At 42.9% G+C, this 864,801-nt stretch overlaps 3 protein-coding genes and 1 non-coding gene across 10 annotated transcripts in view; 1 reads left to right on the forward strand and 3 right to left on the reverse strand.

Annotated features, from left to right (window-relative positions):
• DPF3 (double PHD fingers 3) overlaps positions 1 to 73,356 on the forward strand; it is a 285,832-nt gene extending 212,476 nt beyond the window's left edge. For 2 of the 5 annotated variants that reach the window (XM_061156751.1, XM_061156750.1), the window contains 4 exons: positions 11,582 to 11,710; positions 60,197 to 60,309; positions 66,939 to 67,020; positions 67,559 to 73,356. In XM_061156751.1, the coding sequence (XP_061012734.1) occupies positions 11,582 to 11,710; positions 60,197 to 60,309; positions 66,939 to 67,020; positions 67,559 to 67,629 (395 nt within the window). In that variant the 3' untranslated portion in view covers positions 67,630 to 73,356. Of the gene's footprint in view, positions 1 to 11,581; positions 11,711 to 14,579; positions 15,977 to 23,017; positions 24,943 to 60,196; positions 60,311 to 66,938; positions 67,021 to 67,558 lie in introns of those variants that run through there. The other 3 variants (XR_009695068.1, XR_009695069.1, XR_009695067.1) reach the window with 3 other exon arrangements.
• On the reverse strand, positions 5,527 to 6,090 carry LOC133066059 (tumor suppressor candidate 2-like). The gene has a single exon (XM_061156752.1). It carries the CDS (start codon positions 5,994 to 5,996, stop codon positions 5,664 to 5,666), a length of 333 nt encoding a protein of 110 aa, XP_061012735.1. The 5' UTR covers positions 5,997 to 6,090; the 3' UTR covers positions 5,527 to 5,663.
• A 51,736-nt stretch (positions 73,357 to 125,092) lies between the features above and the next one.
• Positions 125,093 to 709,560, reverse strand: RGS6 (regulator of G protein signaling 6). 3 transcript variants are annotated; one of them, XM_061156755.1, is made up of 19 exons: positions 709,424 to 709,560; positions 683,007 to 683,110; positions 307,367 to 307,466; positions 226,845 to 226,895; positions 223,054 to 223,160; positions 221,703 to 221,754; positions 212,817 to 212,881; positions 208,811 to 208,887; positions 206,152 to 206,233; positions 204,503 to 204,577; positions 202,545 to 202,643; positions 201,366 to 201,427; positions 189,397 to 189,507; positions 177,302 to 177,427; positions 168,795 to 168,981; positions 151,600 to 151,689; positions 147,427 to 147,480; positions 135,217 to 135,283; positions 125,093 to 126,030 (listed from the first exon to the last, which is right to left on the reverse strand). In XM_061156755.1, exons 2-19 carry the CDS (start codon positions 683,088 to 683,090, stop codon positions 125,864 to 125,866), a joined length of 1,656 nt encoding a protein of 551 aa, XP_061012738.1. In that variant the 5' UTR covers positions 683,091 to 683,110; positions 709,424 to 709,560; the 3' UTR covers positions 125,093 to 125,863. The 3 variants fall into 3 exon arrangements, with proteins under 3 accessions (XP_061012738.1, XP_061012737.1, XP_061012736.1); XM_061156754.1 differs by lacking the exon at positions 135,217 to 135,283 and having other exon boundaries at positions 147,427 to 147,476; XM_061156753.1 differs by lacking the exon at positions 135,217 to 135,283.
• Positions 593,635 to 593,706, reverse strand: TRNAC-GCA (transfer RNA cysteine (anticodon GCA)). Its single transcript has one exon. It is a non-coding gene; the product is annotated as a tRNA-Cys (tRNA).
• Positions 709,561 to 864,801: the final 155,241 nt, after the last annotated feature.

The raw sequence follows: 864,801 nt of genomic DNA on the forward strand, positions 1-864,801 counted from the left end.
GTGTCTAACGGTTTGAATCTTGTGTTCTATAAGGACAGAGGGAAGAAGACAGATAAAAAGAAGGTTGGGATGACTGGCATACACTTAACATTTTCAGGAAGATTCTGTAGCCACCAGAGCACATAGTAAGTCAGGGCCTAATGTTCTCAATGGCTACTTCAGCGCTCCTGGCGAGACAGCAAACATGGGGTTCAAGGGGCCCTGGGAGATTGAGACTGGGACTGAGACTGGGAGTTCTTAACTCCTTCCATCTTGGCTTTCCAAGAAATGCCTAAGGGAGAGGCTTCCCGCAGGAGGGCAGACCTGTTGACTTTCTCCACCACTGCTTTTTTCTCTCTGATGGCCCTCCACCCAGTCTTTATGTCCCCCGTGACAGCCAGGACTGATGCTGGCAGTGCCTTAGGACAGTCAGTCAGTGCTCAGGAGACGCTTTGCATCCCCTGAATTCCTGATCTTTGACTTCCCTTTTCCTGGCAGTTGTTTTTTTTTTCTCTTCCAAAAGCCTCTGTGAAGATTTGCCCATCCTTTCATTAAGTATTTATTGTCAGCTCTGTGTCAGTCACGGTGTCAGGTGCTGGGGATTCAGAGATTAAAGACGCTGCTCCTGCCCTCAGGGAGCTCATGGCTAACATGGAGAGAGATGCGTACACAAATATGAAGCAGGGATGAAAGGCTGAGTTCCTCGGGGTTTGGAAAACTTCGCTTTTCTGTCTCTTCTTTCACCCTATTATAATCCTCGGATAATAGGCCTAAAGGGGGCCTTAAGACGGCATCTCGTGTATTCCCTTGCCTCTGGATGGGCATGCATTCAAACAAACCTGGGCCAGGGGCATCTTCCCAGGTGCAGAGGCCTCTCCCGAGAAGCCTGCTCCTCCAGCCAGGCCTTCTTCACCTGTTGAGCTGCACTCGTGTCCAGCTTTCTGACAGCAGTGTGCTGCCATTTCACCTCCTGTCTCCCGTTGTCCTTGACAATATGGAGTCTGGCAACTTAGGCCTGTCCATAAACCCGAAGACTTATTAAATCAGCCCTCAGCCTTCTCGTCTCCAGAAGGACTAATCTGGGGGCCTGGAGTCATTCTGCCTTAGCAGCACCGCTCCCAAGTCCCTGTCACGCACTCACACTGTGTTCAATGCCAGGTGGCAAGATGGTACGTGAGGCCTGGCGGTCATGTGCTGAGTGGATCCGAATATCTGTTTTCCCCTGGGCTCCCTGGCTGCCCCGTCTTCCACATTCATGGAGGAGGGCATCATTCGTCTTCCCTCTGGAGCCCCGGGGTGGGACCGGAGTTCCAATAGGTGGCCAAGAGGAACCAGACTGAATGGAATCCCAACATTTTTATTCCTGGGATCTGTGGGATTTATTTTTTCATCAGTTCTAGTGAAGCAATGAAAAAAAGGTGTCAGGCCTTGGGGATAATTTATATGAGTAAACACGTAAGGAGTAGGGTGAGCAGGAGCATGAGAATTAAGGCCATTTATCCAGGCTTGGAGGCTCTGTGTGCCCTCTGGTCCAGCCTTCCTCGCAGTCTTTATCTCATCACTTTAACCCTCTCCTGGCTCTGCTCCACTTGGGCCCGGCATGGATCTCTTCCCAGCCCCAGCCTTCCGCCGCCTCCCCCTCCCCTTCCGGGTCCCTCATTAAAGGCTGGGTGGAAGGGAGCAGGCAGCGGCGGTGGCCTCCAGCTGAGGCCTGCTCGCTGATTCCGAAGGGAAGGCACGTTGGCTACCCCCTCACACCTCCCGCCCCGTCTCTGCGGCTTCCTCCGCCAGCCCGGCCTGTCCCGCGTGCCGTGTGTGGCCAGCCTGGGGCCGCCTTCCACCTTCTCCCTCTTTGCCTCTCGCTTCCCTTTAACTCCGTCCTCTGAAGATGCGCTCTGCACAGCCACATGGCACCAGGCTAGGATGCTTTACACTTGAGAGATGAAGTAATAACAGGTGGCAAGACCAGAGGCTGCCAGAGCCCAGGATTCCGGTTGCCATGGCAACATGTCAAACCTGTGGAGGGACGGGAACTGTCAGCCGTGGAGGGTGGCGGGGCGGGGAACGAGGGAGGGGTGGGGGGGGGGAGCAGAGAGGCACAGCGCCTCTTGGAGGGCTCTTCTCCCTGCCGGCCCTGGGTTCCTTGAGCAGCTGCACCGTCCTGCTAGCCGGCTCTGGCTGGACAGCTGCGGGCCTGGACTGGGGTGGGGCTGGGTGGTGGGCACAGAACATGGCCCCGAGGCTGTGCACCCTGGCAGGTGGCCGGGGCATCTGCTCGGGATGTGAAGTCTTGCTTTTGTGGATGTGCCATGGAGGAGCCTGAACTTCCTGCTGGCTTCCTTCTTCCCTAGGACCCTAGGGAGGAGGCTCTGGTCTCAGCAGAAGCAGGTGAAGGGCTGTTGCTGGTGGCCAGCCTGTGGCCTCCATGCATTCTTCTCCTGAGTGGCAGGCGTGTCACTGCAGAAATCAGACTGAAAGAGGGGCCAGGCAGCCCTATCTTGGTGGTAGTTCTGTGGAAGGTTTGGGGCCTTGCTTGCCCTTGCCACGTATCCTGGCTGAAGTCAGAGGTCTTGTGATGTGCTTCTGTACTCTTAACATCTTTCCTGAAAGATGGCTCACCCTTTCCCCAGTGTGCTGGTGGGATTATTTGGGACCTGGCTTCCTTTCTCTTGATTTGTTTTATCTGAATACTCCCTCCCACCTTCTGTTATTATTATTGTTTTACATTTTTTCATGAACTTTGTTCCTGATTTCCATTTTTTTCCTTTGAACTTTTTAAAGTTACCCCCCTCACCCCCCAGGTGAACCCCTAAACTCTCAAAGTGTTAGAAAGTGTTAGTTGCTGTCATGTCTGACTTTTTGCAACCCCATGGACTGTAGCCCACCAGGTTCCTCTGTCTATGGAATGCTCCAGGCAAGCATAATGGAGTGGGTAGCCATGCTCTCCTCTAGGGGATCTTCCCAACCCAGGGATCGAACCTGGGTCTCCTACATTGCAGGTGGATTCTTTACCATCTGAGCCATGAGGGAAGCTCTCTCAAGGCTCACTTTATTTTCTCAGCATCTTCTTTGTTTCGCTTATATGATCTCAGCCCATGAACATTAATCAACAGAAAACCAAATTCATCATCGCAGACGCTGCCATAGACATACCACTCAGGTCTTAGGCCTCCCCGTCATCCTGTTCTATGAAGCGGGACTCAATTTCCCATAAGCAGAAGCGGAATGTCTATTTAAATACTACTGGCAAGGTCTGGGCAAGCTTCCTATTTATAGTAAAACCCTTTTTACAATGACCTCATAGATGGTGCCAGGAAATTGCTCACGGATGGGTCAGGCCAAAGGCCAATAAAGCCACGATGTGAGCTTCACTTTAAAAAATTCCTTCATGAGCCTCTGGAATCCTCTGGAGAAGTGTTTTCATGGAGTCTATGACAATAAACAGGGCCACCGGGATGGATTACTGTGGTAGAGACATTAAATGTAAGTTCAAAGGGAATTTCTGCGTTTATCAAGCCAATCTCAATACTTTTTATCGCTTTGGGCTTCCCAAGTAAAGTAATGGGTGAATCACGTTGACTATAAAGAGATTTATGAAATATTTTATATGCAGAATTGGCTCTGGACTTCCTGGAGGCAGAGAAGTGTGATTAGAGACAGAGTCTCTGGGAACACTGACAACCCAGGGGGTGAATCCCACTTCCTCTGCTTCTTAACTAGGCCCTGAAGCCAGCCCCTTCATCTCTTTGGGCTTCAGTTACCTCATCTGTCAGATGCTCCCTACTTCACAAAAATGTTGTGAGAATCAATGAAATAGTATGTGAAAAGCATCAAGGTAAGATCTGTTACCATCTTGTAGTTGTCATATATGTCTGCTTCTTTATCTTCTCAAAAAGTGGTTGAACAGGGAGCTAAGTGGGTAGGTACAACCTGTTTTTCCTTTCTCAGGAGACAATCCTAGTCTTATACTTTCCCTGTGTGTTTGTGTATAGGACAATGTTGTACCTACTGTAATAGGGGTATCAGTTTAGTTCAGTTCAGTCGGTCAATCATGTCTGACTCTTTGCAACCCCATGAACTGCAGCACGCCAGGCCTCCCTGTCCATCACCAACTCCCGGAGTTTACTCAAACTCATGTCCATCGAGTTGGTGATGCCATCCAACTGTCTCATCCTCTGTCGTCCCCTTCTTCTCCTGCCCCCAACCCCTCCCAGCACCAGGGTCTTTTCCAATGAGTCAACTCTTCACGTGAGGTGGCCAAAGTATTGGAGTTTCAGCTTCAGCATCAGTCCTTCCAATGAACACCCAGGACTGATCTCCTTTGGGATGGACTGGTTGGATCTCCTTGCAGTCCAAGGAACTCTCAAGAGTCTTCTCCAACACCACCGTTCAAAAGCATCAATTCTTCGGTGCTCAGCTTTCTTCACAGTCCAACTCTCACCACTGGAAAAACCATAGCCTTGACTAGACGGACCTTTGTTGGCAAAGTAATGTCTCTGCTTTTTATTTTTTATTTTATTTTTTATTTTTTTGCAGGGTCTACAAATAATTTTATTGAACAAATAACACAACAGCCTTCCTAGATTGAGGACTACCCTCCCCAAGCCATTTCTCACACGCTTAAAGCACAGAGTTTGCACAGTAAGGAATTAAAAAAAAAATCATTTCTATGTAGAAATCAGACTCTGCCCCCAACAACATCATGGACTAAACTATTTACAAGCTTTCACATTTTAAGTATTCCTATTATGGTTGTTCTCTCCTTTCTGCCCCTATCCAGGGGCTCCAGTACTTTTCTTTTGATTGATCCTGAAGGGAGGGGTATACTGTAGGAAAAGGGGTGGTGGGCTCCTCAGAGCTACTGGCACCAGCCCTAGGGTGCTGGGCCTCACCACAGGGTGGCGGATGTGTAAGGGCAAGGGGGATTAGATACAGTAGGTGGGATGGGGCACAGGCATCCAGAGCCCTTCCTGATCCCCATCCTATGCCCTCTCAACTTGGGGTGGGGGGGGCAACTAGTTGCAGTGGGGAGGGATCGGGCCAGCCCTGGGTAGAGGGAGAAACCTCCCACACCAGTCCCTATTCCTATTAACAGCCAGCAAATTGTCCATCCATCTGGGGCTGGGAACAAATGGGCAGGTGGGCAGGAAAAATCAGGCTTGTTCCGCCCCCAGCCTCTGTCCAACACAGGAGGAATCGAGGTAGCAAACGGCTGAAATGCTCCAACGAGAGGGTAAAGGAAGTGAGGGAAAGGAAGTTCCTACTTTTGTAGAGCTCCCATTGCCCTGGGGCTGGAAAAAGGCAGACCTTGCTTGTAAAGTGCTGCAGCCTCTAGCAGGGCTGGGCCCTAGGCAAGCTTGGAAGAATGCAGGCCAGGCAGGGGCACAGGAACCAGGCATTCCTGACCAGCATGTGCCCTGCCATGCTCCTTGTAGGGACTGCTGGGAAAGGTGGACTGGTAACTCCGCCATCAGCCCTCACCAGCTTCCAGCCATCTCTGGTCCACATACAAACCAACACCCAACCAGCACTGTAGGACTGCCCTGCTCACAGCTGAAGGTTCCAGGCCAGTGGAGTTTATTCACTGTTGTGGCCCCAGCCTAGGTTCCTCAATGGAAGCCACACCTTGAGCCTGGGGGTGTCTTGCTGGGGCAGGGGGTGTTTATGCCTGCCACCCCCCAGGCTCACACCTCATAGAGGATCACAGGGAAATCCACGTGGATGCGGGGGGGATCCAGCTTCACGGTGCCCTGAGGAATCAGATTCTTATGCACCCGCCTCAGCTTGGCCCGCTTCTGCCCGTTCTTGGTGACGATTGTCTCCTCATAGAATTCGTGAGCCAGATCCCCATCCTCGTCATAGAACATGGAGCCGCGGCGCGTGAATACGAAGGGGGGCACGACTCGGCCTCGCGGTCGCACCAAAGCTTGCTCAGCGACCGCCGCCTCTGGGCCACCACCCCCCGCCGCCGAGGTGTAGGGCCACAGGCCCCGAGCTTTGGAGCCGCTGGCGCCCATGTCAGGGCCGCCGGCGCATGGCGGGCCCCGCGGTAACTTCGCTCTTACAAGGCCGTCGGCGCCACCATGCCCTGCCTGGGCCTTGGCTTGCAGATGCCGCAGCCGCCGCTGCTGCTGCCGCCTTCCGCAGGCTCCGCTGTCTCCATGTCTCTGCTTTTTAATATGCTATCTAGGTTGGTCATAACTTTCCTTCCAAGGAGTAAGTGTCTTTTAATTTCATGGCTGCAATCACCATCTGCAGTGATTTTGGAGCCCCCCAAAATAAAGTCTGACACTGTTTCCACTGTTTCCCCATCTATTTCCCATGAAGTAATGGAACCAGATGCCATGATCTTAGTTTTCTGAATGTTGAGTTTTAAGCCAAGTTTTTCACTCTCCTCTTTCACTTTCATCAAGAGGGTTTTTAGTTCCTCTTCACTTTTTGCCATAAAGGTGGTGTCATCTTCATATCTGAGGTTATTGATATTTCTCTCGGCAATCTTGATTCCAGCTTGTGCTTCTTCCAGCCCAGTGTTTCTCATGATCTACTCTGCATATAAGATAAATAAGCAGGGTGACAACATACAGCCTTGACACACTCCTTTTCCTACTAGGAACCAGTCTGTTGTTCCATGTCCAGTTCTAACTGCTGCTTCCTGACCTGCATATAGGTTTCTCAAAAGGCAGGGCAGGTGGTCTGGTATTCCCATCTCTTGAAGAATTTTCCACAGTTTATTGTAATCCACACAGTCAAAGGCTTTAGCATAGTCAATAAAGGAGAAATAGGTGTTTTTCTGGAACTCTCTTGCTTTTTCGATGATCCAGCAGATGTTAGCAATTTGATCTCTGGTTCCTCTGCCTTTTCTAAAACCAGCTTGAACATCTGGCAGTTCACGCTTCACATATTGCTGAAGCCTGGCTTGGAGAATTTTGAGCATTACTTTACTAGCATGTGAGAAGAGTGCAATTGTGCGGTAGTTTGAGCATTCTTTGGGATTGCCTTTCTTTGGGATTGGAATGAAAACTGACCTTTTACAGTCCTGTGGTCACTGCTGAGTTTTCCATATTTGCTGGCATATTGAGTGCAGCACTTTCACAGCATCATCTTTCAGGATTTGAAATAGCTCAACTGGAACTCCATCACCTCCACTAGCTTTGTTCATAGTGATGCTTTCTAAGGCCCACTTGACTTCACATTCTAGGATGTCTGCCTCTAGGTGAGTGATCACACCATCGTGATTATCTGGGTCATGAAGATCTTTTTTTGTACAGTTCTTCTGTGTATTCTTGCCACTTCTTAATATCTTCTGCTTCTGTTAGGTCCATACCATTTCTGTTGTTTATTGTGCCCATCTTTGCATGAAATGTTCCCTTGATATCTCTAATTTTCTTGAAGAGATCTCTAGTCTTTCCCATTCTGTTGTTTTCCTCTATTTTTTTTGCATTGATCCCTGAGGAAGGCTTTCTTATCTCTCCTTGCTATTCTTTGGAATTCTGCATTCAGATGGGTATATCTTTCCTTTTCTCCTTTGCTTTTTGCTTCTCTTCTTTTCACAGCTATTTGTAAGGCCTCCTCAGATAGCCATTTTGCTTTTTGGCATTTGTTTTCCATGGGGATGGTCTTGATCCCTGTCTCCTGTACAATGTCACGAACCTCCGTCCATAGTTCATCAGGCACTCTGTCTATCAGATCTAGTCCCTTAAATATATTTCTCACTTCCACTGTATAATCATAAGGGATTTGATTTAGGTCATACCTGAATGGTCTAGTGGTTTTCCCTACTTTCTTCAATTTAAGTCTGAATTTGGCAATAAGGAGTTCATGATCTGAGCCTCAGTCAGCTCCTGGCCTTATTTTTGCTAACTGTATAGAGCTTCTCCATCTTTGGCTGCAAAGAATAGAATCAGGGGTATAGTCTAGTGTTGTTCTTCCAGCAACCCAGGGCCCTTGGCTACCCACTCTTGTGTACTCTGGGAGCTAGCTAGACATGACCCAGACCAGATGACCAGTCAATCCATTTGGACATGGACCAGCTCTTCTCTCTGGGGATTAGGGAAATAACCCAGACAGAGAGGGCTATTCAGGGTGACTGGTAACTGTGCCTCTGTCCCCGTAGGAGGAGCTCCTGAGGCATCCCTGGGCTGTTTACCTACCTCTCTGCCATCCTTTCCTAAGCTGTTCATCTCACACATCATTGTTAACCATTGCCTATGTGCAGGACACATTGGTTTTCTAACAATGAGTTGGATGTGTATACTCCCCTATCTGAAGGAGTAAATCATTGACTACGGGGGGATGAGGCAAGTGTACACATGTATGGACAGGGGGAAGGTCCCAGAAGTGACGTCAACAGCATGCTCTTCCCAAGGCCTAACTGGTCATTTCTGGCTAGAGAATTGGGAGAGCTCCATGGGAGAACCCTCGTCCTAAAACTAATCCTAAAGACCCCCAAAGGGTAAGAAGAGAACCAGATGAGAAAGCTGTTGGTTAGTCCATCCCATGCCATTTTACCAAGATGACGGAAGCTTGAGCTCATGTCATGAGAGGAGAGTAGAAATTGAAGCAGAAAGGATTTCACTGTAAAATGAAGTCTAACTGCTCACTATCACTTTCTACACTGGGCCCTCGCTGGGCTAAAATCGTACCCACCCACCTGGCCTGTCACAGCTGTACACACCAGGGCCTGCAGTTAGAAGTTTATCACCTTCTTCATCCCTTTGGCTGAGAGCTTTGTATAACCAGCTACTAACACAAACAAATATACGTGGAGACCCTGCTCTGCTTCAGTTTCTTTGGAAGCTTTGCTTCGTCAGATGAATTCACTTCTCTTCTTTGGTCTTTCCCAAGTTGATTTCTCCACCACTGTCTGCTATGCTCTACTAGATTGTTTCTGAATTTTTTATTTCTTGCCAGGTTCAAGTCCCTAGTTTAATACGGTGTTCTACCATTGGTTGTTGGTGGTAAAAACTGTAAAGAATTATTTGGGCTTTCTTTTTTGTTTTTTGCTGCATAGGGTCTTAGTTGTTGTGCTCAGGGGCTTCTCTCTAATTGTGGTTCATGGGCTCTGGAGCATGTGGGTTCTGTAGTTGGTGGTACACGGGCTGTCTAGTTGAGATGTATGGGCTTAGTTGCCCTGTGACATGTGGGATCTTAGCTTCCCAAACAGGGATCGAACCCACATCTGCTGCATTGGAAGGCAGATTCTTTATCACTGGACCACCAGGGAAGTCCCTTTCTGGGCATTCTTATACTCTATATTCTATGTCTTCATTTTGATAAATCATAAGGGATACTGTATGTTGGAGAAAAACTAGATCCTTTGGTTGCTTACAGATTTTGTGAAAGGGGATAAGTCTGATATAAAAGGGAGTCCCTAAGAGAGCAGGAAAGAAAAAGGTGATGAGACTGGGCCTCCTGAGAGGTTCGGTGTGATGATATACATGGGGTTCTTTGATCTCTTGTCATGCAGGAAGTTACCTAAGTTGTGATTGGCATTTCCACATTTTATATCTAGTTCATACCAGTCATGAAACTTAGCTTTGGTTGACACTCAACCCCTCCATTTGAAATAACCCACTTCTTTCTGTTCATCTTTTGATTGATTTCCATGATAGTTGCCTAATGAAGAAACCCTGAGTTTATTTGTTTCATAAACATACTTGGATTTCCTTGAGAGAGTTCTAAAATTGGTTAAGATGGCAATTGAGTGAAGAAGAAAGGGACTTCCTTCTGGGTTTGGGCAATGAATTTTACAGGCAGAGTAAACTTTTTGCAGATGTCCTGCTTTTTGGAGATTATTTGCAAAACCATTCTGTATGATGCACATCTGTCTTTGAGATGCAGTGACTGATGAAGAAAAACCCACATTCCTGGAGGCCACAGGGTGGGGTCCCCTTCTCTGTTTACCCCAATCAGCCCCCACTTTTCTTGCAGAGAATTGTCTGCCTCCCTGAAGATGAAAATCAATGACTTAGAAACTGATTAAACAATCCAAATAGCAACTGATAAATGGATTAACCCTCTATAATGTAATTCTGTGAGCTTTTGTCTTCCGCCTTCCCCAGGTAAGTTTTTCTATTCCTGGAGGCAAAGAAGAGGCATGGAGGAAGCAGAGGCCAGGGGGAATCATATTAAAGTGGGTGAATCCGTTTATCACTTACTGTCTGGATGGTATTTCTGCTCACATATCTGCTTCCTTTTACAGATTTGTACCCTACGGGACCCTGATTAATGTTAGTCAGTGAATAATGAAAGATAGCGGCAGACGTTGGAATTGGGGAGGAGGAAGGTACCCTTGTGGTTTAGGCTGATCCCATAAACAGAGAGACTTTTCTTCTTTGTCACAGACAGGGAGTGTTAATATGACAAAGAAGTGTCCACAATAGGGATCGAAAAACAAGGAAAATGAAAGCATTTCTCCTCATACAAAGAACCTGTCCAAAGCTTTTTAACCAGCCCTTAGAAACTGAGATTTCAGTGCTTGAGGACATGTGCTGTTTTCACAAGGCTTTGTTTTGAAAAATCATGTCCCAAGGTATTCCTTTGCTTTTGTGTAAGGCCTTTCAGCAAGGGTGCCTTGTGAAAACCTTACGCCTCAAGATATGCTCATTAACTCACCATTCAATCCAGTTTTTCAGTTGCTAAGTCATGTCTGACTCTTAGCGACCCTGTGGATTGCAGCACACCAGGTTTCCCTGTCCTCCACTATCTCCCAGAGTTTGCTCCAATTCATGTCCATTGAGTTGGTGACACTGTCCACCCATCTCATCCTCTGCTGCCCTCTTTTTGCCTACGGTCTTTTCTGTGCCTTTTCCACTGTGTTGAGTCTTTGCATTAGGTGGCCGAAGTATTGGAGCTTCAACTTCAGCAGTAGTCCTTCCAATGACTATTCAGGGTTGATGTCCAGTATGAGACTGAGCTAAGTGCCCGGTTCTGATTCTAGGGATCTGCTGATTAACTAGTCCTGGGTGCTTTCCACAGCCAATGAGTCTGGACTTTAGGGAGATGGATGGGGCTGAACAAGATTGGACACCTATGTACCTGCCACCACGTGTATCAGAGTCCCCAAGAGCATCTTCAGGCTCTTTCCTGGAATGATTCCCTCATCCTTGCTTTTTTGTTTTCCTTTTCAGAGACAGAAGGAATATTTCCTAAACAGGAGCCTCTTTCCCTACATAGGGCAAGGCCTAGGTAGTGACCTTTCTCTTTCCCTATAGTCACAGCACCACTGATGGTTGTCTTCTGATGTTTGGACCCTGAGGGCTAGTTGTTCAGGATGAGAGAAGTTCACTTGACTCATAGGCTCTCTGGATGCTTCAGTGATCCAGGGATGCAATCAGAGAAGCAGGGTTGTTTCTCTACAAACAGAACTGACAAATATTGCAAAAACCAAACTCAGCTCTGAATGGCTTGCAAGACATTAGTACCATTGAACTGAGGAGAATCATAAAACTTTGCCCAAGAAAACAACCTGGTTGTGAGCAAACCTCAGATTCTAAACTTCATATTCTTTCTGGAGCGGATTCAGCCACACCAGTAAGAGAAGAGGGGCCAGTGGAGACTCACTTCAGCCTAACACTGGATTTTTAAAAAAATGTTTCCACAGCCCAGAAAGGACCAGATGGGACAGTCATTCCCAATAACTACTGTGACTTCTGCTTGGGGGGCTCCAACATGAACAAGAAGAGTGGGAGGCCGGAGGAGCTGGTATCCTGTGCAGACTGTGGACGCTCTGGTGAGTGTGGCCCCTTCTCTCATCATGTGCCTGTAGACCAGGAACTCTTCCGCTCTCATTCCTCTGCCATCTTGTCTGGGGCAGGGACTGAAGGGTGGGTCCAGAAGTGATGGTGGTGATTTTTCGAGTGCAAGGGGGATTTTCAGGTTATTTTGACTGTTTTTTCCTTCTTGAGTCTTAAGAACTAAAATCTATGTTCTGGGATCCAGGGAAAAGGAAAAGAAGAAGGTGTGGGCTTGTGTTTGTCCGGCCTTTCCATGAGGTGGATATTTCTTGGTGTGTGTTGTTATGGACGATGGTGAGACAGTGTGGAAACAGCTGGAGACTGAGGCAGTGTGCTTCCTCATATCGGGTGATGTGCACGTCACAAAAAGACGTGTTTGTTCTGTGGAAGTGCCTGGGGCAAACCGGAAGAATGTGGAGACATGAATGTTGAGAGAGCTGCCATACCTGGAGTTGTGGGGGAGTCAGAGATCCCTAGGCTTCTGGGTAGCAGCATAAATACCACCTCCATTGGCCACTCATCCCATTTTCTCATGTCGAAAACCAAAGACAGCCTGGTAGACCAAGGAGGCAAAAGGGCAGGTGTTCTTAGGACTCTTCTGGAGTAGGCTTGGGATGTTTTGAATTTTCATCTTTAATCTATTCAAAGACTAAACCTGGTTTTGTTCTTTTGTTCTTAAAATGAGTTCAGTCTTCAGGCTTTTGTTTTGCTTTTTTCATGCTGGATCATGGTTGGCTTTTCATATTGTTTTGGGTTGTAATGAGGCTCAAGTGAAAGGCAGGGAGGAAAGTTTCAGACTCACCTTTAGTCTCATCATCTGCTGACTAGTAGATGAAATTCAGTTCTGCTGGGTGGTTAGTTCCAGCAGCTGGGAGTCATGGCTCCTTCCCACCTTTCTACCCAACATCTGTTCAACTCCTAGTCCCAAGAGAGGGCCTGAGATGACCATATCTGGCTTTACTGGCTCTGTCCGCAGACTTTAGCTTTTAGTCCTTTAATATTTGGATTGTTTAAGGTTTAAGACGGCAAATCAGTAATTTGGAAAAGCATTGTGGTTTCCGCTGCAAGCAACCCCCCACATTTAATGCTTAAGGACCCTGACAGGGTGGCCCATCTGTGCAATTCTGTCAGTTCCTTTACTTGCCAAACGTGATACCTAATGTTGAAATTTTTATTCTACTGGTGCCAGCTGAGACGAGGGGGCCCATGTGGTAGTGGACTCTGGGACTTAGACTCTCAAAAAGAAAACGAAGCAAATTCAGAAAGAAAACGAAGCAAATGAAATTCAGTTCAGCATTTTTTAAGAGCAAGCGATCAGACAAAATCTCTACCACCAGAGGCAGAGTTTCTTGGTGGCATGATATTCTAGTCAGAATTGTATGGACTGCTGTGGGTTGAGGATGGGTTAGAGAGGGCAGCTTCAGAATTCTCAGTGAAAACTGCTGAGATATCCCCTCTTCCTTTCCTACAAAAGGTGGGGTACTTGAATGTGATCCATGGGGGACCAGAAGTGGGGAGCTGGTTTTTCCTATCCAAAGCCTGTTCTCTCCCACAGCCTTAACTCAGCTTATTCTTCCCAGGATCTGTCTGCTATGTGACCCAGGGGGCAGTTTTATATCAGCCTAGGTGTTCTCATTGCAGTCACCAAGGATTAGATTTGGTGGATAATTTAGTCTAGGTCTGACTCTGATGTTCCTGAAATAGTTGGGGAATAAACAGGTGGCCTTAGCCCATGGGATATGCTTTGTTGAGGCAGGTGGGTGAATACTTCTCTAGGGCCTCCCTGGAGTCCTTCCAAGGAAGAGTGTGGAGCTTGGGAAAGCTGTCTTTTCCTTCCCATCTACTCCACTATCTACTTTTCCTGGGAGAAAAAATTAGATTCCTGAAACTGACACTGTAAGTGGAGCCTTGTGACCTCAACAGGGGGCAGGCAGTCCTGGGGCCCATTTAGAATGTGAAAGAGTTTGTACCCGAGTTTTCTAGATTTCAGGATACTGTCTTTTATTCAGCTTTGCCACCCCTAGTTCCCACTTTCTGAGTGCTCTGAGTTAGACTGAACAACCCCAGACTTTCTGGAGTAACTTAGACCTGGGCGTGTTTAAGACCGGGAGCATGCGTTCACGTGCCTGCATGCCTGTGTGCACACATGCGTGTTTGTGAATGCGCATGTGTGTGGGTGCAGGACACAGACATGTCCTCCAGGGGTAAACAAGACGAGAGGCTCTTTGAAGACCTACCACTTATCAGACTTTCCAACTTCTTTTTCGCTTTCAGTGCAAATGAACTACATGTTGTAAGGGCAGAATTGAAAGTGTTTGGGAAGAATGGGATTAGAAACGGGTAAAAATAAAAATAAAACGGATGGAGGCTTAACCACCTTGACCGGGTTATCTGACAGTAATACCTTTGTAAAGCTGACTGTCAAAATGAAGGACAAGCATTGTGCAAAGAAACGCCAACTGAAAACACCAAAGAAATACCAACCAGGGCTTAAAAACCACCAAGAAAACTCCTTGTCTGGGGCGGGTGGAGCGAGCGTGCGTGTGAATGTATGCTTTCCGAAGAGAAGAAAGAAAGAAAGATCGTGGTTGAATCTGGCGCTGTCAGAGCTACGGACAAATATATTGTGGTAGAGGTATCCCCAGATGCCTTTCTGGGGAGGGGAGAACCCTTTTCCTTGGAAATGTTGGCTTTGTCCTCTTACCCCAAACCCCTGTCACCAGGTGACGCACCCAGTTAATCCCTTTGGTGTGGAATGATGTATGATCTTGCTATTAAGAATAACACTGTAATAATGTATTAAGAATATTAATAATGCTGTCTGTTGCTTAACCCATGTGCTGATATATTCATCATACATGTCAGCTCATTTGGGAGGAGAAGGCAGGAAGGAGAAGGAGGCAGCGGCCGCAGCACGCACCACGGAGGACTTATTCGGTTCCACGTCAGAAAGTGACACCTCAACTTTCCACGGCTTTGACGAGGACGATTTGGAAGAGCCTCGCTCCTGCCGAGGACGTCGCAGTGGCCGGGGTTCGCCCACAGCTGATAAAAAGGGCAGTTGCTAAACGCACGGGACAGACTCTCTGGGCAATTAGCCATCACCCTGTGACTTTGGTCATTGTTCTGGTTCTGATTTTTTTTTTTTTTAAGTGAAAGACAGTTTAGATTTTCCCTTCATCCTGGCTTTTTCCTCTCACCTTCCACACGTTCCTCTCCTCCTTTCCCTCTATTTAGGGTACGTACAGCAGAAGCACAAACTACTGAAAAGAAGCAGAACAAAAGAGCAGAATTAACAGTCCTTCAGAGAGACGGCATTGTGATGTACTATTTATTTTCCATAGATATGGGAAGTTAGGCGGATTAGCTCTTTTTTGGGGGGGAATCTTTTTGACATGAGCAGAGTTGATTTCCTCAGTTTCCCTATTTATTGGCAAAATGAAGAGAGGAGGAACCTTGGGTTTGGAAACAAAGAACCAATAGTGTTTAAAAAATGATTATTTATATATTCTAGCTATTATTAGTAGACCTCCGTTTTTTCTGAGACAGTGAGGGAGAGAGAAGGGAAATCAAATAAATGAAAGTAATATTCCACGTAGAAGAAAGCCTCCATGGGGGAGGATTGATCCAAGGCGACCCCGTCGGGAGGAGGTCCTCGATCGGAGAGGGTGGCATCATCTATACCCCATGGAGTCGGCGGCTCCCCACAGCAGACCCCTCCCCACTTCTCCTCGACCTTGCCATCTTCCTCCCCATTTGCAAGAACGTGTCAGCAGCTCCTGGGAAGCCGGGCCGCCCATGTGTGGCCTCCGTCCAGTGCCTGGGCCTCAACCAGCAGCGCCTGCGGGATCCTCTTCCTCCATCAGCAGAGCTGCTGTTTTGTTGTTGCTGGTTCTTTCCTCACCTTCCTCCTGGCGAAGAGCGATTTCCAAACTCAGGAATGGACTCCGAGCAGAAAGTCATGGACTCAGCAGTGACAAAACCACCCGAGGATGTGCTCGTGGAAGAAAGAACGTTACCTCTCCATAGAGTTCCCTCTCCCCTCTCCCCTGTCTAAAAACATATAAATACCCATTGGATGATCGAGTCTCCCATATTTCTTCTATTTTTTATAGTGCCCTCCAGGCACTTTGTTTTATGTTTCCAGTAGCACCTCCTGAAATAAACCAAAGCAACACTTGCTCAAGGCCCCTGGGGTGATGAAGACCATCCACCTCGTTGCCAGTCCCAAGGATGAACAGCTGTGCGGTCCTTGTCCAAAGGTATGTCCTGGCTGACTTGTCTTATAATGAGAGAACACCATCCTAGTTGTTTTGTTTTCTTTATGTTTTTTCCTTCTTTCTTTTTTCCTTTCCCCTCTTCTAACCTGTCTTTTGTTTTTCGGGGTTCAGACCCCCTTACTCATGTGGGAGTGGCCCCTGGAGCATCTTTCTACCCAATCATCTACTGTCTGTGTGTGCATGCTTACTTATGTGGGCCCGGGCCTAAGTGTGGGAGCTGAGTCTTCTTGGACTCTGGGGGGCTCCATGTGGAGAATGGCGGGGGGGGTTTCAACTGCAAGAGAAATGGTTGGGGGAGTGCTTGGCTAACTGCCTCCTTTGGCTACGCCTGGAAGCAGAACCGAGGGAACTGAGGTCGGAGTTGGCTGCTGTCCTGGGGTAGGAGTGAGGGGACTGCATGTCTAGGGTGGAATTCTTTACCCTAGGTACTAGTTAAAAGAAGATCTCTGATTAGGTACAACATCCCAGTTGATGTGGAGATTCTGAATCCCCCCCAAGCGTGGTCAGGGTCTCTGGCCTTCATGAGAGTGTAGGTGCAAAGACGTAAGCACGGCCTCTTGGCTTGGGTTGGGAGACCTAGGAGGCCACCCAGGCAATAGGCTGTAAGTGTCTGGAAGGATCTGCTTTGACTATCCAGTTTTTGCAGAGCCTCATGAGTTAGACCTCTCCTTAAACTAACACACCAACCCAGCAGAAGCAAGGACCAGGCAAAGAAACCCACAGATGGACTCTTTATGCTTCCTTTTCTGGTAGTCTGAGACAGAAAGGGCTTCCACTTTTCTCCTGCTTTAAATATGTAAGTGCTTTCCTGGGCATTTGTGCTCAGTTGTGAGAGAATGAGAGTAACTACCTCACCCACTTGGGAGATGGTCTGCCTGATCTGTATGTGGCCCTGTTCTTAGAAAATATGGCATAAACCTCCAGTGTAATATTCCTGCATGCTCATGTGTGGGAAAAAGCCAACGTAGCTGGTTCCAGTTGGTTTCTGCAGAGGGGCTGACAACCTGCTCTTGCTGTCATCCTTCACCCCTTTATTTCATCTGTTCTGTTACTTTGACTCGGGATTCGTAGCCTTATAATTTGCTCCCACTGGTAAAATATGAGCTTCTACATTAATAAAAATATATCCAACCAATCTATATGGTCATTTGAAATCTTGTAGTCCTGAAATTATCAGTGACAGCTTGACTTTGAACTTGAAATTAAAGAAAAAACTCACATAAGGCAAATTATGAAAGTTCATCTAATTTCAGAGTCTAGCTTGGGGTTCTGAAGGGGAACCATGAATGAACTATCTAAACAAACTCCCATGGAAAGATTTATCTGAGGATGGCTATTGCTCACCTATTTTAGTTTTGCTAGCATAACTTGATCTTCAGTGTCTCTTGTTTAGATGTCCTCATCTTTCTTAGCTGGTATGGCAAAGGTGAATGTAATCATGCATCTTAGCATTACTTGAGTACCTTATCTCATCTTGCTTATAGTATCAGAATTTACAATCTTAAAAAAAAAAAAAAAACAGGAAAAGAACTGGAAGGGACTTTGAAGATGATCAAGTTCAAGTCCTTCACTTTTCATTGGGAAAGATCAACCCAGAGAGACTGAGTTACATTTGAGAGAGGGAAGTGGACATTGCTTGGAGGCAGATGTCTTAAGGGGAATGAAGAAAACTCTAAAAGGAAGCTTAGGAGGAGGAAACTGGTTGTCCTGGGTTTCCAAGTGCCTTGATGGTCAATGTTATAGTTTATTGACTATAACAACAGTCAATATTCCTCCTTTCTTTATATAGCAATGGCAAACCGTTTATAAGCCAGGCCTTGTTCTGTTTTCCCTGAAACAGTTCATTTAATCCTCTTGACTATCTGTAAGGTAGGTGCTTGTATTACCAACAGTTTATGGATGAGGAAACTGAGGGTTAGTAATAAAGGAATGTACTTGATGTCCCAGAGCTAATAAGGAGCCAGATTTTGATCCTTGGCAACCTTGACTCCAGGACTTACACTATTTACTTTCATTATCGTTCTGCGTTGCCCCTTGCATGTTCCATATATGGAATATAGGTATATATAGATATCTCTCTCTTCGTTTTTCTCGGGTCCACCTGAGAACTTTAAAAGGTAATCAGTCTTATTAAAAGCAATCTCAAAACTGAAGAGTAAGCAGTAAGATCCCCAAAGATAATTCCAATTAAAATTCTGTGCACAATTTTATAGAGAGCTCATCTTCTAAACCACCGTTTCTAGACCTTCCCTCTTGATGCCTATTAGGGACAAAGATCTACTTTCTTGCAACCTCAGAAATTGCAAGAGTTGTGTGAGTAGTCAGCACATCTATTGCTTTGTTATTGCTTTTGTTAAGTATCGATACTCAAATATTAATATAAAATAGAGTCATCAGGATGAAAATGGTCTGATTAGTTTTCTCTGTCCTCAGCTTAGTAAAGCACCACCCCAAATCCTTCAGAAATGTCACCTAATTTTCTGAATCCTAGCCCAAAGATAGGAGAATCAAAGATAGTAGAACCTTCTAAATTTGTTGCAACATACAAAACCCCTGGGGGGAACTCCTTCTGTAAAGGTGATTATCATTGTCTACCTGTTGTTTTTTCCTACCTAGGACAGTCTAATCCTTTACATCTGTTACTGAGACTATGTAGAGAGCAGACCCTCTAATCACTATTAACACTGGGAGTGAGAAATTTGCATTTAATTTTTTTAAAGGTACTTTAAAGTCACTAATGTGATTTGCTACTGGTATTTTAGAGAGAAAGATTTAATAAAAACATGATGTTCACATCAATAGTATCCCTTTAAGTCTTCCTGCTTACCTTGCATCTCTCTTTGCACCTAATGGGCTGCAGCCTGGTATTGCCTTTATATAGCACTTGAGGGAACACAAGATCGTTACTCAGAGAGAGAACTAAAGGCTGTTTGGAGGTTCTCACTTCATGGTGGAATAAAATTAATTAATATTATCCCAATATGCCTCCTGTTACGTCTGATGAATATCATCTTGAACTTGTACCTAAAGTTTGAGCAGACTCATGTGTTAGGAATTTTTCTATGGGGGATTTTGTTGACTTCTGGAAGTGAAGTTACATGTATTTTCTGAGTGAGGCATTTTTTGAGTAGAAGCCTAGAGTAGAAAAGTCTGAACTCAATCCCTTTGTGAGCTTGTTTCCTTGAATCTCTGCCATGGTTTCTCTATCCCTAGGATATGGACGTTCCTTGTGTGTGTTAGTTGCTCAGTCATGTCTGACTCTTCGCAATCTCATGAACTGTAGCCTGCCAGGCTCCCCTATTCATGGAATTAGCCAGGAATGAATACTGGAGTATTATCCAGGCAGAAATACTGGAGTGGGTGGCCATTCCATTCTCCAGGGGGTCTTCCCAACCCAGGGATCAAATCTGAGTCTCCCGCGTTTTGGACAGATTCTTTACCATCTGAGCCACCAGGGAAGCCCTGGACATTCCTTACCCTGTCACAACACACAACCAACATTACCTAACCATGATTCTTCAGACAACCCTGTGAGGTAAAATCGATTTTCTTTATACCCATTTTGCCGCTGAGGAAGCTAAGGTTTGATCAGGTTAAATGACTGGTCTGAAGTTCCAGGGTCAGTAGGTGGTGTCTGGGTCTTTCTTGAGTACAATCAGTCAAGGGCTTTGAGGTCTTTCACTCAAGACCTTACTGGATTGAAAGGAGGCATCTGATGCTGTAAAAACCAAACCAAATCAACCCAATCCAACCCAAACTGAACCGAACTCCTAAATCCCAGCCTATTATCCCCTTAGAATCCTGTTGAGAGGTGGCAGTGTCTAAGTATTCATAAACTTCCCCGAAGAACTGAGGTTGCCTGATGGTCAGTGTGCTGGTGGTGACATCGGAGTGGGCTGGGTGGAGGGGTGAGCTGGCAGGGAGTGAAGACCTCAGACTCTATTTTGGTCACATACCCAAGTACTTCTAACACTGAAACACTGAATTATATGATTCTGTTTTGCTTAGTAAAAGTGATTTCTGACCATTTACTCAAAATAGGAAAAACCGTATAGGGGAAAATCGTTCAACTTGATTGATTTATAAAATAGCTGAGAATGACAGAAGATCCTTGTCAGAACTAAATTACTGGCTAAAAAGCATTTGCAATTAGGTTTTCAAAGTGTTTTAACACTGGCCCTTTGCCAATAACTAAGACTTAAATTTTAAGTTTTGAAGTAGTTTTCATACTTACAAATTTGCACAAATAATACAAAGATTTTCCATATACTCTTCACCCAGATTCTTCAATTAACTGAAGTACAATGATCACAACCAAGGAATTCACACTGATGCAGTACTACAATCTACAGACTCTATTCATGATTGATTTACTCCATTATGAGTGACTCAGACATTTTGCCTTTAAGCTGAGGTTTAGGCTAGAATGTTTGTAGAGTATAATATTTTCATTCATTTAGTGGCTAGGGACTGAGTAGTAGCAGCTCAGCCTTGTGAAGGATAGGATGAAATTAAACACAGGATCAGTGGATTTATTTGGAATCTAGCTGGGCAAACTAGATATTAGTAAGTAGTTAAAAACATTTGAGAGTGTCATGGGATGGTATGTGAGTATTTTTGCTGTGAATCACAGTAGTCAGGGAGATTTTCTTGGAGGAAGTCATCCAGATCAACAAAGAGCTGTAGCTTGACTATTGCTATTTAATCTGTAGGCAGGGGTGTCTATTGTGAGAGAGAGTGAAGATAGTGCTGAACAAAAAGCAGAACTGGGAATCACAGCCTGAAATGTAAAATGGCAAAAATCACAGTATTTTTAAAAAGTGCTTAAGTATTGTCCTGTAGCATTTTGTCCATGTCCCTAGCATTAGTGCTCATCAAAATATATTGTGATTTTTTTGGTAGTCTTTCTCATCAAACAGATGGTGTGTTCCTTGAGGGCAAAATGATGTCATGCATATCCTTCGGACAGTACCCAACACCACTGTGCCATAATTATTTGTTGAGATAAACAGAACTGAGCAACGTTTCTGAGCTAATTAGTGGAAGGATTTAGCATCTCCTTCTATGCACAGTGGATGCTCAAGAAATTTTCTTGGCAGAAAAGTTGAAGCCATAGCTGGACACAGTATCCAATGGCCAAGTGAAGGAGGTAAATCACAGAAGGCAGTGACATGGTGGGGCGGTGGGGGAGGGAGAGAGAATGAGGACATGAAGATTGGGGTGAGGGGCAAGTAGGAGATCTGTGGAGTGATGGAAAGTAAGCCTCCTGAAGGCGGCTGAGAGCAGAAGACTGAGATGTAGCAGACATTCCCAGTGGCCCGCACTTGGCCCAGAAAGAGAAAATGGATGTAGGAGCATAAGGTTGGGAATGGACCAACTGCTTTCTAGGTGGCTTAATTAGGGCAGAAGAAGAATGTGTGTGTGTGTGTGTGTGTGTGTGTGTGTGTGTGTGTGTGTGTGTGTTGGGGGGTCATAGGTAGAAATTTGAGGAAACGGAAAGGATGTGGGGTATGGTTATGTGACAGACTCACCAAGCAAGCAATGAAACAAGGCTGGGTGGGTGGGGATCTGGGCCACTGGGGGAGGGACTGGAAGACTCCTGGCAGAGGGTGAAAGTCTGATGGATGCCCAACTTGGCAAGCGCTCTCTGGGGGCTCTGGAGAAAGGCCAGCTGGTTCTGTTGCTGGAGTGAAGGGGCTGGAGGAGATGGAACAGTGACGAGATGAGCACAGGGGAGGGTGAGGAGGGGAGCCTGGGAAGGGACAGCAGAGAAGCAGAGCCAAGAAGGGGACAGTGGGATGGGATGGGTACAGAGGAAAGATTCAGGAACAGGGGTGTAGGGAAGGCTTGGCAGCAGGTGGAAATGAGGCCCTTCTCAGTCTCCCTTTGAAAGCATCAGTGGATGGATAGAGTCTTGGCTTTGGAAGTGCAGCGAATCCAGTCCTGTACACCTGACCAGTGATGCCTTGGGTACCAGAAGTGATGGGGGATGGGAAGGGGAGTGCAACTTTGAAGAGGCTGAGCAGCTCATTTGATTTTTTTTTTTTTTTTCAGCTCATTTGATTTTGAACTTTGTTCCCTACTGGCTTGGCCACTTTACAGTTGAACCCTCCCCACCCCTCCTCTCACCACTCAGAGTGAGCTGGACACCATGGGGACACCCATCTCTGCCCTCAGGAACTGCTTCTTGGGGTGAAATGTGATAGTCCTTGGTTTTATTGCTTACTCCTTTGTGCCGACTACTCCATTCCAAAGACCAAAATAACCTGGCAGACTTCATTTCAGCTAGAAGCAAAATCCTTGCCCGGCTGGTTCCCATCTAGGCTAAAGGGACCCACCTGGTTTGAACTGCCGCCACGTTCCAAGGCTGACTCTGGGGATCACTGGGCTAGTTGAGGACTGGAACACTTATCTTGGCTTGATTCTCTCTCTGAGTAATTCTGACACCCTGGGGCAGGATTGGGGATGAGAGCGTATGCATGAAGCAGTGTCCTTTTGGCCTTAGACCAAATGGGGCAACCGCTGGGCTTTGCTGTGACTACTATGGGTCCTGTACTATAGATACTACTCATTTCCATTTAAGTGACAGGTGACAGATTCTATCATAATGGTCCTTCTGGAGTATTTCAACAGGGAAAAGATTGTTTCATTTCTAAGTAGAGGAGAAAACAGTACAGATTTTGCTGATACCCAGTTTTGCCTGCTACACCACCTAGGAATTAAAAATCCAGCCACACCCTGTTTCTCGCCTCATTCTGTTGCCCAGAAGCAGCTGATCTCTCCTATTCCTGGCTGATGTTGAGCTCCTGGTGTTGAATGAAGGCACGAGAGACAACTAGTCTGGTGCTCGTTGTGCATAGCTGTGCCCTCATTCGCGTGGCAAATTGTCAGTTGTTTCCATTTTTTTTTTTTTTTTTCCCAATTCATTTCCACCACTTCCTTAAATTGAAATCTTTCTTTTTTTAGGCAATTGTCCTGTGCTGTTGTTTTTTGTTTTATCTTTCATTGCCTTTCCCTCTGCAGTCAACGCTCTGACCTGGAGACTCCGGCATCCTTCAAGCAAGCCGTATCTGAAGAAGGTGGAGAGAAGCCACGAGAAGCAGCACCTCCTCTTCCTCTTCCTCCTCCTCCTTCTCCTCTTCCCTTGCCTGGCCCCCTCCTGCGCATGTGTTTCCGCCAACACAGGAGCCTGGATTGTGGACAAGCCTCCAGTGCAACTCAGCTCGGCTCAGAGAAGTCTCGGGAATGGCCTCATTTTGTGCAATAAGAAGACTTTTTTTTTTTTTTTTTAAATTCTCCATTACATTTTTTTTTAAAGTGTCTGTGAGAAAATATCCAGGTCAGACTGGAATGGCTCTACCGTAGAAATAAATGAACACAAACAGACTTACAGGAAAAAAAAAAAAAGAGTTAACTATTTTATTTATTTCAATATTTAAAAGAAAAGGTGCTGGTGTGGCACAGTATTTTTGTTTAAAGTACCTTCAACTTCAAAAGTTAAAAGCAATTTTTGTGAAGACATGAAAATCAATAGAGGACTTACTGTAAAATAAAGACTGCATATTAACTCTAAGGAAAAATACCCCACATTTTTAATAAGAGAATAAAGATCAACTCTGCTCTCTCAGGCTTTTTAAAAAGCCATTCATGTATGTTCTTTAGGTATTTTTATTTCTGCAAGTTGGAAGTGGTAAGTGAGGAGTGATCAGTTTTTTTTTTTCTCCTTCTTCCAAAGTCTATTGAAAGTGTTTGATTGTGTGTTAAGACTTGACTGAAATAAATTAGCCACAAGGGCTATCAGCAGTCTTTCCACTCCCCCCTAAAACAGTCAAACTAACAAACTCTCCCCTCACCCCAGGCAAGCCCCATTTATCTGATGTCAAGAAGCAGCCTGCCTCCTGGTTATCGTGTCTGATGAGGCCTGGTTCTGAAAGGAATTCCATCTAGCGATTAAATATATCTCTGCAAGTTCAACAGATTTAAACACAGACAGCTTTGTTTAAAATAACCCAGTGAAGAAAGAGAAAGAGAGGAGAAAAAAAAAGAGAACGAAAAATAAGCATTTGCTGGGATGATATTAAGTCTGTTCCCTAACAACTCCTAGAGGAGACTTGCAAAGGGAGCCCTCTGCTGATCTGGCTTCTAGATGTCTCCAAGGGTGAGGAAGGCCAGCCTGACGGATGGAAAGCTCACATTCAGTTGCTGATGGGGAGAAAGGCAGGTGAACTGTCTTTTTATGGCCCTGTTAGTGGAAGTGAATGTGGCCTATGAAATACATTCAACATTGTGTCTGTGGCCTAGTGAAGGAGCTGGGGTGACTGGCTGGGCCACTGGGTTTTGCTCCCGGTCTTATACATTCAGGCTCTTCAGTTTCCCTCACTGCTAAGCAGAGTCATAATAATCAATGTACCATCTAACGCTGGATATTCCTCTCAGGAAAAGTCTTGGGTGACAGTGTTAGTGGGATGGTTCTGAGCCCGAGAATCTCTCTTTTACTTTAGCGAGGGGAGATTGGAGGGGCACAGAATTCTTGCCAGTCTGTTCAAGGCCAGTTCCTGGGGGAGATCACCAAGGGTGTCTTTTTTTTTTTTTTTTTTTATCATTTTGTTGTCCTTTCTGTGACATTTTCTGATAGAAAATGTCCTTTATCAAAATGATAATTATAATAATAATCCACTCTCCAACCAACTCCTACAAGTTATAACATGCGTAGAATTGTGATCAAGTTTTGCATAATGTAGGGTTTGTATCAAGTTTATGTAAGTTTCGGTTAAAATAAAAGCCTGTTTCCAATGCTCCTATAGCATCTCTGTAAATGTTGCTTTTCCATCCTCATCCTCCATGAGTTCAACTTTCACACTGTCCTATAGTAGGGGCTCCTGAAAGGATTCTGCCCATTCGCATGCCCAGATCTGTTGAGCCCTATTGTTTTGTTTAGAAGCACAGTCCAGAACAGAGGCTGCCACTGGCTTGGATGACAGGTGGTGACTTGGAAAGTGAACGATGTCCAGGGTTGGTCCCAGCATCCGAGCTTTGAGTCCAGAGTTGCTGTTACCCACCCACCATCACCACAGCCACCGCCACCCTCTCCATGGCCAAAATGGAGCTGTGGAGAGCTCAGTTATGTGTACTGGCTTAAGATACCCATCCAGTGTTGCTGTCACACCCTGTACTAAGATAGTTTTGCACAATAATGCACGATGTAGTGTGTGCTTGGGAAAAGCTGAGAGGTTAATGCTTCCACTTCCTGGAAGGTAGTGGTGTAGCCTCCCCAGGATGCCAGTTGGTACAGCTATAAACCTGCCTCCCCACCCAAGATAAGTATCTCCTTGAGTGTGGAGGTGGACACTTCTCTGATGGACCCTCTAGGTCAGAGTGAACCAGGCCAGCCTCTCAGGCCAGGTATGCCCCCTGAGTGTTGCCAGCCCACACTCAGGCCAGGTGGAGACGGAACAGGACACTACGATGCTGCTGCTCGCATGTTCCATCTTCCTTTAGACATTATGGATTTTATACATTTCTCTAGCAGTAAAAAGGATTCCCCCCACCCCTCACCCCCTGCCAATATACCCTCCTTAGGGTTTTCTTCTTTTTACTGTGGGTGAAATATACATGATATTAAATTTACCATTTTAACTTTTTGAAGTGTATGGTCAGTAGCATTAATTACATTCACATTGTTGTGCAACCATCCCCACCATCCATCTCCAGAACTTTTTCATCTTTTGCAACTGAAGCTCTATGTCCATTAAACACTGCCCATTTCCCCGTCTCCCCAGCTCCTGTCAATCACCATTCTACTTTCTGGCTCTATGAATTTGATTATTCGAGGCACCTCATCTAAGTACAATCATACAGTATTTGTCCTTTTGTGCCAGGCTTGTTTCTCTTAGCATATCTTCAAAGTTCATCCAAGTTGTAACATGTCAAAATTCATTCTTTTTTTAAGATTGAATACCATTCCATTGCATGTATATATATTACATTTTCTTTATCTGTTCATGTGTTTATAGATACTTGGAGTAGAAAGGAAGTTTTGAACATTTATTACACACTACCCACTTCCTGTGTGCATTCTAAGTCCCTTCAGTTGTGTTCGACTCTTTGAGACCCCATGGACTGTAGCCCGCCAGGCTCCTCTGTCCATGGGATTCTCCAAGCAAGAATCCTGGAGTGGGTTGCCATGCCCTCCTCCAGGGGATCTTCCCAACACAGCGATAGAACCTGCATCTTTTATGTCTCCTGCATTGGCAGGCGAGTTCTTTCCCATTAGTGCTCCTGGGAAGCCCACCCACTTCCTACACTGACTCAGATTTGAGATGCTTGAATTCAGAGGTTACCTAGGGATTTAAATATCTTCTTAGGAGGGAATTGATTGCACCTGAAATCCTTCTTCTACTTTGTACCCTGGAAGAGGGTACTTTGACTTCGAAGGGCAAATACTTTCTACCTAAAGTGTGTCTTGTGCTAGTGCTAAATCGCTTCAGTTGTGTCCGACTCTTTGTGACCCCTCAGACTGCAGCCCGCCAGGTTTCTCTGTCCATGGGATTCTCCAGGCAAGATTACTGGAGTGGGTTGCCATTTCCTTCTCCAGGGGATCTTCCTAACCCAGAGATCGAACCCACGTCTCCCTTGGCTCCTGCATGGGCAGGCAGGTTCTTTACCGCTAGCCCCAGCTGGGAAGCCCATATAAAGTGTGTTTTACTTCATGACCAAGGCTTTCTCTGTAGAGACTGTCTTTGGGATGCTTCTAGGGACAAGATGTCTAGCATGGAGCTGTAGCATCAGTGTAAATAAGGACAGAGTAGACCCCGAAGAATCTAATGTCTCTAATGGCAGGTTATGAGGCAGGGCTTGCCTTTTCTAAATGTCTGACGGTTTGTTATTGGCAAAGTACGCATATGCTTTCAGTCTGTTGGTGGTCACTGACCAGGAGGGTGGGGGAACGTGTACATTTGAGCCAGAGAATGAGAAAAAGAAGTCATTTTTCCTCATCCATTTTGAGGAAATATTGAGTTGACCTAAAAATTTGTTGGGGTTTTTCTGTAAGATGTTTTGGAAAAAGTTGAACAAGCATTTTTGCCAACCCAATATATTAATTTGTATGAAGAGTTAGCTCTGGGTTTGAATTCAGATGCCCACAGGGCAGGTATCTTTAATGAGTAAAACAGGCCAGGGATGAGAAAATGAACAGTGCCAGGGAGACGGAGCAGCCTTTATGCTCAGCTTTGGACACAGGGGGGTAACAGAGAGGGCTGGCGGGGGGTATGGAGAGCCAGAGAGCATCTGAGAGCATCTGTGCTCTGAATGAGGCAGCTCCCACAGCTCAACGGGTGCTGCCTGCAAGAACGTGATCCCAGGGTGCCCAGGTCCTCTGGTTTTTCAAGAGGGGCCAACATTTTAAAATATTTGGCAGATCTCCCCATTTTAAAATGTTGGTTGTAAATTAAAAACACTGAAGGTCCTGTTTATGTGGATGAAATCAAAGGCGAGCATGTAGCAGATACCCTTTGAAGGCTTTGGGGCAGCTTGCCAAGGGCTGCCAGGTGGTGAAAGTTGAAGAAGTCGGGGTTAGGTTGCCTGGACCAAACTCCATCACGACAGCAGATCCTTGACTTAGCCTGTGAGTGCATCTGGTGGTATCCTGACTTAGACCTGTTACATGCTGGGAATGGTCCTTTGGTGGCCCTCTGGATGGAGCTAGGTCATTATTCATCATGTGTTAGGGATTCAGGATGTGGTTCCAGGAAAAAATGTTTCCCCATCCAACCCTCTGAAAGATCTCCCATTTAAAACTCTGGGCACAGCTGTAAGTTTAAAGATACATTTTTATTTCACATTATTATTGCTGATGAGTTATCTGTTATATCACATTCCTTTTATCCTTTTTTTTTTTCTAAGAACTTCAAATTATTCCATGATTAGAACTGAATTCACTTTATTGTATCCCCAAACCAGCAAATTCACAACTTCTTTTGATTTAAATAAAACATATTTATACATATATGATATCTTACAAAGTATCTTCTGAAATAAGTTACATATGAGATTCCCTGGTGGCTCAGACAGTAAAGAGTTTGCCTGTATTGTGAGAGACCCAGGTTCGATCCCTGGGTCGGAAAGATCCCCTGGAGAAGGAAATGGCAGCCCACCCCAGTATTCTTGCCTGGAAAAATCCCATGGATGGAGGAGTCTGGCAGGCTACAGTCCATGGGGTTGCAAAGAGTTGGACATGACTGAAGTGACTTCATATCATATATCATGAGATGTAAATACTTTTAAATTTAAATAACAAAAATTCTGGAGGGATATATATATTATGTATAATTATATTTTATTAATGTATATTGATACTATATTATATTTATATTAAGGGGGCAGCGGAGGATGAGATGGTTAGATAGCATCACTGACTCAATGGACATGAATTTGAGCAAATTCCAGGAGATAGTAGAGAACAGAGGAGCCTGGCATGCTGCAGTTCACGGGGTCGCAAAGAGTTGCATCCAACTCAGAGGTTGAAAAACAACAACAACATATTATGTATATTTTATATATTATTATTGTAATTCTAGAATTTTTATTTAGATTTCTCTTGTAAGTATTTTATATCTTTTATGTATCTTATTTCAGAGGACACTTTGTAAGAGAGTCAAACCAGATTTTATGCAAAGTGAAAGTGAAGAAAATGTGTAGTTGCTCAGTTGTGTCCCACTCTTTGCGATCCTATGGACTGCCTAGCCTGTCAGGATCCCCGTCCATGGGATTCTCCAGGCAAAAATACTAGAGCGGGTTGCCAATCCCTTCTTCAGGGCATCTTCCTGACCCAGGGATCAAACCCAGGTCTCCCGCATCGCAGGCAGATTCTTTACCATCTGAGCCACAGGGAAGCCCATTTTATGCCAAGCTGTATGCAAAAACTAGTCACTTGGGTCACAGTTGTTTTTTGGTTTTGTTTTGTCAGGGTGGAAAGATTATTCCGAACAAGCAATTTGTTTTCCTTGTGGTTTATAATGGAGGGTTTGAAAACTTTTTCTATCAAGACCCAGTGAACATTTCAGATTTTGTAGTTCAGGCGTCTGTTGCAACTACTCAGCTCTGGAGTTGTAGCATGAAAGCTGCCTGAGTTAGTATGTAAATGAATGGACATGGTTGTGTTCCAATAAAACTTTATTTACAATAATAGGCAGCTGACCAGATTTGACTCAGGGGCTATTGTTTACTGGTCCTGATTTAGAAAGCAACTATTATACTGTTAAGTTGGGTGGTGATAATTTTAAGGTATTTTCCAGGTCTCAGGACTGAGGAAAAGAAGAATTTCAAATCATCAGGTGAAGGGCTAGGAGTGCATTCCAGGGTCAGCAATGTCTGCTGTGTTGAGATCTATGTGAAGAAATGTTTCAGAGCCAAAAATTCCATCACAAGATTTTAGAGAGCTGTCTACCAGAATTTCCAGTGTGAGTGCTGAATACCAACTACAACAGTGCAGAGCTTACCTAAAGAATCTGTCAATAATCCAGCCAGCCTATGTACTAGTCATATATAATAGTGACTCTGGGGACATGATGACTAATATTGTTCATCTCTGGTAACTTAAGTAGGAAAAAAAGGCCAACTTTAAAAGAGTTAGATTTGTGCAGATGGTGCCTACGGGCCTGGTGAATGTAGGCAGTGATGATACAGATGTCATTTGTATCAGATAAATGATAAAGGGCATTTAGTGGAACCTGATACGGAAGGCGTGGAGTTGCTGCAGTTAGAGAAATGATCTCTAACTGTAGTGAGTTAGATAGAGTGAGTTAGTCTCTGGTGACTACTGATTCTTCCATGATTGTGTGGCTCTCTGAAATTGTTAATCATGGGGTATTGAGGATGTTATTGCAATACCTTTCTTCCTGAGAACTCAGACTCTTGTGTGGTCATATTCAGAATCAGGAGACTTCCCCCACCTTCTTAACTTCACATCCCCAAAGAACTGATAAGAAATTGTTTCCCTCCTTGGATGGTAGATAAGATTCCTGATGCTAGATATCCTATTGAATTAAAACCTTACAAATTGAATAGGAGATTATCCTGAAGGGTAGCCTATGAGCTAGTCATGCTAAGTGGCAGCATCCATGCCAAGTTTATCCATGATGTCCTCTTTAGCCCAGACTAGAAGAAGCTCAGTTGTTTGGAAACATACACAACTTTCAGATCTCAGGATACCTTTTAGTGGTGCTTATTGCTAAATTCCCCTTCTTATTTGCAATTTTCCTTAAAAGAGACAGGGGTTGAGTTGGACAGGTTGTATATTTGCTCCATTTGCTCTAAGCTTTGCCCTGTGATCACGTCTCTGAGTTCACCCACTTGTCAGTTTTTAGGCATAGACTGGAAGGAGAAAGAGTCTTCAGACCAAAAGTTAGAAAATCCTATTATGACTCATGTTAATGTATGGCAGAAACCAACACAATATTGTAAAGCAATTATCCTCCAATTAAAAATAAATAAGTAAATAAATAAAAGAAAATCCTGTTTATATTTTACATAAACATGGTGTGAGCAGCACCCTCCCTTTTGTGCTTACCCCAGATATTTCCTTACACCAGAGTAGAAAATACTTGGTTGGGAGGTGATAACAGTGGTCATCAATGGTTTAGCACCAATCTGACTGATAACGATTATGTTGACTCTGCTATCAGTGATCACCTGGCAAGGCATAATCATAGCTGAGATGGATCTGGAAGTCCTAGTGGAACATTCGCTGAAGGAGTGTTGTGTTGTTTATTTTTAAGTAAGCATGATACCAAGATGTGTTATATTGGGAATAATGTGCAAGAGCTGGGAAGTACTTTTCCACTCCTGTTTAATATTTGATACCACCATGTTCAAATTAGCTGAAAATAACTGTGGAAAAACCAAAAGGTACAAAAAAGATTATTAACAACAAGTTTAAAGGGGTGGATAATAAACCCTTTAAGAAAAGGTTAAAGGATTTGGGCTTGTTTAACTTGAGGAAGAGATTAACGGGTCATTTAATAACCATCATTACTTGTATCATTGAGAAACAAAGAGACTGACCAGTTGCTTTTGGTCTCTAGAGAGGACAAGAGGAACACCTTGGGCCTTTGAACAAATTGACAAACCTCTTTTGCCATCAAGGGTTTTTGACAATTGAGGCTGGAATAGAACTCGCTGCTAGTCAAGCATTTCTCCTGCGTAGAATTAGGGGCATGGACCAGATTACCTCTTGGGGGCCCACCTGGCTCTGCAATGCTTTGAATTACAGCTGGGCAACCTGAAAGAGTGAGTGCCTGACTCACCACCAGGGAGTGGGAGACAAGGGAAAAATTAGTCTCATGAATGCGTATTATGACTGCTAACTAAAATACACTTCTAAGCTTGCTCCTATGCACCCTGGAGCAATGTCCCAAGCTTGTATGAGGACTCTTCTTGTTTTGATAGTGTGAGACACCAGCTGGAGAGTGAATGTGGTGGCAAGAGACATTTTCCTTCAGAGAAACACCTAGTATGGGAAAAAGGAAGTGAAAAGCAGCAGAAAAGGACAGTAAGGCCAAAAGGCCACTAAGTGAAAACTGAAATTCCATCTGAATTCCCATTTCTCACGTGGTTGGACCCCATCATGACCAGTGTCACCCGTGGTGCATGGACTTCAAAGTTGCTCATAGGGCCTGGAAATTATTCTCATCTGGATTTTGGTTGATGACCTCACTGACATTGCTGGTTTTGTACTCTCTTCTCCCCAGCCTGGTGGGGAAAGAAAGGTCTTATTAGAAGACAAGGTTAATTTTATATTTGTATGTATTATATAAAAATTCTGTTTGGGAGAGGGGATGATCAGAATGCTTTCTAAACTTTAGACAAGATCTATAGATTAGTTTTGTTTGGTGTTTGATTTAAAGAAGGAGCAAGGATTGTACTGCATGTAGTGTGTAAAGTCAACTTTCTGTGGTCCAGAAGTATAAAAGAGGTTGGGAATGGAGGTGACTTGTGTAAGAAGGGGTGGAGGAGGAGCATGATGAATTGCTAGCATGAACACTTATGCAGAACCTTCAACTTGGCTGGTGGTTTGAAATATTGAAAACTCCTTTAGTTAAAATAGATCGTTTACCCTCCATAGACATCAACCTTTCATCTATAATTGAAAAATAGATCAATGCATTTTGACCACATACTGTTACTTTGCATAATGACCCTCTAGTTATTGGCTTGTTTTATGCTACTGATCAATTAATCAAACATTTCTCGAATGGCTTCTGTGTGGCAATACTGTGCTAGGTTTTGCAGGAAATAGAAGAGGGGCAAAGGGGAATTGAGACAAACTTTGGGGGATACTTTTTATGTGCTGTAAGGGCTTCCCTGGTGGCTCAGATGGTAAAGAATCTGCCTGCAATGCGGGGGACCTGGGTTCAATCCCTGGGTTGGGAAGATCCCCTGGAGGAGGGAATGGCAACATATTCCTGTATTCTTGCCTAGAGAATTCCATGGACAGAAGGGCCTGGTGGGCTATATAGTCCATGGGGTCACAAAGAGTCAGACACACCTGAGTGACACTATGTGTTAGTCACCAGTGGGCTTCTTATAGATGTTAGCTTGTGAAGGCCATGTTTAGTCCTTTCAATTTAAGATTATTATTCCTATTTCACAGAAATGGAAATTGGAGCTCAGGGAGATGGAATTGATAAGTAGTCACAACTGGTAGTGTCTGCTATTTCTAATAGAGAATTTTCTGGCCCTGAGACTCTATTCACTGTATAAGACATCTTTTCTGCTCATGAGGAGGAGAGACAGGTGGTTAGTATATTATTTAAGACAAGACCACCTAATTTTTTTAAAATTTTTTTAATTATTTTTTTTCCATTTTATTAGTTGGAGGCTAAATACTTTACAATATTGTAGTGGTTTTTGTCATACATTGACATGAATCAGCCATGGATTTACATGTGTTCCCCATCCCGATCCCCCCTCCCACCTCCCTCTCCACCCGATCCCTCTGGGTCTTCCCAGTGCACCAGGCCTGAGCACTTGTCTCATGCATCCACTTAATTTTGGCCAAGTTGGTGCAAAATCTAAGTATCAGCAGAGTGCAGGCTGAAGTAGGTCTTCACGGAAAGATGAGTAGAGTCAGGTGGGCAAAGAGAAGGCAGGCAGCTGACGGCAACAGTGGGGAATGCCAGAACAAAAGTTCAGAGGTACCAGTGACGTTAGGTTTGAAGCCAGCATAAAGATGAGCCTGAAGGGCGTGGGGGAGGTCCTGGGCTGTAGTGAGAAGACTTAGGAATGTAAGTAGCATCTGCATTGTGTGGGGCCTGATCCACAGCAAGTGAAAATCAGGAATGGGAGGAAGTCAGGGGTGTTTAAGATGGTTATGTGAGCATAGCCCCCTGCGCACGTCAAGCAGTTTGGGTTTGTGCATGCTTCCCACCAGACTGCCTCTGACCCTGTCCTGACTGTAGGATCCTAATGCTTATGGGGAAAAGAGGCAACCAGAATTCCTTCGAAATGACTTGTAACACAACCCCAGTGTATCTTGTCTTCTGTGTGACGCTTGTCCAGCTGATGAAAGGTTCATCTTGCTTGGTATCAAATGGTTTTGTAGGCATTTTCCACTAAGTATATCCTGAAACCAGAGAACCTGCTGTTATACTACTGACTGCTTTGCAATGCATTTGGAGAGGAGTTTTGGAAGGAAAGTTACGACCAACCTAGACAGCATATTAAAAAGCAGAGACATTACTTTGCCAACAAAGGTCTGTCTGGTCAAGGCTATGGTTTTTCCAGTGATCATGTATGGATTTGAGAGTTGGACTGTGAGGAAAGCTGAGTGCTGAAAAATTGGTGCTTTTGAACTGTGGTGTTGGAGAAGACTCTTGAGAGTCCCTTGGACTGTAAGGAGATCCAACCAGTCCATCCTAAAGGAGATCAGTCCTGGGTATTCATTGGAAGGACTGATGCTGAAGCTGAAACTCCAATACTTTGGCCACCTCACGTGAAGAGTTGACTCATTGGAAAAGACCCTGGTGCTGGGAGGGATTGGGGGCAGGAGGAGAAGGGGACAACAGAGGATGAGATGGCTGGATGGCATCACCGACTTGATGGGCATGAGTTTGAGTAAACTCTGGGAGTTGGTGATGGACAGGGAGGCCTGGCATGCTGCGATTCATGGGGTCGCAAAGAGTCGGACACGACTGAGCGACTGAACTGACTGAACTGAACTGATGGGATATCCCGAGAAGCTGGTTGGCCCAAGAGAGCTTTGTATCTAGAAACCAATTGAAATTTGGGATCAAAATCTAAAATTGTCTTGCTAGTCAAGTTAGAGAAAGGGTTTATTTGCATAGGTACCCTTTAGACTGAAAGGTCAGTGAGGAAAATCAAGGAACCCAGGCTTGGATTCTGGCCATGGCCTTTGTTTGGGTGTAGAAGCTCCTTTTGGTACCACTGTCTGGACACCCTTAGCTGATTTACATGTTGGAGGATCAATCTCCTGTCCCCACTTCCATGCCTCTATCCCAGGCTCATACTCCACACTTCATTTTGTTGATGGGCTTCTCACTGACCCCCAAGACTGGGAGAGTTGTAGCCAGTTGTGAGGAATATGGATTACGAGTCCAAAGACCATGGGCCACAGTGGCCAAGGATGGCTGATCCTTCCTAAGCCACAGCCATCACATTCTCCATGGAATCTTCCTGGCACCCTGGACAGGGTTAGCCCTGGACCACTTAGCAGTTGAGAGACCCAAACTCAGAAGAGTTAAATGACTTGGCCAAAGCGACACAGAAGTGGGAGGGCCCAGACTGAGCTTCCAGGTCTTTCTTTCTGATATTTCCATGAGTGCATTTGCATGCTTGTCACTCGCCTGTAATGTTCAGTGACAATTGCCTCGCCTTTAGGCACAGCTAAAGGTGGAAGAGCCCTGGACTAATAAGGTGGTTTGGGGAATTCTCTGGCAGTCCAGTGGATAGGGCTCTGCTCTCTCACTGCCAAGGGTCCAGGTTTGATCTCTGGTCGGGGAACTAAAATCCCACAAGTTGTGCAGTGTGGCCAAAAGGAAAAAAAAAAAAAAAAAATTGTAATCTTGGGACTTCTCTGGTGGTCCAGCAGTTAAGACTCTGTGCTTCCACTGCAGGGCCCTCAGGTTTGATCCCTGATTGGGGAACTAAGAGCCCATATGCCACACAGTGGGGGAAGAAAAAAAGGAAAAAAAATTATCTGACAGCACAAAATTGAAACCCATAATAGAAGAATATACACCTTCCCTGGAAAAATGATTAGATGGCAGCCTCTGGATCTACCCCTTCCCCTCCCATCCCCCAGTGTTGATGTAGCACCTGGGCCTCTTACAGCACTGTCTCACCAAACTCTTTCAAAATTACTCTCCCCTTCATCTGCCTTCAGACTGTAACATTGCCAGGAATCTGTTGTATCCAGTGTTCCGGGGCTGAGTTTTAACTGCCTCTAGTGCGATGTTCTGGAAGTTTCATGCAACCACCTATAGCACCTACAAACTGGCTTGAAATTTTGCTGTGTGCCTTGCAGAGAACACCCCAGGCCTGCCTCTAATGGTGAGTGAGGTCTATCACAGGCAGGCCTGAGAGCGGGTTTGGCCCCGCAGAGGCTGAGAAGGTTGGCTTCTGGAGAAGTCTCTCTGCCTGGTGATTGACACAGGGAGACAGAGCATCAGAGGTGGCAACTTGCCCTCCCTGCTCCCTCTCCATTAATTCCAGGAAAGTCTGCAGCTGCTCCCCCCCTGCTTCCCCACCGTCCTGGTCTCTCCGCTGTGCTAATCACAGCTCCTTTCTGCAGCATGCCTCATTTGGGGGAAGAGTGCTCCAGGGCTCCCAGAATGTGAAGAGAGGGAAGCGAAGGACTGTTGGCCAAATGGGTCAGCCCATCGCCACTGGGACCGTCACCCTCCTCCCCGGAAGGCCCCTGTGCCTTGTCCAGGGCTCACTGCGCGAGAGTCTCGCCTTGGGCTTTTCCCGGGACCAGGTGGGGCTGGCTTTGGATGCTGAGGAGAGAAGGGAGACCAGGCTCATTGAGCACCAACTACACGTCATTGTGTGTGCGTGCGGTCGTGTCCGACACTTTGCGACTCCATGAGCTGTAGCCTGCCAGGCTCCTCTGTCCATGGGATTCTCTAGGCAAGCATACTGGAGTGGGTTGCCCATTTCCTTCTCCAGGGGATCTACCTGACCCTAGGATTGAATTTGTGTTTCCTGCATTGGCAGGACGAGTCTTTACCACTAGAGCCACCTGGTTCTCTAATTTCCTTACCTCCTTTAATGACCTGTGACATTGGGCCCATTTTACAAGCTGAGGGAACTGAAGTGGAGAAAAGTTAAATACTAATTTGCTCCAAACTTGGCAAAGGCATTTGTCTATTTGATTTCAAAGGCTGTGCTCTTTCTTGCCATTTTTTTTTTCTTTCTTTCCTTTTTAACCATTGTCCAGGGAGGGACACTCTCCACATTCTCCCCCTCCCTCCTTCGGCTTCTGTTCATTCTTTTTCCTCTCCTCCAGCCTCCTCCAGGAACTTGACTTTTTTCTGTAGAAACCAGAATCCCGTTGACTCCAGGGTGAATCCATCCTCACTGGGAGTCCTGTTACCCATTGGCTGGCCAGCACTGCGAGTTTAGGCATATGCTAATGAATGCAGGTTTCCCAGTAAAGGACAGACTGGGCAGTTGCAAAGAGCCAGCTGCCCTGGCAGGCTCCTCGTACCGGGCAGCTCCGTAGGACCATTTTAGGTGACTGCAAACCTGTCAGGAGGGGAGTAGAGAGTTCCCTCTCACTTCTAGGCAGGGAACTTCTCCTTTCCTTGGACTTCTTTACCTTTCATTACTTCTTTTTAAGACCCCTGGGCCTCATTTGGCTGACCAGCTTCCAAAGAAACTCAATCTCCATCTTTGTAACTAAGGAATCCAATCTGGTATTGGTCAGAGGATCTTGAAAATTTTAGTGAGAATGTGACCTTTAAAAAAAATTACATTTTTCCTCCATCCTCCTGTCTTCCTGCCTTATTCCCATTGTCCAACAAAGGAATGTTTCTGAAGAGAGTACCCTGTATGTGAAAGCCTTAGAGCTATCCCTTCTGGAAACTTCTACCTCCCAGGAGTCTGTTGAAAAGGGATCTGGATGCAGAGTGGGTGGTACCCAGGAATATTTTGGCCCCGGGGTTCTGATGTGCGTTCATCCTTCCGGAAGGCAGAGTCTGAGAGGAGTCAACTGGTGAGGCCCCAGGGGCTCTTGTTTGCAGTGCTGAATGAATGAGAGAGGGGCAGCAGGAAGCAGGACGCCGGCCCCCCTCAGGGGGATGCTCTCAGGGGCCCACCCATGCTGTGAAAAGACTTAGTAGGCCTGGGTGAGGGTCCCAGCCTTGCTGCCGCCATGCCCTGCGACCCAGGGCTCATCATTTCACCATTTGGGGCTCAGTTTCCTTATATTTTCTTTTTCTTTTTTTTCAGTTTTATTTATTTTTTTTTTTACTTTACAATATTGTATTGGTTTTGCCATACATTGACATGAATCCGCCGTGGGTGTACATGTGTTCCTCAACCTGAACCCCCCTCCCACCTCCCTCCCCATCCTATCCCTCTGAGTCATCCCAGTGCACCAGCCCTGAGCACCAGCCCCGAGTATCATGCATCTAACCTGTATTTTCTAAAGAAGGGGTTGGACCAGGTGATCCAAGGTTCACTCTGGTGCTGACAGTCAGAGGCTCAGGTGGAGCAAGTCAGAAATGTGACATCAGCCTCTCCTATCTGAGACTGGTTTGCATTTTAACTGCGGCCTTTTGGAGGTCGGGTTTTTAAGCCCCTGGGGTCGCCTCGGTGGTGAAAGTTTCAGGCACTGTTACGGGGGTTGGTGGAGGGGAGGTGGCAGCTTATATGCCTGCCCCCACAACTACTCCCCAGCATGACTGCTAATCGTAGAGGTGTAGATGCCACCTCCATCCTCTCTGTCCACTCACCCCTGTGACTCCCCTCCACTCCGTCCACCTCATCCCTGGCTGAAGAGGCAGATGGAGACTCGGCTGGGTCAGAGGTAGACAAGCATCTTCCCAGTGGGTCTGGGTGCCTGCAGAATGCACACCTGCTGAGATTTGAGACTTTTTCTGTTTTTCCAGCCCTGACTTCCAGAGTCAGGCCCCGTTGTCCCACCCTCTGGGCTCATTTCAGACGAGCTTGTGTTGGTCCCTGTTGTTGCCCTGTCCTAGGCTGTCGGGTGCAGAGGCCTCAGACCTGATCCAAAAGAGGAGGAAATGGAGACACGGGAGAGTCATTGCAGAGACCTCAGAGCTCCCGGAGGGGCCGGCGGGCATGAAGCTCTGGACTCCCAGTACTCCCAGTTGAGCACTCTCTCCCCCACTTCCAGCTGCCCCTTTCTTTCAGCTCTGTTTCTCCCCCTTTTGGTTTCAGGGAGCAAATGAACTCCTTTGCCTTTTAAGCCCTTCCAGTTCCTCACCTTTAACTCTGTGAAGGTGGGGTTTGGAGGGGGTCTGACCTGGTTTTGCCCTGGGATAATTCGGGACTGCTTTTAATCCCACATCCTAGATTAGCCGCTAGGCTGGGACAAGCCATCCCCCAACATCCTCACACCACCCTGCCGAGCCCTCAGGGGACAGCCCGTGGTGGAGAGGGAAGCAGGACCTCGGCTGGATGGTCAGTGCACCCTGGAGGCTGCTCATCGCACCCCCACCCCCGACTGTGTGTGTCAGGAGAAGGTCTCTCCCCACTCCTGTTTCCTGTGGCCCAGTGGTTACCCGAGGGGAGGTTGGGATAAGATGTGGTCGGCATCTCGCCTGTGGTGGTCCTGAATAAATGACCTCACTGCTCTGAGCTTTAGTTTCCATCAAATGGGGCAGTGACACCCGAGTTGCAGGTCGTTTTAAGAATTAAATGAGGACCTGTGTTCAGAGTGCCTAGCACCCAGGAAGCACATTGATAAATGGTAGCCATTAGTAGTAATCATACTGATATCCCTCTAGGGAAGACTCAGAGAATTGAGTTTCTGCATCTTGTTAAAAATTCAGCTAGAATTCTGGTTGTGTCTCCTGAATAAGCAAGGACCCAAATCTCTTTTCTAGGTTCTTATTTTCATTCTCTTACTCATTCCTTCTAGCTTCCTTCTTCGTTGTCTCCCACCTCTTTCTGTGTCTCCTTTCTTCCTTCCCCTGTCCTTCCCCCAGCATCGACTAATTCTTCCATTTCTCACTCTTTCTCTCTCCTCTCTGTTCTCATGATGCTGGAACCTGTGAAGACTTCTTTTCTTATTCATGAGCTGAAATGCATCCTGGCAGTTCTGAAAGCTGGTGCTATCAGCCTTTCTGCTCACTGTGGGTTCCACCTCCCACCCCCAGGAAGACACTGCAGCCCCCTGGCTGCGGGCTCACCTCCTACCTGTGGGATCTGTGCCACCCCTGGAGATGAGAATTTTCCCACAGTGGTCCTTTGCCATCTTAGTTCTTTCTTACTTTCTATTTTTCGGGTTCCCCACCACCAGGGCAGTGGGCATATGAGTCTGGAACTCAGCAGAGAGGTCTGTGCTGCAGATATCAATTTGGGAATGACAAGTGTGAGATGATATTTGAGGGAATTGACTCAAACTAGATAAAGAGAAGAGTCTGGAGTAAAGAGGAGGATCTGGCAAAGGAGACTGAGAAAGGGCAGTGGGGAGAAGGGAGGAGGGCAGGTTAGTGTGCTGAGGAGAGAGTGTCCAGGAAGGTGGAAGCACAGGCCCTGCCAAGAAGCTGTGCTAAAAAGAGGAGAAGGACCTGAGCCCTGGATGGAGGGCGATGTTCAGTCAGGGTTTCCTTGGGAGATGGGTGCTCTTCTAGCATATTTGGATTTTTTAGATTTTTTTTTTTGTTGTGATAAAAGTCACAGAATATAAAACATACAGTTTTAACCACATTTAACTGTACAGTTCAGTGCACTAAGTGTATCCACATTGTTGTGCAATTCTCACCACCATCTGTCTCCTGAATTTTTCCCCTTCCTAAACTGAAACTCTGTCCCCATTAAACACTAAATCCCCAATCCCCCTCCCCAGCGCCTCCACCCTCTGACCCCTGGCATCTACCAATGTACTTTCTGACTCTAGGAGTTTGACTATTCTAGGTATCTGGTATAAGTGGTGTCGAACAGTATTTGACTGCATCTCATGGATATTGGTGCTTCCCTGGTAGCCCAGATGGTAAAGGATCTGCCTGCAACGCGGGAGACCTGGGTTCAATCCCTGGGTTGGGAAGATCCCCTGGAGGAGGGCATGGTAACCCACCCCAGTATTCTTGCCTGGAGAATCCCACGGACAGTGGAGTCTGGCAGGCGACAGTCCACGGGGTCGCAAAGAGTTGGACATGACTGAAGTGACTGAGCAGGCATGTATGCAATGTATATTGGAATGCATTTGTAAGGTTAACTTATTATATGTCCTACAAACAGACTGTACTTTCTTCTTCTTCTTTTTTTTTTATTTCCCCCTCCCCGTTCTTCCTGCATATTTGTATGCTGGCAGAACGATTGACTAGAAAGAAAGAAATTGATGTTTCAAGAGGGAATTATAGAAGGAATAAAGTTCCCAGGAAGGTGTGAGAAGTTGGGCTCCAGGAACAAGTAGGAGCTGGGAGAGTTGTTCCTGGTATCAAGAGGAAGACAAGTATAGGGGCACAGGGGCGAAGCGGTGGGTGGAAGCACATGGAGAAGATGAGAAAGTTTTATTCTTATTACTTATGTATTTTTTTTCCATGTATAAGTCAACAAGAAGAGTGTGAGGAAAGGCCATGAGGTCTGGGAGATTTGAGAAGCTGGAACAATGTGGGAGAATGGTTTGCCAAGTTTAGTGGTCATCACTCGGTATAGACTGGTTAGCTCAGTGGTGTGATTTTCTATACCTGGGTTCAGCATGGAGACTGTGGAGGGTTGCGCTTATCTGGAGTTAGGGTGAATAGGGGAGAGGGAGAAAGGATGAGCAGGTAGATGCAAGGGTGTGATTTCAGGGATGGATTGGAGTCGATGGCTATGGGCTTATGAGAAGTGGTGACCTAGAGGATGATAAGTGGTACGAAGTGTGAAGTCAATGTGTTGGCACCCTTGACCCATGAACTGATGGCATCCTCAGTAAGTTAGAACCAAGCTGGTTATTACTAGCTGTGCTCTTTTGATTTTAGCTCAGGTATGTCCCTCTTAAAAATAATTGAATAAACACTAAAATAGTAAATGGTGAAAAGCAATGCTTGTTCTGGGGCTGTTGGAGTCACTCATCTTTTAATAAGTCCAGTTTAATTAGGCTGCAAAGATCCTCAATGATTCATGATGACACAGTGGAAACGATATCTTGTGTCTTTTCTACCCCAGTCAGATCAGTCCCACAAACACTGGGATGGGCACTTGTGTTTGTTCTCATTAACACACAAAGGAGATATTCTAAGTGTGTTGCTGTCTGAAAGGCCTTATCTTGGAGACGGAGTGTGTGTTGTCTTTCTCTGGCTGCTGGGAGGAGGCTAAGGCCTCCTGTTTATGCACAAGACCCCCAGGTCGGTGGCAAACAGAACTGCTCTCGGGAAGACAGCTTATGTCTGGACACTGGCCAGTATGAATTGATGTCCTTTGTATCCAACAATCACAGGACTGCCTGAAACACTTAAGAGTATGTTGACAGTAGGCTCTGAGGTTGAGAGAAATACAGAGTTTCTGGGAATGGGAATAGAGGTTTATTTGTTAGTGCCAAGACAAAGCTGAAGAGTGGGAAAACCTTGCCTTGGGAAAGAATGTTTTCTGTTTTAGCAAAGCAGGAGCACATACCCTATCACTGTGGTCCTCAAAAATAGAAAGATAAGGTGGGCAGGAAAGATTTTGGAGCCCTCATTTGACCTAGATGGACTCAAGGTCAGAGTAGCCAGTAAACTTGCCCGTGGCCCTGCACGCCTGCATCATGGCATAGCTTGCTGTGTGCAGGAGCCTCAGGGAGAATCTAGGAAGCAGAGGGTCATCTAGTGCAGCCCAAGGACCCAGCCTCAGGGTCTGCATGTTGAAGCCCTCTCCAGGGTACTCTGAAGCTGGAGAGCCCCTGGGTCAGCAGATTGGCCTTGCGGTGGCCTGAGGAATTGGGCAGGCCAGCAACTAATATGTCCTCTCTGAGGTCTTTGTTCTCCAAAGAAAAAGGAAAAGTTCTCCCTGAGGACAGGAGAGTGAGAGAGGTGGGTTCTCGGGATGTGTGTTGAAGAAGGGGAGCAGACTATGATCTTCAAGGAGATTGAGAGACTGGGTAGAGAGTGCCCCGATGGATAAGAACCTGAACAAGGTAACCTGGTTTAGATTAGCCCACGTGGGGCCTCATCCACAAAGCAACTTGTGACTTGCCATACCCATCTCAGCCACGGAGTTCTGCCCTTGACCGTGGCCACGGGGTGCTTCTGGGGCAGTCGTGAGCAGTCTTTCTGCTGTCATTCTTAAAGATGGCACAAAGCAGGTGCACTGGGTATGATTGGGCAGTTTGCCCAGCCTCCTCTCAGCTGTTTGATTTCCTTGTCTGCATTGGAGAGCAGAAATGTCTTCCCAGAAGTGGACTATTTGGGCTGGACTTGAAGGCTGAATAGAAGTTCCTAGAGTGGGCACAAGGGGAAGTCATATTTCATGGATCCTTTTATTTATATGTGAATGGATGGAGTCACTCATTCAGTGAGAGTCTTGTTGATGGAGAGGTAGGGAGGGGAGTCAGAGTAGAAAGAAGATTGGGTGGGGTTTCCCAGGAAAGGAGGGAGTGAGTTTAGGGCAGTGCATCTTGTGAAAATGCAGCTTTTAGGTTCATAGGCCTGGGGTGGGTGTTTCTAACAAGCCCACAGGTGATTCTCATACCCCTGGTCCATGCGACGACATTTCTTATAACCAGAGTATAGACTACTTGCTTGACAGGTTTGGTGTGAATGGGAGTTGAGGGATGGGTCAGAGAGACCGCTGTGTGCACAAGTGTGAAATGCAAAGAGAGAAGGGGGTTTGGAGGGTGGGGGTGGGGAGAAGGAGGGTGACAGCAAGTACTTTTCTGTGAGACTGTCGCAGAGGGTGTAGACATGGTCTGGGTCAGCGGTCAGGAAAGAAGACGAATCTAAAGAAGGCAGTTGTGACCAGGCAGCAAAGAGGCTTGTGACTCTAAGGAGCTTACTTCCCACTGTGAGCATGAGAGAGGCTGGAATTATTTAAGGAGGGGTGGGTTGGTACCTCATAACTGATGAAGTAGAAAAAACAAATATGAACTACTCTTAAAACTTTTTCTGTTTAGAAAAGGTCTTTCCGATGATTTTCTGTGCACACAGAAGCATGTGACAGTAGGAATACTGTCTGTTAGTCCAACCACAGAACAAGGCCACCACCTGGTTTGCGGTCTTAGTGGTTTTGATTAGGGTCTCTGACTCACAGAAAGGGAAATAGGAGTTAAATAGCTGGTGACTTCCTGAAGGTGCAACTCGTTAATTCTCACATGAGACTTTTAACCTATTAAGCTTAATAGCTTCCCGCTCAGAGGTAGCAGCTAGGTTTCTTCTTGCATGAGAACTCACGGGCTGGTCATGGTGGACTGGAGAAGGAGCCAAGGTCTCAGCGTGAAGAGTGAAGAGAATGTTGCATTGATTAATGATGTCTGCTGTCAGTGTGGTGAAGAGAATGTTGCACTGATTAATGATGTCTGCTGTCAGCATGAGATGGAATGGTGCCACCTATTTAGCTCTCTCAGAAGGGAGGTCAGATTTCTGGTGATGAATATCCCCTCATACCTATTCCTCAGGTGAACCAGAGCCATTTTAGAGATACTCAGTCCTTAATTCCACTGGTTGTGGAATGGTGTTGATCACCATCTAACCAGAAGAACTTTGTGAATCTTCAAATACTTGCGAGGCTGTTGTCTACATTTGCAACCAGGAAGGGCTCTCCTTTTGCATTACTCTAATATCAATGGGTATTTTTGAATACCCATAAACTGAATAAGCTATGTGTTTTAGGGCATCATTTCTATTAAATCTGAAGACAGATGCTGGTCACTGGAAATAGCCATTGATTTGCTTCCTCTTGTTCTAGCTTAACTCCTTAATTTATCCAGAGGAAAAAAATAAAGCCCATGTAAAACCAACCCCTCTAGCTTTCCAAATAAACGACGAGATCAATTCTCATTTGTGAATTTGTTGGATAAATAGTTGTTTGATTGTAAGGAAAAGTCAGATTAATCTTAAGATGAGAATTTGGCTGCTGGAAAATGATCTCTGAGTTGGACTGAGTGCCCCCCAAAGATGCAGGATGAGTACAGAGCTGGTGCTGCCTTTGTGTTGGGGGTTGGAAGCAAATGCTGAGTTAACGCAAGGCCAGACAGATGGTGCCGGGTTTTGCCATACTCCCATGGAAACTGAGGATGCTTCTCCATTAAGTAGGGTTGGTTCTGTGTGATTTTTGTTTCCTTCTTGTTGAGGATGTTGAAGGATATCAGGGACCTCAGGGGCTTTCAAGGAGCCTGGGCGAGAGGCTTCAGGGAACCTGGTTCTCATCACCATCACCCTCATTTTTCATTCTCCTGCCATCACAACTTGGAGAGCAGATTAGTGACATGGAGGAAATGGGGGGTGAAGAGAGAAAATGATGAATTGGTGAACACTTGTTGTGGCTTCAGAGTGGGGAATAGGGTTGTAGGTGTCTTGACTGTGATGCAGTCTGGTGAATGCAAAAGGGGGGCCTTTTCTGCTCTCCTGTTCTTCTAAATAAGGTGAGTAAGGAGCATTCCTATCCTTTCTGGACTGACAGCGTAATAGAGGTATCTGGGGCTGATGTGAAATTGGCTTTGGATGCCAGACGTCTTTGTGTGTTCCTCTCAGAGGCTCCACCCAGGGAGGTGGTGATGGGCTGTCCATCCAGGTAGCTCCCTGTGGGATAACTGGCCCAGCAAGGCTGCGTGGGATGGTGTGCTGGGGAGAAGGGAAGGACACCTCCTCACCCCAGCCTCGGGCAGAGGAGGTGTGGCCAATGAGGTCAGGGGACCTCTTTTGAGATTCTCAGGTGCTGAAGCCCAATAATGTCCACAGGTTTCCTGCAGCCTCCAGGCCCTCTTGGCGTGGGCTGGACTGGCTCACTCCACAGCAAGTCTTCCCCAGGGTTTTCCAGGATCAGCCACTGCCAGATGGTGAGGACTCAATGCCTGGCTTGTGTGAGCAAGCCTGCTTCCTGAGGGATTTTGCATGAGGCATGGAACACTGAGGCCCAGAAAGTTCTTTGGGAACAAATAGTCACCTTTCTGTGGCAACAACTGAGGAGACTGAGGCAAAGAGGAACTCAGTGACCGACCTGACAGTGCCTTAGGCAGCTTCTTGTGAGTAAAAGGGGGATGTGCTGTCAGATTTAACAGCTTCAAGTATGGAGCTGAACTCAAGCTGGGCCACCACACTTGTGTTGACTGTGTTGGGTGACCACCGCATGGGGCGGAGGAGGGAAGGAAAGAGTCCAAAGGACAAGTGTGTGAGGACATGGCTTCTAGCCCTGGCTCCACGACTTGCTGTCTACCTGAGCCATTCTGAGCTTCAGTTTCCTTGCCTGTAAATCAGGCATATTTGTATCTGTCCTGCCTGCCTCACACAATCCTTGTGGGGAATTCAAGGAGACCAGTGACTAGAAAGGTGTTTACTTGAAAACGTTATGAGAATTACCATTAAGATGTCTAAGCTTGCTTTCTTTAGCCCATGCACTATAGGTGGCTGGCTGTTCTGCTCGTATCAGTTTGTGGAACTTCCGGGGAGTCTCTGGCTTTCTAATATGGTGGGGAGTGAGGGCAGGGGAGTCCTTGCTCCAGGGAACCTACATGGAAAGCTTGTTGGAAGTGAGAGAGGGGCTCAGGAAGGTGGAAGGAGGGTGGAGCAGGGTGAGGGTGAGACAGGCCTAGAGGTCAAGCCCAGAGGCCAAGATGGCAGCCTCTCTGGTGGAGAGTCCCCCTCCGGCCCACACCGAGCAGACACGTTGGGCCCAGGAAGCTGCAGACGTGCTCTTGCTGCAGAGTGAGGTTTCACACCTATTCACTTCTTTTTTTAGTCACCCTCAAACTGTTGCATAAACTGTCTTCGTTTTTAATATCAGCTCTTTTGAAGACGATTCGTTTAAAAAGTAACAGCCCTACATGGAGGAGAAGTGAGATAAGACCCCAGACCCGACTTCTGCCCTTCCTTGTTCAGGCCAGCGCTGGCCCTTCTGTGGCAGGGACTTGCCTAAGTGGGAATCCTGTCAAATACCTGGTTTTCTAGAGCCTTCCCGCAGACCTCTTACTGTTTCTCCTTTGTCACTGCTTTAGTTATCTGTGACCTGTGTAATCCCCCAGTGCAGTAGCTTAGAGCAACAAGCATTTATTGTGTCATAGCTTGTGAGGACCAGGAATCTAGGGGTGGCTCAGCTGGGTGGTAAGGGTACGTTCTCTCAGGAGGTGGTGGTCATGATGTTGGATGGGGCTGTGGTCATCTCCGGGCTTGACTGGGGTAAAAGGAGTTGCTCCAGGCCTGCTCACATGATGTTGGTAGGGCTCAGCTCATTTCAGGCTATTGGACTGGGGGCCTCAGTTCCTTACTGGCTGATGGTCAGAGGCTGCTTGTAATTCCTTGTCATGTGGACCTTTCCATAGCGCTGCTCATAAGGTAGCAGCTGACTTTTTTACCAAGGAGGGAGAGGGAGAGAGGGACAGAGGGAAGGAGGAGGTGGGGTGGGAGGGATGGAGAGAGAGAAAGAATGAGAAAGAGATCAAAATGGGGAAAGCTGAGTGCCTTTTTATTATATAGCCTCCAAAGTTGCATATTGTCACTTCCTTTTTACTGTATCTGTTCAAACAAGTCAGCCCACGCTCAGAGATTGGGGAATAGCCTTCATCTCTTGAAAAGAGGAGGATCGAAGAACTCGAGGGTATTTTTAAAAAGCACCATAGTCACCAACTACTGCCTGGCAATCATTTCCATCCTCCCCACTGCTCAGTCTGACTTGCAGAGTCACTGTCCTGCCTGCGGCACCAAGAGCCCTCCTGGATCTGATCATTCTTAGAGAACACGCACGGCCACTTGACCAGATTCTGAAGCTTCCTCCAGGATCTGCCCCAGCCTTGCAGGTGGGGTTCTGACACCTGGGACTGAAGAGTTTCAATCCAAGGTCAGGAGGAATGAACTGGCTTCCAGAGACTGGATGCATCTCCTAGGGCACAGATGGAAAGTGATGCCTGATGGACAAAGCCTGTGGAAGGAGAAGCATGTTGTGAGATTATCTACTGATGAATTCTTCTCTCTGCAATGCTGAAACCACCCAGTCATCCAGAGAGGGATGAGGGTCCACTACTCCTGGTGATCACTTTACCCAGTTCTATTCAGCACCGACTCACAGTGTAATACTCAGTTATTTTCTTACTGAACCTCTCCCTTGATGTCGGTGGCCATCCCATCTTCTTCCTTGGATGCCATGAAGGTCTTTCTCCAGGTTCTCCTCATTTTGTGACTCCATTGTCTCAGTCTTTCTCACTGAGTTCTCTTCCTGATGCCCTTTCATGCCTTCAGTTCCAGTGGTTACCCTCTCCACTATTCCCAACTTTTAATTTTTCACTTTGTAGCCTCTCCCTGGGGCTTCCTTGGTAGCTTAGCTGGTAAAGAATCTGCCTACAATGCAGAAGACCCTGGTTTGATTCCTGGGTCTGGAAGATCCCCTGGAGAAGGGATAGGCTACTCACTCCAGTATTCTTGGGCTTTCCTGGTAGCTCAGATGGTAAAGAATCTGCCTGCAATGTGGGAGACCTGGATTAGATCCCTGGGTTGGGAAAATCCCCTGAAGAACAGCATGGCAACCCACTCCAGTATTCTTGCCTGGAGAATCCCCAGGGACATAGGAGCCTGGTGGACTACAGTCCGTGGGGTCGCAGAGTTGGACCTGACTAAATGACTGAGCACAGCACAATCTCTCCCTGAGTGTCTCACTAAGTGCCAAGGCTTCGTCTACCACCCACCTCTGATGATTCCTAAATCTATATCTCGAGCCTGGTCCTCTCTCCTGGGTATAGCCCTGTATTTTCTCACCCACCCATGGACAACTCCACTGACTATCTCATTACAACAAATACAATATGCCAACATTGAATCTGTTGTTACTCTCTGCAAGCCTGCTGCCTCCTTCTCAGCTAACAGGGTTATCATTTACTCTGTGTCCCAATCTAAGAATCTCAGTGTCACTTTTTACTTCTCCCTTTTGCTCACATCCATTTCTAGGCAGGGATCACATCCCATTGACTAATCCTGCCTCTCAAATGTTTCCTACATTTATCACCACTGTTTCTAGGCTGGTCCTGGGCTAGTGCCCCTACTAGAACATAAGCTGCATAGGAGTAGAAGCTTTTGCTTGTGTTACTCTCTGCTTGGCACCTCCCGTAGTGCCTGGCACATTGTGAGTGTTCAATAAAAACTTTTTGAATAAATGGATGTTGTGACTGGAGATGTCTCCCCTATATCTACCCTCTGTCCTCCCACCAGAATCATCTCTCTAAACCAGGTGTGCTAAGTTGCTTCAGTCCGTGGGATTCTCCAGGCAAGAATACTGGAGTAGGTTGCCATTTCCTTCTCAAGGGGATCTTCCCAACCCAGATATTGAACCTGTGTCTCTTATGTTTCCTGCACTGGCAGGCTTGTTCTTTACCACTAATGCCACCTGGGAAGCCCGTGGCTTCTCTAAAGCATGGGTACAGGCAAATCAGGTCCCTGCTTAAAGAACTCTGAGGATTTCTCACTGCTTACAGGGTCGCATTCAGATTTGTATATCTATATAAGGGGCCCTTCACAATCTTTCCTGTTACCTCTCTAGCATCATCTTTTGCCATTTCCCTTTTCCCCTGCTCCTCTTGAGCTACTCTGCTTTGCATGGATGAACCATGCACTTTAAATTTCTTGCAATTTCCTTTCCCTGTAATTCTCTTTATTCTTTTTCTTAGAAAACTCCTACTCATCCTTCAAGGCCCGGCTTAAATGCTACCTCCTCTCAGTGACATTCCCCAAGCTCCCCATTATTTACTGCTACTCCTCCTGTAAGCACTTTATTTCTTCCCCTATTATAGTACTTATTGAATTGTATTATAGTCCTTAATGGGCTTCCCAGGTGGCACTAGCAGTAAAGAACCTGCCTGCCAATGCAGGAGACTTAAGAGACACAAGTTTGATACCTGGGTTGGGAAGATCCCCTGGAGGAGGGCATGGCAACTCGCTCCAGTATACTTGCTTAGAGAATCCCATGGACAGAGGAGCCTGGCGGGCTATGGTCCATAGGGTCGCAAAGAGTTGGACACAGCTGAAGCGACTTAGCACAGCATGGCACATAGCCATTGATATATATATATATATAAACTTATAATAGTTATCTGGTGCTGTATAGCAAATTACTCTGAAATGTAATGGCTGAAAACATAAATATTTATTAACTCATGGTTAGTCTGGGTTAGCAATCTAGGTGTAGTTTAAGCTGAGTGCCTTTGGATAAAGGTATCTTGTGAAGCTGCAGTCAAATTGTCATCCAGGGCTATGGTCTCATCTGAAGGCTTAACTGGGAGAGGATCCAGTTCTAAGTTCACTCACATGGTTTTTGGCAGGATTCATTTCCTTCCAGGTTATTGGACTGAAACCTCTTCAAGGGCGTCTCACAACACAGAAGCTGACTTTCCTGAGAGCAAATGAGTGAGCAAGCACAAGACAGAGTGTCAAAGATGAAATTTAATATTAGAAGTGATATCCTATCACTTTGGTCATATTATACTTGCTAGAGGTGAATCAGTAAGTCCAAGCCACCCTCAAGGAGAGAGAATTACATATGCTTATGAAGAGCAGGAGAGCGAGATTGCTAATAGTCATCTCAGAGACTGCCAGGCATACCTCCCGAACCTGAGCTCCTCAAGGCAGGCTCCATGCCTCAGTCATGTTGGAAACTTCAGCACCCAGTACAGTTCCTGGAAGGTGTAAGTACTCAGTGAATTTGGTCAGATTCAGTAGAACTATTTTTCTGTACAAACCTCATCACAATGAAGGGAAGTGCTAGGTCAGAAGAACCCTCAAAATTAGACTGAAAAATGGTTCAAAAAGCAAAATGTAAGACAAAGTGTTTAAGTGTCATGGACACACTCTAAGTCTTCTATTTCTAGGCATGTCTATGATTGCTTGCCAGTCTCACATAGAAAAGGCCAGAAAAGCAAGGAAGCATCATTTTTCTTTTGACTTGGTACAGATCTGAAATATTTTTGAAAGAAAAAAATGGAATGCCATCTCAAATTTCCTTAGATAACTCAAAAACTTAGACCACCCATGAATCCATCTTCTGATTCATGGAAGATCTGCAGTTGGAGGATCACAGGCAAATCAAGTGTTGATTAATCACTGCTCTTTTCTGCTACTACCATCAGTGATGCCATAAAATCCTACAGGAAGATTTTAGGATCTCTGCTCTGTACAACAATTTCTTCTTCAGGTTTACTTTTCCAAAGAAAGTTCAGAATCTTTAGCCAGGACCCATGGCTGGATGCTCATGATGTCCAGAGAGGTCTGAACTGCACAGCCAGTGTCAGAGATTCACAGTGGAAACTGATGTTGTGCTCTGGAGGATGATTCAGGCTGGCCTCCGCGCGCTGCTGTGGGACAAGCATCACTTTGGCAGACAATTGCCTACAATCTACAGTTTCAGCTAAAGATTTAGAAGGAGGGTCAACCTGAGTTGCTCGTGTTGGTGACTCTCTTCTTCCATTCCCTACCTGGAAATATCTGCCCACCGCTACACAATCAGCTCAACCCAGATCTAGTATTGCTCATGGGTGAAACCTTTTCCAAGGCCTCTGCTACCTGCAGATTCACTGGCAGTCCATTTGTACAGGCCCAACTTATTGCATCGGTTGGGTGGTATAATTAATGAAAAGCTGATTGCTTTCAGTGTCTAGATTTCTTGTGCTTTTTGTCATGGTATTGGTCTAGGAGTGGGCTATATCAGTGGAAGAGTTGCCAGAAATTATAGCAGAACTAACTGATTATTTAAATTTCCCTCTTAGTTTCTTTCACTCTGAGTATCAGCTGGCAAACTTTAGAAGGCTTGTTTTGTCCAACCAGATGGACAAAATTTGGACCAAGAGTATCTCTAAAAATAGTGATGGGTGGCATAAGCAGTCACAGCTTCGTGGATAGCAGAGTCCTATCCTTTCATTAATATACTGGAAAACTAACGTGCTAGAGGCAAAGTGACTTGTCTCAGGGACTCAGATGCTGCATCATATCTCAAATTGTGGTACTTGCTTCATGACGGCAGGTTTTGATTTTCCCACTGCTGTATCCCCAGTGCCTAGAAGAGTGCCTGCCATATTTATTTAGTCAACAAAGACTGTTGAAGGAATGAGCAAATGAATAAATTGCTCTTGGTCCTCAGCTGCAGTGACTAATTAGAGTCACTGGGATCATTACTGTGGTTCTTGACATCTTTCTGGTGCCTTGGTCCCAACCTGGGCCAGTCAGGCAAGTTATATAAAACCAGGTCAAGGCTGACCCACCCCCTGATTTTGCTTTACAAAGACCAACTGCAGGTTTATAGATGAGACTACTCAGACCACACTTGACCATGAAGACTTAGGGGAATTTCTAGGGCCATTTGAGAACGACACCATGAAGCCCTTAGTGGTTTAGCCCATTAAAAGCACTGCTGATGTTCTTGCATGAATGTGTTTTCTATGATTATTGATGACAATGATTGAAGTTGCAATCCCTATGGCTTGCCTCTTGTGTGGCACCTGTGTGCCTTGAGTTTGACAACTTTGAGAGAGGATAAGCAGACCTCTAAGATGGATTGAACTTGCTGATGGTAGTGTTTTAGCCCAGCAAAAGGTAGCCACAGCTTATACCATCATTTATTTTGAGTGTGTTTTTGTTAATTTGGTCTTTATCCTTTCTACTCTCTTTCTCCTCTTCATCCTTGTTGAAGGACATCAAAATGATGACAAAAAGGGACCCATGCGGATGTCTCTGGAATGCCACTGTGGTCATCGATTTGTAGATGTCCTAGTGTTAGAAGTAATATCTGGGGCAGATGAGAGGTGAGCCTGAGACCATTGCAGAAGGTTTGCAAAGAAGGGCTGGAGAAGTATGGGGAAGCAGTGCATGGGTAAAAGTTTGTCACAATACATGTGCACAAAGTTTGAATTCTTGACTGCTCAGAGTCAGTCTCCATTCCCCTTTAGAGACTAAGCATAAAGACTCAGAGCCTCATTCCCTCCTCTTGACAAACTGGGTCTCAAAGTGGAGGGGGATTGAAAGAGACAGAGGGAAAGAGACAAAGGGAGAGACAGAGACAGCCAGGGAAGGAGAGAGAGAGAATAGGGGAAAATGAATGGGTCTGATGGAGCAATGGTTTCCCCAGGTGAGCTAGTAATATTTTTTTTTCCTCAAATTACTCTTTAGCATGGATGATTCAAATTTGATTGCACTGTGATGAATTCTTTATAGCTGGAACTTCTTATGTATTTTTGCAATATGTAAATATTAGAACTTGTATGTGTGTATGAATACAGAGAACTGCTAGAAATTTGAGCCAAAGTATTTTCTAATGAATGCTTATGGAGACTTGTTTTTGGTGCTATTTCAGGTTGGAATTGATCCTACATATTTTACATAATATGATTTCTATAAACCAGGCATGAGACAGAGGAGCACAAATTTGAATTTTGCAGTTACTTGCCTGAGAACCAGGGATATTTAGGTTTTCCTTTCCTAAGAAATTAGTTTTTAAGAATTCAACATTGATAAATAAGGTAATAAAATATAATTGGGTGTTTATAATTTCACAATGAATAAATAATAGACCATGCTACTTCCACAGTTATTTGTATCTGTTTTATTTATGTTTTCAGTAAATACCTAGCGAGATAATTTTTTTTCCTGGAGCTCTAATTTAATCAGTGATATGGCTTAGCCTAGTGCAAATTAAATATTGGCAATAATGAAATAAAAAACTCTTTTAATAAGGATCATAATGTAAGAGACACATGTCATAGTAGTTTGTAGATTTCTTTTTGCCCAGGGTTTGTTGAAAATGAACTGTGTTTCTCTCACTGTGCTGAGTACCTATAGAGAGACACTGACTGGTAACTTCTGTTAGTGTCTAAGTCACAATTGTAATGTGAACTCAATCAACAAGGTATATTTAGATATTTTTACCCCTAAAATGTTGCAAATATCCATATGTGTGGGTAGCTGTGTATGAGCATGTGTGGAAGTAGGCAGCTGTGAATATAAAACTAATACTGGTTTTGCCTGGATATTTATCTGTGTGCCTTATCACTCAAGTACCACAAGTCCTGTTCACTGTCCCTGGAACATTCTCCACATCTATGCACATGGGCTCTGGAAAGACATGAGACGTGTCCTTCAGGGGGCCAGGGGGCAGTTCCTGCTTTCAGATGCCTGCCTTCTCTCTCTTTTTAAAAATTACTTTTTATTGGAGTACAGTCGATTTACAATGTTGCATTAGTTTCTCCAGCAAAGTGAGTCACCTGTACACATACATACATCCCCTCTTTTTTGGATTTCCTTCCCACTTAGGTCACGGCAGAGCACTGAGAAGAGTTCCCTGAGCTACACTATTGGTTCTCATTAATTATCTGTTTTATACATAGTATCAATAGTGTATATAAGTCAATGCCAATCTCCCAATTCATCCCACCTCTTCTTTCTCCTCTTTGTATCCATAAATTCATTCTCTATGTCTGTCTATTTCTATTTTGCAAATAAGACAATCTATACCTTTTTTCTTAGATTCCACATATAGCATTAGTATACAATATTAGTTTTTCTCTTTCTGACTTACTTCACTCTGTGTGACAGTCTCTCCTGCTTTCTTTTTTCCACTTGAGTTAGGGAGATTGTAATTTCGTACATACAAACCTCATGAACAGTCTTCTTTCTGAGTAGCTTCTCACACCCCACCAGTTTCCGTTTTCTACCCAGCTGCTGAAATAGCATCCTGAAGCCAAATCTCTGTTGTCTAAAACTTCTGTCCAGAAGCTAAGTCTCTGGACATGGTGGTCAGGGGTTACATTCCCTGTTTCAGCTTGTAGGGAAGATTGAGGTCCATTTTGGAAGGTGGTAGGGTTTCCCAGGTGGCACTAGCAGTAAAGAAGCCACCTGCCAATGCAGAAGATATAAGAAATGCAGGTTTGATCCTTGGGTCAGGAAGATCCCCTAAAGCAGGGCATGGCAACCCACTCCAGTGTTCTTGCCTGGAGAATCCCATGGACAGAGGAGCCTGACTGGCTACAGTCCATGGGGTCGCAAAGAGTTGGATGTGACTGAAGTGACTTGTACAACACAGGGCTGGATTTAGAATGTCTCTTCATGCCAAGTTCACCACTGGACCAAGTAAACAGGTGGATAGATTTATTGAACCCTCCTGATAGAACCAGTTTGGAGGAACACTTAGGAAGGGCCTTGTTTTTAATGATCTGGCTAAGATGATTCATGCATACCACCCCACTTTCTAAATCCATTTTGGTAATTGGAATCTTATAAATGACCCGTTGAATCATGCTACCCGGGGCACCTGGGAAAGGATGTTTCCCCTTCGCTCCACTAGGACACACATGCATGTTCAGTCATGTCTGACTCTTTGCCACTTCACTCCACTAGGATATTTAAATAGCAATGCAGGTATTCCTTGCTTTAAGAAAACTGGAAATATGGAAAATTCAGATTTCCAAGCAAGCACATTAAAGAATTATTGTTAACTTTACAAAAGAAATAAGGACAGAAATCTTTAAGTAGTGAGTGACCATAAATTGCTTTATTGCCAGTGTGCCTCTATTTTGTGCCCCCTTTGAATTGGAAGGGTTTCCCTGGTGGCTCAGCTGGTAAAGAATCCACCTGTGATGCAGGAGACCCAGGTTCAATCCCTGGGTTGGGAAGATCCCCTGGAGAAGGGTATGGCTACCCACTCCAGTATTCTGGCCTGGAGAATTCCACGGACGGAGGAGCCTGGTGGGCTACAGTCTATTGGGTCGCAAGGAGTCGGACATGACTGAGGGCTTCCCTTGTGGCTCAGCTGGTAAAGAATCTTGCCTGCAGTGTGGGAGACCTGGGTTTGATCCCTGGATTGGGAAGATCCGCTGGAGAAGGGAAAGGCTACCTACTCCAGTATTCTGGCCTGGAGAATTCCATAGTCCATGGGGTCACAACGAGTTGGACACGACTGAGTGACTATCACTTTGAATTGGAAAGACTATTACCCACTTACTTCTAAAGATTTTAGAAATTTGTCCTGACCTAAATAAGGAATTCTAGTAGCCAAACTTAGGTATGGGCTTCTGGTAGTTTTCCTTGAAACTTTTTGTTTTGTCCAACAGTGTGCAATTATTCCAGTCATTTCCACGGTAGAGAAGAAGCCTTATCCTTGTAGTTGTATCAGGGAGATGCCTTCTCCAGTTTGTAGAGATGGGCACAGACAGGCAACTGTTCTGGTGGCGCAGAAAGCAGAATCTAGTTCTGGGTGTAGTGTTTGCTCTCGCTAATGGCCGCTTGGGTGACTTACCTCTTTGTGCCTCACCCTCCTGGGCTGAGAAGCTGCATCCCTGCCTTTCCTCCCCAACTCGAGTCTGAGCTCTGAGTGAAGGAGCTCTGCAGGCAGAGCTGAAGCGACTCTGAAAGAGAAAAAGTGTTAGTCGCTCAGTTGTATCCGACTCTTTGCAACCCCATGGACTGTAGACCAGCAGACTCAGAGCCTTGCATTTTACCCGGGGAGGAGGCTGTGTGAGATCCATTCCCATTCTTTGGGTTTAAAGTCTTAGCGAGGAGGCTAGTGACTGTCTCAAGACAGGAACACAGAGAAAGCCCATGGGATTTTTTGGGGGTGGGGGAAGGTGGACTTCCAACAGGACTTTCTCAAGCCCACTTGCTGCTGTTCACTGGTCCAAAGCTCTTCTAGAAAATGTCTTCAGAGCTCAGCGCAGTGGTCACAGAGGTCTTGAACAGAGCTGGCGTTCAGTAGATACTTGTGGAGTGTGGTCGGCTGCCTGAAGCTTGCACCCCCGACCCCACCGCCCACCCTCGGGGGCATCCAGCAGGCTGTGGGGCTCCAGGTCACTCTCTGGGATGTGCTGACCTTCCTTCCCAGGGAAGGCGGCATTGCTCAGGGTGTTAATATTAGTAGCATGGCTTCTGCTGTGCTCTGGCAACACACCCTCACTCAGGGTCCTTACTGAACAATGACAAACCCATGAACCTTGGCAGTCAACACAGCCAAGAGACCACTCTCTCCTCCTCTGGGCCACTGTGACCCGTACTTGCTGGTCTTACCTCTCTCTGGTCATTCTTCCAATTTCCTCTGTTGGTTCTTTATTTTGATCTTCAAACAGTTCTTTAAATCTCAGTCCTAGATCTTTTTCTCTCTTCTTTCCTCTTTTCTTAGATAATTTCATTAATTCTCATGGTTTTAATGACCACCTGTTTAGCAAAACTTCCCTGGTGGCTCAGATGATAAAGAATCTGCCTGCAATGCAGGGGACCTGTGTTTGATCCCTGAGGTAGGAAGATCCCCTGGATAAGGGAATGGCTACCCACTCCAGTATTCTTGCCTGCAGAATCCCATGGACAGAGGAGTCTGGTGGGTTACAGTCCATGGGGTTGCAAAGAGTTGGACACAACTGAGCGATTAACACACCCATTTCGCAAAAACTTCTAAATTTATATGTCTAGTCTGTACTTCTCTTTTGAGCTCTAAACCCCTGTATTTGACCTCATCCACTTGACATTTCCACCCCAAATCTCACAGACTTCCCAAAGTCAACCTGCTCAAAACAGAGTGCTTCTCTCTTCCATTTGGTCCCTCTATGTTTTCCATAGTCTTCCTCATCTGCGTAAGTTTCACTGCAGCCCACCTCCTTTCTCAGGTCGGAATCTTGAGACTATTTCTCATCATCTCTCTTTCCCACACCCTGAAACTTCAAATCACAGTCGGGTCCTGCCAATGATTTCTTTAATACTTCTCAAATCTTCACCTCCATCGTGCTTGCCTTTCTCCTGCCAGCAGCATCTGTCTTCAAACTAGTTTCCTGGCAACAATTCTTACATCTTTATATTTCCTTTGCCTCCACCCCCAATTCTTTCCTTTGACAGCTGCTCTTTCCTTTCTCCCACTCTGATGACAATTTTTTTGTGTGTTTTCCTTGTTTTGATGACAATTTTTTTGTGTGTTTTCCTTATTTAAAAAGACCTTTTCAACTTTTTACTTTGAAATAATTATAACTACATAGGAAGTTATAAAATACATTACTGAGAGGTCCCAAGCACCCTTCACTCAGTTTCCCCCAATGGTAACATCTTACATACCCATAGTACTTCTATAGGTATGTAAGTACACTATGACCCAGGTGTGCTATGAACCACAGTATACTATGAACCAGGCAATTGACAGCCATGAAATCACAGACCTCCTTATTCGTGTTACTGGTTTTATATTCACACACATGTGTTTATACATGTATGTATATTGTTCTATGCACTTATCACATACTTAACTACCACTGCAATCAAGGTTCAGAATTTCTTCACCATCCAAAGATTACCTCTTGCTGAAGGAATGCTCTTTTTTTTTTTTTAGGAATGCTCTTTTAAATCCAAAAAAGAGGGGATATATGTAAATGTACAGCTGATTCACTTTACAGCAGAAACTAACATAACACTGTAGAATAACAATACTCCAATAAAACTTTAAAAAAATGAAAAATCTAATAATCTTAGAAACACACACAGAGTAATCTAGTCACTGCCTTGCCCAAAAGGCTTTAATGATTTTAAAGCCCCAAATCCTTAACGAGGGGCATAACGTGCCCGGGTCATCTGACACTAGCTCCTCTCTGGGTACTTCTCACCCACCTCCCCTCCTGCTTTGCTTGTGAGCCTCTGCCCACTGGCTTTTCCCTTCCTTTGAATTTGCCCAGTGCCTCCACTGCTCAGTACCTTCCGCTCCATGCACCATCCTCCACACTGGAATCCTCTCCCTCACCCATGCAGCTAACCTCCTCATCTGCCAGGTGTCAACTCCAAGATCTTTCTCAGAGAAGGTTTCCTTGACATCTCAGACTAGATACGATCCTCCTGTGATTTTTCATTGCCAATTATGATTTTCCTTCATGGCACTTATCACACAGCTGTAGGTAAATAGGTATGTGTGTAGTTTATTAATTTGAGTTCTCTCTGACCAGACTAGAGGCATCTGGAGATGGGGGTGTGTGTGGTCTTGCTCACCAGTGTATCTTTTCTGTCTGGGACCATGATTGCTCTAGCAGATGTCCAATAAATCCTTGTTCATGAATAGTTACTATAAGCTGGGTGGGTGTGGCTGGGTGTACACTGAGGTTGTGGAACTGGGCAATGACAACCTGCTAATTTAGGTATCTGCTCCATGAATTAATCGTCAAACTTCCTGGGTGTCCTGTCTAAGAACATGGGCATCTATGGCGCAGATCAGTCAGAATCTCAAGCTGGTGTATTCTCTCCTGTTCCCATCCCAGTGTGAGAGAGCGGGATAGGGAACAACCCTGGCCAGTGTCCTTAGATATTTGAGATGCCATCAGGAATATCAGCTGGATGTTCATCCAAGCTTTTAAAGTAAGGTTTCTCTCTCCCCTGGGTCACTGGTATGGTGTTGCTTTGAGAAAGTTATCGGTTCAGAGCCATGGGGCTTTCTACCTTGGATGGCCTCTGAGAAGCCCTAGAGAAGCTTTTAGGCTCCTCCTCTCCTCAATGCTCCCACCTGCTGTTTGTGAAGTGTTCCCAGCTTCCCTCAATATGAGTCCCCACTCTCACTCTCAGAGATAGCTCAGTCTGGTGTGCGTTGCTGGAGCCCCAGATCTGAAGGGTTTGTCTGTTGATTGAATGGACAGAATGTCCGCCAAAGAACCATGATGGAACCAGCTTTGTGAGGATGTGGAAAAGAGCAAATGGGGGCCACCTGCTGAGTTGTGACTTTGCGGAGGAGTGGTGGTACCCCGTGGATCTTGACTCTCTGTGGAAGAGTTCTACCACTGCCTCTAACTGGAGGCCCATCTGTACTCTTCTCCTTTGGAAGCTCACAATCCCTCATGTGATAGAGGCCAAGCAATGCACGATATGGTGGATTTGGCAGAATTGGAAGCTCTGGAGACAGTGAACCCCCAACAACAGGCAAAACTGTCCATTCTTTTGTGACAGTGTCAGTAATGGGCTTCATCCTGGGTGCTCTGCCTTCTGATTCACAGTCCTGAGTGACCTGGGGACCTCGTCCAAGTTTCCCGTCCCTGTCAAACAGAAGTTCAAAGGCTTCACATTCTGTGGCTCACAGTTGTCCTCTTGCTGCTGGCCTTTGTCTTTTGGGTGAGCTATAACTGAGGGTAGAGACCAGCCCTGCAGGCCACGCCTCCGGTGTTGGACCGCTGGGGCTGGGTGCTCTAAGGTCACATTAATGTCTCTCCCTGCTCTTGCTATTGGCTTGGCTAACGTGATATTTGGGATGAAGAGAAGAGTTCAGGTCTGACCTGGACATCCTTGCAGTGATGCTCTGCTTCTCCAGCCTCCCTCCTGGTGCTGTGCAGGGTGTGGACCTCTGCTGGTCCCCTGGTCGTGGGCACGGAGGGACGCTTTAGGTGGCAGTGCAGAGCCTTCTGGTGCCCACAGCTCTGGCCCCGGGAGCCTCACACGCTCTCTCTGGTCTCTTCCCCTGTGCCCTGAGGCAGCATGAACAACTTTGTAGGTCAGAAGGATCAGCTCCAAATAGCTCTTATGTTGCTCCCACCTCAACTGATGCTGGGGAGATGATGCTGCTGACTCTATCATAGTGTTGCCTTGTGCCGTGTGATTTCCTTTCTCATTCTCTCTGGTCACCACTTTCTGTCCTCATCAACTGGTTACACTGCTGGGGGGATGTGGTTCTTAGGGCAAGAGGACTTGGATGATATCTCTCCCCAGCAAAGGGTTAATCCTCACTCCTCTCTTTGGGCATTGATCTGCTGTAACTGTGGCTGGTGGTGAAGAGGATGGGTAGGGTCCCATCCAGGCCCCCAGTTTGCTTCCCAACACATGCTACCCCACCCTCCCTCCAAGTAAGGTATAATGTGGTGTGGAGGGGGTGACAAGTCAGGCTCTCTGGCCTTAATGCTGCCATTTCTGCTTCCTCCAGGTCACCCCACCTGCCTGCAGTTCACCCTGAACATGACCGAGGCTGTCAAGACCTACAAGTGGCAGTGCATAGAATGCAAGTCCTGCATCCTCTGTGGGACCTCGGAGAATGATGTGAGTGCGGGTTTCCCGCATGGGAGGGGAAACCCAAGGAGCTGGGAGTCCTTTGAGGATGGAGAGGAAGATGGGATTCTCATCACTGGACTCCTGAGGAAAATATCCATCAGGACCCTTCCCCCCTTGACTTTTGCTTGAGGACACTTGGGACCCTTGTGCTACAATAACCTTGGCTCCTCTTTGTGCCTTTAGAAACAGGTGCAGGAGGTAATGGCCAGAGACTGCCTTGCTGGCCTTCAGCCCTCAAGGGGTCAGTGATAGATAATGGTGCCCATCACTTACTCTTGGGATGTGCTTGGCTTTTTACACCACATTCTGGAATGTGTCACCTCATTTTTGTCTAAATATTAAGCATAATAAATGCAGAATTTTTTTAAAAAACCACTTTTTTATGGAAAATTTCAAACATATACAAAGATAGAGAAAATAATGAGACTTGTGTACCCCATCACCAGCTTCAACAATGATCAGTACATGTCCACTCCTGTACTGTAAATGTTGCCACCTCTTTTGCATGAAATTATAATCCTAGTCATCATATCATTTCACCTGACAATATTCTATACATATGTCAAAAAAATAAAGACTACTTTTTAAAAGATTGTGAATAGATTTTTTACAAGTTGAAACATAAGGATTTACTTTTTAACAAAAATAACCAAAATATTAACATAGATTTAAGAAATCAACAATTACTTAATATAATCAAACATCCAGTTAATATTTCTATTGCCTTGATTGTCTTAAACATTGCTTTAATTATCTTAAGTTGTTTCTAAATGTTTTTATTATGGCTTATTTGAACTGGGATTCAAATAAGGCCCATGGATTGTTGGTATGTCTTTATAGTTTCTTTTAATATATGGGGTTTCCCTTCATTTTGCACTTTTTCCCCACCTTGATTTTTTGTTAAAGAAATCAGTTTACTTGTTCAATAGAGTTTCCCATGATTTTATTTTACTGACTGTATCCCTATGGTCGTGTTTGACATTTTCTTCTGTCTCTTGTATTTCTTATACAATGGTGCTTAGAGCTAGAGGCTTGATCAGATCCAGGTTCTCTATCTTTTTCTCTGCCTCTCTAACATATAAAAATAGTAAGACTACTTAATAAATAGTGGTGTATACTTTCATCAGGAGGTACGTAATACCTGGTATCTCTCTTTTTGTGAAGGTAGCAACTGTTGGTGATCTTCAAACATTGATTATTTTATCAGGGGTTGTAAATAGTGATATTCTTAATCTATGATTTTTTCTTCTTTGTTTAATAGCTGGAGTAGTTCTATAGAGAAACTTTCCAAGCCTTTGTATTTGGTTACCCTCAGCTATAGATTCTGTAGAAAAAGCAGGATAAATACTTGATTCTTTTCCTTTATCAGTTTTCAAAATAAGGAAGTGAATTCAACAACTATTCATGATCAAGAAAATAGAAATTGTGGAATACTTTCTTAACATGATAAGTTTTTTATACCTTAGAACTAAAACCATTATCTTGTTTAATGCAGAAATGCTAGAGGCATTTCTAAGATCAGGAACCAGGTAAGGATGCCCACTAATGCTATTACTACTCATTATTCTAGAAATACTAGCTAATGCAACTAGGTAAGAGATAACAATAAGAATGGTAACAAATTAGAAAGTTTTTCTCTATTTCACAAACTATTATAGTATATCTGGGAAGCTCTAGAGAATCAACAATAAAGCTAACTCAAACATTAAAGGTAGCAATATATAAAATTATCAGATAGAAATTAATAGACTTCATATGCACAACTAATAACCAGTTAGAAGACATTATGGTAGAGACGCTCCACTTACAATAGCAAAAAAAGGAGAAATACTTAGAAATAAACTTAGCTGCAAGTACGTAAAACCTAAGTAAAGAAAATTTTTAAATGCTTTTGAAAAGACATAGAAGCAGATTTGAACAAATGAAGACACGGTGTGATCTTGGATAGAATGACTCAAAGTGTAAAGATTTCAGTTCTTCCTAAGTTAATTTATAAATTTGATTTAAACCCAATAAAATCACCAACATCCTTTTTGATGGAACTAGACAAGTTGATACTAAAATTCATAGGGAAAAAGTGCAAGAATAGCCATTGAAACACTGAAAAACAACAAAGGAGCCCTTTGAAGGGCTCCTTATGAAGGGAGTCTAGCCCTACCGGACATTAAAACCTGCTATAATGCCTCTGAAATTAAAGCTATATGGACAAAAAGACCAGTGGAATGGAATAGAAGACCCACAGATCAACCCAATTATATATGGACATTTAGGGTCAGATAAAGTTTGGTCTTCCCAGTGGCTCGGATGGTAAAGAATCTGCCTGCAACGTGGGAGATCCAGGTTTGATCCCTTGGTTGGAAATACCTGCTGGAGAAGGGAATGGCAACCCACTCCAGTATTCTTGTCTGGAGAATCCCATGAACAGAGGAACTTGGCGAGCTGCAGTCCATGGGGTTGCAGAGCCCAAGTTGGACACAACTGAGCGGCTAACACACTAACACACACACACAAAGGTTTATCTGAAATTATTGGATCAAAGATAGACATTTTCATGAATGGTACTGGGACAATAGGGTAACCATTTGGGAAAAGATAAAATTAGGTCCATATCTTGTATAATACAGAAGAACAGTCATCATGAGAACTGGGGATATACATATAAAAAGTAAAACCATATTAGTATCAGAAGAAAACATGGATAAATTCTTCTCTAATCTAAATATAAGGTGAGATTTTCCGTGATTCAGAATTCGCTAGGAATAAAAGAAAATGTTGACAAGTTTGACCACATAAACATCTGCATACTAAAAAACACAATGAAGTAAAAAGATAACTGACAAACTGGCAGAAAATATTTGCAGCATATACTACAGATAAAGGTGGCAATGTATAATGTATAAAGAACCCTTAGAGTTTGAAGGACAAAGGATCATAAACTTGACAGAAGATGGGAAAAATGTGAAAGATAGTTCACAAAAGATATAAAAATGACCCTTATACATGTGGGAAAATGTGGCTTGAACACATTCATAATTAAAGAAATTTAACAGTAGACAAAATTGAGGTATCATTTCTTACCCATAAAATTAGGGGAAAAAATATGACAGTGTTTTTGTTGATGAAATTGAGGGAAAGCTGGCACCCTTATGCATTGTCAGCAGGAAAACAAAGTGGTGCAACCCTTTTTGTACCAATACCTAACAAAACCACTGTGCACTTACCTTTTGACTCAGCTGTCTCACCTACCCTATCCTAAAGATATACACATAACACTGTGAAAATACATATGCATAAGGTTCTTCATGATCACCTTGTTTTTAATTGCAAAATATTGGAAATGACCTAAATGCTCATACACAGTATGGGTGAATAAGGGATGGCACCATGAAGTACTGTGTAGCTATACAACAACAACAACAACAACAACACAAGATCATCTTTATGAATTGATATGGAGTGATTTCCAGAATATGTTGTTAAATAAAAAAGCAAAGTAAAAATAATATCTATCATACATGGCCATTTTTGTAAGAAAGGCATAAGAAAATATACATATATCTTTTTAATTGTGTAAGAGAAATAGAAGGACAAATAGGAAACTAGAGAGACTGGTTATTGTCAGAATGGGTGGGAATGTACATTCCAGAAAAGGATTCCCATTCTACTGGAACTGTAGCCATAGGTGAATTCTGGTTCTTAAATACTTAGGAGTAAGAAACCCTTAAAGTGTGTTTCTCATGGGGGATAGCATGGGCTGGGTTTTTTTTTTTTTTTTTCTTTTTTGGAAATATGGGCAGGCAGTTATCTGAGAAGCAAATGGAAAAGAAGAGATTATGGTGCTAGACAATTATCAACCTATGAATGATACATTTAAACCCACAGGTACCTTGGTTTTCCTTTGAGAAAGTCTAAACCTGGATATCCTGTCTTCTTATATAAGTAGGAGCTGTCAGTGTATTTCAGATATTAGTAATATTGTTTCTCATGTCTCTCCCTGTTTCTTGTCCCTCTTCTAACTTGTTTTCCCTCATATCATCCCTAAATCATATTGCAATTTCGCTTACTTGAGTTCTGACAATAATGGTGTAACCCTTGGAACAGACTATACCAATCTCATTTTCATCCTACATTTCCGACTGCTGCTTCTTAGCCTCTTTTTTGTCTGCCTGTCCTTAACTTTGGTGTTCCGCAAGCCTCTATTCTTGATCTTCTCCTCAGTAACTTTTTTGAGTTCTTGATTTTTCAGAAAATTCAATGAAAGCTATGGATTTACTTTTTCCTTAGAAAAATTTACATTTGGACCTGTATGCAAAATTGTACATTTAATTTCTTTTTTTTATTTTTTATTTTTATTTTTTTCCATTTATTTATATTAGTTGGAGGCTAATTAATTTACAATATTGTAGTGATTTTGCCATACATTGAAATGAATCAGCCATGGATTTACATGTGTTTCCCATCCTGAACCCCTCTCCCACCTCCCTCCCCATCCCATCCCTCTGGGTCATCCTAGTGCACCAGCCCTGAGCACTTGTCTCATGCATCAAACCTGGACTGGTGATCTGTTTCGCAATTGATAAGATACATGTTTCAATGCTATTCTCTCAGATCATACCCCCCCTCGCCTTCTCCCACAGAGTCCAATGTCTGTTCTATACATCAGTGTCTCTTTTTCTGTCTTGCATATAGGGTTATTGTTACCATCTTTCTAAATTCCATATATGTGCGTTAGTATACTGTATTGGTGTTTTTCTTTCAAGGTGTTCATGGACACCCCTCCATGAGCACAAGTTCAAAAACATCTGCTTTCCCATACTCTGGGCTTCCTCTCCTAGGACCTTCATCACCATCTCATCACCAAAGACTCCCTAACCCATATCTCATGCTCAGGCCTCTCTCCTGATCTCCAGCTGCCTTCAGCGCATCCTCACCAGGTGATCTGTATACCTACAGAACATGTTTATAGCTGAGGTTGCCTTCTGCCTCCCACAGGCATGCTCCTCTGCTCATGGCTTAATGGATGGCTACCTCATCTGGCTTGCTGACCAAGACCACAACCTAGGAGACACCCTTGATTTCTTCCTTTTCACTCTCTACAGCTAATCAATGACTCTCAAATGGAAGCAGGCCCCTCTTCTCTCCCCCAACCCACAACCCTAGTTCAGACCATCATCATATGTTATCTCTTACCTGGATGACTACAGTAGCCTCCTAAGTGGTCTTCCGGCCTCAAGAACCAATCTCTCTCCACCTGGGCATCTATTCTGATACAGCAGCTAGTAAGATCTTTCTAAATTGCAAGTCTAACCTCTGTTGCTAACCCTTTGAAAGCTTCCCATTGTGTCCTATTGAAAGGTCTTAGCATGATAAAAAAGAGATCTTTCATGGTCTCTCCTGCCTCACTGCTTGCTCACAGGGGTTTCCAACTTCTCTATCTACTTTTTCAGGATCTCTAAACTGTCGAAAGCCAAGGTGAGAGTTGCTACAAAACTTTGCAGATGTCTTATAAGCCATCAAAGCAGACCCAGAGATAACTGAATAGAACAGGGCTGAACCTGGAGGATGGGGACCAGGTCACAAAGACTTACTGAGTAGCTCCTATGCACAGAAGTTCTGAAGGAGATGTAGAGATGAGTAAGACAAGGTCTGCCCCAAGGGCTGTGCAACCTCTGCAGGCGTGGACCAAAGAGCCGTGTTCCAAATGGACTGTGTGCAGATGTCTACCACATGCCAGGCTTGGCAACATAAAGTAAAGTGCAATTAAATGTCATAAGAAAGAGAAAGTATATGAGGATGCAAGAGGGGTCAGAGAACTTCCATTTGAGTAGATTAATAAAGTTTTGTAACAGTGAAGTGTTTGAAGACTTGACGTGTGGTTAGGGAATGGTTCAGAAGAAAGGGGATCAGGGACTGGGAAAGCCTCCAAACAGAGAGAACTACAGGAGCAAAGGTGTCAACTGTGTCCTTGGAAGTTAACCACAGTGCCAGAAAGGCCTATTCTCATCTGGTCTCCAACCTCCAGCCTCCAAGGAGGTTTTTAGGAGCTGACAGGTGGCATAATACCACTTGCATTTCTCTAGTAACGAAACCCTGAAAAGGTTCTGAGGTGTCATGGATGTTACAAACAAGTATGCTGCCCATTTCACAAATGGAGAGTAAGATCCAGAGCAATTCAATGAAGATTTGCAAACATTTAAAGTACTGTCTATTCACTAGGTAAATATCCTGAGGAATACAGAAATGCATTAAATTAATTTTCTACCCTTATGGAGGCAGAATTGTTGGTGATGTGAGTTCAGAAGCATAAAGAATCCGTTTAGGCTTGGATATGAGATGGTGGGCTAGGGGGGCTTCTTGGAGGAGGAATAATTTGAGCAGAACACTTATGTGGGAGTAGGGTTTGCATAGTTCAGAAGACAGATGGGGGAATTCCAGGTGTGGGCAAAGCGCATGGCATGTTCAGAGGGAAGTGAGGACTCCAAATGGGGCTGGGAAACAGGTATCCAGGGAGGTTAATTAATGGAAATAAGCTGGTGGCATAGGTCAGTGGGGGCCAGAAAAATAATTAACCTAAATAATTCCATATTTCTTCCTCTCCTTCTACTCTGTTCCACCAGGACCAGCTACTCTTCTGTGATGACTGTGACCGTGGTTACCACATGTACTGTTTAAATCCCCCCGTGGCTGAGCCCCCAGAAGGTAATAATGATGAGGTCACCAATAACAATAACAGCTACTTTTACCACTTCCCGAGCCCTCACTAAAGTGCAGGCCTTGTGCTAAGGGCTTCACATATCTTGTCTCATTTAATGGTCATAACCTTTCGAGGTAGGTATGACCACTCCCATTTTACAGATCATGCAACTGAGGCCCAGTTCAACCAGCTAAAATTCCAGCTTGAAGGCCAAGGAGATGTTTCCCAGGCCTATGACTGAGATGGTGGCAGGGGTGTGAGTTTCTAAGGGAAACTGGTCCAGACCTGGTGATGTTGGTTAAGAGGCACAACCAAGGAATCAGGGTCTTCACTGCTGATCGGCCAATCATCTCTGTGCACTTACTATTTTCTGAACAGCGTTATTCTGCTGAGCGACAGACTTCAGCATGTTTTTGGAACTGAGACTCGGTCTCTGGATCATGAAAATAAAAATAAAATGGGGCTGATAAAAAGTTTAGGGCCAAGGGGTGGGGCTTGAGGCTTGGGGAGAGGCTGCTCATAATGCCGTCTTGTTTCTTGTAGGGAGCTGGAGCTGCCACTTATGCTGGGAACTGCTCAAAGAAAAAGCCTCAGCCTTTGGCTGCCAGGCCTAGGGTCCCCAGACACACATAGAAGGTGACTTGCCGCTGGAGAGGCTGAAGCAGAGCCCAGTTCAAACCTGATCGAGCCCCTACTCCCGTATATCCAGACAGACCAACTGTAAGGAGGAACGTCAATCAGTAACCACAGAGCACGTGGATACAGGGCATCAAGGGGCGAGGTGTCTGCTTACCTCCTACATGCAGGTTTCCGTTCTTCAGCCAGCCCCCCACCCCTTGTTTCTGCCAGAAAGATGGTAAACTTTTGAAAAATGACCCCAGCCACAGCCCTGTGGACCCTCCCTCACATTTATCCTAGCACCGTGGCCCTCTCACTGGTTCCCCATTTTAAGGTCCCGTTTTGTGACCACCCATCCCATCATTCCTGTGTGGTTTGGTGTTTCGTATTATCTATCGTGTTCCAAGAAACTTTCACACAGCCTCCCTGCCCTCAGCTTCGTCTTTCCATCCCGAACTCAGCAGAGGAACAAAGGGCTGCAGAGAAGTTTTTATTTATTACAAGCCTCCCTGGAAACTTCTAGACTCGGGACCAGGAGGCCATCTAGATGGTGAAGCTCTGAAATCTCTCCTGGTACCTCCGTCTCTTTGAAGAAGAACTTTTTGCTGCTTTCTGCACCCACCCCCAGCAGATATCCAGTGATATCACTGACAGCCGAGGGTGGGGGGTCTCTAGATGGTGCTGGGGAGGAAGGGGGTGGCCATGAGAGGTGGGCGCAAATGCTATGAAGGTAATTCCGAGGCCCCGTCAGAGCCAGTCAGTATTTGCTGTCCATCAGGAATGGCTTTGCAAGGGACCAGACTGTCAGAGCTGGGGCATCCTTTAGGAGAGACAGGCCACAGCGTGGGCGGAGCTCTGGAGAGGTCAAGACTCTGCTTTCCATTCGGTCTGTGTCTGGAGCTTTCCCTGGTGGACCAAGAACCGGGAAGGTGAGTGAAGGCTGCCAGGTCAAGAATCTGAATATTGGTCCCGAGGACTGCAGCTCCGAGTATTGCAACCCTTCAGTATTGACGGGACACCACGTATCGCTTTTCCCAAGTAACTCCTTCCTTTCGCATCATGTACGTTTGCCATTGTTTGCTGAGACCCGACTCTGGGAACTTCAGGATGAGGGAGAAATGATTCCCTAAACAAATAACTGGGATGATGTGATTATTTATGACCAGGGTGACCATCACTCAGAACCTTCAGCTTGAGGTCTGCTCTTGTCTCCGAAGTCCCCAGTCCACACTGGATTCTTCCTTTGAAAAAAAAAATGTGTTGAGGAGGAAGAGGTGGGGAGGCGCTCAGATTCCGAGCAGTCTGTGTTGGAAGTCAGCCCCGTGGGCTGGAGTGGGCCAGGCCACCTTTGAACCTCCGCAGCAGTGGCGACAGGAGCAACACACAATAAATGACACATTTCTGGAAAAATCATTTGCCCAAAGGGCAGGTCTCGGTGAACCGGACCCTCACACGTGCTCAGCTTCCTTGGAATCAGCTCCATCTCTGTGGTCCGGCTGCTTACAACAAAGGCCCAGGTTATTTTTAGACCTTCAGCTTCTGAAAAAAGCCCCCCGGAGGCCTGGAGGCTCCAACCACTTGGGCCACCTCTGCCAGGCTGCGGCCTTCTCGCCAGGACTTGGCAAGAGCCCTCCTTCCTGGCTAATTGCTCTTGGCCAGTGGACCTGGGGCAGCCTGGCCGGGAGCCAAGCTGTGTGGGTCTCTCTGCAGGGTGCCCTGTGGCCAGAGGTGGAGGTCAGCCTCCTGCAGGGGCCTGTGGCCTCAGAGGGAGTTACACAGGGACATAATGATCTCGTTTGAAGGGCCGACCAGATGGGATTTCCACCTTCCTCTGGAGGGATTTCCTTCCCCCTGTTGGTTGGTGCACCCGTTTTGGATTCTGGAGGCCCAGGGAGGGTTTGGGAAGCTGCCGTGTGGTCACACCATCATCCGTTTACCCGAGAGGGTCACATCGGAGGGCCAGATTTCCTCCCCCCGACGGCCCTGGCTCTCTGTTCTCCCACAAAACCCAAAGTGGGCATCCTCAAAGTCTGATTATTGGATTTGAAAAATCACTTTGATTTAATTTTAGGAAAAAAGTCGTCAAGCTGTTTGCAAAATCCACAAATGGCTTAAAAGCTTAAAAAAGCAAATCTGAAACCAAACAGTGACCCTGCATGTGACAGACTCTCTTCAGAGAGTGTTTCCCACCTCAACACAGTTGATGGGTTGGGGAGAGGGGACTGTGTTTTTTCTCCAGACATTCTGGCTGCCACATAAGCTGTGAGGGTGTGATTGAGTCTCGCAGACCAAGGAGGGTGCTGGAATCTTCCACGGGGTGAGGGTGGCCAGGACTCTAAACTGAACATCAGGAAGGTCCAGAATTTCCTTTTCCATTTCACTCCCTGCAGGATAGACCTCAGTTTCCCCATCTGGAAAATGGGGACAGCAAAGCCGGCTGGTGAGATGGCACTTGCAGGATACTGCAAGCAAAAATCACGGTCACACTGATCACTTTCCATACTGAAAAAAGGAAGGTGTTGGTCAACAACTGCTCTTTTTTTGAGCCCCCAGAAAATGAGCTGGAATCATGGGTGCACGTGGATGCTCAGGGGTTTTGTTTTATCCCTGCCACTGAGTAGCTGTTTGACCTTGGGCAAAGCACTTAATGTCTCTGAACCTCAGTTTGCCCATCTGTGAAATGGAGATAATACGTGTCCTGCCGGTCCCACAGTGATATCAGGAGTCTTAAAAGGCATAATGTTATATAAGTCATCACTGGAGAGCTGGGCTTGTCAGGTAGGGACCCCCAAAATGATTTTCACACCCACTTTCTCGTGTGAGTTAGCCAAGGTTAGATGCCTTCTTGGAATTGCCGTTTTGACCAAAGGGGGTTTATGTTTTAAGGAGCAGGCTGCCTGTAGTCAGGGTCACTAGGTCAAGCTGTGACAAGAATATCGTGACTGAGCATGGATCTGTGGTGGAAGGTGAGGCTGTACCCCGGGACTGGGGATTTCAGAAGGAAGATGCTCCTTCTACAAGGTCAGCGCAGCCTAGAACGGGGCTCTGCCTTCTGGGGAGGGCTGTTGTTCAGTTCAGTGTAACAGTTGCTTAAAAACTGATTTTTAAAGCTCAGTTCTGCTAGTTTCTAGCAGAAATGACTTGGGGAGATGACTTAACCTCTCTGAGCCTCATGTTCCACATCTGAGAAGGCGGGGATCTGGCCTATCCAGCAGGGTTCTTTCAGGGACTAGAGGCAGTGTTGCTGAAGATCCCGGCACGGGGCTTGGGTTCCTTGGTTGGGGGGCAGAGGGGGACCCCCACACTGTGGTAGCTCCTGTCAGTGTGCACAGAGGCCACCGTGTGGAGCTAAGAATGCTGCTGCCTCCCAGCTCAAAGCCTGGGCACAGCCAGGGTGCCCTGGTTCAGCTTCACCCCGATGCTGTGGCTCCCGCCCGCCAGAGGGGAGGTGCAGCTGCAGGGTCCAAGCTGGAAGTTGAAACCCTCTGTTTCCTGTAGGTATTTTCGAAATGCTTCCTTTGGGGCCTGCGGCAAATCCAGGGCAGGCACCAGAGTGAAGAAATAGAGAGACAAGGCCCCTGGTGGGATGTTCACCTTCTGACGTTCCTCCTCAACCCGGCACTGAGTCAGAGCCCCTGAGGCGGGAGCCAGCCAGTCCCAAGGCGCCCCTGCTCCCGTCACTGCCCCGGAGCCAGGTAGGAGGCCTGCGCAGGCCTCGGGGGCAGCTGCTTCCCTGGACTTGGCTCAGTCTGTCTGCAACCAGGATAGCAAGCCCATGGGAGGGAGGCCAGATTCCTTCGGAGCTGGGGAGGAGAGCAGGTTTAAGGTTGGGGGAGGGTTTGGCTTTCACAGTGATGGTTTCATGATACCCTGGAGAGTTTACGCTCATGGTGCATTTTAGTCTTTGTGCTTTGAACACAGCATGATTCCTTTATGCCCTTCCCTTTAAAAGTTCAGATATTTTAAGGAAGAAAAATGAGATGATTATTATTACTCTTCCTATAGGGGCAAATTTAAGAGACAGATCTATGCTCTTGAAGAAAAATTATGGGCACCCTTAGGCTTCCAGACTCAGAGAAGAGGGGCCTCTGGTATCTTCTTTGAGTCCTTGTGTAGGAGGTGAGGGGGGAGCTCCGAGGACCCCCTTCTCTGCCCCCTAGGAGGTTCTCAGTCTGAATGCGGGTGCTGGGACCACGCCCCCGTTCCTTTCAGTCCCTGAAGCCCCAGGCTCCCCCCTGCCACCCACTGTGGGCCCCTGCTCAGGGCGCGCCTGTGTCCCATCCCTAGGGAGACATGGCCTCCTGGGTCAGAGCTGAGCTCACACGCCAGGTGAAGGTGCCCTGCTTGCCTCCTTTTCCGAGCTGGACATCTGTGTCACCTAGAGTAGGCTCACGTCCCTGGAGAGGGAGGGAGGAAGGAGTGGAAAGGGTCAAATATTTTCACTTTAGGCAAAGTAAAATGAAGAGAATTGGGGCTGGGGGAGGGCCCTTGAGGAGGGGGCCAGAAACCTGGGTTTCCCTTAGGAAGAAATCGTGCACTTAAATAACTAGAAGGCATGGGCAGAAAGAGATGCTCTAACTCATTTTTTTTCTCCCTAAAGGCCTAAGATCCTGGTAACAGGTTTTTTAGCTTGTTTGTTTCCCCAAAGGCCGAACCTTTGTCAGTTCTGGACACCAAGCCAGCTCTACCTTTTTCGAGACACCCCTGGCCTCTGGCCCCCTGGGTTAGCAGAGGGGGTGCTTCAGAGACCAAAGCAGGCAGGAGTGATGCCCTTCATCCAGCTGGAGGTGGGAGGTACAGAGGGTCTCCTGGTTGATAGTTGCAAATTTCCCCAATCCCACAGAAAAAGCATCCTTTTGACGTTAGTGAGATGAGCTGCTGAGGTCCTCCTGGTCTGGAGGGAAGGTGGGGGCAGGGCAGAGAAAGCGGTGGTGGCTAAGGCCAGGCTGGGTCACCTCCTGCCGCCCTGGGAGTGGAGGACTGCCAGGTGCTGCCTCTAGAGGGGTCAGGCCTGGGAGGCCCTCCCTGACCCGGTCCCCAAGCCCAGCCTGCCAGCAGCTGGGACCCCAAGAAACGGGGGACCTGACCAGGTCCCCTACCGCCCAGCAAGCTGAATGGGGTTCCTCTTCCTCCTGTTGTCTGCTTCCCCTTTAGAGGATCTTACTCCCACCCCCAAAAGGATGCTTTTGGTTTTCCAGTTAGCCCAGTTCCCCCTAGACACCAGGTGAGTCCGGAAGAGGGTGGAAGCACAGATGCTTTTGTTTGCCTCAGGCCTTCGGGTCTCCCCACCCAGCTCCATGGCCCTGCAGATTTCCCTGAGTCTACCTGGTCAGTGATCAGAGGCGGGGCTCTGCAGTTATCAGGGGGGTTACGACATCCCCCTTCCCCCACTCCGCCAGTTCCTGATCATTCCCAGGGCGTGGGTATCTGGTCTCAATTCTCCATGGCCACCAGCCCCGGGTGGAGAAAGAGCAGAGCAGGTGGGTTAGTTCAGGGTCTTCCAGGGGGCCCGAGGGGGCTTTGACCATGGGGAGCTGGGCCCAGGAAACTGTCAGGGGGAGGGTCGTGGTTTCCCAGAAGGAACAGAGGCCCCCTGTGTGAGGGGAAAGCTTTGGAAGGGGGCAGGTTCCCAGAGGAGGCACTCTCCGGGCTCTCAGGGGGCCCTGCCCATGTCCCCTCAGATGGCTGAGACCTGAGGTAGCTCCCCAGGGTCCTGGGTGGGAAGCTTTGGGGGGGGGTGCATAGAACGGGGGTCAGAGGGCCCAGGAACACCCTTGGTCACAGTCTCTGTTCCCAACCCCCTCCCTCTCTTCGCTCCAGTGCTTTGAAAGAGAGTCATTGCAGGCCTTCCCCCTCTTCGGCCCCACCAAGAGAAGGAAGTATTTGTGCTGATGGTGACATTTCCCAGGCAGGCCAGAGGAAGGCAGGGACTGGGACTGGCGGGCAGCCAGAACCCTCTTCGACAGAGATATAATGACTAATCATGACCTCTAGCCCAGGCAGCGAGCAAAGCGGCCATTCAGGATGGCACCAACCCAGTATGGCGGAAAAAAAAAAAAAAAAATGCTGCTGTGGTGGGGAAGAGAGAGGGTAAGCAGTCACTGTAGGAAATGGGGGGCAGGGTGTGAGCCCCCAAGACCTCTGTTCTCCCTCAACAACAACACCCCTCAAGTCTCCAGGTTGTATTCATATAGACTGCATCCTGTTTGCTTGCCTCTGTGCATTTCTATAATTCCTATCAATGTTATTAGCATGGATGATGAGAACACAGATCTGTACGCACAGACACACACACACCTGTGGCTTAGGGAACCAAAGCAAACCGTTGTGTTGCTCCAGGATGAGAAGGAGAACCTGCTGGTAACCAGAAGCCACCAGACAAGATGCTTTCTTTCCCTGAGGTTCCTGCCGGGCCAGCTCCCCCAGCTTCCAGCCCCTGCACAACCATAGGGAGTTGGAAAGGAATCCTTGTGCTTGGAAAGTCATTGGCTGTGAGGACTCTCTCATCCCTCTCCTCTGCTTCCTTAGGGGAGATGTTTGGCAACAGTTGGGGGCCTGAAAAAAAGTCTTGGTTCTGCTTTCTGTTGAAGGGATGCAAAGATTTTCTGGGTAGCACTGGGATTGTGGTTTTGTTGACTTTGCCCTTTTATGATCATTCCCCACCGAGACCATGGGTTCTCCTCTTCCTTACCCAGCCTTCTCCCTTCCTGCACCTTCCCTCCCTTTCCTCCTGCCAGGCTGGATGCTGCAGGATGGGGTGGTGGTGGAAAGAAACAGTAGCACAAAAGAAAAGGAAAACACTTTCTCCCTGCACATTTTCACCACGTAGTTGAAGGCCTAAATTAGGTACTAGGAAAAAAAAAGGAAAACACAAATATGTGAGTGAGAGCATGAAAACATAGAACAGTTATCCCTGAGCAGAGGCGGTGGGGGCAGGTGGCTGGAGAGAGGCGGGGTAGGGAGGCAGGGTCATGGCTCATCGATGCATCTGGCCCATGTGGCATTTGGGAAGACAGAGAGTCATGCTTTGGCAAGAGATGCTCAGATGCCTAGGGGGCATTTGTGCCCTGAACCAGGAAAGGGAATGTGTCCATCCTTGTACCCACCACTCATCTGTTCCATTTGCCCACTCTGGGCATCTTTCCTCCAGAGGGGCATGAACACATTTCCTGCCTGCCATGAAGGACTGCTGGGCAGGCTGGTACTGGCCAAAACACTTGGTGGGGTATGGACTATAGACCGGGCAGTGTGCTAGATACCACAGGGTCTGGCGGAATAAAGTACATCCCGGAGCAACCTTTCAGTTTCTTTTCAGCCTTAAAATTCCACTCCCCCAAGAAACCCTGATCACATGTCAGATGGCGTGCCATCAGGGAAGGTATGCGTGTGTTTGGGTCTTTAGGACGCATGTTGGTCTGTAGAAGATGAGCAGGCCTAGGTGTCCCGTTATTCTCACCTTCTGGGGCTGGGGTAGAGGAGTGCAGCAGACCTCAGCTCGGTGGCTTTTAAGTCTCCCAAGCACTGGCTGCCCTGGGAAGATGAGCATCCTTAACAGGAACGGGAGTGAGATGATGAAGGCACCTGGGCTGGAGTGTGTCGCCAGCTGGAGGGACTCAGAGCCTGGGCCTCCAGAAGCTGCCTTTGGGCCGCTGGGTGATGGGCAGGCAGGTGCAACTGGCAGGGCCTGATCAGAGGTCGAAAGGGACCCTCATAACGGCCTTGTCCAGTCCCCACTGGAGGAAGCAGAGATGAAGAGTGGTGGGACGCAGGCCTCATGCATGGGTTGGGTGGACTCCCACGGAGACCCCAGCCAGGCTGTCCCAGCTGCACAGCGTTTCTGGCTTGGAGGTGGAGGGGAGGGCATGTCAAAGGTATTTTCAGTAAACCTTTTCTGTCCTCCTTTGGCCAGGTGCTCGTCAGATCTGAGCTTCATGCTCCACTAGACTCCCACTGTCTGACAGCATCAGAAATTGGCTATTTGCTCCAGCTCGCCCTTCCTCTACAAACGTCACAGCCAGATTCCAAGTTCTAGCTATTCCCTGAAGAAGCCACCCCAAACTGGCTTTCAGGCTGAGCACCTGGGCTAAGAGGAAGGCTCGTATCTGCCCCTGGGTTGGTGTCAGCTCAGAGTTGGCCTAAAGCAGCCTTCACTTCCTCTGCTGGGCAGGTTCTGGGAAACGTTCTTCCCTGGACAGCACTGGCTCCTAGAAGGCAGTTTTAGTGATCTCTGTGGAGAGTCAGGGACATGAGGCTTTCATGATGCTTGGCTGGGGGTCTGGTTTTAAAATGCTTGAGAACCCGAAGTGCATTCTGGGTTTGACCTACCCATCTGCTTGAAAGCCTTTGGGCAAGGCTCTTCCGACTGACCCAGTTTCAGCAGTCTCTTGTGCCGGCAGGAGGAGAGAGAGGAAGGCCATCTGACTTGGATCCCATCCAGGCCAGACTGGCAGCACCTCCCCCAGGCAGCCGGGCGGCCTCGGACCCTGAGCCCACAACCCACACTCTCCCCCACCCTTGGCTCCATGAAGGGTGGACGCTGCTAGCCCAGTGGACTGAGCCCCAAGATGGTCTTCCCTCCTCTTCTACTCAAGTCTACTCTCAGGCTGAGAATACAGTCTGCTCAGACCCCTTCCCAGCCTGAAGGTGACCCACTGGACCAATTAGGAAGTGGAGGTCTGGGGGAGGGACCGTCCCATCCACATCACACAGTCCACTGGATCAAGAGTCACAACAAGTCCTCAACTGGGTCTGTGTCTCCCTTTCCAAATGTGTTTAGACTGAGGGCAGTTTTAAAGCCCAGTTTTGGTGACATTCCCCTTTGAAAGCCCAGAAACGGAACATCTCTGCCAGGAAACCAAGATAAATCGATTTTCTTCTCCTAGCTGCCTGAAGTCCCACTGTGTTTCTCCTCAGAGAGAGGCTGACTGTGGCAGCTTTGATATCTTCCTGGGGTTCCTCTGGGTGAGCTGTGGCCCCAGGGGTAGGAAGGCTGACGGGGGTCCCACAGGAGGGGACGCTGGCCCCAGCGTCATGGGAGGAGGCTCAGACCTGCACAGGCTCCAGTTGAGGAGAGAGTGTGAGGAGCCTGGGAAGGGGTTCCTTGAGCTTTCACACTGCCTGACCCAGCTGGTGAAGAGACCCTGGTGCCTTGCAGCTTCGGGAATTTACCATCCTCAGATTGCTTTGGGCTGTGGTTGGAAAAGTGGCCCCTGGAGATGTTCCAATGATCTCCAGTTGTCAAGGGTCCATTTGTACCTCTAGACCCACAGATAAGAAGCAAACTGGGTGTCAGTTCTTCAGGTGTGGGCACAAGAGAGGAGGCCATTTTCACAGTGTATGCCCATCATGCCAAAATGCCTTCTAGTCTCTTCTACCTGCATCTCTTACATCTCCTGAGTTGGTAGGTGAGTTCTTTACCACTTGAGCCATCTGGGAAGCCCTTCTGTTCTACTCGCCCTGCCTCAACTCTTTGCAAAACTCTTAGTCATAAATGAATGGCCAAGAGTGTTGACCTCCAGCAACAGAAATGCCTGCTAATGAAGGTCTTCCTTTAATGCTCCCTTGAACTCCCTCCTCAGTGGACCTTGGGATCCAACACCCATTACCTCCTGCTGACGGGAGAGCTTAGAGTTGTCCAGCCCTGAGCCACTCGAGTACCTCAGACAATGTCCAGGATTGAGGTCGACACAGCTTTCATGAGGTCAGAGAGAAGGGCTCCAGACTTAGGAAGTTGCAATGGCCTGAGGACATCTCCGTTGGCTCCTCTAAAAAGCCACCATAGCAACAGACAGACAAAAGCCCCCATTCTCCCACCCCACAGCCTCTTTCAGGTGTGATGTGACTGTCGTCTCAGCCGTAGGTGTGTGCGCGCCACTCTGCTCCTGTCTGCCGGGGGTGCTCCTTTCTCCTGTGTGCTAAGTTCCCACTCTCGTGGCTCCTGCTTTGAAAAGTGCTGTGACGTTTCTGCCCTGTCTGAGGGATATTTCGAGGTCTCTCAGTGTTTCAGTATTGGAGATGAGGCCGTGCCACGTCTCCCAGTGTCCTAAGAGGACACGTGGGTTCTGTGACTTCCCAGAGAGCGGGTGTACTGTGAGCGTCCGGGAGGATCTCCAGGTGGGAAGCACCCCACACCTGGAATTGGATCCACTGGCAAGGACTTGTCTGTAAGCCGGGTCCGCTGCTTCCTTCAGAAGAGGGCTGATGGGAGGGCTGTCTGTGAGCCAGGATGCCGCACTCTCTCCTTGCCTTCCTCCTATCCTGACCTGGCTTCTGGGAGGGGTGCCAAGAAGAGGTCAAGTCCTGTAGCCAATGTGAAGTGGGCATCGAGCAGCCTTTATCTTGGGGACCCCTGGACATCCCAGCCCCTCCATGGAGCCCTTGCACCTCCACAAAGACTGAGTCACAGGCCTTGTCCCTTATTGCTGTGGTTGTATCTCGTTCTGTGGTTGATTAGCAGTGTTGACGATCTATGTAGTGAATCATTTTGTCTGCAATTTAGAGAATGTGTAAACAAATAAAAGGTTTTAAAACTCTTGGCAATTTTTGGTTCTTCTCTCCCCACCCACCTTCCCATCCCCTGGCCACCTCCCACCCCCAATCTTTAAAAATCATTTGCAAATGTATAGAGTCTGTGTGAGTAGACCCCTTTTGTTCTGGGGTGTCCAGTGGGACTACATGCGTATGCATGTGTGCTAGGCTCCAGGGAAATGCTGGAGCTTCCAGGTTTGAAGGAGACTCCAAAGGCGAGGAGTCTTCCAGGCCCTAATCGCTCTTGCAGATGGAATTCTGACCCCGTCACACACAAACTCCAGAGAAGCCACGGTCACGGTAGCTTTCGTGGACACAGCAGGCAGCTCCACCACGAGCGCCATCCCATGAGCCCTCTGAGAAGATGGCTGGGCATTCTGAAGAGAAGCCCCTGAAGTTTCCAGGGGAGGCGAGGCAGATGATTCAGAGATGACTCACAGCTGAGGTGGTGGCGGCAGTGGGGGAGAGAGACCTCAGGCTCAGGACCCATCTAGAAACCAGCTGAGTCACTGCTCCTCCTGTCAGGTCATGGCCTGTAAGGCAGTGAGATGGCTGCCCTGGGTGAGGGGCGGGAGGTTCGCAGGAAACAAGTCTGCCCCCAGCCCCCAGCCTGCTTAGCAACCTCCTTAAAGGCACAGCCTCTGGGTGCAGGATCTGAACCATGTGGAAGTGGTTTCCGGAGGCTACAGCTTGGGTGTTAGTTCAAACACATTCAAGGTAAATAAGTAAATAAAACTTCTGCTATGTGCTAGGCACTCAGGATACAGCAGAGAAACAGGACCCCACACCCATGGAGCTTACAAACCACATAGGTAATAATATGACACGAGGGACACAGTCCAGGGGACATCAGGGGAGCCAGACCACAAGCAGGGACTTCTGGTCTCAGCATGCTTCTAGCTGGAGTCTATTGGTTTTTTTTTGGAAGACACAGAAGGACATGCAGCGGGGAAAGACGGGGTCTCTTTCAGTTCCTCTGCTGATTAAATGTTCCACTGTCCTGCAATGTTATCACACACCTTCAGCCTTTCCTTTCAGAAGCGGACTGGGGGGCGGTTCTTTCTAGCAGAGGGACCGTTGATCACGGTTGCAGACACAGGCTAGGCCTTCACCCAGGATGGTCTCAGGTGGGTGCTGGGCGGGTAGTGCTGAGCTGCTGATTCCAGCGCTGGGGGACTCAGGTTCGTAACCAAGTTCAGGCAGGAAAAGATGGCATAAACACCTACCACAGGGCTTTCATCTGCACATAGGGGAATGTGATGTTTCTGCTCTGAGCCCGGGAAACCAGCTTTGCATCCCAGACTCAATCCACCATTTCCTGAGAGAGGGCTTCCGGGGAGGCAATGGGTCTCAGGGCGTGGGAAACTAACCTAGTATACAGATCGGACACTGATGTTGCTCTAGAGGGTGGCAGGGATGAAGGAGGGAGGGGAAAACTGGAGGGACCCACATTATGGTCAAGCAAACTCAGAGAGGAACAGGTTTCCTTTGTTCTGTCCTTGGGCAGAGGAGAAAGCATAGGGAGAAGGGACTAAGGAGAAGGGACCAGTGGGATAACCCTTTGTGTTGGAGAGTTGAAGGGGATGGGCTGGTGACAGAGAGGGTGTGACATCTCCTTCTTGGTGGAGCAGAAAGGAGTCAGAAGGGCTGAGTCTCATGTTATCTCACTGCGTGACCTTAGACTTTTGTAGATATAGGCAAGACTGTCTACAAAGCCAGCCCCAGATTCAGGCAGACTTGGGGAAGGAGCCAACAGATCAGGTGGATACCCATGCAAGAACTAGTGCCTGTCCTTCTCCTGTCTTGGGTCAGAGGCCCTGGGATGTCCAGCAATGCCTGATTCCAAGCAGCCCTGGGAAGGACATGGTTTCACGCCAGACACCAGGAAGCTGGAAGTCTGGGTCATTCTACAACACTGGTTTTCCCCAAGTGCAGGGGCCTAGGCTTCTAGAAGGCACCTTGGAGATGTCCAGAGGCCTCGTGGGGCAGGGGTGGAGAAAAGGTTCCTAAGCCCCGAACTTGAAGCAAATGATGACTAGCACACAGTTCAGTTCCGTTCAGTTGCTCAGTCATGCCCGACCCTTTGTGACCCCATGGACTGCAGTACACAGGCCTCCCTGTCCATCACCAACTACCGGAATTACTCAAACTCATGTCCATTGAGTCAGTGATACCATCCAACCATCTCATCCTCTGTCATCCCCTTCTCCTCCCATCTTCAATCTTTCCCAGCATCAGGATCTTTTCAAATGAGTCAGCTCTTCACATCAGTTAGCCAAAGTATTGGAGTTTCAGCTTCAGCATCAGTCCTTTCAATGAACACGCAGGACTGATTTCCCTTAGGATGGACTGGTTGGATCTCCTTGCAGTCCAAGGGACTCTCAAGAGTCTTCACCAACACCACAGTTCAAAAGCATCAATTCTTTGGTGCTCAGCTTTCTTTATGGTCCAACTCTCACATCCATACATGACCACTGGAAAAACCATAGCCTTGACTAGACGGACCTTTGTTGGCGAAGTAATGTCTCTGCTTTTTAATATTCTGTCACTAGCACATGGTTCTGATTTAATCCGTTTCATATATCGCTGTTTGCTGCTTTAAACACACACCCATGTAAAAACATCTTTGGGTTTTCATGATAGGAGGGGCCTTTGAGGCTTCAGGAGGCCATTGAGGGCCCACCACCCTCTGCCCAGACACCAGTGGACTCCACCTCTGGTCCCAGCTTTCTCCAAAGGAGGCCTGCCGCCGGGGCGCTCCTCCCCTGGGTTTCTCTTAAACAGCGCAGAGCAACATCCTTCCTCCTCTGCTGGGGGTCCCTGCAGCGCGCCCCTCCCCACCCTGGCTCAGACGGCCTCTCCCCTGTCACCTCCCATCACAAGCTGCAGCCCCTGCCTGCTCCAGTGGGGCCAGAACAACAGTGCGTTCCCAAGACGGGTGGGTTGAGAGCCAGTTCGGGCTAAACTTGAGGTAATTAGCATTGTTAATACTCGTTCTGTGATATTACAGCTGTGAGCCTCATTAAAGCGCTCTCCAGGGGGAGGCGAGCAGAGATTCAGGTGTCAGCGCTGCTCCTCACACCCGCGCCCGCCTGCCGGCTCCCAGCCTCTGCTCAGAAGCCGGGCCCAGCCCGCTCCCGTCTGCTGGCATCCGGGCCGTCCGCCCTTCTCAGCTGGGACTCGCCCCTCCCGCCCCCCTCTCCAGCCCAGCAAGCTCGGAGTCTCTTCCACCCAAAGAGAAACGTGCCCCCAGGAGGGAGCGGAACGGCTGCCACTGGCCCTTGTGGCCCCCAGACCAGCTCGGAAAGAAAGGGGTCTTCGTGGGAGCAGGAGGCCTGAGCCTGCCTTCTGCCTGCGTCTGGAGCTTTTTATCCGGAGCAGTTCCTGTCTTCCCTTCCCACCCCTTCAGAGAAAAGCCAAGGCCCTGTGTCTGCCACCCCCCCCCCCCCCCACCTGCACCCCCCCAACCTCCTGGCGGGAGTTCCCGGCTTGCCCGACTGGCATCTGCTGGGGCGGCCCCTCCTCAGGAAGAAACCCGAGTCCCTCTGGCTTCCGTGTCTGGGATTCCTGATTGCTGGAAGCGGAGGCAGGGGACTGACTATTTGCCAAATAGAGAAACATGAAACGTTCCTCAACCCCCTTGAAACCTTGAGGAAAATAATGCCAGCCCCCTCCAGGGACTAAACAGAGGCTCAGCCCCCAAACAGAGGGAAAACACAATTCCAGAGAGTCTCCCTGGGGGCGCTGGGGGAGCTGAGGAGGGCCTGGCAGGGGTCCCAGACCCTTCCTTTCGGTCATTTCCCCTTTCTGCTCCACTCACACCTCAGGGTGCTCTGTGTCCATGGAGATGCTCAGAGGGGGTCATCTCAGCCAATTTCATAAACATAATGACAACGTCTACTGTGGGCTGCAGCCTGTGAGGGGGGGCTCATCTAGAGCTTGGTGTCAACAGCGGAGGTTCCCCATGGGAACTGCCCGCCAGCTGTGGGGACAGTGTGTGCACAAATGGCTCTAATTCAGGATGGAACGAGGGATGATGGTCCTGAGTGTACACAGTGGAGGAGAACAGGTCCAGAAGGGCTGGGTGCATTGGAGCAGAACCGGAAGGGATGCTCAGGACCAGGATAGCAGTGATCTGGAATTCAGCAGTGGGCTTTCCAAGTGGAGAGGATGATGGGAACAAAGATCCCCCTCTCCCACCCCCGCTGCTTTATTCTAGGAACTTTAGGTTGGCCTGAGACCTGTATCGTAGGTCCTGGGACCCAGGCTGCCCCTCAGATCTAGGGCAAACTCTTCCCTGGAGTCCTAGTTGCCGTCAAGACCGCACAGAGGCTGAGAGCTGGTTTGGAGGCTCTGAGTCCTTAACCTGTGAGAGATGAGTCTGAGGTCTTCCAGCAACTCTCCCGTCATTTCGTCTGACATGCGGGTTGGGATCTTGTAACTCGTATGTCCTCTCCCCTCCCCCTAGGCATCTGCCCTAAGGACAGCTCCTTATACTGTGCCCAGCTCTTCAAACCTTAGTGTACATCCTTTCTAGGTGGTTTCTTCCAATGTTCGTTTCCCACAGCTACTCAGAGCTTCACCACCCTTCCGTTTTGTCTTTGGTCACCGTGTCTGAATTGGTTCTACGTAGAAGGCCACTCCCCGGGTTTTCCACACCCCGCCCGTTTGTAATCATACTCTGTCCACCTACAGACACTTTTAAGGATCCACTCAGCCTTCTGTCCTCATGGAACCTTAACAGTGCTTGGCACTCCCTGCCCCGTTTGTGAGGTTTCTTGCTGGACTCCGCCATCAGGCTGAGCTTTTTAAGGGCAAAGGCTGTGTCTTATTCATGGTTTAATCCCAACTACCCTGGTACATATTCAGTGAATGAATGAATGCATACATGGATGGTTAGATCGATGGATACCTGAGTGACTGAATGAGCAAACCAGAGGAAATAAAGTGTGTGTGTAGAGGGGTGTGGAGCATAGTTGGCTTCACAGATATAGGTATTTTTCCTTCTGGGGAAAGGCCTTGGCAAAATTAGCTGCAGGTCTGCCACGGGCATGCACCCTTCTCAGGAGAAGGTGGCTCTATTGGGTGGGAAGGACTGGGTGGCTGAGTGTTTACTCATCTCTCTCTGCTGGGTGCCTGCAGCCCACTTAAAACCTCAATCCTTCCAGTTCCACTGCATTATTAACAGGATCTATATTAAGTGGGCCACCCTGTGTTCCTCTTAAAGGAAATCACTTGCACTTAAAGAAATAATAAATTATGAAAATGATCTCCATGCTTCTCTGGGGGTAAAAAAGACCAGCTTTCTCTTTAAAGAGCTCATAAAGGACCCTGGAGAAAAAAAAATAGATGGTTAGATGGTTAGATTAGTCCCTCTAATCTAAGCACAAACTCAAGTCATTGATAAAGAACACCTAAATGTACAAGGTTTAAAACTGGTGGTTTATAACTACCCTTTGATTTTTTAAGGACTCGATCTTCCTCCAACTAGAACTTATATTGGAGAGGGGGTGGATGCAACTTCTGGGGTGATCTTTTCCTTGTGCTTTTGTTGTGTCATAAAATCATTAGCTTTCCTCTAGCTATGCCATTTAACATATACACTCTTCTCAGAACTGTATGCTTTTAATTATGTCTTGAGGCCAAAATTATTACCCTTGGGGATACAGTCCCAATTACTTAATGGAAGTCAGTAAGAAAATACATTTCAGTTACAAAAGTCACTGGACTCTAACACTTGGAGGCCCATTTATGGACTGGAAGGAGACACCAGGAAAGTTCATGGCTGCCTCAGTGGACACTATGAAACTCAAAACTGCTGGTGGAGGAGCTTTGGGGCCTGAGAATGCTTGAAAGGAAGGCTAGCATTGCCACTTGAAGTAACTATTGGCAGGAATGTTACATTACCTCCAAGAGCCTCAGTTGCACTACCTGTAAAATGGGTATAATGACACCCACTTTTTGAGTTGCTATGAAGGTTGAAGACAATGACATGTGTATAGTGCCTGGTGCATAGGGTCCATCTTCTCTCTTCTCTTGCCACCCACTCTCTCACACTTTAATGCTAGATGGGACAATCACTTCCATCCAGGAGAAAAGGTTAATAAGATCTTGTCTCTTGAGAAACTTAGGAGGCACAAGAGGGCCAAGGAAAGTATGTGGCTGGGGAGTCTGAGACAGGTGGCTTTGCCTTTGTCTCTCAATGGAGATAATTACCTCCACCTTGTATCTTGCATTTGTAGAAGATGAAATGAGACAACTCAGGTAGAGCTCTTGGGTCTGTACCTGGCACTGGAAGGTGCCCACGAAATAGTTGTGTGGTCCCATATGGTTAAGATTACTAGCCGAAATGAGGGGAATGTGGCAAATGTCACAGAGCTGTCAGATGATGTGCCACGAGAGTTCAGGGGGAAAGGACTTCCAACTGAAGAGAAAGCCATGAAGGCTTCAGAGAGGAGGTTATCTCAAATAACTCATTGAGATATTAGGTGATGAGAGGAGGAAGAAGAGGGAGATCATTCCAGGCACATATGAGGAGAAAAGAAAATGTGGCTGGCAGTCCAGGCTGATCAGTATGTAAGGAGTTTTAGGACCTGAGGCAGGGAAGCCTGGGGCTGGAGTCTGACCTGGAAAGCCTTCAGTGAGGGGACGGAGCAGGGAGCTTTGATGGAGAGCTGTTAAAGGTCCCTGAGTAGGAGGCATTAGTGTAAACTGCCCCTGTGATTTGTGAACTGCTCTGGATTTGAGGTGGGGATGAGGGAGACCCCTGGCTCTCCGACCAGGGCCCTGTCAGTTGGAGCCTGCTGGTGACCACAGGAGGACAGACTTTCTGGGCGAAGGCCAGATGCCAAGGGTGTGTGGGCAGGAGTGCCCAAGCCAGGGGGTTTGGGTTGAGAAGGGGGGGCCAGAGGCTGCGGCCCCTTTGCTCTCTGCCCTATCTACTCCTCTTCCTCCCTTACTTTCCTCTCTTTCTCCTTCTTGGAGCTGCTGCAGGCTGGGGGAGGGCTGGAAACTGTACCAGGAACACAGGAGTTGAGATCCTGCTGGGACTGGGAAGGGAATAGGAGAGGCTAGGGAGCTGGAATGGCCGGGGCAGGTGGCCTGTTGGCCTGGCCTCGCCCTGCAGTGAGTCCTTTGGGGTCTGCAGCCCAGGTCACGAGAGGCATAGTTCTCATGGTGTCAGGGAGCTGGGGCTGCGTCCAACCTTTGGATAACCCTTCTCTAGTCCATGGATGAGCTTCCAAAACTTGGCTGTAAAGTCTTGTGTGTGTCTGTGTGCCTGGTTTCCTCAGGTTCTCAACGGGATCTGCGGCACCCCCAGAACGGAGGCACCCCTTATCCAAGCAGATGAGGAAACTTTGGCCTGGAGACGGAGCCTGACTTGCTGGGTCCCACAGTTGGTTAACTGCCAGCCAGGGCCACTTGCCATTTCTTCTGCAAAGGGTGTGTGTCGGGAGAGCTGTGGTCCTGGGAGCTGACCCAGGAGTGGGAACAGCGAGGAGAGAGGGAGGGGAGAGGGAAGAAAGGAAAGCACAGAATTGCCCAGGGATTAACCATCTGTGTGTTTGTGGGGGGCAGTCCCCCCAGGACACCTGATCCCCTCCTCCAGGTATTGTTCAAGTTTTTTCCCAGGGATGGACTGGGCTGGGTTGGGCTGGGTGGGTGGGGGTGGAGCAGAGGAGGGAGGGAAGGGAGAGAGGGATCGAAGACAGCAACAAGGGGAGAGTGTGAGGGGTGGGGGAGGAAAAGGCGGGCACCTCAGGGGCACAGAAAGTGGGCGGCCCTCCTCTGCGGCCTCCCAGGGCCTTGGGGCCAGACGGATGTGAAGGGAGGCTGAGGACCTCCACCACCAGGATTCCCCACAAACATGAAACTCGAGGGCTTGCTGGCTGGAACCTGGGTCTTGCTGTTAGTCTTCTCTTCCCCCACCGGTCCCACCACCTCTTCTTTCCCACACTCGCCGGGCAGCCGGGCAGCGGTTGCTGGCTTTGAAATCGCAGACTCTGGCAGCAGGGAGGGACCTGAGGGACCAGCCCAGTGGTTTTCAAAATGTGGCTCTGACAGACCTCGGGGGGGGCTCCCTGAGATGAACAGGTGTGCGGCCGGAGCAAGCACACTTGTGCCTGATTGGCCTCCCGTCTGCATTTTTGTGGGGGAAGGAGCTCCTTGGCTCAAAAACCACGAATTCTAAGCTTCTTCTTCCCCCTACTCCACACATTATAGAAAGGGAAACCAAGGTTGAGACTTGATGCAGGTGACAGGGAATCTGGGCTGGTTTTCAGGTCAGGCCTCCCAACCTCAGACCACTTGTCTGATCTCTTCCTCCTCCCTGGCTTCTAATGGCAGGAAAGGCATTGCAAAGGAGAAGTGACGGACTTGGGTAGGTTTTGAAGCCAGGGAAAGGATGATGTCTGAGCGCCAGAAGGAGTGCACCTCGCCTGCCAGCAAAGCCTGGGGAAATTCTCTCCATTGCCCCGCTGCTAGAATCCTGGGTCCTTTTGCCCCTGCCCAGCAGGGAAACGGGGTCAGGGGACAAGGGGCAGGGGCAGAAGGGAGACCCTCAGTTTCATCTTCTGGAGGTTTAGACTCTTTGCTCCTCCAACCCTGGGGTGTTGGTATGACTCTGCGTCCTTGTCAGCCTGGTGGGACGCTCTGACAAGCCTGTCTCTCTGTCTTCCAAGGCTGAGTAGACAGATGAAAGCAGCCCCAGCCGCTGAGCTGGTGCCCCAAGCAGAGGTGGCTTCTGGGCAGCTGCTGAAGGCCTCATTTGCATATATGCAAATGATGCCTGGCTCCTCTCCTTTCCAGCATCATCCAGGCAGACCCAGGTGCTGTTGGAAGAGTCTCAGATTCCACATCAAAATAAGCCTCTTGAATAGGGATTTTTTGGTCTTCCAACATGAAATTTACTTTGAACTCCTAAAACCCTGGTACCTTTCTCAGTCCCCAGGCCCCGGTTCTATCCCATTCCAGTCATGTTAGCTTTTCAAAGCCTAGGAATCAGAGCTGAAGAAACAGATTTGGAGATAACCAAGATTAGAGGGTAGAGTTCAACCTGAGCAGCCAGGAGGTTCTAAGTGCTGATCCCCGTTCTGCTGCTGGTTCAGGGTTACCTGTCAGCCTCCTAACCTCTCTGTACCAAAGTGCACCAATGGGTAAACAAAGAGAGAGGCTGATGGCCCTTTTCGGCTCCAACAGTCTGCAAATGTTTGTGAACATCTGCATCCAGGCTCTCTGGTTGTAAATAACACACATAGCAACACAAGGCCACTGAGCTGAAATAGAGTGACATATTAGGAGGACACATGGGTGTCTCAGGAACACAGGACTGGCAACGATAGGTTCAGAAGGGGAGGGGAAGTAGGGTAGGGAGAACTGTCTGTTCCCTCCATCTCTTTTTTTAGCTCCCTTCTGGACAATGGCTTTAATCATGTTTCTTGAGACTGATTGTTCTCTGTTCCTCAATGAAAATGAATATCCCTCAACACCAAGTCCAGGGAGAGTAACTCACAGAGACTGAGTCGAATGTCTATCAGGCATCTGATTCCAGATTCCTAGAAGAGAGCAACTAATGGTCTGGCTGGAGCCAGGTAATCCCACTGGTCCAATCAGCAATGACCAGGAGGTCAGGGACATACAGGAAACACATGGCTGCATGAGGCCCATAGTCTGACTCTGAGGGAAGGTTTCCAGGAGCTGGGCAGACACAAAAGAAGCCCACCACATCCTGCTAAGTATACGGTGCTGAATTAAGGTGAGAGCTACTGAGTCTTTACAATGGGACAGGCACTGGGCTTCACATATTTCCTACAAGGTTCAACAAACCAGTGAATTAGATGTTATTATCACATTTAATCCTCATAGCTATCCTTGCAAGTGAGTTCCATTATTCTACCCATTTTACTTACTCCTTGGAAGGAAAGCTATGCCAAACCTAGGCAACGTATTAAAAAGCAGAGACATCACTTTGCCAACAAAAGTCCATATAGTTAAAGTTATGGTTTTTCCAGTAGTCATGTATGGATGTGAGAGTTGGACCGTAAAGAAGGCTGAGCACTGAAGAATTGATGCTGTCAAACTGTGATGCTAGAGGAGACTCTTGAGAGTCCTTTGGACTGTATAGAGGTCAAATCAGTCAGTTCTAAAGGAAATCAATCCTGAATGTTCACTGGAAGGACTGATGTTGAAGCTGAAGCTCCAATACTTTGGCCACCTGATGGGAAGACCTGACTCATTGGAAAAGACCCTGATGCTGGGAAAGATTGAGGCAAAAGGAGAAGGGAGGGAAGAGGATGAGATGGTTAGATAGCATCACCTACTCAACGGACATGAATTTGAGCAAACTCTGGGACATAGTGGAGGACAGAGAAGCCTGGTGTGCTGCAGCCCATGGGGTCTCAAAGAGTCAGACACAACTTAGTGGTTGAACAACAACAACCCATTTTACAGATGGGGAGCCTGGGGATTGGTGAGGTTAAATAATTTGCCTAAGGTCATGCAGCTAATACAGCTGAGATTCTCACCTGAGTCTCTCTGAGCATCAGATTTATCTTCTCTAAAACAGTAACTTCTATTCAGTAGGACTGTTGTGAAGATTAGTGATGTACGGTATGACCAGTGGTTGGTGGAGTGCTTGGCATGTAGTAACCACTTATTTAGGGTGAAGTGGCTCTTTGGCCAGTGCTTGAAGTCCTGTAGGGACTGGGGATTCAGTAACTTCAATAGCAGGTAATTCTACCTGTAGGCAGTCCTGGCTATTAATAAGTTCTTTATTTCCGGAACTTTTGGACTAGAATGAAATTGGACTCTCAGTAACTTCTAGCTACTGGCCCTAGCTCTATCAGTTAGGGGCTACAGTAGGCAGAATCATGACTCAAAGATGTCCACGTCCTAGTCGAAGAATCTGTTATGTTACAGGACAAAGGGGAATTGAAGAAGGAATCAGTTGACTTTAAAATAGAGATGGGTTTAATATAATCACACAGGTCCTTATGAGATGGAAGAAGGAGGCAGAAGAGTCAGCTTTAAAGTGACATGATATCAGAAAGACTCAATCGGCTATTCTTTGCTTTGAAGACAGAAGAAGGGGCTGTGAGTCAAGGGCTGTGGGCAACCTCTAGAAATTGGAAAAGGCACGGCAGTGGATTCTGTAAAACCTATGGGAAGGAATGCAGCCCTTGAGACCTTGATTTTAGGACCTCTGACCCTCAGAACTGAAAGATAAAACATCTGTGTGGTTTTTTTATTTTTTATTTATTTATTTTTATTGAAGGATAATTGCTTTACAGAATTTTGTTGTTCTCTGTCAAACCTCAACATGAATCAGCCATGGGTATACATATAGCCCCTCCCTTTTGAACCTCCCTCCCATCTCCCTCCCCATCCCACCCCTCTAGGTTGACACAGAGCCCCTGTTTGAGTTTCCTGAGCCATCAGCAAATTCCCACTGGCTGTCTATTTTGCATATGGTAATGTGAGTTTCCATGTCATTCTTAGCATATACCTCACCCTCTCCTCCCCTCTCCCCATGTCCGTAAGTCTGTTCTCTATGTCTGTTTCTCCATTGCTGCCCTGTACTGTTTTTCTAGATTCCATAACTAAGATTCTAGATTCAGTACTGTTTTTCTAGATTCCATATATAAGGCACTGTGTTTGTCATAGCTATAGAAAAACTAATAGAAATAGAACAAAAAGTAGAAATAGTGAATAGAAAAGCTAATACGGGGCATTCCAAGGAAATCAGATCTTTGAATCCAGCATTTTGTTCCCCTGTCTTCTCCTCTAGGCTGTACAACCCTGGTTCCTTTAAGTGCTCCTCATGTGAACATTTTAGAGTTCTAGCCATATCAGAACTAAGAAGAGACTGTTAATTTAGCAATTATTGGTTCAGTGGTGCCTTTCCACAGAGGTAAGCTACCTAAGGACTTCCCTCATGGCTCAGCTGGTAAAGAATCCTCCTGTAATGTGGGAGACCTGGGTTCCATCCCTGGGTTGGTAAGATCCCCTGAAGAAGGGAAGAAGTGCCCACTCCAGTATTCTGGCCTAGAGAATTCCATGGACTATATAGTCCATGGGGTGGCAAAGCATCGGACGCAACTGAGTGACTTTCACTTTCACTTTTCAAGCTACCTAAGCAGCACAGACAGATGGATGGAGTCTAGACTGCAAAGGTTGGTGATTGTATGATGGCAGCGATGATGGAGAAAAGTAAATGCACGTGTAATTTATCACTCTTCAGCCTCTCCTAGCACCCTGCTAAATATCAGAGTAACCTTTAAAGAAGGCAGGAGGCCATCAATTAAATAAACAGATGCTTTGATGGAGAATAGAAGTGTAAACATAGGCATCATCTCATAATTTACTGATGGTAAATCAGCCTATTCATTCAGTGGGCTGTTCTCCATCTGACTAAAGACAAAGGAAGAAATCCATCACAGTGGTGTAAGGACTTTCATGAGACCCAATAAGCAACAAAACAGATTACAGAAAAAGGCTGGACATCTTTTTCCTGGGGTTACATTTTTTATTTAAACAAGAGGCTGCATAGGATTTTGTCTGGAATGATTTATGCAATACGTTTGGAGATGCAAGGGATGGATTAGATGATCTTTGGATGGTATGTATGTGTGGGCAGTATGTGTGTGTGGATGCTAAGTCACTTTAGGCATGTCTGACTCTTTGTGACATTATGGACCATAGCCCACCAGGCTCCTCTGTCCTTGGGATTTTCCAGGCAAGAATACTAGAGTTGCCATGCCCTCCTCCTTGGATAGCATATGTCACCTTTTAATTCTAGGATCAAAGGTTGTGATTTCAGCCTGCACATTCACACTCATGATTAAACCTGTTACACAGGTTGCTTAGTACAGATGCTTAGTACACTGAACCATAGTTCCAGTGACCTGATGATGTGTATGACATATTCAGCAAAACTGGGCCAGGGATTAATATTGCTAAGGTCAGCCTGGTCATTTTGGGTACGCAGGGTGTAATCTTTCATAATCTTTCATAAGGGTTCACTACTCTTCCGTATCTTAGTTCATCTATAATGGACTGGCAGAGAGAGATGGTTATTAGAAAATAAAATGCACTTAGAGTTCCCCCATGAATCATTTATGGAAGACACCATGCTTAGCAAAGCCGATGAAAATATGGCTGGTAAGGGCAACTCAGTCACTATTTCTGGATGGCTTTCAAGCATGACTACTGACCACAGAAATGGGCCTGGATACACTGGAAGGATTTAGTGTGGAAGGGAAAATGTGTGGGCGGAGAATGAGCCTGAGGGGGCTGGCTTTCAGAAGTCACCCTGTTGTGGCACCCGCACTGTTAGGGTCCCTCACATACGAAGGGGTCCTTTGCCTTACTTTCTTCCATATTCCCACTCTAGGCCAGAGGAGGAGAGGCCAGCTGAAAAAGCAGTTAATTCAACATAACTGAGGTTTGGACAATTAATTTGTAAATATGCAAGCAGCTCTGGAGAGTGAGGAAGTGGTTTCCTCTTAGCACACCCGGTAAAAGATGGTGTGATCTTATCAAGGCTTTTGGGTAACCAGCAGAAAGTTTTTTAATCCTCACTCTGCCCACACTCAGACTATCAGAGCTGCGATAGCCTAACGATAGGGGCCTCAGGAGCCCAAAGAAGGAGAGAATCCGTGCTCTCTGGGTCAGCTATAAATAGAACTTGTTAAGATCTTTCTAGAAGGCTGGGGAAAGCAATCAGCTAACTGAAGAACTGTCAGGAGTTTGCCCAAGGGCACAGTTGGACCTGGGCTTTTTCTTTCCTTCACAGTCGATAACTAAGGGGAAATGTGTTTACTTTTTCCAGGTGTGTTTGAATCACAGCAGACCTCCTGTTGGGGAGGTAGTGTGGAGGAAGAGGATGAGGAAGAGGAGGGCGGTACTTAGGGCAGGACGACCCCGCTCTGAATCTTTGTCCCACAGTATATTTCCTACATATGAACCTTCACGTTGCGAATTTTCAAAGATGAGAACATGTGCTCCGTCAGTGTCAGGCGTGAGTGAAATGGCAACTTGCCCTTCCTCTGCTATTGCTGCTGATCCTTCAGCTCTACCATCTCTCACCTCCGCTCCCTCCTCCAGTCACTAACTCTTGTCCTCTGTTCACTCAATGTCAGCCCCTGTATGCAAGCTGTTGTACTGTGCCACCGTCCTTTTCAAGGTACTGCAGAGTAAGATTAAAAATATTTTCTCTACTTTTGTGTTTGTGTTCATGTATTATTTGTATGAGGACTATGTAAACCTATTACAGTACAGTACCTTAGAGTCGATTGTGTTAGCTGGGTACCTAGGCTAACTTTGTGGGACTTAGGAACAAACTGGACTTAATGAACATCCCCCAAAAAAAAGAAATGCAAGAAAGCAAAGTGGTTGTTTGAGGAGGCCTTACAAATAGCTGAGAAAAGGAGAGAAGTGAAAGGCAAAGGAGAAAGGGAAAGATATACCCAACTGAATGCAGAATTCCAGAGAATAGCAAGGAGAGATAAGAAAGCCTTCTTAAGTGAACAATGTAAATGTAAAGAAATAGAGGAAAACAACAGAATGGGAAAGACTAGCGATCTCTTCAAGAAAACTGGAGATATCAAGGGAACATTTCATGCAAAGATGGCCACCATAAAGGACAGAAATGGCAAGAACCTAACAAGCAGAAGGGATTAAGAAGAGGTGGCAAGAATACACAGAAGAACTATACAAAAAAGGTCTTAATGACCTGGATAACCACAGTGGTGTGGTCACTCATCTAGAGCTGACAACCTGGAGAGTGAAGTCAAGTGGGCCTTAGGAAGCATTACTACGAACAAAACTAGTGGAGGTGATGGAATTCCAGCTAAGCTATTTCAAATCCTAAAAGATGATGCTGTTAAAGGGCTGCACTCTATATGCCAGCAAATTTGGAAAACTCAGCAGTGGCCACAGGACTGGAAAAGGTCAGTTTTTATTCCAATCCCAAAGAAGGGCAATGCCAAAGAATGTTCAAATTACCATACAATTGCACTCATTTCACATGCTAGCAAGTTAATGCTCAAAATCCTTCAAGGTAGGCTTCAACTGTGTGAACCGAGAACTTACAGATGTATAAACTGGATTTAGAAGAGGCAGAGGAACCAGAGATCAAATAGCCAACATCTGTTGGATCATAGAAAAAGCAAGAGAATTTTTTAAAAAAGTCTACTTTTGCTTCATCGACTATGCTAAAGCCTTTGACTGTGGATCACAACAAACGGTGGAAAATTCTTAAAGAGATGAGAATACTAGACCACCTTACCTGTCTCCTGAGAAATCTGTATGCAGGACAAGAAGCACATCAAGGCTGAATATTGTCACCCTGCTTATTTAACTTATATGCAGAGTACATCTTGCAAAATACCAGGCTGGCTGAAGCACAATCTGGAATCAAGATTGCCAGAAGAAATATCAACACCTTCAGATATGCAGATGCTACCACTTTAATGGCAGAAAGTGAAGAGGAACTAAAGAAACTCTTGATGAAGGTGATAGAAGAGAGTAAAAAATTTGGCTTAAAACTCAACATTCAAAAAACTAAGATCATGGCATCTGGTTCCGTTACTTCAAGGCAAATAGATGGGGAAAAAGTGGAAACAGTGACATTTTATTTTCTTGGTCTCAAACATCACTGGGGACAGTGACTGCAACCATGAAATTAAAAGACTCTTGCTCCTTGGAAGAAAAGCTATGACAAACCGAGACAGCATATTAAAAAGCAGAGATGTTACTTTGCCAACACAGGTCCATCTAGTCAAAGCCATGGTTTTTCCAGTCGTCATGTACAGATGTGAGAGTTGGACCATGAAGAAGTCTGAGCACAGAAGAATGGGTACTTTTAAACTGTGGTTCTGGAGAAGACTCTTGAGAGTCCCTTGGACAGCAAGGAGATCAAACCTGTCAGTCCTAAAGGAAGTAAACCCTGGAGGAGAAGTGGATGACAGAGGATGAAATGGTTGGATTGGCATCACCGACTTGATGGACATGAGTTTGAGCAAGTTCCGGGAATCAGTGATGGATAGGGAAGCCTGGTGTGCTTCAGTCCATGGGGTCGCAAAGAGTTGGACATGACTTAGCAACTGAACAACAGCGACAACCTTTCAAAGTCTTTGTTTCCTTACCTGTAAAATTCTGGTAATGAATGGACTGGATTAATCTCACAGAGGGTATCCTGGGTCTCCAGCTTAATGACTGCAGATCTTGGGGGTTTCTTGGCCTCCATAATCACATGAGGCAATTTCTTATAATAAATCTCTCTCTCCATATGGGCTTCCCTGAGAGCTCAGTTGGTAAAGAATCTGCCTGCAATGCATATAGCTGTATCTAATCTATTTGTTCTATCTCTTTGGAGAACCCTGACTAATACAAGATTCCTCCCTAGGCCTCTGACCCTTAGGCTAATCCACACAGTAGCTGGGGATGAAGGTCAGGGAGTCCAGGATCTGCTTCTCTCAGCAAAATACTGTGGGAAGGAGTCCTTTAGCAGGGGCTATCTTCCTGTATTGGTTTTCTGGCATCACTCATAGAGTCATTAGCCAAGCATCCCATAGCCCCTTGCATTACGTTGCCCATTAGAGTCACTATCTAAATAAATAACAATATGAGAGGTACCCTGGAATGGTGAAGGGAGATGAGCTCTACAGACAGATAATGACCAAGAGTAAGTCACTTAACTTCTGGAGTCCCAGCATCTCCTCTGGGAAATGGGGATAAATGTATTACTTTTCGTGACGGTGCCAAAAATTAAATGAGATAACTGTAAAAGTTACTGGTATGTGTAAAGTGCTCACCAAAACCCTAGATTCATTCTTTCCTTCTCCTCACCCCCGCCCCCAACCCTGGTATTGTAATTCTCTCTATGGTTGTTTCCTTTTGGTGCTGCTGGTAGAGCTTGTAGAACTTTCTGGAACTCCTGTCTTGGTACTGCAGAATATCCAGATCCTGAGAACAGTAATGGCTGCTTGAACTGCATCATACCTTCCTTTGTAGGATTTCCGACATTCACAATCCTCCTCACATTCTCCTCTTCTGTCCCTTGGAACATTTTTAGTAGTTAACCTATATTTCTCTATAAAGGACTCTAACTGAATTCAGCTGTAAGGCAGGGCGCTCTTTGGTTTTGGAGAAGTCATAGATTCCATGGCAGAGCGGGTGATAAGAACTTTGAAAGAGCAAGAATCTTGAGATGTAAGTATAAAGCAACATTATTTTTATTTCTATTGTCCTTTTCAAGTGTACTCATGGAGGAAAATTCTTTCCTTACCCTAGACAAGAACTCATGCAGTTCCATGACTTTCCTGCGATAATAAAAAGTCCTGCAGTCATGCTGAGTCACTGGACAGTGTCTCAACCCAGAAATTAGAATGCCGAGACCCATGCAATTACCCAAACCCCACAACTCAATAGCCAGGCTACTACAGGTGGGAAGCCTGTGGGTGATAAAAGTGTGGGAACAGAGGGTTTCTTCTTCCTTTCTTGGTTCCTCCTCCTCTAGTCCCCCAGGTGGAATTAAGGTCCTGAAATGAAGCAGGCAGGGGAGAAGAGAGGAGAGGAGCCGGGAGGCTCTTGCTTGACTGGCCATAGGGAAGATTGAAGTTCTTTCATGATAAGTCCATAGGAGGCTCTCCATCACCAGGACTGTCTGCTGCAGCGCTCTTGTCCAGGGCAGGCAGTCTCCTCTTCCTATAGCTCACAGGACCTGGAGATCATTTCAGCTTCTCCCTGCTGAGGACTGTTCGCCCCTTGGGAAGGCTTCTCTTGGATTTGTCCAAGGTGACCACACCCACTCTCTCTTGCATCAGTGGCTCACACCTGGTCCAAGGGAGACACCCAGGTGTTCCTGCCCAGACACACTCTGGGAGTTTGTGGGCAAGTACCAAAGCTGCAGAAATATCTCCTTCCAGTCATGGTGGGAGTAGCCAGCCAGCCCATGTCTCCCTGCCTTTTAGCTTTTCAGGCAGGAATCCAACGCAGGTCCACTCTGTCCCCTGAATCACAAAGGACGCTTACCAAGCTTTTCCCCTTAAGTCCCCTTCACTATATTTGAGAAGAGACACGGGAATTTCTCATTGTCCCTCCCGGTAGGGGTGAAATTCACAGTACATCAATGCTTTTTTTTTTCCTAAATTAATCTTCTCTACAAATCCTCTCCTTCAATCTCTAAAAGCCAGAGTATTTTATGCCCTCAATGTGGGTGTAGGTGAGAAGTTTGAGTTCCATAACAAATTTTTAGATCTTCCCTTAAAAATGTGCTTCTTCTTTTGGCACCAAATTGGGATGTCATGTCTATTGTATCATGGTGCCTCGGGCAAAACTTTCAGTTTAACATCTTTTTATGTTTACTTTGCCTCTTTCATCTTTTTAACATCTTTTTATGTTTACTTTGCCTCTTTCATAGCTCAGGAGACCCCGGTTTGATTCCTGGGTCGGGAAGATCTGCTGGAGAAAGGGCTAGGCTACCCACTCCAGTATTCTTGGGCTTCCCTTGTGGCTAAGCTGGTAAAGAATTCCCAGAGTCTCTGTTGGAGGAAGAAAGAGGAACCCTTCCATGTAGGATTCCTCCAAGGATTCCAGGGTGGCACTGGTCTGGACAGGATGCCCATCACTCAGGCTAGATTGTTTGTTGTAGCTCTGGGCACATTTTCCATCTGTTTTCATCTGTGGGTGTTTATTCTCTTCTGCGAACTGGTCTGCCACATAAGACCAGAGTCTGCCAGCACCCGCCATTTGCAACAACCTGCAGCCCCTCCTGCAAGTCAAAGGACACAGTAGGCCCTGGATGAATGCTGAGTGGGTGACCGAAGCCAATGGGCTCAATTAGAAGCAATCACCAGAGAACCCCATCTACATTTAGTTCCATTAATGCCACAAGTGTGAGGGCTTTCAAAGTGTCAGCACCACCCCGGAGGTATTACATAGTTATGTTGGTCTGAAGCCAAGGGAGAGATCAAATTTAGTTCTCCAGTCAGACCTGGTTTAATATGTTTATTATGAAGAAAACATATTGGGTGGGGAAAAAAGGAAAGATAAGATGAAAAAAAAATCACCCATATTCCACCACTGAGATAATTACTGTAATATTTTTTCTTAAATATTTCTACTTTTATGTATATTGTTAAATAATCATACGCATTTTTATGTATAAATTTGTTTCCTTTACTTCATTTCCAATATCATTTAAAAGTAGTCCCTAAAAAAAAAGGTAAAAAAAAAAAAAGTTGTCCCTAAAGTCATTTTGATTCTTTATATAATGTTTCTTATGTTTACAAAAATAGTGGATGCTTATAGAAAACGTGGAAAAATGGAAAAGTTTAAAGAAGAGGCAAACTAACATCATAAAACTTCTACCCAGACTTAGCTACTACATTTCCTTCAGGTCTTTTTCCTGTGAATGTATTTATATGTACTGACAACATTGGCAATCGTATGCTGTGTGTTGCTGTTGGTTTTCAGTCGCTAAATCATGTCTGACTCTTTTGACTCCATGGGCTGTAGCCCGCCAGGCTCCTTTGCCCACGGGATTTTTCGGACAAGAATACTGGTGTGGGTTGCCATTTCCTTCTCCAGAAGATCTTCCCACCCAGAGACTGAAACTGCATCCCCTGCATTGCAGGCCCATTCTTTACCACTGAGCCACCAGGGAAGCCGATGCTATGTGTAGTTTATTTAAATACTTCTTTTTTAATCTTAGTCAACAAATATGTTCACATGGTTAAATAAAAATGGCAAGTATCGAATTGCTTAGGAGGAAAAGTCTGTCCCCAGTTCTGATCCTCAGAGGCAGCTGCCTTTAGTCCTTCTGGTATTTTCTTCTGGTGGTTATGTCAGCACATATCTCCAGTTGACAAGGGTCTACCACTATTTCCTGCTTATCAGTGTTAGACTTTATCTGCTAGACTTCCTGCTCTCACAGTGCGGCTTCTCTGGCCTCGTCTCCTCCATGGTGGGAATTCCTCTGTTGGTTACTTTTTACTGTAAGCATCAAACTTACATCTTTTAAATCTTGTTTTATTAACTGTATACAGTTATTTTGACCCTTCATTTTCTACAGGGAGGATATTAACACCCCTCCCCCCAAACACACACACACACACACACACACACACACACCCTTTTTCAGCTCTCTTCTCTATATTCCATAGATTAATTTCTGCCTACAGTACTTTGCCTTTTTCCATGTCAATATGTACATGGTGGTGCTCAGTTGGTAAAGAATCCACCTGCAATACAGGGGACCTCCTACAATGCTGGGGATGTGAGTTTGATCCCTAGGTTGGGAAGATCTGCTGGAGAAGGAAATGGCAACCCACTCCACTAGTCTTGACTGGGAAATCCCATGGACAGAGGAGCCTGGCGGGCTACAAGTCCATGGGGTGGCAAGAGTTGGACACGACTCAGCAACTAAACCACCCATACCACCCATGTGCATGGTGGTCCACAACACTGACATTTTCCATCTTTCCTATAAATTCATCTGGAAAAGTAGAACTCAGTAAGCAGTGTGTATGTTGTTGGCGCTGTGTCACTGGAGTTCCCTGCAGAGCCATGCAGTGCTCCTGGGGTACATTTGCTGCTTGAACAGCTCTCTGTTTGCTTAGGTTTTTGTTGTCTATTTTATCTGTCTTTACCGAATTCCCGATTTCATCCCAACTTTTCCATCCACCCGGTATCCACAGTTTGTTGTCTTGGAGGTTTGTTGTTTGTTGTTCTGTAGGCTCTTTCTCATCCAGGGTCTTCTGTCCTGCTCCTGTCTAGACTGATCACCCTTGAGCCTGCTGCACGGCCCCAGCTGAGAGCTTCAATTTCTTTTCCTGGCACACCTCCTCTTTTTCACGGATTGACTGCTTTCCTTTTTTTAAGTTTTTGTTTGGTGGCAATACATCAAGTAACTTCCAAAAACTTGGTGTGAGTTTTTGAGTCCTTGGCTCTTCTACCATAACACTAGATTGATTATTGTATCAGGTACAGAATTCTAGGTTCAGGGTAATTTACATATTGTACGTAAACTTTGCTGTCTGGCTTCGTTTTCTTGGTGTCATGTTTATGAGATTCTTGCAGGTTGTTGTACATATCAATACTGTGTTATTTTTATGGCCAAGTAATATTCCAGTATGGGGCTTCCCTCATAGCTCAGTCAGTGAAGAATCTGCCTGCAATGCAGGAGACCTGGGTCCCATTCCTGGGTCGGGAAGATTCCCCTCGAGAAGGAAATGGCAAAGGAATCTCCAGTATTCTTGCCTGGAGAATCCCATGGAGAGAGGAACCTGGCAGGCCACAGTCCATGGGGTCTCAAGAGTCGGACATGACTTAGCGACTAAATGATGATTCCATTATAAGTAAATGCCACAATTTGTTCATCCATTCATCTATTGGTGAACGTTTGGGTTGTTGTCAGCTTTGATGAAGTGATAATGAGTGTTCATTGTCAAGTATTTTTTTGTGGACATATACTTTTATTTCTCTTGGTTAAATACTGAGGAGTGGACTTGCTAGGTTTTGTGGTAAGAGTACACTTAACTTTATGAGAATCTAATAAACTGCTTTCCAAAGCTGGAATATGTTTAATTCCTATCATTCATAAATGAGGTTCCCAGTTGCTCCACGTCTTTGCAAGATACTTAGTATTATGCATCTTTTCAATGTTAGACATTCTGGTAGATGTGTAGTGGTATCTCACTGTTTTAATTTGCATTTCTCTGATTACTGATGTTGAGCATTTTTTGATGTGCTTATTGCTTATTGGCCATTTGCATAACTTCCTTTGTGAAGTGTCATCAAATCTTTTGCCCACTTTTTAACTGGGTTATCATCTTATTTAGTTCTAATTTTTTTTTTTTTTTTTGGAGTCAAGTCTTCTGTGAGATAGTCCCATGTGTTTTTGAACTTATGTTTTCCCAACTTAATATTGTACTGTAAGCAATTTTTCATGCAGCTACTTTGTTTGAAAACATATTTATTATTTGTTAATATTCTGCCATACAAATGTGTCATTATTTATTAAATCATTCTCTTTTTATTGGACATTTCTGTTTCAACTTTTGTTTTGTGATTATTCTAATATGTATCCTTTTACAGAAAGCTGGTTTCTCCTTAAGATAGATTCCTGGAAGCAGAGTAACAAGTTCAAAAGTTAGTGCATATTAAGGGCCTTTGTTATCTACTGCCAAATTTTTTTCCCTAAAGTTTGAACCAATTTAAAGTGCCACCAGTGGCGGGTGAATATCACACTTTATGCCACTGCTGCCAGCTCTGAATATCCTTACTTGAAAACAATTTTTTAATATTTTTTTACTAACTTAACAGGTGGTAATGGTGGCTGATTTTAAGCTGCATTTCTTAAATTTTTAGTGTGGTTGGATACCTTTCCAAGTGTTTGGTAGTCATTTGTTTTTCCTCTTCTGTGAATTGTTTATTCATCTCTTTTGTTCTCAAATGGGTTTCTGAGTCACGTTTCCCAACTCTGCAGAGATCTTGCAGTGGATGAGGGTTCAGTGTTGGAGTCGGGGGGAGAGGGGGGCAGATAAACGTGCCAGAAGCTGACCAGAGAGCAGGGTGCTGGCTCTGTGGGGCACCCGGGACCCTGGGGGACCCTGCACACTCCTTCCTTCACACAGGCCAACCGCTTTGTAAAAACTTGCCTTTGTTTCTGTAAATAGTAAGAGGGTAACATAGTCCCCAAAAGGAGGGACAAAAGCTTGCCTTCTGAGCTTTAAATCGTAACTTTTTGCCTAATGGAGCACAACTGTGATATGCAAGGTCACCAGACAGGATTAAAATGGCTCCCAGGCCAGCCAGTTTTGATAGTAAGTGCAACAAAAGAATTGCCAGACCTCAATAATAAGTTTCTCCTCTTAGGGTGGGGGGTGGGGTGCTGTTCTCAGTATCAAAATGGACATCAGAAGGCACCTAGGCCCGTGGGTAAAAAGGTCCCAAGGGTCTTAACCCTCAGATTTCACTGGATCCTGCCTGAAGTTGATCATGCAGGATGTCTTAAGCCTGGCGAAGGGCCCCCTGAATGTTGGGAGCCCAGGAGTGGCTCACATAATTCTCACAATAGTTTCTCATGTAGGTGTGGGGGTCCCCAGGGATGGGTTCCATGAGCTCATGACTGACAGGTCTTTCTGGGAACCCCTAGGGCACCCCGCGTGTGCTTACAGATGAGAGACCCCTTGACAGCATTTATGACAGCCCCTGGAGAACCCCGTATATCAGTTCACCAACAAATCTTCCCCAAGTATCTCTGGGAACTCCCAGGGGAAGTTCCCACAGCGCCTTTCAGAAAAGAGTGCCCCCAGTATTAAGGGGGCCCCCAGGTGGTGTCTCACCTCTGTACCCTAGCATGTTCCCCTGCCCAGGTATTCCTGGGAGTCCCCCGGGAGAGTTGCTTCTGAGTTCACAAACAAGACCCCCCCTCGCCAGCGTGGCCGCTGCTCCTGATCTGGGAGCTCTAGCGCCTCCCGCTGGACCTGGGACGGGTGCACTGCCCTCTCTTGGTGGGGGATGACGCCCCCCTCTAGTGGAAGCCTTTAGAGCCTTTGGGATGGCAGAGCTGCAGAATCATTTGAAGCCAAGCGGGGTAGCATCCATTTTTCTCCTCTGTTGAAGGGTAGCCAAGCTGGGCTGGCTATGCCTCAGTAGGTTATATGGTGTTTGTCGACAGTTCTTTCTATTTTTACTGATAGTTCTGTTCTTACTGGGATTCAGATAGGAGACTTGGTGGGCTGGGCCAGAGACATATCCAAAGGACAGAATTAGCCTTCTGATGACAGAGGTTTTCTCGCTGGGCTAAGTTTATCAATCACTGCTTCTCCCCCGCAGGATGAATCCCTTCCCAAGGAAAATCTGCAGGCTTGCTCATAACTGGCTGTATTGTTCAGTTAAGGGGTTTATTACAAGATGTGGTATCGGCTTTACTGAAGAGTAAGGAAACCACCCAGGAAAAACACCCAGTGACTGTTGGAACACAGACCCATGCTGGGTCCAGCTACACCCACAATCTCTCTCTCTCTGAGGTAGGGACAGGGCAGTAGAGCTTCCACTACAGTTTTTCCCAAATGCCCAACATCTCTGCCACCCGTTCTGACCTCCCAGCACATGGCTGCCACCTCACATTACTCACTTCCACTTTCTGATTATCTGGTGGAAAGTAGGTCATGTGGGGTCTAGAAATGGATGTGGTTTTCGGTCTCTGCCATGCAGGAAGAGCAAGAAGGGGTTTGGCATATGAGTGTCAGGTGATTCACAGTAGGCCTCTCACAGGCATAGACCCAGCTTCCCAGAAACATGTAGACACTGCGACACTCTGTTTAGGTTAAATCCATGCTCAGGGAAGATGGGTCTTCATGGCTGCACACAGTCCTAACACCCTCTGGGAGCTGTTGCCCTGGAATGACCATTCATTCTGTCCCTTCCTTGTGGCTACTGTGTCTCTATACTGTGTCCTTAAAGCATCTTGTTTTGATATTGAAGAGATGACATCACTAACTTATTCTCTTGCTCTCCTTGGCTGAGCACTTGATTCATTTACCAGATATGTACCATTATGTGCCACGCAGTGTGACAGGGTTAGGGGATGGAGAGAAGACTATGATACAGTCTTTGTCCTTAAGAATCGCAGTGCAATGGCTGATTCATATCAATGTATGACAAAACCCACTGAAATGTTGTGAAGTAATTAGCCTCCAACTAATAAAAAAAAAAAGAAAAGAATCGCAGTGCATCACAGGCAAGCAGCACAAGGCATCAGGTCATTAGGAGAGAGCTGTGAGTATTGGGGCAGAGGGAAGACCAAGGTGACCTGGAGGTCAGGGGGAGCTGTGGATGGATCATGATGGCTCTACTGTTTCAGGATAGAGTGAGCCCTGCAGTGAGTCCTACAAGTCAGAGAGGTGGACACTGGAAAGGCCTTTCTGGCCCAAGGAGCCACGTGTCCAAAGGAACATTTAGGGAACTCTGAGTCATGGAGGAAGACTGAAGGTAGAGTCCAGGGGTGGGGGTGTGGGGAGAGGAGGACACAGGTGTCATCGGGGCCAGGTCATGAAGGATCTGCAATTCTGTGATCTGAAATTCAGATTTAATCCTGTAGAGAAACTCGGATTGTATTCTGAGGAAAACTGCTGAAGAGTTTTACATTGTAGAGAAATGGGCTTAGATTTGTCTTGGAAACACACGATAGTGTGTGGCGGCCGTGTGGTGTGTAGACGAGAGAGGGCCAGGGAGGGCAGGATAAAGACCTAGCCCAGCTGAGAAACTGTGGGTCTTGAGCTAGTGGCAAGGTGGATGGAGAGAAGAGGATGGGTGGGAGACATGTATGGAAGGTGGACCCCCTAGGCACATCTTACCCCTCAGGGGTTGGTAGGAGTGAGGCAAAAAGAAGTAGATGCTTTGATGTACCACCTGGAACTCTAGGGCTGAAGGACTTAGTCCTCCGACTGCTGGGAGAATTGCCCTCAGCTGAAAATAGTTACCTTGTCCAAGTTCACATCTCTTTCCTAGATAGCTTGCATCCAACAACGTTAGGGTATAGAAGCAACATCTCAGACCCACCTTGAGACAACTCTGAGGGCCTTCCCAGCATCAGAGCCCCGAGAGAGGTGGGCTCTGAAACCATGGTTGCAGCTTCACTGAAGTTCAACATCTTCTTTTCTCAATCCTGTTTTTCAACCTTCCCTTCCACAGGTGGAGATCCCAAGAGCACTTTCTGGTACATCTCCTTATGCCAATCGTCATTAAAGAGGCTGCTTCATGGAAAATGCAAACCTGTAGTGGGTGATGTCTTGCTCCCTGGTTGTGAGCAGAGTGGAATTCAGAAAGAGGAGGTGATTTGTAGGGTGTAGGAGGGAGTTTAAACTTGGAAAAGTTGAGCTTGAACTTCCTGAGACTTTTGGAAAGTTGGGACTACATTTCAAAAGAAATGTGTACATTGCAAGTATAGATTTGGGAACCAGTAGTGTTCTGAGATTAGCTGAAGTCTTGAATTGATGCCTTTCCCAACAGGGGGCATATACCAAATTTCCTGGAAATGGAAGTGCCATGATCTTTGGGTTTCTTCCTATTTGGCTTCATGTCCGGCTCCTGACTGCATCCTGAATTCCTGATCCATCGAGTTATTCTGGTTGTCAGCCCTGCTCTCTTAGATTCTGACCCTGGACTTGGTTCAACCCCATCCTTCAGACCTCAGCTCCAGTCTCACCTATAGTTGTCTACTTCACTGTAGCCTTGAGCCAATGCCCCAAGACCTGGTTTTTCTCCCTGTCTCCATGATCCAATGCCCAGCCTACTCCTGGTGTGAATCCCTCTTAGAATTCTGAGTATCTCAATGGTAAACATTGTTGAGCTAGTCACTGTCAATCCCTGCCTTCTCCAGACTCTCTTGGCTGATTGTGGTGATGCTTTCACTCCATGTCTGTATCATTTTCTGGGCCTTCCCACTGTCAGTTTCACTCTGTAGCCCCACTCATTGTCAGGATACTGCTATTCCAACTATCTTTGGGCATCGACCTGTCTCACCTTGAGCCTTTGCACTGGCTAGTCCTTTGACACTTGTGTGCCTAGTTTGTTCCTCTTTGTCATTCTGATTAGAGTTTCAGGTGTCAGCTTTTCACAGAGGACCCCCTTAGTCACCCAGTCTAAAGTAGCCACCAGTTATCCTCTATCACATCATCCTTATTACTCATCTAACACTTTCTCATTATTTGTTTGTCTTTCTGTCTTCCCCTGACAGAATGTAAATCTCTAAAAAGGATGACCTTCATGGTAATCGTTTACCATTCTGTCCCCAGACGCAGAATAGTGCCTAGCACATGGTAGGTATTCTGTAAGTGCCTGGCACATATTGGAAGTTCAGTAAACATTGAACGATTGGCTGACTGAGTCTGTTTTTGGCAGTTGCGGATGCTGGCTAGATGGAATGTAATTGATTGAACATCCCTAGAAATTGCATCGACTGGAATTAAATCTGAAGACCCTCACAGTCTGCCTCCAAGTTTCTGGCAAAACCTGAAGTCTCTGAAGCAAAACCTGCCTAAAATATGACCATTTATATTATGGGACTTCAGACCCCTCCATGTTTTGGCCACCAGTCCATTTCATCTCTTGGATGATGATTCTGTCTCATTTTGTTCTCTCCTGCACCACTAGCTTGATTGGTGGTGATTAGCAGAGGGTGGTCCATTCATGTGAAACACCTGCTTCCCACCTGTGTCCCCGTGAGCAGTCAGCTTTGGATGCAGTGCAGGAAGCTGGTGGGTGTCCTTCATAGCTGAGTGGGCTTCCAGAATTTTCTCCAGGAGTCAGATCCAAACTGGCACCATATGGGTGACCATCTGTACGTCATTTTGCCAGCATTGTATTGAAAACATCTGCCAGCTTGTGAAAGAGACCTGGGGAGACCTGGGGGCACTAAAGTGGATTGACAGAAAAACTGGCCCAAGAAAAAGGCTGAGCTAGACAGAGTAGTTTCTACTTTTGTTGAGTCAGGGTACAATTCAATTGCCTCCACTTATTCATGAAACCAGAAAATACAGGCTCAGAAGACTTTCTTCTTACTTCACTTCCATCAGACTACTTGGAATACAGTGACTGTGTCAAAGGTCATTTTACCCAACCCAGGGTTGAAAAACACATCCCAGCACATCAAATATGATGTGTTAAGGGGACTATGTGCGGTGGAGGCTATGGTTATGCTCCTAGTCCTGGCAACATGGCTAAGTTATTCATCCAACACCAGTCAGGCTACACCAATGTGCTAATTACTGAAGGTTCATCCTTGGTCAGTGATAAGACTCAAAGAACCAAGAGTCAGCACATTAGACTGAATGGGACTGGGGGGCTTCCCCGATGTCTCAGCAGTAGAGAATCTGCCTGCAATACAGGAGATGCAAGTTCAGTTCCTGGGTCAGGAAGATCCCCTGGAGGAAGAAATGGCAACCCACTTCAGTATTCTTGCCTGAAAAATCCTGTGGACAAAGGAGCCTAGAGGGCCACAGTCCAAAGGGTTGTAAAAAGTTGGAGCGACTGGGCAACTGAGCACACACCCTGGAGGGAATACATCCATCAAAAGTGTAGCGGAAATTTTGAGTTTAAGCTGAAGGTACCCCATCTGAAAACATTTCTTAGTTCTGCATGTGTGGCTTGCATGTGTGATTGTCTCATCTTTTAAAAAATATTTATTTATTTGGCTGTGCCGGGTCTTAGCTGTGGGCTCTTGGATCTTCATTGCACCATGCAGGATATTTAGTTGCAGCATGTGAACTCTTAGTTGTGGCATGTGGGATCTAGTTCCCTGACCAGGGATCAAACCCGGGCCCCCTCTACCAGGAGTGTGGAGTCTTAGCCACTGGACCATCAGGGAAGTCCCCGATTCTCCCATCTTAATCTCCAACTACATCCATCCCAGGAGATTGGCCCTTTGGGTCCCTGAATAATTTTTCAGCCTCTTCCATTATTTTATTTTATGAATTTCACCATTTGATGCTTTTGAAATGCTTCTTAAGTGCTGTGTGCTATAATAGACATAAGGGAGTCAAAATTGACTACAAGAGCATCCTTGCCCTGAAGGACCCCAGAGACAGGCAGGGGAGAGAGGTGTACCTGTCATCCACTGCAACAAGGCCTTAAAAAGGGGCCGTTATCCCAAATGCGGGGGCAAGAGGGATCAGAGAAGGCTTTGGAGTCGGGGGAAGGGACACCTGAGCCAAGCTCTGAAGGAAGAGTAGGATTTAGTGGAGAAGGGAGGAGAAAGGAAAGCATTCCGGGCAGAGGTGGAGCTGTGTGTATAACCTGCTGGTGAGCAAAAACAGACCTTTTGGGGCCCCATGAACACTTTCAAGGCAGCCTCAGCACAGGCTCGTGGAGAGAGAAAGAGTCACATAAAGCATTTGGACAACGTCCTAAGGACAAGAGCTATGGAAGATTGATCAGCGGTATTGGAGGATCAGCCCTGAAATGTCTGGGAGATGATCATGGCTGCAGCATGAAAAATGGCTTGGAGAGAGACGGAACTGCATGCAGAGGGCCCAGGTAGGCTGCGTGGTGGTAGCCAGAAACAACTGGAGGGCAAGCGGGGAGGAGGAAAGTGGTTGGGCAGAACTGGTACACGGATAGGATCTGTATCCGATTGGCTGTGGAGGAGGAGGACGGAGAGAATGAGACTCCACCTTAAGACTTGGGGACATGGATGGCTGGGGGTGCCATGAGTGAAGACAAAGACCCTCAAGGAGGAGCAGGTGGGGACACCCTGTCCTCTTTCTGCAGGCTCAGAAGAAGAGGTCCTGGGCTCCAGGAGGCTTTGTCTACAGGGGATGCTAAGGACCCACTCTTATCAGAGTACTGTCCCCAGAAAGGAGGCTGCTGTTGAGTTCTTTTGGGAGGACTGTGGGGGCTGGGCTGGCCAGACTGGGCACAGCACACTGCCCACAGAATGAGACCACCTGCCTGTGAATGAGCCCCCAGGGTCTCTGGCCCCCAACTGGGCATATGAGAAGGGCTTCATGGCTCAGCCTGGCTCTCACGGGGCAGGTGGAAGAGACAGAGGGCGGGGCTTTGGCTGGCAAGCCCTGATCCCTTCTGAAGTTCAGAGGAGCACACAGTTCTTACCCTAGTTTAGCTGGGAACCCGACTCCTAGCTCCTTGGTTGTATAGGAAGCTGAAGAACTACTTGAAAGAGATCATATGCATAGATTATATTAATACCAACACAGGCTCCACTTTCTCTGGAAAGCAATTTCAGAGCCACTTCATTCTCCACCTGCATTTGGCTAACGGCCTGATTATAGCCGCACTAATAACCTTCCAACACTCTCAGGAGCTGTGCAGGCTCTGAAAGGTGCCGCCCCCTGCCTCCTTGCCCTCTTTCCTGCTTCTCTGGGATGGCAGTGACAACAGCTGTTTATTCCTCCCAGGGCCCGTGTTACTTGGAGGAGAGGCAGATGGCTGTGGGCTCATTCCTGAAGTGCGCTTCTGGGGACCATCAGCCCCGGCTCCCTGGCTGACAGCCCACACAGGGTTTTACAGGTCAGAGCCTGAGTGATTCCCATGAATATGGATGCCAAGGGTGGAGGCTGATTGCTTCCGTCCTGCGGGGCAAAGCTGTCACCCTGGTTGGGGGTGGGGATGGCATTTTTGCTAAGATAGAGGGTTGGGGGGAAGGGCTGTCCCTTGAGTCCCAAAGCAAGACGTTTTAAGATTTAGGATGCTGGCCCCTTGGAGGAAACTGTCTCTGTCAGGAGAGGCAGCACAGGGAGATATGGGTTGGCTGCCTGGTCTTTCCATTCAGTTTCTCTTTGTTGTGCCCTGACAGCAGCCTGGATGGTCGGGGTTCTGCAGCGGGGTTTTGTGATGGCCGAGAATTTGGATGGCTGAGTATCAGGATGACTTCCTGTTCTGAGGGGCTTCGGGTCCAGGTTCGTGCATTAGCCGATGGTGTTCCCTCAGGTTGCTCTTCACCTTTCTTCCTTACTGTCCCATTCCCACTCAGCCTCCCTGGTTCAGTCTGTACCCCCACTCAACTGCTCCTTGGGCCCACTGAGATGACTCCAGCCCACGCCGGTGGACTATTCAAAGAGTTGGTTACTGCAGTGACCCGCAGTTGTCACATACTCACTTCGTCCAGCTATGCTGCCTTCCCACTTGGTGTTCTGCATGGGCCTCATCTTTGCACTGAGATTGTGAGTATCCTATCCTATCGGGACAAGGCCCGATACTGTCTGTCGCGGGTCTCCTGTGGCACTTGCTTGATGCTGAGCAGAGCATTCTAAGGGAAGAGTCTCCAGGGCATCAGCAGTCATTGTCCCTGGATACCACTCTCTTAGGGCTGTGGGGATGTCTCATCTCAAAAGAGATGCCACTGGAGACTGGTCCACGGGTTTCTCTTCAGTGTCTCTGAGCATCAGGGCTGGACATTTCTTCCTCTTTCTTCTTTTCCATAGCCCCTTAGATGGTCTGCAAGAACCCCTTTAGCATTCTGCACTGGGTTTGTTGTTTGAATGACTGGCTTCCCACCTGGTGCAGCAGCTGGGAGAGTGTTGTACTCTGTCCTAATCTTGATGGTTTTCTGCTAAAGATGGTACATGTGACATGTGACAGTGATGGCCAGGGACGATGACTGCTCATTCAGAGGTCCTGAACCATTCAGGCTTCCATAATTCGATGCCTTTGCCCAAGTCATTTCTTTTTCCTGAAAGATCCTTCAGCATCCCTTTCACCAATGTCCACCTGACAAATGCCTATTTACTGCCTAAGCCTCAGCTCAAATGTCCCAGTCTTCTGTAGCTTCTCCTAATCCCTGACTCCCAGAATTCCAAAATGTTTTATGATTCCTTTCACTTGAGTGCTTTTCACATGAAGCCACATTCGCGTAAGTGCCCATCCCACTGGCAGACTGCTGCAAACCCTTTCAGGGCACAGACTTTGCTTAGTGTATCCTCAGCGCTAGGCTGACATGTTTTGAGGACAAGATACACATTTGTGGAATTGAACTGAGTGAATTCTGATGCCTGTTGGGAGCCATCGAGGTGTTTGAAGCAGGAAATGAATATATTTGGCTAGTGCTGGAAGTCTTCTGTCTGAGACAGAAATGTGACTGCAACTAGCCTCATTCTGGACCTCAGGGGAGAAAAGAATGAAGCAGAATTCCCAGGATTGGATATCAGATGGGGTGTGAAGGCTGAAGGAGAGGGGACACCAGAGACTGACTCCCAGGTGCTAGGAAATGGGGTCTGTGGGTGTCATCAAGGCATTTCCTATGAGAACAGGAGGACCTGGGTGTGTCCCAGAAGATAACCAAGGTCCTCCCAAACCAAAGAAAAATTCAAAGAGTTCTTTCCTTTCCAAAGTAGTAAAATGAGTGTCTTTTGAATGAGGGAAATTAAGTTCTAACGTCAGAGCAGTAGATTGGCTATGAGAAAGGAGTAGACCAGCTATAAGTCAGAATCCAGGTGTGAAGGGAGTTAGCTAATTTCAGTCATTGCAGTAAAGGACGAGCAGGTGAGGGTCAAGGGCTCTGGCCCCTGGAGGCAGGGGAGTGGTTTTAACCCTGTGCTGATTCCCAGACCACTCACTGAGCCTCTGTGCTTGGCTTGAAGGTGACCCACTCCAAATTCTAATTCAATCAAGATATGATTGGGGAGTTTGAAAGCAACATTTCTCTGTGACTGGGGCTCATGGCCTGGAGTTAGATCACTACTCATCTGAGCTGTTCTTGTGTCCTTCAGACCTGACGCTAGTAGCTCAGTGACATGAGGAAATGCTTTCTCCTGTTGGGGCTGCACTGGGCTTCTTTCAAGGACATGGGGACACATCAGTCACCTTTCAACCTTGGGTGGTAGGTGGGGTTTCGGATGTCATGTGTGCCTGGAGCTCCAAGGTCACGGTTTAGAGGGGTGCATGGTGTGAAAACACTTTTCCCTGGGCGAGTTTTTATTACAGACATGGGCAACCTAATGCAGTTTTCTTTAAATTGTGCTCGTCTAGATGTTTCCTGGTGACATTTCAGCTATTGCCCTGTCACATTGGAAAACGAAGCTGCACTAAATGTATCTGTTTTTCAGAGGTGGGGCCAAAACGGGCCACTTGTGGAGGAGGCAGGGTGGGGGAGACATAGGTAAGAGGTAGGTGCTAAGAGCTGGCAAACACTGCAAGGATGTAGAACTCTGGCTGCATTTTTCTCTTTGTTTTTGATGTGGACCATTTTAAAACTCTTTACTGAATTTGTTACAATATTGTTTCTGTTTTATGTTTTGTTTTTTTTTTTTTTTTGGTTGTTTATTTTTCGTCGTGAGGCATGTGGGATCCGAGCTCCTGGACTGGGGATTGAACCTGCATCCTCTGCATTGGAAGGCATATTCCTAACCACTGGACCACTGGGGAAGTCTCCTGGCTGTATTTAAATGTAGAGAATTAGGTTTCTTCTTTAACAGGTTTTGTTCAAATATCTGGGACTTAGTCACAGTAGACCACTCTTTCAAACTTTCAATGTATTTGCTCAGAAAATTTTCATAGTGATATGAATTTCATATGCATATGAATATAGAATTCTGGGCAAGAGAAATTGCTCTTGAGTTAGAGGTAGTTTAGGGCTCTGTTGTTAGTGTCAATAATATCTCTGCCTGTTACAGCCTCGTGTTGGGAAGTTCAGTACAGATATGCATGAAGGTGACCTTAATAGACAAAAGGGGGACAGCCTCATGACCCTGGGAGCCCTCTACCAGCAGCCTCACTCTTAAAATCATGCCAGTGGTTCCAGAAGCGAGGTGTTCTTTAAACCAAGTTCAATGCTGTCACAAAGCCCATGTGTTTATTTCACCTGAAAGACATAAGGCATATCAGAGCCTTAGGCTCTCAAACCAAGGCCCTGGTTTAGAATTCAGTGGAAATTATTATCATGAATGATACTTGCTTGATTTCAGATCTCCTCTGAAAATCACTCATTCTTTCCAAGGCAGAGTGGACAGCAGATTGAGGGACACTGAGGGCCTGGTACAGGGCCGTTGAGAAGCCCCTATTGATAGTGAGAAAGAGGGGAGGTAGGTTTCCACTCTCCCAGCCTGCTTGCACAGTTGAGATCACGGCATGGTCTAAGGACAGCCCTGTAGCACCAAGTAGTTACAGATATTCACTCTGATGACATGTCGGCAAATGAAGTGAAATTTCTGGTACAAATGGTTGAAACAGGCAAAAGAGTTTATGCTTCAAGGTTCAGTAAGCATTGTATGAGATTACCAATGTGCCCTGATCTGTCAGCTGCTTTCTGCAAGGAATGGCGTTATTGTGCTGGAGATCAGGGTCCTTTTGCTATGAACTATCATCACTTCTTTTCTTTCTGTTACAGATTACAGGGTGATGTTATCCTGTGAAGACTCTGTGTGCACTCTCTGAGGAGGGAACACCGCCATCTTGTTCGATTGCTGGGAACCCCACATGTGGTGGGCTGTGTGCATAGATGCCCGCTTTTACATGGCCAGAGACTGGAGGAAATGCCTCACACAGAAAAACTGGGAGAATAAAACATGTGCTGTCTGTGTGGAAGAGAAAGCAAAAGGTGACAGGAGAACCTCAACCTTGAGGAAAGAGCTGAGACTCTTTCCTCAGCTGTGTTCATGAGACTGAAACTGGATATGAGGCAGGTCACCTTGAACCCTATCAAGGGGTCTAATGACTGAGACGTCAACAGGATATCGTCATCAGACTGTTTTCCCCGAGAGGCAATCCCTGTCACAGATGGCCCTTGAAGACCTGGACGGGAAGCCTGGGTGACGACAGGACGACTTCCCAGAGAGAAGCCGGGCAGATGGGAACGAGGTCCAGAGCGGAAGTCACCCAGCCCGAGGGCTGCTCTAGGCAGAGCACCGCACACCGCAGGGGCTTCCCAAGGTGACTGGCTTACTGCCGGAAGTGACGGAGGTGTGGAGAAGGGCTCATCCTGGCTGCACTCCTTCAGGCAATTGGATGAAGCTGGAGGCAGGCATGCCCATCCCCCCTCAGCTGCCGTCCGGCTACCCACCTGTGATCTCTGTCCCAGAGCTCTCCTGCAGAAGGAACAGCATCCATGAACCTCCAGGTCACATCTCTGTATTCCCCTGGGACAAGGACTCCCCGACTCCTAGGTTTGTCCTCCACTGCACCTCCTGCTGTCCTTCCAAGTGACCTCAGCATCCCCTGGTATGACCCCTACCTCCTGCACATGTCCTTCCTGCTCCTGTCCACCTCAGCTATAGCCATACCCTGGCTGCCTCAAAATTGCTCCCACTCAGACACAATAAACTCCAAAATTTCTAAACACTACCTCTTATCATTTCACTTCCTTCATGACTTTTATGCCCAGGAAAACTGCTTTTAGCTTCCCCCTTTAGAATCAGTCTTTAAAAAAAAAAAATTTTTTTTTTAAATATATTTTTTTTGGCTGTGAGTCATGTGGGATCTTTGTTCCCTGCCTAGGGATCAAACTCTTGCCCCCTGCAGTAGAAGCATGGGATCCAACCACTGGGCCGCCAGGGAAGTCCCCTTTTGGATCAGCCTTAGGTCTACTGACCCCACACCATTCTTCTGTTCTGATTTAAATCCTCTGAAATAGCCAATACTCATATCTCAATTTCCAACCCCCATATTCACTGAGTCACCAGGGGGCTTTGTATTCTACCACAGCATCTTGTGAGTCTGTCCACTCCCTCCCTTCTCACTGCCAGGCCCTACCCTGGTTTGAGGCATCACAACATTGTTCTTTGGTGTCTAGCTCTGACCTTTCTTTTTCCTTCACACCAGCTCTAGTCCGCCACACTCTGCACGCTCCAGTCACGGGGGTCCACTCTCTGCTCCCTGAACAGGTCAGCTACCCCCGTCTTCATCTCTTCTCATGGAATTAGTAGCTCCTTGCAACGTGGGTGCTTTTTGCACCTGTGCCCTTTGCTTTGTGTGCCGCCTGGTTAGTTCCATGTCTGTACCTCCTACCAGAAGGTGTGGCCTTCGAGGACAGAACCACTTCTACTCAACTCTGTAAGGTTGGCAGCCAGCCCCACACCTGCCACACGGCCAATCGCAATAAATATTTATAGACATAAATTTCCCAGGACGTGCCTTCCATCAGAACTGGCTCCCTGGGTCGTTTATCAGGTCAGCCACCAAATCCTGCCTCATTCCCACCTACATTCTTTGGGGGCAGATGCATGCCTGCCTTCTGCCAGTTCCTCCTTCCTCTGTGGGGCCAACTGGCTGGCCATTCCTCTTCTGCCAAGCCTGAGGCTGGGCTGTGGAGGGGGCGGGAGGGGGCAGTAGGGACCGGGATGGCACAGAACGCTGTGTGAGTGAGCTGGCAGAAGTTCTGTGGGCTCGCCAGCTGGTACCGTGTGGGAGAGAGCCAGAAAGAAAGTTCGCTTTTTTCCTGCCCAAAGCTCGGAATCCTGAGTGCAGTCACGAGTCTCAGTGCCCAAGGCTTAGGAGTGAGAAGTGTCAAGGTCACCTCTGCCTTCGTGCCGGACCAGGGGAGGGGACCTGTGGATGCTGTGTGTGTCGGTGTGTGTGGGTGTTGCCAGTCACTTGGCATGTCCAGGCAGCTAATAACGTGCCTCCACAGCACAGTGAGAGGAACAGCCTCTGATCCAATTTGTAATTTATCTTTTGGTTTGATCCCAGCGTTTCCCCCTTTGTTTCTGATGTGATGCATTCATCTGCAGGCTCAGTGAGTTCGCTTTGGCAAAGTGTTGCATGAATAGAAGCATTTACTCAGTAGATCAGCTCATAGTCACGGGCATAGATATGTGTGCATGTGCGTGTACCTGTCTCTCCCCCTCTTTGTGTATATGTGGAGCATCTTTAACCCCCAAATGATGGACTTGCTTTCCAGGAGGGGAATCCAGGATGGGTTTATGAGGGCGGCAAGCAGAGAGCCAGCAGAAGGGGTTGAAGTTGGTTTAGGAAAATTCTCGGTGCAGCCAAACAGCAGTGCAGAGACCTTCATCCTGGGGAAGGTGGAGGGAGGTGTCTTTGGTTGGAGAAGAAGTGGAGAGGAGTTATATGTCTTTTCTGGACTTCAATCAAACCCTCTTCTTGTACAGCTCTCAGGTTGAAAGAAAACATAGAAATCATCTAGCCCAGTGGTTCTTATCTGCCTGTGTATCAGAATCACCTGGGATTTTTTCCAGTTTTATTGAGATTTAATTGACACATAACATTATGTTAGTTTAAGGTGTATAGCAGAATGATTTTATTCATGTATATATTGTGAAAAGGTCACCACAATAAGTTTAGTTAACATCCATCACCTCGAATACTTACAATATTTTTCTTATGATGAGAGCTTATAAGATTTACTCTCTTAGAACTTTCCAACATATAACAGAGTATTGTTAACCATAGTCTCCATGCTGTAGATAGATCCTCAGAACTTATTTATCTTATAATGCGATGTTCATACCTTTTGACCACCTTCACCAATGTCCCCCACTCCTTACCCCTGCATCTGGCAACCACCAATCTGTTCTCTGTTTCTATGAGTTTGGGTTTTTTTTTTCTTTCAGATTTTACATATAAGTGAGATTATGCAGTATTTTTCCATAACGTTCTCAAGGTCCACCCATGTTGTGTAAAATGGTAGGATTTCCTTCTTTTTAATGGCTGAATAATATTCCATCGTGTATATACACCATGTTTTCTTTATCTATTCACTCATTGATGGGAGCTTAGGTTGTTTCTACATCCTTACTACTGTAAATAAATCTGCAATGAACATGGGAGTGGGCTTCTGTGATGGTTCAGTGGTATAGAACCCGCCTGCCAATGTAGGAGATGGGGGTTTGATCCCTGGGTTGGGCAGATCCCCTGGATTAGGAAATGGCAACCCACTCCAGTATTCTTGCCTGGGAAATCCCATGGACAGAGGAGCCTGGTGGGCTCCAGTCCATTGGGTTGCAAGATTTGGACATGACTTAGCAAGTAAACAACAACTACAAACATGGGAGTCCAAGTACCTCTTCAACACAGTGATTTCATATCCTCTGGATATATACCCTGTAGTGGAATTGCTGGATCTTGTGGTAGTTCTATTAATTTTTTGAGGAATTCCATACTGTTTTGTATAGTGTCTGCACTAATTTATCTTCCCAACAGTGCACAAGGGTTCTCTTTTCTCCATATCCTTGGTAGCACTTGTTATCTCTTTTCTTTTTGACAATAGCCACTCTAACAGGTATGAGGTGGTTATCTCACTGTTAGAATGACTATTTTCATTTGAATTTCCCTGATGATTAGTGATGTTGAGAATCTTTCCATGTACCTTTTGGCCAATTGTATGTCTTCTTTGGAAGAATGTCTGTTCAGCTCCTCTGCCTATTTTTTAATTGGGTCGTTTGTCTTTTTGTTATTAAGTTGCATGAATTCTTTGTGTATTTTGGATACGAAATCCTTATCATATATACACTGTGCAAATGTGTCCTCTCATTCCATAGGTTGCCTTTTCATTTTGCTCATAGCTTCCTTTGCTGTGCAGATAGGATTACTTGTGAACAACAGACCTTCCTGGAGTTCTTCTCAGAACTTCTCATTTGGAACCTCCAGAGGTGGGGCCTGACTCTCTTTGAATTTTCCCCAGGTTGGGTTGAGGCTGGGCTGTCATGCCTAAGGCCACACAGCAAATGGTGGCAAATGCAAGGCTAACACCGGAGTCTTCTGACTGCATCCAGGACATTGCCCAGAGTGTGCCCAAATGTCCCTGCGGCTTAAAGCTTTGGAAACAAGGTTCATATTGGATGCAGGAGAGTGCTGAGTGGATGGCTTATCCTGCAGACTGCTAATCCACCTAATTTAATTAGTTCCCTACATGGGGGCTTGAATTCTCAGCACAGGCAGAGATGGCTGAAATGGACCACTTTCTCTGGGACGACACGGCAGCTGCTCACCTTGCCTTTGACACTAGGCAGGATCTCAAAGTTGTCTGTGGCTACCTTCCCCTGCTCTCTCTAGGGAGCAGCCCTATTCTCTTGCTGACTTAGAAAAACAGGCTTGGATCTCTTCTCTAGAGCTATTTCACCTCCCTTTGTTCCTCGTTCCCTTCCTCTCCTCCCCATCCCTCCTCCCCCAGTAGCTTTACTGGAATGTGATTCATATACCATACAATTCACTCAGCTAAGTGTGTAAGTCAATCGTCTTTAGTATATTCACAGAGTTGGAGTTGTGCAAACCTCACCACAATCAATTCTAGAACATTTCATTACCCCTAATAGAAACCCCATACCCATTAGCAGTGACCACCACCCAGCCCCCAAACCTAGGCAATCACAAATCTACTTCCTGTATCTATAGATTGGTCTATTCCGCACATTCCATCTAAATGAAATTGTCCTTGGTGACTGGCTTTTTCACTTAGCATGTTTTTCAAGGCTCATTCACACTGTATTATGTATCAGTACTGTGTTCCTTTATATAGCCAAATAATACTCCCTTGGATGGATATGTCACAGTTTGTTTATGCATTTATCAGTTGACATTTATCAATTTATATTGTTTCTACTTTTTTGGTCATTGTAAATAATGCTGCTATGAACATTAGTCTTCAAATTTTTGTATAGCTATAGTTTTTTCTCCTAGGTACATGCCTAGGAGTGGAACTGCTGGGTCACATGGCAACTCCATGTTTATCTTTTTGAGGAATTACCAGACTTATCTAAAGTGACTGCAGCATTTTACATTCCCAACAGCAGTCTATGAGAACTCAAATTTCTCCACACCCTCACCAACATTTGTTATTATCTGTCTCTTTAGTTATAGCCATCTTAGTGGGTGCCAAGTGGCATCTCATTGTGTTTTTAATTTCCATTTCTCTGATGGCTAATGAGGCTGAGTTTTTCTTTCATGATACTGGTTGACCATTTGTATATCTTCTTCAGAGGAATGTCTATAGAGATCTTTTGCCTGTTGGTAAGGGATCTATGAGGGGTTTCCCTGATGGCTCAGCAGGCAAAGAATGCTCCTGCAATGCAGCAGACACAGGAGATTCAAGGTCGATCCCTGGATCAGGAAGATTTTTGGAGGAGGGCATGGCAACTCACTCCAGCCTTCTTGCCTAGAGAATCCCATGGACAGAGGAGCCTGGCAGGCTACAGTCCAAAGGGTTGCAAAGAGTTGGACCCAACTGAGCTGAGTGACTAAGCATGCATGCAGACAGAAGGTCTATGAAGCACTTCTTGCTCAGTGAATCAATGATATCTGGCTCCAATACGTACTAATGCTTCCCTTTGTTTCCAAGTAAGCTGCTTCTTTTGGAGGAGGAAATGGCAACCCATTCCAGTATTGTTTCCTGGAGAATTGGAGAATTCCATGGACAGAGGAGCCTGGCAGGCTAAAAATCCATGGGGTTGCAAAGAGTCAGACATGACTAAAGCGACTTAGTACTAAGTTGCTTCTGTTAGGTGAGGAATCATGCATTGTCTTCCTGGTGCGATCATGTGCTTCCTCATATAGGGGCTCGTGGACTTTGAGGGATTAAAGAGATAACTTTTTACTGAAGAAATTGTGGCCAAGGGGCCTGAGGAGTAGATGGCAGTGAGGATTTGGACACCAGGCCTGGATTGTCCACCTTCTCTTGGCCTTGCCTCTCTGGGCTCCAGTTTCTTTCTTTTTTATTTTCAATATGTATTTATTTATTTATTTGGCCACACCAGGTCTTAGCTGTGGCACGTGGGGTCGCCCATCTTCGTGTGATCTTTAGTTGTGGCATTCATGCTCTTAGCAGCAACGTGTGGGATCTAGTTCCCTGATCAGGGAGTGAACCCGGGCCCCCTGCATTGGGAGAGCAGAGTCTGAGCCACTGGATCACCAGGGAAGTTCCCTGGGCCTCTGTTTCTTCATGTATAAAAACAGAACATTGAGGAATGTACTACGGATCTAGGCAATAACATGAATTGTGCAAAGTGACAGAAGCCAGACTCCAGAGGCCAATACTGTCTGATCCTCTTCATGAGTCTTTCTGAAAGAGGTAGAACTACAGGATCAGAAAACAGATCAATAGCTGCCAGGGATGGGGGTGGGGATAGGGGATTCACCAAGAAGGAATTTTGGGGGATGATAGAATTACTCTCTGGATTTTTGGCTGGTGGTAGGTTACATCATTGTAGACACTGGTCAAAATTTGTAACTATATCTAAAAAAGGGTGAATTTTATTGTATGTAATTATACCTCAATAAACAAGCAAAATGTTAAACACACATGCACACACTCATACACACATACACACACTCACAACTGGACTAGAAAATCTCTAAGGAACTCTCGGTGCTGATACTCACTGATTCTATACTATGGGTGTGGTCATGGGAACGGTGGCAGCAAGAGATACCCAGGGCCTCGTCTAGTTTTTAAACTTTTTCCTGATCCCGCCTCCTCCTCTCCAACTCAAAAGAGTCTTCATTGCTTTAATGGGAGAAAGAGAGAAAACAGGCTGCCTTGGTGTGGTGGGCTGTTTTAGGAATAAGGCCCTTCCTCTGGGAGGTGGGTGTGTCTATGCAGCTGATGGATGTTCTCTGAGGATGGAGGCATTGGCCAGTCACTCATCCTGGGACTGAGGTCTGAGTTGTCGTTGTTGCCGTTTAGTCACTAAATCATGTTCTACTCTTTGTGAACCTATGGACTGTAGCTGCCAGGCTCCTCTGACCATGGCATTTCCCAGATGAGAATATTGGAATAGGTTGTCCTTTCCTCCTCCAGGGGATCTTCCCAACCCAGGGATCGAACCTGCATCTCCTGCATTGGCAGGAGGACTCTTTACCACTGAGCTAGCTGGGAAGCCCCTGAAGTCTGAGTAAGTGCCACAAAATGGAATATTTCTGAACAAGAGCTCAGAATCCAAATCCCAGTGAAGCAGCCGTGGCGGCTTGTCAGACAAACAGCAGTGCAGATGGTGAGCTCACACTTCCGCTTCCGTTTTCCTCCAGGGCCTGCAGAAGGAAGCCTCCCCACCCCAACCCTCCCCAAACCCTCTCCCCTCCACACCCCACGTCTCTGCCCTGCTATTTACTGAGGCCTAATGTGGGATTATTGATTGAGGCCCTTCAGGTTACACACAGTGAGGGAACAAGGCCCTCTCCGGGAAGAAGAGATTGAGGGGCTTGTCATAGGCAAAGAGAGACCACTCCTGCAGAGGCAAACAAAACCCACACCCTCCTCTGGCAAGAAGGGCTGGGAAGCTGCCCAGCAGGGGTTTGCAAAGGCCCTACACCTTCACCGCCTCTGCCTCCCACGGCATCTCTCAGATGCACAAACAACTCATATTAGCACTCATTTCGTGAGTACTTACTATGTACTAGGCATAGGCGAAGTCCTCTGCATTAATTCATGACAACCATAAGATTCTGAAATGCTTATACCTGTTTTACAATTAAGGAAACTAGCGCTCAGACTGAGGTATGTGTCCCAGCTGTTGCCATCAGAAGATGTTACTTACTTTGCTGAAATAAGCCAGATGGGACTGGGCCAGCCCAAGGCTCCGAGAGCAACGAGACCCGCTTTAAGGGCCAGGAGCCTCACAAAGAGCTCCAGGCCAGAGGGTGCTCTCACTGGGGCACACACCCCACTCCAAGCCTCTCAAAATCAAGCCAGAGCCAGCAGCCTCTTGTCAGCCTGAGTGGCCTGCCCTGCACTGTGCAGGGTCGGGGAAAGATCTTATAACCCGCCCTGCAGATGCTGAAAGGAAGCCCAGGGAAGGGGACCAGGAGTCCAGACACGAGTCTGAGCAAACAGGGTGATAATGAAGGACTGGGAAGCCTGGTGTGCTGTAGTTCATGGGGTCACAAACAGTCGGACACAACTTAGTGACTGAGCAACAACCACCAAGGGAAGGGACAGCCCCATGCCCTTTCTGCCAGAAGTCCCCTAAGGGATGTGGGGAGAGAGGAAGCACTCAAGGGGGACGTCAGACAATCGTGGGTGGGCACAGCTCTTAATGCCCACCTCCACCTTGGACCTCAAGCAGATCTCTGTCCTTGGTGGCCAGTGGGATTGTGTGCACAGTGACAGGTTGCTGAACAAAGATCTGGAAATAAGCCAGATGGCTGGGCTGGGAAGGAGGAGTTCTGCGTTCTCTGGAGGAGGTGGCCATCATCAGGGAAGACAGGAAAGCATGGCTGTTTTGTGGTGGGGCCAGGATCTGACAGTGGGGTACGCTACAGACCTGACATTTTAGGGGCTATTGCAGGTGTGACCTTGGTATTGACCTTGTGGGGCAGGAAGTCTTGCTCGGGCAGATGACCCAGGGGTTGGGAGACAAGTTCGTCCCCCATGCCATTTGCATGGGAGACCCATTCCCACACTTCCATGGTCATTTCTACATTCACGAGCAGAGTTTCTGCCATGAAGCAAACTGGAAGGTGCCAGCCTCATCATTAAAGAATCGCAGTACCGTGGTTCCTTTTATACCTCCTTCTCTTCCTCCCCTTGTCAGCCTGACTTCAGGTTCTCAGAGTCCTGCTGCTTTGGTGTGAGTGGAAGATGAGATTGTCGGTCGCTCAGGAAACCAAGACTCCCTGTAAAGATCCCCATCCGTGTGTAACAGACTTCTGTCTTGGGACTTCATTCAAGAAAGTCAGATTGGTGTCTGGCCACTGCTGATGCTCACCAGGCCACTGGGATTTATGGTCGGGCACAGACAATGGGGCGTAGAGTCCACAAAGCCAAGGACTCTCCGGCAGAGTGAGGTATTCCCCACCCCAGAGCTTCTCAGCATCCTGCTTGGGAAAACAGACTGTGTGTGTGTGTGTGTGTGTGTGTGTGTGTGTGTGTGTGTGTGTGTGTGTGTACTGGGGCAGGGTGGGAGTAGGCATGGGGGAGTGAGGAGGGGTGGTAGATATCTTTCTAGCGGTAAATCCTGCCCAACAAACCCCCAAACCAAGGAGCCACACAGTTAGCTGGGTTATAACAGGTTCAAGTCATTTATTTGTAGACGGTACCAGCATGTTTGGTTCTGGGGTCCAATCCCCAAATTCCAGAAAAATAAACTAATGAGAACCGCATGCACTATGAGAAGGCCATGCCGACGTGTCCGTGATCATGCGGTGAGTGGGCAGAGAATATAGACCGGGCACGCTCGGCGGGGCGTGGGGCCTCCCTCCTCGGACAGCTGACAGCAGCTGGCTCTGAGCCCTCACGAGGGACTTGGGGGAGGGCCGAGGCCAGGTCCTGTGGACCCAGTCCCTTTATGGCCTGGGCCCCTTATTGCTACATTTGCTACTTTGCTACGTTGTGGCCCCTGGACTGTGCCCAGGGGGGCTGCCTTATCAGTGGGTGGTACTAAGGAGTAGACTGCTGGCATCTGCTGTTGCCATGGTTACATGAGCACAGCCCTCTCTTCAGAGGGCCCCGTGGTGAGTTCTCAGGGATTCATTTGGCCACAATTGGCGTGTGCCACACACGGTCCTTGCTACATACTCAGCTCAGCCAGCCCTTTTGGGGGATGGTGACATGTTACTTCCCCCCCGGGACTTTTCAGCTCCTGGACTTTACTGGAAGACCTCCCTTGCAGACTCAAAGACCAGCAGCGCTCAGTCTTTTCTGGGCTTTTGGGACAACTTCCTAGTGGTGGCTTTTGAAGCCCATGCACTTGAAGTATCATAAGAGGGTTGCGTTTTAGGAAAAGGATCAACTTCTACAACCAAACGAGGAGCCAGATGGGTGGCAGGCTCCTGGGTCACACCCTGTTGGTGAGGTAGTTTGAACACAACAGGAACCTCGCTACAGGGAAGGCCCCCAGAGCACGTCCCCATGTGATTCACTGCTCAGAGAAGCAATGTGGAGTGCGAAGAGGTCCCTCCCAGGTGCTGGCCTGTACCCTTGGAAGGGGTGGCCCTGGAGCACAGTGCCTCTGATGGCCCTGGTGGGCTCAGCTTTGCTAAATTCCTGGGGCATAGCAACCCCTTCCCAGAAGGACAGAGCATCCCTTCCTGGAAAAGCAGAAGCCCTCTCCTCTGACCAGACAGCTCCTGCTGCTCTGCTCAGGCCCTCTGGCTGCTGCTGGGCATTTACCCATGCCAGTCTACAAGCTTGACTCTTCCCATACAGGCAAAGTCTATGTTAGTCAGCTGCCCAGTGCCTGGCGCCTATGTGTCTGCCCCGACGGGTGGGTGGTCACTTCTAAGACAGCCCTGATGCTTTGGCTGTGGGGCTGCTGACATGGTATCTGCCCTGTGAGCCCAAATCAGGAAAAGTTCCAGACCCAGAGACCATGCCCAGTCAGGGCAACTAAGGCAAGACAGGGCAAAAAAAAAAAAGCAAAGTTTGTTTTGCTACAGAATCTCCGGGAGTTGGTGATAGACAGGGAAGCTTGGTGTGCTGCAGTCCATGGCGTCACAAAGAGTCAGACACGATTGAGTGACTGAACTGAACTCCTTCAAAAGTTTAATCTGGGTCTGAATTTTTGGTTCTGTCAACCAAGCCAATGGGGAACTGGCCAAGACCAGATTTTCCAAGTGTGTGTGCTAAGTTGCTTCAGTTGTGTCTGACTCTATGCAACCCTATGGACTACAGCCTTCCAGGCTGTCCATGGGATTTCTCCAGGCAAGAATACTGGAGTGGGTTGCCAGGCCCTCCTCCAGGGGATCTTCCCAACCCAGGGATTGAACTCATGTCTCTTATGTCTCCTGCACTGGCAGGCAGGTTCTTTACCTGCCTGGCTTCTTTACCTAACGCCACCTGGGAAACTTTTTCTAAGTGTACTTGCATTCTAAGGTCTGCATGGTAGACTGCCCTTGGACTAAGTGCCCAGCCTAGGTGAACTAGTTTGGGTAGGCTGCCCTTGGGCTAGCCAGCTTGGGTGGCACAATCCTGCTCTCTCTCCCATTTCTGGGTGTGACCTGCTTGGGGGGGTGGGTGGCACGCGATGGTGGTCACAAGACAGAGTGTGCCTTGGTTGGGAGGCAGGATAAGGGGGTTATTGCTCTGGGTTTGAATCCATCCAAAAGTGCCTTCACGTCTATCAGGCCTGAGGGATGTCCCCGGAGATGTCAGGATGCCTTCAGCCTGCTTCCTCTCAGGGCTGCAGTTCACCTGCCTCTGACCCTTCTGGGGAGCTCCAGGGTAGGCGAAGCCTCAGGAACCTCGGCTGGATGGCACCAACGTCCTGGCCAGGGAGACCACCTGGGCCCTGACTGCAGCCAGGAGGAAGGAGAGAAGGCAGCCAGGATCTTGCCCGGGATAACTAAGGGCACAGAGGGACCTGCTGTTCTAGACCTGCTGGTGTCCACAGACCCTGTGCATCAGTGTCAGCACGGATGGGGCACCTTGGCAGAAGCTGCTTCCTGGGGACAATGTTGGGTGCAGGGGAGCCTGAGCAGCAGTTCTGCTCTGAAAGAGGAGATCGGTGTGAAAAGCAAGGGGTTTCAGAAGCATGTGATGAAGAGAGGAGGGGGTCAGCAGACCCCGCAACATGGGAAAAGGCTTCAGGGAACTCATTTCCTCATCAAGCAGTTGCCCGGTGTCTGCCAGGTGCCAGGTTTTGTGTCCAGGTCTCCGGGAATGAGCAAGGGTTGAGGGGAGTGTCTGCCGGGAACTTGGGTGTTATAACACCCCCTTGGAGACACTCTGAGGATGAAACAGAATGTCTCTAATTTCCACTGTACCTCTAAAAGAGAGCAACTACTGCCATGGGGGAAACCAAGGCGTGGGGCTCAAGAACCCACTGGGGTGCCACCATGATCACGACCCCTCATGCCCTTGGTGGCCCTGCTGTGAGGGATGGAAGCTGGTGCCCTGGGGACACAGCACGAAGGTGGGCTTGGAAAGGTGGTCCTAGGGGAGCACTCAGGAGGCAGCGCCTGCAAACAAGCTTATGAGACCCACCGGCTGGTGAATCTGCCCACATAAGTAAAGAAATACCAGTGATCGCTGTTTTGCTTCTGTGTTTGCTGTTTATACACTTCCGAAGGATATTTTCTACCTCTGGCCAAAATAGATCAAAGGAAGATGGTCATAGCAGTGGGGGGTATGGGGGTGGGGTGGGTGAGTGCCTGAATTCAAAAGCACGTGGCTTATACCGCTCTGTCCGAGGGCTCATGGGAGTCACAGTAATGACAGTGAAAACAATGAGAGTAAGCGCTACCATTTGCCAAGCACCTACTGTGTGCCAGGCACCTGACTCCGTGCTCTGTATGACTCCCTCGCCGCCAAGTTGGCAGATGGTCATTCTGCCACACACAAGTGGACCTTAGGTAGGTGTTTGCAGGTTGAGCTCTGTGCTTGCGTTTCTCCATGATCACGGACATTGTGGAGGACAGTGCCTTTGCTAGGCCATCAGAGGACCCATGGGCCCTGGCCTCCCCCCTGGGCACAGGTTTCAGACACAACTGAGACCTGGCCTCAGGGGCCCGGCCACGCCCAGGACTGCCAGCCTGAATGCCCCAGCTCCCACGTGGGGCTGTCGGAGGGGAGGATCCCAACCCCAAGTTCACCGCCACATTTATTTTAAGTAAGACACGCGGGGACACACCAAGGAGCGAGGGGCCGCAACAAAATAAATTACGAAATAATCAAAATTTTAAAAGACGGTCAGGACCTTCAGGGGTGTTGAATCACAAGCTCTTTCATTGACATCAGTGCCTCCTCTGGTGTTGGACCCTCGAGACGGTTGACAGGAGCAGGGGGCAGCCTCCAGTGCCTTGTGGCCACCCCTTTGAAAGGTGGCCTCAAAGCGGGTTGGAAGAACGTGAGGTGCTGCGATCCACGAGGCGGCTCAGTGCTGATGGTGTGACCGGGGGACGGGGGCGTGGTGTGAGGGCAGCCCGGTCCGGCTCCTTACACGCGGTGGCCGCAGCGATCGGGCAGGCGGGAGGCAGTTGGAACACAGTGGCGTGACTGGGGCGGGCGCCACGGGTGCACCACAGGCGGTGGGTTGTATTTGTAATACTGAATGTGCTTGGGGGCGGTGGGTCCTCTCGAGTTTGCTGGAAGGCGTGATCCCCCAGACAGCGGGGAGGAGTGATGATAATCAGAATGGAACCTCAGGGGACAGTCACGGCAGGAGCCCCGCCGGGCGCTCTCCCCTGAACACGTGAGGGACGGGAATCTCCTACAGAGCGAGGCGTCGGCACACGACTGTACAAGGAGAGGGGGTTGTAAACAGGGGCCTCTGCCCGGCCGACCCCAGCCTCCGAGGGCTCTCTCTGGCCTCCCTCTGGTTCACGCACCGCGGTCTCCCCACCGTGGCCGGGCCCTCACTCCTTCTCCTTCACAGTGACCAAATCTCCCCGCAGGGATGCTCTGTCCGCAGACGTGGAGCGCCGCCGGCTGCCCGCGTGGTCCTCGGGCCCGGGCCCTGCGGCGGGGACCGTCAGGAGGACTGCATCAGGCCGGTGAGGCGCTTGCCCGCCAGTGACTTTCCCTGCAGAGACAATGACAGAGGGCACCACACGCACGCACGCACGCACACACGCACACACGCACACGCGCGCACAGGACAGACACAGAGAGCCGGATAGGTGGGTTAATTGTTGCATGAGCCGCGGAGGCCAGACCAGTCAGCTCACCGACCCCTCTGATCTCTGGGTTTGGGAGACTTAACCGCAGACAGTTGGACAACCAGCTAACCTGGTTAGCTGGTTAACCTGGGGGAACCAGGTTAGAGGGTGAGGGTGTGCTGTTGGTCCTCTTTTGAGTGTGTGGGGATTTTACTTACCCCAACCAGGGATTTCAACCCTTGGAGTATCTCTTAATGCCTGTGGGCTGCCTCTGAACTTGATTTTATCCAAGTGAGGAAGGAAAGGTTGGCTGGGGGACTAGTAAGACCAAGGGGTTGGGTTCGCCCAAGCAGATGATGGCTAAGGATCTGGGTGACTTGGAACTAATGAGTTAACTAGTCTGAAGAAGACAGAAGGAATTCTACTTGAAACACAGGATTGAGCTCTCCTTGGAGAGCTCAATTTTTATTTGGCTATGCTGGGTCTTGGTTGCAGTATGTGGAATCTATTAATAGTCCCCTGACCAGGGATTGAACCTGGGCCCCCTGCATTGGGAGCATGGACTCTTAGCTAACAGACCCCTAGGAAAGTCCCTGATCCTTTTTTTTTTTTTTTTAATCAAAACTTTACTTTTTACTTATTTTGGCTGCACTATGCAGTTTGTAGGATCTTAGTCCCTGACCAGGGATTGAATCCAGGCCCCCCTACAGTGGAAGCACAGAGTCCTAACCCCTGGATCCCCAAGGAATTCCTTCTCCTTGGGTCCTCTTGATGACCAGTTCTGGGACTGGGACAGTCTGGGGGTATCTGCCAAGGCTTGGGGCCTGGGCTACAGGACACAGTACAGTGCGCTCCTGTTTGTCTCCAGGCTGATCTTGATGATTCCACTTCAGGAAGTCTTACCAGCCCTTCACTTACAAACTACATAGCTGTTCTTGTTCTTTTGGGAAGAAAAAAAAAGACTCACTCTACCATGAGTCTTGGTACATGGGGCACAGAGGCCCCCCGAGAGAGGCCAGTTGTTCACATGCCCAGAAGGAGTCAGCTGAGGAGCCTCTGATGTGGGGCTGGACACCAGGAGGATGATGAGCAAGGCTCAGTCCCCTGCTTGTTTCCCAGCCATAGTCTGAACCCAGCCCCTGCTCACCCTCCCTTGAAATCCATAGCATTACACAGGGGTCTAGATGAGAGTATGGCTGGACCCAAGCAGATGGATTGCTGTGTCTGAGAAAACACTCAGAACCCATCTTATTATTGACAGTGGGTCAGTGACACCAGCAAGGGTAGCGAGGGTCTGCAAGTATAGCACGTGCTTGCTCATCAGCATGTGCTGCAGCGTTTGGCAGCGTGAGGTTGCAAGGGCCGGCAATTCCTCATGTTCATTTCCAAGTGGGATGTGAGGGCTCGTCTTGTTTACTGGGCTTGGCTACATGTCTGCTGGATGTAATTAAAAAAAATTGATCAGGTTTGTGAAGCCTGGTAGGGTACTCAATAAACCTGCTGATTGATGAATTGACTGATAATGGGCATTTCCAACAAACGAACAATACAGGCTGTGAGTTTGCCGGACACAAGACAATGTGTCATCTGGCTAAGCTCTCCACGGAGGGACGTGCCAGCTTGACTTTAAGAATTCCGATGGCGCGGATGGGAGCTTGTCCAGAAATGGAAACACCCTCAGGCACAGTTGGAGAGTCTGCATCTACCTCCCCTTTGCTCTGTTTTCCCCCCTTTCACTCCTCATTTTTGCTCGTTGGACAGCACTTTTCTTTTGTTTTTCCTCCTCTGTCTTCACACACACACACACACACACACACACACACACACACACACACACACACACAAAATCTCCCCATCAGCAACCTTATCTGAATCTTCAGATACACTAAACTTAGCCTGCAGCCGGATACCTTTATACTGGGCTAAAGGATTTTTTAAATCAGATTTTTTTTTTTTTTTAATTTTTAATCCTAGAGGGTTTCAAGTGCCAGTTCTTGCAAATCACTAAAAGCAGAATGGCTACTCCTCTGTGTGGAGTGGTTTAGGTACAACAATAGCTTATAGGTGGCAGAAGCTGACCTGCAAGGACTCCCTCTAGCCTGGTTCTAAGCACACATGTAGTGGGGACTTTTTTGACTGTCCTTTCTTACACGGAGTTGGAGGCATTTGTCATCCAGGTGGTCACCTGGGACTGTGCCTTTTCCGTGCAGGCCTGAAGGCAGGTGCGTGCGTGCCTGCTCAGTCGCTCAGTCATGTCTGACTCTGTGCAACCGCATGGACTGTAGCCCACCAGGCTCCTCTGGTCATGGGATTTTCCAGGCAAGCATACTGGAGCAGGTTGCTATTTTCTCCTCCAGGGGATCTTCCCGACCCAGGGATTGAAACTGTGTCTCCTGCATTGCAGGTGGATTCTTAACTGCTGAGCCATCGGGGAAGCTCCCTTGAAGACAGGAAGCACAGGGAAATAGAGACTGATGAATCCAGAGGTTTCCAGTCTGGGGGCCTCTACCAAACCTCCCCAGTCCCTTTCACCCTTGTCCATCCTTGCTCATAGGAAACAAAGGTCACTTTCCTCTTGGGTACTGCTTACTGCTGTGGAATCCACACACCAAATACCAGCTCCTCCCTTCTCTTTCCATCCCTCCTCCACCAGAGCCGCACATTACATATCGAGTACCCAAATATATATGTTGCAGGTCCATACAGTGGCCTTCGTGGCTCTGATTTAGCTGGCGGTTGTGAACAAAAGGAATCACTAAAGCTTCTGAATTATAACAGTCTGTTGCCAGTGGGTATAGTAAAAGCCCAGAGACAAAGAAGGTGAGGTTTACCAGGCATCCAGACCCTCATTACAGCTTCATTCTCATTAGTGAGGTCATTTTGACTGGAAAGGGGGCTGTGGCTGAGAGAGGTTAGAGATTCTATTTCTGGATGACTGTGTGTCTGTCTGTTTGAGGTGAATTTAGCCCTGAGGATCCCTACCCTCCACACCTCCCTGTTCTATAGAGCGGGCTGGGCTGGAAGGCGCTAATTAATTTCTTCTTGCCTAAGTCCTGGAGCTCAGCTCACAGCTCTGACTCCAAAGACCTGTGGCCAGCCCATCCATCCCTCCCCTCCCCTCCCCTTCCCTCCCCTCCCGCAGCTGCTTCCATGGCTCGGGGCTTCATGGGTGAGGAGTGGGGTACAGCTGACCAGCCTGGAGAATGTGCCCAACTTCTAGCCATCCAGGTGGTGCTCCTTGGCATTTTTTTGCCTCCCTTGCCTGCTCCTGCACTCACGCATTTACCAAATGCCAGTTCTGCTGCTAAAGGAGGTCGTGAGTGTTTAGGTCAGCCCAGGAGCAGCCCAGCCCAGCTGCAATCTGTTCACTAGGCAGTGACCTCGTGGGTGAGGCTGGAAGGTGGTTACTCATGCAGGACGCAGGCAAGGCTAGATGCCTGCCCTCTGGCTTGGGGGAAAGAAATCCTGCAATCACCCTGGCTCAGCAGCTGCCTCTCTTCTGAAGAGCTGAGGTTCTTGTAATTTTCAGGGATCAAAGTGAAATCTGACAGCAGAGGTGTTCAGAGATGAGCTGCTTCAAGGTCTGTGCTGCTAGGGGCTTGCTGGGAGCTCCTAGCTACCTGCTTTCCCCAGAAAGAGAGGAGAGTTCCTGCCCTGTACCATCTAGGGTTCTTTCCTCCCTCCTCTTCACCCCCATCCTCCAGTTTGGATGGGTTTGCAGGAGACACTTAGGGAGGGGAGTAGTAATTCTGCCTCTGCCTGGCATCTTGCATAGTTACAGGGGGAAGGTGTTTTTTCAGGGTGTGAATGTGTGCTGTTCCTCAATGCTGGTCAGTTGGGAATGGATCATGGTGCCAGGAAACTGCTACCAGCTCAGCCTGAGGCCTTGGCATAGTTGAGTGAAGCAGCTGAAGGTGGTTGAAAATGCTATTAGCCAGCAGCCTTTGTCCAAGTGAAAAAAATATATGGTGATTAAGAACTGAGCTGCAGAAGGTACATTCCAGAGACACCAAAGCTTTGCATTCAGACAAAGTGCTTTTCACCTTCGAGACATTTGGCTAAGTTTAATCCAATAGAATTTGGGATCCTTCAATTTCATGGACCACGGGCTCAGGGCTGGGATCACAAACACCCACACATTCAATTCCCAGCCTCCACGCTGACTAATCATTTCCGCTCTGCAGCCATCTTGATGGCTAGAAGCCTGGAAGAAGATGGTCATGGAATCCTTTGTTTCTAAAACGAAATGCACAAAAGGAAGAGCTCCCTTTTGTATGGTGCTTTGGGAAAAATCAACATGCTGCTTGACATGCCGTGGCTCTGTGCATTGCACGTCCCGGTATTAATCAACAAAGCATGCACCATCACCATTACCAAGAGCTTCGCCACTCACTTACCTGGGAGACAGGTGCTAACCTCTTTGACTGGGAGAAGGGCTGTGGTTCAGAGGGTAGCCCTGGGGGGTCAGATGGCACACTGGGGGAAGAGGAGCCAAGGACTGGCAGCTCAGGGGCAGGACCTTTTGCAGCACTAAGAAAGTGGAGACATCTGAGCTGCTGATGAGATTTTCTTGCTGATTTGTCCAGATGACCTAAGACCACAGTTACAGATCGCAAGTCCACTAAGTCCAAGCACAGGCTACAAGGGGGATGGAAATCAACCGTGGTTGTCTCTAGGGCAGAGGGATGTAATTGACTGAAAAGGGGCATGAGGGAACTTTCTAGGGTGATGGGATGTAGGTTACACTAGTACATACATTTGTCAAATTCATTGAACCATACATTTCAGATCTATTGATTTTGCCACATGTAATTATGCTTCAAAAGAAGAAAAAAGATTAAAAATAATCCATCTATCACATCTCTGCTTTGAAACTCCCCACCCCTTACTCTTTTTCAGTTGCTGTCCCAGCAACCTTGCCTTTTGGCTGAATTCAAAGCTTCCCTCTCTGGTATGGGGGAAACCCAGATTTGTCTGCTTGAGGAACTAGAACTTGCAATAGAGCTAATTTGGAACATGATTTCTAGTCTCCATCGATCCAAGCCGATCACCTTGTGGTGACACACAGACATTTTTCATCCCTGCTAATGAAAAATGGTGTTTTGCTGAATAGGGCTCACGAGGTGACCTCAGCAGGCAAGACGTGGGAGGCCCCCGAGATAAGCTGTCCTTTCAAGGAGACTGAAAGTTACCCATGAGTAGTTGATGCTCAAGTCCATAAACGATGAGTGTGTGTGGAGTCACAGGTCTGTAGGGGACTCACTGGGGAGAGCAGTCAGCCCCTGACTAAGAGCTGGGTAGGAAGGAGAGGTCCCGAGTTGCGTTTGTCAGGAGGCGGGGGCCAAGGACCTGCCCGACTTCCTAGGTGACTTCCCTGGAGGTTGGTCACCCTGGTGCCCTTTCTCCATTGAGCAAAGCAAAAGGGATGATTGCAAAAGGAAGTGTAAGGAATTCTGTGGCATCTCCTTTCTCGATGATGATTAAAATTGGGGCGAGAGTGCCATTTGCTCGGGATAGTTTAGGGCTGAGAAGCTCTGTCAGGGGATTGTAGGAAAACCCACAAGTGATAGAGACTCCTTTGAAAACACTTTGACTCTCCTCTTCCATCATCAGCAAGATGGGCAGATGAAGTGGGAACTAGCCAACGGTTACCCACGGCTGATCCACAGCAGAGCTAGGCTGGAGCAGCATCTGGGGAAGAGAGGTTGCTTCTGGCTTTCTCGCTCTTCGAGGGGGTGGGAGTGGGGTGGGGATGGGGAGGGGGTGGGGAGGGTCAGGCCCCCTGTGACAAGATCCTCTCCTGGGGTGTGTGTTAGTCCTGGGTCCTTGCTAAGCTTTCTGATCTCTCTCAGGAGCTGAAGGGCATTTTATTTGGTTTTAAAATATTTTCTTCATTCAACTGTTTAAAAATCAGATACCACAAACATAAAACAAGTTCCCAAATCAAAAGACAGGTTGAAACTGAATTAATTAAAAAAAAACTCACTAGATAAAGAATTAATACACAATGTGCATGCACGCTAAGTCGCTTCAGTCGTGTCCGAGTCTTTGTGACCCTATGGACTATAGCTCACCAGGCTCCTCTGTCCATGGGATTCTCCAGCAGGTATACTGGAGTGGGTCACCATGCCCTCCTCCAGGGGATCTTCCTGACTCAGGGATCGAACCTCATCTCTAATGTCTCCTGCTTTGGCAGACAAGTTCTTTACCACTAGCACTGCACATTAAACCTATTTAAAAAGTAAGGAATATGGTGAAAATAAAAACAATGGATTCTTCTGTAACAGCCCACTGTCTCATGTACGGTAATATAAATAAGTAGTCACATTTTCTTATGTCAACGGTGGGTCTGTGGACTCTGCCAGCCGTCACGTATGCTGAGGGCAATTCCCACAAAATGTTCCTGAACAATTAGCAGGTTCAGACACCTCACTCTACTCCGTATTGGCAACTAGCAGTGCTTTATTTTTTAACTTATTTTTTTAAATTTAGCAACCATGAGTTGCCAGCCCTCCTATCTGAACTAAATGTGGGAGGACTAACCTCTATGCTCTACCTCCCAGGGACTTTCTGTTTGAATTTTTTATTCTTACACGAGGTGGCAATGCTCCCTCCTTTTTCAAGTGCCCTCCTATTCTACTTGCCCAGACCTTGATGGTAGCAGCATGAGGACGGTCCCCTTACAAGAGACACAGGTTAGCTGTCAAGGACAGTTACCCACAGCCATCCATTGATCAAACATTGAGCAGCTGTGGTGTGTCAAGTATGCTCTGCCTTTGACCGACACCTGCGCCCACGTCCACAGCATCCTTGCCAGTTAGGTCTTCCTTTAACACCCGCTGGACATATGAGGTTGAGCTACTAGCCTGAGAACATAGAGCTGGTCAGTAGCCTTGACGGCCCATCCACCGTCTCCTTGGTACATGACCATTACTCTCAAGGAAGGGGGCAGGTGGGAACGCTCAGGACTAAGGACTCCTCTCTGCCCGTCCATACCAGGCAACCTGTCTGGGCAGGCTGAGGTGATTTTCTCAACCTCACTGAGAAAGAAGCTGCAGCTCTTGGGCATACGCTTGAGCGCATCCAGGGCATTTCTGCTCTGCCTGACGGGCTTCCCTTTGACTTTGGCTGCTGGACTAAGCTGAGGCTCAGCTCACTGCTGCTTGGTGCCCATGGATTTAAAGTGGTGGCTGCTGGACAGGCCAGTGAAGCTGCCTCTTCTGTTTGTGACCTTGTGTTATAGGTGCCGATGCCCCCGGGATCTCCATAGCAACAGTCCCTGGAGGAGAAAGGCAGGTGTGATGTTCGCCTTTCCTAAGGAGGGGCAGGCAGATGCTTCACTCCAGTTAGAACCAAATACCTGCAGCAAGCTGGCTGGGGAAGTCCTTCCTGGCTGCTGTTCCTGGCACTCCTGACTCCTGTCCCCTCATCACGCTCATCACCTAAGGGGCTCTTTTGCAAAGTTCGACCTCTGCCTGTTAGTTTTGGTGGGTGATGGGAGAACTTCCTCCACAGTCCCCATCTGTGCAGGGACAAATCAGCCACCGGACAGGCACGAGGGATGCCGAGAGTGACAAGGGCTCAGCAGCTGTGCCCGACACGGGTGGCACGATGCCCAGGCCCAGACTCCCCAGCCTCCTGTCCAAGTTGTGCATTTCCACTTTCCCTGCTGCGTTTTTCTCCGCAGGCAGGAGAAATCCCCTCTTTTATTACTGGATCTCTTATCTCCTTCCTCTAGCTCTGATTGAATAACCCTGGTGCTCTTTCCGTAATCAGCCTGCCCCAAGTTCTCGGTGGAGCAGAGGCGGGTATTCCGTTCACAAGGCCCCTCAGTAGTGCGCCTTCCTGTAGCTGGTTCTGGGCTTGCCTCTTCCTCTCCTCCTCCTTCTCCTTAAATGTACTTTGGCATCTCTGCATTGGTTCACGCCAAATTAGACAAGGGCCAAAAGACTCAAGGAAACAGAGATATGGCTCAGTTGCTATTGGCAACAACTTGATTCTACTTTTTTCCCAACTAGGAAGTTCAAGTGACCCTCGACTATGGCCACAGGGGAGAGGGCTGCTGAAGTTTAGTGGATGAGACAGTAGGTGGGGTCACTGGCTGGGCAGCATGTGATTCTTCTCAGGACCCATGAGGACACCAACTCCACCTTCCTAACGGCACCTCTCATCTCCTCTGATCATGTTCACCCAGAACACATCCATGGGTTGGGGCCCTTGGTTAAGCCAGCTGCCAAGGCAGGGTTTCGAAGGCAGAGGTGGTCAACATGCTGACTGTCTCCCACTGCCCCAAAGCATCATCTTTCCAGGGCTGTCCAGGGCTGTCCAGGTTCATTTAGAAGCATATGCGAAGAGAGTTGACTCATTTCTCTCTCCTCCCTACTATCAGGAATGCAATTAGGTAGGCATTTATCAGACAGGTATTCCTAATCTGAAAGAGTGTAGCAGGGGACAGGTCAAGCAGCATTTTTCAAGACATCTCTGGGTTGATGGAATTCCTAGCCACCAGGAACCTTCTTACTTCCCTCTGAACACTTTTCACATGTCCCTGCAATGCTGGACAGGGGATGGGTTGGTTCCTTAACCTTCTTCTCCCCTGGTGGTCTAGCAGGTACAAAGGTGAGGTTTTCCCGTTTCCCACAGGACTTGGCCCTGGGCCACAGGTGAAGAGTAATGGAAGCTGTAAGGGGGGGACTAAGCTCAAGGATGCTGCTGTAGGATTTAAAAGCATCTTCAAAGGTAGTGGGCATTTCTTCTAGGGGCCCAGGAATGAGTGACAGGATTAGTATCCAAAGACATTATTTGAACATTGCCTCTGGGATAACAGACTCATCTCCCTGCCACTTCTGGACCCCTTGGCTTTTTGCTTCTCAGGAAGAAAAAACAAAACAAAACAAAACAACAAAAAACTATGGGTGTTAAAAAAAGTGGGGGGGACATCAAAAAAAAGGATGCCTCTGACTGTCCATGGAACTAGGGCGCAAGAACAGGAGGGGCGGGTGGAGATGAGGCCATGGACACACAGATCATCTCTTCCAGTTTTGGGAGCACCTTCTGTTGCAGAAGGCCCCCAAGGAAGGTTAGAGCGTGCGGACGCCGGGATCACTCACCCACTGCTGGAAGGAAGCCGCCTCGGGGGTGAAATGCAGCGGCCATTCTGACTCTGCGCCAGCAGCACTAGGCAATTGTGTTTTTAGGAAGGGAAGTGAAGAACAACTTATCCAGCTGAAACCGTGAAGACCGGTGGCTTTAGGGGCGCCCCTGCCCAGACGTGCACCCCGCAGCAGCAGCAGCAGCGGGGAGGCGGTCCACGCGCGGAGGCACATGCAGATGCTGCGAGTGTGCCGCACGCACCATACACTGGACACGGAAGCGTGCAGCAGGCAGGCAGCACATGCACCAGCGCACGCAGCCGTGCACACGTCCATGTGCGTGTTTCACCACAGGCACTTACAAGAGCGTCTCGTGCAAGGCTCATAAGCAACCACGTGTTTGGCTGTAGAGCTTTACCTCAGACTCCTAAGAAGCCCATCTAAAGCATTTACCTTAAGAGACATCTATAAACCCGACTTTCCTCAGGACAAAGCCATTCGTGTCAGAGAAAATGGCTTCTGTTTCTGTCGATACTACAAGCAGGGGCAGCGTGCACCCCAGAGGGCTGGTTTATGAGGGATTTCGAAGCATCCCTGGATTTCAAAGCCACTTGGTCCTGACTCCTCTGACAACCCCTCTTTGTAGTACAGTGCTTAAAAAAGAGAAGCCTCTGTTTATCGGGCATTGGAAGCAACCGGCCTTGGGGAGGCTGCACTGCTCAGCGCGGCTCCAGGCAGGCAGACAGCGGGGAGGCGAGGGTTTCTGGGAATGAGGCTCTGCTATGTAGGGAGCGTTCTCTACCTCTGGAGAACTGGAGTTCATGCTCTGCTAGGGGAGAACTAGCTTTGATCTGGGACTGGAAGCAGGAGGCTTATTAGGGGCCTGCACCTCAGGGGACGGGAGCAAATGCCAGATCCTGGCAACACAGGCAGTGTTTCCTTGGTGGCCCTCCCCATGTCCTGGCACCATGCTGCTACAAGCCCCCAGGTCCCACAGCTTCCTGGGAAGAGCAAAGGGACCCTGGGAAATAGACCACAGGACAGAAGCCGGTCTGCTTGGTACCGTAGTCCCTCCGTTCTGAGGGAAAGCAGAGAAACCAGCTCTCTGAGTTGACTTTAAAAATAAGACAGTAATAATAGCTACCATTTACTGAGTAGGGTCATGAGCTGGTTGCTCTAATAAATGAATGTGCTTTGCACACACTGTCGTATTTGAGATATCTGTGTCCCATCCTCAACTGCTAAATAAATACAGTAATACCTACTTCACAGAACACTGTTGGAAATTAGATAAAGAATAAGAGCCAAGTGTGGGCTGCAGGTAACATCATCATAATAAATAATAATAATAATACAAAGAGTTATGCTTGAACTTATATACTGCAAACACTATGCTAAGCATCTTGTGTATTTTTTCCCTCCTAATCACTTACTCTTTTTTCTTTTTTAATTTGGCCAGGGCCTATATAGCATGTGGGACCTTAGTTCTCCAACTAGGGATCAAACCCACACCCCCTGCCTTGGAAGGCTGAGCCTTAACCACTGAACCACTGGGGAAGTCCTTAACCATTTCCTCTTATCTCCCTTTCACAAGATGCAGAAACCTAGGCTTGGAGGCGCTGCCTGAGTCAGAGTTAAGGGGTGGAGCTGGAGGAGAACCTAAGTCCCTCTTGGACCAAGATCCACACGACACGGATGCCAACAGTGTGATACCGTGAACACCCAAGACACTGCAGCTGTTTTTGCCATGCCCTCATTTAGGGACAACATCCTCCCCAGGCAGCAGGCGTCACTGTACCCCTCGGACAAGTGAGCAACTTGCCTGGGGTCTTATCCCAACTCCAGGTGGAGAAATAGAATTCAACTGGGGCTGCCCAGCCCCCACCTCGAGCCTACTCTCTACATTCTGGTGGGCACTAAAGGGACGTTGTTCTCAGGGGCAGAGCCTGCAGGTCATCTTCAGTAGGGGATGAGAATGCAGTTGGGGGAAATACCACTGCCAGGTTTTCAACAGCATTTAATCCCAGATGGTTGGTGCTACTCAGTCATATCCCAGATAGCCAACTACCAGCTGGCTAAAGAGCTGTGCGATGTTCAAGGCAGTCAGCTCCCAGGGGACAGTTGAAGCCTCTCAAAAGAGACTCCTGCCAGGGCAAGATGCACCTCGCTCTGTAGTTCTCCACGCAGTCCTGGGGAGGATGGAAATAAAGGGGACTCGGACATCACACCTGCACCAAGCTGTTGAAGGGCAAGCTGGGGACCCTGGTGGCCACCCTGTCTCTCCCCGACCCCCGCCACATGCTTTCCTGGTGATCCTTCTCCTAACATCCTGCACATCTAGAAACAGTTCAGCAAAGCTGTGGTTGAGGGCCAGCAAATGATGGGCTCTGAAGCTGTCATTACCAAGGAAACCATCCTTGAGGATATGACCACAGGATGGTGAGCACTCTCAAAGGTTAATGATTGGATCCTTTACATATTCAGAACCTTCCAGCATTGTCGAGGACAGAGAATCCACCAGAAGTTCCCCTTTACTTTTGCTGCAGCTCCTAAGGTTTGATTGAGTTTTGTGTCAACTGCTCCATGTCTATTTCCCAACTTAACCTGCTATGATATAAATGCCAGGCCCTCTATCCTTACTTGACAGTCTGTCTTTTTCCATTACCTGTGGGGATTCAGATGCACCATACTCTTGGTGTAAATGAGGAAGGCCAGGGCCAGAGAGTAAAACCATTCTCCAATCCTGTGAAAAAGTATAGACACCTCTCCCAGACCTCCATATCTCTCTCTCCCCTACCTCTGATATCCAGGCATTAATCACCCACAACAGAGTTTTAAAGGCCTGTTATGAGGGGACATGGGAGAAGGAAATGGTAACCCACTCCAGTATTCTTGCCTGGAGAATCCCAGGGACAGAGGAGCCTGGTGGGCTGCCGTCTATGGGGTCGCACAGAGTCAGACATGACTGAAGCGACTTAGCAGCAGCAGCAGCATGAGGGGACACAGTAACAATCAACTCTGACTGGGCTTTCTTTAGCTTCAAAATGCATCTTATTAAAACTTTGCTGACTTTATTGGGATTGCCATGTTTAATGAGAGACCTCAAAGAATCTGAAAGTAAAAGATGAGGAGAGGAAAAAAGCCATAAGCTGTAATCACCATAATTATACAATTCCATGATGAGGTGAAAGCAACCCTGGCAAAGCCTGGGAGAGGAGGGAGTGTCATTTGCAATCAGGTTGGTCCTCAGGACAGCCAGAAAGAATGTGACAGGAGAGCTCATCCCTTCCCCTGAGTTGGGCTGAAGATGAGTGCTTACGGCAGGGCCCAGGAGGAGGGGGCCCATGAGCGCAATTTCCCCTTGGTCTAAGGTCTCAGGGGGTGTGTTCTGCTCTCGGCCCAGCTGAGAAAGTTGGGTGCCAACTTGTCCACCTGGAACCAGCAAGTCCTATCGGGTAAAGGCAACTGGCTCGATCATCTTTTCTGCTCTCAACAAAATACGCTTTCTGGATGGGAATGATATCAGGCCAAGCTTTCTCCAGTGCAGAGCCACGGAACCCACCGACTGCGTTCAGCCTCCCTGAGCCCACGGGTACGAGTGTCCTCCACTCACTAACTCCTCCCAGGCATTCAGGGAGAGAGCCCTGTTGCCCAGGGCTTAGTTGCAGAAGCAGTGATTGGCTTAAAAAACCAAAAACAAAAGGCAAGGATGATGTTGCCTTGCTTGAATTGCAATTGCTTGAAGGGCAGCAATTCCACTTCTTGACAGTGGTCTTGCTCTGACTTCTTTTTTTCCCTTCAAGGTAGAGTCAAACCTGACTCGTCTGGATCCTTCTTCTCCAGTCTCAACAAACTCACTCCATTTGATCTGTTCTCCTTTCCCATAGTTTATTTATAAACCTGTGATAACATGCAATGTTTCATAAATATTTAATGCATCTGAGGATTCTCCTTGGAGGAGGTGGGTGGAATCCAGTATAGAAAACTGCTCTACAATATCCCTGGCCATTCAACATCTGAATGTTTCCAGGAAGCTACCTGTTCCTTGAGGTGACATATTCTACCCCTGGGAAGTTGATACTGTTAGAATATTAGTAGAGTGACCCTGCCCATGTCTTCTATCCATTTGTTTTAGCTTTGTCTGGAACAATCTAGAACTGTCCACTCACTCTGGGAGACAAACCCCCATATAGCTCCTGATGGTTTCTCAATCTCCTTGCATGCGCGCTGTCGCTTTAGTCATGTCCGACTCTTTGTGACCCCATGGACTGTAGCCCACCAGGCTCTTCTGTCCACAGGGTTTCCCAGGCAAGAGTACTGGAGTGAGTTGTCATGCCCTCCTCCAGGGGATCTTCCCAACCAGGGATCGAATCTGCATCTCTTATATCTCCTGCAGGTTCTTTACCACTAGCGCCAGGGCAGGACATGTTTATCTACTTCAGTTTCATCTGACTGGGCTTCCAGAGTCCCCAGCTATTCTTTTCTAAATTTTCTCTAGTTTGCTGAAGTTCCTGATAAAATGAGAGAGCTTGGAAACAAGAGTCAACACAGTCTAGAGCAACGAAGCACTTCTGACCATTCCACTTTGTTATTACAACCTAAAGACACTTAAAAAAAAAAAAAAAGTGACTGCCTCCCACTTTTACTTCTGTCAAGCTTGCAATCAACTAGAACCCCCAGAGTTTTTAAAACTTGAATTACAGTGAAGGCTAGAAATGTCATCCTGTAGTTGTGAGACTGAATTTTCTTTTTAACATAAATTTTATCTGGTTAAATTATACCTGGTTGTTTGGACCCATCATTCTACCTGAAGGAGATGGTCTTAACATGACAGACCATACTACCTGTCAAATGAGCAACACATTCTAGGTGTGTGTCTTTGAATGTGACTGGCATGTTTGTCTCTTCATCTGAGTCATCAAAAAGGATATTGGACTAGACAGGGCTGTGGCTGGACCCTTGTGGCCACAATCAGAAATTGCATGTCCCGTGGACATAGATCTACGAATTCACCAGCCATCTGGATGCTGGCACTGCCGGGGTAGCTATACACGCCCCACCCCATCCTACCATCCCATCCACTGGGGACTCCAAAAACAAACACTCCAGGGTCTTTCTCTCCTAGGCCTTCGGGTAATATCACTGAACTGAAGATCCACTGCTCCAAGCTCTTTTCAGCTCCCCTGTGGTGTCCCAGTTAGCATTCTGCTTCATAGCAATGTTCTAGGGATTGTTCCTTCCTAGGGATTTGTATCCTGCCTTTCTTCCAGAATACGGTGCTTCCCAAACTCAGTTAGAACCAAAGTACTCATTTGCTGCTTACAAACAGGGAAGACTCCCACGTTGTTTTTCACCAGGAGCTCATTTTGGAGGAATGCCATGGCCATCTTACTTCTCAGCCTTCCAAGTCCTTAGCCCTTGAGCACTCTGACTTCCAACCCTCCGGTTTGGACACAAGCAGAGTTGGGTCTCTTCTCCCTGACCTTGACATTGGCAGTCTGGTCTGCTTCCTAGGTTCCTGATATTCCAAAGCCTGGCTAGCGCCTGGAGGTTTCTCTCCTGCCCCTGTGTGGTGCCACGTCTCCCCTGGCAGGTCCGAGGCAGATTCTGTCCTGGGCAGAAGCAGGCATCCCGTCCCCCACTCAGGCCTGCCCTCCCTGCTGCTCATTCCGCCAAGCGCCCTGCCATCGGTCACCTTCACCCTCTGCCTTCTCACTGGACAGATGGGAGCCCTGGGCCGTCCTCGCGTGGCTGCCTGGGGACAGGTGCCAGAAATCTGACTGCATAATGACAAGGAACAGGCTGAAATCCCAGAACCCATCAGCCGCTTCTCAAGGGGGAGCTCCTTCTAGAAGGATGTCTTTCCTGAGTCGGGGGGTGAGGTGTGGAAGGAAGGCTCTGTTACGGCAAAGGGCTGCAGGTCAGCTCCCGAAATAGCTTCCTGCCTGGCGCATCCATCCCCGGCGTGCCCCCAGCCTGCCTTGCGGGAGACTGGCAGGGCTGCGATTTGGATCGGAATCAGTGGCTGTAAACACACAGCTGTGCCTTTCTGCCTCACAGGAGTCTTTCACTTGACTGCTCGGCACATTGGGGTCTGGGGAAGGCAGGAGCTGGCCGGGTTGGGGACAGGGAGGAGGAGGGAGCGGTTTTGCAGTGCCAAGCTCTCCCCTGTGTCCGGGGGCTGAGTCACTGGTGCATTTTTGCTCGAGTGGGCACTCCGCGGGGAGAGTGTTTTTGGCTGCTTTTTGGTTGACAGATGAACCATCGGCTACAATAGCTGGGAGCTCCTCCTTCCCAGAGGAGTGGCAGGATCTAGGGCTGGGTTTCTCAGAAATGACCACCTCTGACCTTTTTGATTAATAAAAATCTCCCCCTTCCCCAGGGTTTCAGAAAGACCTTCTCCAGGGCCCTCATGGAGAACCATTTTATCTCTTTGTCTTCTCTGTATCCTGCCAGCCAAGCTGATTCGGCCATCTTAACATTTTATCATTGGTTTGCAAAAAATCAGACTTTTACATTTTCCCTTTCTAGCTGCAAAACTAAAAGAGTAAACATGCTTTTTCAAACTTCACTTGGACCCAAGATGGAGAGAGAGGAATAGAGACTGGAGGAGACTTAACCTACTGCTGACTCTGACCAGGATAACATGCCCTCTCGTGACCTCTTTTTGGGCATCTCCGAGAGGACTGTGGCGAGCCAGCCCAGAGGTCTCCAGGGGCCTGGAAAAGGTGGTAGCAGGAGGGTGGCAGCGTGATGCTGAGGCCCCAGATGATCACACTTCATTTTTTCCCACGCCCCCGCCCCATGCCCAGGGTGACGTGGCAGTACCTGCACGGGGCCCACCTTTCTGCCCAACTGACCTCACCCCACCTCCCAACACACACCCAGCTGGGCATCCGTCCCAGAAAGGTGGGCACTGCAGCACCGGCATGGTTGACAGGGTGTACGGTGCTTAACCTGCTCTTTGTGACCTCTCTCTCCCTGCCCTCCAGGGGTCACAGTGCAGAATGAGCCCCGAACGATGGAGGGATGGAGCCTGTGGGGTCGGGGGGCTGCGGCACTCAGTTCCGCCAGTGTTTATCCTCAAATCCTTGTCAAAGGATTTTAAATGGACACCCAACTCAGTTCTCTCCTTGGTTTAATTCCCATCCTCCAGGGTGGGCAGCTACTTTTCGGGCAGGCTCCTCTCTCATTCTGAGGGATGATTAGCACAACTCGAAAATCTCAGGACAGAGAGAAGCACAGACCCATAGAATGTCCCAGCTGCAAAGGGCCCTAGAGATGATCCAGTTGGTGCCATTGTACACAGGACAAAACCAGGGCTCAGAGAGGGCTCAGTGGGCCTGACGTCACACTGCTAGCAGGCTGAGGCTGGAAGCAGGAGTCAACCTGGGCAGTGCTCTGAGGAGTTTCCCAGAGTCTTAAGGGAAGTCCTCACTTTCCAGGAGAGACCAGCTCATGCTTTCCCTCCCAAGCATGGCTATGAAATCTACCTCCATCTCTAGGCAGACCCGGGTCTCACTGCTGCTCTATCTCAGGGCTCCAAGATCCGATGGGAACAGGCTGTCACTATATAGCCTGTGACCCTGACATCCCAAAGGGGCCCAAGGACTGTGTGCAATCAAAATCAACTCTAGAGATTTTAAGCCAACCGTTCCTTGCTGAAAGGACCTGTTTGACTGAGGTCAAGGCCCTCTAGGGGCTCTGCTGTCTAGGTGTTTGAGAGCTCATTTCAGAGCCCAGGGCTCTGCCCTGACATGCTGAGAGGGAGGGGAAACAGCCTCCAGGCAGGGAGAAGGAACTGCTGTGTGTGTGGGTGGCTGGGGTAGGCTGATCACCCTGGCTGCCTGCCCCCTGCCTTGCCTGGAGGGCCTCAGCCTTCCACTTCCGGTTCAACGCCTGGGCCTCAGGCTGGGGGTTGCAGAGCTGCCCGGAAGGTGGGGGGGAGGTTACTCTCAAGAGCTTTTCCTTGGCTTCTGGGTGGGGCAGGGGGAAAGGGAGAAGGAAGGCGGGTGACAGCTGGCTCCTAGGGCTTCCTGGTCTCCATCTGACTTCCCCGCTGCATCCCTTGGCAGGCAGGACTGAAATGCTTGTCATGGAGGTGCCGCCTGGTGCATGCCAAGACTCCCTCAGCTCCCAGTCCTTGCTGCTTCAGTTCCCAGGAGCACCTCAGCAAAGCCCAACTGCGATGTTTTCTTCGGAGAGGGATGAACACCTGGTTCTCATCTCTGCTGTCCTCCGAGGCCTCCAGCACCAGCCATTCCTTTGTCCATCTCGGGAGCCTGAGGCTACAGCCGATGAGGCTCTCAAGAGGACAGCTGGGGCTTCGGCTGAGCGCCCAGGCAAAGGTGATCAGGGAGGCTGATGCCGCTGTCCCTTGGGGCTGCCACTTCTCCTAAGTTAAGTGCTGTCCCTTGTATAAAGATGCAGAGGACTTCTTCTATCTTCTCTTCCTCAGAGTTCCTCCTCTGTAGTTCTCACCAGATGGCTTCAGCCACCAACCGAAAAGGGACAGTCCAGTTGCTGCTGTTGAGTCTTGGCTGATGGCCCTTTGCTACTTCTTGTCTTCCTCCCACACATCCTTCTGTCCTCTGTGTCAGAGTTGGCCCTTGCTTTGCAGTAGACCCTGAAGGAATGAGCACGCCCAAGAGAGAGCAGGGGGATGGACCTGGCCCCCTTCACACCCTCGAGGTCATCTGTTGACTGCAAAACCGGGGAGATGGCAGAGAATGGCAGGCTGGTTGGTCCTGAGCAGTGGGAAGTAGTCTTCAGTTAAAGAAGACCCTCCTCTCACCAGGCAGCAATGCCTGGGACCTCCAACCAGAGAGTATGAAGAGGAGATAGAAGGCAATGCAAACACAATCTATAGAAGCTTCCTACTGTGGCTTTCATATTTTATAGCCACTGTGAAAGGACACTTCCCAATGCACAGAGCTGGGGGAAAGAGGCTCCATTTATCTGATCTGAGGCCATGTCTGAGCACCTCCCCGCCCCCAGCCCCTCACTTTAAGAACCTGCTATGTGTCACAGCTCTTCCTGGGCCCAGGGCTCTTGTGACCAGTGCCACCCTGTATGATGGTGTGAGTCATCCACTGTACAAGGGCAGCTGAGGGTTAAGGAGGGGCTGAAATCCAGCTGCACTTTGCTTGGCCAGCTGGGCATCTGTGGGGTTGGGCCCATCAGAAGGATCCTGTTTTCTGCTCTGGATAAAGATGCACTATGGGCTGGCTGCACCGTGCATTGGACTTTGAGTGATATTTGCTTCTGAACTTGGGCTGGCCCTATCAAAAAGCAGGCCTTTATGCAAGCTCTGTGGCTCCGGGTGCCCAAAGTACACGGTGCCTTGGCACAGCATAACCCCTATTTGCTACTTGCTACTCACTACTCAAGTTCTGCATGACTCAGAATGAAGCTTCCATTAAAAGGAGCCGTGTGAAAAACAATGCCTCTGCTGGGGATCATAAGGCTCCTTCTGCACTCAAACTAGCATGGCTCTAGCAGCTTCTGTGAACCATACTGAACTCCTTTCTAGGATCCCATGTCAAAGGGTGCCTCTGCGGCCTTCCACAGATAATCCCTCCATATCATGATACAGGAGTCTAAGAAAAAACAATTTGCTTTCTCCAAATGTTCCTCCTTTACCAAGAAAAGAAAGAGCACTGCATGGGAGAAATGTTGGACCCAGGTTCAGTCTTGATAAGAAGTTAGCTGACTGAGATAATGAATGATCTGGATCAACATTTCCTGTCACTGGTTAGTCCTGAATAGCAGCTGGCCTCACATCCCTGGTCCAAGGACTGCCCAGCTTTACTCCCTCATTTTCCCATGATGTGGATGGTCTTTCTTCATGTATTTCCCAGGACCATGAGAATGCTATTGTGCTAGCCTTCCATTGGGTTTTATAGTTTACAGTATATAGAAGATGAAATATTCATGTAGACCTTCTTTCAAATAAATCAAGCACTTTATGTATATTAGATCCAGAAAATGGCTATCAAATTGCAAGACATATTGGCTGACTGGTTAATTTTGTTTGATTAGAATACTGGGCTGTGAAAACCACATTCTTGAGTTCCAGCCTCAAGTATTCTGAGAGTTGCTACTGCTCTAGACCTGTGGGTCATTTCCTCAAACTCAGCCTCGTCTGGTTACTCCAAGTGGTGATATCCCAAGATCACAAGCAGCATGGATGGATCAAAACAAGTCCATCTCTATTTCTGCTACTGGAAACAAAAATTCAGAATGCGTGACCCTTTAGAGTCTTTACAGAAAAATAGCAGGCAATTTAGGAATGTTTTGGTTTGGAAGGTTGGGCTTTCTCTCATATAGATTCTAAAAATCTCAGGAGTTTGGGAGATTTTTCTCCTTCAGCTGGCCCTGAAAACATCTCCCTAAGTTCTCCCAGGTGCACACTTCAAATGCTTGGAAGGTGTCTGGTGCTTTCTCATTCCAAACACTTTGTTAACAGACCTTGGAGAACCACTGAACCAACACCACTTCTGGGAAGAAGGGACGTCAATAAATGCTCCTCGCAGAGCTTCATTGAGATCATGTTTGTTCTCCCAACACCCACTTCTTATGAAAAGCAGCCTGGAGAGATCTGGATGCCTCATCTGAGGACCAGGCTTCTTCTCACAGCCTCAGCCCACGTGGTCAAGCCGAAGGGCCTGCCCGGGGTTGTAAGAGTTTTGCTTTCTCCATAATATACTCTGGGCTTGTCAACAAGACCCCTGAACATTCTCCACTTGCAGCCTCCAGGCCTCAGATGAGAGGGAGGAATGAGTTCCCACCACTCTCTATCAGCCGTCAGGGGTGGAGGGACTCCCACGGCCTTGCCTCCAATAGCCCATGGCAGCTTCTTGGTGCATGAAGCTATGTGGCTGTGGCAAACCAACCATGAAGACTGACAGGGGATCACAGGCCTGACATTCTGCAAGTTCTGATTTCTCATGAGGAAAGACCACAGAGAGAGAAGACCAAAGAAGAGATGGGATGAGCACCCATATTTTAATTGCCATCTACTTGAGTTGCTGTGAAGCTGATATCTAGCAAATTCAGAACTCTGTTTAAATTCAGTGAAGATTCATCTAGCTATGACAGGTAAACAACCAGGTTGCTGCCCACCCAGAATTCTTAGAATTTATGTTAAAAGGATAAAATAAAGATGCTAATCACACAGGATTAGCAGGAACTCAGTAGCTGGTTTCAGGAAAGAAGGGGACTAGCTACTTCCCGTGTACCAAGCCCTATGCCTCAGTCTTACAGAGTATGTGTGCATGCTAAGTTGCTTTAGTCGTGTCTGACTCTTTGCGACCCTATGGAATGTAACCTGCCAGGCTCCTCTGTCCGTGGGATTCTCCAGGCAAGAATACTGGAGTGGGTTGCCATGCCCTCCTCCAGGGGATCTTTCCGACCCAGGGTTCGAACCTGCTAGCGCCACCTGGGAAAGCCCAATCTTACAGAGAACATTACGGAAAAAGGAGACGGGTCTGTGTTTGTCTACAGACCACAGTTCAGAATCTGCACCGGGCACCACGGGGAAGAACTAATCACCACAGCCACCCCACCCCGTGGCTACTGCCCTATCACGCTATGCAAAGGAGGCTAACATGGGGCTGTCAGGGACATGGGAACTCATGCAGAGGCCACCAACACACACACGCACGCACACACGCACGCACACGTACACGCACACACGCCAGCCGGACCTCACCGCCAGAACCCATGCAGCATGGCCGCCTCCTGCACACGCAAAAGCCACTGGCGCAGCAGCAGCTCACCTCCCGCACCCGCGTGGCTGCCAGAGTCCCAGGGGGAAATTTGGATTTTTTTTTTTTTTTTGATGAGCTACAGTTCTGAGCCAATTTATTTCATGGTCCAGCTACAGCCTTCTCCCTGGGCTGCTGCAGAAGGTGCACCCACCGAGCAGCCCCAAGGGTGGGGGCGGGAGTGGGCCTTCCTTCTGGAAGCCCCCTTGCACAGGAGAGCAAATGTCGGGCCAGGGGCTGGGTGGGGGGGCCGTGCACCCATCTGCAGGGGGAGCTGCTGGGCCTTTTGTCTTTTGCAAACTGGTCCCTAGGAGAGAAGCCACCGACACTCGCAGAAGACCACGGGTGGGTGTGCAGAGGGAAGAGCACTGGGCTCCCTCCCCTCCCGAAGGAAATGACAACCACCACCGAGAAAAACGGAAAGAAAGCCAAAAAACCAAAGAAAACCAGCTGAACTTACCACACTGCGAGTGAACTTTTCTAAGGAAGTTCTACGACCTTGCTCACTTTCTGGCTTTAGGGGAAAAAAAGATAGGGAGAAAAATACAGAAAAAAAAAAATTCTTCAGATAACACATGGTTCCTAAACAGCAGCAGCGGCAGCTAATGAACCAAAACAAAAGCAAAACAGGGCGGAGAAAAAAAACAAAAACAAAACAAAAAACAGGAAGAGAGAAGCAGCCAGCGCTGTATGCGGGAGTCAGTGGGAGAGACAGGAAACAGAAGCCCAGGAGAGATGGGGCTGCCTCCTCAGAGCAGCAAGGAGAGAGGGGTGTTTGCTTCTAGAAGAGTCATTCATCTTGCTTCCGGGCTAGAGTGGGAGCCACTGGGCTGGGAGCTGGTCCCTTGGGAACAGTGGGGCGCTGCCTGATCATTGCTTTCAACCAGCCGAGCCCCTGTGCAGGGAACAATTGGGGGCCTCAACTGGGGATACAGTCCAGACTAGCTCCCAGGGCCAACGGGGTGTCGGGGGGATGCACTGAGACGTCAGGAAATGGCTGTGGGCAAGGCGAGGTCATCAAGTCCTCCATGAGTCTGGGTTAGGACTTTCTCTGAGATCTTCCAGTCAGAAAGTTTGCTAACTTCCAGGACATCCTTGCAGCCCCCTAAGGACACTCCTTCTGTATCCTGAGATCAAGGAGGCTCTCTCTGCCCATGTCTTTTGCAACCACAGAGGTCTTGGGTCTCAGAAGGAGTATTCTGGACAGAAAATACTCTTCTGGTACCTGGGCAGGTGACCCCTTCCAAGGTTTACTCATAGCAGGCGGCAGGCGACAGGCAGCTCAGGAGCCTCCTGGGGAGTCTTAGCTGAGGGCACCCCCTCCCTGCCACCCCCACCCCCCATAATACACACAGAAGGAAGAGGGGGCAAAGCCCTTGTGTACTCCCCAGGCCAGGCAGCTCTCCTCTATGGAGGAGGAGGGGGTGTGGTGTGTACCTGACCCTCTCCCCAAGTTTCCTGCTTTTCCAAGGGGGAGAAGAATTACGTCCCAAATACCTGCTGGTTTATCCTAGAGCCCAGTTCCGGGGTCCTGAATCCATGCCTGGGAAATCTGGAGAGTACACACACTCACATGGACATACTCACAGACGCACACACACTCATAGACACATACTCTTACATGGACACACATACTCAGACACACAGAACACACACTCGCAGACACATACACTCACATGGACTCACATACTCACAGACACACACCCTCATATGCACACACCACACACTCACAGACACACACAGAGCAAATAATGGAAGTTAGAAAGCTGAAGAAGCAGCCAGGGGTCTGTGGGTCTGCAGGACGTGCTGGGAGCCGAGGGGGCAAAAGGCAGGCACTGTGTGTCACTGGGGACAAGATCAGACGGCTTCCTTGGCCGTCATGTCCTATCTCCTAGCTTGGTTGCTGAAGACGGAGAGGATACTGCAGGAGAAAAATGCAACACGGATGACACACAGCCGCAGAGCCAGGCTGGTCTTTGTCCTTCAGATGCAGCACTGAAGGACATGTGCTGGGCTTGGCACCGTAGCCAGTCTGCACTTGGGGATGGCAGCACTCAGCTTCAATCCAGTGGGCAACCTGGGGGCCATCCATGTGGCTCAAGTCAGGCCGGTCCTAGGCCCCACAGCTGGAATTCTGTGCCTATCCTTCTCATCCCCTGGCTATCGAGTGGCCACTCACACAGAGGGACCATCAGCCTGACTCATCTGGCTTCCTCTGCCTTGCACAGGCCCTTAGAGCTGCCCCATCCTGGCTATGCTTATTCCCTTAGTTGTGTCTGACTCTTTGAGACCGCATGGACTATAGCCCACCAGGCTCCTCTGTCCATGGGATTCTCCAGGCAAGAATACTAGAGTGGGATGCCATTTCCTCTCCAGGGGATCTTCCCATCCCAGGGATTGAACCCGGGTCTCCCACGCTGCAGGTGGATTCTTTGCCATCTGAGCCACCAGGGAAGCTGGAGGGGTCCTAGAGGGGTCCTCAAAGTGTCCTGGTAGGGTCCTCCAAGCCCAGCTCACCTGCCCCTGAGGACCTGGCTCATCAGAATGACTAAGATACTTGAATAGAGGATGGATTAGGGAGGAAGGATCGGCAGGCTGTGCCCCCACAGTGCATCACGGGACTTTGTGAACAGAAAAGTGAGGCTGCTTTATAGCCCACCTCTTAGCTGGGACTATGGCTCACATCCCATCATGACCTGGACGTGTAGATCTCATGGTGAGCCCACTCCTGGCAACTGAAGACACTTTGGGTCTACCTGAAAGTGCCGAGTTACAACTCCATCCATGCCTGGAGCTCAGGGGAAACAGAAGAAAAGGTAGGCTTGTCACTGATTTTAGGAACAACTACCCCCTGAATATTGAAAGGGCATTGGCTCCAGCAAGAGCTTTCAACCCCCAAGGACACGCCTTGAGAGGGCTGGGATGAAAATTCTAATAAATTTTATTGGTGACATGTCACAGGCAGGCCATCTGTTCCTGCCTCACTTGAGTGACCCCCTCTGTGAAGCTTTTCTTGTACAGGAGGACTTGAGGCCACAGGAACCTCAGTCCCACTCCTTGCGCAGGGGTGCATTTTCTCTTTGCACTCAGACTCACAAGGAGACTAAACGGCCTCTGACTTCTTCTGTGTGTGTGGACACATATGTGGATAGGCCCAGGTGACCCCAACTGCGGAAGCCCATGATTTCCCCATACTGGGATTGGTTCAGGGTCTTGAGCTGCAGGAAATAAGAAACGCTCACTTTGACCTTCTCCCCTGAGATCTGGGCTGCCGATACTAAAAGTCTTCACCTTTCTTGAAAAACGGTATCAGAACCATCATTTGGGGGGATGTCGGCCCACTCCACCAGGGCCCCTCCACCTCCATCCTCCTGCCAGGGAGCTGGCTGGAGGCTGGGCTTCACGTTGCCCATCATAGGAGTGACACATGATGAGAAAGGGTGCAAGCCAAGAAAGCTGGGTCTCGGACATTCTGGGTGCCCCCCAAATCTACTTCTCTTTCTGACTCTTAGGGATATCTTCAGGGCTACCCAAGGGCAGGTGAGCAGGAGAGAACTGCTCTCCTAGTCTAGGGAGTGATGTGGTTACCAGCCAGGCACACAGTCGGGCTCCCAGCCCATGAGGTCACAGCACACAGAAAGAGGGGCAGCCAGACAGAGAGTGTGCCGCTGGACAACCGCAGGCTAGGGGACTGCCACCGGGAGGCTGAGAGGCAGAAGAAAGGGATGCGTGTGGTCTTAAGCAGCGAGGCACGCGAGTCCTGGAGTTTGGCGCGAGGAGAGCCACACTGAACCCCTTGTGGACCTCAGATCAGACCCGCAAAGTGCAGAGTGTTCACTGGCCCACTGGGACCATGAGTCAACCCCCTACCTTCCCCTTCCCTCACCCCCTGGCCTCCAGCTCTGCCTTCCCTCCTCCCGGAAATCCAGCCACATTCATTCTTGTTCCAGTCACCCCTCACCGCCTGCATGCTGGGGGGGGTCCTTGCACCCCCAAATCTAGACCCTGAGGGCTGCAGGGAACCAAGACTTCATTCAGAGTGGAGGGCGGGGAGGGAGGAGCTAGGATGCCATTTCTTCTTGGTTAAAAGAAAAGGCAAATGCTCTGGGGCAGGTGGCGGATGGGAGAGAGGAAAGGGCAACAACCCCAAGCAGGATTTCCGGTGCCCCATCGCCCCGGAAGAACTCTAAGCCTTTCTATGCAGAGGGGGCTGCCACAATCCTTGCCTCACACTCATCTCTGCACGCTGATCGGGGCAGAAAATTCTGTGGGAGGGGGCTGGACCCGCCAGTGGTTCCCTCAGGGGTTCGCTGATGTCACAGCCAGCCCTCTGCTCCTGGGCTGAGCCCCAGGGGCCTCTTAGGTGGTCACTCCCTCCACCATGGGCAGACAGGAAGATGGAGATGCTGGGTACCAGGAGACAGGAGGCCACACCATGGACCTCAGCGGGGTGGGCTGGGGTGGTAACAATCCTAATTGTCTTCTACTGGAGTGGAAACAGGGACAGAAGGGAAAGAAGAAGAGAGAAAAGAAAGAAAACCCAAGGGATGGTATTCTCACGTCACACCAGCAGCAAGCAGCAGGCAAAGGTCAATAGTGCTAAGAAAGGCAAGGCCGCCCTTCCCAGGGATACCTTCTTCTTGGCCAGCAGCAAGTCCTGGTAAGCATTGGACCGGAGGAAGCGGGCATAGCTGTCACTCTTCATCAGCTTGTAGATGTGCTCCTGGGGAGGCGGGAGATGGGAAGACACAAGAAAGAACTGTCACCCAACACTAAAGGGAATGGCAACCCAACTGGCCGCTGTGTTAGGAAAGAAACAAACAAACCAAACTCTGCTGGTATGAACCTGGAAAAAGAGGTAACATGTTTGCTTTGTTGTTTTTTCCCCCACTCAGAAAACATTAACTAAAACCTATTTTCTTCCTCAGCGTAAAAAGATCCTTGAAGATCATGTCCCAGAAGCTTTGTAATTGGCCCTTGGTGCCATGTTGAGATGCACTATTGCTTAATGATTAAAACCACAGGCACAGCGATAAGAAGGAAGAAACTACTGATGGTTCCAACAACTTGGATGAATCCCAAAGGAATTATCATGAATGAAAAAAAAAAAAGCCCCAGAAGGTTTACATACTATATGATTCCATTGATGTGACATTCTCGAAATGACAAGTTGTAGAAACAGACAACAGATAAGTGGTTGCCAGATTTCAGGGATGGGAGAGGGGCAAGGAGGGGAGAGAGGTGTGGTTATAACAGACAATAGGAAGGGTTCTTTGGTGAAAGGCTAGTTCTGTATCTTGACACATCTTACACATGGGATAGAGCTGTATAGAACCTCACACACACACACACACACACAAACACACACACACACGTACATATGAGTACAAGCAAAATTGGGAAATCTGATAAACTCAGGGAATATAGCAATGTCAACATCATGGCCATGATACTGTACTATAGTTTTTGCAGATGTTACTGTTAGGAGAAGCTGGGTAAATGGTATGTCTCTATAGTATTTCTTATAAGTGCCTGTGAATCTAAAAGTATCTCAAAAAGATTAACTAAAAAAGTAGTCCACAGGCAATGATGCAATTGGGTTACTTAATGCACGTCAGGGCCACCACCCCATCCTGGAAGAGTACTCTTAGAGCCAGATCATGGGGTCTTGTGGGCATGGTGGGGCATGGTGCCCTCCTGGGCTCCTAGAGCCATTACATTCTGGCCATGGCAATGGATTTTACCCTTGACTTTCAGCTAATTCCTGTAGCCTTGTAATCCCTTTCTAATAGGTCTGTCCTCATTAAGGACAGGGAAAGCCAGGTTCATTACAAGAGGGAGCTTATCGATTGAAAAAGCGTTGTTTATCAGTTGAAATGTAAGGTAGCACAGCTACACGGAAAAGCCTGGTTGTCCCAAGAGAGGACCTGTTAAAAGGAGGGTGGGCTTTCCCTAGGGAGGGTGGGATCATTGAGTGGGGAAGCATCTTCTCTGATGTATGCTCCTTGTCCATCCTGTGAATCTGGATAAGGGCCCCAGGACTTGGAGGAATGGAGAGCTGGGCAGTGGAGAGGATGCTCAGTGGAGAGGCTGGACTGGTCATTAAGGACCTCTTCCTTGGGTATTCTCCCAGGGGATGGGTGAGGTAGAGACCTTTCCTCCGTTGGGGGCACCCTGTAGAGGTACCTGGCCATTTTAGAGATGCTGGTACATCTCAGAGGAAGCTGGGTTACATCAAGGGCTTGCTAAGACTCTCTCCCTACCCATCTCCAAAGAAAGTGAAGGCATGGACTTCCCTGACGGTCCAGTGGTTAAGAATCCACCTGCCAATACAGGGGACAGCAGTTTGATCCCTGTTCCGGGAAGACTCCACACGCTGCAGGGCAAGTAAGCCTGTGCACCACAACTACTGAAGCCCACACAACAGAGCGTACTGTGCCCTGCAGTGAGAGAAGCCACCCCAAGAGAATCCAGCCTATCTCAACTACAGAGAACTCCCCGCTCACAATTAGGGAAAGCCCACGTGCAGCAAATAAGACTCAGCACTACCAAAAAAAAAGAAAAAAAGAAAAAAAAGCGGAGGCAGAAAGCAACCATCAACTTGGTGCCATGTGGGTCCCTCTCTGGCCATCTTAAGAGGGACCACATGTGGACCTGTTTGGGCACCAGCTTCATTCTTGTGCAGATGATCCCATATTTACAAAAGCAGGGTGCAGCACTCTTCATGGGAATGGGACCACTGCAAGGAGCCAAGAGAAACGAAGCACTGGCTTCGATCTGAATCTACTTTGATGATCCAGATATGTTCTGAGTTAATAAGCTTCACGAGAACACGTGTTGCTGAGTGTTTTTCTGCAAATTTCAGACAAAAATCCAGCCCACTCTAGTTGAAGTTCCTTGTGGGAACAATGTGTTTTTAATCTCTTATATGTGCATAGCATCCAGTGTGGGGTTAAATGTTAGCGGAATTTATGCAGCTTTTTGGTTCACCAAAACGCTGGTCTGAGCTTGCCGATACCAAGCAAGTTTACAGGCTCCATACTTGTTTTGGTTTATGATCAGTTTCTGCTCTCTGTATGGAAGGAGACAGAGGAACTCATTCAACTCAGAGGAAGTCCCTCTGTGGGACTTCCTTGATTCAGCCCTAATTGTCTCAGAGACCAGACTGAGAGACATCAGGGTCTTTGCATTTGTTGTCTCTTCAAAGTGGCCTAACATTTACATCTAAGGTATGAATGGAGAAGACTCTGGAGAGTCCCTTGGGCTGCAGTGAGATCAAACCAGTCAATCCTAAAGGAAATCAACCCTGAATATTCATTGGAAGGACTGATGCTGAAGCTCCAATACTTTGGCCACCTGATGGGAAGAGCTGATTCATTACAAAAGACCCTGATGCTAGGAAAGATTGAGGGCAAGAGGAGAAGCGGGTGACTTAGGATGAGATGGTTGGATGGCATCACTGACTCAATAGACAGCAGTTGGAGCAAATTCCAGGAGATGGTGAAGGACAGGGAAGTCTGGGGTGCTGCAGTCCATGGGCTCCTGGAGTGGAACACAACTGGGCAACTGAACAACAAGGTACAAATGCTAACTCAGAGCAAAATGGCCCACTGGCTCCTTCTTCTTGTCTCAGGCATGGCTTCTTTCTGGCCAGCAGAACCAGGTGGCTCCTGAGTCATCTGGAAAGGCCTGTCCCTCAGGCCTGGACCTTCTCCAAAACCCTCTCCAAGGCCACAGCTCCCTGCGTGTTGCTCTGACTTGTCAGAAGAATCTAAATGCCCAGGCATATCTCACAAAATACCCACTTCTGCCCTAAGAGGAGTAAGGAAACCTCTCCTAGCCCAACCCTTCTGGCCTTGAGAACAAATTTCACCCCCAATCCAGCTAATTCTTCCAACTCATCATAGGCAAGAAAAGCCATTGAAAGAAAGAATTTGTCAGTTGAGAAAGAACAGGATAAAACAGATGACTCAGTATTTGTTCCCCAAAATATTTGTTGAGCATTTCCTAGGTGCCAGGCATTGTGTCAGGCACTGAGATCACAGCATGACCAAGACAAAAGAGGTCCTCTCTGCCATAAAACTTAGATTTCATTGTACAAGGGCGTGCATGACTAATTGAGCTAAGGGCTACAAGGAAGAAGTTCAGGTTCAAGGTGCTGTGAATGGGTAAAACTGAAGATGAACTCCCCTGCCAGAGGTGGGGAATGCTGGTCCAACAACCAGAAAGAGCCTCGTCATGGCAGGAAGAGCTGAGGAGACAGGAAGTGTCTCCCAGTTCCTGGTCTGGTCAATCAGAGAAAGGAGGATGATGATGCTGAGGAGGAAGGCGCAGCAGACAGTGGTCCCCTCTTCAGGGGTGAGGGTCAGTGTGGGTCAGAGGAACAGTTTGGGCTCTGCTCTTGTCCTAATGTCACATGGCATCTTGACAATTTGTTGCCAAGGCCAGGGCCAAGACAGGGACCGTGTGGGGAATCAGTAAAGAGAACACGGTCTGTTGGAGGTGGGCTGCATAAGGTGGCCTCACTCTGCCAACCCTGTTGCTAGCTCTTGGCCATCACGATGACCATCTCAGATTGCCTTGTGAGGGAACAACCACAAAACAACAACAGCAGGTGGAAGTCATGGTCCGAGCAAAATGGAATCAAAGTCGCAGATCCCTCATGCTCCCTACTGTGGCTTCAGGCCCCTCTGGCCTGGGCCTCCTTCCCCACAGTCTATGGACCCAGGACTCTCCTCTGCCCTCCTCTCCTCCCCCAAGCAAAGAAGCGGAGAAGCGCAGCCTTTGCTGTACCCACTTATGGAATTCTGTTCCTTCCTCCTCGCCAGCTTTTTCTAAGAAACACAAAGACAGTAAACAGGGGGGTGGGGGAACAGAGTGCTGAGGTTTTTTTTCTGGGAATGAGAACTAAGATAGGACTCAGGGTCTTTGGCCGGTTCCCAGATGCAATGAGTTTATCACTGCCAGGGACAGCAAGTGTACAAAGCTCTTGGCAGTGACCCCGACTGATTTATGAGGGGTTCTGGTTTGTTTCCCCTGCTTTGCAGACAACCAGCCTTAAGGAAAATGTATATCCAGGATCTGCTAAGAGCAGGGGAGCTGCTGGCAAAACCAGTGAGCCCCCACCCAGAGAATTCCCAAGGGGCCGGAGAGAGAGAAGTGTGCATTTCTCTTCTTTGCTTTTTCTTATCTTATTTTCCTCCCTTCCTCCTTCCCTCGTCCCCTTCCTCTCTGCCCCTTTATTTCTCCTTCCTTTCTTCCTTCTTCCCTCCCTAGACCCCTCCCTCCCTTATTCCCTCTCTCTCTAAAAAAAGAGATGATTGAGTTAACTATGAACAAGCAGAACTACCAGGGTCCACATCTGCCTTCCTGCCATGTGGGGAGGCTCCTGCTCCAGACAGGGAGAGGCTCAGTCTCACTGGTTGAGAAACTGATGCTCTAAGGCCCTAGGTCAGGCCGAACATCTCAGCCACAATTCTCAGTGGGGGAGGGGATCACACCCCTGTGGTGGGTGACAATGCTAGGACAGGGCTATCACCCTGATGAGATCCTCTACCCTCATTTCCCTACTTGGGCTCCGCCCTGGGACAGGAGCTTTTCATACCTGAGATGCTAAGGCAGAAGCAAAACCAACTGGAACTATGGGCAACATTTTATAAAACCTTTAAAGGGAGTATAATCTATAAAAACGTTGAATCGCTATGTTGTACACCTGAAACTAATATAATCTTATAAATCAAGGGTACTCAAAAAGAAAGATTCTTTCAGGAAAGAAAGCAATGGAGAGAAAGAAAACAGAAAACCCCCCAAAACTCAAGATGACTAGAATCGGTGGAGTCAAGACACATGCAGGAGGTGGAGGGAGTGAGCAGTGTCTCAATGTCTCAGAACCACACCTGCTACAAATCAATGTTTTGCAGGGAGAGTCTTCAGCTGGAAAGCTCCTTTGTTTTTAGACAAAACACAGTGGCCCTCACAAGCGCTGGGGAAGGTAAGCAGACACATGCCCAGACCTTGGGCCCCAAGCATGCTGGAGCAGTTGGACGACTTAAGAACACCCTTATGTCCTCTTTTTGGCTATGGGTTCCTGAGACAGTTACGATCTCATTCCCCAGCTTTAGAGCATCCTCCTGGAGTGGGAGGCCGCTCAGCTGGAGCACTGCACAGCTGCCAAGAGCCCTTCTTGGGATTTTCAAGTGTCCTATTTTTCTTTCTTCATCTCTGTCTTCCACATCCACACTTCCTGGAACAACATGCAGACTTTGGGCACTGTTGAGTCCCTTGTGGTCCCTTGAAGGAAGATAAGATTGTGGTGCAAGATGTGGTGCTGCTGTGTGAGATGCTGGAAAGGGGACCAGGCTGGTGGTCAAAGGCTTGGATTCAGGTCCCCACTCGGCTTTTCCCAGCCCCACCAAGCACACAGTCAAGCAAGGAAATAGAGGGGAACCCTTACAAAAACTGTGCACAAGCGAAGGAATGATGATAACTGGCTTTCGTGATGGGACTGTCCTTGCCAGGGAGGACGTAGGGGAGGAGACCAAAGACCATAAGATTTCTGGGGAAGGAGGAACGTGGTCTTACTTTCATTGCTGTTGTTATTTGCTCAGAATTGGTGTTTAGGTTTAAGCAGTTCCCTTTTACAGATGAGGACACTAAAGCCCTACACATTTGAGGGCCTTGCCTGAGCAGAGGCAGGATTTGAGCCCAGTGTTCTGTGATGCCCCCAAAGCTCACACTCTCCCCTTGGCACCTGCTGCTGCTCATGGTCCTTCAGTTGGGGTTTCGGGGGAGCCAGGTTGTGTGGCTGAGACAAAGTCCTCAACGTGTGGTCAGTGGAAACGTTGGGGGCCTCCTCTCAAGCTTTCATCTGAGTCACCCCAGGGGTGGATGCAGTCACTGCTCACCATTCTCTTTTGGGGACTGTTCACCAGCCCCACTTGTGGTGACAACAACGGCTGAGTCACCCAGGGTGACACAGGCTCTGGTTTCTCACCTCACAGATTGTATCCAACTTGCCTTCTGCACCCGCAGGAAGGGCCAGCCTGGCAAAGCTCTGAGTGCTGATCAGACCCCTGGGAAGTCAAAGGCAGCAAGTCTGTGTCACAGAAGGTCACCCAGGAGACCCCCGAGTCTCATCTTTCAAGAGGATATCTTAAGCCAAAGGCCTTCAGACCTTACACCTGGCTAGCTGAAGTCTAGGGAAAATGAACACTTTTCTCATCATGGGTCCTGCAGGACAGAGGGTGAGACTGCACCAGGGTAGGGAATTGACGGGGATCCTAAATTATTATCTGCTTAATAAACAGAAAAGACTCCATGGCCATGTGAACAACCACTTCAGTGAAAGATAGTAGCCTGTTGTCCTCAGGATGTGGCTTTGGACAATCATCCCAGGATACTGTGAATCTTTTTTTCCCCATGTTTTTTCCTTCTCTTTTTAAACTGAAATGGAGTTGATTTTCAGTGTTGTGTTAATTTTTGATGCATAGCAAAGTAATTCAGTTATACATATATACATGTGTGTGCTAAGTCGCTTCAGTCCTATTTGATGCTTTGCGCTTCTATGGACTGTAGCTCGCCAGGCTCCTCTGTCCATAGGATTCTCCAGGCAAGAATACTGGAGTGAATTGCCATGTCCTTCTCCAGGGGATTTTCCCAACCCAGGGATGGAACCTGTGACTCATTATGTCTCCTGCTTTGGTAGGTGGATTCTTTACCACTAGTGCCCCTGGGAAGCCCCATACATGTATACATACATATGTATCAATATATGTAAATTCTTTTTAAAAAAAATATTCTAGGGTCCTGTGGATCTTAAATGAGAAGCCCCCATTTGGATTTCTTTATCCTTCTAAGCAGGATGTGTGAGCCACTGTTTACACGGAATGCAACATTTAAGCCCTAAGAGAGTGTAAGAGTGAATTATCTTTTGCCTTTACCCTGCAAAGCATCCTTATAAACATGTTCAATTTAACTGGCCAAAGGGCACAGTATTTTGATGCTGTTCAATCCCTGTTCTTAGATAAGAGTAGCTTCAAAGGCAGCTTTGCATATTTTCTTTCACCTACCCGAATACCATGGGTATTAACTTAGACAAATGTTTCCTTCTCCTCTTCAAGGGCATGGGGTTTGGTGCAGGAGATCTCTGCTCTGAAGCATCAACAAAGAAATTTTGGAATTTGGTTCTCTGACGCCTTCTCTTCAGGAACTACTCTTCTGTGTGGTAATAAACAGAATCCTCTCACAAACAACTGATTTGTTCTTTTCAAAATGCATGCCTCCCTCTGCTGTTCATCTCCCTAAAATAAAACCACCCACAGAATAAAATGAGTAATTCCTGGAGTAAGCAGTTCCATAGCATGTTTTATTAAAATATGTCTGGCATGGACACTACCAGGAAGTGTCCTCCAAATGAGGATTAATATCAGGAAACTTGGGGGCAGTCTTGTGATACTGGCACACAATGCCACCACTTCCACCACTGGGGCAAAGATTAACAGCCTTCACCAAGCTAGGAAGACGTCTGCTTCTGAGTCATCTGGGGCAAATGTAAACGTGGGCTCCCTGGGCTCTGACATTTGAACAAAACAAACGTTAGAAGACTTTCATTCCTTAATCAAGTTGCTTCTAAACATCTACATTTAGGTAAGAATAGAGACTCTAGGCTCGAGGCTTCTTGTCTGCTCATGGTGGGTGTAACTTGATGGTGTATTTCTCAGCTCTTATATTACTCTGACCTCATTTTGACCTTGAGGTTGCTCTTTGATCTTTCTATGCATGGATGATGGCCAAGTAGAGTTTCGGTAACTTAGATTGGGGTCTGCTTAAGAGAAAAGCCTACTTATCTGTATATTCCCAGAGTCTAGAACATCTGACCCTTAGTAGATATTCCAAGTTTTGCTGAATTGGCTTATTGGAGAAATTGAATTCAACTGATATTCATTTATTACCTCCTATATGTTCTTTCTGAGGTTGTGTGGCAAGATTTTTCCAAATGGAAAGCCAAGGAACAAATTGACTTTTTTTTTTGATGATAGGTACAGCTGAGTTTGTTATCATTCCAGACCAAGTTGTCAAGAAAAAAGTTTTTCTAAACCACAACTTTGCAGAGCATTATTTTAGTGTCATAGGGATTTATAGAAGGCAAGGAGGCTGCTCCCAGTGAAGAACTTCAAATCCAGAGGTGCTGGAAGCCTAGACACTGTAGGTCTAGATGGGGCATCTCAGTAGCTACTGCAGGTCAGGGAAGCAGAGGGGCTTGAACACCTAGGAAACCTACATGGGAACCTGCAGGGACTAAAGTCAACAGGCTGGATTGGTTCATCAGATTCAACTGCCAATCTATCTGATGGACAGATTTCCAATCCAATCCAATCTCAATGCAGCATTTTCTTAGGTTTGTTTCAATTGGTTTGTAAGGAATGATGTGCTCTTGGACAAGCTGTGCCCAGTGGCGAAAAGTCATCCAGGCCCCTTATATCCTTTGCTGTTTCCCTAGGTGTAGAACTTCACAACCCACAGGTCAAGGTCTCCCAACTCAAATGGGAAAATGAATGTTCATGAAATGGATGGATGGGGAGATGGACAAGTGACTCAATGGATCCAGTGACACAGTTCTTGGAACATCCTCAGATCAGTTCAGTTCAGTTCAGTAGCTCAATCATCCGACTCTTTGCGACCCCTTGGACTGGAGCATGCCAAACCTCCCCGTCCATCACCAACTCCTGGAGTTTACTCAAACTCATGTCCATTGAGTTGGTGATGCCATCCAACCATCTCATCCTCTGTCATCTCCTTCTCCTCCTGCCTTCAATCTTTCCTAGCATCAGGGTGTTTTCAAATGAATCAGTTCTTTGCAACACGTGGCCAAAATATTGGAGTTTCAGCTTCAACATCAGTCCTTCCAGTTAATATTCAGGACTGATTTCCTTTAGGATGGACTGTTTGGATCTCCTCGCTGCCCAAGGGACTCTCAAGAGTCTTCTCCAACACCACAGTTCAAAAGCATAAATTCTTTGGCCCTTAGCTTTCTTTATACTCCGACTCTCACATCCATACATGACTACTGGAAAAATCATAGCTTTGACTAGATGGACCTTTGTTGGCAAAGTAATGTCTCTGCTTTTTAATATGCTGTCTAGGTTGGTCATAACTTTTCTTCCAAGAAGCAAGCGTCTTTTAATTTCATGGCTGCAGTGACCATCTTCAGTGATCTCAGAGCCCCCCAAAATAAAGTCTGTCACTGTTCCCACTGGTTCCCCATCTATTTGCCATGAAGTGATGGGACCAGATGCCATGATCTTAGTTTTCTGAATGTTGAGTTTTAAGCCAACTTTTTTACTCTCCTCTTTCACTTTCATCAAGAGGCTCTTTAGTTCGCTTTTTGCAATAAGGATGGTGTCATCTGCATATCTGAGGTTATTGATATTTCTCCCGGCAATCTTGATTCCAGCTAGTGTTTCATCCAGCCCAGCGTTTCTAATGATGTACTCCACATTAAGTTAAATAAACAGGGTGATAATATACAGCCTTGACATATTCCTTTCCTGATTTGGAACCAGTCTGTTGTTCCATGTCCTGTTCTAACCTTTGCTTCCTGATCTGCATACAGATTTCTCAAGAGGCAGGTCAGGTGGTCTGGTATTTCCATCTCTTGAAGAATTTTCCACAGTTTGTGATGATCCACATGGTCAAAGGCTTTGGTGTAGTCAATAAAGCAGAAGTAGATATTTTCTGGAACTCTCTTGCTTTTTCAATGATCCAACAAATGTTGGCAATTTGATCTCTGGTTCCTCTGCCTCTTCTAAATCCAGCTTGAACATCTGGAAGTTCACGAAGATCTGATAGACTGAGTGCCTGAAGAACTATGGATGGAAGTTTGTGACATTGTATAGGAGGCAGGGATCAAGACCATCCCCAAGAAAAAGAAATGCAAAAAGGCAAAATGGCTGTCTGAGGAGGCCTTACAAATAGCTGAGGAAAGAAGAGAAGCAAAAGGCAAAGGAGAAAAGGAAAGATATACCCATTTGAATGCAGAGTTCCAAAAAATAACAAGGAGAGATGAGAAAGCCTTCCTCAGTGATCAATGCAAAGAAATACAAGAAAGCAATAGAATGGGAAAGACTAGAGATCTCTTCAAGAAAATTAGAGATACCAAGGGAACATTTCATGCCAAGATGAGCACAATAAAGGGCAGAAATGGTATGGACCCAACAGAAGCAGAAGATATTAAGAAGAGGTGGCAAGAAAACACAGAAGAAGTATACAAAAAAGATCTTCACAACCCAGCTAATCACAATGGTGTGATCACTCACCTAGAGCCAGACATCCTAGAATGCAAAGTCAAGTAGGCCTTAGGAAGCATCACTATGAACAAAGCTAGTGGAGGTGATGGAATTCCAGTTGAGTTATTTCAAATCTTAAAAGATGATACTGTGAAAGTGCTGCACTCAATATGCCAGCAAATTTGGAAAACTCAGCAGTGGCCACAGGACTGGAAAAGGTCAGTTTTCATTCCAATTCCAAAGAAAGGCAATGTCAAAGAATGTTCACTACTGCACAATTGCACTCATCTTACATGCTAGTAAAGTAATGCTCAAAATTCTCCAAGCCAGGCTTCAACATCCTCAGATACTCTGAGACTTAAAACTGAAGCCAGGCAGCCCCTGTGCCAGCCAGCTGACTCCCGCCTGCCTTCTGCTGCCTGTGGAGGCTCTGGGACGAGGTGAATGCCCTAAGAGGAAGCCTTAGGCTCATGATACTTCTGTGGTTTCATTCTCTCCTTGAAACCCACCAGCAGTGCTTCAGACAACAAGCCCCGAGATTCAGGTCTCTCTCCACTCCTCTTGCTCTGCCTACCACCATTTAATTCCTCCTCTTTCAGCTCTAAGCCTTCAATGCTTTCCTATTGTCTTCAGGGCGAGAAAATTCAAATTCCTTAGGAATACACCCAAGGTTCCCCAGACCTGGCTCCTACATATCTTTTATTTTTGCATTTCCCAACAAGGAACTCCTTCCAAGAGCAGACATCTTCTTGGGAGTTTAGATCTACCTTGGAATTTTGAGACCTCAGGGAATACTAAAGCCATTAATTTCTGTGAGTTCACACTATATAGCACTTATTCAAAGAGTTTTCAGGGCTATTGGCTCATTTGATTTCTCAAAAACCCTTAGAGGGCTTAGAGAAGACATCATCCCCATTTTACATATGAGAAAACTAAGGCACAAAACATCAAGATCCTTGCCTGAGACCACAAGGCAAGTAGGTGGCAATGTAGCTCTCCAAATGCCCCAGTATTGAGAACAGAACTCAAACTAGCATAAAGAACTGAGTCTATAAAAAAAAAACATGGCTCATTTTTCTTCTTTTTCTCCCCTCACGAAGCTAAATCTGTGAAATTGGAACAACACAGCAAACAGCTGAGGGCTATGGTCACAGCCCACAGACCTTTATGGAAGATTTGATTTTGGCCCAAATTTTCAAAGAAGCCAAATGGATAGGCAAAACACAAGTGCAAATGCTGTGCCATGCTGACAGGGCGTCTTGTGGGATATTTCCACAGGAAGCAAACACAGGCAATTAACTTTGCTGTAACAATGCCTGTGGTCACATGAAAAAAACAAAACCCTCAGAGAGAGCTTACACCCCATCCCCTGGGGCCCATTTCAAATGAATTCATAAATGTGGCTCAGCCTTCACTCCAGCTACTGACCCCAGATACTCACATGTTTATCAGCTCTTTGACCACTATTGGGTGGCTCCTGATCCCCATGGGAGAAGGGAGGGAGGTGTTCCAAAGGGCTCAGGTGTCATCATTCCCACTTCTCAGATGGGCAAACTGAGTGACCGCGAGCAAGCGTAAAGGGCTTACAGGAACAGTCCTGCAGGCCTAGACAGAGCACGTGGCTAGGATCAGAGCCTGCTCCCCAGGTGGGGATTTTCTCTGGGGACCAGCGTTTCTCCAGGTCTCTGCATGACAACCAGCCCTCTTATAACCTAGGGGCAGTGCTATCTGAGGAGCAGACCTGACTGGCAAGTTGGGCGATCTGAGAGCAAGTTCTGGCTGCATTTTAGCCCTCTCCCCCTTACCTGGAAACCCTGAAGTCACACCTGTGCGGCCGGTGCAGGCAGCAGTGCTGGCCCCGCAGGGTGAGGATCACGGTCCTTACCGACTGACTTCCCCTCGGTCGCGGGCTCTATAATACTCAACCCTGATGCAGAAACATTCATGGAGATTGGTGGGTTACTGTTACTACACCAAGGTCTCCTCTATCCTTCTCTCCCATATAAATGAAAGACTAATGGCTCCCAACCAGTTATCTTCTATCTTTCTGGATTTCTTGAAATGTTTCAATGATTTTCATGATATATTATTCAGCACAGTGGTCTCAAACTCTGGCCCCCCCATCTACTTCTTTATGTCCTTCAGACTTTATGTCCTAAGAATAGTTTTTATATTTTTAAGTGGCTGAGAAAAATCAAAAGAAGCATAATGTTTCATGAGCTTTCAGAGTCCAAAAATAAAGGTTTTCAACACAGCCATGCCCACTTATTTATGTATTTTCCACTGTTACACTGTGACAGTGTAGCTGTTTTGGTATGGCAGAACTGGGTAGTAGTAATATAGACTATACAACCTACAAAGCTCAAAATTTAAACTGGCCATTCACAGAAGAAATTCAGCCTTTTAAACCAACTCCTAGTTTAGTGTAAATGGCAGGCTACAGAATCAACCTATTTGCATAGCCACTCTGTACACATAAACTGAGAGAGAAAAAAATACTAGAATAGGGGTTATCTCTGGGTACTAAGGTTACATACAATTATTTGAATTTTTTTAAACCAAATCTGTTAATATAAAAGTATAAGAAAAGAATATTAATGACATTAATAAAATAACATTGCAGTCTCTTACTGTGGACCAGACACTGTTAGTTGTTGACATGTTTTATTTCACCTAATCCCCCTTCCACAGTGTAGGTACAACTGTATCTCTGTACGGATGAGGGAAGAAGACTTAGGGAGTTTAAGGAGCTTGCCCAAGGTCACAGTGCTAGTGAGAAGCACTTGGTGTACTTACAATGAAAACACACTTGAGGAACAAAACGCAACGTGCTAAAAAGAGAAACTGGTTTAAGAAATAGCGCTTTACTAGAAGTCACAGAATCGCAGTCCTTACAGACAATGAGGAGGTTACAAATGCTTTCTTTGGGTGTCCACATGTCTAGTCTACTTTAGTAAGCAGATAAAATACATTGGGTTGGCCAAAAAGTTCATTGGAGATTTTCTGTACAATATTAACGAAAACCAAAGGAACTTTTTGGCCAACCCAATATTTGTGAGTACGTACCTGAAAAATGGCAGAGAACCATGCTAATGGAGGGTGTATATCCAGAAGCACATCAAGGTACGATATGCTGACTTCCCAAGCTTTCCCATCAAGTATTTCTTGACTTAGTAACAATATAAATGTCAAGAAATATTTGATAGGAGTATTGACTAAATTTCAATAGTCAGTTGACTTAACTATGGTGCTTCCACATTTGGAATGCGTGTGTTAAGTCACTTTAGTCACATGCGAAACTCTTTGCGACCCTATGGTCTGTAGCCCATCGGGCCCCTCTGTCCATGGGGATTCTCCAGGCAGAATACTGGAGTGGGTTGGCATGCCCTCCTCCAGGGGATCTTCCCGACCCAGGGATCGAACCTACATCTCTTATGTCTCCTGCACTGGCAGGCAGGTTCTTTACCACGAGCGCCACCAACCAGGCAGTGACTGAGTGGTACTGATACGATTATACTGCTGCTGCCAGTTGGCACTGTGAGTTTGAGGCTGCTCTGTGGTGATGTAGGATAATGCAAATGACATGAAGAAGTAATGCTGTCACTGACAGTGCCTTTGAGAACCAGGTTTCTAGAAAAAGGAGACATAGACCTAAGAAAGAAGAGGTTAAATAAAATCCCCTGTAGTTTTTAATTTGAATGCAAAGTATCAGTGTGGATTCATCATGTATTTTCATCAGAAACAACCACCACCTATTTTCTAGTTTTGGCCACTGGAAAAGTCTGAAAATGATGACCAACCCAGGAACAGTGAATGCCTCTAAATGCCCAGATTATCGTCTCTAAAAGTATTTCCCACTAAGAAGAACAAGGGATTCTTGGATTCTTGAAGAACTAGATGATTCCACATCTGGGGAAGGGCTTGGATCATCTTAGCTTCCCTGATATTTGGATCACACCAAAGACTACCAGGGTCATGTCAGAAGGAGCCAACTGGCCAGAGATGGCACAGGGCAAGCAGCAATAATAATAATAAACAAAATGGGTTAAAACATAGCAAATATGCTTAAACCCATGGGTTTACAAGGATACTACAAAACACACAAAAACACCCTAATTGGTCATCATTGGAAGATGACAGTAAACTATTCATTATATTTAAAATTGGCAAATAGAGGAAATGATTCAAACATATATTCCATCTTTCCTATGTGAATTGTATTACTAGATAATCAAATGGTAGATGTATTTGACTACTTGTATTTCACTTAATAAATGAAGAAAGAATGACAGGATTAGAACATCATTTTGTAACCCCAAATTAACTGATGGATCTAACTATGAATATCAATGGCTGCGGAAACCACAAAGGGAGACAACTAGACATCATATGCCTTCTGACAAGGGAGCATAGCAGAGTCTGGGAAGTAGTCTTGCCCACAAAAATCAAGCTAAAATCTGATTAAATATCTAAGTCAAACTAGCAATTTACAGGAAATGCAGATGGTAGGACACATTAAATAGCAACACAAGGTTGCAAACAGAAAAATCCAGACTGTGGAATCTCTCCAGCACAAAAGACCCAACTTCTTCCTTAAATAAACTGCAAGGGTGAGGAGAACATAAAAGGAGCCTGTAGATTACAATATAATTAAAAGTAAAGGCCATCTACATGTGTGGGCCTTATTTGGATTCTGATTTTGAATAAGAATTTCAAAATGGCATTTAGGAAATACTATGAACTTGAACACTCGCACGACATTTGATGATATTAAGAGATAATCACTAATTTCTTAAGGTATTGCAAGAATGTTAAGACCAAAGCGTCAGTTTCTGTTACAGATACATACCTAAGTATTTACAGATGGAAAGGTTAAGTCTTGGATTTGTTTTAAAACTAACAGTGAAAAAAGTAGGTGGGGACACTGATAAAATGAGATTGGCATTATACTGATGATTGTTCAGGCTGGATGAGGGTTCACAAAGTTTCTACTTTTCCATTAAAAAATGCCCAAGTTTCAATAATAAAACATTAAAATAAATCCTTTCTGACATCTTGTTCAGAGTGCTAATATTGGGCAGGGAGTATGATGGCTCTGACAAATACCCCTTCTCTCATGTTTCATGAATGATGGAGAGTTGAGTATTGTGCTTCAGATTGTTCGTCTGGGGACTTCTGCATCACCCATGGAGCTTCTCCATCACTCATGGAGCTTCTCCAGCACCCATGGAAATTCTCTATCACCCACAGGGCTTCTCCATCACTTATGAAACATCTCCATCATTCTCCTCATCAGGATAATGTCACTATGTGCTTGGTACACATACACACACACATATACAAAAATCTATCAGAAAAAAAAAAGATTTATCATGACTTAAATAGTTCACTTTGAAGCTGCAAAGGGTGTGAGGGACTCAGGATTTCATAAAGCTAAGTCACTGAACTCTACAAAACCAAATCTACCTAGCCCAGGCATTCAGTGGAACTCATGACCAGGGGGTCACATGAAAAGACAGTTGTGGTGTGGAGGCGGCTAAGTGTATCCATTCTGAACTTCTGAGCAAATAACAAGGCAAATTGGGATGGCGAGGACATCATTTCTCTTCTCATGCCGTTATCTGCACCAGTGACTGAGTTTCCCAAGTTAGATGATAATGTCTGTGGGAGGGCAGTTCTCACCTGGGGACCCCACAGGTGCGAGAAATGAAGAGGGTTTAGGAGACACAGCAGAACCTTAAGCCCTGTCACCGGGTGTGGGATGGTGGAAGGAAACAAAATTTAGGGGCCAGGAAGTGGGAAACGGATCTGATGTTTATCTCTAGAGATGGCGTCTCCCAGCCCTCAAGTTAAGCTTGCTGTTTGCGGCTTCTGTTTCTCCACCAGCTTCGCCAGCATCTCTGTGCTAACTGTACTGTGCAGAGTCGTGTGTCCCCCCGTCACCCCCCTGCCCGCCAACCCATGGGTTCCTTACACCCCAGAGCTCATTCACTTATCGGTGACATTGCCTTTTCCCTGCCTTTCTCTCCCACTAGCCTTTAACTTCCTCAAGGGCAGGGGCTTTGGTCTGTTCCCGATGGTATCTCATCACATGGCACAAGGCATGGAATACAGACGTGCTCCCCAAACATCACTGCGGGATTGGGGGGTCACAGTGCAGGGCAGTGGTTATGACCGTGGTCTTGACCCCTGGCCCTCCAGCCCACTCTCCCCACCTTGCATCTGATGCTGTGTTCTACTTTCCAGATTCTACCATGACTTACTATAGGACTTCGGGTTTTGTAAAACACTTTTGAGATTTTCCTGGAAAAGACACACACATAATGGTAAATGTCTATTTCTACATAATAATGTAACTCATTTAGGAAAGCAGTCCTCCTGGAACTGCACGGCGCATCCACCTGGAATGGTCCCCATTGATGGCCTCATAAATAAAGGCCAAGACTATAACTACATACAACCTTGGATGTGTGTTCAAGGAGTGGGGTGGTGGAGTTGACACATGAACATCTCGGGACAGAACTATTTGATGAGATGAGCAAACCTGGGCATCTTCGAATGTGTATCTCCCTCCATCCTTGACATTCTGACTGGTTATCTCATAGCTGTGAGAATCCAGGTTGATTGCGCTTGGGGCCCCGGGAGCCAGAAACTCTTGCCAGATTTCTTCCACCCTCCTGGCCACATCCTGGAGGGGCTGTTTCTTAAGATCTTGGACTGCCAACCAGAACCTGAAACAGAAGCACAAGGACAGTTCGTTCCAGGGGCTCCGTCAGTAGCTGCTCTGTTGGACGTGGTCCCAGAACTGACATCGCATGGCACTCATTCTGTGTGCCCCAGCTGTCTCAGTAGCCATGTCCCAGGTCATGAAGGCTGCAGGGACTGCTGAGAATACAAAGGTGCTCCATCATTGCACTAAATGCATGTTAGAAGATCGCCTTGCTTCTGGTTACCAAAAAGAGATTTTTCTCTACCTCACAGTTTTTCAGCCTCAGTACTGTTGCCATTTTGGGCTGGATAATTTTTGAAGAGTCACCCTGTACATAGAAAGGTATGTAGCAGCAACCTTGAGTTTGACCCATCAGTTGCCAGGGGCATCCTCTCTGCACTTGTGACAACCAGAAAGTTTCTGGCCATTACCGGATGTCTTCTGGGAGATAAATTCACCCTTGGGAGAGAACCACTGATTGACAGAGAAGCCACCACCCAGAAAATGTGAGTCCCTTTTGCATATCTGGTGGGGATCAGTTGGAGGTATTCAAAGGAAAGAAAGATCCCAGAAGCAATAGTATCTTGGAGCCATTAAGAATATTTGAGCTGGAAGGACCCAAGCATACACGCTGTTGATGGAGAAACAGCCTATTTGCAGCATCAATGTGGGCATGGTGTTCGGCATGTTCCCTGGAGGAGGGCATGGCAACCCACTCCAGCATTCTTGCCTGGAGAATCCAGGCAAGGACTGGCCTTGGACTGTAGCCCGCCAGGCTTCTCTGTCCACGGGCTTGCAGAGTTGGACACAACTGAGCGAGTCAGCACAGCACAGGTGCCCAATAAATGTCTGATGGGTTCATCTGGAAGAAAGCTGAAGGGACATATATCGGGGATCCCTCTACAAAAGATTCTCCAGAGACTGCTGGAGAGAGAAGCCTTCTGCTCACGACTATATTTGCCTTTCATGAATCCCTCAGCATCTGCATGGTGCTGGAGGGCTGGGCGGGTGCTGTGAGCTCTTTTCTGCTGAGAACAGCAGCAGCCAGGGCCAAAGCTTGGACAACAGCTCCCTGGGTCGTGACGATGGTTCCCAAGGCAACCCTGGAGAGGGATTTCAGCAGGACTCAGGTCTGGGTGGCACATTTTGTGTCCTGTGAACAAAACAGGCCAGTTTCCCCATCAACGAGACGAGAGGACAGGTCCCTGGCTGTGTGGTTCCTGCAGCCGCGGGAATCACACATACTCAAGGCAACGAAAGGGCAGGAACAAGAGAAGCTGAACCATGACATGGAGGAAGGTGCATTCAATCTGTCATCGAATTTCACCCAAAGTAAGAGGCACTCTTTTTTTTTTTTTTTTTTTAAAGGTTAAGCATGTTTTTCTGTTGCTGTTCAGAGAGGTGTGTGGAGCCACGTGCATGGCCTAAAGGTGCCACCCAGTGGCCAACTCGGGTAATGCAGCTTCATTTCCACCAGGAGAGACGGCTGGGGGGCGGGGTCTCTGCTTGTGGGTCTGTGTTTGTGAGAGACACGAGCTCCGTGAGCTGCAACTCTCCCCCTGATTTACCATTTGGGATTCTGATGATCTCGCTAAAGAAAACCCTCATGGTTCCCTCGCCAAGACCAAGAGGCAGGGAGGAGCCTTGCCGGCTTCACTCAACCGGAAGGTGAGGAAGTCTTGCTCCCAGCTGTGGCGCCGTCTTGGCATCGCTGTATCTTTCTGGGCCTCTCTCTCCTCCCGGCGCAGTGGGTACAGAGCAGGCGGAGGGGTATGTGGACGGGTCTGAGCACGTCCCATCCCGGTGTCACTCCGAAATGCTCTCAGGCCCCGTGGGTGGGTGCTGTAGGCGCAGCCGCATCGTGACCACAGGTCTGGGGGAGCCTGGGTGGTTAGGGCCTGGGGCTCCTGCCACTGCCATTGGCCTTACTTGCCCTTTAACACCAGCCCTCTATCTTTCTGCTCACGTCAGGTCTTTCATAATCATGTTCTCTGGCTACCCAGGGAGAGGGAAACAGTAGCCAGCAGCCAGTCTTTAACCAGAGTCCAGATTGGTGGGGGGTGGGGGGTGGCCAGAGTTCAAAGGGGGTTGTTAACTGTTCAGTTGTTCAGATGGGTCCTTGAAGCTCAGCCGGGAGGTCTCCTCCACCCCGCTGGCCATTCCCTAAGGCTCCCTCGGTCTCTCTGCCCACCACCCCCCTGCCACTCCCACCAAGGTCTGCCATGAAATGAAGGAGGTGGCCAAGTGCTTTCAAGTGAAAATGGTCAGCTGGTGGTGACAGAACCTACAAAGGTTTTCTTCTCCCAGAGGACCATGTTTGATGGGCAGGTAAAATTTAGGAAATTGGCTCTAAAGAGAGGAGCTAGTGTTGGTTTTTTCAAAGGCCTGGAAGGAGGGCTGATGTGAAGCTTGGTGAGTCCCTGGCAGCCCTAGGGAGTCACCTCTGGCTGAGTCCTGGGCTGGAAGCAACTCCTTTGGGCCAGGGTCCATCCCAAGCCTACCGGACTCTGCAATTTCTCACACAAATGATGACGCCCGGGCGATTTCCTGATGCCTCAGTCGGGGTCATGTGGGCGCCACCTTCTGTCCCTTGTCTCAGTCGGCTCTGAGACGGAGCTCCGGGGGGCCCCGAGGACCCTGCAGCTTCTGAAAGCCGCAGGCTGCCCATGGTTCCTGAGGCCTCAGCAGTCCTTCCGGCAGAATGAGTTGGGAGCCACATTAATGCACATCACTCAGCTGGGTATAGAAGAGTCTGGGGCAGGTGGGAAGGGGAATTTCTGAATCAAATTTAATCAACTTTTACACAAAAAATTAAAAGGTTCCCTTTATCAGATAAAACCAAGAATTAAAAATAAAGTGTAAAAGAAACAACAGGCATGCTGGAGGGGGAGGAAGGGGAGGGGGAGGACTGGGAGGAAGAGGGATGACACCCCCCAGACAGCAGTCTTCTCTCCCTGCACGCATGGGGACCCTCTCGGCCTTCCGTCTGCCTTGGAGATGACCTGCCTTATCTCTCTCAGGTGACAGTAAAAATGCTGTCACAACACCATCCTGACATTCCATATGTGTTTCTCATCACCGGCTTTGAAGAAGCTTTGTGCCAGTTTGAAATTGAGTACAGGCTTGGCTTCCCTTGTGGCTCAGCTGGTAAAGAATCCACCCGCAACGTGGGAGACCTGGGTTCGATCCCTGGGTTGGGAAGATCCCCTGGAGAAGGGAAAGGCTACCCACCCACTCCAGTATTCTGGCCTGGAGAATTCCATGGACTGTATAGTCCGTGGGGTCACAAAGAGTCGGACATGACTGAGTGACTTTCACTTTCACAGGCTTGGTTTGTATCAGCCATCTGTGAGCCCACGGGCCTGAGCTGGGGGCCTGAGCCCCGGCTGCCCGGCCCCCTCCCCTCCAATGAGCCCTAGAAGCACCCCTTGCCCATCTCTTGCAGATGGATGGGAGGCCCACTGAGGCCTGCGCGGTCCCACTCTTATCACAAGCCCGCAGGTACCGCTGCTCCTCCAGGATGCCAATGGGGAGGAGATTGTCAGCGGCCCCGGACCCGCCCACCCTGCATAAGCCGCCGTGGCTTCTGGCAGCCGAAGGGCTGTCACGACTGGCAGGCCAGGAGGGTGCGTGGGTGCCAGGGAGACCACCTGTCCTGCTTTGCCAGAGTCGGCAGAGGCGGGGGAGGCAGCCCAGGGCTGACATCGGATCCGTGTCACTGGCTTAGGAATGCCGGGGGCAACTGGCCTTCTTGGGGAGGCAGCCTGGGCTCAGAACCACCCCCTTACCCCAACCCCTGGACCGAGCAGCTGTGGGTGGGACTTGAGGGCTGTCCAGGGCTGCCCCAGGCCTCTGTCTCCCGCGGGGCCGGGGTGCTGACATGGAACGGGGTCTCCTCCTCAAGGCTGGCTGCAACAAGGGGAACCATGAAGCATCAGGGGGCACTCCGTCCTTCCAGGAGGTCTGGCCAGGCCCTGGTTTCTTGCTTACCTATCTTCTCATCAACTAGGACTGTCATGTGTTAGAAAAACCCAGCTTTTCGTTTGTTCCCAGGGAAAAGCCAATTCCACGTAGAACGAAGGGTTTCTATGCCCTCTGCTGGTCAACAGAGACTCAGGAACAACTGTTGTCACTTGACTTAGTCTCTGCTTGGGCTGGAGTCTCACCACCAGCAGCACCACCCGAGCTGAGTGATGTTTCACGGGGCAGTGGCCGAAATGCCACAGGTTGTCCGAGTGCCGTGTGAGCACCTCGCTTCCCATGAACCATGTGTTTCGTTCTCGGAGAAGCCCACGGGGCCTGGCCCACCTCCCGGGGTCTTCCTAGGACTCGGGGCAACTGGGAGGCTGGAGCACTCCAAGACAAACTGCTAACACTCCTGCGCTCTCTTTAATTGCTTCTCCCTTCAGCTGACACTGTGTGGAACCAGGATAATCAATCTGCAGGTTAGAAGAACAACCACGTTCTCTCAGGAGACATTACAGCTCATAAAAAATGTACGGGGGACGCTCTCGGCTGCGGGTTTTGATTTTTAACTCGTGCCCTGCTGAGCAGCAGTGGTGGTCAAGTCAGGGAGGATGAAGACTTGTGCAGGTGGTAGGACTTCCCTGGTGATCTGGTGGTTGAGACCCTGCGCTTCCACGGCAGGGGGCTTGGGTTCGACCCCTGGTCTGGGAACTAAGATCCTGCATGAACTAAGATCCTGCATGCCTCTCGGCACAACCGAAAAAAAAAAAAAAGATTTGTGTGCAAGAGAGGGGGCAAAGCTGGCAAGGGGTAGGGGTTCCTGTCACCCTTCTAGGAAAACACATAGAGAAAAGAGAGGGACCGAGCTAGACCACTCCCTGGGGCCCTCTGCTTCAGAACCAAGAGGCCCCACCTTGCATGCATTCTAGAGGCTCTGAGCAAACAGCTGTCTCCCAGTGCCCACCCTATCCAAATGGAGCCCTGGGCTCAGCCCAGGGTGCTGCAAACAGCCTACAACCACGAGCCTTGCTGTCTGCCACAAATGCCCTGGCCACGTGGCCTCCCGTGCCTGGAGGTGTTGCCTCTCCCTCATCTCACAGGCTCAACCCCCAAAAAATGATGAAAGAAGGCGTCAACTTGTATGATCACAGACATCTTTCCTTAAAGGATCCAGGGTGACCTTTTGCTGTGGTGAGAACAACACCTATGTCTCTTTGGGGCTCTTCTGCTCTGTATTCAATCTCAGGCAGAGACTGAACCACTTGGCTGGTGAGCTGGCAAGATTTCTCTAGATGTCATGCAAAAACGTCACGCTCCAAGTACCCCTTTCACTGGAGAGATGCAAAGGAGCTCGGGGCGACAGACGTGGAAAAACCTTTGCAGTGGATTCAGTTGAGTCCCGGTCAGTCTCTCTCTTTCCTTCCCCTGCTCCAAGACCAGCTGCCTGGGCTTGACCAGTCTAGGGGAGGAGGTACCATGCCAGCGTGGCCAGCACCACAGATGGGCAGTGTCCTCGAGCTGTGCCACAAGGCATGGCCCTGGCGTCCACCGTTCACAGGGACCACAGGGGAGGTGCAGCCACAGGGCCCCTTGAGGATGCCCTGGGTGAGGGGTGAGATGCATTCAACTCTGCACCCTCAGGCCTGGGTCACAGCAGACGCCAAGCTGGTATCTGTGGCCACAGGAATGACTGCAAATGAAGGGGGAGGAAAGGACCTGGTTCTGGGTGACCCAAGAGCCCTAAAGTTGTGTGATTTAAAACCAAAGCTTCCCCCATATATCCAATTATGCTGAATATCATACAAGTAGAATTTGGGCTTGCAGAGAGGATTTTAGAAGCTCTTGGGCTGTACTTTTTCATCTCAGGCTGTTCTATTTCCTTTATCTGCTCTCCTGTCATGGATCAGAAGGGACCCTCTTTAAGTCTGGATTTATGCATTCACGCTGGGGGTGGAGATTAGTTACTGCATGCTCACACCCGCTCACATGCACTCTCACCCAGGACTGACTGCAGCCCTCCTGGAGCGAGGCGCTGGCAGAGTACAGGCAGTAAGGCAGGAGGAAGCGCCGACACCTGCCAGGGATACCCTCCTCCATGTGCCCCTGGCCTGAAATGCATGCAGATTGCATGGCCCTGGCTACACTCAGACTGAGCAAGGCAGTGCTGAAACAGTCGATGTTCCCGCCCCGGGGCCCCTCACAAGGACCAGGATGCTGTGGTCATCCTTCCAAATCTCCACAATGGTGCAGGTGGCTGAGAAATAGCCAGGTTAAGGGAGCCTCTATACAGCTTCATGGGCTTTTGGAATAGCTCAGTTGGTAAAGAATCCACCTGCAATACAGGAGACCCAGATTCAATCCCTGAGTGGGGAAGAGCCCCTGGAGAAGGAAATGGCAACCCACTCCAGTATTCTTGCCTGGAAAATCCCATGGACAGAGGAGCCTGGCTACAGTCCATGGGGTTGCCCAGAGTCGGACATGACTTTGTGACTAAACCACAAATCACACACCACTCCATCTTGGGGACCCCGTGGACAGGGATGAGCAGGGAACATAGGGAGAACCCCCAGGGCTGGCTCATGGGGACCAAGCTGAGGGCGGGGTTTGAGACTGGACTAGTCATGCAGAGTCTGCCTGGGCACAGCATGCTGGCCACAGAGGGGTTGGTTCCCCGCCGCCCCCCACCCCCAGGACACCTGCAGGCCTAGGAGGCTGGTCTGAGCACCATCCTGATAAAGAGGTCTAGAGTCAAGCCTTCTATTACAGATACTCAATTAGGAATTGAAGCAAAGAGTAGAATAATGCCTCAGCACAAGAAAAGAGCTTCTGTGTCATAACCCGAAATCAGATATTCAACCTTATCTGGTTTACAGTAGGTACATGGCTGCCTGGAACGGCCTCGCTATTCCAGTTAATCAGCATCTCCCCATCCTCCCAGGACTGTGTGGTATGGGAGGGTCGCCCCCCGCCCCCACAGCTCCACTCTCAGGGTCTTTCAACTGAGAACAGCCTCCCTCCCTCTTTCTTTGCTACATGAGTATCTTGTATGCTCTTCAAAGCCCAGCTTATGATGTGTCTACTCTGGTAGGATGTTTTGAAAACATTACCAAAATGGTTCTCAGAGTTTACACTCATTTATATTCATTTAATGATGTAAGGATTTCTTGTGTGTTTTCCTCAAGGACTGACAAGGTTGCTGCAGGCAAAGATCATGCATTTTATCTTCCTTACATCCCCTCAGCAGATTCTTGGGGGCTGGAGACAGCATAGGTGTGTGATAAATATCATTTGATTGATGTACGGGACTGATATGGTCTCCAACTCCAAATATATAACATGGATTTTGCACATTAACACTAGAGCACACAGTCTTTTGTTCACAGCATATGATCTTTTTAAAGTAAAAAAAAAATTAATAAAGTCACTCTTTGGAAAAATGCCATTGGAAGATGGGAATTAACCTTGTATGTAAAAGAGAGCCTGGTGCCAAGGAAACACTGAGATTTCCATCTCACCCACTGGGAAGCCATCACTTGGCTAAGATGAGTCAGGGTCTTAGATAAGTCACATTTTCTGTATGTCTCTGTCTCTACATCTAATACAATGAAAGCCTGAATAAATCCCGGGTTACTCAGTTTTGCATGACCATGATCCCTACCCCTTTTTACAAGCTCCCTTTCCTTTCTCTTAAAATGAACGCCATGTTTTGAAAGTTTTTTTTTTTCTACTAAACAGTAACTATCAACACATTAGTACATTTCCCCCATCTTGATTACTCATAGACCAATAGAATAATCAATGTTTTCATTGGCGTCAAGTGACCAGAGTAACTACTACATGGAGTTGCTAGAATTCCCCCCAAAAGGAAAAGCATATTTTAATTAGCTTTTATACATATGTCTCCAGTTCTTGAACAGTACTTACTGTGACTTTTTGAAATTCTGAAGTGAACCCACTGACCCCTCTTTCTTCTGGTGAGCCTGTCAAGTATTCAGGACCCCAGAGACTGGAAAGTTTTAAAGGGGAAGGTCTCTGAGTTCCCTTTCTGCCATGGAATTCCATGGCTTTATGGTTTTAGTGAAATGATGGTGTCATTAAATCCATTCGACCATTGACTTATTATTGAAGACACACTTCCAATAGCTTGAACACATGTCATCTGGATTTAAAGAACCAAAAATTGTGGTGTTGGTGGGTGCTCATCCAGTGATAATAAAGCTTGAACATAAAGTTTGTTCTCTAACCTTGGCCACATTAATTGGAATTGGAATTTGAGCCATAACATTTGACTGAGAAAGGGAGATGGTGAGAGAAACTGATGATGCAAATTGCTTCATATACTCTCTGCACACAACTCAAACCTTGGAGAGATGTACCTGAGGTTTTCTGAACTGAATTCCGACTCCAGGAATCGTAGAAACTGGTCCCGCCCCACCTGGTCCTTCAAGATCTCATCGAAAGAGAAGCCCCATCTCTTCACTCGCTGCTGGCTGGGCTCTTTGCTTTGGGAGAGGGAACAAAGGTGGTCAATACCAGGCAGAAACCTGTGGCACAATTTCTTCAACAACTCAAATTTATTTAGCTATCACAGGCCAAAGGGAAATGTCTCATTTAAGTGACAGATTCCATCAAACCTGTATAAATCCCGAATGCAGACTTTTGTAGACCAACACTAGCCAAGCGTAAAAAGTCTCTTTAAAGAAGGTGTTTGAAAGGGGCCACATTGAGGGGATGCTTGCCAAGTGCTGCTTACAGGACATATAAAAACTCCACTGATTTGACTTCCCTGGGCCACTCCTGTCAGTCATAGGTCCAACTCTTGACTCCATCATTTTTTTTTTCCACTTAAAAACTGAGGATGCTTTGTGAATCTGATCTTTCATCAAAGATGCTGCCCCCACCTCCTGCCCCTTCCTCAATTCCCAGGGGAAAAACAGAGTCCAGTTTAGAACCAAGTGATGTTCAACTGATCAGAACTATGTCAACTCATCCTGGATAAACCCAATACAGGTGCTTAGAAGCAGAATGTTGCATCCATTCATTGATTTAACCACCACGTGCACAGTGTCTACAAAGGTCTAGGCATCGTTCCCAGCCTTCACACCTGTTAACTCACTGAGTCCTTGAAACTACTCTGAAAAATGTACTAACACTGTCCCCATTTTGCAGATAGGGAAACTCAGGCCTGGTGACAATTTACCCAAAGACGCACTAGGAGGGGATGGAGTGGAGGCTCAAGTCCAGACAGCGTGGTTCCAGAACACAGCTCTCAGCTCTGCTATGCTGCCTCATGTCCATGGGACTCCCTCCAAACCAAAGTGTAGGGAAGGGGGACAGAGAGTTGTTCTTATTCATTTGGTGTTAGAATATGAAAATATTTCCTTCCGATTCTGTCTTTCCATTTACAGTTACTTTGCTGTATTTACTCCTCTGACTTCTTCAAGCAGCAATAGGTTTCTAGTTCATGAGCTATATACTGCTATCTCTCACTCAAGTGATAGTCTATGGACCAGCAGTGTAATCTCAGGACCCATCTCAGGCCCGTGGAATTGAAATCCACAGCTTAGCAAGATCCCTGGGTGATTTAAGTGCACATTAAACTCTAAGACACCTTGGTCTAGCAATATTTATTCCCCCTGCCCTTTTTTGATATCCATTGATTTATTGATGTTTAATTTAGGTCCAAAAAGAATCAGAGGTTTATAAGAACACACAATTAAAAACCAAAACAACAATAACAAAATCCCCAAACCCTTAAACATAGGCAAGTATAATAATAAGAAGCAGTGATGGTAAATCTTGGGTGGTGTTGTTTAGTTGCTACATCATATCCAACCCATTTGTGACCCCATGGACTGTAGCTCACTAGGTTCCACTGTCCATGGGATTTCTCAGGCAAGGATACTGGAGTGGGTTGCCATTTCCTCCTTCAGGGGATCGTCCCAACCCAGAGATCGAACCCATATCCCCTGTATTGGCAGGTGGGTTCTTTACCACTGAGCCACCAGGGAAACCCAAATATAGGAAAGAATAGTAATAAAAACAAGTGATGATAAGTCTTAGTAGGGGATGGTTATTATACCAGAAAACCTAGGCTAGGGGAACTACTGCCAGTGAACAAAAAAAATTTTATTGCTTCCTTGGAGCTAAGACAAAGAGAGATTTGAATGGATTACACCACTCTCAACATTTGAAAGAGGTAATATGTAAGTTTGTCAGTAAAGACTACTTTTGCTCTAGTATTGAATTATAAGAGGAATTGTCTCACAAGTCTTTACATAAGGAGCACTGAAACACAATGAATGATATTTCTGATACCTTTATTTAAAAAAAAAAAAAGTGCAGGGAACTTTTACATACAGCTATTGGATTGCCAAAAAGCTCATTTGGGTTTTTTCATAACATGCAAACTTTTCAGAGTTTAATGTGCACTTAAATCACTCAGGGATCTTGTTAAGCTGGGAATTCCAATTCTATGTGTCTGAGGTGGGGCTAAGATTCCACTGCTGGTCCACCACTTGAGTGGGAGATAACAGCATGTGTCTGTGAACTAAATACTTTCAACAAAAGTCAAAAGCATAATGTTAAATTCTAGGGTGGTGGAGGTATATCTCTGGAGAGCCAAATAATGCCGTATGTGGCTTCATTGTCATGGAGGGCATGGCAACCCACTCCAGTATTCTTGCCTGGAGAATCCCCATGGACAGAGGAATCCGGCGGGCTGTCGTCCATGGGGTTGCAAAGAGTCAGGCACAACTGAGTGACTAAGCACAGCACAGAACAGGTTCATTGTCACTTGGCTTGAAACAAGAAAACTTCAAAAACTGGTGGAGAAAATATTGCATTCATTTTTAGGCTTTTTGCAGGAGCTCAACAGTGGCCATCTTTTCACTCCCCAAGTCCAAACATATTCTCCTCACGAAGCTCTGTTGCCAAGGACAGAAGGTGGAAACAGAAAGCATGTTGGTGTGGAATGAATGCTAGCCACATTCAAAGGCTCTTGCCCACAGGGTTCAGAACCACCACACTGTAGCCTCAGCAAATGATGTGAAGAAGGTACATTTTATCTGCAAGCGCTAAGCTGTGAGCCCTGCACTGTAGCAGAGTGTATCGCGATGACATCCACATATTTCCCTTCTTTTTAAAAAGAGACACAAACTTTATAATGATGTCTTCCATGGAATTTCTCAGGCAAGAAGACTGGAGTGGGTTACCATGCCCTCCTTTAGAGGATCTTCCCAACCCAGGGATCAAACCCAGGTCTCCCACATTGCAGGCAGATTCTTTACCATTTGAGCCACCAACAATGAGGAATTTCAAGAAAGATCTTTTCCCAAAGTTCCAGGCTGGGCTTTCTGTAGTGAGCCAAGAAGACAGAACCTAGATTCTCTCAAACTCAAGCCACAGAATCAAACTCAACAGCTTTCCAGAGGACAAAAAGCGCTGTTACTATCCCACACCCTGGGGTCTAGGCGAGCAGTAAATGGAAGCTCCATTGAGCTGCAGGAACGCATCTGCTTCTGCCAGGGTCATGCTGTGACCTGGGACGGCCACCAAGGTTGCAGGGCTCTTCGGGGATGGTCTGGATGACAGCTGTACCCCAATCAGTGGCTGTGTCCAGAGAGCCAGGTGTGGAAAGTTGCTCAGTCTTTGAAGTGACTGTGTTATGGACACACGTCCACCACCAGTGTCACCACTTTCTGGTTTGCAAGCAGTGAGTCCGCATTCATCCCACCAGGTTCCTTGGTGGTGGCAGGGGAAGGGTGGTGGAGGATAAGGGCCATTTTGGGAGTAAGCCAGAGAGCCAGGGGTGTCACTAGATGCAGAATCAGAAGCCTAGGACAGATGTTTGGACATACAGAATGCTGCAAACCCAGCCTTCAGCAGAAACAAGGGGTTTTGGAGAGATAGGCTACCCTGGTGTGGTGGTTTCCTAGTTGGCCAACATACCAACAAACTGGAAGGCTTAAAATAGAAATGTATTCTCTCACAGCTCTGGAGGCTAGAAATCTGAAGTCAAGGAGTTAACTGGGCCACACCATCTCTGAAGGCTCTAGAGGAAAACCTGTTCCATGCCTTCCTCTTAGCTTCTGATGCTGCCAGAAATCCTTGGCATCCATGGCCTGCTCATGCATTACTCCAATCTCTGCCTCTGTCATCACATGGTATTCTGTCTCTGTATCTGGTTTTTCACATGGCGTTTACTCTGTATGCGCCAGTGTTTGTTTTCTCTCCTTATCAGTCATATTGGATTGGACTTCCCTGGTGGCTCAGTGGTAAAGAACCCGCCTGCCAATGCAGTCAATGCAGGTTTAATCTCTAGGTTGGGAAGATCCCCTGTAGCAGAAAACAGCAACTCACTCCAATATTCTTGCCTGGGGAATCTCATGGACAGACGAGCCTGGTGATCTACAGTCCATGGGGTTGAAAAAGAGTTGGACACAACTCTTAGCCACTAAACAACAACAGCAACATATTGGATTAAGTGTTTACTCAATCCCAGGATGACCTCATCTTAACTAATCACATCTTTAATGGTTCTGTTTCCAAATAAAGTCACATTCTGAGATTCTGGGAAGGACTTGAATTTTTAGGTGACACTATTCAGCCTAGTACATTTGGGTTCCTTCAATTATTATTCACAATCCTATTTCTATGTCTGGACACCCTACATCTGCTCCTTTTCTTCTAATAATCTGCTCATTGGGGTCTACTCTATTAAATGCTTCTTGGATACAACATTTCTACTCATGTCTTTCTTGTACCTCTTGGTTATTTCCAAGCCTCATCCCTTTGAAGGCTCAAGATCAGATGTGAACATGTTGCTACCATGGAATGGTATCTGTGGTTATAAAATAATTCTGAAAAGTTATCTCTGGACATTCATCCCCAGGTGACTGGTATACTAACTTTCTCTTGGCTTCACTCAGATAATCCATGGAACTCACAGCCCCCCTATTTCCATCCATTGTATAGAAAGGCTTTCTCATGACACATCTCTAATTATGGTTTTGTACCATCACTTGACTTTTAAAGCGTTTATGCATTGTCTCTGCAGCTATCTTGTGAGCTCTCTGAGGGCAGAGACCACATCTTTGTATTTATCATACTGCTTTTCACACAGCGAGTGTTTAGCACTAAAGGGAAATCAGTAAGAAAATGTGTACAGTAATGTAGATGATGTGTCCTTATATTGACATTGATGTGTCCTTATATTTCTAATTGCTAGCTGGATGCCTTTTTCCTACTCTAATTTCTCTTCCGTGCCCATTGCTTCTCACCAAATTCCTGCCTCCCACTGAACAGCCCAAATTAACACAGCCAAGACAGGTGGCTCTCCCAGGGAGTCTGTCTTTCATTCCAGCTGTTTGCCCAAATTGAGAACAATAAAGACAGATTCAGAATAAGCATCTATCTATAAAAACATCCAGCTATCTTCAAAAGGTTTTGAGTTACTGGAAAAATTACGAAATGAGGGATTGTTCCTTAAAGAGTAAATAACCAATGAGTCCATCTCAAGACCAAGGTTATTGAAGGAACAATCACAATATTACTTAATGCTCCAAGAAAACCTGAGGGTCCTAATACTTCAACAAGGAGTGGTCCTATTGTTTGTTACTGTGTAACAAACCATCTTCAAACTCAGTGGCTTACAACAACAATTTATTCTTCTCTCTTAACATCCCATGGGTTGACTGGGCTCAGATGGAAGGTTCTCACTTGGGGTCTCTCAAGAGTTGTAGATGGATGGCAGCTGGGGGTGGTGTCATCTGAAGGGTGGACTGGATTGGACATCCAAGATGGCTCATCACATGGCAGATGATGCTGGTTTTGGCCAGAAGCTCAGCCAAGGCTGTCAACCTCCGTGATCTCCCTAATTGCTTGGGTTTCTCATAGCCAAAACATTTAAAAAAAAGAATGTCTTAGGAGTAAATATCTCAAATGATCAAGAGCTGTTTTATGACCCGTTCTCAGAACATTACTCCCACCATACTCTTTTGGTTAAATAAGGCATCAAGGCCAGCCTGGATGAAAAGGGAGGGCGGTGTCCCCTTTCCATGGAGGAAGCAATCCCTGCATACAATGAAGAAAGCGCTGATGGGGCCATATATGGAGACTGACTACCATAGGGAGGGAGATTGACTAATATCATGGATGTACATTTTTATTAAACTTGCTGAGCAGCTCAGGGACGGTCTCTGCCTAGCAGCAGATCAGGCTGGTTGGGAGTGGATGCTTTTGACCAAGTAGGATGAGCTGGGTTCCTTGTAACTTTTTACTCATGTGGCTGTTGCCCAGCAGAGAGAGAAAGTGAGACCTATATCATGTGGTGAGGGCAAATCATGAACCCTAATCCTGCAGGCAATGCCAGGTTCTTGTTAGAGTCACTATCTGGCTGATGGCATCTTCCTGGGGACACTTTCCTGGTGGTATTCAGATGACAGTGAAGTGAAGTGAAGTGAAAGTCACTCAGTCGTGTCCAACTCTTGCGACTCCATGGACTATACAGTCCATGGAATTCTCCAGGCCAGAATACTGGTGTAGCTTTTCCCTTCTCCAGGGGATCTTCCCAACTCAGGGATCGAACCCAGGTCTCACGCATTGCAGGCTGATTCTTTACCAGCCGATACCACAAGGGAAGCCCAAGAATACTGGAGTGGGTAGCCTATTTCTTCTCCAGTGGATCTTCCCGACCCAGGAATCAAACTGGGGTCTCCTGCAGTGCAGGCGGATTCTTTACCAACTGAGCTATCAGGGAAGCCCTCAGATGACAACACTCTCTCCAGCTGAGATCTGGCAATTTGGGGCTGACTCTTCCTCAGTGATGAGCCCTGGCAATCACTATTTTCTTTATCTAAATTTGACCTTTCAGAAATTTCACTGAGTAGACTTCATGTATATCCTTTAAAAAGGCAGTCTTGTATTGCCCTCTGAACATTCCCTTTCTCATTCTTGGATTTCTAGATCTAATAGTTTGTCTGAGAAGGAAAGAGGATTAAAGCACAATTTCTTACTGTCTATGCTACATCCTGCATCATCCTGCCAATTATTCTATTAATGCCCATGGTTGTCTTCAGCTGGTTTGTCTATAAACCCTACATGGCCGAGACAGTATGTTCATCTCTGTAGAATCCAGACATTATCTGTGATGCCCTCTGCCCTGGGCATTGTAAAGAGTCTGTACCCATTTACTCATGCCCAGGAGAAATCACAGCCCACCTCAGATGAACATGAAGTCCAAGCAACCCCTGTTGTCTCCCATGCTGCCTCAACTCTTCCACACCGCTTCACCCATCTTCACCAAAAACCAACTTCACATGAAGTGTTTGAGAGGGTAGGATCCTTTACTGAAGTTGGAGGGTCTTGAGAAGGGGGTACACATTGCACCATTCAGCAGCAGGCAATTTAGAAATCACATATTCAGTATTCCCACGTTGAAAAGTCCTTGGACACCTCAGCACTAGGGGTTTTCATGGCTCTGAATGGAGGCTTGCTCTCTCTTGTCTCTCTGCTCCTCTCTCCACCCTCACTTTTCACTGTCCTGAGGTCTCCCCTCTTGGGGACAAAAAGTACATTCATCTCGTTTTCTTATGGGGCACAACCTCTCCACTTGTTGGGTCTCTGCCAACACGCATGCCCTTAGGGCCTGACTCTGTGCCCCAAGTGACATTAATGTCCTTTGCCAACGAAGAGGAATCCTAGAGCTGGGAGGTAAGACTTCACATTATTCACCTCGCTACGTGGGTATCTTGAGAGACTTTCTTACTTAGAAGATAGTAGGTCTCAGTACTATTTATTAGTTAAACTAAATTAAACTGAAACTGAGAAAAAGATGACCTTTGATTATTTTGCTGGTCACCTTCAGCCTTTGTTTCATGCACAAAGGCTGTTTGATCTCTAGACTGAAAAAGCATGCTGGTGCTGATCCCTGACTCCCTATCACCAGAGGCAGGTTCCCAATCACTGCCAGTGTCTGACTGGGTGGGAATGTCCTGCTGGGAGGAGAAAGAGGGCCTCATAGCTTCTCTTCGTTCTCCCTTGTATCTGCGTAACTAGCTTGAAGATGAACAGAACACTGTAGGTGTTAGGTCAGATATTATGATTACAGTGGAAGCCTTAGCTGTAAAAACAGAGGCAGAACCTAGTCGTGGGGGCAGTGAGTCCCTTGGGGACAAAGTGCTTATATGTTTGAATAAACCAACAGGCCAGGTGGTCACCATCTTCCCAAACTATCATGCTTTTTGCCTTTTTTTGTTGTTGTTGTTGACTTTCAAGAAAGAAAGAGGAAATCCCAATGTCATCAAGGTGAATTAAATTCACACACTTAACCTCTCTTCCTTTCCCAGATGCCAACAGCATTGCCAACAAAATGGTCACTTCTCCATTCACCCTCCATCAAACCTGTACATTCTGAGTACCTACTCCATGCCAGACATAGGACTAGATGCTAAAATAACTGTAAGTCTTATTTAGAAAGAGATCCAGGGGGAGGATGTGATCTAGAAAGACTGGATGGATGTGGGGTGGCCACTACAGAATGAGTGGTCACCGAAGACCTTTCTGAGAAAAAGACACCAATGCTGAGTGAGGCTTGAATGAAAAGGGAAGCCAGCCATGTGAGGGTCTGTGAGAGTGGTCCAGGAAGAGGGAACAGATAAGAATCTGGAGTTCAGTGAAATATTAAAAACAAAATAAAACATAGAGTGTAAGAGGCAAATAAATTCCCTACCAGCAGAGGATAAATGTTGAGGAACTTTGGGAACTTGTGAAGCAGGTGGGTGGGTGACAAAACTGATCGTGGGCCACCTAGGCTTCCAGTGGGGCCATCTGGGAATAAGGTAAACTAGGTGTTGCCAGCAGAAGCCTGGGAAAATCCCAAGCCCTGAGCAGCTAGACTGGAAGTAGAGGCAGTTGGTAGGTACTGAATGGGGGGACGTAGGGGAGAAACTCAGAAATATGAGACATGGGTTCCCTGGGCCGAGAGGGACTCTAAATAAAAGGGGGACATTTTCTGGCCAGCTTCTCACATGGGAAGTAAAGCCAGAGGGTGGTGCCTGTGTAACCTAGGTGAGGTAGAGTTAATATGGATAGAAAACATCTCAGCAAGGCAGGGAGACTTCTAAAGATGCTGAGGTTTCCTCCTACTTCTCACTGGTTTCTGCAGATCTCTTCGTGTTCCCCTAAGATCCCTCAACAGATGGGAGAAGAGTGGCCTTCTTGGGGTGCACCGTGGAGAGCAAACTGAATAACTTAAACCCCATCCGGGCCTGAAGGAGAGTGGGTCACCTGGCTGCAGGAACGTCAGGCTAAGGAAGGTTGGGCTTTCAGATCAGGCCTGTACACTAGCATAAAATTAAAAAAACAACCAGTGCACCACTGGCGGAAATTATTACTTAAGTGACCTGGAGAGGGGAACTAGGCACTGGTATTTTTTAAAATAAGCTCTCCAGGTGGTTCTAATATATAGTGAGAGTTGAAAGCCAAGACCTTCATTTATGAAAACCAATAGTACCCCAAATTGTCTGAAAGGACTGATCTGCTCTGAACAGTGATTGGGGTAATGAAACAATGAACAGAAACAATGATTCTCTGATCAGTGATGCCCTATGAAATAAACTAAGTGGCAGAAATAGAGGGGAGATATGAAAAAAATCTGAATTCCATCCTCAGGGCAATTCAAGAGGATAAACATCACTAGAACGGAGCAGGCTGTGAAGAAAAAGCAGTCCAAGAATATTATAAATTCTTGGAAATTAAAAGCACAAGTGTCAACTACCCCTCCCAACACTGGTGAGACTGGTGACTCTGAAGAGTAACTCAAGAGATTCTATCCTTGAATATAGAATAAAAAGACTAAGAGATGGAATTTTTAATAGAGAAAAGATAAGAGATAGTGCTACTATACCCCAGATGACCAGAATTCCTACAAAAGGATTTCCTGAAAAGAGAGGGTAGAATGGAGAAAAGAGTAGCAATAAAGGAAAGGGAGAGAGAGAGAAGAGAAGCAAGTTAAAAAAAGTTAAAGAAATATTTAAGTTCTTGGATCAGATCAAAGGGACTATCAAGGGCATGACAGAAATAATTAAAAAGAAGTTTCCTTCCTTACATGGGCTTCCCAGGTGGTGCTAGTGGTAAAGAACCCGCCTACTAATGCAGCAGACATAAGAGACATGGGTTTAGTCCCTGGATCAGGAAGATCCACTGGAGGAGGAAATGGCAACCCACTCCAGTATTCTTGCCTGGGAAATTCCATGGACAGAGGAGTCTGGCAGACCACAGTTCACAGGGTTGCAAAGAGTCGGACACAACTGACATGACTTAACATATACACACATATGACTAGACCAGAACTAGGGTAACAAAGCTAACATAAAACGCAACTAATAAAGGAAAACTCAAGGAAGAGAAGAAGAAACAAGAAGAAAAATTAGGTTCAGAAAACATAAACAGCCGGGAAAAATGTTAACTATGTGATCTGAATAAATGTGACTGCTTTCTATCCCAACATCCAAGGCAAAACACATCACTAGAAAAATGGCAAAGAACACAGAAACATGCAAGTCATCAAAGAAAAATGAGTATGTAGTAATCATAAGAATAGATTCTCAAGTATTTTAACAAAAAAGTAAAATGAGAAGTTTATTTTAATCTATCAGATTTGCAAAGATGAAAAAAATTGATAATACCTGGGCTGTTTCAAAGTTGGAAATACATATAAATACATATAAATTGGAATATAGTATGTTTACTTTACTCCTAAATGAGCACACATGTGCTGTGGAGCGCTGCACATCTTCTCAACCCTTCATTTCCTATTCCGTGTTGATTTTTGCCCAGTAATTGCTTTTTATCACAGCAACTGCCCTGAACACTCGGATTTGCAAAGATGTGGCATCACTGAAAGGAATATAATGTGATGCAATGTTGAAAAGAGGGATCTACCTTAAGCTAGTCGTTTATACAGTATCTGACAGAGGTCGAATATCAGTGTTTCCCTTAACGATTTAGAATGTGTCCCGGGAATCCTGTGAGTTCCCTGCAGCAGCCCAGAGTGCTCGGGTGCAGTTTGGGAACCACGGCATTAAACTATCAACAAAGGTTCTTTCTGGAAAGTGAGATTGGGGTGGAGCAAAAGAGAGTTTTCTTTCTTATATATGTTTAAACAGTTTGAAGGGCTTCCCAGGGGGTGCTAGTGGTAAAGAACCCACCTGCTAATGCAGGAGACATGAGATGCAGGTTTGATCCCTGGGTTGGGAAGATCCCCTGGAGGAGGACATGGCAACCCACTCCAGTATTCCTGCCTGGAGAATCCCATGGACAGAGGAGCCTGGTGGGCTACACTCCATGGGGTTCCAAAGAGTCGGACATGACTGAAGCACACACACATGCACACAAATAGTCTGAACTTTTTATAATGAGCATCTATGACTTCTATTCCTTTTTACAAGGTTTTCATTATAAGAAAAGAAGTCAGAAAAAAAGACAAGGGTGGAAGTGAATGAGAGAGATACAAAGAAATGAAGAACAAAATAAAGAACTGTCTAGCCAAGGGGCAGCGGATGCAAAGGCACGACATACTGGGTTCCTGCTGTAATCTCCAACATGGCTGAAGACCCCCTGGGCTTTAGTTCCTCAGCTATTAAGTAAACACACCAGCTTCTCTCATCTGTATGGGCTTCCTTGGTGGCTCAGACAGTAAAGAATCCTCCTGCAGTGCAGGAGCCTCGGATCGATCCCTGCAGGTGGGAAGATCCCCTGGAGAAGGACATGGCAACCCACTCCAGTATTCTTGCCTGGAGAATTCCATGGACAGAGGAGCCTGGAGGGCTACAGTCCATGGGGTCGCAAAGAGTCAGACTGAGCAACTAATACTTTCACTTTTCTCTCATCCATAAGGAACTTCTGAATGGAACCATTGTGCCTGCTACCCCAGAAGAGCAGAGAGATGAAGACCACAGCTCTGGGGCCCTCTGCCTGGGTTCTAATCCTAATTTACCACCTTCTTGCTCTGTGACCTCAAGCAAGTCCATTAACTCCTGTTTTCCATCTGTTCAATTGTGAGAAAAATAATGTCTACCTGTTGTGGTGACTCATTGGAAGATACTTAGTAGAGGCCAAGTACAGAGTAAATGCTAGCTATTATTGTTGTTGTTGCTAATGTACGAAAAGCAAATGATCCACGGCTTCTTGCCCTCCAGCAGTCAGAACTAGCAACTGTGACGGACTGTCCCAGTTATCGTAAGATCCATGCAATCAGCGAGAGGTCAGAGGGAAGCCATGAAGGACCCACATACAAAGCTATAAAGAGGTAGAAACCATGGTAAGGAAATATTTGGGTGGTTACATGAGGAGTTTCTGTTCTATTGATAAAAAGAGTCAAATTAAGATACGGTATAATAATAATCTCATGATCTCATGCATTGTGCCCTCCCCCCACTTCCAAACATTAAAACATTTTTTTTTTTTTTACCTCATCTCTATGTCCCATAAAGCGATATCATCACTGATCCAGGGATTGGATGGCTCAGCTGGTGTGATCAAGGGGTCATATTCCATGTACTGTTCCGTGTAAGCAATTAAGCTGCAGGAGGAAAGCAGAGCAAAGAATACCACCGATTTCCTGTAACAACAGGTATTCTGTTTAACACAAGCATCATATCAGTCTTCATATAATTCCAAGTTAAAGGGAAAAAAATTACCTCTACTCCTACTTCTGACAACTCAAACTGTTTTCATTTGTCCTTGTTCTCTCCCCATGATGGACATAATGTTTCTGCATTATTGCAGTCATAGTATACACATACATTTTATATCTTTTTCACACCTAACTCTTTCCCTGAATCTTGGTGCATCCCTCCCTGGTTACCCTAGCTTTACTGATACACTGGTCCAAACCTGCCTGTGTATCACCCTCCTATGGGGACTGCAGATCTCAGGGCATCTGGGGCACACAGAGGATGCTATAGTTTTTCAAGGCTGCCAGCCCAGCATTACCAGCTGGAAGATTTCTTTACAATAAAGCCTTTAAAGTCCTGGCAGACCAAAAGGAGTTAACCTATCTAAAGCATTTTTTTTTCCAAAAAGTAACTCAGTTTTTATAGTTATAATTTAAAAAGTCATAATCTTTTAAAATAAAATTTCATTTTTTTAAATTTCACATAGTTAAAATGATAAAGTAGTGCTAAACAATTTCCTGTACAAAAAGCAATAGCAATGTTTTTTCTCCTATCCCTTCTCACAGAGGCACTTTCTGTCTTTATTTATTTATTTTTTTAGCATTTACCTGGATATTCCTAAATTATATGTTTTCATAGCTGCTTTTGATTATCAATTTTAAACAAAGATTAACTTTCTACTCACCAGACCCCCAACTCCCTCCACCATTTCCTCCCATGATCCTCCCAATATAACACTTTTGTTATTATCAGTAGTCAGTGTTCATGTTATTAAACTATATAATAATTGTTTGCTGCTGGGCTCAGTAGTGTATTACATTTTTTAAGTGTTCTAACAAATCTGTAAAAACACTTAGCAATACTTTCCCACATTTTAAGCACATCAGATAATCAATCAGTTCTATCGCTCTGTCTCCTGGAGGCCCTCTCCTCAAAGTCTTGAGTCCCCTTGCTCTAGTCTGAACCGTCTGTTCTATAGGCTTGATGCAAAACCATCATCTCAGGCCTTCCTTCACTTCTGCTGGAGCCCTGGGTTCCTGGATTCCATATCGGCCTGTTGGTTTTATTCCCTGATTGTGCTGAAGCACATCCTTTAGTAGTTTCCCTAGAAAGGATGCATAAGAGCTAAATATTTTGAGTCTTTGCAGGTGTAAAAATGCTTTATACTTCGCTCACAGTGCTGGACATAGAACCCTGGGTTAAAAGTCATTTTCTTTCAGAATTTTGAAGGCATTGCTCTATTTTTTTTTTTTTTCCTGGATATCCAGTTTGCTATGGTACTATTGAGAAGTCTGAATCCATTTTAACTTTTGTTCTTTTGTTCGGTTTCTTTTCTCTCTGGAAGCTTAGAGTCGTCTCTTTATTGCTATAGTGCTTTCAAATTTCCCCATGACCCTTGCTGGTAGTTTTTATTCACTGTGCACAATGGGCAATCAATAGGTAAAATACATATATACACATAGATATATTTCCCAGAAATCTCATGGTATGTTTTTGGTAATTTCATAAACTTCATCTCCTTGGTGTTCTCTTTTTATAACTCTTTTAAATTAAATGTTGGAATTGATAATCCAACATTCCTAAATTTTCTCTGTTTTTTGTTCTCTTGTCTTCTTGTCTAATGGTTCTGAAATTTTCTTTATTTTTTCCATTATGGACTGTCACTTTCTTACATTTCCAGAGTTCACTCTTGTTTACCATAGTATATAGTTCTTGTTTTATGAATGAAATATCTTCTTAGGTTTCTGGGGATATTGTGTGCTCAGTCATTCAGTCATGTCTAGGCCCTGGTGGCACAGAGGTTAAAGCATCTGCCTGCAATGCAGGAGACTTGGGTTCGATCCCTGGGTTGGGAAGATTCCCCTGGAGAAGGAAATGGCAACCCACTCCAGTATTCTTCCCTGGAGAATCCCATGGATGGAGGAGCCTGGTGAGCTACAGTCCACGGGGTCACAAAGAGTCGGACACGACTGAGTGACTTCACTTTCACTTTCAGACTGTAGCCCACTAGGCTCCTCTGTCCATGGAATTTTCCAGGCAAGAGTATTGGAGCAGGTTGCCATTTCCTATTCCAAGGCATCTTCGCAACCCAGGGATCAAACCTGAGTCTCTTGCACAGGCAGGCAGATTCTTTACCTCTGAGCCACCAGAGAAACCCAAAGTAGTGGTAGACAAACTTGTTCTGCAAGACTGAAATAGTAAATATTTTAGGCTTGGCAGACCAGATGGTGTCTGTTGCAACTACTTGGCTCTTCTATTATGACACAAAAGCAGCCACAGATAATTTGTGAATACATGTGTGTGACTGTGTTCCAATAAAACTTTATTTGCAAACATAGGGAGTGGAGTGGAATGGATTTGGCCTGTGTGTTAGTTAGTTAGCAGTCTCTTGCCTAGGGGCATCTACATCTGGCTCCTGAGAGGAGGGCATGGGAGGGGGTCAGGGGTCCCACAGCTCGTATGCAACTCACTCAGTAATCCTCTTGCTTTCAGCTTGCCCTTTATGATGTGATGTGTCCGAGTTCTGAGCTAATGGGACTCAATTTCTCCAGAGAATAAAGTGCCTACCTCCTGTGTTTGTCATTAGTGGGGAGAGAGGGTCTCTTTGTGGGCTTGGAATCACGGATCCAAAAGCTCCGGAGACTGACTACCTATTCCTCTAGGGTTACCCCCATGCCTCCTTGCCTCCCAGTCTTGGGTGCCTTCAAGAACCAAAGCCAGATTTTGTTGGGCAAACTGGTTTTGTTATAATTCTCCTACCCCTAACAAGGAGGTCATAATGTTCTTCATTCTGTCCCCATTCAATTTCTTTTTTATTAAATTTTGAAACATTTCTGGCATAAAATTATAAGAGCATCACCCTTGAACTCACCACCCAATAAAAAGAAACACAATATTGCAAACAGAGACAGAAGCCTGTGGTCATGCTCCTTAATTCCATACATTTGTGATCTTGGAAAAATGTGTGGAAATCGTTCATTCATTCATTTGTTGAGCTTGTGAGTTTATACTCTTTTTATTCCTTTACTGACATGTTACTTTTGGGGAGAGAGAGAAGACAAATATTTGTCCACAATATTATTAGTATCTTAAATGAATTTATTTTAATTTATGTAATCATTTCCTTTATATTAGACATAGACTTTTTCTTTATTTAGTATACATAGTTCTGTCTATAATAAAACACCACTGTTCACATAAGTTTTTCCATCTTTTAGGTTATTTATTTAGAATTAATATCCATAAGTGGAATTATTGGACCAGCAGGTATAAATCTTTTTATGGTTATCGATCCACATTAAAACTTTCCCATAAGCATTGCCATCTTGAGTGTCACCAGCGTCCCCTGTAATGGCAGATTCAGAGTCAAAATTTCTGCTACTGAATTGCAAAGAGCAGGCGTGGCCAAGTAGCTTACTTCTGAGAATGTGAAGAAATTCGTTGGCAGCTCCATCTCATTGCTACTCAAAATGTGGTCCATGAAGCACAGCACAGGCATCACCTGGGAGCTTGTAAGAAATGCAGAAGCTCAGGCCCCACCCAGACCTACTGAGTCAGAATCTGCATTGGTAATAAGATCACCAGGTGAACGAAATGCACGTAAAAGTTTGAGAAGCACCACATCCCGTTCTTCAATGTCCTGAGAGGCTCAGGATGTTTTATTCATCAAATGAAGATGAAGGAGCCTGTGATACTTTTAGTTTTAAACACACTGTCTCATGCACGGACTGTAACCCCACGGGGTGGGAGGAGCAGTGGACAGAATTGGTTTCTAGTTCTTCGGTGAGCCATTGAACTGATCTTTGTTGAGTTCGGGGATTCCCTGGTGGTTCAGATGGTAAAGAATCTGCCTGTGATGAGGGGGACCTGGATTTGATCCCTAGGTCAGGAAAATCCCCTGGAGAAGGGAATGGCAACCCACTCTAGTATTCTTGCCTAGTGAATTCCGTGGAGAGAGGAGCCTGGCAGGCTATAAGGCAAGTTCGCCATATATTGCCTAATAATGACCTGATGAGCCCTCAGGACCTTTTGATAAGAAAATAGGAAAGCATTTCACGAGTCCTCCAATTACCCCACAACTATAAGATAGATGCTTGCAACCACCACAGGCAGCGCACGTCCACCGTCCTGTAAATCTCTTGCTGGTGGTACATTTGGGGTGGGCGAGGCTTCATCCATACAAGCTGTCCAGCATCTCAGATGAGAATGGACAGGCATGGGAGCTCTAAGGGAGCACTCTGAAAGCAGGATCAAGAGATGAGTTGGTGCTGTGACAGCTCCACAGGCAGCCATCCCTTTGCCACCTGGGCCAATCTCATGCTTCCTGAGATGAACACATCCAGACAGAGAGGGTGATGCACTCCAATCCCACTGGAGCAGGAGCTCCTGGGCTCGGGACCCTGCCTGACCTTCCCCTACATATCTCTTTGTCCAGCTGTTCACCTGTATCCTTTAATAAGCTGGTAAGTGAAAGTGTTCCCCTGAGTTCTGTGAGACACTCTGTAAATTAACCAAACCCAACAGAGGGGTCATGGGAACCGGTTTATAGCCAAGTCAGACAGCAGTTGTGGGGAACCTATGCCCATTATGACTGGCATCTGAAGTGGGGTGAGTGAAAGTCTCTCAGTCATATCCGACTCTTTGCGACCCCTTGGACTCTACAGTCCATGGAATTCTCCAGGCCAGAATACTGGAGTGGGTAACCTTTCCCTTCTCCAGGGGTTCTTCCCAACCCAGGGATCGAACCCAGGTCTCCCGCATTGCAGGCAGATTCTTTACCAGCTAAGCCACCAGGGAAGCCCAAGAATACTGGAGTGAGTAGCCCATCCCTTCTTCAAGGGCTCTTTCCAACCCGGGAATCGAAACGGGTTCTCCTGCATTGCAGGCGATTCTTTACCAACTGAACTCTGGCACTATCTCCAGGTAGAGTGTCAGATAGAGTTAAATTGTAGGACACCTAGCTGGTGTCAGAGAATCGCCTGGTATGGGGGAAACATCCTCATGTATCTAGTGTCAACAGAGTGGTGAGTATGGTGAGTATGAGATGCTTGGCTCAACAGAGAAAGTGAAAGTGTTAGTCACTTAGTTCAGTTTAGTTCAGTTCAGTCACTCAGTCATGTCCGACTCTTTGCGACCCCATGAATTGCAGCACGCCAGGCCTCCCTGTCCATCACCAACTCCTGGAGTTCACTCAAACTCATGTCCATCGAGTCGGTGATGCCATCCAGCCATCTCATCCTCTGTCATCCCCTTCTCCTCCTGCTCCCAAACCCTCCCAGCATCAGGGTCTTTTCCAATAAGTCAACTCTTCGCATGAGGTGGCCAAAGTATTGGAGTTTCAGCTTCAGCATCAGTCCTTCCAATGAACACCCAGGACTTATCTCCTTCACTCAGTCATGTCCGAATCTTTGTGACCCCACGGACTGTAGCCCACCAGGCTCCTCCGTCCATGGAATTCTCCAGGCAAGAATACCGGAGTGGACTGCCATTCCCTTCTCCAGGGGATCTTCCCGACTCATGGAGTGAACTCAGGTCTCCTGCACTGTAGGCAGACTCTTTAACATCTGAGCCACCAGGGAAGCCCATGGTGGTGTGAGAGTAAAGGAAAAACACAGGGAAAGGAGGACTGTTTTTTTCCCCTGCACAGCATCCCAAGAATGAGGTATATACATGGCATCAGTACATAGTATATGAGGGGGAAGAAGGAGAGATGCTGTCAGGCTCCAGGGAAAATGGGCAGTGAGGGCTGGCTTGCAGCTGTGGGAAGTGATTACTCAAGGGGAGCAAGGGCATGGAATACAAAGCATTCTGGGAGAGTGACCATCATTCTGACTTTAGAAATACAACACAAATGTGCTGCCGCGTTCCTAAGGAAATCAGGGCCTCTGGTGGGAAGGAAAGCTGGAGACGGAATGTGAGAAGGGTGAACAGGAGAGTGAGTTTGCATCCCCTTTGGTACGTGTACTTTCTAAATGATGATGCACGAAGCGGGATCGGGCAGGAAGAGGATCTGAAAGGGAAGGGAATGAAAAGCAGAGCAGCACTGCAGACACAGAAGAGAAAAGGTTGCTTCTTATTAATTCATTCATCTCTCCTTCTTCACGTTGGAGAAAATGGGGAGGAAAGACAATATAAAGAAGGAATTCCTAAATTATGGGCCACCCAGAGAAAAGATATGCAACAGAGAAACTTGGGTTGAGGGAAGGGCTGTAGAGGTGAATGTGGCCCCTTAGACAGAAGAGCATACGCCAGGCTATCACGGCCTTTCCAGGTCTTGGTCCGGAAACAGGCACCCTGTCTACAGCGTAACCTCTGGTGTTTTCTTTTCTATCACCTAGCATGATCTGGGAGAGAGAAGCAAGGACTCTGCAGTATCTGGAATCACATAAAAGCAATGTTGTAATGACCTCTTCGGCCCCCTTTTTTTTCCTCCCTGAAAGTATCATTAGACATTAAGCTCACAGACTTCTATCACCCTAGCAGGTTTTTAATAGACCCTTAGGGTCTGCAGTCCCTTGCTCATTATCTCATTTCATGAATTACATTTCATGATCACAGAGGGGTCAGGAAGCAGAGGAGGAACCACCTATAATTTCAGGGGGCAGCAGTGATCTTGGACATGGGCAGGCAAGGTGATGGTAAAAAAATCAATTCAGCAGTTGGTTATGATGCACCCATGGCTCCCAAGGATCAGGTAAGGATAAGCTAAGTGCAGGAGCAGATAAAAAATCACGCAACACTATTTCTCCATGTGGGACAGCTTGGCGTGATCTGGGCAGTGACTGGCCAGAGCTCAGTACCACTAAAGGTGGAGAAACATAGCAAAATATAGAGACTTTCCAGACAATTTGGAACTAAAATGTATAGATTTTTGCGTTCTCAAAGTTGGTTTGCCTAGTGCTATAAAGCTGGGCTGAATAAAAAGTGGATCCCCTTGAGCACTCTTGCAAAGCAGAGCAAGACCTCATCTATTTGGCAATTTCACCTATTGAGGAAACACAGGTAAATGACCAAAAGGGCCTCGGAGCAGAGTTTACAATGAAATACATATGCCCCAAGGCTCACTGCCTGTTATTAAGAACAGCGCACTTCATGAAGACTCTTTTCCTCTTGCTTTTGGATGGAGACTAAAGAACTTGATTATTTGATTTTCTGGTGTGGTAGATCTGTTTTAAAAATGGAGTCTATTTCCCCAGTCCTTGAATCTGATCTGGGCCTGTGACTTGCTTTTGTTAATAAAAATGCAGCAGAGGTGTCAGAATGCCAGTTTCAAGCCACAGGGAGCTCTGCATGTTTCGGCTCTCTTGCTTGCAATCCTTCTGTCCCCAGGCAAACAAGGTCAAACTGGCCTTCTGGAAGATGGGAGACCATGCAAAGCTCTGCCCAATGGTCCCAGACGAGGTCATCCGAAACCAGCTGAACCAAACATATGAGTGATCCCAGGCAAGATCAGTAGAGCAGCCAACCCAACCCACAGAGGCACACAGACACAAGGGTGGTCCAGCAGACACAGACATGTGTACAGAGACATATATACACAGACATGTGGGCACACAGGCTGGCAGGTAGTCATGTGAACAACAGTAAATGTCACTTGTTTGAAGACACTATGTTTTTAGGTGGTTTGTTACTCAGCAATAGCTAACTGATATACCTGGCCTGCTACATATTGGAAACAGGAATAATTTAGAGAGGAAGAAGGGCTACTGGAGACAAGCCATGCTGACAGAAATAAGAAAACAAGGCAGCAACTAAAAAGAAAAAACAGACTCAAAGAACCTACTGGTCTGGGGCCCTGATGGCTCAGATAGTAATGAATCTGCCTGCAATACAGGAGACCCAGGTTTGATCCCTAGGCCAGGAAGATTCCCTGGAGAAGGGAGTGGCAAACCACTCCAGTATTCTTGCCTGGAGAATTCCATGCACAGAGGAGCCTGGCGGGCCATAGTCCATGGGGTCACAGAGTTGGACATGACTGAGCGACCAGCACTTTTGCTTTACTAGGGGAAAGGGAAACATTTTGATAAGACCTTGATCACTGACAGAATTTTAAAGCACAATATATGAACACTGACCCTGAGTTATCCAGAAAACTTAACAGAAAGGCAGTGTCCTTTCTTCAAGAAGGCAAAGGCATGTTTAAGCAATATTCTCATTCAAAATAGTTAAAATGAAAAGCTCAAGGTGTTAAGCATTATTTGCTGGAAATTTCATTTGTGTGTGCAGGGACCATACTTTCTGAAGCCAAAACTGGGTGACACTTCAGATGGGCTTTGGTGCTGCTTCCAGAAATATAGTTTGGTGGCTGTGATGTAGGCATTTTGGGATATTTGACCACTCATGGGGACAATGAGACAGAAGAGGTGAAATCAAGATGACCCAGGAAAATCTGCACAGAAAAGCCAACCTCCTTCCTCGGAGGTTCCAGGTCCATGGTACCAGAGCAGGCAGCCCAGCGGAGACCCACAGACTGGAGGCTGCGAGGCCAGCCTTCGGCAGCCTGCAGGGCTCTCTTTTCACTCTCTGAGAGTGAAAAGAAAGAGGTGGGAAGAACTGCCATCTGCAGGGCCTGCCTCTTTCCTTGGCCTGTCCTCTGTCCCCCTGGACACCACACAGCAGGTTCATGCCATTTTATGTACTTGAATTCTGCTCCTTTCCAAAGCATCACACTGGAAAATAATTGTTCACATTCACTGCAAGTGTTGTGCCAAGGATTAGATCTCTCGCCGTGGATTAACTCATGAACCCTGTTAGTTAAGCATCACTGCTGTCTCCCCTTTCAAGAGGTGAACCGAGGCACAGAGAGGTGAAGCAACCTGCCCAAGGTCACACAGTTAGAAAATGGCAGAGGCGGAATCCAAACCTAGATGGCTGGCTCCACATCCATCCCCTACATTGTGTGGTTCTGCTCCTTTAGTTTGCAAAGTTCCCTTTTTCTCTTCCCAGCTGCGTCTGGCTGCATCCTTTGACCCAATCTTGACTCCTGCCTTTTTTAGAACTGGACTTTTATGATCACCAGCCCTCCTGCCCTCTCCCCAGTTTCAATTCTCAGAGAACTAAGTGGAAAACCACATGCACCTGTTCTCAGCCGGCTGCAGTCCTTTGCCTGACGGCTTCTGGCTAATTACCACGATCACCTGGAGTGGGTCCAGCGAACCCAGGTCGGCCCACCTGAGATAGCTCAGCTGTCACCTCTGGCGAGCAGAGCAGTGACACCCAAGGCCAGCTGCCAGTGCCACCTCACTGTTCTCACCCCCGCCGAGCCGCTGACAGACCAAGGCTCCAGGCTGCTTTATCTCCTTCTAACACCCGTCTCCTCTCCCTCCTCCTCTCTATCTGGGGGTTTCCTGTGGCTCTAATGAAAAACCCTTGTGTCACATTGAAAAGTTGCCAGTAACTGCTGCTGGGAATAAAATGCAGTCTCTGCTGGGCGGAGACTCGTGAAAGCTTCAGGCTGGGGAGTGAGGAGGGCAGGGTTGGAATGAATAATCTCTGCGGGTGTGAGCAGGCTCTCAAGCATAATTAGATGGTACCAGGTGAGGCCTGTAAACAAACAATGGGTGTGCCCAGGCTCCCCTCCCCGACCAGGGTTGTCTCCTTTCCTGCCACACACACCCACGCAGCTGGCCACCCTCGTGCTGACGGGTTTGGGATCTTTCCCTCCCTCCACCCCAAAGATGAGACCAGGCTGGGCGTCCCTTTTGATGTGAGCGCTCAGGTCACTGTGCGTGGTGGGCAGTGGCTTCTCCAAATCCTCAGAGACCTGGTCAGTCCACCACAGGGTATTCAAAATGCAGTTTCCCCGATCTACTCTGAATCACTGAGTCCAATTCCTAGCACGATGGCTTAAGACTCTCCAGTCTTAACCCCCTCTCTGACCTGGATGATCAGACTCAAAACCACTGACCCTAGCAAGCAGACCAAGGGACAGACACATCCACATACATGATCTCCTAGGTCTGCAGACTTTATAGAGGGTCCTTCCACAGCTGGCTCTGATCCTAGGACAGCCAGGACAGCCATTACTGGCCCCCATTCACAGACAAAGAAGCTTGCAGTTTCTCACAGGCTATGACACCAGGGGAGTCGAGGTCCTCCCAGCTGTTTCACTCACAAGCACTCTGCTGGGATGAAGACAACCACAGTGAGGTTTGAAAAGCAAGCTCAGAGCCTGGGACTCCGAAAGCCCCACATTATGATAGTGGGCTGAGGAGGCTCCCCAGCCCCCCCAGGCTAAAACTGTGACCCCTAGAACACTTGTCTAATGTGAGGTGAGCTCCAGCCATGGCAACATTCTCAAGCACGTGCATTCGGGAAAATAGGAATATCAGGAATTCTCAGTGGGGTTGATTTTGCCCTCTCCTGGGACATTTGATGGTGTGTGAAAACATTTTTGCTGTCATAAACTGTGAGGTGGGGTTTTGGCATCTAGCGGGTAGAGGTCAAGGGCTTTCTAGGTGGTGCAGAGGTAAAGAACCTGCCTGCCAGTGCAGGAGACGTGGGCTCAATCCCTGGCTCTGGAAGATCCCCTGGAGAAGGAAATGGCAACCCACTCCAGTATTCTTGCCTGGGAAATCCCATGGATGGAGAAGCCTGGTGGGTTACAGGCCATGGGGTTGCAAAGAGTAGGAAATGACTGAGTCACTGAGCATGCATATGTGGGTAGAGGTCAAGGATGCTGCAAAACATCACGTACAGGACAGCTTCCTGCCACCAAGTATTTGGCCCAGAATGTCAATTGTGACACTCCTGAGAAGTCCTGGAATAGATATGAGATGCCAGCAAAGAGATGAGCCCGTATCCACAGATGTCCTTGGCCACCTAAGGGCAAAGTGTGCATCCCAGTTTGGCGTCTGTGTGTGGAGTTTCCTTTGGCTCGATTTGCTGTTATTTATCTAGAAAGAAGATGTGGATGAACCCAGGGGCCAGCAGGGAAAGGCTTACAGGTTGAACACACAGCCAGCCCTCCATGTCAGGCGGACTTAAAGGACCCACCTTACTGTGATGACCAATAAACACTAAGACCCAACTTAAGCCCTTGAGCTTTCAGATATTGGTTGCCACTTTAACAGTAGCATATGGATGAATAAACCTCTGGTTCGGGGTTACCTGCTCAGATTTATTCCATATAGACTCCCCAGGTGCTCTCCCCTCTTTAAAAAAGCTCAAAAAAAGACTGTTTCATTGACAAAACCAAGTCTCCCATGAGTTAACAGAGTGGAACCGACTCCTGGTGCAGACTGTAGCAGTAAGGCTCCTGTGGAAGCCAGGCTGCAGGTGCCAAATATTTTCTTTACAGCTGATTCGATGCAGTTGGGAGGTTGATGGTGTGTGGAGATGGAACGCCTCCTGATGGTCCAGTCCCCCCTGTTTGCGCAGCCAGCACCTCAAAGGGCACACATAATTCTTTCCCCCTATAAAGTGAATCTGGGCATTTTACAGCTGAAAAGGGAGCAATTCCATTTGAATTAATCAAGAGGCTGAAGGTAAATGTGCATTATGTAGCTTTTAAGGTCGTTCTTCCTTGATTGACAAGGTCTCTCAGCCACCCTCCTGAAAAGCTTTAGCAACAGAACATTTCTTGACATCACTCAAGGGAGGTCTGTTATCTTAGCTGTACTCCAACAAGCCTGTGGTTTTTTTCACCCATCAGTTTAAGAAATGACTGTGGTCTGCCTCCTGATACACACTCATCAGCCATAACCCTGGAACATTTCTTCTTTGTTGAATTAGAGAAAAATAACAACATTAAGGGGAAACGTACCTTTCAGCCACTTTGGACATTTTTAAACAATGTCTGTCAATCTGTGCACTCAAAAATGTTATCTGGGGAAAGACAGAACAGAAGCGTTAAGACTAAACTGGGATATTTTCACCCTTTCACCTCAGGAACCCAAATCCTGTATTTCTACCAACAGTCAAACACCTCCTCTGGACAGACTTCTCCAGCCCTCTATTTACCTCCAGCAACTATTTACCTCTTTTGGAAATTCTTACCACACTCAAGAAATACATTCTACAGTTTAGCCTACATCACATATTCTCCTGTACTGTGTTATGGCTTAAGGCTTGATTCCCAGAAGTGATTGCTAACTTAAAAATAGTATATATTCTACAAAGCTTAGCAGCAGCATGGAGGTAACCCACACACCCTAACTATTTGCTTTGACTATTCTCCAGTGATCTCCTACCCAACTTTCACACCTACATCACACCTATGTGCTTGGTGTACTTACCTGGAATCATTGAGTAGCTATTTTCTGTAAGCTATTTCCCTTCCCCCACACAATAATAAACTTGTCAAGTTCAGGCACCTCACAGTTTATGCCTTTGGGTGCCCCCTTGAAGCCAGTAAAGCATAATGTAAAAAGTAGTCCCTTAAGTCACTTTATTACCAGTGAACTCCCGGAAAGGAGTAATGTAATTAGCCAGCCACTGTCTGTTGACTTGGGTTGACCAGTTAACTCCTCATCAAGGAGGATGATAACATGGAACCAAATAATGGTGAAATGGGATTGGGAGGAGGGCTTGCTCTATTTGTCAGCTTTCCTTCTGAATCAGAGCAGTGAAACTGGTGGTCCTAAGCTGGTTTACTCTGGAAGTGCATTACAATTTTAAGGACCCCGTGACATGAGTGCCCCCTACCCACCCCACCCCGCCCTCCCAGCTCCTACAGCATCTTGTATAAAACCTTACTACAGCAGTTAGCCCATGGTGTTATGGTAACTCATTACATCCTTTTCTACTAACTGCTGGAGCAACTCGGTGGAGAAGTTCTCCTCTTGAGCCTCCATGAATTATTCACACACAGTGCTCGAAGGTTCAAGTCACCCACAGCTGCTTCCACTGTGCTTTCCAGGAACTTAATGCTCCCTGTGAACATTCAAAAGGTTTTCAAACTGGCCACGTCTCCTTTTGAGAGTGCAGCAACCAATTCACTCACTTGTTTCCGGATGTCTTCTTTTGTAGTTTTCCTGATTGGCTGACTGGGGATGTGCACCGGGCTTTGCGACTGGGATTCTTCAGTCACACCGTACACTGACTAGAGGAGAAACGAGAACATTGAATCAAGCGCCCTCAAGAGCTGAAGGAGGCCCAGAGGGTCAGCTACTCTGAGCACTCATCTGATGCCTCTGCCCTCCTCTATGACATCCTGACAATAAGTCATCGGCCTCTGCTTGGATTTCTCCAGTGATGGGAACTCTGGCTCTTGAGACATCTGGTCCCATCTTTGGGTTATCACTGCTAGAAAATCCTTCCTTTCATTGATGGTCTCCTTGCATAACAGTGCTTCTCCAAATACGGCCCATAGACTACCTGCAAAAAATGATCTTGGGTACTTGGTAAAGATGCACATTGCCGAACTCTACCCCAGACTCACTGAACCAAAATCTTTGTGGGTGGAGTTGGGGAGCCTGCACTTTTATCAAATGCTCCAGGTGATTCTGAGATACAAGTAGGTTCAAGAACAGCTAAAGATTATGCCCAAAGAGACCCCCTGTAGGTTTTCTATTGGTTATGCCTCTCTGGTACAAACTTGAGATGGGAGGGTTTCAGATTTTTTCCTTTTCATCTGACCAGTTTTCTGGACTCAGTTTTCCCACATAACCACATGTATGGCTACTTTTAATCTGTTCCTTTTGTTAGAAACACATTAAAGATACTCTTTGTTCTGGGAAAGAAATATAACTCCAAAGGATACAATTTATAGCTGAAATCTATAATATCATGGAAGGCTCAGATAGGGATGCACATGGGCTCCATGAAATTCTGGAATATTAGAATTAGGGGGTCTTTAAAGATGAAATGAGGACCTTTTAAGACTAATGTAAAAAATATGAAGATGTTGAATTTGTCATATATTTATTCTGGCCTTCCATTACCCTAGTATTGTGAAATGACAGCAACACACTTGCATACTTTCCTGATTGCAGTGATAATAACAAAGATTCTTTTATGTAAGATTTTAAAAAAGGATAATACAGTGGGTATCAATAACTCAATGAAGAACAAAATATATAAGTAAAATGAAGGAGTTGATACATATGTCATGTCACGTATATAGATGAGAGAGAATCACTGTCCCTTCTAGTACAGTGAAACACAAATGAGCATAGGATCATTCATGGCTGGATGAGATGGTGGTTTGACTTGGGGGAGATCTAACTCTGCTAAGACTTTCACCTGTGTCAAAGTATCAAGCCGGCCCCTGTGGGATCTCCTTCCTTACAGTTCCTTATGCGTCCTTTCCTCTCCACTGCCTCTCCAGAGTCAAGAACTATTTATGCTTTGGACCTCTGTACCCCTGAGCCTGCTATGGAAACCCTTGGGAAGCCCTTGGTCTGGTGCCCCCTTCTGGTGTTCCTGAATCATCCTGAACTTCCCACCATTGCCTGCTGGCTTACTTCATGCCAGTTGGTAAAGAATCCGCCTGCAATGCAAGAGACCCTGGTTCAATTTCTGGGTCAGGAAGATCTGCTGGAGAAGGGACAGGCTACCCACCCACCCCAGTATTCTTGGGCTTCCCTTGTGTCTCAGCTGGTAAAGATCCACCTGCCAGGTGGGAGACCTGGGTTTGATCCCTGGGTTGGGAAGATTCCCTGGAGAAGGGAAAGGTTACCCACTCCAGTATTCTGGCCTGGAGAATTCGATGGACTGTATAGTCCATGGGGTCCCAGAGTCAGACAACGACTGAGCGACTTTCACTTTCACTTGTAGGACTTGCCACTGTATTTCTGCAGCCAAGCCCACACCTGCCACTCCATAAACATTGTAGAATGAATGAAATGGTTTCCAAGGATGAAACCGGGAGAATTACAAATAGTAAATTGTTATTTGAACAGTATTCAAAATGGAAGGGCAATTCCCATCAAGAATTTTAACTCAGCTAAACTAGCGAACCTTTTTAACCTTTTGTGGGTTCTTCAAACGTCGACATTTTCTGATATCCATTTCTGTTGTGTTCACACAGCCTGGCTGAGGAAAAAAAATCATATAAATTACTAAGTGACAATCATACTGTCCAAGTTGGCTCAAGCGACACCCTCGGAACCAGTCTTTTGTCTTTCCTGTTACACATAATAAATACATGATTACCTCCATTTTGCAATTGACAATTTGTTTTTACAAAGGTGTTTCCATCTGTAATATGTGTTTCTCCACAGAGTTCTCATATGAAATAAAAGAGCGTAGCTCATATTATCTAAGGATGATATGTAGACAGTACAGTGTACAGTTTATAAGAGTAAACTAATTTTTCAAAGCAGGGGATGGCTTCAACTAGAGCCTTTGTTATTTCACACAGCTAGCTACCTAAGGACTTCCCAGGTGGCACGCGTGGTAAAGAATCCGCCTGCCAATTCAGGAAATGCAAGAGACGCGGGTTTGATCCCTGGATTGGGAAGATCCCCTGGAGTAGAAATGACAACCCATTCCAGTAATCTTGCCTGGAAAATTCCATGGGCAGAGGAGCCTGGCAGGCTATGGTTTTGCTTCTAATCAGACTTGAGGAAGGCTGACATAATTTATTCATTTTGGTTTCATTTCATGAGGAAAATGCAAAGTTTGTTTTGATAATGTGAAATTGGAAATGCATCAGATCTCATTATTCATGGATTTTATATTTGTGGATCTGCCTACTTGCTGAAATCTACTTATAATTCCCACGCTGATGCTCGTGGTGACTTCGTGGTCACCGGTGCATGTGTGCAGAGCAGCAAAAATGCGGAGCTGCCCGACCTGCACGTTTCCTGTGAGGTGCCTTCTTGTTTCCTCTCCTGCTGTGAACAAGCATCCTTTTCATGGTGTATGGAGCACCGTGTTTTACACCTTTTTGTGTTTTTTGTTGGTGATTTGGCTGTTTAACATGGCCCCGAAGCCCAGTGCTGACAGGCTGTCTCGTGTTCCTAAGTGCAAGAAGGCTGGGGTTTGCTTTATGGAGAAAAGAGGTGTATTAGATAAGTGCCATCCACGCACGCGCTGTAGTGCTCTTCGCTGTGGGCTCGAAGTCAGTGATCAACAATATACATTAAAGAAGGTGGCTTTAAACTGAGACACACTTTAAATAAGGTTTTCTATTGATTGGTTGATGACAATGTGATGGGAGGCTTGCAAGAAACTAACCCTGTATTTCCCCCAGGATAATGACTCAGAATCCATTAATTCAGTGCTTTCAATGACCAGTGACTGTGAGTAACATCAATCGGTTGCATTTGAAAGAGAATACTCCAGAAGTTGGAATTGAATAACATTAGAAATGGAAACTGCTTGTTTTAGGACTGTAAACTTTGGGGCCCAAAGTTCCCTGGGTGGAATTCCCACAGCTCCCCCATTTCCAATTCCATATTCGTGAATGAATCATTTTTAAAAGGTGGAACTGATATACATTCTGGAAGATCTACTGAGATGATCTGAGTGAATGGCAAAACCACTTTCACAAAGCTGAGCAACCTTCTTCAGAGTGAGACGCCTTGTGGCTGAAGATGGTCTTTTCTTCTAAGTGAAGGAAGAGAGAAAATTGGAAAAGAGAGACCCGAGCAGAGCTTTCTCACCACTGGCCTGTGGACATCCCAAAAGGCTCGTTCTTGACTGTCCAAAATTTTCCTTTCTGTCTTATCCTTTTTCCGATCAATTCTGAAAGAGTGAGAAAAGGGAAATCAGAGGCTTTTTATTCTGTTTTCCTTCCTGACCCACGTGCCAGCTCTAGGTTCCATTTTTAGGAGCTCAGTGTACACAGGGCTCTTGGCCCCTGTGTGGCTCCTGCTTTCTGCAGAACTGTACGATGTGGGTGCAGAGCTCCCGCAAGGAAACCTCAAGAAGCCCACACATGGTAAGACAGCTTGTTTTCAGCTAGACTGAAAATTACTGATTAGGTATAATGGATACGGTGAGCCTATTCAGCATTCAGGAATGCAGTTGTCCATTTGAATTATTAAGATTTGGATTATTAAGAATTGCATTAGTTGTTGTCACGCTCACCCCTCCCCCACCTTATCAAAGTACACTGCATATTCAAGTTATGAGAAGGAATATAACCATAGGCTTGTAATCTTTCATCCTCAAATCAGAAAGTTTCCTTTAGCTTCAGAATCAGTAGAAATGTCTTCAAAATGCTGCAGTTATGTGTTTTAAAATAGGACTTCTCTGGTGGCCAGACAGTAAAGAATCTACCTGCAATGCAGGAGACCTGGGTTTAATTCCTGGGTCGGGAAGATCCCCTGGAGAAGGAAATGGCAACCCACCCCAGTACTCTTGCCTGGAGAATTCTGTGGACAGAGGAGCCTGGCATGGGCTACCGTCCATGGGGTCACAAAGAGCTGGACATGACTGAGTGATGAACACACTTTTCACTTTTCATGTGTTTTAAAAGTCACTTAAACCATCTGATTCTCTAAAAGCAAAGTAATAGCCCTGGTGTATGACCAGATCCAGAAGGCAAATATCACTGGCCTCAGCTGGGGGAGGCACAAATTGCAAGACAGATTCTTCATAGATCTGTGATCAGGAGCATAGGTAAGAGCCTTAAAAAACAGACCGCATTACTCCATGTTATGTGAGTAGAAAGTAACTTCGATTAATTGCTGTGTAACTCCAGGTTCTTGGCTCTCTTGGGAGTACTTTAGTTTACTAGACTAAAATAAAGTCATAATAACCCTGTGATTTTTGTGATAATTGCTATGTACTTAAATAGCCCAGAATTATAATGTAATCACAGAGTTAATCAAAATAGGGAATCGAGAAATACCATATATATACAAAGGGGTATTTTCCCCTCCTTTTATAATGTGCGATGATGCTGTGTGGTCCTAAAAGTGTAAATCAGACCTTCTCTTCTCTTTCCAGTGGCTCCTGAGTGCACTGGCTCAATTCTTCCTCCTTCTCACCCCTCACCCACCCTCCTGCTTTCTCCTTTCTCAGGGGCTGTGGGGAGCACTGAGGTGGGGGGGCGGGCACATGGCCATGGGTAGGGGGCAGAGGCTGCAGGGGGAGGGGAAGAGGGGTACAGTTCACTGGACCCAAGGACCTCACGTCATTTCCAGCTGCAGCCATACTGGTCATCAGCCTGAGCACAGTCCTGGGGATGGGCGGCAACACTGCCCAGAGCATGGGGAAGGGCCCTTTGAAAACCCATGGGGGCTGCTCATGTGCAAGTGGTGACCAGAGAAAAGATAATCACCTCCTCCCAGTTCAGCATCCCTTCCCCACCCCCTCCTCTGTCCCATTTCTTCCATCTGCAGCTAAATTACAGCCTGCTGCCAAAAACGAGAGAATACCACCTGAGCAAACCCATTTCCCAGAATCAAAAGGATCTGGTTGATGACCATGTTTCTGGGCTGGGGGACATTCACTGCCCACTTCTGATTCCTTACAGAGAAAGGAATTTCCATTACATTCCCTGGGAGGGAAGAATATGGAAAAAACACTCCAACTTTCTCCTCCTTTCATCTCTTCTTGATTTAACTTATTGGCACATTTGAAAAAAGAAATCAAGCTGAGGTTGGTCCATCTGGGCCCTGTCTGGGTCAGTCTGTTCCCAGGACACCTGTTTTCTGCAGTAAACTTACAAGGCTTGACTCTGCCCTCAGATCAGAGGGTGGTGGTACTACAGATACCCAGTTCTGCCCTGGATGGGAAACTAATTCTAGGGCAATGATTTGTGGTCATAGATCCAAAATCATGTCCCATAACTAGTTTTATCAGTAGCAATCTGACATCTTGGACTCTAAATGTCTGACTTCTGTGCCTTGTTTTTTATTGGTTCTGAACCCTTCCCCTTAAGAGAGATGGAGGAGGGGCCATTTGTTGGCTTTCCTAAAACTCCAGTATGTTTTCCAAGAAAGATGAAATTTCCAGACCAACAAGTAAAGTGTGTCTAGTGTTTTTCAGCTTCCGAGCACAGAAGATTTGGAAATCTCCTTGGGAATTAGGTACAGCTTCTTAGAACCAGAGTTATACATTTGGGAGGGACCCCATTACCTGCTGGAACACACACTTTGGAGATTATTTCAGGGTGTCATGGGTGACAGAAATGCAACTTATCCATCCTGACCTTGATTTCTGCTCAGTTGTTTTGATTTCTGCTCAGTTGTTGTCATGAGAGAGACAATGACTAACCATGGCTGGCCATGGAAGGAAACCCCACTCTCATACCACCTCTAAATTCCAGACAGTCTTTTTCTCCTTGCAAGGGGCCCTGTGAAGTTCACCTACTTGACTTGTGCTTCTGCTTGCATAAAGATGAATTCCCACTTCCTTGCAAAGGCCCTCTGGAGTCTCGCTAAGTTTTCCTAGAGAGAAATGAAAATCAACAAGAAGGCATTAATCATCGTGAGTTTGCACATCGATACTTATTACAAGGCAGCCATCTATTTTGGTTACTTGCAAAAAACCACCAGGGCCCTACTTTAAATCCACCGGACATGAACCCAGTTTGACATTGCGCCAGACCCTGCTGTACAGAGCAGAACTATTAATATTCATTTACACATCCATTAAGTCTTCTTTTCTTGTGTGTTTTACAGGAACATGACTCACACCGCATTTACAGAGGCCACTGAAGACTGGGAGACTGGATTGTGATTGTTCACGCAGGATTTAAGGAAGGAATGAGAGGGGTCTTTGCAACTGACTCCAAGACCAAGACGGACTTCTCAAGATTTGTCTTCTAGCAATTGGGGGGTGGTGCTGGGAAGCTGGCCAAAAAGGAGAACCCAGAAGACCTGGCACTAATGACTTTGAAAGTCCAGATTCAAAAGTGGGAAAGAAGGGAGTGCCCAGGTTTGTGATGTTCATGAAAGGAAAACCCAAAAACCATAGGAGAGAAAAGGCATTCTGGGTCACCTTTAGAGGGAGAGGGAATAAGCCTTTTCTCAAAGTCTGTTGAGCAACCGAGTGGCACCATAGCACGGGGGGCGGGGTGTTTGACAGGTCCCCTAATGACTCGCCTAATTCTGATGGAATGCCAGGCAAGAGCCCACATTATGCTGTGTGTTTTCATAGAGCTCATGCCAAAACTAATTGATTACCCCCATTAGTGGATTATTAATATAAAAGGAGCTTTGGTTGAAGACCAACACCTGTAAACTCAGTTATTACCAAGACTTGCTGTGTAAACATTTCAAAAAACCAACCATTTGATTCTGCCACTGTTCACAGGGGGCCTTCCCAATAGCTCAGTTGGTAAAGAATCTGCCTGCAATGCTGGAGACCCTGGTTCATTCCCTGGGTTAGGAAGATCCACTGGAGAAGGGATAGGCTACCCACTCCAGTATTCTTGGGCTTCCCTTGTGACTCAGCTGGTAAAGAATCCGCCTGCAATGTGGGAGACCTGTGTTTGATCCCTGGGTTGGGAAGATTCCCTGGGAGAAGAGAAAGGCTACCCACTCTGGCTTTGTGGCCTGGAGAATTCCATGGACTGACTGTATAGCCATGGGGTCACAAAGAGTCAGATGCAACTGAGCAACTTTCACTTTTTTCCCCCACTTTTGTTTTTTTCACTGTTCACAGGAAGCAAAGCTGGTAAAGCCTGAATGTCAGTCAACTTGGAAGCAGTTACCTAAATCATGATACAGTCATACCATGGAATATTAGACAGCCATTAAAAATGAGACTGTAGATTATTATTACTACTATAGGAAGAGTCTCAACATCCTTACAGTATATGACTGGAGAAAGAAGCAGCTTACACAATAATATTTATGGTGTGATCCAAGTTTGTTAGGAAAAAAAAAAATGTACGTACAGAAAAAAAGACTGTAGGCTTCTCTCTCTGCTTTCTTTGTTGTTTGAATTTTTGTTTTTACAAAGATATTATGCCATCAGGAAAAAAAATAATGAAATTATATAATATACATAATAAAATAATAAAATTACTTAATTGTGAAAACAACAATTTTTTTTTTTAGTTTCTAACCACTTTTAGACAGAACTTCAAAGTGAAAGAACATCTTAATGCCACATTCTTTACCAATACCAAAGCAGAATGTTGTAGGGCAAGAGAACAGAAGACAGAATAAAGTATGTTAGGAGCTGGTGCCGTCACGCTCCTATTTAGGAGCTTTTTTAAAAACATGGGAACTACTGGGAGGGGAGACACAGGATGGAGTGGCCACGTCCTTCTGCACTCTGGGTTGTTTCTGTTGATCGTGTTCGGGAAGGGATGTAGTCATGTCCAAGTTAAAGCACTTGGTGCTGGGTGCCCAAAGAGCCAGCCAGCAGTCCTCTGGAAGAGGGGTGGTTGCTGGCACACGAGGGTAGACGGCGGGGGGTGGGACTAGGGGCCTAGGATGCTCAGAGCCATAGAACTGCCAGGCTGGGGATGCTTGGGGAGATCATAAAGTCCCAACACATTTATGTTTCATGGCTCCCACGGATAAGCCAGCTTTAGCCAGGGCCCAAGGCTCCCAGGGAACTTCTGCTCTGCATCCTGCACTACTGTCTCCCCGCCAGTCCACAGGTCCTGTGACGCCAGTGGGACCAAAGAGTGGAGGGCCATGCACCCATCCTGTTCTCTGAGGGCAGGCACGTTCCCCTTGGGCTGCAGAGAAGGGAGTGGTGGCTCGCTGGGTGGGTGGACTTGGGTGCAGGTACCCGAGAGTGATAGGGTCTGGTGAGCAGGGCCTCACTCTTGTTTCAGAAGACTGAGGCCATGAGAGTGGGAGGGACATGCGGAGGTGGGTGAGTCTGAAGGTGCTGTTCATGCTGGTATCCAGGGGTGAGGAGCCTTCACTGCCCCTGATGTTGCCCCCTCTCCTGCCTGTCAGCCCTTCAGTCATTCCATGGCTCCACGACACCTCCTCTGGAGGGCCTGTGAAAAGCTGGCCAATATCCTAGGTTTTCTGTGACCTGTATAAATTCTGGTTTTGGGGGAAAGAGTTTGCAATCCCAAATTTTAAATATTTAAAACATTATCTGTGACTCTTCAAGGTCGCTATGCCTTGTCTCTATTAAATGGGAGTGGATATGAGCGTGGTGGGGTATCCAGTTTCTGCAAGCAATCACATCTTGTGAAAGAAGGAGGAGGAGGAGGAAAGTTGGGAGTGTATATCTCCATCTGACATCCATCTTGTCTTCTGGATTGGATTTGCTCCTAAGATTTTGCATCTACTGCCAAGTACGGGTGAATTGGGTATGAAGATGCAATTTTTAAAAATTATCATATATTAAGCTAAAAAATGATCATATAGTAAATTTGTTCTTCTTCTTTCGGTGTATAGTAATTTAAATTTTAACACATGTATATGCTTGGGTAACCACCACCACAATCAGGATACAGACTGGTTCCATCACCACCCCCCACCCCCTAAACTCCCTCATGCCATTTCTTTATAGCTGCATCCTGGCAGCCACTGATCTGTTTTCCCTCATGACAGCTTTTTCACATAAATTGAATCTCACAGTTTGCAATCTTTTGAGACTGACTTCTTTCACTCAACATAATGTCTTTGATACTCATCCAAGTGGTTGGATTAATAATTCATTCCTTTTCACGGCAGAGTAGTATTCTGTTCCAAGATTATAGAGTAGTTTATTTAACCACTCATCTGTTAAAGTGCATTTGGGTCGTTTTCAACTTTGAGTTATCACACATAAAGCTACTATAGACATTAGTGTACGTGTTTTTGTGTGGCTATAAGTTTTTATTTCTCTGGGGGTATGTATGTAGTTATGTTAAAGTGGGATTACTTGGTTGTATATAGTACATGTGCATTGAACTTGAGGAGAAACTGCCAAACCATTTTCCAGAGTGGCCACACCCTTTTGCATTCCCACCGGCAATATAGGAGAATTCCAGTTGCTTACCACATCCTTACCAGCACCTGAACTATAAGTACTTTTAATTTTAGCCATTCTAATGTATAGTGGCATCTCATCATGGATTTAGTATGTACTTCTCGAATGGCTGTTGAACATCTTTCCATATGCTTCTTTGTCATACTTAAGTCCTCTTTGGTGAAGTGTCTGTTCTAGTCCTTTGCCAATTTTTAAGTTGAGTTTTTTTTTTTTATTGCTGAGATTTGAGAATCCTTTATTTAAAGATATGATTATATTGTGATGGTAAGAAGAGCTGAGAACAAGAAAAGGGAAATAGAAGAGACTTCCTTTCCACTGTCTGAAGGAATTGGGGGATGAAAAAGGGGAAAATGCAAGCTGAGTCAGAGCTGCAGGTAGTTTATACTCTCCTCCTACACTGTACCTGGAAAATAATCATACTTACGGCTTCATAATCTGCCAGTTCCAGCCTTGCTTTATTCTGCATTGTCCTCTTACAGAGGTAGATGGCTGAAGGAAGAGAAATTACAACACATGTAAGACTAGCAGTATGGTGGAATCATAATCCACCCACTCATTTGTTCATTCACTCATCCAGCCAGTCAGCCAGCCAGCCCTCACTATATGCCCGGCACTGTGCAGTGAAGAATATGTTCTTCTGTGGATACCATGCCATTGGACCTCTAGGAATCTTTCTATAGGTCAGGATCGGATGAGGACTCCCATCATCCAATCCTGACAACCTCCCTTCATCCTCCTCACTGCTTCATCCCAAACATCCTCCATCAGTGCGACCTTTCATAAATATGACCATGTTACCTTCCTGCCTAAATTTCCTTCACTGACACCTTAGAGACCTCAGAAGGTCAGGCCTCTAAAGGCAGCATGTTTGTTTCTTCAAGATCTAGTCTCTGCTTGTCTTGTCAACCTCTTCCCTCCCTCATTCAGGCATGTTGTTGTTGTTGCTCAATCATGTCTGACTCTTTGCAGCTCCATGGACTGCAGCACACTGGGCTTCCCTGTCCTTCACCATCTCCTGGAGTTTGCTCAAACTCATGTCCATTGCGTCAGTGATGTCATCCAACCATCGCATCCTCTGTTGCCCTCTTCTCCTCCTGCACTCAATCTTGCCCAGCATTAGGGTCGTTTCCAACGAGTTGGCTCTTTGCATTAGGTGACTAAAGTATTAGCACTTCAGCTGCAGCATCAGTCCTTCCAATGGATATTCAGGCATGTGAGGCTACCAAACCCTTTTGGTTCCACTTCTCTGTGTATGTGTCCACTGCCTGGAGGCCTTTTCCTCTTCCGTCTTATTTCCTTCCATCTGGAAACCATCTACCAATCTTTGAAGACCCAGCTTGGTGTTCCTGATAGCATCTATCCATCCTCAACCACTGGACCTAATTCAACTTTGCAGTATTTGTGAGTTTACCAACTGTCCCTGCTCCAGGCTGAAGACTCTTCTAGGGCAGAGGCTGTGTCCTACTCAGCATGAACCCCTGCACCAAGCTCTGGGGACTGCCAGGTCGAGTGAGTGGACAGTGGAAAGGGAGGACAATTTAGGTGTCTCTTCCCAAGCTCAGGAAGGGCTATCAGCCTACAATTCTCAGGATATTCTTCCTCCAACATGGCCTTCATCACTTCCTCTCCTGCCTCTGCTTCTTCAGTATCTCCTTCCTTCTCCAGTGCCAGGTAGAATGACCCAGGCGAGACAATAGACAAATGGTATGAATGAGTAATAGGATGACTAGGAGGGAAGGTCAGAGAAGACCAGGACAGATCTGCTGTTTGACAACCTGATTATACCAGGAACACTAGTCAACTCCTTGCTGGGTTAACTAACCTCCTCATGTGGTCTGAAAATTTTCCTGATGCAGACTACCATATGCTGGAGCCTTCTGGCAGCAGTCTCCTCTTTATGCCCACATTTCTCACATTATTCGAGTTTTCGAGTGAGAGTCAGTTGTGTTTGTCCTTGAATCTGCTTATGTTAGGCATACCAGTTATTTTAACTACATACATTCACTAAATATTACATGCACTGATGAAATTAATGTGAAAAGAGAGAGCACAGTTGTTTCTATGAAGACCTAGTTGAGTGGTTTGGGACAACTTGATAAAGGAGAGTCAGCTAAGACAATTGCTGATAAATTTGGTATGAGTGAGAGAACTGAAAAAAAAAACATGGAAAAAGTAAAAATATGAGATGGCTCAACATACAGTTGCTTTAAAAGTACTTTTAAAATTCTTGATGCACTTTAAGGAGGTCAAAACTGGGTGCTTTATTTCAAGTGTGGTTTATTTAAGAAAGAAACTCAAATTATGGGGACCTAAAATCAAAGAGAGAGTTAGACTGTGAAGAAAGCTGAGCACTGAAGAATTGATGCTTTTGAACTGTGGTGTTGGAGAAGACTCTTGAGAGTCCCTTGGACTGCAAGGAGATCCAACCAGTCCATCCTAAAGGAGATCAGTCCTGAGTGTTCATTGGAAGGACTGATGTTGAAGCTGAAACTCCAATACTTTGGCCACCTCATGCGAGGAGTTGACTCATTGGAAAAGACCCTGATGCTGGGAAAGATTGAGGGCAGGAGGAGAAGGGGATGACAGAGGATGAGATGGCTGGATGGCATCACCAACTTGATGGACAGGAGTTTGAGTAAACTCCAGGAGTTGGTGATGGACAGGGAGGCCTGGTGTGCTGCGATTCATGGGGTCATAAAGAGTCAGACACGACTGAGTGACTGAACGGAACTGAACTGAAAATCAAAGAGAATCTTTGGTTCTACCTCACAAGGCTCTTGAATGAATATTCCTTGGTCTAGTCTCCATTCATTTGAAGTGGTTAAGGTATGCATGTATCACTTTTTCATGATTCTCTCCTTACCAGCTTTTCCAGTGAAGCAAACAGCTACAGCTCTGCACTGTGTCAGATAAGGGGTGTCTGCTCCGTTACAAGGTACCTCCTTTGGTCTCCTGGGTCACCAGTTAGGCAGCCTATAGAATTGGAGGCAACTTGTAGCAGGAAACCTGGCATGTCCCCTGGCCCTGGTCTCAGTGATCCTTAAGCAGTATAGCTACTAGAGCTACTTGGAATACCCTGCCTTGGACGATGTTATTTTTTTAAGTTTATTTTTGTCTGCGTTGGGTCTTCGTTGCAGCAAGTGGGCTTTCTCTGGTTGAGGTGAGTGGGGGCTACTCTCTGGTTGTAGTGTGTGGGCCTCTCACTGCAGTAGCTTCTCTTGTTGTGGAGCACGGGCTCTACGGCACGTGGGCTCAGTAATTGTGGCACATGGGCTTTGGTGCCCCGAGGCATGTGGGATCTTCCCAGACCAGGGATCGAACCTGTGTCCCCTGTATTGGCAGGCAGATTCTTATCCATTGTACCACCAGGGACGTCCCTCACAGTATTTCGTATTGGTCAAATTAGAAACTCTGGAAGATCTAACCCAGATTTGGTCTTAATTTAAGCAGGATCATCCCAACATATTTCCAGCCCATCTGGGTCAAAATGGATCAGCTAAATTGAGAAGTAAAGTACCATGCGCAGAAGGCAAAGGTGCCTCTCCTGATGATCATGAGTTATATGGTGGCATGCTGGTGGGCCCCTTCCTGTGCAGCTAATGTTACACATTGGGCAGCCTGTCCACCACTACAGGGGAGGCAGCAAGTAGCAGTTGAGGGATATTCCCTGGGGCTTGTGTGTACTTTCCCAGTGTCTCAGCAGTGTTCCTTCTGACACCTAACCCATCAAGTGACCATTGGCAACAACAGCCAAGTCCTCTAACAGGGCATCTGGGGACTTGCTTTAAGCTCAGATGTTGGCTTTTTTTATGGATATGTAATTTCTCATTGGAAAAATACTTATTTTTTTTTCCATCATGCCAGTATCTCACTTGGATACCCACTGCCACCTCAAGCTCACCAGCATCCCACCAGGACAAAAACAGAATGCAATAAAAAATTTTTAAAGTCAATAGATTCATGTACTACATGTGCAATTAAACATTTAAAAAACATTGACCCTATCATATTTCAATGTCCTTAAAAATTGACTCCCCTTCCAAACTTTCTGTCTCTACTTAGTTCAGTTCAGTCACTCAGTCGTGTCTGACTCTTTGCAACCTCATGGACTGCAGCACGCCAGGCTTCCCTGTCCATCACCAACTCCTGGAGCTTGCTCAAACTCACGTCTATCGAGTCCATGATGCCATCCAACCATCTAATTCTCTGTCATCCCCTTCTCCTTCCACCTTCAATCTTCCCCAGCATCAGGGTCTTTTCCAATGAGTCAGTTTTTTGCATCAAGTGGCAAGACTAGTGGAGTTTCAGCTTCAGCATCAGTCCTGCCAACAAATAATTCAGGACTGATCTCCTTTAGGATGGACTGGTTTGATCTCCTTGCAGTCCAAGGGACTCTCAAGAGTCTTTTCCAACACCACGGTTCAAAAGCATCAGTTCTTTAGCGCTCAGTTTCTTTCTAGGTTTGACTAGACAGACCTTTGTTAGCAAAGCAATGTCTCTGCTTTTTAATATGCTGCCTAGTCTCTCTACTAGTGACATCATAATATACCTCAATCTCCTAAACTAGGGTACATACAAATCACTTATTTCTCTATTTTCCCCAGACCTTCTAATTACTTTTTAGAACAATGGAATTTTAGCATTGGAAGTAACCTTGGCAATCATTAAGTACAGACCCCTCACTAATAGATGGAAAAATAAAGGCTCAGAGAGCTGAAGTGCTTTACTCATGGACTAGTTAGTGGTAGAGGTGGAATTAGAATTGAGGTCTAGTTTTCCACTATGACATTCACTATTCCATGTACTCATTCACTGACTCATTCATTCTCCCATTTAAAAATCTGAGTGCCTCAATGTATATATGTGGAATCTAGAAAAACGGTATGGATTAACCTATTTTCAGGGTGGGTAAAGAGACACAAATGCATAGAATGGGCAAGAAGAAAAATAAGGAGGACAGGGAGGACGGGATGAATTGAGAGAACAGCACTGACATGTATACACTACCGTATGTAAAAGTGATAACTCCTGGGAGGCTGCTATATAGCACGGGGAGCTTAACCTGGTGCTCTGTGATGACCTAGAGGGGCAGGATGGTGGGGAGGTGGGAGGGAGGCCCAGGAGGGAACGGATGCATGGGATACACATAGCTGATTCACGTCACTGTACAGTAGAAACTAACACAATATCGTAAAGCAATTATACTCCAATTAAAATAAATTTGAGTGCCTCTTCTCTGGGAGCTCAGATAGTAAAGAATCCACTGATCCCTGGGTTGGAAAGATCCCCTGGAGAAGGAAATGGCAACCCACTCCAGTATTCTTGCCTGGAGAAGTCCATGGACCGAGCCTGGCAGGCTACAGTCCATAGGGTCGCAAAGAGTCTGACACGACTGAGCGGCTAACACTTTCACTTATGTGCCATGCAGTATTTCAGTCCTAGGGATATCACCACAGTAGCAGCTACTACCTATATGAAGCTTGTTGAATGTCAGGTGGTGGTCTAGGGACTTTTCAAATATCCACTTACTTAATCCTCATAATAACCTATGAGGTGAGTTCTGTTATTAGCCTCCTTTCATAGATGAGGGAATTTTTCAGATTATTCCCCATTTTTGGAAACCCACAGTGGTTCTGGGAAGCTGCTGAACCTATTCTAAATGTCTCTCCTCGACTACGAGGACCTTTTCATAAACTTGTCCATCCCAAATTATTCCACCTTTGTAATCATGTTTCAGCAACATAAAATCTTTGAGTAGTTGGATAAAATTCCTCAGCATCCTCTTCTTGCCCCCATCATGGTCTCTCTCTCAGCCTAGGATGCTTGGAGGGCAAGCCTGTCACTCACTCAAATCTGTGACAGAGCAATTGACACAGAGTACATGTGGAAAGAAGGGAAGTTTCTGGTTCTTCATCAATCCAAGCCACATCTATTGGGAATTCTTAGCTCCAGTGGCACAAACTTTCTGGCAAGAGGGCTACTACAGAGCAAATAATATCAAACATCATCCTGGGAGTACTAATACCAACCCCCACTATGGTTTGTATTGACTCCTTACCACGTGCCATACACTAAAACTTGCACACATTTCTGATTAACAAAAGAATTTAATCCTAACCAACAACACAAGAAGTACCATTACTATTCTGCTTTTAAAATGAGATTTCAGAGGCACAGAGAGGTTAAGTAAATTGCCAAGATCACACAGCTAGTGGAGCCAGTTGACAATGGGCCCTTTGTGCTGACTTCTCTCTCGGTAAATACTGATTTTCTGATTAACCAGGAAAAGGTAATGAGTATTTTGTATCCTGAACTTTAACTTCTCCATTTGATTTCCCAAAATGGAGGTAGAGGAATTCAAAATAATTTTGCTTCAGTGAGAGTCTGATATAAATTGTTATATTTATCCCTGTTCTTACTGCACAGCTAAAATTACAAAAATCTGTAGAGAAAGGGAAATGGTGCCCTGCTGTATGTAGGGTAAGACGGCTGATGGTTGCAGGTTTATATTCAGGCAAATATTTGAATTTTACTTGGGCCCAGGTTTTCTGGTCCCACCATCCTCCCAACCCTTTCCATTGCCTGGAAAAATATTGGTTTTCACATTCACAAGGGTACACGGCTGCTGCATGGAACTGAGCTCCAATTATTCAAATTCCGAGTTGGGCTTTTGTGAGCAGTATTTCAGCCCCAGAAGCACTTATTTTATGAGCAGCCAAATGCTGCTCCCGTTTCAAGCTGGAAAGCTGGCTGGACCCACTTATCACATCATTTAGGGCACAGCACAGTTCCAGAGGGACCGGTGGTGATGCCTGCAGATAGCTGATGAGACAGTCACGGGGCCCTGCCCCCTGTATCAGGGCCATGCTCCAGACTTGGAAACAGAACCCGTGCAGCCTTGTAGGGCAGAGGCTCGCCAGGATTCTATCCGCAGGACTATTTCCAGTTGCTGGTTTCCTCTCCCTCACAAGTGTGATCCAGAGCGTGCAGCTTATCACAAGGTCTCAGGACAGGCTTCCTGGAGTACCACCCAGCTGCAGCTGGCTCTACCTTCCCATGAAAACCACCCTGCAAAGAATCCATGAAGAAGTTACAGGTCTCGTTGTGTGCCCCAGTCCCAGGGAGAGCAGCTGTGGGCTGCCCCCGCAGCAGAGTCAGTGATGAGGGTGCTGTGTGGAGGGGCAGACCATGAAAGGAGCATTTGCGTTCAAATTCTGCTGCGTCTACTGAGTGTCTGTTAAACACCTTTGATAAAGAACCAGTTGTTGTTGTTGTTCAGCCGCTCAGTCATGTTCAACTCTTTGCAACCCCATGGACTGCAGCACGCCAGGCTTCCCTATCCTTCCCTATCTTTTGGAGTTTGCTCAGACTCGTGTCCATTGAGTTGATGATGTCATCCAACCATCTCATCCTCTGTCACCCCCTTCTCCTCTGGCCATCAACCTTTCCCAGCATCAGGGTCTTTTCCAACGAGTCCGCTCTTCACATCAGGGGGGCAAAGTATTGGAGCTTCAGCTTCAGCATCAGTTCTTCCTAATTAACATTCAGGGTTGATTTCCTTTAGGATTGACTGCTTTGATCTCTTTGCAGTCCAAGGGATGCTCCAGAGTCTTCTCCAACACCTCAATTTGAAAGCATCATTTCTTTGGTGCTCAGCCTTCTTTATGGTCCAACTCTCACATCCATACATGACTACTGGAAAAACCATAGCTTTGACTAGACAGACCTTTGTCAGCAAAGTGATGTCTCTGCTTTTTAATACCCTGTTTAGGTTTGTCATAGCTTTCCTTCCAAGGAGCAAGCACCTTCTAATTTTGTGGCTGCAGTCACCATCTGCAGTGATTTTGGAGCCCAAGAAAATAAAGTCTGTCACTGTTTCCATTGTTTCCCCATCTATCTGCCAGGAAGTAATGGGACCAAATGCCATAATCTTCTTTCTGTGAATGTTGAGTTTTAAGCCAGCTTTTTCACTTTCCTCTTTCACACTCCTCAAGAGGCTCTTTAGTTTCTCATAGCTTTCTGCCATTAGGGTGGTGTCATCTGCATATCTGAGGCTATTAATATTTTTCCCAGCAATCTTGATTCCAGCTTGTGCTTCATCCAGCCTGGCATTTCTCATGGTGGTGGTTTAGTCACTAAGTCATGTCCGACTTTTGTGACCCCATGGACTATATGTAACCCACCAGGCTCCTCTGTCCATGGGATTTTCCAGGCAAGAATACTGGAGTGGGTTACCATTTCCTTCTCCAGGGGATCTTCCTGATCCAGGGATTGAACCTAGGTCTCCTGCACTGAAGGCAGTTTCTTTACCAACTGAGCTTCCAGGGAAGCCCCGTACTCTGCATTAAATAACAAGGGTGACAACGCACAGCCTTGATGTACTCCTTTCCCAATTTTGAACCAGTCTGTTGTTTCATGTCTGGTTCTAACTGTTGCTTCTTGACTGGCATACAGGTTTCTCAGGAGACAGGTAAGGTGGTTCAGTATTCCCATCTCTTGAAGAATTTTCCACAGTTTGTTGTGATCCACACAGTCAAAGAACCAGAACCATCAGCAAATATTTACTGAGTGCCCACTATGGCTTAGGCATGCACTATGCACTGGATAATAAAAGTGAATGAGGTGGACCAGCCCTGCCCGCATGGAGCTGACAATTGACTGGGCATCCAATCAGAGTACAATGTGTTAGATGTGAGGAAGTGGGCTCTCTGGGCCTCAGCTGTATCTGAAGTACAGTGATAATATAACTTTAGAAGACTGACACATAGATATATTAAACAGTCTTCATGGAGAATACAGGGCAAGAATCTAATAAATCCCTGCTTGGACGGAGATAATTCCCTGCTTGCCCAGTGCCCAGCTTCACCCACTCTGTTTTCTTAGGTAGACCCCTCCATGGCCTGTTACTCTTCCCCTCTAACTTCCAATCATCAAAAACACCAATAAATTATTAAAAAGTCTTAACAAGTCTGTGAGAAAGGAAATGGCCAGGGGGATGTGCCCCCTTGATCCAGCCCTGCCTGAAAACCCTGTCCCAGGTCAACGGCCACTGGCCCAGTTCTCCATGGCCCCACAGAATGAGCACACTGGCCAGATCTGGTAAAACTTCTTCCCCTCCCACATCCCCTTCCAACGGCTGCATCTTTCAGTGGGCCCTGCCTTTTCCCAGTATGTGGAACAGCACCTGTCAACAATATGAGAAAGTGCTAAGCAGGGCAAAGCCCCTCCTCCCCATGCACCACAGTCACCCACACAGAAACGATTGTCTTCTGCATTCCCGGTAAGTGTGGGCCAGGGTTTCAGGGCTCACCATAGTCCGTGTTTTCAGGTTCCCAGCAATTTGAAGGCCAGAAGTATGGGGCCTGCAAAAGAGCACAGGCGTCAGGACTGAGGATGCCAGCTCGTGCCCTCCCCTGCCGGGGGCCCATGGGCAGCCCTCCTCTGACCCGGGGAGGATCCCTCCCTGACAGGCTCTGCCTGCACGTCCTTTGTGTTGACACCGCACCCTGACTCTTTCCTGTTCTTAGCAAAGCAGTCAACTTTTTAATCTGGGTGTTGAGAAATAAAATCTCAGGTCAGCCAAATAAATGCAAAAATGAGAAACTTAGTTTACAGGGCAAAAACTTCATATCCTGAAATGTTAGAAGTCTAATGCAGGAGTCAGACAAGTACCGTTTACTGGGACACAAGCTCCAAGTTCCTTTATCGCTTTGCTATGGACTGAATGGTGCCCTCTTGAATTTCTATGATGAAGCCCTAACCTACCTGCTCCCCACCCCAGTGTGACTGTAGGTGGAGTAAGGAAGTGATTAAGGTTAAATGAGATCACATGGGTGGGGCCCTGATCACACAGGATTAGTGTCCCTATAAGAGGAAACACCAGAGAGCTAAAAACCTCTGTCACTATGAACCTCTCTCTCTCTCTCTACCACATTAGGACACAGTGAGAACTGACCATCTGAAAGTCAGGATGAAGGCTTATCTCACAAACTGAACCCCACTTGAGACTTAATCTTAGACTTCCAGCCTCAAGAGCGATGAGAAATACATTTCTGCTGTTTAAGCCACCCTCTCTGTGGTATTGATATTTTCTTATGGCAGCTGAGCAAACTCAGACATTCTTTGACCCTGTCTGAAGAATTCTGTTCCCAAGCCTTTTGGTTTAGACCTTGACACAACCCCTTATGCTCTGCTCAAATTCACTGTAGGACAGGAGCTGAGAAAAGGAGAGGAAAATGTTCGGGAAGTGTTACTAGGTAGTGAACAGAAATTTCACAAGAAGGTAACATGATATAGCAGAAGGATTAAGGACTTTGCTATCTGGCTGATCTAGGTTCCAATCAAGGCTGTCCCCTGGATTGACTAAATGTCTCATTAATTCTCCAGGTACCTCAGTTTTGCAACTATAAAATGGGTGATATTTTCCCCACCAAAGTTTGTTCTTCAGAATAAATGAGATATGTGTAAAGCAACCAATGAATGCTAAGTTCTCCATGAGGGTGTTTTACTATTATGTGGGTGGGGCAAAAAATAGCACAGACAAGTTTGCTTTCCCAGAGCTGGTGGGAGGTAGGAGTGGCTTCCTTAAATACCATCAGTTTTTTAGGTAGCTCTAATCTGAGGTCAGATGATGAGAAGAAAAGGAGAGGCTGCTGGCCTACCTGGAAACGATAAAAGGTGCCATCATCCTTCATGGTAAGAACATGGTCCGAGATGGGGAAGACGTAGCCCTGGGCAGCTATAAGGCTTCCCAAGTGTATTGCTTCAACTGCAGGGACAGGGCAGAAGAAAGAGAAGTTATTGCAAAACTGTCAGAATGCAGGGCTACTTAGATGAAGTGTAAGTGGGATGGGGTAAGGGGGAGCAGAAAGGCAACTGGAAGTCAACTGTCATCACCCTCAGATCACAGCATGATTGGTTGATAATTTCTGAAATGACTGCACTGGGCTGGGTGGAGATATCAATGGTTGGGAAGGTCACACGTGTCTGAGATGCCTCTAGATCCCAGGTCTGAGCATCTTATATTGTTTAATCCCCCAAGACTTCCAGAAAAAAGTCTATGTTCCAGTTTGGATCATAGGTTCTGGTGTGGAAGTCTGTAAATAAGTGAGATGCTTCATGTAAAGTCCTTAACAGTGTCTGGTACATGGTAAGTGCTCAGTAAGTGCTGGCAACCCTGATTCATATTTTCAGTTTCATTTTTTTTTTAAATCATCACCAGCAATGAGTATGCAGCCCACAGAGTCTTCAGACTTACATTGTGTTTCCTGACCTGAGAATCCCACCAGCAGTGAGGAGGGTATTATTGTTCTCTTATGGATAAAGAGGAATTAGAGGAAGAGAAGGCAGCACATTGGGCAGTAGCATAGGGAGGCCAACCTAATACAAACATTGATGTTTTTGCCACAACTTTTTGTTTTGTTGCTTTAGAACCAGCCATAAGTAGATTCACATAAATAGTTAAGAATTTATATTTACTCTGAGCAGAGCTAAGAAAAAGGAAATTTAGGTGGTTCTATCAGACATGATATGTGCATGCTAAGTCACTTCAGGCATGTCCAACTCTTTGCGACCCTATGGACTGTAGCCTGTCAGGCTCCTCTGTCCATAGGATTCTCCAGGCAAGAATACTGGAGTGGGTTGCCATGCCCTCCTCCAGGGGATCTTCCCAACCCAGGGATTGAACCCGCATCTCTTATGTCTTCAGCATTGGCAGGTGGGTTCTTAACCACTAGCGCCACCTGGGAAGCCCACATGATAATCTTTCACAAGTATAAAAGTAATCTTACCAATAAAAATTAATTTTTGGCTGTAGAAATTATTGACATACTCAGGGAGTCTCTAGGAGTTATTAATTTCATAAGTCCTGAAGCTTTTAAAGTGACTTGTATTGGCTTTATTTGTAAACTTTTTGGGAGTTTTAGCAAGTAATTAAACCTCTTCACTGTGGTTCAGGCTATGTAATTTTAAGAGCTGGCTCTAGAAAGCTGTTCAGTGACAGTGCTACAACTTTCAAGAGGTTGTATATGATCCAGTCATTTTACATATTGAGAATCTGCTATTCTTCTTTGGAAGGAGTGTATACACTTGTCACTGGTAGAACTGGAACAAATGGAATTGTATTTTACTTGCTTAGTGATGGCCAGTTTGGTTCTGAAATCTATATGCTTCAAGAACCATGAGTCTAGCACAAAAGGGAAATGTCATCACCTGCTCTTTCTTCAGAGAAGGAAGAAGAAAACCCAGTAAGAAGGGGACTTTCATGTCACCAATCTGGAGCTAGAAGTCTCACTTCATTCTTCAAAAGGCTTGTGTTTAGAGATGCTCCAGAAGGGAAGGAAGAAGGGAAGGAGGGTGGACTTTGGCTACCTGATTTCCCAGGGTCTTAGTTGGCCTCGTTTCTGCTGGTGAATTGTCCTTAACTCCTGCTCAACTACTTCTCAGAAGCCCAGATGGATTCCAGACCTTGATGTCCTCCCAAGGGCATCAAAGTATAATAGACCATGAGAGATAAGACCCGTATCATTCAGGACCTTTCACAGAAGCTTCACATATCAGGGTCAGAGGATTCCTGCAGCGTATTCTACCACCAATTGGTTCAAGGCTCTCAGAATATACTATTGCTTCTGCTACTACTACCACTGCAGATAATGATAAAACACCTGTCAGGAATATGATGATTATTCCAGAAGGGCAAAGACAATAGTACTCTTGAAAGAGAAGAAAACCCACCATGAAGAAGGGTGACTCTACATCATGTAACTAAACTTGTAGAGACTTACGCAGTCCAGTTTTCAGAAGCAGATAATCAGAAGTCCAGGCTGCATAAGGCAAACACTTAGGGTAGTCAATATGGCTTTTTCCCTTAAAAGGATTAGCATTTACAGTTTTCTCCTGTGGTTTAAGAACTTGACTGGAATTAAGAATTTCCACTCGACATGACAGTGGTCACTAGTCATGATGGAGACAAAGGCTAATGTCACTTCTGTTCATGACCTACTTTTCTGGCACTCAGATTTCTGGTAACTATGTTTAATTGAATTTTGTGTAAATTATAAATTGGGCTTCCCTGGTGGCTCAAATGGTAAAGAATCTGCCTGAAGTGCAGGAGACCTGGGTTTGATCCCTGGGTCAGGAAGATTCCCTGGAGAAGGAAATGGCAACCCACTCCAGGATTAATGCCTGGAGAATTCCATGGACAGAGGAGCCTGACGGGCTACAGTTCATGGGGTCACAAAGAGTTGGACACAACTGAGTGACTAACACTTCCACTTCCATAGTCAATGGTCTATTAAGGGCTTCCCTTGTGGCTCACTGGCAAAGAGTCTGCCTGTCATTGCAGGACACATGAGTTTGACTCTTGGCCCAGGAAGATCCTGAGTGACAAGCAGCAACTAAGCCTATAAGCCACAACTATGGAGCCTGTGCTCTAGAGCCTGGGAGCTGCAACAAGAGAAGCTGCCACAGTGAGAAGCCTGCACACCACACCTAGAGAAAAAAAGCCCTCTTAGCAACAAAGACTGAGCACAACTCTCCACCGCCCGAAAACTAACTAAATAAAAATTACTAAAAAATAGTCTTTTAATATTAAGAGCACCAGATTAACATACAGAAAGGCTTGAGCTGTCATAGTGACCCCAGCAAGGAATCACAGCTGAGGGTCAGAATGTGCACTTGAAAAAAAATCTTTAAAAAGCAGAGCAATTGAAGGCCATTTAATTTGAGGCAAATAGATCTAATCCCCAAGAACATCAGAATACATTACTGGATGTTTGTAAATATGACTTTCAGGCATCAAGAATACTTAGTTAAGATGGGGAGTGTATAATAACTTCAGAAAAGTTTACTTACCTAGAATTTTTATTTTTTTTCCTGGAACCCCCACCACCTCCATTTTCTAATTATGCTGTAAAAATAAATTTTATTGCTTATTTGCTGGTGGGAGCACAGTTCTGAAAACTGCTTTATTGGCCAGGGTTTGCTGTTGTTTTTCTGGTGAGGTTTTCCTAATTGCATTGCACAATTAAAGTTGAAAAAAAATCACTCCTTCACTTCTTGCAGAAGCAGAGAACAGAAGGAGTCTTAGCAAATAATTAAACCTCTTAATTGTGGATCAGACAATCTAATTTTAAGAGCTGGCTATAGAAGGCTGTTCCATGACAGTGCTACAACTTATCTTTAATTGCTGTGGCTAACCAGAGTCCATGTTATTGTACCGGGCTCTTTGGCATTCTAAATGGTTGCTCATTTCCTCCAAGGGTAATTTAAATTTAAAGACAGAAACTCAGTGGAGGAAATAAATTAATTTTGTTTGTAAAGGGAGTGATTCCACATCTTGGAATTCACTTGTATAAGCCCAGTTCTCAGGAGGGTAGGAGAAACTGGTTTGGAACTTGGGTATGGCTTGTTCATTAATATCATGCGGGTCAAATCAGGGTTGAGGGTCAAGTACCTGGGTCCTCGATGGAAAGGTTCTTCATAAGCCACTGTACAATGTCCGTACCTGTAACAGTAAAGCAATTTCAATTGAAGACCTCATGGATGTTTAGCTCTGTGCCAGAGGAAACATGGTTACCCGAGAGATTCCTAGGTCCAATTAGCACACACCTGGAGAGCTACATAATATTGATACTTTTCCATCCTAGCCAACTCTTTCCATCCATTAGTATGCTTCCACAGTCACAATCTCATTCTTTTCCTCAAAAAATCCATGTCTGATGATTCAGGATGATCTTGTGTCCACATTTCTAGGGAGCTTTGGGAGGGGACTACCTGGGAATACATATTTTGATGACAGACTAGAAGACGTTTTATCACTCCTGGTCCCCAGAACATTTCCTGAGGGAGGAGACTTCTTTTAGCTCCTATCCCCAACTGACAAGGCTTGCCCAACACAGATGACCACACAGATTCCTGAAAAAAATAAACCTCTACTTTTTTCTGGCCTGGGCTTATCCTGAATGAATAAGCCCCTGTGTCTGTGGGAGTAACTTCTATGTGTTCATCCAAACCTCTGTCCTCCATCCCCTGGGCAATAACTAGATTACACTTCCAGACCTTCCTGCAGTTGGGTGTGGATTGAGTTATGACAAGAGAATGTGGGTGGAAATGCCGTATGCCATTTCCAGACTCGGACCATAAAAACTCCTGCCTGTCCCTCCACATCCCACACCCTTTCATCCCCATCTGCTGAATGAAGGGAGAGAGGGCAGAGCCACAATGTGGAAGGAGCCTGGGATCCGGAACAGACATGAAGATTGATGCCCATCTGGGGCTCTGACTTGATTGAAAAATAAACTTGTGATATTGAACCCCAGGCATTTGAGGGTTATCTGCTTTAGTATTTTTTAGTATTACCTTAACTAATGTAAATCTTAAGAATCAGAAGAGACTTTTAAAATTTATCTACTCCAACCCTAGCCAAGCGTCATCCACAATACCCTGGATAAGAGGTGTTCTAATTTCCATTAAAAAAACAAACAAACAAACAAAATAAACCCGAGTGCCTGGAAACTAACAAATTCCTTCCTGGCAAGCCTGTCTCAGTTAAATGATCTTCAATTTCTCTGAACTGAAATTGGCCGTTCTCTGAATTCCTGTCTTCGGTCTTAGTTTTGCCCTCTGATGATAGAGAGAAGAACTCAGACCTCTCACTCTGTGAGACAGTCCTTCAATTATATGGACAGTACACTCAGTGTATTAGCAATGCTATCCTAGAGTTTCCCCTGCTCTAGGTGAAACATGCCTGGATTCCTCAGCTGTTTCTTCTCATGATACGATCTGGGGTTTCTCACCATTGTGGTCAAAATTCTCTGAATATATTTGCTTTTGTTTGTCTCCCCTTAAATGTGGCACCTAGGACCAGTGTTCTCAGGCAAGCGCAGTTCACGTGGGGGTGAAAGTGAAAGTGCAGTCGCTCAGTCGTGTCTGACTCTTTGTGACCCCATGGACGGTAGTCCACCAGGCTCCTCTGTCCATGGAATTCTCCAGGCAAGAATATTGGGGTGGGTTGCCATTTCCTTCTCCAGGGGATCTTCCTGACCCCGGGATCAAACCTGGGTCTCAGGCATTGCAGGCAGATTCTTAACCTTCTGAGACACAAGGGAAGCCCTCATGTGGGGGCAGAGGAGTCCAATTTTCTGGGAGGTTCTGAACTTCCAGACAATCTACTATTGTCATTCCCATATCTCACTTTAAACCAGTGCAGATCTTCAAAGGTCTGTACATTATTACCTCAGGATGGAGTTTTAGATGGAAAACAGTCTGAAAGGGGCAGTGTTTCCAGAGACCTGAGTCTTGTCATGGGTCTGAATTGTGCGGTGGGGGAGAGGGCCTGCCATCAGCTCTCCTCGGATTGAGTCCCAGCTGAAACACCCAAGAACCAGCAGAGGGGGTTGAACAAATAGTTCCCTTTTTCCAAAAGGAAAGTTGCTCAGAAATTTGACTGGGGGTAAGAAGTGAGATCAATACAGGCCTCAGTGCTAGACATTTTGTTGCTCTCTGGAAGGAGAAGGAATCTTGCAGAGTAGACTGTCTGGTTCTTTGTGTACTACCCTACCTACCCAGGATCGGCCTCCACTGACACAGCACTGCAAGTCCACCATATTTTAACCTCAAAAGCAGGACTTCTAAGTGTTGCCCCACTCTTGCTCCTGGATGGCATCTATGAGCTAAACTTTGGATCGAAAACATTCCCATTCATTCACGTTCTTTGAGAGAAAGGGTGAGTATATATGTCTGTGTGTCCACTTCCTCCAAATTATACAAGTTCAACATTTGTCCTCGGAAATGAAGAACAAAGCAGAAATCAAATAAGAACTGTAATCCCAAGTTGAGGGTGGGGTGGGGGGAGACTCTAACCTGTTTTTCCCTCAAAAGAAAAATAGTCCTTTTTTTTTGTGGGTTGCCTAGAAACGGCGAGGTTTCCAGCATCAGCAACAGCTCTCCCCCGGGCGGGAGGATTATCTTTCTGCTGAGCTTGCTGAACCATTATTTATCACCTGCCAAGATTGATTACTCACCCTGGGACAATGACAGCCCTTCCTTTCCCCTGTTAATTACTGTCATCATTAATATCCATGTCACTAATTAGTATTCATTCACATTGAAACTCCTTCCTTGCTATCATATCCGCTCCCCCCACCCCCCACCCCACCCAGGCCTTCGGCACCATTGTCTGGTTTTCTGCCCCCCTTTGCCTTTCTGCACTCATGTCCGGCCTAATTGTCCACCAGGCTCCGGTTTGCATTCACAGAGCTCAAGAATCACATGTAAGCACAATTTTGGTAAAGAAAGCAAAGTCACAAAAGCCCCCGGCCTTCTCCCCTGGCACTGCGGGGACCACAGACCTGGGTTTCTTGTCGCTGGTGCAGCCACCATGACCATCACTGTTTCATTCGGGGAGCTGGGTGACCATCCTCAGGCCCCCTTGGGGCCGAGCTGCTGCCCCTGGCTGTCTAGGCCACCACCCTTGGTCTGCAGCAGCACACACCCCACTGCCATCCTCAACACGCGTGGGCCCTGCTTGGTAGATCTGAGCACACACAGAGATGCCCGGGGCTGTGGACAGTCTCATTCTCGTGGGCATGGGTTATTGCTTCACCAGGCTAATCCAGGAAGGGCCAGCCTCAGCCTTGTGGCAGATTCAGCTTTGGGAACAAGAAAGGGAAACCTGTCATAATATTATGTCCTTTAAGATGGCTACAATTATTACACTGTAGAATCAGGCGAAAATAGTCCAAATCATTATCAGTGGAAAGCATTTTTATTCTTCTTTTTTCTCTTCCCTTTCTTCCTTCTTTTCCCCTTCTCCCAGTCATTCTTCCCTTCTTATTCTAGTAAGAAAGCAAAGCAGATTATTTTTCTATTCTATCCAGAATTGATGGTTGCCTTTTGTTACTACCACTGGATTCTCTTTCTTATCTTTGTCACGCTGCAGTCCCAAGTAGAGTGGGTCTGGAGCACAGCCTCCTGCTGCCCCAGGCCCGGCACTTTTGCTGCTCTCCCAGACTTCCCAGGTGGCTCACTGGTAAAGATCCACCTGCCAATGCAGGAGATGCAGGAGACGCAGGTTCAATCCCTGGGTCACGAAGATCCCCCAGAGGAGGAAATGGCAACCCACTCCAGTGTTCCTGCCTGGAAGATCCCATGGGCAGAGGAGCCTGGCAGGCTATAGTCCATGGGGTCGCAAAGAGTGGGACACGACTGAGCAACCAAGCATACACAGGAGGAAAGGGCAGAGGAATGAAGACAAGACTTGCAAATCTGTCTACTTCCTGAGGAGTAGGGAGCAGGAGGCTTGTCATGGGCCTCTGATCAGTGGCTCCCTGGCCATCTGGCTGGGCCTGAGTCTCAGAGCAGCCTTCTGCAGACTCTAACGGGGCTGGACTAAGGGTGACCCCCTACTCCCTGTAAATAAGTAAGTAAGTAAGTTTACTTACTTACTTGGGTAGAGTGAGACTCAGTGACCTCCTCCCAAGTCATATTAAGTCTAGATCAGTATAAACTGGATTTGAGTAAGCTAGTAAGACCTTCCAAGACTTTAGAGAGCTCTCTTTCTGGCATGGGGGAGACTTTTGTTATAAAAGCATTCTATTCTGGGCTCGGCTTCAGGTGTTTTAAGCTCCCCGAAAGAATGAGGGATACCTGGAACTTCTTTTGAAATAAGTCAGAAACCAGGCAGATCCTACTATGATATACTTCTTTCATTTCCCCCAAAGTTTTGTATCAATCTGCACCCAAATTAGACTATGCAAACTTGACAAAAGACTGGTTCCAGTCATCTACAAATTTCAAGTTCCCTGCAACTTGGTAGCTTATATATCATGGTTCTGGTAACTGAAGCAATTAACAACGTACTCATCAGTCCTGCCCACTGGGGAAAGACACTTTCATTTGAGTAAACTATTTTTTTCTGGAGCCCAACCAAGGATAAGATGGTACACCTTAGGCAGGGATATGACTCCACACTCCGTTGGAGTTTCATGAAACTGCCAAGGTCTCAACTGCTCCTTTGAGTGAAGAATGCAGCTCTATGCCATCTCATCATGAATGCAGGTGCCAAGTGCAGGCCAGCGTCAACCCAGAAGGATGACAATCCCCAGTGCCCTCTGTGTACCAGGCCAGCACTAGACACTTAACCCTGTTGTCATATGTCATCTTGAAAATACGTAAAATATAGTAACTCACATCCATTTTAAAGAATAGACCCAGGGAGGCCCCAGGTCACATGCTAGTACCTAAAGCAGCCCAGTTTGGGATCCAGAATATCTCATGTCTAATATTATTTCCACTACACTGTTCTGCCCCTCTTAGCTCTGAATAACTTTCCAAGTAGTACATAGAACAACTGGAAAAGTTATCTTCTATACTCAACTGCCTTCCTGAAGCAGACATACTAGTTTAGTCATAATAATAATTACTGCTTTAGCTATTAAGCTAATAATTTATTGAGTAATTTCTCTATTTGAAATTTTGGAATGATTCTACTATAATACTGCATGCATGCTAAGTTGCTTTAGTTGTGTCCGACTCTCTGCGACTCTTTGGACTGTAAGCCCACCAGGCTCCTCTCTCCATGGGATTCTCCAGGCAAGAATACTGGAGTGGGTTGCCATGCCCTCCTCCAGGGGATCTTCTTGACCCAGGGATCAAATCTGTCTCTCTTATGTCTCCTGCATTGGCAGGCGGGTTCTTTTACCACCAGTGCCATAATAATTTCATGATGTAAACAGATTATTGTCTCCATTTTGCAGATGAATTGAAGGACACTCTATAAGTAGAGAAGTTTTTACAGTTTTAGACCATTCTTTTATGACTTAGTTAAAAAACAATAAAATATAACAGTTAGCTATCAGAGAAAGCTTAAGAGGAAACATTTAACTGGGCTTTGCTGGGTGGACACAGTGACTAGCAGGCAGTAAGAGAGAAGGAAATACAGGTAAAAGAACTAGCATGATAAAGTATAGTGGCATTTTTGAGAGGTACTGTTTGATCAATGGGTTTGATTTTTCCAAGGAAAATGGTGACACATTTAACAGTTACACACTTGCTTCTCAAGCATATGAAGCAATAAAGTGCATTGCTTATAAAGTCAGGCAGACTTGAGTTCCACTCATGGTACATCATTTCCAAACTGTATGACCCTGGGCAGGTGCCTTAACCACCACCCACTCCAATCTCCATACTCATGGGTTAACTGGGGAAAATTCTGCATGCTTCCAGGATAAAACAAGAGAAACCCTCACCAAAAGCCTGACCCATGGTTTTGCTGAAATTTCTTATTAGGTCACCTACCTGCTCTCTGCCCTCATTTTTTCTCATATGAAAATGAGGACAATAATAAAAAGGACCTGATGCTTAGGCTCTGGGGTTAAAGGAGATGCTGCATATGCAATGCCGGCACAGTGCCTGGAATGTAATAAGCATAACACACGCGAGCTACGGAGGCAGCCTGAGTTTTATATTCACATTGGAGCCAAGTGTCTCACCAAGTCATCGGCATGGCTCAGAGAAGCAGCAACAACTTGAACTGCTTGTTATCTGCCTGCTTTTTCATTTCAGGCCTCAGAGAATCTCAAAGGTCTTCTGGTGCTTTTTAGGAAGGGTTTTCTTGATGGACAGAAGGGGAGTTGCAGCAGGCAAGCTTTACGAGGCTGGCGGGGCCTCATGGAGCCAGGGGTTGGGGGACCCCCTTCTGGCAGCTTTTGTAGCCTTGCTCCTCAGAGACATTTTCTGGGTCAGGGAGGAGCTTCTCTAGGAGCACTCATCTCAGTTTGGAACTAGACATCCATGATGTGATGATTCGGTCAGTGTCTGCTTCCCCCCGTATCCGCTTCCTGGGACCACCTAACAAAGCACCACAAACGGAGCAGCTTCAAGCACAGAAATGTATCGCCTCCCAGTTCTGGAGATGGAAAGTCCAGGATGCAGATGTGGACAGAGCTGGTTCATCTGAGGGCTGTGGGGAGAAGTTGTTTCCATCTCTCCCCCCTTCCCGGAGGTTTGCTCGCAGTCTTTGGTGTGTTTGTCTTGTGCAAGCATCACCCCCACCTTTGCCTTCATCTTCATAAGGCGCCTTCCTGCGTGCATGTCCCTGTGTCCACTTTCTCCTTGTTCTAAGGACAGAGTGGATGAGGACCCACCTAAACTAGTTCACCTTAACTAATTACACATCAACAATCTTGTGTCCAAATCAGGTCACATTCTAAGGGCTTGGAGGTTAGGACCACGGCATATACATTTTGGGGGTGACACAATTCAACCCATAACAATCATTCTGAATGAGCAGGACTCATATTTTTTCATCTCTGGCACCAAGCAAAGACCGGTCATGAAGCTGGGGTTTAATTAATGCTTATTGATCAACAGTTACATTCAAATGGGCATCATATAATACATAGCCATTCATATTGCACATATTCATTACATTAAAAAAAATTTTTTTTTGTCAGTTTTGTGACACATGAAAACTTCATCACAGGCCAGCACCAGTTGTGGTACTGGGCATTTTGCAACTACTGCTTTAGAGGAAAGTTCAAGGTTTTTCATCCATTGACATTTGCTTTCAAAAACCACCTTTCTCCCTGTAAAAAGAAGTCTCAACAAACACTTTAAAAAACATTAGGTAAATTGATAAACAACCAGGATTGGCTGCCTAGCACAGGGAACTATATTCAGTATCTTGGAATAAACTATAATTGTTGTTCAGTCGTTAAATCCTGTCCCACTCTTTGTGACCCCATGGACTGCAGCACACCAGGCTTCCCTTTCCTTCACTATCTCCCAGGTTTGCTCAAACTCACGCCCATTGAGTCTGTGATGCCATCCAACCATTTCATCCTCTGTTACCCCCTTCTTCTGCCCTCAATCTTTCCCAGAATCAAGGTCTTTTCCAATGAGTCGGAAAAGGACCAAAGAAGAGCATAGATACCTATTCATATACATATATGTATAACCGAATCACTTTGCTATATACCTGAAATTAACACAACATTGTAAATCAACTATCCTTCAATTAAAAAAAACCCCAAAACATTAGGCAGTAATCTGAACTGCCCCCTTCTCCTCATTCAACCCTGGCTGACACTTAAAGAGGACAACCAGTAGAAGGAAAGGTGGTCTTCAACGCTCCTCTCAGGTCGAAAGACCCCCTCCTCCCTCCTCTCTCCTGTCTCCGCGCTGGCCCCCCTGGCTCTCTGGCTGCGGAGTTCAAACTGCCTGCGACCGGCTTCGAATCGGCGCTGATTCTCCCTTTTTAACAGGAGGCTTTTATGTCAGTCTGACTTGAACAGTTTGGAGCAATTAAATCCAAACACACAGACCGATGATTTTGAACCGGCGATACCCAAGCATCACTGCCTCATTCAGCCCTAAACCAGGGCGGGCCGGGCCTACCTCCCTGGGGTCGGTCTTCTTTCCAGGCCAGGCACATAGGCCTGCCCACCTCCATGGGCACGTGGCAACTGCGCCCCACAGCGACCCACAGTGGGAAAGACAGCCAGCCACGGGGAAGCCCCTGGTGGGCCTTCTCCTGCCTGCCCCCTCCCCCCGCGCTCAGACCGCGCTCCCCGCTTGCTTCCCATGCATTATGAAAAATAATAGGGGGCAGGAGACCGGGCGAGGTTATTACCAACTCATAAATCAACTGGGAAGCTCTGAGGGTTGTGGTGAGGTGTCTGAGCCGGGCTCCCCCCCGGTTTGTTATCTCACCCGGGGCCCCCACCATTGATTCATAACCTCATAACCCTCCGCGTCCGAATCCCAAGTCTTCTATCTAATTGTCACCCGCCGAGTACATGATTTGCAAGAGGATGCGGGCGGCGGCAGACGTGGGGGTGGAGGAGAGATTAGTTTTGTCAATCAAAAGCGTCCAGGGCGAGGAGGTGCACACCCGGGATTTAGCTCAACGATCAGCTTATTAAAGGGGAGGTTGGCTATGCTACACGGATGCACTTCGCACAGGGAGACGGAGGATCTCGGCCTCTGTTGGGGGGTAGCCCCTGCTCTCTGAGGGTGGCTGCCTCCCAGGCCAGCCTTTCGCCCCATCCGAAGGCAGAAATGAAAACCAGACAAGCAGATTTGCAGCTCTAGGGGAGAAGTGAGCTAATGCCGGGTGTCCACTAGCCGCATTGGAGAGAACTGTGACAAACGTTCTGAGGACTGCGGCTCCTCTCCAGGGGGGCTGGAGGGGTCGCAGGGCTGGACGGAGTCAGGGCCCGTGCTGTCTACTGGTCACCTCATCTGTGTGCCTTTGACCCTGACACGTGGTCGGAGATTATTTAAATTAATCTGAGAGGCTGAGGCTTTCTGGAAAGGAGCAGGAGAGGCAGTCTTTGTGACGCCCAGGTATGCAGGATGCAATCACTTTACCTGGAATCTGATCCATCTAACCGCACTGTTTGGGAATAATGCTGACACGCTTCCACAGCACTGATCTGAGGCTTACGTCTGCAAAGTGCTGCTGGACGCCTGCCAACACCTCGGGAAGGGCAAGGTGTGCTCAGCAGGGAGTGTGAGCAGGCCAGGTTTCAAGCGGAGTCTGAGCACACAGGTGCCTGGGCAAAGCTGAATCCGTGTTGCACTCATTTTAGCTCTGGGGCCCTGGGGCTCTGGCTTCCGGGAACACTGTTGGTTTTTGTCATCAGACAGACTTGGGTTCATATCCTGACTCTGCCCCTTCTAGCTGATCACCTTGGATGAGTTATTCAACCACCTTGACACCCAGTTTACCCACTTGCAAAATGGGTCCATCACAGACTCTACCCCAGACTGTGTTATGAGTATTTAAATGGAGGTGGGCACCCCCGTCCATGGGCAGTTCTGGTTCCTTTCTGCTTACAGCTGATGCACAGCTCCATCTGCCCGGAGTGGAGTCTGGCCTGGAGCTCATCTCCTGGGCAGCGAGCCGTGGGTGGAATCAAGCCTTGCTCCCGGCTCCTCCCCCAGCCTGTGTTGCAGGCCTAGCTAGACTAGACAGTTCAGAGCTGGCTCTTCCGTCTTTCGAGCTTCTCTGTTTCATTCAGATGAATGAGTCCATCCTTTTAAAAACTGGTCTGGGACCTTCTCCATCAGTAGAAGATCTACTCCCGGTTCAATTTGCAGTTCCTGAGGCAAAACAGAACCCCAAGGAACCCCAACATCTCTCCTCCATCCCAGCTACAGCCAAGCCCTTATCCTGGCGTCTACCACCAGGGGGGCCATGAATCCGAATCCTGTGTCTGAGTCTGGGTTCCCCTCCCAGCAACTCTGTGACCTTGGGGATGTGCTGTACCCTTTCTAAGCTTCAGTTTCTCTAGGATATGATAAAAGCACCATCCGAGAGGGAGGCATGGGATAATTCCTGTAAAAGCTTCAACTTTGTGTCCTGTAGCACAGAGGAAATGGTCAGCATGAGCTGACTTCATCATCATCATTATTATTATTGCTATTCCTACCGACTGGACCCCTCTCATTCCTTTACCTGCAGTGATTAATAAGATGGCTCTGTTCTTAAACAAAAAAGTGCACACGCGGGCTACAAGGGCCAGACTACAGTGTCGGTGGGGAGTGTTCATGGGCCACAGACACAGCATGTGATTCCAGCACACCCAGTTTCAGGACACAGTTCACAGAGAAGGAGGTGCTTCCTATCAGCGAGAAACAGGAAAGATGAAGGAGGAGAGTATTGTATGCAGAGCCAAGAACAAAGCCATCCAAAGCAATCACAGCAGTGCCATGTGACAGCCAGCATTTATATGCAGGCTTGAACAGCAAGTCTCTATAAAAGGGGACAGAGTTGAAGGGCAAAAGTCACAGCATCCTCAGGTGTCAGGTATATGCAAAGCACTGAGCCAGTCACCGCGGGCTGAGAGTCACACGTGAATCACACAAGAACCAGGCTTAAAGAGCTGCAGGGAGATGATGTCAGAACTGCCGGGGAATGAGCTCATGCTTTCCTGGCATCAGGATGCTGGCCTTGCCCCCCAAGCCCTCCCTCACCCTGGGTGGGCCTCATGGCCACTGCCAGCGTGGGCTCAGTGCCCCGACCCCTTCCTGCAGCTGACCTCAGGAAGTGATGTGCTGTTGGGCCAGCCTGCATCCCTCACACCTCTGCTGCTGGTCACCATCCCGGATCACTGCTCAGCGGCCTTCAGTGAGGCGCCCCAAACCCAGAGGGACTCGTGTGCGGGACACCATCATTGTTTCTGCTCCCCGTCATCTTTTAGGGAAAGGTGTAGCCTTGGGCTTCTCTGGGGTCTGCTGCCATTTTGCCTCCAAGGACTACTCCTCCTTGACTTTCCCCTGAGGGACAGCATTGAGTCCTCAGGCTGAGAGCAGGGCTGTCTGGGGCGGGGAGCGGGGGGTGTTGATGACCATGAAACAGAAGCAGTAGCAGGAGTGATAGGAGCTGGTCAGAGGCCTGTGTGTCCTGACCCTGCTGAGGGCTGGTGAGGGCCCTGGATAATAAGTCGTCAGCAAGAAACGGGAGCACAAGTCCATGGGGAAGCTGGTGGCAGTCAAGCCACACTGCCCACCTTCCCTGCCCCAGTCTTCCCTCCTGAAATCCCTAACTCCTTTTGTGCTTTGGGCATTTAGGTAAGAAAAAACTGTGATAATGAGGGGCCTGCGTACTGTGAAGACTGGGAGGCGGGTGAGACGACATTTATATGGAGGCCTGAGAGCAGGAAGATGATGCACCTGGATGAAGAGCAGTGAGGTGGGAACAAGCAGAAGAATGGTGCAGGCAACTGGAGGTGTGATGGGAGACGGAGGGGCTGCACCCCCAGAAGTCTCTGGAAGGCTGGAGTGGGGGGGGCGGTCTGTGCATTTTTAAAGGCTGCTTTGGCCTCTGCGTGGAGAAGGGATTGCAGAGGGGCGGGAGAAGCAGGAAACCAGCCAGCAGCCAGTTTTCATGGTTTCGAGAAGAAATCTAACACGGGCTGGGCTCCCTGGCAGCAAGGAGATAGAGAGGAGCAAAATGGGGCCTGGGTCTGTTTCAGAAGCAGGGACCCAGAGTATGAAAACAAGAGGAGTCAGGCTTGACTTCTGGTTTCTAGCTTGACTAACTGGATGCAGGTGGAGCTTAGCCTACCTGAGATGGGGAAGCAGGTTGGGGAGGACACCTGGGCTCATTATTGGCCATGTTTTGTCTGAAACAGATGTATATGGCAGCCATCCAGGTGGCGATGTTGAGTCTGCCAGTGGACACAGAAGGCTGAGTTTTCAGGGACAGAGCAGGCCAGGGATTGTATTTTGGTGTCATCGGTGGGTAGAATGTACCTCAAGAAGGGAGGCTGGGTGAGATCACCGGAGGAGAACATGTAGTCAGAGAAGAGAGGGCTTTGGAACCAAACCCTGGGCCTGGCAGGGGCAGAGCTGGCTGGGGACCCAAACCTGCCCTTCCTCGCTCTGGAATTGTCTTCTGTTACCCCGAGAGCCTGGGCTTCTGTCTTATGTGACTTATCCAGTGATGCACCCTCTTCCTCGGGGGACGGCAGGATAAATGAGCTCCAACTCTGGACCTCTGCCGGCTCCTCCCGGAACCCGCCCTTCCAGCCACCTCCCTTTCCTGCTCACGTCAGGATTCAAGGAAAAATCGACACTCCCCACTACGTCCAGCACCTGGTAGCTCTGCCCAGCGCCCAAGCCAAAGAGACAGCTAAGGGTTTCTGTGCTCTCTTCTGATTTATAACTAAGTTTAAAAACTTGCTTTCTGGCTTTTCTGCCGCTAAATTCCCTGAAAGCATCCTGTAGGGGCTCTGGAGCTGGCCCGTGGCTGAGTTCTGCTGGGTGAACGCAGTCTGGGAGTGACGTCAAGCTTCACATCCCACCCAGGGTTACAGATGCTAGGGAGGGATGCTGTCTTTCTAATGGACAAGCCTCATTTCCTTTCCATCAGATCCAGACCAAGAGAAGCTGGCTTTTGTTCAGAGAACATGTTAGGAATGTTTCAAACTGAGAAACATTGTACAGTAAGTTCTTGACTTACAAATGAGTTCCGTCCCAAGAGCCCATTCACAAGTCCGGTTTGTTTGTAAGTCCAACAAAGTTATCCCAGATACCCAACTGTACTGTGATAGGCTTATGATACTTTGTACACAAATAATACATAGAAAACAAACACAAAAAATAAAGGGAACATTTTAAAATTAATTTTTACAAGCGTATGGTTGCTTCACAATATTGTCTTAGTCTCTGCTGTATGCAAAGTGAATCAGTTATGTGTATACATGTATCCCCTCTTCTTCCATTTCCTTACCATTTAGATCACCATGGAGCACTGAGGAGAGTTTCCTGTGCCAGACAGTGGTTCTCATCAGTCATCTATTTTATACCTAGTCGTGTATCTATCAATTCCAATCTTTCAGTTCTGTACATCTGTGTCTCCTCTTCTGCTCTGCAAATAAGTTCATCTGTACCATTTTTCTAGATTCCACACATAAGCCAAATTCCACGATGTCTGGTTTTCTCTTTCTGACTTATTTCACTCTATATCAGTCTCTAGGTCTATCCATATCTCTGCAAATGGCGCGATTTCGTTCTTTATTTTTTGACTGAGCAATGGCCCATTGTGTATATGTACCACATCTTCTTTATCCATCCCTCTGTTGATGGATACTTAGGTTGCTTCCATGTCCTGGCTATTGTAAAGAGTGCTGCAGTGAACACTGGGATGAGTGCTATCTTTTTGAATTATGGTTTTCTTTGGGTATGTGCCCAGGAGTCGCTGGGTCATTTGGCAGTTCTATTTTTAGTTTTTGAGTATTCTGTTTTTGAGTATACTGTTCTCCACAGTGAACCATTTACATTTCCACCAACAGTGTAGGAAGTTTCCTTCTTCTCCACATCCTTTCCAGCATTTATTTTTGTAGATTTTTTTGATGATGGCCATTCTGACTGGTGTGAGGTGATGCCTCACTATAGTTTTGATTTGCATTTCTCTAACAGTTCGTGATGTTGAGCATCTTTTCATGTTTGTTGACCATCTGTATGTCTTCTTTGGAAGAATGTGTATTTAGGGGGATAATGTGTATCCCCCTATTTTTTTATTGTGTCATTTTTTTTTTTTTAATATTGAGCTGCTTGAGCTATTTGTTTATTTTGGAGATTAATCCCTTGTCAGTTACTTCATTGGCAACTATTGAGGTTGTATGGCTCAGCATACAGACTGAACTAAAGTCTGGTGTCTGATCAAATAACATGATAAAAAACACTGTCTGTTTTATTAAAATACTTTCTCAGCAATGGTCATATCCATGCTGTTGGGAGGGTAGTAGATTGAGAGACCCAGACTTGGAATTCATTAAGGAGAGAGTCGTGTATAATTTTGAGGAATTGGGACTACGCTCAGCTCTACATTCCAGAAAACAAACAAGCAAAATAATAGTGGCTTAAACAAGATAGAAGTATATTCGTTAAAAGAAGTCTGGAGGTGGTTCCATAGGATCCTCAGGAATCCGCACTTTAACGTTTCTCTTCCACCCTCCAAGTGCTTGGTTTTCACCGCCAAGGTCAACTTATGCTTCAGAATGTCTGCTGAAGTACCAGCCATCACATCTCAGCATCAAGCAGGGGGTAGAAGGAAAAGCAGAAAAGCTAAAAAGTGCCTTTCCCAGGTGAGACCCCTCCCATTAAGCACATTTCCTGGAAGCCCCTTTTTCTGTTCACACACTGTGATACACAAAATAATGGCTCCCCAAAGATGTCCATGTCCTAGTCTCCAGAACTGTGAATATCTACCTTACACGGCAAAAAGGACTTTGCAGTTGAAATTGAGGCCATCAAGATGGAGAAATTATCCTAGATTATCCGGGCAGGACCAATGTAGTCATAAGGCTCTTTATAAGAGAGAGAGAGGAATATCAGGGAGAGAAAGCGATGCGATGCCAGAAGCAGAGGTGTGGGTGGGATCGCACATGAGTGTGTATTCAAAGGAGTGCTTGGGGAAGGGTAGAGGAAGAGAGAGGGGGTGTGGTGGAGAGACTGCTTGTTAGCTGCTGGCTTTGAAAGTAGAGGAAGTGAGACAAGTGCTCAGGGCTGGTGCACTGGGAAGGCCCAGAGGGATGGGATGGGGAGGGAGGTGGGAGCGGGGATCGGGATGGGGAACACATGTAAATCCATGGCTGATTCATGTCAATGTATGGCAAAAACCACTACAATACTGTAAAGTAATTAGCCTCCAACTAATAAAAATAAATGAAAAAAAAAAAAGAAAGAAAATAGAGGAAGTTACCATGAGACAAGGAATGCAGGCAACCCCTCTAGAAGCTGGAAAGGGCACGGACACAGATTCTCCCCTAGAGTTTCAGAAGGAATATAGTTCTGCTAATACCTTTCCTCCTGTAAGACCCACTTCAGGTTCCTGACCTCCAGCACTGTAATACATTTCCACTGTGTTGTTTTAAGCCACCAAATTTCTATTTGTTGTAACTGTGATGGGAAATGAATACACACATGATTCAGACACCAGAATTCAGTGATCTGACAACCTGGGAAATAGTTTTATTCTGAGTTACAGGATGCTCAGCCGTAAAAGGGACCATACTACTGAGTCAGAAAGGAAAAATAGATGTTGGGGTCAAGAATAGCAGACTGCCAGGCAGGACTGTTATGCAAATACAAGGGTCTCTACATTTAGCAGAACAGAAAAGTATTCTTCTCAAAACAGAATTGAATCCACATTGAGGAAACATACCTTAGAAGGCAGCATAAATAGCTTTAAAAGATTTGTGGCAACTGATTCAAAAGAGGATTCAAGTAATTCTTTAGGCAGAACATTCTCTATAAAGCTGAAAGTTACTAACCAGGTATGTCTGAGCCTGGCTGTGAAGGCAGTAGTCTAAAGCAGGGCTTTGAATTTGAGAGAAGTAACTTTCACAGTTATCAGTAAGACCTTTGGTCTCTAAAATTTCTCTTGGTAGTCAGACAGTAAGCCACTATAGCTTGAAATCAACATTTATATATGGTTTACTATATGCCAGGCATGGTTCTAAGCACTTCACAGATATTAACTTATTTATATGCACAGCAACCTGATGAAGCAGTTACTGTCATTATCCCATTTTACAGATGAAGATAGTGAGGCAGAGAGCAGGTAGGTACTTGCTGAGGTCACATGGTCTGTGAAGTTAGGATTTGAACCACTTTGACTCCAATCATTGCTCAGAGTCAGTCATTTTGCGTGGCTCAGTAGGAGGGTTGGGGAGGAGGGGAGGGTATAATTAAGGAGACAGGTAGAGCCAGAACTTGAAAGTTACAGGTCATCTAAGGGTGAGTTTTCTCTAAATCCTATCAGATGGTAAGAATCTGCCTGCAATCCAGGAGACCTGGGTTCAATCCCTGGGTTGGGAAGATCCTCTAGAGAAGGGATGGCTACCCATTCCAGTATTCCTGCCTGGAGAATCCCATGGACAGAGTAGCCTGGTGGGTTACAGCCCATGGGGTTGCAAGGAGTTGGACACAACTGAGCGACTAATACTTTCCCTTTCTCTAAATCCTACTTAAGATGCTGTCTTGTCCCCAAAGACTTTTATAGTTTGGCTTTGCTTGGCTTCCTGGACTATCTTATACCAAACTATAAGAAAGAGAGTGGCTAGTTTCCAAGCTGCCTGGAATAAGGAATTAATTTCCAGTTTCAACCTATGATCTGTTCAGAGGCAATTAGGACAGGTAACACAGAAAACAGACAGTGTGGTAAAGTATTTGCATTACAGAAAACCACTTTATCATATCTGACTCAACCTTATAAACACCTTGCAAACACCCTCTACCTTGTAAACACCTCTTTTGCAGTCAAGCTATGTGAGGTGAATTGGCAGGTACAAAGCTAAAGAAAAGAATGAGATCTTTATTTATTTATTTAGATCCTGGACAGCTTGAGGGATCTCAGTTCCCCAACCAGGGTTTAAACCTGCACTCCAGCAGTCAAAGTGCTGAGTCCTAACCACTGAACCACCAGGGAATTCCTGAGACAATCACTTATTTTCTAAGACTTCTATTCCCCAGATGCAGATAAGCCAGGGTGGAATGATGATCAATCATCCTGATTGGATTGGTAAGTGACACTCCCTTTTTAGAGTAACCAACTGGCTCCCATTATATTTGGGTTGCAGTTGTAGAATGTGATTAACTATTTCCTCTGCTTCAAGTGGCTACTCCTAGAAGCCTGGTTCTGGGGTCACATAAATTTCATTTAAGTAAGCAACAACCCAAAATCCAGTAAAGGGAGCACACAGCTTATTTCCCAGGATTATGACTCTCACTCACTCACCTTCCCTGGAAGCAGAGATGCTTTAACCAAAGTGAGATGGAGACATTTGTCTTGTTTTGCCCACCTGGAGAAGGTGGGGATGGACAGAAACAGGACAGTGTGGGGTCCTCAGAGATGCATGATGAAGTTACTGTACAAAGGAAAGACTTTTTAGTCCATATTTCCTGACACAGACTAAAAAGGATCAATAGATCTAGTAATAGATCTAGTTAAGGCAATGATGTGAGACACCCCTACTCTTGGATGCCTTATCTTCTCCACTAGATTTTCTCTTATGTTCTGTAGCCATGACCCCAGCTCAGAGCTGCCCATTTCTTAAGACATGTCTTCCTCAGGAAGGTGAGAAGCCAGGGACAAAGCTGTCTCTTTCTCCTTAAACAACATGCCTCATGTCCTTGGACCATGTAGAGTTCTACAGAGCCTGCCATTGATGAAGACTAGAAAACTAGACTGAGGCAAGGCAACTGGGAAATGCCCATCAACACGGCCCAGAACAGGCTCTGGGGAGGAAATTACCCTGTCCCCTATATCTCTGGCTCCTAAGTAAAAGTCAAGGGGAGGGAGGCATATCTGACTGGCAGAGCCTGGAACACATCACATGTCCTGGCCGTACCCAGCGCAGGAAAAGAGAATGTCCAATACTTCCTTTGTCTATAGTTGGGAGTGGTCTTTGCTCCCCCCCGCCCCCCATGATATTCATTATTTGGGAGTTTCATAATCGAAGCAAGATATTCAGATGCTGGATAGCCAAAATAAATGACAAACATCCTCTATGCTTCCTGCTCTTTCCATGAATGGGAAAACCCAAGGCCAAGACCAGGGTGAGGTCTTAAGGGAAGAAAAGCAGAAAGATTTCCTGGACCACCACCAGCATAAAAGGAGGAAAGGTAGCCCAATTGGGATCAACACTGGAGAGCAAGGCAGACATCTGCCTGGAGAGCCCCCCTCCGCCTGCCCCGTGTGAATCACTGAAGGGCCTGGAAGTGGTGGCAGGAAACTGTGAAGGCAGTTAGATGGGATTCAGAGTGCTGACATCTGGTAGGGAGAAAGATAAATATGAAGCTCTCTACGGTACCCCATGAGAAACATCACTAGACTGCAGAGAGATTAATTTGGGTCAAAGAGAAGTAAACTTTTGGCCCCACGAAGAATTTGCAATCTATGGGGGAGAGAGTCTTAATAAGTAGGGTCAGATATCATAATCCAAGCAGCTTGACTCTCTTGACAGACAAATGAATTTCCAAGGCTACGGGTGCCAACAGCTAAGCAAGTCCCTCACAACATGACCTCAGCAACCTCGGCAGTTCGCTCCACTTCAGCCTGGACACACTGCTTAACACATCTGGGCTTCCTGCCCTCAGGCCTTTGTTTCCATGGTTCCCTCCACTTGAAATGCCCAGTGTCTACCTTTGAGAGAAGACATCAAGGGGGACTTCTCCAATGACCATTGGAGAAATGGCTTTCTTCCATGAAAGCCCCTAGGATATAAAATCAGAAGAGAGCCCCAGGGTTGGTAAGGCCAAGTTCAAGAACAGACCAGTCCCCAGGGAGAAAATATTCAGTGGGGACCTCCGCTTGACCATCCACCACTTCCACCATGCCATGAGGACCTGGGAGAAAACAAATCCTGCCAGAGCTTTCTTAGAAACATCATCATTTCAGGGTGAGATAGAGCCTTCCAGAGATAAATAAGTCCCCTCATCTGTCCACCCATCCATCCATCCAACTAACTTGCAAAAATGTGTTAGATCACCTGTAACTTGAGCTATTAGAAATGTTGACACTAGCTAATTTCCCCTCCTCCTTACTCAGTGGGTAAAACCCAAGTGCCATGGGGTCCCATTAATTTTTCAACTCCATGTTGATCTGAGCTTCCTCTTCCCTTAATTGGTCCCTGGCCCATTCCCCATGCCCGTATCTGGAACTTCTGTTCTTTGGCTCCACTGGTGAAAAAAGCTCCCGCATAACCTTCACAGAAGCACAGAAGGGTCCCTCTACCTCCTGGTCTACATGGATCCCTCCCCTGTCCCCAGTGCCCTTCCTCCTGGTGCCGCCTCCCTCCACCACCTAATTTGGGGTTCAGAGGGAAAGTAGGCATCATCTTGCCTGTCATGATATTTCTCCTTTTTCTATGTAAAAATTTCTGATTATCTGAGGCTTATATATACTACCAGTTTCCTCTCTACTCCTCTGGTCTATCGTTTCTATTTTTGTTAACTTCTCATTTGTGGAAGACTTTGGTGCCTGGGTCACCATCTTGTTCTCCACCCAAAATCCTGCAATTATCCTCGATGTCATCATTATCCATGTGGGAAACCTACTGAATATGTCAACTTCTCAATCCTGTCCTCTATTCCAGTGACCTTCACATTCAAATCATCTTACTCCTTCTGTTTGTAAATTGCACAGAGATTCCAGGTGGAGTCGAATGGGGTGGTTGGGTTCTGTTTCAGGGCTGCAGCATTTAGAAAATACATTATAATGACTGTTAAAGGTTGTGCAAATACTTAAACACCTTTTTTTTCTCTTAAGAAATAACATCTTCTCCAAACACATTCCAACCTCCAGTCAACTAGGAGGAGTCCTATTTTTAACAGGTAAGGTTCAGGACTCTTAACAGGACCTACAGAAGGCTAAGCCTACATCTCCAGCCTCCCCCTGCCCACCCCTGGGCCTTTGCACATGCTGGTCCATCAAGGCTGCCTTCAGGGCCCAGCCCAGATGTTACTCCTACCCCCACTGCATGTGGTCCCACAGCCCATACATCTGTTCCTCACACTATCCACAAGACACCTGTAGAAATGCCCTGTGTCTTATTCATCTCTAAATTCCTGTGCCAAGCTCAGTGCCCAACACTGGAGTCATTCAATAAACATTTGTGGAACAAATGGGCCTTTAAAACCCATCAAATCCAAAGCTAGACAACAAGTAGGGTGGACTCCTGACCTTCATCACCTCTCACTGCATCTCTCACTCCCAGTCTTCCGCGACTTAGCTGAGGGCTGCCCATCCTTAGAGTTGCTCAGGCCCCAAACCTCAGAGTGATCCCTGAATTCTTGCTTCCTGTCACATTTCACATCCAGACGATCAGACAGGAAATCCATTCAGCCCTACCTTCCAAACACAGAATACGGTCTGAAATCTAGCTTTTCTCACCACCTCCGTTGCTCCCACCTAAGACTGAGCCTCTGTCTCTCCTGCCTGATTCCTTGGTGGTCTCCCCACTTCCACCCTTGATTTCTGATGGTGGAGCCCCATGTAGTGAAAGAATGAAGTTTTAAAAATGTTGTTCAGGACAGATCTGCTCAAAACCCTGAAACGGCCAAAGTCCTCACAATAGCCAACAAGACTACATCATCTGACAGCCCTACTCAGAGTCTTGCCCGGGTATCAACAAGGCGAACTCACATCTTTGCTCAGACGGCACCTTATCCTGGTGGATTCTCTGACCATGCGTTTTTTTTTTCTTTTAATACTGTGATGAAAGACACATAATATAAAACACACAGTTTAAACCACATTTAACAGTACAGTTCAGTGCACTAAGTGTATCCACATTGTGCAACTCTCACCATCATCTGTCTCCTGAATAAATTTTCCCCTTCCTAAAACCCTGTCCCCATTAAACACTAAGTCCCCAATCCCCCTCCCCAGCGCCTCCACCTCCTGGCCCCTGGCATCTACTAATGTACTTTCTGACTCTATGATTTTGACTATCCTAGGTATCTCGTGTAAGTGAAATCAAACAGTATATGTCTCCATCTAATGTACGTGTACATGCTAAGTTGTTCAGGTGTGTCCAACTCTTTATGACCCCATGGACTCTAGAGTACCATGATCCTTTGTCCACGGGATTCTCCAGGCAAGAATACTGGAGTGGGTTGCATGCCCTCCTCCAGGGGATCTTCCTGACCCAAGGACTGACCTGTCTCTTATGTCTGTTGCATTGGCAGGCAGGTTCTTCACCACTAGTGCCACCTGGGAAGTCCCTAATGTATACTGGAATGCATTTTTAAGGTAACTTAATATATGTCCCACAAACAGATTATACCCTTTCTCCCCCCGCACTATACAGTAGGTTCTCACAGATAACTAACAACCATACTATAAATACAGCGAACTGCTCCAAATCTGCTCTCCTGATTCTTTTTCTCTGTTTTACCTTTTAAACTTTCAGAAGCATTTATCCCTTTTCACATACTAGATGCTACTTATTTATTATGACTATTATCTAGTTTGTCCCTCCCCCACCCCCACTGAAATATAAGCATCAGAGGGGCAAGGATCTTCATCACTTTTGTTTACTGATACTCCCAAGCACCTGGAAAAGAATATCTGGCACATCATAGGCACTTAATAAATGTGAATATGTTTTTCACACAGAATTAACTTTAAAAGAGTGATTCGGTTCTCGATGTATCTGTATTTTTATTGCTGTCTAACAAAATGCCCTCAAAGTGAATGGCTTAAAACAATGATCTATTTTGCTCAAAAATCTGCAATGTGGGCAGAGTTTGATGAGTTCAACTCACTTTGCACATTGCAGCCTCAGCTGAGGTGGCTTTACTAGGGGCACGTTTCAAGTGGAAACTGAACAATGGCTGCAAGCTAGCTCTTTCTGATGGCTGGGGGTTCAACCAAGGCTGTAAGCTGAGGGCTTCAGTTCCTTTCCATGTGGGCCTCTCCATGGGCTGCTTGGGCTTCCTTACAGCATGGTGACTGTGCTCTAAGAGCAAACATCCCACGACAACAAGGCAGAGGCGTATGCCATTTTTATGACTTAGCCTTGGCTAACATGAGCACCATGCTATACTTTCTTGGCTCTATCGTTTGGGATGGAGTGGAACCAAAGTTCTAGAAGATCATGTGGGATCAAAGATATTATTCCAGACATCTTTAGGAATACAACCTGGCACATAAAGATATGCCCAAAACCTTGTTAGCTCGTGACAACCATATTGAAAAGGCACTTAAGCACGACTTAAGCCAGTCACCAGCCTTTAGAAATACAACTGGACAGACTGAGAGATGTTAAGAAAGCCTATTACGCCAAACTCAAGTAGACAGAGCAGGGGATTTGGACTAAAAGCATGTTTAAATCCAAGCTTCATCATTACTGTGTACATCCTCGGGGAAGTCATGGAACATCCCTGAGCCTCAGCTGCCCCATCTGTAAAATGGGAATATTAAATTTTTCTTGTCTGCTTGACACTAATGATATAATAGGCATACACTTGAGTAAGTGTTCCCAAAACTACAGAATACTTCACTGTATACCTTTGGAGGCCAAAAACAGCCTAGTGGTCATTTGTATTTTTGTTCTGAAGCAATCGACAGAACACAGAGGAGGAAGCACTTACTGAGCTGTGGGTGCAGCACCCTGGACTTCACTCATCAACTGTGTGATATTAAATAGCCATTTAAGTTTTCAGAGTCTCAGTTCTTTCATGCGGAGGGATAAGGCTGGGCTTCCCTTGTGGCGCAGATGGTAAAGAATCTGCCTGCAATGCAGGAGACCCGGGTTCGACCCCTGGGTCGGGAAGATCCCCTGGAGAAAGGAATGGCTACCCACTCCAGTATTCTTGCCTGAAGAATCCCATGGACAGAGGAGCCTGGCAGGCTACAGTCCAAGGGGTCACAAAGAGTCAGACATGACTGAGCAACTTTCACTCACTCAGGGATAAGGCTACTTGCCTTGCTTAACCTTGAGAATTATGGTAAGGACTTGATAAAGGTTAACTCAAAGGCTTATGGTAAGGGCTCAGTAGTACAGGTTATACCACTTGGTAATAATTATATTATTATCTAAGCAGCCTTAATTTTTAATGTTAGGTAAAAATACATTTTTGTCAATACAAAAGTGAAATATTTTATTTCAATTAAAACCTTAGAAAAGCCAGCTAAGCATAAGAAAATAAAAATCACACATAAAATTTCTCTCTTAGATTCTCCATCTGTTATCTCTTACTAAAAATAAAATTTTCCAGTTTTACATTATATCTAGCTCCCTTCAAAGAAACAGTTGTCCATTTTTGGGGGGCGGGCAACTATAAGCAATAAAGCAGTAAACAGCAACTTTTCATACCTCCTATGATTTCCTTAAGACAAATCTCTATGAGTGAAATTTCTGGATCACTTTCAAGGCTTCAGACTCTATGATACAACTGGCCTTCAGGATACACTGAACCCAATTCTCCTTTCTCTAGAAGTGCACACTTGTGCCCGTTTCCCTAACCCTAGCCAGCATTCTTGTTTAACACTGTCAACCTGATTGGGAGAAATGATAGCCCATTTCAGACAATCAGTTTTTTTTTAAAGTGAAATTTCAATGTTTCTAATACAGTTATTGACCATATGTATTTCTTCTGTCGGGGTACCTATCTTTTTATATCTATCAATAGGAACTCATTAAGTATTAAGGATATAACATTTTATCTGAAATTTGTGCTACACAGTTTTTCCTCCTCCAATTTGTCATTTACATTTAAGGTGCCTCTAGAGGCAGAGGTTTTAAATATTTTATGTTCAAATATATCAACTCTTTCTTTTATGGTTTATGCATTTGTTGATGTGCTTGCAATATTGTCAAGACTTTTTGACAAAGAACTTTTATAAGTTTTTGTTGAATTCATTAACTCATGCACTCAAAAATTACTTACTGGATGCTTCCTGCATGCCAGGCATTGTTCTAAGCACTGAAGCATCACTTAAAGCATAGGGCTGAACTCAGAATGAAAACATCTGTCAGAGAAGGGTTTATGAGCTGAAATAAACAAAACCCCCAACACACCCCACTCTGTTCAAAGACCAACTGCACAGAATGCTTTGACGCTGAGCAGAGATGATAGTGATGCTGCCCAGAACTCCGGGTCCTGGCTCTCCGGGCATTTTGTGATGAGTAACATCTATATTGGCGTCCCTGGTGGCTCAGCGGTAAAGAATCCGCCTGCAATGCCGGAGACACAGGTTCGATTTCCGGGTCTGGAAGATCTCTTGGCGAAGGAAATGGCAATCCACTCTAGTACTCTTGCCTGGGAAATCCCATGGACAGAGGAGCCCAGCCGGCCACTGTCCATGGACTTGCAAGAGTTAGACATGACTTAGTGACTAAACAGCAACATCTATGTAAGCAGGATGATGCTAGGGAGATAGGTATGTGAATATTTGTGAATGAGAAGGCTTGAAATGACACCAAAGAAAGCATTTGGTCCACATCAAGGAATAGTTACCTATGATATAATTTTTCATTTCATTAGTAAGTTGTTAAGGCAGATGTTATCTATGCCCTAGGACTCTTCTTCAAATCCCTCTGAATCACAGAATCTCAACAACGAAAGAACTACCCTTCCTTTGAAGGTTTTTACTGCAAAAGTCCTATAAATAGCATCTCAGGATTACTGCCCATTGGCTGGACCTCATCAACTCAAGAAAAGTCACAGCAAAACTGAGTTTTGCCACCACAAAACTGAGTAAGACTCAGACTATTTATTTGTTATGCTTTACTTCTTTCGATCTCATAATTTTTTTTGGAGGTGAAACATCATAAATCCTCAGAAAAGTCACTCCCAAATTAGTGCCCTAGAGGAAATGTGAAAGACTCGAGCCCATAGTAATTGGGACACTCTAGCAAAGACGATACAGGACAGACCTCTCAGTCTGCCTTCATGGGGGATAAACAGGCTTGTCTAGGTACAGACAGAGAGCTAGGCTCTACCAGGAAAAGCCCCAAGCAGACAGCAACCCAAGAAGACCTCCCACCTTTATCTACCGGAACCAACTCATGCCTGAAATGCCATCTGTATGGCCTCATCGCCTGAATAAATGTCCCCAGGAGACTGGAAGCCACCTGAAGACAGGGACAGGCTCTACTTTTGCTCATCATAAATCCAGTCCAGCACTGAGTGAATGAGTGGATAGGAATGAAGCTTTCCACTGGTCTGTGAATTCCTGGGAGAGAGGAGCAGCGCCTTACTCCTGAATTGTGTGCAATCATGGATTTTGCCATGAATAAATTGCTGTTATTTCTTTCTTATATTATGTCTTAGAATTAGCGGCCAGCCATTCACTCTTGAGAGGAGACAGCCAGCCCGAGGCCATTCAGCATATGCATGAGACACAGGCAAATAGTACATGGATGGAACACGGGTGGAAAAGCAAAGGCCCTGTAAATGAGACTGATTCCTGCCTATGTTACAATCTGGTCTATACCAGCCCTGACACTAACGGTTGCTGAAAGAATCCTTCCAAAGTTGTCTTTCTCACTTAAAACATGGCTGAAGGATCACCTTCTGGAGGCCAGACGTTTGAAATCAGAGTTTTGGCAGAGTTGGTTCTTTCTAGAGGCTGGGAGGGAAAAATCTGTTCCATGCCTCCCTCCTGGCTTCTGGCGGTTTCTGGCAACCTTCGGTGTCCCTTGGCCTGTAGCTGCATCCCTCCAATTCTTACCTGCGTCTGTCCCCACACTGGCCCGTCTCCCAGTCCTCTTCACATTCTTCCTAAGTGACTCCACTGCGTTTGACCTCCTATACCTTACTGCTTTTGTTCAGTCCTGTCCGACTCTTTGTGACCCACGGACTGTAGCACGCCAGGCTCCTCTGTCCTCCACTATCTCCCAGAGTTTGCTCAAATTCACATCCATTGAGTTATTTCACTCCTTTATTATAATGTATAATAAAGATATGTATTTTTATATTATGCATTTATTTACTTGACAAATCAGATACAATGTTGCAGATTACAGTTACAGTGACATAAGAATTTCATTCTCACCACCCATTTAACCTTTGACATGACTGCGAGGTCCGCAGGGAGCATTATTCTCAAATTTTCAGATGAGGAAACTGGAGTCCCAGCTTTCAAGCAGTGCCGTGGCCTCTAAGGTAGGAGGCAGTGGGAGTTGTAGGCAGGGGACAGGCAATCAGGGTGTACTGTCCACAGAGAATTTAAAAACAGTGAAGAATATCAGTGATGCATACCCTCTCCCCTTGGGACCCCTCTGATGCAGGACTAGAACCCAGCCTTGGAGTTTCAGCTCCAGTGCTTTTCCTTTCCCACCGTGACCCCTCAGAGGTCAGGGCAAGGTGATTTTAGATGCATCTGGAGGGGCGCATCCCACACATTCAGCGCACAGTCAGGAGAAGCTATAAATCCTTTTTCAAGTGTGTGTGGAGGGTCAGCTTGGGGTCAGGAGGCATCATACTATCACTGGGAATTCTGAATTTTGGTGACAGTACTTCTCCATTCTGGGTGCAAGACATTTCTGTGTAGCCTTTGTTTTAGTTTAAAATACAAAGATTACGTGTTCCGTACTTCTTACCAGGTAAACCTCACCCCATCCCCACTCCACTCCTTGTCTCCCAGGCCATCCTGCCACGCCTCATCTCTGCACTGATCTTCCCTCCATCCAACCAACTCATCCCTCTCTCCAATCCCATCCCTTCCACTCACCCCACACTTTCAAATCATGGGAATTATTCCAATCAATCCATGTGGCTCTCTGTTTTTGTTCCTGGTTCCACAGGGGGAAAAAAAAAAAAAAGAAATCTCCAAATTTTAAGACAGAATATCAGCACAATAAAATCTACCTGCACTCACATTTTTTTTTAATACAAATGGCCAGTTGATTCAAAGCAGAAGTTATTTGGGGATAAACTGGGGTCCTTGCTTGAGGCCAGCATTTCTTCCCACCTTGTTGTTCAGTCACTCAGTTGTGTCTGACTCTTTCCAACCCTATGAGAATGCTAGGCTTCCCTGTCCTTCACCATCTCCTGGAGCTTGCTCAAACTCATATCCATTGAGTCAGAGATGTCATCCAACCATCTAGCCCTCTGTAGTCCCCTTCTCCTCCTGTCTTCAATTTTGCCCAGCATCAGGGTCTTTTCTAATGAGTCAACTCTTTGTATCAAGTTGCCAAAATATTGGAGCTTCAGCTTCAGCATCAGTCCTTCCAATGAATATTCAGGATTTATTTCCTTTAGGAATGACAGGTTTGGTCTTCTTTCAGTCCAAAGGATGCCCAAGAGTCTTCTCCAACACTGCAGTTCAAAAGAATCAATTTTTCGGCACTCAGTCTTCTTTATGGTCCAAATCTCACATGACTACTGGAAAAACCATAGCTTTGAATAGATGGACCTTTGTCAGTAAAGTAATGTCTCTGCTTTTTAATATGCTATCTAGCTTTTCTTCCAAGGAGCAAGCGTCTTTTAATTTCATGGCTACAGTCACCATCTGCAGTGATTTTGGAGCCCAAGAAAATAAAGTCTCTCACTGTTTCCCCATCTAATTGCCATGAAGTGATGGGACTGGATGCCATGATCTTAGTTTTTTGAGTGTTGAGTTTTAAACCAGATTTTTCACTCTCCTCTTTCACTTTCATCAAGAGGCTCTTTAGTTCTTCTTCACTTTCTGCCATAAGGGTGGTGTCATCTGTATATCTGAGATTATTGATATTTCTCTCAGCAATCTTGATTCCAACTTGTGATTCATCCAGCCCAACATTCCGTATGATGTATTCTGCATTTAAGTTATATAAGCAGAGTGACATATACAGCCTTGACGTACTCCTTTCCCAATTTTGAATCAGTCTGTTGTTCCATGTCTGGTTCTAACTGTTGCTTCTTGACCTGCCTACAGGTTTCTCAGGAGGCAGATAAGATGGTCTGATATTCCCATCTCTTTAAGAATTTTCCACAGTTTGTTGTGATCCACAGAGTCAAAGGTTTTAGCGTAATCAATGGAGCAGAAGTAGATGTTCTCTTGAATTCTCTGGAATTCTCTTGCTTTTTCTATGACCCAACGGATGTTGGCAATTTGATCTCTGGTTCCTCTGCCTTTTCTAAATCCAGCTTGAACTTCTGGAAGTTCGGGTGCTGTTGAAGCCTAGCTATAAGGATTTTGAGCAGAGTTCTCCTTTACTCCTGAGGCGCAATGTTTATTATGACCACACAGGGGCGCTGTTGCTCTTGAAAGCCGCAATGCTTCAGCAGGCTGTCTCCAGTTAGGGAAAAAATGCTAGGATCTGGGATTGTGAAATTGATTTTCTTTCTTTTAAATTAATAATCATTGCTGTTCTGAATAACTGCTTAATTTCTTACTTCCAGAGGTAAAGATCTGAAATCTTTTTGATGTCACTTATAGTATTTTCCAGAGGCAAATAATGAAGGCCAAGGGAAACCTTGGTTACAGTGAAAAGTCGCTTGTGAAGGTTTTTCATCAGTTTAAAAGTGTTCTTGGACTTGCTGGTTGTGTGGATTAAATTAACATGCTAATTGTGCCGGTTCAAAAGATAAAAGGGGGAGAAAATGAGTGGGCCGGAAAGAAAAGTTGTAGATTTATTAAGGGACAGTGGGAGGGGAAGCCAAGCGAGCTGAAGCACACAGGAACTAATGGTACACCGGGCCTCGTAAATTATGCAACCGTGATGACTGGTTATTAAAGAAGTGTAATTAAGCCAGTGGTTTTGGTGGCTCAGAGGCCCAGCTTATTCAGAGGGTCTGCAGCACACCTCGAGTCCTCAAATCCTCAGTTTCTCCCAGGATACGTGGTGCTGGTCCTCATCTGCAGTGCTGGGCAGTATTTGGCTAAGACTAACTCCAAACACAGGCTAGGTAACTGGAGACCCTCAGAGAAAACAGGTTATTAGAAAGTGAAGCTTCTCTGGCCTTGTGAGGTCCTGATTACCCACATGTTTGCACTGGGTGAAGAATACAAAGAAAATCTGGGGTAAGCTCAAGATCGGAGACTTGAGTTCTGCCACTAAGTAATGACTGCATTGTTTCAGGCGCTTGGCCAAGGCTTGGGACCATCATCTGTACACGGAGGCATTTGGCTGACTTCTGCATCTCTTCTGATTCTCACCAGAACCCCTCCTCCTCCCACCTGGCCTCACCCTTGTGTTGAAGATAATGACAGAAGTGACTTTCCATGGACGCTGTGAGGATAAAACCAGCAAGTACTTGTAATGCACTTGAAAAAGTGCCCCATGTAAAGCAAGCTGTCAATAAATGCTAGCTTTGAATAGTATCCCTATTATTACTAATTATAAATACAGACACCCTAGGACTTCTTGCCAATTAGCAGTATCTCTCTTTCACAGTAAGGAAAAGAATGCTTGTGTTTATCCCTATGCAGGCTCATCTCTCCGGCCAGCTCCAGTGGCATCCACTGCAGTGGGCTGGGAAATGCAACCCCAGCAACTCACTCCCTGGGTGGGCTCCAGCTTCTTGTCTTCAGAGACAACCTCTCTTTGGCAAAAGCATGGAAAACAGATTAACTCACCATCATTCCAGCCTGCCATCTCCCATTTGCTAAATTGCACAATTTGATAATAGCGAGGGTCCCTCACCCCCACTGCCTGCCCCCTCCCAGGCCAAGCTGAGGCGCCAATCTGGGTGCTTATCTATGTGGAGTTGTAGCTGTCATTCATCCGAACACTTGTGACAGGCATCCTCTCAGCAGGTTTGGGCTTTTATCTGCTGAGGTTCAAGGACAGAAGAAGACGGTGACAGGGGTGAAGAGAGGTGAGGAAGAACAGCAATCCGGCAGAATAAGTGTGCGTCCAGTTGTCTTCTGAGAAGCGAGGTCTGCAGGTTCTCTCAGCTGTGTGTGCCTTCCTGTCCCTGAGCCTGCTCAGTCTGCATCCTGGCTGCACTATTATTATAGAAAAAAATAAAAATAAAAACCATTTTCTTATCTTTCTGTTGTTGTTCTTCAGTTGCCAAGTCGTGTCCGACTCTTTGCAACCCCGTGAACTGCAGTGCACCAGCCTTCCCTGTCCTGCACTGTCTCCATTTGCTCAAACTCATGTCCACTGAGTCAGTGATGCCATCCAACCATCTTATCCTCTGTCACCCCCTTCTCCTCCTGCCCTCAATCTTTCTCAGCATCAGGGTCCTTTCTAATAAGTCAGCTCTTTGCATCAGGTGGCCAAAGTATTGGAGCTTCAGCTTCAGCATCAGTCCTTCCAATTCAGGGTTGATTTCCTTTAGGATGGACTGGTTTGATCTCCTTGCTGTCGAAGGAACTCTCAAGAATCTTCTCTAGCACCACAGTTCAAAAGCATAAATTCTTCAGCACTCAACCTTTTTAAGGTTCAACTCTCACATCTGTACATGACTACTGGCAAAACCATAGCTTTGACTAGACGGACCTTTGCTGGCAAAGTGATTTCTCTGCTTTTTAATACGCTATCTAGGTTTGTCATAGCTCTTCTTCCAAAAGATATCTTTCTGATCCTGCTCTAATTTCCTTCTCCCCTTCTTCCCAATTCAATTTTCTGACAAAGAAGTTTCTTTTCAGTTTAGACACTGGCACTAAACAGTTTTGAGTGCTGTTAGAGGAGGTGATGTCTGTCCCCTGGATGACTCCCACACTGCCTGGATCCAGTAAAAGGGCTTCTGCAGGGATGTTGGGGCTGGGTGTGGGGAGCATGGAGGGAAGGAGGGAGATCACTGAAGCAGGGGCAGCCTCCAAGCTCCTGTACCTCCTCCTGGCTACTCCAGAACCACCACCACATTCAATTGAAAGCACAGCCTTAGATCTGCTGATCAAAAACCCAAGTAAAACAGGATGTAAAGGTATGCAGTCCATTTGCTTCTCATTACTGGTGTGGAGATTGAGGTGAAAAGAGGTGAGGATTAGTAACAGCATCAGTGCAGCTCCACTGATGTGCCAGGCACCATTCCACCTGCTTTACACAGATAACCCACTTAAGCTTCATAACAACCCCTGTGAGGTTGTGTATGTGTATATACATACACATGTATTTCATGTATATTTCATGGGTGAGGAAACTGCAGTACAGATTTGCTAAGTCATTGGTCTAAGTTTGTCTGGCTAATGAGTGGCAGCACTAGGATTTGAACCCAGAACCAGTTCCACAGTTCATACTTTCCACTGAGTGATCCTGTCTCCCCAGGAGTGATTTATTTGTAGCAGCAGTGGAAAAAAAATTATTTAATAATGTCATAATCAATATCCCAATAGATCTTTGCAGTTTCTTCAGAGCCTGGTGCTTATCACACAGTTCAGTTGGCAGGGAGCATTCCTGAAACCAGGACACTGGCTGCTGCAATCCATTTCTTCCCTTTATGCGGATGGCACAATCAGCATGCAATGCTGATCCATGCCTGAAGGGTTAAGTTCTTTTACCTGCTCATAAGCAGCAGCAAAGATGCAAAGATGGGCACAATAAAGGACAGAAATGGTATGGACCTAACAGAAGCAGAATATACTAAGAAGACGTGGCAAGAATACACATAAGAACTATATAAAAAAGATCTTCATGACCCAGTTACCACGATGATGTGGTCACTCACCTAAAGCCAGACATCCTGGAATGTGAAGTCAAGTGGGCCTTAAGAAGCATCACTATGAACAAAGCTAGTGGAGGTGATGGAATTCCAGTTGAGCTATTTCAAATCCTAAAAGATGATGCTGTGAAAGTGCTGCACTCATTATGCCAGCAAATTTGGAAAACTCAGCAGTGGCCACAGGACTGGAAAAGGTCCGTTTTCATTCCAATCCCAATGAGAGTCAATGCCAAACAATGTTCAAACTATCACACAATTGCACTCATCTCACACGCTAGTAAAGTAATGCTCAAAATCGTCCAAGCCAGGCTTCAACAGTATGTGAACCATGAACTTCCAGATGTTCAAGCTGGATTTAGAAAAGGCAGAGGAACCAGAGCTCAAATTGTCAAATCCATTGGATCACTGAAAAAGCAAGAGAGTTCCAGAAAAACATTTACTTCTGCTTTATTAACTACACCAAATCCTTTGACTGTGTGGATCACAACAAACTGTGGAAAATTCTTAAAGAGATGGGAATACCAGACCACCTGACCTGCCTCCTGAGAAATCTGTATGCAGGTCAGGAAGCAACAGTTAGAACTGGACATGGAACAACAGACTGGCTCCAAATAGGGAAAGGAGTACATCTAGGCTGTATATTGTCACCCTGCTTATTTAACTTATATTCAGAGTACATATGAAATGTCGGGCTGGATGAAGCACAAGCTGGAATCAAGATTACCAGGAGAAATATCAAAAACCTTAGATATGCAGATGATACCACCCTTATGGCAGAAAGCGAAGAAGAACTAAAGAGCCTCTTGATGAAAGTGAAAGAGGAGAGTGAAAAAGTTGCCTTAAAACTTAACATTCAGAAAACTAAGATCATGGCATCTGGTCCCATCACTTCATGGCAAATAGATGGGGAAACAATGGAAATAGTGAGAGACTTTATTTTCTTGGGCTCCAAAATCACTGCGGATGGTGACGGTAGCCATGAAATTAAAAGATGCTTGCTTCTTGGAAGAAAAACTATGACCAGCCTTGACAGCATATTAAAAAGCAGAGACATTACTTTGCCAATGAAGGTCCACCTAGTTAAAGCTATGGTTTTTCCAGTAGTCATGTATGGATGTGAGAGTTGGACTATAAAGGAAGCTGAGCGCCAAAGAATTGATGCTTTTGAACTGTGGTGTTGGAGGAGACTCTTGAGAATCCCTTGGACTACAAGGATTTCCAACCAGTCCATCCTAAAGGAAATCAGTCCTGAATATTCATTAGAAGGACTGTTGCTGAAGCTGAAGCCCCACTACTTTGACCACCTGATGCAAAGAATTGACTCATTGGAAAAGACCCTGATGCTGGGAAAGATTGAAGGCAGGAGGAGAAGGGGACAACAGAGGATGAGATGGTTGGATGGCATCACCGACTCAATGGACATGAGTTTGAGTAAACTCTGGGAGCTGGTGTTGGACAGGGAGGCCTGGTGTGCTGCAGTCCATGGGGTCACAAAGAGTCAGACATGAGTGAGTCACTGAACTGACTGAACTAAGCGTGGCCCTGCCCATCAGAACAAGACCCAGTTTCCCCCTCAGACAGTCTCTCCCATCAGGAGGCTTCCACAAGCCTCTTGTCCTTATCAATCAGAGGGGCAGACAGAATGAAAACCACAATCACAGAAAACTAATCAAACTGATCACCATGGACCACAGCCTCAGCTAACTCAATGAAACTAAGCCATGCCATGTAGGGCCACCCAAGATGGATGGGTCACAGTGGAGAGTTCTGACAAAATGTGGTCCACTGGAGAAGGGAATGGCAAACCACTTCAGTATTCTTGCCTGGAGAACCCCATGAACAGTATGAAAAGGCAAAAAGATAGGACACTGAAAGATGAACTCCCCAGGTTGGTTGGTGTCCCATATGCTACAGAGAGCAGTGGAGAAAGAAGTAACTCCAAAAAGAATGAAGAGATGGAGCCAAAGCAAAAACAACACCCAGTTGTGGATGTGACTGGTGATGGAAGTAAAGTCCAATGCTGTAAAGAGCAATATTGCACAGGAACCTGGAATGTTAGGTCCATGAATCAAGGCAAATTGGAAGTGGTCAAACAGGAGATGGCAAGAGTGAACATTGACACTTTAGGAGTCAGTGAACTAAAATTGACAGGAATGGGCAAATTTAACTCAGATGACCATTACATCTACTACTGTGGGCAAGAATCCCTTAGAAGAAATGGAGTAGTCCTCATGGTCAACAAAAGAGTCTGAAATGCAGTACTTGGATGCAATCTCAAAAACAACAGAATGATCTCTGTTTGTTTCCAAGACAAACCATTCAATATCACAGTAATCCAAGTCTATGCACCAAAGAGTAATGCTGAAGAAGCTGAAGTTGAATGGTTCTGTGAAGACCTACAAGTCCTTCTAGAACTAACACCAAAAAAAAAAGATGCCCTTTTCATTATAGGGGACTGGAATGCAAAAGTAGGAAGTCAAGAGATACCTGGAGTAATAGGCAAATTTGGCCTTGGAGTACAGAATGAAGCTGGGCAAAGGCTAACAGAGTTTTGCTAAAAGAATGCACTGGTCATAGCAAACACCCTCTTCCAATGACACAAGCAAAGACTCTACACATGGACATCACCAAATAGTCAATACTGAAATCAGATTCTGTTCAAGGTTTCTCAAAACCAAGTCATGTATCTAGAGTTCTCCTGGTGCGTCAGCACTGATTTTTACATTTCTCCTGAATTTTTATTCAATAAAATAAAATATTGATAAATTGACACTTTTCATCTACATAAATATTTTAAAATTATTGGATAGTAAAAAGATTGAGCAAAGCAAAAAAAGGAACTGATGACCTGGGAGAACACATATATAACATAAATTGTGGAGAAAGCGAAAAAGTGAAAGTGAAAGTTGCTCAGTCATGTCTGACTCTGTGCTACCCCATGGACTTTACAGTCCATGGAATTCTCCAGGCCAGAATACTAATCAGCCTTTCTCCATGATTTGGGGCTTCCCTAATAGCTCCGTTGGTAAAGAATCCATCTGCAATTCAGGAGATTCCCGGTTCGATTTCTGGGTCAGGAAGATTCACTGGAGAAGGGATAGGCTACCCACTCCAGTATTCTTGGGTTTCCCTTGTGGCTTAGCTGGTAAAGAATCTGCCTGCAATACGGGAGACCTGGGTTCTATCCCTGGGTTGGGAAGATCCCTGGAGAAGGGAAAGGCTACCCACTCCAGTATTCTGGCTGGAAGAATTCCATGGACTGTAAAGTCTATGGGGTCACAAGAAAGGGCTGATTATTTTATTTTTATTGGAGCATAGTTAATTTACAATACTCTGGCACTGATTTACATGAGTTTTATTTCAATGTTACAAACATTATACTAGGATTAAACTTCTTATGTTTTTAGCTCTTATACAAATGTACAACAAATGAATGCAGAACTAAATACAGAGATGCAGACGGAAAGAAAGTGAAAGTGTTAGTTGCTCAGTTGTGTCCAGCTCTTTGCGATCCCATAGACAGTAGCCCGCCAGGCTCCTCTGTCCATGAGATTCTCCAGGCAACAGTACTGGAGTGTGGTTGCCATCCCCTTCTCCAGGGGATCCTTCTTACCCAGGGACCTGGGTCTTTGGCACTGCAGGCAGATTCTTTACCATCTGAGCTACCAGGAAAGCCCTAAATGGGTGAAATTCAAATTAAGAATTTATTCTCATGAGGGATCCTGTTTTTCTGACACTAAATTGCCACCGTTGTGCTTCAAAGGCCTAACTACATCCACCTGCCATCTTTGTATACCATAAATGACAGTGACAAAAAGAATTTGTGCATTTCATTTTTGTTAACTTCAATTCTTAGACTCTGAACAAGATGGACCCCCTCACTGGAGTCTGTATTATTATTACTGTTATTATTTTAAAATAATGTACTAGTTTTTTTTTTTTAATGGAACCCATCAAAGTGTGCCCTGAAACACATATTTAAAAACCTTGTTTCACAAATTTGTGGTTACCAAGGGGGATTAACAGATACACACTACTATATATAAAATTGGTAAACAACAAGGACCTACTGTATAGCACAGGAAACTACACTATATGCAATATCTTATAATAACCTATAATAGAAAGGAATCTGAAAAAGCATATTTATATATATATTATGTTGTTATTGTTCAGTTGCTGAGTCATATCCTACTCTTTGTGACCTCACGGACTGCAGCATGCCAGGCTCCTCTGCCTTCCACTATCTCCTGGAGTTTGCTCAAATTCATGTCCATTGAGTCAGTGATGGTATATAACCATCTCATCCTCTGTTGCCCCCTCTCCTCCTGCCCTCAATCTTTCCCAGCATCAGGGTCTTTTCCAACGAGTCGGCTCTTCACATCAGGTGACCAAAGTACTGGAGCTTCATCTTCAGCATCAGTCCTTCCAATGGATATCCTGGGTTGATCTCCCTTAGGATGGACTGATTTGACTCTTTGCTGTCGAAGGAACTCTCAAGAATCTTCTCCAGCACCACAGTTTGAAAGCATCAATTCTTTGGCAGGCACTCAGCCTTCTTTATGGCCCAACTCTCACATCTGTACATTACTACTGGAAAGATCATAGCTTTGATTATATGGATTTTTGTCGGCAAAGTGAAGTCTTTGCTTTTTAATATGCTGTCTAGGTTTGTCAAAGTTTTCCTTCCAAAGAGCAATTTCATGGTTGCAGTCACTGTCTGCAGTGATATATAGCTATGTATATAAATCCGAATCACTTTCTTGTGATACTTGAAACTGATACTACACTGTAACTTAACTATACTTCAACTGAAAAAAACAAACAAACTTTGTTTAACCAAAGTAAGAGTCATTTTGTATTTGTTGCTAAGATGGTACGTACCTAGATGGAACCCAGAAAAGATGCCTGCCAGCAAGGTTAACTAGGGATGATGCCACAGGACACACTCCCGGTCACGACTCAATTTCTGCATCATTTTTATCCTTCCAAATTACTGTGAAACTTCTGTTTGCTCAACTTGCTGTGACTTCATTTAGCAGAAATGTACCAGTTACCTAATCTTCCCTTTTCTGTCCTTTATCATTAGACTGTGACACTTGAAGTTGTATATGACTGTGATGTGCTATGTCATTTCCATGACGTCAAATCAACCTATCAACTGCTCTAAGAAACAAAACTCCCAGTCTATAAAAATGTCATTCAAATGTACACATCATGGCAAAACAGAAGTTTCACTTCTGCACCTGGTGATAGATTCCAATACAGTACAAAGTGAGTACAAGATGGATGCTGTCAACCAAATGACAGCCAGATATGCCTTGCAAATATTTAAAGTTAAATGATGTCATTTTAGATGATGTGTAAGTTACCTGCAGGACTGAGAATACAGATACTGAAATCCCTCAGCAGTATTGAGTTGTTTAGGTGGTATTAGCTAATATGTGTATATATATATATATATACACACACACACACACACACATATATAGGTAATATATATGTGTTATATATATGTTATATATAGATATGTATGTATACTATAGATAGATGGATAGTGTTAGTTGCTCAGTCATGTCTGACTCTGTGAGCCCATGGACTGTAGCCCGCCCGGCTCCTCTGTCCACAGGGATTCTCCAGGCAAGAATACTGGAGTGGGTTGCTATTTCCTTCTATATATGCATATACAACTTCCCTGGTAGCTCAGCTGGTAAAGAACCCATCTGCAATGCAAGAGACCCCAGTATGATTCCTGGATTGGTAAGATCCCCTGAAGAAAGGATAGGCTACCAATTCTAGTATTCTTGGGCTTTCCTGGTGGCTCAGCTGGTAAAGAATCCACCTGCAATTCAGGAGACCTGAGTTTGATCCCTGGGTTGGGAAGATACCCTGGAGGAGGGTATGGCAAGCCATTCCAGTATTCTTGCCTGGAGAATCCCATGGACAGAGGAGCCTGATGGGCTGCAGTCCACGGGGTCGTAAAGAGTTGGACACTACCAAGCAACTAAGCACATACATATGTATACACATATACTTATCATGGTGGCTCAGATGGTAAAGAATGCCTGTAGTGTAGGAGATCCGGGTTCAACCCCTTGGTCAGGAAGATCCTCTAGAGAAGGGCATGGCAACCACTCCAGTATTCTTCTCTGGATAATTCCATGGACAGAGGAGCCTGGTGGGCTACAGTCCATGGGGTCGCAAAGAGTCAGACACAACCAAGTGACTAACACACACCCACATATACTTATCATAAACATTGAAAAGATCATCAAAAGAATTGAAAGCAATTGTTATAAAAAATAAAACCACAATATTAAAAAAAAATCAGTAAAATTTGCAAATCCTGAAGTCATCTGAGAGCCAGCAAGGGTGGGGGTGGGGATGGTGGTGGTGGTGGTCTGTAGATCTTAGTATAAATAGCCTGGATTCAATCCAGAAATGCTTAGTGCAAGTCTGTCTTCATGATGGAATCACAAAAAAAGAACTCTCAACATCTCCTTTAAAAGATTATTAGTGGATTAATTATATGAATTGGTTTATTAAAACTTGATCTAAATACAACATTTTGGGGAGCATATCTTTTGCATTGAAAGCTCCTTCTCTCCAAAGACATAGAGAGGAGGACTGGCTGATTTCAGTAAGCAGAGCAAACCCTGCGGTTTAATTAGTTGCCTCTACTGTTTCAAGTCTGGGCCCCCCTTTCCTACACTGGTCACCTCCAGTGAACATAGACTGCAACAAATACTACATAAGCGTGGAGCAGAAGTTAAGAAAATGACAAGGGCAGCGGTGTTCTTCATCTCTTGAGAGGTTGTGAGATGGTCCTTTCTCTTGAGCTTCAACTGCTGAGGGAGTCTTAATGTCATTGCATTGGAACAACTGCTGAGGGAGTCTTAATGTCATTGCATTGGAAAGGTCATGGCGTCTCATCTGTGTTTCCACACAAAGTCAGCTTCTAAAAGGAAGCAGTGCTTCTTGACATAGGAGACTTTAAAAGGAGGCTGTTCCAGGTCACTGCCTGGAAGAACACTAGTGTGCAGGGGTGAAAGTGATAGCTGAGCAATTCAGCAGTCGGCACAGGGGCGGAAAACAGCACACCAGACATCCTGGAGGCTTTCCATAGACAGTACCCAGTACAGACTCATTGCTGAAAGATGGTTCCTTGCACATGTGCATAAGCAAAGACGAAGAGAGTCTCTCTCTCTCTCTCTCACACACACACACACAGGCAATCTAGCACAGGTGGCGTGGGGTGGTGCTGCATGGGACACACAGGAGAGGACCCAGATCATTCCAGAAATATCAATGCTGTGCCAGTGAGTTAAAGGTGGTCAGCAGTCTTGAAGAAAGGAAGACCTTGAGACTTGGTATTAGAATCTACAATACAATATGACATGATAACTTACAAATCAACTTTAGTTGATAATTAACAGTATATAACAATGTCAGGGTAACAGAAGAAACCTTCATACAATTTTCATCATCAAAAGTGACCTCAGTCATTCTCATGAGTTATTTTCATAAAGTCCGAGTTCATGATGCCTGTAGATATCTGAACAACATGGACAAACCCAACTATGAAATCAACACTGGAGGCCCATGTTGGGCAAATCCCAGGTGGTGGCTGCTCCCAGTTCACCTGTAACCAACAAGACACCTTCTTGTGTAGTTGGCTGTAGTCTTGGCCCCAAAATACTCAGGTAAAGATACTCATATAGTTGCACCTCAACGACAAGGAAAGAACAGACATGTCAGACACAAAGAAAACACAAACTAGAACCTGTCACTACAGATGGGGCTTCTTCTATCTTTGGGATAAATCTGATAGCCGGTGATAGAAAATAGCCCCAGCCTATAAAGTGAAAGTCGCTCAGTCATGTCCGATTCTTTGCAATTATACAGTCCATGGAATTCTCCAGGTCAGAATACTGGAATGGGTAGCCTTTCACTTCTCCAGGGGATCTTCCCAACCCAGGGATTGAACCCAGGTCTCCCGTATTGCAGGCAGATTCTTTACCGACTGAGCTATCAGGGAAGCCCCCAGTCTATATGTTGCTCATGAACCATCACCAGTGTCTGTGTTCTTCCAGTTCCTGGTCACCTACACCCTCACAGCACCTCCACTGTCTCCGTTTTCACAAGAAAAACTCAGATGGGCACAATAAAGTGCTTGGCTGATGCTCTGCTAAGTAGCATTTTCTTTTGCAGTCAAGAGCCTTTTCCCTACACCTTGGATACATTTAGTTATGGCTTCCCAGGTGGCTCAGCAGTAAAGAATCCGCCTGCCAATGCAGGGGATGCAGGAGACACAGGTTCGATCCCTGGGTTGGGAAGATCCCCTGGAGAAGGAAATGGCAACCCACTCCACTATTCTTGTCTGGGAAATCCCAAGGACAGAGGAGCCTGGTGGGCTACAATCCATAGGGTCGCAAAGACTCGGACAGGACTGAGCTTTCCAGCACCGGATACATTTAAACTCTACCCCTAACCCATTCCCTCTCCCATTTATTGACCCTGGACATATATATCCTCAGCAACCCAAGGACACATGAAAAAGAGAGGGCCATGCTATAGAAAAAGATAGCAGCCCTGAAAAACAGAATGACATTCTGATTTTGGAAAGGTTACAAGGAAGGGACCATAGCCGGAAGTGAAAGCTGATTACATTTAAGGAAGAATTAATAGAAAATTAAACCCCATCACTGAAGGATGTCCCTGGCAGTGATTCCTTCAGCTGAGGGTTGCAGGCAGGCAAGGAGACCCAATGTCAGTAGTAAGGTTGTGCTTCCCCCAAACCCTAGTCACTGGGAGCTTCAGTGAGTTCACCTGGGCTGACATGAGGTTGCAGGGATCAGAGGTGGCCAATTTGATGGTAGAAAGCGAAGAGGAACTAAAGAACCTCTTGATGAGGGTGAAAGAAGAGAGTGAAAAAGCTGGCTTGAAACTCAACATTCTAAAAACTAAGCTCATGGTATCCAGTCCCATTAACTTTATGGCAAATAGATGGGAAAAAAGTGGAAACAGCGACAGATTTTATTTTATTTTTGAGAAATCACTGCACATGATGATTGCAGCCATGAAATTAAAAGATGCTTGTTCCTTGGAAGAAAAGCTGTGACAAACCTAGACAGCATATTAAAAAGCAGACACATTACTTTGCCAACAAAGGTTCATATAGTCAGAGCTTTGGCTTTTCCAGTGGTCATGTATGGACCATAAAGAAGACTGCGCATGGAAGAATTGATGCTTTCGAATTGAGGTGCTGGAGAAGACTCTTGAGAGTCCCCTGAACAGCAAGGAGATCAAACCAGTCAATCGTAAAGAAAATCAACCGTGAATACTCATTGGAAGAACTGATGTTGAAGCTGAAACTCCAATACTTTGGCCACCTGATGCAAAGAGCTGACTCATTAGAAAAGACCCTGATGTTGGGAAGGATTGAGGACAGGAGGAGAAGGGGGCATCAGAGGATGAGACGGCTGGATGGCATCACCAACTCAATGTACATGAGCTTGAGCAAATTCCAGAAGATAGTAAAGGACAGGGAAGCTTGGGGTGCTGCAGTTCATGGAGTCACAAAGAGGCGGACAAGACTTAGCTATTGAACAACAACAACCATTTCTACATATTCACGTCTGTATAAATACATACATAAATATAGTCTATGTCACTGTGTGTGAGCTATCAACAGACAACCATCCAAGTTGGATGGCATTGGTTTTCCAAGAGGGAAGCTAAGACTTGGGTGTCTGGCCAAGGTGAAACAGTCTTTGGTGGAGCCAGATCCTGAACCCAGTTCTCCTAAAAGTGAATTCTTTTGTCTTTGCCTTGTTAAAGTTCTTTCAGGAGTTTAAATAGCTAAACACACATAAGGGATTATTATTATTATTATTTAGTAGTCATTTTGGGTCAGTTTGCCATCTATCCTTCTAAGAGTAGATTGACTAGTCATTTTTGGGGGGAAAGGAAGGGTGAAAATAACACAAGAAGGTTCTCTTCCCTCTCTTTTCCATGCTACCTTCCACTCCCCCTGAGGACTCAGAGGCTCGTGAACAAGTGGACTGGAAGGCAGCCAAGACCTTGCAGGGATAAATTATAGCCTTAGGACAGGTGTCACCCAGCCCTCTCTCCATGCTCACTGTAGCGACGCCATCTCAAAGAGCCGCTGATTCCATTTTGAAACATTTCTCATTGTCAAGGATTTTCCTTTCACTTTCATTTTAAATATCTTAAAATCTATTTCTCTGCAACTTCATCTCATGGAGGTTCAACTTCTTGTGAATCCCTTTCAGCTTTTCTCTACTCTGGGGTCCCCAGGTTCTTTCAATGGTCTTCACGTTGACAGATTTTCCAGCCTCATCACTCTGCTGGTCACTCTCCCAGTGAGACGTTGAGCTTTGTCACTGTTCTCTGAAAATGAATTCATTGCCATTTAGACAGCACCTCTGATGCACTCTTGCTTTGTCAGAATACAAGAGGACTGTCACTTTTCTTAATTTAGACACTATTTTCCCACCTGTGGTAGCAATCGCAGCGGCAGCCTTGTCACTCTTTCAGCCTTCAGTCTGGCTCATCTTCAGCATATGATAGATAAAGTAGCTCTATAAACCATTAAGTTCCATTACATAACATTTCATTTAATGTGATCTATCAGTTGAGATCTTTTAAAATTTTGTCATTTGGCCTATTTGTCATGCTTGTCCTATGGGGCCACAGAGAGAGAGAGAGAGAGAGCGTCCTGAGGCAGGTAAGGCTGCTAGAAGCATCTCGGCATTCGTGGTGACTGTTCACACAGCATCCTGGTTAGTATCAGAGGGAGGGGCCACAGGGGTTTCCCTGAGGGGTGTAGAGCTATTTGTAGGAGCTAGAATCTGGAGCTCAGAGGCAGTGCTAGTCCAACCAAGAAGGGTCATTCTGGCTCTGATTCCATCCAATGCATATCAGACTAACTTCATCAAACACCTCCTCTCAAGCTTCAGGCAGTAATTTTCCATCCACCCAGGACTTCCACCCCTCCTATATCCTGAGTCATCTTAAGGGAGTTGCTCAGAATTGCTTTTCATTTCTTGCTTTGAATCAGTTATAACTGTGATATGTGTATATACGTCCTTTACAAAAATGTGAACTGCATGTGAGTCAGAGAGTGGATCCTGTGCCCTCTCTTCTCTATGCTATGAACGCATCACTACTAATAAATATTCATTGTGTATTCCTTTTATCCAGGGGTACGCTCTGCTTTACTGTCCAGCAGCATGTCTCCAGCCATGTTCCTAAACAACTGTGAGAGGACCCATCAAATATCTTCCTGAAGCTAAGATATTTGAGAGACTCCTTTCCATTTCAATAACTTTGTTAAAACTCAATAATACACGACTCTAAAAATTGAACATAACTTTTTTTCAGCACTCAGATAAAAATTCACAGAGGCCCACCAACTGAGCAGGTTTGAAATAGGTTAAGTGTTGGTTTACTGTCTTGATCATTTTGGTTTTGCTTTGCCTTCAATCTTGTTCCTTTCTTTCCAGTCAGATCATGGTCTCTGACAGAAAAGATAAACACGAAGTAGACACTGAATTCGTCTGCTTTCTTATTATCAGGTACTGTAACAACTCCATCTCTTTAGGTAGTACGTAACCCTGTCCCTTGTTTGTCCTTTATGCTGAATATCTTCACCTTGTCTCAGAGTCACCTCCTTTCTCCACCCTGCTCTGAGCCTAGAGAGGTTATCCTGGATGGGGAGCATTAATGGGTCCCCTTGCCCTCTGGTTTCTGGGTAGTTTCAGCCAAAGGGAGGTAGCACAGAGGGAGGTGGGGAATGCAAAGATGGTGGGGTCAGCACACTCCCTGCCTGATTCCATGGTTTGGCTGGGGTCTACCACTGAGAGCTACTGCTTCTGTCTTGAGTCCCTTCTCAAACAATTACTTTCAACAGGGTCCAACTCTTTATCATGTTATTTTTTTCTAAACTCTTTCCATACTTTTAAAAAAGGTTTTCTTTAAAATATCCTTGAATATCATCAGTGAGCCTTTGCTTCCTCTGAGACCCTCATTCATCCTTCTTGTCACTCCAAGTAATGTCTCTTTCTGCTATCATTTTTTGACCTTGGGAGAGTTCACAAGACTCCAACCTTTCTTAGCATTTAGCCTATCTGAATATCATTCTTTCAGCACTGGACATGTTTATTTCTTTACCTTCCTTGCTTTGTTGAATGCATCCTTCTAACATTTGGGCTCTTCAGAGGGTTTCCTATATAGCTGTGTGATTTATTTGGGTATATTTCCTTTTCTTTCTCATTCAAATCATTTGGAAATCCCAAACTGTCACAGAATCTCCAGGTGGGAAAGGTCCTTGGAGGTCACCTAGTCAATCTCTTCTCATTCTACATCCTCTCATGTGGCAACATCTCACACACATAAACTCATTTGTGATTTTGTTCTTTATTTCTAGTAACAACATAGCTGTGATACCCTCCGCAAATGATGGAGTGGGTTGCATTAATGAGTCTTGTGAACCTTGCCAGTTATCAAAGATTTTCCCATCTGCTTTGGAGCTCTTCAGGAGAACAAGCCAGGGCTGGGAAAGCTTACAAGAGATGGAATATAAATTATTCTTTAGGAGTTGATCCAACAAGAAGCAGACGAGGAAAATTTAGTTAAGTATCTTACTATCCCTACTCCAGGAAGCATAGGATGGTTAGATTTTATATCAGGCATTTGCATTCATAATGGTATTTTAAAGAATTAGATTTTGGGTAAAAACAAGGCAGCCAAAACTGATCATAATTTTTCTCTAATTTAATGATACTTAATAAGCTGAACAATAACAACATCAAGAATAGTGAAAACCAGTCAAAATTTTTATCAGCAGCAACCAAAAACGGAAAGGGTCATAGTACAAGGCCACCTGCTTCCAAACTGGCAATCAGGGCAGTTCTGCAGAGAAGCGGTGGAGAAAGACCCAGCCCACAACTGCCACTGCCAGCCCAGTCTTGTGCCTTAAAAATAAATGAAAAAAAAACCAAACCTGGGAGTTAGCACGATGGGGAAACATTCCCTGTGAATCTGGAGAGGAGAGGACTCCCTTCCAAAAAAGCAGAAGAGAGGTATGTGTGAGGAATGAATGTAAGAAGGCACACAAAGGATGGGGCTGACTTTCCAGGATGAAAGTGAATTTATAGCATCATCCCACTTTCATAAATGTGTTTTTAGCTATCTGTCTAGTCTGCCAGACTTCCACCTATATACAAGCACCAAATGAACTTGAATATAGAAACAATACTGAGCAATCATGGGACTTATGGCTAGCGAACAGAATCTGTACAATGTCAAAATTGCAATTTATTTTTTTCTCTCAATGAAAATGCAAGGATCATGATGGGTGAGAATTTTGTCTGTTCTGTCTACAGCTTATAGCTATTGGCCCAGAACCTTGAGAGGGACTTGCACAAAGCAGTGAACACATGTTGAATGAAAAAAATGAGAACTACTACAAAAATTGGGAGGAGGGGGTTAGAGAAGTGGGAAGAAATTAATATCCTTCCATAGCATGGGGTTAATTGATACTATATAAAATTGAACCATGTAGTTAAGAAAAAGTTTATGACCACAATGACATTTATAATAATTTTTGTTAAGGCATCTTTAGGGAAACAACATGTTAGGTAGTAAAGAAACATTTAAATGAGTTTCAGAATCCTTCCAGTGTTACTTCATTTTCCTTTACTTCTGTACATAAGTAAAATCGATCTGAATATATATATATATATAAAGTATATATATAATATATATATATATATACACACACATATATATATACACACACTTAAATTTTTAAAAACCCCGAGCATATGATCCCAATTTTGTAGTTTGTCTAGGTAGCCAGCCAGCAAGTTGCTCTCTGTGTATATGTGTGTATACTCTCTCTCCCTCTCTTTGAAAGAGTCTAAACTGATGTTTATCTAATGTTCAATACTGCTGTTTTTGGGTGGTGAGATTTGGAAGATTACTTCTTACTTTGTACTTTTCTGAAACTGCTGAAAGATTTAGAAGGAGTATGTATGGTTTTTATACAAACAATACTGTAATTTTTATTTAGTTAAAAAAATAAGATGACAGGAAAAGTAGATACTGGTATATCATATTACTGCCACAGAATGAAAATGTCCAAAAATTTGGTTTTGTGTCTTTTAAAAGAAATAATTAATGATAATTATGAGGAAGGAATGTAAGTTAAATGTTGCTTTGCTAGTTCACAAAAGTGTTCTTAATCTGACTCACCATTCCTACTGTCCTTTTTGAAGCAGGCTGGCACACAGGCTCTGAGGTCTATCTTAGACTGAGCATGTGGCCATAAACTAGTTAAGATGGTTCCATTTTTAGGAGACCTGATTATTGGCTATTAAGGCTCTCCAGTAATTTATATAATCATTGCAGAATGCATTCCACTGAACAATATGTTCCTAGACTTGTCTCTTTTCCTTTCTCTTCTCATGCTATGGACAAAGTAAATGAATAACCTGGGTCTGCCTGGAAGTGTTAGGATCACTGGGTCACATGTGTTTGTCTACATGTTTTAGGAGTTTGAATGAATATACACTTAGTCGCTCAGTTGTGTCCAATTCTTTGCAACCCCATGGACTGTAGCCCACCAGGCTCCTCTGTCCATGGAATTCTACAGGCAAGAATATTGGAGTGGGTTGTCATTTCCTCCTCCAGGGGATCTTCTTGACCCAGGGATGGAACTCACGTCTCCTGCATTGGCGGGCAGATTCTTTACCACTGAGCCACCCGGGAAGTCCCAATTGAATTAATGAGTGAGTATTACTCTCACCACCTATCTTCATAAATAACATATTTTCAAAATCACCATATTCTTAGGTCACATTAGAGAATGCTGTTTTAATATCTTAGACAGGAGATATGGCAGGATACCCAGTGGAAAGTGAGGAGTTTTAGACTTAGGAGACTTGAGTTCTATTCCTTGTAGCCCTGTTGGTCAACACACCTAACTTCTCTATGACTCAGTTTCCTTATCTGGAAACAAGAGGACTGGAACTCTGGTTCTTGACCCTGGTTGTACGTTCAAATCACCTGGGAAGATTTACTAGTTAGTGATGTCTTGTCCGCATCCCAAGCTCTGGGGAGCTGAGACACTGTAAAGTCTATAAAGCTATACAGGTGATTCTAAGATATAGTCAGATTCAAGGACCACTGAGTCACTTGATAATCAAAAATACCATCTTACATCACAGAATATCCTGCTGCAGGCTCTGTCCTGGCTCCCCAACCCTCTGAGAAAAGAGGTGTCCAGACTGTATCAGATCCTCCTGTGGTGTGTGACCTGGAGAGCCTCAGGCAGAAGGTAAAAACACCCTAGCTATCTGAGCAGACAAACCAAAGGGGGAATGACATCAGACTCGTAGTTTCAAGGACATATCATGTAGGGTTTGGTATTATCTTCAGAAGTCACCACTTTTTTTTTTTTAATTGGAGTATAATTGATTTACACTGGTGTGTCCATTTCTACTGTACAGCAAAGTGAATCAGCCATAGGCATACATATATCCCCTCTTTTTTGGATTTCCTTCCCACTTAGGTCACCACAGAGCAATGAATAGGGTTCTCTGTGTTACAGTAGGTTCTTATTAGTTATCTATCTTATATATAGTACCACATGTACATCAATATATACACATACATAGTATATATACATAGTATGACTATATATATGTAGTATATATGTATGTCATATAGTATATACTATATGTCATATATAGTATGTCATATATAATATATAGTCATACATAGTATGATGATGTATACATAGTATATATACATAGTATGACTCCCAGTTCATGTCACCCCCCTTTCCCCTTTGGTGTCCATACCTTTTTTTCTCTAGTCTGTGTCTCTGTTTCTGAGAAGCTGCCACTCCTTATTTGATTTGGCCATTAAGAGAGTCTCTTTCCCTCCGCTTGCTCTCATTATGATGGAGGGGGTGTGCACTGCCGCCAAATGGACTTGTAATGTTATTAGCTGCTTCTTTCCAATCTCTGCCTGTTGGCAGCTCACCTGGGAATTCCGAATTTCCCCCCCTCCCCCATCCACTGGCATGCAGATGGAGAAGATATGTCCCCTCAAAGTGCACACTTGACCCAGGAGACAGGGTGGGAGCTGCCAGAGGGGAAGGTGGAAGGTTTACACACAGTCTCCACACTGCAGCCAGGCTGCCTGGGCAGCTCTGTCATCTTAGCGAGGCTGAACCACCTTCCAGGCTACCTTCCCCCAGTGTTTCCAGGTAGGATGGGGACTCAAGGGGCGTTCCTGCACTGAGAGTGGAAGGGAAGCGGCAGAACACACACGTTGGCCCTTATCTGGGGGTGCACATCATTGAGGAGGGGGGACAGCAGCCAGGCTTGCAACTCCCACATTCCCCTAGATTTTCCTTTGGCTCCTCTGACTCCTGGTCCAAGTGTGTGTTTCTGTCTCTGATGATGAGAGCACTGGCCAGCAGGACCACTGCTTCATTAATGAAGCAATGAGAACTAACATTTCCAGTCTTATGGGTTCCAGCGTGTGGGGGGCCCCAACGATACCTCTCTCTCCCTGTATCTTACATCCATCTTCCCTGCTGAATGCCCATCCTGCAGACTCCAAGATCCAACACCAGGTGACTAGATGGGAAGGTGATAGCCTTACAGAGACTGCTTAACTAGCAGCCACAATTTGGTCATGTCCAATCCCTGTAACAAATACATATATTCAGGGAATTCTCTGGTGGTCCAACGGTTAGGACTCTGAGTTTTCACTGCTGAGGGCACAGGTTCAGACCCTGGCCGGGGAACTAATATTCCATAAGCTGTGTGGTGTGGCCAAGGGAAAAAAAAACCCACATATATTCATATTTATACTTTAATGATATTCATACACAGAGTCCTATGTCCTAGAGCTTCTGCTTCTCTGATTGAACCCTGAGTGACCTTCTCAAAATTTGTATCTGATCATGTCATGCCTATTTAAAACCTCCAGTGTTTTTCCCCACTGCTGTCAAGACCAATGTGCCTAGGCATCCCTCCAGCCTCCCATCAGGCCAGGCTCCCCCACCTTATTCTGCTCCCACTTCCATGATATTTTAGTCCCACCTACTTGCTGTGGTATCTTGCACACGTGGTCCCCTCTGCCTGGCTCTCTCTAGCCATCTCTACCTGGCTTTAATCTTTCACATCTCAGCTCAAATGTCAGCCTACTGAAATTCTCCCATGGTGATCCTTTACATCACCGTGTCCCTCTCCTCTGAGCATTGCCACACGCACAATAGCTGACTTATCTGTGGGACTTCTTGCCCAATATCCCCTCCACTGGATTATAAGCCCAGGAAGGCAGTGTGGGCTATTTTCCTTTCCATTGTGTGTCCCTTACACCTAATACCTTGCTTGGCATGCAATTAACTTCTCTTCCTGGCACAAGAAATCTCAGTGAAATAAATGAATAAATAAAAGATGCTCGGCAGATGAAGAAGATGGCAGAGGAGCAGCAGGAAACAAGCAAGGGGATGAGATGTACAGGAAGGCAAGGCTTGGAGAGTGGCCAGCCCTGGGGGTTCTTCAGGGTCAGCCACTGTGGGGAAGCCAATGCTGATGGCCCACAGGTAGTTGCTGTGTTTTTTTCCATCGAGAGATAAGGAATTATTAACTCGTGTAAGATGGATGGTTGTTATGCACTAAAATAGATTTCCCTTTTTCATGGCCAATTTTTGCTAATGATTTTTCAAAGTCACGAACAGTGATATCTTTAACTATCGAAGCAATCACTATATAGCACTGAACCTTTTTTTTTTTTCCTCTTCAAGTCTGAATTTCTTGAAAGTAGAATTTGGAAATGAAACATATCATCCTTTTCAGAATAAATTAGCGTCTATGGAAGAAAAAAAAACAATGAACACATTCATGAATTACGGTTGAGTGTTCACCTTTCTTTCCAGTGATAATTTAAAGAAGAAAAGCTCTCTGCCTTGATTTCAGCTGATTTTTCCCACATGCTTCTATCTGCCAAAGCATGTTTGAATTTCGGTCTCTGCCTCCTGCCAGGACAGCACCCTCCTCAGCTTTGGACACAACCCTGGCACATGAAGTCTGATTGGAACATTCTAGAACACCAGTGCTTATCTGTGGCCTCACAAGGAAGCCTCCAGCAACCTGGAGGATCAGGTGTACATCTCAGAACTGGACTGAGAGCCAGACGTCTGGGTTTAGTCCTTGATTCCACTCCTAACTCATCACGGGACCCAGCAGAATCCACGTAGCCAACTACTCTGAGTCTCCATCGTCTTGCCTGTAAAATGAGTCAGCTGGGCGGAAGATCACACAGGACCCTTAAACTTCAGTATATTATGATTCTACACGTACCCTTTCTGGCAGCTATTATGGTAAATGACTTTTATTAGACAAATATAATGACTTTGGGGAAGATTGGTGGAAATTTATGAAATTAGTACTTATCTCTATCTTCCCCATGACAATGGGCTTATAATTAAAACTTTTCACCATTGTTTCAACATTCTCTCTCTTTTCCCCACTAAACCTTTTCTTCACATCCATACTTGGGACTTTTCTAGGCACTGCCATAGCTGATGTAAGAGGCTTCACTCTACACTAAGAATCACAGCGCTTTAAAATCTTCTGTTTTGTTTGGCAATAGAGGTTTAGCATTCATCTATTTTAAGGACCCATTTAATTTTTTAAAAAAACTTTTTGTAGTTTTCCTGCACTTTGCTGTTCCTACCATCTGCTATTGAGTCTTTAACTACACAAGTATGTTTATTCAGCATGTGCTCTCCCTGGACCCAAACTTTAAATTCTACTTTGACTTTTATTGTTAATTTGAGAATGTGCAATTGACTCAGAAGAATTTATGAAAATTAATTCAATAGACTCATTTAATTAATGTGACTCCAAGATTTTTATTCACATGAGATAGGCTTCAACTTCGATAATTTGCACAGAGCATTCAGACTTAATACAAGCCATCCAAAGAGTTCTGTTGTGGGATTTTTTTTTTCCCCCCGAGTCTCAAAAAACACTTTGTGTCTAAACGACAGAAAAAACCAAAGTAGTCATAATTATTGATGGATCTTGAGAGGCAAACAATTCTACCACCGAGGAGATTACAACTCATGACATTTAGTTTTCTAATATCCTCCGGACCATGCATCAGGCCCTGGGGATCCGGTGGTGGGATACAGGTGACAGTCTTACATTCGGATGTTGGAAGGACCTTTACAAAGTTTCCCTGGTGTTTTTGGGGGGGAGTATTTCCGTACATCAATTTAAGTGATTTTCCCTCACCACACTTCTATCACCCAGTGCCTGCCCTTAACCCCAGGGAATAGTCAGGGAAATCTCACTTATTGCCTTGGGAGGGAGTGACTCAGCAGAACCAGCAGACCAAGAGTAGCATCTCTGAATCTGAGTCTCAACAGCCCATTCATTCTTTGGGGGCCCCCCAGGAAAAGCAGTCTGTGTGTGGACTGGTGGCCCAGGAGAAAAGGAAAAGAGGCAGAGAGGCCAACCTCCCCTGAGCGGCAGGGGTGCCCAGCTGCACAGTTGATAGAACAAAGATGTGGGCATCTGGGACATAAATAATTCACATTCCTCAACCTCCCAAGGGAAATATAGTGAATCTGTGAGGTTCCACACCTCTTTGCACCCCCGCCCTCACAATCTGTATTCTCAGCACGATGTAGGAGCAGAATGAAGGTGTCCGGCAGATGGGCCCGAGACTCCCAGTAGAGATTTCATAGCTAACTGGTAAATCTGGTATTTTGGGTGCTTCCAAATAAAGGACCAATGAAGCGATGAAATAACAAGAAACAAATATCATTATTGTTGGTACAAACAACTGGAAACATTTTATGGAAAATAGCTCCTACTATGTAGCAGACACTATTTTAAATATTGCTACATATTAACTCATTTAATCATCCCCACAATCTTATGAAGTAGGTACCTTTACTATAAATAGCTCTAATTTATAAATGAGAAATGAAACACAGAGAGACTAAGTAAAGAGGTCAGGAGCACAGCCAGTAATAAGTAGAGCTAGGATGCAAATCTAAGGAGTCCAGCTCCAGAGGCAAAACTGAAGAGGCCTTAGAGTTAGGACAAAGAGGATGCAGTAATGACACATGTGGCCTTGGAGGACAGGAAGGCACGAGGCTAGCTAACGGATGCCATCCTGGAGAAATGACTACAGACTCTGGCCAAGGTCCGAAAGGGCTGGCCACCTTCCCTATTGGAGACCTCACCGCACCTCTGCCCCCACAAACTCAGATGCCACTCTGAGAAAAAGAGTCTCATGCAGAAATAAAGTTCAGTTACAGAAGAGCGAAAGCTATATTTCTTGCACAGCTGTGTGTAAGGATTGTATGAGCTATGGCATCAGTGTGGAAGGTAACAGTTTACGAGGTATAAATCATGGAGACCAATGAGGAGCACAGTGTACAAACTTTGTTTGAAAGAAAATACAAATGTATGTTTCTCTGCTTTGTTTGAAAAAAAATACATATGTAAAGTGTTTCTCCCACATATATTCTTTAAGTTATAAACACATGCTCCTGATAAAAAAAATTCAAAGATGACCAAGTTGAGTAAATAAAGGACCTCGGTCACCATTCCTTGTCTGTTGTGGGCTGAACTGTGTCCCCTTCCCGCCAAATTTGCATGTTGACATCCTACCCCCAGAATGTCAGAATGTGACTGCATTTGGAGATAGGATCTTTATATAAAGATAGTTAAATTAAAATGAGGTCATTAGGGTGGGCTGTAATCCAATATGATAATGTCCTTATGAGAAGAGATTTAGACGCAGACACACACAGAAGGAGACGATGTGAAGACACAGGGAGAAGATGGCCATCCGCAAGGTCAGAAGAGAGGCCTCCTGAGCTGGGACGTCCACCTCCAAACTGCAAGGAAGTGCATTTCTATTGTTTAAGCACCCAGTGTATGGTACTTGGTTATGGCAGCATGAGCAAACGAATATGCCATCGTTAACTGTTCTTACTCTCTGTGAACTTCCAGGAATCAGAATTCTTTTTTCATTCCCACATTTGGGGGAGGGAGGGTAGAAAGAGATGTATATATTAAAATATTTATAATTTTAAATAACTATTAAAATGTATACATTTTAAAAAATTTATAAAATGTTTATGTATAAAAATTACATGTATAATTGTATCATAAACTCACTATTTTAAACATATTGTTTGATGAACATCAGTAACTGTATACAATTGTATAACCACCATCGCAATCAAGCTAAAGAAGTTCTCAAAACTTAACAGAGTTCCCTGGTGCCCCTTCAACATGGATTCTCTTTCCAATTTCATTTGTAGCTCTAGGCAACCGATGATCTGCTTTCTTTCATGATAGTTTTGCCTTTTATTAATAGAATTTCAGATAATTGGAATATTAGCTTTATGTTTGAGATTATTAAGTAAAAAGGCAATGTTGCCCTTTATTCAATTATACTTTTTATTTACAGGGAGGTAAAACCAAAATGCAAAAGGAAACATGAGTTAGGGATGTGAAAAACCTCTGCTGGAATCCTGGTGCTGCCCTTGTGACCCACTGGGCACAGACTCCTGGTCTGTAAGATGTTGCTGCCACCACCTCCTTCTTGGGCAGGATTGTGAGACGTTGTCTCGATGTGTATCTACAACCTGCTCAGAAAGTGGTGGGTCTGTTCTCTTTACAGACATGATGTGCCCCGGATTAAACCTAGTTCCCTTCCTTTGAGTTTTTCAGTGGTCAGAAATAGGGCAAGTTCCCTGTATTTGCTGTTCACAAAGACATTGCCTCAAGAGGACCAGGACTTTTTGGAATTAAAAACCTGTGCCCAAAATGAAGACTCACCCTATATTTAGGCTATACAGTTTGGGAATATATATATATATATATATATATATATATATATATATATATATATATATATATATAATTATATATAAAATATATTATAGTATATAATAGTATATATTAATATATAATATAATACATATATATAATATATATTATATATTTATATATATATATTTCTAGTATTAGGCCACTTTTGAGCCAACTATTAAGTTCCTTTCTTTTTTCATCCTATATGAATACTGGAGTGGGCTGCCATTTCCTTCTCCAGGGGATCTTCCTGACCCTGGGATCAAACCCATGTCTCTCTGTCTCCTGAACTGCAGGCAGATTCCATACAGCTGAGCCACCAGTTAACTGGTTACATCCCAGTACAAAATAAAAAAATTTTTTTTTAAGTTGATGGCCATCAGATAGGCCTCCGTAAAGATTTTCAGATAGGAGGAAGTGAGACAGAAACACGAGGACTCCATCAGTGCCAGGACTGGAAACAGGAGGCAGGCAACCCTTGCTGCCTAAGATGCCGGTCAGTTTCCTTACATTGCTGCCTGCACATGTGTGGCCCGAGTAAGAAAACCCCGTGACTACTCTCATCAGAGGGGAAATGCTTATCTGACAGCACCAAGTTCTCCAGGTTTGCCAAGCCCCCTGGCACAAGCGAGTTCTCCTTCAGCACGTTCACGAGGAGGAGCTTCTCCACCGCAGAATGAAAGGTCAATATGTAACAGAGCCTTTCTCCACCATCACTCATGACTGAAAGAGGACAGGCTGAAAAGAGATTTGGGCCACGTTTACAAATTAAAGGGCAGCTCAGTGCTGTCTTCCCCACGTGTCCCACTGAAATCCTTTGTCCAGCATCATGCTGAAGGTCCAAGCCAGGTCTAAACACAGGACATCTTATAGACGAGGGGCCTCTGCCCAGTGGGTCACAAGGACAGCACCAGGATTCCAGCAGAGATTTGTCAGATCCTTAACTCTTGCTTCCTTTTACATTTTATTTTCACCTCCCTGTAAATAAAAAGTATAATGGAGGAGGATGCCAATGGGTGACTGGTGAAAATCTCAGCCCATCACCAACCCGTCTAGGGTCCCTCAGCAGAGTGAGTTAGGAGTCAACCTTGACCCCCACCCTCACTTTCATCAAAAGGGCCCCGCAGCGATGTGTTCCTTTGTTGTTTGGAGTATTAAATAAGAAGACATCTATAAAGGGTTGGTTCACCAAGAACAAAGTCCCAACAACAAGACTCTCTACTGCGTGATTTAAGCGATACACGTCAATTGCCTAAAATTCCTTTCTCAAGAATTCTTTCGTGAGAAACACTAGGAGACTCGGCTACTGGCTGCTGAAATCTTGTAAATGTGCCCTGACTGCTAGAACTGTTTTATAACAACAGTCTTCAGATTTTCCTCCCCAAGTCATCCCTGAAAGAATTTTGCAAAGTGAGGCACCCCCTTACATATTTTTAAGATAACATCTAAATATTTAGAAGGACATTGAAATGGCTGTGAGGATGTAATTACAGGTGTGAGGGATATGACATCCAAGCTTGATGTACATTTTTGACAAGAGCTTGGTGATCTCAATCATTCAGTTTATAGAAAAGGACAACCGTATAAGCGAAATGGCAAGCACGGTATGCTTTCAGGCGGGCCAAGTTCTGGAAAAAAATGTGCAAGTTGAATATTCCCCTAAAAACACCCAACCAAGTCCCCTCCAGCGAATGCACCCCTCTTCCTGGTGCCCTAAGCTCTAGATTTCCCACTGACCTCCTCAGAAGCTGAAAGGAAAAGAGGATTCCAGGCAACATCTATGTATCTAATACCCAAACAGATCATTTCTAACATTGCTTACTGACAACAACCAGTAAACGAACTTTAATAAAACAGAAACATCCACGAAAGGCACAATTTAGGCTAGATCATACCACTCTGTCATATAAAGCCTAATTTCTTGATTTGTGTGTGTTTTTACTTTTAAAACCAAAAAAAACAACAAAGAGAGAATACAGTTTATCATTAAAGCTCTTTCTAAAAGTCAGTGTCTATTTCATAGGTGAACTGAAACTTATATTTACCACAGAAAAATATAACACTTTGCAGTTTTCACAGTTCTCACTGTTTTCAATTTCAGATACAAAATTATTAAACACAAGTATAAATTCCTAGTAGTCACATAGGATGACAGAAATAACTTAAGTTCTGCTTCTTCATCTTTACCATCTCTGTTCTATCAATGTTTATTTTCACCAGTCATTTAAATAGTGCCAAATGAGGCTTAAGACATGGACTGTACCTAATACCAAACTGTCATACATTTACTCTCACAATGAATGCTTGCTGCTAAGTATACTAGGAGGCCCTTATAACTCCTGGTTCTCTAAATTAACATCTGTATAGAATATGAGGTTATTAAGAAGAGGTATTAAAATGTGCTAACTTGAAGCTTACATATATATATATATATATATATAATTTTATTCACTAGTAAGTGTTACAATTAAGAACTCTTAGATCAAAAAAATACTTTTGTGGAGAGGCACATAACAACGCCAATGCTATTTAGAATTATGGGGCTTCCCTGGTGGCTCAGATGGTAAAGAGTCTGCCTGCAACGCGGGAGACTTAAGTTCGATCCCTGGGTTGGGAAGATCCCCTGGAGAAGGAAGTGGCCACCCACTCCAGTATTCTTGCCTGGAAAATCCCATGGACAGAGGAGTCTGGCAGCCTACAGTCGCTGGGGTTGCAGAGAGTCTGGATACAGACTGAGCGACTTTCACTATTTAGAATTGCAGGTGATAAAATATAAAGTAGAACAATTGTCATTCAGTTTTACTATTATTTTAAAATAATGACAGACAGTGCCCCTCTTCCTCACACCCACATCCTCAGTAGCTGCCTTTGGAGTGGAGGGTTCCTATAGCCAGACCCGCCCATGGCTCTCCACTGGGGGAGTTCAAGACCTTCCTCGGGGAGCGTGAAAACAGAAGGAATAAGTGAGAGCTCGGTTTTGAAAATGAACTCTGCTTACTTCCTTCACAGTCTTGGTTAGAGCTGGACATGGGACTCATCAAAGGAGGGTGTCAGTTGCAGGCAGGAATATCTCCTGTTGAAAGCTATTAGTAAGTGGAATAGGTGATAACTGGATAATGACTAGGGAGCAATCAGTTAGATGGATCATGTTCCAGGTTTGTTTACAGAAGCTTGACACTGTGGATGAAACACACAGCACCCAAAGTAGAATGGCCAGTTTGGAAATATATAAGCTTGAATGGTTTTTCAATGGTCTCCTGCCTTCTAAAAGCCCAAAGTTAGATGGATGAGACAGGGTATAATCCCAAAGCACAGCAAAGTCCAATTCATCTTCTAAAAGTAAATGTGCTCATTTACCTCCATCTCATGACATACTTTTATGTTCCTTTAAAATATCCCTCTCTCTCTCCTCTCCTAGCCACATAAACCTACACATGCTCGTGTGCATATACACATAATTTTTATATTGCTGTAACTATAATATATGCATAGATAAGGTATTTTGCAAACACCTAAAAAAGTTCATTGTAAAACACATCATCAAAATATGCATAAAAGGAATGCCCATTGGTCAATAAATGAATAAAGAAAATGTTTTATATATATATATAGTATCTATGTTCATATGTATATTTGCATATATATACAATGCCATGATATTCAGCCATAAAAAAAGGTGAAAATCCTATCATTTAGGACAATATGGATGGACATTGAGGGCATTATACTAAGAGAAATAGAGAAAGACAAATATCATATGATCTCACATGGAATCTGAAAAAAAACAAAACAAAAAAGAAACAGAGAAATGAACACTTAGATACAGAGAAGAGATTGGCGGTTGCAAGATGGATGGGTGAAGAGGGTCAAAAGGTACAAAATTCCAATTATAAAATAAATAAATCCTGAAGATGTGATGTACCGCATGGCAACTATGTTTAATAATATTGGTATTGGATATTTGAAAACTTCTAAGAGAGTAGATCATAAAGGTTCTCATCACAAGAAAAAAAAAGTTTGCAACTATATGTGGTGATCGATGTGGCCTGTTTAACACTAAATCTTTTAAATTTGTTGAGACTTATTATTTTATGATCTATTATTAGCTTGCATGCAAGCTTAGTTGCTTAGTTGCTCTTTGCGACCCATTGGACTGTAGCCTGCCAGGCTCCTCTGTCTATGGGAATTTTCAGGCAAGAATACTGGAGTGGGTTACCATTTCCTTCTCCAGATTTTCCCAGCCCAGGGATCAAATCCATGCTTCTTATGTCTCTTGCATAGGCAGGCAGATTCTTTACCGTTGAGCCATGGGGTTAGTTTATAATAAATTTTCTGTGTGAATTCTGAGTTATTGGCTATGTTTTAAATAGATATTCATTTGATCAAGCCTGCTCATTTTGCTGTTCAAATCTTCTATATGGTACTTTCTCATTTACTCTTTGCTTATCTATCAGTTATACTTAGAAACAGGTGTATTAGAATTTTTCATCATAATTAGGGATATGTTCATTTCTCTTTGCAGGTCTATCATTTTTGATGTTTTATACATTGAGACTGTGGAAAATTCTTAAAGTGACGGGTGTAACAGACCACCTTATCTGCTTCCTGAGTAACCTGTATGCAGGTCAAGAAGCAAAAGTTAGAACCGGACATGGGACAATGGACTGATTCAAAATTGGTAAAGGAACATGTCAAGGCTGTATATTGTCACCCTGCTTATTTAACTTCTATGCAGAGTACATCATGCGAAATGCTGGGCTGGATGAAGCACAAGTTGGAATCAAGATTTCCAGGAGAAATATCAATAATCTCAGATATGCAGATGACACCACTCTTATGGCAGAAAGTGAAGAAGAACTAAAGAGCCTCTTGATGAAAGTGAAAGAGGAGAGTGAAAAAGTTGGTTTGAAGCTCAACATTCACTAAAGGAAGATTATGGCATTCAGTCCCATCACTTCATGGCAAATAGATGGGGAAACAATGGAAACAGTGAGAGACTTTATTTTCTTGGGCTCCAAAATCACTGCAGATGGTGACTGCAGCCACAAAATTAAAAGATGCTTGCTCCTTGGAAGAAAAGTTATGACAAACCTAGACAGCATATTCAAAAGCAGAGACATTACTTTGCCAACACAGGTTCATCTAGTCAAAGCTATGGTTTTTCCAGTAGTCATGTATGGATGTGAGAGTTGGACCATAAAGAAAGCTGAATGCTGAAGAATTGATGCTTTTGAGCTGTGGTGTTGGAGAAGACTCTTGGGAGTCCCTTGGACTGCAAGGAGATCAGTCATTCCTAAAGGAAATCAATCCTGAATATTCATTGGAAGGACTGATGCTGAAGCTAAAACTCCAATACTTTGGCCACCTGATGCGAAGAGCTGACTCATTAGAAAAGACCCTGATGCGAGGAAAGATTGAAGGCAGGAAGAAAAGTGGACAGCAGAGGGCCAGATGGTTGGATGGCATCACTGACTCAAGGGACATGAGTGTGAGCAAGCTCCAGGAGTTGGTGATGGACAGGGAAGCGTGGAGTTCTGCAGCCCATGGTGTCGCAAAGAGGTGTACACGACCAAGTGACTGAACAATAAATACATTGAAGGGATGTTATTAGATATACACAAATTTAGAATTTTTATATGTTTTTGGTAAACAAAACTTTTTATTTGTATTTATTCACCTTTGTCTTTTCTAGTTATGCTATTTTGTCTTAAATTCTACTTTTTTTCTGATATTACTATAGTCATGCCAGTTTTCTTTTAGTTAGTACTTGGTCCAGTTTTCTCATTTTCCTGTATTTTAGGAAAATCTCTTATACATAGCATATAGTTTGCTTTATAAAAAAAATACAGTCTCACAATCCTTCTCTTTTAAATGTAGAGCTTACTATTTATGTATATTGTAATTATTCATGTATTTAGACCAATTTCTCACTAGCATATATTATGTATTTTCTTGATTTGCCTTTTCTGTTTGTGTACATATATATATAAACACACACACACACACACACACACACACACACACACACTTTCCTTTTTCATGCCTGTTGGATTGAGGCTTTTCTTCTCCCTCTGAGGAGATGTTTATATCCTATTTCTGAACTCCTGGAAGTTCCCTAGAAAATTTAAGACACAATGCAGTAGCAAGTAGAGTAATGGTTCCCTCCCCACCAAAGACGTCCACATTCTTTTCCTGGAATCTATGAATATATTACCTTATATGACAAAAGAGACTTGGTGTATGTAATTGGGGATCTTGAGGTAGAAGAGATTATCCTGGATTATCTGGGGGGATGGGAGGGCCTAATGTATTACAAGGGCTCTTTAACATGGATGAGGGAGACAGAAAACTCAGTGGTTGAGTCGTACAACACAAGTAAGATTTGGCTAGGTGTTGCTGGATTTGAAAGAGGAGAAGGGGTACTATAAACAGTGCTGCAATGAACATTGGGGTGCATGTGTCTCTTTCAGATCTGGTTTCCTCGGTGTGTATGCCCAGAAGTGGGATTGCTGGGTCATATGGCAGCTCTATTTCCAGATTTTTAAGAAATCACCACACTGTTCTCCATAGCGGCTGTACTAGTTTGCATTCCCACCAACAGTGTAAGAGGGTTCCCTTTTCTCCACACCCTCTCCAGCATTTATTGCTTGTAGACTTTTGGATAGCAGCCATCCTGACTGGCGTGTAATGGTACCTCATTGTGGTTTTGATTTGCATTTCTCTGATAATGAGTGATGTTGAGCATCTTTTCATGTGTTTGTTAGCCATCTGTATGTCTTCTTTGGAGAAATTTTTGGCCCATTTTTTGATTGGGTCATTTATTTTTCTGGAATTGAGCTGTAGGAGTTGCTTGTATATTTTTGAGATTAATCCTTTGTCTGTTTCTTCATTTGCTATTATTTTCTCCCAATCTGAGGGCTGTCTTTTCACCTTACTTATAGTTTCCTTTGTAGTGCAAAAGCTTTTAAGTTTCATTAGGTCCCATTTGTTTATTTTTGCTTTTATTTCCAATATTCTGGGAGGTGGGTCATAGAGGATCCTGCTGTGATTTATGTCAGAGAGTGTTTTGCCTATCTTCTCCTCTAGGAGTTTTATAGTTTCTGGTCTTACATTTAGATCTTTAATCCATTTTGAGTTTGTTTTTGTGTATGGTGTTAGAAAGTGTTCTAGTTTCATTCTTTTACAAGTGGTTGACCAGTTTTCCCAGCACCACTTGTTAAAGAGGTTGTCTTTTTTCCATTGTATATTCTTGCCTCCTTTGTTGAAGATAAGGTGTCCATAGGTTCGTGGATTTATCTCTGGGCTTTCTATTCTGTTCTGTTGATCTATATTTCTGGAATTTAGAAAGATGGTAACGATACCCCTATATGCAAAACAGAAAAAGAGACACAGATGTACAGAACAGAATTTTGGACTCTGTGGGAGAAGGCAAGAATGGGATGTTTCGAGAGAACAGCATCAAAACATATATATTATCTAGGGTGAAACAGATCACCAGCCCAGGTGGGATGCATGAGACAAGTGCTCAGGGCTGGTGCACTGGGAAGACCCAGAGGGATCGGGTGGAGAGGGAGGTGGGAGGGGGGATCGGGATGGGGAATACATGTAAATCCATGGCTGATTCATGTCAATGTATGGCAAAAACCACTACAATATTGTAAAGTAATTAGCCTCCAACTAATAAAAATAAATGGAAAATAAAATAAATATATATATAAAAATTTTAAAAATGGAGAAGGGGGTCGTAAGTCAAGGACTGTGAGCATCCTCTAGGAGCTGGAAAAGGCAAAAAACACATTTTTTTCAGAGAGTATCTAGAAGGAACACAGCCCTACCAAATACCTCAATTTTGGCCTCATAAGCCTCATTTTGAACTTCTGACCCCAGCACTGTAAGAGAATAAGTACGTGTTGATTCAAAGATTTTGCTATTAAATTTAATTTGTTACAGTAGCAATGGCAAACTAATACAGATATAAATCCTAAAATCCATAGCAGTACTATCCAATAATACTTTTCTGCAATTATGGGAACGTTGTATTTCTGTCCTGACCACAGGTAGCTATCGAGTACTTAGAATGAAGATAATTGGTTTTGCTTTATGTAGTTCATGTTTTTTAGATTAATCACTCTGTTCCTTACTTCCTATTTCCTTTTGCATCTTAGACTTTCTCTGGGATAATTTTCCTTCTTTCTGAAGTATATTCTATAGAAATTCATTTGGCAAATGTATGCTAATAATAGATTCCCTTCATTTTTATATGATAACTGTGCTCTTGTTGAAAGATAGCTTCATTACATGTAGATCTTTAAGTGGTTGTTATTTTCCCTAAACACTTGGAAGATTTTCTTCCATTGCCCTATAGCTTCCATTTTCATATGAGAGGTCACCTGTCAGTCATTTTTTTTGAATAAACAGTCTGTCTTTTCTCTCTAGTTATTTTGAAGATTTTCCTTTTGTGTTTCTCCAATGTGAAGTGAATGTAGCTAGATATAAATTTATTTTCTTTTATCCTGCTTGGAATTTGCTTGAGTTTTAGAAGCTGAGGACTGAAGTTCTCAATCAAGTCTACAAAATTGTCAACAAATATCTTTAAATCAAGAAGGAATAGAACAAATGGGGATGAATGACCCTTCCCATTTTTCTATTATTTCCTTCTGAAAATTTGATTAGGTGTTGGGATTTCTCACTTTTTTCTACAACCTTTCTTTCATATTAATTCTGTGTTTTTCTTTCCCTACTATATCCTGTGAACTTTCATCTGCTTTATCTCCTAGTTCATTATTTCTCATTTTAACTAAGCCAAATCTGCTGTTGAACATTTCTATTAAGTTTCTAATAGAAACTTAACTAAGTTTCTAATTTCAATTTATTATATTTTTCATTTCTAGAATTTTCATTTGGCTCCTTATCAAAGCTCTTAGTCCTTTTTGAGAGTACACAAAGCTTATTCCTTCAAGATATTTCCAATATCCCCTTATTTCTTTAAAAATATTAGGTAAAATATATGAAATATCAGATATCGACCAGTTTTGACTTGCAAAATTGACAGTTTCATATGCTCTGACCTAACAACTAGTCTATATATGATAATTTCAACATTCGCAGTCTTTATGGGCTGGATTCTTCCGTTTGTGCTTTCTGCTGACTTTCACTCATGCTAGCTTGCTCTTTTACATTTCTAGAGATATTTGCTTTTTTTTTTTTCTGAAAATTTTTGAGGTCCATATTTAAAGTGTGTTCCTTCAGAGAGGAGATGTGTGTTTGCTTCTGCCAGGTACCTGGGAGCAGTACTGAAATGGAGAAACTATATTATTTTACTTGTCTTTTCTGGGGTGTGGGGTGGGGCACATGGGGTTTGGTGAGACACATCAGCAGGGTGAGATTTAGGGTTTGGAATTATTTAAGGAGATATTTTTCCTTCTTTCTTTCACTCTAATAATAACCAAGGCTGAAATGATTATTCCTGTCACCTCCCTTTCTGAAGCTCTTTAACCCTAGTTCACCCCAAAATGGAATTGCCTTCCAGGGGTCTCTGAAGTGACTGTTTCCCTACTCAATTTTATTTCTTAACACCCACATGCATAGGCTCTAAAAAGCCAGGCCCTGGACTACCTGGGATTGATAGATGTCCCCTAAAAGGCTAATCCTCTCATAACTGACTTTTCTGGATTCTCACTTTCTAGATTATAGCCTTGAAAGATTTATCTTACTTTCTTATCAGTTCAGTGTTCTGAACAAAGGGTGTTCTTCTGATATCTAGCTAGCTGTGTGACCAGAAACAGAAGTCCCCAATTCCTTTTATCACTAAACATTATATCCGGTTTACTGCACAATCTGAACTCACTAAGGTACAAACATGAAATGATTTTCAGTTCAGTTCAGTCACTCAGTCGTGTCCGACTCTTTGTGACCCCATGGACTGCAGCATGCAGATCCTTCCTTGAAATGATTTCACTTTTCTCTAATCACTGCACTCAAACATGTAAAGGCAGATCTCCTTTGCCACATTAATTCTGGGAAAAATTGAGGGCAGGAGGAGAAGGGGATGACAGAGGATGAGATGGTCGGATGGCATCATTGACTCAAGAAACATGAGTCCTCCAAGCAAACTTTGGGAGATGGTGAAGGACAGGGAAGCCTGCGTGCTGCAATTTGCAAAGAGTTGGACATGACTGAGCGACTGAACAACAACGACGACATCTTGGGTAGACCCTTTAGCTTTCTGGTCACTTGTGTTTGAAATTTAATCCCAGTTTAAATCTTATTTCTTTTCCTTCTACCAGTACTTTTGAGAGGGACTCGTAATTGGATGAGCACTGATATTTCCTCTTTCTCCCTCTTTTTCAGTCTTCACGGAGATCCTTCCTTGATACTCCAAAGGTCACAGGGATCCTGGGGACCATGATCCATATCTTTCTCCTTGGATATCATACCATACCACGGTCCCTATATTCCTGTTGGTTTGAGCTGCCCCATCCAGCCTCTTAGCTTCAAGAAGCAGACATCTTAGTTTACCTATATCCACAAAGTCAAAGAGATACTTGCCAAGCTTCCCATGAATTTTTCCATATTTTTCTTCCTGGTGGCAGAAATAAGAAAGAACTCGCTTCCCTGATGGCCCAGACGGTGAAGAATCTGCCTGTAATGTGGGAGACCTGGGTTCGAACCCTGGGTTGGGAAGATCCCCAGGAGGAGGGCATGGCAATTTACTCCAGTATTCTTGCCTGGAGAAGCCCATGGACAGTGGAGCCTGGTGGGCTACAGTCCATGGGGTCACAAAGAGTCAGAACGACTAAAGCGACTTACCATGCATGCATGGGTTAGAGTTCAGTAAGAATCTAGTTAGAGGATCCAATGTGCCGCTTCTTGTGGCAGTCCTAGTCATCACCAGTGATTCTCTTGGAGCCTGCTTCACTTGGTTTAGAGGAGGAAATACTTGGATATAGGAAGTGTTGTTTAGAAAAACCTACAACAGTGACTCTGAAGAGGGTGTTCTTTGGACTTCCCAGCTCCTTCTCCATCCCAGCAGTTCACTCATATACATCAGGATATAAAGGTGGGAGTGTTTCAGACACTAGAGATAGTCAACAAGTGTTAGCTATGATAAGCTCTACAAATATTGCTATCATGAATTCTCATGAAAATAATACCCTAAGGGCATATTATCTAAACAACATACAGGGTAGAACTGGATTCTGTAGAAGTTCCTGAGCCAATGATACAGTTCTTGAACCTAGAAAATGATGTCTTAGAACCCAAAACTAGGCTAAATGTCATAATCCAAGTTTTATATTAAAACAATTTCAATTTTCCTCTGGAAGCAACTGTAGGTAGAATTAGGCCTTATCTGTGTAGACCATACCTTATTAATGTCAATGTGTTTAAGGGGAAAAAAGCCTTTATGGATGGATGATATAATAGCAACTTCTAAATTCGGCTTAAAATTTTAAAATATATAACATGTACCATAATTACTTTAATATGCCAGTAAAATGTTTTATGCTTCCATAAATTAAAGTTCTATCCGGTACCATTGTCCTGGTACCATTGTAGAATAGAATGACAAAATAAACTGCAAAAAGGAGTTCAGTTCAGTTCAGTTCAGTTCAGTCACTCAGTCGTGTCCGACCCTTTGTGACCCTGTGAATCACAGCATGTCAGGCCTCCTTGTCCATCACCAACTCCTGGAGTTTACTCAAACTCATGCCCATTGAGTTGGTGATGCCATCCAGCCATCTCATCCTCTGTCGCCCCCTTCTTTTCCTGCCCCCAATCCCTCCCAGCATCAGGGTCTTTTCCAATGAGTCAACTCTTCGCATGAGGTGGCCAAAGTACTGGAGTTTCAGCTTTAGCATCAGTCCTTCCAATGAACACCCAGGACTGATCTCCTTTAGGATGGACTGGTTGGATCTACTTGCAGTCCAAGGGACTCTCAAGAGTCTTCTCCAACACCACAGTTCAAAAGCCTCAATTTTTCGGTGCTCAGCTTTCTTCACAGTCCAACTCTCACAACCATACATGACCACTGGAAAACCATAGCCTTGACCAGACGGACCTTTGTTGGCAAAGTAACGTTCTGCTTTTTAACATGCTATCTAGGTTGGTCATAACTTTCCTTCCAAGGAGTAAGCGTCTTTTAATTTCATGGCTGTAGTCACCATCCACAGTGATTTTGGAACCCAAAAAAATGAAGTCTGACACTGTTTCCACTGTCTCCCCATCTATTTCCCATGAGGTGATGGGACCAGATGCCACGATCTTAGTTTTCCGAAAGTTAAGCTTTAAGCCAACTTTTTCACTCTCTTCTTTCACTTTCATCAAGAGGCTTTTTAGTTCCTCTTCACTTTCTGCCATAAGGGTGGTGTCATCTGCATATCTGAGGTTATTGATATTTCTCCAGGCTGAAAGTTAATGGTCTACATGTTCACAATCTTTACATAGACTTCCTGCCAGCAATATGATTTTGCTAGAGTCTACCCACCAGCAACACATTCAGCCAACTTAGAGTAAAGAAATCTGTGCTGTAGTAGTTGATTCATGAAATCAATAGTCATTGCTGCTAACCTACCGCCCCTTGTTACAAGCACAGTACCCATGATAGTTTCTGATTCTTTCTTTTAGAAAGACTCAGTGACGCTGGGTTAATCCAAAATAAATCTGGACTTCATTCTCTCTTCAAATTTTATTCCACTTTGAAACAGACTCTTTAATAGACGTGTTTAAAAAGAAATGTTAGAGTCCAAATTAGAGGATCAGGTGGTGTATTTTCACTTTTAATAAATGAGCTGTCTTTTCCTTTTTCATTCCACTTACCATTACTTCTTGAAGGAAAAAAAAATCAAACAAGGAAAAATATGAAAAGATGAATTAATGTGACATTTAGAGTAAGATTTTAATGACACCAAGGCCAAGAATATCAGAGTTATGCCTTTTGCTTTCACAATTATAACTCGACAGGATTTCAGGATGTTGTCGCTGAAGTGAACTTCAGAAGAAAGTGAAAATGCACACACTGAAGGAAAATGTGTTACAGAGAGTTATATTTGTTAAGGGAAATACGGCATAGTCAATATTTAATTAAGCATTGTCTTTTTCAGAGTTGGCCCCTTGGAGGCTATATCCTTATTTCAAGCAGTACTGGCTGTGCTACAAATATTTCTGGAAATCCTCTTCAGAAATAAACTTATGCACCAGTTTCTAAGGACAACAAGGAAACCAGCTTCATTTATTCAATCATTCCTTGTTTAAACCAAAATTGGCATTCTTCCCTAGCAACTGGCCTTACCCAGACCTTCCTTGCTTCCCTAGTGGCTCAGACAGTAAAGAATTTGCCTGCAATGCCAGAGACCTGGGTTGGATCCCTGGGTTGGGAAGATCCCCTGGAGGAGAAGCCATCCAGTACTCTTGCCTGGAAAATCTCCGTGGACAGAGGAGCCTGGCAGGCTACAGTCCATGGGGTCGCAATGAGTCAGACACGACTAAGTGACTAAGCACAGCAGACCTTACTCACCAAACTGAACTCAAACTACCTTTTAATGAAGAAAAAGAAAAGAAAATTTGATTTTAATCATGAAATACTACATGCAATATGTACTATTTAACTTCTTTAAAGAAAATACTCATGTTACTGTAACAAAGGTTAAAGAAATTTCCCCGACACTCCAGGAGTTCCTTGCCTGTCTTATCTCAATCACAATACCTGCCGGGAGGTAAACAGTATCACTTTCATCCTTTTTCTGTCATTTTTATCACCTGTTATATACTCCTCAATACTATCATTCCATAGTTTGGTTTTGGAATGTTACATAAATGAAATCATACATTATATATCCTTCTTTACTCAATGTCTTGTTTATTAGATGCATCTAAAGCAAGGGTAGGCAAACTATGATCTTGTCATATATTTTTGAAAATACGGTTTCATAGGGATATAGCCATGCCCACTTGTTGACATGACTTCCCTGGTAGCTCATGTAGTAATGAATCTGCCTGCAATACAGGAGACCCGGGTTTGATTTCTGAGTCAGGAAGATTCCCTGGAAAAGGGAATGGCAATCTACTCAGGTATTTTTGCCTGGAGAATTCCATGGACAAGGGAGCCTGGTAGGCTACAGACCATGGGGTTGCAAAGAGTTGGACACAACTGAGCGATTAACACAGACACACTCGTTGACATGTTATTTGTGGCTGTTTTTGCAGAGCTCAATAACTGCAACAGAGACTTTGTGGCTCACAAAATCTATATTATTTGCCAACACAGCCTTTAGAGAAAAAGTTTGCCAATTCCTGACTTTCATATATGACTTGATGCAATTTGCTAATATTTTGTTTCAAAATTTTGCATCTATTTCCATGAAATACATTGTATTGTACTTTTCTTTTTTTGTAATGCCATAGTCTATTTTTGGTATCATGATAATCTTAGCTTCATCAAATGAGTTGGGATGTACTCTCACCTTCTCAATGTAGAGTAGATATTACTTCTTCCTTTAAATCTTTACATGGGAAACCAAATGGGACTCTAGTTTCATTTGTGGGGAAAATTTTAACTATAAATTCAATTCCTTTAAACAGGTAGTTCTATTTACTTTTAAAATTCTTCATAAGTCAGTTATGGTAATTCATGTTTCAAGGAACTTTTACATTTCATATATGCTGCTAAATTTGTTGGTATAAGGATATTTTTGCTTTGTATAGAATTTTAGATTGACAGTTATTTGCTATCAGCTTGTTATCTTTCAGCTTCCACTGTTTCTCAAGAAAATTAAATGTCAGTCTAATTATTGCCTTTTTGAAGTTAGATCTGTCCTTTCTTTTCTTGCTGTCTTTACAAATTTTATCTTTACCTTTGGCTTTCTATAATTTTTCTATGATGTACAAGTGTAAATTATTTTTTTCTGCTTGAAGATTGTCTGGCTTCCTGATTTTGTGGGCCAGTGTCTTCTATTAATTTTAAAAAGATTCTTAATTTCTCTTCAAATATTGGTTCTGAATCATTCTTTCTCTCTTCTACATATTTAAGACTCCATTAAACATTTAACTTTCTCATACTTCCATGTCTTTTACCCTCTATTCTCAATTGCTCATCCTATTCATTTTGTCTTAATTCTGATTTTTTTTCTGAATTATCTTCCAGTATAGCAATTCTCTTTTCAGCCACATTTAGTATGCCATTAAAAGCATGCACCAGAGTTCTTAATCTTGGTTATTAAAATTTTCTGATTCTAGAATTTCTATTAAAATGGTATATGAGTATTTTTCAGTGGTTTTGTAGCTCTCTGCTGAAAATTTCATCTTTTGCTTTCTATCTATGTCATAAACACAGTAATGACAGTTATTTTAAAGTTATTTTACAGTCGATAACTTCACTATCTGGAGCTCTTTTGAGTTTGTTTCAGTCATCTATTGTTTCTACTAGTTCTCATTCCTGTTAACTTATCTCCTTATGTGCCTGTTATCTCAGACTGTGTACTAACTTTATATCTGGAAAGTCATTGATGGAAATAATTTGAGGACTAGAATAAAGTTAACTTCTTCCAGAAAGTATTTGTATCCGCTTCATCCAAGTGCACATGGGTACTAATGATCTGGAATCACTTTTCACTAAAATCAAGAATTTAGATTTTTTTGGCCTATCCTGATTACTGGACGTTGGTTTTCAGTCTGTATCAAGATTGCATACTTTCATTTTATTTTTAAGTCTTTCAGAGCCCTGTCTGTGAGCATGGTGAATTTCTCAGGGTCTTCATGTTCAGTGGTCTTCAGACTCCAGTTTTAGTTACTTACTCTCATCCCATGATTTTATCAAAGGTACTCCTCAGCTTTGCAATTGCCTGTTTGGCTTGTCAAACGTCCCCAGGGTAAAAACCGCTTCTAAAGCCAGGATTACATCTATGGATTTTCATATTATTATAAACCTTGGCCCAATAATTCTTCACTCTCTTATTAGGTCTCCAGTAGCATCAACTTCATTCCTCCCCACCCCCAACTTTTCTTGTTGCTCTCAGCTAGATAGTTGGTTTGCATCCTAAGCAAACCTTTAGTCCCCAAAGCAGAGTATATGTAGGGGTGTGTGTGTGTGTGTGTGTGTGTGTGTGTGTGTACACAAACATATATGGATTTATGACTGTGCTTCTCCTGAAGATATTTTAACAAACTCTAGAAGCTTTAAAAGTTCCTGTCAGAGAGAAATTCCAGAAATAATCAAATCAATGACAGTATTCTTGAAATAAATATGCAACTTTTCAGGGAAATTATTTGAAGGGAATAACATCTATATATGTATAAATTTTGACATGCTAATTAAAAATAAGTTATATTTATATACTACTAATTGGTTGAATTTAAATCACAAATATAAGAATAATAGGGTTACTTACAATATCCAAAAGGTATCTTATATTATATTATATTATATTAGGACCTCAATAAATAAAATTTGTTATAGCATCATTAAATAATTTAAATGTTTATGTGACCATAAAGTCATTCAAAAGAAATTTGTGGACTATGAAGTGAGAAACATACAGATCAACAAAATAAAAATCATGTATATACCTAGTATTACAATCTGAAAATTACTGTATAGTAAAAATTCACAAGGAAAGCTATGTAGATAAACTTTTAATTGAATTCATTCCTCTGTTTCTTTATTGTGAGAGAGAAGTAGAATTGGGACTAATCGGTTGAAGCCGGCTGTGGATGAGTTTCAATTCACTACAAAAAAGAAGTTTCTAAAAGTCAAAGTTATCCAAAGTGGGAACGAGAGATGATAACATTCATCATTGGAGGTTATTAAAGCTGAGGCTGGAGAGCACTTGGCAGGAATATGGTGACTGTACTGATTCCCAAATTCAAACAGGCTGCATTAGATAATCTGGGTAGATGCTGAAAACAAAGGTTTCTGAGCTCAGCAACATAGGGATGTCCTTGGATGTATATCCTTGGTAAGCTACCTAAGAGATTCTTGTGTTCACAAGGAATGCATCAGACACCTGTAAGGAACTGTTCCAATTCAAGAGTCTATAATTTTCTCCATAAGGTAATGGAAACAGCACTGTAACAGTAACAAGGAATCCAGATTCTATCTGGGTTTGGACCCTGATAAGCTGTGTGATTTCTGAGCACATGACATCATGTCTCTGAAACTCAATTTTCCTGTCTGCAAAATTAAGTGCTACTTATCTTATGGCACTTACGAGGTAGGAATTTGTTTTTCTGATGATGCCCTGGAAGAAACTAATCTTCAAAGTCCCTGGAAAATTCCTTATGACATTCAGATGACGGAGAATTATCCTGGAATGACTGTCTAAGACAGCTGGGCAAGGCAGTGCAAGCTGGCTGGTTTCCTGGAGTTGGCAGGCATTTGGCCCAGGATATGTCTATCACACGCAGGGCAGGTGGGGAGTGGAGAGGGCTGGCAGGCTGGAAGCTGGAAACTCAGAAACCTCCCCATCTTGGCTCCAACCACAATCTCTGAAACCTAGTTAATGTTCAGAAAGGAGGGCCCAAGGAGGCCGAACTACTCTCCTGAAAAGGGAGTGATAAGGTGATCAGTAAGTGCCCTTTCTGTGGGCACCTTGCCTGGAAATACCAAGCCTCTGGAAGGTGAGATGGGTTGGCAATTTTGTTTCTTATGAATGAGCCTTCCCTCTCAAAAGCCAATGAGCCTTGGCTTTTAATCTAGTATTGAATTCTCTTTCTTCCCTATTTTTCTTTCTCTAATTTTCCAGCTATGTTCTCTGAAAATTTGCTAAGCCTCACCCCTTAGAGCTCTTAATTTTTCACTTTTGAGAAAGAAATTGTATTCTAATGGCTCTTATGTTTGATCTTCTATAAATATACTTATTCCTTCCCTTGGTATATTTACTCCCTGGGATGGCCTTCCTAACTCCAAGATATCTGGTCCCCAGGTGAGCCAATGGGCATCCCTTCACTCTCTCCATTTTACCAAGATCTGTGAATTCACCTATAAGTTCCTGAGAGGTGAAGGTGATTTCTTGATGTCAGCAATCAATATCATAGGAGATGGGGATGGATTAGCAATTATCTCAGGCTAAATAAGGACCAGACTGGCACATAGCTTACAGATGAAGATCAAATGTTAGTGCCCAGTCATGTCCCTGAAAGGGATTCCCAGGTGGCTCAGTGGTAAAGAATCCACCTGCCAATGCAGGAGACTCAGGAGACCAGACGATCTCTGGTCAGGAATATCCCCTGGAGAAGGAAAGAGTAACCCACTCCAGTATTCTTGCCTAGGAAATCCCATGGACGAGGAGCCTGGTGGGCTGTAGTCTATGAGGCTGCAAAGAATCAGACACGACTTGGCAACTAGACAACAACATGTCTCTGAAAACCTCTGCCACTTAGCCTCTGATGACTCCCAAACCCACATGTCACAGAAAATGTTCTACAGAACTTCAGTCCCTCACTTCCAGCTGTCTCCTGGACAATGCCACCTAAATACCCTGTATGGGTCCTGTAGGAATTCACCAGATAAACCTAATTTGTAGGGTAGAAGATCAAGAAATGCCTACCATCTCTTGTGTAACTGACTCCAATTGATAGGTACCAACACATTAGGAAAGTTGTAAATAAATGGACCACAAAGTCTGCTTCAAAAGGGACTCATCTGAAAAAAAAAAAAAAAAAAAAAAAAACCCACGGAGCTCTGATTTTTTTGTCATTGAGTTCCATGGATCCCTTTGATGACTATCTGTGAATTCTAGAAAACTGTCTTTATTTTGATGCTCCACTCTTCTTACAACTACATCTTTACCTTACCTCTACCCTCATTCTTCACTAATTCTATTTTTCAAAGTCCATATCCCCCTTTTATTTCAATGTTGATTTTTAAAAAAAATATATTCTTGTTCTGGGACCTTCTTCTTATATGCTAACGCCTTCAGTTTGGAGTTTCTCACCCAGACTCACTCCTTTGATCCATTACAGATGTATATATCTGCATATTTTTGTGTGTTATGTTTATTTATTTGGTATAGATAATTAATGGTTGCTTCTTTTTTTTTTAACCTTTTGGATTATCTGGACAAGCTGGTGAGGTTTTCAACTCAGTATAGCTGGACAGCACAGAGATGGGTCTTCCAACAGGGCTACTTCCTGCTGATGAGTATTATTCTCATCTTTGATTTTCACCAGGCTGCTGAGAAAGTGGTGATCAGTAGCTTTCTGGAGCTTGTATTAGTGATGGTATCCTGGATGCAATGGGACACACATGCTCCTCATTAACACAGTCTTTGGGAGGAAACTTGCCCTTCTCAGCTTTCACCAGAGGCCCTTTTTCATCATGTTATTTGTCTCTTCTCTCTCACTGGAATAACTCTCTATTTACTCAAGGGGTTGGTCACATGTAGGTATGGACAGTTTGTTGTCTAGCAATGGAAAAGAGAAACACTACGCAGGTTAAGTCAGCTTCATTATGCCAAGCATTCTTTTCTGTTGTTGTCATTTTATTTTTTTCTTATGTTTAAATTTTTACTGAGGTGTAGTCGATTTACAAAGTTGTTAATTTCTGTTGTATAGCAAAGTGATTTGGTTATATGGATACATATACATAGATTTATTCTTAATCTTTACCTTCCAATCTTTACTAAGGAAAGGGGTTCCCATTACAGAAAAGATAGGGCTACTCCCAGCTGTTGCCTCCTGGAGGTGATAAAACTCCTAAAATGTTCAAAAGGGTGTTTGCTGGTTTGTGATGGGAGACTGGTTACTTCACAAAGGGTTAAAAGGTTGGGGGAGGCTGCTGAGCAGGAGAAAAAGGTGATGACTGTTCTGTAGATATAGCCTCCGTTGGCATAGTAACAGAGTGGCCATATATTCGTGGATTTCTACTTGGGTTTGGTATCTGAAGGTCTCAGTGATATAGATTTTCTCTGTATGTGGCTCTCCACTCTACTACAAGCAATGTTAGGAGAGTGAAGAGGAATAATGATTTCCTGAAATACCATCCCAGGGTTTTCTCTAGAGGTGGTTGGTAGGGGTGAAGAGCTTGGAGCTGTTGTGCTGGTACTAGCTCGGGCTGTGGGTGTGAATGTAACACTCATGGGATGGACTGCAACTGTGGCTCCATCAAGAGAATTGCAACGGAATTCTTCATTGGTGTAGGGTGAAGTTCTTGGGTATTGGTTGGAGTTGTTGAATGAATTTACTGTATTCTAACTGGTAGTTGTTTCTTGTGCCATGACAGATACTGGCTGAATGATATGTTTGATACTTTGGACAGGTTGAGCATGAGATTTACCTTCTATTCTGGGGTTTGACTGGCCACCTCAACTCCAGTCTGGGCTGTTCTGGCTGTAAGGGACCTGATCTTACCTGAGAGTAGACACTAAGTTAGTGTCTGGTTAAGTGGTGATGATTAATCAGAAGGTGAGTATATTGGTAAAATGCATTCTAACTCGATAGAATGGTCTACTAATGTTACTAGTGTCTGAGTCTTCTGAGGACTCAATCATTTAAATAGAGCTGTTTCTTATCTTTCTCCATTGACTAATGATGGTTTAGGTTGTCTCAGCATTGTTTTCAGTTACTATTCATCTTGAAGCTTTTCAGATTCCTGAATTTTGTGGTCATTGTCTCCTGTTTGGAAGCAACTCTCCATGGATCTCTGCCATGTGGTACATGTAGAGAGTGAAGCATTATTTGCTCTTTTTTTTTTTAAATTGGACTATCTTTTCAAGGCTGTTTAATCCAAGGATGATGTTTACTTTCCATGTTCAATCATTATAATAATTGCCTCCAACTTTGGGACACATCTTTTAAAAAAATCCTTTATCATGACTTTTGTGGCATTTCAGAAGAGAAAAGGTGTATGTATTCAACCCATCAGGTTAACTTGGATCCAATTTTAAATGAGTTACCTTATGCCCCACATCTATTCACCAAGTCCTATTGATCTTATATTCAACCTCATCCTCAGATGTCTTGAATCTTACATTCTTTCACAGTGGGCCCTCAAAGCACAGGTCCTGCCACTAACTACTAACTAGCTGTGTGACCTTGGGAAAGTAATGTGTGCCTTTGCATTTGCAGCTCCTCAATTATAAGATGGAGATACCAGTTATTCTCTTATAGGATTTCTGTGAGGATTAAATCAGCTGTGGCTCTAAAGTTGTGGTTTCGGCTGATGCTGTGGTGGTCGTTCCTTATTTTTTGCTTAGACTCCCTCTTCTAAAGATTCCCTAAGTAGTCTCAGATTCCCTGTCTCTTCCTGCTCCATCTTTCACACACTGCTAACATATAACTGTGATTTGTCCTCCTATTTTAAAACCTCTGATGGCAGTCCATTACCTTTAGGATAAAATCCAAAAGTTAAAGTTTCTTTTTAACCTATTATTAAGGTTAAATCTAATATCCTTTTAATTCCTGTCCTGCCAGTGCATTCCTCTCCTCAAACATACATAATTGTATCTTAAACTCCGAATATATAAACAAGCTCATCCCTGCTGAAACCTGGCATACTTTTCCTGTATTTGAACCTATGAAAATTTTATTTCCTCCACTTGAAATGATCTTCCCTAGGTCATTTTTTTCCTCTTGAGTAAGGCTTAGTTCTAAAATTACTTCCTGTGGTAGATCATTAGGATAATGGCCTCCAATGAATCATGTCTCCTTATGTCAATGTGACATTGCTACTCCTACAACAGGAGATGGAGTTGATTTCTCCATCCTCTTCAATCTAGGCTGGTCTTGTGACTTGCTTCAATGAACTTGACATTGTATGAGTTCTGGAGCCTGGGTCTGAAGAAGCCTTTCTGTTTCCATCCTCTCTCTCTCGAAACTCTTGACACCATCAGGCTGCGAAGCAGCCCAGTGTAGCTTACCATGGGATACGAGGCAACGTGGAGATGAACAGAAGCCTCAGCAAAGAGAAGGCATCGCTGCCAAGCAAGTGAGTTGAGACCATCATAGACCCTCTAGCCTCAAGTGAACCAGCGGATGACTAGAACCTCATGGGTAAAGCCAGCAGAAGAACTGCCTGGATTGCTAATTCACAGGATCATAATTGTGAAAAATGAAAAATCTTTATGGTGTGTGGTAGTCGGTTATACAGCAATAGGTAACTGATATACATCCTCAGAGAAATGTCCTAGGTATACTCAAGGAAAATTCATGATTCTCTCCTCTGGGCTTTGTGGGTAATCTTCTATTACAGCATATAGCTCAAATAACTATTGGTCTACCTGTATCTGTTTCTCTCATTAGATTAAAAGATTTTCAAAAGCAGAGATAAGGTTTTTACTCACCATCATATCTCCCATGCCTACCCTAGTGCATGGTATAGAGGAACCATGTGCATTTATTACCCAAGTCGCAGACTCACCATTTCCTGAAATGCTTTCATCTGCTCTCTGGAACATACGGTCAAAGACAGGGTAAGATTTTTTTTTATATCCTCAGCCTTTTCTGTTAATATTTCCTATAGCTTGCTCTTACCCAATAGCCCTGCTTCCCTGTAGCCCTCTTAGGTGGTGGCTATCTTCCCTGCCCCATGCCTTTTATTCTATAAGGTTTGAAGATAGGTAAGCAATCTCTGTTTCTTATGGTTTCATTCAGACAGTCTTCAATTCCTCCCTCTTCTCAAAAGAACACTTAGCTTTTACTCTCTTGATATCAGATTAAACCACCTATAGCCCTTGCAGTGACAGTCATACTGATTCGTGGGTCCCTGTGTCTCATTCTATAAAGACTCACAAGTACCCTCTCTAACACTCCTCAGAAATGATTTCAACATCTGGAGAGCTCCCTCTTCCAAAATCATGACCTCCTAGTTCCTTGACCCCCACCCTATCTCAGTCACTTATTCCCATGGTCATACCTTCCATCTTGTCATCACCAATTGACTGCACCCTCTACAACCTCAGTTTCAGATACTCTACTATCCAATCACCATCTCTTATATTTTTGTTTCTCTTTCTCATACCTTCAGCTCCAAAACTCCTTTGCCACTGGAACCTACAAATTTACTGTAATCATTACTCTTCACTGTTCTTTACCATCTTATTCTTACTTTTCCCCTTACTCAGTTAAAATTAAATGGTCAATCATTTTAGTTATCCTCTTGCGTCTCTTTGATTTAATCACACTCTGATGCTTGCTGTAGTCTTTTAAGGACTTCTAATGAAGTCTAATTTTCTACTTGATACATGCCCAAACTCAAGGGAGTAGAATGTGGCTGGAGAAAGATTTGCCTCTCTTTAAATTCATAAATATTAATAATTATCAAGAGCATCCCTAATGCTACTTAGGAGTCAAAACTCTGTTCCCCTAGTCCAATCCCTTTACTCCCCTAAATGACTATTTCATAACTTCTAATCTCTCCCCAATCCTTTAACATCTCTACCTTTTTTGCTTCCATTATTACTAAGAAAATTTAAACAATTATTTGTACCGCTGTGTATTTGCTATGCCTCCCCTCCTCTTCCTGTGAATACACTGTATATGTTTCTAGCTAAAGCTATCCACGTATTGGTGCATCACACTCAATCCCTTACCTTCTTGTGGAAATCACTCCTTGAATTTTCCCTCTTTCTACTGCACTATTTTTCCTCTTTATTGAATCATTCCCATCATCATACAAACATACTGTGACTTTCATATTAATTTAAAAACCTACATATCCTAATCTCATTTACTCATTTAGATATCACTTGCATTTTTCCCTGTTAAGAAAAACTCCTACAAAAGTTAATAAACTCACCACCTTGATTCACTCTTCCCATTCTGACTTGAACTCACTCCAGTAAGAATTTTTGCTCTCAATGCTTCATAGAACATGAACCTACCAAGGTCAGCTGTGGAGCCAATGCTGCTAAATTCAGTGGTTGATTCTCAGTTTTTATTTGACTATCAGCTACATTTCATATAGCAGATCAAATCTGCTCTTGCTTGAAATACTTTCTAGAAAATTTGGCTTCTGAGAAACCATATTCTCCTAATATTCCTCACCTCCAGCTATGCTTTCTCAGTTTCTTTTGATTTCTTCTTTTCTGCATGACTAGACTCTGTATACTAGTGTGTCCCAAGTTTTAGGACTCAAACTATGTTTTCTATCTGTGCTCACTCCCTTGGTGAGTTCATTAATCCCATGGCTTTAAATACCATCCATATGCCAATGACTTATGTCTCAGCTCAGACTCTCCCTTAAAAAGCTACATTCACAAACCCAAGTGCCTACTTGCTATTTCTTGTTGAATGTATAATAGGTCCTCAAAATTTAGCATGTCTAAAAATGAAGTTTTTGCAAAATCAGACATGCAGATCAATGGAACAAGTTAGAAAGTCCAGAAATAAACATACAATTAATCTTAAAGGAGGCAAAAATATACAATGAAGAAAAGACAGTCTCTTCAATGTGTGATGCTGGGGAAACTAGACATCTACATATAAAAGAAGGAAATTAGAACATTCTCTAACATCATAAGCTCAAAATGTATTAAAGACCTAAAGGTAAGATCAAATACTATAGAAACTCCTAGAGGAAAACATAGGTAGGGCACTCTTTGACATAAATCACCACAATATCTTTTTGGATCTGTCTTCTAGAGTAATGGGAATAAAAATGAAAATAAACAAATGGGACCTAATTAAAAGTTTTTGCACAGCAAAGGGAACCATAATGAAACTAAAGGACAACTTACAGAATGGGAGAAAATATTTGCCAATGGTGTGACCAACAAGGGATTAATTTTCAAAATATGCAAACAACTCAATACAAAAAAAAAAAAAAAAATCCAATCAACAATCAAACTCCTTAGAGTGGGCAGAAAGAAACAGAGTGATCCTACTGAAATATAAGTCAGAGCATGTCACTCATGCTCAAAGTCCTCCAGGCGTCCTAGGACCTAGAGGCTACATGATTTAGCTCACTATTATCACTCTGACTTCATCTCTATTATCCTTTCTTTCCTTCACTCTACTGCATTTTTTCTTTTTGGCTGTGCTATAAGGCTTATGGAATCTTAGCTCCCTGACCAGGAATTGAACCCATACCCCCTGCAGTGGAAGCTTGGGGTCCTAATCAGTGGACCACCAGGGACATTTCATTCTTCACTATGCTGTAACTCTCTCTTCTCAGTTCCTCAAGACTCCAGGAACATACTTGCCTTGGAGTTTTAGTACTGGCTTTCAGGAATGCTTTTTTCCTCAACATCCACCTAATTCAACCCCTCAACTCCTTCCATCTTTATTCAAATGTCACCTACTCAGGAAGTTCTTGCTTGGCCACTGGTTCCAATTGTTTAACACTCCTATCCCCTCCTCATACTTAATTTTTCTCCTTGGTCTTTATCACTACTGAAATTCTATCAACTTTCCTTATTATTTTGCTGTCTCCTCCACTATAATATAAATTCCATGAGAGCAGAAATTTTCATCTATTTAATTTACTTCTAAAATCCCAATGCCAATAATGCTTAGAAAATAGTAAATACTCAGTAAATATTTGTTGAATGAATGAGAACACATATTGAAAGAAGAACCAGATGTAACGTTGTTTACAAATAAAATTAAATAACTGAAATTAAACATCTACAAACTAGATTAAGGGTAAAATTATTTTTCAAAGGACAACAGAATGTCAAAAAAAGAGATGTATACCATGGTTCATCTTATGAAGCTAGCATAAATTTGGTACCAAAACCAGCAAGCAGGGTAAGTAAGAAAAACAACAGATCAATCTCGCCCATGAAAATAGATACAGACATCCTAAACAAGATTTTATCAAGCAAAACCCAGAAAAGTATGAAAAACATATCACGGCCAATATTAGGGTATAATTCCATTTATATAAATTTCAAAATTAGAGAACACTAAGAATACAAGCATTGTTCATTATCCAAATCCTCTTGCTACTTGAGTTCAGATAGTGACAGTCTAAATAATCAGTTGGCATACTTATGGGTACTTCAGCTGAGTGTATTTATTTTTAAAAGTAACATATAATATTTAGACACTTTTGGTATGCTGTTTTATGAACCTTGACCTATGTATAGATTTATGTCATCGCCACTGACCCAATCAGAATGCAGAACTGTTCTATCACCTCGTGGAATTCCGTCATACTCCCAGTCCCTCTCAACTAGTGATCCATTCTCCATCACTATAGGTTTTGTGCTTTTTGGTTTGTTTATGTTTTAGAATGTCCTATAAGTGGAATACCATAGTATGTAATCTTTTGAGATTGATTTTTTCCATTCAGACAAATAACCTCAAGATTCATCCAAGTTGGTGCAGATCTCAGTAGCCCACTCCTTTTCATTGCTGGATTTGGATGTACCACAGTCTGTTTATTCATTCACTCAATGAAAGACATTTGGGTTGTTTCCAGTCTGGAGATCATCAACAAAGCTGTTATGAATACTGACAAGTTTTTATCTGAATGCAAGTTTTATTTCCCTTGGATAAGTGCCTAGGGATTGCTGGGTCATATGGTAAGCATATATTTAACTTTATAAGAAACTTTCAGAATAGCTGCATCATTTTATCTTCCCACCAACAGTACAGGAGAGTTCCAGTTGCTCCATAAACTCACCACCAGTTGCTACTGTCAGGATTTTTATTTTAGCCATTCTATAGGTATGCAGTAGACACTTAGTCCTTTTGGTTCCCCCAAATTGGAAAGCAAACAGCCAGATTTTAATAGTTAGGGAGTCATCTAAAATTTTATTTTAATTTATTTGGTTACTTGTTTGGATAGTAAAGGATACACCCATATGTGGAAAGATTGGGAAGAAGAGCAACAGTGTGTTTAGTATAGAAGTAGATAGTGGTTCCTCTAATGCAAATGGAGGTAGATGCCATCCCCTATGCTACCCAGAGGCTTGAAGATATCTATTATGCATTATTTATGAAGTGGCATGGTGGTATAGGTGGTACATGTTATAGTTCTATTTTTCTTGAAACTATACCCATGTGTTTGATAGATTTTACAATTAACAATTTTTAAAGAGATATTTGAGCACACAAAACACATAAACCCCAAAGTAATGCAGAAAAACTTCCTGCAACCACTTCTTTTGGAAGTTCAAGTGCAATCAATTAAAACACTTAAAGGCATTTCACAGAAGAATATAAGACTTTCTTGAAGCTTATTTAAATATAAAATAATTTCTTTAATACTATGTGTTTGTGCACACCCCATAGGGCAAATGGCTAGTTTATTAATGAGCTTATTTCTTTCCAGAAGCCTCAACCATAGGCTGTTCAGACCATTCTTTTTCAACATTATTACTTACTGATGATATTAATGACTGACAAAGAGTAGCTTCTTCCTAGAAACGAGGACGAGAACTTGACTTCATCTAAGAAGCACATTGAACATATTGTGTTTGTCATTCACAAGCTATCAGGCGCCTCCCAGGTCACAGTCAAGGCTACACTTGACTTCCTTCACTTCAGCAACCTTTCCTTGTTGCCATCAATACCTTGTAAGGAGAACATTTACCTGTGACAACACTGGGGATTTTGGAGAGAAAGCTCTTGACTGTTCTGACGGGCACACCCCCTGTCTTGTCATCTTGCATCTTTGTAATGATGTCTTCAATCTGAAAGAGATTAAAGAAAGGAAGTGTTATTGCATCTCACAAAGTAATTGCAAATGATACCTTTATAAACAGCCAAATGTGGGAACATGGATGCTAACAAGAGATACCAGGAAAGGCCTCTGCTGTGTCAACATAGTAGCAGGATCTGCTATGGGTCTTGTGCTGGGGATGCAGAGGCCAGGGGGTTATATAATGAGCAAGAAGAGCAAAAGCATGGTCTGTAAGAACAAGGCCGTGCCCCCAGTTCAGTAACGAAGGGAGAAAAAAATTCTTGATGGGATCCAACATGTAATTCAGTATGTATGTGATGAAGCTCCTCCCCTTGCCCAGACTGGATTTATGTATAATTTGAATCACATAAAATTGCCCTATTCGACCTAAAGGAAAGGAAATTTCCTCTAATATATTAACACATGGCTATTTGGAAGTATAGGCAGGGCTGCCTTTGGAACCAGAGAAGAATCCAGCCAGAGTGGCACAGAAGAAAAAGAATACAAATCAAGACATGGAAAGTGTTGATCTGGAGAAGCTAGAGGACAAGTCTCAAGGTTCTGAGTGGTGGTGTGAAGGGGGTTGCCCTGAGCCAAGAACAGGATCCTCTGCTTTTGGACTAGGGAAGACCACGCTATCAGGAGAAAGGCCATGGTGGGCTATGGCCTGGAGCCAGGTGAAATTGTATTGATGAAACCAGATACTGTGTACACATACACAGGTGTCTAACTTGGAAAACCAATTTGTAGCTGAGAATTTACAAGGCAGATGTAATTCCCTGGGCAGAAATATTCAGAATAGGATACAGAGCAACCTGTAACAAGGATATAGATCTTTTTGTTTGTCCAGCAGTAGGGGAGGGCAACTGGAAAAGAGCAGAAGATAGTGTTTAGCTTTATCACTTATTTTGTTCCCCTAAGCAACAGAATGTAGTTGAAACACCAGGATGGATTCTCTGAGTACTTCCATATAAGTCACATAATTTTAAGTCCAGAAATTTAAAGCTGTAGTTCAGCTAGTCTAATGTACTAGCATAGCAATTCAAGGGTGAGTTTCCCAAAATCACATGACTAACAACTTATTTGCAAGAAATAGATAACTTGTTAGAGACAAAGTTAGGATAAGACATAATGTAATAATAACATATAATAGCCAAAATATATTTAGACTTTATTATATAGTACTCTTCTAAGTACTAGACACATATTATCCTATTTCATTCCCCTGAGTATTCCACAACCTCAATTTCACTATTATCCTCATTCTCAGATAAAGAAATTGAGATTTGGTGAGGTGTATCAAGCCAGCTAGACTAGGCTAAATTGTGGTAACAAATAACTCTCAAAATCAAAAGGGTTTAACATAATCAATTTTTTCTCTCTCATGCTTCGTGCCAGGAAGGGAGGGAAGCTGACCACCTGTGACCATCAGTGACCACCTTAGAGGTTAAACCACCTTCCCAAGGTCACACAGTTACCCAGTGGTAGACCTGAACTTGAATCCAGCCACACACCCCAGAGATCAGGCTTCTGACCCCTGCAATGCTCTATCACCCAATAAGAGTCTCAGAGAACAAGCCAAACAAAGAGACCATTCTCCCCTGGGTATTTCTTGATTTCCCTGATAAGGACTGACAGTGAGAGAAAACTTAAGCTCCTGGCCCCTTAGGCAGTGGTTGAATATATAACACCAGGAAAAAGGGTCCTTCTCTGAAGACCTATATTCTGTTAGATAACAGTATCAGTAGGATTTTCATCCATATTCTTGTTAATAGTCTCAGCTATTAACAGGGCCCCACCTTCTGTCCTTTAAACTCAACCCAGTGATTCAAAGTAGTTTGAGTATTTACTACTTATTGATAGTCCAGGAGAGTTATTCCTAGAAAAGTGATCATATTTTCAAAATAACCTATGCTTTTGGTTTAGTGTGCTATGTGAAACCAGAAATATCAGTTACATGTTGCTTTTTATGGCTTGAAAATTACTGGGAATTAGAGGAAAGCCAATATTTCAATTCAATTAGACCCTTGACTTGACACTAGTTGGTAAAAATTCCACTTTAGTGATATGGACTGGATTTAAAGACTGGCAGAGGTCATCGCCATGATTCTTTATTCTTCAGCTCTGTTTAGTTGCTTTATCACAGCACTGAATCTTAAAAGGACTTATTTACTGAAGAAGAAGATCCATCTTCTTATGTTGGCCCACCATGTACCAAGGGTTAGATCACTCATCAGAGATGACAGGACAATCCCCTTAAGTGACCAGAAAGGGGATAATGTTCCAGTAATAGTTTATAACATCGGAGGTGTAGGATAATGTTTCATTGGTCCCTAGTTTCTAATTCATTCCCAGAATTAATATATACCCAGACCTTATCCTGGCTTCATGATGGGCTAAAAGTCTGCTTCTTTACTTTGAGGCTTAGCCATGTGACTTGCATGGCTAATATGATGTTACTGAATGTGATGTGAGCAGAGACTTTCAATATACCTGGAAGGTGATGCTCACCCTCCTCCTTTGCCCTCCTGCATCAGATAGCTGTTGTTACAAGGAAGGCGAGAGACATCCAGAGCAGAAGGGATGCAACACATAGCTAGATCAGTCAAAGATCGTGTTAAGACAGTGGTCCAACTTCACTGTGGTTAAACATCAGCTGACCTGTAGACTTGTGAGTGAAAAATACACGCTTATTGTGTGCCACTGAGTTTGGAGTGATTTACTATGCAAAAAAGTTGTGGCTATTGCTGACTGATACACAGGTCTCTGGAAAAAAAAAATGCATTTTCAAAATTGATGAAGCCACAACAAATATCTGGTAGTAAGAATCAATAAATTTTAGATGTGGAGTATCCTAGAATCCAAACCTTTTGAAGAATGTAGAAATTCCACCTACACTATTCATCATGTGCTTAAAAATTCTTAAGGTCTATTCTACCAACATTATGTCAGGCAAATTTGTGATCTCTGCGTTTGATTCCAAAGCATGGTCCAATGTGACATCAGTTAATAATACTGTCTCTGAAATTTTTTTTCATGGTATACAGAGAAATGCTAAGAGTACAGACCTACCAAAAGTTCAAAAGTGGGTTCCCAGGAGCTTATATAAATGACAATAACAAATAATTTCAGAACATCTATGTTATGATCAATCCTAGGTATTTAAAATAAATTATCAATATTCTGTCTTAAAATTTATTTAACAAAGATATTGAAATTAAAGCTCAGAAAGGTTAAGTGATTTATCTGAGGACACATAGCTAGTAAGTGGCAAAGCGAGGATTTCTTACCCAATTCTTCTTATCTCCAATGCCCAAGCTCTTTCTATCAAATCTAAGATTCATCTTTTATCCTCAACCAGTGCCTGCCAACATGCTTTGTAGATAGAAAACACTTAATACTGTTTGCATTGAAGGGAAAGTTTAGTTCAGGCCTAAGAGGGTATAGGAGAAAAAAGAGAAATTGATCCAGATAATCAGATTCTCAACCCTCTCAGGGTTTATTCTGGTCCAATGACTGCTGGTATCTTGTGGCTCAGCATATTCCCTCTTGGTCCCAGGGGCTTGACTGGATTTATCTTCTATTGGTAGATCACAGCTTCCAGGTTGGGGGTGGGGAGAGGGGAGGTATACTTTTGTTTTCTTGACTGTTCAGTTCCATCTAACTTCTGGTACCTTTTTTTCCTGAAGAAGAGCAGCATCAATTCCCTGTCATCCTTTAATATGAAGTTCTGTGTCACCAGGGAGCATGCTGGACCTAAGTGGCACTGAGACAATCAATAAGCAGGTGGCCCTTGTCTGACAGCCAAGCCATGCGGAGAAACCACATGGCCAGCTCGACCAGTTCTGCCTGGATGGCTCACGAAAACCAGACACCCTTCTTCAAGGAGCTCAAAGCTCAAAGCACTGACAAGCACGTAAAACATCCTTCCAAACAGCAGGAGAAATGGAAACCACTCACTGTACCATAGTGGGTTTTCTCTGAAATGAGGACTATTATGAGGACCGCAGATGTAACTCACTGAAATAGCCATGGGGTGTAAGAGAGGAGGGAGGAGAAGCAATCCTCTGTTTACAAGCTGAAGCCACAGCAGGATGGTAGGAAGAATACTGGTCTGAGGTCCAAGAGAAATGCCAACCTCAGTTTCACTGACTTGCTGTGTTGAACTTGGACAAGTTATTTAACCTCTCTGGACTTTACGTCCCTCATCTCTACAGTGATAGCCCTGGCTGCTAAACTAAAATTTCCAATTCTAAAACATGAGAGACTTCTCTGACTTGACAGACACAAACCTGTGTCTGTGAGGAAAGACTCATAGCAGCAACAGGTTGCTGGGATCCCCTTCTGCCCATCTGCGTTGTGGATCCACGTAGGACGTTCCCTGTGCGGACCAGTACAAGGTGAGTGAAAGGTGCTGGGCAGGACCAGGGAGTTTTGATGTTTTGAGAAATCATTTTGGACAGATGGCATCAGAAGCCAGACAGAGACATGATCCAAAGAGGCCCTGACACTGCCCTTCTTGGCCAGCTCCATCTCCACTCGGATAGATGGCATGCCTAACAGAAATGACTAACGGCCAATATTAGTTTTGTTTGTGTAAATTAATTACCTGAAAACTAATTTATTTAGCTCTTCCAATTTTTCCTCAGTGGAAGATTAGAAAACTTCAAGAATAGGCAAACTATGCTGCTATTATTAAAAAAAAAAAGTCTACCCCAACTTTAGCAAAGAAGGCAGAGTATGCCTCAGGCATGAGGGTCTTTTTTATTGAAGCATTTCATCTTGACTTTGCAATCAGTTGTCTATTTCTAGCTACTAATGACTGTCACTTCCGCTCCTGCATTCATTAAAAACCCCTTCTGTTTTGGTGTCTGCGAATGAGTGAAAATGACTCTTTGGACACATCTTATCAGCCCGGAGGCAGGAATCAGAGCTGGCAAATGATAATCATATTTCTTAATCCAAAATAGGCATGCTTCAGTGAGCATGCTCTGTCTCATATGTGTTCCATAAGATCAGGCCATTTCTCACTCTTTATTTTTAAAAACACAGAACACTGTTGTTCTAAACTTGTAAATGTTCTCAGCTTCACCTACTGGTTTAGTGAACATTTATTGAGCATCTACAGAGTTCCAGGCACTGATCTAGTTTCTACTGATATAAAAAGCAGGTAAAAGACAAAATCTGTTCCTCTTCATCATGGACTAATAAATTTCAGAAAGATTCAGGGATCTAGTCTGTGTTGGAGATAGCAGAGCCAAGTATGTGTTCCAAAAAAAGCTGGAAACACTAAGGAATATCACTTTCAGAGGCCCTCAGAAGGGGAACCATAAAGGCTTCCTCCCTTTTTCTCCATCCCATTCAATGGCAGGAGCAGAATTTGAGACTCCTTGTACTAGTTATGACAAAATTGCAGTGCCTCCTAATTTGTGTTCAGTTAAAGTTACTTTTGAATCTGTCACAGCCTAGAATGCTTTGGACAAAACGTTTTTAAAAATCCAAATTCAGAACAGCGTGGAGGTTCCCCAAAAAACTAAAAATAGAGTTACCATATGATCTTGCAATCCCATGCCTAGGCATATATTCAGAGAAAACTATAATTAAAAAAGATACATGCACTTCAACGTTCACAGCAGCACCATTTTCAAAAGCCAAGACATGGAAGCAAACTAACTGTCCACCTACAGAAGGATGGATAAAGAAGACGGGGTGTGTACATATAAATGTATGTGGAATATTTCTCAGCCGTAAAAAAGAATGAAACAAGAGATTGCAGAGATTATCATACTAAGTGATGTAAATCAGACAAAGACAAATATCATATGGTATCGCTTATATGTGGAATCTAAAATATGACACAAATGAACTTACATACAAAACAGAAACTGGCTCACAGACATAGAGAACAAGCTTATGGTGACCAAAGGGGAAAGACAGGGAGGATAAATCATGAGTTTGGGATTAACACATATATACTACTATACGTAAAACAGATAAACAAAGATGTCCTATTGTATAGCACAGGGGACCATATTCAATATCTTATAATAACCTTTAATGGAAAACAATCTGAAAAAGAATAAATATGTATACACACACACGTATATATACACTTCAATAAATTTTTTTTTAAAGTCCAAACACAGGGGATACAGTAGGTCCCCTACATACAAACCTTCAAGTTGTGAACTTTCAAAGATGCGAACATGTATTCGCCGGTCCAGCCATGTAAGTGAGTTCACACGTCTGGCATACATCGTCACGTGTGTGCATCTTCCACAAGAGGCTGTGCTTTTGTGTACCTTACTGTACAGTACTGTACAGAGAACAATAGACCAGCATCTTTATTTCAAGCCTAGGATGTCCAGAAGCAAGCATAAAAGCAGCAGAGATGTTGCTGTTACTGCTAACAAGTTATTGTACTGTATTTTTAAAGTTACTGTACTTCAAGATTAAAAATGTTTTCTCTATTTTTTGTGTTTTTTTTTAAAGTGTTATTTGTGTGAAAAGTATTATAAACCTGTTAGAGAACTGTACTATATAGCCACTTGTGTTGGACACCCAGGCTAAATGTGTTGGACTTATGAACAAATTGGACTTAGGAATGCACTCTCAGCTTGGTACTCATTCATATATAGGGGACTTACTGTATTTTCCCCATATAACAAGCAATCTGCATGTGGGAGGCTGTGGCATTACTGTAGTTATACAGTTCTACCTGAATCACCATTTTGGCCATTCCTTCATGGTTTCCAGACAATTACCCCAGCTCTAGACATCACTTCTACGTTAGAGAAGTAGAAGTGTGGGAAGAACCAGGGACTGTTGGTATAGCCATATTTGTTCCTTTCATCCGGAAAAGCATATTCCTTCCCAGAAGATCCAAACAGATCTCTGCTCTTGTCTCATTGACCAGAACAGGGTCATATGGCCACATGTGGTTGCAAAGAAAGCTGGGAAGAGTGTAGTTAGCTTTTCCAGCCTCTTCACCACACGGAAGTATGGGAAGAGGGTAATGGAAATGGGGTGGGGTTCACCAAGTAACACTGTCTACCACTAAGACCTTGTACATTCATGAAGGATGGTTGGGCAGATCTTGATTCATCTCTCATCTGTTCTCTCCATGCAGCCTGTATCACCGTAATTTGTACTCGCATTTCCTATTAGGTTGTTTTTTACTCACCATTTAATCCTAATTGTGAGTGCTCAGTAAATATATATTAATGAATAATTGAATGTGGCAGTGGTGGTTTAGTTGTTAAGTCGTGTCTGACTCTTTCAACCCCATGGACTAGAGCCTGTGAGATCTCCTCTGTCCATGGGATTTCCCAGGCAAGAATACTGGAGTGGGTTGCCATTTCCTTCTCCAGGGGATCCTCCCGACCCATGAATCAAACGTACATCTCCTGCATTGCAGGCAGATTCTTCACTGCTGAGCCACCAGGAAAGTTCTTTTTTTTTTTTTTTTTTTCAGGAAAGTTCTGTAATCAAATGTATTCATCAGCAAATGAATGAGTAAATGACATGAGTGCTGTATTCTTAAACAACTTTATCTTGGAATCCAGCATTGAATGGGATACTTAATATTTTAGGATCTCAGGGGTAGTGATATCTGGAATTTAAAATAAATTTGGCATTTACACTTTTAAGATAATTCTGCTTTGGAAATATGTTAAATAAGTAGAAATCTCAAGATTTCTTGAATCTTAGCAACAATGTTCAAGGAATTACTAAATAGGCATTTAGGCACTAGTTGAGTCAGGAGCCAATTCCCCAGTATACTGAGCCTAACATCACCCAGGGGCAGTGCTAGGCTGGAAGGATGAAACAGCATTGTTTTGTCTCCTGGAAGTTTATCTTTATGGTTTTAATATTACCATATGTAGTGCTTCATAAATTACTTTTATGGAAAACATTGTTCTTCATTTAACTGAAGAGGAAAAGTAGGCAAGAATGATGTTCTAGGTCAGTGAACAAATAGCTTATTGATGATACTTTAGAGGAAATGACTTTCCCTTGAGGTTGGCTAGAATAGTCAAGTCTTAGAAGGCATCGTCTCTCTTGTAGAAGAATGTATTGTTTGTTTGGAAATATGAGCAGGGCTGGTTCTTTGGGCAAGCCACAGAATAAAGAATCTCTGATTGAGGAAGGTCAGATACAATGTAAATGAGGAAAATGGACACTGACCAATGACACATTCTAGAGACATCAGAGGACCTAAAATCTTTTTTATTATAATCTCAAATTACTGTAATTTGAGTGCATCATCTGCTTCTTATTGGGAACCATCCCCCTTTCACAGATAAGCACACTGATACTTAGGGAGGGTAAACTGTCCAAGGCCAAATGAGATTTGAATAGTGAGATTATTGATAAGAAACCCTGGCAGCCTTCATCTAGAGCTCGCTCCCTGGGTCACCAGTGCCAGGGCAGCTCCCAGGGAGGTTTCACTTAACCTAAGGCTTTAGCTGAGTGCAAGGAGAAGCAAAAGATGGGGCCACATCTTGTGCTTAAGAGTTTAATACACAGCGGGGAAGGCAGAAAAATGTTCCCTTCAAAAGATGTCCTCATCCTAATCACTGGAACATGTGACTATTACCTTACATGGAAAAAGACACTTTGCAGATGTAATGGGTTTAGGGCTCTGAGATGGAGTGGTTATCCTGTGTTATCCAGGTGGGATCAGTCTAATTTAATCACATGAGTTCTTGAAAGATGAGGACTTTTCCCAGCTGCTGTCAGAGAGACAGAGACAGAGAGAGATGACTACAGAAAAGAGGTCAGAGAAATCAGACTTCGCAGGTTTTGAAGATGGAGGGAGGAGCCACAGTCCAAGAGATGTGAGAGGACTCTATAAGCTACAACAAGCAAGGATACAGATTGTCCCCTGAAGCCTTCAGAAAGGTGTGCAATCCTGCAAACACCTTGATTTTAGTGCAGAAAGACCCATTTCAGATTTCTGAGCCCCAGAACTATAGAACAGCAAATGTATGTTGGGTTAAGCCACTAAAATTGTGGTGTAATTTGTTACAGTGGCAACAGTGACCCCTACTCAAGAACAAATGTTTGGAATAACTGTTATTCTGTATTGAAAAACAGATTAATATTTTCTCCTCCCAGGGAGGAAGTGGGTAGATTTCCCACATTCCACTGCTCTCTGCTTTTTCTGCACAGTTTAACTGCCAAACCAATGGCCAACCAGGAACTGTGGCTGTCTGCTTGGGGAAGATGTCAGGGATGAGGACAGGGAAGATGTCTGTCTCTAACCCAAAGTAATTGCTTCCATGACATTTTAAATGCTTCAGTTTTTGGCCTACTGGGACCAATTAGATGAGTGGCTCAGAGGTTATTTCCAGGAGCTTCTTAAATGGGTTACAGCAGCCCACTAATTAACTTCATCACCACAACTACACATGGAAAAACAAATACCCTCTCTTATTTCTCATCTCCAATCTTCCCTTGCCACATTCTTCAGTCTAGTCTACTAAGGAGAATTGGATAAAAAACATCAAGTGGCGACACAATGTAGATAATTAGGTCAGCATAATAACATGCTCCAACTTTGAACATGAAGCCTTCTACAGAAAGATTCTAGGTTCAACATGTACATCACTTTTCCCTTACTCCCCTCAGTAAGGAAAAGTCAATATCTTTGTTTCCAAAGAAAACTGGTCCCTCCAGTATCTTGGAATATCACTATATATTTTTCCTCCTGCAGGGGGAACAAGAAACATAAGACTTGTCCCCCCTCTGCTCCCCACCCCACCCCCACAAGGACATCCTGGACTCTGGAATCATTCATCCTTTCTGAGTCTTTCACACCTTCCCCAACTCCAAGCTGAACAACTGAACCGACCACTGGAACGAATTAGAATCATTCATTTAAATCATCTCCTCAAACACCTGCTGTGGTTCCCTACTGCTACAAAATAAATGCCAAGTTTCCTATTATGGGATTCAAGGTCCTCTATGATTTGGCATCAAACTACCTTTCCAGCATCAGTTCTCCAAACTCTTTTGGTTCCTGGATACACCTACCTGCAAACAATTCTCTGCATTCTCACGCAGTAATAATTTGTCCACCACCGTAACCCACCAGTCCTCATCACACTCCTAGGACCTGTCCAAATCTCCTCTTCTAGGAAATGTCACTTGATTTTTCCAAAATACGCATACATATACATTAAGAATGCCTACATTTTTATTGAAGTATATTTTACTTGGCTTCCCTTGTGTCTCAGACAGTAAAGAATCTGCTTGCAATGTAGAAGACCTGGGTTCAATTCATGGGTTAGGAAGATCCCCTGGAGAAGTGAAAGGCTACCCACTCCAGTATTCTGGCCTGGAGAATTCCATGGATGGAGGAGCCTGGCAGGCTATAGTCCATGGGGTTGCAAAGAGTTGGACATGACTGAGTGACTTTCATACACACACACACACACACACACAACACATTTTATTTATAATGTTGTGTTGATTTCTTCTGTACAGAAAAGTGATCCAGTTATACATACATACATACATACATATATATATTTTCTTTTTTAAAATATCCTTTCCATTATGGTTTATCATAGGATATTGAATATATCTATATATTGTGCTATATAGTGGGACCTTGTTGTTTAATCCATTCTCTATATAATAGCTCATATGGAACCTATCTATGAAACAGAAACTGACTCCTGGACATACAGAACAGACTTTTGCTTGCCAAGGGGAAGAGGACTGGGGAGGGATGGTGCGGGAGGTTGGGATTAACAAATGTAAGCTATTATATACAGAATGGATAAACAAAATGAATGTCTATATTTTTTATTCCTTTTTTCCATTCAAAGGATGTGAGGTAAGATCCAGAACATAGTGTTTCTCCCTCGCTCCAATGGTAAGTGCCATATGCCTCCACTTAGGACTTCTTTTCTGTTGCTGAAGCTTTTCTTCTTTCCCTCTGGACCATAACTTTCTGAAGGAGACAGTTCTCATCTTTGAAGACGAGACCTGGTCTTCCATACCTGGGCCCCATCAAATGGAAAAAGAAAACAGAGGATAACAGTTAGCCCTTCAAACAGGGAGGACTCATCCCTTAATCTCAGGATAATGAGAGAACCAGCCCTTCAGTCTCCCAGAGCTTCAGAGAGAAGAGAATTTCCAGATGGATCAAGAAGGGCTAGAATGAAATTTCCTCAGCAACTGCAAACCCCAGAACACCTAGAGACGTTTTAGAGAATTAAAAAAGGAAAGGCAGGGCTGCACCTGAGACCCAGGCAGCCCCAAGCTTCCCTCTCACTTCTGTCCATACCTCTTTGGACAGGGCTGCCTGAAGACTGCTCAGCTGCCTGTCCCCCAAAGCCCCTGTCTGCTTTGCTCAGAACGACTACTGTCCGTGCTCAGAAGAACCCAGGGTGGGACCCCCACTTGGTGCTAAACATCTCACTGCAATTGTTGATGATGACAGCACCCTTCGCTCCAGGGGGGAGGGAGATGCTGCAGGACTCCCCTCAGCCCTTCTGACTCTGATTCTGGGCTTGTGGTTCACCTGGCCCAGCCCCACCTGTCCCGAGGGGACCCCGTCTTTTCACTGTTTCCTCGGATGGTGGCTCCACTGCTACTGATCCTGTCGCTTTTCTTTCCGGGGCATTTTCTTCTTTGGTGACATCATTCTCCAGGTTTGATGTCCCCAGATGCTCCAGTGAGCACAGGAAAGTTACCCCCAGGGAAGGGAGACTGAGACAAGCCAGTAGGCAAAGCCAGGTGACCCAGTCCTAAAGGAGAAACAGGAGGCGAATCATCACTGATCCCAAATATATTTGCACACTCACTAGGAGCTGGGTGCTGGAAAACCAGACAAGAGGGTTTTCCTTCCATACTTACCTTTCGGTGTGGAGGTCCCTCAAGGATTTTACATGAGCCTAAGGAAGAAGAGGAACAGTCCCCAAGGGGGCCATGCAGAAGGAGGGGTAGTTACACTGCTGACTTCAGGTAATTCCTGCCTCCACTCCTGAGGGCGCCCATGAACACTGCCCTCAGCAACCGGGGGTCCCCACACTATTGGGGGGAACCCAGGACAACCCTGGCTTGTGCTGCCAGAGGGACAGAAGCAATGATTCTGTTTTGGGTTTTGAGTCTCATGCATCTGAAAAGTGAAACTGTTAGCTGCTTAGTCGTGTCTTTACGACCCCATGGACTGTAGCCCGCCAGGCTCCTCTGTCTGTGGGATTTTCCAGGCAAGAATACTGGAGTGGGTTGCCATTCCCTTCTCCAGGGAATCTCCCTGACCCAGGGGTGGAACCCAGGTCTCCTGCATTGCAGGCAGATTCTTTACCATCTGAGCCACCTGGAAACCCTCTGATGCATCTCCCTGCTGATAATTAATACTGCTCGGAACACCCTAGTAGATGCTTTCTGGAACACTCTTCTGAGTCATGCCAGAGTACCCACCCCCCGCCCTGTAACTGATGCCCAGAGGCTGCTGTCTCTCCTATAGAGTCTGCATCCTTCCCCTCACTGCATTCCTGCACCATATGTGCCCATGTCCCTTCTTACCTTACCTAAGAAAGAAGCATGATGTCCCCCTGAATTTTCTGCAATGGCTGGTCTCTCCATTTCATTCAATCCAGCCACCAAAGGATTAAACAGAAGGGACTAAGGCACAATGGGTACTTTTACTCACCTTTTTAGGCTTTATAATATTTTATCAACTTTTAAAAATATTTATGAAACTACTTTTTATTAATTTTAAGGAATTACAGTTTATTTCTAAAATTTAAGTGATGATGCAGGCAAAAGCTATCAGCATGGTACCTGGCACATAGATAGTTGCTCCCAATAAATGTTAATTTCTCCTCCTTCAAAACAGACTTAATTTCTTCTTCTATCTGAAGGAAATGAGTAATGACAGAAGATTCTACCACTCCCTTCAGATGCACGTGATTGACCCTTTGCTTTCAGTCCCCCACAGAAGCCTCAGCAGATGGCAGCTGGGGATGAAGAGCCATGCTTTCCAAAGAGCTGTCACTGAAGTCATTTCCTACCTAATGAGCCCACTTCGTGTAGGTTTCCAACTCCATGAAAGAGGTCAGCCCATGAACCAACTCTGAATCACCCCTGGACTCCGTAAGCAGCCTTACTTTTACCACCTTCCATCCCAAGTCCCACCACGTGGCAGGTAAGCAGCAGGAATTTCCTGGCCACTGGTAGCACCTTGCCAAGGTAGTCTGTCTGGAGAAAGGACAAGATTTACAGGCCCAGGAATAGGTGTTTTTTTATTTCTATGTCCTTTGCCTCCTGCTCCTGAAATCATGACCTGAAAGATAAATTTGTTTTTCATTCCCAAGAAAGTGAGCTATAATACAGTATGTATCCACCTGGTGTAATTCCAATTTTAATCTAAGAAGGAGTGGAGAAACTCTGGGAAGCTTGCGATGCTCTGCTGACCACACACTGAAAATCTGTGGGATAAACACCCATGAAGGGAAGTGAAAGTGTTAGTTGCTCAGTCGTGTCTGACTTTGTGAGCCCATGATCTGTGGTCTACCAGGCTCCTCTGTCCATGGAATTCTCCAGGCAAAAGTGCTGGAGTGGGTAGCCATTCCCTTCTGCAGGGGATCTTTCCAACCCAGTGATCGAACCCAGGTCTCTCCCATTGCAGGCAGATTCTTTACCATCTGAGCCACCACCCATACTACCTGAAAATAAACCCTGCACATCCCTTGGGAGGGCAGTGGGCTCATTTGCCAATGACTTCTGTTAACCACACGGGTCTAAGTGACTTTTGTAGTCACTATTTTTTGCAATCTCCCTGCAGCTCTTCTACAACTGGAGGGCAAGTGAGGGTCAGACGGAACCTGCAGGCCTATCAGGCAGGACCTAGGAGCACCCACTGGGTGCCCAGCCCCCACCTCCAGGGGAGACAGGGTGGTTGGAGAGTTGTCCATCCTGCAACTGGACAGTCATTCAGCTGCCCACACCCCTTAGCTTTTCTTTTTTTTCATTTATTTTTATTAGTTGGAGGCTAATTACTTTACAATTGTAGTGGGTTTTTGTCATACATTGACATGAATCAGTCATGGATTTACATGTATTCCCCATCCCGATCCCCCCTCCCACCTCCTGCTCCACCCGATTCCTCTGGGTCTTCCCAGTGCACCAGGCCCAAGCACTTGTCTCATGCATCCAACCTGGGCTGGTGATCTGTTTCACCCTAGATAATATACATGTTTCAATGCTGTTCTCTCAAAACATCCCACCCTTGCCTTCTCCCACAGAGTCCAAAAGTCTGTTCTGTACATCTGTGTCTCTTTTTCTGTTTTGCATATAGGGTTATCGTTACCATCTTTCTAAATTCCATATATATGTGTGTTAGTATACTGTAATGGTCTTTATCTTTCTGGCTTACTTCACTCTGTATAATGGGCTCCAGTTTCATCCATCTCATTAGAACTGATTCAAATGAATTCTTTTTAATGGCTGAGTAATATTCCTGCAGCTTAATTCCAGAAAAATAAATGACCCAATCAAAAAATGGGCCAAAGCTTTTCAAGTTTAGATAGAGATGCTGTGGTCTATCCCACCCAGCCTTTAGGATGAACTTGAGAGAAGTTTTAAGTAGGGCATCCGGCCCCTCCCATCTAAATGAAGATTCCCTCCCCTGCTTGTGGTGGGAGGATTTGCAGGGAACTGGAGGTGCAGAGGAGGGACGTAAACGGGAGAAACTGCTGGATTTGAATCAGTGATCACAGTAGTCTGGAAGGGAGAGGGTTTCTCCCCCCAACCCCCACCGCCATCTAGGAAGAAAGGCCATTATAGGGCCTCAAATGATTCGCAGGAGTGTGGAACAGGTACATGGTTGGCGGAAACTGGACCAGTTCCAGAGCAGGATCACATCAGAAAGGTCATGTCTCCAGTGGGACTTCCACACAAGCAGCTCTACGGTCTTTGCAGGAGCTTCCCTCTGTGATATTCTTATTACAGCCTGTTGTGAACCCACTTGTTGTGGGCTGAGTTCTGTTCTCCCCCAAAGTCCTACCTTCACATCTTTACCTTCCAGTAATTCAGAGTGTGGGCTGATGTGGAGACAGGGTCTTTACAGAGGCCATCATGTTAGAATGAGGTCATTAGGGTAGGTCCTAATCTGAATGACTGTGTCCAGACAAAAAAGGAATACCAGACACTGAGACAGGGAACAGGAAGTCCATGTGGAGATTCAGGGAGATGACAGTCATCTGCAAGCTCCGGAGAGCGGCCTGGAGCACATCCTTCCCTCACGGCCCTCAGAAGGAACCAGCCCTGTGGACATCCGGATCCCAAACTTCTAGACATGGAGCTTTGAGACAGTAAGTTTATGTTGTTTAGGCCACTCCATCTGTAATACCTTCTTATGGCAGCCCTAGCAAACTTAGCACTCCTCAATGACTTTATAGGTCTGAGGAATTAATTTTTCCAACTCCTTCCATTCAGCATGCAATGAAAACAATTTCCTCTCATGGTCCCTTCCTCTCCGCTGCTCTCTCCCTACAGACATACACACACACATTCTCTTTCAAGAGAAGATGACTAATTATTTCCAGATTAGACAAAGTGCCTTTTGCCAGACTGACTTATTTGACATCTTACATATTGTCTAATTCCCAGGAAGCCACACAGCATACTACTTCAAAACTCTGCCTTTTTAAAAAGCCAAGACCTTGTCTAATGTTAGAGCTGAGAATAAATACCAGATTCTGAGACTAGATTCAGAACCAGAGGTGCAGGAAAACATTATTTCCTAGAATCAGGAGTGAGGAGTATTACCAGAGCTGGTTTTTGTTTGTTATAAAACTATCTGTGTGTGCGTGCTTGCTAAGTCACTTCAGATGTGGCTGGCTCTTTGTAATGCTATGGACTGTAGCCTGCCAAGGCTCCTCTGTCCATGGAATTCTCCAGGCAAGAATACTGAAGTGGGTAGCCATTCCCTTCTCCAGGGGATCTTTCCAAGTTAGGAATTGAACCTGGGTCTTCCGCATTCCTGGCAGATTCTTTACTGTCTGAGGCACCAGGGAAGCCCCCTACACTGAATATAAATTGGTGCAGTCACTGTATAAAGTAATATGGAGATTTCTCAAAAAAAATAAAAATAGAAATACCACATGACCCAGCAATTCCACTCCTGGGAACATGTTAGAAAAATACAAAAGCACTAATTCAAAGAGATACATGCACTCCAATGTTTGCAGTAACATTATTTCCAATTGTCAAGGTATGAAAGCAACCAAAGTGTTGATCAACAGATAAATTAATGAAGAAAATGAGGTCTATAATATATAACTGAATACGATTCAGCCATAAAAAGAAATTTTGCCATTTGCAGCAATACAGATGGACTGGGAGGGCATTATGCTAAGTGAAATAAGTTAGAGAAAGACAAATACTATTTGATATCACATATGTGGAATCTAAACAATACAACAAACTAGTGAATATAACAAAAAAGAAACAGATTCACAGATCTAGTAAACTAATGGTTACCAACGGGGGGAGGGAAGGAAGGAGGGATAAGATAGGGTAATGGTATAAGAGGTACAAACTATTAGGTATAAAATAGGCTATAAGGATATACAACATAGGGAATACAGCCAATATTTTATAATAACTATAAATGAAGTATAAACTTTAAAAATTATGAATCACTATATTGTAACCTGCAACATATAATATTGTACATCAACTATATTTTCAAAAAACAGTGTGTTTGCTCTGTAAACACAGCTTCCAAACAAGGCCTGAAGCCCCTGGCCCTTCCTATGCAGAGATTGTGATCTCTCACTGCCAAGCTCTAGAATCACTTCTTGAGCCAAGGCCCTGGTCCCTAGGAGTCACTTCCATTCCTTAAAATGCAACTAAGTCAGCCTGGAAGGGAAACCTGTTAACCTATTACTCGCATCCTCCCTGGGATGAGTTAGTCCATCAGATGGGCGAGTTACCACCAGAAATAGCCAGAGAGCAGGGCCACCCTAAAGGGCTAGGGACAGTGGGACATGAGGGGTGGGAGGAGGGGGTAGAGTCTGAGGCTTGAATTCTAAAGTGGGCTGTGTGGAACGGGATGGGTGAGGGCGGCATGGAAGGGCCTCTCCAGAGCCAGGGGAAGCCTGAGACTGCCAGGTCCCTGGGGGTGAAGAGTGTCCAGGAGGGAGGTGAGATGCTGACTTGAGTAGGGGGAGGGGTGAAGTTCTCATCTCAAAAAAGCCTTTCAGAGTAGCTGCATGTGGTTCTTACTTTTGCTTTGTCACAAGGAAATCACGCCCCTTCTGAGGGTATCATTCTTCTTATAAATGACTGGGCTTCCCTGGTAAAGAATCCACCTGCAATGTAGGAGACCCCGGTTCGATTTCTGGGCCAGGAAGATCCCCTGGAGAAGGGATAGGCTACCCACTCCAATATTCTTGGGCTTCCCTGGTGGCTCAGTTAGTAAAGAATCTGCCTGCAATGTGGGAGACCTGGGTTCGATCCCTGGGTTGGGAAGATCCCCTGGAGGAGGGCATGGCAACCCACCCCAGCATTCTTGCCTGGAAAATCCCCATGGACAGAGGAGCCTAGCGGGCTATAGTCTGTGGGGTCACAAAGAGTTGGACACGACTGAGTGACTTTCACTTTCATAAATGATTGGATGAGCTCCATCATGGAATCCATTTTTGCAGAAAATGTTCAAGACAGACATCCCTCGTGTCCCTGATATCCAAATGTCTCTGTGGGTCTGTTTGGATTTCTGGATGTTTCCAGGCCAGTCCAGACCAGCAGTCCTTCCTCCTGTCTTCAAGATGAATGATGGTTCCCAGGAGAGCAGAGGAGGAAGGAGAAGCACTCCCTGACTTGCCCACCATGTGGCCTTCACCTCTGTGCCCGCCTGCTTCCCTAGGTTAGTGGAGGGTTCAGATGAGACATACATGGATGCTCTTTCAAAAACTGGGAGAGGGTGTTGTTGGCCCAGCTCCTACGCCCCACTGCGCTGGAGAGCAGTGAGGTCCAGCCTGAGCCTCAGGGCGGATGAGCTCTGGCATGGGAGGGCTATCCCGCACTGGGCCTTATGGGGAAGGGCAGCACCATTGAAAGTATGGGTGAGCGGCCATAACAAAGAATGAAATAATGCCATTTGCAGCAATATGGAGGGACCTAGAGAGTGTCATAACTGTCAGTCAGACAGAGAAAGACAAATATTATATGATATCACTTATATCTGGAATCTAAAAAAATGGATACAAATGAACTTTTATTTACAAAACAAAAACTGACTCACAGACTCATAGAACACAAACTTATAGATACCAAAAGGAGGAAGGTGGCGGGGGATAAATCAGGAGTTTTGCATTAACATGTACACACTACTACATATAAAAGAGATAAACTACAAGGACCTACTATATAACACAGGGAACTGTATTCAGTACCTTATAATAACCTATAATGAAAAAGAATCTGAAAAAAGAATTTGAATCAGTTTGTTCTATACCTGATATTAACACAACATTGTAAGTCAACTGTACAGAACAGAATTTTGGACTCTGTGGGAGAAGGCGAGGGTGGGATGTTTTGAGAGAACAGCATCGAAACATGTATATTATCTAGGGTGAAACAGATCACCAGCCCAGGTTGGATGCATGAGACAAGTGCTCGGGCCTGGTGCACTGGGAAGACCCAGACGGATGGGGTGGGGAGGGAGGTGGGGGTGGGGATTGGGATGGGGAACACATGTAAATCCATGGCTGATTCATGTCAATGTATGGCAAAAACCACTACAATTGTAAAGTAATTAGCCTCCAACTAATAAAAATAAATGGAAAAAAAAAATAAGAAAAAGAAAGAAAGAAAGAAAGAAAAGATATTTTAAAAATATGGATGAGTGCCCTAAAATAGGTCCTTTTTTTGTTCCCCAGAGACCTCTTTTTGGACACCAATTACATGCTGTCCTCAGACATTCTCCTGTGACATTTAAGAGCCTGGGGGTGGGGTGGGGGTGCAGAAGGTTCAGGGGAGGGGAATGGCTGAGATGGAGAGAAAGTTATACCACCTGCACTTGTGAGAATGTGTGTGCAGCAGAGAGAGAAAACTTCCATCTGATATGAATTCTAACAGATAAAAAGCCTTTGTCCACACGTAGGTCAGAAATCTGGTGTGTGTGTGTGTGTGTGTGTGTGTGTAAACTTGTGACCTCACAGGGCTAGAAATAAAACTCAGCCGGCAGGTGTTTGGATTCCAGTGGCTCCTCTGGCAGGGAGAGCACAAGAGCTCTTGGGGAGTGTGATGGCAAAGGTGTCACCTCCCCACGGTCACAAAGCCCTTTCCCGTGTCTCCAGCACCCAGCGTGGCTGCTCCACGGAGGCCAAGCCAAAGCAGCTCGGGGTGCGAGCCCCAGACACCAGCAAACCACAAGGCACAAATCAAGCAACACAGTGAGCGGCCGGGAGAAATGTGATTTTTGACAGTGGGAACTATCGATGAGGTAAACACAGCAGCGGGGACTGTGTCCAGAAGACAGAAAGGAGCTGCAGAGCTGCCTGGAGGCTTGAGCATTTGCAGAAGCAGGCGTGACAACCATCCCTGTCTGACTGGGAGGCAACAGCATCTTCCCAGTGACATACCAATTAGGTCCCCTCCCCTCCTCTACCTCCCCCGAAGCTGCCCTATGGCTCAGGCAGGAGCTGATTACATCCCCAACTGTCTGTTCAGAGTTGAAAAAGCTCAAGGACAAAGTATCGGCAAAGACCTTTATTTGACTCAAGTTCATGATATTAAACTTTTTTTCCTACATTTTAATTTGCTACAAATAGCAGGGAGATTATACCGCGCATCCCCTAAGCATATCCCATTCTGGGCAGGCGGGGTAGATGTGGTAGGGGTAGGTCTGCAATGTGTGGAGCCCCCACGGAGCAAGAGGCGGTACTGGGCCTCCACGGTGCCCTCTTCTCCCTGTCTTTCTCATTCTAGGCTGAAGAGCCCTCTGCTGTGCCATCCAGCACACCCCTGGGAGGGGGCCACACAGAACTCAGCCTTGCTCTTAGCTAATAATCATGGCTGAGTCTATTCCTCAGTTTCCTTCTGCAAACAAAAGCATTCCCTGGCTTCCAAAATCCTCTCCACCCTCATAATCTTCTTGCTCCAAATCTTCAGCTTGACACATCCCCTTAGGACATACAAGGAATGCTGTGTTCCCAGGGAAAGGCTCCCCTCCAGATGTGTCTCTTGCCACAGCCTCTACCCTCCCTCTTCCCAACAGGAGAAGAGAGAAACTTACCTGAAAAATGAGTACAGTAATTCCTCGGTATCCAAAGGGATTGGCTCTGGGACCCCCATGGATAATAAAACCTGAGGATTCTCAAGTCCCTTTCTTGGACTTAAAAAGGTGTAGTACAGTCAATTCTCTGTACCCTTGAGTTCAACTAACCTAGGATAGAAATCTGCTGATATGGAGGGTCGGCTTATGGGCCACAGAAATGGTCCCTGGCTGCTGCTTCTTCGGAGTCTGGTGCTTACAGAAAATATGGCTCATTTTTGCTCCCTGCTCTGGGGCAAAAGGAATCAGGGACCACCCCCACCCCAACAGGGTAAAGCTTATGGTTCCTGCCCCAGGTGAGGAAGTGCATGTCCATTCTGGGGTTCACAGGATGTCCAGTGTCATTGTCCCCATGCTCTCTGATAGGTCAATCAGTAATACAGGTGATATCTTTTTAAATAACAACTTTATTGAGATTTGGTTCACCAGCTATACACTTCATCTGTTTAAAGTATAAAATTCAATGAAAGTAAAAGTGAAGTCACTCAGTTGGGTCCAATTCTTTGCGACCCCACCAGGGGTGGACTGTACCCCATCAGGCTCCTCTGTCTGTGGGATTTTCCAGGCAAAAATACTGGGTTGCCATTTCCTACTCCAGGGGAATCTTCTCAATGCAGGGATCAAACCCAAGTCTCCTGCATTGCAGGCAGACTCTTTACCATCTGAGCCATCTTGCCACAATCAATTTTGGCATTTTTATCATCCCAATCAGAAACACCATACCCATTAGCAGTCCCTCTAGTTCCTGCCTGTCATTCCCCCACCCGACCACTTCTGCCAGCCCTAATTAACTTTCTCTACAGATATATAAGGGCTTCCCTGATGGTTCAGATGATAAAGAATCCGCCTGCAATGCAGGAGACCTGGGTTTGATCCCTGTGTTGGGAAGATCCCTTGGAGGAGGGCATGGCAACCCACTCCAGTATTTTTGCCTGGAGAATTCCATGGAGAGAGGAGCCTGACAGGCTACAGTTCATGAGGTTGCAAAGAGTCGGACATGTCTGAGTGACAAAGCACAGCACACAGATACAAATATCCCTATTCTGGACATTTCACATCAGTAGAGTCATACATTAATTACAGATGATACTTGGACTTTTACTTGCCTCCACTCCTCTCTTTCCCTCTTTCATTGTTTCCAGATCCAGATGGGGATCAGAGGTGTTAGTAAACAGAGTCTCTGAAGCCCCAACAATAATCCCCGAGTCCACCATATGAGGGTGAACCTACTGCATGAAGTGAAATATTGCCAACTTTCTTTTTTGGTGAAGATTTGGGGGACTCTGCAAAGCTCCGCTGTAGTTTGCGAGCCATCTGGAGCCTGTAGGAGCTTAGTTCAAGTTGTTCTCAAGGAGACCCGGTGCTGGCAGCAGCCTGCAGTGTCTGTCAGACAGTTTCCTGAGCCAAGTGGAAGCTGGGGCCCCAAACAGCACCTCCAAAGTAAGTTGGGCTGAACCATGTCTAGTCGGTCCCATAGCCAAGAGCCCCTTTGCTTAAATAACTCAGGCCACCTCTGGATATGCAAACACAGCCCCATCCAATGGGGGCTGACAGGTGATTTCATGCATCATTTAACTCTTTGCATTGCCAAGGAATGCAACAGAGATTAGATAATCAGAATAATTTCACATCCGTAAATGGCTTTCTTTTCTCTAAGGAAGAAAATATGGCAAACTCAAACTTGAAGGAAACATTCATCCGGACAACCCATGGAAAAAAACAAAATTGGGCATTTGTTACAATGATAAATTGGACACACTTCCCTTTGCTCTCCATTGCTAGGGATGGACAGGAGGTGAGTAGCCTTACAGAGAGGTCCTCAAGGCCGGTGGGAGGTACCAGTTGTGATTTGCTTCAAAGGGAGGGTCAGAGGCGATAAAAGAAAGGGATGGGGAAAGAGTGAGTAGAAAGGAGACAGCAAGGGTGAAAACAAAAGGGCAGAACACCCTTGACCTTGGAACCTTGATCTGAAAGGAGACTTGGAGCCCCAGGTCAGGCTGACCCTGGTGGACACCAAGTGAAAATACAGCTCTGTAGGCTGTCTGCCAAGGATCATTTCATCCTGTTCAACCCTCTCCAGTCACAATTTAGCTAGGCAGACCCATCTCACCAAGCAGAGGACATTAAGAGACCCCTCGAGAATATACAGTCCATTGGCCTCATGCATACTCCTCAACTGTAAATGAAATATGGATGCCTGGTCACTTCTCTGACAAACTGCTACCCTCAACAAGGAAGGTCTTCAAAGTCCACGGGCAAACAGCTTAATCTTCTTGAACAACAGGGTGGCTGTCAATCTGTGTTGGTTTCCCACAGACAGCCGGTGCAGGTGCATATAATAGGTGGATCCTTAACCTCTCCTTGAGTCTTCCTGATCTTTACCTTTGGCTGAGCAGTCTCCTCTCTGTGTCTGGCAGAGTCCTTGGCCTGTTGGCTGCCTTCTCCAGATTCACCCTCCAGATGGCCTCAGCTGAAAGCCCTTGGTGGCCTGGGCCAGCAGCTGGTCTGCCTATCTATGAGAAATTGATTAATCAAGGGCAGGGAAAGCCCCACTCCATGACAGATCTGGGGCCCTGGAAAGCATGAAAACTGATGGAATCATGAATGCTGTCTGGGTAGACAGGCCACACCAAAAACTCTGACAGGTCATCTCACCTTGCAGGTGTTCAGTTGAAAGCTGAGATGGAACCCCTGTCACCCTCATCTAGTCAGGGGTCTCTAGGTCCCATAGACAGCTGCTGAGAGAGGGTTTGGAATTTGTTCTGACAAGCATGCAACATTAAGTTGAGATATGGTTACTGTGAATCTGACATTAAATATCCTGTCACTAACATGGGTTTTAAAAATCCCATTTAGCTGAGGCATATGAAAAGTTGATGCCCTTGCAGATGAATCAAACTTGAAAAAATATGGCAGAAGCCTTGATTTTTCAACCTGTCAACAACCTCCCTGGCAAGAGCTGGGAAAAATATGCTAAGAGGGTATTCACCCTCCTTGGATGCCCCATTTCCCCTGTTCATGACGTCAAGAGTGCTAGTGGCCTGAGGGACTCACACAGGCTCTCAAACATTTCTTATCTACGCTGACCCCTTACAGAGGAGAACGCAGCAAAGTATGCTGAAATTACAGGCACGCCAAGACAGAGTGTGGTTCCTTCTGCAGGGTCACCCTAACACCTGTGTTAGGTGTGTGTTACATGCACACAGTGGGCATTTAAAGCATTGTCAAGGACTGATAGTGCATTAATGCCAGTCCTGAACAAAGACTGGTAACTGGGGGAAGTGGACTGGAATGTTTAAAACCATCATCTGGGATCTGGAGCCTGATGGCAGACGCTGGCAAGGCTCCTGATGCTGGTGAAACATTTGCACGTACAATGTCAGTCCTAACTAATGTTAACTGCACAGTAGCTGTATCTGATGCTGTGGAGAACACAAGTGTATGTGATACCATCAAGGAGTTTATACTTAACCATGTAGGAAGGAGTCTCTCCTCTGCTTGCAAGTTTGATATATTGGCCTCAGAAGCTGGTTTTCCTCTTCCTTGGTATGCCGGCTATAGTTAGTTCACATGGCCACTGGTTCACTGGCGATGACTCTATTAGCTGTGCTTACCCTCTCATTTCATTTTCTACCACTAAATGGCTTGGTCCTATAAACGTCTGAGTAATGGTTTCCTCCCCCATATTCATGTGTAAGGATTCTGAAAATAGGAATCATTTCTTGGTCCTTGCACATAGTTGCTGTTTAATGCTCTTCCAAAAATATTTGTTAAGTGCCTGGTAAGTATCAGGTGATTTTCTAGACAGACTGACTTTAATCCCAACAGCACCTCTGTGAGGTAGCTGTTCTCATTTTAAAGTGATGTTACGGAAAGGCAGAAAAGTAATAAAATATCTCCAGTGATAAACAGCCACTAAGGGGCAGTCAGGAGTGATGGAGGCAGGATTTGAACCCAGATTTCTGAAATCCAAGGCCAGCACATAATTATCCTTTGGGAGCTTTAGTCTTTTAACCTTATTCAAGTTGTTTCAAGGACTGGTTAACACCTAGACTTGGCTCTTAAGTAAAATGTGTCACTTTTAGAACAAGGAAGCAACGCCTGATTGATGATATACACTGTTTTCCCTCTTACCTAATTGTGCCTAAGGAAAGCAGATGTTTAAGTTATTTCTGTATTACAGAAAAGAGTAAAACTACAGTAAAGCCAAACTGTACAGTTTATTAAGCTATAACAGATTACAGCAAATTACTTGAATTCTCAGGGAAAAAAGGTGGAGGGTATTTACTAAGTAATTACATGTAACTGGCAGGTTCTGTGCTGGCTACATTCTCATGATAATCTCATGTAACTCTGATCACAAGCTGGGAGGGGGGATTATGATCATTCCTGCTCCATGGAGAGGAAAAATGGGGTATGGTTTGCACAAGATCACAAAGCTGAAAATAGAAGACCATAGGATTTGAATTGGGATTTAAATTAAGTTGATTAAAGTTTTGAATAGGAATGGAGCTGGAGGAATCAACCTGCCTGACTTCAGGCTCTACTACAAAGCCACAGTCATCAAGACAGTGTGGTACTGGCACAAAGACAGAAATATAGATCAATGGAACAAAATAGAAAGCCCAGAGATAAATCCACGTACCTATGGACACCTTATCTTCGACAAAGGAGGCAAGAATATACAATGGAAAAAAGACAACCTCTTTAACAAGTGGTGCTGGGAAAACTGGTCAACCACTTGTAAAAGAATGAAACTAGAACACTTTCTAACACCATACACAAAAATATACTCAAAATGGATTAAAGATCTAAATGTAAGACCAGAAACTATAAAACTCCTAGAGGAGAACATAGGAAAAACACTCTCCGACATAAATCACAGCAAGATCCTCTATGACCCACCTCCCAGAATATTGGAAATAAAAGCAAAAATAAGCAAATGGGACCTAATTAAACTTAAAAGCTTTTGCACAACAAAGGAAACTATAAGCAAGGTGAAAAGACAGCCCTCAGAATGGGAGAAAATAATAGCAAACGAAGCAACAGACAAAGGATTAATCTCAAAAATATACAAGCAACTCCTACAGCTCAATTCCAGAAAAATAAATGACCCAATCAAAAAATAGGCCAAAGATCTAAACAGACATTTCTCCAAAGAAGACATACAGATGGCTAACAAACACATGAAAAGATGCTCAACATCACTCATTATCAGAGAAATGCAAATCAAAACCACAATGAGGTACCATTACACGCCAGTCAGGATGGCTGCTATCCAAAAGTCTACAAGCAATAAATGCTGGAGAAGGTGTGGAGATAAGGGAACCCTCTTACACTGTTGGTGGGAATGCAAACTAGTACAGCCACTATGGAGAACAGTGTGGAGATTTCTTAAAAAACTGGAAATAGAGCTGCTATATGACCCAGCAATCCCATTCCTGGGCATACACACCGAGGAAACCAGATCTGAAAGAGACACATGCACCCCAATGTTCATCGCAGCACTGTTTATAATAGCCAGGACATGGAAGCAACCTAGATGCCCATCAGCAGATGAATGGATAAGGAAGCTGTGGTACATATACACCATGGAATATTACTCAGCCATTAAAAAGAATTCATTTGGATCAGTTCTAATGAGATGGATGAAACTGGAGCCCATCATACAGAGTGAAGTAAGCCAGAAAGATAAAGACCAATACAGTATACTAACGCATATATATGGAATTTAGAAAGATGGTAATGATAACCCTATATGCAAAACAGAAAAAGAGACACAGATGTACAGAACAGAATTTTGGACTCTGTGGGAGAAGGCGAGGGTGGGATGATCTGAGAGAACAGCATCGAAACATGTATATTATCAAGTGTGAAACAGGTCACCAGCCCAGGTTGGATGCATGAGACAAGTGCTCAGGGCTGGTGCACTGGGAAGACCCAGAGGGATGGGATGGGGAGGGAGGTGGGAAGGGTGTTCAGGATGGGGAACACATATAAATCCATGGCTGATTCATGTCAATGTATGGCAGAAACGACTACAATATGGTAAAGTAATTAGCCTCCAACTAATAAAAATAATTGGGAAAAAAAATAAAATCCTCCTTACAAAGTAAAAAAAATAAAGTTTTGAATAGGTGACACATATACAGGATATGAAATTTAACAGATAGAGAAGGGGCACATTAAAAAGTAATTCTACTTCAGTGTGGTCTAAAGTACAGTCAGTTTGGGGTAATGTTCTATGGACATGCAAAAATGGATGAAGTATTCTGTTTTTAGAAATCATTTAACACACATATATATATGAGTGAGTGAGTGAGTGAAGTTGCCCAGTTCTGTCCAACTCTTTGTGACCCCATAGACTATGCAGTCCATGGAATTTTCCAGGCCAGAATACTGGAGTGGGTAGCAGTTCTCTTCTGCAGGTGATCTTCCCAACCCAGGAATCGAACCCAGGTCTCCTGCATTGCTGGCAGATTCTTTTTTTTTTTTTTTCTGGACGGTAGCCTTTTATTTTTTTTTTTTTATTTTTTTCCCCTTTATTTATTTATTTATTTTTTCAGTGGGTTTTGTCATACATTGATATGAATCAGCCATAGAGTTACATGTATTCCCCATCCCGATCCCCCCTCCCACCTCCCTCTCCACCCGATTCCTCTGGGTCTTCCCAGTGCATCAGGCCCGAGCACTTGTCTCATGCATCCCACCTGGGCTGGTGATCTGTTTCACCATAGATAATATACATGCTTTTCTTTCGAAACATCCCACCCTCACCTTCTCCCACAGAGTTCAAAAGTCTGTTCTGTACTTCTGTGTCTCTTTTTCTGTTTTGCATATAGGGTTGTCGTTACCATCTTTCTAAATTCCATATATATGTGTTAGTATGCTGTAATGTTCTTTATCTTTCTGGCTTACTTCACTCTGTATAAGGGGCTCCAGTTTCATCCATCTCATTAGAACTGATTCAAATGAATTCTTTTTAATGGCTGAGTAATATTCCATGGTGTATATGTACCACAGCTTCCTTATCTATTCATCTGCTGATGGGCATCTAGGTTGCTTCCATGTCCTGGCTATTATAAACAGTGCTGCGATGAACATTGGGGTGCAGGTGTCTCTTTCAGATCTGGTTTCCTCAGTGTGTATGCCCAGAAGTGGGATTGCTGGGTCATATAGCAGTTCTAGTTCCAGTTTTTTAAGAAATCTCCACACCGTTTTCCATAGTGGCTGTACTAGTTTGCATTCCCACCAACAGTGTAAGAGGGTTCCCTTATCTCCACACCCTCTCCAGCATTTATTGCTTGTAGACTTTTGGATAGCAGCCATCCTGACTGGCGTGTAATGGTACCTCATTGTGGATTTGATTTGCATTTCTCTGATAATGAGTGATGTTGAGCATCTTTTCATGTGTTTGTTAGCCATCTGTATGTCTTCTTTGGAGAAATGTCTGTTTAGTTCTTTGGCCCATTAAAAAAAAATAAACCTTGTTTTATACTGAGTTCATGGCCTTTCCCTTCCTTTTTGTTGGCATTTGATGATATTCCTTTGTTCATCCTTCTGTTTTCAAGTTTCTGAGCCACTTTGCTTTAGGTATGTGTCTGGTATATAACACATGGTTAAGTTTCATTTAATTACTCAATTGTGAGTTTAGCCTACACATTTATTGGTATGACAGATGTGTTTATTGTTAATTCACAACATTTTGTGTCATTTTTATGTTTCTATTGCTTATTTGTTAAAATCTTATACTCTTAAGTCTATATTTGTTTTGCTTTTGTGAGTGTTCCTTGTACTATCTGGGCAGGTTTGTGTTATGATTAATTTTTCCAGTTATCACCTTTATAACTAACCTTTATAATTATATAAATCCTCTATTTCTTGAAACACTGATGTTTAACTTGCCACTCTGAACAATAAAAATTGTTGTATACTTGTAACTTATATAATATTGTATACCAACTAAACCTCAATTTAAAAAAATTGTTCTCCATTTTCTCTTCCTTCCATCAAATAAATTTCATTTAAAATATATGCAGCTAGGTAAAGGTATATAATGCCTATATAACTATATATATGTTTATATATGTATGTATGTATGTGAAAGTGAGTGTGAGTTGCTCAGTTGTGTCTGACTCTTTGTGACCCCATGGACTGTCGTAGCCAGGTGACCTGCACTAGAGGCAGGCTCTTCAGTGTCTGAGCAATCAGGGAGGATACCATATGTAAGAGTGTGTGTGTGTGTGTGTGTGTGTGTGTGTGTGTGTGTGTGTGTACATAAAACTAAGCACACCTATGGGCTCCCCAGGAGGCTCAGTGGTAAAGAATCCACCTGCCAATGCAGGAGACACAAGAGACACGGGTTCGATCCCTGGGCCAGGAAGATTCCCTGGAGTAGGAAATGTCAACCCGCTCCAAATCCTTGCCTGGAAAACTCCATAGACAGAGGAGCCTGGTAGGCTATAGTCCACAGGGTCACAAAGAGTCAGACATGACTGAGCACAGCACACATAGCAAACACACACACACAACACACACACACACACACATATAATGTTATACCTTATACCTTTGTATATTTAATATCCTTATAGAGCCATTTCTTTTTTTTTCCCCTCCCCATTTATTTTTATTAGTTGGAGGCTAATTCCTTTACAATATTGTAGTGGTTTTTGTCATACATTGACATGAATCAGCCATGGATTTACATGTGTTCCCTGTCCCGATCCCCCCTCCCACCTCCCTCTCCACCCGATTCCTCTGGGTCTTCCCAGTGCACCAGGCCCGAGCACTTGTCTCATGCATCCAGCCTGGGCTGGTGACCTGTTTCACCCTAGATAATATATATGTTTTGATGCTGTTCTCTCGAAACATCCCACCCTCGCCTTCTCCCACAGAGTCCAAAAGTCTGTTCTGTACATCTGTGTCTCTTTTTCTGTCTTGCATATAGGGTCATCGTTACCATCTTTCTAAATTCCATATATATGCGTTAGTATACTGTATTGGTTTTTATCTTTCTGGCTTACTTCACTCTGTATAATGGGTTCCAGTTTCATCCATCTCATTAGAACTGATTCAAATGAATTCTTTTTAATGGCTGAGTAATATTCCATGGTGTATATGTACCACAGCTTCCTTATCCATTCGTCTGCTGATGGGCATCTAGGTTGCTTCCATGTCCTGGCTATTATAAACAGTGGAGCCATTTCTTGATTTATCATGCTTAAATGAGATCCCTTGATTTTCGTCTATAAATGATGAAAAAAATCAACACATACCACCTTCTCGCTTATGTATTCTTATTATTATATTAATCATAACATCTACATATAGTCAGGACTTACACTTGCTTTTCTGTAACCAAAATTTCCATATTTATTTTAGACTTAATCCAAAAGTTAAATGTATTCAGTGTTTACTTGAAAGTTCTTTTGCCAGATTTTCTCCATTCATCTCTTAGTCAGCAACAGTCTCTCCTTTAATAGTTTTTTAAAAGACTGACTCATGAGAACCAACTTCTCTGGGTTCTTAAATGTTGGACAAGTTTTATCTGCTATCTATTTTGATTGACAGTGGCTTGTGTAAAATGTTTAGGCCACCCACTTCTTTTTTCTTTCACTGAGGTATTCGTAGGCATTATCTCCACTATTTTTGAATGCTTCTGTAAGGAAGCCTTAGGTTAGTCTGACTTTTTTTGTTGTTCTGTTTTTAAATTCAAACTTTTAATTTTCTATTGGGGTATAGCCAATCAACAATATTATGATAGTTTCAAGTGAATAGCAAAGGGACATAGCCATACATATACATGGACCCATTTCCTGCCCACCGCCCCCCCCCCCCCAAACTCCTCTCCCATCCAGGCTGTTACATAACATTAAGCAGAGTTCCATGTACTATACAGTAGGTCCTCATTGGTTATGCATTTTAAATAAAAGCAGATGGCTACAATAACTAGGCAAAGTAGCTAAGACCTTTGACAATGAAAATAAAGAGAAGGGGCAAACAGACATTTTCCCCATTCCCCAGTGTGTACATGTCCATCCCAAATTCCCTATCACTTCCCCTCTCCTTCCACCCCCTGTATGACACAACCATAAGTTTGTTTTCAAATTCTGTGAATCTCTTTCTGTTTTCTAAGTAGGTTCCTTTGTATGGTTTCTTTTTAGATTCCACATGTAAGGGATGTCATATGATATTTCACCTTCTCTGTTTGACTTCACTCAGTATGACACTCTCTAGGTTCATCCATGTTGCTGCAAATGGCATTATTTCATTCTTTTTAATTAGTCTGACTTTTAAAAAACTTGTGGTTTTATATAGGTTACTTGGTATTCTTGGGCAAATGATTACATATCTCTAAAGTTTATTAATACCCCTAAAATACAGATTAGTGTTGATGGCTTTTAAGCAAATTTTCGTGGAACACAGTCAATCCTTTGAATCTATAAATTCTTATCATCTTTTTTCAAAGTTGTGTGGAATTATATCTTTGACTACTTCTTTGTGTTTCATTTTTTTAGTTCTCTTATTAGGTATCTGTGGGGTCTTCTTTGTCAGTCAAATCTACTGTTTCATCTCTACTCCTTTCAAACTCTTAGTTTCTTTTTACTTTATTTGCTTTGAGAATCCTGCCCTTAAGGTTTCCTTTTCTGTTTTTAGCAGTGTGTATTTTCCTCGGTGTTGCTTCAAAATCACCTTCATACCCGTGCTGATTTTCCTACTTCACCTCTTTGGTCAGCTACATCAATTATTCCTTTTCTCCTCTCATTTTACCACACCATCCAAGACCTCTTCATCTGTTTTGAACTCATCTGTGACTTCTTTAATTTGTTTGTGTTCATGGTCTAACATTATTTTTTTCAGTGTCTGTTAGACTCACTAGTTGTCAGTGTCCTCCATTTACCATTTGTTTTTCCAGTTCTTTTTCTCCCTTTCTATTGCAATAGTTTTGTGGTAGCAAATAGTATGTTATAGTGTTGTGGGCTGGTTCCTTTTTTTACTGTCACTGTTCTTTGAATGTTGAGAATTCTTCTTAATCCAGATACTTGAAAAAAATTCATATGGGGTAGGAGGCAGGATATTACTGTGTGTTGGTAAAAATTTTCCCTGATTCACCAGTGAATCTCATTACAAAGGTTTACGTATTTACGAGTTATTTTAGCTGTGCTGCTTCTCAGCCAACAGGCTACAGCAATGCCTTACCAATCTACATAGCATACCTGCGCACTTCCTTTTTGGCTTCATCTGCTACTATTAGGTAGAGTCTAAGGATGCTTTTGTTTCCAGCTTTGTAACACACGTGCCATTTTTCAAAGGGTTGTTGGTTTTATCCTTTAGGATATGCTTACTCTGTAGTGCCAATTTTGGAACTATATTTTCTGTCTGCTTCATCGAACTTGATAGCCTGGTCACAGTCATTTTGTCTCAGCTCTTCCTGAAATCTTGAGTTTGGCCAGTTCTATGTCACAGACTGTGGTTCACAGGTACAGAATCTCCTAGCTTTATTGAAAATGGAATTTATACTTTTTACTCTTTTTTGTTGTTGTTTACTTTATAACTTTCAAGAGGAAAATGGAAAGAGCTTTTTTTCTGATAAAATCTTAAAATTTAAAGGACACCATGCTGTGTTTACTACTCCAAAGTGTATAAGAAAACTCTTGGCTCTTCTTTCTGGTTTAGGATTTAGAATCTCAGTTTTACAAATCAACACAACACAGGGGACTAAGTGTCAAAAGAAACCAAATCAAGTATTAAACTTTGAGGCCACAAATGTGTCAGGAAGCAGCTGGCTACAACAATTAGGCAAAGTAGCTAAGACCTTTGACAATGAAAATAAAGAGAAGGGGCAAGCATAGACATTTTCCCCATTCCCTAGAGGCCTAAAGATGCTTCTCTAGGATGAGAAATCATTGACATTTAAGAAAGATTGATTTAACTCTGGAAGGATACTAATGTTAGATTGAATTTTAAAGAGGACCATAACAGATGAATCCACAGAGAAAATTAGAATACTTTTCCTTTGGTTGTTATATATTTCAAAACTTATCCCTTAGTCTGTATGTCTTGCATAAATCTATTATAATTATCAGTAATTATAATACCACCAACTGTGTGGATATTATGTGCCCAAGCCAGTGCTAAATGCTCCCCAAATCCCTACAACATTGGGCTACTATTATTGAATATTTCCAGTCATACATGAGAAACTGGGACTTAGAAAGTTTAACTATCTAGTTCAAGGTCACATAACCGATAAGTGCTACAACCAGCACTAGAACCCACCCAATTACTACCCAGTTTACTTTAACTACTATTAGTCATCAGTCATCTAATTTACACTGTCATTTTAATGGAACTGCATTCTAAGAGCAACATTAACTACATACATACACAATCACATTTCTCAATTACCTACCTCAGAAACAACTTATACACTAGAAGCTACACTTTGAGAAATTTTGATGCACTGATTTGGCTGTAGGTGGGTGGAGAATGGGCAGGGAAACAGAACACCAGTCAATGGCCTACTAAATACAATAAGATATTATTACTTTTCTTGTGTGACAAGCATTCTAACATCAGGTAGTCTAGGGCTAGTATAAGTGGTCAAGAATGACGTCAAGGAACTGGAGTTTCTGCAACGTCCCTTCTCATTGTCAACAGTAAGCACTGAATGCCTAGAGAGTGAATCTTCTTTTCCTGAACAAAGAGCAAAAGGCAAAGAGACTTTACTTACTGGGGGAGGAGGGGAGAAGAAAGTTTCCCTAGGGAATTCTGCCCACACATCATTGGACAGAGCTGTGTCTACCAGCTACCCCCAAGCCAAGCCACAAGGAAGCCTGAGAATTTGAGGTTTCTGGCCTCTGTGGATGGAGCAGACAAAGTAGAATGAGCTATAACAAGGGTTAAAACAGCCAATCATCCTGGGAAGGACTTACTTTTATGAAGAAGTGGCAGAAAATTTTGTCCTTCCTAGCTTTGGTCTTGGACTACTTCCACAACCTTTCAGGGTCTTGGTTATTCATTGAGAGATACAGAGTTGAGAACTATACAGTGCTGGAAGGGAACTTAATAATCCAACACTTACACAATTGCCTAACCTGATACCTAGCACATAAATGGCAGTTCTTAAACACTACCACTAGGTTCAATAACATTCCAATCTGTCAAAACTCTTAATTGACTTAGGAGTATCAAAAACCCTTGCTAAAAATAAAAGATTCCCTAGAAGAATGCAAGGAGATTTATTTTGTCAACACTGAATTACAATTCTCTCCAGGGCAGCTATTATTCAGTTCACCTACAGATTTCATGATTTATTCAATGTTTCAACTACTGACTAAACATTTAGCAGGTGATGTATTTCCAATTTACTGCCGGGAGCATTTAAAGAAAATACAACAAAAATTCCTCACACAATGCTCTCCGACTAAAAGAAAAAAGAAACTGGCAATAATATGAATTCAAGTATCTCCAACAGAAACACATTTACATTTCCAGATTCTGTTCTTTCTCTACCTTGGATGGAATTAACTTAGCTTCCCTGCTGTGGTAAATGCATGTGGTGATTATAGTGGAGAAATTCAATCTTGGTTTTTGTTTCTAATCTCTCCAACTGATATTTATGTATATTTTTGACTCTGGTCTTGCTTTAGAAAAGTGAGTTTAATAAATTCCTAAGGACATCCAAATCTGATCTTCATATGTAAATAGTTCCTACCAAGAAACAAGTCAGTTGTGATTTGAAGCAGGGTGGGAGGAGGAGCAGCTTAAGGATGAAAGGGCACAGAGCCTGAAGTGAAATCTTACACAGTTTCTGTTGCATGTTTGCAAATATACAACAACTAGTTCCTTGAGATTTCAAACGCACAGGATTTCTTAGGGGAGGAATAAATTGTCTGTATGCCACCTATCTCTCAGTTGTACATATTGGAAGAATTTCTCTCTGAGGAAACTTAAGGCAAGACATAGTAAATATATTCCTTGTTTTAAAATTTCCATAATGTGGAGTGACTTCTGTCTGCTCGTCTCAGCAGAAAGTGTCCAAGTGGGATGGTACTGAAAGATTTTTTTAAAGAAGTACAATATGGCACAGTGATAAAATCACAAAACTCAGGCTCAGAGGACTCAGGTTCAGCCTCTGGCCCTCCCACTTGCTATATGAGTCACAGAGCCTATGCTGTTGTATGCTTTACCCAAGAAGTGCCTCAACACCCTTCCCTCTCACCACCAGTATAAAGGCTGGAAAAGTAAACACTCTCTCAGCCTTTTATGCAGCCATGAAATTAAAAGACACTTGCTCCTTGGAAGAAAAGCTATGACAAACCTAGATAACATATTAAGAAGCAGAGAGATCACTTTGCTGACAAAGGTCTGTATAGTTAAAGATATGATTTTTCTAGTAGTCATGTATGGATGTGAGAGTTGGACCATAAAGAAGGCTGAGTGCTGAAGAATTGATACTATTGAACTGTTTTGCTAGAGAAGATTCTTGAGAGTTCCTTCGACAGCAAGGAGATCAAACCAGTCAATTCTAAAGGAAATCAATCCTAAGTAGTCATTGGAAGGACTGATGTTGAAGCTAAAGCTCCAAAACTGAGCACCTGATGCAAAGAGCTGAGTCATTGGAAAAGATTCTAATGCTGGGAAAGATTGAGGGCAAGAGGAGAAGTGGGCAACAGAGGATGAGATGCTTGGATGGCATCCCTGACTCAATGGACATGAGTCTGAACAAACTCCCAGAGATAGTGAAGGACAGGGAAGCCTGGCATGCTACCGTCCATGGGGTTACAAAGAGTTGGACACAACTTAGCAAGTGAACATCAGCAACAGCCTTTTATGTAGCTAAGAACTTCCATGAGACATAGTTCTAGCCAATGAGACATAAGCAGAAGTTTTACGTCTTATGTCAGAAGGCAAACCAGAGGATGCCTGAGGAAGTTTAACTTTCATGAGAAAAAAAAAAATAAGATGACTGATACTGCTCCTTCTCATATTTCTTCTTCTTTGGACAATGTTTCTGATGCCTGGAGTGAAAACAGCCATCGTGTGACTTTAAAGGAAAGACCGAGAGAACAGCAGGAAAGAACCATAATGTCTGTAATGCTGTCCAGCCTCTGAGGCAGTGGTCTGCTTCTAAGACTCTTATTACAAGGACATATCCCCACCAAACACAGATAGTTCAGTTCAGTTGCTTAGTCATGTCTGACTCTTTGTGACCTCATGAACCACAGCACGCCAGGCCTCCCTGTCCATCACCAACTCCCGGAGTCCACCCAAACCCATGTCCATTGAGTCGGTGATGCCATCCAACCATCTCATCCTCTGTCATCCCCTTCTCCTGCCCTCAATCTTTCCCAGCATCAGGGTCTTTTCAAATGAGTCAGCTCTCCGCATCAGGTGGCCAAAGTATTGGAATTTCAGCTTCAACATTAGTCCCTCCAATGAACATCCAGGACTGATATCCTTTAGGATAGACTGGTTGGATCTCCTTGCAGTCCAAGGGACTCTCAAAGAGTCTTCTCCAACAGCACAGTTCAAAAGCATCAGTTCTTCAGTGCTCAGCTTTCTTTATAGTCCAACTCTCACATCCATACATGACTACTGGAAAAACCATAGCTTTAACTAGGTGGACCTTCATTGGCAAATTAATGTCTCTGCTTTTTAATATGCTGTGTAGGTTGGTCATAACTTTCCTTCCAAGGAGTAAGTGTCTTTTAATTTCATGGCTGCAATCACCACCTGCAGTGATTTTGGAGCTCAGAAAAATAAAGTCAGCCACTGTTTCTAATGTTTCCCCATCTATTTGTCATGAAGTGATGGGACCGGATGCCATGATCTTAGTTTCCTCAATGTTGAGCTTTAAGCCAACTTTTTCACTCTCCTCTTTCACTTTCATCAAGAGGCTCTTCAGTTCTTCTTCACTTTCTGCCATAAGGGTGGTGTCATCTGCGTATCTGAGGTTATTGTTTTTCTCCTGGCAATCTTGATTCCAGCTTGTGCTTCTTCCAGCCCAGCGTTTCTCATGATGTACTCTGCATATAAATTAAATAAGCAGGTGACAATATACAGCCTTGACGTACTCCTTTTCCTATTTGGAACCAGTCTGTTGTTCCATGTCAGTTCTAACTGTTGCTTCCTGACCTGCATACAGACTTCTCAGGAGGCAGGTCAGGTGGTCTGGTATTCCCATCTCTTTCAGAATTTTCCACAGTTTATTGTGATCCACACAGTCAAAGGCTTTGGCATAGTCAATAAAGCAAATACATGTTTTTCTGGGACTTTCTTGCTTTTTCGATGATCCAGCGGATGTTGGCAATTTGATCTCTGGTTCCTCTGCCTTAAAACCAGCTTGAACATCTGGAAGTTCACAGTTCACATATTGCTGAAGGCTGGCTTGGAGAATTTTCAGCATTACTTTACTAGCGTGTGAGATGAGTGCAATTGTGCGGTAGTTTGAGCATTCTTTGGGATTGCCTTTCTTAAGGACTGGAATGAAAACTGACCTTTTCCAGTCCTGTGGCTACTGCTTGCTGAGTTTTCCAAATTTGCTGGCATATTGAGTGCAGCACTTTCATGGCATCTTCTTTCAGGATGTGAAATAGCTCAACTGGAATTCCATCACCTCCACTAGCTTTATTCGTAGTGATGCTTCTAAGGCCCACTTGACTTCAATTACAGGATGTCTGCCTCTAGGTGAGTGTGACAGAGTAATTCATATTTTCTACTACATGGAACCAAAATATTCCACTGACCCAGTAACCCTGGAAGGTTACTTTGTCTTCTCCTCTACAAAAATGAAGACATAACATATCCAAGCACACAGATATTGTGAATTCTGAATAAAACAATGCATAACAAAATCCTTTGTTAATTAGAAAGTTCATAGACAAGGGAATCAGACCTTCAGAAAATGTTTGGTTGCTTTGTTTCACAGATATGGCCCACAGTTGGGGAAAAAAGTACTAAAAGTGATTTGACAACTAATCTACATCAGTTGTGCTTAGACACATGGTAGCAAAATGATATCCTATATGAAGTATAGGTATTTTCTTCTAATATAATTATTTTCCTTTGTTCTTTTTTGATCACCTCAGTTTACCTTCCCCATCATTTCCTCCTTCTCCTCCTAAGAGTCCAAGTGGACTCTTTACTACTGAGAAGTCCAAACAACAACAACAACAACTATATATATATTAGCCTCTTATGTATCATGATGCTGCTAGTTCTTTATTTTCTTGGGCTACCTTTGAAACAGCTTGGGAAAATAGGCACAGAGATGAGATGATTTTATAGATAAGCTATCCTTTTTCAAGCCTACCACCTGACACCCTAATTTCAGAGGCAGAAAGGAAGAAGCAGTTTGATCATCAGAGGGAGTCATCCTAAGAAACTTGTGAGAAAAATTGCAGTAGGAGGTTTAAGAGTAAAAGCAACTCTCCCTGGGGATATGTAACTATAAGGGAAAGAAGAGAGAGAAGGAGAGAGGAAAAGAGAGAAAGCAGTAGTTTTCACTGAGTGCCTATCACTGTGCCAGGAACTGTGTGGCCAGAGCCAGCTTCATGGTGTGACTTGCAAGGTTGCATGGGACCCCAGGCTTGGAAGGACCCCATGCTTGGTTTAATGCTCTGCTGTTGCCATCTTGAAATTCTTAATAATGCAGGTACAAGCAACCTTGCATTTTCATTTTGTACTGCTGCTGCTAAGTCGCTTCAGTCGTGTCTGACTCTGTGCGACCCCACAGACGGCAGCCCACCAGGCTCCACCGTCCCTGGGATTCTCCAGGCAAGAACACCGGAGTGGGTTGCCATTTCCTCTTCCAGGAGATCTTCCAACCCAGGGATTGAACTTGCATCTCTTGCATTTCCTGCACTGCGGGCAAATTCTTTACCACTGAGCCACCTGGGAAGCCCAGAGGAAGTTATAGAAGGGCTTTGGGGGGCTAACACCCCTCTGCTTGGTTGCCTGTATAGTTGCCTCTACAGTGCAATTCATGTGTCAGGGTCTTCTCTAAGCCTTTTGACATTCAATCCTAATCGCCTTTTTGCTGTAGGACTCATTACCCCCGTGACACACCAGGAAACACTATCTAAGTATTTTAGAATTTTGCAAACACTTCACACTTGTGGTTTTACTTCACCCATACTACTGTGCTATAGGTCAACTGTGGCAGGTATTATTAGGCCATTTGACAAACAAAGAAATTAATTCCCAGAAAGATTCAAACCTTTGCATAAAGAAGCACATGAAGTTAGTGGGAAGAGCTGAAATCAGAACCTGGATTTTTCATCTGAGACAGATACTTCCCCTACTAACACACAAAAAGATGAAAAGGCAAAGAAAACTTCAAACACAAAAACTTAATTGACCACTTTATAGCTTTCTTCACCAGTGTTACTTGGCAAATGATGAGTGATAATGGATCTACATGAGGATTCATCCCAGAGCTTTCAGTGGGTGCATTTATCTCAAAGCTATAGGAAGATGCTATATAACACAGAGAGCTCAGCCTGGCACTCTGTGATGACCTAGAGAGGCGAGATGCAGGGATGATGGGAGGGAGGCTCATGAGGGAGTGGATATATGTCTAATTTTTGGCTGATTCTCATTGTTGTATGGCAGAAACCAATACAACGTTGTAAAGTAATTTTCCTAAAATTAAAAATAAATTTTTTTAAAAAGGTATGGGAACAACATTTGCCAGAGAAAATTAGATCTGAGTACCAAGAAAATATTTACCAGCCAAATAAAGCAACGCTATAAGCTTGTGTGGAAGCTTAATACAGAGCATCAGGGTGCCCTGCCCCTACAGAAACTCTGCAGGGGCCATCTGTTTGCATTCACAAGCTGAACCCAGTGACTCCAGGCTGCCCCCCGGAGCCGGTGCCCTTTTATGGGCATCACATGGTCCCCAAGAACACTTGCTTCTTTTTTCAATTGCTAGAAATCCTACAGCTGGAGTTTTCTGCTGGGGCCTCTTCAGAATGCTGCCTAAAGAAAATGAAGGAATCGATCTTGACCCTTGTAATCTTTTGATCCGGCAAGGGAACCAGGAGTGGAACCCTTTGCAATTTTCTACTGCATGGCTGAAGGTCATTCTTCCTTTTCTCATCAGCAGTGGTAACTTCCACCACCAGAGTTCTGAAACCAAACCACAATTTTGTATGCAAATGAACTGTGTCTATCAATGACTGTAATAAAACCCAACAGTGGTCCTTCTGAGTGACAATGAGAGAAGCACTTGGAAGGCATGGCATATTGCAGGGATGCTTTTCATCATCATCATTAGAAACAAAGAGGAAGAAGAAATAGATGAACCACATGAACAATACAAGCAAAATTGCCAGATTGCCAGGAAATGTCTCTCCTGGGCCTGGCTATAATACATTTATACTAGATTTATTTGAGTGAGAAAAATAGAATAGCTACAATTGTGTTTTCTCTCTCTCTTTTTTTTAAAGCTCTCTTGACCTTCGGCAGCAGGATTATCCCACTTTGATGTGAGTGCATTAAACATTAACAATCTTACCATGTTAGTCTCCCAGACCAAATCTTATTAGCATTTAGTTCTGACATTGGTACTTGCTGGTGAATTATTTTAAAAATGTAAAGAGTCTGAGGTTGTGTGATAAAAATCACATAACCACATAATGGAGATCATTAAAGGCCTTTGAAGGTGTGAAATAGGCAGGACCAGTATTACATGAGGCTCTTAGTCCCTGTTTTACTTTCATTAAAATACTTTGTGGGGCAAAGAACTGTTCTTTTTTTGGTACAATCCTGAGCAAGTCTGGAATTGCACAGTCCCTGGTAGGAGGTCAGCACTAAAACGATGGTCCTCCTTTCTCTCCACACACTCCTTAGCTAAGGTGAGCACACAAATCACTCCCTTACTTTCTGGAATAATTCTAAGTCAAGTTTGCTGGGTGTCCACATGCTAAATTGCATTCCACTCTTCGTGACCCCATGGACTGTAGCCTGCCAGTCTCTCTCATCCATGGGATTTTCCAGACAAGAATACTGGAGTAGGTTGCCATTTTCTCCTCCAGGGTATCTTCCTGACCCAGGGAAAGAACCTGCATCTTTTCTGTCTCCTGCATTGACAGGTGGGTTCTTACCACTAGCACCACCTGGGACACAAAAGGGTCCTGCTTTCCTTATTCTGTCAAGAATAACACCTGTTGTTTCACCTTCTAGGAAGGCTTCCCTGGTAGCTCAGATGGTAAAGAATCTGCCTGCAATGCAGGAGACCCGGGTTCTATCCCTGGGTTGGGAAGATCCCCTAGAGACGGGAATGGCAACCCACTCCAGCATTCTTGCCTGGAGAATCCCATGGACAGAGGAGCCTGGCAAGGCTACAGTCCATGGAGTTGCAAAGAGTCAGATATGATGGAGTAACTAACACTTCTGCTTACCTTCTGGGAACTGGGAAGCAGAGGTCTGGTTGCCTTTTCCTAAAATGACCGTGGTCCCTAGAATTCTGAATTCTCAAATATGAAATCTAATCATGATGGGAGAAATCAGTCAGATGAGTCCCTACTAGGGTCTGGGGTTCTAACATTCTCTGAAACAGCAGCCTGTGTCTCTCAAAGCCCCGGGGAGGCTGCCTGTGGATGTGTGGATGGAGCTTGGTGTGTGTAAATCATGCATACAAATGGGAAAAGGTGGACAGGGCCAGTGGGGCTCCAGCCTTTTCTGAGGAATCCATGAGCAGACAATCTGCTGTGGAAATTATTCCCCCAGTGCATCTTGTTAAAAGTTGCCTGAATAAGATGGGGGAAGGCAGAGAATCAGTTTCTTTGCTGCTAGTACTTGTCCCCAGTAACTAAGCTGACAGCATACCTTAGCCTCCTTTGTCCTGACCAAATAGAGAGGAGAGAAACCCACTTTCTAAGGGATGGGCTGCAGACGTGCTGGAGTTAAGGTCAAGAGCCTAGGAATCAGTGCACTCCAGGAAGACGATGCTCAGGATTTTATACCCCCAGGAGGTCTCTGAAAATGAACAGCTTAACCTTTTGCTTCCCAGAGAAGAAACGAGAGAAACGAACCCCACTGGGCACTGGCTGCTGCTGCCACCACTGTCACATCTCCGGTGCCAAGTGTCCTCTCCGGCAGCAGGAAGAGAAAGGTGTCCCAACAGCCTTGGAGCAGTGGTGCTGGCCCCCGCCCCCACCAGATCCTGCACTGGACTCTGCTCAGCGGTGCACAAGGGCTTCGGGCACCCTGTGGGGGGGACAAGGTACTGAAGCATCATCAATAATGGATGGCCCATAGGGCCTGAAGAGCTGGTGGAGGGGGAGGGAGGGGGAGGCAGGGAGGGGAGGAGCTGTCCTCTTACGGAACTGACATAGGCACCTAGCTGTGCACCCACAAAACTCAGTTTATACCAATGCTGGGGGAAGGAAGAGAGGAAGGAAAGATTTGCTGAAAAATAAAGGTTGGGACAACTAACAATTGCAATACCCAGAATATGTCTCCAATCTGAGTTGAATACTAAGCATATGATTTTGGCCAATCACAGAAATGACCATACAGGTAACCTGCCCCTGTGGGCTCTCTCCTCACAGACTATGAGCTGAGATTCAAGGGACCAGTCCGCTGCCATCACCAGCAGTGAGTTTTTTTCTCCTGAGTGTGAAAGAAAGAAGCTGTTCACCAGAGTACAGAACTTAAAAGGATTTGCTGTTGCTGTTGCTTCCAACGTGTGTGTTCTTTCAGATGCATGAATTAATAATGGAGCCATATTTGTCAAGTAAGCAACCTAAAGTTCATGACGTTGCATGAGGACCAGGTTAATGGAACTTTTCTAAACCAAGTGTAAATGTGCAAGCTGCCAATTTCAATCATGTTTAAAAAATGAGAAGAGTTTATAGAAAACGTCAGGTTGTGATCCATCTCTTGCTGAGACTCAAGTGTGTTCACTCATTCACTGTCCATTTAGTTGTTCATTCATTGAACCCCAGGTGGTAAAGAATCTGCCTGCAATGTGGGAGACCTGGGTTCAGTCCCTGGATTGGGAAGATTCCCCTGGAGAAGGGAAAAGCTACCCACTCCAGTATTCTGGACTAGAGAATTCCATGGACTATATAGTCCAAGGGGTCACAAAGAGTCGGACATGACTGAGTGATTTTCACTTAGTTTATTCATTGAACACACATGTATTAAGAGTCAACTGTGTGCCAGCCAGTGTGCTAGGTTCTAGGAGCTAAATCATTGTTCCTAGTTTTGAGACAAATTCTTCCTATTATGAATTATAACCCAAGGAGTCAGGAAATCCAAGCTCGCCCATCCACGTCCACATGCCCATCCTCACATAGGTCCTGAGGTTGTGGGGAGCCAGGTGTCAGCAGGCTGATGACAGGTCACCCCAGACAGCTCCAATTCTGCATGAAGTCTTTTTATAGAAACTTACAGAGGGTGTGTGGGTAAATCTCTGGTGTGAGGGGGTGGAGAGTGAGAGTGAACACATAACACAAAATATGGAGAAGCTAAAAATAGGAATTTAAAATCAACACCAGATAAAACCAGCTGCATACTACAAAGACAGCAAACACTGATACGGAGGTCATTTACTCTACTATCCCCAGTGAGAGAGGCTTTTTAGTGAAAAAGGTTCTGAGATTAAACCTAACAGGCATGAAATGATTTGACGATTTATAGTATTTGTCTAGATTTACAGAACTGATCAAGGTTCAAAACTTCCCAGCTCTCTGGGTGCAAATGGCTTCTTTCTTTCTATTTTATTCCCTCCATAACAACTGAAAGGTAAACTTTGAACCCCTTTTTGGCTAGTGATGAATATGAACATGTGTATGCGTGTATTTTGTCAGCTAGATTTATGTTTATTACTTCTGGTTAAGTGTTCTGTATGAAGACCCCGCATTTTATTTCAGCAGAGGTTTAGAGTTTATTTGAGCAGACCTTGACATTCATTAATCAATTAAGCAGCACAGGGTTGAGCATTTGCTATGTGCAAGGCCAAATTCTGAGCGCAACTATATGGTCAAAGACCCTGCCTTCTCTAGCTTATAGAAAAACTATATAAAAAAAGGAACTATATAAGAAACTACAGGGAACTATATAAGAAAAGGGCACAAATAACTCTGAAATAGGATAAGCAGTAGGAAGGGACACAGAGGAGGAATAAGTGAAGCTCAGAAGAGACAAAGACAGCTTCTGCTTTCATGATCAAAGGGGGCTTTGGAAGAAGGTGAGTTTGGGTTGAGTCTTGAATGACGGCTGGATTTGCTCTATCCTGGTCCCCAGAAAATAGTGGCTGCTCTGTTCATGTGTGGTATACTGAAACCACAGGAGCTGATGTCAAGAATAAGATAAAGGCATCCTTTATCCTTTACTCAATATTGTTGTGAAGGCCAGCCCAAAACAGACAAGGGAAAATAAATAAGGACTATAAAAACTAAAAGCAAGGAAGTAAAATCATCATTATTTAGAGATGATGTGATTGTATACCTGGAAACCTATTATATGTAACATGAAATTGAATTAGATGGCTATGGGAAATTCATATCTGGAAATCAGTAGCCTTAATATTTGCAAATTATAACTAGTTTAAAAAATCTCAAAGAAAGAAAATACTATAAATATCTGGGAATAAATGTAGTGAGAAGTGTACAAGACCTGTATAAACTAAACTTTAAAACATTGTTTGGGGCATAAAGACCTTTAAAGAAATAAAAAAATGTATCACATCTTTTGATGGGAAAACTCAGCATCTTAAAGATTTAATTGCTCTCAATTTAATATATGTTTATAATAATCTCAACAAAAATAGCAATAGAATTTTTCCATGGAGTTGTAGAGAAGATGATTTAAGAGTTCATTGTTGTTGTTCAGCCTCTAAGTCATGTCTGACTCTTTGTGACCCCATGGACTGTAGCCTGCCAGGTTCCTCTGTCCATGGAATTTCACAGGCAAGAATACTGGAGTGGGTTGCCATTTCCTTCACTTAGGTGATCTTCTCAACCTAGGGTTTGAACCCGGGTCTCCTGCATTGGCAGGTGGATTCTTTACTGCTCAGCTACCAAGGAAGTTCATTAAGAGTTCTTATAGAGGGACTTCCCTGATGGTCCAGGGGTTAGGACTTTGCCTTCCAATGCAGGGGGTGCAAGTTTGATCCCTGGTCAGGGAACTAAGAACCCATATGCCTTGTGGCCAGAGAAGCCTGGCATGCTTCAATTTATGGGGTCGCAAAGAGTTGGACATGACTTAGTGACTGAACAACAACAAGGTGTTCAACTGAAAAAAGAAAAGTTGCAGATCTTTATCTTATACTTCACAAAAGCATAGATGAATCAAAGATTTAAATGTAACCACTAAATCATTACAATCCACATAAAAACATCAGGAGAATTTCTTTATACAACTATAGAGTGGAGAAGCTCTTTCTGTGTGTGATCCAAAAAAACAGAATCCATGTAAGAAAGTAAATGTAACAACATAAAATAAGATTTAAAAAAAAGTCTGGACAGCAAAATCTACAAAGTCAAATAATATACTACAAGCTTTTAAACTCCATATTACAGAAAAAAAGGGCTAATTCAATTAATATAGAAAAAGCTTCGTAAAGTCAGTAAGAAAAAGACCAGAAGTATAAACTAATCTTAAGAACATGAAACGACACTTACACTCACTTCTAATAAGAAGAGTATAAACGAAAAGCACAGCAATCTGACATTTTTTACTTATCACCTTGGCCAAGATTAGGCAGTTTGATGACATCCTGGTTGACAAGGATGTGGGGACAGGTTCTCAGAAGTGGCCTCTGACAGTCTATGTTGGTATATATTTCATGGAGAGCAAGTTGGCAATGTTTATCCAAATTTTAAATATGCATAGTCTTTGACCCACACTTTAACTTCTAAATATTCACTCCTTCAAATATCAGATAACTTTTGTTCAAGAAAATTCACTAGAGTGGTGCTGTAAGACCAAAGAGTGAAACTAAATATCTACCAATCATGAACAAGACAAATAAATTAGTTTCTATTTGTACTGTTGAACTGTTATGCTACAACATGAATGAATCTTCAAAATAATATGCTAAGTTAAAGAAGCCAGACACAGAAGAGTGTATATGGTATGTTTCCATTTACATGATGTTCTAGAATAGAAAAACAAATCAAGAAGCCCATGTTGATTTTCCTTACATTTATCTTCAACTCTTTCGGAGAGTGTAAATAGGATGACATTGCAGTTTACTCTTTAGCCTCTGGGGCAGAGTTATCAACATTTTCATAGAGTCAACATTTAAGCAATTGCTCTTATACTGTCAGATTACGGCATTCTAACCTCTCTATTTAGTTTATGTATTATATAGGACATTTCCTAAATAAATGCATTCGAATTCAAAAGAAAGAAAGAAAAACAGATCATGATGATAGAAATCACATCTGTGGTTGTTTCTAGAGGGGTAATTCAATTTGGGGGAAGGGGAAAGAGAGAACTTTCTGGGATGAAAAAAATATATATATATATATAACACTTAATTCCATTAAAACTTTAATTGAAGTATAAGTTATAAGTGTAAGTTATATAAGTGTAAGTTATAAGTATTCCATTAAAACTTTAATTGAAGTATAAGTTATAAGTGTAAGTTATATAAGTGTAAGTTATAAGTTATAAGTGAAGTATAAGTTATAGGTGTACAATATACTGATCCACAATCTTTAAAGGTTATACCCCATTTATAGTCATTATAAAATTTTTGCTATATTCCCCACATTGTACAATACATCCTTGCACTTTAGCAGTTTATTTTATACATAATAGTTTGTACCTCTCAATCCCCTACCCTTTATTGCCCCTCCTCTCTTCCCTCTCCCCACTGGTAACCAAGAGTTTGTTCTCTATATCTGTAAGTCTGCTTCTTTGTTATATTCACTCGTTTGTTGTATTTACTTAGATTTCACATATAAGTAATATAATTTAGTACTTGTCTTTCTCTGTCTGGCTTATTTCAATTATCATAATGCCCTCCAAATCCATCCATGTTGCCATAAATGGAAAATTTTAATTCTTTTTTATGGTTGAGTAGTATTCCATTGCATATATTTACCACTCCTTCTTTATCCATTCATTTCTTAGGTTGTTCCATGTCTTGGCTATTGTAAATAATGCTACTAGGAACATTGGGATGTATGTATCTTTTTGAATTAGTATATTTGTTTTTTTGAACACACACCTAGAGGTAGAATTGTTGGATCATGTGGTAGTTCTATTTTCAGTTTATTTAGAAACTGTGATACTTTTCCACAGTGGCTGTACCAGTTTACATTCCCACCAACAGTGTACAAGGGTTCCCTTTTCTCCATATCCTAGCCAACAAAAATGTATATTTTATAATGTGGAGGATTACACAACTATATGTATTTGTTAACACAAGATCAAACTGCACTTAAAAGCTATGCATTTAATTTTATGTAAACATGTCTTAAACAAATAACTGAAAAAACTTCTATCAAGATGTTTATATGCCCAGCTGACGTGCTATTTCATGCACATGTAAACAGAAACTAATAGCTGTTTCCTTTGTGCAGTTATTTTTATTTACCTCTTCCCCCGGCTGCTTAGATCCAACAGAATGTCAAATACCAACATTATATTCAGCCTTACAATTCTATATTAATCTCTATAAAACATTCTAAATGTATATGCAACAAGAAAATTAAGAGTGTAAGAATTTGAAAGGAAAAGGTTTTTTCTGCCCACAAAAGTGGTATAAGATATTATTACCCCCAATTATTTCATGTCAGAGTGATAACTAAGGTTTTCAAATTGGTTCCTTAGAGCAGTTTTAGCAGCTACCTCTGGGCCAGGCAGGAGGCCAAGGAGGGAAATGAACAATGAGGACCACTCTTCCTCTTTCTTGACCAGTTGTGCCAGACAACTCCCCCTTTCTCAGTTATAAATACTCGAGTACCGTATAGTGCCGGGAGCCATCATGGGAGATCCCACCCGTGACAAGGTCATGAGGAGAAGACCTGAAACGCAAGGCTGCTCAGGCTACAAGGGACCCTCCAGGTTGACCCCGGCCTCTACCCAACCGTGCATCCTCCCCCTCTTGCTGTTGTCCTTGTTCACCCTGTTGCAGATCTTTGCGTTGCCTGCCGAGAGCTCTCCTGCTCCTCTTTCACTAAATAAAGACCAACCTACAACCCTAATTAATAAATCTCCTGGACACTGGTTCCCTATGAAGGGGCCAGGGATGAAGGAAATGTGTCAAGTAAAGACCCTTTTGCTGGCACTCTGGCTTGTTTGGCAGATGTGTACTAATGCACATGACTGCTCACAACACCTTAATCATAAAGAACCTGATCACAAAAGGCCCTGATAGGCACAGAGCCCTTCGGGGGGTGAGAAGGCCCTATTAGAGAACACAAAAAATATTATTCTAAAAGTGGTTATTGGATCAATGTTTGATTGCTGTTATTGTGCTAAGGTTGTGCAGTAAAAACTATTGTTAATATAGTTAAGGATTTAGAAAAATAAGAGTTTAGCCCTAGTGTGAAAACAATAAGATAATTGTTAATTTTAATTAAGAGTGCTAAAACAGAGGCTGCCTCACCAGAGCCACAGAGTCTTTGTGTGGTAAACTTTTTAGATAAATTTAGCTGAGAACTTTTGCAAAAAGGCTGACATTTGCATTAACAGGATTGTATTTCTACTATGTTGCAACCTGCTGTACCATGAGACCGCAACTTTTCTGTTTTCTGCTAAACTCAAGGCAAAATAGAACAATAAAGAATAGACTACGGAAAACAGTTTTGCCTTCATCTAGGTCATAAAATGTTAATAGGGCCCAAGGCCAGAAGATAATGTACAAAGATCCACTATGAAAGAAGACTCTCCTGAACAGAGAAGTATGCAGAAAACACCCTGGTTTCATGAAGGACAAACTGACGTAATGTTAAACTAAACTTTGTATGCTTATCTTTCACCTCCCCTTAGAAATGTACTACTTAGGGTATAAAAGCTATGGTAGAAAATAAAGCGACGCCAGACTCTGCTGCACACCCCGGTCTCATCTCTCTCTCTCTCTCTCTCTCTCTTTCTCTCTCTCTCTCTCTCTTGCACTCGCCGACGCCGTTCATCCTGAGGGTACCCCTGGATCCTGCTGGAGCTGGACCCCGGAAGTATAGGATCTTATTTGAGAAAAAGGATTCTGATATTAAAATTTGAAAAAGCATGCTTTGTTTCCACCTACTTTTAATATTCTAACATTCTACGATAGAACCTGGTGGCCTAAATCACAATTTTTGGACAAGGACATACTTTGTGAAGGGATTCTGGTTTTGTGAACTCACTACAAAATTGTCACCATTAACAAAATTCCTATTTTAGTTCATTCAGGCTGCTATAACAAAATACCATAAACTGGGTGCCTTATAAACAACAGAAATTTACTTCTCACAGTTCTGGAGGCTGGAAAAGTCCAAGAAAAAGGTGTTGGCAGATTTGGTGTCTGGTGAAAGCCATGGACTGTAGCCTACCAGGTTCCTCTGTCCTTGGGATTTTCCAGGCAAGAATACTGGAGTGGGTTGCCATTTCCTTCTCCAGGAGATCTTCCCAACCCAGGGATTGAACCCAGCTCTCCCAGATTGTAGGCAGATGCTTTACCATCTCAGCCACCAGGGAAGTCTTTAAGCTGGTTTTAGAAAAGGCAGAGGAACCAGAGATCAAATTGCCAACATCTGCTGGATCATCAAAAAAGCAAAGAGAGTTCCAAAAACACATCTATTTCTGCTTTATTGCTATACCAAAGCCTTTGAATGTGTGGATCACAATAAACTGTGGAAAAATCTGAAAGAGAATGGAATACCAGACCACCTGACCTGCCTCCTGAGAAGTCTGTATGCAGGTCAGGAAGCAACAGTTAGAACTGGACATGGAACAACAGACTGGTTCCAAATAGGAAAAGGAGTATGTCAAGGCTGTATATTATCACTCTGCTTATTTAAATTATATGCAGAGTACATCATGAGAAACGCTGGGCTGGGGGAAGCACAAGCTGGAATCAAGACTGCCAGGAGAAAAACAATAACCTCAGATACGCAGATGACACCACCCTTATGGCAGAAAGTGAAGAAGAACTAAAGAGCCTCTTGATGAAAGTGAAAGAGGAGAGTGAAAAAGTTGGCTTAAAGCTCAACATTCAGAAAACTAAGATTATGGCATCTGGTCATCACTTCATGGCAAATAGATGGGGAAACAGTGGAAACAGTGGCTGACTTTATTTTTCTGGGCTCCAAAATCACTGCAGATGGTGATTGTAGCCATGAAATTAAAAGACGCTTACTCCTTGGAAGGAAAGTTATGACCAACCTAGACAGCATATTGAAAAGCAGAGACATTACTTTGTCAACAAAGGTCCATTTAGTCAAAGCTATGGCTTTTCCAATAGTCATGTATGGATGTGAGAGTTGGACTATAAAGAAAGGTGAGTGCCGAAGAATTGATGCTTTTGAACTGTGGTGTTGGAGAAGATTCTTGTGAGTCCCTTGGACTGCAAGGAGATTCAACAAGTTCATCCTAAAAGAGACCAGTCCTGGGTGTTCATTGGAAGGACTGATGTTGAAGCTGAAACTCCAATACTTTGGCCACCTGATGCGGAGAGCTGACTCATTTGAAAAGACCCTGATGCTGGGAAAGATTGAGGGCAGGAGGAGACGGGGATGACAGAGGATGAGATGGTTGGATGGCATCACCGACTCAATGGACATGAGTTTGGGTAAACTCCAGGAGTTGGTGATGGACAGGGAGGCCTGGCATGTTGCAAACCATGAGGTCGCAAAGAGTCGGACACAACTGAGCGACCGAACTGAACTGAAAGCCTGCTTCCTTGTTCACTGATGACTGTCTTTTTGCTGTGGCCTCACATGGCAGAAGGGATAGGGAGCTTTCTTAAGGTTTTTAAGTCTCATTCATGAGGGTTCCACCCTCAGGACCTCATCATCTCCCAAAGGCCTCTCCTCATACCCACTCTCCTGATACCATGACCTTGCGGGGGAAGCTTTCAACATATGAAGCTTGGAAGGACACAAATATTCAGACCACAGCTACCCCTAACCATATGAACTCACGTTCTTCAGGGTTCCCCCTACCAGGGTACTTGTCCAATCTATTTCTCCTTTGAATTTGGTCTGGCTGCCCACTCCGAGTCCCTAGATGCATGTCAAGAAAGTCATGCTTGAATCGTTTGATCTTCATTCATTTCAGTAACAGTCGATTAGATCCAAGAGAGACTTAATCTTAACCCAGGAGAATTATGTCCCTCTCCTGTTGATCGAGGGTTGTGAAAACAAGTAGTAGATCAGTTGGATAGCTACAGGTAAGAAAGCCAAATGCCTGAAATGAAAGGACCCACGGAGCTAGGGCTGGGGCAGACCATGTGTAAGTAGAAGAGAGTGAGAAAATGAAGAAATAAAGAGAGGCAAGGATGTGAGGACCACGTGTGGTTCTATGAAAGGAAACAGTTTTCCCACCTCCTACACCACATAACTTGCTGTACTTTAGTGTCTGTCCTCATTCTTTTTAGACCCTCCATTGACTTGGGGGCTAGAATGAAATTCCAATCCTTGCAGTCCCATGGTCCTGATGACGGCATCCACTCATTTACTGTTTGGACAATAATTTTGTCTATAACGAGGGATGTGGATACTAAAATAGATGTAGTGAGGTCCTACTTTTGAAAACAAAGCCCAGCAAAGAAAGCAAAGTACTTAGCACTACTGTTAGAATATCTGGAATCATTTTGCAAATTAGGTGTGATGGTTAATTTGATGTGTCAACTTGACTGAGTCACAAGATGCCCAGACATTCAGTCAAACATTATTCTTGGAGTCCTTGAGGATATTTCTGGATAAGATTAACATGTAAATCAGTAGACTGAATAAGGCAGAATGCCCTCCCTAACGTGAGTGGGCCTCATCCAATAATTTGAAGGCCTGAATAGAACAAAAAGGCTGATTGTGGCGCTGGAGAAGACTCTTGAGAGTCCCTTCGACTGCAAGGAGATCAAACCAGTCAATCCTAAAGGAAATCAAACCTGAATATTCATTGGAAGGACTGTTGCTAAAACTCTAATACTTTGGCCACCTGATGCAAAGAGCCAACTCATTGAAAGCGACCCTGATGCTGGGAAAGATGGAAGGCAAAAGGAGAAAGGGGCGACAGAGGATGAGATGGTTAGATAGCATCACCAACTCAATGGACATGAATCTGAGAAAACTGGGGGTTCGTGGAGGACAGAGGAGCCTGGTGTGCTGCAGTCCCGGGAATTATAAAGAATTGACATGACTTAGCAACTGAACAATAACAACAACTCCTATGAGTAAGGGTGAATTTTTCCTGCCTTCAGACTCAAAACAAAATATTGCCTCTTCCTGGGTCTTGAGCCCACCCGCCTTCAGATAGGAAGTGAAACATAAGCTCTTCTAATTCTCAGGACTTCACACTTGGATGGGAACGATCCATCAGCTCTCCAGTGTCTCCTGCTTGCTGACTCACCCTGCAGCTCTTGGGACTAGCCAGCCTCTAACATTGTGTGAGTCAATTCCTTGTAATAAATCTTGTCTGTTTACTTACATCATATTGGCTGTGTTTCTCTGGAGAACATTGACTAATACATTAGGAAGGATGCTCCTTCTGAGTGGACACAGCCTGTGAGCAGATGGTATCTTTGTGTGAATTAGAACAAGTGCCCCTTGTGGTCAGAGGTTGGGAGAAGCAGATTATGGATGGGAAGTTGGGTCTCGCTTAGCTGGGCTCCATCAGACAAAGCCCAGCCTCCACACCTATCAATAGTGGCCTTCTAGTAGCGGAGCCCAGGAGTCAGCAAACAAGAGCTTGTGGGCCAAATCCAGCCTACCATCTAATTCTGTGAGTAAGTTTACTGGAACACAATCATATCCATTTGTGGGCTGCTTCTGCAAACTTGAGAAGTTGCAACAAAGAGATCATAAGGCCCATCAGCTGAATATTTATTACAGAAAAAGTTCACTGACCCTTGGCTTAGCCCATATCTGATATTCATTTTCTAAAGATCCACACTCTAAATAATGAAATGAATCTACTACTGAGTACGGGAAATGCACCTCAAGTGCTGGAACTGAATGGGTACTTGGGTCACTTGGTCAACATTTGCTTAAAAACACAGTGTAATGCTGGAATCCTATAGAAGTTCATTTCCCCCTACAAAAGGTTGAGCAGTGTATTCTCTGGCAGGATAAGTCAGGTTTATTGATTATAAGAATACATATGATTCTGTTTCTATTTAAGGGTTGGGGAGAGAGAGAAGAAAAGCAAAACTCGAACCCATCAGAAGAAACTGTCAATGTCTCACCCCAATTATAATTTGAGGAATGCTGTATACCAGTTTCACAGGTTTTTTGAAAGCAGGCCTCATCTGTTGCTTTACTATTTTTCTGTGCTGCTTCAATGATCTTCAATAGGCAGAGAGATCGTGAATAATAACTGGGGATGAAAACACAATTGTTTGAATTTGTTACATGATGGTGGTTTAGAATGAACTAAAATAGATATACGTGTGGTGTTCTGGTGGGAATATCTAGTAAGAAAACACCTGATTGCTCTAACTATAAGTAGGGTTTTATTTAGAGTTTCTTTAAGAGGGAGTAGAAGAAACTAACAAGCTCAGAGTAATTTTTTTTTTTTTTTTGGCAAGGGATGAGTTAAAAGAGGATGAAATGTTGACAGATGCAGAATAACCACAATAAAAACGTCACCAGAGAAAAACTAGTATGCTTCAAAGATGAGAAAGGGCATTTCACAGGAGACTAAGCTGTCAGCAAAGCGACGTGTTCAGAAAATGCGAACGCGTTCTCAATCCATCACCCCATGTCAAGGTTCCCGTGTCACATCTTCAGAACCCCTCCAGGCCTCTCTCCCCAGCTCAGGAGGAGGTGAGACTGAAATCCTGGTGGACTTTCACAAAGAACTCTCTTACGAGAGCCCCTCCTTCCTTCCAGCTAGATGGGATGGCTCACTTTTATGCTCTTAAGAACCTACAAGTTAGTAATATATTTCTTACATCAAGAACCCATAGCTGATTCATGTGAATGTATGGGAAAAACCACTACAGTAAGGCAAAGTAATTAGCCTCCAATTAAAATAGATAAATTAATTTACAAAAAAAAATGAAGAAGAAGAAAGCTCTGGGTTCAGCCCATCTGGCAGAAGGCATTCCTGAATGAGTGGAGGGAGACAAATAAAGCCTGCAGAGCACTGTAGTTTTGGAAAGAGCCTGCGGAGGGCACTGTTAAAGCAGTGTGATGAGGAAAATTGCAGTAAGCGGAACATACATGGGTAGGAGAACTAAAGGTTTGTTTTATTAGCAAGACCAACTCCTTTTCCCCCAGTCTGCAGACAGGGATAATTCTAAGTGTAGGGAACTCCGTTGGCGATTTGTAATTCCACTGTCCTCCTCGCCGTGGCTCAGCCTTCATCCTGTTGGCCTGGAGTCTCAACTTCTCTGCTTCCCTGGCAGTGGGAGATGTGGCTGCCCTCCTCCTTTGTGCCTGTGGTCAGGGAAAGTGAAGTGTGGTGACATTGAGACACCCGTCCCAGCCACTGTGCCCGAAGAGAGAAGAGCAGGGCAGATGGCAGGCGGAGCTGACCACACTGAAGTGTCAAATCCGTGCTGGTGACTGGAATACAAATTTGCTAAATACAAGGCTTGAAGCCCGGCAGGGATTAACTTGATGCCACGCTGTTAGAGAAGACCAGTAACCTGGGGAAGGCAGTCTCCACATCTCCTGGGGTGAGGATCTCCACTACAATTTGCTCAGGATGCTCTGAACTGCGCTGTTCCGTAGCAGTGGGTCCAGTAGAGTTCCCAGGCCTGAGTCTGCTAGCTTTGGGTTCATCTGGAATGTGCTACCTAACATCAGCTTTTTAAAAGCGAATTGACGTATATATACATACACACATTCATACAGACGCATATGTGCATCTCCACATAGACACACACTTATACATACACACATACATATGTATAATCATAGCACACATGATATACATACACAAAACACATGCATACAAATGTATAAACATAATACACAGATACACAATATACATACATATAACACATACATACATGTATATATACATGAAAGTGAAAGTTGCTCAGTCGTGTCCAACTCTTTGCAACCCCATGAACTGTATAGTCCATGGAATTCTCCAGGCAAGAATACTGAGTGGGTAGCCATTCCCTTCTCCAGGGGATCTTTCCAACCCAGGGATCGAGCTCAGGTCTCCCGCATTGGAGGCGGATTCTTTACCAGCTGAGCCACCAGGGAAGCCCAAGAATACTGAATGGGTAGCCTATCCCTTCTCTACCAGATCTTCCTGACCCAGGAATCAAACCAGGGTCCACTGCATTGCAGGTGAATTCTTTACCAGCTGAGCTTACCAGGGAAATCCATATATACACACATATATACAGAGATATGTAGATACACACATATATCACCTATACATGTATTGGGCTGACCAAAAAGTTCATTTGGGTTTTTCAGTCATACCAACATATTGTATGAAAAAACCCAAATGAACTTTCTGGCCAACCCAATATAAACACATATGTACACATACATACACCCACAATACATACACATGTAACACACACATATATACATACACATACACAAACATATTAATACATACACAATAGACACAAAAATACACATACATATACAAATACCCATATATACACATATTTATATATACACACATATATACATATATACACGTGTGAGAGTTGGACTGTAAAGAAAGCTGAGTGCCTAAGAACTGATGCTTTTGAACTGTGGTGTTGGAGAAGACTCTTGAGAGTCCCTTGGACTGCAAGGAGATCCAACCAGTCCATCCTAAAGGAGATCAGTCCTGAATATTCATTGGAAGGACTGATGTTGAAGCTGAAACTCCAATACTTTGCCCACCTGATGCGAAGTGATGACTCATTGGAAAAGATTCTGATGCTGGGAAAGATTGAGGGCAAGATGAGAAGGGGACAAGAGAGGATGAGATGGTTGGATGGCATCACCAGCTCAATGGACATGAGTTTAGGTGGACTCTGGGAGTTGGTGATGGACAGGGAGGCCTGGTGTGCTGCAGTCCATAGGGTTGCAAAGAATCAGACTTGACTGAATTACTGAACTGAACACATACTTATGGTAGACACACATATACATGCGTGTATACACACACACACACACACACACACTTGTGTGTGTGTTTGGCTGGGCATTCATGTACAGCTATTCCAGGGTTAACAACAAAATGTACTTTGGGGCCTGAGATGAAAATCATTGGAAAATGCTTAGCTCCTAAGATACAAAAAGCACGTGCTCTTTCTCTTTGTGCCTTTCTATTGTCATCCACCTTTGGCCCTGTACAGATGCGCACTCAATAGGCAGTGCTAATGTACTCAGCCCTGACTTTCTTTTCAAACCCGCTATGGGGAAGTGATGAGGGTCCTAAAGGAAAATCTTTCTTAGAACAAGTCTTTCATCAACCTTGCCCCTCACAACTTTAGAAAAGCTAATCTGCTCCATCTTTCTGGCTCATCAGAGAGGTTGTCCTGCTGTTCTCAATCCAACAAACACTTTTGCACACTGGGTTTGTACAAAGAATTCTCTTGGGTACTGTGAGGTTACAGAGATGAATAAGATGAGGACCAAACCCTTGAAAACTTTGCATTCAATGAGAAGGAAAGCCACACAAATGCCTGTAACCCAGATGGGGACAAATGCAGGCTACAATGCATTACAAATAAGAGGTGTACTTTAGGAGCATGACAAAAAGAACAATGAGCTCTTTGCAGGGGGAGGAGGAAGTGGATTTGAACACAGCCATGGTGAATTAATAGAGCTTCCCCTGAAGCAGGGAAGAGAGAAAGGGCAATTTGGCCGGAGCAGTGGCCTGGGAGAAGGGTACATAAGTATTGCCCACTGTGGCTGGCCTCCTAACCTCATGGAAGGACAAGGGGGCGGATATGGATACAGGATGTCTCAGAAGAATGCCATGCTCAGGGCTTGAACATAACAAAGTAAGGAAGAAGAAGTAGAAAACACTGGCTCTTTAGAAGATCACTGAGGAGCTGGCCAGAACAGCTGGGGATAGGAGCACAAACTACAGCACAGGAGGAGGAGGGGACGGGAGAGCAGATACAGGAGGAAAATTCACCTCAACTACTCCTCCCTGTCTTCTCCCCGGAGATGCCACCTCCCTGGAATCTGCACAATGAAAGAACCTTCCTTCTGGGAAGGAATCCAGCTTGAAACCTTTCTCCCCTTTGTACATGTTTGGCAGCTGCAGAGAATTCAGTGCGGCCATGAAGGTTTCACTGGTGGGAGCAATAGCTTTTAATTAACTCTAGGGAGGATCTGCTAAGAGAGGTGCAAATTGAACGTTTCCCTTACGACCCTCTATGAGGACCAATTTCTAATTAACAGATTCTCCCACTGCAAGTCTAGCCGCCCACCTGCTTCTGCAGCAGGGTAAGCAATAATGATGTATCAGCAAGTCAGCCCTCAAAGAGGGGGTCCTGTGAGTTCCAAGACCTTTTAAAAGCCCGAGACTCATAAAATGGCTTTTCTCAGCAAGGATCAGTTTAAAGAGCTTGCAAATACCTTCTGCTGAAGTTGTAGAAAGGGATGGAGCTGGGGGTCAGAGGGCCTGCTGACAGTCTGAAGGAAACTTCACCACTTACTAGGTTTGAAGTTAATGCAAGCATTAGGAAGTTGCTTGGGAGTGGCAAGGGCTTAATAAGAACGGCTGGCATCACTGGTGGACTAGGCAGGAGACAAAGGGATGATGTCGCTTTCTTGAGAATGAACCCAAAGGGTGTACAGATTGGGAATCACCCATGAACTTGGAGATCGGTCCAATCTTAGTCTTTATGCACCTGCAGAGTTCTTTGCAAGAAGACTTCTCCTATTTCCTCATTTTGTCAAAAGCAATATTAATCTTCCTCAAATTTTTCTATCTTCTTCTCACATGTGATTTTCCATAGCACAATGAACTCTTCATTCCTTTTCTTGAATGAAAAGTTCTATTTGGCTTGATGGCAAAGAATAAACACATTTTAAATGCCAATTTTCTTCATGCTTAATTTTTCTCTATGTATCCAATCTGAGGACTGACAGGAAAAACAACAGTTCTGACAAGGAGCAGCCAATAACTTTCAGCAAATCCATTAATTAGGGTCATGTTTACACTTCTTGTCATCAACGAAACATCTGCCTAAATAGGTTTTCTTGGTGTATAAAGTCATAACCATCTGTCCACATGAGATAATACACTGCTTAAGTTTTATAAGGATGTGAGAACTGCAGGCTTATATTTTCTGTCAGAAAAGGGCTGTGACTGCATTAACAGTGTTGGACATGAAGTCAGAAAACGTGGGCTGAGTCTCAATTTTGACACTTGGTAGCAAAGGGTCTCCAGCCAGGGACCTTTGTTTCAGCATTTGTAATAACTATTTCCTAGTATGCAAGTGGACTGTATAACTTCTGTGACATTGGGCACTGCGTGATTAAACAATAATGCCCTAAGGAACATTTGATAAGAGTAGGGGTGGGGATTGCAATTTAACTGTATTGCCAGGAAGCAGCATATGGCATTCATGAGGGCAATTCATCAATAGATTGTATTCTAAGTAACAGGGGCTCATTCTGACAACAAGCTTTCATAGCAGAAAAAGAGAAAATGCTAATCCCATAGGGAGAACATGGGAGCCAAAGGAAACAGAAAGGGAAAGCATGTAGGTTACACGACCTGGAATCAGCCATCACTTTCCAGATCAAGTGCGTAGAAAGCAATCATCAGACAGTAGAGGAGATAGAGAAATGAAGATCCACGCTGGGCTAGACATGCTTCCCAGAGCAGCTGATTAAGGATTAACACAAATTCCTTGGTAGGGAAAATTTAAAGACTGATATCAGAAAATACCATATAATCCTTTCTGGTTTATTGTATAGACTTTGGTTATACTCCTCATTTCAAAGTGTGGGTTTAGTGGCTCAACATGGCCCTTTGTCATCCTCATGATATTACTATTTTCAAGGATTCCTCTTGTTATTGGCATTTGTAAATATGTAGGACAAGGGAAAATAACCTAAGTCTTAGAATCAAGATTCAGGTAACCAGAGAGAGCAAAGCCAGGGAAACAAACTCCCTTTAAAAATTCCATCTTAGCAAGACATTTCCAGCAGGGTGAGCCATCCATGACAAAAGCACGCTGATGTACCACCTTCAAGGTGCCATCCTTCTGCCAAACACTCTTGTCCATGCTTCTAAAACTCTCAGCCTTCTAAAGTATTTGACCTTTCTTTTCCGCCCAAGCTTCCTTCCTGACTTCATTCTCTATGTCTCCTTGTCTAGAAAACCTCACTACGTACACCACTGTAGACATGGTGGCATCTGCTCAATATGCAGACACCTCTGCTCAACATGCATCCTCTCTCCCTAGATGGTGACTCTGATCTCCCTCCAGCCTGCAGCTCCATCTTTCCACTTTGACTTGGAGACTCTGGCAGACGACTGGGGTTAGTCCTTTTCCATCCCAACCAGACCAATATGACTTTCTTCTCCACTTATTACCCTTGAAAGCAGCCCCCTAGCTAATTTATCCAAGTATTTAACTTACCTGGTCAAATATCAAGTCTATTTCCAGCTACAGATCCCTTTCATTCAATAGCATCATGAAATGAATTCAGTATTACGGCATTACTTAAGAAGCCAAGACACCAGACTAATGGAAGAGTCTTGAAAGAAAGAACTCAGTTTTCTAGTATCTTTTGAAGAACAACTAGCTATGGTTTTTCCAGTAATCATGTATGGATGTGAGAGCTGGACCATAAAGAAGGCTGAGAACCGAAGAATTGATGCTTTCGAACTGTGGAGTTGGAGAAGACTCTTGAGAGTACCTTGGACTGCAAGGAAAGCAAACCAGTCAATCCTAAAGGAAATCAGTCCTGAATGTTCATTGGAAGGACTGATGCTGAAGCTGAAGCTCCAATACTTTGGCTACCTGATGTGAAGAACCGACTCATTGGAAAAGACCCTGATGCTGGGGAAGACAGAAGGCAGGAGGAGAAGGGGATGACAGAGGGCAAGATGGTTGAATGGCACCACTAACTCAATGGACATGAGTTTGAGCAAGCTCTGGGAGGTGAAGGACAGGGAAGCCTGGTGTGCTGCAGTCCATGGAGTCACAAAGAGTCAGACATGACTGAGTGACTGAACAACAAAAAATATAACATTTATGTTATCCTACCAGCTAAAGGGGCTTCCCTGGTGGTCAGATGTTAAACAATCTGCCTGCCAAGGCAGGAGACCTGTGTTCGATCCCTGGGTTGGGAAGATCCCCTGGAGAAGGGAATAGCAACCCACATCAGCTAAAGAGAAGGTTGGCTCATGTCTTACATGCTGGGAAGCAGAGACATGGGCAGAGCAGGTGGCCATGGCTGCCTCTGTGTTCTATCTTGTCTTTCAACACCCCTCCTAATGACACATTGCAGGTTTGGAAATCCCAGCCCTGGGACTTTTGGGCATTTCAAATGCTTTAAGGAACCCCATTACCTGAAAAGGGTAACACATTAACTATCTATTACAGATTCCTGAAAACCAATCAATGCTAATCTACTGGTACTCAGTCACCAATCAGTAAAAAGGGTCATAGGAAGGTCAGGCATGTTTGATGGAAACAAGGGACAAACGTGACCTTCCTGCTGCCACATCCATTTCTCATAGATGCCACCACTCAAAGGTCTGCATCACAGCCAGGATCCTAGCAGTCTTTACTGATGTTTGACAAGCTTTTCATTTTTACTCATCTTGTCTATTTCAAGTTTGGAATACATGAATGATCCAGAACACAATAATCTCCAAAAAGTGCAAAAATGTCTGGAAATACTATATAACTGATGAGACCTTTATGTCAGCTACAGTGATTTTTTTAAAACACAAAGGGGATCATTTTAATTCTGCTTAAAATCTTTCAATGGCTTCCAGTGTAACTGGAACTGAATTGTATAAAATTCACTGGAATTTGAATTGTATAAAATTCAAATCCCTTACTGTGGGCTATACTGCCCTGTAGGATCTGGCTCTTCTCTATCCTTCCAGATGCATGGGTTACCACGTCCCAGTTGCTCAGCAACCTCCAGCCACTCTTCACCCTATTCCTCAAGCACATCACACTTGCTCTGCCTCAGGGCCTTTGCACTTGCAATCCCTCTCCTACAATGAGCTTCCTCTAGGTTTTTGCAGATCTGCCTCTGTAGTCCTGTCTCAGAAGTCACCTGCTCACAGAAGCCTTGCCTGACCAACCTGTATCAAGAGGGCCTCTCCCCTAGCCACTTGATCCCATCACTTACTTTTATTTTCTTCATTGCATTTATCACTCTAGTAGTAGAAACTCAGTGTTATTTAAATTCATGAAATAAATGTGTCTAGTTCCCAATGGTCTCTCTTCCCCCAAGAATCTTGTTATATTCCTCACTTTTTAGCTTGCTACATATGTCTTACTCTCTCTGCATTAATACACCAATAACTATCTCTGTATTAGTAGCAACCAATAACTTTAAGCAAACCCATTAGATTAGAATTAGGGTCATGTTTCCACTTCTTGTTATAGCCTAAACATCTGCCTAAGTAGATTTTCTTAGTGTATAAAGTCATAGCCATCTGTCCACATGAGATAAGATTCTCCACTTAAGTTTAGTAACGAAGTCAGAACTTGAGGCTTATATTTTCTGCTGGAAGAGGGCTTTGCATAAAGAGTGCTGGAATGGAGTCAGAAGACTTCGACTGACCCTTGGTAGTAGAGATCTGAGGCAAGTAACCTCTGTTTCAGCATTTAGAAAAGGAAAATCATAACTACTTCCCAGGATGCAAGTGAACGTAGAGCTTCTACTATGTTGAGCATTGGGTGATTACATAATTATTGATTGATTTGCTTTGATCCATCTCTTCTCTCTACACCATAAGCTCCATGAGAATAAGGACGTGGTGTCTCTCTTCATAACTGTGTCTACAGTGTGGGGAACAGCATCTAGTATAGAGTTGGTGCTCACTACATTTGTTGAGTAATTATATTAGCAGTTGGTCCTCACAGTTGTCCTGAGAGATAAATACATCACCCCCACTTCACATGTGAAGAGCCTGAGGTTACAAAAGGCTGGTCAGGATGGCAAAACTGACACTTAACTGTAACACTCATATTCTTTGTACCGTTAATTTGATGAGTCAACTTGACCAGGCTACAGGGTATTCAGATGGTTTGTCAAACACTTCTGGGTGTTTCTAAGAGGGTGCTCGTAGATGAGTTTGGCATTTAGGTCAATAGACTGAATAAAGCAGGGTGTGGTGGACCTCATCCGATCAGGTGAAGGCTTGAATAGAACAAAAGGCCAACCATCCCTTGATTAAGTGGGAATTCCCCCTGCCAGATTGCCCTTGGAGATAGAACATTTTTTCCCCTGCTACTCAGTCTTGAGTGGCAACACCGGCTCTTCCTGGGCCTTAAGCCTGTGGGTCACTGGACTGGAACTACACATCAGGTCTCTTGGGCCTGCCGCTGGCTGACTCACCCTGCAGATCTTGGGACTTGTCAGCCACCACAACTGCAAAAGCCAATTCCTTCTAAGGAATATCTCTGGCCCTTTGTAGGTCTGTTTCTGGGCCATCCATCATTCATCTAAGTCTGCTAATGGCTCCCATCTCCCCCTGATCCACAACACAATTTCTCTTTTGAGACTCTGCTGTCATCTTGGGTAGGCTCAACTACCTTTTCCAGAATTTCCTGCTCTGTAGGTTTCCGACTAGAATGGGCCATAAGAGACCTTTGTGTGTGAAATTCAGAGGGCAGAAGTGAAAGAGCAGCTTTACCAATATACCCTACATATCCATTGACAGCTGGAAAAATCCTTCTCGTGCTTGAAGGCTGAGTTCTTTTTTTGCTACTAGCCAGAGAAAACTCTGCTCTTGAAGGCTTCATGGGAGGTGAAGCCCAGCCAAATGAGCCCCCTGTTATAAAAGTCTGTGCTGTATAACATATCTGATCCTAGAAATAAAGAGATAGACCCACATTCAAAGATCCAGATATTAGGCAAAGCAGCTACACTCTTGGAGGCTCTCAGAACTCTGCTTACTACAGTGCCCTTATTAAACTCATAATGGTCTAGAAATCTACAGGTAAGACTCACTCTTATGCACTGTTCCTGGTATATAAGTAACTGCTTTCACTCATAGGGACGCTCTTCTACTGTTTTTCTACCTTCTTATTGGGCAAACAACACTCATGTTCTCATGAATAACTAGGTAACAGATTATAGCACTATAGAAATGAGAAATTTCTCTTTTCTTTTAAAATTTTCACTTATTAAGTCATGTAATTGCACGATAACAGATGCTCATTAAACACATACAGAAAATCAGAACAGTGGAAGTAGTAATCTCACTATATCCAACTGCAATCACCACACAACGCAAACATTTTGTTGTTGACTTGTTCACAGTTGATACTATGTGCTTTTGGGATTTGATGGAATCCAGGTAGCAAACTTTCACTCTGGTGGGTGAGGATAAATTTTCTGTTAAAGGAAACAGATGTGTTCTTGTTAATTAACCCAGAAAACAGTTAATCCTGAGTCATGGAACCAGGTAAACTGCACTTGTTTCCTATTGGTACATTAACAGATCATCACAGACTCAGGGTCTTAAAGTAACACAAATTAATTCTCTTACAGTTCTGGATGTCCAAAGTCTAAAGTGGGTGGCAGGGCTGTGTTTGTTCTGAAGGTTCTAGAAGAAAAATTCATTTCCTTGTTTGTTTGTTTTTTTTAAGCTCTTGCGTGTGCCTGCCTTCTTTGGCGTGTGGCCTCTCCCTTCTCCAAAGCCAGTAGTAGCATCAACCTGACCTCTGCTTCTATCACAACACCACTTCTTTGACCCTGAGCCTCTTGCCATTATCCCTTTATTGATTACATTTGGCCCACGTAGATAATCTGGGGGTAATCTCCCTACCTAAAGATCCTGAACTTACATGTGCAAAGTCCCTTCTGCCATCCAAGGTAGTAAATACGAAGGCTCTGGGCATTCGGATGTGGACATCCATGATGACCATTATTCTGTGTGAGCCTTGGGCCCGATGAAAGCAAACTCCTGTGGCCTTTGGTTTCACTCTGGAAGGTCTGGGGTGGTACCGGTGGTGAAGGCTGAGTTGCGCTAATCGTGCAGTGATTGGATAGCAGGGAGTAGAACCCCAGGCCCTAGATGCAACACACTGATGGGGCTCTGGTTTGAGAGCTCATGAATATACACCCGAACTCCAGTCACACTGTGGGGGGAGATGAGATGAACTGGGACTGACCTGATAGATTCAAAGAGAGCATGACTATACTTCTTAAGTCAGAGGGGAAAGATACTTCTGCACCCAATGTGGACTGAGCTAGAACTCCCCCTAATCCATTGTCTTTGCCACTTCAGGTTTGCCTGGGGTAAATGACTCTTTGGGGACACTCTTAACTGGGTATGGCATGGGAAGGAATGGCCCGCTCTCTCAGACCTCCAGGAACAATCTGGACAGTGCTCCTAGGTGTATGGGCTGTCCTGGTCCAACATTAGCAGTTTCATGGGGAGGAAACATTGCTGCTCAGTAGTAATAAATGGGTCCAAATGATTACATACTTGAGTAGAAAATACCTTCCGTTTCGCAGCTAGGCACGTTTCCATATACACTTCTGATGAAATGCCACTTCCATCTGCACATACCAGGGTCAAGGACATCTTTTTCATACCTTCTTAAGCTGAATCAACAATTTTGTAAATGGATGCAACTTCATACACCTGCCATACTTAATGTATTCAGGTCTCCCCGCAGTTACCCAAGGTTATTCTTCGAGCAATTACAAAGGTGACATTTCCTAGGTGTCCTTTAGGCCTGCGCTGGGGGATAAAGGTCACCACGAGAGATTATACTTGAGGCATCAAGAACCAGTGAGTGAAATTAACACCTTCATAAGGCAGGAGTGTTTATCAACGGCTGGTAACCGTATTTCCTCTCGTCTCTTATTACTTTAAATCTTAATGGGGCCCCTGCACTATTCGGTAGCTTAGCCATGCTGGTACACAGTGCCCTTTATTTCCTGTGTATATACCTCTTGCTGTCCCTGTCACCTACACTCCTGCTGTGTTAGCTGTTGACCCAATTTAATGCCCAGCTGGAAACTTCCCTGTCAGTTGTGATTAAAGGGAAAAAAGAAGAGAGGAGGTGATCTAGTTACTTGCATATGTATAGTTCTTTGATGAAAGGAAAAAAGGTAATGAAGGAAGAAGTTGTCTAATGATCCACATATATATTATTTCTTCTTAGGCTCAGGTTTCTTGCCCATAATGCAAGCTCTGAAAGGCAGAACCAACCTTCTCAAGTCTCTCTAGAATGCTCAATTTCAATTATGTATGACCTCATATGAATACATGTATCTGTTTAGTCGCTAAGTCATGTCCAACGCTTTTTGCAAACCCATGGACTGTAGCCTGCCAGGTTCCTCTGTCCGTGGGATTTCCCAGGCAAGAATACTGAAGTGGGTTCCATTTACTTCTCCAGGGGATCTTCCCAACCTGCGCTCGCAGACAGATTCTTTACCACTGAGCCAGCAGGGAAGCCTAACCTCATACATCTCCAATTTAATTTCCTTAAAGCCATGTTTCAACTGTGAAGGTGAAAGTCGCTCAGTTGTGTCCAACTCTGTGACCCGTGGACCACATAGTCCATGGAATTCTCCAGGCCAGAATACTGGAGTGGGTAGCCTTTCACTTCTCCAGGGGATCTTCCCAACCCAGGGATCAAAAACTCAGGTCTCCCGCATTGCCGGCAGAACCAGTTTTATCTCTAATTCACCTAATTTGCTGGCATGACTCTTTTGGCAGAATTTCCAATTTAAGAAAAAAGAATGGGGATGGACACAGTGCATTACAGTCACTGGGGGCAAGATGATGGGACTGCACCCAGGATGGAGTAAAAGGGGTACAGAGTCTGAGCTGTGCATAGACAATATTTTGGACACTAGTCTAGAATTTTGATGCTGTAGAGATGGCAGGACATTTTCAACAGGCCCGTCTGTCTGTGTTTTCAGTACACTTGTTAGTAAAGAGTCATGGAGAGCTAGAGACTGAAAGGGCATTTGAGAACATTTAATCCACCACCTTCTGGAACAGGAAATGGCAACCCACTCCAGCATTCTTGCCTGGAGAATCCCATGGAAGAGGAGCCTGACGGGCTACAGCCCATAGGGTCACAAAGAGTTGGACATGACTACAGTGACTTAGCCCTGGCACAATCCACCACCTTCATTTTATAGAGGATGAAGTGGAAATCCAGACTTGTCCAGTGACTTGCCACAGTCAGCTAGCAGTTAGTTTACAGAAGAGAAACCAAAATCTAAGTCTTCTGATTACCAGGCAAGTGCTGTTCCCACATAACATGTTGCCCCTTCTTCTTCCTTTGGATCCGTAGCCCCAGTTGCACCGGCTATGGTGAAATGAGATTACTCTTAGCAAAGATCAGGTAACCCTCCTTTCTCCTGGGCCCAGAGTACATGTCCTGAGTCCTTATCCAACTGATTACAATCTGTGATTTTGGAGGCTGGAAGAGAACATGGTAGGCAGAATAATGCTTATCTTTCACCCACCAAATACGTCCATATCCTAAGCCCTAGAGCCTGTGACTATATTAGGTCATATGGCAAATGGAATTTTTAAGGTTGTTAATCAGCTGTCGTTAAAATAGGAAGATTATCCCACACTATCCAAGTGAGCCCAAGGTAATCACAAGAGTCCTTACACATAGGAGGTGAAAAAAAAGAATAATGCCATGGGAGAAGAACTCAACTCACTGTTGCTGGGTTTGAAGAGCAAAGGGGACCATGATCTAAGAAATGTGGGCAACCTCTCGAAGATGGAAGAGGCAAGATTCCCCACAGAGCCTCCAGAACGAACATACCCTGTCAACACCTTGATCTTAATTCACTTAGACCCTTGCCAGACTTCTCACCTCCAGAACTGTAAAGTAATCATCTGTGTTGTGATAATTTGTTATGGTAGCCGAAGAAAAGCAATGCAAAGTTGGAATGACAGCACACAAATCATCATATGTTAAAATGTTCCGTTCTCCAACCAGCTCCTTTTGACTCTTGACCAGGTGTGAACCTGGTCAGATCCACAATGGAAACAAAGGGGATGGTTTCAATGGATTCTCACTCTCTCAAAACACAACCTCTCCTTCCCCTAACTGTCCAATGCATTGCTGGTGCTACTTCTCTTGTGCTGTTAACAGCCTGACTAATAGACTGTGCTATCCAACCACAACTTTTTCATCCATCAATCCATCAGCATGCATAATGCATGGAAACAGTAGGTTTTCAACGAATGCTTGCAGAACTCAAATTCAATCCTAAAGAGAATGACTGATTGTTTTTTTTCTCTCACAGTTCTCAAAGAAATAGGCACACAGCATATTATAGTGAAAGTGAAGTCACTCAGTCATGTCCGACTCTTTGCAACCCCATGGACTGTAGCCCACCAGGCTCCTCCATCCATGGAGTTTTCTAGGCAAGAGTACTGGAGTGGGTTGCCATTTCCTTCTCCAGGGGATCTTCCCATAAATAGCACTAAATAAAGGAGTGAGACTCCACATAATTTTTGGTATACTAAAGAGTTTGTTTTGGCAGAATGAGGGCTGGGGTAAGGTGTGACTGTATGAAAGCTGGAATTCGTGGCCTTTGATGTATTATAGAATTCTTTAATGACTCGTCTTTCCCAACTGCCCATCAATGAATGAAGATGTATTTTGAGGCCTGGTTGACAGGCCACATTGCAAGTCCAAACTATTGTTGCCGCAATGGAACAGCTTGTCACAGCAGCCTAATTTATTCTCTCTCTGAAAGCCTGGCACCAGCTCTGCAACTGAACTGCTTTTGTCTGAGTCTCAACTATTGCCGCCAACCAAGCCAAAATGTGCATTCGTTGTGCACTGTCTGGGTGCATGCTAATTGTGGTCGTGTCCTCGGGTGACATTTGAAAGGGGGGACAGTTGACAATGAATAGTCTTTGCCCGCTCTCCTCTCTCCCACCCTTCCCCATGGCAGTTCCTAGGATCAGGTCATTTCATTTCCTTTCTCTATATTTCTCCCTGCCTTGGAGGATTCCATTTGTTCTGGCTGTCACCCAGTCTCATTCTTTTCCATGGACCAATGCTGTGAGCATGAACCTGGTTTTAGGTGCTGGCTGAGTCCCAGAAAATTTGCACAGGAGCTGACATCTTGCAAACTAGAACGTTTTGAATGCAAAGAGCAGCACGTGGCAGAGGGGAACCTGATCTAAATTATCCCGTCATCTCAGTCTCCTCTGAGTCCCTCCTCCAGGAAATCTCTTGGGATTTCTGCCAAAAGATTCTCCCTGCAAAGCATTTGACTTGCAATTTTTTTTTTTTTGTATGTGCAATGAATGCTAGCTTTTGATTTTCTCCCCTTTCCAAAATGTAAACTTCTGAGGGTAGGATATATGCACCATTTCACCACTTCTATCCTCTAATATTCCAAGAGGATAGTTTACACAGTAGGGACTAAGTCCACATTTGATGCATTAAATTAAAAGTACACGGCACTTCACTGAGATAAAATGTGTGTATATGGAGTCAGAGAGGGAAAGAAAGAGGAAGGGAGGGAAAGAAAGACTGCTTGAACATAAGCTCTTTTTAATATGCATTTTCTCTAAAAAACTAAGGGAGTACTCCTCTGGAGGGAGAAAACATCCTGTCCATCTATAAAATCATATATTGAAATAACACACATTATTTAAAATCTCATACTAAAAGGGAAGTCAACCAATTCTTACTAAAATGTAGTGATCGGTGACATTAAAACAGATCTGTCCTGAGTTTCTTAAAAATCTTAAGGACAGGATCACAGCCATTAGAGGTCCATCAAGCTTTAACAATCTTGTCAACATCTCCAATACCTTTACCTCTTTGAGGCTGTGGATTTAGGACACTGAAATGTATTTCCTCTCCCGTATATACTCTCTTCCAGTCTTACACAACAAGCAATCTCTTGTCAGTATTGATCAAGCCAAGTTGGTAACTCAACATTCATCCCTTCAATTCAAGGTAGATTTTGAACTTGGAAGTTTATACCAATCCACAGAATCCTAAGAGTTCCAGCATGAAGATCTTCAATGCATACAGTTCTAATATTTCTTGATAGCCTGCTTGTTGATCTCCATGTGAAGTTAACTTTGCCAAATAGAAGTATCCATTGATTAGGGTGACTGTGGATCCCATCATATGTATGCAGAAATGTAGTGGCCTCTGAATTTATCAAACAATGAACTTCAGATTATGGGAAAGCTCAGTGTGATTTTGTCCTTAGTTGTGTCAACAAAGCATACTGACATGCAGCTGAGTATAGAACATCATATCTGGGATTGTGATGAAATAAACCAAATAAAGGAAAAGTTAGTTCTGGTTCTCAGAGAGCTTAAGCCTTTGATACACACACAAAAGAGTCAGACATGGCTTAGCAACTTAACAACAACACATTCAGAAGGAGGCAACACAAACTAAGCAGTAGGGCCTTTTATTTAACTCAGTGGGCCAAATGATCATATTTAATGTGGGAAAAGGCTAATGATTATCTACCAATTTGCATATATTATAGGTAAGAAAGCTAAGGACCAGAGGGATGACATCCACAGCCCAAGGACACCCTGTCCTCTGGGACACAGAAACAATTTTGCATCACAAAATCAGCCTTTCTAATCACAGAATATCAAAGTCCAAATGGATGTCAGAAGTTAGGGGCCAGTTTCCTCTCTTGTACATGCATTCTTCAGCTATTTCCTGAAATGAGCTGTTTTCTATCAATGTAATCATATAAAAATTAACCAGCAGCATGGCGAGCATCTCCAAAGAGCAGAGATGGTGGGATTTAAAGTCCTAAGATTAAATAACCCATTCATTTATCACTCAAGTTTATTGAGCATCTACTATGTGCCAGGCATTATGAGAGCTACTAGGAATCCAGCACTGAATAAAAGAGACAGAAGTCATGTTCTCATGGAGCTTACATTCTAGTAGGAGGCAGACAGTAAACAAATTCATGAGTTAAATATTCAGTAAGCCAGATTATGATAGTACTATGGGAAAAAATACAGTGCTATGGAGAAAGGAGGAATTCTAGCTGTGGGGGGTGGGAATGGGAAAGATTTTTACACAGGATCATCATTAAAAAGGCATCATTCCAGCAAAGACATAAAAGTTAGAGAGTACATCATGTAGTTCCCTGGGACAAGAGGACTCCAGGCAGATGGAAGAGCAAATGCAAAGGTCATGATTATTGAAGAGACAGCAAGGATAGCAACATGACTAAAGTAAAGTGAACAAGCACTGACAATGATGGGCAAGGCAGGCCAGAGAAATAACGGGGGTAGAAGGCAGATTGTAGCCCTAGTACAGACTTCCCTGCCTGGGTGCGGGGAACTGACTTTAGGGAAACAAGGGCAGAAGCAGGGAGACCAGGGACAAGGTTATCACGGTGGTGAGGCAGAGAGACGATGCTGGCTGGGATCAGGGTAGGAGTGACAGAGGAGATAGATTCTGGGCGTATTTAAGCAGAATAGTGGTTACCTCAGGGGAAGGGGGTGGGAGAGGGCAAAGGGGGTCAACAGTTTGGCGATGGATGGAAACTAGGCTTTTGGTGATGGACATGATGGAGTGTATACAGCAGTCAAAATACAGTATTGTACATATCAAACTTATATGATGTCATAAACCAATAAGAAAGAAAACAAAAAGTGAAACTGGCAGGTATTCACTGCTAGACTAAAAGCAGGAAGTGAGACAAATAAGGGAGAAGGCACAGTTGCAGCTAGGCGTTTAGTATGAGCATTGCTGTACTGTCTAGAGAAATGGAGAAGCCTGAAGGAATATGTTTTGACAGGAAGCTTGGGTCTAATTACCAGCTATATATCACTGGGCAAGTTGTTTAACCTCTCTGAACCTCAATTTCCCTCTGTATTCAGTAACTCCTTTTTACTCTACAGAACTGTTGAGAGATTCAACCAGGATAACATGTAAGGTGGCGTCATGCCTGGTATAAAGCATAACGCTGAAGGTTGTTATCACCCTGTGGGAAGGGATTCTGCCACACCTGTTCTGCCTATCCACCTCCCCTCTCCCAGCCATCCTTCCTCACCTAAAATTCCTCTCTCTCTCTGAGCCAAGGCTAAATGAATCACTGCCACAAAGTCTATTAGAAGTCACAAGTAACTTACAGCAACTGGTGAATGAAATCCTATTTTGGGGAAGAGTGACTGAATGCTCACATGCCAAAGAACCAGTGCTCAGAGCCCCGAAGCAGCCTCTTTTTCGTTGATTTGTGAGGCAGAGTGGGAGGAAGTCAGAGAAATATCACGGGTGTGCTATGCCATTTCCCTCAGGTAGAAACCACCCAGAAGAGAAAGTTCATTGCCTATCAAACTGTGCGGGGAGGTTTTTTAAAAAATTGCTAAGGAATTTAAAAGAACAAAAAAAAAAAAAAATAGTATAGAAGAGGCAAAGAGGAGACAGAAAGATTCCAATTATGATACCTTAGGAAAAAACTCACCTTTGGGTATCAGCTTGTTATTCTTATGTTAACAAGAGAGGGCCACTCAAGGCTTGGTGGGGTGGGGGCAGAAATATTTCCAAAGGTGGGCTTGCCAGGAACTAGAGCAGCTACTCTTAATGATGAGTTCCTCCTATGATATCCTGGACTCTAGAATAACAATCTACAAGACAAGCCTAAATGTTAGCAAATTTCAATATTTGTTGTTGTTCAGTTGCTAAGTCATGTTTGATTCATATAAACTACAAATTCTCTAAACACCATGTATAGAATAATTAGGGGAAAATGATCACTCTTGAAAGCTAAGTCAGATTCTTCCAATAAATGTTCACATAGAGTGTGTGCTTATGAATGTCACTGAACCATCACTGACCCTGGAAACTAAGATCATTATAGAAATAACCACATTCTATGCTTCAGTGTAGAAATTAATAGGCTATGGTGACAAAAATGCTTTCGTTTTTTTTGCTTAAGAATCTCTAATCTACAGTGGGCTGAAAGAAGAGATTCAAGGGTTCAGTTCAGTTTAGTTCAGTTGCTCAGTCATGTCCGACTCTTTGCGACCCCATGAACCACAGCACGCCAGCCCTCCCTGTCCATCACCAACTCCCAGAGTCCACCCAAACCCACGTCCATCGAATTGGTGATGCCATCCATCCATCTCATCCTCTGTCATCCCCTTCTCCTCCTGCCCTCCATCTTTCCCGGCATCAGGGTCTTTTCAAATGAGTCAGCTCTTCGCATCAGGTGGCCAAAGTATTGGAGTTTCAGCTTCAACATCAGTCCTTCCAATGAACACCCAGGACAGATCTCCTTTAGGATGGACTGATTGGATCTCCTTGCAGTCCAAGGAACTCTCAAGAGTCTTCTTCAACACCACAGTTCAAAAGCTTCAATTATTCGGCGCTCACCTTTCTTTAGAGTCCAACTCTCACATCCATACATGACCATTGGAAAAACCATAGCCTTGACTAGATGGACTTTTGTTGGCAAAGTAATGTCTCTGCTTTTCAATATGCTGTCTAGGTTAGTCATCACTTTCCTTCCAAGGAGTAAGCATCTTTTAATTTCATGGCTGCAGGAATAGTCTAACAACAGAAATCTTTCATTCTTCTTGCAGTACAAGTAATGAGTGTGTTTAGTTAGTCACAGGTTCCATGGAGTTGGAATGACACAAAATAAACTTGTGTCATGTTTATGATGATGCTCATGATGATTTACAACTTTCTTCCTTATCATATCAGTACCCAACCAGGTCACAGGTTATATAAAGACAGAAGGTAGACTGTATTTGGCCTGCAGGTCACAGTTTGCTGGTCCCTGAACTAACGAACTATCAGGAAAAAGAGCCTTCACTGAGCCTAGCTCAGCCTTGATACCATTGAGCCCCAGGTAGAAAGAACATATTCCACAGGCTGGGAAGAAATCTAGAAATGCCTATGAGCTTCATTCTGAGCAATGAGATTAGAAGAGATATCCCTAAATTGTTTCCCAAAGCTTGGACATCTCTATGAGAAAGTGATTAGAGAGGGAAACTTTCAACTCTTTTCATTTCAACCAGTATTTCTTGAATCCTGCCCTAGGTACTGAAGATTTATGAGGCAATCTAATTTGGAGAAAGCAGCACGATAACTGAAGAAAATTGGATAACAAAAAAGGTAAGTGTGAAGATTAAAGATGGTGGCCAACTGCACTATACCACTCATTAGGAGGTGGGGACTAGGGTCTCTTCCTTTAAAGCTGGGAGTTGTAACTGCTTGGCTATTAGAATATAGCAGAAGTGACTCTGGGCCCAGGCTTAGAATACTTTAGCTTCCACTTCCTTTTTCTTGAAGTGATCCTGACGGGTGGAATCAGCTGCCATACAATCAGTCAGAGACCACCAAGTGTAGGTGTCGGTGGTCTGGGGACATTCCAGCTGAGCACAACTTCCAGCCACCCCACCAGGGCACTGGGCATGTAAGTGAAGCTGTTTAGCCTCCTCCAGATCAGCCATCTGCCAACAAACCACTGAGTGACTTCGATTGGGGTCCACAAAGAGCAAAGAAACTTCTACCTGAGATCTGCCAGAATTCCTGATCCATGAACCCAGGAGACATGAGAAAACATTTACTGTTTTAAGCTACTAAACTTTGGGGTAGTTACATAGGATAGATAAGCAGAACGGCAAATATGAACAGATGCATTCCTCTCTCCCGTCTTCTGCAAAAAGTGGCATGACTGAAATTCAGAGTGGGAAAAGATCAATATGGGTTGGAATATTTAGGGAAAGCTATAGAAAGGGAAGAAACTGGGTTCAATCTGAAAGGAAAGCTTTGTACAGGCAGGTGGCTCCCAAGAAATCTTCTCTGCCCTCTAGTACCTGGCAGGAAATTCTCCATTTGAACCCCCAGGCCTGTGGCTGAACCAGGCCTGATTCCCCATGAAGTGGAGGGAAACACAGTGCCAATGGGCGCAGACCCGAAATGTCATGTTGCTGCCAAAGCTCCTTGGCATGCCAGGTTTCTGATGCCTCATTTACAATGCAAAGACGCTGAATCCTGTGTCACCATTCTAATCAACCATATTTTGAAAAACCCACTAGTTTTATCATTCCTAGAGTGTTTTCCAGATCAGGATACTTCCTAACCACATAGCCAACCCCATACTCATCATACAGAGTATTTAAAAAGTCAGTTTTCACCATTCTAATGAGCCAGCTGCCCCTAACTCCATTCTCTCACCTCAATGGCAGTGTATATGTGATCATCTGGATTTACCAGAAGATGCTCTAAGTCCTTCCTCCAGCTCCCTCCCAGCAGGCATCAGAAAGAGGTGCAGCAAATTCACCCCCAACATTCGTGAGGCACCAGAATGTAGCATTGAGAAGTTCTTGAAAACATGACATGTTGAAATACAGCAAAGACTCTTGGTGCTGACAGATGGGATAACGGCGGCATCATGATGGTAAATGGTTGACACAAGCTGGCAGGAACATTAGCAAACATTAGAATCAATTTTGCCCTCTGCTTCTCCCTGGGAGAGTCCAGGAGTTGTAAACTTAAAAAATTCTCTTGAACTTCTTGGTTCCAAATGGTAAACTAATTTATTTTTGGTTGCTTGAATTGCTTTCACTCCTGGTAAGAGTGTTCTCTAATTTCTGTGCTTAAAGACAAAAGATGTGGAAAATCCTCTTGTGAAAACCCCACAAGGGGTTTGAAATAGAAAGTTATGAACGAGTTTCATGTTGACCTCAATTCACTTGGTAATAACCATTTTTGGTGAGAATGCTTTCCTCCCCCTGGATGGTAAGTAGTACTTTAAAAATAAATGAATAAAAAAAACCTTTTAATTTCAAGTATCCTGGCTTTCTAACTATTTACCCACCAGGAACCTCTCAAAGTAAAGACGTCAGCACAAAATCGTTTTTTTCTTTATAGCTATCTACCCCCGACAGATACATGAATATACTCAAGATACTAGAAAGACTACTTTAAGTTCTTTAAATTAAAGTGTTTCTTAAGTTTTAAATTTCATGGAGACCAGTCAGAGCTACTAAGATTCCAGCAGAGGTATTCACAAGCACTTACTGTTGCTGCTGCTGCTGCTGCTAAGTCTCTTCAGTCGTGTCTGACTCTGTGCAACCCCACAGACGGCAGCCCACCAGGCTCCCCCGTCCCTGGGATTCTCCAGGCAAGAACACTGGAGTGGGTTGCCATTTCCTTCTCCAATGCATGAAAGTGAAAAGTGAAAGTGAAGTCGCTCAGTCGTGTCCAACTCTTAGCGACCCCATGGACTGCAGCCTACCAGGCTCCTCCATCCATGGGATTTTCCAGGCAAGAGTACTGGAGTGGGGTGCCATTGCCTTCTCCGAAGCACTTACTACATACATGGAAACATAGGCCCAGAATCCTTGCTTACAAATCTGTAATACAAAGTGCCCTGAAAACAAATCTCTCATAACTTATTTAGTGGCCAAATCTGGCCTGAACTGATATCAGGCTGTTAGTGATCAGGTTTCTTGGCCTCCTTAACCAACAGAAATTGATAAGAGGCCAGACAAGAAATCTAAGCAAGGTTTTATTGGGACCCCTGCTGCAGCAGGGAGGAGGGAGAACAAGTAACAGGCCCCTGTCCACTCCAGTGAGTCAGTTCTTATATGGGGTGAGGGTAGGGGCAGGTCCAGGGGTTGGGCCAGAGGGTGGTTTAGGTGGTTTGCCCACCCCTTTGGTGATGTTGAGTGCAATGGACACGCACAGTATCCTACTTTCGATCCTGACATTCTGTTTTTCATTCCCAGCTCTTCAGAAGTGGCAGTTAGGTTTTTGGTCTTTTTTGTATCTTGTTGATAATTTGCCCCAACTGTGTATACATACAGTTATTTTTAGTCCCTCATAATTTCTTTGCATTTTCATTTGTCTGGGTGCAAGCACCGCAGCAAAGGGTCCCAGCCTGTCTCAAGGCTACTGTAGACTTTCTTTATTCCCACTTAGTGTCAACATTTACATGTTGCCCTGCAGAAATGTTAATGAGATAGAATCTGGGTACTATTCCAGATCCTGCTGAGAGTATCTACATATCTACAGTATATGTACTGTGTGACTTTTCTAAAATGAGAGCTCTATCTGACCCCAAGAAGTTCAGATGAGGGATCAGGCATCTGCACCCACATGAGAGGGGCTATATCAGGTATGCAGAAGGGAGCAGAGAGGTTGAGGGGAGAGAACAGGGATGCAGGCCAGCCCAGCAGACAGCCTGCAGGTAGCAAAGACACAGGAGCCAAATCTGCTGAGGGATCTGTAGAGAGACAATTGGCAACGTTCAGCATGATGCCAATTGGCTTTCCAAAAGATTCTAACGACCTTAAAACAGAATCTCTTCGAATATGATAAAGATGAACTAATTGGAAACTTCCTTGAACTGGCAATTACCAAATTATACAAGTTAGAAAAGGACGAGTAAATTGTCTTATCTCAGAAACTTAGAAAGGCAAGACTATGGCATGTCTTACAGTTTAATCTACCCTGAATCTTCTCTGTTTGAGAGCTGGGCCTCTCCCACCTGCAAGGGTCCAGGCCATCAGCAAGTATCACTACCCCATTCAGAGGTAATCAGAACTGATCCTTGGGAGAGAGCATCCCTCCTTTTAAAGTTACAAACATTAAGGACTGGGTCGGCCTGAAGCTGCCCCAGGTCACCAATGCCACTACAGAGAGAGTACCTGCCTGAGGAGGAAGCCAACCCAGTGGAAAATAGGACTGGGCCAGAGAACAGACACTTGTAAAAGAAAATTCCACAGAATTTTCTAGAAGTCTCCTAAATTTGAAATTAAAGAATTTGCTTTTTTAGAAACATTAATTTTAAGAAGAGAAAACTTTAAAAGAATCTCTCCCTCCTTCCCTGTTATGAACTGAATTATATTCTCAAATTCCTACGCTGAAACCCTGAGCCCCAGCATGACTATATTTGGAGTTATGGTCTTTAGGAAGGTCAAAGTCACTAGTTTCCCAGGTGGCTCAGATGGTAAAGAATATGCCTGTGGTGCAGGAGATCCAGGTTTGATCCCTGGGTCAGGATGATCCCCTGGAGAAGGGAATGACAACCCACTCCAGTATTCTTGCCTGGAGAATTCCATGGATAGATGAGCCTGGTGGGCTACAGTCCATGGGATCACAGAGTCAGACACGCCTGAGTGACTAACACTTTGACTTTGACTTTAGGGAGATAATTAAGGTGAAATGAGGTCACAGGGTGGAGCCCTAATCCAACAGGACTGGCATTTTTACAATAAGAGGATGAGAAACCTGAGCTTCTGGCTTGTTCTCCAAATCTCTCTCTGTCTCTCTCCCTCTCCCTCTCTGGCTGCACAGACAAGAGGCCATGTGAGGACACAGCAAGAAAGTGACGATGTACAAGCCAGGAACGGATGTCTCATCAAAAACCAACCTTGATGACACCTCCATCTTGGACCTGTGACCTCCAGAATTACATGAAAATTAATTTCTGTTATTTAAGCCACTTGGCCTGTGGTATTTTGTTATGACAACTTAAGCCAGCTAATAAACTCCCTATAAGTTTCAGAGGGGGGTCAACTCAACAGTTTCTCACACTGTAAGGATTATCCTTAGCCCTGAATTCTCTACTACCAAAAGGAAAAGCCATGAGGCGGATAAACAGGAAACCAGAGTCTACCTCCCTTTATTTTATTTTTTTTTCATTTATTTTTATTAGTTGGAGGCTAATTACTTTACAATATTGTAGTGGGTTTTGTCATACATTGACATGCATCAGCCATGGATTTACATGTATTCCCCATCCTGATCCCCCCTCCCACCTCCCTCTCTACCCGATCCTTCTGGGTCTTCCCAGTGCACCAGGCCCGAGCACTTGTCTCATGCATCCAGCCTGGGCTGGTGATCTGTTTCACCATAGATAATATACATGTTTCGATGCTGTTCTCTCGAAACATCCCACCCTCGCCTTCTCCCACAGAGTCCAAAATTCTGTTCTGTACATCTGTGTCTCTTTTTCTGTTTTGCATACAGGGTTATCATTACCATCTTTCTAAATTCCATATATATGCGTTAGTATATTGTAATGGTCTTTATCTTTCTGGCTTACTTCACTCTGTATAATGGGCTCCAGTTTCATCCATCTCATTAGAACTGATTCAAATGAATTCTTTTTAATGGCTGAGTAATATTCCATTGTGTATATGGACCACAGCTTTCTTATCCATTTGTCTGCTGATGTGCGGCATCTATGTTGCTTCCATGTCCTAGCTATTATAAACAGTGCTGCGATGAACACTGGGGTGCACGTGTCTCTTTCAGATCTGGTTTCCTCGGTGTGTATGCCCAGGGGTGGGATTGCTGGGTCATATGGCAGTTCTAGTTCCACTTTCTTAAGGAATCTCCACACTGTTCTCCATAGCGGCTGTACTAGTTTGCATTCCCACCAACAGTGTAAGAGGGTTCCCTTTTCTCCACACCCTCTCCAGCATTTATTGCTTGTAGACTTTTGGATAGCAGCCATCCTGACTGGTGTGTAATGGCACCTCATTGTGGTTTTGATTTGCATTTCTCTAATAATGAGTGATGTTGAGCATCTTTTCATGTGTTTGTTAGCCATCTGTATGTCTTCTTTGGAGAAATGTCTGTTTAGTTCTTTGGCCCATTTTTTGATTGGGTCATTTATTTTTTCTGGAATTGAGCTGTAGGAGTTGCTTGTATATTTTTGAGATTAATCCTTTGTCTGTTGCTTCGTTTGCTATTATTTTCTCCCAATCTGAGGGCTGTCTTTTAACCTTGCTTATAGTTTCCTTTGTTGTGCAAAAGCTTTTAAGTTTCATTAGGTCCCATTTGTTTACTTTTGCTTTTATTTCCAATATTCTGGGAGGTGGGTCATAGAGGATCCTGCTGTGATTTATGTCTGACAGTATTTTGCCTATGTTCTCCTCGAGGAGTTTTATAGTTTCTGGTCTTACATTTAGATCTTTAATTCATTTTGAGTTTATTTTTTGTGTATGTACCTCCCTTTAAACTGGAACTGCTGGAAGGTACTCATGAATAACAAAAAAAGGAAGCAATCCAAGATGGTTTATATTAATTTCTTCACAGTTTCTACAAAACATGAAATTACAATGATTTAATTATCCCATTTGAAATCACCGTGACTGAAGATCAAAATCAAAATAGCTGCTAACTATTATACATCCAAGGAACTCTCAAGAGTCCTCTCCAACACCACAATTCAAAAGCATCAATTTTTTGGCACTCAGCTTTCTTCACAGTCCAACTCTCACATCCATACATGACCACTGGAAAAACCATAGCCTTGACCAGACAGACCTTTGTTGGCAAAGTAATGTCTCTGCTTTTTAATATGCTATCTAGGTTGGTCATTACTTTCCTTCCAAGGAGTAAGCATCTTTCAATTTCATGGCTGCAGTCACCATCCGCAGTGATTTTGGAGTCCAAAAAAATAAAGTCTGACACTGTTTCCACTGTCTCCCCATGTATTTCCTATGAGGTGATGGGATCAGATGCCATGATCTTAGTTTTCTGAATGTTGAGCTTTAAGCTAACTTTTTCACTCTCCTCTTTTACTTTCATCAAGAGACTTCTTAGTTCCTCTTCACTCTCTGCCATAAGGGTGGTGTCATCTGCATATCTGAGGTTGTTGATATTTCTCCCGGCAATCTTGATTCCAGCTTGTGCTTCTTCCAGGCCAGCGTTTCTCATGATGTACTCTGCATATAAGTTAAATAAGCAGGGTGACAATATACAGCCTTGACATACTCCTTTTCCTATTTGGAACCAGTTTGTTGTTCCATGTCCAGTTCTAACTGTTGTGTCCTGACTTGCATACAGGTTTTCAACCAGTCCCTCCTAAAGGAGATCAGTCCTGCGTGTTCATTGGAAGGACTGATGCTGAAGCTGAAGCTCCAATACTTTGACCACCTCATGCTAAGAGTTGACTCATTGTAAAAGACCCTGATGCTGGGAGGGATTGAAGGCAGGAGGAGAAGGGGATGACAGAGGATGAGATGGCTGGATGGCATCACCGACTTGATGGGCATGAGTCTGAGTAAACTCCGGGAGTTGGTGATGGACAGGGAGGCTTGGCGTGCTGAGATTCATGGGGTCGCAGAGAGTCAGACACGACTGAGCGACAGAACTAAACTGAACTGATTATACATCATGACTCAGAAATGATCTCTAGAATAGATTCACCTTTGACACTAATAAAGCAAGTCAACCAATTCAACTGTAAGAGAAAATATTTTCAAGAAAAACCTAGAAGATTATGATTCTGACTTCTGGGTTAAAGAATTCAATTTTGAATAAAAAACACTGCCACAAAAGCTGATCATAAAATGCATAAGTTGGTAGGGGAAGAGACATGGGAAGGTTCGTATTAGAATCCCATCAAGTCATATGAGTTCCATAGAGCTGGTTTATGGCTTATGAAATGGTAGAAACTTGAGGATATGGTTTCACTTTTCTCTCATCACTGTCGTTGCATATTCTGTTGTATGCCGTGCTGGAGCTCCCTTCCCTGAGGCTGGAGAGCATTTCAGAAAGATCTTGTAGGCGTTCAATCATTTTCACCTATAAGAACAGACTTATCTGTGGAAACCAAGACTCACTCATTTTTCGAAGGTCTAGTGATCTCATATCCAAACTCAGCCAATCCAAAGCTTCTCTCCTCCTGCCCCATCTCCATGCCCTGGAGTAGGAAGGGACCCATGGCCCTCCCTTTTAATCTCCCCTATTTCGTTCACTGCTCCCTGCACCAACTTGCTGCTTGTAGCTCCTCTAGGGTCAACATAAGGGGAAGTGACATCAGTGCAGAGGGGCTGCACAACTTCGGACACCAGTCTGTGCTGTTTGCAAAATCCTCCTCTGTCTACAAAGTGGTCTGTGTGAGGTGACAGTCACATACTGATGCATTCAAGGGGTGCGTGTATAGGCTCTTCGGAGGCACCACATGGGACTCCCCCTGCCCAGTTCCCTAATGTGGTTGAAAAACCACTTGTCTGGCCTTTTATGAACCCTCCCACCACAGATACACACATACACCTCCAGCCTCCTCATAGACTTCACAGTCTGTGTCCACTGCCTAGGTCAACTCATTCCAAAGTCCACCTACTAGGCAAGATCCAGAAATAAATGCTCAAACTTTCAACCTTTCCTAGTGTTGTCTGACTCAAGAAGAATATACACATCTTTCCCAACCAAATGGTGGAATTTGAGCTTGTCACTGTTGACAACCCTCGGCTGGTCTCACTTTCATGGCTGCTTTAACCACTTCCCAGCTACCAAGTCCTCCGTGTGGGAAGCAGGCCCCGTCTCTTATTCACACATCCCCAAAGTCTTGACCATGCTCTACCCTGATGAACCAAAGGCAGCTCAGAGGTCATCTACCTGGGGAGAGAAATGAAAGGTCTCATTGCTGGCATGGCCCCAACCTCTAGACTGGAGGTCCTCTCCTTTGACTTGGGGTGCAGGGAGCGTCCTAGTCCTCCTCTCCTCTCTCCAAGGCACTAAGAGGTGGAACGTCCCAGCACTCGTTCTGAGGCCCGTGACTCTTTACTGAGATGACTGTCTTCAGCCTCCTTCTGGGTCACGACTTGTCTCTAACATCGGCTAGAACTTGGGGGCTGGTAGTCACTAGACCAATGTTGATATCTTTTATTAAACACTCCGTAGCCATGTCTGACACTATGTTTCAGAAACATTAGACAATTATCACTCATTTTCTACTTTGGTGTATTAATTCTTTCTGATAATTGGAAAAGTCCCATCAACATCATGACTTCAAATTATGTTTCTGGAAAATCAGCAACTCAGTGCTAAGAGCACTACCTAACTCAATGAGACTACAGGTCAGAAGTGAATCTTGACTTAAAATACCAAACTTTTACCAGGATTCAACTGTAAAAGTAATGACTATTATAATCATACAAGAGCCTAACAATCATACTTTATAAATGGAAAAGCATATTAAAACATGACTTTGCTATAATACTATTTTCTGATTAAAATATATAGCTCTGTTTATTTATTTATATGTATGTGTGCATGCTCATTCACTCATATTTGACTCTTCTTGACCCTATGGGTTGCAGCCTGCCAAACTCCTCTGTACATGGGATTCTCCAGGCAAGAATACTTGTCATTTCCTCCTCTAGGGAATCTTCCTGACCCAGGGATTGAAGCCACATCTCCTGTATCTCCTTGCATTGACAGGCAGATTCTTTACCACTGAACCACAGGGGAAGCCCATTTTTTTATATAGAAATTCTTAAAAAATATTTTTATTAAAAAGCAAATGGAACAGACACTCTGGGTAAACTATTTTCTAACAGCAGAATACTCTGGGAGATTCATGAATTTGTTGAAATTCCATTAGTTAGCTATTTCTCACTCATTCATTCAAGGACTTTAACCTTTAGTGGTGTGATTTTAATAATATTTTCCACTTCCATTGTAGTATACTGTTTTATCATGTGCCAGCATTTTCCCATTCATTTTCTCAGTCAGTCCTCTCAGGAGAAAGCACTACTGAACCTGCAAAAAGGATGCTATAGAATAAGAGTCAGTAAAGCAGATTCCTAAGTAACCAAGCAGGTTTTATAGGAGATGAGGCAGTAGGGAGTAGTAGGGATTGTGGTGCTCCTGAAATCACAAACCACATCAAAATAACAAGCACCTTCTACTCAGTGCCAACTCTCTTTGACATGCAGCTATGATATTATCTGATCATCTGATTTTTTAAAACAAGAAAATCTAAAAATTCATATATTGTGAAACTGACTGATTTTTTAAAATATGGGATCAAGTTTTTTAGACAGCAAGCCAAAACAAACCCAAACTAAACCATTACAAATGCTGATATCTTTGGGCTGTCCGTTTGTAAACTCTCTCTGTAGCAGATATTGTTGGCTGCTTTATGCAGTGTCCCTGCTATGCAGATACTTGAGAGCAGTCTCCTTTAGTTAAGGTATTTGCAAGAGGAATATTTCTCCTAAATTTCTAGTGTGTTGTTGATCTTGTGGACATGGTGATGAAAGAAAATGACCAAGCTTCCATTTTCTCCTTGGCTGCCAGGACTCCCAGAAGCAAATTTATGGCCCACTCCTAGCAAGCATGTAGATCTGGACAGAAGGTCCAACCTCTTGTTTTAAAAAAGTGTTAGTCACTCAATCATGTCCAACTCTTTCCAAACCCATGGACTGCAGCCCACCAGGCTCCTCTGTCCATGGAATTCTCCAGGCAAGAATATTGAAGTGGGTTGCCATGCCTTCCTCGGGGGGGGGGGGTCTTCCCAGCCCAGGGATTGAATCCTGGTCTCCTGCATTGCAGGCAGATTCTTTACCGTTTGAGCCACCAGGCAACCTCTTGGCCCTGTTTTATACTCTTTCTCCCCTTTTTCTTTCTCAGTTACTTCTAATTTATGTTATCTTGCTGTATTTTATGAAAGCATATGGGTCCACTCTAAATCCTCTTTGGAAAGCAGGGTATAAATGATGTTCACAACAACCCCTGTGAAATAGATATTACAGGTTTCATTGATAAGTCAATAACCCAAAGCTCCACAAGGTTAACTGACTTGATAATTAACACCTGAATCAGGAAATGCAAATACCTAACCTACGTCTCCTGGCTCTGTTGACTAGCAGTCACATAACAAGGATCTCAAACTTAGATGCAACCCAGGCTTGGATACAGTAAGTTCCCTACCTATGAACCTTCAAGTTGCAAACTTTCAAAAATGTGAATGTGCATTCCATCAAGTGTGAATGACATGGCAACTTGCCTTCCACCTCCCACTGCTGACGATCCTTCAGATCTACCACCTCCCACCTCCCCTCCCTCCTCCAGTCAGTAATTCTTCTTGCCTGTTCACTCAGTGCCCGCCCCTGTATGCCAGATGTTGTATGGACTACTGTACTTTTTAAGTTACTATACTGTAAAATTTAAAAAATCTTTATTTTTTGTGTTTTTTGTATTCTATTTCCATGAAAAGTATTACTAACTTACTACAGTACTGCACAGTTGATTGTATTAGTTGAGTAGCTAGGCTAACTTTTTGAACTTACGAACAAACTGAACTTATGAGTGTACTCTCAGAACAGAATTCATTCACATGTAGGGGACTTACTCTACTGCAGGAGCTGGGGAGGGCCTCGCCCAAAGCCCCTGTACCATAAAGGGGCACAGTTCCCTAGAACATAGTGCGATCACAAGATAAATGGTACCCCCTGGAGTTGTGTGCAGTGTATAAAGTACACTGTTTCTGAAGGCATTAAAACCCGCTGTGCTAACAACAAATTAATGGGCTGAAATGGAACCCCAGTTTGAGAAGTAGGCTACAGAATCTGGCCAAGTATAACAAGTGTACACACCAGACTATGGATACGATTCAAGTGTGTCTTGTGAAGATAAAAGAGGTGTTTCCCATGGCATGTCGTAGAGAGGCCCTCGCTGCAATGCTGCCTCTCAAATCCACGCCGTGGGGCAGATCTATGGGTGAGAGAACACAAAGAAGGCTTGCGGATTTTTCTATAACCAAATCCCCAAAGAGTCCTCCAAAATGAATCTGCCATGTGCAAAACTCTGTTCTCTGCCTAGAATTGAATCACAGCATGGTTCCAAAGCATTTGGATTAAATTATAACTATATGAGCACAGGACGTTCCTAGGTCTTAAGAAATTAGTTGTTCAGATTCAGTATTGTTCTTATTCTTGGTTTCTTTTCTCATAAGAAACATTATAACAGTGGTGCTTAAACCTTTTAAGCAGTAGAACTGTTTACTCTAAGCACTTCAGGCAACTCCAGTGCTCTGTGGCTGGGTGACTATTAGGAGGGGGCTTGTGCGCTTGGTGGGCTGCCCTTCTTGGGTCAGAGCTCTTTTAAAGACAGCCTAACTCTTCCCCTCTCTCCTCTAGGGTGGCCAGCCCTCAGGGCTCCTCAGCTGTTATCTTATTACTTAGCCTGCTTTAGTGTGGCGTAAACATCTAAAGTACTTTAGGAGAATCTTAGGGTTTCATTGAACACGGTTCATGCTGGGTGATAATCTATGAGGGACATTACAAGATCACTAAAATATAGTACAAACCAAATATATTTACAAACCAAAAATACAGTACCAGCTAATTCTGGTTTCCACAGCAACTTCTAACATCACTGGCAAAATTCCCACTGAAGCATTAAGTATCTTCTTTTGACTTTTTTTAAAAAAGCACTCCTCTTGCTGGAGTCAACTTATCTATATAGCATGTTTTGGGGGTACACATGTATATTACAGGGTAGTATTACTAGAGACCTTGCCCCAACCTCACCATCAGTAAGTTGACAGCTACTTGTAGTCATCAGTTATGTTCAAATGAAATTCTGAAACTGAAAAAAGCATAGGATAACACTGTAAGGGGGGAAATAAGCGGTTTATTTGCCCATTTAAATTTTAAAACATTTAGTAAATATCAAAAAATGTATATTTCTGAAATCACAAAAGAACTTGCAAAGGAAAGCTGTAAGAAAAGGGGAAATATTTTACTGACTTATAAGCTAGGTAAAACTATACATATTTGAATAAAATTTTCTTTGTAGGTTATTAGTTCTATCCCTACTGAATGTGAACAACTCATTCTAGTTTGTAAGGAGTGGTAGCAAATGTGAAATGGAAATAAAAGTCTCCCAAATAAGTAAATGTTCTTTTACAGATAGTGTATGTCTCTCCAATGACTCAATGGGTAAAGAATCCACCTGCAATGCAAGACACAAGAGACATGGGTTCGATTCCTGGGTCATTAAAATGCCCTGGAAGAAAAAATGACAACCCACTCCAATATTCTTGTGTAAAAAATCCCACAGCTAGAGAAGCCTGGCAGGCTACCTTCCATGGGGTTGCAAAGAGTCAGACATATCTGAGCAACTAAGCCCACACACAAAGACAGTGTATATATTAAAATCTTACTGTGAACATATAGAAAGAAGTATGAAATTTTTAGTAATAGAAAATCAGCTTTTTTGATGCCTTCCTTAAAAGTATCAAGTGAATAAAGAATGTTAGTTTCCCATTCATAGTTTTCCTGGCAGTTACATGTCTCTGTCCGTCTCTGGGAACCAATGAGGAAACAAAGTCAGAATCTCCATCTAAACAAACACAGACTTCAGTCTAATACCTCACTAGTCTCATTTTTATTAGACATAATACTTCAGTGGATAGAATATGAGGTAGGCACAAGGCCCCCCAGCATTTTAGTATCTGTCCAAGCTATATTATAGTTTCTCAGTGCTGTTTTAACTCAGTTTTGAGGCCTTGGCCAAAGGCTGGTCAATTTTCCTTCATTTGCACTTAATTAAGTCCACACTCCCAACCATCTCCCATAACATATTTCATAAGCCAGGCCACTGTGCACCCATCCTAACCACCCTGGGGGCCAGGACCCAGACAACCAGGGTCAGCGCCTTTGCTCTATAGTCTGCAAAATTATTCAAATTAGCCACTCCTAAACCTGCAGCTCTGCCTCACCCTTTCCTTCCTGTGGAAAACACACGATAAATGGACTTGACCACTGCCTGTCCCACCCCCCGCCTGGTGACCCATCCTGCTGCTTCCCCAGTGTGGCCCTACGTGATGTGTCTGCCCTCACAGGGGGCTGTAAGTGACAAGACTGTAAGGCTCTTTCTGGTTTCTCTTTCTTGAGCTGCATCAGGCCTCACCATAACTCATCCAGGGCAATATGATCATAACCCTAGCCTATTACCTTTCATTTTAAACAAAAACTCTCAAGACTAATTGTGGGAGATGCTATAGGGAACATCTGGTAAGCAGAAGCCATTATCATGGCCCAATTGTGCCCAACCCACCAGGACCGGATGCTCTCTGGGCAACAAAGGGATTCTGCCTTTTGTTTTGTGGCTCCATCCAGGAGGTGTAGTTTGAGACACAGAGGGATTGCTGCTTCTCTCTGATTTGTTTTCCCTTGGGCATAAAGAAGGGAGACAGAGATCCCCTGTGAACTGGGAATTTTCCAGAAATAACAGTTGAGATCACAGAGTTAAGTGCAGAGGGGTTTCCAGCAAGGTTAAGTTGGACAACATGTTACACAGAGAAGCAATTAGCCAGACCTCAGAAAGGAGCGGGAGCTGTGAAAAGGGGAGCTCTGTTACATGCCCAGCTGAGAAGCAGATAGGGCTCGACATGGAAAGAGGATAAGGCAAAGGAGGCCACAGGTCTAAGCAGACCCTCACATAGTGGACCTGGACAGACAGTGGGGAACAAGGGCTGCTCGCCGTCATGTAATGTGATGACTTCAATGAACTCACATTTTCGTCGCCAAGCATGAGTTTGATAATTAACCATTACACACCAGGGAAATATGGATATTGTGGCAGTCTGGTTTGAGTTTTTTCAAAGACCCCAGCCTAGGGAACCAAACTGCTAACAGATTTCATCTACCACAAATTTAAAAGTTATTTCAGATGATTTCACATTTTTTGAAAATATATAAGAGCTCATTCAGTTAATTTATCTATTTATAAAGATTTGAGGTTGTATTAATTCCTACACATTGCTATCATCATCAAAACATCATCTAAGTAAATTCTACCATTATGAAAAAAGTGAATGTGAAAGTAAAAGTCGCCCAGTCGTGTCCAACTTTTTGCGACCCCATTTAATTCCCTGGAATTCTCCAGGCCAGAACACTGGAGTGGGTAGCCATTCCTTTCTCCAAGAGATCTTCCCAACTCAGGGATTGAACCCAGGTCTCCCACATTGCAGGTGGATTCTTTACAAGCTAAGCCACAAGGGAAGCCCACCATTATGATCTACAACCCAAACATGGGAAAGAAGCAATAACTTAGAGCATCACATGGGGTCTACTGGGATAGTAGGAGAAGGGAATGGAAGGGAAGGGAATGGAAGTTCTCTAAAATGTCAGGCCAACCTACAGCAGGGAAGATAAGCAATTATGCTGTGGTAACAAACATTCCACAAATCATAGTGATTTAAAACAATGATTATTTTTAATTATACTACATATCCATCGGGGTTGGCCAATACTCAGCTTTCTGATATTCTCTACCAAGATGCAGGCTGACAGAGCACCCATCACATGCACCAGATCTTCAAATGACTTGCATTCCACCAGCCTCAGCTAGTGTACATCCAATTTCATTGGCTACATCCAACTTTGAAGAGATAAGAAAATACAAAGCTACGGTAGGGGTTTGTGAACAATAGCTCAATGGCCAGCCAACTATGCTGGTGTGTGTGTGTTAGTGATTCAGTCGTGTGCGACTCTTTGTGACCCCATAGACTGTAGCCCATCAGGCTCTTCTGTCCATGGAATTCTCCAGGCAAGAATACTGAAGTGGGTTGCTATTTCCTTCCTCAGGGGATTTTCCCGACCCAGGGATTGAACCCGGGTCTCCTGCACTGCAGGCAGATTCTTTACCGACTGTGCCACAATAAACTTTTATTAGAACATAGCTATATCTATTTGTTTACATACAGTCTGTAGCTATATCGGCCATAGTGCTGAGTAGCTGTAACACAGATACTATGAGATGTATGTGATCCACAAGCCTAAAGTATTTACTATCTGGTCCTTTAAGAAAAAGTTTGCAATCTCTGACTTACTGTGCTAGTTGGCTTTCACTAAGTTATGCTGCAATAACAAACTACCTTCCAATCACAGGGGCTTACAAAATCAAAGGTTTATTTCTCATTCTCATTACATGTCAGTTGTGGGAAGGCTGTGGCTCTGACTTAGGTCTTCTGCATGGACTGATGAAGTATTATTCCCTATTAGAATATACCATGTTTGTGGCAGAGAGAAAAGAGCATGGCTGAATCTCACAATGGCTCTTAAAGTTTAACTATGGATGTACATAGTTATACCACTTCTGTCCACGTTTTATTGGCCAGTGAAAGTCACATGGCCCAGCCTGACATCACTGGATAGAGAACTGAATTCTCCACCACAGGAGGCACTGTGAGTTACCTGATTATGTGCAAGGATGTGTGATACTCATACAGAGAAAGAACAGTAAGTGGGAGCAATAATACAACTGACTAGCTGAGCGGTTTGGTGGGGAACAGAGCCAATGGATCTCAAGATATCCTGGTGTGCAAGTGTCTGTGCAGCACTATGAAAAAATCCTTAAAAGACCATGGATCTAGTATAAGTCTCTCTCTGAACCTCAGAGTCCTTCTCTATAAAATGAGGTAATCAAATTTCATCACTACTTTCAACCTTTTCATATTGACACATTTTGAACATCAATTCCTTCCCCCACCATGACAACTGCTTTGAGTCACTATAGACTTGAGAAAATGTCTTTGGCTAAAACCATAGCATTCATCAATTCCAAGTCACTGTTTACTATATCTAAAGGCAATCTTGAGACAATTATGAATGACAGTACTTCTACTCTGGGATTGCTAATTAACACTTGAAAAGATTTGTACAGGCTAATAGGGAGATGGGAGCAGACATGCTGGCTTTAAAGGCAGTTTTTCTAGAATTACAAACACCTAAATTTATACCACAGATGGATATAAAGGGACTGGCACTAAATTCACTAGATAGCAATCATCCATTAATTTGTGTTTCTCTGTGGCTTGAGGCTGTCTTGTTCAATACTGTATTCTAGGAACTTAGTACATAGTTGATGCTCATTAAATATGTCTGGACTAATTAATAAAAGGAATCATGTATTCCATAATGTTTTAAAATAAATTTTATCTTTTCTGACAATTAAGTCCATGCATATGTTTGAAAAAAGAATGGCTAATATATGTGTAAATGAATCACACTACATGGTTGGTTTATTGATGTTTGGATAGATAGATTTTCATTACTTACAACTCACAGCCCTCAGGGATCTCTGGCCATGAGTCGGGATCACTGCACCAAAGAAACAGGGAAATCAGTCCTATAGTACAAAAACTAGTCTAATACATTCCTTCTAATTTAGTTCAGAGTCTTTATTCCAACAGTATTGCTCACACAGGGAGTATGCTAAAATTGAGGAATTTAAAAAAAATTATCCCCACTTCCACAAGTTTCTCACTAAGGTTAGCAATCAATCTATAAGGTTGTAAAATACTTAACGTGTAAATAAGACTTGAATTCAAATCTCCAGGTGGGTCCCTGCTCTGGATAAAGTCTAAATGAATAAATGATTGAATCTATACACTTAAAAACTATGTGCTTTGTTTGGTTGTCTGATCAGATATTTAACTGTGTCATAGTCTATTCCTAATCCTCACTATGCATCAAAATCACTTCACCAAAACTAAAAATATAGGAGAGGTGTCTGGTCCATACCAGATTCTAATACAATTGCTCAGATTGTGAAAAAGGCAAACAATGTCAGGACAATGTTATGAAAATCGTTTGACCTCATGGAACCCCTGGAAAGGTCTCTGGGACTCCTGGGGGTCTCTGGATCATACTTTGAGAACTGCTGGCCTAAGATAGGGGATACATATAAAGATGGCTTTCACTGACATAGAGTCTGCTAGTATCTCTTCACTGAGTACCTCTACAGTGTTATAAAAGAACCTATCTTGGAGGTAAAGCCAGAAATTAAGTATTGCTATTGATTTTCCTTCTGTCTCCTCATCTGCCTTTAGAAAGAATATCTGAAGCAAGCTATGTTTCCTTGAAGATAAGTGGTTGCGTTTGGTTACCCAGATCAAGGTTTCAGAAAAATATGATTAAAAAATGATCATATAAAGTCATGAGAGACAGTGAAGTCTTTAAGAGTGGAGGAGTTGTTTTGGAAGGATTTGAGTTAGTGCTACCGAGCAGATATCTTAATCAATCAGATATTTCCACGAGGTGTGTGTGTGTGTGTGTGTGTGTGTGTGTGTGTGTGTGTGTGTGTGCACGTGCATATGCATGCATGCTCTGTCATGACCGCCTCTTTCAGTGTGTTAAGTGGAACATAAGAGAGGAAATAGGAGGTCTAACCCAGCTTTCAGGGCATTGACAATTTAGTTCAGAAAAAAAATCTTAGAAACAAGTCTAAGTTGGCAAACAACTACATGTTACATATTGTGGGAAACTATGACATGTTAGAAGAATTCAGAGAAGAAAGGAGGAAGAATAATTGGGCAAGTCTTCACAGAAGAAATGAAGTTTTTCTGTGTATTTACAGAGGCATTAAGATGGGGAAGGGGAGGGTATGAGGTCAGGGAGACAGGGGCATGGCCATCTCCAGAGTGGGTCTGAAGACCTCCTTCCTCAACAGAACACAATTATCTTCAGAAATGATCTTACAATGAAACGGGTAATAAAAAAGACCAAAAAAGAAATGAAAATATAAAAAATTGTCTTTTATTAAGTTTTGTATATATAATGAGGCCCATAATTATTACAAGACAAAAAGAGGGAAAGGTCATGGATTAATATTTTAATTATATTAAAGTATTTCTTCGAAAGGCAGAGAAAAGAAGCACTTTGAAAGGAGTAAACTCCACAAGTTTAGAGAAAAATTTGCACAGAACGTTGCAGTAAGTCCAGCCTTATTTCTGTGCCCTTACAGTTCTTGTGTTAAGCTTCCTCATTTTGAAAAGACAGCACTCTGAAACACAGCAGAATGTCATGTTACAGGGCCTAGAGACACGGACTGTGCTGGAAGCAAACTCAATTGAGTCCAATCCTTATAAACTTACACTTTGTATTAGTCAGGATTTTCCAGAGAAACAGAACAAATAGGGATTACTGAAAGTGAAAGTCACTCAGTCGTGTCCAACTCTTTGCGACCCCATGGACTACACAGTCCATGGAATTCTTCAGGCCAGAATACTGGAGTGGGGAGCCGTTCCCTTCTCCAGGGGATCTTCCCAACCCAGGGGTCAAACCCAGGTCTCCCGCACTGCAGGCAGATTCTTTACCAGCTGAGCCACCAGGGAAGCCCAAGAATACCGGATTGGGAAGCCTTATCCCTTCTCCAGCGGCTCTTCCTGACCCAGGAATCAAACCAGGGTCTCCTGCATTGCAGGTGGATTCTTTACCAGCTGAGCTACTAGGGAAGACTGGTTGTAATTATGGAGGCTGGGAAGTCCCAAGATCGGCCATCTGCAAGCTGGAGACCCAGAAAGGACAGTGGCTAATTTAGACTGAGTCCAAAGGCCAGGAGAACCAGGAGAGCTGATGGCATAAATCCTAACCCAAGGGGAGTAGACAATGAGATGAGATGTTCCAGCTCAAGCTAAGGCAGAGAAAAGGGTTGAATTCCTCATTCTCTGCCTTTTGTTCTACTCAGGCCTTCATTGGATCAGATGATGCCTGCCTACACTGAAGAGGGTGATCTACTTTACTGAGTCCACTGATTTAAATACTAATATCATTCAGAAACACCCTCACACAGACATACCCAGAAATAATATTTAATTTGGGCACTTCATGGCCAGTCAAGCTGACACATAAAATTAACCAACATACACTTGATTACGTATAGCGGAATCTGAATGTGTAGGGAGTCATATGACAAGACTGGGAGTTCCACAAATTAAATTCCAAGTATAATACAATATTTATGAAACAATAAATCATAAATATACTATTTTATTAAGACTCAACAATCACTGCAGCCATTGTTTAGAACTTAGATAACAAAAGAATTTCTAGAGATTATATTCCATTTAAAGTTATTCTAAAGTATAATGAATCTAAATAACAAATCACTATGTTGTACTCCTGAAAACAATATAATATTGTAAATCAACCATACATCAATAAAAAAAATTTTAATTAAAAAAAGTTTTTTAGGGAGGAATATTATATTCATCATTTAGAATTGTTTAGAACATAGAGAAAACAAAATACAGATCAACTTTTAGTCAGTTTCATTAATGTTTTTAAAACTTCCACAGACAACGCACTCCTTATTTACTGCATCTGAGGCCAGGTGCACTTGTGGCCTCACCCAGGTTTACCACCAGAGGCATGAACATTGAAGGGAAGAGTAGGAATGTGGGGTACAGGATGGGAAAATCCTGCTCTAGGCCCCACAATAGCTCCCCCCACCTTTTTTACCTTCAGTTCCTTCATGACTGTAACCGGCTTTCTGGTGGGAGGAAAGGAACCAGTGGCTACAGTGTGGGGACTGATTGTTCTTGGGGCAACTTCCCAGTGGAGGCTCAACATATGACAACTATTCAGTCTGGGACAAAAGTCATTAATAAGCACTCCAGAAGAATTCCCAGCTGCTACCTCATGCTTTTGTTTATTCTTTGTCTAGATTTTAAAATTTTGGATATTTTCTGTATCAGCCTTTGATTACTTTCCTCAAGTGTCAATCCTACCTACCTCTCTCTAAGCAAACAACCCATGCTTACTTCCTGAGCAAACTGCTGCAAGAAGGATAAGAGCTCCCATGCTTTATGGTCGTGTCTATTCCTTATCCCGTGCTTCCAAGTTTTCCCTCAAGGATAAGGGGATTGGCTGTGAAACCAAGCAGGACCCTTCTGGTTACAAAAGCCTCTCCATGTCCCCCATTTATTGTTTGCAGAAAAAGGATTTTCTCCCAGGTCTTCCCTGAGTTCCAAAGAGCAGACTTTAACACATACTAGTTAGGGAAGTGAGGGAATTCAGAAATAAAGGAAAAGCAATCAAGCAAGAAAAGTAATGATAGCTTAAACTATAGTTCAATGATAAAACAGAGTCCTAGCTCTTACTCAAGGGATATATATAACAATCTGATGCATATCCTTGAGTTGTTCTGCAGAAACTAAGAGCCCCCCGCCCCAATCAGACAGATGATGGTGACTACCTGCTCACCACAAGCATATACACCCCAGACTAGTTGGAACGAGAAGGGTGATGACTAAGATTCCAGAAACATCACCATGTTACCTCACCACCAACCAATCAGAAGAAAGACCAAGAGCTGCAAACCTTACCCCAAGGTTGCCTTTAAAAACTGAGAAATGGAGTGTTTTATGCCATATTAGTAAACAAGGGGGTAACAGTCATCAGCAATTGGACCCTCAACAGGAGCTGGTGAGCTCTAAGGGCACACAGGAAGGAGAAGAACACCTGCCATCGGGCAGCCATCAGACTGCAGCCACTCCCTGTGGCGAGCCACAGTGGAGCTGTGATATGAACATCACAGGATACTGGCCCAGGTAGCTGAGATGCTTATGAAAGGAAAGATTTCAGTGAGCCGAGGCTCTTGCATTTTCTCATACACAGAAAAGTGCTAAATTCCTTAACCTGGGATATCTGACTTCCTTCATTTAACAATAATCTTTTGATGTTCAAGCTACAAAACTTCTATATAACCTGGCTCCTCCCCTTGCCCTCTCAGAACAGCTCTCTCAGCATGACTTGAGATAGCTGTCTCCCAGGCTTGAAGTCCTAAAAATTCCCACTCTCAACTTTTAGGTTGTGATTATTTATTAAATCAACAAAACACCTTACTTGAAAGGGATCAGGGAGTTTGGGTCTTTTGAGCATGAGTTGCCCATTTTCTTTGCTTGGTGTCTTACAAATAGATACCATATTTCCTCTTACCACAATATGGTGTCAGTAAATTAGATTGGCTTTGCTATGCTGCGGGTGAATGGACCCAAGTTCATTCAGTTTGGTTACAGTCAGATGTGATTTCTTAGTGTCCTCCCTTGATGACCTTTCTTGTCTGGTGTTCCAGCTCTGCTCTGTTCCCTGGGCTATTAAGTCATCAATATCTCTCAGGGAATTAATAGGGTCTTCAGAGTCTCAGGTTGGCTCCCCATGTTTAACTGCTCCTTGGATGGACTGTGGGGATTTTTCTATTAACTTGCTAAATATATCTGCTGTTTCTATCTTCTATATATAAGTAGAGTCACTGGTTCAGACCAACAAAAATATTGAATAAAATTCAAAGTAAAGCTCTAACAAACCTTTGGAGAGCAACATTTCTGGTCCCTGAGCTCCCAGGCTGTTATTTCTCTAGCAGAGTAAATGGCATTCCTTTTATAGCTTCCTCATCACTCTAGAAACTTAAAAGTCCCTTTGTCCTAGACTGAATAACTGAATTAGTGACACTAGATACCAGGGTTATGAAGGTAGAGACAAAAAAGTGTTTTTACTAGAGGAAATGCTTAAATACCACCCCTCCACTTCAATAAAATAAAAAGAAACAAGGTGGTTCATTGTAAACAATATATTTAGCTTTCATATTAAATCTAAAAGAAGAGAAAGGACTTTATCTGCCTCCAATGTAAGTGATTTATGCCTTTAGGACTTGCAAAAGGATCTGGGAAGAGTTGGAAGGCAATGAATCTATGTGGCAAGTATGCAGTGAAGAGCCCAAAATGATCCACATGTATAATGTATAACATCGAAGGGGAGCACAATTTGTCACCCCAAAATATGCCACTTTGGCATGAAGATTATTTTGAGCTAAAGGCAATGAAATTCTAGTGGATTCAGGGGAAGCTCTTCACCTCCCCTCAACTGCCTATATTTATATTGGATAAGGGCCTGTACCAGGAAAAGAGCTATAGCCAGAGATACCTTTCTAACCTAAGAAATTTCCGTAACAGGGCAGTCTTTGAATTCCAAACATTGCCTCTGCCATCCTGAGAACCACCTTCCCTCCCTTTGTACCCCAGAATCCTACCCCTTTCCTTAGCTCAGGATGTTATTTAAACCTCAATTACCTGTCTGCCCTTTGGGTCTTATATTTTCATGGGGCTCTTAGGCATACAAATATCCATTTTTCTCTGGTTAATCTATCTATGTCAGGATAATTATTAGACCAGCCAAAGAACTTTGAAGTGAAGAAGGGAACATTTTTACATCCCTTCTATGTTATGAATAACTGGCTTTGTTTTAAGGTATGAACCCCTTTTATTACTTGTTTAGCCTTCTGATTATGTCTCTCACACCACAGAGCTGCTGTGTGATGATGATGATGTGTGTGTGTGTGCTCAATCGTTCAGTTGTGTCCAACTCTGCCACCCATGGACTGTAGCCTGCCAGGCCCCTCTGTCCAAGGGATTCTCCAGGCAAGAATACCAGAGTGGGTTACCATTCCTCTCCAGGAGATCTTCCTAACCCAGGGATCGAATCCATGTCTCCTGCGTTTCCTGCATTGGCAGGTGTTTTCTTTACCACTGAGCCATCAGGGAAGCCCTGCTATGTGATGGATGTTCATCAGATCAAGGGCGACAAAAGTCAAGATTCAGGAATTCAGATTTGTTTGAATAATATCTATAGAACAAACTGCTTTCTAGGTGAGCATTAGAATTTAACTGTCCAACTCTGGTATTTATGACTATTTATTCTGAACAGTGTCACTCAGAAGTTTTAAACATATCCCATGACTGAAAACTGAAATAAATGAACTCCAGGTAATGCTGTGTCAAGGGGTATGCCAAATATTCTTTGAAACCTACAACTACTATCCCTCCCTATCTCCATATACTAGAGTCAGTTTTTGCCTAATTTTCTTCTGAAAGTAGTTGTCAGTTCCAAGCAAATATTCATATTTGTGATAAAAATTATCCTCGAAACTGTTAGAGAAAACACTACCTGGAACCACTTGCCCTGGCCAGGTAAGACAGTAGCCACTTGCACGAGTTATCTTAGAACAGGAGGTCCTGATAAGGAACATGGAACTAACAAGCTATCACCAACTGGAAGAATTTGGGAATGGTCAAAAGGAGGAGAGCCTACTCCAGTCCATATGTTCTCCTAGAATCCTTCTCACTGGAATCCATCTTGGCTGAGTGACGTGGAAGTAAGAGTGATTGGCAAGAGAAAACCCAGAAACTAAGCCCATCACCATAAAATCCAAGACTGTGAGCCACATGGCTGAGCAGCTGTCCTGGTGCTCTTAGCCTGCTGCTCTTTGACTGGGCACCCCTTCCCAATAAAGTCTCTTGCTTTGTCAGTACATGTGCCTCCTTGGACAATTCATTTCTGAGTGTTAGACAAGAGCCCACTCTCATACCCTGGAAAGGGTCCCTCTTCCTGCAACAAAACCTTCCCTTTTATCCTTCAAAATCATCCCTTGCAGGCAATTTTTACCTGTTTAAAATGGCATAAAATACTGTTAATACTAATTCTCAGTAAAATTCATGATAGAAAATGTATCATTGAACACTATTGTAATATTAGAAACATAAAAATTGTGGGGACCCTCTCAGACTCCCATTGTTAGTATAAAGACTATTTTTAAATGAAAACATTTAAGCTATAGAAGATATAGAAAGAATCTTATCTAAACTTCTTTTATCAGACTAAAGCAGAGCTTCCCCAAAATACAGCTGCTATTAACTTCCCTCTGAGGGACTTTTCTGCAAATTCAGCCACCTTGGAGACTGATCACCTCCTTCCATTTGCATCAAAAAAGTCCAAAAGAACCTTGCATATTTTCCTACTAAAGCCCTATCAACCCTCCACCCCCACTCCAATGCCTGTTGTTAAGTTGGTGTATGAACACTTATCTCTGGTTATTTAGTAAGTTACTGAGCAGCTTTCTAGTGCAGGTGTAAATAAATTTTGTCTTTTCTCCTGTTAATCTGTATATTTTCAGTTAATTTGCAGGACCCCAACCACTGGTCCCAAGTTTGAAAAGGAGAAATTTTCCTCCCAACAAGAGCAAAGGGAAACTTTGAAAAGAAAGTGAGAGTGAAACTCACACAGTTCAGTTCAATTCAGTTGCTCAGTTGTGTCCGACTCTTTGTGACCTCATGGACTGCAACACGCCAGACCTCCCTATCCATCACCAACTCCCTGAGTTTACTCAAACTCATGTCCATTGAGTTGGTGATGCCATCCAACCATCTCATCTTCAGTTGCCCCTTCTCCTCCCACCTTCAATCTTTCCCAGTATCAGGGTGTTTTCCAATGAGTCAGTTCTTCACATCAGGTGGCCAAAGTATTGGAGTTTCAGCTTCAGCACCAGTCCTTCCAATGAAGATTCAGGACTGATTTCCTTTAGGATAGACTGGTTGGATCTCCTTGCAGTACAAGGGACTCTCAAGAGTCTCCTCCAATACCACAGTTCAAAAGCATCAATTCTTTTTTTTTTTTTAATTGCTCTTTAATTTATTGTACAGACAAATTTTATATACTTTCTTCTGGTATTTATGCATCTAGAAAGTTTCTGTCTTTATTTATTTATTTTTTTTTTTATTTTTTATTAGTTGGAGGCTAATTACTTCACAACATTTCAGTGGGTTTTGTCATACATTGATATGAATCAGCCATGGATTTACACGTATTCCCCATCCCGATCCCCCCTCCCACCTCCCTCTCCACCCGATTCCTCTGGGTCTTCCCAGTGCACCAGGCAAGAGCACTTGTCTCATGCATCCCACCTGGGCTGGTGATCTGTTTCACCATAGATAATATACATGCTGTTCTTTTGAAATATCCCACCCTCACCTTCTCCCACAGGGTTCAAAAGTCTGTTCTGTATTTCTGTGTCTCTTTTTCTGTTTTGCATATAGGGTTATCGTTACCATCTTTCTAAATTCCATATACATGTGTTAGTATGCTGTAATGTTCTTTATCTTTCTGGCTTACTTCACTCTGTATAAGGGGCTCCAGCTTCATCCATCTCATTAGGACTGGTTCAAATGAATTCTTTTTTAATGGCTGAGTAATATTCCATGGTGTATATGTACCACAGCTTCTTTATCCATTCATCTGCTGATGGGCATCTAGGTTGCTTCCATGACCTGGCTATTATAAACAGTGCTGCAATGAACATTGGGGTGCACGTGTCTCTTTCAGGTCTGGTTTCCTCAGTGTGTATGCCCAGAAGTGGGACTGCTGGGTCATATGGCAGTTCTATTTCCAGTTTTTTAAGAAATCTCCACACTGTTTTCCATAGCGGCTGTACTAGTTTGCATTCCCACCAACAGTGTAAGAGGGTTCCCTTTTCTCCACATCCTCTCCAGCATTTATTGCTTGTAGACTTTTGGATAGCAGCCATCCTGACTGGCGTGTAATGGTACCTCATTGTGGTTTTGATTTGCATTTCTCTGATAATGAGTGATGTTGAGCATCTTTTCATGTATTTGTTAGCCATCTGTATGTCTTCTTTGGTGCTCAGCTTTCTTTATAGTCCAACTCTCACATCCATACATGACTACTAGAAAAACCATAGCCTTGACTAGATGGACCTTTGTTGGCAAAGTAATGTATTTTTAATATGCTGTCTAGGTTGGTCAAAACTTTCCAAGGAGTAAGCATCTTTTAATTTCATGGCTGCAATCACCATCTGCAGTGATTTTGGAGCCCAAAAATATAAAGTCTGCCACTGTTTCCACTATTTCTCCATTTATTTGCCATGAAGTGATGGGACCGGATGCCATGATCTTAGTTTTCTGAATGTTGAGCTTTAAGCCAACTTTTTCACTCTCCTCTTTCACTTTCATCAAGAGGCTCTTTAGCTCTTCTTCACTTTCTGCCATAAGGGTGGTGTCATCTGTATATCTGAGGTTATTGATATTTCTCCCAGCAACCTTGATTCCAGCTTGTGCTTCCTCCAGCCCAGCGTTTCTCATGATGTACTCTGCATATAAGTTAAATAAGCAGGGCGACAATATATAGCTTTGACACACTCCTTTTCCTATTTGGAACCAGTCTGTTGTTCCATGTCCAGTTCTAACTGTTGCTTCCTGACCTGCATACAGACTTCTCAAGAGGCAGGTCAGGTGGTCTGGTATTCCCATCTCTTTCAGTTGTGTCTAACTCTTTGCAACACCATGGACTGTAGTCCATGGAATTCTCCAGGCCAGAATATTGGAGTGGGTAGCCTTTCCCTTCTCCAGGGGATCTTCCCAACCCAGTGATCGAACCCGGGTCTCCCGCATTACAGGCAGATTATTTGCCAGCTTAGCCTGGTAAAGGGAAGTCCAAGAATACTGGAGGGGGTAGCCTATCCCTTCTCCAGCAGATCTTCCCAACCCAGGAATAGAACCAGGGTCTCCTTTATCGCAGGCAAATTCTTTACCAACTGAGCTATCAGGGAAGCCTTTTTGAAAAGAAATAGGATATTATTTGATATTCCAGTGCATTTCATTCATCAAATTTCTGAATTCAAAAGCTATTAAGTTAATAAGTGCATATTGAAACCATGAAGGACCCGTGAAGGGCCTTCCTGGTGACAGACCCATCTGTATTTCCCATTTCTTGTTTGTAGAAAAAGGCTTTGTCTCTTAGGCCTTCCCTAAATTCGAAAGAGCAAACTCAAGTAGTTACTAATTAAGGAACTGAGGAAGTGCAGGAAAAAAACAAACAAAAAAGCAGTCAACAAGAAAAGTAATGATAGCTTAAACAATAGTTCAATGATAAAATAGAGCCCTAGTCTCTCCTGTAGGGATAGACATAACAACCTGATGCACATCTTTGAGCTCTTCTGAAGAAACTAAGACCTTCATTCAGATGGAGGATGGTGACAGCATGCTCACCACAAACACAAGGACCACAGACTCCTTGGAAGCAGAAGGTTGATGACAAAGATTTCCAAAACACCACTCTACTACCACATCACTGACCAATCAGTAGAAAGTCCATGAGCTGATTACACATCCTGCCAACTCTCACCTCTAACATTATGTTTAAAATTCTTTCCTGAAAGTCACTAGGGAGTTCAAGCCTTTTGAGTATTAGCTGTCCACTCTCTTCACTTGTCACCCTGTAATAAATGCTGTACTGTCTTTCACCACAAGCCCATGACAGTAGATTGGGTTTGCTATGCACAGGCAAGCAGACTTAAGTTTGGTGGATAACTTTAATGGATAATACTATTATTACCTTACTAGATGTATTAAGTGGTGTGGTTCCAGTGAACCAGGTACCTCAAAATACTTCCAGTGGACAGGAAATTCATACAATTTCCTGGAAAGTGATTGTTCAATAAGTATCAAAAGCTTTAACAATGTATGTGTCTCTAGACATGAAAATTTCATTTCTGGACATCTAAGGAGATAATAAGATATGTTCTCAAATATTTACTTCAAGAGCTACTCAACACAATATATATTTATTTTTCAAGGACAAAACTTACAAACAACTTAAATGTCCAATAATAAAGAATACCTAAATAAAATGTTAAGCAGTAAAATAAAGACAAAAAATGTATATGATCTAAATTTAGTTTGATATATATGCTTGGGAAGGCATTTAGAAGGAAATACATTATAAAAATTCTAATAGTTGTTTTCTCTAACATGGAGAATTATGAGTGATTTGTTTGTTCTTAATAGAAGATAAAAAAATAAAAGGCCAAGCTTTGGTAAAAGAACCAACCAAAATATACCTGTCAAATAAAAAATGTGTCACAACCCGAAATCAGTGACAGTTGAGGCATTTCTTGCCCACTGATATGACAGGAAATATTTCATTTCACATACCATAGTTACTTATGGACCCAGTTAGCAAACACTGTCTGGAGAGTTGAATCAAGGAACTGGAGGGACTTAAAGCTTTTTCAAAAATAAAAAATAAGAATAAAGGACACAGTACAGTTCATTAAAGGGACTGTTGTATCTGAAGGGGGTTCAGAACAAGCCTCCCCCAAATGCACCACTTTGGCATGTGGGTTATTTTGAGCTAAAGACAATTGAGACCTGCAGTCTCAAGAGAGACTTCTGCCTCTCCCTTAACTACTGAGAATAATTTCAATTGTCAGTCTTTTTCAGATTGAGAATTATTACCACAGATATATTTTATCTGAGTGAACCGCCTATATAGCAGAGCAAACATCTAATTACCAAACATCTGTTCTTATTGTTCTGTGAATTGCCCTCTACCACCCTTTGAAGCCCCAAGCCCCTTTCCCATTCCTTAGCTCAGGATGGCAGTATACACTTCATTTTACCCTTCTGTCTTTGAACCTCTCATTATGTGGGTTCCCCCTACATACGAAATTAAATTTGTTTTTCTCTTGTTAATCTGTCTCATGTTGATCTGATTATTAGACCAGCTGAAAGAATCTTTGAAGAGTAGAGGAAAATTCTCCCCAATATTATCAATATTACAAACAAACTAGTTTACATTCATATTTGTCCAGAACAATTTGAGTTCCCATTGTATACAAAATCCCATCAATGCCTTTTACTTTTCCTTCTCTTGTAAATACATAATTTTCATCCTTGAAATAAACTACAAGTTATCACAGAATGGGTTAAACATTAAAATGCTAAACCACACAGGTACGTGTTACAGAAGTTTCTGTTGCAAAACATCAAGATAACATTTTAGTAAGGAGAGGCAATACAATTAAAAACCCAACTCTCCAATCATCACACTATCTTTCTAATGTAGAAAGTGCTGGAAATAAAATCCCCAGACTCTTAGTATACTGGTAAGGAAACTTAAATATTTATTATTTCTAATTTTAATATACAACTTTAAAAGATTCCCTGAGGAACTGCCTACCATCAAAATTTTTATCAACATAATTAATAACAGTAGCAGAGCCAGGAACTAGTAATGAGGCTGTAAACTTAATTAAAAGCAATAGTTACAAAGTGAGTGACACTTTAATAGACTGAAGAATCACTTGAAAGCATTATGCTGCTGCTCAGATTCTGTGCTGTCTGCCCTGAGTAAAAAAAAAAAGAAGCTCTCTGTCCAAATGAAGTCACTTTGGAGAGCCAAGAACCATATCAGAGCTGCATTTAAACATTAGACTTGCATAAAATCCCCAAGGAATGAATTTCGGTAAATCTTTCCACTGGTTAACTCATAGCTGATTTGCCTGCTCACTGGTTTGCTGTCAATGAGAATAAAAGGTGATAAGCAGCAGGGCTGGAGCTCTAACATCATTAAGTGGAGAGGCAGAAAATCAAACTAATAGAAAGAATTCCCTCAATCCAAAAACTCAAGATTCCTGCGGAAACGCCAGTTTTACAGGGACACTGGAGATGGGGGCTATAGACACTATTAGGCTACATATTCCAGGGGTTTCCAAAGTAAGCAAAAAGCATATGTCTACAAAAAAGATTTATATAAGAAAGTCCATAACAGCTTTATCATAATTACCTCAAACCAGAAACAAATCAGGTAACCATCATCAGATGAATGAATAAACAAATTGTGGTCTCGCCAAACAGTGGGATACTACTCAGGACCAAAAAGGACACCAATTACTGATATATGCAAAAAAATGATGAATCTCAAAAATACACAGAACAAAAGGCTTACACGAAATAGTGTGTAATCTACATAATTATCCCAAATAGTATATACTCAAGAAGAGGCAAAACTAATGCCTATTGAGAAAAATCAGAACACTGGTTACCTCTTTGTGAGGTATTACACAGGTGTATGCATTTGTCAAAACTCACTGAACAGAAAATTTAAATTTGTGTATCTCATTGACCATAAATTTTACCTAAATAAAAACCATAAATCAATACTAAATTCCAGTTGATGACAGACATGCTGACATGTTTAGGGCCAACTATACTGATTTTTACAACTTACTTTAAAATGTATCAAAAATAAGATGAAGAGAGAAATGGACAGATGGATAGACTGACAAATATAGCAAAATGTTACTTGTAAAATATAGGTGGCAGGTACATGAGTACTCACTGTACAGTTTCTTCAGATTTTCTATTTGTTTGAAAAGCATCCTAATGAAATGTTGGGAGGGTTCATCACCACCCTCACCTCCCTCTCATTTTTCCAAGCAATTTTAAGATATTAATAAAATGACAGTATGATACACAACTGCTATAAGAACACATTTTTTGATGTGTCATGAAAATTGCATTGTCTATAAATCTTGCTTGCTTTCTTTAATTATTGAAAAAGGTAAAAAACTCTGGCAGTAAGTAGGTCCATTTGATTTGGAATAAGATATTATTTTAATGGCTTTTAAGAATCTTTAGAGAAAATAATCTTACTCTCTAATATAATAAATGCAGGATAATTTAGCATCTCTATATCAAAGGTTCATCTGGTATGAAGTACTGGATATGAATTAAAGTTCTGTGGGTTAGCCACAGAATAAAATATACAGAGTATACACCTACATCCATTAATCAGCTATTAACAACTAGCAAATTAGCAGAGTAAATTAGAGTCATACAATCCGCCCTGGATTTGGGGTTACAAAAAGGCAACTCTTGGACAATTTATTTTGCTTAGATATTAATGTCTGAAATGCAGATTTCTACCAGGTAAACAATGTCACCTTCGGATGTGACACTACAGATGAAAATACTTAAAACAAAAATGAAAAAGGAAGTAGAAATTGTGAATGATACATGGTTCTAGCTATCATCTAAAAAAATATTAAAAGAAGGACAAATTGTTTCATTCTTTAGCATCAAAGTTTATTTCAATCATGCCCAAGAAAGGCCTTCAACATTCTTGTGTCACTGTGCATCACCAGCTCTAGTGCCCACCAGGCCAGCCTGGTGCTTTAATAAGAGATAGGAATACAGTGGGCTTCCCCAGTAGCTCAGCGGTAAAGAATCCGCCTGCAATACAGAAGACGCAGGAGAGGTGGGTTCAATCCATGGGTCGGGAAGATCTCTGGAGGCGGGTATGGCCAGTCACTCCAGTATTCTTGCTTGGAGAATCCCATGGACAGAGGAACCTGGCGGGCTTCAGTGCACAGGGTCCCAAAGAGCTGGATATGACTGAAGTGACTGAGTACACAGCGCAGGGACACCAATCCCCCTAGAAGATGCCCTGGTCTTCACTTGACTTTCATTTGACTCAGGTACTCTTAGATTTCCCTCCCTTCCACTGCCTCACCAAACTGAGGTTGGGGTGTAGTTTCACATCTTCAGGGCTTCCCAGGTGGCGCTAGTGGTTAAGAACCCAGCTGCCAATGCAGGAGACATGAAAGACAGAGGTTTGATCCCTGAGTCAGGAAGATTCCCTGTAGAAGGGAATACTATAGTATTCTTGCCTGGAGAACCCCACGGACAGAGGACCAGGTGGGCTGTGTTCCATGGGGTCACAAGGAATCGGACACAACTAACTGAAGTGACTTAGTGCACATGCACACGCATGCACCATTTCTTCAGAGCCAGATAGACCTGGAATTGAGTGTCTGATCATTCATCCGCCCAAAACATATTTATTTTGCCTGTACCTACATGGTGCCCTGCACTCTTACAGGTGCTGGGAACATGGTAGTGAATAAAACAGAGATCCCACTGTGGCGAAGCTTACATTCAAGTGGGAGAAACTGACAATAAACAAGCAACTAAATGACTGCTACATAGGATGGCATTGTAGCTCAGCATGACCTAGTTTACTCAGCTCTAAGATGGGGAATATAATACCTTCTTTCCAGTGGGAGGTGATGGTGACAGTATGATGCTTTCCCACTTTTCTTATCCTTCCCCACAAATCTGGAAATGGAACAATGACATCTTATGGCCATAAAACAAAAATAATGGACTAAAACAGTGATATGCAAAGACATCACAAAGAGAAAACATACTTTTAAAGTAAGATGACAACTTGATTTAAGAGACAGTATTAAAATATCTAAAGAAAGCCTGTATCAGCTCAGTTAGATGCCAACCAGTGTTGGAGGTACTGAAAGCAGAGACTGGAGAGGCTGGACGTCCCCTCACCACGGGAGTGGCTGTAACATTCAGCCTCAGACTCTCACAGGTCTGTGGCCCACCCTGTAAGATCTCCTACCTCATCCACCCTGGGCTGCTTCATGCTCAAAAGTTAACCTTCTGATCTTAAGTTGTGTTCTCATATAACCTTGCCTTTGGAGAAAATGCTCTGATCAGAGAACACATGTATCTTGTTCTCAGGGTTATTTTATCACTGTAAGATAAGTGGCTAACAGTCCTGTTTTTATTTTAAATTTATTTCTGGCTGTGCTGGGTCTTCATCACTGGGCATGGGTTTTCTCTACTCATGGTGAGCAGGGGCTACTCTCTCGTTGCAGCGCATGGGCTTCTCATTGCAGTGGCTTCTCTTGTTGTGCAGCACAGGCTCTTGGTACATGGGCTTCAGTAGTTGCAGCTTGTGGGCTCCAGACAGCGGGCTCAGTAGTATGGTGCATGGGTTTAGTGGCTCTGAGGCATGTGGAAGCTTCCCAGACCAGGGATCAAACCTGTGTCCCCTGAACTGGCAGGAGGATTCTTATCCACCATACCACCAGGGAAGTCCTGTTTTCATACATCAGTTCTTTATGAATCAAGATCGTGTGTCAGTCTCCTAAACACCCATTCATCTCTGGTTACAACCAGAATTTTGAACCTACCCAGTAGAGATCCAGATCTCAGAAAATGATTACCCTTTAGAGGTACAGTCATTGTGTGGGGTCCTGTCAGGAGGCCAGCCTGCCTTAACTGCTTGCCTAACTCAAAGTGCAAAATTGAGTGGGGAAATTAAGAGCGGTGTATGCTAAGTACTTATCAACACAGGAGCACAACAGGTGCTCAATAAAATGTATAAGCCACACAGCACTATCAGGATTCGGCTTGCACCCTTTCTAGACAGAGAACTTTGCTGTCAAGCAAACCACAATCATGCCTCTCCATCCACTTAACCAACCCTAAGCACAGCCGCCACCTGTGAATGCCGTGGTTGAAATCCTCCTGTCTACAGATACTCGGGAAAGATGTCTAGCTGCCACATGTCTCACACCATCACTGCAAAAAGCCATGGTCCTGGAGATGTCCTTGTCTCCCACAGAGCCCAGATTAACTGATGCTCTTAGCACAGGCAGAGAGGCTCATGGTACTCACCCCAACTTTAGCCTCTGGTCTGTCTCACACAAGCCTGTGACCCTCTCCCTTCCAGCTCACTGTGAAACTGGAGGTAGGCACCACGCTGTCCCTTCTCTCACTCGAAGGGCTCATGCAGAAACAGCCCTGCCTAGCATGCACTAAGAAACAGTGTTTAGTTGCTCAGTTGCGTCTGACTCTGTGCGACCCCATGGACTGTATCCCTCCAGGCTCCTCTGTCTATAGGATTTTCCAGGCAAGACACTGGAGTGGGTTACCCCTTCCTTCTTCAAGGGATCTTCCCAACCCAGGGATCAAACCTGTGTCTCCTGCATTGGTAGGTGGATTCTCTACTGCTGAGCTACTAACCAGTTACTGAAAACAATATTATAAGAACTGTGCTCATTTCAAGGACACAAAGGATCAACACAGATCCTTTGATGTGTATTTAAATTGAAGTGATGATTCATAGGCAGAGATGGTGTGAGCTGCTGATCTCAATTCATTTTTAATATGGTTTCCACATTTATATACAGTTTTTAAAGTTCCACAGTCCTTGCAGTCCATAAATAATTGACCCACCTGAGAACTGCCTGCGCTCTACCCTCACGGAGATAAATCCTGAGACAGCATTTGATAGCCAGAGAGTCTCTGATGCAAAAGGTCAAGTGGCAAATAAAATTTATCTGGCTTAGCCCTCAAGAAATGCTTGAGCTTCCATCTTCTATATTTCTTCCCAGAAGTTGTCTACTTTATAGTTTACATACTTTCAATGACAAGGAACTCACTTCTCTACAAACATAAGGGCATTGAACATAAGATGTTGGCATTGAAAATGGAAAGGTTGGGACCTGAAGTGTGATGGTATGAAGGGTTTGCCTACTGTGGATAAAGACCTCTTTGGGTCAAGTAAGTTCCTTTCTGCTAAATCCATCCAGGATGGCTTCAGGCCTTCATACCACCCCAGGCCACAGCTCATTCAAGAGTTATGCATCCTAGGAGCTATCTCGTCATTCCTCACACCCCCTCGGACCACCCACTTACCCCTCATGGGCACCCATGTTCTGTTCGGTGCCCCAGGAAACGTGGAGGCTGCACACACTGTCAGCCTCCGTCTTGCCAGGACCTCTAAGTGCAGTTGTTCCACTGTCTGCAGCCTCAGCTTCCATTCCATCACTGGCTCCTCCAGGCCCCTGATCACTTCCTCCCTGATTGAATCTTTCCCCCTCCACTGATCTCCCTCTGATACTCCTCCCCATCTTATCTGCTGAAACCCCTGACCTGCGGTCAGTAAAGTCTCTGGCCTTCTTCCATCTTTCACAGGACACTCCTTCCACTGTCTGGCCTCAACCTAGACCTACCAAACCTTCCCTGAGGACACTACTTCCATGTCAGACCTCTCAAGCGGAAGGTGCCCATTCTCTCACATTCTAGGTGATACAGGCCCAGAGGAGCAAGCATCCTCTTGGTTCTTATATGTAGCATTTCCTGATCAACAGCCTTGAGATTTCTTTAAATAGAAACCTGAAGGGAGAAAGGAAGGAATGAATCATGTGGATATTAAGAAGCGAATGTCCCAGGGAAAGAAAGCAATGTATGCAAAGGTCCTCAGTAAGAGCCTACCTGACACTCAGCTAAACCCAGTCTTTATGCCCCTCTGCGGCTGTCTGCTACCACCCTCTTAGTCCTACTCTCTGACTCAGGGAGGACTTCGGAACTTGGATCACAGTCCTTCTCCCCGCCCCTACCTGTTCTGCCCCTAAGGTCTGTATCAACGTTGAAGACCCCTCCCACCCACCCCCCCCCCCAATAAATGCCTTTCTAAGGTCCTGGGCCACCTTGATCTTTGCCAGCAAGCACTTCAGTAATACATCCCTTTGGTCACATCCCATCCTCGTTCACTGCTTTCAGATCATAAATTCATCTTGCCTGGGTTATGGTAACAGCTTCCTAACTGGGTTCCTTCTACCTTCGTCCCTTTATTGTCCACTCTCCACGATGTCTCCAAAATGACTCCCATAGGAGGTAAGTCAGATCACTTCACTTCTCCACTCAAAGCTCGCCACTGGCCGCTTACTTCACTTAGAGTGAGCACCAGAGAATTTATGATGACCTACCACATCCAACTTGACCTGTCCTGGTACCACCTATATATACATTTTTTTTTAAGAAGAAAATTGGTTTATAATTTCAAAAGGTTTTGGGATTTGATCTTTTTAGCTTATGCAAATAAGAGTTAAAATAGAAAATGATAAAAGTTGAAATAGGTCATTTTGAGTACAAATTGACCCGGGGTGGTCAGTCACTCTGACTATAGCAGGCCTCTGGGGACACACAGGGTTTTTGCCTTCAGACAACAGCTGAAGTTGCCCACTGCTTCTGGGTCAGCGTAGTGGAAGCACCTTCTCCTCCTGGATCATCTTCCACCATTCTCTCCTCCTTACAGGGAGGAACAGGCTCCTGCCTCAGGGCTTCTTTCTCTGAACACTCCCTCCTTTCAGTTCTTCAGGCTCCTATTTAAATGTCACTTTATTAGAAAGCTTTCCTTATGACTATATCATCCCAATTCTTGCCCTGCCTGGCCACATTGCTCTATCTTGTCTAATCACTTTATTTTACTTCATAGCACGTGTACCACTGGACCAGCAGCTATTTTATTTGTTAAAATTATTTATTAGCTGATGCCTCTTCCCACCAGTGGAACATAAGCCCCATGAGGGCAGAGAGATTTTTGCCTGTTCACTTCTGTATCTCCAGCACCTAAAACAGTGCTCATAAACCATGGTTATTAAATCACTGTTGGTAGAATAAATAAAGAAACTTCATTGTACCATACTCACTCTCTTACCTCCAATAAATCTGCTTTTTGACTTTATAGAAACTATCAATTCCTTGATAGTTAAATGAAACCACAACAATGCTAACAATTCAAAATTAATCTGGTACTTAGTTCAGTGACCAATGTAAGTGTTTTTCATGCATTATTTATTTTAACCTATGTGGTTGATATTCTTATTATTGACACTTTACAGCTGGGAACTAACTTCTCAGTGCAGCCTTGGCCCCGAGGGACATAGCTCCACCATTCTTCAACAGCATCTTCCCCATCGTCTGCCCTTTAGCCTCCAGTATTCTTATCCTGACAGTTCCCTCATCTTATACTTAACAGTTCACCTCTGCTCCTGTAGGCTGAACACTAAGCTCTGCTGAACTGAAGAGGAAAAGAAATAATTGAATACCATGCAAGTTGGTTCGCAGAGCTTATGGTTTCTGAGAGATGTGGTTTTATGTGCCATTATGACTAGGCTACAGTACCCAGTTATTCAATCAAGCAATAACCTAGCTGTTGCTGTGAGGTATTTTGTAGATGTGTCTGTCAGCAACAGCTAGCTGATTTTAAGTCAAGCAGATTGTTCTCAATAATGCTAGTGGACTGTACCATCTGCCTGTGTCTAAGAGTTTCCACCCGGAAGTCTGCTCTACAGATTTCTGACTTGCCAGTTTCCACAACTGAGTAAACCAACTCCTCGAAGTAATGCTCTTTCTATAGATGTGTATGTATATACATGTGTTTGCGATCACACAGACATATACTATACATCCATCCTGTTTGTTCTGTGTTTCCAGAGAAGCCTGACTCGTCTCCACCTCCAATCTCAGTTGGGTCTTCCACATCTCTCAGCAATTCTTTTCATTGTCCCTGATCCATTACATCTCTCAACATCCCTCAAACCTTCAACTAGCTCTTCATGCTCCCCACTCTGCCCTACTCTCTTCAGCAGGAGATGCTGTTTTCTATTCCACAAAGACAATTACAGCTATTACATTTGAACTCCTTACAACTCCAACTTCACACATATGAACATCTCTCTGCTTGCAGTCATCATTGTCTTTTTTTCCCAACATGGACCATAATTCCTAGAGGGGACAGCTATCAGTAGCAGGTGACATCCCCTCTCTCCTCACCTAGAGAGAAGCTGCCCAATGCAAGCAGAACATTGTTCTACCCAGTCCAGCATTATCCCTTCCTTTGGAAGAATCATTTCTCCTTTTCCATTTGGTTGTCAGCTGCCAACATGTTACCTCAGTCCCATGACCATCAGATAATGAGTAGCTCATTTTATCATAGGTAGAAAACAAGAAGTTCATCTTATCATGAGTAGATGATAAGGAGTTGAGTACTTCATAATATACTCCATGTCCCTGAACAAGTGATTGTTCCATGGGATTGGTGTAGGATGTAACTTAGGTCAAACAGAACTCTTCCCAAGGAGGGTTTTATACTGATGGTGGAGGTGCAAATCTTATCCCTCACACAAACTTCTGAGCTGCAAGGATATGAATCAGAAGCCACCAGTGGCCATCTGAAGAGCATGAGTTCAACAGAAAGGGAAGAGGGTAGAGGGAAACAGTCGTGATCATATTGCTTGAGTCCCAGAAGTCTCAGAAAGGAGCCTTATTCCCAAACTTCCCAGGTCATTATGCTAATACAACACACTTCATGTTTTAAGTTAATCTGACCCATGGATCTGTCACTGGCATACTAAAGTCCTAACTACCATAGGGACAGGTTTGTCGGAAATGTGGAACAAGGACCTACGAGATTCTGTCCGTCATCTGGGAGAGCCAGAGCCAGCATCAATGCCCTGACATACCACAAGTTTAACAACACGGGAAAGAGCTATGCTGTGAGTGCTGTCCTTACAAGCACGTACCTGAGGGTGACTCGGAGTCACCAGCACCAGTCCCAGTCTTTGGGGAGAGAGGGACATTAATGACCACAAAATGATGTGATTTTCCACACGAGGGTTAAGATCTACTCCACCAAGAGAGCATGGGGATAGGAAGCACTGGACAGGGAGGGTGTGGGGAGATTAGTGAAATGACTATTTTAATTTTTAGTTAAAAATGAAAGTACATGGGACTTCCCTAGTGGTCCAATGGTTAAGACTCTACACTTCCAATGCAGGGGGTGTATGTTCGATCCCTGGTCGAGAAACTAAGATCCCATATACTGCATGGTGTGGCCAAAAAAAAAAAAAAAATTTAAGACAATAAATAAACAAATATTAAAGTATATGGGTGCTTTGACTCAAAATTTCCCAAAGATAATAACATTTTTAGGAGGGTTTATTTTACTGTGGTTTTGCAAGGTGTTAATGTTTTTGAGCTGTGGTGTTGGAGAAGACTCTTGAGAGTCACTTGCACTACAAGGAGATCCAACCAGTCCATCCTAAAGGAGATCAGTCCTGGGTGTTCATTGGAAGGACTGATGCTTAAGCTGAAACTCCAACACTTTGGCCACCTCATGCAAAGAGTTGAATCATTGGAAAAGACCCTGATGCTTGGAGGGATTGGGGGCAGGAGGAGAAGGGGATGACAGAGGATGAGATGGCTGGATGGCATCACTGACTCGATGGACATGAGTTTGAGTAAACTCCAGGAGTTGATGATGGACAGCGAGGCCTGGCGTGCTGCGATTCATGGGGACGCAAAGAGTCGGACACGGCTGAGCGACTGAACTGAACACTATTCATTCACAGATAATGGGTTATGGATACAAAGGTCTCTCTGTATTATTTCCTACAAATGTATCTACAAATGCTTTCTTTATGTCTTTGGTCTCACAAGGAAGGACGATACAACAGCAATCAAGTTAGCCCAGCAGGAATCTTGAAGTCTTTGCCTTTTTCCTTTCCTATCCTATCTCTTTGTCTCTCTAATCCTGTCGTTTCTGCTTCTAGCATCTCTCTAAACTCAGTTCCACCACTGCTATTGCCACAACTTCCTTGTTGATGTCCCTCCGACCTCACCTTGCTCTATTGCTGCTGAATACAAGAATTATCTTTTTCAAATAAAAATTTTATGTCACTTCTCTGATTAAAATCTGCCAGTGACTCCCTACTAACAATAGGAGGAAGAACACATTATTATCATAGCAACCTATCTTTGTGTGTTTATTTTTTTTTAATTTTTTAGATTAATTAATTAATTTATTTTACTTTACAACATTGTATTGGTTTTGCCATACATTGACTTGAATCCGCCATGGGTGTACATGTGTTCCCCATCCTGAACCTCACCCTCACCCCATCCCATCCCTCTGGGTCATCCCAGGGCACCAGCCCCGAGCACCCTGTATCATGCATTGAACCTGGACTGGCAATTCGTTTCACATATGATAATTTACATGTTTCAATGCCATTCTCTCATATCATTCCCCCCTCATCCTCTCCCACAGAGTCCAAAAGACTGTTCAATACATCTGTGTCTCTCTTGCTGTCTCGCACCCAGGGTTATTGTTACCATCTTCCTAAATCCCATATATATGCATTTTCATCCTCACAGTTACTTGATGTGTTCTGTCCTCCTGGCTCCCCAAGGGACTCCTCCTTATCTAGAAAGATTCAGTTCAAACATCTTTTCCATCATTTGGCTTTCCTTGTCCCCTTATACAAAGTTAGGTGCCCTCTCTAATCCCAGGACACCTCTGTCTTTATAATTATTGGTGCAAGAACTGTTTTTCCTTCCTCTCCAGTAAAGAACCTGGAACACTCTAATGCTTATGAATAGTTTGAAGAATGGTTGGTATTGGGAAGGGACTCAAGGTTTTTAAGATCACTGACATTCAAAGTGCCAGGGGTTTGGTGAGCACCTTAATTCACTCTTTTTTTTTATTATAATATTATAAACCAGGGTATTTTTCAAACTGGAAGCATCTAATTTTACTATAAAAATAAACAGAAATAAGATTCACTCTACAAAAGTTTTCCTTTATGTCAATTCACTTGAACACATGCATTCCAACATTAATGTCAAACAACAACTTCATAGTTGAGGTTGCTTGACAAACACAATTGCAAGAATCAACCCCTTTGAAAGAAATGCTGCATACCTAGTGGAAAGCAGTAGATGGAGGTTGTGTATGTATTTGCTTGGTCTGATTTATTGGGTGTCCTCTTTAGTAGCGCTTCTCAGACTTTAAAGCATATGGGAGTCACCTGAGGCTCTTACTCAAATGAAGACTCTGATTCAGGAGGGGTGGGGTGGGCCCCTTCAAACAAGCTCTTAGGTGATGCTGGTGCCATGGTCCACAGACCACATTTTAAGAGACTCTACAGTGCTTGTGTGATAAAAGTGGTAGTTCCAGGCCCCCCAAACATGATGTCAAGCCAAAGGAACAGAAAAGTTTCCCTTTCCTCCCATAGACCATGTAGACACATCCACTTAGGTGCCATGGTTTAGCTCATTAGAAGACAGACGAAATCATATTCTTGCTCTGGTACACTTAGATACGACATCTAAAGTTTAAAACTTTACCATCTGACATGAAATGCTAAACAAGAACATACCAATTAAAATGCTCCTTTCTTTAAAAAATACCACATTTGAAGGCCAATTTATAACTTGCTTTAGAAACTGCTAAATGCCTAATTAAAAATGATTTCAGTGACATTTTCAGCTTTTTATTTTTCCTTTGAAATTTCAGAAACAGAGGCTGATTACTTTCATGAGAGGGGTGGGCATTGGTTATAGATTTGAACTTTTATTTATTCTTAGTTTTCCATAATAAAGTGAAAATTACATCTAAACAACCCTTGACTCTGAGGAATTCTTTTTTTAAGCAAGAAAATTGGATTCTATTCTACAAAGCACTTGTTTCTTCAGAGACTTCAAGATGAGCCATAACAGCAGCAAGAATCCTAAATTTTAATGGCTATAAGCTCTGAAAGATACTAGAAAATCCAATTTACAGAATGAGCCTAAGTGTTCATTAACGGGCACGTCATTAAATAAAGTATATGCATAAATATTACAGAATACCAGCAGTCAGTAAACATAATAAAATAGATATATCTATTTATATAGATAGATAAGATATATTAAAGGAAGAAATCAGACTTGATCACACTAAATATAGTATGATCCTACTTTTGAAAAAAAAAGGTATAGAATGTATGCTAGAGTGACACACTCCAAATAATATTTGGTGGTTTTGGCAGTGATATTATAGGAGACTTGATTTTTCTTTTTTTCTGAAGTGAATAGTCTTTTAAAAATTTAATTTATAGTGGGCCCAGACTAAGCTATGGGCCATTTTCACATATCCCTAGACTAAGCTCTGAGATTGAAAAACCCAGATGCTAGAAAACACCATCTTCATTTATGGTAATAAAATATAAATACCGAGGTTAAAACTGACAAAGAGCCCAAGGTCCTCAATGGGGAGGACATGACCCATCAAACCTGCCTTTAAAAGTGGTTTCCACCAGGCCTTGATTAGCTAATAGGGGAAAAATCTGGAACATGCCACCCAAGATGGGTTAAGTTCCTACTATTCCTGTGGCATAACAAATATTTTTCGTGGCAATTCCAAAGATCTGAAGGTCTGGGTCAGGCCTTGGTGTTGTTGTTTAGTTGCTAAACGGTGTTCGACTCTTTGTGTAGCCAGCCAGGCTCCTCTTGTCCATGGGATTTTCCCGGCAAGAATACTGGAGTGGGGAGAAGGTTCCTCAATATTTTCTTACTAAATGTTCTGATGTTTTTGTCGCATCTGATTTGCCTCTCTGTCTCTTCTTGCAGCCATCATCTCAATCTTTAGTCAGCCCAGAAATGATATGATGTGCTTATTAACCACACAGATTCCTGGATCCTATCCCCAGTGGCCCAAGGGCTGGCAGTGTTTTTTGTCTTTTTTTTTTGTACAAACTTCCAAAATGATCCTGATGCAAATGGTCTTCCTACTACATCTAGGGAAAACCTGGCCTAAAGTAAGCCTTTGTTCCATTACAAAACTCCCTTCTGGGTGGGATGAAGCAATTACCCTCTCCCTTGGTGTAAACCACCTTCCTTCCTGACTCTGGAAGATCTGGCCTTCCAAATTATTCCCTTCTATTACTACTAGATTGGGTAGTGTCAACTTTTCTCAGCTGTTCCACTTAAACCTCCCAGACTCTACCTGCAGGAATATGGCTTTTAAATGGATCACATCACCCTGAACCACAACTAATATGTGTTCTAAGCAGAGACACCACTTAACACACTCATTAGAAGTTGAACACAAACAGATTTCTTCTTATCACTGACAGGGACTAATGACTGTAGTGAATGAACACTTTAATCTATTAGGGGTGACAACCAGAATTGTGATCAAGACCCAACTAATGAATCTGCTAATTGAGCTTTGCAGCTACATTATAGTTTGGTTTTAAATCATTACAAGAATCTCTTTAAGAGAGTGAGTTATCTGCAAGATGTTAAAACCAGAAGGCTAAGTTTCTTTGCTGTTCTCTTACTGCCTTCCATAGTAAAAACTGGAAAGAAAATCCCAGAGTTTTCCTTTTTAGGGTTCACAGACTGATCATTTGTTTCCCAAGCTCGTCATGAAGACTAATGAGAAATTTTCATCAACAAATCTGAACTCTTGAAAGGAATGTCTTCATAGAATTCTAAGCAGCTTTAATTAGCATGCAGTAAGACCTCATTAATTTGGATTCCACAAACACAGAATTTATTATAATTGGTTTTAAAAAATTACAATAAATTTGAACTTTTGTGGAAAGCTGTTTTAAGAAAATTAATGAGATAAATAAAACTGCTCAGGAAATATTTAACCTTAATGAGTACTCAGTTTTGGGACTGAAAGGAAACTTGAAGATCATTTTATTGGGGTGATTCATTCACAGCTGCACAGTGCATATTAAATCAATTAGCACTTAAGGCTTTTCTCTTCCAGTTCAGAACTCCCTTCATCCTATTGATTACTATTGCTAAGATCTCTATTAGTCAGATGTGTATCTTTTATACTCAATAAATATTAGCCAGTTACCTATAGCCCAGATTTTTTTTTTTTTTTTTTGGCTGGGTTCTGGTTATAGAATCAATCTTTTTTTTTTTTTTTTCTTTTCAAATTCACTCTACATTTCTGTGATTTCTTTAAACCTGGTTATATCTTCCAAGAACCCTTAAACTGAATTGCAGCCGATCAAAGTGATTCCATTTTACAGTGGTGAAGATTCTGGACTCATCCTGACTCTATGAAGACAGAAATTGGATTTGTCCCACCCTGCATTGCATATTGGGTTCTCTTGGAGACAGAGCAAATGTTACTGCTGAAATCTTTCATAAAGAAAATGGAACACACATGGCACTCATGACAGTTTTAAGGGTTCAAGGAGAGGTCAAGGTGTATAGCAGAGTGAGGACCCCAGGAGGCAAGTGAGCTGGATGCCCGGATGACTCAGAACATGCAATTTAACTGGAGAATTCCCTGGTCTGGGGTCTGGCCCTGCCTCCCAGATTCAAGACCTGGTTTATTACAGGTAGACTAGATCCATACCTTAAGAGGTTGGGATGGAGGACTCACTTTAACTAAGCTCAGAGATGCTGATTGATGAAATCTTGTATTTGAATGTATTAACCCAGTCAGACCACATGGATCAGATCAGCAGCGCCAATCACTCTGTTATAAATTACACAGGAGTCAAATATAACCAGCAGATCAGTAGATTAAGAATAATTAGTAATAAATTTTAAAGGCTTATCTACAATAGAGATGGAGTAGACATGCTCCCTGCCCACGTCACACCCAAACTTCCCTTTCTTTCTCCTGTACTTATCCCCATAGAGCTGCAAACAAGTAGGTTTAAAGGGATTGACCCCACCTCCAAAGGTGAGTCCTTACTGAACTAAACCAATTAGCACACAGCATTTCTCTTGCCAAAGTAATTGGAGATAGGGTTGATAAGCGACTGAAGTTGACCCAATCAGTGAAGCTAAGGGGTTTTTACTTTTTTAAGGGGGAAACAGATGCTTTCTATCTGGTGCACTAGCTATTCAAGATTGTTTGGCTAGATGTAAAGTAAAATCAACTAAATGATTTAAACAAATTAGGTTTCTTTTTCCATTTTATTAAGTAATCAAGAAGAAAAGATGAAAGTAACCACTGTGAGTTTTTCAGGGGCTTAAAAAGGTCAGTTCTTAAGTCTTAGCCATTCTCCTGGCCTTTCCCTCATGAGGATAAGATGATTTCTATGGCTTCAGACATTATGACCATCTCCAGAGAATAAAGAGAAAGGTACAAGAAGAAAGGGCAGCACTTTAGGAAGCAAAACTTTTAAAGAAATAATCAGCAGACTTAAACTTGTATCTCTTTCACTATGTCACCTAATCATCTCTAGATGCTAAGAAGTTTGGGAAATGTAGTATTTCAGCTGAGTTGTTAAAAAACAGGTGTTCCAGTTAATTACAAAGGAAATTACACTGTGTGATGGATAGCATTATAAAGATTTTTGCAGATATGAAATGAAAAATCTTGTAATTTTTGGCATGTAAAAATTATAAGAGTAGCAATGATAGAAGAAATGTTTTTCTTCCAAGTTATGAGTTTACAAATAACTCTCTGTGACACTTTTATGTTGGATTTCAGTTAGAAAAATCGAAGCAAATGAAGGGGATTATAGGAGTGGGTAATGAGGAATCAATATTCTCTTATAGGAAATTCCCTAGTGGTCTAGTGGTTAAGTCTTGTTGCTTTCACTGCTATGGGCCTGAGTTTGATTCGTGCTTGGGGAACTAAGATCCCACAGGCTGTGTGACATAGCCCCCCCAAAAAAGAAAAGAAAATCTTCTTACATGGTCTTCAGGTGTGGGTGAGCTATAAGTTATCTAAATCCTCCCAAAAGTCACCATTTCACTTTACAAGGTCACATTCTCTTCATCCCAATGCTTTAACTTTCACTTGAGGAACCAGCAAGTCTGTGAATTCAGCACATGTTGTAATACAACAAACCACAAGAGGAACCAAAGAGCCAATGAGAATGAAAGAGGAGAGTGAAAATGCTGGCTTAAAACTCAGCATTCAAAAAACAAGGTCATGGGATCCAGTCCCATCACTTCATGGCAAATAGAAGTGGAAAAAGTGGAAGCAGAGACAGATTTTCTTTCCTTGGGCTTCAAAATCATTGCAGATGGTGACTGCAGCCATGAAATTCAAAGATGCTTGCTCCTTGGAAGGAAAGCTATGACAACCTAGACCGCATATTAAAAAGCAGAGACTTTGACAACAAAGGTCCATATAGTTAAAGCTATGCTTTTTCCAGTAGTCATTCCTTGGTGGCTTAGATGGTAAAGAATCTGCCTACAATGCAGGAGATCCGGGTTCGATCCCTGGGTCAGGAAGATCCACTGGCGAAGGGAATGGCTCCCCACTCCAGCATTCTTGCCTCAAGAATTCCATGGACAGAGGACAGTGGCAGGCTACAGGGGTCACAAAGAGTCAGTCTTGACTGAGTGACTAACACTTTCTCATTTTCACAGGTATGGATGTAAGAGTTAGACCTTAAAGAAGGCTGAGTGCCAAAGAATTGATGTTTTTGAATTGTGGTGGTGCTGGAGAAGACTCTTAAGAGCCCCTTTGACTGCAAGGAGTTCAAACCAGTCCATCCTAAAGGAAATCAACCCTGAATATTCATTGGAAGGACTGATGCTGAAGCTCTAATACTTTGGTCACCTGATATGAAGAGCTGATTCACTGGGAAAGATTGAGGGCAGGAGGAGAAGGGAGTGTCAGAGGATGAGATGGTTGGATGGCATCACCGACTCAATGGACATGAATTTGAGTAAACTCTGGGAGATGGTGAAGGACATCCCTCACTATCCTGGCGTGCTGCAGTCCATGGGGTCGCAAAGAGTCAGACATGACTTAACAATTGAACAACAATAGGGTCAGAGTATATATTTGACACTCAGCTTTATCAATTCAGTGACTGCAAGAGATGATATTCTTTTAAGTCAGACCTTAGAAACTGCCTTGTTTTCTGAGCTGACAATGAGGTAAGAATTGAAAACCTGTTTTCTTTTTCTAAGCTCTCTAGCCCAATTATATGTAACTAGCACAATCAGATTTCTTTAGAATAGCATATGAAAGCAGCCACTTGAGCCCACAGAAGCCTATCTTTCGAGGGCACTTCACTCCAATTAACCACAGCCAATGTTTAAGAAAATGCTTCACTCCACATGCCTTTAAACCAAACTAGATAAAATAACTAATATCAGATTCCCATTTCCTTAATAATATGTTATATGAAAACATTTTCAGCACCACTTACTATTCTTCACTGCAAAATTTAGTTGCAAAAACCAGAATCAACTTTAACCAGGCCAAGTAGAAAGATATGAATAAAAGTAGCACACAGGATCTCTGGGAGGGTCTGGGAACCAGACTTGGATGCTGCAGATACAACTCAGATAGGAAAAAACACTCCACCACATCCTACACTGACATTGATCCTCTTTATAAAACATCAACGCTACTTGATTTTAGATCCTAGGAACCTTGTAACAACCACCCCAGAAGAACTATGTCAACCCCAGCCACTCTGCCCGAACAAAAAAGAATGTCACCCACATTCTTGCTGTTGGTGAACATCTTGTGAACACAAGGAAAGCCAATCCTAGGTTAAAGCTGACCTTAGGGAAGACTGAGTACAAATGGAAAGAATTTGCTTCTTTGAAATATCATTGAGCTACTAGATGAAAGTCTCATCTAGTCAAAGCTATGGTTTTTCCAATAGTCATGTATGGATGTGAGAGTTGGACTATAAGGAAAGCTGAGCACTGAAGAATTGGTGCTTTTGAACTCTGGTGTTGGAGAAGACTTGAGAGTCCCTTGGACTGCAAGGAGATCCAACCAGTCCATCCTAAAGGAGATCAGTCCTGGATATTCATTGGAAGGACTAATGCTGAAGCTGCAGCTCCAGTACTTTGGCCACCTGATGACTCATTGGAACTGACTCACTGTAAAAGAGCCTGATGCTGGGAAAGATGGAAGGCAGGAGGAGAAGGGTATAACAGAGGATGAGATGGTTGGATGGCATCACCGACTCGATGGACATGAGTTTGAGCAAGCTCTGGGAGTTGGTGATGGACAAGGGAGCCTGGTGTGCTGCAGTCCATGGGGTTGCAAAGAGTCGGACACGACTGAGCAACTGAACTGAACTGAATTAGTTGAAAGCAACTGAAAAACCCATTCTACCTTGAATTATCCAGTGAGGTGAGTGATTGAATATGTTATTAGTTAAGCCATGTCTATTTGGCTGTTTAATGTTTGCAACATGGAGTCCTAGTTGACTTAAGAGACATACCTAGCAGGGAGACATTCAGATCATGTCTTTGAGTTAGGGTGTTCTTTTTCCTACACAGTGCTTGAATCAGACCTTCCAACTAGTGGCTTATCAGGTTTCTACTTCCCGTTCCATGGGCTGGTTGATCTTAATTATGTAATTCAAAATTTAAATATAAATTATACCATAAAAATATTAGAACAATAATTTGAAGACTAGGTAATCTTAGAGATACAATAAGATAGGAGACCTTAAATCACAAAAGGAAAACAGACATACTTGCTTATTAAATGTGGCAAAGATACTCAAGTCAAAATAAGAAAACTAATAGAGTGGAAAAATATCTGCATAACATATAACAAAGGGCTGACATCTCTAATAGCCTAAGTTTCCATAAGTTGATGAGAAAAATAAGCCACTTAGTAGGAAAAGGGGTAAAGAATATAAACAGGTAAGTGGTCACAGACTGCATGAAAATGTATAAGAAATGCAAAATATATAGTCAATCTCACCAGTAACAAAGAAATATTTTTCACAAAAACTTCACAAATATTTTAAAAACAATAACATTCAGTAAAGATGAAGGACAGTGAGCATGAAAAACACATTGCTGGTGAGGATACAGCCAATCCTTATCATTCTGTGGATTCCATATTTACAAGTTCACCTATTTGCTAAAATATATCTGGAACTCCAAAAATCAATATTTGAATTGCTTTTGCAATCATATGGAGTCATTCATGGACATGTCCAGAACACTACAATTAGAGAATCATTCAATAGGTACATTTCCAGCTGAGGTCAAACAAGGCCATCTTCTGTTTTCTTGTTTCAGCTCATATACAATAAAGAAGAGTCCTTTTCAGCATCTATTTAGTTTGAATGTTTCCTGCATTTTATTTTTGCTTTTTTATTTTAAGTTTTTGGAAACCAAGTTCATTTTCTTGTATGTGCTGCTGTGCTGTGCTTAGCCATGTCCAACTCTGCGACCTCACCGACTGTGCCCCGCCAGGTCCCTCTGTCCATGGGGATTCTCCAGGCAAGAACACTGGAGTGGGTTGCCATGCCCTCCTCCAGGGGATCTTCCCAACCCAGGGATTGAACCAGGTCTCCCACATTGCAGCTGGATTCTTTATCATCCGAGCCCCCAGGGAAGCCCAAGAATACTGGAGTGGGTGACCTATCCCTTGTCCAGGTCAACTTTCCAACCCAGAATTTATCGAACCAGGGTCTCCTGCATTGCAGGTGGATTCTTTACCAGCTGAGCTACCCGAGAATATACTTATTGTATAAAATATTATTTTATAGAGTATAAAATTCTATGTAAGTTTTTTTTTAACTTGGAGGATAATTGCTTTACAATGTTGTGTTGGTTTCTGCCATTCAACAAAACATGAGTCAGCCATAAGTATACATATATCCCCTCCCTCTTAGACCTCCTTCCCACCCATCCCATCCCTCTTAGGCAGGCTGAACTCCCTGTGTTATATAGCAGCTCCCCACTAGCTATCTATTTTACACATGGTAGTATATATATGTCAATGAGACTCTCCCAATTTGTTCCACCCTCTCCTTCCCCAGCTGTGTCCACAAGTCCGTTCTCTACATCTGCATCTCTATTCCTGCCCTGCAAAAAGTGACTTTGCTATATAACCTAACATTTCTAAACAAAAGAAAGCTATGATGTGCCTTCAGGGAAAATATATGTGTTAGATAAACTTGGGGCAGGCATGAGTTATAGTGCTGTTGGCTGTGAGTTCAATGTTAATGAATCAATGATGTATAATAAATAAGCCATATTTAAACAGAAGCACATAAAATAAGGTTACAAATTGGTTGACAAAAATGTTGACCACAAGCCTGATTTAGTATTTACTACTTTAGGGTTCACAATGATTTTCATTGGACATTGAGTGGAATGATAATCAACTGTGGTTTGCCTTGATCTTTTAGGAAAGTTAATATTCCAATACTAATCAAATTAAGAATGAATGTAGCTTTTGACCACTTCTGCAAATCTATCCTCCCAAAATGGAAGAATTAGCTGTAATGGCAACAAAATAAAACAACAACATTAGGGAACTACCTGAACATTCACTGATGGGCAAATGCTTAAATATCTTACTATATCCATACCACAAAAAATTACATACTGATTCTAAAGAATTTATATACACATTTCTCCAGAGGTTTTTTTTTCAACTTTTTCTTAGGGTAGTGGGTAACTATCATGCTATTATTTGGCTTTAGATGAAGTTTACCACTTTAGATGGAGTTGACCTGCATTTCCAATCAAACTCTGTGTGTTGTGTATGTATATATATATTTTTTTCTACCTGGAGGGTTTTCTATTAAGACTTGAGAAATACAAATTTCAAAATAATATGTATAATATGACCCAGTTTATAAAAATAAACAGCAAAAGCAAAACAACCACCACCACTGCCACCACTTCTAAAATTGTGTGTATGTTTGAATGAGTATCGTGGAGAGAGGGTAGAATTGTGCTTACCACACACTAATACTGTTACCTCAGGGTAGGAAAAAACTGAGGGGTCATGTAAGATATTTAAAAGCAGAGACATTACTTTACCAACAAAGGTCTGTGTAGTCAACGCTATGGTTTTTCCAATAATCATGTATGGATGTGAGAGTTGGATTGTAAAGAAAGCTGCATGCCAAAGAATTGATGCTTTTGAACTGTGGTGTTGGAGAAGACTCTTGAGATTCCCTTGGACTGCAAGGAGATCCAACCAGTCCATCCTAAAGGAAATCAGTCCTGAATAGTCATTGGAAGGACTGATGCTGAAGCTGAAACTCCAATACTCTGGCCACCTGATGCAAAGAACTGACTCATTGGAAAAGACCCTGCTGCTGGGAAAGATTGAAGGCAGAAGGAGAAGAGGATGACAGAGGATGAGATGACTGGATGGCATCATTGACTCAATGGACATGAGTTTGAGTAAGCTCTAGGAGTTGGTGATGGATAGGGAAGCCTGGTGTGCTGCAGTGCATGGGGTCACAAAGAGTTGGACACAACTGAGTGACCAAACTGAACTGAACATGTAAGATTTCTTTTATCATAGTTTCAACCTTTGTTACAATATACACATTTTTTAATTAAAGAGAAAATATCAAAAAGAATATTCAATTGAATATAGGTAAAGAAAATGCAGATAATTTTGTTCCAATCAAATGTTCATTATTTGTGCAATGAAGCTCCAGAATCTGCATTTTCACAGGCACCTCAGGAGATTCTTAGGCTGGTGGTCTTCCCGCCACACTGTGAGAACCCAGCTCTGGGCTGACTTCACCCTTTAATCCACACACTCTTCCTATGGGAATGCAACCAATGAGGTTGTCAGAGTTAAATGCAACCACCATTCAATTCTACTTTGATGAGATGGTTCCTGTATCACGTTGGCTGGAGTTCTGGGTATTTTTCCAACTTTTAACCAGGCATTGATTGAGAATCTGTTCCTTTCTCACCACAGATGGCTAATGACATCCACTGTGTGTGGGTTTACCTCATTTACCCTCAGGGGGCACTTTGATTTTCCTTCTCTTCAAGCTCTTGGGGGAGGTGACTGCTGCCGGCCCTGTGAAACAACAGCTTTGTCATTTTCCTTTTGAGATGTGTATCAGGAGATGGTTTAACCGCTAAGTTGTGTCCAACTCTTGCGACCCCATGGACTGTAGCCTGCCAGTCTCCTCTGTCCATGGGATTCTCCAGGCAAGAATCCTGGAGTGGGTTGCCATTTCCTTCTCCAGAGGATCTTCCCAACCCAGGAATCGAACCCGGGTCTCCTAAATTGCAGGCAGATTCTTTACTAATGAAGCTACAAGGGAAGCCTAAAGCTTAGGAGAAGCCTAAGAAGATTAGGAGAAGCTATCACTATAAAATGAGACATAACCCTCCTCATTCCCTGTACAAGGTACAGCCTTTTCCAATGCTGAAGAAAGGACTTAGCTATGTTTATCACAAAGTCTGAGTTCTTGCTTTCTTTTCTACACTTATAAAGCAAACATTTCTTCCCTCCAAAAGCAAATATATTCTCAGTCTATGTAATTATTAAAGAGAATGGTAAACTTGTTGCCCAATGTAAAAACCACATGTCGCATGAAAGATACAGAAAACAGGGAAGTGGAAGGTAAAAGTAAGAGATGAGCAGCAGCCAAAGAGAAAGGGGGGAGGTGGGGAGGGTAATTAAACCTGATTAGCTCTTCCATGTTATTTCTACCCTTATTTCAATTGATCTGTTCCCAGTTAGCAAGTATCATTTTGAATGTACTTTAATTACTGTTTCCTTAGTACCAAAATTGTGAGACCTGCAATTTAATGTGCACGTGTTTATATTTTCCTTTATGTGTTAGTGAATTGATCTTTAAATATCTTATTACATTTCACATTTAGAGAGCCCGGAAAGAGATTTACTCTATATGGAAGAATTCTGCTCTCCCCTCAGTAACAAGATTGATTAACTCCTTGTATCAGGACTGCATCTTGCTCTTATTTTGCTGTCTCCGCAGTAACCATTAGGAGAAGTTCAGATAAATGGCAAAGCCTGCATGCTCTAAATCCATCTGTGGTCCCTTCACACCATACATGACACCTTTGCCTTTACAGAGAGCTTGATCTGACAGCTAAAATACTGGGTAGCATCCAGTGAGGCTGGCTAGATTGTAGGCGGTACCTTGCTGTGGGTGGGACATTGCACCTTACAAGTGAGGCTTTGAGGATATCACTCAATCTCTTTGAAATGAAAATGCTATTTCCATGGAACAAACTAGGTGTGAAGGCCATGTAATTCTCAAAAGAGAATCTCGCTCCACTGCACAAGGTAGACTGTATGCTCGTGTGTACTGTTTGCCATGAGATCTTGCGATGATAGGATGGATATTGAGTGGAATACAGTACTGTTTCTGTACCTAGGATACTTTCTGTCTTCTACAACCTCATGAAGATTTTCAGAAGATCTGGGAAGTTGAGAAAGGAACACAGAATTTCCTCTCTTATCTATTCCCACCTCTGTCAGCGAAGCGGCAGCATCCCCAAGTACTCAGAAATAGACACAGCCCCAAAGAGATAATGGACAGAATAGATCTCATGCCTCTGATTGGCTGGAAGGCAATGAGCTCCTACCTGCTTGAATAAGAACACTGACTGGAAAAGGAGTGGATAGCAGCCAGCCCCCATGGTGGGCTGGTGAGAGCCCTAAGCTAGAAAATAGGATAACCTAGTTCAGTCCTGGCTCTGCCTCTTATAGGCCAGGTGATTTCATACAAATCACAATTTCTCCAGTCTCGTCTTTCTCATGTGTACAATGGGAATAATTTTGATATCACATTGCTCTTAAAGCCTCATGGCAAGATGGTTTTTTTCCTACTTTTACCTGTTTCTTTCCTTATCCCTTTTCTGATAAAGGGCTGTACCTACATGTTCTACCAGATATTATAGGTATAATAAGCAATTATACTATCAGTTGCTACTTAATTTTTTTTTTGCTAACATTTCATGGTTGAGGGGTAAAAATAAGATGGCAGCCAGATGCCCATGTTATATCTCAACAGCCTTTCAGAAAGTTAGCTCACATTATCTGATTATTATAGCAAATTTCTAAGCATCAGAGTTCATAATATATAAGTATCTACATATATACACACACACACCTATACGTACCTACATAAAATACAAACTTATATTTAGAAGTTAGCCACAAGGGTTCTATATATGTATGTGTGTATATATGTATATACATGTGTGTGTGTGTGTGTGTGTGTGTGTGTTAGTCACTCAGTCATGTCTGACCCTCTGTGACTCCATGGACTGCAGCCCGCCAGGCTCCTCTGTCCATGGAATTCTCCAGGCAAGAATACTGGAGTGGGTTGCCATTTTCTTCTCCAAGATATATATATATATGAATATATATGAATGTGCACATGTGCATGCTAAGCCGCTTCAGTCGTGTCTGACTCTTTGTGACCCTGTGGACTGTGGCCCGCCAGGCTCCTCTGTCCATGGGATTCTCCAGGCAAGAACACTGGAGTGTGTTGCCATTTCCTCCTCCAGGGGATCTTCCTGATGCAGGGATCGAACCCATGTCTCTTATGTCTCCTGCATTTGCAGGCAGATTCTTTACCACCTGTGCCGCCTGGGAAGCCTGTGTGCGCATATGCTTGTGTACATACACAGGGGTTAGTGCAAAGTGTAAACTCTGCAGACAATGTTTTAGTTTCTTTTTCTTCCTGACCAAGTAAAAGGTCCCCATGTTACTTGACCCAAATAAGCTCAACGTAACTCAGAGATACATGACAGAAAAGTAGCTGCTCATCCCTTAAATACATCAGCTCCAGTGTTACTTCCAGATGAGCCAACATCTCAGCATCAGCTTTATCACCAAGAACTACCTCTTGGGCACAATGCCATGACTCACACTCTCAAGGAGGAAGTCAGGTCATTAAGAAAAAGTCTGTTCAATAGACACAGTATTAAAAAATAAAACAGTGTCAAAGAAAAACCATTCCAGACTTAGATAAGAAAAGATTTTATTTAAAAAGACTGTTTCAAAGGGGGAGGGGAACTAATGTAGTGGGGACAAGGCTCAGGGCCTAAGACCTAGAAGCCTCTGTCTGATCATGGTACAGGCAGAAAGCGCCTTTCTGCAACATAGAGAAGTCAACAAGGCTGGGAGGAGCAGGCTGGGGGTGAGCAGGGGGCATGACCTGCAGCTGGCAGACGCTTAGGAAGGGCCCAACAAGGAGGGATGCTTTGTGTTTCGAGGTCTGCTCAACCTCTGGGCTTAACTAAAGTTTGGCCTCATGTTCAATGAGCAGGCGTTTTGTCCAGAGGTCAGTGGGAATGCACACAGGGGGGCATATTCACTTAATCAGGTAGGAGGCCAAGAATCCAATTTTGGAGGGCCTGTGTCTGGCCTGGTCACAAGTAAACGAGGGGGTATCCATGAGTCTTATGTGAGTCACGTGGGGGAGGTGACTGTGCAGGAAACTGTCCCAGAACACAAGAGGGTGGAAGAATGTTCTTAGTTGCCACTGTTTCCCAGAATCACAGGTGAAGTTCAACACCGTCAGTAGTTCAGACAAAAAAAATTTTTCATTTAAACCCTAAACCACTCTTGTTTGTGATTTTAATCATCGCCTACCTGGAATTGTTTGATATCTAGACTTCAGGGAACTGCAGCTGCCAATGTACTACAGTTTGGACACTAATCTAAAGGTCCGCCCTCACCCATTGTCTCTCGGGACATTGTCCATAAGGATGTGGTGATGATGCAAGTCTTTGGGGAGAAGGGCCCACTTTCCCACTAGATGGTGCTGGTACCCCAGGTGCTTCACGGGACCCTCTGGCCAGCATGGGTGGACAGCACTACAGAGTGCAACCTGAGACGGGCGGGGACAGGTGACTCTCCCTCCCTCAATCTGACTTTAGGGCCTCTCTCTTGCCCCGTTGCAGGACATCAAAGAAACCCTCATAGAAAGCCTGGAGCAGTCATCCTGTCCATTTCATAGCTTCTGAAGGGTAATATACTGAGTAGTGATAACAATTGGGAAAGCAGCCCAAAGATGCTGATAAGACTATTTTCCCCCAAGAAGAAACTACATAACCACAGGCCTAATTCCTAAGGGTTAAGCTCCCTAGGTTAGCATGGGCAACTATAAAATAACCCAGGGGAACGCTGGTCTTACCAGCTTTGGTTCCTCTCCACCCATTCCCTCTATACTCCTTTACCCAGACAATGGAATCCAATCAGTTTACAGACCTGAGAGGAGGGGCTTTCAAAAGGGATAAACAGTCAAAGATCTGAGTATGGTCCTGCCTTTGGATGGTCTCTCTCTGTTCAGAAAATGATGTAAATGGGCAGGGAAGATGCTCTTGTCTCTCTCCTGATCTACAGGGTACCAACAGACAGCCACTGGAATTTAACCTGTCCCCACCAATCAGGGAAGTTGAATTCTTTTACTCTTGTATTAGTCCACAAAAGGGATTATTTTGTGGGTTTGCATTCAACAGGAAAAAAAAAAAAAAAAAAACCTGGAGAATCACTTCTGGATGGCATGTACTAATTTGGGGTTTTTCTTTCATCTTCCCAAATTCAGAACAGTGACAAACACATACTGGGAAACAAACATGGATTAAGCATAAAGGAGAGAGAGATGTCACAGAAAGCACACTGTAAAAAAGAAAGAAAGAAAGAAAAAAAAACTATTAAATCTCTGTTTCACTGGAAATTTTCCAAAAGTAACATGCCTGCCAGTTTTTGAAAAATCTCTGCCATATCCAGCTACCCACAGCATCTATTCACAGCTCCTGCTGAACCAAACACTACCCTCATGGCCCCACATAAATCATAATACAATCTGCCTCCAGTTTTCCTATTACCCTCCTCTCTGATGAAATTGTTGGCGGCCAACACAGGCAATCAGCAAGGCCAGCTTGGCTGAAGTGAGTCTTTGATTAGGTTAAGCTGTCAATATAACTATAAGATTAGACAGCTAATCATGTGTATTTAGCATAATTAGCATTGCCACATCCCCAAAGCACTACCCGGTGATTCAGGCTTAGAACTCTGGATGGTGAGCCCTCAGGATGAACAGCAAAGGAGTGATGTACAGTGCAGGTGTCAGGAGGACACTGCTTTTTGGTCACAGCTACTTCAATGGTTTTATTTCTGGCCTTTCCCAGGCTTCCCTTGTGGCTAAGCTGGTAAAGAATCTGTCTGCAATATGGGAGACCCGGGTTTGATCCCTGGGTTGGAAAGATCCCTTGCAGAAGGGAAAGGCTACCCACTCCAGTTTTCTGGCCTGGAGAACTCTATGGACTGTATAGTCCATGGGGTCACAGGAAGTCGGACACGACTGAGCGACTTTCACTTTCCCAGGCAATAGAGCTATGGCTCTAGGCATTCTTCCCCAACTAGTGCCTTGATTCCACACTGGTTTCTTCAGTGACAGTTTTCAAGATTCGCAAGTCCAACGCAAGATAAAACTAAGCTGCTTAACCAAACTTTCTCAGGTTATGGCAAAGCTAGACTGACCTGTAATGAACTTATTGGCCATGTCTAGTTTTTTTATTTTAATCTTTATGCATCCTCACTACCCACTCCTTTCCTTAGTTTCCAAAGCTTGTGTAATATTGAACATGAACTGTGATCCTCAGAGTCAGAGGAGAAGCCAATTTCTTCTTCCTTCCACACTTCAGGACAGGCTGGTGAACCTCAGTCCTAAATTCAGAGGCCATCTGAAAGTAGTCTCTTTCCCAGGTGAACCTTGAACTTCAGGTCTATTCTAAGATGATTTTGGGTTTGGGGGTCATTGTAGATCTCAGGAACTTAACATTGTCTATTATATTGTCTCTTTAGGCCTTTCAGTTCAACCTCTGCCTTCTGACTGAATCCTTCCCAACAGCTTTTAAACCTGTTCAAGTATCTCCCATATAAAATAAAGCATTTCCTGGTCCTCAAGTCCCTACATTCCTCCAGCTACTATCCTATGTACCCTCTTTACAATTAGTTTGAAGGAAGCATGCATATCTATACATCAGTTTCCTTATCTTTCACTCACTCCTTGGGCTAACAATTTGACTTCAAGCCTCACAACTTGCTAAAAACAATTCTGTAGAGGTCACTAATAACTCCAAGTCTCTAAATCCAAACTGTACTTTTCAGTTCTTTATACACTTGATATTTTAGTAGCCCTTTGACACTTTGACCACTTCCTCCTCCTTCAAACACTATCCTTGGCGTCTGTGACACCTTAATACCCAGGTTTTTCTTATCTTTCTGGCCCTTGGAAATCCCCAAGGTTTGTTTCCTGATATACTGTCAAGTAGCTCCAGGCTGCAGCCAAGATTAGTGTCGGTGTCCTTCTCTGTTCACATATATTTGTCTCCATTTCTTTGATATGTTTAGCATTTTCTTAGGAATTCAGGCTCTCCCATATTTGGAAGCAAAGGGTAAAAGAAAGGGCTTGGATTTTCAACAAAATCTGACACTGTTCATTTTCTATTGATACTTTGTTAACAAGTATGTTGATTGAAAACATCAGTATGTACAAATAAAGGTTTGTTATCCTTTATTGCTCACTTAACAAGTGTTTGGGAGCTATCACTTTGTAAAATGGGGAAAAATTAAAAGATAAACCAGGAATGGACAGAAGAGAAGGACAATCAGTTAGAAGAGTTCTGAGATGGAGCACCTGGGAATTTATGATGAAAAGGATGGAGAAAGGAAAAGTCAGAAGATCAGTCCTAAAAGGGCATTCTACCACTAACGTGCATCTCATTTTCCAGATTATAGGATGCAAAGATGCAAAAGTGCTTCCAACGTCACCCAGGAATATTCTCACTGACAGAGTTTAAATAAGATCGAATCTGTTATCATGACAAAGACCAGAAATGACAAAATCACTTCAGAACTTAAGTGACTCAAAATGAAAACTCCTCTGTCTTTCAAATGATGTAAAAATTATTTCCCTTTAAGATTCTCCACTTAAAACTACTCATAATATGCTATCAAGTCCTTCCCTGTTGTTGTTCAGTCTCCCAGTCATGTCAGACTCTTTGCAACCCAATAGACTGTAGCCTGCCGGGCTCCTCAGTCCATGGGATTTCCCAGGCAAGAATACTGGAGTGGGTTGCCGTTTTCTTCTCCAGGGGATCTTCCCAACCCAGTGATTGAACCCCAGTCTCCTGCTTGGTAGGTGGATTCTCTACCACTGAACCACCTGGGAAGCCCTCAGGCTGCCTATGGCTCTCACTAAATATTATTAATCCTTAATCCACTGATACGTGCAGATGAACTACTCCAACATTCTTTTTGGATGAATTTGTCCATCCATCAAAATTCCCACTATAAAGGAAAAAAGCAATTCAAGAACAACTCAACTCGATTATCACTCCTTGCAGGCAAGCAATCTACCATATCCAGGTTTTATATTTAACAAAGTTTGGTCCATAGAGGGATGCTCTTTAAATATTTACTGAATAAACATAGCAATAATCGATTTCAATAATTCTTAAGTACCATTATGCAGATAACTCAATGATTAATAACTGTTTTTACTCAGTCAATATATTTCTATAGATTGCTTTATAAAGAGTAATTACACAAGAAAGAGATGGGCTGTACTGAAATCTTCATTTTTATTCTCTGAAAAACTAACCTGAAAAAATATAAACTGCACACAGATAGAGGACAAGCATTACAATTCTTACTGTAATGCTCTCTGAGCAAGTGAAATCAGGGACAAAATCAGCACAGAAAACCTTCTGGACTGAAGGCTCTTCAGTGTTTCTGTCCTGGTCAACTGTCCCCAAATTGAATGCCACCAATTAAGGGACAATCAACTGGCAACTTGGAGAGGTCAGAGGGTTCCTATGACCTTCTAATTGGTCTAAACATAGACAACCACATTACTTTCCTTAATTAATTAAGTACAAGCACTTCACTTTCTGTTTCTTAGGGGATTTTGAAATAAATGCTTTACAATCAAAATGGCATATGTTAATGAAATCATTCCTTTCAAAAACAATAGTAATAGTTTATAAAATCTAGCATCTTGAACTCCAAAGACTCAAGTGATTGCTTCTTTTTAAATAATAGAACTTGTGTGCTTTTAATTTGCTTTTCATTTTTATTAGATGGCTACAGATAGCTCATATTTTGTTATTTCATTAACAGATAAAATCACTGATTTGCAAATGATTACGTCATTTTTTCACTGATAGACAAAATCACTCCCCTTTCATGGGAGAGCAGATAAGGAGAAAGAGAAATTAGTCTCCTTGACTAAATGACACAATGGAATGTATTACATATGTTGTGTGTGTGTGTGTGTGTGTGTGTGTGTGTACCTAGTCAGTCAAGTCAGACTCTTTGCAACCCCATGGACTGAAACCCACCAGGCTTCTATGTCCTTGGGATTTCCCAAACAAGAATACTGGAGTGAGTTGCCATTTTCTATCCCAGGGGAATCTTCCTGACCCAGGGACTGAACCCACATCTCTTGCACCCCAGGGACTGAACCCACATCTCTTGCAGGAGGGCAGATAGATTCTTTAGCACTGCGCCATCTGGGAAGCCCATTGTACATGTTACCCGGCTCCTAATTAGGCATTCAATAGTGTTAATTCTCTCCTCCCACCCTATTAGGTCAATCAGCAGAATTTTAAGCCTGGATAAGCCAGCAGCACTGAAAAGTTTCTGTTGAAACACTCAGGGTAGACTCTGGGGTATCTTATTCACTTAACAAATGCTTAACCTCTAATACTCTCAAGCACTGCACTCGGGGCTGGAGATGGGAAGTTGAATATGACTCAGGCCCTTTCCTCACAGAGCTTAAAATCTAGCAAGAAGGAAAGACCAGTAGACAGAGTATTATAGTAAGATATGACATTGGTTAGACATGGGATACATGTCCTGGAACTCTGGGTCACAAGGGACAGAAAGTCCAGCTCTAAGTGGTTTAAGCAAACAAGGAATGTTCTGGCTCAGATGACAGAAGAGGTGCGGGAAGAGCTGGTCAGCGATGGTTTCATAGAAGGGCCCACACAGTGTACCAGTGCTTTCTCCTAGCTCTGCTCTGCTTGCTTCTGTGCTGGCTCCACGCAGCAGCAATAAGCCTGGCATACAATATGCACAAGGGCTTCCCTTGTGGCTCAGCTGGTAAAGAATCCGCCTGCAATGCAGGCGACCTGGGTTTAATCCCTGGGTTGGGAGGATCCCCTGGAGAAGGGAAAGGCTACCTACTCCAGTATTCTGGCCTCGAGAATTCCACGGACTGTATAGTCCATGGGGTCACAAAGGGTCAGACACGACTAGACAACTTTCACTTTCATTATAATATGCTCAAGCCTAGAAGAGAGAGAAAAAAAGAGGTTCTCTCCTTCAAAATTTAAAAGTTTTCATAATGACTCCTAATGGCTCAACTTGGGTTTTGTGTCCTCTTCTATATCAATTACACAATCGAGGAGGAAGAAATTAATTGATCTCTTTAGCTAATCAGGAATCTACCTCTAGGGCAGAAGGTGGAACCAATCCCAACCAAACCAGACTGACAGTACAAGAGGAGTGGTTCCAATAGCAGCACCTGCAGCCACACACATAGCGAGACTTCACCACGTGTCTGGCACATCCAAGCTGCTGACAGGGAGTCATCTGCTTCCTCTAATTAATGACCTGAGGAGGTTGAGACTGTTTTTATCGCATCAATAGATGATGAGCTTGAAGCACAGATTGGTTAATAACTTTAATAACTCCAGGTCTCCCACACATGATGAACTGTTTGGTCAGAAAAACGGAGAGGAAGTGTTGGGTGGCAAAAGCAAGAGATGTCCAGGACCAAGGGAAAGTCCAGGATGCTGGGGAAATCAGAGAAGTGACTGAATCTGCAATGGAGGCATGAGAGTTAAGTCAGGGTGAGGTGGGAGGCTGACAGGTCTTGGAGGTAAAGGTATTGACCAAAGATGGCCTGGAGGATAAACACGAGCCTTAAAATGAAAGACCCTGTAGTCCATACAGGGTCTATGTATGTAGTCCTTATATTGCATCTTGAGGGCAATGGGTGGCCATGGAAGATTTTATTCAAGACACTGACAGAGCTTAGGTATAGACTATAGGCAGTATGGACATAGGGGCAGACAAGCCTGAATGCAAGGAACCAGGTAAAAGGCTCTTGCATTGAAAGTTTATCTTGCCCCATTTTGAATTCCTAGTTGCCAACAATCTCACATACCTAAAAATCATAATATTATAACCATTAGACATATAATTTAATATCTACTGATACATGAATATGTTGATTATATAGTATTTTAGGGAATAGTCATGCTTAATGCATATTTTAAATTCAAATAAGTAGATTACAAAACAGTCTATGTAAAATAATTACATTTTTAAAAAACAGTAAGTACATGTGTAGAAAAAGATATGGAAGATTAATGGTAACCATAATTCTTCTTTGCTTAAAAATATGTTACTTCTATAATAAGTTTGAAAGGTAATTTTAAAATTGCTTTATGAAAGAAAAGTCCCTGATGCTGGGAAAGATTGAGGGAGGAGGAAAAGGGGGCAACAGAGGATGAGATGGTTGGATGGCATCATTGACTCAGGGGATATGAGTTTGAGAAAACTCCGGGAGATAGTGACGGAGAGGGAAGTCTGGCATACTGCAGTCCATGGGGTCACAAAAAGTCAGGCACAACTGAGCAACTAACAGTAAAATGAACATTATAAAAGCAATTTATGCTAATTGGAAAAAATTTAAACTATATGCAAGAACATACAGTAGAGTGGGAAGCAACCTTCCCATCCTCCAGAAAATTCTATTCCTTTCTCAAGAGAAGAAAAATTACTATTAACATTTTGCTGTGCATCCTTTCACACAAATTTATGTGGGTATTTGTGTGTGTGTGTATACATATATATACATATCATGTGTGATTTCATATATCACATTCATATATACATAAAATTTCCTACAGAAGGGATCATACTGAGATACTTCTCTATGACTTCATCCAGGTAACAGACTATTATGTCTATGTTTCATAGTGCAGGCACATAAATCTGCTTCATTATTTTGACTGCTCCATGGTACTCCAAAATAAGAGGCACACTGTAATGGATTTACCTGGTCTATTATTGATGAACATATGAGTTGATTCTGATTTTTTACTACTGCAAACAAGAGAGCAGTGAAACTCCTTGACTATGTGTCCTTTTGTATATATGCAAGGATGATTTAAGGGCTTTCCTCATAGCTCAGTTGATAAAGAATCTGCAATGCAGGAGACCCCGGTTTGGAGACCTATCGGCTTTCCTGGCGGCTCAGATGGTAAAGAATCTGCCTGCAATATGGGAGACCTGGGTTGATCCCTGGGTTGGGAAGATCCCCTGGAGGAGGACAAGGCAACTCACTCCAGTATTCTTGCCTGGAGAATCCCATGGACAGAGGAGCCTGGTGGGCTACAGTCCATGGGGTTGCAAAGAGTCGGACATGACTGAGTGACTAAGCCAAAGGACTAAGCCAAGGATGATTTAAGATTAATTTCCAAAAGTCGAATTTCTGGGTCAAAGGACACATACATTTTCAATTCCTATAGAAGCTGCCAACTTGTCTCCCTACGGACAAGTCCAATTTATACTCCCAGCAGCGAAGCATCTATGACTGCTTCACCATATTCTCATCCACTTTAGAGATTATCAATTTAATTTTGGTCAGTGGGCAAACAAATAACATTTCATTCCACAGCCCACACTTTGGAAAACACTGCTCAGTAATTATTTTTGAGCATTAGCCAGTCAACTATTTTAATTTCAAATGTTTTTAATAGTCTTCCCAAAATACTTATCATTGGAAAACTTGGTACAGAATATTAATTTACTTCTCTGGCTTAAAAGTACAATGGACTTGATACACAGCTGATTAGCTTTGGATCGAAATTGATAGTCCCTTAAAGAACTACAGAAGATGCAAAAAGACACAGCTGAATGCATGGTAAACCCAGAACTCACCTGTAAACTGGTGATTTGAAATGAACCCCTGACCTGTTTAGGATCAACCTTGAGAGGGGACAAAAATGGAAATATGTTTCCATTCTGGAAAAATTTAAAGGATAGTTTTAAAAGCAGCCTGCTTGCTCATTGCATAATCCCACATACAGAGTTGAAGAGGTACTGACTGCTTCTTACTCACTGTACAGGACAGCTCGTCAGGAAAGAGAGGCGATGCATTAAAGGGATGTTTGGGAATTTGCATGGAAGAAAGAGAGTAAACCATAATGGAACAAGGAGACCATTGTGGTGGCGAACATGAGCAACTGAGGGATGGGGTGAACCAATTCCCAGAGGTAATACAATGGGAACATATAAACTCAGTATTGTCCAGCATAGGCTTCTTCAGAGGAAGCTTGGCTTTGCCTAAAGACCATACTATGAATATTTAGTGAGGTTAAGTCTAGGATCACAAAACTTCTGTAGTAGTCAGCCTCCAGGATGGTCATCAAGGATACCCACTTTCTTGGCGTTCTCACCCTGTGTAATCTTCTTCCCATGAGTGTGGGCTGGATTTAGTGACTTGTTTCCCAGGAGCAGATTAGAAGTGATGGTGTGTCACTTTTGAGATTAGGTGGTAAAGACCTTAGAGCTTTGAGCTTTTGTTGGGCTGATGAAGTTTTGAATATGGATAGTGGTAGTGGCTGTGAATGTACTTAATGCCACTGAATCATACACTTACAGTTATACATATTCACAATTTCTAGAAGTTCAAAAAACAAAAGAAATATTGTAGCTTCATCTTGGGACTCTCTCTATGATTCCACTCTCTGGGGAAAGTCAGCTGCCATGCTGTAAGCAGACCTTTGGAAAGGCCACGTGGCAAGGGATTGATGTTGCTGGCTGCAGCCATCGAGGATCTGAGCCCTGCCAATAGCCATACGGGTAAGGTTGGGAATGGGTCCTCCTCCGGCTGAGCCTTGAGATGGCTGTGGCCTTGGGAAAGACCCTGTATGGAGGTACTCAGGGGACTCCTGCCCAGACTGCTTATGCACAGAAACACGAGCAACTGAGGGAAGGGATGGACCAATTCCCAGAGGTGATATGATGGAAACATATGAGCTAATAAGCATTGTCCATAGTAGGCTGTGAGATAAAAACTTATATTGCTAAATTTGGGGGTAATTTGTTATGCAGCAGTTGACAACTGATAGCTACTAACTGACAACACTGCGATTTAGATCCTATTTTGCCTGTCCTCAGAGTCTAAGGTCTTCATTCATTAATTGATTCATTCACTCAAATATATATTTGTGCTATACACCATGCTAGGGACAATACATACAGTGATGTATCAGTAGCCTGTTTCTTCCTAAACAAACAGGACCCCTTCTGCATAATCTCTGGCTTCCTATCAGGAGACCAACTTGCCATTACCGCAGAAGTGGGCAATCTCAACTGTACATGCTTCCACCTACTCCCCCGATTAACACCTTCCTTCTCCCCCTTTCCTTCCTCCCAGGGGACTGCATCTCCAGTCCCTGTGGAGACATGCATTTCCAACCTTCAGCAAAGCTAGAGGCAAAGTCACTGTGCAGGGACATCTGGGCATTCGCCTTGCTGCTTCTCCTGGGAGAAGAAGTGACCTTGCTGATACTGAGTTTGGCTATCAAACTAGGAGAACTGATTGTTTAAAACTGTTCTGTGAAACACAGGGCACAGACCATTGTGTAAGTTCTCCCCTAGGTCCCTGAAAGAAAGGCCTGTGGAATGGCTGAGCTTCTCAGATCCAGGGAGAGGCCTTCTTACAGGACAAACATTTTGCAGGCCCACTGGGGAGTCTGGAAGACAGGGGAAGCTTCACTGAAAGATGTTACATGTACTTTTACCCTGAACCCATCTCTTCCAATGAGATTTTGTGCCCTCGGCTGACTATTTCAGCCCTTCCTCTAACTGTGCAGTAGGAATAATGCTCTGTCTTTTTTCTTCTCACCTCAGCATCAATGATTTGGCTACTGTTACTCTCTGGTTGGTGAAGATGACTTGCTTCCTAAATGCATTTAGCAGTTCTTAATTTGTATAAATAGACACATCAAAACAAGAGAAACTTAGAGTACATGAGTGCTAAACACTTCCCATGTGAATACTTACCATAGAAGAAGTGGATATTTGATTTCAATTTAAACCCAAATCTGTCTAGACTTCGAATCAATGTTAATATGTAAAAATGAACTAGTTCTTAAGTTGTTTTACAGTCAGAAATGCAGAATATTTTTACACTTTACTTTATATGGTGTCTAGTATAGTCTAGACCAGGGATTGACAAACTTTTTCTGTAAAGGTCAAGATAGGAATTATTTTAGGTTTTACTGGCCACAGACTATATCTGTTTAACCTATTCACTCAGTCATTGTAGCTTGAAAGCAGTTATAGACAACAGATACTGCCAAAATGAATGGACATGTCTGTGTTTCAACAGAACTTTATTCATCAAAATAGGCAGCAGGAGGAACAAGGCCCTCAGACTGTAGTTTGCCAACTTCTGGTCTCGATTCTTTTATTCTACCTCATCAAATTTATTTGGCGTGTGAGAATGGTGAGGATACATAGCAGAAAAGTTGCTATTCTATGAGCCACACTTTGAACATATTAAAATTCACTTCTTTAATTAAAATTCTTATAGATTCACTTGGAATGTTCTCTAGAAAGCTAAACAGCTTAGGCTTCAGATGATGGCTGTTGAATTTAAAAAAGTCAAATTCAAAAAGATACATGCACCCCCAATGTTCACTGCAGCACTATTTGCCATAGTTGAGACATGGAAACAACTTAAATGTCCATCAACAGAAGAATGGGCAAAGAAGATGTGGTATATGTAAACACAATGGAATACTGCTCAGGCATAGAAAAGAAACATAATGCTGTTTGCAGCAACATGGATGGACCTAGAAATTATCATGCTAAAGTTTAATAAGCCAGACAGAAACAAGTATCATATTATGTTGCTTATATGTGAAATCTAAAATAAAAGGATGATGTAAGTGAACTTATATATGAAACAGAAATAGACCCACAGACATGAAGAACAAATTTGTGGTTACCAGGGGAAAAAGTGAGAAGGAGGGATAAATTAGGAGCTTGAAATGAACATATACACACTGCTATATATAAAATAGATAACTAGCAAGGACCTACTGTATGGCACTGGAAACTATTTTCACCATTCCATAATAACCTATAAGGGAAAAGAATCTGAAAAAGGACATATATATGTGTATGAATCGCTTTGCTGTATACTTGGAATTAACACAACATTGTAAATCAACTATATTTAATAAAAACAAAAAAGCTACCCCAAAACCCCAATGAAGAATGAAAGGCAAAAAAGAAAAAATCAAATTCCGTGTAAAAGAAACAAAAGGAATACACTATTAAGGGGAATTTTCCTAATGTTTCTAGTCTAGACTGCAATTTTTCACAGATCTGTCACTTTTATTGGATCATGAGCTCCTCAAAGACGGGAAAATTTTATTCACAACTGTGCCAGTTCTTTTGGTCAGGAAGCAACAGTTAGAACTGGACATGGAACAGCAGACTGGTTCCAAATAGGAAAAGAAGTACGTCAAGGCTGTATGTTGTCACCCTGCTTATTTAACTTATATGCAGAGTACATCATGAGAAACGCTGGGCTGGAAGAAGCACAAGCTGGAATCAAGATTGCCAGGAGAAATATCAATAACCTCAGATATGCAGATGACACCACCCTTATGGCAGAAAGTGAAGAAGAACTAAAAAGCCTCTTGATGAAAGTGAAAGAGGAGAGAGGAAAAGTTGGCTTAAAGCTTAACATTCAGAAAACTAAGATCATGGCATCTGGTCCCATCACTTTATGGGAAATAGGTGGGGAAACAGTGGAAACAGTGTCAGACTTTATTCTTTTTGGACTCCAAAATCACTGTGGATGGTGACTGCAGCCATGAAATTAAAAGACGCTTACTCCTTGGAAGGAAAGTTATGACCAACCTAGATAGCATATTAAAAAGCAGAGACATTACTTTGCCAACAAAGGTCCATCAAAGGTCTGGTCAAGGCTATTGTTTTTCCAGTGGTCATGTATGGATGTCAGAGTTGGACTGTGAGGAAAGCTGAGCGCCGAAAAATTGATGCTTTTGAACTGTGGTGTTGGAAAAGACTCTTGAGAGCCCCTTGGACTGCAAGGAGATCCAACCAGTCCATCCTGAAGGAGATCAGTCCTAGGTGTTCATTGGAAGGACTGATGCTGAAGCTGAAACTCCAGTACTTTGGCCACCTCATGCGAAGAGTAGACTCATTGGAAAAGACCCTGATGCTGGGAGGGATTGGGGGCAGGAGAAGAAGGGGACGACAGAGGATGAGATGGTTGGATGGCATCACTGACTCGATGGGCATGAGTTTGAGTAAACTCCGGGAGTTGGTGATGGACAGAGAGGTCTGGTGTGCTGCGATTCATGGGGTTGCAAAGAGTCAGACATGACTGAGTGACTGAACTGAACTGAACTGAACTGAGGTGCTCAGTAAATGTTAGTTGAAGAAACTTTCAGGGACATACGTGACAAATTACTAGTTTCCAAAATAAGCAATTAATTGGCAACAATTCTGACATGTTTGGGCTTCCCTGGTGACTCAGACAATAAAGAATCTGCCTGTAATGCAGGAGACCTGCGTTCAAACCCTGACATGTCTGGAGGTATTGCCGTGGTAAGAACACCAAGTGGACATAAAGACACAACAGGATTATGATCTCTACATATTGAAAAACCAGAATCAAATAAGCACCTCAGCAGCCACCAGCCTTTGCTTTTCAGTTGTTGGCTCCCTGAGGCACCATTGCTCTGCTAAAGCCCACCATGGTTGACCTGATCTTCAGAGGACAGGCCATGTTGGCATGATCAGGAATGGCCTTAGTTGGCTACGAAAGCTCCAGTGTCTTCCTTTGTTTTGGTTACTCACAACAACGATTTCTTTCGATTTCTCTAGCAAAGTATATTCAGCAATAGATAGATTCTTTTAGGAAATGTCCCTAAATCCTATAATACTCTACTAAGTCTTTGATGATGCCCCAGGCATGACGACTAAGGAAGTCATCTCCAGTCAAATGTCCCAAATAGCATTTGAATTTTCTACTTTTTGTGTTGGTCTTGGGTGGTTCCACAGATAAGCCAACCACATTGAGAGAATTTATTTTAAAGTCTGAGATCCCCCTGAAGATTTGGGGCTTTGGGGTGAAGGAGACATAGACTCTGATCCTCACAGCAAACTCAAGATTCAATGCATCGAACCATAGTCATCAAGCGGGGTTTGGCCATTTTCAGGAAAATCTCTGTCCCCACCCACTCTCCTTGGTGCTACCCTCATCCTCCCAAACTTCTTCAGCACCTCTAACTTGGTCAAATCTTCCAGAGGCAAAAGCTTCTTATTCCTTAGTTGGAATAAAAAGCTTTAAGTGTGATTACCCTTGGAGGAACTAAGAAGTGAACAAACTAAATGAATTTAAATGGAGATAAAAGTGAGGTATCCAAGCCTTCCTTGATATGGCTGAGAGGCAAGAAAGAATTGAGGGCACTGCTGATGGTGAGAGAAAGACAGGATGAAAGTGGGAGACTCAGCAAGGGAGTGAGGACAGATAGAAACACAAGCATTTAATTCACAGCTCAGCCTCAGTCCAGCTCCACCAGGTAGGTGTCCATGGTTAAAGCAGCATCTCACCAGCCTCCAATTTCCTAACAATTTAAAGAAAGCAGCAGTCAACGTTGAGGGGAGAGTAGATGCCTTCGTTAGAGAAATCAAGGAATCTGACACAAAGCAACAACCATCTAGAATTTCCTAATTGCTCAAACAGAACAGACTAATTAAGACACTTTAGAGAATCAAACAAATGAAATGGACCTGAGCTGAAAGCACAGTGTAGAAATGATGGTATGCAGAAGGCGTAACCTAGGGGCCTGTCAGCAAAGATTTTAGGCTTTGTAGACCTCAGGGTCTCTATTTCACAACTCTGCCATTACAGTGCAAAAGCAGTCACAGGCGATTTGTAAGCAAATGGGTGTGGCTAAGTTTCAATAAAACTTTATTTACAAAAACATTCTGCAGGTCAAATTAGGTCCTCAGGTTATACAGCTTGCTGACCTCTAGCGTACAGCGTATCAAAGAGAAGATACACCTTCTCACTTCTCAGACCATGTACATCATAATATCTTACAAAGGATTGACTTCCAAGGTTAGCAAACAGTAGTCAGAATTACCTCCTAGATTGCAGAATTGCCTGTAGGAACAGTAATTTACTGCAGATAGAGCATATCACACGTCCCACACCAAGTTCCTTATAAGTAATTCGCTCTGACAGCCAAAGAGCTCATGCCACAAAAATTCTTGCTCACGCCAATATATTCTCATAACTTAAATACAAATGTGAAAGGAAGTCAGTGTACAACACCTTTGAATAATGCATAGGCACCTTTTAAAAGAAAGATAACATCTCCTGGACCTTCAACATCATTTTAGATTACTTTTATCGCAATGTTGCTTAAATATGTATAAAACTAACACAATTCAATACCAAGTGCTTTTGCTTATAGCTCTTATGCAATTCAGAAACCAAAGTAAAATAATGCAATTGATCATGGTGTCCTGCTGCAGTGAAATCATGGCCTGTGATGTAAAAAAAGTCATTAACCGCCACAGTCCCTGACTGCTGCAAAACACCATCCTGCCACCCTTAGTGTGGCATTTACACTGGGCTTTTCCCTTAGTGTGTACATGTCATTTACAAATCAATGCCCCTTCTTTCCCCACCTCATCGGCCAGGATAGTCGCATACCTGCTAATGGAAATCAATGAAAACTCTGAAATTCAGCAGCAGATGATCAGAATGTATGCATAATCCCTGCTTTCAGAGAGGACACAGAGTCCCCTGAGAATGGATTTGAGCACCCCAGTTTGAGAACTATTGCTATGGAAACCGAATTCCTTAAACCTAGTGATGATTCTGAAACCTTTCTAGCATATGTTACTTTCACCATTCAGATGACACTGGGCATGTATTCCTTCCTTCTGCATTGATCAATGGCTCCTCCAGACTACAAAACAAGGTAGGTGGACTGTTCTGTAGCAGCTCTTTTCTGAGTTATAACTGTGACTTCAAGAAAGTCACTTCTCTTCTCTGAGCCTCCATTTCTCCACCTGCAAATTAGGTGGTTGAACTCCAAGGGCATTTCCATCTCTTACAGTCGCTATTACTATGAGCTATAAAAGAGGGAACTGATCCAAAGCACAGTATTGGTAACTAGGTGTTCACAGAGGCAAGCAAAATGTGTCCCATAGTAGGAACAACATGGATACTTGGTCATTTGAAGAGAAAGATGGGACCAACAGGACATTACAACTAAAATGGACGCTAGAGATCATTTAGGCTACAGTTCCTGTTTTATAAATTTATATATTAGAGTTCAACATTCAGAAAACTAAGACCATGGCATCCGGTCCCATCACTTCATGGCAAATAGATGGGGAAACAGTGGAAACAGTAACAGACTTTATTTTTCTGGGCTCCAAAATTACTGCAGATGGTGATTGCAGCCATGAAATTAAAAGATGCTTACTCCTTGGAAGGAGTTATGACCAACCTAGATAGCATATTAAAAAGCAGAGACATTACTTTGCCAACAAAAGTCCATCTAGTCAAGGATATGGTTTTTCCAGTGGTCATGTAAGGACGTGAGAGTTGGACTCTAAAGAAAACTGAGAGCTGAAGAATTGATGCTTTTGAACTGTGGTGTTGGAGAAGACTCTTGAGAGTCCCTTGGACTACAAGGAGATCCAACCAGTCAATCCTAAGGGAGATCAGTCCTGGGTGTTCATTGGAAGGACTGATGTTGAAGCTGAAACTCCAGTACTTTGGCCACCTCATGTGAAGAGTTGACTCATTGGAGAAGACCCTGATGCTGGGAGGGATTGGGGTCAGAAGGAGAAGGGGACGACAGAGGATGAGATGGTTGGATGGCATCACCGACTCGATGGACATGGGTTTGAGTAAACTCCAGGAGTTGGTGATGTATAGGGAGGCCTGGTGTGCTGCGATTCATGGGGTCACAAAGAGTCAGACACGACTGAGTGACTGAACTGAACTGAACTGATATATGATATTATATATACAAATAGAAATTGCTCTGGCTACGTTGGGAGTACTAGTAGGCAACTGACCCTTACCTAGAGGATCAAGAAAGTCTTCTGCAGCAAACAGACACAAATATAAAGAACAGACTTTTGGACTCTGTGGGAGAAGGCAAGAGTAGGATGATTTGAGAGAACAGCATTGAAACATGTATATTACTATGTGTGAAATAGATCACCAGTCCAAGTTCGATGCATGAAACAGGGCACTCAAAGCCGGTGTACTGGGGCAACCCTGAGGGATGGAATGGGGAGGGAAATGGAAGGGGGTTTCAGGATGGGGGACACATGTAAACCCATGGCTGGTTCCTGTCAGTCCAGTTCAGTCACTCAGTCGTTCCCACTCTTTGCAACCCCATGAACCAAAGCATGCCAGGCCTCCCTGTCCATCACCAACTCCTGGAGCTTACCCAAACTCATGTCCATTGAGTCGGTGATGCCATCCAACCATCTCATCCTCTGTCATCCCCTTCTCCTCCTGCCGTCAATCTTTCCCAGCATCAGGGTCTTTTCAAATGAGTCAGCTCTTCGGTTCCTGATTGTATGGCAAAAATCACTACAATGTTTTAAAGTAATTGGCCTCCAATTAAAATAAATTAATTAATTTTAAAAAAAAGTCTCCTGGAGGAACATCACTCATCCGTGAATCCTGTGACTCCTCAGCACTGGGGAGACAGCAAGGTGTGGTGGGAGGTGTGACATCTGGGGACCACACACAGCCTGAGTTCTGAAGCGCACCAACTCATCTCTAGTTGACATCTGACAAGTGGAAATTGGGGTCCCAATGTGCCATGACTTCTAATTATTTGAAATTTTAAAAAATGTTTCAGTTGGAGTATATTTGATTTACAATATTGTGTTAGTTTCAGGCATACAGCGAAGTGATTTGGCACTAGGGGTTCCCTGGTGGCTCAGAGGTTAAAGCCTCTGCCTGCAATGCGGGAGACCTGGGTTCATTCCCTGGGTCGGGAAGATCCCCTGGAGAAGGAAATGGCAACCCACTCTAGTACTCTCGCCTGGAAAAGTTCATGGACTGAGGAGCCTGGTAGGCTACAGTCCATGGGGTCGCAAAGAATCGGACACAACTGAGCGACTTCACTCTCACTTTCATACATATATATCTATATTCTTTTATTTATTTTCCATTACAGTTTATTACAAGGTATTGGATTTGGTTCCTTACGTTATACAGTAAAACACTGTTGTTTATTTATAGTGTGCATTTATCAGGCTCCCCTAGTGACTCAGTACTAAAGAAGCCCCCTGCCAATGCAGGAGATGCAGGTTCAACCCCTGGGTCAGGAAAATCCCCTGGAGAAGGAAATAGCAACCCACTCCAGTATTCTTGCCTGGGAAATCCCATGGACAGAAGAGCCCAGCAGTCTGCAGTCCATGCGGTTGCAGAGTCAGACACTTTAAGCAATGACTGAAAAACAACAAACAGTGTGCATTTGTTAATCCCACACCCCCAATTTCTTGGGATTTGGAAGATTTATTGGAGTTTTTAAATAAAAATGATGGATTTCTAAATTTTAGCACTTCATTTTAATGTTTGAAAATACTAAAATAAATAAAGCCTTCATCTAGCCCATCTGTTGCCCCTGGCACTCTCTGCTCTTTGCCCCCTGGTCCCCTGGACCTTTTCTTCTTGCATCTGCAAAGTGTTCTGGCTAAGTGTCCATCACAGGATGAGAAGCTTATAGATGCAGGACTCCTGCTTGAGACAGATATTTTTAACAAACTCTGAAATAGAACTCAGACATGAGTATTTGAACTAAATCATCAGAGAATGTTTGGAATTTAGGGGACTGGGGAAGGGGGATTCTAAACAATCCCCCCTTTAGTAATAATACTGCTCCAACAGGAGGACAGAATGTGCCTCATGAATTAAAGTCACTTGGGTCTCTAGGAAGTTTATAGATTTTTTAAAAAGCATTTACCAAATTCTGTTTTGGGTTACTTCCGGACGCTCAGCATTCACCTGCTACATCAGCCTTGGGAAACTTTCATTTCGTGTCATAACAGGCACTTTTCAGGAGGACAGAAGTGCAGGATGGGAGAAGCAGAACCCATGTCGTAGTTCCAAAGCAGAAAATTAAACTCTGATGTGCATTTGACAGATGCATGAAAATCAAATCCCGAGTAGTGGAAGAGGAAGGTTGCCATGGTGTTTTTGCAAAACACCACTTCTGAGAATGAGAACTTCGTGGTACACAGATTTCCCTCTTTCCCTGCTTTTTCCCCATTAGGCGGAGAACATCTGAAGAGTTACCGGAAGAGAAAATCTGGTGTCAAGCATGCCTCCTCACAGTTGGGTTTCTGGGCGGATGGTGGGGACATCCTATAATGACAGGGACTCTGGGTCCCCCTTCTTTCATGCAGCAGCACTCTGGTGGGGGCCCAACTCCTCTCCTCCCACCCCCCAGGGGGCTGGCAATAGCATTAATCAGCCGCTGCCTAATTACCAGCTAACTAATTAGTAAGGAAGGTTGCTCCCAGGGCCCTGCTGTGTCTTAATAATTAATCCATAAACTGGTTAATCCATCAACTCCTTCCCTTGATCTCCCAGCAAAAATCCACAGTGCAATCTACACCCCACCCCAGTCACACAAGAAAGAAACTCTGGAGTTGTCTTCCAGCTTTCCTGCCTCCATGCCCTCTCCTGACTGCTTATCAAATGCTACTAAATCTACCTTCTCAGTGTCTCTCTGATGTGTCCTCCCTTTTGCCTTCTCCCTGTTTCTCCGCTGATTCAGCCAGCCACCACCCCCACCCCATCTCATGCCTCAACAACTAAAACAGCTTTCCTTACCAGGTCTGCCTACCAGGTTTTCCAATCATTCTCCCCATGTTAACCCATCTTTCCTTCTGCTCCCCAAAATATCGATATGAAATGGGCTTTGATGTGTCACTCTTTGGCTTAACTATCTTACCTCAATTACCCCCCACCTATAAAATTAAGTTTATAATATTCTATATGATAATCAGAGCCTCCATGATCTGCACCAGCTGCTCTGCCTTGCAGAAGAAGTGTTCATTCTTAAGTCAATCACATCAACACCAGCCAGCACAGAGGGCTCTTAGTCCTGGTCTTCTGGTGGACACACAGTGAGATGATAGCTTTCTGTGACTCTAGGCACTGTAGTTCAATGGCAATAACCTGGCAACTGGTGACTTGATCACTTGCAGCTCAAGCGGTGTAGCCCATAAAAAAGATCTCCATGTTCCCTTCCCCTAACTCATTTTTCTCCTGCCTTCCCAACTGCTACTTCAGGCTTTCCTTTGCTAACTCCTCTTTTTATTCCTCCCCTTGGAGGACCCACTAGCCCTTGACTCTCTTCTCAGTCTCTACACGCATGCACTTAAGAGAGCTCCTCTGGTCCCATGGGTTTATTTATTTTTTAATTTATATGTTATTTATTTATTATTTGGACGCAGTAGGTCTTTGTTGTGGCACTCGGGCTTTCTCTAATTGCAGCGCACAGGCTTCTCTTGTTGCAAAGCATGGGCTCTGGGGCACAGGGATTCAATAGTTGCAGCAAATGGGCTTAGTTGCCCCTCAGTTCAGTCGCTCAGTCATGTCCCACTCTTAGTGACCCCATGTACTGCAGCACGCCAGGCTTCCCGGTCCGTCACCAACTCCCGGAGATTGCTCTAACTCATGTCCATCAAGTTGGTGATGCCATCCAACCATCTCATCCTCTGTTGTCCCCTTCTCCTCCTGCCTTCAATCTTTCCCAGCATCAGGGTCTTTTCCAATGAGTTGCCCCTCAGCATGTGGGATCTTAGTTCCCCAGTCAGGGAGCAAACCTGCATCCCCTGCAGTGGAAGGCAGATTTTTAACCACTGGACAACCAGGAAAGTCCTACTGGCCCCAAGGCTTTAAAAACCTTCTAGACTATGGTGACTCTGAAATTTACATCTGTAGCTCCTTCCTCTTCCTCAGGCTCAGATTTGAATATCCACCAGCTTAATGTCTTCACTAAGAGGCAACTCAAGCTCAATAGTCAGAAACAACAACTACAGTTGACCCTTGAACAACACAGGGATTAGGGTCTCCCACTCTCCACGCAGCCAAAAATCCCGTATGACTTACAGTTCACCCTCACTATCCATGGTTCCACATCTACAGACAGAACCAACCATGGATCATGTAGTACTGGAATGTGTATTTACTGGAAAAAAAAATCTGTGTATAAATGGACCCACACAATTCAAACCTATGTTGTTTGAAAGTCAACTGTACTTATTTACATCACACTAATCTCCAACCCCCCTTCTTCCTCTAGTTTTATTTATTTATTCTTTTTAGACATCTCATTAAATAGCATCATCCTCCATTTAACTACTCAGGCCAAAAACTTCAGTGACTTCTTAAATAGACCTGCTCTGACCACTGTAGTTAAAATTGCAACTGTTTCCCCTTCCCAGGTAGCCCTCCTCTATTTTTTTCTTCTTACCATAACATAACATGCATCATCTTCTAAACATGCAATATAATGTGCTGCCTTTTACATTTATTCTCTGTTTCTTCTTTTCCCTGCTAGAATGTAAGTTCTACAAAGGCAGGAATCTCTATTTTGCTCTCAGGTATATTCAAGCACATAGAACATTGGCTGGTCCCTGAGGGGGTATCAGTTAACATTTGTAAATGAACTAATAAGAGACGTTTGACTCATTTCTTTCCTTCATAGCCCACGTCTGGCCCAGCAACATCTATGAATGAGCCCACCCTCAACACACACATAAAGATGTGACCTCTTATCACCTCCACTGTAACACCCTGTTCCAAGTCATCTTCATCTTTTTACTTGGATTATTCTAACAGCCTCTAATCGGATCTCCCTGTCCCACTCCTGTCTTGCTCCACTCAAATCCATTCTTCACTGTACACAGTAGCCAGAATAGCCTCTTTAACGTACAAATAAATTATGACCATGACCCTCCCCAGCTCAAATCTCTGCAGTGCCCATCCATAATGGATCATGTTCTGTATAACATCTCCTGCTCTAAACCCTGCCCACATCTCTGGTCTCACTTCCTTTCATTCTTTCCATGCTTTCCAGTCACAGTGGCTTCTTCCTGATTGGTGGACAATCACCCTCCTCTGGACTCAGAGCTCTGCACAAGCTCTATACCTTGCCTGGCACACGTCCCCCCAGACCTTAGTATGGCTCTAATTCAGGCCTCTGGTCAAATGTCACCCCACTGAGAGGCCTTCCTTGACCACCCCATCTGCCACCTACCACCAGCATTAAACGTCATTTTTCTCCACAGCACTTCTTACTGAAAATAAAACTTACCTGATTACTTATTCACTGGCTGTTTGCCTCATGAGGATGCAAACTCCAAAAGGACAGGGTCTCTCAGCTGTTCGTGTCTCTGGGGTCCAGAAATGCAAAGCACAGAGTGGATGCCCAGTGTATATTTGTTCAGTGCCTGAACACCCATTGAGGTTGCACTTAATCCTCTCTGAGGCCTATACACTCTATAGAGAAAAGGATGTGGCCTCGTATTAGAGAGTGACAGCTACAAAAGGACTATTTCTAAGGCCTGACCTTGAACACAGCAAGGTTTAGGAAGTGAAGTGAAGTGAAAGTCACTCAGTCATGTCTGACTATTTGTGACCCCATGGACTGTAGTCCATGGAATTCTCTAGGCCAGAATACTGGAGCGGGTAGCCTGTCCCTTCTCCACGGGATCTTCCTGACCCAGGAATCGAACCAGGGTCTTCTGCATTGCAGGCAGATTCTTTACCAACTGAGCTATCAGGGAAGCCCAGGGTTCAGGCGGGAGTACAAATAGCAGCCGAGGTCTTCGGCCAGGGCCACAGGGAACAATTCAGACCCAGTGATGGGTCTCTACTCTGATGAATACTTCAGTCTCTGCTTAACTCCTGCAAAGGTCTGTCAAGCAAACAGGTCTAATAGGAGACAAGTCCCTCTGTGGCAGTGATTTAACTGGAAGGCTAATAAGAGAGCCAGTTCCAATTAAGCCCTTCATGGTGAAGAGGATAAAGTAAGCTTGAGAGAGTGAACAAGAGAAAGAATATTTTGTTCTGCCAGGAGATACCTTTTATTACTTTTTATTTATTTATTTCATTGCCTTTTATCCACTGTGGAACTTACACCAAACGCTCAGCCTCTAAGAGCAGAGATGTGCAAATTGAATGTTTTAAGGGATTAGTGAGTAAAGGAGGTCTAGAAATTGGCAAGGTGTTAATGCTAAGAAAAGGTTCCTAATCTTTGTCCTTTTGCTGCAAAGGGAAAGGGGAATCTTCTCCAGTATTTTCCCCTGACAAACTGAGCCTAGGGAAGCAGAATGAGGACAAAGCTCAGAGTCATAAATCCAGGGACGAGTTCTTGCTGTGCTACAGACTCCTGGGCAAGTCAATTCACTGTCATTTTCCTCATCTGTAGAGGGGTGCTTTCATTTTTTTTCTTTTAACCACTTTACTCCCTCCTCTAAATCAAGCAGTTGTTTGCAAATGCTGTCAACAAAGGTCACAACGCAAGAGTTGGTGTGAAAAGGAGCAGCACTCTGCAACCGTGAACAAGGTGATAGTGACACGTCCACCACCAGGAAAACAACTATTATACTCGAAGTCTCCAATCCAATATCATGGCGTTACACCAGAAGGACGTGAGATAAACATCCATTTAAATGTTCATGAATCATCAGTGTGTGAGTTGCTGTGCTAGGAGGGTTACAAGCGAACTCAATGCTACTCTTGTGGGACTTAACAACCAACTGGAGGAGTTAGATGTCAATAAACAAAATGAGCCCATGCATGTCTACTGGGCAAACGGTCTCAGAGAAGGGTACTCACTTGCTTGCATGAGGACACACAGCAGAAGAGCTGACCCTGAGAAGGGACTTGAGCAAGTTCTGAAGGATGAGCAGGAGGGCCAGCCCTGGGAGGTGTTGGAAAGGCAACAACGTGGGCAAGAATCTGGGGAACAGATGAGGTAGGGGAAGCATGCTGAGTTCCAGAAAAGTAAGTGGCTACAGAGGTCAGTGTGAATGGAGAGAGGCAGGGCATGTGATGAAGCCCACACTGGTGGCCTCTCAGAGACATCAAGAGGGTGGCTCAAGACCTCATTTACAAATGCAGATGTGAGCCACTGACACCTATGAGATCTTTAGAAAACAGTGCATTAAGTATTTTTTTATCTTGATTACTGACTCTTGAAACACTCCCTTACATGGCGCCCTGGCCCCAGCTCGGTTAACCCTGAGACCACTGGGGAATCAAAGGGTTTTAAGCAAGGGAATCATGTGATTAGTTGTCCTCTCTCTTCTCTGGTGGCTCAGACAGTAGTCTGCCTGCAAAGAAGGAGATCCGAGCTCGACCCCTGAGTTGGGAAGATACCCTGCAGAAAGAAATGGCAACCCACTCCAGTATTCTTGCCTGGAAAATCCCATGGCTGGAAGAGCCTGGCGGGCTACAGTCCATAGCGCCGCAAAGAGTTGGCCATGACTGAGCGACTTCACTTTCACTTTCTTTCCCCCCTTTAAAGGATACTGCAAAATTCACTTGGAATAATATTGATGAGACAACTTTTTAAATGTGGTAACAAGGGAGCCTTGACATGGAAAACTAGCAAAGGGTAAAAAACCCACCAAGAAAAGGAAACATATTGCTAGTGAGAAGGGAGGAATCTATTTCTACCAAAGCCCAGTAGGACTTTGGCAAATTCAATATATGGGACAACTTACATTTCTAATCTCAAGGATTCATGGAGATTTCAAAAGGATTAATATAAGGACTGAACAGCTAGAAAAGAGATACAATCAGGAAGTCCTGCATGTTAGTAGGGTAACCCATGCTTTGACGGTCTGCATGGCCTGTTGAAAAGTTGCACATGTGCTTGCATGCTCAGTTGCTAAGTCAAGTCTGACTCTTTGCGACCCCGTGGCCTGTAGCCAACCAGGCTCCTCTGTCCATAGGATTTCCCAGGCAAGAATACTGGAGTGGGTTGCCATTTCCTACTCCAGGGGGTCTCTTCAACCCAAGGATGGAACTCAAGTCTCCTACTTGGCACACAGATTCTTTACCATTGAGCCACCAGGGGATCTTGCTTAAAAGTTGAGATCATATTAACGGTAATAAGCTACACATCTCAAATTCTCAGCCCCTGCACTGTACCCCCTAGATTCTCCTCCACATACTTCTAGAAGTCTCTGGGCTTCTCCCACAAATCTTCACAAACACATCTCATCCCAGGAAGCCCATGGGGATGCCCAGGCTCTGCCCCAGTGCTGCCTGTGGAGAGTTAGGGTCTGCTGACTCCCCATTGCCCTTGAATTATCAGAGTTGGTGAGCAGCTGCTGTTGCCCTGATTCTTGTACATTTCTCAGCCTCGCACATTTCTCCCTAGAAAGACCAATAATACAAAAAAATAAAATATTAAGGAAGTGGCTGATATAAATAAATCCATTCCCAAATCAGCAAATAAGGAGCTGGCAAGTAAAACCATTATTTTTAAAAAGGGTGTTACATAAAAAGGACCCCCAAAATCTGAGTTTTGTAATAAGAATCCAGATGGCATGATTGTTATATCTACACATGAATTAAGGGGTCATTTGTGGGATTATTAGTTCAAGGTAGAAAATCCCCTGCATTTTTTTTTTTTTTGCCCTGGTTCAAGGACCAATTGACTGTTGAAAATATATTAAGAGCTACCATCTACTTCCTGCTAGTTATGCACATCATTAAATTTCCTGTTAACAATAATCATTTAGTTCACAATGAGCAAGGCTCTATGATTTCACTGATGGTAGCCTCGAGGTACAGCTCCTTCTCTAAATTTAGTGCCTGAATCTCTCATATTGTATAGTTTTACTGCCCACTGATCTCTTTCTTCATGGCATTTATCAACTTGAGTAAACTGCACATTAATTTATACAATTAAGACCTCTCTCTTTCCCTCCAGACTGTAAACTTTGTAAGACCCAGAAAATCTTGTTTTGCTACCCTTCCTGAAGTTGCTATCAACCAGTATAAAACCTGACGCATACTACAGATCTTGTGGAAGGAATAGAGTAAATGAGGGACTGCCTACTTTGGTGATCAGACACTGTGTTTGGATTTGAACCTCAACTGTAAATAAGGTTTTACTGGAACACGGTCATAGCCACGTGTTTTACGTATTATTTGTACGTATCTTTTAGCTTCAGTGCAGACTTGAGTAGCTGTGACAGAGACCATATGGCCTGCAACATCTAACACAGTTAATATCTGGCCGTTTATAAAAAAAGGTTACCATCCCTGTACTAGACCAGCACTTTCACTAAGATTGGAATTACTCTTCCTTTGTACACCCTCAGCACTTTATTCATGTTCCACTGAATAATGATCTAGACCCTCTGGCTTAAAACATGCAGTTTTCCACTGGAGATAAAAAAAAAAGATTGCATAATAAATTTTCCTGCTCAATAAGAGTCTTCTCTCTATTGCTAAGTTCTTTTCTTTTCTTTTCTTTTTTTTTAGCATTAATCACAGAATTTTAAAGCTTGTCAGGGTCGTGAGAGATTAATCAGCCTCATACTAGAAAAGGATTGCTCTTAAGTCATCCCAGGAAGAAAATGTTCAACACTTTCAGTCAACAAGACCAGGGAAATGAAGGCTGTGTCACAACACAGAACAGAGCACATGACAGAATGGTAGGTGAAAAACAATTACTTGAAATCGTATGCATCTTAATGCACTTTTGTCAGAATGTGAATATGGAGGAACAAAGGCTGAAAGGAAGGTGCAGAATGAAGCCAGGTGTTCAGATAAAACAGTGAAGCTACTTTTTTTCTCTTCTCAGGTTTTAACTTGTAATAATGGTGACAACAGTGATAGTTGTACACGTGGTTACCGAGCGCAATACCAGGCAACATAGCATTTCATAGGCATCCACTCAGGTGATCCTTGCAACAACACTAAGAGGTATGCATGGTCAATTCTCATATTCGTGGTAACTGTGAGCTATAAAGTTGCTGTGAACACCGAGTCAGTGAATACCGCACCCAATGCTCTTACAAGAAATACGAGGTTAGGTTCCTGCCAGCCTCTGGTCACATTTTCATCAGCCAGTCAACACATAAACCTTGTTTTATGTGTTTCTGTTTAGAGACAGTGTATGTAATGTATATTGTTGATTCACTAGCACGGAACTCACAGCCAGTAGCACTGTAACTCACGCCTAGACAAAGCTTATCTAACACACATGTTTTCTCCATAAGGCACACCCGACCTTCTTGCACTTAGGAACACGAGACAGCACTTTAGCACTCGCCTTGGAGGCCATTGTGAACAGTGAAATCAACCCAAAGCACACAAATGTGAAACATGTGGCACCAAATAGAGTGCAAAGAAGAACACACCCACAAGCTGACGGAGTGTTCCCTTGTGATTCAAATTTTTCTCTGCCTTTTGTGTGTCTGCAAATGATCACAAAAGTGCTGCAAGTATTGACTTAGGGATCACATGAAAGTTTGAGTAGTGAATTCATGAGTATGGAGTCTGTGAATAATGAAGATAAAATGTATTATTATGTCCCCCATCTTACAGATGCTGAGTCTCCAAAGAAAAAGGAAAAGATAACAGGAGGAGAGAGGAGGAAGGAGTGGGAGTTTATAAGATCCATTTTTTTTTTTAAAGGGAAGTTTAGAGGATATTAAAAATCAGAAAGACTTCCTAATGTTGAACTCATCTGACTGAAATTTCAAGCCTGTTCCTTACTTCTTTGCCTACTGCCAAGACCAAAAAAAGACTGGTAATCTCTGTGCACTCAAGTCCACTGCCAACTTTGAAAGAATGTGATCTTAGGAACCATGCCATATCTCTATGGCAGGGTTAGTGATTGACTAGCACTAATAGACCACCTGTGTGCCCTGAACATTTCAGGATGGTAGAATTAGCATAACACACTGAAAGTCACATGATAAAGGCCTCTTCAAAAAATGTCATCTTTGCATCAACAAAGTTCTGCCTTTGTAACTGTGCAGAGTGGTGTGGCTTCCCAAAGTATTCAAGACGTGTTCGACTGTGTTCTGTAAGGCAAGGTTCATTTCTTTAGATTCAAATTTCTTAATGTCAATTGTGCACTTAAAAAAAATATCAATCTACATGTTGGACTAAGCCAGGACATTTGCTTAGCCAAATAAAGACCATAAACCAATTATAAGAGCTACACATTTTCCAAGCCTATTAGAGCTTCTGAGGCATTTCCTTGCTCATTCTCTGATTCTTAAGGCATTGGCTATGATTACAAAGCAGAAAATCCAAACAGCCATTTCTTCACGTTTTCCATTTAGGGAGGGACTTGACCCTTTCTTCTACCTGAATGTGTAAGATCATTACCTCAGGCTTTCTGCGTCTACATACCATCCTCTCAAGGTCTCAAAAAGAGTTTCTGTTTCCCCAGAGACAAACACTATTCCCATGCATTTATGCAATCAGATTCCACGACTATTTTCACTGACTCACTGAAGCTGGGACACATGTATTCAGCATCTATTTAAATAGCACTTACTGCCATAGCAGCTAAGCACTTGGACAAGTTGGCTATTTTTGCAAGAAAATAGAAAAAACATTGTAGATGAGAAATAAAAAGAGGTCGGCGCTAAGACCTGTCAGTGATCATCTTCCTTGGCAAGCAGAGCAGGAGGGTTAGAATCAGGTCAAATTGTCCCCAGTAAAAGGCGTCAGTCATCTGGAATGTTTTTGTTATCCCAGACAGAAATAGGTCACTTCAGCACACTCCAAGTTGGCCAATTAGAGTAAAGTTTTTATGAAGGAAGAAATAAAGGGAGTCAGTGTTGAGCAGAAGACCTCTCCCCTCCCAAAGAACGCAGACCAAATTCCCGGAGGAGATAAAATATACCAGAGCCTTTTACAGGAATTCTACCTCTTTCAACCAAAGGCAGCTTGTAGGATCAGGCTGGGTGCTTGGTGACATGCTATGTGGTTCTTAAGCAAACTCTGGCTTCATTTTATCTCCACTAATGCCCAGCAAAATACACCTAGAAAGAACCCGGGGCAGGAGAGCAGACAGATTTGCATTTCAACTGGTTCAGAGAGAAAGAAATGGGGTCAGGTGATGACACCTGCTTTGGTACCTGAAGATGAGGGTAGCAGGCTTGATAGACATCTCTGGGCATAGATTTTGGAGTCAACAGCGCTGAATTCATGACTTATTTCTTCCATTACAGAACAGATAACAACCATACTCACAAGCGCTATTTTCAGGATCAATGACATAGTGCTTGGAAAATGGTTGACACATCAGAAAATCATCTACAAATGCTAATTTTTATGACTTATAATTACTGCAACTTCTTTCATGTAGGGTGTTTATGTCTACTTTACAATCCAGTCCAAGTAATTCATATTCCACATTATAACCACATCCTATCTTTCATTCGCAGTAGGGTTGCCATTTTGTGGTAGTAAATACTGACGGAAATAAATTTGCTATTGAGAGGACTTGGACATAATTATTACAGTTATCAAGAGTTTTCTATGGTGGTATTTTAATAGGATTGGATTTGTCTCAAAATGAAGCATGTTTTTTTACAGAAACACTCAGACAGGCATATATATATATATATAAACATACTTCACAGAATTCTATATTTGTTACAAACAAAAACTTTGTGTCAATAGGGGAAAAGTATATATCTTCTTGGGCTTAGGAAAATAATAAACTTTGCCAAAAGACAGGAAAAGCAAATTTGGAATTTTTGCATCTACTCAATAAGAAAGCCAAGGCTTAACTATATAAAGGAATATAACTAAGTCCTCTTCTCCAGCCTATTGGCTCAAACAGAGCATTTCTAAACTAGAATACCTGTGACAGGCATAGCAATGGTTACCCTTTATTTGTAGCTCTTACATAATGAATATAATACATACTCAGAGGAAAGCATAAATCAACTCTACACACAGTAACTAGCAACAATGATATCATTTTATTGGTTTCCCTTCAGTGGTTGCTAGATTGAGTGGTTTTGTGTATAACATACTTTTGTTATATGAACAAGTGACCACTAAATGCTAGTATTTTTACTGCTTTATTAACTACCCTGAAGAAGTGTTTTGGGTAATTCCCTGGTGGTCCAGTGGTTGACTCTCTACTCTCACTGTGGAGGGCCCAAGTTTGAACCCTGGTCTGGGAACAAGATCCCACAAGCATCACAGCAAAAAAAAAAAAAATTAAAAAAAAGTGTAAGCCTCAGAGACTCTTTGAAAATTGTATTGCTTATTTATTCAATAAGTATTTGCAGCAAGCCTTATATAAGACAAAAATATGAATGAGGCCCAGTTCCTGCCCATTAAGAAACTCCTTGAAAGAGGAAAGGCATCTGAAGTGTCTCAGAGGCTCAAATGTCTCTTTTGGGCTCCAACAGGGACAAGGTACAGGGACAACAAATTTGCTTTTAATTAGAAAATTCCTATCAAAGCAAATTTCTGACACTACTAATGGTACAGAAATTACAGAGGGTGCAAACTGGCAAGAAATACTTAAAAATGTGTCATCTTCGAATAAACAACCCCTTAAAAATGGCATGTGATCAGGCTTTGGTCCATTGATCATCTAGAATACTTACCCGTAGTTGAGCCAACACAAACAAATGCATCTTCCAAGACGAAAAATCTACTTTTTTATCACTTACAAACCTCTGGATCCCTGGGACCCACATAGTCACGGAGAGGCAGTTCAGATTCACAGAAGAAGGAAAACGAATTCTTCACATCTTCTTTGAAATGTGAACACCTTCACTCTGACATTTTGACTTTTTCCTTATTTTTAAACTTCTCTGCAATCTCTTGCTCCACTTGCTGCATGCCCTTCCCTACCCCAAGTTTTAGTATATTATTTATTCCCTTTAAACTACACTGTCCGTCCCCCCATCCTATTGTAAATTGATGTACTATTTATGGGCCAAATTGGAACTGGGTGTCCTGCCTTGGGGTTGAAGATTAATAATTGTTCTCAGTGAATGAATGATAAAACCATTGCAGAACCAGATGGATATAAAAATGTACCTGTAATTATGCCTATATTATTATGGTAATTTATAGACTTACAAGGCAAGGAATAGGCCAGACCCAGAGTTCATTAATCACACAAATTATACAAGAGGCTACACTGGGTCTTAGATCTACATGCAGAAGAGATGTAAGCCTGTAAGTGTAAAAGATAGAAGAGTGGTTTGCAGGGGCAGAAGCAATTCAGCCTGGCTCGAGCATTACAATGCAATTACCTAAGTCAGGCTTGCTTTGTCCCCTTCAGGAAAGGAGTACTGCCACTGAATACTTGATATCTTGCAGCACTTAGCTTGACCTCATTTTAAGGTGACAAAAAGTGAGGCTATCTTATCAGATCAAATAGAAGAGGATTGCTGAACCGTAATTAATAGTGTATCTGAAGGCCAGGAAAAATGCATTTACAACAACACAGCCAGAGAAGCTTCTACCTTTGATCTGCATGGTCTCCATCAAATGTTATGGGGAATTTACAAGGTTGAAAAAGGTACTAGCTGAGGGTAGGCATGGGACGTGAACTGATACAACATTATTCTTTCACTCACAGATATCCTGAACAAGACACAGTATGAAGAAAAAAAAAAAAAAAACATCAATGACCAGAACATCAGATGTTCTTCTAAACTGCTTCAAAATACATTTTGTAAAGTTCCTCTAAATCTTGCTCACTCCAACCTTTAACCAAAAACAGTCATTGGCAGAGTTCCCTAGAATGGATTCTTCTCTTTTACACACTAGAAAATTGTTGTGGATCTTATCTAAAATAGTGTGTGTTCTTCCCTGATTTATTCCTTGCTTCTTTGAAAACATCATCCATATTTTAATTTGCTCTCATCTGGACCATGTTTCCACTCAACTTTGGATGTGGATGAATGGTCCTGTCGACGGTTTCCCAGAATACCCCCATCCACCATCTCTCTCTCTCTCAGTGAATTAAAAAGCCACAGTCTGCCTGCTGGGTTGTACCACCAGCACTGACCTAATATTTTAAAATTCGTAGGGTTTTGGGAGTTAAGAGAAAATATAAGCTGTGTATTTTCTAAAGGAAAAAAAAAATAGGAAAAAAACTCAAACCTGATATCATTATGTAAAAACAATTTTCATTTCTGAATTGTTGTGAAAATCCCAACGGAACTGTAATGCAAAACAAGGAGCAGAAAGCAACACATCTCAGTAATTTTCCTTCCATTTTTTTATAGTAAATTGGTCACTTAGTAATCTGCGAGTATACACACATGCAGCACTGACAATCACTCTTATTGTCACCACTGTGTATTTGTATAATAAAGACAAGCTGTTGGTAACTCAAATTAATTGTAATGTGAGCTACGCTTGCATCCTATATTAGGCACATAAAACGCACTGAATGTTGGTTAGAAAGAACCTCGTATTGTCAGTAGGGCTACGAAAGGGAGAGCTAGTTAACTTTCAAGGTTAGAGAGAACCTGATTATTTTATCATATCATTGAGATATTTTCAAGAAAATTCCAAATCTGCTTGAAGAAAGGTCTTCACTCCACACAATGCGGATGGGTTTAATAATACAGTACATGATGCTCAAGGAATCGGCTTAGTCCTGCTAAGCCTCATCCTACGGCACACTCAGGTTCCCCAAATCCCTACACCTGGAGGCTCAGATCCCAGCAGTGTCAATTCAGCTTTTTATTCATCAAAGGCAAACACATTTCAGTAACAAGCAATTTGCTCTCTTGCAGAGCTCTGAATGATGGCGAAAATGAGTGTCCTGTCAGCACCTCATGGTCAGGAAGGATCTGGCTTTGAACACGGCAGAGCAATTACCAGGACCTGGATCAAAACAACAGGTAACTGAGCCTTAGTTATCCCAGTGGCATAATAACCACCAAGCACCTGCTACTCACCTAGTCACGAAGGTCAAGGATGGGAAATCCCATTGCCCACACTGAACTGACCAAAGTATCCCAACAAAGGCTGGCTTCCTAAGATGTGAATTATTATCAAACGGGGACAAATAAAGCAGTGTTTTTAATTAAATCAACACTGTAACAACACCAAAGGGATGCACTACAATGTCAAGTTCCCGTCCTCTGACCAGACTTTCCAGAATTAAGACAGCACTCGAATACAAATAGAGGTAGAGAGTCATGAGAAAGGAGGTTTCTTACCTCCTGGCTACCCTGGCTATTTAAGACATGTGCACGTGCTTAGTCACTTCAGTCGTGTCTGACTTTTTATAACTCTATGGACTATAGTCCACCAGGCTACTTTGTCCATGGGATTCTCCAGGCCAGAAAACTGGAGTGGGTAGCTGTTCCCTTCTCCAGGGGATCTTCCCAATGCAAGAATCAAACCCTCAACTCCTTCATCTCCTGCATTGCAGGCAGGTTCTTTACCTACTGAGCCACCTGGGACGCCCACAAATGGAAGTGTTAGTCACTCAGTCGTGTCCAATTCTTTGCGAGCCCATGGACTATAAATAGCCCACCAGCTTCCTCTGTCCATGGAATTCTCTAGGCAAGAATACTGGAGTGGGCAGCCATTCCCTTCAAGACATAGGAGGGCTAATTGTCCATTTTTAAAACTGATGACGAACCAAAATATGCCTCAGAAGAGACTTTGGAGCATTTCTGAGACTGAATCTCCTATGACAGCCTGAGTCTGTAATGACCTGAGACCAAGATTTTCTCAAGGAAAAGTAAGAAAGGCTAAGGATTATGAAGGCTGAGATCAAAGCTGCCATCATCTGTCTTTCATAGAGTTTAGAATGAGCCACTCAAGGACTACATCCATTCTACTCAATTAAAGGAACATCGATTGAGCCTCTCTTGCATTAGGTCCCAACAACGGCTGCTATATGAAGTGCTTTTCCCTAGTTCAACTCGAGATTTCTGGTGCTAAGATTTCATTTCCTGAGGGATGTGTTTGTGGCTTAAGTGCTAACACCCAACACGGCAACTAACAGGTAAGCAGAAGTGTAACACACCCAAGTGTCAAAAGATTTCTGCAGTCCTCAGCAGTTTTCATCACCACATAAGTAACAGAAAAGAAAAGAGCTTATGATTCTCTCCCCAGTAAAAGTCCAAACTTCCTTCTCAACCCATTTGCTTCTCATTTCTAATTCTGAAAACCCAAGTAATTCTCAGCAGAGATGACCTGCCCAAGAACCAGCCACAGAGAGCCCCTTGATCCATCAGAACAAATGGGTTCAAAGTCGTGTTCCTCTGACAGTGATGTGGGATTATTGGTAGTGATGCTTACATAGTCCTACTTCAGGAACTTGAATATGCGTTAGAATCATCTGGTGGGCATGTTAAACACTGATAGCTGGCCCCACCTCCAGAATGTTTGATTCAGTAGGTCTGAGGCGGGGTCTGAGTACCTATGTTTCTAACAAGTTCCCAGATGATCTTTACCCTACTGGTGCAGGGACCAAACTTTAGGAATCACTGTTATAAGAGGACTCACCTCACAAATAACCTAAAAGTATAGCACACTGGCAGGGATAGGGGCAGGGCTGTGTGGACTTAGGTCCTACAAAATGCTCCAGATATCAGTGCAAATAATTGGCTGAATATCCCTGGCTTCCTGGGTGCCCAGAGGTACGCTCTGTGTGCAGCAGGGGCTCAGAGAAGGCTTGCCTCTCCAGTCCCTGCTGTGGGGCTATGTTACTGCTAACTGCCAGGGCTGCTGTCTGCATCACTTGGAAGTATCTGCTAGTTCATTCAACACTGGACCTGCCATATGCCAGGCACTGTTAAATGAGCAGTGCCTGCTGGCCCAAGGTGGCGAGGCAAAGATGGCTAAAACAAAGAAAACATGAAACCTAGCCTGAGAGCCCTTGTGAATCACACCAGCTGGATCTGAGGGATTCCAGCAGGCCAACCAACCTGGGACTAGCAATCACATGCAGATTAAGCACATATTTTATCCCTAGAAAAGAAGCTAAGGAGACAAACTTGCAGAACAGGGAAAAAGATCTTTGCTTGCAGTTTTTTGAATAATCTGTTACAGTGCTAGGTCTCATTTTTCATTTCTGGAACAGCATCTTATTTTCCCAAGAAAAGTCTTGGGCCAGATTTCTATTTTATAATTTTCTAATTAATTTTATGACTGAGCTTCTCTTAGCTTTCACTGGATCAGACCTATGTGCTGGATTCCACATGAAAGAAATGTGGTATGTAAACATCTCCAGATTATATTTACTGATAGTATAACAAACTTAAGGAAGGGGCTTTCAATTTTTTTTCTTGACCTATGAGAGCATGGCCACAAGTGCTCTCACAAGCTCTAAATTATTTCTAGAAATTAAAAAAACTTTTTCTTTCTAAAAAAATTCTGTGTTATTACCTGAAATGTTCACTATGAATATCCTGTTTGTCGCATGTTCCTGCAATTCAGGTAATCTGTCACCAGGGGGTGATGATATATTAGCATTTCAGCCTTGAGTAGGGCTCTTGACAAAACTACTTTCCACTTTCTCTTTATTCGATATGAAGAGTTTGTATACACTAGATACCAAGCTAGGAACCAAGAATAGAAAGATGGACTAATATAGCCCTTTGTTGTTGTTCAGTCGCTAAGTTGTGTCCGACTCTTTGTGACCCCATAGATTGTAGCATGCCAGGCTCCTCTGTCCTCCACTGTCTCCCAGAGTTTGCTCAAATTAATGTCCATTGAGCTGGACAGCTGGTGTCTTTTCTTTTCACCTTTTCATACTGTCCATGGAATTCTCCAGGCAAGAATAGTGGAGTGGGTTGTCATTTCCTTCTCCAGCAGACCGCATTTGGTCAGATCCGTCCATCTTGGGTGGCGCTACACGGCATAACTTGTAGCTTCATTGAATTATACAAGCCCCTTCACCACAACAAGGCTGTGATCCATGCAGGGGGGATATGGCCCTTACATTATCACAAATATAATTATTTATTATAAATAGCTAAATTTTAACAAACAATAAACACAAGCTGCAAGTTGTAAAAATATTTCAATGCAGCTCTTGAAAGAAATAACAAACTAGAACTTAGTGAGATCTACAACTTCTCAGGTAGGAGGAGTCAGGAAAAAATGGCCTCTGGGGATACCCTATTCCCAGGACCAGGACAGACTGAGGAGAAAGAGGGCTTCCCTGTTGGAGGAGGTTGGGCTGTTGGGGTGGAGGAAGCATCTTCAGGCATCACAAGTGTGGGCTCCATCAAGGAGGCTGTGAATTAGCAATTCCTAAGAGCCTCATCTTATTTCTCCAGAGCCCCCTCCCATCTTAGCAGGGGAGTCATTTTACAGCCCCTGATAGGCATCAGCAAAGCTGGGGTTGATCTGTTTCCTTCAGTCCCTGAGTTGAAAGGCAGAGGGAGAAGTCTTAAAATAAAGTGTCCTCTGGGGGATACTGATTTTTTTTGGTGATTTGGCTAAGGCAGGAGAGAGAGGTCTGTGCCATATCTCAAAGCAGGCAGGGACTGGGTATCAGAGACAGTTCAGTGTGTAAGGTGCCGGCTGCAGGGGCCATATTCTGGAGTTACTCTGTGATTGGATGAATGAGTGAAAGAAAATGGTCCACGTCCCTACGTCCATCCTGAGATGCATTTTTCAGTGAGTATGACAGAATTACCAGTAGACCATCCGGAAGCAGTGGCTGAATCAGTGAGAGATTGGGGAGGAAATGGACTAGCACCTGTGGGGGATGGCTGTTGAGGTCCAGTGCTCCCTGATGGGATACAAAGACCGGGGGACTAGGAGAGAGGCTTAGCCACTTCCCATGAAGGACTAATAGCTGGCCTGGTCGAATGATGAAAGCCCTGAGAAAATATTTTCATATTTTTTTAATACCCAGGGATAGATGCTAAGGCAAAGGAAGGAAGGAACTGTGGGCTTCTTTTAGTAATCTCCATGGGATTTTCTCTTACACTGACAACTAAGCTACTATTCAAATAATTATGAGCTCATAAGAGTCACTCATTTAGGAATCACCTTTATATTTATAAATGAGAAAACAGGATCTGAGGGATCCTTATATGCCCAAGGTCAACTATTTTATGTTGTGCTAATAGGCCAAACTAGAATGCAGACTAAAAAATCTTGCAATTTTTTAAATCTATCCCTCTGTCTTTTGGTTCAGCTTTCCCTGAGCCTAGAAAAAGTTAAAACTGATTCCTAATGAGTTTTGCCCAGTCTCTGGTTGGATTGGCATCAGGCCCCCTCTGGGGGTCTTTCCAGCACCTGCTCCTCTGCCCCTGCACAAGCCATCCGCTTACCTTGCTCACACAAGCCCTTTCAACCTCCCTGCTTTCAGACACTCTGTTTATTACCTTTGACCTGGGCTGAAGAATAGAACAGACCAGGTAGAAAGCTATACCTACACCTACCTTACAATGCATAATCTCAGTCTTACATGTATTTCTAAGAGAAATGAGTGTTTTTGTCCACTGAAAGATATGCTCAGTGATATTCAAAGCAGTTCTATTCCAAAGCACCAAAAATTGGAAACAATTCAAATTTCCATCAACAGGTGAATAAATAAGCAAATTGTGCTTTATTCATATGATGGATTACAGACAGAATTTTAAAAGAGAAAATACTGATAAATACAGCAACATTGAAAAGTCTCATAAATATTCTGTTGAGGGGAAGAAGCCAGACACAAAAGAGTACATATTACATGAGTTCATTTAGTGACGTTCAAGAATAAGAATAGGCCAAATTAATCAGCAGTGATGGAAGTCAGAATAATGGTTACATTGGGGAGACAGTGACAGAAAAAGGAGCACAAGGCACTCCATCTAGGGTGGTGGGAAGCTCCAAACCTTGACACAAGTGAACGTTATATAGGGAGGTATGCGTGTCTGTGTATGTACCTGTGTAGAAGTTCACTGTGACAGATAAGATTAGTGCACTTTATATTTTCAGCCTCTTCTGTCTTAAAATGCTCTTGGTAAATCTTCAGGCAGATTCAAACAGTTTCATTAACTCATCACCGTTCACAGCCCTAAATTGGCTCTTTCCCAGCCTTCTCCCCCCTACTTCTTCGCGTCTGAATTCTCAGCAGACTTCAGGCTTACTCTTGGCACTTTCTTGGCTGTAAAGACAGAGAAAAGTCTGGTATGTGGGTAAAGGCATGCTAGTGGCAACAGAACACAGAACAGTTGGTTGATGGTCATGTCCTCAACCGGCTCCGTGTGCTGACTGGGATTCTGTACCCTTTTGGTGGCAAATGCTGCTGTGGTCTTTCCCTCTCGCTCTGAAAGTAACACAAGAACAGGTCTGCAGGTCCATCCTCAGCAACCTAAGTTAAGGAGCAGCACGCCATTCTCCCCTTCTTGCAGAGACTGCCAACGTGCGGGGAAGCTTGCCTGTCATCTCTCCCCATGGTGGGTGGGAAGGAGGGACATCACATTCCTGAGGTCCTCAAATGTGGGTCTCCAAAAGGGATGTTTCCCCACCACCCAAGCACACTGCTCGAAATAACTGATTTATCTGGCAGCTATAGATCATTAAAGTCTACTTCATTCTAAGGTGTAAATTAGAAGAATCTGCACAGTGACTTGGGGTCCACATGAGATATACCACTTGGAATTTATTGTCTTTGTTTTCAACAGAAAGTTCCCTCCACTGGATTCCATGTCCTTCCAAATAGTCCTAAGATGGGGACGGGGAGGAAGAGGACCCTTGGCAGTAACCTAGGGGAGCAAGGATGGACTTTTCTTAGTGATATTTCATGACCTCAAGATACAGAGACATTCAGCCAAATCCCATGGGTTGAAAGTTTGTTCATTATCAGATTTAAAAAGAGTGGGGACCAAGATTGCCCATCTTCCTTAGCCAGTCTTATTAACTCCTATCTTCCATGGATCGTGCCAGAAAACAACGTCCTCACTTCACCCCCTCTACACTACTACAGAGTTCATTTGTCACTTGCTAGCCACCAGGCAACCCAGCAACTCCTCAGCACAGTCTCCAGCCTCAAGGAACCCCTGACCCAGTCTTGCTGACTGAGCATGCATTTAACATTTGCACAGTTCTTTGTTTCATCCTAGACCACTGCCTTCTAGAAGAGTTTATATACTTTGCTAAACCAATATCAAATCATATCCATTCCACTCAAACTCGAGAGGAATATGCCTTATTTCATCTTTGTATTTCCCACAGAGTCAGCTTAGTCCCAAGCCTAGATCGTAATAGGCACTCAGTAAAATTTTGTTGAATGAATGCATGTATGCCTAAACGAATGAAGCCAGTCATGTAAATATGACAGGTTACAACCATCCTCACTTTGCCTTTAATTTTTTTTAAGTTGATTATTGACATAGAGGCCATGAAATACAATTATGACTGAAAATTTTTAAAAAGCATAGTCTGTTCAGAAACACCCTCTCTTGCCTTCTTTTGCTTCCTCTTTCCTGTGTTGGGACAATTTAGAAGCCAAGAGTTCTAGGGACATGGTATGAAAATGGCAAATAGAATAAAAGGATTATCCCGGGTTTTGAGAGGATGGTGTGGTGGTGGTGGTGGTGGAGGGGGGGGACTTTTGGTTAAAGTAGAGAAATTGCCAGGAAAACATTTAATAATTGCAATAGTTAAAAAGAAAAAAAAAAAAAAAGCTCTGCTTTATGGAAGGCTATTTCAAGACACACAGTACAGTCACAGAACCTTGAACAGCTCCAGGCAGGGTAGATCAACCCCTCACTCTGTTCCCCAGACAGAAGACCTGCCTGGGAGCCCTTCTGCCTCCTTTCCTTCCTGGGCAGCATGGGATGTCCTGTATTCCTTTCCATTTTCTATCCAGTGAGTTAATGTGATAGGGTCCAGTTAATGCACAAGAGTCTCTGTAAAGGCCTTCAACAAAACTGCCATCTCGGGATGTCACTGTGCCCCTCTGACTCACAGTCATGCCATCACCTGATGGATCAGCTCTAATGAGTGAGTGGTCATCTAAGTTGTGTCCAGGTGACAAGTTGCTCTCGATCTTCAGGTGGTAGGGAGGCTCTTGGGCTGCAGGAGGGGTGAGGACTAGGACAGAAGCCTTAGCAAACAGTCCCTACACCCGGACCAGGTCCACTTCAGGCTTAGCTAGATAATGAGATGGAGACAGGTATTTCCCCAAGAGTTAGATTCTATGGGATATTCTGAGGGTTGATTTTTTTTTTTCTCTCCTGAGACCCTCTTCTCAAGTTGATGCCTGAAACCATCCTTGAGCTTCTGTGCCCCTAATGGCTAGGAGGCATACAGCTTGTTCCCAAGAATGACGGGAGACCAGAGCATCTGGTTCTGTGCCAGGCTGCTTAACAGTCCTGCATGGTCTTCTGTCATCGGGAGCACTTGGGACTGAGGCACCACAGAAGGGAAGAGCCACTGTGCTGACCGTCCCCCCGCACACTCAGGGCAGGTAAGGGGCCTGCCAGTGCACTCTATACAGCCTAAGAGACTGGGGTCCTAGGATGGTAAAAGCATATTTTTTCTTCCAGGTAGCCTGAGCATCTTCTCAAATCACGTGTGCATGGGAAATTCCAGCAACTGAGGGTATAAAAGGGAGAGGTATAAAGTGCTGTATAAAGGTATAAAGCTAAGTGCTGAAAAATTGATGCTTTTGAACTGCGATGCTGGAGAAGACTCTCGAGATTCCCCTGGACTGCAAGGAAATCAAACCAGTCAATCCTAGAGGAAATCAATCCTGAATACACATTGGAAGGACTGATGCTGAAGCTGAAACTCCAATACTCTGGCCACCTGATGCAAAGAACTGACTCATTGGAAAAGACCCCGATGCTGGGAAAGATTGAAGGCAGGAGGAGAAGGAGATAACAGACATCACCAACTCAATGGACATGAGTTTGAGCAAGCTCTGGGAGTTGGTGATGAACAGGGAAGCCTGGCGTGCTGCAGTCCATGGGGTTACAAAGAGTGGGACAGGACTGAGCGACTGAACTGACTGAACTGATAAAGTGCTGTTGAAGAAGAGATGAGTTCTGCCTTTTCTTTTAGAGCCACATCCCCAACAAAGATGCTTCTATTTAACTAGCATATCGAGAGGAGTAGGTAAGAGGTTGTCCATAGGTTTTGATTCTAAGACTCTCAGGTTCTTTTTAAATTTGAGTATTTTTAAACAGAATTCATGCAAGACCCAAAGCCCAGATGACCAGCCCCTGTTGAAATGCCCATCACTGGTTCAAGGCATGAGGTGATGAAGAATGGAAAAACGTGCCATATCGCAATGTGTCTCTCCTTGAACATGCTTTTGACTCAAGAGGCTCCTTGGCAAGTCTAAATGTGAAGGCAGCATTATGATGCCAAAACACTGGGACTCAACAGAAAACAATTCTGTCACCGAGACAGGCTATGGCATAGGTTTGCCTGGGCCGGAAAACGGGATCCCAGAGGGAAAGGAGTTTTGCCCTTTCATGCTCATTTCAGGAAGTCTCCGGACCCCTGAGCATGTCTGCTGAGTACTTCCGCACTACTGACATTCTGAGTTCTAAAATTCTTTGTTGGGGGGGGGGACTGCCCTGTACATTGTAGACCATTAGCCACATGCCCGGAGCTACCCACTAGACACCAGTATACCCGCTTCCTTCAGTTGTGACAATAAAGATTGCTAAATGTCCCTTAGTGTAACCAGGAAGGTTGATTTTGAATTTATGCTGGATCTGCTTCTGTGACTTTAACCTTCCTTTTGCAGCTTTTGTTCCTGTAGGTGTACATAATGGCCGGCCTCAGGGAGTAACCTGAGCCGCCCACCTGTGAAGGACTGCAAAGAAGTGAAACTAACACATTCCCCTGCCTGAGGCTTGCCATTCTATGGGACATCTGCAAGGAGTGAATGCTCTTTGTACTTTATTTCCTGGGCCTCCCTAGTGGCTCAGATGGTAAAGAATCCACCTGCAATGACAGAGACTCGGTTGGATCCCTGGGTTGGGAAGATCCCCTGGAGAAGGGAACATCCCCTGGAGGAGAAGGGAATGGCTACCCACTCCAGGGGTTGCAAAGAGTCGGACATGACTGAGTGACTTTCACTTCACTTCACTCTTGTTTCCTTGCCTCTCCCTCATCTCTGATCCATAAAAGAACCTGGCAACCAGGCCCTGACAAGATGGTTCTTTTGAGGCACTAGCCTGCCATCTTCTCACTCAGCCGGCTCAGGAATAAAGTCCCTTTCTCAACCCAACACCTTGTCTCGGATTTATTGGCCTATCTAGCAGCAAGTAGAGAGAGCTTGGATTTGATAACACTAGGAGGCCAGGATCACCCCTGGTTGAAAACTGCTGCTTAAAAGCAAGAAAGGCCTCAGATAAGGTGAGAGTGGGGAAGCAGCCCTCTGCCGAAATGTCATTATAGCTCAGCCTACTTTATTGTTCTGGAGAAGCAGGCACCATCACCTAACTAATGATGAGTTTGCTTCCTCTTTGGCTCTGCCCACTAGGCAGTCGAGTTTTCCACTGCCGTGCCTCAGTGACTCAGTCACTGCTGTAATGCCGGTGCCTGGCACCCAGGTGGCACTCAATAAATATTCACCAAGCATCTGAAAGGGATTCTAGGACACAGCACGGGAGTAATGCCACACTGCTAACTTCAGTTACTTAAAAAGCTGATGTTTTCAGGTTACAATGGGTAATAGCAGCAAAATACCAGAAGGGAGTCAGCAGGGCACCTCCTGAGTTATGTCCATAAATGCTGAGGAGTCCCCTCAGTGCCATGGTGTTCAAACTGTAGGTTGCCTCCCATTTGTAGGTCATGAAATCAGCTTTGTAGGTCACAAGCAGCAATCTTCTCAGGGGAACAGAATGGAACAGAATGCAATGCGCCAAGGCATATCACATATACTGAGTGTTTCATGAAATATTTGCATATATGTACCTGTATGTATGTATATAACACATAATATAGAATTTTGTAAGTTTTTTTGATACGAGCCATTTTTAAAGTCTTTGTTGAGTTTGTAACAATATTGCTTCTGTTTTATGTTTTGATTTTTTTGGCCCTGAAGCATGTGTGACCTTAGCTCCCTAACCAGGGATCAAACCCACACCCCCTGCACTGGAAGTGAAAGTCTTAACCAGTGGACCATCAGAGAAGCCCCTAGAATATTATATAGACAACACATGCATATAAGTGTGTGAGTTCTCCATGATATAAAAATAAACTTTAAAAACCACAACCTAATCTTTATATTCCCCCAAACGGTAACTAAATACCATTCACTAAGCCTCAAGGGTGTTGTAAGGATAAGATAACATTTGTAAAATATGTTGGCTTCCTCCCCTGGAAGCATTACTAGCTTACAGAGAAGAACTATGACATCATCGCAAAAGGACTGCTGAGTGAGGTTCTATGGAAATCTAAAAGAGTTCAGACCCATTTTAAATCATCACAGTTCTTGATTTTTGCAAACTCGCATAGCCCATTAGGAAGGGAATGAAATTGACTTCATTGAAAGCTCCACCCTGAATGAGTCATTTTTATATCCCTGAGCAGTCTGAATCTTTGTAAAACTTCCATATTTAAGTGAGTTACCCAGACCCAGAATCAAAGTACAAAGAATGAGAGAATGGCCATGAGGCATGGGTAAGCTCGTCAACTCCACAGTAGAGGAACATGAGTAAGAGCCTGGCTCCTGGAGTCAGATGACCTGAATTAGAATCCCAAGAGATGCTGGGCAGTATTTAACTTCTCTGTGCCTGTTTCCTCCTCAGAAAAATGGTATAAAGATAGTCCACATCTAATAAGCTTGTTGTTTAAGGATTAAATGAGAAATGCACATATAGCACTGTTAATAATTCAATTTTTGATAAAAACTCAGGTTACATGAACTCACATTATGTGGATACTATTTACTGTTTCCCCTTCTCTGCCACTAACCATAAAAACCATGAAGCCAAGATGCACTATTAGGCTATGAAGCCTTATCATAAAAACCAGAGGACATGAGTTTCCTTCTCCTCTTGTTTCTGAAAGAGACATCTCACCCGTAAAAACAAAATCTCCATATATCCATATATCACCCCCAAGATATTTAAGGTAAGAAGTGAAGGAAAGTTCAAATGTGATAAAACCTCTATCACAATGGTACCTAATCTCCCTAACACCATGACGCACCCCCCCATCCCCCAGTGTTGGGAAACACGATCTATTGTTAGTGTAGATCAACTACAGAAAGCCTCAAAGAATCTTCTTTTCTCTACCACCAGGCTAGTGGTTCCTGTACATTACATTTTTCTGCTTGAATGTTTACAACAGATGTCATCCCTCTCCACAATAATTGGCTGAAAAGAAAGAAGAGAAGCTGAAGGAATTTGTGTGTTCATGCACATGTACAAATGCAAGGCTGTCCATGTGTGTGCACAGAATCTTTCAGCTTCCTTTCTCTTCAGCACATGTGTATGGGTAGGCATGAAAATGTGTGTGTGTATATATACATATATATGTATATGTGTGTGTATAAATGTGTGTATACATATATATACACATGCATGTCTATTCATGCACATGTATGTGCATACATATATGTGTCTAAGAAAAATAATGAGGCTTACACATGCTGGCATTTTAATAATTTAGTTCTGGGAATAATGTAAGCCAATAAGCAAAAATTGCCTGGATTTCTTAAAATGTATAAATATAAAAAATTCTGATGAAGCTTTAAAAGATTGACTGCATAATCCAATGACAGCTATTCATGTGTATGTCCAATAAACTCATCCATCTCGTGGCTATTTTGCATCTCCAGATCTATAGGAAAAAAAATAGTAAATCTCTAACGAATACTTCAGAGGCCAATCTTTGGGAGCTTTTGTCTACCTGTCATAGGCAGAAGAGATTATTCTTGATTGGACTATTCTCTGTACTAGGAATGAATGAATAAATAGATGAATATATAAATAATTGTACCTTTAAAGAAAGATACATTTTATAATTTTAAATTCTATAATTAAGTTAAATAAATCAATATTGGCCTAAAGAAATTAAAGATAATCAAGGGAAAATAAGACAATGGAATTAAGAGAAATGAAAATTTATATTCTTACACCTGCATCTTCTTATCTTTCAGCTTCCATGGGGATTTTGCAAAAGAGTGACTTCCTCACCCATTCATGGAAGCAAAGGCAATCTTACCCCTTAACTTTGGTGCTACTGGGAAGTGAAGGAGGCAGTTGAAAAAAAAAAAAAAGATGGAAAGAAGGGATAGAGAGGAAAATTTACAAACATATATATAGGGAAAATGCAAATTTCCAGTGTCTTGTAACTTGGGTAATTTCTAAAAATTCTCCACAAGGGTTTCCCTCATGTCACTTCTTAAGGTCTACCTTGATCTTTTACATTAAATAATTTGGATAATGAGGTATAATAAGATCATTTTGGTAGGCTATTTGTAAGAATGGGATATATTAGAGGTGTACTGCTGCTGCTGCTAAGTCACTTCAGTCGTGTCCGACTCTGTGCGACCGCATAGATGGCAGCCCACCAGGCTCCCCCGTCTCTGGGATTCTCCAGGCAAGAACACTGGAGTGGGTTGCCATTTCCTTCTCCAATGCATGAAAGTGAAAAGTGAAAGTGAAGTCGCTTAGTCATGTCTGACTCTTTGCGACCCCATGGACTGCAGCCCCCCAGGCTCCTCCGTCCATGGGATTTTCCAGGCAAGAGTACTGGAGTGGGTTGCCATTGCTTTCTCTTTAGAGGTGTTAAGAGTTCTGCAAATACAAACAACCCTCAAATCTCAGTGGTTTAACACTAATAAAAGGTGGTTTCTAGTACATATACCAATCTAAGATGGCTCTTCCCAGGGGCAACTCTCCTGGGTGGCTGTCCTCTAAGCCACAAGGCAGTAACCCATGCTCCTTCCAGCTAGTGGCTCTGTCATCTCCTAGGACAGTGTTTCTCAAATGCTACTGTGCACAGATATCACCTGGGGACCTTATTAAAATGCACATTCTCAATCTCTCACCTGTATACTCTGTGTCTGCAAACAGAGGAAGAAAAAGAGAAAGAGTAAATGATAGTGCCAGCAGGAATTTATCCCTTCTACCAACACCTCATTGGCCAGTCTCAGTCACATGGCCACACCTAACTGCAAGGGAGCTTGGGTAATGTGAGTCAGCTCTGTGTTCAGGAGGAAAAACAGTGTTATTAACAGCCACTATCTGCCACAGTAAGGAAAGAAGCAATAAACTAAAGAGATTTCAAACATCTAAATCATTCATCCTTTCTATTTGCAAGCTCAAAACAGATTTGTTCAGGAGCAAAAGGCACAAGCCCCCTAAGCAAGTCATTGTTTCTGTTGAAACACTGAAATCTCAAATCTAAAACATTCACTGTAAATTCTTAAAGCTGTCATAAAGCAATTTACCATACCCATGATTTTTTTAAGCAAGTCATAAGGGGCTGTCTAAGGTTTCCTTCTCTAGAGATTCAATAAGTAGATTTTCTTCTTAGAAAATATATGTATTGAAAGTGAAAGTGAAGTTGCTCAGTCGTGTCCAACTCTTTGCAACCCCATGGACTGTGACTAGCTACCAGGCTCCTCCGTCCATGGGATTTTCCAGGCAAGGGTACTGGAGTGGGTTGCCATTTCCTTCTCCAGGGGAGCTTCCTGACCCAGGGATCGAACCCAGGTCTTCCGCATTATAGTCAGACGCTTTACTATCTGAGCCACCAGGGAAGTCCTAATATATGTATTGTATGATGTTAAAACATACAGCAGAATGTTCACCCCTTGAATCCCAAAAAGGTATTCCTGACCCTTATGTCATCACCCTACTAGAAGAATCAATTCGGAAAGATTAATGTGTTCTGAAAACTAAAGGGAGAGGGAAGGAAGAGGCTCAGAACCAACAAAAAAATTGCTTAGTGATTGGATTCCATTTTATGCAAAGACTAACAGCTTCTCAAAAGATAATGGTTAATATATACCAATTTTACTTCCTGTGCTGGTGTTACTACTGATTCAAAAGTAACTGTGATGTAACAGTGGGGGATGGGAAGCCCATTTGTTGCCTGTGAAATCTCCTGTGAGAAATTTACTGTGAAATATCACAGTAAAATCTCCTGTGAGAAAAGGGGAGCAAGATTTGGAGACCACAGGTTGGAGCTGGCTCTCCCCAGCTCTGCCATCTGCTGAATGAAGAAACTGTCCTATCTACTATTGGCTCTTTGTATACAGAAAACTGTAGATCACATCATTGCTAGACCCTCTAACAGGTCTTAGACACTGGCATAGGCAATACTGGCTGCATTCCCTTTCTGTACATCACCAATATTATATATGGTTAAAGACCTCAATAAGGGGTGGCTATTAACAAAAGAAGTGATATTCAAGCTCTATGTGCTGGTTCTGCTATAATTAAGTTATTAAAATATGTCTTTAATAGTAATTGCCCTGAGCTCTCTCAGAGTCCTCTATTACTGCCACTCAGACCCCTTCCCTAGAATCCCCCCTAAAAATTTTCCCACTATCAGCAACTGATGGGTTAACACTAGGCACAGCCAGGAGCTGCTCCAGAGGCCAGAGCCACTGATCAACATCCCTGCTGTCTGTGTTGTGCTCAGTCACGTCTGACTCTTTGCGATCCCATGGACTGTAGCCTGCCAGACTCCTCTGTCTAAGGAATTTTCCAGGCAAGAATACTATAGGGCGTGCCACCTCCTATTTCAGGTGATTTTCCCGACTCAGGGATCAAAGCCATGTCTCTTGCATCTCCTGCACTGGCAAGGGGATTCTTTACCACTAGTGCCACCTGGGAATCCCTGCTATATAGGCTGCTCATTATTCTAACCATCACCCCTAAATATTTAACATTAGCTACTGTATTTTGCATATTTTAACCCACTCTCTTGTGATGATGTTTAGTTTACCCACAAAAAAACAAACGGTCCTTATTTCTATTGACTATTAATTATATATCTGCAATAAGGGTTCTGTTCTACTGCTGATATGCCCTAAAGTTTTGTTAGTTTGGAGGTAAGGGAAAGATAAACAGAGGAAATCACAGGTATCATCTGACAGTCAGTGAATTCTCCTCTGCAGAGCACTCTTACACAGAAGAACAGATATAATTAATACAAAATTACTGTGCAGTGTTCAGATGGCATAGAAGACAGAGTCTAGGATGGCCCTCAAAAATCCCCACCTCTTGGAATTCATACGCTCATGTAATGCCCTCCCCAAGTGTAGACAGGACCTATGACTGCTGCTAACCAACAGAATATAACAAAGGTGATGGGCTGTCACTTCTGTGACTATATTACATCAAATTGTAACTCCTGTCATGCTAGCAGACTCCTTTCCTTGCTGCCTTTGATGAGCCAAGTTGCCATGATGGGGAGAACCATTTGGTGAAGAACCAGGGTGGTCTCTGGCCCACAGCCAGCTAGGACTTGAGGGACTTCAGTCCAACAGCCCAAAGGGAGCTACATCCTGCTAACAACTATGTAAATGAGTTTAAATGTGGCTCATCCCCAGGCAAGCTTTTAGACATGACCCCAGTCCTGGACAATGCCTTGATGAGGGCCTCATGAGACCCTCCTGAAGCAGAGGACTCAGCTAAGCCATGCCCAGATTCCTGACCAACAGATACTGTCAGATCACAAGTGTGTGTGATCTGCATCTGTGTCTGTGGTACTTTGTTTTAAAGCAATACATAGCTAACAAAGTTAGCAAAGATGTTTTGGTTGAAATGTATAAGAATGCATGTATATATACATATTAATATATACACATACAAGTGTGTGTATGTATAGAATAAGAAAATCTTAAGAGGTATTACCTTGAGAGAAAGAGACTAAGATTCAGAGGGAGAAAGGGAAGAGTGTCTGTGCTTGTATAACTTTTTATATTATTTTAGCTTTGTTGCTGTGTTCATGTTTTATTTTCATAAATTTTAAAAAAATCTAGCTTAAATGTACAATAGACTTGAGACCATTTTGTTACAAGAAACACAGTGTGTCCAAGAAATTTTTTTTAGGTTTTTAGAATGTTAATCCTGTGTTTCTAACCAGGATCAGATTGTTAAGGCAATAAAACATGAGTCCACTAAGTCTGATGCACTAACTTTGCAATAAAGGGGCCCTCAAGGGTCTAGCCTTGCCGTCTCACAGGTAGGAACCCTGGTGGGGTGGGGACTGGGTGTGCGGTATTAAGAAACTCAAGCTGAGCTGGGGAGGAGGTGCTAGGATTCACCTCTTGCTTTATCAGACAGTGCTTTTACCCCTCCTTACACCTCCAAGCTTCCCCTCAAGGAACAAGTAGTAGAAACTACAAACATTCTTCCTTTAAAAAGAATTCTCCCTTCAGAAATGACTTCTTCATTTGAAATGTGCCAGGGGGGGCTGGTAAGGAATTGAAAGAAGTTAAATTACTATATCTAGAGCTGTGCCCAATAGTTGAAATACCACCTGGCAAAAACCCACACAAAATGACTTGATAAACAAATGAATGAAGAAGAATTAAATCAGTCCAACTACCAGTCCTCAAAAACTGCCAGCAAAAACTAGGTAGGAAAAAAACATTCACAATAAATTGAGAACACAGGACAAAGAAGGAAACAGAATGGTGGGGGTCTGGGGGATGACTTCTGCACCCACCATCTGTGTGATATTGGCTAAAATTCACAGGTCTAAGTCTCTTCAACAAATGGTGCTGGGAAAACTGGACAGCCACATGTAAAAAAAAAAAAAAAATGAAATTAGATCATTCTTTAACTCCATACACAAAAGCAAGCTCAAAACAGATTAAAGATCTAAATGTGAGAACAGATACTAAAACTCCTAGGGGAAAACATAGGCAGAACACTCTCTGACATAAACCACAGCAACATCTCTTTCTATCCATCTCCCAGAATAATGGAAATAAAAACAAAAATAAAATTAACAGGTCTATAGAATAGTGCATTTTTTCCCCCCGACAGCATTTTTAAATTGTGAGATGGACCCACAGTTACCAATCATTTCTGACCTCAAACCTTAAGAATGGCTTCTATGCTTCGTTAGATTTCTCAAACCTCCCTCCGTTTTTGGTCTATTTCTGAAGTCTGTCACAGACAGGCTTCCATGATGCCCTTGGCTGGTTAGTGTCACCGTATAGTGAAATCTTTCCCATTCAATCCCTAAATTGGTCAACTCCTGAGTGTGTGGAAAGCCTTAATTCCCTGCTTTCTCTCTTCCATATAATTTACTAATCTGCATTCAGGAGTAACATTGAGAAAATACATACACAGAGAAAAGAGCTTACAAGTATGACAAATGACTGGAAGCCCTTGAACTCCACTCACTTACATGTCTCTGCAAGTAAGAAATACTCTAAGAGAAAGAGCCAACTACAGTAGAAGTGGAGATTTTGACGGCAGGAAGACAATGGAAGGAAGTCATCCGACCATCAGTTAAAAACCAGTAAGGTATGGTGGGATCTGACTGCCTGCCTATCTTTCAAAAAAGAGGCTAGATGGAGGAGTGGTTTGAAGGCACTTGCAAAGAAAACACAAATCTTAAAACATTCAGATTAGTGACTGTTGATTAACCTAGGATCTCATCGAATATGCTCTCTCAGGAGTGTGGATACATTCACTAACATATAGGGAGTTTACACAAAGCGGTTTTGTAGAACGTTTAACAAATTTACATCAGGGCCTTATTTGACACTAAGCATAGCAGAAACTGCCAGAAAGGGTTTTATCTTCCAACATAACAGCACGTCAACAGTTGACAGGTCCATTTCGGGGTTGTAGAGTCCCAGAGACCGAGGCAAAATGAGGAGTGGTTCCGAGCAGACCGGCCACCGGGACAGCCCATGCCGGTGGTGGCTGGCAGCCTGGCCTCCAACACACGGCTCAGCCTGGTGCAGTTGTTCTTTTCAGCGGTATTTTCAGAAAACGAAGGGCTGGCATTTGTAAACATGCTGCCTGGGTGGGAAGATGCCCATGCACTCAGAGAGCTGTAAAAACCCATGCAGGACACTGTGCCAGAACAAACCATGAGACCACAACAAAGGAAAGCAGGGCCCCAAAGGAAACCCAGCAACACTCTTAAATCATGAGTGCCCGGAAGGCTATTGGTTGTAAAGCAAAACTACTTGCAGCTGAGGTGCTAGGAGACCACCCTGCTCACCACAGGTGAGGCCAGACTGAAAAAAACTACATGATTCCTCGTGGAGAGGCAGCCCCCGAACTGCTTTCCCCCTCACACTCTGCTCTCCATGAGCCAATCTACCCATTAGATTGATGTCCTTCCAACGCCGTCCTTGCATCTCCAGGTTGAAGCACATGCGTGTAACGTGATTCTTCCTCACCTGAGTCTGACTCATGTTTTTGGCTCAGTGGGCAATGCAAGTCGAGGGCCCTGGCTTCTCCATAGCATATTCCTAGCTCCTTGTCAGAACTCACAAAGTATGAATTGGGCTTCCCTGGGGGCTCAGATGGTAAAGAATCTGCCTGCAATGCAGGAGACCCGGATTCAGTCTCTGGGTCAGGAAGAACCCCTAGAGAAGGGAATGGCAACCCACTCCAGTATTCTTGCCTGGAGAATCCCATGGACACAGGAGCCTGGTGGGCTACAGTCCACAGGGTGGCAAAGAGTCAGACACAACGAGTGACTAACACTATCACTGAAGTAGGTGTCCCTTAACGGAACACGTGTACCTATGAGATCTTACCTTCCTGGTGCCACCCCAGCCCTAGTTGGCTGCTCACACCGTGTCCTCTTTGGTGTGCTAAGTTGCTTCATCATGTCTGACTCTTTATGACCCCATGGACTATAGCCTGCCAGGCTCCCCTGGGTTCTCCAGATAAGAATACGGGAGTGGGTTGCCATGCCCTCCTCCAGGCCTGTCCTCTTCAGACATATGCAACTATACCTTGTATTTACGTTGTCTTTTGGAGAAGGAAATGGCAACCCACTCCAGTGTCCTTGCCTGGAGAATCCCATGGACTGAAGTGCCTGGCGGGTTGCAGTCCATGGGGTCACAGAGAGTCGGGCACGACTGAGTGACTAACACACACACACACATGCACGTTGTCTTTACCAGTAGAAAATAAATAATAGTCACAGCCACACACCACCTCATCAGGGCTGTTGGAAAATAACTTCAAACATGCTGCCTTTGTTAAAAATCTGGAATACAATACATGTAAATCCATGGCTGATTCATATCAATGTATGACAAAACCCACTGGAAAAAAAAATAATAATAATAAAAAAAAAAAAATCTGGAATAAAAGATGGTTACAAATTGAAGTCATTACTTATTCAAAATGTACCTCTATTGCTTAAGACGTATCACAATTTGTCTCAAGACAACAAAAAGAGGAAAAAAGGAAGGTAGAAGGGAGGAAGGAAAGGAGAAAAAGGGATGAGGAAGGAGTGGAGGGAGGAAAGGTTAAGTCATGAAATGCCTCACTTCTGATCAAAGAGCCCTGGTTTCAGTCCCATAACTGCACCATGCCACTTGGTAACTGTGAGCTACTTGCTGAGTCAAACTGAACTGAGGTTCACTCTCCTCATCTATAAAATGGAACATCATTCCTCTGTCCAATGGTTGTATTGCAGATTTGAGGAGCTGATCACTCCAGGTGCCTGACACAGAGAAGGTTTCCAGCAATAAATTCCAGGTCCCGTTCTCTCCTTCTTCCCTCCTTTTCTGCACCCTCCCCCCAGGGATCTGCTCAGACTGGAGGCTGCAGGGAACATCCAGAGAGAAGGAGGATGAAATATTCCATCTCCAGAGGGATGGGGTGGGGAGGGAGGTGAGGGGGGGATTGGGATGGGGAATACGTGTAAATCCATGGCTGATTCATGTCAATGTATGGCAAAACCCACTACAATATTGTAAAGTAATTAGCCTCTAACTAATAAAAATAAATGGAAAAAACAAACAAACAAACATATGCATTTAAAATGTATACTCTACAGCAGAAACTAATACAACATTGTAAAGCAATTATACTCTAATAAAAAAATTTAAATATAAAAAAAATAAATATTCCATCTGTTTCACTTGATACAAGGAGCAAAACAAACCACCTGCAAATCAAAGACTTAGTTTTCTTTTTATGACCCCAGAGCAATACCGATCTAAAACTCTGTGCCCAGAGACAGATGACGCCTTCCCTCTCAAATCTCTTTGCATAAAAGAACACAAAATGCTGCAAATGGAAAGGCAGGCAAGGAAGCATAGAGGAGGGCAGGTGTGATCAATCAGCTTGCTGGTTAGCACAGGTCATTTTTTTTTTCTTTCCTAAAACCTTCTTAGTTGACCAATTACTAACACACGGAATATTTTCATCCTATTTACCTTCTGCTTTGCACCTCTTCCTTCTGCTAATAGTAGCAGTGTTAGTTGTTCAGTTGTGTCCGCCTCTTTGCGATCCCATGGACAGAGGAGCCTACCAGTGGGATTTCCCAGGCAAGGATACTGGAGTGGGTAGCCATTTCCTCATCTAGGGGATCTTCCCGACCCAGGGATCAAACTTGGGTCTCTCGAACTGCAGGCGGATCCTTTACTGTCTGAGCCACCAGGGAAGCCCCCTCCTCCTGTTTCTCCCCCGGAAAAGAGCAATCGCCCGTGTCTCAAATAGGACTTAAGCAGAAACAATCTCTTCCCCCAGCTTCCCGGGAGGGATTTCAAACCTACAGCTGCAGTTTTGTTTACACCCAAATCTCTCGCCTGGGTTTTCCCCAAGATCTCCAGCCTTCTGGTCATTACTATTCAAGCATTTATTTTTAATGGCTCAAACAAAACCCTCACCAATCTCACATACTTGCAGGGGTCCAGTGCCCTCTTGGAAATTCTGTGGATTCCTGATGGGTTTACAGTCTCTGCCATCTCTTGACTTTGATTTGTGGGTCCCATTAAATTTCACCTGCGTTTCATCTCTTGTCATCATTCTCTTCTGCCACCTCAAATGAACTCTAGCACAGAAACCACTGGAGTTTTTACTTACCAAGAAACAAGTCCCTGGTATGTACACTAGGCTTTTGTGGAGGTTTGGGGGGAGTATAGTGAACAGCAGTTACAGAATAGCAAAGCTTAGTACTATATTAATAATATTAGGCATTACTGTTCCTTGCTGTCCTGTCCCCTGCCTGACGGACCACCTCCTGGCTGAGCTCTCTGTCCGCTGCTCCAGACATCATGTCACCCAGACCCACATTCTCATCATAAGTCATCCCTCTTCTCTCCACTCCCCAGAACTCGTTAAATTCTTCGACTTCATTTTGCAGAGTAATTCAGCTTATGTCTGTTCTGCAGCATCCTTCCAGACAACACTGCAGGGAATGGAGGCAGGCCAGGGTCTACCCCTTTCACGCTCCAGAAAGTCCATCAATGATATTTACCTAAATAACAAGTTAAAATAAATCCAGTCCTTCCTTCCAATGAGTGACAGAATGTTTCAATGAGTAACAGAGAGCAATCACTTCTTCTTCCCCACATAACATTTTCCCCTTTCTACTGCACTCATTCGGCATTTTATGCCAGTTAATGTCTATTTACAACATCAAGTGCATACAAGGGCCAGTTATGGGCTAGATTATAGTCAAAGTTTTGATTCTTGAATTTTTCATAAAGATTTCATATCACTCAAATTTCATAGCAGAATTCTGCTCTGCTATTAATCTTGCCCTTGAGTATATTATAGAAACACAGTGGAATAGATGAGAGAAAGAACAAAAGAGATGAAGTGATTTGAAGTCAAATACCCTGGATGGAATCTGTTACTTCCCATGAGTTTCCCACAGAACTGAAGAACAAGAGGAAAACAAAACAGAAGCCCCATCGTACAGTGGAAAAAATAACTCACATTTCACTTTCCTCATTCATTATCCAGCAATCTAGTTGGTAGATATGGTCAAATAGTTTAATTCAAAGCTGACTACAAACACAATTCTAGGTGGAAGACATCACTGCACAGCACTCCTGTAGTTTTGCTAGGGTTGGAGGCAGAGGATCCAGAATGACAGGCAGAAACTTCACGGAAACAGAATATTTCAGTAATGACTTCATCACAGTGTCTTTCTTGAGCCTCCAGTCCATGGCATCTGGGTAGAAGATCCCATTTGGCCTCCTTCAAGATGCCTTGGGGTCAGAGTTGGAAAGAAACAAGCAAAATTCATATAGACTCTTTCATTGTCCACTGTGATACTTAGAAAACGTCTATTAACAAGCAAAGGTCTACATCTATTACCATCACCTCCCCTGTTATTTTCCACATTCTCTCGTTCTTGGATCCTGTAAAGGCTGCAAAGCAGGTGGTTCATATTAGTTCTCTAGGGCCGCCATTACAAAATATCACTGACAGAGTGGCTTAAACAATGAAAATGGATTTTTCAGTTTTGGAGACTGCAAATCTGAGATCAAGGTGTCAGCAGGTTTGGTTTCTTTGGAGGCATCTCCTCTCTCCTTGGGCTTCCCTGGTAGCTCAGCTGGTTAAAAAAAATCCACCTGCAACGCAATGAAGGAGACCCCAGTTCAATTCCTGGGTCAGGAAGAGCCACTTGAGAAGGGATAGGCTACCCACTCCAGTATTCTTGGGCTTCTCTTGTGACTCAGTTGGTAAAGAATCTGCCTGCAATGTGGGAGACCTGGTTCAATCCCTGGGTTGGGAAGATCCCCTGGAGAAAGGAAGGGCTACCCACTCCAGTATTCTGGCCTGGAGAATTCCATGGACTGTATAGTCCACGGAGTTGCAAAGAGTCGGACATGACTGAGTGACTTTCACTAACTCACTCGTCTCTCCTTGGCTGTGGCTGCCTTCTGAGTCCTCAAATGGCCTTTCCTCTTATAAGGACACCAGTTAGATCGGATTAGGGCTTGCCCTAACTTCATCACCTCTTTCACGACCCTCCAAATGCAGTCACATGCTGAGGTACTGGGGGTTAGGACTTCAACATATGAATTCGGGGGAACACAAATCAGCTATAACAGTAGGCAAGGTCAATAATTCATTGACAAGTCTTTCTCTACCCAACACCACCTCCGTCCATCCTTGCCACACACAATGAAACAACAGGAATCATTTGTAAAACAAACAGCAGTCCTCTCTTATGGCATGTGATGACTCTTTTATATATTTATGCACTTCCAACTTCATAGCTTGCTTTGATAATCAAAGGGAAAAGAAATAGCTGTAATTCTGCCTTTATTAAAGCACACCGAGTTTGTTAAAATCACTTCTATTCTTGTACCTGAATTCAGTGTGCCCTGAGGCATAATATAGGCGTTCCTGGTTCCCAGGGAGGTGGTACAGATTATGTCTAAGCTTTTGATTCAACTGAACATTTGTCATTTATTAACACCTACTATGTCCCAGACATCATTGAGCTCTGATACAAAGTAGGTCTTAGTGCTTACCCATGAGTTGGTTCATAATTTAATGGGTAAAAGACATATGCATAAAGAACTAAACCTACTTCATAAGATAAAAAATAACTTTACAAAGTGCTTTAAATTGAATTTTAAAAATTGAAATTAGCAAGACTGGCCATCTTCGCAGACATATGCAAAGTTCCAAGTTGGCGATACGTGGTCATTTTAATGATGTCATCCTTCAACTTTGCCTCACTACTAGGAGAATGCTGATTTCTCCCCATTTATTTTTGTTGTCCTCAAACAAGCACTGCATGCTTGAGGATGCAATGAGTACCCTGGTGAGAACCACACTTTGGAGAACAGGGAGGAACTTCTTTCTGTGCTAATGCACCGAGTTTATCATCGGGGGTCCTAGAAAATATATCACAGGCTGTATGCTGAGGACTGAAAACATCATAAAACCCAGACAGGTAGGTCACCTGGCAGAACCGACATAGGATGGGGAAATCTGAGGCAATTGGATTCCACATATCTGATATAGGAAACCATCTCATTCAAAGATTGCCTTTATCATCAAATAGTCAAGAAGGGTTGTGCTTTTTAATTCATATAAAATTATAACAACAACGGCAGATAGTATTTATTGAAAGTTGACTCTGAACATGGCACTTTATGTATATTAGCTTATTTATCTTCTAATCAACCAGGCAGGTGCTATTATTGTGCCCATTGTTCAGATGAAGTAAAAATCAGAGAGATTAATACACCTAAGGTCATAGAGACACAACAGGGCAGAGCTGGGATTCAAATCCCAGCAGCCTGGCTCCAGAGCCTTCAGTCTTCCACAACATTCCATGGGATATTCCAAATGTTCTGTACTGTGTAGCACATCATAGCTTCCTGAACTAGCTCTCAACTATTAGTACTTGTTTGTCATTTGGTAAATAAACTCATCTAGTAGTTCATCAGCTGCTATTTTCACTCTTACATAAAAGGAGTGCATGCTTACAGAAATTATCTTAAATCACTGCTTTATTTAACTGAGCAATTCTAGTGATAGAATAACAGGAACCAAGAGATGATGAACATAATTTGGGGCATATGGTGGGTGGAGGAGGGGGCACCTGGGTCTTGAAATACCTCTTAAGATAGCTTGTGATTACCTAAGTAATTACCTAAGTATAGGTCCTGAAAAAGAAAATCTCCAAAAAGACTGGGTGTTATGAGCTGAATGGTGTCCCCCCTTCCCTAGTTCATATGTTAAAGTCCTAAAACCCCAGTTCCCCACAATGTGACCATATTGAGAGGTAAGGTCTTTCTAGGGGTAAGTCAATATAAATGAGGTCATTAGGATGAACTCTACTGCAATAGGACTAGAGTTCTTACAAGAAGAGGAAATTTGGACAGAGACACACACACACACAGAGGGAAGACAAGGAGAAGATGGCCATCAATAAGCCAAGTGGAGCGATCTGGAACAAATCCTTCTCTCATGGCCCACAGAAGGAACCAACTGTGCCAAGACTTTGATCTCAGACAACCAGCCCCCAGAAGTATGAGAAAATCAATTTCTGTCATTTAAACCACCCAATCTGTGGGACTTTGCTGTGGCAGCCCTAGCAAGCTAATACACTGGTCAAGAGATTATTGTGTCCTTGGGGGGCACCAGATCTCAGAGGAAACAATAGAATGGATAAAAGAATGGTAGTCCTGCATCTTCACATTCAGTCATATCATTTCATTTTCTCTTCACAACAAGCCAACATTTAAGTATTATTATCCCCACCTACACATGACTGCCAAGTACATATTCCTAAAATATTTCTTTCAGCATGTTGCCCACCTGGCCAAACACCTCCAGTAGCTCCCCCACTGTCTTGAGGAAAAAGTCCAAATTCTTCCCAAGGGGTCCTGAAAAATCCCTTGTCATTTTAAAGCTATAGAACAGGTAACATCTTACTGCAGTAGCACATATTCACAGCATCGTGGTGAAGGAAACTTGGGCAGTCATCTCCCAGAACAAGGAGGAAGTTCTACACCTTCACAGACCACATGTGCTGTCAAGGGATAAGGAGCAAGATTTTCCACACAAGAGACCTTCCCTAGTTTCAAGTGAGTACCATACACACCTGAGAACCAAATGATTCTCAGATTTCTAATGCTTTCAAATCCTGAGATACATCCATGTTTCTATTTGGACAGATATCCAGCCTTCTTGTATCAAATCCTTGGCTTCAAGTTGCCAGGAGTCCATTTACAGGTGAAGATTGATATGGTGCAGTATTTGGGTAAATTGCATTTTCTGTCCTGTCTAGACATGTGCTCAAATGATCTTTCTTCTAAGGAATCCGGAAACCGCTTTAGAGATATTACCTAATTCAACACGTCCTACATGAGAGCTGAAGGGTGTCTTACCAGCCTGGTTTAGGAGAGGAAATTACTTTCACAAGAAGACAACCAAGAACATCACCTTTCCTGCGAGTTCTAATGACTACCCTGGTCATTACAACAGACTAAGAGCAAACTTTTTATACTGAACTCCCTTGGTTCCAAGTCCATTTTTCTCTGTCTCTGTCTTGGATGACATAAGAACTCCAGTTTCTGTTGTCCTACAGGCTCAACTTTGAGTCTGGAGATAATGAAGGGCCCCATCACCCAGCCAGAAGGCAGACTCTGGGAGGCAGCCTCGCTGTCTGTCAGAGCAGCAAGCCCAATGTGAGCGCGACAAGCAAGCTGCAGTCTTGTCCTCTGACCACAGTCTGGGACACAGCCCACACCACCTCCCAGTGTCCAAGCTCCTTATCTGACCTTTTCCTGCAGGAACTGCAGATCCCACCTTATTTACTAGTGAACTGTCAATCTGCCCTGTCCTTGCATCACTCTAATCTTTAGCAGCCACATCCTGTCCCTGTCTGCTGTGTACCCAATCTAATGAGTAAACATTCTCCCTGCCACCCCCACTACCACCTAATTAGCCCTCCAGGGTGAAAAGGCTCTTACCCATCACCAGTCCATTTTTAAGCCCCCCGCCAATCCACCACCATGGACTGCTCTCCTTGATGGCCAGTCCCTCCAGTCACAGGTTCACAAGACTGCCTGCACACTGGAATTATCTGTGGAGATGATACAAGTCCTGAAACCCAGGCTGCACCCCAGACAATCATATGAGAATTTCCAGGACTGAAACCCAAGCATCAGCATTTCTGTAACGGTCCCCACGTGAGGCTCCTCTGCAGTCAAGTCTGAGACCAACGGCTCTAGGCCATTTCCCCAGTGGAACCTCATTTCCTCACTGGTACAGAGCTGAGGTCTCAGCATGGCATACGGTTGCAACCAGGTAGGTAATGACAAGCATCAGAAAATAATACCAAAGCCAGGGAATGAAGAAAATTGGTCCCCAGCCATTGCAGAAGATGGGATGATCCAGACAGCTGATAGAAGGGGAAATTGCCAATTGCTGGGCGTTTGCTGCTGTGCTGTTGAAAGTGGGTCAGAGCTTCATGTTATATTCAAAAAATGGCATGTAGTGCATCATAATTGGTAATCAGAAAACCCATCATAAACTTAGAGGATCCAAACCACTCATAATTAAGGTTGGAGACTAGAGTCAACCTCCATCACAGCCCAGCTCATTACACTGGGTCTGATGACACCCTGGGGACAAGTCACTTCTCCTGAAATGACACAATTGCATTGAGGAATCACATACAGTATCACTAATGTGCCATGTGGGTGGTTAGGTCTGGAAGATCATATCCTGGGCAGGAGGCTGAATGAGCTGACCTTTAAGATCCTCTTTAGTGCTGGCAAGTCTTTGATTTCAGGTGACAAGCCCTGAGGGTTCTAGAGAATGCTAGGAAGGAAATGAATGAGCTGTCGTCTGCCTGGGCCACTGCTCTGCTCCGCAGAGCGAAGCCAGGAGGAACAGAACGCCCCGCTGTTCAGACAATGTCACAGGTTGGATCTGGCATCGCTGCAAGACGTGAGCTGACCAGAGACAATCATTCTGGTTCCAGAAAGCCGGGGGCGTGACTCCAGGTGACAGCCGGGAAGACTGTGTGGTTGAGAAGAGCCCTTGCGCTCCAAAGGGAATAATTTGTTTCTCTGCCTTGTTTCTTGGCTTCCCAGAAAGCCAACAATGAAGGCTGCAGAGTGAACTGTGCCATGTGGAGATGTTTACCTGCCTCTGATCACCATCCTGCTGCTGCTGCCGCTGCTAGGTCGCTTCAGTCGTGTCCGACTCTGTGCGACCCCATAGACGGCAGCCCACCAGGCTCCGCCGTCCCTGGGATTCTCCAGGCAAGAACACTGGAGTGGGTTGCCATTTCCTTCTCCAACGCATGAAAGTGAAAAAGTGAAAGTGAAGTTGCTCAGTCGTGTCCGACTCTTAGCGACCCTATGAACTGCAGCCTACCAGGCTCCTCCGTCCATGGGATTTTCCAGGCAAGAGTACTGGAGTGGGGTGCCATCGCCTTCTCCAGATCGCCAAATTCACTCAGGGCTTTTGTAGTTCCCACTGCCAAGGACTGTGTCACCTCTCCTAGGCTTGTGGAGCACCCCTGAGAAGTGTTTTTCTTCCTAGCATTCTCTAGAACCCTCAGGGCTTGTCACCTGAAATCAAAGACTTGTCAGCACTAAAGAGGATCTTAAAGGTCAGTTCATTCAACCTCCCACCCAGGATATGATCTTCCAGAACTAACCACCCACATGGCACATTAGTGATACTGTATGCTGCTTGGTAACTTGGTCATGCCATTGTAACTCCTCAAGGTTCCCCTGTGACAACCAGCTTCATCAGGGAACACCAACAGAGAAGGGATATGAGGTCCTCCCACTTACTGGGAAAATAGCCATCACAGCAAACAACGTAACAGTTGGTGACAGGCATTTGCAAAAATAAATAAGTAAATAAAATAAGGCAGGCAGAAGGAACAGCTATTTAGAAAGGAAAGATTCATAAACTTGAGTTAGCCAGGATGAAATTGATTACGAATGGCTCTCAAGTCAGTTGGCTGGAGTCTGATGCCAAGGCCAAAGTCAGATATCAGATTCCCCAAACAGTACCATGCAGGGAGACCAAACTCCATGAACACAAACTGCTCCCCTCAGCACCATCGCATGGTTTCCCCAATGTCTTGTTGATAACAAGAGGGATAGACTAGGAAAAACGTTAAGTCTGCTTCTCAAAAGTGGGTCAGCATCCATGTGAATAAGGCCCCAGTGAAAAGGAGAGAAGCCATCTTCACATCCCATTATTCTTTTTACACTCTGCTTTAGGCCAGGCCCAGGCCTCCTTCTTTATGTCACTAGGGTTTAAACTTGTGGCCCCAGGGAATGCCAGGAGGGAAGGCCCTGTAACCCAGCCCATCCTACACCAGAGGCTTCCAAAGTGCAAGTGTTAGTCACTCAGTCATGTCCGACTCTTTGCGACCCCATGGACTGTAACCCACCAGGCTCCTCTGTATATAGAAGCCTCCAGGCAAGAGTGGGTAGCCATTCCCTTCTCCAGGGGATCTTCCGAACCCAGGGATCAAATCTGGGTCTCCTGCATTGCAGGTGCATTCTTTACCATTTGAGCCACAAGGGAAGCCCTCTGCTCCAAAAACAACCCTCAGGGGCTGGTACAGGGGGACCAACTGGATTTCAATAAGGTGTCATTTTCCCATAGAGCATATTGATATTTGGGATGGGATAACTTCTTACTGTCTGGGACTGTCTTAATCTTTTCAGCTCATTTATAGCTCTAATCCTTACCCCTGAAATGCTAGCAGAGGGACTTCCCTGGTGGTCCAACAGTTAAGACTTCCAATGCAGGGGGTACGGGTTTGACCCCTGGTTGGGGAACTAAGATCCCACATGCCTCACAGCCAAAAAACCAAAACATGGAACAGAGGCAGTGTTGTAACAAATTCAATAGAGACTTTTAAAAATCAAAAGAAATCTTTAAAAAAAAAAAAAACTTTAAAAAACTTTTTAAAACACCACTAGAGTTCCTAGTCATTCAGTTCAGTTCAGTCACTCAGTCGTATCCAACTCTTTGCGACCCCATGAACCGCAGCACGCCAGGCCTCCCTGTCAATCACCAACTCCTGGCGTTTACTCAAACTCATGTCCATTGAGTCGGTGATGCCATCCAACCATCTTATCCTCTGTCATCCCCTTCTCCTCCTGCCTTCAATCTTTCCCAGCATCAGGGTCTTTTCAAATGAGTCAGCTCTTTGCATCAGGTGGCCAAAGTATTGGAGTTTCAGCTTCAAAATCAGTCCTTCCAATGAACACCCAGGACTGATCTCCCTTAGGATGGACTGGTTGGATCTCCTTGCAGTCCAAGGGACTCTCAAGAATGTTCTCCAACACCACAGTTCAAAAGCATCAATTCTTCAGTGCTCAGCTTTCTTTATAGTCCAACTCTCACATCCATACATGACTACTGGAAAAACCATAGCCTAGACGGACCTTTGTTGACAAAGTAATGTCTCTGCTTTTTAATATGCTGTCTAGGTTGGTCATAACTTTCCTTACAAGGAGTAAGCATCTTTTAATTTCATGGCTGCAATCCTAGTCATTGGAGAAACCTAAATATGCCCCCTTTCTGAAAGACCAGGGGTAAGGGTGACAATAATGTCCCAGGGAGAGAACACTTGAAAGAGCATCTTTACATGTATCTTATTTGTGCATGGTTTCTGCTAAAACTTCCTTCAAACAAGTGTTAATAGTTTATAAAACAATGGAATGCTGGCCATTGCTCCCCACGAAATCAGAGATCCCACCAAGAACTGATCCAGGTGGTTACCTAGCAACAGCTCCAATATGGCAGCTGCAATAACTGCTCTGGGGTTTCCCTGGTGGACTCAGTGGTAAACAAACTGCCTACCAAAGCCTGAGACCCAGGTTCAGGTCCTGGATTGGGAAGATCCCCTGGAGAAGGAAATGGCAGCCCATTCTAGTATTCTTGCCTGGGGAGTCTCATGGACAGAGGAGCCTGGGGGGCTACAGTCCATGGGGACCCAAAAGAGTTGGACACATCTTAGCAACTAAACAACAAACAGACATAATTGCTCCAGGGATTAGGAAGGTACTGCTCTCTGAAGTAAGCCCAGGTCATCCTTAAACCATTCGCTAGAAAGTTCCACTTTATATTGCATTGAAATTTATCTCCTTCTGACTTCCACCTGCTGCACCTGAGTCTGACCTCTAAAGGGTACAAGAAATGAGTTGGCTACCCCTTTCACACAGCTGTCCTCTAAATATTTGAAGAAAGCCACCTTATCTCCCCCAATTTAGCAAGGAGCCTGATTCAATTCTTCTTACAGTTTTATCGTCTTGAGATCACTTACTGTGTCTCAGTCACTTCACTGGTGTGATCTTTGATTATCACAAAATGCCATCAGGTAAGTTTATTAGTCCCATTTGATGGAGGAAGCTGAGCAATCAGCTTGAATCTCCACGAGAAGTAAAGGGCGCGATCCACATTTACTTGTTTCGAAGTTCACGCTCCTCTCATTACAAACCTGCGGTTCCCACATCTGACTCCCAGAATCCCTTGGGAAGGTCTATTTTTAAAATAGAAATACATAGGTCTCAAGCAGATTTAGTGAGCTGGAACCAGGTGATTCTGACAGAACTGATTCAGAGATCAACATTTAAAAACTGCTGCCTCATGTTGAGTGTTAACCTCCTCAACTTTCGGTTTCCCTTTTTGGGGAGAACAAACTTTATAATTTAAAAATCAACATTCTGGGACTTCTCTGGTGGTCCAGTGGTTAAGAATCTGCCTTCCAACACAGGGAACATGGGTTTGATCCCTGGTCCGGGAAGATCCCACACGCCTTGGGGCGACTAAGCTCGTGTGCCACAACTACTGAAGTCCACAGCGACATAACGAAGATCCCACGTGATGCAACTAAGACCTGATGCAGCCAGATAAATAAATTAAACATTTTTTTAAAAATCCACATTCTTCCTACAACGTGTAATCCAAATGGGGCCTTGCCAGTACACTCCCGAATAGACCCAAGACTTCCCCTGCTCTGGGCGGATGTGCCAACAATGGAACCTGAGCTTGCATCCGGTCACTCCGAAGAGGAGGGAAAGCTCCACCCCAGCGCAGGGCCACCACCACCTGCCGATGCTGGAGGTGTGACAGGGCCACTCACCTCTGTCCCTCTGGCTGCTTTCTCCTCACACTCACCTGCGTGAAGCACATCTCTTGAAGGCGATTAAAATTACACAGTGTCCTGATTTCAATCCTCCTGTAATCATGCTGAATATTTTCCACTTTTAAAAAAATTAAGTTTTAATTAAGTTTTCTCATCAAAACACCACTCCTGCTGATAATGTCAGGAAGGTCTGAGAAAGTAATTACGTGCACAATCTGTTTTTGACACACTTCCTTCTCCACTGGGACATTTCTTCTGTTTCCATTACTTCATTAACAAGCCCTTGTTGCCATAGGAAGGCCTGCTTTCTTCTCTATTTACTGTAATAGAGACAAAGAACCAGTCTGCCTCCTTAGACACAACCATGACTCCTGTACTGAATGGACTGCGGGGCATCAGGTTCCACCTGTGAGTCTTCCTGGGACTCTTTCCCTTTGTGCCGGCCACCTACCAGGGCAGTTACAGGGCCGGGCGGAAGTCTGCAAGGGTGCTTTGGTCGAGCCCATTGCTTACACTTCATATCCCCACTTCCAGGCTACCATACATTGGCAGCACATTTAGAAATATGCTCGACTCTCTGATTTCCTGAAGCTAAGTGTGATAAAATGATACCCAATTATGAGCAGATTCAAAATTGTTTGGCATTTGGCAAACTAACATCAATGTTTTATACACTTGGATCCAAATCCTGATATTAGGTTCTTAGAGTTGCCATAACAAATCATCACATACTGAGTGACTTAAAAAAGAGGAAAAAAAAACAAACAGAAATTTATTCTGTCAATTCCAGGGAACAGGAAGTCTGAAATTGGGTGTTGACGGGGTTATATTCCCTCTGAAGGCTCTAGAGAAGCATCCTTCCTGGCTTCTTCTGCCTTCTGGTGGCTCCTGGCAACCTTTGGTTTGTAGATGCATAACTCCCATCTCTGCCTCTGCATTTGTGCATGCCCTTCTTCCCTCCGTCCCTGGGTCCTTTCTCCTTTTCACAAAGGGATATCAGTCACTGGACTTAGGTCCACCTAAACTCGGGATGATTTCATCTCCAGATCTTGAACTAATTCCATCTACCAGCCAACAGCAAGTATCCACCACCACAGACTGAGCAAACTCTCTGGTGATTCCAGCCCCCCGGCCTTCAGGTTACCCCAGCTGACACCAAGTGGAGCAGAGATGAGCTATCTGTAACTCCAAAGTTCCTACCAGTGTTCCAGACTCATGAGCAAAATAAATGTTGTTGTAAACCATAACTGTTACACAATGTTAAATAACTGGAGTACTCTACCTCTAGCCATCTCAATCTTTCTAAAATCCACTTTTTTTAGATTACATAACAGAAGTCTACTTTACAACACAATATAACAGGTCAAATTCAACATGTCCAAAGTAAAATTCAGCTTTCCCCCAAACCTTATTTTATCCCAGTTTTCTGTGTCAGTGACTGGGACCACCATTCACCCTATGAGCAAGCTAGAAACAGAGGGTCATGCTTACAACCCTCCCTCCAACCACAGTCAACCAGTACCAAGTTCTGTTGCTTCTGACTCTTCCATGTGTCCAAAATCCATTCATGGCCCCCTTCTCTACGACGTCCACTTGAGATACTGTCATCCTTCACCTGGGTGCAATAGTGTTCTAACTGAGCTTGCTACCTCTCCATTTCAATGGCACTAGAGTGGTTTCTGCAAACCACAAATGGGTTCCCTTTACCTTCCCTGCTTAAAACCGTTCAGTGACTTCCCACTGCTCTTAGGATCAAACCCTCAATCCTTAAACTGTTTACAAGGTCCTACACGGTCTGGCTTCCACCTCTACTCCAAATTCATCTCACCCTGAGTTCTCCCTTGTTCTCTGGACTCCAGCACCATGGCCAGGACCGTCTTTAAATGACCTGCTGTTCTCACCACAGGACATCAGCACCAGCTCCTGCCTCTGCCTGCAGTACAGTTCTGCACCCCACTCCTCCCTGAGTTCATCTCTCTTCAGCTTTCAGTCTTCTTTTAAATATCCCTTCTTCAAGGAAGCCCTTTGCCCCAGACATGAGATTCCTCCACTTTACATCTCATGCTGCATGCTACATTAGTATTGATCTGTGTGGTTTTTTGATTCATGAGTGTCTCCTCTACTAGACTCAAATCCAAGAAGGCAGAAATGGTGGCTTCTTTGCTCTCTATTCCTAGTTCTTAACCACATAATGTGTTCACAACATATATATGCTGAGTGAATGAGCCATTTCTCCTCTATCTTTAAATCTACCTCAATACCTTGTTCCAAGTAGATTTTCAATAAATTATCAGTGAGAGGAGAGGTTATTTTGAATCACTCCCATAAGTTCCTGAAGCATAAAAAGCTTAGAAGAGAAAGAGTTGAACCTCAAAGTTCAAAAATACAACCATCTTCCAGCTGTCGATCCATGAGCTCTTGAAAGGAAACAAACCAAGGGAGTATGTCAAGGGGGGAAGGGGTTTAAAAACAGAAGATGTAACCTGTACACTTTTCCTTAAGGGCCTAATAGCTTTAGTATTTTGTCCCTCACAGACTCTTATTTTGTTAAGTGGGCAGTATTGTAAACAACACTATATGGAAAGAAATGGAAAGAAACCGGTGTAATGAATCCATGCAAATGAGACCAATTTATTGTGGTTGCAGTTTTACCCTAATTTTTAGGATAAAAGTTTTTTGATTAAATAAATATGCAAAGAAACATGATGGCTATCTAAACACATGAGAGCCAAATGGTCAGAAATAATTTTCCCAGTTTTGTCCATGTCTCACTGATGGTTTTGAAACTCTCCAAAGATGAATCCATTTGTTTCTTCCACTTCTTTGGTCTTTTTTACTTCACATCCCTAAAAGGTCTGTGATTGATAGGCAGCTTACTAATCTGATGTTACCTTGGTCCTAATCTGGAGACAATAAATATTATTGACTTAAAGGTTTTATTAAACACCATGTCTCCTTCATTACTGTTATATACATTGTTTAAAAAAGATTTAATCATCTAAACAAACTATCAAGAACTTTAAGTACATTAAAAATGTGGATTAAGAAGTCAAAAATGTTAGACATTGGACCTTAAAAAAGACATATTCTGGCAAGAGAAAGGTCTACAGAAGGCTAAGTGAATACTCTCTTGGCTCACTCCCCTTTGCTGAAGGCTTCACTGCTTTCACCTTGACTTTAATTGCTCCCCCAAAGCTGTTAATCATGTTGGCAAAATGGGCCATTTTAGAACCAATGACCTGCAACCCTCATCACTTTTCATTTCCAGTTTGAACAGCAGAAGGCCAATAATCTCTTACGTAAAATTCTGCAACAGAAATTAAAGTTATTTAATCAAAAACTGATCAAATAAAAGGGAAATGGACGGCAAGGAAGAACAACTAAGAGAGTTTCCCTCTTCATCCAGGCCTGCCCCTTCTTCTCGCCGGCACCTCCTCTGGTCTTCGAGGGCTGTTTCCCTGCTACCAATGTTTTACACAGTGACCACTGATGACAGTGAGAGCTTTGCTCTAAGTCTGAGAGAAGGGAAAGAAGAATTCCTAGAAATGACATGAATTGATACTGACTTGTGTCCATCTGATACTGTGTTCAGCTCTTACTTCAGAGTGACCGTCTTTCAAGACTTCTCCGTGTATGAGCCTCTCCTGCAGCTATCAGGATGCCTGAAACCATCTGCCCCAGCACCTGCCCTTCCCTGCCACTGCCACTATTAATGAAGCCTCACCTGTGGGGGAAAAATAAGGAATGGGATCACCCTTGAAAATTATATGTGGTAAATTGATTCTTGGGGGAAGAAAACAGGGATCAGGTTCTATTAGGGGACCACGACTACTAAGAGTGAGGAGCTGGACCTGGGGGCCCTCTCTGACCATCAGTAATTGGCTGCTGACTCTTCCTGGGAAGAGTGAGCCCCTCTCCTCAAAGCAGCTGAAATGCCACTGCCCTTGATTCCTATTGTTTCACATCATAAAAACTCATGAAACATATAGCAAATTTCCACTGGCTATCTATATTACATATACTAGAATATATGCTTCCATGCTACTCTCTGCATTCATCTCAGCCTCTCCTTCCTCTCCCCTGCTTTTATCCATAAGTCTGTTTTCTGTGTCTGCATCTCCATTGCTGCTGGTGAATAGGTTCATCAGAACCATCTTTCTAGATTCCATAACTGGAGCTCTGTAACAACCTAGATGGATGGGAAAGGGTGGGAGGGAAGTTCCAGGGAGAAGGGGCATATGTACACTTATGCCTAATTCATGCTGATGTATGATAGATATGAAACAAACACTGTTAAGCAATCATCAATCAATTAAATATATTTTTTTTAAAAAGCATGAAACAGATGGAAGTGATCTCAGAGACCCACGGGACTTCCCTGAGTAATCTGCATGTTAGGCCTTGAGAAACAATGACACACAGAATGGGGGCATCAGGATCTTTATTTTAATCACTGAAAAGTTTTCATGTATAATTCATAGGAACTTAGACTGTTTGGGATGCCTTATCAAAAAGGATGTCATTTATTTTTTTACCTCTTTGTGACCACAGGAAAGAGAAACTTCTTCGATGTGGTATAAGAATAAATTGTCACCAAAATAGAAGCTGGTGCCCACTAATTACAGCGCTATCCAACCAGCATTTATAAAATCATCACCGCTGTATGAAGACAGGAACATGTAATTTAGCCTTAAGTGAGTACAATTAACAGGTTTTGAAAAACTCAGCAAGTTCCCCCTGGAACTTCCCTCCCGCCCTTTCCCATCCGTCTAGGTTGTTACAGAGCCCCAGTCATGGAATCTAGAAAGATGGTACTGATGAACCTATTCACAGGCAGCAATGGAGATGCAGACACAGAGAACAGACTTATGGATAAGAGAAGGGGATCGGCTGAGATGAATGCAGAGAGTAGCATGGAAGTATAACAGTAACTATCTGATGACTACTAAATATACCCATTCTTCTCTCTTAGAAAGTGCTGTCTGAGTGACTCCCCAAAGTAGGGAAGTTAATAGTAAGGATCAAGAGAGGGCAATAGGGGGGAAGAAAAAAAATACTTGGATATATATTTAATGGATTCTCCATTGTTAACAAGCATTTATTAAGGATCCAATGTGCGCCTGGATCCTTTGGGAATTTTTTTAAATATAAAATCTGTAATCTAGGAATGTAATTTGAGTCCATAAGGAACCCTATGGAACATGGGTGCCTGACATTTACTTCTAGCACTAAAGTTTACTCTGAGTCCCAGGTCCTGTGCAGGAATATTCAGAGATGTGTTCAGGATTGACATGTGGAGGAACCCAAGAGGGGACACAGCCAATGAGAAGTGATGGGCTTTTCATCAGGGACAAGCTCTAGGAAAACCACCAGGATGACAACTATGAGACTTACCAGAGCTTTCTGTCTCTCTGCAGCTCTAGAGAGGTTAAGATAGTGCCTAGAAAATCAACTCCTGTCAAGAGTGGTGGAAACTCAGAGCTGTCCCTACTGGACCCACTGGGGCACTGTGACTGGCCACTGGCCAGAGAGGATTGAGAAACAGCAGCACTGGAAGAGGCGGATGGATGCAACAGTGCCAGAGCTGTGGCCGAGGAGAAAGGGAGCCCTGGAGGGGTAATAGTCCTCAAATCAGGCCTCAGGGTGATGGGACATGCGTGATGACTGGGCTTCCCGTGTCACAGACGAGTCAGCAAAGTGAGGAATACGGCACTACAGACCTGTGTTCAGGCCCCCGCACTGTGCCAATGTCCCCAACTACTGAGTGGGCGAATGGCCCCAGAAATTCCAGGTGAAGGCTTTGATCAACGGTACAGACTCAGAATATGCCCACATCTCTGGATGCTGGCTTATGATGTAAATAGAGAACAGTCTTTGCTCTCATAAAGCTTCCCATCTGCACACAACAGTAATCACGAAAGCATGTTCGGATAGTTTGCTCTGTCTTGATAAGGACCACTGTACATGTTACACGGGAGTTAAAATGGTCCAATAACCTCTCTCAAGTCAAAGTGAAGGCATCAGGGGTGAAGTCCGTGATTATGAATGAAGGATGGAGATAGGCCTGCCAGGAGCCCACTGCAAAGAGGGTCATATCTCTTCCCAGGGTCCAAGTCCAGTCTTCTCAAAAGCCCAGCTGCAAACTCTCAGGTCAAGACAAGAAGCCAGTACAAACAGCCATTCAGGAAAGGGGCAAATCCAAAGGTGATCTTGGTTGCTGGCTAGAGGTTGACTGCCATCAGGGGTGCTTTTCTGTCGGTGACTGTTTTGAGAAACCCTGCTTTCATTTTGTTGCTGTTATAATTATTATATATATTTTTTGTCAGCTGTGTGGCACTTGGGCTCTTAGTTCCTTGACCAGAGATCAAACCCTTGCCCCTTGCATTGGAAGCACAGAATCTTAACCATCAGGGAAGTCCTAACTCTGTTTTAATTCTGTAATGGACTTCTGTCAACATTTGTAATGATGTTTTTAGAAACCATTTCTGCCCATTTAAATTATAACACTAATACTCATCAGCTCCTTTCCTCCTCCCACCTAGGCCTCTAAAAATAGAGAAAACAACATGGTTCACCAGACTATGGAGTAAAACTTCTGCCCTCACTCCGATGCTCTCACCGGCTCATCACCAATTAGCACTGTGTCAATTCCAGCCCACTAACCACAGTTTTCTTAGACAAAGGTGCCTGTCATGTCACACCCAGGGCTTTAGAGAGAAACCACTAATGAAAATGATTATAAAGCCTTTTTCAACTCTGAAGACTTGATGTCTAATAGCTGAAACAGTATTAGGGTTCTAGTTCCTTTTTCACCTACCAAAGATCTTACCCAGCACTCAAGCTAAACGTGAATTTGATTTGCTTTTCAATAAGCTGGTTATGGCCACTGGTGCCCATGAAGCTTCTCTCTACCTTGTTATAAAGCCATTCCAGGGGGAACAGCTTAGTATTGAGTGAGATAGTTACTAATACATGATCACTCAAGGCCAATTCCATCAAGAAATGTCAGGACCTTTTAACCTGGAATTGGTGAGGGAATTTCCCATCTTTACTTTGGAATGAATTAGTAGCATTTACAACTCTAAATGGTTTCCATAACAAGTCTACTGAATTGAAATAACAGAGAGTCAAATGGGGAAGAAAAGCCTGACCAACTTTTCAGGTTTTTAAATTATTATTTAAATATGCAAGTGTAGGCAGTTAATACCAAGGGATGGAAAAAAATTTGCCTGAGAAATGTGAAGTACTCTCATAATGAGTGTGAAAGATTTAAGCATTTATCCTCTTGGTTGCTTTGCTTTCTCTCTTTCACGGATTTCCCTAGTTCTTACTGTTGAATGGATAGGAAAAAACTACAAACAAATAAACCTATGGAGCTTAGCTGAGACTTTACCTATCAGTCGCTTCATTGCTTTATATTTTAATGCTCAGTGCCAATAGTATTTCTCTGTTTTCTATTTATTAAACACAAACCAAAATAATCATGCCTCCCCCCAAGGGACTAGTTTTCAACATAAAAGTTAAATTAACAGAGATGCACATGGACCACAGACATTGCTAAACTGCCTGAGCAGAAGGTAGCTTATGCCAGGTGACTACGCAAACCACACAATATTGAGACTAGATTACACAGGGTCACTGGTTGTAAGCAACAGAAGTTCTATCCAGCTACCTTCAACAGCAAAGGGATGTGTGGGACAACCCGAAGGACAGAATTGACAGAAGGGTTAGAGACCCAGGCAGAAACTAAGGCTGGCTGCCCCAAGGTCTACCTGTCTACAGCATGGCCCACTGGCCCGCAGGCAGCTTCTCGCTGCCCAGCAACACTGCTGCCTTAAAACCTCTCTACAGCACCTTCCTCAGGGGCCCAGTCCAGAATAAGAACACTGATGGGCCAAGCCTAGGTAACAGACCCCTGCTCTAGCCACCAGGACACGGGGAGATGGAGCTTCTGAGACAGAAGGGTTCTCCCTCCAAGGAAGAAAACCCAGGGAAAGACCCACCGCAATGAAGTGTGTTTCCACCAGTGAGGATGGTGGAAATATAATTGGACCACAGGGAGAGTGATGAAGGCACCACCCTTAGTGTACTCATGATGTCCATTTTCATGAGGATGCTGGAAAGATATCAACCTTCTCCACCTCTGCAGAGGTCTTGGTCAGTCTCACACTTGTATTCTGGTTTTCAGTAACATGTGACATAAGCTACCTTCTCATTCAGAGTATTGAGCAGGCCCTTGGTATCTAAAGATTCTATATTGTGTCTCCTGTTCTCAGAGTGTAAACTTGACTTGTAGTGGTGTTACAATAGTGTTCATACCTACCATATAGGACTGTAGGAAGGATTTCAAAAGAACACATGTAAGGCCCCCAGTACAAATGTGAATGAAACCGGTGAGGAAATCTGGCTTGACAGCCAGTGTTTGCACCTCAGTTTGTAGTGTCTGAGAGTTGGGGGATCCTCTAGAGTTTCAGCAGGCCCCTCACCAAGGGCCATGAGCTAGTCGCATCCAAATGACTGCCCTTCACTGGAAGGAATGCAGGGTGGGGTTAGAAAGACAAAGGAGCTGGAATGTAAAAATGAGAGAAGTCATAGTCTAAGACATCCTCTATCCATTTCACATAGAAACTACACAGGATGACATCTATCAGGAGAGTAGGTCCTTAAGTTAGCATGTAAGGAAAACAGATACACAAAAGGAAGGAAGGAAAACAGGTCAACATAATGTTTGCACAATAATCCACCAAAGTGACAATTTGATGGGCAGCATATTCCAATGAGGGCTTCTCAGGTGGCACCAGTGGTAAAGAATCCGTCTGCCAATGCAGGAGTCATAAGAGATGCAGGTTCCATCCCTGGGTCGGGAAGATCCCCTGGAGGAGGGCATGGCAACCCACTCCAGTACTCTTGCCTGGAGAATCTCATGGACAGAGGAGCCTGGTGGGTTGCAGTCCATAGGGTTGCAAAGAGTCAGGCACGACTAAAGCGACTTAGCATGCATGCGTGCATATTCCAATGAATAGGGGGGGGAAAGTTCAAAGACAGCTTTCCTAAACAAGCTTGCCAAGTTTCACTTCCTCACACCTCAGTTCTCTTAGTTAAAAATATTTTATTGAACACCCAACGTAAGCCATATATTCACTCTGCATTGGAGGTACGAGGTCAGTTCCTATTCCGTAGCTATCAACACAGAGAGTATCTCCTTTGGGGGATACTGGGAGCATGAACTGGATCCGTCCCAAGTCTGATATAATACCTCAGGAGACAGGTTGCGCCAACCCACTGCATTTGTGACATGGCAGACAAAGTCTCTCAGGCAAGGGGCAAAAGGTGCTCCAGCAAAGGAGGATTTAGAGGAGGGAAATTTAATGACTGCCAGAAAAACGGTGCAACCAATTTCTTTGCAGTCAAAATTAAATTAAATACTGGAGGCCTTACATGTGTTCTTTTGGAAAAACCCTTCTACAGCCCTATATGGTAGGTGTGAACACTACTGCTCAGGAACAATTAGAAAATTGAGATAATGTAAAAATGTTCTAGTTATGTTTCCTTGACTCCTCCTCCTTTTTCTATTTGCACAATTGTTTTAAGCCAAAACACTTAAGACATTCTACAAGTCAGGAAAACAGATGCTATTTTAATAACCCTCCTTAAATGACACCATATACCCATCTGTTATGAACCCTTGCAATCCTGTATTCCCTACTCCTCTCTGAATTATCAGTATCACCACAGTCACCCACAGCCACCCACCCATCCAATCACCCCCCACACCCCCTGGCTCAAAGTGTTGGAGAAAGAGGAGGAAAGAGAAGTTTGGCAGGGAAAAAAAAAAGAATTGGGCTTCTCAGAATACATTTTGTTAACTATTCCTCAACTCTTTCTCATCCTATAAACGGCTTTTAAAGTGGGGACAAATTCATAATATTAGATATGAAAGGCCAGAATATGGAGGGCACAGAGCCGGAGAAAGGAGGACTCTGAGAAGTTTAGAGCCGAAAGGGAGCTTGGTGATGATTCAAGTCCATCCTCATGTTTTCCAGCTAAAACAATTGAGGCCCATGTCTTTGGGTGAAGCTCACAGTAGCAGCCAGTTAGCACTGTGCCAAGTGAATCTCTTGTCCCACAGGCCAGGAAGTTCAAGATCCCAAGACACTGTGAAGTTTATCATTTAAAAATGCTTAAGGCCAAGGTTTTTGTGAAACCATGTTAAATGCTATCCAGAGCAAGACATTGATCCTACCCTAGCGGTTGGCAAACTCAAAGGATAAGATTGCAACTCAACCGCTGCACATAAACAAGAAACAGATGAGAAATTAAGCTATTTTAAAAACACGTGGGAAGCATATTAAATGGCACATTCCCACTTAAATTTCTGTGTTGAGAGATCTAATTAATGATTATGTTTGTTCCCATAGAACCAGGGAAAATGGAAAAGCCTCCATAGGATTAACTCTGAAGCCTCAACATTTTTGAAGTATTAAAATATCATGCCAGGCAACCCTAGAACAACTAGGTGTGGCCTTCTGGGAAGGAGATGAACATTAGCGTATATGTGTCTTTTTGAATTATGGTTTCTCAGGGTATATGCCCGGTAGTGGGACTGCTGGGTCAAATGGTAGTTCTAATTTTAGTTTTTTTAAGGAATCTCGGCCACCTGATGCGAAGAGCTGACTCATTAGAAAAGACCCTGATGCTGGAAAAGGTTGAAGGCAGGGTGAGAAGGGGACAACAGAGGACAAGATGGTTGGATGGCATCGCCGACTCAATGGACATGAGTTTGAGCAAGCTCCGGGAGTTGGTGATGGACAGGGAAGCCTGGTGTGCTGCAGTCCATGGGGTCACAAAGAGTCAGACACGAGCGACTGAACAGTAACAAGGAATTTCCATGCTCTTCTCCATGCTGGATGTATCAACTTAACATTCTCACCAACAGTGCAAGAAGGTTCCCTTTTCTCCATACCCTCCCCAGCATTTATGGCTTGTAGGTTTTTTAATGATGGCCATTCTGGCTGGTGTGAGGTGATACCTCATTATAGTTTTAATTTGTATTTCTCTAATAATAAGCAATGTTGAGCATCTTTTTGTGTGTTCATTGGCCATCTGTATGTCTTCTTTGGAGAAATGTCTACTTAAGTCTCACTGAATGTGCTCAATGAGCAAAACATTGCTGAAGATCCTGAGATCAACAAAGTCATGTCTCTGGCCCCAAAATGTTCATCAGAAGCCTTTGGTGCAGGATATTTCTGACAGAGACAAGTCTACAAACATAGCAGGTCTAGCTTTGAAACCTTTGACTGGAGATGTGTTAACAAAGCTTAGAGAACATTTACCCACAATCATAGTCAAGTAATTCTTCAAAACGCTTAGATTTCTTAATTGTGGGTAAGACAAATAGCATGTCAGGTGGATACACAGCTGCCAAATGACTGACAAATGAAACAAACAGAGAGAAATAACCAAAATGAGGATTGCCTTCCTTCTTTTAAACACGGACCAAATTCAGTCCTGACACATTTCAGGTGCTTAATTAAGCTGATTGGATAAGTCAGTCTCCACCACTGAGTTAAGCAGGTCTGATGGGTAAGACAGGCTGGTAAACAAATAATTGCAAATAATTACAAGACGATGCCTGAAAAATTACAGTCTGGCTGTGTAAAAAGTTACAAGGAGTAAGGATAAGAGAATGACCAACTCTGGAGAATAACAGTCAGACTTTTAAGAGATGGTGGCTTCTAGGATGGGTCTTAAAGATTGCCCAGAATCTTATACATTAAAAAAAATTTTTTCTTTATAATCACAACTCAAACTTCCATGGAGCCTAGCCCAACAATGAGCCCACAGTAAGCACCCAAACTAATTACTAGTATCAAATGTATAAAACTGGGCTACCTTTCTTTAATGTTTATTAAGAAAATAGAGGTAAGAGCTGAAATGACAGAGGAGAGGATGCTTTAACCCTTGACATTGAAATTCTCATCTTTATTTGATTCACCAAAACTGCTTCTTAAATTATTCAGTCTATCCTAATTAACTCCCCAGAGAATTGTCTTCAAGGCACTGTTAGTTGGTTATTGCCCGAGGCCATACTCCAAGCTAGCTCTGGGATGTGGGAGAGATACAAATGTTTCTTGAGGATTTCAGTTACAAAGTGAGAGAGAAGGGGATAAAATTTTCTCACCAAGATTACTATTAAACTCAAAAGGTAGATGGACCATGTCACAGGTTACCACTGGTGGCTTATCAGAAAATGTCCCTTAAAAAAAAGTAAACTCTAGATGCAGAAAAATGCAGATATTTAAGGATTTTTAAATATCTGAATGTAGATAATAAGGTTCTTCTCAGGACAAAATAATGATTATATATTTATAGCTAACATAGACAAGGAAATCCTCAAAAGACAAGACTCCAGCAAGAAAACCCCAGGGGAGCCTCCAAGCTAGACCTGGTAAGGTAATGATGCTCCACAGCTGCAGCCAAACCCAAAAATAGCTTTTTAGCAAGATCGGATTAAAAAAGAAAGAAATATCTGAGAAGCCAGAATAAGATGACTGAGTTGGAAGGCCAGAAATCCAGTCCAAGAGAATAATAATCTGTGAGCAGAAGAAAACAAACAAGGTCAAAACTAGAACATCTGATTCAGGCTTGGGTGATTGGAAAACAAGGGTGAGGAGGGAAACGATGTAGACAGTCAAGTGCAGGGAAACCAGAATCATTTGCTATCTTGTCCAGGCAGAGCCTAGCAGACATGAGAACTGGGGTGCTCAAGGAGGACGCTGGCGAGGCGCCATGACTAGGATCCAGGGTCCAACCCCGGGACTTGTCACAAGGATTTCCATCACCATCCTCTCCTCCACGCCTATCAATTCAACACGCTGATTCTGATAAATCCCTGTGTGTATCTGACATGTGTGCACATGAGGAATATCACCAGCTTTCTGGGAGCCTGCTCCAGTGACAGTGAAAATCCACGGTAGGGCCATTTTCCAAGGCAATGAGAGGAACACAGCCACTTTTAAGATGCCGTCCATTTTGTGTCAGGTAACAGGCCAACTTGAGTTTGTGGAGGACCGTGTGGTGGATTAAAAGTGGCCAAAAACTCTTTGTCATCACCCCTGTGGTATAATAAAAGTACATAGTTTGTCTTTGTCCCAGTTCTTTCTTGGCACAGTGTCAAGAATTCCCTGAGGGATGGGGATGTCTTTGATCATGAACTCTTTTGGATTACACCTGAGTTTATGTTATCAAGGTGACTCAAAGTGGGCCCTTAGGTAGTTTCAAGGTAAGGGCTTGGCCACACCTGATTACAGGTGAGAACTTTCAGCTCTATCCCCTGCTTAGTAGGGAGTAGGGAGGAGCTGGAGATTGAGTTCAACCACCAACCGCTGATGACATCATCGATCATGACTAGGCAATGAAGCCTTGATAAATACTCCTCAACAATGAGGTTTGGTGAACACGATGTATGAGGACAGCAGCACACCCTACTCTGAAGGGACAGAGGGCCCTGCACTCAGCATCCTCTGGCACTCATCCCATGTCTCTCTCTGTCTGCTTGTTTATTTATATTCTTTACAATCAACTGTAAACCTAAATATAGTACTTCGCTGAGTTCTACAAATCGTTCCAGTGAGTTATGAAACCTGGAGTGGGTTGGGGGAACCCCAAATTCACAGTGGGGTGGGTGGATGAGTGGATAGCTTGGGACTCTCTCAGTTGTGGCTGGTGACTGGGGTGGGTGGCAGTCGGCAGGGATGTAGGGGGGCGTCTTATGGGACAGAGCCCTTACCTGTAGGGTCTGTGCTAGCTCCAGGCAGAATCGGAGTTGATATGGACTGTAGGACACCCAGTTGGTACTAGAGATTGTTGGGAACCACAATGGAGCCCTGTGAGGAGGTAGAGAGCCATGAAGAGGTGGAGTTTATTTCACTACTTTAAGGCTGAGCTGGACCCCATGATGGTTTGAAGAAATGAAGCTAAAGAAGGAGCACAGTGACAGTTCCAGGCTAAAGCCTTTGAAAGGCCTGGCAGCTTTCACCTTTGTACTCAGGAGACCTCAGCCCCCCCTTTAGAAGTAGAGTTTCTCTGTGGCAAAGGCCACAGGAAGAAGAGAATCCCTGAGACCCATATGGAGGGAGAGATAGGCTTGATATTCTGTAACCAAGTGGAGCCCCCAGAAACTCCATTCCCACTGCAAGAGAGAGACCCTGGATGACCCAGTGAACCTCCAGAACTGCTGTTAGCATAAGTCACTCTGTTTTGGAGTAGTTTGCTATGCAGCCATAGCTACTCAAGACAATCAGGGCAAGGTATACTGAATAGTCTGAGAAAGGCTTTTTTAGTAACAACATAAAAAATCATTTCAGTCTGTTTGTTCATCCCTTTGTTTATTTATGCATCACACAAACATTTACTGAACTCTTTCCAGGAGCTGGGCTCTAAGTAGGTAACAAATGCACAGATGAAAGACAATTCTTGCCTTCAGGGAGTTTTCAACCCAATCATCTCAATCACTTTTTTCCCTCTTCAACAAAGCTGTCAATTTTTATCCTCTGCAACTATTTCTTCTTTAGATTCCCCACTTTCTAGGGCAAGCAAGACTCAACTCTTTTGTCTGAAGTTTTCCCAGACCCACCTGGTTTCTATGGTTCAATTTCCCCAACTTTAAATAAGGTCCAAAGAGAATTAACAATATTTTCAAAAGATTGTTATGAGGTTAAAGCAGACATATTTTTTTAAAACTTATACCTTGTAGGAAAAATTTCCTGAACAGATTACATTTTACTGGCCATTCAAAGGTATGTCTGCCTAGAAATTCTGTGAATTACATTAAAAGCAACATCAGCAAATGACCATGAGAAGAATCATCTGCTGGGCAGACAAGACGCCAGTCATCTGATTTTCTGTCCCTGCCAAAGCTAACGTGGCACATGAGCAAATGCACACAGATCCTTTATGGGACCCGATGCGGAGCAGACAGGCTCCTTCTACTTCCTACCGCTGTAACCACGTTCCTGAGTGTCCCTTGACTGATTACCTAGCATCCATCAATAAACAGTACATTTCATGGATTTAGCCTGGGCTGGCACTTCTATTCATAATGGAATGCTTATTTAATTAAGCCCCTTCATCAGAGACTCCAAGTGCATAAGGGTATGCAATGCTTTTAAAACATCTAACTATTGGACTTGGCAGCAAAAAATCAACATAATCATGTGCTTTCACATTGCCAGGTTGAACAAAAACAATGCAATGTGTGAGCAGTGCTTAATAAAAGCAAATATTTCTAGTATATATTGAGTAATCATTTAGGTTGAGAGTAGAAATGAAAATATGGGCACAAATTGTATTGATGGACATTGGCCAATAATAAATTTGATTAAATACTGCAAACTACATTTATGGAATCAAGCTACTTTGAGTTAGACTGTCATAGTTTTTAATGTATGTCTTAGTCCTAAATGACTCTATGCTTTTAATCCTACTCTCCCCAGTCCAAAAAATACTCTGTAATAAAACACAGTCATAAGTATCTCTATACCTCTGTTTTTCAAAAGTCCTACTTATTTTTCTCTAATAGGCAAAAACTGCAAATAGCCCAGATATCCTTCAATGGTTGAAGAAACAAATTGTGGCACACCCACATCATGGAATAACACTCAGAAAGAAAAAGAAATGAAATACACATACAATAACTTGGATAAATCATGAGGCAATTGTGCTAAGAAAACTGCACTGAAAGGTTTCACGCTGTAGGATTCCCTTCTTGGAATGACAAATTACAGAAACAACAGATTTCCAGAGGTCAGATACTGGAGGGAGGGGGTATGACTATAAATAAAAACTTAAAGGAGCCTTGTGTCAATGGAACCATTCCACGTTCTTGCAGGACATCTGGTCCTGTCCAAAATGCCCAAGACATTTGGTCCACATAAAAAGGTACCTGATATTTGGTTATATTTGGTCCTGTCCAAAATGTCCATGGAGACATTTGTCCATGCCAAAAAGTTCTCGACATTTCGTCCTGTCCAAAACCATTTGGCATGGACATTTCAGGTAGGACCAGATTTCAAGGACCTTTTGAATGCTTTATTTTGGACATTTTAGACAGGATAAAATGTCTGCTAACCATTCTATATGTCACTGTATCCATGTGAATCGTCCGGTTATCACACCTGGTTGTGATATTGTACTATAGTTTTGTAAGACATTACCACAGCAAGTGGGGGAAGCAAGGCAAAGGGAAATATGAGATCTCTTTGTATGACTTCTTACAACTGTACATGAATCTACAATTACCTCAAAACTAAAAGTTTATTTTTTTTAAAGTCCTAGTTAATTGTATCCTCTGCTAGAATTCTGCTGCAACTTTAAGTGAAAACAATTTTTTCATTACCTCACATTTAAAAACCATTAATGTGTTCTATGAGAAAACATTGTTTCCAAAGTAATGAAACCCAGCTTAAGAATTATCACTTGTTTTTAAATCACAGTTTAAGGAAAAATTAAACAATTAAATATTAAAATGTATTCAGGCTGTACTCAGATGACATAAGTCTCACAATTTAAAAATTAAAGATGAAGAATGGTGTAGTAAATGAAATGCTCCTTTACATGCTCTGTTTTTACTTTACAGGAAGTTTTACTTTAAAGAAATCTCTTGCATTTCTACACCAACAACAAACTATCAGAAAGAGACATTAAGGAAATAATCCCATTTGCAATTCCATCAAAAAGAATAAATACCTAGGAATAAATTTAAGGAGACAAAATACCTGGAATTGGAAAACTGCAAGACACTGATGAAAGAAACTGAAGACAACACAAGTGAATGGAAAAATATACTGTGCTCATGGATTAATGAGCTCATGGAAGAATTAATATTATTAAACTGATCATACCACTCAAGGCAATATACAGATTCAGTGCAATCCCCATCAGAATACCAATGGCATTTTTCACAGAACTAGAAAAAAATAATCCTAAAATTTGTATGAAACCACAAAAAGACCTCAGATTGCCAAAACAATCTTGACAGAGTAGAACATAGCTAGAGGTATTGCATTCCCTGGTTTCAGACTATACTACAAAGCTACTGTAACCAAAACAGTATTGAACTGGCACCCAAAAAGACACAGATCAAATGTAACCAAAGAGAGAGCCAGAAATGAACCCATATTTACATAGTCAATTAATCTACAACAAAGGAGACAAGACTATACAATGGGGAAAGGACAGTGTCTTTAATAGATGGTGTTGGGAACACTGGACACCTGCAGGCAAAAGATGAAATTATATCACTTTCTTATCCCATATACAAAAATAAATTCAAAGTGGATTAAAGGCTTAAATGTAGGACCTGAAACCATAAAACTCCTAGGAGAAAACATAAGCAGTAAGCTTTTTGATATTATTCTTAGCAATATTTTTTAGGATTTGTCACCTTAGGCAAGGCAAGCAAAAGCAAAAATTAAAAAATGGGACTTTTTCAAACTAAAAACTTTAGCATAGCCAAGGAAACTATCAGCAAAATGAAAAGGCCACCTACTGAATGGGACAAGATATTTGCAAACAATATATCTGATAAGGGGTTAATACCCAAAATATATAAGAACTCATACAACTCAATATCAAGAAAACAAACAACTCAGTTTTAAAATGAGCAGATAACCTGAATAGACATTTTTCCAAGAAGACATAGAGATGGTCAATGGGCACATGAAAAGATGCTCAACATCACTAATTATCAGAAGGATGCAAATCAAAACCACAGTGAGATACCACCCCACATCTGTCAAAATGGCATCACAAAGATAACAGGTGATGGCAAGGATGTAGAGAAAAGGGAACCTTTGTGCCCTGTTGGTGGGAATGGAAATTGCTGCAGCCACTATAGAAAACAGTATGAAGACTCCTCAAAAATATTAAAAATAGAACTAACATGTGATCCAGCAATTCTACTTCTGGGTAGCACTTTCCAAATAAAACAAAAATGCTAATTTGAAAAGATAACATGCACCCTGATGTTCATAGCAGCATTACTATATTTATAATAGACAAGATATGGAAGCAACCTAAATGTCCATGGATATAAGGAAGATGTGAACTAAAGACACATACACAATGGGCTACTAGCTACAAAAAATGAATGAAATCTTGCCATTAGCAATAACATGGATGGACCCAGAAGGTATTACACTAAGTGAAAAAAGTCAGCAGAGAAAGACAAACAATTTAGGGTTTCACTTATATGTGGAGTCTAAGAAACAAAACAAAGGAACAAACATAACAAGACAGAAATAGAATTATAGACTCAGAACAAATAGGTGGTTACCAGAGGGGAGGGGTTTGGGGAGTGAGAGAAATCAGTGAGGGAGAATAAATTCCCTGTTACAAAATAAGTGAGTCATGGGGATGAAATATACAACATGAGAAATATAGCCAATAATCACGCGATATCTGTATGTTGACAGAGAATAACTAGACAGTTTTTTATTTTATATCTATACAAGATGATAGACATTCACTAAACTTACTCTGGTAGTCATTTCATGATGTACATTAAGTCAAACCACTCTTTAAACTTGTACAGTACTGTACGTCAATTATATCTCAATAAAACTAACAGGAAAGAAAATTAAAGATAAAGAATAATGGAGTAAACAAAATTTTCTTTTCCATACTAATTTCAAAGTAAAGGTAATGTAGGGTAAGGGAATTAGAGAAAGAGAGGTTCACAGAAAGAATGAGACCAGCACTTTACAAGAACAGACCACCTTTAATGAGGCGAGAAGGGGAGCAGCCAGATTAGTGGGCTGCTGCACTAACCCAGGAAAAGAGTAAATATATGTGGGCATATATGTGGACATCTACTGTCTTAGGGGGGCAGTTACTGTCCTTCTCCAAGGTTGTCTGGGTTAGTTATCTCTTAAACGGCTGGGGCAAGGAAGTCTGGAGATAGTCCAGAGGTCGGACCAGCTGGGAGCTGGGTGTAATCAACGTTAATGTCCATTTTTTTTTTTTTTTTTTTTTGAGTGAGAGAGTTCTTTGTTTTGTATAGAGTGGTGGGGAAGACCTGGAGGGGAGTTTTAACTCTGGGCTATTTTGAGCCATGTAACTTTCCTTCAGGTAATAAGTCTTACATTTTTTAGTAATATTGCTGTTTCTGTCCACCATTATCAAAGTGCCTTAACAGGTTGATGACTTTAAATCCAAAGCATTTTTTTCCTATTTTTATCACCTCCTTATCACTTTAATCTTAAATCATATTCTCAAGACTCTCTTCTGGGCAGGCCAAATGTCCTCCCAATCCAGACAGCCTCTACAAGAGCCAAGACATGGAAGCAACCCAAGTGTCCATAGATAGATGAGTAAATAAAGAAAATGAGGTGTGTATATGTGTGTGTATATAAATACAATGTATGTGTGTATATATATACACACACATACATACACACACATTACTTTGCGAACAAAGGTCCATATAGTCAAAGCTATGGTTTTTCCAGTAGTCATGTACGGATCTGAGAATTGGACCATAAAGAAGTTTGAACACCGAAGAATTGATGCTTTTGAACTGTGGTGTTGGAGAAGATTCTTGAGAGTCCCTTGGACAGCAAGGAGATCAAACTACTCAATCCTAAAGGAAATCAATCCTGAATATTCATTGGAAGGATTGATGGTGAAACTGAAGCTCCAGTACTTTGGCCACCTGATGCAAAGAGATGACTCATTGGAAAAGACCTTGATGCTGGGAAAGATTGAAGGCAGGAGGAAAAGGGTACAACAGAGGATGAGATGGTTGGATGGTATCACCAACTCAATGGACATGAGTTTGAGCAAGCTCCAGGAGATGGTGAGGGACAGGGAGGCCTGATGTGCTGCAGTCCATGGGGTTGCAAAGAGTCAGACATGACTGAGTGACTGAACAAAAAATACACACACACACACACACACACACACACACACACACACAATGGAATACTACTCAGCCATAAAAAGAATGAAATAATGCTATTTGTACCAACACGGATGGACCTAGAAATTATCATACTAAGCTAAGAAAGTCAAACAAAGACAAGTATCACATGATATCACTTACATCTGGAATCTAGAAAAAATGATACAAATAAATTTATTTACAAAACAGAAACAGATTTATTTACAAAACAGAAACAGACTCACAGACATAGGAAACAAGCTTATGGTTACCAAAGGAGAAAGAGGGTGGGGGTGGGATAAATGAGGAGCTTGGATTTAATGGACATAAACTACAGTATATGAAATAGATAAACAACAAGGATTTACTGTATAGCATATGGACCTATAATCAATGTCTTGAAATAACCTATAATGGAAAAGAGTCAGAAAAAGATCTGATTCAGTTTGCTATACACCAGTAACTAACACAACATTGGAGACCAATTATACTTCAATTGAAAAAAAAAAAAAAGCCTCATGGAATTGGCTACAGTCAATCAGTCAATTCCAATGCCCTGATTTAAAGATCACCACATAAAAGCAGGGAACTCCAGTGTTTTCTAAGTTCTTAGTAAGAATTGCCTAACTAGCACCTACCGCAAAAGGTTGAAGAAATTCAAAGGTATCAGCTGACCAAATACACAAGGAAACACAAAAGCTCATGATGTCTAAAGACTAATAAGCAGGACATAAAGCCATCATCATGTGGAAAATGAGCACCCCCTCTTTACCAAAGGCCCTGTGTAAGCAGGGGAAGCCTTCGAGAAGGCTTGAGACAACCATGACTGTACTCAGCTAATCTAACTGGACGTCTTCCTCTGCTCTGGAGCCGGTGGCCCCTGTGAACAGCAGCCCATGCCACCAGAAAGGGGCTCGGGCCCTCACCTGACAGCTGCCGGGGGCATGGCTACATTTCTGCACAGTGGTTCCCGCTACAAGGTCAGCCAACCCCAGCAGGCAGCCCTTCTCTGATACACCTGCTAAAACTCTCTACTAACTGCAGACTAATGAACAAGTAAGGAAAATGAGGATTTCCGTCTCTGAAGGGGAAATGAAGAGGAAGAAACGTTTTTCACCCTAAACTTCTCAGAAAAGGATTGCAGAAATAGTTGCATCCTACCTAGTCACTGTAGTTGTCAGCCAGATTACCTATGATACATGAAAGTAGGATGGAGGCATGGGCCAGGTCCTGAGGAGCGCTGGGAAAGGTGAGGAGGCCGCCCATCTGCACATGCTCAGTGCACACCTTGCAATTCCGGAAACCCAGACCTGACCCAAAAAACTGATGCTTTAGCATTTCTACAGCACAGCTGAGGAAGCAGACCAGGCACCATCGTTACCTGGCCAGGTTAGTGCAGTCTGGAAAAGCTCTGTCCAGCACCTGATGGGAGTAAATCCCCTTGGACACCTCCCTTGAAACCAGGCAATGTTCGCCCTCCAAAGAATTACCATGGCCCAACCTGAGGTGCCCACAAGGACCTCCCTGGCAGGAAACAAAGGTTGGAGCACTGTTAATTCTATTACAAACATTTGGTGTCTGGAGGGGGTTGACAAAAGTTTATATTTGTTGACTAGTGAAAGAGAACCTTTGAAGATGATTATCATTAAAAATCTTTGGAAAATGTCAACTGGTGTCTCTCCATTAGATCAGACAGCCTCCATCTTGTCCCTGGTGCAGTCACCTTCTCTTTCCACATCATTTCATCCGGCTTTTGGCCTTTACACTACTTAGTATTGGATAAAGGTCTGGGAGGTGGGGTGGGGAAGGGGGAGAAAGCTTCAGTCTGAAGGAAGTGAAGTGAGAGTACAAGTTGCTCAGTCGTGTTGGACTCTTTGCGACCCCATGGACTATACAGTCCATTGAATTCTCCAGGCCAGAATACTGGAGTGGGTAGCCTTGCCCTTCTCCAGGGCCTCTTCCCAACCCAGGGTTCAAACCCAGGTGTCCTGCATTGCAGGCGGATTTTTTTTACCAACTGAGCCACAAGGGAAGCCCAAGAATACTGGAGTGGGTAGCCTATCCCTTCTCCAGGGGATCTTCCCAACCCAGGAATTGAACCGGGGTCTCCTGCATTGCAGGCAGATTCTTTACCAACTGAGCTATCAGGGAAAGTCCTTAATTTCTAATATCTGTGTCACCGAACTGTTCCAGACACTTTTATGTAAACTGAGCGAGAAAAAGAGTTCTTTCTATAGTGAAAGTTATTACAGAAAGACAAGCATTGTATAATTCAAAAATTATACAAAAGAAAATTATCGTTGTATTTCTGTAGCTGCAATAATGGCCAGTTACTACAAATACTTTTATATTTCTACTTAAAGAATCCGTATTTTTTTTTTCACCAGCAATGAATTTCTTAAAGCCAAGGGTAAACTGTTTATAGATTAAGTTCTATTTCAAATGCTTAGGACACACTTGCTATTTGGAGGCATCCTATGGTGATTTTGCTCATACAGTTAGTTAAGAATCCTACTGCAAAGCCCTTAATTTAAATATAGATTTTTATACAGTAAGTCTTTACCTAGAAGTCCAGGCTCAATCGTTGCTATGCTTTCTGGAGTAATGTGTTCATTATAAAGAAAAAAGTTTGATTAAGCCTATCTTGCCTGCAGTGGTTTGCTCATACTGTACAAAGCAGGTTAAATTGATGAGTTCCCTGGGAGTTTACAGGATGAAAAATGCAGCTGCAGACACAGTGACATTTTTATAACTAATATCAAAAGCTCTCATGGAATAAACAACATTGGAAAGCAAAAGAGACTGGATCAGCAAAGGGATTAAGTGCCTGCTATTATTATTTGACAGTAAGTGAAAAAAAAACTTGTCCTGGGCTCTGGCTGCAGGAGACCACAAATCATGTGTCACCCAGCTTCCACTACAGATCTTCATTAGTGCTTTACCAGCAGTTTAAGAGGAAGCTTTAAATAGCTGCTATCTATGGAGATCCCCTATATTCTGTTATTGATATTGTGGGGAAATTGTGATCATTACCCAAAGTAATCAAGCCCTGACCAGTTTGGGATCAAGTCAGTCCTTGAGCAGATCAAGCCCAGAGGACATCTGTTATGCAGTCAAGAAGAGAGTAATTTCAATTCTTTATCTGAATGTTTTTCAAAGTTTTGAGGAATATTTCTTTCCCTGTAGAGACACAGAACCCCTGCTTTACATAAGGTGCTTATGAAAGGCTTGGTACAGGTCAAACTTTCGAAAATTGCATTGCTTAAAATTCAAACTTGAGTCTGTCATTTTAAAGAATGTTTTTTTATTAATTATTCACCACTGCAAACACTTTCTCATCACAAGAATAAAAGACGACTCCTAAATTACCTGATTCTAGGTGATTTTTTGCCACACTAGGTTTCCAAAGTGCCAGTCATATGTTCATTATGAGCATGTTACACTTGATTATACTTGATTATACTTCATACTTGCATTAAAGCATGCAGAAACTGAGGCAGATTATCTGAGAAGCGAAATATCCTTAGAGAAATAAATACTTTCCCAATCCACACTCAACATTTAAAACTGAATTTCATGATTTCTACCAATTGTATGAAACCTTACCTTTCCTGCTTTAGCACAGTTTTTCTTTCTTAATTCCTACAGCTTAGAACTAACACCCAAAAAAGATGTCCTTCTCATTATAGGGGACTGAAATGCAAAAGTAGGAAGTCAAGAAACACCTGGAGTAACAGGCAAATGTGGCCTTGGAGTATGGAATGAAGCAGGGCAAAGGCTAATAAGAGTTTTGCCAAGAGAACGCACTGGTCATAGCAAACATCCTCTTCCAACAACACAAGAGAAGACTCTACACATGGACATCACCAGATGGTTGACAATGAAATCAGATTGATTATATTCTTTGCAGCCAAAGATGGAGAAGCTCTATATAGTCAGCAAAAACAAGACTGGGAGCTGACTGTAGCTCAGATCATGAACTCCTTATTGCCAAATTCAGACTTAAACTGAAGAAAGTAGGGAAAACCACTAGACCATTCAGGTATGACCTAAATCAAATCCCTCATGACTATACAGTGGAAGTGAGAAATAGATTTAAGGGACTAGATCTGATAGAGAACCTGATGAACTATGGACGGAGGTTCGGGACATTGTACAGGAGACAGGGGTCAAGACCATCCTCATGGCAAAGAAATGCAAAAAGGCAAAATGATTGTCTGAGAAGGTCTTACAAACAGCTGTGGAAAGAAGAGAAGCGAAAAGCAAAGGAGAAAAGGAAAGATATTCCCATTTGAATGCAGAGTTCCAAAGAATAGCCAGGAGAGATAAGAAAGCATTCCTCAGCAATCAATGCAAAGAAATAGAGGAAAACAACAGAATGGGAAAGACTAGAGATCTCTACAAAAAAATTAGAGACACCAAGGGAACATTTCACACAAAGATGAGTTTGATAAAGGATAGAAATGGTATGGACCTAACAGAAGCAGAAGATATTAAGAAGAGGTAGCAAGAATACACAGAAGAACTGTACAAAAAAGATCTTCACGACCCAGATAATCATGATGGTGTGATCACTCACCTAGAGCCAGACATCTTGGAATGTGAAGTCAGGTGGGCCTTAGAAAGCATCACTATGAACAAAGCTACTGGATGTGATGGAATTCCAGTTGAGCTATTTCACATCCTGAAAGAAGATGCCATGAAAGTGCTGCACTCAATATGCCAGCAAATTTGGAAAGTTCAGCAGTGGCCACAGGACAGGAAAAGGTCAGTTTTCATTCCAATCCTTAAGAAAGGCAATCCCAAAGAATGCTCAAACTACCGCACAATTGCACTCATCTCACACACTAGTAAAGTAATGCTCAAAATTCTCCAAGCCAGGCTTCAGCAATATGTGAACCGTGAACTTCCAGATGTTGAAGCTGGTTTTAGGAAAGGCAGAGGAACCAGAGATCAAATTGCCAACATCCACTGGATCATCGAAAAAGCAAGAGAGTTCCAGAAAAACGTCTATTTCTGCTTTATTGACTATGCCAAAGCCTTCGACTGTGTAGATCACAATAAACTGTGGAAAATTCTGAAAGAGATGGGAATACCAGACCACTTGACCTGCCTCTTGAGAAACCTGTATGCAGGTCAGGAAGCAATAGTTAGAACTGGACATGGAACAACAGACTGGTTCCGACAGGAAAAGGAGTACATCAAGGCTGTATATTGTCACCTTGCTTATTTAACTTATATGCACAGTACATCATGAGAAACGCTGGGCTGGAAGAAGCTCAAGCTGGAATCAAGATTGCCGGGAGAAATATCAATAATCTCAGATATGCAGATGACACCACCCTTATGGCAGAAAGTGAAGAGGAACTAAAAAGCCTCTTGATGAAAGTGAAAGAGGAGAGTGAAAAAGTTGGCTTAAAGTTCAACATTCAGAAAACTAAGATCATGGCATCTGGTCCCATCACTTCATGGGAAATAAATGGGGAAACAGTGGCAGACTTTATTTTCTTGGGCTCCAAATTCACTGCAGATGGTGATTGCAGCCATGAAATTTAAAGACACTTACCTCTTGGAAGGAAACTTATGACCAACCTATACAGCATATTAAAAAGGAGAGACATTACTTTGCCAACAAAGGTCCATCTGGTCAAGGCTATGGTTTTTCCAGTGGTCATGTATGGATGTGAGAGTTGGACTGTGAAGAAAGCTGAGCGCCGAAAAATTGATGCTTTTGAACTATGGTGTCGGAGAAGACTCTTGAGAGTCCCTTCAACTGCAAGGAGATCCAACCAGTCCATCCTAAAGGAGATCAGTCCTGGGTGTTCATTGGAAGGATTGATGCTGAAGCTGAAACTCCAATACTTTGGCCACCTCACGCGAAGAGTTGACTCATTGGAAAAGACCCTGATGCTGGGAGGGATTGGGGGCAGGAGGAGAAGGGGATGACAGAGGATGAGATGGCTGGATGGTATCACCGACTCGATGGGCATGAGTTTCAGTAATCTCTGGGAGTTAGTGATGGACAGGGAGGTCTGGCATGCTGCGATTCATGGAGTCGCAAAGAGTTGGACACGACTGAGCAACTGAACTGAACTGAACTGAACAGCTTAGAAACCAGATACCAAATTGCCAATATCTGCTGGATCTTTAAAAAAAGCAAGAGAATTCCAGAAAAACATCTACTTCTGCTTCATTGACTACGCCAAAGCGTTTGACTGTATGGATCACAACAAACTGTGCAAAATTCTTAAGGAGATGGGAATACCTGACCACCTGACCTGCCTCCTGAGAAACCTGTATGCAGGTCAAGAAGCAACAGTTAGAACCGGACATGGAACAATGGACTGGTTCAAAACTGAATAAGGAGTATGTCAAGGCTGTATATTGTCACCCTGCTTATTTAGCTTATATGCAGAGTACATCATGAGAAACGCTGGGCTGGAGGAAGCACAAGCTGGAATCAAGACTGCCAAGAGAAATATCAATAACTCAGATATGCAGATGACACTACCCTGATGGCAGAAAGATAAGAGGAACTAAAGAGCCTCTTGATAAAAGTGAAAGAAGAAAGTGAAAAATTTGGTTTAAAACTCAACATTCAAAAAACTACGATCATGGCATCTGGCCCCATCACTTCATGACAAATAGATGGAGAAACAATGAAAACAGTGACAGACTTTATTTTCTTGGGCTCCAAATTCACTCTGATGATGACAGCAGCCATGAAATTAAAAGATGCTTGTCTCTTAGAAAAAAGCTACGACAAACCTAGATAGTGTATTAAAAAGGCAGAGACATTACTTTGCCAACAAAGGTCCCTCTAATCAAAGCTATGGTTTTTCCAGTAGTCATGTATGGATGTGAGAGTGTGACTGTAAAGAAGGCTGAGCACCGAAGAAGTGATGCTTTTGAAATGTAGTGTTGGAGAAGACTGTTGAAAGTCCCTTGGATGGCAAGGAAATCAAACCAGTCAATTCTAAAGGAAATCAGTCCTGAATATTCATTGGAAGGATTGATGCTGAAACTGAAGCTCCAATATTCTGGCCACCTGATACGAAGAGCCAGCTCATTAGAAAAGACCGTAATGCTGGGAAAGATTGAAGGCAGGAGGAGAAGGGGATGACAGAAGATGAGATGGTTGGACGGCATCACAGACTCAATGGACATGAGTTTGAGCAAACTCTTGAAGATGGTGGTCAGGGAAGCCTGGCATGCTGCAGTTCATGGGGTCACAAAGAGTCAGACATGGCTGAGTGACTGAACAACAAATCTGTTAAATGGGTTTCCCAAGTGGCTCAGTGGTAAAGAATCTGCCTGACACAAAAGGAACCACAGGAGAGTTGGGTTCGATCCCTGGGTCGGGAAGATCCCCTGGAGGAGGAAATGGCAACCCACTCCAGTTTTCTTGCCTGGGAAATCCCATGGAGAGAGGAACCTGGTGGGCTACAGTTCATAGGATCGCAAAGAGTCAGACACAACTGAGCACGTACGTGTGCATGCAATCTGTTAAAAAGTGGATTTTGTTTAAAATGTAAACAAAGGAAAATAGATATGTTATAATAAAAAAACTAGCTTTATCATCATAAATTTTAAGATCTAGAAACAAATCCTATTTGTCATTTAAAATATGAGAGATTTGTAAATGACTTGCCCTTAGTAATATGAAATTAGTAACCTAACTAAAATTGTTTGGTTTTTCCCTTTCATTCCATTTTCCCCCACATTTTAATTTTTACCTTAAATTTTAAAAGATTCTTATGAAATGTGCAGACTGAACAAGATAAACTAGAACCCTGAGTGCTGGCCTCACTGGGAACTGAATAGGTGAAACTACAACTTCTAACAAACAAGGTGCTATCTCTGTACTTATTTAAGAGACCAAGCCCCAGATCAAGATTCCTAGAGAGTCTGGGACGGGGGAAACCACTGTTACCAAGGAGAGGTAGGAACATTTAGTGAAATTCAAGAAAGTAAAAAGTAAACCTATATATTAGCAAATGATGACTTTGGAAGGCAAAACATACTAGCTGTGTGGCCTTGGGCAAGTAAATTTAACCTGAGTTCATGTTTTTAAGCCCACAGACCCCATCTAAGCAGAGAAGGCAGGTCTCCAAGATTTGTGCCAAGATCCCTGTTATCTGGCTACAGATAATGGATGAAATACCCAAACTGAATCAAGGTAATATTGATTTTTTTTTGGGGGGGGGGGGCATGTCACACAGCATAAGGGATCTTAGTTCCTTGACCAGGGATGTGGCCCCTGCAGTAGGAACTTGGAATCTGAACCACTGGACCACCAGGGAAGTACCCAGAGTCAAGATAATACTGAGAGATAGACTGAGATGGGCTGGTTATTCCAATTTGGAAAGTAGCTTCCTGACTTTGTCATACACTCCTTCATCTCCAAGAGTTTGACCATGATGCTAAGAGAATCAAGAATGGTAACAGAAGCTGAGACATTCATCAAAATTAAAATCTCTGATACAGCTCCAAGCGATGACTTCAACATGTTGTTGATTTGTTATCTTCTGTACAATAAAGTATATTCTTTTTTTTTTTAATAAAGTATATTCTTAATCATGGTTTCTCAACCTTGGCACTGTCGACATTTTGAGCTGAGTAATTGTATATACTTATTTATTTATTTAATACAGAAAACTAAGATCATAGCATCCGGTCCCATCACTTCATGGCAAACAGATGGGGAAACAGTGGAAACAGTATCAGACTTTATTTTTTTGGGGCTCCAAAATCACTGCAGATGGTGATTGCAGCCATGAAATTAAAAAATGATTACTCCTTGGAAGGAAAGTTATGACCAACCTACACAGCATATTAAAAAGGAGAGACATTACTTTGCCAACAAAGGTCCATCTAGTCAAGGCTATGGTTTTCCCAGTGGTCATGTATGGATGTGAGAGTTGGACTATAAAGAAAGCTGAGCACCGAAGAATTGATGCTTTTGAACTGTGGTGTTGGAGAAGACTCTTGAGAGTCCCTTGGACTGCAAGGAGATCCAACTAGTCCATCCTAAAGGAGATCAGTCCTAGGTGTTCATTGGAAGGACTGATGTTGAAGCTGAAACTCCAATACTTTGGCCACCTGATGCGAAGAGCTGACTCATTTGAAAAGACCCTGATGCTGGGAGGGATTGGGGGCAGGAGGAGAAGGGGACGACAGAGGATGACATGGTTGGACGGCATCACTGACTCAATGGACATGGGTTTGGGTGGACTCTGGGAGTTGGTGATGAACAGGGAGGCCTGATGTGCTGCAGTTCTTGGGGTCGCAAAAAGTCGGACATGACTGAGCGACTGAACTGAACTGAATTTTATTTTACTCCATATATAGAGAGCTATCATGTACACCATAGGATTATTTGCCCCATCTCTGGTCTCTACCCAGCAGATGCCAGTAACACCCTGCCCCCAGATTTTGACAACCAAAAACATCTCCTCTAGACATTGCAAACTATCCCCTGGGGCGATGGGCACAAAACAGCTTTAGTTAAGACCCATCTTTCCAGACTAGGGCACTGTTGTTGGTTCTGGGAACACAAAGATGATAAAGACACAGCCCCAGCCTGTGGAAAGTTCTCAGTAGAGTGAATGCGTGTGATATTGTGGATGGGAAATTCAGCCTGGCACCCTCCAGGCAGAGACTATGAACAACGGCTCAAGAGGGCAAAAAAAGGTAGATCCTCCTGAAAAGCAGTCAGAAACTCACTGGGGCTGTCCAATGTTTCCATGAGCAAGAAGGCTCTCGCCACCTCCCACTGTCTTCTCCTAGAACAATGCTCTTCACATATAGGCCAAGTAGCACAGTAGCGTGTAGTCCTTGGTTGGTGATCACTAATACAGCTGAACTGCACATCTGTGTAGGTGAGCCTCTGGATATGCAACAACAAGGTGTGCCTTGAGAGGTAACCCTCCCCCAGGGTAGGTAAGTCTTCAGTGGAAGCCACCAGCACCTTCTTCCCTTCCTCCTTTCCAATTAGCAAAAAATGGCTAAGTCACACAAGCCCCCCAAGGCTATGGGATAGAACACTGCTTGTCAGTGGGTTGGCAATACCCATGAAGCATGGTTTAAGAAAAATATGGCTGTGTTTGCCAGTTCTGGTCTCTCTGTAGAAAAATTTTAAAAGCTGAGATAGAAACTCTACAGTACTGTCAAGTTAATATGTCTCAACAACAGTCAAGTCTGTGAACTGGGGGGAGGGGAGTTGCAGGTGATGTTGAGTCGGTGTTGATGTATCAGTGAAGAGGATGCATGAATCTGAGGGAGGGGGATATGGTGAGAAGCACTGGACTAGGAATCTAGGAAATCTAAGCTCCAGCCACTAGTCTTTCTGGTAACATGGGAACTGGGCAACTTTCCCTAAAAAGGACCCTTTGGTAACTGAAGTTTTACTAATTAAGGTGCAATGAACATAAGAGTAAAATGTATACATCTTTGGCATCTTGCTTGATGAGTTTTGACAAGTGAATATACAAATGTAACCATTACACAAAGCAAGATACAGAACATTTCCCTTTGTGCCTATTTTGGGTCCATCCTCTTTCCTGCCATGCAGGCCACCATGGTCTAATTCCTCACCCCACTGGTTAGTTTTACAAGTTCTTAGATGTCACATATATGGAATCAGAGCGTGTGTACTCTTATACATGTAACTGCATCCTCACTTCCAAATCTCAAGAGCCAGAGACAGTCTCCCCCTCTCCCCTTCTCACCCTCCTTTGATTCATGTACAGCACCAAAAATAGTCCTTGCTCATACAAGGCTAAAATCAATACTGGCCAAATGTGATTTGTGAGTATGTATAGCTATTATTTTCCTCAGTCTTTAAACCAAGTAAAAATTCAGGCTGTTCACAGAAGGAGGAAATCATCAAGGACATCCATGGAACATTCACTCACAAGGCTGCCTCCCTCAATGACCTTTCAAATACGTGGTCAATTTTGTAAATCATGCCTCCCACGAAACTACCACTGGCACAAATGGCCCATGGAAAACTAATGCTGATTTTCTTTTAGGACAACCATGGTCTGATTTCCTGTCCAAGCCCAATAATATATTTTTAAAAATGCTTCCTAAGTGCCTGCAGTGCTAGCTTTTGCCATTGGTCTAAGTCAACTGCTATTTGGAACTGTGTTAAAAAGCTCAGTATGTTCCTATTTAGTCTTTAGCTCAAACGTTTCTTTCCTTAGCTTCAGATGCTATTCCTCCCCTTTCTTTTTACATCTACTCAGGAAAACTGAAAGAAAGGCATCTGTATCCTTTAAACTACCTCCCCAAATCAGTCTCATTACTCTACAGGATTATTTTGCATCGACCATATATCCTCCAACTTTTATGTGTCCTGGAAACCTTACAATATAACAGAAAATAGATAACATCCATCAAGAAAACATGCATTGAAGCAAGAGAATGGATTGCTGCCTTTTGGAAGAGTCTATTGAAAGCTACACCAAATAATAAAATTTTGAGGAGTAACCTTTACAGAGGCACTCTGGGTGATCAATTTTCTCCTCAAGTAAGTCTTTAAGCATCAGAACCACTCCTATTTTTTTTAATCAATTTAAATTAAAGCGTAACTGAAAAGGGTAACATTTCCCTGCATTGCTAGATAGACTACACTAAAAAGACATTAATTTCATCTTGATGTCTCATGATCTTTATTAGGAAATCCATTGCCATGCTGGACTATCATACAAAGGAGGCTTCAAGATGACTTAGTTATGGTGGTGTCAGGGCCAATGACCCTGCACTGACCTCAGGAAGACATCTTTGAATCCTGGGTCTACTGTTCTGCTCACGGGCTATCAGATTCCACATCTCACCACCGCCTGGAGCACGACTCTTCTTACCATTTACTCTACTGCTTCTGCTCAGACAATCACATATTCAAACAGGGTCCAAAATCAAAGTAAGTCATTTTTGCAGGACAGAGTGCCTCTCCCATGAATGAAGAGCATAAAATCTCATGCTATGTAATTCAAATATAAATGGGCATAAAACCAGTAAAATCAGGATTTTCCCAGTGGCTCCTGGATTTCACTGATGGGGCATCTTCACGACACCATGTTATATCAATGGCAGTAAGTATATTATTTGTAGCATATATGTGTATGTAATATTCATATCCATTTATGTTTATGTATCTCCACATTGGTAATGACTATCACTGCAGTGTGCACCCTGCACTATCAGTTTTTCTCAAATAACCAAGAATCTGCCTTGCAATGCAGGGGACATGGTTCGATCCCTGGTCCGGAAACTAAGACACCACAGATGGTGGGGCAGCTAAGCCCATGTGCTGCAACTACTGGGCCCATGCTCTAGAGCCAGAGTGTCGCAATAAGAGATGCCCCCAAAATGAGAAGCCTGTGCACTACAACTAGAGAGTAGCCCCCAGTCGTGGCAACTAAAGAAAGCCTGCATGCAGCAACATAGAACTCAGTGCAGCCAAAAATAATTCATTAATTTAAAAAACAGTAAAATCTTGTGACGGTATGGGGGTATTGGGGAAGAGAGGAAGAGAGACAGATGGAGAGAAATAACTCAGGGTGAAGGTTTTCTGATCAAAAGGAAAAGACTATTATATAGGAAATAATCAGATAGATTTTCATATTTTACCCAAATGCAAAATCTATGTGCATCATTACCATCACAGCCTTAGGGAAAAGTTGATGCTCACCAAAGTCTGCAGAAGGCCTGTTTTTAAAAGGGGGGTGAGGGTGGGGCCAAGCCCTTGAGCAAGAATGCTGATGGGTACACACACGGGCCAGAAACTGAAGCAGCCTGCATTTAAGAAATGTCAATGATGAAAGCGCCAGATTTTCAAGTCCAATTTTGATCACTGGCAGGCTCTGAGATTTAAAACTACCATTTGCTTATTAGATGGAACAGCCAGCTGCAGGGGGTTATAATGGATCCCTGAAGGTCACTCGACATAGGAAGAAGGAGGCATGACACTGCAGTACAATGAGGAGTGTGTTCAGCCCCCACACAGCAGTGATGTGGTCCTTTTAAAAAATAAATTACATTACCTCATTCCCCTGATCAAACCTCTCCCAGGACTTCTCGGAGTATCCAAGCTTAATGCAGACTCTGTACCATGACCCCTGCAACAAAGCCTCTATGTCAAGCCCCCCACCCCAGGCACTCCTCTCTCCCCCTCCCAGGTGTTCCACGTCCCCTGGCATTTCTGCCCTCCAACACCCCAAGCATGTTTCTCCCCAGGGTCCGGGCACTGGCTCTACCTTCTGTCTGAAGTATTTTGCTCCCAGATCTCTGAAGGGCTGCCTGCATCTCAAATCAAATGCCAACTTCCCCCTGCAAGGCTTTTTCAACCACACTGAACGTGGTCAGAAACCATGCTGTGCCACTTTATCCTCTCAATGGTACCTTGTAGGGCCTGAAAGTGTGTCAGTGGCATCTATTATCTGCCTTTCTCCCTGAAATGACAGTTCTCAACTGGGGGTGATTCCCCCTAGGGACATTTGACAGTGTCTAAAGACATTTTTGCTTGTCTCCACTAGCAGAGGAGTGAGCCGAGTACTGACATCTGGTAGGCAGAGGCCAGCGATGCTGTTCAATGTTCTGCAATGCACAGACCAATCTCCCACAACAAAGAATTACCTGCCAACAAAGTCAACAGCACCTTGGCTGTGATGCCCTGGGAGAGAACCTAAGCACCCTGGGACTTCCTGGTGGTCCAGTGGCTAAGACTGTGCTCTCAATGCAGGGGGCCCAGGTTCGATCCTTGGCCAGGGAACTGGATCCCACATGCTGCAACTAAGAGTTCACATGCTGCAAGTAAAGATCCTGCGTGACACAACTGAGAAACAGCACAGTCAAATTAATTAGCATATTTTTTAAAAAAGAACTGAAACACCTTGGAGCCAACACTGCTCTATTAATTGCTGTATCCCCTGTGCCTTTAACACTACCTGACACACAGTAGGTGCTCAATCAACATTTGTTAAGGACTAAGCTACTCTTGTTCCTGGATTTCGCTGATGAGGCATCTTCACGACATCATGTTAAACCAATGGCAGTATATTATTTGTATATATATTTTGCGTATATAATATTCAAATCCATTTATGCTCATGTGTCTCCACATCAGATATGACTATCAGTGGAGTGTGTGACGCTGCACTATCAGTTTTTCTCAAATAACCGTTTTGATGTCATCCCAAATTCAAGAGTTAAAAGAGTCCCATGCTGGGGGTGGGGGGGGTGGGCAGAATAAATTAGGAGTTTGAGATTAACAAATACACACTACTATATATGGGCTTCCCAGGGAGCACCAGTGGTAAAGAATCCACCTGCCAATGCAGGAGACACAGGTTCAATCCCCGGGTCAGGAAGATTCCTTGGAAAAGGAAATGGCAACCCACTGCAGTATTCTTGCCTGGCAAATCCCATGGACAAAGGAGCCTGCTGGGCTCCATGGGGTTGTAAAGAGTCAGATACAACTAAGCAACTGAGCACTACCATATATAATACAGATAAACAGCAAGGACCTATCGTATAGCACAGAGAACTATATTCAACATCTTATAATATCCTATAATGAAAAAGAATCTGAAAAAGAATACATATAATTCCCTATAATATTAATATAATGTGCATGTAATAATCTGTGTAATATAAATGTAGTATATATACATGTATATAATATATATATATAAATATATATATATAACTGAATCACTTTGTTGTATACTCGAAAATAACACATTGTAAATCAACTATACTTCAAATAAAAAATTAAAAAAAGATTCCCATCAGGAGAGCAGATCTTTTGGGGCTTCCCTGGTGGCTCAGCAGTAAAAAAAAAACCCACCTGCCAATGCAGGAGACAGGGGTTTGATCCCTGGGCCAGGAAGATCCCTTGGAGAAGGAACTGACAACTCACTCCAATAATATTCTTGGAGGAATATTACACAGATCCCATGCACAGAGGAGCCTGGCAGGCTATAGTCCACGGGGTCACAAGAGAGTCAGATATAACTTAGTGACTAAACAACAAACAAGTAGATCTTTCACAGGCAATACAGAACTGATGTTTGCATCCACTACTCTAGCGCCCTAACTAGGCAAACTGGGTGGAAAATGGCCCCTACAAAACAGTGAATCAACAGGGATCATTCCAGTCCAGGTCGGCCACACGTGACCCATGGGCTTGTGAGACTAATTGTGGTAGATCTGTATCATGTAGCCCAGCTAAATTGGAACTGTGTCTCCCAAACCTCCCTCTCCTGTGTAGTTCCAGGCTGACATGGACCACAAGGGACATCCTTTCTGTGAGAGCTGAAAGAAGGAAGTGGAGCATTTGAGAAGTCAGTGCAGGTGGCTAGGGGCCATTGCAGCTCTCATGGTCATCATTTGTCTTCAGACCACCCAGCTGCTGAGAGACAGCAAACGGGTCTGTCCGGCCCTTCAGGAACTTGCCCTTTGCCTTCTCAGACACCCTGGCCAGGGGCTTGCCTAGTCCCATGGTGAAGGTTAGTAAGCTCCTGGAAGTGGTCCCCATCGTGGAAGCTGCTCAAAGGCAACAAGAGACCAACGTGGGTTCCAGCCCATCCTCCGGGAATCTGGTTTATCCTTAAGGATCCCAGCGCTTTTATGCTTCCTGCACTTGACTCTATCTTTCCTTCCCAGTGCCTGCTCTGCTGACCTCAGGCACCAGGGTCAGATAGAGAGACAGCAACCTTCTATTGACTGTTTAACCAGATCCTCCAACTGTATCAGTGAAATCCAGATCAGAAAGCCTGGTGACTCTGCTTCTCTGATCACAACCTGACTGAGACACAGGGGTTGGCAATTTGGTGACCCTCCCACATCCTTCTGTAATCAGAGACAAGTTCCACACTGACAAGACTGTCACATTATTGAGACACAGGTGGATGAGATCTTATTAAGAAAGAAATGAATTTTAGCATGTAGATACACTCAGTGTGACTCCAGATAATTAGAAAATAACTTGCTAGCTCAGACAAAGTGGTCGTACTTACACAGTGCCTATGGTTATAATTCTTTCCATCTTTTTCAGTGTCATTGAAATTGATTTTGACTAAACAGACTGGATACGTGTCTTTTTGTATCGCCTGATGATTTACTTGTTTTCCTTTATCATAATCACTTGTCCCACAAGGTGATCACCCTCCCACTCAGATGTTTGGTGAAGCGCCTTTGAATCACTTGGCATGCATGATATGTGATTCAAGGACTGTCACCCAAGTAATTAAACATACTGGAAAAAAACAGCAGTAGGAAGATGGGAGAGAGTCTGTCTGTCCTAATCCTCCCGAATTAATTTTTATTTTGTGATTAAAATATTTTGCGTCTGTTCTTAGAAACTCCTTGAGTCCATCGTCATAAATATCCTACTTGGTTACTCCTGCATCATTTTTTTTCAATGATGAGTTAGAACACCACTGGCATGTCGTGTTCAGGGCAGATTTCTCATTGTTTGTGACCTCTTAGCCATTTTTCTTGAACCACATTACAAAGAAGACAGAATTAAATGAATTCACAGAATCTTGACAGTTTATGAAGGCAAACTAGCCAGTAGAGGGTCAGAAGGCACAAACCACCCAGGACTGGCTTTCAGCAGGTAAAGCTTAGAATGCAGACATGTGGCTGACACTAACCAAGGAGAGGGAGGCAGAGGAGACTACCTTCATGTGAATGTTGGGAGACGGCAGAGGTGGGAGGGACGGTGAATCCCAGAATAAAGCTTTCAGGTAAAATAAGGATGGAAGCGGATGAGGTTGGCAGGCAGGGCCCACATGCACCTTGCGTCTCTGTCTCTGGTCTCTCACACTCACAGGTATGTACTCAAACATCATGCTATCTAGGCAAGTGATGAAAAGATGAGGGCCAAAACTGGCAGTCACTCACAGGCAACATTCTGCAGGCCTGATCATCTCTGGGTCCAAATCTCCCGTCCTTTACTACATAGCCACCTCCTATGGATCCTATAGGTACATATACTTGAAGAACTTTCATCATTTTCAAATTTAGACAGTGCAATGATACTGCAGTTGGCATATGTGGTTGGGGTTGACTGCATTACTGGCCCCAGCTCCTCAACCACCTCTGCATCTGTGACCTGGTCACAGACACACTGTGAGCCATGGACTGTCCCACCCCATGACTTTAGGCTTGGCCACGTGATTTGCTTTGGAACGGATGGCAGGCCAGTTCCAAGCCTAAGTCTGCCTGGCCCACTGGTCCAGGAGGGATGAGAGCCACCCTGGCTGACCCACAGGCCTGGCAGAGTGGCCCCACTGCTGCAGCCTGCGGTACGGCAGGCCCTGCCAACCTGCCTGTAACCACATTTTGGTAGGGCTTTGTTACACAGATAGCAAACTGAGAATGCCAGAACCCTTCTATAAAATAAAATCTCATGGAGAGCCCTGCAAATCATGCAGGTAAAGGGGGATCTGTTCCATTTGAGGCAGGATGTAGGTCCTTGAGCCCCACCTTCCCATCCCCACCCATCACAATAGCTTCTGAAGCATCTCCACGCACCACAGCTTGAAAGCAATGACTCCAACAGAAACCGCAGTAGATCAGAAAACCAGAGTCCTGAGTTCCAATCCAACTCTAGATCAATTAACTACCCTTGAGACCCAGTTTCTTCCTAGGTGAGAAAAAAAAGAATAATGCATAATGTTTGGTCAGTCAACCTGTGAGGTGGACCAGATAAGAATACATGTAAAAATACAGGGCACACTGATGTAGGATATCATTGCTGCCACCTCCACCGCCACCCACTCCATAATCACCCACATGGTGGGGTGGAATTGCCAGAGTCACTCCCTTCACATCTAAGGGTGTGTCCGGGAGCTTAAGAGAGGCTGCAGCTAGGAATTTTCAATGGTCCCTCTAAAATCCCCATTGACTTCAAATGAACTGTGGGACGACAGATAAGAAAATTATTTTCTACAACCTTTTAAATTGGACTCAGGTGTATTTTATTTTTTATTTTATACTGGGTCATAATATAGGGAACTCTGTTCAATATTATGTAACAACCTAAATGGAAAAAGAATTTGAAAAAAATCAGATACATGAATATGTATAACTGAATCACTTTGCTATACACCTGAAAATTACACAATGTTATTTTCTACAATTTGATTCAGGTGCATGACAAGTTATATCTATCTATCTATAAACATTTGCCTATTACCACTTTGTGTGTTTTCTCATGCTCAAGGGAACAACAAATGATCCATAGAGTCTGAACTTCAGTGAAGCAAGAGAGACACATACAGATGAGGGGCTCCCAGGCTGGAGTTTTTTCTCAGCTGTCCAAGGCCCATGTTTGTGCCAAGAGACACTAAAGCATAGCAGACAACACAACTTTGGAATCCAACCAATTTGGATTAAAGTAGGACCTACTCACTAGTTGTGTGACCTGGTTGGCAAGTCCTTTAACTTCTTCCCCAACTGAAAATGGTGTTTATACTATCTAGGCATAGGACTGTTGGAGGGATTAACTGAAATGATTATCTGTAATATGATTAGTGCAGTTTCTAAGAACCCAATAAACAATTACTATTGTAATTATTATTGGATGATGGACTATTTCACACCCATTATTCTGCCCTCAGAGGACCATTATTGTTTCAATGACATGACAGGCCTAATTAAGAGCCTGGGCTTTGGAGATTGATGAATGAGGCTGAGACCCTGCTCGGCTGCCACTCAGCTGCTTGGTGACCTTGAGCACAGTGCAGAACTTCTTAACCCTTGGAGCAGAAGCCAGGTCCCTGACTTTGAAGACCTGACAGCCTCAGAGGAGTACCCATCAGGACAGGTTGGCATCACCACCACCAATAGGTAACATGAAAGAAACACAAGCACAAGTGCTAAAGAAACAAAAAGAGGCCTCAGCTAACTACCTGCCGTGGTGTGTCAGAGGGGGTGGATGTGATCTTGCCAGGAGGCGCTCCTGCCCATCTGGCTGGGAGTGCAGATGCTCCCTGCTGATCAACATGGTAAATGCCACCATCTGCCCAGTGTCACAAGTACCAGCAGAATAAACCTCATGCAACTGACAGCTAAGACCCAGAGCCCCGCCAGTGGATTCTGACCTCTCAGAGGGATTATACCAAAGACACAAGCTGCAGTGTAATCAGGAGAAGAGCAAAACAGAATTGGCAGTAGCAAATGGTCCACCCAGCTCCTTTAACATTTTTAGTTAAGAAACACTGTAGACATGGATTAACTACCAGGTCACTAGTTGAAGCTGTCGTCTGCCACTTTTTATGGGCGTACAAAGATTTAAGCAACTGGTGAATGGCTGTTTGAAGCTCTGTCCAGAGTCATGTACCCCTTCACCCCACCCCATGGATGCTACTGGCTACACACTTGCAAGTGTGGTCCTTCCTAAGGTCTCTTGATCTGTGTTGGCGGTGGCTTCTGCCAGGAAAAGGCATTTTATCAAAACCCTGTTGGGGGTGCCATGAATAATGTATAATGGTAACAGGAATTTTTGAAGTTCTTCTATGTTCTAGAAATTTTAACATGCCTTTAAACATATTTTTGTGGCTCTGTTATTCAAAAGGTATTTTAAAGAGAGAAATGTAGACAGAGTATATGACTCATCCTGTCTTTCCATTTGAGATTCTATTATATTTGTAATTTGTAAGTGGCAAATCATACAGAAATACTGTGTATTCTACTGAGAGGTATACTAATTTAGCATGAGTTACCACTTGTCCTCCATGTGAAATGGCCGTTCACCAGTTAAAATTTTGTTTCTGATCATCCTGGAAGGAAAACAGCAAAAACATCCATCCACTCCCGAGATTGTATCTGTCAGCACTTTAGTGCCTTTTTTTTTCCATGTAAGGGGAGTTGGATGTCATTTGCTTTAGCTGAAAAGAATCGATCTCTTTTTACAGTAACTATGGAAAAGAAAATGTTACTCAAGCAAAAGGGGGCAGAGAGAGGCAGTCTGGAAGGAAGAGAAGGATTACAGACCATCATAACTCTAGCCCTCCAGCCCTCCTAGTAAAGAGCTCAGTGAAGAATGATGGGAGAGGCTTGAAAGTCAAGCAGGAGTTTTCATTTGATTTGGGGAACAATGAGAAAGTTATCAGTGGGTGCTGGGTAGGAAAATGACCTAGTGAAAGAAGAGTTTGGGGGCCTTGGTTGGTTCAAGTATTTGATGGAGTTGAGAAAGATAAAGGCCAACACAGAAGGAATCAGCGTACTAGAGTCATATCAAAAGGAATCAGGAACCAGGTTGAAGAGACTTTAACTAGTCAATGAATGGAATAGTTTGAGATTTAATAAAGATAACATTTGCCATTATTTGATACCCTTCCAATATGTCTAAACATAGTATTTCATAATGATGTTTTCTAAAAAAATAAATGGTCATCTTATGGACATGTCAAGGAAAACAATTCACCATCTTGAAACTAGGTATACAAAAGGAAAGATGAACATTTGATCTCCTTTCATGTATGAAACCTGTCACTGAGCAGCCATCTAGTGATATAAATTTATTCCACAGAAATTAATCTAGCTAATAAACAATTAAATGGAAGAATATGCCAATATACATCTCCCAATAGATCTAGATATTGAGCATCTGTGGTTGTCAACATCAAACAACAGTAAAACTAGACATCATGTACCTCCTGTTGAAAGCAGTCAGTCCCACCTGTAGTCTTGGGTTTGTTAAAGCCTCTATACCCAGCTGCCAATATGCAGGAAATGCAGAGTGATCTTGTAGATTGAAAGACAAAAAGTTAATATCAATGGGAAAACATTAGACTTTAGTATCTGGGGATATGCAACTCAGTGATAGAACTATAAAGAGACAAGGAAAATATCACTATAAAACTCAAGACAGCAGTTTTGTCAGAAGGAGAAAGGAGCTATGGTTGGGAAGGCGCACATAGAGAGGCTTCTGAAGTGACTAGAAAAGTTCTATTTCTTGACCTAGATGGTAGTTACCAAAACAGTCTACTATATAATAGTTCACTAAGCCAGTGGTTCTCAAACTCATGGGAAACCTCTGTTTTAAGAGATCCCCCACCTCCATAGTTGATGATTTAATAAGCCTCCATAGAAACACAAACATGGACATTTCTGAAGCTGATGCTGCAGCTCTGTAGTCCATACCATAAGAATCTTTGCATTAAAACATATTTGTTTTATGTGTTTTTTTCAGTCTGTGTTTTATTTTTCAATGAAAAGGTTAAGTGAATGAATGGAAGGATGGGCTGGATGGATAGGCTTGGTGAGATGTATGGGAAGGATGGATGGATGGAATGGATGGGATGGATAATGGATAGATGGATGGATGTATAAGCTGGGTGGGATGTATGGGATATATAGATGGAAGGATAGGATGGATGGATAGATGGATGGATGGATGAGATGAATAGATCGAATAGGTTGGATGGGTTGGCTGTGTGGATGGATCTGATGGATGTAAAGACAGGCAGACAGACAGACAGACAGATAAAATCAACAGAACTAGGAAAAATCATATTAATATCTTGAGAAGACTGCCTTACTATTCATATATGCCTGATCTCTCCCTGTTCAGTAATGTGCTATATAGCTTATTTCTGCTAGGTATCACACTGTGACTTCTGGACTGTTTTCTCTCAATCATTATCTGAAAGTTTTACAAACCAAAAGAAGAATTGGACTGTTTTTGGTGCCCATGTAGAAGACATCTTATAATGGTTTACTGATAAATTCAGACACTATTTTCTTTTTCCTCATAGAAAAGATGTATATACAAAGCCTACATCTGGGTATCTCTCTATAATCTTACACTTCATTGTTAAAGAAAAATCATTCTACTGCAACTTCTGACAGGACTTTTCCCCAAAAGACTTCTACGGAACTATTTAGAAAAGATAAATCCTGGTCTCACAAATTATCAAGTACATATCTAAAAGCATTTCTTATCCTCTCAGCGTTCATCCTCAGACCAGAACAAAAGGCAAAGTGTACCTGACAGCCAAGAATAAAAATGTGATATAAGTTCAAATATCAGAAACTAAGTTTTAGTCATTTAAGTTTTAGGAATATTTCCTAGAAAGAAAAAAATTAACAGAGTAGTAATAAAATAACAAGTGTCTTAAAACACAAAAGTGAGAGTAAAATTCCTAGAATTTTAAGAAAATCAAGCCTTGGTTATGCAATATCAAAGGGCACTCACTAGATTTATCTAGCTCATAAATTCACTTCTACAATTGTTTATATACGTGCTATGTGAAAGTACAAAAATGAATAGAACATAATTCTTGCCCTCAGGACATTAAAATTGAAAAAGCTCCACCAACATTTTAAACTCTAAGACCAGGCAAAACGTGAGAGGTCATATAATAGAGGTACAAAAGAAAAAAAGAGAGAGAGATTTGATTTATTAGAGGCAAAAACACAGCTGACCTGTCCCACTGGCAGAGGAATCATTTATGAGTTATGCCTGGAATATCCAGAGAAGGCTTTATTCAAGCCTCATTTCCTCCTACATTACTGGCTGATGCCTAGTATTCAATACACGCAGTTTCATGCTCATGTTAGGATTTGATTCCTATGGGGCCAGTATAATAGTCTAATAATCTCACTGCATTTGCGTTTCAGCACAGTGATTCTTAGGTTGGGGACCCAGGACATATCCACAGACAAGTGAATTTTCTACTAACCTTTAAATATTTGCATGTTTTGTTTAAATAATAATCTAAAAGATATTGAGAGAGGCATAATCAGAGGCTTATACTCAAAGTACTGTCCCTGGACCACAGCACTAGCATTGCCTGAGAGCTTTTTGGAAATACAGAATCCTGGGCCCTACCCTAGTCCTACTGAACCAGTCTGCATTTTACCAAGATTCTCAGGTGATTCATCTGCCTATTAAAATTTGAAAGGCCCTAAATTAGGTAGTCATCCGATAACCAAGCACTGCCAGATGACTTCACCAATTACAGTGTTTACAGTCAAGTTGATACCAAGTGGTGCTGTTCTAATCATTATTGGCGAAAGAGAAGGAACACAGATGGACTTGATATCCAAATGATGCTCTCATGCCAAACAAGGGTCAAATGATGTCACAGTACATGGTGCAATGGAAGAGTTTGCAGTCATTTGAACAGAGAAAACTAAGGGAGACCCGAAGCATCAAAGGCCATGGCAGTTTTAAGTGAGGAATGGCTTTATAGAAACAACATTATCATATTAGATTAATGCCATTACTTTGAAATTCTGAAGTGTTTCTTGCCTTTAATTTTTCTTAATCTATTGAAATATAGTTGATTTACAATGTTGTGTTAGTTTTAGGTGTACAGAAAAGTGATTCAGTTATACAGATATCTATATCTATATCTATCTATATATATTCTTTTTTTACATTCTCTTCCACTATAGGTTATTACAAAATACTGAGTATAGTTCCCTTGCTATACTGTAGGTCCTTGTTGTTTATTTTATATATGGTAGCATGTATATTTTAATCCCAAACTCCTAATGTATCCCTCACCCGCTTTGCCTTTAATTTTTAAATCATTTTCAAAGTGTCTTTTATTTTATGGTTGCATAAAAGCTATACACGAACTTCCCAGATGGCGCTAGTGGTAAAGAATCTGCCTGTCAATGCAGGAGATAAAACAGATACAGGTTCGATCCCTGGGCCAGGAAGATCCCCTGGAGTAGGGAATGGCAACCCACTCCAATGTTCTTGCCTAGAAAATTCCATGGACAGAGGAACCAAACGGGCTACAGTCCATGGGGTTGCAAAGAGTCGGACACAACTAAGCGACTTAGCACATTGCACATTGTAAAAGCTACACTCAAACATAATTAGCTTATATATAGTTTTATGTTTGTACACAGTTAAGTAATATTATCATAAAAATATAAATTCACACCTGACTTCACAAGACTGTTTTCCTTTAAAAGGGAAATATCACTCAGATTTGATAAACACTACAGTGGTTAAAATAAAGGATCAGAATTAATTTTGACAGAGAAGAAAGGAAAAAGCTGGAAGAAACAGGATTCCTGGATGTCAGGGAACCACACCTTTAGAAACATCTCTCCCACCACACATCTTCGCTTCCAGTGATAAGGGATAGCAGTCCTTAACTAACATTTTCTAGGTGAAGAGTTACCGCTGTTCCTCCTCCCACACATTTTAAACAACAAAACAAAAGTAAAATTAAAGGATACTCAGTAAGCTCTCCAGAGAAGGCAGTGGCACCCCACTCCAGTACTCTCACCTGGAAAATCCCACGGCCGGAGGAGCCTGGTAGGCTGCAGTCCATGGGGTCGCTAAGAGTTGGACACAACTGAGTGACTTCACTTTCACTTTTCCTTTCAAGCATTGGAGAAGGAAATGGCAACCCACTCCAGTGTTTTTGCCTGGAGAATCCCAGGGACAGGGGAGCCTGGTGGGCTGCCATCTATGGGGTTGCACAGAGTCGGACACGACTGAAGTGGCTTAGCAGCAGCAGCAGCAGCAATAAACTCTCAGGGAAATGTCTAGAGATAATAGGAGTAAAATATGAATCAGCTCAGTTCAGTTCAGTCGTTCAGTTGTGTCCAACTCATTGCGACCCCATGAATCGCAGCACACCAGGCCTCCCTGTCCATCATCAACTCCCGGAGTTTACTCAAACTCATGCCCATCGAGTCGGTGATGCCATCCAGCCATCTCATCCTCTGTCGTACCCTTCTCCTGCCCCCAGCCCCTCTCAGCATCAGGGTCTTTTCCAATGAGTTAACTCTTTGCATGAGGTGGCCAAAGTATTGGACTTGCAACTTCAGCATCAGTCCTTCCAACGAACACCCAGGATTGATCTCCTTTAGGATGGACTGGTTGGATCTACTTGCAGTCCAAGGGACTCTCAACAGTCTTCTCCAACACCACAACTCAAAAGCATCAATTTTTCGGCACTCAGCCTTCTTCACAGTCCAACTCTCACATCCATACATGACCACTGGAAAAACCATAGCCTTGACCAGATGGACCTTTGCTGGCAAAGTAATGTCTCTGCTTTTTAATATGCTATCTAGGTTGGTCATAACTTTCCTTCCAAGGAGTAAGTGTCTTTTAATTTCATGGCTGCAGGAACCATCTGCAGTGATTTTGGAGCCCCCCAAAATAAAGTCTGACACTGTTTCCACTGTCTCCCCATTTATTTCCCATGAAGTGATGGGACCAGATGCCATGATCTTAGTTTTCTGAATGTTGAGCTTTAAGCCAACTTTTTAACTCTCCTATTTCCCTTTCATCAAGAGGCTTTTTAGTTCCTCTTCACTTTCTGCCATAAGGGTGGTATCATCTGCATATCTGAGGTTATTGATATTTCTCCCTGCAATCTTGATTCCAGTTTGTGCTTCTTCCAGCCCAGCGTTTCTCATGATGTCCTCTGCATATAAGTTATAACAAGTAGCAAAACAGGAATTATTATTGAGACAGTCCTGGGACCTTGGACCCTTTGCTGCAGTGCTTGCACCTGGACACACTTCTCCTTGAGCAACAAAATATTAATACAAATAAACTATATGGGACTAACCCAGTTCTCCCGCATTGCAGGCAGATTCGTTACTGTCTGAACCACCAGGGGAGCCCAAGAATACCGGAGTGGGTAGCCTGTCCCTTCTCCAGGGGATCTTCCCAACCCAGGAATCGAACTGGGGTCTCCTGCATTACAGGTGGATTCTTTACCAGTTGAGCTGCCAGGGAAGCCCTTGAGCAACAAAATATTAATACATAAACTGTATAGGACTAAAGATAACTGTGTGCATGCTCAGCTGGGAAAAATTCTGGACCCCAGAGATGCAAAGAGACCAAAAATCCAACTGCCAATTTGAAGATCCTGGAGCAAAAACTGGGTGTCAGAACAAAGGCAGGATACTGAGCATGCGCACTGCACTCCTATACCACCTATTTTAGCTGCTGTTTAATTGCTAAGTTGTGTCCGACTTTTATCGACCCCGCAGACTGCAGCACACCAGGCTTCTCTGTCCTTCACTATCTCCCAGAGTTTGCTCAAACTCATGTCCACTGAGTTGGTGATGCCATCCAACCATCTCATCCTCTGTCGTCCCCTTCTCCTCCTGCCCTCAATCTTTCCCAGCATCAGAGTCTTTTCCAATGAGTCAGCTCGTCGCATCAGGTGGCCAAAATACTGGAGCTTCAGCTTCAGCATCAGTCCTTCCAACGAATACTGAGGGCTGATTTTCTAGTCTGGCTTCTGATCAATTTCTATTGATTAAGGAGGTCAAGAACCCTGATAGGTAACACTATATGCCAGGCATTCTTTTAAGCGCTTTACTTATGTTAACTCACTTAACTCTATTAATAATCTCTGATAAAGCCACTCCTTTGATGGACTATAAACACAGCCACACTCCTTCACTCACAGATGGATTCTGATTCTCCACCCTCTGAGTCTGGTGGGTCTCAATGAATTGCTTTGACCAACAGAACTCAGAGGAAGTAGAATGTGTCATTGCTGAGTCTAGGCCTCCAGTGGCCTTGCCTGCTTATAGCACACTCCCAGAAGTCTCTACCATGGGAACAAGCCCAGGCATATTCATTTCAACCTGGAAAAAAAATTTTATTGAAATTTTCTTTCCTCCTCAATATAATTTAAATTTTCTGTAATCTTTTTTTAGGGAAAAAGTTCTCTTCTCGTTTTGTCCCTAAGTTGTATGTACAGAGATACGCAAATTCCCGGGAACAGAAGACAGCAGACATTAGCTTGATGATTGCTGCTATTGGGGAAGAGGAGACACAATGAAAAGTGGATTTCATGCCGTGTTTTCAAGGACTTGAATAAAATCACACAAAAGGTATTTAGTTGCATAGTTAAGACAGAAATTCCCCCCTAAATAATAATTTAAAAATCACTTAAAAGTGCTGAGGTTTTTGCATTTCTTCCTAAGTGGTACTTAAATACAGTGCATGCCACACTTGACACTCAGAGAGCCACATGTTTGCAATTTGGAGACTTTTAAAAGATGATTCCTGATGGGAAAGGATGGCACGGGGCTGGCTGTAATGCAGTGGTGAAGGGGCCTTGCTTATGGAGAGACAGGCAGGATCGCACAAGGCCTGAGAAATGTCTATTTCCTACGTCTTAAATAATGGAGCTCTCAAATTCCTCTTGAGATGTTTTGTACACAGTGTTAAACTCTGAACAGCAAGCTGAATCTTTGGTTCTTCTGAACCTAACGGCAATCTTGTAGTTGGGGTTTTCTGGCACTTTTCCTATTTAAAATATTCTCTTCCACTGTCAAATCACAGGCCTTGAGTTTGGGGTTCAAAAGATAATCCAGGGTTTCCCAGGCCCTGTGATTTTTAGGGGAGAAAAATAATAATCGAGGGACTGACATTAAGTTACCAACTTTTAGCCAATAATATTTCAAAGATAATGAACACAGCTTTAAAAATTAATTGTATTTCTACCACTAACTTGTATAACTGTAGTAAGTTACTGAAACAACCTAAGCCTCCAAGTGTCCCTCTAAAAATGGGGAGTTTGAGAGTGCTTTCTACATCTGACACTATATGTGCTTACAAAATTAGCCATGGCTGCTGTCATGATGAATGCTGGAAGGAATGAGTCCAAAGACAAATAATCCTAACCAAAGCCACATGGAAGAGAGGAGGCAAATTCCTCACAAGACCGGTGGCAGAGTCATCAATAAGTCTGACTCAACCTTTTTGTAGGGCATCAATAGCTCCTGAAGAGAGCAAATCCCAGAACTACTGAACTGATCAAGTGCGGCAAAGAGTCTCCAAAGAAGGCAGAGAAAAATCATTACTTCCCTGGGCAAAGCAGCTGTGGCAGGATGGGGTTCTGATGTCTGGGATACAAATAACATGTTAAAGTTGACACTCTCAAATCAGCATGACCGCCATCATCTGACCTCTGCCTCCCTCTACAGCCCTTCTGTGTCATCTCCTAGACCACTGGCTTAAGCCATACTTTTCACCTGACTCAGCTTCAGGATCAGTCCTTCCAATGAATATTCAGGGTTGATTTCCTTTAGGGTTGACTGGCAAAATACTTAAGCCTGACTCGACTACAGCTGTATGTCCCAGGGAACGCCTCCACTGACTGCTCACATATCACAGAAAGGCACCTACATCTACTTCTATTGTTCAGTGTTTAAATACAGGCCATTTCCACAGTTAAAGTAATCACAAATTCATCATACACTCAGGCAGTATAATAATTAATCATTTTACACCCATAATCCTGCATTAACATAATACTTACAAACATTTAGCTCTATTTCCTGCCTATCTTTTTTCTGTCCCCAAGAACATTTACATAGTTTTGGTCATGGTGCACAATCATTATCCTATTTTTAAATTATTTAAGCATTTTTAAAATTACTTCACAGTCTTTAAGATCATCATTTAATTGCTGCATAACATTCCATGAAGAAAATGTTTTTCACTTATATAAGCATGTCTCTACTGAGGGACACACAGAGCATTTTGGTTATTATAAATAGAACCAAAGTGAATAATTTCCATGCATATGGATTTTTCCATATTTTGAAATATTTCCTAAAATTAGATTCCCAGAAGTTGCATTACTGGATCAGAAAGAAGCAGCACTGATGGCTTTGGAGAGATTGTCAGATTATTTTGATGAGAATATCATGCGTGAGATTAGTCATTCAGTTGTGTCCAACTCTTTGTGACCCCATGGACTGCAGCCCGCCAGGCTCCTTTGCTCATGGAATTTTCAAGGCAAGAATACTGGAGTGTGTTGCCATTTCCTACTCCAGGGGATCTTGCTGACCCAGGGATCGAACCCAGGTCTCCTGTGGGTCCTGCACGGGCAGGTGCATTCTGATGTAGATGTTCTTTGTGCATGAGGATCCCTTTTCACCTGTCATTATCTAAGCAAGTCATTCTGTCTACTCTCAGCATTCACTCAACTCACTCACTGTGATTTCCTTGCTGTCTACATACTGCCTGTGGAAATCTACTCTATAGAAACACACAATTTTCTCAAGACATCCAGAATATCTTACCTTGGTCCAAGATGCCCCACGAAAGTTGTACCTTTAGGTGTACCTTGGGGTCCCCCTTCTCTTCAGGGAGCTTTCTCAAGAATGGGCTATATGGTCTATGTCTCAAGGAACTAACGTATTTTTAACTGTTTTTTAGAAAGTATATTTGAAGTCTCTGAAAGTTTGATTGATAATACTTTGGATGATATAAAAAATTACATACTTTTCAAATTCTCAAATATGTCTTAATACTGTTAATGTACAAGAAGACTCATTCAAGTTCAGTTTTTGCCAACATTAGTAATCACTTTCTTCTGTTTGTATTCTTGAGCACAGAACTGATGAAAAATGATGCACTATAATGTGAAGTTTCCAAAAAAAAGTGATTTTTTGTTTATATGTCTGCCTGCCTCCACAAAACTAAGCCTTCTGAGAGCAGAAACCATCATATTTCTCCCTGACGCATTAGCACTCAATAAAAATTTTGGCAGAGATAAAGAAGAAAGGCAAAAGAGCAGAATAAAAAAAGCAACAAAGGAAGTAGGAGATCCTGGAGGAGAGAGAAGGGAAAACAAGAACCAGAGTCTCAAGCATGTATGGAGTTTGCACTACAAGTAAGTGGCTTCAGAGAAAAGATTCAAAAAAGAGATAACCCCTCATTCTATAAGTATCTAACTACTAATTTCTCTTTTATAGTCTTGCCAAAAAAAAGATTATGGCTTCTGAGGGTCAATTTTACTGAAACTTTAACTTTAAACTTTAGAATTAAACATTAGGATACTTTAAACATTAGGATACCCTCTCCATGACCAATGATCCTTTTTCAGAGCAGACTGCTTAACAACAACAAAACAGATCTGACTTTGTTGCTGAAAGTGGGGTCTGGCTCACCACTCACCACTCTAAAGCTAATACTAGAGAGGTATGGTTGGTGGAAGACAGTGAGAGATTTTATATTTTGGGGCTCCAAAATCACAGCAGATGGTGACTGCAGCCATGAAATTAAAAGACACTTGCTCCCTGGAAGAAAAGTTATGACCAACATAGACAGCATATTAAAAAGCAGAGACATTACTTTGCCAACAAAGGTCCGTGTAGTCAAAGCTATGGTTTTTCCTGGAGTCAAGTATGGATGTGAGAGCTGGACTATAAAAAGAAAACTGAGCACCAAAGAATTGATGCTTTTGAACTGTGGTGCTGGAGAAGACTCTTGAGAGTCCCTCAGACAGCAAGGAGATCAAACCAGTCAGTCCTAAAAGAAGTCAGTCCTGAATATTCATTGGAAGGACTGATGAGGAAGCTGAAACTCCAATACTTTGGCCACCTGATGCAAAGAACTGACTCATTAGAAAAGACCCTGATGCTGGGAAAGATTGAAGGCAGGAGGAGAAGGGGACAACAGAGATGGTTGGATGGCGTCACTGACTTGATGGACATGAGTTTGAGCAAGCTCTGGGATTTGGTGATGGACAGGGAGGCCTGGCGTGCTGCAGTCCATGGGGTTGCAAAGAGTTGGACACGACTGAGCTACTGAACTGAACTGAAGGTCAGTGGAAAGAAAAGTTTGTTTTATTTTGGAGGCCAGCAATTAGTGGGTAGAGGATGGACTTGTGTCCAAAGACTGATAGCCACCACCCCCCTCCACCCAGTCCCCAATAATCAGTGGGCAAGAGCTTTGAAAGGAGAGTTTCAGTGGTGTATAGGTAGAAGGAAGGGGCTACATTCAGAAACAGCATAGTTAGCTCTGGAAGTCATCTTGAAATTGGTCATGTGGTGGTCTGATCAGTGTCACCTTGACTGTTTTGAGTACTATTAATCTTTAGTTCTAGAGTCAGTTTGCTCCCATTTCTTTGAGGCCAGTTCTCAGAATTGTAGCAGCTTATATCATGGCTACACTCTGATCATCCTAGTTTACTTCTTCCGCCTGGTGGGGGTTTCAGTATCTACAAGATAACTCAAAGGATATGGCTCAGAATATTATCTACAGCCTTTGAGGAGGAACTTAACGTCCTTGAGTTTATCCAATGACTAAACTACTATTATTTGGTCTCATTTGACAGTTTTCCTCTGTTTGTGCATTTCTCACTTCTCTGATTAAATGTATTCTTTGGCTAAAGTTTTTTCTACAGACAAAAGGCAGATGGAGGACACAGGGCAGGGAGGTGATGGGGAAGGACCAAAGGGTCCTGATCTGTTTCATGAGAACATTTAAATGCCCATGAAACAGCCACCCAAGAAATTTTTACTGTCCCAGAAATCAATCTTAAACATGTATAACTCTCTCCACTTGTGCCTGAGTCTTAAGCCTGGCTAGGTCAATTCCTGGCTGCTTAAGTTATTGGTTTCTCATCTAGAAAATGAGGGTAATCAAAGCTCCTATCTCACAGGGGCACTGGGAGATTAGTGAGTTAATATGTGCTTAGAAGAGTAACTAGTACACAGTAAGTCCTCAATAAAAAGGCTATTATTATGATCACTGTTAAATAAGCCAATTAATGCAAATACTATACAATTCTAAGGGATGCACAGAAACCTTGACACGTCTTAAAATATATACAATACAGAAGAAAGAAGTCTGTATGTAAGCTGTTTGCATATCTTTTGGCAGTCTTGTGTATATTAGGGCTTTTTGCACTTAGTCAAACCAGTTAACCCTAAAGAAGTCAACCCTGAATAGTCAGCAATGAAAGGTCTACTGCTGAAGCTGAAGCTCCAAAACTTTGGCCATCTAATTCGAAGAGTTGACTCACTGGAAAAGACCCTGATGCTGATACAGATTGAAGGCAAAAGGAGGAGACAGCAGAGGATGGGATGGTTAGATAGCATCACCTACTCAATGGATATGAATTTGGGCAAACTCTGGGAGATAGTGGATGACAGAGGAGCATGGTGTGCTACAGTCCATGAGGTCACAAAGAGTCAGACACGATTTAGTGACTGAACAACAACAATACATATAATAGGCACTTCCTAGAATAATATATCCAAGAACAAGGCAGGTAACACAAATAGGAAAAAAGAGTATGGGGTATAATTTTAGAGGAAAAGAGAGAAGGGAGGCTCATTTTCTGTCTGAAGGGAACAGTCACTGCTTGGTTAGAAACAATTATTCCTAACTGGGAATCAAGGTCCAATTTTCTGCCAAGTCTTCCAAAATTTCCAGAGAAATCAGAATTCTGGATTCTTATGTGAAATCCCCCAATGGTATGTTGGCAACTCTTCAATTATTTTTAAATACCCTGTGCAGGTCAATCAAATTATATCTATGAGACAAATTTGGCTGAACCCACTTACAGTTTATGTGCTTTAAGGTTGAAGGAAAAATATATCCCCCCTGCCTCATAAAAAACCATATCCCCAAACTAATGTCTCCCAGGCCACATCTCCCAAAGAATCAATTCCCACTGAAAGGAGGTATGAAGGTGTGAAGTGTCAGTTCTCAGGCATATCCATGCATAGCTTGGGCTCCAGGCAGTAAAGGGCAATTCCAGGGAGTGCCTGCTGCATATCCATCCTACCTAGCCTTCAGGGACCAGAAAAAAGTAAGGATGGGCATTTATATCTTAGCCAAGAAGCCAGACACATGCAAGTAAAATGACAGCAAATGTTAGGCTATCTATAACTGCTCAATTGTGTGGTGTCCACTCAAGACTCCACAGGATCTAGGGGAAGGGAGACTCCAAGGTTCTGGGGGCTCCAAGAGCACCACAAGGAAGGTGTCTCTTGAACTAGACAAGGAGGATGGGGAGCCTTTGGAGGAGATAGAGGAGTACGTTCTAGTTATTGTTCAGTCGCAAAGTTGTGTCTGACTCGTTGTGACCCCATGGACTGCAGCATGCCGGGCTTCCCTGTCCTTCACTATCTCCCAGAGTTTGCTCAAACTCATGTCCATTGAGTCGGTGATGTCATCCAACCATCTTATCCTCTGCCGTCCCCTTTTCCTCCTGCCATCTATCTTTCCCAGCATCAGGGTCTTTTCCAATAAGTCAGTTCTTCACATCAGGTGGCAGGAGTATTGGAGCTCAGCGTCAGCATCAGTCCTTCCAATGAATATTCAGGGTTGATTTGCTTTAGGATTGACTGGTTCGATCTCCTTGCAGTCCAAGGGACTCTCAAGAGTCATCTCCAGCACCACACTTAGAAAGCACCAATTTTGGGGGGCTCAGCCTTTTTTATGGTCGAACTCTCACATCCATACATGACTACTAGAAAAACCATAGCTTTAACTATACAGACCTTTAGTGTATGTGTGTGAAGTCACTCAGTCATGTCCAACTCTTTGCGACCCCATGGACTATAGCCCATCAGGCTCCTCTGTCCATGGGATTCTCCAGGCAAGAATACTGGAGAGGGTTGCCATTTCCTTCTCCAGGGGATCTTCCCAATCCAGGGATCAAACCCAGGTCTCCCGCATTGCAGGCAGATGCTTTATCCTCTGAGCCACCAGGGAAGCCCTAGTAACAGGGACCAAATGAGCATCCACACAACTGTCTCAGGTTATTCTAACATCACTCTCATCTTTGACCTTGGAAAAGTGTATATGGTCAGTTTGTTGTTTTAGTGCTTGTTTATTTAGTTTTGGTCAGGGCAGGATATAAGCCAACTAACGCAATGACTGCCAGTCACCATAAAAAATGACCTGTATATCAGTGTAGTTGACTGTGTAGTCTGCTTTCAAACTTTTCCCGAGCCCGTGAACACTCTGCTTTCTTGACTGATAGTGTTAAGCTAAGAGGTGGTCCCTGCCCAGAAGAAGCCACGATCCAAAGAGGGATAAGCCTAGAAATAAGGTGACAGACGTGGGGACTGGAGCTGTGGAGCACCCTGTCCAGGCAGCTGAGAAGGCTTCGTACGGAAAGCACCAGCTGGGCTGCATCTGGGAGTGAGTGGGAGCCTGCCAGGCAAAGGAGGGGGAGCAAGACTGTTCCAGGTGGCAGCAGCGACACAGCAAGGCGTAGAATGGTGACAACTAGTAGTTTATAGCAGCAAAGAGACCCGCCCTCTCTTCCATCTCTTCACTCTTCGTCTGTTTGTTAATTATGGCCTTCCTGTGTCTCAGCAACATAGGAATCTCTGAGGATCCCTATAGATTTTTTAAACTTGCTCTGCTTTTGCCATTCATTCACATGAAAAGGCAGCAAAGATGAAAAAAATCACCAAAGGCCAACATAAAGATAATGATTTCAAGAGGCTATTTTACATGCATATGTATTTAACTGTATCCCTATGGTCTTGACACAAAGAAAGATGATGCTCTTAATGAAATCAATTTTGAGCTCATTTATTTTGGACTAGAATGTTCTCTGCTAGGCCTCCAATACAAGAGGAAATATTCACATACCAAGATTAGAAATCATACATCAAAACAAAGTTCAGAGTTGGTTTTGACTTGACCTTAGGTATGTCATAAGTTTTATGTTTTATTTGCAACTGTTAGTATTAAAAGAAATATTTTTTCAAGGTTAACATTTGCTTCTTTTTCCTCTGAAAGGGATGGAAAATTTAAAAGATAAAAGCTGAAGGTTTTAACTCCACTCATAATTACCAATGTCATATTTCCAAATGGCATGGAAGGGATACCCTAGGGTACCAGGATGGCAAATCATAGCATCCTGGCTTCATTGCCTGCTACATGCAGCAGTACCCTCACCCTTTTCTTCTCTTTCTGACTAACTTCTGATGGCTCTTTCAGTGCCCAAGAGGAAGAAAAGGAGACTGCGGCATCGTGTCTCCAAAGATGGTCCCCAGTTGACCAAGCCTCATACTCTGCCTTTGTCTGGGCTGTCCTTCATATCTGACAAGGTGGATGCCACCTGACTTCCAAGGTCAGAAGGCTCACTGCATTTGTCTTGATCTCTTGGAACCTTAGCTTCAGAATCCAGCCACTAGACTGGGAGAAAAATCCACATGAAGAGGCCATGTGATGAACCATCCTGGACATCTGCTCAGCCCAAGTTTTCAGATGACGCCAGCCCCAGCTGCCACCAGAGAGCCTGAGCATGAGAGGTCTCAGCTGACCCCATCAACCCACAAAGCTGTGACTAACTACGCAGCAAGACATAACCAGAAGAGGATGCCAAGGGCAGCAAAGGGAAGCCTGACATTTCAAAAGTGGGGTTTTGTAACCTGTGGCAACATGGTGAATGAGATTGAAATTTGTGGCCCAATTTAGCTTTTTTAATTGAATGTAATTGATAATTATCTCTTGCTTTCTTTCCCTAGTGATCACCTGAAGACAATCAAGGCATAAAAGTATGCATTTCCAAGAATATAAACGGAATTAACAAGTTGCATTTCTTGTCTGTGCTTCTTTCTTAATTATCTTCAAGGTCAGAAACAAAAAAGAAAAATAAAAGCAAAATCTTGAAACAAAGCCAGATCCGCTTGTCTCTACCAGAAAACTTTATGCTTGTAAAGTCAACAAGCAAATACATTGATACAGGCAGTGCGACAGATGTGCTATCTTTCCATTTTAACTGTGGAACTGGCATGAGATAAAAATGTACTGGTTTTCCATTTTCATGATGATGGCATTCATTTTTACATTACACACTTAACAGCAAAACTCCCGTGTGCAATATGTGATAGGCTGATGATTGTCAGCTAGCTGCCCTATCAGTATCCGTTCCCTGTGTGTTCCTTGTCAATGCCTTCCACTTTGTTTGAAACCTTAATGTCTCAGCTAAATATCCAGCATTCTGAGCTTTCCAATATCCATGTGAATCCATTATTGCCATTTAGAATCAAGAGCAAGTCTGCTGGGGAGTTATGATGAAGTTTGGCTATCCTGATAAAATGGGGATGACTAGGGCCAGCATCACCACTTCACATCTTCCTTTACTATGGACGTGACACCTGCAGCAGCCATTTTGCAATCACAAGGCAATAAGCATGAGGATGAATGCTGCAGCTAAGGATGAATGCTAGTGCATTACAAAGAGAACAGAAAGCAAAAAAGAACCTTGGTCTCTGATGGAAAGGCCAAGCAACTAAACGAATCCTAGAAATTGCCTATCTCCTGAGATTTGTCATGTGAGAAAAATAAACCCTACTTGTTAAAACTGCCACTGATTCCATTTTCCATTACCTGCAGTCACATGCATTTCTTCGTGACAATGCTGTTATTCATTAAAACCTAGTAAGCCCTTGTAAGGTTGCATTCAATTACAGATCCTCAAATATAATGTTTCTTCAGACTATACTATGCTCCACATGGTTGATGATGAGGTACATTTTTGCCCACTTCCACCACTCACTTAGATAAGTGACACATTCACACTGAGAACTTGTTCTTTAAATAGCATTTTGTCGCCAAGAGCCAACTACTCAGACTGACAATCAAAAAAAAAAAAAAAAAAAAAAATCAGACAAAAGAGCATTAGACTTTCAAAAGCTCAGTGGTTGAGAAAAGTAGCAGAGTGATCTGTGGGAGGTTTTTTCCTTTGCTTGTTGTGTAATAGCCATAATATTCCTGTTTTTGGAATATGCTTGCAGAAACAACTGTTGTGGTTATCAAACACCTCAGCTTTGATTTAGCATTTAATCACCCACAAAACCCCATTTATTGTCTCTCTACTCCTCCATGGTTATCAGAATCCCATAATTAAGGCATAATGAAAGTAAACAATGTCACAGAAAACTAGATGTCTTTATAAGAAGAGTAGTTAAGACAAGACAAACGTTCCTAAAAATAGCAGTAGAGCCAAGAGGAATTGCTAAGGAGTTCTGTTTGTGTGTGTGTTGGTGGTGATTAAAAAGAAGAATCATCTAAGTGAAGTATTAGGGAACAAATTGTCTCTTGATGGATAATAAATTAATTTGGAGAATTCACGTTGGAATCAAGCAAGCATGCCAATACCGTTAGACCCCTACGACAATACCTTTAGCCCCCAGAAAAAGAAGGCTATTTCATCTACAAAAACTAAAAATGGGGATGATAACACCTTATCTTCCTTCTAAGATATATACCTTGGTTACTTTCAAAATGATGCGGTATGTAAAACAAGGCATATAAAAATAAAAGAAAATCCTTTATTAAAAACCCAAAATGTAAACACGCTGAAGGTACTGGGATGTGCCAGTCACTGCAGCTGAGTACTACATTTAGATGTGAGATTCCTAGTAGTTAAGGCAAAAAGAGGAAACTCTTTGCTTTACAGTGCTTCCACTGTTAGATAAAAGGAAGTACAGAAATTAACAAGAGAGTAGCGCTTTCCTTGTCAGGAATTCTTGTAGTAAATTACAACACCCAGATAAATGTTAAGGTTCACCATCTCTCAATAACCTTTATCTTTTTTTTCTGGCACACAACACTAATTAATGTTCTATATTTTTATAACACACTTATATAGTTCACGCTTATCTTTAATGAAATCTTTGTTTGTCTTGCCAAATAATACTGTAAACCCCATGAGGAAGGAGGGATTATTCTTGTTCTATTTACCTCCAGAGCCGAGTTCAGTTTCTTACCCATTTTAGGTGCTCACTCCATATTTATTAAATGAATGAATACACTGTTTTGTCAAAGATAAGACTTGACACCCAGAAATCCTCCTGCTCCAAATCCCAAGGTAGAATGTATACACATGCGCAGAAGGTGTTCTACCAAGGACATGGCCTGAAGGTCTCCAAAAAAGGAACCTTGTGGGAACTGCCCTCACTTCCCTTTAATCTTCTCTAAGAAGACCTTCTTTTTCACTGGTCTGTGCATGAGTTTGATCATTTAAAGGAGAGCTGCCTATAAAAACACAATGAACAAGGACCCAGAGCCAACAAGGGCCCACAGAGTATAAAGGAACTCTGAAGGCACTGCAAGAAGTCTAAAGGGATTCAGCTTTTATGTCTAGCCACTCTTGAAGCCTTTCCAAAAAATTGGGGTAGTGGAAACTGGAGTGAGAAAAAAGGAGGGCTCAAGACAGATAGATAGAACCTAGAAGCCTCTCCAGGAAGAAGAGCCTCTGAAGGAGACTAAGAAAACACGAGATCTTCAGGAGGAGTATCAGGCAACACCAGTATCAGCTTCACTGAGGAAGGGAATTCCCAACAACATCAAATATAAAGAGAACTTCAGTAAGATTAAGTTCATCTGTTGGAGTCAGGAGATCATTGATGACCTTGCCAAAGAGGTGCTCATTGGCTAAAGACAGTTGTACAAGCTGTTGACTGAAAAAGGACACCAGCCTGCATTGTGCTCATGAAAGCATCCCCTTTGAGGAAGAGTGGCATTTTTCCTAATTGGGACAAAGGTACCAAGTGTGCTGGTGAAGAAACTGGTGGTTTCAGTGGGTGCAGGAGGCAAAGACCTACTGCAGTGAGCTGAAGACTAACCAAGAGGTGAGAAAGAGGGGACATTTAGGGTCTACGCTCAGTCCTCCTATCAGACAATTTTAAATTGACAGAAAGAAGGAGGGAAGAGATGAATTGGGGAGAGGGGTGAGACAATGCAAAGAGGAAAAGGAGAAGAAACTGGGGGGGATGTGGATCTGACTTCTATTGCTAATAGAACCTAGTGATAATTCTGTTTATCCCTGTGTTTGCAGAGTTGGACCTGAGTTTCAAAGTGTCACATTACATGCAATTCTCAGAATACCTTGGAAAGTGGGTAATGCAGCACTGTTACCCCTTCCACACATGAGGAAACTAACATGCAAAAAGTTCAACTAAGTGATGGAGTCGGGAGAATGGACACTGGAATGGACTGAGGATAGACCCTGAATTTGAATCCTGCAAATTCAGGGGCCCATGCTAGCACTGTGACATGGGAGCAAGTTGCATCAAACCACTGGGCCTCTGTCTGCATGACTGTTAAATGGAACACGTAATATCTGCCTTATGGAGACATGAGGAGGAACTGGGATATATACAAACACCCACCATGCCGGCAAACACTGTCAATACCCATGAACTCTCTTTTCCTTGCTTCTCTGCTTAGAACTCATATTCCAGTTATCCGGCTCCAGGTTGATAACTATCAACCAGATGCCACTGTGGCCATTTACTCATTTATTCCTTTCCACATTTACCTAAATTTTGGTTTAAAGAAAATCTAAGATATTTACTCTCCAGAAACAACGTTCCTTAAAGAATTCGTATTATTGTTAATAAAATTTGATGTGTTGCATTTATCTATCCTCTGTGAAAGGAAAATCATTACCATACGTAAAATAGCTAGCTAGTGAGAAGTTTCTGTGTAACACAGGGAGCTCAACCCCGTGCTCTGTGACAACCAGAGGGTGGGATGAAGTTGAGGTGGGAGGGAGATTCAAGACGGAGGGGATATATGTATACTTATGGCTGATTAACACTGTCATATGGCAGAAACCAATACAACGTTGTCAAGCAATCATCTTCCAATTTAAAATAAATTTTTTAAAATGGAGTTGGCTTTGCTAAAAGAGAGCTCTCTAAAATGGAATGAGGAGGAATTCCCTGGTGGGCCAGGGGTTAGGATTCTGTGCTTCCACTGCAGGAGGCAGGGTTCAATCCCTGGTCAGGGAACTAATAAGGTACTACATGACGCAGCCAAAAACAAACCTGAACTGAAATAGATAAACAAAATGGAGCCAGCAGGCCATTGAGGAAGTGTGACTTGCACATCTCAGCTCGGCTGGAATCTGACCTTCTGACCAGTGATTGCCTTAATGCAGGCTTCCAGAACATCTGCCCAGTGTTCCAAAAACTGAAGATACTTATTGGACTCTTTCACTCCAAAACAACTCATGACAGCCTATCCCTGAAGGACAAATCTTTCCTTTCTTGCATCAAGGTCAATCAGAATTCTTGGGCAATCATGTGGCGTTTGCCTGTAGAAGCACCTGATCTCTTTTCTTCCCCAGAACACTTGTTTGGTTTGACCAGAATCTGTGTCTCCCAAACTGCAATTCTTAAGACCCCCAAATAAAGCTCTTTGTTCTTTGCAGCCTCGATACTGATTACTGTTCAACACATCTTGCAATCCCTGGTACCACCAGTGGTAAAGAACCCACCTGCCAATGCAGGAGACATAAGTGACACAAGTTCGATCCCTGGGTTGGGAAAGATTTCCTGGAGAAGGCCATTGCAACCCTCTCCAGTATTCCTGTCTGGAGAATTCCATGGACAGAGGAGCCTGGTGGGCTACAGTCCATGGGGTCACAAAGGGTCGGACACAAGTGAAGTGACTTAACATGCATGCAAGTATCTTGCAATGTGCCTCATAAAAAAAAAAAAAAAATCACATTAACTATACAGCTGTTTCCAATCTCCTTTCCCATCAACCCACTTGGGAATTGGAGCCCTAGAGTGTGAATGGCAGTTGGTGATGGGCGAGGGGGTGTCAGTGGTGAAGAACTGTCTGGTGGAAACCTGAGAGTCTGAACTGTAAGCTGAAGCGGAGAGGAAGTTCCAGACCTGGCCCAGGGAGGAGGCTGGGAGAAAGGATAAGAAAGACAGCGCTGTCCCTCAAAGGAATGTGGAAGTATTAGCATATGAAAAATACATAAAATGATTTAATTATCTGGTCCTAGTAAACATTCTTTCCCCACTAAACCATTTCCATCAAAAGATCAGGAAACAAGGCCAAGCAAGTCTCTTTTAAAATTCAACAGTGATTCCTCAGCTGAGAAAAAACAAATTGGATAGAGCAGATATCTTCATATCCCTAACAGAAAAGACACAGCATAGACTAATTAACCCAGTTTTGATCATCAGGAAACGAATACACAATGTGTAGGAATATAAACTCAGATCATCCGATGTTGGCCTAATTCTTTTGGCAATATTTATTCAAATGCACACTAGCGGGTCACAGCGTTATTAAGTGCTGCTCAGCTGTGTGTTCTTCTTTTCTATCCTTTGTGATATTATTCTGGAAAAATGGGAAGGCTTTCCCCCATGATCATTGGAAGTGATCTGTGAGACAGACACACATAACAGTGAGTTTCCATCTTCAGTTCTGCTTTCATGTCCTGAACATTTTCTATTTGCCAGGCAGTATCCTAGGTGCCAGGAATTCAGCAGGGAATCATTCAAGATTCCTATTCCCCTCGTGGAAATTAATCCTAACTGGGGCACCCATAAACATACATGTGACCAGAATAATCTCAGAGAGCAGTAAGGGTGATGAAGATAATATGAAGGTGCAGTGAGACAGTGTCCCTGAAGCGGGGGGTAGGGATGGGGGCTACTTTAGACACAGTGGTTCCCTTCTGTGAATGATGACAGTGTTGCAAAGATCTGGAGGAGGAACATCCTAGGGAGGGAACAGAATGTGCAAAAGCCTTGAGGAAGGAATGGACTCAGGGTGACTGAGGAAGAGAGAAAAGACCAGGATAACAAAAACCTGGGCTTCCCAGCTGGCTCAGTGGAAAAGAATTCATCTGCCAAGCAGAAGACTCAAGTTCAATTCCTGAGTCAGGAAGATCCCCTAGAGAAGGAAATGGCATTCCACTCCAGTATTCTTGCTGGAGAACCCCATGGATAGAGGAGCCTGGTGGGCTACAGTCCGTGGAGCTGGAATTGAGTTGGATACGATTTAGTGACTGAACAACAAGAACCTGGAGACCAAAGGGCAAAGTGGCACAAGATGAGGCAGGGCACACAGGCAGGGGCCAGAGCGTGGTGAGACCCACAAGCATGTAATAAAGTCACGGACGCTATTCTAAGGTCAATGGCAAACCATGAGAAAGGACTTTTTGTTTGCATCCATCAGATGAGTATTTATTCAGTGCTGACATACTCAGACCTGTGATCCTGGTCCCTGTCACCAATCTTCTTTCGTTTTTAATTCTTTTATTGGAGTATAGCCACTTCCCAATGCTGTGTTAGCTTCTGCTCCACAACGAAGCAAACCAGCCACATGCATACACACAGCCCTCCCTCTCCGACCTCCCTCCCCCCACACCCCACCCCCTCCACGGAGAACTGAGCTGAGCTCCCTGAGCTATGTGGGCTTCCCAGGCGGTGCAGGTGGTAAAGAGTCCATCTGCCAGTGCAAGAGATGTAAGGGACGCACGTTCAATTCCTGGGTTGGGAAGATCTCCTGGAGAAGGACCTGGCGATCCACTCCAGTGTTCTTGCCTGGAGAATTTCACGGACAGAGGAGCCTGGCGGGCTACTGTCCCTGGGGCTGCAAAGAGTCAGACACGACTGGATGAACCCACATGCCCTGTGCTATACATTAGGTTCTCACTAGTGTTTTACAACTAGCTGTTGCACACACGGCAGTGCACACACATCCATCTCCATCTCCCAATTCATCCCGTCCCTCCCACAATTCCATCACTGGAGAGTTTCTAAGTGAGAGAATGATCTGGTCTATTTCAATCCTTCTAAAGATCACAGTAGCTGGGGACAGAAACAGACTGGGAAGCTGTGCAGTGGGGACATAAAGGGAGCAGGGAAGCCTCACAACTGTTCAGACAAAAGCTGATGGTAACTTGATGTCAATTACTGTTACGTTAGATGGTCCCCTTCCCCTCTTTGTAGCATTTCAATGAATCATTTCAGATGAAGTCCCACTCCTGTTTCGCCAAAGGGAGCAGAAGCCTTACTAGAAAGGCAGTGATACGTGGTGAGCGTTGAGCTGAGATAACCTCTCTCTCAGCCGGCACCTGGAAGGGAAGAGCGCCTGCAGAATCCAGGAGCCATTCACTCAGAACCACTGATATGATCACGGAAACAGGAGTGCATCACGGCTGGCAGTTTCAACCTTGATTCAAACGAACGGCACCCGCATTTATTTCTTAGGAACAGAATGTGCCCCACCAGTCATCGATGAGAAAAAGCATGCTATTTAATCAAAACTCTGCCACCAAAGAAAGCTCAGCTGCTGGCAACTCAGAGGACTGGTGCCTTTAAAAATGAAGGTTCCTGTTAAATACAGAGAATTAGGCAGTTCAAAATGACACAGTCTTCTCTTTGCTCCTACACCTCCTCACAAGTTCCTATCTACTGACGTGCCCATTCCCACCTGGCCCCGTGGTTCCAAAATTTCTCTGATCTGTATATCTGCCATTAGTGTTCGTAGCTACAGGCTGGTTTGCTGTAACAAAGACTCTCTCCTTTTATTTTCATTCCTCTAGGAAGTACATCCAAAAAGATCTTGCTGCAATTTATGTCAAAGAGTGTTCTGCCCATGTTTCCCTCTAAGAGTTTTAGAGTATCCAGTCTCACATTTAGGTTTTTAATCCATTTTGAGTTTATTTTTGTGGCTGGTGTTAGAGAATGTTCTAGTTTCATTCTTTAACGTGTAGCTATCCAGTTTCCCCAATATTCTGTAATAACTTACATGGGAAAAGAATTTGAAAAAGAATGGATATCTGTACTTCGATAACTGAGTCACTTTGCTGTACATCTGAAACGATGCAACTCTGTAAGTCAACTGTTGTTGTCGTTTAGTCGCTAAGTCGAGTCCTTAAGTCATTCCCTCTTAATCAGAGGTCCCCAACCTCCAGGATCTAATGCCTGATGATCTGAGCTGGAGCTGATGTAGTAATAACAGAAATAAAGTACACAATAAATGTAAGGCACTTGAATCATTCTGAAACCATCCCCCTTCCCACCCCATCCATGAAAAAACTGTCTTCCATGAAAACAGTCTCTGGTGCCAAAGAGATTCGGGACCGCTGTCCTTAATAATTTCCCATCCACGACCTCCTCACTCTGCTCCTTGGCGGTAAATCCCCACTCAACCTCACTGTATTCAGAGTTGGACCTGATGACCTCTCTATGTGACCACTGCAGTAGCCCCACCCTCACCCCCTAAATAAGGTCCTGCTTTACTACCTTTAACAGGTATCTGAATAATTTTTTCTTTCACTGTTCTCTGAAGATAACAGCTATGAATACAAAAAACATAGAGAACAGCAGAAACTTGAAAAATCTCAAAATTGGAATGGATGAGCTCATCCATGGGACCTATTTCAAAAGATCTTGCATGATGAGAACTGAGTGCTCATAATCAGGAGAAACCATCATCATTAACCCACATGTGTGCCTTAAAAAATCAGTTATAATAATACAGTGGAGAGTCATAAACCCAGGACTTAATCCAAAAAATTAGAACATAACAGTGGCAGGCTGGATGAAAGGGGAGCTTGAGGGAGAATGGATACATGTAGGGGCTTTTCAGGTGGCACTGGTGGTAAAGAGCCTGCCTCCCAATGCAGGAGACATAGAGACATAGGTTCAATCCCTGGGGTGGGAAGATCCCCTGGAGCAGGGCATGGCAACCCAGTCCAGTATTCTCACCTGGAGAATCCCGTGGACGGAGGAAATTGGTGGGCTACAGTCCATATGGTCGCAAAGAGTCGAACACGACTAAAACAACTTAGCATAAATACATGTATATGTATGACTGAGTTCCTCTGCAGTCCATCTAAAACTATCACAACATTGTTAATAGGCTATGCTCCAATATAAAATAAAAAGTTTGGGAAAAAAAATTAGAACATTACTAATAGTTACCCTACCCCCCGATGTAACCACTATCTCAAATTTTGTGCTTCCTACTTAAAAAAATATATATATTGTTAAGTTGGATGTTTCTGAACCTAATGAAAAGAGTTTTATACTCATTACATTCTTCTGGAATTCCTTTTTAACTCCCAGTCATTATTAAGATTTATCCATGTTGACAGTATCTACACTTCACTCACGATTCACTCCTTCATAATCCTCCACTGAGTTACATATTTTTTAAAACGTTTTTCATCTTATCTGATGGAGGCAAACTACTCAGAGCAAAATAATCTAACCTATATTTTATAATTATGGTTCTAAGAACACACAATAATAATACTTCAGGGAAATTGGGGTTTAGATATTTAGCGGCTAGAGTAATTGCAGCCTTGTTCATTAGCTGCAGATATTCAGACACTATATAGCTGACTGATTAGAAACTAAAATCAAGAGGAAAATGTTTATTTTTAACTTCCAGTTAAAAATCTTCAGTCAGTTCAGTTGCTCAGTTGTGTCCGACTCTTTGCGACCTCATGGACTGCAGCACAACAGGCTTCTCTGTCCATCACCAACTCCCAGAGCTTGCCCAAACTCATGTCCATCGAGTCAGTGATGCCATCCAACCATCTCATCCTTTGTCGTTCCCTTCTCCTCCTGCCTTCAATATTTACCAGCATCTGGATCTTTTCCATTGAGTCAGTTCTTCACATCTGGGAACCAAAGTATTGGAGTTTCAGCTTCAGCGTCAGTCCTTCCAACGAATATTCAGGACTGATTTCCTTGAGGATTGACTGGTTGGCTCTCCTTGCAGTCCAAGGGACTCTCAAGAGTCTTCTCCAACACCACAGTTTAAACGCATCAATTCTTCAGTGCTCAGCTTTCTTTATAGTCCAACTCTCACATCCATACATGACTACTGGAAAAACCATAGCTTTGACTAGATGGACCTTTGTTGGCAAAGTAATGTCTCCTCTTTTTAATATGCTATCTAGGTTGGTCAGAACTTTTCTCCCAAGGAGCTGGAGTCTTTTAGTTTCATGGCTGCAGTCACCATCTGCAGTGATTTTGGAGCCCCCAAAAATAGTCTCTCACTGTTTCCATTGTTTCCCCATCTATTTGCCATGAAATGATAGGGCTGGATGCCATGATCTGTTTTCTGAATGTTGTGTTTTAAGCCAGCTTTTCCACTCTCCTCTTTCACTTTCATCAAGAGGCTCTTTAGTTCTTCTTCGATTTCTGCCATAAGGGTGGTAGAACTCTCTTGCTTTTTTGATGATCCAGTGGATGTTGGCAATTTGATCTCTGGTTCCTCTGCCTTTCTAAATGCAACTTGAACATCTGGAAGTTCACTGTTCACGTACTGTTGAAGCCTGACTTGGAGGATTTTGAGCATTATTTTGCTAGTGTGAGATGAGTGCAGTTGTGTGATAATTTGAACATTCTTTGGCATTGTCTTTCTTTGGGATTGGAATGAAAACTGATCTTTTCCAGTCCTTTGGCCACTGCTGAGTGTTCCAAATTTGCTGACATATTGAGTGCAGCACTTTCACAGCATCATCTTTTAGGATTTGAAAAAGCCCAACTGGAATTCTATCACCTCCACTAGCTACTCCATTTCTTCTAAGGGATTCTTGCCCACAGCAGTAGATATAATGGTCACCTGAGTTAAATTCACCCATTCCAGTCCATTTTAGTTCACTGATTCCTAAAATGTCAATGTTCACTCTTGCCATCTACTATTTGACCACTTCCAATCTACCTTGATTCATGAACCTAACATTCCAGTTTCCTAGGCAGTATTGCTCTTTACAGCATTGGACTTTATTCCCATCACCAGTCACATCCACAACTTGGTGTTGTTTTTACTTTGGATCCATCTGTTCATTCTTTCTTGAGCTATTTCTCCACTGATCTCCAGTAGCATACTGGACACCTACCGACCTGGGGAGTTCATCTTTCAGTGTCCTATTTTTTTGCATTTTCATACTGTTCATGGGGGTTCTCAAGGCAAGAATACTGAAGTGGTTTGCATTCCCTTCTCCAGATTTTTCTGAGGGGGAGAAAAAATATTTTTTTAATTGACATATAATTGACTTATAGTATTGTGCTAATTTTTGCTATGTCATAAAGTGATTCAGCTGTATTCTTATTTTTTTAATATTTTTTTTCCATTATGGTTTGTCATAGGATACTGAATACAGTTCCTTGTGCTATACCGTAGGAGCTTGTTGTTTATCCATTCTACATATACTGGTTTCCTTCTGCTAACCCTAACTCCCTCCCCGTTGGCAACCACCAGTCTGTTCTCTATGAGTCTACTTCTATTTCGTCTATCCATTTATTGTGTGTCATGTTTTAAATTCCACATATAAGTGGATATCATACAGTATTTGGTCTTTCTCTATCTGACTGACTTCACTTAGTATGGTAATTTCTAGCTGCACTCATGTTGCTAAAATGCCATTGTTCTTTTTATGGCTGAGTAGTATTCCAAATCCATTCATCTACTGAGGAACATTTAGGTTGTTTCCATGTCTTAGCCACTGTGAATAGTGCTGCTATAAACATAAGGGTGAATATTTTTTTTGGATTATATTTTGTTTGGATATATGTCCAGGAGTGGGATTGCCAGATCATATGGTAATCCTAAATTTAGTTTCCTGAGGAACCTCCATATAATTTTCCATAGTGGCTGCACCAACCTACATTCCCACCAACAGTGTAGGAGGGCTCCCTTTGAGGGGGAGAAAAGTTAAATATGCTCTAGTAAAGTATCATAAGGTAAAAGGAGAAGGTGTTGGAGCAAAGAAGAAAGAGAGACGACCTTGTGCTTCAGTTGCATCTGACTCTTTGTGACCCCATGGACTGTAGCCCACCAGGCTCCTCTGTCCATGGGATTCTCTAGGCAAGAATACTGGAGTGGGTTGCTATTCCCTTCTCCAGGGGATCTTCCCAGCCCAGAGATTGAACCCACATCTCCTGTGTCTCTGGCACTGCAAGCAGATTCTTTACCACTGAGCCACTGGGGAAGCCTACAGAAGCCCTTAAGAAAATGCAAAATTTTCAAGGTTACGAAGCAGTAATGCACAGCCTAGAGTGAAATGTCTATACTGCTCCTTCTGGATGTAAAGAGTGAGGCACAAACCAAAGAGAAGAACCCATCAAATTAAAATAACAAAGCCAAACACTGTGGGAGAAAAATTGATGCCGTTAGTCCAAACGAATGCACAGGAGTCCTCCAGCAAATAATATGATGTCGTGATCCAGAACACAGTGGGGAAACTGTTTTATCTCCCACAGCATCTTATCAGCAGGGAGCGGGAGGCAGAAACTGATTCCCCTGTTGCTTCTCTGGATGCACAGGCAGCTTCATTTGAGCCTTTTTTAAGACAGTGATCATTCAGTGTACTTTATTCCTGAGATTTAAAAAATTTTTAAAAATGACTTTGGTATGTCTCTAAGGGGAAAGACCAGAAATATACATCAAATTGGCTTAGCATTACAAGAAGAGGAGGGGAAAAAGACACATACAGCCCCAATTTCTGCACTCTTGGATTTAATCTTTTTAAGAAATGATGGGCCAGGAGAGCCTGGCGGGCTACAGTCCGTGGGGTCGCAAAGAGTCGGATATGACTGATCATGCAATAAATGATTAAGATATCTGCATGGCTGTCATGAAGAAAGCATTTGATAAATATTAATTCCTTTCCCTTTTATGTTCTTAGTTCCTTACCCTCATGTCTTATTTTGCAAAGAAAATGACTCTCAGTCATTCTACATGTATGCAGTCCAAATAAACCCCAGTAATTAACAACCTAATTAGCATAATCCATGTTAACATTTGAAGCTAATGATGCCCAAGGTACTGAGATTCTTATGCAGGAGATTTCTTTAGGAAACAAATCAGGGGTGTGGCCAGGGGATTCAGATTGAAGATCCTTCCAGAAATGCTTTCCACCTGGTTAGATATTTTAAAGATTTTACAGCTTAGTTTACCATTTGAGAACAACCCAGGCTTTGTGGAGACAAGTAGCCACAATTCCAGATGTAGAGTGGCTGAAAATTAACTTTGGTTTTTTCAGTATTTTATGTATGAGGAAGTTTCAGCAGAAAAAAATCAATAAATGGGCTTTGACCCAATATATGCAAGCCTGAGAGAGTTCACCTGATGAGTCTCCCTCTGATTGCTAAAAACAATAAAAGTGCGAAGCAAATGCTAGCAGTAGCCGCTATCACAATCATGCATTCTCTTGAACTGAGAAAGGGATCTATTTTTCATCTGAGGCGAGGGGAATTACAGGATCTGTTCGATCTTATAATTCAATTTCTTTATTTTATAGATGAGTACCAAAGCTGCAACCAGTCAAGTCTTGCAGACTTGCAGAGCTGCCTTAAGTGCTTAATCCAGAAAATTCTAGTCTATTACTCATTCCAAAACCACCGTGGTTTTAGCAGGAAAAAAAGGCAAAGGTCTATGCAACGTGGAATTTCAACACATGACCATTGCCATTGCTGGCAATTCTCAACCCTGATGCATTGAGGCACAGGTACTAATGAACTTCTCTGTGAAGCTAGAACAACCTCCCTCCCTGTCTTCCAGACTGCCCAGTCCCCAAATACAATATGGACAGGCAAGCCTGTCTAATTCAGGCCATTTCCCCACGTGTCACTTTCGGCTCCTGCTCAAGCAATACACAGTCTCTTGGATTTTTTTTTTTTTTTAATAAGAACCTGCTTACATTCATTAGAAATATCTTCAGCAGAAAGTCTGGCCAACAACAAGACTGGGAATGAATTACAGAATAGCATGAAATTCAATGCAATCAGTTGATTTTTAGTAATAGTCTAAAACCCTCAGCTTGGAGCTGTCCTTTCTGACAGCTCAGGAGTCCAGCCTCATAAAAGGGAGCATCAGGGGTGGCAGTGGGCTCTCTTGGTGGTCTCTACAACACCCAAGCCTCCCCTCTTCAGCCTTGTATTTCAGCAGAAAGTAGCCCTCTCCTCAGCTCTGAGCGGTGACATTCTGGTTTGTCTATCAGGGTTTCTCAGCACCCCTGACAGTTTGAGTTGGATGCCTCTTTGTTGTGGGCTTGCCCTGTGTACTGTAGGGTGTTTGGGAGCATCCCTGGCCTCCACCCACTAGATCCCAACAGCACTCCTTAGCTGTCTCCACACCTGGCCAAGTGTCACCTGGGGGTAAAACCGGCTGTGCTTGGGCATCACTGGTTCTATGTCAGTCATGGGAATTCCATTCTTTCTTAAGGTTGGTTTAGGCATGTGAGTGAATTCTGAGTACTGAGACCCTAGGCAATTTTTATATATATATATGGCTGGGAGACAGGATGGAATGGAGCCTTGATTTTTCTCTGGATGCTTTTTCGTACATTCTACTTTTTGTCTTTTGGCTGCACTGTTCAGTATGCAGGTTCTTAGTTGCCTGGCCAGGAATCAAACCCATGCCCCTTGTGGTGTCTTAACCACTGGACTGCCAGTGAAGCTCCTTTCTCCACCCCCCGCCCCCCAAAAAACAATGAATGTCATTCATTCACTCTCCCACCTTGAAATACAAATTTGAAGTTGGGTCACAGGTTATTTCATAAAAACACATTTTTGTAGATATAATTAAGCTTTCAACATCCTCCAGTACAAGTAAGCACTGGACCAGTTTTACAATGAGTTTTCTAGGGGGATTCTGGAAAAGGTATCTTCACTGTCCCTTGGACAGCAAGGAGATCAAACCAGTCAATCCTAAAAGAAATCAACCCTACATTTTCATTGGAGGGACTGATGCTAAAGCTGAAGCTCCAATATTTTAGCCACCTGATGTGAAAAGATGACTCATTGGAAAAGACTGTGATGCTGGGAAAGGTTGAAGGAAAAAGGAAGAGAGTACAGCAGAGGATGAGATGGTTGGATGTGGTTAGAGAGACTCCATGGACATGAACCTGAGAAAATTCTGGGAGATGGTGAAGGACAGGGAAGCCTGGTGTGCGGCAGTCTATGGGGTAGCAAAGAGTCAGACACAACTTAGAGAGTAAACAACAACAAAAAGAAATGCGAAAAGCAAATGGTGTTCCTCACCTCTTGAAGACACTGTTACATCTGGAGGTGTATACCCAAGTGTCAGTACACCTGTGATTCCTGTAGCTATAGGGTGACTGCATGAGGATCTGGCCTGAGGTGAAGCTGAGGAGCTCTTGTTATTGGAATGAAACCATTTCTTTAAGCCAATTTCAGTTGGGGATTTTTGCAACTTTCAGTTAAAGGTATCCCAATAAAATATCCTGTTGTACTATCCTTTATGAATATTTATAAAACCACATTGACATCCAGGATTCAAGTTCCAAGACACTATCATTACGCTTATTTTCCCTCCCAAAACTTCTTGCTGCTGCTTGCAGCATTCCTGTCATCATCCTCTAAATCACAAACAACTGTCTAAGTACCATTAGGAAATAACTGAATGGCTATAACTCCTGTCTTCTAGGCAATATTTTTAAATATGTTTGTTGTTGTTCAGTCGCCCTGTCATGTCCAACTCTTTGCGACTCCATGGACTGCAGCAGGACAGGCCTCCCTGTCGCTCACCATCTCCCAAAATTTGTCCAAGTTCATGTCCATTGCATTGGTGTTGCCATCCAGCCATCTCATCCTCTGATGCCCCCTTCTCCTTCTATCCTCAATCTTTCCCAGCATCAAGGATTTTTTCAATGAGTCGTCTGTTCACATCAGATGACCAAAATACTGGAGCTTCGGCTTCAGCATCAGTCCTTCCAATGAGTATTCAGGGTGGATTTCCCTTAAGATTGACTGGTCTGATCTCCTTGCTGTCCATGGGACTTTGAGAAGTCTTCTCCAGAACCATAGCTTATACTTTTAAAAAAAGATTTTAAAAAAAAAACCATAACAAGAGGTTAATACTTAACTCTTGCTTGGGCTAAATGAGAACTTACTGAATTGTTTTCTGTCTTTTTTTCGAGGTCAACAAATATAAGAAGAAAAAGTAGGTGTGGTAATAATTTTTAAAAAGAGAGAATGCTTCACCAACTTTATAACTTCAGTTTTCAGATTGAAAAGCTTTACTAAGTTGAAGACAGACTTGCATTTTGAGAATAAAAGGGCTCACAAATCCTACTCAGGCTTAATTAAAAAAAAAAAGTCACCCATACATATTCTGGAGAAATTTCAAGGAGAAAGGGGAAAATTCTGCACTCTTCCATAGAGACAGAGCAAGTAATTTAAAAAGGAAAAATAACTTCTTCAACATTGAACTTCTCATCTGCAACACTGATGACAGACACCAATGAAACAGGCTTTACACACCATGTGAAAGAAACCCAAAACCACACAGCTAAAATACATATTTGAGAGGGAAAAAGATATTTTTGGACAAAAGCTCAAGAAAGTGTAAAAGCACTGGGCTGTAAGGCAGCACCCCAATCAAATAAAAATTAAACAAAAGCAAAGATCTCAAGGGGAAGATGAAGAATATAAGAATTAGTGCTGAGAAGTACTTTTTTAGGAAAATAGGTTAAATATATGATAAGATAGCTAAGTCAAAGTAGATAATATACATGTGACTAGTGATATGTTTAAAAAGCTTTGATCCTTTAAACAATAGAAGGATGCTGCAAAAAAATTAAAAGTTAACAGTATCTTAAAACTATAATTCTAAATTAATTCAACTAGCCCCAGAATTTTCAAGTAAGGAGTAGAGGGAAAAAATAATGACACAGAAGCCTGTACATACCTTTCCTCAATTCAGAGAGAGTATGTGGGTTAAAGGGCTTCCCAGGTGGCTCAGAGGGTAAAGAATCTGCCAGCAATGCAGGAGATATGGGTTCAATTTCTGGGTTCGGAAGATTCCCTGGAGAAGGGCACGGCAACCCAATCCAGTATTCTTGCCTGAAGAATCTCATGGACAAGAGGAGCCTGGCAGGCTACAGTCCACAGGGTCGCAAAGAGTTGGACATGCCTGACGTGACTGAGCATGCATGCACATACATGTAGGTTTAGAACATAGTAACAAACACCTTAGCTGGGGGAGAACATCTAAGATGTTCTCTAATTTTGGTGTATCTGTGGAGAAATATGGTTTGATATAGGACTGTTAAAAACAGGAAGATGAGCATTGGCAAAATAGACATTTTTAATTGAGCTAAGAATCACTAGGGGTAAAGGAAATGTACAAATTCTAATACATTCAGTAAAAGTAGAAAAGAAAAAAATAGAAAAACTTAAACACAAAAGAAGATGGAGGAAATAATTAAAGACATGAGCTCTAACTCTAACAAGTGTATGAAGTTTGAAATATGGATGCGGAAGAGTAAGGGGGTAGTCTAAGTGTAGTGTCAGGCTGACATTGTGGGGCTGGGCTAGTTTCACCGGGCTAATTGTCACAGGGTTCTAGGGGAGAGGAATCCTGGTACAGAGGGATTTGAGAATTTTGACACTCTCACTGAGAACTTAAAAAAAAAAAAACCTGAGGGTATAAAGACAGGTAATGCCTGTAGGCTAGCTTACACTGAAAGACTTAATACTACAAAGATACTGATTCTCCCATGAACTAGCTAACCATTTAATGTATTCCAAATACAGCTACCAAAGTTCTTGGAACTTTACAAAATGTTTAACACTCATTTAAAAGAATAAACATTCAAGAGTAGACTGAAAAAAAAAATTTAAAGAGTAACAGGTGTATTTGCGGAATCCATATGGCTTTATATGTAGATATAAATAGATATTCTGCTGTAGTCACAATAGTAAGGAACAGCCATAGAAAAAGACAAGTTAAAGGAAGAATTAGACCAGACTTTGCAAGAGCATCTAATAAATATTAAAAGTGGCATTTCAACATCACTTTCCAGTAGTTTTATAACCTTGGAATGGGAAGGGGCTTTCTATGCATGCCGTCAAAGTCAGAAACAATTAAAAAAAAAAAAAAAAGACTGAAAAATAGGATTACATAAAGTTAGCATTCCAAAAGGAAGAATAAAACTAAACTTAAGTTAAATGACTGATGGAAAACTGAGGAGAATATTTGCACTATGTAAAACAGGCAAAGACTAATGTTTTTATTATACACAGAGCCATTATAAATCACAAAGGAAAAACAACTCAGTGAAAAAGTGAGGAAAATAGGAGGAAATTAATAAGTCTAAGAAAACTGTTGGAGGATTCTCAACTCAACCATTAAACAATTACATATCAATATACTTTTATTTATTTGAATTACAAAGCTTGAAAGGATTGTAAATAACCACTGCTCACAAGGCTCTTGGAAAAGGAAATTATAATGCCCTGTCTGCAGGAATATAAATTGGCACAATTCTTCTGTGGGAAAATTTGGAGATACACACACACACACACACACACACACATATGTTACATATGCACATGTTAAAATCCAGTAATTCTCTATCTAGAAACAAGTCCCAGGTAAAAGAATATTCATCGTAGAGTTAAATAGAATATTGAAAAACTAAAAATAATGAAAATGTTATACAAGTAGTTGATTATATAAGGGTATGTCCATAACTATTAAAAACTAATTTTTCCTTTTCATCACTTTAAATATATCATGCCACCCCCTTCTAGACTGAAGTTTTGGCTAAAAAAAATCAGCTGATAGTGTTTCGGAGATTCCCTTGTATGTTATTTGTTGCTTTTAATATTTTCTCTTTGCCTTTAATGTTTGTCAACTTGAATAAGCCAGAGAAAGACAAATATCATATGATATCATTTATATATGGAATCTAAAAAAATAATAATACAAATGAACTTATATACAAAACAGAAATAGACCCACAGACATAGAAAACAAACTTGTGGGTACCAAGGGGGGAAAGGGAGAGAACGATGAATTAGGAGTTTGGAATTAACATGTACACACTACTGATGACCACAGAGACCTATTAGAGAGCACAGGAAACTATACTTAACATTTTGTATTAACCTATAAGAGACAAGAATCTGAAAAAATAAAAAAAACAATATATATGTAAGTATGCTGCTGCTGCTGCTAAGTCACTTCAGTCGTGTCCAACTCTGTGTGACCCCATAGACAGCAGCCCACCAGGCTCCCCCGTCCCCGGGATTCTCCAGGCAAGAACACTGGAGTGGGTTGCCATTTCCTTCTCCAATGCATGAAAGTGAAAAGTGAAAGTGAAGTCGCTCAGTCATGTCCGACTCTTCGCGACCCCATGGACTGCAGCCCACCAGGCTCCTCTGCCCATGGGATTTTCCAGGCAAGAGTACTGGAGTGGGTATGTAAGTATAACTGAATCACTTTGCTGTATGCCTAAAACTAACACAACATTGCAAATCAGCTATATTTCAATAATAACGTTTTTAATAAAAAATAAAAATTAATTACTAAAAACCTAGTAAGATAAGCAATAAAGTTAGAGTGAGGAACACAAAACAAGAACAGAAAAGGGTATGGCTTCAGCATACTTTATTCTGTTTTTTCCCCAATGCAGTGAAGAAGAGGCTAGAATTTAACCACACAGGGTCAAGGTGTCTGTGGAGGTTGCACATTAAAGCATCACTTCCCAGCTTCTCTGACAGCACTCTGCTCTCCTTCTAGTAAGGGCTTTATAAAAAGAAGAAGCAAAATGCAAAAGCTAGAAAGACAGAGGTAAATTCCCACGTGCCCTCGCCAGGACCTCTTGCAGACAAGGTCTTGTGGGAGTTTGGAAGCATGTTGCCCTCCAAAGAAACCAAAGGTCTTCAAAGGAGGAATTTGAGGATTGCATCCAAGTGACTTTGAGCCCTGTCATGGACAGAACTCCTGGGGATCACCAACTGTGCATCTCATTGATTTCAGTCAGATGTATAAATATAATCAATTAGGTTTCACACATTCCCATCAGCTTACCAGTTCCAACACTTGTACTGATGTCTGGAGGATACACAAGGTACCCAGGACTGAGAAATGGTAGGAACTCATGCTAATGACCTGCATAGGATGGTATGACACTGGAACAACTGTAGCAGCCTATGAATACACTGAGAATATGTCTGTAAAAAAAAAAAGCGACAGCCTGTGCATACACAGAAAAATTTATAAGAATGAATAACAAAAACATTAACAACAGTTCTTATTTCTAGCTGGTGCGACCATAGGTAACTTTCTCTTTCTTTTACATACCTTTCTAAATTACCTCTCTTCTACAGTGAACGTGTATTATGTTCATAATAAAAAGTCATCTATTCTACTTAAGGGAGAAAGAACAAATAAACTAGTTTATGAGAAAGACAAAGTATAAAAGCCTGATTTGAATTTTATCTTCATGTCTGTTCATATATTCAGACATGGTGTGTGCTGTGTGTGTGTGTGTGTGTGTGTGTGTGTGTGTGTGTGTGTGTGTGTGTGTGTGTGTGTAAGTGTTTTCCCTAGACTATAAAATCCTTAAGTACAAGGCTGTTTCACATCATCTTGTTGGGTACAGGTGGGCGGCATGGAGAGTGGGAGATAAGGCTTCCCTTGTAGCTCAGCTGGTAAAGAATCTGTCTGCAATGCAGGAGACCTGGGTTCAATCCCCGGGTTGGAAAGATCCCCTGGGGAAGAGAAACGCTACCCACTTCAGTATCCTAGCCTGGAGAATTCCAAGGACTGTATAGTCCATGAGGTTGCAAAGAGTTGGCCATGACTGAGTGACTTTCACTTCACTTCATGGAGAGGGTAACATGGAAACTTACATTACCATACGTAAAATAGACAGCCAATGGGAATTTGCTGCATGACCCAGGGAACTCAAACGGAGGCTCTGTAACAACCTAGAGCGTGGGGTAGGGAGGGAGGTGAGAGGGAGGCTCAAGACGAAGGGACATATGTATACCTACAGCTGAGTCATGTTGATATTTGGCAGAAACCTACATAATTCTGTAAAGCAGAATTATCCTTCAATTAAGAAATAAATTAATTAAAAAGAAAGCTATTCTAAAATACAGATATTTCAATACATTTATGCTCGTTTTAATAAAAGCTAAGAAAAAATAATAATGAATAAATGATTTTACAACTTAATAAAACTGACTCTTTACAATGAGAACAAAGAAATTAAATACTATTTTATAAATGCTTTGATTAGTGTAATGTCACAAGTCCTGGATTACTTTTAAATACTACTGGAAAATAGATAATTTTCTTAATGATATCTAACTGGAGATATCAGACTGTCAGGTTCAGTTCAGTTCCGTTCAGTCACTCAGTCATGTCAGACTCTTTGCAACACCATGGACTGCAGCATGCCAGGCCTCCCTGTCCATCACCAACTCCCAGAGTTTACTCAAACTCATGTCCATTGAGTCAGTGATGCCATCCAACCTTCTCATCCTCTGACGCCCTTTTCTCCTCCAGCCTTCAATCTTTCCCAGCATCAGGGTCTTTTCAAATGAGTCAGTTCTTCACATCAGGTGACCAAAGTATTGGAGTTTCAGCTTCAGCATCAGTCCTTCCAATGGATATTCAGGACTGATTTCCTCTAGGATGGACTGGTTGGATCTCCTCACAGTCCAACAGACTCGCAAGAGTCTTCTCCAACACCACAGTTCAAAAGCATCAATTCTTGGGCACTCAGGTTGGTACTATGCAAAATTTTATTTGATTTAATTTCTTACCCCCTTCCAAATGCTTTTGAGACAGAAAATATCCAACAATAGTGGTAATTTTGAATCAGCAGTATATTTAAAAGAACAACAATCATTTACTTTGTGCCAGCCACTACTCTAAGCATTTTACATGCATTTACTCATTTTATCCTCATGACAACACTTTGAGAGAGAGACACTGTCATCGTCATCTTCACCTCTATTTTTCAGATGAAAAAATTGTGCCACCAATGACATTGGGAAACTTGCCAAGGTCACACATCTCATGAGTCACAGAGCCAAGATTTGAACTGAGTTAGTCTGAATGTGGCACCCGTATAATCAACTACTGCTAAGTAATCTTCAAGTTTAAACACATATTAGAAGCACTGGGAGAGTTTTATTTTATTTTTTTTTCTCCTTTATCTTTATATTTTGTCACTTTTTTTTTTTCATTTAATTTTTATTAGTTGGAGGCTAATTACTTCACAACATTGCAGTGGGTTTTGCCATACATTGACATGAATCAGCCATAGAGTTACATGTGTTCCCCATCCCAATTCCCCCTCCCACCTCCCTCTCCACCCGATTCCTCTGGGTCTTCCCAGTGCACCAGGCCCGAGCACTTGTCTCATGCATCCCACCTGGGCTGGTGATCTGTTTCCCTATAGATAATATACATGCTGGGAGAGTTTTAAAACTGCTGATGCCCCAGGCCGCATCCAGACCAGGTACATCACAGGTTCTGGGAGTGACTCTCAGGTTGCAGGTTTTTATAGTTCCCCAGATAGATCCAACATGCAGTCAAATATGAGAACCACAGCACGGTTCCATATTGCTCTGATTATTAGACTCACCTTCACTCTGATGGCAAGCTGCTTAATATATTTTGACATGAAAATTAACACCCATATGAAACTAACTTAATCTGCAAATCATATATTAAGTTGCTAATTGAGTGGAGGACAGGTGGTTACCTGAAAGGACTGTAAGTAAACCACTGCTTTCTCAGAACAGAGCTCACCCTAATTTAAAACACATCAAGCTTCCCAGACCTACATTTACTTTCTTCCCCCAAAATGGAGGGGATGGGTGATGAACATTAAAGGAACAAATGTGTGAATCCAAGCACTGTGTGCATGTCACTACAGTCATGTCCGACTCTTTACAAACCTGTAGACTGTAGCCCCCCAGGCTTCTCTGTCCACGGGATTGGATTCTCCAGGCAAGAATACTGGAGTCGGTTGCCATGGCGTTCTCCAGGGGATCTTCTCAATCCAGGGATCGAATCCACGTCCCTTACATCTCCTACAATGGCAGGTGGGTTCCTTACTGCTAGCACCATCTGAGAAGCCCATATATCTGCATATATATATGAATATATGGTTCCTGTGAAATAAGCTAAGCTCCAAAGCTGGCTTTTGCCATGAGGTCACTTGGCTAATTCCAGGCTCCCTGAGCTTTGACTTAACACCCAACAGGAAGGCCACAGCAAACAGGGCTGAGCTGAAATCTAGCCTGTGCACCCTTTTCCAGCTGTGTGCCCACAGGTAGAGGAGATCCTCCCAGCATCAGCACGGCTAGCTCCACCACCACAAACAACACAGACCTGACACCAGGAAACCTACCTGTTTCAAATCTTGGCCATGGATGGAAGAAGAAGAAAATAAATCAACCCTAAAATTTCATTCCAGCAAACCAAAGCCCATCCAAGTTTGCAGCACAAATTCATACAGTCATCAGGGACCAAGAGTTGGTAATGTGTCAGGCACATAGTGCTTAAAAACAGTTTTGGTTGGTTGATTTTTAAGTTTGACACCAAGGCTCTATAGCAGGCAAAGCCTCCCCTGAACGAACATGAGGTTACTGTCAGCTTTATCCCACTTAGTGTGAGTGTTCATGGTTCGCTGCAGAAATTCTAGTGTGTTTGATTTAAAAGTGCCACATCAGATCCTCCTAAAATCCAAAAAATCCCAAATTCCAGCATACATCTGTCCCAGAAGTGTTTCCAGGCTTTTCTTTTTTTTCTTAACATTTGTCTCTAAAAGTCTAGGAACACTGGGAGCAGAGAAGAAAATGTAATTATTCAGTAGCATAATAATTATTCAGTCTCACACTATCTTTTCTTCAGGAAATTAAGTACTTAAGGAAAATCCCAAGTCATTACTCACTTGGGGTTTCACTTTTGTTAACCTGAAGACAAAATAACACTGACCTATTTCAACTTTTAAGTAGATAGCCACTGAGCATCTTCCAAGCAGAGCTGTTTCCTTGGATATGCTACTCTTTGAAAAGAGCTTAAAACTAGTTAAAGAAATCAGCTTAAAACTGATTAGAAATCAGCTTAAAACTAGTTAAAGAAAAAAACCTCTTGATGAGATTAAATAAATGTATATAATGTAGTTTGTATGAAAGTGCTATTATCTTGTATATTTAAAGAAAACACAGTCTCAGTGAAACCAAAACTGCCAGGTGCTGAGCCTGAAGTAGTAACATACAGAACTAAATATAGACCTAAAAATCTGTAGAAAAAGCTTTGGCCCTATATAGGGTTTTGCCAAATTATCTACCTTGTATTCTCAAAGCACAGAACCTGGAGAGACAAGACAGCAAAGGTCAGGTCTCCAGCGACCTGCTCCTTCCCCAAAATCAAACCACACACCTTCAGAGATTAAAAGTACACACTTGGAAGGCATCAATAAAGCAGTCGCGTCAGGCTTGGCCACATTTGTTCCTTCTGTGAATCCTGTGCATTTTATGGAGGACTTTTAAACCTCGACCTGCACAAAAACGAAGACCACTCCCAAACATTTATAGCAGATACTCTCACCTCAGTCCGTACAGTAGACAGTTAACATCCAACCCACAAGCAGAGACATGAGTTAATAACGAGGGCCACTTTCAAAAGCCACATGATACACAAGTGCCTTCCACTCCCTACTCCTTTTCAGATAGTCAGTTTGAAAACCCTCAGTGTCAGGAGACTCTGTGCCAAAGGTCTGAAAAGAAAGAAACACCCTGATGATCCCAGCGACTTTTGAGGGTTTGTTACTGCTGTAGGTCATTTTTTTTTTCAGTATAGTTGCTTTACAGTGCTGTGTTCGTTTCCGCTATACAGCAAAGTGAATCAGGTACACACATATCCCCTCTCTGGATTTCCCTTCCATAACAGGCCACCACCCAGCACTGAGTTAGAGTTCCCTGTGCTGCACAGTCGGTTCTCATTGGTTACCTACTTTATACAGAGTACGTATGGCCATTCCAATCTCTTAATTCACCCATTCTTTTTTAAAGACAAGAAGAATATGGCAATATAAAGAAAATTCTAAACGGGAGAGATTCTATTGGGCAGTCAAAGATGGGTAAATTAAGCAATGAGTAGCCTCATCCTAACACTAACAAATTAAACCAATGTTCATATTAAGACTAAAGGTATTACGCACCACTCATTCACCTCAAAACATATATAATGTAGGAATCAATCTAAAACTACCTCAAGAAACAGCTGTTGTCAGTATTTCTGGGACAAAGTCCAGATAGACCTAGGAATCTTGATCAGTCATGCAGGGAAAACACAAAATCTGTAACCCTAACTCCCCTATCCTAACAGAATAAAATAAATAGGGAAGTTGGAATCCAAAATAAAACCAATGCTAGATGCTGAGATAACATTTTCTCTCTTTGGGGGATAACATTTTCAAAGTGTGCCAGCTGGATATTTAATAAAAGTGGCAATTATCTTATTTCAGTTTCAATTCAGAAAGCTCTACTTCTAGGCAACATATGTTAATCATCTAAAATTTCCCCTAAAAACACAATGCATGTGAGAATGCTTACAGTAGCTTTCAATAAATGGGAAATGAATCTGACTATTGTAATAGTTCTATGCCAAGATACTGTAAAAAATAATAGCAAGATTCATCTGTGACATTAAATATATTTACATATATATAACAAACTTTACAACTGCTATCTTCGATGAGAACATTTTTATATTTCCAAAGAAAGTTTTCTATTCACTGATGCTTCACAAGATACACACACATGACAAATCTTCGGGAAGGAGATTTCTTTATGTGCTTTTGTTTAACAATCAAATAGATGACATCTATCCAACGATCTCTCATTTGCGACATACTGAAGCTTCTTTTGTTGTGCCAACCACGACCTTGTATTCCAATTTTATCTTCTTATGTGAGGCTCGATGGCTTAACTGAAATGACATCTCTGCAATTCTAGCCTGTCAGTTAAACTGCAACAAAGCAGTGAAATTCAGTAGAATCCAACAATCACTAAGTATTCAATTCTGCTTTCTCACTCATCTTCTTTTATGAGTGAAGACACAGAAATAGTTGCCTAATTTTCATAACTTGCCCAAGAATATCAGGGTGAATATCCTGATACAAAATGAGTTGGAAGTCATATTTGAAAAATACAGTTTTCCCCAGCCATGCAGCAAATGTAAGTAATTTTTTTTTAATGTTTCTTTTGGAGATTCGGCCTGAGGAAAGTTGCCAATTTTTTATTTCAAATGCTTTTCCAGATCATTTCCTCTAAGGCCCCAATTTCAACAATTCGATGTCAGTGGCCCCACAATTCCATTGACCTGACCACCTCTTCACGGTCAATCACAGCCCTGCCGCTTCACCTTCCTTGCCATCCCACCTGACCCATCACACTACACAATAATCACTCCCCTGCATTTGTCCCCAGTCCACCTTGGCCTCTTTCTGCTTTCATATTATTCAGTTGGCAAAACTACAGCCTTGATTAAATACAATTATCCTTGGATTCTCTCCCTACCCCAGAGAAACTAACCCAAACCAGAGAAAATAAACAACTATACTGGCTGGCTTTGCTTTAAAGATTGGACACAAACCTCAAGAGGTTTTCAGTTCACCTTAATGGTCTTACCACACTTCCCTGACTAGCTTACCCTTGTTACTGTTAGAAAACTATTTTATAGCAATATTTTCTGCCTCTTCCTCACACTCAACTGATGATGCTGATTCTTATTTTTCTCAGAAAATAGGAGCACACAAAAGATAACACTGCATCTTCTCACAACTATGGGTAGTCCTCTATATGAATCTGTACAAATCTAGAACATGCAATACCTTAGCTTCATCCCCCCTTGTCTATTAAAGGAGACCCTTGGTCAATTCTTTCCTCTATACTAAAAAACCCCCATCAGTTTTCAAACATGTTATAGTATTTCCCATCTTTAAAAATAAAGAAGATAAATACATCTGACTTCACATCCTCTATAGCTCTTCTCCCTTACTCCCTCCGTAGAAAAAAATCTCTCAAGAACCACATATCCTCATCTTCAACTGAACCAATTGCAATTAGGCTTTTTCCTCCAACCAACTGCTGACACTGATATTGTCAACATCACTGTGATCTCACGCTGCTACCTTCAATGTTCAAGTCATAGTCAATGTCTTTGACCACTCTGTAGCATTCCTGTAGTTCTTCACTCCTCTCTCCTTTTTTGCACTCTCTTCCTGTAGCTTTGCGACATTTCACTGGCCTGACCATCCTCCTATCCTCAGTGACTGTTCCTTCTCAGTCCCCTTTACTAGATCCTCTTCATCTGCTCAACCTCTAAATGCTGGACCCCAGGACTCAGTCTTCAGGTATCTTCTCTTGACCCACTACACTCACTCCCTTAGGGATCTCATCCAATCTTGTGGACTTAAATCCCCCTACCAACTGAACACCCAACCTTATTCCTCGAGCAGTAACCAGTCCCCTGAACTCAAGGCTCATAGATGCAGTGGTCACCTTCTCTTGAACAGGTAACAGCATCTCAAACATTTTCCTCATCTAAGAAAATGGCATCATCATTCACGCAGATGCTCAAGCCAAAGTCCACATTCGGTCAGTAAATCCTAACAACAACACTTTCAAAATATATACTGAGTCCAACTACATCTTACAACCACCACTTACCAATGGCATCCAAGCCCCATCATCTCCCACCAGGACTCACACTTAAGCCTCCTAACCCATCTTCCTGTTTGTTTTCTTGTTCTCTACACACTACTACTCTGAGGTCATCTGTTTAAAACAAAGTACATCATGGCTCGCCCATGTTCAGAATCATTATGGCTTCCCTTTGGATGTAGAAAAGATCCAGAGGCCCTGGTTATCTAGATACTTATAGACTGATTTGACTTTAACTCCTCTCAGTCTCTCTCTTGCTCACCCCTCCATAAGCATCCTGTCCTCCTTGCTATTCTCCAAATATTCTACTACGTCCCCACCTTGGAGCCTTCACAAGGCTCCAAGGCTTGCTATTGCTGTCACCTGGAATACGCTTCCCTGGGGTATTCATAGGGTTTTTTCTCTCACTTCCTTTAATTTCTTGCTCCAATGTCCCCTTCTCAGAGAGGACTTTTCTTTCCACTGCCTCCAAAATCATGCACCTAGCCATTCCTGATCCCATCCTTCTGCTTTATTTGTATCCATAGCACTCACTCACTGATATCATGTTATTTGCTTGTTTACCTGTTTATTCCCCAACTTCCTCACTAAAATGTAAGATTCATGAAGCTAGAGGCTCTGTTTTGTTCCTTACTATATCCATAGCATCTACTGTTGGACTTGGTTCATACCAGATACCCAGAAATTGTTTGCTGAATGAATTACAAATTTAAGCAATAAATAAATTACCAATTTAACCAATATTAGCCATTAGTATGTGCAGTCAGGCAGGCTGCCCCCACATACCAAAAAGCTAAAGTACCATTTTGATTGATAGATGCCATCAAAGCAAATCTGTTGTTTAAAGATTTTAATTCTATTTCCTAGGTAGATAATATCAAGATAGAAAGAACAATAGAGATACAACTCATAATTGGTCTTCTTATCCCTCCCTAGTCTCAGATTAAAGACATCATGCATCCATTAGCTAATCAAAGTAGATGTTAATCCCCTGGATAAGTGTTTTGATCAATTATGATCTGAAAGTCTCATTTTAAAAAGTTATTTTTCCCAGTTGAAATTAGGGTCTCGGGAATATGCTAAAAAGCTCAATCCATGCTACAGTCAACTTCCCTCTTGTTCAGTAACAAATGTGGCTAAATAAAAGGTATAGTGAAGTGTCTAGTTCTTGCTTGATTGTGGAAACGCATCTTCTCTGCCCAATTAGATCACAGGCTCCCTACATGTAAGGTTCTTCTTTGACCTCTTGTAATAGTCAGAATAGGTTAGGCTATGATGGGTATGCTAAATCACAGTCCCTTATCCTAACAAAATGTCAACAAAATAATATTGCTTAAGACACATGTCTAATACAGATCAGCTACAATTCAATTTATCAGGTCAATTCAGGACCTAGAAAGATACAGTTTCCATCCCAACACTTGCTTTCATAATCACTGGGGCAAAGAATGTGGTGAACCATGTACCAGTTCTTTTATATTTCTTCTCTCTTTTTTAAAGTATAGTTGATTTACAATGCTGTATTAGTTTCTGGTGTATAGCATAGTGATTCTGTGTCTATGTCCGTGAGTCTGTGTTTCATAAATAAGTTCATTTTTGTCATATTTTTGATTCCACATGAAAGCAGCATCATATGGTATTTATCTTTCTCTTTCTGACTTCCCTTAGTATGATAATCTCTAGCACCATCCATGTTGCTGCAAATGACAAGACTTCATGCTTTTTATGGGTGAGTAATATCCCATTGCACATATACACCACATGTTTTTGATCCCCTCATCTGTCAATAGACATTTAGGTTCCTTCCATGTCTTGGCTATTGGAAATAGTGCTGCTGTGAGCACTAGGGTACATGTATCTTTACAAATTAAGAGTTTCCTCAAGGTATAACCCCAGGAGTGGGATTGTTGGGTCACATGGCAACTCTATTTTTAGATTTTTGAGGAACCTCCATATGGTTTTCCATAGTGGCTGCAACAATTTACATTTGCACCAACAATGTAGAAGGGTTTCCTTTTCTCTACACCCTCTCCAACATTTGTTGTTTGTACACTTTTTGTTGATGGCCATTCTGACCATTGTGAGCTGATACCTCATTGTAGTTTTGATTTTCATTTCTCTAATAATTAGTGATGTTGAGCAGCTTTTAATTTGTCCATTGGCCATCTTAAGTCTTTTTTGGAGAAATGCCTTTTCAAGTCTTCTGTCCATTTCATGACTGAGCTGTTTGGGTTTTTGTTGTTGTTGTTATTGAGTTATATGAGATGTTTATATATTTTGGAGATTAAACCCTCATCAGTTGCACTGTTTGCAAATATTCTTCCCAGTCCATAGGTTACATTTTCATTGTTTATGGTTTCCATTGCTGGGCAAAACCTTTTAAGTTTGATTAGGTCCCATTTGTTTATTCTTCCTTTCATTTCTATTGCCTTGAAAACTGACATAAGAAAACACTGCTATCACTTATGTCAGAGAAGGTTTTGCCTATGTTTCGTTCTAAGAGTTTTATGGTGTCATGACTTATATTTAAGTCTTTAAGCCATTTTGAGTTTATTCTTGTGTATGCTGTGAGGATGCGTTCTTATTCATTGAATAACATGCAGCTGTCCAGCTTTCCCAACAACACTAGCACAATTTTAAAAGGGGTATTTTTCACTTTCCTTTTCTTGTATCTCATTGTTAGTGTAGAGAAATGCAAGCAATTTCTGTAACTCAATCTTGTATCCTGCTACCTTGCTGAATTCCTATATCAGTTCTAGTAGATTTTCTGTGGAGTCTTTAGGGTTCTCTATCTATAGTATTAACATCATGTCATCTGCATACAATGGCAATTTCACCCCTTCTCTTCCAAGCTGGATACCTTTTATTTCTTTTCCTTGACAAATTGCTGTGGCTAGGACTTCCAATACTGTCTTGAATAGAGGTTGTAAGAGTGTGTGCTTGTCTTAGTCCAGACTTTAGCCAGAAGGCTTTCAGTTTTTCACTGTTGAGTATTGTTTCGGCTCTGAATTTGTCATAAATAGCTCTTATCACATTGAAACATGTTCTGTACTCACTTTGGTAAGAATTTTTATCATGAATAGATGTTGAATTTTACCGAATACCTTTTTCTACATATATTGAGATGATCGTGTGGTTTTTGTCTTTTTTTTTTGTTGATATAACGTATTACATAGATTGATCTGTGTATGTTGAATTATGTGTATGTTGAGTTTTGTGAATTTTGTGATCCTCAGATGAATTCAACTTGATCATGGTATATGATCTTGTATATGTGTTGCTGGATTCAATTTGCCAATATTTCACTGAGAAATCTTGCATCTATAGTCATCAAAGATATTGGCCTGTAATTTTCTTTTTTTGGCATTGTCTCTGGTTTTAGTATCAGGGTAATGATGGCTTCACACAATTATTTTGGGAGTGTTCTCTCCTCTTCAATCTTTTGGAAGAGTTTGAGATGGATCAATACAAATTCCTCTTATGTGAAAGAATTTTACAGTGAGGCAATCTAGTCTTGGACTTTTGTTTGCAGGGAGTTTTTCTATTAAAGATTCTCTTTCACTTCTAGTGTTAAGCCTATTTAAATTATTTATTACTTCTTGATTCAGTTTTGGTGGGCTGAATGTTTCTAGAAACTTGTCCATCTCTTCTAGGTTGTCCAATTTATTGGCATATAATTGCTCATAGTACTCTGTTACGGTTTTTTGTATTTCTGCAATATTGGTTGTTATATCTATTTCATTTCTTATTTTGCTTATTTGAGTCCTCTCTCTTTTCTTCTTGGTGAGGTTGGCCACAGGTTTGTTGATTTTGTTTATCCCAAGAACAAGCTCTTGGTTTTACTGATTTTTTCTGTTTTTTAATTTCCACCTCATTTATTTCCTCTCTGATCTTTATTATTTCCTTCCTTCTGCTAACTTCAGGTTTTGGTTGTTCTTCTTTTACTAATTCCTTTGGGCGATAGGTTGTTTATTTGATATTTTTCTTGTTTTTGGAGGAAGGCCTGTATTGCTATGAACTTCCCTTTAATAACTGCTTTGGGGGCATCCCATAGATATTGTATGGTTGTGTTTTCACTGTCATTTTCCTCAAGACATTTTTGAATTCCCTCTTTGATTTCATCACTGGTGTATTGGTTTTTTAGTAGCATGCTGTTTGGTCTCCATGTAATCAATTTTTTTTTTTTTTTCATTTCTCTTTCTGTGGTTGATTTCTAGTCTCCTGTCATTGTGGTCAGAAAAGATGCTTGAAATAATTTCTATCCTCTTAAAATTTTTGAGACTTATTTTGTATTATAGTATGTGGTCAACTACCGTACAATTGCACTCATCTCACACACTAGTAAAGTAATGCTCAAAATTCTCCAAGCCAGGCTACAGCAATATGTGAACTGTGAAATTCCAGATGTTCAAGCTGGTTTTAGAAAAGGCAGAGGAAGCAGAGATCAAACTGCCAACATCCGCTGGATCATCAAAAAAGCAAGAGAGTTCCAGAAAAACATCTATTTCTGTTTTATTGGCTATGCCTAAGTCTTTGACTGTGTGGATCACAATAAACTGTGCAAAATTCTGAAAGAGATGGGAATACCAGACCACCTGACCCACCTCTTTAGAAACCTATATGCAGGTCAGGAAGCAACAGTTAGAACTGGATATGGACCAACAGACTGGTTCCAAATAGGAAAAGGAGTATGTCAAGGCTGTATATTGTCACCCGGCTTATTTAACTTATATGCAGAGTACATCATGAGAAACGCTGAGCTGGAAGAAGCTCAAGCTGGAATCAAGATTGCTGGGAGAAATATCAATAACCTCAGATATGCAGATGATACCACCCTTATGGCATAAAGTGAAGAGGAACTAAAAAGCCGCTTGATGAAAGTGAAAGAGAAGAGTGAAAAACTTCGCCTAAAGCTCAACATTTGGAAAACTAAGATCATGGCATCTGGTCCCATCACTTCATGGGAAATAGATGGGGAAACAGTGTCAGACTTTATTTTTTGGGGCTCCAAAATCACTGAAGATGGTGATTGCAGCCATGAAATTAAAAGATGCTTACTCCTTGGAAGGAAAGTTATGACCAACCTGGATAGCATATTAAAAAGGAGAGACGTTACTTTGCCAACAAAGGTACGTCTAGTCAAGGCTATGGTTTTCCCAGTGGTCATGTATGGATGTGAGAGTTGGACTGTGAAGAAGGCTGAGCGCCGAAAAATTGATGCTTTTGAACTGTGGTGTTGGAGAAGACTCTTGAGAGTCCCTTGGACTGCAAGGAGATCCAACCAGTCCATCCTAAGGGAGATCAGTCCTGGGTGTTCATTGGAAGGACTGATGCTGAAGCTGAAACTCCAGTACTTTGGCCACCTGATGCGAAGAGCTGACTCATTGGAAAAGACCCTGATGCTGGGAGGGATTGGGGGCAGAAGGAGAAGGGTACGACAGAGGATGAGATGGCTGGATGGCATCATTGACTCAATGGACATGAGTTTGGGTAAACTCCAGGCGTTGGTGACGGACAGGGAGGCCTGGCGTGTTGCGACTCACGGGGTCGCAAAGAGTTGGACACGACTGAGCAACTGAACTGAACTGAACTGATGTGGTCAGTCCTATAGAATGCTCCATATGTACCTGGAAAAAAAAAAATGTGTCATTCTATTGTGGGGGAGCTCATATCCTGAAAATATCAATTAGGTCTGACTGTTTCATAGTATCATTTAGGAATTCTGTTGCCATATTGATTTTCTGTCTGAAAAAATCTATACACTGAGGTAAGTGGGGTGTTAATGCCTCCTACCATTGCTGTATTCTTTGTCAATTTTCCCTTCATGTCTGTTAGTATTTGTTTTATGTATATGGATGTCCCAGGTCTTCTGCATTGCAAGTGGATTCTTTACCATCTGAGCCACCAGGGAAGCCCTTGATATACCTATATTGGGTACATATATGTTAGCATATAATAAGTTCTTCTTGTATTGATCCTTTTATCATTATATACTTTCCTTCCTTATTTTTCTTTAAAGCCTTTGTTTTAAAATCTATTTTGTCTCATATGACTATTGCTAACCCCATTTCCTTGTCATTCTCATTTTCTTGAAATATCTTTTTATTGACATTTAAGGTAATCATTAATAGATATGTATTCATCACCATTTTAAATCTTAATTTTTCCAATTGACTTTGTATTTCTTTGTTCCTTTCTTTTTGTTTTTTCTTTTGTGGTTTGATTGTTTCCATTTGCATTATGCTCATATTTTTTTCTTTTAGGTTCTTGTGACTCTGTTGTATGTTTTCCATTAGTGGTTTTACAAGTATGATCTACTTGCCATGCACTAATTCTTAAGGCCTCCAATATTTTGCTCATTGACAAACATTTCGCCAGCCAAGAAAGTCACATGACTCCTTCTTATCTTCAAAGGAAGAGGGAAGGTGAAATTCTATAATCCTGTCAGAATATCTGCAGCCTTGATGATTGACACATTCCCCTCACAGGAATAATAACTTTTAAAAAGTAGCAGGTAGAAACACTGCTGTTTACTTCATACATTCTACCCAGGAGATGTGTAAACTCACAAATGGCCTGCAATGAATAGCCCCAGCTCCTTATGTCAAAATCGCTAGAACAAAGGAAGGAAACAATTCATGTTTCAAAAATTAAAGGCGAAATTAAACAATGCCACATGTCCTAGGAGGCTCACAATAGTAACCCAAAGCTTATATCACAAGTGCATAAAATTTACTTAAGAATAAGACACAAGTAAACAAAACTCTGCTGATGTTTCCCTGGTAATGCTCCTAATCTTATAGGTATTTTATGTAAGCTCTTTCTTGGCTGTGATCCAGGCTTAGCTGCACCTTATCTATTTAAATAAAAAAAAGCACTGACCTCAAATGATTACAAATTCAGCTAAAGATTAAACAGAAGCCAAAGGAACAAGATAAGATTAATGAATAGACAAAAAGTGTTGGTGTCTATGCAGAGATTTGTACATGACAGACTAAGTATTCCTCATAAGAAAATGACAGATGCAAAAGGTAAAATGAAAGTAGATGAATAACTTCAGTATTCCAGTCTTTATAGCTCAGGTCACATAAAAACATATGGATCATGGTTTTAAAGAAAAAAGTATGTATGTGTATGGTGGGGAGGGGTCTACAAGAATGTTAAATATAAAGAAAAGATTATAAACAATTATGGAAATGAAGAGTAAATACTTGCAGGAAACCATTTATATTTAAAATAATTTTATTACAAAGCTTTCATGTTCTATACATCAACTTTGAACATTAACACTTGTCCAACTACTTGGTTTATCTAACAGGAAATTTTAAATCATCAGAGACCTAATGGAACGGGATTTGATGACTGATGCTCCTTTGAGTGCCTGTCCCAGTATGCTCTCACAGAGTGGCGTATATCCACACTGGTGGATAAAGAAAATTCTCAATGCCTCTGAACAGTCATACTTCTTCCATCATGGAGACCAATTCAAAACATATAGGTAAACAAGGAAGTAGATGGCTGAATAACACACACTTCTGCAGAAATGTCTTAATCTGCTTTGGCTGCCCTAACAAAATCCTGCAGATTCAATACTTTAAACAACAGAAGTTTCTTTTCTCACAGCTCGGGAAACTGGAAAGTCCAGATCAAAGTCTGTCAGTGTTCAGTTTCTGGCGAGAGCCCTCTTCCTGGCTGGCAGATGGCTTTCTTCTCACTGAGTCTTCAGGAGGTCTACCCTCTGCTCAAACAGAGAGCTCAGTCTCCCTTCCCGTCTCTCCCCTCACCTCAGTCATCCTCTTATAAAGCCACGTGTCCCATCATGAAGGCCCCACCTTCATGACCTGACCTAACGCATGTTACCCCCCAACGTCCCCACCTCCAAAGACCATCACATTGAGGGTTACAGTTTCAACCTATCAATTGGTGACTGGAGTTAGGGGGAAGGGGAGTGTGGGGGTGAGGATGACTTATTTAGCCCATAACAAGTGATAACACAGGGCATGACTGGGTGATAATGAAACACAGACTCTTCTCTGAAGCATGAGTTCAAAACACATCACTGGGTTTCCAGGTTTAAAACAATATGGGACCCTATGTTAAGTGCCAAGGTACTTCACAGTTAAATGAAGATTCACAAGTGAAAAGAAAGAAACTCATTCAGCTTTTGAATGAACCAACACATAACAAGTTCTCATCAAACTCTCCCAAACAATGTCCCTGCTCTTCTTTCAGGGGAAAACCTCCCAAAATGCATGAGGAGAATTTTAAACAATGAATAAATACAAGGCTTCCAAAGATGGAAAAGCTGATAATTCACTATCCTGCTCTAGCTCCAGAGGACCCTGAGAGAAAAATATTGAAAATATAAATCCAGTTGTGAACTGTTAACATAAATTAACTACTTACTTGTTGCTAGGCACTGGGTTAACTACTTTTTCAGATGCAGCCTAATATAATATTCACAACAATCCGTTTTACAAATGAAAAAACAGAGACCCAGAAATGTTAGACAACTGGGGGAAAAAAATCATCCAGTCAAAAATATGAGAATCAGATCTCAACCAATGTACTTTTATCCATGAAACCATATTTGGGGTGGGAAATAATATGTTAGGTCACTAAATAGATATAGAGTCACAAGCAAGTGACTTCATCACTACGGGATTCAGTTTCTTCATTTGTAAAGTAAGAGAATTAGATTGAGTAATTGCTAATTAGGTTTTCCTTCCTTAAGTTTTATGATTATTTTTAAGTAACACTTGGCAACAAAAACAAAAACCATTTTTATATCTACCTCACAGAGTCTATTATAAAGGATAAATATGTTAATAGATTTTTTTAAATGCTTTTAATGATGAACAGCCATGTGATTTTAGAATGTGTCATCATCACGTCATGACCAAAGAAGGACCTCTCCACCAACTCTAACCAGTTCTGAAAATTTTCATGCCAGGAATACCGGAAAGAGAGTGAGGATGAGCACACACTCCCACAAAGGAAAACCACTCCAAAACACAGGCTCAGTTGGTATGTTTCACTGCATCAGCTTCAAAGAACATTTTCTGAAGATGGGTATTCTAACACAACTTTTTAAGACCCATGCTGAAGCTTCAGCACATCTCAGAAAACTAGATTGATTACAGCCATGTCTTCTGCATATCAATGACTGTGCTTTGGAAATACATGAAGATGAAAAGCAAAAAAAAAAAGTCATGAACTGACAATATGATAACCAGCATCATCTACCAGGATAAGCATGCATCATCACTGCAGCAGATCTAGGGGCAGTGTGATCCTGAGCAGAATCCAGTGAAAAGGTTAGCACCTTCTTCAAGAGACTTGGAGAGAGTTGTATGGAGCTAATACAGCATTAATTGCCAAGCCAGATGTAAACTCTACAAAGAATGAAATTCTAAGTTTTTGACCGTACTGAGAACTTTGAGAGATCATGGGTGACAGGAGTATTTCTTGACTAGTTGTCACCTTTGTACCACCTTTGAGCATTAAGAAGTACAAAATGACCCTCAAAGGTGCCTTGGAATGAATGAAGCCTTTAAAAGGCATTTGAAAAGATTTCACTGGCCGTGCAATTCAATGGCAAAAACAAAAAAATCAATGCAATTTAAAAATGGGTAAGAGATCTGAATAGACATTTTTCCTAAGATACACAGACGGCCAACAGGTAGATGAAAAGAGGCTCAATATCACTACTCACCAAGGAGTGCAAATCAAAACCACAACGAGGTACTACCTCACATGTGTTAGAACAGAGTTTATCAAAAAGACGACAAAAAACAAATACTGGTGGGGATGTGGAGAAGAGGAAACGCTTGTGCACTGTTGGGGGGAATGTAAACTGGTGCAGTCACTGTGGAAAACAGTATAGGGGTTCCTCACTAAGTTAAAAACTAAAATTGCCATTATGATCCAGCAATTCCACCTCTGAGAATTTACCTAACAAAAACAAAAACAATAACTCGAGAAGATATATACACCCTGTGTTCACTACAGAATTATTCACAATGGCCAAGATATGGAAACAATCTAAGTGTCCATCATGACAGATAAAGAAGACACAGTATATGTATACAAAAGAATATAATTCAGCCATAAAAAACTAAGGAAACCTTGTCATTTGCAACAACATGGATGGACCTAATGGGCATTATGCAAAGTGAAATAAGATGGAGAGAGAAAAGCAAATATTGTATATTACATGTGAAATCTTAGAAGGAGAAAAAAATAAGATCATAGAAACAAATAACAGATTGGTGGTTGCCAGTCAGGGGCTTATGCAAGAGCATAACCACAGACCCTTCAACATCCTTCTTGAAGTAGCTACAAGCAGAAAACCCCCTTGATACATCACACAGTCCAGACACAAATGTGTCTACAATAGCAAACACTCTTTGCATACAAAGAATCTATATCACAATGCCAACATGTATGATGGCACTGCATTTATTACAGGTAACACAAGGAGATGTAATTATTGAGAGTGATTATAAGGTTTTCACGGCAAAACATGGCCATAAACATCCTCGTGATGTTTCCTTAACAAGCTACCATCTGCTCACAAATGGAATGGAAACTTAAATGCACATTGTGTTTCATGTAGATATACACAGCTGTATTATAGACAGTTGCAGATGTAGTACAATATGAATATAATTTAAAATACACAGGCCAAAGGCCCAGATTTCATGGTAAAGTCCCAATTTGGGGAGGAGAGCATGCACAGAATATAAGGTTTTAAAACGTGCACAGAACTCTTTCCACCCACTTGTACATGAGTTTAGGAAGAATTCTTAAAGTTGCAGGGAAGTCACTGTCAACTAAAGTCACTGCTGAGGGCCTAATAAGAACAAAAATTTAACACATTGATTTTTGCTTTTTCGACCTCAGTTTTTAATAAAGTCTCTATGTACAGTTTCCTCAGAAAATATAATCTACCTCAAAATCAAAATCAAGCGTCCTGAGCCAATGGCAGGCAAGTAAACATTTTTAGCCTTATCATCAGTTACCTGTGGCAGGCACACCGGTACACACACGTCATGCTCGACACCATGGCTAATCAAAAAGCCACCGGCCATGACGCCATGAAGTGACCCTGCCCTCCAAAATTAGCCACAGGCACCTGAATTAGGCCTCAGACACTTTGACTGCCCACCAGCTCCCGGCCCCTTACCGGGACACCCCACCCCTACCCCATTCAGGAAAACTGTTCCTCTCTCTGTTCACCCCGTAAGGTTGATAATCATACCGCCCTACCTTCTGTGGAGTAAACCGATCCTGGGGCAGACACGGAGCCAAAACCAGGCCAGAGCCCTCCCAGGGTGAACACTCGGGAGCTGGGAAAGTGAGGGACTCCCTTTCCATGAAGCTGTGAGGACAAGACCACACTCTGCTCAAAAGCCACAGCAGTCACTAAGTGGGAAGAGCCAGTCACAGGAGGACACGTCATGCAGAGATGGAGAGAGGCGTGGGGTCCTCAGTGTCCACAGGTCCCTGCGCCCCAGCTGTGCCCTGGCTCTGTGTTATAACCCAGAAATTCCCCTCCGCCTATTCGCCTTGATATCCTCTTGCTTGCAATCCAACCTATCCTAAAGAATCAAACAAAGTGAAGTCGCTCAGTCGTGTCCGACTCTTTGCGACCCCATGGACTGTAGCCCACCAGGCTCCTCCATCCATGGAGTTTTCTAGGAAAGAGTCCTGGAGTGGGTTGCCATTTCCTTCTCCAGGGGCTCTTTCCAACCCAGGGATCGAACCCGGGTCTCCTGCATTGCAGGCAGACGCTTTACCGTCTGAGCCAGCAGGGAGCCCAACGCAAGGGTAAATGAAACTTACACGCGTAAGTCTCAAAGGAAACATCTGCTCTTGGTTACAAACCAGGCGACAAAACACACACACAAACACACCTATAGAATGAGGCCCCCAGGGCCCCCAGGGCCCCGTAGGAATGAGGTGGATTTTCCCAAGACATTAAAGGTTATTTGAGGGGTGGGGAGGGAGAATTGTGCCCAGATGAAAAAAAAGAACATTAAATGTAGAGAAGAAGACACATGCTCTACACTCTAGCCAACTGAGACTCCCCGGCAGTCCAGAAGTTAGGACTCAGTGCTTCCACTGCAGGGCACACGGGTTTGATCCTGGTTGAGGAAGCAAGATCCCACACGCCTTCTGGTAGAGCCAAAAAAATTTTTTTAATATTAAAATTAAAAAAAAAAAAAAAATCAACCATGAAAGCAACTAAAATTTAAAAATAAATAAACTCAGGCAGATTTCCCCATGTGCTGAGAGTTTTGTTGGAGGTGCGCTAGAAGCAAGGCCAACAACAAACAGGGCAGAGGCTGACCCCGTGGCAGCTGTGTGACCTGGTCCAGGTTCCTCAATTCCTCTGAGCTTCCCATTCATTCCCTCATCTATAACGAGAATCCAACGTACACTGCAGGGTGGGAAGAATTTAGCTTTCCTCTAAGGGTGCTCCCAGACCTGCCTGTATCATCATCACCTGACACACTAGTCAGAATGTAGCTTCCTGGGCTCAAACCCAGACCTTTGGAATCAAAGTCTGCACTCTAAAAAACAACCAAAATAATGTCTTAGGAGAGTCTTATGCACTGTGAACTTTGAGATCCATAGTTGGAAGCATAAAATAAGTGACAAGCACAACTGATAGCCCATAACTTTCACTGAATGTCAACTGCGATTTACTTCTACTAGCAACACACACACACACACACACACACACACACACACCCCTCTCAAATTAGAAGCAAGAGGACACTCCAAAGCAACATAAAATTTATACTTTAGAAAACTGAAACAGTAACAGCATCAGGCTGCTGCTGCTGCTGCTGCTAAGTCGCTTCAGTCGTGTCCAGCTCTTCGCGACCCCATGGACTGTAGCCTATCAGGCTCCTGCGTCCATGGGATTTTCCAGGCAAGAGTACTGGAGTGGGGTGACATTGCCTTCTCCGAGCATCAGGCTACCCTGAGCTTATACTTACTTTTCAAGATTTCTATTAATATCATCGAAAGCAGCGATTTTTAACCTTGATGGCACATTCAGGTCAGCTGGGAAGCTTTTAAAATTCTCCATGTTCAAGGCTGCAACTCAAGTAAATCAGAGTCTCTGGAGGTGGGGTCTAGGCTTTAGTACTTTTAATAATTTCCCAAATGATTCCATTGTGCAGGCAAGGTTTTTTTCATATTTTTTAGCAAGTATAGGGGGAAAAATGTCAACTACATACAGTGAAATAATTGGGAGAAAAATTGGGGTGCCACTAAACTAAGTGGGCATGATCATATATTGTTCTCTAGCCAATATACATGAAGGGAACCAAATTGTATGCCATACTTTATTCTGTGATAGACAAAATACTGAACACTACTTTAAAAGTATGTCAGTAGATTCACACCCACAAAATTAGCTAAATTAAATAAGTCTGAAAATGTAAAGGGTTGGTAAAGATCTGGATCAACAAAATCATTTCTGTACCACTAATGGGAGTGTAAATTGATTTAATGACTTTGGAAACCACTTTTATGTTATCATGTAAAGTTGAACTATCTCACGTCTTGCCACCTAGCAGTGGCTGTTGATCTACCTTTAGAAGAGAAATCTCATCCCAGAGAGCAGCCTGGTCATAGATGCAAAAACTGGAAATGCCCTAAACATCCAATGACAGGAGTATAGATAAGTCATGGTATAAATCACACTACAGTTTATGGATGAACTGTAATGTAATAACAAAATATTACACAGCAAGGACTGTGTGGATGAATCTCAGAAGCATGACGTAGAGTGAAAAAAGGCAAGTCTCGCTAGACTGGATAAGCCAGGGATGACTCCTCTTCATAAAGTCCAAAGCCAGACAAAATGAAACAATGTAACACTTAAGCAAACAGGTAGATAAAGAGGGGGTAAAGCAAGACTGCAACAGTGCTCAGAATAGGGGTTACCTCTGGTGGCAGAAGGAAGGAGAAGCAAAAAAATAAGAAAAGGAGAACTGCAGAGATGAATGTAACAAATTAACAATGTTCTGATTCTCAGATCAATGTGTTCATATTTAAAATATCTTCATTTTTAAAATGAGTAAAATGAAAGAAGGCAATGGATGGATAGTTGGTGGTAAGTCACGAACTAATTAAGGTCATACTAATTCTGTGCACTAGAGTACCAAAGAATCAGAGGAAAACAAAATTCTCTCAGTAAAGACAACAGAATCCAATCCAGGGAGAAGGAAATTCAAGGGACTTTCAATGATTCTAAAATCAAATACTCACAAGCTAGAATCACTCTGTCCTGCAGCTTCTATCTCCCTTTAGAAGCAAGAATCTCAAAGTTGTCAGGCCGTGGGACTGAACTGTCATCTTAGAGCACAGAGGCACCTTCTCCTTGCTAGCCAAACGTGCCTCTGGTGTAGCTAATTGAGAAAAACTAGGAAGGAGAAAAATCTCCCGAACAATAGCAAAAAAAAAAAAAAAAAAATCCAATTTCTAATGTAACAATTCCCACTTTTTAAGGGCTATATCCTTCATAATTCTATGAGAAATTAATGTAATTTAACTTCTGACACAGCAGGAATCATTAGGCAGGACGGCTCCATCTAATATTTACTGTGGCCTGGGGAGAGAGGAGTTACCTATCTCATGACACCCTCCATCAAGAGATAACTGATAGCAGTTATGGGAATTTTTATTCTTTTCTTCCATCTACTCCTGAGATGTAAAATTTATCCGAACCATTTTGTCTTATCTCAATTTCTCTCTTTTAAAACTGAGTGACAGGCTCAGTTCTTTTCCATTAGAAACTTTGGAAAATATGTTTTGACTTTCAGGAAGCATTTGAATACATAAGCCTAAGGTCAGCAATTCTAACAGGCAGCAGTTGGAGAGAGGACGGATTTGTCTAGCATTTGAGTCAGCAGGTCTTTTTAAGATCAATTTCATAGAGGAATTTTGAAGTGATGCTTTCTCCTACACAACAAGGCTCTTATTAATTTAAAGACAGTGTTCCAGTTTTACCAAAAATAAACTCTTTAAACTCCTACACGTGACATAAAGTGAAAACAGAAAAATAGGTTCACCTGTGGAAACATAATGGCCCTTAGCAGTGATTCTCAAATTTGGGATGCCTCCAAACTTCCCAGAGACCATGTGAAAATGCAGATTACTGAAAGAATCACCTGCCCTAGTGAATCAGAATCTGGGTCATGGGACCAGGAAGCTAGACCCGGGACCACACCTCATAAAAAACATCGTCTTACAACTTACAGTATAAATCTAAACAAACAGGTGGTTTGTCCTGGACATCAGACACATTGAAAGAACCCTTGAGGGTCTGATATGGTATCCATTCAATTACATTTAGAAAAATACTCTTGTGGCCTTTGAGAGTTAATGCCCTTGCAAAAATGTTTCAGCTTTCTTTCTTACCTATATAACCTGCTAGCAATGTTTAAGAGACTAAAAAAGAAGGGGAAAAAAAATACAGAGTTAGGCCAGTTTTAATCACTTGAAAAGGCTATTTTCTTAGCTCTCCTGATGTCCGAATTCAAATAAATCACAGCCAAACAAGGGCATTTAAAAATTCAGTAAGAAAAATTCCTCATGCTGGGGAATCTAGTTCCTTGACATCTTAAAAGACTAAGACATTGAAACAGGTAAGATTTTGATCACTGATCTGCCCTATTTTTAGTCCACGTGTTGAAATAAGCCACCTGATGCGAAGAGCTGTCTCACTGGAAAAAAACCCTGATGCTGGGAAAGACTGAAGGCAATAGGAGAAGGGGGTGGCAGAGGATAAGATGGTTAGATAGCGTCATGGACTCAATGGACACAAATCTGAGAAAACTCCAGGAGACAGTGGAGAACAGAGGAGCCTGGAGTGCTACAGTTCATGGGGTCACAAAGAGTCAGACATGACTTAGTGACTAAACAACAACAAATACCACCTGGTATCAAGTCCATCCACAGAGAGCCTTCTCATCATTGCAGCCAGACACCAGGGAGCAGGCACTCATTAAGTTAAGTTGTCCGTATTGATTTCACAAGTGTTTCAAATCAGTAAATTATGAAAAGTGTGTATAGGATAGGTGATGGTAAAGAACTTCTATCATGAATATCTATTAATAGTTGTCCATTAATAAATCCCTTTCAAGGTTTTTTATAAAATGGCACATTAACACATTCTATGTTTAGTACCAAAGGTACTAAAAACATCTATTGTCCACAGATTGTAATAAGGTCACAGTGCTATTTGATTAAAAGGTATAAGCCAGGAGGGTTTTTTTAAAAAGTGCTCTTCGGGCTTAGATGGAAATTTCTCTTCCAAGCCTCTGGTGCCAGAAGAGCTTTCCCCGGTACTCAAAGTACATCTTTCTTAGTCTCCTGCCTCCCTCTCCCGCTTCCGCTGACATTTGCACAGGTACCAGGCAGACCTTCTGCTTTCACTCTTCACTTCTATTAGAGGAAACCAGCCATGCCACTAAAATTTCTATATTGGCTAGAATCTATAGAAGCAGGAAGGGCACTGGGCTTGGATGGAGAAGAATGAAGGTCAATAGAATCGTTTCTTCGTTGGGTCTCTCTGTTTTACTGAGTTGGGAAAATCAGCAGTCTTGCTTCTCAGTGACCTGGTGATAAGAACAGAATTTAGAGCTCACACACTAAATAGCATGACAGTATCTCCTGATAATACGTTTATCTCAAAGTTTTCAACTTTATGGAATTTTACCATGAGAAAATGTCACAGAAATAAAACTTTTCATTCCTTCTTCTAGAAAGTGACTGCAACCCATGAGTAGGATAAACTGCCTGTACACTTCGACACCTCCCACTCCCCAGAGGCTTGCCTTCAAGATTCCTTTGTAGACGCAGACTTTTTTTTAAAGTGTATTCTGATTTTGTATATGAAATTAAGCCACTTGGTTGTTATTCTGATTTTCTGTGTGCTAACAGTCTCTCAATCTTACTAATTCTTTTATCTGCTAATAGTTTTTGCTTTCGTGCTGTTTTTACTTTCCATACGTAAAGATCCATGACTAAAGCAATTTCTTGGTGGCCAGTAACTTTTACCATCAAAAAAATAATCCCCTCTTGTCCATCAGTGCTTTTTGCCTTGATATCGTCCCTGCTTTCTTTTTGCTTGGCACTTGTCTAGAGTCTGTGCCTATCAACTTCTGGTCAAACTCGGTGCCCTTTGGTCGAGGTAAACAACACGGAGCCAGACTGTGCTATTTTATTCTATCTGAGACCCTGTGTCTTCTAATAGGGAAGTTTAGTGGAGTTTTGCTAGTGTTATTTCCTATCACAGTTTCTTAGAGAAAATGTGTTCACCTTGTTTTTTTAATTTTGTAAGATGTATATGGGTTATTTTTTTTTTTAATTTTAACAAGGACATAGAATGAAAAGTATGAGTTTTCCTTGCCCCTTAGCCTGTATAAACTTTAAGCAATTTATATTGATTCCCTACTATGAAAGAAAAAGGTTTTAGGAGATACCCTCTTTCCCTTTTATCTCATTCTTATGTAAATAATCTTTTATTGGTTACCTTAATCATATAGGGCTTCCCTGGTGGCTCAGAGGTTAAAGCTTCTGCCTGCAAATGTGGGAGACTGGGGTTTGATCCCTGGGTCGGGAAGATCCCCTGGAGAAGGAAATGGCAACCCACTCCAGTATTCTTGCCTGGAGAATCCCATGGATGGAGGAACCTGGTGGGCTACAGTCCACGGGGCCACAAAGAGTCAGAAACAACTGAGTGACTTCACTTTCTTTCTTTCTTTAATCATATAATCATAGAGCTACATCTTTATTTCTCTGCTGAACAAGAGAAAATACAAATCCATTATATATCATGAGGTAGGAGAAAATGTGTGCTTTTATGCTTCAGTCTACCTTGTAGCCCCTTCTATTTCTTACATTTTATCACCTATATCATTATTTCACAATGTCAAGCTTTACAGCATTTACATTTAAATCATAAAATATAATTTATCTTTCATGCTCTACAAATAGGTTAATCATGAAAATTGAAAAGAAAATATTTCTAATATTACAATTAGGTAAGTACTTTTATTCAGCACAGATCCAGATACTGAAACTAGATCAGTTAAATGAGACACAATCCTTTGTCTCTATACCAGTTCCAAGCATCAAGTTCAAACGTATTCTTTTCTCTTTATACCTCATCAATTACTCAAAATTCTATCACAGTTTAGTTTTCTTCATAGTTGAACTGGGATTTCCTTTGCAAATTTTTGTTTTTCCAAAAATTTCTAGTTGCCTTTCTTTTCTTTTATTGACAGGCTAAACATGCCTTTACTCCATCCCCGAGATCATCTAGCTGGTCAGTTTTAGACAAGACTACAGTTCAGCTGTGTGGTTTTTTTTTTTTAATTCGTGTCACTTTTTTGCTATATATTCCACTTTCTTAAAAATCTTTTTTGACACAGGAAGTCTTCAAATAAATTTTCAGAAACAATGCGTAGTATGTAAAATTTCAAGTCCTTTTCTGTCTGAAAACTAAGGATGGGTCAACAGAATTCCATTTTAGAATTTCAAGAAGAGAAATCCATCAGCAAATGAGGCAGATGAAGGCAAGAAGACAAAGCTCAGAGACGAAGCTCTGACTGTATTTAAATGCGATCACCAAGGGCATTCTAAGGGCAAGCGCAGTAGCAGGCCACTCTGTGTCAGCTGGTGGAGTGTCATGTTCAAACCCATTGGTTTGCTCCTGGCTGACTGTTCCTGACTCATCAACTTCTTCATTTTCTACTGGTGGGAACTTAAGAGGTTTGCAAAAGACTAGATCTGTTTTTACCAAAGTAAGGTTGTAGGTATCATACTTAGGTATCATAAGGGACTTAACACAATTTTGCTGAACTTTTCCAACATCCTAACCTGTGGTTTGAAGCTCCTCCTTGATTTTCAACCTTGGTAAAGACAGGTAAAACCTGAGTCCAATGCCATGGCCAGTTCTTTTGTGTTCCAAACGATGGCAGTTTCCAAATTAACATCCTTCAACTTGCTATTTTCCATTCCTCCTGCTATCACTGTGGCACTCTCCTTGGGGGGTTTTCCCAAACCCTTGGGGATTTGCTGGGAAACAGTTCATGGTTAAATGCTTTTCTTATCTAGTTTTCAATTGAGAAAACAAAATCCTAACTTTCTATTGTGGCCATAATTTCAAATCACTGCGAATTAACTCTGGGCAATTATTTACAAATCACCATTATAATAAAAATAATATTAGTCTCTCAATATTTAATGCGTAGGCTACACAGAATGCAATAGTTGCACAGAACTTATGAGATGAATAAGGTCAGCCATTATCTCTGGGTAGTGGAATTATATAGGGTTTTATTTCTTTTTTAGTTCTTCTCTATTTTATTTTAATGTCTATAATTGCCCTGTATTGTTGGTGAAATTAAATAAAAAGTTTAACAAATAGAATAGGAATGATGATGGTTTGGTCTGTTATTTTAATGACTGAGGAAACTATTTTGCATCTCTATTTCTTCTGTTTAAGAGAAGAAAAAGTGTCCCTGTAACAAGGGACAGTCTATACGGAGATCAGGCTAATGGAATATTACCTATGAGAACCAGTGATACAAGCACCGATTGCCTAAAAACTTGTAAATACTTTATGGGAAGTAGGATGATCATAAATCTCCATTTTGATTGAAAAGGACAATCAGCCCAGAAAAGTCCCCTGCGTCATACTGCCATATGATTACCTGTCTTTCTATGGCATTGCAGGGGAGACAGCAGGCAGCAGGGAACTCGGGAAAATGGGTGGCAGTCATTTAGTCACGAAGTCGTGTCCAACTCTGCAACCCCACGGACTGTAGCTCACCAGGCTCCTCTGTCCATGGGACTTCCCAGGCAAGAATACTGGAGTGGATTGCCATTTCCTTCTCCGGGGGGTCTTCTCAACCCAAGGATCAAACCCGGGTCTCCTACACTATAGGCAGATTGTTTAGCAACTGAGCCACCAGGGAAGGCACTAAAAAGGTGTGAGGAGAAGGTAGTATGGACTCATTTATGGCAAAGAAAAGGCTACAGGAGTTGGGATAACTGAAGAAATGTTTTGAGGGCCTCACTAACTTAGATAATTCTAAGACAGAGACTAAAGAAAAAAGTCTGTAATTCTGAAGCTTGATGGAAAATGAGGGCTAACGTGCCATCTGGTAGCCCCATTAAAGTGAAAACATTTAAAGCTGGGGGATAATTTAGCTATTATTTACCCTAGGACACACTATGATGACCTGTTCGGAAGTGTGACTACAGGAAAAAAATCTGAATCAACATTTTCTCAGTTCAAATCACTTTGCCAGGAGAACTCCTGGCTCAGTAGCATTTGAGATTCTTGTCCAGGTACTGTGTGTCAGCTCAATTCAATGGTGGGCTTTACACATATGAGGCGATACCTTTCCCATCTGAAACCTGCAGACTCAGACCATGATGGAAAGGCAAAGGTCATATATTACATTTGGAATAAGCCTTTTAACCACTGCCGCTGCCACATCTGTTAGGCATTATCTCAAGTAGCTCCAGATTCACCCTCCTATAGGGATGCATGTTTCTCTGGGAATTCCCTGACTGTACAGTGGTTAAGACTTTGCTTTCCAACACAGGGGATGCAGGCTTGATCCCCGGTCAGGGAGCTAAGATCCATCCCACAAGCCTCTTGGCCAAAAAACCAAAACATAAAACAGAAGCAATACTGTAACAAATTCAATAAAGATTTTAAAAATGGTCCCCATCAAAAAGAAGTTTTTTAATAAGTTAAAAAAAAAAAAGAATCTCTGTCTGCTCTGTGTCCTCAGTCATCACGTACCTCTCCTTTGCCTCACTCCAACAGTGACCAGTAGTCTTGTGACCTGGCTAAACAACTTAAAACAAAGTGTCTGTAGGATGGAGTTAATAATTATTAGTGGCTAGAACAGGACCTATTACCAGCTCCACTTATTAAGCTATTTGATCTTTGTGTCTTTGTGTGCAAAGGTGGGGTAATACCTCCCAAGTCTGTTATGAGGATTTAAAAAAAAAGACACATGAAGTCCTCGGTCAAGACCTGGCACATGGTAAGTATTCACTCAGTTTTCTGTTGATTCCATCACTGTTTCCAGAAACAACACACTTTAATCATGAATGTCTCTGGCTTAACAATCAAAAGCAGCTAGGAAGAAATTCCAGATACCAGAGTTTGCCAAAGTAGTATTATCTGGGGCAGCCACAGCACTAGTTTTACATTATAACATAAGGTCATAGGAACAACTGCCTACCCAAATGACTACTAGAGCTGGTATTTGGGATAGAAAGCATCTACTGTAAAGAAAAAAGAGATTTACTATTTGAATATTAATCCTGGTGCATTTTTCAGCAATTGGATCATCTAACAAAATCAGATGGCCATGAGACTAGGTGAATCAAGATGCTATTATGTATAGTCAATTTTTATTATTTGTTAATATCAGGAGTCATGAGTTGCTCAGCATGACTGAAAATTAGTATGATTTCAATAGAGGGAGATATATTTCTTCCACGTCCAAGCTCAGAGTCTGATTCCATATGACATTTGTCCTAGAATCTCTCTGTAATCAGGTAGCAACTTCTGAGGTAATATCTGAAAAGTATAGTCATTAAGGGGTATTTCTAATGCCAGTATAACTCCTTGGGTGTGTGTGGGCGGGGGGGGGGGGGTATAAGAAATAGAAGTAGCAAGAGGAGAAGGATGTAGGGGGATGGAGAAACTGTTCACAGACACACACACACGCAGTGCATAGTGAAGTCTGTCAAGCTCCTCTACCCACATCAGCCAAAATAAGTCACTTACTCTTAAAACACTATGAGTTGGATCCTAGACTCTTCCTAATTAATGTCTTTATCATAAGCCATGTAAATGTTATATAATTAAGAGAAGCAACTTTAGAAATAAAATGTTTCAGGTTACCAAATATAAGATGAAAAATAGGCAATGGACATGGGAATTTAAAAAGCAATTAAAGAAAATGAGAGATGTGCATATGTCCACACTTAAAAGTCAAAAGCTGAAATTTCATCATTACAGCCAAAATTGGGTAAAAAAAAAAAAAGAAAAAATTTTTAAGGCGTATATCTGTCTCTCACACTAGCCTAGCAATTTGGGAAAAAAAAGAATAGATACTCTTCAGAGAAAACGTCAACTAACATTTTGATCTGTGTTACCAAGAATGGATGATGCCATTGAGATTCTGAGGCATAAAAAGAGAGACCTAAGACGTCCAAGAATTTCACTGCCACCAGACTCTTTGGAGGACAGTTTGAATTTCCCAATACCCACCCACCAACACACAGACACACACTCACAAAGGCACGCACACCACACATTCTAGGATGTGCCCAGAACCACAGTCACCACAAATTAAGGCAGCAACGTCTGCTTCCACTCCCTAGAGCAGCAAGATCTCTGAGAACATGTCAAGATGCTATGTGGATAAGGAGAAGCCAAGATAGAAGCAAGCTGGCAGTTCACATTGGAGTTGAGTACTAATGTTACAGACTTTTAAGTAGAGTGGCTTGGTTTAAATTTAGAAATTATCCCTACAGGAGCTGCTGGGCAGTGCTGACTCTCCATGGACGCTCCTCCCAGCTTCCACTGCTACTTTCTGGTCTTCCATTTACTCTCTAGACCTGCTTCTGGGTTGCCTATGTCTCAGCCTGCCTGCCTGCGCCTCAGCCAAGGTCTGTCTGACTCTGGGCTCCTACAGCTGCATGTGCTGTTTGTGTTTTTCTGTGTGCCCACCAAGCAGCTCATGGGTCCAGAGACTTCGCTGAAGACTAGGGTTGGGGGCCACAGGGAGGGTCATTTGCCCCCTGCTAGGCCTCCCTCTTTCCCCTGTGTCTGCTCCTCCCATTGTGTTTCCGGGCCAAATCAGCTCCTCTTCATCTTTCTGAGTCAGCCCTTTGGAGGCCCCATCTGCTACTTCAAACTGGCTGACCAACACATTTTTCCCTAACAAATAGATTAAATCTCCCTAAGAAGAAATCCCATACTTAACATTTTTCTCTTCATTTATTTTTTTCTGAATTTTCCTTCCATGTTTCTCCAGCGAGTACCCAAACCACATGTCCTAAGAGAGGCTTTTGCTAACCACCCTACCCCAAAGCTTCCCTCCTCCCCACTAACCACCCCCTCTCTTGCCATCATCACCTTCAATCTCCTTATCTGAATTTATTTTTCTTCGAAGTGTTTATTACTCTCTGATGCTATTTTATGTGTGTGGGTATTGCCCCGTGAGGCAAGACCTTTGTCTGATTCATGGTGGCTCCCTAGAGGCTAAAAGAGTGCCAAAACACTTTTAGGTCTCAATAAATAAATTGTCAAATGATGATCATCTGCAAGTCCATTGTATTGGGCTCATGTAACATAGTAATGAGCTAGACCATCAGATAGTTCATGATTTAGTATGGAAAGAGAGACAGACACACATGTGCAGTTCAGTTCAGTTCAGTCACTCAGTCGTGTCCAACTCTTTGCAACCCCATGGACTGCAGCACACCAGGCTTCGCTGTCCATCACCAACTCCCACAGCTTGCTCAAACTCACATCCATTGAGTCAGTGATGCCATCCAACCAACTCATCCTCTGTCGTTCCCTTCTCCTCCTGACTTCAATATATCCCAGTATCCGGGTCTTTTCTAATGAGTCAGTTCTTTGCATCAGGTGGCCAAAGCATTAGAGTTTCAGCTTCAGCATCAGTCCTTCCAATGAATATTCAGGACTGATCTCCTGTAGGATGGACTGGTTGGGTCTCCTTGCTGTCCAAGGGTCTCTCAAGAGTCTTCTCCAACACCACATTTCAAAAGAATGAATTCTTTGGCACTCAGCTCTCTTTATAGTCCAACTCTCACATCCATACATGACTACTGGAAAAACCATAGCTTTCACTAGATGGAACTTTGTCAGCAAAGTAATGTCTCTGCTTTTTAATAATCTGTCAAGGTTGGTCATAACTTCTCTACCAAGGAGCAAGTGTCTTGTAATTTCATGGCTGTAGTCACCATCTGCAGTGATTTGGGAGCCCCCCAAAATAAAGTCTGCCACTGTTCCCACTGTTTCCCCATCTATTTGCCATGAAGTGATGGGACCAGATGCCATGATCTTAGTTTTTTTAATATTGAGTTTGAAGCCAGCTTTTTCACTCTCTTTCACTTTCATCAAGAGGCTCTTTAGTTTTTCTTCCTTTCTACCGTAAGGGTAGTGTCATCTGCATATCTGAGGTTATTGATATTTCTCCCGGCAATCTTGATTCCAGCTTGTGCTTCATCCAGCCCAGCATTTCATATGATGTACTCTGCATATAAGTTAAATAAGCAAGGTGACAATATACAGCCTTGACATAGTCCTTTCCCAATTTTGAACCAGTCTGTTGTTCCATGTCTAGTTCTAACTGTTGCTTCTTGACCTGCATACAGATTTCTCAGGAGGCAGGTAAGGTGGTCTGGTATTACCATCTCTTGAAGAATTTTCCACAGTTCTACACAGTCATACATGCATGTGCAGTAGATGGTGGGAATGTGTACCACAGGGATCCAAAAATGGCAAGTTAGTTTGGTATCGATGAAGGAAATAAATAAGAAAGGTTTTTCTACAGGAGAAGACTTATGGACTGAATTGAAAGAAGTCCAGGATCTCAATGAGGAAATGAATTTTAGGTAGAGAGTGCTGTCTGCACAAAGATATAGAGATATGTACTACCTGCACCACAGGAAGCTTGAAGTGGCAGGCACAGGGGAGTGTGCAAGAATGTCAAGTAGAAAACTTTTCAGGATGGAATTTGGTGCTCATGGCCAAGCCAGTGTATCCTAGGCTTTGACTCTAAAAAATCTGGATTCACCAGGTCATATCTGCCTGGACTTCTGTATCTTAGCCTTAGACTTTCTCTTAAAATATATTGAGATTCTTTTCTTCTTTCATTACTGGGGATTCCAATCAAGGCTGTCATGTTGCACACCTCTGTGGGGCACTGTTCATATAGTTGCTCTGATTCACTTCTCTTCCTCACTTCTTGGTTTGTTTGTTTGTTTTTAATTTATTTATTTTTAACTGGAAGTAAAGCATTGTAATTGGTTTACAATGTTGTGTTGATTTCTGCCATACACCAACATGAATCAGCCATAGGTATACATATGTCCGCCTGCCTTGAACCTCCCTCCCACCTCCCATCCCATCCCACCCCTCTAGATTGTCACAGAACACCAAGTTGAGCTCCCACTGGCTATCTGTTTTACATATGGTAATGTATATGTTCGTCTTCCTCACTTCTTATCTCAAACACAGGTACTCTTGGGTCCACTATGTTACATAAAAACATAGTGGAAGATGAAGGCAAAACACCATGAATAAACACAACTTAAAATATAAGATAAAATAATAAGATACCACATGCCATGGGGCATGGCTTAAAAAAAAATTTATATATATATATATATATATACACACACACACACACACAAATATATATGCCATACCTTATTTCACTGACCAGGGATTGAATTCACGCCTTCTGCAGTGGAAGTGCTGTGTCTTAATGGCTGGACCACTAAAGAGTTCCCCCAAATACTAAAATTATCAAAGGAATTTTTTTTCCTATTAAAACTCTTGAGAATAGGCAAAAATAAGCAATAAAATCCTTCAGATTTTACTTTCAACAAAATAGATATTCTATTCTAGCACCATTTAAAATTCTTATAAGATAGCCGTAATTCTACCATTAGTTATAGAAAGAAACATGGAAACTTTCAATACAAACAACCTTTCCACTGCCCTACATTGATAGGTATAAAGTTTTATCTTCTTGAGAGATGATGTCAGCAAGATGGCAGAAAAGGAAGCCCCAGATATTATTTCTCCATGAGACACTTACTTATCAATGATTCAGGAACCTTTATTAGATCTCCAGAAACCAGTTAAGAAGTCACAGCACTCCAAGAAAGCACAAAACCAGGAACAGTCTCATCAAAATGGGTAAGAAAATAACACTGCATTTCATCCCCAACAGGTTTTCCCTGGCACAGCTTAGTGTGGTCAAGAGAAAATACCCAACTTGTGGTTTAGGAGGGAAGGAGGAGAGTAAAATGTAGAGTCAACATTCTGACTTTTCAGGGGGCTTCCTGAGGGCCTAACTCAGAGCACTAATAAGGAACTGGCATAAATAGGATGCCTGCGGACTACCAAGAACAATGTCTCCATTGGTGGCTTGGTGGCTTCTTACTGCAACAAAAACCTGCAGTACTGCAAAGAAACACCAGAGACAGCAAGAAACAATGAGCTCTAGAAAAATAAATAAGCAAACCTCTCTAATTGGGGGGCTTCCCAGGTGGTTCAATGGTAAAGAATCTGTCTACCAAGCAGGAGAGGCAGGTTCAATCCCTAGGTCAGGAAGATGCCCTGGAGAAGGACATGGCAAACCACTCTAGTATCTGCTATTGCTAAATCACTTCAGTGGTGTCTAACACTTTGCAACCCTATGAACTGTTACCTCACCAGGCTCCTCTGTCCATGGGATTCTCCAGGCAAGAATGCTGGAGTGGGTTGCCATTTCCTTCTCAAGGGGGTCTTCCCGATCCAGAGACTGAACCCACATCGCTTATGTCTCCTGCATCAGCAGACTGGTTCTTTACCACCAGCACCACCTGGGAAGTCCCCAGTATTCTTGCCTGGGAAATCCCATGGACAGAGAAGCCTGGTGGGCTATAGTCCATAGGGTCTCAAAACAGTCAGACACAACTTAACAACTAGACAGCAGCTCTAATTGGGAAATTATATACAGCAATCCAGAGAAGATGCATCACAGAAAATGTTGGAGGGGTCTCCAGATTCTCTAGACAGGATGACTGGGGAAGATCTCCTATATGAAGCCAGTTTGTAGAGACTAGGACAGGTGGTTTTTGTTTTTATATTTGTTTTTTAATGACCAAATCCCAGCAAAAACAACAAGGCATAGGAAGAAGCAGGGAAACATAGCTCAATCAAAGGTGCAAAATAAATCTCCAGAACTGATCTTAAAGAAATAGAGATATATCGAATACCTAAAAAGGAATTCAAAAGTTAGCATGGTAAAAAAAAGTTCAATAAGCTAAAAGAGAACACAGATAGACAAGCAAATGAAATAGGAAAATAATGAATGAACAAAATGAGAATACTAGCAAAGAGGTAGAAACTATTTAGAAAGATGATAACGATGACCCTATATGCGAGACAGCAAGAGAGACACAGATGTGAAGAACAGACTTTTGGACTCTGTGGGAGAAGGTAAGGATGGGATGATTTGTGAGAATAGCATTGAAACATGTATATTATCATATGTGAAACAGATCACCAGTCCAGGTTCAATCCATGAGACAGGGTGCTCAGGGCTGGTGCACTGGGATGACCCTGAGGGATGGGATGGGGAGGGAGGTGGGAGGGGAGTTCAGGATGGAGAACACATGTACACCCATGGCTGATTCATGTGAACGTATGGCAAAAACCACCACAATACTGTAAAATAATTAGCCTCCAATTAAAATTTTTTAAAATGCAAACCATAAAAAAAAGAACCAAACAGAAATTCTGAAGATGAAAATACAGTAACTGAATTGAAAACTTCACTAGAATAGTTCAATAGCAGATTTAGTCAAGTACAAGAAAGAATCAGTGAACTTGAAAACAGGTCATTTGTAAGTGTCCAATCAGAGGAGCAAAATGATAAAAATTTTTAAAAAGAAGAAAAGTGAAGAGAATTTAAAACTGATGGAATAATGTCAGATGTACCAATAAACACATTATAAGAGTCCCAGAAGACGCTAATAGAAAGGGGCAGAGAGATTATTTGAAGAAATAATGGCCAAAAACTTCCCACATTAGGAAGAAAACAGACATCCAAATTCAATAAGCTCAATAGACTCCAACTACAATAAGCCTAAAGAGCCCACACTGAGACACATTACAATCAAACTATCAAAAATAAAAAACAAACAAACAGAGAAGACATGAAGACAGCAAGTGAGAAGTGACTCATTATGTACCAGGAAGCTCCTAAAAGGTTATAAGTGACTAAGAAGAAACATTATAGGCCAGAAGAGAATGGGGTGATATATTCAAAGTGCTAAAATAAACTGCCAACCAAGAATACTGTATCTGGCAGAACTGTTGTTCAAAAATAAAAAAGAAACAAAAACTTTCCCAGGTAAACAAAGCCGAGGAAATTTATTACTGCTAGACCTGCCATACAAAAAAACTGTTAATTCAAGCTGAAATGAAAGAACACTAAACAGCAACATGAAAGCATATAAAAATATGAAGTTGTCTATTGAAATATAAAATTCTCTAAATATGTTAACAAATACAGAATGCTAAAATACTGTAATGTATTAGAATAAACAAATTAAGCAAAGTTGCAGGATACCAAAATCAATATACAAAAAATCAGTTGTGTGTCTATACACTAACAATAAATAATTTAAAAAGGAAATTAAAAAAGAAATCCCAATTACAAGAGCATTAAGAGCAATAAAATATTTAGGAACATTTTTTTTAGGAATAAAATATTTTGCCAAGGAGGCAAAAAAAAAAAAATGTATACACTGAAAGCTATAAGAAGATTGCTGAAAGAAATTAAAGACAATGAAAATAATGGGAAGACATTCCATATTCATGAACTGGAAGACTTAATATTATTAAAGGGATCCCCTAGTGGTTCAGTGGTAAAGAATCTGCCTGCCAGTGCAGGAGATGTGGGTTCAATCTCTGGGTCAGAAAGATCCCCTGGAGAAGGAAATGGCAACCCACTCCAGTATTCTTGCCTGGGAAATACCATAGACAGAGGAGCCTGGCAGGCTACAGTCCATGGACTCATAAAAGAATCAGACACGACTTGGTGACTAAACCAAAAAATATCGTTATGTGTAAAAACCCAAAGAGATCTATAGAGATTCAAAGCAATTTCTATCAAAATTCCAATGGCTATTTTTGCAGATGTAGAAAAAACAATTTAAAATTCATATGGACTTTCAAAGGAACTGACGTAGCCAAAACATTCTTGAGAAAGAAAAACAAAGCTGGAGGCTTCATACGTCCTGAATTCAAAATCATTTTACATAGCTACAATAATCAAAACAATATGGTACTCACATAAACACAGACATATAGAGTGACGTAGGAGAACAGACAAGCCAGAAATAAACCCTATGGTACATATTCAAATGATTTTCAACACAGGTTACATGACTACACAAATGGTAAAGAGTAGTGTTTTCAACAAATTGTGCTAGGAAAACTGGCTATCCACATGCAAAAGAATAAAATTGAGCCATTACCTTATATCATATATAATAATTGAAAGTGAAAGTCACTCAGTTGTGTCCGACTGTTTGCAACCCCATGGATGATATAGTCCATGAAATTCTCCAGGCCAGAATACTAGAGTGGGTAGCCTTTCCCTTCTCCAGGGGATCTTCCCAACCCAGGGACTGAACCCAGGTCTCCCACACTGCAGGCAGATTTTTTACTAGTGGAACCACAAGAGAAGTCCAAGAATACTGGAGTGGGTAGCCTAACCCTTCTCCAGGGAATCTTCCCAACCCGGGAATCAAACCAGGGTCCCCTGCATTGCAGGCAGATTCTTTACCAACTGAGCTATCAGGGAAGCCCATATAATAATTAATTCAAAGTAAATTAAAGACCTAAATATAAGACCTGAAACTATAAAATTCCTAGAAGACATAAGGGAAAGCTATATGACACTGGATTTGACAATGATTTCTTGGATATGATGCCAAATTCACACATCACCAAAGCTAAAATAGACAAATAAGACTACATCAAACTATAAAAACTCTGTGCAGCAAAGGAAGTGATCAACAGAATCAAAGGCAACCTACCAAATGGGAGAAACTATTTGCAAACCATGTACCTGATAAGGGTTATCTAGAATACCCAGAATATATAAATAATTCCTAAAACTCAACAACAAACAAATAACTTTATCTTTAAAATGAGCAAAAGGGGTCTTTCCTGGTGGTCCAATGGCTAAGACTCTGCACTTGCAGTGCAGGGGGCCTGGGTTTGATTCTTCATCAGGGAACCATAATATAATAGACCTCACAGGCCACAACTAAAAGATCCAGCATGCCTGCAGCTAAGACCTGGCACAGCCAAATAAATATTTTTTAAAAAACAAAAATGGGCAAAGGACTTGAACAGACATTTTTCCAGAGACAATATTAAAATAGCCAACAAATATGAAAAGATGCTCACTATTACTAATCAACAGGGAATCAAAACCACAATGAGATATTACTACCCCTCAATCCATTAGGATAACCACTATAAGAACAACAACAAAATTACAAGTGATGGCAAGGATATAGAGAAATTGGAACTCTTGTTCATTGTTGGTGGGAATGTAAAATGGTACAGCTGCTATGGAGGTTCCTCAAAAAATTAAAAATAGAATTACCATATGAGTCAACAATCACACATCTATGTATTTTGCATATATATTCAAATGAATTGAAAACAAAATCTTGAAGAGATATCTGCACACTTGTATTCATTACAGATTACTCACAATAGCCTAGAGGCAAAAGCAAAGTAAATGTCTATCAATGGATGAATTGATAAAGAAAAAAAATATATATATGCAATGTAATATTATTCAGCTTCAAGAGAGAAGAAAATCCTATCATATGCTACCATATAGGTGAACCTTGAGGACATTATGCTAAGTGAAATAAGCCAGTCATATTAAGACAATTGCTGGGAGAAATAACAATAACCTCAGATATGCAGATGACACTACCCTTATGGCAGAAAGTGAAGAAGAACTAAAGAGCCTCTTGATAAAAGTGAAAGAGGAGAGTGAAAAAGTTGGCTTAAAGCTCAACATTCAGAAAACTAAGATCATGACATCCAGTCCCATCATTTCATGGCAAATAGATGGGGAAACAGTGGAAACAGTGGCTGACTTTATTTTTTGCGACTCCAAAATCACTGCAGATGGTGACTGCAGCCATGAAATTAAAAGATGCTTACTCCTTGGAAGGAAAGTTATGACCAACCTGGACAGCATATTAAAAAGCAGAGACATTACTTTGCCAACAAAGGTCCGTCTAGTCAAGGCTATGGTTTTTCCAGTAGTCATGTATGGATGTGAGAGTTGGACCATAAAAAACACAGAGCACCAAAGAATTGATACTTTTGAACTGTGGTGTTGGAGAAGACTCTTGAGAGACCCTTGGACTGAAAGGAGATCCAACCAGTCCATCCTAAAGGAGATCAGTCCTGAATATTCATTGGAAGGACTGATGTTGAAGCCGAAACTCCAATACTTTGGCCACCTGATGCAAAGAGCTAACTCATTTGAAAAGATCCTGATGCTGGGAAAGATTGAGGGGAGGAGGAGAAGGGGACGACAGAGGATGAGATGGTTGGATGGTATCACTGACTCAGTGGACATGGGTTTGGGTGAACTCCAGGAGTTGGTGATGGACAGGGAGGCCTGGCGTGCTGCGGTTCATGGGGTCACAAAGAGTCAGACACGACTGAGTGACTGAACTGAACTGAAAAAGACAATTACTGAATGATTCTCTTTATATGCAGTATCTAAAGTAGTCAAACTCTTAGAAACAGAAAGCGAAATGGTGGTTGTCTGGGGCTTGGAAGAGCGAGAGAAAGTGTTAAATGGATATAGAGTTTTAAATCTGCAAGAAGAAAAAGTTCTGGAAATCTGTTGCACAACCATGTACATACAGTTAACATTATTATACTGTATATCATTAAGATGGTAAATTTTATGTTATGTGATTTTTACCACACAGAAAAAAGTATGAAAAACACTGTCTTAATGGTAATCAAAGACATGCCCAATAAAATGTCAAAAAAAAAATGCTTAAATACTATTTTTTTGCCTTTCCATCCAGCAAAGAAAAATCACCAATGACAGCAACAGGCAGTGAGTTGACTAATCCTGGCTGACTGACACATTCATTGCTTTAATTTTTTGGAAAGCAATTTAACAATATCTAGAAAAAAAAAACTTTAAAATAACTTTACCATTTTATGCTTTGAGGATACAATTTCATCTTCTCTCCTAATTTATTCCTTCCTTCATTGATGAATATCTATATTTATTATGTTCCAATGAGAGGACATGGCACAGAAAAAAGAGTCATGATCCCTATATGAGACTTACAGTGTGGAGGCAGAATTTCAGCGCTACAATGTAGGTATACAACTGGCCATTAAATTCTATAAGAGGGAAATTAATCTAGTTTGTAATCCATAAGGATTAATTCAAGTACCCCAAAAGGGGGGCAGGATGGAGGTATGATGACATACCAAAATGTTCATTTCAGCAATATTAGTAAAGTATGAGAGTTGGAAAAGTAAATAGAAGGGTTAACTTTGTAAACTACAGCATAGGTGTTCACAGGAATATTATCCCAATCACTTTTTAAAAAGTGTTTTCAATGGCCATTTGGGGTGTTCATTAGAGCTGTTCCCAAATATTTCAGTTCTCTTTCTCCTGGACACACAGTAGGCTTGCATTAGTTCACCTTCTCTGAAGTTAGCATGACCATGTGACTTGCTTTGATCAATGAAATGTAAGTGGTATTTCCTTTCTAGGCAGATTTTAAATCTAGGCAGTGCAAGAGTGACCCCGTTCCCTTATTTTGCTTTGGTGATTGTGAATGCTTGTGTCCAAACGGAGCCTCCATCAGAGTCATCATGGATCCCTGAGTTCATCGCAGATTCCTGAATTTGAATGAGCAAAGTCTCCCTGCTGATCCACATTAGATACATAACAAGAGCAAAAATGAAATCTTTGTTAAGTCACAGAGATTTCAGGAGTTGCGTCACCATAGTGTCTAGACTGATATAGTATCTCTGCTGCTGCTAAGTCACTTCAGTTGTGTCCGACTCTGTGCAACCCCATAGACGGCAGCCCACCAGGCTCCGCCGTCCCTGGGATTCTCCAGGCAAGAACACTGGAGTGGGTTGCCATTGCCTTCTCCAATACATGAAAGTGAAAAGTGAAAGTGAAGTCGTTCAGTCAAGTCTGACTTTTAGCGACCCCATGGACCGCAGCCTACCAGGCTCCTCCATCCATGGGATTTTCCAGGCAAGAGTACTGGAGTGGGGTGCCATTGCCTTCCCCAATCAGAAAGATGCTAATTACATTAAATGGTTAGTATAAAAGAATACAATACAATTATATATGAGTATATCTCTAGTTACATTTTATTCCTAGAAAAAAGACTAAATGCACACACCCCCCAAATATTAATCATGATTATCTTTTGATGGATAGGATAGGTAGGAAATTTTCCTACCTCTTTGTTTTTTAAATAGCATGCATTCATAGATTATCTCTAATGGGTAAAATAACATTCCTTAAAAAGCATAGAAGTCACACAAAAAAAGTTCAGAATGAAACTCTATCATTTAAAATTTGTGAACTAAAAGTTTTCCAAAAGGAAGAGATTATCACTTCATATCAACATGCCCCTATGAAAAATGGGAGCTATTGGGCCAATGTTTTGATTTATGGAGTATATATTTATTTATGCTTATCCACAAATTTACAACCTAACTCTGTGTGTGTTGTATCCTATGTTAACTAATCTCAAACCCTAGATATTTTTTGTTGCTAAAGGTCTTTCTTCTTATCCTTTCAAGATTCCTAGCTCAATACCCAAGTCCTATTCAGGCACCCAAATCCACATCAGCTATAAAGAAACACAATTAAATCTTACTTTATTTAGAGAACACCATTGACTTGTTTTACTAAAAAATAAGTTAAGTCACTGGTCAGGAAAAAAATGACTCTACTTTGGCTGTAGAGCCTATTCCCCAAGGAATCTGATTTCTACTGCATTCTCCCTGCTCCTTCACCATTAGGATAATGATATTGTTAACACAAGATGTTTCCAATTAAATTACAATGGCTTAAACAAATATTATGGTCCACTTATCTTACATAATGGTACATAGTTTACATAATGGTTGAAAGACCTTCAGATGCAGAACAAAACCTACATCTTTATCAAAAACAAAAAGAAATCAGCTACAATTATGAAATGTTGTCTATTAATCATAAAATTCATCTTTTTTTCTACCTACAAGAAACTCATACAACATAAAGCACAAATCCATACCATCATCAACCGTGTCCATGGTATGATCAACACTGATACCTGCTCTCCTTGGGTGAGTATTTGCATGATATATTTTTCCATCTTTTTATTTTTGAAAACTTAAATTTAAACTCTGATGGTCATTGTCTTTTAATTGCAACATTCAGTCCACTACATGTAATATAATTACTGAAATATTAGCATTTTATCTACCATTGTGTGCAGTGCTTTCGTCCCAATGTTCAAATTCTCTTTCTCCTTCACTCCCATTGGCTTATTTTTGATTATTTTGTTTTCAACCTATTGGCATGGAAATCATACACTCTTACTACTCTTTAGGGGTTATTCTAACAATACAACATGTGTCATTAACTTATCAAAGACTAATATTGATTGATATTTATATTTCTTCCCAGATAATGCAAAGACCTTGAAACTCCTTATTTTTAACCCTCTAGAATGACTGAAGGAACAACAGACAAAATGAAGAAATTAAAGGACAAGAAAAGGCTAGATATTTTGTCTGTAGCTTTATCATTGTGATCACACTGCTGGCCTCTTCAAGGAAAAAAAAAATTCCATCACTACTTAGACTTCAACACAAGCATTAGCTTAAATTTGATATCCACCATTCACTTTCAATTTTGTAATGAGGTGGTTCTTATCACAGAAGAAATAAAACACTTGACTTTCTTCTTCCCATCTGCAGTCCCAGGAACATCGGTCTTTTCTTATCCAAAGAGCCTCTCTCTATCCAGAGAAAAAGAGAGAAATGTTTTTCATCACATGAGTTTGGGGGACCTTCCATGAGGCACTGCATTGGAGCTTATTTATCACATCATACCACTAGTTAACAGGAATTAGGACACCATTCCCCACCACATCTGCAGTTCGGTTCAGTTCCTGAGCCTGTAGCAAAAGACAGCACCTATGGATGCTGGACATAAACTGTGCAATAGGTAGGGATCTCTGTAAGGATGAAACTTTAGAAACCCAGCAGAATAAGCCTGGGAACTTTCACGGCAGTTCACATCAAGGAGCAGCAGGTGAGCTTGATCAGGTGACCTCTGCAACCAAGAAACCCAGGGGTTGAAACACATTCAGAAGACACAAGAGTCTGAGACATCAAAACACAATGATGGCTTCAGCTTTTTCACACGGCCATATGGCCAGATGAATGTGTATCAGTTATCAGCAAGGCTACTATTATACAACTTTTGGCAAGACCTGCCAGCTTTGGGTGGCAAGGATTATGCAGGTGCTGCTTTGTTTGAAACTATACTGCAGGCCTCCATGATAGAGACCCAGCTAGTAATCTCTGCAAGAGGGAGCATGAAAAATTGGTTCCTGCTACATATAACACTTAAAAATGTTTACAAGTGCATTGCGGCTTGTAAGCAACGTCCACATCCAACACATTATCCACCCAAGTGATATGAGATTCTTAAAATATAATTCTGCCCAACTTATCAATGGAATACCAACATCAACAGTCAGTATGGGACTTTCCTGGTGGTCCAGCGGTTCAGAGTCCTCCCTGCAGTGCAAGGGACGCAGGTTCGGCTCCTGGTCAGGGAACTAAGATCCCACAGGCCATGGAACAACTAAGCCTGTACCACAACCTGAGTCCATGCCCCCCAAAGGAGGATCCCCCATGATGCAAGGAAGATCCCAAGTGCCCCACTGGGACCTGATAAATAAACAAATAAATAATTTTTTTTTTTAAACAATCAGTATGATGCTAGAAACTGGCTCATGTGTCACAGGAATTCTACTTTTTATGACTCCAACTATTTAAGTGTTAGTGGAAAGCGGTGTTAGTCACTTAGTTGTGTCCCACTCTTTGCAACCCCACGGACTGTAGCCCGCCAGTCTCCTCTGTCCATGGGATTTTTCAGGGAAGAATACTGGAGTGGGTTGCCATTTCCTTCTCCAGGGGATCTTCCCAACCCAGGGATCAAACCTGGGGCTCCTGCATTGCAGGCAGATTCTTTTCAATTATAACATGATCTGTAAATAAGGAACTGGCAGAAAGACTTCAAGAAGAGTACATGCTTTTGGACTCATTACACAACCAGAAGCAACAATGAGAAGTCAACCCATGTCGATTTTTCAACTCATCTTCTGAGAAATTCACCAGAACCACAAAAACAAACAAGCATTAAGTTTTCTTTAGCTATTTCAGCTATCCATGTTGAATCACACAAGACTTTATACCCATTACATACAAATTGTAGTGGAGCACAGATTCAGCCTTAGAACAGGGTCTCTCCATACTAATTTTAAAAACAACAACTCTACTTTAGCAATGTGTTCCAGAAGGATGCATGTCCTCTGAAACCATATTATGAGGATATTTCTTCAAAGGTTTATTCACTGAACCTTGAAGTATAGCATTAGCAGTGTTATTACTATGACAAACATAAAAGTCACTCTCCGCAGTATTTAATATTTAAATAAATTCTCCTTTCCAAGATAACTATTAGATGTATTAGCTAAGAAGGAAGAATGATAAAGGGCTATGCTCTCAGCTCTACTAGTTCCTTGCTTGTCTTTTTATTTCCTGCCACTCAATGATGTAACTGGTATGTGGGAATTCTGCAAACAACTGCCAATCTAGGGAGACCGTGTCTACAAACCAGGCTGCAATTCAAGTAAGAATAAGCAAAACACCCCCCCTCCCTCAAAGTGTCCAAAGCAGTCTGGAGGTATGGCTGGAGGAATGGGTTCAGAAGTTGGGGCTGATGAAAAGGAGAATGATTTCCAGCTGAACTGGAGTTAATGCTTTTGGAAGAGCAAAGCAGCCAGGAATGAAAGAGTAGCCTACCCATCCCCGCAGAACTGCCAGGTTGGCCTTGTCATCACACGGGAGCATAAACCCAATGGCAACCTCAGCAGGAGTCGCAGCACCCGTAAGCAGTCCTCCAGCGCAGCGGCAGTCCCCAGACAAAACAATGAGCACGTGACATTCACATCCTGCAGCAACTGACATCAGGCTTCATGAATTAACAAAGACACGCCCCCCGCAAAGGATGGTCAGGTGGCAATCTCCTGAAGAACAACTATGTAAGAGGAATAAAACAAAGCCTATTTCAGTCTTCTGTGGGCCCCTATTCCCTCTATAATGATGGCCATCCGGAAAAATCCTGATTGAGAAACAGATATCAAGCTTTTCATGTAATGACTAAGAAAAACAACTGGCTAATGTATTTAGCAGCAGACCAACCTCAACTCGGACTTGAGCAGGCTTCAGTAGTCTGGGGCCTTACTGTGGCCTCAGGCTACTTACCTGACATAACACGGCAGCTTTACAATGAAGTCAACCATCTCTCAGACCCATACTTTTTACATCACTGATCACCTATCACTGAACCCCATCCGTGGTAGAGAAATCACCCCATTTCTGGGACCTGAAGGGGAGAGTGTGGGCAGAGGCAGCAGCACACTCACAGTAGAGGACCTCCTGACTCACATGTGCTAGGGCACTCTGATAGACTTAAAGGATCTTCCAATTCCAAAGGGGTGTGTGTGTGACACGTGTGCAAGTGTGTGCACATTCTTTTAAAAGCAGAGGACACTGTCTATTCTCGGGTAGTTTCCTGCCTTCCCGTTATATCTGGAGCAAAGTCCAAACTCCTGAAGCCCTGGAGAATCAGCCTCCACCCATTTCCACTCCAGCCTCTTCTCCTTCTTCCCAATGCCCAAGGCATCCTCTCTTCCTCTGGGGCCCTTGCCTCTTTCTAAAAGCTCTAGGTCTAGATCTGCACATGCTGGAACCCTTCTTGGGGCTTCCTTGGTAGCTTAGCTGGTGAAGAATCTACCTGCAATGTAGGAGACCTGGGTTCAATCTCTGGGTTGGAAAGATCCCCTGCAGGAGGGCATGGCAACCCACTCCAGGATTCTTGCCTGGAGAGTCCCCGCGGATAGAGGAGTTCAGTGAGCTGTAGTCCATGGGGTTGCAAGGAGTTGGACACAACTGAGTGACCAGACAGTACACACGGACCCTTCTTAATTCATTCTGGGCTCTCTGCAAATCTTCTACCACCAAATAGGCTCTCCGGAGCCTCCCGTCCTGTCATGCTCCAACCTCTTACAGTGCTGTTTTCTCTGCAGTCAGACCTGACATGTGTGTACCTGTCTCTTTTGTCACAGGACATGAGAAATCAAACCATAAAGCTGAATTTATTGCTCAGATAACAAGAAGAGCTGTGCTGGCCAAAAGAACAGGTGACTGATGTCACAGAGGGCTTTGGAAAGCATGGAACTGTGTGATTCACAGATGCTCAGAGGCTGGGTTGACATCAGGTGGGTATTCAGGTAAGGTTCATGTTGACTGGCAAGTTATCTGGACAGCATCTCTCTCTCTGATTAGCTGACTTTCAGAAGTGTAGGACTGACACCAGTTGGTTTTAAAACCAGCTTTCACAAAGACAAGTGTTGCTGTTGACCAAATGAACAAACTGAAAATTGGTTCTGCTGGCTACTTGTTACCATGGTCACAGAACAATCAGACTTTTCCTAAGTTTGTGGGAACTTTTACTTTATTATTCTCTGAGAGTAAACTCCATGCAATTAGGTTTGCCTGTTTCATTCATCTTATACCCCCCCATACCTACTACACCTGGCACATTCATGTTGAATGAATAAATCAGTTGGGTAGGGGGTGGGGGTTGCAAGATTACTCATAATGAGTGCTATTTTAAGATTTGCCATGTTTTTCTCACAGCACAATATAGCCTGTTAAGTGCATGGCTTTCTAGTCACACAGTCTTGGCTTTGAATTTTGGCTCTAACATTTACTAGCTTATGGACTTCCTGAATCTCCATTTCATTCACTGAAAGAAGGGTAGGAGGATAGAATAACATTACCTCCCCCAAGGCTTCTCTGAGGATTGTGGAAATAATGCCCAGTTTCTAGCACATTAAGTGTTCAAAGGCATAAATCACATATATTACTATGTGGAGAGTTCCTGAAAGGCTCAAAGTAGATACTGAAGCCCATAAAAGCCCAGAAAGATCATGCTTGGCCCAATAAAAGGCACAGAGTAAGGTCTGAAATAAAAGACGCCAAGAGGCACCCCTGACCCCAAGTTCTCCCATCCCCTTTCCTCCAGTCTGCCCTGTACCTCGGGCTCCATCATGACCCTAGGGTTTCTGTCTTCCTTCTTCCTCCTCCCCCCGCTCCCCCATCATCTCACAGACCCATCACTCCTGATATTCCCAACAGTGGCATCCCCTCTCCCTGGAGACAGTTTAAGCTAAATCATTTTCTCCCAAAAGAACCACTACTTAGCAAGCGCTTTATGTTGATCCAGGTTTCCCCTGTAGCTCAGCGGGGAAAGAAGCCACCTGCCAATGAAGGAGACCCAGGTTCGATCCCTGGGTCAGGAAGATCTCCTGGAGAAGGAAATGGCCACCCACTCCAGTATTCCTATCTGGGAAATCCATGACAGAGGAGCCTGGCGGGCTACAGTCCATGGGGGTCACAAAGAGTTGGACACGACTGAGAGAGTGCATGCACACATATGTTGATCTATTTATTTGATTAACCTTGTACAATTTATTGCAATTTATGTAGCAGAAACCAGAGACAGTGAGACACAGGATGGATTAAGTTTTGAAAGGGGCGCTCAGACACTGAATTGGCTCTTTGCAGGCAGAGGGCTCTGTGGGGCTGGAGGTTCAAGATAAAGTCCATGTACTCTGTGGCTCTGCCAAAATCAAGTCCAGGCAAAAATTATCATTTTCTAGGTCTTCATAAAATTTAACATTCTCTCTCTCTCATACACACAAGTACACATACAATCTCGCTCAGCATCTCCATGCCCAGCTCTTGCCAATCAAAACCTCCACGACCTTTATTTAGGTTATAGGCAAAAGGAGGCTGAGTATTTATGCCTTTGGCACTGCTTAAGAGGCACTGACCAGAGCTGAGGGTGTCTGCTGATACACTTATCCTCCTAGGAGACTTAGCTTCTCAGGATGTGGATGCTGTTATGTCATTATTGGCCCTGGATCTGCATGAACTGATACACGCAGATACCGACACATGCACTGCATTCACTGCATGTGAAATGCACTCAGACCCACGGCCAGCTGGCCCTGGGCTTGAATTTCCTCTCCCAAGGACTGGCCATGTCACTCGGCGAGCCTGCTGAGTTGCCACTCTGCTTTCGGCCTGTCTTGTGGAACTGTTCTGAGACTGTAAAGATATAAACCGCAGGCTCAGGGCAGAGATCCACCAGGCAGCAGCTTAAAGTAGGCAGGGGTGCCCAGCGCTTCAGCCCACAGGCTGTCAGAGCTGGGTGCAAGGCCATAAATGACTTTGGGGGAAGAGGTCAGAGACAGTACAGCATCCATGGGAGTACATGTTCTCTGGGTGAGCAGGGAGGGTAACGGGAAGCAACAGGAACCCACAGGACACAGTGTCCTGGGGTGGGATGGGCCTTAGCTCCCAAAGGTTAGCCGTAAATGAAACCTTCCTGAAGGACCCTTGTGGGCCTCCTGTGACACGGACTCCAAGTGAAGAAAGTCAGGGCTAGCCACTTGTCTGAATTCTGCAGGCACGTCTGACAAGAGGAGTAAGAGAGTGTGATCAATTGCCAGAGGGCACACACTCCACACAAGTTCCAGGTGAGACCTAAGACTTCTCTCAAAACTTCCAGCCGAGATTCAAGGTCTCATTGGCTCCTGCTCTTAGAAGGGCTTCCCTGGTGGCTCAGACAAAAAGAATCCACCTGCAATGCAGGAGACCTGGGTTCAATCCCTGAGTTGGGAAGATCCCCTACAGAAGGGAATGGTGACCCATTCCAGTAATCTTGCCTGGAGAATTCCATGGACAGAGGAGCCTGGCAGACTACAGGCTTGAGGAGTCTGCCAGGGGTCGCCAGAGTCGGATGTAACTGAGTCACTTTTACTTAGGAAGGCACCACCTGGTGGCCACTATCAGAAATGATAACGCAGAAGTAGCTTCTCAACCTCTTCCAGTAACCAAGTATTTTGTATTTATTCACTCAGCAAATACGCACTGAGTCCTTACTAGGGCCCAGACAAGCGCTAAGCACTGCATGTACACAGTAGAATAAAATTCAGTGGCAGCTCTCAGCGAGTTCATTGTAGAGAAAAGGGCGGAGTAGTGGCGTTGCATATAACCAGGAGAGTAAAGAAGACCAAGCTCTTGATCCAAACTGGACCAAGCCCTCTATTCCTTAGCATCCCCCTCTGGGCAATCCTCTCCTTTATCTGTAGAGAATTATTTGCAAATAAATGGCACTCCTCTGTCCCAGGGTACCTAGGCCTTTCCATCTCATTTCTCCTGTCTCTATCATTCATCTTTTCAATTGCAATGGACAGGTCCTCATTCCATTTTCAAAATTAAATTTCCTGCTCCTTCCTCCCCTGAGGAAGGCTTGGATTCAGCAGAAAATTTTGTTCATTTTCTTTTTTGTGAGTTTTAACTGGCCCCCATGATTCGAACTATCTCTTGATTGGCTCCCCTTTTCCTTCCATGTTTCCTTTTCTGCCTTCCTCTAAGAGGCAAGTAAGTGAGGGACAGTGAATCAAGGAGCAAGAGGAAGATTCCAGTCCTGCCTTTCTCCTAGTTTCAGCCCCTGGCATTTTAAACCAACATTTTCAGAACCCTTATTTCAGAATTTCCTACGGCACATTCTAGTGAATATCTACTTTTAATCTCGGGAGGAAGGATTTGATTTAGGGAAATTGTCCGATTTTAAATGGAGTCCCTACTGATGATTCAGATGGGTGAGTGAACTGGATTCATGTCACCATGGGTCCAAAAATGAGTTGTAGCTATTAAAAGAAGAAAATTGGCTTTCTTGGGTAGCTAGAAGGCAATTTAGCAAACGGGGCTCCTCCAAATGTGTTCTGAGCTCTGAAAAGGTTGAGTGAAATAAGTATGTATCTCCCAAGACCTTTCCTTAGAAAGTTATGCTCACTTTGGACATGTAAGTCTTCTCAATATTTTAGGATCACACATTGAAAAGTACTAAGGAAATCAATGGGAATGGCCAGTTGGTGATCAGAACTAAGACTACCAGTGATCAAAGGATGGCCCAGAGCATCCTTGGATGTTAGGATTGGCTTAAAACAGGACACTCCTTCTGAGGGTGGAGATAAAGATGGACACAGATGAAGGTAAGAGAGGAGGCAGTCTGAGCTGGTACGTGGAGGGTGAGTTAACACAGAGAAATTGAAAAGTGCCCGTTGTGTGAGTACAGGGGCAGCTGTGCTCGCCAACGGGACACGCTGGTGTGTGTCTGGCCGAAGTTGTCACAGGAGAGAACTCAAAGATAAAACTGGGAGACAGGTGAAGACCGGCCCAGTGGTGAAAGACTTTGAAAACTATTTCAAAACATTTGAACTTTCCCCCACAGGTGATGGGAAGAACGAAAGATTCTAGGCAAATGAGAGATCAAAGCAGGGTCTTGATCACACACAAGGGTAGGGGAGAGGCAGCCTGGGCTCCTGGCTAGAAGACTCCTGGGGATTCAGCTGGACCTGAGGTCAATTCTGATTGAACTGTTTACTGGATCAGTGAGTGACTCTAAGGCAGTCTGTTTCCTCATCTGTAAAATGGGGATAATATAATCATCATAATTTCCTGTGGGGATCCAGTGCCCTATGGAATAAACAAACAATGGCATGTATATTCCATCATTTGGGTGAGAATAGATTGATGAGAAGAGAGCCTAGAAGCCCAGAGAGAATGCTTAAGAATCAGTTACAGTCATTCCGGGCTTCCCTGGTGGCTCAGAGGGTAAAGAATCCACCTGCAATGCAAGAGACCCAGGTTCGATCCCTGGGTCGGGAAGATCCCCTGGAGAAGGAAATGGCAACCCACTCCAGTATTCTTGCCTGGAGAATCCCATGGACAGAGGAGCCTGGCAGGCTACAGTCCACGGGGTTGCAGAGAGCTGGATATGACTAAGCAACTTCTACTTCCACGTCATTCTAAAGTGGACCAGCAAGGCTCTCAGCCAGGCAGTGGCTTCCTTTCCACAGAGGCAGTGGAAAGGATGCCACAAAGACCCCTAAGGAAAGGCAAAGAGATTTGGTGACTCAATAAGGAAAGAGAAGGGAAGGGCTGGGGCTCAAGCCTAGAGACTAGGATCTGGAAAGTAAGTGATGCAGTGAGCAGAGAGAGAAGGGAAGGACTCCCAATCCCACTGACTCTGAGTCAGTAAGACTCATGGAGGAGATCTGAAGCCCAGCCGGCTTGGTCTGTCATTTCCTCAGAGACTCTGCTCTCTCCCCACCCAAGAAGCTTTCCCTAGCCAGCCCTACCCAAACTGTCACTTGCCCCTGTTTCTCCTTCAGGGCCTGTGTGTAACTGTCTGATATAGCATGTGTTTGTTTACTGATGAGTTGTACTGTCTGGCTGTCTGCCCAATAAAATGCAAGCTCCCGGAGGGATGACCTTTGTTTTGTTTGTTCCACATCCTCGGTGCCTAGAGCAGGGCCTGGCACACAGTAGATGCTTGGTAATAGGAAAGTGAAGTCGCTCAGTCGTGTCCGACTCTTTGAGTAATATAAGCGTTGTTATTAAAGTGCTTTCAAAAGTGTCTGGCACAGAAAACATGTTCAGTAAATACTAGCATTTACTGGTGAACATCTCAAAAGTTGTAAAGAGAAAGGCAGATGGAAAGTGCTGAACCTTGGAAAAGTCCCTCCAGTTTTCTTACCAGAAAGAGGAAGAATTAACAAGAATCTCCAAGATTAGAAATTTGGGCTGCCTTTTAAAGTAGGGAAGAGAAGTGCCCCTGGGGAGGCCTTGGACCATGTGGCCATAGGTTTTTTTAAGAGCTGATACTGAGAACAACAACAACAAAAAATAAAACGGGAGGCAAAACCAGTTCATCCAGGGACAGGTTAGCAGCTATGAAAGAAGAATGGGTATCTTGTGGCAACAAAAAAAGGCTGGCACTTGTGCTGAGTAAACTTCTGATTATATGAAGTTAACCTATAATGGCCTCTCTGGCCCAGTCTTTCCCTTTTCTCTTGTCAGATCATTTGTAAATTCAGGTTCTGGCAGAGTTCACAAGAGCTCACTTAGCTGGGAGACCAAACATCAAGCTAATTAACAGATTCATAATTGACTGCTCCAGATATATGGGGATTGCAAGATCAGCGCCTCCAGCAAATACGCCCACTGTGCATTGAGAAATTATTGGCAAAGTCATTAACACAATTTCATAGTGATATGGGTCTATGCTGCTGGTAGAATAGAACTTCTACCACTTCTCAACCTCCCCCAAGAGATCAGAGCTCAGACAAGCCATGATTGCCCAAGTCCCTCCTCTCAGAGAGCATCAGGTAACATGCAGTGTTCTAAAATGCTCATACAAGCACCAAGGACAAATTCCTAAGGTGATTTTTCAACTCAAATTAAGATGCTGCTAAATTAGATTGTGAACAAGCTGAAGTGCCCTGGAGTCCTCAACCATTACCTGAGACTAAAATGTCAGCCACCAACAACCCCTAATCACAAAATATAATGACCACTGACTCCATCTTTGCTGAGGCCTTGATTTCAGAGGATGAGTAAATGAACCAAAAGGGGATATAAAAATTCACCTGTATGTGGCCTTCCGGAAACCACATGCATGACAATACATACTTAAAACATGTTTTAACAGGCTAGAGTAAGGTACATTTCTCCAAAGTCAACATGGAAAACAATGGGCCCCTGTTAATTCCCTGGCACTTTACTGTGCTCAGGAGGAAGTGTATTCACATTCCGTTTTGCAACTGTTAAAAGCCCTTAGGCAACTGATTTTCAGATTTTTAATTTAAACACAACCAAAATTGCAAATTCTCATAGACAGACACAATCATGAGTCCATTCCTGAATTACCAGGTGAGATGATTGTGTAAATATATTAAGAATATGAGATGGGAAAGAGTGTTGATCTTTACATTAGTCACCTTGAGAAGGGGCACACTTCATACTTAGTGTTACTGATGTTCAGGCCACTGAAGAGGAGGGAATGTCAGGGAAAGCCAAGTTCTTTACCTGGCTCTGCCCCCTGACAAGCTGCTAGGCCAGTTGCTCAACTTCTCCATTTGCAAAGAGTTATGGGGTCCTTGTAAGAATTACATGAGTTAACATCAGAAGACTTTGTATGCTGCCCAGTTCATGATTAGTTCATTTAGGGATCTGATTTGGGGGTTTTGATTTTTGTTTCACTGGGTGTTGTTTTGCTTTTGGGTGTTGAATGCCGAAACTGTATTTATACAGCAATCTCTCATTTTACCAAGATGGTGAGCTAAGATGATGTACACATTCAACAATGAGGTACCACTACACGCCAGTCAGAATGGCTGCTATCCAAAAGTCTACAAGCAATAAATGCTGGAGAGGGTGTGGAGAAAAGGGAACCCTCTTACACTGTTGGTGGGAATGCAAACTAGTACAGCCACTATGGAGAACAGTGTGGAGATTCCTTAAAAAACTGGAAATAGAACTGCCATATGACCCAGCAATCCCACTTCTGGGATACACACTGTGGAAACCAGATCTGAAAGAGACACGTGTACCCAATGTTCATCGCAGCACTGTTTATAATAGCCAGGACATGGAAGCAACCTAGATGCCCATCAGCAGACGAATGGATAAGGAAGCTATGGTACATATACACAATGGAATATTACTCAGCCATTAAAAAGAATTCATTTGAATCAGTTCTAATGAGATGGATGAAACTGGAGCCCATTATACAGAGTGAAGTAGGCCAGAAAGATAAAGACCAATACAGTATACTAACGCATATATATGGAATTTAAAAAGATGGTAACAATAACCCTGTATGCAGAACAGAAAAAGAGACGCAGATGTACAGAACAGACTTTTGGACTCCGTGGGAGAAGGCGAGGGTGGGATGATCTAAGAGAATAGCATTGAAACATGTATATTATCAAGTGTGAAACAGATCGCCAGCCCAGGTTGGATGCATGAGACAAGTGCTCAGGGATAGTGCACTGGGAAAACCCAAAGGGACAGGATAGGGAGGGAGGTGGGAGGGGGGATTGAGATGGGGAACACATGTAAATCCATGGCTGATTCATGTCAATGTATGACAAAAACCACTACAATGTTGTAAAGTAATTAACCTCCAACTAATAAAAATAAATGAAAAAAAAAGAAAAAAAGATGATGTACACATTCAAACATTCCTGCTACAAGCACCTAGAAATATCAGATACGATATTTTTAACACATACTTGAACCTGCAATAAAGAGGAGGAATTAACCGGGTGTCAGAAACAAAACAACAACAAAACCAGAAATAAGCAGAGGAATCAAGCTGGGCAGCCGCTCCTGGGACTGAGGGGCAGCACAAGGCAGAGGAAGGAATGGAATAGCAATGAGCCAGGGGAAGTAAGGGTGTAGATGTCAACTCACACCTGGGAACAGGAGGCAAAGCCCAAGAGTCCTGAGAAGAGATTCGGCCTAAAATGAGACCCTGGAAAGAGCTGTGATCACAGGAAAAGGGGGCTGAAAAACAGTTCCCTAACAGCTCAGCTCATTTGTCTATCTCTGGCTTCAGGAGAAGAAAACTAAAAGCTTCCTACAAAATTTGAACCTGATATCTCTCCTCCAGAAATTTGGAGTATAAATTTAGGCTACAGTTTGGAAATTCCCAACCTAAGAAATAGGCATAAAAATTGGTCCTGGGCCAATAATGGGCAAGGGAAAAATGAGAGCAAAACACCCACAACCCATGCTGCAGACTATTCCCACAGAAAAATCAGACTCAAGAGACTCACAAGTGATAAGCCACACTGAACAGGAGGATTGTGGCTCCAAGAAATGGAAATAACAGAAAAATTTGAGAGAATATAATTAGGTATGTTTAAAAGGAGGGAAAAAAAATGATCTCAGACATCAAACACATGTTTGATAAAATTCAACATTCATTTATGATTTCTTAAAGAAAACAGAATTTAGCAAACAAGAAAATATTTCTCACAAATCTAAGACTAGTAGGACATTTTCTTAACCCAATACAGGCCACATGCTAACCAACTTATGGATAGCATAATTCTTTTAAGATTTTTTTTCAATGACCATTTTAAAGGCTTTTACTGAATTTGTTACACTATTGCTTCTGTTTTATGTTTTGGTTTTTTGGCCTGTTTTAGTTTTTTGGCCAAGTGGCATGTGGGATCCTAGCTCCCTGACCAGGATCAAACCTGCACTCCATGCATTGGAAGGTGAAGTCTTAACCACTGGAACACCAGGGAAGTCTCAATAACATCACTCCTAATGGCACAACATTACAAGCTCTCCATGTAAAGTCAGTAATGAGACAAGAAAGGTTACTATCACTCCTGATGTTCAACATGGACTTCCCTGATGGCTCAGATGGTTTAAAAAAAAAAAAAAAGCCTGCAATGCAGGAGACTTGGGTTCAATCCCTAGTTTAGGAAGATCCCCTGGAAAAGGGAATAGTGACCTACTCCAGTATTCTTGCCTGGAGAATCCCACAGACAGAGGGGCTTGGTGGCATGGAGTCGCAAACCACAAAGGATGGGGTTGGAGAGCTTCTGGGTAGGTGACCACGTGGAGGTTCTGGGAGGGTGATGTGCCTAAGGAGAGCCTGGAAGGCCCATGTACACCCTCCCCCGATGCCTTGTCCTTATATCTCTTTCATTTGGCTGTTCCTAAGTTTTATCCCTACCATAAACCGGTGATGGTAAGTACACTGCTTTCCTGAGATTTGCATGTTGTCAAGTACAAACTGACACTTATCATTGTCACTAGCCACCTACCTCTATAAGCATTAAATCATGTGCTCTTATAACTGCTGATTTTCCATATTTCCATGAAAGGAGTTCAGGGAGGGAAGCAGAAATGAGGCACTCTGTGCTCTGGGAAAAACTGGCAGAACAGTCTTCAGATAGATATTTTCAGGAGCCAATTTTATGAGCCCAATTCTTATACATCCTCATATCTAGAAAAGCACTGAAATCCTTTATGACGATGACTGCTCCTCATGACTAGCAGAAACCTTCTGCAAAAAATATGTGCTTGATTGCATGTATTCACCCTTCATCAAAATCACATATATAGTGACCTTCTCCCCTGCCTCTTTGAAGCAGTTTCTCAGAGGCAGCTGAGGTGCTGTCTCCTGGGCTATAGTCCTCATTGTGCCCCCAAATAAAATTTAACTCACAACTCTCACATTGTGCATTATTTTTTGAGTAAACAGCACCATTCTAGCAAACTATTGAACTCAGAAGGGGGTCATTGGAAACTACTGGTCAAAAGTATGGGAGGCCCAGACTTGTAATTGGCGTCTGAAGAGGGGGCAGTTCTGAGGGGTCTGTGCTAACACCAGGTAGTTAATGCCAGAATTGAACTAAATTGTAGGACATCCAGTTGGTCCACAGAAAATCAGAGAATTGAAATATGTGGAAAATCCACACATGTGTTGTCAGTAGAGAGACAGTTTTCCTTTCATCACAGAAACTTTATATATATATATAAAATATATATGTATAAAATACACATATATAATATATTATAAATATATATAATTATATATTTATATTATTTTAATTTAGTATTTATAATTATATTATTATTAATTTATATATTTATATTATATAATTATAATCATATAATATTATAATATAATGTAATATAAGTATATAATATATATATTATATATATCATTATCAAAAGTTAACATATCTGAATGCATAGGAAATGCAAGAGTATCTACAGATAAACCATGAAAATAAATGAGAGTTTAGTGAGATATACAAAAGCAAATAATGTTCCTATACACCAGCAACAACAGGAAAACATAATAAAAAGACACCGTTAACAATAGCAATACAGAGTATAGGATACTTAAAAATTCATTTAATAAAGATATATAAGAAAAGCATGCCAAAAATTACAAAATTCTATTGAAGGACATTAAGAAAGAACTAAATAAACACAGCTATAACATGTTTGTGGGTGAGAGGACATTATCATAAAAGGACAAATTTTCATAATGTATCTGTAAAACATCTGAGTAATTTCAACAAAGCAAAACAAGGCTTCCACATTCCTGAAATATATTTCAAATATATTTGAAAGAGCCTGGTGTGACAAAACAATTCTGAAGGTGGAATACCACAGAGCAGTTAAACCAATCAACATGGATAAGCCTCCAAAAAAAGAAGAGAAGTCAAAGGGAAACCACATGCAGTATAATAAGTACAATTCATGTCAATTTTAAAACACTACCTCCAAAAAACCTAAACACACCCTGCATTTGGCAGGGCGTGACCACAGAGGGAGGGTAGGTGACATATGGGCATGGGGGCAGAGGAGGGTTTTAAGAATGCCTAAAATACTTTTTTTTTTTTTTTTCAGAGAAACAAGAAAGAACACAAAAAACAGAGCAAAATGTTAGAATCTGATCACAAAAAGGAATATCTACAGTCTACATAATTGGGAAATTAGGTAAAAATTGAAATGTTTTGCCCTTATTTTAATGAAGAATTAACCTTATGCCCAGCTTGTTTGGGAGGCATACAAGTCTTTAAGAAAACTCCCTGCCAAGCCAGAGAATGCAAACTCAGCCACTTGGATTCCTTTCTTCCAGTGCAACACTGACCCAGGCACAGTTGGGATCATCTTCACATCTGGTTTGTGGTCTGAGCTGGTTAATGGTTAACCTGCATCACTGAAGCTTAAGCTCACACTAGTAATTGACTTGGGGGAAAAATAGTTAGCATTCATTCAACATCAGTGCTGGGAACATCCCTGTCTGTCATACAGAGTCCCATCGTGTTCTACAGGCTTGATATGTTTATCAATAGAAATAATAAAAGAAACACTGTCTGAAACAAAAACATACCCGTCTTAGGACATGATGAAAGACATCTAAAACCCTATGTTGCTTTGGACAGAACCAGTGCTCCTTGGCCCCATCACCCACTGCAGCTGCTGGACTCGAGGCCAACGACGCTTTCATTTTTCCAAAAATCAAAGCCTCCTACAAAGGATGACTATTTGTCAGACTTGAAAATATTCCCAAGAATATGCCATGCGCTCAGAAGACAACTTAAAAAAAAAAAAAGGATTCCGGAAATGTTTGGGGCAACAGCCACATCAATGGAAGCATCAAAGGATTACATCTATCCCAAGGTCACTACTTTGAAGAGAGTAAAATCCATTTATACTGTAAATCTGATTTTTTTAAAACTCAGCAGCAGCAACTAATGTCACTCCTCTCCTGACTGTCAATGTCACCTAACAGGGGAGTCAACACACCACACAGCTAGAAGCAACGTTGAAGCCAGCGTTATAAACAACACCACATCCTTACAAGGAGCGTGCCATTCAACACAGACCCCGCAGTGGCTGTGAATTATTGCAGATCCTCGCAGCATCCAGAGGGGGGATTTACTTAGGCATTTTGCACAGAAAATGGAAACGTTGTTAATCAAACACTGAACCCCATGGGTCAGTAGAAAAGAAACACTATTTTCACAGTGAGAGCGGATCCAGCAGCTGCGAGAAGGACAAGACACCACGAGGAAACGAGGGAACGTCAGAGGAATCAGAGAACTTGATCGGCTTAGAGGGAGGCACGCACCAAGAGTAACTGCATGATTTCTGAAGCTGCTCATTGTCAAGTCCAGTAAAAATCAAGAGAGAAGCCTACAAGCCCCCATCCCACTCTGCGGACAAGAGCCCCCTTGTCCATCACCAGCTCAGCACAAACCTTGCATTCTGTTGGAAACATACATTGCAATACATTCAACAAAGCAGAGATCTGTTTGTTCGTAAATATTTAGTTCACAAGTATTTTTTTTCAATATTTATATATTTAGGTCTGCCGGGTCTTAGTTGCCACATGTGGCACCCTTGTTACATCATGTGGACCCTTCAGTGTGGCAGACTTTCTAGTGGTGTTGCCTGGGCTCTGGGGCACAAAGGCTTAGTTGCCCCAGCATGTGGGATCTTAGTTCCCCAACCAGGGATGGAACCCTCATCCCCTGCATTGCAAGGTGGGTTCTTAGCCACTGGACTACCAAGGAAGTCCCACATTTATTGACTGCCTACTAAACGAGTGCTAGGCTGATATACTAACGGTGACCTGAAACAGCCATGTCCCTACCCTCATCAAGTGTAGGGGTAAATTAACTACGCTGTTCACAAAACCAATGACAAATTTCTTTTGAGAATGCTTTAATTCTCCCCTCATTTGTCACGATAGAGGCCAGCCTACTAAAGGGCTCAAACTAACATTTTAAATCTGCAAGATTACACAATATTGCTATAAACGACCACATATTGAGATTGCCATGTTCATGGTCCCTGGGCATTAGACCTGGGAAAGTGAGTCTTTAATATATAATTATCTTACTGAAGAAGATTAACCACACTTAATTTTATAGGAGCTATTGTATGATTAACTTGTCTTACTCCACAAGGGACAGACGCTGACAAGAATGCTAAAGTTTCTTATTTACTTACTCTATGCCAAGCACTGTTAGGTATTTCTACATAATAACTCAGTTTCACAAGATACAGTCATGTGGGTATTGATTTTATCCCCAGTTTACAGATGATAAATTGTGCTTTGAACCTGCTCAAACTTACAAAGCTAGCAAACATTTAAGTCACAATTCAAACTCTAGTCCCACATAGAGAACAAACATACGGATACCAAGGGGGAAGTGAGGGTGGGATGAATTGAAAGGTTGGGATTGACAATATATACACTATTGATGTTGCTACTATTTATAAAATAAAAAGGGGCTTCCCAGATGGTGCTAGTGGTGAAGAACCTGCCTGCCAATACAGGAGACATAAAAGACCCAGGTTCGATCCCTGGGTTGGGAAGATCTCTTGGAGGAGGGCACAGCAACCCATTCCAGAACTCTTGCCTGGAGAATCCCATGGACAGAGGAACCTGGCGGGGGCTACAGTTCACAGGGTCACAAAGATTTGGATTTGACTGAAGTGACTTAGCACACATGCACAAAATAAATAACTAATGAAAACCTGTGGTATAGCACAGAAAACTCTACTCAATACTCTGGTGGCCTAAATGGGAAGAAAATCCAAAAAAGAGGAGATATATATAAACAGATAACTGATTTACTTTTCTGTACAGTAGAAACTAACACAGCAGTATAAAGCAACTATACGCCAGTAAAAATTAATGAAACAAATTCCGGTCCAAGCTCTTCACCACATATAAAACTGCCTCAGAGACAAGAGAGACATATGTAAAATCTGATGACCACACTCAAATCCTTATACACATGAACCTCATGCAGAAAGGAAGATGGCAGAAGCCGACAACTGGAAAGCAATAAATGTTAGGAAGGTAAACAATCTGCATGGGATGATGGCGAGGGGTAGGGCTAGGTGGAGGATTAGCAGACTTGGTCATTAAAATATCTTGGAGGGGAATTTCAGAGTGGCAAGGGTACCAGTGGGTTTTCTGTAGGAAGCAGTGGATGGGTGATGAGGAAGTGGAGGCAGCCAGCAGAAGGGACTAACTTTAGGCTTGGCAGGAAAATAAAGGAAACACATAGAATTCCAGCTCCAAGAGAAAGCAAATCTAAGCAAAACGACAGTTCTTCTATTTAGTGCTGGAGAAATCTGCACATCCTTATAGAAACTGGTAGAGAGAGGAAGAAATACAAGAATGAAAAGCAGAAAATAATGTTCTAAAAGAAAGAGGAAAGGCTAGAGAGGGGATCCTATAAAAGAAGGATAGATGATGTTTTAATAAAAGAGGGGGAAATTTTTTAATTAGGTAGAAAGGAGATCAAATGAGAGAGATCCTATTTGATCACCCTGAGATTATCAGGGAAATAGGAATCAAGGTCATCTGCCAAGACTGAAGGAGATTTGAAGAGAGGAAAAGGTTCTGATGATGACCACGGGAATCAATACAGGGTGTGTGTATGTATGTGTGTGTGTGCACCCGCATGCACCCACACATGAGCACACACACCCTCTGATTAAAATACTTCTCTAAGAAACCATAAATAACTCAAGGAAGTCTACTTCTAGTATATATTTTAGGTTTCTCTCCCACATTAAACCTATCTTAGCCTAAATGGTTGCTATCTTTGTATATAACTCTATTTTGAGATAGTGTGCAGAGGAGGGAACAATGTAAAATAAGAAAAGTTCATTTGTCTCAACTTCTGTGGAGGCAATAATATGATGAAGAGGCAAGACTGAATAGAGAAATGTTAGTATCTTATAAGGCCCTGAAACACTTAGTAAATAATTTTTTTAGAAGGAAGAAGTTTTTATTTCAATGTAAGAATAGCCATCATCACCAAGGCATAGGAGAGACAGAAAAAAAAAAACAGGGGACCTAATAAGTAACAGAGAAGAAGCATGGTCTGATGGCCACACACTAATTCTTGTGCATATGGGTCTTCTCCAAAAAGGAAGGTGTCAGAAGTGATAACTATAAGGCAGAGGACTGCCCCCTGAGACTGGTTCTTCCAGACAAAGGAAAACGAAGGGAAGCCTGCTTCCTTATACCATGCCAGGATTGTGATTTCTCCCACAAAGCAGCCAGATGGGCTATAAATTTCTTCAGAGGTAGAAATATCAATTCACTCAACAAATATTTCTTTAACACCTATGTCCCAGACACTAGGCTAAATGCTAGGGAAGGGAAATGACTGGCTTCCTGTATTAGTTTATCTGTGGCTGTGTGGATTAAAACTACTCAAACTCAGTGGCTTAAAAATAACAACTGTTATCTCACAGTTTTGGAGGAGGTGGCTCTGGCTCAGGGCCCTGTGTTGGGGGTCTCCAAAACACCCCTCCCCCAGGGTCAGTGATCACTAGAAGGATACACAGGACTCATATAGTATTGTTCTCAGCTCTGATTTATTACAGCTAAATCAGCAAAAGGTCTGGAGTCAAATCCATAGGAAACCAGGCGCAAGCTTCTGAGAGTCTTCTCTCCACCAACAAGCTTAATTCCCCAGCATCGTAGCATGACTACAATTTGTGAAATACTGTCTACCATGCAAGCTCACTAGAGACTTAGTGCCCAAGGTTTTTATTGGTGGCTGTTCTCATACCCACCGTCTGTCTAGCACATACCAAAATTCCAAGCACCCAGATATTAATAGAAGCAGGTGTCTACAATAAAAAATACTGCTTGCACAGTTTAGGCACAGTAAACCATTCTCACCGTCAGTTAGAAAATGGTGGGTCGTGGTGGTGGTGATGTAGTCGCTAAGTTATGTCTGACTCTTGCAACCCCATGCTCTGGAGCCCACCAGGCTCCTTTGTCCTTGGGATCATTCTGCCAAGAATACTGGAGTGGGTTGCCATTTCCTTCTCCAGGGGATCTTCCCGACCCAAGGATCGAACCCATGTCCCCTCCATTGCAGGTAGATTCTTTACTGCTGAGCCAGCAGGGAAGCCCCAGAGAACGGCAGAAACCCTCCCTAAATCCAAGCTCTCAGGTGCCAGCCAAGAGCCAATCTTGCAGACAGAGCTTTCTAAGGAGAGCAGTGTCAGGTCTGCCATGTGAATTCTTTTAATATGCAGTATCCCATGAGGTTGCAGTCAAGGTGTCGGCTAGGGCGCCCTCATCTGAAGTATTGACTGGAGCTAGAGGTATGCTCATAAGAAAGTTGTCACACGTGGCTACAGGCTAGAAGTTCTTCCCTCTGTGGGATCCACAAGGCTGCCTGCACATCCCCATGGTGAGTCATCCGAGAGAGCAAGTACTTGACCCAAAGCCCTAGGCGTCATGAACTTATCTCAAAGTGACACAGCATCACTTCCACTGCTGGTCACAAAGACCGAGTCTGGTACAATGTGGGAAGAGGGGGTGCCAAGAGTCAGGGGTCATGCTGGGCTGTCTTGGAGGCTGCCTACCACAGCCCAGCCTCTGGCTCCCAATGATTCACATCCCTCCTACCTACAAAATATACTCACCCCTCCCACGGTCCCTAAAAGTCTCATCCCATCACAGCATCAGTTCCATGTCCAGACCCTTGTCATCCAAATCAGGTATCAATACAGATGAGACTCCTTCACTGTAGCCCCTAACATATGGTTCTTCTCAATCTGTAGACATGAGTCACGACAGCAACACACACTCAACATGCAGTGGTGGGACAAGCAGAAGGTAACCCCTATAAACACTCCTGCTCACAAACTGGGGGGATGGAGAACACACAGGGGTAGCAATTCTGAATCCTAAGCAAATGTTTTGAGTTCCTTGATTAGGTCTAGAATTAAGGTCCTAGAATAGTTCTCTATGACCCTTAACTCCACCCTCTGGACTTTCGGTTTTGGCCTCTCTTGCATCCTTCCGTTTTCAGGAGGGTAAAACACCTGCAGCTGGGTAGTCTCCTCAGCTTGACGCCTACCTGTTGATTCCTGGGGTTCCAAAGACCTCTCCATTTTGTTCTCTCTCTGCTTCTTTCATTTCAATTCGATGGCATCTCTCCAAGTATGACTCAAGAACTTAGAAGGTCTTCTGTGACTCCTTTTCGGCTTTATTCCATTAGGCTGAAGCCCCACCCACCAATCACTTTGCATTGGGTCCTTCCTCACCTTGGGTTTTTGCTGGGGTACCATGTCCTTGAGGCTACAAGAAACGCTGTTGTTTGATCTAGAGGATCTGTGAAGGCAAACCCTTAATCTCTTTGGAGGGCTTTTTGGCTGGCTGCTAGGTACTGTGAGACATAATCTTTGATTCCTTAAGATCTTAAGAAAAGATTTTACAGTCACACCCTTGGCTTCACTTTTGGAACTTGTTTTTCCTAAAAGTGGCTCAAATTTGATCTTTGCTTAGAAGCCAATTCTTGCTGTTAATCTTCAAAAACAGCTAGTCCTGGCTCTTTTTTGCTGACTGCTTCTGCCTTCAGCTTTTCTCTCTCTTCTTGCAATTTTACTATAAGAAACAGGAGAAAAAAAAAAGAAGGCACTTTCAACACTCAGTTAGAAATCTCCTTAACTGTATCACCTAGTTCATTAGGTACATTTTCTACTTTCCACATTACTGCAGGCACCAGTACTGCTAAATTTTTTGCCACCACATAACAGAGGCTCTCCCTCTCCCTGTTCCTGGTATGATTTTCCTGTAAGCCTTCACCAGCAGCCTCCTCAAAGCCCAAAGTTCTATAGACAATGTAAATTCAAGGCATGTTAAGCTTTTATTAACCTGTTCCTCAAAGTCCTTACAGCTTTTTACACTGCACTCTGCTGAGATTCAAGGCCACTACCGTATTTTAGTGTTTTGTTACATCAGCACCCCACTTCTACTACCAAAATCTTACTAGTTACCTATAGCTGTGTAATAAGCCATCTCGATTAAAATAATAAGCATCTATAGTTTCACATGCTTTCTGAGAGTCAGAACTTGGAAGCCTAAATTTAGACTTTAGGTGGTTTCAGCTCAGGGTCCTTCATGAGTTGCAGTCAAGCTGATGGGCAGGGTCTATAACATTTAAAGGCTCAACAGGGGGAAGATCTGCTTCTAAACTCACTCAGGTGGTTGGTGCAGCCCCCGCTTCTTATTAGCTGCTGCCACATGTAAGTGTCTCCATCCATTGCCTGCTTGCCTTCCCAATACGGCAGCTGGCTTTCCATAGAATGAGTGGTCCAAGAGAAAGGGCCCAAAATGGAAACCTCAGTCACTTATAACCTAATACTGGACATGACAAACCATCACTTCTGTCATAATCTATTTTTCAAATACATGAATACCAGGAGGTGAGGCTCACTGGGGGCCATCTTGGTGGATGGCTAGCACATTGCCCTTCTGGAAGTCTAATGGGATGACAGCCATCAACAACTACTACAAGAAAATTTAATAAGGGCCATTAAAAAACACATGGGAGAAGTTACCACCGGCTTACCCTCAGGAATCAAGCTGTTGTGACAGAGGAGGTGATGTGGACATAATTTAGGGCTCAAAAGGGATGATTGAGATCTTTCGGACACATAGAACAGCCTCGGACTGCTCGAAGCTTCCTATGCATTTCTCTTTTTGCATATCCTTCCTGCTTGGTAAATTCAATAACCCCAAAGCTCTTCCTAAGAGCAGCTATGGGACAACTTACTCTAATATCAATATTTTTGGAGGACACATTACCATTTAACAGATGAATCAAAAGCATAATGGTAGATGACAAATGCTGTGCTTGGAAATGCCTCTTTTGGGTCAAACTTCAGGAGGAAATATGGTGAATAAAAGGAAAGTACACCACTTGATAACAAATGTGAAAGTCGGAATAAATGCCCCTAACTTGGTAAACTACACAACTTTTCAACATATAATAGTGATTATTTAAATAAGAAGGCAAGAAAAAAGACAGAGATGAAGAAAGAAATGCTAACCAAAGGACCCCTCACATGAAACAGATGCAAGCACAGTTTAAACAGTGGATAAAAACTAAGTCAGACAAGCATCAATTCAGTTCAGTTCAGTTCAGTCACTCAGTCGTGTCTATCTGCAAAGTTACTTTTTCCTTTAACATTATAAGTGATACACTCTTATTACAAAAATCTGTAAATAAACATAAGAAAGTCATGCATGACCTTAAAGTCTAGTGAAAGTGAAAGTCGCTCAGTCATGTCCAGTTCTTTGCAACCCCATTGACTGTACAGTCCATGGAATTCTCCAGGCCCAGAATACTGGAGTGGGTAGCCTTTCCCTTCTCCAGGGGATCTTCCCAACCCAGGGATTGAACCCAGGTCTCCCGCATTGCGGGCGGATTCTTTACCAGCTAAGCCACAAGGGAAGCCCAAGCATACTGGAGTGGGTAGCCTATCCCTTCTCCAGCAGATCTTCCCAACCCAGGAATTGATTCTTTACCAACTAAGTTCTAATGATAATCACTAATTGGATTATAGATTGTACCTTTTTAGACTGCTGGATAGACAGGTAGAGAGACATACATGTACCACATACATATATGTACGTATAGATGTGCATATATGTATTTATGTGTGTGTGTGTGTAATTTTGGAAATATGTCATTTTGGAAATTGCTGTATGTTTTTCATGAATATAAAATTAACACACAAATATTAAATTCATGTCCAGGTAATGCATTTTAAAATCTAAATATTATGGAGAAGCATGAGGTAGAAAGGTGTGAGGTAGAAAGCAGAATTCATCTGTAATTCATCTGTAATTCTTTTGTGCTCTGTTAGCTAAGTCATGTCTGACTCTTTGTCACCCTATGCATTATAGCCCACCAGGCTCCTTTGCCCATGGGATTCTCCAAGCAAGAATACTGGAGCAAGTTGCATTTCCTCCTCCAGAAGATCTTTCCAGCTCAGGGATCAAAACCCACATCTCCTGTGTCTCCTGTGTTGGCAGGCAGATTCTTTACCACTGAGCCATCTGGGAAGTCCGGTCGGAAAAAAATACACTGCTTACTCTTGTTGTTCAGTCGCTAAGTGATGTCTGACTCTTTGTGACCTCATGAACTGCAGCACGCCAGGCTTCCCTGTCCTTTACTATCTCCTGGAGTTTGCTCAAACTCATGTCCATTCAGTCAGTGATGCCATCCAACCTTCTATCTGCTGCCCCCTTCTCCTCCTGCCTTCCCTCTTTCCCAGCAACAAAGTCTTTTTCTTACAGGCACATTAAATGCAAATATGATTTTAATGCAAAAATGGGTCATGTTGGTTTGCTAGCTGCTTCTCTCATTTAAAAGTATATGGTGGCTATCTTCCTCTGTGAACACATGTCACCTGCAATATTCTGAATGACTACAGAGTTTCAGAATAGGTATGTACCGTAACTTACGTAACCAATCCCTACAGATGAGCATTTATGCTGCTCCCTATTTTCCATCATTGTCAACAAAGCTCAGTGTTGATACCTTTATGCACACACCTTTACATACTTAGCAGTTACTTCATCAAGATAAACCTCTAGAATTAGGTATGTTATGTTAAAAGAAATTCACTTTTGAAGAACTTCTATGCAGACTGCTGCACGTTCCACCATAAATGTTACGCCAATACCCTAATGACATAGGGTTATACCAACACCCTAACCAAGAGGGTACAAGTTCCAACCACCACGTTCACCATCTCTGAGTACTATAAGCTAATGCAGTCTTAATTTTCATATCATCAAACATCAAACAAACAATACATTAAGATAATACCCTTTAAAATGTTTAAAGATCATTGGAACTTCTTCTCTGTGATTACACATCCATGCTTTTTGCCAAATTTTCATGGAAGTGTTCACTGTTTTTCTATTGATTTATAAGTGCCCTCCCAACTAGATGCATACCCATTTTCATTTCTAACACCCTGACAGCAAAATGTTATCAGCAGAATATAAATAAGAACTCAGAGTAGAGAAAACACTAAGCCATGTTGAAATTTTCCTAAGGTGTGTGCTCAGTCATATCTGACTCTTTACGAGTCCCCAGGTACTGTAGCCCACCAGGCTCCTCTGTCCATGGAATTTTCCAGACAAGAGTACTGGAGTGGAGTGCCGTTTCCTCCTCCAGAGGTCTTCCCAAACCAGGGATCAAACTCGCAACTCCTGCATTGGCAGGCAAACTCCTAACCACTGTGCTACCTAGGAAGCCATATCATTCATTAATTCCACTTCTGAGTATTTATCCAAAGAAAACGAAAACACTAATTCAAAAATATATATGCACCCCAACATTCATTACAGCATTATTTATAACAGCCAAGATATGCAAGCAACCTAAGCACCCATATACACACAGAGAGACACAGACACACACACATATGTACACATGTAAATATATAATGGAATATCACTCAGCCATTCATAGGCTCTGCAACTGCTCAGCTGGTTACTCTTGTTATCTTTCTGGTAGAGGAGGAGACATGTAGGGGGGGAAGGGGAGAGCCCAGGGATCAGCAAGAGTCACACAATTCTAAATGATTTTTAATTGTCTCAATTTGAAGTATCATGAAGCTGACAAAAAAATCAGTCAAATATAGACTCCTTGGAAGGAAAGTTATGACCAACCTAGACAACATATTAAAAAGCAGAGACATTACTTTGCCAGCAAAGTTCCATCTAGTCAAGGCTATGGTTTTTCCAGTGGTCATGTATGGATGTGAGAGTTGGGACTGTAAAGAAAGCTGAGCACTGAAGAATTGATGCTTTTGAACTGTGGTGTTGGAGAAGACTCTTGAGAGTCCCTTGGACTGCAAGGAGATCCAACCAGTCCATCCTAAATGAGATCAGTCCTGAGTGTTCATTGAAAGGACTGATGTTGAAGTTAAAATTCCAGTACTTTGGCCACCTGATGTGAAGAGCTGACTCATTGGAAAAGACCCTGATGCCGGGAGAGATTGAGGGCAGGAGGAGAAGGGGACGATAGAGGATAAGATGGTTGGATGGCATCACTGACTCGATGGACATGAGTTTGGGTTAACTCCGGGAGTTGGTGATGCACAGGGAGGCCTGGCGTGCTGTGGTTCATGGGGTCACAAGGAGTTGGACACAACTGAGTGACTGAACTGAACTGAACTCAGCCATTAAAAAAGACTGAAATCTTGCCATTTGTGACAACAACATGGCTGGACCTAGAAGGTATTACGCTAAATGAAATAAGTCAAAGAAAGACATATGACATATGATTTCACTTATATGTGAAATTTTTAAAAATGAACAAATAAATCAAGACAGGATCAGACTCACAGATAAAGAGAAAAAACTGGAGTGTGCCAGAGGGGTAAGGGGTGGGGAGAGCTGGGTGACATATGAAGGGGGTTAAGACATACAAAACTTCCATTTATAAAATAAATAATTCATGGGGAAATAATGCACAACAAAGGGATTACAGTCAATAGTATTAAAACAATCTTGTATAATGACTGTAACTAGGCCTATAATGGTGATCATTTCATAATGTACAAAAATATAAAATCACTATGTTGTATACCTGAAACTAATACTGTATTGCAAGCCAATTTTACTTCAGTAAAAAAAAAAAAAAAATAAGATAAACCACTTGTTCTCCACATACGCACAAAAAATAATAGAAATAAAAAATGAATGAATGGCTGGGAGCAGTGATGTGCGTCTGTAGTCCTAGCTGCTCAGGTAGCTGAGACTGGCGGATCACTTGAGCCTAGGAGTTCTGAGGAGTAGTGTACTCTGCCAATTGGGTATCTGCACTAAGTCTGGCATCAATATGATGATCTCCCAGGAGCTGGGGACCACCAGGTTGCCTAAGGAGGAGCAAACTGCCCAGGTCAGAAACGGAGCAGGAAAAACTCCCGTGATGATCAGTAGTGGGACAGTGCCTGTGAATAGCCACTGCACTCCAGCCTGGGCAATAGCACAAGACTCCATCTCTTTTAAAAATTTTAAAAAATATAGAAGCTATGGTACATATACACAGTGGAATATTACTCAGCCAATAAGAAGAATTCATTTGAATCAGTTCTAATGAGATGGATGAAACTGGAGCCCATTATAAGCCAGAAAGATAAACACCAATACAGTATACTAACGCATATATATGGAATTTAAAAAGATGGTAATGATAACCCTATATGCAAAACAGAAAAAGAGACAGAGATGTACAGAACAGACTTTGGGACTCTGTCGGAGAAGGCAGGGGTGGGATGTTCTGAGAGAATAGCACTGAAACAAGTATACTATCAAGGATGAAACAGATCACCAGCCCAGGTTGGATGCATGAGACAGGTGCTCAGGGCTGGTGCACTGGGAAGACCCAGAGGGATGGGATGGGGAGGGAGGTGGGAGGGAGGATAGGGATGGGGAACACATGTAAATCCATGGCTGATTCATGTCAATGTATGGCAAAAACCACTACAATATTGTAAAGTAATTAGCCTCCAACTAATAAAAATAAATGAAAAATAAATAAATAAAATAAAAAAATTTTTAAATAAAAAATAAAAGAGTGAATTGTTGATATGTGAATTATATCTCAATAAAGCTGTTAAAAAAATCTTTTCAGAGCAATGTAAAGACAAAGTGGTCAACAAATGTGTAAAAGAGCAGCCTCAGCTCCCTGAGTCCATAGAACAATGACAATATTTTTAAGCCCTCATCCAGGGGCTTTCTTTCACTCACTATCTCATTCCCTAAAATACAGGAACAAAATGCTCATTGATTTGTACTTTACATATAAGGATATTTAAAGACTACTCGAGGACTAAGATATTTGTAATGTCACTAAATTCAGTTTTGCGGTAGCACAAGTGTTTAATTTAACTGAAGCACAAGCTCACACATACAGAAAACCACCATGAAGCTAGATGACAGACCATTTCTAAAAGAGAAGCAAAACAGGCTTATTTATAAGAACAAGTGCACACCAGAGGCAGCCACGCCCAGAGAATAAGAGATGTAAAAAATCTGTCTCCCCAGAAGTACACAGTCCTCTGCCACTCCTCCAGGGTTTATAACGTACTTCACACTGGCAGACTCCTCCATAATCATCATTATTAGTCATCCCCAAGGAGCCCAGAAGTTTCCATTTTTTGAAAGATTGGCAAGCCTCTTACATCAATGCATACCTTCCCTTAACAAGAGCCCTCCATTCAATAAAGGCCAAACCTCCAGTAAGAGTACCTGTCATTTAAAGTCTGTGGTTTCTTGCTCCCAGCCCTCCACAATCAATGTACTACCAGAAACCAATCTGATGTTATACAAACCTTATATCCTGAAGGGCTTAAGAATGAAAGAAAATGCTAATGTGAAAAATGCCACCCAAAGCATAAAGGAAAAAATAATGAACTGGGAGGTGGGAAACTTGACCTTCAGTCTTGAATCTGCCGCCCCCAACCTGTGTGACCCTGGGCTAGTTAATGAACCACTCTGAATCTCAGTTCCTTTATCGGCCATAATGGGCTTCATGGTCATGCTTGCACTGCCTATCTCATAAATTGTGGGCAGGTCAAATGAGATTAATGGCTGTCTAAACACTTCAACAACTGAAGTTCTATAAACATGTGAAAGAGTACTATAACACTTCTAATCTCTAAAGAGCTCTGGAGAAACATTGCTCGGGGCCATTAAAGTATAACACAGCTGTTTAAATATGACAGCAAGGAAGTGAATTCCACTGAGGGGAAAATATTAATCCAAGTCACCTCTCCTTATATCCATTTCATAACTCATTTGAGACCAAGCTGATTATGCTGTAGAAGCCAAAGACTGAGGTGTGAAAAGAAATAAGAGAAAATGTCCTTGATTTAGACTGATGAAATCATTTCCATGTGAAACTCTACAGAGTCTGTTGGGCTTGTTGTTTTTGTTGTTGAGTGTGTTGCTTTTGTTTATTATCACAGAAAGCACTGATATAAAATATTTAGTTCCTTTTGGGGTTTGGGCATACCTATATTTTTCTAGGGGAAAAAAAAAACACAAAACCCTGGGGAGACTAAATTTTCATAGCCAGGCATAACCATTCTCTAGTGGAATTTAAAGGAATCTTGTGAGGTAAGACAAAAATCATCAACACACTGTTTTAGTATTCCGCAAATGTATAACCTCCGAAATTTCAAAGTCAGGGACTGATTTCTTCCCACTGAGTGGAGGCTGAGAAAGGAACCAGTACGTGTTCCAAATGTATTAGCTGAGTCTCACAGCTCTGAGCAGAGGCCAAACAACTGCCCACATTTGTGTCCGACCTCACCAGCTGTCAGCAAAGACCACCAGCAGAGCCAAAGGCATAGTCAAGTCAGACACAAACAACGAACGGACCCAAGAATGAAGCCTGGAACCCAGATCTAGACGATATTCCTCGTTCCACCCACTTCGGTGGGGGAGTGAAGTCAGGAGACATTCTGACACGCTAAATCACATGTGGTGTATAGGCAGTGAAGAATTCATCAACTTTAAAACAAAAATTTCAATCTACCAGCTTTTCTCCTCTTTTCCTCCTGTATCAGATCCTTTATGAAAATAGTCCCCAGCCTTCTGTCTCCATTTACTCACCTACTCTACCCAGCTCTCCCAGGGACCACCGCCAGTGGCCCCTGGTGAAGACTTCACCGCCCCCTATGGCATGCTAACTGCTGGCTGGTCCCTTCCCTGGAGACAGCCCCTCCTCTCGACTCCTCTGATGCAGCACGCATCCTGGCATTCCACCTACCCTCCTACTCCATCTTCTCATCCCTCTCCCTCTCCTGGGCTTCCCAGATGGCCCTAGTAGTAAAGAACCTGTCTGCCAATGCAGGAGACAGGGAAGATCCCTTGGAGAAGGGAATGGCAACCCACTCCAGTATTCCTGCTGGAGAATCCCATGGACAGAAGAGCCTGGCGGGCTACAGTCCATAGAGTTGCAAAGAGTCGGCCATGACTGAAGCGACTTAGCACTCCCTCTCCTGGGTCTTGAGGACCCACATCCCCTGAATTCTGCTTTATGCATCATCCGCTATCCACAGTCTCTTGGACATTTGAACTCTTCTGTGGCTCTCTGTATGTGTTCAGCTGTATGTGACAATTCCCCATGACCTCTCTTATGACGATCAAGCCCATATTTCCAGTTGCCTGCTCTATATTCCCATTTATCTCCTCAACCCTTTATATCCAAGGTGGAACATAACACCTTTCCTACAAAAACAGACTCCTACAAAAACAGATTTAAGTGTTGTTATTCTCCTCATTTCCATAAAAGTCATCCTTTTACTCCTATTGCACTTAAAAGTTTCCAAGTCCTGAAATGGCTCAAGATGTCCCTCATACACACTGCTTCCTTTGTATCCTTATGCAAAGATATTGCAGTAACTTATGTGGATTCCTGTTACCATGATCTTCTGACTGTCAAAAAATTCTGCATCACAGTACCAGATAATTCTTCCTGAAGTAATGTGTGTTACATGACCACTGAGTGGTTGTGGACACTAAAGAAGACAGAACGCCAAAGAATTGATGCCTTCCAACTGTGGTGCTGGAGAAGACTCCTGAAAAGTCCCTTGGACACAAGGAGATGAAACCAGTCAATCCGAAGGGAAATCAACCCTGAATACTCATTGGAAGGACTGATGCTGAAGCTGAAGCTCCAGTATTCTGGTCATCTGATGAGAACAGCCAACTCATTGGAAAAGTCCCTGATGCTGGAAAAGATTGAGGGCAGAAGAAGAAGAGGGCATCAAAGGATGAGAGGGCTGGATGGCATCACCGATGCAAGTGACATGAACTTGGGCAAACTTTGCGAGATGCTGAGGGGCAGGGAGGCCTGGCGTGCTACAGTCTATGGGGTCACAACTGGGAAACTGAATACCAGGTGTGTTATCACAGCCTTGTTCAAAAACTGTCACTGCTTCTGCTTTCCAGATTCCTAATCTGAAAACTCCTAATTTCCTTTCTAGATGCCTAATCCTAACATCTAAGCTTTTCTATGCTGCTGCTGCTGCTAAGTCACTTCAGTCGTGTCCGACTCTGTGCGACCCCATAGACGGCAGCCCACCAGGCTCCTCTGTCCCTGGGATTCTCCAGGCAAGAATACTGGAGTGGGTTGCCATTTCCTGCTCCAAAGCTTCTCTATAATCTAGCCTTATCTCTGCTAAAACCCTCTATAGTCACAGGATTCAGATGAGTTTGGATTCCTGTCTTCCTAAACTTGCCTTGAAGTTTCTCCCTCCATCCAAAATGCTCTCTGGTCCCTACCTCTCTACCCTCACAGCATCTCCACCTGTCAAAGTCACAACTTTCTCCAGCACCTAGCTTAAACTACTTCACAATGAAATGTATCCTGAATTCTCTTGTTAAAAAATGTCTCACATGCAAAAATATTCTGCACCGTCCCTGGGGCTTTTACCATGGCCTATAACAATGAAGCGCACATTTTCTCTCCTATTTTAGATCACAAATCTCCCAAAGGGAGACTCAGCATCACGGTTTGCTGAAAAGAGCATGAACTTTGAGACTAAAATAACTGGGGTGTGTGTACACTTGCACTGGCTAAATGACCCTGAGAATCGCTCCAATTCTAGTTCCATCATCTGTTAAAAAAAAAAAAAGCATTGAAAATTACTGTGAATTGGCTTGCTTACCTCAAGGGTAGCCAAACTACGGCCCCCAGGCCAAAATCGACCCACCACTTGTTTTTCAGAAATAAAGTTTTACTGGAACACAACCATGTTCACCTATTTCTTAATACGTACTTTCAATGGCTGATTTGCACTATGAATATAAAGATGAGTAGCTACAACAGAGATCACATGGCCCACTAAGACCGAATTATTTACAATCTAGCCCCTTAGAAACAAAGATCCCCTTCTCTACCTTCATTTTTGTTCTCTTTTAAGGTGGAATAGTTAGAGACAGCGAGGGACAGGGAGGCCTGGTGTGCTGCAGTCCATGGACTCCAAGAGTCGGACACAACTTAGCAACTGAACAAAAGTTAGAAATGTTTTCCAGATTTTCCTGAATTGGTGGGATGGGGGAGAGGGGAGGGAGTTAATTAGGTTCCACTAATTAGATATACTCATGGAAGATGTTCTAGAAGGTAAAAGTAAGACAGGGGTCATTTCTGACTCCTTCTTGACTGCTCACTGCTGTCAAGGAAGCTCATGGGAACATGAGACCTTTCATCCCCAGCTGCATCCCAGCACCCCTTCTCCAGCTTTCTGAAGGTCCAGAAGCAGCAGCGGTGGTGGCCATCATGGCTTTCTGGTCCCAGGTTCCAGTGCTGGGGCGGCAGCTGCAGGGGTGCGCTCTGAGCATGGTTCTATACTGTTCCAGAAATCTTTCCAAGTGGCTGGCCCTCCCAGGGTTTTGTTTTTAAGCACCTAACTCTCTGTATTAAATCCATTCTTGTTTAAAACTTACGGCCAAGTTTCTGTGTATTCCACTGCCCTCTCACTGACCCAGAGCCAAATGATAAATACCTAGCTGAGTTACTGAGGCATGAAATAACATTTCTGTGAACATGCTTTATAAACAGTCAAGCTAATGTTTTCTGGGAGTCTTCATCTCCTTCCCCATATTCTGCCCCCATTCACTTCCAACCTAGCCCAGAGCCTCCCAGGCCTGCAGCACCACAGCCATCTCTCTTCCCTTCCCACTGTGCTTGAGAAACTTCATCTCTCTTTCCAGCATCAATAACCACACAGATCAAGGGATAACTTACTTGGAGATAGGCACCTTTGGAAAGTTTGATATAAAGCAAACTCTCTAGAGTAACGTTCATGCACTAAATTTTCAAAGAAATTTCTGAGACTTATGGGTCTGTTGAATTGTATCTCTGGACCTCCAGGTTTTGATCTCATATGCCAATGAATGTCCAAACCTGTATCTCAAGCCAGATCGTTCTTGTCAGGTTAAGACTAATGTATGCACTTCCTACCGGCAACCCAAACTCAAATGTCCCCCTGTGCTTTTATCTCTCCGCTGCTCTTCTTTCTCTGTTATTTACATGTAAGTAAATGATGTTAGATCTCCCAAAGGTGTGGGCATTATTCAGACATCTTTCTTTCCTTCCCCATAGAAAAATGCCAGGTTCTGACAATTCTAACACATCCCTAATTGCTTTTGATTCTATCTGCATCCCCATCTCAATTATCAGTAATTTGTCCAGCCACCCCCACCTCTAATCAAGATTGTTACAGAAGGCATTGAATTGACCTCTCTGCTTCTGCTCTGCCCTCTTCAACCCATTAAAACATGCATAGCAAATTTAATTATGCCTTTCCTCTGTTTAAAACCTCACCATCAGCCTGCCCCATGCCTCCCTGAAATGTCTCTATTCCACCCCACCACAGGAGCCACAGTTCCCAGATTTTCAGTCTTTGTCCCTCCTCCAAAGAGTTCATGCTACTCCGTCCTCATCATGTCCTTCCTCACCTTTTTATTTCCTACTGCCACTCCCTTCGACTCCATCTCTTCCTGCCTCTACACACACACACACACACACACACACACACACTCCGGCTTGGTGAGTCCCTCATCCTTCCATTCTCAGCTTAGATGTCATTTAATTCTCTTGTTTATCAAATGTTTACTGAGCCTCTACTATATGTCAACCACAGGGCTAGCCCTAGAGACGGAGCCATAAAAAGATAGTCACTATTCTTGTCCTGACAAAGCTAATCTTATTGGGACATTAGACCAACAATGACCAGTATGATGATCTCCCAACTGCTTGCAGTCCCAATCCCAGGCTTGTAGGATCTCCCACCCTGGGACCCAAAACCCACACCTGTGCTCCCCAGCCCTTGTGACATCCGTCTTCCCCGTCTCTGTCTCTAAACTCTTCACAGGCAGGACTGTGTCTTACCTGTCTTTACGTATTATTGACAGCTGGTACTGTACCTGGCATCCAGGAATTGTTTCGGGGTCCCCAACCTCCAGGATCTAACGCCTGATGATCTGAGGTGGGGCTGATGTAATCAAAGTAGAAACAAAATGCACAATACATACAATGCACTTGAATCATCCCTAAACCGTCCTCCCTAAACCGTCCTCCCCAGCCCCTAGTCCATGGATGGAAAAACTGTCTTCCACGGAACTAGTCCCTGGTGCCAAAAAGATTGGAGACCGCGGCCGTAGTAAATCCCCATTGATTAATGAGGATTCAGTCAATGACTATCAGCTGAAAAAAGTCAGTTCTGCTTAGGAGGGGCCCTATAAGGCAAACAGAATGGAAACTACTGGAGTGTGTGCTGGCAGTGGGGGGCGGGCAGAGATTCCTCACCTTTTGCTTATCTGGGCTCTGCCAACTCCAAATCATAAGTAACAGGCTTCTAACTAACACCAGACTTGCTGGCTGCATTTTGGGTTAAGCAGCTATTCCCAGCAGTCTGTCCTACCTCCGGGGTAAATACCGGTGTGCTCAACTGTGAACCTAATTAGAGGCACCTCCCCCAATCCCCGTGACTCTGGGGGCCTCAGGAGGCCAGTCACCAAGCTGTGCCTTTGGTCCCTGGAAGCTGAACAACACAGAAGACAGGTAAGCACCGGGGAACTCGGCTGCCAGGAGAAGCCTGGGAGCTTTATTCCAAGTCCCCTGCTTCTTCCTGCCTAACTACCTCCACCTCTCTTACTGCAGGGCTCCCCAGCCTCTGGGATCGAATGCCTGATGATCCGGGGTGGAGCTGATGTGATCATAACAGAAACAAAGTGCACAGTAAATGCAATGCACCTGAATCATCCCGAAACCATCCCCTCTACCCCAGACCCCCAGCGCGTGGAAAAGTTGTCTTCCACGAAACCTGTCCCTGGTGCCAAAACTGTTGGGAACCACGTTACTGTGTGAAACAGGTGGAGAATGGGGAGAAAACCATAGAAAAATTGGGGAGCAACCACACCCTTCTTCGTGAAAAGTAATAAAACAGGTTGGATAAACGCCAATAAGATTTTCTTGGATCTATAAAATACAAGTGAACAATTATGGAGTGCCTGCTTGGGGCCCGGGTCTAACCTCTTGATATGCATTAAATCATTTAATCTTCTCAAGGTTTCTAGGAGGCGAGGATCATTATTATCTCATCTCCAGATTGGTGTCCAAAGGTCCAGTGAGATTAAGGAGCCTCCCTTGGGAGCCCCCCGCCACCCCCAGCCAGTGAGGGACGCAGCAGGAGGCAAAGCTGTGTACTGACTCAGCCCGGGGTGAGCAGCTCTGCCCTGACTTCTGACTTCCGCAGAGGAGGGAGGGTTGGGGCAGGACCAGGAACTCACTCCCCCTGCTAAGCGGCAGCCCCCCCACAGTCTGGCCAAGTATCACCAGGCAGTAACCACGTGTTCCCAAATCTTCCTTTTTCAAAAGAAGGTGGAAATCTAGATTTTCTTTTTTTTAATTGGGGGTGAGGAAAGGGAGGGATCACAAGATGCTTTAGCTAGAGGGACTGAGAAGAGTATAATAACAACTGAGATGGGCTTAAGACGGAGGAAGAGATTTGGAAGGGGAAACCCTGGATGTCTAGTTTCGACCCCCCGAGTTTCTGGTGTTCAAGCTGCCAAGGAGACAGTAAGATCTCTGAGGCTGGAGCTGTGGACCTGAGATGCAGATAACAGAGAAGGCTCTGGTTACTTTGTTATCTGGCCATCCCCACCCCAGTCCTCAATTCCACATAGGAAAGGAGGAAAAATCCTTTTAAAAACCCCATCTCCGTTTGTTCAAGGATGGAGAAAGCACCAGGTTGGTGTTAGTTTCCTGAAGCTACTGTAACAAAGTGCCACAAACTGACGGACAGAAGCGTACTGTCTCACAGTTCTGGAGGCTAGAAGTCTGAGATCAAGGTGTGAGCAGGCTTCTGCTTCCTCTGAATGCTCTGGGGAAACATCAGCTCCAGGCTATTCTCCTAACTTCTCCTAGCTCCCTGGTTTGTGGCAGCATAAATCCAATCTTTATATGGTGCTCTCTCTGTGTGTGTCTGTGTCCAAGCGTTCCTTTTTATAAGGACACCAGTGGTATTGGATTAGGGGCCCACTTTCCTCCACTAGCCTCCTCTTAACTAATTATATTTCCCAATGACTATTTCCAAATAAGGTCACCACTGGGAATACCTTAAGATAAATGCTAGAGAGAGTTCTCAAGCAGAAATGAAAAGATGTTAGTTAATAGCATAAAAACATACGAAAGTATATAATTCCCTGGTAAAAGAAGTTATATAGTCAAATTCAAAATACTCTAATACTGTAAAGATGATATTTAAATTACTTAATTCTAGTATAAAAAAATTTTTAATGATTTAAAATAACCACAGGTACAATGATTTAATGGATACACATGTATCCACTGTAATGTAAGAAGATGTAAACTGTGACATCAAAAACATAAAATGGAAGGGGGTTAGTAAAAGGGTAGAGATTATGCATGTGACCACTTTCAAAAACACTGTTATAAGATTTTTATGTAAATTTTATGGTAACCTCAAGGCAAAAAACCATTATCAGTTCAATTCAGTTCACTCAGTCATAGGCTTCCCTGTCTATCACCAACTCCCGGAGTTTGCTCAAATTGATGTCCATCGAGTCGGTGATGCCATCCAACCATCTTATCCTCTGTTGTTTCTCCTCCCGCCTTCAATCTTTCCCAGCATCAGGGTCTTTTCCAAGAAGTCAGTTCTTCACATCAGGTGGCCAAAGTATTGGAGTTTCAGCTCCAGCATCAGTCCTTCCAATGAATATTCAGGACTGATTTCCTTTAGGATGGACTGGTTGGATCTGCTTGTCGTCCAGGAGACTCTCAAGAGTCTTCTCCAACACCACAGTTCAAAAGTGTCAATTCTTTGGCACTCAGCTTTCTTTATAGTCCAGCTCTCACACCCATACAGGACTATTGGAAAAACCATAGCTTTGACTAAACAGACCTGTTGGCAAAGTAAAGTCTCTGCTTTTTAATATGCTATCTAAAAAAAAATAATAATAATATGCTATCTAGGTTGGTCATAGCTTTTCTTCCAAGGAGCAAGCATCTTTTAATTTCATGGCTGCAGTCACCATCTACAGTGATTTTGGAGCCCAAAAAAATAAAGTCTGTCACTGTTTCCCCATCTATTTGCCATGAAGTGATGGGACCGGATGCCATGATCTTAGTTTTCTGAATGTTGAGTTTTCAGCCAACTTTTTCACTCTCCTCTTTCATTTTCATCAAGAGGCTCTTTAGTTCTTCGCTATCTGCCATAAGGGCGGTATCACCTGTGTATCTAAGGATATTGGTGTTTCTCCCAGCTATCTTGATTCCAGCTTGTGCTTCATCCAGCCTGGCATTTCACATGATGTACTCTGCATACAAGTTAAATACACAGGGTGACAATACACAGCCTTGACGTACTCCTTTCCTGATTTGGAACCAGTCTGTTGGTCCATGTCCAGTTCTAACTGTTGCTTCTTGACCTGCATACAGATTTCCTAAGAGGCAGGTGAGGTGGTCTGGTATTCCCATCTTTTTCAGAATTTTCCACAGTTTGTGGTGATCCACACAGTCGAAGGCTTTGGCATAGTCAATAAAGCAGAAATAGAAGTTTTTCTGGACCTCTCTTGCTTTTTCGATGATCCAGCAGATGTTGGCAATTTGATCTCTGGTTCCTCTGCCTTTTCTAAATCCAGCTTGAACACCTGGAAGTTCACGGTTCATGTATTGTTGAAGTCTGGCTTCGAGGATTTTGAGTATTACTTTGCTAGCGTGTGAGATGAGTGTAATTGTGCGGTATTTGAGCATTCTTTGGCATTGCCTTTCTTTGGGATTGGAATGAAAACTGACCTTCTCTGGTCCTGTGGCCATTGCTGAGTTTTCCAAATTTGCTCACATATTGAGTGCAGCACTTTCATAGCATCATCTTTCAGGATTTGAAATAGCTCAACTGGAATTCTATCACCTCCACTAGCTTTGCTCATAGTGATGCTTTCTAAGGCCCACCTCACTTCACATTCCAGGATGTCTGGCTCTAGGTGAGTGATCACACCATCATGGTTATCTGGGTCATGAAGATCTTTTTTGTATAGTTCTTCTGTATATTCTTGCTACCTCTTCTTAATATCTTCTGCTTCTGTTAGGTCCATACTATCTCTGTCCTTAATTGAGCCCATCTTTGCATGAAATGCTCCCTTGGTATCTCTAATTTTCTTGAAGAGATCTCTAGTCTTTCCCATTCTATTTTTTTCTATTTCTTTGCACTGATCACTGTGGAAGGCTTTCTTATCTCTCCTGGCTATTCTTTGGAACTCTGCATTCAAATGGGAATATCTTTCCTTTTCTCCTTTGCTTTTCACTTCTCTTCTTTTCTCAGCTATTTGTAAGGCCTCCTCAGACAACCATTTTGCTTTTTTGCATTTCTTTTTCTTTGGATGGTCTTGATCACTGTTTCCTGTATTATGTCATGAACCTCCATCCATAGTTCTTCAGGCACTCTGTCTATCAGATCTAATCCCTTGAATCTATTTGTCACTTTCCCTGTATAATCATAAGGGATTTGATTTAGGTCATACCTGAATGGTCTAGTGGTTTTCCCTACTTTCTTCAATTTAAGTCTAAATTTGGCAATAAGGAGTTCATGATCTGAGCCACAGACAGTTCCTGGTCTTGTTTTTGCTGACTGGATAGAGCTCCTCCATCTTTGGCTGCAAAGAATATAGTCAACCTGATCTCAGTGTCAACCATCTGGTGATGTCCATGTGTAGAGTCTTCTCTTGTGTTGGTGGAAGAGGGTGTTTGCTATGACCAGTGCGTTCTCTTGGCAAAACTCTGTTAGCCTTTGCCCTGCTTCATTCTGTACTCCAAGGCCAAATTTGCCTGTTATTCCAGGTATGTTTTGACTTCCTACTTTTGCATTCCAGTTCCCTATAATGAAAAGGACATCTTTTTGTGTGTTAATTCTAGAATCTTGTAGGTGTTCACAGAACCATTCAACTTCAGCTTCTTCAGCATTACTGGTTGGGCCATAGACTTGGATTACTGTGATATTGAATGGTTTGCCTTGGAAACGAACAGAGATCATTCTGTCGTTTTTGAGATTACACCCAAGTACTGAACTTTGGACTCTTTTATTGACCATGAGAGCTATTCCATTTCTTCTAAAGGATTCTTGTCCACAGTAGTAGATATAATGGTCATCTGAATAAAATTCGCCCATTCCAGTCCATTTTAGTTCACTGATTCCTAAAATGTCAATGTTTACTGTTGCCATCTCCTGTTTGACCACTTCCAATTTACCCTGATTCATGGACCTAACATTCCAGGTTCCTATTATACATACACAAAACAGAAAGAGAAATCTAAACACACCACTAAAGAAAAATCATTAAATCACAAGGGAAGACAGCCAGAGAGGAACAAAGGAACTACTAAATGCTCAGAAAACAGTAATAGGATGACAATGGTAAGTCCTTGCACGTGTGTGTGCGTGCTAAGTCACTTCGGTTGTATCCAACTCTTTGTGATCCTATGGACTGTGGATCCTCTGCCAGGCTCCTCTGTTCATGGATCCTCCAGGCAAGAATACTGACGTGGATTGCCATGCCCTCCTTCAGAGAATCTTCCTGACCCAGGGATCAAACCCACATAAGTCTCCTGCATTGGCAGTTGAGTTCTTTACCACTAATGCCACTGGGGAAGCCCAGTAAGTCTTACCAATTAATGATTCCTTTATATGTAAATGGATTAAATTCTTCAATTAAAAGACATAGAGTAGCTGAATGGGTTAAAAAAAAAAAAGACCCAACTGTATGCTGCCTACCAGGGACTCATGTCAGCTTTAAGAATGCACATAGGCTGAAAGTGAAGGGAGGAAAAAGAAATTCCACAAAAATGGAAACCAAAAGGGGGCAGGTTTTGCTAAGCTGCACTTAACAGACAAAATGGACTTTAAGTTAAAGATTGTAACAGAGACAAAGAGGTCATTACCTAATAACAAAGGGATCAATTTATCAAGAGTATTAATAACTGTGAGTACATATGCACCCAACATAAAGTGCATGAACATATCAAGCAAACACTAAGAGATATGAAGGGAGTAATAGACAACAATACAGTAATAGTAGGGGACTTCAACACTCCACTTTCAACAATGGATAGATCATACAGACAGGAAATCAATAAGGAAACACTGAACATTAACTCCACCTAATAAAATAGATTTAAAATACATATACATTCTAGCCCACAGCAGCAGAATACACAACCTTCTCAAGTGCACATAGGACATTATCCAAGGCAAATCATATCTTAGGCAACAAACAGGCCTTAAGAAGTTTAGGAAGATTAGTATCACATCTAGTATCTCTTCCAAAAGCAATGCTATGAAACTAGAAATCAATAATAGAAGTAAAGCTGGAAAATTCACAAATATGTGGAAATTAACACATTTCTGAATTGCCAGTGGGTCATGGAAGAAATCAAAAGGGGAATCAAAAAAAAAATCTTGAAACAAACCAACACTGAAACAAACAATACCAAAACCTATAGGATGCACCAAAAGCAGTTCTAAGAGAGAAGATTATAGCAACAAACACTGTATTAAGAAATAAGAAAGATTTAAAATAAACAACCTAACTTTACACCTCAAGAAAACAGAAAACGAACAACTAAGCCCAAAGTTAGAGGTAACAGAATAACAATGATCAGGATGGCAGTAAATGAAATAGAGACTGCATTAATAGAAAAGATAAACAAAATGAAAAGATGGTATTTTGAAAAGATAAACAAAATAGACAAACTTTAGCTAGACTAAGAAGAAAAAAAAAAGGAGAGAGCACAAACAGGTAAAATCAGAAACAAAAAAGGAAACATTAAAACTGATACTACAAAAACAAAAGGATCATAAGAGACTACTGTGAACAGTTATATACCAACAAGTTGAATAACCAAAAAGTAAAGGATAAATTCATAGGAACATACAACCTTCCAAGACTGAGTCATGAAAAAAACAGAAAATCTGAACAGACCAATAATGAGTCAGGATATTGAATTAGCAATCAAAAATCTCCCAACAAGAAAAGTCCATAATCAGATGGTTTCACTGGTGAATTCTACCAAACACTTGAAGAATTTGTATCAATGCTTCTTAAACTCTTCTAAAAAAATTAAAGGAGAAGGGACCCTCCCAAAAGTATTTTACAAGTTCACAATTACCATGCTATCAAAGGCAGACAAGGACACCACAAGAAAAGAAAATTGCAAGTCAATATTCCTCATAAACACAGATGCAAAATTCCTCAACAAAATACTAGCAAATTGAATTCAAAAGCACATTGAAAGAATCACACACCACAATCAAGTGGGATTTATCACTGGGATGCAAGGATGGTTAAACACATGCAAATCAACAAATATGATACAACACATTAACAGAATAAAGGATAAAATCATAGGGTCATTTCAATAGATGCAGAAGACGCATTCAACAAAATTCAACATTCATTCATGATAAAAAACAAAAAAACTCAACAAAGTAGGTATAAAAGAAATGTATCTCAACATAATAAAGGACATATATGACAAGCCCACAAATAACATCATACTCACCAATGAAAAGCTGAAAAGACTCCTTCCAAGGTCAAGGGAAAAATGTCTATTCAACATAGTACTTGAGGTCCTAACCAGAACAATTAGCAAAATAAATAAGTAAATAAAAGGTACTCACAATGGGGAGGAAAAGGCAAAACTGTCTCTGTTTGCAGATGACACAATCTTATATACAGAAGACTCTAAAGACTCCACCAAAAAACTGTTAGAATTAATAAAAACATTCAGAGAAGTTTCTGAATATAGAACCAACACATAAAAATCAGTCACATTTTGCATACACTAAAAACAAGTTATTTGAAAGAGAAATAAGAAAACAAACCCACTTATGATAGCATCAAAAATAATAAAATATCTAGGAGTAAACTTAACAAAGGAAGCAAAAGACCTGCTGTACACTGAAGACTAGAAGACATCAATGAAAGAAATGAAGGAAAACACGAATAAGTGGAAAAGAAAAGATTCCAAGTTCACGGAGTGGAAAATATACAACTACTCAAAATGATTTACAGATTCAATGCAATCCTTATCAAAACTCCAATGGTATTTTTCACAGAATTAGGAAAGAACAATCCTAAAATTCATATGGAAGCAGAAAAGACCTAGGAGATTCAAAGCAGTCTTGAGAAAGAAGAAAAAGCTGGAGGCATCACAATTCTTGATTTTACCCTGTATTAGAAAATAAGAGTAATCAGAACAGGTACTAGCACAAAAAACAAACACTCAGACTAACGGAGCAAAACAGAGAGCCCAGAAACAAGCCCACACATACAGGGTCATTCATTGGTCATACAGGGTCAACTAATCATTGACAAGGGTACCAAGAACACACAATGGGTGAAGAATAATCTCTTCAGTAAACAGCATTGGGAAAACCGGGATCTACATCCAAAGAATGAAACTGGATCCTTCTCTTCCACCACTCACAAAAATTAAATGGAAATGGATTAAAGACTTAAATGTAAGACCTGAAACCATAAAAAGCCCAGAAGAAAATATACGGGAAATGCTCTTTGACATTGTTCTGGGCAATGATTTTTTTTTTTTTTTTTGATATGACACCAAAAGCACAGTCAGTAGCAGCAAAAATAAATATGTGAGACTACAATGAACTAAAAATCCTCTGTACAAGAGGGAAATAGTCAATAAAATGAAAAAGTAACCCACAGAACAAGAGAAACTATTTACAAACTATATCTTATAAGGGATTAATATCTAAAATATACAACGAACCCATACAACTTAATAGCAATAATAATAATCCAATTTAAAAATGGACCAGGAGCCTAAATAGACATTTTTCAAAGAAGACATTCACATGGCCAATGGATACATGAAAAGATGCTGGACATCACTAATCATCAGGGAAGGGCAAATCAAAATCACAGTGAGGTATCAATTAACACCTGTCAGAATGGCTCTCATCAAAAAAAAAAAAAAAGAGAGAGATAACAAGCACTGAAGAGGATGTGGAGAAAAGGAAACCTTTGTACATTATCAATAGGAATGTAAATAAATAAATGGAAAACAGAATATTATTCAGCCGTAAAAAGAATTCTGCCAGTGGTGACAATGTGAATGAACTGGAGGACACTTCACTATGACAAATACTGTATGATATCACCTACATGTGAAATCTGAACTCAGAACAAAAGAATAGAACAGTGGCCGTCAGGGGGAAAGTGAAGAGATATTGGTCAAAGGGTACAAACTTTCCATTATAAAATAACTAAGTTCTGGAGATCTATGTATGGCATAATGACTGTAGTTAAATAATACTATATTATACGCCTGAGATTTGCTCACAGAAGACATCTCAAGCATTCTCATCACACACAAAAAAGTAACCATGTGAGGTGACAGATGTTTAATTAATTTTGCTGTGGCAAATATTTCACACTGTACACCCAAATCAAACCATCATGTTGAGTTTTTTATACACATACACAATTTTACCAATTATACCTCAATAAAACTGGAAGAAGAAAAGTGGTTCTTCTGTCTTAGTGCCTAGGATGCCTTACAAGTCTATTTTTTCCCCATTTTCCCCATCAGAGACCCTCTTCCAAATTGATGGTCCTCTAGAGAAGCCCAAGATAGAATATATTGGAGCAGCTACCCTTTGAGCTCTTTAACTCCAATGAAGCATCAAAACTCTGATTTTTGTAAGAGCATAGGTTCTGAAATCCTGACAGAGTCACTGTAACCAGTGATCCTACCTAGTGTTGTCTTAGAGGCTAGTAGTGTTAACTCCAGCTTTTACAATCGAGATATTTGCCATGCATGCTCACACTGTTTAAATAAACATATACCCCCAACAACATCTTTTTGGAATAAACCTAAGACACTCAGAACAGTATAGCATTGGAGTCAGAGTTAAGCTCCAGCACTTACCATCTGTATAACCCAGGACAAGCCACCTAACTTTTTGGTGTCTCAATTTCTTCGTGTATAAAATAACAATAGCTACAGCCTAGGATTACTGTGAAGATCAGATAAAGCAATACAAAGCATTTAGCATTGTGGTTGGAATACAGTAAGTGATCAGTAGATAGTAACTGTTAATTTTACTATTTTTATGACTGTTATTATTATACAATGATGGGTCTACACCCATTAATTCATCTAGACTCTCCATGAATACACTGGATAATGAAAACCACTCTCTAAAAAAATATTTTGTCAAGGTGTGTGCTGTTCATGGCAGCTAAGACATGTTGCCATGGCCACAGAAAAGTAGTACTTCCAATTAAAGAACACAAACCCTGGTGACTTAAGAGTTAGAGACTAAAGAACAAGTTCCCCAGAAGAAAGAAGCTATCTCTTAACTTACAGATTTTGTTTGTTTTTTAATTCCAGAAGTCTGACTGCTGCTATCACATTAAAAACAGGATTATTTTCTCATTAACTCTTTTCAATTGTAAAGGCAATATTTCTTCAAAGTAAACAAGCTATTTTCATACCAAGCAATGTAATATTTACTTGAACACCAAAGGAGTCCCTTATTTGAAAGGCTTCAACAAATCAATAGAAGAGACAAACAATCTTAGAAAATAATGAGGAAAAGACATGAATGAAAAATTCATCTAAGAAGACATATAGAGCAGAGGGATAAATTAGGAGCTTGGGGTTAACATATGCTACCTCCCAGGTGACTCAGGGGTAAAACATCCATCTGTCAATGCAGAAGACACGGGTTTGATCCCTGGGTTGGGAAGATCCCCTGAAGGAGGAAATGGCAACCCACTCCAGTATTCCTGTCTGGAAAATCCCAAGGAGAGAAGAGCCTGGCAGGCTATGGTCAAAGGGGTCACAAAGAATTGTACACAACTTAGTGACTGAGCACACATACACACACATTAACATACACACTCTATAATGGGGGCTTCACTAATAGCTCAGTTGGTAAAGAATCTGCCTGCAATGCAGGAGACCCCGGTTTGATCCCTGGGTTGGGAAGATCCACTGGAGAAGGGATAAGCTACCCACTCCAGTATTCTTGGGCTTCCCTTGTGGCTCCGCCAGTAAAGAATCCGCCTGCAGTGAGCAAGTGAAAGTGAAGTCGCTCAGTCATGTTTGACTCTTTGTGACCCTGTGGACTGTAGCCCGCCAGGCTCCTCTGTCCATGGGATTCTCCAGGCAAGAATACTAGAGTGGGTTGCCATTTCCTTCTCCAGGAGATCTTCCCAACCCAGGGATCAAACCCAGGTCTCCCGCATTGCAGGCAGACGCTTTAACCTCTGAGCCACCAAGCAGTGAGAGAGACCTGGGTTCAATTCCTGGGCTGGGAAGATCCCCTGAAGAAGGGAAAGGCTACCCACTCCAGTATTCTGGCCTGGAGAGTTCATGGACTGCACAGTCCATGGGGTCACAAAGAGTCGGACACAACTGAACAACTTTCACTTCACTTCAAGTATAAAATAGATAACCAACAAGGACCTAGTGTATAGCATTGGGAACTATACTCAATATTTTGTAATAACTTATAAGGGGATATACTCTGTGTGTGTGTGTGTGTATATAAAAAACCAAATCACTCTGCTGTAGACCTGAAACTCTTACAACATTGAAAATCAACTATACTTCAATTAAAAATATATAGAGGAGAAATAAGCATAAGATTAGTGTTTATCTTTGTTTATAATTTTTAATGTGATTTAAAACAATGAGGTTTGATTTACCTATTAGCAGAAAGGTTTAAGAGTCTCCACGATAGGCAAGGGTGTGAAGAACACAGCCCTGCTATACAAAACCTGGGAAATGGCCTACACATCAACCCAGCAACATAGATCAAAAGCCTTAAAATGCACTTGCTATTGTCATTCTAGGAATTTATCCTAAAGGAAATAACCACCAACATGCATAGAAACATAGTGAGTGGTCAAGAGTTTGGCCCCTCAAAATCAAATGAACTTAAATTCTGTCTTTTCAACCTACTAGCCATCTAAGGTGAGGCCAAGTTTCCTCATCTGTCAAATAAAAAGGATGCTACCTACACTTCACAGAGGTATAGGCGGGAAAAGTAAGAAAGTACATAGAGCAAGCCCAGCAATGTGCCAAGGTCAGCATAAGGCCTCAAACAACAGTTGCTATTATTCTGATTGGTTAAATAAATCACGATATATTGATAATGTAGAATACTATTTAGCTATTAAAAATTATATTCTAGAGCTAACATGGGCAAATTACAGTCTAACCTATGAGCCAAACTTGACCCATGGCCTGGTTTGTAAATAAAGTTTTACTGGAACATATGTGTGTGTGCTCAGCTGTGTTCAACTCTTTGCCACCCTATAGCCTGTAGCCCACCAGGCTCCTCTGTCCATAGGATTTCCCAGGCAAGAATATGGGAGCGGGTTGCCATACCCTCCTCCAGGAGGTCTTCACCACCCAGGATCGAACAAACGGCATCTCTGACATCTCCTGAATTGGCAGCCAGGTTCTTTACCACTAATGATAGATGTACTTATTTTTTTTTTTTTAATTTTTTTTTTTATTATTATTTTTTTTTCCAGTGGGTTTTGTCATACATTGATATGAATCAGCCATGGATTTACATGTATTCCCAATCCCGATCCCCCCTCCCACCTCCCTCTCCACCCGATTCCTCTGGGTCTTCCCAGTGCACCAGGCCGGAGCACTTGTCTCGTGCATCCCACCTGGGCTGGTGATCTGTTTCACCATAGATAGTATACATGCTGTTCTTTTGAAATATCCCACCCTCACATTCTCCCACAAAGTTCAAAAGTCTGTTCTGTATTTCTGTGTCTCTTTTTCTGTTCTGCATATAGGGTTATCGTTATCACCTTTCTAAATTCCATATACATGTGTCAGTATGCTGTAATGTTCTTTATCTTTCTGGCTTACTTCACTCTGTATAAGGGGCTCCAGCTTCATCCATCTCATTAGGACTGGTTCAAATGAATTCTTTTTAATGGCTGAGTAATATTCCATGGTGTATATGTACCACAGCTTCCTTATCCATTCATCTGCTGATGGGCATCTAGGTTGCTTCCATGTCCTGGCTATTATAAACAGTGCTGCGATGAACATTGGGGTGCACGTGTCTCTTTCAGATCTGGTTTCCTCAGTGTGTATGCCCAGAAGTGGGATTGCTGGGTCATATGGCAGTTCTATTTCCAGTTTTTTAAGAAATCTCCACACTGCTTTCCATAGCGGCTTTACTTACATATTATCTATGCTTTTCCACTTACAACAGCAGAGCTGAGTAGTTTAAACAGAAGCACTATGTCCCACAAAGCCTAAAATGCTCACTCTTTACAGAAAAAGTTTGCTGACCCTGATCTAGAAGCGTATTTAAATCATGGGGAAATGTTCTCAATCTATTGAGTGACAAGTTTCTCAAAAGCAAGAATAGAAAGTCTCCATTTTTGTTCAAGTATGCATGCAGAAAAAAGGTATAGAAGTAGGTACTTCAGAAGTTAACTATAGCTCTCTGAGTAAGAGATGGGGGTTTACACGTTTTCTTCTTGTGTTTTTATCTGTAACTTTTATTTTTTTACAATAAACTGGAACTATTTCTGCAATAATAAAGCATTTTTTTTAAAAGAAGAAACTAAGCTGTTTTAATTATGACACAGAGAGAAGACAACACATTTAATGGTAAAACAAGCTGGAAAGATATTTTTAACTGGTTAACAAAATATGGATTTGTATTTCTGTCTTCATCTCTTCTTATTCTCTTTCACAGACTGGAATGTGAAAGATCAGGGGGAGGGAAGAAAGCAAGCAAAGAGGGAAATGCGAGAGCAGAATGGAGAGCAGCCAGACCCCATCATTCCTAAGAAATAAGTTTGCAAAGCTTGGAGAGATGCTACTGATCTTAGAACTAAAGATTGAGTTACAGGATCCACCCAGCAAAAGAAGTCATGTGGCCTTCAGTCTCATCCAGGAAAGATAATGGGATACGATCAAGGAAAGTTTAATCAACAGGTCTGTTCACCAATCCTTTTAGTGCCTACTTGCTGCCAAGCTTCTACAGTATCAAAGGAAGAAAGACACAATGTAACTCACACAAAAATTAAAATGTTTACATGGCTCAGAAGGGTGAGTGATGGTTCTTGTTAAAGAATCAGGTTCCAGTTTTCACTCAGATATTAATTGGTGAATGATGCTACACTAAACCCAAGAGAGAAGTTTCAGGAGGGCAAACAAATATATATTTATGTTCTATCAGTTGAGTCCACAGTAAACAAGGAAAATTCAGAGGTGTCCCTTAGGTAGCTAGAGGTAGGGTGTTTGGAGTTTGGAGAGGGGACAGCAATTTGGGGATCCCCAGATCAGTATACCAAGTATAGGAGGTTGCCCCCAGACCACATGCAGGAAAGAACGGGCCTGAGGAGTCCTGGAACGGGTGGAGGAAGTTACTGAGAGGAATGCATGAGATTGGCGCAAAACCAGGGCAGAGGGCTTGTTCTGTGTGCCAGTATTTAAGATTTGCTTAAGAGGAGATGTTTTTATAACTTGTTCAGCTGTTAAGTTGCAATTCTGATTAATGATATATCCTTGTGTCTTAACGAACACAAACCTTCTTTGAAGCTGCATTCCCCTTTGATTTTTCAGCCTTCTTCTGAGCAGAACATGTGTATTATGCCATGTGGTAAGGACCACATGAATGGGAGTCCATTTTCAGTTTTATTCTGTTTTGTTTTGTTTGGGCTAAAACATAAGCAACAGATGTTGGTGATGAGGGGGAAAAATGGGATTCAACAGCACACTGTATTCCACAGAGCCACAATTTTAAAGTAATATCCAAAAATACCTAGGATGTGAAATCTGTTGTTGGAGATCGGTTGGTGACCACATTTGAGGTTGGGCCTAGATGGTTAGCATGGTCCTCGGCTAAGATCAGTTTCAGTGACATGGTCAGGCCGGGCCCTGCTTCATAGAGAAGCCACGGGAATTAGTGTATTGGACACCAGACCCTGGGTCAGAAGGTCTGGCTCTTTCAACTAAAAGCTGGTTGATCCTAGACGAGTCTCTTAACTTCTCTGAGCCTCAGTTTCCTCATTTGCAAAGTAGAGATAAACAATACCTCAGGATTGCCAGAGACACAATGTTCATTAAGATCTTTTTTATATAGTTCTTCCTTGTATTCCTTCCATCTCTTCCTGATCTCTTCAGCGTCTACTAGGTCTCTACCATTTTTATCTTTTATTGTGCCCATCTTCGGGCAGAAAGCTCCCTTGATGTTTCCAATTTTCCTGAAGAGATCTCTAGTCTTTCCCTTTTTGTTGTTTTCTTCTATTATTAAACACTGTTCATTGAATAAGGCCTTCTTGTCTCTTCTAGCTATTCTTTGAAATTCTGCGTTTAATTGGATGGATCTTTCCCTCTCTCCCTTGCTTTTCGCTTCTCTTTGTTCTTCCGCAATTCATAAAGCCTCCTCAGACAACCACTTTGCCGTCTTGCTTTTGTTTTTCTTTGGAATGGTTTTGTTCGCCACCTCCTGTACAATATTATGGACCTCTGTCCATAAATAAGTACAAGTCATCTTATTAAAAAAAAAACACACACACACACAATGAAATATCAGCTCACACCTGTTAGGATGGTCATTATAAAAAAAGAGACAACAAGTGTTGGCAAAAATGGGGAGAAAAAGGAGAAAAGAGAACCCTTGCTCATTGCTGGTGAATACGGCTAATGTGAAAAAATAGTATGGAGGTTCCTCAAAAAATTAAAAATAGCACTACCATATGATGCTTACCATCCAGCAAGCCAGCTTCTAGGTATACATGCAAACAAGACAGAATCAGGATCTCAGCAGCATTCTTCTCAACAGTCAAAACACGGAAACAACCGAAGTGTCTGTTGATGGTGTTGCTCAGTCGCTCAGTCATGTCTGACGCTTTTGCAACCCCAGGGACTGTAGCCCACCAGGCTCCTCTGTCCATGGGCTTCTCTAGGCAAGAATACTGGAGTGGGTTGCCATTTCCTTCTCTAGGGGATCTTCCCAACCCAGGGACTGAACCCACGTCTCCTGCATCGGCAGGCAGATTCTTTCCCAGCAAGCCACCTGGGTAGTCCAAGTGTCTGTTAACGGAAGCTACTATTATCCCTGAAGACTATAACTCAGGGATTAGGACATTTTGCTTATGACCTGTGGTGGCTCTGCTATCCTCAAGAAAAGGCCAGAATTTTCCAGCTCCCTAGGCGGTTGGCCTGTTTCTTCCAGGTCTTATGAAAAGAGCCTGGTCTGAGAACTGGCTTCCTACCTTGAGTGGAACCCCGGGCATGAGCTTACCTACTAGAACCCCCCTCCTCACAGGCAGAGTGGGAACAACAACAGTGCACTTTCTGAGGTGCTATCACTGTGAGCAATCACCTGCCAAAGCCCTGGCCAGACACCCAGACACAGTGGATCCTGGAGGAATGAGAGCCATTTGGATGCTGCATCTGAAACGTAGGTAGCTAACGCTTTTCCTACCAGGACACTTCAGAACACACAGCCCAACACTTCCAACGGCTCAATATGCTCTTTTTCACTTAAAAAAAAACAAACAACCAGGCAAACAAAATCTCTCCAATAAAGTACTGGTTTAAAGTCTGTGACCCCTCAGTAAAGCAGAGGCTAGGATTCTGGGGGGGAAAGGCAGGACCTGTGTGTTCCTGAGACACGTGAATGCACCCTGGTCCCCGAGTTCTCGCCTGTGCCCATCCGGCAGTTCGACTCTCCGTGGGTTCCTGGCAACCAGCCAACACTCTGCGGCATCTCTGGGTCTTGGTTCCTATGGAAATATTGTCCCAACAAGGACGCTGGCAGATGCTTCTTCAGTCTCTTCCAGATCCCCTAAACAGAGGCTGCGAACGCTCCGTAAAGGACCAGTTTGTAAATATTTTAGGCTCTGCCAGTCATGTGGTCAGTCTCTTGTCATAACCACTCAACTCCTCCCCCGTGGCACAGAAATGGCCACAGACAATTGGCAGAGCAACGGTGGGGCTTGGTTTTCATAAAATGCAATTTATGAACACTGAAACAGGAATTTCGCATAATTTTCACACATCACGTATTGTTCCTGTTTTCTTTCCTCCCACCCATTTCAAAATGTAAAAATCATCCTTCGCTCAAGTGCTACACAAAAACCTCGTGGTCCAGTGGTTGGGACTCCATGCTCCCAAAGCAGGGGGCCTCGGTTTGATCCCTGGTCAGGGAACTAGATCCCACATGCCACAACTAAGACCCTGACACAGCTTTTAAAAAATAAAAAGTGGCCTGGATTAGGCCCCAGGGCAAGTAGTTTGCTGACCACTGTCCTAAAGTTGTAACATGTTATCAGCTGCAGTAGCTTTTTTTTTTTTTCTTCAGCTACTGACCTCTCCTTCCCAGGAAGGCAGTGAAGCTAATGATATTAATTATTTCTTTCAGGAAGAAAAAGTTCACTCACTCCAGTCCCTAGATGACAGTTAAGCTCTATCATCCCCTTCTTGGACTAGCTCCTTGGAGGGGCTCATCTGCCATGAACCCTTCTAGCATCCAGGGTCATGCTCTCCGTGGGCAGTTTTACCGCCAACATGAGCACTTGTGTGCCTGTTGTTGGCCATGACATGTCACAGCTCCTCGCCAGGACAAGATAAAAGTGGAAAGAGAGGCCTCAGAAAAGTCCACCAACAGACTGACATTCCTCTCAGGCTAAGGCAAGTGCTTTTTGCCAGCACTCCTCTTGTTTTCTTCTTTTTTTTTTAAAGTGAGGTCATGGTCTTCAGACTTTCCTGGCTGGCCAATCATGAGGAAAGTGTTTATTCATTATATTGCTCAGTACCCTAATTTTTTATAGATTCTTAAGTAGAAAATACCTGGAAACAAACAGTCCTCTAAAGGAGGTCACACCATCTGGGGCTACAATGAAGGAGGTTTTCCTTCATTGATTTTGAATGCACCTACTTCGTCATTTCCCTTTAAAAAAAAAAATTCTATTTATTTGGCTGCATTGGGTCTCAGTTGCCACACACAGGATCTTTTATTGCGGCACGCCAGCTCCAAAGTGTGCAGGCTCAGTAACTTAGGCATAAGGTCTTAGTTGCTCTAGGCCATGTGGGATCTTAGTTCCCCGACCAGGGATCAAACCCATGTCTCCTGCATTACAAGGTGGATTCTTAACCACTGGACCACCAGGGAAGTCTCATTCATATACCTTCACTAGTAAGAACTTGAAAACAGTGTCCTGAATACCCAGTGAAGAGGAAGGAAGATATTTGAAACATCCACCCATCCTCACTGCTAATTGCTGAAAGACTTCTCTTATCTGCCCTCAAATGGACTTGACCCAATACAAATGGATATCCCAGACTTAATTAATCTACCACATATCTACTAAGCACTGAAAGGAATACCAATCCTTCCTTCCTAGCACATCTTCTCCCTAGCTATGAAAAAAAGATAAAATCCCAAAATTATTTTTCCTTCCCTTTCCTTGGATAGACAGTGTGACCGGCCAAATAAATGCCCCTTCCAAAGATATCCACGTCCTAATCCTCAAAACCTGTGAATACACTACCTCCCATGGCACAAGGGACTTTGCAAATATGACAAAGTTAAGGGTTTGAGATGGAGAGGTCAACTTGGGATATCTGAGTGGGTTTCATGTAATCAAGGGTTCCTATGAGACGGAGGCAGGAGGAACAGTCAGAGAAAGACACAGTGACCGAAGCAGAGGTCAGAGTGATGCGGGGTCCTGAGGAGATGCATGTGGGCAGCCTCCAGAGAAAGGAAGGAAAGGGATCCTCCAGGGGAGAATGAAGCCCGGCCAAATCATTTTCACCTTCTGACCTCCAGAACTCTAAAAGAATAAATCTGTATTTTGTTTCAAGCTGTTTGGTTTTTGTTGGTGTTGTTCAGTCGCTAAGTCCTGTCCGGCTCTTTGCAACCCCATGGACTATGGCCCTTCAGACTCCTCTTCCATGGGATTTCCCAGGCTAGAAAACTGCCATTTGCTTCTCCAGGGGATCTTCCTGACCAGGGATCGAACCCACATCTCCTGCATTGCAGGCAGATTCTTTACCACTGAGCCACCTGGGAAGCCCCTCCAAGCTGCTAGTTTTGTGATAATGTGTTACAGCAGCAGTAGAAAGCTGATATGGGAAGCTGCTAAAAAATGTTCCAGGTAAACTATAGTTTCTAACAAGTTGGCCAATTTATCTCATGACACCTAACCCTGGAGGATGAAAAGTTCTATCCCCTCTTATGCCAGGTCCTTAAACTCCAGAACTACCAAACATTTAAATAAAATGAGATATAACATGGCAAGTTGAAAGGCTGAGTGGGCAGTTTGAGAACACTGTAGTTATATACGAAAAGCATTACCCAAGAGGACTGCAAAGGATGAGATAGAAATGGAATGTGACTTATTTATAGCAAAGCCTGCCTCCCCTCTCCAGTGTGTGACAGAAGAGCTGTTTTAAAGTTTTATTCTTCAAACTTGGCTGCAGAACTTGGCTGCTTCTCAGGACTGTGCTTTTGTATTGAGCTTTAAAATATAAGAAGCAACCCCATGGTTAAACTGTAGGCAGGGGTGGCACAGGCAGGGAAAATGCCATGGGGAGTGGAAAGAGGCTGAGATATTATTCTTATTTAGTTAGTTGCTTAAGAAAAACAAATAGAGGACAAAATAGCAAATGGCTTGGAAAGGTTCCAGGTTGAAAGTTTCTTGAGTCCCCTAGCCCTGGGGCTCTTGAGACAAGGGTGGGGCTGCAAAGCTAGTCGGGAACCAGGACTAGGAGAATCTGGCTTAGAGGTTGAGAGTGAAGAAAACACTGACCCTGATTATTAGACATCCCTCCACTCTCTTCCGTCGTCTGCTGAAACAGAATTGTGATAACAGCCCAGGGAAACCCAGTCTATCCATGCAAAAACCAAGATTGCTCTTCTAGAAAAAAATATGTGTATGTATCTGTGGATCAGGAGTTATAATACAGTTTATGCCTTTTGACCTCGCAATTCTAACTTTTGCTATTAATTACAAGAGACTAAGTAATTAAATTATGGGACATTATCCGCCTGGAATATTAAGCAACCTTTAAAATTATGATAACATACTGTAGCACAGATTAATGCTTAAGATATGGTAGGGAAACATAAAATAGTTAATGTGCTGTGATTATCCATTAGGTTAACATATAATATATATGCTGCTGTTACAAATTTTAAAAGCTGGGAGGAAACAGACCAAAATATTAACTGTAGTCATATTTGCATGGTAGATGTTTTTCTATAGTTCATCCTTTGATTCTTTCAAATTGAGTTATTACTTTTAAAATGGAAAACAAGTTGTTTTTTAAGAGGGAGAGGAGAAAGAAAATCAGTTGGCGGAAAGCTCAGCTGTACTGATATCTTGCCATGTGGGTTTCAGAACTAAAAATGTTTTATGATTTCTTGCTTCAGGGTCTCCATATGAAGAATGAGGCTATTATTACATCAGGTACAACTCCTGGATTTAGTATTATAAAATATACTATCTCCTAAATACATCTTATGGTTTCTTATCATCTCACATAGCACCCATCACCTAGAATCATTTCTTGGCTCTTTTTCTACCAGACCAAATCCCCCCTTTCTTAAAGATGTAAGTCAACTCATCTCTCTCCAAATGTCTTTTCCTCTGTATGCCCATCTTGTGCATGCCAACTCTCCTGTAAATAATTACAAATGCCCTGAGATTTCCCTTTTTTCTTTTTCTACATAATTCAGTTTATTTGTAAACCAAAACAAAAACCACATGCTTTAAAATAAAGCAAGCCCAGATTCAAACACCCGTATCAGTTATTTAATCCTTCTGAAACTTGGTTTCCTTATCTGTAGTATAGGGTGACCACCACATACCTAACAAGCCATTCTAATGAGTAAATGATTCAGTGTATGTAGTACACCCAGGATAGCAGGTCGTATACAATGGGGAGCCAGTAATTGCTCAGTTTTTTCCTTAATCTTGCACCACTCCTGGGCTCTCCAAATGGACTGTACAATTGTCTAGGACAGGGAGCATGTGGTATCCTACTTTTTATTCCCCTACAGAAGTGTGGGGGGGAATAAAGCACAGTGCCTTACCAGAAACAGATGTTCAATATATATACTACTTATTGATCGGGTTTTTTCTTTTTGCAAGGAGCACTAAGCTTCAGGGAGAGAAAAACTAGAAACTATTATGGGTTGAATTATGTTCCCAGAAAAGATATGTTGAAATCTTAAGCCCTGGTGCCTGTGTATGTGACCTTAATTAGGGAATAGGGCCTTTGCAGGTGTAGTTAGTTAAGTGAATACCAGATCTGAATTGGACTGGATTAGGATGGGTCCTCATAAGTAGGCCATGTGAAGACACAGAAGCAGAAGGAGATGTGAAGATGGAAACAAAATTGGATTGATGCAGCTACAATCCAAGGAACACCCAGGATTACTGGCAGCGACTAGAATCTAGGAAGAGGCAAGGAAGGATTCTTCCTTAGAGCATTCAGAGGAGGTGTGGCCCTGCTGACAACTTGACCTTATACAACTAGCCTCCTGAACTGTGACAGCATAAGTTTCTATTACTTTAAGCCACACAGTTTGTGGTAATTCATTAGAGCAGCCCTAGGAAATGAAAACAAAAAATATTCAGAAGTGTCATGACAGATATAAGTTATGTCCTGTTTTCCAGACCAAAAAGGTCTTTGGAGCCAGGTAAGATTGCCTTTGGCTTCCCTGGGGGCTCAGTGGTGAAGAATCTGTCTGCCAAGCAGAGGACACAGGTTTGATCTCTGAGTCATGAAGATCCTCTGGAGAAGGAAATGGCAACCCATTCCAGTATTCTTGCCTGGCAAATCCCATGGATAGAGGAGCCTGGTGGGCCCATGCTGGGCCCACGGTGCAAAAAAGTAGGACACCACCTAGTGAGTAAACATCAACAAGATTTCCTTGAGATAAAGCTTCTTTTCAGGACCATTGCATATTAAGAGTTATTTGTCTAGCATAGTCCCCCTTCCTAGAGTTCTGCAGAACTGGGTTGGAGTGAATAAACCCATTTGGATACTGTGGTGGTATTACACTTTAGCGTAATCCTCCTCCTCCTCCTACCTACCCCAGTGACTGGTGCCACCAGACACCCAGGCCCATATCCGAGTCATCAGCCTCCAATCCTCTCTCTCACCCTCCAAGTCAATTCTACTTCCTAAACATACCAAAATTTTTCTCATCTCTAGCACTGCCACCCTCAACCAATAAACCACTTAGGAAACGTCTTTTCTAAAACATTTTAAGAGCAAACCAAGGCTATCAGAGACAATGTTCAAAGTCAGTGTTCTGAGGTTCTCCTGTCAATGACTAAATGTTTCAGAATAACCCTCCTGCTGAGAGCAACCAGAAAGACTGAAAACCGTTTTGTTCAATTTGTTTGGAGGTATTGGAGCACTACCAAGGCAATAAGAACTTTAAACCAAGATCTGCAAGAAGAGAGGCAAGAAGATGAGCCTGGCAATTACAGTTTCTTTTTCCTCTCTGGACACTGCCAATTTCTTAAGCCAAAGGCATGACCAAGAAGCTGATCAGTGCTTTCAGCAGTCTCATGAAGCTTAAGGGATAACAATTGAAGGTCAGAGTCAAGGATGAGGAAAGGAGCAAACATCCTGGGTTTTTATTGGTACCAGAAGAGCTCACACCCAAGAGAAAAGGTGATCTAGAAATATACTAGCTCTAACAAGAACTGAGATCCAGCTTCATACAATCTCTGTACTGAGTTAGACTAAGGTAATCCACCACTTGCCTAACTGACAGAAAAGGAAAAAAACAAAAACAGAACTAGGTCCTAAGACTTCCCTGGCAGTCCAGTGGTTAAGACTCTGTATTTCCACGGTTGGGGGGCGGAGGGGCGCCAGTTCAATCCCTGGTTGGGGATATAAGATAGCATTCCCCCAGAGCCTTAAAAATTATCTCTCCAATGCTAATTGTACAATGTTTTGAACTTAATAAAAAAATAACTAGAAAAAATTTAAAGACAATATAAACAATCCAGCAAGTGATATAGATTTTGAAGTATCAGATACTCACTTAATAACTATGATTAATATGTTTAAGAAATTAAATGACAAAACAGAGAATTTTAGCAGGAAACTGGAAACTATCAACAGTAATTCAGTGGAAATTTTAGAATTTAGATAGCAACAGTTAAAGCTATAAATTCCACTGAATGGATTTAACCACAGATTAGATACAGTTAAGGAAAGAACTTGTAAAACTGAAGAATAAGTCAGTAGAAAATATCCATGTTGAAACAAAAGAATAAAAAATATAGAAAGGAGCATAAGGAACACAAAACACAAAGAGAAAGTCATAATATATGAACAAAATCTCAAGAAGAATAAAAAGAGAAACTAGACATAAACAAAACTTGACAATTTAATGGGTGAGAATTTTCCAAACACCGATCAAATATAAAGAATTGCTATTAACTTTAAGAATAATAAAAAGAAAATAATACCTCACAGTAAACCTGCTAACAACCAAAGTGAAAGAAATCTTGAAAGCAGTTAAAGATTTCAAAAGAGATTACAGTCAACAAAGTAACAATAAAACTGACAACTTATGAACAAAAAACAACTTTTGAACAAAAATTATAGAAGCCAAGAAACAATGAAAGTTATCAAAATGTAGAAAGAAAATAACTGACTATCTAGAATTATATATCTATGAAAAACATCCTCCAAAAAATGAAGATGAAACAGTTATTTTTTGACAAACAGAAACCTAGAATTTATGTCGAACAGACCTGTACTAAAGAAAATACTAAAGGTAGTTCTTCAGACAAAAGAAAACAGACTTCAGATGTAAGCACAGAGATGCAGAAAATAATTAAAACATTGGAAATAATAATTTTAGCACATCTACATAACTATTATATTTAGCAAATAGAACAAAAATGGTGAAGTCTTTTAGGGTTTTAAAAATGAAGAACAGTCAATCTGACCATATCCCAGGATGTCAGTAACCATCTCCCTTTCAAGGCAATTATTAGGTCTACCAGAAAAGTAGTCCAGTAACCTAATTATGGAGTCATCCCAAATATGAATAATTATTTAATTAACCCCCTTTCAAGAAACATTTGATTTATTTACAACTTTGGTTATTATTCACCAAGGAGGTATGGACATTTTTTTGGAGTAACTATATGTCAATATCTATATTTATAGCCTTGTATATTTTTTCCATTCTTTCATTGTCCATGTTCAGTTTTGATTTGTAATGGCAAGCTAACAGATTTTTTAAAAATAGCCTTCCTACCCCGCAATGATTTAAACACACTGGTGGATTAGACAGTAAACAATCTGCCTACAATGAGGGAGACCTGGGTTCAATCCCTGGGTTGGGAAAATTCCCTGGAGAAGGGAATAGCAACCCACTCCAGTATTCTTGCTTGGAAAATCCCATGGACAGAGAAGCTTAGTGGGCTACAGTCCATGGGGTCACAAAGCATCGGACACAACTGAGCAACTAACACATACATACATTTTCCTTTCACAGGTATTTATCAGCTTTTAGTTTTTCTTGTTCAAAATCTTGCAAATGGGGAATCTATTCTGTGACCACTAAGGTTCTCCATAGTGTAACAATGCAGGAATATCAATAGTTATAGTAATAAACTGTCTGCCAAAGTGTAAAATCTTAGTCTGTTTGAAACGAAGTGAGGGGAAATTTTTGAAAAAATGAAATGAAGCCTTAAGTACACCAAAGGCTTTCAAATTAGAAAGCTATACTCAGGGAAATACATCATATTAAACCACACTGAGCTAGTCTCCAGGCTAAAAATACCATCCCTTTCATCTGTGGACACTGATACCACTGGTCAGGGACTTGCCTGCACTCCTGTCTCCTGCCAACCAAGATAATGTGATGGGAAGCTTCTCCCCTCTCAAGTTTAATCCTAGGGGAAAAGGAAAACACAGCAGTTTTTTCCTAAGGCAATTAAGAACCTTCAAAATATTTAATGAAAGGATTCTTAAAATGCAGATTGAACAATTAAATTAGTTACCCAGAACACTCTCTGTAGTTCGTCCTTGGGAATTTTATTTAATGCTAAAAAAAAAAAAAAAAAAGATGAAAGACAGCCCTATGTTTGAGGCCAAAAAGTATTTGTTTTAAACATACTGACTTCCTTGTTTTTAAAATTTAACTTGGGTTAACTTTTTAAAGAAAAGTAAAAAGAAAGCAAAGGGGGCTATGAAAGAATAAACATAATAAAATGTGGATTTCTGTCATATGGATTATCGAAGCCCTGGAATGTTAGAACTGAAAGTACTTTTGAGATCACTCAGCCCAGTTAACCTTTCACTTCACAAATGACAAAACTGAACTGAATAAAACATAGAAGCAACTTGTACGTGGCCATAAGTGAACCAGTGGGGGCAGTGACAATAAAGGGCCAGATAACCTGGTCCAGTTACAAACTCTATGACACTCTTGATTTATTCACATACAAGGAGAGGGGAAGGCAAACCAGTTCCACAGTTACTCGTTTCAAAATTTTGTTGGACCCAGACCTTCTGACAACTCTCAGGTATAACCTAGTGAAAAACCCCTCTCGTTCCCCCTCATTATCCTCAAATCTGCCCTGGATCTTACCCATCACCAAGTCCTGTAGATTCTACCTCCCAAACAGCTCTCAGGCACTTCCCTTCATCTATATTATCACTGCCACTGATTTGGACATCATCTTTTTTCCTCCCATGAACTCCTGTAAAAGCACCAAACTATTCCTCTGCTTACTAATCCCACCATTTCTCTTACAGCCTCCCTCTACAATCCCATTCTGCACATCGAACATACAACTTCCCTGATTTAACTTCGTGGAGAATTTCTTTGTGAAGTAAAACAGGATCTCAGTAGGTTCCTTCACTTTGGGGATTAGACCTGTATGAGTCAGAGGCTTATCTGTAAACAGATGGCACATAAAATATAAGGCAATTCATGCAAGGTTTATTTCCAAAAGGACCAAGTATAAACAAGTGGCAGGGCATAGGGGAACCATAAGGGCACATTCAGAAACCTCTGACTTGTGGAAGTAGAACCACGTAGTTAATGGCTTCCAAAGTGACCCCTGATGATCTCCACTTCTGGGTATTTGTGCCCCTGCATAAACCCCTCACCTTGATTGAGGGCTAGACCTCATGACTTGTCCCTAATGAAAGAGATGGAGCGTCATGTCCAAGATTTGGTTATAAAATAGTGGGACTCCCACTGCCAGCCACCCCTCCTTCCACCTTTTCTTTGCTTGCTCTGATGAAACAGGCTTCCATGCTGTGACTCATCCTATGAAGAGACACATATGACAAGGAACTGAGAGTCACCTCCAGACAACACACAGTGAGGAACTGAGGCCATCATTCAATAGCCCTTGAGGAACTGAATCCCACCAACAACCATGTAAGTGAGCTTGGAAATGGGTCTTTCTCCATTTGAGCCTTCAGATGAACCTGCTACATCTTGACTGTAGCTTGTGAGATACCCTGAGCCAGAGGACCCACCTAACCTGCACTTGGGATTATGGACCCACAGAAACTGTGGCAATAAGTGTTCTGTTTAAGCCACTGGGTTTGGGGTAATCTGTTACACAGCAGTAGATTACTCATACAAAATGGAACCATCTCAAGGCCCGAAAGGATGAACAGAAGAAAAAGGGGTCAGGACCCAGAGGAGGAGAGCAGTTTGCCTAGAAAGGAGCAGTGAGTTTCAGTCATGGGACATAGTCCATGGCAAACCTTGCCGAGAGGGAGTCAAGTGAAGAAATATCCTAACCTTCCTCTTCTTCCCCCCTCCCATGTCTTCCCAGGCCCCTACTGACCAAATTCAGTTGAAAGTCAGAGGTTCTGGGAGCCCCGTAGATGTAGTCCCAGTGGGACAGCGGGCAGCACGTAGAGGAGTGGAGCGTGGGTGTAGAGACACAAAGAGAAGATACCTACAGAGCATCCACACTCCTTGTCTGATGTATCTTCTATTTTATGGTCCGGACCTAATTTAACTAGCCAGCTTTATTTCTCAGCTCTCCACCATAGAAACCCAGCACCAAGAAGACATGCACTTGTAGCTTCCAGAACACAGTATACAAGACCCCAACTCTGACCCTTTGCATGTGTTAGTCCTTCTGCCTCCACACTTCTCTCATTGTCTGCAAGGTTAATTCTCATTTATCTTTCAAGGATTAAGGCAGGAACCCAACCCTCTGGATGCCTTCTAGGACATCATCATCCCCTCTTCTGCTATGGGCCTCCTGACCCTCCTATCTCCTCCTGGACCCCTCAGCTTAATTCTCTGTGCACTGCAATTGTCTAGTTATCCACCTCGCCCCACTGGCCAACGGGTTCTTTCAGGGAACAGCATTCATCCTGTCTTCCTAGCATCTGTGTCTGGCACACAAATGATACTCAATACATATGTGCTAACTGAATAGTTTAAAATCCTCACACGCCTTGGTCACCAGGGTCTGCAGGTTCCGGCTCTCAGCTGTACAGCCTCTACCTTCAGTGAATTCTGAAGCAACGTCCTGTTGCTAGCTTTCTCAAAACCACTGCTGAAACCTTCCATGCACATTATTTAGTCCAACTCCATCACTTTGCATAGGAGGAAATGAAGCCAAACAGTATCTTATTTATTGAGTTTACTTATTAAGTTTATCCTGTGGGTAAACAGGGTTAATTTTATCAAGCTTCTTTCTATTTTATGTAGACTAATTTTTTTTCTTTTTTTGTAAGAAATGTTTCTTAGTTGGAAAGGAGGAAGGCAAAATAAGAAGCAGAGCCAGGAAGATGAAGTTCCTCATTGGGAGAACCAAAGCATTAAGTGAGCCAGAGCTCTCAGTTCCCTGTTTGGCATCTTCTGACATAATGTACCACCTCCTGACCTTCCCAACCTGGGTCACAGGAAGCTACAATTTCCTCTGTGTACCTACCATTTGGGGGCTTCCCTGGTTGGCTCAGCAGTAAAGAATCTGCCTGCCAGTACAGAAGACACGGGTTTAATCTCTGAGTCGGGAAGTTCCCCTGGAGAAGGAAATGGCCACCCACTCCAGTATTCTTGCCTGGGAAATTCCATGGACAGAGGAGCCTGGTGGGCTATAGTCCATGGGGTTGCAGAAGAGTCAGACACAACTTAGTGACTAAACAACAACAACCTACCATTTAATTTCCCAGAGTTCTACCAAATCAGATGACCAACCCAGGTGGAAATTTGTCAAGAGACATTATTACCACCACTTGGAACCAAATAAAATCAGAAAGCAACCTACTCTCACTCAAAACAATTACTAGTTATTAAAGAAAGCAAACATTTCAGAACATCTTCACTCAAGAAACAACAGCACTAGCAAGTAGAATGAAGCTTGAGCATTACAAATGTTCAAAGGTACCCCAAGTCACACTGTGGAGAAAAACCTCGAAAATCAAAGATCTGCCACATGATATTTTCATTAGTTTAACTAATGGCTTTTGGCCCCAACAATGTAGAAATGGTAGTTTGTGGTTGATAAATCAATGGGAGAGAGGATACCAACTGGTCCTGTCAAGTCACCAGGACCCCATCACGGGTTCACTGGGAAATTGCCAAGTAACCTTCAGCAAATTTTACATCTTTCCTATACTTCAGTTCTCCCATCTATAAAATGAGAATATTGACTAGAAAATCTCTTAAGATGAAGTCACTAAAATTCCTTAATTCTAACTCGATAAGAGCCTTCTTCTTCTACATCTTGTAACATCTGCAAATAATTACAAAATCAAAAACCCCCTTCAAGATACCAACTTCTCCATGACTTTACAATGCATACTCCACCCGGATATATTAAAAGACACTAAATAAATGTGTTTCAAACTTAGCTGGGTATCACATTCTCTTGAGAACACTTTAAAACTCAGATTCCTAGGATCCAGTTCAGACCTATTAAACAAAAACAACTTGAGGGTCCTTTGAAAGTGAAAGTGAAAGTGGCTCGGTTGTGTCCAACTCTTTGCGATCCCATGGACTATACAGTCCATGGAATTATTCAGGCAAGAATACTGGAGTGGGTAGCCTTTCCCTTCTCCAGGGGATCTTCCCAACTCAGGGATCGAACCCAGGTCTCCCACATTGCAGGCAGATTCTTTACCAGCTGAGCTACCAGGGAAGCCCAAGGGTCCTTTGAGGACCAATATTTTTCTAAAGTACGCCTAAATGATCTGATATACAGCCAGGTTCAATGACCCCCAGGATCTTTTGGATCTAGGAACAGTAAAAAAAAAAAAAAAAAAAAAGTTAACAGGCCTAAGCAACTTAATAATTAATATTTTCTTTTAAATAGATTTTTAATGTGACCAATACATTTTTCATGCAACACCTCCTATCCAAAATGTGAATATGAAGGATAGAAAAACTAAATTAGAAAGCCTGCTCAAGTCAATAAATAAACCATGCCTTGGGAAAGTACAACTTCTCACAGTTAATGACATAGAAAACATGAAAAGAAAATGTAGAGCATTCTGAAAAGTGTAGGCTTAAGAAACCCACCCATCATTACTCATATGTCAGAAGGTTACCTTCCTAAATGGCATTTAAAAGTCACAACAACACTATGGACATAATCACCCCACTTATTAATCGGAGGTTTACTCAAAAGCTCCATTTCTCTAGATTTAGCTTTTTAAATGTCAACATCTGAATCAACACAACACAGTCCAGGCAAAAATTTCACACTGAAAACATCTGACAAGAGAAAGAAACAAACAGGTAAGGGAACAAAGATTAAAATGAAAGCATTATTTGCATATTTTTAAATGTCCATTTCTGTTACAGACCTCTGAGAAAAGGTTTGATTTTACAGCTCTGACCTTGAATAAATCATTACATAAGAGGACTTCCATAAAAAATATTTTTAATCAACCTTGGTTTCACGATGCAACCTTTACCCACACCTTGAGGATAGTGTCCTACATTAGGTAAGTCTTGGTCATAGCCAGTGGCCAGTCTACAGCAGAGAACTAGATGGATATCCCATGTTTCAAGCACAACTAGGGCTTAAGTTAGTCCAATTAACTAGATTTAAATGATTCCAGGTCCTGGACCCATACTGGGCGATAAGTGTGTCTGCTTTCTTTCTAATAGATTGAATAGATCCAATGTCTCTTTTCTATCAATTAACTACCATAGAAAATAACATGAACACATATATACCCACCACAGATTTGTCATGAGGAAGCAAGATAGATTTCCAATGTAGAAACCAAATAACTAGTGGTCATTTCTCTGAAAAATTACAGCATTTTACAACTTTATCCCTAAATTACAGTAAAAAATTAAGAGGCCCCTGGTACCACCCAAAAAGTAAAAATCAAGTTCCCACAAACCTGTAGGGAGTTATCCCCTCCCACATAATACCAAACATTCTTTGGAAAGGTATTTGGATTGCACGACCTTTCCATGTCCTATTAACCTTTAGTAATCCATTGATTTGCCATCTCCTGAATAATATAAAAATATTTGCATTGTTTTCCTGTGTCTTAAAAGGCAACTCACTCTATGAATGGACCTTTTTAATAGCACCAACATTTATACAATTTCATAATTTATTTCCTCTCCTAGTGTCACTGACTCTAGAAGAAAAAAGATAAAAGGAAAAGAAGCCTTCATCATGGACCACTTCTATGCCAAGCACGATGTGAGATGCTTTACTGACTTTATCCAAATGAATCTTCACAATAACTTCATGAGGTATCATCTTTCCTCCCACCTTTTCCCCTGCTTTTATAGATAAAAAAACAGAGACTCACAGAAGTTATTTAACTTACTCCATCCAGGTCACACAGCTTGGAAGTGGCAGAGTTGCCATTTTAACCCAGGTCTGACTTCAAACCCCATGTTCCTACAAGCTTGGCACAGGGTCTCCTGGTCCAAGGTGGGTTAAGAAGGTAATTAATAAATGTCTTTATGTTATTTTACATGTCTCACAACTCGGTTAGCCCCACTAATCTTTTTTCTTTACTACAACTTAATAAGCATCTCTCTTAGAAATGGGTTATCTAAGCATTCTTTTGTAAAGCAAAGGATTAAGGAATTTAATACTAAAAGCAAGAGTACTCTGAGAGTTCTATTTTTACAAGGAGAAGAGAAAAATTCACCATGTTGATCATCCAGGAATATCTAGTTCAACACTGTTCATATAATTAACATAGATAGAACACAGTCTTGCAGAATACACAGAACCCAGCAGACAACTCAAATATTTAGTGAAACAATTGAGCATGATCTTATTTTCCTTATTTTTAATAACATATGACGTAGTTCAGCTCCGTGTGCACAAACATGCAAACATTAAAAAGGTACATGAGAAACAGCACCTATTTTCTCAAATTCAGCAATGCACAAGTAAAACCAACGTGCCACATTTCCTTCCTTTAAAACATATGCTTCCAAATATTTCTATTTGAATTAATAGCACCAATGCCCTTCTATCACCCAAGGGCAAAAACCAGTCATCTTTGACTCTCCATTCACCTTCTGATTTTTATATTCATTCTGTTTCCAAATCGTTGTTAATTCAGACTCTTTAAACCTCCTGCTCAGTCCTGCTCATTTCTGAGGGGGGATACAGAAGCACCCCAACCTATCCCTGCCAAAGCCTCCAATCCACCCTTGATGATGGTCCACTTGGGGATAAAAGCCTCACCGGGGCAAGGCTCATAATCCCCCAAAAATGTTGTTTTTACAACTCCTGGCACTAAAGTTTTTATGATTAAATTGCCTGCGACTCAACATTCTAAAACTTGGCTCCATCCAGACTCTGCTCTAAATCTCACCTCCATTTACTCCAATTATTTGTAAGTCATCCTTTGCCCAAGCTAACCCGGTTCTGGTTGCCCTTCACTTACTCCTGCTCTTTACCTTTGCAAAGCATCTCATTGCCTGGAATATTGCTCTACCCTTCCACTTTCCACGTAAGGCAGAAATCCTGTGGATCCTTTAAAACTGAGTTCAAGGGCCTCTCCTCCAAAGCCCATGCCAGATCTCTGAGGTTGGAAGTAATTGCCCACCTCCTCTGAGATTATGGCACACTCTACCAGCACTTCTCTTTCAGAAATTAACACTGAGACTCTATAACAGTGATCTGCATACATCTTATGTCTCCTACCAGCTGTAAAGCATCTAATACAAACACAACTCCGCGTCCTTCCAACAGCATCCAGAACAGATCTTATGTGTGCTATGGGTTTGAAGAACATTCAATTAATTAATGTTACACAAAGACCTTTACATGGAAGGACAATACGTGTCCATCTGCACTCTTAGGCAATCTTTGGTTTAAAGAAAACTAAGCCACATAATGTTTTTCAAATGTTCGATGCCAGCATAGCTTCCTTGAATTTTAAACTTTGGGAATCAGAGGGTCTGAGAAGAAAATTATGTTCAATATCAGTCAAGGCCATTTAGGCTGAAAACATTTGTCGAGCCACCCATCAATCATCAACCCCCACAGAATACAGACACGCAGCGTTCAACCAGATTCCTTACTTTGCGGTAGACTATCATATTTGGAGAACTCTCCTCTGGGTCCACGATCCCCACTGCTCTCTGATCCCCGGATCCCTGAGCCATCCTGGGTGTCTTCACTCACACTGCAAAAATAAATGAATAGACCATTAAGACAGGAAACAATTACATAAATAAAACTTTGCCATGCAAAGAACTAAGTATCTTTTGGCAGGTGGCATGGAAATGAAACATGATGTAATTGCTTTTTGTTCCTCATTAGTTTAAGTGGTATTTTTCTTAAGTCAGGGGTAATTGTTGTCTAACTATCCATATACATGCTTCTCATTCCAAAGCCACATGGTTTGTTGGCTTTGTTTTCAGCTCAGAATCATACACTCTAGGGGTGATCAGATGGCAATCTTAAAAAATCTCCTGGAGATAGATGAAGTCAATCATTTTGATGTTGATTTTGTCTTATCAAATCTCATGATTAATTCTACGTATTAAAACGTGAATATTTTATAAAGAAAATACAAAACAACACCACTAGGAGATACCACTTACACACACCAGGATGGTTATAATATTTTTTTAACTCAAACAAGCATTGACAAGGATGTAGGGAAATCAGAACCCTTGTACAGTGTTGATAGGAATGTAAAATGGTTCGGTCACTATGGAAAACAGTTTGTTAGTTCCTCAAAAAGTCAAACATAGAATTTACCATATAACCTGGCAATTCCACTCATAAGAACTAAAAGCAGGCATTCAAACCAATATCTGAACACATATGTTCAGAACAGCACTATTCACTGAAAAATGGCAACAACTCAATGTCCCTCAACTGATGAATGGCTAAACAAAATATGGTCTGTCTCTGCAATGGAATGTAGTTCAGCCATCCGAAGTAATAAAGGACTGATACACACTGCAACATAGATCAGCCTTGAAAACATCACGTTAAGTAAAAGAAACCAGACACAAAAGGTCATTGCGATGGACAGAATATTTATGTCCCTCTAAAATTTATATGCCGAAATCCTAACCCCAAATCTGGTAGAATTAAGAGGTAGAGGGTGTAATGGGATTTGTGTCCTAATGAAAGAGATTCCAGAGTGCTCCTTTCCACCAAGTGAGGACCCAGTAAGAAGAAAGCCATCCATGAAGAGGGAATTGAGTTCTCATCACACACCAAATCAACTTAAGCCTTGATCTTGGACTTCCCAGTCTCTAGAACTGTGAGAAATAAATTTCTGTTGTTCATAGGTCACCGGGTCTATGGTACTCTATTATAACAGCCTGAAGGGACTAAGCCAGTCCATATTCCATTTACATGAAATACCTATTTACATGAAATGTCTTTGGGAAATCCACAAAGATAGAGAGCAGATTCGTAGTTACCAGCAGTGGAGGGGAGGAGGGAATGGACTGGATGTTTAATAGATGTGGGGTCTCCTTTGGGGATGATGGAAACATTTTTGAACTAGATAGAGGCAAAGGCTGCAGAACCCTGTGAATGCACTTAATGCCACTGAAATGTACACCTTAAAATTAATTTTAAGTTATGCAAATTTCATCTCAATTAAGAAAAATGAATATTTTTAATCTGACCTTTTTTTAAAACAGCCTGAAAAGACAGCAGTAGACAATGAGAGCATATGGAATTTTTTAGTTAAAGAAGCAAATTCAGTTCTTGGTATGATGCACTATTTACTGGGTGACTTCGAACAAGTTAAATAACCTGCTGGTTTCCTTTGCTAACTTCCTTTTAAAGCAAAATGCTGAATGCCCACTCGTGCCCAGAACCATGCCAAGTCACCTTCCCCTACATTGCTCTCATCAGTAAAATGTGAATTTCACTGAGTACTCACAGGTAAGGGTCAAATAAATCGAGTGTAAAGTATCGTATCAAGCCATAAAAGTCCTATACAAATGTTATCACTAATCTAAGAGCCTGCCTGGGTTGTTTGCACAAAATTCATAGGCTTTTCATCAAAGAAAACTTTTATAAATACCATACTTGACAGAAAAGGCCATTTCAATTTAAAATATAAACTCAGGAAACATTTTATTAGAAAAATAAGTTGGTACCAAAGGTCATCCCATAAAAACAAATTTGGGCAGAAGATGGGGAAGAGATAGGAATCTGCAATTTATGCTAAGAATTTAATTGCCCCAAGTATCCCATTTGAATAATGTTGCTTGTTTTCTTCATCATTTATGAATTAGGCTGCATTTTAACAGTTAGATTACAAGTTAGATACAGAACATCATTCTATTATCTCTACCCACCATAATGTCAGTATTTCTATGAATATTCTACTACATGGAAACACTCATTATTATTCTAATCAGTCGCACTTAAAAGTTAAATGAACAACACGCAGTTTAATTTTTAAACAACTACTTACTTACTCTTTTACCTAAACACAGAACATGACTGAGCATTTAAAACAAAACTGAGTCTATTTATGTATCTCATTTACCTATGTAACAGAGCCACCTTGGGTTTCTATTGCTTTACTTCAAAATGAACACTTTCACTTTAATGAGCATATTATCTCCCTCCCTCTCTGCCCCAAAAAACTGCAGTAATAGCAGGATTGGAAATGACCTGGAAACAAAGGTGTCAGCCCTCCTTCTGCCTTTCCCTGGCCACTCCTTACCCTCAACAGCAACATTCCTATGTATTAAAACAGGCTGGTGAACCAGGCTCTGGACTTCAGACTGCTCAGTGAATGCAAATAGCTTCTAGTTTGGAACTTTAGTGAGTCTAATATGTAGTAGAAAAGCTTCTATTTTTGGTTTCCCTATCAACTCATTTTAAAATTCAGACAAGTCATTTAACTTTCCTATGTCTAGAAAGAATCATTTCTAAAATAGTGATGCAAGCACTTTCTAGTCTATATGTCAACAGATGTTAGAGAGTACTAGATGTGAAAGGTGTAGGTAAGGATATTCTAATTAAATCACTGACTATAGAGCTGGAGTTCCTAAAATTAAAGAACTAGGTTCTCATTTATTATAATATAGCATAAATTTTTACTTTTAAATGAACTACAATAAAAGTGAAATAAGAGCCTTTTAAATTTAGTGGTGGAGGAAAACAAAACCTTCTTTATGTTACTTAAATACACACGTATATAAACACCACAAATAATTTAGGAACTTGTAACGTTCGTGAATGTTTTTCTGAAAAAACCCAACTACATTCAATAGAAAGAAAACATGTCAATAATAATATTTTTCTACACTCACTTTCAACTAGTAAAAGAGGAGAAGGGCAAATGAGTTGCCACCACACATTCCACAATCTCCAAGGAGAGATACGCTAGCTTAGTGGTGACAAGCTGGTCTCTGTTACTGGACAGATCTAAGTCTGAATCCGGGTTCCACACCTCGCTGAGTGATCTGGGCAAGTTACTTTACCTCTCTGTGCCTCTGTGCCACAGCCCCATTATAGTTGAAAGCCCTCTAAACCGAGAAGCCTGGACGCCTCACCTGATCTGCAACTATCTAGCTGCTGGAACCAGGTCAAACCACAGCCCTAACTGGACATCAGCTACACATCCTTAGGATTCCAGTTCGGCCTTAGACCCTCAGAACTTCAAATTTCTCACTTTTCTTCAGAGACTCACAGAATGCCCCATGCTACCTCTCTCTCGTCATCACTGCCTATATACTAGCACGTCGCCTCTAATCATGACCATATTCATGCTGAACTTCTCAAAAAAATCACTGAACTGAGAGGCTAGCACGCCCCCTCCCAGACTCAGCACCCCTCGCCACGAAGCAGTTCCTGTAATACCAGTACCCGCCACTAGGTGCCGTAGGACTCAACATTTAATCTTGGCGCAAACAAGGAGCATCCAATGGCACAGAATTTCATGCTTCCTGCCGAAGACATAAAAATAAATCAGACACAAATGGTCTCTCCTTAAAATGTTCAGAGTCCAGAAGGGGTTATGTGTCCAGAAATGTAGGAAATTGTAACACGTGGGTGCTCAGTTATGACAGCAGAGACCAGGAAGAGGTAACAACCACAATCAAAAGGATGAACAGGAGTCTGGGGGAAGCAGAAGATGTCCTTCCAGCCTGAGTCACAACACAGGTATGGGCATCTGAAGCCACAGAAGTTGCAGACACTCCAAAGGAAAAAAAAAAAGTAACGGTGATCTGATGTCAAGGACATTAAGTGGGAGACAGTCAAATGTGGAGACTGAAATCATGGGGATTTGCAACTATCTGAATTCATATGACTTTGCTCACTTGTCTATAAGCGATCTCCACTGCTAGAAAGTCAGTTCTGCCCAGGCAGAATCTTTGTCAGTGGGGTTGACTCTTCTAATTCCTGACATCTAGAAGGTACTCAAATATTTTTTAAAGAATGACAGAACTGGTAAGATTTCACTAAGATGCAGTATATCCCATCTAGAACACTCATCTGGTTAACAAGCCATTAAAACTGCTCAGCAAAGAAGGCTCTTTATCCACAAAGACCCAGGGATGGAATCACACATGAAGACTTTCCCCAAGGTTTATTGATATGGGCCCGCCCTAACTCAAGAATACACTTTTGGAATCCATGAGCAATTTAGATCAGAGGGAATATGTGGGAAGGTAGAAAGTATATGAGGAGAGACCCTGTGAATAATAAAACAACTGAACATCTGTGACTCAAACTCTAATTAGTAAATCTTCTGAAAGTCAAGACTGCAATTCACTCCAAACCTACATTGCATTTGCAGCTTCAGTTACAACCAGTGCCAGCTGTTTTCCATCGTACGCTGGCCTCTCTAGAGCAACCATGGCCTAGGGTCCAGCAGACAATGATGCTGAGCAGGGCAGGTAGGAAGGACCTCGATGATGTGGGAGAGGGAGGGGCTTTAAAGTCACACCAGGAATTGCATCTCAGCTCTGACCACATCAAGGCTGTTGTGTGGGGGGCTTTGGCAATTGATTCCTTCACCCTACACTTGCAGCTCTTCACCTGGAGGCAGAGAATTCTCTACTTTGCAGGGGTTGCTATTGAAGAAGGAATAAAAGAAGCCACACAAATTTCCTTGGCAAAGAATGAATAGCAGCAACTGACCAGCAGTCTTGTTTTTGACCAGTGCTTGGCCAAGTGAAACTGCCAGACTAACGCCATCAGAATGACTGGAGAAAGCCTTCCCCCACCTCAGGTCTTCGGAGTATCTGAGATGGAGCCACCAGCAGTCTCCCAAGCTTCCCCGGTGATCCTGATGCTCAACTAAACAGCAGACCACTACAGTTAGACTACACCACCACTAACCCCAGCATCACAAGCAGCAGGAAGCCTGAAACATTGTGCCCGCCACCCCTAAATGCCCAGCCCTCAAAGCCCTGTTCAGAGAAATACCTTGTCAGAGAGGTAATCAAAACCTGCTTGTGATATAGTCTAAATATTTATGCTACCAAATAAGAACTTCTGTTGATGTTATTTCCTCTCCCCCATATTATATCCAATTCATATTGTTTGCCTCGGCCCATTAAAATCCAATGGATTTCTTTTCTGACATCAGCAATGTTGAGCACTTTAGAAAAAAAAATTTACAAGATGTGCGCTAGCTCGGTAGTACAATCTTGTTTATACAGCTCTAATCTGACTGAGTGGGCAGGAACCTCAAGGGGGAAGAAGGAAGAGCAACAGCTCTTAAGAACAAACAACGCTTTCTGTTACTGCAGAGTCTGCCAACTTGATGTCTCCTATATACTCAGAGTTCAGATACTCTATGACGCTGAGTGTCTGTTTCAAGTAATGCACCAAAGATCTGAAAACAAGGGGCTATAGTTCAACCCTTCGGGGTCAGTGTTGCTGGCATGCCAGGTACCCAGGATTTTACTAGGCTTTAGTCACTTGGGATTTCATTTTAAGGAAGTTATTTTAGGACTTTAGTTAGAACTTAGGGATTCCCAAGAGCTGATTCAAGGACCTGAACAAGACGGGCAGTCTCAGAATCACCAGGTTGGGGCGGGGGGGGGGGGGGGGCGGTGGTGATAAAGATACATGTTCCTGGTTCCCATGCTCCAGAAATTCTAATCCCGTAGGCCTAGGACAGTCCCTTTGTTGTTGTTCAGTCACTAAGTTGTGTCCAACTCTTTCCGACCCCATGGACTACAGCACATCAGGCTTCCCTGTTCTTCACTGTCTCCCAGAGTTTATTGAATTGGTGATTCGATCTAACCGTCTCATCCTCTGCTGCCCGATTTTCCTTTTGCCTTCAATTATTCCTAGCATCAAGGTCTTTTCCAATGAGTCAGCTCTTCGCATCAGGTGGCCAATGCATTGGAGCTTCAGCTTCAGTCCTTCCAACAAATATTCAGGGTTGATTTCCTTTAGGATTGACTGGTTTGAGCTTCTTGCAGTCCAAGGGACTCTCTATAGAGTCTTCTCTAGCACTACAACTCAAAGGATGTCCCTGGAGACTTATAAATGAAAACATCCCCCAGGTGATTTGGAAGTACAGTCAGGTTTGGGAACTAGTGACTTAGATCCCATGGAGTCTGCCTTCTCTTCACCTGACACTCCCATCCTGCCCCGTGCTGCTGGCTGACTGGGCAGCCAGGCTGACTAAGGTGGGGCTTCTTTAACTTCCCTTGAATTCTGCTGTAAACTCACTGTGATGGATAATGCCAAGGTCCTGGAGTCAAAGAACTGGCTCTCAGTCCCGGCCATGCTACTAAAGAGCCATGTGACCATGAACAACATATTTCTACGCTTATGTAGCCTCATTGAGCCTTGGCTTCCTCTTCGGAACAAATACTCATCACCTGTACCAGTGGGTCTCCACTTTGCCTGCTCATTAGAATCACCTGAGCAAAGCCTCACATCAACTCTAACACGTAGATGTTATCACTTCCACACTACAGATGAGAACACTGAAGCTAAGAACATAGGCCACTTGCCCAAAGGTAAAACAGCCTGTCAGTCAAGAATCTAGAATTCAAATCCCATAGACTTCAAGGCCCACAGACTTTCCAACAGGTGAGCTTGGTCTCCAGTGAAATCGCTGATACAAAGTATTGAAAACAAAATTTTGTAAATATACAAAATTTCAGTATATACTTAAATATACAGTATTTAGCACACACAGACTAATTACAGCATACTCAGTAGCAGGTACTTCTGGTACATGATACAACTGGCACATAGTAGGGTCTCAACTAATTGGTAGTTCTCTCCTAATGACATCAGTGAAGCAGATGTCCCCGTATCAACCCTACCTATAGGCATATAAATAAACACAATCCTCCCTAAGTTGTTCAGCTGCTTGACAGCCTAAACAAACTAATCGACCAAAGCTGCTTATAAAGAAAAACATTTTTGCATTCCTTATATTAAACACAGGTCCTAAAAAGCTGGGAGGGAGAAGTGGAAAGTTCTTCACAGAGGAGGATGCACTTGGCCATGTGACATGCCTCTGGTTCTGTTACTGCAACCTATGCTTGGAGTTCAGGGCATCCTTTCTTACCAGGGGCCGTGAACTCCACACAGCTCTGAACAGTGCAGACCCTGCCAACTCTTCGCTGACTCCTCCTGCCTTTTGAACTTTTCCTCTGTTAGCAGTATACCCACTATGTCCTTCCACCTCCTTTCTGAACTCAAACCTTCTGTGGCCTTCTTTGCTGGCAACCTGGCTCCCCCCAAAGACATCCCCTGCCCTGCATGCAGTTGTCCTCACCCTACCTATCTCAAGACCAGGAAGGAAGGCAAGCCTCCTCCTGGTCCTCCACTGTTGCTTCAATGATTTCCTTCCTGTCGCCCTACCCAGACTTCTCTTGCAACACTCAGACCATCGGCCACGCCACTGTTAAGGTGTGAGGCCACCCATCCTCTCCTATTAAGACTTTTCATTTCCTGACGATTCCAGCTCGCAGGTCTCAGAGGTTTTCTTCATCCCTTGGTCAACTCAGTGACTTTTAACGTTAGAGCCAAAGCTGGTTTGTCTGCCCTTTTCTTCCCTCTTCTGAACTCTTTCCCTTCCTCCTCTTCAGCAACCATCTCACATGGCCACACGCTGGATCTTGCCATCACTGGTGACTGTACCACTTCAAGTCCCAGTACAAACCAAGAGGGCACCCTCTTCCCACTGCCCCTGTTTCCAGATAACCTACTCTACATTCCCAACACACATTCCTCATCCTTAGACATTCTATCCATTTCAACCATACCTTTGGTACCATCGCTTACTGCTCCTCACTCTGCCTTCACATTCTTATCTCCCAGGCTCCAATATTTCAATCACTCATCATCACTCTCTTACAAATGGCCTCCACTTCCTCACCTCCCCCGAATTTCTATGTCATATTTGCTGACAAAACTCCAACACTGGTGGAATCCAACTCTCCGCCACACAATATCTGAATATCCAAGCTCACATTGAGCAGGTGAACACTGCAGGGTGGGGAGGAAATCACACAACCAGGCTGACAAGCTGCAGTTTAAATTCATGAGCACAAAATTTCAATGAGAAGAAAGGAAGGGAGGGAGGGAGGAAGGAAAAACAAAAAGGAAAAGAGAGCTAGTCAATTCTGCTCACCAAACCTAAAAGGTTTTCCTGCCAAACTCGCTTTCTGGATTGGCTATCTTACAAATTCTCCTTGTTCAAGTTTCACACATGGTCTCAGTAGATGGGCTCAGTTCGAAATCCACTGAAGAAATGGAAGCCAGCAGAAGGCAAGGCACTTTGCCAACAAAGGTCCGTATAGTCAAAGCTACAGTTTCTCCAGTAGTCATGTACGGATGTGACAGCTGAACCTTAAAGAAGGCTGAGAGCTGGAGAATTGATGCTTTCAGACTGTGGTGCCGGAGAAGACTCTTGAGAGTCTCTCGGACAGCAAGGAGATCAAACCAGTCAGTCCTAAAGGAAATCAATGCTGAATATTCATTGGAAGGACTGATACTGAAACTCAAGTTCCAATACTCTGGCCCCCTGATGGGAAGAGCCAATTCAGTAGAAAAAGAGCCTGATGCTGGGAAAAATTGAAGGCAGGAGGAGAAGGGATGACAGAGGGTAAGATGGTTGGATGACATCACTGACTCAATGGACATGAGTTTGAGCAAACTCCAGGAGACAGTGAAGGACAGGAAAGCCTGGTGTCCTGCAGTCCATGGGGTTGCAAAGAGTCAGATATGACTTAGCAGTTGAACAACAATAAGAAGGCAAGTCTCTCATCTTGAGACAGCCTCACCTAAACCACCATGTTCTTGATCTTCTTTCCGCTGCAATAGAAGTTTTGCTACATTGACTAAAGGGAAGTTGCTCTGTTTTTGCTCTTAACTGGAAGGTGATAAGAGAGCATATTGCTTCTCAACTACACTATCTCACCACGCTGACAGGCTCCAGTATGATAACAGCGGATTACACCTCAAAGACCTCCAAGACACTTGCTCTCTGAAGTGTAAGACAACAACATTGCTGTTGTTGTTCAGTTGCTAAGTCGTGTCCAACTCTTTGCAACCCCATGAATTGCAGCATGCTAGGCTTCCCTGTCCTTCACTATCTCCTGGAGTTTGTTCAAACTCGTGTCCATTGAGTCAGTGATGCACATAAGTGGATAAGGAGTATATAGGGAAATGTTAAGTCAAGAGAGAAAGCAAAAACAAGAACCAGGGGAATTTGAAGCTTCTAGCAGCTACAACTCAACAAACATTAAGCACAGCCCAACTCCTGGCCAAATTAAATAAAACCTCACGGGGAGGGCCTGGTTACCTCAGTTTCTATCACCTGATTCATCATATTCAGCTTTCAAGGAAAAAAACCATGATCCATGCTGAGGCAATAAAAACACACAATCTAGAGAGACAGTTCAGTTCAGTTCAGTCGCTCAGTCGTGCCCGACTCTTTGCGACCCCATGGACCGCAGCACGCCAGGCCTCCCTGTCCATCACCAACTCCCGGAGTTTATCCAAACTCATGTCCATTGAGTCAGTGATGCCATCCAACCATCTCATCCTCTGTCATCCCCTTCTCCTCCTGCCTTCAATCTTTCCCAACATCAGGGTCTTTTCCAATGAGTCAGTTCAGAGACAAGCAGTTATGAAAACCAGATATGACACAGAAGCTGATATTATCAGACAAGAAATTTAAAATCACTATGATCAAATATGCTAAAGGTTCTAACAGAAAAATAGACGATAATGAAAGCAGAGAGGTAGAAATGCTTCCAAAAAATCCTTAAAAAGGAAATGCTAAAAGTCAAAAACACTGCAACAAATGAAGAATGCCTTCAATGGGCTCATGGGTGGACTCTATATGGCCAGGGAAAGATTCAGTGAGCTTGAGGTCAACAGAAACTTCCACAAGTGGGGAAAAAAGGCGGGGGTGGGGCAGAGAAAAAAGTTTAATGGAACAGAATACACAAAAACTATGGTACATATCAAAAGGTATAAGTATAATTGCAGTGCCAGGAAGAAAAAAAAAAAGAGAAAGAAGATATATTTAAAGGAATAGTGACAGAATTTTCCAAAGTTAATGATATACACAAAACACAGATCCAGAAAAATAAGAGACCAATTGGCATACATTAAAACAGAACAATACCCCGAGACATACCATATTCACACTGCAGAAGATGAAAGACAAAGGAAAAATCTTGAGAGAAACAAAAAGAAAAACCTTAGCTATGGATAAGAATTACATGGGGCCTCTCATCAGAAATCACACAAAACATGAGTGCAACTGAATACTAAAAATATTGAGAGGGAAAAAAACACCAACTTGGAAGTCTACAGCTAGTGAAATGATCCTTCAGAAGTGAAGGAAAAATAAACTTTCTCAGACAATAAATACTGAGTGAGTTCATCACTAGCAGACTTGCCGGCAAGAAATGCTAAAAGTTCTTCAGGCAGAGGAAAATTTTATTGGTCAGAAACTTGGATCTACCAAGTTAAAGAGCAAGCATCAGGGAAGAAATAAAGGGAAATAAAATCTTGTATTTTATTATTCTTAATTGACCTACAAGAAAAGAATAAGACTCTCTAGATTGTGTTTTTTCATTGCCTTTTAGCATGGCTCGTGATTTTTTGTTGAAAGCCAAACACAATGCATCAGGTAATAGGAACTGAGGTACCCAGGGCTTCCACATGAGGTTTTTATTTAGTTTGCCAGAAAAAAAAAAAAAATTTTTTTTTAAAGATTAGCATTTCAGTGCCTGACCCAGAGCTCAAGAATAGCCCCCTCCCCAGACAATCAACTAGTTCAAGGGTCAGCCAACTAGGGCCCCTGGGACAAACCTAGCCTACTGCCTGTTTTCATATAGTCTGTGAGCTAACAATGGTTTTTACCTTTTCAGATGGTAGAAATAACTTAAAATAAGAATAATACTTTATGACACATGAGAACTGTATAAAATCAATATTCTGTGCCATAAACAAAGTTTTACCAACATCCATTTGTTTACTTATTGCCTTGGCTGCTTTCGTACCGTAAGGGCGGGGCTGAGAAGCTGGAGGGTTGATGTGGCCCACAGAGCCCGAAGTATTTACTCTTTGATCCTTCACATAAATTTTTTTCTGTTCCCTGAACAAGCCTGGTCACTTCATTTTTCAGAGGCTGAAAGCAAGGCCTGGGAGACAGAATTACACTCCAATGTCACTCTCCTGGTCAGTTAATAGAGCCAGTGTGAAAATGCAAGTCTTCAGATCCAAGGGCCCGCGAGGACTTACATTTCGTTAAGTACAGATTTTAAGATCATAGTGTCTAATACTACTGACTAATACTACCAACTCTGGGGACTGCAAAAGTAACATTTTAGTATTCTCTTATTTCACATGAAAGATAGTGTGACGGCTAGAGGAGAAACAGGAGTGACAGAGAAGCTTTGCCAGCTTCTATGCACAAGAAGGGGATGACTAAGAGATGAAGAGGAGGACATGTTCCTAGGGGACCAAGAAGAAAAGCACTCCAATTGGCTTCTTTTTTTAGAAGATGTCAGTTTTACTCCTTGGGATTTTTTTTTTTTTTTTTTTTTTTGCTTTCTTCTTTTTTAAATTTTTAGAACAGGTAAAAATCAGTATCTTTATACTCTAAAACTAGGCAGTTAAATATGGGGTCCAGGGCTTCGCTGATAGCCCAGTGGTTAAGAGTCTGCCTGCCATTGCAGGGAACATGGGTTCAATCCCTGGTCTGGGAAGATTCCCTACGCCACAGAGCAGCTAAGCCCAGGCACCACAACTACAGAAGCTCTAGCCCCATGGAGCCCATGGTCCACTACAAGAGAAGCCACCGCAAGGAGAAGCTTGTGTACCACAACTAGAGAAAGCCCAAGCATAGCAACAAAGACCTAGCACAGACAAAAAGAAATAAATGAAATAAATTTCTTCTTTTGAAAAATAAGGGATCCATCTCTTTCATGACTCTGCAGTGCATACACGTGGAGTGTACAGACGTTTCCCCTTCTGGAGAAAGCAAGACTTGACAAAAGAAAGATCTATTCATAAGGCTCATCAGGCAGGAGAAATACAGGTCAAAGAAATAAGAAGATAGATTCCTAAGGGTACGATTTTATTCATATTATGTAGATGGAAGACAAAAATAGTACAACTAGAATGTACCATATCCTACACTAGAGATCTGTCTTATAGCAGAACACACACACACACACACCCCAGAACAACTAGAAAAGTTGGGTAAAATTTTGAAAAGAGAGCTCCCAATGCAATGAGGTCATATGGAAAAGAGGGAGGTTTAGAAGGGAGCGGACATTTCTGCAACATTGCTGTAATGTATCTTGTCAAGTCCAACATCCATTCATGAAAATACTCTGAGCAAAATTTAAATGCAAGGAAATTTGCTTAATTTGATAAGGAATATTTTAAAAACACATATAGTGACTCTTCAAAAATTTTCCCACTGAGATTAGGAACGAGACAAGGATGCCCACTCCTATTCACCATTATATTAGAGGTCCCAGTCAATGCAACAGGCAAGAAAAAGAAATAAAAAGCACAAAGACTGCAATTTTGTTTGTTTAGTCACTCAGTCATATCCAACCCTCTTGCAACCCCATGAACTGTAGTCCACCAGGCTCCTCTATCCATGGGATTTCCCAAGCAAGAATACTGGAGTGGGTTGCCATTTCCTTCTCCAAGGGAGAAGTCCCCCACCCAGGGACTGAACCTGTGTCTCCTGCGCTGCAGGCAGATTCTTTACCACTGAGCCACCTGGGAAGCCAACAATGACTGCAAAACAAAAAGCAAAAACTTTTTGCATGTAATTTAATTATGTATATGGAAAAGTCATAATAATCTACTGATCAGACTTACTAGGATTTACAAGTAAAGTTAACAAAGTCACTGGATATAAGGTCAATATATAAAAATCAACTGTATTTCTATATACCCACAACAAATAATCAGAAAATGATGCTTTTAAGAGATACCATTTAAAACAAACCAGAATTTGTTTTAAAAACCCAAACTGATAAAACAGATAATCCAACTGAAAAATAGGCAATAAACTTGAAGAGGGACTACAAAAGATTAAATAAAATTGATTAAAAAAAATACTAACAAGGCACATCATTAGTCACCAAGGCAAACTGAGACCACAATGAGACAACTACCCACCCACCATAATGGCTACAATTAAAAAGTCTGACAATTCCCAAAATGGCTATTTTACCCAAAGCAATCTATAGATTCAATACAATCCCTATCAAGCTACCAACGGTATTTTTCACAGAACTAGAACAAATAATTTCACAATTTGTATGGAAATACAAAAAACCTCGAAGAGCCAAAGTAATCTTGAGAAAGAAGAATGGAACTGGAGGAATCAACCTGCCTGACTTCAGTCTCTACTACAAAGCCACAGTCATCAAGACAGTATGGTACTGGCACAAAGACAGAAATATAGATCAATGGAACAGAATAGAAAGCCCAGAGATAAATCCACGAACTTATGGACACCTTATCTTTGACAAAGGAGGCAAGGATATACAATGGAAAAAAGACAACCTCTTTAACAAGTGGTGCTGGGAAAACTGGTCAACCACTTGTAAAAGAATGAAACTAGAACACTTTCTAACACCATACACAAAAACAAACTCAAAATGGATTAAAGATCTAAATGTAAGACCAGAAACTATAAAACTCCTAGAGGAGAACATAGGCAAAACACTCTCCGACATAAATCACAGCAAGATCCTCTATGACCCACCTCCCAGAATATTGGAAATAAAAGCAAAACTAAACAAATGGGACCTAATGAAACTTAAAAGCTTTTGCACTACAAAGGAAACTATAAGTAAGGTGAAAAGACAGCCCTCAGATTGGGAGAAAATAATAGCAAATGAAGAAACAGACAAAGGATTAATCTCAAAAATATACAAGCAACTCCTGCAGCTCAATTCCAGAAAAATAAATGACCCAATCAAAAAATGGGCCAAAGAACTAAACAGACATTTCTCCAAAGAAGACATACAGATGGCTAACAAACACATGAAAAGATGCTCAACATCACTCATTATCAGAGAAATGCAAATCAAAACCACAATGAGGTACCATTACACGCCAGTCAGGATGGCTGCTATCCAAAAGTCTACAAGCAATAAATGTTGGAGAGGGTGTGGAGAAAAGGGAACCCTCTTACACTGTTGGTGGGAATGCAAACTAGTACAGCCACTATGGAAAACAGTGTGGAGATTTCTTAAAAAACTGGAAATAGAACTGCCATATGACCCAGCAATCCCACTTCTGGGCATACACACTGAGGAAACCAGATCTGAAAGAGACACGTGCACCCCAATGTTCATCGCAGCACTGTTTATAATAGCCAGGACATGGAAGCAACCTAGATGCCCATCAGCAGATGAATGGATAAGGAAGCTGTGGTACATATACACCATGGAATATTACTCAGCCATTAAAAAGAATTCATTTGAATCAGTCCTAATGAGATGGATGAAACTGGAGCCCCTTATACAGAGTGAAGTAAGCCAGAAAGATAAAGAACATTACAGCATACTGACACATATATATGGAATTTAGAAAGATGGTAACGATAACCCTATATGCAAAACAGAAAAAGAGACACAGAAATACAGAACAGACTTTTGAACTCTGTGGGAGAAGGTGAGGGTGGGATGTTTTGAAAGAACAGCATGTATATTATCTATGGTGAAACAGATCACCAGCCCAGGTGGGATGCATGAGACAAGTGCTCCGGCCTGGTGCACTGGGAAGACCCAGAGGAATCGGGTGGAGAGGGAGGTGGGAGAGGGGATCGGGATGGGGAATACGTGTAAATCTATGGCTGATTCATATCAATGTATGACAAAACCCACTGAAATGTTGTGAAGTAATTAGCCTCCAACTAAAAAAAAAAAAAAAAAAAAAAAAGTCTGACAATTCCAAGTGTTGACAAGTATTTGGAGAAACTGAAACACTCATAAACTGATGATGGGAGCATAAACTGGTACCAAGGAAATCTCTTTGTAAGGCCCTCCTAAATTTGAATATATGTCCCAGAGATCCAGTCTTAGGAGTGTAACAAACAGAAACCTATTCATACGTATGCCAAAAAACACATACAAAAAAATTATAGCAGCATTATTCACAGTAACCCTAAACTGGAAATGTCCCAAATACACACCAATGGATGAAAAAACTGTGAAATGTAACTGAGTGGGTTGCCATACAGCAGTAAAAATAAACTATTGCTACATACCACACCATGGATGAATCTCTCAAACAGTATTGTGCCTAAGAAGAAACAAAAAGAGTATATACATATAATTCCATCTATATTTCACATATTTCAAATATGAGAAAGATATGCTGTTAGAAATCAGGTTAGTGGTCACCACTGGGGAAAGAGGATATGCAGTACTGCTGGGAGGGTGCAAGAGGTAGTTTTGGGGGCAACGGTAATATTCTCTCTCTTAACCTGGGAGAGACAATATACATGTATTTATTCCTTGAAAATTCACTGAGAAATGAGTTGTATACTTTTCCAGGAAGAATGCAAATATTCTTGGAAAAGGATATAGCATCTCTGATTCTCAAGGCAGCACTCACATCATCTAAAGCAGTGCAAAAAGTGATGAAATTGCAGAGAGATGGTTGTAGGGATGCTGGAGGAGCTATCACCACTATATCTGTCACCACTATACACATACTCAATTACTCTGTGTGTAGGCATAGACCAGGAGCAATGATCACAGAACTAGAGAAGGGATACAGAAGTGAAGCAAGATTAGAAACACACTACTTAAGGGATGCTTCACATTACCCAAAGACTTTATTTTGAATAAAGAAAGTCTTCCAACTCTTACAAAATATCTCAGAACTTCCAAAGAGTGGTTGAAATACTCTGCACTTGTTCTTAATAACTTTCTGAAAGTGAAAGTCGCTCAGTCCTGTCCTATTCTTTGCAACCCTGTGGACTATACAGTCCATGGAATTCTCTAGGCCAGAATACTGGAGTTGAGTATAGCCTTTCCCTTCTCCAGGGGATCTTCCCAACCCAGGGATCGAACCCAGGTCTCCCACACTGCAGGCAGATTCTTTGCCAACTGAGCCACAAGGGAAGCCCAAGAACACTGGAGTGGGTAGCCTATCCCTTCCCCAGTGGATCTTCCTGACCCAGGAATCGAACTGGGGTCTCCTGCATTACAGGCGGATTCTTTACCAACTGAGCTTTCAGGGAAGCCCACTACTCCCCAACAAATATATCCAAAGTCTTCAGCCAGTTTAGAAGTTTGAGGTAGATACTTTGAGGTAGATAGTTTCAGGTAGAAGTTTGAGGTATTTTTTTGCCCAGTATAATACTGTATGTGTGTGTATATATACACACACATATGTTAAGTTTACATCTGACAGAGAAAGACGGGCTTGTGAACCGTCCTCAGCAAAGTATGCCATGCCACAGGACACACCGATTGGACAAAGACAGACATGTGAGCCTACTCAGGACCAATCAGGATCCTTCTGTGAGGGGTGAGGTAAGAACACTGGAAGAAAGAAGGCCCTTCCCCATGAGGGATTAGTCTGAAACCCTATGAAGGGAAGGAGATTAATGACTATCTTCTTTTTGTCTAGTGGCACAGAAGGAGGATATCAAGATGATGAGGTGTCGTAAGAAGTGCTAATGGTATCATTTAAGTCCCTGGATCCAGCCATGCCTGAATTCCCAGATTTACTAGTCAGATTAATTCCTTTTTGCTTCAGTTGGTTTGAATTTTGTTTCAATGCAGTTGTTTTTTTGTCTATATCCAAGATAACTCTGAGTCACCATTATTACTATTACCTTTATTATATATATATATATATATATATATATATATGGCATTCAATTCCTTCAATAGACTGGCCCCAATTTTCACTTCTTGTCTTGTCAGTCACTATTTATCCAGGTATAACCAACAATGTGAATAATTTCAACCACAGGAAAACTTTCCTCAACCAAGAATTCTCAATAAGCAAAGTTCAACTTAAAAAAACCTAATTCCAAATACTGATAGTCAACTGGTCATTCCTGTTAAGCATAATTTGAAAATATAAGAAACTGGGGATTAGAAATGGATTTTTTTTAAGTGGAGGAGTATGGCAGATGGCAGGCTGGGTAAGTGGTTTTTGCAGAGCAGCTTTTGAAAGCTAAAGGAAGCCAAAGAAAGGAAAACCTAGAATTGACAGCATATGCTTTGGCATAAAGCTAAATACCCTATGTGTTAGGGTGAGACATCTGAGAACTTCCTAACTGGTCATGCCAAGCAAGTTAAATTAAGTTTATCCCAAGCTGTATCTACTTCCCCCTTGAGCCACAGGATGATCTGGGAGTCAGTGGTCACTCTCTCAGTCTGAAAGTCAAAAAGGCATTGAACATTTGGACAGTGAGCCTGACACAGTGGGTAGAAATGCCCATTTGCATGGAAACTGTGCATTGACTGTAATAAAGCAAACCCACTTTCTCTTGTTTCACTGCAGGGGAGCAAACTCCTTGCTAACAGTGAGAAGTAACTAGAAATTCACTGTGACATATCCTCCATTACCAACACGAGGTGAGGAAAATCACTCAGTCTACCTTGGTTTCTCATTTCACCTGCAGTAAACATAAATATTTAGTCAACAATTTTCCTTACAACCTAAATTACCCTTCCCTGTTTCCCCTTAGTTCTAAGCTCATCTACCCAAACTGAAAGTACCTGACTCAATCGAGAGGTATTAAAAATCCTTTGCACACTCTGTCACCTCTATCCTTTTACTTAGACTGAAGTGCCTCAAGCATGCTTTGACCACCTCTATCCCCTGCCCCATCTCTGCACACCCCCAACCCCTTGGTCCTCCAACACCCAACTCATCCACTCAACCTCTTCAGTGAACTCTCCCTCCCACATTCCATGTATACATGCCTGTCTTACCACATCCTGTTAATCCATCTTTCTCCCCCTCAGCAGAATTTAAAACTTCCTAAACACAAGAGCCACATTTGATTAATCATCATCTACAACAGGGTCTTCAGTAGTGGGACTGCTGACATGATGAACAAGCAGGACAAGGAGCAGAGAACAATACCAGAGACCTTAGACCAACAGGGACTTAGGATAGGGGCCTGAATATTCCCCCACCCCCCCAACTAAGAACTGACTAAACCTTAGATTTCCAGGAATACTCTCCCTTTCAGAAATGCCCTCAAAGCAATCATAATTTCTCAGCCCTGTTCTGCACCTGGGGAGAACACAGATCAGTAGCATTAAGTGGTTTTGTCTAATGTCACAGCAGTCAAGCCCCTAAACTACCTGCCATTCTGAAAGTTAAAGTGCCCTCCCCTTAAAAAAAAAAAAAAAAAAAACTCAAATATAATCAATAAATGTATTCTTTGTGAATGCATCCTTTCTATTTTGACCAGCTGCTGAATCAGTCTTTGTTTTAGGATGTACGGTCAGCAAAATAACATAATGGCAGCTTCCTGTTCGGTTTGGAATCTAAATACTGTAACACTTACATAGTGGCTTCAGGGAAAGATATATAGGATATTTAAGTTGTTGTCTTTCTTCTACAGCGGTCATAATATGCAGAAGGAAGGAGAAGAAAAAAAAACACCACCTCAAACAAGTGTTCTGTTTGGATTGGGCAGTGTAGATCCCTATATTTTTCTAACTGGAATTAGTCGCTAATGACTAAAAATGGATGAAAAAATGAAAAATGAAAAAATGGTGGGCATTCTGAGCAGCACACCCTTTGCTTTAACACAGCCCTCACCTACCCTAAAGCTTCTCAACCCTGAGGTCTGGCACCAGAAACCATTCATCGTCACACATGGCTGGGCTTTTTAAAAAAAGGAAATTGCTTTCTGGCTCCCATCTCTCTTTCAGAAATGTGGCAGAGGGCCCCCAGTTTCAAGAAAACTGAGGACGTACATTTATTTCTAGGAGTAAAAACTTTCTACATGTTTTACACACAAAGCGTGATTTGGATAGGGAAAAAAATGCAACTTAAGCTAACATTGTGCAAGAAACCCCACTTGTTTCATTCATCTGCTTTACCTAACTGGCTCTGTGTTTGAGTTTGCAACCCGCTTTACTAAGGCTTTTTCCTCTCTTCATTCATTCTTCAATCAGCTCTCAAGCGATGACTATAAACCAGAATCTGACAAATGGTGAAGCAACAAGAGGGAATAAAACAGAGTCCTTGCTCTCAGGGAGTGGACATTTTAGTGGATGGAGACAGACAACAAATGAAAAACATATAATGCAATGTCATGGTGATAAAGCTGAAGAAAACTAGAACAGATAAGGTAATAAAAAGCAACGCATAGAACCAGGAGTTTTGTTTTAGCTACGATGGTCTGGGAGGACATGATGATGAAGATTTTACAGTATTAGCTCTTACTCTGAAAGCAAACAATAATTGGCTTAACAATTAGTTTAATTATTATTATTAACACCTCTTACCTGAAAAGCTTGCTGTTATCCCCTCTGTTCAACCTATGACATTTTTGCCTCGCTCCCGAAGCCTCTCTTCCAGGTCTGATTATACAATTTGCTCTCTCTGAACTAGACGGTACTTACTGTCTTCATCATCTACTTGCTACATAATCTGACATAAAATTCCATACTTTATGCTCCTAAACCATCACTTAACATCCTTTATTGTTTATTTTCTATTCATTTCTATTTCTCTCTGAAAGAACTGAACTGATCTCAAGGGAAGGGTCTCTGTTTATCCCTGACCTAGTGATATATCCACAAGACTCGGGATTTTGGGTCAGAAAGACCTGGGTTTAAATCTTGGTTTTAATAACTCAATAACTATCTGACCAAGGGCAAGTGGCAGAACCACTTCTTCAACTTCAGCTTCTTCATCTGTAAAATGGGAGTGATACCACCTAATTCTTATTAAAAACTTGGCTCTCCAATAGCTTTACATGTTCAGTTGTTCAGTTTAGTCACTCAGTCGTGTCTGACTCTTCGCAACCCCATGGACCACGCGTGCCAGGCCTCCCTGTCCATCACCAACTCCCAGAGTTTACTCAAACTCATCTCCACTGAGTCAGTGATGCCATCCAACCATCTCATCCTGTGTTGTCCCCTTCTTTAATGTACTAATAGTTATAAGGTCAGTCCCCTGCCATATGACAGCTCCACAGCTTTGTAGGCTGGGCAACTTTGGGCTTAGGAATCCAATTTCTCTCAAGCATATCCTGTGTCTTGCCTTGCAGTGGGGCAAGATAAAACCAGTGGGAGAGACAAACATGGATGTACAATTGCAAACTAGGTTGGAGGACCTCACTATATTGTGGCTCTAAGGTGAATCTAGCCAGGCAGAATCAAGCAAGCGATAAAAGTAAGGATTATAACCACTTTACCGTGCATCCTCTGTGTAACTGCCCGTGCACCTGCACTCAAACCAGTCCATGCATCCACCCTTGAAAAGGTCTATGCACCCACACCAGGTCCAGTCTACACTGCACTACTATTAGTCCATCCTGCCTTCCATTTTCACCGCCCTGCCCCCCTACAGAGCTGTCACTCTGCAGGTCAACGATTCAGCAAATATTTACCAAACCCCTACCATGCAAAGGCACTGTGAGATACCTAGAAAATAGAGGATCACAGCACAGGGCCTCGTCCGGTGTGGGTCATAGTCTGGCACAAGAGTATCAATGCAGCTGCAGCCCCCGTGTTTCATTTCTCTTCCTGCTGGTGACCAGTGACCTTTAGGCTCAAGGAAATCTTTGGCTGCCACAGGGAAGGCCATCCTCCACTCCACCATTTCCACTGACTGTTTGGGCCACATCCTCCAGGGTCAGAATCACGGAGCAGCTTTCTCCGAGGCAGGGGTAGAGAACCTCCCGGATCTAATGCCTGATGATCTGCAGTGAAACTGATTTAATAATAATAGAAAAAGTGCACAATAAATGTAACAAGCTTGAATCATCCCCAAACCATCTCCCTACCTCCAGTCTGTGGAAAAATTGTCTTCCACGAAACTGGATCCTGGTGCCAAAAAAAGTTGGGGACCGCTGCTCCAAACAACTCAGAAGTTCCTCCAACGCCCGGCTGATAGAGCAGGCCCACAGGAGCAGAAAAGAGTTGGAAACCATTGCCCTGAAATACCAATTTCCCACCAGACTCACGCTAGAGGAGGTCACAGAGAGGACGTGGCTTCCAGCTGACCTGAGAGCTGAATGGGCACTCGGAGGCTTCTCACCCCTCCCTCGTGCCTGGAATGTACATTCTGCCCACCATCCCCCAGGGAGCCATTTGCAAGGACTGTAGCCTTGAGACAGTAAGTGGCTGAGACCGTCTGGACTGAAGATGTGACTGATCCCAGTTAGAGCCTCAAAACAGAAACACAGGCCGGAAAAAAAAACTTAATTTTGTAAGGTACTGGCGGGTGGGTGCAAGGAGCTACCCCTCTTGCAGTGTCTAAGACAAGCCTCTTATGTAAGTTCCCTTGCTTATTACATTTGCCGCCTACCAATCTGCTGCGTTTCCCTCTTTCTTCCATCTCCGTGTCCTCCGTGTCTGGGGGCTGGTTTCAGATTTCGTCCAGGGAACAACCAGGGTTGTGAATAACTCATTATCAAAATTATCAGAAAACAACAACTATGACGTAACAGGGCCCATCTTCTCCAGCTACTGGGCCTCCTCCGCCCAGGATCCTATTTTTCTCATCACAACCACACATATGCAAGGGGTATATTCTTTATTTTTATTTTACAGATGAGGACACAATGAACGGGGTGTGAAAAGCCTGTTGTGCTACTTGAAGAGCCATGTGTGAGCTGTGTGTGAGCTCAGGGCTGGCCTATATCGGGTACCTGGGGGCCGCTCAGGATGCTCTCCTGGATGCGTGCGTCCCCTTCCCCCACCCCCGTGCAAGGAAATAGCCTCCAGGGTAGGGCAGATAGTAGTGGACAAGGGAGTTCCATGTGCCAAAAGTGATTTTTTTTCCTTCGATGGTTTTACCAAGGTATTTCAAAAGCTTCAACAGCTGTCTCCACCACAACTCGCTTGAAAAGCCTCACTCACAGGAGCCACTGCTCTGTTCAGATTTCACTATTGACATTTTTCTATTTCCATCCTTAAAAATGGGTGTCCTCTGCACTCTGTGTTTCTAACAAGGAACTGGAAGAAAAGGATACTTTTTTTTTTACCCACAAAGTAGCCAGGCAAGGAAGATCAACACGTTCTGACCTGGAGTTTCAGCCAGCTGGAACCTCCCAGCTAACAAATGCACTCACTCACCACCCTTTTCTCTTGTTTCCTCGGTCATAAGAAGGAGATCTACGTGGTCGTGGTTGGAGACTGGTCAACATGAGGTCAACATGAGCTAAGGAGCGGAGGTCTGCCTTTTGAGGGGTAAGGGGTAGAGTCTGGACCACTGCTTGCTTTAGCCACTGCCTTGGTACTTGGGATAATTAATAGTGAATTTCCTTCCCCTTATTGGAATGTGTATGTGGTAGAAAATGAATTGCCTTTTACAGGTCTCAGGGAGGCAGCCATGAAGCACTGGAGGAGTTTTGTGGTTTCTCAAGCAGGTACTCCGAGTTGTTACTTAATGTAACTCATTAGGTTTAATGTGCATTTTAATTGCCTACTTGTGAGCAGTTTTTGCTCTCCCTGCTCTTGGAAGAACTGGGTTTCATGACTTATTATTACTCTTATTACAGATTTAGTGGTTCCAAATGATGGGTGATGAGCTCTTTTATCTCGACTGCTTCGGAAAGTTGTTTCCCCAAGGAGAAAACTGATAAGAGATTCAACAATGTTTACTAGGCACCTACCAGCAGGTACATTCCTAGGCATGGGGCAGATGGATGCAAAGACAACTGCAACAGTGTTTCTACCCCCAAGGAGCTTACCAGCTGATTCTCAGGGTGGTCCAGCAGAATCAGCATCATCTGCAGATCATCCTGTTAGAGATGTAAATTCTCAGGCCTCACCCCAGCCCAGCCAAGTCCAAAACTCAGGGGGTGATCCTAGCCATCTGCATTTGAAAAAGCCTGCTTCAAACAAAGATCACCCTCATCAAAAGTCAAACTGACAAATATGTGGTTAGCTTATTGAACTAAATCTGAAAGTGTCATTTGTCCACTAAGGAAACAGGCCCAGAAGCCAAAAGTCACGCAAGGAGTTGGTGGAGGAGTTGAAACCAGAACTCAGGTCTCCTACAACCATCCCTACCGCCACTCTGCATGGCCAATGCTCTGTTTCTTTTCTGATACTTCAAACCCTAAATCTCATAGGGAGTACTGCCAATCCCAAATGCAAACCTTGGTTTTCAAAGACGACAGAAAAAAGAGAAACTACTTTTTTAAAATAAAGACCATAACAAAAATTAAAACCTGATCTATCAAAGCCATCTATCAAACTAGCAGTAATTTCCCAAGCCTTTAACACACATCCAAGTTTCATTTACAATTTAAAAATGGGGGTGGGATAATAGGAAGAACGGTAAAAATTCAAGGAATAATGTGATCAGAATATAGTCTACAGGAACATAACAGCATGCAGAAATGTCAACAGTGGTTCACCTTCTGTAGGAGAATTACAAATGATCTTTTTTGGGTGTGTATTTTCCTGAATTTTTCCCAATGGTTATTTCTTTTGTAATCAAGAAAAGAAGTAAAAGTGTTTTTTTTTTTAAATGTTACATCCATATCACTCAACATGAAGGTTTACTTTGTAATTCTATTTCTTTCCATACAGCAGGATAGTGTGTGTGTAGTAATTATTTATATCATGCCATATGTTACAATGAAGATGAAATTCTGTAAATATATTCCTTCCAGCTGGCACTGAAAATGAAGAGGTTAAATGCTTCCCTAGGTTCAAAGCACTATGAATTAAGACAAGCTAACTGTACAGCTAAAGGAAAAACTAATCCCAGTACTGAGATCTCTGAGATCATCTCTTGAAAAATGTTGATGTGACACATAGCTCCTTACTCATATCTCCCTGATGTTTAACCCCTGGCACAAAACAGGAGGTCTGGCAATTCCTGGCAAAGTCTTAGGGGTTCAGGGGATAAAATGCATGGGAGAATATCAGAGAAATAAGAAAGAGAATGATCCTACCATCACATAAAATTCTGTCATTGTGGACAGTAAGACACTCAAAATTACTGGCAAATGTCATTGCCCAAAATATCCTTTAACTTTTTTTTTCTTTCTCAAGAAATGTTTGCTCAGTTAAAAAAAAAAAAAAACTATGTTGGCTATCTCATTCCATAAATCATAAATTAACAAATAAATAAGGACTGTCATTTAAAGGGACATTTCTGCCACAAAAGCATTGCTGTAAAGTTTCACTTGATAAGACAAATTTGTTGCTGGAAGAAAAGCTAGCATGGTTTCACTGAAACTCTCAGCAATATAAATTCAGTGCATGTTAATTAAAGTTTCTTAAAGGAGACAGGGAAGTGAAGTTAAGAACAAGTGTAATTATTACGGAAAAGGAAACACCAGTGGCTACCAAGTTCATCCAAATGCCTCACCACAGCTGACATTTCTGGAATTTACACTTTCAGGAAAGGACAAATTATTTAGGCTATATATACATATATGTAGTAATATGCCAACATTTACAGTACATAAGATCACCATATGTACACAACAGATCTGCTTAGTATCGGAGAACTCAGAATGGATATACCATCTTGGTTTTCACTGTTCAGCATGTGAGCCTTTGCTTACAAGGACCCTCTGAAGAATCTCCAATTTCCCTCAGTCCTCTGCTTGCTTTCTCTCACAGGGGAGTCCCACCCATTGCAAAAACAACAAATTAATTAAGAAGAAGCCAAGACTATAATGACTGTACCACTCAGAGAAAGTTTCCCACCAACCTCTTCAGTGCCAAGGCCATGTAATCACTTACCTGCCTGTGAAAAGTGATCTAGAAAAGCCTTACCTATTAAGTCAAATCTGACCGTTTCCTTTCAGGCTAGCTTTTTTCTTTTCTTTTCTCTTTTTGGACAACACACACAAACTTGTAGCTCAGTCTCTAACACCATCCCGACACTTACAAGCCCAGTTCTTATTCTTCCATCTCTCACCATCCTCTGCTAAGAAAAAGGTCCAATGTTAGGTTTTACCTAGGAGTGCTTATTTTTGCAGTTTCACTTTGGGACTGCTAAAAGGTATTGATCAGAAACTACCTGCAGATCCAGCTGCTGAGCACTGATAAATGCGGAGGGAACAATTTCAGGCCAAGAACAAGACCCAAAATATCTTCAAATTTGTAGCGTAGAAATGCCACTCCTCTCAACAAGAGACAAAGAAACAACGTCCCTATTCCATCAAATTAAGTAATAGTAATAATAAAATTCAGCAGCTTCCATTCTGAAAAAATTAAATGTTCTGGGTCAGTTTTCTTTCCTGTCTCGCTGGGCCACTTCTTACGCAGCCTGACAGTGACTGTAAACACGGTCTCGTCACGCAACCCGAGTTGCCATCCTCACGGAGCAAATTAGCCACGCGTCCCCTCCTGCCGCAGTCCCCAAACCAGCAAACCTCACCACCCAACCCTCCTCCACGCCTCGCCGCCCGCTTTCTTTTCTTCCAGCCCACAAATGGGCGAGCTTATCCAGAGAAAAAGTTAATGAGGTAACGCTGCCCCACCTGAGATCGCGGAATCAGAAGACTGGAAGTCCCTAAAAGCACGTACCCTCTGCAAGCTCGCCCCGGCCGGTGAGTGCCTCACACCCAGAAACCCAGGAACATGATTTCTGTGCAGACCTGCGCCCACCCCACACAACTCCACACGCCAGCTTGCCTAACCACTTATGTAAGCTCGTGCCTCTACAGTCCCAAACTGCACACACACACACACCAACACCTGTCACGTATCTGAAATGGACAAGCATCCACACCCAGGAGATGAAATGAAATCAACACACAGGAACCCGAGGGGTGGAGGGCATCGCGTTGGAAAACATCTTTTTCCCCGTTTGTGTCTTGCCCCTTTTTTGTCACAACTACAATTACCTTAGCAACCAAAGAATTTCCTTGACTCCCTCTCCGGCTTCAGAAATTTCTCCTAACGCCAAGCATGCGCCAGGTTCATGGTGAAGCTAGAGGAGCCCAGGGATCGAGGGGTCGGCAGCCTCTTGGGGGCAGAAGGGACGTCTGGGTGCGTCTCCGCGCGGCTCTCCCGCGTCTCGCCGGTCTTTCCGAGTTTACGCGGTGGCGAGCGCCGGGGCTCAGCGAGCAGAAAGCGAAGCCCGGGGCCGGCGCGTAGACGCGGCGGGTCGCATCGTGCCAAGGCGCGGGGCGCTCGGGTGTCTCCACGCTCTCCGCGCTCCCGGGCGCTCCCGGATCGCCCGCCTCTCCCGCTCCAGGCCGGCAAGGTCCGCGGAGCTCGGTCCGCCCCCTCGGCGCCCGCCCGCCCGCTCCTGCAGCTCCGGGAACCCGGCGCCCGGGCGGAGCTCAAGCTGCCAAGCAGGGCCGAGCGCAGGAGCTGCCCCAAGTCGCGAAGGCGCTCAGCTCCGCCGCTCGGGAGCTGCTGCAGCGGCGCCCGCTGTCGGGTGTCGGGCGGAGCTGCAGCCCGCGCCGCGCGCACCTGGGCGCCGGCACCTGGGCCCCGACAGGCGCGGGGCGGGGCGGTGGCCGGGGCGGGGCCGAGGCACCTGGGCGCGTCCCCAGCGCGCCGCCGCCCGGCTCACCTGTTTCCAGCGCTGCGGAAGGTCCAGACGGAGATATACTCGAGGAAGGAGGGGGAAAAAAAAAAAACAACTAGAAATTTCTGACACGAGCGCCGTAGAGAACACTGGGGAAGCGGCTCAGAGAGGCGGAGACTCCTTCCGGCAATTCCGAGAGCTGGTCACCACTGGAAACTTTGGTGGCGCCAGGATTCTCTTAGGGATTCCTAGTCCGGAGCGGTTTGCCCGGTAGCTTTTGAATCCGTCGTTGACGTGTAGCTGGCGCCCTCTAAATTAAAATGGGCCGCCGCGATCTTCAGGGATAGTGTTTTACTCACCTCGTCATTTTTATTGATTCACCATTTACACCACAGGCTGCATTTGGAGCGTTTTATGAGTCTTCTCGAGTACGCCACGAAAGAACTTTTAAGAAAACTTAAGTCTGCAAATAATCTTGGAGAAAGAAGAGAACGCTGGAGACAGAAAATGAGAAAGGGTAACTGAGGGCCTTCTGTGATGGGGGAGCTTTGAAATTTGATGCTTAGTTAAGGATTCAGGAAGCTGCAGGTGGAAATAAAACAAGATTGTTCGTTCTGCACGGTAACCATGGGGTTGGTGTGCAATATCGATGTTATTAGGAGCTTCCTCTGTGGGTAAAGAATCCGCCTGCAATGTAGGAGACAAGAAGCGGGGAGGCGGTTTCAATCCCTGGGTCAGGAAGATCCCCTGGTGTAGGAAATGGTAACCCACTCTAGTGTTTTTGCCAGGTTCGCACGGGGTCGCAAAGAGTGGGACATGACTGAACAACTTAGCATATATGTATTTCCTAGCTCTGTCCACTGAGAGAGCAATAGCACCCCTACTACGGTGAATACGCCTAGAACTCAGACTTCCTTTCTAAATACCATTCTCCACCAAGAGGAACTATGGCTCCGTGAGTAGGGAATGAAACCGGAATACTTTGTTGAGCAATAAAATAAGTTACTTAAAGAGCTATGCTATTCAGCCTCTAAGTCATGTCTGCCTCTCTGTGACCCCGTGGACTGTAGCCAGCTAGACTCCACTGTCCATGGGGTTCTCCCAGCAAGAATACTGGAGTGGGTTGCCATTTCCTTCTCCATAAAGAGTTATGAAGATATGTCAAAAGAATAGGGGGGAAGTATGGGGGGAGGGATAGATTGGGAGTTTGAGATTGACATGTACACCCTGCTATATTTAAAATAGATAATCAGCAAGATCCTACTGTAAAAGAAAAATAAATGAAAGAATATAGTAGTAGCTTGAAGGGGTTCCCACTGGCCAAATCCAGAACCATTTAAGCATCAAAATAAATAATGACAGGAACAGACTGCAACCTTTGTGCAAAATAGGAATCAATGCGTCCATGCCAATAGAAAGAGAGAAAGGAAGTTCCACCAGTGGAAAATAATTAATAGATGAAGAAGAAAAGACAGTATTAAAAAATCACCACTTTGCAATCATCATCATAATAATTGATTCAGGCCAGAATCATCAATGGATACTAGAAACAGTGGATAAACTTTTGATAAGCAAGAGGATGTTTATAATCTAAAAGCATGTTCCTAAAAAATTCATTAATATATATTAATTATTAATTAACAAGCATGAAATACTTATTAACATTACAGCTATAATACTTGGGAGATAGTATCTTAATCAACTGACAAAAGTTTACACAAAAAAGAGTAATGGGAAAAATCAACCTGCGTTGTCTCCTGATATAATGCATAATCTTTAAAGATTGTTTCAGATTGAAGGACGCTAAAGGGACAACTAAATGCAAGAGATGATCTTGAATGGCATCCAAGACCTGTAAATGATATTAACAATGAAACTTCAATGTACTCTATTGAATTAAATTGGATCAATGTTATTTTTTTGACATTGAGATTGTACTGCATTTATTTAGGAGAGTTTTCTTGTTTTTAGAAAATACACTCTGAATTATGAAGGAGTAAAGGAGACATCACAACTGCAACTTACCCTCAGATGGTTTGGAAGTGTTTACAACTCTAAAGGTGCAAGGGAGCTCTTTGAAGTGTTTTTGCAATTTTTTGTAATTTAAAATGATTGCAAAACATAAGATTTTCAAAAAAGATACATCCCCCTGCCCCAGAATCATCTTTTCAAAAATGTTCACCATGAGTTTTCTTTAAGAATCAACCCACTGTTCACTGTACTGAAAATATAATTTGACTTACTACTTTGGGAATATATACAATAATGTGATTCAGCTCAACATTTCATTCACTCACTCAGCAATTATTTATTAAGGGCATACTGGTCTTTCCCCAAACTCAAGTATAAAGTAAAAAACATGTATAGGTAAAATCCTGAATCCTTTGATTATTTTATTATCAAGTAAGGAGTTGCCAGAAAGTATGTAATAGAATTGACTGTGGCATAGCCCTCAAATGGAGTGATAAATTGCACAGAAGAATGAAAATGAGTTGACAATTTAGTCTCAACTGCATTGGCAGGCAAAGGTAGGAAAATAATGGGATCAGTGTGTTTATGGCAGTGGATTTGGGAGGATAATGAGTCCAATACCACATGGCCTATTTCCGTGGACGGCGATTTTGTTACACTTGATAGCTGATGCTGCTTTTGCTCACGTGCTCAATTTGTCCCCCCTCTTTAGTGTAGTCTTCTTGTCTGAGAATTGAGAGCTGTTTTCTTTTGGATCATAATCTTCCTGTAAAATTTTTATATGTAGTTGTGGGCCTTACTGAAATTTATGTAATGGATTTGTTTTCCTTTCAATTGTAAGACATTAAACACTTTGAAGATTTTCTTTGCACTTTGGGGAAGGTGCAAAGGGAAAAAAAGATTCTGAGTTAAATTTTGTCCCCTGTTAAACCCTGAAAGAAAATAAATTTCCTGGTTAGATATTTTAAAAAGGGGTCTTTCTCAAAAGGGTCTTTCTCGAAGGCCACAGCATCCACATCACCTGTGGTACTACAGCTTAGCAGTAAAGATTCTGGAGTACCTCCTCACACCTGCTAGGTAGAAATTTCTAGTGATGGGACCTGGGGCTCTGCCATTGAACAAACATTTGTGTTGGTTTGAAAACTGACCCTAGAGGACAGGGAGAGAGTGAAGAAAGAGGCAGACCATTCCAGATTGGCAGGTGGCAGTTTTCACAAGCAAGGAAATTTACATGAGAGACTTGTCTTGGGCAGCTGTAAGGCAAGTAGATTTCTACACCCTGCCAGAATCTTGAAATCTTACCTAGAGGTCTTACCTGGGTTTAGTCATGTATACCGTCCAGATGGCCTCAACAATACCTTACTCTGTCAAGGTGACAGTTCTTGGAACACTGTGATAATGTGGGCAGGATGTTCATTCCAAGGATGGGGAGAAGGGGAGGAGCCTCTGATGGCCCAGGTTCAGCTCACAAGTCAACCAGAGGTCACATCCTCACTGTGACCTCCTCCAACAACTTGTGACCAACCAACAACCTGTGAGTCACTTCGTTCATAGAATGCCCAGCATTTCTATTACTACTAATAGCATAATCTCCTCAGGAGTGGTCTGTGGCAAGCAAGCTAATTATGATATGAAGGGGATATATTTTCTCTTTCCAGTACAATTACACAGTTTAGTACTTGATCTGCGGCTTTGAAATTCGTGTGTCTGGGAATGTGTTTATATCATGGGGCTGGAATGGTAATGTTTTGAAACTCAGCAGTAATGTTATATCAGATTGGAATGTATATTTACAAAGTCCCAGTGCTTAATATTCAAGATGTCAGGATATGTATGTGTACAACCAATGCACAGAGGAGAAAATTTACATCAACAATAACAAGTTTTTGAAAACCTGCACCAGCCCCAAACGAACCATGGGATTCCCTTCACATCAGTTGTTTGGACCACGCTTCATCAGATCACCTCCTAGGCATGATTTCAGGCACCACCATCTAGGATCTTGTGGCCAGAATCATCACAGAACAGGCAGCTGTTTGTGTGATGTGATCTGAAATATTGCCCTGATCACCTCAGCCAAAAATATCTGTCCCTCACCTCTACCCTGTCCCCCTGCTGCTAGACTCCCACAGTTTTTGATAACCAGTTACAGGTACATCTGGTTAGGACCTTGGTAAATAGTGATGTACTTCAATTTGAAAGATCCTTTATTGAGGCAAAATACATCAGTTACAAACAGTTGGGCTTCCCAGGTGGTGGTAGCAGTAAAGAACCTACCTGCCAACACAGGAAACATAAGAGAATTGGGTTTGATCCCTGGGTTGGGAAGATCCCCTGGAGGAGAGCATGGCAACCCGCTCCAGTATTCTTGCCTGGAGAATCCCATGGACAGAGGAGCCTGGCAGGGTACTATCTATGGGGTCGCAAAGAATCAGACACAACTGAAGTGACTTAGCCTGCATGCACACACAAGCAGTTAGCCCCACCCCTCCTCAACTGAACACATAACATCCTCTGTAAAAACCCTCTGTGAAACCCCCTCTGTAAGACGTGGCAAAGCTTTCTCCTTAATAGAACTGTATTTTAATTAATTTAAGATCTTTTGCAAATATTTAAGAACCAGAGCTCAGCTCATAGGGTATTCTCAGCCCTCTGCAGTCTTGTGTTTGCCAACTCCTAATTGATGTTCCAAAGAACACAGAAATGAAATTTGCACCATTTGCCCAAACCAAACCCTGGGTAGATGACTGTTTCTCAAGACAACAGAACTGTACCCTACGCTCAAAATGAACTTTTCTGCAATGTTCTTTTGTCCCTTTTCATGCCATCACCCAAGACCCAATAACCATTTTCTCTTTAATCTGCAGAACATTCTCATGAGCCTCCAAAAGTTCCCTCATACCTCTTTGCATCCAATCACCTCCCTCCACCTTCACTGGGCAGCCACGGATGTTTTCCCTATGGGTCTGCCTTTTCTGGAATGTCATATCACTGAAAGCATACAGTACACATTTGTCTGTCAGGCTTCTTTTGGTTGGCATAATGCCTTTGCGATTCATCCATGATGTTCCATGTACCAGCCTTCAGTTTTAGTGCTGAGTGGTGCTTCCTTGTACGATTTATACCATTGTTTGTTCACATCAGCCATCTGTTGATAAGCACCACGCTTGTGATATGTTCTTTTCCTAGGAGGCCATAACCTATCTGAGCCTTATGGGTACACAGAATATATAAATTGACTCTGTAACAGAAAGTTTGTTGTCTACCAAACCCATTCCTTGCCCTGTCCCAATCCCTGATGCCCCTCAACTTCCTCCTTCATCTTTGCTGGATTCTCTGCCTTCTAGCAACATGAGTCAAGGATGATCTAGATCCAGAGTGGATCTTCATTAAACTAAGCTAGTCATGGTGATTCCATTTCTGTGGCCATGTCACATGACAAAAGGGACCTGATGGAAAATCTACTGGGAGCTTCTGTAAAAAAGCTTCTTTGCTTTTAATCCCTGTTCTCCTGATCTCCCTAGCCCCCACAACCTCCTACATATGTGAATGAGTTCCTGCTCTCACAGGAGCCCTCAAGAAGTAAGCTAGAGCAAAATTTTCAATGGGTGTTGGGGTTCCCCTTTGTTGGCTTCCTATTATATTGGCTTCTGTGGCAAACAAAAATAACATGGTACATTCTCCAAAATACGTGACCAGTGCTGTTCAAAACTATCACGATCATGATAAACAAAGGAAGAATGAGAAACTGATACAAATTAGAGGAGACACATGATGACTAAATGCAAGGTAGCATTCTGGATTGCATCTGGAATGCAGAAGGGACAATAGTGGAAAAACTTATGATACCTGAATCAAGTTGGTAGTTCAGTTAACAGTACTGCACCTGTGTTAGTTTCTTAGCTTTGATAACTGTACCATGGTTATGTAAGATGTTAGCATTAGGGGAAGATGTATATGGAAACATTACATTAGGGTGAAACATTTATGGAAATACTCTGTGTCATCATTGTAACTTTTCTATAACTCTAAAATTATTCCAAAAAAAGTTTTTAAGTCCATAGGATATTTTGAAAGTTATAAGGCCTTTGTGATTTATGGCTTAAAAGGTATCACCTCGATTTATTTAGGGTGGCTTTGAGAGTTTATTAATTCATTCAACAAATATTTATTGAGTTCTTACTAAACATCAGACACAGTTTATGTGCTAGAAATATATCATGTACAAAACAACATAAAGCCTGTCCTCATAGCACTTACCTTGTAGTAAGGAAGGTTAAATAGAAAGAAAAGAGAAAGAAAGAATCAAATAAATATATTGTCAAATAACAATAATGTCATAAAGAAAATAAAGCTGGATAGTGTTATTTTAGAGCCAGAGGTTTCAGAGGCCTTTATGATGATAAGTGATATTTGAGCACAGACTTGAAGAGGGTGGGCAAGCCATGTAGATATCTAGGGTAAAATCTAGTGAGACAGAAGCAGCAGCTTTTGCAAAGGCTCTGGGGTGAGAATGAGCTTGGCATGTTCAAAGAACAGCAGAATACACAAGGAAGAAAGAGTAGAAGGAGAAAAGTTCAGAGAAATACCTCGTGTTCAGATCATGGCAAACCTTGAGACCACGATAAAGATTTTAGATGTTATTTTAAGAGCAATGGAAAACCACTGGGAGGGGGAAGGCCTTTGAGTAGGAGAATAACAATCATATTTATTATTGAAATTCTAGCTGCTGTGTTTTAAATAGACTCGCGGCGGGGGGAGGGGGGAAGCCCAAGGACTTTAGCTATTGTAGTAATCAGTATGGCAAGGGAGGATGGTGTTTTGTCTCAGCTTAGAATGACAGAGTGAAAGTATTGAGAAATCACTGACTTCGAGGATATAATTTAACTGATGACTTGCTGATAAATTGGATAAAGATTATGAGAAAAAGAGAGGAGTCATGAATGATTCTAACCTTACAAACTAGGAAAAAGGATAACACCATTTACCAAAGCGAACAATGAGATGGAACAGGTGTGCTGAAGATCAGCACACAGTCTAGGACCATGTTGGTTTGACATGTCTGCTGAGAAGTTGTATGTTCATTTCTGTACTTTGGGGGAAGAATGAGGGCTGCAGATATAATATAGATGGGATTTAAAGTCATGGAACTTAGAGAATTTCCTGGAGCAGTGACATTATCTACAGAGAGCAAAACAGGGTCAAAAAGCTTGAGAGAATCCTCAAAGCATATCAGTCAGTCAGTTCAGTCCCTCAGTCGTGTCCAACTCTTTGTGACCCCGTGGACTGCAGCACGCCAGGCCTCCCTGTCCATCACCAACTCCTGGAGTTTACTCAAACTCATGGCCATTGAGTCGGTGATGCCATCCAACCATCTCATCTTCTGTCATCCCCTTCTCCTCCTGCCTTCAGTCTCTCCCAGCATCAGGGACTTTTCAAATGGGTCAGCTCTTCGCATCGGAGTTTCAGCTTCAACATCAGTCCTTCCAATGAATATTCAGGATTGATTTTCTTTAGGATGGATTGGTTGGATCTCCTTGCAGTCCAAGGGACTCTCAAGAGTCTTCTCCAACACCACAGTTCAAAAGCATCAATTCTTCGGCACTCAGCTTTCTTTATAGTCCAACTCTCACATCCATACATGACCACTGGAAAAACCATAGCCTTGACTAGACGGACCTTTGTTGGCAAAGTAATGTCTCTGCTTTTTAAATGCTGTCTAGGTTGATCATAACTTTCCTTCCAAAGAGTAAGTGTCTTTTTATTTCATGGTTGCAGTCACCATATGCAGTGATTTTGGAGCCCCCCAAAATAAAGTCAGCCACTGTTTCCACTGTTTCTCCATCTATTTGCCATGAAGTAATGGGGCCGGATGCCATAATCTTGTTTTCTGAATGTTGAGCTTTAAAGCCAACTTTTTCACTCTCCTCTTTCACTTTATAATTTGTGTTAATTACACTTACCCTCACATACATATACATATACAGGCCTACGGGCCTTCCTTTCCCACTGAAAATCACTGTTTTGTCTCTCTTATGAGGCATCCAACTGGGGCATCAGAAACTAATGCATTTTAACATGCATTTCAGCAAGATATAAGTGTGTCCATTAGGTTTAATATACACAGAAGCAGGCAATTAGCATTTAAAATACCCTAATCAGAAATGCTATTCTGAGGGTGATTGCCCCATGTTGATCTTTTCACAATTTGCAAGGAAGAGTTATAAGAAAGTTTCTGAGTTCATTTTAATTAACCCCAAATACTTTCTTATTCCTATTTTTCTCCACTCTGGCCTCTTTTTCAGGTAAAGTCTTTATTTCCTACCTCTTTCTCTTTAGTAAACTCAGCTCCATCATGTACACTCAACCCTCAGCCCTCCGCAGCAGTGTCCACCCTCAGTAAATCACTTTTGGGGTTCCTCTGCCATCTTGACCCTCCCCACAATGTTACATTATAACTCTCCTCATTTATAAGAAACATGATTATTCCACAGCAAACTGTGAACCCAACAGCAATCAAAAATAAATCCTCAATTTTGGGATCCAGATGATAAGGCTGCTGAGCTGTCTTGGGTATAGGTAGCTTAGGCTGGTCTTCTTCTCAGCTCTATGGACAATGGATCTCGAAGACCTGGGCCTGAATTAATAGGTGTTATGGGTTTGTTTGGGGTTCCTGGTGGCCCAGCTGGTAAAGAAACTAACTACCAAGGTAGGAGATGCAAGAGACACAGGTTTGACCCCTGGAAGATCCCCTGGAAAAGGAGCTCCAGTATTCCATGGACAGAAGACCCTGGTGGGCCTCAGTGCACGTGCGTGCATGCACACACATACACACACGGGTTGGCCTAAAACTATGACAATCAGTACCCTGTTCATGCAAGGGGAGGCTGTGTGTTTCTAAGCCTATCTACATATTTTGAACCCCTCTCATTACACCATGAAATAAATATTTCTAATGTGCATTGTGCTAATTAACAAATCCTCTGCAATGGGCAATAAAGATAATTGAAGCTGTGTTTAGTAAGCCCACCCAACACCACCCCCCCCCACACACACACACGTGGGCTTTAAATGACAGTCTCTGTGAATTCACTACTCCCGGAATAGGCATTCCTCTAGGGTATTTCAAATATTAACTGTTTGCTTGTCTGTCCACCTATACATCTAACTAATACATAAAAGTCTTGTTGCTGGGTGGGTTAAAAGGCACGTTCCTCATCCTCAAAGTTCTGTTGAATCAGAATCTCTGGCAATGGGGACTGAAAATCAGCCATTTACCAAGCGCTGCGGGTAATTCGAGTGGTTCTGATGCGCCCTAGAGTTTGAGGATTCCTGCGGCAGAGAGAAAGGGGAGGGGGGCCCTGCCCTGGCCCCCACTGGCACATGCTCTGGGAAACTGAGCCAAGGGAGGAATCCACCCTCATTCTTCCTCCCTTCAGGGGCTGGGACTATTAACACAAGTAGCCCTGAAGAAGTTGGGAGCAACTCTGGAGGACTTATGAGCTGCAGGTGACAGAACCCACTTCTTATCCAGAATTTCCCAGGACTCTCCAAGCACGTGACCATAAAGGAAATGGGCCTTAGTCCCCTTCCGGTTTACCTCAGCCTAAGGGTGGATCGTATATGACTTGATTAGGAGTATCTCTTTCTGGGAAAATGAAAACTTATTCTTTAACCAAGAAGAGGAGAAGAATTAAATGTTTTAAATGCACCTGCCTAGAAACCATGGTTGTACTGTACCTCGTGCTATATCGATTCAGTCGCGTCCAACTCCTTTGCGACCCCATGGACTACAGCCCACCAGGCTCCTCTGTCCATGGGATTCTCCAGGCAAGAATACTGGGTTGGGTTGCCATTCCCTTCTCCAGGAGATCTTCTCAACTCAGGGATTGAACCTGCTTGTCTTGGGACTTCTGCACTGGCAGGTGGGTTCTTTACCACTAGCGCCACCTGGGAAGCCCATTCTGTACCTCAGATTATACGTTTAAAATAATACAGTAAAATTATACTATTCCTAAAAAATAGAACAGCTAAGATGAAGATTAAAAACTAATCTCCAGAGAGTATCCAATAACAGATGAATGGATAAAGAAGATACGGTGTACATAGGTATTTGTGTGTATATATATATATATATATATACATACATATATATTTACATATATATATATATGTACACACACTAATCACCATAAAAAGAACAGTTTTGCTATTTGCAATAACATGGATAGACTTGGAAGGTATTATGCTTAGTGAAGTGAATCAGAGAAAGACATATCACTTATATGTAGAACCTAAAAAATAAAACAAACTAGTGAATATAACAGAGAAGCAGACTCACAGATACAGAGAATTAGTGATTATCAATGGGGAGAGGAGAGGAGCTAGATAGGGGTAAGGGATTAGAGGCAAAAAGGCTACTATGTATAAAATAAATAAACTACCAAGGATACATTGTACAGCATAGGAAGGGTAACCAATATTTTACAATAAATATAAATGGAGTATAACTTTTAAAAATTGTGAATCACTATGTTGTACACCTGAAACATAATATTATACATCAACTATATCTCAATAAAAAATTTTTCAAGTATTATTATATATCAGTAGTTATGGTACTACTAAGTTTAATATGACCAAATGGAATTCATTCCCACAGGAATTCAACAACTTCACAAATCAGTTTATTGTAGAGGTAGTGTCTTTAGGCACTGATTGATACCAAAAATAGGACAATCATTGGTCAAGAAAGTAAATTTGATGTGACTCTGAATCAATAAATATTTTACATACTTGTTGCAAAGGAAAAACTACTAATCCCCAAGGAAATTATTAGAGTGCTTAGTTTTGAGGACGATAGGTTGTTTAACAGAATTACATACCAAGAATGAAAACTATCTCATGTAATGGAAAAAGATCGAGGTTTAAGAAAATATACACACATAAATATTTACACTGAAGGAATATTTTTAAGTAGGAGGCTTCTTCTTTTTTAAACTACTGAATCCAATCAAATGGAAACACAAAATTATTTGGCGGTAAACTAGATCCCTGTTTGTATCTCTTTCCTCTAAATTAATGAAGAATTTCAGCAATAAAACTCCAATCCTAATAAACTATGCATTTTCTTTCCCTTGGGAGGTCTCTAAAATTATGCAACATTAAGAGACGGGGTCTATTAGCTAATCCCTTCATAGGATCAAGTGTTCAGCAACTGATTTCATGTAGCAAGTGAAAACAAGCCTGTAAATGGTGAATGAAGCCTTCTTTAATTTCACTGTGTTGATAAATATGAGAAGTATGGTTCAAATGAGATTAACTGAAGCTGAAAAATCTAAAAACCACCAGAATAAAATGTACACAGAGCATTCCTCTAAGTTACTCTATTCAGTTCAGTCCAGTTCAGTCATGTCCGACTCTTTGCGACCCCATGAACCTCAGCACACCAGGCCTCCCTGTCCATCACCAACTCCCGGAGTCCACACAAACCCATGTCCATTGAGCTGGTGATGCCATCCAACCATCTTATCCTCTTTCGTCCCCTTGTCCTCCTGCCTTCAATCTCTCCCAGCATCAGGATCTTTTCCAATGAGTCAGCTCTTCACATCAGGTGGCCAAAGTATTGGAGTTTCAGCTTCAGCATCAGTCCTTCCAATGAACATCCAGGACTGATCTCTTTTAGGATGGACTGGTTGGATCTCCTTGCAGTCCAAGGGACTCTCAAGAGTCTTCTCCAACACCACAGTTCAAAAGCATCAATTTTTTGGCGCCTAGGCTGTGACCTCTACTGACCTTGAGGACTCCTCAGGTCACAGGTAGACACCACTCTGGTTCCCATTCCCCACCAGACTCCCTGTTGCTTGACCTTGGACAAATCTAATAATTCCATGCTTCTCTCTTCCTTTGTAAACAGTGGCAGTAAAAACCTTTGCCCTGCCAAACCGCCCTATGGGTACTTTTGAAACAGCAGAAGAGGCTGCATGACGTCAATGCTGTAGCCAGTCTACAGTGAAGTCCGTCACGGGGACCATGTGACCCTGACACCAGCCAAGGAGCTTTGACAGGCTCAGAGCCAATATGCCCATCACCCGCATCTCCACACTCAAAGCTGGCAGGGGGATCCAATCAGGACAAGCGTCTAAGGTCACTGGTGACACAAAAGGTGGTCCTAATAGCAGAAGTGTAGATAATTAACTCTAAGGGATTTTAAGACCTCTCCCGTCCCAGGATCTGACCCAAATGGTAACTGATGACATTCTATTTCTGGTCAGCTAGAACCCTGACTCTGGGCTTCCTGCCACCTCTTTTCAGCCATTCTCCTAGCTGGCTGGTGACAAATGGGCTGTTTCCCCAGCTTAACCCTCTGCACACTCTAAGATGTGTTCTCAAATGGTATGTGCTCATTCGCTTCAGTCATGTCCGACTCTTTGTGACCCCACGGACTGTACCCTGCCTTGCTCCTCTGTCCCTGGGATTTCTCAGGCAAGGATACTGGAGTGGGTTGCCATGCCCTCCTCCAGGGGATCTTCCCAACCCAGGGACTGAACCTGCATCTCCTGCATCTCCAGCATTGCAGGCTGATTCTTTACCCACCGAGTCACCTGGGAAGCCCTTCTCAAATGGTGTACATCCCCAAATCAGCTGGGATACATTTGCAAATACCTGTTTCCAGGCTGTGCTCCCAGGGGTTCTGATTCAGTGGCTTTAGTGAGTGTCCTGGGAATCTGCATTTTAACAAACAGCATGACTGAGGATCACTGATTCTCCACTCTTTGCCCTGCACACTGAATCAGGACACAGACAACCCTCCTGATTAGGCAACAGGCCTCTCCATGGCCACTCTGCCAGGCTCACCCCAGCCCCGGATGCCCTAATTGCCTGGTCCTTTCAGGCAATTAGCTGTGCTGAACTGGTCCCCCACGCCTTGGCTGCCTCTGAATGGGTGTGGGCTCCGCCTCTGAAGAATTCCTAAACCATTTTTATCTCCCAGGCCGGTGGCTGTGGACTTGAAATCAGGCTAATTCTCTTTTCAACCCTCCAACACAAAGGATTCATTTTCCTCCCTTTCTTGGGCAATAAACTTTTTTGCCTTGAGGAACCTAGACTTATGAAACACATAGGCCTACTTACTAGAATGTCTTGAAAGCAGCTTCTCCCTCAGCCCATGGCATCAGCCATTCCATCTGTGTGGCTCTTTGGGTGGCTGCTAATGGAAAACTCAATCAACAATAAAGTGATTTCTTGACCCGGTCACCGCAAGGTCCAGAGCCAGGGCAGGCCTCAACCTGTCTTGATTTGGTTTCTTTCCATCAGTTTCTGTTTTGTTTTGTTTTCAATCTCTCTTTGCTTTGCAGGGTGTAAGCAACACCCAACTCCATATCCATGTATCACAGAGCTGGAGAGAGACTGTCTGCCGTAACAGTCCAAGCAAAATAATCCTGGCTTTCTCTTGACTAGGCCATGTCTGTCACAGGCTTCCTCTGAGCCAATGACTGCAGACTCTAGTTGACTTACCCTGACCCTGAAGATGGGGGGACGGGCATGGGGGTCCCCCAATAACATAGGCTGTATGGGGTGGGGTGGACACTGGGTCCTTTAGGATAGGGGGAGGGAGGAACGGGATACAGGGTAGTCTTAAAACAACAGCCGAAACAGCTAGTGCTGGCCCCAAATTCACCCAGGGGATCCTCTGGTTAAAGGCAGTAGAAATCAGGCACAAAATAAGTCTGTGGTGGTTAATCGGCTACACATGAACACAGGTGAAGGAGACACGAGGGGTAATGGAAACAGCAGGGCTTTCATCCAGTGAGGAAAGGGTTCACCCAACACACACGTTTCTCTACTCTACTCAGTCTTGCCTCCAAATTCAATCTTGAAGTTTTCCCCAGATAAAAGTCACTTCACATCTAATTCTTCTTATTCCTTAAGTAACTTTTATCACTTAAGAAATCTGACAGATAGCTCCTCTTAAAGGCATGGTGCCTATTTTCTTAGTAAGTATAAAAATATGCTCAAGAAGTGTTACAGAAAGAAGGGACTGCCTGCTTGCTGCTCAAAAGCCAATAAAGAGGCCAGGTGGGTGGAAAAGAAAGTTTGCTTTATTTTGGATGCCAGCTACCAGCCGGGGTAGGGGAAAGGTGTATCTAAATGCCAACTGCCACTCACTCCAACCCCAGCAATCAGGGGATAAGAGCTTTTATAGACAGAGGGAGGGCACTCCATGCAGAAACAGCACAGTTAGCTCTGACAGTCATCTTCAGATTGGTCATCGGTAGTCTGACCAGTGTCATCTGAGTTGTTTTAGGTTCAGTTAATCTTCAGATCCAGGGTCTGTTTGTTTCCATTTCTCTGAAGCCAGTTCTCGAAATTGTGGCAGCTTATGTCATGGTTACAGTCTGGTCATCTTGCAGTTAATGTGAGGGTTTCAGTATCTATAAGACTGCTCACAGGATGTGGCTCAGAATATTATCTATAGCCCTTGTCCCAGTTCAGTTCAGTCACTCAGTCGTGTCCGACTCTGCAACCCCATGAACCACGGCACGCCAGGCCTCCCTGTCCATCACCAACTCCCCTTGAGAGGGAACTAAAGGTCCTTGACTATGCTTAATGACTAAACTATTATTATTCGGTCTCCTCTGACTGTTTTCCTTTATTTCTGCATTATCTCACTTCTCTGATTAAACTTACTCATTGGGTAAAGTTTTTCCACAGACAAAAGGCAGGCAGAGAACATGGGCCTGGGGGGCAAGGACCACAGAGTCCTGATCAGTTTCAGAAGAACAAATCAAGGTAAACATTTTTATCCAAGAAAACAGTAGTTTGTACATCGAGGTTTTTTCCTTTGAAGAAATAGGTATTGAATTGTTTTTTTTTAAAACTATGCCCATTTTACTGTTTGCAAGCATATATTCAGAACCCAGAAACAGAAAGGATCCAATTTTTTTTTTTTTAAAGAGAAACCACTTGTCAGTTAGGAGCGATCTGAGTAAGCTAAAGCTCAAAACTAAGTTAGAAGAGAAAGGAAAAAAAAGAAAAAGATCAATTAGGACTTGCAGAGATTCTAAATAGAAAACAAGCTCCCCAGGGTCCATGAAGGATCTCCAAGCAGAGGGAAGAGAAGTGACACTTGGTCTTTGGTGTGGGTTCATCTAAATCCATGCCACCCCAGATGTAGCCCATGGAGATCTTATGTTCCCATTGCCAGAGAATAACTTAGGAAAGGATGGAAAATGAACCATTATTGACAGAGAAACTGTCCTGACTGCTCTGAAAAGACACAGGAGTGGACAAGTCTTCCTCTTCAACCGGGCATTGTCTTGTTGGGATATGGTGTCTGGAACTTGGCAGTCAGCTGGTCTGAGGACCAAAGCCACCATGGAGGGCAGAATAGGAGAGTCTCAGAGAGGTAAAGCCGGGGCATGCCTGCCACCTGAAGCCTGTCCTGACTCTGTGCTTCCTGCCACATGAAGTGATAAACTTCCCTATATGAAGCTGAGGGAGTCAGGATTTTGAATTACTTGCAGCAGAAAGCTTTCTTTCGCACAGGATTTTGGTGACCATGGGTTCTAACACTAAAATTCTAGTGGGTAAACTTGATAATCCATTTAATTGGTATAGGATGCTTTGGGCTGCAAAGTAGAGAATACATGACAAAAGGCTTTAAACAATAAGGATATTTCTTTATCTTGCTTAACAAGAAATAGAGAGACAGATATTTCCAGGCTATCCACCTAGTTAGACTCCAGTTTGTCACCCTCAGATGACAAGGTCAAAAAGCAACTAAGGAGATATGTAATTTATTCAGTCTTGCTTCCAACTTTCTCACCAAAGGAAATGATTCCTAGAAGCTGCTTCACACATTTCCCCTTAAGTCTCATTGGTCAGAACTGAGTAGGTTACATCTTCTATCTTCAATAGAAGATTTATATTAACCAGCTTCACTGCCATTATCTCACTATTAATAGAGGTGTTTTGCTGCTTTAGAGGTGTTTTTGCTGTTTAATAGTTAATCATTATAAATTGAGATTTTGTGGTTTCAGGTAAAGAAAAATATCAGAGTTTTTCTCATGGTATTATTCTCAGAAATGTCAAGCATGTTACTGTGACCCTTCCCATGTATTGTTTTATTACCCAAAGAATTCATATTATATCTGGAATCTATGGAACATTGTTTTTGTTAGAATGAGAATGTTAGGCCATTGAGGCAAGAAGACTGTGCACGGGACATTTAAGAAAAAACTCTGTAATCGGAAAAGTTCCAGATGAATGCATAGGGGAAAAACATGAGAAAGAAAAATATTGACAGAAGCATGAAACAATATCTGATGTAATATGTGATGACTTAAGGGGGAGGTAATGTTCATTCTATAAAAACTGAGCTACCCTAAAAATAAAAAAAAGCTACCTCTTCTACACAACCTTCTCTGCGTGTGTGTGTGTCTGTCTGTCTGTCTGTCTTCCTCGCTGATGCCACTCATCCCTTGGGCATTCCTGGTCCTGCCGGGGCTGGACCTCGGCAAGTGAGTGGGTAGGAGACCCAATCACCTTAGCTAAATCCTCCCAACTGAATTTCCTCCAACCCAAGTTATGCTCATAGTTTTCCATAGGAGGAAAAATGTTCATACTGTTTTCGCAGAAAATGTATAATAATGCATCCACTTAGATCAAATATTTAATGATAGCTGTGTATCAAACTCATAGAAACACCTGTGAATTTCACATTGCCTGGTGTGCTAATAGCAGGGAAGAAAGAGGCTCTCGTTTAGCTGGTAAGTTATTACAAAGCCCTCTTACTGGGCAGGAAGTTAGTGAAGGTAGCCTATACCCTCCTAGGGAGAAAGCATTCATGTTTAAAACCCTTGTCTTGTTAAATGGGTCGTGCGTGCTCACTCAGCCGTGTCCGACTCTTTGCGACCCTATGGACTGTAGGGCTCCAGGTTCCTCTGTCCATGGGATTTTCCAGGTAAGAACACTGGAGTGGGTTACCATTTCCCTTCTCCAGGGGATTTTCCCGACCCAGGGATTGACCCACGTCTCCTGTGTCTCCTGCATGGCACACGGATTCTTTATGTGTTGAGCCATTGGGGAAGGATGTTAAGTGGGTCATTAGACAACAGTGTGATGCTTGAAGTACTTGAAACTACACTTGGACTTTATTGTATCTTCACAATTTTTTATGTTGTTCTTTTTTTTTTTTCCTTCCCCAATATCTAATGTGTATTCTCGACAATAAATTTTTTAAAAATATTTCTGGGATTGTTCAATGACCACACCTTCCCAGGGATGTCTGGGATCTAGTTTGGGACATTTCCTACCAATATATTTTTCATAGAAATGGTAAAGGAGAAAGGGAAAGTAACGTTAATTAAGCATCTATTATATGCCTTGTGGTACTTGTGGTACTTTTCCTTTTTGGATTCAATTCACTGAATAGGGGGACAATCTAGTAGAGAGGATACAGGCTGTGTGTCCATACACAGATCCCTTAATCTCTCCAACAGTATTCTTTATCCCTAAAATAGGGATAATAGTTTCTACCTCATAGCATTGTTATGAGAATTAAATAAATAATCTAAGCATGGGCTAGCAGGTAGTATGTGCTCCAAAAATGATTGACACCCCTATGAGGTTGCCTCCAATGGTGAAATGTATCCTATCACTTATGAGAGTTGTTTTTTAGATTTGTAGGGATTTTGCAAGCTAGCTGTTTAACAGTTGTTAGCTTGATGGGAATATTTACAGCCCAGAAGTCAGCAAGCACTACAAAGCAGAGCTTTTCTTCTTCTTGGAGAGCCAGTTGTGAAACATTTACCAGTGTATCACTGGTTAGTTCCATCTGATAGATGAGATTCAGAGAGGTTAAGTAACTTATCCAAGGTTACACAGCAAGAAGAGGACAGAAATGAGATGTGAACTCAGGTCTTTATCATTGCTACTCATCTGCAGGTATGAATATAAACTATTGTGTATTTTTCACAGCCATTCACTCTTTCATTTAGCAATGATTTATTGAGCATCCATGTAGTACGTGCCAAGCACTCTTCTAGAGACTACAGGATCTGCATTTAAAAAAAAAAGTAACAATGCCTCAAGTTTACCATCCAGGGGTGCTCATCATCACTTTGAAATTAAACCTCATGTTATTTGAATTCAATCTACTTGTCAGCCACTGCTCAAAGTAAATGCCAGTATCCAAGGACTCTCTCTGCTCAAGTGTTGGACAAAATCATGAGATTGGTAAACTGCCTTGGAGTCCACTCCACGCCACCCCTTCTGCAGCCCAGCCTTTCTGCCTCCAGATTTGTCCCAGCCAGAGTGTAAAAGCGGAGCATTAAGAAATACGCTTATAGAGTTCCCTGGTCGTCCAGTCGTAAGGATTCAGTGCTTTCACTGCCACGGCTGGCCTGGGTTCAATCCCTAGTGAGGGAACTGATTTCCCACAAGCCAAGCAAGGCATCCAAAAAATAAGTAAATAAGGAATGTGCTTAATATATGTTATAATATGACGCTCTCAGAGTATTTGCATTTTTACACAACAATCTTCAGGAGACAAAAGCCGATGCAACGAGGTAATCTGGTGAGAAATTATCTGTGGTCATCACAAACAGCGTAAGCTACTTCCTTTCTGCTTCCCCACACAAATATAGCACAACTTTTTTTTTTTTTTTTTTTTTCCAGTGGGTTTTGTCATACATTGATATGAATCAGCCATGGATTTACATGTATTCCCAATCCCGATCCCCCCTCCCACCTCCCTCTCCACCCAATTCCTCTGGGTCTTCCCAGTGCACCAGGCCGGAGCACTTGTCTCATGCATCCCACCTGGGCTGGTGATCTGTTTCACCATAGATAGTATACATGCTGTTCTTTTGAAATATCCCACCCTCACATTCTCCCACAAAGTTCAAAAGTCTGTTCTGTATTTCTGTGTCTCTTTTTCTGTTTTGCATATAGGGTTATCGTTATCACCTTTCTAAATTCCATATATATGTGTTAGTATGCTGTAATGTTCTTTATCTTTCTGGCTTACTTCACTCTGTATAATGGGCTCCAGCTTCATCCATCTCATTAGGACTGGTTCAAATGAATTCTTAGGCAAAACACTCTCCGACATAAATCACAGCAAGATCCTCTATGACCCACCTCCCAGAATATTGGAAATAAAAGCAAAACTAAACAAATGGGACCTAATGAAACTTAAAAGCTTTTGCACTACAAAGGAAACTATAAGTAAGGTGAAAAGACAGCCCTCAGATTGGGAGAAAATAATAGCAAATGAAGAAACAGACAAAGGATTAATCTCAAAAATATACAAGCAACTCCTGCAGCTCAATTCCAGAAAAATAAATGACCCAATCAAAAAATGGGCCAAAGAACTAAACAGACATTTCTCCAAAGAAGACATACAGATGGCTAACAAACACATGAAAAGATGCTCAACATCACTCATTATTAGAGAAATGCAAATCAAAACCACAATGAGGTACCATTACACGCCAGTCAGGATGGCTGCTATCCAAAAGTCTACAAGCAATAAATGCTGGAGAGGGTGTGGAGAAAAGGGAACCCTCTTACACTGTTGGTGGGAATGCAAACTAGTACAGCCGCTATGGAAAACAGTGTGGAGATTTCTTAAAAAACTGGAAATAGAACTGCCATATGACCCAGCAATCCCACTTCTGGGCATACACACTGAGGAAACCAGATCTGAAAGAGACACGTGCACCCCAATGTTCATCGCAGCACTGTTTATAATAGCCAGGACATGGAAGCAACCTAGATGCCCATCAGCAGATGAATGGATAAGGAAGCTGTGGTACATATACACCATGGAATATTACTCAGCCATTAAAAAGAATTCATTAGCACAACTTTTGACATTTCCCAAACTTTGGTCATTCTAGTACTACTTTCTATTTTTTCCTTACTATCACCTGTTTATTTTAATAAATACTTATTTTTTTTTTCTGTATATCAGTTCACTTTTTTCCCTTAAATTTATTTGAAAAGAAAGTGTCAAGGTGGGGGGGGATAAATTATGAGTTTAGAATTAATGTATACACACTATGTAAAATAGTCAACAAGGAGCTACAATTTAGCACAGGGAACTCTACTCAATTTTCTGTAATAAACCATATGGGGAAAGAATCTGAAAAAGAATGGATGTATGCATGCATGCCTGCGTGCTCCTGTTTCAGTCGTGTCTGACTCTTTGCTTGTGAACTGTAGCCTGCCAGGCTCCTCTTCCAGAGGATTCTCCGGGCAGGAATACTGGAGTGGGTTGCCATGCCCTCGTCTAGGGTATCTTCCTGATCCAGGGATCGAACTCACTTCTCTTATGTTTCCTGCATTGGCAGGTGGGTTCTTTACCACTAATACCACCATATGTATAGAAGAAAGAAGTGAAGTCGCTTAGTCGTGTCTGATTCTTTGTGACCCTATGGACTATATATGCATATGTATAACTAAATCACGTGGCTGCACACTTGAAACTAATACATTGTAAATCAACTATGTGTGTGTGCGTGCTTAGTTGCTCAGCTATGTTGGACTCTGTGCCTCTATGGACTGTAGCCTGCCAGGCTCCTCTGTTCATGGGATTCTCCAGGCAAAAATACTGGAGTGGGTTACCATTCCCTCCAATATAAAATAAAAATTTTTAAAAAGTGTCACTGCTTTAAATAAAAAACTATCATGAGTCACCAAAGATATGATAATCAAAATAAATATACAACCATTATACAGAAGAATGAAAGTGAAAGTCCCTCCGTCGTGTCTGACTCTTTGTGACCCCGTGAATTGTATAGTCCATGGAATTCTCCAGGCCAGAATACTGGAGTGGATAGCCTTTCCCTTCTCCAGGAGATCTTCCCAACCCAAGAAATGAACCAGGGTCTCCTGCATTGCAGGCAGATTCTTTACCAGCTGAGCCACACGGGAAGTCCAAAAATACTGGAGTGGGTAGCCTATCCCTTCTCCAGGGGATCTTCCCAACTCAAGAATTGAACCAGGGTCTCCTGCATTGCAGGTGGATTCTTTACCAAATGAGCTATTAGGGAGTATTCCCATGTTTAATTCCAACAATCATCTCATAGGCCACCAGTGGTCCATATATCCAACTCTAGAAACGCTGTTCTAAGGGTGGGGAGAGGGTTTCTCTCTCCCCAGGAGTGAAGTTAGCATTTAAAATATTCTGATCAAAATAAATAAATAAATAAAATACTCTGATCAAAAATGTTTATTCTAAGGGTAGTGTCCCTAAGTTGATAGTTTCACAATTTGCAAGAATTATAAGAAAGATTTTCAATGAACATGAAATGCTTTCTTATTCCTATTTTTCTCCACTCTGGCCTCTTTTCAGATAAAGTCTTTATCTCCTACCTCTTTGTCTTTAGTAAACTCAGCTCCATCGTGTACACTCAACCCTCAGCCTCCTCAGCAGTGTCCACCCTCAGTGGTTCACTTTTGGGGTTCCTCCACCCGCTTGACCCTCCCCATCCCGTTGACATTACAACTCTCCTCATTTATAAGAAGTACAATTATTTCACACCAAACTGTGAACCCAGAAGCAACCAAAACTAAATGCTCAGTTTGGGGGTCTGGATGATAAAGCTGCTGAGCTGTCTTGGGTATGTCTTGGGTGTGGGTACTTCAAAGCTTTTCTTCTCAGCACTATGGACAATGGATCTCAAAGACCTGGGCCTGAATTAATAGGTGTCAGGCATTTACTTAAACCTATGACAACTAGTTTACCCTGTTCATGCAAGGAATGGGATGGGGGCTTCCTATGCAATATTTCTTAGTCTACCTACATACCCTGAACCCTACTCATTTCCCTAAGGAAAAATAGGATTTTATGTAATCCAATGTGACTCTCAATTCTGACTGAAGATAGATGTTTAGGCCACCCTAGCAAGTAGGAATGGAAAAGCAATTTAATAAGGTTTAGAAAAATAATAATGTGTGATGTTCCTTGAACTGGACTGTTGCAGGGCAAAGTAATACATTTTAGTCTCATAGGAATTAAGCCATCGTGGTCAGGAGAACAAGCAGTGATATTGGCAATTTCACAGAGAAATCTCTGCTGGATACTGGATCACAATGCAAAGCAGCCCTGCACTGGGCCCATTTATAAGCTAAATGTGCTGAGGACTCTGCCTTTTACACCTTGCACTTCCCTGAAGACATAAATATTTACATTTGTGAAGCCATTTACAAAGCACTTTCACATGTCTTTTCTTTGAGACTTCAGATCAAGCCAGAGCAGGTAGTGCATTTTATGGACAAAGAGACCTTGGGAAGTCAGACACAGTCATACCAACAGCGATGGGGAAAAAAAAAAAAAAACAAAACTTAGGCCTAATTAGTCCATACTCTGTTACTTGATTCATGCAAGCCCCAGGGAATATAATTCCAAAAGAAATTCATGTTTTCTTAGAGAACAGACTTTCAGATTGACAGGTACACACTGCTATGAACATATTTAAAGTGGAAAACCAACAAGGACCTACTAGATAGCACGAGTTAATGTGGCAGCCTGGATGGAGGGAATTTTGGGGGAGAATGCATGCATGTGTATATGCCTAAGTCCCTCTGCTTTCTACCTGAAACTATCACAATATTGTTAACTGACTATATTCCAGTATGGGCTTCCCTGGTGGCTTTGTGGTAAAGAATCCACAGGCAATACAGGAGCCACAGGAGACGTGGGTTCAATCCCTGAGTTGGGAAGATCCCCTGGAGGAGAACATGGCAACCCACTCCAGTATTCTTGCCTGGAGAATTCCATGGACAGAGGAGCCTGGCGGGCTACAGTCCATGGGGTTACAAAGAGTCAGACGGGACTGAAGCGATTTAGCACACACGCACGCAAACACTCCAGTATAAAATTAAAAGTGTAAAGAAAGGAAATCCATGTTTCCACAAATTGCGTCTTTCCTCCTGGGTTTGAGTGGCGCCACACCCCAATCGCCCAAGCTGGAAATTTTGGCATTTTCATATACATCACCCGATCTCTCATCAACACTTCCCTCCCTCTTTACACAGTTACTGCTGTCATCCCCTCTTACCTGGAACCTGGTAATAGAGGTTTTTTAAAATTAATTTATTTTTAATTGGAGGATAATTGCTTTACAATGTTGTGTACATACATCAACATGAATTAGCTATAGGTATACACGTGTTTCCTCCCCCTGAACCTCTCTCCTACTTGCCACCCCATCCCATCCCTCTAGGTTGTCATGGAGCACCAGGTTGAGCTCCCTGCATCATATGTCAACTTCCCATTAGCTATGTATTTTACACTGTATAGCATTTTAACTGGTCTCTTTGCCTGTACTTTGGAAACAATTCCCAACCCAATTATTCACTACCCAGCTGCCTGAGTGAGTTTTCAGTATATAGCTCTGAATGCATCACCCTCTTGCTTAAAAATCTTCAATAGTTCCTTCTTGAATAGAGACTATAGTTCAACTTCTCTCTCTCTCTCTGTCTCTCTCTGTCACACACACACACACACACACACACACACACACACACACAACACACACACGTTAATATACGTTCCACCCCCATTAAATTGCATTCACATTTCAACTTTACTGACTATGCCAGATAAACTCATAACAGTGTTTATTCTCCCTGGGAGGGCATTCTTTCCTAAAACTACCCATTCACCTAACCAACAGTGGCTAATAAGTCAAGACCCAACTTATAAATCATTTTATAACCCCTAGGAAGTTTTGCCTCCATAAAGCTGACACTCTGTCTCCTAAGGCCAGACTGTCCCTGGACACATTTCTGCTTTGGGGCTTGAACATGCATTATCATATTCCCCTATTTACTTTCTGTCTCCTCCTAAACTGGAGCTCCTGGGGGTAGATAAATGTCTTAATGATCTTTGTATATCCAGTGACTAGCATGAAATAAAACACCATGCATTGTAAGTAAGTGAACTAATTAATTTCTATAGCAAATAATGATTACTCACACTAATAGTCAAATAAGATTTTCTCTTCTCTGTTAGAGAAGTGTTGGAAAATGCCAACATGAAGTTGAAAAACACTTGGGGGCATTCAAAAATTTGTCCAGTAAATTTGCCCAGCAAATCTTTTTATTTTTTATTTTTTTAATTTTTATTATTATTATTTTTTTTTCCCAGTGGGTTTTGTCATACATTGATATAAGGAAAAAATAACCCACAGATGACCAATCCTTCAACTCTTTACACTTGACCTTCATCCAACAACAGCCAACCCAAAAGGATTTTCTTGACCAACTGGTCATATGTAGCTTGTCCATGCAATCATGCATGAGCTTTCTTAACTTGTTTTTCCTTCTTAGGCCAAAGTTTTTCTTTCCTTAGTAAATTATTGATTCTAGATGAAGGGAACAGCATGCTTACACTGTCTACAAGGAGCACCAAGGACGCTGATCTGACCAAACTTGATGTTTTCTTTCAGGAAGCCATGGGAAATAAGGCTGGGTAAGTAAGGCCAGATGTGAACAATAATATGTTTGTACTGCAAGAGAGCTTAGAAGTCAGCTTACCCAGAATTTCCCAGAGTGGGGTCTAAATATCATCGTGGTGAAATGTTGTTTGAAATAGATAAACATTTTAATTTTAATTATGTGCTTATTTATGTGTGTTTTTAAACAATCATTATCAGATCAGTCCTACAGTTTCACATACATTATAGCCAGGACCTTTTTTTAAAACATATTGACATAAATGAAAAATGTCAATTTAGAGGAAAAATGTTAATGAAGTAATAATGTAAGTGAAAAATCTACATGCAAATGTGATGAGGATGCTGCCTGAAGGACTGAAGGTGGAGCAATGCCAGCCTGGAGCAGCACCTCTCCACATCTCCAGCAAAGGAATTAAGACCCAAAGAAGATACAGAACACAGGTCAAGCCCATCGAGGGCCTGGAAAGTAGAAATAAGAATCAGGTTCTGACTATTCTAAAATAAATTTAAATAAGTGTTCTAGAATAACTTATTAGAGATATCAAGGGAACTTGTCATGAAAAGATGGGCACAATGAAGGAGAGAAATGGTATGGCCCTAACAGAAGCAGAAGATATTAAGAAGAGGTGGCAAGAATACACAGAAGAACTATACAAAAAAGATATTCATGACCCAGATAATCATGATCGTATGATCACTCACCTAGAGCCAGACATCCTAGAATGCAATGTCAAATGAGCCTTAGGAAGCATCACTACAAACAAAGCTAGTAGAGGTGAAGGAATTCCAGTTCAGCTATTTCAAATCTTAAAAGATGATGCTGTGAAAGTGCTGCACTCAATATGTCAGCAAATTTGGAAAACTCAGCAGTGGCCACAGGACTAGAAAAGGTCAACTTTCATTCCAATCCCAAAGAAAAACAAAGCCAAAGAATGCTCAAACTACTGCACAATTGCACTCATCTCACACACTAGCAAAGTAATGCTCAAAATTCTCCAAGCCAGGCTTCAACAGTACTTAAACTGTGAGCTTCCAGATGTTCAAGGTGGATTTAGAAAAGGCAGAGGAATCAGAGATCAAATTGGCAACATTTATTGGATCATTGAAAAAGCAAGAGAGTTCCAGAAAAACATCTACTTCTGCTTTATTGACTATGCCAAAGCCTTTGACTGTGTGGATCACAATAAACTGTGGAAAATTCTGAAGGAGATGGGAATACCAGACCACCTGACCTGCCTCCTGAGAAATCTGTAGGCAGGTCAAGAAATAACAGTTAGAACTGGACATGGAACAACAGACTGGTTCCACATTGGGAAAGGAGTACATTAAGGCTGTATATTGTCACCCTGCTTATTTAACTTATATGTAGAGTACATCATGAGAAACGCTGGACTGGATGAAGCACAAGCTGGAATCAAGATTACTGGGAGAAATATAAATAAACTCAGATATGCAAATGACACCACCCTTATGGCAGAAAGTGAAGATGAACTAAAGAGCCTCTTGATGAAAGTGAAAAAGGAGAGTGAAAAAGTTGGCTTCAACATTCAGAAAACGAAGATCATGGCATCTGGTCCCATCACTTCATGGCAAATATATGGAGAAACAATGGAAACAGTGGCTGACTTTATTTGGGGGGGCTCCAAAATCACGGCAGATGGTGATTGCAGCCATGAAATTAAAAGACACTTGCTCCTTCTAAGAGAACCTATGACTAAACTAGACAGCTTATTAAAAAGCAGAGACATTACTTTGCCAACAAAGGTCCATCTAGTCAAAGCTATGGTTTTTCCAGTAGTCATGTATGGATGTGAGAGTTGGACTATAAAGAAAGCTGAGCACCAAAGAATTGATGCTTTTGAACTGGGTGTTGGAGAAGATTCTTAAGAGTCCCTTGGACTGCAAGGAGATCCAACCAATCCATTCTAAAGGAAATCAGTCCTGAATATTCATTACAGGGACTGATGCTGAAGCTGAAACTCTAATACATTGGCCACCTGATGCGAAGAACTGACTCATTTGAAAAGACCCTGATGCTGGGAAAGATTGAAGGTGGGAGGAGAAGGGGATGACAGAGGATGAGATGGTTGGATGGCATCACTGACTCAATGGACATGTGTTTGAGTAAACTCCAGGAGTTGGTGATGGACAGTGAGGCCTGGCATGCTGCAGTCCATAGGGTCGCAAAGAGTTGGACCCGACTGAGTGACTGAACTGAACTGAAAAAAAGTAAAGTTATTTTAATACCTTTATTTAACAACAGTAAAAGCAGTTTTAAAATTCAATATTTTAACTCCCAGGTGGCGTTAGTGGTAAAGATCCCACCAGTTAATTCAAGAGACATGAGAGATGCAGATTTGATCTCTGGTTCAGGAAGACACCCTGGAGGAGGGCACGGCAACCCACTCCAGTATTCTTGCCTGGGAAATCCCCATAGACAGAGGCGTCTGACGGGTCACAGTCCATAGGATCACAAAGAGAAGGACATGACTGAAGCAACGTGTCTTGCGCGCATGTTGAAATTACATAGAATAAGTCAGTGAGATGTGAAGAGGGGATGATGTACGGCAGAAACCAACACAATATTGTAAAGCAATTATCCTTCAATAAAAAAACAAAAAATAAATCAATTAATAAAAAACAGATCTGGGGGAAAAAATTACTTAAAATCCAGGAACTGCTTGAGGGCAGAGAGGAAAGGCAGAAAAGGAAGAGGAGTAAACCCTACCTACATCACCTTGGCATGTCCCCAAAGCCACCATTGCCTCCTGCTCCTGCTCCAAAGACTAGGGAAAATGCCAACACTGGAAACATCCTGAGATGATCAGTCATTCTGTGCTGTCCTTGTACTTCCGCTTCATCACACTTCAAGTTTTGCAGGCTGGGATTTTTGCTGTCTTGGCAAACATGATGATGGTGTCAAACCTAATGTTTCCTAAATTTTTGCAGAAATGCTGAGAAGACTTCCATGGGGGCCTATTGTCAATTATCTGGAAAAAAGAGAAGTTTGCAGACATTAGCAACAAGAACTATGTGGGGTGAGGCTCTGGATTTTAATGAGAAGGATTCAAATTAGAGTGTTGGCTATTTCCTAGAGCTTGCTAAAAATAACCCAGGAGCCTGCTTCCTTCGCTAGCACTTCATTTTCAGTGCCTGCTCATGCTGAAGATGCAGGAGGGCTGGAAAGTGCTCCTTGGGATCCAGCACCAGAGCTTTTTGTTCAGATAAATCTAATTGAGCTGTGACCTGCTCTCTCATGCACCAGCAGGCAAGCTACCTTCAGGCTCCTGTCAAACCTACACTGAAGGAAGCTTGAAGGTGATAAGGGCACACACATACCAAGCCCTGTTGGTTTTGCCTCTAATCTCTCTTCCCATTACTGTCACCAACTTAGCCCAAGTTACTGTCATCTCTTGCCTTGGCTACTGCCTCTTCTTTCTACCTTGAATCTATCCCCTCTCCCCCAAACCATCACATTGTACCCAAACCACCTTTTCCCACACAAAATCTGAACACATCCCCTGCCATGACCATGAACACCACGAACACCACCACCACCACCACCAATAAAAATGGTTCAATGGCTTTTCATTGCTTATATGATAGACAAGAATCTTCAACATGGTTTACAAGAGAGATGCTCCCTAACTGGTGCCCGAGAACCTCTCCAGGCTCAGACCAACCCCGTATGCTCTCCTAACTCCAATCCACTGTCCTTATTCCAGTGCTTTCTGACTGTCAGGCCCCCATTGGGGCCCCAGCTGCAGCCCTTTCTTCTTTAGCTACCTTATTCTTATTCATCATTCAGCTCTCAATCAGGTCAGCACTTTAAGAGGTCAAATCCTCTCTCAACTTGCCTCTCCTAGCCCAACAGAACTCTCCTTAGCAGCACTTAACCGCTGCTTCATGTGCATTCATGAAGCTTCATGTGCTTCATGTTTATTTAATGATTAATTGATTACTAGCATTACCCCTCCCAACAGTAGCTCTGTGAAGGCAGGAACTACATCTCTTTACTCATCCTTGTATCCACCACATCCAGTACCTTGTCTGGCACAGTATGGGACAACCAATACTTGTTGAAAGATAGAAATGTTCACCCTGGCAGGTCCAAGCCTTCCTCTCTTGCAGAGGTCCTTCCCAAGAGAAAGAAAAGTGTCACCCCATCTGACTAGACCTTTACCTCAATCCCACCCCCATGAACTCCCTGGTTTCCTATCCCTTGCTGTCCTCACCTTAGTCCTTTTGACAGGAAACCTTCTGTATACAATACATGGGGAAGGAGGTGGTCCCTGAATTTACAGAAGTGCTGACTTCTGCCTGGGTCTTCTGAAGGAAGTGTTCCTAAATGTGGTTTACATCGCCTCTCTCAGTTTCTCAGTTCAAATGGTAGAGCTCACATATCATTTTCCTCCATAAGTGAAAAATACATGTTTTTAATATCTCACTGCAGACAAAGTCTTGGGCACTCACTTGCAGAGGAGATTTAGGGAAGAAGGGCAGAAAGGGAGAATTTACGGGGTTGGGAGAGGGGACTCACATGAAGATTTTAAAGCATCTGTTTCGGTGTAGGGAGTGAGAGGTGGAGCGACGAGGATGGTGAGGTGAGCAACAGGACCTGTAGGGCCAAGGAAGGTTAAGAAGAGTTGGTATACAAGGTGAGACTTCCTTCCTCACCCACTCCACCCATGCCCACATCTCCCTGACCTGAAGTGGACCAGGCCTGTGGTTGACAGTGAGATGGGCCTGGGGGCCAGGGTGAGACCACCACTAACCCCCTGCTCGGCCTTTCCTGGAGGAGCAGCATTCAGCATCTGGTGCGCTGCAAATTCAGCCCAGCCTGTGATGAGGGAGTTATTATTGGCACATTCTTAAGTTTTATTGGGTGTTTTTAAACAGCGATTACTGCGAGAATATGCACAAGGCCAGGAGAAGTCTGTAAACAGTGGGAAATGTATCTGCCTGCTCTGTGACAGCTGGGCCAGCTTCCACATGCCAGAAGTCTGGGGCAGGGTCAGATCAGGGCTGCAGATGGTCACCGGCAGGGAGCTACTATTTTGGGGGCACAGGTCATGGGAAAGACTTCCAGTTCAAAGTTGGCTTCTATGACTGTCCCATAACTTTTCCTTCAGCCTCATGTTTCCAAATCAACAGTCCCATCAAATTTGAGGAAATCACTGGATATTTTTGTTTAAAGACTCTGTTATGGTACTGCCGTACAAGTCCATAAGATAAGTGGGCTCATTTTACAGAAGAGAGAACGGTTTCAGCCTCAGACCTCTTTTGCCTCTCATAGAAGGGGGAAGAAAATGGAACAATTTAAATATCTTGTTAGGTTCTATTTATGTGCATGTTTTCCCATTTCTGATGTGGGCTGAGTTTTAGGAATTCTGTGCCCCTTGCAAAAACTACAGCTGCAAAAAAATACAGAAGACAAGATACCAGTATACTTGTTAGGAAACGTAAGTTCAGATTTCCAAAGGGCAAAGAGCTGAGTTTTGAGATGGTTCATCCAGGAAATTTTTCCCAGTTATGTGAACAACTGAGAAAGGGCAGGGTCCCACTGACCCATTGGAAGTCCAAGTAGCTCTTCTGCTTCTCATTCACTTTCTATCTGTGGATGGGAAAAGAAATTGATCAAGGGGAAAGAGTGACCTAAGAGTTTGGAGGGGAGAGCAGAAAGCAATTATAGATGAGGATCCAGTACTAGAACTCAGTTTTCAAAGGCTAGTGCATAATGGATCCACCTTGGAGCATTTTAAGAATGCAGATTGTCAGACCCTTCACTGTGTCTGCCTTTTCAATGGGCATCTCATGATTCCAAAGCAGCCCGAGGAAAAACTGTGCTAAGGCAGTTAAAATCACAGTGGAGGGTGCCAGGAAGGATAATGATATTCAAAAGCCATTATCATTGTTAAAACTCAGAAATAAAAGACAAATATTAGCTAAAGTATAAATCCAAGAAAAAATTAGAATGTTAAAAAGGTGAGCTCCATTCAAATAAGACCAAGGTTAGCTTAGCAGTCATTGAAAGTAGCTGCACATTAGTAAATTTGGTGTAAAATTTTGGTTAAGAGAGAGAAGGCCCAACTCAAACTGGATTAAGCAAAAAAAAAAAAAAAAAAAAAATCAAGAATATATTGGTCCGCATCAATGGAAGGTATAGAAGTAGACCTAGTCTTCAGGGATTCAGGGCTCAAATGCCATCAAAACTCAGTCTCTTTCCCTTTGCCTCTTGAATGTTACATTTCCTCTGTCTTGATTCTCTTTTCATAATTCTTCTTGTGGAGAAGATATCTGCCTGGAGTCCTAAGCTTTCATATTTGCTTCCAAGTCTAGAAAAGAGAACTACTCTTTCTAAGTTACTCCAAAAAAAAAAAAAAAATCCCAGAACATTTTCTGATTGGACTAGCCTACATGCATCTCATGACTACTTCTGAAACAAGCTTTCTGGTCAGGGATTAAAATATCACATTGTTGGGATCTGGATAATTTCCCCACCCCTAGATCTGGGGAGGGGGTGGTAGACTAAGTATATGGGGAAGGAGAGATGTTATCCTAACAAAAAACTCTAGGATGTTCTTCCCAGAAAAAGTGAGAATAGAGGCTGGGGAGCAGAAGCCAATTGTCTGCTACAGCAGCTGAGAAATATCATCATCTAACTATACAAAAATGTTACTATCAGCTAATATTCACTTACTTATTACTCTATATAAAATATGGAAGTATGTATTTGAATATGGGTATTATATTACTATTATAATGATTTGTTTTGTTATTTTTTTGTTATTAATATTCCCCAGTGGATTATAACCCCTCTGAGGGCAGAAACTATGTCTATCTTATTTATCCATGTGGACAAGCCATCTCCAAAGTGGGATGTGTAAAAAGGTGTGGTGCATGAAGATGATAGTAGATGTTTTAGTTAATCTTCTTATCTAATTTTTTAGGATAAAAGGAAGCTTTATTAACATTTTGTGTATTGATATACGGATTGGCAACGACACCCTTGCTAGGTTCAGAAGTCAGACCTCCATGGTAATGGTAATAGGGGTCTCAAGAGAAAAGTGTGAACTCTACTTGCTCAGCTGCTCTTCTGGCTCCTGGCCTCCTATTCTCTGCTCTATCTCTTGTTCCCACTCATCGCCCTTTAGATTCACTATCTGATGCTGCTATGACTATCTGACAGAAGACTTCTCACTCAGGAACTGTCCTCATCCAAGTAGGAGACCCACCTTCTTTTTCACCCCAGGATGTCAGGCACTATCAGTACAATCTGTTAATCCCTAGCCATCTTTGTTTAGAGGCTCAGGAGCAATGAACCCAACCCTTCACATTGTGGATTGGAGAACAGGTTGGTTCAATTATCAGCCAACTAGGATTTATCAAACATCTACAACGTCCAGAGCACTATGACAGGAAGAGGGAGATAAGGAGGTTCACAAGAGAAGAGTCTTGCCCTCATAGAGCTCAACAATGTAACTGTAAAGATGACTGGTGTAGAGAGCAGAAGATGGTGAAAACATGGGCTTTATTCAAAAGGCATCATTTCCCTTCTGCTGTTTTAAAGGGAGCACCGCTGTTAATAGGGCAAGGTTTCCTGCACCCCAGTTCTTTTTAACGTAGTGTTGGACTTAACCTCCCCATGCGTAGACAAATGTCATTAAATCTTCCCTTGGTTGAAACAAAGGAAGCTGGGAATGTACCTGATTTATCCAGTGAGAAAGGAAATTAGCCTGCCAACAGAAAATAAGGAGTAAAGATTTGATTCTCAGATTAGGAGTCAGATCTATGGCCTCCCCAGGGCTCATTCCAATAAGGTAAACAGACCGGCTGCATTATTTGTCAGTCTACAATGGTTGCAGGCAATATCACCAATGCCCAATTTTATGTTTCATTAGGATTTCAATTAATCTCTTCCTCATTTAGTCTGGGAGAGGGATTGATCTGCCTTTAAGTGAATACCACACAATCCTTTTCTTTCAAAAGGCAAATAAGTTTATATATTTGATTTATTTCCTTTGTCATAATATGGTCCAGAAACAACAGCTAGTCTTTCTATTTCTCTGACTATATTGACTTTGCCAGAAGTTGTAGTTTCAAGAACTTTTCTTCCTGTCCCTAAGAAGAGGATTTTTCTCTGTCTGAATCTTGTATTTCCAAATAATTTTATTCCTCTCTGAGGAACATACCTCAAAAGAAAACTATTGTTCATGAGCACTCAGACTTTTTGCATCTGTGCCAGTAAAGTAAAACGTCCCAAGAGATACCCAAAGTTCTCTTTAAGGTACCCAAATCTCCACATCTAACAGGAAACAAAGGTTTTATATTTTCTTTAGGCCTAATAAGACTTGATGTCACTCAAAAATATGAAATATATGAAAATAGTTGCCAAAAGAACCTTTGGTAATTTTTTTGTCTACAAAATAAGTGGAGCTATTCATGCTTTTCCACAGCCTCCTTCTCTTCAAACAAAAAGAAAGACATCTACAAAGAGAAAATAGGTTATTCATATTCTATAGTTGAGTCATTGATGTAAGCAACAGAACACTCAACTCTAAATGGCTTGAAAAATAAAGGGATTTAATCTTAACTGTACAGCAAGCTGTCTGAGGCAGGCTAGTTTCCAGTAGATCAATAATGCCATCAAAAACCAGATTCTTTTCTCCTTAGAACGCTGATTCTCATCTCGGACTTGACACATTACAATAGAAGGATGAATGCAGCAACCTCAAGCACTGTTGTTGTTTAGACACTAAGCTGTGTCCAACTCTTTTGTGACCTCATGGACTGTAGCCTGCCAGGCTGCTCTGTCCATGGAATTTTCCAGGCAAGAATACCTTAATAAGATATCATTTCCTGCTCCAGGGGATCTTCCCGAACCAGGGATTAAACCCACATCTCCTGCACTGGCAGGCAGATTGTTTACCACTGAGCCACCTGTGTCCATATATGAACACCCCAAAGCTAGAGGACAAAATGTTCTGTCCCTATTTGCCTTCTAAGAGAAAAGTTTTCTTTTTCAGAAGCCCTGCAAAAAAAAAAAAAAAAAGGCTTTCCTCATATTGCATTGGCTAGAATGTATTATACACCCACATTCCATATCCAGGAAAGAAAACTTTATATTGCAGAATTCCCAGCAAAAGCCTCAAGATACAAGCTGATTGAATCCCTCCACAAGTCAACTTTTGTGGCCAAGGGAATATCACAGTTTGATTGTTTCAGGCCTCTGTTGCTTGAACCAATCACTTTTTTAAAGGCCACCTTAAAAAGGGGGCCTTATTGAGAAATACTTGGAAAGTCAGCCTAGAGGACATTATCAGCCTATGGATTTTCCCATATTAGCATTACTTAAAGAAAATTGGATTTTAAAAAGACTATTAGAGCCACTCTTAGAAGAGAATTCTCCACAGGGTAAATATTCCTAATGCATTTAAATATGCATTAAATATCATTGATAAAAGTATGCTTACATGTTTTGGGGAACATTTTTATTGCATTTATCCCATGCTAATTCCATAGGATACCCTGTCTCACAGATGCTAATGGCTTCAGACTCAGCTGAAAGTATTGGATTGGCCAAAAATTTCATTTGGGTCTTTTTGTAAGATGTTATGGAAAAACTCAAACAAACTTTTTGGCCAACCCAATACACCCACTGTGCATGCATGCTAAATTGCTTCAATTGTGTCCGACTCTATGCCACCCTATGGACTATAGCCCACCAGTCTCCTCGGTCCACGGGGTTCTCCAGGCAAGAATATTAGACTGGGCTGCCATGCACCTGCTCCAGGGGATCTTCCCAATCCAGGGATTGAATCTGTTTCTCCTGTGGCTCCTCCATTAGCAGGCAGATTCTTTACCACTAGCGCCACCTGGGAAACTCCAGTGTATCCACTAAATTGTACTAAACCCCAGTGACCTATCACTATTTTAAAAAGAAATTTCCAAAACCCTCAAAAAGATAAGGCCTTTATATTATATGCTAAGCCCCTGGTTTTTCCCTCAAGAAAAAAAAAATGTTTTAACGAGCATTACTCACTTGAAATGAGTCCTCCTTTGCTGTAAACATTCTTTAACAAACCCTAACAATAGGTAGATGAGACCAGAAGCACGTATCACACTATTTGTCCATTTTCTTCATGTTCCCAGTCCTTGCAGGCACTTAACAGTGTATCTGATTCAGATATTAATAACCAAGTGAGTAAATTTTATAATCACCACATTATAGAGGAAGGAATTGCAGCTTTGAAAGAGTAAGCAATTTGCCAAGACCTCTCAACTCTTAACTAGACCAAGATTCAAACCCAGTTTTTCCTTATTCCAGAATGTACATCCTCTCCACTTCACTAATGCTGTCTTACTAGCAGATCACCACAGTATTCTTTCGTTCAATACATAATTATTGAGCACCTACCCTGTGTCTGGTATCATGATCAACAGTGTAGAGAGATATATTCTTTGGCCTTCATAGACCGAAGTGAGATAACAGAGAGACAACAAACAAATGAACAAACTAATAAATGTATAATCTGAATAACAACAAGTACAATAAGGGGAAAGAATAGGCTACAGAGTATAGAGATGTAGGGAGTTTAGCTAAATATTCATTGGAAGGACTGATGCTGAAGCTGAAGTTCCAACACTTTGGCTACCTGATGTGAAGAGTTGACTCATTAGAAAAGACCCTGATGCTGGGAAAGACTGAAGGCAGGAGGAGAAGGGGACAACAGAAGATGAGATGGTTGGATGGCATCACTGACTCGATATACCTGAGCTTGAATAAGCTCCGGGAGTTGATGATGGACAGGGAAACCTGGCGCACTGCAGTCCACGGAGTCACAAAGAGTCGGACATGACTGAGTGACTGAACTGAACTGAGTTCACATAGTGCAATCCAGCCCTTCACAGGCATGCAGTATCACAATGCTAATCTCTGCCTGATAGCTGCCCCTGCTTATAAGTAGATGAAGCGCTAGCAAATTCAGGTCAGACCAATTTTTGCTACACATACTGAGAAAGAAAAATTCTTCCTGAAGGAGGCAGAACTCTGTAGTCTGATGTAAGTCAGCTACTCCTCTGGAGAGGTAATTACCATTTCTGAAAAACCACATAAGCTATTTCTGATGGACTTCAATGAGCTCAAGTGTCCTGCCCAGAAAATTTCGTGCACAGGGTCTTCTGTCTGCCCCTGCAGCTCCGCTCTGTGCCTTTCACCACACTCATGAGCCCGGAAGCTAGCCTGTATGGACTACCCTCCTGGGCTCTCTGGCTTTCCAGCTCGGGATGGGTTTGGCCAGTGAGAAGCACCAGTAGGAGACTGGAGGGCAAAGGGCAGAAAGAGAGTGAGCCTGGATATCCTCGCCCTGGCTCTGTCTCCCTGTAGAGATGCCATGGGTTGGCTAGACCCCTCTACTGAAGGCCTCTGCTTCTGGGAGATGGCACCTTCTATATAGCTCCCTTCTTCTGCTCTAGTGCCAGCTCCCTTGCCTTGTCCCTTCAGGTAAGAGTACCAAAGGCTCCCACAGTTGCCAGCCCTGAGGGGCATACCCCTTGTGAAAAACCCCAAGCCCCGCACATACCATAACAAACAACCTCCCTCCAACTGTCTTCCCGTCATCCGTTTTGAGTGAGCCATTTGCTTTTTACCAAGATCTAAACTAGCACAACCACTATCAACTTCGTGAGTTGTCTAGCAACCTATGACCAGTCTCCCAGAGTGTCTAACGATCTGTAAACATTCTTTTTATTTTTTAAATTAATTTTTACTGGCCTCACTGCAGACAGTGACTGCAGCCATGAACTTAAAAGACACTTGCTCCTTGGAAGAAAAGCTATGACAAACATAGACAGCAACTGTTACTAAAGCTGAAGCTCCAGTATTTTGATCATCTGGCTCAGTGGAAAAGACTGATAATGGGAAAGACTGAGGGCAAAAGGAGAATGGGCTGACAGAGGATGAGATGTTAGATAGCATCACCGACTCAATGGACATGAATTTGAGCAAATTCCGGGTGATGCTGGAGGACAGAGGAGCCTGGCAGGCTATAGTTCATGGAGTCACAAAGAGTAGGACATGACTTAGCGACCAAACAACAGCAAGAACACAGGTGATTTACAAACTTGTGTTAATTTCTGCTGTATAGCAAAGTGAATTAGGTGTACAAGTCATATATCCACTCTGCTTTAGATTCTTTTCCCATACAGGCCATCACAAAGTATTCAGTAGAGTTCCCTGTGCTATATACAATAGGCCCTTATTAGTTATCTATTTTATATACAGTAATGTGCATATATCAATTTCAATTTCCCAATTTATCTGCCCCCCCCCCTCGCTCTTTTCCCCTCTTGGTAACCATAAATTTGTTCTCTACGTCTAGGGCTGTATCTCTGTTTTGGAGATAAGTTCATTTCAGACTCCACATATAAGTGATATCATATGATATTTGTCTTTTTCTGTCTGCCTTACTTCACTCAGTATGACAATATCTAGGTCTGTCCATGTTGCTGCAAATGACATTACTTTGTTCTTTTTTTTTTTTAATTTTTATTATTATTATTATTTTTTTCCAGTGGGTTTTGTCATACATTGATATGAATCAGCCATGGATTTACATGTATTCCCAATCCCGATCCCCCCTCCCACCTCCCTCTCCACCCGATTCCTCTGGGTCTTCCCAGTGCACCAGGCCGGAGCACTTTTTTGTTCTTTTTTATGGCTGAGTGATATTCTATTGTAAAAAGGTACCACATCTTCTTTATCCATTCCTCCACTGATGAACATTTAGGTTGCTTCCATGTCCTGGCTATTGTAAAAAGTGCTATAATCAACATTAGGGTACATGTACAAGCATTTTAAAAAATACAGCCTAGTAGTGATTAAACTATTTTTCCCTAAACGTATGAATCAATTAAGAAATACTTACGTTAGCGTGCTCATAAGCCTCTTCTGGAGTGGGTTTGAAAAATACCTCTGAGATATACTTGCAATTAGTTTGCCTGACAAGTTACTTTAACACATAAACACAAAAAGAGTCATACATTCTATTCCATAAACGATGAAGTTTCAGTTTTCTGTCCTTTGGGGTACTGGGAAAGAAACTTCCATGACAATTTTTCTTAAAGCCAGTGTCATAATATTGTAGCAGCAAATTTAGTTGCCAAGTCAAAATATAATCACAAAAATTCTCTAATCAGCATCTGAGCCCAAGACAAGTTTGTCATCAGATCCTAGCAAGATGTATTGGCCTTGCTAGATACCTGTTTATATAAAGGTAGGAGCACCCACACAATATTTCTAGCACATCCACACATTTGAAGAATACTCATTTCATTGGTGACAGAATTCTAAGATACACTATATTCATCAAAGCTTCTAGTGTGGATCACAGACAAGGAATGCTGAGTTCCCTCCATTATCATCTGTCTCAGGAGTATAGACTTTTTTAGAACTTTCAAATGCTAACTAGCCATCCCTTTAGTATATAATTTCTGATTAGAGTACTTCAAATATTAACTAACAGCCTCTGAAGTGTAGATAAAAAGCAATTAATATAGATTTTACAGTGCCTACACAGAAATGTTTTAAAAGTACAAACAATATGACAGATAAATGCCCCTGGACAGAACACTGCTATCCCATGAGGCTTGCTTAGGTCACTTATTCATCTGTACATAGAGCACATTATTACTGTCTTGTTACACTATTTCTATAAGATAAAACTGCATACTCAACATTGATACAAAATCATCATGGAAAAATTTTAAAAATCATCATGAAAAGCCATAAAAATGCCATTGTATGACAGAAACCATATTATATTTTAAAATCCCTAATAATCCACTCTCTTAGATAAACTACATTTAATTTCTAAGAAAGCCTTCATAGTTTATTAAATAACCCCACTGTTTTTGAACTGTGGTGTTGGAGAAGACTCTTGAAAGTCCCTTGGATTGCAAGGAGATCCAACCAGTCCATCCTAAAGGAAATCAGTCTTGAATATTCACTGGAAGGACTGATGCTGAAGCTGAAACGCCAATACTTTGGCCACCTGATGCAAAGAACTGACTCCTTGGAAAAGACCCTGATGCTGGGAAAGGTTGAAGGCAGGAGGAGAAGGGGACGACAGAGGGCAAGATGGTTGGATGGCATCACCAACTCAATGGACACGAGTCTGAGTAAACTCTAGGAGTTGGTGATGGACAGGAGGCCTGTCGTGCTGCAGTCCATGGGGTCGCAAAGAGTTGGACACAACCGAGTGACTGAACTGAACTGAACTGCCATCTCAGGGGCATGTTCTTCCTTCTAAATTGACCATTTCCTTTTGCTCTGGAGAACAGCTTAAATAGTTTGCAAATCCATGTTCATACCCTTGGACAGGTTCAGTGTGATATACTCAGGTTACACTGTGACACTTCCTCTTCACTGGCAGCATCCTTCTTCAGAACTTCCTCCTACAGTAGAAGGAGCCACTCATCCATCCTTTACTCAAGTAGGAGAAGTGGGTGAGCTCCATCCTGTCAATCTCAGTTCATTCATTATTAAACAGCTAATGTGAGCATATTCTGAGGCTGACCTGGGAAGACTGAATAGGAAAATTTAAGGTGATTGTAGGAAGGCTGTACCCATCTGGCTGAAGATTACTGGCAATTATCCAGTTTTCTTAGGCAGGGAAGAATCTATTTTTATGAGGCTTATTGGTGGCTAATTGCTTGAAAATATTCAACAGAATACAATTTCTCAGGCATTCAACCAACTCCCAGAAGCTTTCCTTTTCTAACATAGGTCCAACCCATTATAATTATTTCCAAAGGACTGTCCACAGTAATTTATCATAAAGAAATTCCATTGTGTTGTTTGAGATAGAAGGCCAATTAGATGCTGTTAAGATGAAAAACACTCTTCACTGAAATGATGTGTCTTATAATGATTCATGCGTAATATAGTCATGTGAAAGATAGTTCAAAAAATGAGCTATTATATTAAAATCTCTGCTTTGCTATTAATATAAAAATAAATTTTATGACAGTCATTCTATGTGAAAGTTAGGAATCCATTAACTGATCAGAACCAATTCAGTTAGAAAGTCCTTAAAATTGAAGATGAGATACCTACAGTGATTTGTCCAAGTAGACAGAAAAGGAAGAAAAGTATGACAAGGAAGTGCTAGGGAAAAGCTGGAGAAGACAGTCTACAGGATATCAGGATGCTAACAGAATTAGACATGAACTTAGCAAAATCCCTAGAAAGATCCTCAGAGACATCTTAAGGCTGGGTATAAAGGATTATAACAGTTTGCTTTTTTAAAACGGCAGCAAAATATCCAATATTCCTCTCATTAAAAGTGGGTCTTTGCCTCCTCCCTATGAGTGTGGGTGGGCCTATGACTGCATCACCCGGTACAGTCACCACATGACTTTTGAGGCTGGGTTGGAAATGGCCATATAACTTACACCTGGTTTTGTTGCAATGTGTGTTCTATGTTGCAAGCCAGCCGCCATGTAAGAGTCTTGACTATTCTAAGACTAATGGAGATATCATGTGTGGACCGTTATCAGCCAGCAGGAAGCATCAGCTGCCAGCCACTGGATGGTCCATCTTGCACGTCCAGCCCAGTCGAACCTTTGGATATTTGTAGCCCAGGACACATCTGACTGCAATTACATGCAGGAACTCAGTGAGAACTTCCCAGCTAAGCCCTTCAGAATTTCTGGCCTGGAGCAACTTAACTTACAGCAATGGTAACCGAAACAAAGACTGATTCCTCGACCTACGGGAGATTGAGTATGAATTTTACAGACAGAATACTCTGGGACTGCATCAGGAAAACTTAAAAAAAAAAAAAAAATGTCAAAGACAGAAATATAGATCAATGGAACAGAACAGAAAGCCCAGAGATAAATCCACGAACCTATGGACACCTTATCTTTGACAAAGGAGGCAAGGATATACAATGGAAAAAAGACAACCTCTTTAACAAGTGGTGCTGGGAAAACTGGTCAACCACTTGTAAAAGAATGAAACTAGAACACTTTCTAACACCATACACAAAAATAAACTCAAAATGGATTAAAGATCTAAATGTAAGACCAGAAACTATAAAACTCCTAGAGGAGAACATAGGCAAAACACTCTCCGACATAAATCACAGCAAGATCCTCTATGACCCACCTCCCAGAATATTGGAAATAAAAGCAAAACTAAACAAATGGGACCTAATGAAACTTAAAAGCTTTTGCACTACAAAGGAAACTATAAGTAAGGTGAAAAGACAGCCCTCAGATTGGGAGAAAATAATAGCAAATGAAGAAACAGACAAAGGATTAATCTCAAAAATATACAAGCAACTCCTGCAGCTCAATTCCAGAAAAATAAATGACCCAATCAAAAAATGGGCCAAAGAACTAAACAGACATTTCTCCAAAGAAGACATACAGATGGCTAACAAACACATGAAAAGATGCTCAACATCACTCATTATTAGAGAAATGCAAATCAAAACCACAATGAGGTACCATTACACGCCAGTCAGGATGGCTGCTATCCAAAAGTCTACAAGCAATAAATGCTGGAGAGGGTGTGGAGAAAAGGGAACCCTCTTACACTGTTGGTGAGAATGCAAACTAGTACAGCCACTATGGAGAACAGTGTGGAGATTTCTTAAAAAACTGGAAATAGAACTGCCATATGACCCAGCAATCCCACTTCTGGGCATACACACTGAGGAAACCAGATCTGAAAGAGACACGTGCACCCCAATGTTCATCGCAGCACTGTTTATAATAGCCAGGACATGGAAGCAACCTAGATGCCCATCAGCAGATGAATGGATAAGGAAGCTGTGGTACATATACACCATGGAATATTACTCAGCCATTAAAAAGAATTCATTTGAACCAGTCCTAATGAGATGGATGAAACTGGAGCCCCTTATACAGAGTGAAGTAAGCCAGAAAGATAAAGAACATTACAGCATACTGACACATGTATATGGAATTTAGAAAGGTGATAACGATAACCCTATATGCAGAACAGAAAAAGAGACACAGAAATACAGAACAGACTTTTGAACTTTGTGGGAGAATGTGAGGGTGGGATATTTCAAAAGAACAACATGTATACTATCTATGGTGAAACAGATCACCAGCCCAGGTGGGATGCATGAGACAAGTGCTCCGGCCTGGTGCACTGGGAGGACCGGGGGAATCAGGTGGAGAGGGAGGTGGGAGGGGGGATCGGGATTGGGAATACATGTAAATCCATGGCTGATTCATATCAATGTATGACAAAACCCACTGGAAAAAAAAAATAATAATAATAATAATAAAAATAAAAAAAAAAAAAAAACAAATAAGAAGCATGCCAGATGTATAAAATAACACTAAACTTTTACTGAAGAACACTAAAGAGATCTAAATAAATGGAGAAACATACATGTTCCTGGATGGGAAAACTCAAAAAAAAAAAAAAAAAATGTCAAAGTGGCTTTTCTGGCAAACTGTCTGAATAACTGTAGTGCCTTCTTTCTTTCCAGATCTAGAAAAATGCCCCTCTTCTCCATATACTAAATAAAACTCAAATAAATTACCCTTCACTTCAGAAGCCATTTTCTCATATTTGATTTCACCAAAAATCCCACTGAGTACTAAAATATTTTCTCAAAACATATATTTTTGAGATATTAAAAAACAAAAATTTTTAAAGTATTTTGTTGTTTTTAAGATCAAACTGAATCAAATCCTTCTTAGTTGCTCCTGAACTAAGCCTTTTTCACTAATAACAGCTTTATTCTTAAAGGATTCACTAGCTCTGAATCAAGATCTGTTGTGACTCATGTGGTGTGTGGGTAGCAGCTAAAGACTTTCTGGAAGGGTAAGTTACTCCAGGGAAAACATCCCAAATGATTTTGAAAAATACATTGTAACAGTTATAAAACATCCATGGCAGGATCTGCAGGCAGCCCTAGAATTAACTGCATGGAGGATTAGCAGCAGGTACATGGTTAGAAATGGAATAATCTGGAAAATAACATTTTAAAGAATAGGGTAGAACAAAGGTGTAATGTCACCAAAAAAACATCTGACGATTGGCCCAACAGCAAGATGGATGCCCTGGAATTATAAAGCATTGGAAGGAAGCATGAAGTACAGGCAGAGTCTAATTCAGCCTCAAAATAAGATCTCTTTCTCATTCACACACACACACACACACACACACACACACACACACCCTTGGAAAATTATCTTAGCACCACACAATCAGACTTCTATTTACTATATTTCTTCACGGAGACCCTCTTGCACTGATTTTGCCTCCCACATGACATTAAAAGGACCCAACATGAATCAGGCTGACCAAATCTCTTGGTCAGCTCACAGCCAAAACTTGGCAAAACCACAACATAGAAAATTACATTCATAACCCTCCTGCTTTTCCTTTCTGTACTTTACATCCCCTGAAGCACACTGCCCCATTGACCTATCCACTTCTCCATCCCTTCTCTGAGCAAGTACATGTGACCTATTTGATTGACCATCCTTGATAAGGGACAGTTTTCACAATGGGACTTTTCCAACTCCCCTTCCCCCTCCAAAAGTTGTCCCTCCAATTTCCCATTCTCTGAATGCTACAATCCCCCTCTGGCACCTCCAAGGTCTTTGGGGAAAAAAAAATTCAAACTCCATATCTTGGTATTTAAGAGTAACCGCAGTTTGTAAGATCCAACCTCTCTTGATAGCTATGTTTCTCATGCTTTTCTTCTCCGGACAAAGGCAGTTATTATTAATCACTTCTTCTTTATCTTCTGGTTGCTGTTCACCATGTACTTCCCCCAAAATACCATATCTTTGTCTGTTCCTTGCCTCCAACCCAGAATGCCCTCCTCCCACTGCAAACATACTCAAGTCCAGCTTTCTTTTAAGACTCAGATCAAATCGGGCCATCTCTGTGAAGCCTTCTCCCCCAACCCAAGCCCTGGTGACAGCGTCCGCCTCTGAATTCGTTATCACTCATTTGGCCCTTAGTACACACGATGTCACAACGCTCCCCCTTTGTTTCTGTTCCTCTTTCTCGATGTGGGGCAGTGGCAGCATTGTGTCTCTTTGGTACCTCTGATACACCAGGCTCCACACTAAACTTATATCAGAAAACATGCATGCTGTCAAGAGAAAATCCATAGCACAGATGCCTGACTTGGTGCTCTCCCCAAGGAGGTTTGGGAAGAGTATCAAGTAGATAGTATATAGTTTGTATCAAGTATATAGTTTGGTGTTGGTTTTTTTTTTTCATTGCTTCCAAAAATGCAGTAATTCTCAGGGATAAATGTAAAGACATAAGTGTGTCTTTATGTTTGAGGTATATATATAAATATTGAGGTATATATATAAATATATATATAATATTTATAATATATATAATAATAAATACAATGTTTATAATATATATACATATATATATAGCTCCTTAGGAGCCAAATTGAGCAGATATCAAGGCAGCTCAGCTGACCCTTTAGACCAAAGTAAATCTTGAACATTTGCTTTCCCATCACAGCCTGTATGCCCTTGTAATTAGGTCAGACACCTGCACACTCTCTCAAATTCCCTTGCCCACCGCCTTACTTTTTTGTCCTGATGGGTGTCCTCCCTGTGCCAAGTCACCCCTCTACTTGAGGACTTAAATCCAGTTGTAGAGCAGGAGATCTGGCTTTTCTGTGGGAGGAGGGACGGTGCTGGGTCTTCATTGCTGCAGGGGCTTTTCTTTAGCTACTTTTCATTGCAGCACATGGGCTTCCCATTGTGGTGGCTTCTTTGTTGCAGAGTATGGGCTTTAGGGTGTGCAGGCATCAGTAGTTGTGGCTCCTGGGCTCTAGGGCACAGGGTCAGTAGTTGTGGTACGTGGGCTTGGTTGCTCCGCAGCATATAGGATCTTCCCAGACTAGGAATCGAACCTGTGTCTTCTGCATTGTCAGGCAGAGTCTTTACCACTGAGCCAACGAGGAAGCCCAGGGATCTAGCCATTTAAGGTCTAGTCTGAGCAGCTGAGGGGCTGGCTGGTGATCTTGGAAGAGAGGGAGCGTTTGCTTTCTATGGGATGAACCTCCATCAATGAGAAATAGGAGATGGGAGGAGCAAGGCTGATCAATGCTTCCTCCTCTCTTTCACTTTTTAGCTACTCCAGGTGGGGTTCCTTCTTTGCCGTCTACACGGGCAAAATGCTGCATGTACTGAGTGAGCACAACTGCTGTGTCCCTTGTCTCTTCGTGGCTCATTGTGAGATGGTGACCAAGGGTAATGCTTTGCATCACATCACTTCTCGTCTTCCTGAATCAAGTCTCTTTCTCTCTTGCTCTCCCTGCTTTCTGCTTGCCTCTCCCTATAAAGGGGGTTAGCATCTTAATCCTTGCTCAACCTCTGCAGTGCTCAGGCTAAGATAGTTCCCTTTATAATCATCCTGTTTTATTGAGACCTGGAGTTCCACTTCACAGAATGGAGTGCACATAACAGCCTTCCAGGAGTATCACTAAGCGCAAGACTTGAACTCTCACCTCCCAGTTTATAGAAAGTCTGCCAGTCTTTCTGGACTCTTTCTACTATCATCAACTCCAAAGCTTAGTAATTTACAGAGAGCCAGATCTGCATATTCCTGAATCACTAATGAAATCAGGATAGCTCTTCGAGGCTGGAAGACTTCCAGGTCTTGCATTTAAAAGGATTGGTTTATGTATCTCTTGTCCTTTTCTCCTTCATTCTGGCTAAGAGCTGCAGAAAACTGTGGTAGTTTCCTTGTCTTGAGATAGAAACCACAAGTTGGAAACGACAGAGTTGTTCAGATAGCCCTGGACAACTTGTCTCCAGAATAAGGCCTACATATGAGGGGTAATTTTTCCACCTTGCTCCGAGCCTCTGCATTTTAAAGTCCCTTTTATTATATAACCTAATCTGTTCCTGTTTTCTCTGACTGCTCTGAAATCCTGCTGTCACCATACTGAGAGATGTCTCTATGGACCATGTCACTGCTTTTGCTGCTGGTGCTAAAGTCTGTTGTCACCGCCTGCTGAAATCTCAGCATTCTGAAGATGTATTCTCCTGTGTGACTCACAAAGCTCTTGTTTCCAGTCACGAACCCATAGTGAGGCCAGCTCATCTTCCTGAACAAGTTCAAGAGGAATCAGTCATCTATGCAAGACTCTGCTCATTGCTACTTGCTTCCCCATATTTTTCTCCCTCATTTCTTTACTAATGGAAGCCTGCTTTCGTGATGGAGTAGCATTTGCCATCCTCCCACCCAATACACTTTTGCCCAAGGTTAAATAAAATGCTATAGTTCCCCAACTCCTTGGATCTGACGCTGCCCACATGATACAGGTTTGAAAGAAGTGACGTCAAGGAAGATTTTCATTTCCCCATATAGGCACCTCCCTTGGTACCACGTCACTTCTTTTTCCTTCTTAGTAAATGGAAAGCGAGCATCAGACTGAAGGTGGAACAGCCATTCTGCATCCTTGAGGAGGAGAGATGCTTGAGATGGCAGAGCAGGAAGACAGAAAGCTCCTGAAACACTGACCACATCATGGAACCGCTTGCTTGCTGTATGAAGAAAAATAAACCCCAATTTAGTTAACCTGCCACAGTCAGGACTCTTATCATGTGTAGGCAAAAGTAATCTCTAATGGATAAGCCCCACCAGAAGCCCTGGATTTCTCTCACGCATTTTGTCAAACTGTACCCAACAGCCTTCAAGTCATACTTCAGTTGTTTTTCTCCAAAACAAACAAAATTAAAGTTCTATCTTACAAAAAGTGCAGTACACCAAAATTACTTATTTGAGTGAGTGAGTGAAAATCACTCTGATGTGTCCAACTCTTTGCGACCCCATGGACTATACAGTCCATGGAATTTTCCAGGTGAGAATATTGGAGTGGGTAGCCGTTCCCTTCTCCAGGGCATCTTCCCAACCCAGGGATCGAACCCAGGTCTCCCACATTGCAGGTGGATTCTTTACCAGCTGAGTCACCACGGAAGCCCAATTTTACTGCTGTGTTTCCCACTAGACTCTAAACTCCATGAAGGCAGGATCCATGGGGGTCTTGCTCACTGCCTTAACCTCAGTGCCCAGCACACTGCCTGGCATATGTCTCCAAATGTATCCTGGAGAGAATGATGACTAAATGAGAGAATGAAAATACACTATTATCTACTTACTTAGATGACTCATTATTGGAATGCAACTCATTCATACACTTATTTTATTCATTCATTTAACCAATATTAATGGTGTGCTCTTGAATGGGCATAGTGATAGTTAAGTGAGGATCTTTATTCCACGTATAAGGCAGTCATTGCCCTCAGTGAGATGAACTTCTAGCAGAAGGGACAATCAACTCTTAAATAAAAAATAAGAGATTCAGATAGTGCTAAGTATAATAGGCAAAGAAGCTTCTTCACCTGGGGGATTCCTGGAAGACCTTATGTGTGCGTATGTTAGTCACTCAGTTGTGTCCAGCTCTTTGCAATCATGGACTGTAGACCACCAGGCTCCTCTGTTAATGTAATTCTCCAGGCAAGAATACTGGAGTGGGTTGACATTCCCTTCTCCAGGGGATCTTCCTGACCCAGGGATCGAACCTGGGTTTCCTGAATTGCAGGCAAGTTCTTTACCATCTGAGCCACCTGGGAAGCCTGGAAGACCAATATAATTTCTTGTCAATATATCAACGTGGCTTACACTATAATCACGTCAATCTAAACAGTCCAAGTTCTGAGAACCAATTGTTTTCTAAAGACTAGCAAGGAATGAGATGGTCAGTTTCCTTTTTGAATTTCGGATTACAGGCATTTCTTTTTTCTTAATTTTTAAAAAATGTTAATTTTTAATTGGAAGATAATTCCTTTACAATGTTGTGTTGGTTTCTGCCATATAAGATCTGAATTAGTCATAACTAAACACATATGTAGACTTCCCTGGTGGCTCAGATGGTAAAGAATCTGCCTGTAATGCAGGAGACCCAGGTTCAATCCCTGGGTTGGGAAGATTCCCCTGGAGAAGGAAGTGTCAACCCACTCCAGTATTCTTGGCTGGACAATTCCATGGACAGAGGAGCCTGGTGGGCTACAGTCCATGGGGTCGCAAAGTGTCAGACACTACTGAGCAACTAACCACCCCCCCCACACACACACATATGTATACGTGTGTGCGTGTGTATATATATATATATCCTCTTCCTCTTGAGCCCCTCTCCCCATCCCATTCCTGCCCCTTTAGGCACCAGGCTGGGCTACCTGTGTTATATAGCAGCTTCCCACTAGCTATCTATTTTATACATGTCAGTGTATATATGTCAATGCTATTTTTTTAATTCGTCCCACCCTCTTCTTCCCTGGCTGTGTACACAAGTCTGCTCTCTATATCTGAGGATTACATGCATTTCTGAAGAAAATAAAGGCAGACAAAGAAAGGGAGGGAGGGAGGGAGCAAGAAGAAGGAATTTTATCCCCCTGTTAAATAGCCTTCCTCTTCCCTGGCCGAAGAGAGATGCTACACAGGAGAGAAACAAGGCCAAGGGGGAGGGTCTTTTATGAAAGTAGACAGTGCTGGAAAAAACTGCTAATGTCCCATGAGAACAGCCTCTGAGCTCTCCTATGCTCAAAAGAATGTACTGTATGAATTTTGCAGCACGTTTGTGTTTCAAACCCTCCAAGAGCCTCAATCATTGTTACCCCTCAAATCCCCTCTGGTTCTCTGATGTGGTTACTGACTCCCTACGTGACCTCTCCTGAATCCTGGGAGAACCACCAAGACTTTCCTCATGGGCTCTCCCTTCTTTCCACCATGTGAAGAACAGAGCAAGCTGCTTCTTAAAGAACATGTACCCTTGTAAGAACTGAAGTGAAGAATACCTTTAATTTCTAAAATCCAGAGAAGGCTATAATATCACCTAGCTCAGGCATCCTAGAAACTAATATCACATATCTTTATATACTGAGTTAGTTTGGCAACTTTATAAAGGAAATAAAATTAACTTGGTTATGTTAGTTAGAAATGCCTGGGCTTCCCTGGTGGCTCAGTGGATAAGAATCTGCCTGTCAATTCAGGAGACACGGTTCGATTCCTGATCTGGGACGACCCCACATGCCTCGGAGCAGCTACTGAGCCTGTGCTCTAGAGCCCAGGAGCCACAACTACTGCAGCCTGCACGCCCTAGAACCTGTACAATGCAACAAGAGAAGCCGCCACAATGAGAAGCGCTTGCACTGCAACTAGAGAGTAACCCCCACTAGCCATTAACTGGAGAAAGTCTGCACTTAGCAATGAAGACCCAGCACAGCCAAAAATAAGTAAATAAAATTATTTTTTAAAAAGAAATGCTTGCTTGTCTTAGTGCTGGTTAAATGATTTGTTAATAATTTGAATGCAACTATCTCTTTCAATAGTAAGTTAGAAGAATGACTACGGAAGAGAAAAGCAATCTTCAACCAGATGAAGGTTCTATTGAGGGAGGAAGACGGTATCAGAGAGGAAGCTTCTAGATTGGCAGTGCTGTCACTTCCACAGGAGGGGGATAGCTAAGGTGAGGTAAGTGAGTCATCTAGGAATCAAATTATGACCAGGCCATCACTCTCGGGTGACAGTGCTGAGAGGGAGGCCTCCTTGCATTTTGCACCCAGGTACCTACTCACTGCATCTGCTTCCTAAGTTCTGACCCTGGGGAACTGAGCTCTGTGAGGGCTACAAGAAAGTGAGGGGATCCAGACATAAATTCTCTCAGTTGTGACAAATGGGAATGCAAAGGGCTTGTAAAGAACCCATCTGCCAATGCAGGTAGATGTAAGAGACATGGGTTCGAACTCTGAGCCGGGAAGATCCCCTGGAGGAGGGCATGGCAACCCTCTCCAGTATTCTTGCCTGGAGAATCCCACAGACAGAGGAGCCTGGTGGGCTGCAGTCCATTGGGTCACAAAGAGTCAGATATGACTGAAGTGACTCAGCACGCATACATTTCAAAATGACCACCAGGATAAATCTAGTTATAAGATGTCACTATAAAGACATTACATAGTTATTGACTGTATTCCCCACACTGTACATGTCATACCAGTGACTGTTTTGCAACTGAAAAATTATTTAAAATTTTTTTATTGTGGTAAGTCACATACTCCAACACTTTGGCCACCTGATGCGAAGAACTGACTCCTTTGAAAAGACCTGATGCTGGGAAAGATTGAAGGCAGGAGGAGAAGGGGATGACAGAGGGCAAGATGATTGGATGGCATCACCGACTCAATGGACACAAGTTTGAGTAAGCTCCGGGAGTTGAAGATGGACAGGGAAGCCTGGCGTCCTGCAGTCCCTGGGGTCACAAAGATTCAGACATGATGAGCGACTGAACTGAACTGAACTGAAAAGTCACAAAATATAAAACATACATTTTAACCATATTTAACTGTACAGTTCTGGACATTTACTAAACTCATTGTGATAGTAATTCATGATGTATGTTAAGTCTAATCATTATGCTCTACACCTTAAACTATTCAGTGCTCTCTCGCTCTCTCTCTCTCTCTATATATATATATAGAGAGAGGTATATGTCAATTATGCTCTCTCTCTCTCTCTCTCTATATATATATATATATAGAGAGAGGTATATGTCAATTATGCCTCAATAAAACTGAAAGAAAAATTAAAATTAAAAAAAAAAAGAGACCTCATTCTCTAGTTGAGAAGAATAAAGTGTGTCTTGGCTTAGAAGAGACAGAGACACTTCCCCAAAGCAAGAAAAAGTGCTGGTTGCAAATACCCAACCTGTCATTTTGACCCACAACCCTGCCTGTTGCCAAACTAAAGTAAGAAACAAGCACAAGTCATAAAATGAACTAGAATAGGGAAATACATCTCTACTGTTCAAAGAGAAAGCAGGATTCCCAATAAGAAATTAAGACTCCAATCAAGGATAAGAGTTCTTGACCAAAAAAGTAGTCAGAGGCTGGAAAAAAAAAAGTCCTAACCTCCAAATACACTTCTCAGGAGGCAGATGAAGCATTGGACAAGTCTATAAAACAAACACTGTTGGAGACTCTTTGGGGAGCTGAGCAAGACAGACCAAGAAACCAAAACCATCCTTATTAAAATTGTACAGTTTTTCTATTTATTTTACTACCTGTTAAACCTGCTAAAATATTCCACAAGGCGTGACCTATAACCCTAGAGTGCACTTTCTTTCTTCCTGGGCAGAAATTGTTTGCATTGCAATTGAACCAAAAAAAAAAAAAGTTTTACAACGTTTTACAACTTACAATTCTGCTGATTTTCAACATACTAACCTCTACACTTACAGAGCTGTAAAATAACTGAATCAATCATAAATAGGGAGAAAAACACAGGTAAACATACCTAGAAAATCAGATTATCCCCACAGAGGTTAGACTCTTAAACAGCACGCAGCACTCCGCTGAAAGGCAGTAGTCCCTTTTGCCTGTTTCCAAGTTTGGAATAATTTTTAATAACAAACCACACCTTTTAAAAGTGCTGTCCAGAAAACAGGGACTCAGATATCCGTACACTGACATTCACAGCAGCTTTACTCATAATAGTCAAAAGGTAGACCTAAATGTTCATTGATAGATGAATGAATAAACAAATGTGGTATATCCATACAGTGGAATATTACTCAGCCATTAAAAGGAATGAAATTTTGATGCATGCTACAACATGATGAAACTTGAGGACAACATGCTAATTGAAATAAGCCAGACACAAAGGACAAATACTGTCTGATTCCACTTATATAAGGTACTTAGAATAATCAAATTCAGAGAGACAGAAAGTGGAATAGTGGTTACCAGAGGCTAGGGGGAGGAAAGAGTGGGGAGTTAATATAATGGGTATGGAGTTTGTGTGAGATGATGAAAAGTTCTGGAGACGGATAGTGGTTGACAGTTGCATAACAATGTGAATGTACTTAAAGCCACTGAATGGTACATTTAAAAATGGTTAAATGGAAAAAAATAATGGTTAAATGGGCAATTTTATGGTATGTATTATTTTACCATAATAAAAAAGGAAGGAAGGGAGAAAAGAATGGGGAAAAGTGCTTAATTATTGGACTCACCTTTAGTTTTGGGGTTTGTGATTTTTGTCGGCTACTATGTACCAGGCTCAATGCTAAGCAACTCATTTAATCTTCACAGCACTGTGAGGGGTTATCTGCTTATTTTAGAGACGAGCTATGGTGATTCAGAGAGGTTAAGTCAGTTTCCTTAAGTAATACAGCAAAGTCAGTTCTGTCTCCATTCAAAAGCTATACTCATAACCGCTCCTCTCTACTGCCTCTTCTTTCCCCACAAATCTTTCACTTGTGAATAATAAAGTAATTTTTAGAATTACCTGTTATATCTCCGAGCTCTTTCATTTTGTGCTTTCAAAAAGGGGGAATGAAAGTAGCATTCTGCCATAAATCCACAGTGAATTTTTGCTCTGTGAGCTCCTACAGCTTTGAAGCCCTGCTCTCAGTGAGTTTTTTCTCTCTTTTCTTAAGTCTCGGGCTCACTGAAGAATTAAGAACCCAGACAAGGCGTCTTTGGAGGGCAGAAAAGAGAATCAACTGTGAAGTGGACGACATCCAAAAAAATGAACAGCTGTGCCCAAAATGTCTGATTAAAGGGTACAAAACCCACGGAAGCAAAGTTTTGGTAGGACTCTAATAAATAGAATTCTGAATCAGCATCCCTCAAGGAAGGGAGCTGTGGCCAGAATAAAACAAACTGCTGAATTTAAAAAAAAAAAAAAAAACAAAAAAAACACCTCATTTCTATTAGGTTTTGGAATATATTATCTACAGTTACACATACTTTCTCTTCAGTTTTGCTAGGTTCTACTCACTTACAGCATGAGATTAAAAACTCCCTTTAAAACCAAGAAAGCCCTGGGACTTTCCCACAAAAGAAATGATTAGACCGCGGGGTTCGTGACAGCCCGTCACGGAGCACCCCTTAACGGGAGCACCCCTTAAACCAGATTAGACTCCAGGAGGAGAAAAGGACGGATTTCATAGCGCAGGACAGAAAGGGGATCATCCCTCGCTCCCTCCTGATTGAGAATCCAGCCATGCCACACGGATCACGGAAACCTAATCCCGGGAAATTGTGCGCACCACGGGCAAGAGGGTGGGACTGTCAGTGGGAGAAGGAAGCCCTGAGTCACCGAATCGATTCCTCTTTTATCCGATCCTGTGGGCGGGAGTGTGGCAAACTGCTCGTTTTTCAGCTCCTCTGAGCAAGAGGACAGGAGTTAGCGGCGAAGGCATGGGGGTGGTATTGTGTTCGCTTGTAATTAGAAGCGAATAAACCTCAGCTGAAACCCGAGCCAGAGCCCTGCTGGGCGGCTGCCCACGGGCAGCTCCGGGGAAAGCTTGTCTAGGAGGAGTGTTTGCCTTCCTGCTCCCTCACCTCCCCGCTCAACTACCCAACCCCTCCACTCCCAACAGGTCAGACTCAGATCTGCTGAACGAAGAAATGGTGGTGGTGGGACATTTGGATGTTAAGTGGCTGAGAGGACGGGGTAAAGATGCTCCAGAAGATTCATCCAACGGCGAGCTGAGAAATGAGTTGGAGAGGAAGAATGCTGCCGGCTAAGTCCCTTGACTGTAACTCAGGTGTGACAGGATGGAAACCTGGGTCAGGGCAATAGATATAGGAAGAGCAAAGAGGAAGGGGAAGAAGAAAGTCACCTGACCTTGAGGACCAGCCAAACGTGGTGGGTGGAGGAGATGGTGTTCAAGGGGCAGCACATCCAGGTTCTGAGTTTGTTGGTGACACTTGCGTCTCAGGAGCATCCAAGGGGGAATGGTCCTAGGTGGTCAGGGGTTAGAGATGGTTTAGAGGAGTCCATAAAGGTGATGTTGGAGGAGTGAGCTTCTTGAGAATTAGCTCTCAGAAACACATCAGAGCCAAGAGCTAAGGAGTAAACCGTGGGTATACACAGCGTGTGGTGTGAAGGAGGGTGGTCACTGGGTGCGGACAGGAGGAAAGAACACGGATGTCATCAGGAACTAACAAGACAAGGAATTTGGAGTCTTAGGCAGGCATCCCATCAGTCCCTTCTGTAGCTTGTGTTGGCCTACTTTTGTAGGAGTGGAAGATTCTGGGGGGAATGGTCTGGTTTGGGATTTTCCCTCCATTCCTTTTCCCCGTCACTGTTCTGAGAGCATGTTGTCTGGTTCAACCATTCAGGTTATCCCGGACTCACTCACCAACCAGCTCCTCACCCCGGAGGAAGCATGTTCCTCAGGAACCGGGTCTCAGCGGAGAAAGCTTTCCCTTCACTGTTCTTTTCCCATCCAGAGGTCAGCAGGCACCCTGGGGGATGGGACAGCTAGCAGAACTAGCGGGCAGATGATTTGACTTCTTCCATGCTCCCGCCTCACTACTGCATTGTCCCCAGGAGGACTTGTAAGCAATCTGTAGCACCTCATAGGGGTACAAGCATAAAACTACGTCCACCCTACACAGTAACCCAGGTGGGAGACCTGAGGCCACTAAATGAGGCTCATTTCTTCCTTTGTGCAGCCCTTAGCTGCGCAATCTGCAGGGACAGTCCTGATGTCCTGGGAACATACTGGAGGAGGCAGGACCCTGGCTGCCGCTCCCCTGGGCTGCTGGGTGGCATTGCTGCCTGCAAGTGGCTTCCCTCCAGATGTTCTGTGCCCAGGGCCCACGGGACCGCAGGAACTAGTCAGTGACAGCAGCCAAACCTCCTGTCTTGGAATTTTTCTGGGGACTCTCGGCAGCCTTGGGGTCCTTTCTGAACACCAAGCCAGAATCATACACAGAGACATCTGACTCCTCACTCAGTGAGGAAGGCATGTAGCCCCCCACTCTGGGGGAATTCTCAGACTCCCCAGATGTCTGGCATCAACCCCTTAAACTACTTCTTTGGTTACCCTGATAGTGCTCAAGGGTCATCAGCAAGCATCACCCCCACCCCTGCCCCCCAACGGCCTTGGCCATCTCCTGGGGAGGATGTTAGCTTGCCCCTTACTAACACTGAGGACTCTCCATTGTATTTTCCTCCCACACTGGAGGTGAATGAGACTCGTGTCATTGTTATCCTGATTCTTACTCAGCTTTCATTGGCTTGGTTTGCAAAGGGGCAAATTGTTGAATGAGGAAAAAAATAAAAAGCTAAAAATCAGTAGAGATGGTTTTGCCTTTTGTCACACAGGAGTGGTCATGGTGTGCTTGCATAAACAACTGACTGGGTGATTCTCCGAAGACCCTGGCCTGGAGTTCAGCAGCTCCTTCTTTCGGTAAACCACACTGTGTCAAGTTTTGATAGGCGACCCAATGGTTTAGGGGGTTTTAGCCAAAGGTTTGCCTCATTTCCTTAGGAAGCATTCTGTAGCTGGAACCCTGCTCTCTCTTTCAAAGTGGATAGTTTGCTTTTAATTTAGCACATTGGAAGATAAGTCATTTTCCTTTGTTGGGAAAGCCTGTCAGGTTCAGCTTTTGTCTCTGCAGGGGCCACAGAGAGTGACAATGTCTAGAGAGCACGTTTGTTTCCCCCACGGCTGTCATCTTCATCTCACTCCATTTGCAAAGAGAAGGATGCTTTTTTCCTCCATTTGGGAAGGTTCGCCTGGAACCGCAGTCCAGTCGTGGTCAGAGTTGGTGTCTGAGAGCGTGTCTGATTCCACTTTCTCCTGGCAGACAGTGGGCACTTGATGCATCGCCTGCCTCTAGCTGGCAGCATCTTTGGCGCTAACGCAATGTTCAAGTCGATTCTCAAGGCAAATGTGGCACAGGAACCAGAGGAGTAATACTTTGAAAATCCAGGCAGGTTTGCACACCTGTCCCTGAGTTCCCCAGAAGCAGGGCCTGAGGTAAAGGCTCATATACTGCTCCTTATTAAAGAATACGATCCCCAGGAAGTGGGAGTGAGGAGAAGAGGGGTGAGGCATGGAAGGTGGGGGTTGTTGGTGTCAGATGTGACTGCTTAATCGCAAAGGCTCCCCCTCCAAGAGGTACTGTAAACTGCAGCTCGAGGCAGCCTGTCCCTGGAAGAAAGGAGCATGTGCCCATCTCCTATTAGGTGACCACTCGTGGGTCATTCCTTGGCACCCCAGCAGACCTCAGGGCAGAGTTGGGGCTCCCCACCAGCAGGGATGCCCCATGGCAGGAGTTAGGAGTCTAATAGAGCAAAAGGCCACGAGGTTATGGGTTTGGGCTTTCCAGAAGGTGACCGAGGCCCTGAGAAAATGTTTCCTGGAACAGTCAAGTGGTCAAGAGTCCCTGGGACAGGTGAGATCAAGAGGATCCAAAATGGTTTAAAAAGTGTATCTAGCACATCATACCACGTGGTGGCTTTCCAGAACTTTCTTCCATACCTGTGCTGTGTGACCACCTTATTAGAATATCCTGTCTAGCCGTCGGGATGGCATACCATTTGGCATGAAACAACATAGTCAATTGGACATTTTTTTTTTTTGAAAAGGAGTATAACTGGTTTAATGAGGGGAGATCCCACATTGGAGTGGAAACACGAAATAGGCCTACTTTCCCATGCCTGCCCTCGACCGGGCTCTATGGAACACCCCTTCCCACTGGAGGAGTGAACTTCCTTACTGACATTTCCTTTAGAGCCTCTTGCTATTCAATTACTTTCAATTCTCAAAGTCATCTCCTTTTAACTCTTGAAGTTCAGTCTTGTTTATTTGAAATTTTCCATTTCATGGGGTTTCCCTGGTGGCTCAGCGATAAAGAATCTGCCTGCAATGCAGGAGATGCAGGTTCCTTCCCTGGGTTGGGAAGATCCCCTGGAGAAGGAAATGGCAACCCACTCCAGTATTCTTGCCTGAAGTCTCATGGACAAAGGAGCCTGGCGGGCTACAATTCATGGGGTCACAAAAGATTTGGACACAACTTAGCGATTCCATTTCACACTGAATTCAAAGTTCCCCATCCTCCCCATCCCCTAGCAAGCCCAGGCTAGTTGAAATGTAATGGTGTTATGGTCAATTCTCCCTGACACACCCACTCCTTTTTTCCCTCCAATACTGGGGTGGGAGGAGAGAACAGGAAAATGACACTATTTCCAGAAAGGCCTAGTGGACATGTGCATTTGCCATGGTTTGTTATAAGGAGTTTTCTATGGTCTGGGTATGGATGGGTGGATTGGGTGATCATCTCAACAGGCTTTAGTAATGTGCAACAGTTTCTCAGGGTGTCTAGGACCCCTAAAGAGGAGTGACCCCATCCTCAGGATGACCCCCACAGGCAACCTGATCTATACTCATGTGAGGCCTAGGCTTTTGCTATTTGCTCTGATGTTCCCCAGCGAGCCCTATCCCCACCTCATCATTTCAAGGAGGCTCATAACCCTTGAATCTGCCAACACAAATAGAATCTATTTTCTGTACTTCTAGGAGTGGGACATTTAAAGGGATGGCCCTTGTTCCCACTTGGTCCAGTCATCTCTTCTCATCATCTCTCCCAGGGCTCTTTCTTCCTAATCAGAAGAGGAGATGTCAGTCTGCCTTTCTTGAAGACACTCCCAAGTTGTACAAATGAATCTCTCCAGTTCCTGCCCCTTCCACTTGTCTTGGAGCTTACTCCCAGTCCCCACAAGGGGCATAAGGAAAATGAGACATCTCTGTTCTTCATAGTATTTTCCTATCTAAGAACACCTTCTCCTTCCCTCAATGTCCTGTACTAGGAGATGGTGTGGGCGTCTAGGATGGGGTCAGAGGGATGCTGGGAGGTTGGAGTTGGTGGTGGTATGGAGCCTACCAAAAGCATTGCCTCTTAGCCAGTCATTCTGGAAAGCTGCCATCCCCAGTGGCTGGCCATTCTCTGCTCTTACATTGTGGGGAAACTTGAGGTTTAGTTTTCAGCAGTAAAGTTAGTTATCAGTTCCAACTAATATGAGAAAACACTCCCACTTGGCACCTATCTTCATCCTGTTGCATAACTGTCTGCAGTTGCTAACTTTTAAAAAAAAATTAACAATTCTAGTGCTTTTGGGAGGGGGTGATTTTGCAGCCTCTATGAATTTCTGTTTTTCTAAATATTTTCATGTTTTGGTGAGGGAAGTTTGCCGTTTTTTCCTTAATTGTTTAGTTCATTTTTCAGTCTGTTATCCCTGGCCTTAGCTCTTGGAGTGTCAACCATCATATTCAAGTTCAGGCAGAGGACAGAAGATGGGAAGGCCAAGGGCCCACTCCACCCCTTTTAAGGAGATGTTCTGGAAGGATCACGTAGGCCCTCTGCTGAGGTCAAAACCCAGTCCCAAGGCCCTTGCAGCTACAGGGGAGGCTGGGAGAGGCAGCCCGTTGGCTGAGCGCACTGCTGCCTCAAATAACCTGATGACGATGTAGGCAGCTGCAAGTCTCCACCACACCCCCAAAGCACAAAAATTCCAGGTCATCCTTATAGTTTATTTTATTAAGAAAGTTTCTCAAATTATTTTTCATATTAAAAAGGCAATGACTATTCATTAAAAATAAAAAATAGAAAGGCAACTGTAAAGTATTCCCCTATAAATCTACCTATTAGAAGCAATCACCAAAGCATACAACTTCCAGATTTTTTCCTGTGTGTGTCCATATGTCTTTTTTATAAGAATGGGTTATACATCTACATCCCTTAGGTCTGAGTCCTGAAAAATAGCTAATTTGGGGGATCATTGGGGATTTTCATACTTCTTTGAAATATTCTGTAACATGTTTAAGCAATCCACCTATTGTTGGATATGGAGTTTATTTCAACTAATTTTCTTTCACTAGGCATTTAAAATGTTTCTAATTTTTCTTTATCATATACAGTGCAAAGCTGGAATAAGTTTTTGAAAATTAATTCCAAAATAAAATATCCAAAGAATAAGGAAAAAAAAAAACTTACTGCACTTAAAAAAGACAGGGAGAGGAGACCAAAAAAATGCGCCAACAATACATTAAGGGTTGCAAGACCTTCCTCCTAGTCTGCCAAAATGATTAATACATGAAAAACCAATGGTCAAGAAGCATTCATTTTTTTACCAAAGTTATCTTACTGGCCAAATTACCTTCGATCAGATTGCTTTTGTTCCAAATGCCTAAAGCCAAATCACCTGCACCTGGGTTAAATACTTGAACTCTCTTGGAAGTTACAAGGGCATCCCACTTGCACTCCTTCAGGGAAGTGTTAGAATGAAGCTGGCAGAATGCACTAGTGCCCTTTCAAACAGAGAAGGTAGACTTGCAAGACTTTTCTATTTCCTCATCCTTCAGGTTTTGCCCAAACAAGATTCCAAAAAAGAATTAGAGCACCTTCAGAATATTAATTAGAGATTTCCTGATAGTCTTCAGGTATAAAGAGAGTATGCCTAGCAGATCCACCTGGCCCTGATTTATGAGAAATGAGGAGGCTTTCACGTGCATCCTTTTGATTCCTGGGAGGCTGCTGCTGCTGCTAAGTCGCTTCAGTCGTGTCCGACTCTGTGCGACCCCATAGACGGAAGCCCACCAGGATCCCCCGTTCCTGGGATTCTCCAGGCAAGAACACTGGAGTGGGTTGCCATTTCCTTCTCCAATGCATGAAAGTGAAAAGTGAAAGGGAAGTCGCTCAGTCTTGTCTGACTCTTAGCGACCCCATGGACTGCAGCCTACCAGGCTCCTCCATCCATGGGATTCTCCAGGCAAGAGTACTGGAGTGGGGTGCCATTGCCTTCTCCAGATTCCTGGGCTAGGAAGAGAGAATACACCATTGCTTTCCTGTAGTTTTTCTCAGGATTTCCCTGAAATGAAATTAGATGTTATCTCTTGTGCTTACATACATGGATTCACTCCTCTGAGGGCCTCTTTCCTTGCGAGACACTAAAATAACATCTTATGACAATAACAGCCCATTCCTTTGTCCTTTTCTGCCTTTACCTCATTCACCCCAGCAATAGGGCCCACTCCAAAAGAAAGTAAAAGCCAGTGTGAAGGATAAAAGGACTAACCTAGGACACATCCATCAGATAAACACAGCTGAGCTCATGTGGAAAAAAAAGGGGTGATTCTGAGCACAGCCTGTGTACCCAGGATCCCTTAGGGACTGAGTTCTGCAAAAAGCTCAGTGCCCTGAAGATTTGAGAGGGCACCTTTGTAAATATCAACATTTTTGTTTCTGTTTCAGTCATTTGAGATTTTTTTTTCCAAAATACAGTTTATAATTTCCAGTTTTCTAAACAGAATTTTAAAAATATAATTAAGCCTTTTCTTAATGGGGGGTCACCATATGGAACATCATTTTAAACACTTATTGGAAGTCAAATTTTGTGCCCAGGGGATGTAAACATGAATAAGACAAAAATCCCACCACCAAGAACTCATAGTCTAGTGGGAGAGACAGAGAATTACTCAACTACTTACAAAACTTCCTGATAATTAAATGGGTTATGAAAAGGATGGTTTGGAAACACAGAAAGTGACATCTAATTCTTCCTGACTTTCAGAAAAGGAAATGTTTAGAGATAAATTGATCTCAAGGATTAAGTAAGATGCTTCTTTTGGTTCAAAAATGGTTCAACAATGATAGAAGAGCATTTCAGGCAGAAACAAGCACATGCAAAAACCCGGAATTTGAGGACATGTTTGGGGGAACTTCCAATGCTTTGAGATAGCCAAGAGGTAGTATGCATTGATGAGTGGCAGGAATGTTATCAACCAAGTCTCAGAAGACTAGTGTGTCATACTAAAAGGTCTAGTTATGACCCTTGAATGCCTCTCAAAAAGATAAAATTAGATAAGCTTGTAATTCTCTTGGAGTATTTTAAAAATCTAATGTCATTTACACATGGCATAAGATAAAGAAATATTTTTAAGTTAAAAAATAGTTTTAGGGCAGTAGATTACAGAATATATTACAAGAGTCATTTTTAATAACTGTCTAATAATATTTAAGAAGACAAATTTCTTCTTTGTTCCACTAATAGGCAACATGTGCTTCTTAATTTACCTTGTTAATTATGTAAGTAAAAGTACAATTTCTTGACCAGTACATTTACCATTAACATCTTGTATTGTGGGTGTATTTTGAGATTGAGCACACCTAATATAGAATGATTTTGACTACATTTTACAGTAGCAAAAATAGATTAAAACTGCTTTCATGACCTAATGTTGGAATGCTTGCCTTTGCTATGAAAAAAAAATATCAACTGGTTTATTTTTGAAACATTCATGTTTGTTTCTAAATGGTGAAATTAGGAAAGGGCTTCAGGCTGCTCTTTCCCAGGTCTTCTAACCAAGAACACTTTGTAGGTATTAATGATCTTTATACCAAGTAAACCAGACACAAGATTACATGTAACAGTCACAAGTATCAGAAATCCTTTGATATGCTATATAACAAGTGTTGTTATATTACTGAAACTTCTAGATCTGATGAAATCATCTTGAAGAGATTTAGAGAATGCTCTTTTTATGTTTTTTTTTTTAATTCGTTTGTTGCATTTTGACATGAGAACCTAAATTTGTTCCATCTTTAGCCATTAATCCATTATGGGTATAAATTTTAAAATATATAACCAAAAATACAAACAACTTAAAATAGTGTACCAGCTAGAACTCCCACTGTGGCTATCAGTGGTCCCCTGATATCCCAGAGAATAATTGCTTCAAGAGTTTTCCTTCTTCCCGTCTTATTAACCACAGTGCACACCCTCTCAGAGGGGAGCAAATGCTTCTACTTTCACAGGTGGGAATAATTAAGTAATTCTAACATTCCTAATTCAAGTTCAGAAAAACAGAATCTGAAACAGGAAATAAAAAATCTTTAAGGGCATAACCCCCTAGGACATTTGCAACATTCCTTGGTTGGGAAATACTGCTACAGAACGATTTTAAGCATAATTTGGTCGCGTGTTAAAATAATCTCTCTGGCAACAGCAGTGGGGAAGAATTAAAGAGTGGTAAACCTTATGCTAAAGAGGCCTGGTAAATGGTTACTGATTATCCAAGCAAGAAGTAAGAAGGGTTTACACCTGGGCAACAGCGGTGAGCAGTGGATTAGCAAATCAGATCAAGAAGAAAGATCTCGAAGTTAGAACAGTTTGTCTACAATTTCATAAACACTGATGCACTGGGGCCACCTGAAGTGTGTAGCACTGTTTGTCCTAAACTAATGGCCCTCATCTTCTATGGGTAGCAATAACCATGCATGCTGGGAAAACATTATTTCTAGGTGCATCCTTGAAGGTGTTTCTGAAAGAGATTAGTATCTGAATTGGCAAACTGGTAGCCTCATCAGCACAGCTGGGCAACATCAATTCTCTTAAGGACCTGAAAAAGACCAAAAGGTAGAGGAGAGGTGAGTTTGCTCTCTGCCTGAGCCTGGGTATTTCTCTCTCCCTGCTTTTGGAGGTCAGTGCTCCTGGTTCTCAGGCCTTCAGACTTGGATTGACCTCCACCACTGGCTTCCCTTGTCCCCCAGCTTCCAGATGGCAAGCCATGGGACTGCTTGCCTCCATAATCATGTGAGTCAATTTCTATTATATATATACATATATATGTTTTTTAAATATTCATTTATTTTGGCTGCGCTGGGTCTTTGTTGCTGTGCACAGGCTTTCTTTAGTTGCGGCGTGCGGAGGCTACCGTCTAGTTGCGGCGTGCGGGCTTCTCATTGCGGTGGCTTCTCTTGTTGTGGAGCACAGGCTCTAGAGCTTAGGTTCAGTAGTTGTGGCACATGGCTTAGTGCCCCAAAGTATGTGGAATCTTCCAGACCAGGGCTTGAAGTCATGTCCCCTGCCTTGGTAGGTGGATTCTTAACCAATGACTACCAGCGAAGTCCAATTTTATATACATTAAAATATATTTATTTATGTGTATGTATGTATTTGTAAATATCCTATTGGTTCTTGTATGTATTTGTAAATATCCTATTGGTTCTGTCTCTCTGGAGAACCCTGCCTAATACACATGTATTTTTCCATATTTTACTTGCCATCCCAACAACATAGTGGGAGGGAAAAGATTAGAAGTAAAGACACAACTGAAAAGGAGAGGCTGAGTTGGGGAAGAGAAGAGAGTGCAAACAGGAGACACAGTTTTCCCAGGAAACAGCATTAACAGACTCCCAAGAGTGGAGTCCTGGAAGGTAGCAACAAAGATCAGTACTGGAAATGCCTGTGTCCCTCCGTAAGGCCAGCTGTGTCACCACAGAGGAGAGGAAATGATAGAGAGGTTCCAAATTCCACAGAAGAGGGTCAGTGAAGAGCTACTGGAAGCCCATGCTCACTCTGGCGTGTGCAAATCCTGAGTGACCACCCAGCCTTTCGTCCTGACTGCTAGGTTGTCCTACCTCATCTGCGAGGCAGGAGGTGAATATATGTGTCCTCGACTCAAGCAAGACCTAGTCACATGGGGCTACAACTTGTACTTCTTCCTGGAAGCTTCCAGAAACAGGAGACTGTTCTTATTCTAAAATCCTGACAGATTGGAAAGGATCTTCTCTTAGTCATATTGACAGTCCTCCCAGTAAAGGGATTTTTACTGAGGCACCATTGTTCTCTGCCACATGTTCAAACAGACAATCCCCCTGAAAGACAAATTCTTCTCTGTGCTATTGCAAACTGCCTTTCCCCACCCTTCCTCATGATCAAATTAACCCTCACTCCCATGGGGAGAACCTACTGCTACACTAGGGCAGAGACCACTAGCTGAACACCCAACATCCATTTCCCTCCTTCACTAGTGACAACTCTGATCTTATCCTGGGCTGCATTGGGCCCAGATAAAAAAGCTACATTTCCCAATTTTCCTTGCAGATTGGGCTCCCCCTGTGACTAAGGTCTGGCCAATGAAAAGAAGCATATATGCACCACCACCCCACCCACCCAAAGAAAGCTCCTTAAGAGGACTTGACTCAGTTGAAAGGTTTTTTGCAAATCCTCCTCTTCATCCTTCTTGTTCCATCAGAAGGTAAACAGACTGAAGTCCATCAGCTAAGACCCTGGAGGTGACTCTGAGGATGTAGACTGTATGCTAAGGATGAAGAAGTAGAAAAACAGAAGGTTGAGGTCCCTATTGTGTTTAAATGGTTGTGGTCAAAACAGCTCCGGACTGAAATGCAAATGAGTTCTAATCAGGTTAGAATGACGCTTTACTCTTTATCCACCTTTTTCTCATGTCCTGTGTTAAAGAAAATGACTGATTCAGTGATTAACACCTACTTTCCTCTTTCAGTTCAGTCGCTCAGTCATGTCCGACTCTTTGTGACCCCATGGACTGCAGCACACCAGGCCTCCCTGTCCATCACCAACTCCCAGAGCTTGCTCAAACTCATGTCCATTGAGTCAGTGATGCCATCCAACCATCTCATCCTCTGTCGTCCCCTTCTCCTCCTGCCTTCAGTCTTTCCCAGCATCAGGGTCTTTTCAAAGGAGTCAGTTCTTCGCATCAGGTGGGCAAAGTATTGGAGTTTCAGCTTCAACATCAGTCCTTCCAATGAATGTTTAGGGTTGATTTCCTTTAGGATTGACTGGTTTGATGTCCTTGCGGTCCAAGGGATTCTCAAGAGTCTTCTCCAACACCATACAGTTCAAAAGCATCATTTCTTCGGTGCTCAGCTTTCTTTATAGTCCAAATCTCACATCCTTGCATGACTACTGGAAAAACCATAGCTTTGATTAGATGGACCTTTGTTGGCAAAGTAATGTCTCTGCTTTTTAATATGCTATCTAGGTTGATCATAGCTTTTCTTCCAAGGAGCAAGCATCTTTTAATTTCATGGCTGCAGTCACCATCTGTAGTGATTTTGGAGCCTGAAAAATAGTCTGTCACTGTTTGCATTGTTTCCCCATCTACTTGCCATGAAGTGATGGGACTGGATGCCATGATCCTCTCTAATAATCCTATAATAATAATATAATAATCCTCACTTTCCTCTCTAATAATCCTATCATCTTTTCAGCATTTGAGATTGAGTTTTACCCAAATTTATATATTGGAAGCAATTAAGTAATGTCTATTATTATTAAAGGTTCAATTGTTTTTTTTAATTAACATGATGTATGTACAGTTCTATGGATTTTAACACATATATTGATTTCAGTAACTGCTACCAGTCTAGATACAGAATAGTTCTGTCACTCTCAAAACAGTGGCTTCTATTATCTTTGTAATCACACCTTCACATCACCTGTAATCTGTTCTCTGTCATTATGCTTTAGTTCTTTCAAGAATATCATATTACAGTGGATAATCTTTTCATGGTGACTTTTTTATTTAACACAATGCCTTGAAGAATATCAGGTTGTTACATGTATCAGTAAATTCAGTTCTTTTTTGTTGCTGAGTAAAATTCAATTTTACTCAGTATATCATAGTTTGTTAGTGATTCATCTTTTAATGGGTTATTTCCAGCTTTGGACAACTTTCAATAGAGCTGCATGAACAAAAGTTTTTGTTTCTCTAGGAAAAATACCTAGGAGGGTGACTGTTTTTATACACTGTACATACAAGACCTTTATATGTGATTTACAAATGTTTTACCCTAGTGTGTGGTATGTATTTTCATTCTGTTAACATTAGAGCAAAATTTTTAAATTTTGGTTGAAGTCTAATCTATCATTATTTTCTATTGTGTATCATGCTTTGGGTGTTATATCCAGGATTCTTTGCCTATTCCAGGTCATGAAGACTTTCTCCAATATTTTCCTATGAAAGTTCTATAGTTTTATGTTTCACGCTTAGACCCATGATCAGTTTGACTTAGTTGTTGTGTAAGTGTGAAGGTTATGGGGCTTCACATGTGGTGCGGTGGTAAAGAATCCATCTGCCAATGCAGGAGATGTAAGAGAGTTGGGTTCGATCCCAGGGTCAGGAAGACCTCCTGGAGTAGGAAATGGCAACCCACTCCCGTATTCTTGCCTGGAAAAATCCCATGGAGAGAGGAGCCTGACGGGCTACAATCCATGGGGTCACAAAGAGTCAGACGCAAGTGAATGACTGAGCACACACATACAGGTGTGAAGGTTAGGTTGAATTTTTTTTTTTTTTTTTGCACATAGACATCCAGTTGTTCCAACACTATTTGTTGAAAAGATAATGCTTTCCCTTAGTATTGCCTTTGAACCTCTGTCAAACATCAATTGATCATATTTGCGTAAATCTATTTCTGGTCTCTCTGCTGTCTCACTGCTCTGTTGTGAGCCTCTTCATCTGTACTACACTATCTTGATTTCTATAGCTGCATAGTAAGCCTTAGAATTATACAGTGTGATTCCTCAAACTTTATTTACTTTTACTGAAGTATAGTTTATTTACAATGTTGTGTAATATCTGGTGTAGAACAAAGTTGATTCAGTTATAGAGATATATTATCTTTTAGATTCTTTTCCACTATAGTTTATAATATTATATACTAGTTCCTGTATTATGTAGTAGGACCTTGTTATTTTTCTCATTTTATATATAGTATTTTGCTTCTGTTAATCTGAAACTGCTAATTTATCCCTTCCCTTAACCTTTCCCCTTCGGTAACCGTAAGTTTATTTCTGTGTCTGTGAATCTGTTTCTGTTTTGTATAGAAGTTCATTTGTAGCATTTTTTTTTAGATTCCACATGTAAAGTGATATATTTTTTTTCTCTGTTTGACTTATTTAGTATGATAATCTCTAGATCCATTCATGTTGTTTCAAATGGCATTATTTTACTCTTGTTTATGGCAGAGTGATATTTCATTGTATATGTATACCACTTCTTCTTTATCAGTTCATCTGTTGGTGGACACTTAGTTTGTCTCCATGTCTTGGCTGTTGTAAATTGTGTAGCTGTGAACATCGGGGTGCATGTATTTTCAAATTAGAGTTTTCTCTGGATATATGCCCAGAAGTGGGAATCCTGGGTCATATGATAACTCTATTTTTAGTTTTTTTTGAGTAATCTCTATACTGTTTTCCATAGTGGCTGCATCAATTTCTTTTCCCACCAACAGTGTAGGAAGATTCCCTTTTCTCCACACCCTCTCTAGGATTTTTTATTTGTAGACATTTTGATGAGGACCATTCTGACCCATGTGAGGTGGTATCTTATTGTAGTTTTGATTTTCATTTCTCTAATTAGCAATGTTGAACATCTTTTCATGTGCCTATTGGTCATCTGGATGTCTTTGGAGACCTAAATGTCTATTCAAGTCTTCTGCCCATGTTTTGATTGGGTTGTTTATTTTAGTTATTTATTTATTTATTTTTGGTTATTGAGCCGTATGAGCTGTTTGTATATTTTGGAAATTAATCCCTTGTCAGAAAAAATACTTGCAAGTATTTTCTCCCAGTTCATAGGTTGTTTTTTTATTTGTGGTTTCCTTTGTTTATAAGTTTGCTTAGGTCCCATTCATTTATTTTTGCTTTTATTTTTATTGCTTTGGGAGACTGACATATGAAAACATTACTATGATTTATGTCAGAGAATATTTTGCCTAAGTTCTTTTCTAGGAGTTTTATGGTATCATGTCTTATATTTAAGTCTTTAAGTCATTTTGAGTTTATTTTTGTGTATGGTGTGAGGGAGTGTTCTAACTTCACTGATTTACATGCAGCTGTCCAGCTTTCCCAACACCACTTGCTGAGGAGACTGTCTTTCTTCATTGTATATTCTTGCCTCTTGTGTCAAAAACTAATAACTGCAGGTATGTGGGTTTATTTCCAGACTCTCTATTCTCTCCCACTGATTCATGTCTGTTTTTGTGCCAGTACTATGCTGTTTTGGTTACAGAAGTTTTGTAGTGCTGCCTGAAGCCTAGGAGGGTATGCTGCCAGGTTTGTTCATTCTCCTCAGCATTTCTTTGGCAATTCTGGGTCTTTTGTGGCTCCATATAAATTTTAAGATTATTTGTTCTAGTTCTGTGAAAAATTTCGTGGGTAACTTGATAAGGATTGCATTAAATCTGTAGATTGCTTTGTGAGTATGGCCATTTTAACTATTTTTCCAATCCAATAGCATGAAATATCTTTCCATCTTTGGATAATCTTCAGTTTCCTTTATCAATGTTTTATAGTTATGCCTGTATAAGTCTGTTACTTCTTAGGTTAGGCTTATTCCTAAATATTTTTTTTTTGGTTGTGATTTTAAAAGGATTTTTTTTTTAACTTTCTCTCATATTTCATTGTTAGTGTTAAGAAATGTGACAGATTTATAGAAATCTTGTATCCTGCTACCTTGCTGAAATCATTGATAAGTTCTAGTAGTTTTTGTGTGAAGTCTTTAGGGTCGAAATATTTCTTTCACAGAATTGTTTTGGTTAGACTAGTTTTTTTCATTCTATATAAGTTTTAGAATAAGCTGTCCATATCTACAAAATGTTCATATGAAATTTGTATTAGAATTATATTTGTACATTAATTTGTGGAGAGCTAACATTTTTACTGTGTTGAGACTTCCAACTCAAACAAGGTTTATATCTGCATTTTTTAGGTCTTTTCTTTCATGAATTTTGTAGTTTTCCAGCATACAAAATCTGTACATGTTTTATTAGATATGTACACCACTCTTTCTTTCTGTCTTTGTCTTTTTGGGGGGAGTCATGGCGCAGTGGTAAAGAATCTGCCTACCAGTGTAGGAGGCACAAGAGATGTGGTATGATCCCCAGGCCAGGAAGATCCCCTGGAGTATGAAATGGCAATCTGCTCCTGTATACTTGCCTGGAAAATTCCATGGACAGAGGACCCTGGCAGGCTACAGTCCATGAACTCACAAAGAGTCACAATCATGCCAATTGGTAAAGAAAAAAACTTTAACAAAATGCAGCATTCAATCATAATACAAATTTTTGATCAATTAGAAATAGAAAGTAATATTTTCAACCTGATAAGGAAAAGCTATAAAAAAAAACTGTACTGCTAACATCATACTTACTGGTGAAAAGATGAATGTTTTCCTTCTAAGATCAGAAATAAGACTGGGATATCTACTCTCCTCATTCCTAGTCAACATGGTACTGAAATTCAGCTAGTGCAATAAGAATAAAGACTGTATGATCATATGGTTTTTCTTCTTTATAGTTTTAATATGGTGGATTGCATTGATTGCTACTTGAAAATTGAATCAGTCTTCTTGCATTACCAGGATAAAATCCACTCAGTCATAATGAGACAGATAAATAGGCAGACGGTGGATAGATAGAATGTGCTGGATTTAATTCTATAATACCTCATTGGAAAATTTTGCACCTATGTTCATAAGGGATATTGGTCTGTAGTTTTCTTCTAATCTCTTTTCTAGCTTTGAAATCAGAGTAATTAAGTAACCATACAATAGATGGTAAATATTCCTTCCCATTTTTTTTTTTTTTTTTTGGAAGAGAGAGTATAAAATCAGTGCTATTTCTTCTTTTAAATGATTGATAAAATTTGCCAGTGAAACTATTTAGGCCTGGAGATTTCTTTTACAAAAGGTCATTCATTATCTATAAATTCAATCTATTTAGTACTTATCAGGCTATTCAAGTTGTTTTATTTTGGGTGAGTTTTTATAATTTGTGATTTTCAAAGAACTATTAAAAGTCCATTTCATCTGAATTGGTTGAGTATCTCTAGAGTTGTTTTAGTATTCCCTTATTCTTTGCAGGGTCTGTAGTGATATGTTTTTCATCCCTAGGTAATTTGTTGTAGGGGGACCAACCATCCCAAATTGCTTATGAATGGGGAATTTTCTGGGATGCAGGACTTTCACTGCTAAATCTGAAAGGCAGCGATTACTTTCCTCTTTTCTTCCCCATCACTTTTGGCAGTCTTGCTGTAAGATTGTCGACGGGGAAAAAAAAAAATGTGCAACCTAAAAGTTGAAAATTAATGTGTTACTCAGTGGACTTAACTAAGGTCTTAAGTCATGGAGACAGCTTCTCAGATAGCTCTGAGAGGTATTGTTCCAAAGTGGTGAGGGAGGTAGCAGGATATATTGAAGCTTTTGCACAGAAACCAGGTAGTCCAAACATTTACTTGGAATTAAGGAAAATCAGACATCTCACATTAATGAACTCAATGCCCTTATATGGGAAATAAACCCAGCAAGAGTCTGGATTTATTGAAATTATTTTCTTGATATGCACCTTAACTATCTGGGGCCAGTATCCTACGCTCTTCCATCCTGAGTATCCTCACACTGCATGACGGGGGGTGGCTGCAGTGGCTGATGGCTTGATGGCCTCAATATCTGTTGTTTACTGATATGGCAGGTGACGTTCTCTGTTCACAAGTTTATGAATATTTATCAAAACCAGGTTTTTTATTTAATTGATTTTTCATTTTGTCCTGTTTTCAGGTAACGTCTACTTTTATCTTCATTTCTTTCTTTATGCTTGCTTTGGGTTTATTTCGTTGTTGTTTCCCTAGTTCCTTAAGATAGGAGTCGAGATTATTCATCTGAAACACTTATTTTCTAGTATAAGCATTTAATGCTATAAATTTCCCTCTAACTGCTGCTTTTGTGGCATTAAACAAATCTCAATATGTTACATTTTCATTTTTATTCAGTTTAAAATATTTCCTACTTTGAGACATTCTTTGATACATGGATTATTTAGAAGGGTTTGACTTTTCAAATGTTTGGGGACTTTTCTAGTTTTTGTTATTGATTTCTATTTTAAACCCATTATGATTAGAGAATGTATTTGTATGATTTCAATTCTTTTAATCTGGCTAGGGTATCTTTTATGATCCAGAACATAGTCTATCCTGGAAAATGTTTCAAGTGTACTTATAAAGATAGCTAAAATCCAGTGCCTGCCTACCACTGAATTAGCAATGGGACATCTGGTAAATCCCCCCTCTGAAAAGGCCCTCTGTTCTCATGTCTATAAAATGAGAAGAGTAAATTATATCATCTCTGAAAATTCCCCTCTATCTTTAATATGTACCCCCCCCACTTCCATAAGTAAACAGGAATTAGCTTCTATCTGCCATGAGTAACAGAACAATTGTATTTTTATCTGCTCCTGAATGAATGGACATAGAAAATACAACCTACTCATAAAGCTCTTTAGTTACCCAGAAGCCATGGGAAATTTGATGAAGTGCATATCAAAAATTCCTTTCTACAAGGCAATTTCCACAACCTTAATGTTAAGTAAGGGGATATGAATTTGTCCATTTATTCTTCATCTAGAAAGTGCAGTTTCCTCATTCTCTTGCCAATCAGCCTAGTGGTACAATTTCTATTCTGTTCTGGAATCACAGAAATGATTCCGTTACCTCTTTGTGAAGCAACCTATACCCAGCCGCTTATCTCTTCCTGGTCCATCTTCAGCTCAGCTCACTCAGTCATGGCTGACTCTGCGACCCCAAGGACTGCTGCATGCCAGGCTTCCCTGTCCATCACCAACTCCTGGAGCTTGCTCATACTCATGTCCATCAAGTCGGTGATGCCATCCAACCATCTCATCCTGTTGTCCCCTTCTCCTCCTGCCTTTGATCTTTCCCAGCATCAGGGTCTTTTCTAATGAGGTGTCTCTTCACATCAGGTGGCCAAAGTATTGGAGCTTCAGTTTCAGCAGCAGTCCTTCCAATGAATATTCAGGACTGATTTCCTTTAGGATTGACTGGTTGGATCTCCTCACAGTCCAAGGGACTCTCAAGAGTCTTCTCCAACACCACAGTTCAAAATCATCAATTCTTTGGCACTCGGCTTTCTTTAACCAACTCGCATCCATACATGACTACTGGAAAAACCACAGCTTTGACTATATGGATTTTTGTCAGTAAAGTAATGTCTCTGCTTTTTAATACACTAAGTCTGTCATAGCTTTTCTTCCAAGGAGGAAGTGTCTTTTAATTTCATGGCTGCAGTCACCATCTGCAGTGATTTTGGAGCCCCCAAAAATAAAGTCAGCCACTGTTTCCATTGTTTTCCCATCTATTTGCCTTGAAGTGATGGAACCGGATGCCATGATCTTAGTTTTCTGAATGTTGATTTTTAAGCCAACTGTTTCACTCTCCTCTTTCACTTTCATCAAGAGGCTCTTTAGTTCTTCGCTTTCTGCCATAAGGGTGGTGTCATCTGTTATCTGAGGTTATTGATTATTTTCCCCAGCAATTTTGATTCCAGCTTGTGCTTCATCCAGCCCAGCATTTCACATGATGTGCTCTGCATATAAGTTAAATAAGCAGGGTGACAATATACAGCCTTGATGTACTGTTTTCCCAATTCAGAACCAATCTGTTGTTCCATGTCCAGTTCTAACTGTTGCTTCTTGACCTGGTCCATCTTAAATAGCTATTTTGTTCTTACATATTTCACCACTATCACATTCATGAAACCTGGGAGTAAATAAAAAGGGTGGGATTTCAGAAATATATCCCAGAGCATCTCCATGAGTAGAAAATTGAAGAAGTCAGAGAAGTGAGAATGAAAAGGAGAGCATCAGCTCCAGGGGGAAGCTTATGAATCCTCGTCCCCAAAACATGAACCTCAAAGACAGGGTTTTATGTCTCTAGTATCTCCCTACATGCCATTTTGGGGGACTCATGTTGCCTTGCAAAAAGCAGGCATTAAGAATTTTAGAATAGAAGGAACACTCACTTATTAAATGTCATCTGAAATCAAGAGACCGATCTCTCCCTGAAAACGTTCAGCAGAGAGAGCTTACAACCAGGACCCTCTGGGACATGGTGGAAGGCTTAACCTCAGGCACACATGATGGCAAGGGCCAGCAGAGGGCAGCAGAGTGGCAGGAATATGGAGGCGGGCCCGGAGAGGATGAGGCCAGTGAAAACTCTTAACAGGAAACCACTGCGCTCTGCTCTTGGAAGAGCTTAACTATGAGCTGGAGCTTCACAAAATAAGATGGGAATTTTCTTGAAGTTCAAATTTTTCAAAAACGTTTTTATTATGAAGATTTTCACAAACGTGTATACACACACACACACACAAAGTAGAGAGAAAAAGATAGTGAACACATGTATCTATTCTCTGGATTCATCATTTATCAATATTCTGCCACACTTCCTTACCTACACCTATTTTCTTTCTTTCTTATTTTAGAGACAACTGGAGTTTAAAAATCAAGGACATGTGTTCTAGAGCTGAGATTCTGTGGATAGTCCTGCCTTGGTACAGTCCCACATTGTCCTTGAGGACCCAGGTTTCAATCCTTCTGCCCTGACACCCCTAGGTTGTAAGCTAATCCTCAGGATGGCAAGATGGGTGCCACACCTCTAGGAATCATGTCAACATTCAGGCAGGAAGAAGATCAAGGTAAAGAGATGGATGCTAATGGGCCACTTTTTGCATTAGAGATGAAGACAGGGTACCAGGGGAACAGTAAAATTTGGGGTCCAAAATAGGCTTTCCAAACCGCATAAGAAATAAGGGAGAGTACCAAGAAGTCCAACTCAGAAAAAAAAAAAAAAAAGCTTTTATTGATTACTTCTTACAGCTCCAAATGAGACCAGGCCTTTATACAAATTATCTCATTAAATCTTCACAGCAACCCAATTGAGTAGGTGAAATAATTTTACAGATGATGAAATGAGACCTTGAGAAACCTAATAGCTGTCTCAAGGCTACAGAGCTGATAAACGGTGGCTCCAAAGCCATCCCCTTTAGCTGCTTTCATTTCCTTATTAGTGTTCTGCTCTGAGATACAGTAAATGTCCCTCATTGAAAAATCTATATTCCTTACCATTGAAAACCACTATTATATACACATGATTCCCAACCCAGGAGCACAGAAGTGCACATTATTCTTGTGGCCATTGCAGAATGTTGCCCCCCAGGCTGCTGGTCTATCTGTGTCTACACCACAGGCACCCTCTGGGTAAAGGTCTGTGCTACCTCTGGGCAAAGGCCCCCGTGCCCAGGCGCATCTGCTTAAAGAAATGGAGTCAAAACCTCTATAAAGTGATTGTTTTTCTGATCTTTCCAATAAAAGAAAATGCATGTAGATCCACTGGGGCTCAAAGTGACCTTCTGTCAAGGGCCTCTGAATTGTCTTCAAAGAAAGAAAATATTGCTTTGTGCACAGCTCTTGGGATGGTTTAGTCATGAACTGCACATAAAAGCAAAGATAAGAGATTTGGTAAAGTCCAAAATTCTTTTTTTAACATTTTATTATAAACCTTGTCAAAAGTACACAAAAGAAGAGAGAATAATATAATGAATCCATGTGCCCATCCTCTGATTCAGCAGTTATTCACTCTTTGTGCCACTTGCTTCATCCATTTCTTTTCATCCGTCTTCTTTTTTTGTGAATATTTTTCTAACCAATTCCCCTGATCATGTCATTTTGCCCCTAAATCTTTCTATATGTATGTATGCATAATAAGTAGGCATTTTCTTTGATAAACACAAAACCATTTTCACAAGCAGTGGTATTAACACCCAGTCTATATTCAAATTTCCAATTGTCTCAAAAATCTTTTAATCATTGGTTTCTTCAAAACAGGATCTAAACAAAATCGAGTCACTGCTTTTGACTGTCATGTTGCTTAAATCTCTTCTAACCAAGAGTAATGTTAACATCTAAGCAATGTCAGCAAGATTTGACTTCAACTTCTTTAGTTCCTCAAACATATTCTCTCTCATTTCCAAGCTTTTGCATTTACAGTGCTTTCTGCCTGAAATGTGTCCCCAACCCTATATATCACCTCATAATCTCCTACTTGTCCAGCTTTCAGATCAGATGTTCTTTTTATGTACTGGGCCCCTACCAGAGCTTCTCTTATTAAATGCAGACTATGATTTAACACTTCTGGGGCAGGGTATGAGATCCTGAATTTTCCCCCCCTTTGGTTTTTACTTTTTGGCTGCGCCATACAGCATGTGGGATCTTAGTTCACCAAACAGGAATTGAACCTGTGCCCCCTGCAGTGGAAGTGTGGAGTCTTAACCACTTGACCAGTGGGAAAGTCCTAACTGGTCCTAATTTTGCATTTCTAACAAGCTCTATAGTTATAGCAATGTTGCTGGTCTGAGGACCATTCTTTGAATAGTAAGAGAGTACATTATTCCCCACTTCCTCTGTCAGAGCACTTATCACGCTGTATAGTAATGGCCTCTTTGAATATCTGTGTTCACTCTAGACCAGGGGTGAGCAAACTACTGAGATTTTGGGACACAACCATGCCCTTTTTTTTTTTTTTATATCTTGTATATGGCTGCTTTCAAGGTGTAACAGCAAACTTGAGGAGTTGTGAGAGAGATGGTGTGTCCCACAAAGCCTAAAATACTTACCTTCTGGCCCTTCATGTAAAAACTTTCCTGACCTTGCTCTAGACTGTAGGGTAGGGGTGATGGTTTTTTTCACTTGAACATCTCAAAACCCAGTCCAGGGCTTCATCCTTACTTGTTACTCAAGAAGCAGTTGTTCAATCACGAATAACAGTAGTAGCTGACAGTAGCTGAGAGCTTGCCATGTGCCAGGCATTGTCCTAAATGCTTTACATGCAGCATCTCATTTAATTCCCACAACAACCCTGTGAGGAGATCGAATGTTCTCACATTTCAGGTGAAGAAACAAAAGCTTAACAGTACCTGTCCTGCCCAAGTTTAAAGTACCAACAAACCAATGTAATTGGCCTGCTACATTTTAAAGAAACAATTGAAAATGGTGGCTGTGGAAAGCCAGGCAAAGATATTTATCCTGGGCCTATTTGGGACAGCCTGGGTCAATCTCTGTACAATGGCTACAAAAGGACTGGCTAAAAATTCAAAACCTCCTTAGTGTTTACATGCAAATATGTTAGGTCAGTTGCACATATACACAAACACACAAAAGCACCTTCTTTGTAATAAATACTACTCAATTATAATGGACCCTGGTAACTCTCCCAAGAGCCCAAAGCAAAATCAGCATTTCAGAGAACAGCACTATAAGATCAAAAACTACCTGGGTAGTTCTTTCTTCCCCTCAACCACCCAAAACTGCCCCAGTAGCACCTCACCCAGCCCTAAGCCCCTGTCAGCATTTTTAATAAGAGACAGTTACGTGGAAGGATTAAACAGATAAAATCTGTTAAACTTGAGAAACTCTATCTTTATCTTCATCACCCAGCACCAGGATTCCTACAGATAGAGGGGTGGCAACTAATTTAACCTTTATTATTTTGTTAAAAGCCAATGGATTAAGGGACTTCCCTGGCGGTCCAGTGGTTGAGACTCTCTGCTTCCACTGCAGGGGGCACATGTTCGATCCCTGGTCAGAGAACTAAGATCCTGTATCCCAGATGGCCAAATAAATAAATGAATGTTTAAAAAATAGCCAGTGGGTTGAAGTGACTTAGCCAGTGTTTCATGGACATAGTAATAATTCTAGGAGTAGAGTGTATATGTCTTGTGTCCCAAGGTCATAAGAAAGAGAAAGGATTAGAGATAAACACAGGGAATGGTGAGCGAAAGGAGAAAAATGTGTATGGGATAGATAATGCCTAGCAGAGAAGAACTGAGAGGAAAAAACCTTTGCTTGTGATCCTAATTTGTCTATTGATTGCTATATTTGTTAAGAGTTTTGGGATCTTATTTTAAAAAGAAAACCTGAAGTATACATTAAAGAAACTCTTGAATCAACTATAATAACTAAAGAAATTTTCATTTAAAAACTTATTCGTGGCACTCTCCTTCTGAGATGGCCCACTCTATCTGTGGACTGTTTTTCTCTCTAAATAAATCCACTTCTTACCTATCACTTTCTCTCTCATTGAATTATTTCTGCAATGAGACCTCAAGAACCTCAGTTTCGCCAGGAACAGGAGGGTGATGTGTCCAGAGAAGGCAGGAAGCCCCCACAACAGCCCATCCGTCCCCATCCCCTTCCTTACACATCTCTTCCATTTGGCTGTTCCTGTGCCTTTATAATAAATGGATATCAGTAAAAAAAAAAAAAATTATTCCTATTCTTAATCTGAGGCATAACCCTGACATCTTGTCTCAAAACTCCTATTTAAATAAAGCATTTCCCTGACCTTGTAGAGAAATCTGTTTTGTGACGCCAAATATTGACCTCCATCAGAAATCTAAGGTTTGACAATGAAGGAGTTGAGGTCTTGAAACAATCCTATGTAAGGACCTCCTTATGATTAAATCTGACTGTCTTGAGTCTGTTCTCTAGGAACTCCACGAGGAGGCAAGTATGAAGACCTAATGTTATAGGTAAAAAAGGAATCCCTTGGACTTTCACTTCAGACAAGATAGAATAGCAGGGACTAGAATAATCCTCCAACCTAAAACAACCAGAAAAGTGGACAAAAATATTAAAAAATATATTCAAGGCACCGTACATCAGAAAATGACAGCCATCCCAAGAGATGCTGAGCCCTATAGTCACCCCAGATTATTGTCCTAAAAGAGTTCCCAAGCTGTGGCTCAGTGAGAAGGAACCCAAACAGAGCCTAGCAGAGAGTCCTGATTTGAAGAGATGGAGCTGATCATCTGATGAGACCAAATCAGTTAGAGCTGGCAGGACAGTACCAAAACCAAGAAGGAGAGAGCTATAGAGAGAGAGAACCCTGGAGCTCTTCAAAGAGTCTGCCTTCAGAACTCAGCACATTCATGTGAGCAAATTATTGAAGGCCAGGGAAAGAACTGCTTAGATGAAAGAGTGAAGAACCTCAGCATTGATAAGGAAATAGACTGATTACTCAGAAGGATCTTGGGCCCCTCTGATACCACCTAAAGAATTTTAAAAGCTAAACCTTAAAGGATCAAACTGTTTCCAAGTAATTTGCATCTAAAAACTAAGTTCAAGGATATTTTTAGAAAGACAAAAATATCCCACACTCAATGTAAAATTCACACTGTCTAACATCCAGTCAAAAATTAACAGGTTTACAAAGAAGCAGGAAATATGATTCATAGTAAGAAGAATCATCAGTTCATCAAAACTGACCCCAAACTGACACAGAAGTAAGAATTAGTCAACAAGGATACTAAAACAGTCATAACTACATCCCATATGTTCAGAGAGTTGGGGAGACACATGGGAGAAATAAAATGGCTGAAACTGAACTATTATGCAAAAAAACCTGTTGTGTCTAAGGTGAAAAAAAAAAAAAGCTGGATGAAATTGATGGCATATTAGACATTTCAAAAGAAAAGACTGAACTTGAGCATAACAGTAGAAGCTAACAATGAAATAGAAAAAGTGAATTTTTAAAAATGAGCTGTGAGAAAGCCTTAAGTAAACTCACCACCATGCAACTCAAATCAAAAGGTAGAAATTGTCAGATGGATTGGAAAAAGTAAGGTGAATATATGCTACCTATAAAAAACACTCACTATAAAGTTAAAAGTAAAAAGATGGAAAATGCTTATTATGTACTAATCAAGAGAAAGCTGAGTGACTAGATTAATATGGGTAATATTCAGAGCAAAGCATATTACCAGTGGTAAAGAAGGTCAATTCATAGTGATGAAAGGATCATTTCATCAAAAGGGCATCATAATCTAATAACAGCTTCAAAATACATGAAATAAAAGTTTGTAGAGGGAATTCCCTGGAAGTCAAGTGGTTAGGACTCTGAACTCTCACTGCCAAGGGCCCAGATTCAATCCCTGACTGGGAACTAAAATCCCATGAGCTGCATGGCTCAGCCTAAATAAATAAGTAAATGATGTTTTTAATTGTTAGACCTTCAAGGAGAAATAGACAAATCCATAACTATAGTCAGAGATCTTAAAGACCGTTTGTCAATAACTAGTAAATAGAGAAAAAAATCAATAAAAATAGAAAAGACTTGAACAACACAACCCCCAACTTGACCTGATTGACATTCCCCCAACAATAGCAGAATTCACTTCCTTTTCAAGTGCACAAGGAAAATCTACCATGCTAGACCAAATTCTGGGCCATAAAATATGTCTCAATAAATTTAAAAAGCATCCAAGTCATATAAAGATGCTCTGTGACAACAGTAGAATAAATTACCAAGATCTCTGGAAAATCTTCAATTATTTGAAAGTTAAATACTTCCAAATAATCCATGAGTCAGAGAAGAAATCAAAGAAAAACTAAAAAGTAGTTTGGACTGAACAAAAATGAAAATACAGCATATCTAAATTTGGGGACTGTCACAAAAGTGTCACTTAGAGGGAAATTTATAGCTTTAAATGCCTAAGTTAGAAAAGAATAAAGGTATCATACCAATGACTGATTTTCAGCTCAAGAAACTGGAAAAAAATATTAGTAGAAATGAAACAAATATTAAAATCAGTGAAATAGATAACAGAAACACAATAGAGAAAATCTGTAAAGCTAGAAGTTAATTCTATGAGATGATCAATAAAACTGATAAACCTCTAGCAAGACTGATCAGCAAAAGAAAACACAAATTACCAATATCAAGAATGAGAGTAGCTACTTCATTAAACATTCTACAGATAGTAAACAACTAATAAGGAAATAAACAACTTTGTGATAATAAATTTGGTAATTTAGATAAAATGGACCAACACAAAACCTACTCAAAAAGATGTAGACAAACTGAATAGATGTTTATCTATTTAAAAAAATCTTGACTTTGTAATTAATTACCTTCCCACAAAGAAAACTCCAAGGCCCAGGTGGCTTCACTGAATTTTTAAGGAAGTTCTACTTAATATTTGAGGAAGAAATAATATCAATTCTACACAAACTCTTCCTTCCATAAAAGAAGAAGAAAGACTATATCCCAACTCATTCTACAAGGTCAGCATTACTCTGACACCAAAACTCAGATTACAATTTTTAAAAAAAAATCTACAAATTAAAATCTCTCTTGACCATGCTTACAAATATTCTAAACAAAACGTTATCAAACTGAATCCAACAAGACAGAAAAAGTACAGTACATCATGACCAAATAGAATTCATTCCATGAATGAAAGATTGGCTTAACATTGGAAAATTAATTGATGTAATTCAGCCTATTAGCAAACTTTTTAAAAAGTTATTTAAAAAGAAAAACTACATGATCATTTTAATAGATGCAGAAAAAACATTGACAAAGTTGAACATTCATTTCTATTACAAAAAAAAAAAGAAATCTTCAAATTGAAAATGGAATTTTCTCAGCCAGATATTATTAATCCAGAAGAACTTACTGCTAATATTATTCTTAATGATGAAAGACTGAATGTTTTTCTCCTAAGATCTAGAACAAAGATATCTGCTCTTGTAAAGTCTATTCAACATTCTACTATTGTGTAAGTTTATTCAAGTCAGTACAGCAGGGGAGGAATAGGAAATAAAAGGCATCCAGGCTGAAAAAAGAGAAGTAAAATTATTTATAGACAACATTCGGTACAATTGTTTAGAAAATCTGTTGGAGTCTATTTTTAAAAGCTACTAGAATTAATAAGTGAATTTAGCAAGATTGCAGTATATAAGATTCATATTAAAAATAATGTTTCTATTCCCTAGAAATGAACAAAAACTGAAATTTTTTAAAATTATCATTTATAATAGTATCAAACACGTGAAATATCTAGAAATAGATCTGACAAAAGATGTTAAAAAACTGGAAACTGTAAAATCAACTGAGGAAAATTTGTCATAAATGAATAAAGAAATATGCTTTGTTCATAGGTTGAAAGACTTAAAACAACTGTTAAGATTTCAGTCTTCCCCAGATTGTTCTATAGCTTCAATGCAATTCTTATTCAAATCCCAGCAGGTTTTTTTTGTTGTTGAAATTCACAAGCTGATTTTAAATTTGACATGGTAATGCAAAGGTCCTAGACTAGCCATAAAGAACTTTGAAAAAGACAAGTTTGGAAGGCTAATACTACCGGATTTCAAGACATGATAAAGCTTCAGTAATCAAGATAATAAGCTATTAGCATAAATACTGGGAAAATAAATGAATGGCAGAGAATAGAGTTCAGAAATAGGCTCACACATATATAGGCCATCTGTATATCTTCTCTGGTGATGTGTCTATTATGTTTTGACAAAATTGCTAAGAAAATTCGGTGGAGAATGGCTAATCTTTTCAACAAATGGTACTGGAACCACTGGATATCCATAACCAATATGTAGAACTCCTGTCCAGTCCTCTACCATACACGAAAATTAACTTGAAATGGATTACAGACCCAAATACATAAACAAACTGTAACATTTCTAGAAGAAAACATAGGAGAAACTCTTTGTGACTTTGGCTCAGACGAAGATTTCATAGACATGATACCCCAAGCATAGTCCATAATAGCAAAAGTTGTAAATTGCACTTCATCAGAGTTTAAAACTTCTGTTCTCTGGAAGACACTGTTAAGAGAACAAAAAGACTACTGAAAGACTGAGAAAATATTTGCAGAGAGTATATTTTATAAAAGGCTTATACTCAGGATATATAAAGGACTCTCAAAACTCAAAAATAAGGAAACAATCCAATTTTTATAAGAAAAGAATTTGAATAGACACATCACCAGAGAAGATATACAGATCGCAAGTAAGCACATGAAAAGATGCTCAACATCATCAGTTTTTAAGGAAATACAAATTAAAACCACAAAGAAATACTACTGCTCACTGTTAGAATGGCTAAAATCAAAAAGTGTGACCATTCCAAATGTGACAGGGTGCAGAGAAACTGGAATTCTCCTACACTCCTGATGGGAAATTAAAATCATACAATCACTTTGGAAAGAGTTTGGCAGTTTCTTTAAAAAAGTTAAAATATACCTACTGTATGACTCAGTCATTCTAGTCCTTTGTATTTACCCAAAAGAACTGAAAGCATACATCCACACGAGACTTATACAGAATTATCCATGAATGTCCATAGCAGCTTTATTTGTAATAGATCAAAATGGGAAGCAATACAAATTCACATCAACAGGTAAATGAATAAACAAATTGTAGCACATCTATACAATGAAAAAAGCAATAAAGTATTACTGTAAAAAACATGGATGAATCTCAAAATAATTATGCCAAATGAAAGGAATACACACAATATGATTCTATTTATAGAAAAATTCAAGAAATAGTGACAGAAAGCAAATCATCTAACACTATTGTAAATCAACTACCAGTTCAGTTCAGTTCAGCCCAGTGGCTCAGTCATGTCCAACTCTTTGTGACCCCATGGACTGCAGCATGCCAGGCCTCCCTGTCCATCACCAACTCCCAGAGCTTGTTCAAACTCATGTCCATCGAGTTGGTGATGCCATCCAACCACCTCATTCTCTGTCATCCCCTTCTCCTCCCACCTTCAGTCTTTCCAGCATCAGGGTCTTTTCCAATGAGTCAGTTCTTTGCATCAGGTGGCCAATGTAATGGAGTTTCAGCTTCCTCATCAGTCCTTCCAATGACTATTCAGCACTGATTTCCTTTAGGACTGACTAGTTTGATCTCCTTGCAGTCCAAGGGACTCTCTAGAGTCTTCTCCAACACCACAGTTCAAAACTGTGTTGAGAGTCACACTTCGGGAGTCAGTTTTTATAATCGCCCAACTCTCGCATCCATACATGACTAATGGAAAAACCATAGCTTTGACTAGACGGACTTTTGTTGGCAAATCAACTATACTTCAATATAAAATTTTTTTAAAGAGATAAACACGCCCCCCCCCCCCAAAAAGAAGAAAAACCAGGTTTCTAAACGGGCAAGGAGCAAGAGGAAGGATTTAGAAAGAGGAGTGAAGTAACTTTAGTGGGTGGTGGTTATGTTCAGTATCTTGATTGAGGTGATAATTTAATAGGTGTATTTGTATATCAAATTTTATTTTAATAAAATATAAAGTACACATGTACAGTTGATCATATGCTAAGTATACTTCAATAAAGCTGTCTCTTTTTTTAAAAAAAATCCCCTTTTTCAAGTTAATACACATAAGATAGATAGGGGTATGTGCAGGTCATTAAACAAAGCTGAATGAAATTGATAAACTTGTCCCTGGAAACATGGTGAGCTAAATGCAACTTCTTTGAAGCCTTCCTTCCTGCCTCTACAGGGCTGTCTTTCTCCTTCCCTGACATTCTATGGTATTTCCTGCTTGCTTGGTACTCAGGATTCTCCATCCCACTCCCAAAAGGGATTGCACTGCAGTAACTCCTTCTCTTGTCTTTTTCTCTCTTTTACTCCTCCTGGAGCGTATTCGAAACTTATCTGTCAGTTTGGGAAGGAGATGATTTACTAATTCACACAAAATGGTGAAAAGAAAATTGAACAAATGAACATGAAAAGCAGCTCATCATGCTATCTCCTTTAGCTCTGCCTCCCTCAACCCCTGATGATATTTGCATTTCAAAAGAGGCAATTGTCTTTATACAAAATTCTGTAAGTGGAATTTGAGGCAGCAACAAGGAAATACTTTGGGGTACCAGGGATTTGTTGGCATCCGTTTCATACTTTAAGTCAATCTCTGTATAAATAATGTTCCCTATGCCCTCTTCTCATTGGTTAAAACAAATTTATTTAGAATCTGTAAAAAGCTATTTCATAGCTTTGGCCATTTTTCTCTCTCATAAATATACATGACTTTGCATTTGTTGTTTCCAGATGTTACTGGAATCTATGAGGTCAAAATACTACAAGAAATGCTTTCCTAACTTCATAAAGCAAGAAGTTCCAGAAATCTCATCTTCAGAGGCTTGGTCCCAGGAGAACGCTAACCTAACTTTCAGGCAGTGAATTAAATAATGGATGTGAGCCCTACACAGTACCTGAAGTGTTTATAAGATATTCCAAATTCTCAGAGACCGTGAGCCTAGAGAGAGAACTATGTCTCTAAGACGCCAGTTTTCCTTCTGGGACTGAAATAATTGAAAAATTTTTATTGTAGGACTATTATGTGTCAAGGGCTTCCCAGGAAGCTCAGTGGTAAAGAATTTACCTGCCATTGCAAGAGATGCAGGAGACTCAGTTTTGGTCACTGGGTCAGGAAGATCCCCTGGAGAAGAAATGGCAACCCACTCCAGTATTCTTGCCTGGAAAATCTCATGGACAGAGGAGTCTGGTGGGCTACAGTCCATGGGGTCACAAAGAGTCAGACACAACTGAGCGAGCACCAGCACATTATGTGTCAAGCCCTTTGTTGAGCAATAGGAACCCACTGATGCTGAAGCCGAAGCTCCAATACTTTGGCCACCTGATGCGAAGAGCTGACTCTTTAGAAAGGACCCTGATGTTGGGAAAGATTGAAGGCAGGAGGAGAAGGGGATGACATAGGGCGAGATGGTTGGTTGGCATCACTGACTCAATGGACATGAATTTAATCAGGCTCTGGGAGATGGTGGAGGACAGGGAAGCCTGGTGTGTTGCAGTCCGTGGGGTTGCAAAGAGTTGGACATGACTGAGCGACTGAACAACAAAGGAACCCATGGCCATCATGGTTCAGAGGTGGGTTCATGAGCATCACTGCCTGGGCTCACGTTCTACCTCCTTCTTCTATGTTAGCTCTGCAAGCAATTTAACTTCTCTGAGCCTCATTTTCCCATCTATAAAAAGAGAATAACAATGTTATCCTCCTCACAGGGCTGCTACAAGTATTAAATCTCTTAGTACATGTAAAGTAAGATTATGATTGTGCTTGTCAATAGAAAAGGTTCAAAAAATTTTCTCTGCTTGTATCTGTATAGCTCTCAGAAAATTCAAACATAAAATGTCTACATCTGAGTTCTGTTTCCTGCTCCCATCAAAATGCTATTTTTCCCTTTTAGCTTTTTTCATCTCAAAAGAAGTGACATATATTATACTATTTGTAGAGCCAGAAGCCCAGATAAAACTACATTGTTAGCATAAGATTAAGCCATCCTGCCCCAATGAGGAGACCATAAGGAAAATCAACTGTCTTGGAGCAGGGAAAGATCACAAGGACTACAACCAGGGACACGTTGTAAAGACAAAAGGATTAGTTCACCAGGAAGACATAATAATCCTAAATTATTTTGTACCTCATAACAGAGTTTCAAAACAGAGGATGGAAAATTTGACATAACTAAAAGTAGAAATCATCAAATTTGCATCGTAGCTGAAAATGTTAGCACTATCTTTCAGTGATAGGCCAAGTAGATTTTTAAAAGTCAGTAAGAATACAGAAAACATAAACACTATCAACAATGCAACCTAGTTAATATTTATAGATCACAATGACCAAAAATGGTAGAATATGCTCTGAAGTGTGCATGAAACATCCTCCCAAATAGACTACCTTCTGGCCCATAAAATAATCAAAATATTCATAATATCGAAATCATACAGAGTATGTGTTCTAAACATATGGAGTTCAATTAGAAATCAATAAACTATTATAAAAGCTCCACATTTTAAAAAATTATGCAATCTACTTCTTAATGACCCATAAGTCAAAGAAGGAATCTTAAACTAGAAAATATTTTAAGTGGAAGAATAGAAAATACAACAAAATTTGTAAGATGCAGCTAAAGCACTGCTTAAAGGAAAATTTATGAATGCGGATTTTTAAAAGAAAAGGGAGATTTAATATAATGACCTAAGATTAAGAGTTAAATGTAGAAGAACAAATTAAGCCCAAATCAAGCAACAGGAAGAAAATGATAAAGAGCAATAATTTTAAAATGGAGAATAAAAAACAGCAATGAAAATTTTAAAGTCAAAAGTTGGTTCTTAGTAAGATTAGAAATATTTTTTCTTTAAATGTTTGATAGAGTGCATCAGTAAATCATGTAAGCCTAGTATATTTTTATGAAAAGGTTTTTAATTGCAAAAAGTTCTCAAATAATAGAAGAAATATTCCCCAACTTGTTTTTTGAGACCAACATAAGCTACAGTAAAACTAACAAAGATATTAAAAGAAAGAGAAACGACAGAGCAATACCACTCATGAACGTCAATATAGTGAAATGGTAATCCTCCATGAACAAGTGGGTTTTAACCAAAATAGTTTGATGGAACATTTTACAACAAAGCAGTATTGAAAGTGGAAGTGAAGTCACTCAGTCGTGTCCGACTCTTTGCCACCCCATGGACTGTAGCCTACCAGGCTCCTCCATCCATGGGGTTTTCCAGGCAATAGTACTGGAGTGGGTTGCCATTTCCTTCTCCAGGGAATCTTCCTGACCCAGGGATCAAACCCGGGTCTCCTGCATTGTAGACAGACGCTTTGCTGTCTGAGCCATCAGGGAAGTCAAAGCAGTATGAGTTATCAAATTAATAGACTACCCGAAAAACATGATTATCTCACAAATGCAGAAAAAAAAAATAACATTTGACAAAATTCAGCATGCATTTATGATAACCTACTACTACTTATCATTCTCAGTTGTGTCTGACTCTTTGTGACCCTTTGGACTGTAGCCCACCACGCTCCTCTGTCTGTGGGATTTTTTCAGGCATGAATACTGGAGTGGGTTGCCATTTCCTTCTCCAGGGGGACCTTCCCAACCCAGGAATCAAACTCACTTCTGTGTCTCCTGCCTTGCAGGCAGATTCTTTATCCACTGAACCATCAGGAAAACCCATTTATGATAACAACTCTCAGCAAACCAGGAAAAAATGTGAAGTTCCTTAGTGTTACAGTGGGCATCTACAAAAAATCTATAGCAGTGATGGTTACACAACAATGTGGATGTTAATGCCAGTGGACTGTACACTTAAAAATGGGTAAAATGGTCAAATTTGCACCAGAGTCCCTGGTCTGCTCTTAGAGAATCCAACCTAAGACAAACTATAATAATAATATCATATTAATGGACTTTAAGACAAAAATGCTTACTTGAGATAAAGAGGGTCAGTTCATCATTTTTTAAAAGATCCAATTTACCAGGAAGCTCTGAAAATATTAAATTTGTATGCGTCCAATAATACTGCCTCAAAATAATTAAGGAAAAAATGGACAGAACTGTCAGGAAATATACACTGATCCACTATCTCAGTAATTGATAAAAAAAAAAACCAAAAAACAGCAGTACCAAAAAAAAAAAAAAAATCACTAAAGATACAGAAGATTTGAACGACACGCTCTAGTTGGTCAGTCATTCAGCTTCTGTTCTTGCCTCATTCCAGTTGCTCCAAGCACTGCTTTGTCTCAAAACAGCCTTGAATCCTACAAAGTACACTCTTCATACTGCTTGGTCAGTTGCTTCAATTTATATGCTTCCAATGAGAGGCACTCGACAGAGATTATAAGGCAGAAGAAGAAAAGAAGCCCTTTTTTCTTTTCTGTTTCTGATGGCACCTTCAGCAACAGCAGCAGCGATCCATGTGACTTCCGGTTGGTGGGCTCCTACAGCCCCCGTCACCCTGCTTTGCACAAAAGAATAGCGATGGTTCTAATGGCAATAGTGGTGCTTTAGTTCCCTGAGTTGTGCAGGGATCCTGGCTCTGGACAAAGTCATTCTAACTTTTTCTCCTTGAGCGGGGAGGTTGCTAATTGCTTTCTGCATTTGCTAAGCTCCCTGTTCCCACCTCCACCCACCCCACCCACCCTTTTTTTTTTTTTTTTTTTTGCTCTTCTAGCACTTCTAATTTGTGATCAATTCATTGTATTAAATTTTCTCTGCTTAAAATACCTAACATGGTTTCCATCTCCCTGAGAGGATGCTAGCTGATAAAACAATAACATTGCACTCAACATTGCAGAATGCATTTTATTTTCAAGCACACGCTTTTCTGGCATTGATCATTTACTGGGTCATACAGTAGTTGAAATCATACAGAAAATGTTCTTTAATCACAATGCAATAAAACTAGAAATAAATTATAAAGGATAGCTAGGAAAAACATTTGGAAATTAAGGAATGATAACAAATGATTCAAAGAAATAATAACTGCTAACACATAACAGCTTACATGTACATTGCTCCTACTGTTCTATTTAATCTGCACAAAAATCCACCTGAGGTAGACATTATTTTCTCTCATTTCTACAAACAAAGAAATCAATACTCCCAAAGAGTGAAGTGATTTACCCAAGTTCATACAACCAGGAGTGCTGGACTCAATCAGTAAATCCCTAGATTCCACAAACAATCAAAATTCTGTACTGTTTCTCATCATAAAAGAAATTAGAGCTATTTAAAGTTGGATAATCATAAAAATAACACTACATATTAAAACTTAAGGTGTAGGGCAAAACAGAACTTACAAGGATATTTAACTTTACATGCATATATATATATAGTTAGAAAATGAGATAAAGATTTAGAAAAAGGTTAGCATTTCAAAGGAAATGGATCATAGAAAATAATAAAAATTTAAAAAAAACAGAAATTGGGACTTCCCTGGTGGTCCTGTGGTTAAGACACCAAGCTTCTACTTCAGGGGATGTGGGCTCAATCCCTGGTTGGGTAAATAAGATTCCCCATGCCATGTGGTGTGGTCAAAAGAAGGAAAAAAAAAACCCAGAAATTGGTGGACTAGCAAATAGGATCAAAATCAGAAGCTGATTTCTTGAAGACTCATAAGATTTAAAAAAAAAAAAAAAACTCTAGAAAGATTCCTGAGAAAAGAAAGAAAAGGCAAAATCAACAATATTAGGAATAAAGAGGGAGACATCAACTCTTGATGATGCAGTCATTTAAAAGATAGCAAGCTATTATAAACAACTGTAATAATACATTTGAAACTTTAGATGAGTAAACATTTAGAAAAAAATAACTTACCAAAATTGACTCAAGAAGAAATAGAAAATCTGAATATTCTAAAACCATTTCGAAAATTAATCAATTTTTTGAATCCCATAAAAAAAACTTGAGTCCCAGATGGCTTCCTAGCTAGTTCTACTAAGGATATTTAAACATGAATAAAATAACAATCTTATGCAAGCTGTTGCCAAGTATAGAAAAAAGAATCTTGAAACCCAAACTTGACATGAAAAATACAAGAAAGGAAAATTACAAGCCAATCTTTCTCATGAACAAATGGAAAAAAAATCAAAATATTCCCAAACCAAATCCAGCAAAGCCTAAAATCGAGACCACTTCATAAACAAGTTAGGTTTACTCCAGGAGTACAGTTCTGGGTGGACACATTTTCTTTCAGCACTTTGAAAAGCAGTTTCACTTCTTACTCCTGCCCCTGATTTCTGTTAAAAAAAATCCATAGCCACTTATTTCCCATTAAAAGTATGCGTTGTTTTTCTCAGGCTGCTTTTAAGATCTTTTCCCCTTGTCTTCACTTTTCAGCAGTTTAATTATGACCTCTTTGGACATAGACTTCTTTCCTATATCTTTTTTGAGGTTCACTGAGCTTTTTGAATCTTTAGGTTTATGTCTTCTGAGAAATGTGGTACGATTTTAGCCACTATTTCTTCACCTTTTTTTTTTCCTGTACCACACTCTTTCTATGCATGTTCTAGGACTCTGATGCCACAAATGTTAGACTTTTTGTATTGTCCTCTAGGTCACTGAGGTGCTGTTAATTTTTCTCCCAATCTTTCTCTCTCTCTAGTCAATGCTGGATAATTTCTATTCATTTATCTGCAAGTTTACTGACTCTTACCTTTGTCATCATCATTCAGCTATTGAATCCATCCCTTGAAATTTTTATTTCACATTTTATAGTTTTTAGTTCTAAAATTTCCATTTGTATTGTTTTTGCTGAAACTTTCTATCTTTCCAAGAATATTCACCCTTACTTCTTGAAGCAATTTGTTATAGCTACTTTACAATTCTAATCAGATAATCTCCACATGTTTCAACAGTTGGTATTTGTTGATTGTCTTTTTCTATACAAGTTGAGATTTTTCTTGTTGTTAATATGTCAGATTATTCTAGATTGTGTCCTGGACATTTTGGATATGGTGTCATGAGACTCCAAGTCTTGTTTAAATCCTATAGAGAATGTTGACATTTCTGTTTTGCCAGGATAGAGACCTGTTTGGGTTCAGGCATTTGAGTTCTGACCAGTCTTCTGGTAGAATGTAATTCCAGTGTCAGTTCTGTTTTTTTCAAAGCCTTTCCTTGTGCTATTCATATCTGTCCGTCACATGCGCCACCCAGTGGCCAGTCTGGGACTCAGATGGTAGTCTAGCCAGTACTTCATTTTCCAGTTTATAATATACTGTATAGAGTCACGTCTATGTCTACACAAAATGCAGGTGAACCCAGTAGCCTTATAGATTTTTTTTTCCTCCACTCACTTCCTCCCTGTTATATTTCTGGTACTTTCTAATTCTCTAGGGCCTTTATGGTCGTTTGGCCAGAAAAACTGGGACTTTTTCATTGGTCCCTGTTGTGTATTTCCCACAACTGCACCTATCACAGAGGCCACAAAGGGTAGAAGGAGAAACAAACCAAACCAGAGGTGTATCTTACCCTCTTGGATCTCAGCGCCTGTGATCACAGAGGAAACCTCCCACCCCTCAGTTTTGGGGTACCTGCAGCTCTCACTGCTGCCACTCATTGCCTTTGCCACCACCCTGACAGGACTGTCGGGGCTAGGGTGCAAGAGAAGTGAGAACAGAGAGAAATGGGGGGTTTCTTAATATGTTGGGAATCCCCTTTCCCACTTTTCAAGCCAGAACTAGAGGGCTCCTCCTGCCTCGATGCCTACTTACCGGTTTCAGGCTGCCTTGAGTCTAGGCTGGGGGATAATACAGGAAAAGCGGGGAGGGGTTCATCACTGATTTGGTGATTATTCGAATTCTTGTCTTCCTCCTGTCTTCTTGGAATCATTTACTTTTTAGAGTCCTCAGATGCCAGGGTCCAGCCCCAGCAGGATCCAGGGGAACCCTCAGGATGAACGGTGTCGGCGAATGAGAGAGAGAGTGAGACAAAGCGCGGGGCTAAGTCTGAAGTTTATTTTTGCACAGCTCCTTTATACCCTTAACAACATCTTTGGGGGAAGTGCATATTGTTTACACACAGGGTATCTCAAAACATTACAGCAACTTGACCTTCAACAGAAACTGGATGTCACCCACATACTTTTCGTTCACAAGAGTCTTTTTTATCATTTGGCCTTCAGCTTGTTAACATTTTATGGCTTGTACCTGGTGTGACTTAAGCAGCTTCAGTAGCCAACCTCGTTTTTCTTATAATTAATCTATTTTCTTTCTAATAAGCGTCATCTCTATGGGAACTAGATAGGATTACATTTTTACAGAACAGAAATGCGAAGGACTGCAGAAACAGCAGATATGGCACAAAACAGGCTCTTAGTCTAAAAGTTAACCACCTGCAAGAAGTCGCCAGCTAATCTCTATCTAAAGTATTTTCTATTAGGCATATTTGTGGCTATCATATTTGTGGAGCTTTTCTCACCCTGTGAAGGCGCCTATGCTTAATAGTTTCTTTTGTTAGTGTACTGTGCTTAGGATGTTTAGAATAATCAAGAGCATTTTGTGCAATGAGATCACACATTTGTCAAACAAGCCGGAATGCCAGCAAAATGTTTGAATGGAAGCATTTCCTTCATCTCTGGCCCCTTCATAGGGTACCAGTGTCCAGAAGATTTATTAATTAGGGTTTTAAGTTGGTCTTTATTCAGTGAAAGAGGAGCAGGAGAGCTCTCGGCAGGCAACACAAGAATCTGCAACAGGGCAAACAAGAACAACAGCAGAAAAGGGGGGAGGATATAGGGTGGGGTAGAGGCTGAGGCCAACCTGGAGGGTCCCTTATCCTAGACGGCCTTGCCTGTCAGGTTTTTTCCTCGTGACCTCGTCATGGATGGGGTCCCAGACGGCCTTGCCTGTCCGGTATTTTCTTCATGACCTCGTCATGGGCGGGACCCCCCATAACGGCTCCCGGCACTCAGATATCAGTTCTATGGATTCTCCCCAGATTGTGTAGCTGCATTCAGGGGGAGAGACAAGGTACAGTGTCTACTCCATCTTACCAGGAACTGGAACTCTGGCCCCTTCCTTCTTCCTCTTCACCTTCCTCAGGAGTCCAAGATGGCTACCAACATTCCAGTTTTCATTCCAGCCAACGTGAAGGAGGAAGAGACAAAGAATGCATCCCCTCTCTTTAAGGACACTCCCTAGAATCTCACATAACCTTAGAACTTTGTCATTAAGTTCTCAACAAACTACAGAGGGGGTTTTGTTTTAGGTAGCCATTTGCTTACATGAGAAATGGTGTCTGTATTTAAAAGGAATCAAGAATTAATAAATCAGGGAATAAGTAGCAGTCTCTGTCTGAAGCAACTGGTTTTAGCTCTTTCCTCATCTCTTAAATGTGTCTAAAGTATATATAGAACTGAAGCCACGTCTAACTGAATTATAGAAGATGGAGGATTATTGTTGAGTAATCCAGGCTGCCCTCCATTTTTCTGCTAGGCTCTCTGCAGTACCCTGAGGTTTGTGATTCAAAGAACAGAACTTTTTTCAATACCCCTCCCACCCATCTCCCACAGGCTTCAGTCCATCTGCAAATCTCTTTGGATTTCACTTGAGTTTGATTATAAGAAGATGTTGGCATAGGCTGGCCCTTAACACTCTTTTTCCCTTTTGTTTCCTTAAAACCTCTGGCTCTGGTTTCCTACCTGGCTGAGAACCTCAACCTGAGATAATTGGCCAGCTTGTTGACATTCTGCTGGCCCTGGGGAGACTTGGGAAGAACATGTAGTTACTCTGACTCTTTTCCACCATAATGAGTAAGATGTCATATAACATCAAAGAAAGGAACTGATAGGGAAAAAAATAGAGTGTAAAGGAAGAATAATTTAAAGCCAGAGGCAACTTATAGAACAAGTGAAAGTATTTGCAAACCAGATGTTTTGGATATTAATTCCTCATCAGATATATGGTTTACAAATAGTTTCTCCCATCCTATAAGTTGCCTTTTCATTTTGTTGGGTGTTTGCTGGTACCCCACATTCTATGGGGTTTTCCCACTCTTTTTCATTCTTTTGTCTTCAAATGACCTACTATTTAGTTGCAGATTGTTTCTTTGCTTGATCAAGTATGCTACCAATGCTCTCTTTCATACTTTTTATTTCATTCATTGTATCCCTCAACTCCAGAATTTCTGTTTGGTTCTTCTTTGTGATTTCTATCTCTTTGCTGAGCTTTTAATTTTGTTCTTACATTGTTTTCTTGATTTCATTGAGTTGTCTATGTTGTCTTATATTTCACTAAGCTTCCTGATAACAATTCTTTTGAATTATTTGTCTAGCAATATGTAGATCTTCATTTCTTAGGAGTCATTTACTGGAATATTATTGTGTTCCCTTGGTGGTGTCCTATTACCTTGATTTTTCAGATTTCTTTTATCCTTGTGTTAATGTATGCATTGAATGTAGCACTTACAGCTACCAGACTCTGTGGACTGGTTTCAATGTGGGAAAGACTTTGCTGATGGGTATGGGCATGGGCACTGGCTGGGTGGGATGTGGCAGCTAGTACTCCAGGGAGGGCACAGACCTATAGTCTCTGTGCTTGTCCATCAGCTGAGGTCAGCCTTTGCAAAAGTTACAGGGGTCCTCTGCAGTGCATGTGGTAAGTGGCCAGAGCAGTAGTGAGGGCTGTTGGTGTCTTTCATGGCAAAGGCTTCTGGGCTTTTCTGGATCTCTTCTCTCCCACAAGGGAAGTTATGGCCAAGGAATGAATCTTGGTTCCAAGTCTGGCTTTTGGTTGTATTCCCAGTGGTGGTGACACCAGATACGGACAGAGTGGCTAGAATCCAGGGCACGGGGTGAGCAGAGTGACTGTGGCTCCGGGGGCCAGGGTGCAGACACACCCGCTGCAGGGGCGCCCCCAGCTTCCACACTGCTCACAGAGGGGCCGCAAGCTGGGGTCTGGAACTAGTGCAGGGCCCGGGCCAGTCCACAGTGATGGCAGCTCCGGCGACCGAGCAGGGTGTCCACAGCAGCTGTGGCTCCTGAGTCCAGGGCATGTATGAGGTTGGGAGGTGGGTGTCAGCCCTGATCCCGGGATGGACAACAGTGGCTCCTTCTTGTGACAGGGGCACAGTAGCCACTCCCTCTCCAGGGGGGTCCATGCCTGCGATGACTGTCAGTTGCCTAGAAAAGTGGAGGTTACAGTGAAGAGTCCTCTGTGGAACAAGCCACTGGGGTCTGTGCCAACAGGCCTTCCTCTGCTGTGAAAGCTGCAGGGAGCCTGTCGCTGTTGCTGGGGCTATTAAAGTCTCTACCGGCAAACGTGCTGGGGTCCATCACGGAGCAGAGCAGGCCGCTAGGAACCACCGTGTCAGTGGGGATCACTAATAGCCTCCAGGCTGCTGCTTTGTTCTTGCCCATCTCCAGACATCTCAGCTATGCAAATCTCCCCAGCAATCCTTTCTGTGCAGTTACCGTTGTTGTTGTTGTCGTTGTTCCTGTGTTGTTGTTGTTGATGGTGTGATGTTATTGATGTTCCATTGTGTTGCCGCACGTTCTTAATTGCACTTGAGTCCTCCCAGAGCTGTTTTTGTTCATGGATATCTGTCTAACTGTGGTTTTATATGGGAGGACTGAAGGCTGCTATCTTCTACTCCACCATCTTGTTGATGACACCTTTCTAGGTAATAGTGACTTTTAAAGCTCCCAGGCAATAGTGGTGTGGTGGTAATGTTTGACAACAAGCTCTCCAATAGAAAAAAGTCACTATACATATACTTACATATGTGTCCGTACGCTCAGTCATACCTGACTCTTTGTAACCCCATGGACTGTAACCTGCCAGGCTCCTCTGTCCATGGAATTTTCCAGGCAAGAACACTGGAGTGGGTTACCATTTCTGCCTCCAGGGGATCTTCCCAACCCAGGGATAGAACCCACATCTCTGGTGTCTGCTGCATTGGCATGCAGATTCTTTACTAACTGCACTACCTGGGAAGCTTATAAATTTTAGTGACTTAAACCTGTCTAGCACACAACTTACATATAAAAATAAAACACAATATTCTATTTTACTTAGCCTTTGATTCTCACAAAATGCCTTATTTTTATTGAACTCTTGTATTTATTTTTCCTGAACTCTTGTATTCAGCAAATTGTGTTCGCTACAATTGACAAATGAATGTAGTTTGGACATGAATGTTGATTGATATTTTCATTCATGCTGATGAGGAAAATGAAACACGTAGATGTGGGTCAGAATTTTCCTCAACTGTCAATAATAACTTCTTTATTATAACTGTCAATAGTAACTTCTTTAATCAGATAATAATTTGGAATGTTGGAGGAATGTACGATTTTTTCTATTATTCACAAGGTAACAGATATAAACAGGACATGCCTTTACGTTTAATCTGCATTATTGACATTTTTTTCTATCATTTCCTTAAGTCTAGACAATCAATACGAAAGTAGATCAAGCACTGATTACAGTATTTTCCAATTTGCATGGTGGGAATACTCCCTTCACGGTCACTTTTTAAGGTAACAGTGGGACATCACTGGGCACAGGAGTTGGGAAGCGATGAGTGGTTGCGAACAATTATGTAGCACTTCCAACCTACAAATAGGTACCATACGATAGGTACAATAGATACAAATAACTTTAAGAGCATAGAGAAGAGTAAAATAATTAGGAAGTGATGGGCTTTATTTTCAATATAATACCGTTAATTATCATTCATGTAGTTAATTTTTAAAATTTGTTTATTTTTGGCTGCACTGAGTCTTCATTGCATTGCATGGGCTTTCTCTAGTTGTGGCAAGCAGGGGCCACTCTCCAGTGGCTGTGCATGCGTTTCTCATTGTGGTGGTTTCTCATTGTGGTGGCTTCTCTTGTTGCAGAGCCAGGCTCTAGGCGCGCGGGCTTCAGTAGTTGCAGCGTGCAGGCTCAGACGTTGCAGAGCACAGGCTTAGTTGCTCCGAAACATGTGAGATCTTCCCAGACCAGGGATTGAATTTGTGTCTTCTGCACTGGCAGGCAGATTATTAACCACTGGACCACCAGGGAAGTTCCCCATATAATTAATTTTTAATAGCGGGTGTATCCAACAAGTGGCTCACAAAATTTCTGAAATTTTCTGAACTGGTTTTCGTGAGCTAATATACAGCAACTCCAAAGCATCACTTCTCCCACATGGGTCCAATATGCTGCCAGGGTTGGAAGCCCTAACATAGAGAAAAACGGGATGCAATTCTGTTGTCCTGAGCTGACTCAGCTTTACTTCCCTTTCCTCCTTGTGTTTGCTCTTAAGCTAGAAAAGCCTCTATGGATTTGCAGAGGGGCAAGTTCCACATTTGAGGGTATCTGTCCCCAAACGGCCCCAACTTTGGACATTGAGCCCAGAGGTGAGAGTGTTCAGAGCTGTCCACGCCCTGGATGGGACAGGAGGGCAGGTGTCCCCAGGAACTGGAGAAACCATCCTATTAGTAGAGCAAAACATGCTCTATTCCAAGGTGGGGCCCTCTCCACATCAGCTCTAAACATAACTCATCTTGTCCCTTCTCCTAGAGGATGATGGCTCTTCCTCTACAGATGCCTACTGTTTACATACTAGGTGTTGTGAAGAGCACCCAGCAAGGAGTCTGAAAATCTGCCTTCCAGGCCTCTGCTATTTCTCACCAATATATTGAATAACTAACCCCACAGAGCCTCTGTCTCCTTGTCCATCCACAAGATGGGATAATACCTGCTCTGTGTGCTTCTTGGAGTTGCTGAAAGTCTCAAAATCAAGTCTATTTGCAAGTGATCTGTAAGTATCACAAAATTTAACATCTCTCTAGAAGGTGCGGTGACTATCTCTGAGTCTACTCATCATTATCAAGGAGCTGAATCACCAGTAATTAAGTGTGGGCTTTGTAAATTTGATTTTAGGTTTAATCATGATGTATTTAACACATCCTCAACTAAAGATTATTTGAGTTGCTTCCAGTCTTTTGGTCTTACAAACAACACTAAGTGTTTTCAGATATGTCTTTATATGTGTGTGGATATACTTATATATAGAAAATTATATATATACATTTAAAATATATATATAATTTTATATGCATATATAAATTCATATATATACAATAAACTCCTAGAAGGGAACTGCTGGGCCAAAGGGAACGTGCATTTAAAATCCTCATGGTTATAGCCAAGCTGTCCTCTCAAAATCTTCACTAGTTTATACCCCACCCCCCAATAAATATGCCTGTTTATATGCTTGTTCCCTGCAAGCATTTCATTGTAATGTCCTTAAAATTTTACACCTCATTCATGTCCTTTAAATTTACTGGTATTTACTTTTTGGTGACCTGACAGTTCATGGGTAATGAACAGTCCATTTTTTTGGATTGTTTGCCAATTTTTCTTTTGGATTATTGGGATTTTACTTATAGGTTGGTAATAGCACTTTGTTATTAAAATTGGCCCTTTGTTATAAAGGACAGAAAGTGTAGGCTTTGGACTTAGAGTAGTTAAAAATCTAGAATTTCCTCCACTTACCCCTAGAAAATATTCAACAGGCTTTTGTTAAGGGAATAGCTACATTCCTTTGGGCAAGTTACACAATTCTCAGAGCCTTCACTTCCTTATCATAAAATGGAGATGAGTAAGTTTGTCATTTTAATTTTTTTGAGAATTAAATGATATACCATAACAATATATGAGAAACAGTAAATAATTTAAAAAAAAAACAAACAGTGAAGATGCTCACCTCTGCCTTTCTGAGTCTCCATCAGGCCAGTTGAGAGTGAGTTTCTAGAACTGGTCCCTGTTTCCATAGCAGTCTCCACCACCACCCAGAAACAAACCAGGTGACTTCTGGCTTCTGATTTGTCACTGCTTGGAAGTCAGTGGCCACATACCTTCCTCCTGCTCCAGGGCTACCTGGGAACTACTGACCACAGATTAACAATTTCTAGCAAGCTCATCTTTCTGCAGTCTGGAACCCACTGCTCCACAGTCCATTTCCTCCTAATTTTTCATTTGCAAAAGCGTGATGATTCAGCATGGTCTTTGCTGAGGGCCTTGCACTTGGAGATAATCTAGTTAATAACCAAGACACAGTTCACTTCATTCTCATTCTTTGTACTGTGGGTCTAAATATATATATATAAATGTCAGATTTCCTCTCATCTTCCAGACCTTTGAGGTTTTAATTATATCCACTCCTTTGCTTCCTTTTTCCTTCTTTGAAATCTCCCATGGTTTTGTGTGTGTGGTTTTGTTTGTCATTTTTGTTTCCTCCTTTTCCTCACTTTTAGAATAACTGCTAGCCCCAAGTATTTAAAGCACTTTGCATCTCCTTGAACCCTAGATTTCAATCACTTCAGCATGTATCTCACTCATCCTCTGCAAGACCCACGGAAAGACTATCCCCTGGAGGGTTGACAGTCTCTACTGGGTTCATCCAGAGAGACAGCCTCATCCATTTGGGTGCCCTTCTAGCTTGAAACAATTTCTGTATGTTGAGTCAAAGTCTGCTTTTCTATAACTTAGCCTATAAGTCCTAGTTTTTCCCACAGTAACAATGCTGCCTCTTATAAACTAGCATTTCCCAACATTTTCTGATAGAAAGAACTTCCTAAGGTGCTTGTCCTAAAAATGAAAGAAAAACAAAACAACAACAAAACCAGATTTTCTAGCACTACTCCATACCCCATGTATCAAAAATCAGGAAAGAGCCTGGGGTTCCATGTTTTCAACAATCTCCTCGGGTGATTCTTTTGATGAAAAGCACTTTTCTACAAGATTAAACTGCCTGTATTTGAAGGTTGTTAGTTTCTGTCTCAATTTTTTTTCTCTTTTCCAAAATGAAATATCCTTTGTTCCTATAACCAACCTCCTAAGAATCAAACTTTCTAAGAATGATTCTCCAGACGCCACCCAAGCTGTTTGTTCTCCAGGGCGAACAGACCCTATTGATTTCCCCATTCAAATATGACAGCTTGTGTGAAAACAATCTTCACTGACTAATGTATTTACTCTCTTAACAAATGTTTGTTGAGCGCATGTTAATGACAGGCACTGTGGTGAATATGAAGAATGAGATAATCACAGCTCCTTTATTCCTAAAGTTTATAGTAAGAGAGAGAGAAGGATAAAATAAAGGAAGGAGGAAGAAATAAGGGAAAGAAGAAAGAAAGGAAGGAGAGAGAGAAGGGAAGAAGGTGTCAATGAAAAATCGAACAATAGTCAGTCTAAGAAAGTATTAGAAAATTTTATCTGAGTCAACCTGAGGATGATAACCTGGGAGACAGTCTTTCAGAAAGCTCTGAAGACTATTCTACCCATTCGACACCAAAGTACAGTTATATACGTCTTCAAGACAAAGGGTTATACATCAGATAATATATTGACAGTTTTCATAATCGAGGTCTGTATGTCCAAAGATTAAGAAGGAAGGTATCTCCTAAAGAGATCTGGTTAATGCAGATGCTTCATACACACTGAAGGGGAGGGAGGAGGCCCAAACAAGCAGAGAAACACTGTACATTTAAATTTTTCTTGTCTTGCCATAAATTATGAATTTTATTTCATCAAAAGGAAAGAGACAAAATACAAAATATGTGAGGTACTATGAAAGGAAAAAGTATAGGGAAGGAAAAATAATTTTCCCTCTACTCTTCTGAGTTCTTAGCTGAGACTCCTGTAGTAAAAGACAGATTACGAAGAGAAAAACAGGACTTCCCTGGTGCTCCAGTGGCTAAGATTCCACGCTCCTAATACAAGGGGCCTGGGTTCGATCCCTGGTCAGGGAACTAGATTCTGCATGCTGCAACTAAGAGGTTGCATGCTGCACCTGAAGATCCTGCATGCTGCAACTAAGACCTGGAGAAGTCAAATAAATTTTTTAAAAAGAAACAATCAAAAGTTTATTATCAGGTATACCTCTTGTAGACAAGGGTGATACCCCAGGAAAACTGAGTAACTCCCCAGAAAGACTTCAAATTTAGAATTAAATAGCTGAATTAAATAGCATCTTAACAGGGAGAGGGGAAAAGGTATGTAGGCCTCTTAGGGGAAAGTGAATGGTTTTCAGGAAAGATGGAGGGCCCTTAGCAGGGTAGATGTGAGGTATGATCATTTGTGACAAAGTCTGTCTGGGTGTGAAGTCCGTCTCTAGTGTCCCCTCTGTGGTAAGAGTCACTCTTCCCCAGATGATGAAGCCCCACCCCCACCCCAGGGAGATGACCTAGGACAAGCGAGTTCCTCTTGGAGGATCTGTCATTTGACAAATAAGGAGAATTCCAAGAAAGCGTCTCCCTGCCTCAACTGCTTTTCAGGAATTTAAAGCTCAACATAACCAACAGAGTCAAGTGGTCTGTCTGGGTGTGGCGTGTTCTGCTCCCCTTCACAAGCAAGGGGCTGGAATAGGATGGCCGAGGAAGGCATCTCTGAAAATGTTATTTAAGCTCAGAGCTATAAAATGAGAAGGTTGTTAATAAAGTAAAGAATGCTGAGGCCAGAGAGGGCAGGGCAAAGGGAGTGTTTAGTGGACAAAACCCTTAGCGAGCAAGAACCTAGCATGTTCTCAGGAGCCCAAGAAAATCAGCATGACCGGAGTATGGTGTGCAGGAGAGAGAGAGACTAGACCATCACCTGAGACTTATTAATACAAAGGCATTTGGATTCTATTCTATGTGAAATGTGAAACCACCAAAAATTTTTAAACTGGGAATGACAGGATCTGGTTTTTATTCTAAGAAGGTCATTCCTTAAACACTACTTTATATAAAATATATAAACAACAAGAACCTACTCTACAAAATAGGCAACTGTATTCAATATCTCATGACAACCTAAAATGGAAAAGAATCTAAAGAAGTTATACATAATTGAATCACTTTGCGGTACAACTAAGACTAACACAACATTATTCACCAACTTTACTTCAGATGATAAAGAATCTTCCTGCAATACAGGAGACCCAGGTTCAATCCCTGGGTTGGGAAGACCCCCTGGAGAACGGAATGGCTACCCACTCCAGTATTCTTGCCTGGAGATTTCCATGGACAGAGGACCCTGATGGGCTACAATCCATGGGGTCACAGAGTCATACATGACTGAGCAAATAACACATACTTCAATTTTTTTTTTAAAAAAGTAGTTCTTCAGAACTTTGATATAAACAAAGTTATGCAAATCAGTATATTTTCGTTTCTCCTGAAAAATATACAGAAGCAAAAAGAAAATGAAAAAGAAAACCCACAAATTCAGTTATACTAGGAGACAAATACAATTTACAGCCTTCAAAATATGCTAAAATATGTCCCCAAAGCACCCAATAGTAGAAAGTGAAGACAGGAAATATAGACAATTGCAAGAGGTTCCAATGGTATCATCTCTCTGAAAATGTCATCAAATACTCTTCCTGAAAGTGATGGGTTCACCCAAAGTGCAAAACTCTCTCTTCTTTAGAGGTATGGAAACCGAGATGAGCAGCCCTGGTGACAGGTGACCTCCTTGGTCAGCTGCATCAGAGAGGCAGTGGAGATGCACTGTTCAAAGAATCACCAGATGAGCCGTATTTGCAGAAAACTGCAGCTGATAGCAGAGAACCTTTGAATTATGAAGCCTGAAAAGTTACTGCTGCCCTACCCCCAAAGCCAGAGCTTCCTCCAAATTCTTCAAAGGTGAGTAATCTTAAAGAAGCTGACACAATATTGATACAAGATATCATAAGAAAAAAAACATGGTGGAAAAGAGCAGTAAAACCTATCAACAGATATAATTGGCACCAGAAAAATCTATTACAATGAAATGGATGGAAATTGTGAGCAAATTATTGCTAACAATTAAAACAACTTAATGAGGTAATTGCTTCTACAAAGGAAAATCCAGAGTACAGGTGTAAGAAATCAAGGAAGAGCTAGCAAACTTCAAGAGGGGGTAAAACTTGAACTAGAATACCTCATTAAAAAAAATATACATCAACCATACTTCAATTAAAAAAAAAAACACCATGAACTATAAAAACTCAAGAAAACTAACACAACATTGTAAATCAATTTTACTTCCATTTTTTAAAAAAGAAAAGCTCAAAATATAAAAGAAAAAAGCAGTAAAATTTGGAAGGAGCACAAAGAACATAGACATTTCAGAAAAACATAATAAGAGACGCAAGGTAGAAATAAAAATAAAGACTGAAATGAAATAGCAACAAAAGAATAGCTAAAAAGGATTAGAGAGAACAGTGATAAACATGGAGAATGGTTGGAAAAAACCAATATACATTTAGTTAAAAGAAGGAAGAAAACCAAGAAAATGAAAGAGAAGAACATTCAAAGATAAAATTCAAGAAATTGATCCTTCTTAAATCTGCATGTTAAAATGATACACTGTATGTCAGGGAAACTCTTCTTTTATTCTTGACAGTGTAAAAAGCATGCAATAAAAAATGGGAGAGAAAGGGGGAAAATTGTTAGGGAATAGAATAAGTTCAAAGATGGTCTCATTTGTAAAAACAAGAGCCAAAGATATCATTTAAAATAAATGAATAAGTAATCAAAGTGTAAGTACTTTTGAATAATGATTCAAAAAAAAGCTGAGAAATAGTGGCAAAAATCAGGTGATGGAGGAAAAGAAGGAAAGAGGAAGTATAAGGAAGGGTGTTAACTTTATCACTTCTCTCATCAAGAAATTAACAGATATTTTCTAAAGAAACAAAGAACTAAGGGCAGTAAAGGAAATTATAAGTTGTTACTTATTAAAAAAACAAAAAATAGATTCCTTTCTATATATCAGAAGTACTACCCAGGGACCCACACACAAAGAAAAATGGCTTTAAGTTTTTTAAAACTTCTCCAAATTCAGGAAACATAATATAAATTAAAATAATAGAACTGAAACCAAACATATTTGTCACATCAGTTAATACAAATGACTTAATTTATCTATTAAGATAAAAAGATTGGATCACAAAGCAAATACTACCTCTATGCCACACACAAAGTACATACCTGAAAAAAAGAGTTACGCAGCAAGGAAACGGAAGTGTATGCTAAGACGTATTAGGCCAACACAGATAAACTGAACAAAGCAGAGGTTGTGGTCTTAAATACAAGGTGAGCAAAAATTTAAGCCAAAAAGCACTAAGTAAAGCAAAGAATAAATAAGATATAAAGTACCTAAATAATTAATGATATGTCTAAATTGATATATATCAAACTGTGTATCCTAAAAATAATTTAAAATATGCCTTCTTTTCAAGTACCTATAGAACTTTCACAAAAATTGATCACATATTAAATCCACAAAGGAAACCTCAATAAATTTCAAATAGTAGAAATAGTACAAGCAATATTCTGGTCAAAAAGTATACAAGGAAAAAAAAAGTATACAAGGATACATGAAGAAAATGTTTAAAAGTTACTAAAAGACTGCATACGGGATGGATAAACAAGTTCTTGTTATACAGCATTGGGAGCTAGAGTCAATATCCTGGGATAAACCATAATGGAAAAGAATATAAAAAAGAATATATATATGCATATAACTGAGTCACTTTGCTGTACAGAAGAAATTAGCACATTGTAAACCAACTTTACTTCAATTTTTTAAAATGTTATAAAATAAAGATAGTAAAAGACCCAGAAGAAGACGTGATCAAGTAGAGCAGAAATAGGAGGGTCCATGGGGAAGAATCTGGCACTGATGCACCCAGGTGATGTGATCTAAGTGGTTCAAGGAACTGGGAGGCTTTCTCTTCTCATGATTTTGAACTTCCTCTCACACCTTGTTCAGTGAAAACCCACAGAGGATTGCTTGGGGTGCTTCAGAGGTCCATCATAGAAGTGGGTCTCACCTTACCTAGACTGAAGACCCCATTGCAGAGGGATTGTTATAAGGATTGATGAGATGAGATAGTAAAGTGCTTAGAAGTGTTTCCAGCTCCTGTGACCCAGGATAAGTATTACCACACCACAGACTTAGGCAGGAGGATGTGGAGAAGCAATAGAGCAAGTTTTTGTTTTTCAGTCATTCAGTTATGTCTCTCTGCGACCCCATGGACTGTAGTACGCCAGGCTTCCCTGTCCTTCACTATCTCCTGGAGTTTGCTCAAACTCTGTGTACATTGAATAGGTGATGCCATCCAACCATCTCATCCTCTATAACCCCCTTCTCCTCCTTCCCCCAATCCCTCCCAGCATCAGGGTCTTTTCCAGTGGGTCCCCACTTCGTATCAGGTGGTCAAAGTATTGGAGCTTCAGCTTCAACATCAGTCCTTCCAATGAACACCCAGGACTGATCTCCTTTAGGATGGACTGGTTGGATCTCCCTGCAGTCCAAGGGACTCTCAAGAGTTTTCTCGAAAACCATAGTTCGAAAGCATCAATTCTTCAGCGCTCAGCCTTCTTTATAGTCCAACTCTTACTTCTGTATGTGACTACTGGAAAAACCATAGCTTTGACTAGATGGACCTTTGTGGGCAAAGTGATGTCTCTGCTTTTTAATATGCTGTCTAGTTTTGTCTAGCTTTAGCCTTATCATAGTTTCAGACATCTTTAGAGGCAATGTTGGGATATTACCTTCCACGATGGGCCAGAAATCATGAGGCTATTAAATTATACACTCTGGAGTTTAATTTAGTAGCAAGTAATACCAAAGGAGGCAGGGGTGCTGTAGTGGAAGGAACAAGGCCACCATGACCAGTCCTACCTGGTTATGAACCCTGGTGGTGAACCCTGGCTGGAACACGGGTTAACAGAGCGCTCAGGTGCATAGCTGCCTAAGCTGTGGCCTAAATGTGAAGCCCACTTCTGCCCCTTCCTAGCTGTGTAACCTCGGGCAGGTCACTTGTACTCTCTGATCCTCAGCTTCCTTACATTTAAAATGGTGAGAATAATACAATCTATCCCATATTGTTGTCATGAGAATCACGTAAGATAATACACACAATTTAACAAAAACTTGATATCTAGTAAGGTGCTAAATCCTCAGTAAATATTGGCCGTTATTATAAATAATCTTGGGCATAAGCGTTTGTGAGGATTAAATAAAATTACATGTAATTATATATACTGCGTATATAATAAATGGTCTCTCTTTTCATTTCCAACTCTAACCCTCTCCTACCATCCATAGGGAGAGACAAAATAAAGCATATCCATTGCATAGATATCCAGTGTTAGAAAGGGGAAATTTGACAGTAGTGGATGGTAGTTAGGGAAAAAACTGTAAAGGAAAAGTTACAAGATAAGATTAAAAAAAAAAAAATGAGGCAAGCAAACCCACAGGAAGCTTAGAGACTATTTAAAATGCTACTTATTAGAAACCTAGGAAAAAGAGTGTGCCAAAGACCAAAAATACCAGGCACTCAAAACCAGCAAAGTCAAAGAGAGTGCCATAATGCAAAGAACACTTTCAAACACTGGCGTGAGAGCCCAAGTACCCCAAGTGGAGAAGCCCAGAAAACACAGCTGAACAACGTTCAACAGCACCTACCAGATAAACTGGGAATTGGGCCCAAAGATTTTAACAGGCACTTTGCAAAGATCTCCTGGGTCAAGAACTCCTTTGACTGCAGCACAAAGAGGAAGTGGTCATCACATGACCTGCTTACCCAGGGGTTTGAAAGAGGAGACAGAGGGGAAATGGAGCTGAGCAGTGAAAACCATGGGCTGCCTGGGCAGGATCGGGGGCTAGGGTGCAAGAGAGAGACATATAGCAGATTCACCATCACTGCAATTTCTCCTCTCTCTCTTCATGTCATAATATTTACAAATACAGATTTACATAAACTGAATGGATACAATTTTTTTTTTTTTTACAACTTAAACATCACAGTAACTGCTGAGGAAAGATGCTATTGTACTGAGAGTTACACAGAACAGTGTTTTCAGGATACTGAAACTCAGCTGATGCAAACTTAAATATATCTTTAAGCGGTCAAGTCGCTCATGTCACATTTTGTTCTGAAGGAGCCTCTATCAGGCTTAACAACCCCAGGAAATAATCACTAAGTGGCTTTTTATAAAAGATCACTACCAATGCTGTTCTTTATTTTACCAACAGGGCTGTAATTTTTGATGCCGGCTAAACAGTCTTAAATGATCATAGTCCTTACAACCCACTGCCTTTATCCAACTCTCAAACTACATTTTCACTTGTGATCAAATCAAGTGCAATTTAAAATATTTATTTTTGCCTTTGTGTTGAATGAGCATACTCAGTCAGCCATGAAAAAGAGTATCTGCCTCAAAAAGGCAACATTGTGAGTTACTTTTCATCCTCCAGGTCAATGACAAAGTCATTTGCCTGTTCACAGTTTTACCCTTGCCTCAAGGTCACGTTTTCACCACAAAGACAATCATTTAATTCTTTGCCTGAAAATTTTAATGAGCACCTTCTCTCAGCTGAAATGACATATAGATATATCTATATGAAGGCATTAGCTTTCAACTTCCTCTGAAATAGTATTCAAACCACCAACCTTTACAGAGTTTACATACTATTTTTACCAGTGAGTAAACTGGGAATCAGACACCACTGGGAAGAGCAAGACTCAGACCCTGAGATGATTAGTTTTCTGTGTCAACTTGACTGGGGTAAGGGTTGCCCAGATGGCTGGTAAAACACTATTTCCGGGTGTGTTTGTGAGGGTGTTTCTGGAGAGATTAGCATTGGACGGAATCCAGTATTTATCAGTAGACTGAATAAGAAAGAGCATCCTCACCCATGCAGGTGGGTGTCATCCAATCTGTTGAGGGTCTGAATAGAAAAAAAAGACAGAGGAAAGGTGAATTTGTTCTCTGCCTAGACCAGGATATCTGCCCTGAGACAGCAGCACTTCTCACTCTTAGGCTTTTGGACTCTGATGGGGACTTAGATCAGCTCCATTGGTTCTCAGATCTTCAGGTTCAGTCTAGAACTGTACACCACTGGCTTTCCTAGGACTTCAGCTTGCAGGCAGCAGATGGAACTTCTCAGCCTCCATAATTGCCTGAGACAATTCCTAACAATAAATCTCATTCTCTGTATCTGTGTATTTCCTATTGGTCTTTTATCTGGAGAACCCTAAAACAGACCCTCTGAGGAAAGATGATCTAAACCACTGTGGTGTAACTGTCGGTGCATGGTAGTGGCTTCAACATGGGCTGATTCTCCTGCGTGTTGCCTGCATGTGGACATGAGTAGACATATATGCTAGTTGAATGCATGCTTATTACCTCCTAGGTACAATCTTACAAAAAAGAAGATGGTGCTTCCAAAACCATAACAAGTAAGTTGTGGAAAATTTTTAACATGTAGGAGGTATTTAGATGCTTTTGTTAAACCTAGGCTTTATAACTGTAAAGATGCAAATGAGCACAAACTTTTATATAATAAAACTTCTACACAGGAGTTTTTATCACACATAAAACTGATCAATAAAGAACTATTGTTGTAGTAACATTGAAAAATCAATTAGGCAATTTTGAATGAGTCTCAAGAATTCTTGTGGCTAACAAAAAACACATCTGGGCTAAAAATAAGATGATGGGAACAAATAAAATTGCTCGAAGCTTCTTTCAAAGTTTCAGAATCATTGAACAGGAGAAAACTTGTTAGAGACATGGTATGTGGATCTGTGTTTAGGCTCAAGAAGAAATGGCCAAGCTGAAATGATGCATTTTTATATGTTCAAAAGACGTACCTGAACTCTGACTGAAAGACTAAAATAAAGTCAACACCATTTTTACTTCTTATTAGACTAAAGCCATTAATGAATCTGACATTTTAGTGTACTTGTTTTGCTTCATTTTAAATTTTGTGTGGATGAAAATGTACTGTTTTGCAAACTCTATTTGGTCAAGGTAAAGAAATTTTTAATGAGCTATGTGGAATAATTGCTTTGGATACTTGGTACTGCTGTCTTTGCTAGTCATTATGGAGATTCACTATGGAGCCTGAAGATCATATCAAATCTGCTGTAATTATCATTTACTTTAGTTTGCTCTGACTGTCCTTCATTATCATGTGGACATTAAAGCTTACAAGATCTTAAATGGTTTTTAACCATCTCCCAGGCTCCAAGTTGGAAATTTGAAAATTAAATTTTAAAAGTATTTCACTTAAAAATAGAATGTCATTAAAATCCCTCACCTTTTCTCTCTCCTTCTCCCTCTCTCCCCCACTCTCTCTCATATACAGATGCAAACACACACACTCACAATTTTCCATACTCTTGTCTGGAAATACCAAGGTATGTGTTTCCTTGTGGGTTGATTTAGGAGGGGATTCAGTCCATCTTTGGTGCAGCATCTAAGCAGAACTGGATTAGAAAACCACTTCATATCCCATAACCCCGTAACATTTTCTTTCCATATCCAGTTGGCCCCCTGCTGCCCCACCTTCCACACACACATAGGGTCAACACAGGCAAGCATCCACTAGCCTCCTGTTGAAATCCAAGTGGTCAGAGTTTGCAGGACACAAGAATATGGGGTCAGGCCTTCTTTATCATGTAGGAAGGAATGAAGCTCTCTAGGAGGATTGGAAAATTGCCCAAGAGGAAGGACTGGGGAATGGCAGTGTGTGTGTGTATGTGTGTGAGAGACAGAGAACCTACAGGAAGGACCTGAAACAGGAAAGAGATAAAAGGCAACAAATTTGGGAGGAGTTAAGGACACTGGAAGGCTAAGGGACAAGACCGTCAGATAGTGGAAGGAAATGAGTTAACTGAGAGGAACAGCAACCTCTAGACCTCTGAGCCTGTAGTTCTGTGGGATGTTTACTTGAACCCTTCAGAGACGGAAGGTTTAATGCTCGTTGCAGGGCCTGGCAGCGTGGGGAGGTAAGAATCACCGGAATTGGAGATGGATAAAACAGCAGCCGTTGTTCCACTCATGAATCACTTGGTTCATTGTAGACAAGTAGCCCACAACACAGGTTAGTTAAAGTAGGGAAAAGAGGGTAATGCACCACCCCAAGGAGAGTCCAGAAGGAGGCATCTCAGCAGGACCAGCAGTCTCTGCTGTGACAGAAGGTCTGGTGATGTGTGAGTTGCAAGTCACCTTCTAAGTCACCTGGGTGACTTTGTCTGCAACAACTCTCAGCAGTGTGAAGTCAGGTCCCCCAGGAAAGAGTCATCAAGTGCCTCAGCTTAGTGGTTTCTTTTTAAGGAGTAACCGTTACCCTAGGGAAGGGGTCTTGGCTATCAGTCCCTCTTTCTGTTCCAGGGACCTCCATTGCCCATCGTACTTTTTATCTAAAATAATTGTCTATTTACACCCTAAGAAATGTGCAGTTCTAGAGCAGATGTTTCAAAATAACAAATATGGAAGTTCACATTGGCTACTGGGACTCCATTTTTAACTGCTTAACATATCTTAACATAGTTGAAATTGTACAAGCTTCACATAAGATGAGTAGGAATTATAACACTAAAGAAAGCACATTATGATAATCATTCATTTAACAGATGTAGCTAGGAGGGGTGAGCTGGCCCTCAGCAGGTGGGCTGCAGCCATTCCCTGTGGTGCCCTAGCTCTTCTCTCAAGCACCTCTCAAGGTCCCCAGATAACTCCCCAGCCGGAGTCCCCAAGGCTGCTTCCCCTGTCCTCCCAGCACAATTCCCCGCAGGGCCCTGCCTCACCAGCCACAAGCAATCTGTCCCTGTAGGAAGAGACACCTGTGGAAAAGAGCAGGTACAGATCCCTGAAGCCCTCTTCATCCCCAAATACAGCCTCCTTTACAACAAACCCTGCTTAGTTTAAAATGCATTTCTCTTTCCCAAGAGCATGACCTCTTCATGACAGTGACCAATGTGAGTAGCTGCCGTTTTCCAAGCCCTTAAACAGATCTCTTTTGGACCATCACAACAGACACGTGAGCAAGTGTTAGGTAGAGTTCTGTGCAAGTGAGGAGGCTCGGGTTCTGACTTGGACTCCAAATCCAATGTGCTTCTCACTACATTGTATGTACTGTCATCCTTGAGAAACATCTAAAAATTCCGAGCCTTCTCTGGCATAAGCCAGATCGTTGAACCTTTCCTTGACACTATTTCTCTTTTGCCTTCTCCCCCTCCCCTGTGCCCCCAAAACATTCTCTAAAATGTTTTTAGCAGAATAGATACTTCAGGGAATTTCAGGGACCCCAGCTACAACATGGATGAAAAGTTCACTGACCTTTTGCAGAACAAACCTCTTGCAACCTAATCACATTTGACCCCTTCCTCAACCTTTTGCATATTGAAAGAAACTAACTTGTGCTGTTTTCCTGTTGAATCACAACAGCATTCTTTGTTGTAATTTTTTTACCATTGCTTCCAGAATTAGACATTGTCCTGTGAAGAGAATGCAGATAGGCACAAATGGATTTGCTTTGCTTCTATTTCATTGTTAACTATCTTTCGTTCATTGAAAAAGCCCTGAATGAAAACATAATGAGGACGTGCCCTTTAGAAGCTGTGTTTCTGGTGCTGGGCTTGCCGAGGTCTTATCTCCCTATCTGAAGCAGTCATTCTAGCTTATTAAACATATATGGGAAACATCACATCTTTGTCAATTCCATCCCAGTTTCAAGTTCAAGGGAAATTTTGGTATTTGGAAAAACACAGGGAAGAATAGTATGGGCAAGGGTGAGGAGAGAAAAAAGGGAGGGGAGGAAAATATGGACTAGTTCTCTGTTTCTCAGGGGGTCATTTTGTCATGGAAGATGGCCAACACCAGCCAGGAAATCTGACAGAATGTTAGAGCTGGAAGGGACTCTAGATAATAATTTCCTCTATCTTTCCAGTCTCATTTTTCTATGTAAGGAAGGTGAGGCTCAGAGATGTTAAGGGGGCTTGCCCAAGGTCACCCAGCAAGTTATGGAGCAGCCAGGGATGGTGATCGTATCACAGCCCAGGGAAACCTCAAAGGCAATATCCTCCCCATGGGATACCAGCTTTCTCAGGAGTTACTCCTGGGAAGTCAGTCTTCTGAGAACCAAAGGTAACCTTGATTTATTTCAGAGCCAAGGCACAAGGAAGTGGACCAGGATAATCCTATTTCAAATAAGCTATTCTTTTGGTTTTGTACCAGTAAGAGTTTTCAAGCAATCGTGCCCCTGAAGTCACTATAACTGCCTGAGAGTTTTGCCCCTTGGTTGTAGTCTGGGCTCCTCTCTGAATTATGAGCCAGAGCTCAGTGATTGCAAATATTTACTTTCTCTGTTTCTCCACTTCCCCATCTCTCTATCCATATTTCCTCCACATGTAAACACACAAGCTAGTCTAAATTAACCAGATAATCTAGAAGAGATATGTCTGTTTACTCTGCTTAACTTTTAATTGCAGCTGTGCAGTTGGTCTAAGGATATGCCCAAATGATACTAAGGGTAATCCTTGTGAACATTAGAACTCTAACTTCCTGCTATAGCAATCCCCAACCCCACAATGCTTCTTGCCCTGGGACTTTGCTCAATATAATAGAAATGTAAAATAGATGTAAATCTATTATGGACTTCAAAAAGGGAGAGTTTGTTGGTAAAGTGCCAAAGAACCTTGTCATAAGTGTACCAGGAGGTTAAAAAGACACTCAGTCCAGTTTTAGCTCAGCCCCAAGACATGGCTAGCAAATAGTCACTCTAAAGGACTTGCTCAGGAGTTGGTTAAAAGCTAGTTTTGCACTTTGAATACAGTTAAGTAGTGCTTAAAGGAAATCCATGGCTATAAACATCTACATTACAAAAGAAAAATAAATATTATATGCATGAACACTGCTATATTTAAAGCACATAACTAACGAGGACCTACTGTATAGCACAGGGAACTCTGCCCAATGTTATGTGGCAGCCTGGATGGAGGGGATTTTAGAGAAAGATGGATACATGTGTATGTATGGCTGAGTCACTCTGCTGTGCACCCAAAATTGTCACAACACTGTTGATTGGCTATACTCCAATATAAAATAAAAAGTTAAAAAAAATAATAAATAGATAAATATACATGAATCCTACTGACACAATTAAGTTATTGAATAAATGAATCACAGATATTCTATGTAGAAAATTTTTAAATAAATTAGGTAGATACTTCACTCTAAAATGGAGCAGTGGCGGGGAGAGCGTAACTCCCTATTCCTTAAGTATGGGCTGCATATAGCAACTGCCTTCCAAAGAGAACAGTATGGAAAGAAGATAAGCAAGAGTAATTTTACAGTACATAAACCTGCCAGACACTGCTTCAGTCATGTGTTCAAGTTCAAAATCAAGTCATAAATCATGTTGGTAGTCTATACCCTTAATATGCTATGATAAAAATGACATCTTACCTCTTTTACTTTCCTCCTAAAAATTCATAGCCCCAGTGTGGTCATGACCAAAACATAACACGAGTTCCAACCGTGGGACATCCTACAATATGCCTGATCAGTACACCTCAGAACAGTCAAGATCACCAAAAGGAAAGTCTGAGAAACTGTCAGAGCCAAGAGGAGCTTAAGGAGAAATGACAAATATAATGTAGTAAGCTAGATGGGATCCTAGAACAGGAAAAGGACATTAGGTCAAGAGAACAAGAAGGCAAATCACAGAGTGGGAGAAAATATTTTCAAAGACATATCTGATAAAGGACTGTTAGCCAAACCATGCCAAAACCTCTTTAAACTCAACAATAGGAAAATACTCTATCCACTTAAAAAGTGGGCCAGAAGTCATACTTGACAGATATGTCATCAAAGAAGAAATACAGATGGCAAATGAGCATATAAAAAGATGTAGTGGTCCCTCATTGTTGATTTAATTTACATTCCCCAATGACATATTTTTTAAAATCAAAATTAATGTGAAAGCATTCATGATGAACAAAGTATTAATATTTTAAATAAAGGCAGAATTGGTAACAGTGTTGCAGCAAGCCATATTAGAGCCAGAGGTGAAAGATGTGTGTCCTATACATACATTTTTAATATATCTTTTTAATGGTTAATTTTCCCGAAAACATTAGCATAGTTGAAAAAAATATTGAGAAATGGAAAAATGTTTTGAAACCACATTACTTTAAATTCAAATATTTTATTTATACCCCTAACAGATTTGCTATTATTTTAATTTCCTGGCTTTAATGGACACAAACTCATCAATAATATTTTCAAAATCAGCTTTTTTTTTTTTTTTTACTTATTTTCATTTGAGAGAATTGCTGTGTTTGACAATTTCTCATGTGTGACTATATGAAATGATTTTAAAATTAATTTCATCTTATTCTGTATTTAAAACATTGACGTTTTGTTCACCAGGGGTTTTTGCATTTAGTTCTTTAACATGTTGGATTAAGATGTTATTTATCTCAATTTCTAATTAGGGGAACCATAAAGTTAAAACTTTACGTCCTAATCCCAGCCCTATGACAGCCACGTCTATACATGTCAGGTAAGACCTCTCCTGACATCCTACTTCTCCCCTTCTCCTCCACTTCCTGGAATGATTAGAAACTCTGTGGTCAGCACACTGAGAAAGGAGGATGGTGTAAGTGCTAGGCTGGGGAATCTTGAAGAATCCAATCAGGTCTGCTTTTCCTATGGCAGGCCTAACTTCCTTGGTGGCTCAGAGAAAGAATGCGCCTGCTATGCCGGAGACCTGGGTTCAATCCCCGGGTTGGGAAGATCGCCCGGAGAAGGGCATGTACTTGGAGTTTTAACTACTTCGTGGAATCAAATATCTTAATTACGGAGGTGAGCCTGATTTTGTGACTTCAGGTGACCAGAAGATTTTTCCCTATCTTTGGGTGACTAAGACAGTCTGGCCCACCCTAGATCTCATCCTGAAGTCAGGGAAAGGAGCTGCACAGAGCAGATCTGAGGCAGGACCTGGAGGTTGGGACACCACTAAAGTGATTTGGGGCTGCAACTTCAAAGGTCAACCCTTTGTGTTCATAGCATTAGTTATGGAAGATTATCATTCCCTATAGAAGTCTTGTATAGGAAAGAAAGGAGGGCATTTGAGAGTGACTCCCTAAGATTTTATGTTTTCGTGCTTCTCCAGATCCTGAGTTTAAGCAGATCAGATTCGTTGTCTGAAAGACTTGCCTCTTTTCTAGCATTCATTGGACTGCAAGAAAACATTCATTCTTCTTTCCCCTTTGAAATGAGTTATCTGTAATGCTATTTCTGCCCATATGAAAGTTTGAAATATTCATTTCTTCTCCCAACCTTTTAATCAAAAGCTAAGCATAGGGCCTATTCTAAACTGACAATACCATTTTAATAGAACGAATTTGAAAATCAAGAAATCCCTTCAACTACCCTCTTTTCCCCTCTCCCCAATTACAGTGTTTCCTTTTCAATCTTATTCAACATAATCTTGATTTTAATATCTTCTCCTTTCAACTATACTTCACAATAATTTCCTAAGGGAGAGCTGAGTCTTCTGTGTTACATATCTCTATTAGCTTTTAAGTCTCCCGTGGCCGTGAACACTTCTAGTGCTATAACGCAATTATTTCAAGGGAGATTGGAAAGGGAAAAGGTACCAGTAAAGACAATTAAGTTTGTGTGAAGTGGAGTTAGTGTGACCGGCTTGAAAGTTTGGTGAGAAAGGAGGTCCTTAGGGAAAAAGCTAAAGAGAGAACTGCTAAAGTTTATAAAGTTCACCCACCCTCCTGGCCAGGAGTATTTCAGTGGGTTACAGCATGGTGACACTTGTCAGGGAGTCGCCAGCACAGTTGACTCAGGGGTTGCATATTCACAAGCCAGTAGGAACCCCAGAGACCAAGTCAATGCCTCATGCTGTCCAGGTCTAAGAAAACCCTGCATGTTAAAAACGTAGGAAAAGCCTTTATTTCTGCATAGAAATATGCCTGCTTGTCTTTCTTGAAACATGCCACTCTCTTGATCTTTTCTTTTTCCGTTTTTGCTAGAAGGATGCTGCTGCTTCTTAATGCTACTCTCTGAAAAATAACAAGGCAGGTGTAAGGATAAATAGCAACTGACACTCAATGTCAGGTAGACATAGGGGTAGATGGGGACCGTGGCCGGGAGAGTACAAGCCCCATCTAGTGGGGAGAGCACAGTCACCGTGTGGGAACCCTGGCTGTGTATCCAGGCATTCCTACTGTCAAGAAATCCAGATATTTATTTGCTACCTGCCTACTCCTAAACATTGATTGCTTTTTTCTTGCACATGGACTCTTGCTGATAGGCTGAATGAACCCCATCTACAGGCTAGATTTTGCCGGAGTAGAACAATTTGACAACATCTGTTGCACACACTCAGAAGTTTTGTCAAACTCAGCTAAATATTTTGTAAACAAAACCTTAAGGAACTTCTGTTTAATTTTTTTCTTTCATTTGAAAGATATATACATATACCTGTGATGTGTATATACATATATCACATATACAGAAAATAAATTCAGGCTAACCCAGTATCATGCTGGAGAATCAGTGAAGCCATATTTAATCTTTCATCTCCGGCCACCCTATACCTAGGCACACGCTCAGGAGAAAAGCAGATCATTGCAAATTGACACCTGTCATTCAAGGTGAATTTTGATTTGAAATCCTTGCTTGTTTTCTCTGTTTACAGAATCTTAATACATAGAATTACTCCTGACCAGAAATCTACTGGGGCTTCCAGGAATATCTGAGTTTCTGCTTCTCCGAAGTCTGATTTCCATTCACTTTGGACGTCCCCAGACCTTCCAAAGTAAAATTGGAACAAATCACATAACCCTTATTTTTAAAATTTAATTTTTATCTTATATTGGAATATAGTTGATTTACAGTGCTGTGTTTCAGGAGTACAACAGCATGATTCAGTTATACATATACCCATTCTCTTTCAGATTCTTTCCCATATGGATTATTACAGAATATTGAGTAGAGTTCTCTGTGCTTTACAGTAGGTCTTTGATGATTATCTATTTTATATATAGTAGTGTGTATATATGTTAATCCCAAACTCCTAATTTATCCATCCCTCCCACCATTCCCCTTTTATTTTAAAGTCACCCAAGCATACCCACTAAATTTTATATTCAAATGAAGTATTAGGAGACAATTGAAATCTCATTATCTTAAAAAGTTCTGTATTGAAATCTCTCCCATAGAAGAATACTGCCATAATAAGTTTGGCTGTATCCAACTGAGAACCAGCTCCCTGGGGAGAATCAGCTCTGCCTCAGAGGTCTATGAGGCACTCAGCATATAGTGGGGGTATTTTTCCTGGAAGAGAGGAAGGAGAGACTGAAGCCACTCCCACATCCTGCCTAGAGGCTGACCTCCATGTTACAGGAGAAAGCCAAGTGATGGAAAGATCTCTGGGTTGTCACTGGACTAAGTGACCACAGAACCTGACAAAGCTCTGAGAAATCCATACAGAATCCAAACAGATGTCATGAAGCATCTCTAAGAGTTGTGGCCTAGGCAAGGAGAAACAGGAACAAAGGGAAACAAGCTTCAGAACACAATAAGGCAATAAACAGATGAACTGAATCCAATCAAGCTGCAAAGTTCACTTGCACAGTGGAAAGGGAATGAAGACCTAAGTGAAAAGAGAGAATTATGTCAAACCAGCGAACCTTGGGCTACAAGACCATGTTATTGGTGCAACACTTTTAAAAGGGTTCAAAATGTAGTGCATATCCAGGGATGACTCCCCTGCATACCGGCTGGTCTAGACTTCTCATCACAGCCAGATCCTTCATGGTCCTTGGTTAGCAACCTCAGTTCATTGAAATGATAACCGTAGCCTGGAAAAGATTTAGTCTTAAGGAGATGGTGAAATCCATCTGTTTCATAGAATCAATACTTTTCTATTCAGTTTAAGAGTATATTTTATGAACATTGGAAAAACTTGTATATTTGGTGATAAAATGTTTAAGAGAATTTGGAATATTAAGGAATAAGACACTACATTGGGATTCCAGTTTAAAAAGTAAGATGGAATGGGAATTCCCTGGAGGTCCAGTGGATAGGACTCTGAGCTTCCACTGCAGGGAGCACAGTTTCAATCCCTGGATGGTACATGGGACGGCCAAAAAATAATAAGATGATGATGGAGTAGTTGATTCTAGGTTGTGATTTTTTTAAGTTCATAGTTGTTAAGAGAATTTTATAATTTTATTGGAGCATTTAAGATTCATAATCACTGATGATTCTACTGGTTTGTAAGATTTGTCCAGTTCAGTTCAGTCACTCAGTTGTGTCCGACTCTTTGCAACCCGATGGACTGCAGCACACCAGGCTTCCCGGTCCATCAACAACTCCCAGAGCTTACTCAAACTCATGTCCATAGAGTCAGTGATCCATCCAACAATCTCATCCTCTGTTGTCCCTTCTCCTCCCATCTTCAATCTTTCCCAGAGTCAGGGTCTTTTCCAATGAATCAGTTCTTCCCACCGGGTGGCCAAAGTATGGGAGTTTCAGCTTCAACATCAGTCCTTCCAATGAATATTCAGGACTGATTTCCTTTAGGTGGACTGGTTGGATCTCCTTGCAGTCCAAGGGACTATCAAGAGTCTTCTCCAACACTACAGTTCAAAAGTATCAGCTCTTTGGTGCTCAGCTTTCTTTATAGTCCAACTCTCACATCCACACATGACTACTGGAAAAACCATAGCCTTGACTAGACAGATCTTTGTTGGCAAAGTAATGTCTCTGCTTTTTAATATGCTGTCTAGGTTGGTCATAGCTTTTCTTCCAAGGAGCAAGTGTCTTTTAATTTCATGGCTGCAGTCACCAACTGCAGGGATTTTGGAGCCCAAGAAAATGTCACTGTTTCCATTGTTTCCCTATCTATTTGCCATGAAGTGATGGGACCAGATGCCATGATCTTAGTTTTCTGAATGTTGAGCTTTAAAGCCAACTTTTTCACTCTCCTCTTTCACTTTCACCAAAAGGCTCTTTGGTTCTTCTTCACTTTCTGTCATAAGGGTGGTGTCATCTGCATATCTGAGGTTATTGATATTTCTCCCAGCAATCTTGATTCCAGCTTGTGCTTCATCCAACCCAGCATTTCGCATGATGTACTCTGCATATAAGTTAAATAAGCAGGGTGACAATATACAGCCTTAACGTACTCTTTTCCCAATTTGGAAATAGTCTGTTGTTCCAAGTTCAGTTCTAACTGTTACTTCTTGACCTGCATACTGATTTCTCAGGAGGCAGGTCAGGTGGTCTGGTATTCCTATCTCTTTCAGAATTTTCCAGTTTATTGTGATCCACACAGTCAAAGGTTTTGGCATAGTCAGTAAAGCAGAAGTAGATGTTTTTCTGGAACTCTTGCTTTTTTGATGATACAACAGATATTGGCAATTTGATCTCTGGTTCCTTTGCCTTTTCAAATCCAGCTTGAACATCAGGAAGGTTCAAGTACTGTTGAAGCCTGGCTTGGAGAATTTTGAGCATTACTTTGCTAGCGTGTGAGATGAGTGCAATTATGCAGTAGTTTGAACATTCTTTGGCATTGCCTTTCTTTGGGATTGGAATGAAAACTGACATTTTCCAGTCCTGTGGCCACTGCTGAGTTTTACAAATTTGCTGGCATATTGAGTGCAGCACTTTCACAGCATTATCTTTTAGGATTTGAAATAGCTCAACTGGAATTCCATCACTTCCACTAGCTTTGTTCATAGTGCTGCTTCCTAAGGCCCACTTGACTTTGCATCCCAGGATGCCTGGCTCTAGGTGAGTGATCACACCATCATGGTTATCTGGGTCATGAAGATCTTTTTCATATAGTTCTTTGGTGTATTCTTGCCACCTCTTCTTAATATCTTCTGCTTCTGTTAGGTCCATACCATTTCTATCCTTTTATTGTGCCCATCTTTGCATGAAATATTCCCTTGGTATCTAATTTTCTTAAAGAGATCTCTAGTCTTTCCCATTCTATTATTTTCCTCTATTTCTTTACACTGATCACTGATGAAGGCTTTCTTATCTCTCTTTGCTATTCTTTGGAACTCTGCATTCAAATGGGTTTATCTTTCCTTTTCTCCTTTGCCTTTAGCTTCTCTTCTTTTCTCAGCTATTTGTAAGGCCTCCTCAGACAACCGTTTTGCCTTTTTGCATTTCTTTTTCTTGGGGATGATCTTGATCACTCATCCTGCACAATGTCATGAACCTCCATCCATAATTCTTCAGGCACTCTGTCCATCAGATCTAATCCCTTGAATTTACTTGTCACTGTATAATAGTAAGGGATCTGATTTAGGTCATACCTAAATAGTCTAGTGGTTTTCCCTACTTTCTTCAATTTAAGTCTGAATTTGGCAACAAGGAGTTCATGATCTGAGCCACAGTCAGCTCCTGGTCTTGTTTTTGCTGACTGTATAGAGTTTCCCCATCTTTGGCTGCAAAGAATGTAGTCAGTCTGATTTAGGTATTGACAATCTGGTGATGTCCATGTGTAGAGTCTTCTCCTGTGTTGTTGGAAGGGGGTGTTTGCTATGACCAGTGTGTTCTCTTGGCAAAGATGTGTTCTCCTGGATAAGATTTGTTAGGGTTAAATATTTAGGAAAATTGCTTGTATATAGTTCATGCACTTAAAAACCTTTAAAAATGAAATATTTTACCTTTACAATAATGTTGAATAGATTTAAAAGAATTTTAACTGGGTTAAACAGGGCTATTTGATAAGTAAAAATATAAGTAAATTGAATGTAAAAGTTTAGAGAGGCTTTTGAATTTGTGACATCCATAAATCAACTATTTATTTAAAGACCCCTCCCCAAATAGCTCTAAACAGTCCTAAAAGAGGCAGAATTGTTGATATGGATATGCTGGAGCTTTAGGAAGCCTTCATTCTAATGCTCCTCCATCATTGACTATGTGACCTTGAGTAAGCCGTTCTGTCTCTCTGGTCCTTAAGTTTTTCCTCATTTAGAAAATAAGAGAGATGGCCTAGCTGGCCCCTGAAGCCCCTTCCAGATCTAACCTTCTAGAATTCCAAGACTACCAGTTCCATTTGCAATCCATTTTGACATGCCAAGGATCTGACAGGTTGCTCAGGAAGGCTGCCCCTGTTTGATAACAGTCCTGTTGTTGGCTCTTCTCCAGGGACTCTTTTAGTTTATGACTTTTGATAGCCTCCTACTTATCTATTTTTAAACCTTAGGAGAATGTTTCCTTCCTCAACCAAGCTAGGACAATAGGACAAACCATAAACAGGGAAAGCTTCATGATCTACAAAACATTCTGACTCTTCTTAACTGTATCTTGACGTAGACATTTTGGATCTTAGGTTGATTGTTTATTCCGCCTTGTCTACATAATGCCAAAATGTCAGGGAGGTCAATTCCACTCCCAGATAGGTGAGATCAAAGAAATCAAACAAGTCCAATAGTTTTACAAGACTCTCTTCTAAGTGAAGAAACCAGTTGCTTGTCTTTTTAGCCAATTAGCTAAGCCAACTGTTCCAATAGGTTGGATTGACCACAAGCGAAATTGTGAAGTTGGAGAGGTTGTTCTCACATATGGGTGGCATCTCCCACTTCTTTTGGGGGTTTCTCTCAAATCCCTCCTGGAATTCTCTTTCCTTTCCACTTGTCCCTTCACCTGTGTCCCAGTCTGACTGTATTTGTTCTGGGTCAGTTCTCATCACCATCATTTGTGAGCTCTGTGAACCACTGACTAGGTCATGTACTGCCTAACTCCACAGTCTACCGTGTCAGTGCCCAGTGATGGGCAGCTACCCTCCGTGTAGCCTTGGACAGATGATTGACGTCTCTGAGCTCCCATTTCTTCATCTGTAAAAAAGGTACAATAATACCTACTTTGCGGATATCTTTGAGTATTTAAAGAATATATGTAAAATACTTAGCATAGAGCCTAGCTCAAAGTAAGCACCTAGAAAATGGTATCTCTTCTAATAAGGAGTATTAAGAACTCCTGAATTGGAAAGACCTTTAACACAAAACATGGAATTCCCATCAGAAAACCCTGCCCACTTTGCATCTACCAAGTCTAGTCCCAAGACAGCGTGGTGGGAAAAGTTGAGTCTCAGTGCCTAGGAAGACACTGAGGTTGACAGATGGGAACCCACATTACCTCTCTGGATAGTGGAGGTGGGGTCATTAGATCTTGATTAGCCACAATTTCTTAACCATAAACAGAAATATTTATAATACAGGCTTTTGAGTTGACCTGAAGATTGAAGGAGATAATTAGATGAAGTGTCTCCCACAGAGCCTGGTACATTGAAAGGTCTTGATAAATGTTGGCAGTAATTAGAATGTAAGCTCCTTGAGTTCTCTTTTGTATGCTCATGCAACCCTCCCTAGCATCTATCCAGCTCAGTGTTTGGTTCAATGCAGGAGTTCAGTAAACACTTGTTGAATGAAATAATACTATTATTACTATCATTAATTTTCCTTTGGAAAATTAAACAATAAAAATCAATTCCCAGTGGGTAGGACTGTGTATCCTCTTGGACAAAGTGCTCCTGAATCCTTAGGTAAAAAGCAGGGCTTGGTAAACTCTAACTGGGGAGTGAGAATGTACTCCCAGAAGATGTCCAGAAATGTGGAGTCTTACTTGGCAAACACCACAGTGTAAATAAAGCAAGTGTTGCTAGCACAGGGATTGATGGTTTTAATGAAACCTGTGAAGTTGAGATACATGTGACTGTATTTCTGGACCAGAGGAGACTTAAACCCTTCTTGGCATGAGTGTTGAATAGAAACAGACACACCAGGCTTTTACAGGCTTTTGATGATGTTAAACACCAAGCTCAACCAACTAACTCCCTTGACCTGAAACTGGCTCTCAAAGCAGACTTCTGGTTATAATTTAACAAGCAGTTGCAAATGAGAAACGTGTAGGCACATTTGGCTTATACAGTGGGTTTTAAAACTTTTAATTACTAATATTTATAAATCAGGAAATTTCTTATATAACTCTGAACCTTAACTTCTAAAAAAAATCAGAAGTGCTGTACACACCACCCCTTGAACAGCAATCTTTGGGTGGAGATCATACTGGCTGCATCGTTTAGAAGAGGAATAAGGTCCTCTGTTCACCACAATTCCCATGTCCCCTTTTTACCTCACACCTGGTCAGTTTATTTCTTTACCTGCCTGGTCCCATGAACCTTGGAGTTTCCCATCCCTCCAGAGAGTCAGTATGCTGACCAATTGGCACAGTATGTCAACTGTTATGTTTCTTGCTAAAGATTAAATTAATGAATTATCAGCTGGGCTTTTGCATCTGCCTCTTATGCATTTGGTTAGTATAAGTCAGCACTTGGGTCAGCTCACTTTGGAACACATACACCGAAATCAAATATGTGGATTTGCTCAGGGTAAGACTCAGGTTCCACCTAGGGGCCCTGCCTCAGCTGACGCCAACTATTCTCTGAACATCATTCTTCAACTTACCAAATATCTTCATGAATTCCTCAAAGCCCAGAGAGCTGGCTGCCAGACCATCGATCACCAGCTGAGTTGCAAATAAATCACTGCCCACGTTAATCTATGCGCCTACTACAGATGCTTGAAGAAGCTCTGTTTGTTTATGACTGCCCTTGAAGAACTCAGCTTTAGATGTCACCTAATTGTCTTGTGTATAACAAAAGCAGATGGCAAATTACTATTGACAGATTCATTCCTTCTTGGTTCCCCTGCCATCTCTTTGTGGCTTCCTTCATTAGCTCTTCTTTCCTCTCAGAGAAAGCCCATGACCTTGGAGGTTTTGGCACTTCCCTTCTGAATCTGCATCACCCCTCCAATGGAATGAAGGTGTCTTTCTGCTACCCCAGGACCTAGAGCCAAACAGAGACCACATATGCCCTCTCAGCTTGCAGCCTATCCCTCTCCATTTCATCTCAGCAGGAAAAGGGTCTTTGCAACCCCACACTTTTTTTCTCTCTCTCCATTCACATCAGAGCAAAAGCAAACAATAATTAAATAGCATTGTTTTATGATAAGAAAAACCTTTGACTTTCAGTATAACTGGAAAGGAAGCCATTTGTTGCTGCCTGGAATGAGCTAACAGCATGCACTTGGCATTACTTGCCCACTGGGGGTGATGGATACACACTGAGCCATCTGTACTTCTTAAGCAGTTCTCATGACCAGTATGAGGCATTTGCAAATCATGTGAGGGGAATGATTTGTGGTCAGATGTTGAAACTAACAGGCTGAAGTATGGACCAAACCACTGGTTTCATTCCTGCTGTTCCAATGACCAGTAACTAGCCTGGACGTCCCTGGACTGTCACAGACGAAAAACCTCAGTCACTCTTCTTCTGCTTTTTTTAAAGATATTTTTATGTGGACCATTTTGTAAACCTTTACTGAATTTGTTACAATATTGCTTATTATTATTATTATTATTATTATTATTTTTGGTTTTAGGGCCCTGAGGCATGTAAGATCTTAGCTCCCTAACCAGGGATCATATTCACACACCCCTGCATTGGAAGGCAAAGTCTTAACCACTGAACCACCAGGGAAGTCCCTATTTTTCTTTTCCTTTACAGTAAGGAAATAGGTATTGAAAAAGGCAAACTCTCCTTTGGAAATGTGTAGAAAATAGCCTTCTATTCTAAACACAGGAGGCAGGATGTATGCAGTGTCTAGTGCCATGTTAATGGATTCTTCTGAAAATATCAAGGTTAAGGATCCACCCAAGGTGTGGTCCATAAATACACTTGCCACCTGTTCTTCCCCCAGAGAATCCTAAGAAATAAAGGGAACTTGAAGAAAACAGCTCTTGACAGCCTCCGGGAACGGTTACACTTTTGTCCCTAGATCACTTACATTTTCATAGCTTACTGACTGCATCTCCAACATTTGTGGAAACTTTATTCCTCAGATATGCTTGGAACATAGCCATCACCTTATTTGCTCCAAAATCTCAGGACCAAGGGATTAATAGCAAGTCAGGGGGCTTGGAGTTAAAAGGAAGTTTGGATTTTCTCTGAGCCTGTATGACCTTGAGACACACAAAGAAGTTAAATGTTTGTCCTCCTGACAGGTAAGAGTTTAAAAGTCTTTGACTTCTGGAAAATTAGATGTTCCTTCCTATTTTTTCGTAAGTGAAGTCATTCCAGAGCTGTAGAAAACTCTAAAGAGAGCGAATGTGTGTTTTCTTTCTCTTCAGTGCGCCCAAGCAAAGGTTCTTATTCCATCGTTTAAGATTTCTGAAACTTTACCTTTCAGGCTGAAAGTCAGTCTGCTCAGAGTATCCAAGCCCAATGAAGAGTCTGGGCAGGGCCATTCAGAACTGATCACCATTTCCCGGGATGAGATAAGGGAACATTCCTTAAAGCTGGAAAGAGCTGCTTTGGGAGCTAATATAAGATTTAAATTCTAGAAATATAATAGATGCTAAAACCTATGAGAACAAGTGAAGAACTGAAATAGTAACAGGCAAACTAACACACCAACGAACGAATGAACTTGTGGAATTCCTTATCCCAGAAAGATATGAAAACCGTAAATCCCCAAAGTGTTTTCATCTTTTGTCGCCCACGCTCAGACTCCTGCATAGATGAACAGCCTTAGGCATCTTTCTGTTGCCATTTCTCTTGCTAACACTCTGAGTCCACCCCTTTGTCTCTGCACAAGGAAACTCACTTCTGAGCTGGCCGAAGGGTTATCAGGGCTGGCCAGCATCCAGCCCTCCTGTGGCCTCCCCACACACATTTGTGAGGCGAGTAGAGCACCAGATGGATAGCAAGACATACATCCTCCCTCTTTCTGGATGCCTAACCTTCAAGTGGTCTTTCCCCTGGACTCAGCCCTCAGAGGGCAGGGATAGGGCAAAAGTACAGGGCCATACACCAGCACCTTGGCTCTCATCTTTCTCCCCAGCTCAGACCTAGGACAGCGGGGTTGGCTGTTACAGCCTCCGGCTACCTTCCCAGGCCTATCGTGTATGGCATGAATGTTGGCTTTGGTACTCAAAACTGGGTTCACTCCCAACTGGAAATGTAAATGTCCCTTTGGATTCAAAACCCAAGAAATATGTGGGTTTTTCCTTTGCCTATCACTCTAACAACTCTATCCTGAGAACGAAGTCTGATCAATGTTAACAGGAAGATTAAGGACCAAGAGGAGTTATGGATATGAAAACCATCACCCCACTGCCTTGCTTGTCCAAAGAGCTTCTGGAAATCCGAGAACATGACTACACTACCTTTTTATAAAAGGCTTCTCCACTCACTATTTTCTTGCAATTAGGCTGTTTCTCCCTGCGGCCAGCACTCACTCTGCCTCTATCCCTGCCTCTTTCTCCAATAGAGCATATGCTCATTGTGCTGGCCCCACACCCATGATCTATCTCTCAACTGCTGTTTCCAAGCCAGGTGCCACACGCCCTCCACATGTCCTGCATTTCTACCTCTTCCCCTTGGTCCGTCACACCTGGAGAGTGGCCTCCAGACAGACAATATGTTGTTGGCATGGCCACCTTGCCCTGCTCACAAGCCCAGTGAGCTCCTTTGATTTCTGCCTCCTCCATCTTCTCTGCCCACCACAGAGCTTCCTCCCTGACTGCTCACCTTGGATGAATTTCACATTCCAACTTCCTGTCAAGAGGACATCTGACTTTCCTTTCCTTCCTGGGATGAGGAAGAATCAGCGGGCTAGGGATGGGAAATTCACAGATGTTGGATCTGGCTTCAAGGCTGCTATGTGGCCCCTAATCTTTCCTCTGGTAGAAAGAGAGCTGCAGTCTTTAGCAGGGATTTGTCCTTTTGGTCCTACAATTTGTGTTCAGGGCTTGACTAAAGATGTGATCCTGAATAGTAAGTGTACCAGTGTTCATTGCTGGTTTACTGAGATTTTTTAATGGCCTAATTACATTGTGATTAATTGGATTATTTTTTTGAAAAATAAGATTTGAGTACACAAAGGTGAATGCTGATAAATATCGATAATTATACTACCAAATGTCCAACTCCAGAGGCTTAAGACATCACATAATATTACTTGCAATGAAAGATATTATTTTCAGAGTCAAATATATGAATGGAAGGAACCATTTTTATTCATTTCTATAACTTTTTTTCATCCATATAAAATTTAAAGGCTGTTGGCCTATTCAGACAAAAACTTTCCTACTCTGGAGGCTACCTTAAATAGGGGTTACTTAGCGAGGTAATTATTACCTCTCAAAACTCTCTTTAAAGAGGTTTTAATTAGAGCTCTCCAGTGCCTCCGGGTATGAGTTGTTTGGTTTGGTTCTTGTATCTAAATGATTGATACCAACCTACCCCGTCCTGTCCCTCAGGAGAATCATTCCCCACAGGCGAAAGTGAAGCCAGCTCCAGTCTACTGTGATGAAGAACCCTCTAGTTCTGGGGTTGTTATAAAAGTATCTGTCTTCAGGGGCAGGTAAGAACAAACCCACATAAATAGGAAGGAGGTAGAGGGTCTGTAAGGTGTGTTTGTAGGTGTTCTACAACTGCAAATTAGCAATCGGTGAGAGTTTACTCATAGGAGGCGAAGCCCTGCAGGAAAGCTCACGTATCATCCCTGTGGGCTAGAGCAGAAGCAATCCAAGGCAGACATCTGGGGACACAGTTGGCCCAATGTCAGATTGTCCCCATGACTGCCAGGGAGGGCAAGGGCTAGTTACCAGGCAGAAGGTATTTGGAATTAACCCAAAAGTGGGTCTGACCTCAGATTAGGAGTGCAAGGAAATGACCATTTTAAGAGGGTCCAGGACTTCCCTGGTGGTCCAGTGGTTAAGAATCCACCTGTCAATGAAGGGGATGTAGGTTCAATCCTTGGTCTGAGAAGATTCCACATGCCATGGGGCAACTAAGCCCGTGTGCCTCAACTACTAAGCTCACATACCTAGAGCTTGGGAGCGCAATAAGAGAAGCCACCGCAATGGGAAGCCCGTGGACAGAAACAAAGAGTTGCCCCCACTCACTGCAACCAGAGACATCCCACAGGCAGCCACGAAGACCCAATGCAGTCAAAAATAGAAAGAAAGAAAGAAATTTTTTAAAAAAATAGAGAGGGTCCAGGTTTGCAGAGAAGTAGCTGAGAGAGAAACCAGTTCCAGATGTGAGGAGTTGGGAGGAAAGGGCAGTTTCCAAACTGAATTCCAGGAGGAAAGAAAGCCAAAGAAAAGTTTGTTCTTGTCTAGAGTGGGGGTAATCAAGAAGGAAGTATAGGACTTCTCTCGTGGTCCAGTGGTTAAGATGCTGCCTTTGCAAGGTGGGGAGTTGTAGGTTCAATCCCTGGTGGGGGAATTAAGATCCCACATGCCTTGTGGCCAAAAATAATTCTTTTTTTCAAAAATGTGTCTATATTGTGGGAAAAAAAAAGACAAGGAAGTATAGCTAGTCAGGCTTCAGAAGTGACGACTTCCGATGAGAAGCCAGACATTTCTGTGAAGTTATCACTACTTGTAAAACAGCCCATGAGTCATATTTAACCCTCACAGTGAAGGATAAAGGACTTACCCTCTGATGAGAGGGATTTCATGGCTTGCTATGAGTTCACATCAAGGAGAGAAGAGGAACATGGCAGGATGGCCTAGGAGACAGAGCGAAAAACTGACACAGGCCCCTTCCAGTTCTGCCATTAGCTAGGAGAGGACCTCAGGCATGTCATTCAGAGGCCTGGGACTTCAGTTTGTTCATATGGAAGACAATCAGCCAGTCCATTTGTCAGGGAGGCAATACATGTAATTGAGCAGAGACCAATGCCTGGTCCGGGAGAAACCTGCAAGCCTTTCACGGTCAAGGGTAAAACCAGGTCAGGTCTAAGTTCCCTCCCAGCTCTATTATGTAACTTGCTGTGGAGAAAAGAGCTCAGGCTTGGGATGCCTTTCTGCCTAGTTTGATTCCCAACCCTGACAGTAACTAATATGAATTGGGGAAAGTTACTTAACCTGCTTAAACCTCAGGAAGGAGTCTATGAAAAAAATGTTAGATGCTCAGTTGTGTCCAACTCTTTGGGACCCTATGGACTGTAGCCCACCAGGCTCCTTTGTGCATGGGATTCTCCAGGCAAGGATACTGGAGTGGGTTGCCATGCCTTCCTCCAGGGGTTCTTCTCCACCCAGGGAACGAACCCAGGTTTCCTGCATTGTAGGCAGATTCTTTACTGCCTGAGTGTTCTGTAAGTTACCATAAGAAGTAAAGAAGACAATGCCCCTTCCGTAGCACATTGCCACTGGGAGGCCACTTCCAGCCCCGCAGCATACAACTCTGGCCAGGTGACTCGTTCCTGCCAGCTGAATGAAGTGCTGTGGATGTGAGTCACACACAGGCTATGTCTTACCAGAACTTTTCTGTTTGTTTGCTGTCTTCCGTTTCCATCAGGGAATTGGGATGGAGATAGTCTGACTCCATAACCCTTTTATTTTTCCACAAGAATTTTGTCACCAGCTTGCCTATTTTTCAATAAAATCCAGTTAACATTTCTTTTGAAAGCAAGGATGGTGGTATAAATGACTTTAGATAAAATTGATGTCCTTAATTTTCTTCTATGGAAATATTTTGTCTTTTCCATTTGTCCAAGTCTTACATGTGTCCCCTCAGAGGAATTTTTAAGTTTCTTAAATGTATTTCTTTGCACTTTGCCTTAATCACCTGGACTATTTGGTCCTTTGCATATTACAGTAATTTAAACCGTTTATAAAAATGGTCTAAGTGATGAAGAATTTAAAATGCTCGGCTTGAGGAAGTTACAGGAGTTCTGTACTAGGAGGATGGCAGCTAGAGAGAGGTTGGAGGTATGAAATACAGAGATGACAAAAAGGTAGAAAGAAAGGAGGAGATAGAGAATGAATCTCTCCACAGTGCTAAACCCTGTGTTGTCTTCTTCCCCTACCTTTTCCCTCTTTCTTCCAAAAATCAAGACTCCCTACCAAAAACATCCATTTTGATCTTGTCAGACCTTTCTGCGCCTTGTAGATATTTGCACCTCAGTCTTATTTTTTCCCCTCCACCCAATACTGGCAGGGCAGCAGCAGTTGGAATGCATTTGTGCCTTGGTGTCTGTTGGCGAGGGTTCTGGTCCCACAGATGAAACTGTCAATGGCTGGTTCTTCCCTAGATAAAATGTGTCTATGAAGGTAGTATGACCTGCATGAAATGGAAAGTCACCCAGCAGTGGCTTATAAATACTTAGGTTTCTTTGCTTACACAAGGAGTCTGGGTGCATGGTCACCAACGTTTGTTGAGAGGCTTCAGGGTTTTAGAACTAAGGCCTCCTCTCTTCACTGGACCTTTCCCTTTTGGTCTCAAGGTTGTGCTTTGCCTTTAGCCATCAAGTCCATATTCTGAGCAGGAAGAAGGAAAGGAAGCTCTAGAATCTCTATCTAAGAAGCAAAGGGCTTCCCAGAAATACCAAGAAGATGTTGGCTTATGCCTCATAGATCAGATTGAGTCATATGGCTCCACTGTATACAAGGGAAGTAAAGAAAACAGCCTTTTTAATTCACAATTGCATCCCCTCCCCCTCAAATGGGATTCTGCTAGAAAGGGAGACAGTGAGAATGGGCATTGTGTAAACAACCAGAAGTTTCTACTATGAATGCAAGATCAAATGTATCACCCACTTCCATGATGAATTCTCTTCTGAGAACTTACACGTGTCTGGAAGAGTGTGGCAGAGATTGCTGTCTGCCTACTCATCATCCATTATCCCCTCCTCCTGGGACTCAGAACCTGGATTCAGGGCCATGAGGTATTTCCCAATCTCCTTTGTGCCTAGAGAGGCCATGGGGCTAAGTCCTGCCCTAGGAGATGGAAGCAGGCAAGTTGTGTAGGACTTCCTGAAGGGTTCCTTTAAAGAGGGAAGGCATCTTTAGTCCTTTCCACCTTCCTTCCTCCTGCTGTCTGGTTATAAAGGGATATATGGATAGAATATAGTCAAACAACATGTGGGTTATAGCTCCAATACCCAGCCTAGTCATTAGAGTTAACTAACACATTATCTCGTTTAATACTGATAACAACCTATGAGATAGGTACTAGTACAACCAGCTGCTTTTTAAGGACGAGGAAGCTGAGGCTTGAAGAGCCTAAGTTGCTGTGGACCTAACTTGTAGACCAACTCATAAGTGGTAGATCCAGGACTGGAGCTCAGGCCATCTGACTCCATGGTTTACTTTCATTCACCCCACACTACGCTGCTCAATGGCCCAGCCTTTCTAATAACCAGCAGAGGTGGTTGGTGTGGAAGCTGCACAGGTGCTATAATCTGAAGTCTGTGTGTCCTTCACGTGTTTGTCCATCCATGTAACCAGAGGCTCCTCACTAGCTGCGTTGCCCTGGACTAGTTACTGTCTTCTCTGTGTCTGTTTCCTCTTGTGTGAAGTAGAGATATTCAGAGATAATCATGGAGGGATTGTGAGGATTAATGAGTTAGTGCTTAGAACAGGGCCTCACATCTAGAGAGTACTCAGTCAAGCTTAGCTATTACTCTTGTCATTATGACTCTTGTCATTCCCCAATGTAACAAAGCCCATGCTGGGAGACCTTCCCAGCATAAATCAGAACTTGTCCATCATGAAGATCACTCCAGCTATGACAGGCATCCTGGGAATGAAGACAGAAAAAGAAGTAATACAGGAGCTCAAGAAACCAACACCCCCTAGACGACCCCCAGACCCAAGGCTTTATCCCCCAGTAAACACTACTTGCAACATGTTTGGGACAGGATGTCTCTCTGGCCGCCTCCCCCAACCCTGACAACTGTGCCTGTGGCCTCCATCTTCTCTCTTCCAGTAGGTGGGGCCCAGAATCAAGAGAGGCCTTGGGGCCAGAGGTCACTTGTTCCAGGGTCACCCCAGAGATTTACATAGTCCCTTAGGAGCCTCCTAGGCCCCTGACTCAGGAAGGAAGGGGGATCCCCGAGTCATAGCACCTCAGACCTCTGAAACCTGCCTATCTCCATTTTTTACAGGTTAGGATTAGATGGCCAATTAAGTCAGCTTCTTCAGTAACAACCCATTTGGTCAATAACCATATTCTCTTCAGAAGTTTGGCCTTTAGGTTTTCTCTTCTTTTTGCTCACCTCTTCTCCCACCCCAGGCTTCCCTGATGGCTCAGACAGTAAAGAATCCACCTGCAATGCAGGAGACCCAGGTTCAATCCCTGGTTTAGGAATATCTCCTGGAGAAGAGAATGGCTACCCACTCCAGTATTCTTGCCTGGGGAATCCCATGGACAGAGGAGCCTGGCTGGCTACAATCCATGGGATCGCAAAGAAATGGACACCACTGACTGACTGACATTCGCTTAATTTCTCTCCCACTCCATTTCTTTCCATACCTGCCAGACATGGCCCCTTAGCTCCATCTTTTCCCTTGAGACATGGTAGACGGTATATGGTGTATACCAGTAGCTAAAATCCTTATCCCACCTCTCACTATACCTGCCCACCCCACCCCGATCCATGGAACAAGGTTAGGCATGTCTTCTCCTTGGGAACCTCTATGTTAACTCATCTGGCAGATTGCAAACTATCTCAGATGGCCATGGCTACATCAGTAGGATTCCACATCACATGGAAGGTCTCAGAGAGAGTCTCCTTTGTGTAGGTTTGTGGAGCTGAGTCCCCTGGCAACTAATTCAGGAATTAGGTTCTAGACAATTCATTTGGCATCAGGGGAGCTTAACATTAACCACTTTCATCCTAGAACATAGACTATCTCTCCATTTATCAGATCTTTCTCTATAACCCTTATTGCAGACTTGGTATTCTTGGTTAATTTTTAGAAACTTTTTATTTTTGATATTATGGTAAATAGTGTGTTTTGTTCTTACATTTTCTAGTTAATAGTTGCTGGTATAAAAAATGGTACTAGTTTTTTTAATTGATTGTTAATCCAGGAACATATCTGTGATGATTTATAAATATGTCTACATATTTCTTGATCCTCCTGGAGGAGGAAATGGCAATCCACTCCAGTATTCTTGGCTGGAGAATCTCATGGATAGAGAAGCCTGATGGGCTGCAGTCCATGGGGTTGTGAAGAGTCAGAGACAACCGAATGACTAGCAGACACGCATTCTTTAATCCTGCTTCTTTCAAGAATTACAGCCTACTCCTCTCCCCTTGAATGTAGATTTAATGACCGATGTTTAACAAATAGAATGTGGTGAAAGTGATGGCCTGTGACTTCTGAGACTTTAAGTCATAAAATGGAATTCAGTTTCCTCTGTTTTCTTTCAGGTCATTTGCTATAGGAGGGCCCAACTACCATACTGTGAGGACACGCCAGCAGACTGTGGAGAGGTCTGCGTGAGGAGGAACCCAGGCCCTCTGCCAGTGGTCATGTGAGACAGCCATCCTCCAAGACAGGTACAGGCAAGTCTTCACATAACTATAGACCCCAACAGCATCTTGACTGCACTTTCATGAGAGACCCTCAACCAGATCATTTATCTAAGTCACCAGTGATCACGTATTATAGGAGTCCATTCATATAAAAGGTAAACTTATGGGCTTCCCTGATAGCTCAGTTGGTAAAGAATCCACCTACAGTGCGGGAGACCTGGGTTGGATCCCTGGGCTGGGAAGATCCCCTGGAGAAGGGAAAGGCTACCCACTCCAGTATTCTGGCCTTGAGAATTCAATGGGTCCATGGGGTCCCAAAGAATTAAACATGACTGAGCAACTTTCACTTTCACTTTTCACAGAGACAGAAAGTTCCTTAGGATTGGGGATTGGAAGAGAATGGGGTGAAAACTAAAGAGAAGGGGTCTCTTTTTATCTTTTTTTAAATAACTCTGTTGGTAGTATACAATGCATTTATTTTTGGCTGTGCAGAGTCTTTGCTTCGAGAAGGCTTTCTCTAGTAGCAGCAAGCAGGGGTTACTCTCTAGTTGTAGTACACGGGCTTCCAATTGCGGTGGCTTCTCTTGTGGAGCACGAGCCCTAGGGTGCATGGGCTTCAGTAGTTGCGGCACTTGGGCTCGAGAATGTGGGCTCAATGGTTGTGGTATGAGCTTAGTTTCCCCCATGGCATGTGGAATCTTCTCAGACCAGGGATTGAACCTGTGTCCCCTGCATCAGCAGGTGATTCTTTACTACAGGACCACCAGGGAAATCCTTGGGTTTCTTTTTGAGATAAGCAAAATGTTCCAGTTGACTGCAGTGAAGGCTGTGTGTATCAGTGCAAATTTGAAAATTCATTGAGTTGTATACTTTGTTGTTGTTTAGTCACTAAGGCGTGTCTGACTCTTTTGTGACCCCATGGACTGTAACCCACCAGGCTCCTCCATCCATGGGATTTCCAAGGCAAGAATACTGGAATGGGTTGCCATTTCCTTCTCCAGTTGTATACTCTAGATGGGTGAATTGTGTGGTGTCGTGGGCTGAATGCTTGTATCCCCCCAAAATTCATATGTTGAAGTTCTAACCCCAACATAATGGTGTTTGGAGGTGGGGCCTTTGGGAAAAAATTAGGTTTATGTTGGGTTATGAGGGTAGATCCTTGTGATGGGACTGGTGCACTTATAAGGAAGACCGCGAAGTCCTCTCTACACACACATTCTACTCAGGAAAAGACTTGTGCCTACATGGTGAGAAGGTGCTGTCTACAAGCCAGGAGGAGGCCCTCACCAAGAGTTAGATCTTTCAGCACCTTGATATTATTCTTCCTAGCTTCAAGAATTGCGAGAAATAAATATCTGCTATTTAAGCACCCATCTATCTTGTTATAACAGCCCAAGCAGACTAACATATGGCATGTGATTTTATCACAATATAGATTTTTTAAAAAAGAAAGAAAGAAGGCAAACACAAGGATGATTATATCAGTTCATTTCCTCCTTGGAAATCCAATCTGACTAACATGGAATAAGGTAGCTTTTTCTAGGACTTTAAAAAAAACTCAGGAATCTTGTTGTCCCTAAATCCAGATTCATGAGGCCAAACTTCTTTATAATTTAATAACAAAGAGGGACTCACAAGAGAATGATTTCTCTCAATCAAATGAAAACACACCAAGCTACACTTGTCAATACACTGTCAATAAAAATCCAAAGAAAACTATAAGAGTTTTATATGAAACACACACAAAAAAATTTTTTTGATATAAGTACAAAGGTAAAATAAATATTGTATATCATTCCCGAATTTCCCTGCTTTGTATGTTAACACTGTTGATAGGAAGTGCCCGTATACATCTTTCCCAAAGTACATATAATCCAGGGTGGGGATGGAGTCAGCATCTGTATATATTTGATGTTGGCCCAAACGACATAATGATTCCAAAGCTGATACTTCATTTCCCTAGTAATTAGGAAGAAGTGCTATTTAAAAATTGTGTTGCTTTACAACATAAGACAAATTTCTTCTGTGTTAAATGCCCTAGAGGACTCTATCTTAATTCCTAAACCAGCTCAATCTGGAAAGGCTGATTGCTCAGTTCATGGTATTAAACTATATTGTCGTGCTGTATTTAAAATGTTTAAGGTAAATTAATTCAGAGTCGCTGCTAAGTGTGAGCTCATCAATAAAAGCAAAACAAATCCAATTTTTCTCCTGGAAGTGGTTTCAACAGCTGTCTTTTCACCCTCCCTGCTCCCCTTCCCCCACACATGTTATCTCTTTAAGAAATCAGCCTCCTCCAGAGCCAGGAGTTTCACCTTCCAAGGAAGTGGGGGGGGTTGGTTTGGGGGGAGGGCTGGTAACAGAGACAAGATCTGCAGAGCAGATCTCTATGTGCGTGGCTGTCATGTCAGTGCTCTAAAGGCAGACTCTTGATTCTTTAAAAGCGCTTCTCAATCAATCAAAGTCTTTTTTTTTTTTACTCTTTTTTTTTAAACACATAGTTATGTAGTTTTCTCACCACCACAATACTAGAAGTAGCTAATTCATTGTTGGAGGTAAGCTCCCATCAGAGATTATAAGCATCTGGTAACAGAAAAGGAGAAGGTAGGAAAACCTAAACTTGAAAATCATAGCTATCACTTAATGCAGATGCAAAGAAACATATCTCAATAGGCACTTGGGAGTTTATTATTCTATAGAAACAGAATTCCTATTCCAAATCATGGCCCTGATACTTGAAAAGAGTATGCTATCCTCAGGATATTCTATTTCAAAGAGCAGAGAAATAATATAATAATTATATATTTATGTATATAGGAAAAAGTTTCATTCAAACAGGTAAAAAGAAATGTAAACATTGGCATTTAGAGAAGAAAATATTGTATTTAAGAGTTAGCCTTTTTAAACAGCCCATTACTGGTTACTCTGAATTAACAAAATGAACCTAATACAGAAAACAACTGCAGAACAAAATTCTAATGATAGCGATTCTCATGTAGGAATCTTTGGTGAAGACTTGCATTCTTTAAACAAATATGGAATACCTGGGATGTGCCAGACACTGAATTAGGTGATATGAGGAAATTGGATGTGGAAATCAGAGGCTGGGCCCAGTGAGGAGGACACCTAGATCAAGAAATAATTACCATGCAATATGGTGCTACGGTTAAGTGCCTCAGAGTCATAAAGGGAGTAGTGTGTTCTGCTTAGAAAGGAAAAGAAAGACTTAAAATAAGGTGTAACTTTTGAGATGTGTTTTATTGGGGTTTTAAGGGTGATAATAAACCTTATTCACCCCCTTGGAGTTTGAACCAATTAAGAAATAGAATAGGGAGTGAAATGTTGCATGTAAAACTGGATTTGAGAATGAGGTGTGGGCCTTTGGGTGAAAAAAAAAACTTCACATTTCTCTCATAGTCTAGACTTTGGGACCAGCACGCAGGGAGTTCATGAGAAAACCAGGTGAGCAGGGCAGACTGAGCCAGCAGCAGGCTGGCTGGTGAACTGCAGCTCACAAGTTGAGCACAGAAGAAAGAGAAAGGCCATGGGTGGAGACCATTTTAACCTGTTAGCCTCACCAAATAAGAGAAATATAACTGTGGAGGAGGGTGTCCAATTTCTCCAGTCAAATGAATCATGCCTCCTTCTATAAGGAGACACAGCCAAGAGGGAAGGAGAAGGGCCAGCTCTCTTCCTGCGACACAGTTTCCTTCTGGCAAAGGCCGCAGGAGTGCCTTCCTCTTGAACCCAAAATGATCTGCAGGGATAAGCATCACACGCCACAGGGCTTGAAGGCCAGAGGTTCAACAGGTGGGTGAGAGGGAGCATTCCAAGTAGAAAAGTAAAAGTCACTCAGTCGTGTCCGACTTTGTGCGACACCATGGGCTATACAGTTCATGGAATTCTCCAGGCCAGAATACTGGAGTGGGTAGCCTTTCCCTTCTCCAAGCAGATCTTCCCAACCCAGGAATCAAACCAGGGTCTCCTGCCTTGAAGGCAGATTCTTTACCAACTGAGCTATTAGGGAAGCCAATTCCAAGTAGAGACTAAAGCAACAGCAAAGCAGGGAGATTTCAGGGTTCAAAGTGCCACAGGAAATAGAGAGTAATCATTTAAATTTATGAAATATGTCAGTTTTCTAACCAAAGATGGTCTGTGGTCTAGAATACGTCTCTTTCTCTAAGTCAAAGTCCTTATTGCTTATAAGGACTTTCTCTAAGTCAAAGTCCAGGATCTAAAAACAGCACAGACATGCTCCACAAGTTTGCATTTATCTTGCTTGGGGTTCACTAAGCTTTCTGAATCTCTGGGAATCTGTCTTTCATCAGTTTGGGAAAATTTCCAGCATAACCCCTTTAACTATTGCTTCTCTCCATTCCCTCTCTCTGCTCCTTCTGAGACTCCAGTCAGTGACCCCACATGTCACGCTGTTGATGTTTGCTTTTTGTATTTTTTCTTCTGATAATTTGTACTAAACATTTTTAATAGACTGTCTTCCAACTAGTTAGCAAATTATGTTCACAGTCTGCCATTAAACCGATTCACTGAGTTCTTATTTTTAGCTATTGTATTTTTCTATTGTAGAGTATCCATTTGATTCTTCTTTTTATAGATTATGTTCCAAATATCTGGTAAAATTGTCATCTCTTTCCTCTACGTTCTTGAGTATGTTCATCATAGATATTTTTAAATTCTTATTTGTTAATATCTGAACCATCTATGGGCTTATTTCTATTGTCTAAGTTTTTAATATCTTACCTGAGATACAATCTTGATTTTCACATATTTGCTAATTTTTTATCATATGCCAGACATTTTGATGAAAGACACCAGATGATGTTAGCTTCCCCTTTTCCTCTGCTAGGTATCAGGCAGGAGATTGTCCATCACAAATTGAGCTGAATCAGGGCGTGGATGTGATTTTGGAAACTTGGTTAGACTCAGTCTACCTCCAGCTTACCCCTGTGCCAAGGGTGTAATGCTGAAAAGTTTTCAGTTAGAGCCTGTTCTTGGAGAGCCACCAGTGAGCAGTGGCATGAGCCAGGATTCTCGTTTCCTCCTCAGGAACTGAACCTGGGTATCCTGGATGAAAATCAGGAATCCTGACCACCAGAACAACAAGGCCTAAAGGCTAGAAGCAAATTTTCCTTGGATCTTTGCTCTCAATGAAAACTGCATTTCCCAAGGAGGCAAAAACTATAAAAAAAAAAAAAACAGGTACAAAGTTTATTATTAGACACACAGGACAACAACAAGTGAGAGCGCACACAGAGAAACTCTTCTCGTTGAGACCGAAGCAAGGCAGAGATGCACACCCAGAGAGGAAGGGCATGGGCCTCCCCCTAATGAGAAGCATGGTAAAGAGGTGGCTCCATAATTCATGTAGGACAGTTCTTCCAGGCCTTTATTTACCTATGGCCAGTTATCTGGTTTCTTTTTCCATACCTGACCTACCCTAGGACCCTTCCGGATATACGTGTGCAAAGTTTCCAAGATGGACTCCAGCCCAGAGGCCGATGGGGTGGCCTTGGCATCACATATTATGGGGTGGTGCCCCCTACTATTGACCCCCAAGGAGCCTTTCTGCACATGTGCAATGTCTCCTTTCCCCAAGGATGGGAAATACATGACCTCTTGATCTGTTACTCAAACTAGGTTTAGCCCTCTCTGTTTTTGCCATGACTGTTATCTTAAAGTGTCATCAGGAGACAAAGACTGGCTATTTACTGTTTCTGTCGTTATTTCTATTTCCAAGTGCAAACGGGAGGCTAGTTGTAAATCCCCAACCTGGAGCCCATCTATCAAACCTAGAGACCACAGGAGATTCAACTCTGCCCTGCACAGGTTTTCAGCGTAGCTTTGTAGCATCTCTTATCATACAAACTCAAAGTTTAGTACATTTCCTGAGAGAGAGCCCAGCCATCTTTGTGAGATTCCTCTGGTGTTCAGCTGTATCACACACACACTCCCCCTACTCCAATTTCTTATGAATATCATATGCTCTCTGCTCTCCAGCAGCAGACTTAGGAACAAGTCTTGACTCGCAGGCTCTAGTAGCTTCCAGAATTCATAAATGACCCCAGGTTAAAAGGACCTATGGCGTGTCAGTATAGCCCTCACCCTATAGCTTTCATCTGTGGCCTTTTTGTTTTCCGTTCATTTCCACCTGGCCATTTTAGTTTCTTCAGGACCTCCAGACCATAGGATATTTCACTTTGTCTTTTAAAACATGCCACCTGACTCATTTATCACTCCCACAGCCTCGGATTCAGAAAAGCTTTCGGTAGCCGTGAGTTCGAGACTCCTAAAACCCCTGCTAGGAGTGCAGCCCCACAGGGCCAATGAGTTTCGTCGCTCCCTCCCTGGCATGGAGCTCAACCCAGCCCAGGATCAGAAAATGAGCCCGGAACACAAAGGGCAGCCAGTTGTCTGCTCACCTCCAGACAGTTCTCCCCTTTCTGAAATTTTAGTCCATTTATCCTTGTAGCTTCCTCAACTCTCTGATGCCATTAAAAGTATAACTTTTGTTATTTATCCAGTTTTTCCTGCTCTTTTTCAGTAAGTGAGTTGGTGTACCATCACCTACTCTAGCCCACTCAGAAGCAGAACTCAGCTTTACAAGTCGCCTTGTGCCCTGGGCTAAACACTGCTCACTCTGCCCCACTCCCCACTCCCAGGGAAAACACTCAATACACCCTTCCTCTGCATCTGTGTCCTCACTGGACTTTTCAGTTCTATAAAGACTTCAGAGGAAGGGCATGGATGGACCTTATCGTACTAAGTCTGTATTATACTGCTCAACAGATGATAGTACATTTGGGTTGTAAAAAACAATTTCTTAAAGCAATTATGACTTCTTAATTTAAGAGCCTTTGAATCTTTTAAAAACTGGTACTAATTTGGTTTATTTGGTCTCCAGCAACTTGGAGATTTCCAAAGAATATAAAACTACAAGTTTTTCACCAAGATAGTAATACTGTGAATCATAAGTTGAACCTCCTAATAAAGCTTCTTGAAGTGATAAAGAATTATTTTTAGAAGCTGATTTGACCATTAAATGCTATATTGTAGAAGTATTTAAAGAAGCTTCTTGGTAAGTTTTGCCTCCATTTGCTATGTAAATATATACACCTGCCTTTTTATGTCCTTTGTTCCTTAGTATACTCATATTTCTTTGTAATTAAATATGCCTTTTTGGGAAAAAAAAAAGTCAGAGAAAGACAAATATCCACGTGATATCACCTGTAAGTGGAATCTAAAATATGAAACAAATGAACTTATTTACAAAACAGAAACATAAACATAGAAAACAAGCTTATGGTTACCAAAGAGGAAAGAGGGAGGGATAAACTAGGAGTAACATACACATTACTGTATATAAAATGGATAAATAATAAGGACCCACTGTATAATACAAGGAACTCTATCTTGTAATAAACCATAATAGAAAAGAATTTAAAGAAAGAAAGAGAAGGCTCATTCTGAAAACTCTCCCTCTTTCCTTCATGACTTCTTAAATGGAACGTTTGTATTAATTATAAACAATGTTATTATACAGTAGAACAGCAAATCTGAGCCCCTTCACAGTGTTCCAAGTCCCCACACAGCTCAACCGCACCTAGCAACTGCTAGGAGGCCAGCAGGCAAACTTCAAGAGACAGAGGTTTCTACTCTTTCTCTCTGAACTTCTCTATCCAATCCTAGCCCAGGCCAGCCTATCAGAACTTTAAGAAAAATAAAAATGGCAAGCACACACACATACTCCCTTCCTTAACTTCAAAGGAGATTTTGCCTGTATTGTTAGAGAAATAACAAAATTGTTTATTAACATAGAGTGAAATATGGTCTAAACTTTTAAAGTTTTACCTGCAACTCTGCTATCTTCTTTCTTTAGGCGTGCTGTGCTGCTAGAAATCTCTATGAAGTTGTAAGGGCTTTTTTCTTTTTCATGTTCCTTCTTATGGAAATATGAAGGTCCTGGGTTGGACCACCTAAAGAAACCTAAAAAATATAAAAGAACTAGGAAACTCTTCTACACTGAATTTGCAATGTAAAGACAACTTCATCTATCAAATAACTTGGGATTCCTTAGAAGATATGTGAATCCAGTTAAATGATAAAAGTCCTAAAATAGTCACAAAGAAAATATGCAGCATTAGTAAGAAATTATTAAATATTATGTACCACAGACATATCTAATTTTGTCCTTCCAGTGGCAGATGGTAAACAGGATGTTGAGAAATTGAGATTGGGGTCTCTGAGTCTGCAGGAGTCCCTTAGCAGGGCTCATTTGTAAACAGGAACCGTGCCAGGCATCCTGGGTTAGGAACTCTGTGATCTCTTTCAGCACTTCCTACAGCTTTTCCTTTGGGACTGGCTGACCCCAGTTTCATACTGGAACCTGTGCTTTATGCTTGAAAGAGTTGGAAGGATTGGAAGCACAATCTAGCCTAGAGAGACTAAAATATTTATAATCTAGCCCTTTACATCAAAAGTTCATGCAACTATGCTTTCAATGGATGCCTAAAATTTAAACTTTTTTAGCTCTTCTCTTAGAACAAGAGTATTATCTTTTACAATGTTTGCAAAATCAATGAAAAGTGTTAACTTCAACTTCCTTTTCTTCTTCTGATGCATGCTTAAGTCACTTCGGTTGTATTCGACTCTTTGTGACCCTGTGAACTGTAGCCCGCCAGGCCCCTCTGTCCATGGGAATCTCCAGGCATGAATACTAGAGTGGGTTGCCATGCCCTCCTCAAGGGGATCTTCCTGACCCAGGGATCGAACCTGCATCTCTTACGTCTCCCAGCATTGGCAGGTTTGTGGGTTCTTTACCATTAGCGCCGCCTGGGAAGCCCCTCTCTTCTGGTGGTTCAATGATATATATATATAAATGTTATATATCATGATTTTGTCCCTCCCCAGTTCAATCTAGTTGAATTGGATATATGTATGGGTCTTTTTTGGGCTTCCCAGGTGGTGCTAGTGATAAAGAACCCACCTGCCAATGCAGGCAGTCATAAGAGATGCAGGTTCAATCCCTGGGTCAGGAAAATTCCCCTGATGGAGGGCATGGCAACCCACTCCAGTATTCTTGCCTAGAGAATTCCATGGACAGAGGAGCCTGGCTGGCTACCATCCATAGGGTCGCAAAGAGTCAGACACGACTGAAGTGACTTAGCATGCACACATGTCTTTTTCACTTCATTACTCATATATTAATAATCCCATTTTGAATTCTTGATCCTAGGGAGGGATTATTTAATTTTTGTTCAACATACATGTTTTGGTTATTCTAACATCACATTTCAAAATCATCTCTATTAAAAAACTTAAAAATTACCCATTGTTTTCTATAAATATTGCACTATTGCTGCCATCAAAAGCATTGTTCAATTTGGCTAAATATTGGACTGTAATATTTCAAGCCTTGACAACTCTTTCCTTGCCATTGTTGAATCCCTTGACTGTTGGCTGCTTATCCAGTTTTCTGTTTTCATAATGGCCTGAGTACATTTTGACCTGCAAACCTACACATGTTCAATGTTTCCAGTTTTTTAAAAAATTTAAGCTATCAGTTTCCTTTCTCTTTTCAGCCTTTTTTTCCTGAGTTTCTCTGTTAGATTTTGTATTTGTTCATCATCCTGATTCATTCTCCTATTTTCAAGGATCTAGAAAAATTAAATGGAATTGAATCCCAAGTGCACACAATTTTAGTATCTATCAAAAATTTAAGTACAAAGAATGTAAAGATGAAAAGAATTTGGTATATTACTTCAAATGTGTTACCCCTAGACCTTTACATACACACACTGAAGAGTAATATGAATTGTTGATAAGGAGGCTGTGGTACATATGCACCATGGAATATTACTCAGCCGTTAAAAAGAATTCATTTGAATCAGTTCTAATGAGATGGATGAAACTGGAGCCCATTATACAGAGTGAAGTAAGCCAGAAAGATAAAGAACATTACAGCATACTAACACATGTATATATGGAATTTAGAAAGACGGTAATGATAACCCTATATGCAAAACAGAAAAAGAGACACAGATGTACAGAACAGACTTTTGGACTCTGGGAGAAGGCGAGGGTGGGATGTTTCAAGAGAACAGCATCGAAACATGTATATTATCTATGGTGAAACAGATCACCAGCCCAGGTTGGATGCATGAGACAGTGCTCGGGCCTGGTGCACTGGGAAGACTCAGAGGGATCGGGTAGAGAGGGAGGTGGGAGGGGGGATCGGGATGGGGAATACATGTAACTCCATGGCTGATTCATGTCAATGTATGACAAAACCCACTACAATATTGTAAAGTAATTAGCCTCCAACTAATAAAAATAAACGAAAAAAAAAGAGTAATATGAATTGTTGCATAGTGCAAAATGGTCCTCAGCTGCCATACACACCTGCTGTGAATGTCACAGAATTGGAACCATGAACTGGATCATGAAGAGAAGCTAGAAGATGGACACTTTGCACTATCAAGAAGTAACTCTTTGCTGTGCATACTATTCCTTTGATGCTACTTAAGAGGGCATATTTGGCAAGCCCGATGTGTTTTTTCCACCCGAGACTCCCAGTGCTCAACTCCTTCCCACATTTCACAGAAGCATCCATCTCCCTTCAAGCATTCTGTCACCACCACCTTTTGTTTTGAAGCCATAGAGCAAAAGACAAGGGCAGGCATTTTTCTGACACCTGATGGGTTTTTAGCAAGGTGAGTGTTTAGGCTTTACAGGTGACTCTGTGCTAGCACTGGGATTGCGAACCGAGTGTGTGTGTGGGTGTGGGTGTGTGTGAATGAGTGTGTGAATGAATATGTGAGTGTGCATGTAGTGTGCTTACATGCAAGATTTGTGGGCCTTATATAGCATGACGCCCTTGTTGCCCAGGTTTAAAGCGTGGTGCTGAGAGTGGCGGACCATTTGGGGGGGGTGCCCCTGCCTCCAGCTATGCTGAGCATGAAGAAACAGGAAGACTAGAATGAAATTCTGAGAGCTTCCCCCAGCCCAGAGAGGGCAGGAGTCCTTAGGCTCTGAGCAGAGCATCCTAGGGATGTGGTAGGACCTTGAGGGGAAGTATCTGCTGGCTGGGGAGTGACCTCCAGGCCCTGGCTCAGCAGGTGACAACAGGGAGCATATCAAACCAGGATATGGGGCTTCCCTGGGGGCTCAGTGGTAAGGAATCCACCTGCCAATACAGGAGACATGGGTTCAATCCCTGATCTGGGAAGATCCCTCATGTCACAGAGCAACTAACCCCATGCACCACAGCTGCTGAGCCTGTCCTCTGGAGCCTGGGAGCCAAAACTGCTGAGCCCACGTGACGCAACTACTGAAGGCTGTGCACCCTAGAGCCCACGCTCCACAACGGGAGGAGCCACTGCAGTGAGAAGCCTGCACACTGCAACAGAGAGTAGCCCCAGCTCACTGCAGAGAGAAATCCATGCAACAGCAAAGACGCAGCAAAGCCACCAGTTCAGTTCAGTCACTCAGTCACGTCTGACTCTTTGCGACCCGATGGATGGCGGTACGCCAGGCTTCGCTGTCCATCACCGACTCCTGGAGCTTACTCCAACTCATGTCCATCGAGTCGGTGATGCCATCCAACCATGTTGTCCTCTGTCATCCCCTTCTCCTCCTGCCTTCAATCTTTCCCAGCATCAGGGTCTTTTCCATGAGTCGGTTCTTTGCATCAGGTGGCCAAAGTATTGGAGTTTCAGCTTCAGCATCAGTTCTTCCAATGAACCTTCAGGACTGATTTCCTTTAGGATGGGCTGGTTGGATCTCCTTGCAGTCCAAGGGACTCTCAAGAGTCTTCTCCAAAACCACAGTTCAAAAACATCAATTCTTCAGTGCTCAGCTTTCTTTGTATTCTAACTCTCACATCCATTCATGACTACTGGAAAAACCAGCTTTGACTAGAAGCTATTTATAGCACAGCCATGAATACATAAATAAAATCACTAAAAAAAAAAAAAGTGATATGGTGACCAGAAGACCTGGGACCTCCCTGGTGGGTCCCCCCAGGACCTTATATGACGCTGGGAGGGCAGGAGAAGAGACTTGATCATTACTTAGCTGAAATTCCATTTCAACCTAACCAGATTAGAGCAGAGAGGCTAGATTTGGATCAGGAAGAAAGGAAAGAAATGTGACATTTCTTGCACATCATTTTGTTCAATAAAATCGTGAATAAGTTTGGTGGATCCTGACGCTCTTCACATCCTTTTCTCTCTTGAAGTCGGGGGACCTCAGAATCTGGAAAAGGGTGGTTCCAGGGCCTCCCCTGCTGAACTACCCTTGATGTTTCTGGAACTTACTTTAGGGGGAAAGCAATCTGTGTTTTTGCATCTGGGTACTTAGCTGACCACTTTGTGGAGAATTCCTGGCCAGAGAAATCAGTGCCCCGGTCGCCCATCCCTGCCTCAGAGATGCAGGGGACAGGAGTCCCCTTGTTGTCCCAGAGTTGCTCTGGCTCCCCCCGACCTTGCAGATGTTGGTGGAGAGAGGGAGGCTTTCCCACTAGGGAAAAGGGAGGAAACTGGAGACTCTGGGCAGGAAACTATGCGAAGTCATCAACAGAAGTTCTCTGTCTTCTGAATACCTTCTGGGTTAAAGCAATGTCTTCCTTTAAATTGAGGTACAGTTGACGAACAATATTAAATAAGTTTCAGGCATACAACATAATGATTCAAAAATTTTAAAGCTCATACTCCATTTATAGTTATTACAAAATATTGACTATACTCCCTGTGTTGTACAATATATCCTTGCTGCTTATTTATTTTATACATAGTAGTCTGTATGCCTTAATCCCCTACCCCGTCTTACCTCTCCTCCTCCTCCCCTCCAGAAACCACTAGTTTATTCTCTACACCTGTGAGTCGGTTTGTTTCTCATTATATTTGTTAGGTTCATTTAAAAAATTTTAGATACTACATACAAATGATACAATACAAATATAGTGTTTGTCTTTGTCTGACTTATTTCACTTAGCATAATACCTTCCAAGTCTATCCATGCTGTTGCAAATGGTAGAATCTTATTTGTTATGGCTGAGTAGTATTCGTGTGTGTGTGTGTGTGTGTGTGTGTGTGTGTGTACCACATCTTCTTTATTAATCTGTTGAGGGACACTTAGTTTTCTTCCGTATCTTGGCAATTGTAAATAATGCTTCTGTGAACACTGGGGAGCATGAATCTTTTTTACTTACTGTTTTTGGTCATTCTGGATATATACCCAGGAGTGGTATTTCTAGATCCTATGGTAGTCTTATTTTTAGTTTTTTGAGAAACCTCCATTACTGTTCTCCACAGTGGCTGCACCAACTTATATTCCCACCAACAGTGTACAAGGGTTCCCTTTTCTTGACATCCTTGCCAGCATGTGTTTGTTGTAGACTTTTTGATGATGACAGTTCTGAGAGGTGTGGGGTGACCTCTCATTGTGGCTTTAATTTGCATTTCTCCAATGACTAATGATAGTGAGCATCTTTTTACTTGCGTATCAGCCATCCAAATGTCTTCTTTATAAAAACAAACATCTATTCAGGTTAAAGGAATGTCTTTATCATTTGCTCAGTGCTCTGTGGATATCTTTGCTTTCAGAGATGGCCTCTTCACCGCCACCCCAGGTACCCAGAAAAGTCCTTGAAAGAAATTGTGCTCTGGGGGTCACCTGGTCAATGAGTGGGCCACTCCCAGCCCTGCCCGTGAGCCCAGACACTGACAGGACTGTGGGTCCTGCTCAAATCCAGAACAGGGGCTATCCCAGCCCTGGGAGAGCCCCGGGTCCAGGCCAAGTCGCTGAGGCTTCAGATTTTCTCCTGATTACCTCTCTTCTTCTCTTGAAGCAAAACTCCAAATTGTCCAGCAGAGGGAGTCAGCAGCCTGCTGTTGGCATTCAGGCCCGGCTTCTGAAGAGTGCCAACTACTCCAAGGTTTGTTGGCTCTTCCTCTGGGAACCCAGAGCGCCCGGAAAATACACACTGACTTAAGTGAATGCCTCCCAAGAGCCCACTGTGGTTTCCTTCCAAATTCATCACCTGTGTTGCTTTCCCACCTCAACCCATCTTTTCACAGTTGCTTTGTTATTAGCAGATAGAAATACAGCTTTTGTCTATTAAGGCTTGTTTTCCCTCAGATTTACAGAGGGAACTTACCTTCATTTATGACTTTTTTGCATTAGGCAACCCCTTCCCTCTCCCTGGAACTTAAATATTTTGCTCCTTCCCTCTGGTCCTCTTTGAATGGCTAACCTGTATGGATACCTGGAAAAGCGTCAGGGGAACTTGCTCTCTCTGAGGACCCTGAATCATCTAGAAGATGCACCTTTTGGTAATGAAGCTAATCAACTCCTTAGCCAACTATCTGACTTTTTAAACTGTTTATTTTCCATTGGAGTATAGTGGATTAACAATGTTGTGTTCATTTCAGGGGTACAGCAAAGCGATTCCGTTATGCATCCATGTGTATCTATTCTTTTTCAAACTCTTTTCCCAGTTAGGCTGTTACAGAATATTGAGCAGCATAAGATGTTCTTCAGGTGAGAACCCTGTGCTTTGTGATGCAGTAACATCATTTCAAAAAGGGGCTGAACCCAATTGGCAGAGCCCAGGTGAAATGCCTTTGGAGGAAAATGAAAAGAAACAGAGGCAGCGTCTGTCCATCCGCCTCTCCACCAGAAGCCCATGGGCTCCGCCAGGCCAGGACGCCTCTCTTCCTTCCCTCCTTCCCTCCACTGAGAATTCCTTGCCTCTCCCACTCAGGGTCCCCACAGAGCTCTCCCAGAGGGTGCTGTGAGTTTTTGAGATCAGGACTTGCCGTTCGACTCTGGGTTTCAGAAGCGCCTCTGCTTTCACCTTCCAAGACAGCTGCCTCCCCTTCCTCTGCTTCATCCACTGGGGTAGATGAAAAACTTGGCTGTTTTTCAAGGTCTCAGTCACCTGCACCCTGACCCTCTCCAGGGCATTACAGAGGTCTTTGCTCCACAACTTTCAACTTCTGTTGGGAGACTCTGCAGAAAAACAAAAACAAAAACACAGCTCCATGATGTGAGGAAGACATCAACGATATTTAACAAAGAAACTGGAGCTGGCAGCGGAGACCAGGAGGAAATCTGGAAGGAGGGGGGTGAGTACTCAGGTGGAGTATGGTGATGGATTCATGTGGCTGAACAGTGCTTCCCAAGGGACCCTGTTGAAAAGCAATAGATTCCAGTCTGACTATGGTATGTGGCAGCCAAGGCCCTGTCCTCAGCCAGTCGGCGTTGTCGTCACTGTCCTCCGTGAGGCTACATTGAGTGGTAACACTTTGAGGGATAGTGTTTGTGCTAAGTGACAGAATCAGCATTGTAAAACTTTTCAACAGACTGAAACAATCAAATCAAACAAGATGAAATTTGATTGAGATAAATGTAAAATTTTGAATGCAGAAGGAATACCCTAAAACACTGCATGTGAATAAGTATCAGATGCTGGAGTTGCCTCTGTGCTCACGTGGGATAGAGACCAAAAAAGAAAAAATCTTAGGTTGTATCATTGGGCTTCCCAAGGGACACTAGTGTAAAGAACCCTCCTGCCAAACAAAACAGAAGAGGGTTCAATAAGAGAAGCGGGTTCAATCCCTGGGACGGGAAGATCCCTTGGAGGAGGAAATGGTACCCCACTTCAGTATTCTTCCTGGGAGAATCCCATGGACAGAGGAGCCACGCAGGCTACAGTCCAGGGGGTCGCAAAGAGTCAGACACAACTGAGTGTCTGAGTACGTAACACAGGTTGCATCACAGGGCACGTGGGATCCAGAAGTGAAGAAGTGGTTACCAGTGCTGGAACACTGCATCCACTTCTGCCTATTGCCCTTGGAAGGGAGCCCAGTGACCAGGATGACCAGGTGAGGGGACTAAGGCCAAGATTGGTAACTGGCAAAGAGAAGCCCAAGGATGCTTGGTCCAGGAGAAAAGACTGGGATGTGGAGAGACCTAGAGAAAGAGGGGTGATGCTTTTCGTTGGGGTTTCAGAGGACAGAGCCAGGTCCAACAGGCTGGCAGGCATTTTGGTCCAGAGCATCCCACACACCTGTGTGCAAACCCAGCTGAGTGACCTGGCAATCACCTTGGCCCTCTGAACCTCGAACCTCAGCTGTCCTGCAGGGCCGCTGGTCTGTCTCTGCTCCAGAACTGCCCCCAGGATCGAACTGCAGCCAGAATGTGCTCAGCAGTAGCGCCAGAAGCATTGTAAGGGCTGCAAAGAGTGTACTTCTTGTTTACTATTAGGTAGTAGTTAGAAGGGGACAATTTGGGGTTTCATGCAAAAGAATCTTCTAACACTGGGCGCGTCCCTTCTACAGAGTGCAGTTTTGGCAGGTTACAGACATTCAGGCAGCTTATAGTACTGAGAATGGAATGCTCTTGTGTTCTTTGCCGCCCCGGCGAGACTGATGCCAAGTTTCACTCTTGGCCTCAAGGGAGCCTTTAACCCTGCCTTTGAGAGACTGATGCTTGGTCCCTCCCGCCACTGCGCTGCAAGCAGCCAGTCACAGGGGACAGCTGGAGATGTCCCCGCGGCTGCACCTGGAAAGCTGTCCCGAACTTAGGGCAGTGGTTCCCGGTACCCCCACTAAGGGAGGCTTAGAGGGCGTGAAGGTAGAGACCGTGGACATGGCTGGGAAGTTGAAAGGCATGTAGGCATCGGGGGGAGGTGGATGTCCCTGGATGTGCCCTCTGAGGGCCTCTTTCATAAAGAGTCACGTGTTGAGGGGGTGGGTATCACTGGGCTGGGGGGATCACCACACCCCAGCTGAGGATTTTCCGTGATGCCACTTCCTGCTGCTGCTTCTGGGCAGTTCTCTGGCAAGTTAAGCATTGGGGCCCAGCAGGCAGGCTGTGTGACTTGCAGGAGGAAACCATTTAGGGGATTAAGCTGACAAATCTCCCACACACAATTCACTGGGGCTTGAAGCGCAGGAGGCAGGACCTCCAGGCTGCCTCCCATACCTCTAGATGGCAGGCAGAGGGTGTCGCAGCCCCGCAAACTAGAATTCTGGCGCATCTCTTCTCTGGCAACAGAAGGGAGGCTGTCACGGGTGCTGCAGAGGCAGCGAGGGGACTTCCCCTAGAGCCCTGGGCACTGGCTCCCTGCCTCGGTGGGCAGGCTGCCTGCTGGCTGGAGTTTATCCTACTGTACCACTTCCCGGCCAGCCACCTCCTGACTGCCCTGCTTACTCTTGTCCTCCTGGTAGCCCTCCGATGGCCTTTTCAAGGTTGAATCCTCATGCATTTGTGCGTGCTGCATCGGGTCTGACTCTTTGCAACCCCAGGAACTGCAGGTTCCTCCGTCTGTGGAATTTTCCAGGCAAGAACACTGGAATGGGTGGCCATTTCCTTCTCCAGGGGATCTTCCCGACCCAGGGATCGAACCCAAGTCTCCTGCATCTCCTGCCTTGGCAGGCGGATTCTTTACCCCTGAGCCATGTGGAAAATCCTTTGGAAGGAAGTAAGGGCTGCCACAAATATACAGCAAATCCTGTGATCTTGGAATGTGAGGATGACCGAGGAAGTCTGCTCTTTCTCGGTCCTTCAGAGTCCAGGACCTGCAACAAGTTGTCAAACTTTACTGGGGTGTTTGGGTGGAGATTCTTGGACTTAGTGGGAAGGGGGCTGACTTGATGGTTGACAGCCTCGTCTTCTGCCATGGTGATGGCACACCATGGCACTTGGACCAAGCTGGGGATAAAAAGCAGTGTTTATCAACTGGTGAACCTGAGACATGTGGGTTGGGGGTGGTGAGAGAGCAGTGAGGAGCAATGAGGCCTCTCTGTCTAGCAAAGACACTGAAAAAGGCCTGCCTTTGCCCCCATGACCACATGAGGAGGGAGGGAATTGTCCACAGGTGAAGTCTGTATCCGTGTTTTTATTTTTTTACAACTCCTAATGAAACTTCTTCTAGTCACTTAAATTGAGAAATAAGTGACCACATAACACTATGTTAATTTCAGGTATACACTATAATAATCCGATATTTGTATATTACAAAATGGTCACCACCAATAAGCCTAGTTAACAGGCATCACTGCAAAGAGTTAAACTTTTTTTTTCTCGTGATGAGAACTTTTAGGGTCTAAGCAACTTTCAGATACATAAGGCAGTATTATTAATGTTATGCTGTACACTACATCCCCATGACTTACTTATTATATATTATTTATTATATAACTATGTCATTATAGCTCTATAATAACATTTGAAATCAGAAAGCATGATGCCTCCAGTTTTTTGATTCTTTAGCAACCCTGATTTGCCTATTCAGGGTCTCTTATGTTACCATACAAATTTTAGGATTGTTTAATCTATTCCTGTGAAAAATGCCATTGGAATTTTGACAGGGATTCCTTTGACTTTGCTGACTGCTTTGGCTGGTATGGAAATTTTAACAATACTCTTCTAATCCATAAGCATTGAATATCATTTCAATTGTGTCTTCAATTTCTTTCATTAACATGTTGTACTTTCCAGGGTACCTGTCTTTTACCTCCTTGGTTAAATTTATTCTGAGACATTTTATTCTTTTTTTTATGTAACTGTGTGTGGGGTTGTTTTCTTAATATATTTTGATAATTTGTTGTTGGTGTTATTAGAACCACAAAATTTTTGTGTGTTGATTTGTGTCCTGCAACTTTACTGAATTTTTTATTAATTTTAATAGTTTTTTGGTGGTCTTTAGGGTTTTCTATATATAATGTCATTTTCATATGGTGATAGTTTTACTTCTTCCTTTCCAATTTGAATGACTTTTGTTTCTTTTTATTGCCTAATTGATCTAACTAGAACTTGCAATACTATATTAAATATGAGTGGTGAGAGTGGGCATCCTTGTCTTGTTCCTGGCCCTAGTGGAGACACTTGCAGCTTTTCAAAGTTGAGTATGCAAACTGTGGGCTTGTCATATGTGGCCTTTATTATGTTGAGGTATGTTTCCTCCATGTCACATTGCTGAGAGTTCTTATCATTGATAAACATGGAAAACTCCAAGGACTTTCTCTGCATATATTAAGTTAATCATATGATTTTTGTCCTGCCTTTTGTCGATGTGGTGCATAACAATGATTGACAGATTGTGGGTGTATCACGTTGTTGAACGTCCTTGCATTCCTGAAATAAACCCACTTGATCATTATGTATGATCCTTTAAGTGTAATGTTGAATTCTGTTTTCTAGTATTTTGTTGAGGCCTTTTTGTATCTATGTTCATCAGGGATATTGATGAACATCTATTTTGGGGATTATTGAGAAGGAAGCTGCCTGGTCCTGGACTTTTGTGTGTTAGGAGGTTGGTGGTTACTGATTCAGTCTCATTACTAGTAATAGGTTTGTTCAGTTTTCTCTTTCTTGATGATTCAGTCTTGGTAACTGGTTTGTTTTTAAGAATTTATCCATTTCTTCTAGGTGTCCGGTTTTTGGAGTGTGTAATTTTTCATAGTGGTCTTTTATGAAACTTTGTATTTCTGTGGTATCAGCTGTGATGTTTATTCTTTCATTTCTGATTTTATTTCAGTACTCTCCCTCTCTCTCTTTTTTTTTTTTTTTTTGATGTGTCTGGCTATAGGTTTGTCAATTATGTTTATCTTTTCAAAGAAGCAGCTTTTCTGCTGATCATCTTTTTAGCCTCTATTTCATTTATTTCTGCTCTGATTTATTTCCTTCCTTCTACAAACTTTGATCTTCATTTGTTCTTTTTCTAGTTCCTTGCAGCGTAAAGTGAGGCTGTTTATTTGCGGTCTTTCTTGTTTTTTGACGTAGCCCTAATGGCTGTGAACTTCCCTCTTTGAACTGCATTTGTTGCATCCTACAAATTTTGGTATGTTGTGTTCCCATTTTCTCTTGTCTCAAGGCTTTTAAAAAATTTCTCATTTGATTTCTTCTTAGGCACTTTGGTTGTTTATGAACATGTTGTTTAATCTCCATCTATTTGAATTTTCTAATTTTCTTCTTGTAACTGATTTCCAGTTTTGTAGTTGGAAAAGATGCTTGATATGATATGATTATTTCTTAAATTCATTGACTTGCTTTGTGGCCCAACATACCTATCCTGGAGAAATGTTTCATGTTCACTTGAGAGAACGTATATTCTTTTGTTTTTGAATGAATTCTTATGTATCTATTAAGTCCATCTTGTCTAATGCAACACTTAAGGTTTGGGTTTTCGTATTGATTTTCTGTCTAGATGATCTATTCAATGATGTAAGTGGGGTTTTTAATTTTCTACTATTTTATTGCTATCTATTTTGCTTTTTAGGCCTGTTAATATCTGCCTTATATATTTAAGTGTTCCCAGGTTGGGTGCATAAATATTTAGAAATGTTTTGTTGAACTGATCCCTTTAGAGTTAAGTCAGGGTCTTCTTTGTCTCATATTAAAGTTTATTTTAAAACCCACTTTGTCTCATTTAAGCATTGATACCCCACTCAGCTTTCTTTTGGTTTCCCATTTGCATGGAGTATCTTTTTCTATTTCTTCCTATTGTGTCTGTTTCATTACATCTGAAGTGAGAGTCTTGGAGGCAGCATACAGTTGGGTCTTGTATTTTCTTGGAGAATTTAGTCCATCTATGTTAAAAGTAATCATTGATGTGTATGTACTTATTATCATTTTGTTAATTGTTTTCTGACTGTTTTGTAATTCCTGTTTCTTTTTCTCTTGCTTGCTTCCTTTGTAATTTGATTTTCTGTAGTGGTATGCTTAGGTTTATTTCTTTCATCATTTGTGTATCTGCTCTAGGTGTTTTGCTTTGTGGTTTTTTAAAAAAAGGTGTTTTACATTCCACATATAAGTGATAATGTGCACTATTTTTCTTTCTCTGTCTGACTTCACTGAGCATATATTAGACTCTTCAGGTTTATCCATGTTGACACAAATAGCAGAATTTTATTCTTTTCTATACATGTTTATTCTTTATTCTTTTTTAATGACTGTTTGGGTTCATTGTGTGAGACCCTCTGATTTCTGTGCTTTGATATATTTCTTTTTTTAGGTTTTGGAAGGTTTTAGCTGTAATTTCATCAGATGCATTTTTGACCCATTTTTCTCTCTTCTCCTTCTGGGACCTCTATAATGTTAATGTTAGTATGCTTGATGTTGTCTCAGAGATCCTTTAAACTGTTCTCATTATTTAAAATTTGTTTTTCTTTTTGTTGTTTTGATTGGGTGATTTTCATTATTCATCTTTCTGATCATTTATGCATTCTGTATCATCTAGTCTGCTGTTAATTCCTTCTAGTGCATTTTTTCACTTCAGTTATTCTTCAGTTTTGAGTGGTTCTTTTTAATATTAATGAATTCCTTGTAAACATTCTTACTATCTATTTTCTCTAATTCAGTTAGTATCTTATTACTAATGCTTTGAACTCTTTAGCTGGAAAATTGTTTTTTTAAACCTCAGTCATTTGACCTGAGTTTTGTTTTGTGTTTCATAATTGTATTTATTTTTTTATTTTCTGGCTGTGCTGCTCCAGGGCACACAGGATCTTCCCAGAACCAGGGACTGAAGTCGTGTCTCCTGCATTGGCGGGTGGATTCTTTACCACTGAGCCACTAGGGAAGCCCCGGTATATTGTTTATTTCTGTTTTGCTCACTGTTTTCTCAGGGGTTGTCTCTTGTTCTTTTAACTGAAAGAAATTCTCCTGTCTTCTCAGTTTGCTTAACTTTCTGCATCTCTAGGAAATTAGGTCAAACAGTTACCCATCCTGGTCTTGAAGAGGTATCCCTGTATAATCTCCGTGTGTTCCCAGAGTCTTTGGATCTAGCATGAGCATGAGTCTTATCTTCTGCAGGGTGGGCTGGTAACTATCACCTTGGTAGGAGAGAGGACTGGAAATGGAAGGGCTATGGCCAGAGCCAGATGTGAGCCGGGTCTTCTCTGCTCAGAGGCCAACACCACCCTTTTGGGGGTAAGGTCAGGTCCCAAGCTGCTGAAATAGAGGCACTGAAGACAAGGTCCACAGTGGCTTCATTCCAAGTGTGTGCTCTCCTCCCTCCAAGCACTGGCAAAAGGGAAGCATTGCTGGAGCAAGCGGAGCCAGAGTGGGTGTTTGACATGGATATGGGTGCAGGCTCTGGCAATCCCAGCACCAATCAGAGCTCTGGACCACTTGCAATTCTCTGCCTCTGTGAGCACCAGCAGTGGACCCCCTCACCTCATACAGATGCTGTGCCAGTTCTGAGATGGTCCCACCTCCCAGCTCCCTCCAGGGCACTCCCCTTGACGGCAACAGGCCTTGCCCCTGTGTGGAGCTGCACCAACAGAGCAAGTGTGGGCTGGAGTGGGTGCTCAGCTCAGGCTGGGTGTGTGCGAGGGCAGTCACAGGAAACCCACGGGGAACTGGCAGAGTCCTGGACAGTTTCCGTCTGCTTCCTCTGCCTTCTTTCAGGAGTAAGCAGTGCACGCTCTTCATAAGCAGAGCCTAAGTTTCTTACAGCTTCACTGTCCACCCCTCTATTTTCAAACCAGACAACCACTCCAATGGCAGAAAGTAGAGAGGAACTAAAGAGCCTCTTGATGAGGGTGAAAGAGGAGAATGAAAAACCTGGCTTAAAACTGAACATTCAAAAAACTTACATCAAGGCATCTGGTCCCATCACTTCATGGCAAGTAAAAGGGAAAAAAGTGGAAGCAGTGACAGATTTTATTTTCTTGGGCTCCAGAATCACTTTGGACAGTGACTACAGCCATGAAATTAAAAGATACTCCTTGGAAGGAAAGCTATGAGAAACCTAGACAGTGTATTAAAAAGCAGAGACATCACTTTGCCAACAAAGGTCCGTATAGTCAAAGCTATGGTTTTTCCAGTAGTCATGTATGGATATGAGAGTTGGACCATAAAGAAAGCCAAGCTCTGAAGAATTGATGCTTTAGAATTGTGGTGCTATGAGGAAACCAGATCTGAAAGAGATACGTGTACCCCAATGTTCGTTGCAGCACTGTTTATAATAGCCAGGACATGGAAACAACCTAGATGCCCATCAGCAGACGAATGGGTAAGGAAGATGTGGTACATATACACTATGGAATATTACTCAGCCATTAAAAAAGAATTCATTTGAATCTGTTCTAATGAGATGGATGAAACTGGAGCCCATTATACAGAGTGAAGTAAGCCAGAAAGATAAAGACCAATACAGTATACTAACGCATATATATGGAATTTAAAAAAAAAAAAAGATGGTAAGAATAACCCTATATGCAAAACAAAAAGAGGCACAGATACACAGATGTACAGAACAGACCTTTAGACTCTTTAGAGAAGGCGAGGGTGGGATGTTCAGAGAGAACAGCATTGAAACAAGTATACTATCAAGGGTGAAACAGATCACCAGCCCAGGTTGGATGCATGAGACAAGTGCTCAGGGCTGGTGCACTGGGAAGACCCAGAGGGACGGGATGGAGAGGGAGGTGGGAGGGGGGATTGGG

Source organism: Dama dama, chromosome 12 (genome assembly GCF_033118175.1).
Source record: "Dama dama isolate Ldn47 chromosome 12, ASM3311817v1, whole genome shotgun sequence".
Taxonomy (NCBI): domain Eukaryota; kingdom Metazoa; phylum Chordata; class Mammalia; order Artiodactyla; family Cervidae; genus Dama; species Dama dama.

Bases quoted from the DNA above. Each gene is read 5' to 3' on its own strand.
- LOC133066059 (XM_061156752.1), bottom strand. From the start codon at position 5,996: ATGGGCGCCAGCGGCTCCAAAGCTCGGGGCCTGTGGCCCTACACCTCG.
- RGS6 (XM_061156755.1), bottom strand. From the start codon at position 683,090: ATGGCTCAGGGATCCGGGGATCAGAGAGCAGTGGGGATCGTGGACCCA. The intron at 212,882-221,702 runs GTGAGCCCTGAA...CTCTTCCTTCAG, and splicing joins ACCTGAAAACACGGACTATG to CCATCTACCTCTGTAAGAGG. The intron at 135,284-147,426 runs GTAAGTTCAGCT...ACAATTGCCTAG, and splicing joins AAAAGTTCACTCGCAGTGTG to TGCTGCTGGCGCAGAGTCAG.